The sequence below is a fragment of the Scyliorhinus torazame genome, chromosome 2, assembly GCF_047496885.1.
Source record: "Scyliorhinus torazame isolate Kashiwa2021f chromosome 2, sScyTor2.1, whole genome shotgun sequence".
NCBI lineage: Eukaryota > Metazoa > Chordata > Chondrichthyes > Carcharhiniformes > Scyliorhinidae > Scyliorhinus > Scyliorhinus torazame.
The window spans coordinates 69885179-70919459 of record NC_092708.1 but is presented as its reverse complement, the minus strand read 5'-3'; the positions used below and the strand labels follow the sequence as shown (position 1 = coordinate 70919459).

At 46.3% G+C, this 1034281-nt stretch overlaps 6 protein-coding genes and 1 non-coding gene across 42 annotated transcripts; 4 read left to right on the top strand and 3 right to left on the bottom strand.

Annotated features, from left to right (window-relative positions):
* Positions 1–21632: 21632 nt before the first annotated feature.
* Positions 21633–144195, top strand: rab3gap1 (RAB3 GTPase activating protein subunit 1). 4 transcript variants are annotated; one of them, XM_072472599.1, is made up of 25 exons: positions 21633–21744; positions 21861–21916; positions 29460–29535; positions 29956–30091; positions 30444–30522; positions 32378–32497; positions 40326–40491; positions 50407–50506; positions 60834–60915; positions 68663–68731; positions 69364–69437; positions 69557–69649; positions 69766–69941; positions 81120–81212; positions 84199–84371; positions 86070–86124; positions 102260–102658; positions 113750–113887; positions 120257–120484; positions 123757–123853; positions 124087–124190; positions 124285–124400; positions 128961–129063; positions 133465–133485; positions 143416–144195. In XM_072472599.1, exons 1-25 carry the CDS (start codon positions 21661–21663, stop codon positions 143656–143658), a joined length of 3081 nt encoding a protein of 1026 aa, XP_072328700.1. In that variant the 5' UTR covers positions 21633–21660; the 3' UTR covers positions 143659–144195. The 4 variants fall into 4 exon arrangements, with proteins under 4 accessions (XP_072328700.1, XP_072328707.1, XP_072328717.1 ...); XM_072472606.1 differs by having other exon boundaries at positions 21634–21744; positions 69769–69941; XM_072472616.1 differs by lacking the exon at positions 133465–133485 and having other exon boundaries at positions 21634–21744.
* Positions 144196–162967: 18772 nt separating this feature from the next.
* On the bottom strand, positions 162968–458723 carry zranb3 (zinc finger, RAN-binding domain containing 3). Of its 7 annotated transcripts, none has more exons than XM_072472336.1 (21): positions 458705–458723; positions 401936–402100; positions 335453–335471; positions 321052–321230; positions 301750–301981; positions 279088–279173; positions 276626–276797; positions 271018–271152; positions 267666–267785; positions 247315–247434; positions 245901–246080; positions 231903–232055; positions 212306–212828; positions 211812–212072; positions 203876–203973; positions 196414–196515; positions 194557–194699; positions 193783–193932; positions 192196–192601; positions 184971–185102; positions 162968–163203 (listed from the first exon to the last, which is right to left on the bottom strand). In XM_072472336.1, exons 2-21 carry the CDS (start codon positions 402085–402087, stop codon positions 163105–163107), a joined length of 3462 nt encoding a protein of 1153 aa, XP_072328437.1. In that variant the 5' UTR covers positions 402088–402100; positions 458705–458723; the 3' UTR covers positions 162968–163104. The 7 variants fall into 7 exon arrangements, with proteins under 7 accessions (XP_072328437.1, XP_072328431.1, XP_072328420.1 ...); XM_072472330.1 differs by lacking the exon at positions 458705–458723 and adding an exon at positions 457596–457833; XM_072472319.1 differs by lacking the exon at positions 458705–458723 and adding an exon at positions 457361–457589.
* Positions 240513–240586, top strand: trnan-guu (transfer RNA asparagine (anticodon GUU)). The gene has a single exon. It is a non-coding gene; the product is annotated as a tRNA-Asn (tRNA).
* Positions 457842–657597, top strand: LOC140388349 (R3H domain-containing protein 1-like). 25 transcript variants are annotated; one of them, XM_072472401.1, is made up of 29 exons: positions 459069–459158; positions 460919–461027; positions 486302–486500; positions 492600–492809; positions 522403–522444; positions 524101–524190; positions 531097–531220; positions 531320–531398; positions 533925–533984; positions 534073–534213; positions 537388–537496; positions 538892–538987; positions 540822–540859; positions 540949–541002; positions 541141–541367; positions 542742–542993; positions 548914–549065; positions 551990–552091; positions 561585–561827; positions 574855–574978; positions 580655–580803; positions 582361–582512; positions 584134–584237; positions 614336–614505; positions 618704–618848; positions 637283–637396; positions 639086–639180; positions 640976–641060; positions 656119–657597. In XM_072472401.1, the coding sequence occupies exons 4-29, from the start codon at positions 492639–492641 to the stop codon at positions 656454–656456; spliced, it is 3456 nt and encodes a 1151-aa protein (XP_072328502.1). In that variant the 5' UTR covers positions 459069–459158; positions 460919–461027; positions 486302–486500; positions 492600–492638; the 3' UTR covers positions 656457–657597. The 25 variants fall into 25 exon arrangements, 21 of the variants coding, with proteins under 21 accessions (XP_072328484.1, XP_072328492.1, XP_072328522.1 ...); XM_072472383.1 differs by lacking the exons at positions 459069–459158; positions 460919–461027 and adding an exon at positions 457842–457938; XM_072472391.1 differs by lacking the exons at positions 459069–459158; positions 460919–461027 and adding an exon at positions 457848–457942.
* Positions 657598–667930: 10333 nt separating this feature from the next.
* ubxn4 (UBX domain protein 4) lies at positions 667931–773403 on the top strand. 3 transcript variants are annotated; one of them, XM_072472290.1, is made up of 13 exons: positions 667931–668117; positions 684517–684619; positions 684752–684780; positions 687230–687348; positions 688965–689133; positions 694225–694351; positions 699567–699621; positions 701579–701743; positions 702513–702628; positions 724593–724695; positions 728744–728875; positions 730828–731036; positions 772924–773403. In XM_072472290.1, exons 1-13 carry the CDS (start codon positions 668036–668038, stop codon positions 773021–773023), a joined length of 1509 nt encoding a protein of 502 aa, XP_072328391.1. In that variant the 5' UTR covers positions 667931–668035; the 3' UTR covers positions 773024–773403. The 3 variants fall into 3 exon arrangements, with proteins under 3 accessions (XP_072328391.1, XP_072328381.1, XP_072328400.1); XM_072472280.1 differs by lacking the exon at positions 772924–773403 and adding an exon at positions 745399–745916 and having other exon boundaries at positions 667933–668117; XM_072472299.1 differs by lacking the exons at positions 684752–684780; positions 772924–773403 and adding an exon at positions 745399–745916 and having other exon boundaries at positions 667933–668117; positions 687255–687348.
* On the bottom strand, positions 750136–884827 carry LOC140388312 (lactase/phlorizin hydrolase-like). The gene is given in 18 exon segments (XM_072472268.1): positions 750136–751741; positions 764794–765024; positions 772540–772763; positions 781556–781690; positions 782478–782587; positions 784298–784500; positions 785735–785933; positions 791498–791788; positions 816313–816581; positions 817941–818025; positions 818027–819489; positions 821484–822856; positions 837955–838054; positions 838682–838796; positions 847728–847799; positions 848330–848386; positions 861481–861566; positions 884089–884827. Coding segments are annotated over 18 exon segments (5943 nt in total). The 5' UTR covers positions 884744–884827; the 3' UTR covers positions 750136–751466.
* Positions 884828–922016: 37189 nt separating this feature from the next.
* On the bottom strand, positions 922017–993150 carry mcm6 (minichromosome maintenance complex component 6). The gene is made up of 17 exons (XM_072472252.1): positions 992972–993150; positions 988863–989009; positions 988505–988615; positions 987753–988002; positions 986536–986701; positions 971386–971531; positions 968629–968779; positions 968157–968298; positions 966701–966842; positions 965888–965995; positions 954520–954675; positions 954299–954427; positions 954041–954202; positions 952979–953114; positions 943342–943494; positions 923334–923473; positions 922017–922842 (listed from the first exon to the last, which is right to left on the bottom strand). Exons 1-17 carry the CDS (start codon positions 993067–993069, stop codon positions 922723–922725), a joined length of 2457 nt encoding a protein of 818 aa, XP_072328353.1. The 5' UTR covers positions 993070–993150; the 3' UTR covers positions 922017–922722.
* Positions 993151–1034281: the final 41131 nt, after the last annotated feature.

Below are 1034281 nucleotides of genomic sequence, written 5' to 3'. Positions count from 1 at the left end.
CCACAGGATAAGCGCGCACACAACAATAGGGAGCATGTGAGGACTGGAGGAGGCCCCGCTGATGAGAGGCCACTGACCGAACACGAGGAAAGGGCCCTGGAACTGGCTGGCGGACCTGACGACCGGGAGGTTGCTGATGCAGAGGTCGGGGGCATAGTAGCAAGTGAGCCACCGACAGCCCGTCCCCATATCCCCCCTCCCCTATATCCCCCTCCCCCATATCACCTGATCACTGCCTGATGTCTAACCATGCATGCTTCATTGTGTATCGCAGGACCAAACGTCCAGGCACCCATCCCCGCAGATGCAGACCGCCCGTAGGATGCCCCTCGGAGGCCACGGGAGACGGAGAGACCCGGACCCTCAAGCATGCGACGCCCGCAGGATGCCCCTCGGAGGCCACGGGAGACGGAGAGACCCGGACCCTCCAGCATGCGACGCCCGCAGGATGCCCCTCGGAGGCCACGGGAGACGGAGAGACCCGCACCCTCCAGCATGCGACGCCCGCAGGATGCCCCTCGGAGGCCACGGGAGACGGAGAGACCCGCACCCTCCAACATGCGACGCCCGCAGGATGCCCCTCGCACACCACGGGCGACGGAGAGACCTGGAGCAACAGGGAGACGACACCCCCGTCACGTGCGGGAGCGACCACCCAGCGACGAGGGGGGCAGCCACAGGCCCCCGTCACATCCGAGCCAGGACACCACTACCCAGGACACCACTACCCAGGACACCACTACCCGGGACACCACTACCCGGGACACCACTACCCGGGACACCACTACCCGGGACACCACTACCCGGGACACCACTACCCGGGACAGCACTGCCCGGGACAGCACTGCCCGGGACAGCACTACCCGGGACAGCACTGCCCAGGACACCCCTACCCGGGACAGCACTACCCAGGAAGACGAAATACCGGGCAGTGACTCAGAGTGGATGGGTGGAGACGAACCCCCACCCCAAAGTGCCATGGACTCAGAGTGGGACGAAGAGCACGACACAACGCCACTGTTGTCACCAACACCCTCCACCATCGCAGAAACACTCACCTCGGTTGGGCACTTTAGTGATGAGGCGTCTGGTACACTCACTGGTGCGCACAACACAGCCGTCCCGGTACAGCAGGTGGAGGTAGGAGCAGCAGAGGGGCCGGGCGGTCGGAGGGCAGCCCCAGCCCAAGCGAACATCTGCCGCCCAGATGGATCCCGGGTTCCTGGAGTTACCACACCCACACATAGATCCGATGCAACCACCGACCCGGAGATGAGCGAAGAGGGTGACGGGCGGCTTGCGGCGGCTGCCACCCGCGTCCAGGAGCTGGGAGTGGTGCCGGTCATGCGTGCCACCCAAGCTGACACCGCACGGCTGGCGTCTGCGGTGGAGGCAATGGGTGCGACGGTGTCAGACATGGGGAACGGTTTACGAGGCCTGGGGTTTCCGTGCAGGCAGTGTCTGTGGCCCAGGGAATGGCTGCCCTCTCACAGGAGGCCATGAGCCAGTGCCAGCGCCAGATGGCAGAGGCGCTCAACGCCATAGCCCTGTCTCTGCAGGCCATGGCCCAGTCTCAGCAGGCCATGGCCCAGTCTCTGCAGGCCATCGCTGAGGGCATCGGCGCCAGTGGCCATGTGCGAGCCGGCGTCGCACTGTCGCAGACAGGGTTTGCCAACCCCCTGGGCTCCATGGCTGCAAACCTGCAGACCCCTGTCGATACCAGCACGGGCCCCCAGGACTGGCAGCGCCAGATGTCGGGGGGGGCGTCGGATGGCCAGTCCATTCGCATCCCCCACCCATGTAGAGGCCTGGGGGCCATCGGGCACCCCGAGGGAGGAGGAGGTGGTGTGGTCCGTCCCGGTTCCCCCTGTAGGGGAGGTCCCGGTACACCGCGACACCTCGGACTCCCCCCCTTCCGTCCCAGGTGCATCGGGTGGGCAACGGGCAGGACAGGCTGGCAGCTCGCCATCCCAGTCGCCCGGGCTGCAGCCTGGCCCATCTAGGCCAGGACGCCCCAGGAAACGGCCGCCAAAGGGATCCAGTGTCAGAGGGCAGGAATCACAGGAGTCCACCTCCAGTTCTGCTGTACCGTCTGGGGAACCACGTAGACGTAGTCAAAGGGCCCGTAAGGCCAAACAATTAGACACTGAGTAAGTTGGCACGGGTGCAGGGCACAAATGAGTTTTAGGGGCTAGGGCATGTGCATGAAGTCCTTTGGTTATTAAAGTCAATGTTACACCTACAGAAGCTGCCTTTGTGCTCTGTCCAAAGCGTGCGGGGGTGTCATGTACGTTGAGCGCAAGTGTGTGTGTGAGGGGTGGTCTTACCTCAGCCCCAGGTGAGTCTGCCCCCTTCCCCCTGGGCCGCCATCAACATCCCCCGGGCAGAGGACGGGACCATGCGCTGCAGTGTCACAGCCGCATGCAGGGATGGTCCAGGTGGATGGTGGTACTGTGGCCATGGGTCAGACATAGTCCAACGATGTAGAGCCAGGAGCTCACCGCAGGGCGGGTTGTCATCATCCTCCATGGCCTGCAATAGACACGCGTCCACCCGCAACTGTGTGAGCCCGGCCCGTTGTGCCGCAGGTGGATCGGCAATGGGGGGTGTGGTGTGCATGTGGGTGGGGTGGGTGGGGTTGGGGAGAGGGGTGAGGGTGCTGGGTGGGTGGATGGGTGGGGGGTGTGGGTGGTCGGCTGTTGCCATGGTGTGCGGTCTGTGGCCATACTACCCGATTCCCACGCCCATCTAGTCAGTGAAGCGGGCGGCTATCAGTCTGTCCCGTGCCCGCTGGGCCAGCCGGTAACGGTGGACAGCCACCCGCCTGTGTCTACCCCGTCTGCCCTGACCATTACCCCCATCCCACTCATCTGGGGAGGACTGCGCCTCTTCCTGCTGCTCCTCCACTCTGCCCTCCTCTGCCTGCGGCACATCGCCCCTCTGTTGGGCTATGTTGTGCAGGACGCAGCACACCACAATGATGCGGCCGACCCTATCTGACCGATACTGGAGGGCGCCCCCAGAGAGTTCCAGGCACCTGAAACGCATCTTCAGCACGCTAAAGCACCTCTCTATCACTCCCCTTGTCGCTACATGGGCATTATTGTAGCGGTTCTCCGCCTCATTGCGTGGCCTCCGTATAGGCATCATCAGCCACAATCGCAATGGGTAGCCCCTGTTGCCCAGCAACCAGCCCCTCAGCCGGGGATGGCGTCCCTCGTACATGCCGGGGATGGATGACCGCGACAACACGTATGAGTCGTGTACACTGCCTGGGTAACGGGCGCAGACGTGCAGGATCATCATGCGGTGGTCGCAGACCACCTGTATGTTCATCGAATAGGTCCCCTTCCTATTGGTGAACACGGCCCTGTTATCTGCAGGTGGCCGCACGGTGACGTGCATCCCATCGATCGCGCCCTGGACCATGGGGAACCCGGCCATGGCAGAGAAGCCCACGGCCCGGGCATCTTGGCTGGCCCGGTCCACGGGGAAGCGGATGTAGCGGTGCGCCATGGCATATAGGGCATCTGTCACTGCCCGGATGCACCGATGCACGCGATATGCCGGACAGGTCCCCACTCGGTGCCTGGAATGACCCCGTTGCATAAATGTTCAGGGCCACCGTAACCTTGACGGACACGGGGAGAGGGTGTCCCCGCCAGTGCCACGCGGTGACAGGTGTGCCAGCAGGTGGCAGATGTGTGCCATGGTTTCCCGCCTCATCCGGAGTCTCCTCCTGCATTCCCGGTCCGTGAGGTCCTGGTATGACTGCCGGGGCCGGTACACACGGGGCGCCCTCGGGTGCCTCCGTTGCCCTCGCATCCCCCTCCCCGGCACGGACCCCCCCCCATCCCCCTCCCCGGCACGGACCCCCCCCCAACCTCCACCCCGGCACGGACCCCCCCCCCCCCCCAACCTCCACCCCGGCACGGACCCCCCCCCCCAATCTCCACCCCGGCACGGACCCCCCCCCCCAACCTCCACCCCGGCACGGACCCCCCATCCCCCTCCCCGGCAGGGACCCCCCCACAACCTCCACCCCGGCACGGACCCCCCATCCCCCTCTCCGGCACGGACCCCCCCCCCCCAACCTCCACCCCGGCACAGACCCCCCACCCCCCTCCCCGGCACGGACCCCTCCCCCCAACCTCCAACCCGGCACGGACCCCCCCCCAACCTCCACCCCGGCACGGACCCCCATCCCCCTCCCCGGCACGGACCACTCCCCCCAACCTCCAACCCGGCACGGACCCCCCCCCCCCCCCAACCTCCACCCCGGCACGGACCCCTCATCCCCCTCCCCGACATGGACCCCCCCCAACCTCCACCCCGGCACGGACCCCTCATCCCCCTCCCCGACACGGACCCCCCCCCCCCCCCAACCTCCACCCCGGCATGGACCCCCCATCCCCCTCCCCGGCACGGACCCCCCCCCAACCTCCACCCCGGCACGGACCCCCGCCCAACCTCCACCCCGGCACGGACCCCCCCAACCTCCACCCCGGCACGGACCCCCCCCCAACCTCCACCCCGGCACGGACCCCCACCCCCATCCCCCTCCCCGGAATGGACCCCCCCCATCCCCCTCCCCGGCACAGACCCCCTCCCGGCACTCCCCCGGAGCCCAGCCTACTCTAACCACCCCACCCCCCGCCACACACACACACAACCCGAGACACACCTCTCCCCACACATTCAGACTGCGGCCACGCCATCGCCTGCCCAGAGCCAACCCCCCAGGCCGTCACTCACCTCCACGCTGGTCGGCGTGACCCTGGAGCACAGGGTCACGCCGATGAAAAGGAGGTTTAATTTACGTCGACGTGAACGGTCATCACGTCGACGGGACTTCGGCCCATCCGGAAGGGAGAATATCGGCAGGCCAAAAATCGGCTGCCTTGCGCAGACCCGTGACATTCTCCGACGGCAGCGGTGACATTAACGCCCCACCGACTTTTCTCCCTTCGGAGACTTCGGCAACCGGCGGGGGCGGGATTCACGGCGGCCAACGGCCATTCTGCGACCTGCTGGGGGGTCGGAGAATGACGCCCATGGACATTGGAAATAGTGAAAAACTGTCCTCTCTCAAGAGGATATCAAGAACTAGAGGGCACAGGTAATAATAAGCAAAAGGGGTAGAAGCAATATGAGGAAATGTTTTTTGCACCCAGAGGGTGGTTGGAGTCTGGAACAAACTTCCTGAGAGGGTGGTGGAGGCAGGTTTGATCGAGGTATTCAAATAAGCCCGGGGAGGGGAGCCTGTCTGGGGATGTTACCTTTTCGTCTTGCCAGACCGAGCTTTTGTTATCTAGGTATCGCGGTGGCCCACGATTTGGCTCGTTCCATCAATTAAACTATAGTAAACTGGTCAATGGGGTCAAATCGGACTTACAGAAGTGGAATAACCTGTTGTTGGCAGGCAGGGTTCAGACTTTTAAAATTAATCTGCTCCCAAGATTTTTATTTATTTTTCAGTGTCTCCCCCGTTTTGCGCCCAAGTTGTATTTTTCAGAATTAACAAATTAGTGTTATCTTCCATTTGGGTGGATAAGACCCCAAAGATCTGTAGAGCGTTCCTCCAGAGAGGTAGACGGTCAGGAGGTTTAGCTTTACCCAATTTATGAATTATGATTGCGCAGCCAATATTGAGAAAGTACTGGGGTGGTTTAGTGATCTGGGTTCCGCATGGGGGAAAATGGAGGCGTGTTGTTTTAGGGGTTCCAGCCTCCAGGTATTAGTGATGGCATTGTTGCCATTTTCTCCAGCAAGACTTTCCTCGACTCTAGTCGAGGTGTCCACCCTGAGAACCTTGAAGAAGTTCAAAGAGCATTTCAAACTCAGCTCCATGTCTTTGCTGGCCCTTATCTGCAGTAATCACCTCTTTTTGCCAGCGGGTTTAGACTCAACGTTTAAGTCATGGGGGGTGGGGTGGGGGGGGAGAGGGTATGGAGAGGTTTGGGGACTTGTTCATGGAGGGAAGGTTTGCCAGCTTTTAGGAGCTGTTGGAAAGTTTCAATTTCCTGGTTCCAATCTATAGTTTCAGATACGCAATTTTTCGTGTCAGGCTTTTCACTCTTTTTCCTTGGCACCATCTTCCTCCCTGTTGAAGAGAACTTTGTCTTAAGCCAGGTCTGGTGGGGGGAGCATTTGGTGTATTTACAGCCAGATCCTATCAGTGGAGTCAGCACTGTTGGATGAGGTGAATGCGAAATGGGATGGTGAATTGGGTCCTATTCTGGATGATGAGGTGTGGACATAGGCTCTTCGCAGGGTCAACTCCACGTCCTCTTGCGCTCGACTGATCCAGTTCAAAGTGGTGCAGAGGACTCATTTGATGAAGGTGAGGTTGAATGTTTTTTTCTCTGGGATGGAGGACAGGTGTGAGCATTGTTCTCTGGGGCCGGCTAACCCCACTCATATGTTCTGGCCGTGTCCCAAGTTAGTGAAGTTCTGGGTCTCCTTTAGCACTATGTCAGAGATACTTAAGGTCGATGTGGAGCCATGCCCATTGGTGGCCATTTTTGGGGTATCAGACTCACCAGTGCTGCAGATGGGGGTCAAGGTGGATGTACTCGCCTTTACCTCGTTAAGAGCCCTGAGACAAGTTCTGTTTGGGTGGAGTGTTACAGATGCCAGACGAGCTCCCAACAGTGGCTAAGATACTGGACCAGAACTGCAATGATTTTTTATTTTTTAAAGCTTTGCGGAAAGCCCAATTCGCTCGATGAGCGATTGCATAAGAAATAGGGCTGGATTATTTTCACAAACAAAACTTTATTATAACCAATATTTAAATTTTGAACTGAGCAAGAACAGCTTACATGTATCTCTTAACCTTACCACACGATTTCTCATTAAACAGCATGTAAAATGAACATACAGCTCTAGGGGCAACACGGTAGCCTTGTGGATAGCACAATTGCTTCACAGCTCCAGGGTCCAGGTTCGATTCCGGCTTGGGTCACTGTCTGTGCGGAGTCTGCACATCCTCCCCGTGTGTGCGTGGGTTTCCTCCGGGTGCTCCGGTTTCCTCCCACAGTCCAAAGATGTGCTGGTTAGGTGGATTGGCCATGATAAATTGCCCTTAGTGTCCAAAATTGCCCTTAGTGTTGGGTGGGGTTATGGGGATAGGGTGGCGGTGTTGACCTTGGGTAGGGTGCTCTTTCCAAGAGCCGGTGCAGACTCGATGGGCCGAATGGCCTCCTTCTGCACTGTAAATTTTATGATAATCAACTCCACTTACACAGGTATGTAAAAATTTACTTGTATTACAGAACATATTCCTACTGTTAGTGTAGCTCCTTCACACCCTGTCCTAAAGCCTGCCTCTATGGCAGTTTTTTCATGACCTCTCCTGATTGTTCTCCAAATCCTTTTACTCCCACCTCTTCGAACCGGAATCTTTTTGCCCAGCCCCTCAAAGATGGTTCTGTCCAGGTGTATCCAGACTGGAACTCATCATCGCTATCTGGACTTTTGATTACCCACTCCCGTTTAGACAAAAGAACAGGACCACGCTATGAATATGCAATTAATCTCCAACTTATGGACAAAAGAGGCAATCAGACTCCGTAATGGGTTAACAGCTGGTCAGACCAGAGTGTCAGGAGGACAATAGATCTTGAGTGAATCACCCTGGCTGAACAAGGGTTTATTCCCATTAATTCCCATTAATGAGTTTAAGTATGAATGGGACAATGTAACTCAGGCCAGGTGTGGGCATATACCTCTGACTCAGTGCTAACAGATTTCACTCAGTCTGTTAGCCCCTAAATTGCTCATTACATCTTCAATCCAATTTCTTAACATCTCCCAGTCGTCACAGGAAGTCTTCTGCTCTGCTCAGTGTCTCAGCTTGGTTGTGTGGCATTTTAACATTTGGATAAGGTCAAGTACAGAATTAGAGTGTCAGTAGAGGGTTTTACCGAAGATGGCAGCCATTCATTTCCTTTTTTTAAAAGTTTTTTAAAAATATATGTTTATTCAAAGTTTTTCAATAATTTTTACAAAACTCTCCAAAAAGGAAAGAAAATATACAAAAGAAAAGTAAAAAGGGGCAATACGCCCACAAACAAAGCAACTTAACTCTCTAACCCTTTTTTAAAAAGTTAATCACTGTCAGTTGTTAAGGGGTTTAGTTTAATGTTGGGAGCTTAAGCTAATAGGGGTTGTTGATTGTTTATTGTGTTCCTTTTGCATTGTAACTTGAGTGTACTGTTTTATATTATTTTGCTTATATTGAAAAATGTTCAATAAATATTTTTTAAAAGATTGTGCAAAGTCCTCCTTATTAACATCTCACAATTTGTGCCAAAATTGGGAGAGTTGTCCCACTGACTAGTCAAGCAACAGCCTTACACTGTCATGCTCACAGAATCATAACTTACTGTCAGGACAGACCCACAAAGGGGGCAGTGCTATGGTATATAGTTGGGAGGAAGCTGCCCTGGGAGTCCTCAATTTTGACTCTGGACCGCATGAAGTCTCATGTCATCAGGTCAAACATGGACAAGGAAAGCTTGTGCTGATTACCACTTACCACCTACAGTTGCTAGATTGGACATGTGGTAGGTGGTGAAAGAACCAAGAAGAGGGGAAAACCTACTTCATCTCATCCTCATCATTATATCTGTTGCAGATGCATCTGTCCACTGGTAGGAATGACTACTGCACACCTTTGTGAAGACAAAGTCCTGTCTCCACATTGAGGGTGCCCTCAACTGTGTTGTACGTACTACTGTTAGGAAATGGAAATAGTTTAAGTATTTTTATTTGCATTGTGTGTATTAGGAGTAAGATATAAGTTTAAGTAAGCTTAATTTGTGTTTTTGTATTTGTGTAGTTCAGTTTAGCTTCATGTTAAACAAAGGTGCCTACAAGTCTGTAGGTTTCAGTTTCATTTTAAACTTGGTCTGTATTCTAAGGTTTTATGACATTAAAGCAATTACAGGCTTTAAAAACCAAGCTGTTGCTTAGCAACCAGAGACTCAATTGAAAAGCAGAAGCATTTGAGTTCAGTTGGAACCAGGTAACACAGAAACAAGAAGAATTCCACAGAAACTGCCAGTACAGGCAGGGCAATACAGAGGGACTTAAAGCTAAAGCAGAAGCTAAATAACAGAAAGTCCCAGAAACCAGAGGATGAGAGTTTCATGAAGTGAAAGGAACAAATGTCAGAAATCTGAAAAATAGTTCTGTTTTGTGAAGTCAGGAGTAGAGAGAGATGTTCCTAGTTAAAGACAGGGCTGCAAGGTGCAGACCTGGAGACGTTGGATAGTGAGAAGACAAACATTTGAGGTGGCCCTAAGGTTAGTGATACCTTAATACAGCCTGTGAAGCAATGGTGCCCTGTTGGCATGGCTGGGTACCTGAGGGATTGTGCAGAAGCCTGAAAGCACGTTGTGACCCAGGGAAGAGAAATACTGAAAGGAGAGGTCAAAATCCTGGATGTGGTGGTTAGCTTGGTTGCTTCATAGTGTCAGGGACCCGGGTTCGATTGCCGGCTTGGGTCACTGGCTGTGCAGAGTCTGCACATTCTCCCCGTGTCTGCGTGGGTTTCCTCCGGGTGCTCCGGTTTCCTCCCACAAGTCCAGAAAGACGTGCTTGTTAAGTGAATTAGACATTCTGAATTCTCCCCCAGTGTACCCGAACAGGCGCTAGGGGAATTTGACAGTAACTGCATTGCAGTGTTAATGTAAGCCTACTTGTGACACTAATAAAGATTATTATTATCATTATTGGTGAAAGCATAGTGAGAAAGTGTTGTTTAGAAGAAGATTTCAAGCATGTTCTTTGAGACCGGAGTTTGGAAACTCTTGTAGGAAAGTCAGAGTTCCAGTGAGATCAGTTGGCTCGGGTGTAACAAGCATCTGGGAGGGGGTTTGATGAAAAATCCACAGAAATTGTTTTTGGGTGGCATCTGTCACTGAGTTTCAAAGTGTGGTGGGTCTGATGACAGTTCACCTATTAGTTTACATGGACTGTGTACTCACTGAGAACAGATAGATAGTTTTTTGAAGAATAAAGGGATTAAGGGTTATGGTGTTCGGGCCGGAAAGTGGAGCTGAGTCCACAAAAGATCAGCCATGATCTTATTGAATGGTGGAGCAGGCTCGAGGGGCCAGATGGCCTACTCCTGCTCCTAGTTCTTATTAGAGTATATGGGCCGGATTCTCCGACCCCGCGCTGGGTCGGAGAATCACCGGGGGGATGCGGGAATCGCGCCACGCCGCCCAGACACCGGCCTGCCGATTCTCTGGCGCCGATTCTCGGTTGCCTGCGGGATTTCCACCGTGCCAGTTGGGGGACGTTCAAAGCAGCCCCCCCCCCCCCCCCCCACCCCCGGTGATTCTCCGGGCCTCGATGGGCCGAGTGCCCGCCGAGTTCGGCTGAGTCCCGCCGGCATGGGCTACATGTGGTACCACCCGGTGGGACCTCGGAGTTCTGGCTGCGGGGGCCGTCCTGGTGGGGGCGCGGGGGGATCCGACCCTGTGGGGAGCCTCCACGGTGTCCTGGCCCGCGATCGGGGCCTACCAATCGGCGGACGGGCTAGCTCCGTGGGGGGGGGGGGGCTATGTTCCTCTGCGCTGGGCCCCTGGAGGGCACTGCGATGTTGCCCGGGGGCTGGCGCGGAGACGGGAACCGACGCGCATGCGCGGACTCACGCCGCCGTGGCACGCATTCGCGGACCCGTGCTGGCCGTGGCGTGCTGGCTTTCGGGCGTCGGAGCTGCGGACACCACTCTGGCGCCATACTAGCCCCCTAGGAAGAGGTGAATACCTCCCACTTGATACCCGTTGACGCCGGAGTGGTTCGCGCCGCTTTTCATGCCGGCGGCAGAACTTGGCCGCGGGATTGGAGAATCCCGGCCATGATTTTGTAACCTGTGTAATCCTTCTAAATCTGTATATATTAGAAAAGGTATAGCTGGGGTGAAGAAGGAGTGTATTATGGATAATATTTTCTCATTTAATCAGAGTTTTATTTTGTTAAAAGTTAATCACAGTCCTGTGACTCCGTTCATTCACATCACTAAGCAAAAAATAAAAGTTACGATCTATCAAGCTCCGTTATTAAAGATGAGAACGTGGAGTACTTAGAAGTGCATGGTAAAATAGGACTGAGTCAGCACAGCTTTGTCAAAGGGAGGACGGGTCTGACAAATGTGTTAGAGTTCTTTGAGGAGGTAACAAGGAAGTTAGACAAAGGAGAACCAGTGGACGTGATATATTTAGATTTCCAGAAGGCCTTTGACAAGGTGCCGCATAGGAGACTGTTAAAAAAGTTAAAAGCCCATTGTGTTAAGGGTAAGATCCTGGCATGGATAGAGGATTGACTGACTGGCAGAAGGCAGAAAGTGGGGATAAAGAGGTATTTATCATGATGGCAGCCAGTGACTAGTGTGCTTCAGGGGTCTGTGCTGGGACCACCACTTTTCACAATATACATTAATGATCTGGAAGAAGGAACTGAAGGCACTGTTGCTAAGTTTGCAGATGATACAAAGATCTGTAGAGGGACAGGTAGTATTGAGGAAGCAAGGAGGCTGCAGAATGATTTGGACAAGCTGGGAGAGTGGGCAATGGAGTGCAGATGAAATACAATGTGGAAAAGTGTGAGGTTATGCACTTTGGAAGGAGGAATTTAGGCATAGACTATTTTCTAAATGGGGAAATGCTTTGGAAATCAGAAGTCCAAAGGGACTTGGGAGTCCTTATTCACAATTCTCTTAAGGTTAACATGTAGGTTCAGTCAGCAGTTCAGAAGGCAAATGCAATGTTAGCATTCATGTCAAGAGGGCTGGAATACAAGACCAGGGATGTTCCTCTGAGGCTGTATAAGGTTCTGGTCAGACCCCATTTGAGGTATTGTGAGCAGTTTTGGGTCCCGTATCTAAGGAAAGATATGCTGGCCTTGGAAAGGGTCCAGAGGAGGTTCACAAGAATGATCCCTGGAATGAACAGTTTGTCGTATGAGGAACGGTTGAGGACTCTGGGTCTGTACTTGTTGGAGTTTAGAAGGATGAGGGGGAATCTTATTGAAACTTACAGGATACTGCGATGCCTGGATAGAGTGGACATGGAGAGGATGTTTACACTTGTAGGAAAAACTAGAACCAGAGGACACAATCTCAGGCTAAAAGGGACGATCCTTTGAAACAGAGGTGAGGAGAAATTTCTTCAGCCAGAGGGTGGTGAATCTGTGGAACTCTTTACTGCAGAAGGCTGTGTAGGCCAAATAACTGAGTGTCTTTAAGACAGAGATAGATAGGTTCTTGATTAATAAGGGGATCAGGGGTTATGAGGAGAAGGAGGAGAATGGGGATGAGAAAAATATCAGCCATGAATAAATGGCGGAGCAGACTCGATGGGCCGAGTGGCCTAATTCTGCTTTTATATTTTAAGGTCTTATGGCCTTATGGCCAGTGTAGAACCCGAATGGGAGAAATGACAAGAACATATGGTAGGGTAGAAATGAATGACTGGTTTATTACGGTATACACAGAAATAACAAAACTACTACTCTTCTTTCTGAAGGGCCACCCTCTTTACCTGCACCCAGGTCAGGATTTGAAACACTGCCTCCAATTAATGGAGAGTTCATTCCCAGCTATGTAAGGGGGAAATCGAATGGAGTACAATCCTTGGCCCCCCATGAGGGTCGTACCAGATGTCCTTGATGGGAACTCTGATGGGAACTTTGATGCCATGCCTTGTTGCTCTGATCTCTAGATTGTGAACAGGAAAGTTTTTTCTATTCATTTTCCTCCCTCATAAGATAAAACATTCAGCCACTGTAAAGTGCACCATCTTGTGGCCCATTTGAAACATTCTAAAATTCACCTGTGAATGTCTGTTCAGCCTGAGATTGAGCCAAAGCACCTTGAGCAAGAATTCAACATTTGACTGCCAGCTACCAGTGGTCATAGAGTTTTGTTTTCTAATCTTAGAATAGAATTCCTTCAGTGCAGAAGAAGGCTATTCAGCCCATCGAGTCTGCACCAACCCTCCGAAAGAGCACCCTAACCCAGGTCCAATCCACCACCCATTACTTGTAACCCCCCTAGGGACAATTTATCATATCCAATACACCTAACCTGCATATCTTTAGACTGTGGGAGAAAACCGGAGCACCCGGAGGAAATCCACGCAGACACAGGGAGAATGTGCAAACTCCACACAGACAATCGCCCAAGGTCGGAATCGAACCCGGTCCCTGGCATTGTAAGGCAGCAGTTAGGGAAATAGAGTTGAGGTGTGATGCACGATCAATTACACAAAGACGAGAGTAGGATGTAATCGAGGCTTTATTACACTGAGATGTGTGGCCTCCTACAGCAGCTGACGAAATGGCTGCTATACTGGGCGGAACCAGCACGCAGGTATCTACCCCCGTACCTGTAATACAGGGGCCTTACCGTAAAGCACCTATATCAACATCCTATATATACAATATATATATACATCAGTGGTGACTACCACATTCACCCCCTGTTAAAAAAATGAGTCCGGCGGGGGTGGTGGAGAACTACATACAGAAAGTTGTGTTTTAAAAGTACAGATAATATGACAAATTCAGGCGGTCCGGTGCCTTGATCTGTCGTTGAGAGCGCCACAGTGCTGGTGGCGACTCCGGCGGTGGCTTGGTCTTCGGTGACTCCGGGAGCGTGTCGAAATCCTCTTCATCCCCGGGTGTGAGCAAGGGGAGGACGGATTGTCCCGGAGCGGGGGCTGCGGTGGGGTGCGCTGGGGGAGGGGAGGGTGGAGCCGGGGCAGGGGGTGGGGTGTGTGTGGAACCAGCTGGTGCCTGGTCCCTGAGGGAAACTGTGTCTTGGCGGCCGTCGGGGTACGCTACATAGGCGTACTGCGGGTTGGCGTGAAGTAGCTGTACCCTCTCAACCAACGGGTCCGTCTTGAGGAGTCGAACGTGTCTACGGAGGAGAACAGGTCCAGGGGCTGCCAGCCATGTCGGGAGCGAAGCCACGGAGGTGGACATCCTAGGGAAGGGAAAGAGACGTTCATGGGGGGTTTCATTAGTCACGGTACATAGGAGCAACCGAATGGAGTGAAGTGCGTCGGGGAGGACCTCCTGCCAGCGGGAGGCCGGGAGATTTCTGGACTGTAGGGCGAGCTGGAGGGCCCTCCAGACCGTCCCATTCTCCCTCTCCACCTGCCCGTTTCCCCTGGTTTGTAGCTGGCCGTCCTGCTCGAGGCAATGCCCCTGTTGAGCAGGTACTGGCGCAGCTCACTGCTCATGAATGAGGCCCCTCCCCGGCCGCAGTGGACGTAGGCGGGGAAGCCGAACAGAGCGAAGATGGTGTTGAGGGCTTTGATGACGGTGGCAGACGTCATGTCGGGGCATGGGACGGCAAAGGGGAATCGGGAATATTCATCGACCACACTGAGAAAGTACATGTTGCGGTTGGTGGAGGGGAGGGGCCCTTTGAAGTCCATACTGAGGCGTTCAAAGGGGCGGGAGGCCTTCACCAGGCACGCACAGTCTGGCGGTAGAAGTGCGGTTTACACTCTGCGCAGACCTGGCAGTCTCTGGTGATCGCCCTGACTTCCTCGATGGAGTAGGGCAGGTTGCGGGCCTGGATGAAATGGTAAAAACATGTGACCCCTGGGTGACAGAGTTTGACGTGCAGGGTCCGGAGTCGGTCCACTTGTGCGCTGGCACATGTACCTCGGGATAGGGCATCGGGGGGCTCGTTGAGCTTACCGGGGCGATACAAAATCTCGTAATTGTAGGTGGAGAGCTCGCTCCTCCACCTCAAGATTTTATCATTTTTGATCTTGCCCCGCTGCGTGTTGTTAAACATGAAGGCAACCGACCGTTGGTCAGTGAGGAGAGTGAATCTCCTGCCGGCCAGGTAACGTCTCCAATGCCGCACAGCTTCAACGATGGCTAGGGACTCTTTTTTGACAGAGGAGTGCCGAATTTCAGAGGCATGGAGGGTGCGGGAAAAGAATGCCACGGGCATGCCTGCCAGGTTGAGGGTGGCGGCCAGAGTGACGTGTGATGCATTGCTCTCGACTTGGAAGGGGAGCATCTCGTCGACCGCGTGCATCGCGGCCTTGGCGATGTCGGCCTTGATACGGTTAAAGGCCTGGTGAGCCTCAGCCGTCAGAGGAAAAACCGTGGATTGAATGATGGGCGGGCCTTGTCTGGATTGGATTGGATTTGTTTATTGTAATGTGTACCGAGGTACAGTGAAAAGTATTTTTCTGCAAGCAGCTCAACAGATCATTAAATACATGAAAAGGAAATAAAAGAAAATACATAATAGGGCAACACAACATATACAATGTAACTACATAAGCACTGGCATCGGATGAAGCATACAGGGTGTAGTGTTAATGAGGTCAGTCCATAAGAGGGTCATTTAGGAGTCTGGTGACAGTGGAGAAGAAGCTGTTTTTGAGTCTGTCCGTGCGTGTTCTCAGACTTCTGTATCTTCTGCCCGATGGAAGAAGTTGGAAGAGTGAGTAAGGCGGGTGGGAGGGATCTTTGATTATGTTGCCCGCTTTCCCCAGGCAGCGGGAGGTGTAGATGGAGTCAATGGATGGGAGGCAGGTTTGTGTGATGGACCGGGCGGTGTTCACGACTCTCTGAGGTTTCTTGCGGTCCTGGGCCGAGCAGTTGCCACCCCATAGTTTGGGACCCACTGGGCATAATACGAAAAGAACCCCAGGCAACGTATGAGGGCCTTGGGGCAGTGGGGGAGGGGGAGTTCCATGAGGGGGCGCATGCGATCGGGGTCGGGCCCCAGAACTCCGTTCTGGACCACATAGCCGAGGATGGCTAAGCGGTTCATGCTGAACACGCACTTCTCTTTGTTATACGTGAGGTTGAGGAGAGTGGCGGTATGGAGAAATTTGGCAAGGTTGGCGTCATGGTCCTGCTGGTCGTGGCCGCAGATGATGACGTTATCCAGGTACGGGAAAGTGGCCCGCAGCCCGTACCGGTCAACTATTCGGTCCATCTCCCGTTGGAAGACCGAGACCCCGTTGGTGATGCCGAAGGGAACCCTAAGAAAGTGATAAAGGCGGCCATCTGCCTCAAACGCAGTGTATGGGCGGTCTGCCTTGCGGATGGGGAGCTGGTGGTAGGCAGATTTTAGGTCTACTGTCGAGAAGACCCGGTACTGTGCAATCTGATTGACCATATCAGATTTGCGTGGGAGGGGGTACGCGTCGAGCTGCGTGTACCAATTGATGGTCTGACTGTAGTCAACGACCATTCTGATTTTCTCCCCAGTTTTGACCACTACCACTTGGGCTCTCCAGCGGCTGTTGCTGGCCTCAATGATGCCTTCCCGAAGCAGCCGCTGGACTTCAGACCTGATGAAGGTCCTGTCCTGGGCGCTGTACCGTCTGCTCCTAGTGGCGACGGGTTTGCAATCCGGGGTTAGGTTTGCAAAAAGGGAAGGTGGGTCGACCTTAAAGGTCGCGAGGCCGCACACAGTAAGGGGTGGTAGGGGCCCGCCGAATTTTAGGGTTAGGCTCTGGAGGTTGCACTGGAAGTCCAGACCGAATAGTAAGGCAGCACAGAGGTTGGGGAGGACGTAGAGGTGGAAGCCGCTGAACTCCATGCCCTGGACAGTGAGAGTGGCGATGCAGTACCCCCGGATCGCCACGGAGTGGGACCCGGAGGCCATGGAGATTCTCTGGTTAGCCGGGTGTACCGCGAGGGCGCAGCACCTTACCGTGCATAAAAAGCAAGAGGGTAGCCAGGGAAAGGGTTGGCCCACTGAAGGATAGGCAAGAGAATCTATGTGTGGAGCCAGAGGAAATGGGCGAGGTACTAAATGAATACTTTGCATCAGTATTCACCAAAGAGAAGGAATTGGTAGATGTTGAGTCTGGAGAAGGGTGTGTAGATAGCCTGGGTCACATTGAGATCGAAAAAGACGAGGTGCTGGGCGTCTTAAAAAGTATTAAGGTAGATAAGTCCCCAGGGCCTGATGGGATCTACCCCAGAATACTGAAGGAGGCTGGAGAGGAAATTGCTGAGGCCTTGACAGAAATCTTTGGATCCTCACTGTCTTCAGGTGATGTCCCGGAGGGCTGGCGAATAGCCAATGTTGTTCCTCTGTTTAAGAAGGGTAGCAAGGATAATGCAGGGAACTACAGGCCGGTGAGCCTTACTTCAGTGGTAGGGAAATTACTGGAGAGAATTCTTCGTGACAGGATCTACTCCCATTTGGAAGCAAATGGACGTATTAGTGAGAGGCAGCATGGTTTTGTGAAGGGGAGGTCGTGTCTCACTAACTTGATAAGAGTTTTTCGAGGAGGTCACAAAGATGATTGATGCAGGTAGGGCAGTGGATGTTGTCTATATGGACTTCAGTAAGGCCTTTGACAAGGTCCCTCATGGTAGACTAGTACAAAAGGTGAAGTCACACGGGATCAGGGTGGAGCTGGCAAGGTGGATACAGAACTGGCTAGGTCATAGAAGGCAGAGAGTAGCAATGGAAGGATGCTTTTCTAATTGGAGGGCTGTGACCAGTGGTGTTCCGCAGGGATCAGTGCTGGGACCTTTGCTGTTTGTAGTATATATAAATGATTTGGAGGAAAATGTAACTGGTCTGATTAGTACGTTTGCAGACGACACAATGGTTTGTGGAATTGCGGATAGTGATGACGACTGTCAGAGGATACAGCAGGATTTAGATTGTTTGGAGACTTGGGCGGAGAGATGGCAGATGGAGTTTAATCCGGACAAATGTGAGGTAATGCATTTTGGAAGGTCTAATGCAGGTAGGGAATATACAGTGAATGGTAGAACCCTCAAGAGTATTGAAAGTCAGAGAGATCTAGGTGTACAGGTCCACAGGTCCCTGAAAGGGGCAACACAGGTGGAGAAGGTAGTCAAGAAGGCATACGGCATGCTTGCCTTCATTGGCCGGGGCATTGAGTATACGAATTGGCAAGTCATGTTGCAGCTGTATAGAACCTTAGTTAGGCCACACTTGAAGTATAGTGTTCAATTCTGGTTGCCACACTACCAGAAGGATGTGGAGGCTTTAGAGAGGGTGCAGAAGAGATTTACCAGTATGTTGCCTGGTATGGAGGGCATTAGCTATGAGGAGCGGTTGAATAAACTCGGTTTGCTCTCACCGGAACGACGGAGGTGAGGGGGCGACCTGATAGAGGTCTACAAAATTATGAGGGGCATAGACAGAGTGGATAGTCAGAGGCTTTTACCCAGTGTAGAGGGGCCAATTACTAGGGGGCATAGGTTTAAGGTGAGAGGGGCAAGGTTTAGAGTAGATGTACGAGGCACGTTTTTTACACAGAGGGTAGTGGGTGCCTGGAACTCGCTACCGGAGGAGGTGGTGGAAGCAGGGACGATAGTGACATTTAAGGGGCATCTTGGCAAATACATGAATAGGATGGGAATAGAGGGATACGGACCCAGGAAGTGTAGAAGATTGCAGTTTAGTTGGGCAGCATGGTCGGCTCTGGTTTGGAATGCCGAAGGGCCTGTTCCTGTGCTGTACATTTCTTTGTTCTTTGTATCGGGGTGAATGAAGCTCTCGGTGCTCCCGGAGTCCACCAGGCAGGAGATCTCGTGCCCGTTGACCTTCACTTTGGTTGAAGCAGTCGCGAGGTTGTGTGGTCGAGACTGGTCAATCGTGACCGAGGCGAGACATGGCTGGTCGTTGGCGGTTGCAGGCGATGAGTGGCCGGATGAGGTGCCTGACGGGCATGGGTCCTGAGTCGGGTAAGATGGCGGTGTCCACGGGCCGCACGTGTCGTGCGTGAAGCAAGATGGCGGCACCCATGTTGGTCCTGGGAGGAACAAGATGGCAGCGCCCATGGGCCGCACGTGTTGCGAGTCGGGCAAGATAGCGATGTCCATTGGCTGCACGTGGTCCTAGGAGGTGAATATGGCGGCGCCCACTGGCTGCACGTGGGGGGTGCCGGGACAATAGCGGCGATTGAGCGGGCCTGGCACACTGCAGCGAAATGTCCTTTCTTGCCACAAGCCTTGCAGAGGACGCGCCGGGCAGCGCTGTCGGGTGTGTTTTGACTGCCCACAGAAGTAGCATTTGGGCCCCCCGGGGTTGGTTGGTTGCCGCGCGGCACAGGCGTGTGATTGGCTGAGGGCGGTCGCTGATGGGGTCCACGATTGGGCGGCAGTCTGCGGAGTCCACGATGCACGGGGGTGGGGGGGGGGCTGCGCAATCGGGGGCATAGGCCTGAATGTTGCGTGATGCGACCGTAAGTGAAAACGCTAGTTTTATGGTTGCCGCGAGGTCGAACGTAGCCCCCTCTAAGAGGCGCTGGCAGATGTAGTCAGACCCTATGCCCGTAACGAATGCGTCTCTCATTAGCAAATCTGAATGTTCCGTGGCCGAAACGGCCTGACAGTCACAGTCTCTAACTAGGGGGAGCAGGGTGCGCCAGAAATCTTCCACCGTCTCACCGGGAAGTTGACGCCGCGAGGAGAGGAGGTGCCTGGCGTAGAGTGTGTTAGTCCACTGAGCGTAGTTTTCCTTCAGTAGCGCCATGGTGTCTACGTAGGTCGGCGCGTCCTGGACAAGTGGAAAGACGTTGGAGCTCAGCTGTGTGTAAAGGATCTGGAGCTTCTGTGCTTCTGGAATTTCGTCTGGTGCAGACCCGATGTACACTTCAAAGCAGGCTCGCCAATGTTCAAAGTCCTTTTTGGTGTTGTCTGCTTGCGGATGCAGCTGCAGGTGATCCGTCTTGATGCGGAGGTCCATCTTCTGAAAAACTCAGTGTTATAAATTGATGCACAATCAATTACACAAAGATGAGAGTAGGATGGGGCAGCACGGTTGCATTGTGGATAGCACAATTGCTTCACAGCTCCAGGGTCCCAGGTTCGATTCCGGCTTGGGTCACTGTCTGTGCGGAGTCTGCACATCCTCCCCGTGTGTGCGTGGGTTTCCTCCGGGTGCTCCGGTTTCCTCCCACAGTCCAAAGATGTGCAGGTTAGGTGGATTGGCCGTGATAAATTGCCCTTAGTGTCCAAAATTACCCTTAGTGTTGGGTGGGGTTACTGGGTTATGGGGATAGGGTGGAGGTGTGGACCTTGGGTAGGGTGCTCTTTCCAAGAGCCGGTGCAGACTCGATGGGCCGAATGGCCTCCTTCTGCACTGTAAATTCTATGATAATCTATGATGTAATCGAGGCTTTATTACACTGAGATGTGTGGCCTCCTACAGCAGCTGACGAAATGGCTGCTATACTGGGAGCACACATATTTATACTCCGCCTACTGGGCGGAACCAGCAGGCAGGGATCTACCCCCGTACCTATAGTACAGGGGCTTTACCGTAAAGCACCTATATCAACATCCTATATATACAATATATACATCAGTGGTGACTACCACAAGGTGTAGATTAGCCATGATCTAACAGCGTGGCACATCAGGCCTGAGAAACTGAATGGTTTGCACAAGCTATTTCGATAGAAGATTCACATTTTCTGTCTGCTGAGCAATTTCAAACTGGTGCCATTCTGTGAATTAATCTTCAATGAATTATCAGCAAAATATTCAAAATTTTACATCTCATTAAGAGAGCAAACTAAAGTTTGACAAGGATAAACATAAAAATCTTAAAACACAAACTTAACTTAATTTACAACATGAATTATATGGCATCTTCCAGATTCATTTTAGAAGTTATTAGATAAATAAAACAATCATCCAAATAAAATTTTACATACCCCAGCAACGGATTATTGCATTAATGTGCATACCATACAGTTGAGAAAAAAGGTTGGATTTTGTACTGAGCTGCAGTGCATGAGAGTAATGTGTCATTCAGAGACCAAGAAATAACACATGGGCAAACAACTAAGACTATAAATGTATGCTTTATGCTCTTTAGCTGGCTTACACACTAGTTGATGAGATACATTAAAAAAAAATATTTCTTTATTCTCCTCCTTTTTCTCATTTTCTCCCAAATTTACACCCACCAACAATAAACAATAATCAGTAATAAACAGTAATCAGTAACAAATATGTCAATCCCCATATCAATAACACCAATCCCATCCTCCCACCAAACCCAAAACATTCACATAAATAACTGACGAAAAGGAATTAGGAATCACCCATGGCCACCATTAACACCCATCCTATTGGTGCTTCCAGGCCCCCCCACCCCCCCCCCCCGGTCTGTCTTCCCCCATAATAGGTAGTTATGGAAAGCATGTTATGCCCAGTAAAGAAATCATGTCCTTAAATTTCAAGAAAAACTTTATTCAATGCAGACTTTTTGAAACTGACTTTAAAAATTGGACAAACTGCAGGGCTATGGGTCATGTGCAAGAAGATGTAATTAGAAAGGGCACCGTGTGTTTTGGGGTTGGCATGGACAAGATATGCCTGTCGTTCTAGCATTGGCATAGTCCTGCCTTCAGCTGCTGAGGCTCTTAGCTCGTGTTTGTACCCTCCCTAAACCTCTTTAGAACAGCCCACTTCTGTGTCCAAGCAGCAGCCCTATAGTATCCTCATCTGGCTAGGTGTCAAATTTTGATTGCTAATACTCATGTGAAGAGCTTTGGGACGTTTTGTTGCGTTCAAGGCGATATATAAATGCAAGCCGCAGTAGCCTGTTATTGTTCTAAGAGTGCCTGACGTTCCTCAGCACCCTGCTCCCATTGATGGCTCATGTCTCTGCACCAGGAAGCAGGTCTCCGCCCACAATGCACCGCAAACAAACAAACAGATTTCAAGATGGCGGCGGACAGCGATGTGAGTGAGAGATCTTTACTTGATGGAAAATATACTGCTTGTCGTTGCAATTGGTCACTTACCGATGTTTCTCACCCGCCCTGTCTTCTTTTATTTTTAAAAATTAATTTCCACAGCCGGAGTCGGAAGTGTTTGAAATCACGGATTTTACGACGGCGTCGGAGTGGGAGAGGTAGGGAGGGGGAAACCGTTGCGAGCCGTTGATGTCCGGTGTTGGGACCTCGCCCTCGAGCCAGCGCACCCTCTCACCCACGAGCGTCCCCTCACACGTCAACGCTTTTTGGTGTTGACCATATCGTGGTAATTTAGTGACAGCTGTCAGGCACAGACACACGCCAACACAAACTCCCGTGCTCCAGTATCTGTTTACTCAGGTTTGGGTATTACGGAGACCCTCTTCAGTGCGCAACCAGCAAGTTTTTATTTACATCCATTTCAGCAGGTTTCCCTGTGTCTACGTGGGTTTCCTCCGGGTGCTGCCCGTTTTCCTCCCGCAAGTCGTGCTGTTAGGTTTAGCACAGTGGGCTAAATAGCTGGCTTGTAATGCAGAACAACGCACCAGCCTCCCCGAACAGGTGCCGGAATGTGGCGACTAGGGGCTTTTCACAGTAACTTCATTGAAGCCTACTTGTGACAAGCGATTATCATTATTATTAGGTGAATTGGACATTCTGAATTCTCCCTCTGTGTACCCAAACAGGAGCCAGAGTGAGGCGACTAGGGGATTTTCACAGTAACATCATTGCAGTGTTAATGTAAACCTACTTGTGACACTAATAAAGATTATTATAATTAAATATATATATTTTTATTTTCCTCCTTTTTCACATTTTCTCCCAAATTTACACCCACCAACAATAAACAAGAATCAGTAATGAATGCAATGTCAATCCCCATATCAATAACAACAATCCCATCCTCTCACCAGATCCCAAACAACAGCCCGCATGTTAACATAAACAAATAACAAAAAGGAATCAGGAATCACCCAGAGTCACCATTAACACATACACTCACCCACCCCCAATGTTCGATGTAATCCAATTCTCGAATTCAGAATGTCCAATTCACATAATAATGAATAACGCCCATGAGTTGTAGAAACCTTTCCCTCAGTTCAAATTTGACCTTCTCAAGTGTCAAGAATTCCAGCAGGTCTCCCCGCAACGCCAGAGCAAAGGTTATATGGGAACCAAATGAGGAGGTTAGTGGACAGTAAGGAGGTTGTAACTAAAGCCTGTAAAGAACTAGATCATGAAGTCAGCGTGACTAAAGGGAAGAGTAGGCAGGGAGCAGATGATGAACGCAAAGGGACTGGTGGTCTGAGGTGCATTTGTTTTAATGCAAGAAGTGTAGTAGGTAAGGCAGATGAACTTAGGGCTTGGATTAGTACCTGGGAGTATGATGTTATTGCTATTACTGAGGCTTGGTTGAGGGAAGGGCATGATTGGCAACTAAATATCCCAGGATATTGATGCTTCAAGTAGGATAGAGAGGGAGGTAAAAGGGGTGGAGGAGTTGCATTACTGGTCAGAGAGGATATCACAGCTGTGCTGAAGGAGGGCACTATGGAGGACTCGAGCAATGAGCCGATATGGGCAGAGCTTAGAAATAGGAAGGGTGCGGTAACAATGTTGGGGCTGTACTACAGACCTCCCAACAGCGAGCGAGAGATAGAGGTACAAATATGTAAACAGATTATGGAAAGATGTAGGAGCAACAGGGTGGTGGTGATAGGAGATTTTAATTTTCCCAACATTGACTGGGATACACTTAGTGTCAGAGGTCGAGATGGAGCAGATTTTATAAGGAGCATCCAGGAGGGTTTTCTAGAGCAGTATGTAAATAGTCCAACTCGGGAAGGGGCCATACTGGACCTGGTGTTGGGGAATGAGCCCGGCAAGGTGGTTGAAGTTTCAGTCGGGGATTACTTTGGGAATAGTGATCACAATTCCGTAAATTTTAGAATACTCATGGACAAAGACGAGAGTGGTCCTAAAGGAAGAGTGCTAAATTGGGGGAAGGCCAACTAAACAAAAATTCGGCAGGAGCTGGAGAATGGTTTGGGAGCAGCTGTTTGAAGGTAAATCCACATTTGATATGTGGGAGGCTTTTAAAGAGAGGTTGATTAGAGTGCAGGACAGACATGTCCCTGTGAAAATGAGCGATAGAAATAGCAAGATTAGGGAACCATGAATGACAGGTGAAATTGTGAGACAAGCTAAGAGGAAAAAGGAAGCATACATAAGGTCTAGGTGACTGAAGACAGACAAAGCTTTGGAAGAATACCGGGAATGTAGGACAAATCTGAAACAAGGAATCGAAGGGCTAAAAAGGGTCATGAAATATCTTTAGCAAACAGGGTTAAGGAAAATCCCAAAGCCTTTTATTCATATATAAGGAGCAAGAGGGTAACTAGAGAAAGGGTTGGCCCTCTCAAGGACAAAGGAGGAAAGTTATGCGTGGAGCCAGAGAAAATGGGTGAGATTCTTAACAAGTACTTTGCATCGGTATTCACCGAGGGGAGGGCCATGACGGATGTTGAGGTTAGGGATAGATGTTTGATTACTCTAGGTCAAGACGGCATAAGGAGGGAGGATGTATTGGGTATTCTAAAAGGCATTAAGGTGGACAAGTCCCCAGGTCCGGATGGGATCTATCCCAGGTTACTGAGGGAAGTGAGAGAGGAAATAGCTGGGGCCTTAACAGACGTCTTTGCAGCATCCTTGAACACGTGTGAGGTACCGGAGGACTGGAAATTGCTAATGTTGTCCCCTTGTTTAAGAAGGGTAGCAGGGATAATCCAGGTAATTATAGACAGGTGAGCCTGACGTCAGTGATAGGGAAGCTGCTGGAGAAGATACTGAGGGATAGGATCTATTCCCATTTGGAAGAAAATGGGCTTATCAGTGATAGGCAACATGGTTTTGTGCAGGGAAGGTCATGTCTTACCAACTTAATATAATTCTTTGAGGAAGTGACAAAGATGATTGATGAGGGAAGGGCTGTAGATGTCATATACATGGACTTCAGTAAGGCATTTGATAAGGTTCCCCGTGGTAGGCTGATGGAGAAAGTGAAGTCTCATGGGTGTACTAGCTAGATGGATAAAGAACTGGCTGGGTAACAGGAGACAGAGAGTAGTAGTGGAAGGGAGTTTCTCAAAATGGAGAACTGTGACCAGTGGTGTTCCACAGGGATCCGTGCTGGGACCACTGTTGTTTGTGATATACATAAATGATCTGGAGGAAAGTATAGATGGTCTGATCAGCAAGTTTGCAGATGACACTAAGATTGGAGGAGTAGCAGATAGGGAAGGGGACTGTCCGAGAATACAGCAGAATATAGATGGAGAGTTGGGCGGAGAAATGGCAGATGGAGTTCAATCCAGGCAAATGCGAGGTGATGCATTTTGGAAGATCCAATTCAAGAGCGAACTATACGGTAAATGAAAAAGCTTTGGGGAAAATTGATGTACAGCGAGATCTGGGTGTTCAGGTCCATTGTACCCTGAAGGTGGCTACGCAGGTCGATAGAGTGGTCAAGAAGGCATATGGCATGCTTTTCTTCATCGGAAGGGGTATTGAGTACAAGAGTTGGCTGGTCATGTTACAGTTGTATAAGACTTTGGTTCGGCCACATTTGGCGTACAGTTCTGGTCGCCACATTACCAAAAGGATGTGGATGCTTTGGAGAAGGTGCAGAGGAGGTTCACCAGGATGTTGCCTGGTATGGAGGGCGCTAGCTATGAAGAGAGGATGAGTAGATTAGGATTATTTTCATTAGAAAGATGGAGGTTGAGGGGGGACCTCATTGAGATCTACAAAATCATGAGAGGTATAGACAGGGTGGATAGCAAGAAGCTTTTTCCCAGAGTGGGGGAACTCAATTACTAGGGGTCACGAGTTCAAGGTGAGAGGGGGAATGTTTAAGGGAGATATGCGTGGAAAGTTCTTTACGCAGAGGGTGGTGGGTGCCTGGAACGCATTGCCGGCGGATGTGGTAGAGGTGGGCACGATAACGTCATTTAAGATGTATCTAGACAGATACATGAATGGTCAGGGAGCAGAGGGATACAGATCCTCAGAAAATAGGCGACAGTTTTAGATAGAGGATCGGGATCGGCGCAGGCTTGGAGGGCCGAAGGGCCTGTTCCTGTGCTGTAATTTTTTTTTGTTCCTTGTTAATCTCCATTCCAACAGGATCCGTCTTCGGACGTTCAACGAGGTGAAGGCTGCAACATCTGTCTCCTCACCCCTTTCCAACCCTGGCTGGTCCAATGCCCCAAATATGGCCTCCCGAGGGCCCGGGTCCAGTTTCACGTGCACCACTTTAGAGATTATCTGAAAAACCTCCTTCCAGTAATCCTTCAGCTTTGGACAGGACCAAAACATATGAATGTGGTTTGCCCCCCCCCCCCCCCCCCCCCCCGCCCCCCATAATGTTCACACATCTACCCCCTCAAAGAACTGGCTCATCCTCGCTCTTGTGACGTGTGCTCTATATACCACCGATAGCTGTATCAGCCTCAACCTCGCGCACGGTGGAGGCGTTCACCCTCTGGTGCACCTCACACCAGAACCCCTCCTCCATACCTTTTCCCAACTCTTCCTCCCACTTTGCCTTGATCCCATCCAGCAGTGCCTTCTCCTCTTCCAAAATAGCCCCGTAAACCGCCGACACTACCCCCTTTGTCAGCATCTCCTCCAGCAATGTGGAGGCTGGCTCTACCAGGAAGCTCTGTATCTCCTTTCTGGCAAAGTCTCGAACCTGCATGTATTTAAATATTTCCCCCTGCTCCAGCCTATACTTCGCTCCAAGCTCCTTCAATCCTGCAAACCGATCCCCAAAAAACAAATCTTTTAGTGTCCTAATTCCTTTCTCCTCCCATCTCTGAAAATTCTCATCCCACTTCCCTGGCTCAAATCTATGGTTCCCCCGAATCGGCATTTCCCTTGACCCTGCCCCAACCCGAAGTGCTGGGGAAGCTGCGTCCAAATTCTCAACAAAGCTATTACTACCGGACTCCCTGAGTATTTCCCCGGGGCCGTCAGGATGGGCGTTGTTACTAGTGCCTTCAATCCTAACCCCCTACACAAACTCTCCTCCATTCTGACCCACTGGGAGTCAACCCTTCTGACCCAGCTCCGTACCTTCTCAACATTCGCCGCCCAGTAGTAATATATCAGGTTTGGAAGACCCTAACCCCCTGCCTGCCTTCCTCTCTGTAGTAGCACCTTTCTAATTCTGGCCACCTTCCCATCCCATATGAACAAGGTAATCATCCCTTCAATCTCTCTAAAAAATATCCCTGCACCCCCAGGTATTTAAATTGAGTCCCTGCCCTACGGAACGGCAGCTTACCCCCGGCCGAGACACCACAAAATATTCACTCTTGTCTAGATTTAAGACCCAAACACCCGAAGCAGCTCCAGTTGACCCTATTGACACACTCAGTGATTATTATAATAAGTAATTTAAACGTTTTGTAATGTGTTGCACATGAAATTGTATTTTGCCATTGCAGCCTTATGAAGTAGCTCGTCTGACATCATGATACATTTAGAAGTTAAATAACCTATACATCATTTCTGCTGGTTAACACTTCAGAGGCTAAAATGAGGCTTATCGTGTATCTGTAGAAATGCTTGGAAGCCGGTTTGTAGAAAGTATTTTTTTTTCTTGATTTGAAGCAATCTCGGACAATTCACAGTATAAGATAAGTAGTTACTATTGGAGTATAGCAATTTCCATTTTATTGTAACCTGTTTCGTCTGGAATCAATAAAACTACAGAAATGTGCCATATTCTGCTGTTTGTTTTCATCAGAGTGAAGTTCATTGATTGGGTTGCTACAGTGGAAGAAAGAAAAATCAGTTATAATTTTGTACAACTTATAAACGAATGAACAATATATTTATAAGATTGAATGTGCATTCACTTGCAATTAACTTACAGATAGCATGCATTTGACAACTGCAATATCTTTATTGTGCTTATTTAAAAAAAAATTAAACTCCAGAATAGCACTGCACTAATGCATGGAAAAATTGTGATGACATAAACACAGACTGAGTTAGTTGCAAACCCGCCATTAAATCATGAGTAAAGACAAAATATTTTGTGAAGAATGTTTTGCAATTGCTTGGAAACTAGTGTGCCTCAAATTTTAGTAAAAAGCTAAAATGCTTAGTCTGACACGTAGGTTCAAAAATACCTTACTGTGGTTTAGCAAGGGGAGGGCGAGAAAGAGGGAGTCTTTGTACAGTCTTTCTCAAAAGGAAGTGGAAGCAGAGTCTGTGAATATTTTTAAGGCAAAGGTACGTAGATTCTTCCAAGCAAAGGGGTGAAAGGTTATCTGGGTAGGCAGGAGATTGCAACCAGATCAGCTATGATCTTATTGAATGGCAGAGTAGGTTCGAGGGCCCAAGTGGTCTTGCTTCTAATTTGTTTGTTTGTTCGTTGAGCATTTTCTAATGGCTGGTTCACAGCATCAATGTCAGCACCAATATCAAGCTGGTTTAGCACAGTGGGCTAAACAGCTGGCTTTTAAAGCAGAACAAGGCCAGAAGCGCGAGTTCAATTCCTGTACCTGCCTCCCCAAACAGACGCCGGAATGTGGCAACTAGTGGCTTTTCACAGTAACTTCATTTGAAGCCTACTTGTGACAATAAGCGATTTTCATTCATTTCATTTCAATAGAGGGTTGTTTGTCTCTCTACCCTTTCAACTCTGGAGAAAAGAGAGAGGAATGTGAGGCTGTTTTTTCCCTCTTCTTCCCTTTGCCAATCTGACCATTTTTGAGAGGATATATTCTTTAATTAGTAACTCACTTGAAAACGAATTAGAGTCAACTGAGCTGTGATGGGCTGATACAAGTAACAGGCCATTCTAGAACGCCAAACATGTCGGTTACTCCTTTTATATCTCAAGTTCTTTTTTATGAAAGAAATGTAAATGATCTCAGAATGCAAATTAAACAATATAAAACAGTGAAGTGGAAATTTAATATTCAAAAATTGTCCACCATCAGATTGCTCAACTTAAGCAACCTTGAATGAGTAAATGAGCCATGTTAAATACAGAAGGTTAATTGAATCTGATAAAGGTGAAGCACTTAATAAAGTTATGTTTTTTGAGTTTCTGTTTTTTGAGTTAATCGAGGTGTACGGAAGAAAACTGTTTAGCGTAAAGTAATTTTGTTATTTCCATTTTTATTGCTGTGGCCAAATGAATTTCTGTTGTAGCTTTTTTTAATGAAGGTTTCCAGTAGTGATTTAACTTGTGTTAGAAAAACAATGGTCTGTTAGAAAAGCAATGGTCTGTGCAGTTAAAATTATGCCCTTTAGAAGTTCTATGCTAGTTTGTCTTTCAAAGAATAGTTGCATAAATTACTTATTTTATACATGAAAGTTCCAAAATTATAATGTTTCACAAGAGGCAAAAATATATCCTATGTAAAATGCATAAGTAATACCATTGCTTTGAATGGAATGGGGAATTTCCAGCAACTTTGGGACAATCCAAAAGAAATTTAAAAATGGCAATTTCAGTCATGAAGAATTAAACTTATCCTTGGAATACAGCAACTTATATTATATTTTTACTTTGTTTCTTGATTGAAATCTATAATATATATGTAAATCATAACATCGTGAAGGTTTTGTTTTAGGATTGAGTAATTATTTCAACATCATGCATTTTAATATCTTTAGATTTGTGTCAAAAATCGAAGAAGTGCTGAACAATTGGAAACTGATTGGAAGCACTGCAAAAATACCTTTGGAAAAGGTCTGTTTTAATAAAGACATCTGTATAGTTCAGTTACATGCAGTGTTGCTTGTTCTTTTTTTAATCAAAGAACTGTGTAATAAATAAAATGGCTTAGAATAAAGGCAATATAAATACTTTGCAAGAGAGTTGATTATATTCTCCACCAATATTTTTATCGGATTTATTTGTGACCATCTATAAAATATCTTTCAGCATGATTCATACAGGGAGAAAGCATGTTTCAGCATCGGAATAATTGACACTGGCCACTGGCTACAATACCCATGTCCATTGCATAATCATTTCAACCCTGGGTATTTGGCTCTTTGGCAGGAGCCTAGTGTAAACTTGCTTTTAAACTTATGTTTTGATTCTTTATATACCTATTTAAAATGACTGTTCTGTAAAGCTATAGTGTTGCATTTTTTGATTTTACAGGGTGAATTAACTTCTGGCGTGTGGGAGGAGAAGTCTGATGAGATTTCTTTTGCAGACTATAAATTCAGTATAACACATCATTATCTCAAACAAGAAGCTTTAACTGATAAAGAATTTAAAGTAGAGTCTGAAGAAGGTATGACTGGCTACCTATGTTGATTTTACGCTTTTAAAGTTGCATTGGAGGAGAATTAAAGGATTTGAGTTGTATAATGTACCTCTGAAGGTTTTGAGTTGGAATAAATTTGATATTTTTTGATTCTTTAAAATATATGTATAAAAGTGGAGCGATTTGAATCCAAAACTTAAATGTTCATTAGGGGTTTGGATGTTACAAATTGGTCTCCTTCACAATCATATCCAGTTAATTACCAATATTTATGATTGTACATGGTTGAAGGAATTTGTTTCTTCTGTGGAAGAATTCTGTTTTGTGTTTTTCTTATAAAATATCTATTTTTTCTTAAAAGGAAATTATATTTCAACAGATGCTCTTCCTGAAGCAATGCAAGATTTACTGTCCATGAACAATGATTTTCCACCCAGAGCTCATTGCCTTGTCAGATGGTAGGCATGCTGTCAACATAACTTATTTGTGTGCAATTGACAATTTTGTATGAAACTGACACTACACATACTTGCGCCCACAAAAATTTAAAATTTAGTGTTCTGCAGTGCGTAATAGGAAGGATATTTTGTGCATTTGGGGGCTGCAAGCAAATGCCAACCAATTTAGAGTTCTGATGCAGTATAACAGCTTATTAATGAAGCATAACTGTTGCTAGTTTTACCTTGGAGCTGTAGTGCCTTTAGGGTTAAAATGTTGCACTGCCCTCCCTTCTTCAACATTTGTGTAAATGTAAAGGAAGATTTGAGAGTGTACTTTCAAATATTTTCCGTCTCTCTAACCTTTTAAAAGATAAACTGACTATCCATGCAGGGTTTTATAGGTGTCATCAGTGCAGTTAACTTATCCACATCAATGGAGTCTTGTCAGCTTGGTAATCTGGAATGCCTCTGAGGTGCTCGTTGACAATGAAATTGATGGGACTGCTTTGGGTGACTATCACCATACCATTGGAACAACTTGAGAGCACAATGTTGAAATGATGAACCTCCTATGGGAGAAGAAACCATGGAAAATTTGCACGTTTGAATGGGTGGAAGATAGTATTGACTTGGTGATTTGTTTTAGCCATTTAAATTGAGTTGATCGTGAATTTTGATATAAATATTTCCAGAGTTGGGTAGACTGAGTTAAGGTGCATATTGACAATGATCTGATTGGGTGACAGAGCAGATTCGAGGTGCTGAATGGAGAAATCTGTTAGCTTTCCATAAAGGAATTGAAGAAAGCTATTTAGCACAACACACCTGCTTGGGACGGCACAGTGGTTAGCACGGCTGCCTCAGTGCCAGGGATCCGGACTGAATTCCAGCCTCGGGTGGAGTTTGCACTTTCTCCCTGTGTCTATGTGGGTTTCCTCCCACAGTTCAAAGAGTGCAGGTTAGGTGGATTGGCTATGATTAATTGCCCCTTAAGTGTCCAAAAGGTTAGGTGGGGTTGTGAGGTTAAGGGGATAGGATGGGGGGGCCTGACCTTGGGTACCCTTTCAGAGGGTTGGTGCAGACTTGATGGGCCAAATGTCCTCCTTCTGTACTGTAGTGATTCTATGATTTTCAGGGATCTGCTGCACCTACCTGCTTCCCACATTTTGTTCAGTTCTCTATAGAAATTCATTAATTTTTCTTTTGAACCCAATAGCCTTTATTGGTAACTGACTCAGCGAGTCTCTTAGTCTTTGGGTTAAAAAGTTGCACTGCCCTCCCTTCTTCTAATTTTCTAATTTTATGTGTCCTGCCACTTGAACCTTTCACCATAATGAGTAATATTTTGTCTGTAAATCAATTTGACCTGTTTACTCTTTAATTTTGGAAATTCAAAGCTTGGTACTTTAACTTTTTCAAAATAAAACAAGCCCAACTTCTTGAACATTTCTCTTCACCAATGTTTGTGTTTTAATAAATATATAATCATTTTTGTTGCTTCCCTTTGTTTCTCCTTGAGGGCAATAATATTCTCTGCTCTCAAGGGCAATAATATTCTTGCAATTTGATGAAGAGAGCTGCCAACAATATGCCAGATTGGATTTGACTAATGCCTTGTACAGCAAAATTACCACTTTTGATTTGCAGTCTGTCATCCTGGTAATGTAACCTGGGAAGCCTGGTTTAAGAAAAGCATGGTTTTCAAACGGTGCTTAGATCAGAAAGGACGTTTGATTTTGAAAGAAGTTCGCTTAAGAACTCAAAAGATAAATCTGTCGGGGTTGATGGACTTCTTGTATCTTGTCATTAATGTTGAAATTGATAAATAATGATCAATAGCAAATTCATCACCTTCAGGCATTTCTTATCCTAGGTATGGTTTACGTGAGTTTGTGGTAATTTCTCCAGCAGCAAGTAGTGATGCGGTCATCAGTGAATCGAAATGCAACATTCTACTAAGCTCCATTTCTATTGCATTGGGAAATACTGGTTGGTAGGTAAATGTTTCAAAATGCTAGATGGACTGTATCAGATATTCACACATGGGACACTGAAGGAGAGACTCTTGAACTTGGTGATCAAATAACTTGGAATTGCTATGGATTTTATTTCTACTTTTTCTTCTTTTCTCTTTCCTACAACAATCCTTCAGTACTCCTTGACCTCCCTGTCTTGTGCAGTGATGCGTGACACCCAGGCCAACACTGCAGTGGTGGCATCCGCCGCGGAAAGCCTGGGGCAAAAGGTCAGACCCATGACAGGAGAACTCCGAAGTGTGTTTCAGCCCCTGAGGACCATCGCTGAGGGCTTCAACTGCATGGTGCAGACAATGGCCGGTCTCCAGGACTGACAGCGTTAGATGAAGTTGAGGTTTCTGCAGCTCACTCCAGCTATACCTCCGTTCCATGGAGTGACCTAGGGACCCATGAGCACGGAGGGAGGAGGATCTGCTGGAGCACATCCAAGGGCCTTCCACCCAGGAGACCCTGGGAGTGACCTGCCGGTCTGAATCCCCCTTCCTGAGACCGGTGCAATTCAGGCACAGGAGGCATAACTGGGTGACATGGCAACACAAGTGTCACTCAAACGTAGGCCTTGTCCCCCCAAGTGTTCCTTTACGTAAACTCTCCAACTTATACCACCCCTTTGATCTTGCCATCGCGGTAACACAGCGGTTAGCACTATGGCTTCTCAGCGCCAGGGTCCCAGGTTTGATTCCCGGGTTGGGCCACTGTCTGTGCGGAGTCTGCACGTTCTCCCCGTGTCTGCGTGAGTTTCCTCATGGTGCTCGGTTTCCTCCCAAAAGTCCTAAAAGATGTGCTGTTAGGTGATTTGGTCATTCTGAATTCCCCCTCAGTGTACCGAACAGGTGCCGTAGTGTGGCGACTTAAGAGATTTTCACAGTAACTTCATTGCAGTGTTAATGTAATCCTACTAGTTACACTAATAAAGATTATTATTATATCAATCTGTGACCATGTCCTTGTGTCACACTCTATCCACATCCTCTTTCCATGCTCCAAAGCCTACCATCACCTCTATCCGGCCTTTGGAAAAAAATATCAACCCTCATTCACATACTATTGAATTTTCAACATTCCAACTGCTAGCTGCTGGCCCTACATTCACCATAATGGGCTGGTTTTTTTCATTTGGGGACGTGAGGGGCATACTGCTTACCCTCCTGAAAAACACCCTTTTACCACCACTTGAGACATTTTGGTTTTAATCTAACCTAACCTGACACTGAACCTAATCCACAAGCCTCAATTTTGTGGTAGTTTGTCAGTTGGTTTCTTAAAATCGTATGGTGAACATACATGCCCTTCATCAACTCTTTATTACTGTATCCAAAACATCAATTGGTCAAACATTATTTCACATTTACAAATCCATGCCATTTCTCCTTGATTAGCTCAATTCTCTCCAAGGTGATTGAAATTGGATGGAGACTTCAAAGAAACGAACTTGCAGAGCTAAGGAAATAGAGCAGTGGACTGGGACTGATTGGATTGCTGTATAGAGAGCTAGCATAGACTCAATGGACTGAATAGCTGCCATCTGTGCCATTATGGCTCTCAAGTGTCTGTTAATTTTTTTAATCAGATTATTGTTTCTAAAACCTGACGCCCAACTGATGTTAAACTGACCATACTGTACTGGGAATATTCATGTCCCTTTTCTTGAACAAGGGTGTCATATTTGTCACTTTCCAATTCTCCTTCCCCTTATCTAGGGAAGATTGAAAATGATGGCGACCCATCACCTATCAGCACCTGCTCTTCCTTTAACAATCTGGGTTACAAGCCATATAAGCAATGCATGAAGCAGAAGAACCATTGTAGCGCTCCAAACTTCGGAAGAATAAGCCGTATGCAGCTTATGACTTTAGTTGGCCACTTTTAAAATTCTTTCATGGGCTGTGGGAATAACTGGCAAGGCAGCATTTGTTGCCCCATCCCTTGCCCTTGAACTGAGTGGAATGCTGGGCCATTTCAGAGGGCAGTTAAGTGTCAACCACATTGTTGTGGGTATGAGGTCATATGTCGGCCAAATTGGGTAAGGGTGGCAGATTTCCTTCCCTAAAATGGGTATTTGTGATCCAGATGTGTTTTTATAAGAATTGATCAAAGCTTCATGGTCATCGTTACTGAGACTAGCTTTTTTTCATTCCAGAATTGTTGAATTTAACTTCCACCAGCTGCAGTGGTGAGATTTAAACCCATGTCCTGGGGCCATTAGCCTGGGCCACTGGATTACTGGCCCGTGACATTACCACTACGCCACCATCTCTCCTTAAATGAGGCAGTGTGCTTTTTCTGACATCTGCTACACAGCAAGGATACCCAAATTGTAGCCCGTGTGAACTCTGGTCATCAATACTTGGTCAGCTTGTCTATCCTTTTCAGATTTTATGGAAATTTAGTATCTTTTGATGCTCCCCAAAGTACAGATATGTAGCCCATGTAGACAAAAACGATTGGAATACCAATGTGCCAGAGTACATGTCATTTTCAGCTCTAGGACAATACACAGTTCATTCCATCTTTTGTTCTCGTATATCCTAATATTACTGTGAAATCACATAATTCTAGCTTTCATGTTTTTTCTAATGGAGATTTTGACCAACAAGATAAAGAACAGTTTGAGGAAACTGGTTAAACAAGGATTCTGTTGAATATTGCAAGATGCTCTCAAATCACCTCTGCTACTAATTGAACTAAATTGAAAGTGATACCCATACTCAGTCCACTTCTTCAAGTCCAAAGCCCCATCTAATTAAAAATCATTGAGAATTGGACAATTCCTAATTGATGCATTGTGCCAGGACTCTGTTTCTATTATTCCAGCCCACTTTGATGTGTATCTTGTGACATAATTGGCATTAACAAATGTATTATAATATTGTTATAAGATATTGCAAGTAAAATACCAGTTTAGAGATATTGGGCCAAACTTTACTGGAGATGGGGGGCGGGATTCTCCCAGCCCCGTGCCGGGCTGGTGATTCCCCGCAACCGCGCCACGCGATTCTCCCGGATGGGCCGAGCGGCCGCTCTAAAAAGGCAGAGTCCTGCCGGCGCCGTCCACACCTGGTCGCAGCCGGCGGGAACTCTGCGCGCAGGGTTTTGGTGGTGGGGTGGGGAGGGGGGGGGGGGGGGGGGGTGGCGGCGGCTCCGACCCCGGGGGGGGGCCTCCGATGGGGCCTGGACCGCGATCGGGGCCCACCGATCGGCGGGCGGGCCTCTGTGGCTGGGGGCCTCCTTTCCTACGCGCCAGCCCCAGTAGCCCTGCGCCACGTTGCATCGGGGCCGGCATGTTGAAGGAGGCCTCTGCGTATGCGCGTGTTGGCGCCGGCGCCACTGCGCATGTCTACGTTGGTGCCGGCGCAACTGCACATGCGTGGATCCCGCAGTGCACTGTTCGCGCCGGGATCTGAAGCTGGAGCGGCGCGAAACGCTCCAGCGCCGTGCTGGCCCCCTGTAGGGGCTAGAATAGATGTGGGAGCGGCCCGTTCACGCCGTTCTAAAACGCGACTGCGTTTACGACGACATGGACACTCTGCTGTGGGATTGGAGAATCCCGCCCGGGGAATGGTGTTTGGGTGGAAGGTGAGTTGCCACCAATTTCTAGCATTCTTGCAACTTCAGGATTTCAGGTGTATGTTGATTTGATTGGAAATCCTGAAGTTGCACTCTGTTGCAGAGGGTTTCAATACAGACTGCCCCCTTCAGAACTGACAATCAGTTTCAACTTTCCTTCTTTCAGATTATTCGAACTCCATAACATGTTGCATTTTGTTCATTCAAGTGTTAATGGGTTTTTAATGGCACAGTAATTAATACAATTTGGTGACCAACTGAACCTGCCCTGAAAAAATTTGTTTTGTAATCATAGAATGCTGTTAAATAATTAACATTTACAAAAACATAATGGGCGGGATTCGTCGGTCTCCGACACCAAACTCGCGTTCGCCGATCGGCCGGAGAAATCCCGTTGATGCTGAAACCGGTGGGGGAGGGAGGGGGGCGGGGGCGCCGCTTTTTGCAATGCCCCCTCCAAAATGCACGCGTATGGACGGCCTCAGGATGTCACCTGAGGCCCGCCCCCGATGGGCAGAGTTCCCGACTGTGGGTCACTCATGCTGTTTTTCTTTTCAGGAACCTGGCATGGCTGCTGCGGACTGAGTCCAGCCCCGCCGCAGTCGGGAGGGGGGTGGGGGTGGTCTGCTAGCAGGGGGGGCTTTGGCGGGGGCATGGGGCATTGGTGGGGGTGGTCCGGGGGTGGCAAGCCTGGCGAAAGGGGAACACTATTTGGCAGGCCGGGTCTGCGTGCGGCTGGTCCTATGTTGCACGGCGGGAAGCAACTGCATTTATTTCAATGCAAGGGGCCTGACGGGCAAAGCGGATGAACTCAGGGCATGGACGGGCACATGGGACTGGGATATTATAGCTATGACTGAAACATGGCTAAGGGAGGGGCAGGACTGGCAGCTCAATGTTCCGGGGTACAGATGCTATAGAAAGGATAGAACAGGAGGTAAGAGAGGAGGGGGAGTGGCGTTTTTGATTAGGGAGAACATCACAGCAGTACTTAGAGGGGATATATCCGAGGGTTCGCCCACTGAGTCTATATGGGTGGAACTGAAAAATAAGAAGGGAGAGATCACCTTGGTAGGACTGTACTACAGGCCCCCAAATAGTCAGCGGGAAATTGAGGAGCAAATATGTAAGGAGATTACAGATATCTGCAAGAATAATAGGGTGTTAGTAGTAGGGGACTTTAACTTTCCCAACATTGACTGGGACAGCCATAGCATTAGGGGCTTGGATGGAGGGAAATTTGTTGAGTGTATTCAGGAGGAATTTCTCATTCAGTATGAGGATGGACCGACTAGAGAGGGGGCAAAACTTGACCTCGTCTTGGGAAATAAGGAAGGGCAAGTGATAGAAGTGCTAGTGAGGGATCACTTTGGGACAAGTGACCATAATTCCATTAGTTTTAAGATAGCTATGGAGAATGATAGGTCTGGCCCAAGAGTTAAAATTCTTAATTGGGGCAAGGCCAATTTTGATGGTATCAGACAGGAACTTGCAGAGGTAGATTGGGGGAGACTATTGGCAGACAAAGGGACGGCTGGTAAATGGGAGGCTTTTAAAAATGTGTTAACCAGGGTGCAGGGTAAGCACATTCCCTTTAGAGTGAAGGGCAAGGCTGGTAGAAGTAGGGAACCCTGGATGACTCGAGATATTGAGACTCTGGTCAAAAAGAAGAAGGAGGCATATGACGTACATAAGCAACTGGGATCAAGTAGATCCCTTGAAGAGTATAGAGATTGTCGAAATAGAGTTAAGAGGGAAATCAGGAGGGCAAAAAGGGGACATGAAATTGCTTTGGCAAATAATGCAAGGGAGAATCCAAAGAGATTCTACAGATACATAAAGGGGAAAAGAGTAACTAGGGACAGAGTAGGGCCTCTTAAGGATCAACAAGGGCATCTATGTGCAGAGCCACAAGAGTTGGGTGAGATCCTGAATGAATATTTCTCATCGGTATTCACGGTGGAGAAAGGCATGGATGTTAGGAAACTAAGGGAAATAAATAGTGATGTCTTGAGAAGTGTGCATATTACAGAGGAGGAGGTGCTGGAAGTCTTAAAGCGCATCAAGGTAGATAAATCCCCGGGACCTGATGAAATGTATCCCAGGATGTTGTGGGAGGCTAGGGAGGAAATTGCGGGTCCCCTAACCGAGATATTTGAATCATCGGCAGCCACAGGTGAGGTGCCTGAAGATTGGAGAGTGGCGAATGTTGTGCCCTTGTTTAAGAAGGGCAGCAGGGAAAAGCCTGGGAACTACAGACCGGTGAGCCTAACGTCTGTAGTAGGTAAGTTGCTAGAAGGTATTCTGAGAGACAGGATCTACAAGCATTTAGAGAGGCAAGGACTGATTCGGGGCAGTCAGCATGGCTTTGTGCGTGGAAAATCATGTCTCACAAATTTGATTGAGTTTTTTGAGGGAGTGACCAAGAAGGTAGATGAGGGCAGTGCAGTAGATGTTGTCTACATGGACTTTAGCAAAGCCTTTGACAAGGTACCGCATGGTAGGTTGTTGCAGAAGGTTAAAGCTCGCGGGATCCAGGGTGAGGTTGCCAATTGGATTCAAAATTGGCTGGACGACAGAAGGCAGAGGGTGGTTGTAGAGGGTTGTTTTTCAAACTGGAGGCCTGTGACCAGTGGTGTGCCTCAGGGATCGGTGCTGGGTCCACTGTTATTTGTGATTTATATTAATGATTTGGATGAGAATTTAGGAGGCATGGTTAGTAAGTTTGCAGATGACACCAAGATTGGTGGCACAGTGGATAGTGAAGAAGGTTATCTAGGATTGCAACGGGATCTTGATCAATTAGGCCAGTGGGCCGACGAATGGCAGATGGAGTTTAATTTAGATAAATGTGAGATGATGCATTTTGGCAGATCGAATCAGGCCAGGACCTACTCAGTTAATGGTATGGCGTTGGGGAGAGTTATAGAACAAAGAGATCTAGGAGTACAGGTTCATAGCTCCTTGAAGGTGGAGTCGCAGGTCGACAGGGTGGTGAAGAAGGCATTCGGCATGCTTGGTTTCATTGGTCAGAACATTGAATATAGGAGTTGGGACGTCTTGTTGAAGTTGTACAAGACATTGGTACGGCCACACTTGGAATACTGTGTGCAGTTCTGGTCACCCTATTATAGAAAGGATATTATTAAACTAGAAAGAGTGCAGAAAAGATTTACTAGGATGTTGCCGGGACTTGATGGTTTGAGTTATAAGGAGAGGCTGGATAGACTGGGACTTTTTTCCCTGGAGCGTAGGAGGCTTAGGGGTGATCTTCTAGAGGTCTATAAAATAATGAGGGGCATAGATAAGGTAGATAGTCAACATCTTTTCCCAAAGGTAGGGGAGTCTAAAACTAGAGGGCATAGGTTTAAGGTGAGAGGGGAGAGATTCAGAAGGGCCCAGAGGGGCAATTTCTTCACTCAGAGGGTAGTGAGTGTCTGGAATGGGCTGCCAGAGGTAGTAGTAGAGGCGGGTACAATTGTGTCTTTCAAAAAGCATTTAGATGGTTACATGGGTAAGATGGGTATAGAGGGTTATGGGCCAAGTGCGGGCAACTGGGACTAGCTTAATGGTAAAAACTGGGCGGCATGGACTGGTTGGGCCGAAGGGCCTGTTTCCATGCTGTAAACTTCTATGATTCTATGAAGCAGACTGCTGTGGAAGTGAGGGCTTAAGTGGGTCGGTGCAGACTCGATGGGCCGAATGGCTCCTTCTGCACTGTATGTTCTGTGTCTGGTGGTGAGATCTTCTGGTCTTGCCACTGTCAGTGCGATTTCCCATTGAATCCACCCCCCACCACCAGGAAACCCACGGTAGAGGTTCGCCGTCGGTCGGGCCGGAAGATTCCACTGGCGAGATCCCCCCCTTAGTCTAAAAGATCTAGTAATTAATCTTAATGGTGACATTTAACAAATGTACTGTATATACATATAACATTATTTTTCAAAGAGCAAAATTTCTTGCTCAGCAGTAGTTATTATTCAAATCACCGTTTAATACGCCTGATACACCCGATTGAACAAAATTAATTTTGTATGGGCTTTCTAACCGCAATATGAGGGCAGGAAAGGGGACGTTCTCACCACATCTGCTGATTTCAATGATTTACTGGCTTGGGGGAGGGGATATTGATTTATTTTAAAAGTGGTGACTACATGTAACTTGTCTGTGGAGCATTGTAGAGGTTAATAAATCTTGAATTTGTGTATTTTAAATTAGTCAGGTGACCTTGTTTGTGCAAATCCAACAAAAGTCAAGAAGGATGTACGTGGGTGCATGTGAAGGCCCTGGTGTTCGGACAGATTTTGAAATGATTCATCTTCGGAAAGTGCCAAACCAATATAATCATCTATCTGGCCTACTGGATATATTTAAATCGAAGATTGTAAGTACTTTTTAGAAATGCTTTTTAATTGGCATCTTGAACTTTACTGGATTTAATTGCAATCAATATTTCCTCTAACCTCTTTATGCTGTGCATGGCTTGTTCGTTTCCGTGCATTATCTAAAGGGCAATATATGGGCAGTCTGCGCAGGACCTTCTAGGTTAAGGTAGCCAGGGAAAGGGTTGGCCCACTGAAGGATAGGCAAGGGAATCTATGTGTGGAGCCAGAGGAAATGGGTGAGGTACTAAATGAATACTTTGCATCAGTATTCACCAAAGAGAAGGAATTGGTAGATGTTGAGTCTGGAGAAGGGTGTGTAGATAGTCTGGGTCACATTGAGATCCAAAAAGACGAGGTGTTGGGCATCTTAAAAAATATTAAGGTAGATAAGTCCCCAGGGCCTGATGGGATCACCCCAGAATACTGAAGGAGGCTGGAGAGGAAATTGCTGAGGCCTTGACAGAAATCTTTGGATCCTCACTGTCTTCAGGTGATGTCCCAGAGGACCGGAGAATAGCCAATGTTGTTCCTCTGTTTAAGAAGGGTAGCAAGGATAATCCAGGGAACTACAGGCTGGCGAGCCTTACTTCAGTGGTAGGGAAATTACTGGAGAGAATTCTTCGAGACAGGATCTACTCCCATATGGAAGCAAATGGACGCATTAGTGAGAGGCAGCATGGTTTTGTGAAGGGGAGGTTGTGTCTCATTAACTTGATAAGAGTTTTTCGAGGAGGTCACAAAGATGATTGATGCAGGTAGGGCAGTGGATGTTGTCTATATGGACTTCAGTAAGGCCTTTGACAAGGTCCCTCATGGTAGACTAGTACAAAAGGTGAAGTCACACGGGATCAGGGGTGAGCTGGCAAGGTGGATACAGAACTGGCTAGGTCATAGAAGGCAGAGAGTAGCAATGGAAGGATGCTTTTCTAATTGGAGGGCTGTGACCAGTGGTGTTCCGCAGGGATCAGTGCTGGGACCTTTGCTGTTTGTAGTATATATAAATGATTTGGAGGAAAATGTAACTGGTCTGATTAGTAAGTTTGCAGAAGACACAAAGGTCCGTGGAATTGCGGATAGCGATGAGGACTGTCAGAGGATACAGCAGGATTTAGATTGTTTGGAGACTTGGGCGGAGAGATGACAGATGGAGTTTAATCCGGACAAATGAGAGGTAATGCATTTTGGAAGGTCTAATGCAGGTAGGGAATATACAGTGAATGGTAGAACCCTCAAGAGTATTGAAAGTCAGAGAGATCTAGGTGTACAGGTCCACAGGTCACTGAAAGGGGCAACACAGGTGGAGAAGGTAGTCAAAAAGGCATACGACATGCTTGCTTTCATTGGCCGGGGCATTGAGTATAAGAATTGGCAAGTCATGTTGCAGCTGTATAGAACCTTAGTTAGGCCACACTTGAAGTATAGTGTTCAATTCTGGTTGCTACACTACCAGAAGGATGTGGAGGCTTTAGAGAAGGTGCAGAAGAGATTTACCAGAATGTTGCCTGGTATGGAGGGCATTAGCTATGAGGAGCGGTTGAATAAACTCGGTTTGTTCTCACTGGAACGACGGAGGTTGAGGGGCGACCTGACAGATGTCTACAAAATTATGAAGGGCACAGACAGAGTGGATAGTCAGAGGCTTTTCCCCAGGGTAGAGGGGTCATTTACTAGGGGGCATAGGTTTAAGGTGAGAGGGGCAAGGTTTAGAGTAGATGTACGAGGCACGTTTTTTTACGCAGAGGGTAGTGGGTGCCTGGAACTCACTACCGGAGGAGGTGGTCAAAGCAGGGACGATAGTGACATTCAACGGGCATCTTGACAAATACATGAATAGGATGGGAATAGAGGGATACGGACCCAGGAAGTGTAGAAGATTGTAGTTTAGTTGGGCAGCATGGTCGGCACGGGCTTGGAGGGCCGAAGGGCCTGTTCCTGTGCTGTACATTTCTTTGTTCTTTGTACATGTGCACACTTGAGAAGGCGCCACTGCGCATGTCCTCATTGGCGCCGGCGCATTCACAAGACAGCCCCGAACGTTACCCAAGCACAACGCAACCCCATCCGCGCTCTCAAGACCAACCGCAACATCGTCATCAAACCAGCAGACAAAGGAGGGGCCACCATCATACTGAACAAAACGGACTACTGCAAAGAAATATACCGACAACTCAACAACCAGGAACACCACAGACAGTTACCCGCAGATCCGACCAAGGAACATATCCACCAACTCAACAGACTGATCCAGACCTTGAGAACACCCTATGTGCTTTCATCCCATGTACTCCCCGCATTGGAGATCTCTACTGCCTCCCGAAAATACACAAGGCCAACACACCAGGCCGTCCTGTGGAATCTCTTTCCCTGTCCTATCGTTTCAGGCAATGGGACTCTGTGTGAGAACCTCTCTGGCTACATCGAGGGCATCTTGAAACCCATCGTACAAGGTACGCCCAGCTTCTGTCGCGACACGAAGGACTTCCTACAGAAACACAGCACCCATGGACCAGTTGAACCAGGGACATTCCTCGTCATAATGGACGTCTCTGCACTCTACACCAGCATCCCCCATGACGACAGCATTGCTGCAACAGCCTCAGTACTCAACACCACCAACTGCCAATCTCCAGACGCAATTCTGCAACTCATCTGCTTCATTCTGGATCACAACGTCTTCACCTTCGACAACAAGTTCTTCATCCAGATGCACGGAACAGCCATGGGGACCAAATTCGCACCTCAATATGCCAACATCTTCATGCATAAGTTTGAACAAGACCGCACAGGACCTTCAACCGACGTTATACACCAGATACATTGATGACTTTTTTTTCCTTTGGACCCACGGCGAAGAATCACTGAAACGACTACACGATGACATCAATAAGTTCCATCCCACCATCAGACTCACCATGGACTACTCTCCAAAATCAGTTGCATTCTTGGACACACTCATCTCCATCAAGGATGGTCACCTCAGCACTTCGCTTTACCGCAAACCCATCGATAACCTCACGATGCTCCACTTCTCCAGCTTCCACCCTAAACACATTAAAGAAGCCATCCCCTATGGACAAGCCCTCCATATACACAGGATCTGCTCAGACGAGGAGGAGCGTAACAGACATCTACAGACAATATGAATCACCTGGATTAAAAAGATACCCTCGTACGAACGGGATATGGCGCTCGATTCATCGATCGACAGTTCCAACGCGCCACAGCAAGAAACTGCACCAACCTCCTCAGAAGACAAACACGGGACACAACCGACAGAGTACCCTTTGTCATCCAGTACTTTCCTGGAGCGGCGAAACTACAACATCTTCTTCGCAGCCTTCAACACGTCATCGATGAAGATGAACATCTTGACAAGGTCACCCCCACACCCGCACTACTTGCCTTCAAACAACCGTGCAACCTCAAACAAACCATTGTTTGCAGCAAACTACCCAGCCTTCAGAACAGTGACCACGACACCACGCAACCCTGCCATGGCAATCTCTGCAAGACATGCCAGATCATCGACATGGATACCACCATTACACGTGAGAACACCACCCACCAGGTACGGTACATACTCATGCGATTCGGCCAACGTTGTCTACCTCATACGCTGAAGGAAAGGTTGTCCCGAAGCGTGGACCATGCAGACGCTGCGACAACGAATGAACGGACATCGCGCGACAATCACCAGGCAGGAATGTTCCCTTCCAGTCGGGGAACACTTCAGCAGTCAAGAGCATTCAGCCTCTGATCTCCGGGTAAGCGTTCTGCAAGGCGGCCTTCAGGACGTGCGACAACGTAGAATCGCCGAGCAGAAACCTATAGCCAAGTTCCGCGCATGAGTGCGGCCTCAACCGGGACCTGGGATTCATGTTGCATTACATTCATCCCCCACCATCTGGCCTGGGCTTGCGAAATCCTGGCTTGAGACAATTCACACCTCTTTAACCTGGGGTTACCCCTATCTCTGGATCTGTAAAGATTTAACCACCTGCTAATGCTCGCATTCCAAGCATTGTTTGGCATCTTTGAATTTGTCTATATATAATGTTTCTGGAACATACCTCTTCATTCACCTGAGGAAGGAGCAGTGCTCCGAAAGCTAGTGTTTGAAACAAACCTGGTGGACTTTAACCTGGTGTTGTAAGACTTCTTCCTGCACTTTAGAAGGAACATTGATTGCAGAAAATTATAGAATTTCACAGCACAGAAGGAGGCTATTTGGCCCATTGTGTCCTTACTGGTTCTCTGAAAAGACAATCCGATTGGTTCCATGCCCCAACCTTTCCACATTTTCTTTTGTCTTTTTCCCATTTCCCTTCTAAAGACTATATGAATTATGCGTCTACTGATCCTGTTAGGATGTTGTTTATGTCAACAGCCGCATTTTTGTTTTTGTATGATTCTAAATGTATCTTTTAATTAGAGACTTGCTGATAGTTGAATTAGCTTTTCCCCATTTACAACAATAACCATAGTTAAAATTCCATATCATTTTGAACACCTCTAATTCTTTTAGTCACTTTTCTAGAAAGAAGCACCTCAGATTCTCTAATCTTTCATCAAAACTTAAAGTTTTTTTAATGCCTAGTATCATCTTGCTAGATTGTTTTTGTACTTTAACATGGCTTTGTGATTCTTCCTATTGCAATGCATTTAAAACTAAATAGCCAAGTGGCATTTCTGGATTTAGTGCCTAAAAATGTGTGCAATGGACATGAAAAGTGAGTGCTAGTCCTTTGGCCTAATTTGTACGTCAATGCAGAAAAATTCCTGTATGGTTATCTAGGTGATTCATATTACTGCACCTGAAGAGTGTATTATTAATTGCATTCAAGTGAGTGCCAGAGATTTGTTCACTCCGATTACTTGTTCCAGTACCAGATGACAAAATCTCCAAACAAATCTGGTGTCTTAGCTTCCAAATGATCAGAAAAGTGGCAGATGGAATTTAACCCAGAAAAGTGTGAGGTGTTACACTTTTTGGAAAGAGCAATTTGACAAGGAAATATGCAATGAATGGCACGACACTGGGAAGTCCTGAGGAACAAAGAGACCGTGGCATGTTTGTAAATAGATCTCTGAAGGCAGAACGACAGGTTAACAGTGTGATGAAAAAGGCATATGGTACACTTACCTTTATCAATCGTAGCATACATTATAAAAGCAAGGAAGTCATGTTGGAGGTATATAGAACATTGGTGAGGCCACAGCTGGAATACTGTGTGCAGTTCTGGTCACTACATTATAGGAAGGTGTGATTGCACTGGAGGGGATGCATAGGCGTTTCACCAGGACGTTGCCTGGGATGGGACAATTTAGTTATGAAAAGAGGTTGGGATAGGCTTGGGTTGTTTTCGCTGGAACAGAGAAGACTGAGAGGCGACATGATCGATGTGTACAGGAATATGAAGGGCATGGAAAGGGTGGATAGGGAACAGCCGTTCCCCTTAGTCGAAGGGTCGGTTACGAGATGACACAAGTTCAAGGTGAAGGGTGGGAGGTTCAGGGGGGATTTGAGGAAAAACATATTTACTCAGAGGGTGGTGACAGTTTGGAACGCACTGCTTGGGAGGGTGGTAGAGGCGTGTTTCCTCACATCCTTTAAAAATTACCTGGATGAACACTTGGAACACCTTAACATTCGAGACCATGGGCGAAGTGCTGGAAAATGGGATTAGGATTGGCAGACCAGGTACATTTCATGCGGCAGTGCAGACTCGGTGGACCGAAGGGCCTTTTCTGCACTGTATTTTTCAGTGATTCTATGTTTAAATCACTATGGCCTAACAATCTCGCTGACTGCGTTTCTTCCCCCACCTTTGTGAATGGTGAGGCAAACTTTAATGATGGGGAAAGGGAGAAGTGTTGTGCAGAGGCTAGATTTGGAGGAATGCATTGTAGTTAATAAAAAGCATATTATCTGAACGGTGAGTTTGCAGAGGGATCTGGGTGACCTCGTGCATGTATCACAAAGGGTTAGTATGTAGGTATAGCAAGTAATTAAGAAGGTTAATTGAATGTTATTGTTTATTGCAAGGGGAGTTTAACACAAAGTAGAGAAGTTATGCTTTTGGGGCATTGGAGAGACGACATCTGGATTACTGTGTACTGTTGGTCTCCATATTTAAGGAAGGATTTAAATGCTTTGGAAGAAATTAAAAGAAGGTTTACTAGACTAATAGCTGGAATGGGAGGTTTTTCTTTTGAAGAAAGTTAGACAGGATAGGTTTGTATGCACTGGAATTGAGAAGAATAAGAGACAACTTGATTGAAAAGTGTAAGATCCCGAGCGGTCTTGACAGTGTGGTATGGAATGGATGTTTCCTCTTTTGGGAGAATCTAGAACTAGGGGTCATTGCTTAAAAATAAGGGGTCGCCATTTTAAGACAGATGAGGAGAAGTTTATTCTCTTAGCGGCTATTAGCACAGTGGTTAACACTGTTGCTTCACATCGCCAGGGACGTGGGTTTGATCCCGGCTTGGGTCACAATCTCTGCGGAGTCTGCACGTTTTCAGCGTGGCTGCGTGGGTTTCCTCCGGGTGCTCCGGTTTCCTCCCACAAGTCCCGAAAGATGTGCTTGTTATGTAATTTGGACATTCTGAATTCTCCCTCTGTGTACCCGAACAGGCGTCGGAATGTGGCGACTAGGGGCTTTTCACAGTAACTTCATTGCAGTGTTAATGTAAGCCTGCTTGTGACAAGAAAGATTATTATAATTGTAACTTCTAGCCTTATGTGCTGATTTACTCTTTGATTTGTATGCATGTCATGGTCTGTTTATCATTTCCCATATTAATACCTTTCTCTCGTGCCTTGTCTTTACTCTTTGATTTACCACATCTTCCCAAATTTGATTTACCACATCTTCCCAAATTTGATTCCTTGCCCCCACTATTTAGTTTAAAATCCTCTCCACTTCCCTAATTATGTGGCTCGCTCAAACACTGGTCCCAGCATTGTTCAGGTGTAGACTGTCCCAATGGTACAGCCCCCACTTTCCCCAGTACTGGTGGCAGTTCCCCACGGGCCAGAACCCATTTCAACCAATTTTTGAGCCATGCATTCATTTCTCTAATCTTATTTGTCCTCTGCCAATTTGTACGTGCTCAGGTAATAATCCAGAGAACCTTTTGAGGTTCTGCTTAATTTGGTGCCCAATTCCTCTGGCTATGCTGAATCTCTTTCCCTGTCCTGTGTATGTCATTGGTACCGATATGGACCCAACAACTGGATCATCCTCCTCTCACTGCAAGCCCTGAGCAATTATCCCAAATCCCGGAACCGGGCAGGCACCCGCAGCCTTCCAGACACTCGCTCTTTGCTACAGAGAACAGTGTCAATCATCATTGTGATACTGTCCCATTCTACCACTACATTCCTTTTAGCTTCCCTGACTGAAATGGCTTCCTCTACCACAGTGCCATGGCAAGCCAGCTCACCCACCCTGTAGCCCCACTCTCATCCAAACAAGCTGAAGGAACCTCAAACTTGTCCTATAATTGTAAAGGCTGAGGCTCTTGCACTCCTGCCCTCTGGGTCCCCTTACCTGCCTCACTCGCAGTCTTGCAGTCACACCCTCCTATCCCTGACCATTGACCAAATCAGAAGACCCTATCCTAAGGGGTGGGACCACCTCCTTGTACAAAGTGTCCAGGGTAAATTGCTCTCTCTGTGATGCATTACAGTGTCTGCAGCTCAGCTTCCAGTTCAGTGACTCTGAACTGAAGCTCCTCAAGTTGTAAAAACATACTGCAGATGTGTAATCAGATCAAGAACGAGGAGGCATAGGTTTAAAGTGATATGCGAAAGAAGCAAATGTGATGTGAGAAAATGTTTTATTACACTGAGTGGTTTGGATATAGAATGCCTGGAAGTGTGGATATAGGTTCAATCAAGACATTCAATAAGGCATTAGATGATTATTGCGAAAGGATATGGGGAAAAGGAAGGAAAATAGCACTAAGTCATGATGTTCATTTGGAGTGCCAGTGCAGACATGATGGGCCAAAATAATTCTGTGCCATAATGATTCTGTGTTTGTCTGGATTACAAGGGCATCCAGGAGCTCCAATATGCTGCAGCCGTGACACATAATCTGTTCTGAAGTGAGCAAAATACCTGTTCTGCTATCTGTAATGTGTTTAATTATTGACTTAATTATTTTATTCAATTAATTATTTTCCCATTTTTGTATACTTTTTTTAACCTTGCCACCAATTTGTATACTATTTTAAACTATAGGAATAGAATAGACTTTAACCACTTACCAGATACACACCAAACAGCTAGTCTATTCTTCTGGAGTAGAGTAGGAATTAATTCCTACAGGGTAAAAAAAGTTAGAAAAATATCGGCACAGCTCCTTTCTCCCTCCACCTAACTTTTAAAAAAAAAAAGTATTTTTATTAAGGTTTTGCAGAATTTTTCATAATAAAACAGTAACAATAATAACAAAACAAACGAGTGAACATTAAACAATTAAATAGATATTACCCCACGCTACTCAGGCTTCCCACACCATCCCAATGAAGCACTCAAACCCCCCCCCCCCAACGGATTGCTGCTGCTGCTGACATTTTAATTTTCCCCGAGAAAGTCGGCGAACGGTTGCCACCTCCAAGAGAACCCTAGCATAGACCCTCTTAAGGCAAACTTTATTTTCTCGAGGCTGAGAAACCCAGCCATGTCGTTAACCCAAGTCTCTACACTCGGGGGCTTTGTTCCCTCCACATTAATAAAATCCGTCTCTGGGCTACTAGGAGGCAAAGGCCAAGACGTTGGCCTCTTTCGCCCCCTGAACTCCCGGGTCTTCTGACACTCCAAAGATCGCTATCTCTGGACTCGGCACCACCCGTGTGTTAAGCACTTTGGACATTGCCCTCGTGAACCCTTGCCAGAGCTCTCTAAGCTCCGGGCATGCCCAAAACTTGTGGACATGGTTTGCAGGGCTGCCCTTGCACCTCATACAGCTGTCTTCTACCCCAAAAAACTTGCTCATTCTCGCTGACGTCATGTGTGCCCAGTGCCTTAGCTTCCACCTTAAATTGAATTAGACTGAGCCTGGCACATGATGAGGAGGAATTAACCCTGCCCAGGACCTCTGCCCACTGACCCGCTTCCAACTCCTCACCTAGCTCCTCCTCCCACTTCCCCTTGAGCTCCTCCACCGGGGTTTCCTCCACCTCCTATAGTTCCTGGTAGATATCCAACACCTTCCCCCTCCCCCACCTAGGTGCCGGCGACCACCCTGTCCTGCATCCTCAGTGGCGGCAGCGTCGGAAAGGCCACTACCTGTTTTTTCAGGAAGGCTCGTACTTGCAGATATTTAAAGGCGTTTCCTGGCGGCAGATTAAATTTGTCCTCTAGCGCCTTCAAACTTGGAAAGCTTCCGTCTATGAACAGATCCACTCCACCTAACTCATTCACTCATCCAACTCTCAACACTCTAACTTGAGCACCATGAATATTTGATTCAACCAACAGCGAGTAACTGAACTTTGTCACTTACTCAGGTGCAAGAAAGTGTGCATCTGCAACACTGTGATACACCTGTTACCCAAGCATTGATCTGGCACCCTTACCCCTCATCCAAGCCTCAGTCTGGTACCCGACACCAACATTAAGTTTCGCATTAAGATTTTAAGAAAGTAATATGTGTTTAGTTGAGTTCTTTGAGTACTTCTGTTAAAGGCGAATTGTGGACTTTTTATAATATAAGGTGTCTCAGCGGCAGAGGTTGAGAATCCTTGTTTTATGTAATTGACATACTGCGTCCACTTTATTTTACATCCTTTTCAAATCTTTTCTTAACCAGTGATTTTTATGTGAAATAAAATCGCTAATGATTTTAACTCAAAATAATCTGTTTACTTAGCCCTATTGGAGGTATCTTTTTCTTTTCCAGGGATGCCCTTTGACACCTTTGCCCCCGATAAGTGTAGCTATTCGGTTTACATATGTCCTTCAAGATTGGCAACAGTACTCATGGCCCCAACAACCTCCAGGTAGGACATACTAAATTGTATTTAATGTTATAAGACTGCAACTTTAAGTTGAGTAATTTAAAGGTTGTCATTGAGCACCACAAATATTCAAATTGCGAGCCATAGTTCCTAGTTTAGGTACTTGGTACATGCTCAAATTTAGCTTTTTTAATAACCTATTTACAAAATTATTTCATGGGATGTGGGTTTTGTTGGCAAGGCCAGCATTTGTTTCCCAACCCACATTGCCCTCAAGTAGGTGGTCGTCAACCATCTACTTGAAGCACTGCTTTCCATCTGGTACATCTACACCCATTGTGCTGTTAAGAAGGGAGTTCTAGGATTTTGATCCAGTGACCATGAAGGAGCAGCAATATAGTTCCAAGTAATAATAATAATAATTGTTAATTGTCACAAGTAGGCGTCAATGAAGTTACTGTGAAAAGCCCCTAGTCGCCACATTTCGGTGCCTGTTCGGGGAGGCCGGGACAGGAATTGAACCCGCGCTGCTGACCTTGGTCTGCATTACAAGCCAGCTGTTTAGCCCACTGTGCTAAACCAGCCCCAGATGGGGCTTGTCCTTTCAGATGGCTTGTCTCCTTGTCCTTTTAGATGGTAAGCATCGTGGATTTGGATAATGCTACCTAAGGAGTGCTGCAGTCCATTTTGTATATGGTACACACTGCCACTGTGCGCCGGTGGTTGGAGAGACTAAATATTTAACGTGGCGGATGGGGTGTCGGATCATGTGGGCTAATTTGTCCTGGGTGGAATTGAGCTTCTTGAGTGTCATGGAAGCTCCATTCATCCAGACAAGTGGAGAGGATTGCATTATGATCCTGACATGTGCCTTGAAGATGATGAACAGGCTTTGGGGAGTCAGGAGATGAGTTACGTGCTGCAGAATTCCAAGCCTCAGACCTGCTCTTGAGCCACAGTATTTATATGGCTGGCCCAGTTCAGTTTCCGGTCAATGGAAACCCCCAGGAATGGTGATAGTGGGAGATTCAATTATAGTAATTTCATTGAATGTCTGGGGGGCGTAGTGAGATTCTCTCTTGTTGGCGTGAGCTTTGCCTGGCACATTTACGGCACAAATGTTACTTGTCGCTTATCAACCCAAGCCTGAATGTTGTCCAAGTCTTGCTGTATGTGATCGTGGACTGCTTAATAGAATCACTAGGTGCGGCGGCTTTTAAACGTGATGATGATGCCATCGGAGGAGGGAGAGGCGGAGATAGTGGCAGCTATGGACGCGGAGAAGGCCTTTGACCGAGTAGAGTGGGAGTACCTCTGGGAGGCGCTGCGTAGGTTTGGGTTCGGGGGAGAGTTTATTAGTTGGGTTAAGCTCCTTTACAGAGCCCCGGTGGCAAGTGTAGTGACGAACCGGCGGAGGTCGGAGTACTTTCGACTGTACCGAGGGACGAGGCAGGGGTGCCCCCTGTCCCCCCTGTTGTTCGCATTGGCGATCGAACCATTGGCCGTGTCATTGAGGGAGTCTAATAAATGGAGGGGGGTGGTCCGAGGGGGAGAAGAGCATCGGGTGTCGCTATATGCGGATGACCTGTTGCTGTACGTGGCGGACCCAATGGAGGGGGATGGTGGAGGTCATACAGACTCTGAGGGAGTTTGGGGAGTTTTCGGGCTATAAGCTCAATGTAGGGAAGAGTGAGCTCTTCGTATTACAGGCAAGGGACCAGGAAAGAGGGATAGGAGACCTACCGCTGAGGAGGGCGGAGGGGAGCTTTCGGTACCTGGGGATCCAGATAGCCAGGAGTTGGGGGGCCCTACATAAACTGAACCTGACCAGGAGTTGGGGGGGCCCTACATAAACTGAACCTGACGAGATTGGTGGAGAAAATGGAGGGGGACTTCAAAAGATGGGACATATTACCGCTCTCGCTGGCGGGTAGAGTGCAGTCGGTCAAAATGGTGGTCCTCCCGAGGTTTTTGTTTGTGTTTCTGTGCCTCCCCATCGTGATCACCAAGGCCTTTTTTAAGAGAGTAGGTAGGAGTATTATGGGGTTTGTGTGGGCGAATAAGACCCCGAGGGTAAGGAGAGGGTTCCTGGAACGCAGTAGGGACCGAGGAGGGTTGGCGCTACCAAATCTAGGGAGCTAGTACTGGGCAGCAAATGTGCGATGATCCGCAAGTGTGTTATGGAGGAAGAGGGGGCGGCATGGAAGAGGATGGAGATGGCGTCCTGCAAAGGAACGAGCCTGGGGGTGTTGGTGACGGCACCGCTGCCGCTCTCGCCGACAAAGTATACCACGAGCCCGGTGGTGGCGGCAACGTTAAGGATCTGGGGCCAGTGGAGATGGCACCGGGGCGCAATGGGAGCATCGGTATGGTCCCCGATCAGGGGTAACCACCGGTTTCTCCCGGGGGAAGATGGACGGGGGGTTCCAGAGCTGGCATCGGGCGGGGATTGGAAGAATGGGGGACCTGTTCATCGACGGGACGTTTGCGAGCTTAGGGGCACTGGAGGAGAAGTTTGAGTTACCCCCGGGAAATGCCTTTAGATATATGCAGGTGAGGGCTTTTGTGAGGAGACAGGTGAGGGAATTCCCGTTGCTCCCGGCACAAGAAATTCAAGACCGGGTGATCTCGGGTGTATGGGTCGGGGAGGGCAAGGTGTCGGCAATACACTAGGAGATGAAAGAAGAGGGGGAAGCGTTGGTAGACGCGTTGAAGGGTAAATGGGAGGAGGAGCTGGGGAGGAGATCGAGGAAGGTCTGTGGGCTGATGCCCTGGGTAGGGTTAATTCCTCCTCCTCGTGTGCCAGGCTCAGCCTGATACAATTTAAGGTGGTTCACAGAGCTCACTTGACGGGGGCGAGGTTGAGCAGGTTCTTTGGGGTAGAGGACAGATGTGGAAGGTGCTCAGGGAGCCCGGCGAACCATGTCCATATGTTTTGGTCATGCCCGACACTGGAGGGGTTCTGGAGAGGAGTGGCGGGAGCAATATCTCAGGTGGTGAAAGTCCGGGTCAAGCCAAGCTGGGGGCTAGCAATATTCGGAGTAGTGGACGAACTGGGAGTGCAGGAGGCGAAAGAGGCCGTTATTCTGGCCTTTGCGTCCCTAGTAGCCCGGCGAAGGATCTTGCTAATGTGGAAGGAGGCAAAGCCCCCCAGCGTGGAGGCCTGGATAAACAATATGGCTGGGTTCATAAAGTTGGAGAGGATTACGTTCACCTTGAGAGGGTCTGCGCAGGGGTTCTACAGGAGGTGGCAACCGTTCCTAGACTATCTCGTGGAGCGTTAGAGGAAGGTCGGTCAGCAGCAGCGGCGACCGGGGGGGGGGGGGGGGGGAGGAGACACGTCTGGGGGGGGGGGGAAGGAGACACGTCCGGGGGGGGGGAGCTGCCTGGGGGGGTGGATGAGCAAGCGATAACATTAAGAGTCGGGGAAACTGGCACGTGCGGGAGAGAGCCAGTGTACAAAGCTATGTAAATATACTATTTTGCCATGTATATATCTTGCTCCGCGCGATTTCGCGTTTCTTTTTTTTTGTTACCGGGGGTGGGGGGGGGTTATTGTTTGTAAGGGAGAAAAACTGTGTTTAAAAACTTTAATAAATATATATTTTTTTAAAATAAAAAAAAATAGAATCACTAGAGTGCAGAAGGAGGCTATTCAGCCCATCAGGTCTGGACTGACTCTTAGAAAGAGCACCGTGCCTTGGACCACGCCCCCACGCTATCCCTATAACCCAATACTCTACCTAACCTTTTGGAACCTAAGGGAAAGAAAACCAGAGCACCTGAAGGAAACCCACGCAAATACGGGGAGAACGTGCAAACACCATACAGTCACCCGAGGTTGGAATTGAATCCGGGTCCCTGGCGCTGTGAGGCAGCAGTGCTAACCACTGTGCCGCAGCGCTGCCAGTGTGTAGATTTTTTAGAATGGTGAGTCTGCATGTAACATGCTCCTGATGACTCTCAGAAGTCCACTGCCATTTAATGCTCAGTTCAGGGCAGCACGATGGTGCAGTGGTTTGCATTGCTGCCTCACGGCGCTGAGGTCCGAGGTTCGATCCCGGCTCTGGCTCACTGTCCGTGTGGAGTTTGCACATTCTCCCCGTGTTTGCGTGGGTTTCGCCCCCACAACCCAAAGATGTGCAGGCTAGGTGGATTGGCCGCACTAAATTGCCTCTTAATTGGAAAAACCTAATTGGGTACTCTAAATTTTTTTAAAAATGTAATGCTCAGTTGAGCATTGATTGGTAGTGGGTAGAACTTCTGTCCACCCTTGGAAGGAAGTCATGCCTTTGAGCACTGTCAGCCAATTTGATTAGCCGGCAGCTCTTCAACCCCTCCAGGCACAGTGCTGCAGTGGCCAGAAGAGGTACTGAAGCACTCTGCCTGGAACTAAGTCTCGGGATTGTTCTCAAGGTAAGTCTCGGAGCCCCCGAGGGTGGGATTGTTGGGGAAACCCTGAGGAATTGGGAGGGGGGGGGGGCAATCATGGCATTGTAGGTGGAGGGAGGGCTGGAGCTCCAAGGTTCCGGAGAGGTAGGTACTCCAAATCTGAAGGGGCCGTCAAATGAAGAAGCCCCAATTGGATGATTGAGAAACCTTGAACTGACAGCACACATTTATCGTAGGTGTTGAGTCTGAGACGAGCGATGCAGTGCCAAACCATTGAATTTTTGCTTTTCACCCAGCGAGTAATACAGTAGTTCACAGAGCTGAATTTTATTTTTAGTAAATGATTTGCTCTTATTCACGTAAACCAAGAAAATGCCAATGAGCACGTTGCTCAATTAGTCTTTCCGTTGGGTTATGATACATTAAGGAGGAAGTCAAAAGAAGGTAGAAAATACAAGCTTTTTATTGCATAGTAAAAGTGAATCACGAGCAGTACTTGCAACTTATGCAAACCTAAGGAAGCAGAATTAATTTTAATGGTATGAGCAGTTGAATTTTAAGCACACTGAAATAATAGTTGAAGTTTTCATTAGATTTTCTGAGTGTCTTTACATGAAACATTTTGGATGGCCTGTAACTCTGGAGAAACTCACTGGCTTGGATTCAAAAATGCTTTCAATCCAATAACTTAATGATGGACTTCAATTGGATCTTTAAAATTTCAATTGATTGAGTTCAAGCTTTTAATAAACATGAAACATTCTAATTTAGATAATTAGTCTTAAGTTAGTACATTTAATTTTACCAAATAGCTATATTGTTCAGCAAATGGTATGTTGCAGCAATGATTTTTACAGCACTATGTTCATACTATAAATAGGCACTACAGATCAGGCTCCATGTTTAAATTTGGGAGCATAAAATATATTGTGGATCATAGAAATAGATTTGAATGTCTGCCATTTATGTTATATTCTGTCCTCTCAGGACAAACGAACGTGAAGTTGTAGCACATGGGGTTGAATGCAAATAAAAATGCAGGTTTATTGAATAGCTGTTAACTGCACAAAGGTTTGATCTAGACTGAGGGAAAGTCTGCGAAGCAGCCAATGATGTGAACTATACACCTGACTAGATTCTTAAACTAACCATGCAACAAGACAACAACAACTCCAAATATATAACATCCCTCCCTCTTCTAAGGTCTATAACAACAAGTAACCATGCACTTTTACAGAGTCATTAAAACATATATACAAAGGCAGGCAATGAATCATTACACCGTGATAATATAGTAAATAGGAAAGACAATCTGGTGGGTGTCTATTCCGCACTGGTTGCCTGCGCACTTCAGGGATTTGGTTGTTTTTGACATAGAGGTACTCTCCGGATCTTCAGAGGATGTCTCTACCCTGGAAAGCATTATAGTCTCTTACAGAAGGAAGACTTTTACAGCAGCAAGGTGTTTTTCGGCAATCTTGGTTTCTGCTGATTGACAAGAAGTCACCGTCACACGATCTGGTGGTTCATTCTGAAATAGTTTTGGCATACACGTGTAGCTAACAAATGATCTGTGTGTCGCCTCCACACTAGCTCATCTTCAGTTTGTACTGTACTGGAGACAGGACCAGTTTGAGCGAATACAGTTGCAGGAACCCACCTCTCGCTGTAGCTGTGTGCCAAAATGTGCTCTTCTTTTCGAAATAGGCGTCTTTTGGAATTACCTTCTCTTAAGATTTGCGACTGCTTTATTACGTTCTACTATCTCGGAAGTCTCCTACCGTAAAAGTAGATCCAATGTAGTTCTCAGCTTCTTCTTCAGTAGTAGTAAAACTCGGGGATTCTTGAGTAGTTGCGTGTGTGGTGTTGCAAAACATCGCCAAGAAACTGTCTAGACGGTGATTTAATGAACCTTGGCCCTTGGAGGCTTTCAGTGCATACTTTAAAAAAAAATATATATATTTATTAAAGTTTTTTAACACCATTTGTCTCCCTTACAAACAATAACCCCCCCGTAACAAAAAAAAAAGAGAAATCGCGCAGAGCAAGATATATTCAGTGCATACTTCAAAGACTGGATAAACCATTCAGCTAAACCATTCGTGCATCAGTGGTAAGGTGCTGATTGTATGTGTTGGATACCACTCATTGTTAGATGTTCCTCAAGCTCCTGAGTTGTGAATTGTAGACCGTTGTCACTCACGATTTGTTCTGGTAAAAATCTCATCAGGCTTTTTGATGGTTTGTTCCGCAGTTGTTGACTTCCTTAGGACCAGCTCAGGCCATTTGGAATGTGCATCAATGGCAATCATAAATATGTACCCCTCCTATGGATCTGCAAAGTCAATGCGTAATGTTGCTGAGGCATTTTAGGCCACTCCCATGTATGCAATGGAGATAACGGTGGTGCATTTTTCATCACGCACATGACAGGCACAGTCCTGCTTTTCCTTCGATCTGGGCATTGATTCCTGGCCACCGGATTCAGCTCCTTGCGAATTCCTTCATTTGAACTGCACCTATGTGTCCTTCATGTAATTGTTCCAATACTCTTTGTCGCATAATTTGAGGAATTATTACCCTCCCCTCAAATGCCCTGTACTGTCAATTCAAGTTTTCTGGAAACACATGGCTTTGATTTAGGATGTGTTCCCCCTTTTCTCCCTTTTAACATAATTTCTAGTACTTTCCCCATCATGGGATCATTTCTGGTCTGTCGTTGGATCTAAGCTGCAGTCACTGGGACGTATTCTATCTGCGGAAAATAAAAGATATTTTCACTACTGAGAGGTACCTGACCAGCAGGCAAAAGCAAACATGATGATGCAACAGTACTGGCATGGTTTTCTGACTGACTATATTTGATCTTGTACGAATGTGCAAATAATATTAAATACCATTGTTGAAGTTGTTTGCTGCCAATGAAGGACTACCCTTATGTGGTCCAAAAATGGTTGAGGGCCTGAGGTACGTCAGCAATGTGAAATGACAGAGATTTTGGTTAAAGTTTTGCACACCAAAAAGAATACTCAGTACCTCCTTCTCCAACTGGGTGTAATTTGATTCAGCACTGGTTAAGAGACATGACACAAAAGCTATTGGTCTTTCTTCCCCTGAAGATAGTATGTGTGCCGGCACCACCACCCCAACTCCATACTGCGAGGCATTACAAGCAAGTTGTGGTGGTAACTTCAGGGTGAAATGTACCAATGCTTCTGACTTTTCCTCCGGGTGCTCCAGTTTCCTCCCACAAGTCCCAGAAATTAAAATGATACCTCAAGAAATCGTGACCCTAAGTTTGATATACCCTGGTCTAGTTTATATTGTAATATAAGCCAATTATAACAGCTTGTCTTGGATTTAATGTGATGCAAAAAATGTCGCTGTTTCACTTTACCTCTGTGCCTGAATCTAACTGCGCACGTGTTGACCTCTACAGCCTGAACTCCTTGGGTGTGGGTTTTAATTTTAGGTATGGACCTTTTTAAACATTTAAATATAAGGCCCCACAACCTTACTGGCCCAATGAAAGCTATGATCAGCTGACCAGCTGTTGATTCTGCCTCATCGTCAAAAGCTTTGACTTTCTTTTCTTCCCTGAAAATAATTTTTATCCATTCCTCGTCTCCATTATTCTTTTTAACCTGTTATGTTCTGCACTCAGAGGATAAAATACTGAAATTGTAGCTTGTGGGATTGAATGCAAATAACAACACAGTTTTATCGAATAGTTGGACAAAGGCGTGATCCAGACTGAGGCAAAGCCCGCAAAGCAGTCAATGGGGCGGCAAGGTAGCACAGTGGTTAGCACTGCTGCTACACAGTGCCAGGGAAACGGTTTTGATTCCTGGCTTGGGTCATTGTCTGTGCGGAGTCTGCACATTCTCACCGTGTCTGCATGAGTTTCCTCTGGGTGCTCCGGTTTCCTCCTGCAAGTTCCGAAAGATGTGCTGTTAGGTGAAATAGGCATTCTGTATTCTCCCTCGGTGTACCCGAACAGACGCCGTAGTGTGGTGACTAGGGGATTTTCACAGTAACTTAATTGCAGTGTTAATGTAAGGCTACTTGTGACACTACTGAAGATTATTTTTTTAAATTCCGTCACAAACTACACACGTGACTAGATTCTTAAAGTGACCACACAACAACAACCCCGAATATCTAACAACTTACAGCACCTTGTGTTGCTACCTCTTCTCAATGCACAATTTGAATTTGTTGCCTTAGTTACAGCTGTTCACCCTCACAATTAAACATAGTATTAGAATTTAATTTCATCAGTAATAGCTGCATCACAAATGGCTGCTATCTCTCTTGAACTCCTTAGTGTTGAATTGACTGGATTGGAAATGTGTTGCTATCCCGCTTTCACAGTATTGGAATTGATTGCATCGGTAACAAGAGACCATGAACGAAATTCTCCATCCCGCCCCGCCACATTTCTGCCCCGACCCGCTGGCGGGATGCTCTGTTACACCGGCCGGTCAATGGGGTTTCCCATTGTGGGGCAGCCCCACGCCGTCGAGAAACCCCCGGGCGCCGGCAAAACGGAGACTCCCACCGGCGGAGAATGACGCCCCTTTTTTCTTCTAGGTTTTAAAAAAAAGACCTTAAGGTTATGCATAAATTTTACATTTTTTGATCTTAAGGCTGAAAATAATATTTTCTAATGGGTCTTATTTCAGTTTATATACAAGGTGGTTAGAATCTGGAATTCTCTGCCACAATCTATTGAAACAGAATCTATAAATTATTTTACTAGGGATTCAATATCCTGAAAAAGAGTAAATATCAAATGGCATGCAGTGAAGTGGCCCCTGTCGGGTTTTCTCTGTGATTGAAATCCCCAGTGGCAGAAGTCCCATATGTCGACAGCTGCTGACCAATAAGGGTTAAGTATCTCCTCAAGCCACCAGTGTCAGCAGGAGCAGTGGCTGCTGACCATAATACACCTACCAGAGGCTTGGGATCATCTTGAGACCCCAGACCAAAGGTGGGTGGGGGTGGGGGTGGTTGGGGGGGGGTCATCGTACCTCCACTCTGGAATAATGGTTGTCATTTGGCTCATTGATGAGCATAATTAACATCCCACCAGCAGCTGGGAATCCTGCTTCAGCCCCTTCTGACCTGCAACTTTAATTGAGAAGAGTTTGCTGCCACTGGGATACGGAAGCAGGCCCTCTTCCAAGATTAAATTAGCCTGACTGCTATGGTTCCAACCATGACAGGCTCCAACCCCAGGACATGAGCATAAAAATCAGAAGACCCACACTTCATGCAGTGCTGTTGGAGGTGTCATCTTTCAGTTAAATATTAAATCAAGGCCGCATCTGGCCACCCTGGCAGCACCCACAACTTAGCTCTGGCGCTGCTAGGACTGACTGCTAGAGCTGCTGGCCATCCTTGCCGACAGCTCTCGATTTTCTATCGACCAAGGGCAGAAAGACGCCCTGAACTTCTTATCCCCCCAGGCTGCTGTCGCTGTGGGGCAGGCTTTTTAAAGGTTGGTATTTTGGGACTGACTTTCCTTCTGGGTCGTTGGGGACGGGGAGAGTGATCAGTAAACCAAGTCCCACCACCCCCTTACATTGCTATTTGTGGGAGCTTGTGTACAAATTAGCTGCCACATTTCCTACATTACAACAGTGACTACATTTTAAAAATACTTAATTGGCTCTAAAGCATTTGAAATGTCTGGTGAAAAGCTCTCTATAAATTATCAGAGTACTAATGTTATAAAAACTGTAGACAGTCAAGAAATATCTGGGCTAAATCTAATTACTCTTGGATGCAACAGGAAATGTTTTATGTTCACACTCCCTACAAAAGCAATTGTCCTGTGTTTTATTTAATGACCTGTATAGTTCAGGAATTGAAAGTTAATTTATACATGCTTTTCAGCTACTTAAGATTTCGATGAAACATTTCTAACATTTTATGGTGCAAAGTGCCTCACAGAATTTGCCTTCTTATGTAGATTTTGATGCATTGGTTGGAGGAGAAGTGGGTGGTCTAGAATTTGGAAAATTACCATTTGGAGCATGTGAAGACCCTATTAGGTGAGGCTGAAAGATTTCTTGTTGCAAGTAATAACAGAAAATAAGGCTATGCATGCGTTTAATTTCATTTCCCTGATCTTGAAATAAGTAGAAGTCCTTTTCAGTTATAAAGCTACCTGTTGTTCTGGATGGTTAATCTTGTTTGCTCACCTGTTATCAGTTGAACAGAAAGTTCTCCCACTTAAATATGAATCATACTACCAATTACAAGCAATATACTGAAACATAAAATGTAACTCTAAACCTTAGTGCCTGTGCCCAGCTTGCAACGGTGTTCAATCTTTCTTCTATGAATGGAAGTAGCATTACAAATCTGCAAGAGAGCACTACATAGCGGAGGGATTGGTTCTTCTTTTATTGAGTTTTTTTTACAGGTCCTGCACAAATATCCACATCCCTTCGACCAACTGCAATCCCCCAAATCCTTGGCTTTCCTGTCTCCATTTCTGGCCATAGGCTATGAACAAATATTCATCATAAGCTCTCTGGCTCCCACAGCTACCTTGACGCACTTCCTCACACCCTGTCAGGACTCCAGACCATTCTCTTAGTTCCTCCATCTTTTGACATATCAGTTCTGATGATGCAACCTTCCACACCAGTATTTCTGAGATGTCATCTTTTTTCCCTCAACCGAGGATCCCACCCCCACACTCCCAGCTGCACGTTAGCACAGTGGTTAGCACTGTCGCTTCATTTTCCACCATCTCCAGTGTGATATCACCATTAAATACATCTTCTTCGCTCCTCCCATTTCAGCATTCCAAAGGGACTGTTCTCTCCTTAATAGGTTTACTCCTCAATCACCCCCAACAACCGCCCCCTTCCCACAGCAAGTTTCCATGCAAAACCAGCAGATGTGACACCTGCCCTTTTTATCTCTTCTCTCCTTGCCTTCCAAGACCCCAAATGCTCCTTCCTGGTGAAGCCACAATCTATGTGTACTTCTTTCAATTTAGTCTACTGCATTCACTGCTCACAATGTTGTCTCGTCTATACTGGGAAAAGCAAACACAGGTTAGAGGAGTTTTCATGTCCTGATTTTAACAAAGGTTGCACCTCAATTTAAATCATTGGGAATCCCTGACACATTGTATACTGTACTAATTTTAAGTGAATTATCTGTGCACTTAGAATTTTGCAACCTTCAAAAGGCATGCTTCTGCAAGTTGCAAACTAAATTTGATACGAAGATATAGGTTTTATTTTGGCTCAAGAATAAGGGGCGGGATTCTCCGTTGGCGGACACCAAAATCGCGAAACGCGATTGGGCAGAGAATAAAATCGCAGCGGACGTCGATTTCACACCAAATCGCTATTCTCCATCACATTGACAGCGGCGTCAATGTGGTCCGGAATGCACGTACAGTTGACACGGTTTGCATATCATTAGCAGGCCTGACCCGGTATTCTCCGGGGCCTCTGCGGTGCTCCGCCTCCGATGTGCTGAGTTCCTAATGTCGTTGTTCATTTGTGCTTTTCAAAATCGTGAGACTGGCATTGTGGCTACCGAGGGAGAGAGAGGGCTGGTATGGAAAGTGTCCAACATCGCCATAATTTTCTGACAGTTGTGTCATTGGCCGGGGAGCTGATAGCCCACTGTAAACTTTGGACCACAGGTCGTATAGGTCATGTCCCCCCCCCCCCCCCCCCCCCCCCCGTCCCCCCCAGGCTACCCTCTGGCCCCAGTTTTATTGAATTTTTTTTCCCAAACAACAATTTTTCCCCTCTTACAAAGCAAACGCATCAATAACAATACAGAAATTTTTAACAATACACAAGTAACAAAACCCCTTTATCTTTGACCTAAACTAAACTTAACCCCCCCCCCCCCCACTTCCCCCTGGGTTGCTGCTGCTGGTCATCTGTCTTCCCTCTAACGTTCCCCTAGGTAGTCGAGAAATGGCTGCCACCGCCTGGTGAACCCTTGAGCCGATCCTCTCAGGGCAAACTTTATATGCTCCAGTTTAATGAACCCCGCCATATCATTTACCCAGGCCTCCAGTCCGGGGGGTTTCGCCTCTTTCCACATGAGTAGGATCCTGCGCCGGGCTACTAGGGACGCAAAGGCCACAACGTCGGCCTCTTTCGCCTCCTGCACTCCCGGCTCTTCCGCAACTCCAAATAGAGCTAACCCCTAGACTGGTTTGACCCGGGCCTTCACCACCCGCGAAATCACTCCCGTCACTCCCTTCCAATACCCTTCCAGTGCCGGGCACGCCCAAAACATATGTGCGTGGTTTGCCGGGCTCCCGCCACACCTCCCACATTTGTCCTCCACTCCAAAGAACCTGCTCAATCTTGCTCCCGTTATGTGTGCTCTATGTAGCACCTTAAATTGAATCAGGCTAAGCCTGGCGCATGAGGAAGAGGAATTTACCCTGCTTAGGGCATCAGCCCACATACCCTCCTCTATCTCCTCCCCTAGTTCTTCTTCCCACTTTCCTTTTAGTTCGCCCACCGACTCCTCCCCCTCTTCCCTCATCTCTCGGTAAATCTCTGACACCTTGCCCTCTCCGACCCACACCCCTGAAAGCACCCTGTCCTGTATCCCCTGTGTCGGGAGCAACGGAAATTCCCTCACCTGTTGTCTAGTAAACGCCCTCACCTGCATATATCTCAAGAAATTTCCCCGGGGCAACTTATACTTTTCCTCCAATGCTCCCAAGCTCGCAAAAGTCCCATCTATAAATAAATCTCCCACCCTCCTAATTCCCAACTGGTACCAGCTCTGAAATCCTCCATCCATTCTTCCTGGGGCGAACCTATGGTTGTTCCTGATTGGGGACCCCACCAGGGCTCCCCGCACCCCTCTCTGTCGCCTCCACTGTCCCCAGATATTCAATGTTGCCGCCACCACCGGGTTCGTGGGAAACCTTTTAGGTTAGATCGGTAACGGCGCCGTCACCAGCGCCTCTAAACTCGTCCCTTTACAGGACTTTCTCTCCAGTCTTTTCCACGCCGCTCCCTCACCCTCCATCATCCATTTACGTATCATTGCCACATTGGCGGCCCAATAGTAATCGCCCAAGTTCGGTAGTGCCAATCCTCCTCTGTCCCTACTACGCTGAAGGAACCCCCTCCTTACTCTCTGAACTTTCCCTGCCCACACGAAGCTCGTGATGCTCCTGTCTATTTTATTAAAAAAGGTCTTGGTGATTAGTATAGGGAGACATTGAAATACAAATAAGAACCTCGGGAGGACCATCATCTTAATTGCTTGCACCCTGCCCGCCAGCGATAGAGGCTGCATGTCCCACCTCTTGAAGTCCTCCTCCATTTGTTCTACCAACCGTGTCAGATTAAGTCTGTGCAAGGTTCCCCAGCTCCTAGCGATCTGAATCCCCAGGTATCGGAAGTTTCTTTCCACTTTCCTTAGAGGCAAGCCTTCTATCTCTCTACTCTGGTCCCCTGGATGTATCACAAATAATTCACTCTTCCCCATGTTTAGCCTATACCCCGAGAAATCCCCGAACCCCCTCAAAATTCGCATAACCTCTATCATCCCCCCCCCCGCTGGGTCGGACACGTATAACAATAGGTCATCCGCGTATAACGAGACTCGGTGTTCTCCCCCTCTAATCACCCCTCTCCATTTCCTGGAGTCTCTCAACGCCATGGCCAGAGGTTCAATTGCCAACGAGAACAACAATGGAGACAGCGGGCATCCCTGTCTTGTTCCCCTATATAGTCGGAAATACTCCGATCTATGTCGACCTGTAACTACGCTTGCCGTTGGAGCCCCATAAAGAAGTCTAACCCAGCTAATAAACCCGTTCCCAAACCCAAACCTCCTTAACACTTCCCATAAATACTCCCACTCCACCCTATCAAATGCCTTCTCTGCGTCCATTGCCGCCACTATCTCTGCCTCCCCCTCCACTGGGGGCATCATTATCACCCCTAATAGTCGTCGCACGTTAACATTCAGTTGTCTCCCTTTTACGAACCCTGTCTGGTCTTCGTGCACCACCCCCGGGACACAGTCCTCTATCCTCGATGCCAGTACCTTTGCCAACAATTTGGCGTCCACGTTCAATAATGAAATGGGTCTATAGGACCCGCACTCCTCTGGCCCCAGTTGACCCATCAGCTGTATGGGCGCACTCCAGCACAACCAGTGCCATCTGTTGGCTGGGATGAATGCATGTGGGTATTGTTGTGCGGAGATTGCAATGTATATATGCGGCTGCAGCTTGTCAGCCTCCCAAGTGTCATTCACGGACCCTGCAAATCCCGCACAGTTTTTCATTGGAATCGATTGTGTTCCACGTGGCGCAGGTGCTAGCTCCTCCACAGTTGCTGAATCGATCCAGTTTTGCAGTCGTAAAAGTCCAGGGATTCTGCGTCAGAGTCAGCACTTAGTCTCAGAAACGGAGAATTCCGCCTGAGATATCTCAAAATTATTTTTAAAATGTCTTAATGCAATAAATATTAAAAATATTTAGAAAAGTTCTTATATTTTGGAAAACTTTTGGCTTTTAAAATTATTTAAATGTAATTGACGGTAATCAGCCTCTGAGTGGCCCATGTTTTGCTCTGCTGTTCACCCTCCTCTCTGCCACTTGGTACAGTACTTGGCCAGATCAGGTGGCTAACTGCTAAGTTTCATTTAGATAAAATTATTAATTTTGAAAAAGTTAAATTGTTTCAATGTTATTTAAGTAGGTTAATATCTCTTGTGACTCCAGTGCTAGAAATCTTTGTTCAGTCAATATTGGGTGGGCAAATAAGATTAACCGCTGTACAACATGTAACTTTATAAATGAAATATCTTATCTTCTACGTTGGTTTACCACAGTGTGTTTTATTCAAGAAATAAGTTCAGAGTAACTAAATCATACATTCACCCCTTGGTACTTTTTACAATTATTCTTTCATAGGACAAGAATTTTGCTGGTAAGGCAAAAATTTGTTGTTCATCCTAATTACCTTTGAGAAGTGTGTATGGATGGTAATCACTACCTAATGTATTAACATAACCTGACATTAAATACAAATGGTGTTGGAGGAGTATAAATAAAGTAGGAAGGTACTTAAGCGGGAAATTAGGAGGGCTGGGGGGGGTCATGAAAAGTCCTTGGCAAGTAGGATTAAGGTGAATCCCAAAGCCTTTTATTCATATGTAAAAAGCAAGAGGGTGGGATTGGACCACTTAAGGACAGTGGGGAGAATCTATGTGTTGAGTCAGAGGAAATGGGTGAGTTACTAAATGAGTACTTTGCATCAGTGTTCACCAAAGAAAAGAACTTTGTGGAAAATGATTCTTGGGTAGGGTGTGTCGATAGTCTCGGTCATGTTGACATCAAAAAGGGGGAGGTATTGGGTGCTTTAAAATACATTGAGGTAGATAGGTCTCCTGGGCCTGATCGGATTTACCCCAGAATACTGAGGGAAGCAAGGGAGGAAATTGCTGGGGCCTTGACTGACATCTTTGAATCCTCATTGGCTACAGGTGAGGTCCCAGAGCACAGTTTCATCCAGACCCCACTCCAGCCTTCTTCAATTCTCAGCGGGCGGATGGAGGGGACTTTGGCCCACAGACGGGCCCTGGTGACGGGCGCCAGGAAGGCATTGGCAGAGCCACTGCTAAAGCCCTACTTGCATATGGTGCAGAAATTATTGCATTAACCAGGACCCAGTCTGACTTGGACAGCCTTGTTCAGTTATGCCCTAAAATGTTGACTGTTTAAGTGGACATCACTAACTGGGGGGGCAGCAGGGTAGCACAGTGGTTAACACTGTTGCTTCACAGCTCCAGGATCCCAAGTTCGATTCCCGCTTAGGTCACTGTCTGTGCGGAGTCTGCATGTTCTCCCTGTGCCTGCGTGGGTTTTCTCCGGGTGCTTTGGTTTCCTCCCACAAGTCCCGAAAGATGTGCTTGTTAGGTGAATGGGACATTCTGAATTCTCCTTTTGCGTACTTGAACAGGTGTCGGAATGTGGCGACTAGGGGATTTTCCCAGTAACTTCATTGCCTTCTTGTGACAATAGTAAAGATTATTATTATTAATAAGTCACATGGGATCAGAGGTGAGGTGGCAAGATGGGTACAGAACTGGCTCGGTCACAGAAGGCAGAGGGTAGCAGTAGAAGACTGTTTTTCTGAATGGAAGGTTGTGACTAGTGGTGTTCCACAGGGATCGGTGCTGGGGCCCCTGTTGTTTGTAGTATACATAAACGATTTGTCACTGGTCTGATTAGTAAGTTCGCGGATGACACCAAGGTTGCAGACCGTGTTGAGGATTGTCAGAGGATTTCTGCAGGACATAGATAGGTTGGAGACTTGGGCAGAGAAATGGAAAATGGAGTTTAATCCAGACAAATGTGAGGTAATGCATTTTGGTAGGTCTAACATAGAGGGGAATTAGACCGTAAATGGTCAAACTCTTTGGAATATAGAAAGTCAGATATCTAGGCGTACAGGTCCTTTGAAAGTGGCAACACGAGTAGACATGGTAGTCAAGAAAGCATATGGAATGCTTGCCTTCATTGGACGGGGCATCGAGTATACAAACTAGCAAGTCATGCTATAGCTGTATAGAACCTTGGTAAGTCCGCACTTAAAATAGTGTGCAATATTCTGGTCGCCACACTACCAGAAAGATGTGGAGGCTTTGGAGAGGGTGAGTGGAGGTTTACCAGGATGTTGCCTGGTCTGGAGGGTGTTAGCTTTGCGGAGAGGCTGAATAGACTTGGACTGTTTTCATTAGAACAACGGAGGTTGAGGGGTGACCTGATAGAGGTCTACAAGATTATGAGAAGCATGGATAGAGTGGTGAGGCAAGCACTCTTTCCCGGGGTACGTTGTGCCAGGGGAGGTTGTGAAAGCAAATACGTTAATGACGTTCAAAAGGCATCTCGACAAATACATGGATAGGGTGGGTGTAGAGGGACGCGGCACTACGAAGTGCTGAGGGTTTTGGCCAAGGGTGGTATCATGACCGGTACAGGCTTGGGGGGGCCGAAGGGCTTGTTCCTTTGCGTATTAGTCTTTGATGCAGATGACATTTTGAATAGTGTGCAGTTTTAGGCACTCTGTTACACCAAGGCTATTAACTGTGATCTGATGGCCACTTTGTAGTACTAATCACTATTCTTAAAAAAAAAACATTAGTAATTACGTGCATTCGCATTTCACCCTATTGTGTAACAAAACTGTAGAGCCACTAGGTTCTATTAGATGGTGGTTGAAAGTGAGATTGATGGTTCATCTTCTTCCTTACCTTGAGATGAGCAAACTCAATACAAGTAAATTATTGAACCTTTAGCTCGGGATGAATATCATACCAGAGCACATTTTACCCATGTATTGAATTTACTTTAACATTACTAGCTTCAGGCAAGGTGGCAGTTACTGTATCAGCCTTGGATAACTTAAAAGATGGAACAGGCAAGAACACATTCTGAATAACACCGTGGTAGTGATGACATATTAATGTTGCCCTATCTCTAATCCCACCATCCCTTGGCATAAGGTAAATTGCCTCTGTCACTGAAAGAGAAGAATAGTATATTGTGAACCATTAATTTCCATGAAAAAATAACACAATTGTACAGCAACAGTTGAATAAATTTGTCTTTGCATTTTTTGAGTTGGATATCAGAATTCTATTCAAGTAGATAAATGAATTTTCTTTGCCAGAAATATTCTTCCACATTTTCTTCAGAAGTTTAACAGCAGAGCTTTAATACATTTTAATAACGGAATGAATAAGATTCTGACTCTTGCCATAATTCTGTTTTAGTGAATTACATTTAGCCACCACTTGGCCGCATCTCACAGAAGGAATTATTGTTGACAATGATGTATACTCGTGAGTATTGATTAGCTTTCATTTTACTTTTGCAATTCAATTTTTTAATCAAGTTTACAAATGTGTTTGAATAAAAGTTCAGAGTTGTTAACACTTCATCCTTTGGCACTTCTGTAAATCAACAAATTTGCTCTTGAAATTATTCAAAATACAACCACATTTGTTATCCTAACATATTCTATTTGTACCGAATAATCATACTTAGACTCTTATTTAACCCATTTAACACATTTTTAGAATTAGGATTTCATCAGGTTTTGCTGAGGTTTGAGAAAAACATGGAGATAAAATTCAACATGGAAGATTGATAAATGGGGTGCGTGATAATTCATTTTGTTGCACTTCAGAAGTAATTTGTAATGCATGAGGGCATAGAAAAATAAATAAGTTTGTCCTTAAAGAAAGTAAGCAGGGAAATGAGTAATTCTGAAACTCACTCAGTTCTACAGCTGTGTGACAGAATAAATGAAGTGAGAGATCAAGAAATTAATAACATTCTTCTATGTTCTTCCATGTGGCAGGGAAATTGATAGCACCTAACAATATTGTAACCATAGTGTTTTGAAACAGAGGTATTAAACTGCTTATGAAACTGTAAATACATTTCATAATTATTAACTTTTTTTTGCCAGGGATCTTGATGCTCTACAAGCACCCCAGTGGTCTGTCAGAGTGAGGAAAGCTGATAATCCCCAGTGCTTGTTGGGTATGGATTACTCCACTACAATGCGAAAAACTACAAGTGATAGTGAACTCAAATTTATATTATAACAAAATTCTATTTGAAATCCTAAATGGTTTTGCATTTTGTGTATATACATATAGGAGATTTTCTTACCGAGTTCTTTAAACTTTGTCGCCGGAAAGAATCAACTGATGAACTTCTTGGAAGGTCAGCTTTTGAAGATGAAAGCAAAGGTTAAAACAGCAGATTCTGAAATTCAGATGTACCAATTCTTTTAGAACTTGGCTTGTACACAAAATAAGAGTTTTTGCATACTAAGTAAGTTGTTTATAGTAATGCTTCTTTTCAGCAGAGAATGCAGATATCAGCCAAGCATTGCAGAAGCTTACAGAACCAACAGCTGTTCACATGCCCAGACTATCCACTATGTCAAATATGGTTCACAGCGCTCGCAAGAGGATACATAGACATAGACGTGTGGAAGAGTCACCAATTAGCAATGAAGTTCTAAACTCCATTTTATTAGTAAGTTTTTTTTTAAAGTACAGGCTACTGATAATCTGATGTAGCTCTTGCACTAAAATTTATTTTTTCAATATAAAAGCATTTTACATAAAAACAAATGGAAAACTTAGGTTTAAAAAGAAATTTGATTTCTCAACAGAACAAAAATTACAGAAATTTGTATTAAGGGAAGTAGATTGTAGCAGAATAAAAATATTTTAACTTTGATTTCTGCTAATTACTTTCATTAATTTTGTAATATTTGAGAAGTTGTATCTCTTCAGTGTGTTTCATGTAATATATAGCTATCATCTTCTGGTGATTGATATCATTGCTTGATATTTTTAAAAAATATATTTTTTTAAATTCTCCTTTTTCACATTTTCATCAAATGTACACCCACCAACAAATAATCAACAATAACAAATACATGGCAATCCCTTGGCCAGCAATCCCTTCATCCCACCCACCCCCAAACAGCCATCAACATTTTAAATACAAATACCAAAGAAAAAGAATCAGGAATTCACTATCACCCCATACAAAATCACCAATAACGTATATACTCCAAACACCCCACCCCCTTGGGTGTTCACCCATTGGATGTTCAATGTCATCCAATTCTTAAAAATGCAAGAGTTGTAGAACCCTTCCATCATTGCTTGATACTTAATGATAATGTCAGTCACAATTTTTTCAGTGAGGTTATCATCACACATCCATTCCATGGAACATACTTGCTGCCCTTGTGTCTTTTGTCCACTGCTGTCTCTGGTGGAGAGAAGGAGCATAAATGACATTAAACTGCCCTTTTCTGTATAATAAGCAATTTAAAGTCCATAAACATCCACATATTGTTACAAACCACTTAAGCATAGGTCTTGAAGATTATAATATCAGAACTTTGTTGAAATTGACACTTATATGGACAAATTAATTTAACAGCACTAATTTCTCTTTTGCCCTTCCCCCGTCCATAAACTGATAGATGTTTTGATTTGTGTCCCTCTTTATAAATGGTGGCGTATTTCCCAACTGCTCGGTTTTGGTGTGATCCAGTTTTTATTAATAACCCCACAGCAAATTCAAGATAGGATTTATTTATTTGCACACACTCAGGAGGAGGGTTGCAATGTTATCTCCACATTCAGACAGTTAAGAGAAGAATAGAGAAAAAAGAGAGTTACAGTGCAGAGACTAAAGAGAAAATAAATATTTTTTCCATCGCTTCCAGAGTTTAGAATCAAAGTCCAATGAGTAGTCTTTCACAATGGTCAGTGAGTTGAAAACCGATGCTGGATGATTCACTTTTCTGGTGGTGCTGACTTCACATGATGAGATAGACTTGCAGAGATGAATCAGTCTTGTTGGTGATGGTACAGAATTTCTAGCAGAAGCAGTGTCGATGGAACCAAGTGTCCAAACTGGGCCAGAGCTAGTCTGAGACTGCTCGTCAGATGATAAAGTAGGCTTAGACTTTATGTCACATGAATCCCACCTCTCCACACTGTGTTTGACAAAAGACGTGTATCCTTTGTCTGGGTGCATATCCATAGATCCCTGAAGGCAGCAGAACAGGTAGGTAAAGTGGTGAAGAAATGAAATGAAAAATGAAATGAAAATCGCTTATTGTCACAAGTAGGCTTCAAATGAAGTTACTGTGAAAAGCCCCTAGTCGCCACATTCCGGCGCCTGTCCGGGAGGCTGGTACAGGAATTGAACCATGCTGCTGGCCTGCCTTGGTCTGCTTTAAAAGCCAGCTACTTAGCCCTGTGCTAAACAGGATACGTGCCTTTATTAGCCAAGGCACAGAATACAAGAGCAGGGAGGTTATGTTGGAGCTGTATAGACGCTCGTCATGCCATAGCTGGAGTACTGTGAAGTTCTGGTCGCCACACTATAGGAAGGATCTGATTGCACTAGGGAGCGTGCAGAGATGAGATTCACCAGGATGTTGCTTAGGCTGGAGCATTTCAGCTATGAAGGGAGGCTGATTCGGCTGGGGTTGTTTTCCTTTGAGCCGAGAAGGCTGATAGGAAGACCTGGTCAAGGTGTAGAAAATTATGAGGGACATAGGAAGGAATTTTTCCCCTTAGTAGAGGGGCCAGTAACCAGAACCGGGTGGCATAGATTTAAGATAAGGGGCAGGAGATTTCGAGGGGCTTTGAGGAACAGCTTTTTCACCAGGAGGGTGGTGGAAATCTGGAACTCACTTGCTGAAAGGGTGATGGGGATGGGAACCCTCACAGCATTTAACAAGGATTCAAATGAGCACTTGAAGTGCCACAGTATACAAGGCTATAGACCAAGTGCTGGAAAATGGGATTGGAATAGATAGGTGCGTGATGGCTGGCACAGACACTATGGGCTGAAGTGCCTCTTTTTTGCTGTAAAACTCTGTCTCTATTGGGCCCCGTGATTGTTAAATGTGTATTGCTGATAAAAAGAGACATGTTGAAGCTTTTCATCTTGCAATCATCAAGACACTTTGCAAGAATACCAGTATTGGGGGAAAACAGCAATTTATACTGCATGAGAAGTGAATGCAGATTGGTTGGCAAGTAAACTTGTGATTGGGTGAGGCATTGCGATGCAGAATGCACCAGTTGATGGATGCAAGACGAAACGCTTTGCCGTATCTTTTTTATCCAGCAATATTCAAGTTCTGTACTACCAAATGACCAATTATTACATGCCTCAACCATTAAGAATTGAAAGGAAGATTGCGGGGCCTTGAAATGAAAATGAAAATCGCTTATTGTCACAAGTAGGCTTCAATGAAGTTACTGTGAAAAGGCCCTAGTCGCCACATTCCGGCACCTGTTCGGGGAGGCTGGTACGGGAATTAAACCGTGCTGCTGGCCTGCCTTGGTCTGCTTTAAAAACCAGCGATTTAGCCCAGTGTGCTAAACCAGCCCCTTTGAGATGATGAGCTGACTTCTGTTGGCTGCCTGTCTAACTTTCTTTGTATTTTGTCTGTGCAGCTCACAGTGGGTGTCAGGGGTTTTTCAGGGATAACGATGAATAGGATTCCCCAGTACTACCAGGCCACGTAGTTTCTTGTTTGGAGTCACCCTCAGCCACCACCTCTATTTAATTTTAAGTTTCAATGCATTAGACTTATTCATTTGTCCTTCATTGCTAGCGGGATGGAGTTTAAGACTAGGGAGGTTATGCTGCAATTGTATAAGGTGTTAGTGAGGCCACACCTGGAGTATTTTGATCAGTTTTGATTTTACTTGAGAAAGGACGTATTGGCACTGGAGGGTGTGCAGAGGAGATTCACTAGGTTAATCCCAGAGCTGAAGGGGTTGGATTACGAGGAGACGTTGAGTAGACTGGGACTGTACTCGTTGGAATTTAGAAGGATGAGGGGGGAATCTTATAGAAACATATAAAATTATGAAGGGAATAGATAGGATAGATGCGGGCAGGTTGTTTCCACTGGCGGGTGAAAGCAGAACTAGGGGGAATAGCCTCAAAATAAGGGGAAGTAGATTTAGGACTCAGTTTAGGAGGAACTTCTTCACCCAAAGGGTTGTGAATCTATGGAATTCCTTGCCCAGTGAAGCAGTAGAGGCTCCTTCATTAAATGTTTTTAAGATAAAGATAGATAGTTTTTTGAAGAATAAAGGGATTAAGGGTTATGGTGTTCGGGCCGGAAAGTGGAGCTGAGTCCACAAAAGATCAGCCATGATCTCATTGAATGGTGGAGCAGGCTCGAGGGGCCAGATGGCCTACTCCTGCTCCTAGTTCTTATGTTCTTATCTTCTTATTTGTCAAAAGACAGACAAACAAATAATTAATGGTCCTAGTGTTGAGAATTGAGGAAAATTAAGATTAAAATTGAGATTAAAGAAAGTAAAACCGTCGAAATGTGAATTAGCATATCAGTGAGAAAAGCAAGTGTTTACCTTGGTAACTAGAGAACAACAATGGGGATACAGAAAAGGTAACTTCAAAGTGGAGAAATAAGGCAATTAACACATGCCAAAAGCCGGCTGCACGGTAGAGAACGTCGAAGGGAAAGAATGGTATATCCATAACATAGCGACTGGGGAAAAAGGGAGACCAACACACACCCCTATCATCAGCTACAGCCAGCTGCAGAATTTTCTGCTAAACAGGCAATGGGTTAAGATCAAAACTCAAAACGAGCAGATTTCACCTTCGCTGAAACCGAAGACCGTTTTCTCAATTGTGGCCACATAACCCGTGCGTGGTAATCATTTTCTGGATTTAACTTGTGGAGTTATATAATATTGGATGTTGTTTGGGAACAAAGGCGCGACTCCGAGTTCAGGGAATGTCAATAGTTGGAAATCGAGGTAATTTCATGTAATACCATGTGTGAATAGCCATCAGTGTACTTAAGTGTTGTAGTGTATTATAGTCCTTTTCCTTTTCTGTTTTTTTTCTTTCAAGATAACAAATATTCTTTATTAATTGTCCACACAGTGACTGAACTATTCCTCCCTGGTTCACTTATTTTTCTCACAGTATCCCAAATTGAAAATATACACCAGTATTCTAAGTTACCCTTCTGGGCTTTGGGTTACTCTAGCGTTATATTTTCAGGAGAGAATATTGGCCTGGACTTTGCGGATGTAATGGTGAATGATGGCAAAGCCACCTGCATTCATCATCTGCATTCCTACAAATTGTACAGCAATGTCTGCACGTGCACAGTTAAATGTGGAAATCCAGATGTCAATGATTCCCTGCTGCTCCACAGGGTACTCTATCCCTGCAGATTAAATCACAATTGAGGGAAGCTTTTTTACATTGTAATATTGCTGTTAAAAGCCCCCAAAAAGTTACACCTCGTTAACTGGGTGTTTAATGGGTACTGAATCAACAATGCTGACTAATCTCTTTGCTCCTCGGAGAACTAATTAAATATTTGAGTAATGCAAGTACTTCCATTGTGAAAATTCCATGGTAAATTTTTTTTAAAGTTTGTTATTTCAGCTTCTCGTCTGTATGTCCTCTTTAATTCCTTCTGTAAATACAGATACAAAGATAAGGATGATCAATGCACTTTTGTTTTGTTTTGTCTCTGCGAAAAATAATATGTTTGACTGTTTACTCTACCTGATGACATCACTTTTGCTAGATGCCTGGAGATCCCCTCAACTTGGCACCAGATTCAAACTAACATTGGGAAATCCATGCAACAGTGAAATTGCTACTTCTTTGTAGGCAGCTTAGTTCAAGATCAGCACTTTTGTAGCTGATCACAAAATCCAGGCCATGATCTGTCTCCTTGAGTAGACAAAACTGAAAAGATCACGACTAAGCTAATCCCTCAAGTCACTTTCAAGTACAATAACTTTTTTTTCTTTATCTATTGCTATGAGCAATTTATTAAATTAATCTGAGCTGCATTTTTTGTAACTTCAAACTGCGTTTTTCTCTCTTGAATGCCAAACTAACTGATTCCAAGACTCTCCTCACTAAATAAAACAACCTTTTTATACCCAGACGATGAGTTAGATGGCAGGTCCTCACTTTGAACATCTAATAAAATTTACAAAGGAACCGTCAATCAGCTGCAAACTAAACAATGACTTAGCATTGCTTAATTTTATATTATCCTTCTCTCCAGCCTGTAACTGAATCTTGTAACGCTGTTGGATTTTAAATGGCTTATGTACTGGGACTAGATTTAAAAGAGTGGGCTTTGACCTAAAACATTAAGTACCAAATTATTTGACACAGGCAGTTTAAAAAAAAAAAGTATAAAAAGCGTTGAATCTTTTGAAAAAATAATATGACAAGATAATTTTGTTTTGCTATGAATTATTATATATATCTTTAGCAAAACGATAAGAAATTTTGTTAATTGTGGCGGGAATTACATTGGTAATGTACCATCAGACACAGGAACAGAATTAGACCATTTGGTGCATTGAGTCTGCTCTGCCATTCAATCATGGCAGATATTTTTCTCATTCCCATTCTCCTGCCTTCTCACCATAACTCCTGATCCCCTTATTAATCGAGAACCTATCTATCTCTGTCTTAAAGACGCTCAGTGAATTGGCCTCCACAGCTTTCTGCGGCAAAATGTTCCACAGATTCACCACCCTCTGGCTGAAGGAATGGCTTCTCATCTCAGTGTTAAAGGATCGCCCCTTCAATCTGAAGCTGTGCCCTTAGGTTCTAGTTTTTCTTACTTGTGCAAACATCCTCTCCACGTCCACTCTATCTAGGCCTAAGTATCCTGCAAGTTTCAATAAGATCCCCGCAATATCCTTCTAAACTCCCAACAAGTACAGACCCAGCATCCTCAACCACTCCTCATAACAAACTCTTCATTCCAGGGATCATTCTTGTGAACCTCCCCTTGACCCTTTCCAAGGCCAGCACATCCTTCCTTGGATATGGGGTCCACAACTGCTCACAATACTCCAAATGGGGTCTGACCAGAGCCTTACACAGCCTCAGAAGTACATCCCTGCTCTTGTATTCTAGTCCTCTCGACATAAATGCTAACATTGTATTTGCCTTCCTAACTGCCGACTGAACCTGCACATTAACCTTAAGAGAATCTTAAACTAGGACTCCCAAGTCCCTTTGTGCTTCTAAGCCTTTTCCTATTTAGAAAACCGTTTATGCCTCCATTTCTCCTTCCAAAGTGCATAACCTCACACTTTTCCACATTGTATTCCATCAAACACTTTTTTTGTCCACTCTTCTAGTCTGTCCAAGTGCTTCTGCAGCCTCCCTGTTTCCTCAATACTACCTGTCCCTCTGCATCATCTGCAGTCTTAGCAACAGTGCCCTCATTTCCTTCTTCCAGATTGTTAATTTATATTGTGAAAAGTTGTGGTCCCAACACCGACCCGAGGCCCACCACTAGTCACTGGCTGCCATCCTGAAAAAGGCCCCTTTATTCCCACTCTCTGCCTTCAGCCGGTCAGACAATCCTCTACCCATAACAGTATCTCACCTGTAACACCATGGGCTAACAACCTCCTATAGATAGCACCCATAATTCATCTTCTCCCCGCCCCCCCCACCCCCTTGCCACCTTGCATGCTTTTTCTTTTGCTGTTATGTTGTCCTTGACTTCCCTCGGCAGCCATGGATGCCTTGCCCTCCCCTTAGCATGTTTCCTTTTCCTTTGCTTGAATTTCTGTTGTGCTTTCAAATTAACCCCCAAAGACTCCTGCCATTGCTGTTCATAGAATTTACAGTGCAGATGGAGGCCATTCGGCCCATCGAGTCTGCACCGGCCCTTGGAAAGAGCACCCTTCTTAAGTCCACACCTCCACCCTATCCCTGTAACCCCACCTAACGTTTTTGGACACTAAGGGCAATTTAGCATGGCCAATCCACCTAACCTGCACATCATTGGACTGTGGGAGGAAACCAGAGCACCCGGAGGAAACCCACGCACACACTGGGAGAACGTGCAGACTCCGCACAGACAGTGACCTGAGCCAGGAATCGGACCTGGGACCTTGGAGCTGTGAAACAACTGTGCTAACTGCTGTGCTACAGTACCATTCCACTGTGCCCTGCTAGGCTCCCTTTCCAATCAACTCTGGCCAGCTCCTCCCTCATGTCTTTGTAGTTACTTTTATTCAATTGTAAAAACCGTTACATCTGATTGCAGCTTCTCCCTCTCAAACTGCAGTGTAAATTCTATCATATTGTGGTCACTGCCCTCGAAGGGTTCCTTCACCTTAAGTTTCCTAATCTGCCTCATCACACATCACCAAATCCAGAATTGCTTGTTCCCTTGTGGATTCTACCACAAGCTGCTCCAAAAAACCATCTTGTAGACATACCACAAATTCCTTTTCTTGGGCTCCGCTACCAACCTGATTTTCCCATTCCACATGGATATTGAAGTCCCACATGATTATTGTAATGTTGCCTTTCTTATATGCCTTTTCTATCTCCTGATTTATTTTCTGCGCCACATCCTGACTACTGATAGGGGGCTTGTACATAACTCCTTTGCGATTCCTCATCTCTACCCACACAGATTCTATACCTTCTGATTCTACGTTGCTACTTGTCATCAATTTAATTTAATTCCTTACGAACAATGCAACCCCGCCCCCTCTGCCCATCTGCCTGTCCTTTCGATAGGACACGCATATATCCTTGGATATTTGGATCCCATCCCTGATCTCCTTGCAGCCATGTCTCTGTAATGCCCACAACATTGTACCAGCCAGTTTCAATGTGTGCAACAAACTCATTTACCTTGTTTCGTATACTGCAGGCATTTAGCCACTATTTGGTTTAAACCCTATCTACAGCCCTAGTTAAGCGATTCACCAGTACTCTGGTCCCAGCATGATTCAGATGAAAACTGTCCCATCCGAACAGGTCCCCTCTTTCCCTAGTACTGGTGCCAATGTCCCATGAATTCAAACCCATTTGTCCCACACCAATCTTTGAGCCACGTATTTACCTCCTTAATCTTATTGACCCTATGCCAATTAGCTCGTGGCTCAGGTAGTAATCCAGAGATTATCACCTTTTTGGTTCTGCTTTTTAATTTAGCTCCTAGCTGTTCATACTCTTTTAGCAGAACTCCTGTCCTTGTTCTACCTATGCTGTTGGTGCCTACATGGACCATGACAACTGGATCTTTACACTCCCACTCTAGGTTCCTCTGCAGCCCAGATGAGATATCCCGTGCACTAGGCAGGCAACACCACTTTCGGGATTCTCGATCCTGGTCACAAAGAACAGTGTCAATGCCGCTAACCGTGTGGTACAGTGGTTAACACTGCTGCCTCACAGCTCCAGGGTCCCAGGTTCAATTCTATAACTGTACTATCCCCAATTAAGACTACATTTCTTTTCTTCCCCACTTGAACATTACCAGGGTGCTGTGCTCAGTTTGCTCATCCTCCCTGTGCCCCTGTTCCCGTTCACGGAGGAGCAAGAATCGCAAATCTGTTGGACGGAGAAGGGGGCTGAGGCTCCTGCAACCCTACCTCCTACATCCCTCTTCCTGCCTCACTCGCAGCCACACCCTCCTGTCCCTGATCACTGGCCGAATTTAAGTTGGTTATTTTAAGGGGTGTGACTGCCTCCTAGAACAGTGTTCAGGTACCTCTCCCCGTCCCTGATATGTCGCAGCGTCTGTAGCTCAGAATCCAGCTCATCAACTCTGATTCGGAGTTCCTCAAGCAACAACACTTATTAAAGATGTCGTCACTGGGAACCACAATGGGGTGCACCAGCTCCCACATCATGCAGGAGCAATACATCACCTGACCGTTCATCACTATTTTATTTAATTTGTTTTTTAACTTTTAATTTTTTTAATAACTTTTAAAAAATATCTCTCCTTATTACCTCAGTCTGAAAGCAATTTCTAACCAGTAATTTAAGATGGGTTTTCAAATCTAGCACTGCTTCCCTATTAGCGAATTAAATCTGAGCTTAAGGGGAAGTAGATTTGAACTGAATTTAGGAGGAACCTCTTCATCCAAAGGGTTGTGAATCTATGGAATTCCCTCCCCACTGAAGTAGTAGAGGCTCTTTCATTAAATGTTTTCAAGATAAAGATAGATAGTTTTTTGAAGAATAAAGTGTTATGGAGCAGGATTCTCTGCGAAATGGCGGGATGGGCCACTCCGGCGGCGAGGAGTGGAATCCTCCGCACCTTCAGGGGCTAGGTCGGCGCCGGAGTAGTTTGCGCCACGCTGGCCGGCGCGGAAGGGGCTTGGCGCCACGCCAACTGGCGCCGAAGAGCCTCCGCTGGCCGGCGCGGGTTAGCGCATGCATGGGAACGCCAGCGTGTGCTGGCGTCATCCCAGCACATGCGCAGGAGGGATTCATCTCCGCGCCGGCCATCGCGGACTCTTACAGCGGCTGGCGTGGAGGAATAGAGTGCCCCCACAGCACAGGCCCGCTCACGGATCGATGGGCCCCGATCGCGGGCTTGGCCACCATGGGGGCACCTCCCGGGGCCAGATTCCCCCCCCCCCGAGGACCCCGGAGGCCACCCTCAGAACCAGGTTCCGCCGGTAAGTACCTGCCGTAACATATGCCGGCGGGTCCGGCCAAAAACGGGCGGCCACTCGGCCCATCGCTGGCCGGAGAATCGCCGGTGGGGGGGGGCTGCTGTCAGCGGCTGCCGACCGGCGCGACACGATTCCCACCCCTGTCAAATAAGAACATAAGAACTAGGAGCAGGAGTAGGCCATCTGGCCCCTCGAACCTGCTCCACCATTCAATGAGATCATGGCTGATCTTTTGTGGACTCAGCTCCACTTTCCGGCCCGAACACCATAACCCTTAATCCCTTTATTCTTCAAAAAACTATCTATCTTTATCTTAAAAACATTTAATGAAGGAGCCTCTACTGCTTCACTGGGCAAGGAATTCCATAGATTCACAACCCTTTGGGTGAAGAAGTTCCTCCTAAACTCAGTCCTAATCCCCGGCGCCGGAGAATTCGGCAGCCGGCGAGGGCGGGATTCACGCCCCCCCCCCCCCCCCCCCCGGCGATTCTCTGACCCGGCAGGGGGTCGGGCGGGAAAGTGGAACTGAGTCCGCAAAAGATCAGCCATGATCTCATTGAATGGCGGAGCAGGCTCGAAGGGCCAGATGGCCTACTCCTGCTCCTAGCTCTTATGCTCTTCTGTTCTTGTGATGTCACGTTTTGGTTTTCTCCCTCAGTTGGATCACTCCGTGAATCAGTGAAGCCACTTACTTTCCCAGGCTGCTGTTCGAAGTTGTCCCGCACTTCTCGGCTCTGCTCCCTCGTTATTACCAATTATAGCCCTTGCAGATTATAAACCTCAAAACTTATTTTCAAACTGTGATAAAAGTTGTAAAGACTTACTGACCTTACCCACTACTTGCCAATTAGCTCTCTCCCTTGTAGCCTCAGTTGCAGCGGGACAAGAGCCCTATCTGAGGATTTAAGTTACAAAGCAAGGAGGAAAAGCAAAGAGCACCTCTTTCCGCTCTACACCAAATTCCCACTCTGCTTCAAATTGTCAAGCATAAAGCTCCTTCTGTCTGCCTCCCTTTGGATATGGTCTATCTATCTCACTGCTCGTGCGCAAAGCTCTGAGGGTGCTTTGAAGCCCTTTCTTAAATGGGGCTGATACGGTAAATGTAAGTTCAAGAATTAAATGACCAATCCTAGCACATGCCACTCCATAAAAAAAGAGTAATTTAATGTAATCTAACTTGTTATTTTGTATGTTTCAGTTTCTGTTCCCAGATGCTGTTGCTGATGCATTTAATGCTAAACGTAGTGCATCAAGAGGAAGTAATATTGCTACATTTGAAGAAGAGGGTTATGTAAGTTCCAGAATCTTCTACCTAATTCAACCCGAGAAAGACTTTGTAACTTGGATGTTTCAAAAAATTCTGCATACAAAATATTATGTTTCAGAAATGATTGGTATAAACTTTTAGATATAAGTGTTGTTCCTGCTGAGCTCAGCTGTTACAATGCTAATGTAAGAACATCAAGAGGAGGTGACGTGGCTACAATTGAAGATGCTAAAGTTGCTGCGGAATTTGATGTACGCACAAATTATTATTCACACATTCAATTCTTGTTCCAAAGATTGTATGGGCTTCAGGCTAATTCATAGATAGATTCATAGAATTTACAGTGCAGAAGGAAGCCATTCGGCCCATCGAGTCTGCACCGGCTCTTGGAAAGAGCACCCTACCCAAGCCCCCACCTCCACCCTATCCCCATAACCCAGTAACCCCACCCAACACTAAGGGCAATTTTGGACACTAAAGACAATTTATCATGGCCAATCCACCTAACCCGCACATCTTTGGACTGTGGGAGGAAACCGGATCACCCGGAGGAAACCAACGCACACACGGGGAGAACGTGCAGACTCCGCACAGACAGAGACCCAAGCCGGGAATCGAACCTGAGACCCTGGAGCTGTGAAGCAATTGTGCTAACCACAATGCTACCGTGCTGCCCCAAAATCTGGCCCAATACCACCCAAATTTTCCCTTGCTTCATAATGTCTCTCACTTTGCAGCCAATCACTGTCCGTTTCTTCCTGCCTCTGTATTTGTTCTCGACCTGCTGCACTTGTGACTTTTTCAGCTCTGATGTGAAACAACAAATGTCACTGAACTGATTTTGGCAGAGCTCTTTTCTGTGAAACTGCGATTCAGCTTCATTGAAGGTTTTGGTGGACAACAATAATTCATCATTCCCTGACCGGGAATCGAACCCGGGCCGCGGCTGTGAAAGCGTTGAATCCTAACCACTAGACCACCAGGGAAACTGTAGAATAATCGTTTATTGTCACAAGTAGGCTTCAATTAAGTTAATTTGAAAAGCCCCTAGTCTCCGCATTCCGGCGCCTGTTCGGGGAGGCTGGTACGGGAATTGAACCCGCGCTGCTGGCCTTGTTCTGCATTACAAGCTAGCGATTTAGCCCACTGTGCTAAACCATCCCTTTTCATACACAAGCAAAAATGATGGGCATCAGACCCGAGTTGAAATGTCATGTGCTCAAGTTCTGCTGGAGAGACTTTAGCACATAATCTAGAACACAGTTGAAAGCAGTATGGAGGAAGTGCTGAAGTTTCAGAGTTGTGCTCATTCAGAGGTTTTGGCTATCCTCTTGGGTAGATGTAAAAGATCTCGCATCACAATTTTAAGAAGAGCACAGAAATTCTCCAGTGTCCTGGTAAATATTTATCATTCAACCAACACCTAAAACATATTTGGTCACATATTTAATTACTGCTGATACGACCTTGCTGTGCACAAATTGGCTCCTGTGTTTTTTTATGGTACAACAGTGACTATGCTTGAAAGGTACCCAATGGCCATCTAGGGTCATGATAGAGCCCATATGATTTCAAGTTCTTATTTCTTTTCCAGAATTTAATAAAATTTCATACCACAGAAGAAATACAGTTTAGATTATTAGATTCCATTCAATAGACAGATAATAGGAACATGTGTGCATGTTTTACGTGTGTGCATTGTCTGTGAAAACAGGAGAGTAGGGAGGATCTTGTGTCCAAGATTAATTTCTAGAAAAGCTAAATGCACAAATTCAACCATATTTAATGAAACACTTGAATGAAACTGTCAGTCCATCTAATATTACAAATTTTGCTCTCAGCTATAGCCAAGTATCTTTACATAATATTTTGAGGATAAGGAGAGTATTTGTAGATCTGAAAAAAATCCTAAATTAGAATTTGTTAAGAGCCATATTAATGAATACATACATATGGGAATGCTCTATACTTATGTCTCTAATCATGATTTTAATAATGGATGAATTAATTGCATTCTCAGATGAGCACTTGCCAGAGTTACAAGATATAATTTTGCAGCATTTTCACAAGCATGCTTAACCTGTGTCCCTCAACCACTCTGAAGTTTAGATTATTTCCTGTGTGGCTTAAAACGGATAATGTAATTTTGCATTGCTCTTCTTTCTTTCCCTCATTTCTGCCTCCTGCATTGTGTATAAAATGGACTTTTCTTGTTGATTTCTTCCATTTGATGTGCTCTCTAACCATTTTGTTTTTGCAATTTACTCGTGTATTTCTCATGAGGAAACACTTTATTCCTCCCCATTTGGAGATCTTCAGCATTAATCTGCATGGCATTGTAAAACTTCAAGCGGTTGGGAATTGCGTGTTAGTTCAGTATTCTTTGATTCTTGAGTGCATGTAAAACCTATTTCGACTTGGCAGCAAGTTTTGTTATCTAGCTCTTTTGAAAGTAAGTGCCGCAGTTTTGTTTTGGTGACTGGCATGTGAATTCCTTTCTAAAAATTCTGTCTTTATATGTCCGCTAGTCCAATGTGCCTGCACTACTACTATTTGATTTAAGCTAGCTAGCTTTATTTCAATAACTTATTTCAAATCATTATTTCCTCCTTTACATGCTCTTGCCTTTGCTGTTCAATATTTTCTTTCAGTATTTACCACATTCCTTTTACATAAGTCATAATAGAATCATGGCAGTATAGAAATTTATGATACAGAAGGAGGCCATTCAACTCCTTCAACTGTGACTAACCCGGCTTCTGTACCAACGTTTAATATAATCCATAAATATATGCAAAAATAAGTTTACTGGCTAAAAGGATTTGATCATTTGAGATGACGTTAGTAAATTGGTAATCAATTTCCTCAGTCTTAATGGTTCTGGTATATTATCTGTCCATGCTATCGCATTTTACTTTAAAAAAAAAATTCAATAACACCGGTATATAAAATTGGCAAACATACATATACTAACCATTTTTAAAATGTTTTTATTGTTTCCTTTCATCAGAGCCTTTACAGCCAATTTAAATCTGCTCCTTCAGACAGCCTGACGTACAAGCTGGCTCTGTGTCTCTGTATGGTGAATTTTTATCATGGCGGAATGAGGGGTGTGGCCCATTTATGGCAAGAATTTGTCTTGGAAATGCGATACAGATTAGAAAATAATTATCTTGTACCAGGGTAAGTTTTTTTAAAAACTGTAAAGCTTTTCAGAAGTATGGGTTTGAATCATAGAATTTTCAGTGCAGAAGGAGGTCATTCAGCCCATCGAGTCTGCAACGCCTCTTGGAAAGAGCACCTTACTTAAGCCCCTCCACCCTATCCCCGTAACTCAATAACCCCATATAACACTAAGGGGCAATTTAGCATGGCCAATCCACCTAACTTGCACATTTTTGGCCGGTGGGAGGAAATGGGAGCACTCGGAGGAAACCCATGCAGACTCGGGGAGAAAGTCCAAACTCCACACAGACAGTCACCCGAGGCCTGGAGCTGTGAGGCAGCAGTGCTAGCCACCATAGCGCCCCTTAAATCTTACCATTTGTAGTTGTAATCCCAGATTACAAATAGTTAGATCATTTGTTGCAGCATGGAAAATCAACCGCATTCATCACCCTCTAATGACTGATGGGAGCTTGATCTATGTCATTTTTTTTCAAACTTATTTTCCTGGGACCCTCTTTTAGCAACAGGTTGACCGTTGCGACCCATGCCATCCAAACGTGGAGACCCACGCCACCCGAACTTTGTGACACACTACATTTGCTTATTTTTAATCCGACAGGTGTGCCTGCTTGGTCATCACCATCTCACTTGCTTTGTCATTCAATGTTACATTTCTGCTGAGGACTTCAGCTGATGATTTAAATTATTGATGCATCCTTTGAAAAAGAACAAGAGGTTTGTCCTCAAACTCGCCCTTAGTCTTCCAATGCCTTTGTAGTTTTGAGGTTTTCATCTTTCATTCGCCAGTACTTCCCTGCATATAATACGCATAGGCTTTGCACTCCTGATTTTCTTTGGCACAATTAATAAAGCCATACCTCAAGACATCATCTTTATACTGCTTTCTTCCAGATTTCAGCTTCTTCTTAATGGGTTGTTCATCAGAGGCCCTGGAGCTCACACCAGCAGTGCTTTGTCCAGCTGTGGATTCTCCTGAGCAGCTCGCACCACCACTGCTTTGCCCTGCCCTGGACTTTCCCGAGCAGCTCTCTGCAGCAGATTTAGTTGTGAGATCCTGGCCTGTTTGTGTCTCCGGCTCTCTCTTCCTGATTACAAAACGATCCATTTTCAATTATTCAGTCCTGTTTCTTGCTTGCTGGCAGCTACAAAATGAAGGAATCTTCTCCAATTTCGCACCCAGAACACATGACATCAGCGTTTGGGGCACGTGACCTACTCTCTGCCGTGGCTTCTGGCGGGAAAACCCTATCGAATTTTTAAAAAATTTAAATCGGTTCCTGGGACAGAACACTGACGTCAGGAGGAAGCAGTCTGCCCTGCTGGGCTCCGGGCCTTTGCATTGCTAGATCCGGCTGAGGGGGCATGCATGCGCGCAATGCCTGACATTCTTGAAAGCTTGTTGCTGCCGACATTTTTAAATGCCGGTCACGGCCTTTGGGCACTTCTTCTCACAATTGAGAATACTGCGACTGATTGCTTGGCGACCTACCCGCGGGCCGTGACCCTGAGTTTGAAAATGACTGATATGTGTTGTGTAGATATGAAATTTAGTATGTGTTGTATTGGAGTAAATGAATATTTTTTAAATGGAGATTGTGTTGAAGAATTTAATTAATGCAAGATTTGAACATATGGTTTGCTGTAAAATGCTATCATAAAACCAATAATTAAATAGTTTGTTTTGTTTTGCAGGTTAGCTACGGGACCTCCAGATTTAAAATGCTGCCTGTTACATCAAAAACTTCAGGTAAGATTGAAAATGTCACCATTAACTTTTATGAAGTAGTCCTTTCAAATATTATTCTTCAACATGCTTTCAGTTGAATTGACTTCTGGCAGTCGTGGGTTTTCATTTCACCTTGCACATTAGCATCGGGACTATATCCTCTCCTACCTCGTGTTGGATTATTCCCCAGTGAAATATCAATTGAAGTGTTAATTTCTCACTGAAAGAGAGCCTCAGCAAGAAATGGCTCTATCTTGGCTTTCAACTAGTAAGACAGTTTGAGGAATTAACAGCATTTAAGACAAGCCTAAATATAAATTAAATAGGAAGAGTGAGTACAAGACAAACATAAATGATCAGGATTAAACAGATTAGTAGAACAGGTGCAAAAAGATGGTGAAAAGTGAGAGGAAATATTCTTTAAAAATCAGTTAAACTATACAGCAATGCACATAGCGTCTGCTATAAAATTGGGGAATGCCTCTATGGAAAAATTGTTGAAGGATCTCTCACTTTGTAATAATGGGGAATCTGAAATTATTTTTTCCCATATTTATATCTGTGTCTAAATATACTTGTTACTTTTTTTAAAGAAAGGGAACCTGACAATGTTAGAAAACCAGATCCCTTTAAGAGTAAATCAGAACAAACTTCAGATTGAGTTGAGAGCAGGTGATGCACATTGAAGCCTTTACTTAAGAGCTAGGTTTTGCTCAAGTGGGAGTGTTTTCTGGACAGGGAGGGGATCCAGAAGGGAAGAGTGGAAACTGATATTTGTCTAATGGAGAGAGAGACCTATGATCATTTGTGAATTGTGGCTAATTACCATACATTTTCTAAAAGAGAAAACCGGAAAATACCTAGAAATCAAAAATAGAATAGTAAATAGTGTAGGCTTTTTTAGGTTTAATTTGCAATGATTTGACATGGACCCATATAGGTGATGGTGATTCAATTTTATTCCATATAGGTAAAACTTTTAGGATTTGAGTAGTAGTTTTCTGAGTTCTTATATACAGAATTGTGCCCTGGGTTGGCATTGTTTTTTCCCTTTGGTCAGCCTCCTGGATGTCTTCTGTATTTACCTGATGTTTTCTGCACGGATTGTCTGTTAATACCCCTTAAAACTAAACAATATTGTAAGTCAAAAGCCAGTGAACCTTATCACGCGCAATCAGTGGCTTTTACCTAAATCCCCATTATCTAATTTAAAGCGATATCACACACACAATGACCCTTCCTGCTCAGGTTTCAATCTTCTGATTAGAATAGGGTAGAAATGGGATCCCAGTAATCAGTGCTGGGACTACAGTTTATATTAACAATTTATATTAACAATTTAAACTTTGGACAATTTTGAGATTTGCAGATGACAGCAAATATTTTGGGGGTGGTGTGGATAGTCAGTACTGGGGAGGACTCCAACAAATCACACAAAGATATTAATAAAATTGCAGAACGGACATATGATTGGCAAATGAATGATATTTTGTTAAGAAAAATAAGTAGGTCACATATTACTTGGGAATGGAATCTAAATGTGATGGAGGAATAAAAGAATTTTGGAGTAAAAGTACATAAATCAGTAAAAGTAGCGATTTAAAAAATAAAATTAATAATTGGGTTTATTTCCAGAGAGATAGAATAGAAAAGTAGACAAGTCATGCTGAACCTCTATCGAACCTTGGTGAGACCATACTTGGGAATATAATTCTGGTTAGTGTCGGAGAGGGCAAGGTGTCAGAGATTTACCGAGAGATGAGGGAAGAGGGGGAGGAGTCGGTGGGCGAACTAAAAGGAAAGTGGGAAGAAGAACTAGGGGAGGAGATAGAGGAGGGTATGTGGGCTGATGCCCTAAGCAGGGTAAATTCCTCTTCCTCATGCGCCAGGCTTAGCCTGATTCAATTTAAGGTGCTACATAGAGCACACATAACGGGAGCAAGATTGAGCAGGTTCTTTGGAGTGGAGGACAAATGTGGGAGGTGTGGCGGGAGCCCGGCAAACCACGCACATATGTTTTGGGCATGCCCGGCACTGGAAGGGTATTGGAAGGGAGTGACGGGAGTGATTTCGCGGGTGGTGAAGGCCCGGGTCAAACCAGGCTGGGGGTTAGCTCTATTTGGAGTTGCGGAAGAGCCGGGAGTGCAGGAGGCGAAAGAGGCCGACGTTGTGGCCTTTGCGTCCCTAGTAGCCCGGCGCAGGATCCTACTCATGTGGAAGGAGGCGAAACCCCCCGGACTGGAGGCCTGGGTAAATGATATGGCGGGGTTCATTAAACTGGAGCAGATAAAGTTTGCCCTGAGAGGATCGGCTCAAGGGTTCACCAGGCGGTGGCAGTCATTTCTCGACTACCTAGGGGAACGTTAGAGGGAAGACAGATGACCAGCAGCAGCAACCCAGGGGGAGGGGGGGGGGGGGGGGGGGAGGGGGGGTTTAGTTTAGGTCAAAGATAAAGGGGTTTTGTTACTTGTGTATTGTTTAAAATTTCTGTATTGTTATTGTTGCGTTTGCTTTGTAAGAGGGGAAAAATTGTTGTTTGGGAAAAAATTTTCAATAAAACATTTATAAAAAAAAAATAATTCTGGTTAGCGTTTTATAAAAATATAGAGACATTGACGAAGATGCAAAAATAATTTACAAAGCTGATGCAACAAATACTAGTGGGAAAATGGGAGTTAGAACATAGAACATTACAGCGCAGTACAGGCCCTTCGGCCCTCGATGTTGCGCCGACCTGTGAGTTGGGTCTCTTTTCTCTTGAAAACAAATAGCAGGGAAGTGACCGAATAGAGGTCTTAAAGGATTTGATAGAGTAGACAGAGGGAATGTTTCCATTTGTGAAACACAAGATATCATCACTACAGGATAGTCACCAGCAAATTGAACAGGGAATTCACAAGAAATGCATTTACCCAGAGAATGGTGAGAATGTGAAATATGATACTACACAGAATGGTTGAAAGGAATAGTAAAGATGCATTTAGGGGTAACTAAATAAGGGAATATGGTAGAGGGTTGCAAAGATAGATTTAGATGACGAAAAACAAACCGAGCCTTGAGTGGAACATAAGCATGAATAATAAAAGCAAAATACTGCTGGAAATCTGAAATAAAAACAGAAAATGCTTGATAAACCCAGCTGATCTGGCAGCATCTGCGGAGAGAGAAATACAGTTAAAGTTTTGAGTATATATGACCTTTTGTGGTAGTCACCACTGATGTATATATTAGGTGCTTTGTGGTAAGGCCCTGTACTACAGGTACGGGGGCAGTTCCCTGCCTGCTGGCTACGCCCAGTAGGCGGAGTATAAATATGTGTGCTCCTCGTACAGCAGCCATTTCGCCGCTGCTGTAGGAGGCCACACATCTTAGCGTAATAAAGCCTCAATTGCATCCAACTCTCGTCTTTGTGTAATTGATCGTGCATCAATTTATTACACTAAAGTTTTCAGAAGATGGACCTCCGCATCAAGCCGGATCGCCTGCAGCTGGATCCGCAGTCAGGCAACGCCAAAAGGGACTTTGAACATTGGCTAGCCTGTTTCGAAGCTTACATCAGGTCTGCACCAGACCCAATTCCGGAAGCTCAGAAGATTCCGATCCTCTACACGCGGCTGAGCTCCAACGTCTTTCCACTTATCCAGGATGCGCCGACCTACGAAGACGCCATGCGCTACTGAAGGAAAACTACGCTCAGCGGACTAACACGCTCTATGCCAGACACATCCTCTCCACTTGTAGTCAACTTTCTGGTGAGTCAGTGGAAGATTTCTGGCGTGCTCGAATTCCCCGAGTTAGTGACTGTGACTGTCAGGCCGTCACAACCACGGAACACTCGAACTTGCTCACGAGAGACGCTTTTGTTACGGGGATAGGGTCGGATTACATCCGCCAGCGCCTCTTAGAAGGGGCCACGCTGTACCCCGCAGCAACCAAAACGTTAGCGCTTTCGCTGACGTTCGCTTCGCGCAACATCCAGGCCTATACCCCCGGCCGTGTATCCCACCCCTCCTACGCATCGTGGACTCCGCAAACGGCCACCCCATCGGGGACCCCACTCAGCCAACCCCACGCCTGTGCCGCGCGGCAGCCAACCAACCCCGGCTGCCCCAAATGTTACTTCTGTGGGCAGCCAAAACACCCCCGACAACGCTGCCCGGCCCGGAGCGCCCTTTGCAAGGCCTGCGGCAAGAAGGGACACTTCGCTGCGGTGTGCCAGGCCTGCTATTGTTCCAACCCCCCCACGTACGGCCAGTGAGCGCCGTCATCTTCCCCTCCCCGGACCACGTGCGGCCCGTGGGCGCCGCCATCTTGTTTGACCCCCACCACGTGCAGCCCTTGGGCGCCGCCATCTTGTTTGACCCCCACCATGTGCGGTCCGTGGGCGCCGCCATCTTGTCCTCCCCAGGATCATCAGGCGCCGCCATCTTGTTTCCCCCACAACACGTGCGGCCCGTGGGCGCCGCCATTGTACCAGGACCCATGCCCCCCAGGCACCCCATCGTCTGCCACCATCTCGCCTCGGTCACAATTGACCAGTCCTGCCCACGCAACCTAGCAACAGCCTCTACCAGCGTGAAAATCGATGGGCATGAGATCTCCTGCCTGCTGGACTCCGGGAGCACCAAGAGCTTCATCCATCCCAATACGGTAAGGCGCTGCTCCCTCGAGGTATACCCCGCCAACCAGAGAATCTCCCTGGCCTCCGGGTCCCACTCCGTGGTGATCCGGGGGTACTGCATAGCCACTCTCACTGTCCAGGACGTGGAGTTCAGCGGCTTCCGCCTCTATGTCCTCCCCAACCTCTGCGCTGCCTTGTAACTCGGCCTGGACTTCCAGTGCAACCACCAGAGCCTAACATTGAAATTCAGCGGGCCCCTACCACCCCTTACTGTGTGCGGCCTCACGACCCTAAAGGTCGACCCACCTTCCCTATTTGCAAACTTAACCCCAGATTGCAAATCCGTCGCCACCAGGAGCAGACGGTACAGTGCCCAGGACAGGACCTTCATCAGGTCCGAAGTCCAGCGACTGCTTCGGGAAGGCATCATCAAGGCCAGCAACAGCCCCTGGAGAGCCCAAGTGGTAATTGTCAAAACTGGGGAGAAACACAGAATGGTCGTGGACTACAGTCAGACCATCAATAGGTACACGCAGCTCGACGCGTACCCCCTCCCAGGCATATCTGATTTGGTCAATCAGATTGCACAGTACCGGGTCTTCTCAACTGTCGACCTAAAATCCGCCTACATCAGCTCCCCATCCGTAAGGCGGACCGCCCATACACTGCCTTCGAGGCAGATGGCCGCCTTTACCACTTTCTTCAGGTTCCCTTTGGCGTCACCAACGGGATCTCGGTTTTCCAATGGGAAAACCTAACTTATAACAAGGAGAAGTGCGTGTTCAGCACAAACTGCTTAGCCATCCCGGCTATGTGGTCCAGAACGGAGTGCTAGGGCCCGACCCCGACTGCATACGCCCCCTCATGGAACTCCCCCTCCCCCACTGCCCCAAAGCCCTCACGAACCCTTTATGCCTCCGAAATTCGGCATTCCTCCGTCGAAAAAGACGCCCAAACCATCGTTGACCTGTGCGGCATTGGAGGCATTACCTGGCCGGCAGGAGATTCACTCTCCTCACTGACCAACGGTCGGTAGCCTTCATGTTTAACAACACACAGAGGGGCAAGATCAAGAACGATAAAATCTTGAGGTGGAGAATCGAGCTCTCCACCTACAACTACGAGATTTTGTATCGCCCCGGTAAGCTCAACGAGCCCCCCGAGGTACATGTGCCAACGCACAGGTGGACCGACTCTGCACGACAACCTTTGTCACCCGGGAGTCACATGTTTGTACCACTTCATCAAGACCCGCAATCTCCCCTACTCCGTCAAGGAAGTCAGGGCAATCACCAGAGACTGCCACGTCTGCGCGGAGTGCAAACCGCACTTCTACCAGCCAGACCATGCGTGCCTGGTGAAGGCCTCCCGCCCCTTTGAATGCCTCAGCATGGACTTCAAAGGGCCCCTCCCCTCCACCGACCATAACACGTACTTCCTCAGTGTGTTCGATGAATATTCCAGATTCCTCTTCGCCATCCCATGCCCCGACATGACGTCTGCCACCGTCATCAAAGCCCTCAACACCATCTTCGCTCTATTCGGCTTCCCCGCCTACGTCCACAGCGACAGGGGATCCTCATTCATAAGCAATGAGCTGCGTCAGTTCCTGCTCTACAAGGGTATCGCCTCGAGCAGGACGACCAGCTATAACCCCTGAGGAAACGGGCAGGTGGAGAGGGAGAATGGGACGGTCTGGAGGGCAGTCCAGTTGGCCCTATGGTCCAGAAATCTCCCGGCCTCCCGCTGGCAGGAGGTCCTCCCCGACGCACTGCACTCCATTCGGTCGCTCCTATGCACTGCGACTAATGACACACCCCATGAACGTCTCTTTGCCTTCCCCAGGAAGTCCACTGTCGCTGCCGACTTGGCTCGCAGTTCCAGGACCCGTACTCCGTAAGCATGTACGACTCCACAAGGTGGACCCGTTGGTTGAGAGGGTACAGGTACTCCACGCCAACCCACAGTACGCCTACGTAACGTACCCCGACGGCCACCAAGATGCTGTCTCCCTCAGGGACCTGGCACCAGCTGGTTCCACACACATCCCTCCGGCCCGGCGCCACCCTCCCCTCCCCTGGCGCACCCAGCCGCAACCCCGCCCCACCCAGCCGCAACCCCCGCCCCAGGACAATCCGTCCTCCCCCTGCCCACGCCCGAGGATGAAGAGGATTTCGGCACGCTCCCGGAATCACCGAAGACCAGGCCGACACCGGAATCGCCGCCATCACTGCGGCGCTCCCAACGGCAGATCAAGGCTCCGGACCGACTGAACCTGTAACTTGGTCGGGACTCTTTTTAAAAAAAAAAAAAAATCCTTCTGTATAACTCTCCTCCACCCCCACTAGACTCAATTTTTTTTTCCTATACTTTAAAACATCTACTTGCATATCGTTCTCCACCACCCCCGCCGGACTCAATTTTAACAGGGGGTGAATGTGGTATTCACCACTTATGTATATATTAGGTGCTTTGTGGTAAGGCCCTGTACTACAGGTACGGGGGTAGTTCCCTGCCTGCTGGCTCCGCCCAGTAGGTGGAGTATAAATATGTGTGCTCCTCGTACAGCAGCCATTTCGCCAGCTGACATCTTAGTGTAATAAAGCCTCGATTGCATCCAACTCTCGGCTTTGTGTAATTGATCATGCATCACCTTTCTGCAAAAAGAGATGTAGAACTGTAATGAATTATATAGTTGGAGGAGGTGGGGCAAAATTGAAGAATAGAGGTAGGTCAGAACAAAGACAGACATGCGCACAGCGCTGTTTTCAAAGGTAGCATCACATTGGAACAGATGTGGTAGAGGCAGAAAAAGTGGGAGAATGGGATGCAGTCTTTATAAGGAATGGGTACGAGGGGCGATAGGCAAGGTAGTTGTGGGAGTTTGATTTGATTTATTATTGTCACATGTATTAGTATACAGTGAAAAGTATTGTTTCTTTCATGCTATACAGACAACGCATAAGACAAAGGGCTATGTTAATGGTGCAGTCACCTAGTCTATGTTTAGTGTAGAGGAGACTGCATTGGGAATGAGGAATACACTGGACCAAACTGAAGGAGATGCAAGTGAAATGCTGCATCATTTGAAAGGAGTGTTTGGGTCTCTGGACAGAGGACGATGGTGATAAATGTGTTGCAACTTCTGTGATTGCATGAGAAGGTGCCATCAGAAGGGGATGGAGAAGTGGATCAGGGTGTCATGGAGGGAGTGGTCCCTGTGGAACTCTGACAAAGAAGGATGAGTTGAAGATGTGTTTAGTGGTGACATCATGCTCGAGTTGTTAGAAATGGTGAAGGATGATACTTTGAATGTGGAGATTGGTGGGATGAAAAGAGAGGACAAGAGGGACTCTGGGAGGGAGGGGTAGAGGTGAGGGCAAAGGTGCAGGAGATGGGACTGACATGGTTGAGTGCCTTGTTAATCACCATGTGCGCGCATGGGTGGGTGAGTGGGAGATGTAGAGAAAGACAGACATGCGCAAAGCGCTGTTTTCAAAGATAGCATCACATTGGAACAGATGTAGTAGAGGCAGAAAAACTGGGAGAATGGGATGCAGTCTTTTTCGGGAATGGGTATGAGGAGCTATAGGCAAGGTAGCTGTGGGAGTTTGATTTGATTTATTATTGTCACATGTATTAGTATACAGTGAAAAGTATTGTTTCTTGCATGCTATACAGACCGCATATCGTACATTGGAAAAGAAGGAGAGACTGCAGAATATAATGTTACAAACATAGCTAGGGTGTAGAGAAAAGATCGACTTAATACGAGGTAGGTCCATTCAAAAGACTGATGGCAGCAGGGAAGAAGCTGTTCTTGAGTCGGTTGGTATGTGACCTCAAACTTTTGTACCTTTTTCCTGACTGAAGAAGGTGGAAGAGAGTATGTCCGGGGTGCGTGGGGTCCTTAATTATGCTGGCTGCCTTTCCGAGGCAGTGGGAATTGTGGACAGAGTCAACAGATGGGAGGCTGGTTGCGTGATGGATTGGGCTACATTCACGACCTTCTGTAGTTTCCTGCGGTCTTGGACAGAGCAGGATCCATACCAAGCTGAGTTGGTAGGTTTATAATGAATATTGGTGGTCAGTCTATCGCCAGAAATGGAGACCGAGAGGTCAAGGATTGGAAGTGAAATGTCACAGCTAAACCCAATGTTGGAAGCAAAATGATCAATTTTTCTAGGTCCAGATGAGAGCATGAGGTGGCTCCGATATTGTCATTGACGTAACTGAGGAAGAGTTGTGGGAGAGGGCCTGAGTAAGACTGGAACAAGGAATGCTCCACATACCCTGCAAAAAGACCAGCATTGCTGGGGCCCATGCAGGTACCCATAGCCATATTTCTATTTGCAGGAAGTGAGACAAGTTAAAGGAGGAATTGTTGCGTGAGAACCAAATTCAGCCAGGTGGAGGAGAATACTGACAGATGGGGATTGTTCGGGCGTCTGCTTGAGGAAGAAGTGGAGAACCCTGAGACCGTCCTGGTAAGGGGGTAGAGGTGCGTCCATAGTGAAGAGGAAGTGGTGAGGGCCAAAACGAACATGGACTTGTTGGACCAAATGGTCTGTTTATATGCTGTATATTCTATGTAATTTTATCTTGTCTAGCCCAGCATTCAACTTTGATTAATGTATTAAACAGTGTTGTCTGTAATACTCATTGTTATAAAGTTTGATATGCTTTTGTAGAACAGAATATCATTGAATCTTGAATATTTAGAGAGATGGGTGTGGGGAAGTCTCTCATTTGCTTCTCTTTGCTCAACTGGCATGATTTGAAGTCAGAACACCAGATAGTAGCACGAGTGATTCTGTAGGAATCAAAAAATTTGTTTGAAAAAGGGAAATGAGAGGTAACATAGAACATACAGTGCAGAAGGAGGCCATTCGGCCCATCGAGTCTGCACCGACCCACTTAATTTTCAAGTCATTCGGGTAAATGCAAAAGAACTTCCGGTGGCGATCGCGAATGGAGCGGCCGCAGCAAAGACGCTCCCGCACAGCCACAAAATCACGGCTTTTTTGGGGGGGTTTTCCCGGGGAATTTTCAAAAAAAAAAAATTCCTTAGGCCCCGCGAATTCGGCCCTGCCCAGGCGCCAAAGCTCCGATCCACAGAGCTGGAGAGGGGGGAAAAAAAGGAGAGACTGGCCCCGGTGAGCTGCACGTGGAGGAGGAGTGGGGATCGCTCAGAAACGGCCTGAAAGTCGGAGCACAGAGAGGATCACAAGGACAAAATAAGAATTTTTTAAAATTCAACCGTCCTTGTTCCTCTCCTGCAAATTTCTTTGAAAAAAAAAGAAAAACTTTCAAAAAAAAAAAAAAAAATCCCTTTTTATAAAAAAAATAGTTTCTAAAAGGAAGGCACACAGAAATATGCCTCCAAATAATAAATTGAGGGGACGGCGAGATGTAAGAAGGAACAGCAACGAAGGCGAAGGAAAAAAGCAGGAGCTGCGGCCGCGCAGGCAGACGACCCCACGGGGCGAGGCGGAGGTTCAGGCGAATCAGGAAGTGGAAAAGCTGGCGGGCTGAGCAGGAACAGGACGCGGCGACCCCCCCCCCCCCTGCCGCACGGGGAGGAATGGAGAAGCGTGCTGAAAACAGAAATAAACGCCATAAAGGAGAAGATAAAAACGGAAATAAACGCCATGAGGGAGGCCCTCAGGACGGAGCTCCACACAATGATGAAGGAGATGCTGGCGGAGACAACAGAAAAAATGCAGCGAACCATCAACGGCCTGGAAAGGAAGGTGGAGGTGCAGGAGAAAACTATTCAGGAGTTGGAGAGGGCCGCCTCGGACCAGAACAACAGGATGGTAACTCAGGAAACGGAGGTGAAAAGGCTGGTAACGACCCAGGGGAGCCTAAGAGGGAAAGTGGAGGACCAGGAAAATAGGTCCAAACGTCAGAATGTTAAAATAGTGGGTCTGCCAGAGGGGATGGAGGGCAGAGATCCAACAGGCTACGTCACCCAAATGCTGGGAAGAGAGAAGTTTCCAAACCCCCCAGAAATCGACAGGGCGCACAGGTCGCTCCGTGCCAGGCTCAAAGCCGGGGAGCAGCCCAGAGTGATTATCGTGAAGCTGCACAGGTTCCAAGACAGGGAAAAAATCTTAAAGTGGGCCTGGCAGACGAAAGTGAGCACGTGGGAAGTGAAGGCCATAAGGGTGTACCAGGACATGGGGGCGGACCTGGCCAAAAGAAGGGCTGAATTCAACAGGGCCAAATCAGCACTCTACAAAAGTAATATGAAATTTGGGATGTTATTCCCGGCCAAACTCTGGGTAACATTTGAGGGGAAGGAGCTGTTTTTTAACACCCCAGCGGCAGTGGAGGAGTTCGTTAGAGCAAACAAACTGGGGGAGGGACAGCCACAAGGGCCATCATGAAAGCGACAGGGATTGAAAAGAAAGGAAGAATCAGAACAAAGAGCAGCGGGCAGACCGCAAACAGAGATAATAAGATCACGAACTGTACACACGTGTTTGGTGCACAGTGCGGGACTGTGCTGACTCGTTCCCGGGCTCGTTCCACCTCTCAATGCAATGAGGGGGAGCGAAGCAAGGTGAACGAGGGTGAAAAAGGCGGACAGGAGGGCGAGACAAGGGCTAGCAAAAGGAAGGTAAAACAGGACCCGAACAGGGCAAGTGCTGGGAGGGGGGCCACCGTGCTAGCGAGGTGAGCTAACACGGGAGGGCAGGAAGAAAGGAGGGCCGCGGCGTGTTTCTCAGGGGAGAGAGAGCGCCTGGCACAAAGAGAAGGGGGGGGCAGGGCAGAAGGGAGGGAAGATCACAGGGGGGGGGGGAGGAACAGGGACTGGGGGGGGGGGGGGAAGAGTCGGGGGGAGAGCGCAGAACAAAAGAGAAGCAAAGGGAAGGGTGAGGTAGATAAGCAGCACGAACATAGGCCTCGGCAGGCATGGAGCAGGGCGAGGAACCAAGACGGTGCCACAAACAGCCACTCGGGAGGGCTTCAGGACGAAGGGAGACCCTGGAGTGCAGGGGCGCAGCCACGTGGCATACACACAGCTGGCGGCCATGGTGGGTACCCCCCTGGACAAAAGGAAACCCCGGAGCCCTGGAGCCCGAACTCATGGTGAGAGTGGTGACCGCAGCCATTTTGTACGGCCCCCTAACGAAGGGAAACCTCGGCGGGCAGGGGCGCATCCACCAGCTAAGTATGGGTGACCTCGCAGGTCCGGGGGAGTAAAAAAAAAACCACCAGGATTGTTACCTGGAACGTAAGGGGACTCAACGTTCCGGTCAAAAGATCCAGAGTCTTCACCCACCTAAGAAGCCTGAAAGCAGACATAATCTACCTACAAGAGACGCACCTGAGGGAGAAGGACCGACGGCTGGTAAGGAAAGGCTGGGTGGGACAGACATACCACTCATGCTACGGGACGAGGGCTAGGGGAGTAGCAATATTAATTAGTAAGAGGACGAGGTTTACGGAAACCAAGACCGTTACGGACCCAGGGGGAAGGTACGTCATGGTCAGCGGTGTCCTGGAAGGGGCACCGGTCGTACTGGCAAATGTGTACGCTCCCAACTGGGACGACACAGAATTCATAAAGAAGACCATGGCAGAAATCCCCGACCTTGACACACACTGACTGATCATGGGGGGAGACTTCGACTGTGTACGGGACCCACTGACCGACCGATCAAACCCCAGAAAAAGACTGGCATGGCTAGGGAACTAGGAGCATTTATGGAGCAGATGGGGGCGGTGGACCCATGGAGGTTCCTGAACCCGGGAGAGAAGGAATTTTCATACTTCTCACAAGTACACAAGGTACACACCCGTATCGACTTCTTTGCAGTGGGGAAATCGGTGCTTCCAGGGATCACGGGAACGGAGTACTCCGCGATCGTTATCTCTGGCCACGCTCCACACTATATGGATGTGAGGCTGGAGACTGGCCGTGCCCAGCGCCCCACATGGAGGCTGGACATGGACCTCCTGGCCGACAAGGCCTTCTGTCAGAAAACATCGCGGGCCATAGGCGACTACGTGAGTAACAACCAAAACGGGGAGGTCTCACCCTCCACGTTCTGGGAGGCTCTGAAGGTTGTGATTAGAGGAGAGATCATAGCCTACACGGCAAGCAGAGATGGAGAAGAGAGGGTGGCCAGGCAACAGCTGGTGGACTCCATCCTGGAAGTCGACAGAAAATACTCCGAGGCCCCGACCGTAGGGCTGCTGGCGGAGAGGAAAAAGCTGCAAATGGACTTTAACCTGCTATCCACTAGTAAAGCAGTGTACCAACTCCGTCAGACATGGGGGACCTTCTACGAACACGGAGACAAGGCTGGCCGCCTATTGGCTCACCAGCTGAGAAAGCAGGCAGCCACAAGGGAAATAGCGCAGGTAAAGGATAGCAGAGCCAGACTGGTAACAGAACCAAAGGAGGTCAATCGGGCATTTGAGACCTTCTACCAGGGACTGTACACCTCCGAGCCTCCCAACGGGAACGCGGGGATGAAACTGTTCCTCGACGGATTGGAACTACCAGTTGTGGGGGAAGACAGACGGGCGGAGCTGGAAGCACCAATAGACTTGGGAGAAATCACGGAGAGCATCAGCTTCATGCAGGTGGGGAAGGCACCGGGACCCGATGGGTTCCCGGCGGACCTCTACAAAACATTTGCACCAGTCCTAGCCCCACACCTAAGGGACATGTCCGCGGACTCACTGGCAAGGGGCACCCTGCCCCCAACGCTAGCGCAGGCCACAATTTCACTGATACCCAAAAAAGATAAAGACCTGACGGAATGCGGATCATACAGACCCATTTCACTGCTGAACGTGGATGCGAAAATACTCGCAAAGGTCCTGGCCAAAAGGCTGGAGGGCTGTGTACCAGAGGTGGTCGCAGAGGACCAAACCGGCTTTGTCAAGGGTAGGCAGCTCACAGCGAACATCAGGAGGCTGCTGAACGTAATAATGACCCCCTCTGGGGAGAGAACACCAGAGGTGATCATCTCCCAGGACGTAGAGAAGGCCTTCGACAGAGTCGAATGGAAATACCTCCGCGAGGTACTGGAACGGTTTGGGCTAGGAGCGGGGTTCACCGCCTGGGTGAGGCTCTTGTACAACGCTCCCAAAGTGAGCGTCCGAACTAACACCACCAGCTCCAAATACTTCCAGCTGCAGAGAGGAACAAGACAGGGCTGCCCCCTGTCCCCACTCTTGTTCGCGCTTGCCATCGAACCCCTGGCGATAGCCCCGCGGGACGCGAAAAGCTGGAAGGGAATCCGGAGAGGAGACCGAGAGCACAGAGTCTCACTCTATGCAGTCTCACACTTCTGCACTGTAAATTCTATGATGATTCAAGATGACCTGCTCCTCTTTGTCTCGAAGCCACAGGAGGGACTGAAGGCAATACTGCAAATACTGAAAGAGTTTGGAACTTTCTCTGGCTACAAACTTAACCTGGGCAAAAGCGAGGCATTCCCAGTGAACCCAAACAGGGGAGGGAGAGAGCTGGAGGGGCTCCCGTTCAAAACAGCTCAGAACAGATTCCGCTACCTGGGGATCCAGATAGCCAGAGACTGGACACAGATCCACAAGTGGAACCTGACCAGCCTGGTGGAGGAAGTAAGAAGAGACCTTCAAAGGTGGGGCTCGCTCCCACGCTCCCTGGCAGGGAGAGTGCAGACGATCAAGATGAACGTACTGCCAAGGCTCCTCTTCCTGTTTAGATCCATTCCGATCTTCATCCCCAAGGCCTTTTTCCAAAACGTAGACCGTCTAATCATGGCGTTTGTGTTGGGGGGGGGGGGGTGGTAAGAACCCGAGAATCCCAAAACAGACACTGCAAAGAAGGAAAATCAAAGGGGGCTTGGCCTTACCAAACCTACAATACTACCACTGGGCAGCAACAGCAGAAAGAGTGAGGGGATGGGTACAAGAACCTGACACAGATTGGGTACAAATGGAGGAGGCATCCTGTAACGGAACGACCCTCCGGGCCTGCTACAGCAGCACTCCCATCCCCCTCAACCAGATACACAACAAGCCCAGTGGTAGCACTACGCTGAGAACATGGACCCAGCTCAGACAACACATCGGGATAACTAAAATGGCCCCCATCTGCGGCAGTCACAGATTCCCCCCAGCCATGCTAGATACCACCTTCAAAAGATGGAGATGGGACGGGGGCACATTGACGGTCGGGGACTTCTACGTAGGGCACAGACTGGCGACACTAGACGAACTGATGAGGAAGTGGAGGCTAGCAAAAGGACAGGAAATGAGACACCTCCAAATAAAACACTTCCTCCACAAAGAGACAGTGGGGTACCCTGGGGCTCCAGAAAGCACACTGCTAGAGGACCTGATAGGCACAAGCAACGAGAAGGGGGGGCTATGTGGGAAAATATACGGACAGCTACTGGACAGAGCCCGGACTACACTGGACGAGATCAGACATAAATGGGAGGACGAACTGGGGACAGAGGTAGGATCGGGACTCTGGAGCGAAGCACTGTGCAGGGTGAACTCCACCTCCTCTTGCGCAAGGCGAAGTCTAATGCAGCTCAAAGTGGTGCACAGAGCGCACCTGACCAGAACCCGAATGAGCAGGTTCTTCCCGGAGGTGGAGGACAAATGTGAGCGGTTCCAGACGGTCCCGGCCAACCACACCCATATGTTTTGGGCTTGCCCCAAGCTTGCTGGGTTCTGGACAGCCTTCCAAGGCAATGTCCAAGGTTGTGGGGGTGAGGGTGAAGCCATGCCCAATAGTGGCAATCTTTGGGGTATCGGAGCAGCCAGAACTACACATCGGGAAGGGGGTTAACGCCCTTGCTTTCGCTTCCCTAATCGCACGCCGGAGAATCCTGCTCGGCTGGCGATCGGCAGCACCACCCACAGCTGCAGACTGGCTCGCTGACCTTTCGGAATTTCTCCACCTGGAGAAGATTAAGTACGCCACCCGAGGGTCAGAGGAAGGTTTCCTGGATACTTGGGGGCAGTTTGTCGGTCTGTTCCAAAACCTGTTCGAGGCCAACAACGAGGAGTAACCTAATAAGAATTTTTAAAATATATTAAAAAAAAATTTTTTAAATGTTTTTATTTTTTTATTACTAAAATAGATGAGTTACCAAAAGACTGCGCAACCCGGGGGAGAACCATAGACCGATCCAGAGGGCAATGAAAGGCACGTAGGGTCAGTTAAACGAAGGACAAACTAAACCTCTGTATAATAAAGGAAATAAGCGCAGGCGAGAAAAATGTGATGTGTATATATACAACTGTTTATAAATATGAGAAATGCCAATAGAAAGATTTATAAAAAAAAAAAAGTAAATGCAAAAGAGAAATTGTGTGGCATGTACTAAAATCCACAGTAGCTTTTTACGAACGCATTGGTGGAGCATCATGTATAGTGCTTTGGTAGGTGCAGTTTAAACTATATAGTGTATTGGAAGCTGCATTTGAGCCCTTGAACATAAGAGGGGGAGGAATGAAATGAACAGTGGTATAAACTTTTAACTTCCTGTGAAAACATTTACTTTTAATTTTAAGATGCTGAATTGTTGCATTGAGAGGAAAAAAGCAAGAGATGATGGAAGGAAACAAGCAACTGAAAATGCACTTGGTGGTTCAATGGAGCGAAAAGCGTCAAACAGTAAAGGGACACCAGAATGTTCTGATAACAAAGAGTTTGTAAAGGAAAACAAGGGGGAACCATCTCAGCAGAAATCGTGGGAATCATGGAGTGACAGTGAGGATGAGTTTTTTGAATGTTTGAGTGACACAGAAGAATTGAAAGACAGTGAAATGAAAGAAGGAACAGCAAAAGGAGAGGGGAAAGATGGAGGAAAGAAAGAGACCCAAAAGTGGAGACCAGAGGGACGTCTACATCAGCATGGCAAACTGACTCTGCTTCGCACAGGAGATCCACTTTATATTCCAGTTACACAGGTAAGAAATGTTTTGGTAACAGGTATTACTTTTCAGCATGTACTGCATTTTATAAATAAAGTACCTGACTAGGATACTTTCAAGTTATTTATATATTGAATATATTAGTTACCTTTTAAAGTAATCATTCACGTAATGAATTCAAAATATTTAATCACACTTGATGGATAAATCTGTCAGTCACCAAGAAAGCAGAAAGACTGGCATCTGATTCTTGGTCCTTGCTAAACTTGTGGATCTTGGCTGAGTTAACAGTTGGAACATTCCAGTTGGAACATTCCAGTTAGCTTTGATATTCCTGGTTAAGAAGGAAAATAACTGGGCAGGATTTCCACTCCTAATTGCTAAATGTGTGCACATACATGTGTTTTGATCCCTGTGTAGGAACGATAAACCAAAATAACTCACTTTTTGTACAAAAGACCATTTTAACATGAATCAGAACCAACAGAAATCAAACCTGGGTTAGCAGGCAAATAATACTTGGATTGGATTGGTTTATTGTCACGTGTACTGAGGCACCGTGAAGAGTATTGTTCTGCGTGAGGCTCAAACATATCATTCTGTACCTGAAAAGAAAATACATAATAGGGCAAACATAAAATACACAATGTAAATACATAGACACAGGCATCGGGTGAAGCATGGAGTGTGGTACTACTCAGTGGAGAAGCTGTGTGGAGATCAGATCAGTCCGTAAGAGGGTCGTTTAGGAGTCTGGTAAAAGCGGGGGAAGAAGCTGTTTTTGAATCCGTTAGTGTGTGTTCTCAGACTTTTGTTATCTCCTGCCCGATGGAAGAAGTTGGAAGAGTGAGTGAGCCGGGTGGGAGGGGTCTTTGATTATGCTGCCCGCTTTCCCCAGGCAGCGGGAGATGTAAATGGAGTCAATGGATGGGAGGCGGGTTCGTGTGATGGACTTGGCGGTGTTCATGACTCTGTAGTTTCTTCCGGTCTTAGCGGGTGCCATACCAGGCTGTGATGCAGCCAGATAGGATGCTTTCTATGGTGCATCTATAAAAGTTGGTAAGAGTCAATGTGGACTTGCCGAATTTCCTTATTTTCCTGAGGAAGTATAGATGCTGTTGTGCTTTCTTGGTCATAACTTCGACGTGGGTGGGCCAGGACAGATTTTTGGTGATGTGCACACCTAGGAATTTGAAGCTGTCAGCCATCTCCACCTTGGCCCCGTTGATGCAGGCAGGGGTGTACAGTGCTTTGCTTCCTAAAGACAATGACCAGCTCTTTAATTTTGTTGACATTGAGGGAGAGAGATTGTTGTTGTAACACCACTCCACTAGGTTCTCTATCTCCCTCCTGTATTCTGACTTATCGTTGTTCGAGTTCCGACCCACAACGGTCGTGTCGTCAGCAACCTTGTAGATGGAGTTACAGCCAAATTTCAAATAAAAAGGTCAATTTCATACATAACCACAAGCATTCCCTGTCAGCATGCATGGCATTACAAAGCTACATAGTTCCACAATATGCTGTTCTTTATTCTGTTATGGGCGAGGCATTTTCCGAACCCCAAAATGTATCATGGAGTTCAACCAATCTCCCCCTTTAATGGATTTGTTGCTTTTCCGAGCACGCGGCTTCTTCCCTAAGTGTGGTATTTCAATTATGGACACGTGGGTTTTTAAACACAAAACACTGTTTATTCCATGAACTCAATTTAACATCTTGAATAAACATTTGATCTCTTAACACCCCTTACTTCAAAGATAACTCAGAAAATATTGCAACAGTAAATAACTCCTTAAAAATGTTCCTTCAAACTTCCAAGAGACTTAACACCTTTAAAACAGTAACACATGGAACCGGAAATGCTCAGGGCCGTATCTGCATCTAGAGCTGGCTGTTTTGCGCCAGTTTTCCAGGCGTAAAAGACCACCGTTTTCATGCTGGCGTAGGGACATAGTCTCCAAAACGGAGAATCCAGCCCCTGCTGTCTCTTTTATTTACACTAACCCAAATTTGCATCTATCGTTCAAAGATCCTGGACGAGCCCCCAAATTATGTTACGACATCCTGGCCAAATGCGCACTCAATTCTGGCCCCATTCGTCCCAGAGTCGCAACACCGGTACCACCGGATGATAAATCAGTACTCCTCCATGTTGAACACCACTTGGAGAGTAGCAGGGTCGCAGAATATGCTCTGGGTGGGGGACTTCAGTGTCCATCACCAAGAAAGGCTTGGTAGTACTACTACAGACCAAGGTGGCCGGGTCCTAAAGAACATAGCTGCTAGATGGTGAAGGAACCAACAAGTGTGAAAAAACATACTTGACTTCATCCTCACCAATCTGCCTGCTGCAGATGCATCTGTCCATGACAATATCGGTGGAAGTGACCACCGCATAATCCTAGCAACTCCAGACTGGGCATCCATGAGGCCCTGTGGGCCATCAGCAGCAGCAGAATTGTATTCAGCCCAATCTGCAACCTCATGGCCCAGCATATCCCGCACTCTACCATTACCACCAAGCCAGGGGAGCATGCCAGGAGCAACATCAGGCACACCGAAAAATGAAGTGTCGGCCTGGTGAAGCTACAACACAGGACTACTTGTGTACCAAACAGCATAAGCAGCAAATAATAGACAGAGCTAAGCGCTCCACCACAAATGCATCAGATCTAAATTCCGTAGCCCTGCTACATCCAGCCATGAATGGTGGTGGACAATTAAACAACTCACTGGGGAAGGAGGCTCCACAAATATCCTCCTCCTCAATGATGGAAGAGCCCAGCACATATGTGCAAAAGTCAAGGCTGAGGCATTCGCAACAATCTTCAGCCAGAAGTGCCGAGTCGATGATCCATCTCAGTCTCCTCTGGAGGTCCCCAGCATCACAGTTGTCAAGTCTTCAGCCAATACAATTCACGCAACGTGATATCAAGAAACAGCTGAAGGCACTGGATACTGCAAAGGCTATGGGCCCTGACAATATCCCAGCAATAGCACTGAAGACTTGTGCTCCAGAACTTGCTGCACCCCTAGCCAAGCTGTTCCAGTACAGCTCCAACACTGGCATCTACCCGGCAATGTGGAAAGTTGCCCAGCTGTGTCCTGTACAAAAGAAACAGGACAAATCCAACCCAGCAAATTACCGCCCTATCAGTCTACTCTCCATCATCAGCAAAGTGATAGAAAGAGTCACCAACAGTGCAATAAAGCGGCACTTACTCAGCAATAAGCTGCTCATGAATGCTCAGTCTGGGTTCTGCCAAGGTTACTCAGCTCCTGATCTCGTTACAGCCTCATTACAGCCTTGGATTAAACATAGACAAAAGAGCTAAATGCCAGAGGGGAGGTGAGAGTGACTGCCCTTGACATCAAGGCAGCATTTGACAGAGTTATGGCATCATGGAGCCCTAGCTAAACTGGAGTCAATGTGAATCAGGGAGAAAACTCTCTGCTGGTTGGAGTCATACATGGCACAAAGGAAGATGGTTGTGGTGGTTGGAGGTCAATCATCTCAACTCCAGGGCATCACTGCAGGAGTTCCTCAGGGTAGTGTCCTAGACCCAACCACCTTCAGCTGCTTCATGAATGACCTCCCTTCCATCATAAGATCGTAAGTGGCGATGTGCTGTTCAGCACCATTCGTGATTCCTCAGATACTAAAGCTGCCCATGTCCAAATGCAGCAAGACCTGGACAGTATCCAGACTTGGGCATACAAGTGGTAAGTTACATTTGCGCCACACAAGTGCCAGGCAATGGCCCTCTCCTACAAGAGAGAATCTAACCACCGCCCCTTGACATTCAATGGCATTCCCATCGCTGAATCCCCCACAATCAACATCCTGGGCGGGTTACCATTGATCAGAAACTGAACTGGACTAGCCACATTAATACTGTGGCTACCAGGGCAGGTCAAAGATTAGGAAGCCGATGGCGAATACCTCACCTCCTAACCTCCCAAAGCCTGTCCACTATCTAGAAGGCACGAGTCAGGAGTGTAATGGAATACTCTCCACTTGCCTGGATGAGTGCAGCTCCAACAATAATCAAGAAGCTCGACATCATCCAGGTCAAAGCAGCCCGCTTGATTGCTCCCCCTTCCATAAACATTCAAACACTCTACCACCGACGAACAGTGGCAGCTATGTGTACCGTCTACAGGATGCACTGCAATAGCTCACCAAGGTTCCTTAGACAACACCTTCCAATCCCACGACCACTACCATCTAGAAGAGCAGCAGAGACCTGGAAACCCCACCACCTGGAGGTACCACTCCAAGTCACTCACCACCCTGACTTTACTGTCACTGAGGCAACATCCTGGAACTCCGTAACAGCATAGTAGGTGTAACTACATCTCGAGGACTGCAGTGGTTCAAGAAGGCAACTCACCACCACCTTCTGATGGGCAACTAAGGATGGCCTAACCAGCGACAGTCACATCCCGTAAATGAATTTTTTTTAAAAACAAAAAAAACAAGTGAATTAACCAATAACAAAGGTCTTTGGCCCTTAGCTGCCCAGTAATTACAGTCACCAAGTTTGTAAGTTGAAACACAATTTTTGTTTATTTATAATAAGAATAATGGTTAATTATGTAGTAAAAATACACATGTATAACAAGTTAACGTACTACCCTTAACTGTCACCCTTAATTAATCCAACATATTACAGACCTTGTACAATGGGTTCCTCCCGCACATATTGACTCTCCCATATGTTTCTGTTTTTCCTTTTTCAAGTGCCCCGAGGAAAACCCTCTTCCCCGTTCACCTATATAACCTCCCCCCCCCCCCCCCCCCCCCCGGTTGCTGCTGCTGCTGACCGACCTCCTTCTAGCGCTCCGTGAGATAGTCTAGGAACGGTTGACACCGCCTGTAGGACCCCTGCGCAGACCCTCTCAAGGCAAACTTTATCCCCTCCAGCTTGATGAACCCTGCCATGTCATTTATCCAGGCTTCCACACTGGGGGGCTTCGCGTCTTTCCATAATAGCAAGATCCTCCGCCGGGCTACCAGGGATGCAAAGGCCAGAATACCGGCCTCTTTCGCCTCCTGCACTCCCGGCTCGTCTGCCACCCCAAATAGTGCCAGCCCCCAACTTGGCTTGACCTGGACTTTCACCACCTTAGACATAGTCCTCGCGAAACCTCTCCAGAACCCATCCAGTGCCGGGCACGACCAGAACATGTGGGCGTGATTCGCCGGGCTTCCTGAGCACCTCCCACATCTGTCCTCCACCCCAAAGAACCTACTCAGCCTCGCCCCTGTCATATGCGCTCTGTGAATAACCTTAAACTGTATCAGGCTAAGCCTGGCACACGAGGAAGAGGAATTAACCCTACTCAGGGCATCTGCCCACAGACCCTCTTCAATCTCCTCCCCCAACTCCTCCTACCATTTGCCCTTCAGCTCCTCCTCTACCAAAGCCTCCTCCGCTTCTTTCATCTCCTGATATATCGCCAAAACCTTGCCTTCTCCGACCCATACCCCCAAAATCACCCTGTCCTGAATCCCCTATGCCGGAGCAATGGGAAATCCCATCACCTGCTGCCTCACAAATGCCCTCACCTGCATGTGCCTGAACGCATTTCCCGGGGGTATCCCAAACTTCTCCTCCAGCGCCCCTAGGCTCGCAAACGTCCCATCGATAAACAGTTTCCCCCATCCTTCTGATCCCTGCCCGATGCCAGCTCTGAAACCCCCGTCCATCCTTCCTGGGACAAACCGATGGTCATCTCTGATCGGGCACCACACCGAGGCTCCCATCTCACCCCTGTGTCGTCTCCACTGCCCCAAGATCTTTAGTGTTGCCGCCACCACCGGACTCGTGGTGTACCTTGTCGGCGAGAGCGGCAGCGGTGCCGTCACCAGCACCCTCAGGCTCGTTCCTTTGCAGGACGCCATCTCCAACCTCTTCCATGCCGCCCTCTATTACCCACTTACGGATCATCGCCACGTTGGCTGCCCAATAATAGCCACCCAGATTCGGCAAAGCCAGCCCTCCTCTGTCCCTACTACGCTCCAGAAACCCCCTCCTTACCCTCGTGGTCTTGTTTGCCCACACAAAACCCATGATGCTCCTACCTACTCGCTTAAAAAAGGCCTTGGTAATCATAATAGGAAGGCACTGGAACACAAAAAGAAACCTCGGGAGGACCATCATTTTAATCGACTGTACCCTGCCCGCTAGCGAGAGTGGCAACACATCCCATCGTTTGAAGTCGTCCTCCATCTGCTCCACCAGCCGTGTCAAATTAAGTTTGTGCAGGGCCCCCCAACTCCTAGCTACCTGGATCCCCAAGTACCGAAAGCTCCTTTCCGCCCTCCTCAACGGTAGGTCGTCTATCCCTCTTCCCTGGTCCCCTGGATGCACCACGAAGAGCTCACTTTTCCCTACATTGAGCTTATAGCCCAAGAAGTCCCCAAACTCCCTTAGGATCTGCATGACCTCCACCATCCCCTCCACTGGATCTGCCACATACAGCAACAGAACCTTTGCAAACACCCGAGATATGGACCGGGATTCTCCCCTCCCTGGCGGGACGGGGGGTCCCGGCGGGATGGAGCGACACCCGATGCTCCTCTCCCCCTCAGACCACCCCCCTCCATTTCCTGGACTCCCTTAATGCCATGGCCAGAGGCTCAATTGCTAATGCAAACAACAGGGGGGACAGGGGGCACCCCTGCCTCGTCCCTCGATACAGCCGAAAATACTCCGACCTCCGCCGATTCGTAACCACACTCGCCACCGGGGCTCTATATAGGAGCAGAACCCAACTGATAAACCCCTTCCCAAACTTCCGCAACACTTCCCAGAGATACTCCCACTCTACTCGGCCGAAGGCCTTCTCCGCGCCCACAGCTGCCACTATCTCCGTCTCTCCCTCCACCGATGGCATCATAATCACATTTAGGAGCCTCCGCACATTGGTGTTTAGCTGCCTGCCCTTTACAAATCCCGTCTGGTCCACGTGAATCACCCCCGGGACACAGTCCTCAATCCTCGTAGCCAGCACTTTTGCCAGCAACTTAGCATCCATAATTAAGGAGCGAAATCGGCCTATACGACCCACATTGCAGTGGGTCCTTGTCCCGCTTCAGGATCAGAGAAATCAGCGCCCCGGACATTGTCGGGGGCAGGGTCCCCCCCCTCCCTTGCCTCATTGAAAGTCCTCACCAGCAACGGGGCTAACAGGTCCGCATACTTCCTGTAAAACTCAACCAGGAACCCATCTGGTCCCGGGGCCTTCCCCGCCTGCATGCTCCCCAGTCCTTTAATCAGCTCCTCCAACCCAATTGGCGCCCCCAAACCTGCCACCTCCTGCTCCTCCACCCTCGGGAACCTCAGTTGATCCAGAAATCGTCGCATCCCCTCTTCCCCCGCTGGGGGCTCAGATCTGTACAGCTCCTCATAAAAGGCCTTAAATGCCTCATTTACTTTCACCGCACTCTGCACCGTAGTTCCCCTGCCAACCTTGACTCCACCTATCTCCTTCGCTGCCAACCTCTTACGGAGCTGATGTGCCAACATCCGGCTCACCTTCTCCCCATACTCTTACGTCGCCCCCTGTGCTTTCCTCCACTGTGCCTCTGCCTTCCCTGTGGTCAACAGGTCAAATTCCATCTGGAGACTTTGCCTCTCCCTAAATAGTCCCTCTTCAGGGACCTCTGCATATCTCCTGTCCACCCTTAGGATCTACCCCACTAACCTCTCCCTTTCCCTGCCCTCTCTCTTCTCCCTGTGAGCCCTGATGGAGATTAACTTTCCCCTGACTACCGCTTTCAGCACCTCCCATACTACCCCCACCTGCATCTCCCCGTTGTCGTTGGCCTCCAAATACCTTTCAATGCACCCCCGTACCCTCCCGCACACCACCTCATCTGCCAGTAATCCCACATCCAGACGCCACAACGGGCGTTGGTCCCTCTCCTCACCCAACTCCAGCTCCACCCAGTGCGGGGCGTGGTCTGAGATGGCTATGGCCGAGTACTCCGTTCCCTCCACTTTCGGGATCAGCGCCCTGCTCAAAACAAAAAAATCTATCCGGGAGTAGGCTTTGTGTATGTGGGAAAAAAAAGAGAATTCCCTGGCCTGGGGCCTAGCAAATCTCCACGGATCTACTCCCCCCATCTGGTCCATAAACCCCCTAAGCACCTTGGCCGCAGCCGGCCTCTTCCCCGTCCTAGATCTGGAACGATCTAATGCTGGGTCCAGCACCGTGTTGAAATCCCCCCCCCCCCCCAATTATCAAGCTTCCTACCTCCAGGTCCGGAATGCGCCCCAACATACGCTTCATAAATCCAGCATCGTCCCAGTTTGGGGCGTATACGTTTACCAATACCACCCACGCCCCCTGCAGCCTACCGCTCACCATCACGTATCGACCTCCATTGTCCACTACTATATTCTTGGCCTCAAACGACACCCGCTTCCCCACCAGTATTGCCACCCCTCTATTCTTCACATCCAGCCCCAAATGGAATACCTGTCCTATCCATCCCTTTCTTAACCTGACCTGGTCTGCCACCTTCAAATGTGTCTCCTGAAGCATGACCACGTCTGCCTTCAGTCCCGATAAGTGCGTGAACACTCGGGCCCTCTTAACCGGCCCATTCAGGCCCCTCACATTCCACGTTATAAGCCGGATTGGGGGGCTTCCCACCCCCTCCCCCCTGCCGACTAGCCATGACCTTTTCTAGGCCAGTCCCGTGCCCGCGCCTCCCGCACCCTCCAGTCCCCCAGACGGGGGACCGCAGCCCCGACCACCTCTTCTATTTCCAGTTCCCCCTCGGCCAATGCAGCAGCAACCCTATTTCTCCCCCCCCCCCCCCCCCATCCCCCTCCCCCCGCTAGATCTTTAGCTCTTTTGCTCCCCCCATAACACTCCCGTAAGTCAGCTGACTCCTGCTGACCCTGGCTTCCCCCGCCATCCCATTGACCCCCCCCCCGGTGTGGAAATCCCCCCCATCTCCTCCTCCCCAGCAATCAGTGTGCGCTCCTCCATCCCCCCCCCCTCCGTCCTTCCCTAGCGCTGGAAAAATCCCGCGCTTTCCTGAGCCAGCCCCGCCAACTCTGGCGCAGCTCCTGTTGTGGCCTTATCCCAATTCCCCTATCTCCGGGCCTCTCCTCCCTCCAGCACCGGCGCGCACATTCTCTCACAGTCTCCCCATCAGATCTCTTCCTCCATCGCCCAACCCGTGGAGCATTCCCTACGCATAGTTATAACCCTGTATACAACCGACCCCCCCCCCCCCCCCCCACACACACACACACACAACCACAGACCCTCAGTTTGAGTCCAACTTTTCAGTTTGTACTAAGGCCCAAGCCTCTTCAGGCGTTTCAAAGTCGTGGTGTCGATCCTGAAATGTGACCCACAATCGCGCTGGGTGCAGCATTCTGAATCTCACCCCCTTTCTATGCAGCACCACCTTGGCCCGATTAAAACCAGCTCTCTTCTTTGCCACCTCCGTACTCCAGCCCTGATAGATTCGGATCACCGTATTCTCCCACTTGCTGCTCCGCTCTTTCTTGGCCCATCTCAAGACACACTCTGTCCACGAAACGATGGAACCTCACCAGTACTGCCCTTGGTGGCTCGTTGGCCTTGGGTCTCCTCGCCAGGACCCGATGAGCCCCATCTAGCTCCAGGGGACTCGGAGAGGCCTCCGCACCCATCAGCGAATTGAGCATCGTGCTCACATATGCCCCGGCATCGGCCCCCTCCACCCCTTCAGCGAGACCCAGAATCCGAAGATTCTTCCTCCTCGACCTGTTCTCCAGGTCTTCGAATCTTTCCGCCCACCTCTTGTGCAGCGCCTCATGCTCCTCCATCTTCACCGCCAGGCCCAAGATCTCGTCCTCGTTCTCTGCGGCTTTTTCCCGCACCTCTCGGATCTCTACCCCGTGGGCCTTCTGTATCTCCTTTAGCCCCTCGATCGCCGTCAGCAGTGGCGCCAGCACCTCTTTCTTAAGCTCCTCCACGCAGCGCCTGAGAAACTCCTGCTGCTCCGGGCCCCATGCCGCTCGATCTCCGCCCTCCGCCATCTTGTTTTTTCTCCCTCTCTTCTTTCGCTGCTCCAAAACCGCTTTTTTGACCGCTCCACTTCTGGTCCACTCCATATACTGTGGAAGGGGGACCTTGCTCTCACCTTCCCACACGGGAAGTCGTCGAAAAATTGCCGTTGGGGCTCCTCTGGAGAGCCCAAAAGTCCGTTCTAGCGGGAGGCGCCGAAATGTGCGGCTTAGCTCCGCATAGCCGCAACCGGAAGTGGGGGTGAAATTAATAAGGATGAAGGTCAAAAGATAAGAGTCTTTGCATCGAATGGTGGTTCTGTAGCAGGCTTTCCGTAAAGCATGCTGGTTGATCAAAGCCTCTGGTTTACAGCTGGCAATGGCCTTCTTTGCAGAGTCACTCATTCAATACAGTACTTACAGACTGCAGGCCTCTTAGAGAGTCACCAGCTTTAATCAAACTGGGCCTTCAGTTTGAGGTTCATACTCAGGCTTATTTCTTTCTGGAGACACTTTACCTCACATCAAACTCTGCTTCCAGCTCGTAATTTGACTTCAGGCTTCTGCAGCCTCTAGAGAACGGAGCTTCAACTTGCTGGAGAGAGTGTCTGCCCTCAGTTGCCTTCTGAAGCGAGTTTAGCAGGATTTTTTGGGAGACAATTAATTAGAACCCTCCATCCAAGATACAGAATCAAAAGTGAAACCAAACTGGAACTTCATGACTCTGAGAGCATTCCAGTGGCATTAGATCCAATGACCACTGGGCAGAGCACAGCCTTTTGGGCCCAGTCATTGACCACCAACCAAATCAATCAAACTGAGTCATCACGGATACTGACCAAACGGCAATCACCAGTCTTAAGTCAGCACAACCTTCTGGATCCTGCTGTTTGCCTTAAAGTCACAGGTCCATTAAAAATCGGTAACAGCAAAAGTAAAATAATGAAAAAATAAGGGAATAAACAGGAAGGACCCTTACAAGATGTATTTTCTTGCTGTTTGGCAGGAGTTCTCCTCCCAATCCGCCCTGCCATAAGAACCACAAAGTACTGGAAACCAATTTAATGCAGACATTTTAATTTACTGAAATCTTTCATCCTGTCAGGAGCCAGCACCAATGACAGAAGATTTATTAGAAGAACAGTCGGAGGTACTAGCTAAACTCGGGACATCAGCTGAAGGAGCGCATCTACGTGCTAGAATGCAGAGTGCTTGTTTGCTGTCGGACATGGAATCCTTTAAGGTAAAATACATTTTCAGAATTTCAGTCTTCCTAATCATCAACTGTAGGGGAACATTATCTTATTAAAAATGGTATTTCTGTCATTCGATAGAATGGAAAGGGTTGGCTGTGGTACATTCAGAATGGCACTGCTTCACAGAAAGAAGGTGTGCAGCTATGCTATAATTCCTATAGAAGTTGGATTGCTTAATTCGATTCATTATTTTGTGAGCTACAATTGTGCAGGAGCTTGTACACTGTTTAAGAGTTTTCTTCACAGAAAAAAGTTATGAACAGGGATAGAATTTAGTTAAGCAAGCTTAAAAAGTTCACTCATTTTCATCTAAACAAAGTACACAAAACAACATTATGTATTTAGTCCAGGAAATGAAATGACTGAGGAATTAAATTTGTACTTTGCTTCTGTCTTCACAAAGGAAGACGAGGGCGGCATGGTGGCGAGGTGGTTAGCACTGCTGCCTATGGCGCTGAGGACCCCGGTTCAATCCTGGCCCCATTCACTGTCTGTGTTGAGATTGCACATTCTCCCTGTGTCTGCGTGGGTCTCACCCCCACAACCCAAAGATGTGTAGGTTAGATGGATTGGCCGAGCAAAATTGCCCCTTAATTGGGGGAAAAAATAATTTTATATTCTAAATTTAAAAAAGAAACAAAGGAAGACATGAATAATGTACCGGAAGTTCTGAGAGACACAAGTTTTAGTGAGGAGCTGAAAGAAATCAGTATTCGTAGAGACATAGTTTTGGAAAATTAATGGGATTGAAAGTGGATAAATCTCCAGGGCCTGATAATCTTCATCCCAGAGTACTTAACAAAGCAGCCCTCGAAATAGTAGATTCATTGGTGGTAATTATCCATAATTCTTTGGACTCTGGAATGATTATCAAAAAGGGAGGTATAGAGAAAACAAGGAACTATAGACCAACGAGCCTAACGTTGTTAGTAGGGAAGTTGCCAGAGCCCATTATCAAGGATTTCATAGCACAGCATTTTGAAAGTGGTGGTATAATCAGACGGTCTTCACGTGAATGACCTGGGAGGAAAGTTCTAGTGGAAAGGATAAATAGGATGGTCACAAGGACTTTAAACTAGTAAGTGGGGGGGGGGGGGGGGGGAGAGAGAGAGATGGGTGAAGTTACGGGGAGAATAATGATTAATGAAAAGCAAAGCAGCAGGTTAGCACGTGGGGAGGAGGGTTCAACTACAGAGAAAATTATGAAAAAAGTTACGGGAAGAAGAACTCAAGAAATGTTATTAATAGAGGTGTTCAGATTCAAAAAGAAGGTTTAAAAAATGAGCATAAGGGCACTTTACTTGAATGCTCGTAGCATTCTAAAACAAGATAAATGAGTTGACGGCACAAATCATCACAAATGAGTCTGATTTAGTGGCCATGACATGGTTGCAGGGTGGTCACGACTGGGAGTTAAATATCCAGGGGTATCAGACTATTTGGAAGGACTGACAGGAAGGTAGGGGAGCTGGCATAGATCTGATATTTAAGGATGACATCTTGACAATAGTGAGATGATACAGGTTATATGGAGAAAAAGGGTGAATCCATTTGGGTGGAAATTAGAAATAATAAGGAGAAAAGGTCACTGATGTGCGTAGTCTATAGGCCACCGAATAACGCCACCACGGTCAGGTGGGCAATAAACAAAGAAATACAGCAATTGCCATTGGGGATTTTAATCTACATGTCGATTCGTCAAACCAGGTAGGTCAGGACAGCCTTGAGGAGGAGTTCATAGAATGTATCAGTGCCGGTTTCCTCAAAGTATATAGTGGAACCTATGAGGGAGCAAGCTATCCTAGATCTGGTTCTGGATAGGGGCTGGTTTAGCACAGTGGGCTAAACAGCTGGTTTGTAATGCAGAACAAGACAAGCAGCGCAGGTTCAATTCCCGTACCGGCCTCCCTGAACAGGCGCTGGAATGTGGCGACTAGGGGCTTTTCACCACAGTAACTTCATTGAAGTCTATTTGTGACAATAAGTGATTATTATATTATTATATTCTGTGTAATGAGACCGGAATAATGAATGATCTCATAGTTAGTGATCCTCCCAGAAGGAGCAATCACAGTATGGTTGAATTTATAATACAGATGGAGGGTGAAAAGCTAAAAACCAATACCAGTGTCTTCGGCTTAAACAAAGGAGACTACAATGGGATGAGGAAGGAGTTGGCTAAGATAGACTGGGAGCAAATAATTTGTGGTGGGACAATTGAGGAACAGTGGATGACTTAAAGCAATTTTTCACAGTGCTCTGCAAAAGTATATACCAGTGAAAAGGAAAGACTAGGAAAAGGGCTAATCAGCCATGGAAATCTGAGGAAATAAAGGAAGGTATCAAATTGAAAGAAACTGCATACAAAGATTAGTGGGAAACTAGATGATTGGAAAATCTTTAAATGTCAACAAAGCCACGAAAAAGCTATAAAGAAAGGTAAGAATATAAAAACAGATAGCAAAGGTCTCTACAAATATACAAAATGTAAAAGAGTGGCTAAGTTAAACATTGGTCCTTTAGAGGATGAGAAGGGAGATTTAATAACTGGAAATGAGGAAATTGCCTTGAACAGGTATTTTGTGTCAGTCTTCACAGTGGAAGACACAAATAACCTCAATAATTGATGGCAAGGTGGCTATGGCAGGTAAGGATCTAGAAATGATCATCATCACTAAGGGGGTAATATTCGGCAAGCTAACGGGGCTAAAGGTAGACATGTCTCCTAGCCCTGATGGAATGCATCCCAGGATACTATAAGAGATTGTGGGAGAAATAGCAAATGCATTTGTGGTAATTACCAAAATTGACTGGATTCGTTCCTTCAGATTGGAAAATGTGATGCCACTATTTAAAAAAGGAGGTAGACAAAAGTTGGGCAAGTATAGGCCGGTTAACTTAACTTCCAAAGTGGGGAAAATGCTTGAATTTATCATCAAGGAGGAAATGGCAAAATATCTGGATCGAAATTGTCCCATTGGGCAGATGCAGCATGGGTTCATGAAAGGCAGGTCACGTTTTACTAATTTATTGGAATTCGTTGAGGACATTACGACTGTGGTGGACAATGGGGAACCGGTGGATGTGGTGTATCGGGATTTCTGGAAGGCGTTCGACAAGGTGCCGTACAAAAGGCTATTGCATAAGATAAGGGTGCACTGCATTATGGGTAATATATTAGCATGGATAGTGGATTGGTTAACTAACAGAAAGCAAAGAGTGGGAATAAATGGGTGTTTTCCTCGTTGGCGATCAATGGCGAGTGGTGTGCCTCGGGGATAAGTTTTGGGACTGCAATTGTTACAATTTACATAGATGATTTGGAGTTGGGGACCAAGTGTAATGTGTCAAGTTCGCAGATGACACTAAGATGAGTGGCCGAGTAAAGTTTTCAGAGGACATAAAGTCTGCAGAGGTATATAGATAGATTAAGTGAGTGGGCAAGGGTCTGGCAGATGGGAGTACAATGTTGGTAAATGGGTGGTCATCCGTTTTGGTAAGAATGACTGCAAAATGGACTATAATTTAAATGGTACAAAATTGCAGCATGCTGCTGTGCAGAGGGACTTGGGTGTCCTTGTGCATGAATCGCAAAATGGTGGTTTGCAGATACAGCAGGTAATTAGGAAGGCAAATGGAATTTTGTCCTTCATTGCTGGAGAGATGGTAAGGGAGGTTATGTTGCAGCTGTATAGGGTGCTGGTGAGGCAACACCTGGAGTACTCTGTACAGTTTGGTCTCCTTACTTGAGAAAGAATGTACTGGCACTGTAGGGGGTGCAGAGGAGATTCACTAGGTTGATTCCAGAGTTAAGACGATTGACTTAAGAGGAGAGACTGAGTCAACTGGGACTATATGGGAGTCTGCACATCCTCCCCGTGTGTGCGTGGGTTTCCTCCGGGTGCTCCGGTTTCCTCCCACAGTCCAAAGATGTGCGGGTTAGGTGGATTGGCCATGCTAAATTGCCCATAGTGTCCAAAATTGCCCTTAGTGTTGGGTGGGGTTACTGGGTTATGGGGATAGGGTGGAGGTGTGGACCTTGGGTGGGGTGCTCTTTCCAAGAGCCGGTGCAGACTCGATGGGCCGAATGGCCTCCTTCTGCACTGTAAATTCTATGATTCTATGATTCTATACTCATTGGAATTTAGAAGAATGAGGGGGGATCTTAATGGAAACATATAAAATTATGAAGGGAATAGTTAAGATGGAAGCTGGGAGGTTGTTTCCACTGGTGGGTGAAACTAGAATTGGGGTCATAGCCTCAAAGTAAGGGGGAGCAGATATGGACTGAGTTGACGAAGAACTTCACCCAAAGGAGTGGAAATCTGTGGAATTCCCTGCTCAGTGAAGCAGTTGAGGTTATCCCGTTGAATGTTTTTAAGGCAAAGATAGTTAGATTTTTGAACAGTAAAGGAATTGAGGGTTATGGTGAACGGGCGGGTTAGTGGAGCTGAGTCCACAAAACGATCAGCCATGATCTTATTGAATGGTGGAACGGGCTCGAGGGGCCAGATGACCTACTCCTGCTCCTAGTTCTTATGTTCGTATGTTCAGACAAAGTCGGAATGGATTTACAAAAGGGAAATCATGCTTGACAAGGCTACTGGGATTTTTTCGAAGATGTAACAGTAGAGTTAACCAGGGAGAATTGGTGGATGTGGTTTATTTAGACTTTCTGGAGTCTTTCAACACGGTCTCACATAGCAGATTACTATGTAAAGTTAAAGCGCATGGGATTGCACGTAGTGTCTTGAGATGGATAGAAAGCTGGTTAGCAAACGGGAAGCAAAGAGTTGGAATTAATGGGTCTTTTTCAGATTGGCAGGCAGTGACTAGTGGGGTACTGCAGGGACCTGTGCTAAGACCCCAACTGTTCACGTTACATATTAATGATTTGGTAAGGTGAAGTCGCCTAGTCCTAGATGACCATAGGCTGCTTTGTGGGGGAGAGCTCACTGGTGGTGATTTAACCTGGATCACCACACCTCAGGTGAGGGAAGGTTGAGAATAACTTCAGCCAATATGGGAACTAAACACACGCTGCTGGTCTTGCTCTGAATCATGAAACAGCTGTGTAGCCAAGTGAGCTAAGCCAGCCTCTGGTGATCTGGATGAGGGAACTAAATGTACTATCTTCAAGTTTGCGGACGATACAAAGTTGTGTGGGAGGGGGAACTGTGAAGAAGATGCAGAGATGCTTCAGCGGGATTTTGACAGGCTGAGTGAGTGGACATATGCATGACAGATGCAGTAAAATGTGGTTTAATGTGAGGTTATCCACTTCGGTAGCAAAAATATGAAGGCAGTTTATTATTTGAATGGGTGTAAATTGAGAGAGGTGGATACTCGGCGAGACCTTGGGTGTCCTTGTGCATCAGTCGCTGAAAGTAAGTGCGCAGGTACAGCAGGCAAAAAAAAGAGGCAACTGGCATGTTGGCCTTCATTGCGAGATCATTTGAGGATAAGAATAGGGATGGTGAGGACACACCTAGAGTATTGTGTGCAGTTTTGGTTTCCTTATCTGAGGAAGGCTGTTCTTGCCATGGAAGGAGTGCAGCAAAGGTTTACCTGGCTGATTCGTGGGATGGCGCGACTGTCCTATGAGGAGAGACTAGGTCAGTTAGGATTATATTCATTGGAGTTTAGAAGAGTGAAAGGGGATCTCATAGAAACTTTAAAAATTCTAACAGGATTAGACAGTGTAGATTCAGAAAGAATGTTCCCGATGGCGGGGGAGTCCAGAGCGAGGGGTCAGAGTTTGAGGATAAGGAGTAAACCTTTTAGGACTGAGGTGAGGAGAAATTTCTTCACCCAGAGGGTGGTGAATCTGTGGAATTCACTACCACAGAAAGTAGTTGAGGCCAAAACATGTGTGATTTCAAGAAAGAATTAGATATAGCTCTTGGGCCGAAAGGGATTGGGGGGGGGGGGGGGGCATCATAATGATTGGGCTCAAGGGGTGAATGGCCTACTCCTGCTTCTATCTTTTTTGTATGATTCTATGTTACTCAATGCTTGTACATGCATGTACAGAGGCAACAGTTGAAGTTGTAGACCAAGCGAGAGACTCGAGACTCATAATGAATAAAACACTGAAGGTTCAGAAGCAGTGCGAAATGACTACTCAAGCAAATTACTGGAGGGCTAATAGTGCTCAGACAACTGTACAACATATGTTAGTAACCCTTTGGAGAGAAGGGTAATGGATAAAAGCAAAATTATACTAATTTTTACACAGGTTTACATGAATAAATTTTTCTTCAATAAATAAAACATTTGAGGACTTCTACATCTTACAGACATAATGTAACTTTACAATGAAAATAATTTTGTGACAAAGCTGATTTGTCTCTTAGGCTGCAAACCCTGGCTGTTGTCTGGAAGATTTTGTGAGGTGGTATTCTCCTCGTGACTACATTGAGGAAGAAGTCACAGATGAAGCAGGTGACAAGGTTATCAGAAAAGAGTTGAGTGCCAGAATGAAAATCCCTGGCAACATGTGGGTGGAGGCTTGGGAAACGGCAAAGCCAATTCCTGCTCGACGACAAAGACGTCTCTTTGATGACACCAGGGAAGCTGAAAAGGTATAAATAATTTAAATGGTTACATTAATGATGCGATAATAATAGGGGATTCAAAAAAAATTAGAAAGCTGAGAAGGTATGGAAAAAGGCTACAGGGCAGGGAAATAGTAAAGGATCTTAGACCCATGAAAAGTAACAAAATAAAGACTTGTGGGAATTCGAGATGAGTAAGAAAATTTGTCATAAAGGTAGACTTTGCTTCAATTTGTAGGTGAGTATGATATTGGAAATGTAGCGATATAAGAACGAGCTGCAATAATTTGAAAGGATAATAGTTATGGAGGCAATACTGAAAAAGTTAGTTAAATTCAAAGTGGAGAAGGCACTGTGGCTGGTTGTACTGTATTTTATGATGCTTAGGGAAGTCAGGACAGAAATAATTGATTCTCACAGCAGTCTGTCAGTTATGCTTGAATATGAAAATTTTTCTGGAAGTTTGTAAACTGGTTTTCTACAAGAATATCAAAAAGGCATTAACTGAGTTAACTATAACCTAATACCGGTAGCAGAAAATCTTTACGGGAGCATTAGTCACTGACAATGTATTGCTAATTGGGAATCCAGATATAGCTTATTGTATTTTTGATTAGTAAATAAAAAATTAGTAATCGATTCCATTATTGGGCATGTGATCTCAATAATCGTGCGTGCACGGTGCATACCGTATGTTTTCTGTGTACACATTGGGAAAGAGATAAGACAAAAAGAACGATGAATGCTTTCTGATTGTATGGTTTGCTACTTTGGTTACTGAATGGTTGTAGAGGTTTAAGCAAATATACGTGTGAAGCTCATTTACCTATATTTCTGAATATATGTAAGATGTTTTCTACTAATATTAATGTATGTGACAAAAATAGTGTCCCTGCAGCCACTCTTGTGTCTCATCAGCAGTTTTTAATTGGACAACACTGTTGTAGAGGGCATGATATTAGCTAAAATTAGGACTTTGTTAGAAAGTTAATTGAGGCAGTCAGTTTATTTTGAAAAAAAAAACCAATTTGTACTCAACAAATTTAATAGATCCTTTTAGGAAATAATGGAGTGTGTTGTTAAAGGAACTACAGTGAATGGTGTCTCAATGGATTTTCAGTTATTTGATAAGTGCTATATAGGAGCTGTGCTAATTTATTTAAGGCACATTGTATTAAAATGGGCAGCACGGTAGCACAGTGGGTAGCACTGTTGCTTCACAGCTCCAGGGTCCCAGGTTCGATTCCCGGCTTGGGTTACTATCTGTGGAGTCTGCACGTTCTCCCGTGTCTGTGTCGGTTTCCTCCGGTTTCCTCCCACAAGTCCCAAAAGACGTGCTGTTAGATAATTTGGACATTCTGAATTCTCCCTCAGTGTACCCGAACAGGCGCCAGAATGTGGCGACTGGGGGATTTTCATAGTAACTTCATTGCAGTGTAAGCCTACTTGTGACAATAACGATTATTATAATAAAATTTATATAGCAGTGTGGGTGCAAACATTTCAACGCAGGACAGAAAAGATGGGTGTTGTTTAATCACTGTTTTTCAGTGAAGGAAAAGGGTTGGAAATAGTGATTTTTCCCTGCTTAGGAATTCACAGTATCAAAATATACAGACAACAGAAACTATAAAGACTAAAATAAAAGCTGATGTTGGAGATCTGAAATAAAAACAAAGTGCTGCAAAAACTCAGCCAGTCTGGCAGCATCTGTGGAGATAGAAACCAGAATTCACATTTTGAGTCCAATATGACTTGCCTCCTTTGGAAATTCTTTGGAACATAGAACATAGAACTTAGAACAGTACAGCACAGAACAGGCCCTTCGGCCCTCGATGTTGTGCAGAGCATTGTCCGAAATCAAGATCAAGCTATCCCACTCCCTGTCATTCTGGTGTGCTCCATGTGCCTATCCAATAACCGCTTGAAAGTTCCTAAAGTGTCCGACTCCACTATCACAGCAGGCAGTCCATTCCACACCCTAACGACTCTCTGAGTAAAGAACCTACCTCGGACATCCCTCCTATATCTCCCACCCTGAATCTTATAGTTGTGCCCCCTTTTTGTACATCCACCCGAGGAAATAGTCTCTGAACATCCACTCTATCTATCCCCCTCATCATCTTATAAACCTCTATTAAGTCCCCTCTCATCCTCCTCCGTTCCAAAGAGAAAAGCCCTAGCTCCCTCAAACTTTTCTCATAAGACCTATCCTGCAAACCAGGCAGCATCCTAGTAAATCTCCTTTGCACCCTTTCCAATGCTTCCACATCCTTCCTATAATGAGGTGACCAGAACTGAACACGATACTACAAATGTGGTCTCACCAGAGTCATATATAGTTGCAGAATAACCCCGCGGCTCTAAACTCAAGCCCCCTGTTAATAAACGCTAACACGCTATAAGCCTTCTTCACAGCTCAATCCACTTGAGTGGCAACCTTCAGAGATCTGTGGACATGAACCCCAAGATCTCTCTGTTCCTCCACATTCCTCAGAACCCTGCCGTTGACCCTGTAATCCGCATTCAAATTTGTCCTACCAAAATGAATCACCTTGAGGAGTATTATTGGACTCAAAACTAGAACAGATCCCTTAGTCCAGTTGGCTGAAGGTAGCCTCTTGTCTTAGAAAATTCAGGGATTCTGTGGCAAGAGAGAGGATTCCAAACAAAACCTCCAAATATGAGAGTTCCATCAAATGCCTCCCATTGTGTGTTTGAGAGATCAAAAACAAAGGGCCATAAGGTACAAGATTAGATGTAAGTGATTCAGAAGAGGCCGTGAAAAATGTCTTCACGAGCAATTGTGAATTTGTGAAATTTAATCCAAGTCAGTAGTTGAGGCAGAAACTATCTTGCCATGCAAAATTGGATTATGAATAAATTATTTAGCACTATTTGCTCAACTAGAGGGTAAATATGCACACAAACAAGTTGGATTGAATGATGTGTTTTTGTTTTGTAACTTCTACCTGTTTCTTCGTACTTCATGGGGTAGCGAAGCACATCAAACCATATCCAAGTACAAAAGGTTTCAACTTGATATTAATAGTTTGAAATTTTATTGAACTTCATAAGATATGCAGAGAAAATAGATATGCTTAAGGTTTTTGTGTATATGGGGGAGGGACGATGAAATTTACAACTACAAGTCTTGAGCCACAAGATAATGTAAGATGTAATGCAATTTTATAAAGATTTTACTGTTGGACTTTTAGTCCTACTTTTCAGTTGTATTTTAGAGTATTGCAGAGTTAGACCTTTGTACTTGAGATAATGAAACATATGTTTTCTTTCAGGTTCTTCACTATTTAGTTGGCTTAAAACCTGCAGATTTGACTAGGCATTTGCTACCTTGCATTTTGCATGCTGCATTGCTGAAGGTGAAAGAAGAAGGTAAAACAGTTTTGTCAGATTAAACAACAGATATATAGTATTAACAGTTTTAGATACTTGTATGATTGAAAAGTTTTGGTATATCACAGAATTTATTATATCTAATGAGATAACCTATTAAATCATCAGCTGTTTACGAGGCTTGTAAAATAACCTAGTTTCTGATCTAGTTTCTAGGTTGCTTTCTCTTTGTGTTTTCAGTATTAATGTATTTTATTTACCACTTTTAACAGAATCTATAGAAGATATCCCCTCTGTAAGAAAAATAATTCAGCACATCATTACTCATGCGAGCAAACTTTTAAGATATTCAAACCCTGACATCAAAAAATTGGAAGTAAGTTTTGCTGGAATTACTTCTCAAAAGATTTACAAATAGACAAAAGGGACTTTAGAAAGTAGGAAAACATAACTGTATGGCTTTTTTCTAGGAAATAATTAATCAGATAATAGCTTCAGAAGCCATTATTGCAAGATCTCGATCACTTCAAGCCAAATTTGGAATTAAGAAATGTGAAAAGGAAGAGGAACGTGAAGAATTGGAAAGGTAAAATATATTATATTGATTTCCTCATTTGGAACTTGATTTTTTTTTTTGCTTTTACTTAGCAACTTTGTCAATCTGGTAAATCTGAAATGGACAGTGAATAAGCTTGTGTAATATTTGGGGCTACAGTAGATCAGTGGAGTGTAATTTAAATAACATTTTAAAATGACTACATAATTCTAAAAACATCAAGAGAAACAATTTACTATAGCATAAATGTAGAAAAGATCAATGAGAGGGTTAGAGTCACATAAATATATTGGATACAGGGGACCGACGGCACCACCAGTACTGGTGGCAACCCTCCCCACTCAAATTCCAGGGCACCCCGAGGGAGTTCAATCGCTAGTTGGCATTGGAAAACCTGCCACCGAGGTACCCAACTCCATGGGGCATATTTGATTTCAGAACTTTCCCCAGTGGAGCAGAAATCCTGCCCCAGAGCAGGGCTCAGTATCTCTCTCTATTACCAGTAGTGCTCCAATAGCAGTGGCTGGTAATTCACTTGAGCCTTTACCTGGTGGAAAATGGGCCTCTGGCAAGGTGGGAAATGAGGGACCAATCCTGTGTCCATTTGGGCCGCAAGGATGATGGGCAGTCTCCCCGCATGATGACTTCCCTGCCCAGCGCTGATTGAATACACAGTGGTGGGATGAGGCCCTTAAAGTGAGCAATTAAGGGCCTCAATTGACCTCTCGATTGGAAGACCACTTGCAAGCCTTATGTCCTGGACTTAATCAGAGGGCATTGTGAAGGTGGCAGGATGAACAGCATCCTCCTGCCTGAAACGTGGCCCCCATCGAACTAACCCCGGACAGCATTAATTAAATTCCACCAAGACTATCATGCTTTTTGGGTCTATTTTCTTGGCTCCACTGTTGAAGGCCATACTATCAGCTGTCATGCTCTGGAATTCTTTCCCTAAACGTTTCCGTTATTCTTTTCTCCTTTACGATGCCTCTTTGACAAAGCTTTTGGCCGCCTGTCCTTCACATGGATTGTCAGATTACATTTAATAGGGTTTATGATCAACATCTTCCAACATTTTACTATGTTGAATACTGCTGTTCTCCATTTGATATCAAAGCTCTACCTATTAGCTTGTTCGTAATTGTTTTCTAATCCTGAGGTGGCTACTTATAGAATCATAGAATTTAAAGTGCAGAAGGAGGTCATTCAGCCCATCGAGTCTGCACCGACCCTTGGAAAGAGCACCCTACTTAAGCCCACACCTCCACCCTATCCCTGTAACCCAGTAACCCCAGCTAACCTTTTGGACGTTAAGGGGCAATTTAGCATGGCCAATCCACCTAACCTGCACATTTCTGAACTGTGGGAGGAAATCGGAGCACCCGGAGGAAACCCACACAGCCACGGGGGAGAAAGTGCAAACTTCACAGTCACACGAGGCCAGAATTGCACCCGGGACCCTGGAGCTGAGAGGCAGCAGTGCTAACCACTGTGCCACTGTGTGGCCCCCGAGCCTCTTAATTGCCTTTTGCCCAATATAATTATACTGAGTTATAAAGGATGGTGTAGATATAATTTTCTGTAAAATGGCAGTAGCTCAAAATAATAGTGTGTGATGCTTATAAATTCAGAGCCACAGACAAGTTTATAATGCGTCAAAGATTTTGAGACAAAATATACATTTTTTAACCTTCTAAATGCTGAAAATAGATTTCAATATGAAAATAAAACTGCTTTGTCCTGAGATTGCTGTTTTTTGTGATGCAATTGTTTTGCTTTAGGCTGAATAGTAAAGCAGAATTATTAAAAGTAATACTGCATTTCAAAGAAAATTGCTACTTTGAATTACATACCAATGTATGAATTAGGAGCAGGAGTAAGCCATTTGGTCCCTTGAGCCTGCTCCACCATTTGATAAGATTTTGGCTGATCTGATTGTGGCCTCAACTCTACTTTCCTCTCTACTCTGTACACCCTTAGATTTTTGTTTGACAAGGGAGTCAATAAAAATATTAAATGATCCAGCCTCCGCTGCTCATTGGGGAAGAGAACCTTTGACAGAAAAGGGCTGGATTCTCCATTTCTGAGACTTGAAGTATTGAAACCAGCGTAGGATTCGTGGAATTCCATGACAGCAAAACTGGCGCCTCAGCTGGACCGATTCAGCTACTGTTGAGGGGCTAGCACCGGCCCCACATGGAACACAATCGATTCCAATACCATTCCAGCCAACAGGATGGCAGCAATACGCGTTGCACCACACTTCACCGAAACCGAGCTGGATACACCTCCTGGATGCGGTAGAGGAGAGGTGGTTGACCCTGTACCCCGGCTGTGGAAGGAGACTGCCAGCTGCTGCCATTCGCCGTGCCTGGTTGCAGGAGGCAGAGGCTGACAAGGCTATCATTGTTCAGGTTGGCCAGCAGTGCCGGAAAAACTGCACAACCTCCTCAGGGCGGCCAGGGTGAATAGGCAACACTGTACCCCTGGTATTAACTCCGTCTCACACATCCATAACCGCCTCCCCAACAACCCAGAGAGCAGCCGAACCCCCATTCTGCACCACAAGCCAGTACCCATACCGGCCACCATGGCTACTAAGGCCACCAGCTACCCACCCCCTGGGCTGCATGTGTCGGACTGTCTTAACACTGTCACCCATAACTGCCAGGAGCGGGAGAAAACTGGAGGAGGATCTCAGGACCTGCGGCCCCTGACCATGGCAGAGGAGAGGGCCCTGGACGTGGTCAGCGGCCCGGAGGAGAGGGAGGTCGCCGGCGTGGAGTTCGGCCGCGGGTGATGTTTCTGGAACGGACAGTCCCATTGATTGTGGAGGTGACGTCGAAGAGCCAAGGACTACATGGGGGTTGTCTGCAGGGGGTGAAAGGCCGACCTGTTAGCCTGGTACGTACTCCTGTGCCCAACAAGTCCACAGGGCTACACATTGGCCCTGGTTGGCACTGCGGGCACTGACCCTGCATGACCCCATCCCCGCACCTCTGGCCCCGTCAGTACCCAGCACCCTGGGGAACCCTGGCAGCTGACCCTAATGCCAAGGGTACCATTGGCTGGCACTGCTCTTGCCAGCGGTACGCTCCGTGGCCCCCGTCCAGGGCCCCCCAAAGGGGCTACAGTGGGTGTTGTCCTTGGGTGGGCCGCCTGATGCGCCGCTGGCAGTTGGCGGCTGGGTTGGGTGGGGAGGGGGGGGTGGGGGGCGGCTGGGGGCACCCATGCGGCTGCTGTCACTCTGCAGAACCAGGGACTAAGGTGGGTGGTCAGTAGGGTGTGCAAGAAGATGGCTGCCTTGCAGGACACGGCAATAGCAACCTGTGCGTTCACCCCGGCCACTCCCCCCCCCCCCCCCGGGCCCAGCAGCCCGGGTTAGGACTGCTAATTATATGCAAACTGTGTTCACTGTATGCGCGTTGCGGACCCCATTGACTCCACTGTTGAGGTGACGGAGAATTGCGATTTGACATCAAATCGGTGCCCGCCACAATTTTGGTGTCGGAGCCTATTCTCCACCCAATCGTGTTTACCGATTTCAGAGTTGGCCAACGGAGAAGCCCGCCCAAGGTTTCTCCTCATCTCTGTTTTAAATGAGCGACCACATATTTTTCAACAAGTTTCTTTAAGATAATTTCTCATTCTTCTAAACTGTAATGGATACAGGCTGAACCTGTGCAACCTTTCCTCATGAGATAATCCCTTCATCCCAAGAATCAGTCCAGTGAACCATCTCTGAACTGCTAATGCAAATTCTATCCTCGCTTAAGTAAGGATACCAAAACTGCGCATAATACACCAGGTGTGTCTCACCAATGCCCTGTAAAACTGTAGCAAAACTTGCCTACTTTTATATTCTATTCCCCCTGACAAAATTCCATTTGCCTTTATAATTACTTGCAGTACCTGAATATTAATCTTTTGCGATTCATATACCAGAACATTCAGATCCCTCTTTCCTGATGGTAAGGATTCATGGGCTTTGAAACTGGACGAACAATTTGTGCAGGGTTCTGAGGTGTGTTTGAGTGGTCCAGGCGACTGGGCTGGGGGCATTCTTCTTCATTTTCCCCAGGTTTCTATGGGCAGGAAAGTGGCTTCTGTTTGGTGTTTTGCCCTGATGCCACTGCAGAAATATATAAACCTTCCCTTGAGGGGAACTGTTGCATCAAGCTGAGACTCTTAATTATATCAGTAAATAACTCTTGAGTAATCCAGTGTTATTTTTGTTTTCATTTAACTGTAGGATTAAAACAGAATTGTGAGAGATTTGGATATATTATTAGAATATCACAATCCTAAATGTGTTTAGTAACATGTAAAATATTTGTGTTTTTTTAGAATCTTCCTGATTTTTTTGCTTCGAAGTATGGATTATTATAGCAACACTGATATTTAATATGCTCCATTATACCCTGTCTTGCATAATAAAAGTTTAATATTTGAAGTTTCTATCAATCTTACACAAATCTCGCTTTCAAATTTGTCTAAAATTGTACTAACATTTTAGGCATGCCATTAGACATGCAGAAGATTGATATGTCAGGAAATGTTTTCATTCATAGATTTATTTATTTTTATTAGGTTTGTGAGCTCTCTTTTAGAAGAGCCAGAAGTACCAGTAATTGGAGCAGGACGAGGGCCTACAGGGAGCATTATTTACAAACTATTTGTGAATGCACAGAGGGTGAGAACAAATTGAAATTGAATCTGTCAATGCCTTATTCTGATATACCTTTGATGAATGATCTTTATAAAGAGCGGCAAAACACTTGACAAAGAAATGTTTGCGATGTATTTTTTTCCTTCAGTTAATATTCAGTTAATGACATTTTGCAAGGGAATTTGCAAGTGAACACATGGTCAATTCCTTCATTAAAAAAAGAAAGCTAAGGGTACATGATGGGAGGCAAATTACCACAGGTTCCAATTCAAATACAAGCAGGGACCGAACATATAAAACAAGTAAAAGGCAGAGCAGCTAATTGGAAGGGAGATGCACATCTATGTTACAACAAAAATATTTGTATATTGCTGTTTATGCTTTCAGTTAAGGTCTGTTTAACGTAACTTGGACAGATCATTTGATATGCTGTTCCCTTTAAAATATTTCAGCCGGTACCATTTGACTGCCCAATATAACATGTCAACATTTGAGGTCAAATGACTGCCATCCTGTATGTATCAGTTGCTCTGTTAGCTGCAGCTGAGTTGCTGATCCTGGGGAGTGATGATCTTTCAGATGATTAAACCATCTCAGTTCGATGTAAAAGATCCCACAGTGCTATTTTGAATAAGACAAGAGTAATGAGGGGCATAGGCAGAGTGGATAGTCAGAGGTTTTTCCCCAGGGTAGAGGGATCAATTACTAGGGGGCATAGGTTTAAGGTGCGAGGGGCAAGGTTTAGAGGAGATGTACGAGGCAAGTTTTTTACACAGAGGGTAGTGGGTGCCTGGAACTCGCTGCCGGAGGAGGTGGTGGAAGCAGGGACGATAGTGACATTTAAGGGGCATCTTGACAAATACATGAATAGGATGGGAATAGAGGGATACGGACCCAGGAAGTGTAGAAGATTTTAGTTTAGACGGGCAGCATGGTCGGCACGGGTTTGGAGGGCCGAAGGGCCTGTTCCTGTGCTGTACTTTTCTTTGTTCTTTGTGCCCTACATTTAATAATAATTAGTAATAATCAGCATTGTGAAGCTGTTAGAAGTCTATATAGGGTTGTAATTTCTGCACTCCATGGTATCGTGTTTGGGGAGGCGGGGTAGCGCAAACTTCTCCTGGGCAATTGCCCTGCACTGGGAACCATTGAAAAATGCCATTTAAATTGCAAACTTTGGATGGTTCCATCTTGGTTATATCAATACTTATCCAGAAATAGTTAGAATAATAAAAACCTCTACACTAACCTCTGGATAACCATCGCACAGACTGTACCCTCCCCCACCTTCCAGGCACAACCCGAACCCCTCCCTGCAAATCCTACCTATGTACCGTGTACATTTTAAAATAGTTCCCTTCTCCCTGGTCATTCAAGGATTTTTAAACTCTGCTGGGCTTTTAACTGGCGTCTTTTACGGCAGCTAATTCTTAATTGAGAGGTACCCAAGTCATATAGCTGCTTTTGGAACTGGGCCGAGTGCAATTTATGGTGTGGGTTGATCAAATGATTCATGTATTTGTCAGTATTATATAGATCAAGAACTAGAGCAAGTATTCTGCATTTATCCTCAAATATTTAGCGATGTTGGAACCAATGATGCTATTTGGATTTGGATTTGTTTATTGTCATGTGTACTTCGGTACGGTGAAAAGTATTGTTCTGCGTGCAGCTCAGACAGATCCTTCCGTACATGAAAAGAAAATACATAAGGCAAACATAAAATACACAATGTAAATACATGCGTAAAGCATACAGGAGTGAAGCATACAGGAGTGAAGTACTACTTAGTAGAAAAGCTGTGTGAAGAGATCAGATCAGTCCATAAGAGCGTTGTTTAGGAGTCTGGTAACAGTGGGGAAGAAGCTGTTTTTGAATGTGCTGGTGCGTGTTCTCAGACTTTTGTATCTCCTGCCCAATGGAAGAAGTTGGAAGAGTGAATAAACTGGGTAGGAGGGTCTTTGATTATGCTGCCGGCTTTCCCAAGGCAGCAGGAGGTGTAGATCGAGTCAATGAATGGAAGGGGGGTTTGTGTGATGGACTGGGCGGTGTTCACGGCTCTCTGTGGTTTCTACAATCTTGGACTGAGCAGTTGCCGTACCAGGCTGTGATAGGATGCTTTCTATGGTGCGTCTGTAAAAGTTGGACGAGTCAATGTGGACATGCTGAATTTCCTTGGTTTCCTGAGAAAGTATAGGCGCTGTTGTTCTGTTTATTGTGGGAAAGTTGGCTTTCTGTTTTCTGTGTTATGAAATCCAAACTTACCTTAACAGGGCTGGTTTAGCTCAGTGGGCTAGACAGCTGGTTTGTGATGCAGAACAAGGCCAGCAGCGCAGGTTCAATTCCTGTACCAGCTGAGAATTCTGACTTCTCCATCTGTGTACCCGTACAGGCGCCGGAACGTGGCGACTAGGGGCTTTTCACAGTAACTTCATTGCAGTGTTAATGTAAACCTACTTGTGACAATAAAGGTTATTTATATATTTAAAAGTAGAACAGTGCTCAGGAATTCCAAATCCTGATCTGCCCCTGAAGTTTCATGCATGCGAGGACCAGAAGCAACCAGTACTTGTACAATTCATATCTGTAGTTCTTTGGACTGAGATCGGGCCCATGCACCTGAAAGTGAAGACTTTCTATAAATAAATGGTGCAAAGAATCAGGTTCTGTGACCAGCAAGTGGGGCATCATATTCAGAGAGTCCCAGGCAGGGGTCAAGGAGAGGACCCAAATGGTGTTCCAGACAGGGAGAGGTCCTAGTTAAATTGCCAAGCAGATAAAAGACTGCAAGTGGCAGACCTTAAGTGGTGAAGGGTTCAGGAGATGACCTCGCGATCAAAGAGGACTTGGGAGATGCCCTGAAGATCTAAGAAGGCAGCAGAAAATTGGTGAATTTGCTGTAGGCAGTTGGGGCCAAGGTACCCTTTAGGAGCAGTAGTATACTGCTGAAGCTGTGCTTGTTAGTTGCTGCTGGAGTGTAGACCTGGGAATCCAGGGAAACTGAGTCTTTGGAGACCAGACTAAAACCCTGCAAGGTGAGCCATCATTGAGGACGTCTGAGTTGGAGGGACCTTTGAGCAAATTCCATGGTGAGATCATCAAAGGTGAAGAGTGGAATCCCTTGTGAGAGAGACGGAGTTTCATCAAGATTGGTTGACTGACCATGTTTACTGATGTGTAGGTGGGTTGTTGAGAAATTCATGGACTCTGCCTTGGTTGCATTTGCCATTTATTGTGCAGTGTGTTGTGTGTTTGACCACAGTTTGCCTGTTAATTCACATCTTAACCCTGAATGTTAGAATTTAAAATTGATATTGTAAATTGTTTTATCATTGATTTTGTACAGTAAAGTTCATTTTTGTTTGTTCAAAACACTCTTAGCAAGTCTTACATCTCAGACTTGGTCCCTAACCGGATCTTACCAAAGACGTTGAAGTCTGGTCTAGGAGTCTAGGATCATAACAATGCATCACAACAATAAATCCAGTTCATCACCAGTAATCACAATTATATGCTGACACTAGTAAGCACATAGAGTACCTGCCAACATATTATAGAGTGGAGCACATTTAAAGTAATTTTGTTACATTTAAATTAATAGATTATTCAGTTTCAAAACTGTGGCGGCAAATGAGATCCAAGGGCAACAGCGGTAATAAGCTTGGTAGTCAATTGAATTACAATTGAATGACTATCTGTTCAATGAAAACTGTCCCACATTTTAGAAACAGCAGAAGCAAATTGTGAAGTAAAATTAACAAATTACTCAGGGGAGTAAACTGGGCAAGTTTTTTGTTTGACGATTTGTAGCATTTTCGCTTAAATGTGCTCCACTGTTAATTTAATGGCATGTACAGATAGCCAATATTGTTAGTTGGTTTTCAGTATTGGGCATTTCATTCCTCCTTTCTAACTGCCCCTGCCTCTAATGCATCACTTCATCAAACTGGCTAAACCAGCAAGTAGTACAAACTCTAATCCCGTCTCTTCAGATTGAGGCATATACTCACATGTAAACTTTAGCCTCAGATAGCAAGTTCCCAAATGCCTAGTTACCTTAAAATTTCAGCATCGGAAAATAAATTAAATTATATGATGATTTTGATCAATATCTTAAGTGTTTGGGGAAAAAGATAGCTTCTTAAAGCATTTTTCTCACAGTTGACCGACCGAATCGCTTGATATATCTATTGCTTTGTAGCATAATTCTAATTGTTGATTGTGTGTATGATAAATCCCAGTGAATAAGTCTAAATTAGTGATCATTTTAATGTTTTATGTCAAACGGGTATGTTTTCATGTTTTAAATAGGAATATATTTATTTTAACTTTAGTTTAACCCCTTATTAACCATCTGATTTGACTTTCCTTTCTTCATCATTGTGTTTCTCTCCTAATACTACTTTTCTCTCAACCCTTCTCAAGCTGGCTGAATCTACTGAAGAGGTAACAACCAGCCATTCTCCTCCATTACCTTTCGTGTCATCCCTCATGTAGATGCAGTTTTTTTAGGGCAATGTATAACTGGCAGCTGTCTATGATAAAACATATTTTGAGTCTCTGACTTCAGTTTCATTGGCCAGAACTTCCGATCTGAGTTGGAATCCCTAATTCTGACCCAGATCAAATAAAAAGTTACCTACTTAATTTCCTATGATTTTTTGGACCCGTCTTCCTATGGCGGATCCTTCCAAACTTACGCAGTGCAGCAATCCTCATGGAGCAGTGGAAAGATTTATTGTAGAAACCACGCCTCCTTTGTACAGCATTGACTGCTATATTCTGGTAAGTAGAGAGTTTAAAGATCCCAAATTCACTTTGAGAAGTTACAGACAGCAAGTAAGCATGTAAAGAGCAAAGAACAATACAGCACAGGAACAGGCCCTTTGGCCCTCCAAGCCTGCGTCGACCATGGTACCTGCCTAAACTAAAACCGTATGCACTTACGGAGTCCTTATCCTTCCATTCCCACACTATTCATATATTTGTCTAGATGCCCCTTAAATGCCGCTATCATACCTGCTCCCACCACCTCCCAGGCAGCGCGTTCTATATATTTACCACCCTCTGTAAAAAAAAAAAAACTTGCCTCGCACATCAGTTCTAAACTTTTCCCCATGCACTTTAAACCTATGTCCCCTAGTACTTGACTCTTCTACCTGAGGAAAGAGCATCTGACTATCTACTCTGTCCATGTGACTCAAAATCTTGTAGACCTCTATCAGGTCACTTCTCATCCTCCGTCGTTCCAGTGAGAACAGACTGAGTTCATCTAACCTCTCATAGCTAATGCCCTCCATACCAGGCATCATCCTAGTAAACCACTTCTGTACCCTCTCCAAAGCATCCACATCCTTCTGGCGTGTGACGTCCAGAATTGTACACAATGTTCCAAACGAGGCCTAACTAAGGTCCTGTACAGCTGCAACATGACTTGCCAATTTTTATATTCAATGCCCTGTCCGGTGAAGGCCAGCATACCGTATGCCTTCTTGACCACGTTATCCTCATGCGTTGCCACTTTCAGTGATCGGTGGACATGCACACCCAGATCTCTCTGCCTGTCAGTACTTGTAAGAGTTCTACCATTTATTATGTAATTCCTACATGCATTGGACCTTCCAAAGTGCATTACCTCACACTTGTCCGGATTAAACTCCATCTGCCATTTCTCCGCCCAAGACTCAAACCAGTTTATATCCTGCTCTATCCTCTTCACTATCCACAACTCCACCAATTTTTGAGTCATCGGCGAACTTACTAATCTGACCAGCTACATTTTCTTCCAAGTCATTTATATACATCACGAGCAACAAAGGCCCCAGAACAGATCCCTGTGGAACACTGCTAGTCACAGATTTCCATTCAGAAAAGCACCCTTCTACTGTCCATTCAGAAAAGCACCCTTCTATTGCTTGGCTCTGTCTTCTGTGCACAAGCCAGTTCTGTATCCAACTTGCCAACTCTCCTCTGATCCAATGTGACTTCACCTTTTGTACCAGTCTGCCATGGGTACCTTGTCAAAGGCTTTACTGAAGTCCATGTATACAACATCTACTGCCTTTCCCTCATCTATCATCTTTGTCACTTCCTCGAAAAACTCGATCAAATTAGTGAGGCACGATCTCCCCTTCACAAAACCATGCCGTTCATCACTAATAAGTTCATTTGTTTCCAAATGTGAGTAAATCCTTTCTCTAAGAATCTTTTCCAATAACTTCCTTACCAGTGTCATAAGGCTCACCGGCCTATAATTTCCTGGATTATCCCTGCTGCCCTTCTTAAACAATGGAACAACTCTCTAGTCCTCTGGAACTTCACCTGTAGTCAATGAGGATACAAAGATGATTGTCAAGGCCCCAGCAATTTCCTCCCTTGTCTCCCTCAGTTTTCTGGGGTAGATCCCATCAGGCCCTGGGGCTCTATCTATTTTAATGCTTTTTAAGATGCCCAACACCTCTTTATTAATATCAACATGACTCAGAATATCTGCACACTCTACCCTATATTCCTCATCCACCAAATCCTTCTCTTTAGTGAATACTGAGACAAAGTATTCATTTAGTATCTCTCCCATTTCCTCTGGTTCCGTCCATAGAGTCCCTCCAGTATCCTTGAATGGACCAACCCTTTCTCTGGCTACCCTCGTGCTCTTTACATATGAAAATGAAAATCGCTTATTGTCACAAGTAGGCTTCAAATGAAGTTACTGTGAAAAGCCCCTAATCGCCACATTCCGGCGCCTGTTCGGGGAGGCTGATACGGGAATTGAACCGTGCTGCTGGCCTGCCTTGGTCTGCTTTCAAAGCCAGCGATTTAGCCCTGTGATAAACAGCCCCTGCATATGTATAAAACGCCTTAGGATTTTCCATAATCCTGTTTGCCAACGACCTTTCATGACCCCTTTGAGCCTTCCTAACTCCTACCTGAAGTTCCTTGCTTTGTATTCTCCAAGGGCTTCATCCGTCCTAAGCCTTTTAGACCTTACGAATGCTTCCTTTTTCTTTTTGACAAGGCTTATAATATCCCTCGTTATCCAGGGTTCCCTATATTTTCCTTAACTTTCATCCTCACAGGTACATGCCGGCCCTGAATTCTAATCAACTGACATTTGAAAGCCTCCCACATGCCAGATGTTGATTTTCCCACAAACAGCCTCGCCCAGTCAACAATCTCCAGATTCTGCCTAATGCTGTTGCAATTAGCCTTTCCCCAGTCTAACAGCTTCACTGAGGACCATTCTTCTCCTTTTACATAAGCAGCTTAAAACTTACAGAATTATAATCACTATTCCCGAAATGATCTCTTACTGAAACTTTAATCAGCTGGCCGGGCTCATTCCCCAGCACCAGGTCTAATATGGCCCCTTCCTGAGTTGGGCTATTTACATATTGTTTCAAGAAATCCTCCTGGACGCTCCTCACAAATTCTGCTCCATCCACACCTCTAGCAGTGTTTCCCAGTCAATATAGGGAAAGTTAAAATCACCTACCTCAACAACCCTATTGTTTATGCATCTTTACAAGATCTGTCTGCATACCTGCTCCTCTATCTCTCGCTGGCTGTTAGGGGCTATGTACTAAACCCCCAATATTGTGACAGCACCCTTCCTATTCCTGAGCTCTACCCATATTGCCTTGCTGCCTGAACCCTCAAAGTGTCCTCCCTCAGCACAGTTGTGATATTTTCCTTAATCAATAATACAACTTCCCCCACCCCTTTTGCATCCACATCTATCCTGCTTGAAGCATCTAAATCCTTGAATGTTTAGTTGCCAATCCTGTCACTCTTTCAACCAAGTTTCTATTTTTAAAAAAATATATATATTTTATTAAAGTTTTCAAACACAATTTTTTCCCTTACAAATAAAAAAAAAAGGTAACATGATAACTGCAATATAACATTGTTTAACTAACATGGTAAACTAACCAAATAACACTAAGTAATACTCCCCGCCCGCCCCCTCTCCCCCTCCAAAAACCCAAACAATTTACCCCCCCCCCCGGGTTGCTGCTGCTGGCCATCTATCTTCCCTCTAACGTTCCACTAGGTAGTCGAGGAACGGTTGCCACCGTCTGGTGAACCCTTGAGCCGATCCTCTCAGCGCAAACTTCATCAGCTCTAGTTTTATGAACCCCGCCATATCGTTTATCCAGGCCACCAGTCCGGGGGGTTTCGCTTCCTTCCACATGAGTAAAGTCCTACGCCGGGCTACTAGAGACGCAAAGGCCACGACATCGGCCTCTTTCGCCTCCTGCACTCCCGGCTCATCCGCTACTCCAAATATAGCTAACCCCCAGCCTGGCTTGACCCGGACCTTCACCACCTTCGAGATCACTCCCGTCACTCCCCTCCAATACCCCTCCAGTGCCGGACACAACCAAAACATATGTGTGTGGTTCGCCGGGCTTCCCCCGCACCTCCCACACTTGTCCTCCACTCCGAAGAACCTGCTCAACCTTGCTCCCGTTATGTGTGCTCAATGCAGCACCTTAAATTGGATCAGGCTAAGCCTGGCACACGAGGAAGAGGAATTTACCCTGCTTAGGGCATCACCCACAAACCCTCCTCAATCTCCTCCCCGAGCTCTTCTTCCCATTTTCCCTTCAGTTCGCCCACCAACTCCTCCCCCTCTTCTCTCATTTCCCGGTATATCTCTGACACTTTGCCCTCCCCGACCCACCCCCCCGAAAGCACCCTGTCCTGGATCCCTTGTGTCGGGAGCAGCAGAAATTCCCTCACCAGTTGTTTCGTGAACGCTCTCACCTGCATATATCTAAAGAAATTTCCCCCGGGCAGCTCATACTTTTCCTCAAGCGCTCCCAAGCTCGCAAACGTCCCGTCTATAAATAAATCTCCCACTCTCCTGATTCCTACCCGGTGCCAGCTCTGGAATCCTCCGTCCAGCCTCCCTGGGGCAAACCTATGGTTGTTCCTGATCGGGGACCACACCGAGGCTCCCAGCACACCTCTCTGTCTCCTCCATTGCCCCCAGATACTTAATGTTGCCGCCACCACTGGGTTTGTGGTAAATCTTTTTGGGGAGAGCGGTAGTGGCGCCGTCACCAGCGCTTTTAAACTCGTCCCTTTGCAGGACTTCATTGCCAACCTTTTCCACACCGCTCCCTCTCCCTCTATCATCCATTTACGAATCATCGCCACGTTGGCGGCCCAGTAGTAGTCGCCCAAATTCGGCAACGCCAGTCCCCCTCTGTCTCTGCTACGTTGTAGGAACCCCCTCCTTACCCTCGGGGCCTTCCCTGCCCACACGAAGCTCGTGATGCTCCTATCTATTTTTTTAAAGAAGGCCTTAGTGATCAGTATAGGGAGACATTGGAACACAAATAGGAACCTCGGGAGGACCATCATCTTAATTGCCTGCACTCTGCCCGCCAGTGACAGCGGCTGCATGTCCCACCTTTTGAAATCCTCTTCCATTTGTTCCACCAGCCGTGTCAGATTGAGTCTGTGTAAGGTCCCCCAGCTCCTGGCTATCTGAATCCCCAGGTATCGGAAGTTTCTTTCCACTCTCCTTAGCGGTAGGCCATCTATCCCTCTACTCTGGTCCCCAGGGTGTATCACAAAAAGCTCACTCTTTCCCATGTTAAGCCTATATCCCGAGAAATCTCCAAACTCCCTCAATATCTGCATGACCTCTGTCATTCCCCCCACTGGGTCCGTCACATACAGCAGTAGGTCATCCGCGTAGAGTGACACTCGGTGTTCCTCTCCCCCTCTAATCACCCCTCTCCATTTTCTGGAGTCTCTCAGCGCTATGGCCAGTGGTTCAATTGCCAACGCGAACAGTAATGGGGACAACGGGCATCCCTGTCTTGTTCCCCTGTGTAGTCGAAAATACTCCGACCTGTGACCACACTTGCCGTTGGGGCCCCATAGAGGAGTTTAACCCAGTTGACAAACCCGTCCCCGAACCTCCTCAGCACCTCCCATAGATACTCCCACTCCACCCTATCAAATGCCTTCTCTGCATCCATTGCCGCCACTATCTCTGCCTCCCCCTCTGCTGAGGGCATCATTATCACCCCTAATAGCCGTCGCATGTTGACATTTAGTTGTCTACCCTTTACGAACCCTGTCTGATCTTCGTGCACCACCCCCGGGACATAATCCTCTATCCTCGTTGCCAGCACCTTTGCTAGCAACTTGGCGTCCACATTTAGCAGTGAGATAGGCCTATAGGACCCGCACAGCAGCGGATCTTTATCCCGCTTCAAGATTAGCGATATCGTCGCCTCCGACATTGTCGAGGGTAGGGCCCCCCCTTCTCTGGCCTCGTTAAAGGTCCTTACCAGCAGCGGGGCCAACAAGTCTACATATTTTCTATAGAATTCCACCGGGAACCCATCTGGTCCCGGGGCCTTCCCTGCCTGCATGTTCCCCAGCCCCTTGGAAACCTCGTCCACCCCAATCGGCGCCCCCAGGCCTTCCACCTCCTGCTCCTCCACCCTCGGGAACCTTAATTGGTCCAAAAACTGCCGCATCTCCTCTTTTCCCTCCGGGGGTTGGGACCTATATAGTCTCTCGTAAAAGGTCTTAAACACCTTGTTTATCTTCCCTGCCCTCCGCACCGTAGCTCCCATTTCATCCCTAATTCCCCCTATCTCCCTCGCCGCTGTCCTCTTTCGCAGCTGATGGGCCAACAGGCGACTCACCTTTTCCCCATATTCATATCTCATCCCCTGTGCCTTCCTCCACTGTGCCTCCGCCCTCCTTGTGGTCAACAGGTCGAACTCCGTGTGGAGTCGCCACCTCTCCCTGTATAGTCCTTCATCCGGGGCCTCCGCGTATTCTTTATCTACCCTCAAAATCTCCCCCAGTAGTCTTTCCCTTTCCTTGGCCTCTATTTTCCCCTTGTGGGCCCTGATGGAGATCAGCTCTCCTCTGACCACCGCCTTTAGTGCTTCCCATACTACTCCCACTCGGACCTCCCCGTCGTCATTGGCCTCCAGGTACCTTTCGATACATCCCCGCACCCTTCCGCAGACTCCCTCATCCGCCAGTAATCCCACATCCAGTCGCCAGAGTGAACGCTGCTCCCTCTCCTCTCCTAGTTCCAGGTCCATCCAGTGTGGGGCATGATCTGAAACAGCTATGGCTGAGTACTCCGTTCCTTCCACCCTCGAGATCAGTGACCTTCCCAAAACAAAGAAATCTATCCCGGAGTACACCTTGTGAACATGGGAGAAGAAGGCGAACTCTTTGGCCATCGGCCTAACAAATCGCCACGGATCCACTCCCCCCATTTGGTCCATAAACCCCCTAAGCACCTTGGCCGCTGCCGGCCTTCTTCCGGTCCTAGATCTAGATCTATCTAACCCTGGGTCCAACACGGTGTTGAAGTCCCCCCCCCCCCCATTATCAGGTTTCCTACCTCCAGGTCCGGGATACGTCCCAGCATCCGCTTCATAAATCCCGCATCATCCCAATTCGGGGCATATACGTTAACCAACATGACCTCCATTCCCTCCAGTCTGCCACTCACCATCACATATCTGCCTCCGCTGTCTGCTACAATGTTCCTAGCTTCGAATGACACCCGTTTCCCCACCAGTATGGCCACCCCTCTGTTCTTTGCATCCAGTCCTGAGTGGAACACCTGTCCCACCCATCCTTTCCTTAACCTAACTTGGTCCGCCACCTTCAGGTGCGCCTCCTGAAGCATGGCCACGTCTGCCCTCAGTCCTTTCAAGTGCGCGAACACTCGGGCCCTTTTAATCGGCCCATTTAGGCGCCTCATGTTCCACGTGATCAGCCGAACTGGGGGGGGGCTGCCTGCCCCCGTCCCCTGTCGACTAGCCATCACCCTCTCTAGGCCAGTCCCACGTCCCGGTTCCGCGCACCCACCCGTTCCCCAGGCGGCGCATTCCCGCCCCGACCACCTTTTCTTTACCAGTTCCTCTTCGATCTCTGCAGCAGCAACCCAGTTATCCCCCCCCGCCCCCCCGCTAGATCCCCATCTAGCATGATTACTCCCCCTATATTGCTTCCGAAAGTCAGCTGACTTCAACTGACCCCGGCTTCTCCCGCTCTCTCCTTGACCCCCCCGTGTGGGGTACTCCCATCTACCTTGCGCCTATCTTCCCGCCATCATCTTTCTGGCGCGGGAACAAGAACAATAAGCCCCGTGTTCTCTAGAGCCATCCCGCCCCTCGTGGCGCAGCTCCCTCTGCCGCCCCACTCCCATTCCCCATCCCCCGCCTATGTCTCTTCTTCCCCCCCCCACCGGCGTCCACATTTCTCAGTGTCCCCCCCCCCCAATTTACATCTCTATATACATCAGCATTGTCGTTTCCCCTCCAACACCAGTCCCTCAGTTCTGATCCAGTTTCTCGTTTTTAATGAAGGTCCATGCGTCTTCCGCCGTTTCGAAGTAGTGATGCCTCTCCTGGTGCGTGACCCACAGTTGCGCCAGCTGCAACATCCCGAACTTCACCTCCTTGTGTAGCACCTCCTTGGCTCGATTAAAACTCACCCTCCTTCTCGCCACCTCCGCACTCCAATCCTGGTACACCCGTACCACCGCATTCTCCCATCTACTACTTCGTACCTTTTTGGCCCATCTCAGAACCACCTCTCTGTCATTGAAGCGATGAAATCGCACGATCGTCGCCCTAGGTGATTCTCCCGCCTTTGGTCTCCTCGCAGGGACCCGATGGGCCACTTCCAATGGGCCCGAGGGGGCCTCAGCTCCCATTAGCGAGCATAGCATCGTGCTCACGTAAGCCCCGCCGTCCGCTCCTTCCACTCCCTCGGGGAGACCCAGGATCCGAAGGTTCTTTCTCAGTGATCTGTTTTCTAGGACTTCAATCCTTTCAATGCACTTTTTGTGGAGCGCCTCGTGCATCTGCGTTTTGACCGCCAGGCCCAGGATCTCGTCCTCGTTGTCCGTCACCTTCTGCTCCACCACGCGGAGCTCCATCTCCTGGGTCTTTTGTGCCTCCTTAAGGCCCTCAATTGCTTGTAGCATCGGGGCCAGCACCTCCTTCTTAAGCAGCTCCACACACCGTCTCAAAAATTCGTCTTGGTCTGGCCCCCATGTCGCCTGGGCTCCCTCCGCCGCCATCTTGCCCCTTTTTCCTTCTGCCCCTGTCCTCGAGGATTCTTCGCGATCTGGCCGCCGCCGCCGATATTTTTCTTTTTCGTTGGGGGGGACCCCATGTTGTCTCACCCCACACCGGGTTTCGTCCCGAAAAAATTCCCCGTTGGGGCTCTTAAAAGAGCCCGAAGGTCCGTTCGAGCTGGAGCCGCCGAAACGTGCAGCATAGCTGGTCATCGCCGCAACCGGAAGTCCCTACCTCAACCAAGTTTCTATAATAGCAAGATCATAATTCCACATACTAATCCAAGCTCTAAGTTCATTTTGCCTGAAATACTCCTTGTATTGAAACTAATGCACTTCTGCCCACCAGCCCCACTGCATTGACCAACCACTCCCTGCCTGCTCTTCCTCTTAATCTTACTGGCCTTAGTCTGTAGCTCTCCCTCAATTACTTCTCCCGCTGACCTAATGCTCTGGTTCCCACCCCCCTGCCAAACTAGGCAGTTCAATCTGTTTCTCTGCCTTCCACTTTTCTCCTTACTAGCTCCAGTGGAAAGTTGAGAAGTTAATTGCAAACTACCCATGAGTTAGAATGGGTTTTAATCCTTCTAATCTTTCCTGGATAGCTATTCAGGTAAGTAAGTCTCAACCTTCTGAAGTCTCTGACTCTAACTCTGAGGTGGTGACTTTTCGGAGGGTTCCGGACACACTGAATTGCCCATCGGAAGTCCAAACTTCCCTGGCATTTTCCTGTGTAGTCAATATGTGGGACTTCCAAGGGGTTCCATAGCACTCTTGGGAGGTATCCCTGGGTTCTGACGATCCGGAGATCGGAAGTTTTGGACCGTAATGTTTCAAACATGATTGTATTTTTATGGCCCATCTGCTTTACCGGACCAGACTATTTTCTGAGAATGTCATTAGTATTATGGAATAGCAAGTATGCTATTTTACATATTTGAAAATGTTGAAATAGTATTGATATTGTTATCAAATTGCTAATTCCAATGAAAAATACGGTGTTCCTCCAACGGAAGTCTGTTTTACATCATGAATCGCGTTTGAACTTTAAAATATACATTTACATTACAAAAACAATTTATCATTTTAATTGTAGGGCCTATTGAATCATTAAAAAAAAGTGTATTTGCCAATATCACTTTCAGCATCTACATGTTTGGTCAATTTCATTTCCAGCTTCCACATTAAAGTCTATGAATTATATTACTGTTTTGTCTTTTGTCAGTAATGAATAAATGTATTCTAACCACTGTTCAGACAAAAATGATGTAAAATAAATCTCTTCTGTTTTCAAGGCAGCTACTCTGACTCCGATTGAAGACGAATCTGGAAAGCCAGTTTCTTCTGATGAACACAGGTCAAGCTCAGGAGCACTCTCGGAATTTCCTCCTCCAACTGGACGTGAAATAATTCTTCGGACAACTGTACCACGTCCTGCGCCATATTCCAAATCTTTACCACAACGCATGTACTGTGTTATGTTAAAAGATGATTTCCGTCTAGCTGGAGCATTTTCATCAGACACCTCATTCTTCTAAGATAGGAATAATTTAACTCATTTAATTATTTTATATAGTTATACTTTAATGTAATTCCTACATTTTGTCACATACTTGAGTACACTTAATAAAGGAATATGTTTGAGCTGTAGCTGTTAAATATCAGTGGCACAATCTGAAATGCTACAAAATGTTTTTACATAACAAGTATAATGCATGCAATCTAGAAAACTGGCATTGATTCTCGCAGTATATTTCCATGATTGCTAATATTGGGTTAAAGTGCAGTTAATGGTTTGAATGTCAATTTCAGCACTAATGTTTAAATAAGTGAAAATAGCATAGTTGTAATCTGAAACTGTCCACATGTAAAATATTTTGGCTGCTGTAAACTGAAACTAGTTAGTGCATAGTGAATTTTTGATACGGTCATTACTTCAGTTGCTATCTTGCTGAATGTAGGGCAGCACTTGGTTTATATAACTGTTATTATAGCCCTGGAAGGATTTTGGACCTGTAACAAAAAATGTTTGCTTGTACCATGTACTCCACATCATAAAGACTTTCCTGATTGTGGATGCTTTAAGCATTTTATTGCATCACTAAATAGTACAAATCACTTATTTTAATATTTTCATACATAAGAAATAGCAGAAGTTAGCCATTCGAGCTTGTTCTTTCATTCGATAACATCAGAGTTGCTGCACTTTCCTGCATAATCTCCATATACCTTAATTCCTTTAGTATCCAAAAATCTAATAATATCTGTCCAGAATATACTCATGATGTGGAGATGCTGGCGTTGGAGTAGGGTGGGCACAGTAAGAAGTCTTGCAACACAAGGTTAACGTCTAACAGGTTTATTTGGAATCCCGAGCTTTGGTAGTGTAGCTCCTTCATCAGTTGAGAAAATTCGGCATGTCCACATTGACTCTTACAAATTTTTACAGATGTACCATAGAAAGCATCCTATCTGGCTGCATCACAGCCTGGTATGGCAACTGTTCGGTAAACCAATACACTAGAAAGACCTTAACTTAACTTCCAGGCGACTAGCAAGTACAGAGCAGATATGGCCTTATCTGAATCCTGTAGTCTGGCGGTGTTGGATGTCTGTTGCTGGTCGTCTGTGTCCTCGGCTCAGGCCCCTCTGTGGATGGTATGGATGGTCTTCTTGGCTGGTAAAGGGTTAACCGTTGTTGTCTGTCGATAGCTGCAGCCGAGAGAGCGGGTAGTGGGCTGTGCAGCACCTTTTATCCCTTGGAGATTTTGCACGTTTTCAGGAGGTCCCAGGTGAAGGTCAAATGGATCGATCAGGTCTCTATCTCAACCAAATGGGGGTGGGCACCTTGGTGGCTGAGTGGATCCCGTTCGGCCATGGCCGTTCGTGTCCGAGGCACGTACGCCTTCCCAAATAAGGAAAGCAGGTGCCACTGAGTCTGCCATTTATTGTCAGTTTCTACCTGGAACCCATTGTCCAGGGATGGCCTTTTTCCTGTGTCAGTTTCTGCAGCTTTTGTATATTTGCAAGCTGCCGCGTCTGTGCACAGGCCTTGGCCAAATTTCTAGCGATCCTCGTGGGTGGCCATTTTAGGTGGCCACAGTCATGAACACAGCCCAGTCCATCATGCGAACCCACTTCCCATCCATTGACCCTGTCTACACCTCTTGCTGCCTTGAGAAATGATGTGGAGATGGACATCATTGTGCATCTTGAGAAAGCGGACAGCATAATCAAAGACTCCTCCCAACCAGGTTATTCTCTTTTCCAACCTCTCAATCCAGTAGAGGGGAAGAAGAGGATTCTGGGAGAAGCAATCTGTCAATCAATTGAAGCCTGATTAAGGCCTCACTAGGGGTGATTACGTAGCAATTTTAAACTGGTGTGGGAGTCATCCCAGCTCACCTCAGCTGTATATAAGGCAGTAGGTTAAGCAAGCACACGACCAGAGAGAGAGTGCATAACCGGCAGCCGGAATGAGACTCCAGCCAGAGTGAGGGTATTGAGAATTTGGAGCTGAGTGGGAATTCGGTGCTGAGGGGAAAGAAGTGCTCATTATAATAATAATAATCGCTTATTATCACAAGTAGGCTTCAATGAAGTTATTGTGAAAAGCCCCTGGTTGCCACATTCCGGCGCCTGTTCGGGGAGGCTGGTACCGGAATTGAAACCGCGCTGCTGGCCTTGTTCTGCATTACAAGCTGTTTAGCCCACTGTGGGAGGAGTGGCGAGGGAGACTCGAGGGCAAGTGAGAGAAAGCAATCGAACCGTGACGTCATAGCCAGATTGGCTGGTAACTGGTGAGTAGTTTTTCTTTTCTTCTTTTGGCATTGTAGTTGTTGTTGTAAGTTATCTTCAGGGTTAAGTCATGGCAGGAGATCCCAGATCCATGTCATGCTTCTCTTGTGTAATGTGGGATTGCAGAGACCCTTCCGGTGTCCCTGCTCCTTCACATGCGTCCAACTGCAGCTCCTGTTAGACCGTTTGATGGCTCTTGAGCTGCGGATGGATTCACTTTGGAGCTGCAGGGGGATGGGAGCCGATGCAGGAAGTCCATGAGGAAGTCGTCGATAGCATGTTCGTGAGTTGGTCACACCGTAGTTAAAAATTACTGAGGGAAATGGGCGACCACCAGACAGAGGAAGAAGGCAGTGCATGGGTCCCCTGCAGTCATCTCCCTCCAAAACCGATATACTGTTTTGGATACTGTTGGGGGAGATGGCTCACCAGGGGAAGGTGGCAGCAGCCAGGTTCATGGCACCGTGGCTGGCTCTGCTGCGCAGGAGAGCAGGAAAAAGAATGGCAGAGCTATAGTGATAGGTGACTCAATGGTAAGGGGAATAGACAGGCGGTTCTGCAGATGTAAATGAGACTCCAGGATGGTATGTTGCCTCCCTGGTGCAAGGGTCAAGGATGCCTCGGAGCGGCTGCAGGATATTCTGGAGGGGGTGAAGAGCCAATTGTCGTGGTACTCCAACGATATAGGTCAAAAACGTGATGAGGTCCTACAAGCTGAATGTAGGGAGCTAGGAGTTAAACTAAAAAGTAGGACCTCAAGGGCAGTAATCTCAGGGCTCCTACCAGTGCTACGTGCTAGTCAGAGTAGGAAGTCAGGATAGACGGGATGAATGCGTGGCTTGAGAGATGATGCAAGAGGGAGGGATTCAAATTCCTATGACATTGGAACCGGTTCTGGGAGAGGTGAGACCAGTACAAACCGGATGGTCTACACTTGGGCAGTACTGGAACCAATGTCCTTGGGGAAGTGTTTGCTAGTACTGTTGGGGAGGTTTTAAACTAATGTGGCAGGGGGGTGGGAGCCGATGCAGGAAGTCCATGACAAAATCAAAAGGCGGTAAGGGGAAAGTGAAAGACAGAGAAACCAAAGTCAAAAAGGGGCCACAGCATGGAGACTGGAGAACTCAGTGAATGGGTCCAGTAAGCCTAAGAGAAATAAAACACAGAGAGTGTACAAAACATAACCATACACCTTGGGCGCGATTCTCCGACCCCCCACCGGGTTGATCGCTGGGGGGTGGCGTGAATCCCGCCCCCGCCGTGTCCCGAATTCTCCGCCACCGGAGATTCGGCGGGGGCGGGAATCGTGCCGCGCCTGGCGGCGGACCCACCCCCCGGCAATTCTCCGGTCCGCGATGAGCCGAAGTCCTGCCGCTGTCAACCCACGCCAGCCGGCGTGGATTGAACCACCTTTCGAACAGCGGGACAAGGCGGCGCGGGCGGGCTCCGGGGTCCTGGGGGGTGCCCCCACGGTGGCCTGGCCCGCGATCGGGGACCACCGATCCGCGGGCGGGCCTGTGCTGTGGGGGCACTCTTCCTTCCGCCTTCGCCATGGTCTTCACTATGGCGTAGGCGGAAGAGACCCCCTCCACTGCGCATGCGCGGGGATGCCGTGAGCGGCCGCTGACGCTCCCGTGCATGCGTCGCCTGGCGAAGTCATTTCCGCGCCAGCCGGCGGGGCGGACATCAGTCCGGCTTGGGCCTAGCCCCTCAAGGTGAGGGCTTGGCCCCTCAAGATGCGGAGAATTCCGCACCTTTGGGGCGACGCAATGCCGGACTGATTCGCGCCGTTTTTGGCGCCGGTCGGCTGACATCGCGCCGATTGCGGAGAATCCCGCCCATGATCTGTGAAAACAGGACAGAGAGCAAGGGATGTCCAGATTAAACTGCATTTATTTCAATGCAAGAGGCAGTCGGGCAAGGCAGATGAACTCATGGCATAGATGAGTACATGGCGAAGGGAGGGACAGGACTGGCAATTCCAGGGTACAGATGCTATAGGAAGGATAGACAGGAGGTAAGAGGAGGGGTAGTTGCATTTTTGATTAGGGAGAATATCAAAGCAGTACTGAGAGGGGATATATCTGAGGGTTCATCCACTGAGTCTATATGGGTAGAACTGAAAAATAAGAAGGGAGAGATCACTTTGATAGGATTGTATTACAGGCTCCCAAATAGTCAGTGGGAAATTGAGGAGCAAATATGTAAGGAGATTACAAATAGCTGCGAGAAAAATAGAGTGGTAATAGTTGGGGACTAACTTTCCCAACATTGACTGGGACAGCCATAGCATTAGAGGCTTGGATGGAAAGAAATTTGTTGTGTATTCAGCAGGAATTTCATTTCTCATTCAGTATGTGGATGGCCTGATTACAGAAGGAGCAAAACTTGACCTCCTCTTGGGGAATGGGAAATAAGGAAGGGCAGGTGACAGAAGGGTTTGTGAGGGATCATTTTGGGACCAGTAACCATAATTCCATTAGTTTTAAGATAGCTATGAAGAATGATAGGTCTGGCCCAAAATTGAGGCATGGCCAATTTTGATGGCATTAAACTTTGATTGATTGGGGGAGTCTGTTGGTAGACAAAGGGACAGCTGGTAAGTGGGAGGCTTTCAAAAGTGTATTAACCAGGGTTCAGGGTAAGCACATACCTTTTAAGGTGAAGGGTAAGACTGGTGGAAGTAAGGAAACCTGGATGACTCAGGATATTTAGAACATAGAACATACAGTGCAGAAGGAGGCCATTTGGCCCATCGAATCTGCACCAACCCACTTAAGCCCTCACTTCCACCCTATCCCCGTAACCCAACAACCCTTCCTAACCGTTTTGGTCGCTAAGGGCAATTTATCATGGCCAATCCACCTAACCTGCACGTCTTTGGACATTATTGAGGCCATGATCAAAAAGAAGGAGGCATATGACATGTACAGGCAGCTGGGATCAAGTGGATCCCTTGAAGAATATAGAGGTTGTCGGAGTAGAGTTAAGAGATGCAAAAAGGGTCATGAGATTGCTTTGGCAGATGAGGCAAAGGAGAATCCAAGAGTTTCGACAAATATATACTGGGCAAAAGAATAACTAGAGAGAGTAGGGCCGTTTAAGGATCTACAAGGTCATCCATGTGCTGATCCACAAGAGATGGGTGCGAGCCTAAATGAATATTTCTCATCCGTATTACTGTTGAGAATGGCATGGATGTTAGGGAATTTCGGGAAATAATTAGTGGTGTCTTGAGGAGTGTACATATTACAGAAAAGGAGGTGCTGGAAGTCTTAAAGTGCATCAAGGTATATAAATACCTGGGACCTGATGAAATGTTTCCCAGGTCATTGTGGGGGGCTAGGGAGAAAATTGCGGGTCCTGTAGCAAAGATATTTGAATGGTTGACAGCCACAGGTGAGGTACCTGAAAATTGGAGAGTAGCAAATGTCGTGCCTTTGTTTAAGAAGGGCCGCAGGGAAAAGCCTGGGAACTACACACTGATGAGCCTAACATCTGTGGTGGGTAAGTTGTTAGAAGGTTATCTGAGAGACTGGATCTACAGGCATTTAGAGAGGCAAGGACTGATTAGAGACCGTCAACATGGCTTTGTGAGTGGAAAATCATGTCTCACAAATTTGATTGGGTTTTTTGAAGGGGTAACCAAGAATCTAGATGAGGGCAGTGCAGTTGACATTATCTACATGGACTTTAGCAAGGCCTTTGACAAGGTACCGCATGGTAGGTTGGTGCACAAGGTTAAATCTCACGGGACCCAGGGTGAGATAGCCAATTGGATGCAAAATTCTGACAACAGAAGACAAAGGGTGGTTGTAGATGGTTGTTTTTCAAACTGGAGGCCTGTGAACAGCAATGTACCTCAGGTCAATGCTGGGTCTATTATTTATATTAATGATTTGGATGAGAATTTAGGAGGCATGGTTAGTAAGTTTGCGGATGACACCAAGATTGGTGGCATAGTGGACAGTGAAGAAGGTTATCTAGGATTGCAATGGGATCTTGATCAATTGGGCCGATGAGTGGTGAGTGTCTGGAACAAGCTGCCAGAGGCAAGAGTAGAGGCGAGTACAATTTTGTCTTTTAAAAAGCATTTAGACAGTTATATGTGTAAGATGGAGGGATATGGGCCAAATGCAGGCGATTGGGACAAGCTTAGTGGTAAAAACTGGACGGCATGGACAAGTTGGGCTGAAGGGCCTGTTTCCATGCTGTAAACCTCTGACTCTTCCATCGGGCAGGAAATACAATAGTCTGAGAACACGCACTAACAAATTCAAAAACAGCTTCCCAGACTCCTGAATGACCCCTCTTGTGGACTGGACTGATCTCGCCATGCATCTTTTCAACTGAGTAGTACTACACTCTGTATGCTTCACCCGATGTCTATGTATTTCCATTGTGTATCTATCGTTTACCTATGTGTGGTAGTCGGTAATAGGGGTATTACGGTACCTAGGTTGAGGCTGTAAGACCATTGGTGTGGGAAGTACCTGAGACAGGGAGATCATTGGTGAAGCCTGCCTGCTGGCTCCGCCCAGTAAGGCAGAGTATAAGAGTCTGTGTCTCCGTAGCAGCCGCATTCTGTACCTGCGCTGCTGGGGGAAACATCTAGTCCAATAAAGCCTTCAATTGTCATCCAATCTCGCTTCTGGTGTTATTGATTGAGCATCAATTTATTGGACTAGATTTTAAAGAATGGAGCTCCGAATCAAGCTGGAGTGTCTGCAACTCAGCCCCCACGTTGCAAACTTCAAACACTGGCTGGCGTGCTTCAAAGGGTACCTCAGTACGGCCACGACTGCACCCACGGATGACCAGAAACTGCAAGTTCTCCACTCGAGGGTGAGCCCAGAGATCTACACCCTAATCGAGGATGCGGACGATTCTGAGGCCGCGATGGCCCTGTTGAAAGGACACTACATTTGCCCAGTAAACCAAGTTTTCGCCCGACATCTGCTAGCAATAAGGCGACAAATCCCGGGGGAATCGTTGGATGCATTCTTCTGCGCGCTCCTGGTACTGGGTAGGAACTGTGACTGTCCGCAAGTTTCAGCCAGCGACCACACACAACTTTTAATCCGGGACACATTCGTGGCAGGTATGCTGTCCTCCCAAATCCATCAGCGGCTGCTGGAGAAAGAGACACTAGGCCATAAGGAGGCACGGGCCCTTGCTAACTCCCTGGATGTGGCCTCCCGAAACGCCCGCGCGAACGTCCCAGACCGCGCGGCAGCCCCTTGGGCAGCGTGGAACCCACCCGCGGCCGACTCCGATGCATCCCCCATCCCCCCCCACAAGCTTGTGCCGCGCGGCTACCAGGCAACCCCGGGGTTTTTTTTGAAGGCTAGCCAAACACCCCGGCAGCGCTGCCCGGCCTGCTCCTCCACCTGCAAAGGTTGTGGCAAAAAGGGCCATTTCGTGGCAGTATGCCAGGCCCGGGTGTTCGCCGCTGTCTCCGGGGGCGAACCAGGGCTGCCACAACTCTCTCCACGGGCCATGTGCAGGCTGCGGGTGCCGCCATCTTCTTTTTCCCCAGCCATGTGTGGGCCCCGGGCGCCGCCATCTTGTTCCCCAGGGACCACGTGCGATGCATGGGCGCCGCCATCTTGCCCACCCCCAGCCATGTGCGATCCGTGGGTGCCGCCATCTTGGCTGGAGTTTCAGGACCCTGATTCGGATGACCACACACCGCCTGAGGAAAATCTCCAATTTGTACCACGGCTCGCCTCGGTGACCCTGGACCAGTCTCGGCCCCGAACACTCTCGACCGCGACGACGACCGTACTCATGGGGCGCAAAACATCCTGCCTGATCGACTCCTGGAGCACAGAGAGCTTCATACACCCCAACATGGTAAGGCGCTGTTCTCTTCCCAGTTAACCAAAAAATCTCCCTGGCCTCCGGGTCTCACTCTGTACAGATCAAGGGGTTCTGCGTAGTGAACCTCACGGTCCAGGGAAGAGAATGTGAAGATTTCCGACTTCACGTCCTCCCTCACCTCTGCGCTGCCCGCTCCTGGGATTGGACTTCCAATGCAACCTCCAGAGCTTAACTTTTAAATTCGGCAGCCCTATACCCCCCCTCGTCTGCAGCCTCGCGACCCTCAAGGTCGACCCGCCTTCCCTTTTTACGAACCTCGCCCCGGATTGCAAATCCGTCTCCACCAGGAGCAGACGGTACAGTGGCACGGCCCGGACCTTCATTAGGCCGGACGTCCAGCGGGTACGGAAGGAAGGTGTTATCGACGCCAGCTGCAGCCATTGGAGAGCTCAAGTAGTGGTTGTAAAGACCGGGGAGAAGCACAGGATGGTCATTGATTATAGTCAGACCATCAACAGGTATACGCAGCTCGACGCGTACCCTCTCCCCTGCATATCTGATTTGGTCAATCAGATTGCTCAATACAAGGTCTTTTCCACGGTGGACCTCAAATCCGCCTACCACCAGCTTCCCGTCCGCCCGGACGACCGCAAGTACACTGCATTCGAAGCAGACGGGCAGCTCTACCACTTCCTAAGGATTCCCTTCGGAGTCACAAATGGAGTCTCAGCCTTCCAACGGGAGATGGACCGAATGGGTGACCGGTACCGTTTGCGGGCCACGTTTCCGTAACTCGACAATGTCACCATCTGCGGCCACGACCAGCAGGACCATAACACCAACCTCCGCAAATTCCTTCATACCGCAAAAACCCTTAACTTGACCTGCAACAAGGACAAATGCGTGTTCAGCACCGACTGTCTAGCCATCCTTGGCTACGTAGTGCATGATGGAGTCATAGGCCCAGATCCTGAACGCATGCGCCCCCTAATGGAGTTTCCCCTCCCCCACTGCTCCAAGGTCCTGAAACGCTGCCTGGTATTTTTTTCATATTACGCCCAGAGGGTCCCCAATTATGCGGATAAGGCCCGCCACTAATCCAATCCTCAGTTTTCCCCCTGTCGGCAGAGGCCTGCCAGGCCTTCAGTCGCATAAAGGCAGACATCGCAAAGGCCACGATGCACGCAATCGATGAATCCCTTCCCTTCCAAGTCGAGAGCGCCGCGTCCGAAATAGCTCCGGCGGCCACCCTCAACCAAGCGGGCATGCCCGTGGCCTTCTTCTCACGCACCCTCCACGCTTCAGAAATCCGTCATTCCTCCGTTAAAAAGGAGGCCCAGGCCACAGTAGAAGCAGTGCGGCAGTGGAGGCATTACCTGGCCGGCAGGAGATTCACGTTCCTCACTGACCAACGATCGGTAGCTTTCAAGTTTGATAATGCACAGCAGGGCAAGGTAAAGAACGATAAGATCTTACGGTGGAGGATCGAGCTCTCCACCTACAACAATGAGATCCTGTATCGTCCCAGGAAGCTAAAGGAGCCTCCTCATGCCCTATCCCGTGGCACATGTGCCAACGCACAAGTGGACCGACTCCGGGCCCTCCATGAGGACCTCTGCCACCCGGGGGGTCACTCGATTCTTCCATTTTATCAAGACCCGCAACTTGCCCTACTCCCTCGAGGAGGTCAGGACTGCAACCAGGAACTGCCAAATCTGCGCGGAGTGCAAGCCGTACTTCTACAGGCCAGAGAAAGCGCACCTGATAAAGGTTTCCCGTCCCTTTGAATGCTTCAGTATGGACTTCAAAGGGCCTCTCCCCTCCATCGACCGCAACACGTACTTCCTGAACGTGATTGACGCATACTCGCGGTTCCCATTCGCCATCCCCTGCCCCGACATGACCGCAGCCACCGTCATAAAAGCCCTCCACAGTATCTTTACCCTGTTCGGTTTCCCCGCCTACATGCACAGCGATAGGGGGTCCTCCTTCATGAGCGACGAACTGCGTCAATTCCTGCTCAGCAAGGGCATCGCCTCGAGCAGGACGACCAGTTATAACCACCTGGGAAACGGACAGGTAGAGAGGGAGAACGGAATGGTCTGTAAGACCGTCCTACTGGCCCTACGGTCCAGGAATCTCCCAGTCTCCGGCTGGCAGGAGGTCCTTCCCGATGCACTCCACTTCACCCGATCATTGCTGTGTACCACGACAAACAAACACCACATGAACGTCTCCTTGTCTTCCCTAGGACGTCCTCCTCCGGGACTTTGCTCCCAACATGGCTGGCAGCTCCTGCACCCATTCTGCTCCGCAAACAGGTGCGGGCGCACGAGTCAGGCCCATTGGTAGAGAGGGTCCACCTCCTTCACGCTCACCCTCAGTACGCGTACCCTGACGGCCGGCAGGATACGGTCTCCCTACGGGACTTGGCACCCACTGGATCCCCAACCCCACCCTCCCTCCCACCGGCACACCCCACAGCTGCCCCTTTCCAGGTGGATCGGTTCTTCCACTGATCCCACCCAGGGGTGATGAAGCTACTGAAGAAGCCGAAGTCACGCTCCCGGAGTCACTAATTCCCGAGCCGGCGACTGCATCACCGCCGAAACTGCGACGATCACAGAGGACGACCAAGGCCCACGATCGACTAATTGCTTCATTCTGATATGTACATGTGAAATGAATACTGTAAATAGTTGTGCCATGTAATAAGGCATGTATTAACACTGTACCACCGACGGGTATCACCATAACCTCTACCACTGTATGACGCGAGACCACCACCCCTGCCAGGCTCTTTTTTTAACAGGGGGTGAATGTGGTAGTCTGTATTAGGGGTATTACGGTACCTAGGTTGAGGCTGTAAGACCATTGGTGTGGGAGGTACCTGAGACATGAAGATCATTGGTGAAGCCTGCCTGCTGGTTCTGCCCAGTAAGGTGGAGTATAAGAGTCTGTGTCTCCCTAGCAGCCGCATTCTGTACCTGCGCTGCTGTGGCAAACATCTAGTCCAATAAAGCCTTCAATTGTCATCTAATCTCGCTTCTGGAGTTATTGATCGAGCATCACTATGATTAACACGTATGGAACAATCTGTCTGGACTGGAAGCAGAACATTACTTTTCACTGTACCTTAGTACACGTGATAATAAACCCAAATCAAAATCTTCCATCACGTTGCTGCTGATTGAGAGTAGACGCGTGGGCCAATAATTGGCCGGGTTGGATTTGTCCTTTTTTGAACAGGTCATACCATGTCAATTTTCCATATTGCCAGGTAGTTTCCAGTGCTGTAGCTGTACTGGAACAACCTGGTTAGGGGCATGGCTAGTTCTGAAGCACAAGTCTTCAGCACAATTGCCGGAACACTGTGCGGCATGACAGTATATGGTGCCTTCAGGCATTTCTTGGTATCATGTGGAGCTAATCGAATTTGCGAAACACTGGCATCTGTGATGCTGGAGACCTCGGGAGGAGGCCAAGGTGGGATCATCCACTCAGCACTTGTGGCTGAAAATGCTTCAGTCTCATCTTTTACATTGATGTGCTGGGCTCCCCCATCATGGGAGGATGGGATATATGTGGAGCCTCCTCCTCCAGTGAGTTGTTTAATTGTCCACCACCATTCACAGCTGGATGTGGCAGGACTGCAGAACTTAGATCTGAGAGGGGGAAAGTTTAAGGGAGATGTGCGTGGAAAGTTTTTTACACAGAGGGTGGTGGGTGCCTGGAATGCTTTGCCAGCGGAGGTGGTAGAGGCGGGCACAATAGCATCATTTAAGATGCATCTAGACAGATATATGAACGGGCGAGGAACAGAGGGAAGTAGATCCTTGGAAAATAGGTGACAGGTTTAAATAAAGGATCTGGATCGGCGCAGGCTGGGAGGGCCGAAGGGCCTGTTCCTGTGCTGTCATTTTCTTTGTTCTTTGTTCTCTTTGTTCTTTCGACCCATTGGTTGTGGGATCGCTTAGCTCGATCGCATGCTGCTTCCACTGTTTGGCATGCAAGTAGTTGTTTTGCAGCTTCTCCATATTGGCACCTAATTTTTTGATATGCTTGGTATTGCTCCTGGCATGCAATCCTGCATTCTTCATTGAACCAACGTTGATCCCCTGACTTGATGGCAATGGGGGACATGTCAGACCAGGCAGTCACAAAATGTGGTTGTATACAATTGTGCTGCTGCTGATGCTATGATGGGAGATGTATTTTTAAAATATTTTTTGTGATTATGTTGGAATTCTGTGTAAGTAAAGGAAACTGTGTGGGTGGGTGTCCAGGGTTAATTAAATAGGGGAAATGTTACTAGAGACAGGTTGAGTGTGAGATGAAATTTAAAGATGTTAGGTTGATTTGATTTATTATTGTCACATGTATTGGTATACAGTGAAAAGTATTGTTTCTTGCATGCTGTACAAACAATGCATACTGTACATAGGGAAGGAAGGAGAGATTGCAGAATATAATGTTACAGTTATAGCAAGGTGTAGAGAAAAGATCAACTTAATACGAGGTAGGTCCATTCAAAAGTCTGATGGCAGTAGGGAAGAAGCTGTTCTTGAGTCGGGTGGTACATGACCTCAAACTTTGGTATCTTTTTCCTGACGGAAGAAGGTGGAAGAGAGTATGTCCGGGGTGCGTGGGGTCCTTAATTATGCTGGCTGCCTTTCTGAGGCAGCGGGAATTGTAGACAGAGTCAATGGATGGGAGGCAGGTTTGCGTGAGGGATTGGGCTACATTCACAACCTTTTATAATTTCCTGCGGTCTTGGGCAGAGCAGGATCCATACCAAGCTGTGATACAACAAGAAGGAATGCTTTCTATGGTGCTTCTGTAGAAGTTGGTGAGTGTTGTAGGGGACATGCCAAATTTCCTTAGCCTTCTGAGAAAGTCGAGTCGTTGGTGGGCTTTCTTAACTATAGTGTCGGCATGGGGGGACCAGGACAGGTTGTTGGTGATTTGGACACCTAAAAACTTGATGCATTTGTAATAAGAGATTATGGTGAGTTTGAATTACAAGTAAATATGTTGAATCTAAAATTGCATGGAGAGATCAGTGGGAAACTCGGTTTCTCAGTTATTGAATTTGTAAAGGGAGTTCGGAGGTAACAAAGAACATTTGCATCTTACAAAGGTTCCATGAGTAAACAGGGGAAGATATTTTAATATTTTATTGACCCAAAGGTAGTGGTAAAATAGAAAAAAATTGTAGAAGTTCAGCTCAAGTGGTGTTTAAAGACAATGGAACTGGAGTTGAAAGGGGAAAAACGGAGTATAGTGCCTGTCGGGGAAACGCCTGAAGACCAGCTCCTTTCTACATGAGCTGCTGCAAAAGTTTTAAACTGGAGGCAGCCACCCAGTTTAACTACAAAAGGTCGTGAATGTAGCCCAATCCATCACGCAAACCAGTCTCCCATCCATTGACTCTGTCTATAATTCCCGCTGCCTCAGAAAGGCAGCCAGCAGAATTAAGGACCCCACGCACCCCGGACATACTCTCTTCCGCCTTCTTCCGTCAGGAAAAAAGATACCAAAGTTTGAGGTCACGTACCAACCGACTCAAGAACAACTTCTTCCCTACTGCCATCAGACTTTTGAATGGACCTACCTCGTATTAAGTTGATCTTTTCTCTACACCTTGCTATAACTGTAACATTATATTCTGCAGTCTCTCCTTCCTTCCCTATGTACGGTATGCATTGTTTGTACAGCATGCAAGAAACAATACTTTTCACTGTATACTAATCCATGTGACAATAATAAATCAAATCAAATGTCTTCAGCAACCTCTCGATTAGGCACGCTGTCTGCCTTTATCTTGAGTTTCACTTCGACTCCAGTCATGGATGCAAGTGACTCCACGAATATCTTTGCATACTTTCTCAGAAGTGGTTAAAGATTACAATCATAGAATTTACACTGCTGAAGGAAGCCATTCGGCCCATCAAGTCTGCACCGGCCCTTGGAAAGAGCACCCTACCCAAGCTCACACCTCCACCCTATCCCCGTAACCCCACTTAACCTTTTTGGACACCAAGGGCAATTTATCATGGCTAATCCACCTAACCCGTACATCTTTGGACTGCGGGAGAAAACTGGAGCACCCAGAGGAAACCCACACAGACACAGGGAGAACGTGCAAACTCCGCACAGACAGTGACCCAAGCCGGTAATCGAACCTGGGATCCTGGAGCTGTGAAGCAACTGTGCCAACCACTATGCTACCGTGCTTTCCTGATAAGATTGTTCGTAGAATCAACAGAATGGTTCACAATGACCCAGTTTAGCTTAATCTTCCTTAATCAAGATATCCGAAACAATGCTGGAAAATTTCCTTGAACAACATGAAGAGGCAACTCCATTTTCTGCTCGTTAAATTCCAGTCACCTTGATGAAGCCCTTCAGTGGCCCACCCATCTCGGTATATGTCCTCAAGACCACGTCAGATGGTTGTCCCAGCAGATACTTCAATTTCTGATGATATAGCGATTCAGGTATACGTGATGCTGTAGCACCCTTATCCACTTCCATATTTATAGTGTTCTCATTTAACTTTGGATAGACCCCAAATTGTTTCTGGTCTCCTTATCCTGCTAAAATGATGAGCTTAAATTCCACAAGTTGATTTGACACTTTGGTACTTGGTAAGATTTCAGTTGGATCACTTAACTGGTAAACGTGCCCTGTAGACTTTGCAATATTTTTCTTGGAACACTTCTTTTGTGTTTGATGAAGGTTGGCATGGCCAACCTGCCTTGGCAATGTGACCAACTTTACCACAATTTTTGCATTTCTGCTCCTTGCTCCAACAATCTCCAGCCATATGTCCCACCTGGTAGCAGTGATGATATGATAGGTTCTTGGTGGACCTGCTTCTCACAGACTCCATCTTGTGGACATGAGCTCAAACTCTAATCAGCAAAACTTCTCTTGCAGCAAGTTCCATAGACATTGCGATTTTCTTTTGAGGGCAAGTGCACCTTCAGTCAATTTCCTTTGGATGGCTTCATTCCTGAGGCCACAAACTAATCGGTCATGAAGTGTATCACCCAATGTCTGGTCAAATTCACAGTACTTTGCTAGCTTTTGCAGTGATGCAACAAATTGTGAAATGTTTTCTATTTCCTCCGGTGCACGATGCTATTTATAGCATCAGTTATTTATAGTAGACAGGCAGAAAAATGTTCTTGCAAGACTTATTATAGGACTTGTCTCAAGGTGCAGCTGGATGTACTCATTTCAGTAGCAACATGGTTTCCTCCCAAATGAGCTGAGAAAGGTCGCAGTATGCAGGTGTCTGATTGGCTTTGAGGGACAACTGGTTTCTTTCCTCATAAGAATTGCAAACTTCTTCCTACTTATCAAATGTGTCTATGGCATCTTTTCTTCCATATTTGGATTGCAGCTCCCTAATCTGTGCTGCTCAGCCTTCAGCCAATCGTTCTTGCCGATTTTCCATTGTTCATAGAATTTAGTGTAGAAGGTGGCCATTCAGCCCATCGAGTCTGCACCGGCCCTTGGAAAGAGCACCCTATCTATCCCCACACTTCCACCCTATCACCGTAACCCCACCTCACCTTTTTTGGACTCGGAGGGTAATTTAACATAGCCAATCCCCCTAACCTGCACATCCTTGGGCTGTGGGAGGAAACCGGAGCATCCGGAGGAAACCCACGCAAACATGGGGAGAATATGCAGACTGCACAGACAATGACCCAAGCCGGGAATCGAACATGGGGCCCTGGAGCTGTGAAGCAACTGTGCTAACCACTACGCTACCATGCTGCTGCCAGGTAATCCATCCAGTTTAGTTCCTTTTCTCCCCCACAAGATTTTGCAGTAGTTTGATACAACTGAGTCACTTACTAGGCCATTTAAGGCGGATGCTAAGAGTCAACCGCATTACTGTGGGCCTGGAGTCACGTGTAGGTCAGACAACCTAAGGATGGCAGATTTCCTTCCTGAAAGCACATTCGTGAGGCAGATGTGCCTTTGCGACAAATCGGCAATGGGTCTTGTGGTTACCATTACTTTTAATTCCAGATTTATTATTGAATTTGGTGGGATCTGAATCCAGGTCCCCAGAACATTAGCCTGGGCCTCTGAATTACAGTGGTTAGCACTGCTGCCTCACAATGCCAGGGACCATGGGTAACTTGTCTGTGTCGAGTTTGCACTTTTTCCCACTGTCTGGGTGGGTTTCCTCCAGGTGTTCCAGTTTCCTCCCACAGTCCAAAAACGGGCAGGTTAGATGGATTGCTAAATTGCCCCTTAATGTTCAAAGAATATGCAGTTAGGTGGAGTTATGGAGTTACAGAGATGGGGTGGGGAAGGGGCCGAGGTGGGGTGCTCTTTCAGAGTGCCCGTGCAAACCATATGGGTCACATGGCCTCATTCTGCAATGTAGGAATTCTATACTAGACCAATAATATACCTCCCCTAAAATTGCTAGTTTTACTTTACAAAGAAATGAGTGTGTATTTTTTGGGGGATTCTGAATGCGTTGCCTGTACAAAATCATTCCTAAGGCTTTTGCTGATACATTGTGCCAAGATCTGCACCTGTCTGCACAGTTGAAGGAGTCACTTCAATTCACAAGAGTTGCAACAGAATGGTGTCATCTGCTACATAATAATTATGCAAACAACTCTTCCCATAAATCAAAGTTTATTATTGCATGAATTTTCCAAACTCCTTAACCTTTCAATGGCACTGCAGGAAACATTCGCCATACCAGGCAGTCCACAGTGGGAAATCATGGCGCAAAAAGTGCTAACCATCGCGTTTGCAATGGAAAGGAGACATCAGCTGGAGAGGTTACAAATTTACCACTGGGTAGCAGCATTCCTTTAAATTCAAAGAGTTGCACTTAATACCCATGTGAACATCAAGGGGCTTCCATACGCATTACATAACATATTTTTAGGGACTTCCTGGTGCGGCTATGCAGAGCTAGGTCGCATATTCGGTAGCTCCCGCTTGGAATGGACTTTTGGGCTCTTTTACAGGGCCCCCACGGCATTTGTTTGACATTTCCCGGTGTGGGAAGAAGACTGCAGCGTTCCCCTGACAGTGTCCCCCAGGAATGTTATGTCTTTTGGTTACCAGACCCGGCAGAAACAGTAAAAGATTTGGCTTGAGCTGCAGGAATAGACAAAAGCCTCTTCCAGCATGCAGGCGGGGGAAGGGCAAGCTTAAAGCTGCAATCTGACTTGAGGGTCTCTATCAAAGGTGAATTCTAGCAGCAGAGGGAACAACTGTGAAAAGATCTACCAAGGCCATTGAAGAAGCAGGGACGAGGCTTCCGGTGGTGGCCATGGAGGAGTAGGTCGCGCATTCGGCAGCTCCCGTCTGGAACGGACTCTCAGACCTCTTTCAGGAGTTTCCATAGACTTTTTGGGGCAGGCTGGTGAAGCGAACATTGCCAAAAGGATTCCCTCTCGACTTCCGGTTGCGGCTATGCGGAGCTAAGCCGCACGATTCGGCTGCTCCCGCTACCATGGACTCAGGATCACCCAGAAGGCCCACGAAGCTAAGATCCAGGAGGTACAGAAAAGAGTCAGTGAGAACGAGGACGAGCTCGTGGGCCTGGCGGTGAGAGTGGAGCAGAACGAGGCGCTACACAAGAGGTGGGTGGGAAGACTCGAAGACCTGGAGAACAGGTAGAGGAGAAAGAATCTGCAAATCCTGGGTCTCCCTGAGGGAGTGGAGGGGGCTGATGCCGGGGCATACGCGAGCACGATGCTCGAGGCGATGATGGGCACGAAGGCCCCTTCGAGGCCGCTGGAGTTGGACGGGGCACATCGGGTGCTGGCGAAGAACCCCCAGGCAAAAGAGCCGCCAAGGGCGATGGTGGTGAGGTTCCACCGGTTCACGGACAGAGAGTGGGTCCAGAGATGGGTCAAGAAGGAGCGGAGCAGTAAGTGGGACAATGCAGAGATACGAATATACCCAGACTGGAGCACGGAGGTTGCAAAGCGGAGAGCGGGTTTCAACCGGGCAAAAGCGGCGTTGTACCGGAAAGAACTGAAATTCGGAATGCTGCAGCCAGCGCGACTGTGGGTCACATACAAGGGCCAACATTATTACTTCGAAATGCCTGAAGAGGCGTGGACCTTTGTACCAGCCGAAAAGTTGGACTCTAACTGAGGGTTTGTGAGGGTGGGGGGGGGATGTTTTGGGTTTTGATATGTGATGGTTGTTGTATATAGGGGGTCAATCACACGCAGGAAATGTTACATGGGCTGGGGGAGAGAGACAAGGCCGCGACAGGAGCTGCGCCAGAGGGGGTTGAGCGGGCTTTGGAAAGTGCGGGGTGTTTTCCCGCGCGCGGGAAGGGGAACGAAGGAATGCATATGGATTGGGAGACTCCCACGTGGGGAGGTCAATGGGACGGCGGGGGAAGCCGGGGTCAGCTGACTTACGGGAGTGACATGGGGGAGCAGAAAAGCTAGACAGGGGTCTAGCGGGCGGGCGGGGGGGGGGGGGGGGGGGGAAGGGTTGCTGCTGCACTGGCCGAAAGGGAATGGGACACAGAAGAGGTGGTCGGGACGGGGGTCCCCCCTCTGGGGGACTGGAGGGTGAAGGAGGCGTGGACACGGGACTGGCCCAGAAAAGGAGATGGCTAGTCGGCGGGTGGGGGGGGCGGGCGGTGAGAGCCCCTCCAATCCGGCTGATAACGTGGAATGTGAGGGGCCTGAATGGGCCGGTGAAGAGGGCTCGAGTGTTTGCGCACTTAAAGGGACTGAAGGCGGACGTGGCCATGCTCCAAGAGACATACCTGAAGGTGGCGGATCAGGTCAGGCTAAGAAAGGGATGGGTAGGACAGGTATTCCACTCGGGACTGGATGCGAAGAATAGAGGGGTGGCAATATTGGTGGGAAAGCGGGTGTCATTTGAGCCCAACATTTGAGACACAACAGTAAATTCAACAGTCAACAAAAAGAAGTTAACAGCGCACTATTACATTTTTAAAATAGTGGTGCGACATGTAGAAACTTCGATGCCTTGGAAAAATAGCGACATCAGTTTTCATACACAGGATATAATCCCAGGGAATGGCTGAATGTTGATTAGATGCTTTCCATTACAGTGGCCATCTTAGCTGGGTTTACTCTACAGTTTCATGTGGGGAACTATACAGAATTTGGGCTGATACCTGGAAGCCATTTATGGGAAGGGAAATAGTGCTATAAAGGGTACAAATAAATACACACAAAGTTGAAAGGTTTTGCTATGTTTTATGATTATTACATGAAAAAGGAAGTCACCAAGTGCATACGAAAATTAACCAGGAACCAGTTAACTGTGTTACTTATATTTTATGTTTGAAACAATTTGTATTTGTCCTTCATTCTTCATTTCTTTGCAAAAAAATTTCTGATGTCAGACGCATATTTGGAAGTTTCTGAAAGTCTCTTTGACTGGCATCGTTCTTTAGCTTGTTTTGCAGTTCTCTATAGAAGGAGAAATTTTACAGTTCATTGTTCGAGTCATTTGGACAATAATATCTTAAGTTTCATATAAATTACAGTTCACATCATCAGAGGCATTCCAAGTGAAATGTGGTAGTGCGTCCTGTAAATCATCGATTTGGTTTCCGAAACACAAAAACTTTTTAAAACAATATTGAAGGGTCTAAACTATTTGTATGCTATATATTTGCAGCTTTTATACAAGTAGACATAAATACACATTCATACAGATCTATACAAAATATATGTAGTTAATACATTTTGTAAATTAATTGTCTGATGAAAAACAAGTGAAGAAGGCACTGAGGAGAGCGCATACCTCTGCCAGGCTGCGTTAACTCAACGTTATTACAATTACGCAGCTCTTCCTTGACGCTTTTCCCTTTTACTGTAACAAGTAACTTAAAAAAAGCACTATCGATTGAACTTTCTTTTGGTAGCCAACTAATACGCAATTCCTTTTACACTTATCACATATAATAAGAATAATCTTTATTATTGCCCAGAGGTAGGCTTACATTAACACTGCAATGAAGTTACTGCGAAAATCCCCTAGTCGCCACATTCCGGTGCTTTTTCGGGCACACTGAGGGGGAATTCAGAATGTCCAAATTACCGAACAGCAGGTCTTTCGGGACTTGTGGGAGGAAACCGTAGCACCCGGAGGAAACCCACGCAGACATGGGGGAAAACGTGCAGACTCCGCACAGTGACCCATGTGAGAATCAAACCTGGGACTCTGGCGCTGTGAAGCAACAGTGCTAACCACTGTACTAATCCCAGGGAATGGCTGAATGTTGATTAGATGCTTTCCATTACAGTGGCCATCTTAGCTGGGTTTACTCTACAGTTTCATGTGGGGAACTATACAGAATTTGGGCTCATGCCGCCCTACAATACACGCTCTCCACAAAATTGAAGACCTCATGAGTTCTCCCAGTGAGCCAGAGAGAAGACAGCCAGGAGTGAGACAGCAAAGAGTGAGTTTGGGAATTTGAATTGAATTGAATCAGTAAGGCAGCTCCTTTTAAATTTCAGGAGTTTAAATTAATTTAAATTAAGCTAGTATTGTGCAGTGTAGGTTAACAAGGGCTGCCCCAACCACTCACATAACTGGTTGGCAGTTAAGTGTCAGTCACTTTAATCTACTTTGATTTAAAAGCAGGTGGGGGAGGGGAGTCAATTCAGGACAGTTTAAAAAGAGCCACTTGTAAACTCACTCCCAGTGAGTTCTCCCAGTGAGCCAGAGCGAAGACAGCCAGGAGTGAAACAGAAAAGAGTGAGTTTGGGAATTTGAATCGAGGTGGGAATTCAAAGCTGGGTGGGGAAGAAGTGCTTTTTGTGACTGGTAAGTAGTGTTTCTGTTTTTCTGTTTCTTTTCATTGGTATATTTATTTATTTTTTTCTTCGTTGTTTATTTATTTAAATTTTTTGGGGAGAAATTGTAATTGTTGAAGTTAACCGAAGGTTTAAGACATGGCAGGAGATCTCAGACCCGTGTCATACTCCTCGTGTGCGATGTGGGAGCTCAGGGACACGTCCACTGTCCCTGGCTCCTTCACGTGCAAGAAGTGTGTCCAGTTGCAGCTCCTGTTAGACCGCTTGACGGCTCTGGAGCTGCGGATGGACTCACTTTGGAGCGTCCGCAATGCTGAGGACGTCGTGGATAGCACGTTTAGCAAGTTGGTCACACCGCAGGTGAAAGGTACTGAGGGAGATAGTAAATGGGTGACCAAAAGGCAGAGCAAGAGTAGGAAGGCAGTGCAGGTGTCCTCTGCGGTCATCTCCCTGCAAAACAGATATACTGCTTTGGATACTGTTGAGGGAGATGGCTCACCAGGGGAAGGCAGCAGCAGCCAGGTTCATGGCACCGTGGCTGGCTCTGCTGCGCAGCTGGGCCGGAAGAAGAATGGCAGGGCTATAGTGATAGGGGACTCAATTGTAAGGGGAATAGACAGGCGGTTCTGCGGACGCAATCGAGACTCTAGGATGGTATGTTGCCTCCCTGGTGCAAGGGTCAAGGATGTCTCGGAGCGGCTGCAGGACATTCTGGGGGGGGGGGGGGGGGGGAACAGCCAGCTGTCGTGGTGCACATAGGCACCAACGATATAGGTAAAAAACGGGATGAGGTCCTACAAGCTGAATTTAGGGAGCTTGGGGTTAAACTAAAAAGTAGGACCTCAAAGGTAGTAATCTCAGGATTGCTACCAGTGCCACGAGCTAGTCAGAGTAGGAATGTCAGGATAGAGAGGATGAATACGTGGCTCGAGAGATGGTGCAAGAGGGAGGGATTCAAATTCCTGGGACATTGGAACCGGTTCTGGGGGAGGTGGGACCAGTACAAACCGGGATGTCTGCACCTGGGCAGGACTGGAACCGATGTCCTAGGGGGGGGTGTTTGCTAGAGCTGTTGGGGAGAGTTTAAACTAATGTGGCAGGGGGATGGGAACCGATGCAGGAAGTTGGAAGGTAGTAAAACAGGGACAGAAATAAAAGGCAGTAAGGGGGAAAGTGTAAGGCAGAGAAGCCATAGTCAAAAATCAAAAAGGGCGACAGTACAAGGTATAGTGACTGAGGGGAGCTCAGTGAATAGGACCAGGAATACTAAAAGAAATAAAACGGGAAGTGAAAACATTAATGGTAAGCGATGCGGCAGGTTGTGACAGGAAGATATGGGTTCGACGACAAGGAAAATTAGGAGAAGGGTTAAGAGGAAATATAACTTAGGAGAGGTTACTGATCGAGGTGTTAAGATTAAGAACAGAGGTATAAAAGCCAACATAAGTGTACTTTACCTGAATGCTCGTAGTATTCGGAATAAGGTAAATGAGTTGATGGCGCCAATCAGGCAATAAACAAAGAAATAACAGATGCATGTAGAAATGGTACAGCAGTTATCATGGGGGATTTTAATCTACATGTTGATTGGTTTAACCAGGTCGGTCAAGGCAGCCTTGAGGAGGAGTGTATTGAATGTATCCGCGATAGTTTCCTAGAACAGTATGTAATGGAACCTACGAGGGAACAAGCGGTCCTAGATCTGGTCCTGTGTAATGAGACAGGATTGATTCAGGATCTCATAGTTGGGGATCCTCTCGGAAGGAGCGATCACAATATGGTGGAATTTAAAATACAGATGGAGGGTGAGAAGGTAAAATCAAGCACTAGTGTTTTGTGCTTAAACAAAGGAGATTACAATGGGATGAGAGAAGAACTAGCTAAGGTAGACTGGGAGCAAAGACTTTATGGTGAAACAGTTGAGGAACAGTGGAGAACCTTCCAAGTGATTTTTCACAGTGCTCAGCAAAGGTTTATACCAACAAAAAGGAAGGACGGTAAAAAGAGGGAAAATCGACCGTGGATATCTAAGGAAATAAGGGAGAGTATCAAATTGAAGGAAAAAAGATACAAAGTAGCAAAGATTAGTGGGAGGCTAGAGGACTGAGAAATCTATAGGGGGCAACAGAAAGCTACTAAAAAAGCTATAACGAAGAGTAAGATAGATTGAGAGTAAACTTGCTCAGAATATAAAAACAGATAGTAAAAGTTTCTACAAATACAGAAAACAAAAAAGGGTGGCGAAGGTAAATATTGGTCCTTTAGAGGATGAGAAGGGAGATTTAATAATGGGAGATGAGGAAATGGCTGAGGAACTGAACAGGTTTTTTGGGTCGGTCTTCACAGTGGATGACACAAATAACATGCCAGTGACTGATGGAAATGAGGCTATGACAGGTGAGGACCTTGAGAGGATTGTTATCACCAAGGAGGTAGTGATGGGCAAGCTAATGGGGCTAAAGGTAGACAAGTCTCCTGGACCTGATGGAATGCATCCCAGAGTGCTAAAAGAGATGGCTAGGGAAATTGCAAATGCACTAGTGATAATTTACCAAAATTCACTAGACTCTGGGGTGGTCCCGGCGGATTGGAAATTAGCAAAGGTGACACCACTGTTTAAAAAAGGAGGTAGGCAGAAAGCGGGTGAGCTTAACTTCGGTAGTAGGGAAGATGCTGGAATCTATCATCAAGGAAGAAATAGCGAGGCATCTGGATGGAAATTGTCCCATTGGACAGACGCAGCATGGGTTCATAAAGGGCAGGTCATGCCTAACTAATTTAGTGGAATTTTTTGAGGACATTAACAGTGCGGTAGATAACGGGGAGCCAATGGATGTGGTATATCTGGATTTCCAGAAAGCCTTTGACAAGGTGCCACACAAAAGGTTGTTGCATAAGATAAAGATGCATGGCATTAAGGGGAAACTAGTAGCATGGATAGAGGATTGGTTAATTAATAGAAAGCAAAGAGTGGGGATTAATGGGTGTTTCTCTGGTTGGCAATCAGTAGCTAGTGGTGTCCCTCAGGGATCAGTGTTGGGCCCACAACTGTTCACAATTTACATAGATGATTTGGAGTTGGGGACCAAGGGCAATGTGTCCAAGTTTGCAGACTACACTAAGATAAGTGGTAAAGCAAAAAGTGCAGAGGATACTGGAAGTCTGCAGAGGGATTTGGATAGGCTAAGTGAATGGGCTAGGGTCTGGCAGATGGAATACAATGTTGACAAATGTGAGGTTGTCCATTTTGGTAGGAATAACAGCAAAAGGGATTATTATTCAAATGATAAAATATTAAAACATGCTGCTGTGCAGAGAGACCTGGGTGTGCTAGTGCATGAGTCGCAAAATGTTGGTTTTCAGGTGCAACAGGTGATTAAGAAGGCAAATGGAATTTTGTCCTTCGTTGCTAGAGGGATGGAGTTTAAGACTAGGGAGGTTCTGCTGCAATTGTATAAGGTGTTAGTGAGGCCACACCTGGAGCATTGTGTTCAGTTTTGGTCTCCTTACTTGAGAAAGGACGTACTGGCACTGGAGGGTGTGCAGAGGAGATTCACTAGATTAATCCCAGAGCTGAAGGGGTTGGATTACGAGGAGAGGTTGAGTAGACTGGAACTGTACTCGTTGGAATTTAGAAGGATGAGGGGGGATCTTATAGAAACATATAAGATTATGAAGGGAATAGACCTAGAGGAAGGCGCAGAAGGGTGGGTGAGTAAATTTGCAGACGATACTAAAGTCGGTGGTGTTGTCGATAGTGTGGAAGGATGTAGCAGGTTACAGAGGGATATAGATAAGCTGCAGAGCTGGGCTGAGAGGTGGCAAATGGAGTTTAATGTAGAGAAGTGCGAGGTGATTCACTTTGGAAGGAATAACAGGAATGCGGAATATTTGGCTAATGGTAAAGTTCTTGAAAGTGTGGATGAGCAGAGGGATCTAGGTGTCCATGTACATAGATCCCTGAAAGTTGCCACCCAGGTTGATAGAGTTGTGAAGAAGGCCTATGGAGTGTTGGCCTTTAATGGTAGAGGGATTGAGTTCCGGAGTCGGGAGGTCATGTTGCAGCTGTACAGAACTCTGGTACGGCCGCATTTGGAGTATTGCGTACAGTTCTGGTCACCGCATTATAGGAAGGACGTGGAGGCTTTGGAGCGGGTGCAGAGGAGATTTACCAGGATGTTGCCTGGTATGGAGGGAAAATTTTATGAGGAAAGGCTGATGGACTTGAGGTTGTTTTCGTTGGAGAGAAGAAGGTTAAGAGGAGACTTAATAGAGGCATACAAAATGATCAGGGGGTTGGATAGGGTGGACAGTGAGAGCCTTCTCCCGCGGATGGATATGGCTGGCACGAGGGGACATAACTTTAAACTGAGGGGTAATAGATATAGGACAGAGGTCAGAGGTAGGTTCTTTACGCAAAGAGTAGTGAGGCCGTGGAATGCCCTACCTGCTACAGTAGTGAACTCGCCAACATTGAGGGCATTTAAAAGTTTATTGGATAAACATATGGATGATAATGGCATAGTGTAGGTTGGATGGCTTTTGTTTCGGTGCAACTACGTGGGCCGAAGGGCCTGTACTGCGCTGTATTGTTCTATGTTCTATATGGGGAGAGAAGTGGTGATAGCTGGACCACTAGCATAGGCATTGGGAAGGGAGATTTGGACCGGTAGATGGGCAAGCTCGCACCCGCCCACGTTGAGTTGTAAGTTTGGCAAGAGTCGGATGAGGCATTTGGGGTTGCTGCAAGAAGTGCTACATGGGCCCTTTGAAGGATGGCAAGAGAGGCAGAGAAGAAACCTGCAGGCTTATCCAAGAGGGAATCATGCCTGAGATGGGGGGTAAGAGAGTAGGAAGGTCAAGGAATACTGTAAGGTTGGGGTGTAAATCTGGTCATTTATGGGCTGGTACCAGATAACATAACCGCCATATTGTTGTAAAAAACTAACTTGTTCACTTATGTGCTTGAGGGAAAGGACGTCTCACTCGCCTGATCTGGCTTAGCTGTGACATAGAATGGAATTCTCCCATCCTGGGATTAAGTCCCGTGGCAGGGGTGGGAACGTTATGTACCCAGGGATTTTGTGTCAAATTTTATGGTGGGGAAAGCCTGAATGCTCATCGTCCGCCATCATATCCGGGCACCATATTGAAAAGGCGCCCAACATCACTGACCCATTATTGAAGAAAGAAGGTGGACCTCTTTAAAATGAAGATAGATCGCTGGGAACATTCTGTGGCTTGAAGATTGACTTCCTCCAGGACACCAAATCTGGAACGTCCAATTATAGATGCTTCCCCTACCCACTGCTGTGGTGTTCCAGAGTTGCTGGCGGCCTCCATCCTGAACTCCCAAGGGGCGGCAACCCGAGCAATGGTTCAGATGAGTCTGAACATCTGTACGCCACATTGCTCCAGACGTGTTTTGCACCAGCGTGTTTTCCCGCAGGTGCTGCGGAGAATTGGGCATGGGTGAACAAAGAACAATACAGCACAGGAACAGGCCCTTCGGCCCACCAAGCCTGTACCAGTCATGATATCACCCTTGGCCAAATCCCGCAGCACTTCCTAGTGCTGTATCCCTCTATACCCATCCTAGCCATGTATAGGGGCTGGTTTAGCACAGTGGACTAAACAGCTGACTTGTAATGCCGAACAAGGCAGCAGCGCGGGTTCAATTCCCGTACCGGCCTCCCCAAGCAGGCGCCGGAATGTGGCCACTTGGGGCTTTTCACAGTAACTTCATTGAAGTCTACTTGTGACAATAAGTGATTATTATTATTTGTCGAGATGCCTTTTGAACGCCGTTAATGTATCTCCTTCCACAACCTCCCTTGGCAATGGGTTCTAGGCACTCACCACCTTTGGTGTAAAAATCCTGCCTCGCACATCTCCTCTAAACTTTGTCCCATGGATCTTAAACACAGGTCAAAGAGACACAGCCTGAGTGAGACACATCCAGAGTGGGAATTTGGAACTTGGTAATTTGGTGCAGTGGGGTAATTCGGTGCAGAGTGGGAGGAGGTGCTTTTTCCCTACTGTTTTGTTCTCTCTCTTTCTTCTGGCCTGTAACTTTTAATCAGCAGTGAGAGAACCAGAGAGCATCTGAGACCCTCGGAAGGTAAGTAAGTGATTTTTACTCATTTTTACTTTTATTACCTTTTCAAATTGTGTGTGTGTGTGTGGGGTGGGGGGGGGGGGGACTGAAGTGACATCATAGAAAAGCTGTGACCTGATTGGCTGGTTGGGAATCTACACTAAATTAAAAAAATTAAGCATCGGTAAACTAATTAAACATAATTATTTAATTATAATTTAGAGGGGTATCTAAGCCAGAGATCAGAGAGTACTGTATTTAGCTTTCACAAATATAGTAGAAATCTAGTGCTAGGAAACATATAGTTAACAGTAACTTTTTTTTAAAACTTTCAAGTATAATTTACTAATTAATTGACACAATGTCAATTAGAGGGGTGCAGTGCTCTGACTGTGAGATGTGGCAGGTCCGGGAAGCTTCCAGCGTCCCGGATGGCTTCATCTGCAGAAAGTGCACCCAACTGGAGCTCCTCACAGACCGCATGGTTCGGTTGGTGCAGCAGTTGGATGCACGTAGGAGCATGCAGATGGCGGAAAGCGTCATAGATAGCAGTTATATAAATGTGGTCACACCCAAGGTGCAGGCAGAGAAATGGGTGACCACCAGAAAGGGCAGGCAGTCAGTGCAGGAATCCCCTGTGGTTGTCTCCCTCTCGAACAGGTATACCCCTTTGGATACTGTCGGGGGGGATAGCCTATTAGGGGAAAACAGCAGCAGCCAGAGCAGTGGCACCACGGCTGGCTCTGATGTTCAGAAGGGAGGGTCAAAGCGCAAAAGAACAATAGTCATAGGGGACTCTATAGTCAGGGGCACAGATAGGCGCTTCTGTGGACGTGAAAGAGACTCCAGGATGGTATGTTGCCTCCCTGATGCCAGGGTCCAGGATGGCTCCGAATGGGTAGAGGGCATCCTGAAGGAGGAGGGCAAACAGACAGAGGTCATTGTACATATTGGTACTAACGACATAGGCAGGAAGGGGCATGAGGTCCTGCTGCAGGAGTTCAGGGAGCTAGGCAGAAATTTAAAAGACAGGACCTCTAGGGTTATAATCTCGGGATTACTCCCTGTGCCACGTGCCAGTGAGGTTAGAAATAGGAAGATAGAGCAGCTAAACACGTGGCTAAACACCTGGTGTAGGAGGGAGGGTTTCTGTTATCTGGACCACTGGGAGCTCTTCCGGAGCAGGTGCGACCTATATAAGACGGACGGGTCGCATCTAAACTAGAGAGGCATAAATATCCTGGCCGCGAGATTTGCTAGTGTCACACGGGAGGGTTTAAACTAGTATGGCAAGGGGGTGGGCACGGGAGCAATAGGTCAGAAGGTGAGAACATTGAGGGAGAACTAGGGAATAGGGCCAGTATGGCTCTGAGGCAGAGCAGACAGTGAGAAGTTGCTGAACACAGCGGGTCTGGGGGCCTGAAGTGCATATGTTTTAATGCAAGAAGTATTACGGGTAAGGCAGATGAATTTAGAGCTTGGATTAGTACTTGGAACTATGATGTTGTTGCCATTACAGAGACCTGGTTGAGGGAAGGGCAGGATTGGCAGCTAAACATTCCAGGATTTAGATGTTTCAGGCGGGATAGAGGGGGATGTAAAAGGGGTGGCGGAGTTGCGCTACTGGTTAGGGAGAATATCACAGCAGTACTACGGGATGACACCTCAGAGGGCAGTGAGGCTATATGGGGAGAGATGAGGAATAAGAAGGGTGCAGTCACAATGTTGGGGGTTTACTGCAGGCCTCCCAACAGCCAGAGAGATAGAGGAGCAGATAGGTAGACAGATTTTGGAAAAGAGTAAAAACAACAGGGTTGTTGTGATGGGAGACTTCAACTTATTGTAGGCCTCGTCAAAAAGAAAAAGGAGGCATTTGTCAGGGCTAAAAGGCTAGGAACAGACAAAACCCATGTGGAATATACGGAAAGTAGGAAGGAACTTAAGCAAGGCGTCAGGAGGGCTAGAAGGGGTCACGAAAAGTCATTGGCAAATAGGGTTAAGGAAAATCCCAAGGCTTTTTACACGTACATAAAAAGCAAGAGGGTAGCCAGGGAAAGGGTTGGCCCACTGAAGGATAGGCAAGGGAATCTATGTGTGGAGCCAGAGGAAATGGGCGAGGTACTAATACTTTGCATCAGTATTCACCAAAGAGAAGGAATTGGTGGATGTTGAGCCTGGAGAAGGGTGTGTAGATAGCCTGGGTCACAATGAGATCCAAAAAGATGAGGTGTTGGGTGTCTTGAAAAATATTAAGGAAGATAAGTCCCCAGGGTCTGATGGGATCTACCCCAGAATACTGAAGGAGGCTAGAGAGGAAATTGCTGAGGCCTTGACAGAAATCTTTGGATCCTCACTGTCTTCAGCTGATGTCCCGGAGGACTGGAGAATAGCCAATGTTGTTCCTCTGTTGGGTAGCAAGGATAATCCAGGGAACTACAGGCCGGTGAGCTTTACGTCAGTGGTAGGGAAATTACTGGAGAGAATGCTTCGAGACAGGATCTACTCCCATTTGGAAGCAAATGGACGTATTAGTGAGAGGCAGCATGGTTTTGGGGAGGTCGTGTCTCACTAACTTGATAGAGTTTTTCGAAGAGGTCACAAAGATGATTGATGCAGGTAGGGCAGTGGATGTTGTCTATATGGACTTCAGTAAGGCATTTGACAAGGTCCCTCATGGTAGACTAGTACAAAAGGTGAAGTCACACGGGATCAGGGGTGAGCTGGCAAGGTGGATACAGAACTGGCTAGGTCATAGAAGGCAGAGCGTAGCAATGGAAGGATGCTTTTCTAATTGGAGGGCTGTGACCAGTGGTGTTCCGCAGGGATCAGTGCTGGGACCTTTGCTGTTTGTAGTATCTCTAAATGATTTGGAGGAAAATGTAACTGGTCTGATTAGTAAGTTTGCAGACGACACAAAGGTTGGTGGAATTGCGGATACGATGAGGACTGTCAGAGGATACAGCAGGATTTAGATTGTTTGGAGACTTGGGCGGAGAGATGGCAGATGGAGTTTAATCCGGACAAATGTGAGGTAATGCATTTTGGAAGGTCTAATGAAGGTAGGGAATATACAGTGAATGGTAGAACCCTCAAGAGTATTGAAAGTCAGAGATCTAGGTGTACAGATGCACAGGTCACTGAAAGGGGCAACACAGGTGGAGAAGGTAGTCAAGAAGGCATACGGCATGCTTGCCTTCATTGGCCGGGGCATTGAGTATAAGAATTGGCAAGTCATGTTGCAGCTGTATAGAACCTTAGTTAGGCCACACTTGGAGTATAGTGTTCAATTCTGGTCGCCACACTACCAGAAGGATGTGGAGGCTTTAGAGAGGGTGCAGAAGAGATTTACCAGAATGTTGCCTGGTATGGAGGGAATTAGCTATGAGGAGCGGTTGAATAAACTCGGTTTGTTCTCACTGGAACGACGGAGGTTGAGGGGCGACCTGATAGAGGTCTACAAAATTATGAGGGGCATAGACAGAGTGGGTAGTCAGAGGCTTTTCCCCAGGGTAGAGGGGTCAATTACTAGGGGGCATAGGTTTATTGTGCCAGGGGCAAGGTTTAAAGTAGATGTACGAGGCAAGTTTTTTTTACACAGAGGGTAGTGGGTGCCTGGAACTCGTTGCCGGAGGAGGTGGTGGAAGCAGGGACGATAGTGACATTTAAGGGGCATCTTGACAAATACATGAATAGGATGGGAATAGAGGGATATGGACCCAGGAAGTGTAGAAGATTGTAGTTTAGTCGGGCAGCATGGTCGGCACGAGCTTGGAGGGCCGAAGGGCCTGTTCCTGTGCTGTACTTTTCTTTGTTCTTTGTTTAAACCTATGTCCACTGCTGACTGACCCCTCCACCCTTGGAAAGAGTTGTAGTCACTTAAATTGGCCAACTCCCGATTCAAAATGGCGAACGGCAAAGGCTGATGGGAAAGTCAGCCAACAAGACAAAAACCAGCAGCTGCAGGTTTGCTGTGTATTTACCTCTGCAAAAACCAGACAACATCGATACCAGCGACCATCAGCATCACAATGCAACAGCCATCTGCATACTGATGAGCAATTCCCGGGAACAATAAGTAACATTTTGGACACACAAAGCAAAGCAAGACTCCTCGGCGCCAGCAGGAGCCAAAACAAAGGAGGTGAACGAGCACCTCAAGACCGCCCATCGATCAGGGAACCGCTACAGTATTGGGGAAAATCGAACCAAGCGATTGGGACAAAGTACAATCACTTGAGATCAGGTCCAGGGTCCGCCCCGAAAGGCGGGAAGCTGCTGGGGACTATAAGAGTCGAGCCCTAAGTTCAAATTTCTCGCTCTTCACTCTTCAGCAGCTCTCTCTCTCTCTTCACCACTCTCTTCTTCCTGCCCGGGTCACCCAGCAAAAGGAACCAACATTGACCATGACCGGCGCAGTGACTCCAGTGATCATCAAAATCGTAAGTCTTATTTCAATGCTCGCTACGAGATAGGCGCTCCTAGCTACCAATCCGTACCAACTTCGAAACCCACAGACTCAGAACCCGAACGAAATGCCATTTGTTCCCCTGACCTGGTGGGCCAGTTCAAAGTTAAGTATAGGCCTGTTAGTTGTAGAAGTAGCTTAGACGTAGAATTTGTGCATGAGAAGTGATTACTGTGTATAATAAATGTGCTTTGATTTAACTCTTACTAATCGGTGTATTGGATTATTGATCATTACTCGGACTTGAACCTCGTGGCGGTATCATAAAGGTACCTGGCGACTCGAGAGCAAAGGTAATAAAACAGAGCAATTGAACCAAGGAGAAAATCAGCAACAGAGTGCCTGCCCATCCACTCTATCCATGCCCCTCATAATCTTGTAGACCTCTATCAGGTCACCCCTCAACCTCTGTCATACTAATGAAAACAATCCGAGTCTATTCAGCCTCTCCGCAGAGCTAACACCCTCCAGACCAGGCAGCATTCTGGAAAACCTCCTCTGCACCCTCTCCAAAGCCTCCACATCCTTTTGGTAGTGTGGCGACCAGAATTGTACACACTGTTCCAAGTGCGGCCTTACCAAGGTTCTAACAACTGTAGCATGACTTGCCAGTCTTTAACTCGAAGCCCTGTCCCTGTGCTAGGGCCTTCATTTGTATCTCCTGCGTGGGATGCAAATGAGTTTGCTGCCAGCCTCCAGAGGTCTTCCCACTACGCCATGGAGGACAGCTGAGGAAGATCACACAGGAAATCTATGGCGGTGCAAAATAGTTAGGCCTCCTGCCGAATTATCCCCCTGCCTTTGAAAGCAGACCAAGGCAGGCCAGCAGCACAGTTTAATTCCCGTACCAGCCTCCCCGAACAAGCGCCAGAATGTGGCGACTAGGGGCTTTTCACGGTAACTTTATTTGAAGCCTCCTTGTGACAATATGCGATTTTCATTTCATTTCATTGAACCAGCCGGTGGGGGCATGGGAGAATTCTGCCCACAGTTCTTAATTAAGTAGGGATGAACATCAAATATTGCCTTGTAAATGCTTTCCGCATCCCAAAAATGAATAAAGTCAATGTTTCATCTAAATGTAGGCTCTGAGTTTTCAAATACAAATTCTCTATTTTAGCCATATTCATTGTATATAATCTAGGTCCACATTGGAACCTTCGTTGTGTTTATTAGAAATAACAGGCAAAGAAATTGAATATGTCGCAAACAACTCCATGAGGCAGTTTTCACATCCTGCACCAGTTTTAATTATTTTACAAGTCATACTGTGAACTAAGTTCTTTTTAAAACAGTGAAAGAAAATTAAAATCATATTTCAAGTTTACTAAATTCTCTTCATTACAAAGAAATGGCTACTTAGAAGAGTGTTATCAGAGTATATTAACAAAATCCTTTCTACCAAGTAGCTTCATTCTAAACTGAAAAATGAAATGAAAATCGCTTATTGTCACAAGTAGGCTTCAAATGAAGTTCCTGTGAAAAGCCCCTAGTTGCCACATTCCGGCGCCTGTTCGGGGAGGCTGGTACGGGAATTGAACCGTGCTGCCGGCCTGGCCTGCCTTGGCCTGCTTTAAAAGCCAGCGATTTAGCCCAGTGTGCTAAACCAGCCCCAGAGACCTGCGCCTCTGTGGACTTAATGTCATAAATCAGATCAATTAGGAGGATTTGGAAATCCTGACTATTTTTTTTAAAATATTTTATTGAAAATTTTTGGCCAACCATCACAGTACATTGTGTATCCTTTACACAGTAATATCACAATATAAATAACCATGGCCAGTTTTATAAACAATAAATAAATAATATATAAACAAAAACAAAACTAAATGGCAACTGCCTTGTCCCAGATAAATATTCTCCAAAAATATGTTTTAACCGTCCAATATACAATTATCTATAACAACAACCTATACATATTATACTTATATATTATCATCCCTGAGAATCCCTCTGGTTCCTCCCCCCCCCCCCCCCCCTCTCTCTCTTTCTCTTCCCCCCCCCCGGGCCGGGTTGCTGCTGCTGTCTTCTTCTTTTCCATTCCCTCTATCTTTCTGTGAGGTATTCGACGAACGGTTGCCACCGCCTGCTGAACCCTTGAGCCGATCCCCTTAGGACGAACTTAATCCGTTCCAGCTTTATAAACCCTGCCATGTCATTTATCCAGGTCTCCACACCCGGGGGCTTGGCTTCCTTCCACATCAACAGTATCCTGCGCCGGGCTACTAGGGATGCAAAGGCCAAAACATCAGCCTCTTTTGCCTCCTGCACTCCCGGCTCTTCTGCAACCCCGAATATAGCCAACCCCCAGCTTGGTTCGACCTGGACCCCCACCACCTTCGAAAGCACCTTTGTCACCCCCACCAAAAACCCCTGTAGTGCCGGACATGACCAGAACATGTGGGTGTGATTCGCTGGGCTTCTCGAGCATCTCGCACACCTATCCTCTACTCCAAAAAATTTACTGAGCCGTGCTCCAGTCATATGCGCCCTGTGTAACACCTCAAATTGTATCAGGCTTAGCCTGGCACACGAGGACGATGAGTTTACCCGACTTAGGGCATCAGCCCACAGCCCCTCCTCAATCTCCTCCCCCAGCTCTTCTTCCCACTTCCCTTTCAGCTCATCTACCATAATCTCCCCCTCGTCCCTCATTTCCCTATATATGTCTGATACCTTACCGTCCCCCACCCATGTCTTTGAGATCACTCTGTCCTGCACCTCCTGCGTCGGGGGCTGCGGGATTTCCCTCACCTGTTGCCTCGCAAAAGCCCTCAGTTGCATATACCGGAATGCATTCCCTTGGGGCAACCCATATTTTTCGGTCAGCGCTCCCAGACTTGCAAACGTCCCATCTACAAACAGATCTCTCAATTGTGTTATTCCTGCTCTTTGCCATGTTCCAAATCCCCCATCCATTCTCCCCGGAGCAAACCTATGGTTATTTCTTATCGGGGACCACACCGAGGCTCCCGTCTTTCCCCTATGCCGTCTCCACTGCCCCCAAATTTTCAGAGGAGCCACCACCACCGGGCTTGTGGTGTATTTCTTCGGTGAGAACGGCAACGGCGCCGTCACCATAGCTTGTAGGCTAGTCCCCCTGCAGGACGCCCTCTCCAATCTCTTCTCCCATCCACTTACATACCATTGAGATATTGGCGGCCCAGTAGTACTCACTTAGGCTCGGTAGTGCCAGCCCCCCACTATCCCTACTACGCTGCAAAAATCCCTTCCTCACTCTCGGGGTCTTCCCGGCCCACACAAAACTCATGATACTCTTCTCAATCCTTTTGAAAAAAGCCTTCGTGATCACCACCGGGAGGCACTGAAACACAAAGAGGAATCTCGGGAGGACCACCATTTTAACCGCCTGCACCCTCCCTGCCAGTGACAGGGATACCATGTCCCATCTCTTGAAGTCCTCCTCCATCTGTTCCACCAACCGCGTTAAATTTAACCTATGCAATGTACCCCAATTCTTGGCTATCTGGATCCCCAAGTAGCGAAAGTCCCTTAGAACATAGAACATAGAACAATACAGCGCAGTACAGGCCCTTCGGCCCACGATGTTGCACCGAAACAAAAGCCATCTAACCTACACTATGCCATTATCATCCATATGTTCATCCAATAAACTTTTAAATGCCCTCAATGTTGGCGAGTTCACTACTGCAGCAGGTAGGGCATTCCACGGCCTCACTACTCTTTGCGTAAAGAACCTACCTCTGACCTCTGTCCTATATCTATTACCCCTCAGTTTAAAGTTATGTCCCCTCGTGCCAGCTATATCCATCCGCGGGAGAAGGCTCTCACTGTCCACCCTATCCAACCCCCTGATCATTTTGTATGCCTCTATTAAGTCTCCTCTTAACCTTCTTCTCTCCAACGAAAACAACCTCAAGTCCATCAGCCTTTCCTCATATGATTTTCCCTCCATACCAGACAACATCCTGGTAAATCTCCTCTGCACCCGCTCCAAAGCCTCCACGTCCTTCCTATAATGCGGTGACCAGAACTGTACGCAATACTCCAAATGCGGCCGTACCAGAGTTCTGTACAGCTGCAACATGACCTCCCGACTCCGGAACTCAATCCCTCTACCAATAAAGGCCAACACTCCATAGGCCTTCTTCACAACCCTATCAACCTGGGTGGCAACTTTCAGGGATCTATGTACATGGACACCTAGATCCCTCTGCTCATCCACACTTTCAAGAACTTTACCATTAGCCAAATATTCTGCATTCCTGTTATTCCTTCCAAAGTGAATCACCTCACACTTCTCTACATTAAACTCCATTTGCCACCTCTCAGCCCAGCTCTGCAGCTTATCTATATCCCTCTGTAACCTGCTACATCCTTCCACACTATCGACAACACCACCGACTTTAGTATCGTCTGCAAATTTACTCACCCACCCTTCTGCGCCTTCCTCTAGGTCAGTGATAAAAATGACAAACAGCAACGGCCCCAGAACAGATCCTTGTGGTACTCCACTTGTGACTGTACTCCATTCTGAACATTTCCCATCAACCACCACCCTCTGTCTTCTTTCAGCTAGCCAATTTCTGATCCACATCTCTAAATCACCCTCAATCCCCAGCCTCCGTATTTTCTGCAATAGCCTACCGTGGGGAACCTTATCAAACGCTTTGCTGAAATCCATATACACCACATCAACTGCTCTACCCTCGTCTACCTGTTCAGTCACCTTCTCGAAGAACTCAATAAGGTTTGTGAGGCATGACCTACCCTTCACAAAGCCATGCTGACTATCCCTGATCATATTATTCCTATCTAGATGATTATAAATCTTGTCTCTTATAATCCCCTCCAAGACTTTACCCACTACAGACGTGAGGCTCACCGGTCTATAGTTGCCGGGGTTGTCTCTGCTCCCCTTTTTGAACAAAGGGACCACATTTGCTGTCCTCCAGTCCTCTGGCACTATTCCTGTAGCCAATGATGACATAAAAATCAAAGCCAAAGGTCCAGCAATCTCTTCCCTGGCCTCCCAGAGAATCCTAGGATAAATCCCATCAGGTCCCGGGGACTTATCTATTTTAAGCCTGTCCAGAATTGCCAACACCTCTTCCCTACGTACCTCAATGCCATCTATTCTGTTAGCCTGGGGCTCAGCATTCTCCTCCACAACATTATCTTTTTCCTGAGTGAATACTGACGAAAAATATTCATTTAGTATCTCGCCTATCTCTTCAGACTCCACACACAATTTCCCATCCCTGTCCTTGACTGGTCCTACTCTTTCCCTAGTCATTCGCTTATTCCTGACATACCTATAGAAAGCTTTTGGGTTTTCCTTGATCCTTCCTGCCAAATACTTCTCATGTCCCCTCCTTGCTCGTCTTAGCTCTCTCTTTAGATCCTTCCTCGCTACCTTGTAACTCTCCATCGCCCCAACCGAAACTTCACACCTCATCTTCACATAGGCCTCCTTCTTCCTCTTAACAAGAGATTCCACTTCCTTGGTAAACCACGGTTCCCTCGCTCGACGCCTTCCTCCCTGCCTGACCGGTACATACTTATCAAGAACACGCAATAGCTGATCCTTGAACAAGCCCCACTTATCCAGTGTGCCCAACACTTGCAGCCTACTTCTCCACCTTATCCCCCCAAGTCACGTCTAATGGCATCATAATTGCCCTTCCCCCAGCTATAACTCTTGCCCTGCGGTGTATACTTATCCCTTTCCATCATTAACGTAAACGTCACCGAATTGTGGTCACTGTCCCCAAAGTGCTCTCCTACCTCCAAATCCAACACCTGGCCTGGTTCATTACCCAAAACCAAATCCAACGTGGCCTCGCCTCTTGTTGGCCTGTCAACATATTGTTTCAGGAAACCCTCCTGCACACACTGTACAAAAAACGACCCATCTATTGTACTCGAACTATATCTTTTCCAGTCAATATTTGGAAAGTTAAAGTCTCCCATAATAACTACCCTGTTACTTTCGCTCTTATCCAGAATCATGTTCGCCATCCTTTCCTCTACATCCCTAGAACTATTAGGAGGCCTATAAAAAACTCCCAACAGGGTGACCTCTCCTTTCCTGTTTCTAACTTCAGCCCATACTACCTCGGAAGAAGAGTCCCCATCTAGCATCCTCTCCGCCACCGTAATACTGCTCTTGACTAGCAGCGCCACACCTCCTCCTCTTTTGCCTCCTTCTCTGAGCTTACTAAAACACCTAAACCCCGGAACCTGCAACATCCATCCCTGTCCCTGCTCTATCCATGTCTCCGAAATGGCCACAACATCGAAGTCCCAGGTACCAACCCATGCTGCCAGCTCCCCTACCTTGTTTCGTATACTCCTGGCATTGAAGTAGACACACTTCAAACCACCTACCTGAACACTGGCCCCCTCCTGCGACGTCAAATCTGTGCTCCTGACCTCTATACTCTCATTCTCCCTTACCCTAAAACTACAATCCAGGTTCCCATGCCCCTGCTGCATTAGTTTAAACCCCCCCCATGTGTTTAAACCATTTGTTACCTTCCTCAGCGGTAAGTCCTCTATTTCTCTGCTCTGCTCCCCTAGATGCACCACAAACAGCTCACTTTTCCCCATGTTCAGCTTATATCCTGAAAATTCTCCAAACTCCCCAAGTATCCGCATTATCTCTGGCATCCCCTCCGCCGGGTCCGCCACATACACCAATAAATCGTCCGCGTAAAGAGATACCTGGTGTTCCTCTCCTCCACTTCCTGGAACCCCTCAATGCTATTGCCAGGGGCTCAATCGCCAGTGCAAACAATAATGGGGACATCCCTGCCTCATCCCTCTATGGAGCCGAAAATACGCAGACCCCCGTCCATTCGCGACCATGCTCGCCATCGGGGCCCTATACAGCAGCTGTACCCATCTAATATACTCATCTCCAAAGCCAAATCTCCTCAACACCTCCCACAAATAATCCCACTCCACTCTAACAAATGCTTTCTCGGCATCCATCGCCACCACTATCTCCGCTTCCCCCTCTGGTGGGGGCATCATCATTACCCCTAGCAGCCTCCGTATATTCGTATTCAGGAAATCCTGACTATTGAAGGTGACATCCTATACAGATATTAAACTGGGATCCCAATGAGAGTAATTAAAAAGTGGTATAATAGAACAGCTCCTAATTCTCTTCCAAAATGTTGATGCCAATTTTCCCAATTTTTTTTGAGGGTGCTTACAAAGGAAATATCTCACTATGCCATCTTGGGTAACTGTGTTCACGTTTGAATTTGAGAATTACAAAAAAAAATTTTGATTTAGAGATCCGTTAGGGAAATTAAAATTATTACTTAGGGTTGAGATTTCCTGTGGCGTTGTGGACTGGAATGAGGGAAGGGGTAGTTGCAATCTGCAAATTACACCTGAAATTTTGCAATTAAACTGTGCCTATTTGCACAGAAATTTCCTGCCAATCTCGTTAGCATTTGCCATGACACAAATATGGACGTCAACAATTGAAAATCTCAGCGCCACTCCCGACGGCCCCGGGGAGATACTCAGGGAGTCGGTAGTAATAGCTTTGTTGAGAATTTGGAGGCAGTTTCGACAGCACTTCGGGTTGGGGGCAGGATCAAGGGAAATGCCGATTCGGGGGAACCATAGATTTGAGCCAGGGAAGTGGGATGGAAACTTTCGGAGATGGGAGGAGAAAGAAATTAGGATACTAAAAGATTTGTTTCTTGGAGGTCGTTTTGTGGGATTGAAGGAGCTGGGAGCGAAGTATGGGCTGGAGCAGGGGGAAATATTTAGATACATGCAGGTTCGAGACTTTGCCAGAAAGGACATACAGAGCTTCCCAGTAGAGCCGGCTTCCACATTGCTGGAGGAGGTGCTGATGAAAGGGGGATTGGATAAGGTGTAGTATCAGCGGTTTACGGAGATATTTTGGAGGAGGAGAAGGCGCCGCTTGAAGGGATAAAGGCAAAGTGGTAGGAAGAGTTGGGAGAGGGTATGGAGGAGGGGTTCTAGTGTGAGGTGCTCCGGAGGGGGAACGCCTCCACCTCATGTGCGAGGTTGGCGCTGATACAGCTGATGATGGTGTATGGAGCGCACCTTACAAGGGCGAGGATGAGCCGGCTCTTTGAGGGAGTAGAAGATGTATGTGAACGTTGCGGGGGGGGGGGGTGCAAACCACGTTCATATGTTTTGGTCCTGTCTAAAGCTGGAGGATTACTGGAAGGAGATGTTTCGGGTAATCTCTAAAGTGGTGCACGTGAAACTGGACCCGGGCCCTCGGGAGGCCATATTCAGGGTGTCGAACCAGCCGGGGTTGGAAATGGGCGCGGAGGCAGATGTTGTAGCCTTCGCCTCGTTGATCGCCCGAAGACGGATCCTGTTAGGATGGAGATCAACCTCTGCACCCTGTGCCCTGGCGGGGGGACCTGCTGGAATTCTTGACACTTGAAAAGGTCAAATTTGAACTGAGGGAAAGGATGGAGGGGTTCTACAATTCATGGGCGTTATTCATTATGCACTTTCAAGAATTGGATCACATCGAACATTGGGGGGGGGAGAAGAGGCTGGGAGGGTTGGGGGGGGGGGGGGGGGGGGGAGAGAGGGACTGTATGTGTTAATGGTGACTATGGGTGATTCCTGATTTCTTTTTGTCATTTGTTTATGTTAACAAGCGGGCTAATGTCTGGGGTATGGTGGGAGGATGGGATCGTCATTATTGATATGGGGATTGACATTACATTTGTTACTGATTATTGTTTATTCTTGGGTGTAAATTTGGGAGAAAATGTGAATATTTGAGAGAATAAAAAATATTTTTAAAAAACCAATTCAAAATCTGTGAGAACAATCAGGGACCAGGGAAAATGCTGAACTCGCACCACAAAATAGGAAAATTAAAGTTTGAAACAATACATCTCTCATGCACATTAGCACTCCGGTAGTTACTAGTTTTCACAAGTTTTATGGGCACATGGAAAGGGGAACTTTAAATGTTAGTTACATCAACTGTAAACCTTGAACTGTAAAGTAGCCAGTGCATTTTCCACACCCCACCTGTCCCCAAAATTACACACAAAGCAGAAACCTATCCAAGTGAAAAGCTATGGATATTTTGTATTTTGGAAACTTACCCCATGTTTAAAGACATGTGATTGTGTAAGAATTTAAATTTTTATTATTTATTCGGATCTCACAAAAACACATTCACAGAAATGGGACTTGCAAGTCTCAGTGAGGATAAATTTTTTTAAACTCTCAAAATGCCCAATAAATCAGCAGAAGAATGACTATTTCTCGCTGCACCTAAGACTTTGAACTCAATTTTGCCCATTTCAACCAGTGTTGTTGCAGGAAATTGGCCTGTGCAGCTCTTTAATGTTGGGAGGAGGGGGTGGGGGGAGAACCAGTACAGTCTGTTACCTAAATTATATAGCATGAGCAGGACAGTTAGCTCTTCTGTCCGAGGAGAAGCTAAATCTTTTGAACAGTCTGCAACAGGATCATTGCTGCCATCTGATATTTATTATTTTTATTAAGTTTCTTATGGTACCCAGTGGATAGAAATAGCAAATGTTGAACTTTGGGTGCAGCATGGTACTGGAAGCATATGACTTATATTGCACTCTCATGGTGATATTAAGTGCAAGACCTCAAAGCCAGCCCAAGTTAATAAGACTGATTTTTACAGATTAGGTGACACGAGTACTGCACCTTACTCTTTGACTGATTCACCTAAGTCTTTAGTTTTCCCATCAATCATGAGAGATGCAGAAAAACAGGAGCAGCCAGATAATTTAAAAAATACCATTGTGGGAAAAGAATGACGTCTTTTCAACCATTAGATTATAGTCATACCAGTTTACTAACCTTCTTGTGACAGACAGTACAGAGCGTCTGTAGGTTCTCAAAGGAGCACTGTCCTCCACCACCGTACACTGGTCTTATGTGGTCCACTTGCCAGAACTGCCCCTCCGTTGGATTCAAAATAATTTCATTCAACTGAAACCAACAGAACATTTTTTTAAAATGTCAGATTTAAGATAGAATTTTAATGGTGCGATCACAAATTATTGAAGAATCAATTGACAAATTGCAAATAAAGCTAAGCGAGAGGGAAAGAACGCAATAAAATGCAAAATTACTTTAGATGAGATTGTGGTGTGGAAATTTTCATTGGTTCCCGTACAAAACATGACCACAGAAACGGGATCATGATTTGGGTGTAAGCTACTTGGAGACGGTGTTTTTTTTTTTAAATCAGAAAGAAAATACATAACTTGTAAATTATATCGTGCCTTTAAATTCAGATCAGCCATTATCTTACTGACTGGCGGAGGAGGCTCGAGTGGCCCAATTTCCTGCTCCTGGTCAGAATTCATATGTTCGTTTGCACTTTTAATATAACCGAATGCCCCAAAAATGCTTCACAGGAAATAACATTTTGTTGTAAAACAAAATTTGGCACCAATCCATGTAAATAAATACGGAGACGGTTGACCAAAAGCTTAGACAAAGAGATAGGGTTTAAAGGAAGAATAAGAGTTGGAGAGGCAGAGAGGTTGAGAGAAGGAATTGCAGAACTTGGGACCTGAGCAGCTGCAGCTATGGCCACCGATGGCAGAGTGATTAAAATCTGGGCACTCGGGAAGCCAGAATTTGAGCAACACATGTTGGAGGGTTGTGGGGCTGAGGAGCTTACAGAGAGAGGGAATGGCAAATTCATGAAGGGATTTGAAGACAAGGGTGAGAATTTCAAATTTGAGGTGTTGCTTAATCGAGGGCCAATGCAGGTCAGAAAGCACAGAAGTGATGGATGATTGGGACTTGGTGCGATAAAGACAAAGGTCAGAGAGAGGGATTGATATGGTGGTTAAGGAATAGAGTTTGTGATGGGAACTGAAGACACTGCTTTTGGTTTTTCCAATATTTAAATGAAGGCAACTCCTACTCGCCCAGTACCAGATGTAAAAAAAGTCTAATAGTTTTGAGACAGAGAAAGATTCAAGGGGTCAATGGTGAGTTGGAGCTGGGTGTCGTCAGCGCGCATGTGAAAACTGATTTAACGCATTCAGATGATGTCGCTGACAGGTAGCAAGTATATGGGCCTCAGCTATTTACAATCTAGAGTAATCACTTAGATGAAGAGCAGAGGGTAATGTATCTAAGTTTGCTGATGATATAAAGCTGGCAGGAATGCAATTTGTGAAGAGGGCACAAATGTACTATAGATAGGTTAAGCGAGTTGGCAATAAGATGACAGGTGAAGTATAATGTGGGTAAGTGAGAGGTCTTAAGAGTAAAATAGCAGAATTTGTTTTGGAAGGAGTGAAATCTGTGTATGTTGAGGCTCAGAGGGACTTGGCTGTGCAAGTCAGCATGAATGTTAGCATGAAAGTACAGCAAGCAATTAATAATAATAATCGGACTTCCGGGTGCGGCGATGACCAGCTGAGTCGCACGTTTCGGCAGCTCCCGGTGTAACGGACTTTTGGGCTCTTAATAAGAGCCCCAACGGCAATTTTAACGGCTAAAAGTACTGTGCGGTGAACCAGAAGGGAATCCCCCCTGGATACGGATGGAAAAAGGAGAGGAAGGTGGCCGGATTGCGGTGGATCCTTTAGAGCAGCGGCAAGGAAGGCAAGCAAAAACCAAGATGGCGTCGGAAGGTGGCAGTTTAATATGGGGCCCTGAACAACACGAGTTTTTGAAACGCTGCGTGGAAGAACTCAAAAAGGAAATGGAGAAGGAGCTGTTGGCCCCGATATTACAGGCGATCGAAGGGCTAAAGGAGGAGCAAAAGACCCAGGAGCGGGAGCTTCGGGTCGTGAAGGCAAAGGCTGCCGAGAATGAGGACGACATACAGGGCCTGGTGGTGAAGACGGAGATGCACGAGGCACACCATAAACGATGTGTGGAAAGGCTGGAGGCGCTGGAGAACAACGCGAGGAGGAACAACCTAAGGATTCTTGGCCTTCCTGAAGGTGCGGAGGGAGCAGACGTCAGGGCATATGTGAGCACGATGCTGCACTCGTTAATGGGAGTGGAGGCCCCGGCGGGTCCGCTGGAGGTGGAGGGAGCATACCGAGTGATTGCGCGAGGACCGAGAGCAGGAGAAATTCCTAGAGCCATAGTGGTGAGATTCCTCCGTTTTAAGGACAAAGAGATGGTCCTTAGATGGGCAAAGAAAACTCGGAGCAGTAAGTGGGTGAACGCGGTGATCCGCGTATACCAAGACTGGAGTGCGGAGGTGGCGAGAAGGAGGGCGAGCTTTAATCGGGCCAAGGCGGTGCTTCACAAAAAGATGATAAAATTCGGAATGCTGCAACCGGCAAGACTGTGGGTCACATATCAAGGGAGGCACCACTACTTTGAGACGGCGGATGAGGCGTGGACTTTTATCGTGGAAGAAAAATTGGAATGAGCGGGTTATTAAAAAAAAGAACGTTTGAAACAAAGTGGTGGGGCGAGTATGGGGGGCGAAGAAGGGGGGAAAGAGGAGTTTTAGGTTATTAATCCTGCGATGTGGTAACTTTTCTCTCTTCCACAGGAGGTGGTGGGGGGAGGAAAGGAGGTGGAAGAGATGGGGCGTTGGCCATTGGGGGCGGGGCCAAGGGGGAAGCGCGGGCTCGGTTCCCGCGCTATGATAATCATGGCGGGAATAGGGAAGCAGGAAGGAGGGGGCATCGCACGGTGCGAGCCAAGGTCACGGGGGGAAGCCGAGGTCGGCCAGAGTTTGCTGACTTCTGGGAGCAACATGGGGGGGCGTAACTACGCTAGTGGGGGATCTAGCGGGGGGGGGGGGGGGGGTGGGAGGGGGGAATTATTGGGCTGCTGCTGCTGGGGAGAGGGGGGAGCTGGTATGGGGTGGGATGGGCGGGGGGGGCACCGCCTGGGGGGGACACAGCTGCGTGGGAAGCGGGTGAGGAGCTGGAAAAAGGGGATGGCTAATCGACAAGGGGGGGGGGGGGTAAAAAGCCCCCCAACCCGGCTGATCACGTGGAACGTGAGAGGGCTGAATGGGCCGATAAAGAGGGCACGGGTACTCGCACACCTTAAGAAACTTAAGGCAGACGTGGTTATGTTACAGGAAACGCATTTGAAACTGATAGACCAGGTGAGACTACGCAAAGGTTGGGTGGGGCAGGTGTTCCATTCGGGGCTAGATGCGAAAAACAGGGGGGTGGCTATATTAGTGGGGAAGCGGGTAATGTTTGAGGAAAAGACTATAGTGGCGGATAGCGGGGGCAGATACGTGATGGTGAGTGGCAAACTACAGGGGGAGACGGTGGTTTTGGTAAACGTATATGCCCCGAACTGGGATGATGCCAATTTTATGAGGCGTATGCTAGGACACATCCCGGACCTAGAGGTGGGAAAGTTGGTAATGGGGGGAGATTTCAATACGGTGTTGGAACCAGGGCTGGACAGTTCGAGGTCCAGGACTGGAAGGAGGCCGGCAGCAGCCAAGGTGCTTAAAGATTTTATGGAGCAGATGGGAGGAGTAGACCCGTGGAGATTTAGCAGACCTAGGAGTAAGGAGTTTTCGTTTTTCTCCTATGTCCACAAAGTCTATTCGCGAATAGACTTTTTTGTTTTGGGAAGGGCGTTGATCCCGAAGGTGAGGGGAACGGAGTATACGGCTATAGCCATTTCGGATCACGCTCCACATTGGGTGGACTTAGAGATAGGGGAGGAAACAGAAGGGCGCCCACCCTGGAGAATGGACATGGGACTAATGGCAGATGAGGGGGTGTGTCTAAGGGTGAGGGGGTGCATTGAAAAGTACTTGGAACTCAATGACAATGGGGAGGTCCAGGTGGGAGTGGTCTGGGAGGCGCTGAAGGCAGTGGTTAGAGGGGAGCTGATATCAATAAGGGCACATAAAGGAAAGCAGGAGAGTAGGGAACGGGAGCGGTTGCTGCAAGAACTTCTGAGGGTGGACAGGCAATATGCGGAGGCACCGGAGGAGGGACTGTACAGGGAAAGGCAAAGGCTACACGTAGAATTTGACTTGCTGACAACGGGTACTGCAGAGGCACAGTGGAGGAAGGCACAGGGTGTACAGTACGAATATGGGGAGAAGGCGAGCAGGTTGCTGGCCCACCAATTGAGGAAAAGGGGAGCAGCAAGGGCAATAGGGGGAGTGAGGGATGAGGAAGGAGAGATGGAGCGGGGAGCGGAGAGAGTGAATGGAGTGTTCAAGGCATTTTATAAAAAATTATACGAAGCTCAACCCCCGGATGGGAGGGAGAGAATGATGGGCTTTCTGGACCGGCTGTAATTTCCCAAGGTGGAGGAGCAGGAAAGGGTGGGACTGGGAGCACAGATTGAAATAGAGGAAGTAGTGAAAGGAATTAGGAGCATGCAGGCGGGGAAGGCTCCGGGACCGGATGGATTCCCAGTTGAATTTTACAGGAAATATGTGGACTTGCTCGCCCCGCTACTGATGAGGACCTTTAATGAGGCAAAGGAAAGGGGACAGCTGCCCCAGACTATGTCTGAGGCAACGATATCGCTTCTCCTAAAGAAGGAAAAGGACCTATTTAGACCTATTTCCCTCGCTAAGATTCTGGCCAAGGTAATGGCAATGAGGATAGAGGATTGTGTCCCGAGGGTGGTCCATGAGGACCAAACTGGGTTTGTGAAGGGGAGACAGCTGAATACGAATATACGGAGGCTGCTAGGGGTAATGATGATGCCCCCACCAGAGGGGGAAGCGGAGATAGTGGTGGCGATGGATGCCGAGAAAGCATTTGATAGAGTGGAGTGGGATTATTTGTGGGAGGTGCTGAGGAGATTTGGTTTTGGAGATGAGTATGTTGGATGGGTGCAGCTGTTGTATAGGGCCCCAGTGGCGAGTGTGGTCACGAATGGACGGGGATCTGCATACTTTTGGCTCCATAGAGGGACAAGGCAGGGATGCCCTCTGTCCCCATTACTGTTTGCACTAGCGATTGAGCCCCTGGCAATAGCATTGAGGGGTGCCAAGAAGTGGAGGGGAGTACTTAGAGGAGGAGAAGAACACCGGGTATCTCTGTATGCGGATGACTTGTTATATGTAGCGGACCCGGCGGAGGGGATGCCAGAGATAATGCGGACACTTCGGGAGTTTGGAGAATTCTCAGGATATAAACTGAACATGGGGAAAAGTGAGTTGTTTGTGGTGCATCCAGGGGAGCAGAGCAGAGAAATAGAGGACTTTCCGCTGAGGAAGGTAACGAGGGACTTTCGTTACTTGGGGATCCAGATAGCCAAGAATTGGGGTACATTGCATAGGTTAAATTTAACGCGATTGGTGGAACAAATGGAGGAGGACTTCAAGAGATGGGACATGGTATCCCTGTCACTGGCAGGGAGGGTGCAGGCAGTTAAAATGGTAGTCCTCCCGAGATTCCTCTTTGTGTTTCAGTGCCTCCCGGTGGTGATCACGAAGGCTTTTTTCAAAAGGATCGAAAAGAGTATCATGGGTTTTGTGTGGGCCGGGAAGACCCCGAGAGTGAGGAAGGGATTCTTACAGCGTAGTAGGGATAGGGGGGGGCTGGCACTACCGAGCCTAAGTGAGTACTACTGGGCCGCCAATATCTCAATGGTGAGTAAGTGGATGGGGGAAGAGGAGGGAGCGGCATGGAAGAGATTGGAGAGGGCGTCCTGTAGGGGGACTAGCCTACAAGCTATGGTGACGGCCCCATTGCCGTTCTCACCGAAGAAATACACCACAAGCCCGGTGGGCCTAGTGTTACTTGTTTATTAGCCCGAGTCTGAATGCTTTCTAGGTCTCGCAGCATATGGAAACTGATGCTTTAGTATCTGAGGTGTCGTAAACTGTATCGAACAACGTGTAATCATCAGCAAACATCCCCACTTCTGATGAGGAGCAGTATCCTAGGGATATTTTTTTCTTTCTCTAGCCCTAGGATGCCAAGGCTAATTGAATAACATTTTAGCCCATATCATTTTTCAAACAAATGGATAAATTATTCTACGGATCCTGCAAAATCTAAAATTCAAATGCAACTATTTTTTGAAATAATTTTTGTTCTATGTTTAAAATCTAGTGTTCAAGGCACAATTAAAGGAATGAAAGTGAAATTAGTTACCGTAATAACAATAATGGTGCAATGCAAGGATACAAATAACTTGAAAGAGTTGAATTACAAAGTATCAGCAATGGATGAATTAGATCATCAACTTGTATGTGTATACTACATTTAGGAAAGTAAAGCAAACCAAGGTGATTCATACGAGTGAGATGAACAAAAATGGGTAGCAAGCCGAAGAAGTTGACTTTATCAAGGAGATCAAAAGTTTAGTCAAAGGTTTAAAGGAGCTCCAAAGCGAGGCCATGGGGCTTTCAAGGTGATGAGAATGTTTTAAAAATTGAGGTTTTAATGGACCATGAGTCAATGTAGATCAGCAAACACAGGAGTGATGGGTAAATGAGACTAGGTGCAAGTTGTGAGCTCAAGTTCATGAAGGATGGAAGCTCGAAGGCCATCCAGTAGAGTGTGGGAGTAAATTGGTCCATGGCTAACAAAAGGCTGGATGAGCTACGGTTGATGAATCATGCACAACAATAGAGCCAATAGTACTTGGCATGCCCATGGTCTGAGTCAGTGGTTTTCGAGAGAGATAAAAGTTACTCATCTCATTGTGGTGAAAACCTTCTGATTTAACACTACGTTCAATCCTAAGGCAATAATCAAGGCATTATCAACGCTGAAAATGGAAGGTCAAAACAGCACACCAACCCAACCCTACCCCCAGAGAATAAACATTTTTCTGCTCAATTTCAGAATTCCAAAACATTGCTTGGAAAGCCTGACAAAGCAAGAGCCAACCCTCAGACAGGTATTATACAAGATAAATGGGCAGTTGCATTGTGCCTCTCAGCTCTCTATCATATACAGATGGAATCGGAAGCTGACATCAACTTGGCAGGAAGAAGAAATGAAACTCAGTGCAGGAACATGATTGAACCTTACCTGCCTTACTTTGTTCTCTTATCCAGGCCTATTTATGTTTTATTTTAAAACAATAAAATGTATGCACATGAACATTGCAAATGCTTCATTTTCGGTTCAGTAAAACTCACCTGATCCAGTGGAAGTTGCGCCAGCCATGTATTTTCAAGGAGCTCCTTCCGCTGGGTCCTCAGTGTATCTCGGACATGAAGGTACAGCTGCTGAGCATTGAGGCCACACTGCTGGCAGATTCCACGCTCAGCTTCAAAAACCTTTGATCTCATATAGCATCGATTGGACCGAACCAAAAAGTCTTCCTGACATTTTTGGGAGCAATATCGTGTGTCCCAAGCTGTAGATTCTTGATGGTTGCTGACCTGGATTGTTGGCTGTTGACAACCAAGGCAAAGTGGGTTTCCTTCTTTGTTCACAGCTTGTACATAGCCAATTTCCAAGGAGATGCCAGCTATTTCATCACTGAGAGGCAATTGAGAGGTTGTGTGGCAGATTTTATTCTCGATGATTTCATTTGTGTCACTGAAAACAAGACAAATATAATATGATAAGCATACATTTTTGATGATTTAACAACCGGTAGAAAATATGTTATCTTTAAATATCTTTAAAGTGTGTCTGCTCTTTGTAAATTTGGCTGTTCTACGAAGTATTAATCGTCTTTGATAAAATGTAATTCACATCGAAGCATGCGCTAACATCTTAAAAATTATTTTTGTGTTACTGATCATAGAATCATTGAATTTACAGTGCATAAGGAGGCCATTCGGCCCATTGTGTCTGCACAGGCACTTTAGCATGGCCAATCCACTTAACCTGCCATCTTTGACTGTGGGAGGAAACGGGAGACTCTGAGGAAACCTTCGCAGACACTGAGTGAACATGCAGACTCCACACAGACAGTGACCCAAGCCGGGAATCGAACCTGGGAACCTGGAGCTGTGAAGGGACTGTGCTAACCATTGTGCTACCGTGCCACCCAACATACAGAGGCTGCTACTCCATTTATACTTAATTATTAATATGGGTTGCAAATATAAAGTTAATGCAAAGTTTCAAATGTTCGAACAATTTTTCTTCAAATGCAGTCACATGATTTTGGCTTTGTTAATCATATTGGCTCATAATCTTTGAAACTTATAAAGCTGTATGAAGCATTTTGCCATATTTACAGCTCAAATTTAATAATCACACTTGGTGGATTGCGACAATGTTTAAATTGAATATTTTCAGAAACCTGACAGGAGATTGTTTGAAACAGTAGCGTGTATTCAAGCTCAAATACAAGAGGAAAATAGTTATGGATCATTAATGCAAAATAAATAATGATTGCAAAGATAAGAAACTTGTCAATAAACCTCCAACATGTATTATTGCTCAAGTGACAGGAGTTAATCTAAATTTCAGGTTTTTAAGGTAGGAAAAGACAGATGGTTGAGTGAACAGAAACTTAATATAGCACTGCTATATAACGCATACTTATCATACAACATCTTACAATCAGCTTTATAGCATTAAAAGATGCCACCAGTTAATTTATTTGACAATATCAACTGAAAATAAATCAAAAAGTGGCTTTCTGGCAAGTTGTTTGATTATTCCTTCAATGATGAAATGCTATGCAAGAACTGTATCAAACATAGGCCACACCATTTTTATCTTTCATTGGTATATAATTTAAACGGGAAACAATAGAAACATACGTGTTTGAATTTTTCACGATTGTTTGACTGGAAGTTTTGGTTTTATTTTTGCCATGGAATGTTGTCTCACTTGCTATAATTCTTACAGTTCCGCCTTCACTGTGTGCCTTCTTCAGAGACACAGCAGCTACATCTTCTTTTGTAATAAATCTAAATAAAATAAATATTTTATACTGATTTCTAATGAGACACTTTATTAAGAACAAAGAAACATAGAATTGCAAAAAATAAAACAAACAAACTAGTCTTTACAAATGGTGCACACCAGTTTTCATCCTTTATTTTTAAATTAAATTAATTTTTTTAATTTAGAGTACCCAATTCATTTTTTCCAATTAAGGGGCAATTTAGCGTGGCCAATCCACCTAGCTTGCACATTTTTGGGTTGTGGGGGCGAAACCCACGCAAACACGGGGAGAATGTGCAAACTCCACACGGACAGTGCTCCAGAGCCGGGATCGAACTTGGGACCTCGGCTTCGTGAGGCCGCAGTGCTAACCCACTGCGCCACCGTGCTGCCCTTTTAAATTTAATTTAACAATTGGAACAAATAGGAACTCTGGAAGAAAAAAAAAAGAAAATTCCAAAAACCAGACTCACTAAAAACTCAGCAATAATCTCCTCTCCATCACGGAAAAAAAGACAAACATTTTAATCTATCTTGAACGGAATGAGCTAAATTGAGAAAAAATAAAGAATAAGGCACCATACTCTGAAAACCTTGGGTTTTAACGGAGCACTCGAATATATAGGAACATCCCAATAAAGTCTTACCTTTTTGTACAGCTTTTTGCACGCTGGCCTTTCAAGATGTTCTCTAGTGCAAGAAAAGGACTGCAGAAAACCTGGCCACTCTTCCTAATTATTCTTTGTTTCATGGCAGTCAAGCCGAGCCATTCGCATACAAATCGCAGAAGCTGGAAATTTGTAACAGAAAAATCATGGGGTTAAATTGCAGAAGCATAGATCAAATAAACTGATATTGTGGCAGACAAAGCTATTTATTTTACTGCTATTTCTAGAACAGAAGGTGCTTAAGGTAATGTTAAGATTTTCTGTGTGTAAGTTAATAATACATTCTCCTGCACTAAATTAGCGGTGACAATATTAACAGTACTACCAATGGCTTTATGTCGCAAGTGGCCTAGAATATACAACATTAACTTAATGTTTATTTTCAAAAAAATACCATGCATTGGATAGACTAAAAGTCATCACTAGTTACTATTTCAGCATGACTGATGCACAATTTTATTGCTCAGATTTATTGCAATCCAATGCACACAATAATAATCTTTAATATTGTCACAAGTAGGCTCACATTAACACTGCAATGAAGCCACTGTGAAAAGCCCCTAATCGCCACACTCCGGCCCCTGTTCAGGTACACGGAGGAAGAATTCAGAATGTCCAATTTACCTAACATCCCGTCTTTCGGGACCTGTGGGAGGAGACCGGAGCACCCGGAGGAAACCCACACAGACACAGGGAGAATGTGCAGACTCTGCACAGACAGTGACCCACGCCAGGAATCGAACCCGGGGCCCTGCCGCTGTGAAGCAATAGTGCTAACCACTGTGCTGCTCGATAAATACTGTCTTGCATATGTGCACGTTTTAAAGACACAAAGTACATTAAAATAACCACTGATTCAATGTACAACTAGTAGCACCATTTTTAATGTAAAATGCCTTCAATTATTATCAAATGTTTCGACTGACAGCAATAATGATGAGCCTAGGCTCACTGGACGCATTCATGCCTTGGAGTCAGAAAAGTATGGATTGAGATCTCAGCCCAGAGACCCGAGCACATACTCCAGCCTGACATTTCAATACCGAATAAAAAGCCTTGTGATGGGGATATTAAACTGAGGCTCACTCAGATTGACACAAGATATTTATTAAAAGATAAACAAGGGAATTTTTATGATGGTCTGGACAATATTTATTCCACCACTAACAGCTAAAACAAATTATTTAATAATTACATTATTGTTGTTTGTGAAATCTTGCTGTATGAATTTTTTTTGCCTAAGTCCACACTTCACAAAGAATCGCATTGGCTGTAAAGTCCTCTGGGACATCTTGATACTTTGAAAGCTGCTGTATAAGTACCCACATTATTCAGTTGCAATTGTATGAATATGTACTGTTCTTCAGTAAACTTCTTGTAACTCAATACTTTGCCTTTTTAAAAATTCATTCATGGGATATGGGTGTTGCTGGCAAGGTCAGCATTGATAGCCCTTGACAAGGTGCTATGAGCTGTCTCCTTGAACCACTGCAGTCCATGTGTTGTACGTACATCAACAGTGCTGCTGGGCAGGTAGTTCCAGAATTTTGACTCGTCGACAATGAAGGAACAATTATACATTTCCGAATCAGGATGGTACGTGGCTTGAGAGGGTGCCTGCAATATACTTTATCATACCCTAGCTGTTGCACAGTATTTGTGGCAATTTTAGGACGTCTACTTTGTCAGACCTAATTCTATTTAATACAAGTAGTGGTACTCCGATCTTTTGCCAAAACGACCATTACAGATTAAAGGATTCCGACAATACCTGACAGACAAAATAAATCTTTAAAATGATTCCACTTAAATATATGAAATGCAATTCAATCTTACCGCTGCACGATTAGTTTTCTGATCAAAGAATGTTGGTAAATCCTCCCAGTTCTCTGACTTAATATCCAGAGGAATAAAATTGCAGTGTAAAGGCTCTCCCTTCTAACAATAAACAAATAGTGGCAATCATTTACTTGAACTCGTCAGTACTGCACTTTGCACAAATGATAAAGATGTCAGGGGTTGCCAATGGGATCTAATAAACAGTGAAAACAACATACTTTCTATTTTATATTTAGTAGCAATAAACAGGTATATTAAAATAGTTGTACTAATAACTCTGAGCACAAATCCAATTAAATGAAATGTAGTCTACAAAATTAATATTTCAAACTAGAATTCATTCTAATCAATTCTTCAGGGTCATCTTGAAAAACAAAATAATCCCTGGCACATTTTCAAAGAAGTGTGCAGGAGAGCATGCCAGAACAGCACCAGGCATGCCTAAAAGTGAGGTGCTAACACAGAGAAGCTACAACAAATGGTTACAACACATGCGATACAGACCTAAGCGCTCCCAACCAACAGATCAGTTGAAACCTTGTTGTCTTACCCCACCCAGTCGTTGTTGGTGGTGGACAACTAACCAGAGGAGGTGATTCCACAAATATCCCCATCCTCAATGATGGTGAAGCAGAGCATGCCAGTGCAAATGACAAGGCTAAGGGTCTGTAACCATCTTCACCAGATGTGCAAAGACAATGTGGTACACTCCACGTGATACCAAGAAACTTCTAAAGGTACTAGATACAGCAAAGACTACATCCCAACTATTGTACTGAAAACGTGTGCTCCAGAACTGGCTACACCAGGACAGTCACATCATTGGCATCTGCCAGACAATGTAGAAAATTGCCCAGATATGCCCTTTCCACAAAAAGGACATATCCAGCCCAACCAAATGCCATCCGATCAGTCTACTTTCGATCATCAAAGTGAGGGAAGATGCTGTTGACAGTGCCATCAAGCAGCACATTCACCACAACAACCAGCTCACAGGTGTTCAGTGTGGGTTCCGCCAGAGCCACTCAGCTCCGGATAACAGTTCAGCCTTAATCCAAACATGGGCAAAAGATCTGAACTTAAGCAGCATGGTGAGAGTCATTGACATCAAAGCAGCATTTGATCTGGCGTGACATCAAGTTGTCAGAGAAAACCTTGAGTCAAATGGAAATGAGGGAAGTCTCCACATAGGTTGGAGTCATTCCCCACACAATTGAAGATGGTTGTGGTTGTTGGGAGGCTAATCATCTCGGTGTGAGAACAGGAGTTTTTCATAGTGGTGTCCTAGACCCAACCATCTTCAGCTGCTTCATCAATGACTGTCCCTCCAACGTATCAGGTGAGGAGGTTTGCTGATGATTACAATATGATACTAATGCAGTCTGCATCCATATGCAGCAGGATCTGGGCAAACAGCAGGAGTGGCAAATAACATCCACACTACAAGTGCCAGAAAATGACCACCTCAGCAAGAGAAAATCTAACCATCTTCCCATGACATTTAATAGCATTATAATTACAGACCAGAAACTTAAATGGATGAAACCATATAATAACTGTGGCTTCAAGAGCAGGTCGGAGGTTGGGAATACTGCACTTCCTGATTCGACCTGTCCACCATCGACAAGGCTCAAGTCAGGAATATGATGAAATACTCTCCACTTGCCTGGATGCCTCCAGCTTCTTCAACACTCAAGAAGCTCAACACACTCCAAGGCAAAGGAGCCTGCTTGATCAGCACCCCACCCACTCTCTTCACCCGTGCACAGTGGAAGTGTATACTATATACCAGATGCACTGCAGCAACTCGCCATGCCTCCTTTGACAGCATTTTCCAAATGCATGACCTCTAGAATCGCGAAGGACAGGGACAGCAAACGCTTGGGAAAACCACCATTTACACGTCCCGCTTTAAGTCACACACCATCCTGGGTTGAAACTACATCCCTTTTAAGACCATAAGATGTGGGAGCAGAATTAGGCCATTTTGCCCATATGTTCTGCTCTGCCATTCGATCATGGCTGATATGTTTCTCATTCCCATTCTCCTGCCCTCTGCCCATAATCCTGAAATCAGCCATGATTGAATGGTGGAGTGGACTCGATGGGCCGAATGGCCTTACTTCCGCTCCTATGTCTTATGGTCTTAACATGCCTGACAGCAATGTGGGTGCACCTACACCACATGGACTGCGGGGGTTCAAAAAGGCAGCTCCCCACCACCTTCACAAGGACAATGAGGGTTTGTTGGCCTTAACAGCAACACTCGTGTTCAGAGAATGAATGAAAAGGAAGAAATCGATACAGGGCCGTCTGGAGAGCAAAGTAACTCCTGCTACGTTTTCTTCCCACTGACCTGACCCTTTATTGTCTCTGAAGAAAAGTGCAGTAACTCATGGAATTCTTTGGCACTAAGAATCTGAAAAGCTGCTTAGCTGTCTTTGTCAAATCCTTTATGTTCACTTGGCCAAGATTTCACCTGCCCCATTGTCCAGCTCAGTGGCACTGCCCATTTGCTTCCACTCTTAGATGACCCAAATAGAAATTTAAACATAAATCTATGCTATTTTATTTTGCTTGATTAATCTGAACGAGTAGACAATGCTATTTTGCTCAAACAAATAAAAACTGACCATTATATTCAATTGTGAATATGATGTACTTCCATGACATGTAGAACTGATTTTACATAGTTTAAAACATTTGCTGAATGTATTTGTGATGAGGATAAACAATGCTGCAGTGCCAAATCTAAGAAGTTTGGTGAAGCAGTCTTATGTTGTGATGAGTCAGATTTCCCTGAGGATTTGCACCGTTGTAATGATGCATCTTTGTCAGAGGGAACCTTGAACAGTACAAAATAAAAAGGAAATTATGAAGTAAGTTATATTCTTTAAGAAACTCCACATTCTCTGAATTGTGTAGCCACTCAGCGCGCTGTAAACATTTAGAAGTATCTTGGCACATCGGCCCCCCCCTCACTAAAATCAAGCTACTTTCCAACATTTAAGCCAGTTTTTACGCTTTTGGATTTAGACTTAAAATCAAGGCAAAGGTATCTGAGCTATGGCTTAATTTATTGTTGTCCATGCCGATCTTGAAGCAGAGAGAAAATATCAAACCAAACCGTATTCCACCATGAGATTTATCATTCGTAAATCTGAATTAGAAGGTTGTTGGCTCCAAGTACCAACCAATGGGTTGATTTTAAAGTTTAGTCGCTTAGTGTGTACTCACTGCCTGACAGGTAACCCATTCATGAACCAAGCCTTTTTGAGGCAAAGTATTTCTTTGCTTGCTGGATGCACCAAATACGTCACAGGGAATAACAGTTGGAGCCCGAAGGGAGGAGGGGAGAGGGGAGGGAGTCAAACAGAGCAGCAAATGTTTAAACCAATTAAGAAGTGATTTTTAAAAAAGTTAATTTGCGGGTCGAGGGCGCCGCTGGCTAAACCTGCATTTATTGCTCATCTCCACTTGCCCTTCAGAAGGGGCTGGTGAGCTGCCTTCTTGAACCGTTGCAGTCCCAGAGGTGTAGGTACATCCACAGTGCTGTTAGGGGGAGAGTTCCAGAATTTTTCCCCAGAGACAGTGAAGGAACGGCAATGTATTTCCAAGTCAGGATGAAATGAAATGAAAATCGCTTATTGTCACAAGTAGGCTTCAAATGATGTTACTGTGAAAAAGCCCCTAGTCGCCACATTCCGGCGCCTGTTCGGGGAGGCTGGTACGGGAATTGAACCGTGCTGCTGGCCTGCCTTGGTCTGCTTTCAAAGCCAGCGATTTAGCCCTGTGCTAAACCGGCCCCTGATGGTGAGTGATTTGGAGGGGAACCTCCTGGTGTTGGGATTCCCAGATATCTGCTGCGCTTCTAGGTGGTAGTGGTAATGGGTTTGGAAAGGGACTGCAGTTTTGCTAGGGCTCCTTGATGCCATATAGTCAAATGCTGCCTAAGGATCCTTAGATGTTGATTATGGGGGAATTCAGTGATGATAATGCCATTGAATGTCAAGGGGCGATGGTTAGATCCTCTCTTGTAGGGGATGGTTATTGCCTGGCACTTGTGTGGCGTGAAAGTAACTTGCCACTTTTCAGCCAAAGCCTGGAATTTGACCAGGTCTTGCTGCATTTGGACCATGGATTGCTTCATTATCTGAGGAATGGTGCATGGTGAACATAATGCAGTCATCAGCGAACATCCCCACTTCTGACCTCATGATGGAAGGGAGGTCATTCATGAAGCAGCTGAAGATGGTTGGGCCTAGGACACTACCCTGAGGGACTCCTGCAGTCATGTCCTGGAGCTGAGATGATTGACCTCCAACCATCACAACCATCTTCCTTTGTGCCAGGAATGACTCTAACCAGCGGAGAGTTTTCCCCGATTCCCATAGACTCCAGTTTTGCTAGGGCTTTTTGATGCCATTCTCGGTCAAACGCTGCCTTGATATCAAGGACTGCCACTCTCACCTCAGGCATTCAGTTCTTTTGACCATGTTTGAACCAAAACTGCAGTGAGGCCAGGAGCTGAGTGACCCTGGCGGAACCAAACCGAGCATTCGTGAGCAGGTTCTAGCTGAGTAAGTGCTGCTTGAGAGCACTGTTGATGACTTCTTCCATCACTTTACTGATGATGGAGAGTAGACTGATAAGGCGGTAATTGGCTGGATTGGATTTGTCTTGTTTCATGTGTACAGGACACACCTGGGCAATTTTCCAAATTGCCGTGTAAATGCCAGTGTTGTAGCTGTACTGGAACAGCTTGGCTAGGGGTGCGCTAGGTTATGGAGCACAAGTTTTCAGTACTATTGCTGTAATATTGTCAGGGCCCATAGCCTTTGCAGTGTCCAATGCAGTCAGCTGTTTCTTGATATCATGTGGTATGAATCGTATTGGCTGAAGATTAAGATCTGTGATGCTGGGGACCTCCGGAGAACACGATGGATCATTCACTCGGCACTTCTGGCTGAAGATTGTTGCGAATGCCTCAGCCATGTTGTCTTTTGCACATATGTGTTGGGCTCTTCCATAATTGAGGATGGGGATATTTATGAAGCCTCCTCCTCCAGTGAGTTGTTTAATTGTCCACCACCATTCAAGGCTGGATGTGGCAGGACTACAGAGCTTAGGTCTGATGCATTTGTTGTAGAATCGCTTAGCTCTATTACTTGCTGCTTATGCTGATTGGCACACAAGTAATCCTGTGTTGTACATTCACCAGGTTGAAGTTTTCGATATGCCAGATGTTTGTTTCTGGCATGCTCTCCTGCACGTTTCATTGAACCAGGGTTGAACAGGCTTGGTGATAATAGTAGAGTGGGGGATATGCCAGGCCAGAGGTTGAATACCATTCTGCTGCTGCTGATGGGCCACAGCGCCTCATGGATGCCCATCCTTGAATTGCTAGATCTGTTCGAAGTCTATCCCATTTAGCACGGTGATAGTGCCACACAACACGATGGAGGGTATTCTCAATGTGAAGGTGGGACTGTCTCCACAAGTGTGGTCGTCACTTCTACCGATGCTGTCATGGACAGATGTAACTGTGGCAGGTAGATTGGTGAGGATGAGGCCAAGTATGTTTTTCTCTCTTGTTGGTTCCCTCACCACCTGCTGCAGTCCCAGTCTAGCGGCTATGTCCTTGAGGACCTCAGTCTGTGGAGGTACGTCCGAGCTACTCTTGGTGATGGACATTGAAGTCCCCCACCCAGTGCATATTTTGCGCCCTTGCCACCCTCAGTGCTTCCTCCAAGTAGTGTTCAACATGGAGGAGTACGGATTCATCAGCTGATGGTGGCTGGTACGTGGGAATCAGCAGGAGGTTTCATTTCCCATATTTAACCTGAAGCAATGAGACTTCATGGCGTCCAGAGTTGATGTTGAGCTCTCCCAGGACAACTCCCTCCCAACTGTATTACTCTTCTGCCGTCAGATCTGCTGGGTCTGTCTTGCCAGAAAGACAGGACATACCCAGGAATGATGATAGAAACATAGAAAATAGAAGTAGGTGGAGGCCATTCAGCCCTTCGAGCCTGCTCCGCCATTCATTATGATCATGGCTGATCATCAAGTTCAATGATAATAGTGTCTGGGACATTGTAAGGTGATATTCTGTGAGTATGACTATGTCAGGCTGTTGCTTGACTAGTCTGTGACACAGCTCTCCCAACTTTGGTACAAGCCCCAAGATGTTAGTAAGCAGGAATTTGCAGGATTGGCAGGGTTAGTTTTGCCTTTGTCGATGCGGAATGATCTGTCTGTTTTCATTCCTTTTCCATGTGTTTGTAGCGCATGAATACAAACTGAGTGGCTTGCTGGGCCATTTCAGAGGGCATTTTAGCAGTCAACCACATTGCTGTGTGTCTGGAGTCACATGTAGGCCAGACGAGGTAAGGATGGCAGATTTCCTTCCCTAAAGGACATTAGTGAACCAGATGGGTTTTTCCGACAATCGACAATTGTTTCATCGTCATCATTAGACTTTTAATTCCAGATATTTGAATAAAGTTTAAATTCCACCACCTGCCATGGTAGGATTCGAACCCGGGTCCCCAGATAATTACCCTTGGTCCCTGGATTACTAGTCCAGCGACAATACCACTACATCACCGCTTCCCCATTTTTTCAGTGGTTTCCAAAGACAGTTTAGATTGCTCATTATCCCGACAAATGAGCAAACCATCAATTACAGATGTCACACTTATTAATTGCACAAAATAGTCATTATAGTCCTATGTATACGCATTGACTTTGATGTTTCAAGTGGCCTCATAAATAGGGCTGAGAGTTACTGGCACAGAATTCAAGCTGTTATAACTCCACTTTTGACAGGCGGAGATGGTTAAAATCAGCTCTAGGACTTGTGCGTGCAATCCAGGCTGATTCCTCAGTGCAGTACTGAGGAAGCGCCTTGTTGGTGGGGGTGCTGTCTTCTGACGAGATGTTAAACCAAGGCTCTGCCTGCTTATATACGTGAATGTGAAAGATCTTTGGGATTATTCCAGAACTGTGTTCCAGCTAACATTCATTTCTCAACCACCATCACCCTAAACAGTTACCTCACCGTTTCTCGGATTTATTTTTACTGTGCCATGTTTGCTTTTAAAATGCCGATGCCTGCACTTTGAAAATAATTAATTGGTTGTGAAAAAACATGAAATGATGGTAGAATAATCATACAATCATAACAGCATGAAAGGTACGATAAAAATTATGATTCTTTCTTTGCAAGCAGGCAAAGAAATCCTGCGCATTTAAAGTGTAGAATAATGTGGTCAGAAACAGAAATTAGATTTTTCTAATTCACTGGTAAAACAAATACATTTGTTTCTGAAAAGTAGGTTGCTGGGTACCTTGGATTGCTGTTTTGTTGTCTTACAAGTGTAATGCAAGACCCATAAATATACATCCATACAAGAATAGTATGCACTGCGCAGGTAGATGAAATTACAAACAATACCTTGGTGTAGAGATATATTCGATCAGTATTCCTGCTTGCACAAAACATGAAGCCATCATAAACTGGAACACTGCTGTCACAAGTGATATCAGGTTGTTCTACACAGAGAAGTTTGAAAGAAACCACGATTAGTCTCTCAAAAATAAATTCTCTTTCACACATTCAAAAATGAGGTGCCATCAAAGCAGCTATTTTAAAAATATCAGAAACTGCTACAAGTAACCATATGGTGTGAATGCAGATTTGAGATAGTTAAATCTTTTGACACTCATTTGATCAAGGTACCCTTCAAGAAGTCAATGTACTCGAGACGAGGATGGAGTAGGGGTGGTGGAGTTAGAGTGGGAGTGGAAGCGGTGTTGGAATTTGTCGGAAGGTTCTATGAAATGCCACACCGTTGCGAAATTACACTACAACAGCGAGGGTTAGAGAAGTCCTGAGAGATACCTTGAAGAATATGAAGGGTTGGTGAAACTGATAACAAGGAAGCACATATTTCACACAAATGCCTTGAACTTTCTGCTGAATAGGGGCACGAGGCAGAGATGTCTGCCTCGAGAGGGAAATTTTGTAGAAATGAAAAGGGACTTGGTTGAGGTGGACTGGCCAACACTGCTGGAGGATAAATCTGTGGAAAACCAGTGGAAAGCAAGAAAAGGGGAGATCCTAAATGTACAAAGTAGACATGTCCCCTCCAAAAATAAGAGTGGTGCTGCCAAATCTAAACCTCCCTGGTTGTCTTGAGGAATACAGGGGAAGATCAGACAGAAAAAGAAAGCTTACAATAGGCATAAGAACTGCAGGTAGCCTAGACGTGTATCAAAAGTACAGGAATAAAGTCAAAAATGAAACAAGGAAATCAAAGATGGGCATGAAAAAAGATTAACAAGTAAAGTTAAAGAAAACCCCAATATAGTAATGGTAAAAAGTTAGTGAAGGAAAAAGTGGGAACTTGTGTGCAGATGCAGAGGCTGTGGGAAGGGTTTTAAATGAATATTGTGCCTCCGTGTATATAAAGGAAATGGATGATTCAGGTAGAGCAGTCCTGGAGGAACATTGAGAGATACTGGCTGGGATAATCATGAAGAGAGAGGATGTACTCGAAGGATTGAAATCCTTGAAAGTTGATAAGTCGTCAGGGTCAGATGGATTGTTTCCGAGGCTGTTGAAAGAAGTCAGGAAGGAGATAGCAGATGCTCTCAGGGTGATTTTCCAATCTTCACTAGATATAGGGGAGGTACCAGACGACTGGGTAAATGCAAATGTAGTTCCAATGTTTAAAAAGGAAACGCTGAACAATTATAGGCCAGTTAGTCTTACGTCAGTGGTAGGCAAATTAGTCCTGAGAGATGGGATTAACTGTCACATCGAAAGGCATGGACTAGTTAGGGATGGTGAGCATGGATTTGTTAAAGGAAGGTCTTGCCTCAAAATTTGATCGAATTCTTTGAGGAAGTGACAAGAAGGGTTGATGAAGGTGGTGCAGTGGATGTGGTGTGCATGGCTTTTAGCAAGGCATTTGACAAAGTCTCACGTGGCAGATGTGTCAAGAAAGTGAAAGCCCATGGGATACAGGGCATTGTGGCAAACTGGATAAGAAGTTGGCTTAATAACAGGAAACAAAGGATAATGGTCGATGGCTGCCCTTGGCAAATGGAAAGTTGTTTCAAGTGGTGTTCCACACGGCTTGGTGTTGGGAGCCTTACTGTTTGTGTTATATATTAATGATATATAACACAAACAGGGCAGCAGGGTAGCACAGTGGTTAGCACGGTTGCTTCACAGCGCCAGGGTCACTGTGTCTGGTTCGATTCCCAGCTTGGGTCACTGTCTCTGTGGAGCCTGCACATTCTCTCAGTGTCTGCATGGGTTTCCTCCGGGTGCTCCAGTTTCCTCCCATAGTCCAAGATGTGCAGGTTAGGTGGATTGGCCATGTAAATTGCCCTTAGTATCCAACAAAAAAGGTGAGGTGGGGTTATGGGGATAGAATGGAGGTGTGGAGCTTAAGTGGGGTGCTCTTTCCAAGGGCCAGTGCAGACCCGATGGGCCGAATGGCCTCCTTCTGCACCGTAAATTCTATGATTTAGACGTGAACGTAGGGAGCATGATTGGGAAATTTGCAGATGACACACACAGTATGGCCGAGTGGTGGACAGTATAGAGGATAGCTATAACCTTCAAAACAATATAGATGGATTGGTGGAGTGGGCGATAAAGTGGTAAATGGAATTTAACACAGAGAAGTGTGAGGTCATGCATTTAGGGAGGTCGAATAGTTGTCGGGAGTACACAATAAATGGGAATATACTAAGAGGGGTAGATGAAGTGAAAGATCTTGGTGTACAGGTACACAGGATCCTAAAAACAGTTCAAGTAGACAAGGTTGTTTAGAAATTTGAGGAATTCTATAAGAGGTTATATGAATCGGAACCCCCGACAGGGGAAAGAGGGAATGTGGCGATTTCTGAACGGGTTGGAGTTCCCCAAGGTGGAGGAGGACCTGGGAGAGGGGCTGGGGGCACCCACTGGACTGCTGGAGGTGATGTAGGATATGGGGGCAGGCAGGGAAGGCCCCGGGTCCAGGTGGGTTCCTAGTAGAATTTTTTCAGAAATTTTCTGGGGAGCTAGGGCCCCTGCTGGTAAGGGTATACAGTGAGGCTAGGGAGAAGGAGGAGCTTCACCCGATGCTGTCGCAGGATTCGATATCCTGTAGAATGATAAGGACCCGGAGCAATGTGGGTCCTACCGCCTGATATCGCTGCTGAATGTTGATGCCACACTGTTAGCAAAGATCTTGGCCTTGCAGATTGAGGACTATGTACTGGGGGTGATAGGGGAGAACCAAACTGGGTTTGTAAAGGGGAGGCATCTGTCGGCGAATGTTAGGCATTTATTGAACGTGATAATGATGCCCTCGGAGGGACAGAATGTGGAGGTGGTGGTCGCCATGGACACGGAGAAGGGGTTTGATCGGATTGAATGGGAATATTTAGATTCGGGCAGGGGTTTGTGGATTGGGTCCGGTTGCTGTATAGGGCGGCAGTAGTGGGTGTAAGGACGTATCGGGTGAGTTTGGGGTACTTTGGACTGCATCGTGGGACAAGGCAGGGGTGCCCACTCTCCCCATTGGTTTTCGCCTTGACGATAGAGCCACTGGCAATGGATCTTATAGCTTCAAAGAGCTGGAAAGAGCCAACCCAAGGTGTGTGGAGCATAAGATCTCGCTATATATCAGATCCACTGGGGGGTACTGGGGTACCAAATTTGGCCGGTTTTTCGGATAGAAGTTAAACATGGGGAAGAGTGAAGTCTTTCCGATCCAGACAAGGGGTCGGGAGAGGTTGGTAGAGCTGCTGATTAAAGTGGTGGGGACGAGCTTCAGGTACTTGGGTTTCCAGGTAGCACAGGGGTGGGAACTATTACATAAATTGAATTTGGCGTGGTTGGTGGGGCCGAAGGGGGGTGGGGAAGGATACAAGGTTAAAAAATGGTGAAGGCAGGGTGGGTGGATGGTGGAGTGTTATTTATTTGTTATGAGATTTCCTGTTTGTTCTCTTTTTGGTTTTGGCTGTTTTTAATAGATATATATACTGCCTTAATAAAAGTTTTTAAGCATATGAAATGTGCTCCTTCATTGGCAGATGTATAAAATGTAAAAGTAAAGATATAATGTTAGAATTGTATAAAACATGGTGAGGCCACAATTGGAATATTGTGCAGTTCTGGTCCCCAGAGGAAGGACGTTATTGCTCTGGAGAGAGTGCCGGAGGTTTTACAAAATGTTGCCAGGGCTAGAAAAGTGTAGCTATGAGGAGAGATTGGATAGATTGGGGTGATTTTGGAACAAAGACGGCGGAGGGGTGACTTAATTGAGGTGCACCCTGGTGGAGAATTCTAGAACCAGGTAACATACCTTCAAAATAAGTGGCAGAAGGTGCAGAGGGGACATTATGCAGAGGATAGTGGAGTCTGGAATTCGCTGCCCCAGTTGGTGGTGTTGCTAACTTTTGGTTGATTCAATTGGCTCTGTTTTATAACCTTTGCTCTCGAGTCGCCAGGTATCTTTATGATACCGCACGAGGTTCAAGTTCAAGTAATGATCAATAACTCAATACACCAATTAGTAAGATTCAAATCAAAGCACATTTATTATACACAGTAATCGCTACCCATGCATAAATTCTACTTCTAAGCTACTTCTACAACTAACAGGCCTATACTTAGCTTCGGACTGGCCCACCAGGTCACGGGAACAAATGGCCTTTCGTTCGGGTTCGGAGTCTGCGGGATTCGAAGTTGGTACGGATTGGTAGCTAGGAGCACCTATCTCGTAGCGAGCGTTGACTTACGACTTACTGGATATGGACGGCAGCTGCACCGGTCACTGTCAAGGGTTGGTTCACGTTGCTGAGTGACACGGTCAAGAAGAACGATTCAAACTTGGGGGCTTAACTTTATAGTCCTCAGGGGCTTCCCGCCTTTCGGGTCAGACCCTGTACCTGGTTCCAAGTGATTGGACTTCGTTCCAATCGCTTGGTTCGATTTCTCCAATACTGGAGCGGTTCCCTGATCGATGGGCGGTCTTGAGGTGTCCGTTAACCTCTTTTATGTTGGCTCCTGCTGGCGCCGGGGAGTCTGGCTTGGCTTTGTTTATCCCAAATGTTTCGATTGTACCCGGGGATCGCTCATTAGTATGTAGATGGCCGCTACATTATTATGCAGATGGCTGCTTGTATCGAAGCTGTCTGGGCTTTTGCAGAATTTAATACACAGTAACTTGCACCTGCTAGTTTCTGCCTCTGTTGGCTGAATTTCCCTGCAGCCTTTGCTGTCCTCCATTTTACGTCGGGAGTTGGCCAACCCGGGTGGCTACAGTGGTGGAGGCAGAGACTCTAAACTCTTTAAAACGTATCTAGATCTGCACCTTAAGTGCTCTCAGCCTCAGGGCTATGGACTGGGTGTAGGAAGATGGGATTAAAAATGGCACCTGGGTGTCCTAGGGCTGGTATGGACAAGCTGAGCCGAATGGCCGACATCTATGCTGTAACTTTTCTATGATTCTAAGATAGTCAATCTAAAAGACCTGAGTGAGAATATTGCATGTGCATTGGTCATAATTTTAAAGCTCTTAGATGCCTTTTTAAAGGTCTTATGAGTGGCACGGTGGTACAGTGGTTAGCACTGCTGCCTCACAGCTCCAGGGGCCTGGGTTCAATTCCAGCCTTGGGTGACTGTCTTTGTGGTGTTTGCACTTTCTCCCCGTGTCTGCGCTGGTTTCCTCTGGGTGCTCCGGTTTCCTCCCACAGTTCAAAGATGCACAGGTTAGGTGAATTGGCCATGATAAATTGACTCTTAGTACCCAAAGATGTGCAGGTTAGGTGGGGTTATGGGATAACGGGGATCAGGCGGGGGAGTGGGCATAGGGAGGGTGCTCTTTCAGAGGATCGGTGCGGGACTCAATGGGCCGAATGGCCCCTTCTGCACTGCAGGAATTCTGTGGTTCTATATATGCCAGAATCATGTCTTCCATTTGGAAAATTGTAAATGTCAGTCTGTTGCATAAGAACGAAGGAATCAAGGGAGAAACCACAGACCCATCAGTTTGGCATCATTTGTAGAAAAGTTTGCGGAATCTATGACCAGACAGAATGACTAAGCACTTGAATAAGTATGAGCTTATCAAACAATGAGCTCGGATTTGTGGAGCGTGGGTCATGTCTGACTACTCTAGTTCAATTTTCTGAGTCGATCTCTCGGCATCCATGTCTACAAATCACTGAATATTAGTATATAAAAACAAATTACTGCGGATGCTGGAATCTGAAACAAAAACAGAAAATACTGGGCAATCTCAGCAGGTGTGACAGCATCTGTGGAGAGAAAAGGGAGCTAACGTTTCGAGTCTGGATGATTCTTTAGTACACAGGTACAAAAAGTAATCAAAAAGTCAAATGAAATTTTGGTCATCAAATCAAAAGCTTGGAATTCAAAACTGACGAACAGATGCTTCAGTTGCGAAGATCCCTCGGTCAGACCCGATCTGGAATACTGCCTTCAATTTTGAGCACCAAGCCTTGTGAAACACATGTACACTTGTAGCCATCTCAGATGGCCACCTGCAAAGGACCATGGGAATTATGGTCAACCCAGGACTCAGACACACTCAGAGCTTTTGTGTGTATTTGCAACCCAGATAGCTGGACGCGATCGAAGCCCCCGCTCGTTTGCATTCTAATGGCCCATTTTCCCAGAACAAAAGGACTGTACTCAGGTAACCGATACAGATGCAGACTAACCGGTGCCACTCCCTTTGCTAAGAAAGTCCAAACAGCCAAGCTCAATGACCGCTAAGGACACGCCCAGCCATCAAGGCACCCGCCCCTTTATTGGCCAAAATCGAAGGCAGTGATCGAAGCCTGTCGAATTATTGGGTCCAAAGCTAAGGACCGCCCCAAAGAGCTCAAAATCCCAGAGGGATAAAAAGAGACACAACCATGTGTTCAGTCTCTCTTGGCCCCGACCTACGCCTAAAACCAAGTGTAGCATTACGACCAGAAGACAAGTTCAAGACCAACGATAGCTACCAGATGGATGAGCCCAGCAGAAATGAAGCCACTTCTTCTACACTGCCATGCAAGATCTGAACAAAGGCTTTGTTCATCTTCAAAGAACCGGTTGCCTTGAAGTTAAGTATAGGTTATTGTAGTTGTTAGGTGTAGTTTAACTTGTAGTGTTTTATGTTGCATGTCGAAGTAATCCTTGTGTGTAAATAAACTATCTTTGAACTTGAACTGACTAACTGGTTGTTTGGTCTTTGATTGATATCCTCCGGTAAAGCCTTGTGGTGGTATCATTTGATACCTGGCAACTCTGAAAAGCAATATTGTCATTAATAACTGCCATATCATTATTAATTGGCAACATTACTCCGGTGCCGAAAGAGCAACATTATTGGCTACTCTGGTGGGATAGTATTCCATTAAAAAGAGCAACACAATGCACATTGATTAGAACTGGACGAGGGCTGATTTTGCAAATAAATGCATTAACTTGGTTTGAACTTTCTTACATTTAGGTGGTTGTGGTGTTTAAAAAAAGAAAGGATCTGTAAGAGAGAATTTATACCCTGCAGTGAGGGAATATCCAGAACAAGGGGGCAAAATCAAAGCTTTAGATTTAGCTTATTTTGGAGAAAAATTAGGAAGCATTTTTTCCACACACTGGGCACAGGAAATCTGGAACTGTTACCTTGAAAACAAAGAACAATACAGCACAGAACAGGCCCTTCGGCCCTCCAAGCCTGCGTCGATCATGGTACCTGCCTAAACTGAAACCGTCTGCACTTACGGAGTCCATATCCTTCCATTCCCACCCTATTCATATATTTGTCTAGATACCCCTAAAAGTCCTTGGATTGTGGGCCAATAGCAATTTGAAAGACTGAGATTGATTCTTGTTATTTATTGTTATCACGAGACATGGAGCAAAGGTGGGGAAATGGAGTTGAGGGACAGATCATCCATGATCTGATAGAATGGTGGCCTAAGCTCTAAATGGCTTACTCCTCTTCTACATTCTTCAAAAATAAATGTTGGATAAATATCTGGTTAGGAATTGAACAGAAGGTTATCAGATTAAATAGATAAGATGCATCAAGATGATCAAATTCCACTTTCTGTGATGCTGTGTATTGTGCCAAGATTAAGCAACTAATGAACGATAATTAACATAAATTTGAAGAGTTAGACATACTTTGGAGATTTGCTCCACCACACCTGGGATGGTCAGGAAGCAACATTGCAAAACTTGCCCTTAGGAAATTAACTAAATTCAAAACAATGTTTACAAGAAATAATTCAGGAAGCACTGATATTTATATACAATTAAATATATTTAAATAGTTACAGTGATCGACGTGAAGAACAAACTGAATTACCTGGTTGCTGTTGATTTGTGCTGTCTATCCTTTCTTCAATTATGAAAACTGCACTGCTGCTTTCGTCAAGATTAACTTGCACACGGTTTTCCTCAGATTTCACTGGACTGTTGTGTATCTGTTCCGTAGGTGCATTTGATTCATCTTTTTCCTCATTCTCCAGGTCAGATAGGACAATACAGTCAGTGTGAGGTTGGGTTCCCCCTTCACACTCTTTATCACTTGGATTTGCCTGATAAGACGCATTTTCTTTTTGGCCACCTGTGTCAGGAAAAGCTTCAGTTTGAAACATTGCTTGGGACAGCTCGACTACGAACTACTTCTTGACAAAGCATTTTTCTTTCAAAGTACCAAATGTTTCCCCATGATCAGTGCGCTGAAATAACCAGCTAATTTTAGTTGAAGTAACACACATATGTCAACTTGAGGTTTTTTCGAGTAAATACCTTTACAAAACATTTGCGAGTGATGGAAAATTCAAAAAAGGATCTTACCAACATGTCGGAATGTTTCACACATTTCACAGTAAGACAGCAAGGTATCATTGGTATATGTGCACACCTTGCAGTCCCACGATTTTTCAGTCACAGGCAATTTTCTTGAGCTAAGTTGTGCTTTACCCAGGAATTGTCGAGTGCTTTGATTTTTAAATGGGGATGGTGTCTTCCCACCTTTGGACTTTCTCTTGCCTGTACTTACACGATTTTGGACTGGCATGCACAAAGATTTAAATCGTTTTGTCTGTGGTTCAAAGTCAGCTTCTAGTAGTAGTGGCTCATCATTGTATGTTTTGCATTCTTCTTCATTATCATTTTCATCATCATCCCTTGCATTTATTATATTCAGTTTTCCTTGCGGTTGCTGAACTAATTCGGGGGAATCTGGCGATTTCTGCAGCTCATTTATATCAGAAAACTGGCTGGCTGGCAAATCTTGAGGGGCTCTCTTGCGTTTCTCTGTACAGTCATGTTTTGACGAGAAGAAGGAGCGGATGTCATGTTGTTTCTCCTTCTCAAACTAAAAGGAAAGCACAATTCATTGCTTCAAAATAATGACAAATACCTGTTACATCAATTTACCTAGGAAATTAGACATCTATAAACCTTAAACGCCCATTCAACTGGGAGCTCTTAGTATTGCATTAAAACTGCAATAACTCAGACTGCATTTGAAATGTCGATGGACTATTACAGGTGCTTATTAAATTCAACAATTACTGCAAATGTAAATCTTTCTCATCTTTAGTTATTGCTGCAAAAAAAAGACATGTAATTGGTACATTCGTCATGACAACGCCTCTACCAGTCAGGGTCCACTTGCCAACGAATCAGCACACTCTTCTCATACAGTATAAATTGTTATTTTTCCCCATTAGCAGTCTGAATTATTGCAAAGTCTAATGGATGCAAGATGAAAAAAATTTGACATGTCTCTTTTTTCAGCAATACTCAAGTTCTGGATTACCAAACGGCTGCTTTCTAACTGTGTGAAAGCTTTGTTATACATAACGAGCAATGAAAAATAATAATCTTCATTATAGTCACAAGTAGGCTTACATTAACACTGCAATGAAGTTACTGTGAAAATCCCCCAGTCGCCACACTCCGGTGCCTGTTCGGATACACGGAGGAAGAATTCAGAATGTCCAATTCACCTCACACGCATGTCTTAAGAGTCATAGAGCCATAGATATTTACAGCATGGAAACAGGCCCTTCGGCCCAGATTGTCCATGCCGCCTGTCTTTCGAGACATCTTTTTTTTTAACAAATATTTTTATTCAAATCTTTACATATTTTCAATAAACCTCCCCGTTACAGAAAAAAGAAAAACAAAGAACACAGAAATAAACATCTTACAACATCATCACAAATTCCCCCAATATACAAACCCCCCATTAAGCAATCATAAACACAGTAGAAAACACAAAGTACACCCCCCCCATCCCCCGGTTGCTGCTGCTGCTGACCACCTCCTAAAGCCACGCTAGAAAGTCTAAGAACGGTTGCCACCGCCTGAAGAACCCTTGCACAGACCCTCACAAGGCAAATTTTACCCTCTCCAACTTAATGAACCCTGCCATGTTGCTGATCCAGGCTTCCATGCTCGGAGGCCTCGCATCCTTCCACTGTAGCAGAATCCTCCGCCGGGCTACCAGGGACGCAAAGGCCAGAATACCGGCCTCTTTCGCCTCCTGCTCTCCTGGCTCGTCCGATACCCCAAATAGTGCTAACCCCCAGCTCGGCTTAACCCAGGTGTTCACCACCTTAGACACCGTCCTCGCAATACCCCTCCAGAACCCATCCAGTGCCGGGCACGATCAGAACAAATGGGTATGATTTGTTAGGCTTCCCGAGCACCTCTTACACCTGTCTTCCACCCCAAAGAACCTGCTCAACCTCGCCCCTGTGATATGCGCTCTGTGAAGAACCTTAAATTGTATCAGGCTAAGCCTGGCGCAAGAGGAGGAAGAATTAACCCTACCCAGGGCGTCCGCCCACGCTCCCTCGTCTATCTCCTCCCCCAGCTCCTCCTCCCATTTACCCTTTAGCTCCTCCACCGAGTTCTCCTCCTCCTCCTGCATCTCCTGGTAAATCGCCGAGACCCTGCCCTCTCCAACCCACACCCCCGAGAGCACCCTATCCTGGATCCGGAGTGCTGGAAGAAGCGGGAACTCCCTCACCCGCCGTCTTACAAACGCCCTTACCTGCATGTACCTGAAGGCATTTCCGGGGGGAAGCCCGAACTTTTCCTCCAGCGCCCCAAGGCTCGCAAATGTACCATCTAAAAACAGGTCCCCCATCCTTCTAATTCATGTCCTGTGCCAGCTCAGGAACCCTCCATCCATTCTCCCCAGGACAAACTGATGGTTTGTTTTGGGGTGGGGGGGGAGAAACTGAAGTGACATCACAGAAAAGCTGTGAGCTGAGTGGCTGGGTGGGAATCTACACTAAATTAAAAAAATTAAGCATTGGTAACTAATTAAACATAATTACTTAATTATAATTTATAGTGGTATCTAAGCCAGAGATCAGAGAGTACTATATTTAGCTTTCACATTTATAGTAGAAATCTAGGGCTAGGAAACAGATAGTTAACAGTAACTTTATTTATTTAAAAAAAAATTTAAACTTTGAACTTTAATTTGCTAATTAATTGACACAATGTCAGTTAGAGGGGTGCAGTGCTCTGACTGTGAGATGTGGCAGGTCCGGGAGGCTTCCAGCGTCCCGGATGGCTTCATCTGCAGAAAGTGCACCCAACTGGAGCTCCTCACAGACCGCATGGTTCGGTTGGAGTAGCAATTGGATGCACTTAGGAGCATGCAGGTGGCGGAAAGCGTCATAGATAGCAGTTATCTAAATGTGGTCACACCCAAGGTGCAGGCAGAGAAATGGGTGACCACCAGAAAGGGAAGGCAGTCAGTGCAGGAATCCCCTGTGGTTGTCCCCCTCTCGAACAGGTATACCCCTTTGGATACTGTCGGGGGGGATAGCCTATCAGGGGTAAACAGCAGCAGCCAGAGCAGTGGCACCACGGCTGGCTCTGATGTTCAGAAGGGAGGGTCAAAGCGCAGAAGAGCAATAGTCATAGGGGACTCTATAGTCAGGGGCACAGATAGGCGCTCCTGTGGACGTGAAAGAGACTGCAGGATGGTATGTTGTCTCCCTGGTGCCAGGGTCCAGGATGTCTCCGAACGGGTAGAGGGCATCCTAAAGGGGGAGGGCAAACAGGCAGAGGTCGTTGTACACATTGGTACTAACGACATAGGCTGGAAGGGGCATGAGGTCCTGCAGCAGGAGTTCAGGGAGCTAGGCAGAAAGTTAAAAGACAGGACCTCTAGGGTTGTAATCTCGGGATTACTCCCTGTGCCTCGTGCCAGTGAGGCTAGAAATAGGAAGATAGAGCAGCTAAACACGTGGCTAAACAGCTGGTGTAGGAGGGAGGGTTTCTGTTATCTGGACCACTGGGAGCTCTTCCGGGGCAGGTGTGACCTATATAAGAAGGACGGGTTGCATCTAAACTGGAGAGGCATAAATATCCTGGCCGCGAGGTTTGCTAGTGTCACACGGGAGGGTTTAAACTAGTATGGCAGGGGGGTGGGCACGGGAGCAATAGGTCAGAAGGTGAGAGCATTGAGGGAGAACTAGGGAATAGGGACAGTGTGGCTCTGAGGCAGAGCAGACAGGGAGAAGTTGCTGAACTCAGCGGGTTTGGTGGCCTGAAGTGCATATGTTTTAATGCAAGAAGTATTACGGGTAAGGCAGATGAACTTAGAGCTTGGATTAGTACTTGGAACTATGATGTTGTTGCCATTACAGAGACCTGGTTGAGGGAAGGGCAGGATTGGCAGCTAAACGTTTGCAGGATTTAGATGTTTCAGGCGGGATAGAGGGGGATGTAAAAGGGGTGGCGCAGTTGCGCTACTGGTTAGGGAGGATATCACAGCTGTACTGCGGGAGGACACCTCAGAGGGCAGTGAGGCTATATGGGTAGAGATCAGGAATAAGAAGGGTGCAGTCACAATGTTGGGGTTTTACTACAGGCCTCCCAACAGCCAGCGGGAGATAGAGGAGCAGATAGGTAGTCAGATTTTGGAAAAGATTAAAAACAACAGGGTTGTGGTGATGGGAGACTTCAACTTCCCCAATATTGACTGGGACTCACTTAGTGCCAGGGGCTTAGATGGGGCAGAGTTTGTAAGGAGCATCCAGGAGGGCTTCTTAAAACAACATGTAGACAGTCCAACTAGGGAAGGGGCGGTTCTGGACCTGGTATTGGGAAATGAGCCTGGCCAGGTGGTAGAAGTTTCAGTAGGGGAGCATTTCGGGAAGAGTGACCACAATTCAGTAAGTTTTAAAGTGCTGGTGGCAAGGATAAGAGTGGTCCTAGGGTGAATGTGCTAAATTGGGGGAAGGCTAATTATAACAATATTAGGCGGGAACTGAAGAACCTAGATTGGGGGCGGATGTTTGAGGGCAAATCAACATCTGACATGTGGGAGGCTTTCAAGTGTCAGTTGAAAGGAATTCAAGACCGGCATGTTCCTGTGAGGAAGAAGGATAAATACGGCAATTTTCGGGAATATTGGATAACGAGAGATATTGTAGGCCTCATCAAAAAGAAAAAGGAGGCATTTTGTCAGGGCTAAAAGGCTGGGAACAGACGAAGCCTGTGTGGAATATAAGGAAAGTAGGAAGGAACTTAAGCAAGGAGTCAGGAGGGCTAGAAGGGGTCACGAAAAGTCATTGACAAATAGGGGTAAGGAAAATCCCAAGGCTTTTTACACATACATAAAAAGCAAGAGGGTAGCCAGGGAATGGGTTGGCCCACTGAAGGATAGGCAAGGGAATCTATGTCTGGAGCCAGAGGAAATGGGCGAGGTACTAAATGAATACTTTGCATCAGTATTCACCAAAGAGAAGGAATTGGTAGATGTTGAGTCTGGAGAAGGGTGTATAGATAACCTGGGTCACATTGAGATCCAAAAAGACGAGGCGTTGGGCGTCTTAAAAAATATAACGGTAGCTAAGTCCCCAGGGCCTGATGGGATCTACCCCAAAATACTGAAGGAGGTTGGAGAGGAAATTGCTGAGGCTTTGACAGAAATCTTTGGATCCTCACTGTCTTCAGGTGATGTCCCGGAGGACTGGAGAATAGCCAATGTTGTTCCTCTGTTTAAGAAGGGTAGCAAGGATAATCCAGGGAACTACAGGCTGGTGAGCCTTACTTCAGTGGTAGGGAAATTACTGGAGAAAATTCTTCGAGACAGGATCTACTCCCATTTGGAAGCAAATGGACATATTAGTGAGAGGCAGCATGGTTTTGTGAAGGGGAGGTCGTGTCTCACTAACTTGATAGAGTTTTTCGAGGAGGTCACAAAGATGATTGATGCAGGTAGGGCAGTGGATGTTGTCTATATGGACTTCAGTAAGGCCTTTGACAAGGTCCCTCATGGTAGACTAGTACAAAAGTAGAAGTCACACAGGATCAGGGGTGAGCTGGCAAGGTGGATACAGAACTGGCTAGGTCATAGAAGGCAGAGAGTAGCAATGGAAGGATGCTTTTCTAATTGGAGGGCTGTGACCAGTGGTGTTCCGCAGGGATCAGTGCTGGGACCTTTGCTGTTTGTAGTATATATAAATGATTTGGAGGAAAATGTAACTGGTCTGATTAGTAAGTTTGCAGACGACACAAAGGTTAGTGGAATTGCGGATACGATGAGGACTGTCAGAGGATACAGCAGGATTTAGATTGTTTGGAGACTTGGGCAGAGGGTTGGCAGATGGAGTTTAATCTGGACAAATGTGAGGTAATGCATTTTGGAAGGTCTAATGCAAGTAGGGAATATACAGTGAATGGTAGAACCCTCAAGAGTATTGAAAGTCAGAGAGATCTAGGTGTACAGGTCCACAGGTCACTGAAAGGGGCAACACAGGTGGAGAAGGTAGTCAAGAAGGCATACGGCATGCTTGCCTTCATTGGCCAGGGCATTGAGTATAAGAATTGGCAAGTCATGTTGCAGCTGTATAGAACCTTAGTTAGGCCACACTTGGAGTATAGTGTTCAATTCTGGTCGCCACACTACCAGAAGGATGTGGAGGCTTTAGAGAGGGTGCAGAAGAGATTTACCAGAATGTTGTCTGGTATGGAGGGCATTAGGTAATGAGGAGCGGTTGAATAAACTCGGTTTGTTCTCACTGGAACAACGGAGGTTGAGGGGCGACCTGATAGAGATCTACAAAATTATGAGGGGCATAGACAGAGTGGATAGTCAGAGGCTTTTCTCCAGGGTAGCGGGGTCAATGTCAATTACTAGGGGGCATAGGTTTAAGGTGAGAGGGGCAAGGTTTAGAGTAGATGTGCGAGGCAAGTTTTTTTACACAGAGGGTAGTGGGTGCCTGGAACTCGCTACCGGAGGAGGTGGTGGAAGCAGGGACGATAGTGACATTTAAGGGGCATCTTGACAAATACATGAATAGGATGGGAATAGAGGGATACGGACCCAGGAAGTGTAGAAGATTTTAGTTTAGTCGGGCAGCATGGTCGGCACGGGCTTGGAGGGCTGAAGGGCCTGTTTCTGTGCTGTACATTTCTTTGTTTTTTGTTCTTTGTTCTCTCAGATCGGGGACCAAATCAAAGCCTCTACCTCTGCCCTGTGACGCCTCCACTGCCCCCAAATTTTCAAAGTCACCGCCACCACCGGACCCATGGTGTACCTGGTCGGTGGGAGCGGCAGCAGTGCTGTCACCAGCGCTCCCAGACCCGTGCCCACACAGGACACCATCTCCAGCCTCTTCCACGCCACCCCCTCCCCCTCCATTACCCGCTTGCGTATCATCGCCACATTGGCAGACCAGTAATACGCACAAGATTTGGTAACGCTAACCCTCCTCTGTCCCTACTCCGCTCCAGAAACACCCTTCTCACCCTTGGGGTCTTTTTCGCCCACACGAATCCCATGATGCTCCTACTGACCCGCTTAAAAAAGGCCTTAGGGATCAGGATGGAGAGGCACTGGAATATAAAAAGGAACCTCGGGAGCACCGTCATCTTCACCGACTGTACCCTACCCGCCAAGGAGAGTGGCAACATCTTGTTCACGTCATATTAAGCTCAGTAAAGTGGTGACTACAAGTTATTTTACCACCTTTAGATATAGTGTTTTTAAAAAAAACCGGATAATGTCACCATACAATTTAATAGCTGTAAAGTCACTCAGCTGTTACCATAAATTAGATTATAAAGTTCAGAATAAGATTTAGCTTGCCAATATTCACATTTGTAAGCAGCTTAATTTTTGCAATGGGGTGATTAGATCAAGGATGTTTGTAGGCTGCAGTGTTTGGGAAAACAAAATTTAAAATCACAGCATTGACGTCAGTACAATCTGGAAAAACTGGCTCTGTGAAATCTTCATCTTCCACAGAAATCTTTAAATAGCTTGGAAACAGAATGTGTCACATATGTAATTTCTCTTCTTAAGACAGACCTGAATTATATTGTAAAGCTGTCTTAATTTTGTGGAATATTTGACACGATTTATAACTTCTCACTACCTCTTGATGGCACACCTCCTGGCAGACCGCATACATCACCAACCACAACGTGGTAACTGATCAGAGATGCCAAGTTCCAAGTTTCAACCATCCAGGGGAAATTTGGACAACCCTCAAGTGCTCGAGGACAGGCCAGGGGAAAACGTGGTCACTTGCTCCACAAGTGAAACAGCTCAAATTGTGAATGCTCCCATTTACATCAGACCATCGCCCACATACTGAGCTTTTGTCCTGAGCGATCCACTCCTGTCACAAGCAGACCACATAAGCTGTTGAGTGGCTTGTAAACCTCAACATCGAATTATAACTGCTGCCCCAGCCACACTAAATTGTTATGTATTCTTATTTGTGTTTGCTCAGGGCCCCGATGTCAGGTTTGATGCCGCACTGTATCAAGGACAGTCTTCCAAAGTCGATTTTGCCTGGATTGGCAAATTAGATGCCATTCAGTGGGTTCACTGTCCAATTAAGGAGAGTGGACGAGTCCATGAAAACGGAGAGCCATTCTGAGGTCTTCCAGCACGAAAGGAGCTGCTGCCTGCAGGAAAGGGAAACTATCCTGAGGCATCCTCTGAGCACTTTTTAAAAAACGTTTGAAGTATAAATAGTCACAGCTGCTGGAGCACCATTCCACAGAGCATCGGACAGCCACAGCAGGGTCCAGGTAGATGAGAGGAGTTTCACAACCACCGTGGAGTTCTAGCCCACTCAGTTGACCGCCAGGAGCCACTTCCAGAAGTTGCCGTGGTTGCAATGCCATAGATAGCCTGCAGATTGACTGGAAAGCTCCAGTCAGCCTCTGGTCATCGTAACAAGCCACCAGCCCGATCCAACCTTCATACCGGTTTACTTCTATTTGCACGATTAATTAATTCATTTTATTGTGAATAAGGCACAAAGACTTAGCTTTTCTTTTGAACTTTCCTTCTCCCATTCCCATTGTTTTTCACTCTGGCCCTGTTTGATGCTGGCCCTTCATTTCTCTGCCTATGACCTTTATTCCTCTTTCTGTCTTTTGTTTTTGTCTGTGCTTCCCCCTCCTCGGACTCCTTGCATAGGTTCCCATCCCCCTGCCATTTTAGTTCAAACCCTTCCCAACCACTCTAGCAAATACTCCCCCTTGGACATCACCTCCGTCTCAGTCTCGCTTTCGTTTCTCCCCGGCTGCAGACTCAGTCTCACTTTTGCTCCTGCTTTCCTCCCTGGCTCTGTTCTTGGTCTTGCTCATTTTTCTCTCCATGGTTCCACTTGCAGTCTCACTCTTTCTCGCGCTCTTTTTCTCCGTGGCTCGGCTCCAGTCTCGCTCTTTCCCGCGCTCTTGTCTCCTCCTGTTCTAGTTGTGGCCGAATTAGAGCTTTAAAAAGATTACAATTTCTTGTTCAATTAAGAAACATCCTTATGGAGGCTTCCGGTTGCGGCTATGCGGAGCTAAGTCGCACATTCGGCGGCTCCGGCAAAAACTGACTTTTGGGCTCTTTTCAGGGCCCCCAACGGCACCTCTTTGACGTTTCCCGGTGTGGGAAGGAGTTTATAACAGCTCCCCGTCAGTATATGGCTTCTACTAGGAGCGGGGCGACAAAAAAGGTGGTGGTGGACCCGAAGAAGGTGCGATGAAGAACAAAATGGTGGCGGGCGGAGACCAGGCAGCGTGGATGCAGTGGGCGGAGGAGCAGCAGGAGGGTATCCAGCGCTGCTTCAGAGAGATTAAAGCGGACCGCTAGAGCCGATGAAGGCTTCTATTGATAAGCTGCTGGAGACACAGATGGCCCAGGGGGTGGCGATCCGCGAGGCTCGACAAAAGATCTCTGACAATGAGGACGGGATCTAAGGCTTGGCGGTAAAGGTGGAGGCGCTCCACAAGAAATGGCAGGAGCAGTTCGAGGAGATGGAGAATCGGTCGAGGCGGAAGAATCTGCGGATTCTGGACCTCCCGGAGGGGCTGTACGTGGGGGCCTATGTGGTCACCATGTTGAACTCGCTGATGGGAGCGGGGTCCTTCCAGGGGCCACTGGAGCTGGAAGGGGCCCAGAGAGTGCTGGCGAGGAGGCCCAAGGCTAACGAGCCTCCGCGGGCAGTGCTGGTGAGGTTCTATCAGTTCGTCGATCGGGATTGTGTGCTCAGGTGGGCCAAGAAGGAGAGGAGCAGCAGGTGGGAGAACGCGGAGGTTCGAAAATACCAGGACTGGAGTGCGGAGGTGGCGAGGAGGAGGGCCGGGTACAATCGAGCGAAGGCGGTGCTGCACAGGAAGGGGGTGAGGTTTTGCATGTTGCAGCCGGCGCGACTGTGGGTTACCTACAAGGACCGGCACCACTATTTTGAGTCTCCGGAGGAGGCGTGGGCCTTTGTTCAGGCCGAGAAGTTGGACACAGATTGAGGGTCGGGATGGGCGATTGGGGGCTGCGGTTGATATGTTATGTTTATTTTTTGTTCGAAGGGGGGGGCCTTTGCATTGCTCTGGGTTTCTTCTTTCTCTCTGTGTTTTTATCTTTCGGGTCGGTGAGGGAGGTTGGGGCGGGTTGGGCACTGTTTTGGTTGGGTTGGTCGGGGGGGCTCTTGGAGGGGGGGTAGGTAAATGAAACAGGGGTGGTGGACGGCGGTGAGGTGGGGCCCCACGGGGGAGGGGGAGGCCCGAGTCGGGGGTGAGGAGACCGGGCCTGTAAAAGGAGCTGCGTCAGAGGTGGCGGGGCCTGGTAGGTGGAAAACACGGGCTTTTTCCCACGCTGAAGACTGGAGGGGGCGGGGCCGAGGCGGGGAAGCGAGGGTTGTTTCCTGCGCTTAGAATGGAAGGGGGAGGGGGAGAGCCAATGGATGGGGAACAGGAGAGGAGGGTGTGTCACACAATGGGAGGAGTCGAAGGAGAGGCGGGAGTGGCCGGTGTCAGCAGGAGTCAGCTGACTTGCGGAAGTGCAATGGGGGGAGTAAACCAGCTAGGATGGGTCCTAGCCGGGGGGGGGGGGGGATTGAGTTGCTGCTGCTAAAGTCAAGGAGGTGCTGGAGCAAGTGGGGGAGGGGTCGAGACGGGGGTATGCCGCTGTGGGGAACGGGCGCGTGGCTGGCCGAGGAGGGGTCATGGCTAGTCGGCGGGGGAGGGGGGCGGGTAGCCCCCTGATCCGGCTGATAACCTGGAATGTAAGAGGACTGAATGGGCCGGTTAAGCGGGCCCGCATGTTCGCGCGCCTGAAGGGGCTCAAGGCGGATATGGTTATGCTCCAGGAGACACACCTGAAGGTGGCAAACCAGGTAAAACTGAGGAAAGGGTGGGTAGGTCAGGTGTTTCACTCGGGGCTGGATGCCAAAAATCGAGGAGTGGCGATCTTGGTGGGAAAGAAGGTGTCATTCGAGGCGTCGAGCATTGTGGCAGATAATGGCGGTAGGTACGTAATGGTAAGTGGTAAGTTGCAGGGAGAGAGGGTGGTACTGGTCAATGTGTACGCCCCGAACTGGGACGATGCGGGTTTTATGCGGCATATGTTGGGTCGGATCCCAGACTTGGAAGTGGGGGGCCTGATAATGGGGGGAGACTTTAACACGGTGCTGGATCCGGCACTGGATCGCTCCAGGTCTAGGACGGGTAGGAAGCCGGCGACGGCGAGAGTGCTGAGGGGGTTTATGGACCAGATGGGAGGGGTGGACCCTTCGAGATTTGCAAGGCCGGGGGCTAAGGAATTTTAATTCTTCGCACATGTCCATAAGGCTTATTCCCGAATCGACTTTTTGATTTTGAGTAGGGCGCTGATAGCGAGTAGAGGATACTGAGTATTCGGCAAAAGCCATTTCGGACCACGCCCCGCATTGGGTGGACTTGGAGATGGGGGAGGAGAGGGACCAGCGCCCGCTGTGGCGCTTAGCGGTGGGACTGTTGGCGGACGAGGAGGTGAGCGTGCGGGTCCGAGGAAGTACAGAGAGGTACTTGGAGACCAACGACAACGCGGAGGTCCGAGTGGGGATGGTATGGGAGGCTCTGAAGGCGGTGGTGAGGGGAGAGCTGATCTCCATTAGGGCCCACAAGGAGCGGAGGGAGCGGGGGGGAAAGGGAGAGGCTGGTGGGGGAGATGGTGAGGGTAGACAGGAGGTATGCGGAGGAGCCCGAGGAAGGATTGTTGAGGAAGAGGCATAGCCTCCAGGCCGAATTCAACCTGGTGACCACCAGGAAGGTGGAGGTGCAGTGGAGGAAGGCCCAGGGGGCGATTTACGAGTATGGGGAAAAGGCAAGCCGGATGCTGGCGCATCAGCTTCGGAAGCGGGATGCAGCTACGGAGATCGGGGGAGTAAAGGACAGGGGAGGGAGCGTGATGCGGAGTGGGGTTGGCATCAATGGGGTTTACAGGGACTTTTACGAGGAATTGTACCGATCCGAGCCCCCACGGGAGGAGGGAGGGAGGGGCTGTGTCCTGGGCCAATTGAGGTTTCCAAAGGTGGAAGAGGGACTGGTGGCAGAATTGGGGGCCCCGATTGGGCTGGAGGAGCTGATCAAAGGGATAGGAAGCATGCAGGCGGGGAAGGCACCGAGGCCTGACGGTTTCCCGGTCGAATTCTATAAAAAATATATGGACCTGTTGGGCCCGCTGTTAGTCAGGACCTTCAATGAGGCAAGGGAGGGGGGGGGGGCTTTGCCCCCGACAATGTCCCGGGCACTGATCTCCTTGATCCTGAAGCGGGACAAGGATCCCCTGCAATGTGGGTCTTACAGACCGATTTCCTTGCTAAATGTAGATGCCAAGGTGCTGGCGAAGGTCTTAGCCACGAGGATTGAGGACTGTGTGCCGCAGATCATCCATGAAGACCAGGTGGGGTTTGTGAAGGGGAGACAGTTGAACGCGAATGTGCGGAGGCTTTTGAACGTTATCATGATGCCGGCGAGGGAGGGGGAGGCGGAGATAGTGGTGGCGATGGATGCTGAGAAAGCCTTCGATAGGGTAGAGTGGGGGTACCTGTGGGAGGTGCTGAAGAAGTTCGGGTTTGGGGAGGGGTTTGTCAGGTGGGTTAGGCTGTTGTATGAGGTCCCGATGGCGAGTGTGGCCACAAACAGGAGTAGGTCCGAGTACTTTCGGTTGCACCGAGGGACGAGACAGGGGTGTCCCCTGTCCCCCCTGCTCTTCCCACTGGCGATTGAAGCCCTGGCTATGGCCCTGAGGGAGTCAAGGAACTGGAGGGGGTTGGTGCGGGGTGGGGAGGAGCATAGGGTGTCGCTTTATGCGGACGATCTGCTGCTGTATGTGGCGGACCTGGTGGGAGGAATGCCGGAGGTAATGAGGATCCTTAGGGAATTCGGGGACTTTTCGGGGTACAAGCTCAACATGGGGACGAGCAAGCTGTTCGTAGTTCATCCAGGGGACCAGGAGAGGGGGGATTGGCGAGCTCCCACTAAAAAGGGCGGAGAGGAGCTTCAGGTATTTGGGGGTCCAGGTGGCCAGGAGCTGGGGGGCCCTGCATAGGCGTAATTTTACAAGGCTGGTGGAGCAAATGGAGGAGGAGTTCAAGAGGTGGGACGCGTTGCCGCTGTCCCTGGCGGGTAGGGTGCAGTCAATCAATATGATGGCGCTCCCAAGGTTTTTGTTCCTGTTCCAGTGCCTCCCCGTGTTTATTTAGGCCTTTTTTAGGCGGGTTAACAAGAGTATAATGGGGTTTGTGTGGGCGCGAGGGACTCCGAGGGTGAGACGGGTGTTCCTGGAGCGGAGTAGAGATATGGGGGGGGACTGGCGCTGCCCAACCTCTGTGGGTACTACTGGGCCGCCAATGCGACGATGGTGCGCACGTGGGTGATGGAGGGGGAGGCGGCTGCATGGAAGAGGCTGGATACGGCGTCCTGTGTGGGCACGAGTCTGGGGGCGCTGGCAACGGCGCTGCTGCCGCTCCCTCCAAGGAGGTATACCACGAGCCCGGTGGTGGTGGCGGCCCTCAAAATTTGGGGGCAGTGGAGGCGGCACAGGGCGGCCTCGGCGTGGACCCCAATACGGGGTAACCACCAGTTTGCCCCAGGAAGAACAGGTGGAGGGTTTTCGGGGTGGCACAGGGCAGGGATACGAAGGTTGGGGGACCCGTTTGTGGACGGGAAGTTCGCGAGCCTGGGTGAGCTGGAGGAGAAGTACGGGCTCCCCCCGGGGAACACCTTCAGGTACTTACAGGTAAGGACGTTTGCCAGACGGCAGGTGGTGGAGTTCCCGCGGCTACTGCCACACACAGTACAGGACAGGGTGCTCTCGGGGGGGTGGGTGGGAGTGGGGAAGATCTCGGAAACGTACCAGGTGATGCAGGAGGAGGAGGAGGCCTCGGTGGCATTGGTAAAAGGTAAGTGGGAGGAGGAATTGGGAGAGGAGATTGAGGAAGGGACGTGGGCAGATGCCCTAGGGAGGGTGAACTCTTCCTCATCATGCGCGAGGCTCAGCCTCATACAGTTTAAGGTGCTGCACAGGGCACACATGACCGGGACAAGGATGAGCCGTTTTTGGGGGGATGAGGACAGGTGTGTTAGGTGCTCAGGGAGCCCAGCTAATCACACCCATATGTTCTGGGCATGCCCAGCGTTGGAGGACTTTTGGAAGGGCGAAGCGAGGACGCTGTCGAGGGTGGTAGGATCCAGGGTCAAACCGGGCTGGGGGCTCGCAATATTTGGGGTGACAGAGGAGCCGGGAGTGCAGGAGGCGAAAGAGGCCGGTATTCTGGCCTTTGCATCCCTGGTAGCCCGGCGAAGGATTCTTCTTCAGTGGAGGGATGCGAGGCCCCCAAGCGTGGAATCCTGGATCAGCGATATGGCGGGGTTTATTAAATTGGACAGGGTGAAATTCGCCTTGAGAGGGTCGGTACAAGGGTTCTTTAGGCAGTGGCAACCGTTCTTAGACTTTCTGGCAGAACGATAGACATTGGTCAATGGCAGCAGCAGCTCGGGGGGGGCGGGGGTTTACTTTATTATTGTTTTTGTTATTTACACTGAAGGGTCTGAGGGGGTGTCTATACCTGTTGTCTTAAGTCGGGGTGTTAATGTTAATTTATTATTTATGTACAGGGGGGAGGGGGGTATGGAGGGTTGCTTTTCTGGACTGTGTTTTGTACTTAACCCTGTTGGGGTCTTTTTTTTTTCTCATTTTGTTATTGATATTTGAAGAAAACCTTTAATAAAAATTATTTTAAAAAAAAGAAACATCCTTATATCGTTACTATGCGCTGTTCACCTGTCCTCCAGCTGCTAAGAATTGTATAACCATTAGCTACAGCTTGGGAGGACGGAGACTGCGTTGAAGACACTCCAGGTGGCTGTGGTGATCAATCTTGAGCAGCTCTGCCTTGAGAGTGCAATTGTGGAATGCAGCATCTTGGGATGTGTTACTGCAGTCTTACCCAGCTGATTGTATGACACTGAAAACGACACTGGAAGAGATGGCGGTGGGGGAAACAGGCAAGTTGTCATTCTGAGATGACAGCCCATCTTCCACGGGGCCAAGACTCATCCATCATCATCCCTGGTCATGTGATGTCTGACCAACAGGATAGACCCAACAGAGGTGGGTGGTGATGTACTGTCAGGAGGGAGGGACCCTGGGACTCCTCAACATTGGTGGTGCAGGGGGTAGAGGAAGGATTGTTACCGTGACAACTCTGGTGACGTCTGTACCTCTTGCAGCAATACATATACAAGGCATTGGTAAGACCGCATCTAGAGTTTTGGTCCCCTTATTTGAGGAACGATTGGAGGCAGTTCAGAGGAGGTTCACCTGATTGATTCCAGAGATGAGGGGATTGTCGTATGAGGAGAGATTGAGCAGTTTAGGCCATTACTCTCTAGAATTTAGAAGAATGAGGGAGATCTAATGGAGGTATACAAGATGCTAAAAGGTATGGATAAAGTCGAGGTGGAGCTGATGTTTCCTCTTGTGGGGCATTCTAAAATGAGAGGTCATAATCTTTGAATAATTTAAAACGGAGTTGAGGAAAAACTACGTCTCCCAAAGGGTTGTAAATCTGTGGAATTCACTACCCATGAGTGCGGTGGATGCAGGGACAGTGCATTAATTTAAGGAGGGGTTAGACAGGTTTTTAACTGGCAAGGGGTTGAAGGGTTATGGAGAACAGGCAGGACGGTGGAGTTGAGGCCAGGATGAGATTAGCCATGATCACATTCAGGGTGTTAGGCTCAGCAGTCTAAATTGCCTACTCCCGCTCCTCGGTCATGTGTTCTAGGGAGGCGATGCTCTGGCTGATTTCGCAATCCAGCTCTTGGTCTGTAACATTGTAATGGGAGCGGGTCAGAAAGGTACGGCGATAGATCATGGGGTATTTTTAATATTAATAATCTCTATTATTGCCGCAAGTAGGCTTACGCTAACACTGCAATGAAGTTACTGTGAAAATCCCCTAGTCGTCACACTCCGGCGCCTTTGCGGGTACACGGAGGGAGAATTCAGAATGTCCAATTCACCGAACAATCACGTCTTTCGGGACGTGTGGGAAGAAACCGGAGCACCCGGAAGAAATCCACGCAGACACAGGGGAGAACTTGCAGACTCCGCACAGACAATGACCCAAGCAGGAATCGAACCTGGGACCCTGGCGTTATGAAGCAACAATGCTAACCATTGTGTTACCATGCCATAAAGACATTAAATAATCAGATGGGCAAAGGTAGTATAGATGATTAATTTGTTTTTGGACTATTGTCTTAGAATAGTGTGTTCTGCAGCCAATCAGAGGAAAGGCTATATTAGACCTGGTATTATGCAATTAGATAGGATTAACTGATAACTCCATAATGAAGGCATCCACATGTAGCATCAATCATAATATAAATTAATTTTACATTCATTTTGAGGGAGAGAGGAGTGCACCCAAGACGACCATTTTAAACTTAAATAAGAGCAATTATGAAGGTATGAAAGTAGAGCTATATAAAGTATATTGGTGAATATGCTTAAAGAGAGATCAATAGCTGGTCAGTCGCAGACATTTAAAGAAATATTTCAGAATACACAGAATAGACGCACTCAAGTGAGAAAGAAAAATTTCAAGGAGAGGATAGTCATCTATGATGAACTAAAAAATTTGGACAGTCTTTAGGAAAATCCTATTTGTGCAAAGACGACCGGCAATTAGAAAACTGGAAAGAATATAAAGATCAAAGAATGACAAAAAGATTGAGGAGAGAAAAACTAGATTACGACAGAGAAAGTTAGCTCGTAACAAAGATGGATAGCAAGAGCTCAGATAGATATTTAAATAAGAGATAACAAACTGAGAATTGCTCCTACAGAAAGTCTGTCTGTGGAATTAATAATGGAAAGCAGGGCAATAGCAGATGAATTAAACAGGTATTTTGCATCGGTCTTCACTATACAGGACACAAATAACTTCCCAGAAATAGCTGAAAATCAGGAAATGGAAGGAAGGGAAGAACTCTGGAAAATTACTCTCAGTGAAGTGGCACTGAGTAAATTGTTGGGTCTATGGGCTAACAAATCCCCAGGTCTGGATGGACTTCACCCTAAGATCTTGAACGAAGTGTCTAATGAGATAGTTGATGCATTGGTTTTAATTTTCCAAAATTCCCTAGATTCTGGGAAGATTCCATTAGATTGGAAGATAGCAAACATAGCTCCTTCATTCAAAAATGGAGGGACACAGAAAGCAGAAAACTATCGGCTAATTAACCTAACATCTGTCATAGGGAAAATATAATTTTAATTTAATTTAAAGATGTTATAGCATGGCATTTGGAAACATTCAAGTCAATCAGGTAGAGTGAACAAGATTTTTGTGAAAGGGAATCATTTTTAATCAATTTATTGGAATTCTTTCAAGGAGTCACATGCGCGAGGATAAAGGGAACCAGTGGATATACTGTACTTAGATTTCCAGAAGGCTTTTGATAAGGTGCCATATCAAAGGTTATTGCACAAAATAAAAGCTTATGTGAGAGGGGAATAACATATTGCCATGAATTGAAGATTGGTTAGCTAACAGGAAATAGTGTTGGTCTTTTTCTTTTTGGCAGGATGTGGCGAGTGGGATCAGTGCTGAGGCCTCAATTTATATAAATTACTTGAATGAAGGGACTGAAGGTATAGTTGCTAAATTTGTTGGCGGCACATAGGTAAGAAGGAAAATAAATTGTGAAGAGGACGTTAGAGGCTCCAAAGGAACTTAGATATGTTAAGTGAGTGGGCAAAAATCTGGCAAATGGAGTATAATGTGGGCAAATGTGAAATTGTTCATTTTTGCAAGAAGAATAAATAAAAGCTCATTAGCTAAATGGTGAGAGATTGCAGAGCTCCGAGGTGCAGAGGGATCTTGGTGTCCTAGTGCATTAATCACAAAAGGCCAGTGTGCAGGTACAGCAAGTAATTAGGAAAGTTAATAGAATGTTATCATTTATTGTGAGGAGAATGGAATGCAAAAGTAGGAAGGTTATGCTTCAGTTGCACAGGGTATTGGGGAGATCGCATCTTGAGTATTGTGTACAATATTAGTCTCCTGATTTGAGGAAAGATATAAATGTATTTGAAGCAGTTCAGAAAAGGTCTACTAGACTAATACAGGAATATGCGGGTTGTGTTATGAGGAAAGGTCGGAGAGGTTAGGTTTGTATCCATGGGGCAGCACGGTGGCGCAGTGGGTTAGCCCTGCAGCCTCACGGCGCCGAGGTCCAAGGTTCGATCCCGGCTCTGGGTCACTGTCCGTGTGGAGTTTGCACATTCTCCCCATGTTTGGGTATGTTTCGCCCCCACAACTCAAATGTGCAAAGTAGGTGGATTGGCCATGCTAAATTGCCCCTTAATTGGAAAAAATGAATTGGGTACTCTAAATTTATTTTTTAAAAAGGTTTGTATCCATGAGAGTTGAAGAGATTAAGAGGTGACTTGAATGAAACCTTTAAGATCCTGAGGGGTATTGACAGGGTGGATGTGGATAAGATGTTTCCTCTTGACCAAGAATCTGGAACTAGGGGTCACTGTTTAAAAATAAGGTGTCTCTCATTTAAGACCGAGATGAGGAGAAACCTTTTCGCCCAGCCGGTCGTGATTCTCTGGAACTCTCTCCCACAAAAGGGGGTGGAAGCAGAATCCTTCAATATTTTTAAGGTAGAGCTAGATTGATTCTTGATTAGCAAGGAGGTGAAAGGTTATCAAGGTAGGCAGGAATGTGGGTTGAAGTTACAATCAGAACAGCCATGATCTTATTGAATGGCAGACCAGTTTGCTGGGCTGAGAGGGCTACTCTTGCTCCTAATTTGTTTGTAGGCCTAAGGCTTCTTAGGTGCTGTAACGTTCTTGCCGGATGGCCTGACTTATACTACAAGAACATTTGTAGCTAAAGCTATAAACAATTTATTAATATTAACTGTGGGTCAAATATATACAAAACACACCAAACAAAAACTAAAGCATGATGGCTAAACTAAGGCGATTATCCAATTGACCCAAATTTCATAAATATATTTCAACCGAAATGTAATGGTCTACACTGATAACTGAATAAAACTGCTCCTATTTGCAAATAATTTCTCTTTTATTTAAACTGTGAAATTCAAAAATCCTGTATTAAGACTCTTCCTCTCTGTAGAAAACAAAGATCTGAACGCAGGCAGCTTGAGGAAATATTTTGCAAATTAAACTATAGATTTATGGCAGAGAGCGTGAACACAAATCAAGTTGTTCTACTTATATCATAACCCACAAGAGTGGTTCCAGTAGTTTATGAAAATAGCACGATCCTGTAACTTGAATTACTGCTTTATTCCAGTTTTCTTTACGGAGTACTGCAATTTTAAAAAGATATTTCTTGATTTTGCTCACTAGTGTAGTACAGAAATAGGATGTAGCAAACATGGTGTAGTAAATTGAAAATATAATGGTGACAAAAGATATGAAAATGTACATTATTATTGGCACTATATAGTATTAATATTAGTAAACAGATAACATGAGACAAATGTTACTCCTCATAATGCTCTATCATAATAAGTGTACTCAAACATGGTAATTAGTAAACAAGTTTTTAAAAATTAGTATTTATATTACATGTCGCACAGTTCATATTCTTACATGAGTGAAAAACATTCCATCCTCAGTTCCTGATAAATTTTCATTTGGCACCCAGGCCAATGCAGTGTTCAAGAAATCCCATTTTTCTTTATCTGCTTCCTCTACTTCCAAGCGTTGCTTTATTCCATTTAATGTGTTACTTGTAACACGAGTCTGTAATTCAAAAGTAAAGTTACTTATCTCCACTGACGAATGCATGAGCTCATTTGGTATTTTGACTCAACCTACAAAGCTGAAACCCAGCAAACAAATCTTCAAACTTGGAAATATTCTAAATTAAATATCATTTTTAATTGTGCATTTTCTTAAATCAAACAGTGCAGCTTCAGGCTCATGCCTCATCGTTAAATTGAAGTGCGAACTTTAATTTATCTTACACACTTAGTCCTTTGCCATCAGCTCTGTGATGATGGAACCCTCCAGCTTCAGAAATTAATAATTAGCCAGACCATATAGTCAAATGAACATGGAAATTTATTGACTGCAATTGTACAGAAATCTACATACGACATTACCTGTCGGAGGAATTAATGGTGAGCATGCGGAAAGAAAGAACACAATGGGGGGTGGGGGAAGTGAAAGCAAATAGAAATTCTGTAAAAGGTACACTTTTTAAATATCTCTATCCTCTTCCTGCTTAAGTATTTCCATCTCACCTAAATTTAAAACATGCTGGAATCCAGTTCCATAGTAATTTGGTCAAGCGTCCATTCTTTAAGTTTGGGCCTGGACAATAATAGAAAGTTATTGGATTGTAAGGAAGGGGAAATAAAGTAAACAACAATATATTTAATAATTAAATCATCTTGGTTAGATTAGAGTCAAGAATAAGAGAAAAGGACAGCAAGGAGAATAAGAAAAATGATTGGCAGAGAAATCAAGGGCCTGCGTCAGATAATGGCACTGTAAAAAATAGTAGGGACGGGACATTGTACGTTAAAGAAACTAGCCTTAAGGTTATGGACCTGAACGCCAGAGCATTTGAAATAAAATGGATGAATTAGTTATGCATGTAGATGTAAAGGGATATGATGTAGTTGGGATTACTGAGACACGGAACAAGGTGACCAAGGATGGGAACTAAACATTGAGGGCTATTCAGTTTTTAAGAAGGACAGACAGAAAGGAAAAGGTGGTGGAGTTGCATTGATGAATAAAGAAGATATTGATACAATATTGAGGAAAGATATTAGTACAGATGATGTGGAATCTGTCTGGGTCGAGTTAAAGAACATCAAGGGACAAAAAACATTTGTAGCGGTGGTATATAGACCACCAAACTGCAGTGGTAATGTTGGGAATAGCATTAGACAGGAAATCAGAAATGCGTGTGATAAAGGAATATCTGTGATTATGGGTGACTTTAATCTGCATATAGATGGGTGAGTCAAATTAGTCACAGGACAATAGGGGTTGAATTTCTGGAGTGTATAAGAGATGGTTTCTGGACCAGTATGTTCAGGAACCAACAAGGGAACAAACCATCCTGGACTGGGTGTTGTGCAAAGAGAGGATTAGTTGGCAATCTAGTTGTGAGAGAACCCTTGGGGATGAGTGACCACAATATGATAGAATTCTTTATCAAGTGGATAGTGAGTTATTTGTTTCTGAGACCAGAGTCCTGAACCTCAATTAAGGTAACTATGATGGTATGAGGTATGAGCTGGCTATGACGGACTGGGAAACATTACTGAACGGAAAGACAGTGTAGAGGCAATGGCAGACATTCAAGGAACGAATAGGTGAACTCCAAAAGTTGTTTATTCCTATTTAGCGCAAGAGAGGATGGGACTATGGCCAAACCATGGCTTGCAAGGTAAATTAGAGAGAGTATTAGATTCAAAGAAGAGGCATACAAATTAGCAAGAAAAAGCAATAGACCCAAGGATTGGGAACAGTTTAAAATTCAGCAAAGATGGACCAAAGGATTGATTAAGAAGGGGAAAATACAATTTGAAAGTAAGTTAGCGGGGAACATAAAAACTGACTTAAAAGTTTCGATAGATTTGTAAAGAGAAAAATTACTGGAGGCTCCTTTCAGTCAGAAATGGCGGAATTCATAACAGCGAACAAAGAAATAGCTGAGGAACTAAATTCGTACTTTGCTTCTGTTTTCACAAAGGAAGACATGAATAATGTACAGGAAGATCTGAGAAACACAAGTTTTAGTGAGGAGCTGAAGAAAATTAGTATTAGTAAAGAAACGGTTTTGGAAATTAATGGGACTGAAGGTGGGCAAATCGCCAGGGCCTGATAATCTTCATTCCAGAGTAATCACGGAAGTTGCCCTAGAAATAGTATGTCCATTGGTGGTCATTTTCAAAACATTTTTGGACTCTGAAATGGTTCCTACAGGTCGCTAATATAACCCTGCTACTCAAAAAAGGTAGGTAGAGAAAAAGCAGGGAACTATAGACCCGTGAGCCTAACATCAGTAGTAGGGATGTTGCTGGAGTCGATTATCAAGGATTTCATAGCACAGCAGTTGAAAGCAGTGGTGTAATCAGACAAAGTCAGCATGGATTTACAAAGGGAAAATCATACTTGTCAAATCTACCAGAATTCTTCAAAGGTGTAATTAGTAGAGTTGACCAGGGAGAAACGGTGGAAGTGATTTATTTAGACTTTCAGAAGGCTTTTGACAAGGTCTCACAAAGCAGAATATAATAATAATAATAATCTTTATTAGTGTCACAAGTAGGCTTACATTACACTGCAATGAAGTTATTGTGAAAGTCCCTGAGTCACCACACTCCGGCGCCTATTCGGGTACACTGAAGGAGAATTGAGAATGTCCAATTTACTTAACATGTCTTTAGGGACTTGTGGGATGAAACCGGAGCACCCGGAGGAAACCCATGCAGACATGGGAAGAACGTGCAGACTCCACACAGACAGTGACCTAAGCCAGGAATCGAAACCGGGTCCCTGGGGCTGAGAAGCAACAGTGCTAGCCACTAAAGTGCTTGGAATTGCAGGTAGTGTCTTGAGATGGATAGAAAGCTCGTTACCAAACAGGAAGCAAAATGTTGGAATAAATGGGTCTTTTTCTGATTGGCAGGCAGTGACTACTGGGATATCACATGGATCTCGGACCCCAACTGCTCACATTATATCTTAATGATTTGGACATGGGAATTAAATGTAGTTTTTTCAAATTTGCAGATGATGCAAAGTTGGGTGGGAGGGTGAACTGTGAGGAGGTTGCAGAGATTCTTCAGCAGGATGTGGACAGGCCGAGTGAGTAGGCAGAGGCATGTCAGCTGCCGTGTAACGTGGATAAATGTGAGGTCATTCACTTTGATAGTAAAAATAGTTGAGGCCAAAACGTTGTGTCATTTCAAGAAGGAATTAGATATAGTACTTGGGGCTAAAGGGATATGGGAAGTAGGCGGGATCTGAGTATTGAACTTGATGATCAGCCATGATCATAACGAATGGCGGAGGAGGCTTTATGGCCTCTGCCTGCTTCTATTTTCTATGTGTTTACTTACAAAGAAATCTGAGGAGATCACTGGCTCTGGTATCATTTTCTTTGTTCTTGACAAGTACGTTCAAATTAGTTCTGGAGTATCCCAGAGATAAAAAGCTTTGGATTTATTTGTGAACCCAGTTGTCGTCTTTGAAGATTACAATGAGACATACAATTCCATTCAAAATGTTGAGCTGTTTTTAAAAACAATTGTGGAAGAAAGAATGTATGCCTATGTTGGATAAAGTAAAGTTGCCATATTCCCAGATGACCAGAGGCTGCTTCCCCCTTTTGAGGGGGAGGGCTGAATGGTGATGATTTAACCTGAGGATCTCCACAACTCGGGCAAGGTTGATAACCTCAGCTGGTTCACAAAAAGGGACCTGAATAGACTTGATAACTATTGATCAGTTCATCAAATTCAGAATGCATAATTCAAGACCAATTAAAAAGCACTTCAAAGTTAGAGTAATTGAATGTTAAAGACGTCATGCCCTGGAGGAGTGAGTGCTGAGTTCACTTTTGTTCATAGAATGTTTAGATGAGTAAATTTACTGATGATGCAAAAATAAAGAATTTTCTAAAATGGTGAGGAGGACCAGGGAGGCAGACAAGTCAGCAAAGTGGGCAGACAGCTGGCTGATGTAATTTAAAGTGATGTGTATGATGCCATGAAAGGGCAAAGAAAGAGTGGGAGCATGCAGTCAAAAATGCTGGAAGGTATGATTGAATAAAGAGACGTGAGGATTCAAATACAGTATTATCTATACAAAGACAGGCAGATATAGCCAGAAGAAAAATTGGAGTTTTATAAACTGGAGCAGAATAAAAAAGCAAAAAGGCAAGCTGAGTTTGTAAAATACATCGCTTTGGCAGCTTTTAAATTAGTGCAATTTTGAGGCCTCATTATAGAAAAGGCATGAATGTCATAGAGATGGTACGGGGCAGATCCCCCCTATGGGGGAAGTACTAGAAGGATAGTAGGCTGATTGCCAACCTGCTTGAACCTTGTCACAAACCTTTTTCCAGTGGCGAACACTTCTTAGAGTGGGACTTGAACCCAGAATTTCTCCCTGAGACAGGAATGCTACCTAACAATTTCCTGTTATAATTTGAAATATTATTACATATGCTGAAGCAGGAAAGACCGGGAAGATACAATTGACATTATGAAATTATAAAGAATTTGGTTAGAGTGAACCGAGGAGAATTTCTTCTAGTTTAGAGAACATTTGGGAATCCCTAGGTTTAAATCCCAGAGGCACTGAGTAGCAAAAAAATAAGAAAATATTGCTAAATCTTGATAAATCACTGGTTAAGCCACAGGTACAGTATTGTGCTCAATACTGACACCACACGTTATGAAGGATGTCATAGCCTTCCAGGGATTGTAGAAAACATTTTCTAGAATGGTATCAGGGATGAAGGACTTCAATCATGTGGAGAGATTGAAATAAGAGTTTTCAACTGAAGCAGATGGTTAAAGGGAAATTTAACCAAAGTATCCAAAATTACAGGCTTCCGGTGGTGGCCATGGAGTGAGTGGTCTCACACAGGGCAGTTCCGCTCAAAGGTGTGGATTTGAGCTCTTTTTGCCTGAAAATTGAGAATTTTGATGGGAAAGTGCAGCTGAAGGTGTGGAGGAGACATTCCCCCCCCAGGAGTGGCATGTCTGCTGGTTATCAGACCCGGCAGAAGAAGGTTAAAGATCCGGCCAAGGAACTGGAAGAGACCTGTGGCGCAGCAGCGATTGGAAAGATGGCAGAGGGGGAAAAGTCACTGCATGCTGGAAAACCCCAGATGGAGCAGCTGACGGCACAACAAAGAGGAGTTCCACCAACAAAGAAAGGAGATGCAGGAAGACTGATCGAAGGCCATCAAAGGAGCGGTTGCACCGCAGAAGTGCTTGGAGGCACAGGAGTCACAAATTCGGGAGATGGAGAGGGTGATGTCTGACCATTGTAATCGGGTGGTGGCACTGGAGGCGGAGGTGGGGCTCCTCGGGGACCTTTGCAAGTCATTAAGTGCAACGGTAGAGGAGTAGGAGAACAGGTCTCGAAGGCAGAACCTGCGTATCGTCGGCCTGCCTGAAACGGTGGAAGGCACGAGTGCCGCGAGATACGTCTCGAGGATGCTGGCGGGGCTGGTGGCAGAGGGGGTGCTGGACAAGGCCCCAGAGGTGGATAGAGTGCACAGGTCCCGAAGGCAGAAGCCGAGAATAGGGAGCCGCCACAGGTGGTGATTGTAAGGCTCCACAAGTTTGTGGAGAAAGAGAAGATCTTGCGGTGTGCCAGGGAGAAATGGAACTGCGAACGGGAGGCGAACAAAGTCCAAATATATCAGAACATTGGAGCGGAGCTGGTGAAAAGGATTGCTGGGTTTAACAGGACCAAGCGGCTCTCTATCGATGGCAAACAGGTTTGAGATGCTGTACCTGGCGAAACTGTGGCTGACGTTTGAAGGCCGGGAGTACTACTTTGAAACCCCAGGAGTGGCCAATGATTTTATTAAAGAATGAAATGAAAAATGCAAATCGCTTATTGTCACAAGTAGGCTTCAATGAAGTTACTGTGAAAAGCCCCTAGTCGCCACATTCCGGCACCTTTTCAGGGAGGCTGGTACAGGAATTGAACCGTGCTGCTGGCCTGCCTTGGTCTGCTTTCAAAGCCAGCGATTTAGCTGTGTGCTAAACCGGACCCGCATAAACTGAGGGGAACTGAACTTTGATGAGAGATGGAGGAATTGGCACAATGGAGTTCAGAGGTTGCAGGTAATGTGGGGGCCAGACAGGGGTGGGGGGGGGGGGGGCTTCTTTCATCTCGGGTGAGGAGTTTTCATTGTGGTGAATGTTTGTAAAGGGGCAATAACTTTGTAAATAGGCAAATGTCCGTGTGTGGTCCCCCCCCCCCCATGCCTGTGGTGGTGTTTAATTTTTGGAGGAGGTGACCTGTGGTTTTGGATGTGTTTTTGTTTGGTGGGGGAGCGTGAGGTCCACAGGGAGCCGGCTACATAGATCAAAGAGGAAAGGGGGGGGGGGGGGGGGGTGGAGAGAGAGAGAGAGAGAGAGAGAGCGAGAGAGAGAGAGAGAGAGAGAGAGAGAGAGAGAGAGAGAGAGAGAGAGAGAGAGAGAGGGGTAGACACGAGGAGCCTTTGGGCAGCAGCTGCCACACTGGCCGCGAGGGTTGACCAAGAGGTGGTGGGGAAGTGAGGGAGATGTGACATGTGAGTTTTGAAGGAGAAGCGTGGTCATGGCGGACCCCAGTTTAGGGTGAAATTAAAGGGGACAGAATCGATCGGGGAGGATGGCAAACAGCAGAGGGGAATTGAGGCGCACGCCTTCGTAAGGCACCTAACATGTAACGTGCGAGGGGTGAATGGGCTAGCGAAGAGATCTCGGGTCTTTGCACACTTGAGAAGCCTGAAGACGGGGGCAGTGGGGGTGGGGGGGGTGGGGGGGGCGCGTTATGTCTTTCTGCAGGAGACGCACCTCCGGGTGAGGGATCAGGTTAGGCTGAGGAAAGGATGGGTGAGTCAGGTATTTCAGTTGGGGTTTGACTCAAAGTCACGGAATCATAGAATTTACAGTGCAGAAGGAGGCCATTCGGCCCTTCGAGTCTGCACTGGCCCTTGGAAAGAGCAGCCTACTTAGACCCACGTCTCCACCCTATCTCCATAACCCAGTAACCCCATTCTACCTTTTGGACACTAAGGGCAATTTAGCATGACCAATGCACCTAACCTGCTCATCCTTGAACTGTGGGAGGAAACCAGAGCACCCGGAGGAAACCCACGCACACATGGGGAAAACGTGCAGTCTCCGCACAGACAGTGACCCAAGCCGGGAATCGAAACTGGGGCCCCGGGGCTGTGAAGCAACTGTGCTAACCACTGTGCTACCATGCTGCCCGTTCAGCTACTGTGCTGCCCGTGTGCTACCATGACTGATGAGTAAAAAGACAGGGTTTGTAAGTGCGGTACCCAGCTGGGACATACGTGACAGCGAGCGGGGACGGCGTAGAATGTAGATGCACTAAATTGGGAAGACATGGGGTTCGTGAGGGGGTTGCTGGGAGTGTCTCCAGAGTTGGTCACGCATCAGTCGATTACGGGAGAGGACTTTAATTGCGTGCTGGAACTGAGCCCAATGAGGAGGCTATGTATGGCGAAGGAGCTGTGAGGGTTTATGGAAAGGATGGGTATGGTTGACCCGAGGAGGTTTAAGAACCCGGGGCGGGGGGGATACTCCTTCTTCTCGCACGAGTGCAAAGTGTCCTGCCGCACTGTCTGGAGGTTCGACTCAGCTTGAAGCAGGAATCGAGGCCGGGATGGAGGTTCGACTTGGTGCTGTTAGCAGACAAGGGGTTCTGCGATTGGGTGTGGTCCGTGATTAAGGATTATGTGGACTTGAACCAAAATGGGGAGGTTTGAGTGGGCACATTTTGGGAGGCAGTGAACTGGTGGTTCGGGGGGAGATCCAAGGCGCACGGAGATAGGAAGGGGAGAGAGTATGGACGATTATTGGATGAGATAGTCGAGGTTGACGGAACATTCAAGGGCCCCCAGCGTGGATGGATTAGCGAAGAGAAAGTTACAGGAGCAGTTTGATAGGCTGACGACAGGAAAGGCGGTTGGGTAGCTACGGAGGGCGAGGCGGGTGCAGTATGAATATGGAGAGAAGGTAAGCTGCATGCTCGCCCGTCAGCTACAGAGGCAGGCCTTGTCCAGAGAAATCCTGAGGGTACAGACAGGGAAAGGGGAGTTAGTGTCAGAGCCGGGGAGGATAAATGAGGCATTTAGGGCGTATTATGAGAAATTGTACAGCGCCGATCCAGGGGGGGTGAGGAAGGGGATATGGGGCAGTTGTTGGATGGCTGGAATTCCCACGGCTGGATGAGGAGAGGAGGCAGGCAGGAGAGGAGTAATTAGGGTTGAGAGGAGCCAATAGGATTGAGAGAGGTGACTTCCAGTGACGCCCTCAAGGAAGTAGGTCGCAGGTCGGATCGCTCCCGCCCACGATGGGCAAATGGACCTTTTAAATGGACTTTTGCGGGACCTGGCGACCTGGTTAGGTTGAGGAGACAATAGGGAAGAGGCTTCCCCCCCAGGGTATGAGCAGGTTGGACCAGAGACTTGTCCAAGTCTCTGTGGCGCAATTGGTTAGCGCGTTCGGCTGTTAACCGAAAGGTTGGTGGTTCGAGACCACCCAGTGACGTGGTTTGCTCCAAATTTTGTGGGCAGCACGGTAGCCTTGTGGATAGCACAATTGCTTCACAGCTCCAGGGTCCCAGGTTCGATTCTGGCTTGGGTCACTATCTGTGGGAAGTCTGCACATCCTCCCTGTGTGTGCGTGGGTTTCTTCCGGGTGCTCCGGTTTCCTCCCACAGTCCAAAGATGTGCGGGTTAGGTGGATTGGCCATGATAAATTGCCCTTAGTGTCCAAAATTGCCCTTGGTGTTGGGTGGGGTTACTGGGTTATGGGGATAAGGTGGCGGTGTTGACCTTGGGTAGGGTGCTCTTTCCAAGATCCGGTGCAGACTCGATGGGCCGAATGGCCTCCTTCTGTACTGTAAATTCTATAAGTGGTCGAGTGGAGCGGCAGGGCTCGAAGCATCGGGGACCCCAGGCCAGGTGGCGAAACATGGCGCACGGCAGGGACCAGGGAGCGGAGGCTCACTGGCCAAGGGAGCAGCAGATGGAGTTTTTTAAGAACTGCTTCGCCGAATTGAAGAGGGACACGTTGGACTCGATGAGGGGGATAATGGACCGAATGGTCGAGGCGCAGGCGGTCCAGGAGAAGGCGCTCAGGGAGGTCGAGGGGAAGCTCTCCAGCCAGGCGGACACGGTGGCGGAGCTGGAGCACGAGGTGGAAGAGCTGAAAGCCCGCCAGAGGAGGATGCAGGGGCAGCTTGAAGAGCTGGGGAACAGAGCCAGGAGGCAGAATTTGAAGATTGTTGGCCTCCCCGAGGGCTGCGAGGGATCGGATGTGGATGCATACGTGAAAGGTATGCTCGAGGCGCAGATGGGGCCGGAGGCCTTTTCCCGACCCCTGGAGTTGGATGGGGCGTATAGAGCCCCCGCTAGGAAGCCCAGGACGGGCGACCGACCGAGGGCCTTGGTGGTCCGCTTTCATCGGCTTGCTGACAGGGAACGTGCGTTCGGATGGGCCAAGGCGAAGAGGAGCAGCAAATGGGAGAATTGTGAGGTGCGCATCTACCAGGACTTGGGAACGGAGCTGGCCAAGAGGCGTGCAGGATTCATCAAGGTAAAGGCAGCCCTCTATAAAAAGGTGAAGTTTGGAATGCTGTATCCTGCGAAGCTTTGGGTTACGTTTGAGGAACTCCACTACTACTTCGAGACACCAGAACAGGTCTGGACTTTTATTAAAGAAAAGCTGGACTTGAACTAACGGGCACTTAGTTTTCTCTGTGCTGTACAGTGGCGGCGGTCTGTTAACCTAATTTGCTCTGACTAGGTGTGGACTTTTATTAAAAGAAGAAGCTGGACTTGAACTAAAGGACTCTGGGCCCTCAGAGCTTTTGTGTGGCAGCGGTCTGTTAAATTATCCTGTACTGTAATATTTTATCCAAGATTGTTTTCAGCCGGGACAGAGAGCGGGGGCTGGAGGGTGTATGGTGTAGGGTGGTTTTGGAGGATAGCATCGAGGGGGGGGAAAGAGAGAGAGAGAGCGAGGGGCCCTGCAAAGGGGGCCCTGCGCTTGGTGCCTTCTGGCGGGAGATCGGGGTCTCGGAGAGGGGGATGGGCTTGGGGCTGGTTAAGGAACTTGAAAGGGCACGGGGAGATACAATCAGGTTAATGGGTCCTTGGTGTGTGGGGGGAGGGCCCGAGCGCTCGGGTGGGAGACAGACAGGCGCCAAGGGAAGGGGTCAGCGTAGCTAGCGTAGGTCAGGGGGCCCGAGGAAGAGTAAGAGGAGGGGCGGGCTAGGGCCAAGTGCAGGGCTGGCCTGGTATGGGGAGAATTAGGGGCTCATTAGGGAGGTTCAGGGCTTTCTCAGGTTATAAGCTGAATGTGGGAAAAGCGGTGAACGAGAAGGGTTGGGTGCTCATTTCAGGGTGTTGCCATTTAGGGTAGTCAGGGATACGTTTAGAGATCTGGGGATCCAGGTGATGGGAGAGTGGGTGACATTGCACGAATGGAAGTTAACAAAGTTGGTGGAGGAGATAAAGAAGGACTTTAGGAGGTGGGATACACTGCACCCGACGCTGGCGGGGAGGGTCCAAGTGATGAAAATGAATGTCCTGCCAAGATTCCGATCTGTATTCCAGACACTCCCAATTTTTATTCCGAAAGCCTTTTTAGAGAAGCTGGATGCAGTGGATCTCGGAGTTTATATGGGCTGGGAAGGTGCCAAGGGTAAAGAGGGCCCTGCTACAGAGGCAGAAAGGGGGGTTGGCGTTACCTGCTGCACTACTACTGGGCAGCGAATGTGGAGAAAGTGAGGGGGTGCTGGGAAGGAGAGGGGTTAAAATGGGTTGGATAAGAAGGTCCAGCCTGAGGGCAATGGTGATGGCAGCGCGGCTACTGGCACCGAGGAGATATACCGAGAGCCCGGTTGTGCAGTCCACAATAAAGGTGTGGAACCAGCTGAGGAGACACTTTAGGATGGAGGGGATGTCAGTGTTAACACCGCTGTGTGTGAACCACGGGTTTAAGCCGGGGGAGACAAATGGCATGTACAGGAGATGGAGCGAGGTGGGGGCTGGTGAGGGCAAGGGATTTATATTTGGAGGAGAGGTTCGCAAGCCTAGAGGAAAGGGTAGAGCTCCCGAAGGGAAGAGAATTTAGGTATATACAAATGAGGGACTTTGCATGGAAAGCGTGGAAAGGGTTTCCCAGGCTGCCAAGTACACCCTACTGGAACGATTGCAGTTTCCAGACATGGAACGGGTGAGTAGGATTGGGGGACATATACAGGGGGAGCAGGGGGGAGAGCAAGTGGCGAGGCTCAAGGAGAAATGGGAGGGGTTGATCGGTTGGGGAGAGTGGAGTGAGTCGCTGCGCAGGGTGAATTTGACCTCCTAATGTGCGAAGATGAATTTGATACAGTTTAAGGTGGTACACAGGGTTCACATGGCTCGGGTGAGGATGAGTGGATTCCTCCAGGGGGTGGCAGATAAGTGTGAGAAGTGCGGGCGAGGAGCAGCAAACCATGGCACATATATTTTGGGGAGTGAGAAGTCAGAGATGTACTGGGCAGGAGTGTTTGGGACGCTAGTAAAGATTCTGGGGGTAGAGGCCGGCCCGGTTTTTGGGGCATCGGAAATGGTGGAGCTGAGAGAGGGGAGAAAGGCCGATGTTGTGGCCTTCGTCCTTCTGGTTGCCCGGAATTTAGCTGGAAAGGTGGTTGATAATGCCACCGGGGGCAGTAGCCTGGCTAGGGGACCTGTACGACTTCCTCCGGTTGGAGAAGATTAAGTTTGAATTGAGGAATTCAGCGGAGCGCTTTGAGACACGTTGTTCACGACCATGGAGGAATTGTTGGTGTGAAAGGAGAAAAACTTGTACAGACTGTAAAATTGAGAGTTAGGGAGAATGTTCCCCAGATTATTAATGTTTTTGATTTTTGAATATGTTTGGAACAAAATATATTAAAAAATAAAGAAGTATCCAAAATTATAAAGAGCTTTGATAAAATAAAGATGGAAGAAACGGGTTTCACTGGGAAGAGGGTTAGAATCCAGAGGATATCAATTTAAGATAACTGGAAAACAAACAAGATCAGAGGCGAAAATGTTATTTATGAAGTTGGTGAAGGTGATATTAAACACGTCGGTTAGGATGATGGAAGCAGATTCGATAGCATGTTCCAAAATGAATTCAGTATATTGTTGAAAAGGAAGCATTTGCAGGGATAAGGGAAGGGAGGAGGAGAGTTAAACTAATTACATAGGATTTACATTGGTTTTAAAGCCGATTTAGTTTAGTTTGCTGGACAGCTAGTTTGATACGGAGCGAGGCCAACAGCACGGGTTCAATTCCCGTGCGGGCCAAGTTATTCATGAAGGACCGGCCTCCTCAACCTTGCCCCTCTTATGAGGTGTGGTGATCTTCAGGTCAAATCACCAGCAGTCAGCTCTTTCCCTCAAAGGGGAAAGCATCCTATGGTCACCTGGGACTATGGCAACTTTTACTTTACATCACAGAAACAGGCTATTCTGGCCTACCAGTACATGCAATAATTCATGCTCCACTCAATTTTTCTTTCAGCATTACTCATTTACAGCTACCATTGCAACCCTCTATTCCTTTCTCCCTCACGTGTTTATTGAGCTTCCCCTTAAATCAATGATGGATAATGTAGGCTAGTGAGTGGGCGGCACGAGTGCGCCTCATTCATCACAGTGGGTTGCAAGATTGAAATCGGGTATGTTCACTAACTATGACTTAATGAATAAGATTAAATATATTTACTACATGCCAAAAATTTTATCGAGTTATAGAAAATGTTTAACCATTCATATATTAGCAGAACTGTCATCACCTTCAAATGGTCAAAACAAAAAGGTATACACTTTGATCGGATGCAGAGGGAGCACATGGCTCTCTGTCACTTTTCTGTGCAATCAGCATGCACCTCACTCTACATGCCCTTGCTTTGTGCACGTATCACTTTCTTCATACGTTGGAAAAAAAACTATGTGGACAAAAGCCATCGCAATCTGGTAACTCTGCATGTGGTCAACGTTCAACAAAATACCTCATGGGATGCAAGCACTCAGTACCCTGATGGGCCACAGGCCACATGTTGCCCACCACTGCCTTAAATGCAACTGCACTACTTGCTTCAACCACTGTCTGTGGGAGTGAGTTCCACATTCTCACCATTTTTTGGCTGAAGAAGTGACTTCTGAATTCCCTACTGGATATCTTGGTGAACTTCTGATATTGATGGTCTCCAGCTATGCTTTTCCCCAGAAGAAAGAACATTCTCTCTGTAACAGGATTGCTCAATGAGTTGAATGGCCTATTTCTCTATGACTCTGTGACATGGGGCGGGATTCTCCGGGAACCGGCGGGGTGGGCCGTACCGGCGCCAAAGAGTTGGGTGAACCACTCCGGCGTCGGGCTGCCTGGAAGGTGCGGAATCCTCCGCACTTCCAGGGGCTAGGCCGGCGCTGGAGGAGTCGGCACCATGCCAACTGCCGCAGAAGGGCCTCCGCCGGCCGGCGCGAGTTGGCGCATGTGCAGGAGAGCCAGTGTGTTCTGGCGCATGTGCAGAGCCGCTGCCGTGATTCCTGCGCATGCGCAGAGGGTTTCTTCTCCGCGCCGACCATCGCAGAGCCTTACACAGGCCGGCGCAGAGGGAAAGAGTGCCCGTACGGCACAGGCCCGCCCGCAGATCGGTGGGCCCAGATCGCGGGCTAGGCCACCGTGGGGGGCCCCCCCACCCCCACCCCCCCCCCCCCCACCCCCACCCCCCCCCCCCCCCCCCTCGGATTCTCCGAGCCGGAGGGAGGTCGGAGAATCCCACCCATAATCTTTCATATAATATTTGGTGAAACCATACCTTACGCTTCAACATGCTCCACATGAGCGGGTCCAGTGTTCCTTTGGCGATGAGGTAATGAATATGAACTGAGCTGCACTGTCCTATACGGTGAGCTCTATCTTCAGCCTGCAACAAATGACCAGGATCCCAGTATAACTCAGCAAAGACAACATGTGTAGCAGCTGTAAATGTTAAACCCTAAGAGGGACGTGAAAAAGGAAACAGTCACTGTTTTTAGACTTGATCTGGTGTAAACATCACAAGTTTATATAAAAATATTATAAATATAGTATCAGAAATATGTAATACAATAAGATTAGGTGGAAGAACATGTTAGTTGCATGCATACTTTTAAGACCTGCTACTATTCCACTTCGGCACACTTAGCTTGAAAGGAATCACTGTAACCTGTTTATAAGTATTAATGCACCAGGTTGCACAAATCATGCTGTATTATTCATGATTTTGCACACAGTTTAATTCTGTAGGTTTCTCATTATAGTGAGAAAATAAACAACAGGAATCAGGCACAGTTCCAGATGGGTAGAAAAGAATCAAAGAGAAAAAGCGTGTTGTATGTGGAACTCCTCATGGCGACGTCATAGCAACATTGTGATCAGGTCTATTGAGAGCAGCATACAAGTAAAAATATTACAGTTAGGTTTTGGTGACTAATAAACTTAATTGAAATATGCCTTGGGACAAACCTTGATGTAAAAGGTTTTCATCCTGCTGTTGTAAATAAAACTTCATTCCTAGCCTCCTACAATACTTCTTAGAAACCTTAGTGGTGAGTGCAAAAGCGAAAGTTGACTCACTCAACCTTTTGTTTTCACCCATTTGGAATCAGTCGAGCCACTAGATACCAATTTCACATTGGTGAGCAGAGAAAGCACATTCTACCATCCTGGAGGACAATGCACTAACTAGATGTACTAATGACGCTACCATTCCATCAACAGGTTGCTTCAGTCATGTCGGTGTTTCTAACGCAAAATAATTGGCTGCTTCTACAACACATTTCACCCTAATAGTTTTATTCTTTAGTTTAATAGAACAGTAGATAGAAATAAAATAACAAAAAGAGGAAAAGAATTACTGCAATGCACCAAGAGTGCTGAAAGAGAACAGATTTAAATAACTAAAAAACACAAAACAGACCAAAGTCACGAGAAAGAAATAAACATGGAAAAAAAGGCCAAATCTTTGGAATGGAAAAAGTTGCTTCATCTATTCCAATATTTTCATGAAACAAGAGAAATGCATAAGTGGCTTGGAGAAAACAAATAAAGCCTTGAATATCAACAGTAACACAACTTTCTAAACAATACCTCACAACACAGATCAAATACATTTTATTATTCATAAAGATTGATGCATCTTAAACAAACATCTGAAGATGGAGGAGGTCTTTTTGTTACATTTGCAATACCTGTCCAGCAGCCTTGATGCTGAGAATTGCAACTTGTGTCTCCGGATCATTCTGAAACTGATGGACAAGATGAATCCTCTCTGATGATGGAACGCTGCCGTCTATCCTTATGTACCGTGCCTAAATAATAACCAAAGCTCTTTTTTCTTTATATGTATTGAAAATTTAATTCTAAACAAAATAATAGAAAATAATTAATTCAAGTTACAATGACAAAGAACATGAAAAGTCAATCAAAGGCACTAATTAACTTAACCCCATCAACATTAAACTAAACCCCTTAACAACTAACGGTGGCTAGCTCTTTAAAAAAGGAAATGAATGACTGCCACCTTAGGTAGAACGCTTCTACCGACGCCCCTAATGATGCACTTCACCTTCTCCAAATTGAAGAACGACATGAGGTCACCCACCCAAACCAAGGCACTGGGTGGAGGAGGAGACCTCCATCCAAGCAGAACCTGTCTCCAGGCTATTAACGAGCAAAGGCGAGGACAACCTCCTTCACCCCCATCAGCAGCACTGGCGAGTCCTTGCCCCCAAAATGTCCACCAGCGGACATGGCTCCAGATTGGCATTTCTCTGACATGAAAGAAACCCAAAAGCTTACTAACTTGGGACAGGACCACAGAACATGTGTGGTTAGCCGGCCCCTGAGAACAACGGAGCTATTCCGCTGATAAGATCTGTTCATGTATGCTCCAAATAATCCCCACCCGACCGGGCCAAAGACAAAATGCTTGTCAATAAGGAGGAGAGTGGTGCCAAGGGGAAAGAGGGAAAAGTCTTTTTTGTTTTTTAAATATATTTTATTGAAAATATTTTCCCTGAGCAACATTTTTCCCGCTTACAAAACAAACGAAACGATAATAACAAAACAGAAATTTTTAACTTTTTAACAATAATAATAATAATAATACACAAGTAACAAAACCTCATACTCTATTGACCTATACTCAACTAAACCTCCTCCCCCCCTCCCCCCCCCCCTGGGTTGCAAAAGAGGGAAAAGTCTTGCGCGTAAAATCACAAATCAAAGTGCCTAATCAGATCGGAACCAGGGAGTTGAAATTTCTCCGACAGCTCCCTAAAGCTGGCAAACCTTCCCTCCACGAACAAGTCCCCAAAGCTCTCCAAATCCTTCCCTGCCCATGACTTAAAAGTAGAATCCAAAGCCAATGACAAAAAGAGATGATTATTGTGGATCAGGGCTAACAAGGACGTGGAACTGAGTTTAAAATGCTGTCCAACCTGCTTCCAGATTCTCAGGGTGGACACCACTACCGGAGTCGAGAAAAATCTTGCCGTAAAGAATGATAGTGATGTGGTTGCTAATGCACCCAGGCTAGAGCCCTTACAGAAACTCACCTCCATTTGCCCGCACATGGAACCTGGGTCACTAAACCACCACAACCAATGCTGTCTCGATATTGGCTGCCCAATAATAAAATAATAAGTTGGGTAAAGTCAAAACTCCTGACTGCCTATCTCTCAGGAACGGCCTATGGATCCTTGGGATCTTACCCACCCAAATAAAAGAGGACACAAATTTATTAATTTTGACAAAGAAGTACTTAGGGATAAAAGCGGGGAGATATTGAATTAAAATCTTGGGCGCACATTCATCTTAATGGTCTGGACCTTGCCTGCCAAGGATAGGGGGATCCCACTTCATGATCCCTCTTCTGCAAGTCAGATGTGATCTCATTAACCAGACTAGTACAATTTAATTTATGAAACAAGGCATGATCATGGGTCACCCGGATTCCCAGATAACGAAATTCACCCGGATTCCCAGATCTGGCAAAACAAAAAGGCAACATCCCCAAATGGGCCCCTTTCCCGGGGGGTTAATCAGGAAATATTCGCTCTTATCCAAATTCAACTTAAAGCCAGAGAAGGATCCAAATCTCCCAAGCAGCTTCATTATCTCATCCATAATGGATACTGGGTCAATTATAAAGAAGCAGGTAATCCGTGCACAGGGACATCTTATGCGCCCCCCTCCCCCCCTGATTTACCCCCTCCACTTCCTAGAAGATCTGGCCAACAGTTCTATTGCCAGAGCGAATAGAAGCGAATACAATGGATATTCCTGCCTCATGCCTCTATTTAATGGAAAAAGCCCAAATTCAAAGCATTTGCGCAAACACTAGAAGTGGGGGCCCTATACAATAAACAAATCCAGGATATGAACTCTTGTCCAAATCCAAACCTCCCAAGAATCTCCTCATGCCACCATACCAAACTCCTTATCAGTATCTAAATGAACAATCACCTCTGGTTCTGGTACTGCAGAGGGGGAGAGGACAACATTTAATAAACAACGTATACTGGCCGACAATTGCCGACCGTTGACGAAGCCGGTCTGATCTTCCGAGATCACCTCCGGGAGGCAGGACTCCAACCACAGATCCAGCACTTTTGAAAGTAACTTAGCGTCCACATTTCAAGGCAAAATAGGTTGGTATGACCCACACTCTCAGGTCGTTGTTCTTAAGGATCAGGGAAATAGAGGCCTACACAAGAGTAACAAACCCTAGGACAAGGAGTCATTAAACATGTCTAAAATTAGAGGGATCAATTGTTCCGCAGACTTCTAATAAAACTCGATGGGGAAACAATCAGAACCATGGGCTTTACCGATCTGCATCAACCCAATGCATTTCCTAATTTCCTCTGGGCCCAACGAGGATTCCAACTCATCTCACCTTTCCCTCTCCACCACTGGGATGGATAACCCATCCACAAAATCTGTCATGGCCGAACTCTCCGATGGGGGCTCCTATCTATAGAGTTCCCAATAAAATGTTTCAAAAGCTACATTGACCTTAAGCGGGGCGGAAACCAGACCGCCACGAGTCCCTTATCTGCACAATATCCTGGGAAACTGCCTGCCGCCTCAGCTGATGAGCTAAAAGACGACTGGCCTTCTCCCCGTGTTCATAAAATACTTCTCTTGAACGTCGCATCTGGCCCACTGCCTTACCTGTGATAGTAAATCAAATTGAGAGCAACTCCGGGGTTGGGGCAAGTGAGTATTGATGGTCCACCTCAAGGATGGAGTCCACCAGCCTCTGCCACTCCACCCTCGAAGTCCTTTCCATGTCCTCCCCCTTGATAACCACCTTAAGGGCTTCCCACAGCGTAGAAGGGGAGGTAGACTTGCTTTTATTGAATTTAATATATTCCCCAATGACAGTGGACATGCGTTCACAGAATCTCTTATCCACTAATAATGCCGTGTCTAATCTCCATGGCGGATTTTGGGATGGACCAGATGGAGTCTGGACCAAATCAACAAAATTTGGGGCATTGTCTGAAATCACAATCATCGAGTAACCCAACCCCACCTCCACTAAAGGGAGGAGAGACCTATCCACCAGAAAAAAGTTGATACGCGGTGAACATGGGAGAAAAAGGAAAAATCTTTATCACCCAGATGCAAAAAACGCCACAGATCATTCCCCCTCACCCCCCTCAAATCTGCTTGATGAAAACCAACAACACCTTCGCCACCCTTGCTGGGGTCAGAGATTTGGGCATGGATCGATCCATCCTGGGGTCCAGAACACAATTTAAGTCACCCCCAAAATGAGCTGATGAGAATCCAAATCAAGGATGGAGGTCAGTAGCTTGTTAATAAAACCCCTATCATTCCAGTTTGGAGTGTAGACCTTAACCAGGACCACTGAGGTGCCAGCCAAAGACCAACATGCCTACTCCAATGCCCTCCAACATTGAGGGCATTTAAAAGTTTATTGGATAAACATATGGATGATAATGGTATAGTGTAGGTTAGATGGCTTTTGTTTCGGTGCAACATCGTGGGCCGAAGGGCCTGTACTGCGCTGTATTGTTCTATGTTCTATGTTAGGGTCAGCCAAGATCTTAGTCGTAGGAAATTGAACCTTTTTATTGATTAAATTTGCCACATCCTGGGCCCTAACATCAAAACCCAAATTAAAAACTTGTCCCTCAAACCCCTTCCACAGCCTTGCCTGGTCTCTGACCCACAAATGAGTCTCTTGCAAAAACACATCAGCATTTAAACTTTTACGGTGGGCAAATACCCTTAACCTTTTCACTGGGCCATTTAACCCCCCCGACATCCCAGGTGACCAAATGAATTGGGGGGCCTCCCACCCCACTTCAATCCGGAGCTAGTCATTTCCACTAAGAGGGATTATCGAACAGTTACATAGAACTGTAGCATCCAGGCTCACCCAAGATGTCTGCCAAACCCACTCGCAAGATTAAATAAAGGAAAATCTGCAGTCATCGTCAGAAAACTTCCCCTCCTCCACATCCTCAGACACTACTACACACAAGTATACATACTGAAAAAACTAAGGCGAACATATACCACTAAAACCTACTTCTAATAAACCCAACTCCAAACAGAAAAACATTATGTAAAACAGAACTGATATAATGAGCTTCAGTCAATGCCTCAGCACCATTCCCATGAGCTAACTCTTTGACTAGCAAGGGCAGCACTGTGGCACAGTGGCTAGCACTGCTGCCTCACGGTGCCGAGGTCCCAGATTCGATCTCTGCTCTGGGTCACTGGCCGTGTGGAGTTTGCACATTCTCCCCGTGTTTGCATGGGTTTCACCCCCCCACAACCCAAAGATGTGCAGAATAGGTGGATTGGCCACGCTAAATTGCCCCTTAATTGGAAAAAAATTGGGTACTTTAAATTTATTTTTAAAAAAAGAAAAAAAAAACAAAGACTCTTCGACTAGCAGGGCAGCTCCCGCCCAGAGTGAAGAAACAACCCTATCAGAAAAAAGACACCAAGTATAAAAACCCCTTAAAACATAGTACTCCAACAGAGAGCTGTATACTTTCACAATAGTTAGGGGCTTCTGTCAGTGTCCGGTGGGCATGGTCAAGCATGCGAGGGGACTTGAGTCCACACTCCACACCATCTTGGCAAACAACTTCAAAAAATACTCTGTGGGATATGGCCTTCCATCCCCTATGGCAATCCCACAATTCGGATATTTTGCCTTCTGGAATGATTCTCCAAATCATTCACTTTGGCCTTCAGCGCTTTATTCGCATCAGCCATCAGAGACATTTCAGTCTTCAGAGAGGCAATCTGGTAACTATGCTTCGAAAGAGCCACCGCCATCTCTATGACTTGTCGCCAGGGCTTTTGCTGTTTTGTTTGTCCTCCCCAAGGCCAAACGAATGAGAGCCAGGGGGCGCAATTCTCCACTCCCACGCCGGTTGGGAGAATCGCCTGCGGCTCCAAAATTTCCGGGGACGCCAGTCCGATGCCCTCCTGTGATTCTCCCAAGCGGCGGGAACGGCCCGGTCGCGTTTCGCGGGCCGCAGGCCGGAGAATCGCCCGAGACACCGAAAATGGCGATTCTCCGGCACCCCCGCTATTCTGAGGCCCGGATGGGCTGAGCGGCCAGGCCAAAACGGCGGGTTCCCCCCGGCGCCGTCCACACCTGGTCGCTGCAGTCGTGGGCGGTGCATGAACGCTGGGGGGGCGGCCTGTGGGGGGGGCGAGGGGGGATCCTTCACCGGGCTTTACCTGGAATGTGGGGTGTCCCGCGATCGGTGCCCACCGATCGTCGGGCCGTCCTCTCTGAAGGAGGACCTCCTTCCTTCCTTGGCCCCGCAAGATCCGTCCCCCATCTTCTTGCGGGGCGGACTTAGAGAGGACGGCAACCACGCATGCGTGGGTTGGCGCCGGCCAACCCGCGCATGCGCGGATGACACCCGTTATGCAGCGCCGCTTTTACGCGGGCGACAAGGCCTGGCGCGTGTAGATGACGCGGCCCCGATCCTGGCCCATTGTCAGGGCCTGAATCGGTCGGGACCGGGGCCGTTCCGCGCCGTCGTGAACCTCGACGGCGTTCACGACGGCGCGGCCACTTCGGCGTGGGAGTGGAGAATCCCGCCCAAGGTCTCTTCCATCGATTTGCAACGGTCCCACACACACCCCGCCAGCGTTTATCAAATTCTGCCACTAAGTAGCTGGAAAGCATCTCGGCTGTTAGTGGAGTGGCCTGAGTCACAGGCAGCCTCCGCAATGTTCTCCACTAACGAGCCCAAGAAGCCTCCGATTTAGTCGACGAGCCCCTGCTTTCAGGGTTTTTGCCCCTGGGTTTTCTAGGCATTTCCCCAATGTAAGTCCCTTATTCAATTAAACAAGTAGGTTTTTAAACAAGCCCTCGCCACCCCCCTGAAACAGAGCGAAAAGGACTGAAGCAACGGTACCCTAGTGGGAGCCACCTCATGCACATTTTCCCCCTACATAATGAATCCCAGAATGATACATCACAGATTGCCATTTGGCCCATCTTGCCTATGCCAGCTCTTTGGTAATCCAAATAATCCCACTCAAGTGCTCTTCCCCATAACTCTACTTTATCCTCTGCAATTATTCATTCCATTCCCTTTTGAAAGTTATCATTGTAGCAGATTAAACCATCCTTTCAAACTTTACTTTTGCGGTCATCTTAACACAGTTTAAAAAAACGTTGTCCTCATGATACCTCCAGTTCTTTCCCAAGTCACTATAAATCTGCATCCTCTGAGTTCTGATCCATCTGACACAGAAAAGTGTTTGTTTACTATATGAAAACCATCCATGATTTTAAACACGTTTATTAAATCTCCTCTTAATCTGCAATTTCTCCAGTCATTACACATAACAAAGTTTCTCATCCCCAGCACCATTTTCAAAAATTTCTTCCCGCACCCTCTCAAAGACTTGACACCATTCATAAAGCATGGTGCCCATCAAAAATACTCCAAAATTAATCATACAATCATAGAATTTACAGTGCAGGAGGCCATTCAGCCCATCGAGTCTGCACCGATCCTTGGAAAGAGCACCCTACCTATGTCCCATGCCTCCACCCTATCCCCTTTTATCCCTGTAACCCAGTAACCCCACCTCACCTTTTTTTTGGACACTAAGGGCAATTTTAGAATGGCCAATCCACCTAACCTGCACATCTTTGGACTGTGGGAGGAAACCGGAGCACCCGGAGGAAACCCACGCGCACACGGGGAGAACGTGCAGACTCCACACAGACAGTGACCCATTCCAGGAATCGAACCTGGTGCCCTGGAGCGGTGAAGCAACTGTGCTAACCACTATGCTACCATGCCGATGCATTTGCCGATAACAAACCTGAAGAAATTATTTGCTCACAATGCCAATTGATTTTGACCCAGATTTACTTTTCCTGAACATTTCCTTACCGGCAACTATGGGCCAACTGATCTTTAAATGCTGATTTTCCCCCTTGCCATTTTAAGCAGATGTAATATTTACAATCCTTTTGTAAACCATAGAAAGCATCCTGCTACTTCCCTCAATAATATAGGATGCATCCCATTCAGGCTGCGTCTTTCAGGAATGCTAACCTTCAACTACCTCCTCTAGGGATTTGTGGAAAAATGTATTTGACAGATATCATTATTGCCTATCCAATATTACTGCTTCGTCCTTTACTGTGGCATTGGCAACATTCCAGTGAAGACAGATGTAAATTACTCGTTTATTACCTCTGCTTCCACAAGAACATTTCTTTTTTTGTTTCCAATCAACCACACCCTTCATTTTACTATTTACTATCAAATTACATTTTTGCGTACAGAAAACGTTTGTGTTCCCTCTTGCTCACGGCTAATTTATTTTCATACTTCCTCTGTGCCCATTGTGTTGTATTCTTAAGATATTCTTATGTACTCTGTTTAGCTTGCCACTGTATTATGAACAATAAAATTGGCATCAGTCTCCTTCTGCCTCACTTTAAACTCATATTTTTGTTATCTGGGAATTTAAGCTATGGATTCCTTTCATTTTACCCCTCGTCATTTGAGCCCTTGTCAAAGTCATTTTTAAAAAGCTGCAATTCTCTTTTCAGCAGTCTTATTGAGAGTCCAGCACACAATGCTCCATGCCAGGAATTTTGCAAGTTGATTTTCCAGTTCAGGCCGATGTTGGATGCCAACAACTTCAGTTGAAAAGTTAGAGCGCAAATGATTATTAGTCTCGATAATAAAAGCAAATTACTGCGGATGCTGGAATCTGAACCAAAAACAGAACGTACTGGACAATCTCAGCAGGTCTGACAGAGAAAAGGGAGCTAATGTTTTGAGTCTGGATGACTCTTTGTCAAAGCTAAGATTACTCGCCTCATCCGGATTTCAGTGCTTCTGGTCGCTTCAGTGGTCACTTTTGAATTCAATCTACGTTCACAATGGTTGCGTACTGAATCATCATTGCTCACCATGAATTTTAACGTGTGTTCCATTGTCATTGATGCGCAACCCAAACTTCAGACTCTGCTTCCTCAGTTCTTCAGCAATCACGGCTAGTTCTTGCTCGTCTTCGGTAATCAGGGTGGTGTCATCAGCATAGCTGTGTGGCCATCAATACTGCCCCCAAGATGTTCTGGGAGAGAAGACATGAATTTGCTCAGTTCCTCTTCTCCTCTGGCATTGAAAGGTAGTCCTGAAATCAGACATCCTCATTTGACTCCTTTTCCAAAACTGAACGGCTCTGTCTTGTCTCCAAGTACATGCGCAACACCTTTTGCCCATGCATAAAATCTCTGGATGAGCAACTTTAAGTGATGTGGTATTCCAAATCCAGTCAAGATTTCCCCATATGTTATAACTGGATGAGAAGGTTACAGGATGGAACCCTGGCTCAAAAGACCGTAACGCTGATTTTCCACCAACACCTTATAAAACATGAATGGCCAGCATCACATGACCGTTAATGAGTTTTAACAAGAATATTCAAAATGGAACAAACACAGATCAAGCGACAATGTTCTCAGTAACAAAAAAATCCCTTTTAAGCACACAAGGTGACTGTGGTAAGATGCACTACTGTCTGAACCCAAGTGCATGTCTGTAGATTTGGGCTCAAAATCCCCCCAGATGATTCTTATACCAGGAGCAACATTGTCTCACTGAATTCCAGCTTCCACATGAGTGATTTCAAATTCCATTTTCAAAGTCACACTTGAAATCTTTTTTTTAAATTATGCTTTCCCTCTGTTGCTTCCATCAGGTTTCTCTTTCAGGTTTTACACCTGTCCCTTCAGGTTTCCTTTGTCTAAAGGCTTTTACACAAACTTTTTTTTTTTTTAAACGTATATTATTACAAACATGTACCAAAGCAGGTTACAACCAATAAACACCCCAGGAAACATACTTCCCAACAATCAACTATACAGTCTGGACATGCCAGTGACTGATGGAATTGAGGCTATGACAGGTGAGGACCTTGAGGCGATAGTTATCACAAAGGAGGTAGTAATGGGCAAGCTAATGGGGCTAAAGGTAGGCAAGTCTCCTGGCCTGATGGAATGCATCCCAGGGTACTAAAAGAGATGGCTAGGGAAATTGCAAATGCACTCGTCATAATTTACCAAAATTCACTAGACTCTGGGGGATTGGAAAATAGCAAACGTGACACCACTGTTTAAAAAAGGAGGTAGGCAGAAAGCGGGTAATTATAGGCTAGTTAGCTTAACTTCGGTAGTAGGTAAGATGCTGGAATCTATCATCAAGAAAGAAATAGGGAGGCATCTGGATGGAAATTGTACCATTGGACAGACGCAGCATGATTCATAAAGGGCAGGTCATGCCTAACTAATTTAGTGGAATTTTTGAGGACATTACCAGTGCGGTAGGTAACGGGGAACCAATGGATGTGGTATATCTGGATTTCCAGAAAGCCTTTGACAAGGTGCCACACAAAAGGTTGTTGCATAAGATAAAGATGCTTGGCATTAAGGGGAAAGTAGTAGCATGGATAGAGGATTGGTTAATTAATAGAAAGCAAAGAGTGGGGATTAATGGGTGTTTCTCTGGTTGGCAATCAGTAGCTAGTGGTGTCCCTCAGGGATCAGTGTTGGGCCCACAATTGATATAGATGATTTGGAGTTGGGGACCAAGTGCAATGTGTCCAAGTTTGCAGATGACACTAAGATGAGTGGTACAGCAAAAAGTGCAGAGGATACTGGAAGTCTGCAGAGGGATTTGGATAGTTTAAGTGAATGGGCTAGGGTCTGGAATATAATGTTGACAAATGTGAGGTTATCCATTTTGGTAGGAATAACAACAAAAGGGATTATCTAAATAATAACATTTTAAAACATGCTGCTGTGCAGAGAGATCTGGGTGTTCGAGTGCATGAGTCGCAAAACGTTGGTTTACAGGTGCAACAGGTGATTAAGAAGGCGAACAGAGTGTTGTCCTTCATTGCTAGAGGGACGGGGTTTAAGGCTAGAGAGGTTATGCTGCAATTGTATAAGGTGTAAGTGAGGCCACACCTGGAGTATTGTGTTCAGGTTTGGTCTCCTTACCTGAGACAGGATGTACTGGCGCTGGATGGTGTGCAGAGGAGATTCACTAGGTTAATCCCAGAGTTGATGAGGTTGGATTACAAGGAGAGGTTGAGTAGACTGGGACTGTACTTGTTGGAATTTAGAAGGATGCGGGGGGGGGGGCGGGATCTTATAGAAACATATGAAATTATGAAGGGAACAGATAGGATAGATGCGGGGAGGTTGTTTCCACTGGCGGGTGAAAGCAGAACTAGGGGCATAGCCTTAAAATAAGGGGAAGTAGATTTAGGACTGAGCTCAGGAGGAACTTCTTCACCCAAAGGGTTGTGAATCTATGGAATTCCCTGCCCACTGAAGCTGTTGAGGCTCCTTCATCGAATGTTTTCAAGATAATGATAGATAGTTTTTTGAAGAATAAAGGAATAAAGGGTTATGGTGTTCGGGCGGGAAAATGGAGCTGAGTCCTCAAAAGATCAGCCATGATACATAGATACATAGAAGATAGGTGCAGGAGGAGGGCTTTTGGCCCTTCGAGCCTGCTCCGCCATTCATCACGATCATGGCTGATCATTCAACTCAATAGCCTAATCCTGCTTTCTCCCCATAGTCTTTGATCCCATTCTCCCCAAGTGCTCAGCTGCCTCTTGAATCTATTCAAAGTTTTAGCATCAACTACTTCCTGTGGTAATGAATTCCACAGGCTCACCACTCTTTGGGTGAAGAAATGTCTCCTTATCTCTGTCCGAAATGGTTTACCCTGAATCCTCAGGCTGTGACCCCTGGTTCTGGACACACCTATCATTGGTAACATCATCCCTGCATCTATCCTGTCTCGTTCTGTTAGAATTTTATAAGTTTCTATGAGATCCCCCCTCATTCTTCTGAACTCCAGCGAGAACAATCCCAACCTAGTCAATCTCTCCTCATATGACAGTCCCGCCATCCCTGGAATCAGTCTGGTAAACCTTTGCTTCACTCCCTCGAGAGCAAGAACATCCTTCCTCAGAGAAGGAGACCAAAACTGCACACAACACTCCAAGTGTGGCCTCACCAAGGCCCTGTACAATTGCAGCAACACGTCCCTGCTTCTATACTTGAAACCTCTTGCAATGAAGGCCAACATACCATGAACCTTCTTTACCGCCTGCTGCACCTGCATACTTACCTTCAGCGAATGGTGCACAAGGACACCCAGGCAGGTCCCGCTGCACACTCACCTCTCCCAATTTACAACCATTCAGGTAGTAATCTGCCTTCCTGTTTTTGCTTCCAAAATGAATAACCTCACACTTATCCAAATTATACTGCATCTGCCATTGGTTTGCCCACTCGCCCAACCTGTCCAGATCTTGCTGTAGGATCCCTGCATCCTCGCCACAATTCACCCTGATCTCATTGAATGGCAGAGCAGGCTCGAAGGGCCAGAAGGCTTGCTCCTGCTTCTTTCCCCCTTTTTCACACTCCCCCCCCCCCCCCAGCCCATCTTGACCAGCCCCACTTCCCTCCACCTCCTGTATACACTATCCGCCCCCACTCCCTCGGCTCAAACCCATGATTCTCGCACAGCGGCGTTAGCACCGACATCCCTTCCATCAGAAAATTCCTCCTCAGCTGATTCCATATCTTTTACACAAACTCTTGGGGTCCAGTCACCGATTTCCACAATTATTTCAAAAAAATATCTCCCAAACTATAGCAATTTCTCAGAAGCCTTAGCACTATTGCAGATATCTTTCTGGCCTCACGCAATCTCGTGACTGTACTGAACGATAATCTGTTCTGGTTCCCAATTTCCTCTTCCGTTAACTCCAGACCTCTTGGAAACATCTCTTCAATTTTCTCGTTTCCTTAACTAGCTAAACTTTAGATTTCAGGTAACAGTTTTCTTAACCACTCCTCCGTAGGATGGCTTTTCTTCTGGCAAGGCCAAGAGAGATGTTCCCTCTTTAGCCTTCTGAAACCAACTGCTTCTAGCAGAGCTGTGAGAGCTGCTTTCACTGTCACTACCTATCTCCAACTGATCTTCACACTGTAGTCCTCTCCAAGAACAATAGAATCACAGTTGGAATTGAAACCAAACCCCACACCTTTGCAAACAGCTTTGGACAACATGAATCTAATGAGATTTTACCCTTCCAGGCACAGAAACATTAAATTAAACCCACTACAAACTACCTTATTTCTAATGTTTCCCAACATAAATCCCTTAAAACTACCTTTGTTTTCCGAACAGTCTACAATGAGAAGCCACAATTCCTCTTCATTTTGGCGTACCTCACAATTATATTGCACAACACTAGAATGGCATAAGTCCATTTGTCTGCAGCAAAACTGAATCGTTGCTCAACTATTTCTGGTGTGAAGGCAAAACCCTTTGTCTGATCATTTCGAGCAGTATTTTTGAGGCCTGATTTATCCAGCTAATCGTTCTGTGCTGTAAGTAGACAATCTGGCAGGATGAACATTTTACAACACCATCAGCCAATTTGCACTTCTCCATAGCCAGTCACGATTTCTTTCTTGGATGTGACTGCCATTGCTCCTCCATCCTTCATTCAATCAGCAAGTCCTGGCTTGTTGCTTTGCTGTTCCCCAACTTTTTAATTATATGTTCAACTTCACTAATCAGCAATTCTGGTTCCACCTTCTCCCAATGTACAAGCCGTTTACTTGCTGCATTTCGATCTGCTTTATAGAGCTGGGCGCAGTATTTCTCCAACCGTTCCTTTCCTTGATCAACCTCATCGATCATATTCCCCATCTGTCCCTTCAACGCCAATGCCAGCTGTTACTTTCCTTTTCTTTGACAGAGTTGTGACAACATTGTACACTCTTTCGGACTGCCCTCTACAACTTGCAGCTTCGGCTGCCTGTGCCTTATCTTGCAGCCAGGTCTCAATATTAAAACTGGAGACTCTAGACTTCCGGGTGCGGCTATGCAGAGCTAGGTCGCATATTCGGCAGCTCCCGCTTGGAACGGACTTTTGGGCTCTTTTACAGGGCCCCCACGGCATTGGTTTGACATTTCCCGGTGTGGGAAGAAGGCTGCAGCATTCCCCTGACAGTGTCCCCCAGGAGTGTTGTGCTACCAGACCCGGCAGAAACAGTGAAGGATTTGGCTTGAGCTGCAGCAGCAGACAAAGGCCTCTTCCAGCATGCAGGCGGGGGAAGGGCAAGCTTAAAGCTGCAATCTGGCTTGACTCTATCAAAGGTGAATTCTAGCAGCAGAGGGAACAACTGTGAAAAGATCTACCAGGGCCATTGAAGAAGCAGGGACAAGGCTTCTGGTGGCGGCCATGGAGGAGTAGGTCGCGCATTTGGCAGCTCCCGTCTGGAGCCGACTCTCCGACCTTTTTCAGGAGTTTCCATAGACTTTTTGGGGCAGACTGGTGAAGCAAACACTGCCAACTTCTACGAAACGGACCAGAAGTGTAACGGCCAAAGGAGCGGCACTGGAGCAACGGGAGAAGCGAGGGAAAGAAAACAAAATGGCGGCGGCCAGGGACAAAGGGGAGCTGCAGGAGTTCATCAAGCGCTGCTTCGAGGAGCAGCGCGAGGAGATGCGCAAAGAGATGTTGGCGCCTATGCTTTCGGCAATTGAAGGACTCGGGATCACGCAGAAGGCCCACGAAGCTAAGATCCAGGAGGTACAGAAAAGAGTCAGTCAGAACGAGGACGAGCTCGTCGGCCTGGCGGTGAGAGTGGAGCAGAACGAGGCGCTACACAATAGGTGGGCGGGAAGACTCGAAGACCTGGAGAACAGGTCGGGGAGAAAGAATCTGCGAATCCTGGGTCTCCATGAGGGAGTGGAGGGGGCTGATGCCGGGGCATACGCAAGCACGATGCTCAAGGCGATAATGGGCACGAAGGCCCCTTCGAGGCCGCTGGAGTTGGACGGGGCACATCGGGTGCTGGCGAAGAAGCCCCAGGCAAATGAGCCGCCAAGGGCGATGGTGGTGAGGTTCCACCGGTTCACGGACAGAGCGTGGGTCCCGAGAAGGACCAAGAAGGAGCGGAGCAGTAAGTGGGACAATGCAGAGATCCGAATATACCCGGACTGGAGCACGGAGGTTGCAAAGCGGAGAGCGGGTTTCATCCGGGCCAAAGCGGCGTTGTACCGGAAAGAAGTGAAATTCGGAATGCTGCAGCCAGCGCGACTGTTGGTCACATACAAGGGCCAACACTATTACTTCGAAACGCCTGAAGAGGCGTGGACCTTTGTACAAGCCGGAAAGTTGGACACTTAAGTGAGGGTTTGTGAGGGTGAGGGGGGGATGTTTTGGGGTTTGATGTGTGATGGTTGTTGTATATAGGGGGTCAATCACGCGCAGGAAATGTTACATGGGCTGGGGGAGAGAGACAAGGCCGCGACAGGAGCTGCGCCAGAGGGGGCGGAGCGGGCTTTGGAAAGCGCGGGTTTTTTTCCCCGCGCGTGGGAAGAAAGGCGGGAAGGGGAACGAAGGAATGCATATGGATTGGGAGACTCCCACGCGGGGAGGTCAATGGGACGGCGGGGGAAGCTGGGGTCAGCAGGCGTCAGCTGACTTACGCGAGTGACATGGGGGAGCAAAAAAGCTAGACAGGGGTCTAGCGGGGGGGGAGGAAGGAAAAGGGTTGCTGCTGCACTGGCCGAAAGGGAATGGGACACAGAAGAGGTGGTCGGGACGGGGGTCCGCCCTCTGGGGGACTGGAGGGTGAGGGAGGCGTGGACACGGGACTGGCCCAGAAAAGGAGATGGCTAGACGGTGGGGCGTGGGGGGGGGGTGAGAGCCCCTCCAATCCGACTGATAACGTGGAATGTGAGGGGCCTGAATGGGCCGGTGAAGAGGGCTCGAGTGTTCGTGCACTTAAAGGGACTGAAGGCGGACGTGGCCATGCTCCAAGAGACACATCTGAAGGTGGCGGACCAGGTCAGGTTAAGAAAGGGATGGGTAGGACAGGTATTCCACTCGGGACTGGACGCGAAAAATAGAGGATGGCAATATTGGTGGTCATTTGAGGCCAAGACTATTGTAGCGGGCGATATGTAATGGTGAGCGGTAGGCTGCAAGGGACGTGGGTGGTGTTGGTAAACGTATACGCCCCGAACTGGGATGATGCAGGATTCATGAAGCGCATGTTGGGGCGCATTTCAGACCTGGAGATAAGAGGCCTGATAATGGGAGGGGACTTCAATACAGTGTTGGATCCAGCACTGGACCGCTCCCAATCAAGGACTGGAAAGAGGCCGGCGGCGGCCAAGGTACTTAGGGGGTTTATGGATCTGATGGGGGGAGTGGACCCATGGCGGTTTGCAAGGCTGCAGGCCAGGGAATTTTCTTTCTTCTCCCATGTACACAAAGCCTACTCCCGGATAGATTTCTTTGTTCTGGGTAGGGCGCTCATCCCGAGGGTGGAGGGGATGGAGTATTCGGCTATAGCCGTTTCGGACCATGCCCCGCACTGGGTGGAACTAGAGCTGGGAGAGGAGAGGCACAGTGGAGGAAAGCGCAGGGGGCGACCTACGAGTATGGGGAAAAGGCTAGTCGGATGCTGGCACACCAGCTCCGTAAGAGGATGGCAGCGAGGGAAATAGGGGGAGTCAAAGATGGAAGGGGAGCCACGGTTCGGAGTGCAACGAAAATAAACAAGGTATTCAAGGCCTTCTATGAAGAGCTGTACAGATCCCAGCCCCCAGCGGGGGAAGAGGGGATGAGACGATTCCTAGATCAGCTGAGATTCCCGAGGGTGGAGGAGCAAGAGGTGGCTGGTTTGGGGGCACCAATTGGGTTGGAGGAGCTGAGCAAGGGTTTGGGGAGCATGCAGGCGGGGAAGGCCCCGGGACTGGACGGATTCCCGGTGGAGTTCTACAGGAAGTACGCAGACCTGTTGGCCCCGCTACTGGTGAGGACCTTTAATGAGGCAAGAGAGGAGGGGACCCTGCCCCCGACAATGTCGGAAGCGACAATTTATTTGATCCTAAAGCGGGACGAGGACCCACTGCAATGTGGATCGTACAGGCCGATCTCGCTCCTCAATGTGGATGCAAAGTTGCTGGCAAAAGTGCTGGCCACGAGGATCGAGGACTGTGTCCCAGGGGTAATCCACGAGGACCAGACGGGATTTGTAAAGGGCAGGCAACTAAACACCAATGTGCGGCGGCTCTTAAACGTGATAATAATGCCATCGGAGGAGGGAGAGGCGGAGATAGTGGCAGCTATGGACGCTGAGGCCTTTCACCGAGTACAGTGGGAGTACCTCTGGGAGGTGCTGCGTAGATGTGGGTTTGGGGTAGGGTTTATCAATTGGGTTAAGCTCCTTTACAGAGCCCCGATGGCGAGTGTAGTGACGAACCGGCGGAGGTCGGAGTACTTTCGACTGTACCGAGGGACGAGGCAGGGGTGCCCCCTGTCCCCCCTGTTGTTCGCATTGGCGATCAAACCATTGGCCATGTCATTGAGGGAGTCTAATAAATGGAGGGGGGTGGTCCGAGGGGGAGAAGAGCACCGGGTGTCGCTATATGCGGATGACCTGTTGCTGTACGTGGCGGATCCAATGGAGGGGATGGTGGAGGTCATGCAGACTCTAAGAGAGTTTGGGGAGTTTTCGGGCTATAAGCTCAATGTAGGGAAGAGTGAGCTCTTTGTATTACAGGCGGGGGACCAAGAAAGAGGGATAGGGGACCTACCGCTCAGGAGGGCGGAGGGGAGCTTTCGGTATCTGGGGATCCAGATAGCCAGGAGTTGGGGGGCCCTACATAAACTGAATCTGACGAGGTTGGTGGAGCAAATGGAGGAGGATTTTAAAAGATGGGACATGTTACCGCTCTCGCTGGCGGGTAGAGTGCAGTCGGTCAAAATGGTGGTCCTTCCGAGGTTTCTGTTTGTGTTTCAGTGCCTTCCCATCGTGATCACTAAGGCCTTTTTTAAGAGAGTAGGCAGGAGTATTATGTGGTTTGTGTGGGCGAATAAGACCCCGAGAGTAAGGAGAGGGTTCCTGGAACGCAGTAGGGACCGAGGAGGGTTGGCGCTGCCAAACCTGGGAGCTACTACTGGGCAGCAAATGTGGCGATGATCCGCAAGTGTGTTATGGAGGGAGAGGGGGCGGCATGGAAGAGGATGGAGATGGCGTCCTGTAAAGGAACGAGCCTGGGGGCGTTGGTGACGGCACCGCTGCCGCTCTCGCCGACAAAGTATACCACGAGCCCGGTGGTGGCGGCAACGCTAAGGATCTGGGGCCAGTGGAGACGGCACCGGGGTGCAATGGGAGCATTGGTGTGGTCCCCGATCAGGGGTAACCACCGGTTTGTCCCGGGGAAGATGGACGGGGGGGTTCCAGAGCTGGCATCGGGCGGGGATTGGAAGAATGGGGGACCTGTTCATCGACGGGACGTTTGCGAGCCTAGGGGCGCTGGAGGAGAAGTTCGAGTTACCCCCGGGAAATGCCTTTAGATATATGCAGGTGAGGGCTTTTGTGAGGCGACAGGTGAGGGAATTCCCGTTGCTCCCGGCACAAGAAGTTCAAGATAGGGTGATCTCGGGTGTATGGGTCGGGGAGGGCAAGGTGTCGGAAATACACCAGGAGTTGAAAGAAGAGGGGGAAGCGCTGGTAGAAGAGTTGAAGGGTAAATGGGAGGAGGAGCTGGGGGAGGAGATCGAGGAAGGTCTGTGGGTTGATGCCCTAGGTAGGGTTAATTCCTCCTCCTCGTGTGCCAGGCTCAGCCGGAGACAATTTAAGGTGGTCCACAGAGCGCACTTGACAGGGGCGAGGTTGAGTAGGTTCTTTGGGGTAGAAGACAGATGTGTAAGGTGCTCAGGGAGCCCGGCGAACCATGTCCATATGTTTTCGTCGTGCCCGGCACTGGAGGGGTTCTGGAGAGGAGTGGCGGGAGCAATATCTCAGGTGGTGAAAGTCCAGGTCAAGCCAAGCTGGGGGCTAGCAATATTTGGAGTAGTGGACGAACCGGAAGTGCAGGAGGCGAAAGAGGCCGGCATTCTGGCCTTTGCGTCCCTAGTAGCTCGGCGAAGGATCTTGCTAATGTGGAACTGGATAAATGATATGGCTGGGTTCATAAAGTTGGAGAGGATTAAGTTCGCCTTGAGAGGGTCTGCGCAGGGGTTCTACAGGCGGTGGCAACCGTTCCTAGACTATCTCGCGGAGCAGCAGCAACCTTGGGGGGGGGGGGGCAGGTGGAGGGGACGTCCTGGGAGGAGGAGGGGGGGGGGGGGAGGACTGCCTGGGAGGGTGGATGAGCAAGAGATAACATGAAGGGTTGGGGAAACTGGCACGTACAGGTGAGGGCCAGTATACAAAGCTGTGTAAATATATCATTTTGCCATGTATATATCTTGCTCTGCGCGATTTCTCGTTTTTTTTGTTACGAGGGGGGGGGGGGTTATTGTTTGTAAGGGAGAAAAATTGTGTTTAAAAACTTTTAAAAATATCTGTTCTTAGTGCTCCTTGTATCAGCTTTTGGCTGATAATACGGAACTGCTGGTACCTCTGTCAAAAATCCTACTGGAAGGTTTGATACAAGGTATTAGAAAGATAGAATTAGGTGCAACCACCTCTGTACTGGCCAAAATTTCTCATTCAGCTACCCTACATTTAAAGCCCATTCAAATCATTAAATTACCAATATTAGTCACCACGCAACTAAAATCCACAGATATCACTGACCAGATATTAGTGCAACAGATTCTGAATAAAAACAGGGCTAAATATAGAAAGTGATTAAAAAAGACTGAACTCAAAACAAGCAACTGATTGGAACTGTGAATTGTGACAAATACAGTTACTATAATTTCAACAATCAGTCATTGTGGGCACCTGAAAGTGTATTTCATGCATCACTGAGCACGTCAAATTGTCAAAAAAATGAATGTTCAAAAACATAATCTTCTCAAAAAATGTTTTTAAAAGGTCCATTTCTCCGGTCTCATTTTGGACACTTTACACAGCACATTTTCAGTCCACTGCAGGAATAAACTGCAGTGAGTCGCATGTTCAATGATTGATGAGACCACAAAAGAGGGCTGTTCTCTCAAGTTTAAAAATTCCACCGAGTCTTAGAACAAACCAATGATGACCAAGCTGTAGATTTCTTGGCTGCTAACACACAAGTGGGATCACCAGACGAGTTGGAAAAATTGGGTGTGGCCATTAAGTGAGGAGGATATTGATAATTTTCAACCTCAAATTTGAACATCTTTATTTTAAAGAACAAATCGTAAATAAATTGCCCTGCCACTGAAGGGGGGGGTTTTAGAAAAATGAGAGTTGATCTTTTCGAAACACATACAATTTTGTGAGATCTTAATATGGTAGATGCTAAGAGAATGTTTCCCCTTGTTGAAGAATCAAACACAAAGGGATTCCTCGATTACAATTTAAGACAGAGAGGGGGAGGAGGAATTTATTTCCTCAAGAGGACTGTTAGCCGTTGGAGCTCTCTGTACCAGAGAGCAGTGGAAGTTGGGTTGTGGAATATATTGAAGACCGAGTTGGACAGATTTTTGAGTGACAAGGGAGTTGGGGGAGAGAGAGACAGACAGGTAAGTGGGATTAAGGCCACAATCGGATCGGCCATGAATTTTCTACCCCAAAGAGCTGTGGATGCTCAGTTCTTGTGACTACTCAAGACGGAGGTCAATAGATTTTTGGGTACCAAGGGAATTAAGGGATACGAGGATAGTCCAGGAAGGCAAAGATGAGGTAACAGATCAGCCATGATCTTAGCAGCGCAGGTTCAAAGGGCTGTACGGCCTACTTTTGCCCCCATTTAAAATGTTCTTTCAACTGCACCTTAAGACTATTCATGAATAGCACCATGGCAGATTTGCACGTACATAAGCACCTGGGACATTGCAAGATCATGAAAAATACTGTATACATTTTTAAGTCCTTTCATGAATTTCTTCAAAGGGTTATTAAAGTGGATCATGGAGTATAATTATAGTTTTGATCAGTACCTGCTCCAACAGTGAATCTAACTTTGGTAATAAGATGACCATGGTTCAAAATGTACATTACCTTACTTTCTAACGCAGCCTCTGTGCAAGCTTGCAACATGGTTAAATGATGAGCGAAAACTAAGAACTTCAATTTTCCATCACGTAGCATCATTTTAATGTAGTCCTTTACTGCTCCTGCCTAAAACAAAATCAGCTATGTAAGCTTGTCGTGTCATATAGACTGATCTATGAATAATTAATGAAGTGTTTAGTCCTAGGATATACTAACCATACATGAATCTTTGCGAAATCTATATAGGGCTGGCAACTGTTCATACAATTGGAAGTTAAGGAGGCCAATTAATAAAACAAACAATTTAGATCAAAGTTTTGAACACAGCTAGATGATTCATAAAAAGAACTGGGTGGAGATGAACACATATTTAATATTCCACAGCATAAATTAGGAAGAAATTCAATGGTGCTCACGTCTGAACCAAATATTTGGTTCGAATGCCTTCTGATTTCACCCAAAATAATGTTTCAAATATTTACAGCACCCCCTGAATAAAGTGCCTATGACAGATGTAAGTGCCATTTTCATACAATTATAAAAAATAATATATTATAAAGTAAAACTTAAATCATATCATCACAAAAATGAGCACAATAGGAGATCTGTTTTAAAATGCTTAATCCATTATCCACAGAATCTCTACAATGCAGGAGGCCATTCTGCCCAGCAAGTCTGCAGCGGATGCTACCGGAACTTGATGGTTTGAGTTATAAGGAGAGGCTGGATAGACTGGGACTTTTTTCCCTGGAGCTTAGAAGGCTTAGGGGTGATCTTATAGAGGTCTATAAAATAATGAGGGGCATAGATCAGGTAAATAGTCAACATCTTTTCCCAAAGGTAGAGGAGTCTAGAATTAGAGGACATAGGTGTCAGGTGAGGGGAGAGATAGAGAAGGGTCCAGAGGGGACATTTCTTCACACAAGGGTGGTGAGCGTCTGGAACGTGCTGCCAGAGGCAGTAGTAGAAGCGGGTACAATTTTGTCTTTTGAAAAGCATTTAGAGTTATATGGGCGGCACAGTGGTTAGCACTGCTGCCCCACAGCTCCAGGGTCCCGGGTTCAATTCCGACCTTGGGTGACTGTCTGTGTAGAGTTTGCACTTTCTCCCCGTGTCTGCGTGGATTTCCTACGGGTGCTCCGGTTTCCTCCCAGAGTCTAAAGATGTGCAGGTCAGATGGATTGGCCATGCTAAATTACCCCTTTGTGACCAAAAGGTTAAGTGGGGTTACGGGGATACGGTGGAGGCGAGGACTTAAGTAGAGTGCTCTTTCTAAGGACTGGTGTAGACTCAATGGGTTGAATGGCCTCCTCCTGCACTGTAAATTCTAGGATTCTATGGGTAAAATGGGAATAGAGAGATATGGGCCAAATGCGGGCAATTGGGACTAGCTTAGTGGTAAAAACTGGGTGGCATGGACAAGTTGGGCTGAAGGACCTGTTTCTTGTAAACCTCTATGACTCTACCACAAGACTCTACCGCACCCAGTCCCAGCCCCAGCCCCTCCACCCCACAACCTATACATCTTTGGACACTACGGGGCAATTTAGCATGGCTAATCCACCTAATCTGGGTTGTGTAAACCACCCCTGAGGGCCTGGTTTAGCACAGTGGGCTAAATAGCTGGCTTGTAATGCAGAACAATGCCAGCAGCGTGGGTTCAACTCCCGTACTGGCTACCGGAATATGGCGACTAGGGGCTTTTCACAGTAACTTCATTGAAGCCTACTTGTGACAAGAAGCGATTATTATCTTTGACCGGAGAGAGGAAATCAGAGCACCCGGAAGAAACCCACACAGACACAGGGAGAACGTGCAAACTCCACAGACAGTCACCCAAGGCTGGAAGCGAACCTGGGTCCCTGGTTCTGTGAGGCAGCAATTCCACCGTGCCATGCCATGTATAAGTTAGACTTAAAAGCAATAAGCAAACAGCAATACAATTGGATATTTATTTGTCTAGTAATGAATGTCCTAATGCCTAAATATGAAGTTTGGAATCTTAATTGAAATGCTTCTGAAATTGAAATAATTTTCAAAGCAATCCATTTTTAAATTGGCAATATTAGTTGGTTAAATTTTTAAAGCAGCATTGTCTGCATTGAACATTTAAAAAATCCCTGCACACTGATGCTTTAGTAAGTGGCAATAACATTTTGGGATTATAAAGCTTTATCTTATTGTTTGCGGTAAATAACTAAACATTGTGCATTTCTCCCAAAATTATTTTACAAAATCTATCGGGACGGTTTGTAAAATCTTTATGTGGCAAATTATTAAGATCTGGAATTCACTGTCTGAAAGGGTGATGGAAGCAGATTTGAAAGTGATGTTCAAAAGGGAACTGGATAAATACTTAAAAAGCCAAAATTTGCATAGCTATGAAGAAAGAGCGGGAGAATAGAAGCTCTTTCAAAGAGGAAGTCAGTACAGGCACAATGGCATAAATGTTCCTCTCCAGGACTATGCGATTCTGTGAAGCTTCATTCGAGGACTCAAGCATATTTTCTATCTCGGTTGACACTAAGTGCTAGGTTGCGAGCAGCTGTATTTCAGATTATATTAATTTGTGGCCCGCTTGCCTGTTCAGATGGACATAAAAGATCTTGTGGCACTATTCAAAACATCCTGCTCAACATTTATCCTCAACAAGCACCACCAAAACTGATTTGTGTGCTCATTTATCTCACTACTGTTTGAGAGAGCTTACCATGTGGACAAACGTGCTCACAAAAATGCAACTTCAAAATGAATTTATTGTTTGCATTTGCTTCAGGACATACTGAGGATGTGAAAGGTGCTATAGAAATGGGAGATATTTTTCAAATAAGCTGCATGAGTTTTAACCGTAGCCAATACTGTCATTCACAATCATGTTCCCCCCCCCACCCCCCCACACCCCCCCCCGAGATAGATATCTGGCAGGTTTAGCTGATTGAAAGAGAAAATAAAAAATTGGTCAAGGTTTTTTTTGTGCACTGCAAAATTACACATTCTAGCATAGTGACAAGTGGCACTAACAGTATCCATGGCAATTAATGTGGATGAACTGTCTTGCCCTACTGATCGAGGAGCTTCGGAAGGAAATGGGTCATGAATATTTGTTAAAACAGTGCAGCAATCTCTAGGACAATAAAAAACACACTTTTTAATCAGATAGTTGAGCAGATTTGTGAGCATAGCACATGGACCAAAGGACCATGTTGTAAGCAAGTTCAAATGAAACAAAGACTATGCAGGCTGTTTTCTTTCAGGAAATATGGCACTAGATTTATACTTAACGTCGCTAAAATTTATAAGATCATTTCTATTGAAATTGACAAACTGTTGTGGCAAAATGAACAGATAGTGCATCTACCTTTGCAATAGCTGTTTGTTTGTACATGCGAGTGATGAGACCCATGACTTGTACAAAGGGGTTATCTGTCCCTGCAGAACTCAAATGCAGCTCTCTCATTAATTTCTCCCACTCCTCAATGCTGCCATCCATTTCCTACGTGGGCAGAAAGATAAATGTTTAGATCGCAAAAAGGACAGAGCAATTAATGGATCTGTGATGCATGCCCCAGTTTCATCCTGTAAAGGAGTAGAGGAACAAGAGCAGGAAAATTCCCAGAGATACAAGATTGCTCCTGCAAAAACGTCAATGCTGGATAGGTCAGTCACATGTGCTGTTCAATTATAGAAGCTCGTGACAAGCTGGGGGCGAAGATGAGAATTCTTTACTCTGGTGTTATAAATCAAGAACCAAGAATTTTTCAAGGAGAAATTGTTACATATTTAGAAAGTCATAAATGCTAGGAATCATATCATAGTAAATACATTTGTGTCACATACATGAATTTAGGACAATGTTTGCCTGATACGACAAAATGAACAGTTTGTATGTACTCTGAATAATAGATGAAGATATTTTGGAGAAGAGCTATTTAAAAGAGTCAGTTACTGCTACACTTTTTGCCGACTTTAACATCTTCCGTACTAGACAAAATAAATCAAATATTCTACGTGCAACAACTGAATGTTACAAGATAGGTACATTTCAACATCACAGTATATTATTTTAGCTAGATTATAAAATTAATAATTTTATTGAAATGTTGATAAGTCAAAAGTATGAATGTGAAATCTCTTTTGGGTCTGCATGCTTAAACAAATAAAGGCTGTTCACATTAAAATTGCAGATGCTTGCTTTTCACGAGCCTTAAAGTATTGACATCCTGCAAAGTTGTGCAACTTGTGTGAAATTTATCAATGACTTCCAGCGTTTGTAAAACATAATCAAATTCACTGTTTCTGACTTCAGAAAATGCAAAATCTAATCTATCCATAAAAACATTGAATCACAAAGTTATCTGCTGCAGAGTGATGCTGTATGTTGGGTGCACCATTTGTTTTCCTGACCAAGAATTGACATCCAGGACCTGTGGGTAAAAGCAAGGGGAAAGTTTTGAAACATGATTCGGGAGGAGCTGGGGTCTGAGAATGAAGTAGGACGAGAAGAGGTAAAGCTGATACACACAGCGAGATGTTCTTTTGCAAGGCTCACAGAGAAAGCAAAGTGCACACAATAATCTGAAAGGATATAAATATTTATCAATTTTAATATTTTTTGATTCAACAAAATCTACATTGTGTAAAATAAAACAAAGCTTAAATTGTCTTTTCATTCAATGGACTGAAATTTCCACCCCCATTGGCAACAGGCATGCTTTGGAGGTGTGAGCGGACAATATCGCAGGAAGGACAAAACTCATTTTTTTACCGTCCAAAGTTGGGAATGTAATTTAAACGCATTTGCATCGCACATGATGCCCGTCTGCCGGAATCATAGCCCAAGTCAAATTTACCTCCCATGTCGCCGTGATCTCAGAACAATGCATTTCACAACTCCTTTTTAAATCGGCTGCAACTGATCTGGCCAGCTGGACTTGAGAGGGGAAGTCAGAGGTGAGAGCACACAATTTTGCACAGCGCTTGCAAGGGTGACCTGTTGGACTTCAAGGAACAGGTGCCGCACATTCAGGTGGGGGCACAGGGAAGTTGCCTTTTCCCAGCTAGCTGACAACGCAGTTCCAGGGAAAGGCAGCATGGTCTGACGGGAGTGCACATAACTTGGGGAAAGCTTGTATAAAGTGAGCATTGTTCATAAGCTATGAAGAGTTCAGGCTCAGCTCTATTGACATGCTTGGAGTCGGGTCTCTCGCTTATCTGCCCACTCAAGCAATACAGAGGCATGAAAGTGCAAACAAATGCTCCTGAAACTTCCATCCCTCGGGCACAGACTGAAAATTAATAAGCGCTTTAGAGAGCTGCTGAACAATTGGACAACTAGGAAGGTGGTACAACCTCTATGCAAAAGCTGGTCATGGAGCAGTCACTAGGAGGCGCTCACAGCCCCATGCAATGTCTTGATTCAGGTTTGGGCCAATGTCCCCCATTGTTGATGCTAACAGCGCCGACTTGCTGTGTGGGTTAGGAGACTGCCAGCACCTGAATTGAGAACACAGGATGCAGTCTAGTGGGCGAAGCTGCCGCCAAATAGTCAAGTGGAGTAGGGCGGGGTTTTAGGCAGCCATGCAGCACCCTGAACACTGGCCATCGAGGTGTCGAGTAACACTCTCCAGCATGCATCAAGGGGGCTTGAGAGAGAGCTGCACACAGAACCATGAAGACCCCTGGGAGATCAATGCTAACCCACACATCTCTAGCTTTCATCCTGCAGGAGGAGTAAATCAAGAGCATGGGGCCTAGTGACGTAGCTGTATGCCTCATGGCTTACAGGAAGTGGAGACGAAGGAGGAGAGAGAGTGACAAAGGGGCCTGGCTGGACAGAGAGGAGCAGCATCCTCAAGAAGGGACAGCTGGGGACACCCATAGCCACAGCGAGCTGTCCCGGGTCGGCACCGAGATAGGCCCAGGGTCTACAGATGGTATTTGCCTTTCCTGCAGATTATTGAGAAACAGGGTCGCCAAAGACTGCGCATGTGCAGGTAACTAGGGGAGGGTCTGCACTTGTGCGGGGACAAAGCTTTTACCTCAGACTGACTGTTCATTGTAACAAGGAGCCATAGACAGGGTGAAACATTGGTAGAAATTTATTTACACTAGTTAATGTCCAAGTGATTAACACCCATAGTCACGAGGTGAAATTACAGTTTCTTCATCTTCACAACCCTGTCTCAAAATCTTGGTATTGCCCTGAGGTACCCTCAATAATGACGCTTAGAGATTAAACTGTAAAGAAGGCTTTATTAGACTAATAACTATACTACAGCTAGAGACGAGAGCTGACTGTTACACAGACCATGAGGCAGGCCTTTATGTATGGCTCCCAGATGGGCGGAGCCAGAGGCGGAGTCCCCAGGGTTCCAAGCCCGGTCTTAAAGGGGACATCACCTTACATGATGATAAGGCAGTAACCGTTCATCACATGCCCAACATGCAAAATGGTGCTGACTGGTACAGAATGTCCATGATGACCTTGATGGTTGTGCTCTGGAGAGGAGACCTGGAAGGCCCTGGCCAGTTTTGGGTCTCCTGCTGTGGAGCAGGTGCACCGTCTTCGACCGATGGTGCTGATGGGGTCACAGAAAGAGGGGATTATGATCGGTTGGACATTCCTGGAGTCGCCTGTGGGAATGGCCCCATGGTGTCCGACTGCTAGTCCTCCTCCCAATGCGTGGCCAATGGCCTTTGGCTGTGCCCTTGCGAGGGGGAATCTGGAGAAACAATGAACTGCCACACAGCCCTCTTCCGCCAACGCTATTGGAGGTCAACTATGTAATCAGTGAGGGAGTTCAGTCTGCGCAGTAGTGCAGGACTGGTGCCCTGGACCAAGGTCTCCAGGACAGCTGCCAACATGCCCATTTTGACCTCTCTGCATTGACATTCGAAGGGCCTGTTCCTGTGCTGTATTGTTCTTAGTTCTCTTTGTTCTTTGTATGACAGTGCGATCACCTCTGACTGAATGCGGATGGACTCTTCCATTGATCCTTCCAACCCGAGTGCAGCTGACATCCCTTCCTGATGCTCCTGTGATTATCGCTGCAGCTCCAACAGCTGAGGGCAGAGTCCTGAGGTTCATCACCTGACTCAGACTCAGCAGATTTCATGTCTTCTGCAGTCGCCTGTGCAGAAGAGGTCGGCCATCCAATACAGAAAGTAGAATTATCTTTCCCGCCTCCACCCGTGACGGAACACACTGTGTGCCGTATTCTCCAGGTGGTGATCCTGTGTCTGCTCTATATCTAGGTCCCAGCAGCCGCGCTGGTGGAGGGTGTGGGTGAGCGCTGAGACAAGTTTTTGAGGTAGCTGTCCTCAATCGAGGTGGTGTCGGCACTGGATTGGGGGTCAAGGTTGCCTGAGGGCATCGCAGCAGATGTGCCTGGAGAGAAAATGCAGATGTTGAGTGTATGGCCGCTGCAGCACACTGAACAATGGACTCACAGTTGAGTTACCAGAGGGATGATCTGGTGTACGATCCTCACTTGGACGATTGGCACTGACCTCGCCGACGCCGCAGGAACGGTCTAAGTCTTCTCTGCCCACGTGCAACGTGTAGTCTTCAAACAAAGTGAGAATCCTTATGTATGGCACTCCAAACCTGATCTGGGATCTCTCCTTTTTACTGTGTGTGATCTTGCCTGGCATAAAGACAGATGGAGATAGTGTAAGCACGGCCAAGAGAATGATGCTAGGTATCCGTGTGCTGAGTGGAGCCATGAGGCGGCGATTTCCAGAGGCCACGAGGCCAGATGGGCAGCACGGTTGCACAGTAGTTAGCACTGCTGCATCACAGCGGTTAGCACAGCTGATCACAGTACCAGGGACCTGGGTTCAATTCCGGTCTTGGCTGACTGTGCAGAGTTTGCACTTTCTCCCCGTGTCTGCGAGGGTTTCTTCCGGGTGCTCCCTTTTCCTTCCAGTCTAAAGATGTGCAGGCTAGGTAAATTAGCCTTGATAAATTGCCCGTGAGTTAGGTTTGGTTACAGGGATAGGACAGGAGAGTGGGCCTGGAGAGGGTGCTCTTTCAGAGGGTCGGTGCAGACTCGATTGGCAGAATGGCCTCCTTCTGCAATGCAGGGATTCTATGGAGATGAGAGGGTGTATGTGAGAGAGTTAGTGGTGATGTCCCTTGAGCTGGCAGTGAGTGACATGCCAGTGGATGCATGATGGGATTGTGAGTGAGAGAGTTTAGAGTGAGCAGATAGTTGCCTTACCCTGGCAGCACGGATAGGATCATTCATCTTTCTGTATGGGATGCCCGACCTCTTGTGCGCTGCTGCCATAGTTGGCAATGACAACTGCTGCCACTGCGTCCCAAGCTAGATTGGTAATGCTGCTGCACCTTCTACTGCCGGTTTGGGGGAGATGACATTATGTTGAGTCTCCATGGCATCCAAAGGCGGTTCCAGGGAGACATTACTGAATATGGAGCTGCACTCCTCTTCAGGGCCATGTCTTCACTGGAGAAATCCTGAGCTGGAAGCATTGAGAACTCTGCACATGACTGCAATTTAAATATGGCGCTCAGAGTGAGGAAAGCGGGAGGTAATGACATGGCGGGCGAATCAGAGGCCGTCGACCAGCGAAACCGTGCATTCATAACTAATGAGGAGGAGGGAAAGCAGACGATACGGCGCTAAACTCACCACTGCGGAGGAAAAGGGATTTTTAGGCCCACTACCAGACAATGCAATTCAGGGAAAATTCCACCCAATGTTTTCAGTTTTAAAATTTCTCTTTAATTGAGCACCGACAAATCCATGATTTCAGAAAATACATGTGGTTACTTAGCAACTAAGCACGGTATCGGTCCCAAGAGACCTGACACACTGGCAGTATTAGATGCTTGGAATCAGAGCAAAAGAAATGTTGGTATTTCTAAATGTTAGCTGGAAAAATTAATAATTTATCCCCAAACCAGAAATTCATACAAGGCTCCCATTACATAAAACGCTCACCTTCGTAGCTTCCTTTGACAAATCAAATGGAATTTGCTGTCGAATTTTAGGAGGCAGTTGGGTCAAAACTTCTTCCTTCATTCGTCGGATCATTATGGTACTCAGGTATTGGTGAAGTTCATCTAAATTGGAGGCTCCTTTGCAATCCCACTGAGCTCTTTTGCCAAAATACCTGTTATTGTACGGCAGTTGAAATACTAGAAATATTTGCTCATTTTTGCAATGCGAACTGGCAGAGACATTTCATTTAAAAATAAATAAAAATACAAATATATTCAATATGACAGTACTATAGCCATCCTCCAATTTGCTTGAGCGTTTAGTGGTCAAAATTTAACTTGAAGAAATACTGAAAGGATCAAAGGTTACAGGCACACTTTTAGGAAAATAACTTGAATAATAATTGAATCATGTTTATTATTGTCACAAGTAGGCTTACTGTCATGTGAGAGTACCTTTAAGAAATGGGTGTTTATCAAATAGCTGTAGTGGACGTACCTTTAAGAAATGGGGTTTATCAAATAGCTGTAGTGATGTCAGAGTGTGGGTGGAGCTGGGCTGTCTGTCTGTTTTACTTTCGCTTTGGGCTGGCAGCTACAGGGTGTGGTTGGTTTTGTTTTGCAGATTGGGAGCTGCATCCAGAGAAACAAGGTGTGATTCTGGTCTCTCTCTGTATGAAAGGAATGTCTACAAATCACTTGTTAATTTAAAAGTGATAACTGCTCTCAGTAGAGAATTTAAACCTGATCTCTGTGTTAAAGAGGGTATTTGTCTTATGGATGTTGCAAGGAAAGATTAAGGGGTACTTATAGAGTATGTATTCTTTGGGGGGAATATTTGAGTTGCTAAGATGTTTACTGTGTGGGTTTAAAAATGTCAACTGGATTCGTAGAATAAACATTGTTTTTGTTTAAAAATACTCTTATTTCTCTGTTGCATCACACCTGTAAAGTGGGCCGTTGGTGCTCCCCATAATCAAAATCTATTTAAAGTTATGGGTCAGGTGAACTCCATGATACACTTTGGGGTTCTCTAAACCCTGGCCCGTAATATTACATTCACACTGCAATGAAGTTACTGTGAAAATCTCCAAGTCGCCACACGGAGCCTGTTCGGGTACACGAGGAAGAATTCAGAATGTCCAAATTACCGAACAGCACGTCTTTCAGGACTTGTGGGAGGAAACCAGAGCACCCGGAGGAAACCCATGCAGACATGGGAAGAATTGCATACTCCGCACAGACAGTGACCCATTTCGGGAATCGAACCTGGGACCCTGGCACTAGGAAGTAACAGTGCTGACCACTGTGCTATCATGCCGCCCACTGGAATGACTCTTGCTCTTTGGAACTTAATATCCCATCGATGACTGAAAAAATAAAAAGGCATCTCTCGAGCATGTTTGCTCAATTTCACTTTAGATGATAGATATCAAAAATCATGCAGCTGATTCAGCTAATTAGAAACAGCAATGCATTAAACAATTTAATGGAAAGAATAGTCTTCTTCAGATTAGGGTTTGTGTGGTAACACTGCACTAAATGTGCCGACACAGTATTGCATCACAATGTTAGTTCATTTACTCTCAAGTTAATTTTCTATTTTACCATGGAAATAAAGTTTTAATTCATTCGGATACAAGATCATCGACCTAATCTAATTCTCCCTCCAATTATGCCTATCGATCTGTTGAATATTTCTGGCGTTTTCTAAATTTATCTCAGTTGGCAATTTCAGTCATGAAAATAGAATATTTAGGCATTGCTGCCTTATGGTGCCGAGGACCCGGGTTTGATCCCAGCCCCCAATCCTTGTGGAGTTTGCACATTCTCCCCATGTCTGTGTGGGTCTCACCCCCACAACCCAAAGATGTGCAGGGTAGGTGGATTGGTCACGTTATAATTGTCCCTTATTAGGAAACAAAAAATGAATATAGAGTATTGGCATCGGATAGGAACAAGAAATTAACTTATTTTTGAATGGCCCAAACAGCCAATAAATAGAATGTCGCTCTGGACAATAATAAGCAAGGCCCATTGGCCAGATTATTTAAGAAGCAACGAAAAAATAAATCAGCTGAACATTTCTAGCTCGGAAGTAAAATTTTGTTATTTCACCATATAGTAGCACCAGTCCATCACATCCCATACAAAGTCTCTGGAGTTTATGTTTTTTTATTTTTTTAAATATAAATTTAGAGTACCCAATTATTTTTTTCCAATTAAGGGGCAATTTTCTTGTAGCCAATCCACCTAACCTACACATCTTTGGGTTGTGGGGGTGAAACCCACGCAGACACGGGGAGAATGTGCAAACCCCACACAGACAGTGACCCAGGGCCAAGATCGAACCCGGGTCCTCAGTGCCATAGACAGCGGTGCCAACCACTCTGCCACGTGCCGCCCAAGTCTCTGGAGATAAAAGAAAAATATGCTGCATGATCTTCCACTTAATTATCTTACCTAAGATGAGCATTGCAATACCTCTTGGCATAGACAGTCCATGTTCCAAATTTTCCTGGATACAATGCATTAATCTGCATGAAAAGCTGTGAAAATATTGAAACAAAATCAATGGGAAAGAAAAGAACATAAGTCTCTGTGTTGAACAGCTTCCAATTTATCTTGGCCACTTTATCTGCTGTATGATTCTATGATAGATTAAAGGCAACTAACATTCAACTAAAATGAGCAGAAGAAACACAAAACAACTGAAGAATATTCTTCTGCTATTAGGTCAGTTAAAATACTAATGGTCACAGACATTTGCAGAAGTAATTGGAAAGTTTTTCACAGTTATGTGAAGAGTCAGCAAACTGTCAATGACTCTATTGAGCGATTGTAGGATGTTCAAAGACAGGTTTGAAAGGCAGAAATATTAAATACTTTGCAAAATGTCTTCACTCTTGAAGATTATGTTTGACTATTAGAATTGAATGATTTTAATAATAGAACTAATAGTATCCAACTAAATGAATACATTATTTTAGAAAGAGTTAAGAGCTTGAAATTAGATAGAGCAACTGGGACAGATGATATCCAACATAGGATTGCACAGGAATGGGACAGAGACCGTGGAGCCCCTAACTAGTATTTTAAAAAAAAATTTAAAGTACCCAATTCATTTTTTCCAATTAAGGGGCAATTTAGCGTGGCTAATCCACCTAGCCTGCACATCTTTTGGTTTGTGGGGGTGAAACCCACGCAAACACGGGAGAATGTGCAAACTCCACACGGACAGTGACCCAGAGCCGGGATCGAACCTGGGACCTCGGCGCCGTGAGGCAGCAGGGCTAACCCACTGTGCCACTGTGCTGCCCTTAAACTTGTATTTTTAATAGCTCATAGGATTCTGGGATGTTCTCTGCAAGCTGGAATGGGGCTAATACAATCCCCATCTTTCAAAGGCCCAGGTAACGAGAGTTTGGTACTAGTAACAAGGAAGATGCTTGAGGGATCATTAGAGATACGATTATTTGAGTGTCTATATAGGCAGGCCTGTATGAAACACCCCCAATATGGCATCATAAAAAGGTCATGTCTTTAAAATCTAATGGTGTTTTTTGAAGAACTAACAAAGCAGGCACAGAATAGAAGCTCAGTGGACACCATCTACTGGACCTCCAAAACGCTTTTGCTAAGGCATCACACAAGAAGCTTCACTATGAAATTGAAGCCTTTGGTATTAGTGGTAATGTATTGAGCTGGCAGGCAGGCAGGATACAGAAAAATAGTTTAGAGGTCAGATTAGTGTTGGGAATGTTCTTCTTTCTGGATGTAGAAGTTGGGGGCTAAGACCTTGGTGAGATTTTGGACTGCAGATGATGCTCATCTTCAGCAAGATTGTTGGTGTGTTCAGAGATATTGTTCATGATGACTGGCAAAGGCTGTATAACTTGGATAAGTGCAGTATTATGCATGTGGGGAGAACAAATGCTCAACATTCATACACCCTTCAGGTGAAAAAAAAAATAATTAAATAAGCTGGTAGATAAGAGAGCGAAGAGCGAGAGATTTGGGCATTCCAGTGTAGAGTACATTTCAAAGGTTGTGAAGAATATTTAGCACATGATTCATGCCAATATTTCGGAGGTAACACTTAATTCTGGGGAAATTGTTGTTGTTATGAAGTAAGGTGACAAAAATGCTGGGCTTAGAGATTGCCAGAAGACTGAAAGAAAATGGCAGAACAAAGAAGATTACAGCACAGGACCAGGCCCTTCAGCCCACTAAGCCTGTGCCGATCCACATTCCTTATTTAGACCTATTACTTATTGCCCAAATGATCTGTATCCTTCCATTCCCTGCCCATTCATGGGTCTATTAACATACATCTTAAAACGTTGCTATCGTGCCTGCCTCCATCATCTCCACTGACAACGCATTGCAGGTACCCATCACCCTCTGTGTGCAAATCTTTCCCTGCATATCTCCCTTAAACACTCCCCCTCTCACCTTGAACCTGTGCCCCCTTGTAATTGAGTCTTCCACCTTGGGAAAAAGCTCATGTCTATTCACCATGTCGATACCTCTCGTAATTTCTTAGACCCGAATCAGGTTTCCCATCAGCCTCCATCTTTCCAATGAAAACAATCCGAGTTAATTCAACCTCTCCTCATGGCGAACACCCTCCAGACCAGGCAACATCGTGGTCAACTTTCTTTGCGCTCTCTCCAAAGCACCACTGTCCTTCTGGTAGTGTGGCGACCAGAACTGTGCGCAATACTCCAAATGTGACCTAACTAAAGTATTACACAACTTTAACAGGACCTGCCAACTCTTGTACTCAAATGACCCAGCCGATGAAGGTAAGCATGCCCTATGCCTTCTTGACTACCTTATCCACCTGCAATGCCACTTTCATGGAATTATGGACCTGAACGTCCAGATCCCTCTGCATGTCAATGCTCCTCAGGGTTCTGCCATTTAATGTATAATTCAGATCTGAATTTTATCTTCCAAAATACACCACCTTGCATTTGTCCGGATTGACTCCATCTGCCATTTCTCTGCCCAACTCACCAATCTATTCTGCTGTATTCTCTGACAGTCCCCTTAACTATCATCTCCTCCACCAATCTTAGTGTCATGTGCAAACTTGCTTATTGACATTGACATTTTCCTCCAGATCATTTATATATATTACAAACAACAGTGGTCCCAGCACAGATCCCTGTGGAACACCACTAGTTACAGAACACCATTCTGAAAAACTCCCTTCCACTGTTACTCTGTCTCTTGTTGCCAAGCTAGTTCTTTAACCATCTAGCTAGCACACCCCAAATCCCTTGCGACTTTACCTTTTGTACCAATCTGCCATGAGAGACCTTATCAAACGCCTTACTAAAGTCCACGTAGACGATATCCACAGCCTTTTTCTCATCAATTAATTTTGTCACCTCCTCAAAAAGCTCCATCAAGTTGGTAAGACATGACCTTCGCACAAAACCATGTTGCCTATCACTAACAAGTACATTCGCTTCCAAATGTGAATAAATTCTGTCCAACAGTATCTTCTCCAACAGCTTCCCCACCACTGACGTCAGGCTCACCGGCCTGTAATTACCTGGATTATCCCTGCTTCCCCTCTTAAGCAAAGGTGCAACATTGGCTATTCCCCAGTCCTCTGGATCCTCGCCCGTGGTCAAAGATGATACAAAGATATGCCCCAGATATTTCCTCTCTTGCCCCCCACAGTAACCTGGGATATATCACAACCAGACCAGGGGACTTGTCCACCTCAATGCATTAAGATATCCAACACTTCCTTCTTCATTATGCTGACATGTCCTAGCGTATTCACACACCCATCTCTCCTCTCAACATCCGTCATGTCCCTCTCCCTTGTGAGTACCAAAGCAAAGTACTCATAAGGATCTCATCCACTTCCTCTGACTCCACACAAAACTTCCTTCCTTAGTCCTGGAGTGGGCCTACTCTTTCCCTAGCTACCCTCTTGTTACTTATATATGTATAAAAGGCTTTGGGATTTTCCTTGACACTGCTTGCCAATGACATTTCAGGCCTCTTTTCACCCTCCCAACTCCCCATTTGAGTTTTTCCTACTTTCCCTATATTCTTCAAAAGCTTAGTCTATTTTTAGTTGCCTAGACCTTATGTATGTTTCCTTTTTCTTTTCGACTGGTCTCACAATTTTCCCTATCATCCATGGTTCTCTAATCCTGCCATTTCTGTCCTTAATTTTCACAGGGCCATGCCTGTAACTGCACTCTAATCAACTGGTCTTTAAAAGATTCCCAAATATCAAATGTGGATTTACCCTCAAACAGCCGCTCCTAATTCACATTCTCCAGCTCTTGCCTAATTCGGTTGTAGTTAGCTTTCCCCCAATTTAGCACCCTCACTCAAGGACAACTCTTGTCCTTATCCATGAGTATTCAAAAACTTATAGAATTATGATTACTATTCCCAAAATGTTCCCCTCCTGAAACTTTGGTCACCTGGCTGGCTCATTTCCCAATACTCGGTCCAGTAAGGCTCCCTCACTGGCTGGACTATCAACATACTATTTCAAAAAATCCTCTTGGACACACCTAACAAATTGCTCTCCATCTGAATCTCTGGCACAGAGGGAATCCCAGTCACTATGGGGGAACTTAAAATCACCCACTACAACAAGCCTACTATTTTCACATCTTTGCAGAATCTGACTGCATATCTGTTCCTCTGTATCTCACTGGCTGTTGAGTGGCCTTTATTTAAGAGTACAACCCCAATATTCCTATTCATAAGCTCTATCCATAATGCCTCACTGCAGAATCCCTCCAAGATATCCTCCCTCATCACAGCTATGATATGTTCCCTAACCAGTAATTCAACTCCCCCACCCTTTCTGCAACTCCCTCTGTCCTGTCTAAAACATCCATATCCCCGAATGTTAAATTGCCAGTCCTGTCCCTCCTTTAACCATGTGTCTGTAATAGCAACAATATTATAATTCCCCACATTAATCCAAGCTCTAAGTTCATCCGTCTCATCTGTTGCACGTCTTGCGTTGAAGCAAATGCACGCCAGTCCTCCAGAGATTAGCGACTTCCCTCTGCTCGCTCTCCCTCTTTGCCACATTGTCTTAATCGCAAGCTCTTCTCCCGTCTCTACACTTGGTGGCCTGCTGCTCCAGTTTCCATCCCCTTGACATACTAGTTTAAACCCTTCCGAACCACATTAGCAAACAACCCGGTCAGGATATTGGTGCCCCTCCAGTTTAGGTGCAACCCGTCCTGCTTGTATAGATCCCACCTTCCCTGGAAGACATCCCAATGATCCACATACTCAAGCGCTCCCCCCTACACCAGCTCTTTAGCCAAGTGTTCAACTATAGTAGCTCTTTGTTCCTAGTCTCACATGGCACCGAGAGTAATCCTGAAATGACTACCCGGAGGCTCTGCTTTTTAGCTTACTAATAATAATAATGTTTTATTAGTGCCACAAGTAGGCTTAACACTGCAATGAAGTTACTGTGAAAATCCTCTAGTCGCTACACTCCGGAGCCTGTTCGGGAACACTGAGGGAGAGTTCAGAATGTCCAATTCACCTAAGAAGCACGTCTTTTGTGTTGCTAACTTTTGGTTGGTTCAATTGGCTCTGTTTTATAACCTTTGCTCTCGAATCACCAGGTATCTTTATGATACCGCCACGAAGTTCAAGTTCAAGTAATGATCAATAACTCAATACACCAATTAGTAAGATTCAAATCAAAGCACATTTATTATACACAGTAATCGCTACTCATGCATAAATTTTACTTCTAAGCTACTTCTACAACTAACAGGCCTATACTTAGCTTCGGACTGGCCCACCAGGTCAGGGGAACAAATGGCCTTTCGTTCGGGTTCTGAGTCTGCGGGATTCAAAGTTGGTACGGATTGGTGAGCTAGGAGTGCCTATCTCGTAGCGAGCGTTGACTTAAGACTTAAGGGCTCTTGGCGGCAGCTGAAACGGTCACTGTCAAGGGTTGGTTCGTGTTGCTGAGTGACCGGTCAAGAAGGACGATTTGAACTTGGGGGCTTAACTTTATAGTCCCCAGGGGCTTCCCGCCTTTCGGGGCGCACCCTGTACCTGGTTCCAAGTGATTGGACGTTATTCTAATCGCTTGGTTCGATTTCTCCAATACTGGAGCGGTTCCCTGATCGATGTCCCTTGAGGTGTCCGTTAACCTCTTTTGTGTTGGCTCCTGCTGGCGCCGAGGAGTCTGGCTTGGCCTTGTTTATCCCAAATGTTTTGATTGTACCCGGGGATCGCTCATTAATATGTAGATGGCTACTTCATTATTATGCAGATGACTGCTTGTATCGATGCTGCCTGGGCTTTTGCAGAGTTTAATACACAGTAAACCTGCACCTGCTAGTTTCTGCCTCTGTTGGCTGAATTTCCCTGCAGCCTTTGCTGTTCTCCATTTTATGTCGGGAGTTGGCCAACCCAGGTGGCTACATTCGGGACTTGTGGGAGGAAATTGGAGCACTCAGAGGAAACCCACACAGACACAGGGAGAACATGCAGACTCCACACAGACAGTGACCCAAGCCAGGAATCGAACCCGGGTCCCTGTCGCTGTGAAGCAACAGTGCTAACCACTGTGCTGTCTTGTTTAGATGTGCACTTGCAATGGCAAGCCATACAAGGCTACGGACCAAGTGCTAGAAAATGAGATTAGAATACTTAGGTGGCTGCTTCTGACTGGCGCAGATGCGACTGGCCGAAAGGCTTTTCCTGTGCTGTAGACCTCTATGATTCTAAGATACTACCAAGATACAGAGCCCCTCTCAACTGCTCTGATACAGCCTTTATTGGCAATGGTGCTTTGAACTTGTTCGGGCAGCACAAGTGGATACCACTGTGGCTTCAGAGCGCCAGGGTCCCTGTGCGGAGTCTGCACGTTCCCCCCGTATCTGCGTGGGTTTCCTCCAGGTGCTCCGGTTTCCTCCCACAGTCCAAAGACGTGCAGGTTAGGTGTATTGGCCATGATAAATTGCCCTTAGTGACCAAAAATGTTAGGAGGAGTTATTGGGTTACGGGGATAGGGTTGAAGTGAGGGCTTAAGTGGGTCGGTGCAGACCCGATGGGCCGAATGGCCTCCTTCTGCACTGTATGTTCTATGGTCTATGGTCTAAAATCATTGCAATTTAACCCCATGTGAAGAGAGGGGTGGCGGTGTTGATTAACAAGAGGGTGGTGTTTGCGATGGGGAGCATTGTGGCCAATCCGGGGGGTAGATATGTGGTGGTCAGCAGGAAACTGGAGGGGGTGTCGGTGGTCCTGGTAAACATTTACGTTCTGAATTGGGATGACGTGGATACTGGTTGATTATGGGGGGGGGGGGTGACTTTAATACGGTCATGGACCCGGGACTGGAACGTTCGAGTCAGAAGTTGCCACGGGTGTCGGCAGCGGCTAGAGATCTCAGGGGGTTCATGGCGCAGATGGGGGGGGGGGGGGCAGACCCAAGATGGGAGGCCGAGAGCAGAGGAGTTTTCATACTTCTCCCATGTGCACAGAGTGTATTCCCGGATTGATTTCTTAGTGATGGACAAGGCACTGCTGCAGGAGTGGCCGACTTTGGGTATTTGGCGATGTTGGTTTCTGACCACGAGCTGCATTGGGTGGATCAGCGGGTGGTTCAGGGGGAGACCCAACGGCAGCAGTGGAGGTTAGATATGAAGCTGTTGGTGGATGAGGGGATGTGTGAGCCATTCGAGGCCATGTGCTGTAGTCAGGGGGGAGTTTCTTTTAATTCAGGTGCACAGGGAGAGGGTGGAGCGGGAAGAGAGGGCAAGGCAGGTCAATGAGATCTGGAGGGTGGACAGGAAGCACTCGATGGCTCCGGAGGAGGGGTTCATAAAATCATAGAATTTACAGTGCAGAAGGAAGCCATTTGGCCCATCGAGTCTGCACTGGTCCTTGGAAAGAGCACCCCACCCAAGGCCACACCTCACCCCCTATCCCCGGAACCCAGCAACCCCACCTCACCTTTTTGGACACCAAAGGAAATTTAGCATGGTCAATCCACCTAACCTACACATCTTTGGACTGTGGGAGGAAACCGGAGCACCCGGAGGAAACCCACAAAGACACGAGGAGAAGGCACAGATTCCGCACAGACAGTGACACAAGCCGGGAATCGAACCTGGGACCTTGGAGCTCTGAAGCAACTGTGCTAACCACTGTCCTACCATGTTGCTGTTGCTGAAGAAGAGACAGGAGAGACATATAGTTTGTGTTAGTGTCCACAGGGAAGGCATTGGGGCAGTTTTGGGGCACTTTTTGAGCATGAGGAGACGGTGAGTAGGATTATGGCCCATCAGTTGAGGAAGCAATCAGCGCCAAGGGAGATCGGTAGAGTGAAGGATGAGAGAGATCAGGTGCTGATGGGGGGATGAATGTGGCATTTGAGGCCTTTAAAGGAGGCTCTATGAGTCGGAGACCCCAAGGGTGGAACATGCAGTGCGGTGGTTCCTGGATGGGGTGGAGTTTCCCAAGGTAGAGGAGGGGCAGGTTCAGGACCTGGAGCCCCAATAGGGTTGAGGGAGGTGATGGATTGTATGAGCACGATGCAGTCAGGGAAGGCCGGGGTCCGAACGGGTTCCCAGTCGAGGTTTATAAAACATATGGGGCAGAGCTTGGGCCACTGCTGGTGAGTACGTATAATGAGGCAAAGCAGAAGGGCGAACTCCCCCCTACTTTGTCACAGGCTTCCACCTCCCTGATTTTAAAGAAGGTTAAGGATCCGGTGCAGTGTGGGTCGTCCCGCCTAGTATAGTTATTGAATGTCCATGCCAAGCTAATGGCGAAGGTGCTTGCATCACGGATTGAGGACTGTGTGCTGGGCGTAAAGGGAAGGCAGCTGTCGGCGAATGTGTGGAGGTTGCTTAATGTTATTATGATCTCCTCGAAGGGGCAGGAGGTGGAGGTAGTGGTGACGGCGATGGGTGCGGAGAAGGCTTTTGACCAGGTGGAGTGGGTGCATCTGTTGGAGATACTGGGGCGGTTCAGGTTCGGACAAGGGTTTGTGGATTATGTCCGGCTGCTGTACAAGGTGACAGTGGTGGGTATGCGGACGAACCGAGCGAGTTCAGGGTACTTGGGGCTTTACCCCGGGACGCGGCAGATAAATCCGCTCTTCCCGATGCTGTTCGCCTTGGCGATAGAGCCATTGGCAATGGCGCTTAGGGGTGTGGTGGGATTGGAGAGGGAATGAGCTGGGCAGTGCCGAACATAGATTTTCGCTGTATAACTTGTTATTATATATACCAGACCTGTTAGGCAGCATTGGCGTGGAGGTCTTGGGGGAATTTGGCCAGTTTTCAGGATATTAATTAAACATGGAAAAGCATGAGGTGTTCCAATCAATGCCAGAGGGCAAGAAAGACGATTTGGGGAGTTACCATTTAGGGTAGTGGGGGCGAGCTTCAGGTACAGAGGTATTCCAGTGCCGCAGAACTTGTTTCAATTGGTGGAGGGGATAAAGGTGGATTTTAAGAGGTGGGATGTTTTGCTGCTGTCACTGGCTTGGCGGGCGCAGACAGTGAAAATGACGGTGCTGCCGAGATTTCTGTTCATGTTTCAGAACCTCTTTCTTTGTCCTTAAGACATTTTTTTTTAGGAAGTCAATGGGTTGATCTCGGGGTTTATTTGGGAGGGAAGGCCCCGCGTGTGTGGCGGGCTTTTTTGGGGAGGGCTGATGTTGCTGAATTTGATGAATTATTATTGGGAGACAAATATTGCGATGGTGAGGAAATGGGCTGTGGAGGAGGTCGGTCTCGGAGCAGGTGAAGGCAGCATCATGTAGGGCAGCATGGTAGCACAAGTGATTAGCACTGTGGCTTCACAGCGCCAGGGTCCCAGGTTCGATTCCCTGCTGGGTCACTGTCTGTGCGGAGTCTACACATTCTCCCCGTGTCTGCGTGGGTTTCCTCCGCGTGCTCCGGTTTCCTCCCACAGTCCAAAGACGTGCAGGTTAGGTGTATTGGCCATGATAAATTGCCCTTAGTGACCAAAAAAGGTTAGGGGTTATTGGGATAGGGTGGAAGTGAGGGCTTAAGTGGGTCGGTGCAGACTCGATGGGCCGAATGGCCTCCTTCTACACTGTATGTTCTATGTTCTAGGGGAACAGGTTTGAGAGCTTTGCTGTTGGCGTGTCTGCCCTTCTTGCCGGTCAGGTGCTCCGCGAGCCCAGTTGGAGTGTCAGGTTTAAGGGTGTGGGGGCAGTGGAGGCAGCAGTTGGGGTCAGAGGGTATGCCATTATGGGTGTCGATTTGCGACAACCATAGGTTCGTGCCAGCGACGCTGGATGTGAGGTTCCAGGGGTGGCTGCAGGCAGGGATTGAGTGAAAAGCGGGAGGGCACCCTCTGTGGATCTTAGACGTCTAGCTGCTGTTGTGTAAAGAGTCAAAGGCTCTGCTCCTTTTCACAAACACCGTTCTTTTCACTTTAACAGACTCTGCACAAAACTCTATCTTCACGTCACCTGACACAAAGGCCACCTGAAGCCTCTTTACATATCAGCGTTAATTATCAGATACTTAACACAAATGAGACAACTAATTGGAATGTCTCTTAACCCATTACTTAACAGTCTCCCCTTCCTTGGGGAAAAAAAAAAATTAGGTGAAAACAAAATTACAAGAAACTCAAAAAACACACGCAATTTCCCCCTTTCTCTTTTTTCCCATTTTTGGGGGGGAAAAAAAGTCACAGAAACAGGCGCCCTTCATTAACAATATCCAAAAGTTTCTGTGAACTAGCCCCTCTTTTTGTAAAACAGTCTGACAATTGATAGCTACTGTCAACCCATTTAATGTTTGCTGTCTCCCCTCTGTCCAACACCATCTTCAAACGTGCGATGTATATCCTTAACATTTTTTCATTGACAATTTTTGTAGAGTGCACATTTTCCCACAGGGATTTATTGTCAATGTGACATTCAATATTACCCAAATCCCCTAATCCCAAAATTTCTGTCAATATCTGAGATTTATAAAAGGCCATAGCCACCGCCTCTACAAGGCTTAACGTCTCAGCAGCCAAAGTGCTTTTGACCACTCTCCTTATTTTCTTTGTTTCCCACACAAGAGGGCAACATTTACCATTGTTCCCCAAAAGGAAAATTATAAAACCTCCTGCGCTTGAAACCCCATCACAGAAATTTGTTTAGGACGCATCACTATAAACTATGAGTTTCAAGTGCCTCAGGTCACCTAAAACCGGGAACCTTAAAACACATTCCTGCATTTATAGTTTGACCAACGCTTTATTTGCTCTAATTATGTCTTCCACTTTGGGATCATTCATTTTTGTACTCAACTCTAAAACATCAAAACTCACGCCCGGTCTAGTCTGTCGACCTAAACAATTCAGTTGGCCAATTAAACTTCGCAGTTGCTCTTTTTCCATCTTTGAAATTGCGTCTTTTTGTGAAACCCGGCCACGACTAATTGCTATTGGGCTGATGCTTTCCAAATAAGATTGCTGATGTAAAGTTGCCCCTAACTTAAGTCTGTCCGATTTAATGTACAAAATATTTAAATGCACCGGAAGCCTGACTTTCAACTCTGATTTCTTTCCTCAAACCAGAGATTACAATAGCTTCGAAATCACTAGTCCCACCCCACAAAAAATCGACATGCATCATAAAGATGCCAGAAAGATTTCCTTGAAAGTGCCAGTAAAACATTGCCGGATCTGCTTTCAATTGGCAACAGCCTAACTTTAACAAAACTGACCTTACCGAAAAATACCAGACTCTAGACGCATCATTTAATCCATATGCACATTTGTTCAACTTCCAGAGTACCCCTTCTGTGTTAGCTGCCTCTTTAGGAGGACGGAGAAAAATGTCTCTCTGGAGTTGATGGCCCTGCAAAAAGGCAGCTTTTATATCTCGAGATTTGCATTCCCATGCCTTTGTGCTAATAGAGACAAGAGGATCTTTAAAATAACCTTTCCTGCCATAGGTGAATCTACCCTTAAATCCTGATCTTAAAGTTTTCTTCAAATTCCCTTGCCACAAGCTTGGCCGTTGCCTTATAAGTTCCATCCGGAAGAACCTTTTCCGTGCAAATCCATCTGTGGTATAGAGCTCTTTGTCCCCTATCCGATACTTCAGTGTATACCCCAAATTCACTCCAACTATGCAGTTCTTGCTGTTTGGCATCTTTGATAACGTTTTCATCTAATTTATTGGAAGCCACCAAAATCTCACGTGCATGTGGGCTTCTACTCCTATCAGTATTTGTAGTCTTACTCATGTTCCGAGATCTTGATAAACTACGTCCCTTCTCCCGCCTGGTATCTCGTTCTATACTGCTACTGCTTGATCTTTCCTATCTGCTGTGGGATGTCCTTTCAATAGTTTTCGGCCTTTTCCTGGAGACCTGTTCACCATCCGATGTACTATCTGAACTGGCACTGCGTTTCTGTGTCCTCCATTTTTGAACTTCGTGTTCCCAATCCATTGTCTTGACTCCCTCCCCTGAATGCTGTACGTTCAACCAATGTTTATACTTTCCAGTGACCTTCCCTACTCTACTAATAACAGTGGCATCCTTCCATTGACTAGACCCTTCAGGCAAGTATGTCACTTTTGTACCAACTTTTGGCAGTTGTCCTTTCGGAAAAATGGCCTGTTCGAATTCATCAGAAGTGTTGTGTTCCTCTACAGAAACCCTGTCTATATCAGTTAACTGGTCCTCATAGTTCTGTAACACGTGCGTACCAAATAACTCTGGTTCCTCGTCATGTCTGTCTGCTCTGTCTAAATTTGAAAATTTGTAATCTGTACCCATTATCCTTGATGAATGTACCCTAACAGTTTGATTGCCATGTTGCAAAATAATTGTTTTGCCATCTATGCCTATGATCTTCCCTGCCTTTCCATTCATTAAAATTGTCTCTCTTATAGTATGCTATGTCTCCTTGCTGAAAAACGGTATTTGATGGCTGTACATTATGTCTTAAAGCTCTGCGAATTCTTTCAGAGACTTCTGCTTCCAAAAAAGCTTTTCTACTGCTATGTAATGCATTTAAATGCTCAGCAAAGGCAGAGCTAATTGTAGTCCTTTCCCAAGCTGGAGGGTGGTCATCTAAAATGGACGAAATTTTAGGATTTCTACCAAACACTAATTGATAGGGACTAAAGCCTCCAACCATCTGCAATGAATTATTTGCATGTACCACCCATGCTGAAGCTGAATTTAGCTTGCAGTTTCGTCTATCTGCCAAAATTTTCCAGAGCATGGCATCTATTACCGCATGGCTTCTTTCACACACACCATTACTAAATGGGCTTTCTGCAGCCGTATTCATAACTGTGATATTCACGTTTACACATATCCCTAAACTCATCATTAGCAAATTCTCCCCATTGTCCGTAAGGAATTTTGCCGGTGGGCCCATTCCTGTCCCTATCCATTTTTCCGTGATTTGATCCAGAATTACTCTCCTTTCTTTACTTCGTACAATCGTTGATTGACTAAATCTGGTTGCTAAATCTACAATGCAAAATAAATATATTATTGGCTTTATCCCAGATCTTAAGGTCCGTGGCCAGAATGTTGTTAAAATCTCTGGCCAAAGGTAGGATTACAATTGGTTGTGCTGGTGTCCTTCTGTACTTCCTACAAACTTCACAGCGATCACAGACCTGTTCTATCAGTTTAGAATAGTCTTCATCCCTTACCCCTGCATCCTTTAATAAATATTTCAGCCTCCGAGGAGATGGATGCACAAATTGCCTATGCAGTTTTAATACAACAAGCTTTTTATCAGCTAAAGTCCCATTTTCAACCGCCATTAACACATCCTTTTTCTTCTTTTTTTATAAATTTAGTGTACCAAATTAATTTTTTCCAATTAAGGGGCAATTTAACGTGGCCAATCCACCTAGCCTGCACATCTTTGGGTTGTGAGGGCGAAACCCACGCAAACACGGGGAAAATGTGCAAACTCCACACGTACAGTGATCAGAGCCGGGATCGAACCTGGGACCTCAGCGCCGTGAAGCTGCAGGGCTAACCCACTGCGCCAACGTGCTGCCCATTAACACATCCTCAACAACTGTATTTGAAATATTATTTGTCAGTAATGGAATACAATAGTGTCCCAACTGTAAATTCACCGTCTTTCCAAAAACTGTTGCCTTATCCTGTTCCATATCCAGTTTCATGTGTGCTTTCTTCATCAACGGTCTGCTCAGAAGCAAAGGTATCTCACTTTATACTACATCTGTGCTAATGAAATGATTCACTCCGGCAACATTGCAAGGGATCACCACTCTTTTCAGTGACTTCAGAGTATTATCATCCCCAAACCTGAAACTTGTGGAACTTTCAAATTCCTTAACCTTGTTACGATTTTCAGCATTCAAAGAATCCAGGTAACATTTTAACCAGTCAATTCCACACACAGTAGATGTGCAGCCACTGTCCAATAAAGCACAATTGAAGGATTCTGCAACCAACACCCTGATTACCGGCGTGAAACTGCTTTTAATAGGACAATGCCTTCTTTCTGGTCACTACCTTTTTCAAAGAACAAAGAACAAAGAAATGTACAGCACAGGAACAGGCCCTTCGGCCCTCCAAGCCCGTGCCGACCATACTGCCCGACTAAACTACAATCTTCTACACTTCCTGGGTCCGTATCCTTCTATTCCCATCCTATTCATATATTTGTCAAGATGCCCCTTAAATGTCCCTATCGTCCCTGCCTCCACTACCTCCTCCGGTAGTGAGTTCCAGGCACCCACTACCCTCTGCGTAAAAAACTTGCCTCGTACATCTACTCTAAACTTTGCCCCTCTCACCTTAAACCTATGCCCCCTAGTAATTGACCCCTCTACCCTGGGGAAAAGCCTCTGACTATCCACTCTGTCTATGCCCCTCATAATTTTGTATACCTCTATCAGGTCGCCCCTCAACCTCCTTCGTTCCAGTGAGAACAAACCGAGTTTATTCAATCGCTCCTCATAGCTTATGCCCTCCATACCAGGCAACATTCTGGTAAATCTCTTCTGCACCCTCTCTAAAGCCTCCACATCCTTCTGGTAGTGTGGCGACCAGAATTGAACACTATACTCCAAGTGTGGCCTAACTAAGGTTCTATACAGCTGCAACATGACTTGCCAATTCTTATACTCAATGCCCCGGCCAATGAAGGCAAGCATGCCGTATGCCTTCTTGACTACCTTCTCCACCTGTGTAGCCCCTTTCAGTGATCTGTGGACCTGTACTCCTAGATCTCTTTGACTTTCAATACTCTTGAGGGTTCTACCATTCACTGTATATTCCCTACCTGCATTAGCCCTTCCAAAATGCATTACCTCACATTTGTCCAGGTTAAACTCCATCTGCCATCTCTCCGCCCAAGTCTCCAGACAATCTAAATCCTGCTGTATCCTCAGACAGTCCTCATCGCTATCCGCAATTCCACCAACCTTTGTGTCGTCTGCAAACTTACTAATCAGACCAGTTACATTTTCCTCCAAATCATTTATATATACTACAAAGAGCAAAGGTCCCAGCACTGATCCCTGTGGAACACCACTGGTCACAGCCCTCCAATTAGAAAAGCATCCCTCCATTGCTACCCTCTGCCTTCTATGGCCTAGCCAGTTCTGTATCCACCTTGCCAGTTCACCCCTGATCCCGTGTGACTTCACCTTTTGTACTAGTCTACCATGAGGGACCTTGTCAAAGGCCTTACTGAAGTCCATATAGACAACATCTACTGCCCTACCTGCATCAATCATCTTAGTGACCTCCTCGAAAAACTCTATCAAGTTAGTGAGACACGACCTCCCCTTCACAAAACCGTGCTGCCTCTCACTAATACGTCCATTTGCTTCCAAATGGGAGTAGATCCTGTCTCTAAGAATTCTCTCCAGTAATTTCCCTACCACTGACGTAAGGCTCACCGGCCTGTAGTTCCCGGGATTATCCTTGCTACCCTTCTTAAACAGAGGAACAACATTGGCTATTCTCCAGTCCTCCGGGACATCCCCTGAAGACAGCGAGGATCCAAAGATTTCTGTCAAGGCCTCAGCAATTTCCTCTCCAGCCTCCTTCAGTATTCTGGGGTAGATCCCATCAGGCCCTGGGGACTTATCTACCTTAATATTTTTTAAGACACCCAACACCTCGTCTTTTTGGATCACAATGTGACCCAGGCTATCTACACCCCCTTCTCCAAACTCAACATCTACCAATTCCTTCTCTTTGGTGAATACTGATGCAAAGTATTCATTTAGTACCTCGCCCATTTCCTCTGGCTCCACACATAGATTCCCTTGCCTATCCTTCAGTGGGCCAACCCTTTCCCTGGCTACCCTCTTGCTTTTTATGTAAGTGTAAAAAGCCTTGGGATTTTCCTTAACCCTATTTGCCAATGACTTTTCATGACCCCTTCTAGCCCTCCTGACTCCCTGCTTAAGTTCCTTCCTACTTTCCTTATATGCCACACAGGCTTCGTCTGTTCCCAGCCTTTTAGCCCTGACAAATGCCTCCTTTTTCTTTTTGACGAGGCCTACAATATCATTCGTCATCCAAGGTTCCCGAAAATTGCCGTATTTGTCTTTCTTCCTCACAGGAACATGCCTGTCCTGTATTCCTATCAACTGACACTTGAAAGCCTCCCACATGTCAGATGTTGATTTGCCCTCAAACATCCGCCCCCAATCTATGCTCTTCAGTTCCCGCCTAATATTGTTATAATTAGCCTTCCCCCAATTTAGCACATTCATCCTCGGACCACTCTTATCCTTGTCCACCAGTACTTTAAAACTTACTGAATTGTGGTCACTGTTACCGAAATGCTCCCCTACTGAAACATCTACCACCTGGCCGGGCTCATTCCCCAATACCAGGTCCAGTACCGCCTCTTCCCTAGTTGGACTGTTTACATATTGTTTTAAGAAGCCCTCCTGGATGCTCCTTACAAACTCTGCCCCGTCTAAGCCTCTGGCACTAAGTGAGTCCCAGTCAATATTGGGGAAGTTGAAGTCTCCCATCACCACAACCCTGTTGTTTTTACTCTTTTCCAAAATCTGTCTACCTATCTGCTCCTCTATCTCCCGCTGGCTGTTGGGAGGCCTGTAGTATACCCCCAACATTGTGACTGCACCCTTCTTATTCCTGATCTCTACCCATATAGCCTCACTGCCCTCTGAGGTGTCCTCTCGCTGTATAGCTGTGATACTCTCCTGAACAAGTAGCGCAACTCCGCCTCCCCTTTTACATCCCCCTCTATCCCGCCTGAAACATCTAAAACCTGGAACGTTTAGCTGCCAATCCTGCCCTTCCCTCAACCAGGTCTCTGTAATGGCAACAACATCATAGTTCCAAGTAGTAATCCAAGCTCTAAGTTCATCTGCCTTACCCGTAATGCTCCTTGCATTAAAACATATGCACTTCAGGCCACCAGACCCGCTGTGTTCAGCAACTTCTCCCCGTCTGCTCTGCCTCAGAGCCACACTGTCCATATTCCCTAGTTCTCCCTCAACGCTCTCACCTTCTGACCTATTGCTCCCGTGCCCACCCCCCTGCCATACTAGTTTAAACCCTCCCGTGTGACACTAGCAAATCTCGCGGCCAGGATATTTATGCCTCTCCGGTTTAGATGCAACCCGTCCATCTTATACAGGTCACACCTGCCCCGGAAGAGCTCCCAGTGGTCCAGATAACCGAAACCCTCCCTCCTACACCAGCTGTTTAGCCACGTGTTTGTCTGCTCTATCTTCCTATTTCTAGCCTCACTGGCACGTGGCACAGGGAGTAATCCCGAGATTACAACCCTCGAGGTCCTGTCTTTTAACTTTCTGCCTAGCTCCCTGAACTCCTGCTGCAGGACCTCATGCCTCTTCCTGCCTATGTCGTTAGTACCAATATGTACAACGACCTCTACCTGTTTGCCCTCCCCCTTCAGGATTCCCTCTACCCGTTCGGAGACATCCTGGACCCTGGCACCAGGGAGGCAACATACCATCCTGGAGTCTCTTTCACGTCCACAGAAGCGCCTATCTGTTCCCCTGACTATAGAGTCCCCTATAACTATTACTCTTCTGCGCTTTGACCCTCCCTTCTGAACATCAGAGCCAGCCGTGGTGCCACTGCTCTGGCTGCTGCTGTTTTCCCCTGATAGGCTATCCCCCCCGACAGTATCCAAAGGGGTATATCTGTTCGAGAGGGGGACAACCACAGGGGATTCCTGCACTGACTGCCTGCCCTTTCTGGTGGTCACCCATTTCTCTGCCTGCACCTTGGGTGTGACCACACTTACATAACTGCGATCTATGACGCTTTCCGCCACCTGCATGCTCCTAAGTGCATCCAATTGCTGCTCCAACCGAACCATGCGGTCTGTGAGGAGCTGCAGTTGGGTGCACTTTCTGCAGATGAAGCCATCCAGGACGCTGGAAGCCTCCCGGACCTGCCACATCTCACAGTCAGAGCACAGCACCCCTCTAACTGACATTGCGTCAATTAATTAAAATTAAAATTTGTCTTTTTTTTTTTAAATTACAAAGTTACTGTCAACTATCTGTTTCCTAGCACTAGATTTCTAATAGAAATGCGATAGCTAACTATAATATCCTCCGATCTCTGGCTTAGATATCCTCTAAATTATAATTAAGTTATTATGTTTAATTAGTTCCCAAATAGTGAAAAAAATTTAGGTTAGAATCCCAACCAGCCACTCAGGTCACAGCTTTTCTGTCCCCCCCGACACACACAATTTGAAAAAAGGTATAAAAGTAAAAATCACTTGCTTACCTTCTGAGATGTTCTCAGGTTCTCTCGCTGACAGAGACTGCTCCTCCACCTCCAATCCTTGGCCTGCACAATGCTAATAATATATAATATAATATGGCACTTACCTTACACCAATGGGTCTTATTATTAGGTTAGAGGAGGAGGGTGGGTGGGAGACACTACACGTGTAGTGTCTCGGGTTTCCTCTCCACCAGAATTTATTGGGGGGGGGGGGGGGGGGGGGGGGGACTTGCCAGAGGTCGAACTTCCGGTTCCCGCCGAAATCCAAAGGGCTGCTCCTGTAAAGGTAAGGTTTTTAAACACACTACTCACCTCCCAGAAGGCCCCTGCGCACCGCTGCCGCCGACTCTTCTGACTCTTCCGTGTCATGTGTTGCTTCAAACACTATTATAACGTGTTGGACAGTTGAAAGCATAATGGCATTGAGAGTCACATCGAAAACATTGATTTATCATACCCTGGGCATTTCTGGGGTTCATCTTCCTATTGTAGGTTCTAACTGGGTTTCTGTCTTCATAAATTCCAGGTCCCGATCTCCTTCTATAGTCTTGGAACCGGTTTGTAGCCGTGCGATTTCGCCATCCTGTTAGTAGTGTATCTTCCATATTCTGCCTAATTGCAGACTGACCTATTTGGGTCATCAGAGCCATCGGAATTCCCCAGAATCATTTTTTAAAGCTTCTGTCATCTGATCGAATAAGGTATCCTTATCCGCAAACTGAACTCCTGTCAAAACCAGGAGCCTATCCATGTTGCTCACTCTAGCATAGTCAAGTAATTTAAAGGCCAACAAAGACTGTGGAAATTCCAGATTGTGTTTCTGCAGCCTTTTATATAGTCTGCCAAATTCCATTACATAGTCTTCCATGGATAAATCCTCTATTTTCCAGAACCTATCAAAATCCGACCATGCTTCATTCGCCCTTAACAAGTCATCCTTTTTATAAATCTTATCCATATAACGTAATAGAGTCTCCAGGCCTTCTTCTGAGTCTAACTCTTCCAATTCCAGCTCAGAAAAGACTTTGCTTCGGATTTTACTGTCATAAGGTAGAGAAAGAGCCAATGCCATACCTTGTTTTCTCCTTCCCAAGGCAGTTACCTTAGTCCACATAACTACTGCACTTCACCATTGGTCATACAATCCCTTTTCAGAAAATAGGGGGGGGGGGGGGGGGGGCGTGTAGTCATATCCGGCCATCTTTATCCTAGGTTCAGCCATATTTTTTTTTTTTTCTCACTCACTCCTTGATTTGGTCGGGAAAAGTTGTATCTTTCAACCCTTCACATTTGCACAGCAACCATCCTCTGCTACCATTTGTTAGACATCTAGCTGCTGTTGTATAAAGAGTCAAAGGTTCTGCTCCTTTTCACAAACACCTTTATTTTCACTTTAACAGACTCTGCACAAAACTCTGTTTTCGCATCACCTGACACAAAGGCCACCTGAAGCCTCTTTACATATCAGTGTCAATTATTGGATACTGAACATAAACGAGACAACTAATTGGAATGTCTCTTAACCCATTACTTAACAATGGAGGGCGTTAAGCGCAAATGAGAGAAGAGCTGGGAGAGGAAGTGGAGGCTGGGACATGGGCAGAGGGTGAATGCGTCCTTATCGTGTGCGAGGTTAAACCTCATCCAGTTTAAAGTGGTGCATAGGGTCGACATAACAGTGGTGAGGATGAGCAGGTTTTGCGACGGGGTAGTGGATAGGTGTGGGCGGTGGGTGCGAATCGTCTTCACATTTTCTGGGCATGTCCTATATTGAGGGGTTCTGGGATATGATGTCCGAAGTGCGGAGTGTGGTGTTGGCTCAGTGTACAGAGGTGGTGATATTTGGTGTGTCGGAAGGCCAGGGGTCCGAGGGGGCGGACGAGCTGACAGAGACTGGAGCTACCAAACGGACAGGAGCTCCGACTTTTACAAATCAAAAACTTTCTCCGCAAGGAGACAAGGAGGTACCCTCGGGCCCCAAGAGACACAATGCTGGAAGAACTACTGGATGCTGAGAGGATGAGAAAGGGAACTGTGGGGACATAAACGGACGACTTTTAGAAAGGGTGAGAACACCACTAGCTGGAGCAAGACAAAAATGGGAAGACGAACTAGGGGCGGAACTATGATGGGGACTCTGCAGCAAAGCACTAATTGGGCCAACTCCACCACTTCCTGCGCAAGGCTAAACCTCATGCGGTTTAAAGAGATGCACAGAGCGCACCTAACCAGATCTCGAATGAGCAGGTTCTTCCTGGAGTTGGGGGGCAAATGTGAATGGTGCCAGGGAAGCCCGTCCACATGTTCTGGGCTTGCCCCAGACTGGTCAGATTTTGGACAGCCTCCTGCAACGCGATGTCCAAGGTTGTGGGGGTGAGGGTGGAGCCGTGCCCGAAAGTGCCAGCTGTTGGGGTACTGGAGCAGCCAGAACTTCACATGTGGAAGAGGGCCTATGCCCTTGCTTCCTTAATTACCCGCCGGAGAATCCTGCTCAGATGGCGATCTGCAGCACCACCCACAGCTGCAGAGTGGCTGGCAGATCTGTCGGAATTTCTCCATCTGGAAAAGATCAAACACACCATGCGAGGGTCGGACGAGGGCTTCCGCAAATTGTGGGGGCAATTAATCAGCCTGTTCCAAGACCTGTTCGAAGCCAATAACGGACAGGAAGGGAACCAACAGGACCATGCAAAGCAGACAGGAACAAGAAGGGGTGGGTGCAGCCAGGGTGGAACCCAGGGAAATACCAGGAGGGCACACAGGGAAAGAGCGGAGGGGCCAGAGGACCCCCACAAAGCCATAGGGACAACAACTAAAACAAGCTGAAAGATAGACTTATAACATCTACGGCACAAAAAAAGGGCCTAAGACGGAGCCCGAGTAACAGAAATGGGGAGGGGGGGGAAGCAAGGGAATGCCTCAGGAACAAAAACATGTAAATTGTAAATATCAACCATTTCTGTCACCTCCTATATAGTGTACAAATGTAAAATTCAATAAAAATATTCATGTAATAAAAAATAAAAAAAGTGTGGGTGTGGGTGAGCAACCTGGCAGAATTCCTGAGGTTGGAAAAGGTGAAGTTCGCTCTGCAGCAGTTGGTAGAGGGGTTTGTCCAGAGATGGAAATAGTTCATCGATTTCTTCAAGGAGAATTGAGGGGTCAGCAAGGGGGTGGGGGTAAAATGGGGAAGGCGGGATGTCGGTGTCAGGGGAGCTGGAAGGTTGGGGTTGTTGATTGGTTGATGTGTATGATATTATGTGAAAACTTGTTAAATGCCTTGAATAAAAATATTTTTTTGAAAGAAAGAATACATTGTACAAGGGAGAAATGTTTGTCTTATGCTGAGACCAAGACCTAATCACTTTAAGGACCTACTCAATGAAGGGATCTGGAACTTGGCCTTTCTAGTTGCGAGGAGAAATTATTCTGGCGTTCCTGGTGTCAATTTAGAGATCCCCCTCGCCTGAAGTGAGAGAAAATATGTACTGACAATGAAATTCGAACCTCATGATGAGTAGCACTGAATTGCAGTTTTCACAGATAATGGAAGGAATCCAAGTACGATTACAAAACGTAAGAACAGAAGTAGGCCATTCAACCCAGAAAGTTTGTTCCGCCATTCAATGAGTTTGTGGCTAATCTGACATAACCCTCAAGCCTACTTTCCCATTTTATCTCTATAAACTTGGATTCCCTTACTGATTAAAAATCTGCCTATCTCAGCCTTGAACATACTTCTGTGGTAAAGAATTCCACAGATTTACGACCCTCTGAATAGATATTCCGCCTCATTTCTGTCTTAAATGAGCCAGCCCTTACTCTGAGATTAGACCCTCTGGTCCTACACTCTCCCAGAAGAGGAAACATCCTCTCAGCATCTACCCTGTAAAGCCCTCTGAGAATCCGATACGTATTTCTTCTAAAGTCCAATGAGTACAGGCCCAAACACTCAACTTCGCCTCAGAAAAAAATCCTTCCACACCCGTGATCAACCTAGTAAACCTTCTCTGGACTGCCTCCAATACCAGTATATCTTTCCTCAAAACACAGCTAAAAGTACAATAAAACATTAAATGTTGTCAATTTTGGGCTTAATACAGAGTGAAATCCCCAAAATGCTGCTATCTGTACAGATTCAATTGCTTGGTGATTAGCCTGCGATTTACTCTTAATCATAAGCAATGACAATGCACCAACTATTTTCAACTTTAGTCTCGAATTACACAGAAAGTTTGTTTTCTATCGGCCGTGATCAGTTACCTGAAATGAAAGCAGAAAATTCTGGAAATACACACCTGCTGTACTTTACAAAGATTATAAAAAATGTTCACAGGCTCACCTCTTCGGGGCGACTAAGTGCAGGAGTCCCAGTCAACAGAACCGCCCTCGCAGCTTTCTGTACAATAGGTACCAAAATTGTGCTTCGTGCTGCATTACGTGATTTTATGTAGTGGGACTCATCAACAATAACAACTTGGAAGTTTTGATCATAAAGAGCATCTACTAAAGTCTGCGCATCAGTTGTTAAAAGGCCATAACCCACAATAGTAACTTTGCTGGTTGGAATTCTCCTGCAAGATACAAACAAAACAATTTGAGATGAGGCAGTGTGATTACATTTCATAGACAGTACTATTTTTACCTAAATACATTTTGCAATCTGTAGCGTGTACCATGATTGTTTATCCAAAAGAAATTACATATCTGTATTATCAGTTTTGTCAATCCAATGTGATACGTGAAGAAGCCACTTGTATAAGGATTTCATTCCTAATTGCATCCATTTCAGATGGTTCAATTGCTGCACTGGCAGCCAACCCTACATACAATCAATATCATTTTCACAGAAAGGGTTCTTAACCCTATGAAAAAAAAACTATGGTTCTTGAACTATTTTGAACTTATACGAAGAAATAATGATAATGGGCTATGAATGGCAATATTAGGATATTTGCGCAGGAAGTAATTCTTTTGTAAAGAGGTAATCAAAAATGGGAACATGTTGCCACAAGGAGGTAGCGGAGGCCAGGACACAATTGAAAACTATGGAAAGATGCTACAGTTCACATGCTGGAGGGAGATCATAGAACTCGTGCACAACTTCAGGGAGGTTCATTTTACCCCATTAATGTAACATAGGAACAGGAGTAGGCCATACAGCCTCTCTGGCCGGTTTCAACTTTCAATTAGACCATAGCTGATTTATATCAGAGGAAACTCATCCTTGTGCATCGACATTGTCAGTGTTCAAGTTTATCTCATTTGGAGCAGTGTGGTAATTAAAGAGGTAAGTGGAAAATTTAATTTTCCAGTTTTTAGTTGTAAGTTTAGTGGTCTAGTTAGCTGGCAAAAAGGAGCTGCCCGCACCCAAATTGCTGAGTGGCAGTTATTTGTCAATCACCTGAAGCCTGAGTAGAGGCAAAAGGTGTAAATTGCATTCTTCTGTTTGAAGCTTAACCAGTGTGCGTCATCTCAATTTAGTTGGGTTCTGTATAAAGAGAGAGGCATAAAGTGCACACTCAGTAAGCTTTGCGCATGTGAAGTTGGAGACAGCCTGTGTGAGAGCCACAGTGGGGATTGAAACTTGGTAATTTGGAGCAGTGTGGTAATTAAAGGGGGACAGATCCAGAGAGCATACTGGAAAGTTAAGTGATATAAAAACCTCCCTCATTTCAGGAGTTGTGACCAGGAGAAGCAGAGTGCTGTATGGGGGAAGGCAAGTATTACTCTTGATTCTCTGAAACTGACAGTGAGTTCGAACTAAAAAAAAAGTTTAAAATGACATCACATTAGGCAGTATGGTGGCACAATGGCTAGCATTCCTGCCTCACGGCGCCGAAGTCCCAGGTTCGATCTCGGCTCTGCATCAATGTCCTTGTGGAGTTTGCACATTCTCCCCGTGTTGCGTGGGTTTCGCCTCCACAACCCAAAGGTGTGCAGGGTGGGTGGATTGGCCACGCTAAATTGCCCCTTAATTGGAAAAAATGAATTGGGTACTCTAAATTTTTTTAAAAAGTGATATCACAGGGGGGCTGTGATCTGATTGGCTAATAGGGAAATGTGCTAAATTTGAATATCCATTTAAATTACTGCTTAGAAATTGTGTTGAGACCGAGGTAATAAGGAGATATATTTTTTAAAAGTTTAATAAAATAATTAAACCCAAATTAAAAACTAATTGAATAAAATAGAGATGGCGGGTCAGGTGATGTATTGTTCCTGCATGATGTGGGAGCTGGTGGACCCCATTGAAGTTCCCAGTGAGCACGTCTGTAGTACGTGTTGGTTGCTTGAGGAACTCCGGCTCAGAGTTGAGGAGCTGGATTCTGAGCTTCGGACACAGCAACACATCTGGGAGGGGGAGAGATACCTGGACACTTAGATTAAATACCTTGAATTCACCCAGTGGTCAGGGGCAGGAGAGTGTGGCTGTGAGTGAGGCAGGTAGAAAGATCCAGCAGATAGGGTTTCAGGAGCCTCAGTCCCTGAACTTGTGCAACAGGTTCGAGATTCTTGCTACGTGTGTAGACGGGAACAGGGACTGCAGGGAGGATGAGCAAACTGACCACAGCACTGTGGTACAGGGATTCGTCCAAGGGGGGGGGGAAAGAATAAAATAAATGTTGTCATAATTGGGAATAGTATAGTTAGGAGCATTGATACTGTTCTCTGTGACCACATTCAAGAGTCCCGAAGGTCACGATGCCTGCTTGGTGCTCAGGTTCGGGAAATCTCATCTGGGATGCAGAGGAATTCGGAGTGGAAGGGTAAAGATCCAGTTGTCCAGGCGCAAGGCGGATGGGAGTTCCCCACATGGGGGGGGTCGAGGAGTGAGCAGGAGTAGCCGGGGTCAGTTGAAGTCAGCTGACTTACGGAAGTAATATGGGGGGAGCAATCAAGCTAGAAAGAGATCTAGCGGGGAGGGGAGGAGGGAGGGAGAAGGGGGGGGGGGACAACTGGGTTGCTGCTGCGGAAATCCAAAAGGAAATGGCTAAAGAGTGGGTGGGCGGGGATGGTGTGCGACGCTGGGGGAGCGAACGGGAGCGTGGAGGCGGGATATGGGACTGGCCTAGAGAAGGTAATGGCTAGTCGACACGGGAGGGGGGCAGGTAGCCCCCTAGTGAGGCTGATCACGTGGAACGTGAGAGGCCTGAACGGACCGATAAAAAGGGCCCGAGTGCTCGCGCATTTGAAAGGACTAAGGGCAGACGTGGTTATGCTCCAAGAGACGCACCTAAAGGTGGCGGACCAAGTTAGGCTAAGGAAAGGATGGGTGGGACAGGTGTTCCACTCAGGACTGGACGCAAAGAATAGAGGGGTGGCCATTTTGGTGGGGAAACAGGTCGCATTTGAAGCAAAGAACATCGTAGCAGATAGCGGAGGTAGATATGTAATGGTGAGTGGCAGGCTGGAGGGAATGGAGGTCGTGTTGGTTAACGTGTATGCCCCAAACTGGGACGATGCGGGATTTATGAGACGGATGCTGGGGCGTATACCGGACCTGGAGGTAGGAAACTTGATTTTAGGAGGGGACTTTAATACGGTGCTGGACCCGGGGCTAGATAGATCCAGCTCAAGGACCGGAAGAAGGCCGGCAGCGGCCAAGGTACTTAAGGGGTTTATGGACCAAATGGGGGGAGTGGATCCATGGCGATTTCTTAGACCTAGGGCTAGGGAGTATTCCTTCTTCTCCCATGTCCATAAAGTGTACTCCCGGATAGATTTTTTTGTTTTGGGAAGGTCGTTGATCTCTAGGGTGGAAGAAGCTGGGTACTCAGCCATAGCGGTTTCGGATCATGCCCCACATTGGGTGGACCTGGAATTAGGAGAGGAAAGGGAGCAGAGAACACTCTGGCGATTAGATGTGGGACTGATGGCGGATGAGGGAGTGTGTGCAAGAGTGCGGGGGTGTATTGAGAGATACCTGGAGGTCAATGACGACGGCGAGGTCCCTGTGGGAGTGGTATGGGAAGCACTAAAAGCGGTGGTCAGAGGAGAGCTGATCTCCATTGGGGCCCACAAAAGGAAAACAGAGGCCAAGGAAAGGGAAAGATTACTGGGGGAGATTTTAAGGGTGGATAGGGAATTTGCAGAGACCCCGGAGGAGGAATTGTACAGGGAGAGGAGACGACTCCAGACGGAATTTGACCTTCTGACCACCAGAAAGGCGGAGGTACTGTGGAGGAAGGCACAGGGGAGGAGGTATGAATATGGGGAAAAGGCGAGTCGCCTGTTGGCTCATCAATTGCGAAAGAGGGCAGCAGCGAGGGAAATAGGAGGAATTAGAGACGAAAGGGGAGACACGGTGCGAAGGGCAGGAAAGATAAATGAGGTGTTCAAGACCTTCTATGAGGAACTGTATAGGTCTCAACCCCCAGAGGGAGAGGAGGGGATGCGGCAGTTCCTGGACCAATTGAGGTTCCCGAAAGTGGAGGAGCGGGGGGTGGTAGGCCTGGGGGCACCGATTGGGGTGGACGAGGTTATTAAGGGACTGGGAAGCATGCAAGCAGGGAAGGCCCCAGGACCAGACGGGTTCCCGGTGGAGTATTACAGAAAATATGTGGACTTGTTGGCCCCGTTGATGGTGAGGACGTTCAATGAGGCCAGGAAAGGGGGGACTCTACCCCCGACGATGTCGGAGGCGACGATATCGTTAATTTTGAAGAGGGATAAAGATCCGTTGCAGTGCGGGTCCTATAGACCCATTTCATTGTTGAACGTGGACGCCAAATTGTTGGCAAAGGTACTGGCATCGAGGATAGAGGACTGTGTCCCGGGGGTGGTGCACGAAGACCAGACAGGGTTCGTAAAAGGGAGACAACTGAATGTTAACGTGCGACGACTATTAGGGGTGATAATGATGCCCCCAGTGGAGGGGGAGGCAGAGATAGTGGCGGCAATGGACGCAGAGAAGGCATTTGATAGGGTGGAGTGGGAGTATTTATGGGAAGTGTTAAGGAGGTTTGGGTTTGGGAACGGGTTTATTAGCTGGGTTAGACTTCTTTATGGGGCTCCAACGGCAAGCGTAGTTACAGGTCGACATAGATCGGAGTATTTCCGACTATATAGGGGAACAAGACAGGGATGCCCGCTGTCTCCATTGTTGTTCGCGTTGGCAATTGAACCTCTGGCCATGGCGTTGAGAGACTCCAGGAAATGGAGAGGGGTGATTAGAGGGGGAGAAGAACACCGAGTCTCGTTATATGCGGATGACCTATTGTTATACGTGTCGGACCCAGCGGGGGGAATGATAGAGGTTATGCGAATTTTGAGGGGGTTCGGGGATTTCTCGGGGTATAGGCTAAACATGGGGAAGAGTGAATTATTTGTGATACATCCAGGGGACCAGAGTAGAGAGATAGAAGGCTTGCCTCTAAGGAAAGTGGAAAGAAACTTCCGATACCTGGGGATTCAGATCGCTAGGAGCTGGGGAACCTTGCACAGACTTAATCTGACACGGTTGGTAGAACAAATGGAGGAGGACTTCAAGAGGTGGGACATGCAGCCTCTATCGCTGGCGGGCAGGGTGCAAGCAATTAAGATGATGGTCCTCCCGAGGTTCTTATTTGTATTTCAATGTCTCCCTATACTAATCACTAAGACCTTTTTTAATAAAATAGACAGGAGCATCACGAGCTTCGTGTGGGCAGGGAAAGTTCCGAGAGTAAGGAGGGGGTTCCTTCAGCGTAGTAGGGACAGAGGAGGATTGGCACTACCGAACTTGGGCGATTACTATTGGGCCGCCAATGTGGCAATGATACGTAAATGGATGATGGAGGGTGAGGGAGCGGCGTGGGAAAGACTGGAGAGAAAGTCCTGTAAAGGGACGAGTTTAGAGGCGCTGGTGACGGCGCCGCTACCGATCTCACCTAAAAAGTTTACCACGAACCCGGTGGTGGCGGCAACATTGAATATCTGGGGACAGTGGAGGCGACAGAGAGGGGTGCGGGGAGCCCTGGTGGGGTCCCCAATCAGGAACAACCATAGGTTCGCCCCAGGAAGAATGGATGGAGGATTTCAGAGCTGGTTCCAGTTGGGAATTAGGAGGGTGGGAGATTTATTTATAGATGGGACTTTTGCGAGCTTGGGAGCATTGGAGGAAAAGTATAAGTTGCCCCGGGGAAATTTCTTGAGATATATGCAGGTGAGGGCATTTACTAGACAACAGGTGAGGGAATTTCCATTGCTCCCGACACAGGGGATACAGGACAGGGTGCTTTCAGGGGTGTGGGTCGGAGAGGGCAAGGTGTCAGAGATTTACCGAGAGATGAGGGAAGAGGGGGAGGAGTCGGTGGGCGAACTAAAAGGAAAGTGGGAAGAAGAACTAGGGGAGGAGATAGAGGAGGGTATGTGGGCTGATGCCCTAAGCAGGGTAAATTCCTCTTCCTCATGCGCCAGGCTTAGCCTGATTCAATTTAAGGTGCTACATAGAGCACACATAACGGGAGCAAGATTGAGCAGGTTCTTTGGAGTGGAGGACAAATGTGGGAGGTGTGGCGGGAGCCCGGCAAACCACGCACATATGTTTTGGGCATGCCCGGCACTGGAAGGGTATTGGAAGGGAGTGACGGGAGTGATTTCGCGGGTGGTGAGGGCCCGGGTCAAACCAGGCTGGGGGTTAGCTCTATTTGGAGTTGCGGAAGAGTCGGGAGTGCAGGAGGCGAAAGAGGCCGACGTTGTGGCCTTTGCGTCCCTAGTAGCCCGGCGCAGGATCCTACTCATGTGGAAGGAGGCGAAACCCCCCGGACTGGAGGCCTGGGTAAATGATATGGCGGGGTTCATTAAACTGGAGCAGATAAAGTTTGCCCTGAGAGGATCGGCTCAAGGGTTCACCAGGCGGTGGCAGCCATTTCTCGACTACCTAGGGGAACGTTAGAGGGAAGACAGATGACCAGCAGCAGCAACCCAGGGGGAGGGGGGGGGGGGGAGGGGGGGTTTAGTTTAGGTCAAAGATAAAGGGGTTTTGTTACTTGTGTATTGTTTAAAATTTCTGTATTGTTATTGTTGCGTTTGCTTTGTAAGAGGGGAAAAATTGTTGTTTGGGAAAAAATTTTCAATAAAACATTTATAAAAAAAAAAAAAAAAAAAAAAAGATCCAGTTGTCGTGGTCCACGTTGGTACCAATGACAGAGGGAGAACAGAAACAGAGGTTCTGCTAAGAGAGTGTGAAAAGTTAGGAGCTAAATTAAAAAGCAGAACCAAAAAGGTGATAATCTCTGGATTACTACCTGAGCTATGAGCTAATTGGCACAGGATCAATAAGATTAACAAGGTAAATGTGTGGCTGAAAGATTGGTGTGGGAGGAATGGGTTTGAATTCATAGGACATTGCCACCAGTACTGGAGAAGACTTCATCTGAATCATGCTGGGACCAGAGTCCTGACGAATCGTATAACTAGGGCTGTAGATAGGGCTTTAAACTAAATAGTGGGGGGTTCAGTTGTATGGACAATTAGGAAATCAAAGGGCGCAGCACTGTAGCACAGTGGTTAGCACTGTTACTTCACAGCGCCAAGGTCCCAGGTTCGATTCCAGCTTGGGTCACTGTCTGCGCGGAGTCTGCACGTTCTCCCCGTGTCTGCATGGGTTTCCTCTGGGTGCTTCGGTTTCCTCCCACAAGACCCAAAAGATGTGCTTGTTAGGTGAATGGGACATTCTGAATTCTCCCTCTGTGTACCCGAACAGGCGCCGGGGTGCAGCGACTAGGGGCTTTTCACAGTAACTTCATTGCAGTGTCAATGTAAGCCTTCTTGTGACAATAATAAAGATTATTATTCTTAGAAGTACAGCTTAATGATGAGGACTTTCAACTAGTTAAAGGAGCCGAGGGCTCAGGAGAGGTTACTAAAGTTTCCAGACCACGTAATAGAACAGAGCGTACAGAAGGTGGCAGGAATCTAACTTCAGGCAGAACAAAAAAGGTGACAAGTATGGTCAAAGGTGGAAGGTGGTCACTGCAGGACTGAGGGGATTGTACCTAAATGCGCACAGTCTACGGAACAAGGTAAATGAGCTTGTTGCGCACACTAAAATTGGCAGGGACGATGCAGTGGGGATCACAGAGACATGGCTGCAAGGGGACCAGGGCTGGGATCTAAATATACAAGAATATGTGTCCTATCGAAAGGACAGGCAAATGGGCAGAAACGGGCGGGGTTGCTTGGTTAGTAAGGAATGAAATAAATCAATAGCAAGAAGCGATATAGATTCAGAAGGCATAGAATCTCTGTGGGTAGAGTTGAGGAATCGCAAAGGTAAAAAGACCCTGATGCGAGTTATGTACAGGCCCCCTAACAGTAGTCGGAATATGGGGCAGAAAATAAATCAGGAGATAGAAAAGGCATATAAAAAAGGCAATATTACAATACTCATGGGGGACTTCACTATGCAGATGGACTGGGAAAATCAGGTTGGTAGTGGATCTCAAGAAAATGAATTTGTGGAATGTCTAAGAGCAGCTTGTGACAGAGCCTACTAGGGAACAGGCAATTCTGGATTTGGTGATGTGCAATGAGGCAGACTTGATTAGGGAACTTAAGGTGAAGGAACCCTTAGGAAGCAGTGACCACATATGATAGAATTTACCCTGCAATTTGAGATGGAGAAGCTGGAATCAAATGTAACGATATTACAATAAGGGTAACTACAAAGACATGAAGGAGGAGCTGGCCAAAGTTGATTGGAAAGGGAGCCTATGCAGGGAAACAGTGGAACAGCAATGGCAGGAATTTTGGGGGGTTATTCGGGAAGCACAACAGAAATTCAGCCCAAGGAGGAGGAAACATGCTGAGGGGAGGACAAGGCATCCATGGCTGATGAGGGAAGGTCGAGAACACCATAAAAACAAAAGAAAAAGCATACAAAGTGATGAGCATTAGTGGGAAGCCGAAAGATTGGGAAGCCTTTAACAGCGAGCAGAGGACAACTAAAAAAGCAATAAAGGGGGAGAAGATGAAATATGAGTGCAAGCTAGCTAGTAATATAAAAGTAGATAGGAAGAGTTTCTTTCAAATATAAAAGGTCAAAAGAGGCAAAAATAGACATTGGACCACTGAAAAATGAGGCTAGAGAAGTAATAATAGGAAACAAAGAAATGGCAGAGGAACTAAATAGTTACTTTGCATCAGTCTTCACGGTGGAAGACACCAGTTGGATGCCAGATCTCCAGGAGAATCAAAGGACAGAGGTGAGTGTAGGGGCACAGGAGAAGGTTCTGGGATAACTGAAAGGTCTGAAGGTGGGTAAATCATCTGGACTGGAAGGACTATACCCCAGGGTTCTAAAAGAGATAGCTGAGGAGATTGTGGATGCATTGGTGGTAATCTTTCAGGAATCACTGGAGGCAGGGAGGGTCCCAGAGGACTGGAAAGTAGCTAATGTATCACCACTGTTTAAGGAGGGAGGGAGACAGAAGACTGGAAATTATGGGTCGGTTAGCCTGACTTCAGTCATTGGCAAGATTTTAAAGATGAGATCACGGAGCACTTGGAAGTGCATGATAAAATAGGACTGAGTCAGCACGGCTTCGTCGAGGGGAGTCATATCTGACAAATCTGTTAGAGTTCTTTGAGGAGGTAACAAAGAAGTTAGACAAAGGAAAACCAGTGGACGTGATTTATTTAGATTTCCAGAAGGCCTTTGACAAGGTGCCCCATAGGAGACTGTTAAATAAGTTAAGAGCCCATGGTATTAAGGTAAGATCCTGGCATGGATAGAGGATTGGCTGACTGGCAGAAGGCAGAGAATGGGGATAATGTGGTCTTTTTCATAATGGCAGCCAGTGACTAGTGGTGTGCCTCAGGGGTCGGTGCTGGGACCACAACTTTTCACAATATACATTAATGATCTGGAAGAAGGAACTGAAGGCACTGTTGATAAGTTTGAAGATGATGCAAAGATCTGTAGAGGCCAAGTAGTATTGAGGAAGCAGGGGGGTTGCAGAAGGATTTGGACAGGCTAGGAGAGTGGGCAATGAAGTGGCAAAAATACATTGTGGAAAAGTGTGAGGTTATGCACTTTGGAAGGAGGAATGGAGGCATAGACTATTTTCTAAATGGGGAAATGCTTAGGAAATCAAAAGCACAAAGGGATTTGGGAGTCCTTGTTCAAGATTCTCTTAAGGTTAATGTGCAGGTTCAGTCAGCAGTTAGGAAGGCAAATACAATGTTAGCATTCATGTTGTGAGGACTAGAATACAAGATCAGGGATGTATTTCTGAGGCTGTACAAGGCTCTGGTCAGACCTCATTTGGAATAATGTGAGCAGTTTTGTGCCCCGTATCTCAGGAAGGATGTGCTGGCCTTGGAGGAGGTTCACAAGAATGATCCCTGGAATGAACAGCTTGTCGTATGAGGAACGGTTGAGGACTTTGGGTCTGTACATGTTGGAGTTTAGAAGAATGAGGGGGGATCTTATTGAAACGTACAGGATACTGCGAGGCCTGGATAGAGTGGACGTGGAGAGGATGTTTCCACTGGTAGGAAAAACTAGAACCAGAGGACACCATCTCAGACTAAACGGATGATTCTTTAAAACAGAGATGAGGAGGAATTTCTTCAGCCAGAGGGTGGTGAATCTGTGGAACTCTTTGCCGCAGAAGGCTATGGAGGCCAAATCACTGAGAAAAATATCAGCCATGATTGAATAGTGGAGCAGGCTCGATGGGCCGTGTGGCCTAATTCTGCTCCTATGTCTTATAGTCTGATGCACATGGATAATTCAAGAAATCTAATTGAAGAATATTACAAAGGGGACCCAAGACATTTAGAAACGTTTCATTATGTAGTCTACACATCCCCTTTTTAACTCTTTTACATCGTGTCCTCAAGGGAGTTATTGCCAATTTTTCCTAAAGGGGTGTTTATTTAACATTTGAAAGGAATCCAAAAACAAAGATTTCTCACTTTGTATCAAAATGATCAAACCGTTACAAAATCCAAAGTAACAGCAATGAAGATGATTTTTTCATCCATGCGAAAAAGATATAAAATATTTATTCAGAAATGAGCATTTAATTGGAAGATATCTTCCAAGTGAAAACATATCACGCTGTACCAAAATAGTCAATCAGCTGACTAATAATGCAAAGTACTTGAACCAAATTTATTTAAATAGAATCGGTTCTTCATTTCTTTTCCCATAAAAATTATGCCCAAGACTATGCACTGATCAAGGTATGGGGGAAAAGAACTCTCCCCCACCCCCATGTGACAATGTCAATTCAATGGAAATAAATCATGCTGCATAATCTTCCATGAATCCTGAAATTCTGGAGAAGTCCCAGAGGATTAGAAAACTGCCAATGTAACACCTGTATTCAAAAAATGAAGGAGACCAAAAACAAGTAACTACAGGCCAATTAGCTTAACTTCTGATACTGGGAAAATATTAGAGGCCGTAAGAAAAAGATGTGATAGCAGAGCATTGACAAATACATAATATAATCGAGCAGAGTCAGCATGGTTTCATGAAGTAGAAATTCTGCCTGACAAATTTATTAGAATTCTTTTGAGATGGTAATGACAGATGAAGGGGAATCAGTAGATTAAATATTCTCAGATTTCCAAATAGCATTTGATAAGCCAGTGCATAAAATACTACTTCGTAATATAAGAGCTCATGACGTTGGGAATAGTATATTAGCAAGGTTAGAGGATTGGCTAACTGATAGAAGACTGAGATGAAATAGAAGGGGCATTTTCAGAATGGCAACCTGTAACTACAGGAGTGCCACAGGGATCGGTGCTGGGGCTCCAGTTATCAAAATATATATTAATGACTTTTAAAAAAAATTTAGAGTACCCAACTCATTTTTTCCAATTAAGGGGCAATTTAGCATGGCCAATCCACCTAGCCTGCACATCTTTGGGTTGTGGGGGGGAAACCCACGCAAACACGGGGACAATGTGCAAACTCCATGGAGGACCATCAATATGACGCAAGGCAGGTTGAGGTAACATCAATTAAAGGCTTTATTGAGCAGAACGTGTTCCCCAGCAGCTCGGTTACAGAATGCAGCTGCTGGGGGAAATCCGGGTTCTTATACCGGCATTTCTGGGTGGAGACCAGTAGGCGGCAGATCCTATCAGGACCCCGTATCCATCTACCAATAGCCTGTCGGCATCGTGGTGTACCATATTAACCCTAATACAGACCACCACATTCACCCCTTGTTGAAAAAGAACCCGGCGGGATGGTGGTTCGCATGGTGGTAGGGGTTTACAGGGTCGGTACTGTGCCGTAACTCTGAACTATAAACAAAATTGTCGCTTTAACTGGGCCAACGGGCCAAACAGGGTCGGCATTGTGCCATAACTATAAACTACCTACAATAATGCCGCTTTTACCAGGCAACACGGGCCAAACAGGGTCGGCATTGTGCCATAACTATAAACAATACACAATAATACCGCTTTTACCGGGCTACTGAAACGTTGAGATGAATTAAAGCGATTCGAAGAGCCGGGTGGGTGCCCTGGTCGTCCTTTTCGATCGTCTCGGGCGTGGTGGTGATGGCGGTGGCTCGAGTCCTGTCGTCTCTGGGAGCGTAGCGCTGTCCCCTGTTTCCTTACTCCTGGGCGGGTCTGGGAGGAGAACCGAACCCCCCCCCCCCCCCCCCCCCCCCCGGGAAGGGGGTGGCTGCGGGATGAGCCGGAGGGAGTGAGGGGGTGATTGATGTGGGGAGGGTGTGGGGAGCTCCGGCGGGCGCCAGGTCCCGCAGGGAGACCGTGTCTTGTCGGCCATCGGGGTACGCCACGTAGGCGTATTGCGGGTTCGCATGAAGGAGATGCACCCTTTCCACCAACGGATTTGACTTGTGCGCCCGCACATGTTTCCGGAGCAGGATTGGTCCCGGAGCTGCCAACCAGGTCGGAAGTGGCGTTCCAGAGGAGGACTTCCTCGGGAAGACAAGGAGGCGCTCGTGAGGCGTTTGGTTAGCCGTGGTGCTCAGCAAGAACAGGATAGAGTGAAGGGCATCCGGGAGGACTTCCTGTCAGCGGGAAATTGGGAGACTCCTAGACCGGAGGGCCAGTAGGACGGCCTTCCAGACCGTTCCATTCTCCCTTTCTACCTGCCCGTTCCCCCGGGGGTTGTAACTGGTCGTCCTGCTCGAGGCTATGCCCTTGCTGAGCAGGAATTGACGCAGTTCGTCACTCATAAAGGAGGACCCCCTATTGCTATGGATGTACAGTACGAAGTCTTACAACACCAGGTTAAAGTCCAACAGGTTTGTTTCGATGTCACTAGCTTTCGGAGCGCTGCTCCTTCCTCAGGTGAGCGCTCCACCTGAGGAGCTCCTTCACCTGAGGAAGGAGCAGCGCTCCGAAAGCTAGTGACATCGAAACAAACCTGTTGGACTTTAACCTGGTGTTGTAAGACTTCGTACTGTGCTCACCCCAGTCCAACGCCGGCATCTCCACATCATGGCTATGGATGTAGGCGGGGAAACCGAACAGTGTAAAAACGGTGCCGAGGGCTTTAATGACCGTGGCCGCGGTCATGTCGGGGCAGGGGATGGCGAAGGGGAAACTGGAGTATTCGTCAATGACGTTCAGAAAGTACGTGTTGCGATTGGAGGAGGGGAGGGGGCCTTTGAAATCCAAACTGAGGCGTTCAAAGGGTCGGGAGGTCTTTATCAGGTGTGCTCTATCTGGCCTGAAAAAGTGCGGTTTGCACTCAGCGCAGATCTGGCAGTTCCTGGTGACTGTTCGGACGTCCTCGACGGAATAAGGGAGGTTGCGGGCCTTGAGGAAGTGGTAGAAATGAGTGACGAGCGGCAGAGGTCCTCGTGGAGGGCTTGTAGACGGTCCACTTGTACGTTGTCACATGTGCCGCGGGATAGGGCATCGGATGGATCGTACAGCTTTCCGGGACGGTATAAGATCTCATAATTGAAGGTGGAGAGATCGACCCTCCACCGCAAGATCTTGTCGTTCTTGATCTTGCCCCGCTGCGCATTATCGAACATGAAGGCAACCGACCGTTGGTCAGTGAGGAGAGTGAATCTCCTACCGGCCAGGTAATGCCTCCAGTGTCGCACAGCTTCCACTATGGCTTGTGCCTCCTTTTCCACTGAGGAGTGGCGGATTTCTGAAGCGTGGAGGGTTCGGGAGAAGAAGGCCACGGGTCTGCCTGCTTGGTTGAGGGTGGCCGCCAGAGCTACATCTGATGCGTCGCTCTGGACTTGGAAGGGGAGGGACTCGTCGATGGCGTGCATCGTGGCCTTTGCGATATCCGCCTTGATGCGACTGAAGGCCTGGCATGCCTCTGTCGACAGGGGAAAAGTAGTGGACTGGATTAGTGCACGGGCCTTGTCGGCGTATTGGGGAACCCACTGGGCGTAGTAAGAAAAGAAGCCCAGGCAGCGTTTCAGGGCTTTGGCACAGTGGGGGAGAGGGAACTCCATGAGGGGGCGCATGCGTTCAGGGTCGGGGCCTATCACGCCATTACGCACTACGTAGCCCAGGATGGCGAGACGGTCGGTGCTAAACACGCATTTTTCCCTGTTGTAAGTGAGGTTGAGGGCGTTAGCGGTCTGGAGGAATTTGCGGAGGTTGGCGTCGTGGTCCTGCTGGTCGTGGCCGCAGATGGTGACGTTGTCGAGATACGGGAACGTGGCCCGTAAACCGTGCTGGTCAACCATTCGGTCCATCTCTCGTTGGAAGACCGAGACTCCGTTCGTGACGTCAAATGGAACCCTTAAAAAGTGGTATAGCCGCCCGTCTGCTTCGAAGGCAGTATACTTGCGGTCACCGGGGCGAATGGGGAGCTGGTGGTAGGCGGACTTGAGGTCCACGGTGGAAAAAACCTTGTACTGTGCAATCCGATTGACCATGTCGGATATGCGGGGGAGAGGGTACGCATCTAGCTGAGTGTACCTGTTGATGGTCTGACTATAGTCGATGACCATCCTCTGTTTCTCCCCGGTCTTAATGACTACCACCTGGGTTCTCCAGGGACTGTTGCTAGCCTGGATGATGCCTTCCTTCAGCAGACTCTGGACTTCAGACCGGATGAATGATCGGTCCTGGGCGCTGTACCGTCTGCTCCTAGTGGCGACGGGCTTGCAATCCGGGGTAAGGTTCGCAAACAAGGAAGGCGGTTCAACCTTGAGGGTCGCGAGGCCGCAGACAGTCAGTGGGGGTATAGGGCCGCCAAATTTAAATGTTGAACTCTGGAGGTTGCATTGGAAGTCCAACCCTAGGAGTGTGGGCGCACAGAGATGGGGGAGGACATACAGCCGGTAATTTCTGAACTCCCTCCCCTGCACCCTTAGGTTAGCGATGCAGAACCCTTTGATCTCAAAGGAGTGGGACCCCGCCGCCAGGAAGATTTTCTGGGTGCTTGGACGAATTATGAGGGAACAGCGTCTTACCGTGTCCGGATGAATGAAACTCCCCGTGCTCCCAGAGTCGATAAGACATGGCGTCTCGTACCCATTCACCAGGACTGTAGTCGTTGCTGTCTGGAGCGTCCGGGGCAGCGACTGGTCCAGGGTCACCGATGCCAAGTGTGGTTGTTGCAGTAGATCATCGTTGTCAGGCAGTATGGGGCCGTCTGTGTCGGGGTCCTTTCCTGTCAGCCAAGATGGCGGCATCCACGGATCACACGCGTCGGGGGTGGACAAAATGGCGGCGCCCATCTCTCCCTCGTGGCGTCCGGGGCCCAAAATGGCGGCGTCCGTTGGCCGCACGTGGATCGCTGGGGGGGCTGTGTCTGTGGTCCCGTTTCTTCCTCGGAGATCGCGGCGACCCCGCGGGACTGGCACGTTGCGTAGTGGCCCTTTTTTCCGCAGCTTTTGCAGGTAGCCGAGCGGGCCGGGCAGCGCTGCCGGGGGTGTTTCGGTTGGCCGCAAAAATAGCAGCGGGGCCCCCCGGTTGGTCTGGTGTTTTGGCCGCGCAGGTTTGCGGGGGTGGGGGGGGGGGGGTGCCGGAGAGTCGATCGTGGCGGGTGTCCACGGAGCCCAAGGGGCTGCAGTGCTGTCGGGGGCGTAGGCGCGGGCGTTACGCAAGGCCACATCGAGGGATGCCGACAGGGCCCGAGCTTCTGTGAGACCCAGAGATTCTTTCTTTAGAAGCCTCTGGCGGATCTGGGATGAAGCCAAACCTGCCACATACGCATCGCGGACCAGGAGCTCTGTGTGTTCGTTCGCCGTTACCGCCGGCAGTTGCAGTTTCTTCCCAGGATCTGCAGGGCGTTATAGAACCCGTCCAGCGATTCTCCGGGAAATTGTCGTCGTGTGGCGAGCTGGTAGCGTGCAAATACCTGGTTGGCGGGCCGGATGTAGATGTCTTTCAGCGCGGCGATGGCCGCGGGGAAATCGTCCTCATCCTCGATGAGTGAGTAGACGTCGGGACTCACCCTGGAATAGAGGACCTGCATCTTCTGTTCGTTCGTTGGTTTGCCGGGGGCCGTTCGGAGGTAGCCCTCAAAACACGCCAGCCAATGTTTAAAGAAAGAGGTCGAGTTAGCTGCTTGGGGTGCGATTCGCACGCACTCCGGGGTGATGCGGAGCTCCATATTCCTACGTCGTTTTTTAAATTTAAGTCTGTTCAATAAATTGTAGGATCGTCAATATGACGCAAGGCAGGCTGAGGTAACATCAATTAAAGGATTTATTGAGCAGAACTTGTTCCCCAGCAGCTCGGTTACAGAATGCAGCTGCTGGGGGAAATCCGGGTTCTCATACCGGCATTTCTAGGTGGAGCCCAGTAGGCGGCAGATCCTATCAGGACCCGGTATCCATATACCAATAGCCTGTCGGCATCGTGGTGTACTGTATTACCCCTAATACATACCACCACACTCCACACGGACAGTGACCCAGAGCCGGGATCAAACGTGGGACCTCGGCACCGTGAGGCAACAGGGCTGACCCACTGCGCCACCGTGCCACCCTAATATTAATGACTTGGACGAGGGAAGTGAATGCACTATTACCAAGTTTACAGGTGACACAAAAATAGGAGGGAAGACAATGAAATGAAAATTGCTTATTGTCACAAGTAGGCTTCAATGAAGTTACTGTGAAAAGCCCCTAGTCGCCACATTCCGGCGCCTGTTCGGGGAGGCTGTTACGGGAATTGAACTGTGCTGCTGGCCTGCCTTGGTCTGCTTTCAAAGCCAGCGATTTAGCTCTGTGCTAAACAGAGTGGTGAGGATGACACAAGAAGTCTACAGAGGGATATAGACAGGTTAGAGTGGGCAAAAACTTGGCAGACTGAATATAATGTAGGAAAATGTGCAACGATGCACTTGGGTATGAAGAATAAAGGAGCTGAATATTATTTAAATGGAGAAAGACCGTTTTTTATCATTTACGGGATGCGGGCATCGCTGGTTAGGCCAGCATTTATTGCCCATCCCAGTTGCCCTTCAGAAAGTGGTGGTGAGTTGCCTTCTTGAACCACTGCAGTCCTTGTGTAAGTTCACCCACTATGTTGTTAGGGAGAGGGTTCCAGGATTTTGCCCCAGCGACAGTGAAGGAAGAGCGATATATTTCCAAATCAGGGTGGTGAGTAAGCAGTAAGGGAATCCAGGGCCTTGGAGATAAGGATTGGGAATGGGTTATGGAGATAAGGATTGGGAAAATGTTCGACTCCATTATAAAGGATGTGACAGCAGAGCATTTAGAAATATATAATATGGGCGACACGGTGGTGCAGTGGTTAGCACTGCTGTCTCACGGTGCCAAGGGCCTGGATGCGATCCCAGCTTCAGGTCACATCCATGTGGAGTTTGCGCATTCTCCCCGTGACTGCGTGGGTCTCACCCCCACAAACCCAAAGATGTGAAAGGTAGGTAGATTGGCCACACTAAATTGCCCCTTAATTGGGAGAAAAGAAGAATTGGGCACTCTAAATTTAAAAAAAAAAGAAATACATAATATAATCAAGCAGAGACAGCATGGTTTCATGAAGTGGAATAGAGGGGGCCAGAAGCACAGTGGTTAGCACTGTTACTTCACAGCGCCAGACACCCGGGGTTGATTCCTGGCTTGTGTCACTGTCTGCAGAGTCTGCATGTTCTCCCTGTGCCTGTGTGGATTTCCTCCGGGTGCTCCGGTTTCCTCCCACAAGTCCCGAAAGACGTGCTTGTTAGGTGAATTGGATATTCTGAATTCTCCTTCCGTGTACCCGAACAGGCGCCGCAGTGTGGCGACTCGGGGATTTTCACAGTAACTTAATTGCAGTGTTAATGTAAACCTACTTGTGACACTAATAAAGATCATTATTGTAAGGCGGGAAAGTGGCGTTGACGATTATATCAGATCAGCCATGATCTCACTGAATGTCGAAGCAGACCTGATGGGCCAAATGGCTACTTCTGCTCCTCCGTCTTATGGGGCAAGTAAAAAAAAAAATCAAGAAGCTTTTTACCTGACTTCCATAAAGTTTGAAAATATTTCACCACATATACAGAGATCAGTATTGATGGTAAAGAAAAGCTGCAACATTTTGGCTCCATTTGAGTCTTGACTGGCACAACTTGTGCAGTTAAGAATGAAAACAAACAAATTGAAAGCCTCTGCAATTTTGAGCAGAAAACATGTAGCACAACTGATAAGTTGACCTAGTGCCATTTATCAAACATGATGGAATCATTTTCCCTCAGGAAAGTTTATATAAGCTGTGAAAGATATTTGTCTTCAAGATAAGGTGACTCAGTGCTCAAAAAGGGACCAGCATTGATGAGAGAAGTACTATCTGTCGAAAATATTCACAACAGAAAGGCAGACGGAAAAATAATATCTCATTGCTCTCCTGCCTGAAATAAGACTATTTGACCTGCGACATTAAAATTTTAAGTTAAGCGTGAGTGCTGGATCAGCATGGAGACGTTGACAGGGTGCAAAGCCTACCAAATAAATGATAACAACACAGTGATGATCCTAAATCATTTCTGTATCTTTTCTTCTTTTCAAAAACCCCAATGTGGTGATCGCCCAAGGCCATTTTAGAAACCAGCAGGCTAATAGATGAAAATCAATGTTGTGCAAACGAGCCCAAAGCTTGCAGAAAATTTATTTTCTTGCTGACTTTTACGTCGCAGGAAATACAAAATAATTAATTCCACCAGGACCGATTTAACCTAACGTACATGCCTATGATCAAACATTTCACTCGTTACCACCTGAATATCTTTCTTGCTTTTTTGTCAAGGCAGCTTGCCCAGAAAAATCTCCTCCTCATGTCGACCCTCAGTTACAACAACAACTGGAACTTGCAGTTCAATTTACCCTTGCTAGCTCCATTGATATCCTTCTTGATCTCTCGTCAATTTCCACAATGACTCCCTTACCGACACACAACTATTTCCTTTCCTGCTATCATACTTGAGATCTTAGAGATTTTCCATCAAAACCATTCCCACTCTAAGAATGTCATTATTTTCCTTCGACAAAACTCTTTTCGAGACTCTCCATATGTGCCAAAAAACAATTTGCCTGGATTTCCAAATTACTCTCTGTTCTGTTCAATGCAATGCGTGTGGTACTTGGACACCAAGAAATGAGATGCAAGATTCTTGATGCAAGTGTGCTCGTAGTTGTGATGCAATCTTGTTATGAAATGACACGATTGCATTGATAAAGCTGTGGATTTTACTCATTCAGAAAATTGACATTTTTCACAATCTCACCCAATGTCACTTTTAGACTCTATTAGATTGATATCATCTGGATTCAGTTCAATAATCCATTTTTCCATCTCTTCTATCCAAGGGTACTTGAGAGATGATGGGACAACAATCAACAAGGGCCATTCTTTTTGATAAAAGTAGGCCACTGCAATTGCTTGAATAGTTTTTCCAAGGCCCATCTGTAAAAAAAAAAGTGATATCCTTAATTATTCTGTGAACAATTTATATTTGTTCATAAAAAATGTCGGACATTATGAAACGATCTGATTGCTGTATCACTATGTTATTGGAACTGCATGTCAATGGGCTTGATGATCAGGCATACTTCATTGATAACGAGATGAATGAAATTGACTTATTCAATGGAATGATAATTCAATGCGATCATGCAACAACACAATTCACTTCCACTTGGAAGGTTGAACTGTAAAGGTACATTGAAGAAGCGCAATTTTATTCAGCATGATCATTTTTACAAAGCATCATTCTGATGTACTGTGCACAAACCTTGAAATGTACAGTCTAAGCATCTTAGCTTTTAGCTCAAGATAATTCAAATAAAATGACCCCGACTTCATTAACCTAATCTTTTTATTAAATGTTGCCAATTAAGGGGCAATTTAGTGTGGCCAATCCTCCTACCCTGCACATCTTTTGGGTTCTGGGGCTGAGACCCATGCAGACACGGGGAGAATGTGCAAACTCCACATGGACAGTGACCCGGGGCCGGGATTGAACCCGGGTCCTCAGCCCCGTGAGGCAGCAGTGCTAACCACTGAGCCACCGTGCCGCCCTTGTTAACCCAATCTGGAATTACACAGAACAGGCTTCCAAAATCTTGAAGCGAACCTCATGTTTTGATTCTGTGCATCCATTAGGATACTAGAGCAAGCATCCAGTTACCAGAGCCTTGCTTGCAGCATCCAAAAACATGTTGCAATAATGAAATTAAAATGAAATTGAGATATACATTTAACCCGTAACAGGTCACAAACAAGTTTGCTTCCCGAAGTATAGACTTCTTTTGAGTATCACTTATGAATTTACTGGCTAAGTGTTCATCTCGGCAAGATGGCATCAGTCAAAATATCTGCCATTTACTTTGGAGTTACCTCTTAGCCACTTGAAAGAAATTTGAAGGATAAATGAGATACCTACAGTGGGCTGTATGGATTTGAAGCACTTCAAAAGGGAACGAGTGAGAAGAAACAAAACGCAAGAGTACAAAAGATGGTTCCAGAGATAATGATGATAGATTTATTTGATTCCATCGGAATTACTTCAATGAACATGTTTACATTTGAAATCCTTATTAACTTTCCTCATCCCATAATCAGAAGTCAATACTTAATGCCTACTTTGGTTCCTGCGATAGATGGAGGGGAAGAGGCGCAGGAGATATTCGAGCTCCAAGACAACTTTATAAAACATTTAAAAACTCTGAGTGGTCATTATATCTATGTTACAGCATTTTTAGCAGATACTTTCCTTGCTTAATCCTACATTTACCAATAATGACTTATTTTATACAACTTTATCCAGTGTGAAGTGCGTATATTGGCAGAATGGGACTGCATGATCATGAAGAGCATTTTGTCGCATCTTCACACGTCATTAAACAAGACCCGGCCATCTGCATTTACCAGCACTTCAACGACTGCTTGACAGTGGCATATGTAAGTTGTGCATTTCTGTGCTGTAAGTAGTGTGCAATTTATATTTAGAGGTTACATATGGGAGAGATTTATGCAGTCCTGGTCCCTATACTGCTGAAAGAAACACTGACAACTGGGGAAAAGTTCAGAAAATATTTACAACCAAATGCCAGAATTGTGAGGATGTAGGCTACATGTCTTTTCTCTGAAGGCTAAGTGATGGAATCATTACGGGATGGGATGGAGGCGTTATGGGATGGGATGGAATCGTCACGGGGTGGGATGGAATCGTTACGGGGTGGGATGGAATCGTCACGGGATGGGATGGAATCATTACGGGATGGGATGGAATCGTCACGGGATGGGATGGAAGCGTCACGGGATGGGATGGAATCGTTACGGGGTGGGATGGAATCGTTACGGGGTGGGATGGAATCATTATGGGGTGGGATGGAATCGTTACGGGGTGGGATGGAATCGTTACGGGGTGGGATGGAATCGTTACGGGATGGGATGGAATCGTTACGGGGTGGGATGGAATCGTTACAGGGTGGGATGGAATAATTACAGGATGGTATGGGATGGGATGGAATCATGATGGGATGGAATGGGATAGAATTGTTACAGGATGGGATGGAATTGTTATGGGATGGGATGGAATCGTTACGGGGTGGGATGGAATCGTTACGGGGTGGGATGGAATCGTTATGGGATGGGATGGAATCGTTACGGGGTGGGATAGAATAATTACAGGATGGTATGGGATGGGATGGAATCATGATGGGATGGAATGGGATAGAATTGTTACAGGATGGGATGGAATTGTTATGGGATGGGATGGAATCGTTACGGGGTGGGATGGAATAGTTACGGGGTGGGATGGAATTGTTATGGGATGGGATGGAATCGTTACGGGGTGGGATGGAATAATTACAGGATGGTATGGGATGGGATGGAATCATGATGGGATGGAATGGGATAGAATTGTTACAGGATGGGATGGAATTGTTATGGGATGGGATGGAATCGTTACGGGGTGGGATGGAATCGTTACGGGGTGGGATGGAATTGTTATGGGATGGGATGGAATCGTTACGGGGTGGGATGGAATAATTACAGGATGGTATGGGATGGGATGGAATCATGATGGGATGGAATGGGGTAGAATTGTTACAGGATGGGATGGAATCGTTACGGGGTGGGATGGAATCGTTACGGGGTGGGATGGAATTGTTATGGGATGGGATGGAATCGTTACGGGGTGGGATGGAATAATTACAGGATGGTATGGGATGGGATGGAATCATGATGGGATGGAATGGGGTAGAATTGTTACAGGATGGGATGGAATTGTTACGGGATGAGATAGGATGTGATGGGATGGGATGAAATGGGATGGAATCGTGACGGGTCGGGTGCATACATAAAATACTCAAATAAAAGCAAAACACCTGATGATTAAAATCTGAAATAAGAACAGAAAACCCTGGGTAAACCCAGCAGTTCTGGCAGAATCTGTGGAAAGAGAAACAGAGTTAACATTTCAAATACATATGACCCCTCTACAGAATTGAAGACGGATAGAAATGTAAAGTATTAGATAGTTGAAGAGGCTGGTAGAGGAGGTGGGGCAGAATAGAAGGACAGGGGTAGGTGAGAGCCAAGGAGAGATTGACAAAAGACAAAGGGTGTGTTCATGAAGCCACTTAGGGCTGAAAGTGCTAATAGAGGCAAAAGGTAAGGTAGTAAAATGTGTTAATAGGAGAACAAAAATCAGTGTTAAGTGGGAGCAAAACTGAAAAAGGGGTATGTGGCCAATTGGGGGAGGGTTGGGGCAAGCCAAGGGAACCAAAAAACAAGGCAGGAATGACAGGAGGGAGCAAGATGGAGGAAAAAGCTCAATCTAAAATTGTTAAACTCAATGTTGAGTCCAGAAGTCTGAAAATGTACTTAACAGGAAGATGAAGTGTTGTTCTTCCAGTTTGCGTTGGACATCACTGGAATACTGCAGCAAGCCTAGGACGGACATGTGGGTATGAGAGCAAGATGCCGAGTTGAAATGGGAAACAGCCAGAAGGTAGACGTCATGCTTGCAAATGGAGCGAAGGTGTGCGGCAGGACGGACACGCAGTAGGCAAAATTGAAGGAGGTTCAAGTGAAATGCTGTGTCACCTGAAAGGAGTGTTTGGGCTGTTGGACAGTGATGCGGGAGGAGTTAAAGGGGTAGGTGTTGTATCTTCTGCGATTGCAGAAGATGGAAAGGGGGTGAAGGGTTGGATGCAACGGAGGAATAGACCAGGATGTCATGGAGGGAGTGAACCCTGTGGAATGCAGACAGGGGCCTCTTCCTGCCCCACGGAACACCTTTCTTCCTATCTTGACTCCATTCTAACTCCCCCTTGGTCCAGTCACTTCTCACCTACATTCCTCTGATGCCTTATGTCACATCTACAATTTGCAGTTTCCTGGCGCTAACTACCTCCTCTTCACAATGGACGGCCAATTCCTCTGCACCTCCATCCCCTGCCAGGAGGGTCCCAGGGCTATCTGCTTCTTCCTCGAGCAAAGGCCCGAATAATCCCCACCCAGCACCACTCTCCTTGCCTTCCTGAATTTGTTCTGTCATTCAATCATTTCTCCTTTAACTTGTTTCACTTCCTGCAAATAAAAGGTGCGGCATTGGGCCCCAGTTATGACTATCATTTTTGGGGGTATGTACCTTATTCCAGTTGTGATGATATGCATGTGGTAGTCGGTATTAGGGGTATTACGGTATCCAGGTTGATGCTGTAAGACCATTGGCGTGGGAGGCACCTGAGACAGCAATATCATTGGTGAAGCCTGCCTGCTGGCTCCGCCCAGTAAGGCAGAGTATAAGAGCCAGTGTCTCCCTAGCAGCTGCATTCTGTACCTGCGCTGCTGGGGGAAACATCTAGTCCAATAAAGCCTTCAAATGTCATCCAATCTCGCTTCTGGAGTTATTGATCGAGCATCAATTTATTGGACGAGATTTTAAAGAATGGAGTTCCGAATCAAGCCGGAATGTCTGCAACTCAGCCCCCACGCGGCAAACTCAGCGGCAACCTTCAAACACTGGCTGGCGTGCTTCAAAGGGTATCTCAGGACGGCCACGACTGCACCTACGGAGGACCAGAAACTGCAAGTTCTCCACTCGAGGGTGAGCCCAGAGATCTACACCCTCATCGAGGATGCGGACGATTTAGAGGCCGCAATGGCCCTGCTGAAAGGACACTATATTCACCCAGTAAACCAGGTCTATGCCCGACATCTGCTAGCGACGAGGCGACAAACACCGTGCGCTCCTGGTGTTATGTAGGAACTGTGACTGCCCGCATGTTTCAGCCAGCGACCACACAGAACATTTGATCCGGGACGCATTCGTTGCAGGTATGCTGTCCTCCCAAATCCGCCAGCGACTGCTAGAAAAAGAGACACTACGCCTCAAGGAGGCATGGGCCTTGCTAACTCCCTGGATGTGGCCTCCCGAAACGCCCGCGCTTATGTACCGGACCGCGCGGCGGCCCCTTGGGCAGCATGGAACACCCCCGCGGCAGACTCCGATGCATCCCCCATCCCCCCACAAGCTTGTGCTGTGCGACTACCAGGCAAACCCGGGGGGTCCCGTTGCTATTTTTGCAGGCAAGCCAAGCATTCCCGGCAGCGTGCCCGGCCCGCTCCTCCACCTGCAGAGGGTGTGGCAAAAAGGGCCATTTCGTGGTGGTATGCCAGACCCGGGCGGTCGCCGCGGTCTCCAGGGGCGAACCGGGACCGCCACCCCAACGAGCCACGTGCGGCTAGCGGGCGCCACCATCTTCCTGTTCCAGAGCCACGTGCGGGTCCCGGGCGCCGCCATCTTGTTCCCCAGGGACCACGTGCGACGGATGGGTGCCGCCATCTTGCCCCCCCCCCCCAGCCATGTGCAACCAGTGGGCGCCGCCATCTTGGCTGGAGTCTCAGGACCCCGATTCGGATGACCACACACCGCCCGAGGAAAACCTCCAACTTTTGCCACGACTTGCCTCGGTGACCCTGTATCAGTCTCGGCCCCAAAAGCTCTCGACCGCGACGACGACCGTGCTCATCAATGGGCACAAAACATCCTGCCTGATCGACTCTGGGAGCACAGAGAGCTTCATACACCCCAACACGGTAAGGCGCTGTTCTCATCCCATCCACCCAGTTAAATCAAAAAATCTCCCTGGCCTCCGGGTCTCACTCTGTAAAGATCAAAGGGTTCTGCACAGAGAACCTCACGGTCCAGGGAAGGGAATTAAAAAATTTCCGCCTCTACGTCCTCCCTCACCTCTGCGCTGCCACGCTCCTCGGGTTAGATTTCCAATGTAACCTCCAGAGTTGAACTTTTAAATTCGGCGGCCCTATACCCCCCCTCACTGTCTGCAGCCTCGTGATCCTCAAGGTTGATCCGCCTTCCCTTTTTGCGAACCTCACCCCGGATTGCAAACCCGTCGCCACCAGGGGCAGACGGTACAGTGCCCAGGACCGGACCTTCATTAGGTCGGAAGTCCAGCGGTTACTGAAGGAAGGTATTATTGAGGCGAGCAACAGTCCCTGGAGAGCTCAAGTAGTGGTTGTAAAGACCGGGGAGAAGCATAGAATGATCATCGATGATAGTAGGACCATCAACAGGTATATGCAACTCCCCCGCATATCTGATCTGGTCAATCAGATTGCACAATACAAGGTCTTTTCCACGGTGGATCTAAAATCCACCGACCACCAGCTCCCCACCCGCCCTAGCGATCGTAAATACACTGCATTTGAAGCAGATGGGCGGCTCTACCACTTCCTAAGGGTTCCCTTCGGTGTCACAAATGGAGTCTCGGTCTTCCAACGGGAGATGGACCGAATGGTTGACTGGTACGGTTTGTGGGCCACATTTCTGTACCTCGATAACGTCACCATCTGCGGCCACGACCAGCAGGACCACGACACCAACCTCCGAAAATTCCTCCATACGGCAAAAATCCTTAATCTAACCTACAACAAGGACAAATGCGTGCTCAGCACCGACCGTCGAGCCATCCTCGGCTACGTAGTGCATGATGGAGTTATAGGCCCAGATCCCGAATGCATGCGCCCCCTCATGGAGATTCCCCTCCCCCACTGCTCCAAGGCCCTGAAACGTTGCCTGGGATTTTTTTCATATTATGCCCAGTGGGTCCCCAACTATGCGGACAAGGCCCGCCCACTATTTCAATCCATGGTTTTTCCCCTGTCCATAAGACCATAAGACATAGGAGCGGAAGTAAGGTCTTTCGGCCCATCAAGTCCACCCCACAATCATGGCTGATTTCAACTCCATTTACCTGCTCTCTCTCCATAGCCCTTAATTCCTCGAGAAATCAAGAATTTATCAACTTCTGTCTTAAAGACATTCAACGTCCCGGCCTCCACCGCCCTCTGTGGCAATGAATTCCACAGACCCACCACTCTCTGGCTGAAGAAATTTCTCCTCATCTCTGTTCTAAACTGACTCCCTTTTATTCTAAGGCTGTGCCCCCGGGTCCTAGTCTCCCCTGCTAATGGAAACAACTTCCCTACGTCCACCCTATCTAAGCCATTTATTATCTTGTAAGTTTCTATTAGATCTCCCCTCAACCTCCTACACTCCAATTAATATAATCCCAGGATCCTCAGACGTTGATCGTATGTTAGGCCTACCATTCCTGGGGATCATCCGTGTGAATCTCCGCTGGACCCGCTCCAGTGCCAGTATGTCCTTCCTGAGGTGTGGGGCCCAAAATTGCTCACAGTATTTTAAATGGGACCTAACTAGTGCTTTATAAAGTTTCAGAAGTACATCCCCGCTTTTATATTCCAAGCCTCTTGAGATAAATGACAACATTGCATTTGCTGAGGCCCGCCAGGCCTTCAGCCGCATCAAAGCGGACATTGCAAAGGCCACGATGTACGCAATCGATGAATCCCTTCCCTTCCAAGTCGAGAGCGACAAGTCCGACGGAGCTCTGGTGGCCAGCCTCAACCAAGCGGTCAGACCCGTGGCCTTCTTCTCACGCACGCTCCACATTTCAGAAATCCGCCATTCCTCAGTTGAAAAGGAGGCCCAGGCCATAGTAGAAGCTGTGCGGCACTGGAGGCATTACCTGGCTGGCAGGAGATTCACTCTCCTCACTGACCAACGGTCGGTTGCTTTCATGTTCGATAATGCACAGCAGGGCAAGATAAAGAACGCTAAGATCTTACGGTGGAAGATTGAGCCCTCCACCTACAACTATGAGATCTTGTATCGTCCTGGGAATCTAAACGAGCCTCCTGATGCCCTATCCCGCTGCACATGTGCCAACGCACAAGTGGACCAACTCCGGGCCCTCCACGAGGACCTCTGCCACCCGGGGGTCACTCGATTCTTCCATTTCATTAAGACCCGCAACCTGCCCTACTCCATCGAGGAGGTCAGGACCACCACCAGGAACTTCAAATCTGCACAGAGTGCAAGCCGCACTTCTACAGGCCAGAGAAGGCGCACCTGATAAAGGCTTCCCGTCCCTTTGAACGCCTCAGTATGGACTTCAAAGGGCCCCTCCCCTCCACCGACCGCAACACGTACTTCCTGAACGTGATTGACGAGTACTCCCGGTTCCCATTCGCCATCCCCTGCCCCGACATGACCGCAGCCACCGTCATAAAAGCCCTCCACAGTATCTTTACACTATTCGGTTTCCCCGCCTACATAAACAGCGATAGGGGGTCCTCCTTTATAAGCGACAAACTGCGTCAATTCCTGCTCAGCAAGGGCATTGCCTCGAGCAGGACGACCAGTTACAACCCCCGGGGAAACGGACAGGTAGAGAGGGAGAACGGAAGGGTCTGGAAGACCGTCCTACTGGCCCTATGGTCCAGGAATCTCCCAGTCTCCCGCTGGGAGGAGGTCCTTCCGGATGCTCTCCACTCAATCCGATCACTGCTGTGTACCACGACCAACCAGACACCTCACGAACGTCTCCTTGTCTTCCCTAGGAAGTCCTCCTCCGGGACCTCGCTCCCAACCTGGCTGGCAGCTCCTGGATCCATCCTGCTCCGCAAACATGTGCGGGCGCACAAGTCAGACCCATTGGTCGAGAGGGTCCACCTCCTTCACGCTAACCCTCAATACGCCTACGTGGCGTACCCCGACGGCCGACAGGATACGGTCTCCCTACGGGATCTGGCACCTGCTGGGTCTCCACCCGCATCCCCACCACCAACCCCACCCTCCCTCCCACCGGCGCACCCCACAGCCGCCCCCTTCCCAGGTGGATCGGTTCTCCCACTGGTCCCATCTAGGAGCGATGAAGCTGCCGAAGAAGCCAAAGCCACGCTCCCGGAGCCACAGATGCCCAAGCCGGCACCTGAATAACCTCCGAAACTGTGACGATCAGGGCCCCCGACCGACTAATTGCTTCATTTTGAATGTAAATACTGTAAATAGTTGCGACATGTAACGAGGCAAAACATTGTACGAATGTATACCGGGTACCACCATAACCTCAAACTCTACCACGGTATAACGCAAGACCACCCCCCCCGCCGGACTCGTTTTTAACAGGGGGTGAATGTGGTAGTCGGTATTAGGGGTATTACGGTACCCAGGTTGATGCTGTAAGATCATTGGTGTGGGAGGTACCTGAGACAGCAATATCAATGGTGAAGCCTGCCTGCTGGTTCCGCCCAGTAAGGCGGAGTATAAGAGCCTGTGTCTCCTTAGCAGCTGCATTCTGGACCTACGCTGCTGGGGGAAACATCTAGTCCAATAAAGCCTTCAATTGTCATCCAATCTCGCTTCTGGAGTTATTGATCGAGCAACATGCAGAAAGCAATTCTGTATATATTATGCATGACCTCTGACCAGCAGGTAGCAGTGTAAGTCTACATGCGGCTCTGTGCCTCGAGGCAGTTGGGAGGAAGTCGTGTTGGAGGATAGACGTATCTTGCAGTAGCTCCATAATAGTTAGTTAGTGTCAGTAGTTTGTTATTTATTTATTCCATTTATCTTTACCACGCAGTTGTTTCAGAATAAATTATTTAAACTAGATGTTCTGGAGTGCATCATTCATATCAGCCTGTCTACAGAACATGACACCAGTCTTATTCAGGTCCTCTCCCACAACACTTCCTCGATTACATCGATTATTATATCGGAGCCACTTCATACTATCGTCTGGACTTGGAAAAATTGATCGATTTTGCTTCCAATTTCCATCCCTGTCACCTTCACATGGTTTATCTCCAAGATTTCCTTTCCCTTCCTTGCCCTCCGTGTCTCATTTCATTAAAAACCCAATGGTACCCACAGCATGGGGGCAGCACGGTAGCACAGTGGCTAGCACAGTTGCTTCACAGCTCCAGGGTCCCAGGTTCGATTCCCGGCTTGGGTAGCTGTCAGTGTGGAGTCTGCACGTTCTCCCCGTGTCTGCGTGGGTTTCCTCCGGGTGCTCCGATTTCCTCCCACAGTCCAAAATTGTGCAGGTTAGGTGGATTGGCCATGCTAAATTGCCCTTAGTGTCCAAAAAGATTGGGTGGGGTTACTGGGATAGGGTAGAGATATGGGTTTAGGTAGGGTGCTCTTTCCAAGGGCCGGTGCAGACTCTATAGGCTGAATGGCCTCCTTCTGCACTGTAAATTCTATGTTTCTATGAGCTACCTCAACTACAGCTCTTCATAACCCGCTCCCTACAAGGACTCCATCCCATCCTCTCAGTTTTTCCACCTCTGCCGCATTTGCCACTATTAGCACTCTTCAGTCCTTAATGGCACTATTAATGGCACTATTAACGCACCCCTTCGTCTTATGTCCATGACACCTTTGAAAATCTCTCCTTAGCACAGACTTGGCCTTTTATTCTGCCCACCTTCTTCACCCACATCTCCAACTGTGTAATTATTTACATTTCTACTCCTGTAAAAGGGTCATGTGGATTCCATGTGCTCCCGCTTCCGCAGCAGAGCAACCTTAGCAGAAACCAAGAGGAGACATGAAGAAACTTTTTAAACAGCAAGTTGCTGTGATCTGAAATGCACTGACTGGAGGAATGGTGAAAGAGGATTCAAAAGTAATGAATTATTGAAGGGGAAAAAACTTGCATGGTTTGGAGCAAGAGCAGCAGAATGTAGCCCATGAAAAAGCTGGCACAGGCACAATGGGCCAAACAGTCTCCTTCTGAGCTGTAGCATTCTATGACTCTATGCTATTGGCAAGATTGTAACCATATCGCCAGTACAGGGTGAGCAATTGAGCCAGATTAGCGAAAAGAAAATATGATTAGCCCCAATAACATCACATCTGAGGGCTCAATCAGGAGAGAAACAGATTGTAAAGTACGCAGGCATGCAAAAAAAAAAAGGCAAATATTACTAATCGTTCTCTAAAACAGACTAGAAACTGCACGGTCTGGTGATAGAAGTCAATTAAAAGACATTGTCGAGAGCTCAGGGAAGTTCAAACTTCGTCATCATATAGTGCTGGGCCTTATTATAGTGTCAAATAATGGGTCATGGGGTGGGGAGGGCAGTTAAAAGAGTCCTAACTACATGATTAAATAAATATGCAATTCTTTAGAACCCAAGATTGCATTGTGCAAATAGCTGAATGACAATGAAAATAATTCTAATTCAAGTGATGGCTGTTGGCAACTGAATCGACCTTGTGACCGAATAAGATTGGCCATCACAGTGTACAGTTCAGTGTTGTAAAAGTATGACCTGATGGAATTGCGGATAGCAATGAGGATTGTCAGAGGATACAGCAGGATTTAGATGGTTTGGAGATGGTAGATGGAGTTTAATCTGGACAAATGTGAGGTAATGCATTTTGGAAGGCCTAATACAGGTAGGGAATACACAGTGAATGGTAGAACCTCAAGAGTATTGAAAGTCAGAGAGATCTAGGTGTACAGGTCCATAGGTCACTGAAAGGGGAAACACAGGTGGAGAAGGTAGTCAAGAAGGCATATGACATGCTTGCCTTCATTGGCCGGGGCACAGAGTATAAAAATTGGCAAGTCATGTTGCAGCTGTATAGAACCTTAATTAGGCCACACTTGGAGTATAGTGTTCAATTCTGATCGCCACACTACCAGAAGGATGTGGAGGCTTTAGAGAGGGTGCAGAAGAGATTTACCAGGATGTTGCCTGGTATGGAGGGCATTAGCTATGAGGAGCGGTTGAATAAACGCGGTCTGTTCTCATTGGAACGACGGAGGTTGAGGGGCGACCTGATAGAGGTCTATAAAATTATGAGGGGCATAGAAAGAGTGGATAGTCAGAGACGTTTTCCCAGGGTAGAGGGGTCAATTACTAGGGGGCATAGGTTTAAGGTGCGAGGTTTAAAGGAGATGTACGAGGCAAGTTTTTTACGCAGAGGGTAGTGGGTGCCTGGAACTCGCTGCCGGAGGAGGTGGTGGAAGCAGGGACGATAGTGGCGTTTAAGGGGCATCTTGACAAATACATGAATAGGATGGGAATAGAGGGATACGGACCCAGGAAGTGTAGAAGATTTTAGTTTAGACGGGCAGCATGGTCGGCACAGGCTTGGAGGGCCAAAGGGCCTGTTCCTGTGCTGTACTTTTCTTTGTTCTTTGTTCTCTCGAGACAGATCAGAAATAGGTTTAGGGCAAAACATAAAGAAAGAAATTTACATCCTGAAAGGATATCTGATGAAGTATTACTTTCAATGCAAAAAGGAAACCAGGGAAATTTATAGCATGTTTTGTAACGAGGTGTCATCTGAATAAGTATTGCACCTTACTGCAAAGTGAGAAAAAACATTTACAATTACCTGAGTGAGGAAAAGTTGCAGTTGAAAATAGTTTCAATGATTTGATTGGTTCATATTCTGACTGTGGCTTCTCACATGTAGTTAAGTATGTTTTGAAAGAATGTTTGATAATTCTGGTAGCTTTCCCTACATGGAACATGGGTCTTCATTGGTTTGCCAATTGAGGTCAGCAGACTATGGTAACCGCAGCCCCATTTGAACTCCCAAACTACATCCCATTACCATTTACTACTCTACAACACTCCCGTAGCTGCTTGCAAAATAATACTCTAATCAAAACACCTGGCAATCAGCAGTTAGTTGTAGAAAATGCATTTGTACTTCGCAACGTCTCAATGCAGCTTCCCAGCAAATGGCCCAACAAAACCCTGGAGGGAGAAATAATCAAGGAGGGGAAAGGAAAAGAGACAATGGGCTGGACAGCATCAATTGCAAGCTACAGCCAAGGCTGCTGGCAGATAATCAGGCCTCTGGGAGAAGAGGAGAAGAATAGAAACAGGACATCAAAGAGAACACCATAAGTACATTTAGTCCGGGCGCAAAATGTTTTTCACATTATTTTGGTTATGATGAATTTGAATTACTGACGAAAAAAGATTTTCAAAAGGCCTTGGACTTTTTGAGCAATATCACAGTTAAAAAGTAAGCGAGCTAAGTGAATCAAATTTTTAATAAGAGTTCTTCCAAATGAGTAAAAGAGCACATCAGCAGTGAGAAATTTTATGGAGGTGGAAATTTTGGGTTTGCCAATGATGCGCAGAGCCTTGAATAAATTTATAAAATTAACTGATCACTCTACGACAGGAAATGTGATAAAATATTGCACTATTGTTCTTACTACCATATTTTAGTGTGTTTCCCATTGTGGTTTCACAGTGGATTGCAGGACATACTTCCCTAACAACAGGGTGTGTACCTGGAAATGCACAACTAGAACTCTTGCGAGTAATGACAGACAGAGAGATCTGGGCGTGCATGTCCACCGATCACTGAAAGTGGCAACACATGTGGATAAGGTGCTCAAGAAGGCACAAGACATGATGGCCTTCATCGGTCAGGGCACTGAATAGAAAAATTGGCAAGTCATGCTGCAGCTGTACAGGACCTTAGTTAGGCCTCTTTTGGAATATGGTCTGCAATTCTGGTCGCCACACTACCTGTGTGGATGTGGATGCTTTGGAGAGGGCACAGAAGCAGTTTACTAGGATGTTGCCTGGTATGGAGGGCATTAGCTATGAGGAGAGGTTAGATAAACTCGGCCTGTACTCATTGGAACGACGGAGATTGAGAGGCGACCTGATAGAGGTCTACAAGATTATGAGTGGCATGAACAGAGTGGATAGTCAGATGCTCTTTCCTAGGGTAGGAGAGTCAAGTACTAGGGAACATAGGTTTAAAGTGCATGGGGAAAAGTTTATAACAATTGTGTGAGGCAGGTTTTTTTTACACAGAAGGTGGTAAATATATGGAACATGCTGCCTGGGGAGGTGGTGGGAGCAGGTACGATAGCAGCATTTAAGGGGCATCTAGACAAATATATGAATAGGGTGGGAATGGAAGAATACGAACTCCGTAAGTGCAGACGGTTTTAGTTAAGGCAGGTACCCTGGTCGGCGCAGGCTTGGAGGGCCTGTGCTGTATTGTTCTTTGGTCTTTATTATCGGGTTTACCAATATTAGTGACTGAATAGGTTTTATTGTATGGGATTTTTGGATTCATAATCAATACTTGGAGGATTTAGTCCCATGACACTGACCATTTTTCGGTTCATAATTCTGCAAGTTCATTACCCGCAAATACAATTCTTTCCTCTCACCTCTTTCAAAATGCTGGAGGATGGGTAACGTGGGGCAGTCTGGAAGCAGGCATGAAACATTTATTTACAGCATTATAATTGCACTCAAGGACTAAACCTCAAATATATCCTTACCTCATCAGCAATCATACACCTAAAAAAGAACAAAAGACAAACAGTAACAAATGAAAGACCAATATAGACAACAGCTGTGTTAACATTTGCAGGTCTCAAATTAGTGGTCTTATAAAACAGTGACTTTTAGACCCAAATATATTCTAAGGCATTCTGTAAAAACATAAATCATTTTTCTCGTGCAGTAAAATCATCACATGTAGAATATAATTGAGACAGACCATAAATCATTGAACCAAACCTGACTTTAGCTAAAGCAACAGAAGGGATCAAATGATCCAAACCAAATAACATGATTCTGTGAAATGATGCAAAATATCCTATATACACATTTCCAATATATCTCCAATTAAACATATTGAAGAAACGCCGAATTATTAGAAATACATTGCTCAAGCAAAAAAAAGTCAGGGCTGCAGTTTTTAGCTACTCCTGACATCAGGATCAGGAATATAACTGGAAAATATTATTTCTCAAAAATTATTAGGTTACTGAAAATATCAGTTTACAATTTTTCTTTTCAGTGCTCAACATCTGCAGTGTTTTAACCAATTGTTCTAAACATGACAGAAGCTCAATACACAATGCAATATTTCCACTGAAATAGGAACATTCTGAAGAAATGTTGCTTCCAAAATAATTCTGGACAGAAAAGAATAAGAAAGGTAAATAAAAGAGGCAGGTTTCGAAGATTTTACTAAAAGATGATGGGCATGGTGGAAAAAGTTGAGGGAGGAAATTCTTAATCCACAGGGGAATCAGGGCTGGAGGAGACTGCATTGGAAACATGAGGAGAGGCGAGGCCATGAATGATTTACAGATAAGATGGAGACTAGGATTTTAACATTCATGTCTGGACAAAGAGTTTAAGGAAGATGGCGGTGGGTGGTTGTCATGACAAACACAGTAGAACTCCTGTCCAGAGGCAAAAGTCCAAGAGCTGATGCTATCCTCATTCCAGGTATTGCAGAGACAGGAATCTGCTAAATGTGTGACAGCTCCAGGCAAAGATCAAGGTCTCCAAGGACATAGTTGAAAATGTTCTGTTTTGGCAATGACTGTGCACCAGCTGCCAGTTCAGAGCTGGACAAGCAATGCAGCATGGACTTATTCTTCAAAGCATGTGACAATTTCTGCCTGCAATCAGTGAAGAAATTGAAGTAATGAGTCAGCCTGCTGCAGGAAAGGTCTAGCTTGAGTGCAAGGCTTCACTCCATGGCCAGGAGCTGTCAGCAGTGGATAACCTCACGTATATCTCAGCATCACATTTTCGCGAGCTGTCAATATTGACGATAAGACACATGTAAGAATTACCAAAGCAAGTGCAGTCTTCATCAGACTTCAAGCATTCGTCTGGGGACAAACTGCCCACCGATCTGAAAGTCTGTACAGCAATAGTCCTGCCAACCCTCTGGTAAAGCTATGCAAAAAAGGATTTCTCAAACAAAGAAGGGCTGGAGATGGGCACTGTTGTGGGGAAGAAACATGTGGTCTTGATGAAGGGTTTAAAGTTCAGCTCGCTATTACAGGTAGCCTGTTTCACCCTTTGAGGGTAGCCAGGATGTGAGATGGAACAAGAGACAAGGATGCAACAACCATGTGGTCTGGAAGGAGTATCAGTTTTGGCCAGATTTACAGCTTGGAATTACCAAATGTTTGAGAAAGGATCAGAGGACAGATTCTGAGTGGACATTGGAGGCATGTGTGCAACAGGGAAGAGAAGCCAAATGGTCTTGATGCTTTGGCTGCATTCAGCCAAGGAGAAATCGAATGATGCAAGAGCAGTCCCTCGGATGGCAGAGAAGAGACACTGGAGAAGGTTTGAGGTCAAACGCTGAACAGACTCAGGAGGGATAAAACCCGATAATCACACCAACACAGAATATCATTCAAAGCTTTGGCCTGGATGTTTTTGATGCACAAAGGTGTCAGACTGGCTTGATTTGAACAGGGATCTTTGGAGGAGAACAAAGGCATGATGTAGAAAACAACCAAGGACTTTGGAAAAGAAAAAAAGAGGCTGGAGAGGAGTGATAGTATGTAGCAATGGATTTTTACTGGAGGAATTGATAATAGCAATTTTGAAGAGAATGGCAGAGCTAGGGGGCTGGATTCTCCGTCCCGTCGCACCACATTTCTGTTTCACCCTGCCGGCGGGATGCTCCGTTACACCGGCTAGTCAATGGGGTTTCCCAATGTGGGGGAGTCCCACGCCGTCGGGAAACCCCTGGGCTGCCGGCAAAACAGAGCATCCCGCCGGCGGAGGATCCAGCCCCGTGTTTTTCGGAAACCACTGTATGCCACCCAACTATCAGAGGAAATATATCAGCTAAGAAAAACAGTTGAGTGGTTCGCAGTTGAATATGAGGTGCGGACTAAGGAACTCTGAGATGGGTGGTTGAACAAAATGTGCTTCAAGAGGGTGGGGAGGAAAGGTATTAGGCAAGAAACTGCAAAATGATTGGGGTCCAAGGGAGACATAAAGCAGTAAGGATGGAAGGAGTTAAAGCAGATGCATGATGGTCTTGACCTCTAAGATGAGGTGTACGAAGGTCTCGCTTTTGGTGTTTGAGGTGAGCAGACAGGGGTTTTAGGAAGGCAGTTGGTCATGTGGAACTATTGTCCTTGCCCTCCAGCATGACCTTTGAGTAATGTATTATTTTAGCTGAACGGAGCCAGGCATATATGGTCAAGCCAGATTTGGCAATTGATAACTCGGCCAATCATGAGCCAAAAGTGTTCAAATGTGGATTCTTCTGTCTTGGTGGAGCAAAGAGGTGGAGCTGTAGTTTGCAAGTGACAAGAGGTAAGACTAAGATCAATTTTCTCAGAACCAAGACTTTAAGGCAAATGGCAAGGTAGTGATTAAGCAGACTGATAGCAGCAGAGGCATTGTGATAGGTGGAGGGAATTGGGAATTTAAGATACTGTACTGGAGAGTGCTGGGGGACAATTTGTTATGGTGAGAATACTAAGATGGAGGAGGGATCAAAGATTTATGCTAATGGACATGAGGAATTTCTCCGATTGTCTTGTCAAGACCTCGAGTGCAGAAAGATCATATGACAACAAGGTGATGAGTGCAACTCAAAAAAACTCCAGAAGTTTGACATCATTCAGGACAAAGATGCCCACTTGATCGGCAGCCTTCCACCAATTAAAACATCAACTACCTCCGTCACTGATGTACAGTAGCAGCAGTGCTTACCATATACAAAATGTACTGCAGCAACAAGGGCAGCACGGTGGCATTGTGGATAGCACAATTGCTTCACAGCTCCAGGGTCCCAGGTTCGATTCCAGCTTGGGTCACTGTCTGTGCGGAGTCTGCACATCCTCCCTGTGTGTGCGTGGGTTTCCTCCGGGTGCTCCGGTTTCCTCCCACAGTCCAAAGATGTGCAGGTTAGGTGGATTGGCCATGATAGATTGCCCTTAGTGTCCAAAATTGCCCTTAGTGTTGGGTGGGGTTACTGGGTTATGGGGATAGGGTGGATGGGTTGACCTTGGGTAGGGTGCTCTTTCCAAGAGCCGGTGCAGACATGATGGGCCGAATGGCCTCCTTCTGCACTGTAAATTCTATGATAATCTATGAAACTCATCAAAGTCTCCTTTCACAGCATCTTCTAAACTCGCGATCTCTCCCATCTAGAAGGTGAAGGACATCACCCCCGAGCTGTAAGAATAAAAAATAGCTAACTATCAAAACTGCAAGGATGAAAGAAGCATTCACAGCCAGGTGGCTGTGTAAACAGCAGAAGAATTGACTATATCCGTACAGCCCTGTGGAGCCCAGGGCATTTAATGAACCAAGGTAAAGAGGTGCTAAGCACCAGATGACTCAGTGGAATGGCAATGAGGACTGTGCCTGTGATAGTGTGATGAGTCATCACACAAGAGGATGACAATGGAGCACAGGCACTGCAGAGAGAAGGATGACGGAGATCTGTCATCACCAGACCCAGGCTTATAATCAACAATAGTAACGGCTGGCTGTGTGGGTGATTGTAAGCTTCAGTTAAATTGTAAAGGGGTTTGTGTTGTGAGGTATTTTGTACATGTCAGTCAACGTTGAATAGGGGTTTGTACTGTAGAGGTATTGTTGTTAATTCCAGTCAAATCACAGAGAGATCTGTACTGGGAAGAAGTCTGAGAGTTCAATAAACAAACAAATCAGGGGTTGAATCAAACGTTGTGTCGCAGGCATTTTGTTCCTGTAATTCCTGAAATCAATAACTATGGTCGGTTGGGGGAGAACGAGGCCTGGCTCAAAAGAGTTATTTTCACTCTTTTTTAATAAAACATGGAGGAAGAGTTTTCGTAACAAGAAACACAACATTCATTAAAAGCAAAAAGTTTGATCATAATACAATACTCCTTTACTCCTCCTTAGCCGAACAAACACACACAAATCTAAATATTAAATAAACATGGATTGAAAAGTACATCTTAAGCTAACGATCCCATTAACACAAAGTCCTTTTTAAACACACAAGAGGGCTGTGTCAAATACACGCATTCCACTCTGAACCCAAGTTATGTCTATGTATTTCTCCTCAGAATCCCCCAGATTGTCACGTAATAATGAACAAAGTATATTTATCGTTATGTACACAAAATAGAATACATATATATATATATACACACAGAAGAGAAGGGAACACTGTAGCCATCTGGGATAGCCACTTACAATAAGGAACAGGGAAGGTCACAAAGCATAACGGGAAAAATGGACAATGCAAGGTTCAGACAGGCTCAGAGCCTGAATGTATATTTGTGAACGAGGAATCCAGACGGTATCGAAACCCCCAACCGATTAGCATTTTGATGGCCCATCTGCGCCAGACAAAGGACTGATACTTGAGCGACCGACACAATCCCAGGCATTTCGGCACCACTCCCTGTACCCAGGAAGCGTAAACAACAGGGTCAATGACCGCTTAGGACACGCCCAGCCATCAAGGCACCCGCCCCTTTATTGGTTCGAATCGAACACAGAGATCAAGAATTACCCAATTAGTGGGGTCCAAACTGAAGGACCGCCCAAAAGAGCGCGAAAACTCCCAAGGAAAAAAAGAGAGACCGCCATGTGTTCGGCCTCTCTTGGACCTGGCGCTCCGGCAACATCCACTTCCAAGTGCAGCACCACCAGAAGCAAGTTCAAGTTCAATGCCTGCTACCAGACGGATGAGCCCAGCTGAGCAGCAGTTACTTCTCCAGACCCGATAGACCCAGACTCGAACAACGGCCACTGTTCCTCTGACCTAAGCCGGGTGCCTGAAGTTAAGTACAGGTTGTCATAGTTGATAGGTGTAGCTTAAATAGTAGCGTTTATGTTGCATGATAATTGTGTGTGTAAATAAAGTACCCTTGATCTTGAACTAACTAACTGGTGTTTGGCTCTTTGATCGATAGCTGGTTGAACCTTGTGGTGGTATCACTTGATACCTGGCGACTCTGAGCAATATAGTATAGATACCTAAAGAAAGGAGGGCAACCTCACTGACTGCCATATTTACAGTAGGTAAAAAAGGCAACAACATGCACAAAAAACAAAACAAAGTCAGAATAAAATAACTGGTAGGGTATTATGTGCTAACTCAACAGCAGCAGCTCTGTACAATTGGCAGTATTGTTTTTAGCACATAAGTAGGCATCTGTTTGTGGTGGGGGGGGGGGGGGGAACTGGGGGGGGTACATAGACATTTGGGGGCCGGGGAAACAAATACAGAACAATTACAAAGGGCAATACCCGAATGGGTCTGGTGTTGGTGTTGTCACTTGCTTCTCCCGTACGGATTTCACTGCCGTTGTCGTCTTGTGATCACCTCCGCGTCAGCCGTTCATCCCGTCTTTCCCTTGTTCTCTGCTCCTGTAGATGCCAAGTTTGTTATTGTTTCCCGTGCCCTCCTTCCGGCTGCCATTCCCTTGCCTCCCTCACCACCTCACTGGTTCCCCTCTATTGTTCCCTGTCTCCTCCCTCTTCCACCCCCTCCCCCTCTCCTGTGGTTCGCCTTTCTTTTCTTTTAGGTTTAGTTGCTATCCCCCCCGCCCCCGGTCTATCCCTTCCTCCCCCGCCTCGGCGACTTTCCCCTGATTCTTGGCTACCTAGCTATTCTTCTGCTTGTTCGTTGGCCACAAACAGGTCCCGGAACAATTGGTGAATGGCTCCCACGTTCTGTGGAAGCCGTCGTCTGACCCTCGGATGGCGAATTTGATTTTCTCCATTTGGAGAGATTCCGAGAGGTCAGACAGCCAGTCTGCAGCTTTGGGTGGTGCTGCTGACCGCCAGCCGAACAGGATTCTACGGCGAGCAATCAGGGAGGCAAAGGCAAGGGCATCCGCCCTCCTCCCCAGGAATAGCTCTGGCTGGTCTGAAACCCCGAAGACCGCCACTTTCGGGCATGGCTCCACCCTCACCCCCACAACTTTAGACATTGCCTGGAAGGAGGCTGTCCAGTACTCCACAAGTCTGGAGCAAGACCAGAACATGTGGGCGTGGTAGGCCGGGCCTCCTTGGCACCGTTCATATTTATCCTCCACCTCCGGGAAGCACCTACTCATACGAGTTCTTATTAAGTGGGCTCTATGTGCCACTTTTAGTTGCGTCAGGCTGAGCCTTGCGCATGTGGAGGTGGAGTTGACCCTATGCAGTGCTTCGCTCCAGAGTCCCCACCCTACATCGATCCCCAGGTCCTCCTCCCATTTCTTTCTTGTTGCGTCCATTACGGTGTCGGCCCCTTCTACCAGTCATCCATACATGTCTACAGTTCCCTTTATCTAGGATGCTTGCGTCCAGGAACTCTTCCAGTAATGTCTGTCGTGGCAGTTGTGGATACGTCCTTGTCTCCTTTCGTAGGAAGTTTTTGAGTTGCAGGTACCTTAGCTCGTTCCCCCTGGCTAGCTGGAATTTCTCTGCCAGTTCGTCCAGTGTTGCGACCCTGCCGTCTGTGTATAGGTCCCTGACTGTCAGTGTCCCTCCGTCCTGTCCCCATTTTTTAAAGGTGGCGTCAGTCAGTGCTGGTGTGAACCTATGGTTGTTGCAGATGGGAGCTTTGGCCGACATTTTGGACAGGCCAAATTGCTGCCGTAGTTGGTTCCAGGACTGGAGTGTGGCTATCACCACTGGGCTGCTGGAGTGTTTTTTGGGTGGGGATGGGAGTGCCACCATGGCGAAGGCAGAGGGAGATCCCCTTACAGGAGGCCTCTTTTGCGCGCACCGACTCGGCTTCTGGCTCCTTGATCCATCCCCTTATTCGCTTGACCGTCGCCGCCCAGTGGTAGAATTATGGGTTTGGGAGGGCTAGCCCCCCCTGGATTTTGTTTTTTGTAGGACCATCTTTGGGATCCTAGCCTTCTTCCCCCCCGCCCCCCCCCCCCCCCATACGAACGCCTTGATTATTTTGTCGAGTGCTTTGAAAAAGACCTTGGGGATGTAGATCGGAATGGATCGAAGTAGGAAGAGGTACCTGGGCAGCACGTTCATTTTGATCGTCTGGACTCTCCCAACGAGGGAGAGTGGGAGTGTGCTCCATCTTTGCACGTCCTTTTTTACTTGAATTGAGGTTCCATTTGTGGATCTCTTTCCAGTCATGCGCTACTTGGATCCCCAGGCAGCGGAATTTGTGTCGGGCTTGTTTAAACGGCAGTCCCGTTAGTGCTGCCCCCCCTCCTTGTGGGTGTACCGGGAAGATCTCGCTTTTGCTCATGTTGAGTTTGTAGCCCGAGAAGGCGTCAAACTCTTTCAGGAGAGCGATGATTCCGTCCATGCTGCTTTATGAGTCCGAAATGTAGAGGAGCAGGTCATCTGCATAGAGTGAGACTCTGTGCTCTCTGCCGCCCCTTTGGATCCCCCTCCAGCTTTTTGAATCTCTGAGCGCAATTGCTAGTGGCTCGATCGCTAGGGCGAACAGCAGTGGGGACAGTGGGCAACCTTGTCTGGTGCCCCTGTGCAGCTGGAAGTATCGGGAGTTGGTGTTGTTGGTCCGTACGCTCGCCATGGGAGCGTTATATAGGAGCTTTACCCAGGAGGTGAATCCTGTTCCAAGCCCGAACCGCTCCAGTACCTCTATGACCCCGGATGGGGTCATTATCACATTTAGCGGGCACCTGATGTTTGAGGTTAGCTGCCCACCTTTAACAAAACCCATCTGGTCCTCTGCGACGCAGTGTTAATGCCTTTTGGCTAGGATTTTGGCCCGTATTTTGGCATCTGCGTTCAGCAGTTAGATGGGTCTGTGTGACCCACATTCCGTTGGATCTTTATCTTTCTTAGGTATCAGCGAGATTGAGGCCTCTGCTAGCGTGGGTGGCAGGTGCGGGGCCAGTGCTGTCGCAAATATTTTGTACAAGTCCGCCGGGAACCCGTCAGGTCCCGGCGCCTTCCCCGCCTGCATGGAGCTAATGCTGTCCATGATCTCTCCCAGTGCTAGTGGTGCTTCCAGGCCCCGTGCCCTCCCCCCACGACTGGTATGTCCAGTCCATCAAGGAACCGCTTCATCCCGGACTCCCCCACTGGGGGCTCTGAGGTGTACAGTCCTTGGTAAAAGGCCTTGAAGGTTTTATGAATCTTTTCTGGTTCTGTTTCTAATGTGCCTCTGGTATCCCTGATTTGTGCAATTTCTCTGGTGGCTGCCTGCTTTCTCAGCTGGTGTGCCAACAGGTAGCTGGCTTTGTCTCCGTGTTCGTATAGGGTCCCACGTGCCTGGCGGAGTTGGTGCACTGCTTTCCTGGTGGAGAGCAGATGAAAGTTCCTTTGTAGCTCTTTCCTCTCCGCCAGGAGCTCTACGGTCGGGGCCTCGGAGTATTTACGGTCCACTTCCAGTGTGGAGTCGGCCAGCTGCTGCCTAGCCGCCCTTTCCTCCCAATCTCTTTGAGCTTTGAAAGCGATAATTTTCTCTCTTACTATGGCCTTTAGCGCTTCCCAGAACGTGGAGGGCGAGACCTTCCCGTTTTGGTTGTTCTCCGTGTACTCTGCTATGGCCTGTGATATCTTTTCGGTGAAGTCCTTGTCTGCTACTAGGGCAATGTCCAACCACCATGTGGGGCTTTGGGCCCTGCCCGTCTCCAGCCTCACGTCCATGTAGTGTGGAGCGTGGTCGGATATCACAATTGCGGAGTATTCCACTTTGTCTATCCCTGGAAGCACCGTTGACCCCACCACAAATAAGTCAATTCTGGTGTATACGTTGTGCACTGGGGAGAAGGAGGAGAACTCTTTCTCCCCTGGGTCCACTGAGTTCCCATGCCATGCTTGAAGTTTTCCCCATTTTGGAGCTTGATCTGTCAGTTGTTGCGTCCTGTACACAGTTGAAGTCCACCCCCCCCTTTGGTCTTTTTGATGAAGCTCGTGTCGTCCCAGTTGGGCGCGTACACGTTAACTAGTACTACCGGTGCCCCATCCAGGGCCCCGCTGACCATGACGTACCGTCCCCCTGGGTCCGTAACCATCTTCGCCGCCCTAAATATCGTCTTCTTGCCGATCAGTATAGCCATCCCCCTGGCCCTCGTCCCATAGCAGGAATGGTAGGTCTGCCCCACCCAGCCCTTTCTTACCCACAGTCGGTCCTGCTCTCTCAGGTGTGTCTCTTGGAGGAAGACTATGTCGGCTTTCACATTTCTTAAGTGGGTGAGGACTCTGGATCTTTTCACTGGGCTGTTGAGTCCCCTTACATTCCAGGTGACTATCCTGGTGGGGGGCTTCTGTCCCCCAGCTTCTGTGGGATTAACCATACTTACCTGGTGGACGTGCCCCTGCCATCCGGGGTTTCCCTTTGTTAGAGGGCCGTCCAGGATGACAACCGTCACTGCTCTCTCCAAATCCGGGGTTTCCCTTTGTCCAGGGGGCACCTGACATGGCCGCCCACACGGGTAGCCCCCTGCACTCTGGGGTCTCCCATCGCCCAGGGACCGTACTGGATGGATACTTGCAGCGATTCCTTGTTCTGAGCCCTTGGTTGTGGCCCTTTGCAGCCGTATTGCTATTCCTTTTCTAGCCTTGTTTGTCCCTCCTTCCCGGTGTCATCCCCCCCCGGTCCTTCTCTCCGCCCCCCCTTTTTCTCCCCTTTCCCGTTTACCTCTCTTTTGTCCCTCTTTCCCCTGCTCCTATCTCCGTTTGCTCTCCTCTCTCTGTTGAGTTGCTTTTTGTTCAGTGTGCGCTTGCCGTGGCGGGGGGGGGGCTGGCGTTGCCTCACCCCCACCCCCATTGGCGTGCTGTTGTCCCCTGCCAGGGGCCCATTATTTCTACCCTTGCTGTCGGCTTTCCAGCCCGTGTTCCTCGACAAACATGTTTGCTTCGGCGGGGTCTGTGAAGAAGTACTCTATTTCTTGGTATGTGACCCAGAGGTTCGCTGGGTACAGCATACCAAAACGTACGTGATTGTCACGTAATAATAACAAAGGTTTCCCTTAGTGGTTTGCATTCCGAAATCCAGACCAGGTTTTCCAAATGACACTTTAAACAATGTCTCAGCTTCACTTTTAACAGTAAATCTAGTCCAGGTTTTTACACGAACCCTTTTAGGATTTCTTTGTCTGGACTGCTGTATTAAAATGGTATCAGATGTTTGTTTAATCTTTGAAGGCTGCTTCTCCACTTGAAATCTGGTTATTGCAATTGTCTCTTTAACTCAGAACAGTCGGTTTACTCTTCCTTCAATTCTTCTGAACAACATCTTAGTCTCTGTTCACTTATCTCTAGACTTCTTAGACACTGCTGGTGTATTTACTCTTTGTTGACCTCTCTGAACACAATAGAACACAGCTGGAACTTAACCAACCCTTACACACACAAATACCTTTGTCCAGCATGAATCCAACTGTAGGTTTTACCCTTCCAGGCACAGAAACATTAAATTAAACATACTTAAAATTACACCTTTTTTCTAATGTTTACCAATCCAAATAAAAATCCCTTTGCTTTCCTAACAACGCCATCATCTGAAAATTCTCCTCCACGCAACAACCCACCCTGACTTGCAACTATATTGTTGCGTCTTCATTGTCACAAGATCAAAATACTGGAACACCCTTCTCAACAGCACGAAGGTTTACTTGCGCCTGATGGACTGCAGTGGTTCAAGGAGGTAGCTCACCACCATCTTCTCAAGGGAATTATGGATGTGCAAGTGGTGATCTTGCCAGTAATGTCTACATCCCATGATTGAATAAAAAAATATGGTTTTCTAGGATGGAAAATGAATAACTGTTTTCTTGTTTCATAGAATGTCCTATCCTCTGTTATCAATTTGCAAACACAATTACAAACATAAACACCATATATTTAGTACCAGCTTAATTTTATTGGTTAATTTCATTTTACCGCGTGCTAAAAATGGTTTGAGTGCTGGGCAAATGGACAGCTGTCTGAATATAATTTTGAACGTTACTCAGATTATAAATGTCGGCACATGTGTTATTACAAATGTCCAAGTAATTATTTGTTTCAATGTGCGAATGCCAGCAAACTGCAAGGGAATTTGGCTGTAACAGACACGAATCTCAGAAGCAAGATTGACTTTTCAACATTGCAGCAGGGTCTGAAACAGGAGAGTTGGAGATGAGACAAGGTCAGCAAGACCGTAAGGAGAACCAGGAACTCAGCTTTTGAGGACAGAAAAAGTTAACATCCGGTGTCATCACAGACATCACATGTCAATGGGAAACAGAAGGACCACAATGCCACAGTGGGCAGGATAAAAAACTATAGCACGGGGCAGCATGGTGGCACAGTGGTCAGCACTGCCTCCTCACAGCGGCTGTTACCTGGGTTCAATTGCAGCCTTGGTTGACTGTGAGGAGTTTGCACGTTCTCCCCGTGTCTGCATGGCTTTGCACCGGGTGCTCCGGTGTCCTCCCACAGTCCAAAAATATGTAGGTTAGGTGGATTGGCCATGCTAAATTATCCCTTAGTGTCCAGGAAGTGTCGGTTAGGCTAAAGGGTTTTAGATGTAGGGGGGGGGAGTGGGCCTGTGTGGAGTGCTCTTTCAGAGGGTCAGTGCAGACTCCATGGCCTGAATAGTCTCCTTCTGTACTGCAGGGATTCTGTGATTCTATGAGACAGTATGGCAAGTTTACAACAGCAAAACTGTTAAAATCTGGACATCGGATATAATTGAGGGGATGTGCATGCGGATTTGGAATTTTTGATATGGGTAGATGATACAGATTTTCTTTCAATCCATTATCAGTACAGTTTTTGGGCAATTCAGAAATAATTAAATACTGGTTAATCTGTACCATTTTTAAGATACTAAGATAGGAGAAGTTGCTACCCTAGCCATCAAGCATAACATAGCAATGACACGTCAACAGACCTCATTATTTTGCTTGAAGTGCAAGATTTTGCAGCTAATCAATTCTTAATAAATAATTTTATTTTGCTTTTTTAATCATCATAACCACAATGAGGAACCAAAGGCTGAAAGAAACATTGACAAAATACCTTTAGTCTTTTATAGGCCAATCCAAGAGTAATTTTAGACCCAACTTATCCTTCCGAGGCAGTCGTCTACCATAAAAGTAGGTTACCACAGCAACCAAAACAAAATCTTCACAGACGTCTGAGAATTACAAGGCTCAAACTGGGATATACTTCCAGTTGAAGTGTTTTAAGTGTTATTTTACACAGCATGTTCCACTGAGAATAGGTACTGAATGTACCGTAACGGACGTCTGAATATAGCACGAGTTACCAAGTAAAATTACAATTAATAATTCAAATATCACTGTTTAGCATTCCAATCACCATTACATTTTTCACTGAAAGCTTATAATGAACGTCTTTGAATCCTGGTTTAATCACCCTGGTCATTTGTCCTGGGATTATTTTGATTTTACTTGAGGAAAATGACCATATTTTCAAGAGGTTACAGCCATCAGCAAATAATATCATTATTATTGAAAGTAATTACATTTGAATCTTTTTGATTTAGGTTTATGTTGAATGTGCATGTTTTTTAGAAGAACACAGGCACTTGTCCACAATGAACGTAGATGGAGGGAATGACAACTTCAGGAGAGTAAAATAAAGCACTGATTGGGCTTTCTCTATTTTCTTGAACAAACTAAGTCAGTAGTGAGCTTTACATATTTAAAATAATTAATGCTGGACTTGTGCGACACCATTTGAATTTATTTTTGAAAATGATGAGGTTTTAATTTTAAATATTCAAAATACCATTTTTTCTAAAATTTAATTCTCATGATTTGTATTCTTGCATAGCCTGACATTTTTAAACAAACTTCAGTCAATGTTTTACATTCCGATGATTGACATTTAAATAGAGATCGTTGTGCCTCATAGAGGGAATCTAAATGGATTGGAAGTTGTTTGAATCAACAACATAACTGGATGAAGGCAGTCCATATCAGGGGCATGAAATAAAAACAAAATGCTGAAAATACTCAGCAAGTTACGACAACATCTGTGGAGAGAGTTAACTTTTCAGGTTGATGATCTTCCATCAACATTATTTTTCCACCATCAGACTCCCATCAAATAGGGTGCATGTTGTTTTAGTAACAAGACTCTCGTATCCCTCCTTAACGAATACAGGCAAATACAATGCAAGCCACTTTAGAAGTTATGTCAGAGACAAGGTTTTAAGGAGAGGAGGTGGTGGCTTAGTGGTATTGTCAGTAGACCAGAGACCCAGAGGAATGCTCTGGGGATCCAGGTTCAAATCCTGCCACTGCAGATGGAGAAATTTGAATTCATTAAAAAAAATCTGGAAGTAAAAGCCTAATGATGAACATGAAGTTGTCGATTGTCATAAAAAAAACCATCTGGTTCACTAATGTCTTTTAGGGAATGAAATCTGCCGTCCTTACCTGGTCTGGCCTACATGTGACTCCATACCCACAGCAATGTGGCTGACTCTTAACTGCCCCTTCAAAGGCAATTAAGGACAGACAATAAATGTTGGCACAGCCTGCTACACCCACATCCCATAAACAAATAAAAAAGAGATGAGAGAAAAAAAAGAGTCCTAGACAAATATTTACCACTAAAAAGCAAGACCTAGCCAGAAATAATGTCACACCATGGATAAAGAAACAAAAGCAAAACGAAAGGAAAAAAATAAGTACACAGACAAAAGAAAAATGCAAATAGAAGTTCAAAAAGGTTATAAAAGATGCACAAGAAATAGATAAGCCAAAGAGAAACTACAAAATTAAATGACCAAGTAGCCATTTAAACCAAGAAGGTTTTCGTCAGGTAAACAAATAAAGAAGAAAATCAGAGAAGGGATAGGGGAAAGGACAACAAAGAAATATATACAATAGTCTCACAGGTAGGGCAGCACGGCGGCGCAGTTATGTTAGCCCTGCTGCCTCACGGCGCCAAGGTCCCAGGTTCGATCCCGACTCTAGGTCACTGTCCGTGTGTAGTTTGCACATTCTCCCCGTGCTTGCGTGGGTTTCACCCCCACAACCATAAAATGTGCAGAGTAGGTGGATTGGCCACGAAAAATTGCCCCTTAATTGGAAAAATGAATTGGGTACTCTTAAATTTTTTTTTAAAAATAGTCTCACAGGCAAAATGACTGTCATATTAAATACTTTGCCTTAGTATTTACCATAGAGAGCACCATGGCAGGCAGGAATTAGAAAAGGCGAACAAAAAGTATATGAAGACATTTGAAATAGAAATGGAAGTAATTAATTCACAAATAATTGATAAACAAAAAAGCCTGTCCAAGTTCCTTCAAGGATTGCAATGACAAGTATTCTGAATGCTGGGCTGAGTGTTGTGATTTTTAAAAAAAGAATAATATTTTGACGTATTTGAAAATTTTTATAACAGTAACATAAACAATAACATCAACATGGTAAAATAAACATTCCCCCCCACAGCCCAATCTTCACGCACCTCAACCATACAACGACAATCCGCCCGCCCCCTTGGAATACTGCATCTGCTGACATTATAATTTTCCCCGAGAAAGTCGATGAACGGCTGCCACCTCCGGGTGAACCCTAACCCTCTCAAGGCGAACTTTATTTTCTTGAGACTGAGAAACCCAGCCATGTCACTAACCCAAGTCTCTACACTCGGGGGCTTCGAGTCCCTCCCCATTAACAAGATCCGTCTCCGGGCTACCAGGGAGGCAAAGGCCAAGACGTCGGCCTCTTTCGCCCCCTGAACATAACAACACAAGCCCTTCGAGCCTGCTCCGCCATTCAATGAGATCATGGCTGATCTTTTGTGGACTCAGCTTCACTTTCTGGCCCGACTACCTCTGCACAGCAGCATGTTTTAATATTTTATCATTTAAATAATAATCCCTTTTGCTGTTATTCCTACCAAAATGGATAACCTCACATTTGTCAACATTGTATTCCATCTGCCGGACCCTAGCCCATTCACTTAACTTATCCAAATCCCTCTGCACACTCCCGGTATCCTCTGCACTTTTTGCTTTACCATTCATCTTAGTGTCATCTGCAAACTTGGAAACATTGCACTTGGTCCCCAACTCCAAATCATCTGTGGGCCCAACACTGATCCCTGAGGGACACCACTAGCTACTGATTGCCAACCAGAGAAACACCCATTAATCCCCACTCTTTGCTTTCTATTAATTAACCAATCCTCTATCCATGCATGTACATGAGGCTAAACTATATCCATAGGAAGGTGTCAGGTGCAACATAGCAACGAGGTTGTACCACAAATAAAACAAGTGCAATCATCAAATATCGAAAGAGAACTCCTGAAACGACAAAAAGAGAAACACATTAACATTGTTGCATAACAATTCAGTGAGTCCAATGTGCAAACAGGCTCATAAGTCCAGCCTAGTAGGTGGGCGACGAATTCGGGTTGACCGTTAGGGTGGCACACCATTCATCACCCGGATTAACGCTGTGCACTGCCATCGGCTGGTGGGTCCTACTTGGAGACTACCGATTTCTGTCAATTACCGCAACGCGGAAGGCTTCCCGGTCGTCGGTATCACCGGTCTGTACGTCATCGGGGTATGACTCGGTGTATGGAGGCTGAATGGCCCACACGTCCCTGCGAGGCTGGCGGAATTGGGGAGCGTTGGCAGGTTGAGCTGTTCGACAGCAGGCAGCGTAGTGGCCCATCTTGCCACAGCGGAGGCATTGTTGATTTTCCGCTGGACATTGCCGCTTTAAATGTGCGGATCCACAGTTGCCGCACGTCGTGACGTCATGGCGTTCGTTGCGCCACCGCGCATGCGCAGTTCGGTCCTGCGTAGAGCGCGCCTGCGCGTCACGTCCCTCTGCGTCCACGTCTCTTTTGGCGCGTACAAGCGCGGGAGGCCGCGGAAAGCGCGCGAAATGGTCGCCCTCGTCCGGGCCGCGGGCCGTGAGGAACTCGATCGACTGGACCCGTTCGGCCTCGTAGGACCCCTGTCGTGCCGATTCGGCCGCCTGGAATTGGGAGTACCGGCTGGTCGCATTTTAGTGGAGGGCGCAGGTTTCGATGGTGGTGGCTAGGGTGAGGCTCTTTATTTTGAGGAGCTGCTGGCGTAGGGTGCCCGAGGTGACCCCAAAAACTATCTGGTCCCGAATCATGGAATCGGAGGTGGCCTCATAGCCGCAGGACTGTGTGAGGATACGGAGGTGTGTCAGAAAAGATTGAAAAGGCTCATCCTTACCCTGCAGGCGCTGCTGGAAGAGGTATCTCTTGAAGCTCTCATTCACCTCGACGCTGAAGTGTTGCTCAAGTTTTAGAAGGACCGTCTTGTATTTCGTCTTGTCCTCACCTTCCGCGAATACCAGGGAGTTGTAGATGTGGATGGCTTGTTGCCCTACCGTGGAGAGGAGGAGGGCGATCTTCCTGATGTCCGATGCATTCTCCCTTTCTGTGGCTTCAGAAAGAGCTGGAAGCGCTGTTTAAACAGCTTCCAGTTGACGCCAAGGTTTCCAGCGATTTGAAGCGGCTGCGGCAGGTTGATGGTGTCCATGGCGCAGAATGGCGGACCTCTGAAGATGTGCAGGTAGGTCTCACAGTTGTTGGATTCCAATCCTGGTACTATGTCGTGTTGGGTGTTCGGCTATACAAACGAACCAACACGGTTGTAGATGGTACAACTCTGTTTTATTACTTGATAACAACATCGGTTAACTCATGGTTGTGGTTCATACTTTACCCGTTAACCTGTGGACCTAGCCCTAACACTATCTTAGAGAGGCACTCAGCACATGGTGTATGTCTGAGTGGCACGCTGTGAGCTCTGTGCTCTGAGCTATCTCCTGCTTGAATCCGCGGGAACTGTGGTGTTTCCTGGTTTATAGTGTGTGTGCTCTCACTGGTGATTGGCTTTGATGTTGCGTGTGTGTTAATTGGTCCGTTGATCTGTCCATCAGTGTGTGCACCATGATATATTTATATGAATTTATCAATTTCTCAAAGCCAGGTTTCCCACTTAACTTGTATTCAACACATGAATTTCCAGAACCAAAAGTTATTTTACAAAACATATGAATGTTGAAATCAGATATTCATAGCATTTTACTTCACACAAAACAGAAGCAACATAAATTAAACAGGAACTGATAAATGATACTTAAAATAAAAAAGGTAAATTTCACTAGTTATTGCAACAAAGATATATCTTACACAACCCCTACATCATTCCCTCCAGCCATGTGGCATTATGTAGCTGTCCAGTTCCACAGTGGTGCTGTTCTTTATTCATGCAAGGTCGGTGAGAAGTCCAATCTGACAACAGCTTTCACCTTCTGAGTTTCTTGGGATGATTATCATCAGCAAGGTACAAGCATCCTCTTTCCCTCGGAGCATGACAGTCCTGATGGTGCAGCTTTCCAGAGTTCCTTTTCAACAGGCCATTCAACAGCATCTTATTCACGATCGGCAACTTCTGGGAAAACACCCATTTCTTTAGCATCTCCGAGCTATTCACACAGCTTTCCAGGTTTCAGACATTTTTATCCAGCTTGCACAGACCTCCGGGCTCCCTTTTTGATGAACAAAAAAAAAAAACTGACCTCTTCCCGTGCGTGACTTGCTTTTGCTTCTCACAGGCATTGCGTTGTTCCAACGCTGTTGGTTTTCTTTTTGAATCTGTGCCTTCACCTCTTGTTCCTCTGCCTGTATCTCTTCTTTGTGTCTGTTAACATCATGGTTTTTGGTCTCAATTTCCTGCCTGTTGGTACAACCTCCAGGTCATCTGAACCAGTATTTCTCCACAAAAATTGCAATTAATCCCAAATTTCAATGGTCCTTTTCAAACATTCTGAGAAGCAATTACAGATTCCACAGATATTTCAATTGAATTACATGTATTCGTTGCGGTATTGTTTCTGGGTCAAAGGTCACCACTACAGGAGGTAAACCGATCAAAGAAAATAATGCAGTTTAAATATTAGAAAAGAAAGTAGGGACTAAGGTGCAGACTGAAAGCCACAGGGTGATTGTAATTGTAGCAGAGAAGGTAAAGAGCCACGGCACTACCTTAAAAGGGCCAAAACAGAAAATCCTAGACAATCACAGCAGATCTGACAGCATCTGTGGAGAGAGAGACTGTCAAAATTCCACCAGCACATCTCCTGTCCCACCAGGGGCGACAACACTCTTGACCACTGTTACTCAAACATCAAGGGCGCCTACCGTCCATCCCCCGACCGCACTTCGGGAAATCAGACCTCCTTCTCCCGGCGTACAAGCAGATACTCAAGTGGGAGAATCCAGCTAAGAAGGTTGTGCAGCGCTGGTCCGAGAAGACAGAAGAGCTCTTACGTGACTGCTTAGAGACAGTGGACTGGTCCATATTTAAGAACTCAGCGACCAACTTAAATGAGTATGCCACCACGGGCAGCAGGCTGGTGCAGTGGGTTAGTATTGCTGCCTCATGGCGCCGAGGTCCCAGGTTTGATCCCGGCTCTGGGTCACTGTCCGTGTGGAGTTTGCACATTCTCCTCATGTTTGCGTAGGTTTCGCCCCCACAACCCAAAGATGTGCAGGGTAGGTGGATTGGCCACGTTAAATTGCCCCTTAATTGGTAAAAATGAATTGGGTACTCAAAAATAAATTTTTTTAAGAGTATGCCACCACCGTCACAGACTTCACCAGCAAATGTGTGGACGACTGCGTGCCAAAGAAAGCAGTACGTACGTTCCCCAACCGGAAACCATGGCTCAATTGCGAGATTGACTCCCTACTGAAAGGCAGGTCTGAGGCGTTCAAGTCAGGCGACCCTGACCTATACAAGATATCCAGGTACGACCTCCGCAAAGCCATCCGAGATGCCAAGAGAGAATATCAAACCAAGCTAGAGTCACAGACAGACTCTCGCCGGTTGTGGCAAGTACTAAACAACACAGCAGGCTACAAAGCGAAGCCGAGCAGTATCTCCGGCAGCAGCGCACCCCTTCCCGATGAACCCAATGCATTCTATGCTCGGTTCGAGCAGGAAAGCAACAATCCGCTGTCGAGTGCCCCAGTAGCCCATAACTCACCCATACCCACCATCACAGCTTCCGAAGTCAGATCGGCCTTCCTGAAAGTGAACCCTCGCAAGGCGAAAGACCCGGACGGGATCCCTGATCGTGCACTCAGAGCCTGTGCGGACCAGCTGGCAGAGGTGTTCGCGGACATCTTTAACCTGTCCCTACTCCACTCCGAGGTCCCCACCTGCTCCAAGAAGGCCACCATCAGCTAGGATCTCATTGAATGGCAGAGCAGGCTGTGGGGCCTGATGGCCTACTCCTGCTCCTAGTTCTTATGTTCTTTCGGTGCCAAAGAAGAACCAGGCAACATGCCTCAATGACTACCGTCCTGTGGCCCTGACTTCAGTCGCAATGAAGTGCTTCGAGAGGTTGGTCATGAAGCGCATCACCTCCATACTCCCAGAATGCCTTGATCCACTATAATTCGCATACCACCGCAACCGGTCCACAGCAGACGCCATTTCCCTGGCCCTACACTCATCCCAGAGCATCTCGACAACAAGGACTCGTACATCAGACACCTATTTATTGACTACAGCTCCGCCTTCAACACCATAATCCCAGCCAAGCTCATATCAAAGCTCCAAAACCTGGGACTTGGATCCCCACTCTGCAACTGGATCCCCTACTTTCTGACCCACAGACCACAATCAGTAAGAATGAACAACAACACCTCCTCCACAATAGTCCTCAACACCGGCGCCCCGCAAGGCTGCGTACTTAGCCCCCTACTCTACTCCCTGTACACACACGACTGCGTGGCAAAACGTGGTTCCAACTCAATCTACAAGTTTGCTGATGATACAACCATAGTGGGCCGTATCTCGAATAACGACGAGTCAGAATACAAGAGGGAGATCGAGAACCTAGTGGAGTGGTGCAGCGACAACAATCTCTCCCTCAATGCCAGCAAAACTAAAGAGCTGGTCATTGACTTCAGGAAGCAAAGTACTGTACACACCCCTGTCAGCATCAACGGGGCCAAGGTGGAGATGGTTAGTAGTTTCAAATTCCATGGGGTGCACATCTCCAAAAATCTGTCTTGGTCCACCCACGTTGACGCGACCACCAAGAAAGCACAACAGAGCATATACTTCCTCAGGAAACTAAGGAAATTCAGCATGTCCACATTAACTTTGACCAACTTTTACAGATGCACCACAGAAAGCATCCTATCTGACTGCAACTGCTCGGCCCAGAACCACAAGAAACTTCAGATAGTCGTGACACTGCCCAGTCCATCACATGAATGCGCCTCCCATCTACACCTCCCGCTGCCTGGGGAAAGCGGGCAGCATAATCAAAGACCCCTCCCACCCGGCTTACTCACTCTTCCAACTTCTTCCATTGAACGGGAGATACAAAAGTCTGAGAACACGCACGAGCAGACTCAAAAACAGCTTCTTCCCAGTGTGGTGATATGCATCACTGTAAATACACAAGGGGCTAATGTAAATACACTAAGACTAAGTAAACACTAGAGGAAGCACCAGAGACATCATGACATGCAGCCATACAGCTAATGAACACATAGAATAGGACACAACCAATGGGCAGTCAAGACACACAGAGGTGACACTACCACAAGGGGGCAACCCATATAAAAGGACAGGGCACACATGCTCTTACTCTTTCCACAGACGACACTCGGAGAGAAGGACAGGGGCAGTTCAGAAGCATCACACCCACCGCATGGCTTAGAGCAGACTGGTTAGTTAGATCGAGTTTCCTCTTGCAAGATTAGCAGGAGAGTTGAACTCAAGTAGGAGAATTGTTAACTGTTCAATAAATGTGTTAAACCTATCTCCAAGTCTGAACCTTCCTTTGTCAGAGCATACATCAAGGAAGCAGCTTATGCTACATGAAGAAGCATAACACAACATGGTGTAGCCATCTGGGATGGCCACTTACAACCAGGAACAGAGAAACTTGCAAAGCCTAGCAGGTAAAATGGACAAAGCAAGATTCAGGCAGGCTCAGAGCCTGAAATGTATATTTGCAAACAAGGAGTCCAGACGATATCGAAACTCCGACCAATTAGCATTTTGATGGGCCAATTAGCATTTGATGGCCCATCTCCACCAAGACAAAGGACTGCTACTCGAGCGACCGGTACAGTCCCAGACATTTCGGCGCCACTCCCTGTTCCAGGGAAGCGTAAACAACAGGGTCAGTGACCGTTTGGGACACGCCCAGCCATCCAGGCACACACCCACTTATTGGTTAGAAATCAAACATAGGACTTCCGGGTGCGGCGATGACCAGCTGAGTCGCACGTTTCAGCAGCTCCCTGTGAAACGGACTTTTGGGCTCTTGATAGGAGCCCCAACGGCAATTTTAACGGCTGAAAACACCGTGCGGTAAACCAGAAGGGTGTTCCCCCTGGACACGGATGGAAAAAGGAGAGGAAAGTGGCCGGATTGCAGCGGATCCTTTGGAACAATGGCAAGGAAGGCAAGCAGAAACCAAGATGGCGTCGGAAGGTGGCAGTTTCATATGGGGCCCTGAACAACAAGAGTTTTTGAAACGCTGCGTGGAGGAGATAAAAAAGGAAATGAAGAAAGAGTTGTTGGCCCCGATATTACAGGCGATTGAAGGGCTGAAAGAGGAACAAAAGACCCAGGAGCAGGAGCTTCGGGTCGTGAAGGCGAAAGCAGCAGAGAATGAAAACGACATACAGGGCCTGGTGGTGAAGTCGGAGATACAGGAGGCACACCAGAAACGATCTGTGGAGAGGTTGGAGGCACTGGAAAATAACGCAAGGAGGAACAACTTGAGGATTCTTGGCCTTCCCGAAGGTGTGGAGGGAGCGGACGTCGGGGCATATGTGAGCACGATGCTGCACTCGTTAATGGGAGTGGAGGCCCCGACGGGTCCGTTGGAGGTGGAGGGAGCATACCGAGTTATGGTGCGAGGACCGAGAGCAGGAGAAGCTCCCAGAGCCATAGTGGTGAGATTTCTTCGTTTTAAGGATAGAGAAATGGTCCTTAGATGGGCGAAGAAAACTCGGTGTAGTAAATGGGAGAACGCGGTGATCCGCGTCTATCAAGATTGGAGTGCGGAGGTGGCGAGAAGGAGGGCGAGCTTTAATCGGGCCAAAGCGGTACTTCACAAAAAAAAGATAAAGTTTGGAATGCTGCAACCGGCAAGACTGTGGGTCACATATCAAGGGAGGCACCACTACTTTGAGACGGCGGATGAAGCGTGGACTTTTATTGTAGAAGAAAAATTGGAATGATTGGACTACGAAAATGAACGTTTGGACAAAGTGGTGGGACGAGTGGGGGGGGGGGGGGGGGGGGGGCGAAGAGGGATTGTATGATTAATCCTGCGGTATGGTAACTTTTCTTTCTCCCACAGGTGGTGATGGGGGGAGGTGGGGAGGGAGAGGAGATGGGGCGTTGGCCATGGGAGGCGGGGCCGAGGGAGAGGCGCGGGCTTGGTTCCCGCGCTATGATAATTATGGCGGGAATAGAGAAGCAGGAAGGAGGGGGCGCCGCACGGGGCGAGCCGTGATCACGGGGGGAAGCCGAGGTCAGCCAGAGTTTGCTGACTTCTGGGAGCAACATGGGGGGAGTAATTACGCTAGCGGGGGGTCTAGCGGGGGGGGGGGGGGAATTACTGGGTTGCTGCTGCTGGGGAAAGGGGGGAGTGGGTGCGGGAAAGGATGGGCGGGGGGGCACCGTCTGGGAGAAATACAGCCGCGTGGGAACTGGGCGAGAAGCTGGAAAAAGATGATGGCTAACCGGCAAGGGGGGGGGGGGGGGGGGGGGGGGGTGGGAAGCCCCCCAACTCGGCTGATCACGTGGAACGTGAGGGGGCTTAACGGGCCGATAAAGAGGGCACGAGTACTCGCACACCTTAAGAAACTTAAAGCAGATGTGGTCATGTTACAGGAAACGCACCTGAAACTGATAGATCAGGTTAGGTTGCGCAAAGGATGGGTAGGGCAGGTGTTCCATTCGGGGCTGGATGCGAAAAACAGGGGGGTGGCTATATTAGTGGGGAAGCGGGTAATGTTCGAGGCAAAGACTATAGTGGCGGATAACGGGGGCAGATACGTGATGGTGAGTGGCAAATTACAGGGAGAGATGGTGGTGTTGGTAAACGTGTATGCCCCGAATTGGGACGATGCCAATTTTATGAGGCGAATGCTAGGACGCATCCCAGACCTAGAGACCGGAAAGCTGATAATGGGGGTAGACTTTAACACGGTGTTGGAACCAAGGCTGGATAGGTCGAAGTCCAGGACTGGTAGGAGGCCGGCAGCAGCCAAGGTGCTTAAGGATTTTATGGAGCAGATGGGAGGGGTGGACCCGTGGAGATTCAGTAGACCTAGGAGTAAGGAGTTCTCGTTTTTCTCCTATGTCCATAAAGTCTATTCACGCATAGACTTTTTTGTGTTGGGTAGGGCATTGATCCCGAGGGTGAGGGGAACGGAATATACGGCTATAGCCATTTCGGATCATGCCCCACACTGGGTAGACTTGGAGATAGGGGAGGAAACAAGAGGGCGTCCACCCTGGAGAATGGATATGGGACTAATGGCGGATGAGGGGGTGTGCTTAAGGGTGAGGGGATGCATTGAAAAGTACTTGGAACTCAATGACAATGGGGAGGTTCAGGTGGGAGTGGTCTGGGAGGCGTTGAAGGCGGTGGTTAGGGGGGAGCTGATATCAATAAGGACACATAAAGGGAAGCAGGAGAGTAAGGAACGGGAGCGGTTGTTGCAAGAACTTTTGAGGGTGGACAGACAGTATGCGGAAGCACCGGAGGAGGGACTGTATAGGGAAAGGCAAAGGCTGCATGTGGAATTTGACTTGCTGACCACAGGCACTGCAGAGGCACAATGGAGGAAGGCGCAGGGTGTACAGTATGAATATGGAGAGAAGGCGAGCGGATTGCTGGCACACCAATTGAGGAAAAGGGGAGCAGCGAGGGAAATAGGGGGGGTGAGAGACGAAGATGGAGAGACGGAGCGGGGAGCGGAGAGAGTGAATGAAGTGTTTAAGACATTTTATAAAAAATTGTATGAAGCTCAACCCCCGGATGGGAGGGAGAGAATGATGGAGTTTTTGGATCGGCTGGAAATTCCCAAGGTGGAAGAGCAGGAAAGGATGGGATTGGGAGCACAGATCACGGTAGAAGAAGTGGTGAAAGGAATTAGGAACATGCAGACGGGAAAGGCCCCGGGACCGGACGGATTCCCAGTTGAATTTTACAGAAAATATTTGGACTTGCTCGCCCCGCTACTGACGAGGACCTTCAACGAGGCAAAGGAAAGGGGACAACTGCCCCCGACTATGTCAGAAGCAACGATATCGCTTCTTTTAAAGAAGGAAAAGGATCCGCTACAATGCGGGTCCTACAGACCAATCTCCCTCCTCAATGTAGATGCCAAGGTCTTGGCCAAGGTAATGGCAATGAGAATAGAGGAATGTGTCCCGGGGGTGGTTCATGAGGACCAAACTGGGTTTGTGAAGGGGAGACAGCTGAACACGAACATACGGAGGTTGTTAGGGGTAATGATGATGGCCCCACCAGAGGGTGAAACGGAGATAGTAGTGGCGATGGATGCCGAGAAAGCATTTGATAGAGTGGAGTGGGATTATCTGTGGGAGGTGTTGAGGAGATTTGGGTTCGGAGAGGGGTATGTTAGATGGGTGCAGCTGTTGTATAGGGCCCCAGTGGCGAGTGTGGTCACAAATGGACGGGGATCGGCATATTTTCGGCTCCATAGAGGGACAAGGCAGGGATGTCCTCTGTCCCCATTACTGTTTGCACTGGCGATTGAGCCCCTGGCGATAGCGCTGAGAGGTTCCAAGGGATGGAGGGGAATACTTAGGGGAGGAGAAGAACACCGGGTATCTTTATATGCGGATGATCTGCTACTATATGTGGCGGATCCAGCGGAGGGGATGCCAGAAATAATGCGGATACTTGGGGAGTTTGGGGATTTTTCAGGGTATAAGTTGAACATGGGAAAGAGTGAGCTGTTTGTGGTGCATCCAGGGGAGCAGAGTAGAGAAATAGAAGACCTACCGTTGAGGAAGGTAACAAGAGACTTTCGTTACCTGGGGATCCAGATAGCTAAGAATTGGGGCACATTGCACAGGCTAAATTTGACGCGGTTGGTGGAACAGATGGAGGAAGATTTCAAGAGATGGGATATGGTAGCATTGTCAATGGCAGGGAGGGTGCAGGCAGTTAAGATGGTGGTCCTCCCGAGATTCCTTTTTGTGTTTCAGTGTCTCCCGGTGGTGATCACGAAGGCTTTTTTCAAAAGGATAGAAAAGAGTATCATGGGTTTTGTTTGGGCCGGGAAGACTCCGAGAGTGAGGAAGGGATTCTTACAGCGTAATAGGGATAGGGGGGGGGCTGGCACTACCGAGCCTAAGTGAGTATTATTGGGCCGCTAATATTTCAATGGTGAGTAAGTGGATGGGAGAGGAGGAAGGAGCGGCGTGGAAGAGATTAGAGAGGGCGTCCTGTAGGGGGACCAGCCTGCAGGCTATGGTGACAGCCCCATTGCCGTTCTCACCAAGGAACTATACCACGAGTCCGGTGGTGGTAGCTACACTGAAGATTTGGGGACAGTAGAGACGACATAGGGGAAAGACCGGAGCACTGGGGGGGTCCCCGATAAGAAACAACCATAGGTTTGCCCCGGGAGGAATGGATGGGGGATATGGAATGTGGCAAAGAGCAGGTATAACGCAATTGAAAGATCTATTTGTGGATGGGAAGTTTGAGAGTCTGGGAGCGCTGACCGAGAAATATGGGTTGCCCCAAGGGAATGCATTCAGGTACATGCAATTGAGGGCTTTTGCGAGGCAGCAGGTGAGGGAATTCCCGCAGCTCCCGACACAAGAGGTGCAGGACAGAGTCATCTCAAAGAAATGGGTGGGGGACGGTAAGGTGTCGGATATATATAGGGAAATGAGAGACGAAGGGGAGACTATGATGGACGAACTAAAAGGGAAATGGGAAGAAGAGCTAGGGGAGGAGATTGAGGAGGGGATGTGGGCAGATGCCCTAAACAGGGTAAACTCGTCGTCCTCGTGCGCCAGGCTAAGCCTGATTCAGTTTAAGGTATTACACAGGGCACATATGACTGGAACACGGCTCAGTAAATTTTTTGGGGTGGAGGATAGGTGTGCGAGGTGCTCGAGAAGCCCAGCGAATCATACCCATATGTTTTGGTCATGCCCGGCACTACAGGGGTTTTGGATGGGGGTGACAAAGGTGCTTTCGAAAATAGTAGGAGTCCGGGTCGAACCAAGCTGGGGGTTGGCTATATTTGGGGTTGCACAAGAGCCGGGAGTGCAGGAGGCGAAAGAGGCCGATGTTTTGGCCTTTGCGTCCCTAGTAGCCCGGCGCAGAATATTGCTAATGTGGAAAGAAGCCAAGCCCCCGGGGGTGGAGACCTGGATAAATGATATGGCGGGGTTCATAAAGTTAGAGCGGATTAAGTTCGTCCTAAGGGGGTTGGCTCAAGGGTTTACTAGGCGGTGGCAACCGTTCGTCGAATATCTTGCGGAAAGATAGATAGGGGAGAACAAAGAAGGCAGCAGCAGCGGCCCAGGACTTGGGGGGGGGGGGGGGGGGGGGGGATGGGGGGGGGTGGGGGGGGGGGTGGCCTGAGACAAGGCAGTTGCCAATTAGGGCTAGTTTTTATTTTTTTGTTATTTAATATTTATTTATTTGTTGTTGTTTTTGTTTAAATTTAAAAAAGGTCATTATTATCTGTATTGTTACAATGTTGTGTAAAGGATGCACAATGTACTGTGTTGGTTGACCAAAAATTTTCAATAAAATATTATTTAAAAAAAAAAGAAATCAAACATAGTGATCGGGGATCAATAGATTAGTGGGGTCCAAACCGAAGGACCGCCCAAAAGAGCGCGAAAACCCCCAAGCATAAGAAGAGAGTCTGCCATATGTTCGTCCTCTTTTGGACCTGGCACCCCGGCTCCGACCATCTCCAATCGCAGCACCACCAGAAGCAAGTCCAAGTTCAACGCCCGCTACCAGACGGATGAGCCCAGCTGAGCAGCAGTTACTTCTCCAGACCCGATAGACCCAGACTCGAACAACGGCCACTGATCCTCTGACCTAAGCCGGCTGCCTGAAGTTAAGTACAGGTTGTCTTAGCCGATAGGTGTAGTTAACTAGTAGTGTATGTTGCAGGACTATAATGGTGTGTGTAAATAAAGTACCCTTGACCTTGAACTAACTAACTGGTGTTTGGCTCTTTGATCGATTGCCGGTTGAACCTTGTGGTGGTATCATTTGATACCTGGCGACTCTGAGCATTAGAATATAGATATCAAAAGAAAGGAGGGCAAACTCACTGATTACCGTAGTTACAGCAGAGCCACAGAAAAGTCAAAAATGGTACCAGTAGTGCCCTGTTGAATCTATATAGTTCAACTCAGCAAGATCCGTGACTACCAGCAACAGCACCCAGGCAAGATGTTCGAGATTCCGGTTCCTCAGCAGCTCAGGCACCACGGCAATCTCAGTGCCAACTGGCATGCATTCAAACAGAGATTTGAGATCTACATGGTAGCATCCGACCTAGATGGTGTGGCCGATGCTGAGAAGATAAAGCTTCTACTCACCATTGCGGGTTAAAGTGCAACAGAAATCTTCAACTCCTTCAGATACTCAAAAGGGCAAGACAAGAGAGACTTCCAGACAGTCTTGGACAAGTTTAAAAACTACTGCGAGGTCAACACAACAGAAGAAATTGGTAAAACTGACGCCAATACACACCACGAGGCAAAGGTAGGCTTGCAAATGCAGAAAACGGCAGTTTTGATTGGCAGCCATCTTGAGAAAGGAGCCGCACATGTGCAGTTCCCCAGAAGACACGAACTGGCAAAACAGTGTGCAAAGTAACGGAAAAGTGATCTGCGCATGCGCAATCCATTCCTACGCTCTACGTCACAAGCGTCACGACGTCAGAGGCCCCCAGACCATGCCCACAAAGGGGAAATGCCCAAAAAGAGTGAAAAAAATGTTAACGCCAGAAAACACAATTCTTTCACCTGGAACGACAGCACAATGCCTGAACTTCGACCAGCAGCTGAAAGTAACCTCCGCAGAACCCTGCAACAAGCAGTTAGCTTCGCCCTAAGAGATGATTTAGTCCTTGAAGACTGTGACTCAGACGTTGATTTCTTCCTTGGACACAGCGAGCACAATGACAGCTCCGACACAAAAAGTGATGATATGGTCTTTGAAGACTACGACTCGGAAAATGATTTCATCATTGGACGTGGCGACCTCAGTACCAAATCCAAACTGCCACGCGATGATATGTACATTACAGAATCCGACACAGACATGGATGAGTTCTTCGGATTTGAGGATCCTCAGCCCAGCATAGACGACATCCCGACCCGTGAGTACAGGATTCTGCTGTGGCCTGACGCCAAGAGACAGAGAGAGGTACAAGCCCACAGAGAGCGACCTGACTCCAAACCAGTGGTCCACGCACCACAAAGAGTCCCCGACTGCAAACAGAGGATGGTCAACGCACCACGAAGAGTCCCCGACTCCACACAGAGAGTGGTCAACGCACCACGAAGAGTCCCCGTCTCCGCACAGAAAGTGATGACAGACTCCACAGCGAGACCACTGCACATCTCCACACAGAGAACACAGAAAGACTCCACAGCGAGACCACTGCACGACTCCGTTGAGAGCGCACAGATCGACTCCACAGCTAGACCACTGCATGACTCCACACAGGGAATGATGCCAGACTCCACAGAGAGAGCGGTACAAGCCTCCACAGTGAGCTCGTTGACAGACTCCACGATGGAAGCAGCACAAGACTCCAGAGCGCAGTCCTTGCATGAACAAGACCGTGAAGGTCTAGCAACCTTATCTGAGCAACCAGCAGCAGACTATGCAAGTCTGCCACGCTCAAGTGCACAGCAAGACGACTATGACAGTCTACCACGCTCACGTGAACAACAAAAAGATTATGACAGTCTACCCAGATTATTTGAGCCACCAGAAGAAGACTCTGACAGTCTACCAAGCTCATCTAACCGACAAGAAGACATTGAAGGTCTACCCACTGGATGTGCGACAAGTGACAAAGGCTTCACAATTCCCGTACAAGATGTGCGACATCTCAACGAGACTGACAGACCTCTGCTAGTATGTACAGAGGCACTCGACGATCAAAGTGAGGTTACTAGTGACTCCAGTGGCACCACGTTAATTCAAACCTCATGCACTCGAGCCTCTCCACAAGAAAATGCATCAAGACACCTCAGATGATTCAAGGGACACCTCAGAGAATTCAATTGGCACTTCAGATGATTCAAGTGAACCTGAAATGACTCCTGATGGGGAGTGTCGAGAAACCAAAGCTGATTCAGGTAAACCAGAAAGGAGTCCAGACGGGGAGCATCGACAGGCCAAAGATGATTCCAGTGAACCGGACACAACTCCAGATGGGGAGCGCCGAGGAATCAGAGACGGCACGCTCAATGAAACAGCAGATGCCACAAAGGACACTGACACAAGTAACTTTGTGAAGGATGCGAATTCTCCACTCGGTGTGGTCATTGAGCGCAACAAACACAACAACAAACCCTATAAAAACAACAACACTGACAACAAGAAGCGTACCAAAGCCAACGTCAACAAGCACGACAAAAACAACAACACTGGAACAACGATTGGTACGACATGGTACAACTCTGCAAATGCAGGACAATGTAACAGCACAGTTCCTAACACTGGCAAGAGTACAGCCTACCATGGCATGACAGCAAATCTCACCGATTTAAGTTTGCTCCACTACGAACAAGCAAACCAACTTTCAAGGCAGATGACATACTGCACCAATATCTCAATCACAAGAAACAATCCAGGTCGGATAACACAGATGACATACTGCATCGCAACCACAAGCATAGAAAAAAAGAGTCCAAATCAGACAACAAAGTGATTTGACCACTTCTTGGTTCCTTAAGCAGAGGGACACTGACGGTGTTCACAAGGAAATATCAACATCAACATCGACACTTCAATAACAAAACAAGAAAGCCACTCAACTGTATAAATTCATGAACTTTGAACTCATAAATATTATTTGGTATTGTATAATCATCACTGTCATCATGATTTGTACATGTCATCACTTATCTACCTATTTTGTTCAATTTCCTTTAACACTGTACAGAAAATATGTAACACGATAAAAGGGGGGATGTGGTGATATGCATCACTGTAAATACACAAGGGGTTAATGTAAATACACTAAGACTAAATAAACACACGAGGGAGCACCAGAGACATCATGACATGCAGACATACACCTAATGAACACATAGAATAGGACATGACCAATGGACAGTCAAGACACACAGAGGTGACGCTACCACAAGGGGGCAACCCATATAAAAAGATAGGGCACACATGCTCTTTCTCTTTCCACAGGCGACACTCAGAGAGATCAGAAGCATCACACCCACCGCATGGCTTAGAGCAGAATGGCTAGTTAGATTGAGTTACTATAGCAAGATTAGAGGAGAGTCGGACTCAAGCAGGAGAATTGTTAACTGTTCAATAAATGTGTCAAACCTATCTCCAAGTCTGAACCTTCCATTGTCAGAGCATACATCAAGGAAGCAACTTATGCTACATGAAGAAGCATAACACAACACCCCGATGTTACCAGACTCCTAAACGACCCTCTTATGGACTGGCCTCATTAACACGACACCCGTGTGCTTCATCCGATGCCGATGCTTATGTAGTTACATTGTATACCTTGTGCTGCCCTATTATGTATTTTCTTTTGTTCCCTTTTCTTCCCATGTACTTAATGATCTGTTGAGCTGCTCGCAGAAAAATACTTTTCACTGTACCTCGGTACACGTGACAATAAACAAAATCCAATCCGAGGGGAGGGAGCCAACCTTTAAGTCTGGATAATTCTTTGTCAAAGCTTGTCACCCACAACATTCAATTTCCCTTCTCTCTCCACAGATGCTGTCAGACCTGCTGCGATTGTCCAGTATTTTCTGTATTTGTTTCAGAGTCCAGCATCCGCAGTAAATTTGTTTTTACCTTGTGAAGGGAATGTCGTTTACCTGAATTAGAGAATTGCACATGGAGGAAAAGCTAGAAGGCTGGAAATTGAAAGAGAATGGGAAGAGCCACATGCTACGAAATGCAAAATAAGAAATTTTAGTAGAATTCTTGCTCACTTGACTAAACTCTTTCATTTGCAATTTCAGCTAATTAGAACTTTAATAAATATACATTGATGAAAAGGTTAAGAAGAAACACTTAAATGAAAAAATAGCAAGATCAACATATTTAGTTAAGTTGCGTTTCAGAATCAGCAACATTCCATTGGGGAAAAAAAGACTAGATGGCTTCAAAATGTGTGCAAGCAATAAAAATCAAATTGTAAATAGTGTAGTTTAATTGTCCAAATTAATAAAATCAGACAAGAATTTTTAAAAATAACAATCTTGTTGCTTCTTGATACTCCTGGCAGACTCCCCCACTGCTGACTCAGCTTTCTAGCACACCCACCACATTCAATTTCCCTGCCTACATATAAAGTTCATACACTGCAGATCAGGAATTTTGCACCAGTCTCCATTTCAAAATGGATCTAGCTTTTTTTGGTCACATTCAAAATAAATTACATGAAGATACATAAGCAGGCCATAGATCATTGCAGGCAAATAAATAAATATTGCAAATCATAACTAGCTGTTGGCAAACTGTAGTGAAACATTAAAAAAAACTTTACGGCACAAATGTGAACCATGCACATATTGCTTTATATTTAAAACTCGCATTCATATATCATCTTAAATAACTGAGTTCCAAGATCGAGGTCCCACAAATACAGAAGGCATAATAAGTGTGTCTGTGTGTGTGTGTGGAATGAATATCCAAAGAATGGGCCTAAACACATGGATTTATTGGAAGTTTTACAAAGTGGAGAGAAGGGAAGAAAAGAGGTTTCAGCAGTAGCTCCAAGCACGAGAACCAAGTTGGCGGAATGTTCCACATCCAATGGTGGAAGGATGCTCAGAAGGCCAAACTCAAAGGGCCAGAGCATTCAACAGGGAATATGGGGCTTAAATGGAGCACAGGGATGGTAGGAAGCAAGACCTGTGTGTTATTGATAGCCAAGAATAATTATTTGAATTTGATGCATTTTAGGACAGAGGGGAAAATATTGATTGAAATGCAGGACAGGGTATGTGCAGCAGAACTCTGAAAAGCAGAATTCTTTTTAGATAATTAGTGTCCAAGTATATATTGATACAGAGTTATTTGTTTGTTTGGCACAATTAGTGACTCAGGCACAAATTATGCTCAACTTTAAGTTAATGGGAACATAAAATTTTCCATGAACCAACCCAAATGTGCACAGCTCTACTGAATGAAGTTTTTAAAAAAGTTTGCATTAAAAATATTTCTTGATTACTTTGAAGGTGGGTAATGCGTAGTTTTATCTATACAGCTGAAAATGGATTTAAAACAAAAAAAGTTCTATGTTTTCTTTTCAAACTTTGTTTACTGCCTGCGAGCACTAGATTTTATGTGACAGGAAACGTGCTTAAGATAAATGCCTCGAGGCCGACAGCTCATTTCTCAGGTCAGAGATCATTTGTCAACCAAAATCATGAAAACTCAGATTCTAAGGCAATGGCCAACATCAACTGCAAAGGTTTGTCTCCCCCAAGTGCCAAATCCTTCTTGTCACACAATGTAGTCTCAGTTAATATGTTTAAGACAGGTCTTCTGCCATCTCATCTCTCAATTCAACACTGCGCTCATCTCTGCTCCTACATGCAAGTAGCGATTATTGTCTCTCAGACTTGCTGGGAAACACTTTCAGGTCTGTCAGGAATACACTGGAATAGTTAATGTCTAAGAATACATTTTTCATAACCTTTATTGCCACACAAAAGATCATTTCTAAAGAGTGCAAGAACACTTGAGTGTGAAGTGCAGCAACAGAAGACATTATATACTTCTACACTAATTGTCTGAAAAGAACATTTTGCTCATCTCTGTATACCCGTCCAACCCCAAACATTCTCAAATGCAAACACACTAACCTTTACAAAGGGCGGCACGATAGCACAGTGGTTAGCACTATTGCTTCACTGCGCCAGGGCCCGGGTTTGATTCCCGGCTTGGGTCACTGTCCACGCAGAGTCAGCATGTTCTCCCCGTGTCTGTGTGAATTTCCTCCGGGTGCTCCGGTTTCCTCCCACAAGTCCCGAAAGACGTGCTTGTTAGGTGAATTGGACGTTCTGAATTCTCCCTCTGTGTACCCAAAAGTGTGGCGACTAGGGGATTTTCACAGTAACTTCATTGTGGTGTTAATGTAAACCTACTTGTGACTACTTGTAAAGATTATTATTGCTAAACATCATTCCTATAAATGGAAATTACAGTGCATAACACAAAAGCGAATTATGACAGACATTTGCAACTTATTTTTCATGGGAACAAATGACTTCAACTGATCTTTCGGTGCCTGCAATGCGAAAAAAACAAATGTGGGAAAGATGTGCAGTGGTAATGTCATTGGTCTAGTAACCCAGCCCAAATGAACTGGGGACATGGGTTCAAATCTCACCGCACGCAACAGCTGGTGGAATTTAAATTTGACTAATCAATCTCGAAATCACTGAAGCTTTACAGTGCAGGAGACCAATCGGACGATTGATTCTTCACTTGCTCTCTGAAAGAGTTGTCGACCATGTCCCACTCCCCTGCCTCATTTTTAAAAAATATATATTTTTAGTCCAAACGATGAAAAAATGTCAGACAGATAGAAAACACTCCAATCATGAAAAAGTGTCATTTGTTGGCTTTACAAACAAAATTAATAACCCCAGATGCCCAAGACCCTCGAACCTCCCCGACTGACACCTCCTTCACCCCTACACCCTCCCACCCACCAATTGCAGGCCATAAACAGGTCTTTGTAGAAAGCAATGAATGGCTTTCATCTAGTGTAAAACCCTTCCTTCGACCCCCTAATGGCATATTTCATTTTTTCCAGTCTCAGCAATTCTGCCAAGTCCCCCAACCCACCAAGGCCTTAGGTGGCACTGCTGACCTCCATCCAAGCAGGACTCGTCGCCGGGCAGCATAGAAGCAAACACAAAAAAAAAAAATCAACCCTCTTCCCATCAAGGTGCTCCAGCAGGTCCAACACTTCAAAGGTCGCCACCAGTGGACATGGTTTCAATCTCATCCCCATGATCTCCGACATGGTCTCAAAGAACAAGATCCAGAACTCAGAACATGTACAAGTGGTTCAACGGCTCCCTTAAACACCGTTCACACCCATCCTCCACATTAGGGAAGATCCCACTGAGGCGCGCTCTAGTCAGGTGTGCCCTGTGGACAACTTAAATTGTATCAAGCACAGTCTGGCACAAAAGGATGTAGAATTCCCCCTATACAAAATCTCACTCCAGATCATTCCCTCCAGCTCCAAGCCCAATTCATCTTCCCACTTCCCATTTATCTTTTTGAACAGAGCCTTCCCCGTTTCCAACAACCACCCATATATGTCAGAGATCTTCCCTTCTCCCAACTCATCACAGGATAACATCCTGTCCAAAAGTGTAGGTCTCAATAGCTTGGGAGTGAAGAGTTATTTGCGAACAAAGTGCCGCACCTGCAGATATTCTAGCTCGCTGCCCCTCGGGAGTAGATATTTCTCAGTCATCTCCTCCAGTCCCATGAACCTATCCTCCACAAATTGATCTCTCAACCTCTCGACCCCTCCCTCTTCCAAAGCCTGTAGGTTGTATCCATCTTGAATGGTGCAAACCTATGGTTTCCGCAAATTGGCGACAGCACTGACGTGCCCCGTAATCTAAAATGTTGTCTGAACTGATTCCAAATTTTTAAGAGATGCCACCACTACCAGGCTCGTTGTGAATCTGGTCGAAGAGAACAGGGTAGGGGCAGTAACCAGCACCCGTAAACAGGATGCCATTTCCATCTGCCCTACCCCAGCCTCTGCTCCCCCACCACCGTCGCATCGTCCCAATGTTTGTCATCCAGTCCTCCCGAACACCATCCCCTCTGCAGAAACGCTCTCTGAATCCTGAGTGGGCTTACCCGCCCATACAAAGGCCGAGATTAACTTAGAATTATAGAATCACTACAGTGCAGAAGGAAACCATTTGGCCCATCAACTAAGGGGCAATTTAGCATGGCCAATCCACCTAACTTGCACATCTTTGGACTGTGGGAGAAAACTGGAGCACCCGGACGAAACCCACGCAGACACAGGGAAAAAGTGTAAACTCTAAATAGGCAGTCACCTGAGGCCGGAATTGAACCTGGATCCCTGGAGCAGTGAGGCAGCAGTGCTAACACCTGTGCCACCGTGGGCTCTAACTTGTCCACGCAAATGAAAAAGCTTTGGGAAGGAAGATCGTGAGGGATCGGAATATAAGTAGGAATCTTGGCAGAATGTTCATTTTGATTGTCTGTACTCTTCCCGCCAAGGAAAGCGGGAGGGCATCTCACCACTTCATATCCCCTTTCACCCCCTCCACCAGACTGGCCAAGTTCAATTAATACTGCAAGGCCCAATCATGAGCCACCTGAATCCCAGATATCTCAATTTTGTCTTGTGCAGCGTGAACAACAACATTCCCACATCTGTTCGCCTACCCAGAGGGTTTACTGGGAATATTTTGCTCTTGCACACATTCACTTTTTAAAAATAATTGTAATAATAATAACCTTTATTAGTGTCACAAGTAGGCTTACATTAAACACTCCAATGACATACTGTGAAAATCCCTGAATCGGCCCGGTACCTGTTCGGGTACACTGAGGGAGGATTCAGAATGTTCAATTCACCTGACAAGCACGTCTTTCAGAACTTTGTGGGAGGAAACCGGAGCCCTCGGAGGAAACCCACGCAGGCACAGGGGAGAACTTGCAGACTTCACAGACAGTGACCCAAGCCGAGAATCGAACCTGGGTCCCTGGCGCTGTGAAGCAGCAGTGCTAACCACTGTGCCATCGTGCCTCCCTGAGAAAGATCCAAACTTCCTCACAGCTCCATTATCTTTCCCCTTACAGGTTAGAGGGTCCGAAACACACAGCAACAGGCCGTCTGCATATAGGGACAACCTGAGATCCTTATCCCCTCTCATAATACCTCTCCACTCATTCAACAACCTAAGTACAATGGCTAAGGGTTCGCTTGCTAGCACGAACAACAACGGGGACAATGGACATATCTACCTCATGCCCCTGCACAGCCAGAAATATTCTGAGCTCACCATGTTAGTCCGTCACTCATCATGGGAGCACTATGTAACAGTCTCACCCAGGAGATAAACATTGGCCCAATTTAGAATTGTCCCATAACCTCAAAGAGGTACCTCCAAACCATCCGATCGAAAACCTCCTCAGCATCCATCGAGATGATTACTTCAGGCACCTTCCCTCTAAATGGGGACATGACTAAGAGTCACCTGATATTGGCCGACAACTGTCGGCTCTTAACAAACCCAGTCTGGTCCTTAGAAATTACCTCTAGCAAACAACCCTCCAGACGCTTCACCATAACCTGAGCTAAAACCTTTGCATCAGTATTCAGTGAAGAGGCAGGCCGATAAGACCCACACTCCACAGGATCCTTTTCCTCTTTGGGATCAAGGAGATCTATGCCTGCGCCAACGTGGTTGTCAGCTCCCACCGTGACAGAGAGTCATTGAACATCTCCAATAAACGTGGCGCCAGTGATGCTTCAAACTGCTCGCAAAATTCCATCGGGAAACCATCCAGCCCCGGTGCCTTCCCTGATTGCATGTAACATACACTCCATAGCCTCCTCTGTCCCCTCACCCCCTCCCCACCGCGGGGGGGGGGGGGGGGGTCCAGGCCTTCCAAAAACTGTATCATCTTTAAGCCCTTCTCCAGGTGCTCGTAGATACATAGAAGATAGGAGCAGGAGGAGGCCTTTTGGCCCTTCAAGCCTGCTCCGCCATTCATCACGATCATGGGATCATCCATCACGATCATGGGATCATCCAACTCAATAGCCAAATCTTGCTTTCTCCCCATAGCCTTTGATCCCATTCTCCCCAAGTGCTATATCTAGCCGCCTCTTGAATATATTCAATGATTTAGCATCAACCACTTCCTGCGGTAATGAATTCCACAGGCTCACCACTCTTTGGGTGAAGAAATGTCTCCTCATCTCTGTCCGAAATGGTTTACCCCGACGTATACAGCCCTCGATAGAATGCTTCAAATGCGTCATTAATTTTGTCCAGAGCCATCACCAGCCCTCCCCCTCATCCTTAGCCTGGGTTCTCATGTGGCCACCTGTCGCCTCAGCTGGTGAGCCAATAGAAAGCAGTCTTCTTCCCATACTCATAAAATGCTCCCCGTGAGCGACGTGGTTGGTTCACCGCCTTCCCAATCGTTAGCAATTAAAATTTCATTTGTAAGCTCTTTCTCTCTGCTAACAGCTCCATTGTCAGGGCCGTGGAGTACTGCCGGTCCACCTCCAGAATTAAGTTGGCCAACCTCGACCTCTCTACCCTCCCAACCTTGTCCCTGTGGGCCTTATATGCAGTAATCTCCCGTCTGATCACCACCTTTAATGCTTCCCAAATTGTAGAGGCTGACACTTCCCCATTCTGATTGAAATCTACACAGATCCCGATGGCTGAGGTTACCTTCTAACAGAATCTCTTGTCTGCCCGAAGCGCCGTGTCTAACGTCCATGAGGATCGCGGGGCCCGACCCGCCCCCAGCCTCACATGCATTGTCCTTGGTAACTATAATCTATAGGTCCCCAAACAGTAGTTCTACAGTGGGGTACGGTATAAACCAGGAAATACTGGGGGCTTGCAAGAAAGATATGGCAATAATAATGGGTGATTTTTAAAATATGCACATCGTCTGGAGGAATCAATTGGCAAGGGTAGCTTGGAGTTCATTGAATGCATTCGAAATTGTTTCCTGGAACAGTATGTTGGGGAACCAACCAGGGAGGAGGCTACTCTCCATTTGGATTTCTGGAATGAGGAGAGATTAATTAATGACATCGTTAAGGATCCACGTAGTGACCATAGTGTGGTAGAATTCAAGATTCAATTGGGGACAAGAAAGTGGATTCCCACACTAAATTACGAAAAAAACGAGCACAGAATATCAAAAAGGATAGCAAAAGCTTCGACAGGTACGGAAAAGGAAAGAGAGTGGCTGAGGTGAATGTTGGTCCCTTGGAAGATGAAACTGGACTTCTGGTTGCGGCTATGCTGAGCTAAGTCGCACGTTCGGCAGCTCCGGCCAGAAACGGGCTTTTGGGGTCTTTTTAGGGGCCCCAGTGGCATTTGTTCGACAGTTCCCAGTGTGGGAAGGGGACAGTACGATTTCCCCGGCACCGTATGGATTGGACCAGGAGCAGAGCGGTGACAAAAGTAATTTTGGTGTAGCGAAAAGTGCGAGGGAGGAAAGCCAAGATGGCGGCGGATGTAGACCAGGCAGCGTGGGCACAGTAGTCGCAAGAGCAGCAGGAGTTTCTCAAGCGCTGCATCACGGAACTGAAAGCAGAGCTGCTGGAGTCGATGAAGGCTTCGATCGACATGCTGGTCGAGACCCAGAAGTCCCAAGGGCCGGCGATCCGGGAGGTGCGGTAGAAGGCCGTGGAGAATGAGGACGAGATATTGGGCCTGGCGGTGAAGGTAGAGGCGCACGAGGCGCTGCATAAGAAATGGCAGAAGTTCGAGGACATGGAGAATCGGTCGAGGAGGAAGAACCTGCGGATTCTGGGTCTCCCGGAGGGAGTGGAGGGGTTGGATGCTGGAGCATATGTGGTCACGATGCTGAACACGTTGATGGGGCACTAATCCCGAGGGTGGAGGACACGGAGTATTCGGCCATAGCCATCTCAGACCATGCCCCGCATTGGGTGGAGTTGGAGCTAGGGGAGGAGAGGGACCAGCGCCCGCTGTGGCGCCTGGATGTGGGGTTGCTGGTGGATGAGGTGGTGAGCGGGCGGATCCGGGGGTGCATTGAAAGCTATCTAGAGGCTAACGATAATGGGGAGGTGCAGGTGGGGGTGGTCTGGGAGGCGCTGAAGGCGGTGATTAGGGGAGAGCTAATCTCCACTAGGGCCCACAAGGAGAAGAAGGAGAGGAGAGAGAGGGAGAGATTGGTGGGGGAGATTTTAAGGGTGGATAGGAGGTATGCAGAGGTCCCCGAGGAGGGACTACTCAAGGAGCGACAAAGCCTCCAGGCCAAGTTCGACCTGTTGACCACCAAGAAGGAAGAGGTGCAGTGGAGGAAAGCGCAAGGGGCGGTGTGTCAGTACGGGGAGAAGGCTAGCCGGATGTTGGCACACCAGCTTCGGCAGTGGAAGGCAGCGAGGGAGATTGGGGGAGTTAGGGATAAAGGGGGGAACACGGTGCGGAGTGCGGTGGGAATAAATGGGGTATTTAGAGACTTTTATGAGGGGCTGTATAGGTCTGAGCCCTCGACGGAGGAGGGGGCGGACGCGTCGATTTTTGGATCGGCTGAGGTTCCAGAGGGTGGAGGAGGAGCAGGTGGCTGGGCTTGGGGCACCGGTAGGGCTTGAGGAGCTGACTAAGGGGCTGGGGAGTATGAAGGCGGGGAAGGCACCGGGGCCAGTTGGGTTCCCGGTGGAATTTTACCGGAAGTACATGGACCTGCTGGGCCCTCTATTAGTGAGGACTTTCAATGAGACGAGGGAGGGGGGCCCTACCCCCGGCGATGTCCAGGGCGCTGATCTTGAAGCGGGACAAGGACCCATTACAGTGTGGGTCATTTAGGCCAATCTCTCTCCTCAACGTGGACACGAAGCTGTTAGCGAAGGTGTTGGTTACCAGAATTGAGGACTGTGTCCCGGGGGTGATTCACGAGGGCCAGACGGGTTTTGTTCAGGGAAGGCAGCTGAATACCAATGTGCGGAGGCTCCTTAACGTAATCATGATGCCTGCAATAGAGGGGGAAGCGGAGATAGTGGCGGCGATTGCCGCGGAGAAGGCCTTCGATAGGGTGGAGTGGGGTACCTCTGGGAAGGATAGACGAGATTCCACTGAAGAGGGCGGGAAGGAGTTTTCGGTACCTGGGAATCCAGGAGGCCAGGAGCTGGGGGGCCCTACACAAGCTCAACTTGACGAGGCTGGTGGAGCAGACGGAGGAGGAGTTTAAAAGGTGGGTTATGCTGCCACTCTCCCTGGCGGGTAGGATACAGTAGGTGAAGATGACGGTGCTCCCGAGGTTTCTTTTTATATTCCAGTGCCTCCCCATCCTGATCCCTAAGGCCTTTTTTAAGCGGGTCAGTATGAGCATCATGGGATTCGTGTGGCCGGAAAAGACCCCGAGGGTGAGAAGGGTGTTTCTGGAGCGGAGTAGGGACAGAGGAGGGTTAGCGTTACCTAATCTGTGTGGGTATTACTGGGCTGCCAATGTGGCGATGATACGCAAGTGGGTAATGGAGGGGGAGGGGGTGGCGTGGAAGAGGCTGGAAATAGCGTCCTGTGTGGGCACGAGTCTGGGAGCGCTGGTGACAGCACCGCTGCTGCTCCCGCCGACTAAGTCCACCACGAGTCCGGTGGTGGCGGTGACTTTGAAAATTTGGGGGCAGTGGAGATACCACAGGGGTGAGGTAGAGACTTCGGTTTGGTCCCCGATCCGGGAGAACCATTGGTTCGTCCCGGGGAGAATGGATGGAGGGTTCTTGAGCTGGCACAGGGCAGGAATTAGAAGGATGGGGGACCTGTTTTTAGATGGGATGTTTGCGAGCCTTGGGGTGCTGGAGGAAAGATTCGGGCTTCCCCCCAGAAATGCCTTCAGGTACATGCAGGTAAGGGCATTTGTAAGACGGCAGGTGAGGGAGTTCCTGCTGCTTCCAGCACTCAGGATCCAGGATAGGGTGTTCTTAGGGGTGTGGGTTGGAGAGGGCAGGGTCTCGGCGATCCATCAGGAGATGCAGGAGGAGGAGGAGACTTCGGTGGTGGAGCTAAAGGGTAAATGGGAGGAGGAGGAGCTTGGGGAGGAGATAAACGAGGGAGCGTGGGCGGGCACCCTGGGTAGGGTTAATTCTTACTCCTCTTGCACCAAGCTTAGCCTGATACAATTTAAGGTTCTTCACAGAGCGCATATGACAGGGGCGAGGCTGAGCAGGTTCTTTGGGGTGGAAGACAGGTGTGGGAGGTGCTCGGGGAGCCCAGCAAATCATCCCCACATATTCTGGGCATGCCCAGCGCTGGATGGGTTCTGCAGGGGTATTGCGAGGACGGTGTCTAAGGTGGTGAACACCCGGGTTAAGCCGAGCTGGGGGTTAGCACTATTTGGGGTATCGGTCAAGCCGGGAGTGCAGGAGGCGAAAGAGGCCGATATTCTGGCCTTTGCGTCCCTGGTAGCCCGTAGGAGGATTCTGCTACAGTGGAAAGATGCGAGGCCCCCAAGCGTGGAAGCCTGGATCAGCGACATGGCAGGATTCATTAAATTGGAGAAGGTAAAATTTGCCTTGAGTGGGTCTGTGCAAGGGTTCTTCAGGCGGTGGCAACCGTTCCTAGACTTTCTAGCCGAGCGTTAGGAGGTGGTCAGCAGCAGCAGCAACCCAGAGGACTTTGTACTTTGTGCTTTCTACTGTGTTTATTATACAAACCTTGATGGGGGGTTTGTATATTGGGGGAATTCGTGATGTTAGTTGTAAGATGTGTATTTATGTGTTCTTTGTTTTTCTTTTTTCTGTAAGGGGGGGTTGTTGAAAATATATAAAAATTTGAATAAAAATATTTCTTAAAAAAAAACTGGTGAGTTAATAGTGGGGAACACAGAAATGGCAGAGATGTTAAATCAATACTTTGCCTCAGTTTTCACGATGAAGGACACTAGTACCATTCCTATGGGAACTGACAATTCAGAGGTAATATAAAGGGTTGAATTTGGAGCAATCAGCATCAATAGGGAAACGATACTCTTGGGATTGAGGGCAGACAAGTCTCCAGGGCCTGATGGCCTACATCCTCGGGTGTTGAAGGAAGTGGCAGCAGCGGTAGTGGACCCATTGGTTATAATATTCCAAAATTCCATGGACAAGGGAAAGGTTCCAGTGGATTGGAAAAATGCTAACCTAGCACCCTTATTCAAAAAGGGAGGGAGGCGGAATGTGGGAAATTACACTCCAGTTAGTTTAACATCTGTTGTTGGAAAATTGTTAGAATCAATTATCGAGGGTGTAATATCTGGACATTTGGAAAGCCAAAGCGCTATGTCAGTCAGCCTGGTTTTATAAACTACAAATCATGTTTGACTAATGTGCTCGAGGACTTCGAAGATGTAATAAGCAAAGTGGATAATGGGGATCCTGTAGATGTAATATATCTGGATTTACAGAAGGCGTTTGATCAGGTGTTGCACAGAAGGTTAAGTCACATGATGAGATCACATGGGATTGAAGGTAACTTATTAGCTTGGATAGAAGACTGGCTGACAGACAGGAGACAAAGAGTCGGGATAAATGGGTCTATTTCTGGATAGCAAGATGTGTCATGTGAGAGTCCCTTTAAGAAAGGTTTTATTCACCACATGGCTTGTAGCATGGCTTGAGTGATGTCATTTGTGGGTGGAACTGGGCTGTGGCTGTCAGGTGAGATGGGGTTTAGTTTTTGGTTTAATTTTCGGTTTGTTTGTTTGGACTGCAGAAAAAGAAGCACTGTGTTAAGCTGCAGGAAATTTCCCTGTTTTCTCTCTGTTTTTATTATAAAGCTGTTCCAGTGAACTCAAAGCACATTGGGTGTGGCAAACTGCCTTGATAATCTAGAGTTAAGGTAATCTCTAGCTAGGCTAGAGTTGCTTTCCGGAAGGAGTTTTGAATCTGCTGGTTAGAAACTGGACCAGAATCTCGGAAAGGACCAGTCCCATTCAAGTGAGATTACAGTGTGCTGGGCCACGCCCTTGAAAGGGGTTTTGGTTTATTGGATTTTATATTAGATTGGAACAGCTAAGGGGGATTCATTAAGAGTTGTATACATAGATTACTGCAGCTGTTGTGTTTTTTTCATGTTTGAAATTGATAACAAAAAAGCTAAGTGTTTTATATATGTTAACTACATTCTTATAATAAATTTTGTTTTGTTAAAAGCACCTAGGAAATCTGATGAATCACCCCTGAAGTGAAGGCTCTTGTGCTTATCCTAGCCAAATTCAACATAAAAATTATAGGTCAGGTGAGCTTGATACTACACTTTGGAGTATCTGAGCCCTGGCCCATAACAGATGCAACTAGTGGGGTGCCACAGGGTTCGCTCCTTGTGCCCCATATTTACAATCTATATTAACAACTTGGATACAGGGATAGAACGTTCGATAGCCATATTTGCAGTCAACACAAAAATAGGTGGGACAGTAAGTTGCAATGAGGAAATAAGAACCTTACAAATGGATATAGATAGGTTAGGAGAGTGGTCCAAAATTTGGCAGATGGAGTTTAACGTGGAGAAGTGCGAGGTCATGCATTTTGATCGAAAAAAATGGAAAGACAATTTATTCTCTAAATGGGGAGAGACTTTGGGGTGCTCCGATGCGAGGGATCTGGGGGTCCTCGTGCATGAGTCCCAGAAAACGAGCATGCAGGTGCAGCAGATAATAAGGAAAGCAAATGGAATGTTGGTATTCATAGCAAGAGGAATAGACTATAAAGGTAAGGAAGTGCGGTTGCAACTATACAAGGCATTGGTAAGACCGCACCTGGAATATTTTTTGGTCCCCTTATTTGAGGAAAGATGTAGTGGCATGAGAAGCAGTTCAGAGGAGGTTCACTGGACTGATTCCAGAGCTGAGGGGTTTGTCGTACGAGGAGAGATTGAACAGTTTAGACCTACACTCTCTAGAGATTAGAAGAATGAGGGGAGATCAAATTGAGGTGTACAAGATGCTAAAAGGTTGTCTTATTTGCTACCCCAGAGTGCGATGGATGCAGGGACCGCGAGTCAATTTAAGGAGGAGTTAGACAGATTTTTAATTGGTAATGTGTTGAAGGGTTATGGAGAACGGGCAGGACGGTGGAGTTGAGGCCAGGATGGGATCAGCCATGATCACATTGAGGGTGTTAGGCTCGGGAGGCTAAATTGCCTACTCCTGCTCCTAGGTCATGTGCTCTAGGGAAGAGATGCTCTGGCTGATTTTGCAATCCAGCTCTTGGTCTGTAGCATTGTGGGTAACGGATGAGGAACGTATCAGTCAAGATAGAATGGCGGAGCAGACTCGATGGGCTGAATGGTCTAATTCTGCTCATAAATCTTATGAACTAATACATGCTCAGGTATTGCTATTGCAACGTACTCAACCTACCACCCCGGCGAGTACTGACTTCCCCTCCACAAAAAAGTCTATTTGTGAGTATACCCGATGCACATTATTATGTGAGTATCCCCGATGCACATCCCCCTCTCTCAGCATATTAAACTTCCATGGGTACACCCCACGCACCCCCCTCCCCATACTGCTCTATAAACACAACCAATTTTTTCACCATCCTCCAAGTTACCCAGGATCTGCCATATCCAGCTGGTGAAGGGATCCAGCCGAATCCAGGCCTGCCTCGGTTCCAGGCCCACCAAAAATGGCTGCCATCATCTCCCTCACCCAAATTCAAACACAAAGAAACCTACGTCACCAGCAATTGACCCAACTCCCGCCCTCCTCGGCTTCCTCACCACCACCGCTCCCCCCCCTGCGATCAGTCAGCCAACCGACCCAACTCCAAAAAACATCCTTCCCCCGCCTGAACAAAGAAAACCCAGCAAACCTAGGCATGCCCCCGCCCCCCCAACCCCACCCCCTCGGCTATCAGCTGCAACCCTCACATTGCTCCTGTTCACTAGCACAACAGCTAGCATGGTTACCCCCCACTTGGAAAACAACGAAAAGACCCAACCCGAAAAAGCCCAAACTATCCCACAGCCATTCCCAAATCCAAAACGGTGCACATCAGAAGGAACACACGCATACCCTTGACGGGACAAACTAACCCAATCTCCCATTGAGAAGAAACACAGACTCAAAATAACATTACAGTAGTTAGGACAAACGATCCTGTGAACCTTGAAACAAAAAAAACCTCCATAACTGTACGTAACAGCTATCAATTCTCCCCCAAACTATTCTTGTTCACAAAGTGAGTCACCTCCTCCAGCGTATTAAAATAATGTTCTCGGTCTTTGTGGTAGTAGAGGTATTACGGTACCTGGTAATGCTGGAACACCATTGGTATAAATTGTATGCTTCCTATTGGTCAAGCTGTATGGTCGCTCCGCCCTGCTAGGCGGGGTATAAGAGCCCGTGCCGCCCCAGCAGCCTTCATTCTGTACCTGAGCTACTGGGGGAAACATCTAGCTTATTAAAGCCTCCAGTTGGACTACAACCTCGCTTTAGTGGTCATTGATCGTGCATCAACTTAATAAGCTAGATTTAAAAGGATGGAGCTCCGAATCAAGCCGGAGTGTCTGCAACTCAGCCCCCACGCGGCGAACTCAGCGGCAATCTTCAAGCACTGGCTGGCGTGTTTTAAAGGTTATCTCGGGACGACCGAAAACACACCCACGGGAGAACAGAAAATGCAAGTCCTGCACTCAAGGGTGAGCCCGGAGATTTACACCCTCATCGAGGAAGCGGAAGACTTTGATGTGGCAATAGAGCTACTAAAAGGACATTATATCCGCCCAGTAAACCAGGTCTACGCCCGACATCTGCGAGCGACGAGGCGACAAATCCCTGGGGAATCGCTGGAAGAATTCTACCGTGCACGCCTGGTGTTGGGGAGAAACCGCAGCTGCCCGCAAGTTTCGGCGAGCAAACACACTGAACTCTTCGTCAGGGACGCTTTTGTGGCAGGTATGCTGTCCTCCCAAATCCGCCAGTGATTGCTGGAAAAAGACACTCTAGGTCTCAAGGAGGCACGGGCCCTTGCAGGCTCCCTGGATGTGGCCTCCAGAAATGCCCGCACTTACATTACCGACCGCGCGGCAGCCCCCTGGGCAGCGTGGAACCCCTCCGCAGCCAACCCCGAGACATCCCCCATCCCCCTACAGGCTTGTGCTGCAAGGTGGCCTGGCAACCCCGGGGGGCCCCGCTGCTACTTTTGCAGGCAGGCCAAGCACTCCTGCCAGCGCTGCCCGGCCCGCGCATCCAGCTGCAAGGGATGCGGTAAAAAGGGCCATTTCGTGGTGGTATGCCAGGCCTGTGCGGTTGCCGCAGTCTCCGGTTCCCACTCAGTTGAGATAAAGGGGTTTTGTGTAGCAAACCTCACAGTCCAGGGAAGGGAGTTTAAAAATTACCGGCTCTACGTCCTTCCCCACCTCTGCGCGGCCACACTCTTAGGTTTAGACTTCCAGTGTAATCTCCAAAGTCTAACTTTCAAATTTGGCGGCCCTATACCCCACCTCGCTGTCTGCGGCCTCGCGCCCCTTAATGTGGTGGTAGAGGTATTACGGTACCTGGTAATGCTGGAACGCCATTGGTAGAAATTGTATGCTTCCTATTGGTCAAGCAGTATGGTAGCTCCGCCCTGTAAGGCGGGGTATAAGAGTCCATGCCGCCCCAGCAGCCTTCATTCTGTACCTGAGCTGCTGGGGGAAACATCTAGCTTATTAAAGCCTTCAGTTGGACTACAACCTCGATTTAGTGGTCATTGATCGTGCATCAGTCTTTAAACGAGACCCACAGATTCGCTGTGCACAGCATTCCAAACCGAACTTTGCTCCTGGAAGATCACCGTCTTGGCCTTGTTTTTTTGTTATTTTAAATTGAGTACCCAATTCATTTTTTCCAATTAAGGGGCAATTTAGCATGGCCAATTCACCTACCCTGCACATCTTTTGGGTTGTGGGGGCGAAACCCACGCAAACACGGGGAGAATATGCAAACTCCACACGGACAGTGATCCAGAGCCGGAATCAATCCTGGGACCTCGGCGCCGTGAAGCAATAGTACTAACCACTGGGCCACCGTGCTGCCCCGTCTTGGCCTTGATAAACACAGCTCGATGTTTAGCCGGATCAGCCCCAAAGTCCTGGTAAATTTGTATGGTGTGTCCCTCCCACCTACACTCTTCTTCGGAAGTTCATTCCAGACTCCAACCACCCTCTGGCTAAAAAATGTTTTTCTCACATCACTTTTACTCCTTTTGCCCATTTGATGAATCTGTGCCCTTTGAGACACTACTTACACTGTCCACACCCCTCAGGATCTTCAATAGCATAGAAAATAGGAGGAGACCATTTGGCCCGGAGAGCCTGCTCCGCCATTCATTATGATCATTGTTGATCATCAAGTTCAATACCCTGGTCCAGCCTTACCCCCCATATCCCTTTAGTCCCAAGAGCTATATCTAATTTCTTCTTGAAATTACTCAATGTTTTGGCCTCAACTACCTTCTGTGGTAGTGAATTCCACAGATTCATCATTCTTTGGGTGAAGAAATTTCTCCTCACCTCAGTCCTAAAAGGTTTATCCCTTATCTTCAAACTATGATCCCTAGTTTTGCACTCCCCCACCATCGGGAACATTCTTTTTGAATCTACCCGCTCTAATCCTGTCAGAATTTTGTTAGGTTCTATGAGATCCCCTCTCACTCTTCAAAACTCCAATGATTATAATCCTAACTGATTTAGTCTCTCCTCACATGACAGTCCCGCATCCTAGGAATAAGCCTGGAAAACCTTTGCTGCACTCCCTCCATAGTAAGAGCATCCTTCCGCAAATAAGAACACCAAAACTGCAGGTACGACCTCACCAATGCCCTATGCAATTGCAGTAAAACATCTCTGCTCCTATACTCAAAACTTCTTACTATGAAGGCCAGCGTACCATTTGCCTTCTTTACTGTCTGTTGTGCCTGCACACTTACTTTCAGCGACAGATGCACGAGAACACCAAGTTCTCGCTGAGTATTCACATCTCTCAATTTATACCCATTCAAATGATAATCTGCCTCCCTATTTTTGCTACCAAAGCGGATAATGTCGCATTTATTAATATTATACTGCATCTGCCATGCATGTGCCCACTCACTCAGCCTGTCCAAATCCCGCTGAAGCATCTCTGCACCCTCCCACCCAACTTTGTATCATCTGCAAATTCGGAGATACTACATTTAGTTCCCTCTTTCAAATCATTAATATATAGCGTGAACAGTTTGGGTCCTAATACAGATCCCTGACGCACCCCACTAGTCACTGCCTGCCAATCAGAAAAAGACCCATTTATTCCAACTTTTTGCTTCCTGTCTACTATCCAGCTTTTTATCCATCTCAAGATACTACCCCCAATCCCATTTAGTTCAACTTGACATATTAATCTACTATGTGAGACCTTGTCAAAAGCCTTCTGAAAGTCCAAATAAACCACAATCCAACTGTTCCCCTAGTCAACTCTACCAGTTACATCTTCAAAGAATTCTAGTAGATTTCTCAAGCAGGATTTTCCTTTCCTAAATTCACACTGACGTTGTCTGATTACACCACTGCTTTCCAAATGCTGTGCTGTGAAATCCTTGATAATAGGACTCTAGCAACTTTCCTTCTACCAACGTTAGGCTCACGGTCTATAGTTCCCTGTTTTCCCTCTACCTCCATTTTTGATTAGTGCGGTTACATTCACTACCCTCCAATCAGGAGGAACCATTCCAGAGTCGAAGAATTTTGGAAAATGAACACCAGTGCATCTACTATGAAGGGGAGGTGGTGGCATAGTGGTATTGTCACTGGACTAGTAAACCAAAGACCTAGAGTAATGCTCTGGGGATCCAGGTTCAAATCCCACCACTGTAGATCGTGAAATTTGAATTTTAAAAGAATTTGGAATTAAATTTCGAATGAAACCATTGTTGATTGTCAGAAAAAAACATCTGGTTCACTAATGTCCTTCAGGGAAGAAATCTGCCAACTTTACCTGGTCTGGCCTACTGGTGACTCCAGACCTGCAGCAATGTGGTTGACTCTTACCTGCCCGCTCAAGGGCAATTAGGAATGGGCAATATATGCTGGCACAGCCTGCGACGCCCACATCCCATGAATGAATAAAGAAAAACTATTTCTCGGGCTACTTCTTTAAGTACTCTGGGATGAAGATTAGCAGGCCCTGGAGATTTGTCTACCTTCAATCCCATTAATTTCCCCAAAACAATTTCTTTCCTAATCCTAATTTTCTTTAGTTCCTCACTAAAACTTGCACTTCTCAGAACTTCCAGTACATTATTCATGTCTTCCTTTGTGAAGACTGAAGCAAAGTACAATTTAGTTCCTCAGCCATTTCTATTGCTTTTTCTTACTCATTTGTATGCCTCTTCTTTGAATCTAATACTATCTCAGATTTCCCTTGTAAACCATGGCTTGGCCAGTTCCCTTTCTATTCTTGAGGCAAATAGGAATAAACAACTTTGGAGTTCACCCATTTGTTTTGAATGCCTGCCATTGCCTGTCCGCTGTCCTTCCTTACAGTAATAGAAGAACATACATAGAACAGTACAGCACAGTACAGGCCTTCAGCCCACGATGTTGTTCCGACCATTTATCCTAATCGAAGATCAACCTAACCTACACTCCTTCAATTTACTGCCTTCCATGTACCTGTCCAAGAGTCGCTTAAATGTTCCTAATGACTCTGACTCCACCATCTCTGCTGGCAGTGCATTCCACACACCCACCACTCTCTGTGTAAAGAACGTACCTCTGACATCTCCCCTATACCTTCCTCCAATCACCTTAAAATTATGTCCCCTTGTGACAGCTATTTCAGCCCTGGGAAAAAGTCTCTGGCTATCCACTCTATCCATGCCTCTCATCACCTTGGACACCTATCAAGTCACGTCTCTGGCATCTTCGCTGGAGTGCGAAAAGCCCTAGCTCCCTCAACCTTTCTTCATAAGATATGCTCTCCAGTCCAGGCAGCATCCTGGTAAATCTCCTCTGTACCCTCTCCAAAGCATCCACATCCTTCCTATAATGAAGCGACCAGAACTGGACATAATATTCCAAGTGTGGTCTAACCAGGGTTTTATAAAGCTGCAGTAAAACCTCACGACTCTTAAACTCAATCCCCCTGTTAATGAAAGCCAACACACCATATGCCTTCTTAACAACCTATCAACCTGGGTGGCAACTTTGAGGGATCTATGTACGTGGACCCCAAGATCCCTCTGTTCCTCCACACTTCCAAGAATCCTGCCTATTAACCCTGTATTCAGCATTCAAATTCGACCTTCCAAAATGAATCACTTCACATTTATCGAGGTTGAACTCCATCTGCCACTTCTCAGCCCAGCTCTGCATCCTGTCAATGTCCTGTTGGAACCTGCAACAACCCTCAACACTATCTACAACTCTCCCAACCTTCGTGTCATCGGCAAACTTACTAACCCACCCTTCCACTTCCTCATCCAAGTCATTTATAAAAACCACAAAGAGCAGAGGTCCCAGAACAGATCCTTGCGGGACACCACTGGTCACCGACCTCCAGGCGGAATACTTACCATCCACTACCACTTGCTGTCTTCTTTCGGCCAGCCAATTCTGTATCCAGACAGCCAAATTTCCCTGTATCCCATGCCCCCTAATTTTCTGAATGAGCCGACCATGAGGAACCTTATCAAATGCCTTACTGAAATCCATATACACCACATCCACTACCCGACCTTCATCAATGTGTCTCGTCACATCCTCAAATAATTCAATGAGGCTTGTGAAGCATGACCTGCCCCTCACAAAGCCATGCTGACTATCTTTAATCAAATTATGTTTTTCTAAATAATCATAAATCCTATCTATCAGAATCTTTTCCAATATTTTGCTCACCACAGACGCAAGACTGATGGGTCTGTAATTCCCGGGGATTTCCCTATTCCCTTTCTTGAACAGGGGAACAACATTAGCCTCCCTCCAATCATCTGTTACTACTCCAGTGGAGAGTGAGGACTCAAAGATCATCTCCAATGGCACAGCAATCTCCTCCCTCGCTTCCCGTAGTAACCTTGGGTATATCCCGTCAGGCCCAGAGGACTTATCTATCCTGATGCTTTTCAAAATTTCCAGCACATCCTCCTTCTTAATATCAACCTGTTCGCGTCTATTAACCTGGTTCACACTGTTCTCATGAGCAACAAGGTTCCTCTCTCGAGTGAATACTGAAGCAAAATATTCATTTAGTGTTCCCTACTTCCTCAGACTCTAGGCACAAGTTCCCTCCACTATCCCTGATCGGCCCTACTCTCACTCTGATCATCCTCTTATTTCTCACATAAGTATAGAACGCCTTGGAGTTTTCCCTAATCCTTCCCGCCAGGGCCTTTTAATGCCCCCTTCTAGCTCTCCTCAGTCCATTTTTGAGTTCCTTCCTGGCCACCTTGTAACCTTCTAGAGCCGTGCCAGAACCTTGCTTCCTCAACCTTACCTAAGCTTCCTTCTTCCTCTTGACTAGAAGCTCCACTTCTCTTGTCATCCAAGGCTCCTTCACCTTACCATTCCTTCCTCGTCTCAGTGGGACAAAGCTATCCAGCACTCGCAGCAAGTGCTCCTTAAACAACCCCCCTATTACTGTTGTGCATGTCCCCAAGAACAATTGTTCCCACTTTATGCTCCTCAGCTCCTGTCTAATGGAAGTATAATTTCCCCTCCCCCAATTAAATACCTTCCCATATTGTCTGTTCATATCCCTCTCCATGACTATGGCAAAGGTCGAGGAGTTGTGGTCACTGTCACCGAAATGCTCTCCCACCGAGACATCTGATACCTGGCCTGGTTCGTTGCCGAGCACCAAGTTCAATATGGCCTCCCTCCTAGTCGGCCTATCTACATATTGAGTCAGGAATCCTTCCTCTACACACCTGACAAAATCTGCTCCATCCAAACCATTTGTACTGATGAGGTTCCAGTCAATATTAGGGAAGTTGAAGTCACCCATGACAACAACTCTGTTACTTCTGTACCTTTCCAAGATCTGCCGTCCAATCTGTTCCTCTATCTCTCTGCTGCTATTGGGGGATCTATAGAAAACTCTCAAGTGACTGCTCCTTTCTTGTTTCTGACTTCCACCCATTCTGACTCAGTAGACAAACCCTCCTCAACTACCTCCTTTTCTGCAGCTGTGGTGCACGCCCTAATTAACAGTGCCACTCCCCCTCCTCTTTCACCTCCCTCCCTATTCTTCTGAAAACATCCAAACCCCGGAACATCTAACAACTATTCCTGCCCCTGTGAAATCCATGTCTCCGTAATGGCCACAACATCGTAGTTCCAGACACTGATCCATGCTCTAAGTTCATCTCCCTTATTCCTGACACTCCTTGCATTGAAACAGATGCACTTTAACCCATTCCACTGAGTGCAACTTTGCCCTATCAACTGTCTATCCTTCCTCACAGACTCGCTGCATACTATTACTGCCTGTTCAACAGCTACCCTATCCTCGGATCCATAGCTCTGGTTCCCATCCCCCTGCCAAACTAGTTTAAACTCTCCCAAAGAGCTCTAGCAAACTTCCCACCCAGGATATTAGGTGCCCCTCCAGTTTAGGTGCAATTCGTCCTTCATGTACAGGTCCTACCCTCCCCAGAAGATATACCAATGATCCACATATCTGAAGCCTTCCCTCCTGCATCAGCCCTGTAGCCACGTGTTCAACTGCACTCGCTCTCTGTTCCTTGCCTCACTTGCACGTGGCACTGGTAGAAATCCTGAGATCACTACTCTGCTTGTCCTGCTCTTTAGCTTCGAACCTAACTCCCTAAAATGACTTTTTAGATCCTCGTCCCTTTTCTTAGCTATGTCGTTGGTGCCTATGTGCACCACGACTTCTGATTGTCACCCTCCCCCTTAAGAATCCTGTAGACTCGATCCGACACATCCCTGGCCCTGGCACCCGGGAGGCAACATACCTTCCAGGAGTCTCGCTCGTGACCACAGAATCTCCTATCCATTCCCCGAACCATTGAGTCTCCTCTTTCTATTGCTTTTCTATTCTCCCCCAAACCTTCTGAGCCACAGAGCCAGGCTCAGTGCCAGGGACCTGGCCGCTAGGGCCTTTCCCCAGTAGGTCATCCCCCCCCCAACAGCATCCAAAACGGTATACTTGTTTTGAAGGGGAACTGCCACGAGTGATCCCTGCACTGTCTGCCCTTTCGTTTTCCTTCCCCTGACTGTAACTCAGCTACTATTTTTCTGTACCTTGGGTGTGGCTACCTTCCTGTAACTCTTCTCTATCACTCCCTCTGCCTCCCAGATGATCAGAAGTTCATCCAGTTCCAGCTCCCTAACGTGGTCTCTGAGGAGCTGGAGTTGGGTGCACATCCCGCAGGTGTAGTCAACGGGGACACCGGTGGTATCACTCACCACCCACATCCTACAGGAGGAGCATGCAACTGCCCTAGCCTCCATCCCCTCTGATCTTACAGAATGTAGCTGCGCTGTGAACCAACTGGAACTCCACCTTCCGACTCAGCTGCACTCTCTGTAAAACCCCTGGCTCCCTTCATGCTCTTTGAGGAAGTGTAGGAAACAAAATGAAAGGAGCACCTTGCTCCCGCCTCACCTAACTCCCTCAGTCACCAAACTCTCACTATAGCACTCAAATGTACCCAAATTCAGCACTCGTGCAAACAAGGTCAGTACTGTAAGCTGGCTCACCTTCATCCTGTGTGACTAGCCTCTGAAAACTGGCCTAATCCAATTTACTAATTAACAAGCTCCAGCTGCAAGTAGAACCTCTGTTTAAAGCTGATTGAAAACTCACCTTCTTCTAACCCCAAACAACAACTTTAAAGTTAATTAACTAAATAAAAGACTAGACTTTAGATAAAAATGAACCCTTAATATAATGTTTCCCAGTCCATCATTGCCAACTCATGCCTCGTACCATCATAGCTACCTTTATAAATTCAGGATCTTGGTCTCAGAATCAACCACCTCACTATTCACCTTGATAAAGATTTCTACCATATTATGGTCACTCATCACCAAGGGTTCTCTCACAACTAGATTGCTAACCAATCCTTTCTCATTGCACAACACCCAGTCCAAAATGGACTATTCCCTTGTTGGTTCTTCAACATACTAGTCCAGAAAACCATCCCGTGAGACTCCAGAAATTTCTACTGTACTGTGACTAATTTGAGTCACCAAATCTATATGCAGATTAAAGTCATCCATAATCATAGATGTTTCTTTATTGCATGCATACCTCTATCAAGTTTTCTCTCAAGTCTTCTTTTCCCCAAAGAAAATAAACCCAGCCTCTGTAATCTATCCTGACAGCTAGTTTATCCTGAAATTATTCTTGTTCGTCACCTCTGTACTCACTACAATGCCTCCACATACATCCTCAAGTATGGCACCCAGAACTGAACGCAGTACTCCAGATGAGGCAGAATAATAATTCAACATGACCTCTCTATCCTTGTATTCCCTATTAATGAAACCGAGGAAACATATGCTATATTAACTGCTCTCTTAACATGCCCTGTCGCCTTCAATGAGTGATGTACATATACACCGAGGTACCTTTGTTCCTACACAACCTTTACCTCCCTTTATTTTGTACTGTTTTTCCACATTTTCCCTGCCAAAATGAATCACTTCACACTTTTTTGCATTGTACTTCAATCTGCCACTTGTCTCCCCATCCATTGAAATGTCTACGTCCTTCACAAGTTCAAGACTATCCTCATCACAGTTGACAATGCTGTCAATCTTCGTATCATTTAGAAATTTTGAAATCATGCCCTGCACACCACAGTCTAGGTCATTAACATACATCAGGAAGAGCAAGGGTCTGAAGACCGACTCCTGGGGAACTTCACTACAAACCTTCCTGCAATCTGATAACTATTTATAACCCCTCTGTTTCCTGCACTCAGCCAATTTCTTATCCAAGTGCCTACTTTCGCTTTTATCCTATGAGCTCAAACTTTGCTCATCTGTAGCGTGGCACTTATCAAATGCCTTTTGAAAATCCCATTCACACATCAACAGCATTGCCTGTATTAACCTTCTCCATAACCTCTTCAAAAAAACTGCAGCAAGTTAATTAAATATGATTTTCCTTAATGAATCCATGCTGGCTTTTCCTTAGTTATCTTGCACTTGTCTAAGTGACTATGGATGGTCTCTAGCGATAGTTTCCAACAGCTTGCAGTTGCCAGTATTATCCTTGCACACCTTTTTGAACAAGGGTGTAAGATTTGCAATTCTCCAGACTTCCAGCACCACTCCTGCGTCTAAGAAAGACTGACAGATTATCACCAGTGCCTCTCTAAATTTCATTCTCGCCTCCCTTGGATGCATCATATCGGTCCTGGTAGCTTATAAATTTTCAAGATAGCCTTTCTAACATTTCCTCCTCCTCACTTGCAAATTCCTTGAGTGTACCAGTTACCTCCTCCCTCACCTTGGCCTGGGTAGTATCCTCTTCCTTTGTAAAGACAGCTGCAGAGGACTCATTTATTACCTCTACTTCCTCTCCTACCTTCACGTGCAAATCTCCTTCTTTATCCCGAAACGGCCCTACTCTTTCTTGTACCACTCTTTTATTATTTCCATGCTTCTTGAAGACCTTGGGATTCCCATTAATGTGCAATGCTAGTCTCTGCATTCTTCCTTGGTGCTTTTCCTATTCGTTTTTTCATTTCCACTCTGGTCGTCACATTTTCCATTGTATTTTCTACCGGACATCTTTCATCTTCACCTCTATCTCGCGTCATCCAAGGTGTCCGAGATTTATTTGTCCTACCTTTCCACTTCAAGGGAATATACCCCGACATTGCCTGCAATGCTATCTCTCTGAAGATAGTCCATTGTTCAGTCACCATCTTTCCGGCCAACATTTGATTCTAACTCACTTGACTCAGATGCACCCTCACCCAATCAAATTTGGCTTTACCCCAATGAATTATCCCTACTCTGGATTGCTCCTTGTTCTTTTCCATGGTTAACGTAAACCTTACGATACAAGGGCAACTGTCCCCTAAATGCTTTCCCATTGTTATTTGCTTCACTTGGGCCTTTTCATTCCCCAGAACCAGGTCCAATAGTGCCTGCCCTCTCGTTACTTCAGAAACATCCCGTTGCAAAAAAATGATCTTGAACACACACGCTCTTCTTGCCCTTTTGCACTATTTCTATCCCACTCTACATTTGGATAATTGAAGTCCCCCGTTATAATGACTCTATAATTCTTGCACCGGACTGTAATCTTTTTGCAAATTTGATTCTGTACATCCCTTACACTAGTTGGTGGTCTATACATTACACTGATCAATGTTGGTACATCTTTTTTATTCCTTAGCTCGAGCCAGAGAGATTGTGTCCTCAGGAAAGTCCTTTCTTCCCAATACTGTAAATACCATACTGAATCAATATTGCCACTCACTTTTCTTGCTCGTGTGCTTCTCCTAAACACTTGCACCCAGGAATGCCCAGCCTTCCTTTCTTTAAGTCAGGCCTCCATTATAGCAATATCATAGTTCCATTTGTCAACCTGAAGTTCACCAATTTTAGAAATCACACTCCGTGCATTCACATTAACCCCAATTTTTAGGCTTTTAAAGCTTCCCCCTTACTCTGAACCCCATCTAATGGCTTATAATAGTCTATCAAACTCGCTTTGGGCGATGTGGATGACACCGTGGATAGCACTGCTGCCTCAGCGCCAGGCTCAATTCCAGCCTTGTCTGCATGGAGTTTATGCTTTCTCCCAGTGTCTGTGTGGGTTTTCTCCCGGTGATCTGGTTTCCACCCATGGTGCAAAAATGCGCAGGTTAGGTGGTATGGCCATGCTAAATTGCCCCTTAGTGTCCAAGGATGTGTAGGTTAGATGGGGGTTATGGATATAGGACGGGGAAGTGGGCTGACGTAGGGTGCTCTTTCAGAGGGTCGGTGCAGACCTGATGGGCCAAATGGCCTCCTTATGCGCTGTAGTAATTCTATGGCTCTCTATTTTCCTTGTGCACGGACATTAGCCCAGTCCTGTTAAGGTGTGAACCGTCGTTCTTGTTCTGGTCCCACCTGCCCTGGAACTGGTCCCGAATCCTCAAAAATCAAAAGCCCTCTAACCTACACCATTACTCCAACTACATGTTAAACTGCTCAATCTTCCCGTTCTTCTGTTCACTAGCACGTGGAACTGGGAGTAAAAGTCACCATTGTCTTGATGACCACAGGGTGCTTTCCCCTTTAAGGGGAACAGTTGACTGGTGGTGATTTAACCGGAGGGTCACCACACTTCGAGTGAGGGGCAACCTCAACCGGTACGAGAATTGAACCTGCGCTGTTGGCCTCACCCAGCATCACAAGCCAGCCGTCCAGCCAACTGAGCAAAACCGGCCCCCAAATAGGAGTAATCCTGAGATTACTGCTCTTGAGGTTCTGTTTTTCAATTCTCTTCCCAACTCCCTAAAATCTGCATTCAGGCTCCAGTCCCTTTTCCTGCCTATGCCATTGGTCTCAATGTGGACCACAACCTATTGCAGTTTTGCCCTCCCACAAACGCTCTGAATATCTAACCCTGGATCCAGGAAGGAAATCTTGGGAGTCATGTCTACGGTCGCCGAAAAGCCTGTCTGTTCCTCGAACTTGGTATCCCGTACCACTACAGCACTTCTACACTTCTGTTCCCCTCCTGCGCAGCTGTGCACCATGGTGCCACAAACTATGTCCTCTGAGGAACCATCTCGCTCACTAGTGTCCGAAGCGGAACAGCGGTTAAAGAGCAAGATAATCTCAGCGATTCCTGCAGTATCTGACTGTTACTCTTAGATACTCTCATGGTCACCCATTCCCTTTCTGCCTGTGTACCTCTCAGCTGCAGTATGACCACCTCTCTAAACCCGCTATCAACACAAATCTCAGCCTTGCGAATTCCCCCATAGTGACTCACCGCTTAAATTGCACAACCTGGAGCTCAAACTTCTATAGCTGATGACACTTCCTGTAGGTGTGGTCATTGAGGGCACTGTCTGCTTGTAAGGCTTCCCACATCCTGCAGGATGCACACATTCCACATGGTCAAGCTGCACTGACATACCTTATATAGTGTTTACTCACCTTCATTCCCGAATAGTCTGTGCCTCTCCCTCCTCTTGATGTAATCTCTCTACCCTCTCCCACTCGTGCATCTTTATGCAAACTCTCCATTCTCTCTCTCTCTCATGCCTCTTTATGTAGTCTCTCTGCTTTCTCCCTCTCGGCTCCCATTGTGAAATATTTATCAATGGAAAGCTAATCTCAGTAACGATTACAATGAAACTATACATTGTCGTGAAAACCCATCTGGTTCACCAACGTCCTTCAGGAAAAGAAAGTCCTTACCTAGACTGGCCTGCACTTAACTCCAGACCCACAGCAATATGCCAACTCTTAAATGCCTTTGATGTGGCCCAGTCAACTACTCAGGGCTTCAAAGACAAATCAGGATGGCCAATAAACACTAGCCTTTGTCCATGACACACACATCCCAGGAAGAAGAAACAAACTATTAGAATTACAATTTTGGACTGGTTGCTGACCCGTTCTAGCAATTGCAATATTAGCTTGCAAATCTGATGGGAGTTCACCTGTTAACCACTCCACCTCCTTGACCCTTCTTAAAACCCATCTGATCAACCCATCCTAAAATCTCTGACTGAAAATTAACTTTTCTTTGTGACTCTGCACAGTGGCTGTGATTCTTTTCTCGATGTCAAAGGCACACATGAATGAAACTTGCTGCTGTGACATAATTCTGCCCACATTCAGATGGAATTTGTGAATTGTCAGCTACACAATACTTTTGGCCGTGATTCTGCCATTGTAATGATGGCGAAACTGTCAAGTGTTCATCATAACTATGAAATTGGCAGCAGGCTTTGTCTGGTCATACACAGTTAAAACAAAAATTCAGAAGTTACTGTCAGTGATATCCTGCTCCTCCACAGGATGCACTACTGACGTTGCTGCAGACGACAGTCTTCAGAAGACACTGAACTGATGAGGACTTCTCCTTTTAACTGAAATATTGTTGTTAAAACTTTGCAAAAGGAGTTCCACTAGTGAAGTAGAACTGCATTTAAACCAGCATACTAAGTACTAATGAATGCTGAACAAGCTCTCGGACCTGGAAAATTAATTTTACATGTCTAATGGTAGTGCCGATGAGGTTTTGAAAAAGCCGATCTGCGGGGATTTGGAGCGCCTTCCTCGGATGGACTACCGGGTGGCCTCCCGCCGATTTGCTCGAGTTCGAGGAGTATCACCCTATTGAGGTAGTATGGGTTGAAGTCAGAAATAGGAAAGGAGCAGTCACCTTGTTAGGAGTTTTATATAGGCCCCCCCAATAGTAGCAGAGATGTGGAGGAACAGATTGGGAAACAGATTTTGGAAAGGTGCAGAAGTCACAGGGTAGTAGTCATGGGCGACTTTAACTTCCCAAATATTGAGTGGAAACTCTTTAGATCAAATAATTTGGATGGGGTGGTGTTTGTGCAGTGTGTCCAGGAAGCTTTTCTAACACAGTATGTAGATTGTCCGACCAGAGGAGGGGCAATATTGGATTTAGTACTGGGTAATGAACCAGGGCAAGTGATAGATTTGTTAGTGGGGGAGCATTTTGGAGATAGTGACCACAATTCTGTGACTTTCACTTTAGTAATGGAGAGGGATAGGTACGTGCAACAGGGCAAGGTTTACAATTGGGGAAGGGTAAATACGATGTTGTCAGACAAGAATTGAAGTGCATAAGTTGGGAACATAGGCTGTCAGGGAAGGACACAAGTGAAATGTGGAACTTGTTCAAGGAACAGGTGCTACGTGTCCTTGATATGTATGTCCCCGTCAGGCAGGGAAGAGATGGTCGAGTGAGGGAACCATGGTTGACAAGAGAGGTTGAATGTCTTGTTAAGAGGAAAAAGGAGACTTATGTAAGGCTGAGGAAACAAGGTTCGGACAGGGCATTGGAGGGATACAAGATAGCCAGGAGGGAACTGAAGAAAGGGATTAGGAGAGCTAAGAGAGGGCATGAACAATCTTTGGCGGGTAGGATCGAGGAAAACCCCAAGGCCTTTTACACATATGTGAGAAATATGAGAATGACGAGAGCGAGGGTAGGTCCGATCAAGGACAGTAGCGGGAGATTGTGTATTGAGTCTGAAGAGATAGGAGAGATCTTGAACGAGTACTTTTCTTCTGTATTTACAAATGAGAGGGGCGATATTGTTGGAGAGGACAGTGTGAAACAGATTGGTAAGCTCGAGGAAATACTTGTTAGGAAGGAAGATGTGTTGGGCATTTTGAAAAACTTGAGGATAGACAAGCCCCCCGGGCCTGACGGCATATATCCAAGGATTCTATGGGAAGCAAGAGATGAAATAGCAGAGCCGTTGGCAATGATCTTTTCGTCCTCACTGTCAACAGGGGTGGTACCAGGGGATTGGAGAGTGGCGAATGGCGTGCCCCTGTTCAAAAAAGGGACTAGGGATAACCCTGGGAATTACAGGCCAGTTAGTCTTACTTCGGCGGTAGGCAAAGTAATGGAAAGGGTACTGAAGGATAGGATTTCTGAGCATCTGGAAAGACACTGCTTGATTAGGGATAGTCAGCACGGATTTGTGAGGGCTAGGTCTTGCCTTACAAGTCTTATTGAATTCTTTGAGGAGGTGACCAAGCATGTGGATGAAGGTAAAGCAGTGGATGTAGTGTACATGGATTTTAGTAAGGCATTTGATAAGGTTCCCCATGGTAGGCTTATGCAGAAAGTAAGGAGGCATGGGATAGTGGAAAATTTGGCCAGTTGGATAACGAACTGGCTAACCGATAGAAGTCAGAGAGTGGTGGTGGATGGTAAATATTCAGCCTGGATCCCAGTTACCAGTGGCGTATCGCAGGGATCAGTTCTGGGTCCTCTGCTGTTTGTGATTTTCATTAATGACTTGGATGAGGGAGTTGAAGGGTGGGTCAGTAAATTTGCAGACGATACGAAGATTGGTGGAGTTGTGGATAGTGAGGAGGGCTGTTGTCGGCTGCAAAGAGACATAGATAGGATGCAGAGCTGGGCTGAGAAGTGGCAGGTGGAGTTTAACCCTGAAAAGTGTGAGGTTGTCCATTTTGGAAGGACAAATATGAATGCGGAATACAGGGTTAACGGTAGAGTTCTTGGCAATGTGGAGGAGCAGAGAGATCTTGGGGTCTATGTTCATACATCTTTGAAAGTTGCCACTCAAGTGGATAGAGCTGTGAAGAAGGCCTATGGTGTGCTCGCGTTCATTAACAGAGGGATTGAATTTAAGAGCCGTGAGGTGATGATGCAGCTGTACAAAACTTTGGTAAGGCCACATTTGGAGTACTGTGTACAGTTCTGGTCGCCTCATTTTAGGAAGGATGTGGAAGCTTTGGAAAAGGTGCAAAGAAGATTTACCAGGATGTTGCCTGGAATGGAGAGTAGGTCTTACGAGGAAAGGTTGAGGGTGCTAGGCCTTTTCTCATTAGAACGGAGAAGGATGAGGGGCGACTTGATAGAGGTTTATAAGATGATCAGGGGAATAGATAGAGTAGACAGTCAGAGACTTTTTCCCCGGGTGGAACAAACCATTACAAGGGGACATAAATTTAAGGTGAAAGGTGGAAGATATAGGAGGGATATCAGAGGTAGGTTCTTTACCCAGAGAGTAGTGGGGGCATGGAATGCACTGCCTGTGGAAGTAGTTGAGTCGGAAACATTAGGGACCTTCAAGCAGCTATTGGATAGGTACATGGATTACGGTAAAATGATATAGTGTAGATTTATTTGTTCTTAAGGGCAGCACGGTAGCATTGTGGATAGCACAATGCTTCACAGCTCCAGGGTCCCAGGTTCGATTCCGGCTTGGGTCACTGTCTGTGCGGAGTCTGCACGTCCTCCCTGTGTCTGCGTGGGTTTCCTCCGGGTGCTCCGGTTTCCTCCCACAGTCCAAAGATGTGCAGGTTAGGTGAATTGGCCAATGATAAATTGCCCTTAATGTCCAAAATTGCCCTTGGTGTTGGGTGGAGGTGTTGAGTTTGGGTAGGGTGCTCTTTCCAAGAGCCGGTGCAGACTCAGGGGGCCGAATGGCCTTCTTCTGCACTGTAAATTCAATGATAATCTATGATTAATCTAGGACAAAGGTTCGGCACAACATCGTGGGCCGAAGGGCCTGTTCTGTGCTGTATTTTCTATGTTCTATGTTCTAATGTCAATTTTTCTTTATGATACAAATTCCATGTGCTACAGTCCCAGTTGATGTTACAACTGGACGGGAAGATCCCAGAATGGAACACTGGCTCAAAAGACCGTAACTTTTACTGTTTTCATAAAACATGGAGGAACAGAGTCCAGGACTGCTAATTAGTTTTAACTAGATTATAATACAATGCACATTTACTCCCCTCTTTGCTTAACAAATACATAGATTTAAACATTAACATGGATCACAAAGCACTTCTTCAGCTACAATGGTCTAATTAACACCATCGGTACTTTAAATTTTTTTTTAGAGGATCCAATTATTTGTCTGTTCAATTAAGGGGCAATTTAGCGTGGCCAATCCACCTAACCTGCACATCTTTGGATTGTGGGGGTGAAACCCACGCAGACATGGGGCGAATGTGCAAACTCCACAGACATTGACCCAGGGCTGGGATTCGCACCTGGGTCCTCAGCGCCGCAGTCCCAGCGCTATCCACTGCGCCACATGCCGCCCCACAAACAGTACTTTTAAGCACACAAGATGACTGTGGTTAAATACACGCACTGCGCTCTGAATCCAAGTTTGTGTCTGTGGATTTCTCCACAGAATCCCTTCCAGATGGTGATGTTGATGTTTCAGAACTCCATTCCCAAAAACATGCTTTAAAATCTTCTCTCATAATTATGCTTTCCCTTAGCGGTTTACTTTCCAAAATCCAGACCACATTTTCCAAATGACAGTTTTAAACAAAGCTTCTGCTCCACTTTTAACAGTGAATCTAGTCCAGGATTTTACACCAATCCCTTTTAGGTTTCATTTGCCTTGACTTTGCACAAACTCCGAGATTCAGCCACTGATTTACATAGTTATTTCAACGCACATTTCATAGGCTGTAGTTAAAATCCCTCAAACTTGAAAATCAGTTCAGATATCTTTCTGGCCTCTCACGATCCAATGCCTTTTAGACTCTATGTGGCTTTATTGAACATTTCTCTGTTCTCGTATCTTTGACCTCAGACTTCTTGAAAACTTCTCTTCATCTCTAGTTTCCTTAATTAGCTGCTCTTCAGAACTCTGCACTTGTTTTCTTAACTGTTACTCCATGGTATGGCTTTTCTTCTAGCAAAGCTGAGAGAGATGTTCCCTTTCGTGGTTTGTAAACAAATGGCTTTCGCGGAGCTGTGAGAGCGGCCTTCTCTCTCATTCCCGATCTCCAAATTCAATCAAATTAGCCAATAAAACTTAAACATTTCTCTATCTTATAAGGCCTTGGTCTATGGAACACCCGCATGCTCATACATTTTATTCATTATTCACACTATAGACTTCTCTAATCACAATAGAAACATAGTTACAACTTAACCAACCCGCACACATCCATCCACTTTTGTTCACCTTTGTTCTAACTATAGGTTTTACCATTCTAGGCTTAGAAACATTAAATTAAACATTAAAAGCTATGACATATTTCTAATGTTTACCAATACAAATATAAATCCTTTAAAAAACAACCTTTGTTTTCCCAACAATTTTAATATAATTGATATAATTAATTTTAATACAATTATTTTTAAGCTTGTTTATGGTATTTCAGCTTTTAATGTGTACATCACAATTGTATTTCACAAATTTTACAAAAAGCAAAATAGTGGGGGGGAAAAAGCGTGTTTTATTTTCTGGTTTGCCATCTGTGAGAATTCTTCTAGGCTGCTTAACCTGCTTGATGACATCACTATTGCTGAAGATCCCCTGGACTTGGCAGCAGAATCAAAATAATATTGGAAAATGTTGTTGCTAACTTTGCCTTAGTTTAATTGCTCTGTTTTATCACCTTTGCTCGAGTCGCCAGGTATCTTTATGATACCGCCACGTGGTTCAAGTCCAAGTACACCGCTTAGTAAGATTTAAATCAAAGCACATTTATTATACACAGTAATCACTACTCATGTACAAATTCTACGTCTAAGCTACTTCTACAGCTAACAGGCCAATACTTAACTTGGAACTGGCCCACCAGGTCAGGGAAACGAATGGCCTTTCCTTCGGGTTCTGAGCCTGCGGGATTCGAAGTTGGTACAGATTGGTAGCTAGGAGCGCCTATCTCATAGCGACCGTTGAAGTAAGACTTACTGGATATCGGCGGCGGCTGAACCGGTCACTGTCAAGGGTTGGTTCGCGTTGCTGAGTGACCCGGTCAAGAAGAGCGATTTAGACTTGGGGCTTAATTCTTATAGTCCCCAGGGGCTTCCCGCCTTTCGGGGTAGACCCTGTACCTGGTTCCAAGTGATTGGACTTTGTCCCAATCACTTGGTTTGATTTTCTCCAATGCTGGAGCGGTTCCCTGATCGATGGGTGGTCTTGAGGTGGTCGTTCATCTCCTTTTGTGTAGGCTTCTGCTGGGGCCAAAGAGTCTGGTTTTGCTTTATGTGTCTAAATATTGCTTATTGTTCCCGGGGATTGCTCATTAGTATGCAGATGGCTGGTGTTTTGTTATGCTGATGGTTGCTGGTATCGATCTTGTCTGGCCTTTCCAGAGGCAAATACAGTCAACCTGCAGCTGCTCGTCTGTGTCCTGTTGGCTGACTTTCCCATCAGCCTTTGCTGTTCGTCATTTTAAATCGGGAGTTAGCCATTTTATGTGGCTACAATGTGAAATTCGCACCAGAGACAGATATATGTTTGTGGGCAGCTTTCTTCGGGATCAGTGGTAAACACCATTGCTTTGCCAAAATCCCGGCCATTAAGTAACTTAAGCCAGGAGGGACAAAGTAGCATCTCTATACTCTCGCTCCTGGCAGTTCAGGTCACAATGATTTAAAAAAGAGAAACTGACACACACTCGCAGGACAGTAACCTGGAAGCAAAAAGACTTGTTGGGAGTTATGTGCATTTTTCTTTCAACAACAATTTTTTTTTTTTTTTTTCATAAGAATTTAGAGTACCCAATTGATTTGTTCCAATTAAGGGGCAATTTAGAGTGGTCAGTCCACTGACCCTGCACATCTTTGGGTTGTGGGGGTGAAATCCACGCAGACACGGGGAGAACGTGCAAACTCCATACAGACAGTGACCCAGGGCCGGGATCGAACCTGGGTCCTCAGCGCCGTAGGCAGCAATGCTAACCACTCATCATCGTGCGCCCCTTTCCTTCATCAAACACACATAGTTTTGAAGCAACCTGGGAAATGGTTTGCAATTATGTTTCAGTAAAAGTAAGAGACCTACATCTGACACACTCCAGATTCACACTTGGCTGCAAAAGTGAAACATGATTTAAAAGAAAACGCCTACTGACTTACGGCTTGAAATTTACATCTCTATTAGATCTTGGTTGTAATTGGCTGGATTTCTATAATAATAATCTTTATTGTCATAAGTAGGCTTGCATTAACACTGTAATAAAGTTACTGTGAAAGCGCCTGGTCGCCACACTTGGGTACACAGAGGGAGAATTTAGAATGTCCAATTCACCTAACAAGCACGTCTTTCGGGACTTGCGGGAGGAAACCGGAGCACCCGGTGAAAATCCACGCAGACAAGGGGAGAACGTGCAGACTCCGCACAGACAGTGACCCAAGCCGGGATTCGAACCTGGGTCCCTGAAGCTGTGAAGCAATGGTGCTCACCACTGTGGGTAAGGCATGGCCTTTGATGGACAGGTAACATTCACTTGAGATACACCAGGTATAATCCAAGCCTCTATGTGCAATGCCATGGGGATCAGCAAGAAAAACACAATAACCTGTGTTCTTGTTATTACAATTCCAAAATAAGAAAGGTTTGCTCACCTGCCATTTCTCTCTATGGCAAACTTGATTCCTTCTTTTTGGAAAGGAAGCAATTTCTGATGGAGCTTTTCAGGCAGTTTCGACAGCATGGTATCAAATTCATCTCCTGAGCATTTATTCTCAGAGGGAGGCAGTTGCTGGCCTTTTCGCATGGCTTCTTCAGTCCTATTTTACATTTTTAGAATTAAGATTAAGCCTTACAATTGATCTTGTGCTAAAAATATTTGATTACACATTACAAACAGAACATAAACTCTTTTCATGCCGAACATTAGATTTACTACTAAATAAAGCAGTTAGTCGTGCAAACAGAAATCAAGTTCCAGAAAGGAGAATTTTAAATATATATTTGCAGAGCCAGATTGTAATCTCAGAACTCATGATTAATCAAAACACTGTATTTGCCACAATCTGACTTTTGGTATGTTCGTTTGGGGCAGATCATGGCAACTTTGATTATTTTCATAGCGAACAAAGAAACAGCTGTAAAATACATCAAACAGCGAACGCTGTTTTAATCCAGCCTAAAAACAATAGAACATCATTCAATTCTACCAGAGTGCATTAAACAGATAATTTAAACAGATAACAGCACTCAACCCACAGCGCCATGAAGCACTTGATCATGTATTACTATATTTAGCGCAAGACTTTCACTTGCTTTCATATGAAAAAGTTATTTGTTACAATAGGTAAATCGCAGATGATTATAAATATGTTTATACATTTTTTAAATTCTGCAACTAATGAGAGTAAATCTTCTACCGGTATCTTGTGCCTTTTACACAAATCTATTCCTTACCGACCAGGTAGAACAGATTTCCAGTTTATGAAATTTCCTAGTTAAAGCGGGGAGGTTGACATCGTCGTAATGTCGCTAGACTATTATGGGGGTTGGTTTACCTCAGTTGGCTGGACAGCTGGTTCATGATGCAGAGCGAAGCCAACAGCACAGTTTCAATTCCCGCATTCATGAAGGCCCGTCTTCTGAACCTTGCCCCTCACCAGAGGTGTGATGATCCTTAGGTTAAATCATCCCTCAAAAGGGGAAAGCAGTCTGCATCTGCAAATATGGCGGCTTCAATCCAGATGCCCAGGCTAAGGTTCCGGGAATATGGGTTCAAATCCAACCATGCAGTTAGTGGAATTTATATTCAATTAATAGAAAAATCTGGAATTCAAAACTAATCTCAGTATTAGTGATGGTGAAACGGCCATTGATTGTTATAAAAGCCGATTTGGTTCACTAATGGCTTTTCGGCAAGGGAATCTGCCTTCCATACCTGGTCTGGCCTACATATGACTCCAGACCCACAATGTGGTTGACTTTCAACTGTCCTCTGAAACGGCGCAGCAAGCCACTCAGTTTAAGGGCAATTGGGGATGGCCAGCAATGCCCACATCCTGAGAAAGAATAAATCTTTTAAACATTTGCACTGAAAAGCAAAATGGACAATGATTCATTATGGACTGATTTGCTGATGTGTTCGAGGCTCAGAAAGTTGAATTCCATAGAAATTGGGAGTGATGAGGAGGGAAAAGAAGTGAAGAGAATTGTGGCTTCTCTAGAATTAACAGGGAGTGGGGGAAAAAGGGAAGGTAATTAAGTTTTCTTCTTGGCCTGGAGATAAATTACATTACATCAAAAGCAATTCTCCCACACTTAACCAAAGCTGTAATTATTTTTCAGGTTTTGTTCCCTGTCAATAGGGCTGTTGAATATTTTTGATTGAACAATGGTTACAAATATTTTCAATATCAAGGGAACTAGATTGGAAAGAAAAATGAGAGCTACAATGTACAGGAACACAATTTTATTTTTGCAATGGAGAGGTTGAATAAGTTGGGGGAAAAAATAGCCATTTCAGCGAACGTAAACTAAAAGCCTAACTAAGATAGTGAGTACGCTTCTATAGAACATAAAGTAGACATTAATACTCGATGAGATTGACCAAGGATGGCTGGCACAGATCTGTAAGAGCTAAATCAAACAGGTTCCAGACAATGATTTTATTTATGAGATGTTCGATCTGTTTCTCAAAATCAATAGGATTCTTCAAACACCGAGAAGAAGCTTTCATAGATTTATTAAGTATAATGGTATGTATAAGAGTGCCTAAGAATACACTTAATTCGGTAGGACTTACAGCCACACACTGGGAAATATAGTTTGAAGCTGCAAATTTCCCAGTTCATAGCTGCAAGTTCAGAGTTTTGACTGATCGGATCCTTTGAATCTGAATTGGTGTACATATTCGGCTTGATCAACAAAGAACAAAGAACAAAGAAATGTACAGCACAGGAACAGGCCCTTCGGCCCCCCAAGCCCGCGCCGACCATACTGCCCGACTAAACTACAATCTTCTACACTTCCTGGGTCCGTATCCTTCTATTCCCATCCTATTCATATATTTGTCAAGATGCCCCTTAAATGTCCCTATCGTCCCTGCTTCCACTACCTCCTCCGGTAGCGAGTTCCAGGCACCCACTACCCTCTGCGTAAAAAACTTGCCTCGTACATCTACTCTAAACCTTGCCCCTCTCACCTTAAACCTATGCCCCCTAGTAATTGACCCCTCTACCCTGGGGAAAAGCCTCTGACTATCCACTCTGTCTATGCCCCTCATAATTTTGTATACCTCTATCAGGTCGCCCCTCAACCTCCTTCGTTCCAGAGAGAACAAACCGAGTTTATTCAATCGCTCCTCATAGCTTATGCCCTCCATACCAGGCAACATTCTGGTAAATCTCTTCTGCACCCTCTCTAAAGCCTCCACATCCTTCTGGTAGTGTGGCGACCAGAATTGAACACTATACTCCAAGTGTGGCCTAACTAAGGTTCTATACAGCTGCAACATGACTTGCCAATTCTTATACTCAATGCCCCGTCCAATGAAGGCAAGCATGCCGTATGCCTTCTTGACTACCTTCTCCACCTGTGTTGCCCCTTTCAATGACCTGTGGACCTGTACTCCTAGATCTCTTTGACTTTCAATACTCTTGAGGGTTCTACCATTCACTGTATATTCCCTACCTGCATTAGCCCTTCCAAAATGCATTACCTCACATTTGTCCGGATTAAACTCCATCTGCCATCTCTCCGCCCAAGTCTCCAGACAATCTAAATCCTGCTGTATCCTCAGACAGTCCTCATCGCTATCCGCAATTCCACCAACCTTTGTGTCGTCTGCAAACTTACTAATCAGACCAGTTACATTTTCCTCCAAATCATTTATATATACTACAAAGAGCAAAGGTCCCAGCACTGATCCCTGTGGAACACCACTGGTCACAGCCCTCCAATTAGAAAAGCATCCCTCCATTGCTACCCTCTGCCTTCTATGGCCTAGCCAGTTCTGTATCCACCTTGCCAGTTCACCCCTGATCCCGTGTGACTTCACCTTTTGTACTAGTCTACCATGAGGGACCTTGTCAAAGGCCTTACTGAAGTCCATATAGACAACATCTACTGCCCTACCTGCATCAATCATCTTAGTGACCTCCTCGAAAAACTCTATCAAGTTAGTGAGACACGACCTCCCCTTCACAAAACCGTGCTGCCTCTCACTAATACGTCCATTTGCTTCCAAATGGGAGTAGATCCTGTCTCGAAGAATTCTCTCCAGTAATTTCCCTACCACTGAAGTAAGGCTCACCGGCCTGTAGTTCCCGGGATTATCCTTGCTACTCTTCTTAAACAGAGGAACAACATTGGCTATTCTCCAGTCCTCCGGGACATCCCCTGAAGACAGCGAGGATCCAAAGATTTCTGTCAAGGTGTCAGCAATTTCCTCTCCAGCCTCCTTCAGTATTCTGGGGTAGATCCCATCAGGCCCTGGGGACTTATCTACCTTAATATTTTTTAAGACACCCAACACCTCGTCTTTTTGGATCACAATGTGACCCAGGCTATCTACACCCACTTCTCCAGACTCAACATCTACCAATTCCTTCTCTTTGGTGAATACTGATGCAAAGTATTCATTTAGTACCTCGCCCATTTCCTCTGGCTCCACACATAGATTCCCTTGCCTATCCTTCAGTGGGCCAACCCTTTCCCTGGCTACCCTCTTGCTTTTTATGTACGTGTAAAAAGCCTTGGGATTTTCCTTAACCCTATTTGCCAATGAATTTTCATGACCCCTTCTAGCCCTCCTGACTCCTTGCTTAAGTTCCTTCCTACTTTCCTTATATGCCACACAGGCTTCGTCTGTTCCCAGCCTTTTAGCCCTGACAAATGCCTCCTTTTTCTTTTTGACGAGGCCTACAATATCACTCGTCATCCAAGGTTCCCGAAAATTGCCGTATTTATCTTTCTTCCTCACAGGAACATGCCTGTCCTGTATTCCTTTCAACTGACACTTGAAAGCCTCCCACATGTCAGATGTTGATTTGCCCTCAAACATCCGCCCCCAAATTGATCAAATTGCCGAAATGAGATTTTAAAAGTGCTTGCAGCGAAAAGGATCACTGGAGTAGGTATAGTAAGGAATGTGATTTTAGGTGAGGCAGGATAAGTGATCGGAAGCTGTCGCTTGACCTCCAGGGTCAGGCTAAGATCAGCGGCTCACTGGACAATGTCGTAAATATTCAGGCTAGATAATGCAAGTTTGTGTTTTTGAGTGAACTGCTGCCATCGTTTGCGTTAAAGGTTAGGTCATTGCGTAACTTTTTTTTACTTCATCTGTATAATTGCGGGCGTAAAGAACTAAATGTGTGGGATGCGAACACTGAGTCAATGATGAAGTATCGTGAGGATGGTATAAATATATGGAAGAAACTGTATAACTTTGAGTAGCCTCAGAGCAATTTGAGGGTGTTTCCCCTGTGCATTCTTGGATTGAATAAACTGCTGCTTGATTCACCTACAGCTGACTCTGTGTCCAGAGTCTTCAGAAAGCCCACAGCAATTGGTGCTGTGAGCAAGGTCTTCACCAGCAACTGAGGAACTGGATGGTCGGATGCACCAGGCAGGTGAGTACCTTTATTCTCTCTTAAACTAGCAAGTTGGGGGGGAAGGGAAATGTAAAGATATGGACAGTATAATGGTTAATGGAGATCAAGGCAGCAGGTTACGTGACAGGTTATTATGTAGAGATATGGGTTCAAAGACAAGGAAAATTAGGAGAAAGGGTAAGAGGAAAAATAAATTGCGAAAAGTTACTGATCAAGGTGTTAGGATTCATAATAAAGACATAAAAAACAGCACAAGTGTACTTTACCTGAATGCTCGTAGTATACGAAATAAGGTAAATGAGTTGATGGCGCAAATCATCGTGAATGACTATGATTTAGTGGCCATTACTGAAACATGGTTAAAAGATGGTCACGACTGAGAGTTAAATATCCAAGGGTATCAGACTATACGAAAGGATAGAATGGACGGTACTGGCGGTGGTGTAGCTTTGTTGTTTAAGGATGGCATCCGGGCAATAGTAAGGGATGATATTGGTGCTATGGAGGACAAGGTTGAATCAGTTTGGGTGGAAATCAGGAATAATAAGGCGAAAAGGACACTGATAGGAGTAGTCTATAGGCCACCAAATAGTAACAGGATGGTAGGGCAGGCAACAAACAAAGAAATAACGGATGCATGTAGAAATGGTACAGCGGTTATCATGGGATATTTTAATCTGCATATCGATTGGTTTAACCAGGTTAGTAAAGGCAGCCTTGAGGAGGGGTTTATAGAATGTGCCCGGGATAATTTCCTGGAACAGTATGTAATGGAACCTACAAGGGAACAAGCGGTCCTAGATCTGGTCCTGTGTAATGAGGCAGGATTGATTAATGATCTCATAGTTCGGGATCCTCTTGGAAGGAGCGACCACAATATGGTGGAATTTAAAATACAGTTGGAGGATGACAAGATAAAATCAAACACTAGTGTTTTGTGCTTAAACAAAGGCGATTACAATGGGATGAGAGAAGAACTAGCTAAGGTAGACTGGGAGCAAAGACTTCATGGTGAAGCAGTTGAGGAACAGTGGAGAACCTTCCGAGCGATCTTTCACAGTGTTCAGAAAAGGTTTACACCGACAAAAAAGAAAGACGGTAGAAAGGGAAAAAATCGACCGTGGATATCTAAGGAGGTGAGGGAGAGTATCAAATTGAAGAAAAAAACATACAAAGTGGCAAAAATTAGTGGGAGACTAGAGGACTGGGAAGTCTTTAGGGGACAACAGAAAGCTACTAAAAAAGCCATAAAGAAGAGTAAGGTAGACTATGAAAGTAAACTGGTTCAGAACATAAAAGCAGATAGTAAAAGCTTCTACAAATATATAAGACAAAAAAGAGTGGCTAAGGTAAGTATTGGTCCTTTGGAAGATGAGAAGGGAGATTTAATAATAGGAGACGGGGAAATGGCTGAGGAGCTGAACAGGTTTTTTGGGTCAGGCTTCACAGTGGAGGACACAAATAACATGCCAGTGACTGATGGAAATAAAGATATGATAGGTGAGGACCTTGAGATGATTGTAATCACTAAGGAGGCAGTATTGGGCAAGCTAATGGGGCTAAAGGTAGACAAGTCTCCTGGCCCTGATGGGATGCATCCCAGATTGTTAAAAGAGATGGCTAGGGAATTTGTAAACGCACTAGTGATAATTTATCAAAATTTACCAGACTCTGGGGTGGTCCCAGAGGATTGGAAAGTAGCAAACGTGACACCACTGTTTAAAAAAGGTCGGCAGAAAGCGGGTAATTATAAGCCGGTAAGCTTAACTTCGGTTGTAGGGAAAATGCTGGAATCTATCATTAAGGAGGAAATAGCGGGGCACCTGGAGGGAACTTTTGCCATTGGGCAGACACAGCATGGGTTCACAAAGGGTGGGTCATGTCTGACTAATTTGGTAGAATTTTGAGGACGTTACCAGTGCAGTACATAACGGGGAGCCAATGGATGTGGTATATCTGGATTTCCAGAAAGCTTCTGACAAGGTGCCACACAAAAGGTTGCTGCATAAACTAAAGATGCATGGCATTGAGGGTCAAGTGGTAGCATGGGTAGAGGATTGGTTAACTAACAGAAAGCAGAGAGTGGGGATAAATGGGTGTTTCTCTGGTTGGCAACCTGTAACTAGTGGGGTCCCTCAAGGATCAGTGTTGGGCCCGCAGTTGTTCAAAATTTACATAGACGATTTGGAGTTGGGGACCAAGTGCAATGTGTCAAAGTTTGCAGACGACACTAAGATGAGTGGTAAAGCAAAAAGTGCAGAGGATACCGGAAGTCTGCAGAAGGATTTGGATAGGTTAGGTGAATGGGCTAGGGTCTGGCAGATGGAATTCAATGTTGCCAAGTGTGAGGCTATCCATTTTGAGAGGAATAACAGCAGAATGGATTATTATTTAAACGGTAAGATGTTAAAACATGCTGCTGTGCAGAGGGACCTGGGTGTGCTGGTGCACGAGTCGCAAAAAGTTGGTGTGCAGGTGCAACAGGTGATTAAGAAGGCTAATCGAGTTTTGTCTTTCATTGCTAGAGGGATGGAGTTCAAGACGAGTGAGGTTATGCTGCAATTGTATAGGGTGTTGGTGAGGCCGCATCTGGAGTATTGTGTTCAGTTTTGGTCTCCTTACCCGAGAAAGGACATATTGGCACTGTAGGGAGTGCAGAGGAGATTCACTAGGTTGATCCCAGAGTTGAGGGGATTAGATTATGATGAGAGATTGAGTAGACTGGGACTGTACTCATTGGAGTTTAGAAGGATGCGGGGGGGATCTTATTGAGACATATAAAATTATGAAAGGAATAGATTGGATAGATGCGGGCAGGTTGTTTCCACTGGTCAGAGAAAGCAGAACTAGGGGGCATAGCCTCAAAATAAGGGAGGTAGATTTAGGACGGAGTGTAGGAGGAACTTCTTCACCCAAAGGGTTGTGAATCTCTGGAATTCCTTGCCCAGTGAAGCAGTTGAGGCTCCTTCTTTAAACGTTTTTAAGAAAAAGATAGATGCCTTTCTAAAGAATAAAGGGATTCGGGGATATGGTGTACGGGCCGGAGAGTGCAGCTGAGTCCACAAAGATCAGCCATGATCTCATTGAATGGCGGAGCAGGCTCGAGGGGCCAGATGGCCTACTCCTGTTCCTAGTTCTTATGTTCTCCCACCTATAGTTAGGGTGCAAGTCTGGAGATGGCGTGATACAGTTGATCGACACTCAAACCCGAGTGTTACCTCAAAGATAAAGAAGCAAGGGCCATGCAGTGACCTGTGAGCCACCAGTAGGCAGGTCAAAACCATCCTGAGACGACAGGCCAAGTAGAGCTGCACCAGGAAACCGACACGTCAGAACTGCCAGGGCACAGATCACAGGCAAGGTACCATTCAACCATATCCAGACCAGACAAAATGAGTCAGGATCTAAGAGTCAACAACCAAATTTACGACAGAGAAACATCAACCAATAAAGAGATGATGGTTATCCGAAAACAGGATGTTTTCCAGAAGACCACCCCCATTCTAAGCAGCACAGGTGCTGGGATGCTCAAAATAAAGACAAAGAAGAAAAAGGGCATGATTATAGTTCTCAGTAGCTACTTAGGACTCAGTAAACAGGCAAACATTCAGGTCAAGAAGAGATAAAATAAATTAAGACAGGTGCAAGGATTGCACCCCCAGACCATAATGATGGCAGAGAGTGGGGGGTGGGATCAATAGCAGGCAGACACATGCCTGAAACAAGCCCTTCCATAAACTCTGGCACTCAATTTGCCAAACATGGGAAGGCCATTCCATGTTTATATGAATGACAATGGATATTATAGTGCGTTACTAACGCAGAAACACTGACCGTATGAGACTTGTGGTGTACTCCTCGACAAAGCAATCCCCTGTCATTACTGGAATGCCCCCACGTGCAGCAGCAATTCATTGTGCTATCTGAGCTTTAAAGGTTAGCCAGCCAATAGTGATGACCAGCTTACACATACCAGGCATACTTTGGTAGGACTGTTTATCTTGGAGGAACTTCAACAGTGTACTTGTGGTAGAGAAGAGAATCACTGACAGGAACTTTTGGATTTCCATGTTTTAACTGCATCTGTGGCCTTGCAGAATTTGCTGCCATTTCACTGTTGGTAACAACTGAACCACCGACCTGATTGACAATGTGGGCATGGTTTCTAGAACCAGCATGGATCATAATACGGTTCTGGCTCGATTTTTTTCTTGTCTGTCCTTGCTGTCTTTCCAATTCATTGTGGGCCCTTATCTGAGGAATCAATGTGGAGATCGCTAATAACTTGTCATCTATTCCTGCTATGTCCAGGGAGCTGACGCTGGACATCCCTGTGCCATAGAGGGTGAGCACGTCATTAGCTAGTATGTGGCCTGATGTATTTGGTCGTGCATATCCTGGAGGCTTGGCAGGTGTAAGGAGACTACCATATGGAGGAGTCGGTGATCGAAGGACCTCATCTGTGTTTCACCACTCTGGTAGTTTCATCTGGCGAATGTGAAGTACAACCGAAAGACACGATCTCAAACAAGTCCCTACTGGAGTCCCACACCACAAGTCCACTCTGCATTCCAGGAGTGGATTTCAGGGCATCTTAAGGACTCTTCAGTGATTGTGGTCATCGTCCCAGGTACGGTCAGGTACCATTCATCTTCTCCGTCCCCTTTACACAAGAGCCGCCAGTGGTGCTTCCCTGGGGCTCTGTAGATCCACTCCGTACGGCCCTGAGAAACACCAGTTTGTTAATGGGGACATAAGCGCTCCTGCTCACAGCTGGTATTGCTTGTAAAACAGGGCGGGGGGGGGGGGGGGGGGGGGGGGGCGGGGGGGGGGGGGGGGGGGGAGGGGGAGAGAATGTCGTAAAGTCTGTCTGGGCGAGTTCCTGAAGCTCCTTAGGTCTGGACTGATGGGCCATTTTGCTTTTTTATGGCTTGATCCATGTGAACCTGGGCGCACATAATGCTTTGCAACATCACTGCTCATTCCTGGCCCCCACCAACACTGTTCCATGATGTGGAGATGCCGGCGTTGAACTGGGGTGAGCACAGTAAGAAGTTTTACAACACCAGGTTAAAGTCCAACAGGTTTGTTTCGATGTCACTAGCTTTCGGAGCGCTGCTCCTTCAGCGCTCCGAAAGCTAGTGACATCGAAACAAACCTGTTGGACTTTAACCTGGTGTTGTAAAACGTCTTACTGTACAACACTGTTCCAGACACTCAAGCACAGCCTTGCTCCCAGAATGTGGATTTCCATTCAGCAGGTTTCTGTCTCATAGATGCAGGGGGCCACCCTTTGCCCTTTGGATTCCTTGCTTTCCTAATCATTAGGCAGCACAGTAACACAGTGGGTAGCACTGTTGCTTCAGAGCTCCAGGGTCCCAGGTTCGATTCCCGGATTGGGTCACTGTCTGTGCGGAGTCTACACATTCTCCCCGTGTCTGCATGGGTTTCCTCTGGGTGCTCCGGTTTCCTCCCACAAGTCCCGAAAGACGTGCTATTAGGTCATTTGGATATTCTGAATTCTCCCTCAGTGTACCCGAACAGGTGCTGGAATGTGGCGACTAGGGGTTTTGCACAATAACTTGATTGCAATGTTAATGTAAGCCTACTTGTGACAATAAAGATTATTAAATTTTCTGTCGCGGAGCACCTGGTCACGTATTTGTTGCGTCTTCACCTCCTAGGGGCTGTTTAGCACAGGGCTAAATCGCTGGCTTTGAAAGCAGATCAAGGCAGGCCAGCAGCACGGTTCAATTCCCATACCAGCCTCCCCGAACAGGCGCTGTAATGTGGCAACTAGGGGCTTTTCACAGTAACTTCATTTGAAGTCTACTTGTGACAATAAGCGATTTTCATTTCATTTAATTTCATTTCCAGGTCTATCTGCCACTGGAGGTCCGTCTGCCACTCACTTTGCTGCCCCACCTTCCCACACATTTCCCCTTTACATGGCATTCCGAACCTTCTGATGTGCCTTAATTAGAATTGCAGAATCCATTCAGGACAATTATGTCACTTCTACCAATCATTGTGCTGCATATGCCCCACCCCACCTCCACACTGGAAGTCACACACCCTTGTCTACTCGATACAGATATGTCGTTGTGGATGACCCCTCGTATCGACTGTCGGTACAGTCCTTGGCAGACTGAAGGGCCTCAGTGAGGACTGTTAGTTTGGCAAGCTATTCAGCAGAGAGATTTCCTGGGACACTTCCCTCAGCAACATTGACAACCACACTATCTACCACTGCCCATCTTGCCCTTAGGTTTTCCTTCACAACTTCTGCGAACTGTCCATAAACAGGGCATGGTCTGCATTTTCAAGGGGTTTCTCGTGGATCCTGCTGTATGGGGGTGGGGGTTTGGGCTTTCAAAGCAAGAATCCTCCTTGCGTGTCACCCCTTTGTCCACGATATCTTCCGCTTATTTGGGAGCCAGATCTTTTAACTGTTTGTACTGACTTATTCCTCAGCAACACCGCTGCTCCAGTTATCTCTTCGCCTGTCGGAGACTGTTTATAATTCTCCAGTGTTTCAGTCCTACCAAGGTATGCCTGGTATGTGTAAGCTGGTCATCACTATTGGCTGGATAACCTTGAAAGCCCAGATAGCACAATGAATTGCTGCTGCACGTGGGGGCATTCCAGTAATGACAGGGGATTGCTTTGTCGAGGAGTACACCACAAGTCTCATACGGTCAGTGTTTCTGCGTTAGTAACGCACTATAGTAGCCATTGTTATTCATATAAACATGGAATGGCCTTATCATGTTTGACAATCTGAGTGCTGGAGTTTATGCCAGGGCTTGTTTCCAGCATGTGTACAGACATACAGTGCAGAAGGAGGCATGCAGAAGGAGGCCATTCGTCCCATCGAGTCTGCACCGACCCACATTAAGCCCTCACTTCCACCCTATCCCCGTAACCCAAGAACCCCTCCTAACCGTTTTGGACACTAAGGGCAATTTATCATGGCCAATCCACTTAACCTGCACGTCTTTGGACTGTGGGAGGAAACCGGGGCACCCGGAGGAAACCCGCGCAGACACGGAGAGAACGTGCTGACTCCGCACAGTGACCCAGCGGGGAATTGAACCTGGGACCCTGGCGCTGTGAAGCCACAGTGCTATCCACTTGTGCTACCGTGCTGCCCATTGATGCCTGCTATTGATCCCACCCTGCCACCGTTTGATCTCCATATTGATTCCTAAGATTCCCGCAATAAATTGGAAAGACAGCAAGGACAGGCAGGAGAAAGTCTAGCCAGAATCGTATTATAATCCATGCGGGCTCTAGAAGACCATACCCACATTGTCAATCAGGTCTCAGTGTTCAGTCGTTACCAACAGTGATATGGCAGCAAATTCTGCAAGGCCACACATGCAGTCAAAACATGGAAATCCAAGTTCCTGTCAGTGATTCTCTTCTCTACCACAAGTACACTGTTGAAGTTCCTCCAAGAGTAACCAAGGATAGATTGGTTTTCTTCTTTTCCATTACCCACTTCGACAAAGCGTCAGAGATTAAACTTGGCTAGGTCAAGTGCAGATTTTCAAAAAGAGAAAGGCAATAAAGATTCACTGATTGAATCCAGGATACGTTGGTTCTTCAGCTGAGGTACTTGGTTTAAAGTTATTGCTGGTATGTCCTTTATCTCCTGCAAACACTGTCGTACAAATCCAATGACTTTTAGTAGAGTCGCTGTCTATTGCAGGAATGTACACACGTTTAAATCAGCAAAAGCATGTTCAAACCTTAGATGGAATACTGTGTAGAGAGTAAGAAAGAAAAAGAGACCGCCACCCCTTCCAGCAGCCAGGATATCGCCGCCAAATCCCAAATACAAGCATAAGAACATAAGAACTAGGAGCAGGAGTAGGCCATCTGGCCCTTCAAGCCTGCTCCGCCATTCAATGAGATCATGGCTGATCTTTTGTGGACTCAGCTCCACTTTCCCACCCGAACACCATAACCCTTTATTCCTTTATTCCCCAAAAAACTATCTATCTTTATCTTGAAAACATTTAATGAAGGGGCCTCAACTACTTAACTGGGCAGGGAATTCCATAGATTCACAATCCTTTTGGTGAAGTTCCTCCTAAGCTCAGTCCTAAATCTACTTCCCCGTATTTTGAGGCTTTGACCCCCCCCTCAGTTCTGCTTTCACCCGCCAGTGGAAACAACCTGCCCGCATCTATCCAGCATCTACACAAAGAATGCATCACAAAGCCTCTATCCATGGTAGTCGAAAGGAAGTTCCCAGAATCATAGCAATTACAGTGCAGGAGGCCATTCGGCCCATCGAGTCTGCACTGGCTCTTGGAAAAAGCACACTACTTAAGTCCACACCTCTACCCTATCACCGTAACCTGAACTAACCTTTTGTGGACACCAAGGGGAATTCACCGTGGCCAATCCACCTAACCTGCACATCTTCGGACTGTGGGAGGAAACCGGAGCACCCAGAGGAAACCCACGTAGACACGGGAGAACGGACAGACTCCGCCCAGACAGTGACCCAAACTGGGAATTGAACGTGGGACCCTGGAGCCGTGAAGCAACAGTGCTAACCACTTTGTTACCATGCAGTTCAGGTCTGGCACAGCTCCTCTGGCACCACTGTGATAGCCGAGGTGATTAATATTTAATGCTCCTGCAATTAACTCCTGAATGGTTCATATTTCCACTTGGAGGGGTTAGGAGGGAAGTTGTTCACATCTCCAGGAAGATCTTTACCTGTTTGGGCCGCCATGGACACTGCAGCACCATAAAATGAACTGTGGCTACTGAGATGCAAATTTGCAGCCATTTTAAATCAGTGTTTCTATTTTTCAGTGAAAGGCCCCTTTTTAAAAAGGTTTAATAGATGAAACCAGCTGATGAGATAGCTAATTAATTCCATATGGTACATCTTCGTGACACTTGATTTGGTGTAACTTTAACTCTTATGCTATTGGTCACTCATAAAAAAACTCAAACTTCTGCCTTGTTGAATAAGGTGCAGCTGGGTTTTTAGGCAGTGGACAAATGAGGAATTCTCCTGAACAATTACTTTGGCCCTGAAAAACTAATTTTATATTTTTACAATGTCAAAATTCTCCATTACAATAAATATTTAAGTACAACTGTTTTTAAATGTTTTAATAATATTTAAACTTAAAGATTGGGATATTCACACAGTAATGTGCAATTCACATAACAGCGTAATTGATAAGACATTGCCAGATTTCTCGATTTTCTTTAAATTAAACCTTTTGAAAACAAAGAACAAAGAACAATACAGCACAGGAATATACCCTTTGGCCCTCCAAGTCTGTACCGATCATACCAGCTTTGGCCAAATCCCTCAGCACTTCCTTGAGCCGTATCCCTCTATACCCATCCTATCCATGTATTTGTCAAGATGCCTTTTGAACGCTGTTAATGTATCTGCTTCCATAACCTCCCCTGTCAACGCGTTCCAGGCACTCACCACTCTGTGTAAAAAAACCTGCCTTGCACATCTCCTCTAAACTTTGTCCCATGGACCTTGAGCCTATGCTCCCTGGTGACTGACCCCTCCACCCTGGCAAAGAGTGCCTGCCCATTCACTCTATCCTTGCCCCTCAATCTTATAGACCTCTTATCAGTCACCCCTCAACCTCCATCGTACTACTGAAAACAGTCCAAAACTATTCAACCTCTCTGCATAGCTAACACCCTCCATACCAAGCAACATCCTGGTAAACCTCCTCTGCACCCTCTCCAAAGCCTCCACATCCTTCTGGTAGTGTGGCGACCAGAATTGTGCGCAATATTCCAAGTGCCGCCTTACCAACGTTCTCTACAACTGCAGCATGACTTGCCAGTTGTTATACTCGATGCCCCGTCCAATGAAGACATGCATTCCATATGCTTTCTTGGCTACCTTGTCCACTTGTGTTGTCACTTTCAAAGGTCTGTGGACCTGCACGCCCAGATCTCTCTGACTTTCTATATTCCAAAGAGTTTTGCCATCGTTCAGCGACTTTTTCCTCGGGTGGATGTAGCGTTACAAGGGGGCATAACTATAAGGTTCATGGTGGAAGATATAGGAGGGATGTCAGAGGTAGGTTCTTTACTCAGAGTGTGGTTGGTGCATGGAACGCACTCCTAGCTATGGTAATGGAGTCGGACACTTTAGGAACTTTCAAGCGGTCATTGGATAAACATATGGAGTGCACTAGAATGATTGGCAGTCGGTTGATTTGATCTTAGTTTCAGACTAGTTCGGCACAACATCGTGGGCCGAAGGGCCTGTACTGTGCTGTACAGTTCTATTTACGGTATATTTCCCCTCTATGTTAGGCCTACCAAAATGCATTACCTCACATTTGTCCGGATTAAACTCCATTTGCCATTTCTGTGCCCAGGTCTCCAACTTATATCCTGCTATATCCTCGGACAATCCTCAACACTGTCTCCCACTCCACCAACCTTGGTGTCATCCGCGAACTTAATCAGACCAGCTACATTTTCCTCCAAATCGTTTATGGACACTACAAACAACAGAGGCCCCAGCACAGATCCCTGTGGAACACCACTAGTCACGACCTTCCATTCAGAAAAACACCCTTCTACTGCTACCCTTTGCCTTCTTGGACAGAGTCAGTTCTGTATCCACCTTGCCTCCGTGTGACTTCATCTTTTGTACCTGTCTGCCATGACACACCACTAGTCACGACCTTCCATTCAGAGAAACACCCTTCTACTGCTACCCTTTGCCTTCTTGGACAGAGTCAGTTCTGTATCCACCTTGCCTCCTCACCTCTGATCCCGTGTGACTTCACCTTTTGTACCTGTCTGCCATGACACACCTTGTCAAAGGCTTTACTAAAGTCCATGTAAACAACATCCACCGCCCTCCCCTCATCAATCATCTTCGTCACCTCCTCAAAAAACTCAATCAAGTTAGTGAGGCACGACCTCCCCTTCACAAAACCATGCTGTCTATCGCAAATGAGTCCATTTGTTTCCAAATGGGTATAAATCATGTCCATGAGAATTCTTTCCAATAATTTAACTACTGCCGACCTGAGGCTCACCGGCCTGTAGTTTCCAGGATTATCCCTGCTACCTTTCTTAAACAGCGGTATCACATTAGCTATTCTCCAGTCCTCTGGATATCACCTGAAGCCACTGAGGACGCAAAGACGTCAGTCAAGGCCCCAGCAATTTCCTCCCTTACTTCCCTCAGTATTCTGGGGTAAATCCCATCTGGCCCAGGAGACTTATCTACCTTAATATCTTTTAAAAGACCCAATATCTCCTCCTTTTCAATGTCAACATGAGCCAGACTGTCCCAAGCACATGAACAATCTTTCAAACTAATTGAAAAGAAACAAGATTATATATTTTTCCCCCATCTATGTCTTACATTACAGTACAACTGACTGTTAATAATACCATATTCCCCCTTATTTAAACAATTTTTTTTTCTTCTTTTCCATATATAATTATAGAGCAATCAAATAAAATATTCTGTCCCACAGTATATTTAAATTTATTGCAGCAAGCACCTCTCTTCAAATAACAGTCGGACACTTGGCGATTTGCACCCACCCATTTTGTCATTCCAACATTTCCTTTATGCTAGAAAGACCAGCCCTCAACCTTTTTTCAGTGGCTCCCTTTGTCGAATCAGCATTTTCAACATAGTACTTTATGGCAAAATTATCTCAGAATTCTCCTTACAGACGATTTCCTAGTCAAGTGCACCCCCATATTTACTGCTTCTACAAACGACACTGGTTCAGCATCCACGGTGCTTGTAACTACTTTTTTTATTTTCTTTGCTTCCCAGGTTAACTGACTTGTATTATTTTCCCTCCACCAATAATATGATGAATCCTGCTGTGCTAGAATATCTATCTGGAAGATTGGTGCGTGATGCAACACTGAAAATGACTAACCATATATATTCTGGATTACCAAAGTCTGGAAACGAGCATGCATTTCTATGAATGCAATGTCTTTAATGTTTTGTTTGCTCTTACAACTTCCGCAACTGTAGCACGTTTCATCAAGGCACTCAGTTCCCACACACCACAACTGGCATCAGATCTTCTCGGAGGACATAAGCAGTTCAACCGTCCAATCAAATTTCTTAATCGTTTTTTTCCTTGAATGTAAGATCCTGTCTGTGAGGACCTAGCCCGATTTATTGGGATGGAATTTCTAAGCAAGATTGTTGATTCAAGGTCACTCGGACTCATTTTGCTTAATGTTTGGCCCTCTATATTTAAAGGCCCCCAAAAGCCTGAATTCCATCCTCAAATTATCTATTAATCATTGCTCAATTCTGCAGAACCTCCCCACAGAAAATCATCAACATGCATGAAAAGATGCCTGCTAGTTTTTCCTTGTGATACCATTACAACATTCCTGCTTCTGCCTTCAGCTGAACACAAACCATTTTCAGCAGTAAAGATTGAATTGAAAAATATCATATCCGTGACATCTTTCAACCCATAAACACTCATTTAATTTCAGCTTCTGTTCTATGTCACCAGCTTATTTCGGTGGTTTCAAAATCACTTCCTTTCTAAATTTCTCACCCTGCACAGAAGCAGCTTTAACATCAAGCCATTGATATTCCCAGGAATATGTTGCTGAAGCAGCCAAGAAAATCTGCAACCTCACTTTTCCTGCAGTCAGGGAGTCCATTCTGATATCTTGATCACCAAATCTTTCTTTGAAACCTTGAGCCATTACTTCACCTATATTACACGTGTCACCTTTTCAGTGCATATCCGCCTGAGCAATGAGGTTGGTTATCCTCTATCTGTTAGTTTGGTGTACACACAAAATTCTTTCCAGCTCAGTTTGGCATCCATTATCAATTTATCTTCTAATATATTATTCGTCACTAAAGCTCTCAATTATAATGGCTTCTACTTCAAGTGGCATTCCTAGCCTGTTCAATGATACTTGTTGCTCTTGTCAAACAGAGACCTCTACGCACCCTCATCGCTTTCCAGACCATTATTCCACAATCTCTCCCTGCTACATTCAGAGTCCCTTTCACAGGTCCGTTATCTTTTCCTCGGGCCGTGATCACTTCCTGATCCACTTTCAGAACTTGCCGTTTTCTGGCGTTCCTCATCTCTAACTCATTTTGCCAATCTTTCTTACCTTCTGTCCCTCATCTTGGACATTCAGCCAATGGTATTATTTGTCAGTAGCTTTTCCTGCTCTCCCTACAATGGTAGAACCTCCCCTCCATTCAACGGCAACTACTGGCACGTATGTTACTCTAATTACAACTCTGGACAGTTGTGCTTCAGTCTTATTTTGTTCACATGCAATCATCCCTTGATCTGCCATAATCTGCTCCTCGTAACTGTCGAACATACATGTATGTGAAGTGCATGGTGCTTCTTTACTTTACTTGTTCAGATTCTGTAACAGTGTAATCAGTGCCAATTAGCCTCAAGGAATGTATCAAACCAGTTTGATTGTCATATTGCAAATGGACTGTTTTTCCATCATTTCCTATCACCTTACCAATGCCTTTCCTCGCTTTCCGCCCTTCTCTTTTGTGATATTGCCTGATGAAGGAGCTACGCTCCGAAAACTAGTGATTCCAAATAAACCTGTTGGACTTTAACCTGGTGCTGTAAGACTTCTTACTGTATTGTTAGTATGTAGGTTTTTGTTTCTTGAGCGATGTGGTTTGATTTTTAAATTGTAATGCCTTAAAATAATGCTAAGATGGTGACCACTGAGCTTGGAAACAGAAACGGAGCTGTATTTCACATTACAATGCACCAGTGCTGTAATTACCTCTTTAATGGGATAAATTAATTGGGGATGCACTACCTTACACTATTCCCATATCTCAGTCAGCTGTAATCACTAATATAAGTGCAAGAAGAGCAGTTAATCCTGACAATTTACTGTTCCCAATTCAATAATTCTTATGAATTACATTGTTACGGTTTGTTAATGTCAATTATATTACAGTTTGTTAATGTCAACTACATTGTTACGGTTTGTTAATGCCAATTATGCTGTTAAGGGAAACATAGAACATAGAACGATACAGCGCAGTACAGGCCCTTCGGCCCATGATGTTGCACCGAAACAAAAGCCATCTAGCCTACACTATGCACATGTGATGGGTATTTGCATGCATATAATTAGGGGATAGCTGGGACACTCGGTGGAGGTGTCTGGAGTGTAGACACTGAAAAAGGTCAATAAGCTTTCTCAGCAAGGAATGGCTCTGTGACTTGGTTTTGACTTCACCAACCTGTGCGATCCTGTCAACATTGGTAACAGAGGATGTTTGGCCTAAAGTTGAAGTTTGGGAACTAAGCTAACTTTTGAGAAAGCTGATTGTATTTGGAGTTATTTTGGAGAAGATTGGCTGAAACCAAGTGCGACATATCAAGGTATAATTTTCCACCAAAAGTGAAGACTTTTTCCTGGCGATTGCTTTAGTCCGTGATTCCCGCATCCCGTAAAAGAATTAAAATTAAGCATTTCTAAACATCCTCTCAACCTGTTATACCAAAGATTAATGTTTATCCACCCTTAGTGGGATCCTGTTCCTGTACCCCTTTCAAATTGTACAATTTCATTCATATCGTTCCTCCCCATTCTTCAGACCAAAATGGATCACTTCACATTATTGTACTTTGCATTTCATTTCATCTGATATTTCATCAAATTTCACGTGTCTGCCCATTTCACTGGTCAGTCTAGCTCAGCCTGATTACATTACTGTTCTCTTCGCAGCATGCTACTTTTTGCATTTCATGTCAATTGCAAACTTGAAAATATGCTCCGTACCCAGGTCCATGGTATTATCAAAGGAACATAGGAACAGGAGTAAGCCAATTAGCCCCTTGAATTGTTTCCTCAAATCAGTGAAATCACAGCTTGTCTAAGTTTGTTTTGGCTCCATATCCCTCCTTCTTTCAAAGAGAGTGTATTAGATTTCTACCACCTTTGCATGAAAAGTATTTCCAAACATCTCATCTGAATGGTCTGGTGCTGATTTTAAGGCTACCTTCTTTTGTTTTAGAATTCCCCACAAGCAAAGAGCTTTTCAATCTACCCCATCAATTCTTTTCTAATTCTCATGACAAATAACTTTCAAAAAGAGATTCAAATTTCCAGTTGTTGGCTGAAAAAAACAAGAATCCATGTTTTCATTAAAAAGCACTATTGGCGAAATGCTGTTTTCTTTTTGTAGGCTACTGATACTTCAAACATTCTCCTTCTTTGCTACATATCACAAAATCTACAGAACTACAATCCTTACAGCAAACAGTCCACACAGTTGCTCCGTGATCCCAATGAGTTCCCACATCCCAATTTTGTTGAATAGTAACTTCGGAGTGTTACAGACAGAGGGGAGATGATGGGATATTTTTACGTTTTTCCCTCACCTTTTGGGTGTCCGCAACAAGGTATCCGTAACAAGGTGTATGTTCAGGAATGTTTGACCATTTTAGCGGCGTCATTTTTAGTAATCGGCACCAAGCAGGCTGTCAGGCAAGTTTAAATCATAAGATAATGTTTATTCACACGAAACCCAGGATTGGAAAAGCAATGAAAACACTCACTTCCTCATGCACACAAATTAAGGTGGATTCTAGAGAATGAAGCATGCAGCTAGATTATTAGCAGAATACAAGAAGCAAACCATGTTCAGATTGAGTCCTTTAAATGTGTACATGGTGCAGGCTGTCATAATATACACCAGTATATCATGGTGCAGACACACACTGATGGACACAAAGTGGGACCAATCAACATACACAACACCGCAGCCAATCACCAGTCAGAGCACACGCACTATAAAGACAGAGCGCATCAGAGTTCCCGTTCATTCAAGTAGCAGCTAGCTAGGAGCACAGAGCTCACTGCCTGCAACACAGACATTCACCATGTGCTGAGTGCATCAACTGGTTAGGACAAGGCAAAGGTCTTTAGTTAAAGCTCGTATCGTATTTACCCACAGTTCAAGTATGTTTAAATAGTTAACCTTTTAATAAAATAGTGTTGCACTATTTCAAGTGTTGGTGACCTGTATGTGATCCAGAACACCCAACACATCACAAGCCTGTTTAGGTTCTTTCTCAAGATTCTTTGGAGGTGAATGAACGTTCGAAGTCTATGGATTTGCAGGTGAGGCTATGGCTAAGTTTTTATTATGGCTAATATTATTATCTTTATTATTGTCACAAGTAGGCTTACATTAACACTGCAATGAAGTTACTGTGAAAAGTCCCCAGTCGCCACACTCTGGCGCCTGGTAAGAATTCCACAGTTTTGTTTGGTCTTGATATGTTCATTCAAGAGAAGGCATTCCACCCATGGTCATTTATGTTTTAAGAACTTGCTCCTAGAAAAAAAACATATTGTATCTTGAGTTAGGAATATCTTTAGTGGGCATAACACGAGTGACTGTCTGACACTTGCCTCCGTTTCAGCGAGTTCCTTAAATCCATCATCAGCAGTAAGCCTGTTCTACTAATTCTTCTTCCCCCCCAGCCTTGCCAGAACAAATCTACTGCAAACCTTTAGATGGTTGTTGGATGCATCTATTTGACAGAGATCATCTCTTTCCCACCTGACTACTATGGCTCACAAAGCCAAACAGCCTCTTCTCTCTGCTGACCACAATACTACTGTGCTGTGTGTAGGGAAGCCTGCAACTGGATTTCAAAAAATTGTTTCCTCTACCCCCTTCCCCATGGCAAAGTGAAACACATTAGCCTTGTATCTCGTCAGAAATGCTAATAAGCTATCCTTGCCCCTAACTCCCTTCATCTTAAATCAATAGTTCACACCAGAACTGATTTCACACTGGTACTTTCAACACATTTCCTGTACTTTGGAGGACTCCATCTACTCATTGTAAACTCAGAGACTTTTGCATTGTACGCATCTGATTACCTTGCATCTTCTTCTCAGTAAAATAATCTGAGCCTTCCTTGGACCTCTAACAATCAAATTACCCAGGTTTACTGTCTGGCAGACTACAGAACAGATCACATGACACACTTCATTTGCCCAAAATTTACATCTCTGTTCCAATATATATTATAAACCTCATAATTGTAACATTGTAAAAGCACAATCAAATCGCCCCTCAAACTTCTGTAACACAGGGAGTACAAGCCTGATTCATGCAATCTTGCCTCAATTTTAACCCCCGAGGGTTCTGGTGACATTCAGGTAGGTCTATCTTGTACTTCTTTCAGACTAATATATCCTAACATGCAATGCCTAAACTATACCCCGTACTCCTTATGTGGATTAATCAAGGTCTCCCCCCTTCACAGTCAGATATAAAATTTAACATTCCCTCAAACCTCATGATTATTGTTTTGTATCCGAACATTATATTTAAGTAATCTCTACATGGACCCAAAATGTCTTGGGATTTGTACTGTCTTGACTTATCACCATTTAAAAAATACTTGCAAATATCATTTTTTAGACAACATGAATGATGATCTCCAGGCAACACGGTGGCACAGTGGGTTAGCCCTGCTGCCTCACGGCGCCGAGGTTCCAGGTTCGATCCCAGCTCTGGGTCACTGTCCGTGTGGAGTTTGCACATACTCCCCATGTTTGCGTGGGTTTCGCCCCCACAACCCAAAAGATGTGCAGGGTAGGTGGATTGGCCACGCTAAATTGCCCCTTAATTGGAAAAATGAATTGGGTACTCTAAATTTATTTTAAAATAAAATGAATGGTGATCAACACTTAACTTTCCTTAAATCCATCTGCCACAGTTATACTCATTCTGCCCCTTTGCAATTTTATGTTCATGCCTGCAATGCTTATTATTCTGCCAATCTTTGTATCATCATGCAAATTTGGATAGATGGCTCCTTATTACATACGAATTAGGAGGAGTGGGCCATTTGCCTCCCTGAACCTTCCCCACGATTTGGCATGGTCAAGGCTGATTAGATTGTGGCTTCAATGCTATTTTGTTCTCAACCACCTTAGCCTTAAAAATATTCAAGGACCCGGCTTCCACAGCTCTTTGGGGAAGAGAATTCCACAGACCAATGACCCTTATCTGTCTTAAATGAGACAACCCTTATTTTTAAACTGTCTCTCCCAGATTCCATCTTCCTGTTCGGCAAAACTACAATGAGTATAAGCCCAACTTGGTGAATCTTTTCTCCTGAGACAATTATCCCTTCAGCCCAGGAATCAATCGAATGAACCTCCGCTGAACTGTTTCTAATGCCACTACATCCTTTTACATGTAAGGGGACCAAAACTACACAGTACTCCAGATGTGGTCTCATCAATGCCCTATACAATTGTAGCAAAACCTTGCTCCTTGTATATTGCATTCCCCTTGCAACAAACAACAACATTGCATATGCCTTTCTAATCACTTGCTGTACCTGCATACCAGCATTTTGACAGTCAAGTACCAGATATCCAGATCCATTTGTACCACCAGGTTTTGCATCTATCTCCATTGTAGACTTTTTATACCCTTCTCACAATTTTTTTTGATTCATTCATGGGATGTGGACACCTCTGACTAGGCCAGAATTTACTGCCCATCCCTAATTATAGAATCAATTGTCCTTGTGAAAGTGGTGGTGAGCAGCTTTCTTGAACTGCTGCAGTCCATGTTGTCATGTGAGAGTACATTCAAGAAATGTGTGTTTACTACTGCAGTGATGTCAGAGAGTGGGTGGAGCTGGGCTGTCTGTCAGCTTTTTACTTTTGTTTTTGAGCAGGCTGCAGGGTGTGTTTTAGTTTTGTTTTCAGTGTTGGAGCTGAAGCCAGACCAAGCAGGTATACTGCTGTTCTCTCTGCCATCAAAAGACTATCTCTCGATCATTTGGTGAATTCAAAATGATAAACGTTCTCAGTAGTGAATGTAAACCTAATGCGCTTCTGTTGAAAGGTGCTTCTTCTGTCTTCTGGATGTTGTTTGGGAAGCTTAAAGGATTACTTAGTGTTGTAGTCTTTGGGGGTTGTATTTGAATTAATGGTTGCTAAGATGTTCACGATTTGTTTTAAAAAGGTTAACTGGAGTTCATAGAATAAACATTGTTTTGCTTTAAAAAATACTTCTCCATTTCTGCTGTACCATACCTGTTGAGTGGGCTGTGTGCTCCCCGTACCACAATCTATTGAAAGTTGTGCGTCAGGTGAACTCCATGATACACTTTGGGGTTCTCTAAACCTTGGCCCATAACAAATTGGGGGCTCGAGGGGGATAATAGTCTATCTATTGGATTGGCTTAGTGAACATAAAGACAGTGAGGGGTGAGCACATTGTGGTTGCTTTTCAGATGTGGTATTCTAGTTTAAGTGGGGAGTGTGTTGTGGACAATGGTTCTTTCAGAGGCTCAGAAGGTTTTGGGGGTGTTGACAGTCACACACAGTACCTTATGGACAGAGACTAAAAGTAGACTGTTAAATTTGGCAAAAACATTGCAGTTAACATTACCTCACAAAATGCGAAAAGATTAAGTAATTATGGCAGTGGCTAAGCATTTAAAGTTGCCTGAGATACAGTTCGACTCATTGGAAATGGCAAAAATTCAGTTGCAAATTAAACAAATGGAAAATGAGAAATAGCACAGGGCTAAATCGCTGGCTTTGAAAGCAGACCAAGGCAGGCCAGCAGCACGGTTCAATTCCCGTACCAGCCTCCCCGAACAGGCACCGGAATGTGGCGAGTAGGGGCTTTTCACAGTAACGTCATTTGAAGCCTACTTGTGACAATAAGTGATTTTCATTTCATTTCATTTCATTTCATGAAAGAGATAGCGGGGAGAAAAATGAGAGAGAAAAAGAGAGAGAAAAAAGAAAGAGAGAGAGAGGAAAAAGAAAAGGAGAGAGAAGAAAGAAGAAAAGAAAGAATAGCCCTAGCAGAACAAAAAGAAAGGGAAAGGGAGATACAGATCAGGGATAAAGATAAAGAGAGAGAGTTTGAACGTCAGAAAATTGCCATGAAACATGACAGTCAGTTAAAATTAGTAGACGTAAAGGGAAACGTACAGTTGGATGATAGTGATGAGGATAGTGAGAAAGAGCGTCAAAGTTGAAGGCTTGGTGGGAATCTATTTAAATATGTCCAAGCATTGTCTAGGTTTGACGAGAAGGAGGTAGAAGCCTTTTTCATTTCATTTGAGAAGGTGGCTAAACAAATGAAATGGCCACAGGACATGTGGGTATTACAGATTCAAACAAAGCTGGGATGTAGGGCTAGTGAAGTGTTTACATCACTACCAGAAGAGGTATCTGAGACATATGAGGAGGTGAAAAAATCCATCTTAGGTGCACATGAACTAGTGCCTGAAGCCTACAAAGGTTTAGAAATTTAAGGAAAGAATTTGGTCAAACATACATGGAGTTTGAAAGGCTCAAACAGAGTAATTTTGTTAGGTGGATAAGGGCTTTGAAAATAGACCAAATGTATGAAGCTCTCAGAGAAATTATACTTTTGGAGGAGTTTAAAGATTCAATTCCTGATATAGTGAGAACTCATGTGGAAGAAGAGGGTTAAAACTGCGAGATTAGCAGCGGAAATGGCAGATGATTATGAATTAGTTCATAAATCAAAGTTTGGTTTCCAAAATCAGTTTCAGCCTGTGAGGGATAGAAACTGGGAACATGAGAAATACTCACGTGGTAGAGGCAAAGGTGATCTGATGGGAGATAATGAGGGTGTACCTCAGATTAAAAAAGAAATCCAGGAGGGTGGAAAAGAAATGAAACGTTTCAAATGTTTTCACTGTAATAAACTAGGCCATGTAAAGTCACAGTGTTGGTGGTTGAAGAAAAGCACTGGGAAGGCTGATGTGGTAAAACAGGATAAGACAGTGGGTTTGTTAAAGTGGTAAAGGAAAGCCCAAGTGAAGCGAAGGAGGTGCAAAAGATTGTACAGCCTGATCATGAGGTGATTGATAAGAAGGTGCCAGATCTCTTTAAAGAATTTACTTATGTGGGTACAGTTTACGCGTGTGTATCAGGAGGAGCAGGTAAAGAAGTCACAATTTTAAGAGATACGGGAGCTAGTCAATCTTTAATGGTAAGAGATGAGGAGTTATGTAGTCTGGGAAGAAGGTTGCCAGAAAGGTGGTAATATGTGGAATTCAGGGTGAGAGGAGTAGTGTTCAATTATTTAAGGTACGGTTGGAAAGTCCAGTGAAGAGTGGTGAAGTGGTAGTAGGAGTAATAGATAAACTATCTTGTCCAGGAATACAGTTTACCTTGGGTAATGGTATAGCTGGACCGCAGGTGGGAGTGATGCCTACTGTGGAGATAAGCCAGTGGAAAATCAGGCAACTGAAGTGTTGAAGGACGAATATCCTGGGATTTTTCCGGATTGTGTAGTAACAAGATCGTGAAGACACAGGTTCAGACAAGAGGAGAAATAAAAGAGTGAAGATGAAGTTGAAGTGCACTTATCAGAAACGATTTTTGACCGGATGGTTGAAAAAGAACAAGAACAGGTGGAGGATGAGGCGGATATTTTTAGTTCAGGAAAATTGGCGGAGTTACAACAAAAAGATATAGAAATAAAACGGATGCATCAGAAAGCATACATGGAAGAGGAATCTGCGTGTATACCAGAGTGTTATTACCGTAAAAGTGATGTCTTGATGAGAAAATGGAGAGCTTTACAGATGTAGGCGGATGAAAAGTGGGCAGAAGTTCATCAAGTAGTATTGCCGGTAAGGTATAGAAAGGAGGTGTTGCGAGTTGCACATGAGGTACCAGTGGGAGGTCATTTGAGAATAAGGAAAACTCAAGCTAAAATCCAGAAACATTTTTATTGGCCTGGACTACATAAAGATGTAGTTAAATTTTGTCAATCATGTCACACGTGTCAAGTGACAGGGAAACCTCAAGCAGTGATAAAACCAGTGCCCTTAATACTCATTCCAGCTTTTGAGGAACCTTTTACAAGGGTCCTAATTGATTGTGTAGGACCGCTTCCTAAAACAAAAAGTGGGAATCAATATCTTTTGATGATAATGGATGTGTCTACTAGGTTTCCAGAGGCCTTTCCAATACATATTACAGTTAAAAAGATTGTGGAGGAGTTACTTAAATTCTTTACTAGATATGGACTACCCACAAAAATACAATCGGATCAAGGATCAAATTTTACCTCAAGGTTATTCAAAAAAGTTATGGATAGCTTAGGAATAAAACAATTTAAATCAACTGCGTACCATCCAGAATCGCAGGGAGCTTTAGAAAGGTGGCATCAGACATTAAAGACAATGTTGAGGGCTTATTGTCACGATTATCCAGAGGATCGGGTTAAAGGAATTCCATTCGTACTGTTTGCAATTAGAGATGTACCTAATGAGTCAACCAAATTTAGTCCAATTGAACTAATTTTTGGTCATGAGGTAAGAGGAACACTTGAATTGATTAAGGAAAAATTGATGAGTGAGAAATCGGAAATTACATTATTGGATTACGTGTCAAATTTCAGGGAACCATTAAATAGAGCAGGTGAATTGGCTAGTCAACATTTAAAAGTTGCACAAAATGTGATGAAACAGGTAGCGGACAAGAAATCCAAAGTTCGTAGATTGCCAGTGGAGATAAAGTTTTAGTGTTGTTACCAGTGGTAGTTGAGCCTTTAAAAGCTAGGTTTTGTTGACCATATCAGATTGAAAGGAAATTAAGTGAGGTGAATTATGCGGCAAAAACACCAGATAGAAGGAAAACTCACCAAGTGTGTCATGTGAATATGCTGAAAAGGTACTTTGAAAGGGAAGGAGAAAAAGGCGGAGGTTTTAATGATTCTAACTCAAAGTGACAAACCAAATCCAGAGGATTGTGAATTTGACATACCTCAAATTAAATTGGATAATGAGGATGTTCTTAAAAATTGGGATAAATGGTTTAGTTACCTTCCAGAGGAAAAGCGGGCTGACCTGAAAGAGTTATTGATATCACATTGGCAGGTTTGTGGAGATAAATTGGGAAGTACTAAAATGTCTATACATGATGTAGATGTGGGAAATGCTGTTCCAATCAAACAACATCCATATAGACTTAACCCTTTAAAATTGGCACAGGTTAACAAACAGATTGAGAGTATGCTTAAAAATGGTACAATTGAAGTGGGTTGCAGCCAATGGAGCTCACCCATAGTGATGGTACCAAAACCAGACAGTATTCAACGGTTGTGTGTGGACTATAGAAAGGTTAATGCTGTTACAAGAACGGACTCTTATCCTGTCCCACGTTTGGAGGATTGCTTTGAGAAAGTGGGACAATCAGCTTTTATTTCCAAACTGTATTTACTTAAAGGTTACTGGCAGGTACCTTTATCCGAAAGGGCGAAGGAGATTTCAGCTTTTGTGACACCAGATGGTACATACCAATTCAAAGTTATGCCATTTGCCATGGAAAACGCCCCAGCCACATTTCAACGGTGAATTAACAAAGTTGTTTCAGGATTACCCAATTGTGCGGTATACATCGACGATCTGGTAATTTTCAGCCAGACATGGACAGAACATTTGAAACATCTGACGGAGTTATTCGATCGACTTCAGGAGGCGGGTTTGGTGATAAACCAGTCGAATGGTCACACGGGATGTGAAACCAACAGTTATTGAGGAGTTTCCGATACCCTCAAGACAAAGGGAAATAATGCAATTTCTTGGCATGAGTGGATTTGATCGAACATTTGTGCGAAGGTTTTGTAGCGTGGTTGCTCCACTGATAGACTTGCTGAAGAAACGTCAAAAATTTCGATGGGCAACGGATTTTCAACAGGCATTTGACTGCCTGAAAGCTGTGATAACCAATGCTCAAGTGTTGGAGAATTACAAGGGACACTGTGATCAGATTGAACTAAAGTATCTGACTTTAAAGAGACATGCCGAGGCATAGAGAAATGGACGGATCGTGCAAGGACCTTCTTGTTCAAACAGACTGTCAATCGAGAACAATTTCAGTTGGAGGAAGAAGAACAAAAATAGGACTATATTATTGTACCGGTTTGCATGTGTTTTTTTTTAAACAAAAAAGTACCTATTTACTGTGTGCATTTCTTAAAGGATAGTGAAAAGGTGAAAAATGAAACGATCTTGAAGTTTTGTTTTGTTTTCTTGGGGGGGGGGGGGGGGGGGGAGGTGTCATGTAAGAGTACCTTTAAAAATGGGTGTTTATAAATGGGTGTGTATATAAATATCTGTACTGAGCGTACCTTTAAGAAATGGGTGTTTACTACTGCAGTGATATCAGATAGTGGGTGGAGCTGGGCTGTCTGTCAGCTTTTTACTTGTGTTTTTGAGCAGGCTGCAGGGTGTGTTTTAGTTTCGTTTTCAGTGTTGGAGCTGAAGCAGAGCCAAGTAGGTATACTGCTGTTCTCTCTGCCATCAAAAGACTATCTCTTGATCATTTGGTGAATTCAGAATTATAAATGTTCTCAGCAGTGAATGTAAACCTAATGTGCTTCTTCTGTCTTTTGGATGTTGTTTGGGAAGCTTAAAGGATTACTTAGTGTTGTATTCTTTGGGGGTTGTATTTGAATTAATGGTTGCTAAGATGTTCACTGTATGTTTTAAAAAGGTTAACTTGAGTTCATAGAATAAACAGTGTTTTGCTTTAAAAAATACTTTTCCATTTCTGCTGTACCACACGTGTAGAGTGGGTTGTGTGCTCCCCATACCACAATCTATTAAAAGTTGTGGGTCAGGGGAACCCCATGATACACTTTGGGGTTCTCTAAACTCTGGCCCATAACAATGTGTTGTAGGTACAGCCACAGAGTTGCACGGAAGGGAGTTCTAGGATTTTGACCCAGTGGCAGCGAAGGAAGTGATATATTTCCAAGTCAGAATGGTGAATGGCTTGGAGGTGAACATCCAGGTGGTTTCCTCTCCTTGTGGTGTAACCTTTGATGCAGCAGCTCATGTATTTTTCTGCCTATGTTTGTGTCGTTGCAGATTTAGCAACCATACATTTGGTCCCTTCATTCAAGTCATTTAAATAGATTGTAAATAGTTGAGGTCTCAGTACTGATTCTTGTGGCATTCTAGTGGTTCCAACTTGCCAATCTGAAAATGACCCATTGATCCCTACTCTCTGCTTCCTGTTGGCCAACCAAGCCTGTATCCATGCTAATATGTAAACCAAATCACAGAATAATTCAGCGCAGAAGAGGCCCTTTGAGCCATTGAGTCTGCACATGTTACCTCTAAACTATATTACTTTATCTTGTGTAGTAACCTTTGATGTCACACCTTATCAAATGCCCTTCGAAAATCCATGAACACCACATCTACCTTGCTTGTTACTTATTCAAAAACTCTAATAAATTATTCAAACATTATTTCCCATTCACAAAATCACATTGACCTAAACTAATTGCATTAAGATTTTCTAAGTGTCCAGCTACAACCTTGTCATGGACACCTGGTCAGTTCTCAACAGTGGCTAAGAGAATGGACCAGATGCCACAACTTTTTAAAGTTTTAATGCAGTGCAGAAAGATCAATTTCTTCCAAGAGTGATGATACAAGTAGGGCTTGGTTATTTTATAAACAAACTTTATACTTAAACATTTTCTTCTCAGCTCTTACACTAACAGATTACATATAGTTTCTTGCCCATGACACACGAGTTCCCATTAAACATCACTTTCGATAACAATGCCATTCTCATGCCACTTACACATAGAACAAAGAACATAGAACATTACAGCGCAGTACAGGCCCTACGGCCCTCGATGTTGCGCCGACCTGTGAAACCACTCTAAAGCCCATCTACACTATTCCCTTATCGTCCATATGTCTATCCAATGACCATTTTGAATGCTCTTAGTGTTGGCGAGTCCACTATGGTTGCAAGCAGGGCATTCCACACCCTTACTACTCTCTGAGTAAAGAACCTACATCTGACATCTGTCTTATATCTATCTCCCCTCAATTTAAAGGTATGTCCCCTCGTGCGACATCACCATCCGAGGAAGAAGGCTCTTACTGTCCACCCTATCCAATCCTCTGATCATCTTGTATGCCTCAATTAAGTCACCTCTTAACCTTCTTCTCTCTAACGAAAACAGCCTCAAGTCCCTCAGCCTTTCCTCATAAGATCTTCCCTCCATACCAAGCAACATTCTGGCAAATCTCCTCTGCACCCTTTCCAATGCTTCCACATCCTTCCTATAATGTGGCGACCAGAATTGCACGCAATACTCCAAATGCGGCCGCTCCAGAGTTTTGTACAGAGGCAACATGACCTCATGGCTCCGAAACTCAATCCCTCTACCAATAAAAGCTAACACACCATACGCCTTCTTAACAACCCCCTCAACCTGGGTGGCAACTTTCAGGGATCTATGTACATGGACACCAAGATCCCTCTGCTCATCCACACTGCCAAGAATCTTACCATTAGCCCAGTACACTGTCTTCCTGTTATTCCTTCCAGAATGAATCACCTCACACTTTTCTACATTAAACTCCATTTGCCACCTCTCAGCCCAGCGCTGCAGCTTATCTATTTCCCTCTGTAACTTGTAACATCCTTCCGCACTGTCCACAACTCCACCGACTTGTGTCTTCTGCAAATTTACTCACCCATCCTTCTACGCCCTCCTCCAGGTCATTTATAAAAATGACAAACAGCAGTGGCCCCAAAACAGATCCTCGTGGTACACCACTAGTGACTGGACTCCAGTCTGAACATTTCCCATCAACCACCACACTTTGTCTTCTTCCAGCTCGCCAATTTCTGATCCAAACTGCTAAATCACCCTGAATCCCATGCCTCCGTATTTTCTGCAGTAGCCTACTGTGGGGAACCTTATGAAACGCTTTACTGAAATCCATATACACCACATCAACTGCTTTACCCTCACCCACCTGTTTGGTCACCTTCTCAAAGAACTAAATAAGGTTTGTGAGGCATGACCTACCCTTCACAAAACCGTGTTGACTATCTCTAATCAAATTATTCCTTTCCAGATGATTATACATCCTATCTCTTATAAACCTTTCCAAGATTTTGCCCATGACAGAAGTAAGGCTCACTGGTCTATAGTCCCCTTCTTGAACAAGGGGACAACATTTGTTATCCTCCAGTCTTCTGGCACTATTCCTGTAGACAAAGATGACTTAAAGATCAAAGCCAAAGGCTCAGCAATCTCCTCCCTAGCTTCCCAGAGAATCCGGCCCAGGGGACTTATCTATTTTCACACTTTCCAGAATTGCTAACACCTCCTCCTTATGAATCTCAAGCCCTTCTAGTCTAGTAGCCTGAATCTCAGTATTCTCCTCGACAACACTATCTTTTTCCTGTGTGAATACTGATGAAAAATATTCATTTAGCACCTCTCCTATCTCCTCGGACTCCAAGCACAATTTCCCACTACTGTCCTTGACTGGCCCTATTCTTACCCTCGTCATTCGTTTATTCCTGACATATCTATAGAAAGCTTTAGGATTATCCTTGATCCTACCTGCCAAAGACTTCTCATGTCCCCTCCTGGCTCTTCTTAGCTCTCTCTTCAGGTCTTTCCCAGCTAACTTGTAACTCTCGAGCACCCTAACTGAACCTTCATGTCTCATCTTGACATAAGCCTCCTTCTTCCTCTTGTCAAGTGTTTCGACTGCTTTAGTAAACCACGGTTCCCTTGCTCGACCACTTCCTCCCTGCCTGACAGGTACATACTTAGCAAGGACACACATTAGCTGTGCCTTGAACAAGCTCCACATTTCCATTGTACCCATCCCCTGCAGTTTTCCTCTCCATCCGCTGCATCCTAAGACTTGCCTCATCGCATCATAATTGCCTTTCCCCAGATATAACTCTTGCCCTGCGGTATATACCTATCCCTTTCCATCACTAAAGTAAACATAATCGAATTGTGGTCACTATCACCAAAGTGCTCACCTACCTCCAAATCTAACACCTGTCTTGGTTCATTACCCAGTACCAAATCCAATATGGCCTCGCCTTTCGTTGGCCTATCTACATACTGTGTCAGGAAACCCTCCTGCACACATTAGACAAAAACAGACCCATCTAAAGTACTCGAACTATAGCGTTTCCAGTCAATATTTGGAAAGTTAAAGTCCCCCATAACAACTACCCTGTTGCTTTCGCTCCTATCCAGAATCATCTTTGCAATCCTTTCCTCTACATCTCTGGAACTTTTCGGAGGCCTATAGAAAACCCCTAACAGGGTGACCTCTCCTTTCCTGTTTCTAACCTCAGCCCATACTACCTCAGTTGACGAGTCCTCATCAAACGTCCTTTCTGCCACCATAATATTGTCCTTCACTAACAATGCCACCCCTCCCCTTCTTTTACCACCTTCCCTGAGCTTACTGAAATATCTAAACCCCGGCACCTGCAACAACCATTCCTGTCCCTGCTCTATCCACGTCTCCGAAATGGCCACAAGTCCCAGGTACCAACCCATGCCGCAAGTTCACCCACCTTATTCCGGATGCTCCTGGCATTGAAGAAGACACACTTGAAACCACCTTCCTGCCTGCCGGTACACTCCTGCAACTTTGGAACCTTATTCATGACCTCACTACTCTCAACCTCCTGGAAACTGGAGCTACAATTCAGGTTACCAAGCCCCTGTTGAACTAGTTTAAACCCTCCTGAAGAGCATTAGCAAATTTCCACCCCAGGATATTGGTACCCCTCTGGTCCAGGTGTAGACCATCCCATTTGTAGAGGTCCCACCGACCCCAGAATGAGCCCCAATTATCCAGAAATCTGAAACCCTCCCTCCTGCGCCATCCCTCTAGCCATGTGTTCAACTCCTCTCTCTCCCTATTCCTCTTCTCGCTATCACGTGGCACGGGTAACAACCCAAGTTAGGGTGAGCACAACAGATGTATGCAAATTGTCCCCGCAACAGCCAATCAGCAGCTCCGCTCTACTGCCCTCTGCTGGATGCGTTTCTTCACTTGAACAGCTAGGTTCTCTTGCTCAGGTACACCTTCAAGTTAGGGTTAGCACAACAGACGTATGCAAATTGCCCCCGCAACAGCCAATCAGCAGCTCCGCTCTACTGCCCTCTACACAGACAGACCAAGGCAATACTTGCATTTACAAAGCAATTTCTTTCTGTGAGGGACATTTGTTCAGAACTCTTCTCCGAAGTCTGCCTCAGAGGCAACTTTCATGACCTCTCTGATTGACTTCCAGTCTTCTCCCTGAAACTGTTCAGAACTGCATTGTTTTTGTCTCTCTCTCTCTGGGCTCCACTCACCCCCTCAAAGGTTCTCACGGAGGTGGCCAGAGTTACATCCATTATCATTATCTTAGCTGTCTGAATTCCCACTTCCGTTTCTACAAAACAACAAAGCTGTGCCATTGTAGCCATCTGGGATGGCCACTTACAATAAGAAACATAGACGGTCGCAAAGCATAACGGGAAAAATGGACAATGTAAGGTTCAGGCAGGCTCAGAGCCTGAATGTATATTTGTGAGCGAAGAATCCAGACAATATCGAAACCCCCAATCGATTAGCATTTTGATGGCCCATCTCCGTAAGACAAAAGACTGATACTTGAGCAACCGATACAATCCCAGGCATTTCAGTGCCGCTCCCTGTACCCAGGAAGCATCAACAACAGGGTCAATGACCGCTTAGGACGCGCCCGGCCATCAAGGCACCCACCCCTTTATTGGCTCAAATCAAATACAGCGATCAAGAACTACACAATTAATGGCATCCAGACCAAAGGACCGCCCAAGAGCGCGAAACACCCCAAGGGTAAAGAGAGAGACCACCATGCGTTCGATCTCTCTTGGACCTGGCGCTCCAGCAACATCTACCTCCAATTGCAGCACCACCAGAAACAAGTTCAGGTTCAACGCCTGCTACCAGATGGACGAGCCCAGCTGAGCAGCAGTTACTTCTCCAGACCCAATAGATCCAGATTCGAGCAAAGGCCACTGTTCCTCTGACGTAAGCCGGGTGCCTGAAGTTAAGTACAGGTTGTCATAGTTGATAGGTGTAGTTTAACTAATAGTGTTTATGTTGCATGATTAATCTTGTGTGTAAATAAAGTACCCTTGATCTTGAACTAACTAACTGGTGTTTGGCTCTTTGACCGATAGCTGGTTGAACCTTGTGGTGGTATCACTTGATACCTGGCGACTCTGAGCAATATAATATCGATTTCTAAAGAAAGAAAGGCAACCTTATTGATTGCCATATTAAAAGCAGGTAAAAAAGGCAACACCATTCATATGCAACTAACTTTCCATTGGTCATCACATTCTTGAAGGGATAATGGCTGGTCAAACAAGGTTGTCCCGAATGATATGGATCTTGAGTGGATCATCCTGGTTGACCTGGGGCATCCTCGGTATTCCCACTAACGAGGTTATGTCTGAATGAGGCAAGGTAACTCGGACTGTGGCTGCATCCCTCTGACATTACTGCGAGAAGTTTCTTCCCTCAGTCTGTTTAACCCCCAAATTGCTTGCTGCATCTTGGATCCTATTTTGGGGCCCAAGTTCCTAATATCTCCTATCATGATAATCTCCTTACTAATCATTCTAACATTTTCGCTATGACCGACTTTCAGCTAACTGGCCTGTAGTTACCTGTTTTCCATCTGCTTCCTTTCTTGAATTACATTTGCTATTTTTCAATCTGGTGGAACCTTTCCAGACTAGAGGGAATTTTGGAAATCAAAATAAATGCATTAACCATCCCCTCAGCCACTTCTTATTGGACCCAAGGATGAAGTCCATTGGGTCCTGGTTACTTGTCAGCCTTTAGTTCTACTAATTTTCTCAGTGCACTTAACCTGGAGATGAAAATTGCTTTAGGTTCCTCCCTGCCATTCAACTCTTGACCTATAAGTATTTCTGGGATATTATTGGTATCTTCTGCAGTGAATCCAGAGTATCTGTTCAACATTTCTGCCATTTCCTTATTTTCTGTTAATTCCCCAGACTCTCTTTCCAGAGGACCCACATTTACTTTTATACTTTTCTCATTTAAATAGCTGCAGAAACTCTTGCCATCTGTCTTTTTTTCTCACCAGCTTTTTCTCACTTTCATTTCTCTCAATTGCGCAATTCTTTAGTCATTCTTCACTGGTTTTTAAATACTGTCAAATCTTCTAACTTACCACGAATATTGACAGAATTATACGCTTTCTTTATCAATACTATCTTTAACTTCCTTGGTTAGTCATGGCTGGTGCATGTGTGTCCTGGTCGCTCTTTCTCACTGGAATGCATCTTTGCTGAACATTATGAAATATCTCCTTAAATATTTGCCACTGCACTTCTTTTGATCGACCCTTTAACCTACTTTTCCAGTTCAACTTAGCCAACTCCATTTTCATGCCCTTGGAACTATTGCCTTTATTTAAGTTTAAAAACACTAGTCTTCGATCCATTCTTCTCTTCCTTAAGCTGAATGCGGAATTCAATTTGTTCTGATCACTGCTATCTGGAGGCTCCTTTACTGTGAGACCATAAATTAATCCTACCTAATTGCATACCACCAGGTCTAGAATAGCACGAAAACATGCAATGAACTAATCTTGCAGGCTAACTTTGACAATCTGATTCATCCAACCCATTTGTAGGTTAAAATCACACATTATAAATGCTGTGCCTTTGTTAGGCCTCATTATTTGTTTCCTGTAAACCCACATCTCTGTATTGGCCATCAGGTTATACATATTCACTTCTATTTGAGGTGACATTCACCTCTTCTGTTGCAGATGCGATAGACATTTGGATAGAAAGTTATTAATTCGTTCTTTTTACCATCTTTTGCAAACTCTGGCATAATCTGCTGTCGCTCTTAGGTTTGCCTGATTTGTCCCTTCCTGTTACACTCTCATTGCTCACTGCTGCCTTGCTCTCTTGCTTCGTCCTATTCCTTTAATTTTCCACATCTTCCCTCACAGTGGCCCATGAATAGAAACGCTCTTCCACATCAATCTTTGAGTCACTTTTAAGAACTCCACTGATGTTAAATGGGAGGGTATCCCAAAATCCAACGGGTAACTTGGAACATCGCTCAGGGGTGCGTATTTTCAATTTGGTATACTGTGAGAAAAGATATGCAAGCCAAGGAGGAATAGTCCAGTCATTTTGTAATCAAATAATAAAGAATATTTCTTAACTTAAAAGGCAAACACACAAGGACTAAAATACACTTGAATACACTGATGGCCAGACAGACACAAAATTACCCCTTTCCATTTCCTGAGCTCTCAGATGCCCCTTGTTCCCAACAATATCCAATATTATATAACTCTATGAGCTAAATCCAGAAGATAATTACCACACACAGGTATTTGTCGACGTTTGGAAAAACTGTCTTCAGTTTCAGCCAAGGTGTCATCTCTCGGTTCAAGTTCTGGATTTTAATTGGCTGCCCACCGGCTATAATTTGTTTTCAGGGGAGACAGTTCTCTCCAGCTGGGTGAGGCTGTGATGGTAGCTGCTGCTACTGTGTCCCTTTCTCCAGTTATTGTGCTCTTGATATGATGTTACTTATCCTGTGAATCCAGCTTTTCAGCTGGTTTAGTTCACTGGGCTAAATCGCTGGCTTTTAAAGCAGACCAAAGCAGGCCAGCAGCACGGTTCAATTCCCGTACCAGCCTCCCCGAACAGGCGCCGGAATGTGGTGACTAGGGGCTTTTCACAGTAACTTCATTGAAGCCTACTCGTGACAATAAGCGATTTTCATTTCATTTTTTTCATTTCATTTTCATTTTTTAGCATACGTGTCAAGTCCCTTATCCCTCCACTTTGAAGTTACCTCTTCTACATCCCATTGTTCTCCCCGAGCCTTCCACTACTCACTTTTCTCACTGGTCTGCCAATTCTCCTATCAAAACCCCTTTATTATTTTAGTTTAATCCAATTTACTTTTTAATCTTGATTTTTCCAGATTGTCAACACCACGCATTAAATTCCCTAATCTTATTTACCGTATTACAATTTGCTCCAGGCCCAGACCTTTGAGGTTCTGTTTTTCAATTTAGTCCCAAGTTGCTGATACTCACCTTGCAGAACCTCTTTCCTAATCTTATCTATATCATTGGTACACATGTCGACCACAACAACTGGATGCTCCCTCTCCCAAGTGCAAGTTCCTCTCCAGCCCTGAGACGATGTCGCGAACCCTGGCATTGGGCAGGCAACACAGCAGTCTGGACTCTGGACGACGGGCAGCACAAGTGAATAGCACTGTGGCTTCACAGCACCAGGGTCCCATGTTGGATTCCCCGCTGGGTCACTGTCTGTGCGGAGTCTGCACGTTCTCCCCGTGTCTGCGTGGGTTTCCACCGGGTGCTCTGGTTTCCTCCCACAGTCCAAAGACGTGCAGGTTAGGTGGATTGGCCATGATAAATTGCCCTTAGTGACCAAAAAGGTTAGGAGGGGATATTGGGTTACGGGGATGGTGCGGAAGTGAGGGCTTAATGGGTCGGTGCAGACTCGATGGGTCGAATGGCCTGTGTTCTTCCTCTTGGCTGAAGAGAGAAGAAATAATGGGGGCTTCTCAGACGGACACTGCAATCATATATACTGAATAAATCAGTTCAACAAAGGTAGCCTGGAAGGTGGGCTCAGAAGAGTGTTTTTGAGACAGTTTCTTTTTTTTTTCGGTTTTAAACATTTCGAATTTTATTCTCAACCTTAAAAATAGACCATTTTTACAAAAGGAACTTTTAGAAACATTTTTGTGATTAATTTAATACTTTATAAAAATAAATACATCTGAGAGTCCAACGAAACAGATCAGTTTATCACAGCATCTATTCATGAATCACAGCCTTGAAATGACTCATTTATTTAATCTTTCACCATCTTTGTGAAGTACCTCGCAGTGACTGTCACATTAAAAACACAATACAAATGTACTTTATTGTACAAATATTAGTGCACTGATAGCTAACTTATATGCAGCTCCTCTGTCCACTAGACTCCAATCTGTTTTTTTTTATACAAATGTTTTTTATTGGATTTTTGAACAAAGTATATTTGCAGTTATGTACACAGGATATTAAGTAGGCCTCTGTTTGTGCCAAGGAGACAATTCCAGAGGGCAATCCTCAAATGGGTCTGGTGCCGATGTTGCCCCTTGCTTCTCCCGGATGGATTTTGCCGCCGTTGCCTTCTCGTGCTCACTATCGCTTCAGCCAGCCCGCCGGTCTTCCGCCTGTATTCTCCTTTTTCTCTGTTCCTGTGGATGTCAAGTTAGTTAACGTTTACCTGCCTTCCACGCCCGTCCCCCACCTACCTCCCTGGCTCTCCTCTATTGTTCCCTGTCTCTCCCCCCCCCCCCCCCCCCCCCACCTACCTCCCTGGCTCTCCTCTATTGTTCCCTGTCTCCCCCCCCCCCCCCACAACTCATGGTTCGTCTTTCCTTCCTCTTAGATTGAGCTGTCCCCACCCTCCTTCTCACGGTCTATCTCTCCCTCATGCTTTGGCTGCTTTCCCCTGGTTCTTGGCTACTCTTCTGCTTGTTTGTTGGCCACAAACTAATCCCGGAACAACTGGGTGAATGGCTCCCACGTTCTGTCGAAGCCGTTGTCTGACCCTCGGATGGCGAATTAATTTTCTCCATTTGGAGAGATTCTGAGAGGTCTGACAGCCAGTCTGCAGCTTTGGGTGGTGCTGCTGGACGCCAGCCGAACATGATTCTACGGTGGGCGATCAGGGAGGCAAAGGCAAGGACGTCTGCCCTCCTCCCCAGGAATAGATCTGGCTGGTCTGAAACCCCGAAGACCGCCACTTTCGAGCATGGCTCCACCCTCACCCCCATGGATATTGCCTCGAAGAAGGCAGTCCAGTACCACGCAAGTCTGGGGCAAGACCAGAACATGTGGGCGTGGTTGGCCGGGCCTCCTTGGCACCGTTCATATCTATCCTCCACCTCCGGGAAGAACCTACTCATACGGGTTCTTGTTAAGTGGGCTCTATGTACCACTTTTAGTTGCGTCAGGCTGAGCCTTCCGCACGTGGAGGTGGAGTTAAGCCTATGCAGTGCTTCGCTCCAGAGTCCCCACCCTATTTCGATCCCCAGGTCCTCCTCCCATTTCATTCTTGTTGCGTCCAGTACGGTGTCGGCCCCTTCTACCAGTCGGTCATACATGTCGCTAGTTTCCTTTCTCTATATGCTTGCGTCCAGTAAATCTTGCAGTAATGTCTGTCGTGGCGGCTGTGGGCAAGTCGTTGTCTCCTTTTGTCGGAGGTTTTTGAGTTGCAGGTACCTTAGCTCATTCCCCCTGGCTAGCTGGAATTTCTCTGTCAGTTTGTCCAGTGTTGCGACCCTGGCATCGGTGTAGAGGTCCCTGACTGTCAGTGTCCTGTCTCCACCTTTTGAAGGTGGCGTCAGTCAGTGCTGGTGTGAATCTATGGTTGTTGCAGATGGGAGCTTTGTCCGACATTTGGGTCAGGCCAAATTGCTGCTGCAGTTGGTTCCAGGACTGGAGGGTGGCTATCACCACCGGGCGAGGGTCCGGAGGGAGGTCCCCTTACAGGAGGCCTCTTCTGCGCGCACCCACTCGGCTTCTGGCTCCTTGGTTCATCCCCTTATTCGCTCGGCAGTCGGCGCCCAGTGGTAGAATTGTATGTTTGGGAGGGCTAGCCTTCCCCTTGATTTTGTTTTTTGTAAGACTTTCTTTGGGATCCTAGCATGATTAGTTTATCTAATGCTTTGAAAAAGGCCTTGGAGATATCGATCGGGATGGATCTGAATAGGAAGAGATACCTGGGCAGCACGTTCATTTTGATCGTCTGGACTCTCCCCGCGAGGGAGAGTGGGAGTGTGTTCCACCTTTGCAGGTCCTTTTTTACTTCCTCTGTTAGACTGGTGAGGTTCCATTTGTGGATCCTTTTCCAGTCATAGGCTTTTTGGAATCCCAGGTAGCGGAATTTGTGTCGGGCTTGTTTAAGCGGCAGTCCCGTTAGTGCTGACCCACCTACTTGTGGGTGTACTGGGAAGATCTCGCTTTTTATTCACCATCTTTGTGAAGTACCTCGCAGTGACTGTCACATTAAAAACACAATACAAATGTACTTTATTGTACAAATATTAGTGCACTGATAGCTAACTTATATGCAGCTCCTCTGTCCACTAGACTCCAATCTGTTTTTCTCTGCCGCCCCTTTGGATCCCCCTCTAGCCTTTTGCCGCTCTAAGCGCAATTGCTAGTGGCTCAATCGCCAGGGCGAACAGCAGCGGGGACAGTGGGCATCCTTGTCTGGTGCCCCTGTGCAGCTGGAAGTATCGGGAGTTGGTGTTGTTTGTCCGTAAGCTTGCCGTGGGAGCCATATCCATGGGGGTGAGGGTGGAGCCATGCTCGAAAGTGGCGGTCTTCGGGGTTTCAGACCAGCCAGATCTATTCCTGGGGAGGAGGGCAGACGTCCTTGCCTTTGCCTCCCTGATCGCCCACCGTAGAATCATGTTCGGCTGGCGTCCAGCAGCACCACCCAAAGCTGCAGACTGGCTGTCAGACCTCTCAGAATCTCTCCAAATGGAGAAAATTAAATCATGTTCAGTTTGTAGCCCGAGAAGGCGCCAAACTCTTTCAGGAGCACGATGATTCCGTCCATGCTGCTTTGTGGGTCCGAAATGTAGAGGAGCAGGTCATCTGCACAGAGTGAGACTCTGTGCTCTCTGCCGCCCCTTTGGATCCCCCTCTAGCCTTTTGCCGCTCTAAGCGCAATTGCTAGTGGCTCAATCGCCAGGGCGAACAGCAGCGGGGACAGTGGGCATCCTTGTCTGGTGCCCCTGTGCAGCTGGAAGTATCGGGAGTTGGTGTTGTTTGTCCGTAAGCTTGCCGTGGGAGCGTTGTATAGGTGTTTTACCCAGGAGGTGAATCCTGTTCCAAGCCCGAACCGCTCCAGTACCACGATGAGGTATTTCCATTCAACTCTGTCGAAGGCCTTTTCTGCGTCTAGGGAGACGGTCACCTCTGGTGTTCTCTCCCCAGGTGGGGTCACTACCATGTTCAGCATTGAGACAGTTTCTTATTGTGTTAGCTAAGCCTGAGTATGGCACAGTAAATAGTTGAGGTCCCAGCACAAATCTATTATGTGACCCCGATGTCATTTCATTCCAAATCGCGCAAATACCCATTATCTCTACTACCTAACTTTCACCTCACACACAATTTCCTAACCAGGTCAATTGTTTTCCTTCAATTCATGAGTTTTAACATATTCCAATGTGGAACATTATGGATTGACTTCATGAGGTTCATAGGTAAAGTCACCACAATCCCAGACGACCATAGGCTTTGAGGGGGTGAGCTGACTGGTGGTGATTTAATCTGAGGCTCACCACACCGCAGGCGAGGGGCAAGGTTGAGAAGGCGCGCCTCAATAATAATAATCTTTGTCACAAGTAGGCTTACATTACAATGAAGTTACTGTGAAAAGCCCCTCGTCGCCACATTCCGGGGCCTGTTCGGAATTCAGAATGTCTAATTCACCTGACAGCACGTCTTTCGGGACTAGTGGTAAGAAACCGGAGCACCTGGAGGAAACCCACGTTGACACGGGGAGAACATGCTGATTCCGCACAGACAGTGACCCAGCCGGGAATCAAACCTGGGACACTGGCGCTGTAAAGCCACAGTGCTAACCACTGAAAACCTCAGGCAGTACAGGAATTGAACCCGTGCTTCTGGCCTTGTTCTGCATCACGAACCAGCTGTCTAGCCAACTGACCTAACCTGGCCCGAGGTTCATATAAACTGCATGAATATGCATTCCCAGGTCGATTACTTGAGTTACTGTTTCAAAAAATTCAATGACCCACCCTTTACACCCCATGATGGTTCTCCTGAATCGGCTCAAATTCCCCCAAGTGCTCAGCCACTCTATTGTTAATTATAATTTTTCCACAGCGGACGTTAGACCAACAGGTCCATTATTTACTAGTTTCACTCACCTGCTTTAAAAAATGGTGCTACACTTGCAATTTTCCAATCTATAAAGCGGCAGTTCATGAATTGAGCACATTTTGGAATATTATGATGCTGGTAATCTAGTGATGGGAGACAAGGAAATAGCTGAGGAACTAAATCAGTATTTTGCGTCAGTCTTCACAGCAGAAGACATGAGTAATATCCCAACAATTCAGGAGAGTCAGGGGGCAGAGTTGAATATGGTAGCCATCACAAAGGAGAAAGTGCTAGAGAAACTAAGAGGTCTAAAAATTGGTAAATCTCCGGGCCCAGATGGGCTACATCCTAGAGTTCTAAAGGAGATAGCTGAAGAAATAGTGGAGGCGTTAGTTATGATCTTTCAAAAGTCACTGGAGTCAGGGAAAGTCCCAGAGGATTGGAAAAATCGCTGTTGTAACCCCCCTGTTCAAGAAGGGAACAAGAAAAAAGATGGAAAATTATAGGCCAATTAGCCTAACCTCGGTTGTTGGCAAGATTCTAGAATCCATCGTTAAGGATGAGATTTCTAAATTCTTGGAAGTGCAGGGTCGGATTAGGACAAGTTAGCATGGATTTAGTAAGGGGAGGTCGTGCCTGACAAACCTGTTAAGAGTTCTTTGAAGAGATAACAAATAGGTTAGACCAAGGAGAGCCAATGAATATTATCTATCATGACTACCAAAAGGCGTTTGATAAGTTGCCTCACGGGAGACTGCTGAGTAAAATAAGGACCCATGGTATTCGAGGCAAGGTACTAACAATAATTGACGATTGGCTGTCAGGCAGAAGGCAGAGAGTTGGGATAAAAGGTTCTTTTTCGGAATGGCAACCGGTGATGAGTGGTGTCCCGCAGGGTTCAGTGTTAGGGCCACAGCTGTTCTCCTTATATATTAACGATCTAGATGATGGGACTGGGGGCATTCTGGCTAAGTTTGCTGATGATACAAAGATAGGTGGAGGGGCAGGTAGTATGGAGGAAGTGGGGAGGCTGCAGAAAGATTTAGACAGTTTAGGAGAATGGTCCAAGAAATGGCTGATGAAATTCAACGTGGGCAAGTGTGAGGTCTTGCACTTTGGAAAAAAGAATAGAGGCATGGACTATTTTCTAAACGGTGACAAAATTCATAATGCTGAAGTGCAAAGGGACTTGGGAGTCCTAGTCCAGGATTCTCTAAAGGTAAACTTGCAGGTTGAGTCCGTAATTAAGAAAGCAAATGCAATGTTGTCATTCATCTCAAGAGGCTTGGAATATAAAAGCAGGGATGTACTTCTGAAGCTTTATAAAGCACTAGATAGGCCCCATTTAGAATACTGTGAGCAATTTTGGGCCCCACACCTCAGGAAGGACATACTGGCACTGGAGCAGGTCCAGCGGAGATTCACACGGATGATCCCAGGAATGGTAGGCCTAACATACGATGAACGTCTGAGGATCCTGGGATTATATTCATTGGAGTTTAGGAGTTTGAGGGGAGATCTAATAGAAACTTACAAGATAATGAATGGCTTAGATAGGGTGGACGTAGGGAAGTTGTTTCCATTAGCAGGGGAGACCAGGACCCGAGGGCACAGCCTTAGAATAAAAGGGAGTCACTTTAGAACAGAGATGAGGAGAAATTTCTTCAGCCAGAGAGTGGTGGGTCTGTGGAATTCATTGCCACAGAGGGTGGTGGAGGCCGGGATGTTGAGTGTCTTCAAGACAGAAGTTGATAAATTCTTGATTTCGCGAGGAATTAAGGGCTATGGAGAGAGACCGGGTAAATGGAGTTGAAATCAGCCATGATTGAATGGTGGAGTGGACTCGATGGGCCGAATGGCCTTACTTCCGCTCCTATGTCTTAATGCGTCTTCAATTTCGTCACTCACTTGCTTTAAAACCCTGGCATTTAAACCATCAGGCCCTCTCAATAGGCCAGTTGCTGTACCAATATTGTATTTCTGAACTGTTGTCTTACTTACATGAACTTTGGGGCTGGTTTAGCACAGTGGGCCAAAAAGCTGGCTTGCAGCGCAGAACAAGGCCAGCAACGAGAGTTCAATTCCCGTACCGGCCACCCCGAATAGGCACCGAAATGTGGCGACTAGGGGCTTTTCACAGTAACTTCATTGAAGCCTACTTGTGATGATAAGTGATTATTATTATTTAGTCCTTTGTTCATCAGTAGTTTCCTTACATTGTCAGGTATATTAACCACCTCCTCTATTGTCAAGATTGATAAGTTGCTGTTTTACTATTTTTCATTTGCAAAATTATCCACATCTATTTTGGAAGGGCACACATTTCCCTTGACTATCCATTTCCTCTAAAATAACTTTACAATATGTGTACTATATTCTCTTTTTGCAGCAAGCTCCCTTCGCTCATCTTCAAATCCCTCCCGGTCTACACTATTTGTAGCATTTTCGCATGCTCCCTATTTTGGTTTCACATTATCTCTCACCTTTTGTTGGGCGGCATAAAGGCGCAGTGGTTAGCACTGCTGCCTCACAGCACTGAGGGCCCAGGTGTGATCCCGGCCTCGGGTCACTGTCTGTGAGAAGTTTGCACGTTCTCCCCTTGTCTGCGTGGGTTTCACCTCCACAACCCAAAGATGTGCAGAGTAGGTGGATTGGCCACGCTAAATTGCCCCTTAATTGGAAAAAAAATAATTGGGTACTGTTAAATTTTTTTATTTTTAAAAAAAATCTCTCACCTTTTGCTGTCACGCGGCTGTTTTATTTAGCAAGTGGGGCTCTTGACACTCAAGAGTAAAAATTGTTTCTGACTTAAGTTCAATTTTTGTTTGAATAAACTTCAAAAATGGCATTAGTCGAGACTTCCGGTGGCGGCTATGGAGGAGTAAGTCGCACATTTGGTGGCTCCCGCTTTGGTCGGACTTTTGGACCTTTCCCCCGTTTTTCTACTGGACTTGAATTGTAAATCGGATGTTAGTGGCAATTGTTTACTGAATTCCCACTTCGGTGCATGGAGAGAAGGACTAGGGCACCAAAGTGTTCGTAAGGGCAGAAACAAAAAGATAGAGAAGGCTTGGGCTGTAGCTGCAACAGAAGACAGCATGGCGGAGGTTCGGACCTCTGACTTGTCGACCCAGCAGTCTATGAAGCAGCTGATGCAAGTCATTCAGAAAGGCTTTGCTTTGCAGAAACGGGACTGCTTGGACCCGATAAGAGTCGAATGAGCGGTTGGAGCATAGATTGGACGCCCAGGATCGGGAGATCCAGAAGGTGGAGAAAGCGCTGACTGAGCAGGAGGAACATCAGATTGCGGTGGAGCTGGAGGTGGGGATGCTGAGGGACCAGCCGAAGAAGCTCCTGGAGAAGGTGGAGGACCTAGAAAATAGGTCCCACCGGCAGAACCTAAGAATTGTCGGGCTCCCGGAGGGGTCCGACGGAACGGAAGCTGGGGCATACATCGCAGACATGTTTGTGAAGCGGCTGGGGGATGGGACATTCTCCCAGCCCTTGGAGGTGGATAGGGCTCACAGAGCACTCGTGAGGAAGCCGCGAATGGGAGACGACCCCGACCCCGACCCCCCCCCCCCCCACCCCCCACCCCCCGAGGGCAATGGTGGTGGGATTCCACAGGTTCTCAGATAAGGAGCGAATTCTACAGTGGGCCAAGCAGACACGGAGCTGCTGTAAATGGGACAACAGCATCCTGCGGGTTTACCAGGACCTAGGGAACGAGGTGGCCAGGTGGAGAGCAGGCTTCAACCAGATCAGGTCGATCTTTTTTAAGAAAAAGGTGAAGTTTGGACCCAGCCCGTCTCTGGGTCACGCATGAGGATCAGCACTTCTACTTCGAGTCGCCTGAGGACGCGTTGGACTTTGCGAAACAGAAAGGGCTGGTGATGGATTGAAAACTTTTGAACTTGGCTGCAACATTCATGTTTTTGTTTTTTCTTTTTCTTTCTCTGTTTTTGCAAAAAGTTTCTCATTTTGCGTTTCATGGAAGATGTTTATGATGCCGTTTGCATTGATTTGGAACCAGTGGAAGAGCTGAGTGAGTTAACGTTTTCATTTGCACTGTTGGGGGATGGAGGGATGCTTGTTTTGATCTTGGTGTTTTTCTGTTGGGCAATTGTGTGGGGATTATTTGATGTTGGAGTTTGTTTGCATGAGTGGGGGACGGGGGGAATAATAGGTGGGAGACTATCTGGCGCCGGGAATGGGAGCCACCAAGCTAGCTGGTGAGCTAGCTCTCGGAGGCGCAGTGGGGGGTGCATATGTTTGGTTTAGTAAAGGGGTTGGGTTACAGGGTGTTGTTGCTAGGGGGTGGGGAGGAGGGGGGGTGAATGTTCTGCTGACGAGGGAGGGACTTGGGCTGAGGGACAGAGAGGAGGCTGGGGCTGCCAGGGGATGGACCGTTGGAGGCGCGGAGCACTGACTGGAGGCGGGCCCAAAAAAGGGGATGGCTGATCGGGGGGTGGGGGCAGGCAATGAGCCCCCCAACTAGGCTGATCATCTGGAATGTTCGCGGGTTAAATGGGCCGGTCAAAAGGGCACGTGTGTTCGCGCATCTTAGGAGATTGAAGGCGGACGTGGTAATGTTGCAGGAGACGCACCTAAGAGTAATGACCAGGTTAGACTGAGGAAAGGCTAGGTCAGTCAGGTCTTTCACTTGGGACTAGCTTCAAAGACTAGAGGGGTCGGGATCCTGATCAATAAACGGGTGGTGTTTGAAGCGGGTAGAATGGTCTCGGACGTGGGAGGTCGGTACATTATGGTCAGTGGGAAGCTAGAGGGGGTGCAGGTGGTATTAGTAAATGCGTATGCACCAAATTGGGATGATGTGGAGTTTATAAAGAGGATGCTGGGGAAGATACCGGACCTGAACTCGCACAGATTGGTCATGGGAGGGGACTTCAACAGTTATGGACCCTGGCTTGGACCGGTCAAGCTCGGGAACGGGCAGGGTGCCAGCAATGGCAAAGGAACTAAGAGGGTTCATGGAGCTGATGGGGGGGTGGATCCATGGAGATTTGGGCAACCGAGGGTGAAGGAGTTCTCCTTCTACTCACATGTGCATAAAGTGTATTCTCGGATTGATTTCTTTATTTTGAGCAGGGCCTTGCTGGCTGGGGTGGTGGACACGGGTACTCGGCGATTACAATCTCAGACCATGCGCCGCACTGGGTTGACCTGCAGGTTCGTAAAGATAGTAACCAGCGCCCGCACTGGAGGTCAGATGTGGGACATTTGGTGGATGAAGGGGTGTGTGAGTGGCTGAGGAAATGTATTCAGAGCTACCTACAAGTCAATGACATGGGGGAAATTTCAGCAGCGGTGGTATGGGAAGCACTGAAGGCGGTGGTCGGGGGGAGCTGATCTCGATCCGGGCCCATAGGGAGAAGGTGGACAGGGCAGGGACTGACCGACTGGTAAAGGAGATACTACAGATTGATAGGAGGTATGCGGAGACCCCAGAGGCAGGGCTTTTAAGGGAACGGCGGAGGTTACAGGTGGAGTTTAGCTTGCTGACCACAGGGACGGTGGTGGAGCAGCTGAGAAAGGTGAGGGGGGAAATCTATGAACATAGAGAGAAGGCCAGCAGAATGCTTGCACAGCAGCTTAGGAAGAGGGAGGCAACTAGGGAAAGTAAAGGACGGAGACGGGAACCTGGTTAGTGATTCAGTTGGGGTGAATAAGGTGTTTAGGGACTTCTCCAGCAGGCTCGTCAGGTCAGAACCCCCTACAGGGCCGGAGGGGACGAGGCACTTCTTGGAGGGGCTGCATTTCCCAAAGGTGGGCGGGGAGCGGGTAGAAGGGCTGGGGGCCCCAATCGGGCTGGAAGAGATAGTGGAGGGCTTGAAGGCCAAGCAGGCGGGTAAGGCCCCGGATCCGGACGGGTACTCAGTGGGGTTTTATAAAACGTTCTCAGGGATATTGGGGCCGGTGTTGTTGAGGACGTTCAATGAGACAAGGGAAAGACGGGTGTTGCCCCCGACGATGTCACAGGCAACGATTTTGCTGGTTCTTAAGCGGGACAAGAACCCGGAGCTGTGTGGGTCCTACAGGCCAATCTCCCTGTTGAATGTAGATGCCAAGTTGCTGGCCAAAATCTTGTCCTCCAGGATCGAGGATTGTGTTCCGGACGTTATTGGGGAGGACCAGACGGGGTTTGTTAAGGGCAGGCAGTTGGTGGCCAATGTAAGAAGGCTGTTAAATGTGATCATGATGCCCTCGGAAGGTAGGGAGGTGGAGGTAGTGATCACAATGGATGCAGAAAAGGCTTTTGATCGGGTAGATTGGGACTACCTGTAGGAGATACTGGGATGGTTCGGATTCGGGCGGGGCTTTATTGACTGGGTCAGGTTACTGGATCAGGCTCCTGTGGCAAGTATACGGATGAATAGGACATCAGACTATTTTAGACTGCACCGGGGGACGAGACAGGGATGCCCCCTCTCCCCACTGTTGTTTGCGCTGGCTATAGAACCGTTGGCAATTGCTCCGAGAGCCTCGAGGGGCTGGTCCGGGGGGGGGGGGGTTGGAGCACAGGGTTTTGCTCTATGCGGATGACCTGCTTCTGTATGTTTCGGACCCAATAGAGGGGATGGAAGAAATCATGAGGACACATGGGGAATTTGGCCAGTTGGGGTATAAGCTTAATATGGGAAAGAGTGAGATGTTTGTGGTCCAGGCGAGGGGACAGGAGAGGCGACTGAGAGAGCTGCCGTTTAGGTTAGTAGAGGGAAGCTTTAGGTACCTACACATCCAAGTGGCGCGAGAATGGGACCGGCTGCATTAATTGAATCTGGCCCGGCTGGTGGACCAAATGAAGGACAATTTTCGGAGATGGGACACGTTTCCGTTGTCTCTGGCTGGGAAGGTGCAAACGGTGAAGATGACGGTCCTCCCGAGATTCCTATTTGTATTTCAGTGTCTCCCCATCTTTATTCCGCGGTCCTTTTTTAAGCAGGTCAACGGAGTGATCACGGGCTTCGTCTGGGCAGGCAAGACTCCACGAGTAAGGAAGGTAATGCTTGAGCGGAGTCAGGGAGAGGGCCGGCTGGCGCTGCCAAATTTTAGCAACTATTACTGGCTGGCTGATATAGCCATGATCAGGAAGTGGTGGTGGGGTGGGGTCGGCATGGGTACATATGGAGGCGGTTTCATGTAAGGGCACCAGTTTGGGGGCGTTAGTAACTGCGCCTCTGCCATTCCCACTGGCACGGTGCTCCACCAGTCCAGTGGTGGTGGCGGCCCTGAGAGCTTGGGGCCAGTGGAGGTGGCATGTGGGAGCATCGCTCTGGGCCCCAACCTGCGATAATCACCGGTTTGCCCCGGGGAGCATGTACGGGGGGGTTCCGGTTGTGGCGAAGAGCGGGGATTGAGAGGATAGGGGATATGTTCAAAGAGGGGAGCTTTCCGAGTATGAGGGCGTTGGAGGAAACGTTTGGGTTGGCGAGGGGAAACAAATTCAGGTATCTGCAGGTGCAGGACTTCCTTCGTAAACAGATGTCAACCTTCCCGCTCCTACCGCTAAGGGGGATTCAGGACAGGGTAGTTACCAGAGGGTGGGTAGGAGAAAGGAGCGTCTCGGACATTTATAAGGGGTCGGAGGAGACGCAGACCGAGGAGCTGAAGCGCAAGTGCGAGGAGGAGCTGGGAGGTGAGATAGAGGATGGTCCATGGGCAGACGCGTTGAGTAGAGTCAACACATCCGCAACATGTGCCAGGCTCAGCCTGGTACAATTCAATGTCGTACACAGCGGCCCGGATGAGCAGATTCTTTGGGGTGGAAGACAGGTGTGCAAAATGTGCGGGAGGACCAGCGAACCATGTCCACATGTTCTGGGCATCTCTGAAGCTTAGGGGATTTTGGCAGGGGTTTGCAGATGTCACATCCACAGTGTTAGAAACAAGGGTGGCACTGAGTCCAGAGGTGGCGATTTTTGGGGTGTCGGAAGGCCCGGAAATCCGGGAGGAGAAAGAGGCAGATGTTCTAGCCTTTGCTTCCCTGGTGGCCCGGAGACGGATACTATTAGCATGGAGGAACTCAAAGCCCCCGAAGTCGAAGACCTGGCTATCAGACATGGCTAGCTTTCTCTGTTTGGAGAAAATCAAGTTCGCCTTGAGAGGGTCACTGTTCGGTTCACCCGGAGGTGGCAACCGTTCGTCGACTTCTTTGCGGGAAAATAATCGTCAGCAGACGTTGGGCGGGAGGGAGTTTAGGTTAGAGTAGGGGGTCAATAAGGGAGGGACCTGTACGAGAGGTAAATGGCTTTTGCACTAGGTTTATGGTTTCATGTATATTGTTTATTTGGTTGTTTTTACTGTACCAAAAATACCTCAGTAAAATGGCAATAGTCCTTCTCAGAACTGTTTTCTGCCACTTAGTCAATTTTCTATCCACACTGCCCCAAGCCCATTAATCACAATGGCTTCAATTTTGCCAATAGGTTTACTATGTATTACTATTACAGAAAATAGTGTATTTGAACAAATGCTCGTTACTACAACAAAAATAAATGTTGTTATAAATCCAAAAAGTTTATCTTTCATGCTATGGACACATCTGGGAAACAACACACATTGCAACTTCATAACCTTCAAGTAATGATAATTTTGTACAGGGCCATTAAGTCCATAGAGAACAATCATAGAATTTACACTGCAGAAGGCCATTCAGGGGATCGAGTCTGCACCTGCTGGCCCTTGGAAAGAGCACCCTTCTTAAGCGCACGCTTCCAGCCTATCCCCATAACCCAGTAACCCCACCTAATCTTTTGGATACTCAGACAATTTAGCAGGGCCAATCCACCTGCACATCTTTGGACTGTGGGAGGAAACTGGAGTACCCGTAGGAAATCCACGCAGACACTGGGAGAAAGTGCAAACTCCACACAGTGACCTGAGGCCTGAATTGAACCTGGGACCCCGGAGCTGTGAGGCAGCAGTGCTAATCACTGTGCCACCTTGCCGCCCATATCCAAGTTTTTGGAAGATCCGATAGCTTTTGAGTAAATATTTCAGTTCAAACATTATAAGAATTTGAATAAAGTTAATATGATCAACAACAAACAGCTGTTCATTAATCTTTTTCAGGAGGACGCAAAAGAGATAGTAGATTATGCAAACTGTCATGGTACATGAAATTACAAATGACACATTTGGGTAGAAGAATCGGCGATGAATTACACAGAACATGCACAACAAATACTGAAACTTCAGACCTTATATTTCAAATCCATAAATCTTTCCAAAATAGAATGCCAACTTAATCACAGGTGCCAATCATTAGCCAATTCGATTCACCCCACGGGATATCAAGAAACAGCTGAAGGCAATGGATACTACAAAGACGACCGACCCTGACAACATTCCAGCAATAGCACTGAAGTCTTGCACACCAGAACTAGCTGTGCTCCTAGCCGAGCAGTTCCAGTACAACTAGAACATTGGCACTTACTACCTGGCAATGTGGAAAATTGCCCAGGTATGTCCTGACCACAAAAAGCATAACGAATTCAACGCTGTCAATTATCATTCCATCAGTCTACTCTTGGTCATCAGCAAACTGATAGGTGTCGTCAACAAGCTACCAAGTGGAACTTACTCAGCAATAACCTGCTCAGTTTGGGTTCCGCCAGGCCCACCAAGTACTTGACATTACAGCCTTGGCCCACACATGAACAAAAGCATCAAACTCAAGAGATGAAGTGAAAGTGGCTGTCTTGACAAAAGGGCAGCATTTCCAAATCAGAATGGAAAACTGAAGTCAGTGAGAATTGGAGGGAAAACGCTCCATTGGTTCAATGGTCTCCCCAGCATAAGGTCAGAAGTGAGGATGCTTGAACAGTGTTCAATGTAGTTTGTAACTCCTCAAATACTGAAAATATTTGTGCATATGTGGAAAACCCTGGACAACATTCAGACTTGGGTTGACAAGTGTTAAGTAACATTCCCAACCACATCACCATACAAGTACTAGGCAATCGCCATCTCCAACAAGAGGGGATCTTAACCACCGGCCCTTAACACCCAATGGCATTACCAACACTGAATTTGCTACTATCAGCTTGGATGCAGGGGTGTGTTTTGCTCTAGCTTTTGGGGGGGGGGGGGGGTCTTGAAAAAGGAGTCACAGTCTCAGGAGAAGCCAGTTACGACTGAGATGAGGAGAGATTTCTTCACTCAGAGGGTGGTGAACCTGTGCGACTCCCTACCGAGGATTCAGGGTAAGCCATTTAGGACTGAGATGAGGAGAAATTTCTTCATTCAGAGTGGTGCACCTGTGCCACTCCCTACCACAGATAGCTGTGGAGGCCAAGTCACTGAATATATTTAAGGAGGAAATACATTGATTTCTTGTGTCAAGGGTATGGGGAGAGCGTGGCAGTGTAGTGTCAATGCAGAGCATCAGCCATGATCATATTGAATGGTGGAGCAGGTTTGAAGGGCTGAATGGCCTACTGCATTTTCTATCAATATCCTGGGGGTTATCACTGACCAGAAACTGAATAAACCAGCCATATACATACAGTGGCTATGAGACTAGGTCAGAGGCTGAGAATTCTCTGGTGATTACCTCACTTTGTGACTCCTGAAAGCCCAGCCACCATTTACAAGGTACAGGTCAAGGGTGTGACAGAATAGTCTCCATTTGACGGGATTAGTGCAACTTCAACAACACTCATGAAGCTTGACACAATCCAGGACAAAGCAGCCCATTTGATCAGCACCCCTTCCACCACCTTAAACATTTATTCTCTCCACCACCAACGCACAGTGGCAATAGTATGTGCCATCTTCAACATGGCCTTTCGTGTCTGTGCTGGCCATCAAGCACCTATCTATTCTAATCCCATTTTCCAGCACTTGTTCTCGTTCTGAAGCCTTGTACGCTCCGGCATGTCAAGTGTTCACCTAAATGCTACTTAAATATTGAGAACTTCCATCTCTACCACCCTTTCAGACAGTGAGTTCCAGATTCCCACTACCTTCTGGGTGAAAAGATTTTCCCTCAAACCCTTCTAAATCTCCTGCCCCTTACTTTAAATCCATGCCTCCATGGGCAAAGTGTCTTCCTATCTCTACCCTATCGCTGTCCCTCAATTTTGTACACCTCAGTCAGGTTCCCCCCCGCAACCTTCTCTATTCAAAGGAAAACAACCCAAGCCTAACCGGCCTCTCTTTACTGCTGTAACACTCCAGCCCAGGCAATATCCTGGTGAATTTCCTCATCAATCCATCCCCATCGCAAAGTAACACACGTGTGGCATCCAAGATCAAGGTTCAAACCAATCACCCACAATTCGCAAACCGGAAAAGTACATGGATACTTTAAGAACTTCCCACGTTCACGAGCTGTGTTTCAACCTTTATCTTGGATGGGAATTACAATAATAATTCACATCTGTTTATGGTTCTTACCCTTCTAACTCTAACCTTGTAACTGCATATGAACCATCTTCTCAATGGTAATAACTTTAAATTTATTTACCAACCTCTCAAACTCTTGTCACTTTAATCCCCAATCTAAAAGTTATATTCAGAAAAATCATCACAAAATTAGACATTTTCATAACATAAGTTAGTAAAAACAAAAATAGGCTTAATTGTCTAACTGGTCTGTGGAATTTTCATAATGTGGGAGATCGCCAAGTACTGTAATTGTATTTACAGTTGTAGCTTATTTTGTCAAATGTGAACAGCAATAAAAAGACCCTTCCCCAGCAAAAAGTCGAATTTGAAGTAAAGAAAACATGACTTAGTGGATATGCTGACAACTTATTTTTTAAAGTGAACTTCCTTTCTGGTTGTATCACAGTTTGGTTTGGATCCTGCTCGGTCCAAGACCACAGGAAACTACAAAAGGTCGTGAATGTAGTCCAATCCATCACGCAAACCAGCCACCCATCCATCGACTCTGTCTACAATTCCCGCTGCCTGCACATAATGAAGGACCCCACACACCCCGGACATACTCTCTTCCACCTTCTTCCGTCAGGAAAGATACAAAAGTTTGAGGTCACATACCAACGACTCAACAACAGCTTCTTCCCTGCTGCCATCAGACTTTTGAATGGACCTACCTCGTATTAAGTTGATCTTTTCTCTACACCCTAGCTATGAACTGCACCATTACATTCTGCATCTCTCCTTCCTTCCCCATGTACGGTATGTGTGTCTGTATAGCATGCAAGAAACAATACTTTTCACTGTATACTAATACATGTGACAATAAATCAAATAAAATCAAATCAGAAAAAATCTCATAGAGTGCAACTGTATTGTGACAGGAAGCAATTAATTTTAAGTTTTCTATGGAATAGGCCAATTTCAGTTCTATTATCACGACCTAACGTGTCAGGATCTTTTCCAGCATAAAGGACGCAATTTGCAGAATTGGCTAAAAACGTAAAACCTGCAATTGTATCTATTAAAGTGAACTTCCTTTCTGGTTGTATCACAGTTTGGTTTGGATCCTGCTCGGTCCAAGACCGCAGGAAACTACAAAAGGTCGTGAATGTAGTCCAATCCATCACGCAAACCAGCCACCCATCCATCCATTATTTAATCAATGCATAACGAACTTAACAGATCTGAACATACCGAATCGTTTTCATACTCTCCCCGCTGCTCGATAAGCACAAATAGCATGATGAATGAAATACGTCCAACAAATCATTTTGGTAAATGATTTCAGCAAATGTCGAAATGAAACTTAAAATACTTTTACCAACAAAATAAAGCCACTTTAGAAAAGCACCGAATTTAACTTTAGAAAAGTAATCGAACTAATCGAGTAATGTTTCGCAGAGGGGAAAATAACTTTTATAATTCATACCCCAACTTGCTGCATGCAGATGTTAACCACTCCCCTCACCATCCACTGCCACTTCCCATCGCCCAATGCAGAATTGTGACATGAACACACTGCTCCCTGGAACCGCGCGCGAACACAGCCAACCCCACGACGTCATGGCGCCGGCGTGTTCCGCCCTCCATTACGGAATGACGCGATGACGCAGAGCACTGGGCGGTGATGCCGGGTCAGCGTTTGGTTGGGGGTGGGGTTTTTTTCCCCGATAGTTTTCGAGCGAGGGAGGAGGGGTGGGTGGGGGAGGGGGTTGAGTTTTATTCGCGCGCCGGTTTCCTGTTCAACTGCTCGATGAGTTCCCACACGGACGGTAGGTAGGTGGGTCGACCGCGTGCTGGTGTCGGGTTGAGCGGCGGTCCGAGCGAGGGGACAGGGAGGGTGTTCTGGTTTTATTTTTTAAATGGCCGGGCAGTCCTGAGAGAGGTTCCGCCGTGCGCGGCCGCCGGAGCTCGAGCCCGGCGCCCGCTCTGACGTGATGGCGGATTAGCCCCGCCCTCTGCCGCCCGCTCATTGGCTGGGAGTCACCATTGTGGCCCGATGATTGGCAGCCGCCCGGGGAGGGAAGGGGGGGGGGGAGAGGGGACTGGCTGACCCCCCCCCCCCCCCCCCCCCCCCCCCCCCGACAGAACACAGCCTCTTCAATCATTTAAATAAATAAGCAAGTCTGATATTTAGCTGCAGGCTTATAAAACTGACCCCGTTGGTGCGCATATTTACAGGATTTAGCGGGGTGGGGCTGCAAATAAAATTGTTGTCAGGACAACCTGTTGACATCTATCACATTGCATGCAGCAAGCAGCCCAGCATAATTGTCGATCAGTGCAAAAAGAATGAGCGGGCCAAACTACTGGAGATCGGTCGGTGGCTGCCGGCAGTGTTTGCCGAAGGCGTGACTGGTCACCACAAATAGGTGGTGCTGGACAATGGGGGGGGGGGGACAAAGGCAAGGGGACTGATCTCTTTCCCCCCCACCCACCCCCCAAATCATCCCATCCCATCTCCACGCAATCTGCCATATTCCGAGTCATTATCTGTTCACCGGTACACGAGAAATGTCTCTCTCCATTATGACCCACCACACGCCCGCCGAGCCTCTCTGATGCCGGCCAGTTGATGCGAACAGTTCAGACGGATGTTTGGTCAAACACCCAGATAGATGTACATGTGCTATTGTCACTTACTGCCCCCCGCCCTCCCACTGCCCAGTCAGTGTGGGCCGAGCAGAGTGAGTTGAGCGCGGTATTAACTGATGGGAAGCTCCAGGGGGGTTTTGTTTGGTGGGGTGGGGGGGGGGGACTTTTAAAACGTTTATATTTAGAGTAACTCCAGTGCTCGGCGGCTGCCGTGGCCGCTATTGGTCGTCGCCAGTGTCAGTCGGCAGGCGTCACCGCTTCCACCATTCGGCTTGGCTGGAGCTGGCTGAAGGGGGAGAGAGAGAGAGAGAGAGAGAAAGAGGGGGCCGGCGGGGTAGGGAGCTGGGTTCAGCCATGCTCCCGACTCGTTGCAACAAATCCTCTCGGTGGAAAGCTGGTGAGTGGGGCTTTATTGTTTTCCCCCTCCCCAAAATATATTAAATAAGCCCCGTCTCCCTGCTAAGCTGATCCCTCGGTTTTAAATCGGAATTGGTGGTATCCCTGCTTTCGCCGCACGAATAATTTAAAGGGGGGGGGGGGGGGGAATAGCCGGCGGTAAATGTGCGCCACGCAGTGTGAGAAGGTCATCGCCGTTTCTGGTGCCCCGGCGGCCCGGGCGGGGGGTAAAGGATTCGCGGAAGCGACGTATGGGAAGGTTTGACTGGGTAAAATTAGCCCGGCGGCCTAGTCTTCTTCCCCTTCCTCCCTCGCCTCAATAGGCCGAAATGCCGGCCTTGCCCCTGGGGGAGAGATGCAGTAACCGCCGGGGAGTAGGGGGGGGGGGGGGGGGGGTGGGGGAGATTTTAAACAAGACAGTACGTGTGATGTTCTGATTAGCCTGGATGCTGCACGACCTGGTTATATCTGCTGTGTTATTCGCGATTTTTGTGTGTATACACTGGCGGCGCGGGTCCACAGATACCGAGAGAGTGTGTACGACATGTTGTAACCAGGTGAGAGTTCGGCATGGTTCATTATTCAGCCACTGTAATCAGACCCAAAGGGAGCATTTTCTTTTCACTGGAGGCTGGCATTTTATGATGTGGAATTGATGGGAGGGTTGCTTGTTTAGATCTGGGCAGTGGATGAAACCAGGTTCAGCCATGCTCCTAAAAGAGGCCAGTATAAATATAGGACACCAGACACACTTACCGCCTTTATACTAAAATCGATTGCCGGTCGTGTTTTCGGCTCAACCGACAAGAAAGTGAAGACGAGAAACGAAATAGGATTGTGATTTTGCTAATGCAGCTATCATATTGCAACTCCAATGTTAATCTAATTTTTTGGATATATAGCGATCTTGATTATTGTGGTTTTTAGAATTTGACAAGCTCTCTGAGCTTGATATCAGCTAGTTAAATTCATCTGTAACCTGGAATTGCCCATCTTGAATTCTGTATTTTTTTTAATGCTGAACTCACTGACCATTGAAATAGATGAGGAGTTGTGGTCGTTCCAACCATGAAGCATCCCATTTTCCCCTAATTTCCGATATTGTTGTCGCTCGGTCATTTAAAAGCTTTTATTTGATAAAAGCAGGTAAATTAAATTTGTTGTGCTGAATCCTATGGAGTGGTATGCAGTGGAACTTAATTTTTATTAGTGCATGTCATGGGTATTGGCAAACGTTTCATACGAGTGCTGTCAAACACTCAAGACAATGGAACTACAATATATGTCTGAATATAGATAGCCTGTTCAAAAGAAAATAACAATAAAACATTTCTGGGCAACTGAAAATACCTGATCGGAGGCAGTACAATCAAGGAGGTGGTATGACTGTAATTCATGAGAATAAAACTCCAGAGCTTTATAGTCATTTAAGAGGCACAAATATTCGAAAACTCCATTGTACTGCATATTAGAAGCTATTACAAAAAAATAAAATGTTGGCATCCCCAAGTAATAACATATGTTTTACTGAAAAATGACTCACTTTTCAGGGATTACGATAGTTACACTTTGTAATTACCTCAAATGCAATATGTGCAATTACATAAATTTGCTCCCTGAATGTATATTTTATTCACTAACGATCTAAAAAAATTTAGCCGAACAACTGGCATTTCGCATAAGTGTACCCTCGCTTTATTATGTAGGCTTTGTACTCCATTTTAACAAATACTTTTTTTCTAAATACCTATTATCTTGCAGCATTTCACAGAAAGCACTGTTAGCTGGAAATGAATGAAAAATAATGACTCATAGAATTTGAACAAAAACTATCACAGTGATAAATGTTTGGAATAATATGCGGATGCAAGTAAGTTAATGAGGAAAATTACATTCAAACTATTGGCTGTCATGATGTAATAAAGAACATGGATTCATTGCCATTCTTCATTTAGAAAAGATTTCAGGGGCACCATATTGTTGTCGTGTGCAAGTGTGATTTCATTGTGCCTGCCTTTCGGCCTTTGCCAATGGAGCTGTTGAGAAGGGAATTAAAAAGTCTGTCACAGATGGAATAGTGAAGTTATGCACTTTGGTAGGAAGACTAAAGGAGCTGAATATTATTGAAATGAAGAACGACTGCAGCGCAGAGGGATTTGGAGGCCCTCGTGTAAAAGCTAGCATACAACTTTAACAGGTAATCGGGAAGGCAAATGGAATGTTGGCCTTTATTTCAAAAGGAATGGAGTATAAAAATAATAAAACTATACAAGGCACTAGTTAGACCACACCTGGAATACAGTGAACAGTTTTGGTCTCCTTAAGAAAACATATACTGGCATTGGAGGCAGTCCAGAGAAGGTTGGAGGAGAGGTTGAGGAGGGTGGGCCTGTACTCATTGGAGTTCAGAAGAATGAGAGGCAACCTTATTGAGACATGGGATTCTCAGGGGGCTTGACCGGGTAGATGCTGAGAGGATGTTTCCTCTTAGAGTCAGAAGTTTACAGCATGGAAATAGGCCCTTGCCTGCATCTGGCCCATATCCCTCAAGACCTGCCTCTACTACCTCTGGCAGCTCGTTCCAGACACTCGCCACCCTCTATGAAAAAATTGAGCCTCTGGACTGTGGGAGAGTTTAGGACCAGAGAGCATAATCGAAGAGAAGGGGTTGCCCATTTAAGAGAGATGAGAAGGAATTTCTTCTCGGGAGGGTCGTGAATCTGTGAAATTCTTTTCTGTAGGGGATGGTTCATTAAGTATGTTCAAGGCTGAGGTAGACTGATTTTTAATCAGCAAGAGAATCGAGGGTTATGGGGGATAAAGTAGGAAAGTGGAGGTGAAGATTATCCGACCAGATCAGTCATGATCTAATTGAATGGCTGAGCAGTCTCGATGGACCAAGTGGCCTCCGTCTACTCCTACTACGTTTTATGGTCACAGCTTAATCTTAACCTTTTTGTTTTAAACTTTTTATTTGTATCCCAGAAGTGATATGGTTGAGGCCTGGCTGAGGATTGGGATATCCCTATGTGAAAGATAATGGGTGAAAACCCACATTGCGCTGTTCAGTGCGAGAATATTAGTGGAACAATGAAGTCTCTTTTTCAATATTGTAGGTCATCTTGACTGCATAAACAGTATGGTCTGGGATGCGATGCTGTCTATTTCACCAACCTGCTGTTAGAACTACTTCAATTCCAGTCTGCCTGCAAATTTGAATAATTTTGTAAAAGAAGGATCAGTTTTGATTGGCTGTTTGCTGAGATTTTTGTCTTGCACACTTAATTCATTTTGGTGATCTCCAAGATGATGACAAGACATTGGCTTGAGAGCTGCACTTCCACAGATTGTAATCTCAAGGTCTTCAATTAAAACTGTATTGTTGCATTATAGTTTCCTTTGTCTTTTATGTAGTTTAGGCTGCATCACCTCAATGATTCTGTGGGTCAGCCCCTGTCTCTCTCTCTCTATAGCAATAATGACCGTCACTCATTCAACCCAATGAACCTTTGCTGCTGGTTTCACTCTAATTCATTGACTTTGTTCAGACTGATGTCAACTGTTTCCAACCTTGTAGTGCAGTCATTGGATTTCTTTAAAATTCTTTCATGGGACGTGAGTGTCGGAGTGAAGGCTAGCATTTGTTGCCCTGAGAAGGGGAGGTGGCTTCTTGAACCGCTGCAGTCCATCTGGTGTTGATTCCCTAATGGTGCTGTTTGGAAGGGAATTCCAGCTGATTGACTCTGCAATAGTGAAGGAACGACAATAGCACTCTCAGTCAAGATAGCTTGTGGTTTGGAGGGATACTTGCAGGTGGTGATCTCCTCATGCAACTGCTGCCTTAGTCCTAACAAGTGTTAAAAGTTGCACGTTTGAGAGCTGCTGTCAAAGTGGCCTTGGTGAGTTGCATTAGCACGTTGAATAGATTGAATGTGTGCTGATGGTGGAAAGAGTGACTGTTGAAGGTGAAGGATGGAGTGGTGATCAAGTGGGCTGCTCTGCTCTGGATGGTGTTGAATTTCTTGTGTTGGAGTTGGACTCATGCTGTGAAGTGCAGAGTATTCCATCGCACTCCTGACTTGTTATATTTTAAACTCTGCCCTTCAGTGCTTCAGTAAAATTGTTTTTTTCAATTCTTCATAGTTTCTTTATCACCTTTCAGAAGCCCAAACAGCGACTACCATCTATTCAACAGCTCATACCGTTTTTAAAAAATTTAGAGTACCCAATACTTTTTTTGAATTAAAGGGCAATTTAGTGTGGCCGATCCACCTACTCTGCACATCTTTGGGTTGTGGAGACGAAACCCACGCAAACGGGGAGAATGTGCAAACTCCACGTGGCCAGTGACCCAGAGCCGGGCTCGAACCTGGGACCTCGGTACCATGAGGCAGCAGTGCTAACCACTGACAACTCATCCCAGAGTCATTCTTGACCTACTGGCATTCTCAGCACTGTTTTCTAAAAAGGAAATTTATATAGCAATTTCCGTGACCATAGGAGGTACCAAATCGCTGTACTTAGTGGACAGTGTACAATCCGCAATCTCTCACAACCAAGTTGTGATAATGACCAGGGTGGCACGATAGCACAGTGGTTAGCACTGTTGCTTCACAGCGCCAGGGTCCCGGGTTCAATTCACTGCGCTTGCGTGGGTTTCCTCCGGGTGCTCCAGTTTCCTCCCACAAGTCCCGAAAGATGTGCTGTTAGGTGAATTGGACACTCTGAATTCTCCCTCTGTGTACCCGAACAGGCGCCGGAGTGTGGCGACCAGGGAATGTTCACAGTTACTTCATTGCAGTGTTAATGTAAGCCTACTTATGACAATATGTTGATTGAGAGAGAGAGATGTGGCCAGGGCACCAGGATAACTCTATAGCTTTTCTTCTAAATAGTGCCATGCAATCCTTTACATCCACCCAAGCAGGCAGGTGGAGCCCCAGTTTCACGTTTTATCTTAAAGACTGCACTTCTGACAGTGCAGTGCTCTGCGGGGGGGGGGGGGGGGGGGGGGGGGGGGGGGGGGGGGGGGGGGGGGGGGGGGGTGCTCGGTTAGCTCAGTTGGCTGGACGACTGGTTCGTGATGCGGAGCAACAGCAAACAATGTGGATTCAATTCCCGGACCGGCTGAGGTTGCTCACTTAAGGCCCCTCCTTCTCAACCCTGCCATCGCCTGAGATGTGGTGACACTCGGGTTAAAACCTCACCCATCAGCTCTCAAAGGGGATAGTAGCCCATAGTCCTCTTGGACTGTGATGAAGTTTACATTTACTGCAATGAAATATATTAAGTAGAACTAGTGAATTGCCAAATCCCCCTCTTTTCTCTTTGATAGTGGTTTCAATTCCAGGGAAGCACTTCGGACGTCTCAATTGAAATTCAAGTCAGAATACAAGGAAGGATTTGTCTGATGGGTAATCCTCGTCTGGCCTGTGGCATTTTCTATCTCTTACTTTAAGCTGCTGTGGTAATTGCTGCTGTGATCTTTTCACTTTTCCCCTTCCTGAAATGGTTCACCATCTTCCTTCTCTTTGCATTTGTGCAAGAGTTGAAACCCAGATTCATCATTTTCTACTTGCAACACATTCATTCCCATAGCCAAAACCATACTAGCTCTGCTTAATTATATTGTAATTTTTTCAGCGCCCTGCTGTTCCTTGCATTTCCTGACAAAATTGCCAGACGAACTGACTTGTCATTCCCTGTTTTTTCTTCACCTCTTTTGGATAGCGGCATTTGCTACCTTTCAATCCCCAGAGCACTCCAGAAGATCATATGGGCAGCATGGTTAGCACTGCAACCTCACGGCGCCGGGGTCCCAGATTCGATTCTGGGTCATTGTCCGTGTGGGGTTTGCACATTCTCCCCATGTTTCCGTGGGTTTCACCGCCACAACCCAAAGAGGTGCAGGTAGATGTTAAATTGCCCCTTAATTGGAAAAAATGAATTGGGTACTCTAAATTTTTTTAAAATCTGCTTTCTCTGCAACCACCCTTTTTTAGAACCATAGGACAGAGGCCATTAAGTTCAGATGTTTTATCAGTTTTTAGTCCCATTAATTTCTGTTGAACCTTCTAAAGTATTTTAAGTTCCTCAGTCTCCTTTAACCTGTAATTCCCTGCTATTAAAGGCACAAATATTTGTTTAAAATCTGTGCCATTTCCTTCTCCCCCTATTATAATTCCTCCTGTCTCAGCCTCTAAAGGAACAATGTTTACTTTTGCTGCTCTCATTTCTCTATACTGGTAAAACTTTTGACGTCTGTTTTTCTATTTCTTTCAAATTTACTCATTCCATTTTTATATATCCTCAAGGTGGGACGTCAATGTCAAGGTTTTGGAAATTTAAATTTGTGTCTTTAAGAGGCAGGTTGAGAGAAATTTCTTTACACATTTGGGAGTGTTAGGGGCAGAAACCATTGCATCGTTTGGAGGACAATTGGGCCAGTCAGTCTTTGAAGTTGAGAAAGAAATAACAATGTGGGAAGAAAGCAGGACAGTGGAGTTAGATTTGGATAAGTCCAGGAAAGAGCCAGCACAGATGTGCCGTAAGGTTCTGTGGTCTTGCCATAATTCTTGGCTTTTCTTCTTGTGTTTTCAATTAAAAACAATGCAGCTCCAATCTTCATTATGTCATTCAACGAAGCAGTGAACTGTTTCAGCTTCTTGATTGTGTAATGCGTTATGTGGTGGTGAGGAGGTTAACTTGGGAATTTAAGGATCCCCCCCCCTGAAAATCCAGGTATAGTTTATTTGTATTTGGCTCTGGGAACTGCAACTATAATTCATAGGATGAGGATGGAGTGTCTTCCAACTTGTCGCCAGCTACTCGGTTTCTGTTGTCTGAACTAAATTATTCATTTAGATTGATGCTTGCTATTCCTCTGTCGTAAGAGCAAGTAAAGGAATATTATTAGGGTTATAGATTATTTCATTTTTAATATAGAAAGGATGACTTTCCCAGGTAACACCCAAATAATTGATACAACCAGCTTTCAACTTCAGAATGCAGGATATCACAGGTTTCTATATTGTAACATTAAATGGCTTCCAAAATTAACCTGATGTTTTCCAGATCATCACTGTATTTCCCCACAGCAGTGTAAAAGTCAAAAAGAATAGAGAAAACAAAATTTTAGCTCCCTTTTCCTTCCTCATCTGTTAATAGATGAACAACTTTCTTATGAAAAGTACAATAGACCTTATACATGGTTCCCTGCTCTTAAATAAAATGTACATTTATAGGGCAGTGCTTTTTTTCATATCTTAAGGGTACAGCTTCATTTCCTCCCCTTTGTGCGTTATCTTAGGCAGTCTATAACTGAGGTTAACAAAGTAGTTTGCTGCCAGATGTAGCCAGTCTATTCCATTTTAAATGCTGGGAAACATGATGATTCCAGGTATAGTGAACATTTGTATTCTTAAGTCAGCCACTGTGGACATGGATGAGACGGGCACATTTGTGCAATGAGACAGGAATGTCACTCTTAGTTCTCATCTTGCCTCGGTTAGTAGCACTCACCTCTTAGAAGGATTTTAATGTAAGCCCACTCTTGGGCTAGAGCACAAATTCAAGTCTGATTTTTTGGTATAACACTGAAAGAATGCTGCTTTGCTGGAAGTAACTTTCTTCCAGAGAGACCGGTTTGTCCTGATGGATATAAAGATGCTGTAATTTTATTCAAAGAAGAGAAGGGAATTGTCCTGACCAGCATTCGCTACTTGACCAATACGAATAAAGAGTAATAGTCATCCACTGTATTTGCCATCTATAAAATCTTGCCATGTTTATCCATATAACAATAGAACTTCATTTAAAAAAGATGTGAACTACTCGGTGAGCTCAGATGAAATGAAGCACCATATATGTGCAAATACTTCTCCATGATGCTGTTTGTTGACACAGCATCATGTGATATTACATTGTCTTTTCTCTTCAAGGTGGATATTTTCTTCGCTTTCACGTACAATATGTTGGTGTTGAGAAATGGCGCACAATATTATTTAGGCACTCAGTATGAATATTAAACATTCTCAGGTGAGGTGTTTGTTGAGCAAAGCACCTTGTGTCCTATTGTGACATAATGCTTGAGCTTAACCTCAACTCCATTTGCAAAAGAGCACCCGTTACTCCACTGCCAATCCACCTTTCTGTCTTCTGTTATGAAAATTGCACTGTTAGCTTTTCCATCACTGATGCGGAGATGGTTGCAAAGACATGTGCATTTCCAGAGTATGTGTACTTAATGAGTTGTTTATTATCTACTTATCTGAATTGCTGAATACTGTAAAACCACATTTGGTTCAGAACACAAAAACAGGCATAAATTGTATAGCTTTTACTGCCATTCAGTAAGATTGCGTCTGATTTCTGTCATCATGCCAAATCCCCACTTTTTCCCCATAATCATTTTTGTTGGTGTCTGTTGAAATCTTTCCAACCTTTTGTCTGGTGTAATCTACTTAATGTTCATAGAAGAATCCTGTGAACCTGTTCAAATACCTGCCATGTTTTTAAAAAAAAAAAAGATCTAGCAAGCCAGGTTCCATGCGAGGGCAGCATGGTAGCATAGTGGTTAGCACAGTTGCTTCACAGCTCCTGGGTCCCAGATGCGATTTCCGGCTGGGTGACTGTCTGTGTGGAGTCCGCACGTTCTCCCCGTGTCTGCTTCCTCCGGGTGATCCGGTTTCCTCCCACAGTCCAAAGATGTGTGGGTTCGGTGGATTGGCCATGCTAAATTGCCCTTAATGTCCAAAATATGTTAAATGGGGGTTACGGAGGTAGGGTAGATACGTGGGCTTGAGTAGGGTGCTCTTTGCAAGGGCCGGTGCAGACTCGATGCGCCGAATGGCCTCCTCCTGCACGGTTGATTCTATGATTCTTTGATCTGACTTGTCCAGTAATAATATCAGCTGGGACCACAACAGTTTTTTTCATTTGACCAGGATCTGTGCTTTTTACAATGTTTGTAGACTTTTTCTTATAGATTTATGTTGGCTCTTAGCAAGTAGAACTCTTACCTCTTTAGGGGGAGGGGGATAAGCTGGATAAGCTGCTTCCGTGTCATATCAAATTCCTTTTGAACTTATCCCACTAAACGTTTCATGTTTCCATCAGCAGACTTGCCCAGTTTACTGTGGACGGTCTGTGTCTCATATTAGAGTCAACTTTACCCAAATCTAGATTCTTCGCCGTGTCCAGGATAATTTTCTGCAACAATATACCCTACAACCAACAAGGCCCCATGCAGTATTAGAATTAATAAGCTTGATGTATCTAAGAACGGGCAGAATATTTTAAACTGTGGCTGGGATTTATTGAGCATATTTACAGGATTCCGCTGTTGACTTAAACATTTATCAAACAGGAAACATTTAACTAGATTACACTAGACAGCAGAAACGCTGGAAAGATTTTAACACAGACACCAAGAAAAAATTATTCAAACTCAAATTATGCCAATTTGCACAAGGTTTAATTAAAATCCTGGCGGTCCTGTTCTTTAATTTAGCTCCTTGTTCCTGGTTCTCTCCAAACTTGCCATCTTGCCCACTCTTTGTTGTTGGTCCTAACATGGATCATACCAACTGGATCTATCTCCAATATCCTTTCAAGCTACTTCAAGATATCCTTCACCCTTGCACAAGCAAGGAACATACTATTGGGGAACCCTCAATACTGCTTACAAGGAAGTCTGTCTCACCCCGTACTTATTTATTCCCCTACAGCTACCACATTAAGCTACCCCTTCTCCGCCACACCCCTTAGGACAGGTTCCTGCTTCAAGGTGCTGTGGTCCACATTCTGGCTGTCTTTCTCACCTTCCTCACCCTTATCCAAACAAGTAGTAAGTATGTTTTACCTGTTGCTTGAATAAAATCAGTTCCTGAGGATCCTTGTTTTCTATCTCACCTGGTTCAGTGCTAACCCTCTTCTGAACCTGCACTTCTCTCTGTGTGGTGACTGAAGTCTGGAGCAAACTGTCCAAATACTGCTCCCTCGCCACAGCTCTTTGGTTCTGAGCCGGAGTGATCGGGAACAGAGACATCTACTGCAAATGTGTCCTGGACTTGGGATAGACTCACTGTCCACAACCACTGACATATTGCAGTCCAGACACGCCACCCTGCTCTGCCATACCTTAGCCCATATTATTTATATCTACATTTAGTTTGTAAGTTTTTCTTTTACTGAGCACTAATTTTCAGTAAGCTTTAAAAAACGCAATAACATTTTTCAATACTTACTGTTTCAAGTTTACATGAGCCACTGCAATTATTGGAGGCAAAAAAAGCAACATTTTGCTCATCCGCACTGATTTCGCACACGCACCACACTCCCAGCTTTGCACTTTGACTGTTGACCACTCTGTGCATCAGAAGCTACTGTCTACTTTTGAACACTTCTTTTGGTTTGCACCCAAGCTAGTACAGCTGATGCAGCTTCCGAACAACAGTAATTAGCACCTCCTCCGGCATACGCCTGCAGCTGATTGACCGCTACTAGGCAGTTTCTATTAGTACTGACTTGCTCGCTGTTTCTTTTACAGTTTGTAAAGTTTCAAATTCAGTTCAAAAAGTTCAAGTAAATCTCACTTGCCCACTGCTCACATTAGAAACACGCTTGCATCGAATTTCCTAATTTTGCACTCTGTTCCAGAACCACTCTGCAGCAGTAGCTGCTGCAAATTAAAACTGGATGTTCAGGCTGCCAAATCTACAATTCTGATCAGTCCTCAATTCACCTGTAGCATTGTTCGTATTGCAAGTCTTTGGTGAACCAATAACATCCATCCGTATTTGATCAGTTATAAATTGGGACAACATTGTTCTGTTCCAGTTTCTGAATCAGATTTTTTTTTAAAAAACATTAATCATGACTTGAATTTGGTTCTGGATTGTTTTGGTAATGCCTATTTATTTTTGAGTTACACACTTCCAAAATTTCCATTAGCTTCCTTCTGGCTTGGTTGTCACTCTCCTGAGGCACACCTGTGTAATTGACTGGTTTAGCTCAGTGGGCTAGACAGCTGGTTTGTATTACAGAACAAGGCCAGCAGCGTTCAATTCCCGTACCAGCTTTTGGGTTCAATTCCCGTACCAGCTTACCCGAACAGGTGCCGGAATATGGCGACTTGGGCTTTTAATAGTAACTTCATACTTGTGACAATGAAAGATTATTATTTAACTTTTGAATGCTAATTGTACTGAGGTAAATTGATCAACTTCGAACAATGCGGTTAATTTTATGAATTCTAACTACATACTTTTACTTTTGACAATCTGAATTTATTACCCACATCCCAAGTTTCCTGAGAGAAGGTGAGCCTTCCTCTTGATCCATTGCAATCCATGTCCATGTATTCCCACAGGGCTGTAATCGTAGAATTTACAGTGCAGGAGGAGGCTATTTGGCCGTTGAGTCTGCACTGGACTTTGGAAAGAGCACCCTACTTAAGCACATGCCTCCACCCTATCCCAGTAACCCTACCTGACCTTTTGGACACTGGGGAGCAATTTTGCATGGCCAATCCACCTAACCTGCACATCTTTGGACTGTGGGAGGAAACCAGAGCATGCGGAGGAAACCCATGCAGACACTGGGAGACTGTGCAAACTCCAAACAGACAGTCACCCGAGGCCAAAATTGAACCCTGGAGCTGTGAGGCAGCAGTACTAACCACCATGCTGCCCTAGAGAGTTTCAAGATTCTGACCCATGAAACAGTGATTATGTGTTTACATTCGGATGGTGTGTAACTTTGAAGGGAACCATGAGGTGATGGTATTTCCATGAACTTTCTGGTTGGTAGAGGTCATGGATTTCAGAGATGCTGTTGAAGAAGCCGTGGTAATTGATGCAGTAGTGCTGCCTGAAGGTAATGCACATTGCACCCCATAGTAATATTTTATGTGGTGGATGGGCTGCTGATTAAATGGACTACTGTGTCCTTGGATGCTGTCAAACTTCAAGAGTTTTGTTCAAGTTGCACCCATCCAGCTAAGTGGAGAGCATTCTATCATGCTACTGACTTGTGGTGGTGGAGTGGTTTTGGGGATTAAGGAAGCCAGCCACCTGACGCAAAATACTCTTTTCTCTGACAATATTTATGCCGCTGACCAAGTAGGAAGCAATTCCACATTCTAGCCACTCTGAGAAAAGAAGTTTGTCCTGAATTCCAATTTGGATTTTTTTGTGTCTATTTTGTAATGTCCTCTAGTTTTGAAGTCTGCCACAAATGGAAGCATTTTGTTTATGCCTATACTATCCAAGTCTTAACATTTTAAAACTCTTAGGCCATCTTTGTTTGCGAGACAAAAAAGCTCCAACTTGTCCATTCTTTTCTGATAGTCCTTGTAGATCACTTTAATCTTTGCACCTTCTCCAGTACAGGTTCTTCTGTATTCTGTTTGTAATTTGGAAACAACAATTGTGGTCAGTATTCTTGAGTTTGGGCTAAGTTTCTCTCCATGTTTAACATGGCTTCTCAGCTTTTCAATTCTATTCCTTATAATATGCGCTCCATTATCTTGTTTTCAGTTTTATGGCATTGTTAGCCTACATTGCTACTGTTGATGATTTGTGAATCTCTAATACCCGGATCCCCTTGCTCCTCTATCCCATTGAGACTCTCATTTCCCAAAGACTATGTGGCCACCTGATTCCTCCTACCCTACGTGTACCACCTCACACTTGTCCATATTGAAATTCATTAGTCATTTACTCACTGGGGAGACAGTGGCACAGTGGTATTATCTCTGGACTAGTAAACCAGAGACCCAGAGTAATGCTCTGGGGACCCTGGTTCAAGTCCGCCACTGCAGGTGGTGACATTTGAATTCAATAAAAATCTGGAATTCAAATTTGAACGAAGACCATGAAACAATTGTCGATTGTTGTAAAAACCCATCTGGTTCACTAGTATCCTTTCAGGGAAGGAAATCTGTTGTCCTTATCTGGTTTGGCCTCCAGACCCATAGCAATGTGACTGACTCTTAACTGCCAAGGGCAATTAGGGATGGACAAGAAATGCTGGCACAGCCTGCGATGCTCATGTCCCAAAGAAAAAAAAACTTTATGCTTCCGGTTGCGGCGATGACCAGCTAAGCCGCACGTTTCGGCGGCTCCAGCTCGAATGGACCTTCGGGCTCTTTTAAGAGCCCCAACGGGGAATTTTTTCGGGACAAAACCCGGTGTGGGGCGAGACAACAGGGAGTCCTGCCTGTCCTCCCCCCCCCCCCCCCCCCCCCCCCCCCCCAACGAAAAAGAAAAATATCGGTGGCGGCGGCGGCCAGATCGCGAAGAATCCTCGAGGACAGGGACAGAAGAAAAAAGGAGCAAGATGGCGACCGAGAGAGCCCAGGCGACATGGGGGCCGGACCAGGACGAATTTTTGAGACGGTGTGTGGAGCTGCTTAAGAAGGAGGTGCTGGCCCCGATGCTACAGGCAATTGAGGGGCTTAAGCAGGCACAAAGGACCCAGGAGATGGAGCTCCGCGTGGTGGAGCAGAAGGTGACGGACAACGAAGACGAGATCCTGGGCCTGGCGGTCAAAACGCAGACGCACGAGGCGCTCCACAAAAAGTGCATTGAAAGGATTGAAGTCCTAGAAAACAGATCACGGAGAAAGAACCTTCGGATCCTGGGTCTCCCCGAGGGAGTGGAAGGAGCGGACGGCGGGGCTTACGTGAGGACGATGCTATGCTCGCTCATGGGAGCTGAGGCCCCCTCGGGCCCCTTGGAAGTAGAAGGGGCTCATCGGGTCCCTGCGAGGAGACCAAAGGCGGGAGAACCACCTAAGGCGACGATCGTGCGATTTCATCGCTTCAATGACAGAGAGGTGGTTCTGAGGTGGGCCAAAAAGGTACAAAGTAGTAGATGGGAGAATGCGGTGGTACGGGTGTCCCAGGATTGGAGTGCGGAGGTGGCGAGAAGGAGGGCGAGTTTTAATCGAGCCAAGGAGGTGCTACACAAGAAGAAGGTGAAGTTCGGGATGCTGCAGCCGGCGCGACTGTGGGTCACGCACCAGGAGAGGCATCACTACTTCGAAACGGCGGAAGAAGCATGGACCTTCATTAAAAACGAGAAACTGGATCAGAACTGAGGGACTGATGTTGGAGGGGAAACGACAATGCTGATGTATATAGAGATTAAATTGGGAAGGGGGGGACACTAAGAAATGTGGGCGCCGGTGGGGGGGAAGAAGAGACATAGGCGGGGGATGGGGAATGAGAGTGGGGCGGCAGAGGGAGCTGCGCCACAAGGGGCGGGACAACTATAGAGAACACGGGGCTTACTGTTCTTGTTCCCGCGCCAGAAAGATGATGGCGGGAAGATAGGCGCAAGGTAGATGGGAGTTCCCCACACGGGGGGGTCAAGGAGAGAGCGGGAGAAGCCGGGGTCAGCTGACTTTCGGAAGCAATATGGGGGAGCAATCATGCTAGATGGGGATCTAGCGGGGGATGGGGGGGGGGGGGAGTGTAACTGGGTTGCTGCTGCAGAAATCAAAGAGGAACTGGTAAAAGAAAGGGTGGTCGGGGCTGGAATGCGCCGCCTGGGGAACAGGTGGGTGCGCGGAACCGGGACTGGCCTAGAGAGGGTGATGGCTAGTCGACACAGGAAGGGGGCAGGTAGCCCCCCCAGTTTGGCTGATCACGTGGAACGTGAGAGGCCTAAATGGGCCGATTAAAAGGGCCCGAGTGTTCGTGCACTTGAAAGGACTGAGGGCAGACGTGGCTATGCTTCAGGAGACGCAGCTGAGGGTGGCGGACCAAGTTAGGTTAAGGAAAGGATGGGTGGGACAGGTGTTCCACTCAGGGCTGGATGCAAAGAACAGAGGGGTGGCCATACTGGTGGGGAAACGGGTGTCATTCGAAGCTAGGAACATTGTCGCAGACAGCGGAGGCAGATATGTGATGGTGAGTGGCAGACTGGAGGGAATGGAGGTCGTGTTGGTTAACGTATATGCCCCGAATTGGGATGATGCGGGATTTATGAAGCGGATGCTGGGACGTATCCCGGACCTGGAGGTAGGAAACCTGATAATGGGGGGGGTTGGACCCAGGGTTAGATAGATCTAGATCTAGGACCGGAAGAAGGCCGGCAGCGGCCAAGGTGCTTAGGGGGTTTATGGACCAAATGGGGGGAGTGGATCCGTGGCGATTTGTTAGGCCGAAGGCCAAAGAGTTCTCCTTCTTCTCCCATGTTCACAAGGTGTATTCCCGGATAGATTTCTTTGTTTTGGGAAGGTCGCTGATCTCGAGGGTGGAAGAAACTGAGTATTCAGCCGTAGCTGTTTCAAATCATGCCCCACACTGGGTGGACCTGGAACTAGGAGAGGAGAGGGAGCAGCGTTCACTCTGGCGACTGGATGTGGGATTACTGGCGGATGAGGGAGTCTGCGGAAGGGTGCGGGGATGTATCGAAAGATACCTGGAGGCCAATGACGACGGGGAGGTCCGAGTGGGAGTAGTATGGGAAGCACTAAAGGCGGTGGTCAGAGGAGAGCTGATCTCCATCAGGGCCCACAAGGGGAAAATAGAGGCCAAGGAAAGGGAAAGACTACTGGGGGAGATTTTGAGGGTAGATAAAGAATACGCGGAGGCTCCGGAGGAATGACTATACAGGGAGAGACGACGACTCCAGACGGAGTTCGACCTGTTGACCACCAGGAGGGCGGAGGCACAGTGGAGGAAGGCACAAGGGATGAGATATGAATATGGGGAAAAGGCGAGTCGCCTGTTGGCCCATCAGCTGCGAAAGAGGACAGCGGCGAGGGAGATAGGGGGAATTAGGGATGAAAAGGGAGCTACGGTGCGGAGAGCAGGGAAGATAAACGAGGTGTTTAAGACCTTTTACGAGAAACTTTATAGGTCCCAACCCCCGGAGGGAAAAGAGGAGATGCGGCAGTTTTTGGACCAATTAAGGTTCCCGAGGGTGGAGGAGCAGGAGGTGGAAGACCTGGGGGCGCCAATTGGGGTGGACGAGGTTACCAAGGGGCTGGGGAACATGCAGGCAGGGAAGGCCCCGGGACCAGATGGGTTCCCGGTGGAATTTTATAGAAAATATGTGGACTTGTTGGCCCCGGTGTTGGTAAGGACTTTTAACGAGGCCAGAGAAGGGGGGACCCTACCCCCGACAATGTCGGAGGCGACGATATCGCTAATCTTGAAGCGGGATAAAGATGCGCTGCAGTGCGGGTCCTATAGGCCTATCTCACTGCTAAATGTGGACGCCAAGTTGCTAGCAAAGGTGCTGGCAACGAGGATAGAGGATTGTGTCCCGGGGGTGGTGCACGAAGACCAGACAGGGTTCGTAAAGGGGAGACAACTAAATGTCAACGTGCGACGGCTATTAGGGGTGATAATGATGCCCCCAGTAGAGGGGGAGGCAGAGATAGTGGCGGCAATGGATGCAGAGAAGGCATTTTATAGGGTGGAGTGGGAGTATCTATGGGAGGTGCTGAGGAGGTTCGGGGACGGGTTTGTCAGCTGGGTTAAACTCCTCTATGGGGCCCCAACGGCAAGTGTGGTCACAGGTCGGCAAAGGTCGGAGTATTTTCGACTATACAGGAGAACAAGACCGGGATGCCCGCTGTCCCCATTACTGATCGCGTTGGCAATTGAACCACTGGCCATAGCGCTGAGAGACTCCAGAAAATGGAGAGGGGTGATTAGAGGGGGAGAGGAACACCGAGTGTCACTCTACGCGGAGGACCTACTGCTGTATGTGACGGATCCAGTGGGGGGGATGACAGAGGTCATGCAGATATTGAGGGAATTTGGAGATTTTTCGGGATATAGGCTTAACATGGGAAAGAGTGAGCTTTTTGTGATACACCCTGGGGACCAGAGTAGAGGGATAGATGGCCTGCCTTTAAGGAGAGCGGAAAGAAACTTTCGATACCTGGGGATTCAGATAGCCAGGAGCTGGGGAACCTTACACAGACTTAATCTGACACGACTGGTGGAACAAATGGAAGAGGATTTCAAAAGGTGGGACATGCAGCCGCTGTCACTGGCGGGCAGAGTGCAGGCAATTAAGATGATGGTCCTCCCGAGGTTCCTATTTGTGTTACAATGTCTCCCTATACTGATCACTAAGGCCTTTTTTTTAAAAAATAGATAGGAGCATCACGTGTGGGCAGGGAAGGTCCCGAGGGTAAGGAGGGGGTTCCAACAACGTAGTAGAGACAGAGGGGGACTGGCGTTGCCGAATTTGGGCGACTACTACTGGGCCGCCAATGTGGCGATGATTCGTAAATGGATGATAGAGGGAGAGGGAGCGGCGTGGAAAAGATTGGAGATGAAGTCCTGTAAAGGGACGAGTTTAAAAGCGCTGGTGACGGCGCCACTACTGCTCTCATCAAAAATATTTACCACGAACCCAGTGGTGGCAGCAAGATTAAGTATCTGGGGGCAATGCAGGCGCCAGAGGGGTGTGCTGGGAGCCTCGGTGGGGTCCCCGATCAGGAACAACCATAGGTTTGCCCCAGGGAGGCTGGATGGAGGATTCCTGAGCTGGCACCAGGTAGGAATCAGGAGAGTGGGAGATTTATTTATAGACGGGACGTTTGCGAGCTTGGGAGCGCTTGAGGAAAAGTATAAGCTGCCCCGGGGAAATTTCTTTAGGTATATGCAGGTGAGGGTGTTCACAAGACAACAGGTGAGGGAATTTCCGCTGCTCCCGACACGTGATCCAGGATAGAGTGTTTTCGGGGGTGTGGGTCGGGGAGGGCAAAGTGTCAGAGATATACCGGGAGATGAGAGAAGAGGGGGAGGAGTTGGTGGACGAACTGAAGGGAAAATGGGAAGAAGAGCTCGGGGAGGAGGTTGAGGAGGGTTTGTGGGCTGATGCCCTAAGCAGGGTAAATTCCTCTTCCTCATGTGCCAGGCTTAGCCTGATCCAATTTAAGGTGCTGCATAGAGCACACATAACGTGAGCAAGGTTGAGCAGGTTCTTCGGAGTGGAGGACAAGTGTGGGAGGTGCGGGGGAAGCCCGGCGAACCACACACACATGTTTTGGTTGTGTCCGGCACTGGAGGGGTATTGGAGGGGAGTGACGGGAGTGATCTCGAAGGTGGTGAAGGTCCGGGTCAAACCAGGCTGGGGGTTAGCTTTATTTGAAGTTGCGGATGAGCCGGGAGTGCAGGAGGCGAAAGAGGCCGATGTCGTGGCCTTTGCGTCCCTCGTAGCCCGGCGTAGGATTTTACTCATGTGGAAGGAAGCAAAACCCCCCGGGCTGGAGGCCTGGATAAACGATATGGCGGGGTTCATAAAACTGGAGCAGATGAAGTTTGCGCTGAGGATCGGCTCAAGGGTTCACCAGGCGGTGGCAACCGTTCCTCGACTACCTAGCGGAACGTTAGAGGGAAGATAGATGACCAGCAGCAGCAACCCAGGGGGAGGGAGGGAGTATTACTTCGTATTATTTGGTTGGTTTACCATGTTAGTTACACAATGTTATATTGTAGTTATCATGTTACTTGTATTTTTTTTTTATTTGTAAGGGAAAAAATTGTGTTTGAAAACTTTAATAAAATATAAAAAAACTTTATAAACTTGCTCAATTATTTTTTGATGGTCATTGCTTGGTATTTGTGCAGAAGTAATATTATTAGTCCAATACTGGATGTTACCCAAGTTTGCTGCATGCAGATGGGGACTGCTTCATTATCTGAGGAATTGTGCTTGGAGCTGACCACCGTTCAGTTATCAGCGAACAGCCCATTTCTGATCTGATGGAGATTAAGAAGCAGCTGAAGATATTTGCATCCAGCTAGCTGCCCTGAAAAACTCTTACAATAATGTCTTGGGGATGAACTGATTGGCCATCTATCTTCCTTTGTGCCAGGTACAATCAACATCCTGGGAGTTACTATTGATCAGAAACTGAACTGGACTGACCATATCAATACTGTGGCTACCAGAGCAGGTCAAAGGCCAGGAAGCCGATGGTCACCGTCTGACCTTTCCAAAGCCTGTCCACTATCTTCAAGGCACAAGTTAGGAGTGTAATGGAATGCTCTCCACTTGTCTGGACGAGTGCAGCTCCAAAAACACTTGAAGCTCAACACCATCCAGGACAAAGCAGCCCGCTTAATTGCTCCTCCTCCCACAAACATTCAAACCCTCCACCACCGACGAACAGTGGAAGTCATGTGTACCTACAAGATGCACTGCAGTAACTCAACACGGTTCCTTAGTCAGCACCTTACAAACTCACGATCACTACCATTTAGAAGGACAAGAGCAGCAGATGCCTGGGAAACCCACCACCTGGTGGTTCCCCTCCAAGTCACTCACCACCCTGACTTGGAAATATCTCGCCTTCCTTCGCTGTCGCTTGGGCGAAATCTTACAACTCCCTCCCTAACAGCACTGTGGGTGTACCTACACCTCCATGACTGCAGCGGTTCAGGAAGGCAACTCGCCACCACCTTCTGAAGGGTAACTAGGATAGGCAATAAAGGCTGTCCTAACCAGTAACGCCCACATACCATAAATTAATTTTTAGAAAAGTTACAACGCCAACTATTGGTGAGTTTCACCTCCATCCATTGACCAGATAAAGGTCATAATTTTTGGCAGTAAAATATTGACTCCTTCGACATGTCGATGCAAGCACGTCACATGAGCTGCGCAGTTATCTATCAAACCAACTGTTCCAACTTGCAATGTCATATTTTGAGAACTGGCTGCAGAGCGCAAGGGGGAGTGGAGGAGTATTGTAGTATAATCCAATTTTTTTGTCTGGTTAAAATTACTTGGCAGTTCTGTGACTCTGTTCCTCCATGTTTAATTTTTAAAAAGTAAAAGTTAAGGTCTTGAGCCAGGGTTCCATTCTGGGATCTTCCTGTCCAGTTATAACATCAACTGGGATCGTAACAAAAAGTTGGATTTCAAAACGTGGAGAAAGGTTTGTTGGATGGTGATTAGTCGTAATTTGTTAGAATATTTTGAAATATTGAAAGTGGGTTACTGGATGCTAAATCGTAAAACTTGCTTTGGGATTTATTGTTAAATGGTGGAATCTGTGAATCCTTAGAGTAAGTGGGGCACCGAAGTACTGGACCAATAATTGGAGTTACTGTGGGGTATATTGTACAGGTTAGAATCCAAATTTACATTGCTAAGACTTTCCTAAAGATGAAAGGAGGTTTACAGAGAGTAACGAAGAGTCGGTTAACTGAATTGGAATTGGGATTCCCTGCAGAGGTCAGGATAACTGAGATTATTGAAAACATAGTGAAACATTTAAAATTGTATGAGTTATCAGATAGGCCAAATTCTCAGAAATGTGAGGAAATTGAATCCGCTAAAATTCAAATACAAACGAAGAAATTACAAATACAGGGGGGAAAAGTGAGCTTTTCAAATGGAAATGAGGAAACTTGACATGGAAATAGAAAGATTAGCAAATGGGAACAAGGAAAAGGAGAGAGGGAGAGTGAGAGAATTTGAACTTCAAATGCAGGAGTTTAAAGCAGAGACTGGAGCAGACACAAGAACTTGGTGGAAAAATGTTTACATTTATGCAAGCTTTCAAAATTTGAGGAAATGGATACGGAAGCATTCTTTATTTATTTTGAAATGATGGCCAAACAGGTGAAATGCCCATGAGAAATTTGGACGTTACTTTTACAAAGTAGACTGTTTGGTAGACCTATTAAGATGTATGCTTCATTGTCAGAAGAAGTATCGAGATTATGTAGAAACAAAGCTATCCTTGGTGCAGGTCTGAAGATGGTTCAGAGAATTAGCTGAGTACTGGTGAAGTTAATCAGGCTATTGAAAGTTCTGAATGTTCTGTTTCAAAGGGAGACGTTTTCCCCTAATTGTCTGACAAAATAAGCAAACCAATTCAAATTGAGAGATACAGGAGCAGAGCAATCTTTGATGCTGGCTGATGATACAATTTGTATTCCAGGAAGTTTTATGACGGCACAGTAGCATAGTGGTTAGCACTGTTACTTCACAGTGCCAGGGACCCGGCCTGTGTCATTGTGCCGAGTCTTGTACATTCTCCCCATGTGTGCGTGGGTTTCGTCCGGGTGCTCCGGTTTCCTCCCACAGTCGAGAATAATTAGGCGCTTATTGCAGATTACAAGCAGTTGAAGGAAAACGTGGTTAACAGAAAAACAAATTTCATGGATGAAAGAGGAGTACGGTTAAACTTGAAAAAACAAACTTAGCAAAGGGTGATCTTCAGTTAAAACTTGGTGAAGTTCAAGTATCAGAAGTATTTATGAAGTATTTTGGAAAATGCCTTGAACAAGAAAAGGATGATCTGGTAATTCCAATTAATTGGCTGAATGCAGAATTTTAAAGCAAAACTAAGGAACCATTCGAACTTGGACATTTAAAAAAGAAAAAGATTTTTGAATTTCAAAGCCAAGTGGAGGAAATGAAGAAAATAGATGGTGTGGAGTGTCACAATTCAAAGTTGTTCCTGTGACTAAAAACTCATTGTTGAATACTGATCGAGTTGTGCAAAGAACTGATTCAACTAATATGACTGATGTTTCAAAGTCAGTGATGGACATTTAAGAAAACAACTGAACTACTTGCAAAATTGGAATTTACAAAATGCTAACCACAAATGCTCAAATTGCAAAGTGATCTTTTTGAATCAATGACCAGAGGCACTGATTTAACAATGCTTGTGGGTGATGCTACACAAGATGTTGTAATTGGAAGAAAGGCAAGTGAACTGTTTGCCAAAGACCATTCAAACTTGAGTGAGAACTGGACTGAGGTAGTTCAGAACTTATGCAAAAAGTTTCAAAATAAGGTAGAGATTTAAGTGGTTTTAATTTAATGTTTCTATACCTGGAAGGGACCGATAACGAGGTTCATGCTGGTGTGGGGTTGGTTTCAATTCCAACTGAGATTCTGTTGTGCTTGAAGAGAGCGAAGGTGTGAAAAATAAAAACCAAGAGAAGGATAAATGGTTGCTCAGCAACTCGGGCCTTGTAAGGTGAAAAACACTTTCATAGAATTATCGTAGAATTTACAGTGCAGAAGGGGGCCATTCAGCCCGTCGAGTCTGCACCAGTTCTTGGAAAGAGGTCAACACCTCCAACCTATCCCCATAACCCAGTAACCCCACCCAACACTAAGGGCAATTTTGGAAGCGAAGGGCAATTTATCATGGCCAATCCACCTAACCTGCACATCTTTGGACTGGGGGAGGAAACCGGAGCACCCGGAGGAAACCCACGCACACATGGGGAGGATCTGCAGACTCTGCACAGACAGTGACCGGAGCCGGAATCGGACCATGGAGCTGTGAAGCAATTGTGCTATCCACAATGCTACCGTGCTGCCCTTTGTTCTTAGTTTGCCACAGCAGTTGGAGCCAGATCACTGAGTGAACAACTCTCAACTCTGCTAGGAGAAGCTGGACAGGTCAAGGGAATTGAAATGATGGACGCTTCCCAAGGAACAAGATACAGTCCAAGTAACCGAGGAATTGGAACATGAAGAGTTCAGTTTAAAAAGAACAGATCACTGTTCACTAATGGCACGCAGTTGAAAAAACATTGGATTGTTAGTGGCCAGAAAGATATCTACAGTGGCGCTGAGGGTTGTGAGACATTGCATGAAATAATTGAGTAAATCAGTAACTGGATCTCAGTTTGTGTAGAAGCTGTTAAGATGAAGAAATCCTGAAAGGGGCTTGTATAAAATCCTGCACTGGATTTGTTGGTAAAAGTGGAGTGGAGGCTCTGTTTACAAGTCTTTGGAAAACGTGGATTGCAAACTGCTCATGGAAAGTATGATAGTGAAAGAAGATTTTAAAGCATGTTTTGGGGGTTAGAGTTTGGAAACTCTTGCGTTACAATCATCTGGGGGGATTCTGAGGAGACATCCATAGACTAGCACTTGGAATTTCAGAATGGTGTTTGTGTTTGGCCACAGTCATCTTGCGTGCATCACTGTGTTAATGAGAGCATTGTACCTACAAATGCACTTTGTCATCTGTGTTAATCTTAAATCCTGTATGTATTTCTTAAGCTAATGGGAGAGTAAAGGAGTATTGTGGTATTATCCAATTTTTCCTCTGTTTAATAAATGGGTTTTTTCCCTTGTTGAAACAAATTAGGGGTCCTGTGACTCTATCCCTTCATGTTTCATGAAGAAAAAGTACACGTTACAGTCTTTCGAGTCAGACTTCCATTCTGGGATCTTCGCTTCCAGCTATAACAACTGTAATCGTAACACCACCCTAAAATAGGGAAGGGCTGCAACTGCTAGGTTGATTTTAAATTTGATTTTTATATTCTATTTTTATATATATATATATATATGCTTTTAAATTTTAAATCTTAATTAATTCAAATTCAGCAACACATTTTCAATTGGGGCATGGCTTTTGCACAATTCAAATTTTAGATTAATCGATAATTCAAATAAGCCATTTGAAGTCTGGTATAATGCAAACTGTATTACTGTAGCAGGCCACATATGAAAGAAGTCTTGCACAACAGTGTTCTATGAACATACCACTGGAATCCATGAAATCAATAAGAATGTTGGGGCTTTAAGAGCAGTACTTAATCTAATTTGGTCATCGTACTTCACTGCAGTTGGAAGCAATTCTGCTATCTAACTTGGTATACTGTTTATGTAGCTTGTCATGAACTGCCATCAACTAGCATTTATTCTAAATAGGTTTTTAACTCAGTATTTTATTCTGTATATGTATAATAAATACCAATGGGTAATTTGCAACTCCCAATTACAAGAAGAAAACTAAAGCCAATCTTAAAATTCCACAATAACTATGATTTCTACTCCAGATGTAAAACAATTTTGCTAATGGACCCTTGTCAAGTATGGAAAGGTGATGGGAACAAAGATCTCAATAGTATGTTACAGAAAACAGTGGTTTGCTGGGTAATTTACAATTTTTCAGCATTATAGTCTATCATACCATTGTCTTTATTAAAAAAGAGATCAAACTGGTTTATCTTTCTCCCAGTCCAACCTGAAATATATTGATTGGTTTAAGTAATCAAATTGCTATATTTGTCTCTTTATCATTAGAATACTTCTTATTGATATGCTAAAATTAGCAGTTGGGCAGTGTTTGATGCACTATTATGAAATTAATAAATATCCTGTTTCTTCTTAGTTCCTCATTCTTGACGATCTTTCCTCTGAATCCAATATTTGCATTACTTTTAACGATTTTGGATGACATTCATTGGTGCATGTACAATTTGCAATTTGGTGGTTTCCATTTGGACATGTCTGGAACCTTTCAAAACTGTCAGGGCAAGAATGTTCCTTTCTTTCAGTTTTTATGATCCTTATTAGTTTTATCCAAATTATCCTTTCTCTGAACAACTCTCGATTTTTGTCACCTTTATAAGACTCCTTCCTGTTGTATTCCTGACCGAGTACATCAATGCTATACAGATTTTTTAATAAGATCAATAGCATGGGGAGAAACATTTTTTTGAGGGAGAAAAATCACAACAGCAATGCAGTTAAAATGTAAATTTTAAAAAGTGAAGGTACCAAAACTAAGGATCTCACCTGTTTTCTCACCTCCCACAATAGAATTTAAATTTTCATCTGGAAAAAATGAAGTGCTCTACAGCATCACCATGTGAACAGAGCCTTGAACTGCATGCAGCTCCAAAGCAGATCTTGAACTGCTCTATACTCGCACGTTGGCAGGTTAATAGGTACATCCTATTTGCTCTGTTGGCTGGATGGCTCGTTCAGCGTACGGAGCAATGCCAATAGTTCAATCCCGCTGAGGGTATTCATGAAGGCTCCGCCCTCTCAACCTTGCCCCTTGCTTGAGGTATGTTGACCCTCGGGTTAAATCACCGCAGTCAGTTCTCAAAAGCGGAAAGCAGCCGATGGTCCTCGGGGACTGTGCCGACATTTACATTTTATTTGCCTATCAAGGCATGATAATCCGCTGTTGTCAGATAAAACATGGGGTAAACACAATTGTTTTTTTTAGAAGGACTTTTAAGGGCTTTGATTTGAAAGATGGCAGAACAAAGAATTTTAATAATTGAAATACGAAAGTGTGACAAGTCCCTGGAAGGTATCCCAAGCTAGAATGGTGCTACTACTTATATTTGGATACATAGGTTTTAAACATCAAATTTTTCCATTCCGTGAGTGCTTTGCCTAAAGGCAGCTCCTTGGCTCATTGTCTGCTGATGCTGCATCCAAAACCATTTTCCTTGGCAGTTTTTGTAAGTGATCATTTGCCGTCATCTCCCACTCTGTCAGGACAAGGAGGCAGGTCCCAAATCTACCTCAGCTGGAACAGGAATCAAACACCTGCTGTTGGCATTATTATAACCATACGCTAGCCAACTGCGCTAACCTATTCCTTTTCCTATGTTTCTATAATGACCTGGTGAACAATAGGCCCCTAAATTTGTGCTTTGGCGGACAGATTTCTTTAGCTTTTAAATAATATTGATAGAGCCATCGAACAAATTAGTTGATCGGTTAATGATTGGTTTGTTAGTTTACGTGCAACTTTTTCACAGTTGATTGTAACTTTGTGAAGGCTGTTATGTGTAAATTTGTAGGTAAGCTTTGAGAATTGTTTGCAAATGTTTGCCTAATATTCAATTATTATTATACCGAACTTACTCTAAAGAGCTGGGATAGGCTTGATGGGCTGAGTGGTCTTTTTGTGGCAATTTCTATTTGACAGATAGAAAATGACCACTTTTCTATTGGAGAGAAAACCATTTTAAATTGTTGGATGTCGAGATTCACATGACTATTGAATACCATTGCTCCTGAAAAATCCAAGATGAACAATAGTAAAAGGAACCGGATCTTGTATTAAAATGATATCCAAAAGGAAAATATGGAAGATAATGTGCTATTCTAGTAAAAGTGTAGATTTGAACAACCGTATATAATAGTTAAATCTGCTTGCCTGATTTGATAAGGAGCTGCACCGTTGCACAGTGGTTAGCACTCTTGCTTCACAGTGCCAGGGTCCTGGGTTCAATCCCCGGCTTGGGTCGCTGTCTGTGCGGAGTCTGCATGTTTTCCCCATATCTGCATGGGTTTCCTCCAGGTGTTCCGGTTTCCTCCCACATGTCCCGAAATATCTGCTTGTTGGGTAAATTGGACATTCTGAACTCTCCCTCCGTGTACCTGTTCAGGTGTCGTAGTGTGGCTACTAGGGGATTTTCACAGTAACTTCATTGCGGTGTTAATGTAAGCCTACATGTGACACTAATAAAGATTATTATTTTTGATGATGTCAAGTTCATCAAATTACCTGTGAGTATGTAGCACACTTGCATTGCAACAAAGGACTCTCTCTGTCTTGGTGCGCATTTAGCACTTCTCTTTTTGGGACACCATTTATCATTATATTTAAGTTGAGCCCAATAGGGCGGTGCAGTGGTTAGCCTTGTTAGAATTGTCCCTTAGTGTCATGGGGTTAGGGAGGGAGGGCAGATGGGGTGCTCCTTCGGAGGGTCTGTGCAGACTGGATGGGCCGAATGGCCTCCTGTATTGTAGAGATTCTATGAAAACTGCTTACAAGTATTTGCATTGTATCACATGATAAATTGTTTACCTTGTTGAAGATTGAAATTATGTTTGCAAGAAATCATCGATTAAGGTGGAAATATGATTTCAGTTTGGAGAGGTAGCTAATCCATGTTCCAGACCACCATGTATTTCATCTACATAATGTGATATATTGTTTTGAGGATCCATACATATTTTGTCCTGTGTTCTAAAAAAGGTTAAACATATCAGCTGTTCCCAGATGGAAAATCTTTTGAGGTTAAAAATTTGTTTGAATACGAGCAGACTCCATTCTCCATTATTGACCTGCTTATTGTCTTGTTCAGGGGTTCATTGATTTAAGTTTAATTATTTTAATCTCAGTGAGCAAATACTGAGTGTCAGAGTACGGAGTACGTCAGTGTGTAGGCTTCACTAACTGCATGTGTGGGCATAGAAAAGAAAGGTCGATTCTGGAAGAAACATGTGGGTGGCTTTGACTTCTTTGATTGCATTGGAAAATCTGAAGGATCCAGGTTTCATATTTTCTATTGAACGTTAACATTTTGAGTTGCTAAGTTTTTTGGGGGGGATTGTTGCCTTTGGGTTAATATTTTTCTTTCCTCAGGTGTTTGGGAATGATTTACCTCATCAGTGGAAGGAGTATTCAGACCAGGACTCCAAACTGGTGATAAGGACATGGGACTCCTCTTGGCAACTTCCAGCAGGTTCAGTACAATTGACATCCTAAACAGCAGCACTAAGGGGGAACCTTGGTTTGGCTTATTGCCTCATTGCCACAGAAACATCACTGTCAAAAGCTGAAGGTAAATCCAGAGCCTCAATCGTGATTTAAAATTGAAATTACTGTATTAATGCAGAACAGCAAAAATATTACTTGGTAAAGGTCATTTTTTAAAATATTAGAAGATAAATCAAAAGATATGTTAATTACAAAAATAATAATGAAATACCACCTGAAATGGATTATAATGTTCACCATATTGTCTGTTTTGTACATTGGGATTTCATGCTCAGTTTTGCCCTTGGCCAGTTTTACCTTCATGAACTGACACCTCTGACCCCCACCTGGGAAAAGCAAAAAAGCAGACCCTTTCCACTTCTAAGAGTCCTCTGTCAAAAGTTCCTCTGCGACCCCTTGTGGGCCCCAATAGGACTCATACTCGGTCATTAATGTGCAGTATGCTGTACTGTTACCTTAAATATGCTGTAATCACCGCTTTTTCCAGAAATGTGTTTATCAGCATAAAGGAATCAGTTATTCCTCTGGAATCCTGTTACACAGTTTAATTATTGTCTAGATATAGTAAACGTGTGGATATTCAACCTAACTCCAGTCTCCTCGATTCATGTAGATCCTCCCTTGTTCTGCCTATCTCCATCACCTCGCACATTCTTGTGCATTTTTTCTGTTCTCTTTGCCTTGAGGGTATCTGATCCAGTTTTTAAGTCTCATTACCTCTAACAAATACAAACTGAAGACGTCAAGGTTGTCCCATCTTTGGTACACACAAGCCTGAGATCATTTCTGTTGCCCTTTTTTCCACCTTGTCCTTGCTGAGGTGGTGAACTGAAACTGACCCACAACCTCGAATGAGGTCTGATGAAAACTGTATATAATGCTGTTATTTGCAGTCCTACTTTTGTAATGGTTACTCTGGGCAATAAAACCCAGGACTTTGTTTGCCTTGGTTCTGGCATTGTAGTGCAAATTTGACAAAGTAGTGTCTTTTTATTACCACATATGTTTCCACACTTTGTTTAAACTATTTCACATATTTTGTGTTATTTTTAAGTGGACCTAAGTTCAGGACCACACTTATGTCTGGCTCCAAACAAATGGTGCAACTAATATGTGTGCTGTTACGATATTCTATGGTGCGGTAGTGTACATGTTCACCCATATAATAGCTCGTATGATAATTTCCAGATTTAAGCTACTGTCTTTCTGTTCAGGTGGACATAAAAGATCTCATTTCACTATTGAAAGAGCAGGGAGTTCTGATATCCTGGCCAACATTTCTCCCTCCTCAAATGTCATCAAAAGCAGATTAACCATCATCACACTTATACACAGTGACATCGCATAATATGGGGCTGGTTTAGTACAGTGGGCTAAAACAGCTGGCTTGTAATGCAGAAGAAGACTAGCCGCGCAGTACCAGCCTTCCCGAACAGGCGCCGGAATGTGGCGACTAGGGGCTTTTCACAGTAACTTCATTGAAACCTACTTGTGACAATAAGCAAATTATTATTATTATAATGTTGGTGTCACATTTGCTCTTTAGAAGCCCTGAGGGCATGGGAAGATGGAATCAACCAGTATAGATCTTGTGTGTCGCAAAGTGGTCATCTATAATGGTCATGGAAATAATGTGAGGGAGGAATAGGGCACAGTTAATAGAAGAAAGAAAAACAGTGATAGGGAAATCGGCTGTATAACAAAGATGCCGGTTTAGATTTCACCAAGTGGAACAAAGCTGGTATTACACCAGAGACTCGTGCTATCAAGTGCGACAGACTTGTGCATTTTGTTCTTTTTTCTGTGACCGTCTCCAAGATAGCAAATATAGTCAGAATGAATGTTTGTTTCTCCTGTAGTGGTTGGAATTTTAATTCTATGATTTAAGTCCACCCGAGGAAATAGCTTCCGGTTTCTTCCCACAAATCCCGAAAGTTGTGCTGTTCGGTAATTTGGACATTCTGAATTCTCCCTCATTCTGAATTCATTCTGAATTCTCCCGAACAGGCGCCAGAATGTGGCAACTAGGGGCTTTTTACAGTAACTTCATTGCAATGTTAATGTGAGCCTACTTGTGACAATAAAGATTATTACTTTATACTTGCTCCTGCCCTATCAAATCTCATTATCATTTTACATTATGTCACCCTTCACCTTCTGAACTTTATGCAAGCTGTTACTATAGTTTGATCATTTGGTATCATACTGGTGAATCTGCTGTACCCGCTGCAAGGCCAGTGTATCTTTCCTGAAGTTTGGTCTCAAAATTGAGGTTTGCACCACCAAATGGGGCCTGATTAAGTTTCTACCTAACGGAAGGCAAAGCATCAGTTCTTCATTTTTGTCTTCCAACCCCTTTGTTGATGGCTCCTTTGGCAGTGACTTCTACCACCCAGAAAGGAGAAAGGGAGCAGATGCATGGAAACACCACGTATGCAAGTTCCTGTCCAAGCTATGCACAATTGTGACTTGGGAATATATCGTTGTTGCTTCATTGTCACTTAGTCAACATTCTGGAACTTCCTCCCTGACAATACTGTGGGTATGTTCAAGAAGGTGGCTCACCACTTACTTGTCGAGGGTAGTTATTGATGGACAATAAATGCTGGCCTTGCCAGTGACGACCATATGTCATGAATGAATAAAACCAAGTCTAATAATCTCTTGTTACTTATTGTGTAGCTGCACCCTAGTTTTTATTAATTTGTGTGCAATATCACCTTGCTTTTACATGGGCCTTCGTCTCCCTCTATAAAGGAAAAACGTATTCTTCTCCAAATGGAAATCCATTTGCCATAATCTTTGCCCGCTCATTCACTCTCTTTATTTGTCCCTTTGTAATTTTCAGCTTCCATCAGTGCGACATACAGCTTGCATACTTTCATACACAATTTTCTTCCCCATCTGGGTCATTAATATATGTGGTGAAAAGCTGATCACCCAGTGTGGATACCCTGGCAAACACCACTTGCCAACTTCTCCCACTGACAGAATATTCCCTTTGTGCTTCTATCTCATGGCACCCATAATTACTTACCGCGTCATAGATTTCGATTCACTACAGTGCAGAAGGAGGCCATTCGGCCCATCGAGTCTCGAAGGAACACCCCACCTAACCATTTGGATACTTCAGGGCAATTTAGCATGGCCAATCCACCTAACCTGCGCATCTTTTAGACTGTCGGAGGAACCCCAAGCAGACATGGGGAGAATATCCAAACTCCACACAGTCACCCAAGGCAGAATTGAACCTGGATCCGTGGCACTGTGAGGCAACGGTGCTAACTATTGTGCCACCGTGCTGCCCTTAGTAACCTTAGAGTCCTTGCACTTTAAAAAAAAGTGCAAAACCTTATCAGAAGACTCCTCGAAATTCATATGGGCAACATGGAGAGGCACTCCCCTGTTCAGATGCTGGTGACATGAAAATAATTATCTGGATTCACCAGACATGACTGTTCACATAGTAATGCTGATGCGCTTTGGTTTATACTTTTATAAATGTTTAGTTTGTCTGACCTTTATGAACGATTCTCTGGCCCATGATCCTCTTCCTCCACTAGCTGAGCAGGTTATCTGTCTCTTTTCCTTTATCCCTCCAAAAAGTTCTAACTGAAAAAAAAATCTCCAGAAAAGAATACTTTTGCTCTTTTCATAGCAATTATAGCAGCAGCTACAGGTAAGTGTGCAAACATGCCTGCTTCTCATCACTCATTCATGCAGGAAGAAATGTCAAGCGGACAGAAACAGGTAACAATAAATGCGTTTTACACAAATGGTTTGACTGTTGATGACTAAAATGGCAAGTCATTCAAGAAATAGAAACATTGAGGCAAATTTAGTGTTGGGATATCCATTAGAAGTGGGGTTGATGACATTTATCAGACCTTCATGTCCTCCAGACATCTCAAAACACTTGATAGCCAATTCATCATTTTTACGAGAACCGTTGTACGTAAACAGAAACCAAATCACTCCTTTTCCGCATAGAAGAAGAATAACTTCATATTCCTTAAAATTGAGGATGAAGATGTTTAAAAATAATTAGCCATAATCAGGATAGAACACACATGATCAAATGGCCTTTCCACTCTCTTTAACAGCCCCGCATCCTCGGTGTCCCATTCTGGGATTTGTTCAGCTAGTTCACCTCCGACTCAGGATCACTCCCATTCTTTGGTCATCAGCGCTGAAGCTAGACTGTGGTTGTGACTTTCTGCCATCCTGCCGATCGTGTTTCAGCTTGTGCTTTGGAAAATGTTATTGCTTCCAGAATTGAGTTTCTCCTGGGTCATGGCTGCTGTTGTAGGTGGGCATGCTGGGAAATTGAAAGTTAACAGCAGATTTATTAATTGGTTGTGTGATTTAATACTTGCCTCTTTGCATGTGAATACTGAAGTATTGTGCTTGTCTCCCCTCAGTCCACAGGTTCAATAACTGAATACTCAACATTGTTAAAACCTAGTTTCTGGATTGAAGCTTTTTTTCTCGTGCAGTTAGTATGATACATCAGTGACTTAATTGCTATTTTTCTTTACATTCTATGGGGGAATAATCTTGTAAATGGTCAACGTGATAATCAAGAGCTCCTTGATTAGGTCATGCTTCATCCAAGATGTTGTAATAAATTCTACAATTCTCTTTTTAAGGAAAGTCTTGAATCAAATAACTTGCTAAAACTCAAATTAACTACATCAATTAGATAGCCTTAAGACTGCTAATTTGCAGGAATTACTTCCTCAATTCCTGTGGATGAATACCTGCTTAATGCCCAATTTTTCCATGTGTACTTAATTCTTTTTTGATACAGTAAGTCGTATATGAAATGACCCAATAATCTTAGAGAAAGTTTAAATAATTTTCTAAATTCTAAATAATGTTTATTTTCTCTTGTGTAATATTTTCTTTCCTAACCTCTTCACCCCTCAAGTTAGGACAGTGCTGGAAATTATATCAGGTCTCGGTTCCACAGCCTAATCATGTGTCTGCAAACCATGTCACTATGGAGTATTCAAGAGAGCCCTTTCCTGTCCCCATAATAATACTTTACATGATCAGCAACTGGCTGGTATTTTAGTGATGCTGTCGACAATTGCAGTGCCCCTCTGCAGACATGGTTGTCACTGGCTAGTTCATCACAGATCAGGATCAAATGTGCAATCATCCTGAGTTGGATGACAATTCAGGCAGAAAGTAAACTAAGGTGACTATCGACCTCATAATTTAATATATTTTTTTCATGCCCTATCTTTGCTTTGATTGTGCTCGTGAAAATAAAAGTCTCGCAGACCCCTCCACATAAAAACCCTCTCATCCGTGATTCTATCTTAGCAAATCTTCCTGTACTCTATTGATGTTCTCGACTTTTTTCCTGCAACAGCGTACCAAAAGTTTGATCTATTGCCAAATGTGAATTACCAATAATTTGCTGAGAATTTTACATTTATCTTTGTTTTTTGTCTTCTACACTTATTTTTTAAAAACCTGGCTGCCAAACCACTTTTTTCCTGCTTCATTCAGTTTCAGGATTTATTTTTCTGTGTCCCTATGCCTCCCTACCCTTGAGCTGCTTCTAAAATTTTGCAAATTGGTGTATGGCTTCTTATTACTCATCCTCCCAAAGTTCATCGCCTCACATTTCTCAACATTAAATTCCATCTGCCATCAAACTGTTCAATTTATGAACCCATCTGTATTTTCCTGAATTCCCTTGTAAATTTATTATTGTACGCTCTCTATCCAAGTATATATGCATGATGTGTGAAGAGCTGTAGTTTACATAGATACTGATCAGACAAGTACAATCATCCACAATTCTGTTTGCTGTCTTTTTATAAACCTCTTATCCATGCTGCCACTGTCCCTTCAGTACCATCTTCACTGATCTTGTTCGCAAAATTCCATTGTATTGCCATCTTTATCAGATGCCTTTGAAAATCCTAATACAACATCTAATACATCTATTTTAACAATGTGCTCTGTTACTTCCCCAGAGCATTATATTGAGGCTGTCATACCTAAACCTGGAATGGAACATTTAATAGTAATTTTGCAGTATCAGAGGTGTCTATACATGTGAACAATTTATAGAAAAATGCCGTATTTGAACATATGAAGAGCATTTTCTGTGTAATTCAAAGCTTTATTGTGTATCTTACTGCAGGTTCCACGTTTTTGTTAGAATGCAGAGTAAATTTGTCTAATGAGGATGTCTGATACTAGTATTATAAAAGAAGAAGCTGAAGCAATGAGGGCTAAAGAGAAATCCCTTAAGCAGTCATCGTTAACAGAAAATCTCGTAAAATCAGAAAGCCATAAACCAAAGGCATTAGAAAAGGATGAAAGCTGTATGGATAGCAGAACTGACTCTCAGGTAAGAGCTGTTGAGCTTATCTACACCTACTAGAGTTTAAATCGGTCCACTGTTTCATAGGTACTATGATATGGGCATGAAGTAGTTTCATGTTGACACCCAATATTTATTTAAATTCATTTTTGTAATTCGTGATGTTTTGAAAAATTATTTGGGTGGAATTTGTTACAAATTTATCAAGTTTGAGTAGTGTCTTAAAATTTAATTATGATTTCCTGCCTGGCTTGCAATTACTTCAAAATAATTGGCTTTTGCTTCTGCTTGTGGATAATTTATCCATACACTTATCCAAATCCAGCTTTGCAATATGATGACCGAATGTGAAGTTACCAACAATTTGCATAGATTTTTCATTCTCTTTGTTTTTGCCTTCTGTATTTTATATTGTTGTAATTAATAAAGCACTGAAGCTACTGCATTTAAAAACAGTTGGAAATTTAAACTTGAAAATTGACTTTGCTTTCTGAGATATGATTTGCCAATGTTTGCACTTTTAAAACACTTTTTTCGTAGCCTGAATTTAAACAAAAAAGGGACACTGACGCATGAGTGCAAAGAAATGTGGAGCAGAGGTCCAGAGTAAGTTCATAACGTATAGGAGCAGAATTAGATCATTTGGCCCATTGAGTCTGCTCCGCCATTTGATCATGGCTGATCTAATCCTGGCCTTAACCCCACCATCCTGTGCATTCTCCAGAACTCTTGAACCATTACCAATTAAAAGTTTGTCTAACTCCTCAAATTTACTCTGTCCCAGCATCCACTGCATTCTGGGACAGTGAATTCCACAGATTCACGACCTTTTGGGAGAAGTAGTTTTTCCTAATCTCTGTTTTAAATTTGCTACCTCTTATCCGAAGAGCCTCTCGTTCTAGAATGTTCCACAAGAGGAAGCGTCTGCTCCATGTCTACTTTATTCACACCTTTTATCATTTGTATACTTCAATATGACCTCCCTTCATTCTTTTAAACCCTGGAGAGCAGAGGACTAAATCGCTCTTCATACGACAAACCCTTCTCTGGAATCAACCTAGTGAACCTCCTCTGAACTGCCTCCAATGCTACTACGTCTTTCCTCAAATAAGGGGACCAAAACTGTGCACAATACTCCAGGTGTGGTCTCACCAATGCCTTGTATAGTTGTAGCAACATTGCCTTACCTATTCCTTTAGCTGTACATGCCAACATTTCATTCGCTTTCTTTATTATCAGCTGTGCCTGCATGCTACTTTTCTGTGACTCATGATCAAGGGTACCCAGATCCCTCTGCATCGGAGCACCCCAAAAGCTCTCCCCATTTAGGTAATAAGTTGCCTACCCATTTTTCCAACCAGCATACATCCTCACACTTATCCACGTTAAGCTCCATTTGCCACATTTTGGCCCACTCTCCTAACCTATCTATATCCATTTGTAAGGTTCTTATTTCCTCATTGCAACTTACTGTCCCACTGATTTTTGTGTTGTCTGCAAATATAGCTAAAAAAACCTTCTATCCCTGCAGCCAAGTCGCTTATGTCGGTTGTAAATAGCTGCGGCTCAAGGACAGAACCCTACTAGTTACATCTTGCCATCCAGAGAAAGACCCATTTATCCTGACTCTGTTTTCTGTCTGCCAGCAAGTCTTCAATCCAAGCTAATAAATTACCCTAATCCCATGTGATCTCACCTTGTGAATTAACCTTCTGTGCGGCACCTTATCAGATAGATGCCTTCTGGAAGTCCAGATCTAGAACAAACAAACAAATAGTACATCTACAGGACCCAATTGTCCACTTTGCTTGTTACATCTTCGAAGAACTGTAGCAAATTAGTCAAACATGATTTGCCCTTCATAAAACCATGCTGACTCTGATGGATAGCATTTTGACTTTCCAAATGTCCTGATATTACTTCCTTGATAATTGATTGTAACAATTTCCCAACAACAGATGTTAAACTAACCAGTTTGTAATTTCCCACATTCTGCCTCCCTCCCTTTTTGAATAAGGCGTTAAGTTAGCATTTTGCCAATCCACTGGAACCTTTCCCGTGTCCAGGGAAGTTTGGAATATTCATAGAATCCCGACAGTTCAGAAAAAGGCCATACGGCCCAACGAGCCTGCACCTTTGAAAGGCCGCCCTATCCCCACCCTGTAACCTCACCCTAAGGGGCAATTTAGCATGTCCAATCTACCTAACCCGCACATCTTTGGACTCTGGGAGGAAACCGGAGCACCCGGAGGAAGCCCACGCAGACACTGGGAGAAAGTGCAAACTCCGCAGACAGACACCCAGGATGGGAATCGAACCCGGGTCCCTGGCGCTGTGAAGCAAAAGTGCTAACCACTGTGCCACCATGCCGCCCACTTTTCCACTGCACCTGGTATTTCCAGGCAGTCTCCTGTCCAAGTACTAACCAGGCCGGAGTCTGCTTAGCTTCCGAGATCGAGCTTTTTCAGACTAGTACGGCCGCAGCACCAATGGATTCACTATCTTCACTGTAATTTCCTTTAACGCCCTAGGATGTTGGCCATCAGGCCCGGGGGGACTTGTCTGCCCTCAATCCCGATAGTTTGTTTTGTACCTTTTCTCTATTGTTGTTGATTGTTCGAAGTTCCTCCCTTTCTATTACCTCTGAATTGCCCATTCCTAAAGGAATGGTACTCGTGTCTGGCACTGTGAAAACTGAGCCATGTGTTGATTTAGCATTATTGCCATTTCAGTGTTCCCCACTATTAGTTCTCCGGCTTCATCTTCCAACTCTCTTCCCTTTTTGTTATTATAGAAGCTTTTGCTATCCTTTCTGGTATTTTGCACAAGTTTTCTTTCGTAATTTACCTAGCTCTTTTCATTACTTTTTTAGTATCCCTTTGTTTATGTTTGAAAATTTCCCAATCTTGCAGCCTGCCAATGGCCTTTGCAATATGATATACCTTGGTTTTTGTCTTTATATTGTCCTTGACCTCCTTGTTTAGCCATGGATGTTTTTTACCCCTCTTCCCATCTTTCTTTCTCACGGGGATATATTTTAGCTGTGAGCAATTGAGTATCTCCTTATAAAAACTATCACTGCTCATCAACTGTCCTACCTTTTAACCTTCCTCCCCACTCTAATCGGACCAAATCTGTCCTCATGCCTATGTAATTTCCTTTGTTTAATTCCAAAAGTGTGGGATTCCACTTTCTTGCCCCAAGCTGAATTTTGAATTCTGCCATATTATGGTCACTACTCCCCAGAGGATGCTTAACTCTGAGGTCATTAATTAATTTCCCCCCCCCCCATCATTACACAATACCAAATCCTGAGAACCTGCTCCCTGGTTGGTTCGCCAACACCTGTTCCAAGAAACAATCTCTGATACTTTCATTGAACTCTGCCTCCAGGCTACCCTTGCCAATTTGATTCTTCCAGTCTATGTGCATATTAAAATCACCCATGATTATTGCCGTACCTTTCTTACAAGCCCCCAGTGTTTCCTGGTTTACACTGTCCCGCACTGCATAACTACTCTTTGAGGACCTGTAGATTACTCTTACCAAGGACTTTTTCCCTTTACTATTTATTATTTCTACCCAGGCTGATTCCACATCTTGATCTCCAGTGCTTCTGTCATTTCTCACTACAGCATTGATCCTTTTCCTCACCAGCAGGGCTACGCCACATCCTTTTCTTTTCAGTCTATCTTTTTGAAATACTGCGTACCCTTGATATTCAACTTAATGACCCTGTGCCAATTCACTCGTGACTTCTTTTGAGCCTGATGAATTCACTTCTAGTTAATGGTTGAGACTGTCAGAGTCCACATTCTGGATTCACTGAGATGTAATGTGAGGCAGTGCAGAGGTAGAAAGAAGTTCAAAGGATTTGAAAAGAGGGTATGTAAATGTGATTGGGTCTATTTGCCCATTTCCAGTGTAAATATCTAATTGCACGCTCTTTCCTTTTTTAAATATTGACCCAGACTGGTTATTGATAACATCAAAAGATGCCAGTACCTGCACAATCTCTGTTCAAAATGTGCAAGATTTAGTCTAATGGTGAAACATGTTCAATTAATATCTTTAATGAAGTCAGTAGTAACTGGTATTATGTGTCCAGGAGCATTGCATCTCTGAAGCATTTGAGTACTGTTTTAACCATGCCGACCCTCCGTGTTTAATTCTTTGTACTGAAAATTTCAAATGTTTGAATAGTTCTTATGGCCTTGTGCTGCAGGTTGTTATGTTGAATGAGTAATACATGCAATAATATTGGTAACAACAAATTCAAGTACCTTTATTGTAGTAAAATATTGTACAGTGCTTTTTCTTTTTAAAATATTTTTATTGAGGTATTTGAAAATTTTTATAACGTAAACAAAAACATCCACATGGCAAAATGAACATCCCCCCCCCCCAAACCCAATCTTCACACACCTCAACCAAACAACAACAATCTCTCTCCCCCCCCCCCCCCCCCCTTGGAATACTGCATCTGCTGACATTTAAATTTTCCCCGCGAAAGTTGACTAACGGCTGCCACCTCCCGGGTGAACCCTAACACTGACCCTCTTTTTTTTTTTTTTTTTACACACACACACAGTCAGTGCTGAGACACTCAGTCCTGTCACTCACTCACACACACACACACACACACACACACACACACACACTGCTGAGACACTCAGTCCTGTTACACACACACACACAGTGTCAGTGCTGAGACACTCAGTCCTGCTACACACACAGTGTCAGTGCTGAGACACTCAGTCCTGCTACACACACACAGTGTCAGTGCTGAGACACTCAAGCCGACCCCTATAGCTGACTCCTGCCTTGAAGTCTGTGACGGCGGTGATTGTGAGTTGGGGATTGGAAATGAACAGCAGAGGGGAAGGATCTTGAGATATTTGGGAGAAATCCACATCCCACAGTGTAAAACAGGAAATTAAATCTGGAAGATGATTGGAAGCCAGGCATGCCTGAGTGACAACTGGGAACCGATCCCATCCAGGTGCAACCATAGGGCGTTTCAATAGGTCTCACAGTAACAGAGCCTTCTTGCTCTTTAATCCGTCACTGCCTGTTTCGCAGTCGGGTCGGCCCTGCTACTTCCCTGATCCTGAAGAATTCCCTGAAAAGTCCTGCCACTAGTTCCCGAGCTTCCCACCTTCAGAGGCGACCCTCTTTTTTTTTTTAATGAACAATTTTAACGAGGTATTTTTTGGCATTGTAAACAGTAGAATTACAGAACGAGACAACAAAAGGACTGTACAGTAAACAAAGTACATAGTGCAATTGCCGTAGCCCGCCCCACCCAGATATGCCTAATTGACCCCCTATACTACATTCCCCTAAACCCCCCCCCCCCCCCCCCCCGCAAAGAAGTCAATGAATGGTTGCCACCTCCGGGCGAACCCTCTCAAGGCGAACTTGATTTTCTCTACCCAGGAAACTCGCCATGTCTGACAGCCAGGCTTCCGACTTTGGGGGCTTTTGAGTCCTTCCAAGCTACAAGTATCTATCTCCGGGCTATCAGGGAAGCAAAGGCCAAGACGCGGCCTCTTTCTCCCCCTGGACTTCTGGGGCCTCTGAAACCCCAGAAATCGCCACCTCTGGACTCATTGCCACCCTCGTGTTCAGTACTCTAGACATGACGTCATCGAACCCCTGCCAGTATCACCTAGTTTTGGACAAGCCCAAAACATGTGGACGTGGTCTGCTGGTCCTCTCAGAACTTCACGCACCAGTCCTCTACGCCGAAGAATCTGCTCATCCGGGACACTGTCATGTGGGCCCGGTGGACGACCTTAAATTGAATCAGGCCAAGCCTGGCACATGTTGCAGTCCCATTGACCCTGCTCAGCGCGTCCGCCCGCAGGCCTTCCTCAATCTCCCCTCCCAACTCCTCCTCCCATTTATGCCTCAGCTCCTCGGTCTGCGTCTCCTCCGCCCCCATGAGCTCCTTGTAAATATCCGAGACACTTCCCTTCCCCCACCCATGCTCTAGACACTACCCTATCTTGGATCCCCCTTGGTGGCAAGAGTGGAAAAGATGACACCTGCCTACGCAAAGAGTCCCGCACCTGAATATACCGGAATTCATTCCCCTCGTCAACCCTAACTTGGCCTCCAGCACCCTCAAGCTAGGGAAGCTCCCGTCCACAAACAAATCTCCCATCTGCTCAATCCCCGCCCTCCGCCATACCCGAAACCCCCCCCCCGTCCAACCTCCCAGGGCAAACCGATAGTTGTCACATATCGGGGACCAGACCGATGCTCCCAAGTGCCTCCTCTACTGTCCCCACCGCCACCACTACAGGACCTGTGGAGAAATGCGCCGGCGGGAATGGCAGAGGTGCCATCACCAACGCCAACCAGACTGGTACCGCCCGAGCATCCCCTTCTTCACTTGCGGGGACTTGCCCGCCCATACAATGCCCAAAATGATCTTGCTTACCCTCTTAAAAAAGGAACGTGGAATGAAAATGGGGGAGGCACTGGAACACGAATAAGAACCTCGGGAGGACCGTCATTTTAATTGTCTGTACTCTCCCAGCTAATGACAGCGGGAGCGCATCCCACCTCCGGAACTCCCCTCGCATTTGATCTACCAGCCGGGACAGGTTCAGCTTGTGCAGTCGACCCCAATCCCGCGCCACTTGTATTCCCAGGTACCTGAAACTGTCCCGAACTAACTGGAACGGCAGCTCCCTCAGCTGGTCCCCTTGGCCCCTCTCCTGAACTACAAACATTTCACTTTTTGTCATATTCAATTTGTACCCCGTAAACCAGCCGAATTCCCCCAGGGTCGCCATGATTCCGTCCACCCCCGCCATCGGGTCCGAAACGTACAACAGCAGGTCATCTGCATTCAATGAAACTCTATGCTCCACCCGCCCCCGCCCCAAACCAGCCCTTTCCTAGCCTCTGAAGCCCTCAGAGCAATTGCCAGCGGCTCTATAGCTAGCGCAAACAGCAGTGGGGAGAGGGGGCACCCCTGTCTCGTCCCGCGGTGCAGTCTAAAATAGTCGGAAGTCGTCCTGTTTGTCCTCACACTCCCCTCCGGAGCCTGATATAGCAGCCTGACCCAGTCGATGAAACTCACCCCAAATCCAAACCGTCCCAGCACCTCCCATAAGTACTCTCACTCTACCCGGTCAAACGCCTTCTCCACGTCCATTGCTGCCACTATCTCCACCTCCTTTCCCTCTGGGGGCATCATGATCACATTGAGCAATCTTCTTATATTCGCCACCAGTTGCCTACCTTTAACAAACCCTGTTTGATCCTCCCTAATAACACTCTGCACACAATCCTCAATCCTAGTGGCCAAAAGCTTTGCCAACAGTTTAGCATCCACGTTAAGAAGGGAGATCGGCCTATAAGACCTACACGAGTCCGGGTTCTTGTCCCGTTTTAGAATCAAGGAGATGGTAGCCTTCAACATCGTCTGGGGCAGCACCCCTCTGTTCCTTGCCTCATTAAAAGCCTTGACCAGCAACGGCCCCAATATCACGGAGAACTTTTTATAAAATTCTCCTGGGTACCCATCCGGCCCCGGGGCTTTACCTGCCTGCATGGCCTTTAAGCCCTCAAATATCTCCTCGGCTCTGATCGGGGCGCCCAGCCCTTAGCTCCCTACCCACTTTTGGGAATATCAGGCCGTCTAAGAAGCGTTTCATTCCCTCCAGCCCCGCGGGTGGGGGGCTCCGAGCTATGGAGTCTGCTATAAAAGTCCTTGAAAACTCTGTGTTCACACCCACCGTATCCCCTACCAAGTTACCGTCTCCATCCACCACTTTACCTATCGCCCTAGCTGCCTCCTCCTTTCTGAGTTGCTGAGCCAGCATCCTGCTGGCTTTCTCCCCATATTCATATATTGCACCCCTCACCTTTCTGAGCTGCTCCACTGCCTTACCCGTGGACACCACCCCAAACTCCGCCTGCAGCCTCCTCCGTTCCCTCAAGAGCTCCGCACTCTGGGTCCCCGCATACTCCTGTCAATCTGCAGGATCTCCGCTAACAGTCGGTCCGTTTCTACCCTGCCCATCTTGTCTCTGTGAGCCCGGATTGAAATCAGCTCTCCTCTCACCACTGCCTTGAATGTCTCCCACACCACCGCTGCTGAGACTTCCCCCGTATCGTTGACCTGCAGGTAGTTTTGTATACACTTCCTCACCCTCTCGCACACCCCTTCGTCCACTAGCAGTCCCACATCCAGCTTCCACTGCGGGCGCTGGAAGCTCTCTTCACTCATCTTTAGCTCGACCCAATGCGGGGGGCATGGTCGGAAATGGTGATTGCCGAATACTGCGCACCCACCACCCCTGTCAGTAGATCCCTACTCAGTATTAAAAAATCGATCCGGGAGTAGACCCTATGGACGTGCAAGAAAAAGGAGAACTCCTTCACTGTCGGCCTGCCAAACCTCCACGGGTCGACCCCCCCCCCCCCCCCCCCATGAACTCCCTCAGCTCTTTTCCCATTGCTAACACTCTGCCTGTTTTTGAGCACGACCGGTCCAGGCCTGGATCAATAACTGTATGAAGTCCCCTCCCATAACCAGCTTGTGGGAATCCAGGTCGGGTATCTTCCCCAGCACCCTCTTTATGAAATCCGCATCATACCAGTTTGGCAAATATATGTTGACCAGGACCACCTTCCTTCGTTCCAGCTTTACCGCGAACCATAACATAGCGACCTCCCCCATCCGGAACAATACTCCCCACTTCACATTGCACCCGCTTGTTCACCAGAATCTCGACACCCCCTGGTCTAGTATCTAGCCCTGAGTGGAATACCTGACTAACCCAGCTCTTCCTCAACCTAATCTGGTCCACGACCTTCAGGTGCTTCTCCTGCAACATTATCACGTCCGCCTTTAGAGCCCTAAGATGCGCAAACACCTTTGCCCTCTTGACCGGCCCATTTAGCCCTTTAACATTCCACGTGACCAGCCTAGTTGGTGGGCCCCTGCCCCCCCCCCCCCCCCCCCCCTTTGCCGGTCAGTCATCCCCTTTCCTGGGCCTGCCACCAGCCCCTGCCCTGTGCCTCTGTTGCCCGCTTCCTGGCAGCACCCATCCCCGACCTCTTCCCCGCTTCTAAAATCAAATCCCTCTCTTGTCAGCCGAACAACCCCCTCCCCCCCCCCCCGAGCAACAACACTCTGTAACCTAACCCCATCCCTAATCCGATTGTACACCCGCCCGCCCCCCCCCCCCCCACACTGTGCTCCCACAGACTAGCTAACCTGGTGGCCCATGGCTCCGGCCCCAGCATGTCTCCCACCTATTGCCTACCTGCCCTCCCCCGCCCGTCGAAACCATCGCCCTCATCAACCCAGCCCCGACAACCACCCACTTTAAGAAACAGGCGCCAACCAGAGTCAGTGTAAAGAAAAACAAAGCCAAACTCTCGCCATAATACAGATCAATGTAATACGACTCAAAATAATACAAAGTCAAAAATCCCCACCACCATCCCCCTCACCACACAGAAAACCCTCCGAAATCGAATAACTTTTTAAAACTACTTTTCCCCTTCTTAAACAAAACACAGTTATCGAAGAGAAAAAGCCAAGAACGAAAACGAACGAATAAATCAGTGCAAACAGCATTTAAATCGAACAGGAAAAACAGTTTCTCAGAGCAGAATGTTCTCAAGTTGGCACCAGTCCTTTCCTCCAGGCGAACTCCATAGCGTCCTTGGGCGACTCAAAGTAATGATGCTGGTCCTCATGCGTAACCCAAAGTCGCGCCGGATACAACAGTCCGAACTTAACCTGATTCTTGAACAGGATCAACTTGACTTGATTGAAGCCTGCCCTCCTCTTGGCCATCTCCACGCTTAAACCTTGGTACACCCGCAAAATGCTGTTGTCCCACTTACAGCTCCGTGTGTGCTTGGCCCACTGGAGAACGCGCTCCTTATCCAGGTGCCTGTGGAACCTGACCACCATCGCCCAAGGGGGGGTCACCCTGTCATGGCTTCCTCGCCAGCACTCTGTACACCCGATACACCTCCAACGGTCGGGGGAAAGCCCCATCTCCCAGCAGCTTCTGGAACATGTTTGCCACAAACTCCCCGGCATCCGCCCCCTCCGCCCCTTCCGGGAGGCCAACAATCCTTAGGTTCTGCCCACGGGACCTGTTCTCCAATCCTCCACCTGCTCCAGCAGCCTTTTTTGCCGGTCCCTCAGCATCCCCACCTCCATCTCCACTGCCGTCTGGTGTTCCTCCTGTTCAGCTAGCACCTACTCCAGTTTCTGGATCGTCCGGTCCTCATCCTCTCCCCCTTTTCCTTAATCGGGTCCAGACATTCCCGTTTCTGTCTGGCAAAGCCTTTCCGGATGACCTGCATCAGCTCCTCCGTTGATGGTTGGGCCGAAGCCCCAGGGGTCTGGACACTGGCCATCTTGTCCGCTGCTGCAGCCAACACCCAGCTCGAGCCTGTCTTTTTGTTTCTTCCCTTTCAATCCCTTTGGGCTCTCTGTTCCATAAACCAATATATACACCAGGCACTTGTTCACTGCTTCTTCAAGTCCAGCGCTTAAAAACGCAAAGTAAGTCGGGGGGGGGGAGAAATTACCGAATGTCTAGCCAGAGCGGGAGCCACCAAATGTGCGATTACTCCCTCATAGTCGCCACTGGAAGTCAACATTGACGCTCTTAAGGCAAACTTTATTTTCTCGAGACTGAGAAACCCAGCCATGTCACTAACCCAGGTGTCTACACTCCGGGGCTTCGAGTCCCTCCACATTAATAAGTTCCGTCTCCGGGCTACCAGGGAGGCAAAGGCCAGAACGTCAGCCTCTTTCGCCCCCCCCATGAACACCCGGATCTTCCAACACTCCAAAGATCGCTACCTTCGGACTCGGCACTACCCGTGTTTTTAGCACCGTGGACATTGCCTTAGCAAAACACTGCCAAAACCCTCGAAGCTTCGGGCATGCCCAAAACATGTGGACATGATTTGCTGGGCTTCCCGCGCACCTCACACACCTATCTTCTGCCCCGAAGAACTTGCTCATCCTAGCCACTGTCATATGTGCCCGATGGACGACCTTAAATTGTATCAGGCTAAGCCTGGCACACGATGAGGAGGTATTAACCCTGCTTAAGGCATCCGCCCATAGACCCGCCTCTATCTCTCCACCTAACTCGTCCTCCCACTTGCCCTTAAGCTCCTCCACCGGAGTTTCCTCCACCTCCAAAAGCTCCTGATAAATATCTGATACCTTCCCCTCTCTCACCCAGGTACTGGAAACTGCTCTATCCTGTATCCCCCGTGGCAGCAGCAGCGGAAAGGCCGGCACCTGTTTTCTCAGGAAGTCTCGCACCTGCAAATACCTAAATCCATTCCCTGGTGGCAATTTAAATTTATCCTCCAAAGCTTTCAAGCTGGGAAAGCTCCCATCTATAAATAGATCCCCCATCCTTCTGATTCCTGCCCACTGCCAGCTCCGGAACCCACCATCTAGCCTACCCGGTACAAACCTGTGGTTGTTACAAGTCGGGGTCCAAATCGATGCTCCCTCCACTCTCTTATATCTCCTCCAATGCCCCCAGATCCTCCGAGCCGCCACTCCCACCGGACTTGTGGAGTATCGGGCCGGCGAGAATGGCAGAGGTGCCATTACCAATGCTCCCAGACTGGTGTCTTTACATGATGCCGCCTCCATCCGCTCCCATGCCGACCCCTCCCCCACTGCCCACTTCCTAATCATGGCTATATTAGCCGCCCAGTAGTAATTGCAGAAGTTCGGCAGTGCCAACCCACCCTCCCCTGACTGCGCTCTAGCAACAATTTCTTCACTCATGGGGTTTTACTCGCCCACACAAAGCCCAAAATAATCTTATTCACCCGCTTGAAAAAGGCCTTGGGGATGAAGATGGGGAGGCACTGAAAGACAAATAGAAATCTGGGGAGGACCGTCATCCTCACGGTCTGTACCCTCCCCGCCAGTGATAGCGGGGGCATGTCTGGGCCACCTGGATTCCCAGATATCGAAAGCTCTTCCCTACCATTCTAAGCGGCAGCTCTCCCAGTCTCTTTTCATGCCCTCTTGCCTGGATCACAAACATTTCGCTCTTCACTATGCTCAATTTATACCGTGGAAAACTACCATATTCCCCCAAGATTCTCATTACTTCCCCCATCCCCTCCAACGGGTCCGAAATATACAAGAGCAGGTCATCTGCGTAGAGCGAGACCCAGTGCTCCACCCCCCGAACCAGCCCTTTCCAGTTCCTAGAGGCTCTTAACGCCATGGCCAAAGGCTCTTTGGCCAGAGCAAACAGTAACGGGGAGAGGGGGCATCCTTGCCTCGTCCCTCGATGTAGTTTAAAATACCCCGACCTCAGCCAGTTCGCACGCACTCTCACTACTGGTGCCTGATAGAGCAACCGCACCCAGTCAATAAAGCCCTCACCAAACCCAAACCTTCCCAGCGCCTCCCACAAGTAATTCCACTCCATCCGAACAAAAGCCTTCACCGCATCCATCGCTACCTCCTCTCCTGAGTGCATCATAATAACATTTAGAAGCCTTTGAACATTGGCCTTAAGTTGTCTGCCCTTAGCAAATCCCATCTGGTCTTCCCCTATCACCCCCGGGACACAGTCCTCTATCCTTGTGGCCAGTATCTTAACCAGCAATTTGGCATCCACATTCAGTTGAGAAATCGGCCTGTATGACCTGCATTGCTTCGGATCCTTCTCCTGTTTTCGGATCAATGAAATCAAGGTCTGTGACATTGTTGGGGGGAGGACTCCCTTCTCTCTTGTTTCGTTAAATGTCGTCAACAGCAGTGGGCTCAATATCTCTGGAAATCTCTTATAGAATTCCACCAGGTAGCCGTCCAGCCCCGGGGCCTTGCCCAACTGCATGCCCTCTAGCCCCTTGATTATTTCCTCAATCTCAATTGGGGCCCCCAACCCCTCCACGAGGTCCTCCTCCACCCTCGGGAACCTCAACTGATCCAGAAATTGCCTCATCCCCTCCACTCCAGCCGGGGGTTCCGACTCATACACTTTACAAAAAAAATTGTTAAACACCTCGTTCACCCCCGCTGGGTCCAGGACTGTATTACCGTCTCTACTCTTTACCTATCTCCCTGGCCGCGCCTCTTTTTTGAGCTGGTGTGCCAACATTCTGCTTTCCTTTTCCCTGTACTCTTAGATCGCTCCCCTTGCCTTCCTCAACTGTTCCACTGCTTTCCCTGTGGTCAACAACCCAAACTCCACCTGTAACCTCTGCCGCTCCCTCAGGAGCCCCGCATCCGGGGCCTCCGAGTATCTCCTGTCCACCTGGAGTATCTCCTCCACCAATCTATCCCTCTCGGCCCGTTCCACCTTTTCTCTGTGGGCCTGTATCGAGATTAATTCCTCTCTGACCGCTGCCTTCAAAGCTTCCCAGACCGTCACTGCAGAGACCTCCCCCGCATAATTTGTTTCCAGGTAGTCCTGGATGGACTTGTTAACCCGCCCACAAACCTCCTCGTCATCTAGCAGCCCCACATCCAGTCTCCACAGCGGGCGCTGCCCTCTTTCCACACTAACCCGTAGATCCACCCAGTGGTTTGCTGACATGCATGATCCGACACTGCAATAGCCGAATACTCAGTATCCACCACCTTCGGTATTAGCACCCTGCTCAGAACAAAAAAGTCGATGCAAGAGTATAACTTGTGGACATAACATAGAAAGGAAAACTCCGTCGTCCTCGGCTGTGCAAACCTCCATGGGTCTACACCCCCCATCTGTTCCATAAAACCCTTCAATTCCTTTGCCGCAGCCGGCCTCCTCCCTGTCCTGGATATTGACTGGTCCAATTCCGAATCAATGACTGTGTGAGACCTGACCACGCATGATCAGGTTATGTGACTCTAAGTCTGGGATCTTACCTAACACCCGCCTCATAAATTCCACGTCGTCCCAATTTGGAGCATATATGTTCACAAGTATCACCCGCACCCCCTCCAGCTTCCCACTCACCATTATGTACCTACCCCCTTGTCTGACATGATTCTCCCTGCCTCGAATGCCACTCATTTGCTGGTCAAGATCGCCACCCCCCTGGTCTTCGAGTCCAGTCCTGAGTGGAACACTTGGCTAACCCACACCTTCCTCAATCTCGTCTGGTCTGTAACCTTGAAGTGTGTCTCTCGTAGCATCGCCACGTCCGCCTTCAGTTCCCTCGTGCCCTCTTGACCGGCCCATTCAGTCCTCTCATGTCCCATGTGACCAGCCTGGACGGGGGGACTCTCCATTGCCCCCCCCCCCCCCCCGCAGCCGACTAGCCATCACACTTTTTAGGCCAGCCCCGAGCTCGCGCCCCCCGCTTCCTCGGGTCCTCCCTCAGGCTGTTGCCATTCCCGACCTCCCATTTGTCCCCTAATAACAGTTCCTCCCCTGTCAGCAAAGCAGCTTCTTCCCCCCTCCCACCCTAGCAACATCACGAGAAACCCAATCCCCCAAGTCAAGCTCCAGCTTAACACCTGTCCAACCCCCACTACGCTTCCGAGAGTCTGCTGACTCGATAGCTCCCACCCTGGCACCAAGCAGTCTGTCTCCCTATTGTTCACTCCTCTTCCCCCCCCCCCCCCCCCCCCCCCCACCCCCAACTTGAATAAACATTTTAACAGCATCACATTCCCCAGTAAACAAACAACAGGGGGAAAAAAGTGAAGAATCAAACACTTTGGAAAAATGGTCACCCAAAAAGTAGAACTAAATTCAAAGCCCATCCCCCCCCCCCCTCAAACAAGGTCACTGCAAGACAAAACATCCACACAGCCCATTATTTCACACAGAACTACTTACATTTTTACAATCCAACACCACAAATCGCTGCCATAGAACTTCTCCCAGGCTTAAATGTCTTTTAATTCGCCTCCAGCTTTTCTTTAAGAAAGGTCCATACTTCATCTGGTGTTTCGAAGTAGAAGTATGGACCTTTCCTCATATGTGACCCACAGACTGGCTGGGTACAGCATCCTGAACCTCACCCCCTTCTTAAAGAGGGTTGTTTTTGCCAGCTTGAACCCAGCTCGCCTCTTGGCCAAATCCGCTCCCAGGTCCTGATAAATACGCAACTCTTAGTTCTCCCACTTGCTGCTCCGTTCTTTCTTGGTCCACCGCAAAACATGTTCCTTGTCCATAAAACGGTGAAACTGTACCACCATGGCCCTCGGTGGTTCGTTCTCTCTGGGCTTCCTCCCGAGGGCTCTGTGCGCTCTGTCCACTTCCAGGGGCCGAGGGAACGCCCCAGCCCCCATCAACTTCTCCAACATGTCCGTCACATAGGCCCTCGCATCCGATCCCTCACTGCCTTCAGGGAGGCCAACAATTCTGAGATTCTGCCTCCTGGACCTATTCTCCAGGTCCTCCAGCTTCTCCTGCATTCTTTTCTGGCGGTCGTTCATCATCCCCCACCTTGCTTTCCAGCACGGTTATAGAACATTACAACGCAGTACAGGCCCTTCGGCCCTCGATGTTGTGCTGACCTGTGAAACCACTCTAAAGCCCATCTACACTATTCACTTATCGTCCATATGTCTATCCAATGACCATTTGAATGCCCTTAGTGTTGGCGAGTCCACTACTGTTGCAGGCAGGGCATCCCACGCCCTTACTACTCTCTGAGTAAAGAACCTACATCTGACATCTGTCTTATATCTAAATCCCCTCAATTTAAAGCTATGTCCCCTCGTGCTAGCCATCACCATCCGAGGAAAAAGGCTCTCACTGTCCACCCTATCCAATCCTCTGATCATCTTGTATGCCTCAATTAAGTCACCTCTTAACCTTCTTCTCTCTCACGAAAACAGCCTCAAGTCCCTCAGCCTTCCTTCATAAGATTATCCCTCCATACCAGGCAACATTCTGGCAAATCTCCTCTGCACCCTTTCCAATGCTTCCACATCCTTCCTATAATGCTGCGACCAGAATTGCACGCAATACTCCAAATGCGGCCGCACCAGAGTTTTGTACAGCTGCAACATGACCTCATGGCTCCGAAACACAATCCCTCTACCAATAAAAGCTAACACACCGTATGCCTTCTTAACAACCCCCTCAACCTGGGTGGCAACTTTCAGGGATCTATGTACATGGACACCGAAATCTCTCTGCTCATCCACACTACCAAGAATCTTACCATGAGCCCAGTACTCTGTCTTCCTGTTGTTCCTTCCAAAATGAATCACCTCACACTTTTCTGCATTAAACTCCATTTGCCACCTCTCAGCCCAGCGCTGCAGCTTATCTATGTCCCTCTGTAACTTGTAACATCCTTCTGCACTGTCCACAACTCCACCGGCTTCAGTGTCATCTGCAAATTTACTCACCCATCCTTCTACGCCCTCCTCCAGGTCATTTATAAAAATGACAAACAGCAGTGGCCCCAAAACAGATCCTTGTGGTACACCACTAGTAACTGGACTCCAGTCTGAAGATTTCCCATCAACCACCACCCTTTGTCTTCTTCCAGCTAGCCAATTTCTGATCCAAACAGCTAAATCACCCTGAATCCCATGCCTCCGTATTTTCTGCAATAGCCTACCGTGGGGAACCTTATCAAACGCTTTAAATCCATACACACATCAACTGCTTTACCCTCATCCACCTGTTTGGTCACCTTCTCAAAGAACTCAATAAGGTTTGTGAGGCACGACCTACCCTTTACAAAACCGTGTTGACTATCTCTAATCAAATTATTCCTTTCCAGATGATTATACATCCTATCTCTTAGAAACTTTTCCAAAACTTTGCCCACAACAGAAGGCTCACTGGTCTATAATTACCGGGGTTGTCTCTACTCCCCTTCTTGAACAAGGGGAATACATTTACTATCTTCCAGTCTTCTGGCACTATTCCTGTAGACAAAGGTGACTTCAAGATCAAAGCCAAAGGTTCAGCAATCTCCTCCCGAGCTTCCCAGAGAATCCTAGGATAAATCCCATCCGGCCCAGGGGACTTATCTATTTTCACACTTTCCAGAATTGCTAACACCTCCTCCTTATGAACCTCAAGCCCTTCTAGTCTAGTAGCCTGAACCTCAGTATTCTCCTTGACAACATTGTCCTTTTCCTGTGTGAATACTGACGAAAAATATTCATTTAGCACCTCTCCTATCTCCTCGGAACAACTCCCCACTACTGTCCTTGACCGGCCCTACTCTTACCCGAGTCATTCTTTTAGTCCTGACATATCTATAGAAAGCTTTAGGGTTATCCTTGATCCTACCTGCCAAAGACTTCTCATGTCCCCTCCTGGCTCTTCTTAGCTCTCTCTTGAGGTCCTTCCTAGCTAACTTGTAACTCTCGAGCGCCCTAACTGAATCTTCACGTCTCATCTTTACATAACCCTCCTTCTTCTTCTTGACAAGTGTTTCAACTGCTTTAGTAAACCACGGTTCCCTCACTTGACCACATCCTCCCTGCCTGATAGGTACATACTTATCAAGGACACGCAGTAGCTGTTCCTTGAACACGCTCCATATTTCCATTGTGCCCATCCCCTGCATTTTTCCCCTCCATCCAATGCATCCTAAGTTTTGCCTCATCGCATCATAATTGTCTTTCCCCCAGATATAGGGGTTGGTTTAGCACACTGGGCTAAATCACTGGCTTTTAAAGCAGGCCAGCAGCACGGTTCGATTCCCGTACCAGCCTCCCCGAATAGGTGCCGGAATGTGGCGACTAGGGGCTTTTCACAGTAACTTCATTGAAGCCTACTTGTGACAATTAGTGATTTTCATTCATTTTTCATTCATATAACTCTTGCCCTGCGGTATATACCTATCCCTTTTCATCACTAAAGTAAACTTAATCGGATTGTGGTCACCATCACCAAAGTGCTCGCCTACCTCCAAATCTAACACCTGTCTTGGTTCATTATCCAGTACCAAATCCAATATGGCCTCGCCTCTCGTTGGCCTATCTACATACTGTGTCAGGAAACCCTCCTGCACACATTGGACAAAATCGGACCCAACTAAAGTACTCAAACTATAGCGTTTCCAGTCAATATTTGGAAAGTTAGTCCCCGATAACAACTACCCTGTTACTTTCGCTCCTACCCAGAATCATCTTTGCAATCCTTTCCTCTCCATCTCTGGAACTTTTCGGAGGCCTATAGAAAACCCCTAACAGGGTGACCTCACCTTTTCTGTTTCTAACTTCAGCCCATATTACCTCTGTAGACGAGTCCTCATCAAACGTTCTTTCTTTCTTTTGTTCTATATATACTCCTCATGCTCGGACAACTTTTGTCCGACCTCCTGGATCGCTCTCCTGTGGGTTTCCTGATTTTGAACCACTTGATCAATTGAAGTTGATTTTGAACCACTTGATCAATCAGGTCCAGCGTGTCCTTCTTCAGCTTGGCAAAACAATCCTCGAAAAACTTCACCAGCTGCTCCATCGACCACTGCGCCGTCTCCCCGCAGGCTTTGCCTTCCGCCATGCTGTCCTCTGTTACCAGCTCTGCTTGCTTCTCCCTGATAGGACTTTGTCGTCTCACCCGGCCACTTCTGGTCCAATTCTCCATACACCGGAGGGGTTTTCTCCTTACTGTCTCACTCGTCACTGATTTATCCCATAAAATCCGAACAAAATCAGGGGGGGGGAAAGGTCCAAAAGTCCGTTACAGGCGGGAGCTATCAAATGTGCGACCTACCCCTCCATGGCCGCCACCGGAAGTGTACAGTGCTTTTTCAAGAGCATAATTGGACAAAAATTGATATTGGGCTGAAAAAGAAGACATTAGTCGAAAATTTACAAATGGTGTTTTTTATGGGTCATCTTCAACGAGGGGAGGTAGAAAACTTTGGTTGTTAATTCCAGAGTTTGGAACCTCGACAACTGAAGGCATGTGGTGGAGCGGAGGGAGTTAAAGTGTGACACAAAATGCCACAATTGGAAAAGCACAGAGTTCTCAAAAGATTTTAGGGCTGGAAGAGGTTCCATAGTTGAATAGGGGCAAGTCCATGGAGTGATTTGAATTAATTAATGAGAATTTATTTTTGGCTGTAATCCAATGCAGGTCAGCAAGCACATGGGTGGTAACATAAGAACATAGGAAATAAGAAAAGTAGACCACACTCTCCATTGAACCTGCTCCATCATTCTATTTGATCGTGGCTGACCTTGGGCTTCAGCTCCATTTTCCTGACCACTACCCATATCCCTTTATTCCTTGAGATACCAAAAACCTGTCTATTCCAGTGCATTCAAGTCCAATTATAGTCAGCCTCACAGCATAGGACAACCCCCTCATCCCAGGGACCACTTCGGTGAGTGTTTGCTTTACTGCCTCCAATGCAAGTATATCCTTTCTCACATGTGGAGACCAAAACAGCACAAACTACTCCAGAGCCGATCTCACAAAAACCTGTCTGATGAACAAGTCTTATTTATTCTTGTACTCCAATCCTCTTGCAATAAAGGCCAACATACCATTTGCCTTCCTAATTACCTGTTAGACCTGCATACTAACTTTCTGCATTCCTTGCACCAGCCCGCCCAAGTCTAGTTGAACACAACATTTGCAAGTTTCTCACTTTTCATAATGAAATGAAAATCGCTTATTGTCACAAATAGGCTTCAATGAAGTTACTGTGAAAAGCCCCTAGTCGCCACATTCCGGTGCCTGTTCGGGGAGGTTGGTATGGGAATTGAACCCACACTGCTGGCCTTGCTCTGCTTTACAAGGCAGCTGTTTAGCCCACTGAGCTAAACCAGCCCCTATTAATTATTTACCATTATTAACCATTAATTATAAACCTTTCTGCTTTTTATTCTTGCAACCAAAGTGAATAACTTCAAATTTCCATATATGAAACTCCATCTGCTATCTTGTTGCCCACTCATCTAACCAGTTTATATCACTTTGTAGCCTCTCTGTCTGCCTCACAGCCCACCTTTCCACCTGGTTTGATATCAACAAGCTTTAATACATCACTCTGTCTCTTCATCTAAGTCTTTGATATGGTTTGTAAATAACTGAGGTGACAGCACAGATCCTTACAGCATTCCACTGTTCACCCACCACCTGCCAACTGGAAAATGTCCTGTTTGCGCCCAGTCTGTTTTATATCCACATATATCACCTTTCTATTCATGCTCATAGATTGCCAGCCTTCCCCCCCCGCCCCCCGCAACCTCCATGAGCCTTTTTCGCATATTAACCTTTGTGCAACACCTTATCCCAATGTCTACTGGTTCCCCCTTTATCTACCCCACTAGTTACATCCTCAAAAAACTCAAATTTACTCACGAGGCTTTCCTTTCAACAAAACCATGTTGACTTGTTCTAATCGTACTATGTTTTTCCAAGTACACTGTTGAGACTTCATTAATTATAGATTCCAGCATTCTCCCAACAACTGATATTGGCCAACAGGCCTGTAGTATACTTTCTCTCTCCCTTCTTTATTGAAGAGTGAGATCTAGGCCATTGGATCCTGGGGATTTGTCAGATTTTCATTCCTTATACTTCTCTAATACTTTTTAATTGCTGATATTAATTTCCTTGCACTTTTTACCCTCTAGGTTCTTGTCTATTTTTGGTATGGAATTTGTAGTTTCCAATGTGAAGCCAGGCACACGATATTTGCTAAATTCTTCCACAATTTAATTGTTCCCTGTGATAATTTATCCTGTCTCTGTTTTGAAGGGATCAACATTTACCTCAGCTGCTCTCTTGCTTTTAATATACTTACAAAAGCTGTTGGAAACGGTTTTTATATTACTGGTTCGTTTACTCTCGTATTCTACTTTTTCCCTTTTTATCAACTTCTTGGCGGCCCTTTGCTGGTTTCTAAAACGCTCTCAACGTTGCAACATTATACGCCTCTCCTTATAATCTAATACTATACTTAACTTCCTGAGAGCCATGAATGGGTCCTTCTTGCTGAATTTTTGTTCTTAAATGGGATGTATATTTGTTGGAAGATAAAATTGTTTTTTAAAAAATGTTTTCCACTCTTCATTTGCCTCCATATTTTATTGGGCGACATGGTAGCACAGTGGTTAGCACGGGGTCCCCAGATTCGATTCCCACTTGGGTCACTGTCTGTGCGGAGTCTGCACGTTCTCCCTGTGTCTGCGTGAGTTTCTTCCGGATGCTCTGGTTTCCTCCCACAAGTCCCGAAAGACGTGCTTGTTAGGTGAATTGGACATTCTGAATTCTCTCTGTGTACCCATACAGGTGTCGGAGTGTGGTGACTAGGGGATTTTCACAGTAACTTTGTTGCAGTGTTAATGCAAGCCTACTTCTGACAATAACAAAGATTTTTAAAAATGAGTCAGTTCTCCCCTCATCCATAGGTAATTGACTTTATTCAAGTTTAGGATTTTAGCTTGCAATTAGAATACGTCACTTAAATTTAACATGGAATCAAATGGTGTTATGTTCTCTGTGTGCCAGTGAATCTTTGACCCTGCTTCATTCCACTATCCTAGTTCTGTGACAGCTTTATCCTTAGTCACTGTATACTACTCCAGGAAACTGTCATGAAAACATTGCATAAATGTATCTTCTCGACCATTTCTTGCCAATTTGTTTGTCCCGCGGGGTCTGTACAAAGATTAACCACCCCCCAACATTTTTATATTTACTTTGTTGCACATTCCAATATTTTCTTTAATGCTCTTCCTAACTACTGTTCAGGGACATCTTCCTATAAACTACTGCTCTTGTTTTCTGATTGTTGCTATTCCTAATTTTCACCCATGCAGTTCAGAGGCCATATCCTTTCTCACTGACGTGCTTATGTCATCCTTTATTATTAGGGTTACCCCGTCTGCATTACCATTCTGTCGGTCTTTCTGAAATATTGTGTATCCTGGAATATTTATTTCTCAAACTTGCAACCATATTTCTGTAATGGCGATTAGACATAAATTATTTATTTACCAGCATGCTAGTAATTCATCCACCTTATTGCAGATGCTTTATGCATTCAATTTTTAAGAAACTCTGTTTCAGGTTTAGCACAGTGGGTTAAACAGCTGGCTTGTAATGCAGAACAAGGCCAGCAGCGCGGGTTCAATTCCCGTACCGGCCTCCCCGAACAGGTGCCGAAATGTGGCGAGTAGGAGCTTTTCACAGTAACTTCATTGAAGCCTACTTGTGACAATAAGTGATTATTATTATTTTTAAAATTTCTATTCCCTGCAATGACCTTATTTGCTGATGTATCTTTTTTTTTTGTCAAATTCTCTGTCCTGCCTTATCCAACTCTGCTTGTCCTTCCTCACACATTGTACTGTTCTGATGCATCAACCTTTCTCTTTGGATTTCTATGTCTTCCTTTGCCAAACCACCACCCCTCTTGGTTTAAAGCCCTGTCCACAGCCCTAGTTGGCCAGAACATTGGTTCCAGTCTGGTTTAAGTCGAGCCCATTCCAGTAGAATTGCTCATTCCTCCCTGAGTACTGATGCCAGTGCCCCATGAATCAAAACCCCTTCTTCCCACACCACTCTCTGAGCCATACATATAGTTCCTTAATCTGTTTAACCATATACCCATTTGCACGTGGCTCAGTTAAAAATGAGAGATTACCTTTGATGTTCTGCATTTTAATTTGGGCCCTACCTCCTCATTCTTTCAGCGGAATATCATTCCTGGTTATACCGATGTCTTTGGTTCCCACATGAACCACAACTCCCATTGCAATTTTCTCTCCAGCCGCAAGATGTTCTTAACCTTGGCACCACGCAGGCAACACCACCTTTGAAACTCTCTGTTGCGGGGACAGAAACGGTATCTACCCCCTGACTACACTAATATCACTTCTAAGTTCCTCTTTGCTCCAACCACTCAAATAGCATCCTTCACCATGGTGCAAAATGAAAATGTAAATCGCTTATTGTCACAAGGAGGCTTCAAATGAAGTTACTGTGTAAAGCCCCTAGTCGCCACATTCCAGCGCCTGTTCGGGGAGGCTGGTACGGGAATTGAACCGTGCCGCTCGCCTGCCTTGGTCTGCTTTCAAAGCCAGCGATTTAGCCTTGTGCTAAACCAGCCGCTTGGGGCTGCTCATCCACCTTGCAGTCCTTTTCCTCATCCTTACAGATAGCAAGCACCCCGTATAGCTGTTGGACAAATTCAGGGGCTGAGGCCGCTCCATCACTATATTCTGTGTCCTTTAGCCTGTCAGTGCTGCAGTCACGTCCTCCTGTCCTCACCATTGACCGTCTAAAGTTCTGCTTAACCTAAAGATTGTACCACCTCTTGTCCCAGTGAATCTTTGACCCTGCTTCATTACACTAGACTAATGTCCAGGTAAATTGCCCCCTCTTTGATGCATCGCAGTGTTGGCAATTCTCCCTCAAGCTTCAATGTCTCTGAGCCAGAGCTCCTCAAACTGCAGACGTTTGCTGCAGTCTGTTTGCCCTGCATCTCACTGGTGTCTAGGAGCTTCCACAGTCGCAATAGTCCTGACATCCTTATTGTGTTAATTAATTATTGTTCCTCAATTAATTTCCAATAAACTCTATTACTCCCAATAACCTTTCGCTACTACTCGTTGACCTTAATGCTACGAATAAAATAAACTTGCAATTAGGAACAAATTACACACTCTGAACGATGAAGAAGGAATAAAATACTAACCAATCGCTTGCCAGTTTCCCTGTGACCTCACAGGGAATTATTGCTTAATTACTCTCCTCATTCTACTTTCAGACTCTTTTTGCTGTTAATGATGCAGGCAGCAGAGTTTTAAATTAGCTTAGATTTCTGAAGGGTGACAATTTAAATAGTTGAGACTCCTGTTCTCTGATGCTAATAGAACTTCCTTAATTACAATAGTATCCCGACTGTGAAAATTGTAAGTCCACTGTTTTTCCAAATACGATGGGCTTGCCATTTTCCACATCAAGTTTCATATGTGCTTTCTTCATCGATGGTCAACTCCATAGTAATGGGGCTGATTCTCAGTCGGTGGGATCCTCCACTTCGCCGGCAGCCCATTCGCGCCTGCGGATTTCCTGACAACGTGGGGGTGCGCACAATGGGAAACCCCATTGGCCGGCTGCCGGGATGAAGGATCCCGCTGTCGCCAGGAGCACACAGCACCATAAAACGGGTGCGGTGGGACAGAGAATCCCACCTAAGGTATTTCGCTGGACATGACATCCGTGCTAATGAAATAATTATTTGCGGTGATTTTACAAAGAATCACTCTTTTCAGTGATTTACGGGTATTATCATCCCCAAATGTAAAACTCTTGGAACTTCCATATTCCTTGATCTTGTTTCGATCCTTGTCACTAAGAGACGAGGTAGCATATCAACCGATCTATTCCACATACTGCAGATGTACATCTGTTGTCTATTATGGTACAATTGAAGGAGGACTTTGCGACCAGCACATTAATCACTGGACTGAAATAATAATAATATCGCTAATTGTAACAAGTAGGCTTCAATGAAGTTACTGTGAAAAGCCCCGAGTCGCCACATTCCGGCGCCTGTTCGGGAAGGCTGGTACGGGAATTGAACTCTCGCTGCTGGCATTGTTCTGCATTACAAGCCAGCTATTGAGCCCACTGTGCTAAACCAGAAAGTTCTCATTACGAGGACAATGCCTTCTCTTTAATCAATATCTTCTCTTATCATAGAACTTACAGCGCAGAAGGAGGCCATTCAGCCCATCATGTCTGCGCCGAACCCTGGAAAGAGCACCCCACCCAATCCCAAGCCTCCACTCCATCCCCACAACCCAGCAACCCCACCCAACCTTCCTGGACACTAAGGGCAATTTATCATGGCCAATCCACCGAACCTGCACATTTTTCGATTGTGGGAGGAAACCGAAGCACCCGGAGGAAACCCACGCAGACACGGGGAGAACGTGCAGACTCCGCAAGACAGTGACCCAAGCCGGGAATCAAACCTGGAGCTTTGAAGCAACTGTGCTAACCACTGTGCTGCCGTGTTGCCCTCTCTTCTTCAGAGTCTCTGTCTTATGTTTGGTTTCAAACACCCCATTAGATCTCTTTGATAATATAATAATCTTTTATTGTCACAAGTATGAAGTTACTGTGAAAAGCCCCTAGTCGCCACATTCCGGCGCCTGTTCGGCTAAGCTCGCACGGGGATTGAACCTGCGCTTCTGGCCTTGTTCTGCATCACAAACCAGCTGTCTAACCCACTGAGCTAAACCAGCCTCTTTGGACAGTTTATTACAGAATGGAATTTCAAATGACACCTAAAATTCAGATTGACTGCACCCTGGACATTTCTGAGGTTCATTATTCTGTTGAAATTTACCAATTCATTCCTCCTGCCATAATTTAAGTGTTCTGTCATTATTTTTAATTATAAATCTTCTTTTGTATTGACGGTTGCGGCCTGCTTGTGGAACACCTCGCATTGTGTCTTCCATAGCGGTCTTATTGACGATCAGCCCATTTGTGCCATGAATGCTTCCTTGTGTTTGGTTTCAAACACCCTTTTAGATCTCTTAGGACAGTTACATAATGGAATTTCAAATAACACCTAAAACACGGATTGACCACACCCTGGCCATTAATGAGGTTCATTATTATGTTGAAATTTCCATTTCATTCCTCCTGCCATATTTGTTAAGTGTTTCTGTCCTTATTATTTTCAATTATAAATCTTTCGTATTGACTGTTGCAGCCTGTTTGTGGACCACATCACCACCCCATTAACATGGAGTCTTCTATAGCGGTCTTTTTGACGATCAGTCCATTTTGTGCCATGAATGCTGCTTGGAAGCAATGTTTGCACAACAGCAATTTTTTTTAAGGGTGTCTGACATTTGCCCTAACAGGTTGAGATGGATGATCGGGGATAAGGCATCACTATCGCAAACAGAGGCTGTGTCTTTCTGAAAATGTAACTCCTATCAAAACCAGAAGCCGATCGATATTTTTAACTTTAGCACAGTCCATTTGAGCACCAGTACTGCTTGAGGAATTTCTAGATTGACTTTTTGCAGCCTAGCATACAGTTTGCTAAATTCCATTATGTTCCTTACTATGAAAGTATCTTCCCACTTCCTAAATTTGTCAAAATCTGACCAGGTCTCATAAGCATTTAAGTCAGCCTTTTTGTCAATCTTATCCACAAAAGTTAATAATGTATCCACACGTTCATTTGAGTTCAAATGCTCCAGTTCTGAGAATACCTTGCATCTTATTTTGCTTTTGTACAGTGGCAAAAGTGCCAAGGCCATTACTTGTTTTTTCTTAGGCAAGGACGTAACCATTGTCCACATGGTAACTTCATTCTTCCATTGGTCATAAAGGTAACGCTCATAAAATAATGGTGTAGTCATACCTCAACACTCTTTATCTTTGGATTCAGCCATTTGTTTTCCAAGTCAATCCAAATCACTCTTCAAGGTTGTAATTCAGAATACAGTCTTTCGTTCAAAGAAATTTTAGTTTGCAATTTTTTTTAAAAACTTGCTTGCGGAAACCATCCTCTGTTACCATTGTTTAGCTCTGAAGGTGTCTCCAATAAAAAAACTGGAAAGCAAGTCTTGACTTCAACTGTGTTCTACAATCATTTCTCATCCAACACAACTATGTTATAATATATATATAAATGTGTGTGTATATATATATATATATATATATATACACACACACATATATATATATATATATATATATATATATATATTATATATATTATATATATATATATATATATATATATATATATATATATATTTATATATTATATATATTATATATGTGTGTGTATATAAATAATTGGCATTGGTTCGCACAGTGTTTAATTGGGCTGGAAGTGGGACAAGCACTGTTAACAACAAAGTCACTGGAGGGAAGTGGTGGTGAGGTGACACTGCGTGTTTGTAGCATACATGTAGTACATGACATATGTCTTTGAATAATGTTTCCAGTCTAGATGAAAATGAGGAGGCCAAGGATAAGTACACTGGAGACTTCAAAAATACTGGGTGTGGGGATTAGCGAACCCAATTTAGCAATTTATCTGGTTATGACTGGATAAGCAAGTATCTCGCTACAGATCGCCCCATTTAATTTGATGAAAGAGGAAAGCAGTTCACGGAGGATAGTGAAGTCAGCCATATCAAAGACCACACAGGTTGAGATGAATTATCGGGGATAATACACCAGGGCAGCGCGGTAGCACAGTTGTTTCACCGCGCCAGTGTCCCAGGTTCGGTTCCCGGCTTGGGTCACTGTCTGTGCGGAGTCTGCACATTCTCCCCATGTCTGCATGGGTTTCCTCCAGGTGCTCCAGTTTCCTTCCACAGTCCAAAGATTTACTTATTTTTTTAAATTTAGAGTACCCAATTAATTTTTTCCAATTAAGGGGCAATTTAGAGGGGCCAATTCACCTACTCTGCACATCTTTGGGTTGTGGGGGCAAAACTCACGCAAACACGGGGAGAATGTGCAAACTTCACACGGACAGTGAACCAGAGCCGGGATCGAACCTGGGACCTCAATGCCGTGAGGCAGCAATGCTAACCACTGTGCCACCGTGCTGCCCCCCACAGTCCAAAGATGTGCAGGTCAAGTGGATTGGAGCGACCCCCGAGCAATGGCAATAGAGCAATACGGACCCCGGAAATGTAGAAGATTTTAGTTTAGATGGGCAGCATGGTCGGCGCAGGCTTGGAGGGCTGAAGAGCCTGTTCCTGTGCTGTACTTTTCTTTGTTCTTTGGTTATGCTAAATTGACCTTCGAGTCCAAAAAAGGTTCGTTAGGGTTACGGGGATAGGTTAGAAGTGTGGGCTTAAATGGGGTGCTCTTTCCAAGAGCCGGTGCAGACTCGATGGGCCGAATGGCCTCCTTCTGCAGTGTAGATTCTATGATCTATGACCACTATCGTAAGCACAGGATGTAATTCCCCCCTTTAGTTTGGAGGTAGCAACAGAGATAGCTTTCTGAGCTCAAGGTGAGGGTGCTATTTCTCTACTTGAGTGAAACTGTTGTCAAGCCAGCTTTGTGTACAAGTTTGCACTTCCCTTAATTTCAATTCAAGTCTTTGGAAACACACTTTGGCAGCTCCACATGTGGTTGATCAGGACTGCTGTATTTTTATGTCCGAACTTAAGAATGAGCATCTGCAATAATTAACTTTTTTGGCAGTCATAATCTGAAAACTGAATTCTGAAATGATAATGAGAAAAATAACAATTTGCATAATGCTTGGTTTCATAACGGGGCTTGGTGTGAACATCAGGGCAGCACGGTAGCATTGTGGATAGCACAATTGCTTCACAGCTCCAGGGTCCCAGGTTCGATTCCGGCTTGGGTCACTGTCTGTGCGGAGTCTGCACATCCTCCCCGTGTGTGCGTAGGTTTCCTCTGGGTGCTCCGGTTTCCTCCCACAGTCCAAAGATGTGCAGGTTAGGTGGATTGGCTATGATAAATTGCCCTTAGTGTCCAAAATTGCCCTTCGTGTTGGGTGGGGTTACTGGGTTATGGGGATAGGTTGGAGGTGTTGACCTTTGGTAGGATGCTCTTTCCAAGAGCCGGTGCAGACTCGATGGGCTGAATGGCCTCCTTCTGCACTGTAAATTCCTATGATAATCACCAATAAATTACAGCGTTACCATGTCTGGAGGCATCAACGGTATGGATTCCAGTTTCAGCAGCAGAAGGACTGAGGAATGGGTGGAGTCTGGCAGTTTCGCAAAGATAGAAATAGGCCATCGTAGTGACAGCATGGATATGTGGCTGAATGCTCCTCTTGTGGCTTAAACATGATAGAGTTTGCAAGCGGCCTGGTCCAGCCAGTTGAGGCAGTTGGATGCTGTGATGGAGAATAAGATAGATTTCAGTTGTGCTAGATTTAGTGAACGACTTTCCTTGTCTGTATTTCTGCCAATAAAAGTCATTTGCTGGCATCCTTGGCTTGGATGGAAGATGTATACATCAAAGAATGACAATGAGAAAATTTCAGCTAAGTTAGCAGTTCCTCATATGTTAAGAAAACTAAGATTCATTGAGCAAATTTTGTGAAGTTGCTTTCCTTGTGGCATCCCAATTGACAAAAATAACATTAATCATACCTGCTGCATTTTTGCACATAAGACAGTTTTGCAGCACCATTAATGCCAGATTTTGAAGATAAGTTAAATTGAACTCTGGAGACTGTTTTTGTTTGTGAAATAATTTTTATCAATGATAACCCTAGAACAGTAACTCTCCTTTTTAATATTTGTGTTAAGAAGGAAACTCAGCAGTTGATGAATTTGCAATGAGGACTCTAAATGTTTTCTGCTGATTTTCATTTTGCGTTCTCTATAATAGACCTCTACTTATTAAACAGCTCTGTTTCATATTTAATAGTTTATTTCACCTGCTTTTCTAGTCTAACACACTTCTGAAAATCCAATACTGCGTTCTCCTATTGGAAAGGAAGAGGAAAAAGGAAATTTGGCCGAGTTACCTCATAACGCAATCCATTGAAGTTGAACTGTAGATTTCTTATTGTATCGCACTGCTTGGCTTGCATTTGACTATATTGATTCTGGGTTAGGTGCCATTTGGCTCAGGTGGATATTGCAAGTTCATTCCTTTGGAAATTTATTGTCATATGTTTTCAATTATTTTACTGTAATGATCTCTTGTCCACTGTGCAGAGACAAATACAAAGTCTTGGACAGGCGGGGAAAAGGTCAAAGGTATAGTAGAAGTGTGTCATAGCATGCTAAAGGAAATCATTTACGCTTGATTACTATTATGACTATTGTTTGCAAGAAATATTTTATTTAAATCTTGTTTTGTTTATCGCGGCATTGTATCCTCAAAAATTTGTATCCTCATGCATGCATACTTGCTCCAATTTAGGTTTCGCTTTTTATACTGGCTTAGTGCTTAGTCAAGATCTCTATGCTAAGTTGAAATGAATAGGTGCTTTTAGATGTATCCATATTTTGTGATTTCTCAACTGTAGTTTTTCATTCTGCTCTTGTGAAAGCATTCTTGGACCAACAGCAACTCTGCATGGTGGTGTGCTTAGTGCTTGTTGCTCAAAGCAAATCTTTCTTTGCTTTTTGGGAATTTGATGTCAAAAAGTGTATATTTATTGTTTGCTCTGGGTGTTCTAGTTAGCAGTTTCATTAAAATGTCAAAAAAGGTGCATCTCTCAGATGCTTAAAAAAACCATCTGGAATGAAAGACTTAAGGTGATAACCAAAAGATCAAATCATTTTTTTTGAAGAGAATGCATTTTCATTTGTTGCTAATGCATGGGAATAGTTGACAACATGCCACATTGTGCAAAATAGTCAGCACTTTGTTTATGGAAAAATAAATTGTATCCAGTCTATTTCTCTTAAGTGTCCAGTGGAATTGCACAAAATATTGCACGTCTCTGTTGAGGTGCTCAATGACACCTTGAGATTTATGTAATGTTAAGTAGGTCAAATTTAACATGAGAATGCTCTGTTTATTAAATATGTAGATTGTATTAAATTTCTATGTAACGATTAAACATAATTTTAAATTATATTTTCTGAAGGTACTGAAATGTTCAGAAATTTATTTGACGAACACATGGGCATCACAGCGATCTCATGAAGCATAATTTGCATCTGAGTTTCGATAACTTCATAAAAGAACTAACTTCAGTATTCCTCGTCCCATGATTTTGACAACTTTGTCTTGTTCAGTCCTAATTATATAGTACTGGAAAATGCACCTTAACATAAATATGAAACCAGAAACCATATATTAAACCTAGCAAAGTGTGCACTTGTCTGCTATATGTATGGCAGGATCACATTGAAGGAAATTGTATTACAGTTGTTTTGGGTTCTGAATTTTGTACACTTGAGTAGACTAAATAATTGCTTTTGGAAAGTATATTGAAGACTGTACCCTGTAACAACATAATATGGTAGTACAGGTCATTGACATCCAGTTAATCAAGCAGCTTGGATTTGAATGAGGGGCCGGTTAGCTCAGTTGGCTAGATGGCTAGCATGAGAATAATGCCAACAGCACGGGTTCAATTCCCGTTCCGGCTGAGGTAAACATTGGACCTGCCTCCTTGCCCTGTCCCTGAGTGGAAGGCACTATTGTGAAAGCTGCCAAGAAAAATAACTGAGGATGAAGCACAACAGACAATGAGCACACATGAAGGAAGGGAAATTTGAATATCCAAACCAATCAAAAATCTAATTGGATATTTTGAAACTAAAAGTGAGTTTTTCAAACCTCATTTTAAGCTGTTGCAGGGTATATGGTTGGAATGAGATAATGATTAATTAAATAAATGTAGCTTAATATATTTCTACGTCACTGCATTTGCCCTAACAATGAATGTTTTCCTTTAGTCAAATGCAAAGTTAAAGCTAGTAAGGAGCCTGGCTGTGTGTGAAGAGTCTTCTCCTCCGCCCACAGCTGATGTTCCACAGGATAATCAGGTAAAATGCAACATGGAATTAGTAAACCCCTGGTTTACTGGTGTAGTATTTGATTTCTTTAAATAAAGGCTTTGTTTTAGAGAAATAATTTACTTGTTAAATTCTCATCATACATCTAATTAATGCACATCAGTTACATTGCAGCAAAGTTGCTTGAACTTGAATTTGGAAGAATAGGAACTGAATGGTAGTAATGTACAAAGCTTTATGATTTATATACAAAAGCAAATGCTTCAGTAAGAAGAATTCTACAAATTTAAACGTATTTGCACTTTTAACTGCATTTTCTGAAACTCAAAACGTTCGATCTATTAAATAATAATTACTTTCCATGATTTAGCTTGTTTCTTAGTTTGTTCTCTTGAAGATCATGCAGTACTAAAAAGGAGATAGCTTCTCGTTTATGGGGGGCTTAATATTCATTCATAACCATTTTCAATCACATCCATTTACAGGTGATCTGGACGAAATTAGATATTTTAATATGCTGATGAGAAAACTAAAACAAATTAATTCCATCTTCAAGACTTGCATCTGTACTCAAAATAATCTGAAAATATTAACTTGTTACAGACTTTATATGGTAGATAGTTAATTGCTTAGACCAGAAGACAAAATCGTTGAATTCAAGCGCCTAATTACGCTTTTGTTTTCCTGTCTACGGAAAGTACCTTTGAATGTAGCTATACTATACCAAATGTTTGCACATTGTTCAATGAATTTTATATTTTAAAAAATCACTAAAACAGTTAGAGTTTGGTAATTGTGAATGATTAACATCATGCATGTGAAACATCTAGAGAGCAGATATTGGGGGTGAAATTTCAGAACTGTGATCGTTCCTTAAATAAGGAAACATCATGAAGCTTTGTGGGTTAGCTAAAAAGTAATGATGTTGGCCTGTGTAACCTGAAACTCATTCGTATAGGCAGAGCTGTTGAGGTTTAACTTGCCATTTAAAAGCATCACCACAAAAACTACCTTCTGTCCAAAAAATTGGGAGCAGAGGTTATGATTTCAAATTGTTGAATTCAGTCTTAATTTCAGAAGGTTAATTGAAAGATGAGATGTTGTTTCTCAAGTTGCCATTGAATTTCATTGAAACTAAAGGAGGATGGAGAGGTCAGAGTGTGAATATAGTGGTCACTTAAATGTAACTTTTTTGTTTGTGTGGGGGTGGGTCGGTGTCATGTGGTCATTTGAACATATGGTAAACATTTCTATTTTTATGGCTGTTTTATGACTTTAAGAGATTTAAAGAAGTTGGGTTCAGTGTGGGTGTAACAAATAAGACCCAGAAGGAGTTGTATATTCCTGACAAATCTTGGAGGTCATTGTTGAGTTCGCAATGTGAACTGTGCAGATTGAAACTGGAATAACTTGAGATTTGGTCTGTGTTGTGATTTTGAGATTGATTTTCTCGTGTAAAGCTGTATAATTAATCCAAAATCCTTGATATACTTCATATTCAGAGACCCAGGGGGTTTTGACAATTTGTGTGTTGGTTGATCCAGTACAATAATTCAAAATGTGTCTAGATTTAAAAAAAAATATTTGTATTCTCCAAAATGTGTCTAGATTAACCAGTTAGCCAAGTATTTAATTTTTTTATGTAACATTAAATTTTGTACAGTTGTGTATACGCCTGTGTCACGTTTCTTGGATTTTCTTCTGACTTAGAACATAGAACATAGAACAATACAGCGCAGTACAGGCCCTTCGGCCCACGATGTTGCACCGAAACAAAAGCCATCTAACCTACACTATGCCATTATCATCCATATGTTTATCCAATAAACTTTTAAATGCCCTCAATGTTGGCGAGTTCACTACTGTAGCAGGTAGGGCATTCCACGGCCTCACTACTCTTTGCGTAAAGAACCTACCTCTGACCTCTGTCCTATATCTATTACCCCTCAGTTTAAAGTTATGTCCCCTCGTGCCAGCCATATCCATCCGTGGGAGAAGGCTCTCACTGTCCACCCTATCCAACCCCCTGATCATTTTGTATGCCTCTATTAAGTCTCCTCTTAACCTTCTTCTCTCCAACGAAAACAACCTCAAGTCCGTCAGCCTTTCCTCATAAGATTTTCCCTCCATACCAGGCAACATCCTGGTAAATCTCCTCTGCACCCGCTCCAAAGCCTCCACGTCCTTCCTATAATGCGGTGACCAGAACTGTACGCAATACTCCAAATGCGGCCGTACCAGAGTTCTGTACAGCTGCAACATGACCTCCCGACTCCGGAACTCAATCCCTCTACCAATAAAGGCCAACACTCCATAGGCCTTCTTCACAACCCTATCAACCTGGGTGGCAACTTTCAGGGATCTATGTACATGGACACCTAGATCCCTCTGCTCAGCCACACTTCCAAGAACTTTACCATTAGCCAAATATTCTGCATTCCTGTTATTCCTTCCAAAGTGAATCACCTCACACTTCTCTACATTAAACTCCATTTGCCACCTCTCAGCCCAGCTCTGCAGCTTATCTATATCCCTCTGTAACCTGCTACATCCTTCCACACTATCGACAACACCACCGACTTTAGTATCGTCTGCAAATTTACTCACCCACCCTTCTGCGCCTTCCTCTAGGTCATTGATAAAAATGACAAACAGCAACGGCCCCAGAACAGATCCTTGTGGTACTCCACTTGTGACTGTACTCCATTCTGAACATTTCCCATCAACCACCACCCTCTGTCTTCTTTCAGCTAGCCAATTTCTGATCCACATCTCTAAATCACCCTCAATCCCCAGCCTCCGTATTTTTTGCAATAGCCTACCGTGGGGAACCTTATCAAACGCTTTGCTGAAATCCATATACACCACATCAACTGCTCTACCCTCGTCTACCTGTTCAGTCACCTTCTCAAAGAACTCAATAAGGTTTGTGAGGCATGACCTACCCTTCACAAAGCCATGCTGACTATCCCTGATCATATTATTCCTATCTAGATGATTATAAATCTTGTCCCTTATAATCCCCTCCAAGACTTTACCCACTACAGACGTGAGGCTCACCGGTCTATAGTTGCCGGGGTTGTCTCTGCTCCCCTTTTTGAACAAAGGGACCACATTTGCTGTCCTCCAGTCCTCTGGCACTATTCCTGTAGCCAATGATGACATAAAAATCAAAGCCAAAGGTCCAGCAATCTCTTCCCTGGCCTCCCATAGAATCCTAGGATAAATCCCATCAGGTCCCGGGGACTTATCTATTTTCAGCCTGTCCAGAATTGCCAACACCTCTTCCCTACGTACCTCAATGCCATCTATTCTATTAGCCTGGGGCTCAGCATTCTCCTCCACAACATTATCTTTTTCCTGAGTGAATACTGACGAAAAATATTCATTTAGTATCTCGCCTATCTCTTCAGACTCCACACACAATTTCCCATCCCTGTCCTTGACTGGTCCTACTCTTTCCCTAGTCATTCGCTTATTCCTGACATACCTATAGAAAGCTTTTGGGTTTTCCTTGATCCTTCCTGCCAAATACTTCTCATGTCCCCTCCTTGCTCGTCTTAGCTCTCTCTTTAGATCCTTCCTCGCTACCTTGTAACTATCCATCGCCCCAACCGAAACTTCACACTTCATCTTCACATAGGCCTTCTTCTTCCTCTTAACAAGAGATTCCACTTCCTTGGTAAACCACGGTTCCCTCGCTCGACGCCTTCCTCCCTATCTGACCGGTACATACTTATCAAGAACACGCAGTAGCTGATCCTTGAACAAGCCCCACTTATCCAGTGTGCCCAACACTTGCAGCCTACTTCTCCACCTTATCCCCCCCAAGTCACGTCTAATGGCATCATAATTGCCCTTCCCCCAGCTATAACTCTTGCCCTGCGGTGTATACTTATCCCTTTCCATCATTAACGTAAACGTCACCGAATTGTGGTCACTGTCCCCAAAGTGCTCTCCTACCTCCAAATCCAACACCTGGCCTGGTTCATTACCCAAAACCAAATCCAACGTGGCCTCGCCTCTTGTTGGCCTGTCAACATATTGTTTCAGGAAACCCTCCTGCACACACTGTACAAAAAACGACCCATCTATTGTACTCGAACTATATATTTTCCAGTCAATATTTGGAAAGTTAAAGTCTCCCATAATAACTACCCTGTTACTTTCGCTCATATCCAGAATCATCTTCGCCATCCTTTCCTCTACATCCCTAGAACTATTAGGAGGCCTATAAAAAACTCCCAACAGGGTGACCTCTCCTTTCCTGTTTCTAACTTCAGCCAATACTACCTCGGAAGAAGAGTCCCCATCTAGCATCCTCTCCGCCACCGTAATACTGCTCTTGACTAGCAGCGCCACACCTCCCCCTCTTTTGCCTCCTTCTCTGAGCTTACTAAAACACCTAAACCCCGGAACCTGCAACATCCATTCCTGTCCCTGCTCTATCCATGTCTCCGAAATGGCCACAACATCGAAGTCCCAGGTACCAACCCACGCTGCCAGTTCCCCTACCTTGTTTCGTATACTCCTGGCATTGAAGTACTTGCCTGGCACTTGCCTGGAATGTAATGCTTAAGGTAGCAACCTAACTTTGGATGGTAAATTGACGGTTGATTAACTTGCAGATTCAATGTCCCAACAGTAGGTAGCACTGTAGCTCCCTTATCTGTGTTTGCCAGCGGGCTGTGCACGTGAAATACGAATCATCCGCCCCATTTCACTCCTGTTCCTACGTTGCCATTTATATACTTCTTTCCTTGGTTAGTCCTTAGTTGCCTTGACCGGACTGGTTAATCTTCACAGCTTTCGCCACATGGAAAAGCCTACTCCTGTTGCCTAATCTTTGCACGATTCGCTGTTTCAAAAGTAAACCAGTTTTGCAGAAATTTTGGAAATACCACAGCAGAGTCATAGCAATATCAGGGAAGCTTGGCAACTATGTAAATAGTTAGACCTTGCCTGACAGGTGGCCTGAAGAAGGATAGTTGGCAGAACCAGGGCCAACACTTGTTTATCTTGCGAAGAAATCGCAAACAGGTTGGGCGTATACCCATTGAATGTCAAAAAATGAGAGGTGACCTTATTGACATATATAGGATCTTGAGGGGACTTCATAAGGTGGACACTGGGAGAATGTTTCCTCTTGTGGGGGAGGCTAAAACTAAGGGACACGGTTTAAGAATAACAGGTTTACCTTTTAAGACAGGTGAGAATTTTTTTCTCTCCGCTAGTTGTTAGTATGTAAACTTCACTAGATAACAGTGGAAGCTGGGTTATTGACATTATTCATGTCTGAGTTCGATTCATTTTTGATAGACTAGGGAGTCGAAGGTTATAGGAGGCAGACGGCCCACAACCAGATCAGCTATGATCTTATTAAATGGGGGAGCAAGTTTGAAGTGCCGAATGGCCTGCTCCTACTCCTGGATCCTTAGTTACAGAGTCAAAGTCTCTGTTGTGGTGTTCTGATCGTGGTGGCTAATGTAAATTTACAAGCAAAAATAATTTTCTATGGGAAAGGCAAGGCAATACCTTGGAAGCTGCAGACAAAATAATGAGGGAGAATGGGGAAGAAGGTTGGTGATCGAGGGAGAGAGAATGGGGAAGACGGTTGGTGATCAAGGAGGCCCGAATGTATGTTGGGGTAAGAGGGCAGCTAGTGCAAGAAAATCAATGGGCAATTGTGAGGGGCTCGTGGGAGATTAAGGAGGAACATTGTGCATTACAGAGTGCCTTGGCATGCAAGTCTTAAAAAGCTTTTGCACAAGATCACAAGGATCTGAAGTTGGTGCAAGCATGGATAGTGAAATGCTGAGCTTGGAAGTCAGAAAGGCAAGGAACAGGAAGCATGCAGGGATACAGTCAATGACAGGTTGGGGAAAAAGAATAGGAAAATCAGAGACACACCCATGACAGCGTCAACATAAGATGAGTAAGCGGATGTTGTGAAAACAGGTCAAAGAGCAAAGGAAGCATGTTTCCACCAATAATTCAAAATGAGAGAGACTGAGAAACACTTAAAAATACAGAAGAGTAACACATCTGAACACACAGACAGTCACTCATTCGCTTGAAGAGAGAATTGAGACAAATACTACCAAGGACACACAGACAGTAGAGGCAGATAAAGTGTAGAATATATCTTGTAATTTATCAATGGCAAAGTCATTAGATTTTCAATTTTGATATATCGAAGGCTTTGTTTATCTGCATTTTCTCTATATTTTTCGAAATTTCCAGGCACAAAGTAAAATAAAGTACAATTTGAAGATCTTGGCAATATATGAATTAGAAGCAAGGAAAACAACTAGAAACCTGCCATTAAGTTTCAACTCAGCAGTTATTTCTGAATGGTGGCCTACAACTTCCTCCAGCATTGATGATAAACCCTAGCCCAATCTTTAGATTATTATCTGATTTGACATCAGATAACAAGTTACTCAAGGTTCCTGGTCCATTTCTATAAAAGCAAAAAAGACTTGTATCTACTTGCAACATGAATTACAGTGCACAGTGAAATAGTGTTCTTTCATGCGTGCATGTAAAGCCATTTTCTGATGATTCTGGACTGTTAATTGCATTCTTATCTTTGGAAGATCAGACTTAAATGAATAGATTTTAAAGACCTGTAATTTCACAATTTCATATTTCCTCTGTGATTGTTGCTTTCTACAAATGCCTGTTTGGTTATTATATAATTACTTGACAGAGGTTATATCTTTTCATGTAGACTGCCGAGTGGATCAGTAGCGCATTGTCCAAGACATTTGCCAAAGAAACCAGATAGGGAAAATTGTTCAAGTATTTTGAAAGGAACAGTATGTGAACTGCATTGTTTTTGTTAAGCACCCCACACAACTATAACACAACTATAAATATGTTAAGACTGTCGCATTGAATATTCTTCCAACAATTTACCTTGTGTTTACACAGGATAAAATTCAGCTCCAGTTAACACAAGCATTTGATAAAGAAGAGCAGACCATAAAAGATGAAGCTGAAAAGGAAGAATACACGGACAAACAAGATAAAACGCATAAAAAAATTTTATCAAGAGGTTTACACTGCATTTCTTCACTAAAATACTTTCAGATTTTGGATACTTGCCAAGTTACTTGTAAAATGAATGGAACTTCTCAATCTCTCTCTCAACCAGATTCCAGCCAAGAATACACAGATTCCACTGGAATAGATCTTCATGAATTTTTAGTAAATACTTTGAAAAATAATCCCAGGTATTTTTGAAATGAATTTTGATTATATAAAGAAGAGGTAACATGTTCAGTTATGCAATGCTTATGATGCATAGTTTTGTACACATTTGAAATTTATTCTATACCTGAGATTAATGATCAAAACCAACCACCACAGTGACAGTTCAATGTTCAAATAGTTCTACACACCCCTCCCTACAAGTAGCTGTAGCAGTGGATACATAATTATTTTGGGAATTCTGGACCGCTATCAGCGGTTTAAAAACAAATGCGCATTAATGCCACATGTTGATAAACATGCAAATGTGTACAAATGTTTCAAAGGAGGAAACAAGGAAACCAACTAGCAAAGGGAGCTGGTAAAAATGATGCTCCTTCAATGAAGAACTAAACCTATCATGAGAACCTCCGTAACAGCATTCTGAAGAACTACTATATGATTGTGCAATATGCAAAGTTATCCTGAGCCAAATTCTGCTTGTTTTGTACTATAAGCAAGCAAATTCACATTTACACACTGTCTGACTAAAGAATAAGAATATTGCATGTATTTACGCCCAAGGAGACCTATATATCAAACACACACTTCATTCAAATAATGGGCAATGTTGCAAAATTACGCAACAAATGGTTTTTAATGCTGTATGAGGGAATAAGCAGGGCAATGAGATTAAAATAAATGCAGTTGATGCATTAACATACTGTGGAACTGAATAGCCTCACCATGTGCTATAATTTCCATGAGATACAGTAGAACCCTTCCATGTCAGCCTACAATTAAAATGGTTGAATAATTACTGATTCTTAGTTAAATTTGACACAGATTTTATCCCAAAAATTGTAACCTTCGTGTTAGCAAAGGCAGTGTTAGCATGGGCAGTTATGTCTCCTGTAATTCCTGTTGTTCAGCTTTTAAACTCCTGTGATATTCCTCCTCACCTCCTGCTGGTTTGAGTTGAGACTGAATTGCCATTGAAATACATTAAATGCTATAAATGGGAATGCACTTACGTGCTCCTGCTGGATCTACCATCATTGGTGCAATGGCCAGTGGCAGTCCTCATTCTCCAGAAACCCTACGCTAAAAGAGCAACCTGAGCAAAATTATGGCCTTGTGAGGGTACATTTAGTAGCGACCTGACAGCAGAATAAAGAAGACTACGGCTCCAGAAGGACAAAGTTTAGCTCTGTGCTTCAGAGGACTTTTGGGCCTTTAAATCTGATGTGCGTGTTACAATCTAGCATGTGCAAAATCAATCACTGTGCAAAGATACCAAATATTTGTGATTGTGCTTTAGGGCAACCGTTGTACTTTGAGAACGAAATAACAAAATTAATGTCTCCTTATAAATAAGTACATAACAGCACTGTGCATAATAATGAGCGTGGAATTTATTTCTCTCCACTTTCTCTCACTGAAGGGTGTGGACTAGAGCTTGGTACTTCATTTCAGCAATGTCAGCAAGTGCAGAGGCACTCTACTATTGTTCCAAAGACCACTGCAGTTTTGTGGATTCCTGTTTTCCCTTGATGTATGCACATGCACTTTCCAGCAGCGATTATAAAGAAATATTACAGATTGTTTGCCCTATGATGAGTGTCAGATTAGCACATGTTGGAACCCACCACTGAGTCAAGTAAAACCTTGAAAACCGAGTGATTAACTCATCGTTCATCTCAATCCAGTTTGTAAGGCCTTGTGAGCAGATGGCTGTGTATCACTTTGCCCAGAAAACAACAGTGATTGCACTAGTGTTTTGGTTCTGAAAGGCACTATATAAATGAACATTGTTCATTTAAGAGGCTTCAAGCTCCCAAAACATTCACACCGGCAAAGGTTCTGTTTGTTTCATAAACTGCAGTCCCATAGGGACACATTCCATTTGCTTGACTCATAAAAGTTTGGGTGACAACCTGTGGGCTGGGATACTGAGGGTTTTAACCAGGTAAACCAGCAGCAATACATTGATTATGCAGCTAAAACTGTTGCACCTATTAGGACATTGGTTTGTTGGATTTCCTGTAGCGAAATGGGAAGATTCCCACATGTTTCTTGAGTATCAGGATCTGAGTGCTAAAGAGGATCAACTTTGTTCTCAACTTCCATTGCAAGAAATGACATTGAGGAACAACTTGACAACTGACAATCTCCCACTTGCTTTCCCAAAATGACAGTAGATGCCACTCTAATGTTTTCTTTGCATGCAATTTTGTTCTTCTACAAGCTTAGCGATAAATGTAAAGCCCTTAGTTGATCTAACATTGATTAATTTGTAACCTTTTAAAAATAAAATCGACATAGATCACTTAAACTTCATAAATAGATTAATGCACAAGTCCCGCAAGCTTAAGCAACTGGGTGTGCATGCTGGACATAGCGATCACAACTTTGTCAGTTGGTGATAGGTTCGTCATTGATGGAAATAATACATTGTGCTTGTAGGGAATTTAAAAGTATAGTTTCTAGTAGGTTTAAAGTTTCAAATATTTGAACTGTGTAACATTTGGCAAATGAACACTACTGAAGATTACTTTTTTGTTCTCTAGGGATAGGATGATGTTGCTGAAGTTAGAGCAAGAAATTCTGGATTTTATCAGTAACAACAAGTAAGAATTGATATTGACACAGAGGCTAAATATATTTTCACAGCTTGTGTGTTGTCACACCAGTGGTCTTTCTTTCTTTCTTCTTCAGTATTCAATATAGGAAATTTCCTCCGATGACCTCCTACCACAGGATGTTGTTGCACAGAGTGGCTGCATACTTTGGCTTGGATCACAATGTTGACCAAACAGGAAAAGCCGTGATTATAAATAAAACTAGCAACACAAGAATGTAAGTGATTTAACTTCTGAGATGTTTTTGTTTATAATTAAGTTAATAATGAACTTGGTGCTGGATATTCAGGGAGGGGGTAAAATAAACCATTTTTACAATTATAACAGCCTGCATTCTTAAAGGACCTTGAATGCCCCAGGCACTTAGGCACACCCAAAAAAAAGACTCTGTACCAACAAGGGACATAATGGAAAGAGTAACCAAAAGTTTGGTCAAGGAGATGGGTTGCAGGGAAGATCATAAGGTAGAAAAAGATGCTTGCAAATCAGATGGATTTCGGGAGAGAATTCAGAAGTGTAGTCACAACAGCAGAGGATGCATGAATGTGGTTGTAGGGCTGGTGGAAGTTACAGATATAAGAATAGATTATAAAGTTTAGGTAGTGAGGGCACAAAACCAGTGTAGATCAGCAAGGACATGAAGTAAAGATAGGTGGAACATGCGGATGTGGATGCAACTGGTCTTTGTAATGAAAAAGGTTATGGGATCAGAGCTTAGCTTGGATATTGTGCCAAAGTTGCAAACAGTCTGGTTCGATGTGACACAGTGGCCAGGTTGCCACATTGAATGTGTTTCCAAGTGCACAGTTGTGACAGGACCTTAATAAATCTTTGATCTTTCTAATGCTTTGTCGGAGGAATTTGTGCTTTATGCAAGACTGACTGTCAGACAAGTGGTCTGAAAACCAAGGCACTAGATGGATCAAGAAAGGTGGCACTGAGAATCGTCCATTGTTGCGCTTTTTAGCTTTAGTCTATTTGCTCTGTTTACGTCACCTTTGCTCATGAGTCGCCAGGTATCTTTATGATACCGCCACGTGGTTCAAGTTCAGGTTATGATTAATAATACAGCACACCGCTTAGTAAGGATTAAAACAACGGTCATTTATTATATACAACAAGCAATATTAATACCCTAATACTATTTATATAATAAACCTATCACTACTGGCCAATACTTAACTTGGGAAGAGCCCACCAGGTCAGGGAAACAAATGGCTTGTCCAATCAAATCTGGCCCGCGGGATTCAATAGGCTGCTACAGGTCGGTAGCTAGATGTCTCTACCGGATAGCGATCGCTGGATTCAAACTTACTATTACCGGTGGCTGGCCTTGCGAAGGTCTCGAGCAGGCGAAGAGGAGAGCGAGAGAGATCTGAACTTGGACCCTAACTTTTATAGGGCCCAGGGGCTTCCCGCCTCCCGGGGCGGCCCTTGACCCTGAGTCCCAAGTGATTGGATCTGTCCCTAATCTCTGGGGTCGATGTGTCCAATGGTGAGGCGATTCCTCGATCGGGGGGTGGTCGCTCACCTGTCTTTGTTTCGGCCACTGCAGGCGCCGACAGGTCTGGCCCGGTATTCAATTGCTAATATGTTGCAATTGTTCCCGGGGATAGCCGATTTAACTGTGGATGTCTGAATAGATGGGATGCAAACAGTCCTGAATGCAACTGCAAATACCTGGGTCGATGAGCTGTTGATAGCCCTGAGTATCGATCTGGGCTAACATCCCAGAGCCGAATATGCAATACTGTCTGCAGCTGCCTGCTTGTGTCTTCTTAGTTGCTTTTCCCAGCAGTCTTTCGGGTTAGCCATTTTAAACTGGGTTTTGGCCAGGTTAATCGGAACGCAGCCATTTTACGTGGCTACACCATGTACTTGTGAAAGATTATCCCATGTATTTATATGATGCCACCAAAGAACAGCATTTAGATAGGAAACCAGATAGATCCCCGAGGTTATGATTTGTGAACAAGAAGTTGCCATGACAATGATTAGATATGCAAGAGGGATACCAAGCAAAGGCAGGTCTTGAATTGGATAACAAAGGAGAAGCATTGGAAGAGTGGCGTGGTCAACCACGTCAGACTGTAGAGAGGTAAGGGAGAGATAGATTTTTAAATACAGAGTACCTGATTTTTTTTCCCAATTGGGGGCAATTTAGCGTGGCCAATCCACCTACCCTACACATCTTTGAGTTGTGAGGGTGAGACCCTCGCAGATATGGGGAGAATGTGCAAACTCTACACGGACAGTGACCCGGGGCCAGGATCAAATCCAGATCCTTGGCGCCGTGAGACAGCAGTGCTCACCACTGCATCACCCTGCTGCCTGAAAAGGGAGGGATAGATAATGCTCCATGGTCAAAGAGGATTTTGGTGGCTTTGGTTGGGGACATTTTGGTGCTGTGACATTAAGATACCTGATTTGATAGATTAAGGCAGTAAGTTGCAGGAAAGGTGGTGAAAGATTTGATGTGACATTATTTGATAGCATTAGCTGTGTGACACACAAAATGTTAACGACATTGAATGTTTTTCAAACACATCAAATTGTACCCAGTTTAATATTTAGCATGGTTTCCACTACTCTCGTATAAAAGCAGTATGCCAAATTTATTATTTATGTTTATAAAACTTGTTCTCATGGTTTGCCAACATTTTCATTGTTTTTATCAAGGTTTTGCAAATCTTTTTCATGCAGTTCTGTTGTGAAACAGGCTTGAAACTACTCAAAAATATTTATTTTATTCAGTTCTATAACCAAAAAAAATTATTTGATTCTTAAAAGCAAATATGGAATCATTCTTAAGCCTTTCCTGTTTAAAGGAAAAATCTCAATTTTATAAACATTTTGATGTGCTTAGCCAAAGTGCCTATTTCAATGGAGCAAGTTACAGTAAATTGCTACACTGAAAACAAGTGTGACACAAATTCGTTAAAAATTTAAGACCAAACAACCACCTGCTTTTAGTTCCTTTCCAGTATTAAAACTTAAACCCTCAACTCTGACTGTGAGCATCAATTGAACTTGAGCAATCCAAATACTACTTTGCACTAAAATGGTGCCAGCAGATTGTTGCAAATAGACTTTTGGACTGTCCAATGGACTAAACTCCTACTCTTAAAGGACAGAAGATTGAATCAAGCCCTCAAAACCACACATTAAATAAGTTTAAACATGCAATTTTTTGCTCACACAACCCACCAGGGTGAGTAAAACAAGAAATATAAAATTCACTGTGCTGTACGATGAGATCTTCTAAAATTTGTGCAGAATATTGATATTGAATTCCAAGAATAGGAGCACATTAGCTTCTTTGGATTTAATATTTCTCACCTTTGATCACTTAGAAATGTATAATTCTGTATTTGTCATTGTTCAATTTCAGACCTGATCAGAGGTTTTGTGAACATATAAAAGATGATACAACGGATGATTTTCAGAAGAGGTATATCCTTAAACGAGATAACTCTAGCAATGACAAAGATGATAACCAAGTAAGTGCTCAATTTGTCTGCAGTCTTGCATTCCATCTCTGTGTTCAAACAAAAGTGGTTTTATGGCTATTTAAGTTGTAAACTCCTCTGCAGCAAAGGTTATATTCTGGTTTTGTATTCTGGAAATGCCTCATTTTTGTATCCTAAGTTTGAATACTTTGCATTATGACATAAAATGCTTGTATTAAGAGAGTGCCAAAATAATGCATATCACATTGTCTTGCGGCAGGAGCCTAGCAATTTTTCAAACAACTAATTACCTGATCATTTGAGGAAAAATGAAAGCTTTGCTAATAAAATGAGATATTTAGTGTTTTAAAATATGCATTTTTGTGCTATTTATACTGGCACTGCTTCTGTGGAGGCGGTGGGTTTACAAACCGGTTGGAGGAATCTAGGTTCAGATAATTATTCTGGAATAAAGTTTAGTTCAAGACACTTATTTATTGGGTGGTATGCAATGAGTTCTGGATTCAACTTTCATCGTGTGATTCAATTAACGGAAGTTTGAAAACCATAATCTGATTTTTTTTTTGTTCATATCTATTATATTTGATTTCAATTGAATCATTTTAGCAAAGAGTTTATATTTCATTTTTACCCAAATAGCTAATTTTACGTTGTTCACCATGCTTTTAATATATGTACCACATGTCCTGTGCACCAAGTCCTATATGGTCGCTGCAGTAAGCATTATTTAACACTCTGATAAAGATAAGAACAGCATAGGCATTTGAAGGATATTGCTGTTTGTACTTGGGAAAGATGGGTTCAGCATGGTAGCAGATATTTGTCTATTAAACTTATTTGCAAGTTTTTCGTGGGGACTTCCTCTTAAGTGAACATATAACATTTTTTTAGATGACTTAAGACTGCCCAAGTTGTTTGTGGTTTTTCTTGTGAGGACTTTGTAAACGTGAATCCTGATTGATCAGATTAAAATTTGGCTGCTCAGTTTACTTTCAGTTCACCCACAAATAATCAGTCAGAAAATGTAATAATTTCTTCTAACCAAGAGATTGTTCACAGGTGTGAATGGAATATTTCATAGTAATGAAGTGAAGAGTTACATATTAAGCAGATTATTTGTTTTGAATGAATCAGTTACAACCGCTGAACAGAAATGTAAGGCAAAATCAGGAAAATATCTGGAATTAAGTCAAGGTGGTTGTGATGGAAGCATGAACTGCCTTGGGAGAATGAAAATTACTTTCCAGAAAGCACTTTTTTTTTTACAATGAGAGTAGCCATACTTAGACAAATTTAAGTCCAAAAAGCACTTTTGGAATTTGTTTTCAAAAATATATCTATTTTTGATATTGTTAAAGCTTCAATTTTTTTTTTACTTTGAAATATTTCAATCTCCTAAGAAGACGATGTGTTCAAAATTTCCAGATACGTATCAGATTGCGGGATGATAGAAGAAGCAAATCAATAGAGGAGAGGGAAGAGGAATATCAGCGGGTCAGAGATAGGATATTTTCTCAAGATGTAAGTATAGGGTGGGAAAGGAGAAAAGTAAATAAACGGTTTTAATTTGGATATGCAAATAGACTTACTAGCTTTGTATGAGTAGTTGAAAATCTGGAAGGTATTGGATTTGACTGATTTGGTTGTGGAGATTTCAGAGTCTATGATACATTAGTAAACTGAAAGTTGGATAGTGGTGTCAATCGGGAAACCTTTGTGTCTGGTTGGCTGATTCATATGGAGTTCTGGTCCATATACTCTAGTAAATATAAATAGTTGTTCCCTGTTTGGGGAAACTCCCTTGTAAGAAAATGGAACATTTTCTTTCTGCATGAGCAGGTAGTACATAAAAGAAAAGAGCAGCCTGCAGAATTTTGCTGGGGTATATTTTATCTACAGTTAATCCATTTATAACCATAACATTATAGATTTGTTTCTGACTATATTAGACGGCCACAAATCGTAAGTTCTCTGCAGAACAGATGAGTGATCACGTTGAGGTTTCCTTCTAAATGTTTGGCACAACTGGACTGCTAGTAAACTTGGGTTCGTGTTTTTGAGTCGCAGCAACAATTCAAAGTGTTGATCAGTACATGCAATGATGTGTTTTGCCACCATGGCAGAGGAAAAATAGTTATCAAGATCTGGTAAATGCTGAGCAGTTGTCCTATAGCAGAGTGTTCAAATATGAGGTACGAGAAATATTGAAATAAATAATGCTTCTGATGGCATATAGGACTGAAGCACTTCAAGCTCCTTTTAAAGATGAATTTCCCTCCATTACACTTGCATGAAAACACTCCCAGACCACTAAACATGTTCATGAAGGCAGTCCAAATAAAAAGAAAAAGGAGATTTCTACAATGTACGCAGCGCTGGTCATCAGTGCTCATTAGGAGCATCTTTGCTGTTTATTTAAAAATTTCACAGAACAAGTAAGTAAATGACTTTTTAAAAGTCTTAATATCTTTTAAAATGTGTAAGTTATTTAAAACTGGATCACTTTCCCAAGATGCTGTGCTGAGGTATCTGCAAATCTTTTTTTTCCTATTTTCTGAGCTTAGTGGAGTGTATTATAGGCAGATTGTTCATCTGAGAGGGGTGGGAATCCCAACAAGTTAATAGCAGCTTATAGCATGATTGTGATGCAGGTTTGTGACTATTCTGTAATGCTACTTTTGCAGTCTTGTAAAATTGCATTCTTCATATTTATAGCTTCTAAATGGAAGTTCAGACGCTTCAAAACTAGTGTTGAAGACTTGAGGTGCACTCAAAGACTGTGCTCTCATACTGCACACCATTGTGTTGAATGTCCAGCCCAGTGATTTTTATTGTATGCCAAGAATTATTGACTTGTTTAAAGAAGAATCTTTCAAAAGTTGTTTTGCAAGCACTATCATTGCTGGAATAAAATTGCAAGCATTCAGTATAGTTGCTCGTACTTTTATCATTTATTGCAAAACAATATATTTTGTGTCAGCCGCTTGCATATTATTGGTATGGTATTTGTTGTTGATTTTTGTTTAAGTGACTGCATAACTTCAGATTTATTTTGTGAGCCGAATAAGATCAATGTTAAAAGTACATGATTTGGTCATAACATTGCCTTATGCTACAAGGCCCTTTCTAAAAATAAATGGTCCTTGACATGGGGAAAATGGTGAAGAGTATACAGTATTTCTTTTATATATTGTCCTATGCATAGAGAAGATGCTTAAGAGTATACAGTATTTATTTTGTTGGTAACAAAGAATGTAAGTTTTATCTTGTGGAGTAAAAATATAATGGATGTTTGTTATTTGGTTAATTTTTCGCTAGTTTTGTCAAGGTGATTAAAAATATGTTTTTGTTTCAGTTATCATTCTCCCAGGACAATTATTTTACAGATAAAAGGTTAGTGTTGACTCAAAAAAATAACTTCATTGATTAGTTTTTCATGGTATTTAGCACTAAATTCTGAAATCTCCTTTTAACACCAACAGAATTCAAGAAGAAGAAACTGCTAACAGCACACAACAAAGGCGACAGATATTTAGGTACAGGAGAGCTTGTTCAAATCAGAAAATCTATTTGCGTGATTGTCCATTCTGACTATTTCATTCATTACTTCATTACTTACTTTTTGGATTGTTGAAAAATTGCGATAAATGTGAGGTTTGTTTTGTATCTCGCAGAGGAAATAAGGATGGAACAGGCACGTCCTCCAATAGTCGTCAGAGCAGTACTGAAAATGAACTCAAGTGGTCAGAGCCACGTCCTTGGAGTAGTACAGACTCGGATAGCTCAAACCGCAACCTGAAACCAGCAATGACAAAAGCTAGCAGCTTCAGTGGAATTTCTGTCCTGGCAAGAGGTGATAGCTCTGGTAGCAGCAAAAGTACAGGCAGGCTTTCAAAAACAGGTACATTTTTATTATATGCAGCAGTGCACTATCACAGTAAAGTACTAGTTTGGCAAATGCTGGCTTTCAGAGGGCCAAACCAACTTTTCTGTCTCATGTCACTTTTTCTGACTGATAAAGCTACGTACGGTTTTTGTTTTTCGTTTCCCTTTTCCCGAAGGTGAAGGTTTTTGCTCTAGGCACAATTCCTCAAATGCCAGCAGCCCTCCAGTACCTCATCAAATTGGCCATTATTCACATTTGAGATGACACATTTGGTGCTTGCACACGAGTTGTTTAGGGAGAGTGCTGCAGCTGAGCCTGAACTTGTACTCTGTGGAATCTGCTGCATTTGTACTTTGCAAGCAGGGTCACTGCATAGTGATCTGCAGCAGGAAACTTATTTTTGCATTTTTATCGCACCTCAGGGGTGCTAAAACCAATAGTAGCATCTCTATGCTTTCCTGACTGAAGTGAGCACTTTCCACACCGATCAGTGGTCACACTTGGAGCCTCCTGGTCCATCTGGCTTTGGAGGGCACCAGGCAATGTACCTGAATGCTAAATTATTTGGGAGCCAGTAAGTCATTTCTAAATAATTATTCTTTCTGACTTCTTTTGACTAATTAGTGCTATACTGTTTTAGGTTTCTTTGGTTATCCAAAGTAATGTGGGCTGCAGTTGTTGTTAGAAGAATCTGAAAAACATGCACATTCCAATTTGATACTCCCAAACCAATTCGAGAATACCCGGATCATTGAATCTGTTGGCAATTTAGTTTATCCACTCACTTCTCCGAAGCGTTCTCTTGCAGTTCTGTACTCAAATTTCATATTTTTAATTTTGTTCTAAGGATATATGCTGGCCTACATTAATTTGAGTTAACCCTATTATTTTTTGTATTCAAGCAAAAGTCTGCTGTTATAGCATTTTAGTCTGTGTTACGAGGTTGCTTTCTTTTTCTTGCATCCAAATTGCTAATTTCATTATAATGCTCTGAGCTTTTGCCTTGTTTTAGATTTTCTTAAAAACATTTTGTTCTGTGATGTTTGCAATCAGATACAGAAACATAAAATCACTAGAAAAAATGTTGCTGTTTAACATCTTGATCTTTAAATAGGGGCTGCTTGTATTATTATTTATGAAGCTTACGTTTTCTTCTGCTTAGTCTGCATGTTGTAGCTATACAGTTATACAAGATAAGAATTTGCTCAGTTAAATGGTTGTTAGTTTGTGCTTTAATACTTTAACATGTTACAGTCAATAGGGGATTTGCTGATTTTCCTAATATTGTGCATGTTTGAACTCTTAAAACAATTCATCTTAATGCATAGAAAGGAAAAAGGCATGATGTTTCTGTCTCTAGATAAAGATTTTTCATTACTCCTTTCCCAGGTTCAGAGTCTTCTAGTAGTGTAGGGTCATCCACGGGTTCCCTCTCTCGCACCCATCAACCTCTTCCAGTCACAGCTATGAGCCAGACTCATGGTGTGCCAGCCGTCTATTCAGCTGTCAACACTAGTAATTCTCTTTCCTTTGATGGTGGCATGAGTGGGCAAGTGATTCCTACTAGCACTAGCTTCTTTTTGCTTCCCTTGGAAGCTGCAGGCATACCACCTGGCAGTATTCTCGTGAACCCTCAAACAGGTTGGTATCTACTGCTGGGATTTATATGAAATATACTTGTAGTTTGGAATTAACTCTGCAAATCTGCACCGTTTTAATATAAATGTTGTTCAGGTCATTAAATGCTCCTGGGTGCTTGTGTATTAAATGTAGCTATTTTCCTCAAATATACTTTGTAACTTAACTTTCATTTATTAATTATACAATTGTCTGTCATGTATATTTTTAAAAACTGTACAATTTAAATCTTTCAGATACTTTTTTTTCCTCTTCAATGTTTTTCTTAAATAGAATTGTTTTTCGAATATTAAAAATAATTGTCATGGTTTTCATATTGATGCATATTCAATTCAAGGACAGATTTTCTGCTGATTGGTTGTAAATACCTCACCTTTGCCACTCTTCATCCCTCCACTGCGTCAAAACCGTCCAACTGCTTGTCCAACATCCAGTACTGCATGAAAAAATTCCCTCAAATCTATATATTGGGAAGACCCAAGTCATTATTTCAGTCCTAATCACAACTCTTCCCAAGCTACCAACTCCATCCCTCTCTCTGACAACTGTCTGAGGCTGAACCACAGTTCACAACCTTGGTTTCGAATTTGACCCCAAGATGATATTCCGACTGTATGTCGTGCCATCACAAACACAATCTATTTCTACCTCTAATGTAGCCTAAATCCACCCTTGCCTCAAGCTTATCTGCTGCTGAAACAATCATCTATGCCTTTGTTTTCATAAAGTTGACAACTGCAGTACACTCCTGGCCAGCCAGCCTCCCCTGTACTACCGTCTGTAAACTTGAGATCATCCAAAACTCTATTACCTGTGTCCTAACATGCTCCAAATCCTGAAAATCATAACGATTAATCCTGGGTAAGCAATGCTTTAATATTAAAATTCTCATCCTTTTTTAAAAATCCTTTCATGCTCTGACCCTCCTTTATTGCTGTCGTCTCCTCCAGCCCAATGACCCCCTTGGGCATCCCCAATTTTAATAACTACACCCATTGTTGGCTGTAACTTCAGCTGTCAAGGCCAAAAACTCTGTAATTGCCTCTCTTTCAATCTCTCAACCACTTTTTCTCTCCTTCCTCCTTGCCTTTTTGACCAAACTTTTGGTTACCTCCTTATGTGACTTGGTGACATTTTTGTTTGATAGCGTTTCTCTGAACTAACTGGAAGTGTAAAGGAACTATATAAATACAAGTTGTTGGTTTTATGCATAGATGAAATATTTAGTTATCAGAGCAATACCAAATTAAGTAACCATCAACTGTAATAATGAACTATAGTTTGAACTATGACTGGCGAGGGTCAGTTGGCAGGCTAAGACATATTGAAAAATTAGATACCAGCTTCATTTGACATGCCCCCCCCCCCCCCACGCAACCGCCATTTCCCATTACTGAAAGAATGAGCAGGTACAAATTTAATTACAAGCCATGTGTTACAAGATATTCCTGTTTAGAATCACCGAATGATCTCTCATTCAATATGAATTGGGAAAATACAGGAAGCACTGTTTAATTGAAAGGATAGTATGATGTGTGCAATGTAATACTGATTTATAAATATCCATCCCAATTTATTTTAACATTGTTAGAAGTCATAGCTGCATTGAATAATGTCTCGGGGGGAGTTGGTATTTGTAACGTGCCTTTTTACTTTTTGGATATTTTCAATTAGTTACTACAATTGGATATATTCTCCTTTTTATCCATTGATTTCCAATGCACTATTTTTATTGCCAAATTCATGATGATTCTAAAGCCCATTTACATCACATGGCAAAGTTTGCACCTCGAGGAGTATCGCTGACTAAAAGAGACACAAGTTTTTCATCTTGCACTTGTCAGGACATTCGCAAGATTACCAAATGGCAAAGGAACAGCAATTTATACTTGATGAGAAGGCAATGCTGACTGGTTAGCAAGTGTGCTTTACTACAGGTGTTGCAATTGACTGGTCTCTGCTCGTCAACTGCCAAGCTTTGTTTCAATTCAAACCAGGCAGGTTGATTCTGGTTAAGGCATTGTCATGAGGAATTACCATGCCTGGCACCTATTTTGTTCACTTGAAACAGGAGCATTGAGTGTGTGTATATCTGGGCGGCAAAGTTGTACAGTGGTTTGCACTGTTGCTTCACAGTGCCAGGGATCTTGGTTCGATTCCCAGCTTGGTGCACTGTCTGTGCGGAGTTTGCACGTTCTCCCCCTGTCTGCGTGGGTTTCCTCCCACAAGTCCTGAAAGATGTGCTTGTTTGATGAATTGGACATTCTGAATTCCCCCCCCCCCCCGGTCTAACCGAACAGGCGCCTGAGGGTGGCGACTAGGGGATTTTCACAGTACTTCATAATGTAAGCCTACTTGTGACGCTAATAAAGATTATTATAATATGTTCTTTCTGTAATGAACAGGGTTCTGTATATTAATAAATATTACATTTCTGCTTCCAGCATACGCATGTGCGCCAGACTGCCAGCCTGACAACCTTAAATTGATTGTCAGCGTAACTCTTGCAACGCTCAGGCATGTTGCCTAATCACAGAATCACATCTAATGTAGTACACTGTTTTGAGTTTGCAAGCACGGGCTGGTTGGAGACAGTCCGTACTTTGCCTGTTGCGAACAGCTGAAGGGACATGCTGTTTGATACAATCCGCCGGTCTTTGGTATATGTAGCCTACATACCTGGTCGGCATCACACTGGCAATGAAATTCATATATCACATTACTCATTTGTGTGATGGATAGAGCATCTTTTTGGCTTGATAGCAGCATCCTATTTGTGGTGAGCACCACTCGTACTGTTACTGCATAGTAGCAGCGTGAAATGGCTAGCTTCACCTGTTACTCAAATTTTTGAGATGCCCTATCCTTCCAGGGTAACCTGAGGAAGACAGGACACTTTTCAGGGTCGAAAGTGGCGATCTTAAGCCCATTCATGAGTTTGTGCGTATTAATTGTCGTTCCCCTTACATTTGGTAATCTTGTGAATGTCCCGAAAAAGCTTTGAAGTGCGTATTTTTTTCAACAATACTCAAATGTTTTTGTTTTAATGGAGGAAAGCAATTAATTACCTAAACTGGAAAGTTTCCTGATATCTTTCCATGATTAGTATTCTAATGATTCTAATATTAAAAGGTATCCATTAAAGAGACTAAGGTTTAGATTCCAGATTTCCTTTTGAGCTTCATTCTTATCAATCGGCAAATACTAATAGAACCATAGAATTACAACAGTGTAGAAGAAGGCCATTCAGCCCATCGAGTCTGGCCCGACCCTCTGAAAGGCACTACCTAGGCACACTCCCCCGCCCTAGCCCCAGAACCCCAACTAACCTGCACACCCATGAACACTAAGGGGCAATTTCGCATGGCCAATGCACCTAATCTGCACATCTTTGGCACTGTGGGAGGAAACTGGAGCACCCGGAGGAAACTAACCCAGACACCAGGAGAAAGTACAAACGCAGTAGTCACCTGAGGTCATAATTGAACCAGGGGCCCTGCCGCTGTGAGGCAGCCAAGGTAACCACTGTGCCACCCATTAATCTTCAACTTGAGTGTGCTGACATGAGTTCTTTGTGGTACCAAGTATGTCACCACAAGGAAGTAAAAACTAGCACGCAAGTCCCATCTTATTGGACATTGGCACTGATTGTGGAAGAACCCTTTCTTGCAGAAAGAGAAAGAATGGTTAAAAATCTACACTTGGAGAAAATAGTATTTCTGTGGATTAACTAAAATCTTGCTGAACTTTTTCAGAAAGTTTTACAGCTTAAGATGTTGTGTCTTATAACTGTGAGAATAGAGCAAGCATGTTGGTTTAGTGTCTTCAATTACATGTTAATCAGATGATCAGGATGCCCCGTTGAAATATAGTGCATTATCAAAATGAAAATTGGCTGACTGCCCTTCTTTCACTCGCCAACCAAGAACAGAGTTCCAAGTGTTTATTTTCCATCTACAGTCCATTATTTCCTCTAAAAATTATAGTCCACTATTTCCTCTAAATATTATCAATTTCTAACTGAAATGTGTGAACACTTTTCGGTAAATTTTGCAATAAATTGGAGGTCAACCAAGTGACCTACCATTTGCACTTATCAGTTATTTACTAAGTGAATGCTTCAATAAACAAATACTTTCAGATACATTCATGTACATTGAATGTATGTACGTATTATATATTCTGAGATTAAAGACAGTAGCTGATTTTGAATAGTCCAGACTGAAGTTTGTCGTATTCACTCCTATTCTGTCTCTCGCACAGACTCTGTTCTTATCACTTTGTCTCCATGTCTAGCTTTTTGCATAGAGATTAGAAATATTTCATAAATTCCCTGATATAACAAAGATCACTTAATGTTAACCATCCTAGAATAACTAACTGAAGTGTTGAAAATCAGTTGCTCCAAGGAATTACTGAATATGACAATTTTCAAATGATAGGGACTAAACAGGATTGAATTGACAACAACAACTTGCATTTATATAGAATCTTTATCATTGAAATTTGTACTGCAGCATTTTACAGAAGCCTAATCCAACAGAAGTACGTGCCATTACAATGGAGATATTCGGCAAGGCCAAAAGATTGGGCAAAGAGATGGGTATAAGGAGGAGAGACAGAGTACGGGGCAAGGCACAGCTGTCAAATGTTGGGGCTAAAGTACACAAAAGTCATGAACAGTTATTTGGTGGAAGAGTGGTTGTAGGGCTAGTGGAAGTTAGAGACTGGGAATTGCACAAGTTTGAACATGTAAAGTTTGAGGCATTGAAAGACTGGGAGCAGTTGAGGTTAGCAAGGACAGGGATGACAGAGGAGTGGGATTTGTTGTGGAATAGGATGGGCGCAGCAGTTTTAGATGAGCTGCAGTTTATGCAGGGTGTAGAGAATTGGACTTCGGCTGGGATCATGTAGGGATATTCAGAGCAGTACTTGACACTGCTGGGACTGAAACAGGCGGTCTTGATGGGAGAGTTTGTGGTGCCAGAAACTCAAATGTAGGTTTCAGTAGGATGGGAGAATGATATCACTCTGAGACAATGGCCGTGGAATTAATATAAAGAATACAGAGATTGTGACAGGGGTACTGATGATAGTTGACAGCAGAGAAAACTGGGGCTTGAAAGGATGTAGATGAGTGGAGGAGCTCAGTGCGTTGAGTGTACATGTGAAAGCTGACCCCATGTCTGTGGATTATACTACTACGGGACAGATGCAAATAAAGAGGAGGTGGGAACCAAGGACAAATCCTGAGGATCTCCAGTTATTTGTGCAAGGGTGGGAAATGAGGCCAGTGCTGGAGATGCTCTTACTATGATGGTAAACACAGAACCGATCAAAGGAAGTCCAAAGTCCCACTGAGCTGCATAAAAGAAATTGCATGCAAGTCGTTGGCTGTGTCAGATAGCTGGAAGATTGAACAGTTGAGTGGCGATAATGCACCATGGTCATACTAACAGAGGATAGGTTTGGCTTGGTAGGAAAGGGAACAAGGGGAAGGCAGTTGGAACAGATTATCTCCAAGTTGAAGAAGCCCATGAATTCCTTGCACTTCAAGGTGAGAGTTGAGGGCAGAGTAGAATAGTTTCAGGAGACAGTTGGTAATGGAGGAAGTTACTTGGGAGTTATCTCTTCTCTCCAGCATAATCCTGGGGTGTGCTTTTTTGGCAGACAATGTGTATAGCCCTTGTATTCCTTGTTCACACAGAACCAAGACCTGCTGTATGCTAAAAGGAATTTTCCTCAGTTTCTCTGATGCAAGCTGAAGTATTCAATTTTAGTTTCCTCCTTTGCTTTCCATTTTTCCTTTATTCTTCAACCTGATTCATTTGAATGTTCTTTAAAAATGTTTATTTTTTAAACTTTATTTTAGGAAACCTTTTGTTAATTGCCATTGACACACAAATCAATTTTTCCCATCCAGGACAGCCATTCATGAATCCAGATGGTACGGCAGTAGTGTATAATCCACCTCCAACCCAGCAGACTGTGAGGAACCCTTTGGCTGGCCCTGCCCAGCAACCACCACCAACTGTTCCACAACAGCAGCAAGTAGCGAATCACATACTTTCCCAGGTTGGCTGATCATGGTTTAAAAGCTGAATTGTACAATAGGAAATTAGATTCCAGTGATAATTAGTAATATTGAACTGAATTTAATCTAGTTCGTCTGTTGACTTTAGTTGGTTTAGTTGGTTATGTTCAAATTGAAGGTTGCAAATTAATGTTGAATATAACTTCTGGGGGGCAGCACGGTGGCGCAGTGAGTGGCATTGCTGCCTCACGCGCCGAGGTCCCAGGTTCGATCCTGGCTCTGGGTTACTGTCGGTGTGGAGTTTGCACATTCTCTCCGTGTTTGCGTGGGTTTCGCCCCCGCAACCCTAGATGCAGGCTAGGTGGATTGACCACATTAAATTGCCCCTTAATTGGAAAAAATGAATTGGGTACTCTAAATTTATATGAAAAAAAGAACATAACTTCTGGAAAAATAAAAGTATTGATTCATTCAGTCAGTAAAAACCAAGGAAGTAATTTGAAAGTGATAGATGAGAGTTACATGAGGAAGATATTGGACTCGGTGACATGGTGATGCAGTGGTTAGCACTGCTGCCTCACGACGCCGAGGACCTGGGTTTGATCCTGGTCACTGTCCTTGTGGAGTTTGCACATTCTCCCTGTGTCTGGGTGGGTCTCAGCCCCACAACCCAAAGATGTGCAGGATAGGTGGATTGACCACGCTAAATTGCCCCTTAACTGAATTTTATTTTAAAAAGCAAGATATTTGACAATAGTCAATAGATAATTAAGTTGAACCCACCGCCTCTGTATCGCACTAATCTAGTGCGATTATGAAAAGACTATTAGATACAGAAATTCAGCAACGCTTCCACGGCAGCTCAATTGGTTAAGGTTCTCAGCTGTGTTCTATTTCAAATAAACTTTTTCACTGGGATGATTTATCTTCAGGACAGTGACACTTGCGATACAAGCATAAATCAGATGAGTACGATTAAAGTGATTGGCATGTAGAAAGCAGGCTGGAATTGAGGATTGACAATAAAGCAAAAGATCTGGATTTACACGTCCTCCTATTGGAAACATAGACATGGGGTGGAACATTTCAGCCTACAACATTCGACTAAATCATCACTGATCTGCATCTTAGTTCCATGTTCTTTAATACCCTTGCCTCTCAAAAATCTAACAGTCTTAGTGTTGAAATTTTCCATTGAGTTAGCCTCGACACCTCTTTTTTTTTTTCTTTAAATATGTTTTATTGAAATTTTTTTTCCAAACAACAATTTTTCCCCTCTTACAAAGCAAACGCAACAATAACAATACAGAAATTTTTAACAATACACAAGTAACAAAACCCCTTTATCTTTGACCTAAACTAAACTAAACCTCCCCCCCCCCTTCCCTCTGGGTTGCTGCTGCTGGTCATCTGTCTTCCCTCTAACGTTCCCCTAGGTAGTCGAGAAATGGCTGCCACCGCCTGGTGAACCCTTGAGCCGATCCCCTCAGGGCAAACTTTATCTGCTCCAGTTTAATGAACCCCGCCATATCATTTACCCAGGCCTCCAGTCCGGGGGATTTCTCCTCCTTCCATATGAGTAGGATCCTGCGCCGGGCTACTAGGGACGCAAAGGCCACAACGTCGGCCTCTTTCGCCTCCTGCACTCCCGGCTCTTCCGCAACTCCAAATAGAGCTAACCCCCAGCCTGGTTTGACCCGGGCCATCACCACCCGCGAAATCACTCCCGTCACTCCCTTCCAATACCCTTCCAGTGCCGGTCACACCCAAAACATATGTGCGTGGTTTGCCGGGCTCCCGCCACACCTCCCACATTTGTCCTCCACTCCAAAGAACCTGCTCAATCTTGCTCCCGTTATGTATGCTCTATGTAGCACCTTAAATTGACCTCGACACCTCTTCAAGAGAGAGTGCCACGTTTCCACCACACTGTGTGTGAAAGACCTAGCTCTAAGATGTGCCCGCTTGTACTGGGCTCTCCAACCAGAGAAAATAATTCCTCTAACTATCCTTTCAATTCCTTTAATAATCTTAACACCTCAATTAGATCATCTCTTAATATTCTATACTCGAGGCAAGACAAATCTAGTCAATGCAAATTGTACTCTTAATGTAACTCTTTTTAAGCCTTTGCTCTGGTGAATCTGCACTGCACACCTTCCAAGGTCAATATATCCTCCCTGTGGTGTGCCTAGAACTGAATACCCAACTGCAAGTGCAGTTTAACCAGAGCTTTATATAACTGTAACATTAATTATAGTTTGTGCCTGTCCACTAGATTTTCATGATTACTATATTTGGACCCCTAAATCTCTTCACTTGTTCGCAGTTCCAAGTTTATCACCATCTGTCCACCTTGGGATCAAAATAAATGAATTCACACTTCCCCACATTGAGCTTTATCTGCTGCAGTTTTGCCTGCGCATTTAATTTGTCAGTGTTTGATTCTATCCACATTACTAATTTGATGTCAGCAGACTTGGGTATCTTGCTTTCTAACCCTTCATCTAAATCATTTATAAAAAAAAATGAAAAGCTGAAGTCTTACTACAGGTCCCTGTGGTGCACTACTAGTCATATCCTGCAAATTATAGTATGTACCAATATCATCTCCTAACCAGTTCTCTACCAGTTATTTGCCTAGCTTCAGTTACAACCTACTTTCTTATGCAATTAAGATGCTATTTTCAGTATATTGAAAGTTAATTACAGGAATGCATTTTGTAAACCAAATGAGTCGTATCAGACAGTATATTTTAAAGGAATTATTTGAAGTTCCCGTATTTGCTGATTTGTAGTCTAAAGATTCTTGCAATAAATGTGTAAGGATGTCAAATGATGTTTCTTGACAGTATTGTTTGTAAATTAAAGAAAATTGGAATGCTTTTTTTGTAATGCTGCAACCTTTTTGGGTTTTATGAGGCTAACATTGCTACATTAACGATGCAAACTATTGCTTCTTCAGCCAATTCGGGCTCTGCAGTCTTCTTCACAGCCTATCCAGTACTCTGCGGTCTCTTACCCACCTCAACTCCTGCCAGTCTCACCCACCCAGCAATACACTTTGGTATTGACACTCAATATTCTTTTCTCATCTGTCTGAAGATCTTTAGTTTGTAGACTTTTTAAGTCTTTCTTTTCACTGCTGCTTATTATTAATGTACTCTCTATATGTTGCTGTTGATAATTGGCTGAAGATCTTTCTTTATATAAACATTTGATTTTAAACCAGTATAATCGGTGCCCGTTACGGAAATATAGTTATGCCTCTTAAGTTTAGGACTTCCAGTACAAAAACAGCCTTTTCTGGTCATTTAAAAAGATCCGATTTTGATTGACAGATAAAACAGTAAGATCTGCATTTTAGTGGCAGGGTAGACATTTTTTATTCTTTCAATCACAATACAAAGAACAATACAACAGAGGAACAGGCCCTTCGGCCCACCAAGCCCGCACCGGCCATGATGCCAACCTTTGCCAACACCCTCAGCACTTTCTTGTGCCGTATCCCTCTATACCCATCCTGTCCATGTGTTTGTCAAGATGCCTTTTGAACGCCGTTAATGTATCTGCATCCACAATCTCCCCTGGCAACGCATTCCATACACTCACCACCCTCTGCGTAAAAGACCTGCCTCACACATCACCTCTAAACTTTGTCCCACGGACCTTAAACCTATGCGCCCTGGTGACTGACCCCTCCACCCTGGGAAAGAGTATCCCTGCCCCTCAATCTTGTAGATCTCCCAACAGGTCACCCCTCAACCTCCTAATGAAAACAGTCCGAGTCTATTCAACCTTTCCACATAGCTAACATCCTCCAGACAAGGCAACATCCTGGTAAACCTCCTCTACATCCTCTCCAAAGCCTCCACATTCTTCTGGTAGTGTGGCGTCCAGAATTGTGCGCAATATTCCAAGTGCGGCCTTACCAACGTTTTATACAATTGTAGCATGACTTGGCAGTTTTTTAAAAACTCTATGCCCTGTCCAATGAAGGCAAGCATTTGTATGCTTTCTTGATTACCTTGTCTGCTTGTGTTGCCACCTTCAAAGATCTGGACATGCACGCCCAGATCTCTTTGATTTCTATATTGCCATTAACGGTATATTTCCCCTCTGTTAGACCTACCAAAAAGCATTACCACACATTTGTCCGGATTAAACTCCATTTGCCATTTCTCTGCCCAAGTCTCTAATCTATCTATGTCCTGCTGTATCTTCTGACAATCCTCAACATTATCTGCCACTCCATCAACCTTGGTGTCAACCGCAAACTTACTAATCAGACCGGCTAGATTTTCCTCCAAATCGTTTATGTATACTACAAACAACAGAGGCCCCAGCACAGATTCCACTAGTCACAACCTTCCATGCAGAAAAACACCCTTCCACTGCTACCTTTTGCCTTCTGTGACTAAATGTTATGTACCCATCTTACCACCTCACCTCTGATCCCGTGTGACTTCACCTTTTGTACCAGTCTGCCATGAGGCACGTTGTCAAAGGCTTTACTGAAGTCCATGTAAACAACATCCAGCGCCCTCCCCTCATCAATCATCTTTGTCACCTCTTCAAGAAACTCGATCAAGTTAGTGAGGCACAACTTCTCCTTCACAAAACCATGCTGTCTATCGCTAATGAGGCAATTTGTTTCCAAATGGGTATAAATCCTGTACCTGTGAATTCTCTCCGATAATTTACCTGTTACCGACGTGAGGCTCAGCGGCCTATAGTTTCCTGGATTATCTCTGCTCCCTTTCTTACACAGCGGTACCACATTAGCTATTCTCCAGTCCTCTGGGATATCACCTGTAGCCAATGAGGATACAAAGATGTTAGTCAAGACCCCAGCAATTTCCTCCCTTCCTTCCCTCTGTATTGGGTCAGTCTTCACAGTGGAGGACACAAATAACATGCCAGTGACTGATGGAAATAAGGATATGATAGGTGAGGACCTTGAGATGATTGTAATCACTAAGGAGGCAGTATTGGGCAAGCTAATGGGGCTAAAGGTAGACACGTCTCCTGGCCCTGATGGGATGCATCCCAGAGTGTTAAAAGAGATGGCTAGGGAAATTGTAAACGCACTAGTGATAATTTATCAAAATTCACTAGACTATGGGGTGGTCCCAGAGGATTGGAAAGTAGCAAACGTGACACCACTGTTTAAAAAAAGGTTGGCAGAAAGCGGGTAATTATAGGCCGGTAAGCTTAACTTCGGTTGTAGGGAAAATGCTGGAATCTATCATTAAGGAGGAAATAGCGGGGCACCTGGAGGGAAATTGTCCCATTGGGCTGACGCAGTATGGGTTCACAAAGGGTAGGTCGTGTCTGACTAATTTGGTAGAATTTTTTGAGGACGTTACCAGTGCAGTAGATAACGGGGAGCCAATGGATGTGATACATCTGGATTTCCAGAAAGCTTTTGACAAGGTGCCACACAAAAGGTTGCTGCATAAACTAAAGATGCATGGCATTGAGGGTAAAGTGGTAGCATGGGTAGAGGATTGGTTAACTAACAGAAAGCAGAGAGTGGGGATAAATGGGTGTTTCTCTGGTTGGCAACCTGTAACTAGTGGGGTCCCTCAAGGATCCGTGTTGGGCCCGCAGTTGTTCACAATTTACATAGACGATTTGGAATGTGTCAAAGTTTGCAGACGACACTAAGATGAGTGGTAAAGCAAAAAGGGCAGAGGATACCGGAAGTCTGCAGAAGGATTTGGATAGGTTAGGTGAATGGGCTAGGGTCTGGCAGATGGAATTCAATGTTGCCAAGTGTGAGGCTATCCATTTTGGGAGGAATAACAGCAGAATGGATTATTATTTAAACGGTAAGATGTTAAAACATGTTGCTGTGCAGAGGGACCTGGGTGTGCTGGTGCACGAGTCGCAAAAAGTTGGTGTGCAGGTGCAACAGGTGATTAAGAAGGCTAATCGAGTTTTGTCTTTCATTGCTAGAGGGATGGAGTTCAAGACTAGTGAGGTTATGCTGCAATTGTATAGGGTGTTGGTGAGGCCGCATCTGGAGTATTGTGTTCAGTTTTCGTCTCCTTACCTGAGAAAGGACACATTGGCACTGGAGGGAGTGCAGAGGGGATTCACTAGGTTGATCCCAGAGTTGAGGGGATTAGATTATGACGAGAGGTTGAGTAGACTGGGACTGTACTCATTGGAGTTTAGAAGGATGCGGGGGGATCTTATTGAGGCATATAAAATTATGAAGGGAATAGATAGGATAGATGCGGGCAGGTTGTTTCCACTGGTCGGGGAAAGCAAAACTAGGGGGCATAGCCTCAAAATAAGGGGAGGTAGATTTAGGACGGAGTGTAGGAGGAACTTCTTCACCCAAAGGGTTGTGACTCTCTGGAATTCCTTGCCCAGTGAAGCAGTTGAGGCTCCTTCTTTAAACGTTTTTAAGAAAAAGATAGATGCCATTCTAAAGAATAAAGGGATTCGGGGATATGGTGTACGGGCCGGAGAGTGGAGCTGAGCCCACAAAGATCAGCCATGATCTCATTAAATGGCGGAGCAGGCTCGAGGGGCCAGATGGCCTACTCCTGTTCCTAGTTCTTATGTTCTGATGTACAAACGGGACGTTCTACACCTGGACCAGAGGGGTACCAATATCCTGGGGGGGAATTTGCTAATGCTCTTCGGGAGGGTTTAAACTAGTTCAGCAGGGGCTTGGGAACCTGAATTGTAGCTCCAGTATACAGGAGGTTGAGAGTAGTGAGGTCATGAGTATGGTTTCAAAGTTGCAGGAGTGTACCGGCAGGCTGGAAGGTGGTCTAAAGTGTGTCTTCTTCAATGCCAGGAGCATCCGGAATAAGGTGGGTGAACTTGCGGCATGGGTTGATACCTGGGACTTCGATGTTGTGGCCATTTCGGAGACATGGATAGAGCAGGGATAGGAATGGTTGTTGCAGGTGCCGGGGTTGAGATACTTCAGTAAGCGCAGGGAAGGTGGTAAAAGAGGGGAAGGGGTGGCATTGTTAGTCAAGAACAGTATTACGGTGGCAGAAAGGACGTTTGATGAGGACTCGTCTACTGAGGTAGTATGGGCTGAGGTTAGAAACAGGAAAGGAGAGGTCACCCAGTTAGGGGTTTTCTACAGGCCTCCGAAAAGTTCCAGAGATGTAGAGGAAAGGATTGCAAAGATGATTCTGGATAGGAGCGAAAGCACCAGGGTAGTTGTTATGGGGGACTTTAACTTTCCAAATATTGACTGGAAACGCTATAGTTTGAGTACTTTAGATGGGTCCGTTTTTGTCAAATGTGTGCAGGAGGGTTTCCTGACACAGTTTGTAGATGGGCCAACGAGAGGCAAGGCCATATTGGAGTTGGTACTGGGTAATGAACCAGGACAGGTGTTAGATTTAGAGGTCGGTGAGCACTTTGGTGATAATGACCACAATTCGATTAAGTTTACTTTAGTGATGGAAAGGGATAGGTATATACCGCAGGGCAAGAGTTATATCTGGGAGAATGGCAATTATGATGCGATGAGGCAAGACTTAGGATGCATCGGATGGAGAGGAAAGCTGCAGGGGATGGGCACAATGGAAATGTGGAGCTTGTTCAAGGAACAGCTACTGCGTGTCAACAAAGAACAAAGAACAAAGAAATGTACAGCACAGGAACAGGCCCTTCGGCCCTCCAAGCCCGTGCCGACCATACTGCCCGACTAAACTTGTCCTTGATAAGTATGTGTCCTTGATAAGTATGTACCTGTCAGGCAGGGAGGAAGTGGTCGAGCAAGGGGACCGTGGTTTACTAAAGCAGTCAAGACACTTGTTAAGAGGAAGAAGGAGGCTTATGTAAAGATGAGACATGAAGGTTCAGTTAGGGCGCTCGAGAGTTGCAAGTTAGCTAGGAAGGACCTCAAGAGAGAGCTAAGAAGAGCCAGGAGGGGACATGAGAAGTCTTTGGCAGGTAGGATCAAGGATAACCCTAATGCTTTCGATAGATATGTGAGGAATAAATGAATGACTAGGGTAAGAGTAGGGCCAGTCAAGGACTGTAGTGGGAAGTTGTGCTTGGAGTCCGAGGAGATAGGAGAGGTGCTAAATGAATATTTTTCGTCAGTATTCACACAGGAAAAAGACAATGTTGTCAAGGAGAATACTGAGATTCAGGCTACTAGACTAGAAGGGCTTGAGGTTCATAAGGAGGAGGTGTTAGCAATTCTGGAAAGTGTGTAAATAGATAAGTCCCCTGGGCCGGATGGGATTTATCCTAGGATTCTCTGGGAAGCTAGGGAGGAGATTGCTGAGCCTTTGGCTTTGATCTTTAAGTCATCTTTGTCTACAGGAATAGTGCTAGAAGACTGGAGGATAGCAAATGTTGTCCCCTTGTTCAAGAAGGGGAGTAGAGCCAACCCCGGTAATTATAGACCAGTAAGCCTTCTGTTGTGGGCAAAGTCTTGGAAAAGTTTATAAGAGATGGGATGTATAATCATCTGGAAAGGAATAATTTGATTAGAGATAGTCAACACGGTTTTGTGAAGGGTACGTCGTGCCTCACAAACCTTATTGAGTTCTTTGAGAAGGTGACCAAACAGGTGGATGAGGGTAAAGCAGTTGATGTGGTGTATATGGATTTCAGTAAAGCGTTTGATAAGGTTCCCCACGGTAGGCGACTGCAGAAAATAGAGGCATGGGATTCAGGGTGATTTAGCAGTTTGGATCAGAAATTGGCTAGCTGGAAGAAGACAAAGGGTGGTGATTGATGGGAAATGTTCAGACTGGAGTCCAGTTACTAGTGGTGTAGCACAAGGATCTGTTTTGGGGCCACTGCTGTTTGTCATTTTTATAAATGACCTGGAGGAGGGCGTAGAAGGATAGGTGAGTAAATTTGCAGATGACACTGAAGCCGGTGGAGTGGTGGACAGTGCAGACGAATGTTACAAGTTGCAGAGGGACATAGATAAGCTGCAGCGCTGGGCTGAGAGGTGGCAAATGGAGTTTAATGCAGAAAAGTGTGAGGTGATTCATTTTGGAAGGAATAACAGGAAGACAGAGTACTGGGCTAATGGTAAGATTCTTGGCTGTGTGGATGAGCAGAGAGATATCGGTGTCCATGTACATAGACCCCTGAAAGTTGCCACCCAGGTTGAGAGGGTTGTTAAGAAGGCGTACGGTGTGTTAGCTTTTATTCGTAGAGGGATTGAGTTTCGGAGCCATGCAGTCATGTTGCAGCTGTACAAAACTCTGGTGCAGCCGCATTTGGAGTATTGTGTGCAATTCTGGTCGCCGCATTATAGGAAGGATGTGGAAGCATTGGAAAGGATGCAGAGGAGATTTGCCAGAATGTTGCCTGGTATGGAGGGATAATCTTATGAAGCAAGGCTGAGGGACTTGAGGCTGTTTTCGTGAGAGAGAAGGAGGTTGAGAGGTGACTTAATTGAGGCATACAAGATGATCAGAGGATTGGATAGGGTGGACAGTGAGAGCCTTCTTCCTCGGATGGTGATTTCTAGCACGAGGGGACATAGCTTTAATTTGAGGGGAGATCGCTATAAGACAGATGTCAGAGGTAGGTTCTTTACTCAGAGAGTAGTAAGGGCGTGGAATGCCGTGCCTGCAACAGTAGTGGACTCACCAAAACTAAGGGCATTCAAATGGTCATTGGATAGACATATGGACGATAAGGGAACAGTGTAGATGGGCTTTAGAGTGGTTTCACAGGTCGGCGCAACATCGAGGGCCGAAGGGCCTGTACTGCGCTGTTATGTTCTATTATACTCCTCCAGGGTTTCGACTGTCCCCACCCTTCTGGACCATACAAATGTCTCCTCCTTCTTTTTGGCGAGGTTCACAATATTCCTTGTTATCCAAGGCTCCCTAAACTTCCCATACTTATCCTTCGTTCTCACAGGAACATGACTTTCCTGAATCCTAATTAACTGTCGCTTTAAACACACCCACATGTCCGCTGTTTATTTACGTCCCAACAGCTGCACCCAATCGATATTCTTCAATTCCTGTCCAAGGATATCGGAACTTGCCTTTCCCTAGTTTAGCACCTTTAACGCGAGGGTTACCCTAATTCCTGTCCGAAAGTACCCTAAAATTTAAGGAATTGTGGTCACTACTGCTAAAATTTTCCCCTACTGAAATCTCAACCACCTGTCCAGTCTCATTCCCCAATACCAGTTCTAGTATTGCCCTTCCCTAGTTGGACTATCTACTATTGCATCAAGAAGGATTCCTGGATACACTCTGCCCCATCCAAACCCCTACTACTAAGTCATTTGAAGACGAGTCTAATTGCTGGATTCCTTTGACATTGAGAATCTCTAATAGTTTTGTCGTAATATTGCATTAAACTGATAAGGAGGAACACCTATTTTCAAGAGCAAACCTTTTTTTTTCCAAATGTACTGGGCATCGAGGGAAGTGATGTTAAAGGAATAATACATGCGAAAGAAGTTCAATAATGGCTTTTCGAGCTATGATGATATTTCTATCTTGGTTATTGATTTTCATTCTTTTCTGAATTTTCTTGTGGAAACCTATAACTGTATAGGCCCTTGACTCTGCAACATTGGAAGATGGGCATTTTAATCAAATGTAAAGAATATAAATGAAACCTTACAGCTTGTAAATTAGGTTAAACAGGAAGGACAGTATTGGTGAGTTGCATTTGTTTGTTTAAAGTTTTCCTTTGAGCTAGGCCCTTAAATTAGAATAGTTGAATGGAAGACGACTCCAGGGCCTATACGCTAAAACTGATTATTTTTAAGAAGTGAAAATTCTAACTGTGCCGGTGAGAAGGGAGAATATTTTATTCGTATGCTTTTTTTTAAATTACTTTTGAAATGTACCCATAACTAGATGATGGTAGAAGTTGACATTTAATCTAAATGTCATTTTAACATTCTCACTTATCGTGAGATGTTAAGCAAAGTAATTTATTAAAAATACTCCTGTTTGGATTTAAGCTAAAACCAACTTAGATTTTAAGTTAAACAAGCACACACATCATACATGTGAAAAATTACACCTCATGTATGTGAAAAATTAATTGATTTCATAGTTTTGTTTTTTGTCTGTCTTCGATATATTCAATATGACACAACTGTATTAAAGGCATATAATATTTATTTCATACACCAATTACTAGTTCCTTGTGTATCATCTCAACAAAAATGAAGTCACGTATTCAAATTTGTAGAAACGGTACAGTCTTTTAGGAATCAATCTCCATTGGAGCATTGTTCTCTTGATATAAATTACAGATGTGTCCAAGAATGTCTCCACAGACTAAGCGAGAAAACAGTACTTTATAACCGCCTCAAGTGCAGGTCCTTGACCCCTCATTCTTTTTAACTTCAAACATGGGAGTCAAGGTGGCACAGTGGTTGGCACTGTCGCTTCACAACTCCAGGGACCCGGGTTCAATTCCCGGCTTGGGTCACTGTTTGTGTGGAGTCTGCACGGTCTCCCCGTGTCTGCATCTCTTCCGGGTCCTCCGGTTTCCTCCTACAAGTTCCGAAAGATGTGCAGGTTAGGTGAATTGGACATTATGAATTCTCCCTCCGTGTACCCGAACCGGCGCCGTAATGTGGCGACTAGGGGATTTTCATAGTAACTTCATTGCAGTGTTAATGTAAGGCTACTTGTGACACTAATAAAGATTATTATTATTATTACATCGTGCGGGTACTCTGAACATACACTGTACCCATTCCTTTCCACTTCGTTTAGTTTTTTAAATGTGAATATTAATGGGAAAACATCAAAAATGAAGTTCTAAGTATGACAAAATTTACTGACTTAATTGTTTCAGTGGTGACCAGTGGGTTGAAATGTAAAGATGCCATGTTTGCACTATTGACATGGTGTTCGTTTGAAAAAACACAGTCATTGTGTTTGTGAGAAGGCAGGCTGTGTAAATATCTATGTTATGGGACATGATACCAAAAATCTATCCACTCAGTCAATACTGTAAAACGCTAATATTCCTTCCTAATATGTTCCTCGCCCATCAGTCCTCATCCAGAGGTCGAGGCTAATGATCTGGAGACATTAATTCAAATCCTAGCACGGCAACTTGGGAATATAAATTTTGTTAATTAAACAGTTGGATAACATCAATAATGGTGACCATGTTGCCAATAGATTGTCATTAAAAAACATCGGGTTCTTTAAGGTTTTTTAGGGAAAGAAAATCTGCCATCTTTTTTCAGTCTTGCCCCCATGCAACTCAGACCCACAACGATGTGGTTGACTCTTACAACCCTTTGTAATGGTTTAGCAGGCTGCTCAGTTATCAAGAACGTGATTCACCACCACCACCAGTAGTTCAAGAGCAATTGGTGGGGACAGTTTTGCTGGCCTTGCCAGTGACACCAATGTCCTATGAATGATTTTTTTTAAATGATCAGTATTAATTGCTTTAAATGGAAAGAGTAGGTGCTTGACCTCCATTAAATTGGACATTTCCCCAAAAGGCTTGATAAACATGTGCATGGCTTTTGTTACATAGAATGAGGGAATGCCCCAATTATACATACAGTTCTATTTTAATCACAATCTTTTTTTTTTTCCATGCAGCAAGAAAGCCTTGGGGCCCAGTTTAGCCAGATGAGCCTTGGCCGTCAGCCATCTGCTGAAGCTGCCGATACCCACACTGCCATATTCCCATCATCTGTGGTGCTTCAGCCACAACAGCAGCCTGGATTTATCATGGCATCTCCAGGACAGCCACTTCCTACTTCTAGCTATTCTGCTCCTGGTCCATCGGTTAATCAACAGGTGCTTCAACAACAGGGATACGTGCAGCAGCCTATTCAGCAGGTAAAAATAATGAAAGGCAGCATACCAGTTTCTTACTATTAAAATGAGAAAGAAGGGTAATTTCTCAACTATGTTAAAAGAATTTCATACAAATCTCAAAATTCATTATTGACTTCTTAAGCATCTTTCCAAATTACCACTCCACACCACCAACACCACCACATTTCCTTAATTGACGTTTGAGAAGTAGCTCCCAACTCTTTCCTTGTTCATTGCCTCATCTCTTGCTTCAGCTCTGTTCCCATTATACATCTACTGTTAATTACCTTATGGATCTAGCTTGAGGATTAGCAAAAGCACTTTTGAAAGCGTAAAGAATATTTTTCAGGGGAAAGATCTCATTGTTTTTAATTTCCTCGAATAACTCAACTAAGATACAGAGCTGAGTACGATGGAAACCTTGCATGCAGCTAGTTTCTATGATTCGAAGTCAAATAATTTTCTTGCTGTGGAAGACAAAGTTTATGTTCAAGTTAAGGGGTATTACTGTTAGAGCATAGACCTTAATATTAACATTAAGCAATTGTAGGTAAATTAAAACATGTAATACACGCAGGATAAAGTTTTTATATCACCACTGTAATATGGCACTTGACACAACAATGAACACTTCAATACAATATATATTCAAGTTTGTCAATAATAGTTATTATTTTGAGTGCGCTGTTTGGTTGGCATGTGTGGAAACCTGTGACCATGCTTCAGAGTCTCAATTATTGAGAAATCCATATTAAGTAGCACTTTTGCCTTATGCATGTGTGGGAATGCATGCCACCTCACTTAAACTCAGCAACTTGGGTAACAGGCAGGCCACAACTTAGGTGCTCTTAATGATCATCTATTGGATGCCAATGTTGTTTAGCTGGCTGAAACCCGAGTTTAGCAGCACATCAACCTGGTAAGCTGCTTGACTATATTGACGCAGATGGAATTCTCCAGTCGTTCCCACTGACTGGATCTTCTGGCCCTGCCAAAGTCAACCCCTGTTGTGTTTTGGAGGTGTGATACTAGGGAGCACACAAGTTTAAAACACTTATGGGTGGCACAGTAGCACAGTGGTTAGCACTATTGCTTCACAGCGCCAGGGTCCCAGGTTCGATTCCCAGCTTGGGTTACTGTCTGTGCGGAGTCTGCACGTTCTCCCCAGTGTCTGCGTGGGTTTCCTCCGAGTGCTCCAGTTTCCTCCTAGAAGTCCCAAAAGACGTGCTGTTAGGTAATTTGGACATTCTGAATTCTCCCTCCGTGTACCTGAACAGGCGCTGGAGTGTGGTGACTGGGGGCCTTTCACAGTAACTTCATTGCAGTGTTAATGTAAGCCTACTTGTGACGATAAAGAGTATTATTATTATTTACAGTATGTTATCACTTATATGGCTGTTCTTCTCTCTGTTTCTCACGTGACTTATGACATCATTTCCAGTGAATACATTAATGCAACAGCGCTTCACTAGAGATAATGAGGTTTAATGCAAATATATAACATTTCCTCTCCCCTTAAATTGAACACCCCAACAAGTTCAGCATGACATTAGTCAAGAAGTTAGATGATCTGGAGGTCGCCACTCTGAACGGCTGACATACAACCTCTGGCGTCGTCGACTTCACAGTGGTGGTAACCTCTGGCATTTCCGTCTTTGCACTGATGCCATCGGTGCTTGTTTTAACTGGTGTTGACCAAGGAACTAGAGGTTGGCCCTGTGTCTGATCAGATGGTGAGGTGTTGCTTTCTCCAATGTCTGTTCAGGTCAGGATTGTAGGAAAGGTCAAGTCATGACTTTTGTAGCGCTGGACCTGATTTTCTGAAGACCTTATTCCATTCTTCCAGCCAAAAACTGGTCTGCATGTCTCTGACAGATAACAGTCTCTCTGGTCTGGACAGTATAAGAGACAGGTCCAGCCTGTGCAACGATTGTGGAGGAACCCATTTCTCACGTGGAGTAATTCCTAGCCAAAACTCCTTTTCATTGGTGGAAAACGTTATGCTTTATCTTCTATTACTGCTGCTTATTTGTAGTTGCTGTTACTGTTGTACGACCTCTATAGTTTTCAGAGGATTCAACAGATAGAATGTGGAACATAGTTGTCTTTTTATCATTTGCAATGCAGGAGCAATCTTGGTTGTGGTATTCCTACACAGCAGTAGGAACTTATTCAGACATTTGATCAATGAAACTTGTTCCCTGGTTGCTCTCAAGGTATGTTTCATAGTTCAGGCAAAATGTTCTGCCAGTCCATTAGAAGCAGGTTGTTATGGTGCAGATTCAGTATGCTGAATACCATTCTCTTGTACGAAACTTTCAAATTCGTGAAACAAATTGAGCTCTGTTGTCACTTAGCAGTTTTCATGGAATCCAAAACCACTAACGCTTTCTCTGATGAGGTAGATTTCATCACAGCAACCCTGGCTGCTTGGTGTGAGTATCGACTGTTAACCACAAGATATGTCCTTCAAAAGGTCTGGCAAAATCCACGTGCATGTGTTGCCAAATCTCTTCAGGCCGTTCTCGTGGATGCAGCAATGCTAAGAGTGGCAGGTTTCTTGCCTTCACACAGGAAGAACATAACATTATTTTCTCAATATTTCCGACGTGGATGACTCTGCAATGGCGTCATGGGTGGCACGATAGCACAGTGGTTGGCACTGTTGCTTCACATCGCCAGGGACCCAGGTTTGATTCCTGGCTTGGGTCACTATCTGTGCGGAGTCTTCACGTTCTCCCCATGTCTGCGTGGGTTTCCTCCCGGTGCCCCAATTTCCTCCCACAAGTCCTGAACAACGTACTGTTAGGTGAATTGGACATTCTGAATTCTTCCTCCGTGTACCCGAACACAGGCCGCAGTGTGGCGACTCGGGGATTTTCACAGTAACTTCATTGCAGTGTTAATGTAAGCCTACTTGTGACACTAATAAAGATTATTATTATGTAGCTCTTCTAACACCCACTTGTTTACAAATGACTGGTGTGTTGTCTACTTGTTTAAAGTAGAAGATATTCCCATTTCAGCAGTCTTGAAGAACTATCTGGCAGTGGTAATCATGAAGGTCCATCAGCATTACCATATAGACTCGGTTGATATTTACCGTTAACATTTGTGCAGACAGAAGCAATGCCTATCTTTGCAAATGATGGAATTCCTATGTCTGGTCCAAACATGGTAGTCACTGGACAATGGTCCGTCAGCAATGTGAACTTTCTCCCATGCAAGAATTGATGGAACCTCTTTCCTCCAAAAATTATCCCTAATGCTTCCCTTTCAATATGGGTATAATTACTTACAACTTTGTTCGCGGTTCGCAAAGCAAAAAAATGGGTATTTCTTCACCAGTTGTCATGATGTGAGAGACCACCGCTCCTACACCATAAGGCGATGCATCACAAACTAACTGTAAAGATATCGTAGGACCAAAGTGCGTGCAAACTTCAGATTGAAGTAACAGTTCTTTGGTTTGCACGAAAGCATTATTGCATTGATCCGACCACTTCCATTTCTTGTTCGGGCACAAGAATGAAATGGTTTCGGAAGTTTCTAAGTTTGAGACAAATGTTCCCCGGAAGGAATGTACCTGGTTAATATTGTGAGATGCAGGCTCCTCGGCCATGACCTTAACATTTGAAAGAGAGTTGTGAAGGTTGGTGGCGTCAATCACATGTCCCAAATATTCAGCTGAGGATTGAAAGAACTCAGTTTTGCTTACGGACTCTCAGACCATAGTCTTCCAATATTTGGAGAGTGGCATCCAGATTTTGATGTCTTCCAGATAGCACTGGACTCTGCTCAGTCCACTCAGGATCTATTCCATTACTCTTTGAAACGATGCAGGAGCTCATGTGATACGAAACGGCAATCTTCGGTACTTGAACAAACCTTGATGCCACAATTGTCAGAAGTTCCTGTGATTTCTTGTTCACATTCATCTGGAAGTAAGCTTGGCTCAGATCAATTTTGCTGAAATGTTAGCCTTCTACCCCTCCTGCAAACAAATCATCAATGTGAGGTAATGGGCACTTAACACTGGACGTGTGATGACCTTGAAGCCTCCATAAAGGATCCCGCTTTCTTCATGACTGGAGCTATTGACGTGGCCCACTCGTTGATGCTGAAATGTTCCAAGACTCCAGACTTCACAAGCTTCTCTAAGTCAGCCTCCACTTTTGGCATAATAGCATATGGTACAGACCTTGCCTAAAAGCATTTTGCATTGCCTCCTTTCATTTTCAGTTTACCTGTGATGTCTTTTCATGCTCCCTAATGCACCATTGAACACAACAGGGTGCATCTTTGAAATTTTTGCAAGGCCTGATTCTGCATTGGTGGTCATGTTAACTTCAGCCCAGTTCAGTTGCATCTTCTCTAGCCGTCAGCGCTGAATAGTTTCCCTTTACGACATGTAGAGACAAATCTGCTGTTTTCCCATCAAGTTGCACAGTTACTTCAATGCATCCCTTCAGTGGAGCCACTCCCCTCCTGTGTATATCTTCAGCACAAGCCTTGATGGTCATGAGGGAAGATAGATAGTCTCTGGCACCAACGAAACTGCTGCCCCAATGTCTATTGTAATCCTTACTGGCTGTCCATCCAGCAGTGGAGTGGCCCAGTATCAGTGTGTAGTACCAATAATTCAGTGCCATGGTTCCTCTGGCAGTAAGTGACTTTGTTTTCATCGATTCTTTTGTACATGATGGACATTCCTCCTTTTATTTTGTTTAAATGCTGTCTTAGTTTGTTCTTGCTTCTTTGTACTTGGAGCTTACTTTTTCTTCCTGTATCCTTTTTTCCACAGATTTGGTATACCAGGTCTTTACAACAATAATCAGCAGCGGAATATCCTTGCTTTGCACATAAGGCAGGAGCAGAATTAGGCTTCGGTTCACCTAATCTGCCCCGCCGTTCAATCATGGCTGATAGTTTTCTCAGCCCCATTCTCCTGCCTTTTCCCCATAACCACTAATCCCCTTATTAATCAAGGACCTATATATCTCTGTCTTAAAGACACTAATTGATTTGGTCTCCACAGCCTTCTGCGGCAAAGTGCTCAACAGATTCACCACCCTCTGGCTGAAGAAATTCCGCCTCATCTCTGTTTTAAAGGGTCGTCCTCTGTGCCTCTGGTTCTAGCTTTTCCTATTAATGGAAACATCCTCCATATCCACTGTATCCAGGCCTCACCGTGTCCTGTAAGTTTCAATAAGATCCCCCCTCATCCTTCTAAACTCTCAACGAGTACAGACCCAAGAGTCCTCAACCTTTCCTCATACGACAAGCTCTTCATTCCAGGGATCATTCTTCTGAACCTCCTCTGGACCCTTTCCTAGTCCAGCACATACTTCCTTCGATATGGTGCCCACAACTGCTCATAATATTCCAAATGAGGTCTGACCAGAGCCTTAAACAGCCTCAGAAGTATATCCCTGCTCTTGTATTCTCGCCCTCTCGACATGCACGAATCTCGAAATTTTTAGGTGCCAACTCTGCAACTGTTTTGTGCTTTCAAGGACACAAACTCGTTGCTGAGCTTACTTTGCAGCCAGCTCCATAGAAATAGTGACTTCCATAGCCTTCTGCAGAATAAGATTACTCTTAATTAGCAAATGTTTCCGTATCACTTCGCTGCATCGACCAGAAAGCAGTCTGTCCCGACAGGTGACAGTGTTAGCATTGCTGCCTCACAACTCTAGAAACCTGGGTTCACTTACGGCCTTGGGTGACTGACTGTGTGTAGTTTGCACATTCTCCCGGTGTCTGTGTGGGTTTTCTTTGGATGTTCCGGTTTCTTCCCACAGTCCAAAGATGTGCAGGTTAGGTGGATTGGCCATGCTAAATTGCTCCTTCGTGTCCAAAGATGTGCAGGTTAGGTGGGGTTACGGGGATAGGGTGGGGGAGTGGCCCTATGTAGGGTGCTCTTTCAGAGGGTTGGTGCAGACCCGATGCGCAGAATGGCTGCCTCCTGCATTGTAGGTATTCTATGAATAGTGTCATTCAGCACGTCTCCAAAATCTCAATATTCTGCAAGATTTGGCCTTTCCCTACCACAGGAACAATGCCGGCGGTGACTGGATGAGGCCTCTGAATTGGCCACTTCAGGGCCTCAGTAGACTTAAAGACGTGTGGGCTACCTGACACCTTTCTTGTCTGCACACCCCCCCCCCCCCGCCCCCCCATCTGATCTTGAAGGTACAAATTCAATTTCATGCACCAACTCCGAGTATAAAGTGACCATCAGACCATAACCATAAGATGTAGGAGCAAAAGTAAGCCACTAGGCCCGTTGAGTCTGCTCTGCCATTCAATGAAATCATAGAATCCTGTCACCTGAGATCTGAATCAAACCCAGGTCCCTGGCGCTGTGAGGCTGATGTGATGTCATCCTCAACTCCGCTTTCCTGTTTTATCCCCAGTAAGATCATAAAATGTAGGAGCAGAAGCCGGCCTCCGTATAATGAAAATTGGATAAAACAAGTAATCTAGTTCAAAACATTGAAGAGCAAGTGATAGTACTTTGTAATATCATCTTTGGATAATAGTTGCTATTTTGATTCTATCAAGCAGTTCAAAATGGAGAGCTAACAATGTCAGCATAAATATCAGCTTCTGTTCAGGGGTCTTGTTGCCATGAGACATGATCCTTGAAGGAGTTGAAGAGGTTAGCTTCCTTTCTATCTGTAAATCTTCCGTTCACTGACTGATGTTGCCAGTAGTAAATTGCTAAAAACACAGGATGATATGAGAAAAGAAGAAAGGAATATATTGGGAATAATTGAAAATACGGATCAAATAATTTCCTCGGGAACAGGAGTGGCTCAGTGGGTAGCTATTCTGCCTCTGAGGTAGAAAGCCCAGGCAAGTCCCACTCCAGGACTTGTTGACCAAGAGAGAACCCAGCCCCTGATGCAGGCAAACCAGTGTGTATTGCTGCCGGTCCCCAGCCGGGATAAATCGGAGAGCAAGTGCAGGAACGGCAACTGGCTGTAAAATTAGTCATAAAATGTTTGATGGGAAGGAGTGATGAACCATTGTTGTGGTGACCCCACCACCCCTACAGATACATAGAACATACAGTGCAGAAGGAGGCTATTCGGCCCGTCGGGTCTGCACCGGCCCACTTAAGCCCACACTTCCACCCTATCCCAATAACCCCTCCTAACCTTTTTTGGACACCAAGGGCAGTTTAGCATGGCCAATCCACCTGACCTGCACGTCTTTGGACTGTGGGAGGAAACCGAAGCACCCGGAGGAAACCCATGCAGACACTGGGAGAACGTGCAGACTCCGCACAGATAATGACCCAGCCAGGAATCGAACCTGGGACCCTTTAGCTGTGAAGCAACTGTGCTAGTCCAGTGTACTACCGGGCTATCCATGTTACATGGGAAAAGCCAAGAGAGAAAGAGAAGACCAGTCAAGTCATTCCTGCAGGTGATGGATTCCTATCTACCCATGCGAGCTCTTGATGTAGTTGCATGGAGAATTGCAAAGTAAAACATGAAAGTAAGACGGGGCACGATTCTCCCAAAAGGGAACAAAGTCCCCTTGCGAGCGCATTTAGCCGTGTGTTTCATGAAACACATTGCTATTCAACGCAAATCGCATTGAATAAGGGGCATGAACAGGGAACCTGCGGCCGAAGCTGCACATAGCCCCGTTTTGCACTGTGTGGAGCTCCCCACTGTAGCGAGAGATCAGGACGCCATTTTTAAATAGCGTCCTGATCTCCGATGCCCTTGAAAGGATTACTGACTTACTGCCTCGCTCTAATATGCAGATTTGCTAAAGCGTGATACTACCCATTGTGGGCAGGATTCACATAAGACCCATAAGATATAGAAACCGAATTAGGCCGCTCGGCCCATCGAGTCTGCTCTGCCATTCAATTAGGGCTGCTATTTTTCTCATCCCTATTCTCCTGCCTTCTCCCCATAACCCCGACCCCCTTACTAACAAGAACCTATCTTATCTCTGAACGACACGGTGATTTGGCTTCCACAGCCTTCTGCGGCAAAGAATTCCACAGATTCACCACCCTCTGGCTGTAGAAATTCCTCCTCATCTCGGTTTTAAATGATCGTCCCTTTAGTCTGAGATTGTGTCCTCTGGTTCTAGTTTTTCCTACAAGTGGAAACATCCTCTCCACATCTACTCTTTCCGGGCCTCGCAGTATCCTGTACGTTTCAATAAGATCCCCCCTCATCCTTCTAAACTCCAACGAGTGCAGACCCAGAGTCCTCAAAACTGTTCCTCATACGACAAGCTCTTCATTCCAGAGATCATTCTTGTGGACCCTTTCCAAGCCCAGCTCATATTTCCTTATATACGGGGCCCGAAACTGCTCACAATACTCCAAATGGGGTATGACCAGAGCCATATACAGCCTCAGAAGTTCATCCCTGGTCTTGTATTCTCGTTCTCTCGACATGAATGGTAATATTGCATTTGCCTTCTTAACTGCCGACTGAACCTGCACGTTAACCTTAAGAGAATCGTGAATAAGCACTCCCAAGTCCCTTTGTGCTTTTGATTTCCGAAGCATTTCCAGATTTAGAAAATAGTCTATGCCTAAATTCCTCCTTCCAAAGTGTATAACCTCACACTTTTCCACATTGTATTTCATCTGCCACTTCATTGCCCACTCTCCTAGCCTGTCCAAATCCTTCTGCAGCCCCCTTGCTTCCTCAATACTACCTGTCCTTCTACAAATCTTTGTATCATCTGGATCTCGCACGGCGTTGTGAGCCGGGTAGATCCCGGGAGCGGGTTCTCCCTGCTTTCAACAGCCACGCTCCGCTGCAGCGAGCTGCTTTTCAGGCACAGCATGGCCATTGGATCGCTCGCACAGCCTATGGACATTTGTTGTAAAAATTACAGTTAAAATGGCAGCTATTTCAAAATATGCAACAAATGTTTTACTGGCCAAAACATCCAGACCAATAAACCCACCAACTTATACTCGCCCCCAAATATTGCGAAGCAAAGTATAGCTGTTAAAAAGATAATTTTCTGAAAATTAACCCTGCTGACAACTGAATATACAGGAACGCTTTAATTTCCAGAAGTTTAGGGCGGCACTGTGACACAGTGGTCAGCACTGCTGCCTATGGCGCCAAAGACCTGGGTTCGATCCCAGCCCCGGGTCACTGTCCGTGTGGAGTTTGCACATTCTCCCCGTGTGCGTGGGTCTCGCTCCCACAATCCAAAATTGCCCCTTAATGGAAAAGATGTTTTTAAAAATCCAGAAGTTTAATACATGCTGTAGTAAGTGTTAAGCATAGGAACGACAACTCTATTTAAATTTCAGGTGCCGCCTCTCACCCCCATCCCCCCAAACTTTTCAAAACCACTGCCATCTCCATATTTTAAAAAAGTACCCTCACTATATATAGAACAAAGAAATGTACAGCACAGGAACAGGCCCTTCGGCCCTCCAAGCCCGTGCCGACCATGCTGCCCGACTAAACTACAATCTTCTACACTTCCTGGGTCCGTATCCCTCTATTCCCATCCTATTCATGTATTTGTCAAGATGCCCCTTAAATGTCACTATCGTCCCTGCTTCCACCACCTCCTCCGGTAGCGAGTTCCAGGCACCCACTAACCTCTGCGTAAAAAACTTGCCTCGTACATCTACTCTAAACCTTGCCCCTCTCACCTTAAACCTATGCCCCCTAGTAATTGACCCCTCTACCCTGGGGAAAAGCCTCTGACTATCCACTCTGTCTATGCCCCTCATAATTTTGTATACCTCTATCAGGTCTCCCCTCAACCTCCTTCGTTCCAGTGAGAACAAACCGAGTTTATTCAACCGCTCCTCATAGCTAATGCCCTCCATACCAGGCAACATTCTGGTAAATCTCTTCTGCACCCTCTCTAAAGCCTCCACATCCTTCTGGTAGTGTGGCGACCAGAATTGAACACTATACTCCAAGTGTGGCCTAACTAAGGTTCTATACAGCTGCAACATGACTTGCCAATTCTTATACTCAATGCCCCGGCCAATGAAGGCAAGCATGCCATATGCCTTCTTGACTACCTTCTCCACCTGTGTTGCCCCTTTCAGTGACCTGTGGACCTGTACTCCTATGTCCTTTCCAATGGCCATTTATCCCCAAATTCCTTTCCCTTTTAAATTCCTTCATAATGCCATAATCCCACAGGTTTATGTTCATCTCTCCTATAACTTTTTGTTTGTAGCCCTTCATATCCGCTTACATCCTGCAACACAGCACAAAACCAGTCTGAGGCATCTCCTGTGGCTCTGCGGCATTAATTTTCATTGGAACAGAGTGTGAATTTTGTAAATGTGGATCTCTGTACAGATGGAACATTTGATGATGCGCAATGTACCCTCTCAATTAGTGCTATTGTCTTGTCTGTGGGCAGTTCATATTTTTAAAGTCACAGCATTTTAGAAATTTTTGTTAATTTAAACACACATATCTGCATGGCCACGCACGTGTGTATCTTGGGATGAAGTTGCTATCCTTCCACTTGCCCAGTTCCAGTTATCTTCAAAAAGGTCTCATTCCACTTCCACCACTTACTGGCCCCCAGCACACTCCTCTGACAGAACAAAGAACAAAGAAATGTACAGCACAGGAACCGGCCCTCCAAGCCCGTCCGACCATGCTGCCCGACTAAACTACAATCTTCTACACTATTCCCATCCTATTCATGTATTTGTCAAGATGCCCCTTAAATGTCACTATCGTCCCTGCTTCCACCACCACCTCCGGTAGCGAGTTACAGGCACCTACTACCCTCTGTGTAAAAAAACTTGCCTCGTACATCTACTCTAAACCTTGCCCCTCTCACCTTAAACCTATGCCCCCTAGTAATTGACCCCTCTACCCTGGGGAAAAGCCTCTGACTATCCACTCTGTCTATGCCCCTCATAATTTTGTAGACCTCTATCAGGTCGCCCCTCAACCTCCGTCGTTCCAGTGAGAACAAACCGAGTTTATTCAACCGCTCCTCATAGGTAATGCCCTCCATACCAGGCAATATTCTGGTAAATCTCTTCTGCACCCTCTCTAAAGCCTCCACATCCTTCTGCTAGTGTGGCGACCAGAATTGAACACTGTACTCCAAGTGTGGCCTAACTAAGGTTCTATACAGCTGCAACATGACTTGCCAATTCTTATACTCAATGCCCCGGCCAATAAAGGCAAACATGCCGTATGCCTTCTTGACTACCTTCCCCACCTGTGTTGCCCCTTTCAGGGACCTGTACACCTCGATCTCTCTGACTTTCAATACTCTTGAGGGTTCTACCATTCACTGTATATTCCCTACCTGCATTAGACCTTCCAAAATGCATTACCTCACATTTGTCCAGATTAAACTCCATCTGCCATCTCTCCGCCCAAGTCTCCAAACAATCTAAATCCTGCTGTATCCTCTGACAGTCCTCATCGTATCCGCAATTCCACCAACCTTTGTGTCGTCTGCAAACTTACTAATCAGACCAGTTACATTTTCCTCCAAATCATTTATATATACTACAAACAGCAACGGTCCCAGCACTGATCCCTGCGGAACACCACTGGTCACAGCCCTCCAATTAGAAAAGCACCCTTCCATTGCTACTCTCTGCCTTCTATGACCTAGCCAGTTCTGTATCCACCTTGCCAGCTCACCCCTGATCCCATATGACTTCACCTTTTGTACTTGTCTACCATGAGGGACCTTGTCAAAGGCCTTACTGAAGTCCATATAGTCAACATCCACTGCCCTACCTGCATCAATCATCCAGTACCGCCCCTTCCCTAGTTGGACTGTTTACATATTGTTTTAAGAAGCCCTCCTGGATGCTCCTTACAAACTCTGCCCCGTCTAAGCCCCTGGCACTAAGTGAGTCCCAGTCAATATTGGGGAAGTTGAAGTCTCCCATCACCACAACCCTGTTGTTTTTACTCTTTTCCAAAATCTGTCCACCTATCTGCTCCTCTATCTCCCGCTGGCTGTTGGGAGGCCTTAAGTAAACCCCCAACATTGTGACTGCACCCTTCTCATTCCTGATCTCTACCCATATAGCCTGCACTCCAGGTCACATAACTTCTAATCTCTCACACTTTCCAGCCCTCCTTTTTTTTCACTGTTTCCATTGGCCCTCTCCTCTCTTGCGTCCCATGAGCCCACTCGCAGGTCCCATTAGCCCTCCCACTTTCTGAAGATAAGTCTGTGAGAGCAAACTGAGACCTTGTCAGACTCCTCCCTTCCCACCTTTCTTCCTGCAGGTTCCACAAATCCGGACACACCTCGCCCTCCCTCCAGCTCCAGCTCACTGCTCCTCCAATTACAACACTCACCAGCCACACTCACTATTACTGTTAGGGTTTAATATCCCAATCAAACCTGTTGCTTTGAGCTGTGTGTTTATTCTAATGTATGGGATGTCTCCGATAGTTTTATGGCCATGCATGTGCTGTGCGCACCTTATATGGAACATTGATAATGTCTTATGACCAGATATTACCATTAATGCACAAATGTGTTCAAGTAGAATGGGTTTTATGTTGACCTCATCCATCGGAGTTCGACTGTTATTTATTTGGTTAGAAAACTGCGCATTGGATTGTGCTTATCAAATTCGACTCCGGAATAAATACTCTGATTGCTTTGCATCTATAACACTAATCTTGCAGAGAACATCAATTAAGATGGATTGAAAAAAAGTCTATGTTGTAATAATAGGTAGCGAGCATTAATCTTGCATCAAGATGGTACCTTTGTATACTATATAATGATGCTTCTTAATGGTATAAGAAAAGCCTCATATAGAAAATGATTATACTCATGTATAATCTTTTGGGGTCCTTAAAGGGGATTGATATTGTTATACAGGACAGATGCTTAACTACAACATTTGTGATATACATGTTGCGATGGTGGTGTATTTAATTGATTGGTGTTATGGTGACATTTTATTGTGAAAATTAGATCATTGTCTGTTGTGTTCATTCAAAAAAAAACTTTAGCTCATGTTTCATAGCAACAATCCTCTTTGAGAACTGTTTTTCTGTTCCTTTTACAGCTGCCTAGTTGTTACTGTGCTCCAGGTCAGTATCCCCATTCCAATCAGCAGTATCGACCTGTAGCCCCTATCCATTACAACACTCAGCAGAACCAGCCATTATCACAAACTGCCCAGCAAACAGGTTAGTTTCTGTTTGTGCACATTTTCTTTAATGTGATGATTTATAACCTTTGAAAAAAAATGTTTTTGTATCTAATCACGAGGTTTTCATTTAATTAATCATCTTAAAGTGCACGGAATGATGTCCCCTAAGGGATGAGGAAGTTAAAGAATTAGGATGCTCCCACTTTAAATATTTTGCTACAAAGATAATCCAGACTCGTATATAAACCATATGCTGGCACCATTTTGTGAAAATAGTTGCTGAATAAGAAAATATGGAATTTATTTCTGTGAACTTCTCCGCCTTCTGTCGATCTCAGCTCTGGCATATGTTTCAAGGATGTTGAAATGTGAATTGATAATCAGCATTTCTGTGAGCTGTTGAATACGGGGCCGGAACACTGTCTGAGAGTACTAGATTTCTCACAGTGAACCGGTCTCTTTTTCAGCTGCTTCCTTAACTGCGGAGCAAAAATGCCTATAGAGATGATTTATCACATCCAAGATGAAATATGATGGACCGAATCTTCTGATCTATATTTCTTCAAAATGCCCGAATGGAATTTTGCTTAGCAGTAATACCTAATATTCTGTGAATATGAAGATTGACATTTTAATTATTATGATGACAAGTAGGGGATTCTTCATTTATTTTTTTAATATAATATTTTATTGAAGTATTTGAAAATGTTTATAACAATAACATAAACAATGACATCAACATGGTAAAGTAAACATTTCTCTACCCCCCCCCCCCCCCCCCCCCCAATCTCAATCTTCACGCACCTCAACCATACAACAATCCGGCCCTGGAATACTACATCTGCTGACATTTTAATTTTCCCCGAGAAAGTCGACGAATGGCTGCCACCTCCGGGTGAACCCTAACATTCACCCTCTTAAGGCGAACTTTATTTTCTCGAGACTGAGAAACCCAGCCATGTCACTAACCCAGGTCTCTACCCGCGGGGGGGGGGGGGGGGCTTTGAATCCCTCCACATTAATAAGATACGTCTCCGGGCTACCAGGGAGGCAAAGGCCCCTGAACTCCCGGATCTTCCGACACTCCAAAGATCACTACCTCCGGACTAGGCACCACCCGTGTTTTTAGCACCGTGGACATTGCCTTAGCAAAGCCTGCCTCTAAGCTTCGGGCATGCCCAAAACATGTGGACATGATTTGCTGGGCTCCTCGCGCACCTATCCTGAACCTGAAGAACTTACTCATCCTAGCCACTGTCATGTGTGCCCAATGGACGACCTTAAATTGTATCAGGCTAAGCCTGGCACATGATGAGGAGGTATTAACCCTGCTTAGGGCATCTGCCCATAGACACGCCTCTAACTCTCCTCCTAGCTTGTCCTCCCACTTGCCCTTAAGCTCCTCCACTGGGGTTTCCTCCGCCTCCGAAAGCTCCTGGTAAATATCCGATACATTCCCCTCGCCCACCCAGGTACTGGAAACTACTCTCTCCTGTATCCCCCGTGGCGGCAGCAGTGGAAAGGCCGGCACCTGTTTTCTCAGGAAGTCTCGCACCTGCAAATACCTAAAACCATTCCCTGCTGGCAATTTAAATTTATCCTCCCAAGTTTTCAAGCTGGGAAAGCTCCCATCTATAAATAGATCCCCCATCCTTCAAATTCCTGACCTTTGCCAGCTCCGGAACCCACCATCTAGCCTGCCCGGTCCAAACCTATGGTTATTATAAATTGGGGTCCAAATCGATGCTCCCTCCACTCTCTTATATCTCCTCCATTGCCCCCAGATTCTCAGAGCCACCACCACCACCAGACTTGTGGAGTATCAGTGCCGTCATCAGTGCTCCCAAACTGGTGTCTTTACATGCCGCCTCCATCCGCTCCCATGCCTACCCCTCCCCCACTACCCACTTCCTAATCATGGCTATATTAGCCACCCAGTAGTAATTGCAGAAGTTCGGCAGCACCAACCGATCCTCCCCCTGACTGCGCTCCAGCAACACTTTCTTCACTCGCAGAGTTTTACCCGCCCACACAAAGCCCAAAATAATCTTATTCACCCGCTTGAAAAAGGCCTTGGGGATAAAGATGGGGAGGCACTGAAAGACAAACAGAAATCTGGGCCAGTGATATCGGTAGCATGTCCCATCTCTTAAAGTCACTTTCCATTTGTTCTACCAACTGGCATAGGTTTAACTTGTGCAGTGCCTCCCATTCCCGGGCCACCTGGATTCCCAGATATTGAAAGTTCTTCACTACCATTCTAAGCGGCAGCTCTCCCAGTCTCTTCTCCTGTCCTCTTGCCTGGATCGCGAACATCTCGCTTTTCCCCATGTTCAATTTATACCCTGAAAAATTGCCAAATTCCCCCAAGATTCGCATTACTTCCCCCATCCCGTCTAACGGGTCGGAAATATACAAGAGCAGGTCATCTGTGTAAAGCGAGACCCGGCGCTCCACCCGAACCAGCCCTTTCCAGTTCGTAGAGGCTCTTAATGCCATGGCCAATGGCTCTATGGCCAGAGCAAACAGTAACGGGGAGAGGGGGCACCCTTGCCTCGCCCCTCTGTGCAGTTTAAAGTCCCTGACCTCAGCCGGTTCGTACGGACACTCGCTATTGGTGCCTGATAGAGTAACCGCATCCAGTTAATAAAGCCCTCACCAAACCCAAACCTTCCCAGCGCCTCCCACAAGTAATTCCACTCCATCCGATCAAAAGCCTTCTCCGCATCCATCGCTACCACCACCTCCACCTCCTCTCCTTCTGAGGGCATCATAATAACATTTAAAAGCCTTTGAATATTGGCCTTGAGTTGCCTGCCCTTTACAAATCCCGTCTGGTCTTTCCCTATCACCCCCGGGACACAGTCCTCTATCCTTGTGGCCAGTATCTTAGCCAGCAGTTTGGCGTCCACATTCAGTAGAGAAATCGGCCTGTATGATCCACATTGCTCCGGATCCTTCTCCTGTTTCAGGATCAATGAAATCGAGGCGTGCGACATTGTTGGAGGGAGGACTCCCTTCTCTCTTGCTTCGTTCAATGTCCTCACCAGCAGTGAGCTCAATTTCTCTGGAAACCTCTTATAGAATTCCACCGTGTAGCCGTCAGGCTCAGGGCCTTACCTGACTGCATGCCCTCTAGCCCCTTGATTATCTCCTCAATCTCAATTGGGGCTCCCAGCCCTTCCACCAGATCCTCCTCTCCCCTCGGGAACCTCAACTGATCCAAAAACTACCTCATCCCCTCCACCCCAGCCGGTGGTTCCGACTCATATAATTTACTATAGAAGTCCTGAAACACTTTGTTTAACCCCGCTGGGTCCAGGACAGTATTCCTGCCTCTACTCTTTACTTTACCTATCTCCCGAGCCGCCTCCCTTTTCCTGAGCTGGTGCGCCAACATTCTGCTAGCCTTTTCCCCGTACTCATAGATCGCCCCCCTTGCCTTCCTCAACTGTTCCACTTTCCCTGTGGTCAACAGCCCAAACTCCGCCTGTAACTTCTGCCGCTCCCTCAGTAGCCCCGCGTCCGGGGCCTCTGAGTATCTCCTGTACCCCTGGGGTATCTCCTCCACGAATCTATCCCTCTCAGTCCGTTCCGCCTTTTCCCTGTGAGCCCGTATCGAGATTAATTCCCTTCTGACCACTGCTTTCACAGCTTCCCAAACCATCGCTGCAGAGACCTTCCCCGTATCATTTGTTTCCAGGTAGTTCTGGATGGACTTGTTGACCTGCCCACAGATCGCTTTGTCCACTCGCAACCCCACATCCAGTCTCCTTAGCGGGCGTGCTCTCTCTCCACATTAACCCGTAGATCCACCCAATGCGGGGCATGATCCGACACTGCGATTGCCGAGTACTCAGTATCCACCACCTCCGGTATTAGCACCCTGCTCGGAACACTGGAGGGGGTTTTCTCCTTACTGTCTCACTCTTCACCGATTTATCCCATAAAATCTGGACAAAAACGGGGGGGAAAGGTCCAAAAGTCCGTCACAGGCGGGAGCTATCAAATGTCCGACCTACTCCTCCATGGCCGCCACCGGAAGTGGGATTCTTCATTTGTAATCGTACTCTGATTTAGTTCATTATTGTTAATTGCATGAAATTAATCATTTCTCTGCTTAAAGTGGGATTGTGGAAAATTTATTTCACTCTTACTGAATTGTCTTTGGTACCAAGTACCTGATCATTTCCCAATTTTTGTGACCATAAGGTGACTAAAAACATCTAAAAATGGATGGTGCCTGTAGCCATGAAGAAAGGTTCTGAACCATCAATTTATTTGTTCTACTTTCCACTCTTCAGGGGAAATTGATCGCAGTACTGAAATAATTGAAACACATTCAGAGTAATTCTGCAGTCTCCTGCCAGTTTTAATTAGAACTTTAGATTGTTATCATGGATAACATCTACCGTGTAATTTGACCATTGAGTATTTTGCTAAAAGTAGAACGTTCTTCCAAGAGAAGTATTTTCTCAGCGTGTGGAATGACTGGTGTTCCTGTTTAATATAAATTTCATAATTTGTCAGATCTCAGTGTATTGTAATTTATGAAACTGTATCCTGGGGCAAACAGCTTTTAAAATAATTATTTCAACATTTGACACCAATAAATACTGAATTTGTATTTAGTGCATGTGACGAAAGAAGATTAGCAATTTTGACTTTTCAGCACATGAGGCAATTCAGCCCATCACACTGCTGGTTCCCCTGCCTCCACCTTTTTAAGTTTGTTTCAAATATTTTATCCATTTCCCTTTTTAAAAACTACTCTGGGTTCTACTTCCGGTACTGTTTCTAGTTGTATGTTTCATATTCTATGAATGCTGTGCATTTAACAAAAAACAGATTTTCTGACCCCTCACTGCAATTTTTAATTATGATCTTAGATTTATGCCCTCTAGTTACTAAATGCCCATTCATCTTTACCTCCACAGTCCCAGAAAGATCTATCTTTGTACCTCCACCTCACATTGTCCTTCTATCACATGATCGGACATGGGTTCAGCTTCCATGTTTACACTGCCAACGCCCAAGGCTACTTCTCCGCTATCTGTCCATCCGTCTGTGCTGTAAGATTGTATGTTTGATATCTGGTTTCAAAAGGACCACAATTCGACCAAAGTCGAACCATAAAGGGCTTCAAAAAACAAATTTCACATATCTTTTAGCCAAGAAAAATATACTTGGAAGCATGGGGAAAGCATAATTAGCAACAATGGACAGCGGGGCAGGGGTTGAGATGCAAGGTAGGTGACCAAAAGCTTGTTCACAGAAGCTACAATGCTGTTGCTGCCTTAAATCTTATAGAAACCCACATGAATTGAGGGAAACTTTAAACAATCAAAATTGATATTTTTACTGAAATGGCAAATTTATCTTGTGCATATCATTTTCTAGTATAAAAGTTATTTTGATCAAAATGCACTCGCTAGACACTAAAATGTTCCTTGAAATGAAACAAGATAATTTGAAAGACAATTAGTTTGAAGATGCCACTTGTAATGCAGAATCACCTGAAAAGATCCATCATTTTGAAAGCTTTTTTATCATTAAGTAAGATTTCAAATGAAGATGCTTTTCTTGATGGACCACTCTACCAATGCTAATGTTCCAAGGCATTACAAATCCTTCAACTTGTTGGTCAATGCACCAATTTAATGTTTTAAGGAGAATTAAACTAAATTATAAATCTGAAATTATTTTGTCGCAGGTTTTCAAACTGTGATGTCAAGTCAGCAGCAGAGCTATCAGGGCTTGGTTAGTGTTCAGCCTCAAAATCAAAATGTTGTGAGTGGCCAAAGTATGGGCAGTCAGATGCAAGGCATGATGGTCCAATATCCTTCAATGCAATCCTATCAGGTATGTAACCATCAGTGATTTTTTGCTTGCCTGTTTTGCCCTCTGATTAAAGAACTAGCCTAGATGAGTACTTGTTTGTTCAAAGTACCATACCATTTTCTGTTCCCTGCCCCTTATGGGAACCAGTTAATTTTGACATTGTTTTTAAGCTATCAGCTGTGTTCTTGCCATGTAGCTTCTTGGACTCTGTACTCGCTGCTCCATTAACATATGCTAGTGCAGTTCAATTGTAAGCAGCACGGCAATTTCACAACAATCTGAGAGCTACTCGAGAGTCCGTGCTCTTTGGGTTACCACATTACAGGTTGGAGAATCTGAGTTGCCACTTTTCCCAGTCCGTATTATGTTTTCCTGAGTTTGAGTTGATCTAAAACAGTTTACGGTATACTTTGTGATCCAGGTGTTCGATACGCTGTAAACGTGGGACGTTTTTTAAAATTCCTTCTCAGTTTGTGAGCATCACTGGCAATGCTACTGTTTATTGCATAACTTTAGGTACCCTTGGGAAGATGATAGTGAGCTGTAATTTTGAACTGCTGCTGCATATGTGGTGTAGGTCTTCCCACAGTACCAGTAGGTAGAGTGCTCCAGGCTGGTGATCTATATCTACGTCAGGGTGTTATGTAAATTGGAAGAGGAACTTGGAGGTGATGGACTCTTCTTTTCTCGGAAAGTGCTGCCTAACGTGCATTGGCAGGTTGCTGCAATACATCCTGTAGACAGTGCACGTTTCAGCCACAGTGTGCTGATGTTGGAGGAAATGGAGTTTTACGCCACCAAGTGGAGTACGGATCGGGCAGATTATTTTGCCCTCCATAGCGCTGGGCTCCATGGGTATTAATGGGACAACAGTCATCCAACCTAGAATATTATACATCATACTCCTACTTGGTCATGGTGGTGGTAGAGGGTCTCCAGGAAGTAGAGAGATGATCCACATATCACAGACCCAACCTCTGACTGCATGAGTAGCCAATATACTATGTGGCTGTTTGGTACATTTTATGACCAGTTGGAAAAAATGAAATGAAAATCGCTTATTGTCACAAGTAGGCTTCAAATGAAGTTACTGTGAAAGGCCCCTAGTCGCCACATTCTGGCGCCTGTTCGGGGAGGCTGGTACGGGAATTGAACCGTGCTGCTGGCCTGCCTTGGTCTGCTTTAAAAGCCAGCTCTTTAGCCCTGTGCTAAACCAGCCCCTATATATTTAATATATAAGTTGTGACCTATAAAAAGGTGTCACCCCAACCTGGATTGCTGATTGTAGTGGATTGAGCAGTGGTAATGCTATTGAATATTCTGGCAAGGTGGTTATGCTCTTTATTCTTGGAGATGGTTCACGCTTGACAATTGGTGAAAGTATCTGCCATTTCTCGACCCAATCATGAATGCTATCCAATAGACTGTTGGCTAAGATTTGAAAACTTATCAACACTTTGATAACGTATTGCTACTGTTTAATACCATTTTTCAAAAAGTTATTTTGGTCTTTTGGGTGTAACGCAACCTGCGAAAGTAACTGGAAAACTACATGTCTTTTTTGTGTTTAAAATTCAGATATCATTGACTCCAGGCTCCCAAGGAATGGGTCAACAGTCCTATCAACAGCCAATTCTAATCCCAAGTCATTCAAACCAAGGGCCTTTACCTTCGGCAGGAATGCCAGTCTATTACAGTGTTATCCCACCAACTCAACAGAATAATATGAGGTCAGTGCCTTTGGTAAAACGTTTTAAACTTTCCATTTAGCTCACTTCATAAAGTGGTTATATTTTCTCTTTCATTCCTGCTTACATCTCACTTTTTGTGTTTTACCATACAATAGTCAAACCCCTAACAAGTATTTTAAGAAAGGTTCTGTTCAATTCACTTTAACTTTGTGTTGTCTTTGGATGGGGTGATGGAGATTCATAGAAAATTCATTATATTTGCACACAATATTTGTTCTCTTGTGAATACCCTCAAACCTCATTTTTCTGTTTGCAAGACGGTAGAAGAGTTAAATTGATATTTCTTTGCTGTGTTGGCTAGTTAGAAAATGTTGCCTTCCCTCTTTCATTCCATGGGCATGCAGAAGGGATGTCTTTTTGAAGTTTTACAGTTTAATTAAGCTGCTCTTTATTTATTTTTAGTTTCACAGTAATGATTCACTGCCATTCTTGATTATTGCTTCCTCACATCTGCCTCTAATGATCTCACTCTTGCTGCTCCTGACTAATGCTAGAAAATTTGAATTGCATTCTGTGGATCTTTTCCAGTGATGTCCTAGATCTTTTGGTTGCTTTCATAAGGATGCATTCATATATTAAAAAGCAGCTGATGAAGATATTTAACTTGGGCAAAATCCTATTCAGTAATTGAATTGGAAGCTTCTTCTATGAATGCATGAATACCAAATTGAAAAATGAAATGAAAATCGCTTATTGTCACAAGTAGGCTTCAAATGAAGTTACTGTGAAAAGCCCCTAGTCGCCACATTCCAGCGCCTGTTCGGGGAGGCTGTTACGGGAATCGAACCGTGCTGCTGGCCTGCCTTGGTCTGCTTTCAAAGCTAGTGATTTAGCCCTGTGCTAAACAGCCCCTATTGAAGTACCAAGCCCACCTGTTCCACAGCCTGCATAATGATTTACTAAGGGTTTACGTGCCAGTGATTCCATCAAGCTTGTTGGTACAAGGAGAAAGGACCCTCCAGTGCAAGTCCCAAGTTGATGGTATTTCTTCCTATACTCAAAGTGGAGAAAAGGAGAAAAAAATATTTGTTCGAACTTATCAGAACTTGGATAATGCCTTAGTTTGCCCCCCCTGCTTTCCCATGGAGTGAAATTTGGTTCTTAGCAAGGTATTTCTGAACTTTTGATCACTGTTTCTAAAATGTTCTGTGCTGAAATTCCTAATTAAGTGCCACCATGTTGCTTTGACAAACCTAACCGAATGCAGTGAGATGATTTCACAAGAAGTATTTTTGGCTGTACAACGGGTAGAGTCATTTCTTGTTTTTTGTGTCGAGTTTAGATTTTCAATATAACACCATGCTTTGGGATTGCCTGTTAGTATCACCAAATTTATATTACAATCAGTTTTTAGCAACAAGTCCCTGCACTTTCCTGTTGCTGTCTTGTTTTGGTGCCTTTTATTTTAACTTTACCCCAGCTGTTTTTCACAGCTATGTCAATCCCTAAGCTTCTATTGGCACGTCTTATTGGCTACAATTCCAACGTCACAATGCTGTTTCATTTTATTCCTGTTAGAATAGATCGCAATTTATAGGAATGCTGAAAGATTAAGTTCAACTTTAACGACCAGCAGAGTAAGCATTGTCTCTTTCCAAAGTTCATCAGTAGGTTACCTGCAACCTCCAGGATCGGACCAGATGCAGTTCCCTCGGCCATCTTCCCCATGCAATTCTCAACCGCTACAAAGCCAACAGTGTGCAGGTGAACAAAGGAACTTTTCATCTCATATGCTGCTTTTTTTGATAAATTAAATCCAGCTGTAATGAACACCTTCACAGAATTTTCATTTAAATGTGACTGATGGGGTACTGCAAGGATCAGTGTTTGGACCCCAAGCTTTTCACAATCTATATCAATAATTTGGGTATGGGGATTTAATGTAATATTTCCAAGTTTGCAAATTACTAACTATGTGGAAGTTTAAGGAGGATGCAAAGAAGCATCAAAGGGATTCGGAGAGGCAATGTGAGTGGACAAAAATTTAGCAGATGATGTACAATGTGGAGAAATGCAAGGTTATCTACTTTTGTGGGAAAAGCAGAAATGAAGAGCATTTCTTAAATGGTGAGAGGCTGGGAAGTGTTGAACTTCAAACGGACTTGAGTGTTCTTGTTCATGAGTGACTAATGGCTAACATGCAGGTACAGCAAGCAATTAAGAAAGCAAATGATATGCTGGCCTTTATTACAAGAGGATTTAAATGTAGTGAAGATGTCATACTGCTATTACGTAGAGTCTTGGTGAGACCGTAACTGGAGTATTGTATGCAATTTTGGTCTCCTTATCAAAGGAAAGATATACTTGCCATTGAGGGAGAGCAGCAAAATTCACTAAATTAATCTTTCATTCTGTGTGGGTGACCTCTTCTACGTCGCAGACCAACAAAGCAGCATGGAAGGGATCATGTCGCTCTTGAAAGAGTTCGGAGCCTTCTCTGGCTACAAACTCCACCTGAGCAAAAGCAAAATCTTCCCAATGAACCCCGAAGGGAGAGGGGTAGGGCTGGAGGGAGTGCCATTTTATCAAGCCTGAAACAAATTCCGCTACCTGGGGATCCAAATCACTCATGACTGGATATGGATCCACAAATGGCATCTGGTTAGTCTGATGGAGGGAGTAAAAAAAAAAAAGACCTGCAGATGTGGGACATACTCCCACTCTCCCTGGCGGAGAGAGTGCAGATGATCAAGATTAACATACTTTTGTAAATCGTAATTGGTTTGTACAAATTTGTTTATTTTTATTTTTGTTGTGTCAAAGGAAAAACTCGAATAAAAACATTTTCAAAAAAGCAAAAATCATGAAATGAAATGAAAATCGCTTATTGTCACAAGTAGGCTTCAAATGAAGTTACTGTGAAAAGCCCCTAGTCGCCACATTCCGGCGCCTGTTCGGGGAAGCTGGTACGGGAATTGAATCGTGCTGTTGGTCTGCTTTAAAAGCCAGCCCTTTAGCCCTGTGCTAAACCAGCCCCAGTTCTGGGATGGAGGAATTGTACTACGAGGAAAGATTAAATAAACTGGGCCTTTGCCCTTTGGGGTTTCAGAGAATGAGAGGTGATCTCATTCAAACATACAAAATTCTTCCAGAACTCAGCAGGATAAATAAGACCATAAGACATTGGTGCAGAATTAGGCCATTCGGCCCATCGAGTCTGCTCCGCCATTCAATCATGGCTGATATTTTCTCATCCCCATTCCCCTGCCTTCTCCCCATAACCCCTGATCCCCTTATTAATCAAGAACCTATCTATCTGTCTTAAAGACACTCAGTGATTTGGCCTCCACAGCCAAAATGCAGGAAGGATGTTTCCCTGTCTGGCAGGGTCTAGAACAAGGGGACACAGTCTCAGAATCAGGGTAGGCCATTTATGACTGAGATGAGGAGGAATTTCTCCATTCATGGAGTAGTAAATCTTTGGAATTCTCTGCCCCGGGGGTTGTGGAGATATGGTTGTTGAGTATGTTCAAGACTGAGATTGGTAGATTTCTGCACATTAAAAACATGAAGGGATGGATATCATTTGACAGATGATAGTGTCAGAAACTGGTGTTGGATTAGAAGGTCGGCCATGATCTCATTGAATGGCGGAGCAGGCTTGAAGGAAAATGGCCGACTCGCATTCTTATTTCTTATGATTTTAAATTCTATAAGAATGATGAATATCTCTTAGATTTCTACTGGCCCCTAATAAAATTGCAAGAGGAGAGTAATTAACTAGAAACTACAATGCCTGTTGAAAATGTAGAATATTTCGGAATTCTTCTTTTCTTTATACGCTGTTGGTGTGTGTTTGAATGAATGTGATTTTTTTCAAATACGTAATACAATCAAGCAGAGTCATTGAAACATAGAATATAGGCCATTCGGCCTTTCGAGCCTGCACTACAATTCAATATGATCATGCAAATTCAGTATCTCAGTCCTGCTTTCTCTCCATACCCCTTGATCTCTTTCACCGCAAGGGCCACGACCAGCTCCCTCTTGAATATATCGAACAAACTGGCCCCAACAGCTTTCTGTGGTAGAGAATTCCACAAGTTCATAACTCTGAGAGAAGAGGTTCTTCCTCATCTCAGTCCTGAAATGCTTACCCTTATTCTTAGGCTGTGACCCCGAGTTCTGGACGTCCCCAACATCAGGAACCTTCTTCCCACATCTAGCCTGTCCAGTCCCATCAGGATTGTATATGTTTATATGAGATCCCCTCTCATTCTTCTAAACTCCAGTGAATACAAGCCCAGTCGATCCAGTCTTTCTTCATATGTCAGTCCTGCCATCCCAGAATTAGTCTGGTGAACCTTCGCTGGGTGCCCTCAATAATAAGAATGTCCTTCTTCAAACGTGGAGAGCAAAACTGCAACTTGGTCATGTAAGACAATGAGGCAGTCAGTGGGCTTTTGTGAAAGGGAAATCATGTTTGACAAATTTATTAAGAGTTCATGAGGATGTAATAGGTAGGGTGGATAAATGGGAAGCAATAGATATGTATTTGGATTTCCAGAAGGCATTCTATAAGGTGCCACATCAAAGATTACTGCACAGGATAAGAGCTCCGGTTGGGGGTGATATATTATTAAGGATGGGCATTGGCTCTGTAACGGGAAACAGAAAATCAGGATAAATGGATCATTTTCAGGTCAGCAAACAATAACTAGTAGAGTATCGCAGAGATCAGTGCTGATGCTTCGACTATTTACAATCTTTTTTTCATGATTCAGGTGAAGGGACAAATTATATTGTAAGACCGTATTATAGCCTGATTTACTGATGATGCAAAGATAGGTAGGAAAGCATGTTTTGAGAAGGATACAAAGAATCTGCAAAGGGATATGGCTAGGTTATGTGAATGGGCAGAAAGTTGGCAGATGAGGTATAATGTCGGGAAGTGTGAGGTTGTCCACTTTATTGTAGGAAGAATAGAAAAGCAGAAGATGAATTAAATGGAGAGAGACTGCAGAATGTTGCAGGACAGAGGGATCTGGGTGTCCTTGTCCATGAATCACAAAAGCTTAACATGCAGGTACATTGGGTAATTAGGAAAGCAAACAAAATGTTTTCCTTTATTGGCAGTAGGGTGGTATAAAAGTAGGGAAGTCTTGCTATAACTGTACAGGTCATTCGTGACAAGTGGAGTATTGTGTACAGTTTTGGTCGTCTGAACGAAGGATATATTTTGATTGGAAGCAGTTCAGAGAAGGTTGACTAGGCTAATTCCGGAGATGAAGGGGTTGAAATTGCGGGAAAGTTTGAGCAAGTCGGGCCTAAGCTCATTGGAGTTTAGAAGGACGAGGTGTGATCTTATTGAAATATATCAGGTTATAATGGGGCTTGACACGGATGGTGCCTGGAGCATGTCTCCTCTCGTGGGAGATTCTAGAATTAGGGACCATAGTTTTGATATATGGGATATCCTCCATTCAAGGCGATGAGAATTATTTTCTCTCAAGGTTGTTGGTCATTAGAATTCTCATCCACAGAGAGTAGTGCAGGCTGGATCCTTGCATATTCAAGGCTAAATTAGACAGATTTGTGATTGAGAAGGGAATTCAATGGGGGCGGCGCAGTGGTTAGCACTGCTGCCTCACGGCGTCGAGGTCCCAGGTTCGATCTCGGTCCTGGGTCACTGTCTGTGGAGTTTGCACATTCTCCCTATGTCTGCGTGGGTCTCACCCCCACAACACAAAGATGTGCAGGGTAGGTGGTTTGGCCATGCTAAATTGCCCCTTAATTGGCAAATAAAATAATTGGATACTCTTTAAAAACAAAAAACAAAAAAAATTTAAAAAGAGAAGGGTGTTCAAATTGATGGGCAACAGGCAGGAAAGTAATGTTGAGGCCGCACTCAGATCAACATGATTTTATTGAATGATGAAGCAGGCTCGATGGGCCAAATAGCCGCCGCCTCCAATTAACCTTACGTCTGTTCTCCACTGGAAAAGAAGTACAATTACAGGCTTTCTTGGACAGTTAAACTCCAAATGTAATGTATTCAAATTTCTAATGTTATTATTTTAAAAAAGGGCAAAGTATTACTTTCACATGGGAATTGAATTACTTCTATGTGCTTTGGTACAATCTTCTCCTCCCGTCCACCACCAACAGCCCTCCATCCTTGCTACATTTTCACCTTAAAATTGCACTTGATCTTTCTCCCAGTACACAGTTCTATGGAAGATCAGTTGAGATATATACATTTCATTATATTAATAAAGCTCATAATAAAGTTCACTTCTTCACCAACTAAATTTTAAAAATCTGCAACGATTTGAACAATCTGCAACATCTAACTCTTGCCAGTGATCATGCGAGGAATTGTGATACAAACATGTATCTCTAAAAATGTTTCCACACTATATATATAAGCAAAAATAATGTGGTTCAAAGATAATGTGGTTATCAGAATAGTCATTAATAGTTCAGCTTCGTTTCAAAATTACAGCAGTAACACAGTGGCTAGATTTGACATCACGTGCTGTAATCTAATCAGCATTGCAGGCGGTCATCTTTATGTTGGTAACTTTGTTTTTGAATGGCAGTGTTGAGGGTTACACTACATGAAGCCTCTTATAGATGAATAAACTTATCAGATGGTAGTTGTACGCTCCATATTTAAGATGTTTGTAAAAGTGCTTGCACCCTCCTTGTAATGCATGCATGCTGGGTTGAATCATCTCCATCAATGTGCCAATTGTTTATCATTACCAGATGCTGTCTTCTCTTACTCATACTGTGATAATTATGTATTATTACACTATAGTTCTTAATTTATATCATGAAATTGATTGCATTATCTCTCTCTGAATTGAATTCTCGGAGCTTTTATTGACTTATTTTTCTGATGATCTTTATCTGAGCCTCTGACCTTTTTGTGGTTAGATCCTCAATCTATCTTCGTCTCAAACTTTCCTCTAATTTAAGTGCTCAGGCATATCTTTTTTCTCTGAATATCAAAGCAATCCAAAAAGATTTTACCTATTTCACAAACTCAGACAAAATAGAAGAAAACACATTAACAGATTTGACCTAGCTTTTGCAGTTAAATTGTTAAGACACTTTTTGAACTTTGATGTGCTGTTAAATTCGGCAGTAATACAAGGTTTCTGCTGTTGCTGTTAAAGTTGCACTTTGAACCCTTTGTTCAAAGCTTGCCAAAGACCTATTTCGCTCTCTTTGGCCTACCTGGCAGATGTGAAGCCATTTGATTTTCATCTTCCATTCATAAACGGTTAGAAACAGAGTGCAGTCAATCCATTTGGCTCTTTAATGGCACTGGTCTGCACTTTTTAAAGCACAGAATCTTGCATCCTTTAAGAATTTCTGGCCTCAAACAAAATGGATTTTTAATCCTGTCCTATTTTGGTGTCACTCCTGTTTGTCCTACTGTTCTTGGATGTACAAAATATTTTCTTGCAGGGGCTGCAGTCAAAACTTTCAAGTATCTTCATTCACACTTCAGTTCATTGAGAAACATTTTTGATGTTTTAGAAAGAATAGTTCATCATTAATAGTTTGCCAAACTGTGAATAAAGCATAACATGATTGGTTCTGGGAACATCACACACTTGGCATGCGGTAAGCAAAGTTGGGATGAGATTGGACATGATGCCAAGCGCAGTCTTTTACTCTTGTGTCGCCTAAAGCCAAATGACCTCCACCACTGAACCAGTGTATTTTCCCACAACCAAAAAGGTGTGTTCTCTTTTGCTTCAACTGCACCTTTTATTGAGTAATCTAGTGACGTTCCAGTTTTTCTGAAAATTAGTTTATACTAGGTGGTCGTTGTGGTCAAAAAATTTGTGTTGTCCTGGCCAACTAATAATCCATTCTGGACATCAATGGAACACTCATCCCCAGTTGGACTCACATATTATAAGAATACAACAATTCTGTCACAGGCCTTCAGTACTGAATGACCCTCTGTTAGATCCTGTGGCAACCATTCTTGGCCAACCATATTTTCTCTTTATAGGCATTTCGAAGAACATTATAAAGCATGCAGAACTTAAACCAACAAACCAAAGGCAAGCAGAGCTCAGACTAGAAATTGTGTCCTGCTTCTGCACTGATAATATCTATAACAATCTTTGCAAGAAGTCTTGAATGCTGAACCAGACACACTTTCTCCCAACTTAACTATGGAAACTTTCTTTTTGGGGGATCAGAAGATCACAGGAAATAGGACCAGTAGTAGGCCATTGAGCCCACAAGCTTTTGCTGGGATTGTCTGTGCTCCCAAAATTGACCTCAGTTCTGGTTTGGAAGCTCAATCCTGGGTTGGGAGCCCAGAAGTGGCTGTGGCAAATGTTGCTGGCAATGTTCCAGAGGCGGCCAATTACGAAGCTGCCTCCAACAGGCCCAAAAGATGGAGGGACCTTCTGAATAATTATAAGTGTGGCCACAGTTGCAAGCCATCAGGTTTGGAGGGGTGGAAGTTGGTCCTGTCTGAGTCACCAATTGGACCCCATGTTGGGACTTAAATGAGCTGCAGGGCGGGTAGATAGTGCCGGTCTGACCCCATCCTCACCAAGATCACTCTTGAGGCAGAATTCTGTCAAGGAGTCATCCTGATGTGGAACTCCCTGGTTTTCCTCTTGGTCTCACCTCCGACTCTATTAATATGGGACCAGGAAAATTCAGGCCATTGTCTCTTCACTGTTTAAAACCATGGCGTATGTCTAAATTTTTTCCATGTCTGTTGACTTTAATTTCCTCTGTGCCTATTTTGGCTATTGATCCTGATCAGAGCCCTTAATCTGTTTTCCCTTTTGGCCTTTTCACTGTCCGGACCCTTCAAACATGGCTCCTTGCCCTGCCTCCAAGAACATCCTCAAAAACAAATCAAATCCCGTGCTTCCTTTCTCCACCGCAAGCTATTTATAGCCCTCTCTCCCTTGTCCTATTCCACATCTCCACCTGCCAAAGCAAAGAGCTTCTGAACATGGACCATCTGCCTCTATTAGCTCCCCTCATGCCCTCAACAAGCTTACCTTGTTTATGATATTCACCTCCCAGATCTCTTGATTTTATTCCCACAATTTGCATGCCGTAACATCAAAACTGCCTTCGTGAAGGTCACAAATGACATCCTCTGTGACCGCAACTATGATAGAACATAGAATTTACAGTGCAGAAGGAGGCCATTTGGCCCATCGAGTCTGCATCGGCCTTTGGAAAGAGCACACTACTTACGCCCCACACCTCCACCCAATCCCCATAATCCAGTAACCCCACTTAACCTGCACATCTTTGGATACTAAGGGCAATTTAGCATGGCCAATCCACGTAACATGCACATCTTTAAAATGTGGGAGGAAACCAGAGCACCTGGTGGAAACCCACGCAGACATGGGAAGAACTTGCAGACTCCGCACAGACGGTGATCCAATCCGGGAATCGAACCTGGGGCCTTGCTGATGTGAAGCAACAGTGCTAACCACTGTGCTACCATGATGCATTATTCCTCTGCATGTCTCTCTTCCTCTCTGCAGCTTTTGACAATCCTCCCCCAAGTTTTTCCTTTGTCCAGCTAAATGGCAGTGTTCACTGCGATGCCATTCTTAACCAATCAAATCAGAATCCGAAAATTACCTGCAATTACTATTCTTGTCCCCTCAACATCACCTCCCTATGTTGATCTTCAGTGACATCACCCAAAGACTTGAACTCTAGCTGTGTATGTGTGTGTGTTGCCAACACCCAACTCAATCTCACCATCACCTCTTCTTGCCAATTCCCTCACTGCTTCTGTGTTGTCAGAATGTTTGCCTGATATTCATTTCTACAATTTTCTCCAATTAAATATTCCTCCATTGTCTTTGGTCCCCAATTCGAGAAACTTGATATCATCCAGCCCGCTTGATTGCTATCCCTTCCACAGACATTCAATCCCTTCCCCCACCAACGGACAGTGGCAACCGTGTACACCAGCTACAAGATGTACTGCAGTAACTCACCAAGGTTCCTTAACAGCACCTTCCAAACCCATGGCCACTATCATCTCGAAGGAAAAGAGCAGCAGATACCTGGGAACACCACCACCTCGAGGTTTCCCTTCAAGTCGCTCACCATCCTGACTTGGAAATATATCATCGTTTGTTCACTGTTGCTGGTCAAAATCCTGGAATTCCCTCCCTAGGTGTACCTATACCTCGGGGACTGAACGGTTCAAGAAAACAGCTCATCATCACCACCTGCTCAAGGTCAACTAAGGATGGGCAATAAATGCTGGCCTAGCTGGTGACACCCACAAATGCATTAAAGACAAACTACAAACTTCTTTCGCCACCAATTCCATCCCTTCCCTGGTTACTGCCTCAGGCTAAAATAAACTTGTTTGCAGCTTCAACATTCTCTTTGACCTTGATCTGAGCTTGTAACCCCATATCCTCTCCACCTAATTGTACCTCTGTAATATTTCCCATTCCCACCTCTCAACTTTTCTCGTTTTGAAATCTGCATCAATGCTTTTATTACCTCCAGTGCTCTCGTTGCCCTCCCCTATTCCGTGCTCCATAAACTTAAACTCATCCTAAACTTTATTTGCATGCTTACCCAAATAACATACAGTTTCACCTTAAATCCTGTACTTATTAACTGACATTTGCTACCCGTGCATCAGTGTCTCAATTTAAAAATTCTCATTGTTGCATTCAAATCCCTCTTTGGCCTTCCTCCATCCATACAAACCTGGCACAACTCCCCATTCCGTCAACTGTGGCCTCTTGCGCACCCCCATTCTCTTTGCCCTACCATTGGAAACTATGCATTAAAAAACCTGTCTAGGTCCTAGGTTCTCAAATTCCTTTACAAAACCGCTCTGTTTCTGCATCTTTCATCTTTTGCAAGATCCTTCAAATTTACTTCTTTAGCCTAGCCCTCTTGTGCCAGTATCTTTTTCATGTCTGATTATGTTCCTGTAAAGTACCTTTGGAGTATCATCCTATGTTAAAGGATAAATTACAAGTTATTGTTCTACATAGAATAAAATCTCGACAGTGCAGAAGGAGGCCATTTGACCTTCCGAAAGAGCACCAGACTGAGACACATACCCCACCCTGTCCCATAACCCCATATTGGGGCAATTTAGCATGTCCACTCTACCTAACCTGCACATCTTCGGACTGTGGGAGAAAACCGGAACACTCGGAGGAAAACGACGCAGACACGGGAAGAGCGTGCAGACTCCACACAATCAGTCACCCGAAGTCTGAATCGAACCCTGGTCCTGGCGCAGTGAGGCCACAGTGCTAACCACTGTGCCACCCCTTTTCCATCAACAGCTGCCGTTGGCCATAATCAAGGCATTGGATACTTGCCAAAACATGTCAAAAGCTGTTATTCCATTATTTTCAATTGTCCCATTTAACCAGTGATAGAACATCTGCGCCAGACATGAGAACAAAACCCAAAATGGAACTACCAATGTTGAAGTATCTAGCCTCTCCCAGTCAGACGTTTCTTAGTATATGCACCATTGCCAAATGAAAAACCAGGCAACACTGTTTGACATCAGAAATTCTCCAGCTCCAGTGGGCGCCACAGGCACTTCATCAATCTCTTTAGATGTACTACTTAAACCAAAGGTGAAACACAATTGATCCTGCCAAGGAGGAAGCACTGATCAGCAATCCTGAATTGCCTAATTTCAGCCAGACCAACTAAAGATTAACAGAGTGCCATGCACAAAGGATTTGATCCTGTGAGCAATTTCATTCACATTGCAGCCAGTTTATTGAACACCCGTGCCCATTTCCACAAGGAGGCAGACTTAACCTCCACAACCAGGTAATGTATAAGGAACCACTTAAACTTCTCACATCAGCTCAGATTGATTGGTTGAACAAGAGCTTGTTGGAAGTGAAGGAGAAAAAAATAAGCATGGCGTCGGTTGCATTCAATACAGGTGAAACAACCAGGTCCTGTGGCTCTATTACAGTGGGAGTAGGAGACCAACTGCAGCATTGCCTTACTGCAACATCGTGACAACATTTTTTGTGTGCATGCTAGGCAGGTGATTTTCCACAGAACCACTCGAGCTAGGCTTTACTCCCATGGTCTCTGGAGGATGCAGATCATTCAAAGAATGAAAACCCTACAAGGTAGGAAATGAATTAAAATCTGGTGTATGTGTAATTGTTTAGCGAAGTGTCTGTGCTCTATTTTGCAAATAGACTCAGCCAAAAAAGAGTTTACAACTGACAAATTCAGTGAATTAAGCAGAAAAGAATGGAACTATTTAAATTGCTATTTATATATTCTATATACTTTTTAAAAAATCTTTCATCCATTGATTCTCTTCTTTCACTTTCTTGGACAGGTTGACCACTGAAATGTGCTTTCTGGGCACCAATTACATAGAATGTCCAGCACAAAAGCAGGTCATTCAGTCCACCCGGTTCCTGCTGGTTTTTATGACATCAAAAAAGCTGCTTACAGCCCTCTTGTCAGCTTCTCCGTTTCCCCCCACCCCCCTGTGTGTGTGTGTGATATATATATATAGCTTCACCTTGAGTGCATCTATGCTATTTGCTCCAACTTCTTGAGAGTTCCACATTCTGACTATTTTGGTTAAAGGAAGTTTCTCTTGATTGCTGTATTGGATTTATAAATTACTGTCTTACAAATTATAAGCCCTAGTTTTGCTCTGCCATATGATTGGAAATATCTTCTCTATTTCTAACCTATCAAAAACCCTTTTGTAATTTTAAAAACCTCTCAGTATCCTCTTTCCTGATGGGTAAAACATCTTGATTCTGATATACTTATAATACATCATTCCAGTGACCATTCTTCACCTGTGACTCAGCCAGTAAAGTTTGTCAGGCTGCTCAATTCGAAGGTGTCACCAAAAGCACTTCTGCTCGGGATAGCTGGGCATTGCTCAAGATTTGATTATTTTCCCTATGTTACCCAAAAGGTGCCATTGATAGCTGTAACACTTCATCCACCAAGGTTCCCTTCGAGCATGATCCAATCCCAGACTATTCATTCCCTATTGACATTGTAATATTTAGTGTAATCATGGTTGTTAAGATGTAAGCATAGTCTAAACCACTCCAAAGTTGTAGAAATAGTGAGGTAATATTTGTTCATTCTTTACACAGATAATTGTTTCTATTTTGGGATGCCTTGCAACGTACAGCTGTAATCATCTGATGAATTACATTATTACAATTGTCAACAACAAAAGTCACTATGGCTACAGATTTCTACAAATATTTACGTAATTAAACCCTCAGTAGTTCTTCATGACTAATATGCTGCTCAGCATGTTTTTTGGGACTGCTGGTACCTGCAGTTGCCCCCAGGATTCATACTGATACTTGTCAATTGTCTTGAGACCATCTGGGTGGCTATCTTCCTGGTAGGATGGTAAGCAGGATATCTTTGAAGCCTATTTTGTGTCAAGGTGATGGCTACCGTTGGAAGTTTAAAATCAACTTGTCGCCAAATCCGAAGACAAACCCTCAGGACTGAAGTCTTTCCCATTTGCTTTTATTTAATCTTGAAAGCTAATGCCCTATGGAAAAAGATTGTGCATTTCTCAATAAGCCAGAGAGAAATTGTTTAAAATGTTCATTTTCAGTAGCTTAGATTGGAATCGGTGTCCTGATCCAAAAAAGCTGAAGCTATTTCCAGTTGTGTACCACTAATTTGCCAATTATGTTGTGGGGAATTGTTACTGTTATCAGAGAATAAAAGAATGTTATTTCTTCTGTGCTGTTAGCCATAGTGTGCCAAAGGTTCGTCTTTTCATTGATCTCCAAAACACTGCCATCATTAAAATTAAACTGAACCCCTAGTTGTGCTTCTCTCTTGCCCTTTGTGTTTCATAAAATACTTGAATTCTAGCTTGATAAAAAGTAATGGAATCATGTACCAAGTCACAAAAATTCAGAAGATAATACACCTGGGAGCACTATTCATCTCTTGTGGAGGCTAATGCTGCTTCTTGGCTGAATTGAATGTAACAGCTTGAAATTGTATCACTCACTAGAGGCCAGGTCTCCTTTGTGAAAAGCTTTTAGCTTTTGCCATATTTGCTTGTAGTTTACAAGGGAATGTCAGTTAAAATGGTGATTTAATTTTGCAGTACAGAGTATATAATATTGCACTTCAGTGTCAGTCAGAAACTGATTCAGCAAACAGTTTCTATAATGTAACAGTTAGTAGATATAAAACCTCTGCAAAAATATTATTTATGATGTGTGTCATACAAACAAACAAATTAGGAACAGGCCAGGGAATATTTTTTCAGATCCAAGAACCCCCCCCACATTCCTGTAACCCCATGTAACCTGCACACCTTTGGACACTAAGGGGCAATTTAGCAAAGCCATTCCACCTTACCAACTTTGGACTATGGGAGGAAACCGGAGCACCCGGAGGAAACGTACAAACTCCAGACAGTCACCCAAGGCTGGAATTGAACCCTGGTCCGAGTTTTAGATTAAAACTTAATGAAGCAAGCTGCACTGTCAGCAACGCTCCAAAGTAGAAATATATTCAGTTGAAATGCCCCATAATAACTGTTACAAAATGAGGTTGTTGTCTGTTTCCTCCTGTCTTAATTCCTCATTATTTCAAAGTTGTCTGCTTTTAGGACTGTTGGCTATATAGATTTTGGGGAGTGGCAATTTTGTGTGGCGGTCATCTGAAGTGACAACATGATGTCATTGAGTGCAACCTATAATTACATATACCTCAGTTTCATCAAAGGAGTTTGGTATGCATTCCCAGGCTCCATTGAAGAAACTGGTGTTTTCCTTTGGGAAATATTTGAATGAAAGCACAGCAGAACAAAATTGTGAAGCAAATTTATTTTCCCCTACCCTTAATCCATAATTAACATTACATTAAGTGATAGACCCCTGATGAAAGATATTTTGTGTTTTAAATTGAAATGACAAGTTCCAGTTAATTCTAAATTAACTAAAATTTGCAGATTATTTTCTAGTCAATAATCTGATGTTTTAACTCTCCAGTCTACACTTATCAGCAGAAATGGAAACCACTATTTCCGACTCGGCTGCATCCATGGCCAGCATCACCATCAAAATCACAACAGGGCCATATAATTGTGCAATCCAGCATGGTGCCTTCATCGACATCACCGAAAATACCTATAACAATCCTTTTGTATTCGTAATCCATCTAATCATTTTTAATGCTAAAGAAATGGAAATACATTTTTAATTGGTGATTTACATTGAAAAAATAATTTCTAACAAATGGTACATAATGAGCAAAACTGATGCAGGAGGTGGTGATGAAAACCGAGCATCAGCTACAGGAAGAAAAGTGTGTAAAATTGTGCACATAGATGCACAGCACTGCTGCAAAAAATATATTCTGATCATCGTTGGTTGCTACTACAGGCACAACAGTTCAAATCTGCTTATCCAAATACTAAGATGTCTGAGAAGTTGACATTTTTGTGCTGCTGCCCATTAATTTTAATTCTTATCAAGCGAGTAAAATAACGGAGCAGCTTGCAAGGCTAGTGCTGCATTGTCGTGGTGGCACACCAGAGTAGCTATCGGCTTCATGTGCCAGTCTTTTCCCATGCTCTTGAGTGGTCCACGCAATCCTTGACTCGAACTGAACCGGCTCAGCCCAATCTGCCTGACCTGACCCAGTCCAAACCACCCGTCCCAAAAACCAGCAAGATCCAACATCTGGCATGGCCTCTGCCTCGATGTTGCCAGGTTTGCAACACTGTACCTGTATTTGAAAGTAGTGAATATTGGATTCCTTGGGTGCTGTTCAATGCACCTGTTAAAACGTGGGAAGGCTATTGTTACATGGAGATTAGAAAGTGTCCCCTTTTAGACTTAAATCATTAATACAAATTTTGCCTTTGTTGAATTTCTTTGAACTTTTGAATATTTCTGTTTTAAACAGCGCTGATGGCATTTGACTGGGATGAGTTTTGAACATGAACGTAAAAAGAAGCTAAAGGAAATCCAGTTTCTTTTCAGGAGTGCTCACATTAAGACTTATTGCCTTTTATATTTTAAAATCTGTCTTCTGTTATTAAAGAATGATGACTGGTGCACGATAATGCAGTCTGTTACCTATTTTATTCTTTCTGAAACCTAATTATAGGATGGAGGCTAATATAAATAAAAACATTTATTTCGAGAGCAGAGGGTTAAACAATCTAATTTCTTTCCTCTGTGGTCTCAGATTGCCTCCAATGACTTAATTTATAAAATTGAAGTATTAGGAAATGCAATCACTTGAACTAGGTGTAGGTTGTTTTGATTTCAACACATTTTCTCTTGGAAATGCAATAGATTAAATATAGTTTTGCTAATGTTCAAACAAGCTGAACACCATTTGATTTAATTTGAAACATACTGTGGCCAAGTGGTTATGTTACCAAACTCCTGTTTTACTGCATATGAATCCTAAATCTTGACCTGATGACTATAGTTCAAATCTGAGCATTTCAATTCAAATAATTAAATAAATCTGGAAATAAAGCAAAATGTTATCAGTAATGGTCACCATGAAACTATAGACTGCCATAAAACTTACCAATCTCACTGATGTCCTTTTAGAAAAGGAAATCGGTTGCGCTTATCCATTCAAGTCTATAAGTGACTCCGGGGCCACAGGAGAGGTTGACACAATTGCCTTATGAAATTAAATGAATGAATGAAATGAAATGAAAATCGCTTATTGTCACAAGTAGGCTTCAATGAAGTGAATGTGAAAAGCATCTAGTCGCCACATTCCGGCGCCTGTTTGGGAAGGCTGGTACAGGAATTGAACCGTGTTGCTGGCCTGCCTTGCTCTGCTTTAAAAACCAGTGATTTAGCCCAGTGTGCTAAACCAGCACCAGAATAATAATATTTTATTGTCACAAGTATGAAGTTACTGTGATGGACTACCTCGCCACTCAATGTATTCACCATCTTCTTGAGGGCAATCTGGGAATGGATAATAAATATCCTTGCTGATGATGCTCATATCCTATAATGAATTAAAAAACCTGATTTTGGAACACTGAAAAATTCTGAATTATATGTCATTTGCATTGCAAGACCTATTCCTTTCGATCTATTTTGCATTTCAGTGAAAGCCCCCACTGCATTTCCTGAGTTAAAGAAATAAATATCTGGGGAAAATCTTTGCTCAGTTTCTGATATTTCAACAAAACATTTTTTAAATGTGGCAGATAACTTATTTCTGTGAAGCTTAGCACAACCTGGTTCACTTGTATATTGCTATCCTAATTGCATTCTTTTCATGGAATGTAAATCTCCATACAATATGAAACAGTAGAAGATGGCAGATTCCACCATGTTAGGTTCTGCCGAAAGGTCAGTGAAGAATTAAGTGTCATAGAGTTAATATCAGTGACTTTGGGCTGGAGTTCGCTATTGAATAAGCAGGGGTTAAGCTGGAGAAGGGATCACACGGCTAGAGATGAGGACATGTTGAAGGATGGAGGTACAGAATAAGGCTATTTAACCCCTCAAGCTTGTTCGACCATTGCGAGGATTAACGGTGTACTGAAAAAAGCCTTTACTAATGTGACCAGGAAGAAGATTTAGGAATGGGTGGATTGGGGATCAAGGGGCAGGAAGTGGATTTTATAGACGAGTTCAACTTTGTGAGAGAGGGGAAAATGGGAGAGACGATACAAAGTGACATGGTTTAGGATAAATTATGGATTTTGCAAGGATATATATTTATAAAAATAGACCATACAGCCCACAAAATGTTTATCCTCCAAACGAGTTTCCTCTCCCTCTTTTTCATATAATCCCATCAACATATTCTTCTATTCCTTTCTCCTTTGTGTCAATCTACATGCCCTTTTCATGCATCTATGCTTCTCGCTCAACAACTATTTGGCTAGCCAAACAACACATACTGCTCAAACTTGCAAGTTGAATGCGGGGGAAAGCGAAGGAGGCCCACACAAAAGTCTTGCCACTTCGGCACCTTTTCTGTTTCTGTCTGACCTGGAGAATACTCTTAAGACAAGAGTGTTTGCTGGTTATCACATTCACTCTCTCCCAACTGACCAGTTATTCAAATATGGTTATGGCTAGTGGTTCCAGGTGGAACTTGATTAGATTATGGCTGGGTGAATTCCTCTTCCACTTCGTCTGAAGTGATTACATCTATTGCTTTCTCCCCACCCAGTCTGGATGTCCTGCGAATGGCTCAGGAGATGTGGTTCATTCACATTATTCTCAGATGATTATCTTTGAGCTGCTGTAAATAGGTTGGCTCAGCTTAATGACTTTGGAATTTGTCCTATACAAAATGTTGCCTTTGTCCTTTTTAAAGTTCAGTCTGTGTTTTTTGGCCAGTGAATGCGTAAAGGCTGGGATTTTCCATACCCGCCGTGGCGGAACCCATGCTGGGGATGCAACCGGCACGTCAATATCCATTGATGTCTGATGAGACCAGATGATTTTGATGGTGGGTGGCCGGAAAATCCCACCGAAAGTATTTTTTGATGTAAAGCATGACTTTGCAACAATAATGTCTCAGCTTTTTTATTCCATACCTCGAGAATATAACAATATTCTTTTTTATTGAATTGCATTGCCACTCTCAGTGATTTGTGTATCTTATTTATAAATCAAATAGAATTTGATTTATTCAGTCACGATAAATCTGTGGCATTACATGACATAACACCTCTGTTATAAAATCAGAGATCCACAAATAGTAGATTAAAACTGTTGCATTTGGTGGACATTTCTTCCAGTTGTAATATTTATCTCCTGTCTCCTATCTTTGTCTCATTCTTCCCATATGACTGTCTCTCAATAAATATCTTTCAACTGATTTGGAGATTTATTAATTAGATTCACACATTTTGGATGGATTTCTTTATTGTCACATGTACCAAGGTACAGTGAAAAGTATTTTTCTGCGAGCAGCTCGAACAGATCATTTAGTACATGAAAAGAAAATACATAATAGGGCACCACAAGGTACACAATGTAAATGCATAAACACCGGCATCGGGTGAAGCATATAGGAGTGTAGTATTAATCAAGTCAGTCCTTAATAGGGTCATTTAGGAGTCTGGTAACCGTGGGGAAGAAGCTGTTTTTGAATCTGTTTGTGTGTGTTCTCAGACTTTTGTATCTCCTGCCTGTTGGAAAAAGTTGGAACAGTGAGTAAGCCGGGTGGGAGGGTCTTTGATTATGCTGCCCGCTTTCCCCAGGCAGCGGAAGGTATAGATGGAGTCAATGGATGGGAGGCAGGTTTGTGTGATGGACTGGGCTGTGTTCACAACTCTCTGAAGTTCCTTGCGGTTTTGGGCCCAGCAGTTGCCACATCAGGCTGTGATGCAGCCAGATAGGATGCTTTCTATGGTGCATCTGTAAAAGTTTGTAAGAGCCAGGGTAGACATGCCAAATTTCCTTAGTTTCCTGAGGAAGTAAAGGTACTGTTGTGTGTAGCGTCGACGTGGGCGGACCAGGACATATTTTTGGTGATGTGCACACTAGGAATTTGAAGCTGTCAACCATCTCCACGTCTTCCCCGGTGATTGAGACAGGGGCGTGTACAGTACTTTACTTCCTGAAGTCAATGACCAGCTCTATAGTTTTGCTGGCATAGGGATAGATTATTGTCTTTACACCACTCCACTAGGTTAGGTTCTCTATCTCCCCCCTGTATTGTGACTTGTCGTTGTTCGAGATCCGACCCACTAGGGACGTGTCGTCAGCAATCTTGTAGATGGAATTGGAACCAAATTCTGCCAGGCAGTCGTGTGTGTATACGGAGTATAGTAGGGGGCTAAGTACGCAGCCTGGATAACAGGTGTGCAGGAGGCGAACCAATGATTAGCTAATCAATATTACTAATTTCTTTCCTCCACTACTTTTTCAAATTATTGAAATTTCTCATGTCCAAATAACTTTTATGCTCCATAGAAAAATGAAATATTGCATATTTCACTGTTGAATTGAATTGTTAAAACCTACTTTTGATGCATATTGATTTTGTTATGATAAATAACAATATATAACGATAAATAACATTTTTCTCAGTGGAGAAAGCCATTATCCTCTTAATTTTGGTCTTAAGCATATTTGAGACTCTTCTTCGCTCAAGTAAGCCCGTCATTAACTTTGCATCCCCAAAAACAGTCAGAACCGAGGAACTTTGTAAATTAACCTCTTCTTTGCTTTCAAACCCCATGTTATGAAAGCCCAACCAACCCCATCCCGATTTCTAAATTCTATACAATAATTTCCTGCCTACAATAAAAAGACATGGTGGTGAAGGAACATAAATAACTTATTTACAATTATGAGATTCTGAATTATAAAATTCTGCATTCAGAACAATGGGTGAGGGAAAAAACATGCCATACAATTAAAATAGATTTAACTAATTCAATCACTGCATATCGGTGGCTGTGACAATGTATTGCTAATTGCATGACAGTAAAATCATGATATTGCTGCTTACCCCCCAAACACACCATGAGAACACCATAAAACGTCCACTGTAGATTTATTTTAGAATTATATTTGTACGTTCAGACATCCCATTTACCCCAAAAATGCAAAATAATGTTAAAAATGCTGAATACTTATGAGTTGAGTACATTACAATCTGCAGAACCCGTTGACCAAACAGTAATTGACTTCTGATCTGAACCTTGACCTTTGAAAATCTACTTTTCTGTAAAAATTGAAAATTAGTCTGACCTGTAGTAATTCACCAAAGCATTGATTTCAAGGTCAGTTGATAAAGCACCACATTCTTTGATGAAGCACCGCATAATAGACTTGTTAGCAAAATTGAAGCCAAGAGGACTTAATCAGGCAGTGACTGTGTGGAGATGGAATGGGCTAAGACAAAAAGCAGAACATAGAACATACAGTGCAGAATGAGGCCCATCGAGTCTGCACCACTTAAGCCGTCACTTCCACCCTATCCCCGTAACCCAATAATCCCTCCTAAACATTTTGGTCACTAAGGGCAATTTATCATGGCCAGTCCACCTAACCTGCACGTCTTTGGACTGTGGGAGAAAACCGGAGCACCCGGAGGAATCCCACGCAGACACTGGGAGAACGTGCAGACTCCACACCGACAGTGACACAGCGGGGAATCGAACCTGGGACCCTGGCGCTGTGAAGTCACAGTGCTAGCCACTTGTGCTCCCGTGCTGCCTGGAACATAGTTATAAACTGTTGTTTCTCAGGCTGGAAGGAAATGTGCAGTGGTGTCCCTAGGTGTCCGTATCAAGAGTACTATTGATGCATATTGATGACCTAGGCTTCACAGGGCATCATTCAAATGACTTGAAATTTGGAAGTATAAAATTGAGCGAGGAGGATTGTACTAGACTTCAGGAAGGTATGGGTAAAATCTGAAGACACATGGCAGATGTAATTTAATGCAGAGAAGTGTGAGGTGATGCATTTTGTTAGGAAGAATGAGGAGAGGCAATGTAAATTAAATGGTACAATTTTTAGAGGAGTGCAGGACCAAGATCTTGGGATGGACAGACCCAAATATTTGGAGGTGGCAGGGCAAGTTGATATGTTTGTTTAAAAAGCATATGGGATCTTTGGCTTTACAAACTGACGAGCACAAAAAACAAGAAATTATGCTAAACCTTTAGAAATCACTATTTAGGCCCCAGCTTGAGTTTTGTGTGAAATAACAAACATGACTATGATGAAGAGCCCTGCAATGTGCCTCCTAGAGACACAATGGAGTGGTGCTACCCAAAATGGAGAGCATGACGTTTAATAAATTTAAAAATGTCAATGTAAGTACAGAAATTTGACAATGACCTTTGTTTCCACCACAAAGCCTGACTTCTGATATGGGTGTTATTCTGAACACTTTAATGACTGAAAATGGTCTTCAAGGACGAACAAGATTCTGGAGGAATTTGCGCTTTGAAGGACACTATCTCTTAAAAGGTTAATGCAGAACTCTGATCACTATTCCTGGAAAAAACATAATTTTACACAAAAGGGTAATTAAGCAGTTTAAAATAAACTGGAAAATTCTTGACCCTGAAGGACTGTGTACAAATGAGGTCACATTGTAGTTTATGGCCCTGAAAAATAACATTACTGGAAAGTTGGCTTTGCTTTGAGGAGGACCACCAACTACTTTGTGAAAAGAAGACAGCAGCCTTTTTGCAGCCCAGAGCCAGTCCACAGCCAGAAGTGAATATGAGCTTCTCCTAAATTGCTGTAGATGCTGGAATAGCTGCAAGTGTTCCTCAAGCCTGTCTGAAAACTATGCAAGAGTCATCAATTGTTTCACAGATCAGAGCTGCAAGAGCAACCATATAACCTGGATGTCATTTCAAAGACTCCGCAATCTTGTCTTTTCCATTGAACCATTGACTTTTACCTTTTGGCAGAGTTTGTGTGTGTGTGTGAGTGAGTGACTTGGAGAATCTTCAAAGACTTGGTGTACTTTAATTTTTCATACCATATGTTAGTAAGCTATGCCTTTATATTTGACCAGCCTGTTTTTATAATAAACTAAAGTTTCTTGTTTATTAAAAGAAGCCTGGTTAAAGTCTCTTTTATTCTGGGTAACCATGCCGAAGGTAAACAATTATCCATTTTCATATATACGAATTATGTTCAAACTTTTAAACTAATGGTGTGACCTGTGGAGTAGTGGACAATGCATTCCTCCCATACTGGTAGTAACAATGTCAAGTTTTCATGACCGCAGTACCAACTGTTCTGTGCCCACTGTCAACTTTTAATGGTAATGGAGAATGATATGTTTGACTTCATTACAAAATAATTTAGATTATAAGAGTAAAAAGTCTTACAATTGTATAGAGTCTTGGTGACACTACTCAGGAAGTAGTGCGTGCAATTTTTGTCTCCTTATCTTGCCTTGGAAAGGAGTACACCAAAAGTGCACTAAACTGGGTTAAAGGGCTTGTCATAAGAGGATAGGTTGAGTGGAATAGGCTGCTGAGCCCCTCAAACCTTTTCTACCATTAATTGAGACCATGCCAGATCTGTGTTCTAAATCCTTTCATCAGTCTTGCCTCCATATCCATCAGCCTGGCTCATGGGGCCCTGGTAACACATGGGGCGAATCTGCGACTACATTCCCTTTCGGTGAAAGGAGCCTTGGAAGGTGCTGTGCCCAGAACGTTTCACAGTACTCTCGATGTGGTTTAACTATGTATGCATTTGTGTAGCTGCAGCAAAACTAACTTTCCTTCAGCCTTTTGGATTTTGTTTTGCTTGATCACTGCATTTTAGTGATCTATGCACATTGTCAGGTGAGAGTACCTTTAAGAAATGGGTGTTTATAAATGTGTATGTGTATAAATATCTGTAGTGAGAGTACCTGAAGAAATGTGTGTTTATTACTGCAGTGATGTGTCAGAGTGTGGGTGGAGCTGGGCTGTCTGTCAGCTTTTTACTTTTGTTTTTGAGCAGGCTGCAGGGTGTCTTTTAGTTTCGTTTTCAATGTTGGAGCTGAAGCCCGACATAGCAGGTGTACTGTTGATCTCTCTGCCATGAAAAGATTATCTCTTGATCATTTGGTGAATTCAGAATTATAAATGTTTTCAGTCGTGAATGTAAACCTAATGTGTTTCTGTTGAGAGGTGTTTCTTCTGTCTTCTGGATGTTGTTTGAGAAGTTATGAAGGATTACTTAGTGTTGTATTCTTTGGGGGTTGGATTTGAATTAATAGTTGCTAAGATGTTCACTATGTTTTAAAAAGGTTAACTTGAGTTCATAGAATAAACATTGTTTTGCTTTAAAAAATACTTATCCATTTCTGCTGTACCACACCTGTAAAGTGGACTGTGTGCTCCCCATACCGCAATCTATTAAATTGTGGGTCAGGTGAACTCCATGATACACTTTGGGGTTCTCTAACCCCTGACCCATAACAACATAAACCCCTAAATCTCTATCAACCTCTTCTGCTCCTAGCAGAAAATATTTAATTTTTAGCCCTGAATGGACCTGCATTGAAATCCATCGCCACATTTTTGCCCATTCACTTAACCTGTCGATATTTCTTCATAATTTCATGCTCCTGTCTACACTGTCTTATACCGTTTATTTTTGTGTCATCAGAAAACTTGGATATGTGGTTGTCTTAGATTATCTAAGTCATTAATAAATATAGTGAATAGCGGAGACATCAGCATCGACCCTGGTGGGCCACTTCATTCCAATTTGTGTATGTACTCATTATCCTACAGTCTTCTACCACTAATATCCTAAACGGGTCCATAATTTGCTTTCATGGGTGTTAATCTGAGTAAACAGTCTGAAGTCCATATAAACTATACCCATAGCTACTTGCCCAAATTATTAGTAACTTTCTCAAGAAATACAAGTCAGTTTATTACATACGACATGCCCTTTACAAAGACATATTGATGTTCTCTCAGCTGAAATTACTTAAGTTTCCCAAAACCCTGTCCTTTATAGATTCCAATACTTTTCTCACAACAGAACTTTGACTAACGTGCCTATAATTCCTCGATCAGTTTCTCTTTCTCAGCTTTCTTAAATAATGGAGGTACATTGGCAATTTTCTAATCTGAAGGGATAATTCCTCAATTGCAGAGTTTTGAAGTATTATGAATACAGCATTGCTGTTTTCCTTACCTATTTTCTTTAAAATGCTGGAGGGGAAAGCATCAGAACATGGGCATTTGTCAGCGTTTTTTACCATTTTTTTCTAATATTGTTTTCTTATGTGAAATTTAATCATTTTCTAGCCTTTGATACATTACTAGTTGCCCTGAGATGTCAAATATAATATTTTCTCTCTTTACTATGAAGATAATTCAACTGATCCTAGTATTTCGGCATTTTTGTTTGCAATGTTATCCACATCTGATTAAAGGGCCTATATTATTTTAACTACTCAGTTAATATTCTAAAACCATGTTTGGTTACTCTTATATCCCCTGCTGCTTTTTCTACGTGTTACCTATTTTCAGCTCTTGCTGTCTTTTTTGTTCTCTCTCTTCCACAGTTGCTCCTTAGAGCTCCCCCAGTTCCATGATTTACTGTATTCCGTGGAGGAGGTAGCTCAGGAGATGATGCTAATCGCCAGATTGAACAGTGCCTTTACCAGAGTACATTTCATTCCGTAGGACAAATATGTGGATCAGATGTATGAGAATGTGCTTGTCTTTGATTTATTTTCTTTGCCCTAATGATTGAAAGAGATGACAACCGATGTAATAGTCTACATGTCTATCCTTGTATAGTACGTTCTCAGCCCTGCAGTTATGCTGTTCATCCTTCTCTCGGGTAATCCGTGTCAGTGTGATCAGAAGATTGGATTTGTCATCACAAGGCTTAAACCAGTACCACCATGGATTTTCATTTAATTCGCCAGGGAATGGCTTTTGCTGTCTACCTTACTTGTAAGACTTTTCATGGGCAGTCATCTGACATCTGTTTCGGTACAATAATAAGAATAATCACTTATTGTCACAAGTAAGCTTCAATGAAGTTACTGTGAAAATGACCTCTATAGTGGGTCTGTGATGTCTTTGAACAGAACAAGCAACAGCGAGCCTCTTCAACCACTCCGATTGTAGAATCCTCATTGAACTATGCAGTGCCTCAACCAGGAAGCAAGAAACAGGAAATGGAAACCATGTGCAAGGAAGCAAAATAAGATTGAATACATTAGCGTTTAAGGGAGAGACAAAAGAGGGGGGTTTGGAGGGGAGGAGCAATGAGTTTTGCTTTATTTTCTTTAAGATTTCCATTAATTTTCTCTTCAGCGAAATGAAACTCTCAGTTGCAAAATTAAATTTCTCAGCACCAGAGAGGTTGTTCATGATTACACTGCTTTACACGCCATTATTCCTCCATACACTCGCCCTAACATTTTCAGCTGGTTTAGCATCGAGCTCATGGGCAATTACCCCGATTTGCCACCATTATAACAATTTCAGTGTCGAATGAGGGCTGCAACAATGCACCCTGTGGCAGAGCAGGATATCTCTCAACAGCTTCTGGATTTGGTGTTTAACTGCCTGTGCAGATAAAAGAAGTTACTGGCAGAACGCTGATAACCTAGCTGTTAGGTACATCAAAGTCCAGACTATGAAGCATGCCTTTTTTCTTCAAAGCAAAGGAAAAGGGTGCTAACATTACAAGGTTTTCTTTAAAAACACAGGCAGTAATTGAAATCATGTACAAGTGAATAATCAAATTAAGATGAACCAGAATACAATGGATGCTGGTATTTGAAATAAAAACAGAAAATACTGGAAATACTCAGCTAGTCAGGCAGCATCTGTGGAGACAAACTGAGTTATTGTTTCAAGTCAATAAGATTCCAGCAGAACTTGGGAAATCTTGAGATGTAATCAGACTTGATTAAGGGATGGATCAAACTAGGACAAAGGAAAGTTTGTCCTATGTGGCCAAAGGGAATGGTGAGGGGGCAAGAGAAGAAACCTACTTGTGCTTCTGCCTGAAAGCCAAAATAGAACAAATGAAAAATGAGTAGAAAAGGGAGTAGAATGGAGGGGCAGGGTGTGTATTGTGCTTAATCGAAAAATGAAGTGCTGTTCCTCAGTTTTACTGAGCTTTACTGGAGCAGTGCAGCAGGCCAAGGACAGAGATGTCACTGTGAGATCAACTTGGAGAATTGAAGTTATAGGCAACTGGAAGTTCGGGATAATGTTTGTTACTGAGTGGAGGGGTTCCGGAAAAGCGGTCACCCAATCTGCGTTTGGTCTCCCCAATGATGAGGATAGCACATTGTGAGTGGCAAATACAGTACTAAATTGAAAGAAGTGCACATAAATCACTACTTCACCTAAGAGGGGGGTTTGGGGGCTTGGACAGTGAGCAGACAAGAGGTAAAAGGGATGCTCCACTCCGTGTTTGGATAGCCTATTTTGTTTTCTTTGCATGTTACGGTTTTACTCTTAACTTTTGCTTGCTGTCAGCAGTACCTGCCCTCAGCACATCTTTTTTCCTGACCCTTCACCATTCTCTTTTGTCTTCCACCTTATCATAAACACCTTCCTTGCCCCACCTACCTCTTCCTCAAATCCTATTAAGTTTTTAACTTTTCTCAGTTCTGATGAAAGGTCATTGACTTGAAATGTTAACTCTGTTTCTCCAAAGATGCTACCTGACCTGCTTCTCCAAAGATGCTACCTGACCTGCTGGATATTTTTAATCAAATTTAGGAATCTGATGCTCTCCAAATATCCCCAGGAATTTCTCTTACGGAGAACAGTTTGAAAACCTATACTTCATAGGAGTGAAAAGTAGATTTTAGCCATGTGTTCAACAAAACTAACCGAGGAACTCATGTGGCTTATATGATGTCAAGGGGGGTACTTGCTAGAGCGATTTGGGGAGGGTTTAAACTAATATGGCAGGGGATGGGAACTAAGGATTGAGAGCAAGGGGAATCAAGAAAAAAGCTGCAAGGAGAATAAGAGAAGTGATACGCAGAGAAATCAAGGATCTGTATCAGATAATGACACTGAAAAATAGTAAGGAAAAGGACGAGCTTTCAGGTTTTGTATCTGAAGAGCGGAGTATTCGAAATAAAATGGATGAATTAGTTGCGCGATGTAACGAGATATGATATTATTGGGATTACGGAGACATGGCTCCAAGGTGACCAAGAATGGGAACTAAACATTGAGGGCTATTCAATTTTTAGGAAGGACAGACAGAAAGGAAAAGATGGTGGAGTTGCATTGTTGATTAAAGAAGATGTTGATACAATATTGAGGAAAGATATTAGTACAGGTGATGTTGGATCTGTCTAGGTGGAGTTAAGAAACATAAAGGGCAAAAAACATTCGTAGGGATGTTTTACAGACCACTAAACTGCTTGGTCATGTTGGGAATAGCATTAGACAGGAAATCAGCAATGCATGTGAGAAAGGAACATCTGTGATTATGGATGATTTTAATCTGCATTTAGATTGGATGATTCAAATTAGTCACAGTACAATAGAGGAGGAATTTCTGGAGTGTATGCAGATAGTGTTCTGGATCTGGATCCAACAAAGGAACAGGCTATCATGGACAGGGTGTTGTGCAATGAGAGGATTAGTTGGCAATCTAGTTGTGAGAGAACCCTTGGGGATGAGTGACCATAATATGGTAGGATTCTTCATCAAGGTGAATAGTGAGGTAGTTGATTCTGAGACCAAGTTCCTGAATCTCATTAAAGATAACTATGATGGTATAAGGCATGAGCTGGCATTGACGGAGTGAGAAACATTACTGAAAGGAAGGACGGCGGAAAGACAATGGCAGTCTTTCAAGGAACGAATAAGAACAAACTCCAAAAGTTTATTCCTATTTGGCATAAGAGTAGAAAGGGAACTGTAGCCAAACCATGGCTTAGAAGGGAAATTCGAAATAGTATTCGATTCAAAGAAGTGACATACAAATTAGCAAGAAAAAGCAATCGACTTGAGGATTGGGTACAGTTTAAAATTCAGCAAAGGCAGACCATTAAGAAGGGTAAATTACAATTTGAAAGTAAGCTAGCGGGGAACTTAAAAACTGACTGCAAAGGTTTCTAAAGGTATGTAAAGAGAAAAAGGGCAGCACGGTAGCCTTGTGGATGGCACAATTGCTTCACAGCTCCAGGGTCCCAGGTTCGATTCCGGCTTGGGTCACTGTCTGTGCGGAGTCTGCACATCCTCCCCGTGTGTGCGTGGGTTTCCTCCCACAGTCCAAAGATATGCAGGTTAGGTGCATTGGCCATGATAAATTGCCCTTAGTGTCCACAATTGCCCTTAGTGTTGGGTAGGGTTACTGGGTTATGAGGATAGGGTGGAGGTGTTGACCTTGGGTAGGGTGCTCTTTCCAAGAGCCGGTGCAGACTCAATGGGCCAAATGGCCTCCTTCTGCACTGTAAATTCTATGAATCTATGAAAAAGATTGATTAAAAACTAATGTATACCCCTTATAGTCAGTAACGGGCGAATCCATAACCGGGAACAAAGAAATAGCTGAGGAACTAAATTCGCACTTTGCTTCTGTCTTCACAAAGGAAGACATAAATAATGTACCGGAAGTTCTGAGAAGCACAAGTTTTAGTGAGGAGCTGAAGGAAATTAGTATTAGTAAAGAAATGGTTTGGGGGAAATTAATGGGATTGAAGGCGGACAAATCTCCAGGGCTTGATAATCTTCATTCCTGAGTAATTAAGGAAGTGGCCCTAGAAATAGTAGATTCATTGGTGGTCATTTTCCAAAATTCTTTGGACTTTGGAATGGTTCCTACAGATTGGAGGGTAGCAAATATAACCTCGCTATTCAAAAAGGGAGATAGAGAGAAAACAGAGAACTATAGACCAGTGAGCCTAAAGTCGGTAGTAGGGAAGTTGCTGGAGTCCATTATCAAGGATTTCATAGCACAGCATTTTGAAAGCAGTGGTGTAATCAGACAAAGTCAGCATGGATTTACAAAAGAAAAATCATGCTTGACAACTCTGCTAGAATTCTTTGAAGATGTAACTAGTACAGTTGACATGGGGAACTGGTGGATGTGGTTTATTTAGACTTGCGGAAGGCTTTCGATAAGCTCTCACATAGCAGATTAATATGTAAAGTTAAAGAGCATGGGATTACGGGTACTGTCTTGAGATGGATAAAAAGCTGGTTAGCAGCTAGGAAGCAAAAAGTTGTAATAAATGGTAGACAGTGACTAGTGGGGTACCACATGGACCTGTGCTAGAACCCCAACTGTTCACATTATATATTAATGATTTGGACGAGGAACCAAACGTATGATCTCCAAATTTGCAGATGATGCAAAGTTGGGTGGGAGGGTGAGCTGTGAGGAGGATGCAGTGATGTTTCAGTGGGATTTGGACAGGCTGGGTGAGTGGGCACATGCATGGCAGATGTAGTATAACGTGGATAAATGTGAGGCTTTCTGCTTCAGTAGCAAAAATAGGAAGGCAGATTATTATTTGGAAGGGTGTAAATTGAGAGGATACTTAGCGAGACCTTGGTGTCCTCGTATCAGTCGCTGACACAGCAGGCTGTAAAGAAGGCAAATGGTATGTTGGCCTTCATAGTGAGAGTATTTGAGTAGAGGTGTTTTACTGCAATTATATAGGGCATTGGTCAGGCCACACCTGGAGTATTGTGTGAAGTTTTGGTGTCCTTATCTGTGGAAGGATGTTCTTGCTGTGGAGGGAGTGCAGCGAAGGTTTACCAGGCTGATTCCTGGGGTGGCTGGACTGTCACATGAGGAGAGACTAACATTGGAGTTCAGAAGAGTGAGAGGGAATCTCATAGAAATTTACAAAATTCTAACAGGAATAGACGGTAAATTCAGGAAGAATGTTCCAGATGGTGGGGTACTCCAGAACTAGGGGTCATAGTTTGAGGATAAGGGGTAAATCTTTTAGAACTGAGGTGAGGAGAAATTTCTTCACCCAGAGAACGGTGAATCTGTGGAATTCGCTACCCTAAAAAGTAGTTGAGGCCAAAACGTTGTGTATTTTCAAGAAGGAATTGGATGTAGTTCTTGGGGCTGAAGTGACCAAGGGATATGGGGCGGAAGGCGGGATCAGGGTATAATCAGCCATGATAATGGCGGAGTAGACTCAAATGACCTCCTCCTGCTTCTATTTTCCATGTTTCTAAATCACATCTTGATCATTTTCCTGACTCTCCCTCTTGACCTATTGAAGATTAGTTTTATGTTTGACTGCAGGTCCCCCCACAATATTCAGCTGAATTGTTTTCTGACTCGTATTTTTGCGCAGTACAATCTGTATTTTGAAGTGAGCACCTTTTTCATTGACTTTACTTGGCAGCAATCCACTTTGTTGCCTTTGTATCCCTAAATTGATTTAAGAGAAGTGTTTGGTTTATTGGATATAATTTTGGTGGTTTTCATAAAAGCTATTTATGTTTCTGTTTTTCAAAGCTACAAAGCTCTGATTAAACTTTCAGCTAGTGCCACTAAGGCACATTGCAGCAGCTGATAAACCATGTGGCTGTATTGTTGCCAGCTCCTGACTGACAAAAGTATTTCGATGACTTGAATATTGTGCTGCTTTGTTTTGCTGTTCTTAGAACTGTTTTATCATTATAAACAGTAAATTTAAGAAGATGGGATTTACAAGCTGTAATAAATCATCAATCACACAGTTGTTAGAAATATTAGCAAATCTTATGAACTTCATCATAATGTAGAATATGAAACGTTCAGGCTATTTCATCTGAAGGTGGCTTTCTTAGCACGTCAAAACTATTTCAGTTTAGATTTTCATTGCTGCACTAACTTATATTCCTGTTCCTGTCCCGTTATTTCTCGTCTCTCGAGAATCTATACTTGACACCTATTTTTCATCTCCATGCTCCTTTGAGTCTGTAACATCCAAAGACGGTGTCAGGTTCCATGTATATCCTGATAACACAGCTCTGTCCGCTCTTGAGCCTTTTACCGTGTCTGTTGTCCAATGCTTGTCCAGTATACAGCCTTGGATGAACGGCAATTTCCTTCAGTTTAAACATCAAGAAGAGCAAAGTCATTGTTTTCAGCCCCTGCTGCAAGCTCTATTCTGAGTGTTTCCAGCTTTTTGGTTTTATTTAACAGACCTTACATTTTTTTGGATCAAAGTTTTTCTAATTCCACAGATCTGTAAGCTTTGAACTTATACTGGCATAATTCATGTCAATGATGTGCCATGAGAAGGAAAATGTAATCATGGGCAAGATTTAATAACAGTACCTTCTTTGTTCTTATTTTTACCTTGTGTGCATTCAAACTAACACTTGTGTATATTCTGTGTATTTTTTTACTCTTTAGCCATTGTATCACCACATGGTAGTGGAATGCTAATGATGCAGCTTAGCATACCCAACAACCCTCATCCACGAGCTCATTCTCCACCTCAGTGGAAGCAAAATAAATATTTCACCGTGGACCAGAGAGGACACAAATCTGCGGAATTTAATAATCCAGATATTACCACACAGGTAGGCAACTCTTTCAGTTTAAAGGGTATGGAATGTTTAGATACATCCTGTAGTTTTCATTCATTTCTTCCTGTTACATGCAACAGAAATGAGAAATCTTGTGGCTATCTTCTTTGTTACGATTTCCACAGAGGCCGATAACTTGAAAAAAAATCAAAAATCCAGTTTAATAACTGGATGCAACAAGATTTCACATTTTAAGATGTTTACTGTAACAAACAAAAAGCATGATTGACAAAATACTATTTTTGTAGTCAACTTGTAATTTAAACTACAGGACAGAACTTTCATCACAGTCAGAAAAAAACACCATCTTTAAGTAGACATTCAATTCTTCTGGAACCAGTGCAAAATATTTCTTGGCTCCCAATGGCTTACTTCTGATTTTTTTTCTCCTCAAAATTTAACTCCAGGACTGTCTTTTCACAGTGCAAGATTTTGTGGAGCCTGCTCCTAACCAAACCTCAGCAAATCATCCGGCCTCATTGTACATCCTCACGAATTTGGGCTTGGCAATTCAAGCACGAGCTCCCATCTGCATTCCATCATTGTCTTGATACCTGTAACTACTCTCCTGAATCTTGGCAGATTAACCTGTCTTTGATATTCAGTGATATTTTAGGAAAGCTTATGACGCAGTGCCACAATAGTTTCCTCTGTATCTTACCCATCTCAAAATCCATAACCATGGCAAGGTGAGTCACATTGGCCTTGAATCCAGGTAGAAATGCTAACTTTCGATCCTTGAGACCCCACCTCTCTTTATCATGGAATTAAATGGACACTTTAAAGCAGAATTGTTTACAACCCTCGTCCTCAACACTTTTCCTGGAGCTTTAGAGACTCTCAATCTTTTCATTCTTAGCACACAGGCTGCTGCCGATATCTCCAAACATGTCCTAATTTCACCTACTTCCCAGTAAAACAATCTGGACCCCCCCTAATCTCTAACAATCAAACCATTCAGGCATGCTGTCGGGCAGAACAGGTCACATGACTCCCTTCATTTTGCTTTAAGTTAAAGGCATGGTCACAAAACATAATCTTATAAACCCCATAATTATAACATCTTGGCAGGTTTTTAATATCTTGACTATGTGGCATTAAATAAACAGGTAATTAGTCATTGTAGGATCAGATTGCAATAAAATCATTTAAAAATTACATTTGCCAGGTATTTTAAGATTACACTAAATTTTTTATCTCAATCTAAATTCCAAGAATTCTCTAAATGTATTGTCCTAATCCATGGTTTTATCCCAAATTTCTCCTTGCATGCCAACTCCAATCTTGACACTTTTAACTAGTTCACCTCACTGTTGAACTACTTTTGTGACGTTGAAATCATCTAAATAAAATTCTCAATGCTTGGATAGTAAACCGGAGAAGCAATTGGCAGCCATTCATGGAACCCAACTGATATTCATGTCCATTGAAATCCATGGAAATGTAAGTCGGTTATATAGAATCCACTCCAGGTAGCAACCAAACAATGAAGGTGAAAATTACCCCTTAAAAACATTGCATACATTTATGGTGTGTGAGATAATTGAATTCTGCTGTGGGGTCAAGTGGCAATAATGGTGTGTTAGTCATGATATTAAATGGTAATGATATGATCTGACCTCACTCAAGCATTGGTTTCTCCAAGCGTCGGTTTCTCGGCTTTCAAAGCAAGAATTTATTAACTTTTCAACCAACTTGACCTTGATACTGTGCTTTTTTGGCATCTGGAGTGGAATACTCCCTGCAAGATCACTTCATAACCTAATTTTCACTGTATGGCACAGTGACACTAGTGTTACTGTTACTGCCGCAACTGTGACATGTGGATTGAATCTGATGGTTCCTGACCCCAATAACGTATTGGATAAGGTATCTTGAGATATTGGGACACGCCTATAAATAAAATATCAACACATTATTATGCCTAAAAATTGGGCTGCCCAAGGCCTCAAAATAGACAGGAAGTGTGCTGTCTGCCATATTGGGTAAGGATAAATGAGATGTTCTTTACTCAATTTTGAAGCAGGCATTAACTTTTTTGTATATGCAAATGAAGGATTTCATGTCTGCTGGAAGTCAACACTCCAACATTGATTTGCCAAAGAAACCCCATGCCAACATGGGCTACACACTGGCAAATCAGCCCTATGAAATGCCAATCACCCAAGAAGTTAAATTAAGTAAGTAACCTGCCTGAATGCGAAGCCAGATATCAGTGCTCCTCCCACTCCCGTAGTAAAATACTCAAATTGCCACAAGGATCACTGCAGCGGTATTGACTCACTAAAGCATGGCAAACTTATGGAACATAGTGACATTGTGTCAGGAAAATAAACCTGGCGAGGACATGGTATGCTCAGAAAAGAGTTAATGTGGAAGAAAGGATAACTTTGGAAAAATCAAGCCTTGAAGTGAAAATAATCAGTTTGGTTTCAGGAGTGAACAATGTTCTAGCATTAGTGAGGAGAGTGAACTGCAAAGCACTATATGAAGCATCGTTCAAATCAAACAATATTTATAATTATTCAGATGTGGGGAAGAAACTGAACTTGGGGTTGTGGCAAGCCGTTATTCCATGTCTCATGGGCTCCTTCTGAGCTGAAAATTAGCATATTTAAAATTGAGACATGTGCAATGTTTGTGTGCAATGTTTGTGTGAGCCAGGCAAGAGTGGTTTTGGTTTTGTGAACATGAGGAAATTCTTGCAGACCCAGTCACTTTCACAGGCAAGTTTAGAATGTCACAACAACTTGGCGTTAATGAAGATATGGAGCTCCATATCATTGTATATCAATGGAAACCAGCCCTGCAATTGGATGGTGTCATCCATGGGTAACAAATGTAAGAGGAATTATCCCAGAGGTGATTGTGTGGGCACTGTACACCAACTATGGTGGTGATTATAATACCTACAATGTGATGAGTCAGTGCGAATCATGAAAGAGCAGCACTGCATTTTAACTGGGTAACTTTTCAAACGCAATTCACATGATGTAAACAATTTATTCAATAAGATAGAGCAAGTGGCAGACTCTGCCACACATGGGGCAGGTGGTGCTTGGAATTGTCAGGCAGGTGAGGTATTTGGAGGCTTGTGCACTCTCTCCGTGCTCAACTTCACCTCTGTGTGCTCCTGGCAAAGTTTCTTGATGTGTTTGTTGCTTTCCAGAATAAACAGTCTCCATTTTGGTCAGGACTGCCATGAGTCAACGGGGATGTTTGATCTCTACAGAAATGCTTTGAGGATGTGCTTCAAACGTTTCCCCTGTCATCCTGCAAGCCTCCTACTACAACAGAGCTCAGAGTAAAACCGTTGTTTCAGGAATCTGATGTCAGACATATGAGTGACATGTCCTGCCTAGTGATGCTTATTCTGAGTGATTACGGATAGGATCTTCCAATCGTCAGAATGAAGTTTGGAACCTGTAACATCCGGGACCCTCATGGGCAATCCCAACAATGACGGACCTGAGCATCACACCGCTATCATAACTCGGGAATTCAAACATTTCGACATTGACGTTGCCGCCCTGACTGGGTCATGAGAGGAGCACGGCAACTAAAGGAACTAGGCAGTGAATAAAAAAAATTCTGGAAAATGACAACATTTCCACAAGATGGGCTTCACATTAAGAATGAGCCTCTGGTTCCACCTGTGGGATAAGCATGCGCCCTCATGTCTGCCTCGGTCACATTAATGAGGAACCGGCATACCTCTGTCACCAGCGCATTTGCTCCACACTTGGGGCAATAGATGAGGCCAAGGAAGGATTCTACACCGATGGTGAGCAATCCCTAGCCCAAGCGCCACATGGCAAACTGATCCTCTGAGAAGAGAAGTAAGGAAGGAGTAGGGAAAGCACGCTCACCAGTTGTCCTCCTGATGTACTGTCTGGAACATGACCGTGTCATTTGATAATCGTTTATGGTCACAAGTAGGCTTCAATGAAGTTACTGTGAAAAGCCCCTGGATATATTGTCATTGGAGGGTGAATGCTTGCCCCTGTAATTAACTGATTTGATTTGCAATTCATGTCCATTAATCTAGCCAAGATTTAATATTTTTCAGCACATGGGACTTCAAACCACTTTTTTTTGTAAATTAAGATTCTGGGTTCATGAAGTAAGTGAGCTAAATTTACTTGGTGTTTGTTTGATTGAATTTGATATTGACTCTTTTTCTTTAAAACAGAGCAGTCCACAGATAGGTAGTCCTGCTGTATCTCCAGCCCAATCTCCGGCACCGCAATCAATGGCAACTATAAAAAATGTCCGCACTGGATTAGGACCCCTTCCATTAATGGCACAGTTCCCTCGACCTATGGTCCCTGCACAAGGTACTTGCTTCAGATACAGATCGCTGTATGATTGACCATCTTTGATTTTAATTGTGATGCATCATATTCCTTTGCTGTTGTGACAAAAAATTGTCTTAATTCTGTGTCAACCGCTGAAAATCTCTGTCTTGCAGATGAGGGAGGTATACTGCAGCTGTATAGCTGTGCAGGAGGTTACAAAGGGCCAGAGACAGATTGACTATGACAGGTGGTTGCATTGTAGCCGTCCATTTTGGATTTGAGAAAAAAAAGATCAAAATACTTTTCATGGCAAGAAACTAGGAACTGTTTAGTACTAAAGGGAGTTTGGTATCCAGGTAAACAAATCACTACAAGTTGGTGTACAGATGAAAAAATAATCCAAAAGCCGAATCGCATGTTAGGCTTTATTTCAAAAGGGCTGGGATCCAAAGAAGAGAAGTTATGCTTCACTTGTGCAGAGCCTTGCATGGTGCACTGCGTCCAGCTTTGTATTTCAAACTTCAGGAAGGACAAATCAACCATGCAGGTGTTTAAAGATTTAAATAATGAGGACATGTCGCATATACATTGTGTTTCCTTGAGTGTCAAATGTGAAGAGGTGATCCAATTGTGATGTTTAAAATCCTATGGGTATTTGGTCAGTTACACAGACAAACTTTCCTCGTAACAAGGAAGCACAATCTTAAAATTAGAGCCTGGACAATCAGAAGTGAAATCCGGCGCCATTTTTTGCCAATGGAAATCTTGAACTATGTTCCCCAAATGGCTGTGGAAGCTGATTCACTTCAAATTTTTAAAAACAAAATCAACAGGTGTTTCTTCGGTGTAGAGCTCATCCATGATCTAATTATGCCGGAAGACGCTCAAGGAACTGAATGGTCTACTTCTGCTCCTATATTCGATAGTGTTCATCTTTTTTTTTTATGGCTTTGGTTGGACAGAGTAGGTGAGTTTAAAATTGACTTCAGATAGAGTTGTAAAAATACAAAACATCTTTCATTCATTGTTCCAATGTGAGTTAACTGCCTTCTTATCATTAATACAGTATATTCAAAACAAATTGGGTCGTATTGTATTTTATGATTGGTATTATTTCTTTGAAATATTAATGCATGCAATCTTGTGGATGGGACAGTAAACAACTTCATTATTTGTAAAGACAAATCCATCCGAGATATCTGCAAGGGGAGATTAATAGTCTTGAGCCAAAAACGTTTTGCGTAAAAATAATAGCATAGCCAGCCATTTCTCTGAGTTTAGTGTTGAGAGATTCCAGGTGAGAGAGAGAAATGATGGGCCCGGGGAAATAGTAATGCAATGCAAGCTTCTTAAAATAATCAAACGTTTGCACTCAGGACAGACACACAAATAACAAATCTCAAAGGGAACAACAATTTGTACTGCTTGAGTAGAGGGTACTGATTGATTGACAAAGTAGGCTTTGGTAGAAGTATTGCCATGGATAATTTACATGGGAATGGCTCCCCCAAGCTTTTGCTTATAGGATAATCCGGGTAATTATTGGCCAGTGAGCTTGACCTCCGTGATAGTGAAATTGCTGGAAAAGATTCTCAGAGGTAGGATCTATGCACATTTGAAAGTGAATGATCTTATGAGCAACAGACAGCGTGGTTTTGTACGAGGGAGGTCATGTCTCACTAATTTATTTGAATTTTTTGAGGAGGTGACAAAAATGATTGACAAGGGACGGGCTATGGATGTTGTCTACATGGACTTTAGTAAAGCATTTGATAAGGTCCCTCATGGCAGGCTGGTGGAAAAGATTTGGTCACATGGGGTCAGGGGTGAACTGGCTGGATCCAGAACTGGCTTGGCCATAGAAGACCAGGTAGCAGTGAAAGGATGTTTTTCCGAATGGAGGTCTGTAACAAACCACAATGCACCACAGGAACAGGCCCTCCAAGCCTGCGCCGATCAGGTGTCCTATCTAGACCAACCGCCTGTAGCCCGTCTGTTCATGTGCCTATCCAAATAAGCCTTAAAGGTCGCTAACGTATCTGCCTCAACCACCTCACTTGGCAGTGCATTCCAGGCCACCGCAACCCTCTGTGCGAAAAAAACGTCCCCTGCACATCTCCACTAAATCTTTCCCCCCTCACCTTGAACTTGTATTCTAACTAGTGGTATTCCACAGGGATCAGTACTGGGGCCTCTACTCTTTGTGATATTTATAAATGACTTGGACGAAAACGTAGCGGGTCTGATTAGCAAGTTTGCGGATGATGCTAAGGTTGCACGAGTCCACCACACTAGCAGGAAAGCTAGCGCCGGGGACATGCAACAAAGCAAGGCCGCAGCGCGCCCCCAACAGGGGGAAGGCACCAGGCCCCGGGGGGGGGGGGGGTGGGTACCACTCAACAGAGGCGGGAGAGCAAATGGGGATAGGAACAGAGGAAAGTGGGACAAAGGGGGAGGGGTATACGGGAGAGTGGGGAAAAAGGAGGGGGAAGGGAGGGGCCGGGGGAGGAGGGGATACAGGGAAGGAGGGACAAACAAGGCTAGAAAAGAAATAGCAATAGGGCTACAAAATGCCACAATCAAGGGCTCAGAACAAGGAATTGCTACAAGCATCCACCCAGTACAGTCTCTGGGCGAAGAGAGACCCCAGAGTGCAGGGGACTACCCGCGTGGTGGACGCACAGTGGCCGGCCATGTCGGGTGCCCCCTGGACAGAGGAAAACCCCGGACCGCAGGGACCCGACCGCATGGAGAGAGCAGTGACAGCCGCCATCCTGGACGGCCCCCTAACAAAGGGAAACCCCGGAGTGCAGGGGCGTGTCCACCAGGTAAGTATGGTTAATCCCACAGGAGCGAGCGGACAGAAGTCCCCCACCAGGATAGTCACCTGGAACGTAAGGGGACTCAACGGCCCAGTGAAAAGATCCAGAGTCCTCACCCATCTAAGAAATATGAAGGCCGACATAGTCTTCCTCCAAGAGACACACCTGAGAGAGCAGGACCGACTGCGGGTAAGAAAGGGCTGGGTGGGACAAACCTACCATTCCTGCTATGGGACGAGGGCCAGGGGGGTGGTAATACGGATCGGCAAGAGGATGATGTTTAGGGCGACAAAGATGGTTACGGACCCAGGGGACGGTACGTCATGGTCAGCTGGGCCCTGGATGGGGCACCAGTAGTACTAGTTAACGTGTACATGCCCAACTGGGACGACACGAGCTTCATCAAAAAGACCATGGCAGAAATCCGTGACATAGCGACGCACCGACTAATCATGGGGGGGGGACTTCCAACTGTGTACAGGATCCAACGACTGACCGATCAAGCCCCAAAACGGGGAACATCTCCAGCATAGCAAGGGAACTCGGTCACTTTATGGAACAGATTGGAGCGGTGGACCCCTGGACCCACCCAGGGGGGGAGGAGTTCTCCTTCTGCTCCCCAGTACACAACGTATACACCAGAATTGACTACTTTGTGGTGGGGAAAACGGTGCTTCCGGGGATAGACAAAGTGGAATACTCCGCAATTGTGATATCAGACCACGCTCCACACTACATGGACGTGAGGCTAGAGACGGCCCAACGCCCCACATGGACGTTGTACATTGGCCAACTAGCTGACAAGGCCTTCAACGAAAAGATATCGCAGACCATAGCAGAGTACACGGAGGACAACCAGACGGGGAGGTCTCACCCTCCACGTTCTGGGAAGCGCTAAAGGCTGTACTAAGAGGGGAAATCATCGCTTTCAAAGCGCGAAGAGATAGGGAGGAAAGGGCGGCTAGGCAGCAGCTGGTCGACTCCATACTGGAGGTAGACCATAAATACACCGAGGCCCCGACCGTAGAGCTCCTGGCGGCGAGAAAGAGCTACAAAGGAACTTTCATCTGCTCTCCACCAGTAAAGCAGTGCACCAACTCCGCCAGGCACGTGGGACCCGATACGAACACGGAGACAAAGCCAGCTACCTGTTGGCACACCAGCTGAGAAAGCAGGCAGCCACCAGAGAAATTGCACAAATCAGGGCTACCAGAGGCACATTAGAAACAGAACCAGAAAAGATCAACAAAACCTTCAAGGCCTTCTCTCAAGGGCTGTACACCTCAGAGCCCCCAGTGGGGGAGTCCGGGATGAAGCGGTTCCTTGATGGACTGGACATACCAGTCGTTGGGGGGTACAGAAAACGGGGCCTGGAAGCACCACTAGCACTGGGAGAGATCATGGACAGCATTAGCTCCATGCAGGCGGGGAAGGTGCCGGGACCAGATGGGTTCCCGGCAGACTTATACAAAAAATTTGCGATAGCACCGGCTCCGCACTTGCGGGAGATTTTCACAGACTCGCTAGCTAGGGGCACACTGCCACCCACGCTAGCACAGGCCTAAATCTCGCTGATACCTCAAAGATAAAGACCCAACGGAATGTGGGTCATACAGACCCATCTCACTGCTGAACGCAGATGCCAAAATACTGGCCACAATCCTAGCCAAAAGGCTAGAAGACTGCGTACCAGAGGTGGTCGCAGAGGACCAGACGGGCATTGTCAAAGGTGGACAGCTTACCTCGAACATCAGACGCCTGCTGAACGTGATAATGACCCCATCGGGGAGAGAACACCAGAGGTGATCGTCTCCCTAGACGCGTAAAAGGCCTTCGACAGAGTCGAATGGAAATACCTCCTAGAGGTACTGGAGCGGTTCGGGCTTGGAGCATGGTTCACCTCGTGGGTAAAACTCCTATACAACGCTCCCACAGCGAGCGTACGGACCAACAACACCAACTCCCGACACTTCCAGCTGCACAGGGGCACCAGACGATGCCAACTGTCTCCGCTGCTCTTCGCTCTAGCGATCGAGCCACTAGCAATTGCGCTCAGAGCAGTAAAATGCTGGAGGGGGATCCGAAGGGGAGGCAGAGAGCACAGAGTCTCACTCTACGCAGATTTCATAGAATTTACAGTGCAGAAGGAGGCCATTCGGCCCATCGAGTCTGCACCGGCTCTTGGAAAGAACACCCTACCCAAGGTCCACACCTCCACCCTATCTCCATAACCCAGTAACCCCACCCAACACTAAGGGCAATTTTGGACACTAAGGGCAATTTAGCATGGCCAATCCACCTAACCTGCACATCTTTGGACTGTGGGAGGAAACCGGAGCACCCGGAGGAAACCCACGCACACACTGGGAGGATGTGCAGACTCCGCACAGACAGTGACCCAAGCCAGAATCGAACCTGGGACCCTGGAGCTGTGAAGCAATTGTGCTATCCATAATGCTACCGTGCTGCCCCTCTCCTGCTCCTCTACATTTCGGGGACACAAAGCAGCATGGACGGAATCATCGCGCTCCTGAAAGAGTTTGGCGCCTTCTCGGGCTACAAACTCAACATGAGCAAAAGCGAGATCTTCCCGGTACACCCACAAGTAGGGGGTCAGCACTAACGGGACTGCCGTTTAAACAAGCCCAACACAATTTCCGCTACCTGGGGATCCAAACAGCCCATGACTGGAAAGGGATCCACAAATGTAACCTCACCAGTCTGACAGAGGAAGTAAAAAAGGACCTGCAAAGATAGAACACACTCCCACTCCCTCGTGGGGAGAGTCCAGACGATCAAAATGAGTGTACTGCCCAGGTACCTCTTCCTACTTCGATCCAACCCGATCTACATCCCCAAGGCCTTTTTCAAAGCACTGGACAGACTAATCATGGCCTTCGTGTGGGGGGGGGGGGCGGTGAATACTGGGATCCCAAAGAAGGTCTTACAAAAAACAAAATCCGGGGAGGTGCTCGTCCTCCCAAACTTGGAATTCTATCACTGGGTGGTGACGGCCGAGCAAATGAGGGGATGGATCAAGTAGCCAGAAGCCGAGTGGGTGCGTGTGGAAGAGGCCTCCTGCATGGGGAATTCTCTCCCGGAGGCCCTCGCCACGGTGGCACTCCCATCCCCACCCAAAAAACACTCCAGCAGCCCGGTGGTGATAGCCACCCTCCAGTCCTGGAACCAACTGCGGCAGCAATTTGGCCTGACCAAAATGTCGGACAAAGCTCCCATCTGCAACAACCATAGGTTCACACCAGCACTGACTGACGCCACCTTTAAAAAGCGGGGACAGGACGAGGGGACACTGACAGGGACCTATACATGGACGGCAGGATCGCAACACTGGACGAACTGACAGAGAAATTCCAGCGAGCCAGGGGGAACAAGCTAAGGTACCTGCAACTCAAAAGCCTACGAAAGGAGACAAGGACGTACCCACAACCACCACGACAGACATTACTGGACGCAAGCATACTAGATAAAGGAAACTGTGGTGACATGTATGACTGACTGGTAGAAAGGGCTGACACCGTACTGGACGCAACAAGAAAGAAATGGGAGGAGGACCTGGGGATCGAAATAGGGTGGGGTCTCTGGAGCGAAGTACTGCATAGGGTTAACTCCACCTCCACGTGCGCAAGGCTCAACCTGATGCAACTAAAAGTGGTACATCGAGCCCACTTGACAAGAACCCGTATGAGTAAGTTCTTTCCGGAGGTGGAGGATAGATGTGAACGGTGCCAAGGAGGCTCGGCCAACCACGCCCACATGTTCTGGTCTTGCCCCAGACTTGTGGGGTACTGGACAGCCTTCTTCGAGGCAATGTCCAAAGTGGTGGGGATGAGGGTGGAGCCATGCTCGAAAGTGGCGGTCTTCGGGGTTTCCGACCAGCCAGATCTATTCCTGGGGAGGAGGGCGGACGCCCTTGCCTTTGCCTCCCTGATCGCCCGCCGTAGAATCCTGTTCGGCTGGCGGTCAGCAGCACCACCCAAAGCTGCAGATTGGCTGTCCGACCTCTCGGAATCTCTCCAAATGGAGAAAATCAAATTTGCCATCCGAGGTCAGACGACGGCTTCCACAGAACATGGGAGCCATTCACCGGGACCTGTTTGTGGCCAATGAACAGGCAGAAGAATAGCCAGGTAGCCAAAAATCAAGGGAAAGTAGCCAAGGCATGAGCAGGAGAGCTAGACCGGCGGGGGGACAGCTAAACCCAAGAGGAAAGAAAGGTGAACCACAGGACAGGGGGAGGGGGCAGAAGGGGGCGGGGGGGGGAAAGAGACGGGGAACAATAGAGGATGACCAGGGAAATGGGGGAGTTGCAGGGAAATGATAGCCGGAAGGAGGGCACGGGAAACTATAACAAACTGGGCATCGAAAGGAACAGAGCGAGGAGAATACAGGCGAAAGACGGGACGAACGGCTGAAGCGGAGGTGAGCACAAGACGACAACGGCAGCAAAATCCGTCCGGGAGAAGCAAGTGACAACACCAACACCAGACCCATTCGCGTATTGCCCTCTGTAATTGTTTCTCCGGCACCCAAATGTATATCTGCCTCCCTCGCCCCCACAAACAGATGCCTACTTATGTGTTGGAAATAATATTGCCAATTGTACAGAGTTGCTGCAGTTGAGCTGGTGCATAATACCTTACCAATAACTTTATTTTATTTTTTACATTTATATATTTTTTTAAAAGATTGCAGCACGGTAGACTTGTGGATAGTCAATTGCTTCACAGCTCCAGGGTCCCAGGTTCGATTCTGGCTTGGGTCACTGTCTGTGCGGAGTCTGCACATCCTCCCCGTGTGTGCGTGGGTTTCCTCCAGGTGCTCCGGTTTCCTCCCACAGTCCAAAGATGTGCGGGTTAGGTGAATTGGCCATGATAAATTGCCCTTGGTGTCCACAATTGCCCTTAGTGTTGGGTGGGGTTACTGGGTTATGGGGATAGGGTGGCGGTGTTGACCTTGGGTAGGGTGCTCTTTCCAAGAGCCGGTGCAGACTCGATGGGCCGAATGGCCTCCTTCTGCACTGTAAATTCTATGATAATTCTATGATTGCACGAGTTGCGAATAGTATTGAAGATTGTCAGAGAATACAACAGATAGGCTACAAAATTGGGCAGAGAAATGGCAGATGGAATTTAACCCGGACAAATGCAAGGTGATGCATTTTGATGGATCCAATTCAGGTGGGAGGTATAAAATAAATAGCCGAACCATCAGGAGCATAGAGACCCAGAGAGATCTGGGCGTTCAGGTCCACAGATCCTTAAAAGTGGCACCACAGGTGGAAATGGTGGTAAAGAAAGCATGTGGCATGCTTGCCTTTACAGGACGGGGTATCGCGTATAAAAGCTCAAATTATGTTACAGTTATATAGAACATTGGTTTGGCCACATTTGGAATACTGTGTCCAATTCTGGTCACTGTACTACCAGAAGGACGTGGAGGCTTTGGAGAGAGTACAGAAAAGGTTTACCAGGATGTTGCCTGGTATGGAGGGTATTGGCAATGAAGAGAGATTGAATAAACTGGGATTATTCTCCCTAGAGAGACGGAGGCTGAGGGGCGACCTGATAGAAGCTTATAAAATTATTTGGGATATAGATAGGGTGAACAGTTGGAGGCTTTTTCCCAGGGCGGAAATGACAATTACAAGGGGGCACAAGTTCAAAGTAAGGGGGGAACGGTTCAGTGGAGCTGAGGGGGGGCGGTGGTGGCGTGGAATGCACTGCCAAGTAAGGTGGTTGAGGCAGATACGTTGGCGACCTTTGAAGACTTATTCTTCAGTGAACAGGCGGGTTATAGAAGGATACTGGCGGTTGGCCTAGATAGGACACGTGATCGGCACAGGCTTGGAGGGCCGAAGGACCTGTTTCTGTGTTGTGTTCTTCTTTGTTTTAGTCAATCAGGCACAATGCGTGGTCATGCTTTTCGTTTGTAAGGAGAGCCCTTGTGTGTGAATATATGTAGCTTCTCGCACATGAAAATGGGCCACACTGCAAGCCTGGCAAACTTAAATTGGTTGTTAGAATCATTCATGGCATGCTCAGGATTGTTCAACAGCAGGATTGCTGTTCAATCACGGTTTCACATCTAATGTTGGATACTATATTTTGAGTTTTGCAAGCATAGGCTGCTTGAGTACGTTAAGTACTTTGCCTGTTGCAAACAACCGAAGGAGTGTGCTGTTTGATGTGATTCACCAGTCATTTGGATTTACAGACTACATATCTAGCATCACACCAGCAGTAAGATTCATATACTGCATTACTTATAAATTCCAACATGAGCCAGTTGATCTAAAAAGGCTTATTGTTGTGATGTAGCGTTTTGTAACAATTTCAGGCAAGTTCAGGCGTCATGGTGGCACAATGGCTAGCACTGCTGCCTCAGCACCAGGGACCCGGGTTCAATTCCAGCCTTGGGTAACTCTGTGGAGTTTTGCACATTCTCCCTGTGTCAACGTGGATTTCCTCCTACAGTCCAAAGATGTGTAGGTCAGGTAGATTGGCCAATCTTTAAAAGAAAGTTGTTCCTTTTGTGTCCAGAGATGTGCAGGGTAAGTGGAGCTATGGGGATAAGATGGGGATTGGGCTTAGATAGGGTGCTCTTTCAGTGGGTTGGTGCAGACTCGATGGGCCGAATGAATTCCTTCTGCACTGTAGGGATTCTATGTTGACTGAGCCACTTTCCAGATCTATGAATATGGCGAGAAGGGTCTTCAGGCCTTCATGTAGGTTATGTATTGGGGCCCATTGATTCAACCGCTTATTCTAGCATCAATCCTTGTTGAATCGAAGAACTGTACCAGCTGTTTGCTGGAACTCTGAATATTTGGTTGCCCTTGGATATTTAGTTGCCCTATCTGTTTAGCCTCCCAACATCCTTAATAAAATCCCTACAGTGCAGAAGGAGGCCATTTGGCCCATCAACCCTCTGAAAGAGCACTCTACCTAGGCCTGCTCCCCTGCCCTAGCCCGTAATCTTACCCACAGATCTTTGGACACGAAGGGGCAATTTAACATGGTCTGTCCACCTAACCTGCACATATTTGGACTGTGAGAGGAAAGCAGAGTCCCTTGAGGATACCGATGCATACACTGGGAGAACGTGCAAACTCCAAACCAGCACCCAAGGCCGAAATCAAACCCAGGTCCCTGGTCTGTGAGGCAGTTGTGCGAACCACTGTGCCGCCATAAATAGTCACATCAGATATGCTGCTGTCCATCTAGAATACAGAATACAAAACCAACCTACAAGAGAATATGGCATGAAGTATTGAACAAGCCAGCTCATGTATATAATTCACTCCTCAATCAGTATGGTATTGCACGTTGAATATCTGGTGAAATTAATTATTTTTCAGTACGAATCCGATATAATAGTCCTTTATACATTTAAAAGTAATATTTATAAACAGACCAAATGATGGCTTGTTGGGGATCAGACTTGTTACAACTCAGAGCTCAGTATCTTAATTACAAATCCCCCCAATTTTATCCATTTCTCTTTCACATGACAGTCTACACAATTCTGCATTGCATCATTATATCAAAGTTAAAATGGAGTTTTCTTCACTTAGCGAGCTGGGTTTTTTTTCAGATCAGTACCACTTCCCTACTCTATCGTAGCCATACTTTCATTCTTGTTACTTATTTTATTAACTCACTTGTCTCTGGCAAGGCCAGTATTTGTTGCCCATCCCAAATTGCCTTTGAGAAAGTTTGGTGAGCCACCGCCTTGAAGTCCTGCAGTCCATATCGTGTAGGTATGCCCACAGTGCTGTGAGGAAGAGTGTTCCAGGTTATTGACCCAGAGATGGTGAAGGCACAACAATAACACCCAAGTCAGGATGCTGTGTGGCTTTGAGGGGAGCTTACAGGTGTTCCCATTCGTTTGTTGTCCTTTGTTAGGAAAAGAAAAGGTCATTTTAAAGGATTTGCATTTGTAGTGGTAAACATTAGAAATAACTTTAAATTTAATCCTCTCAAAACTATGTTTCTGTGTCTGGAAGGGTATGTTTGGGGGTTGGTTACGTTACAACTGTGATTCTACTGTGCTTAGAGTGGGTTAAGGTGTGAAGAATAAATAGAACGAGCAGGGGTTGCTTCTCAACTGGAGGCCGTTTAGTGATCAAATAGAATTCAAAGTTTCAATTTTAGCTAGGTATGTTGCAATTTGTGTCAGGACACTGGTGAGTGAACTCTCATCTGCCAGAAGAAGCTGGATAGGATAAGGGAATTGCAAAGGTGCAAGCCTTCTAAGGAACATGTTACAGTCCAGATAACTAGGGAATTAAAACTGAAAGAAGACGACTGAAGTTAAGAGAACAGAGACTAAGATAGTAAGGAAGGCTAAACAAATTGTTTTGAATTGTTCCGAATTTAAGAGACAATTGCAGGAACTAGATTTTAGGAGGAGCGTTTGAGGACTCTGGGTCTGTACTCGTTGGAGTTTAGAAGGATGAGAGGGGATCTTAGTGAAACTTACAAGATACTGAGTGGCCTGGATAGAGTGGACGTGGAGAGGATGTTTCCACTTGTCGGAAAGACTAGAACCAGAGGACACCAGCATCAACGGGGCCGAGGTGGAGATGGTTAGCAGTTTCAAATTCCTAGGGGTGCACATCTCCAAAAATCTGTCCTGGTCCACCCACGTCGACGCTACCACCAAGAAAGCACAACAGCGCCTATACTTCCTCAGGAAACTAAGGAAATTCGGCATGTCCACATTGACTCTTACCAACTTTTACAGATGCACCATAGAAAGCATCCTATCAGGCTGCACCACGGGCTGGTATGGCAACTGCTCGGCCCAGGACCGCAAGAAACTTCAGAGAGTCGTGAACACCGCCCAGTCCATCACACGAACCTGCCTCCCATCCATTGACTCCATCTACACCTCCCGCTGCCTGGGGAAAGCGGGCAGTATAATCAAAGATCCCTCCCACCCGGCTTACTCACTCGTCCAACTTCTTCCATCGGGCAGGAGATACAGAAGTCTGAGAACACGCACGAACAGACTCAAAAACAGCTTCTTCCCCACTGTCCCCAGACTCCTAAATGACCCTCTTATGGACTGATTTTGTTAACACTACACCCTGTATGCTTCATCTGATGCCAGTGCTTTTGTAGTTACATTGTATATGTTGTGTTGCCCTATTATGTATTTTCTTTTATTCCCTTTTCTTCTCATGTACTTAATGATCTGTTGAGCTGCTCGCAGAAAAATACTTTTCACTGTACCTCGTTACACATGACAATAAACAAGTCCAATCCAATCCATCTCAAACTAAAGGGACGATCCTTTAAAACAGAGATGAGGAGGAATTTCTTCAGCCAGAGGGTGGTGAATCTGTGGAACTCTTTGCCACAGAAGGCTGTGGAGGCCAATTCACTGAGTATCTTTAAGACAGAGATAGATAGGTTCTTGATTAATCTGGGGTTATGGGGCGAAGGCAGGAGAATGGGGATAAGAAAATAGCAGCCATGATTGAATGGCGGAGCAGACTCCATTGGTGGAGTGGCCTAATTCTGCTCCTATGTCTTATGGTCTTATGGGACAGCAGATTCCAGAGTTAAGTTAAACATTTGATGTCATTTTAATAGAGTCTGAGAATCAAGAGTTAAAGCAATTGTGAACTACTTGTACAGCACTCAAGACAATCCCTGATGGGGTTGGTATAAAACCCTGGACTTGATTTGTTGTTTGACCATAAGACGTAGGACATGGCGGCATGGTAGCACAGTGGTTAGCACGGTCGCTTCACAGCTCTAGGGTCTCGGGTCCGATTGCCGGCTTGGGTCACTGCATGTGCGGAGTCTTCACATTCTCCCCGTGTCTGCTTGGGTTTCCTCCGGGTGCTCCGGTTTCCTCCCACAGTCCAAAGATGTGCAGGTTAGGTGGATTGGCCATGCTAAATTGCCCTTGGGTTAGGTGGGGTTACGGGAATGGGGTGCAGGTGTGGGCTTAAATAGGGTGCTCTTTCCAAGAGCCGGTGCAGACCCGATGGGCCGAATGGCCTCCTTCTGCAATGTAAGTTCTATGATCTGGGGGTAGAATTAGGCCACTCTGCCCATCGTCTCTGCTCCGCCATTCAATCACGGCTGATATTTTTATCATCCCCATTCTCCTGTCTTCCCCCCATAACCCCTGATCCCCTTATAAATCAAGAACTTATCTATCTGTCTTAAAAACACTCAGCCATTTGGCCTCCACAGCCTCCTGCGGCAAAGAGTTTCACGGATTCACTACCCTCTGGCTGAAGAAATTCCTCCTCATCTCTGTTTCAAAGGATCGTCCATTTCGTCTGAGATTGTGTCCACTCGTTCTAGCTTTTCCTACAAGTGGAAACATCCTTTCCACGTCCACTCTATCCAGGCCTCGCAGTATCCTGTAAGTTTCAATAAGATCCCCCCCCCTCATCCTTCTAAACTCCAACGAGTACAGACCCAGAGTCCTCAACTGTTCCTCATACGACAAGCTCGACATGGAAAGTGGGAAATATTTATACTGTGGAGTGAGAGAATGAAAGATGAGTCATAGCCACGGAAACCAAGGGAACAGAGTGCTAATAGCCACAGAAACCCAGGGAAAGGGTGCTAATGGCAATCCTCAGAGAATAAAAGGTGTGAAAGGCCCAACAGCAGAGAAACTAACATCAAAGGGTAAACTGACAGATGTAGATGTGGGGGGAGGGGAAGAGGAAACAAAGAGGAGGTAAGGAAAGGGGGATAAGATATGGGGCGATTAATATATATATATATATATATATATATATATATATATAAAGAAAGGCAAGAAAGAAAGAAATGGTACAAGACTGTTAAAATGAAATGGGATGAAAACACAGGGCCCGAGGTGGGGTGGAGCTAATCATCTGAAGTTGTTGAATTCAATGTTGAGGCCGGAAGGCTGTAGCGTGCCTAACCGGAAGATAAGATGTTGTTCCTCCAGTTTGCGTTGAGCTTCACTGGAACATTGCAGTAGGCCAAGGACAGACATGTGGGCATGGGAGCAGGGTCTTGTGTTAAAATGGCAAGCAGCGGGATGGTCGGGGTCCTGAATGCGCACAGACCGAAGGTGCTCCGCAAAGTGATCACCCAGTCTACGTTTGCTCTCTCCGATATAGAGGAGACCACATTGGGAGCAGCGAATGCAATAGACCAAATTGAAAGAGGTCCCAAGTGAAACGCTGCTTAACCTGGAATGAGTGTTTTGGGCCCAGGATGTTAAGCATGGAAGTGGTAAAGGGGCAGGAGTTACACCTTCTGCGATTGCATGGGAAGCTGCCATGGGTGATGGGAGAGGTGTTGGGTATGGTGGATGAGTGGATTAGATTACCTCGGAGGGAACAGTCTCTGTGGTATGCTGTCAGAGGGAGTGAAGGGAAGATGTGTTTGGTGGTGGCATCATTCTGCTGTTGGCGAAAATGGTGGACGATTTGGTGGGCTGGTAGGGTGACATGTGAGAACGAGGGGGGCTCTATCCTTGTTCTGGGAGGGAGGGGAGGGGGCAAGGGTAGTGGTGCGGGAGATGGACCGCTGTAGGTGGGAAAACATGGTTGAGCAAGAAGGAACACATTTTCGAAGCACCGTTTTAGTAAGTGGCATCATCGGAACAAATGCGACGGAGCCAACGGAGCTGAGAGAAAGGGATGGAGTCCTTACAGGGTGTAGGGTGCAAAGAGCTGTAGTCCAGATTTCTGTGGGAGTCAGTGGGCTTGTAATGGATATTAGTAGATAGTCTATTGCCGGAAATAGAGATAGAAAGGTAACGGAAGAGAAGGGAAGTGTCTGAGATGGACCAGGTGAAAGTGAGGGTTGGAAACTGGAAGCGAAGTTGATGAATTTTGCCGAGAGCATGAAGCGGCACCAAAATAGTCATCAATGTACCAGTAAAGGAATTGTGGGAGAGGACCCGGGGAAGCCTGGAACAAGAAATGTTACACATACCTCATGAAAAGGCAAGCGTAGCTAGGACCGATGCGCCCCCCCCCCCCATCTTATTCCCCCCTTTCCTTGCCTTTTCTCCCCTTTGCTCCCCCCTTCCCCTCCCCCCCCCCACATCTACATCTGTCACAGTTTACCTTCTGATAGTTTCTCTGCTGTTTGGCCTTTCACACCTTTTGTTCTTATGGGGACTGCCATTAATACTCTTTCCCTTGGTTTCTTTAGCTATTAGCACTCTGTTCCCTTGGGTTTCTGTGACTATGACTCATCTTTCATTCTCTCACTCCACAGTGTAAATATTTCCCACTTTCTATGTCTTTTAACTTTGACAAAGGGTCATCTGAACTCAACATTGGCTCTTTTCTCTCCCTGCAGATGCTGCCAGACCTTCTGAGATTTTCTGGTAGCAAATAGTCTCTGCTTCCATTTCTCCTTCCAAAGTGCATAACCTCACACTTTTCCACATTGTATTCCAACTGTCATTACTTTGCCCACTATCCTAGCCTGTCCATGTCCTTCTGCAGCCCGCCTCCTTCCTCAATACGACCTGTCCCTCTACAGATCTTTCTATCATCTGCAAACTTAGCAACAGTGCCTTCAGTTCCTTCTTCCAGATCATTAATGTATATTGTGAAAAGTTGTGGTCCCAGCACAGACTCCTGAGGCACACCACTTGTCACCATCTGCCATCCTGAAAAAGACCCCTTTATCCCCACTCTCTGCCTTCTGCCAGTCAGCCAATCCTCTATCCATGCTAGGATCTTACCCTTAACACCATGAGCTCTTAACTTATTTGACAGTCTCCTATGGGGCACCTTGTCAAAGGCATTCTGGAAATCTAAATAAATCATGTCCACTGGTTTTCCTTTGTCTAACTTCTTTGTTACCGCCTCAAAGAACTCTAACAGATTTGTCAGACATGCGTCCCCTTGACGAAGCCATGCTGACACAGTCCCATTTTATCATGCACTTCCAAATACTCTGTGATTTCATCTTTAATAATGGACTCTAAAATTTTACCAATGACCCCAAGTCAGGCTAACTGGCCTATAATTTCCTGTCTTCTGCCTCCCTCCCTTCTTAAACATTAGTGTTACATTAGCCACTTTCCAGTCCTCTGGGACCCTTCCTGCCTCCAGTGATTCCTGAAAGATCACCACCAATGCCTCCACAATCTCCTCAGCTATCTCTTTTAGAACCCTGGGGTGTAGTCCATCCGGTCCAGGTGATTTATCCACTTTCAGACCGTCCAGCTTCCCTAGAACCTTCTCCTTGTGGCCACAGCATTCACCTCTGCCCCCTGATTCTCTTGGAGCTCTGGCATCCCACTGGTGTCTTCCACTGTGAAGACTGATGGAAAGTAACTATTCAGTTCGTCTGCCATTTCTTTGTTTCCTATTATTACTTCTCCAGCCACATATTCCAGTGGTCCAATGTCTATTTTTGTCTCTCTTTTACCTTTTATATGTTGAAAAAAACTCTTCCTGTCTTCATTTATATTACGAGCTAGCTTGCACTCAAATTTCATCTTCTCTTCCCCCCCCCTCCCCTCCCCCTTATTACTTTTTTAGTTTTCCTCTGCTCGCTTTTAAAGGCTTCCCAATCCTCTGGTTTCCCACTAATTCTTGCCACTTTGTATGCTTTTTCTTTTGCTTTTATGCTGTCCTTGACTTCCCTCGTCAGCCATGGATGCCTTATCCTCCCCTTAGCATGTTTCCTCCTCCTTGGGATGAATTTCTGTTGTGCCTACTGAATAACCCCCGCCATTGCTGTTCCACTGTCTTCCCTGCTAGGCTCCTTTTCCAATCAACTCTGGCCAGCTCCTCCCTCATGTCTTTGTAGTTACCCTTATTTAATTGTAATACCATTACATCTGATTCCAGCTTCCCCATCTCAAATTGCAGGGTAAATTCTATCAAATTGTGGCCACTGCTCCCTAAGGGTTCCTTCACCTTAAGTTCCCTAATCAAGTCTGCCTCATTGCACATCACCAAATCCAGAATTGCCTGTTCCCTAGTAGGCTCTGTCACAAGCTGCTGCACAAAACTCTCTCTCAAACATTCCACAAATTCATTTTCTTGGGATCCACTACCAACCTGATTTTCCCAGTCCACCTGCATATTGTAATACTACTTTTACATGCATCTTTTATCTCCTGATTTATTTTCTGCCCCACATCCTGACTACTGCTAAGGGGCCTGTACATAACTCCCATCAGGGTCTTTTTACCTTTGCGATTCCTCAACTCTTCCCACAGAGATTCTATGCGCTGATCCTATATCGCTCCTTGCAATCGATTTAATTTCATTCCTTACTAACAATGCAACCCCGCCTCCTTTGCCCATATGCCTATCCTTTCGATAGGACACATATCCTTGCATATTTAGGTCCCAGCCCTGATCCCCTTGCAACCACGTCTCTGTGATGCCCACAACATCGTACCAGCCAATTTCGATGTGCGCAACAAGCTCATTTACTTTGTTCCGTATACTGCGCGCATTTAGGTACAACACCCTCAGTCCTGCATTGACCACCTCCCTTCGAAGTGGAGCTGAAGCTTTGTATAAAAGTGTCATTTGGAAAGCCCTGTCTGGTTATTGGAATGCAAACCGCTAAGCATTATTGTGAGAAAATAATTTAAAGCTTGTTTTTTTGGGAGTCGAGTTCAGAAACTCTCATGTGACAATCATCTGGGGAAATTCAGGGCAGTAATCAACAGACACCAGCTTGGGTTCAGAGAGAAGTGTGTGTTTGACCACAGCCAATCTGAATGCTTAAAAGGGATTTTGTAGCTTAGGAGATACTTTGTAACCCATGTTAATCTTAATATCTGTGTGTGAATGAGCTAAATGGGGAGTAAAGGAGTATTATATAAGAATTCAACTTTTCATGTTTAACCCTTCTTAAAACAAATTAGTGGTCCCGTGATTCTGTTCCTCCACGTTCTATATTAAAAAAAAGTAAAAGTCATCGTCATTTGAGCCAGGGTTCCATTCTGGGATCTTTCCATCCAGTTATAACATCACCTGGGTTCGTAACATCTTGTCTTTCCAGGTGGTAGAGGCCACAGATTTGGCAGTTGTGGTTGATGGCGGTTTGGCAAGTTATTACAGTGTAGTCAACATTTTAATTTTAATTCCTTTGATTCCTACCAGTCAATCTCCTGCTTCCACATAAATTCCAATTTAAAAAGGATGACATATGCCCAATGTTTTCATTCCATTGCAGAACAAATTATTTTTCCTGTATTACTTAACGATTTATTGAAGTTCTCTGAAATATGTGAATCAATATGCACTGGCATGTATTTTAATTAGGTTTACTGAGGTTTCTAAACTGACCAGTCTTTTTGAGCACTGACTCAGTAGCTGAGTAATTCTATAAATTGGCTTAAACTTTCCGACTCGACAGGCAAAGGTTGAATTTACTATTCATACATTATGAAGAGAAATTATTAGCTATATAACTACCTGACCAGGAATAATCTGATTAAACTTTAAACCATGAGAACAGGCATTCTTGCACTGAGCAAAAATGCATCAACTGAGGGGTCAACACCCAAATCTATTTTATGAATTTTTGTTTTAGCACTTTCGTTGAAAAGATGCCCTATTATTGCCCATCTCACTACCAGGAAGCGTAATGCCTGTAAAAATGAGCATTATCCCATCTTGTGTACCTTTTCCAGATGCTGCCCATCACCATCCTAGTTCCAGGACCTCAACAAACATCATTCTAGATTCCTTTGAGCAAGGAAGTGGCCCTGGATATGACTGGAGTGGCTTCACCTCACAACCGAGAGGCAGGCTATTTTTTTTTTCTAATTTAAGACAATTTTAATGGACACCACAACTCCATGGAGTCATTGTCTGGAACAGTTTCCCCACAGAAATCTCTACTAATGATGCACAGACGCGTGCAAAAGCCTTTTATCGTATTTCCTTCCCTACGCCGCAGATACAAGTCTGTGGAAATCCTGAGAACATCCTTGAGTTACAAATGTTAGGAGCACAGGGAGAAACTTCACTGTTTTGATATTTCCCCATCTGTCTTATGCAGCAATCTCCAAGGTGGTCTGCCTATCTGATCAGGCCACATCTTGAGTACTATGTTTGCTACTGGTAAACAAGATACAAATATCCAGATCCTCGAGGTTGTGCACAGCAAGAATATGAGGCTAATCTCCAGTATGAGAAGACCGTCATGTGGATAAGCCCAGAAAAACTCAGACTTGTCAGTTCTGAGCAAAAATAGAAGATTTATATTTACAGAACTGTGTCTTCCACTCCACCCCTCTGACTTCTTCCCATATTTTTATTTTTCTCTTTATCACTTGATAAATGTTCAGCTGTTGTAAACTGCCTTGGGACACCATTATTTTTATATGATGTAATATAGTTGTGTCTATCTCATGTCTGTGTGTTTTCCTCTTTTAGTGTTTTTCTTTCCTTTCCCTTGTCAGCCCTTCCACTTTGTGCTATCTCTGTCTTTATCTCCTGGGTTGCTGTCTTTTCATGCATCTGTCTTCTTCTTATAATCTTACTACTTTATCATGTCATTTTGACTGCTTCCAGTAGCAAACACTTCACCTCGTACTGCACTGGTTGATTTGAGGATGTTCGGGTCCTACCAACTAACAAAAGTCTGCATTACTTCAATGCAATATTCGTATATTGAGCTTTGAACAATATATTGAAACATATCAAATGATTTCTTTTGTACTCATTTTTTAAAGATTTTCCCCACCACCTCTATTCCAGGTGCTGGCTCATGCTGGGTTATTTTTGATTTACAAATTTAATATAATAGGTAATAAGAAAATAAAATGATGACTGTAAAACACAAGGATAATGTAAAATGTAAGTCTGTAAGCACAATCAGAAAATGGCAACCATTGTTTGGGATGGGGAGGAGAAATGGGCTTAACTTACACTCTGGTCATTATAGAAGCAGATCATGTTACTCTCCTAAAACTATGTTGCTCTTTTACATTTAAAGATGTCAAGCATGGCAATGTGACTTGGACTACAGGATGCAGTAATCTACCCCAAATTTGTCATAGGTTTAATTGATGCACAACTAGGTTGAAGAGGTATTATTTTTTTGCTACCCATTTGGTCATGCCAGGACATTAGGAAACATTTTAGAAAGAGAGAATCTCTCTCGCATCACTTGACCTGTAGTTTCTCTTAACCCAGCCTGTCTCCTGCTTACACCAATTATCTATTCTCTGGCATATGGTACTTGAAAACAGTCAGTGGTCTATTCATTATTAGTGATTGATGGCCTAATTGCTTTAAATGTAGTTGTTATTAACACTTGGAAGCACCTCCAATAACTAGAACTTCAGCTTCATTGATTTGACTTGGTATTCTGCCATAGGTGCCTTGACTTTTCTTTAAATATGCATGAGTATAGCACTGATTTATGTAGATTGTGAATTGAATTTTTATACTGCAGTAAGTATTTTACAAATTACTTTATTTTAAAGGAGATGGGCGCTACCCTTTGCTTGGCCCACCTTTGCAATACAACGCTCCAAACCGTCCTCTTCTACATGGGCCACATATAGTTTCAACACAACAGGTTGGTTGAGTATCATCAAAGCAATAATGTTCTGAAGCAAAATGCTTTATAAAAATTGCTGGGATTTCTCCAAACATTTTTGGGGAGGAGTCATGTCTGAAATCGTTTGGAAGTGGAGCTTTGACTTTGTGTGCAATCGGCAACCCAAATTTAATCTGCTCAAATTTCTGCTACTTATCCAAGTTGAATTTTTTACCCAAGTTTCCACACATTTATTTGCAGGTCCCTCAACATAAAATCTCTTTTAACCAGTCCGTTTGGGCAGCATTTTAAAATATAATCTTTTTATGTTAAAATATTTCTTGACACATTAAAGAGTGGTAACCTGGTACCATTTTATCAATCACTGAAATGAAATGAAATGAATGAAAATCGCTTATTGTCACAAGTAGGCTTCAAATGAAGTTACTGTGAAAAGCCCCAAGTCGCCACATTCCGGTGCCTGTTCGGGGAGGCTGGTACGGGAATTGAACCCTGCTGCTGGCCTGCTTCCAAAGCCAGCGATTTAGCCCTGTGCTAAACCAGCCCTTAAATGGGTTTATCACAAAAAAAGCATTTTTAATCAGTCTCTCAAACGCCAGCTGTGATTGATCTGATTTTAAATAATTAAAAATGACTTCGATCAAATGTTAAAAATTACTTTTTTAAAAGATGCAAGCACGTTTACTAGATTCACTGCTGAGAATGGTAAGCTGTATGCCAGGCTCAGTCTGATACAATTTAAGGTGGTTCACAGGGCGCACTTGACGGGGGCGAGGTTGACGAGGTTCTTTGGGGTAGAGGACAGATGTGGAAGGTGTTCAGGGAGTCCGGCGAACCATGTCCACATGTTTTGGTCATGCCCGGCACTGGAGGAGTTCTGGAGAGGAGTGGCGGGAGCAATATCTCAGGTGGTGAAAGTCCAGGTCAAGCCAAGCTGGGGGCTAGCAATATTTGGAGTAGTGGATGAACCGGGAGTGCAGGAGGCGAAAGAGGCCGGAATTCTGCCCTTTGCGTCCCTAGTAGCCCAGCGAAGGATCTTGTTATTGTGGAAGGAGGCGAAGCCCCCTAGCCTGGATGCCTGGATAAACGACATGGCCGGGTTCATTAAGTTGGAGAGGATTAAGTTCGCCTTGAGAGGGTCTGCGCAGGGGTTCTACAGGCGGTGGCAACCGTTCCTAGACTACCTCGCGGAGCGTTAGAGGAAGGCCGGTCAGCAGCAGCAGCAACCCTGGGGGGGGGGGGAGAGACTGTTTGACGGGATGAATGAGCGGGAGATAACATGGAGGGTGGGGGAAACTGGCACGTGCGGGCAAGAGCCAGTGTATAAAGCTATGTAAATATACCATTTTGCCATGTATATATCTTGCTCAATGTGATTTTGTGTTTTGTTCCGGGGGGGGGGGGGGTGTATTGTTTGTAAGGGGAAAAAATTGTGTTGTCAAAAAATCTTAATAAATATATTTTTTTTAAAAAGAGGTGTTTTGGGGTAATCCTTTTTAAATTTAGACGCTTTTACAACTTATTAGTGTCCTTACCCCTAAACTAAAAGCTGAATGTAAAAAGCCCTCTTGGAGGCCAACAATCAGGCTTAATTGGTGGAAACTCGCCACGGTGATTTTGGGCAAACCTAACAGAAACTGAATTCCATGTTTTCTTCACTGTATAACTGTTCTGTGACTTTTTGTTATCCAGTTGTTTTGGTTACATTTGGTAATTGCCTTGTTCAGCACATATACATACACTTTTGAATTGTACTTTTTATTTTGAAAGAACTATTTAAATATTTTGTGCTTTGTTTGTGTTGAAATTTTAGAGTCAGAATTTAAATCGGCACGGAGGACGAGGGAAGAAACAGACAAGGAAAGCAGCATCAACAGACCTTGGCGCAGGGGAACCTGGTACGTAAATAAAATGTAAAATGTACGTGGAGACAAGATGTGCTGTGTTCCACATTCATTTTATATAGTGTTGTATAGTATTTAAAGCACCGAAGCAGGTTATTTGACCCAACGGGTCCATGCCAGTTTTTATACTTCACATGAGTCTCCTCCCACCCTTCTAAATCTTACCCTATCATCATATCCTTGTGTCCTTTCTATCTCGTGCTTACCTATCTTCCCTTTCAGTGCTTTTATGCTAGATGCCTCAACTACGACTTGTGTTCGAAAGTTCCACTCTCATGGGGTAATGACTATTCTCCTGAATTCATGATTGAATTTATTAGTTGCTTTTTTATCATAGAATCCCTACAGTGCAGAAGTTTGCTGTTCGGCCCATCGAGTCTGCACTGACCCTCTGAAAGAGCACCCTACCTAGGCCCAATCTCCCTCCGTAACCCTGTAATCCCAGTGAGGGGCAATCTTTGGACTGGGAGGAAACTGGAGCACCCGGAAGAAACCCATGTAGACACGGGAAGAATGTGCAAACTCCACACAGTCACCTGAGGTCGGAATCGAACCTGGGTCTCTGGTCCTATGAGGCAGCAGTGCTAACCACTGTGCCACCATACTGCCCTCCAGTTCTAGATTCCACGACTGGTAGAACAGTTGTACATATACCTTATTAAACCCCTTCATTACCTTAGTGACCTCTTTCAGGTCACCCCTGAAGTGTTTTTATTCCATTTTCCCAAATAAGGGGCAATTTAGCGTGGCCAATCCATCTACCCTGCACATATTTGGGTTGTGGGGGTGAGACCCACGCAGACACGGGGAGAATTTGCCAATTCCACGCGGATAGTGACCCAGGGCCAAGATCGAACCCGAGTCCCCAGCGCCGTGAGGCAGCAGCGCTAACCAATACTCCACCATGTCGCACAAGTCTTCTCTTTTCTAAATAAAATGGCCCCAGCTTGATCAACCTTTCCTGACTGGTGTAACTTTACAATTCTTATACCATTCTTTTTATACCGTTTCCGGGTTTTTTATTTGCCCAAAATCAGCCATACCAGTGCAAAAGAGCGAGAAAAATTATTTCTTTAAAAGATTGAAGAATTTTAAGTGCAATTACGTGTGCACAAAATTGAGTTTCTGTAATCTTGGTGCTGGTTCAAAATAAACATCACGCTGGAAATTGGCCCTGCCCACAAAACCGTTCTCTTTCCCAAATCCCTTAAAAGTACACTGTTTTAGAACATAGAACATACAGTGCAGAAGGAGGCCATTCGGCCCATCGAGTCTGCACCGACCCACTTAAGCCCTCACTTCCACCCTATCCCCGTAACCCAATAACCCCACCTAACCTTTGTGGGCACTAAGGGCAATTTATCATGGCCAGTCCACCTAACCTGTACGTCTTTGGACTGTGGGAGGAAACCGGAGCACCCGGAGGAAACCCACACAGACACTGGGAGAACGTGCAGACTCCGCACAGACAGTGACCCAGTGGGGAATCGAACCTGGGACCCTGGCGCTGTGAAGCCACAGTGCTACCCACTTGTGCTACCGGGCTTTCCTATTGGGTATCATCCATACATTGTAAAATTGTACCTCCGATTCCCAAGTTCAAATTATTTATGTAATTGGTGAACTACACTCATCCCAGCAACAATCCTTGTGGAACACCTCTTCCCACCTTTTTCTTTTTTGTAGTCAGCTTGGTACCTATTCTAATTCTTGCCCTCGGACTCCACATGTTTTAACCTTTAGCTATGAGTCGACTACGTGGTACCTTATTGAAAGCCTTTTGAAAATTCAAGTGTACAACCCAAAGATGTGTAGGGTAGGTGGATTTGCCATGCTAAATTGTCCCTTAATTGGGAATAACTTTTTTAAAGAAAATTCAAGTATATAACATCTCCTGCATTAACTTTAACTACCTTTTCTTTCTTCAAAGCTTGACTTCCCTTTCTGGAATCATTGAGTTCCTCTCTATTTTCAGTTTCCTGGATGTTTTTCTATTACATCTTTTGAGTGAAGAATCCACTATATCTCCTACCACAGATGTCAAGCTAATTGGTCTATATTTTGCAAGGATCAGCTGCAATGGCACCATAAATGAAGTTGTGCCTCCCAAATTCCGTCAACAATGATGTCATCAATTTAATTATGTAACTCGTGTGACCTAGTTATTCATTTGTGGAAGCCCCAAAGGTCAAGCTAGTCTCAAATCAAAAACAAGTTAACATACATATGTATAAAAACATCTTATCCAAGCATTGTTCTCGCACTCCCAACGCAGGCAGCTTTCCAGTACCTCATGAAATTCGTTATGCGCGAGCCTCAGTCCTATGTGCAAGCAGATTATTGAACCATGGAGAGTATCATAGCGGGCTTAATTTTGTTGTCCTTCCTGGTTCAATAGGATTGAAGGCAATTTCCATAACTGCTATTCGGTTACAAAAATCATTGCTGAGGAGCCAATCTATTCAACTGATCTAGTGCTTCATTCTATAGAAATATTCTAGTTCACTTTCCTCCCCCTTTCCTCTTGGCAGCACCTGTAAGTATTACAGCGGTTAGAGATGAAACTGACATATAAACAGACAGTGCTGGAAAAACAACACCGGCAGTTCTGCCAGTATCTGCCATGAGAGAAACGGGGTTGATGTTTCGATTCCAATATGACTGCTTCGGAACTGAAGAAGAGTCTTATTGGACTCGAACCATTCGATCTGGTTAGCGGAGGTTTTCTAGCACTTTCTGTTTTTATTTCTGCAGTGTTTTGCTTTTATTTGTGAGATAAGCTACCTGAGCACAGACCAAAATCATGGCTGGTGCTCTCATAACAATAACTTTATATCACCATACAGCGCCTTTATATCAGTATATAATGCATTTATCCCCTAAATGCCATGTTGCTTTTATTTTTTGTTTAAATATTTTTTTATTCGCCTCCATTTTCATATTTTCTCCCAAATTTACACCCAACAATAATCAGTAATGAATGCAATGTCAATCCCCATATCAGTAACAACAATCCCATCCTCCCACCAAATCCCAGACATTGGCCCGCATGTTAACATAAACAAATGACAAAAAAGAATCCGGAATCACCCATAGTCACCGTTGGCACATACGGTCCCCCTCCCCAAACCCTCCCAGCCCCCAACCCCCCTAATGGTCGATGTGATCCAATTCTCGAAAGTGCACCCGCCACGCCAGGGCACAGGGTGGAAAGGTTGATCCCCACCCTAACAGGATCCGCCTTCGGGCGATCAACAAGGTGAAGACTACAACACCTGCCTCCGCGCCCGTTTCTAACCCCGGCTGGTCCGACACCCCAAATATGGCCTCCCGAAGGCCCGGGTCCAGTTTCATGTGCACCACTTTAGAGATTAACCTAAACACCTCCTTCCAGTAATCCTCCAGCTTTGGATAGGACCAAAACATATGACCGTGGTTTGCGGGGCCTCCCCCGCACCTTTCACACACATCTTCTACCCCCTCAAAGAGCTGGCTCATCCTCGCCCTTGTACGGTGCGCTCTATACACCACCTTCAGCTGTATCAGCCCCAACCTTGCACACGAGGTGGAGGCATTCACCCTCCGGAGCACATCACACCAGAACCCGTCGATTTCGGCGGCGTGAGAGCAGCTGGTTAGTCAGTTTCAGCGGGAGCATTGCGGAAGGAGGGTGCTGGGAGGTAAGTCAACCTTTAAAAGCACTTCTCTTTGCAGGGGCAGGCCAGGCGATTTCGGCGGCGTGAGAGCAGCTGGTTAGTCAGTTTCAGCGGGAGCATTGCGGAAGGAGGGTGCTGGGAGGTAAGTCAACCTTTAAAAGCACTTCTCTTTGCAGGGGCAGGCCAGTCGATTTCGGCGGCGTGAGAGCAGCTGGTGAGTGGTGAGTCAGTTTCAGCAGGAGCTGAGACTTTTTCTCTTTTCTTTAAATTAGTTTTTTAGGCGGGATCAGGAAGTCGACCCGCGGACGTCTGGGAAGACCCTCACCAATAAATTCTGGTGGAGAGGAAACCCGAGACACTACACGTGTAGTGTCTCCCACCCGCCCTCCTCCTCTAACCTAATAATAAAACCCATTGGTCTGAGGTAAGTACCATATTTTTATTATATTATTATTATTTTTTATAAAAATTTAATTTAGTTGTTAGCCAGATCTTGGTAGAAAGTTAGAGGAATGGCAGGGAAGGGAGTACAATGTACCTCCTGCAGGATGTTTGAGGTGAGGGATGCAGTTAGTGTCCCTGCTGATTTTACCTGCAGGAAGTGCTGCCATCTCCAGCTCCTCCAAGACCGAGTTAGGGATCTGGAGCTGGAGTTGGAAGAACTTCGGATCATTCGGGAGGCAGAAGGGGTCATAGATAGCAGCTTCAGGGAATTAGTTACACCAAAGATTGGAGATAGGTGGGTAACTGTAAGAGGGACTGGGAAAAAACAGTCAGTGCAGGGATCCCCTGCGGTCGTTCCCCTGAGAAACAAGTATACCGCTTTGGATACTTGTGGGGGGGACGACTTACCAGGGGTAAGCCATGGGGTACGGGCCTCTGGCACGGAGTCTGTCCCTGTTGCTCAGAAGGGAAGGGGGGAGAGGAGCAGAGCATTAGTAATTGGGGACTCTATAGTCAGGGGCACAGACAGGAGATTTTGTGGGAGCGTGAGAGACTCACGTTTGGTATGTTGCCTCCCAGGTGCAAGGGTACGTGATGTCTCGGATCGTGTTTTCCGGGTCCTTAGGGGGGAGGGGGAGCAGCCCCAAGTCGTGGTCCACATTGGCACCAACGACATAGGTAGGAAAGGGGACAAGGATGTCAGGCAGGCTTTCAGGGAGCTAGGATGGAAGCTCAGAACTAGAACAAACAGAGTTGTTATCTCTGGGTTGTTGCCCGTGCCACGTGATAGTGAGATGAGGAATAGGGAGAGAGAGCATTTAAACACGTGGCTACAGGGATGGTGCAGGCGGGAGGGTTTCAGATTTTTGGATAACTGGGGCTCTTTCTGGGGAAGGTGGGACCTCTACAGACAGGATGGTCTACATCTGAACCTGAGGGGCACAAATATCCTGGGGGGGAGATTTGTTAGTGCTCTTTGGGGGGGTTTAAACTAATGCAGCAGGGGCATGGGAACCTGGATTGTAGTTTTAGGGTAAGGGAGAATGAGAGTATAGAGGTCAGGAGCACAGATTTGACGTCGCAGGAGGGGGCCAGCGTTCAGGTAGGTGGTTTGAAGTGTGTCTACTTCAATGCCAGGAGTATACGAAACAAGGTAGGGGAACTGGCAGCGTGGGTTGGTACCTGGGACTTCGATGTTGTGGCCATTTCGGAGACATGGATAGAGCAGGGACAGGAATGGATGTTGCAGGTTCCGGGGTTTAGGTGTTTTAGTAAGCTCAGAGAAGGAGGCAAAAGAGGGGGAGGTGTGGCGCTGCTAGTCAAGAGCAGTATTACGGTGGCGGAGAGGATGCTAGATGGGGACTCTTCTTCCGAGGTAGTATTGGCTGAAGTTAGAAACAGGAAAGGAGAGGTCACCCTGTTGGGAGTTTTTTATAGGCCTCCTAATAGTTCTAGGGATGTAGAGGAAAGGATGGCGAAGATGATTCTGGATATGAGCGAAAGTAACAGGGTAGTTATTATGGGAGACTTTAACTTTCCAAATATTGACTGGAAAAGATATAGTTCGAGTACAATAGATGGGTCGTTTTTTGTACAGTGTGTGCAGGAGGGTTTCCTGAAACAATATGTTGACAGGCCAACAAGAGGCGAGGCCACGTTGGATTTGGTTTTGGGTAATGAACCAGGCCAGGTGTTGGATTTGGAGGTAGGAGAGCACTTTGGGGACAGTGACCACAATTCGGTGACGTTTACGTTAATGATGGAAAGGGATAAGTATACACCGCAGGGCAAGAGTTATAGCTGGGGGAAGGGCAATTATGATGCCATTAGACGTGACTTGGGGGGGATAAGGTGGAGAAGTAGGCTGCAAGTGTTGGGCACACTGGATAAGTGGGGCTTGTTCAAGGATCAGCTACTGCGTGTTCTTGATAAGTATGTACCGGTCAGACAGGGAGGAAGGCGTCGAGCGAGGGAACCGTGGTTTACCAGGGAAGTGGAATCTCTTGTTAAGAGGAAGAAGGAGGCCTATGTGAAGATGAAGTGTGAAGTTTCGGTTGGGGCGATGGATAGTTACAAGGTAGCGAGGAAGGATCTAAAGAGAGAGCTAAGACGAGCAAGGAGGGGACATGAGAAGTATTTGGCAGGAAGGATCAAGGAAAACCCAAAAGCTTTCTATAGGTATGTCAGGAATAAGCGAATGACTAGGGAAAGAGTAGGACCAGTCAAGGACAGGGATGGGAAATTGTGTGTGGAGTCTGAAGAGATAGGCGAGATACTAAATGAATATTTTTCGTCAGTATTCACTCAGGAAAAAGATAATGTTGTGGAGGAGAATGCTGAGCCCCAGGCTAATCGAATAGATGGCATTGAGGTACGTAGGGAAGAGGTGTTGGCAATTCTGGACAGGCTGAAAATAGATAAGTCCCCGGGACCTGATGGAATTTATCCTAGGATTCTATGGGAGGCCAGGGAAGAGATTGCTGGACCTTTGGCTTTGATTTTTATGTCATCATTGGCTACAGGAATAGTGCCAGAGGACTGGAGGACAGCAAATGTGGTCCCTTTGTTCAAAAAGGGGAGCAGAGACAACCCCGGCAACTATAGACCGGTGAGCCTCACGTCTGTAGTGGGTAAAGTCTTGGAGGGGATTATAAGGGACAAGATTTATAATCATCTAGATAGGAATGATATGATCAGGGATAGTCAGCATGGCTTTGTGAAGGGTAGGTCATGCCTCACAAACCTTATTGAGTTCTTTGAGAAGGTGACTGAACAGGTAGACGAGGGTAGAGCAGTTGATGTGGTGTATATGGATTTCAGCAAAGCGTTTGATAAGGTTCCCCACGGTAGGCTATTGCAAAAAATACGGAGGCTGGGGATTGAGGGTGATTTAGAGATGTGGATCAGAAATTGGCTAGCTGAAAGAAGACAGAGGGTGGTGGTTGATGGGAAATGTTCAGAATGGAGTACAGTCACAAGTGGAGTACCACAAGGATCTGTTCTGGGGCCGTTGCTGTTTGTCATTTTTATCAATGACCTAGAGGAAGGCACAGAAGGGTGGGTGAGTAAATTTGCAGATGATACTAAAGTCGGTGGTGTTGTCGATAGTGTGGAAGGATGTAGCAGGTTACAGAGGGATATAGATAAGCTGCAGAGCTGGGCTGAGAGGTGGCAAATGGAGTTTAATGTAGAGAAGTGTGAGGTGATTCACTTTGGAAGGAATAACAGGAATGCGGAATATTTGGCTAATGGTAAAGTTCTTGTAAGTGTGGCTGAGCAGAGGGATCTAGGTGTCCATGTACATAGATCCCTGAAAGTTGCCACCCAGGTTGATAGGGTTGTGAAGAAGGCCTATGGAGTGTTGGCCTTTATTGGTAGAGGGATTGAGTTCCGGAGTCGGGAGGTCATGTTGCAGCTGTACAGAACTCTGGTCCGGCCGCATTTGGAGTATTGCGTACAGTTCTGGTCACCGCATTATAGGAAGGACGTGGAGGCTTTGGAGCGGGTGCAGAGGAGATTTACCAGGATGTTGCCTGGTATGGAGGGAAAATCTTATGAGGAAAGGCTGACGGACTTGAGGTTGTTTTCGTTGGAGAGAAGAAGGTTAAGAGGAGACTTAATAGAGGCATACAAAATGATCAGGGGGTTGGATAGGGTGGACAGTGAGAGCCTTCTCCCGCGGATGGAAATGGCTGGCACAAGGGGACATAACTTTAAACTGAGGGGTAATAGATATAGGACAGAGGTCAGAGGTAGGTTCTTTACGCAAAGAGTAGTGAGGCCGTGGAATGCCCTACCTGCTACAGTAGTGAACTCGCCAACATTGAGGGCATTTAAAAGTTTATTGGATAAACATATGGATGATAATGGCATAGTGTAGGTTAGATGGCTTTTGTTTCGGTGCAACATCGTGGGCCGAAGGGCCTGTACTGCGCTGTATTGTTCTATGTTCTATGTTCTAACCCCTCCTCCATACCCTCCCCCAACTCTTCACTTTGCCTTGATCCCTTTCTAGTGGCGCCTTCTCCTCCTCCAAAATAGCCCCGTAAACCGCCCCCTTCTCCAATCCCCCTGTCGTCAGCACCTCCTCCAGCAATGTGCAAGCCAGCTATACTGGGAAGCTCTGTATCTCCTTTCTGGCAAAGTCTCGAACCTGCATTCAAATGCTTTGCCATGCAAAGGCAGAAAGAAAATGGCAAGAGTACTTGGAGGTATAAAGTCCTAGAATCAGTGGTATCATGTGTCAGAATTCTGGTTAAGTCAGCACTTGTTGCAGTCAAAAGGGAGGCCACAATTTCAGATTTCCTTATTAATTTAATAATAATCTTTATTGTCACAAGTAGTTTTACATTAACACTGCAATGATGTTACTGCGAAAATCCCCTAGTCGCCACGCTGTGGTGCCTGTTTAGGTACATTGGAGGGAAATTTGCCTATCAGCACGTCTTTCGCGACTTGTGGGAGGAAACCCACGCAGACGTGGGGAGAACGAACAGACCGACACAGACAGTGACCCAAGCCAGGAATCGAACCTGGGACCCTGGAGCTGTGAAGCAACAGGCTAACCACTGTGCTACCGTTTAAGGGTTGCTCATCCCAGATTTTTGCTCATCTGAGATTTCAAATTGTCATCCTAATCATGGTGTTACTTCCAATTAAATTCCTCCTTTAAGAGATCAAGTGACATTCCACTCACTATAAATAGAGCTATTTTAAATTTGAATCTTGCTTTCATTAATCTTGTGGGTTCAGTGACATAGGTTATTCCTGTAAATAATACAGACCAGTATTGACCTATAAAATAGTATAATCTGTGGAATGTAGCAATGTGTTCCGATTGTCATAAGAATTAATTAAGTAAACTCATCTCTCCGTGTGCACTGCACCAGTTTTTTTCACCGGCAGAACACATGAGCACTTGGTTAAGTCGCACTCTGATAAGTTTATTGAGCAGAATGCATGTGACTAAATAAAAGTAGTAATTTCAGACTTTTTTATATTTCTCTACAAGGCTATCTAATGATCCAAATCAATAAAAGTATCCCATAATGTTGCAAATATTGTACAGAATAATTGTCTGTTTTATTTCCTTGTATCAGCCATAGTTGGGGAAAAATCAGTTTATATTTTAATACCCAGATAGGGCAAAGATTTATCTTGCCAATCAAGCCTGCACAACACCGTCACAAAACCTGCCTAATAATAATAACCTTTATTTTTGTCACAAGTAGGCTTACATTAACACTGCAATGAAGCCATTGTGAAAATCCCCTTGTCGCCACACTCCAGCACCTGTTTGGGTACACAGAGGAAGAATTCAGAATGTCCAATTCACCTAACAGCATGTCTTTCGGCACTTGTGGTAGGAAACCAGAGCACCCGGAGGAAACCTACGCAGACACGGGGAGAACGTACAGACTCTGTACAGACAGTGACCCAAGCCGGGAATCGAACCCGAGCCCCTGGTGCTGTGAAGCCACAGTGCAAACCACTGTGCTACCGTGCCGCCCTAAGCAACCCTTATTCACTGACAGCCATGTAATTTCCTGGGAGAGGTGAAAGAAAAGATTGAAATCAAAGCCCCTAAGATTTTTTAAAAAGTGGAATGCAAAATTTCTGAGCCAGCCCCATACACAAATAAAGTTGGTTTCCTTCAGATTTACTCCCAGGAAGTTTATTGCACTCTTGTTTCTCATATTCTGCATGATATATTCCATAATTTCGCAAACACTGCTGTAAAGAAGGGCTTGTGAAATGTATACAGTTATGGTTTGATCCCAAAGCTAGCAAGAAAACTAATTCTTAATCTGGAAGGTTTTTTTGAGTTTGTCAAGGAAATTAAGTGTTTATAGCTACATTTGCTGTTTTAATTGTTCTGGGTAAGGTTGCATATTATTCTAAATAATTGAAACCTTCAGACTTTATCTCTGAAGCTACTTTTTAATGTCTTGCTGCGTCGCATGAACTATTTAATAGAAATAGTCTTTCCTAACTTAATTAGTTGCATTATTTCCATATACTGGATTTTTAAAAATTAAAACCAAGAATCAGTTTCAGTAGATCAAGCAAGACTTCATTTTTTTAAAGTTGTTGCTTGATATTGTCCCACTGAGTTGAAGGAATTATAATTTACACAAACCTCAAATTAGAAAGTTGGGAGTGAAGATGTGGAGAATTACAACAGCTTAAAATGCAACACAAATCAGTGCACACAAGTCCGTGCAAACTAACATTGAACATGTTCTACTTGGAAACTACCATTTTCTCTGATGAACCATCTCATGTTCTTTTTTAATAAGTTTCCGTTTGATGTTTCCGAACCCTTTTTTTTCCCCTTCCTCTTTTTCAATATTGTGCAAAAGTCCTCTTGTCTCGCACTGTTACTTCAAAGCACATTTTAAAAAAATAAGTCAAAGTCGTGGAAAGGGGCAGCACGGTAGCACAGGGGTTAGCACTATTGCTTCACACCGTCGGCGTCCCAGGTTCGATTCTGGCTTGGGTCACTGTCTGTGTGGAGTCTGCACGTTCTCCCCATGTCTCCGTGGGCTTCCTCCGGGTGCTCCGGTTTCCTCCCACAAGTCCCGAAAGATGTGCTTGTTAGGTGAATTGGACATTATGAATTCTCCCTCCGTGTAACCAAACAGGCGCCGGTGGCGACTAGGGGCTTTTTACAGTAACTTCATTGCAGTGTTAATGTATGCCTACTTGTGACAATAAAAATTATTATTAGAAGATTTATATAAATACATAGACACCGGCATCAGGTGAAGCATACAGGAGTGTAGTATTAACCAGGTAAATCCATAAGAGGGTCGTTTAGGAGTCTGGTTACAGCGGGGAAGAAGTTGTTTTTGAATCTGTTTGTGCGTGTTCTCAGACTTTTGTATCTCCTGGCGGAGGAAGAAGTTGGAAGAGTGAGTAAGCTGGGCGGGAGGGGTCTTTGATTATGCTGCCTGCTTTCCCCAGGCAGTGGGAGGTGCAGATAGAGTCAATGAATGGGATGATGACTGGAATATGTTCACAACTCTGAAGTTTCTTGCGGTCTTGGGCCAAGCAGTTGCCATACCAGGCTGTGATGCAGGCAGATAGGATGCTTTCTATGGTGCATCTGTAAAGTTGGTAAGAGTAAATCTGGACGTGCCGTATTTCCTTAGTTTCCTGAGGAAGTATGGGTGGTGTTGTGCTTTCTTGGTGGTAGCGCGACGTGGGTGGGCCAGGACAGATTTCTGGTGATGTGCACCCCTCGGAATTTGTTAACCATCTTCACCTCGACCCCATTGATGCAGACGGGTGTGTACAGTACTTTGCTTCCTGAAGTCAATGACCAGCTCTTTAGTTTTGCTGGCATTGGGGGATAGATTGTTGTCGTTGCACCACTCCACTAGGTTCTCTATCTCCCTTCTGTATTCTGACTCGTCGTTTTCCGAGATCTGACCCACTATGGTTGTGTCATCAGCAAACATGTAGATGGAGTTGAAACCAAATTTTGCCAAGCAATCGTGTGTGTACAGGGAGTAAAGTAGGGGCTAAGTAAGCAGTCTTGCGGGGTCCACCGGTATTGACAACTATCGTGGAGGAGGTGTTGTTATTTATTCTTACTAATTGTGCTCCCTGGATCAGAAAATTGAGGATCCAGTTGCAGAGTGAGGAAGCTCCAAATCTGAAGCTCCAAATGCACACCAAGCTCAACACCATGCTCTTCTTCATTATAAGTAACTGGAAAACTAAAAAGCTATAGTCCATAAGAACTAGGAGTAGGCAATTCAGCCTCTCGAACCTGCTCTGACATTCAATACAATCATATCTGATCTCCTCTCAGCCTCAACTCCACTTTCCTGCCCATTCTCCATCACCCTTCAACCCATTACGAATTAAACATCTGTCAATCTCCTCCTTACATTTACTCAATTCTGACATCCACTGCAACCTGAGGTAGTGAATTTCACCGATTCACAACCCTTTGAGAGAAGTAATTTCTCCTCGTCTGTTTTAAATCTACTACCCCTTATCCTAAAACTATGGCTTCTCATTCTAGATTGCCCCACAAGAGGAAGAATCCGCTCTACATCTGCATCTACTTTGACAATACCTTTTTATCATCTTGTATATCTCAATTAGATCTCCTCTCATTCTTCTAAACTTAAGAGTGTCGGCCTAAACTGCTCAATCTCTTTCATGGGACAAACCCCAGATGCTGCTTCTCCAAAGGAAGGTCTGCCAGACAAATAAGAGCAAAAAATATTTTCACTGGATTTTAAGTATTATGCTGCTGTCTGTTAAAATACAACAAACCACTAAAACAATTGTCTCTATGCATTGCCAACCTTTTTGTTTTTATGTACTCTTCAAATCTCATGATGTTAAGTGTATTATCATTATTATCAATGAATAATAAAAATGTTATCATCTGTTCAATGTGAATGTTGTATTTTCAGAAAATGTATAGATTTGATCCTGTGTGTAATCGTGCCTTGCATCCCCACTTTTTGTTTCACTCAAACAGCATGTATTGTTGTGAGTTCCTGCTGAAAGTTTCTGAGCGAAGGACTTTTTTGGCGGGGACTTTCCAGCCGTGCCTGTCCTGAGACTGGAAATTCCTGTAGAGGTCACTGGACCTTTTAAATGGTCCATCAAATTGTCTGGCCCGCCGGTGGGTTTCCCGTGGCAGACTGAATTGGAAAATTTACCCATATTATTCACAGAAATTATCCTTATTATCTTCATCCTCTTTACAATTTGCATTCTCACCAACTTTACTTAGCACCATTGCTTTGTAGGAATAATTCATTTTAAGTCTAAACATGAATAATGTAATAATATACTTCTGAGCGATTCTTTTTAATTCATCATCTCCAATTGCTTCCACCATTTTCATTACATGCTACAGATTGCAATCACCGGGACTTCATCCTAGCCTTTCTTGGTAAAAATAAAGTTTTGAAGGTTAAAGAAAAACTAACTCTATGTTTGTCACAGTTTTTGTGGACATAATGTTAAAATTTCCCCAAGTATATAAAAACTGCAGTAGTGGAATAAAACGTGCAATAAAGCATCACATACACTTGACTATAATCCTGGCGACCATGCTGGTGCATTATTGATTCTGTTGGCAGGATTTACTAGTGAATGATTCATATGTTAAATGTCTTGTATTTTTTCCCCCTCATTAAAAAGAGATGCATTGTGCAGATATGCAAATTCAGATTTAACCATAATACTAAAATTCACTAGATTCTGGGGTGGTCCCAGCGGATTGGAAATTAGCAAACGTGACACCACTGTTTAAAAAAAGGAGGTAGGCAGAAAGCGGGTAATTATAGGCCAGTGAGCTTAAGTTCGGTAGTAGGGAAGATGCTGGAATCTATCATCAAGGAAGAAATAGCGAGGCATCTGGATGGAAATTGTCGCATTGGGCAGACGCAGCATGGGTTCATAAAGGGCAGGTCGTGCCTAACTAATTTAGTGGAATTGTTTGAGGACATTACCAGTGCTGTAGATAACGGGGAGCCAATGGATGTGGTATATCTGGATTTCCAGAAAGCCTTTGACAAGGTGCCACACAAAAGGTTGTTGCATAAGATAAAGATGCATGGCATTAAGGGGAAAGTAGTAGCATGGATAGAGGATTGGTTAATTAATAGAAAGCAAAGAGTGGGGATTAATGGGTGTTTCTCTGGTTGGCAATCAGTAGCTAGTGGTGTCCCTCAGGGATCAGTGTTGGGCCCACAACTGTTCACAATTTACATAGATGATTTGGAGTTGGGGACCAAGGGCAATGTGTCCAAGTTTGCAGACGACACGAAGATAAGCGGTAAAGCAAAAAGTGCAGAGGATACTGGAAGTCTGCAGAGGGATTTGGATAGGCTAAGTGAATGGGTTAGGGTCTGGCAGATGGAATACAATGTTGACAAATGTGAGGTTATCCATTTTGGTAAGAATAACAGCAAAAGGGATTATTATTTAAATGATAAAATATTAAAACATGCTGCTGTGCAGAGACCTGGGTGTGCTAGTGCATGAGTCGTAAAAAGTTGGTTTACAGGTGCAACAGGTGATTAAGAAGGCAAATGGAATTTGGTCATTCATTGCTAGAGGGATGGTGTTTAAGACTAGGGAGGTTATGCTGCAATTGTATAAGGTGTTAGTGAGGCCACACCTGGATTATTGTGTTCAGTTTTGGTCTCCTTACTTGAGAAAGGACGTACTGGCACTGGAGGGTGTGCAGAGGAGATTCACTAGGTTAATCCCAGAGCTGAAGGGGTTGGATTATGAGGAGAGGTTGAGTAGACTGGGACTGTATTCTTTGGAATTTATAAGGATGCGGGGGGATCTTATTGAGACATATAAGATTATGAAGGGAATAGATAGGATAGATGTGGGCAGGTTGATTCCACTGGCGGGTGAAAGCAGAACTAGGGGGCATAGCCTCAAAATAAGGGGAAGTAGATTTAGGACTGAGTTTAGGAGGAACTTCTTCACCCAAAGGGTTGTGAATCTATGTAATTCCTTGCCCAGTGAAGCAGTAGAGGCTCCTTCATTAAATGTTTTTAAGATAAAGATAGATCGTTTTTTTAAGAATAAAGGGATTAAGGTTTATGGTGTTCGGGCCGGAAAGTGGAGCTGGGTCCACAAAAGATCAGCCATTATCTCATTGAATGGTGGAGCAGGCTCGAGGGGCCAGATGGCCTACTCCTGCTCCAAGTTCTTATGTTCTTATATGGTATGCCAATGCTGCTGGAGCATGCATTAAGATGTGGCTGAACTCCAACACAATGCCTGCAAATCTTTGTGCTCTCAGCAGGATTGAAGTCATTGGCGTCTGCAGCCACCTCTGGATGTGGCTTGTTATATCGCCTCATACACAAATAGTAAAGTTCTAACAAATATATTATAAAACTGCTATGTTGCCAGTTTTGTGTTTTCATGAAGTACTTGTCTTCTCTATCTTCCAGTTGTCAGCCGAGTCCTAGAGGTAACTGACCTGCCAGAGGGAATTAGTCGTACAGAAGCTGATAAACTTTTAAGTGAACTCTTTAAAGCTGGTGCCAAGATTCGATGGCTGCGAGACACTCAGCCACATTGTGGTGGTGGTAGTGGCGATAGTAACGCAAACACAGAACACTCAAAACCTTCCAGTGATTTGGCGTCCATGTACACAGTCATAGCGATATTTCCTTCAAAACCAGCTGCTCAGAATGCATTGTTGAAACAAAATAACTCGAGCAAATTCAAACTGAGAACAAGCAAGAAGCACGATTTTCACATTATGGAAAGGGCTAGTTCTCAGTAGTAAATGCTGCACTGGACTTGCAGTCTCTTCCACTGTTTTTCCCTCCTCGATTGGGCTTGTATAATGGTTTCTGTTGACATATGGACTCCTGGAACATTGGTGTTTTATGACCTAACAATTGAAGAAAACCAGTGATCCAGCAAAAAAGGCGATAAGTTTCCTAATTTATGTTCACCGTTGTCACAACAAAGTATCTGAGCATATCACAAAGCAGCATCTTTATATGGAGAATGCTGTCGAACCACAGTACAAATTTTATAGCCTTTTTGTTTTATATTTGTGAAGCTTGTATCCAATCCAGAGCTCCATTGTACAGCAACTCTCATGTCGATACCATCAGCCAATAATTACTCGCCTTAACAGGTTTTTACCCAGCACAACCAGCATAAATATGAATCTGCCTAAAAAAAATCAAATAAACTAATTTGGAGAAGCCCAAAGTAGGAGGAATGAAGTGTTTCATTATCTTTCTTGGCTGGTCACTCGTGATCTACAAAGAAGAATGTGTGAAAATAATGCCTTTAGATGCAGCCTGAAGATTTTGCAGTTTGACACCTTGGATACAATGAGTTTGAAAATTAGTCCATAATCCCTATTTTAGGTCAACTTCAGACTCCATAATTGGGCTCATAAATTTATTTGTGTGGACATTATTTTTTTTGTTGTTGTTTTGAAGCCCCAGATTGCAATGTTTTTGTGTTACTTCTTAAATGCTGGACATTTGTTAGAACGTTTGTGTTTTAAGTTCACCCAATATTGAGGATCACTGGACATCAATATAATTATTGCATTATTGACATACAAACCTATAATTTCTTTTCGGTTGTGTGTAAATCCTGCCAGGCTGTACAATGTGTGCTGATGCAAGTTTTTTTTCCCCTTTTTCAGTTCAAGGAAAAAAAATAAATGTTTACAAATATATAAAAATACTCTTTGTACCTTATTTGGGTCATGCACACTTAATTATCTTTTTTGGGTGCTGACCAGTGACCTCAACTACTTGGCTGCTGAGTGACTCAAATATCTGTAGATTCAATATTTCAATTAAGTTGCCAACTTTGCTTACAGAACTGAACTGAAAATTGTACATATAATTTATCCTTTTGCTTTTCATGATGTAAAAGTACTTGTTCGGAAGTGACCATTTTGTTTTCTATTTTTGAGTACATTGAAAAGCTGGCAAACTGACCTCATCTCAGAATATTAACAATCATCCTTTGCTTGTGGTATGGTTTGGCTCTCACTTGCAACACAATGCACTTTCTAGTCTTAGTTCTTATCTAGTAACACTGGTTGGTGAGGATGGACATGATACGGGATTGGGACTTGTGTTCAAACACGTATAGAATAAACTTGCTAGCAGAGACGGGACAAATAATTGCACAGTGCTATTATCGACATCCTACAAACTCAAACTCCCAGTTAGTAAAGCTCTGCCCCCATGGATAGCAATGTTGAATTGGCTGTCTCCTGCCGGATGGTATGCTACGCTTAGGACAAATTATCGTTTCTGCAGGATGGAGATTGGAAGACTGTGTGAGGGCACCATTGGAAAAGTCAAGCTTGGAAGGGACTATACCTTGGATGTGGATTTCCTCAGTAAAATTATGGTTTGGGATGCTGACATAAGGGTGGAGTCAGGCTGTGTTGCAGAGATGGAAACTTGACATTTGTGATTAGATTTGGGGTTTGAAGCTCGGTTTTGGATTAATCGGAGCACCAGAACTGCGTAAATTCAGTAGGGAGGGATAGAATTGAGGGTATGGTGTTGGAGGGTTTGATAAGAGTTGAATGAAGTGACCTGTCATCTAGAAGTAGGGGATCAATGTTATATCCGGAGGTAACCATGTAGGGCATAAGGGCAATGCTCATTACATTGGGGTAAAAATTAGCATGTGTCACAGATTACAGGAAAGAAGATGACAAGACTAGAGTGAACACAGTAGCTTGAAGAAGACCATTGTTCCATTCACTACATAACCATCTTGCCATAAGTGTGCTCACTATACCTTTTGTATCGTAATTTACCAACATGTTGGAGATTTGAAAATATAAAACAAAATCAAAGTTACAAATTGAATACAAGGCAAAGACAGAAAGACAGAAAAGTTTAACTTACAACTATGTCAGTTAAGTGCCCTGCTAAAGTGTTTTTCTCATTTGTTTTAAATCTGCCTTACAGAATGTGCTTTACTTCTGCATTAAGATTTTCATGCGTCCACTGGTTATTTGCATGCACCATGGTACTTAACTTGGACTGAAAATCTACAATTGCTCTCACTTTCCAGAGTGAAATAAGCTAAGCCTTATACATGGTAGAAGAAACACGGATGGTTTTACAATATCTCAGGGTTTTGTTGGTATTTATTAGATTAGGCTTTGCTTTTGAGTTTATATAATTTGATGAATCTTTTACTGCAATCACTGCCTATCAATCATTCACTGATCACAAACAATTCATATGTTGGGCCCGGATACGGTGACTATGCTTTGCTTTCTGCATGGGTATCATGGTTTGTTCTCTGCAGAATAAATGTGGCATACGTTGAATTACAATTTAAAGGGGAGTTCAAACCATGAATGAACAATGTCAGTAGCTCATTAATAGAATTCTCTGCTGGTGTTCAGAATAATGAGCAGTATTTTAGAGAAGCTAGCTTTTGGCACTGGATTGTTTTATTACCTTTCAAATACTTTAATAAAGAATTCTATGGAAAAAATTGCAGGGGCTTCCCTTGTAAAAAGATGTCATGTTCATGTTTTGGCACTTATTACAATACTATGAAGAGTGAAATTCCAAAATAACAGACATGCACAGCACACCAATCAGTTTCTGGAAGACACCAATTTGGAATTATTCTTTTTTGACTCAGTATGGTACAGCAGAAGAGCTTGCGGCTTCATTTCTGGTTTCACTATTGTTGACGGTATCTCGTGTAACTGCAAAACACCTGATAATGTCCAAGAAAGTGCAGTGGGGGAACAAAATGTGAAGTCAAGCGTTTACCAAGTATCATAAAGAAACAAGTCTTAGCTGTCCTTTTTTAAAGTAACAACAAATTGCTACGAAAAACATCTCTGACTGCAGTTCAGCTTCCTGACAATTAAAAGACAGAACATTTGGAACAATGAGAGTAAAGTACACTTGACTCCAAATTGGAAGAGATGAGTGCATAGCAACAGCTCCGGGTGAATAGCTGTTGAAATAACTCCGCAATATGGGTACAGATTAATTTTGTCCACTTCTAAAAACTTTAGATGGAAAATCATGTATATTTTTGACCTCCAATACCATCCGGTGAAGTGTGTTATTTGGGCCTACGTATGAAGCCAACTTTGATGCAGGAGATTGTTTTTGGAAAACTATATAATTTGGGCGGGGGGGGGGGAGATTTGGCAACAGTATGCATTTCTGTGAAATTGTTGCTAGTGGGATTGCATTCCTTTACCTGCAGTATGCTGCTTCCACTGTTTACTCGTGTCACCTGGTCAGATAAGGCACATCCAAGGTAGCTGAGAGAGGCTAAGATGGATACAAATTATGTGCTGACTACAATCTTTATTCTTCCTTGATTAATAGATTCCAAAAGAATGAAGGATTTCAAATGCATCTTAAAAAGCGATAAACCTGATAACAGGCCAGGCCCTTTAGCATTAGTGATGTATTTCTTTGATGCAGTAAATAGGACTGATGATACTAATGTATCCTGTATTTGGATTGGATTAGTTTTATTGCCATGTGTACTGAGGAACAGTGACAAGTATTGTCCTGCGTACAATCCAGACAGATCGTTCCATACATGAAAGAAAAATGTACATACATGAATACACAATATAAATACATAGACACAGGCATCAGGTGAAGCGTACAGGAGTGCCAATCTACTCAGTAGAGAAGATGTTTGCAGAGATCAGATCAATCCATACAAGGGCTATTCAGGCGTCTGGTACCAGCGGGGGAGAAGCTATTTTTGAACCTGTTAGTGCGTGTTCTCAGACTTTTGTATCTCCTGCCTGATGGAAGAAGTTGGAAGAGTGAATACCCCATGTGGGAGGGGTCTTTGATTATGCTGCCCGCTTTCCCGAGACAGCGGCAGGTGTAGACGGAGTCCATGGATGCGAGGTGGGTTTGCGTGATGGACTGGGTGGTGTTCGCGACTCTCTAGTTTCTTGCGGCCTTGGGCCGAGAAGTTGCCATACCAAGCTGTGATGTAGCCAGATAGGATGCTTTCTGAGATGCATCTGTAAAACTTGTTAAGAGTCAATGTGGATATGCCGAATTTCCTTAGTTTCATGAGAAAGTATAGGCGCTGTTGAGCTTTCTTGGTTGTGGCGTTGATGTGGGTGAACCAGGACAGATTGTTCATGATGTACACACCTAGGAATCTGAAACTGTCAACCATCTCCACCATTGATGCAGACGGGTGTGTACGATACTTTGCTTCCTGATGTCAATGACCAGCTCTTTAAGCGCGGAGGCGGGATATGGGACTGGCCTAGAGAAGGTAATGGCTAGTCGACACGGGAGGGGGGCAGGTAGCCCCCTAGTGAGGCTGATCACGTGGAACGTGAGAGGCCTGAACGGACCGATTAAAAAGGGCCCGAGTGCTCGCGCATTTGAAAGGACTAAGGGCAGACGTGGTTATGCTCCAAGAGACGCACCTAAAGGTGGCGGACCAAGTTAGGCTAAGGAAAGGATGGGTGGGACAGGTGTTCCACTCAGGACTGGACGCAAAGAATAGAGGGGTGGCCATTTTGGTGGGGAAACAGGTCGCATTTGAAGCAAAGAACATTGTAGCAGATAGCGGAGGTAGATATGTAATGGTGAGTGGCAGGCTGGAGGGAATGGAGGTCGTGTTGGTTAACGTGTATGCCCCAAACTGGGACGATGCGGGATTTATGAGACGGATGCTGGGGCGTATACCGGACCTGGAGGTAGGAAACTTGATTTTAGGAGGGGACTTTAATACGGTGCTGGACCCGGGGCTAGATAGATCCAGCTCAAGGACCGGAAGAAGGCCGGCAGCGGCCAAGGTACTTAAGGGGTTTATGGACCAAATGGGGGGAGTGGATCCATGGCGATTTCTTAGACCTAGGGCTAGGGAATATTCCTTCTTCTCCCATGTCCATAAAGTGTACTCCCGGATAGATTTTTTTGTTTTGGGAAGGTCGTTGATCTCTAGGGTGGAAGAAGCTGAGTACTCAGCCATAGCGGTTTCGGATCATGCCCCACATTGGGTGGACCTGGAATTAGGAGAGGAAAGGGAGCAGAGAACACTCTGGCGATTAGATGTGGGACTGATGGCGGATGAGGGAGTGTGTGCAAGAGTGCGGGGGTGTATTGAGAGATACCTGGAGGTCAATGACGACGGCGAGGTCCCTGTGGGAGTGGTATGGGAAGCACTAAAAGCGGTGGTCAGAGGAGAGCTGATCTCCATTGGGGCCCACAAAAGGAAAACAGAGGCCAAGGAAAGGGAAAGATTACTGGGGGAGATTTTAAGGGTGGATAGGGAATTTGCAGAGACCCCGGAGGAGGAATTGTACAGGGAGAGGAGACGACTCCAGACGGAATTTGACCTTCTGACCACCAGAAAGGCGGAGGTACTGTGGAGGAAGGCACAGGGGAGGAGGTATGAATATGGGGAAAAGGCGAGTCGCCTGTTGGCTCATCAATTGCGAAAGAGGGCAGCAGCGAGGGAAATAGGAGGAATTAGAGACGAAAGGGGAGACACGGTGCGAAGGGCAGGAAAGATAAATGAGGTGTTCAAGACCTTCTATGAGGAACTGTATAGGTCTCAACCCCCAGAGGGAGAGGAGGGGATGCGGCAGTTCCTGGACCAATTGAGGTTCCCGAAAGTGGAGGAGCGGGGGGTGGTAGGCCTGGGGGCACCGATTGGGGTGGACGAGGTTATTAAGGGACTGGGAAGCATGCAAGCAGGGAAGGCCCCAGGACCAGACGGGTTCCCGGTGGAGTATTACAGAAAATATGTGGACTTGTTGGCCCCGTTGATGGTGAGGACGTTCAATGAGGCCAGGAAAGGGGGGACTCTACCCCCGACGATGTCGGAGGCGACGATATCGTTAATTTTGAAGAGGGATAAAGATCCGTTGCAGTGCGGGTCCTATAGACCCATTTCATTGTTGAACGTGGACGCCAAATTGTTGGCAAAGGTACTGGCATCGAGGATAGAGGACTGTGTCCCGGGGGTGGTGCACGAAGATCAGACAGGGTTCGTAAAAGGGAGACAACTGAATGTTAACGTGCGACGACTATTAGGGGTGATAATGATGCCCCCAGTGGAGGGGGAGGCAGAGATAGTGGCGGCAATGGACGCAGAGAAGGCATTTGATAGGGTGGAGTGGGAGTATTTATGGGAAGTGTTAAGGAGGTTTGGGTTTGGGAACGGGTTTATTAGCTGGGTTAGACTTCTTTATGGGGCTCCAACGGCAAGCGTAGTTACAGGTCGACATAGATCGGAGTATTTCCGACTATATAGGGGAACAAGACAGGGATGCCCGCTGTCTCCATTGTTGTTCGCGTTGGCAATTGAACCTCTGGCCATGGCGTTGAGAGACTCCAGGAAATGGAGAGGGGTGATTAGAGGGGGAGAAGAACACCGAGTCTCGTTATATGCGGATGACCTATTGTTATACGTGTCGGACCCAGCGGGGGGAATGATAGAGGTTATGCGAATTTTGAGGGGGTTCGGGGATTTCTCGGGGTATAGGCTAAACATGGGAAAGAGTGAATTATTTGTGATACATCCAGGGGACCAGAGTAGAGAGATAGAAGGCTTGCCTCTAAGGAAAGTGGAAAGAAACTTCCGATACCTGGGGATTCAGATCGCTAGGAGCTGGGGAACCTTGCACAGACTTAATCTGACACGGTTGGTAGAACAAATGGAGGAGGACTTCAAGAGGTGGGACGTGCAGCCTCTATCGCTGGCGGGCAGGGTGCAAGCAATTAAGATGATGGTCCTCCCGAGGTTCTTATTTGTATTTCAATGTCTCCCTATACTAATCACTAAGACCTTTTTTAATAAAATAGACAGGAGCATCACGAGCTTCGTGTGGGCAGGGAAAGTTCCGAGAGTAAGGAGGGGGTTCCTTCAGCGTAGTAGGGACAGAGGAGGATTGGCACTACCGAACTTGGGCGATTACTATTGGGCCGCCAATGTGGCAATGATACGTAAATGGATGATGGAGGGTGAGGGAGCGGCGTGGGAAAGACTGGAGAGAAAGTCCTGTAAAGGGACGAGTTTAGAGGCGCTGGTGACGGCGCCGCTACCGATCTCACCTAAAAAGTTTACCACAAACCCGGTGGTGGCAGCAACATTGAATATCTGGGGACAGTGGAGGCGACAGAGAGGGGTGCGGGGAGCCCTGGTGGGGTCCCCAATCAGGAACAACCATAGGTTCGCCCCAGGAAGAATGGATGGAGGATTTCAGAGCTGGTTCCAGTTGGGAATTAGGAGGGTGGGAGATTTATTTATAGATGGGACTTTTGCGAGCTTGGGAGCATTGGAGGAAAAGTATAAGTTGCCCCGGGGAAATTTCTTGAGATATATGCAGGTGAGGGCATTTACTAGACAACAGGTGAGGGAATTTCCATTGCTCCCGACACAGGGGATACAGGACAGGGTGCTTTCAGGGGTGTGGGTCGGAGAGGGCAAGGTGTCAGAGATTTACCGAGAGATGAGGGAAGAGGGGGAGGAGTCGGTGGGCGAACTAAAAGGAAAGTGGGAAGAAGAACTAGGGGAGGAGATAGAGGAGGGTATGTGGGCTGATGCCCTAAGCAGGGTAAATTCCTCTTCCTCATGCGCCAGGCTTAGCCTGATTCAATTTAAGGTGCTACATAGAGCACACATAACGGGAGCAAGATTGAGCAGGTTCTTTGGAGTGGAGGACAAATGTGGGAGGTGTGGCGGGAGCCCGGCAAACCACGCACATATGTTTTGGGCATGCCCGGCACTGGAAGGGTATTGGAAGGGAGTGACGGGAGTGATTTCGCGGGTGGTGAAGGCCCGGGTCAAACCAGGCTGGGGGTTAGCTCTATTTGGAGTTGCGGAAGAGCCGGGAGTGCAGGAGGCGAAAGAGGCCGACGTTGTGGCCTTTGCGTCCCTAGTAGCCCGGCGCAGGATCCTACTCATGTGGAAGGAGGCGAAACCCCCCGGACTGGAGGCCTGGGTAAATGATATGGCGGGGTTCATTAAACTGGAGCAGATAAAGTTTGCCCTGAGAGGATCGGCTCAAGGGTTCACCAGGCGGTGGCAGCCATTTCTCGACTACCTAGGGGAACGTTAGAGGGAAGACAGATGACCAGCAGCAGCAACCCAGGGGGAGGGGGGGTTTAGTTTAGGTCAAAGATAAAGGGGTTTTGTTACTTGTGTATTGTTTAAAATTTCTGTATTGTTATTGTTGCGTTTGCTTTGTAAGAGGGGAAAAATTGTTGTTTGGGAAAAAATTTTCAATAAAACATTTATAAAAAAAAAAAAATGACCAGCTCTTTAGTTTAGCTGACATTGAGGGAGAGATTGTTGTTGTTTTACCAGTCCACTGGGTTCTCTCTTTCCCTGTATGTAGACTTACAAAAGAAACCGATTTGACAGGTTGAAATCTCTGGCAACTAGTTAGAAGTCTTACAACACCAGGTTAAAGTCCAACAGGTTTGTTTGGAACTAGGCAACCAGGTTGGGGGAAAGCCTGCGGTGTGGATCTTAATTCAACAGCTCTATCAAAGAACTCTGGTGTGATGGTCTCTTGTGCTTTAGGATTCTATGATTCAGCATACATGTGGTCCTATGTTAAAGTTCACAGCTCATTTCCAGGTACGACTGTCACTGTTACATTATATTCCATTTTTTGCAGATGGAATATAATGTGGGGAAGTATGAAATTATTCACGCTTGCAGAAAAAATAGAAACGTAATGTTTTTTAAATGGTGAGATATTGGGAAAAGTTGGTATTCAGAGGGACCTCACTGTCCTTGTATAAAAATCACGGAATGCTAACATGCATGTGTAGCAAGCAATTAGGAAGGCAAATTTAAGTTAACCTTTTCTTAGGAATTAAATATAAGAAACAATAAGTCCAATTTTATAGGGCCTTGGCAAGACCATAGCTGGAGTGCAGGTTGTGTCTCCTTACCTAAAGACGGATGTACTTGCCTTGCAAGAAATATGAGAGTATTGTCCTAACGGGAGGAACATAGAACGCACAGAACAGGCCCTTCGGCCCACGATGTTGTGCCGAACCTTTGTCCTAGATTAATCATAGATTATCATTGAATTTACAGTGCAGAAGGAGGCCATTCGGCCCTTTGAGTCTGCACCGGCTCTTGGAAAGAGCACCATACCCAAACTCAACACCTCCACCCAACACCAAGGGCAATTTGGACATTAAGGGCAATTTATCATTGGCCAATTCACCTAACCCGCACATCTTTGGACTGTGGGAGGAAACCGGAGCACCCGGAGGAAACCCACGCAGACACGGGGAGGACGTGCAGACTCTGCACAATGACCCAAGCCGGAATCGAACCTGGGACTATGGAGCTGTGAAGCAATTGCGCTATCCACAATGCTACCGTGCTGCCCATTGGAATTGAGTAGATTAGGCCTCTTTTCCTCAGAATTTAGAGAAATGAGATGTGATCTAAATGTGAAATATATAGAAATTGGGCTGTTGAAGCTCGACCACAGCCTCAGCATATGTAATTGGCAATTTGGGATTAAGGTGAGAAGAATCTCTTCAAAGGGTTTGAATCTTTGGGATTCTTTATTTGGGATTCTCCACCCCAGAGAGCTCTAGATGCTCAGTTGTCAAGTATATTCAATGCAGATACAGATCAATTTCTGGGTATTAAGGGATGTGGAGATACTGTGAAAAAGTGTTGAGGTAGCCAATCAGCCATGGTCTTTTAGAATGGCGGAAGGAGGCTCAAAGGGCACAAACTCTTGCTTTTATTTCTTGTATTTTCATTGTTATATATGTCCTTGAAAGTGGTAGGACAAGTTGAAAAGACTATTAGATTGACTTGGAACTCTTGCTTTCCAAATAAAGGCATAGCTCCTTGGCCTTCTCTGGTCTAAGGAGAACAACCCGAGTTTCTCTCTTCCCTCCAGTCCTTCATCCATGGCACCATGTGTTGACAAAGAGTCATCCAAACTCATTGTTAACTCCCTTCCCTCTCCACAGACGTTGTCAGATCTGCTGAGATTATCCAGTATTTTCTGTTTTTTCAGATTCCAGCATCCACAGTAATTTGCTTTTATGCACCTTCTCTCAGCCCTTGGTATCATTTTGAAAATGTGCCTGAATTAGCCGCAATGTTTGAGCTGTGCAGAATCGCCGAGCACAAACTTATATCCAAGTTCTGCACACGAGTGCGGCCTCAACCGGGACCTGGGATTCATGTCGCATTACATTCATCCCCCACCATCTGGCCTGCGAAATCCTACCAACTGTCCTGGCTTGATACAATTCACACCTCTTTAACCTGGGGTTATCCCATCTCTGGATCTGTAAAGATTTAATCACCTGCTAATGCTCATATTCCTAGCATTGTCTGGCATCTTTGAATCTGTCTATATATATATTTATGTTTCTGGAACACACCTCTTCATTCACCTGAGGAAGGAGCAGTGCTCCGAAAGCTAGTGTTTGAAACAAACCTGTTGGATTTAACCAGGTGTTGTAAGACTTCGTACTGTGCTCACCCCAGTCCAACGCCGTATCTCCACATCACTCTTTTTCTAAATAGTGGTTCAGATTTCCACTGGTTTGCACCATATGAGCGTGACCGTAGAAGGGTGCACCACCTTGAATCAAAGTTGGTTCATTGACGAATGGAATGGGGAGCGTGACATCATTGTAAACGACATCGTTGGCAGGCGAAGATGTTATCCGGAGCAATCGCGCGCGTTGACGTCGCGGGCCAACCGGAAGCCCGCTCTCTGTCGATGGTGTGGCCGAACTGAGCGAGCGCATGCGCAAGAGTGGATTTAACTGGAGTATTTTGCAAAATTGTTCCCATATTTCAGTGACAGGGGTCCACCTCCGCCAGATGATTGACAGGGGTCCGCCTCCCCGGGGTGATTGACAGCTCTATGGCCCGCCTCCTGGGGTGATGGACAGGTCACGGCACGCCACCCCGGGTTGGATTGGCCCAGTGCCTTCCTCCCCAGGGGTGATTGGCAGGCCCATTGTCCGCCTCCTGGGGAGATGAACAGGCCCAGTGCTCGCCTCCCGGGGTGATGGACAGGCCCAGGGCGAGTCTACCGGGGGTGATGGACTGGCCCAGGGCCCGCCTCACCGGTTGATGATGGACGTGCCCAGGGCCCGCCTCGCCGGGGGTGATGGACAGGCCCAGGGCCCGCCTCCCTGAGGTGATGGACAGGCCGAAGGCCCGCCTCCCCGGTGCTGATTGACGGCGCTGAGGCGAGTGTGACTGGTGCAAGGTGGGCGACGCGTCACTGCCGTTGTGAACGGGAGAGGGAGCGGAGGCGGAAAGCTGGGCGGAGGAGGAAATCTGAGCGGCGGTGTATCGCGGGCTGGGTGACCAGAGAGAGTCAGCACAATGCGCTGGTTCAGTGGCAGCATTCCCGAAGCCATCGACTTCGCCAAGCAACACAACGCGGTTTTTATAGTTTTTATCCGAGGTATGGAATGGGTGAGGAAGGTGGGCTGGGCGCCGGCTGGGCCTCGCCGTAAAGCAGCCTTGTCATTCCGGCTTCAACCTGCCCTTGGAGCCGGAGCCCAGGCCGGACACGTCATCTCTAGCATCCCCTTTAAAATGTTGGCCAGATTGTCAGTTCGAACAGGGTTTCCGCCTTTCAATCTATAAACAAATGGGCTTACTGTGTAAATACAACACTGGGGATGTAGAGGCAGCCGTGCTCCCAATGTACAGACATTTTACATGGTTTGTGGAAGAGGTTGTTATTTTGACTGAAATATTCTTGTGGGCTATGTTACCTGTCCCCGACCCCCCCCCCCCCCCCAACCCAAAACCACACTGGCCAGGTATCATTATCCAACCTCGTCCGTCACACACCATCCTTTCCTTGATTCTACAAATGTTCACCAAACTGGCAAAGTCAAGTGTTTCTTTTTAGTTAGTTTTGCCCCTGTTACACACACCTTGTACAACGGGGCCACCTTTATTCGCCCGCCTCCCAACCCACCGTAAAGAGCGAAAGTAGACTACTGTAGCTGGTGTTTATAGGATTCAAACTTGACATGTTCAAGGCCAAACACTTCTCTGAAAGTAAGTCTGTGCGTCTACATAACCCCATGTTTAAAGTGTGTATATGTAGCAGGTCCAAAGTTTATTTTGGGGGGGGGATTGGGAAATTATGACACTTTACAACATTTTGAAAAGCCCAAAAGATAAACCATTACTTAGTGGTCTAATTTAAACGTGTATAAATAGTCATCACATCAACAGGGAATGTTGAGAGCATCAGTCCTTGTGTCCTGAAGCAAGCATATCTCTTGGAGTGTCATGTTAATGACAGAGAACATGTTAATCAATTACATAAGTAAGGAACTGAGATGTCAATAGTTTGTCTTTGGCATGAATTATAAAGGACTCAATCTCTTATTCTCTCAAATTGACAAAGTAAATGACAAGCTGTGTACCCACAGTTTCGGCAAAATAAGAAGATCCAATTTTCAGGTGTAATTGGGTGTTTAATATTCATTTCAAACCCTGGAAATTCAAATTTTGGACTGAAAGCATAGGGATAAATTAGCTGCAAAATTACAATGCCCACAACTAATGTTGAAAATATGTCTCTGTTTGACCTTTGAATGTTTATGATTGAAAATATGGTGTTCTATTTAGCTTGCTTAATCTGTTGTACAGTAAGCTAAGCAAATTAACAATCTAAAAATATCTGCCAATAGTTTGAGCAAAGAAAGCTGTTTTACTTTTGTCTTACTAGTGACGGAGAAATGAACCAAAGCATGAAGTTTTATCTTTAACACACTAAATTTCCTAACTCGAAGCATGTAAAAGTAAAGTAGTTGTGAGAGTAATCGCCACAGTTAGTATAACCTTTCTCCAGATTCAGCACTGCAGGACAACGCTATATCTTGATGATCAACTCTGATTGATGTTCAAGTCTTTGCTGCACACAGTTAGTAATTGTATGCTTTCTTCTAAAATTGTTATTGTTCATAAAATGGCTTACAGATTTTGGCTCCAGAAATGGCAGTACTGTCAAAATAAGCTTGATTCATTATTTACTTCTTCCTCCTACTTCCTGTACATTAGTATGTGAGTAGCGTAGCAGGAAGAGGCCATTTGGCCCTTTGAGCCTGCTCCGCCATTCAACATGATCATGGGTGATCCTTTATCTTAATGCCATACTTCTTAACACCTTTAGAGTTTAGAAAACTATTTCCTCCATAAATATTCAATGATTTGAACTCCACGGCCTTCTGTGCTGGAGAATTCCGCAGGTTCACCACCCTTGGAGTGAAGAAATTTCTCCACACCTCCGTTCTAAATGTGTCCAGCCTGTCAGAATGTTATACCTTTCAATTAGATGGGCTGCATGGTAGCACAGTTGCTTCACAATGCCAGGGTCCCAGGTTTGATTCCCGGTTTGGGTCACTGTGCGGAGTCTGCACGTTCTCCCCGTGTCTGCGCGGGTTTCCTCTGGCTGCTCCGGTTTCCTCCCACAAGTTCCGAAAGACGTACTTGTGAGGTAATTTGGACATTCTGAATTCTCCCTCTGTGTACCCGAATAGGCGCCGTAATGTGGCGACTAGGGGTTTTTCACAGTAACCTAATTGCAGTGTTAATATAAGCCTACTTGTGACAATAAAGATTATTATTATTAGATCTCTCGTTCTTCTAAATTCCAGTGAATACAGGCCCAATTGTCCTGACCTCTCGTATAACAATCCTGCCATCCCAGTAATCAATCTGGTGAACCTTCATTATACTCCCTCTCTGGCAAGTATATCCTTTCTTAGATAAGGAGACCAAAATTGCGCACACCACTCCAGGTGGGGTTTCACCAAGGCACTGTACAGCTGTAGTAAGACATCATTGTTCCTGTACTCAAGTCCTCTTGCACTGAAGGCCAACATACCATTCGCCTTCCTAACTGTGTGCTGCAGCTGCATGCTTGATTTCAGTGATTGGTGTACTAGGACAGCTGGGTCCCTTTGTGCATCAACATTTTCCAATCTATTTATAATTAAATAATACTCTGCCATTCTGTTTCGCCATCCAAAGTGGAGCTTCACATTTAACCACGTTATGCTACATCTGCCATGTATTTGTCCACGCAACCTGTCTCAATCACCTTGAAGCCTATTAACATCCTCTTCATCACTCACGTTCCCACCAAGTTTCATGTCATCAACAAACTTGGAAATATTACTTTTGGTTCCCTCATCCAAATCATTGGTGTATATTGTGAACCGCTGGAGCCCAAATACTGGTCCCTGTGGGACCCCACTATTGTCGGCGCCTCACTTCGGAAAAGACCCATGTAATCCCATTCTGTTTCATGTCTGCTAACCAATTCTCAATCTATACCGACATATAGCCCCAATCCCACGTGCTTTAATTTTTCACACTGATCTCTTATGTGGGACTTTGTCAAAAGCTTTCCGAAAATCCAAATACAGCACATCCACTGGTTCACATCTATTTTACTAGTTATGTCCTCGAACTCCGGTAGGTTTGTCAAACATGATTTCCCTTTCATAAATCCATGCTGAATGTTTCTAATCCCTTTTGATATTTTCTAAGTGTCCTGTTACTGCATCCTTTAAATAGACTCAAGTATTTTCCGTGCTACTGATGTAAGGCTAAGCGGTCTGTAATTACGTTTTCTCCCTCCCTTTTTAAGTATCAGGGTTACATTTGCTACCTTCCAATCTGCTGGGACTGTTCCAGAGTCGACAGAATTTTGGAAGATGACATCCAACATATCCACTGTTTCCATGGCCACCTGCTTTAGTACCCTGGAATCTGGATGATCAGACCCTGGGGATTATTGGCTTTAGTCCCATTAATTTCTGCAAAACTATTTTTCTGGTGATACTAATTATCTTCAATTGGTCCTCCACAAATAACATTCAAGAATTGCTGAGGAATCAAGGGTCTAGTGCTGGTTCATTATGTTACTTTGTTTTCTTCTGATTTATTCCATGTGTCTATCTATAAATCTTTACACCTTATTTGTTTTAGCATCATTCAACCCTTCGAGTGTATGCCAACTTTCTTGAGAACAATCCAGTCAGTCCCATTCTCCTGCTCCTTCCTTGTAGCTCCGCAAGTTATTTCCTTCCAAGTGCCCAACAAATTTCCTTTTGAAATCATTCACCGTGTTCGCTTCTTCCGTCCTCTTAATGGCCTTTAGGCCATTGGCACTCGCTATGTAACAAAGGTTCTAGGGCTGCACGGTGGCGCAGTGGGTAGCACTGCTGCCTCACGGCGCCAAGGTTCCAGGTTCGATCCCGGCCCTGGAGTTCCCGGTCCGTGTGGAGTATACATATTCTCCCCGTGTTTGCGTGGGTTTCACCCCCACACCCAAAGATGTGCAGGGTAGGTGGATTGGCCACAGTAAATTGTCCCTTAATTGGAGAAAACGAATTGGGTACTCTAAATATATTTATTTTTTAATTCATAGAATTTACAGTGCAGAAGGAGGCCATTCCGCCCATCAAGTCTGCACCGGCCCTTGGAAAGAGCACACTGCCACAGCCCATACCTCCACCCTGTCCCCACACCTCCACCCTATCCCCATAACCCCATCTAACCTTTTTGTGGACACTAAGGACAATTTATCATGGCCAATCCACCTATCCTGCACATCTTTGGACAGTGGGTGGAAACCGGAGCACCCGGAGGAAACCCACGCAAACACGGGGAGAACATGCAGACTCCGCACAGACAGTGACCCAAGCCGGGAATCTAACCTGGGACCCTGGAGCTGTGAAGCAACTGTGCTAACCACAACGCTACTATGCTGCCCGATGCAACAAGGGGTCTTCCTCTGCACCCTCTCGCGGACCCTCCCATTCTTCCTAAAGTGTGCTAACCAAAATGGGCACAGTACTCTAGATGTGGCCCAAGCAGAGCTTTATAAAGGTTTAGCAAAACTTCCCTTCTTTTGTACTCCGAACCTCTATTTATGAAGCCCATAGTCCCATATAGTTTGCTAACCATTCTCACATTGTGTCCTCGCATTATCAAGGCATTCACAGGCATCCCAAGGTCCCTCTGTCCCCGTACACTCTTTGAAATTGTGTATTATGTTATGGACAGGATAGTTTTTAGTTAAACAGCCCTGATTTCTCCTCTCTCCACCCATCCGTAAACTAAAAGGTGTTTTGATTTTAATTTCTCCCTTCTCAGTTTTGGTGTGATCCAATTTCTGTTAGGAGGAACACAGTTCTGAGATTTATAGGCCTGGAGGAAGTTATAGAGGTCGCTAGCCGCTAGGCCATGAGGCAATTTGAGCATAAGGAGAATGATAAATTTGAGCTGTTGGCTTGAACAGGGGCCACGTTGGTCTGTGTGTACAGGAATGATGGCGAATGGGATTAACACTAAGGAAATTTACAGAGGCTGGAAAAATACCAAGAAAGATAACACATCAGCAAAAAATGAAAATAACTCAAGTTCAAAGGAAGCTGGGTGGCGCAGTGGTTAGCACTGTTGCCTCATGGCACCGACGATTCCCACCCCAGGTCACTGTCCGTGTGGAGTTGGCACATTCTCCCCGTTTCTATGTGAGTCTCACCCCCACAGCCCAAAAATGTGCAGGGTAGGTGGATTGGCTACGCCAAACTGGCCCTTAATTAGAAGAAAATTTAAAAGTTCAAAGGAAGCTGAGGTATTATAAGTGCGGAGCATTTTCCAGACATCAGTGGTGGGTAAGGTTTTAAAAACAATAATCAGAGGGAAAGAAAATCAACAGACACCTATGGAGATTTAAATAAAGGAAAGCCAGCATGGATTTGTAAAATTTAGATTAGTCAAGCGCAATCTGCTGGAGCTTTTTGATGAAATAACAGAGAAAATTGATGAAGGAAAAGCAATGGATGTTGTGTATTTACAGTGTTTGACAAAGTAGCACATAAATGCTGGTTAACAACTGAAACTCGTGGAACACGAGTGTTAGCATCAGCTTGAGTAAAAATATAGCTTAAGAACAGAAAATATCGACTAAAGGAAAGTGGTTATTTTTCACATTGGTGTATGGTAGACAGTGATATTCTCCCAAGAGTCAGTGCTTGAACTACTGTTTTTGTTTTTTTAAAAGACTGATATCGTGACTTGGATATTGGGAGAGAGTGTGAAATTTCAAAACTTGCCAATGATGCCAACACTGGAGGAGTGGCAAACAATGATGATACAAACTGACTGGATCTGGACATAGGCTCACAAGAATGGGCAGACAAGAGGCAAACAGAATTTTTGGGAGTAAGGCAAGCAATATAGATCTAATTGTAACGGAGCTAAGACCTCACACCATATTTTTATTTGATATATATATTTCATGGTTACTTTCTAAAATTTTGAAACTGGACGATGGCCTTTTAAAATGACTGAAGTAAAGTCTGGCTGTAACCTTCAAACAATAGGAGCCAATCCAGCAGTATTGAAGAAATTAGTGCCTCATTATTACTGAAGAGACACCACCAACCTTCTGGACTGCAAAGACCAAATTCAAAGGGAAACCAAAGGGAATTATATAAACCATCTGCATTTCATAAACCAAGCCTGGCCACTGGAGTTCATTAAGACAAAAGGCCCTATCACCTTCCTTGGTAATTCTTAATGGTTGGGACATTTAACAGTCCCAGGAACCCAAAGAAATATGCACCCGTTATCAAAACCGAAGTGGACAGTTGGGAATCATGTGACATGACCCCTTCACCACCACCCGCCTTCTTGTCCCAAATAGAGGGACCTGTAGTATTGCATTGTGGAGCTGCAAAGCTCAGTCTGCCATCTTTTCATCTGCCAAGCAGCTCAGCAAAGGGCTCTTTCCAGGTCTGAGTGCCTGGTCGTTATCTTCACTGAAGGTCTTCTGAACTTCTGCAAGAGCAATTAATCTCTACATGTCTATCTCATCATGGAAGTCACCTCTGCTGGAATATCCAACAAGTCGACCTCTGTGAAGGAATACCCCATTGGATTTTGATTCTGCACTCGCGTGAAACAATAATGATTTGAACTGTGTTCTTAGCCTTGTGAATCTTTCTTTCTCGATCGCTCTTTGATTGTTTGAATGCACAGGGGGCTACATAGCGACACCTCTCTCCCACTTTTGAGTTTGTGCAAATAAACTAACACTTTGAGTTTACCCTATTTTGAGTTTGTAGTGGATTATTTTTTTTAAATGTTTTGACCCCATCCTTAAAGTTGCAAAGCCAATGCATAGCGTGGGACAGGAAATCCATCTCATTGCTTACTCCAAAAAACAATCAAATTCAAACTGAAGTCATTTCATGGTCTCCATAAGAGAAACATTCAAGATCCAAGCTGACAAGAAAAGACATTGCACCTCATCTTGGGCTTGATCTGACACTTGATCTTAGCCAAAAGACTGAGAAGCGATTGCCTGGGGACTTGGGGGAATTTGTGCACACCCATACGACAAACTAATCAGGGAAGCGCATCTTTGCAACATTTTGTATAATTTGCCTAAGATGTGCTGCTGGAAGAAAGGGGCTGTCTAATAAACCTTAATGACTATGGTTGAGGGGCCTGTGTAAGCACACTTATATTGCTATACGCTATTCTTCGTCTTGAGTTCTCTGCCCAAAGCAGGTCCAACCCGTAGCACGATGACCTCCATAATAGGTAGGGTGAGGAGGCAGGTCCACAATCCATCCCATCCGGCACGGGAATCGAACCCTGTGCTGTTGGCACCCCGTCAGCCGGCCAGCCCACTGGACTCCCAAGGAGGCAGAGTTGCAACATACACTTTTACATGCATGTTATATCCTGGGGCTATGGATCATGATGGTAGAGCCTCCAATTTCTTTCCATCACATGGCTGACCAGAAATCTCTTCCACACTGACTGCCTGCCATTGGCATACATTGAAAAGATTTACAAGTTGATATTCAACCTGTTTCGCCACGTAATGAAGGCACCTTCTTTGGCCATCAATCCTGGAGTGGGACTTGAACCTCGGGTTTCTGGCTCAGAAGCAGGGATACTACCGACTTTGCACAAGACCACTGTCTTGCACTAAACCTTGACAAGTTGTGGACTGACTCCCAGGTCCCAGCACTATTCCACACCCAGACCCTGGCACATATGCAAGATCAGGAGGGTTTCACTGTGGCAAACAAAAATGTTAGCCAATCACAAATCTAAGACCTACTTCTGCTTAGACCAGAACATCCAAATCACCCTAGGGATCTACATTTCAGATTGTTAGCCATGCTTTTATTGTACTTAATAAATACACTTTGCAGCCATCTATATGTTTATGGTAATAGTGTGTTGGTACCTGTTCATTATCTGAAGATGGCCCCTCGTTTGCGCATCTATTATCAAGGTACTTGTGGTATCTAGTTTGTGTTCCCATTAACGGTATTTGGCTTTGGGATTTTTGTGTCTGTTTAAGTTAATAGTCAGCATTAGTAAGGAAATGTGACTTTATTACTAAACAAAACATAAAATTATGGAAATACTCAATACAAACATTTTTCTTTATTACAAATGCTGCCTGAGTATCTCCTTAGTATTTTCCTTTCTTTATAGATAATTGTTCCAGCAGTTTATGTTTTGTATCAGCTTTCCAGCATCTGGAATGATTTTTTAAAAACATTTTTTGTGATTTCCATTTTTCTTTAATACAACTGTTCTCAGACTTTCAAACTGCAGAAATCCTTTATCAGAGTTCCCAAGTACCAAATGAAAGGAAATATTAGCACTCGAGGGGAGGCGGTCTGTAGTGGTTTTGTCCTGAGTGGTAATCCAGAGACCCAGGGCAAGATCTAGGGACCTGGGTTCAGATCCCACCATGTCAGATGGTGACATTTGAATTCAATCAAAACTTGGAATTAAAAGTTTAATGATTACCATGGAACCATTGTCAATTGTTCTAAAAACCTATCTGGTTCACTGATGTCCTTACCTGGCCTGGCCTACATGTGACTCCAGATCCACAACAATGTTGTTGACTTTCAACTGCCTTCTGAAATGGAGGGCAGTTCGGGACGGGCAATAAATGCTGGCACATCATCGCTCTTGTGCCACAATTAATTTTTAAAAATCTATTCTACTTTGGATTCTCGTTTAGTTTTCCTGCAGGAGATTGTAGGCATTTTAAGTGTAACTTTTAGCTACTTTTACAATTCATATCTGCAGAATGTACTGAAATAGAATATTGATCTGATGTATCATTCCGATATGCTGCAAATGGATAGATGTGTAAAAGCGTATTAAGTGTGATGAAGGGACTTCCGGTGGCGGCAGTGGTTTGAGTGGTCGCACATTTGGTGGCTCCCGCTCGTGGTGAACATTTTGGACCTTTTCCCCGGCTAACCCGTGCGGGGCTGAGAGATTGTAAAAGGTACAGGAGGGGTGGAAGGATAGAGTGTCCCACCGGTGTATGGATTCGTGGACGAGAAGTGGTAGAAGAAGGAGGGAACAATTGTCGAAAGCTGGGGCGGTGCCTGCGTCACGGGAAGATGGCGGACAGTCCGGGTCCAATCTTGCCCGCCCAGTGGTCGACAGGTCAGCTAGTGGGCTTCCTCCAGCAGAGGAAGGAGAACTTGGAGGACCTGGTCAGGGTGGTGGACCCGATTAAAGGCGGGATCGACCACATGGAGATGAGGCCCATGGCCAGGCGACCCAGAAGGTGGAGGAGGCGGTGGCGGAGCACGATGAGCAATTTGCCTCGATGGCAGCCGAGATGGGTTGATGCGAGATCAACAAAGGAGGCTGCAGGAGAAGGTGGAGGATTTGGAGACTAGATCGCGCAGGCAGAATGTAAGGATCGTGGGCCTGCCGGAGGGCAGCGAGGGAGCGGACGCCGGCACATATGTGGCGCGGATGTTCGATACACTGCTGGGTGAAGGGGCATTTGCTCGGACCCTGGAGGTGGACCGGGCGCACAGGGCACTCATGAGGAAGCCGCAAGGGAACAAGCTGGAGATGGTGGTGCGCCTGCACTGGTTCTTGGAGAAGGAGGGGATTTTGAGGTGGGCCAGGCAGACGATGCGCTGCACCTCAGAAGGTAATGAGCTGCGTTTTTATCGGGAACTGGATGCTGAGCTGGCCAAAAAGGAGAGCGAGCTTGAACAAGGTGAAGACGTGGGGGGTGAAGTTCGGTATGCTATACCTAGCGCACTTGTGTATAACATATGAAGGCCGGAAACTCTACTTTGGGTCGCCAGAGGCGGCGATGGAGTTTGTTGGAGACAATGGACTAGCAAGAGAAGGAGGACATAGAACTCTGGAGAAGGTGTTCCTGTTTTGTATTTTTGTGGTTTGTCTCAATCACTTTTGCACTGGGTTAGGGGCCGTTGCTTTGTTCTGGGTTTGTTTTGTTCTTGAAGGGGGATGGTGGGTTGCTCTTTTCTTTGTGTTTGGTGGGAATTGTAAAGTTTGCACTGGGAGGATGGTTGAGCATGGGGACGGGGAATCAGTGGAGGGTAGGATGGTAGGCGGGGGCTACCAGGCTAGCTGGGCGGGCTAGCTCACGGAAGCAGTGAGGGGCTGAGCAGATGGTCATGTGAAGCTGGGGGTTGGGGTTGCTGTTTTGCTATTGGGTGGGATGGTGGGGAGACTGCTGACAGGGGAGGGTTGTTAAATGGCGGGCACCCGAGGGCGGGCCTGAGGAGGTGTGGGACGCGGGCTGGAGGCAGTCCCGAGAAGGGTTATGCTTGATAGCGGGGGGAGGTGGAGGAGATGCCTCCCGACCAAGCTGATCACGTGAAACGTGAGGGGATTGAATGGGCCAGTCAAGAGGGCCCGACTGTTCGCACATTTGAAAAGCTTAAAGGCGGACGTGGCAATGATACAGAGGCATACCTGAAGGTGGTAGATCAGACTAGGCTGAGGACGGGGTAGGGGCGGCGAACATTAGAAAGCTGTTAAATGTGAAAATGATGCCCTCTGAGGGAAGAGAGGTGGAAGTGGTGGTCGCCATGGATGAGGAGAAGGCCTTTGATAGGGTGGAGTGGGAATACTTATGGGAGGATCTGGGGCTGTTTGGTTTGGGCAGGGTTTTGTGGACTGGGTCTGATTGCTGTACCAGGCACCGGTGGCGAATGTGCGGACGAACCGAGTGAGCTCGGATTATTTTTGGCCGCACCGGGGGACGAGGCAGGGGTGTCCACTCTCTCCACTGTTCTTTGCCTTGGCTATAAAGCCCTGGCAATGGCGGAAGGACTGGCAGGGGATAGAACGGGGAACGGGGTGAAGTACAGGATCTCGCTATACGCGGACGACCTGCTTTTGCATATTTCTGACCGGCCGGTGGGGGGGGTTTGTAGAAATTATGGGGATCGGGAGAGGAATTTGGCCTGTTTACGGGGTATAAATTGAATATGGGTAAAAGTGAGGTCTTTCTGATTCAAGCAAGGGGATAGGAGAGGCGATTGGGGGAGAGGCTATTCAAGGTGGTGAGCTTTCGGTATTTGGGCATCCAGCTGGCGTGGCAGTGGGAGCAACTGCACAAGCTGAATCTGGCTAGGTTGGTGGAGCAGATGAAAGGGGACTTTAGAAGGTGGGGATAGGCTCCCGTTGTCATTGGCAGGGAGGGTGCAGACGGCAAAGATGACAGTTCTCCTGAGGTTTTTGTTTGTCTTTTAGCGCCTGCCTATTTTTATCCCCAAGGCTTTCTTTAAGAGGGTGAATGCAGTCATTTCTGGGTTTGTGTGGGTGGGTATAACCCCACGGGTAAAGAAGGCACTGCTGGAGCCGGGTCGAGGGTTGGGCGGGGGGGGGGGGGGGGGGGGGGGGGGGGGCGGGCTGGACCGAATTTTAGAAACTATACTGGGCGGCGAACATAGCAATGGTCAGGAAGTGGGTAGTGGGGGAGGGATTGGTATGGGAGCGGGTGGAGGTGGCCTCTTGTAGGAGGACAAGTATATTGTGAACGGCACCTCTGCCGTTCTCGCCGGCTCGGTACTCCACAAGCCGGGTAGTAGTGGCTGCCCTGAGGGTGAGGGGACAGTGGCGGAAGCATGTGGGGGCGGAGGGGGCGTCGGTATGGACACCAATTTGTGGCAACCGCCGGTTTGCACCAAAAGGGCTGGATGGAGGGTTTCGGTGGTGACTGGGATCGAGCGGTTTGGGGACTTGCCTATTGATGGGGGCGTCCCGTGTTTGGACAAATTGGAGGAGTTTGAGCTGACTGGTGGGAATGGGTTCTGCTACCAGCAAGCGAGGGATTTTGTGTGGAGGCAGGTTTCGACCTTTCCGCACCTGCCGGCCCAGGTGTGGGTGGTGTGCGGGTGGGCCCGCAAACCATGTTCATATGTTTTGGGCATGTCTGAAGCTTAGGGGATTTTGGCAGGGATTTACCGATGTTATGTCAAAGGTATTGAAGGTAAGGGTGGTTCCGAGTCCAGAGGTTGCGATTTTTGGTGTGTCAGAAACCCCGGGAGTCCAGGGGGCAAGAGGGGCTGATGTTTTGGCATTTGCATCCCTGATAGCCCGGAGACTGATCTTATTGGCGTGGAGGGACTCTGAACCCCGTAAATCGGGGGTATGGGTTAGTGACATGGCCGGGTTTCTCAGGCTTGAGAAGATCAAATTCGCCTTGAGGGGAGCGATGCTAGGGTTCGCCCGGAGGTGGCAGTCGTTTATCGACTTAATTAAGAAATTAAGCTGTCAGCAGAGGGGAGGTTGGGTAAAGGAAAGAGGGGAGGCATGGGGGGTTGGTTGAGGTGGGAAATAGCTAGTAGGAAATGGGGATTGGAGAATTATGTATGTAAGCCATGTTGTCTGGGTATGGTTGTTGGTTGGGTGGGTGTTATTTACTTTGTTGTTTTTGCTCTTGCAAATTGTTAAAATTATATATGCCTTAATAAAAAATTTTTTTAAAAATATTTATTAGTTTTCACAAAATATTAACAACAAAATGTAAAAGGAACCCAATAGAATTAAATACCAAACAAAACAACCCAGTGCCCCTCTCCCCTATACATAAATAATAAATTGACACCCGCCGAAACACATCGCAAATATATACACCCCCTCAGATCCCCCAGAATAGACAAACAAAAATAAAATAGAACCCCCCCCCCGCTGCTGCTGACCATTGTCTACTGTTCTGCCAGGAAGTCTAAGAACGGTTGCCACTGCCTGAAAAACCCTTGTACCGATCCCCTTAAGGCAAATTTCACCCTCTCCAATTTAATAAACCCCGCCATATCGTTGATCCAGGATTCCACGCTTGGGGGGGGCCTCGCATCTTTCCACTGAAGAAGAATCCTTCGCCGGGCTATCAGGGACACAAAGGCCAGAATACTGGCCTCTTTCGCCTCCTGCACTCCCGGCTCCTCTGCAACCCCAAATATTGCGAGCCCCCAGCCCGGTTTGACTCTGGATCCTACCACCCTCGACACCCTCCTCGCTAAAATTCCAAAATTCCTCCAGCGCTGGGCATGCCCAGAATATATGGGTGTGGTTTGCTGAGCTCCCTGAGCACCTAACACACCTGTCCTCACTCCCAAAGAACGGCTCATCCTTGTCCCGGTCATGTGTGCCCTGTGCAGCACCTTATACTGTATGAGGCTGAGCCTCGTACACGAAGAGGAAGAGTTCACCCTCCCTAGGGCATCTGCCCACGTCCCCTCCTCGATCTCCTCCCCCAACTCCTCCCACTTACCTTTCAGCTCGTCCACCGAGGCCTCCTCCTCCTGCATCACTTGGTATGTTGCCGAGATCTTCCCCTCGCCAACCCACACCTCCGAGAGCACCCTGTCCTGTACCGTGCGTGGCGGCAGCACCGGGAATTCCACCACTGGCCGCCTGGCAAACACCCTTACCTGTAGATACCTAAAGGTGTTTCCCGGGGGGGAGCCCGTACTTCTCCTCCAGCTCACCCAGGCTCGCGAACTTCCCATTCAGAAACAGGTCCCCCAACCTTCTTATCCCTGCCCTGTGCCACCCTGAAAACCCTCCATCTATTCTCCCTGGGACAAACCGCTGGTTCCCCTGTATCGGGGTCCACACCGAGGCCCCCACTTCCCCCCTGTGCCGCCTCCATTGCCCCCAAATTTTGAGGATAGGCGCCACCACCGGGATCGTGGTACACCTCATTGGTGGGAGCGGCAGCGGCGCCGTTGCCAGCGCCTCCAGACTCGTACCCTCACAAGACGCCATCTCCAGCCTCTTCCATGCCGCCCCCTCCCCCTCCATTTTCCACTTGCGCACCAACTGCTCTCTCCTCCTAGGGCCTAATTGGGATCAGCTCTCCCCTAACCATCGCCTTCAGCACCTCCCAGACCATTCCCACTCTGACCTCCCCGTTATCGTTGACCTCCAAGTATCTCTCTCTGCTTCCTCGGACCCGCTCGCTCACCACCACCATCCGCCAACAGCCCCACCTCCAAGCGCCACAACGAGCGCTGGTCCCTCTCCTCTCCCAGCTCTAGGTCTGCCCAATGCAGGCGTGATCCGAAATGGCTATCGCCGAGTACTCGGTATCCTCTCCTCTCGCAATCAGCGCCCTGCTCATAACAAAAAAAGTCGATCCGGGAATAGGCCTTATGAACGTGCGAGAAGAATGAAAATTCCCTAGCCCCCGGCCTTGCAAATCTCCAAGGGTCTCCCCGTCCCATCTGGTCCATAAACCCCCTCAGCACTTTAGCCGCCGCCGGCCCCCTACCCGTCCTATTCCTGGAGCGATCCAGTGCCGGATCCGACACAGTGTTAAAGTCCCCCCCCCCCCCCCCCCCATTATCAGGCCCCCCCACTTCCAAGTCCGGGATCCGACACAACATGCGCCACATAAAACCCGCACCGTCCCAGTTCAGGGCGTACACGTTGACCAGCACCGCCCTCTCCCCTTGCAGCTTACCACTTACCATTATGTACCTGCCGCCATTGTCTGTCACAATGCTCGACGCCTCGAACGACACCCTCTTTCCCACCAAGATCGCCACCCCTCGATTTTTGGCATCCAGCCCCAAATGAAACACCTGGCCTACCCACCCCTTCCTCAGTCTTACCGGGACTGCCACCTTCACGTGTATGTCCTGGTGCATGAACACACCCGCCTTCAACCCCTTCAGGTGCGCGAACACCCGGGCCCGCTTAACCTGCCCGTTCAGTCCCCTGACGTTCCAGGTTATCAGGGGCTACCTGCCCCCCTCCCCCGCCGACTAGCCATAACCCCTCCTCGGCCAGCCAGTCGCCCGCACCCCACGCCCGGCCCGTTCCCCACGGCGGCAGTCCCCCGTCCCAACCCCCTCGACTCGCTCCAGCTCCCCCTTGACCATACCAGCAGCAACCCGGTCCCGTCCCCAGCTAGGACCCCTCCTAGCTGCATTGCTCCCCCCATTGCGCTCCTGCAAGTCAGCTGACTCCTGCTGACCCTGGCCGCTCCCGCCTCTCCTTCAACTTCTCCCATTGGGGGACTTCCCCTCCCCCTCCATTACCCATCCGCAGGCTCTCCTCCTCCCCCTTCCATCCCAAGCGCGGGGAAATCCCGCAAGCCCCGGCCTCGCCTCCTCCAGCCTTCAGGGCGGGAAAAAGCCTGCGCTTTCCACCTGCCCTGCCCCGCCTCCTCTGGCGCAGCTCCTTTTACAGGCCCAGTCCCCTCACCCCCGACTCGGGCCTTGCCCCTCTCCAAGAGCCCACCCGACAGACCCAACCAAAACAGTGCCCAACCCACCCTAATCACCCACCAAAACCAAAAATAAACAGCAAAGAACCCCCCCCCCCAAAATGTAACACAACAATAACACTCCCCGACCATCCCCCACACCCGGCCCCCCCATCCCGACCCTCAGTTTGTGTCCAGCATCTCGGCCTGAACAAAGGCCCATGCTTCCTCCAGGGACTCAAAATAATGGTGCCGGCCATTGTAGGTGACCCACAGACACGCCGGCTGCAGCATGCCAAACTTCACCCCCTTCCTGTGCAGCACCACCTTCGCCCGGTTGTACCAGGCCCTCTTCTTCGCCACCTCCGTGCTCTAGTCCTGATATGTTCGAACCTCCGCGTTCTCCCACCTGCTGCTCCTCTCTTTCATGGCCACCTGAGTACGCACTCCCGATCAGCGAACCGATGAAACCGCACCAGCACCACCCGTGGCGGCTCGTTAGCCTTGGGCCTCCCCTCCAGCACTCTATGGGCCCCTGGAAGGACCCCGCTCCAATCAGCGAGTTTAACATGGTGACCACATACGCCCCCACGTCCGACCCCTCCAGCCCCTCCGTGAGGCCCAGCATCCGCAGATTCTTCAGCCTCGACCGATTCTCCGTCTCCTCGAACCGTTCCTGCCATTTCTTGTGGAGCGCCTCATGCGCCTCCACCTTTACCGCTAGGCCAAGATCCCATCCTCGTTATCTGAGATCTTTTGTCGGACCTCGCGGATCGCCACCCCCTGGGCCATCTGGGTCTCCAGCAGCTTATCAATAGAAGCCTTCATCGGCTCCAGCAGGTCCGCCTTGAGCTCTCTGCAGCAGCGCTGGATAACCTCCTGCTGCTCCTGCGCCCACTGCATCCACGCTGCCTGGTCCCCGCCCGCAGCCATCTTGTTCTCCTTCCCTCGCACTTTCTTTGGCTTCACCACCATTTGTTTAGTCGCCGCGCTCCTGGTCCAAGCCATACACTGTCGGGGAAATGTTGCAGTCTTCTTCCCACGCCGGGAAATGTCGAAAAAATTCCATTGGGGGCCCTGAAAAGAGCCCAAAAGTCCGTTCCAAGTGGGAGCTGCCGAACGTGCGGCTTCGCTCCGCATAGCCGCAACCGGAAGTTTAACTTTTTTTTTAAAGTGTGATGAAGAATACATATTGATCTGATTTGAAGGTGGGCGTAAACTGCATGTATTGTTCAGAAATGGAATCAGTTATGTTCTGAATGCGGGTTATTTTTATTTTTAGGGGATGATGAACAGTCAACACGGATGGCTGCAAGCTGGGAGACTGAAGAAGTAGCAGAAGCTACTGTGAACTCTTTCGTTGCTATTAAAATAGATGCTAAAAGGCAAGTGTTTTAAATGTAGATAATTTACCTGATTGTTGATTGGTTTTGGTTTACTGTCATTGTGATGTTTTAAAATAAGTATGTGCCATTGTAATTTTTGATAAAGGTATTTATTACTTTTTATTTCTGCAGTGACACATGTGTGCAGTTTTCTCAAATCTGTATCCTTTTAACATTGTTCAATTAATCTGTTCCTGCAAGTAAAATTGTAATACACACAAAAGTACCTTTCTTTTGTGGTCCTGTAATTCGGGGATGTCCAGCCCTTTGAAGCTGAAGGTCAGAAATATATGTTAAAATCAGGAAGTGCGCTGCATACAATAAGTAGAGATGTCAACCCCTGTACACAGTGAGATCCCCTCAACACTGAACATGAGACTCCTATATATACAGTAAAATGAGCTACAAAAAAATGTCATCCCCTCTCACCACATGTATGCAAACTAGAAAGCCCCCAGTGCACCCTTCTCCCTATAGATCTCGCACTATTTTCTCTGTCACCGCTGGGCTGCTTTCCTGAAACTTGGAAGCTTGAAGTCTTTAAATCCTCCGGCTTGGAGGTCTGGTACAAAATGGATGCTCCGTCATGGGTCAAAGTCCATCAATCTGGGGGCAACATTGACCATTCTCCAATTCTAGGAAGTTTAAAAAATGTGTTTATGCTCAAGCCAGAAAGAAGAATTCAGCAGGAGGTTTTCAGGCCACAGCAAAGGATTAACAAACCAAACTTGCCTCAAAGTCCCTGTCTTGGATAACCCTGCTGTAACTGAGCACCAGATAGCTTTGCATTTGATTGGCGACATTTTATGTCTGGTGCCAACCCACAATTTACCAAGTTTAGTGAATGTAATTCCACCGTTTATGTTGGGATTTTAACACTTGATACTTGGGTTGGTAGTCCAGCGCCACAACCACATGGCTGTTGTGCCCGAACAAACATCGGTGAAAGAAGCCTGCTATCTGAATAACAATGTAGTTTCCACTTAAATAGTTTCTATAAATTGACAATCATTTTTGTTTTAGTCATCCCAAGTATGATGTAAATACGTGGAATATAGTTTCCATCTTACCAATGGCTGTGATTGTTGTCTATATGCATTGATCATTTCAGCCCACTTGATGAATGTAAATTATACCTTTGTAACTTCTCATCATGACCCCCAAGAATTTGTGCAAATAAAGAATCGGGGGAAACGTACACATTACAATCATGTACCTCAATCCCATGTTTTCAGCTTTTGGTATATTATTTATATGCCATTACCTGTAAATGTATGAAAATAGAGCTAGTTTTGGAAAAGGACACTGGGAATTTCCTTGGACCGTTGTAAAGCTGATGCAACCCCCTCCGTCCGGGCTTTTCACCAAAGTTACAGTGGCCAATCTGGAGAGGGCCTGTGGAAACTTCCAATGATTGTATGTCAAGATACGAGGAGGTTGAATCCACTATGATCTAAACAATCTTCTGTCATAAAAACCTTCATCTTGGAAGGAAGATGGGTTTGACTAGATCATACAATGGAAGATATATAATGATTTATCAAACAGCGCATGAACAATCCATTCTGATTTGACAGCTAAATTATGAAGTGTAGAATTTTTCAAATGGAAATTTATTGTATTGATTCCTGTAGTTTTTTAGTAGAGGAGCCTGTCCATCGGGAAATAACTTTTTTTTCAAATTGTTAATGCAGTCAGGAGTGATTTAATTACTGTTTAGCTTTTGTAATTTTGTGAATGCAGTACATTTTCAACAATTCGCAGCAAAAAGCAGAGGATTGAATTCTAAGCTATGATTGCCAGAAGATGCATGACTAATTTAATGAGCCTTTGCCAGGAATTCCACAAAAAGACTTGCACATCACTGAATTAGAACTGGGTAATGAAGCAGGACGAGTCAGAATTTTATTGAGATCTTGGGATAAGTGAAAGAGAGACAAAGACATGATGGTGGAAGACAAGACTAAAAAGTACAAGGAGTTAGAGAATTTTTTTTAAAAAATAAGTGATCAGGTATCCGGGATGAAAGTAAAGGAAAATAAATTTTGAACTAGGAAATTAATTGCAGGACATGTGTTACTATTTTCCTCTTTGAGATGGATTAAATTACTATAAGACCACCCTGTTTAAGTAATGTTACAAAAGGGATCATTGTACATAAAGCAGTAATACCTTTCCTACTTTTTAAAGAATTTTTCTTTCCTGAGTTGCTCAAGAATTGGGTAACAGATTTCTACAGAATCTAGAGCTACAAGTAGAATCAATTCCACCGAGGGATATTTCAGATTTGCTTGAAATGTTACAATGGCTTTTTCATTCAGCTGTCTCCTGGACATACATTGTGGAGATAGATTAGGACATACATTGTGGAGAAAATACTTGTTTTATTGGGGGTCAAGACAGACAGCAGCTGTCCACCAGTAATAAACCTTGATGTAAATAAGTCAGTGCAAGTACTCTTAATTTTGCAAACCTTTAGAAACGGAAACATCTTGACCTGTTATCAAGTATTATGGACACAATGGATACAAGAATAAGATGAGTAACTGCATTATCCAACTTGTCATTGCAAATTTTCTCGGTATAGTACCCTAAATTAATAACATCCAGATCCTGTGGTGTGCATTCCATCAAGCTTTTTTATAGGAGACAATGGAATCCCATTGGAAGTTGTTGCTGGAAGTGTGACTGCAGTGGAACTAGTAGCTCGAATTCAGAAAGTTAAGGAAGTAAGCAATTTGACATTCTTTTATCTAATGGAGTTTATTGATGTTGTATTTGCTTTTCATGCTTGAAACTTAATGCTTAAAGTAACCAAAACGCTGGTAGACAACCAACCAGTCATCTAATTTGTAAAAATGTAGAGTTCTAACTATTAAGTGGGTTTTTTTGCTTCATTTTACCAATTTCTTTGGCTTTCCCAGATGCATGCTATTCTAAATTGAAGCATTGGTATAGCCAAGTGTATGGTTGTTTTTAAAATGAGTGATAAGGTATCAGGGATGAAGGTAAAGGAAAATACATTTTTTCTTACTTTGCTTAAACAGTCAGAAAATGGGACTTGAGTGTAATTATTGAATCACTAAACTAATGAAGCCCTCTCATCAGCTACATTGAAATCAGAATTTCCTTTCTCAAAATTCCGTGTAGTCATTTAAAGAACTGAATTACTGATGAAATGAAAAACAACATTATGTTTCAATGCTACTGCTTTGAACCATTGATGGGTACGCAGTTCTGCAATCCTAATGATTGCTGTATCAACCATATTTATCAAAAATTCATCCTCTGTTTTATCGAGTATGTATTGTTTTTGTAATACCATTCATCAGAATATAATTATTTATGTTTCATCATGTAGCAAATCATAAAACTCAAAATGAATGCTCATTAATTAGATTTATGGCTGAAAGTTGAAGGTGTAGGTGATCTGTTCATTGGTTATTAGCTATTCCATTCATGACTGCTTTTAGGGAAGCTCCACCCCCCCCCCCCCCCCCCCCCCCCCCCCCCCCCTCACAGTGCTTGTTGTGATGTTCTAGCTCCAGAGCATCAAACCCATATGCTTGTATGTGGAAAGTTAATCATACATACAAATTTTCTCCAAACATTGAAGTGAGCTTGGGTTTATCATTTGTTAATATAATTTTACTACATAGAAACATGGAGAAAATAGGAGCAGGAAGAGGCCGTTCGGCCCTTCAAGCCCGCTCCGCCATTCAATATGAACATGGCTGATCATACAACTCAATAGCCTAATCCCGCTTTCCCCCATATCCTTTGATCCCATCGCTCTAAGCGCTATATCTTAACTGCTTCTTAGTAACTAACTACAAATATCTAACTAACTACAATGAGGGGATATTTTTTAATTTTAAGAATTGAAGAAGTAATCCACCAAACAACAAAAAGATAAATGACCAGATAATGTGATGTAATGTAGGTTGAGGCTAAATGCTTGCCAGGGCACCCTGCTTTTGTTTAAATGAGATCTTTCATGTCCACCCAAAGGGGTAGACAGGGTCTCATGCGAAAGAGAAAACCTCTAACACTGCAACTCCCTCAGCCCTGAATTATCAAACCAAATTGGGACTCCGGTTTTGGGACTGTGGGTTGAACCTTCGACTCAGAAATGAGTGCGACACCCAAGTTATTCATAATTTCAGTATTCTCCCAATGGTCTGCAAAAGCACCGAACTTTAATGATTCAAATTTCATGGTGTGGAAGCTACTGAATGAAATGTACCCATTTTTGTTTGGCTTAATATTTTTAGAAAGCTCCACAGTTAAGTGTCTCTATGGATTTGTTCAATTGAATTTGTGTATTTCCTTTGCTTTTTATTAGATGCATAGACAAAAGAATGTCGCAGCAGCCGGTGACAACCAGGAAAACCATGTAGGCCAAAGCCAGGCAAGTGAATTTCCAGAAAATACTCAACCCAACATGCCACAAGTCTCAGATACTAAAACAACAGAGACAATGGCAACAACAGCACTTCAAGTTCGACCCAAAGGTAAATGCATTGTTCAAACCAGTAACGAGCGTTGTTGACTACAGTGTATAGACTTTTGACACTGGTAAAGGAAGTCTGCTTTACAGTGGGGAAAAAAGTTGCAGTTATTAGGATTTGAAAAATTCAAACAGCAGCGTGTGTTGCAAAAGGATGTCTGTTTATTAGTGAACCTGATTCTTTTCAGAAAATTGTTTCATTGTTTTTGAATGCTCAAGTTTAGTTGGTACTTTGAAAAGAGTTCTTAAAAATTTGTTTGGAAAGCCTTCCTTGACATTTCATCAATTTATTTTGAAAGGTTTGTCTTTTTGTCAGCTATGTCTCAGTGGTAAACCCTTGCCTCGTGAGTCAGAAGTTTGTGGGTCCAAGCACCACCACAGACACTTGAATGAAAAATGCAGCCTTGTGCTCCAGTGCAGTACTGAGTAGGTACTCCACTGTTGGAGATGCCATTTTTCAAATGTCACGTCAAACCAAAGCCCCCTCAGTGGACATAAAAGATTCTGTGGCACATCTTAGATGAAGAGTTCTACCTTGTGTCCGCGCTAACATTTATCCCTCAATCAGCATCACAGACATAAGAATTACTGTTTGATAAGGAAGCTGAAATCTTAGCTTTCTTGAGTTTTTCTCATCTTTTGTTGTGATCCTGAGACTACATTCTCCTTTATGAAGTATTGTGTTTACTTGTACAATAGGTTCTACTGTTAGTGGAAGAGGGGAGAGCATTTGGATGGAGGGAGTCTTTTTGTTCACTTGTTCTGCCTTCCTAATTTTCACCAAACACATTGATTTGTTGCTTAAGATAAATCTGAGATGATGCTGTTTTGGGGTGACTGAGAAGTTCGAAGGAAGATTCTACAAATGAGAGTGTCTTTTGATTTGTTCCCAGAAAATAGATCATTAGTGCTTCCATCTTGACAGCTGAGCAAATATCGAGCACAATTGTACAATTAATTTATTTTACAATGAATTGTTATATGAACATTGGTTATTTGAATTCTTAACATTGTGAAGTGTAGGCACTCAAATCACCCCAAGCATTCGTCTGTTTTGTATATGTTGAAGCCTGTGTTTTAGCTGGCTTGTTTATGTTCATGTCTGTGTTTCTCTCTTTGTTAACTAAATTTTGGGAGCTTTTCCAGTCATTTGGTGTGTGTGGGGGTGGGGGGGTGTGGGTGAAGAGAGGAGCACAAACCCCTCCAGAATGTTAAGCCTGAGAGACACTGTTTGACATCTTAAGAAGAGTTTTATATTTTTCTTGCTACTGGGCCAATTGACACCAACTATCTCTCGGCCCAGGGATTAAATACGAGTAGCATAGTTTCCCAAGCCTCCAGAAGGCCATCGGGGCCTGGTATTGGGCAGGGGATGACCACTGAAAACCATCCCGTCTGCCCTTACCTCTGGCCCTTTCTTCCAACCCCTCTCACTCTGACCTCATTCTCACACTCATTCACCTCTGGCCAGCGTTCCCTGTGAACTGTAGGCCTCTCTCTTAATGTATTACCGGCAACCGCCACTGTCCCTGGTGGCTCATGGGGTCATGACAGGCAATTAATCTAGTCAGGCCTCCCTGAAATTCCTGAGTCGTTATGACACAGGTGGAGGCCATTCTGCCTGTTGCTGGAAAATATAATTGAACTTTTAAAATAATTTTGTAGTCAGAATAATTTTACTTTCTGCTTCTTGCACTTCCCTTCCGTTCTTAGAAATTCAAAAATAATATTAAAATGTCCCTGGAATAACTTTTTTTTAATTAGAGTACCTTGTTATTTTTTTCCAATTAAGGGGCAATTTAGCGTGGCTAATCCACCTAACATCTTTAGGTTGTGGGGGGTGAGATCCGCGCAGACGCGGGGAGAATGCAAACTCCACACAGACAGTGACCCGGGGCCAGGATCGAACCCGGGTCCTCAGCGCCATAGGCAGTAATGCTAACAACTGTGCCACCTTCCCTACAATGACATAAAGTTTTCACACCATCTCAAATTTAGAATATAACCAGTATTTATGTCCAATTTGAACATTAAAAGAGCAAGCCGCCTTTCATGAAACTACACTGTCTAGGCTTAAGGGCACATGCAATTGCATTCAAATGTATTTTCTGACTTAGCGTGGGCTGTACCTAAAAACAGCATGACTGCACATTACTGTCCTGTTTGTTCATCAAACTTCTAGCGGCACACTTAGAACATAGAACATTACAGTGCAGTACAGGCCCTTCGGCCCTCGATGTTGCGCCAACCTGTGAATCCACTCTAAAGCCCATCTACACTATTCCCTTATCGTCCATATGTCTATTGTCTCCAAAAATACTTTGGATTGGTTTTGATTTCACGTTAATGAAACACAAAATCAGAACTCTAATTACGAGATGTTACATACAAATTCTAACAAAAATAAACTGAACTAAATTGCTCTGTTTTAATAACTTTTGCCTGCCACTTTTCTTACTCAAAAAATCAAAGGCTGGGCTCAAAATAAAAATGTTAACGTTAATATATTTTATTTTACCACATGGTTAAAGCTATGATTTGTGTCTGATTAACTTCATTTATGTTTTGTTCTCCAAGACCACAGCCACTCATAAGCCTAAATGAAGCGTTGACACATCACCATTGTCCATTAAAGTACTTATACATTTGTACCTCTAATTGCCAGAATGCTGGAGTAACAGCATGTGCAATATGGGGAATCACCAAAAGTGTTTCAGTACTATTTTGTTGTACAATAAATGGTGTGCTTTTATTAGACTGCAACATCGATTATCATAGAATTTACAGTGCAGTAGGAGGCCATTCGGCCCATCGAGTCTGCACCGGCTCTTGGACAGAGCACCCTGCCCAAGGTCAACACCTCCACCCTATCCCCATAACCCAGTAACCTCACCCAACACTAAGGGCAATTTTGGACACTAACGGCAATTTATCGTGGCCAATCCACCTAACCTGCACATCTTTGGACTGTGGGAGGAAACTGGAGCACCCTGAGGAAACCCACGCACACACTGGGAGGATGTGCAGACTCCGCACAGACAGTGACCCAAGCCGGAATCGAACCTGGGACCCTGGAGCTGTGAAGCAATTGTGCTATCCACAATGCTACCGTGCTGCCCCTAACATTACTAACATGTTGACAGAGTAGCAGCTGAATGTGTGTGTGTGTATTGAATGATTGGTGCTTTCTTTGGATCTTTCACCATTGCTCGTGGGGAGTCAGAGATTACACCATAGAAAGCATCCTATCGGGCTGCATCACAGCCTGGTATGGCAACTGCTCGGCCCAGGACCGCAAGAAACTTCAGAGAGTCGTGAACACCGCCCGGTCCATCACACGAACCTGCCTCCCATCCATTGACTCCATCTACACCTCCCGCTGCCTGGGGAAAGCGGGCAGTATAATCAAAGATCCTTCCCACCCGGCTTACTCACTCTTCCAACTTCTTCCATCGGGCAGGAGATACAGAAGTCTGAGAACACACACGAACAGACTCAAAAACAGCTCCTTCCCCATTGTTATCAGACTCCTAAATGGCCCTCTTATGGACTGGTTTCATTAACACTACACCCTGTATGCTTCATCCGATGCCAGTGCTTATGTAGTTACATTGTATATGTTGTGTTGCCCTATTATGTATTTTCTTTTATTCCCTTTTCTTCTCATGTACTTAATGATCTGTTGAGCTGCTCGCAGAAAAATACTTTTCACTGTACCTCGGTACACGTGACAATAAACAAATCCAATCCAATCCAATTATGACTAGGAAGGTGGGGAATCTTGATTTTGGTGCAGGGAGCAGGGGGATCAGATTTTGAAATATTGAGAAAGATGAGATTGAGCAGCTTGACGACAATGTCAAAATCTAAAACTTGTTATAATGCTGAGAAAGAAAATTCAGGGCTGATGTCAGAGTAGTTCTTCACACAACTAGGAATGTGGTTGAGGGCTTTACGGCAGGAACAATTCAATATTTTCATGAGAAATGAGTAATGTTGATATTCTGGTCTATTGTGAAGCTGAAGGGACATATTCTTACTACATATTTTGTAAAATAGACCAGGAAAGTATGTGGCTCAATCTTCATTTGTTTGAAATTAGCTGACCTTGGCTGAAGCAGTTCCAGAGGATTTGCAGTTTGCTTCTATGTCTTTGGGTTGGGGAAGGGAAACGGTTGGGCGGCATGGTAGCACAGTGGTTAGCACAGTTGCTTCACAGCTCCATGGTCCCAGGTTCGATTCCTGGCTTGGGGCACTGTCTGTGTGGAGTCTGCACGTTCTCCCCGTGTCTCTGTGGGTTCCCCCTCACAGTTCAAAGATGACAGTAAGAAGTCTTACAACACCAGGTTAAAGTCCAACAGGTTTGTTTCGATGTCACTAGCTTTCGGAGCGCTGCTCCTTCCTCAGGTGAATGAAGAGGTCTGTTCCAGAAACACATATATAGACAAATTCAAAGATGCCAAACAATGCTTGGAATGCGACCATTAGCAGGTGATTAAATCTTTACAGATCCAGAGATGGGGTAACCCCAGGTTAAAGAGGTGTGAATTGTATCAAGCCAGGACAGTTGGTAGGATTTCGCAGGCCAGATGGTGGGGGATGAATGTAATGCGACATGAATCCCAGGTCCCGGTTGAGGCCACACTCATGTGTGCGGAACTTGGCTATAAGTTTCTGCTCGGCGATTCGAACTCTTGAATATTCCTGCAGTTGATCCCTTTCCAGTAACCCTTGCTTGAATTGCATTTGTGTGATGTTAGATGAGGGTAGATCTGGTTTAACAATAATGCCTACTTTAAAAAAATAATCTACTAACATTTGCTAATGTCAATTTGCGCAAAGCAACAAAACAAACTGTTGCACAGGGTAGGCAGTGGAATTGTGGTATTGTCACTGGACTAGTAATCCAGAAATGCTGGTCCAGCCAACGACACCCACATGAATCAATAGAAAATATATACATTTCAGCAAAAAGGCATTAACTTCACAAAAGGAGTATTCAAGTCATTCAAGTAATGAATTTTGTACACTTATGCTCACGTTGCACAATATAATTCTGTTTGAAGATAAATTTCTGCATTATGCTGCTTTTTAGAATCGCCTTCTAAAATGCCTGGACTTAAAGATCATTCGGATCATGCTGGTCCATCTAGTAATTGCTGCTTTGATGAAACTTCTGCATCTTCTCAAGTTGGCGAAGACCTAAACGCCCGAGTTGAAAGGTATTTTCAATTGACCCTTTTTGCCTGCTTACTGACAGTTACTTAATTGATCTTTTAAAATATTTATTCTTTTACTATTTTATCTATGGGGGGGGGGGGGGGGGGGGGGGAGTAGAGAGAATGTTCTGCTGACGAGGGAGGGACTTGGGCTAAGGGACAGAGAGAAGGTTGGGGGCGGGGGCTGGCTGGGGGCAGGCCGGTGGAGGCGCGGAACATGGGCTGGAGGTGGGCCCAAGTGGATCCATGGATATTTGGGCAGCCGAGGGTGAAGGAGTTCTCCTTCTACCCACACGTGCATAAAATGTATTCCCAGATTGATTGATTTATTTTGAGCATGGCCTTACTGGCAGGGGTGGTGGACACTGGGTACTCGGCGATCACAAAATCTCAGACCATGCTCCGCACTGGAGGTTAGATGTGGGATTTTTGGCTGACGAAGGGGTGTGCGAGCGGCTGAGGAAAAATATTCCGAACTACCTGCAGGTCAACGACACGGGGGAAATTTCAGCAGTGGTGGTCTGGGAAGCCCTGAAGGCAGTGGTCAGAGGGGAGCTGATCTCGATACGGGCTCATAGGGTGAAGGTGGACAGGGCAGAGACGGACCGACAGGTAAAGGAGATACTACAGATTGATAGAGGTAGGCGGAGACCCCAGAGGCAGGGCTATTAAGGGAACAGCGGAGGCTACAGGCGGAGTCCGGCTTGTTAACCGCAGGGAGGGCGGTGGAGCAGCTGAGAAAGGCGAGGGGGGCGATCTATGAGTATGGAGAAAAGGCCAGCATAATGCTTGCACAGCAGCTTAGAAAGAGGGAGGTGGCCAGGGAGATAGGGGAAGTAAATGTCAGAGATGGGAACCTGGTTAGAGATTCAGCAGGGGTGAATAAGGTGTTTAGGGATTTCTACAGTAGGCTGTATTGGTTGGAACCCCGTACGGGTCCGGAAGGGATGAGGCACTTATTTGGGGGGGGGGGGGGGGGGGGGGGGGGGGGTCTGAATTTCCCAAAGGTGGACGGGGGCCCCAATCGGGTTGGAAGAGATAGTGGAGGGTCTGAAGGCCATGCGGTCGGGTAAAGCCCCGGGGCCGGACGGGTACCCAGTGGTGTTTTATAAAAAGTTCTCTGGGATATTGGGGCCGGTGTTGATGAGGATGTTCAATGAGGCAAGAAAAAGAGGGGTGCTGCCCCCGACGATGTCACAGGCCACAATTTCGCAGATTCTGAAGCGGGACAAGAACCTGGAGCTGTGTGGGTCCTACAGGCTGATTCCGTGTTGAATGTGGACGCCATAGAGGCGGGTGTCATGCAAAGGCACCAGCTTAGGGGCACTCGTAACGGCATCTGTGCCGTTCTCGCCGGCGCGCTACTCCAAGTCCGGTGGTGGCGGCAGCACAAAGGATCTGGTGTCAGTGGTGAAGGCACAGGAAGGTGGAAGCAACCTCAGTGTGGACCCCAATACGCAACAGTCACACATTTGTTCCGGGCAAGATAGACGGAGTGTTTCAAAGCTGGCATAGGGCAGGTATTAAAAGGATGGTGGACCTGTTCATAGACGGGACTTTTCCCAGCTTGAAGGCACTGGAGGAGAAATTTAATCTGCCCCCTGGAAATGCCTTCAGATACCTTCAGGTACGCGCCTTTCTAAAAAAACAGGTGGTGGCATTTCCGCTGCTACCCCCAAGTAGGATACAGGATAGGGTGGTCTCTGGCACCTGGGTAGGGAAGGGGAAGGTGTCGGACATCTACCAAGAACTACAGGAGGCAGAGGAAGCCCCAGTGGTGGAACGTAAGGGCAAGTGAGAGGAGGAGCTAGGCGGGGAGCTGGATGCGGACCTGTGGGCTGATACCCTAAGCAGGGTTAATTCCTCCTGATCATGTGCCAGGCTTAGCTTAATTCAGTTTAAGGTGGCCCATCGGGCACACATGACGGCAGCGAGAATGAGCAAGTTCTTTGGGGTTGAGGATAGATGTGTGAGATGCCCAGCGAACCATGTCCATATGTTCTGGGCATGTCCGGATCTCAAAGGATTCGGGCAGGGATTCGCTACTGCATATTCTTTTTTTTTTTTTATAGAATGTTAACGTTCACCTTGTTTTGTTAAATGTTGTTAATGGTTATGTAAAAATTTTGTTTCGATTTAAAACCCGAATAAAAATAATTATTAAAAAAAAAAAAGAATGTGGACGCCAAACTGCTGGCTAAAATTCTGTCCTTCAGGATTGAGGATTGTGTTCCGGACGTTATAGGGGAGGACCAGACGCGGTTTGTTAAGGGTAGGCAGTTGGTGGCCAATGTAAGAAGGTTGTTAAACATGATCATGATGCCATCGGAAGGTAGGGAGGTGGAGGTAGTGATCGCAATGGATGCAGGAAAGGCTTTTGATTGGGATTATCTGTGGGAGGTACTGGGACGGTTCGAATTTGGGCGGGGCTTTATTGACTGGGTCAGGTTACTGTATCAGGCTCCTGTGGCAAGCGGCGGACGAATAGGACAACATCGGACTAATTTAGACTGCACTGGGGGACAAGACAGGGATGCCCCCTCTCCCCACTGTTGTTCGCGCTAGCTATATGAGCAGTTGGCAATTGCACTGAGAGCCTCAAGGGGCTGGTCTTTGGGGGTGGAGCACAGAATCTCGCTCTATGCAGACGACCTGCTTCTGTCTGTATCGGACCCGATAGAGGAGATGGAGGAAATATTGAGGATTCTAGGGGAACTTGCCCAGTTTTCAGGGTATAAGCTAAATATGGGGAAAAGTGAGATGTTTGCAGTCCAGGCGAGGGGACAGGAGAGGCGATTGGGGGAGCTGCCGTTTAGATTAGTAGGGGGATTATTAGGTACCTAGGCATTCAAGTGGCGCGGGAATGGGACCGGCTGCATAAATTAAATCTGGCCCGACTAGTAGACCAAATGAAGGACGATTTTCGGAGATGGGATGCGCTCCCGTTGTCATTAGCTGGAAGGGTGCAGACGGTGAGGATGACGCTCCTCCCGAGATTCCTATTCGTGCTTTAATGTCTCCCCATCTTTATTCCGCGGTCCTTTTTTAAACGGGTCAACAAAGTGATCACTGGCTTTGTTTGGGCGGGCAAGACCCCGCGAGTAAGGAAGGTAATGCTTGAGCGGAGTCGGGGAGAGGGCCGGCTGGTGCTGCCAAATTTTAGTAACTATTACTGGGCGGCGAATATAGCCATGATCAGGAAGTGGGTGGTGGGGGAGGGATCGGCAATGGAGCGTATGGAGGCGGCTTCATGCAAGGGCACCAGTCTGGGGGCGTTGGTAACTGCGCCTCTGCTATTCCCGCCGGCACGGTACGCCACCAGCCCCGTGGTGGTGGCGGCCCCGAGAGCCTGGGGGCAATGGAGGAGACGTGGGAGCATCGGTCTGGTCCCCAATCTGGAATAATCACTGGTTTGCCCTGGGAAGTATGGATGGGGGGTTCCGGATATGGCGGATAGCAGGGATTGAGAGGATGGGGGATATGTTTATTGAGGGGATCTTTGTGAGCCAACGAGGAGAAGTTTGGGTTGGCGAGGGGAAACAAATTCAAGTAACTGCAGGTGCGGGACTTCCTACGTAAATAGGTGTCAACCGTCCCATTCCTACTGCTAAGGGGGATTCAAGACATGGTAGATTCCAGAGGGTGGGTAGGAGACGGGAGTGTCTCTGACATTTACAAGTAACTTATGGGGTCAGAGGAGATGCAGACCGAGGAGCTGAAGTGCAAGTGGGAGGAGGAGCTGGGAGGAGAGATAGAGGAGGTTCTGTGGGTGGACACATCTTTTCTTTTAAAGTATAGGGTCTATGAGTATAGTCAACGCGTCCGCAACATGTGCCAGGCTCAGCCTGGTACAATTCAAGGTCGTACACAGCGGCCCGGATGAGCAGATTCTTTGGGGTGGAAGACAGGTGTGCAGGAGGACCAGCGAACCATGTCCACATGTTCTGGGCATTTCTGAAGCTTAGGGGATTTTGGCAGGGGTTTGCAGATGTCATATCCACGGTGTTCGAAACAAGGGTGGCACAAAAAAGTCCAGAGGTGGCAATTTTCAGAATGTCGGAAGACCCGGGAATCCAGGAGGAGAAAGAGGCAGATGTTCTAGCCTTTACTTCCCTGGTAGCCTGGAGACGGATACTATTAGTTTGGAGGGACTCAAAGCCCCCGAAGTCTGAGACCTGGCTTTCGGACATGGCTAGCTTTCTCTGTTTGGAGAAAATCAAGTTTACCTTGAGAGGGTCACTGTTAGGGTTCGCCCAGAGGTGGCAACTGTTCGTCGACTTCTTCGCAGAAAATTAGTCGTCAGCAGAAGGGGGGGCGGGGGGGGGGGAAGATTTAGTTTTCCTTAGAGTAGGGGGTTAATAAAGGTGGGACCTGTAAGGGAGGGAGACGGCTTTTGCACTATGTTTATAGTTTCATGTACAATGTTCATTTTTTTGTTGTTATAATACCAAAAATACCTCAATAAAATGTTTATTTTAAAAACAAGAAATTACCGATTTGTTGCAAACTTCAACTACTTACTAATCTCACTGCTAATTCTTGAATAAGTCACGCAGTGTTGAATGAAATGTAACTGCGTTTTTACAGGTGTACAAAGTCATAAGCTGGAATTTTCTTGTTCCATGGCAGAGCTGGCTTGCCATAGGCTGCTGGCGGGATCTTCCAGTCCCAACAGAATCTATGGAAATTTACGTGGCTCACCTGTCCTGCCAGCCCACGGGCAGACGCCGACTTTGGGCGGACTGGAAAATCCCACTCATAGTCTATTTTAAAAAAACTAATTTTACAAATGTGGAGTCTCTCAATTTTTTTCAAATACAGATATTTAATAACATAATTTTTTTTTTTGTATCTACATTTCTCCCTTAGCGTGTAATGCCAATCTTTATTTTGAGTTGTGTAAAATGATTTAAATGAGAGTTTATTTCCTTTTTACTTCATATTTGGTTGCCTTTGACAATTCTTTGATCTGATGGATAGATCAGCCTCCTTTCTGCCTGCTCTGCTGTATGTCACCAATTTCCTGTAGGCGACACAAAATTGAGATTGCCATCAGAATTGAGGAAATCCAGAACTCACTCAGTCTATATGAGCAGTTTTTTTGTGACCAGTGGCAAGTGCCATTCCTTTGCTGATCGTGAAATCTGAGCCGTAGCCTGAATGGTGACATGATAAAATCCAAGTTATATTTGTTTAGCATCTTATTATTTATATCTAGACTCACAAAGAAGCTTGAAGAGCGGAGAGAGCAGAAAAAAGAGGATGAAGTAACGGTAAGTTTTATGATTGATTTATTTTTTCTTCCGTGTGCTTTTAATTTTTTGTCAAATTGTATTTGGGGACGTGATTGGGTTTGTTTTTCTTTTCTTTTAAATTTAGACTACCCAGTTCATTTTTTCCAATTAAGGGGCAATTTAGTGTGGCCAATCCACCTAGTCTGCACATCTTTGGGTTGTGGGGCCAAAACCCACAAAAACACAGGGAGAATGTGCAAACTCCACACGGACAGTGACCCGGAGCTGGGATCAAACCTAGGACCTCGGCACCATGAGGCAGCAGTGTTAACCACTGCGCACCATGCTGCCCCGTTTATCAAATAATGTTACTGGACTTGTATTCCAGATCCTCTGCCTACACCCCGGAGATTGAGTTCAAATTCCACTTATGGCAGTTTGAGAATTTGAATTCGGATTTAAGAAATAAATAATGGATCTAATGTAATATTATTATTAAATAATTGATTTAAAGAGGTCTTGGGGGTAGCTCCTTTAAAAAACATTGATGATGTAATTTTGCTGCCGGAGTCAAGAAAGTCAGTGTTCAGCAACTTGTTTGTTCTGAATGCACCCAGACTTCCTTTGAAAGGTTTTGTAGCTGATTCCAATTGTGAATTGCCACTTTGCGTAAACTTTTTCTTGAATCTGTCAGACAGCAACCTGGGGAAGTATGCATGTTTTCACAAGGGATGTTGTTTTAATCTGACAGCTTGGCATGGTGAACGCTGCATTGTTCCAAGCACCCAACTTCTGGTTACAATCAGATCAACCATGATGTTATTGAATGACAGGGGAGGCCTGAGGTGGCCTACTCCGAATTCATATGTACAAAAATGGGACTGCTACTGAATCTTAGGAAAGTAGTTTTGATCTGGTTATTGACCAGTTTGAAATCAATTCCGTAACACTGATAAGTTAAGTCTTGTATTTTGGATAAATTCATTCTTAAATATTTTGATGCAATACTCATTTAAAGTACTGAAATAATGCAACTTCAGTAAAACTAGAAGACAAATGTATGTAAAAGGGTTTGAAATAAGTCAGATAATATAGGAAAGTATGGTTATTATTTATTTGCAGTCAAAATAGAATTGTTTTGCAGCAGCTTGAGTAAATTCTAAAAGATAAAACTCGTGTTGTCATGTCATAGAATGCATAGAAATGCAAATTGAACACCATTCGGGCTTGCTGAATCCAACCTAAGCATACGTGGGTCTATTTTGTGCGACAGTGTGGTGGATTTGAATATTTTGCAGTTATTTATCTTCTGTGGCATTGCTGCTGATACTCTAGAAGATTCTCTTATGTAATGCGCAATATACCATCAGGACTACTTATTTGTGGGGTGTGAACAACCAAGTTGTGATTAATTTGTAAAATGTATTATGCAAGTATAGTAATACCCCGTTTAGTGGAAATTTTAAAGTGGTGAGTTCAAAAAAATACGCAGCAGTGGTTATGTGTCGTTCCAACACCTGGCTGGCCGTTTAGCTTTTTTTCCCCATTCATTGGATGTGGGCGTTATTGTGCATTTATTGTCCAGCCGTAATTACCCTTGAATTGAGTGGCCATTTCAGAGGGCATTTAAGAGTCAACCACATTGCTGTGGGTCTAGAGTCACATGTAGGTTTTCTTCCTTAAGGATATTAGTGAACCAGATGGGGATTCATGACAATTGACAACTTCGTGTTCATCATTGGACTTTTAATTCCAGATTTTTTTTAATTGAATTCATCTGCCATTGTGGGATTTGAACCAGGGTCCCCAGAGCATTACCCCGCGTGTCTGGATTGCTAGTCAAGTGACAATACCATTATGCCACTCCTCCCCCTGAGGTAGATTTAATTGCGTTTATTTGCCTTCTAGAGAAAAAAGGTCAAATATGCTAAATTTAAGTAGTTAAGTGAATCAGTCTTCACTTTATAAGCGTTTCTAACATGTAACTTTTTTTCAGAATGAACTTAAAGTTGAAATTGAACGTCGGAAAGTTGGTAAGGAAATGGTTGAATTCAAGAGAAAACAAGAGGAGGACAGGACAAAAAGAATGCTTGAGGAAAGAAGCCGAGACAAAGAAGAAGAGCGTTTAGCACGAGAAAGAATAAGACAGCAGATTGCATTGGTTTGTGCTTTGAGATTAAAAATATTTTGTTTAACTTCTTAACATAGTTTTAAAATTTCAACCTGTGTAAAATCCAAACACACTGCAGGAGAGCAAGTGCAGGATCAGTCTCGGGTCAACCACAAAGACCACCTTCATTGCATCCAAAATCTTCTCATTTATTTAAGAAGGTAAGGCAGCCCAATCAGTGGATACATCTTTGGACAGCATCATCCCTATGCCACAATCAGTCTATCTGAAAGTGAGAAGATATAGCTCCAGTTTTCCTTTTTAGTTGACAATTTTATCCATAATGGTGACACTTTTTGAGACCAGAATTCAAACCTTGAGAGTCCTGTGTTTTAAAACTGCCAGGTCTGCACAAAGTATAGCTTTCCTGACGTATCAGCCAACTTAAATTAATCGTATAAATGCTGTAAGAAAACGCATTTTAAGTACAGGGCTAATGAGTCCGGGGTTCCTTTTGAAGCAAAACTAGTTTTTCTTCAAACTTGTCAAGACTAGAATCAGCAAATATAAAGTTTTTAAAAGATCACAATGATTTTTCATTTTTAGTTTGTATGATATTGTTTCCTTAATGATGGCTAGCATAAAATGTTGGACTGTTTTGGATGCCCTTTTGTCAAATATTAAATTATTTAATGTTTAATATGTTGGCATTTGGAAGGGAACAATCGTAAGTGCTGTATTGTGGTTTATATGGAACATGGGTGAATCTGTGAAATCAACAGCAGTATGCATTAATAATTGGGAATATCTTACTTATTAGGATCGTGCAGAGAGAGCTGCACGCTATGCAAAGACACAGGAAGAAGCTCAAGCAGCCAAAAGAGCATCTCAGCAAAGGCGAGTCAATGAAGAATCCAGGAACAAAGAAGAAAGAAGGTATAGCATTTGACAAAACATTCTAAATATTTACGTTTAATATCGGATATTCATTATTCAGTTTCTCTGAAATCAGTCTTTATGCAAGAGATTGTGAGCCAACATTTTGTTACCCAACTTGCATCTTAACTTGTAAAAATGCTTCAAAATCCTTGAAATTTCTTTTTTTCATTCATTTACATGCCTATATAGTAGGATTTTTCTTTGTGTTGGGGGAAGTTTATATGGCCTGCTTCCTTTAAATTGGGTGACATATTTCCCTCATTTCTTCCATTTTGCAAATGCCATCCTACTCTAGGCAGGTTTTCCATTTTGTTTTATTTAAAATATTTTATTCAAGGCATTTTCATAAATAAAGAAAAGCAGAAGAACAACCAACACCAACTCCTCCCGCTCCCCTAATACCACCCACTTCTCACATCCCACCTTCAGCATTTTAACCCCCTTATCCACCATTCTTCCCCCACCCCTCTCTCATCCCACCTTCAGCATTTTATCCCCCTTATCCACCATTCTTCCCCCACCCCACTCCCGCTGACCCCTCAAACCTACTTAAAGAAATTAAATCAATAAACGGCTTCCATCTCCGAGTGAACACATCCACCAACCTCCTCAACGAACTTGACCTTCTCCAGCCTCAGGAATTCCGGCAGGTCACTCACCCACACCCCAGCTTTCGGTGGCTGCAAGCCCTGCCACCCAAGCAAAGTCCGTCTCCAGGCTCTCTAGGAGGCAAAGGCCAGAACATTGGCCTCTCTCATCCCCTGGACTCACAACAACCTGAATATCGCTACCTCTGGACTTGGGACCACCTCCACCCCCAGCACCTCGGACATCACATCTGAGAACCCCTGCCAGAACCCCCTCAGTCTTGGACACGCCCAGAATATGTGGACATGATTCGCGAGGCCCCCTGCCCCCATACACACACTGCCCTCACCTATCCTCTACCCCCTCAATGAACCTACTCATCCTTGCTACATCATATGTGCCCTATTCATTACTTTAAACTGGACGAGGATGCATTCACCCCAGGGCCCCTGCCCACGTCTCCGCTCCAAGCTCCTTGTCACACTTGTGCTTTGTGTCACCCACCAGGACCCCCTCCGAGGTCATCAACACCTTGTAGACATCAGACACCTCATACTCTCCCTCTAGGTCTTCCAACCTTGCGCATTTGCCCCCATGAGCAGACCCCCAAATCGTCGATCCCAGCTAACTGCCACCCCGGAACCTCTCATCCACCGGTGCAAACCAATGGTTGTCGCAGATCGGCACCCACACTGAGGCACCCTCCAGGCCCAGATTCTGCCTTCACTGCCCCCACACCCTTAGGACCAACACCACCACTGGGCTCACGTAGTACCTGGGCGGTAAGAACAGCAGAGACGCAGACTACAAAGCTCTCGAACATGTTCCCCCTACACGATACCGCCTCCATCCGACCCCGACCCCAAAACCCATTTCCTAACCATAGCAATATTCACCGCCCAATAGTAGTTCATCATTTTCCGCAATGCCAGCCCTCTCCCCCACCCTTGCCCCCGCTTGAAAGATTTTCAAAACCCACGGGGTCTTCCCCGTCCACACAAACCCAGAGATCAACACATTAACGTTCTTAAAAAAAACGACTTCGCGACAAAAATTGGGAGGTTCTGAAACACGAATAGGAAACATGCCAGCATCGTACTTTTTATAGTCTGCACCCACCAGCCAAGTCAGGTTCATCTTGTGCAGCTACACCCAACCCGAGTCACCTGAATGCCCAAGTATCTAAAGCTCGCCCCACCCTCCTCTCCTGCCCTCTAGTCTCAATCGGGAACACCTCTTTTCCATATTCAGACTGTATCCCGAAAACTGGCTAAATTCCTCTAAAATCCGCATGATGTCCCCGATACTGCCCAAAGTGTCTGAACAGGTCGTCCGCATTCAGTGATACCCTGTGCTTTCCCCCCCCCCCCACTCCACTCAATCCCTCTCCACTACCAGAATGCCCTTTCGCCCGGATGCAGCCCAAAATACACTAAACTCACTCGGTTTGTCCGCACACGCGCCTGGCGCCTTGTACAGCAACCGTCCCAGTCCACAAATCCCTGTTCAAACCGCCCAACCCCTTCCCACTCCCAAACGCCTTCTCCACATCCATCGCCACCACTGCCTCCACCCCAGCCCCTCCAGAGGGGCATTAAGCAGCATCCTCACGTTCGCCGTCAACTGCCTTCCACTTCACAAAATCTGTTTGATTCTCGCCTATCAGCCCCAGAACGCAGTCCTCAATTCGCGAGGCCAACATCTTCGCCAACAGATTGGCGTCTATATTCAGTGACGATATTGGGTGGTAAGACACGCACTGCTCCAGATCGAAGCCTGCGACAATGTAGGGGGGGAGTTTCCCCCTCTCCCATTCTACGCCCTCAACAGCAGTGGCCCCAGGTCCACCCCAAACGTTTTATAAAACTCCACTGGGAACCCGTCCAGTCCTGGGGCCTTCCCCTCCTCTGGGTCCATCATCACCTGACCCTCATCATCCCTCACTCTGCCATTCTCCCTTGCCACATCTTGCTTCCTCAACAGTTAGTCCAACATCCTGCTCGCCTTCTCCCTCTACTCCTACACTGCCCCTCTGGCGTTCCGTAACTGCCCCACTGTCTTCCCCGTGGACACTAGCCCAAAGTCCATCTGGAGCCTCTGCCTCCAGAGCTTCCGAATACTTCCTGTCTACCCTCAAAATCTCATCTTCCAGCCTTGCCAACTCCGCAAGCTCTACCTTTTCCCTGTGCGCCCGAATTGAGAAACTCCCCATTGACCCCCACCTTGAGTGCCTCCCACAGCGTGGCGGCCGTGACCTCCCCCATGTTGTTTAGCTCCACGTACACCCAAATGGCAGCCCTCTCCCACTCGCACGCCACCTGATCTGCCAACAACCCCAAATCTAGCCTCCACAGCGGGCGCATGCAAATCCACCCTTTGTGGCGTGTGGTCAGAGACCAGAATCAGCGAATATTCCGAGTCAACCACCCCCGCAAGCAACGACTTGTCGAACGCAAAAAAAATCAATCCAGGAGTGCACACAGGGAAAAGGTAGAGCTGGCGGAGTTGGCAAGGCTGGTAGATGAGATTTTGAAAATTCCTTCACCCTCAGCCTTCCCCCCCCCCCCCCAATTGTGCTCCATAAGCCACTTCAGCTCCTTCGCCACAGCCGACACCTTCGCCGACTTAGCAGCCAACCGGTCCTAACTCAGTTCTATAATCGTATTAAAATCCCACCCCCTTAATCAACCAGCGTGAACCCAAGTCAAGGACCTTCCCGAGCACCCTCCTCATAAAATCTACGTCATCCCATTTTGGGGCATAAACGTTTACTAGGACCACCGGCATCCCCTCCAACTTTCCACTGACTGTCACAAACCTCCCCCCTCCACCCCACCCCACCCACCGAATCAGCCACAGTGTTCCCCATCTCGAACGCCACCCGCCTATTCACTAACACCGCCACCTCCCTCGTCTTCATTTCCAGTATGATACACCTGCTCCACCCATCCTTTCCTCACCTCGTCTGATGCCCTATTGTGAGGTGCGTCTCCTGCAAAAAGGCCACGTCCACCTTCAGACTCCTCAAGTGCACAAATATACATGACTGTTTGAATGGCCCATTCAGCCCCCTCAAGATCCACGTAAACAGCCTGGTCGTGGGGGCTCCCTGAAACCCCCCCCTGTCCCAACTCGCTCCAGCTCCCCCTTGACCATACCAGCAGCAACCCGGTTCCTCCCCCACCCCCCCAGCTAGGACCCCTGCTAGCTGCTTTGCTCCCCCCATTGCACTCACGTAAGTTAGCTGACTCCTGCTGACCCCGGCCACTCCCGCCTCTCCTTCGACTCCTCCCATTGTGGGACATACCCTCCTCCTCCATTACCCATCAGCAGGCTCTCCGCCTCCCCCTTCCATCCCAAGCGCGGGAAACAACCCTCAGTTCCCCGGCCCCGCCCCCTCCAGCCTTCAGCACGGGAAAAAGCCCGCGCTTTCCACCTGCCCGGCCCCGCCACCTCTGACGCAGTTCCTTTTACAGGCCCAGTCCTCTCACCACCGACACGGGCCTCCCCCTCCCCCGCGGGGCCCCATTCCCCCCTACTGGCCATCCACCCCTACTCCATTTACTTATCCCCCTCCAAGAGCCCACTCGACAGACCCAACCAAAACAGTGCCCAACCCACCCTAACCACCCACCAAAACCAAAAATAAACAACAACAAAGAACCCCCCCCTCGAAATGTAACACAACAATAACATTCCCCGACCATCCCCAACACCCGACTCCCCATCCCGACCCTCAGTTTCTGTCCAGCTTCTCGGCCTGAACAAAGGCCCACGCCTCCTCATGACTCAAAATCATGGTGCCGGTCCTTGTAGGTGACCCACAGTCGCGCCGGCTGCAGCATGCCAAACTTCACCCCCTTCCTGTGCAGCACCGCCTTCGCCCGGTTGTACCCGGCCCTCTTTTTCGCCACCTCCGCACTCCAGTCCTGGTATATTCGCACCTCCGCGTTCTCCCACCTGTTGCTCCTCTCTTTCTTGGCCCACCTGAGCACGCACTCCCGATCAGCGAACCGATGAAACCACACCAGCACCGCCTGCGGCGACTCGTTAGCCTTGGGCCTCCTCGCCAGCATTCTATGGGCCCCTGAAAGGACCCCGCTCCCATCAGCGAGGTTAGCATGGTGACCGCATAGGCCCCCATGTCCGACCCCTCCAGCCCCTCCCGGAGGCCCAGAATCCGCAAATTCTTCCGCTTCGACCGATTCTCCATCTCCTCAAACCGTTCCTGCCATTTCTTGTGGAGCGCCTCATGCGCCTCCACCTTTACCGCAAGGCCTAAGATCTCGTCCTCGTTGTCGGAGATCTTTTGTCGGACCTCCCGGATCGCCGCCGCCTGGGTCTCCAGCAGCTTGTCGATAGAAGCCTTCATCGACTCCAGCAGGTCAGCTTTCATCTCCCTGAAGCAGCGCTGGATAGCCTCCCGCTGCTCCTGCGCCCACTGCATCCTCACTGCCTGGTCCCCGCCCGCCGCCATCTTGCTCTTCTCCCCTCGCACTTTCTTTGGGTTCACCGCCACTTTTTTTTTTAGTCACCCCGCTACTGGTCCAAGCCATACACTGTCAGGGGAATATTGCAATCTTTTTCCCACACCGGGAAATGTCGAAAAAATGCAGTTGGCGGCCCTGAAAAGAGCCTAAAAGTCCGTTCCAAGCGGGAGTTGCCGAAACGTGCGACTTAGCTCTGCATAGCCGCAACCGGAAGTCCATCCGATAGTGACTTTTAAGGGGCGTCTTGACAAATACGTGAATAGGATGGGAATAGAGGGATATGGTCCCCGGAAGGGATGGGGGTTTTAGTTCAGACAGGCAGCATGGTCGGTGGAGGCTTAGAAGGCCGAAGGGCCTGTCCCTGTGCTGTAATTTTCTTTATTCTTCTTTGTTCTAAAAGGTGCACTCACCCTTGATGTTCCCCCATGAAAAACGTGACCGCCAAAAAACCCACCATCATAAAATTTTAAAACTCTACCCTAAACCCAATAAAAAACATTTTTTTAAAATAAAATAAAATTTAAGAAACACTCAAACTCTTCCCTAGTTCAATGTCCTCACTCTCCTCCCAGTCCATTGTCTGTCATAAACTCCATTGCCTCCTCTGGCATGCCAAAATAGTACACTCGCCTCTGGAAAGTCACCTACAGGCGGACTGGGTACAATGCTCCAAACGTCAACCGCTTTTTGAAGAAATGAAATGAAAATCACTTATTGTCACAAGTAGGCTTCAAATGAAGTTACTGTGAAAAGCCCCTAGTCGCCACATTCCGGCCCCTGTTCGGGGAGGCTGGTACGGGAATTAGAGGGCAGCCTTGAGCCAATTGAACCTGATACTCCTCTTCGCCAGTTCCGCTCTCAGATCTTGATACACCCACAGCTCGTTTTACTTCCCAAGGTACATTTCCTGGTCTGTCTCGCCCATCGGAGAATCTTCTCCTTGTCCAGAAAGCGGTGCAACTGTGCCACCATCGCCCTCGGCATCTTGTCTGCTTGCGGCCTCATTAGTACCATGTGCATTTGGTCTTCCTCCAGGGGCCGGTCAAGGACCCCTTCCCCCATCAACTTCTCCAGCATCTTAGCCATTGGACAAGCAGAACAGCCCCCTTGCCCTCCGCCATCTTATCCTGTGGCGCACCACAAAGTCTATCAGCTCTTTCCTTCTTGCACCACTCCTAGTCCGTGGATCCATCCACCAGCCACACTAGAGGAGTAAAACCTTCCCCAGGCATTCCTGCGCCTCTTGCACTCAAATGCTTCACCCTTCAGGCGGGGAAAATACCGAAAAAATCCGCCTTGAGCAGGAGCCACCAAATGTGTGACCGCTTACTCAATGGCCGCCACCTCAAGTCCCAGGTTTTCCATTTTGGATTGGGACCCTGATATCAGACTCAAATGCAGGCCCTGACCCTGCAGTCACCTGGCTATCATGCTGGATTGACCACTTACTGGTCAGAGAGGATGCACTCATCATCCAACTTGGAATTGTGGTTGAGCTCTGTAAGCTGGAGGGCATATTGGAGGCACCAGCAGCAAAGGAGCTGGTGCCTACTGTTGTATGCAAAGGAGAGAGATAAAAGGCTCTTCCGTCTTGAGGTCAACACTTTTAATATTTTTGAAGTTTAAAAAAATGTGCAGGGCTGCTGGACCACTGTTGTGGAAGTGGAGACCTGCCACAGCACAGCTTGTGGCTGCAAATGTGGTCAGATAGGCAATTAGTAGGGGAGGTGGGAAGGGTCTCAAATTCACACTGGCGTGTTGCACCCCCTATCTGCTACTGGGAGACAATCTCCAGGCATCACTTGTACTCCCAATGCTCAGATGTGTGTAGCCATTTCCCACCCAATCCAACCTTCCCAAAAGCTCAGGGTGGGATGGTGCTGGCAGGTTGGCCACAGTGTGGAATTAAGCAGCTGCCCATCTTTGTTCCTGCCTTCATCAGCCTTAAAAAATTCAGTCCTGGGACTCGCGTTCAGTTCTCGTCACACAAAAAGTAGTATGATGTAGTGAGAACACAGAAAACCTGAAGTATCAGTTGAAAGGTCAAAACAAAAAGTTAATTGGTTTGAGAGAGAGGTGAAACTTCAGTGACGGAATGGCAGAATTTATCCAGAAGTAATTTCATTCTTTTTCAATTATTCAACATACATACAGTAAAAACAATGCAAATTTGGATTCAGATTTTGGTGCCAAAACTATTGTGATCATAGAACAGCAAATCTGGAATTCAAATAGATAAAGTTTGCTACAAAAACAAAGTGTTGGAAAGACCCTGATCTGGTGGCACCTGTGGAGAGATTTGCTGCCAGACCAGCTGAATTTCTCCAGCAGCATGTTTTATTTACCATGTCCAACATCTGCAGTATTTTGCTTTTTGAACCATTGGTCTTTTCTAAGACGTGCAGGAGGTAAGAATTATTTAACCTACAACATAATTAAATAAATAGGCAGGATAGACACGGGTAAGATGTTTTCCTTCTTTGGGGAGTCTAGAATCACTGGGCACAATTTAAGGGGAATTGTTGCGTGGGACGGAGATGAAGAAAAATTTGTTTACACCAAGGGTTGTGAATCTTTGGAATTCTCTACCACAGAGGGCTGTGGCAGCTCAGTCCTAGAGTATATTTTAAGCAGTGATTGATACATTATTGGCAATTAGAAATCTAAACGGTTGAGGGGACAGTGGATGTAAAAGGAGTTGAAGTTTCCAATTAGCCATGATATTAAATGGCAGTGCAGGCTTGACTGGCTGAATGGTCTTGATTCAAATCGCAACAGGATTCCCAGGAAATCAAAAGTCACTCAATACATGAAGAATTAAACTGTTGGTATCATGAAGTGCTACAGAGCACACTTTGTAGTTTTTGTTTTTAATAAACATTTTATTGAGGTATTTGTGGGGTATTGTAACAACAACAAAATAAACAATGTACATGAAGCTATAAACATAGTGCAAAAGCCGTCTCCCTTCCTTACAGATCCCACCTTTATTAACCCCCTACTCTAAGCAAAACTAAATCTCTCTCTTTCTCCCCCCTCCCCCTTCTGCTGACGATTAATTTTCTGCGAAGAAGTCGACGAACAGTTGCCACCTCCGGGTGAACCCTAACAGTGACCCTCTCACGGCGAACTTGATTTTCTCCAAACAGAGAAAGCTAGCCATGTGCGATAGCCAGGTCTCTGACTTCGGGGGCTTTGAGTTCCTCCATGCTAATAGTATCCGTCTCCGGGCCACCAGGGGAGCAAAGGCTAGAACATCTGCCTCTTTCTCCTCCTGGATTTCCGGGTCTTCCGACACCCCGAAAATCGCCACCTCTGGACTCAGCGCCACCCTTGTTTTTAACACCATGGACATGACATCTGCAAACCCCTGCCAAAATCCCCTGAACTTCAGACATTCCAGAACATGTGGACATGGATTTCTGGTGGCGGCTATGGAGGAGTAAGTTGCACATTTGGTGGCTCCCGCTCTGGTTGGACTTTTGGACCTTTTCCCCGGACTTTTTTCCGGTTTTAAACGGCAAATTTGAAGGCTGAGGCAATTGGGCACTGTTTCCACGCATCGGTGTATGGAGAAAAGGACCAGAAGGGCACTAAAGGGCAGAAACAAGAAGCTAGTAACGAGCTGTGTTGAAGCTGCAACGGGAGACAGTATGGCCGAGGGCTGGACCCCTGGGGTGGCAGCGCAGCGACCAACGGACCCAGTGATGCAGGCCATTCAGGATGGCTTTGCCAGGCAGAAGCTGGAATGCTTGGACCCGATCAAAGAATCAATTGTTCGGCTAGGGAGCAGACTGGGCGCCCAGGACTGGGCGATCCAGAAGGTGGAGAAGGCTCTGCTTGAACAAGAGGAGCATCAAACAGCAGTGGGACTGGAGGTGCGGATGCTTCGGGAATAGCAGAAAAGGCTCCTGGAGAAGGTGGAGGACCTTGAGAACCGTTCCGCCGGCAGAACCTAAGAATTGTCGGGCTCCCGGATGCTGGGGCATACGTGGTGGGTATGTTCGAAAAGCTGCTGGGGGAGGGGGCGTTTCCCCGACCGTTGGAGGTGGACTGGGCGTACCGAGCGCTTGCTAGCAAGCCACGGGCGGGGGACCCTCCGGGGGCAATGGTGGTGAGATTCCACAGGTTTCTGGACAAGAAATGCATTCTTCGGTGGGCCAGGCGCACGCGGAGTTGCAAGTGGGATAACAGCATCTTGCGGGTGTACCAGGACCTGAACGTGGAGGTGGCAAGGAAGAGCGCAGGCTTCAACCAAGGCTATTTTCTTTAAGAAGCAGGTGACGTTTGGTCTGCTGTATCCGGCGCGTCTTTGGGTCACGCATGAGGACCAACATCACTATTTTGAGTCGCCCGATGAGGCACTGGACTTTGCGAAAAGAAAAGGACTGGTGAGAGTCTGAGAACTCTCGGACTTAGAGACAACTTGTTGGCCTGTATTGTTTTTCCTTTTCTCCCCGAACTTAAGCAAGGAGTCAGGAGGGCTAGAAGGGGTCACGAAAAGTCATTGGCAAATAGGGTTAAGGAAAATCCCAAGGCTTTTTACACGTACATAAAAAGCAAGAGGGTAGCCAGGGAAAGGGTTGGCCCACTGAAGGATAGGCAAGGGAATCTATGTGTGGAGCCAGAGGAAATGGGCGAGATACTAAATGAATACTTTGCATCAGTATTCACCAAAGAGAAGAAATTGGTAGATGTTGAGTCTGGAGAAGGGTGTGTAGATAGCCTGGGTCACATTGAGATCCAAAAACACGAGGTGTTGGGTGTCTTAAAAAATATTAAGGTAGATAAGTCCCCAGGGCCTGATGGGATCTACCCCAGAATACTGAAGGAGGCTGGAGAGGAAATTGCTGAGGCCTTGACAGAAATCTTTGGATCCTCGCTGTCTTCAGGGGATGTCCCGGAGGACTGGAGAATAGCCAATGTTGTTCCTCTGTTTAAGAAGGGTAGCAAGGATAATCTAGGGAACTACAGGCCGGTGAGCCTTACTTCAGTGGTAGGGAAATTACTGGAGAGAATTCTTTGAGACAGGATCTACTCCCATTTGGAAGCAAATGGACGTATTAGTGAGAGGCAGCATGGTTTTGTGAAGGGGATGTCGTGTCTCACTAACTTGATAGAGTTTTTCGAGGAGGTCACTAAGATGATTGATGCAGGTAGGGCAGTGGATGTTGTCTATATGGACTTCAGTAAGGCCTTTGACAAGGTCCCTCATGGTAGACTAGTACAAAAGGTGAAGTCACACGGGATCAGGGGTGAGCTGGCAAGGTGGATACAGAACTGGCTAGGTCATAGAAGGCAGAGAGTAGCAATGGAAGGATGCTTTTCTAATTGGAGGGCTGTGACCAGTGGTGTTCCACAGGGATCAGTGCTGGGACCTTTGCTGTTTGTAGTATATATAAATGATTTGGAGGAAAATGTAACTGGTCTGATTAGTAAGTTTGCAGACGACACAAAAGTTGGTGGAATTGCGGATAGCGATGAGGACTGTCAGAGGATACAGCAGGATTTAGATTGTTTGGGGACATGGGCGGAGAGATTGCAGATGGAGTTTAATCCAGACAAATGTGAGGTAATGCATTTTTGAAGGTCTAATGCAGGTAGGGAATATACAGTGAATGGTAGAACCCTCAAGTGTATTGACAGTCCGAGAGATCTAGGAGTACAGGTCCACAGGTCACTGAAAGGGGCAACACAGGTGGAGAAGGTAGTCAAGAAGGCATACGGCATGCTTGCCTTCATTGGCCGGGGCATTGAGTATAAGAATTGGCAAGTCATGTTGCAGCTGTTTAGAACCTTAGTTAGGCCACACTTGGAGTATAGTGTTCAATTCTGGTCGCCACACTACCAGAAGGATGTGGAGGCTTCAGAGTGGGTGCAGAAGAGATTTACCAGAATGTTGCCTGGTATGGAGGGCATTAGCTATGAGGAGCGGTTGAATAAACTCGGTTTGTTCTCACTGCAACGAAGGAGGTTGAGGGGCGACCTGATAGAGGTCTACAAAATTATGAGGGGCATAGACAGAGTGGATAGTCAGAGGCTTTTCCCCGGGGTAGAGGGGTCAATTACTAGGGGGCATAGGTTTAAGGTGAGAGGGGCAAGGTTTAGAGTAGATGTACGAGGCATGTTTTTTACGCAGAGGGTAGTGGGCGCCTGGAGCTCGCTACCGGAGGAGGTGGTGGAAGCAGGGACGATAGTGACATTTAAGGGCCATCTTGACAAATACATGAATAGGGTGGGAATAGAGGGATACGGACCCAGGAAGTGTAGAAGATTGTAGTTTAGTCGGGCAGCATGGTCGGCACGGGCTTGGAGGGCCGAAGGGCCTATTCCTGTGCTGTGCATTTCTTTGTTCTTTGTTTGTTTGGAACGCCGGAATTTGGTTTGTTAACCACCGGGATATATATATATATTTTTATAGCAGATGCTGTTATGTTCTATGTACAGGTCGGAACCCCCTGCAGGGCCGGAGGGGATGAGGCACTTTTTGGATGGGCTGACTTTCCCGAAGGTGGATGGGGAGCTGGTAGAAGGGCTGGGGGCCCCGATCGGGCTGGAGGAGGGTGTGAAGGCCATGCAGTCGGGCAAGACCCCGGGACCGGACGGGTACCCAGCCGAGTTCTATAAAAAGTTTTCTGAGACTTCCGGTTGCGGCTATGCGGAGCTAAGCCGCACGATTTGGCAGCTCCCGCTATTCCGGTCTTTCGGGCTCGCTAGAGGAGCCCCAATGGAATTTTTTCGAAAGACAACCCGTGGGGAATGGAAGAGAGAGGTCCCCCTCCAACTTTTATGGACCGGACCAGAAGTGCAACGGCCAAAAAAACGGCATTGGAGCAGCGGGAGAAGCGAGGGGACAAAAACAAAATGGCGGAGGCCGGGGACCAAGCGGAGTGCGGGCTGGAGCTGCAGGAGTTCATCAAGCGCTGCTTTGAGGAGCTGCGCAAGGAGATGCTGGCGCCTATGCTTTTGGCAATTGAAGGACTAGGGATCACCCAGAAGGCCCACGAGGTAAAGATCCAGGAGGTACAGAAAAGAGTTAGTGAGAATGGGGACAAGCTCTTGGGCCTGGCGGTGAGAGTGGAGCAGCACGAGGCGTTACACAAGAGGTGGGCGGGAAGACACGAAGACCTGGAGAACAGGTCGAGGAGAAAGAATCTGCGGATCCTGGGTCTCCCTGAAGGAGGGGAGGGAGCCGATGCCGGGGCATACGCGAGCACGATGCTTGGGGCGATGATGGGCGCGGAAGCCCCTTCGAGGTCGCTGGAATTGGACGGGGCACACCGGGTGCTGGCGAGGAAGCCCAAGGCGAATGAGCCGCCAAGGGCGATGGTGAGATTTCACCGGTTCACGGACAGAGAGAGGGTCCTGAAATGGGCCAAGAAGGAGCGGAGCAGTAAGTGGGACAATGCAGATATCCGAATATACCCGGACTGGAGCACTGAGGTTGCAAAGCGGAGAGCGGGTTTCAACCGGGCCAAAGCGGTGTTGCACCGGAAAGGAGTGAAATTCGGAATGCTGCAGCCAGCGCGACTGTGGGTCACATACAAGGACCAATACTATTACTTCGAAACGCCTGAAGAGGCGTGGACCTTCATACAAACCAAAAAGTTGGACTCTAACTGAGGGTTTGTGAGGGTGGGGGGGATATTTGAGGTTTGATGTGTGATGGTTGTTGTATATAGGGGGTCAATCACGCGCAGGAAATGTTACATGGGCTGGGGGAGAGAGACAAGGCCGCAACAGGAGCTGCACCAGAGGGGGCGGAGCGGGCTTTGGAAAGCGCAGGTTTTTTTCCCGCGTGCGGGAAGAAAAGCGGGAAGGGGAACGAAGGAACGCATATTGATTGGGAGACTCCAACACAGGGAGGTCAATGGGACGGCGGGGGAAGCCGGGGTCAGCAGGTGTCAGCTGACTTACGGGAGTGACATGGGGGGGGAGCAAAAATGCTAGCGGGAGGGGGGGGGCGGGGGGAGAAGGGAAGGGTTGCTGCTGCACTGGCCGAAAGGGAATGGGACACAGAAGAGGTGGTCGGGACGAGGGTCCCCCGTCTGGGGGACTGGAGGGTGAGGGAGGCGCGGACACGGGACTGGCCCAGAAAAGGAGATGGCTAGTCGGCGGGCGGCGGGGGGTGAGAGCCCCTCCAATCCGGCTGATAATGTGGAACGTGAGGGGCCTGAATGGTACGGTGAAGAGAGCTTGAGTGTTCGCGCACTTAAAGGGACTGAAGGCAGACGTGGTCATGCTCCAAGAGACACACCTGAAGGTGGCGGACCAGGTCAGGTTAAGAAAGGGATGGGTAGGACAGGTATTCCACTCTGGACTGGGCGCGAAGAATAGAGGGGTGGCAATATTGGTGGGAAAGCAGGTGTCATTTGAGGCCAAGACTATCATAGTGGACAATGGAGGGCGATATGTGATGGTGAGCAGTAGGTTGCAAGGGACGTGGGTGGTGTTGGTAAACTTATACGCCCCGAACTGGGATGATGCAGGATTCATAATGGGAGGGGACTTCAATACAGTGTTGGATCCAGTACTGGACCGCTCCAAATCAAGGACTGGAAAGAGGCCGGCGGCGGCCAAGGTGCTTAGGGGGTTTATGGATCAGATGGGGGGAGTGGACCCATGGCGGTTTGCAAGGGAATTTTCCTTTTTCTCCCATGTGCACAAAGCCTACTCCCGGATAGATTTTTTTGTTCTGGGCAGGGCGCTCATCCCGAGGGTGGAGTGGATGGAGTATTCGGGCATAGCCGTTTCGGACCACGCCCCGCACCGGGTGGAACTGGAGCTGGGAGAGGAGAGGGACCAACGCCCGCTGTGGCGGCTGGATGTGGGACTGCTGGCGGATGAGGTGGTGTGTGGGGAGGTGAGGGGGTGTATCGAAAGGTACTTGGAGGCCAAAGACAATGGGGAGGTGGGGGTGGGGGTGTTTTGGGAGGCGTTGAAGGCGGTGATCAGGGGAGAGCTAATCTCCATCAGGGCTCATAGGGAGAAGACGGAGGGCATGGAAAGGGAGAGGTTAGTGGGGGAGATTTTGAGTGGACAGGAGATACGCAGAGGCCCCGGAGGAAAGATTACTTGGGGAAAGACGACGGCTCCAGGCGGAGTTTGACCTGTTGACCTCAGGGAAGGCGGAGGCACAGTGGAGGAAGGCGCAGGGGGCGACCTACGAGTATGGGGAAAAGGCTAGTCGGATGCTGGCACACCAGCTCCGTAAGAGGATGGCAGCGAGGGAAATAGGGGGAGTCAAAGATGGAAGGGGAGCCACGGTTCGGAGTGCAACGAAAATAAACGAGGTATTCAAGGCCTTTTATGAAGAGCTGTACAGATCCCAGCCCCCAGCGGGGGAAGAGGGGATGAGACGATTCCTAGATCAGCAGAGATTCCCGAGGGTGGAGGAGCAAGAGGTGGCTGGTTTGGGGGCACCAATTGGGTTGGAGGAGCTGAGCAAGGGTTTGGGGAGTATGCAGGCAGGGAAGGCCCCGGGACCGGACGGGTTCCTGGTGGAGTTCTACAGGAAGTACGTAGACCTGTTGGCCCCGCTACTAATGAGGACCTTTAATGAGGCAAGAGAGGAGGGGACCCTGTCCCCGACAATGTCGGAAGCGACAATTTCTTTGATCCTAAAGCGGGACAAGGATCCACTGCAATGTGGATCGTACAGGCCGATCTCGCTCCTCAATGTGGATGCTAAGTTGCTGGCAAAAGTGCTGGCCACGAGGATTGAGGACTGTGTCCCGGGGGTGATCCACGAGGACCAGACGGGATTCGTAAAGGGCAGGCAATTAAACACTAACGTGCGGCGGCTCTTAAACGTGATGATGATGCCATCGGAGGAGGGAGAGGCGGAGATAGTGGCAGCTATGGACGCGGAGAAGGTCTTTGACCAAGTAGAATGGGAGTACCTCTGGGAGGTGCTGCGTATGTTTGGGTTCGGGGGAGGGTTTATCAATTGGGTTAAGCTCCTTTCCAGAGCCCCGGTGGCGAGTGTAGTGACGAACCGGCAGAGGTCGGAGTACTTTCGACTGTACCGAGGGACGAGGCAGGGGTGCCCCCTGTCCCCCCTGTTGTTTGCATTGGCAATCGAACCATTGGCCATGTCATTGAGGGAGTCTAATAAATGGAGGGGGGTGGTCCGAGGGGGAGAAGAGCATCGGGTGTCGCTATATGCGGATGACCTGTTGCTGTACGTGGCGGACCCAATGGAGGGGATGGTGGAGGTCATACAGACTCTGAGGGAGTTTGGGGAGTTTTTGGGCTATAAGCTCAATGTAGGGAAGAGTGAGCTCTTTGTATTACAGGCAGGGGACCAAGAAAGAGGGATAGGGGACCTACCGCTGAGGGCGGAGGGGAGCTTTCGGTATCTGGGGACCCAGATAGCCAGGAGTTTGGGGGCCCTACATAAACTGAATCTGACAAGGTTGGTGGAGCAAATGGAGGAGGACTTCAATAGATGGGACATGTTACCGCTTTTGCTGGCGGGTAGAGTGCAGTCGGTCAAAATGGTGGTCCTTCCGAGGTTTCTGTTTGTGTTTCAGTGCCTTCCCATCGTGATCACTAAGGCCTTTTTTAAGAGAGTAGGTAGGAGTATTATGGGGTTTGTGTGGGCGAATAAGACCCCGAGGGTAAGGAGAGGGTTCCTGGAACGCAGTAGGGACCGAGGAGGGTTGGCGCTGCCAAACCTAGGGAGCTACTACTGGGCAGCAAATGTGGCGATGATCCGCAAGTGGGTTATGGAGGGAGATGGGGCGTCATGGAAGAGGATGGAGATGGCGTCCTGTAAAGGAACGAGCCTGGGGGCGTTGGTGACGGCACCGCTGCCGCTCTCGCCGTCAAAGTATACCACGAGCCCGGTGGTGGCGGCAATGCTAAGGATCTGGGGCCAGTGGAAACGGCACAGGGGTGCAATGGGAGCATCGGTGTGACCACCCGTTTGTCCCGGGGAAGATGGACGGGGGGTTCCAAAGCTGGCATCGAGCAGGGATCAGAAGAATGGGGGACCTGTTCGTTGACGGGACGTTTGCGAGCTTAGGGGCACTGGAGGAGAAGTTCGAGTTACCCCCGGGAAATGCCTTTAGATATATGCAGGTGAGGACTTTTGTGAGGCGACAGGTGAGGGAATTCCCGTTGCTCCCGGCACAAGAAATTCAAGACAGGGTGATCTCGGGTGTATGGGTCGGGGAGGGCAAGGTGTCGGTAATACACCAGGAGATGAAAGAAGAGGTGGAAGTGCTGGTAGAAGAGTTGAAGGGTAAATGGGAGGAGGAGCTGGGGGAGGAGATCGAGGAAGGTCTGTGGGCTGATGCCCTAGGTAGGGTTAATTCCTCCTCCTCGTGTGCCAGGCTCAGCCTGAGACAATTTAGGGTGGTTCACAGAGCTCACTTGACGGGGGCGAGGTTGAGCAGGTTCTTTGGGGTAGAGGACAGATGTGGAAGGTGCTCAGGGAGCCCGGCGAACCATGTCCATATGTTTTGGTCATGCCCGGCACTGGAGGGGTTCTGGAGAGGAGTGGCGGGAGCAATATCTCAGGCGGTGAAAGTCCGGGTCAAGCCAAGCTGCGGGCTAGCAATATTCGGAGTAGTGGACGAACCGGGAGTGCAGGAGACGAAAGAGGCCGGCATTCTGGCCTTTGTGGCCCTAGTAGCCAGGCGAAGGATCTTGCTAATGTGGAAGGAGGCGAAGCCCCCCCAGCGTGGAGGCCTGGATAAACGATATGGCTGGGTTCATAAAGCTGGAGAGGATTAAGTTTGCCTTGAGAGGGTCTGCGCAGGGTTCTACAGGCGGTGGCAACCGTTCCTAGACTATCTCGTTAGAGGAAGGTCGGTCAGCAGCAGCAGCAGCAACCTGGGGGGGGGGGGAATGGGGGACTGCCTGGGAGGGTGGATGAGCAAGAGATAACATGAAGGGTTGGGGAAACTGGCACGTATGGGAGAGAGCCAGTGTACAAAGCTATGTCAACATATCATTTTGCAATGTATATATCGTGCTCTGTGCGATTTCTCATTATTTTGTTACGGGGGGGGGGGGGGGTTATTGTTTGTAAGGGAGAAAAATTGTGTTAAAAAACTTTAATAAATATATATATATTTTTTTTTAAGTTCTCTGAAATATTGGGGCCGGTGCTGATGAAGGTCTTTAACGAGGCCAAGGAAAGAGGGGCTCTGCCCCAGACGATGTCACAGGCCATGATCTCGCTCATTCTGAAAAGGGACAAGGACCCGGAGCTATGTGGGTCTTACAGGCCGATTTCCTTGCTGAACGTAGATGCCAGACTACTGGCCAAAATTTTGTCCTCCAGGATTGAGGACTGTGTACCGGACGTTATAGTGGAGGATCAGACTAGGTTTGTTAAGGGCAGGCAGCTGGTGGCCAATGTAAGAAGGCTGCTAACGTGGTCATGATGCCCCCGGAAGGTAGGGAAGTTGAGGTGGTTGTCGTGATGGACGCGGAAAAAGCCTTTGACCGGGTCGAGTGGGATTACTTACGGGAGGTGCTGGAGCGGTTCGGGTTTGGAAGGGGCTTTGTTGACTGGGTTAGGTTGCTGTGCCGGGCTCCGGTTGCAACTGTACGGACAAACAGGACGACTTCGGACTATTTTAGACTGCACTGGGGGATGAGACGGGGTGACGGGGGTGGAGCACAGAGTCGCACTGTATGCGGATGACCTACTGCTGTATGTCTCAGACCCAATGGCGGGGATGGAAGAAATTATGGGAATTTTAGGGGAATTCGGCCGGTTTTCGGCGTATAAGCTCAATATGGGGAAGAGCGAGATGTTTCTGGACAAGGCAAGAGGTCAGGAGAGGCGACTGGGGGAACTGCCATTCAGAGTGGTAGGGGACAGTTTCAGGTACCTGGGCATCCAGTGGGACAGGCTGCACAAATTGAACTTGGCCCGGTTGGTGGATCAGATGAAGGAGGATTTCCGGAGTGGGATGCGCTCCCGTTGTCTCTGGCGGGCAGAGTGCAGTCGGTATAAATGACGCCCCTCCCAAGATTTCTATTCGTCTTCAAATGCCTCCCCATCTTCATCCCGCGGTCCATTTTTAAGATTATCGTGGGCTTTGTGTGGGGGGGGCAAGTCCCCGCGTGTGAAGAGGGCAATGCTCGAGTGGAGTCGGGGGGATGGAGGACTGGCGCTGCCGAATTTCAGCATTTACTACTGGGCAGCTAACATATCCATGGTGAGGAGGGTGGCTGGTGGGGTGTGAGCCGGCGTGGGTGCGCATGGATGCGACTTCTTGTAAAGGCACAAGTCTGGGACGTTGGTAACGGCGCCTCTGCCGTTCCAGCCGGCGCGGTACTCCACCAGTCCAGTGGTCGTGGTGGTCCTGAGAGATTGGGGGCAGTGGAGGAGACATGTGGGAGCAGAGGGGGCATCGGTCTGGTCCCCCATCTGCGATAACCACCGGTTTGCCCCGGGAGGGTGGATGGGGGGGGTCTGAATTTGGCGGAGAGCGGGGATTGAGAGGATTGGGGACTTGTTCATCGAAGGAAGTTTCCCGAGTATGAGGGCGCTGGAGGAGAAGTTTGCATTGGTGGGGAGAATGAATCCGATATTTACAGGTACGGGACTTTTTGCGGAAGCAGGTACCAACCTTCCCACTCCTGCTGCTGAGGGGGATTCAGGATAGGGTGGTTTCTAGAGGATGGATAGGAGAGGGGAGGGTCTCAGACTTATATAAAGAGCTTATGGGTTCGGAGGAGACGCAGACCCAGGAGCTGAAACAAAAGTGGGAGGAGGAGCTAGGGGGAGAGATAGAGGAGAGTCTGTGGGCGGATGTGTTGGGTAGGGTCAACGCGACCGCAACGTGTGCCAGGCTCAGCCTGATCCAATTTAGCAAGGGGCTGTTTAGCACAGGGCTAAATCGCTGGCTTTGAAAGCAGACAAAGGCAGGCCAGCAGCACGGTTAAATTCCCGTAACAGCCTCCCCGAACAGGCGCCGGAATGTGGCGACTAGGCGCTTTTCACAGTAACTTCATTGAAGCCTACTTGTGACAATAAGCAATTTTCATTCATTTTCATTTCATTTAAGGTTGTTCACCGGGCTCACATGACACTGGCCCGGATGAGCAGATTTTTAGGGTTGGTGGACAGGTGCGCGGGGGGGACAGCAAATCATGTCCACATGTTCTGGGCATGTGCAAAACTGAGGGGATTTTGGCAGGGGTTTGCCGACGCCATGTCCACGGTATTAAATTCGAGGGTGGCAAGGAGTCCAGAGATGGCGGTTTTTGGGGTATCGCAGGATCCGGGAATCCAGGAGGAGAACGAGGCGGACGTTCTGGCCTTTGCTTCCCTGGTAGCCCGGAGGCGCATATTACTAGCATGGAGGGACTCAAAGCCCCCAAAATCGGAGACCTGGCTTTCGGACATGGCTGGCTTCCTCTGCCTGGAGAAAATGAAGTTCGCCATGAGAGGGTCTCTGTTAGAGTTTGCCATGAGGTGGCAACCATTCGTCGACTTCCTTGCAGAGAATTAATCGTTAGCACAGAGGGGGGTGGGGGGGAGTGGGTTAGGTTAACGTAGTTTAGGGGGGTAAGCAATGGTAGGACCTGTGGGAGAGGGAGGTGGTATTTGGACTGTGTTTATATTTTTCTTTTTATGTACATTGTTGATTTTGTTGCTATTACAATGCCAAAGAAATACCTCAATGTTTATTAAAAAAAAAAGAACATGTCCTCCCACACATTTTGCATACCTGTCTTCCACCCCAAATAATCTGCTCATCCGGGCCACTGTCATGTGAGCCCGATGAACGGCATTGAATTGTATCAGGCTGAGCCTGGCACAATGTGCCGTACGCGCTGACTCGACTCAACGCGTCCGCCCATAGACCATCCTCTATCTCTCCTCCCAGCTCCTCCTCCCACTTGCGCTTCAGCTCCTCGGTCTGCGTCTCCCCTGACCCCATAAGTTTCTTGTAAATGTCAGAGATGCTCCCTTCTCCTACCCACCCTCTGGAAACTACCCTGTCCTGAACCCCCCTTAGTGGTAGGAGCGGGAAGGTTGACACCTGTTTACATAGGAAGTCCCGCACCTGCAGATACCCAAATTTGTCTCCCCTCGCCAACCCAAACTTCTCCTCCAGCGCCCTCATACTCTGAAAGCTCCCCTCTATAAATATATCCCCCAATCTCTCAATCCCTGCTCTCCGCCATATCCGGAACCCCTCCATTAGGGGCAGCACGGTAGCATTGTGGATAGCACAATTGCTTCACAGCTCCAGGGTCCCAGGATCGATTCCGGCTTGGGTCACTGTCTGTGCGAAGTCTGCACATCCTCCCCGTGTGTGCGTGGGTTTCCTCCGGGTGCTCCGGTTTCCTCCCACAGTCCAAAGATGTGCAGGTTAGGTGGATTGGCCATGATAAATTGCCCTTAGTGTCCAATATTACCCTTAGTGTTGGGTGGGGTTACTGGGTTATGGGTGGAGGTGTGGACCTTGGGTAGGGTGCTCTTTCCAAGAGCTGGTGCAGACTCGATGGGCCGAATGGCGGCCTCCTACACTGTAAATTCTATGTAAATCCATATTTCTCGGGGCAAACCGGTGATTATTACAGATTGGGGACCAGACCAATACCCTCTGCTCCCACATGTCTCCTCCATTGCCCCCAGACCCTCAGGGCCGCCACCACCACCACGGGGCTGGTGGAATACCGTGCCAGTGGGAACGGCAGAAGCACAGTGACCAACGCCCCCAGACTGGTGCCTTTGCAATGAAGCTGTCTCCATATGCTCCCATGCCGACCCCTCCCCCACCACCCACTTCCTGATCATGGCTATATTCGCTGCCCAGTAATAGTTACTAAAATTTGGCAGCGCCAGCCTGCCCTCTCCGCAACTCCACTCAAGCATTACCTTCCTTACTCGCGGGGTCTTGCCCGCCCAACCAAAGCCAGTATTCACTTTGTTGACCCGTTTAAAAAAGGACCGCGGAACACTTTGTAGTATTTAATAGCGTATGTTCAACGATTACTGATCTGAATTTGTTACAAATGAAATATTAAATATGCAAAAGAAATGAAAGCAGCACATCTTTGGAGACATTGTAATGATGTTAAATTAATATTTTTAATGTGTAAATCATCAAACAAGCTAGTTAGGGTAATATTTAACAATTTGACGCAAAGTGTAGGCATTACCCAGGTATTCACTTGGGCTGCTATCAATAGTGTAGGCTGCAACTGGATTTGGAGTTTTGGAGGTGCATGTTTATGATGGTTCTAGCTATAAATGAATGTTTATAAAGTGTGAAGATGGGCTCCTGTTTTATCCTTCACCACTGGGTTTTCTGGTCTCCGCTTTCCTTCCTCCCTTCTATAAAATATTGAGACCCTGGATGAATATGCCAATCTTAAGATCTTTGTATTTTCAATGCAATGATGTTGAATTTGAATTAGAGGCGTCACGATGGCATAGTGGTTAGCACTGCTGCCTCACAGCACCAGAGACCTGGGTTTGATTCTGGCTAGGGGAGATTGCCTGTGTGGAGTTTGCATGTTGCAGGGGCTGTTTAGCACAGGGCTAAATCGCTGGCTTTGAAAGCAGACCAAGGCAGGCCAGCAGCACGGTTCAATTCCCGTAACAGCCTCCCCGAGCAGGCGCCGGAATGTGGCGACTAGAGGCTTTTCACAGTAACTTCATTGAAGCCTACTTGTGACAATAAGCGATTTTCATTTTTCATTCTCCCCGTGTGGATTTCCTCCAGGTGCTCCAGTTTCCTCCCACAGTCCAATGATGTGCCGGTTAGGTGGGCTTACAAGGATAGGGCGGGGAGAGTTGGTGTACATCGGGTACTATTTCGTCCTGCACTGTAGGGTTTCTATGGATGAACAAATGCTGAGTTTTCTACAAATTGTTTAAAATGCTATCTTTTGTCTTGCAGTAAAATGTGCCGAATCCAGTTTAGACTTCCTGATGGATCTTCCTTTACAAACCAATTCTCAGCTGAAGCCACTTTAGCAGAAGCAAGGCAGTTTGCAGAATCGGTAAAAGAAAATTTGATAAAATCGACTTTTCATCCTTTTATTTGTATTGATCCTGATTTGAAGCCGTGCCAATGTTTTATCTCCGTTTTCTCAATGCACTGGCTGGCTCCTCCCACACAAGTCTTCCAGCTGGCTGATACAGTGGGGAAGTTTAATTACTTCCAAACAGTGACCATTAATTTAGTCCCGAGGCACTTTAGGTAAAGTTTTATTTAAGATCAGATAAGATTGGGTGGTGCAGTGGTTAGTACTGCTGCCTCACGGCACATCCTTCGATAGTTCATTCATCTTATTTTGTTGCACAATACCACATCTAGTACAGCCTGCTCTCTGGTTGGCTCCAGATGATGCTGATCTAAGAAACTAGCCCAAAAACATCCTGTGAACTCCTCTGGGCTACCTTTGCCCATCTGATTTTTCCAGTTTATACGTAGATTAAAGTCCCCCATGATTATCACCGCAGCTTTCTGACAAGCTGGCATTATCTCTTTTATACTCTGTCCTACTATGTAGTTACAATTAGGGGGCCTGTACACCATTCCCACAGTGACTTCTTTTGCCTTTATCATTTCTCACCTCTTGTCTACACGACTTCTACATCCTGGTTTCTTAAACTTGGGTTATCCCTTGCTGATGCCATCATTAATTAACAGAGCCGCTCCGCCATCTTTTCCTAGTTTCCTGTCCGTCCCAAATGTCACATACCATTCAATAGTCAGGTCCCAATCTGCCATCCTGCAACTGTGTCTCTCTAATGGCAATCAGATTGCACTTGTTTATTTTGATTTTCTCTGTCAGTTCAACTGTTTTGTTTTAAATGCTATGTGCATTCAGATACAGTGCCTTTAATTTTGTTTCCAAAGATGTGGTTAGGTGGATTGGCCATGCTAAATTACCCTCAGTGTCCAAAAAAGGTTAGGTGGGGTTACTGGGTTACGGGATACAGTGGCGATGTAGGCTTATGTAGGGTGCTCATTCTAAGAGCCGATGCAGACTCGATGGCCCGCACGGCCTCTTCCTGCACTATAAATTCTATGATATTTTTATTACCTGTAGTCTTGCCTGCTGTTTGTATGCTCTATCCCTTCCTGCCATTTCTATTTGTCATTTCCTATGATGCCTTTTCTGTACTCTTTGGTTTACCCCATCTTCCCTAATTGAATCCCATGTCGCACTATTTAGTTTAAAACCCTCTCTGCTTCCCTAGTTATGTAAGAAGTCTTACAACACCAGGTTAAAGTCCAACAGGTTTGTTTCGATATCACTAGCTTTCGGAGCGCTGCCCCTTCCTCAGGTGAATGAAGAGGTATGTTCCAGAAACATATATATATATAGACAAATTCAAAGATGCCAGACAATGCTCGGAATGCGAACATTAGCAGGTGATTAAATCTTTACAGGTCCAGAGATGGGGTAACCCCAGGTTAAAGAGGTGTGAATTGTGTCAAGCCAGGACAGTTGGTAGGATTTCGCAGGCCAGAAGGTGGGGGTTGAATGTAATGCGACATGAATCCCAGGTCCCGGTTGAGGCCGTATTCATCTTTGCGGAACTTGGCTATAAGTTTCTGCTCGGCGATTCTGCGTTGTCACGCGTCCTGAAGTCCGCCTTGGAGATCGCTTACCAGGAGATCAGAGGCTGAATGTCCTTGACTGCTGAAGTGTTCCCCGACTGGAAGGGAACATTCCTGCCTGGTGATTGTCGCGCGATGTCCGTTCATTCGTTGTCGCAGCGTCTGCATGGTCTCGCCAATGTACCAGGCTTCGGGACATCCTTTCCTGCAGCGTATGAGGTAGACAACGTTGGCCGAGTCGCACGAGTATGTACCGCGTACCTGGTGGGAGATGTTCTTACGTGTAATGGTGATATCCATGTCGATGATCTGGCACGTCTTGCAGAGATTGCCATGGCAGGGTTGTGTGGTGATGTGGTCACTGTTCTGAAGGCTGGGTAGTTTGCTGCAAACAATGGTTTGTTTGAGCTTGCGCGGTTGTTTGAAGGCAAATCGTGGGGGTGTGGAGATGACCTTGGCAAGTTGTTCATCTTCATCGATGACGTGTTGAAGGCTGTGAAGAAGATGTCGTAGTTTCACCGCTCCGGGAAAGTACTGGACGACGAAGGGTATTCTGTCGGTTGTGTCCCATGTTTTGCTTCTGAGGAGGTTGGTGCGTTTTTTTGCTGAGGCACGTTGGAACTGTCGATCGATGAGTCAAGCGCCATATTCCGTTCGTACAAGGGCATCTTTCAACGACTGTAGATGTCTGTTACGCTCCTCCTCGTCTGAGCAGATCCTGTGTATACGGAGAGCTTGTCCATAGGGGAATGCTTCTTTAATGTGTTTAGGGTGGAAGCTGGAGAAGTGGAGCATCGTGAGGTTATCCGTGGGCTTGCGGTAAAGCGAAGTGCTGAGGTGACCGTCCTTGATGGAGACGAGTGTGTCCAAGAATGCAACTTATTTTGGAGAGTAGTCCATGGTGAGCCTGATGGTTGGATGGAACTTGTTAACGTCATCGTATAGTCGTTTCAGTGATTCTTCGCCGTGGGCCTGGTACATTGGCGAGACCATGCAGACGCTGCGACAACGAATGAACGGACATCGCGCGACAATCACCAGGCAGGAATGTTCCCTTCCAGTCGGGGAACACTTCAGCAGTCAAGGGCATTCAGCCTCTGATCTCCGGGTAAGCGTTCTCCAAGGTGGCCTTCAGGACGCGCGACAACGCAGAATCGCCGAGCAGAAACTTGTAGCCTAGTTCCGCACACATGAGTACGGCCTCAACCGGGACCTGGGATTCATGTCGCATTGCATTCATCCCCCACCTTCTGGCCTGCAAAATCCTACCAACTGTCCTGGCTTGACACAATTCACACCTCTTTAACCTGGGGTTACCCCATCTCTGGATCTGTAAGGATTTAATCACCTGCCAATGCTCGCATTCCAAGCATTGTCTGGCATCTTTGAATTTGTCTATATATATGTTTCTGGAACCATACCTCTTCATTCACCTGAGGAAGGAGCAGCGCTCCGAAAGCTTGTGATATCGAAACAAACCTGTTGGATTTTAACCTGGTGTTGTAAGACTTCTTACTGTGCTCACCCCAGTCCAACGCCGGCATCTCCACATCATCCCTAGTTATGCTGCTTGCTAGAACACTAGCCCTGGCGTGGTTTAGGTGTTGATTGTTCCAATAGTGTGGATCCCACTTTCCCCAGTGCTGATTTCAGTCCCCCATGAACCAGAACCCACTACCCAAATCAGACATTGAGCCATGCATTCATTTCTCCAATCTTATTTTCCTAATGCCAATTTGCACATGAGCTCAAGTCATAACCCAGAGATTGTTATATTTGAGTTTCTGTTCCTTAATTTGGTGCCTAGCTCTTCATACTGACTATGCAGAATCTTTTTCTAGTTTTTCCATGCCATTCTGCCTATTTTTAACTTGGGCAACTGTGTCTTCATACCCTTGTAATTGCTTTTATTTAAGCTTAAGGACTCAGACCTATGTTTCTCACCCTCAAACTGAATGTGAAGTTCCATGTTAATGATCATTGTTGCCTGGAGGTGCCTTTCTGTGAAGTAATTACTAACGTTTCTGTGTTTTATTTTGTTTTGGCTATCTTTTCCCTGGGACCAAGAAGTAAAATTCAATTCCTGATTGGTTAATTCAATTCCTGCACTACTGCCTTCGGTGATTTGTACACCTAGGTGGCTAGGTCCCTCTGTTCCTGCGCCCCTTTGAAAATGTACTCTATTTTATATTGTCTCCCATTGTTCTTTGTACCAAAATGAATTACTTCATAGTTCCCCTGTGAAGTGTCTTGGGATGTTTTATTATATTAAGTACATTATATAAATACGAATTGTTGTCGCATTTTTTGATTACTTTAAATAGATCTACTGGACTTTGCAAGGGAAGCACTTGTATTTTTGGTTGACTATTATTTGCTATTGATTACCTGTCTGGTGTAATATTTATCTAGCTTGTGTTCTACTGGGTGATTTTATGCAAACTTCTACACATCTGATTAAAGTTCTTTTCTTGCAGCAAGTTGGTGGTCTATATGGACACTTTGAATTGGCAATAACTTTTCCAAGGAAGCAATTTACAAAGGATGATTACAGCAAAACACTGACAGAGCTGGAGTTGGTACCAAGTGCCTCAATCATCCTCATCCCAGTATGTTTTTGAAAACCATTTGTTTCTCCAATTCTTGCTTTATCTCTCCCTGTAAAGCACATTGTACTTCTGCACCCTGAATGGAGCATGTTAAAACCAACATTGAAAGGAATATAAATATTAAGCAAAAACTCAAAACAGAAATAAAATCTAATTTGTTTGGAACCATGTCTGAAATATAGGCATTCCCTTGCACCCATCATCAGAACAAATGTGGTTTTCAATGGAAAAGCAACCAATTCATGGGCTCAGAATACCGCATTAATTAGAACTCCAAAGAAAAAAAAGCGTACAATTTGGGTTTTTTAAATTTAGAGTACCCAATTCATTTTTTCCAATTAAGGGGCAATTTTTTAGCGTGTTCAATCCACCTACCTTGCACATCTTTGGGTTGTGGGGGCGAAACCCACGCAAACACTGGGAGAATGTGCAAACTCCACACGGACAGTGACCCAGAGCCGGGATTGAACCTGGGACCTCGGCGCCGTGAGACTGCAGTGCTACCACCGCCAAAAAGCGTGCAATTAATCTTATCAAACATAACATGGCATTGATGGTTCTCTCCTTATAACCATCAGTTGTCATAAAGAGACCTGAAATTTTCTGAGAAAAGAAGTTGTGTTTTTTGCCTTTCAAGAAAGCATTTTATAAATGTTCGCAGCTAATGCCCGAGTACAAATGGTGTGGACTAGCCTTGATCTCTTTTAGAATTAATGCAACCATCACCAAAACAAATAAAAGTTGTTAATCAATTTTTAGAAGAAAAATCCACATTTTACTACCTAATTCTACTTCATAACACTTTTGAAACAACAAGTATCTGCTTAACCTTAACATATATTTCCTATTTAAAGATTTTGCATTTGGGATTAATTACAAGAAATGTTTTGTAGAATTTTGTACTTGGTTACCTGTTGTGTTTACTGTACATAATATACAGGTAAAACATAATTTTGGATGCAGTACTATGCAGTTTGTGCATTTTTTACAGAGGTCAAATAAATTAGCAAAGAATAGAATAAAAACACTTCTGATGTGCATATCCTATTGTTCAATATTGGGAGGGGCAATTTATTACACAAGTAAGCCACCTCCAGTAGATATACTTTTTCAATTGCTGCTAATCTTTCTGACAATATTATCAGTTTGTTACATTATGATCAGACTAGAGAATTAATTAAAATTGGATTTTGAATCCATATTGTCACTAATGTTCATGAAAACTTATGTTTGGTAAATATATGACACAGCACTGTACAGGAATGCTGCAATGAAGAGTTTGGTGGTAGTCCGATTCAGAAGCCAAGTCAATCTTATTTTCCAAATAGGTGCGCATTTATCATTCGAAAACAAAATTTTGGAATTACTCTGTATGGGCAGCATCTGTGGAGAGTGAAACAGTTAATGTTACAGGTCATGACCTTTCATCAGAACTGGAAAGTTTGAGATGTCTCAAGTTTTAAACAAGTACCGAGGCAATTGGAAAAGAGCAAAAGGGAAGGTTTGTGATAAGGTAGAAGAGAGTCAGTGGGGAAAAAAGATGATGCAGAGCAAAAGTGGGTGGCAGTGAGATGAATAAAAATCAAAAAATATTCCATGACTTCAGATCTCTGGCGGGTGTACCTGGGAGGTACCCCAGCAGATGCACTGGGGCACTCCTGAAATCCCACCTAAGAATTGCAAGGCAATTGCCTGGCAAGTTGAACCTTCAATGGGCAATTCCCTGAATTGGGAAGCATCGATACTCCAATTTAAATCTGAGACCTTGGTAGAATAGGAAAAGTTAGAATTAAAAGCGCTGCTGGATAACTATAATACTGAACAACTCCTGCCATCCCCCTCGACTGCCCTCCTGTGCAGACTAGCCACCAAATAAAATACATTTTTAACCCTGCAAATTTTTGGTTTAGGTTGATATATTCAGTAACTCTGCTTATTCTTACCTTTGTTAGGGTGGAAGGTCACCTTCATCAATGGTACGAGCCTCAGAAGGAGGATTATGGACTATCTTGAACACATTATTTTACCCAGTTATTGCAGTTTGGAGGTTTATCAGCAATTATTTGTTTGCTAGTAATTCCACACAAAGGGCATCCAGAAGATCTCTGTCTCAACCAGAAAATTCCAGAGTGTCACCTTCTACTACATCAGATACAGACAGGTACCCAGAAGTATCACGTGCTATGAAAAATCTAAAATTTAACTTGAGTTTTTGTTCTGAGAATTAGAATTGCCTGTGAAACATTGTTTTGATCTTGGGAATGTTGATTTTTAACCATTATTATTCATTTCATATGCATAATGTTCAATCATCATAGAATCCCTGTAGTGCAGAAGGAGGTCATTCGGCCCATCGAGTCTACACCGACCCTCTGAAAGAGTACCTAGGCCCACCCCCTGCAATCCCCATACCCCACCTAACCTTTACACACTAAGGGACAATTTATCATGGCCAATCCACCTAACCTGAACATCTTTGGACTGTGGGAGGAAACCGGAGCACCCGGAGGAAACCCATGCAGACTGGGGGTGGGGGTTCCAAATTCCACACAGTCACCCAAGGCCGGAATTCCCGGGTTCCAGGTGCTGTGAGGCAGCAATGCAACTAAATATGTACAGAGGCTTTAAAGGTAGAATCATAGAATTTACAGTGCAGAGATAGCCATGGTTAAAATAAATAACTTAATGCACCATTTAGATCAGGTACCTTTTTCAGGTTCCTTAGTTTCTTTTTGAAAATATTTTTATTCAGGACATTTTCATTTTATGTTCAAAACGCAACACTCAATCCAACATTATACAATTCTCATTATGAACACTCCACCTACCAAACCATCCCAAATGCCCTGTTTTGTAACTATAAACCAAAACAAGCCCCCTCCCCCCCTTCCTGCTGATGATTAGCAACTCTTAAAGAAGGAGATGAACAGCCTCCATCTCGAGTCGAACCCTTCTCCGAACCCCGAATGGCAAACTTTATCTTCTCCAAATGTAAAAATTCCAACAGGTCACTCATCCGCCTCATTGCCCTTGGCGGCTCCGGAGCCTGCCACTCTAGCAAAAGCCAACACATCAGCCTCTCTACCCTCCTGCATTCCAGGATCTTCCGATACCCCAAACATCGCCATCCATGGGCTCGGTGACATCGTTACCCCTACAATTTCCGACCTTGTCCCCAAAAAGGACTCCCAAAATCCCACCAATTTTGGACAGGACCAGAAGATGTACGTGTGGTTCACCGGCCCCCTTAAATACCACTTACACATCCGGAAAGAACCCATTCATGTGCCTCTTTGTCATATGTGCTCTGTGCACACTTTAAATTGAATTAAGTTCAATCTCGCACATGAGGAAGTCGGGGTTATCCTACACAAAGTCCCTGTTGTATCTGTAAGACCTCAGATACTTTCGAGAATACTGGGTTGAAGGTTCATTTCGGAGCAACGAAGGATCATTTGGGGTGCCAACTGTTGTATCTATAAAATTTCAGATACTTTCGACCAGTTTACTTTTTCAAAGGTTTACTCAAGGTGCCTTTATTTAGGAGGAAACAAACCACAAATACACATGCAAAATGCAACAATATTTATTAACACAATTAACCCTTACATTACCCACAAAATACTAGAGGTACCCAAGATCAGCGTATACTACCCGTAAAGATGGCTTGGTAGGCTATGGATCTGATTGCTGCAATTCCTCTGGCCCGTCTTCACGAAGATGGTTCTTGTTGGTGGTCTTTTGCTTCCTTCCTTCCGGTCTGGTCAAGGTCACCTCGCACGCCAAGTCTTTGCTCCCGAGGGGTCCAGAGCGCCTGTTTTTATCCCCCTTTGGCTTTGTGCCCGTTTCCCACTTCCTCTGGCCTTTTGCCCATGGGGTATCGAAAAGTGCTTTTAGTGTCCAATGATCCGATTGATGCCCTATTGACAGGTCACCTGGGCCCACCCCAGGTGTCCATCTCCCATGGCCGTGTTTATATGTACCCCTTGCCAAATAAGGTAACCTTCTCCCTATGTGCCTATCCCCTAATTACCGCCTTCAACATCTTCCATGGAGGGAGAGACCTCCTTGTTCTTAATTAACTCTACATACGTGCCTACAGCTGCCCCAATCCTCTCACATGCCCTTATCCACCAACAGTGCCACATCTAACCACCGTGGCAGTTGCTGGGTGCCCCTCTTCTCCTCGCACAGATCCACAAAGTGCGGCGCGTGATCCGATATGACAATCGGCGAGTATTCCGATCCTACCAATCATTTGGTAGGATCGGAATACTCGGAAACAGTGCCTTATCCATAACAAAAAAAGGTTGATATGAGTACACTGTGTATATTCGCAAAGAAATAAAATTCCTTAATCCTTGGGCCCAAATCGCCACAGGTCCACACCCCCTTATCCGCTCCATGAACCCAAGCAACTCCTTTGGTACCCCTCATACCTTCAGGGATTTGGGGCATGACCGATCCAGCCCAGGGTCAAGCAATTAAAATACTCTCCCATAATCTTCATATCCAATCCCGAATGGACGTGCTGACTTGCCCTACCCACCCTTTCCACAACCTTGTTTGGTCCTTAACTCTCGGGTGAATCTCCTGCAGCAAAAACACGTCTGCCTTCAAACTTTATAAATGGGCAAACACCCAATACCTATTAATTGGCCATTTCAGTACCCTCGCATTCCATGATGTGAGACCAATGTGGTCAGGGGGCTCCAAACACCCTCCCATCCTGGCCATCCATATACAAATCTTAATGGACTCATCCAGGCCCCCCCAAGATGGCCACTGCCACCTCCCTCTGTCCAATTACTCCATAAATAAACCTTCGTTGTCAGCAACCCACCCTCCCTTCATCCATCTCAAACAAAGAATACCCCACTTCCCCAGACTCGCTATCCCAACCCACTTGTAAAACAGAAAAAACAACCCCCCCCCTTCAGAAAACCGGCCGTGGCTTTCACCCTGATGTCACTTCCGTTAACCAGCATTTCTGCTCGCACGTGGGGCTAAACACAAACTTTATTTACAGAAAGCCCCACATACCCCACCCCCCATCCAACCCTTCTTTAATCTCACCCCCACACTCCCCACAATACCCAACAAATGTTTTAATACACCCAGTGCCTGTACTCCACTCGCGGGTTGGCAGATATTACAAATCTATAAAATTATACATTTAGAGAACAAAGTAAATAAATGGAAGACAGCAGTGAATAAAAACAAAGAGACATTCACACCCCTGAGCACAATGCCATAACTCAGACATGCAGGTGAACCCACCCAGAATCCTCATATTCCCCAGTCTATGATCCTTTATAAAGCCACTTGCCTCCTCCCAGTGTATTGAAATAGTGTTCTCTTCCCCCATACGTGACCCACAAGCTAGCTGGTACATCATGCCAAATCGCACCTTGCTCCTGAGAAGAGCAGCCTTGGCCTTGTTGAACCCAGCCCTTATCTTTGCCAGCTCCACTCCCAAGTCATGGTAGATTCGGACAGTATGGCCTTCCCAGAAGCTACATTCACGGATCTCCTTTTTCCACCTCAGGATCTTTTCATCGTCCAGATGTCAATGGGGCCGCACTATAATAATCTTTATTGTCACAAGTAGGCTTACATTAACACTGCAATGAAGTTACTGTGAAAAGCCCCTACTTTCTGCAGTTGTAGCAAGCCTTCCCTACTTTAATACTCCAGCCCCCTTACAATAAAGGCCGACATTCCGTTTCCTTTCCAAATTACTTACATTGTTGTGATTCATGTACAAGAACATCCAGATCCCTCTGCACTGCGGCATTCTGTACATTAAATAACATATTGCTTCCCTGTTCTTCCTATCAGATTGGATAACCTCACATTTTCCCACATACGCCAACTGCCGGATTTTTGCCAATTCACTATCTATATCCCTTTACAGAATTTGTCTCCTCACAACTTGCCTTTGCACCAATCTTTATATGCCATCAGCAAATACACTCGGTCCCTTCATTCAATTCATTAATATAGTTTGTGAATAGTTGAGTGATCGCTGTGACAACCCACTAATTACAGTTTGCAAACCAGAAACTGACCCATTTATTCCGGCTGTTTTCTGTTAGAAGCCAGTCCTCTATCCAAGCTAATAAATTACCCCCTAACAACATCATGAGCTCTTGTTTTGGATAGTAACCTTCTGTTTGGCACCCTATTTATTAATATCTTTATTAATAAATTTTATGACAAAGCCAACATCACAAACTGCAGATGTAACACAACGTAAAAAAACACAACCAACTGTGTGCATCTCCCCCACAATAGAAAGGAAAAATAAAACCCGTAGCAACTGGCAGTGATTAACTCCTTTGAAGTAGGCATTGAATAGCTGTCATCTCAGGTAGAACCCCTCAACCAACCCCCTGATGGTGTACTTGACTTTCTCCAGGTAAAAGAATTCCATTAAGCCACCCAACCATCTCCATCTCCAACCCCTCATGACTAGCATCAGGAACAGGACAAAACAGGACTGGTGATCGGCGCTGGGCGGGGTAGGTTTGGCACCCTATTGAATGCTGTTTGGAAATTGAAATGCACAATTTCTATCCCTTACTTAGCACTCCCACTGTATTCTTTAAAAAAAAAAGTGCTGACCAAAAATCACTTTCCAATAAAAATATATGGAATACATTTAAGAACCTAGTGGCTTCCTTACATCCAACCCGAGCAGGGGCTGTTTAGCACAGGGCTAAATCGCTGGCTTTGAAAGCAGACCAAGGCAGGCCAGCAGCACGGTTCAATTCCCGTACCAGCCTCCCCGAACAGGCACCGGAATGTGGCGACTAGGGGCTTTTCACAGTAACTTCATTTGAAACCTACTTGTGACAATAAGCGATTTTCATTTCATTTCACTTGCCCAAAAATCATCATCTTAACTTAGTAACATAGTCTTTCGACTTATCTCCTGTGTGTTGCTTCCCACTTCCAGCTCGACTCTTTACCCATTTCGTCATCTCACCTAAAGTGAGCTAGGGCTCGGGAGAGGGGCAGCAAGAGTGAAGGATCGATCTGGAGGTTCAGGGGGAGATGTGATGAGCAAGGGAGGTGGTGAATGCAAGTGTGTGGATGGGACGGTCGGGAGGGAAACAACATGGAGCCGTTTGTTCTTTAAAAAGAATGAGCATTGGGGTCTCATGATGTGTGTGTGGGAGTGGCTGCGTTTTTGCGAGCTCTGCCTCTGCTCAGCTTTCAATCCATCTTTTCACCCTAGTGCACATTTAGTATTTGTTTTTTCTTGGTGTATGTAGCTTGTGCTACATACTGAAGTGTTTGGCTGGTGTCTCTACATGAAAGAGCCAACATAAAATGCTTAAATTCTTGTTTGTTCCTGGCGGCAGGAGTCATCTCTTTTCCCCCCTCCCCCCCTGCCCTAAACCTCCTGCCACTCACCTTGAACTTGTGCTCCCTTGTGTTTTACCATTTAACTAAGGGGAACAGCTGCTCCCTATCCACCCTTCCATGCCCCTCCTAATCTTATACACCTCGATCAGGTCGCCCCTCAGTTTTCTCTGCACCAATGGAAACAACACCAGCCTATCTAACCTCTCTTCATAACTTAATTGTTCCATCCCAGGCAACATCCTGCTGAATTTGCTCTGCACCCCACCCAGTACAATCACATCCTTAGCCGTCCTCCTGTGATTGAGGATCGTCCCCCCACCCCAATTAAAGCTAATCAGTTTTGGGGTTCTCTTTTGCTGGTTTAGGCTTGAGAATCCGTGCTTTTATCCTTCTTGGACCCGGGCAGACTTCCTGTTATCCTGGAGAGGACTGGGTTCTGTTTGATTCCTCCTTCGGGTTGTGTTTGTCTTTTCTCCCAGTACGAGTTTCTAGCTGTTTTTGATACTAATGGAACTAACATGGTCTCTGCTTTATTTTTGCAAGAGGCTGTAGTGGTTGGGGACTGGGGATAAGGATAGCCTTGTGTATCCTTTGTACGGCAGTGACTCTCCTCTTGTGGGTCAGGTGGTTGCTCGAGAAGTTGGGGATCTGGGTTGATTGCCGATTTCCTGTCATCCATGCGATTAGTTCTGGTGGTTCTAAGAGACTCTGGAGGTGATTCATCTGCCGTGTCCCTCACTTTGCACTTGTTTTTCCCCTGACTTACTTGAGATTAAGTTTATGTGGAAGATGGTTGGGTCTTGGTATTCTGGCTGATTAGGAGTAGGTCCACCTTGAGTTCTCATTTTATGGCGTCGCTGTCTTTTTCTCTTTCCCCCCCCCCCCCCCCCCCTCCCCGAGTGGTCCTGTTGCTGGAATGGTGCTGTGGAGGTTGGTTGGCCCTCCCTCCCTTTCAGGGGACACCTTGATGACTCCTTTCTCCCTGGGGTGGAGCTCCTCCTTTTGACTGGAGCTGAGGATATCGTTACTTGCTGGCCTCATGGTTATCCTGTCGTTCCCCTTGAAGGTATGTTATTTGCTTGGTGGCCTATTCCTGTTTGGTTGCTGGGCTGTTCACATGTGCTATGGACCTGGGATCTGGCACTGGTAGCTCTGCTCTTTTACTTTTTTTTTCTTTTTAAAAGGGAAACCCTGGACCTGTTGCTGCTGGTCCTCTCTTCATAATTTTGTCGTTATATGATTGATGTCTGTTCTGTCCTGGGTCTGGATGGGGGTTGGATTCGGGGTACAAATGTCATTCCCCCACAGTCTGGGGTACTCATGAATTTTATTCTGTTTAATTTTCTTTCTTTTTTTAATAAACATTTTATTGAGGTAATTTTGGTTTTACAACCGTGACAAAATAAACAATATACATAAGCTATAAACATAGTGCAAAAAGCCTGCTTTCTGCCTTACAGGCCCCACCTTTATTAACCCCCTACTCTAAGCAAAACTAATTAATTTTCTGCAAAGAAGTCGACAAACAGTTGCCACCTCCGGGCAAACCCTAACGGTGACCTTCTCAAAGCAAACTTGATTTTCTCCAAACAGAGAAAGCTAGCCATGTCAGTAAGCCAGGTCTCCGACTTCGGGAGCTTTGAGTCCCTCCAAGCTAATAATATCCGTCTCCGGGCTACCAGGAAAGCAAAGCTGCCAGAACGTCTGCCTCTTTATCCTCCTGGATTCCCGGATCTTCCGACACCCTGAAAATCGCCACCTCCGGACTCGGTGCCACCTTTGTTTTTAACACTCTGGACATGACGTCTGCAAACCCCTGCCAGAATCCCCTAAGCTTTGGGCATGTCCAAAACATGTGTACATGGTTTGCTGCCCCCCCCCCCCCCCCCCGCACACCTTGCACACCTATCTTCTACACCAAAGAACCTGCTCATTTGGGCCACTGTCATGTGAGCCCGATGAACAATCTTAAACTGTATCAGGCTGAGCCTGGCGCATGCTGTGGACGCGTTGCCTCTACTCAACGCATCCGCCCAGAGACCATCCTCTATCTCTCCTCCTAACTCCTCTTCCCACTTGCGCTTCAGATCCTCAGTCTGTGTGTCCTCTGACCCCATGAGCTCCTTATAGATGTCGGAGACCTTCCCTTCTCCCACCCACACTCTGGAAACTACCCTATCCTGAAACGCCCTTGGTGGTAGGAGCGGGAAGATTGAGACCTGTCTACGTAGGAAATCCCGCACCCGCAGGTACCTGAATTCTTTTCCCCTCGCCAATCCAAATTTCTCCCTCAAGCTAGGAAAGCTCCTTTCTATATACATATCCCCCATCCTCTCAATTCCTGCCCTCTGCCATCTCCGAAACCCCCTCGTCCTTCCTTTCGGGGCAGACTGGTGATTATTGCAGATTGGAGACCAGACGGATGCTCCCCCCACATGCTTCTTCCATTGCCCCCAGACTCTCAGGGCTGCCACCACCACGGGGCTGGTAGAGTACCGTGCCGGCGGGAACGGCAGAGGCGCCATTATCAACACCCCCAAACTGGTGCCCTTACATGAGGCCGCTTCAATATGCTCCCATGCCGACCCTCCCCCACCACCCACTTTCTGATCATGGCTATATTCGCCGCCCAATAATAGTTACTGAACTTTGGCAGCGCCAGCCCGCCCTCTCCCCGGCTCCACTCAAGCATGCCCTTTTTCACTCGTGAGGTCTTCCCCGCCCATACAAAGCCAGTGATAACTTTGTTAACCCGTTTTTAAAAAGTCCGCGGAATAAAGATGGGGAGACACTGGAACACAAACAGGAATCTTGGAAGGACCGTCATCTTCACCGTCTGGACCCTCCCAGCTAATGACAGCGGGAGCGCGTCCCACCTTCGAAAATGGTCCTTCATTTGGTCTACCAAACGGGCCAGATAAGTTTATGCAACCGGCCCCATTCCCGCGCCACTTGGATGTCTAGATACTCAAAACTTCCCCCTACCACTCTAAACGGCAGTTCCCCCAGTTGCCTCTCCTGTCCCCGTGCCTGGATCGCAAATATCTCACTTTTCCCCATATTTAGTTTGTACCCCGAAAACCGGCCAAATTCCCCCAGAATCCTCATGATTTCTTCCATCCCCTCCACTGGGTCCGATACATACAGGAGCAGGTCGTCTGCGTAAAGCGAGACCCCGTGTTCCACTCCCCCCCCCCCCCCGCCCCCCCCGACCTACCCCTTGAGGCTCTCAGCGCAATTGCCAGCGGCTCTATAGCTAGCGCGAACACAGTGGGGAGAGGGGGCATCCCTGTCTCGTCCCCCCCATGTAGCCTAAAATAGTCCGATGTCCTATTCGTCTGTACGCTCGCCACAGGAGCCTGATACAGCTGTTTTCTTTTAGAGTGATGGGTATGATGTATCTCTGTTGTGGACTATTAAACTTGGTTTGTTCTCACTGAAACGAAGAAGGTTGAGGGGCGACCTGATAGAGGTCTATAAAATTATGAGGGGTATAGACAGGGAATAGTCAGAGACTTTTTCCCAGGGTAAAGCGGTCAATTACTAAGGGGCATAGGTTTAAGGTGCGAGGGGCAAGGTTTAGAGGAGATGTACGAGGCAAGTCTTTTTACACAGACGGTAGTGGGTGCCTGGAACTCGCCAGAGGAGGTGGTGGAAGCAGGGAAGCAGGGAAGCAGGGACGATAGTGACGTTTAAGGGGCATCTTGACAAATACATGAATAGGATGGGAATAGAGGGATACGGACCCCGGAAGTGTAGAAGATTTTAGTTTAGACGGGCAGCATGATCGGCGCCAGCTTGGAGGGCCGAAGGGCCTGTTCTTGTGCTGTACTTTTTTTTCTTCTTTGCATTGGTGACTTTTTTGTTTTTCTTTTGCTTTGTTGCAATATTTGTAAAAATTTAAAACTCCCAATAAAAATGTTCACAAAAGGCTGAGCATGCTCAGTGACAGCACTAAAAGGACAATGGCAGCAGCTGTATTTCATTTACCAACTGTACAAAGAAAAACTCTATTAGAATGTGCTTTAAACAGTGGATACCTGAACACCTCGCTGCCTGGTAACCACCCTGCTTGTTGCATCTTCCAAGAACGCTAATAAATTTTATCATAGAATTTACAGTGCAGAAGGAGGAGGCCATTCGGCCCATCGAGTCTGCACCGGCTCTTGGAAAGAGCACCCTATCCCCATAACCCAGTAACCCCACCCAACACTAAGGGCAATTTTGGACACTAAGGGCAATTTATCATGGCCAATCCACCTAACATGCACATCTTTGGACTGTGGGAGGAAACCGGAGCACCCGGAGGAAACCCACGCACACACTGGGAGGATGTGCAGACTCCGCACAGACAGTGACCCAAGCCGGAATCGAACCTGGAGCTGTGAAGCAATTGTGCTATCCACAATGCTACCGTGCTGCCCCTGTTTCGTAAAAGAAGAGTTCCCTTTCATAAAACCACATTGACTCTCCTTGATTGTATTCTGATTTTCGAAATGTCCTGCTAATTCCTTAATAATGGATTCCAGCATTTTCCCAATGACAAATGTTAGGCTAACTGGCTTTTAGTTTCCCTCTGCCTGCTTCTTCCCTTTCTTAAATAGCAGCGCTACGTTTGCGGTTTTTCAATTCACTGGGAACTTTGTAGAATCTAAGGAATTTCTATTACCAATGCACCCATTATCTTTGGAGCCATTCATTTTAAGACCATCAAGTCCTGGTGACTTGTCTGCCTTTAATCCCTTGTCTAGAAAACCCTTTGCTATAAGATCATTACTACCCTAATCTCCTCTTTAAGCACAGAACTAACCCACCTCCTTTTTCTTTCTGACTATCCTTCCGAAATGTCAAGTGCACCTAAATATTTAGTTCCCAAATTTAATAATAATCTTTATTGTCACAAGTAGGCTTACATTAACACTGCAGTGAAATTATTGTGAAAAACCCCTAGTCGCCACACTCCGGCACCTGTTCGGGTACACAGGGAGAATTCAGAATATCCAATTCACCTTACAGCACGTCTTTCGGGACTTGTGGGAGGAAACTGGAGCAGCTGGAGGAAATCCATGCAGACATGGGGAGAACGTGCAGATTCTGCACAGACAGTGACCCAAGCTGGAAATCAAACCCGGGTCCCTGGCACTGTGAAGCAACAGTGCTAACCAATGTGCTATCGTGCCACCCATGAGGCCATTGCAGAGTCATCCACATGTAGGTAATAGCGAGAAGTTCTTTCTGGTGGCCTGGACTGGACACGGAAATTGAAGAGAACATGTTATGTTCGTCCTGTGTGAAGGCAAGAAACCTGCCACCCCTTAGCATTGCTGCACCCATGGGAACGGCCTGAAGCGATTTGGCAGCGCATGCACGGTCAACAATCGATACTGACACCAAGTAGCCAGAGGTGGCTGCAATGAAATGTACCTCATCGAAGAAAGCTGTGATAAATGTTTCGTTATTTTGGATTCCATGAAAACTGCTAAGCGGCATCACAGCTCAATTTGTTTCAAGAATTTGAAAGTTTCGTACAAGAGAATAGTATTAAACATATTGAATCCGCACCGTAACAACCAGCTTCTAATGGACTGGCAGAACATTTCGCCTGAACTATGAAACATACCTTGAGAGCAACCATGGAACAAGGTTCATTGATCAAATGTCTGAATAAGTTCCTACTGGTGTGTAGGAATACCACAACCAAGATTGCTCCTGCATTGCAAATGATAAAAAGACAACTATGTTCCACGTTTAATCTGTTGAAACCTCTGAAAACTATAGAGATCGTACAACAGTAACAGCAAGTACAAATAAAACAGCAGGTGAGACCCTGTAGAAACGTTTACAGTCAGTTTTTATGTTCCTGACAAGCTTACTCTCGTACACTATTTTCCCCTTCTTAATCAATCCCTTGGCCCTTCTTTGCTGAATTCTAAACTGCTCCCAATCCTCAGACCTGTTGTTTTTCTTGGCCAATTTGTATGCTTCTTCCTTGGATCCAATACTATCTCTAATTTTCCTGATACGCCATGGATTGTCCACCTTTCCCGTTTTACTTTTGTGCCAGATAGGAATAACCATTGTTGCAGTTCCCCCCATGCTCTCCTTGAATGTTTGCCATTGCTTATCCACTGTCATCTCTTTTAGTAATGTTCCCCAATCAATCAAAACCAACTCGTATCGTCGTGGTTTCCTTTATTAAGATTCAGGACCCTAGTCTTAGAATCAACTACTTCACTCTCCGTCTTGATGAATTCTATCATATGACATTCACTCAACCCCAAGGCATAACTAGATTGCCAATGATTCCATTCTCATTACACAGTATCCAGTCTAGGATGGCCTGTTCTCTAGTTGGCCACTCAACGTATTGGTCCAGAAAGCCATTCCGTATACACTCCAGGAATTCTGAAGTACATTTTAAGCTGCAATGTTCTGATTAACACACAGTCCCTTTTAAGTGCACAGGATGGCTGTGGTTCATTCCCTCCTCTCTGATTCCAAGTTAATATCTGTGGATTACTACTCCAAATCGCCCCAATGATTCTTATGCCGTGAGCCACCCTGTGGAAGGATGTGCTAGCCATGGAAAGGGTCCAGAGGAGGTTCACAAAAATGATCCCTGGAGTGAAGAGCCTGTCGTATGAGGAACGGTTGAGGACTCTGGGTCTGTATTCATTGGAGTTTAGAAGGATGAGGGGGGATCTTATTGAAACATACAGGATACTGCAACGCCTGGATAGAGTGGACGTGGAGAGGATGTTTCCACTTGTAGGAAAAACTAGAACGAGAGGACACCATCTCAGATTAAAGGGACAATCCTTTAAAACTGAGATGAGGAGGAATTTCTTCAGCCAGAGGGTGGTGAATCTGTGGAACACTTTGGCGCAGAAGGCTGTGGAGGCCAAATCACTGAGTGTCTTTAAGACAGTGGGATAGATTCTTGATTAATAAGAGGATCAGGGGTTATGGGGAGAAGGTAGAAGAATGGGGATGAAAAAAATATCAGCCATGATTGAAAGGCGGAGCAGACTCGATGGGCCGAGTGGCCTAATTCTGCCCCTATGTCTTATGGTCTCTCTGAACTCTGGCTTCCACACAAATGATTTCAAATCCCACTTTCAAAAGTCACACTTTCATATCATCTTTTAAATTATGCTTTCCCTTGGTGGTTTGCATTCTGGAATCCAGACCAGGTTTTCCAATTGACACTTTTAAAGCTTCAGCTCCACTTTTAACAGCGAATTGAGTCTGGCAATTTACACCACTCTCTTTTAGGTTTTCTTTGTCTTAACTTTACACAAACTCCAAGATCCAGCCACTGGTTTCCATAGTTATTTCAACTCGCATTCCACAGGATGTATTAAAATCTCACAAACTTGAAAATCACTTTAGATATCTTTCTAGTGTCTCCATCTTCTTCTCACCTCTATCTACCTTTAGTGAACAGTTCTGTTCAGTACCTTTAACATCAGACTTCTTGCAAACTACTCTTCATTTCTCCAGTTTTGTTAACTAACAGCTCTTCAGATCTCTGTACTTGTTTTCTTAGCCATTACTCCATGATAAGGCTTTGCTTCCAGCAAAGCTGAGAGAAATGTTCACTCCCTAGCCTTTTAAACCAACTGCTTCTAGCAGAGCTGTGAGAGCTGCCTTCTCTCTCCAACTACCTTTCTCCAACTGCAATAAAACTAGCTGAACTAAAACGTGAACAGCTTCTCTACCTTACAAGACTCCAGTTGCTTGGCATATAGCTTTGCTGGCCTTTTATTCTTCACTTCGTAGCTCCCTCTAAGCACAACAAAAACAGTTGAAAATTAACCAACTCCCACACATACAAACACCTTTGACCAGCATGAATCGAACAACTGGCTTTGCCCTTCTAGCACAGGAACATTAAATAAATCACAGGTAAAACTATACCTTATTTATGATGATTACCATACATATATAAATCACTTAAAACTACCATTGTTTTCCTAACACTAGCTAAATTTGGTGAGGGCAGTGGTGATTAATTTTCTGCAGACCCTTTTCTGGGATGTTCTGCCTCTGTGCTGCAACTTTTGATAATTGAAGTGCTTAGCTAGATGGGAAGGGAGAGCGATGTACTGTTGGAGACGATTTCCAACTCTGTTTGAAGGCATTTTTGGAGGTTTGATCATATGTTCTGAGCACATGGATTTGATCATGTGTCATCATCAGTATCCCCTGCAGGGGAGGAGGGAGTGAACCAATTCCTGGAGAGGCTAGAGTTCCCGATGTTAGATGAGGAGCTGGTGGAAGTCTTGAGGGGCCCAATTGGGCTCGGTGAAGTGATAGACGGATTGGGGGCAATGCAGTCGGTAAGGCGCCGGGACCTGACGGATTCCCAGTGGAATTTTATAAAAAGTTTTCAGGGATAGTGGGACCGCTGTTAAACAAGGCTTTCAATTAATCCAAGGAGTTGGGAATGCTTCCCCAAACACTATCACAGACATCAATCTCTCTCATCCTGAAGCGAGACAAGGACCCGGAGAGCTGTGGATCGTATCATCATCAGTATAAATGTTATTGTATTTACCTTCTAAAGTATGGGTCCCCTTTAGTTGAAAATCTTTATCAGTAGTTTTGCACTGGCAGAGAGGTTCTGAGAACCAGGAGACCATCAACGAACAAGCGATTGGGGGGGGGGGGGGAACAAGCTGCCTCTTCCCGCTCCTCTGACTCCATCTCCCAATTTTTCAGGCCCAACACCTGTAATTCTGCCTCCACCACCCGCAATTACAGCACCTGCACCCACCAGACCTGCCGCTCCTAGCTTTTGTGGAAAGAAGAACTCTTCACCTAGCTTCCAATGCAACAGAGAAGCCACTCCAGCCCTGTGATGGTGTAGTGCAAGCATTCAGTCCCAGAGTTTAGAGCGTTATCTCTGCTGCTAGGCATACTGAGGACAGAAGGGAGTTTTCTTTCATCTGGTGCTGCCTTGCACTGATTCATGTCCAATGTTTACGTCCTAAACAAATAAACATGAAACCATGGACATTCCTATCACAAGGGTCGGTTTGTATCGTTTATAAAGCCGGCTTTTTGGGCCAGTCAACGGGTGTCTGTCATTTTAGGGTGTCCTTTTATACTGATTTCACTGATTATTTTTTTTGTTCCGTTTTCAGGGAAGTAAGAAGAAGGAGATTGCTTGAAAAACGTGGAGAGGACTTCAAGAGGGAGGGAAGGGTTTACAGACTGCGAACAGAAGATGATGCAGATGATGATAACAATACGTGGAATGGAAATTCTACTCAACAAATGTAGCTTATACCTTGTTAAAGTAGAAAAGGTTGTACTTTATTTTGCTCTAAAGTTATACAAGTATACTTCCATTTTAAAAAAAGAGAAACTGGGCAGTGGGTGTGTTTTGTACTGTTAATTTCCTGCTCTGCTGCATGGATTTGTATGACTACTAATTCTGGGGTGGGGAGCAATAATTGCTACAATGTAAATGTGCAGAAAAATAATTTTAGGCAAATTCCAAATTATGTTTTAAAACACCTTTTGCAGTATTTAAAATCCTGTCTTTAGGTTTATCCATTCCCTGCCTGTATGACACGTTAGCTGACAATTCTGGACACCATCCAGCCTCTGGCTCTATTAATTTAAAGCTGATAATAAAATGTTTAAAGTTTTCAAAAAATATGATCTTTGCATCTTTTGTAATTTCCTGATGTGGTTGTAACTTGTCTTCCACAATATGTTCTCATTGGAATATAAATGCATAGTGATATATGTCGGTTGGGGTAATAATAATAATAATCGTTTATTGTCACAAGGTAGGCTTCAATGAAGTTACTGTGAAAGGCCACTAGTTGCCAAATTCCGGCGCCTGTTCGGGGAGGCCAGTACGGGAAATGAACCTGCGCTGCTGGCATTGTTCTGCATTACAAGCCAGCTATTTAGCCCACTGTGCTAAACCAGCCCCTAATATTGTAGCACAGGAACCGATTCGGGCTCTGATTTCGGGTATACCCCAAAGATGCGCTGGGGAATGCCTTTCAAACGCCTAGTTAAGTGTTTGCAAAGCCATTGCCCAGATGTGCTAACGGCCTGTGGCAAAAGGGATGGGTAGGAACAATCTGGAAAATCGTTTTAAATCATTAACCTCAGATTATTCTGACTGGGTTCTGCAAATAGTTATTGAAAAAGTTAAAATCTCTTCTAACTTCTATTAAAGACTCGGATCAATCCCCATACAGGACACCCCAGAGAAAGTTACGGCCCATTATAAACCATGGGAACAAGAAGTGGTTTATATGAATCCAATGATGTGTGATGCCTGCAACATACCTGGACTGATGGTGCATTTATAATTTGTGAAATTAATGGATTTATTCAATTTTTGCTTAAATCTTTTGTGGTAAACCTCCAAATTTGAATTGCAGAGCTTGAACGAGAGTTCTGTTCGATGTGCTGTAATTTTAAGATAACAAAGAGTGGGAAAAGCAAGAGAGGGATAGAGAGAAAAAAATCTTGGCTCAGAAAATCAAGATGTAGAATCTGTTTGGGTTGAGCTAAGGAGCAGTTCTGTTGGGCAGAGTACAAGTCAGGTAATTAGACGTGCAAATAAAAAGGCATAATATGTAATGTTGGGGGACTTTAATTTTCATACAGATTGATAAATTTTCTTTAATAGTGTGGTGGATGAGTTGTTGGAACATGCGTAAGAGTTTTCTAGTCAGTATGTCAAGAAACCAACCATTGATCAGGCTATTTTGGATTCAGTACTGTGCAATGAAGAACGGGTTAATTAAAAACCTTCTCGTGAAGTGGTCTCTAGGAAAGAGTGATCATACGATGGTAGAATTTTCTATTGAGTGGAGTGTGACTTAGTTAAGTCCAAAAATAGGTCGTAAATCTCAACAAAGCAAACTATGTAGATATGAGAGGCAAATTAACTAAGGTAGATTGGGAAACTGGATTGAAGGATGTGACAGTAGATGAGCAATGACGAGCATTTAAATAATTAATTCATAACTTACACAAAGAATAAAAGCACCATGGGAAATGTGGTCTAGACATATCTATCAAGAGAAGTCAAAGATAGTATTAGTTTGAAGGAAGAGTTAAAATGTTGCCAAAAAGAGTAGTAAACCCAAAGATTGAGGATTTTAGGACTCTGCAAAGGAGGACCAGAAATTGAGAAAAAATAGAGAGCTAATTAGCAAGAGACATGAGCATAAAAATGAATGGAAACAGCTTCTATGGGTATGTAACGGAACAGATAAACAAAAGTAAACGTTGGTCTGTTAGACGTAGAGCCAGGGAAATTATAAGAGGAAGTAAGGAAATGACAAACCTTAAACAAATATCTCGTATCTGCCTTCACGGCAGAAGACACAAAAAACATTCTGAAAATAGTGGCAAATCAAGGGTCTGGTAAAAATGAGGGACTTGGGGATATTACTATCAGTAAAGAAATTGTACTGTAGAAATTAATGGAATTAAAGTCAACCTATCCCCTCAACCGGATGGCCCTGGTCCACAATGTATTAAAAAAAAAAAGGGGCAGCACGGTAGCATTGTGGATAGCACAATTGCTTCACAGCTCCAGGGTCCCAGGTTCGATTCCGGCTTGGGTCACTGTCTGTGCGGAGTCTGCACATCCTCCCCGTGTGTGCGTGGTTTTCCTCCGGGTGCTCCGGTTTCCTCCCAAAGATGTGCAGGTTAGGTGGATTGGCCATAATAAATTGCCCTTAGTGTCCAAAATTGCCCTTGGTGTTAGGTGGGGTTACTGGGTTATGGGGATAGGGTGGAGGTGTTGACCTTGGGTAGGGTGCTCTTTCCAAGAGCCGGTGCAGACTCGATGGGCCGAATGGCCTCCTTCTGCACTGTAAGTTCTATGAAAAGAGATGGTGAATGCATTAATTTTGAACTTCCAAGATTCCCTGGATTCTAGAAAAGATCCCATGGATGGGAAGCAAATGGATCCCTACTATTCAAGAAAGGAGGGGTAGAGAAAACAGGGAACCATATGTTGTTGGCCTGATATCAGTCTTAAGTGCAACATGCTTGAAATTTATTAGGAATGTGTTAACCGTACACTTGGAAAATCATATTGACATGGATATATGAAAGGGAATTGTTTTTAATTTGGCATAGAATTGAGAGTTACTGGTAAGTCCAGGACTTATTGCCAATTGTGCTTTAGAAGATGTTGGGGAACGCACCTTGAACAGTTAGAGTTTGTGTAGTGCATAGCAGTCTTTCTGCTATTAGGTAGTGCGTACCAGCAGATTGACACAGCAACAATGAAGGAATGGTGATATTTCCAAGTCAGGATGGTGTGTAACTTGTTATGGGGGGATTTGGGGGAAGACGGGTAGTACTTGCAGCTTGTGTAGTGGTGTTCCTATTATCTACTTTGTTCTTCTAGATAGTAGAGGTTTCAGGCATGGATGATGGTGTCAAAGACCTCTTTGCAAGTTGCTGCAATGCATCATGGAGATGATAGATATTACAGCCACTGCTGGCTGTCGGTGGAGGGAGTGAATGTTGAAGGCGGATAAGATGCCAAACAAGTGGGCTGTTTTGCAGTGTGTCATGGGTCTGCACAGCGACAGGTAGAAATCTGTCCAGTAACAGCAGTAATCTGAATGTAACAAGGCACAATGGGATGTGATCAGCCCAGCAACAGGTGTCATGCATCTGCCTAGTGACAGCACTGCCAGCATTCAAAAAACATAATGAGATGAGATTTCAAAATTAACGAGATACAGGTGTCTAGACAGATGATATATAGTTGCCAGCACCCTCAGAAGCAGATAAACAGTTTACACCTAACAGCGAGAGAGGTATGTTTGAAATCTTAACAGCCAGGAGCTGGATTTGACTTAAAGATTTATTTAAATTTGGATGTTTGGGAAAAGGAAAGTCTTAAGGAGTTCAGGGATTGTGGGTATAGTTTGGTACAAGGGGCACGCTCTACATAAACTGTGTGTGTGTTAAGTGATTCATATACTTTATTGTTCCAGAGTGTGTTAGTCCTGTTTGTATATTTGTCTTTAATTTAATAAATAGTCATTAATAATTGTTACACGATGACTGGGCTGGTTATTCTCACTGGGGCCTCACTTGACTCCTCACACCATTACAAAAAGAACTAAACTATATCCCCATGAACCGGTGTTGCAGGTACCATCAGTGTGGTTAGTGACAGGACAAATTGGGGGTTTGAGTCTGGGGTCTTAAAAAGCATAATTCCCTGGGTGTAGACGATTTTAACTTTCTAAACATAACGAGAGTGAGGAACAAATGGAGCCAAGTGAGAACATTTTATTTAAAGTAAGAAGGCTTCAACTAGCTGAGGCTTTTTCTTCAGCCTTCTTGCTTGTTAATTCCATCTATTTCCAGCCTTGGCAAAGGTTATGGCTGGTTTGAGGTGACATTTAATGCTCCAGAAGCTTTCTAAATTGTTCTTCTCTTTAGTTTAGTTGTCACCATCACTTTCATTTGACTTGCACAAAATTTTCATCTCAGAACAATGGTGTCATCCCTAGAATCAGAAGAGTTTGTACCTCAAATTGTGCATGAAATGAAAAATGAAATGAAAATCACTTATTGTCACAAGTAGGCTTCAATTAAGTTACTCTGAAAAGCCCCTAGTCGCCACATTCCGGCGCCTGTTTGGGGAAGCTGGTACAGGAATTGAACCGTGCTGCTGGCCTGCTTGGTCTGCTTTAAAAGCCAGCGATTTAGCCCAGTGTGCTAAACCAGCACCGTTCCAGCATCGTTCTCCTAATAAGGTCAGCCAAGGAAATTACATGCCTAGAGCTTTTGCGTTCTGGCAGGTCTTCCAAGCAATGCAAACTAGAACAGAAACATTTTACTCTAAGATGAAAATGAAATTTGAAGTAAAATCAGTGTTACAAATTGTTTATTAAAACAGATCATATTTCATGGACTAAATTTTCTGAGGGTTGCCAACCCTGGATATGCTCCTGGAGGGGTCATCACATGACTCCCCCTGCCTCTCACCACCTTGTCCCACAATCATGGCATTGGTCACCCTACACATCCATACATGGAATCAGATAGAACCATAGACAACCATTCGGTCCATTATGCCTGTGCTGGTTCATTGAAAGAGAGTTGTGCTTAGTCTCGGATCCCTAGCGTTTGTAACCCTGAATGTTTCTCGCTTGAGTAAATTCCAAGTTATTTTCTAAAATTATTTATGGAATCATCTTCCACCATCACCTCAGTGTTCCAGATCCTGACAACGGAGTAAAATATTCTCAAATCCTTCCTATATCTTTTTGCCAATGATTCTGAATTTAACAACCTCTGGTAATGGACCAATTTTCCAGAGGGAATCATTTTTCTCCAGCAAAACCTCTCATCATCTTGAAACCTTCTATTAAATTGTCACTTTCTCTGTTCCAAGGGAAACAGTTCTAACTTTTCCAATCTATCCTCAGAACGGAATACCTTCATCCCTGATAACTTTCTGTTGAACATTCTCTGTGTCCTTTCTAAGGTCTTCACATCTTTTCCTGAAGTGCATTGTCCTGAATTGTATTGCCCTGAATTGTCCACAAAACTGAGGCCGAAAAAGATTGATGATGTTTCAGGTTTCAACATTTTAATTTTCTATTCTATGTCTTTATTTATAAAACCAAGTAACATTTATTCCTTTTTTTTCAAATCAATCAAATTTAACCATTTAGATACATGGACACCAAGGTGTCTCTGGTCAGTTGTGGCAGATTACTTTCTCAAGCCAACTGGAAATCTAATAGACTCTTCTTTATTTGATTGGATGCTTCTTGGCTGTCAAGTCAAAGTTTTTTTTTAAACCCATGTCCCATATATTTATAACCAATAAATGAAAGTGTTCAAAGAAATATAAACAAAACAATTTTTAATGGCCTATGATTTTTCTCCTGGGTTTCTCATCAGTAGCCTGGAGACTCCAATTCTGAAAGGTTGGCAACCCTAAATTATCTGCAGTGTTTATTACATTTTTTAAAAAATCAATTGAAGGTTATTGAAAATTCAGACAACACAAAATTCATTTGCCTGGAATTTCTGCAAGATCCTTCCAGTCTCTGAACATATTTCAGCGGAGGTTCTAGAGAAGCAGCATAAACAACTTTCTTTTGGGTTTTTGCAGATGCTATGCAGGAAATATGCTGAGAGATATGGAATCTCTTCCCCTCATTCTCTTCCATCTGCAGAAATTCTAACTTTAAAAGTTAGTGTTTGGATTTATCGATAATTCAGTTGTTTGTGGAGTTGATTTACGTTTGTTCACTTTTCTCATTTTCCAAGTTCTAAACGAAACGATAGCCAACATAATAAGAGCAATTATTAAAATAAAAAACAAAGTATACAAAGCACTTGTGGCATTCACATTAGACATTTCAAATCCCAGAAAATGAACCTTTCCAGCGTTAGTTGTCGTTGTGACTGTTGTTTTGATAGTAGCGATGGGTCTCACTGTTGTGGGTTCTATGGTGGTAGCTAGAAAATGAAGCAACTTGTAAATATTTAGTGAAACACTGCCTCATATACTGTCACATTTTCATTAATACCAAAAAAAGAATTGTTGCAATTCCCCAATTAAAATTATGAAAATTAAAAAGAGAAAAACATAATCTATCTAATAGTTTTAATTACCAGCACCTGAAATTTCCATAGTGGGAGGGATGGATTAATTTCCTCAATCTGCTGCTTTATCGCTCGTGGAAAGTCCAGACAGACCGCCTAAGCAATTGTTTATGTAGTTCCTCTGTGATTTTTACTGATCTTCCATTATGTTGGATGACTGGGAGAGCCCTGGTGGAAATCCCACAGTTTCAGAACTTCAGCATTTAATGGGTAGCACGGTAGCATAGTGGTTAGCACTATGGCATAGCACAAGGGTCCCAGATTCCATTCCTGACTTAGGTCACTATGCGGAGTCTGCACGTTCTCCCCGTGTCTGCGTGGGTTTCTTCCGGGTGCTCCGGTTTCCTCCCACAAGTCCCGAAAGACATGCTATTAGATAATTTGGACATTCTGAATCCTCCTTCTGTACCCGAACAGGTGCCGGAATGTGCTGACTAGGGTATTTTCACGAACTTCATTGCAGTGTTAATGTAAGCCTACTTGTGACAAAGATTATTATTATTATTAGTTCAGCAAATGCTCTCATCTGTACTCCGAGAACCTTTAAGAAGTCTGTCAGTATGCCAAATGTAAATGTCTGAGATGAAGGTAAAAGTTATCCCTTGAAAGTGGTGGATCCTTTGAAGTAGTTTTCACAGTTGTCACGGGAGTGTCCCTTTAAGAAAGGTCTTATCACATGGCTTCAGTGATATCATTGTGTGCGTGGAGCTGGTCTGTGGCTCTGTGAGCTGCTTTTACTTTCGCTTTCAGATTTGACTGCTGTGGACTCAGACAGGAGAAATAAGTGTTTTGGCCTCGATTTTCATTTTAAATATCTGTTCCAGTAAAAATCACCTTGGTGGTGGCTTTAGATATAGTTTGCTTTCCGGAAAGGTTTAAACCTGTTGGTGAGACGGGGTCAGAATTTCAGGAAAAGCCAGTCTTATTCAAGTGAGAATGCAGAGTCCCGCCCTTGAAAATGTTTTTTTGGACTTCCGGTGGCGGCCATGGAGAGGTTGCATATTTGGCAGCTCCCGCTCATGATGGTCCCTTTTGTGGCCTTCACGCCGGTTTGTCGCAGGAATTTTGTAAGAAAAAGATGGAGAAGTGAGAGCAGAAGAGAGTGACCTCTAGTTTTGGAGCTGAAGTCCAGAAGTGCCCGGAAAAAAGTGAACCAGTTGGTTGAGGCGAGCGAGAAACAGACAGCGCATGCGGAAATGCAGGGTCTGGTCCTGCCGGTACAATGGCTGATTCCAGTTGGTGAGCTTCCTGAATGAGACGTTCATCCAATAGCAGAATGAAAGTTCGAAGGACCTGGCCCGGGTGGTGGACTCTATCAAGGCGGTGGTTGACCGCGTGGAGACGAGACTGGCAGCCTAGGGTCAGGTGATCCAGAGGTTGGAGCAACTGGCGGGAGAGCATGAGGAGCAGTCCACCTCAATGGCAGCAGTGATTGGGCTGATGGAGAAAGTGGAGGAACAGGGATTTGTGGATTGGGTCCGGTTGCTATATCAGGTACCGGTGGCGAATGAAAGGACAAACCGGGTTCGATCGGAATATTTTAGTGTGTGTCGAGGGATGAGATGGGTGTCCACTCTCCCCACTACTGTTTGCCCTGGCCATAGAGCCTTTGGCAATGGCACTGAGAGCATCGAAGGTTTGGCGGGAGATAGTGAGAGGGGGGGGGGGGGGGGTGGTAGAACATAGGGCATCGCTCTATGTGGACGATTTGCTCCTTTATATAACACCTGTTGGGGGGAATTGCAGGAATTATGGGGATATTGGAAGCATTTGGTCGGTTCTCAGGTTACAAACTGAATATGGGCAAGAGTGAGGTCTTTTCAATCCAGGCAAGGGGGCAGGAGAGGAGACTGAGGGAGATGCTGTTCAAAGTGGTGGGAGGGAGTTTTAGGTACCTGGAAATTCAAGTGGCAAGGGACTGGGAGCAGCTCCATAAATTAAATTTGGGCAGGATGATTGAGCAAAATGAAAGGGGACTTCCGTAGGTGGGGCGTGCTCATACGGACTGTGAAAATGACGGTCCTCCCGAGATTGTGTTCGTGTTTCAGTGTCTTCCAATCTTCATCCTTGCGGCATTTTTTAGGAGGATGAATGCGGCGATCTTGGGTTTTATATGGGCCGGGAAAACCCCGATGGTGAAGAAGGTCCTTCTTGAGCAGGGGCGCGGGGAGGGCGGTTTGTCCATTTCGTACTTTATTAATTACTACTGGGCAGCTAATATATCGATGGTTAGGAAATGGGTAGTGGCTTCCGGTTGCGTTTATGCCTAGGTAGGTTCGGCAGCTCCTGCCGGGAACGGACCTTTAGGCTCTTCAGAGGGGCCCCAACGGCAATTGTTCGACGGCTTCCAGTGTGGGAAGGTGACAGCAAGGTTCCCCCGACACTATATGGATTGGACCAGGAGTGGAGCGGTTAAAAAAGTGATCCTGGTGCAGCGGAAAGTGCAAGGGAGGAAAAGCAAGATGGCAGGGGGTGGGGACCAAGCAGCGTGGCGCGCGCAGTGGTCGCAGGAGCAGCAGGAGTTTCTTAAACGCCGCTTTGCGGAGCTGAGGACAGAAATGCTGGCGCCAATGAAGGCGGCGATTGAGAAACTTGTGGAGACCCAGAAGGCCCAAGGGGCGGCGATCCGGGAGGTGCGGCAAAAAGCCTCGGTGAACGAGGACGAGATCTGGGGCCTGGCGGTGATGGTGGAGGCGCACGAGGCGCTGCACAAGAGGTGAGCGGAAAAATTTGAGGACCTGGAGAATAGGTCGAGGAGGAAGAATCTTCGGATTCTGGGTCTCCTCTGAAGGAGTGGAGGGGCCCGATGCCGGTGCATATATGAGCACGATGCTCAATTCGCTGATGGGCACGGGAGCTTTCCCGAGGACCCTGGGGCTGGATGGGGCTCATCGGATCCTGGCAAGGAGACTCAAAGCCAATGAGCCGCCATGGGCTGTAGTGGTGAGGTTCCATCGCTTTATGGACAGAGAGTGTGTCCTGCGATGGGCCAAAAAAAAGTGGAGCAGCAGGTAGGAGAACACGGAGATCCAAATGTACCAGGACTGGAGTGCGGCGGTGGCTAAGAAGAGGGCTGGTTTTAACCAGGCTAAGGCGGTGCTCCATCGGAAGGGGGTGAGGTTCGGGATGCTGCAGCCAGCACGATTGTGGGTCACGTTCAAAGATCGGAACCACTATTTTGAAACGTCTGATGAGGCATGGAACTTTATCCAGACTGAAAAGTTGGACTCAAACTGAGGGTTTGTCGTGGGGGGATGTTTACTGTGTTTATTGCGTTTGGGGAATGTTCTTTTTGTTTTGGGGATGGGTGAATGGATTTGATGTGGGGGCTGTGGGAGAGTGTGGGCATCTGTGTTGGAGGGGCAGGGCCCCGCGGAGGAAGAGGGGGGTGGAGGCTCGGGGATGGGGAGTTGGGGTAATGCCGCAAAAAGGAGCTGCGCCAGAGGGGGCGGGGCCGGCTCAGGAAAGCACGGGCTTTTTCCCGTGTTAGGAAAGGATGGGGCGGGGCCAGGGGGAAGGGCAGTGCTGGACAGGAGCGCACACTGACTGCAAAGGGGTGGGGGGATTCTCACACTGGGCGGGTCGATGGAATGGCAGGAGAGGCCGGGCAGGAGTCAGCTGACTTAGGGGAGTGTCATTGGGGGAGCAAAATGGCTAGATGAGGATCTAGCGGGGGGGGGGGGGGGAACTGGGTTGCTGCTGCATTGGCCAAAGGGGAGCTGGAAGTAGGAGTGGTAGTCGGGGCGGGAGTCCGCCGCCTGGGGGACTGGAGGCACGGGCACATGGCTGGCCTAGAAAAGGAGATTGCTAGTCGGCAGGGGGCGGGGGTCGAGTAGCCCCCCGATCCGGCTGATAACTTGGAATGTGAGGGGCCTGAACGGGCCGGTCAAGAGGGCCCGGGTGTTCGCGCACTTAAAGGGACTGAAGGCAGACGTGGTTATGCTCCAGGAGACACATCTGAAGGTGGCAGATCAGGTTAGGCTGAGAAAGGGATGGGTAGAGCAGGTCTTTCATTCAGGGCTGGATGCGAAGAACAGAGGGGTTGCAATACTGGTGGGGAAGCGGGTGTCGTTCGAGGCACTTGAATATTGTAGCGGGTATTGGTGAGTGGTAGGTTGCAGGGGGTGCGGGTGGTACTGCTGAACGTATATGCCCCGAATTGGGTTGACGCCGGATTTATGAAACGCATGCTGGGTCGGATTCCGGATCTGGAGGTAGGAAGCTTGATAATGGGGGGGGGGGGCTTCTACACGGTGCTGGACCCAGCACTGGACCGTTCTAGGTCCAGGACGGGTAAGAAGCCGGCTGTGGCCAAGGTGCTCAGGGGGTTTATGGACCAGATGGGGGGAGTGGATCCATGGAGGTTTGCCAGGCCGCTGGCCAAGGAATTTTCCTTCTTTTCCCATGTCCATAGAGCCTACTCCCGGATAGATTTTTTCATTTTGAGTAGGGCGCTAATCCCGAAAGTGGAGGGAGCGGAATATTCGGCCATAGCCATCTCGGACCACGCCCCGCATTGGGTGGAGCTGGAGTTGGGGAAGGAGAGGGACCAGCGCCCGCTGTGGCGCCTTGATGTGGGACTGTTGGCAGATGAGGGGGTGGGTGCGGGGGTGTATTGAAAGATACTTGGAGGCCAACGACAATGGGGAGGTGCAGGTGGGGGTAGTCTGGGAAGCGTTGAAGGCGGTGGTCAGGGGAGAGCTAATCTCCATTACGGCCCACAGGGAGAAGAGGGAGAGGTTGGTGGGGAGATTTTAAGGGTGGACAGGAGTTATGCAGAGGCCCCCGAGGAGGAGCTACTTAGGGAGCGACGGAACCTACAGAGGGAATTCGACCTGATGACCACGGGGAAAGCAGAGGCACAGTGGAGGAAAGCGCAGGGGGGGGCGGTGTATGAGTATGGGGAGAAGGCGAGTCGGATGCTGGCACATCAGCTTCGTATGAGGGAGGCAGCGAGGGAGATTGGTGGAGTTAAGGACAGAGGGGGGAATATGGTGGGGGAGTGTGGTGAGAATAAACGAGGTATTTAGGGACTTCTATGGGGATCTGTACAGGTCTGAGCCCCCAGCGGGGGAGGAGGGGATACGACGATTCCTAGATCAGCTGAGGTTCCCGAGGGTGGAGGAGGAGGAGGTGGCTGGTTTGGGGGCGCCAATTGGGCTGGAGGAGCTGGTTAACGAATTGGGGAGCATGCAGGCGGGGAAGGCCCTGGGGCCAGATGGATTCCCGGTTGAATGTTACAGGAAATACGTGAACATGCTGGGCACGTTGCTAATGAGGACTTTTAATAAGGGGAGGGAGGGGGGGACCTTGCCCCCAACAATGTCCAGGGCGCTGATTTCTTTGATCTTGAAGCGGGACAAGGATCCATTGCAGTGTGGGTCGTATAGACCGATCTCGCTCCTCAATGTTGACGCTAAGTTGCTGGCGAAGGTGCTGGCTACGAGAATTGAGGACTGTGTCCCGGGGGTGATTCATGAGGACCAGACGGGATTTGTGAAGGGTCAGCAGCTAAATACAAATGTGCGGAGGCTCCTCAATGTGATTATGATGCCCTCGGTGGAGGGGGAAGCGGAGGTAGTGGCAGCTATGGACGCGGAGAAGGCCTTTGATCGGGTGGAGTGGGAGTATCTTTGGGAAGTGTTGCAGAGGTTTGGGTTCGGGGAGGGGTTCATCAGTTGGGTCAGGCTGCTATATAGAGCCCCGGTGGCGAGTGTGGCTACGAACCGGTGGAGGTCGGAGTACTTTCGGCTGTACCGGGGGACGAGCCAGGGGTGCCCCTTATCCCCCTTGTTGTTTGCACTGGCAATTGAGCCGCTGGCCATGGCACTGAGGGAGTCCAGGAAATGGAGGGGATTGGTCCGGGGGGGGGGGGGAGAGGAACACCGGGTGTCGTTGTATGCCGATGACCAGTTGTTGTATGTTGCGGATGCAGTGGAGGGGATGGTGGAGGTCATGCGGTCCTTAGGGAGCTTGGGGACATTTCGGGGTATAAACTCAACGTAGGGAAGAGTGAGCTCTTTGTGGTGCATTCAGGGGACCAGGGAAGGGGGATCGATAGAATCATAGAATCATAGAATTTACAGTGCAGAAGGAGGCCATTCGGCCCATCGAGTCTGCACCGGCTCTTGGAAAGAGCACCCTACCCAAGGTCCACACCTCCACCCTATCCCCATAACCCAGTAACCCCACCTTACACTAAGGGCAATTTTGGACACTATGGGCAATTTAGCATGGCCAATCCACCTAACCCGCACATCTTTGGACTGTGGGAGGAAACCGGAGCACCCGGAGGAAACCCACGCACACACGGGGAGGATGTGCAGACTCCGCACAGACAGTGACCCAAGCCGGAATCGAACCTGGGACCCTGGAGCTGTGAAGCATTTGTGCTATCCACAAGGCTACCGTGCTGCCCAAGATGAGCTACCGCTGAAGAGGGCAGAAAGGAGCTTTTGGTACCTAGGGATCCAAGTTGCTAGGAGTTGGGGGGGCCCTGCACAAGCTCAATTTGACGCGGTTGGTGGAGCAGATGGAGGAGGATTTTAAAAGATGGGATATGCTGCAACTCTCACTAGTGGATAGGGTGCAGTCGGTCAAAATGACGGTCCTCCCGAGGTTTCTCTTTGTGTTCCAGTGCCTTCCCATTTTGATCCCCAAGGCCTTTTTCAAATGGGTAAGCAAGATCATCATTGGATTTGTGTGGGCGAATAAGACCCCGAGGGTGAAGAGTGTGTTTCTGGAGCGTAGCAAGGACAGGGGGGGGCTGGCGCTGGCGCTGCCGAATTTGTGTGGCTATTATTGGGCAGCCAATGTGGCGATGATCCGTAAGTGGGTAATGGAGGGAGAGGAGGTGGCGTGGAAGAGGCTAGAGATGGCGTCCTGTGTGGGCACGAGCCTGAGGACGCTAATGACGGCAACGCTGCTGCTCTCACCGGCAAAGTACACGAGTCCGGTGGTGGCGGCGTCGCTGAAGATCTGGGGGCAGTGGAGACAACACGGGGGCGAGGTGGAAGCCTCGGTTTGGTTCCCGATTCGGGAGAACCATCGGTTCGTCCCGGGAAGGATGGATGGGGGGTTTCGGAGCTGGCATCGGGCAGGGATTAGAAGAATGGGGGACCTGTTCATCGATGGGACGTTTGCGAGCCGAGCGGCGCTGGAGGAGAAGTTTGGGCTACCCCCGGGAAACGCTTTCAGGTACATGCAAGTGAGGGCGTTTGTGAGGCAGCAGGTGAGGGAATTCCCGCTGCTTCCGGCACGTGGGATTCAGGACAGGATGATTTTGGGTGTATGGGTTGGAGAAGGCAAGGTTTTGGTGATTTACCAGGAGCTGAAGGAAGAGGAGGAGGTCTCGGTGGAGGAGTTAAAGGGCAAGTGGGAGGAGGAGTTGCGGGAGGAGATAGATGAGGGTCTGTGGGCTGATGCCCTGAGTAGGGTTAATTCTTCTCTTGCGCCAGGCTCAGCCTAATACAGTTCAAGGTTACTCACAGAGCGCATATGACAGGGGCGAGGTTGAGTAGGTTCTTTGGGGTGGAGGACAGGTGTGGGAGGTGCTCGGTGAGCCCGGCAAATCGCGTCCATATGTTATGGTCGTGCCCGGCGCTAGATGGGTTTTGGAGGGGTTTTGCGAGGACTATGTCCAAGGTGGTGAACACCCGGGTCAAGCTGAGCTGGGGATTAGCATTATTTGGGGTATCGGGAGTGCAGGAGGCGAAAGATATTCTGGCCTTTGCGTCCCTGGTAGCCCGGCGGAGGATTTTGCTACTATGGAAAGATACGAAGCCCCCTCGTGTGGAAGCTTGGATCAATGACATGGCAGGGTTCATCAAGCTGGAGAGGATAAAGTTTGCCTTGCGAGGGTCTGTGCATGGGTTCCTCAGGCGATGGCGACTGTTCCTAGACTATCTCGCGGAGCGTTAGGAGGAGGTCAGCAGCAGCTGCAGCCCAAGGGCGGGAGGGAGGGGGGTTCTTTTGGGGTGGCGTTTGGGTGAAGGTGGGGCTTTTTCCCTATTTGTGTTTTTAAATGTTATATGGGGAAAATCCAATGTATAATTTCTGCTTGTGTTTTTGTTTCTTCTTTTGGGGGGGGGGGGGTTTATTGAAAATTAGTTGAAAAATTTGAATAAATATATGTATCTTTTAAAAGGTAGTGGGGGAGGGGTCGGTGTGGGAGCGAGTGGAGGCGGCATCGTGCAAGGGCACAAGTCTGAAGGCTTTGTTAACGGCACCTCTGCCGTTCTCGCCGGCTCGGTACTCCGTAAGTCCAGTGGTAGTGGCAGCCCTGACAGTGTGGGGGCAATGGAGGCAGCACATGAGACTGGAGGCGGCGGCGGTGTGGTCACCAATCTGTGATAATCACCGGTTCGCTCCGGGGGGGGGGGGCTGGACGGGGGCTTCAGGACGTGGCAGCGGGCAGCAATTGAGAGATTTGGGGATCTCTTCATTGAGGAGGATTTCCTGAGCCTAGAGGAGCTGGAGGAGGAATGTGAGTTGCCGGTTGGGAACGGGTTCCGGTACCTACAGGTACTGGATTTTGTTCGGAGGCAGGTCCCGAGCATTTCTCGCTTCCCACTGAGGGGACTACAGGACAAGGTGATGTCTAAAGCAGGGATTGGGATGGGGAAGGTCTCGGAAATATAAAAGGAACTGATGGAGTGGGAAGGGATCCCAATTGTGGAGGTGAAGAGGAAGTGGGAGGAAGAGCTGGGAGGAGAGTTGGAAGTCGGGATATGGGGGAAGTCAATGCATCCTCGTTGTGTGCCAGGCTTAGCCTGATCCAGTTCAAGGTGGTCCACAGGACTCATATGACTGTGGCATGGATGAGTAGGTTTTTCGAGGAGATGGAGGACAGGTGTAGGCGGTGAGGGGGAAGTCCTGTGAACTATATACATCTGTTTTGGGTGTGTCCGAGGCTGAGGGGATTTTGGCAGGGAGTTTCAGATGTCATGTGAGAGGTCTTGGAAGGGAGAGTGACTCTGAGTCCAGAGATGGCAATATTTGGAGTGTCGGAAGATCCGGGAGCCCAGGGGGAGAGAGAGGCCGATGTTTTGGCTTTTGCCTCCCTGGTGGCCCGGAGGGGGATTTTGCTGGGCTGGAGGGACTCGGAGCCTCCAAAGTCAGGGGTTTGGGTTAGTGATATGACCGGGTTTCTTAGGCTAGAGAAAATTAAGTTCATCTTGCGAGGTTCATTGCAGAGCTTCGCTCCGAGGTGGCAGCCATTCATCGATTTCTTCAAGTAGAATTGACCGTCAGCAAGGGGGGGGGCGGAGGCATGGAAGTGACGAATAAGGGCAGGGAATCATGTATGGGTAGTTAGGGTTTATGGCTGAGGGGAGTTGGGTGTGTTATTGTGGAGTTGTGTGTGTTGGATCTCTCTGTTTAAATGTTAACATGTTAAAATTATAACTGCCTCAATAAAAGTTTTTTTGGCTTATGGGATTTTGTTTTTGAATTAGAACAGTTAAGGGGGGATTCAATCAGTGTTATACATAGATTACTGTAGCTTTGGGGTGTCCTTCTGTTTGTAATTGATAAAAGTTCTTGCTGTGTGTTTATATAAATGTTAACTAAGTTATTAGAATAAAGTTTATTTTGATTAAAGTGCCTGGGAAGACTGTTGAATCCCACCTGAAGGGTCAGCTCTTGTGCTCACCCCAACCAAATTCAACAAAAAGTTATAGGTCAGGTGAACTCCATAATATACTTTGGACTTTCTAAACCCTGGCCCATAACACAGTCAATTACATTGCCCTTTAAGCGCTCAAGAACAAAGGCATTTTTTTTTTAAACTGCAGTTAGGAAAATACCTACTCCCTTGAGTTAATGGATCCCTGCAGAGCTATGAAAATAAACAATCTGATTTTCCTGTTTGATACTGACTCAATCTGTCCATCAAGAAGCTTTTAGCAGGGCAATGGAGTGTGAAACTGAATGTAAATCCAGTCAAAGCTTTCAACATTCCAGCCATACACACAGACTTCTGTACTTTAAAGGGCAATGTAACTGACTGTGAAAACTACTTCAAAGCTTTTCACCACTTTAAAGGGAAAACCTTTACCTTCATCTCAGACATTTAAATTTGGCATTACGATAGACTTCTTAAAGGGTCTAGGACTACAGATGAGAACACTTTCACTTTATTATGAGAAAACTTTAATTTTTACACACTAACTGTGTTTAATGGGTTTAAGACTGTAGATGGGAAGAGCAGCCAAACAAGCCCTATCCCAGGTAAGACCCCTGACCTGAGCCCCTCCAGCCCAGCACGTTCCCCTGAACTTCATCTTCACTTGCCCTTCGGCACCCTGGTAGCAATTGTTGGTAGGGTACTTATCACCTTGCCACCCCCTCGGACTACAAGGTGCCAGGGCGGCACTGCCAAGGGAAGAGGGTTGAGTGGGGTACTGGGGTGAGGGCTGGGGGGTTGAGGGGGTTACTGAAGAGGAGGAATGGGGAGGGTGAGGGGGGAATTAAGGGGGACTCTGAGGGGTGGGGGGAATGCCGTACCAGCAATCCAGAGCAGAGGGCTGTAGCAGCTATTTGAGACGGGAGTGCCCATTAAAAACGGCTTCCGATCTCAGAGGTGTGGGACCTGTCAGAGGGATTAGCGCCAATGGGAATCATTCTGGTTTTCCCGCTGGCAGGAGCACTTAAACGTGGTTTGGGAGGATCGTGCCCGTGGTATATAATGACAATCATAGATACATAGAAGATAGGAGCAGGAGGAGGCCTTTTGGCCCTTCGAGCCTGCTCTGCCATTCATCACGATCATGGCTGATCAGCCAACTCAATAGCCTAATCCTGCTTTCTCCCCATAGCCTTTGATCCCATTCTCCCCAAGTGCCATATCTAGTCGCCTCTTGAATAGATTCAATGTTTTAGCATCAACTACTTCCTGTGATACTGAATTCCACTGGCTCACCACTCTTTGGGTGAAAAATGTCCCCTTATCTCTGTCAAAAATGGTTTACCCTGAATCCTCAGACTGTGATCCCTGGTTCTGGACACACCCATCATTGGTTGCATCTACCCTGTCTAGTCCTGTTAGAATTTTATAAGTTTCTATGAGATCCCCCCTCATTCTTCTGAACTCCAGTGAGAACAATCCCAACCGAATCAATCTCTCCTCATATGACAGTCCCACCATCACTGGAATCAGTCTGGTAAACCTTCTCTGCACTCTCTCGAGAGCAAGAACATTCTTCCTCAGAGATGGAGACCAATCTGCACACAATACTCCAGGTGTGGCCTCACCAAGGCCCTGAATAATTGCAGCAACACATCCCTGCTTCTATACTCAACCTCTTGCAATGAAGGCCAACATACCATTGGCCTTCTTACCGCCTGTTGCACCTGCATGCTTACCTTCAGCAACTGGTGCACAAGGACACCCAGGTCCTGCTGCACACTCCCCTCTCCCAATTTACAACCATTCAGGTATTAATCTGCCTTCCTGTTTTTGCGTCCAAATTGAATAACCTCACATTTATCCAAATTATACTGCATCTGCCATTGATTTGCCCACTCGCCCAACCTGTCCAGATCATGCTGTACGCATGTACATATGTTCTAGGTGTGTCTGAAGTGGAGGGGATTCTGGCAGGGATTTGCGGATGTTATGTCAGAGGTCCTGGAAGGGAGGATGACTCCGAGTCCAGAATTGGCAATATTTGGGGTATCGGAAGAGCCGGAGCCAAGGGGGGGGAGGGAGGTGATGTTCTGGCCTTCTCCTCCCTGGTGGCCCGGAGACGGATTTTGCTGGGATGGAAAGACTCAGAACCCCCAAAGTCAGGAGCGTGGGTCAGTGACATGGCAGGGTTTCTCTGGCTGGAAAAGATTAAGTTTGCCTTGAGAGGATCAATTCAGGGGTTCGCCCAGAGGTGGCAGCTATTCATCGACTTCTTCAAGGAAAATTGAACGTCAGTAGGAAGGGGGGGGGGGGGAGAACAATGGGAGGCATGGTAGTGTAAGACAAGGACAGAGAATTTAGTCCATGGGTAATCAGTAAATATGGCAGGGGTAGTAGGAGACCTTTTTAGGTTTTTTTGCGTGTGTCGGCCCGCGCGGTTGTTTAAGGAATGTTAAAATGTTAAACTGTAAACTGAAAATTACAAATGCTTCAACAAAATATTTCCCTCCCAAAAAAAGATCATCCTGTAGGATCCCTGAATCATCGTCACAGTTCACCCTCCCACCCAACTCGGTATCATCTGCAAACTTTTATATGTTACATTTTGTACCCTCATCCAAACCATTAATATATATTGTGCGTAGCTGGGATCCCAGCACCGATCCCTGTGGTACCCCACTAGTTACTGCCTGCCAATTTGAAAAGGACCCCTTAATCCCTACTCTTTGTTTCCTCTCTGCCAACCAGTTTTCTATCCACCTCAATACATTTCCCCCAATCCCATGCGCTTTAATTTTGCACAATATTTGCACAATCACCACCAGGAATGTAGCGGTACAAGAACAATGCTCACCACCACCATCCTGGGCAATGAGGGGTAAACAAATTTACCCTCACCAGTGTAACCAGCCAAACACAAAAAAAATAGAAAAATATGTATCATTTGTGTTCATTGAAATGAAGAATTACAGTGTTGCAAATAAACTATTTTTCCTCTACCAGCTTAAGTACAACCTAATGCAGTTCACAGTTCCATCGTACAACTTTTTCTGAAATTATAACTCAATTCTAACTTTAGAAGAACATACTTTACATTGATCAGAAGTAAAATGTTTCAGTTGGTGTAATAAATATTTGCTGAAATAATCTTGAGAAAAATGTCTCACTGATGACAAAAATTATAACAGCAGAATTAGGAAATGTATTTTGTCAAAGCAACAGATTAAACAAAGTGCTCATCAAATATTAACATATATATTTAAATGTATTTACTTACTTTCCAATTGGAGACACTCATGCGGTCCTAAAGCTGGATCCGGGAAGCCGTTACAGCGTATAATTGTGGAATAATATTTACTTGAAGCTTTCGGAATGCGAGGTAAAGAAGGGTCGGAATAATTTATGTAAAATAAACCAAATCTGTCGGCATATCCTACAGCCCATTCAAAGTTGTCCATCAGCGACCATGCTGTGTAGCCACGGATGTCAATTCCATCAAGTTTAATGGCTGTATATACATGCAAAAAAGAAAATAGTTCACCCGAGTTTCATCACAATATAAGAATTGCTTATCAAATTATAACCAAGCAGCCCAACAACCAAATCTTTATAGCATTTCTACAGAATCCATAAAATCCCTACAGGAAGCTGTTCAGCCCATTGAGTCAGCACAGACCCTCCAAAAGAGCACTCTACCTAGGCCCACTCCCCTGCCCCATCCCTGTAACCCTGCACGTTGATCACGGTCAATCCACCTAACTTGCAGAACTTTGGACATTAATGGGCAATTTAGCATGACCCATCCACATCTTTGGACTGTGGAAGGAAACAGGAGGAAATCCATGCAGACCTGGGGAGAATGTGGAATCAAACCTGGGTCCCTGGTACTGTGAGGCAGCAGTGGTAATCAATGTGCCTTCCTTACAATTCTTAATGGGAGAGACATTTAATCATCTCAGAGATCCAGATGAGGGTTACCCATGCCTGGTCAAAGAGTGTCGAGAGGTGGGTGTCATGTTAAATTAACTTCTGGTTTATGAAATCAATAATATTGCTTTGTGGAACTGCAAGCTCCATCTGCCATTTTAAATCACAGAAAAGGAGCCCTGCCCAGATTGTATGCCTGGCCCTTTCTCCACTATTTCTACTGAGACTTCTGAATCATCACCTACAAGACCGACCCATCTCTGCATGCCCACCTCATCATTTGAAGTCAACACCACCGGAAAAGTAAACTAAACAACAACAGTTGCCAGCCTACTGACTTCTGTGAAGGAATGCCTTATTGGACATCGATTCAGTACTCTGAAACCCATGAGAAACAATAATTATTTGCCCTGTGGACTTTGCCCTGCTGATTTTTTCTATTCCTCTTTTATTATACGAATGCCCCCCTCCCGCGTTTGTGTGCGCAAATAAACAAACCCTTTCAGTTCATCCTATCTCCTGTGAGGTTATGAATAGAAATTGGGTCACACCAAAACTGAGCAGTTGGTAAATATGCCACCACTTGTAAAGGGAGAAGCAAATGAAAAACACCCTTTCTGTTAATGGATGTGTGGTGAGAAGAGAGATTGTTGCTGTTTAAATTAACCCATCTCCTGTGCATTACAGATCATATACAATTCTACAATATATCTAGCATCTTCTGCAAGGAATCAGTTCTCACAATCCTACTCCAAGTGTGGCCTAACTAAGGTTCTATACAGCTGCAACATGACTTGCCAACTCTTATACTCAATGCCCCGGCCAATGAAGGCAGGCATGCCGTATGCCTTCTTGACTACCTTCTCCACCTGTGTTGCCCCTTTCAGTGACCTGTGGACCTGTACACCTAGATCTCTCGGACTGTCAATACACTTGAGGGTTCTACCATTCACTGTATATTCCCTACCTGCATTAGACCTTCCAAAATGCATTACCTCACATTTGTTTGGATTAAACTCCATCCGCCAGCACTCCGCCCAAGTCTCCAAACGATCTAAATCCTGCTGTATCCTCGGACAGTCCTCATCGCTATCCGCAATTCCACCAACCTTTGTGTTGTCTGCAAACTTACTAATCAGACCAATTACATTTTCCTCCAAATCATTTATATATACTACGAACAGCAAAGGTCCCAGCACTGATCCCTGCGGAACATTACTAGTCACAGCCCTCCGATCAAAAAGCACCCTTCCATTGCTACTCTATGCCTTCTATGAGCTAGCCAGTTCTGTATCCATCTTGCCAGCTCACCCCTGATCCCTTGTGACTTCACCTTTTGTACCAGTCTGCCATGAGGGATCTTGTCAAAGGCCTTACTGAAGTCCATATAGACAACATCCACTGCCCTACCAGCATCAATCATCTTTATGACCTCTTTAAAAAACTCTATCAAGTTAGTGAGACACAACATCCCCTTCACAAAACCATGCTGCCTCTCGCTAATACGTCCATTTGCTTCCAAATGGGAGTAGATCCTGTCTCGAAGAATTCTCTCCAGTAATTTCCCTACCACTGACGTAAGGCTCACCAGCCTGTAGTTCCCTGGATTATCCTTGCTACCCTTCTTAAACAAAGGAACAACATTGGCTATTCTCCAGTCCTCCGGGACATCACCTGAAGACAGTGAGGATCCAAAGATTTCTGTCAAGGCCTCAGCAATTTCCTCTCTAGCCTCCTTCAGTATTCTGGGGTAGATCCCATCAGGCCCTGGGGACTTATCTACCGTAATATTTTTTAAGACGCCCAACACCTCGCCTTTTTGGATCTCAATGTGACCCAGGCTATCTACACACCCTTCTCCAGACTCAACATCCACCAATTTCTTCTCTTTTTAAAAATAAATTTAGAGTACCCAATTCATTTTTTCCAATTAAGGGGCAATTTAGCATGGCCAATCCACCTAGCCTGCACATCTTTGGGTTGTGGGGGCGAAACCCACGCAAACACGAGGAGAATGTGCAAACTCCACACAGACCGTGACCCAGAGCTGGAATTTGAACCTGGGACCTCGGCGCCGTGAGACAACAGGGCTAACCCACTGTGCCACCATGCTGCCCACCAATTTCTTCTCTTTGGTGAATACTTATGCAAAGTATTCATTTAGTACCTCACCCATTTCCTCTGGCTCCTCACATAGATTCCCTTGCCTATCCTTCAGTGGGCCAACCCTTTCCCTGGCTACCCTCTTGCTTTTTATGTACGTGCAAAAAGCCTTGGAATTTTCCTTAACCCTATTTGCCAATGGAGATTAATAAAGGAAAAACGTAAAAATTATGAACTTGTTTAAGAAAGCTAAAATAGCTCAAAAGATTATGATTGAAGGAAATACAAAAAGTACCTAGTTTATTTTTCTGGAAGTCTATTTCAGGAAAACAAGAAACTAATAGGGCCCTTTGGAAGCAAATTGGGATGTTTTTCTGTGCCACTGTTGCAACATAATACAATTAATTGTCATTGATTCATGGGCTGATATGATAACTAATAGCAGGGAAATGGTAGATGCACTTAATGATTTTGGGTCAGTATTTGCAAATAAATCTGAAGACCTTCTTCCCTATACAAGGCTGAAGTGTTTGTTTTGCAGGCAAATGTGCCAAGCAGTTTTCACCCAGCAAGGTTCCACAGACAGCAATGAGATGAATGATCAGATAATCAATTTCTGGCAAGGCCAAAAGACCAGGCAAAATGTTCAAATAGTACCATAAGATATTTCACATCTAGATAAGAGGGTATTTTGGGCCTGGGTTTAACACGGCAGGACTATACTTGCAGGACTGGATAAACATGACAGTTGTACCAAGGCACTGGTGAGAGGCAATTAATAAAAGAAAATGGAAGAATATCTCATCCATAAACCTGTGAACCCAACATCGGTAGTGGGGAAAATAACAGGCAGTATCCAGAAAGAAAGAATTATGAAATCAAGGATAAAGATTGATTAAAAATTAGTCAACAGGTGGTGGTGCATCATTATTTGAAAAAATCTACCAGACCACTTTGAGAATATAAAAACCATGATGAGAACTCAGTAGATTTAATATGCTGATGTCCTGAAATTCTGAGTGTATGTGCCTTGTCGCCCACTCTGGGAAGACACCAGCAGAATTCCCAGGAAATTGGCTGAATGGTTGCTTTTTACTGTTTACGTCCTTTCTCTGAGGTTTCTCCCGCCCAAGCAAGACACTGGGAAAGCCAGTGCAGAACTTCAGGATCTTAAACTTCAGCAAACCAGTTGGCAAAATACCAAAAGAGAACATTACTTTAGAAGACAAAGGTGGGAGGTAAGCTCTGAAGCAGAAACCGATTGACTCAGAATCTGTAAAGAGTCATTAATATGAAAGCAGCATTGATACGTAAAGAGTAGACTAGAGGGGTATCACTGGTCTGATATTCGGACTTTTGTTGGTTTTCTTGTGCATTAATGATTTAGAACATAAGAACATAAGAACTAGGAGCAGGAGTAGGCCATCTGGCCCCTCGAGCCTGCTCCACCATTCAATGAGATCATGGCTGATCTTTTGTGGACTCAGCTCCACTTTCCAGCCCGAACACCGTAACACTTAACCCCTTTATTCTTCAAAAAACTATCTATCTTTATCTTAAAAACATTTAATGAAGGAGCCTCTACTGCTTCACTGGGCAAGGAATCATTTAAATAATAATCCCTTTTGCTGTTATTCCTACCAAAATGGATAACTTCACATTTGTCAACATTGTATTCCATCTGCCAGACCCTAGCCCATTCACTTAGCCTATCCAAATCCCACTGCAGACTTCCAGTATCCTCTACACTTTTTGCTTTACCACTCATCTTAGTGTCGTCTGCAAACTTGGACACATTGCCCTTGGTCCCCAACTCCAAATCATCTATGTAAATTGTGAACAGTTGTGGGCCCAACACTGATCCCTGACACTCGGGAGGCTGACAAGCTGCAGCTACTCCTCCCGGCCCTGGCAGAAACCCCCTGGCCACCGGCACAACTGTCAGCACACTGTGGCGATGTTGGATACTTTCCGTACCCCCTCTCTCTCCCTCAGCAGCCGCCATGCCGGTTTCTTGATTTTTAAAAGCAGAAGTGAACCGCTCCGTCGGGAACTTGGCCCATCAGAGGCGGAGAATCGCGGAGGCCCCGGAGAATACTGAGTCGGGCCCGTTAATGATATGCAAATGGTGTAGGTGCGTTCCAGAATGCATGGCGCTGCTGCCGAGGTGCTGGAGCATTGCGATTTGGCGTCAAATTGGCACCTGTGCGATTTTGCCGTTGGAACAGATTCTCCACCCAATCACCTTTCCCGAATTCGGCGTCGGCTAACAGAGAATCCCGCCTTCAATGATTTGGCCTCAACTACTTCCTATGGTAACGAGTTCTACAGACTGACCACTCTGCGTGAAGAGATTTCTCCTCATCTCTGTCCTAAATGGTCAACATCGTATCCTCAGACTGTTACCCCTGGTTCTGGACACCCTAATCATCGGGAACATCCTTCCTGTATCTACCCTGTCCAGTCCTATTAGAATTTTATAGATTTCAATGAGATTCCCACTCATTCTTCTGAACTCCAGCGAATATAATCCTAACCTATTCAATCTCTCCTCATACGTCAGTCCCGCATTCCAGGAATCAGTCTGGTAAACAGGTAGTGCATAGACTCTTAAGAAAATATTAGGATACGAGGGATGCTTCTTGTGAAAAGGGCGACTGAAAAGTGACTTTATTGATGTCTTTAAGGTACTCAAGGAAATAGATAAATTAGATTCCAAAATGTTCTCTATTAACACAAGGGATGGATGAGAAAAGATAAGTGTACAGGAAGATGCGTTTTCTTTATCTTGTGAATGTTAAACAAGTGACATGATCCACAGAGGGAGACAATAGAAACAGATGAGGTTGTGAATCTTAAATCTTAAAAGGATGAGAGATAAAGGGCGGGATTTTCCATCTGTTCCCGCAAGCGGGATCTTCCGGTTCCTCCAGTAGCAACCCCCAACCACGGGCAACCGGCGGCAGAGGATGCAAACAACGGAAATCCCGTTGACAGTGGCAGGACTGGAATATCCCACCGCCAGCCAATGGCAGGCTACCTCCGCCACTGCAAAACATCTTGGGGGGGGGGGGGGTGGAAAACCCCACCCAAAGTTATTAAAAGGTAATGAAAGTTAGTGAGACAATTACCAGAGGAGACACATGTAAAACAATCACAAATTCAATGGAATTAATATTTGGTTATAGCGAAGGAACAAGAAAGATGCATTAACATAGCCCCTTAATCGGAAAAGATTTGCACCTCCTCCACAATAGTCCTCAACACCGGAGCCCCGCAAGGATGTGTGCTCGGTCCTCTACCGTACGTCCTATACACACCTGACAGTGTGGCAAGATTTAACTCCAACTCAATCTATAAGTTTGTGGATGATATGACAGTGGTGGACCGTATCTCAAACAATGATGAATCAGATTACAGGAGGGAGATACATCACTTGGTTGCATGGTGTTCCGAAAACAACCTCTCTCTAAATGTTGGAAAGACCAAGGAACTAATCATCGACTTCAGGAAGCGTAGCACGACACACACTCCCATCTGCATCAATGGCTCCGAAGTGGAGATGGTCGATAGCTTTAAGTTCCTGGGGGTCACCATCACCAACAGTCTGTCCTGGTCCACTCACATTGGAAGATAAAGAAATTTGGCATGTCTGCATCAACTCTCACAAACTTCCACAGATCTGTGATAGAGAGCAACCTATCTGGCTGCATCATAGCCTGGTATGGCAACTGCTCGGTTCAAGATCGCAAGAAATTGCAGTGTGGTGAACTCAGCCCAATGCATCACACAAGCTTGCCACCCCCACATTGATTCTGTATACACCTCCCGCTGCCTCAGGAAGGCAGACAGCATTATCAGAGATCCCTCCCACCCAGACATTGCCTTCTTCCAGACCCTTCCATCAGGCAGAAGGTACAGAAGTCTGAAGACCCGCACATCCAGACATAAGAACAGCTTCTTCCCCACAGCTACAAGACTCCTCAACGACTCTCCCTTGGACTGATCTGTTCCCTGTAAGAACAATATTCACAACCCCCTATGCTGCCCTTTCTCATGTATTTGCTTTGTTTGCTTTGTTTGACCCCTTGTTCCGCACTGTAACCAATCACTGTTTGTCGATGTACCATTTGTCAATGTTCTCTGTTGATTATTCTTTTTGTCTACTATGTACGTATTGTGTACTTTCCCTCGGCCGCAGAAAATTACTTTTCACTGTACTTCGGTACATGTGACAATAAATCAAATCAATCAATCAAATTAATTGGGTACTCTAACTTTAAAAAAAAAAGGTTAGCATTGGGAAAGCCAACTTCCATGGGGGTAAGAATGGTTCTGGCCCTAATAAATTGAATCAAAGCAAACATGGAAAACATGTACCTGAACAATAGGCTGCCTTTAAATAGTAGCCATTCTATAATTCTGGATTTTACACTCGCAAATTGGACGGGGAACCCCCATACGAATGGGAAATACGGCGTCATGACATTCCATCGGCAATACACCATCACAAGACCAGCTTCAGATCTTACAAAAGGTGAGCAGGTGCCAAATAGGGAACCCCCCAGCATTCTCCATTGCCCGCTGCATTTTTCAGGCATTGGACAGGGAAACATTTGGCAGTGCGGTGGCCAGCTTTCCTCCTCCACCCTCCTTCAACAGGCTACCCTCAAACCTTCTTACTATTGGGCATTTTAGTCGATTATTCCGGCATACCACTGTGGGGAAAGGGTTCACCCACTCAACAACCCCAGCTTGGACATCAAAAACATTGTGAAAAATAGGATAAATGGGATCGATAACAAAGATGCTGCCGGGAGCCACTTTTTGTGTGCCTTGCTCTTACATGACGTCGGCATGAGTCCGACACTTGGAAATCTTTTGGGTGAATTGCGCCTGACATTTGTTGCTTTTGTTCCCAATATGAACAGGCAAGGAGTCTATAAAACTTACATGAAAATAATAATAAGAATAATTATTAAACATACTCTACCTTTTAAAACCTCATTTATATAACTTTTATGATAGCTGATTCTCCACGTATCATTGAGGCCTCGATCCCCATGCTCCGAAACTCCATTTTCCGTCAGGTAAATAGGAGGGTTGTTAAATTCTTTCTTAATCCAGTTAAGAATTCTCCTAAAACCCCAGGGAGTTACTTTCAGCCAGAAAGATCCAGAATTAAGCCAGCTGCGGTCTACTGTAGTCCCGGTTCCTCTAGAAATAGGGAACGAATTAGTTTACACAACAGACAGTTATCCTGAGTTTAAGTGGAAGTGAATACATTGGAAGCAAGAAAAACTATCTTCCGTTTCTTTCTATTGTATTTATAATTGTGGTGCTGCAGATTAATGGGCCTCAATTTTTCTCATTACAGGGATGAAGACGCGAGAGACATTCTGAGGCCCTGGCTTCAATTAAATGGTACCAGCAATGCGAAGGCACCGCAAAGGTATACCCTCAAGCAGCTAGCTTGATTCAGGCCGGTCAGCTATCAGGGAGGACATTGGACTAGCAGCAAGCTCAGTACATGGAGGTGTCACAACCAGTGGCGGACCTACATTTTTGGGGCCCTGAAGCTTGAACTGTTATGTCGCAACCAGCAACGAGGTCTGGGTAACCACTGTTATCTTCTTCAATGGGGTTGTTCCATGACAGATCACCACAAATTTTTAAAAAATTTAACCACTACATCTCAGATTTTGATTAAAATTGCTGTATTGGATTATCTCACATGTCAAAGTCACTGGTGTGAATAAAAATGTCCTATGCCTTCTAGTTTTCGAGTTATGAGGGGATGAGAATTAGGGAAATATATACATGAATGCTGCGTCATAGAATGATGAAATAAAACATAGGAAAGACCACATTTCTAAAGATTTATAATAAATAAGCTAAATAGGCTAAACTAGGCTATGTTCAAGCTAGCCTACGCTAGGCTAGACTAAGTTAGGCAAGACTAGGCCACCAAAACTCTTAGGCTAAGGTAATGTAACACAATTTTACCATTATTTGAATACTTTTCATAATAAACACCTGTAATTTAACACAAATCCACCCTTTTATTACTTTCTCATAAATATAGTAATATAGTATTAGCCTAGGCTATGCGGTCGCAGCCTACCTTCCATTCACCTCTTCACAAAAACAATAGGCTTAGGCTAATCTAACACTATTTCACCTTTATTACTTACCTTACTTTTCTAAATATAACATTTATTTTTGAGTAGGGGTAATTAAAATATTGTATCCTTATGAACACTTTATTGTCTAGATCACTATGACGAATGCTATCACGTTGAAAATTCACGTTAGCATTGTGATTGCCTTTTCAATGGCTCCCCCTTTTTGTTACGACACATCATCTACTGTTTGTATTTCTGTCATAAATGTTAATAGTGTTTTAAATTATTTCTAATTATTTTATATTAAATATATTTAGAATGAAACATCCTTAATTTGAAAGTTTTTTTGTTTACGGCTAGCCTACATGATACTTTAATAATCTTTTAATTTTTATTTTAACTATTATTTTGTGTTGAATTATACTATATTATTAATATTTTTTTTTTTTTAAACCCCTTCTCATACAGTAGACCCAAAATGTTTAAGCAATGTGGACTAAAGTCACTTCTGGGGCCCCTCCGGGATTAGGGGCCCTGAAGCTTAAGCTTCATTAATTTCATAGTAAATCCGCCCTGGTCACAACCACTGGGGTAAGGAGAGTTGGCGTGACAGCGACTCAGATTACAGAACTCAAAACATTCTTTCAAACTTTGCTTTTCATTATTTATTTGGCTGCACTGCAAGTGAATCTATGCATGCTTCAACATGCTTCTCCTGAAATGGCAAAAAAATCCGATGTTCGTCCGAAGACTAGGATTGCATATTAAGAGGGGCCCATTGCCTGAGGTAGGCAGGCTTTGGATGGTGGCATGTGAAACGGCAGGGTAGTTCATTGCTGCTATTAATTGGGCTGTAAGTTTGCAGACTGGAACTTCCCCATTAATGTTGATTTTAGTAAGTTGAAATTGACCCAATATCTTTCCTAAATGTTTCTGGATTCTATGCTGAACAAAACATATCATAAATATTATTGTACTTTGCAAAAGAAGCATATTATTAAACACCATTTGCAATGCTTCTCAAGGATTTCCACCAGTTTCCTACTGCATTTATAGCACAAAACTGATCGAATGCCAACCCAAATTGCTGGTATGTTTCCCTTATTGCCGCCCCCAATGGTTTTGTGAATTTGGCCGATAACATGCATTTATCAATATCAAGAAGATACAAAGGTGCTTCTCAAATAAGAGTAGGGAAAATTAACGTCCAGCCACCTTGAGAATTAGGCTGATGATCAGAAGCTCGATCAGGAGGGGGTCTTGAGCAGCTTTGAAAGGTAGAGAAATAGAAAATCAGAGAGGTTTAAGATGGGCGATAAGAAAATAGATGTGTAATGATATGTATATAGTCAGGTTAGTGAAGGGTTAATTATTACATCTCTGTGTAAATCAAACACTCGAGGGTGCCACCACTTCTCTGTATTTAAGTCAGACCCTGAGGGAATTCTGGGAGTAGCATAAGGAGAAAGCATGGTGACAGCATTAGAAGAAGATTAGATTAGACAGAGTTAACAAGAGGTTAGATCATAGTAGTTAGTGACTATTTAGATTATTGAGTACTGCTAGACATATTCAATATTACTTAATTATTATCTGTCACTCAGTAGAGTGTTTGAACTTCATTTAATTAATAATATTATAATAACTTAGTTTTGTTTCAATCTTTTGATTGGTGGATTCTTTGTCAACAACACATCGGATCATTCTGGAAGAAAAGACAAAGAACACAACATATTACCATGAATGGTAATATAACAGGCTGGTTGAAGCTGTGATATCAGTGGGAAATTAAGGAACCTGAAGAGGGAAAACACAAAAGACCAGAGTCAGATGAATATAGTGTTGGGGAGGGGAAATAAGGCTGGAAAAGAATGCAGAGATAGAACCATAGAATTGAAAAACAGGAGTTGGAGAGGGGAGGGTTTCGGAGATATACAAGGAGTTGATGGAATAGGAAGGGGCCCTTATCAGGGAGGTGAAGAGGAAGAGAGAAGAGGAGCTGGGAGGAGAGTTGGAACTTGAACTGTGGGAAAAAGCCTTGAAGAGAGTTAATTCATCTTCGTCGTGTGCCAGACTTAGCTTGATCCAGTTCAAGGTGGTAGACAGCACTCACATGACAGTAGCCCAGATGAGCAGCTTCTTTGAAGAGGTGGAGGATAGATGTGGACGGTGTGGGGGTAGCCAGGCCAACTATGTAGATATGTTTTGGGCATGTCCTAAATTGAGGGGATTCTGGCAGGGATTTGCGGATGTTATGTCAGAAGTCCTGGAAGGGAGGGTAACTAGCAATATTTGGGATATCGGAAGATCCGGGGGCCAAGGGGGGGAGGGAGCCCGATGTCCTGGCCTTCTCCTCCCTGGTGGCCTGGAGACGGATTTTGCTGGGATGGAGGGACTCGGAGCCCCCGAAGGCAGGAGTGTGGGTCAGTGATATGGCAGGGTTTCTCAATCTGGAACAAATCAAGTTCACTTTGAGAGAATCAACTCAGGGGTTCGCCCGGAGATGGCAACCGTTCATCGATTTCTTCAAAGAAAATTGAATGTCAGCAGTAAGGGGGGGGGAAGTGTGTGGGGGGGGGGGAGGAAAACAGGAGGCATGGCAATGTTAGATAAGGACAGGAAACTTAGTATACGGGTAATTAGGGGATAGGGCGGGGGTAGTAGGGGACATTGGTTACTGTTTTTTGTTCTTTAAGTGTTTTGCGTGTGTCGACCCACGCGGCTGTTTAAGAAATGTTAATGTGATAAACTGTGAAAATTACAAATGATTCAATAAAACATTTTCTAAAAAAAAAGAACCATATAATTCCTGCAGAAGGAGGCCATTCGGCCCATTGAGTCTGGACCAACTCTCTGAAAGAGCATTCTACCTAGGTCCACTCCCCCGCCCTATCCGTGCAATTCCACCTAACCTGCACATCTTTGGACACGAAGGGGCAATTTTAGCATGGCCAGTCCATCTAACTCGTGCATTTTTTGACTGTGGGGAGAAGCCGGAGAACCCGGAGGAAACCCATTACAGGTACGGGGAGAAAGTACAAACTCCACACAGACAGTAACTGAAGGCTGGAATTTAACCCATTTCCCCGGCATAGTGAGGCAGCAGTGCTAACCATTGTGCCACCAAGGTGGGGCAAAGCCACGGAGGATAAGGTTTTGAATTTAATGAATGGGGGAGTGGAGTCAGCTAAATCAATGAGAGCCAAAAGGACAATAAGATTTTGACCAAAATAAAAATAGAAACGACTGAATAAACTCAGCAGGTCTGGCAACATCTGTGGAAAGAGAAGCAGAGTTAACATTTCAAGACCGTATGAATCTTCTTCAGAGCTAAAGAAGGGTAGAAATATCATGGATTATATAGTTGGAGAGAGGGGTGGCGCGGGTGGGGTAGAATAGAAGTTCAGGGATATGTCGGAGCTAAGGATAGTTGACAAAGATGTTATGGACACAAGGTAAAGGCAGTGTTAATAGTACCATTAAGGACTAAAGAAGTGATAGTGGCATAAAGGTAAGATAGTAGAATGTGTTAATAGGAGAACAAAGATCAGTGCTCATTGAAATCAAAACTGAGAAACATGTGACATATGACCTTGCTGTGTGTTGGGGGGGGGGGTTCATTGGGACAAACCAAGGAAATAAAAAACAAAAATGGAAAAGATGGAAGGGAAAAGTCACAGTCTCAAGCTGTTGAACACAATGTTGTGTCCAGAAGGCTGTAACATGCATATACGGAAGATGAGATGTTGTTCCTCCAGTTTGCATTGGGCTTCATTGGAGCATTACAGCAGGCCAAGGATGGACATGTGGATATGAAAGAAAGATGCTGAGTTGATATGGCAAGCGACCGGAATATTAGGGTCATGCTTTCGGATTGAGCAAAAGTGTTCCCCAAAGCAGTTACCCAGTTTATGTTTAGTCTCCCCAATTTAGAGGAGACCACATTAGGACATTAGGACATGCAGTAGATCAAATAGAAGGAGATGCAATTGAAATGCTGCTTCATTTGAAAAGAGTGTTTAGGCCCCCGGACAATGAGGAGGGAGGAGATAAAGGGGGAGGTATTGCACCTTCTGAGATTACATGGGAAGATGCCATGCGAAGGAGATGAAGGGTTGGGGGTGGTGAAGGAATGAACCAGGTGTCACGGAGGGAGTAGTCCATGCGGAATGCTGATGGGTGATAGGGAGGATGAAGGGAAATTGTGTTTGGTAGCGGAAATGGTGGAGGATGCTCCTTTAAATACAGAGACTGGTGGGATAAAAAGAGAGGACAAGGGGCACCCTATCCTGGTTCTGGAATGGAGGGGATGGGGTGAGGGTAGAATTGCAGGCGATGGGTCAGACACGGTTGAGTGCCCTGTCAACCACAGCGGGGGGAAACCTCGGTTGAGAATAAAGGTGGACATGTCAAAAGTGCTGTTTTTGAAAGTGGCACCATCAGAATAGATGCAGCACAGCCGGAAAAACTGGGAGAATGGGATGGATTCCTTACAGGAAGCAGGGTGTGAGGAGCTGGAATTGAGGTAGCTGTGGAAGTTGGTGGGTTTGTAATGAGGGGGGGGAAAGGCAGGAGAATGGAGATGAGAAAAATATCAGCCATGATTGAATGGCAGAGCAGACTCAATGAGCCGAGTGGCCTAATTCTGCTCCCATGTCTTATGGACTTATGGAAATGAAGACAGAGGGTTGGGGCCTTCTTGGGCTATAAATTGAATGTTGGGGAAAGTGAGGTGTTCCCAGTGAACACTTCGTGGCGGGGGCTGAACCTGGGGGCTCAGGCATTTAAGGTAGCGGGGGAGATGTTCCAATATCTGGGGATCCAGGTAACGCATGAATGGCCCACGATGCATAGGTGGCATTTGACAGGGTTGGTGGAGGAGGTTGAGGGGCAAACGGTGGGACGTTCTGCACCTGACATTGGCGGGGAGGGTACAGGTGGTAAAGATGAACATATTGCCAAGATTCCTGTTTGTGTTTCAATCCCTCCAGATTTTCCTCCCCAAATCCTTTTTTCAGAAAGTAAATGCATTAATCTCGGAATTTATGCAGGCAGGGAGGGGGCCGAAGGCAAAGAGAGCCCTGTTGCAAAGGCAGAGGTGGGAAGGGGGGCTGGCGCTCCCGAATTTGTTGCATTATTATTGGGCAGAGAACGTGGAAAAGGTGGTGGGTGGGTGGGGGGGGGGGGTTTTGCGAGGAGTCGAGCCTAAGGGCCCTCATGACGGCACTGTTGCCGTTCACCCTGAGGAAGTACATGAGCAGTCTGGTGGTGGAGTCGTCCATAAAAATTTGGAAGCAGCTGAGGAGACATTTTAAACCGGGGGACATGTCGGTAATGACTCCACTGTGTGGAAATCATAGGTTTGTGCTGGGGGAGATGGATGGGATGTAGAGGAGATGGAGGGAGGAAGGGCTAGTGTGGGTCAGGGGCATGTCTGTGAAGGTTTGTTGGGCTAGAGGAACGGCGGGAGAAATTCAAGTTACCACTGGGGAGTGAGTTCAGATACTGGCAGGTGCAGGACTTTGCGCACAAGGAGCTGCCTTCATTCCCTCAGGTACTGGAATATACGCTTTTGGAGAAAATGTTGCTCCCAAATGAAGGAGGATAATAGGATTGGGGACATATATGGGTGATTGGGAGAGCAAGGCACGACCTTAGTGAAAAGGATCAAGGTGAAGTGGGAGGAGGATTTGGGAAGTGAGATAGGATGGGGACTTTGGTGCGAAGTATGCCGAGTGCACTCAATCTCCTCCTGTGCAAGGATGAGTCTTATACAGTTTCAGGTGGTGCATAAGGTCCACATGACTCGGGAGGGTGGGTTGCGATAGGTGTGGGAGTGGGACGGCCGGTGCCCATATGTTTTGGTGTGAGGAGTTGGAGGACTTTTGGGAGGCGATGTTTAGGAACCTATTGAGGATTGTAGGGTTTGAGATGAAGCTGGAGCCCATGGTGATAATCTTTGGGGTGCCGGTGGGGCTGGGAGGGGAAGAGGGCCGATGTTGTGGCCTTCGCATCTCTGATTGCTCGGCGACGGATACTTTTGAATTGGAGGTCGGCTACGCTGTCAGGGGTCACGGCGTGGCTGGGGGATCTGTATGAATTTCTCAGATTGGAGAAAATCTAATTTGCACTAAGGGGGTCTGAGGAGGGCTTCAAGGTACGGTGGAGGCTCTTCATGACTTTATTTGAGGAGCTGTTTGTCGTGGGGTGGGGGAGGGGGGAGAGTAAATGGGGAAAAAATGTACAAACTGTTGGATATTATGTGTTAATATGTTTGGACTAAAATACCTTTTTAAAAAAAAGAAATGCAGAAAGAGAGAGCAAGGGAGGGAAGGGAAGTGTTGGAGAAGGACCACGTGGAGGTGAGAGGGGTGGATAGTGGAAGCAAAGTCAATAATCTTTCCAGGGCCAAATGAGAGTATGAAATGGCACCGATATAGAGATCAATGTTGTGGAGAAAGAGTTGTGGGAAAGGGTCTGAGTATGGCTGGAACAAGGAATGTTCCACATACCTCACAAAAAGACAGGCTTGGCTGAGGCCCACGTGGGAACCATAACCTTTTATTGCAGGAAGTGAGACAAGTTAATGGGGAAACTGTTGTGTGAGAGAACAAGTTCAGCGAGGCAGAGAGTAGTGGTGGACGGGAACTGTTCACCCGCTGCTCAAGGAAGAAGCCCCAAGAGCCACCTGGTAGGGATGGAGGTGTAGAGGGATTGGACGTTGTAGCCACTTAAAATGGCTAACTCCCGATTTAAAATGGCGAACGGCAAAGGCTGATGGAAAGTCAGCCAACAGGACAAAAATGAGCAGCTGCAGGTGGACTGTGTATTTACTTCTGGAAAGGCCAGACAAGATCGATACCAGCAAACATCAGCATAACAAAACACCAGCCATCTGCATACTAATGAGCAATCCCCAGGAACAATAAGCAACATTTAGACACAAAGCAAAACCAGACTCTTCGGCGCCAGCAGGAGCCTACACAAAAGGAGGTGAACGACCACCTCAGGACCGCCCATCGATCAGGGAGCCGCTCCAGCATGGAGAAAATCGAACCAAGTGATTGGGACAAAGTCCAATCACTTGGAACCAGGTACAGGGTCCGCCCCAAAAGGCGGGAAGCCCCTGGGGACTATAAGAATTAAGCCCCAAGTTCAAATCGTTCTTCTTGACCGGGTCACTCAGCAACGCAAACCAACCCTTGACAGTGACCGGTTCAGCCGCCGCCGATATCCAGTAAGTTTTACTTCAATGCTCGCTACGAGATAGGCGCTCCTAGCTACCAATCTGTACCAACTTCGAATCCCGCAGGCTCAGAACCCGAAGGAAAGGCCATTCGTTTCCCTGACCTGGTGGGCCAGTTCCACGTTAAGTATTGGCCAGTTAGTTGTAGAAGCAGCTTAGACGTAGAATTTGTTCATGAGTAGTGATTACTGTGTATAATAAATGTGCTTTGATTTAAATCTTACTAATCGGTGTATTGGAGTATTGATCATTACTCGGATTTGAACCACGTGGCGGTATAAGGATACCTGGCGACTCGAGAGCAAAGGTAATAAAACAGAGCAATTAAACTAAGGGAAAGTTAGCAACAATGTCCACAGTGAAACGGAGGTATATTTTGCTTTTGGAAGATTGTGACTAACTTGGTTGAAGCAAAGGGAATGACTTAACAAGGGATGGAATCAGCGAAGTTTGTGATAGTGCGAAAGATGATTGGGGTCCTTTTGCTCCTGTTTTGGGGGAAATTGTGGACTTGACATTAGAAAAACAACCATGTAAGGGGAATGATGGAAGAGAGGCATTGGAGAGAGATTGTGCAAAAACGCAACATTTAAGTCTAATCATTTGTTCTTGCTATTTTCTATTATTAAAACTCATACCTGTCAGCATCATACATTGGAATAGCATTTCCAAAATCGAAATTGAATGCCAAAACTGTGGTGTAGTGATTAAATCCCATAAAGTCATATGTTCCCTTAATTCGTTTTTTTTCAGATTCAGTAAATTCAGGGAGTCTGAAAAGATATTAATACATATTCAAGTATCACAAACATTGTTTCTCTGACCAGAGTCTATTAAACATATCTGACATTTCCAGATATCCACACTGCAGGTGTTTTTATTTCAAATTATTTTCGTTTGAGCATAGAATGATAAAATCACAGAATTCTTACAGTGCAGAAGGGGGCCATTCATCGAGTCTTCACCGACCCTCTGAAAGAGCAACTTATCTAGGCCCACTACCCACTGTGGGAGGGAACCGGAACACTCGGAGGAAACCCATGCAGACACAGGAAGAATATGCAGACTCCATGCAGACAGTCACCTAAGGCTGGAATTGAACCCAGGTCCCTGGTGCTGTGAGGCAGCAATGCTAACCACTGTGGCACCATGCACAGATTTTGTACAGTTGGAGAAGGCAATCCGCATTGCTGGCATCGCGGGCCAGAGAATCCAGGTCACTGACATCGATAATGTGGTTGATTCTGAATTGGCCTAGCAAGTTACTAAGTCCAAGGGCAATTAGGGATGGACAATAAATTCTGTCCCAGCCAGCGACGCCCACATACCATAATTTAACCTTTAAAATGTATAAATTCAATAGACTTGGATCATTTTCAGTACCATCCTTAATTTAAAAGAAAGCTCCAGGTTATAGCATTAAAGTAATATTATGTGTTGGCGAATCAGAGAAAATTTCTACATACTTTCAGCTAATAGACAAACCAAAGCCATTTGCTAATATCTAGCTGTGCGATACCACTTTAAATACTTGAGTCATTGAAAAATGTAATTGCCTACCGAGATTTAGGCAAACCTTGAGCCAAACTCTTCTCTCTCACACGAGCTTTCATCACCTCGTTGTAATCACCATTTTTGAAAATTGGATAGGCAAACCAACCGCCATAAAACTAAAATAACAAAAAGCATAAAATTACACTTCAACAGTGTCCTGACTCTATAGCCTTTTTCAACCGTTATCCACTCATTTATTTTGACATGAATTGTATATGTCATTAATTACAAATGAAATACGGGAAATCAAACTGTTCAATGATTAACCAAATGCCCAATGATTATGACTCAGGACATAAATTAATATCTGCAGTATAGTCATTTAAAGTGTCCTATTTTCTATTTAAATAGTTGTCTAACAGGGTGTATAGACAAACTGAGATGTGGTGGATGCATTCCTTTCAAGCTGTGAATTTTGAAGCTGGGCTGTGGAGTCATAAAGGAGCCTTGCTCACATTGTGAGAACTCTGATTCTATAATGAAATGTTGGGCCGGACTTTGGGCCTGTTTTCCGCGGGAGGACACATAAAATATCTGGGGTGGCAAGCCCACCAACTTGCTCCCCAACCCTCGTTCTGTCCCCCCAAATATGATAGGGAGCCACAGGCTCCCCAATCTTTCTCATTCCAAAACCAGGGTCTTACCTGGGTGTGTCCGGAGGCCTGTCTGCAGTACCAGCATCACCCACTACTGATGGGACTACCAGAGCTGCCAGCCAATCAGATTTTCTCTCAAGGGCAGGACTTTCTCCCGCTGAGGGGACAGAGGTCCTACTCTCACCTCGAGCAGCACGTTATTGCTGCGGGATGGCCTTGATTACAAGGGTAGGCTGGGGACAGTCATTTCCTGCAATGTGGATATGCTCCCGTGCAAAATTCAGACTGGTATTTCTGGAATGAGGAACTAAATTCAGAATGGTGTGTTCCATCACTGTTGAATCACCTGTGTGATGAAGGTCTGCAAATAAGTAGCCAAGTTTGAATCACTGAGTGAATGTTTAACATCTACCAGTCAAAATAGCTAGCCAATGAGGACACCTACAGTCCTGTTCATTAATGCATTGAGAGTATTGTGGAAAATGAGTGTGATCCAAAAGAAAGAAAACCATTACTGAGAAACCAGAAAACAATAGAACATTTTTGTTGAGTTCTCAAGTCATGTTGGAAGTATAATGTGAGGCAAGATGTTATCAGACAGAAAGGAGAATACACAGGATAGTGATAGTCTGAAAGCAGAAAACATGTCTAACCTATTCGGTGAATGAGTAATAAATGCACAAGGGAGAAAATAATTAAGAATTCCTTCATGTATCCAAAATGTTTTTTATTAATTCATAATAACATAAATACTGACACTCATAGCTGTGGACCACCACCCCCAGAACCCAATGGGAGGCAGCCAGGGTTTACCTAATAGTCTCCCCAAAAGGCAGTGAGCACTCCTAATGCAGGCTATACGACCATGGACATGGGAGGTGATCTTTAATTGGCCACCTAAGTGGATCAATTGCCACCACCCCATCCCGGTGGGCGGGTTAAGGACACAGTTGATTGCGTTGTTCATAGGTCCCAGATGCTCTGAAGAGTGCGCCATACTCTCTAAGCAGTTGGCTGACAAGAAGTTCCATGACAAAAGTCCATATAGAGTCTAAGGGCAAGTGCAAATATAACGGTTCACCAGTGACCACAAAATCGTGACTTATTGTTCACACATGCATCCGCCAAACCGGGCCAATCATCATCAGCAGGAACGGGTGCTATTTATTTTCCACTTTTTCATGGAGTCCAGCTTATTTAGATGTAAGCTAAAACTAGATTGTTTCTTACCATCAAATGTCTAGTTGCAGCATCAATATCTTCCTGTTTATACGGATTCCTCGGCTCAACCCAATCAGAATTGATAGTAATGGAGATCAGCCCTCCCTGTTGTTGTCTATATGTTTCATTGTACAAGTGCCAAACTTCAGCATGAGCTTTGATGAGATTGTGACCAACAATATAAGGAGCTCTGCCTAATCTTGTGCCAATACCTTAAAACACAAGAGGTAGTGGTTTATTAAATTAAAAAAGAGTTTCATACTATTTAGAATAAAACCGATAGTATACACCCGTCACAAATACGTGGTGGAACTTGTGATGCATCAACACCACACTTTCATGATGAAGTTATTTTGAAGTTATAACAGTATATTGCTATAATTAAGGCAGCTGGTAATACCATTAACAGAAAAATGCACGTTTTATCAAAGTATGGACATTTTGAGGGAAAATTTATCTAACTTGCCCATGGCAAAACTCATGGGGTCGGTTGCATGGAATTGGTAACTTCTTTATTGAAGTTAATGGAAAGAAATATTAGGTAGGCTATAAAACAGGAGTCCTATCCAATCCTGTGGATTCCCAACTAGAATGGTTGAGTTAAAATTGATGGCATTAGGTGCATTCCTATTAACCATTACACTCAGCTCTTCAGTGGGATCTTATAGCATCTTGCATTATGAGTCCCTACAGCACCAGACAAAACAGATATCCCATTAGTTGCCATGTTTCTAACTGGCATCTATTTTCCCTGAGAGATTTTAAATAAATGGTAAAACATTTAGCCTGGTGACATGGAAGTCTGAACTAATATGTGAATCAGATGGTTATAGTTTCGGCTCTAGGAAGCCCTTTTTATTCAAATGTACCTGTCACAAAGAGATACTCTCTTCTTCTCCAGGTAGTATCCTTGATTATTTGAAGGTCACAGAATCACAGTTTATGTTGTGAATTTATAGCAGGACCAGGTGAGGAGGCAAACCCCAAGTCCAACTCAGCTGGATTGGACTGTTGGATATGCAAGACTAATTGGGCTTACAAAATTGTTGAATTTCAACATACTGTTAACTTAAGGCCAGTGAAGTCACTTAGAGACAAAAACTGCAAGATGCAAAGGGAATTCATGAAAAAGAAATATTGAGAGGCTGGCACGGTGGTGCAGAGGTTAGCACTGCTGCTCCACGACGCTGAGGACCCGGGTTTGATCCTGACCACGGGTCACCGTCCATGTGGAGTTCTCACATTCTCCCCATGTCTGCGTGGGTTTCACCCCCGCAACCCAAAAAGATGTGCTGGTTGATGAATTGGCCATGCTAAATTGCCCCTTAATTGGGAAAAAAAAAGAATTGGATATTCTAAATTTTGAAAAAAAATTGAGAAAATTATTGTCCACATTACATATCTATAGACATTAAACTGCAAAAGTACACAGTGCATATACGATACCTGGTGCTGCTGTGCCGTAGCCATAACCAAGGAGTGCTGTGTTGTAAGGCTCATTCAAGGTTATCCAGAACTTGACCTTGTCACCCAATCTTTTAAAGCAGAAATTAGCATATTCCACAAATCGGTCAATGGTGCTACGATTTTCCCAGCCACCCACATCTTGTAGAGCTTGAGGCAGATCCCAGTGATAAAGTGTAACCTGCAGATAACCAACAGTTAATAAGTATAAATTGGGGTATTCACCATTTTTTCCACTTTTTAACGGATAAAGTGGCCACAGTGTTTAAAATAGGATAATTTATACCTCAATCTTAATGTTCAAAATATTTCGCCAATCTTTTGGCAGCAACATACAAGAGAAAATGGTACAACAAAGAACAAAAAAAAAGTACAGCCCAAGAACAGGCCCTTCTAAGACTGTGCCGATCGTGATGCCCTAACTAAAAAAAAACCTTGTGCCCTCACTCGGTCCGTATCCCTCTATTTCCTCCCTACTCATGTACCCATCCAGATGCCTCTTAAATGTTGCTAATGTGCCTGCTTCCACCACATCCTCTGCGCGTTCCAGGCACCCAACATTCTCTGCATGAAAAACTTAACCTCGCAATCTTCCTTAAAATTTCCCCCTCTCACCTTGAACCTGCGCACCCTTGTAATTGACACTTCCACCCTTGGAAAAAGCCTCTGACTATCCATCCTGTCTATGCCACTCATAATTCTGTAGACCTCCCATCAGCCTCCAGCTTCCACATCCTTCTGATAATATGGTGACCAGAACTGCACGCAATAATTCAAATGTGGCCTAACCAATGTTTTGTACAGCTACAACATGATCTCCCAAATCCGGTACTTAATGCCCCAGGTGATGAAGGCAAGCATGCCATATGCCTTCTTAATCACCTTGGCCACCTGTGTTGATTTAGGGAACTGTGGTCTTGCACACTCAGATCCCACTGTACGTTAATGTTCCTAAGGGTTCTGCCATTTACAGTAAAATTCATACCTAGATTTGATCCTCCAAAATGCTTCACCTCACATTTGACTAGATTAAACTCCATCTGCCTATTATGTGCCCATGTCTCCAATCTATCTATATCCTGTTGTATCCTCTGACAATCCTTGGCACTATCAGCAACTCTGCCATTCTTCATTTCATCCGCAAATGTACTAATCAGACCAATCACATTTTCCTCCAGATCATTTACACATACTACAAACAACAGTGGGCCCAGCACTGATCCCTGTGGAACACCACTAGGTCTGGAGGACCTACACATCTACATTCAGAAAAACACCCTTCCACCGCTACTCTTTGTCTTCTATAACCAAGCCAGTTCTGTATCCATCTAGCCAGCCGACCCCAAATCCCATGTGATTTTAGTTTTTGTAGCAGTCTGCCATGTGGGACCTTGTCAAATGCCATACTAAAGCCAACATAAATTACATCCACAGCTCTTCCCTCATCAATTTTTTTTGTCACCTCTTCAAAAAACTCAATCAAGTTGGTGAGACAGGACCTTCCTCGTACAAAACCATGCTGCCTGTCACTAACAAACCATTTTCCTCCAAATGTGCATAAATCCTGTCCCTCTGTATCTTTTCCAAAAGCTTCCCCATCGGCCTATAATTTGCTGGATTATCCCTGCTTCCTTTCTTAAATAAGGGAACAACATTGGCTATTCTCCAGTCCTCCGGAACCTCGCCTGTGGTCATAGAGGATGCGAAGATATTTGTTAAGGCCCAGCTATTTCTCCCCTTGCCTCCCACAGTACCCTGGGATAGGTCCCATCCGGCCCCAGGGACTTGTCTATCTTAATGCAATTTAGGATAATCAACACTTCCTCCTTTGATATAGTGACATTCCCAAGATCGTTCACACACCTATCCCTGACCTCAACATCCGTCATGTCCTTCTCTCTGGAGGATACCGTATACAAAGTACCCATGAAGGATTTCACCCACTTCTGTGGTTCCATGCATAACTTCCCTCCATTGTCCTTGAGTGGGCCTACTCTATCTCTTGCTACCTTCTTGCTCCTAATATACGCATAAAAAGCCTTGGAATTCTCCTTGACCATGTTTGCTAAAGACATTTCATGGCCCCTTTAGCCCTCCTAATTCCACATTTAGGCTCCTTCCTACTTTCGCTGTACTCCTCAAGAGCTTTGTCAGTTCTTAGCTGCCTAGACCTATTATATGCTTCGTTTTTTATTTTGACTAAGCTTACAATTATCTTTGCCATCCATGGTTCCTGAATCCTGCCACTTCTATCCTTCATTTTTGCAGGGACATGCCTGTCCTGCACTTCAATCAACTGGCCTTTAAAAGCCTCCCACATGTCAGACGTGGATTTGCCTTCAAATAGTTGCTCCCAATCCACATTCCCAGTTCCTGTCTAATTTGGATGTAATTGGCCCTTGCCCAATTAAACACCCTCACCCGCGGGCCACTCTTGTCCTTATCCATAACTACTTAAAATCTTATGGAATTATGGTCACTAAGCCCAAAATGCTCCCCCATTGAAACATCAATCACCTGGCCTGGCTCATTCCCCAGTACCAAGTCTAGTATGGCCCACTCCCTGGTTAGATTGTCAACATACTGAATCAAAAAGCCCTCCTGGACACATCTAACAAATTGCTCTCCATCCGAGCCCCTGCCTTTAGTGATTCCCAATCAATATGGGGGAAGTTAAAGTCACCCATCATAACTACCCTGCTTTTTTCACACCTTTTCATTATCTGACTACACAATTGCTCCTCTGTCTCCTGGGGGCTTTTGGGAGGTCTATAGTACACTCCCAACATTGTGATTTCACCCTTCTTGTTCCTGAGCTCTACCCATAATTCCTCACTACAAGATCCCTCCAATGTGTCCTCCCTCAACACAGCTGCGATCTGCTCCCTAATCAGTAATGCAACCACCCCATCTCTTTTGTTTCCCTTTCTGTCCTGTCTAAATGAAAGATATCCCGGAATGTTAAGTTGCCAGTCCTGCCCCTCCTTTAACCATGTCTCCGTAATTACAATTACATCATAGTTCCATGCAATAATCCAGGCTCTCAGTTCACCTGCCTTACCTGTTACACTTCTTGCGTTGAAGCAAACACGCTCCAGACCTACAGTCCTGCTGAGCCCTGCAAGGCTTCCCTCTGCCTGCTCTTACCGTGCGCTACGTTTATCTCAGTCTCACTTTTCCCCCAGTCTCTACACTTACTGGCCTGCTGTTCCAGTTCCCACGCCTTGCCACACTAGTTTAAAACCTCCGAACAAACCTCCCGCCCAGGATGTAGTGACACATCTTGAAAACCAGCAAATGTCAAATAAAATATTGCTTCCTGACTTGTAAAATCAATCATTTTTAATAACCACAAGGTTATTAAAAGAAGGCCCTTCAATATTTAAAAACTCACTAAAAATATATTATCCTCGACAAATGTTCTTGTATCACCATGTTAGTCATTACTGGGCCATTCTATTTATTCAAAGCTAATAATCTGTTGCAACGAAGAGAAAAAGTGTAATGAAGCATTGTTATTTTCGAAATTTAATACAATTTCATCACAGGCTAAAATGTCTTTACCTGAGTATTAACTTTTATGTCCTGCTCTTTTCTCTGCTCCTACCTTCCTGACTGGGTTTGGCTTTGTGCTAGGCTCTGCCGGATCAATGTCCACACTGCACCAAAACAGAACCTTGTCCAACTTATTGTGTGAGCCTAACTGGTGACTGGATGTTCTATGGCTGCATGCTGTTCATGATGTGGCTGCTGCCCTCGCATGTTATCCACACACAGACGCTCGCCAGCAAGGGGATTTGCCTTACAAATCTTATTGAATTCTTTGAGGAGGTGACCAAGCATGTGGGTGAAGGTAAAGCAGTGGATGTAGTGTACATGGATTTTAGTAAGGCATTTGATAAGGTTCCCCATGGTAGGCTTCTGCAGAAAGTAAGGAGGCATGGGATAGTGGGAAATTTGGCCAGTTGGATAACGAACTGGCTAACCGATAGAAGTCAGAGAGTGGTGGTGGATGGCAAATATTCAGCCTGGATCCCAGTTACCAGTGGCGTACCACAGGGATCAATTCTGGGTCCTCTGCTGTTTGTGATTTTCATTAATGACTTGGATGAGGGAGTTGAAGGGTGGGTCAGTAAATTTGCAGACGATACGAAGATTGGTGGAGTTGTGGATAGTAAGGAGGGCTGTGGTCGGCTGCAAAGAGACATAGATAGGATGCAGAGCTGGGCTGAGAAGTGGCAGATGGAGTTTAACCCTGAAAAGTGTGAGGTTGTCCATTTTGGAAGGACAAATATGAATGCGGAATACAGGGTTAACGGTAGAGTTCTTGGCAATGTGGAGGAGCAGAGAGATCTTGGGGTCTATGTTCATACATCTTTGAAAGTTGCCACTCAAGTGGATAGAGCTGTGAAGAAGGCCTATGGTGTGCTTGCATTCATTAACAGAGGGATTGAATTTAAGAGCCGTGAGGTGATGATGCAGCTGTACAAAACTTTGGTATGGCCACATTTGGAGTACTGTGTACAGTTCTGGTCACCTCATTTTAGGAAGGATGTGGAAGCTTTGGAAAAGGTGCAAAGAAGATTTACCAGGATGTTACCTGGAATGGAGAGTAGGTCTTACGAGGAAAGGTTGAGGGTGCTAGGCCTTTTCTCATTAGAACGGAGAAAGATGAGGGGCGACTTGATAGAGGTTTATAAGATGATCAGGGGAATAGATAGAGTAGACAGTCAGAGACTTTTTCCCCGGGTGGAACAAACCATTACAAGGGGACATAAATTTAAGGTGAAAGGTGGAAGATATAGGAGGGAAATCAGAGGTAGGTTCTTTACCCAGAGAGTAGTGGGGGCATGGAATGCACTGCCTGTGGAAGTAGTTGAGTCGGAAACATTAGGGACCTTCAAGCAGCTATTGGATAGGTACATGGATTACGGTAAAATGATATAGTGTAGATTTATTTGTTCTTAAGGGCAGCACGGTAGCATTGTGGATAGCACAATTGCTTCACAGCTCCAGGGTCCCAGGTTCGATTCCGGCTTGGGTCACTGTCTGTGCGGAGTCTGCACGTCCTCCCCGTGTCTGCGTGGGTTTCCTCCGGGTGCTCCGGTTTCCTCCCACAGTCCAAAGATGTGCAGGGTAGGTGGATTGGCCATGATAAATTGCCCTTAGTGTCCAAAATTGCCCTTGGTGTTGGGTGGAGGTGTTGAGTTTGGGTAGGGTGCTCTTTCCAAGAGCCGGTGCAGACTCAGGGGGCCGAATGGCCTCCTTCTGCACTGTAAATTCAATGATAATCTATGATTAATCTAGGACAAAGGTTCGGCACAACATCGTGGGCCGAAGGGCCTGTTCTGTGCTGTATTTTCTATGTATGTTCTATGTTAAGGGTGCTGATCTGAAATAGCAGGAGCACTGCTCTGGACCAGCAACCTCTAAACCACCATTCACTAGCTTAGTTTATTCAGAGTAGACTGAGATTAAACTTGACGCCTGGTCTGAATGATTCAACTACTGATTGCCTTAACAAGTTGAGTCCTTAACAAAACTCATAGTTATCTTTTTTCAATTGAGTAGAAGTTTCCTTTAATATACATTTCAAATGAGAAATGTTCTGATAAAATTACCAAACTGAAAGTGTATGTGTACTTAATGCTTTTTGTGTAAGTGACTGCATTTCATGTTTAGCTCCATTAATTCTTTATACATTATTTCCCAACAAATGTATTTATATTAATTAGTGATATGTACCTGAGGTTTAATTTGAGCAGCAAGAAGAGCATCTATAAACTTTATATAGTAGTTTAATCCAACTTCATTCACAAATCCCGTGGTTCCATCTGGAAGAATGCGAGACCAGGATAGGGAAAAGCGATAATGGTTGACTTTCAGTTGTTTCAGAATAGCCAAATCTTCATCAATCTTGTGATAGCTGTCACATGCTACATCTCCAGTATCATCGTTGCCCACCTTTAAGGGTGTATGAGTGAAGGTGTCCCATATACTAAGTCCTTTTCCATCAGCTCTCCAAGCTCCTTCAATCTATAATCAATTAGATAACAGTAAATATACAATTTGTTTATATCCTTAAACATTTGCTTGGCATTATGACTTCTATAGAATACTAAACATTTCAACATTCTTTGCCCTCTATGTGCCCTTCAGAAATATAAAGGGAGACTCATTAGCACAAGATCTGCCCCTTCTCAATTCTTAAATTACTTAGCTACCAGCAAAAATCATCATCTATCAGCCATGAGGATACAAGCACTCTGAATAGTACATATCTATATAAATATTATGGACTGAACTTCATAACAAGGTGGTCCATTCAGTGGGGTGAAATCATTGTCAATAATTAATCTGTATGAAGAGTATAGAGCACGAGCAACATCTTGTGGTGGATCTTAAATACTGCAACACTGCTTTACTAAGCAACTCAGCAGCAATGCTGGGCACATGCATGAACAGATATTAAATATGATAAATTTTTCCCCATAACGTGTCTTCATGGTGGGGGTTCAAATTCATGCAAGAAGCGCTTACAGGAATGAAGTGAGATGGCACCACAGTTGTCCCTATCATTCCCATTTGCTTGCTGGTGGCCGAGTGGTTAGCATTGCTGCCTCACAATGCCAGAGACCCGCGTCTGATTCCTTGGGTGACTGTCTGTGTGGTGGTTACACGTTCTCACCGTGTCTGCGTGGGTTTCCTCCTGGTGCTCCGGTTTCCTCCCACAGTCCAAAGATGTGCAAGTTATGTGAATTGGCCATGCTCAATTGCCTCTTAGTGTCCAAAGATGTGCATGTTAGGTGGGGTTATGGGGACAGTGTGGGGGATTGGGCCTAGGTAAGAGTGCTCTTTCGGAGGGCCGGTACAGACTTGATGGACCGACTGGCCTCTTCCGCACTGTCAGGGTTCCATGAATCTATTCTATGATTCTATGGATCTGCATTCATTCATTCAGGCTACTACCGGATGCAAGTGCATTGGTTTAATCAGATCAGGAAATAAAAATTACTTGTTTTAAAGTATAGAATTATAGAATTTGAAATGAAATGAAATGAAAATGAAATGAAATGAAATGAAAATCGCTTATTGTCACAAGTAGGCTTCAAATGAAGTTACTGTGAAAAGCCCCTAGTCGCCACATTCCGGCACCTGTTCGGGGAGGCTGTTACGGGTACTTTACAGTGCAGAAGGAGGCCATTCGGCCCATCGAGTCTGCACCGGCTCTTGGAAAGAGCACTCTACCCAAGGTCAACACCTCCGCCCTATCCCCATAACCCAGTAACCCCACCCAACACTAAGGGCAATTTTGGACACTAAGGGCAATTTATTTTTAAAAAATATATATTTATTAAAGTTTTTAACACAATTTTTCTCCCTTACAAACAATAACCCCCCCCCACCCCCGTAAAAAAAAGAAACGAGAAATCGCGCGGAGCAAGATATATACATGGCAAAATAGCATATTTACATAGCTTTGTACACTGGCTCTCTCCCGCACGTGCCAGTTTCCCCGACTCTTCATGTTATCTCTTGCTCATCCACCCCCCCAGGCAGCTCCCCCTCCCCCTCTCCCCCCTCCCCGAACGTCCCCTCCCCCAACCCCCCCCACCCCCAGGTTGCTGCTGCTGACCGACCCTCCTCTAACGCTCCGCGAGATAGTCTAGGAACGGTTGCCACCGCCTGTAGAATCTCTGTGCAGACCCTCTCAAGGCGGACTTAATCCTCTCCAACTTTATGAACCCAGCCATATCGTTTATCCAGGCCTCCATGCTGGGGGGCTTCGCCTCCTTCCACATTAGCAAGATCCTTCGCCGGGCTACTAGGGACGCAAAGGCCAGAATACCGGCCTCTTTCGCCTCCTGCACTCCCGGTTCGTCCACTACTCCGAATATTGCTAGCCCCCAGCTTGGCTTGACCCAGACTTTCACCACCTGAGATATTGCTCCCACCACTCCTCTCCAGAACCCCTCCAGTGCCGGGCATGATGAAAACATATGGACATGGTTCTCCGGGCTCCCTGAGCACCTTCCACATCTGTCCTCTACCCCAAAGAACCTGCTCAACCTCGCCCCAGTCAGGGGAGCTCTGTGAACCACTTTAAATTGTATCAGGCTGAGCCTGGCACACGAGGAGGAGGAATTAAGCCTACCTCGGGCATCCGCCCACAGACCTGCCTCGATCTCCTCCCCCAGATCCTCCTCCCATTTACCCTTCAACTCTTCTACTAGCGCTTCCCCTTCTTCTTTCATCTCCTGGTGTATTTCCGACACCTTGCCCTCCCCGACCCATGCGCCCGAGATCACCCTGTCTTGAATTTCTTGTGCCGGGAGCAGCGGGAATTCCCTCCCCTGTCGCCTTACAAAAGCCCTCACCTGCATATATCTAAAGGCATTTCCCGGGGATAACTCAAACTTCTCCTCCAGTGCCCCTAGGCTCGCAAACGTTCCGTCAATGAACAGGTCCCCCATTCTTCTGATCCCCGCCCGATGCCAGCTCTGGAACCCCCCGTCCATCTTCCCCGGGACAAACCGATGGTTACCCCTGATCGGGGACCACACTGATGCTCCCATTGCACCCCTGTGCCGTCTCCACTGGTTCCAGATCCTTAACGTTGCTGCCACCACCGGGCTCGTGGTATACTTTGTCGGCGAGAGCGGCAGCGGTGCCGTCACCAACGCCCCCAGACTCGTTCCTTTGCAGGATGCCATCTCCATCCTCTTCCATGCCGCCCCCTCTCCCTCCATAACCCACTTGCGGATCATCGACACATTTGCTGCCCAGTAGTAGCTCCCAAGGTTTGGCAGCGCCAACCCTCCTCGGTCCCTACTGCGTTCCAGGAACCCTCTCCTTACCCTCGGGGTCTTATTCGCCCACACAAACCCCATAATACTCCTGCCTACTCTCTTAAAAAAGGCCTCAGTGATCACGATGGGAAGGCACTGAAACACAAACAAAAACCTCGGAAGGACCACCATTTTGACCGATTGCACTCTACCCGCCAGCGAGAGCGGTAACATGTCCCATCTTTTAAAATCCTCCTCCATTTGCTCCACCAACCTCGTCAGATTCAGTTTATGTAGGGCCCCCCAACTCCTGGCTATCTGGATCCCCAGATACCGAAAGCTCCCCTCCGCCCTGAAGGGCAATCTATCATGGCCAATCCACCTAACCTGCACATCTTTGGACTGTGGGAGGAAACCGGAGCACCCGCAGGAAACCCACGCACACACAGGGAGGATGTGCAGACTCTGCACAGACAGTGACCCAAGCCAGAATCGAACCTGGGACCCTGGAGCTGTGAAGCAATTGTGCTAACCACAATGCTACCATGCTGCCTCTATAAATAGAGGGGGAGAAGCAGTAAGGTGATAGGCAGGTAAAGTCACACCACAGAATTTCTGTTCCCACCAGCTATCAACACACACACTCTCAGGTAGAGGTAGATTTACCCAAAATTGCGAAGGAAGGCAGTGGCAGGAGTGTGCGACATGTTCTAATCTATCCACACTATATCACAGACATTGTCGGTAAGTCAGTGGGTGTGAAGAGCACCTTTGCTCTTACACTTTATCTTTCAAGTGTTTTAACTGGTTGTCCTATGAGGAGGGTACTATGGAATGCCAAACAGAACAATCTTCCTCACAGCTGCCATATGTATCACAACCTTTCTCAGTGTAAAAGAGAGGGTCAAGTACTGGCTTTTCTGTCACTTGCCTGCATGCTCCACTGCAGCCCTGCACTTTTTGAGTTTCCTTTCACTTTATTTCTGCCTTATTTTTTAATGATAAAGATACTAATAGTTCGCAATATCATTTCAGCCACTCCACAGGCCCAATTATTTTTTTTGCCAACCTTTGTGGACACATACATTTATTTTCATGCAATCTCAGCTCATTGGATTTTGATAATGCGCCACGTCACAGGCTTGTCAGCACAATTGTAGCACATGGAATAAAAGGCACAGCAACAACATGGATACAAAATTGGCTGAGTGACGGGAAAGAGAGAGTGGCAGTGAGCAGAGTGGAGTCAGCAGGTTTCCCAGGGGTTGGTGTTGGAATCATTCATATATATTATTGAGCTAGATTTGGGCGAACAGGGCACAATATCAAAACTTGTGGACGACACAAAACTTTGACGTATTGTGAATTATGAGGAAGATAGTGATAAACCTCAAGATGACATAGACAGGCTTGTGGAATGGGTGGGCAAGTGGCAGATGGAATTTAGTGCAAAGAGGTGTGAAGTTATTTTGGTGGGAAGAATGAGGAGGGGCATATTAAATAAAGGGTTTTATTCTAAAGGGGGAGCAGCAGCAGAGAGATACATGTGCACACATCACTGAAGGCCGTCTTGGAGAACGCTTATCAGGAGATCAGAGGCTGAATGCCCTTGACTGCTGAAGTGTTCCCCGACTGGAAGGGAACTTTCCTGCCTGCCGATTGTCGAGCGATGTCCGTTCATTCATTGTCGCAGTGTCTGCATGGTCTCGCCAATGTACCACGCTTCGGGACATCCTTTCCTGCAGCGGATGAGGTAGACAACGTTGGCCGAGTCGCACGAGTATGTACCGCGTACCTGGTGGGTGGTATTCTCACGTGTAATGGTGGTAACCATCAGCCTCTGATCTCCGGGTAAGCGTTCTCCAAGGCGGCCTTCAGGACGCACGACAACACAAAACCGCCGAGCAGAAACTTATAGCCAAGTTCTGCACACATGAGTACGGCCTCAACCGGGACCTTGGATTCATGTTGCATTACATTCATCCCCCACCATCTGGCCTGCGAAATCCTACCAACCGTCCTAGCTTGAGACAATTCACACCTCTTTAACCTGGGGTTACCCCTATCTCTGGATCTGTAAACACTTAATTACCTGCAAATGCTCGCATTCAAAGCATTGTCCTGCATCTTTGACTTTGTCTATATATGTGTTTCTGGAACATACCTCTTCATTCACCTGAGGAAGGAGCAGTGTTCCGAAAGCTAGTGTTTGAAACAAACCTGTTGGACTTTAACCTGGTGTAAGACTTATCACTGAAGGTGGCAGGGCAGGTTGAAAAAAACAGTTAATAAAGTATACAAGATCCTGGGGCGAAATTCTCCTACCCGCCCCACCACATTTCTGCGCCGACCGGCCGGCGGGAGTCTCCGTAACACCGGCCAGTCAATGGGGTTTCCCATTGTGGGGCAGCCCCACGCCGTCGGGAAACCCCCGGGCGCCGGAAAAATGGAGACTCCCGCCGGCGGAGAATGACGCCCATTGTGCTGGATTCTCCGCGCCACCTTTCTGCCTCGACCCGCCGGCGGGATTCTCCGTTACGCCGGTCAGTCAATGGGGTTTCCTATCATGGGGCAGCCCCACACCGTTGGGAAACCCCCGGGCACCAGCAAAATGGGGCATCCCGCCGGCGGAGAATCCCGCCCCTGAGCTTTAAAAATCAAGGTATAGTTTTGATAAACCTCGATAAAATATTGGTTCGTGGCGTTTACACATTCTCCCTGTGTCAGTCCAAAGATGTGCAGGTTAGGTGGATTGGCCATACTAAATTGCCCTTGGTGTCCAAAAAGGTTAGGAGGGGTCATTGGATGACGGGGTTAGGGTGGAAGTGAGGGCTTAAGTGGGTCAGTGCAGTCTCGATGGGCTGAATGGCCTCCTTCTGCACTGTATGTTCTATGTCTATGTCTAATTCTATGTCTATGTTCCATGTCTATGTCTGTGTGAGTCTCAACGCAAAGATGTGCAAGGTAGGTGGATTGGCCACGCTAAATTGCCCCTTAATTGGAAAAATAAAAAATAAAATAAAATATTGGTTTGGTGTCAACCGGAGTATTGCACCAGGTTCAGATTAGGAAGGGTGTGTCAGCATTAGAGCGGGTTCAGACAAGATTAGAGTTGAATCATCAGGTTTTACAGCATAGAGTTTTACAGCTGACCATCAAGCACCTATCTATTCTAATCCTATTTCCAGCACTTGGCCCGTCGCCTTGTATGCTACGGCAGTTCAAGTTGCTTATCTAAATACATCTTAAATGTTGTGAGGGTTCCCACCTCTATCACCCTTTCAGGCTGTGAGTTCCAGATTCACCTCTGGGTGAAAAGGATTTTCCTCAAATCCCATCTAAACCTCCTGCCCATTACCTTAAATCTATTCCTCCTGGTTATTGACCCCTCCGCTCAGGGGAAAAATCCTTCCAATACATGAAAATGATTCTAGGGATGAGGGACTTCAATTACATGGATTGATTAGAAATGCTGGGGTTGTTCTCTTGAGAAGAGGCATCTGAGCCGGTCTGTGATGTGAGGTGCTCCGGAGGGTAAACGCTTCAACCTCGTGCGCGATAAAGGGCACACCTCATGGGGGCGAGGATGAGCGACTCTTTGAGGAGGTGGTGGATGTATGTCCACATGTTTTGGTCCTGCCCGAAGCTGGAGAGCACATTGTTTATGGGATGACCTTTAATTTTCTTTTGGTCTTTTTGTTTTGTTTTACTTGGAATGTATGGGTGATGTTTGGGTTTGTATGTTGAAGGAGATGCTGTTTGTGGGATTGGTACTGTATTTGTTATTGTTGGTTTTCTTTTGTTGTGTATTTGATGAAAATGTGGAAAATGGGGAGAATAAAAAGGTTTTTAAAAAATGAGAAAATCTGAGGGAAATGTTATTGAGATATTCAAAGTAGATTGAGTGAGAAGTTAGGAATTTGATTCAGGTGGAAAGGAGGTGCTCTTTTTTCTACTTTATTTCAACCTCTACTGTTTGGTGAGTTTACTTCCTTGCCTCCAAGATAGGTGAGTGCAACTTTCTCATACTCTGTGTAAATTATGACTATTGGACTGACTATTTGACTGACTAATAACCAAACACCGCAATCTTGGACTTGACCCCTCCCTATGCAGCTGGATCCTTGACTTCCTCACCAACAGACCGCAATCTGTCAGGATAGGTAACGGCACCTCCTCCACAATAGCTTTTATTTTATAAATGTTTTTCATTGGGTTTTTGAACAAAGTATATTTACCGTTATGTACACAGAATAAGATATATATGTATATAGAAGAGAAGAGCACACGCAAACATACCAAAAAAAGAACAAACAAAAAATAAAATAAAGTAAAATAACTGGTGAGATATTATGCACCAGCTCAACAGCAGCAACTCTGTACAATTGGCAATATTATTTTTAACACATAAGTAGGCATCTGTTTGTGTGTGTGTGTTGGGGAGGGGGGGGGGGGGGAAACTGGGGAGGGAGATATACATTTGGGTGTCAGAGAAACGGGTCAATACGCGAATGGGTCTGGTGCTGGTGTTGTCACTTGCTTCTCCTCCACAATAGTCCTCAACACTGGGGCCCCGCAAGGATGTGTGTTCAGTCCTCTACCGTACGTCCTATACACACCTGACAGTGTGGCAAGATTTAACTCCAACTCAATCTATAAGTTTGTGGATGATACGACTGTGGTGGGCCATATCTCAAACAACGACGAATCAGACTTCAGGAGGGAGATAAATCACTTGGTTGCATGGTGTACCGAACACAACCTCTCTCGAAATGTCGGAAAGACCAAGGAATTGATCAGCGACTTCAGGAAGCGTAGCACGACACACACTCCCGTCTGCATCAATGGCTCCGAAGTGGAGATGGTCGATAGCTTTAGGTTCCTGGGGGTCACCATCACCAACAGTCTGTCCTGGTCCACTCACGTCGATACAACAGTCAAGAAAGCCCAACAACGTCTCTACTTCCTACGGAAGCTAAAGAAATTTGGCATGTCTGCATCGACTCTCATAAACCTCGACAGATGTGTGATAGAGAGCATCTGTCTGGCTGCATCACAGCCTGGTATGGCAACTGCTCGATCCAAGATTGCAAGAAACTGCAGAGTGTGGTGAACTCAGCCCAACGCATCGCACAAGCTTGCCACCCCCACACTGATTCTGTATACACCTCCCGCTGCCTCAGGAAGGCAGACAGCATTATCAGAGACCTCTCCCACCCAAGTATTGCCTTCTTCCAGACCCTTCCATCAGGCAGGAGGTACAGAAGTCTGAAGATTCGCACATCCAGACATAGCTTCTTCCCCACAGCTATAAGACTCCTCAACAACTCCCCCTCATACTGAAGAATACCATTCATGTGGGGGATTGAAGAGGAATGTGGTAATGATAGGAAACAATGTAGTCAGGGGGATAGATAATATTCTCTGCAATCAAAGCATGAATCCAGATGTGTATTCTGCCCAGTGCCAGGGTGAGGGGTAGTTGCTCAGGGTTGGAGAGGGTTGGAGGTGGGAGGGGGAAGATCCAGTGGTTGTGGTCCATGTAGATACCAATGACATGGGTTCTCCATAGAGGACGTGAGGAGCTAAACATCAAATTAAAAAACAGAACCTCAAAGCCGGGAATCGAACCTGGGATGCTGGCACTGTGGACGCTGTGAAGCAACAGTGCTATCCACTGTGCTATCGTGCTGCCCAAAGGGGAAATTTATACCACGAAGAAGGCTAGTTCTTTGGGGGAAGCTTTCTTTGAGTCACCATTGACAGCAAAATCCAGTCCATTTATTCCCCCTGCATAATAAGGCCATAAGACATAGGAGCAGAATTAGGCCATTTGGCTTATCGAGTCTGCTTCACCATTCAATCATGGCTGATACGTTTCTCATTCCCATTCTCCTGCCTTCTCCCCATAGTCCCTGGTGATCCCCTTATTTTTTTTTTTTAATAATATTTTATTGAAAATTTTTGGTCAACCAACACAGTACATTGTGCATCCTTTACACAACATTGTAACAATACAGATAATAATGACCTTTTTTAATTTAAACAAAAACAACAACAAATAAATAAATATTAAATAACAAAAAATAAAAACTAGCCCTAATTGGCAACTGCCTTGTCTCAGGCCACACCCCCCCCCCCCCCATCACCCCCCCATCCCTCCCCCCCCCCAAGTCCTGGGCCGCTGCTGCTGCCTTCTTTGTTCTCCCCCATCTATCTTTCCACAAGATATTCGACGAACGGTTGCCACCGCCTAGTAAACCCTTGAGCCGACCCCCTTAGGACAAACTTAATCCGCTCTAACTTTATGAACCCCGCCATATCATTTATCCAGGTCTCCACCCCCGGGGGCTTGGCTTCTTTCCACATTAGCAATATTCTGCGCCGGGCTACTAGGGACGCAAAGGCCAAAACATCGGCCTCTTTCGCCTCCTGCACTCCCGGCTCTTGTGCAACCCCAAATATAGCCAACCCCCAGCTTGGTTCGACCCTGACTCCTACTACTTTCGAAAGCACCTTTGTCACCCCCATCCAAAACCCCTGTAGTGCCGGACATGACCAAAACATATGGGTATGATTCGCTGGGCTTCTCGAGCACCTCGCACACCTATCCTCCACCCCAAAAAATTTACTGAGCCGTGTTCCAGTCATATGTGCCCTGTGTAATACCTTAAACTGAATCAGGCTTAGCCTGGCGCACGAGGACGACGAGTTTACCCTGTTTAGGGCATCTGCCCACATCCCCTCCTCAATCTCCTCCCCTAGCTCTTCTTCCCATTTCCCTTTTAGTTCGTCCATCATAGTCTCCCCTTCGTCTCTCATTTCCCTATATATATCCGACACCTTACCGTCCCCCACCCATTTCTTTGAGATGACTCTGTCCTGCACCTCTTGTGTCGGGAGCTGCGGGAATTCCCTCACCTGTTGCCTCGCAAAAGCCCTCAATTGCATGTACCTGAATGCATTCCCTTGGGGCAACCCATATTTCTCGGTCAGCGCTCCCAGACTCGCAAACTTCCCATCCACAAATAGATCTTTCAATTGCGTTATACCTGCTCTTTGCCACATTCCATATCCCCCATCCATTCCCCCCGGGGCAAACCTATGGTTGTTTCTTATCGGGGACCCCCCCAGTGCTCCGGTCTTTCCCCTATGTCGTCTCCACTGTCCCCAAATCTTCAGTGTAGCTACCACCACCGGACTCGTGGTATAGTTCCTTGGTGAGAACGGCAGTGGGGCTGTCACCATAGCCTGCAGGCTGGTCCCCCTGCAGGACGCCCTCTCTAATCTCTTCCACGCCGCTCCTTCCTCCTCTCCCATCCACTTACTCACCATTGAAATATTAGCGGCCCAATAATACTCACTTAGGCTCGGTAGTGCCAGCACCCCCCTATCCCTACTACGCTGTAAGAATCCCTTCCTCACTCTCGGAGTCTTCCCGGCCCAAACAAAACCCATGATACTCTTTTCTATCCTTTTGACAAAAGCCTTCGTGATCACCACCGGGAGACACTGAAACACAAAGAGGAATCTCGGGAGGACCACCATCTTAACCGCCTGCACCCTCCCTGCCATTGACAATGCTACCATATCCCATCTCTTGAAATCATCCTCCATCTGTTCCACCAACCGCGTCAAATTTAGCCTGTGCAATGTGCCCCATTTCTTAGCTATCTGGATCCCCAGGTAACGAAAGTCTCTTGTTACCTTCCTCAACGGTAGGTCTTCTATTTCTCTACTCTGCTCCCCTGGATGCACCACAAACAGCTCACTCTTCCCCATGTTCAATTTATACCCTGAAAAATCCCCAAACTCCCCAAGTATCCGCATTATTTCTGGCATCCCCTCCGCTGGATCCGCCACATATAGTAGCAGATCATCCGCATATAAAGATACCCGGTGTTCTTCTCCTCCCCTAAGTATTCCCCTCCATCTCTTGGAACCTCTCAGCGCTATCGCCAGGGGCTCAATCGCCAGTGCAAACAGTAATGGGGACAGAGGACATCCCTGCCTTGTCCCTCTATGGAGCCGAAAATATGCCGATCCCCGTCCATTCGTGACCACACTCGCCACTGGGGCCCTATACAACAGCTGCACCCATCTAACATACCCCTCTCCGAACCCAAATCTCCTCAACACCTCCCACAGATAATCCCACTCCACTCTATCAAATGCTTTCTCGGCATCCATCGCCACTACTATCTCCGTTTCACCCTCTGGTGGGGCCATCATCATTACCCCTAACAACCTCCGTATGTTCGTGTTCAGCTGTCTCCCCTTCACAAACCCAGTTTGGTCCTCATGAACCACCCCCGGGACACATTCCTCTATTCTCATTGCCATTACCTTGGCCAGGACCTTGGCATCTACATTGAGGAGGGAGATTGGTCTGTAGGACCCGCATTGTAGCGGATCCTTTTCCTTCTTTAAAAGAAGCGATATCGTTGCTTCTGACATAGTCGGGGGCAGTTGTCCCCTTTCCTTTGCCTCGTTAAAGGTCCTCGTCAGTAGCGGGGCGAGCAAGTCCAAATATTTTCTGTAAAATTCAACTGGGAATCCGTCCGGTCCCGGGGCCTTTCCCGTCTGCATGTTCCTAATTCCTTTCACCACTTCTTCTACCGTGATCTGTGCTCCCAATCCCATCCTTTCCTGCTCTTCCACCTTGGGAATTTCCAGCCGATCCAAAAACTCCATCATTCTCTCCCTCCCATCCGGGGGTTGAGCTTCATACAATTTTTTATAAAATGTCTTGAACACTTCATTCACTCTCTCCGCTCCCCGCTCCGTCTCTCCATCTTCGTCTCTCACCCCCCCTATTTCCCTCGCTGCTCCCCTTTTCCTCAATTGGTGTGCCAGCAATCTGCTCGCCTTCTCTCCATATTCATACTGTACACCCTGCGCCTTCCTCCATTGTGCCTCTGCAGTGCCTGTGGTCAGCAAGTCAAATTCCACATGCAGCCTTTGCCTTTCCCTATACAGTCCCTCCTCCGGTGCTTCCGCATACTGTCTGTCCACCCTCAAAAGTTCTTGCAGCAACCGCTCCCGTTCCTTACTCTCCTGCTTCCCTTTATGTGTCCTTATTGATATCAGCTCCCCTCTAACCACCGCCTTCAACGCCTCCCAGACCACTCCCACCTGAACCTCCCCATTGTCATTGAGTTCCAAGTACTTTTAAATGCATCCCCTCACCCTTAAGCACACCCCCTCATCCGCCATTAGTCCCATGTCCATTCTCCAGGGTGGACGCCCTCTTGTTTCCTCCCCTATCTCCAAGTCTACCCAGTGTGGGGCATGATCCGAAATGGCTATAGCCGTATATTCCGTTCCCCTCACCCTCGGGATCAATGCCCTACCCAACACAAAAATGTCTATGCGTGAATAGACTTTATGGACATAGGAGAAAAACGAGAACTCCTTACTCCTAGGTCTACTGAATCTCCACGGGTCCACCCCTCCGATCTGCTCCATAAAATCCTTAAGCACCTTGGCTGCTGCCGGCCTCCTACCAGTCCTGGACTTCGACCTATCCAGCCTTGGTTCCAACACCGTGTTGAAGTCTCCCCCCATTATCAGCTTTCCGGTCTCTATGTCTGGGATGCGTCCTAGCATTCGCCTCATAAAATTGGCATCGTCCCAATTCGGGGCATACACGTTTACCAACACCACCATCTCTCCCTGTAATTTGCCACTCACCATCACGTATCTGCCCCCGTTATCCGCCACTATAGTCTTTGCCTCGAACATTACCCGCTTCCCCACTAATATAGCCACCCCCCTGTTTTTCGCATCCAGCCCCGAATGGAACACCTGCCCTACCCATCCTTTGCGCAACCTAACCTGGTCTATCAGTTTCAGGTGCGTTTCCTGTAACATGACCACATCTGCTTTAAGTTTCTTAAGGTGTGCGAGTACTCGTGCCCTCTTTATCGGCCCGTTAAGCCCCCTCACGTTCCACGTGATCATCCGAGTTGGGGGGCTTCCCACCCCCCCCCCCCCCCCCCCCTTGCCGGTTAGCCATCATCTTTTTCCAGCTTCTCGCCCAGTTCCCACGCAGCTGTATTTCTCCCAGATGGCGCCCCCCCGCCCATCCTTTCCCGTACCCACTCCCCCCTTTCCCCAGCAGCAGCAACCCAGTAATTCCCCCTCCCCCCCCCCGCTAGACCCCCCGCTAGCGTAATTACTCCCCCCATGTTGCTCCCAGAAGTCAGCAAACTCTGGCTGACCTCGGCTTCCCCCCGTGATCACGGCTCGCCCCGGGCGGCGCCCCCTCCTTCCTGCTTCTCTATTCCCGCCATAATTATCATAGCGCGGGAACCAAGCCCGCGCCTCTCCCTCGGCCCCGCCTCCCATGGCCAACGCCCCATCGCCTCTCCCTCCCCACCTCCCCCCATCACCACCTGTGGGAGAAAGAAAAGTTACCATACCGCAGGATTAATCATACAATCCCTCTTCGCCCCCCCCCCCCACTCGTCCCACCACTTTGTCCAAACGTTCGTTTTCGTAGTCCAATCATTCCAATTTTTCTTCTACAATAAAAGTCCACGCTTCATCCGCCGTCTCAAAGTAGTGGTGCCTCCCTTGATATGTGACCCACAGTCTTGCCGGTTGCAGCATTCCAAATTTTATCTTTTTTTTGTGAAGTACCGCTTTGGCCCGATTAAAGCTCGCCCTCCTTCTCGCCACCTCCGCACTCCAGTCTTGATAGACGCGGATCACCGCGTTCTCCCATTTACTACACCGAGTTTTCTTCGCCCATCTAAGGACCATTTCTCTATCCTTAAAACGGAGAAATCTCACCACTATGGCTCTGGGAGCTTCTCCTGCTCTCGATCCTCGCACCATAACTCGGTATGCTCCCTCCACCTCCAACGGACCCGTCGGGGCCTCCACTCCCATTAACGAGTGCAGCATCGTGCTCACATATGCCCCGACGTCCGCCCCCTCCACACCTTCAGGAAGGCCAAGAATCCTCAGGTTGTTCCTCCTTGCGTTGTTTTCCAGTGCCTCCAACCTCTCCACAGATCGTTTCTGGTGTGCCTCCTGTATCTCCGACTTCACCACCAGGCCCTGTATATCGTTTTCATTCTCTGCTGCTTTCGCCTTCACGACCCGAAGCTCCTGCTCCTGGGTCTTTTGTTCCTCTTTCAGCCCTTCAATCGCCTGTAATATCGGGGCCAACAACTCTTTCTTCATTTCCTTTTTTATCTCCTCCACGCAGCGTTTCAAAAACTCTTGTTGTTCAGGGCCCCATATGAAACTGCCACCTTCCGACGCCATCTTGGTTTCTGCTTGCCTTCCTTGCCGTTGTTCCAAAGGATCCGCTGCAATCCGGCCACTTTCCTCTCCTTTTTCCATCCGTGTCCAGGGGGAACACCCTTCTGGTTTACCGCACGGTGTTTTCAGCCGTTAAAATTGCCGTTGGGGCTCCTATCAAGAGCCCAAAAGTCCGTTCCACCGGGAGCTGCCGAAACGTGCGACTTAGCTGGTCATCGCCGCACCCGGAAGTCGGTGATCCCCTTATTAATCAAGAACCTATCTATCTCTGTCTTAAAGACACTCAATGATTTGGCCTCCACAGCCTTCTGCGGCAATGGGTTCCACAGATTCACCACCCTCTGGCTGAAGAAATTCCTCCTCATCTCTGTTTCAAAAGATCATCCCTTCAGTCTGAGGCTGTGCCCTTGGGTTCTAGCTTCTACTAATGGAAACATTCTCTTCACATTCACTCTATCTAGGGCCCTCAGTATTCTGTAAGTTTCAATAAGATCCCCCCTCATCCTTCTAAATTCCATTGAGTATGGACCCAGAGCCCTTAACCGCTCTTCATATGACAAGTGTCATACTGTTCTTCTGTTAGTAACTTATTGTTGTTTAGGTACTTAATTTCACAGTATAGATAGAACATAGAACATAGAACAGTACAGTACAGACCCTTCGGCCCACGATGTTGTTCCGACCACTTATCCCAATCTAAGATCAACCTAACCTACACCCTTCAATTTACTGCTCTCCATGTGCCTGTCCAAGAGTCGCTTAAATGTTGCTAATGACTCTGACTCCACCACCTCCACTGGCAGTGCAATCCACACACCCACCACTCTCTGTGTAAAGAACTGACCTCTGACATCTCCCCTGTACCTTCCTCCAATCACCTTAAAATTATGTCCCCTTGTGACAGCTATTTCAGCCCTGGGGAAATGTCTCTGGCTATCCACTCTATCCATGCCTCTCATCATTTTGTACACCTCTATCAAGTCACCTCTCTCCCTTCTTCTCTCCAGTGAGAAAAGCCCTAGCTCCCTCAACCTTTCTTCATGAGACATGCCCTCCAGTCCAGGCAGCATCCTGGTAAATCTCCTCTGCACCCTCTCCAAAGCATCCACATCCTTCCTATAATGAGGCGACCAGAACTGGACACAATATTCCAAGTGTGGTCTAACCAGGGTTTTATAAAGTTGCAGCAAATCCTCGCGGCTCTTAAACTCAATCCCCCTGTTAATGAAAGCCAACACACCATACGCCTTCTTAACAACCCTATCAACCTGCGTGGCAACTTTGAGGGATCTATGTACATGGACTCCAAGATCCCTCTGTTCCTCCACACTTCCAAGAATCCTGCCTTTTACCCTGTATTCAGCATTCAAATTCGACCTTCCAAAATTAATCACTTCACATTTATCTAGGTTGAACTCCACCTGCCACTTCTCAGCCCAGCTCTGCATCCAGTCAATGTTGTAACCTGTTGTAACCTGCAACTGCCTTCGACACTTCGACAACTTTGTGTCATCGGCAAACTTACTAACCCACCCTTCCACTTCCTCATCCAAGTCATTTATAAAAACCACAAAGAGCAGAGGTCCCAGAACAGATCCCTGTGGGACACCACTGGTCACCGACCTCCAGGCGGAATACTTACCATCCACTACCACTCCCGGTCTTCTTTCGGTGAGGCAATTCTGTATCCAGACAGCAAAATTTCCCTGTATCCCATGCCCCCTAACTTTCTGAATGACCCTACGATTACCAAATGCCTCACTGAAATCCATATACACCACATCCACTGCCCGGCCTTCATCAATGTGTCTCGTCACATCCTCAAAGAATTCAACGAGGTTTGTGAGGCATGACCTGCCCCTCACAAAGCCATGCTGACCATTTTTAATCAAACTATGTTTCTCTAAATAATCATAAATCCTATCTCTCAGAATCCTTTCCAGTATTTTACTCACCACAGACGTAAGACTGACTGGTCTGTAATTCCCAGGGACTTCCCTATTCCCTTTCTTGAACAGGGGAACAACATTCGCCTCCCTCCAATCATCCCGTACTACTCCAGTGGAGAGTGAGGACGCAAAGATCATCACCGTCGGCGCAGCAATCTGCTCCCTTGCATCCCATAGTAACCTTGGGTATATCCCATCTGGCCCAGGAGACTTATCTATCCTGATGCTTTTCAAAATTTCCAGCGTATCCTCCTTAATATCAACCTGTTTGAGCCTATTAACCTGATTCACACTGTTCTCATGAGCAACAAGGTCCCTCTCTCTAGTGAATACTGAAGCAAAATATTCATTTCGGGCCTCCCCTACATCCTCATACTCTTGGCACAAGTTCACTCCGCTATCCCTGATCAGCCCTACTCTCACTCAGATCATCCTCTTATTTCTCACATGTGTAGAATGCCTTGGGGTTTTCCCCAATCCTTCCCGCCAGGGATTTTTCATGCCCCCTTCTAGCTCTCCTCAGTCCATTTTTTAGTTCCTTCCTAGCTACCTTATAACCCTCTAGAGCCGTGCCAGATCCTTGCTTCCTCAACCTTATGTAAGCTTCCTTCTTCCTCTTGACTAAAAACTCTACTTCTCTTGTCATCCAAGGCTCCTTCACCTTACTATTCCTTCCTTGTCTCAGTGGGACAAAACTATCCAGCACACGCAGCAACTGCTCCTTAAATAACCCCCACATTAGCCCCCACAGAGCATTGACAAAGGGTCACCTGGACTTGAAACGTTAGCTCTTTTCTCTCCCTCTAGATGCTGCCAGACCTGCTCAGATTTTCCAGCATTTTCTTTTTGGTTTCAGATTCCAGTATCCGCAGTAAATTGCTTTTACCCCACATTACTGTTGTGCAATTCCCTGAGAACACCTGTTCCCAATTTATGCTCCTCAGCTGCTGTCTAATAGCAGTAAAATTTCCCTTCCCCCAATTAAATACCTTCCCATACTGTCTGTTTCTATCCCTCTCCATGACTATGATAAAGGTCAAGGAGTTGTGGTCACTGTCGCCAAAATACTCTCCCACCGAGACATCTGACACCTGGCCTGGTTCGTTGCCAACCACCAAATCTAATATGGCCTCCCCCCTAATCAGCCTATATATATGTTGAGTCAGGAATCCTTCCTGGGCATACCTGACAAAATCTGCTCCATCAAAACCAGTCAATATTAGGGAAGTTGAAGTCACCCATGAGAACAACTCTGTTACCTATGCACCTTTCCAAGATCTGCCATCCAATCTGTTCCTCTATCTCTCTGCTGCTATTGGTGGTCTATAGAAAACTCCCAATAAAGTGACTGCTCCTTTCTTGTTTCTGACCTCCACCCATACTGACTCAGTAGACAACCCGTCCTCGACTACCTCCTTTTCTGCAGCTGTGATGCACTCTCTTTTTAAAAAAATATATATTTTATTCGAGATTTTTGGCCAAACATAACAGTACGTAGTGTTTCTCTTACACAACAATAAAGCAATATAAATAACAGTGGCCAGTTTTAAACAAATAGATAAATAATATATAAACAAAAACAAAAACAAAACTGAATGGCAACTGCCTTGTCCAAAATAAATACTCTCCAAAAATACAATCCAGCAATCCAATATACAATTACCTATAACAACTACCTATACATATTATACATATACAATAGCATCTCTGAGAGTCCGTTCGATTCCTCCTCCCCCTCCCCCCTCCCCTCCCCCTCCCCTCCCCTCCCCTCCCCCTCCCCTCCCCCTCCCCTCCCCCTCCCCTCCCCTCCCCCTCCCCTCCCCCCTCCCCCCTCCCCTCTCCTCCCCCCTCCCCCCTCCCCTCCCCCCTCCCCTCCCCCCTCCCTCCCCCCTCCCCTCCCCCCTCCCCCCTCCCCCTCCCCCTCCCCTCCCCCTCCCCCCCTCCCCTCCCCTCCCCTCCCCCTCCCCTCCCCCTCCCCCCTCCCCTCCCCTCCCCCCCTCCCCCCTCCCCACCCCCTCCCCTCCCCTCCCCTCCCCTCCCCCTCCCCTCCCCCTCCCCCTCCCCCCTCCCCCTCCCCCTCCCCCTCCCCCCCTTCCCCCCTCCCCCCTCCCCCCTCCCCTCCCCCCCTCCCCCCATCCCCCCCTCCCCCCTCCCCTTCCCCCCTCCCCCCTCCTCCCCTCCCCCCTCCCCCCTCCCCTCCCCCTCCCCTCCCCCCTCCCCTCCCCCCTCCCCTCCCCCCTCACCTCCCCCCTCACCTCCCCCTCCCCTCCCCCCTCCCCTCCCCCCTCCCCTCCCCCCTCCCCTCCCCCCTCCCCTCCCCTCCCCCTCCCCTCCCCTCCCCCCTCCCCTCCCCTCCCCTCCCCCTCCCCTCCCCTCCCCCTCCCCTCCCCTCCCCCCCCCCTCCCCTCCCCTCCCCCCTCCCCTCCCCTCCCCCTCCCCTCCCCTCCCCCTCCCCTCCCCTCCCCTCCCCCTCCCCTCCCCTCCCCCTCCCCTCCCCTCCCCCCTCCCCTCCCCTCCCCCCTCCCCTCCCCTCCCCCCTCCCCTCCCCTCCCCTCCCCCCTCCCCTCCCCTCCCCCCTCCCCTCCCCTCCCCTCCCCTCCCCTCCCCCCTCCCCTCCCCTCCCCCTCCCCCCCGGGTTGCTGCTGTTGTCTACCACTTTTCCATTCCCTCTTTCTTTCTGTGAGGTAATCAACGAACGGTTGCCACCACCTGGTGAACCCCTGAGCCGAACCCCTTAACATGAACTTAATGCGTTCTAACTTTATAAACCCTGCCATGTCGTTTATCCAGGTCTCCACACCCGGGGGTTTGGCTTGCTTCCACATTAACAATATCCTGCGCCGGGCTACTAGGGACGCAAAGGCCAACACGTCAGCCTCTCTCGCCTCCTGCACTCCCGGCTCCCCTGCAACCCCAAATATAGCCAACCCCCAGCTTGGTTCGACCCGGACCCCCACCACCTTCGAAAGCACCTTTGCCACCCCCACCCAGAACCCCTGTAGTGCCGGACATGACCAGAACATGTGGGTGTGATTCGCTGGGCCTCTAGAGCATCTCGCACACCTATCCTCTACCCCAAAAAATTTACTGAGCCGTGCTCCTGTCATATGCGCCCTGTGTAACACCTTAAATTGTATCAGGCTTAACCTGGCACACGAGGACGATGAGTTTACCCTACGTAGGGCATCAGCCCACAGCTCCTCCTCAATCTCCTCCCCCAGCTCCCCTCCCCACTTCCCTTTCAGCTCATCCACCATGATCTCCCCCTCGTCCCTCATTTCCCTGTACATGTCCGACACCCTACCATCCCCCACCCATGTCTCTGAGATCACTCCATCCTGCACCACCTGCGTCGGGAGCTGCGGGAATTCCCTCACCTGTTGCCTCGCGAAAGCCCTCAATTGCATGTACCGAAATGCATTCCCTTGGGGCAACCCATATTTTTCCGTCAGCGCTCCCAGACTCGCAAACGTCCCATCTACAAACAGATCTCTCAGTTGTACTACCCCAGCTCTTTGCCATGCTCCAAATCCCCCATCCATTCTCCCCGGGACGAACCTATGATTGTTTCTTATCGGGGACCGCACCAAAGCTCCCGTCCTTCCCCTATGCCGTCTCCACTGCCCCCAAATTTTCAATGTAGCCACCACCACCGGGCTTGTGGTGTATTTCTTTGGTGTGAACAGCAACGGTGCCGTCACCATTGCTTGTAGGCTAGTCCCCCTGCAGGACACTCTCTCCAATCTCTTCCACGCCGCTCCCTCCCCTTCTCCCATCCACTTACACACCATTGAAACATTGGCGGCCCAGTAGTACTCACTTAGGCTCGGTAGTGCCAGCCGCCCCCCCCTGTCCCTACTATGCTGCAAGAATCCCCTCCTCACTCTCGGGGTCTTCCCAGCCCACACAAAACTCATAATACTCTTCTCGATTCTTTTGAAAAAAGCCTTCGTGATCACCACCGGGAGGCACTGAAACACAAAAAGGAATCTCGGGAGGACCACCATTTTAACCGCCTGCACCCTACCTGCCAATGACAGGGACACCGTGTCCCATCTCTTAAAGTCCTCCTCCATCTGTTCCACCAACCGCGTTAAATTAAGCCTGTGTAATGTACCCCAATTCTTGGCTATCTGGATCCCCAAGTACCGGAAGTCCCTTGTTACCTTCCTCAACGGTAAATCCTCTATCTCTCTGCTCTGCTCCCCTGGATGCACCACAAACAACTCACTTTTCCCCATGTTCAGTTTGTACCCTGAAAAATCCCCAAACTCCCCAAGTATCCGCATTATCTCTGGCATCCCCTCCGCCGGGTCCGCCACATATAGCAACAAATCATCCGCATACAGAGATACCCGGTGTTCTTCTCCCCCCCCTGAGTACTCCCCTCCACTTCCTGGAACCCCTCAATGCTATGGCCAGGGGTTCAATCGCCAGTGCAAACAATAACGGGGACAGAGGACATCCCTGCCTCGTCCCTCTATGGAGCCGAAAATAGTCAGACCCCCGTCCATTCGTGACCACGCTCGCCATCGGGGCCCTATACAGCAACTGTACCCACCTGATATACCCATCCCCAAAACCAAATCTCCTCAGCATCTCCCACAAATAATCCCACTCCACTCTATCAAATACTTTCTCGGCATCCAGCGCCACCACTATCTCCACTTCCCCCTCTGGTGGGGGCATCATCATTACCCCTAGCAGCCTCCGTATATTTGTATTCAGCTGTCTCCCCTTCACAAGCCCAGTTTGGTCCTCATGAACCACCCCCGGGACACAATCCTCTATCCTCATTGCCATTACCTTGGCCAGAATCTTAGCATCCACATTCAGGAGGGAAATTGGCCTGTAGGACCCGCATTGCAGCGGGTCTTTTTCCTTCTTTAGGAGGAGTGATATCATTGCCTCTGACACAGTCGGGGGCAGCTGCCCCCTTTCCCTCGCCTCATTAAAGGTTCTCATCAGTAGCGGGGCCAGCAAGTCCATATATTTCCTATAGAATTCAACTGGGAATCCGTCTGGTCCCGGGGCCTTCCCCGCCTGCATACTCCCAATCCCTTTCACTACTTCCTCCGTCTCAATCTGTGCTCCCAGTCCCACCCTCTCCTGCTCCTCCACCTTGGGAAATTCCAGCTGATCCAGAAAGCACATCATTCTCTCCTTCCCATCTGCGGGCTGAGCTTCATATAATCTTTCGTAAAATGCCTTGAACACTCCATTCACTCTCTCCGCTCCCCGCTCCATCTCTCCCTCCTCATCTCTCACCCCCCTATCTCCCTCGCTGCTCCCCTTTTCCTCAGTTGGTGGGCCAGCAACCTGCTCGCCTTCTCCCCGTATTCGTACTGTACACCCTGTGCCTTCCTCCATTGTGCCTCTGCCTTACCCGTAGTCAACAAGTCAAATTCTACATGTAGCCTTTGCCTTTCCCTATACAGTCCCTCCTCCGGTGCCTCCGCATATTGTCTGTCCACCCTCAGAAGTTCTTTCAACAACCGCTCCCTTTCCCTACCCTCCTGCTTTCCTTTATCAGCCCTAATAGATATCAGCTCCCCTCTAACCACTGCCTTCAGCGCCTCCCAGACCACTCCCACCTGTACCTCCCCATTATCATTGAGTTCCAAGTACCTTTCAATACACCCCCTCACCCTTAAGCACACCCCCTCATCTGCCAATAATCCCATGTCCATTCTCCAGGGCGGACGCTGTTGTTTTTCTTCCCCTATCTCCAGGTCCACCCAATGTGGAGCATGATCCAAAATGGCTATAGCCGTGTACTCCGTCCCCGTCACCTTTGGGATCAGTGCCCTTCCCAGAACAAAAAAGTTTATCCGTGAATAAACTTTGTGGACATAGGAGAAAAACAAAAACTCCTTACTCCTAGGTCTACTAAATCTCCAGGGGTCTACTCCTCCCATCTGCTCCATAAAGTCCTTAAGCACCCTAGCTGCAGCCGGCCTCCTTCCGGTCCTGGACCTCGATCTGTCCAGCCCTGGGTCCAGCACCGTATTAAAATCTCCACCCATTATCAACTTCCCCACTTCTAGGTCCGGGATTCGTCCTAACATACGCCTCATAAAGTTGGCATCATCCCAGTTCGGGGCATACACGTTCACTAATACCACCGCCTCCCCTTGCAATTTGCCACTCACCATCACGTATCTGCCCCCACTATCCGCCACTATAGTCTTTGCCTCAAACATTACCCGCTTCCCCACTAGTATGGCCACCTCCCTGTTTTTTGCGTCTAGCCCCGAATGAAACACCTGCCCCACCCATCCTTTGCGTAGTCTGACCTGGTCTATCAGCTTCAGATGCGTCTCCTGAAGCATAACCACATCTGCCTTAAGTTTCTTTAGGTGTGCGAGTACCCGTGCCCTCTTAATCGGCCCATTCAGCCCTCTCACATTCCACGTGATCAACCGGGTTGGGGGGCTCTTTACCCCCCCCCCCCCCCCCCCCCCTTGACGACTAGCCATCTCCTTTTCCAATCCAGCTCCACACCCGGTTCCCACATGGCCGTATCTCCCCCAAGCGGCGCCCCCCCCGCCCCGACCACCGCCCCCCCATACCAGCTCCCCCTTCTCCCCAGCAGCAGCAACCCAGTTAACCCCCCCCCCCGCTAGATCCCAAACTAGCGTAATTGCACCCCCCATGTTGCTTCCCAAAGTCAGCAAACTCTGGCCGACATCGGCTTCCCCCCGTGACCTCGGCTCACACTGTGCAAGGCCCCCTCCTTCCTGCTTCCCTGTTCCCGCCGTGATTACCATAGCGCGGGAACAAACCCTGCGCTTCCCTTTTGGCCCCGCCCCCAATGGCCGGCGCCCTCAGCTCCTCATCCTCCCTCCCCCACGACATGGGGAAGAGAGAAAAGTTACAGGGTCGCAGGATTAACAACTTGGGAAGTCATCTCTTCCCTCTTTTCCCCCCCTTCATCCCACATATTCACCCCCCCACTTTGTCCCAAACGTTCTTTTTGTGGCCCGCTCACTCCAGTTTCTCCTCTACAATAAATGTCCACGCCTCATCTGCCGTTTCGAAGTAGTGGTGGTTCCCTTGATGTGTCACCCACAGTCTTGCCGGTTACAGCATTCCAAATTTAATCTTCCGTTTGTGCAGCACCGCCTTGGCCCGATTAAAGCTTGCCCTCCTTCTCGCCACCTCCGCACTCCAATCTTGATATACGCGGATCACCGCGTTCTCCCACCTACTGCTCCGAGGCTTCTTCGCCCATCTGAGGACCATCTCTCTGTCCTTATATCGGAGAAATCTCACCACTATGGCTCGAGGAACCTCTCCAGCCCTCGGTCTTCGCGCCATAACTCGATAGGCTCCCTCCACCTCCAGCGGACCCATCGGGGCCTCCGATCCCATTAACGAGTGCAGCATCGTGCTCACATATGTCCCAACGTCCGCCCCTTCTACACCCTCGGGAAGACCAAGAATCCTTAAATTCTTCCTCCTCGCATTATTCTCCAGCACCTCCAGCCTTTCCACACACCTTTTGTGTTGTGCCTCGTGCATCTCCGTTTTCACCACCGGGCCCTGTATGTCTTCCTCATTCTCAGCAGCCTTTGCCTTCACGACCCAAAGCTCCTGTTCCTGGGTCTTTTGCTCCTCCTTTAGCCCCTCAATCGCTTGTAATATCGGGGCCAACAGCTCCTTCTTCATCTCCTTTTTGAGTTCTTCCACGCAACGCCGCAGGAACTCTTGTTGGTCAGGGCCCCATATTAAACTGCCTCCTTCCGACGCCATCTTGCTTTGTGCCTGCCTTCCTGGCCGCTGCTCTAGAGGATCCACCGCAATCCAGCCACCTTCCTCTCTTTTTTCCATCCGTGTCCAGGGGGGATTCCCTTCTGCATTACAGCACAGTGTTTTTTGCCGTTAAAATTGCCGTTGGGGCTCCTATTAAGAGCCCAAAAGTCCGTTCCACCGGGAGCTGCCGAAACGTGAGACTTAGCTGGTCATCGCCGCACCCGGAAGTCGTGATCCACTCTCTAATTAGCAGTGCCACTCCCCCTCCTCTTTTACCTCCCTCCCTATTCTTCTTAAAACATCTAAACCCCGGAACATCAAACAACCATTCCTGCCCCTGTGAAATCCATGTCTCCATAATGGCCACAACATCGTAGTTCCAAATACTGATCCATGCTCTTAAGTTCATAACCCTTATTTCTGATACTCCTTGCATTGAAACAGACACACTTTAACCCATCCCACTGAGTGCAACTTTGCCCTATCAACTATCGATCCTTTCTTACAGACTCGCCACATAATATTTTTTCCCGTTCAACAGCTACCCTAGCCTCTGATCCATGGCTCTGGTTCTCACCCCCTGCCATATACCTGGATTATATATTTCTGGATATGCAGAAATTGTGGGCCTTTACTGATTAAAAGTCATGGCAGGCAATAAATACTAGGTGTGAACATTTATGATTTCTGTGCATTATCACTGTTGATCATGACAAAATGTCAATTCCAAGCTACAGGACTGTATTTCTACTGTCAAAATATAGGTAAGCATGTATCTGTCTTAAAAACTAACCTGATAGGCAGCAGTAGCTGCACTCCATGCAAAGTTCTTCGGAAATTCTCCATAAAGAAATTTGTCTTCTTTCGGTGGTGGGAAGCCATTGTCATGAATTATTTCTGTATAATAATGTGCTGACCGCTTGGGAGTTCTTTGTCTGTTAGTGCCATTGAAGTTAACATGATGCAGCCCAAATTGCAAACTGTATCCATTGGTCCATTCAAAGCTGTCCAGCAGAGACGTAGCTGTGTAGCCTTTCAGATTAACATCATCCAATTTGTAAGCTGCAATTTTAAAAATAAAGAAAAGAATGAATTCCAGATTATTTGGCTCATCAAGTGACGATGTTACTTTTCATTGCACAGACCATTAAATAGATACTATAATATTTTCTTTTACTGGATTTTCAGTACATTATTTATAAATCAGGATGCAGTTACAACAGCATGTAACTGAAAACAATATTAATATCCAAAGAAAATTCTTCGAGCCGAGACAACCTTTGGGCAGAGAAATGGCAAATGGAGTTTAATCCGGATAAATGTGTGATAATGCATTTTGGTAGGTCTAACATAGAGGGGAAATATACCGTAAATGGCAAAACTCTTACGAATATAGAAAGTCAGAGAGAGCTGGGCGTGCAGGTCCACAGATGTTTGAAGGCGGCAACACAAGTGGACAAGATAGTCAAGAAAGCATACTTGCCTTCATTGGACAGGGCATCGAGTATAAAAACTGTCAAGTCATGCTACAGTTGTATAGGACCTTGATAAGGCCGTACTTGGAATATTTCGCACAATTCTGGTCGCCACACTACCAGAAGGATGTGGAGGCTTTGGAGAGGGCGTAGAGGAGGTTTACCAGGATGTTGCCTGGTCTGGAGGGTGTTAGCTATGTGGAGAGACTGAATAGACTCGGACTGTTTTCATTAGAAAGACGGGGGTTGAGGGGTGGCCTGATAGAGATCTACAAGGTTATGGACGGAGTGGATGGGCAGGCACTCTTTCCCAGGGTGGAGGGGTCAGTCACCAGTGGGCATAAGTATAAGGTCCGTGGGGCAAAGTTTAGAGGAGATGTACGAGGCAGGTTTTTTACGCAGATGGTGGTGAGTGCCTGGAAGGTGTTGCCAGGAGAGGTTGTGGTGTTCAAAAGGCATTTTGACAAACAAATGGATAGGATAGGTATAGAGAGATACGGCACAAGGAAGTGCTGAGGGTTTTGACAGAGATTGGTATCATGACCGGTACAGACTTAGAGAGCCGAAGGATCTGTTCTTGTGCTGTATTGTTCTTTGTTCTATTTCTACCGATCTATAATCAATTGTTTTTTCTACCCTCACCGTTCATATTTTTCTCTTGCATTTCGCTCACCCTTAATGGTCCCATAAGTTTTAGATGGTATTCTGTGCTGCAAGTTCACAAATTCGTATTAACATTTTTATAGAAAATATCTAATATTAGCCTCAGCATGAAGAAAAAATAACTAGAAGTCCCTGCTTCCTAAAGAAATCCATACTTTTCTATTTAATTTTCTTCAACCAGGGCACAGTTCAAAAGTTAGATTTTTCACAAATGCTCTTAGTAAACGCTTCCGGTACTGTTTATAGCAGAAAAATAAAACATATAGAGAATCCCGCTGATAACCTTTTAGTGCCTCATTGATATAAGTTTTGTAGTAGAATATTCTATCTGTATCATCCACACTGGAAGGAGGTTTTGTCGCCACCCCCATTTCCAGTTATGTAAATTGGGGGATTGTTGTATTCTTCCTTGATCCAGTTCAGTAGTCTTCTCAATCCCCAGGCTACAGCCCTCAATTTCTTAGTCGCTGAAGGTGGCCAACTTGTGTCAAATTCCTCCGCTGTATCTCGATCATATGTATAAGAAAACAATTTGAGTTTGGCAATGTGATGCCGTACAATTTTTGTGGTGTATATATTGAGACAAAATGTATCTGCAGTACCACGGATGAAAGTTTTCTCTTTGTCTGTAAACTGGGGAAGCCTTGAAGTCGACAGACGCTGTAGTTCACTCTTGTTTCCAACCTGCCATTTCATTACCTCAGGATAATCCCCATTTTTAAAAATGGGGTGTGCAAACCAGCCCAAAATAAACTGCAAGTAGCGATCAGCTGCAGCCACATCTCGGAGGTTATTAATTATCTCTGGTTCCACCCAATCTGCATTAAGACTGATTGAAATTAAGCCTTTCTGTGTACTTCTGTATTTATCATCATACGTGTGAAAGGCTTTGGCGTGAGCCTTCAGCACTGTATGTGCTACTATGTACGGAAGATCACCTGGTTTGTTCAAAGCAGGGGGAAAGGAATTTGTGCCATATCCTTCCCAACTGAATATAGAGGGTTCATGAAATGTTATCCAGAACTTAACCCTATCACCAAAGGTTCTGAAGCAGTAATCAGCGTATGCATTAAATACGTCAATCAGTTCTTCTTTCTCCCAACCTCCAATATCTTGAAGAGCTTGAGGTAAATCCCAATGGTAAAGTATTACCATTGGTGTTATATTGTTTGCAAGAAGGCCATCAATTAGTTTGTTATAATAATCAACACCGGCAAGGTTCAGTGATTCAATTGTTCCATTAGAGAAAATACGAGACCATGAAATAGAAAAGTGGTAGCTTTTAACTCTCAATGCTCGAAGCATATAAAGATCTTCATCAATTTTGCTGTAGCTGTTGCATGCAGTATCACCATTCTGGACCATATTTGATGTATGTGTGAAATTGTCCCAGATACTCGGTCCTTTTCCATCAGCATTCCATCCTCCTTCAATCTGATAAGCTGAAGAGGATACACTCCATACAAATCCTTCTGGGAATGTGTCATATAAGAACTTGTCCCGTTCCATGACTTCCTGATTTGAAAACTTCTCCCACACAACTGTAGCATTCGAGGGCACTTCAGATGCTGGCAAATTACCCAATCTTTTAACATTGGCGTTGGGAATAAGGGTCTGAATGAAATTGTTTGAAGAGCTGTTAACAAAGCCATTGTTCTCGATTATCTGCATGTAAAAATATGCTGATTCCTTTGGAGTTCTGGGTCTGTTAGAATCTTCAAAATCCACATAATGAAGTCCAAATCTATGGCTGTATCCTTGCGGACCTTCAAAATTATCCAACAGTGACCATAGTGTAAATGCCTTCACATCGATACTATCCAGAATTGAAGCTGGTGAGGGAAAATGAGGGTGATGTTAATTATGTTTTGCAGCAAGTATATGTAACTAATCGTTGTAAGACTGCCAAACAAATACTTTAACAGTCATCACTCAACATTACAGCAAGTTTTACTTTATAATTCCATTAATTTTGCAGAAATAGTCCATCACAAAATGGATTCATAAGTAACAGTGAAAATACCATTAACTCCGTATTTCTGTCATGTAACTTCGATCATTACCTTCTTGCCAAACTTATAGGGCAGGCTTTTCCAGCTCTGCCAATAGTCAATGGACTTCTGGCTAGCTTGCCAAATCCCCCATGGTGAGTCCCGTCACAGCGGGACTGGAAAATCCCAGCCGAAACCTTTGCAGCTCTTGATTTTGTTTTGGTAGTCTATGTGAAACCTGATGGCATTTCTGCAATATACCGAAGAACATGTATTTTCTGCAATTTCCCTCAAACTTTATTATAAATGGCATTTTTCCATTTGCTTGAACTTTGTGTGGAAAATATGAATATTTTCTTATTTAAAATAGTTTAATGGAGTTGTATTGTTGCAGGAATAATAGATTAAATTTGTGGGCAAATAAACACCAAATCAGCAAATCAGAATCTGGAGTCCTTGAACCATCATGAATATAATATAAAACTGATAATCGACTGAAAATAATATTCTTCAATTTACCATGTCAGATCTACCATTTTAATTGGCGGTTGTCTTTTTGGCAGTGCATTGTTTTTCTATCATGGATGTGGGCTTCGGTGGCTAAGCCACATTTATTGCCCATCCCAAATTGTCCTCGAGAAAGTAAGCTGCCTTTTTGAATCGCTGCTGCCCATGTGGTGTTGGTACCCACAGTGCTCTCAGGAAGTGAGCTCCAGGATTTTGACCCAGCAACAGTGAAGAAACAGCGATACAGTTCCAAGTCAGGGTGGTGTGTGGCTTGGAGAGGGAAGTAGTATTCCCACGCATCTGTTTGTCCTTCTAGATTTAGTCGCAGGTTTGGAACGGGCTGTCAAACGAGCCTCAAGTTGTTGCAGCGCATCTCGTAGATGGTACACACACTGCTGCCACAGTGCATCCATGGTGGAAGGAGTGAATGGTGAAGGTGATTGATGAAGTCCCAATGCCCTGGATGGTGTTGAGCTTCTTGAGTTTTGCTGGAGTTGCACTCATCCAACCAAGTGAAAAATACTCCATTGTATTCCTGACTTAAGCCTTGTAGATGGTGGACAGACCTTGTGGAGTCAGCAGGTGGATTATTTTCCTTCTGACCTCCTCTTGCAGCCATAGTATTTATGTGCTGGTCTCGTTCAGTTTCTGCTCAACGGTAACTCCCAGGATGATAGTAGGGAAATTTAGTGATGGTAATGCCATTAAATGTCAAGGGGAGATGGTTTGATATGCCATAATACTGTGATAAGTATACTGTGATAGTTGTGACAGGCAACAACACACAAAGAGCTGTGGTGGATTAGATTAGAAGGTTGCAATATTGTAATAAGAAAATAATGCACCTTAGAGTGGAAAGATGCAGGTTTATTGGAAAAATAATTGAGGCTTATTACACCTTTAAAATAAGCGAGAACATTCTGCCTGGGATTTCCCAATCCCGCCTTTTGTGGAATTGTCGCAAGCAGGACGGAATATTTGACGGATCAGCCAAAGATCCATTGACTTTGGGTGGGACTTTCCACCATGGGCTGGAAAATCTTAGCCTCTGTTTTAGTAGTGAATGAATAGATGAACATGCATTGGTAGAGTATCTATAAATACCATGCGTCAATGCTATTTCAGGTTCCCGGCTATTTCTTTTTTTATTCAACAAAATGGACTATATTGTCATTGTTGATGCCTTGTGATAGAATAATCAACAATACCAAAGCTTAAAAGAATGATTGTGTAATCTACAGATAATTTTCATTACCTGATACTTTCATTTTTATTTTGCCATTATTATTTTGTCATTATGATCTAGATTTAAAATAATAAATACTTACCTTTTAGTGCCTCATTAATATAGGCAGACATACTCCCTATCCTTACGCTGTCATTTATGGAATCAGGGCCACCATATTCTGTTGGCACTCCATGTCCTGTTATGTAAATTGGAATGTTGCCACCTGTATATTCATGGGTAACAAAGTTTAATAACCTTCGCAATCCCCAAGGCACAATATATATCCACGGAGATACAGTTGGGCCCCATGATGTGTCTATCTGTGGAGAAAAATCCCCAATACGATTGTAGTTTAAAGCACACGTTTTATTTGTGGTTGAATTGATCAGTCGAGAGGTGTAGTGACTGAGACCAAAAAAATCTGAAGTTCCATTTATGTATTGTTTTTCCTTTTCTGTAAATGATAGAAGCTGAACAGGAGCAGAAGGGCATTCCTGATTATATTTTTGTATCTGTTTTTTCAAGGCCTCTGGATAGTCGCCATTAACAAAGATGGGATGAGCAAACCAGCCCAACATAAATTGCAGGTATCGATCAGCTGTTAAGACATCTTCTGGATTACCAAGGGAGCTAGGCTCAGCCCAGTCTGAATTTAACGCTATCCCTACTTGGCCACGCTGCTGAGAACGGTACTTTTTGTTATAGACATGCCAAGCCTCAGCATGGGCCTTGATTATAGAATGGGCCACCTTATAGGTTGCTGCAGTTGGATCACTGATTCCAGGAGCATGTCTTCCTGTGCCATATCCAGCATAACTAACTACCCAGGGCTCATTAAATGTGATCCAGTACTTCACACGGTCTCCAAAGGTAGCAAAGCAAAAATCTGCATAGTCACGAAACGCTTTTATTATGTCCTCATTCTGCCATCCACCAATATCTTGCAAAGCTTGAGGAAGATCCCAGTGGTATAGAGTCACCATTGGCTGAATGTTGGACTCCAACAGACTGTCTATTAATTTATTGTAATAGTCTATTCCATTTTGGTTCTGTTGGGCCCGATAGCCTGTCGGGAAAATCCTAGGCCATGACAAGGAGAACTTATAAGAGTTAGATCGTAAACCTCTCATTAAATAAACATCATAATCAATTTTATTGAAGCTATCACAAGCAACATCCGCCGTCTGGTTTTTTTCAATTTTTCGCTCATGAGCAAATCTGTCCCAAATACTTTCTCCTTTCCCCTGTTCTGCCCAACCTCCCTCAATTTTAAATGAGGCGGTAGCTGTGCTCCAAAGGAAAGCATTGGGGAAAGTGCCATACAGGAAGGCGTCCCTCTCTGCCTCTGATTGTTGAGAAAACTTCTTCCATACAGTTTGATAAGATGAAAGGAGAGATAGTCTATGAAGGTGGATATCACTGCTATTCTCCACAAACTGAAGTTTACTTCCTTCTTCCGCTGGAGAAAAGTTGCTGAAAACATTAAATAAAAATGGTTAGAGCAATTCCGAAATCCAAAATCTCAGAACATTGAACACAAGTGTTTTCAGGTGAATATCATAAATAAAATACAAAATACAAAAAAACAAACAAACATGGTTGTGCACTTAATGCTGGAGAATATATCTTAGTAAAATGAAGATAGCGGTCGATACTGATGGCATACCAGACTTAGGGCAATAAATTTCAAGTTTGCTGCTCCTCCTTCAGATACCTGGTCACATAGACCCCCATCCCAAATCACAGAGGGGTCAGGCGGGGGGAGGGGTTGTCATTGAACATTTGGGTGGCCGGTCAATGCCAATGTATGAGCATCAGATGTCCTGCACCAACTGGCAGCAGGAAATCCCAGATAGAAGCTGGAGGCCCTTAAAGAATTCTTGAAACAACAGCTTTCCTTTATAAATTTCCTTAGGGGCAGCACGGTGGCACAGTGGTTAGCACTGCTGCCTCGGAGCCAAGGTCCCAGGTTCGATCCCAGCTCTGGGTCACTATCCGTGTGGAATTTACACATTCTCCCAGTGTTTGCATGGGTTTCGCCCCCACAACCCGAAGATGTGCAGGCGAGGTGGATTGGCCACGCTAAATTGTCCCTTAATTGGAAAAAATGAATTGGGTACTCTAAATTTTAGAAAATAAATAAATCATCTTTATCGTAGAAAGGATCCCAAGGCTTACGTAACGATAACAACTTTATTGGGTGTCACAGTGGTTAGCACTGCTGCCTCACGCGCTGAGGACCCGGGTTCAATCCCGGCTCCAGGTCACTGTCCGTGTGGAGATTGCACATTCTCACCGTGTCTGCATGAGTCTCACCCCCACAACACAAACATGTGCAGGATAGGTGAATTGGCCATGCTAAATTGCCCCTGAATTGGAAAAAAAGAATTGAGTACTCTAAATTTTTTTTTTTTAAAATAACAGCCTAACAATTTAGATTTAGATCGCACTTTTAATGTAATAAAATGTGCCAAAGTGTTTCACAGGAACAAAATTTGACCTTGAGCCAGAGAGGTAAGCTTTAAGGAGTGCCTTAAAGGTGAAAAGGGGGTGAGAGAGAGGGAAAGGTTTAGGGAGGGAATTCCAGCGCTTCGGACCTTAGCAGCTGAAGGACAGCCACCAAGATGGACTAATTAAAGACAGGGATGCTCAAGAGGCCAGAATTAGATGCACAAAGATATCTTTGAGAGTTGTGTGGCCGGAGGAGAATCGTCAAAAGCAAGGCCGTTGAAAGGTTTGAAAATAAGAATGGCAATTTTTTAAAATTGGAGATTTGCCTAACTGGGACCCAATCTAGGTCAGCAAGCACGGGTGGTCAGGACTTGAGTTTGGACATAGGCAGCAGAATTTTGAATGACTTAGGGTTATGTGGGTAGAAAGTGGGAAGCCAGCCAGGAATTCATTAGAATATTCAAGGCGAGGGCCAGCACGGTGGTGCAGTGGGTTAGCACTGCTGCCTCATGGTGCCGAGCTCCCAGGTTCGATCCCGGCTCTGGGTCACTGTCCGTGTGGAGTTTGCACATTCTCCCCGTGTTTGCGTGGGTTTCGCCCCCACAACCCACAAAATGTGCAAGCTAGGTGGATTGGCCATGCTAAATTGCCCCTGAATTGGAAAAAAATGAATTGGGTACTCTAAATTTAAAAAAAGAGAGAATATTCAAGGCGTGAGGTAACAAAGGCATAGATGAGGGTTCCATTCGTAAATGAGCTGAGGCAGGTGCGACGTTGGCTCATGCTATGGAGGTTGAAATAGGCTGCCTTAGTGATGGTGTAGATATGTGATTGAAAACTCATCTCAGGGTCAAAGATGGGACAAAGCTGAAGATATAGCCACCAATAGTGCTGAAGGAAAGGAAAGGCAGAAAAGATATCAAAATCAGCTGAGATTTGGCGGGATGGTTGTAGGAGAGGTTTAAACACAATGATGAGAATTTTATATTTAAAGAGCTGGTGTACCAGGGGTCAGCCTAGGTCAGAGAGAACGAGTAATGATGAGTGGAACTTGGAGCAGTATAGGTTAGGGGCATTAGTGCTTTAGATGGTCTGATGTTTACGGAGGATGAAGGATGAGAGAAAGAAAATAGGAGGGACTGGAATAGTTGGGTCTGTTACCAAGATACGAATGAGGCCTTCACTAGCAAAAAGGCTAAAGCAGATGTGATGGCATCAAACTAAGTACAAATTGATACCAACTGGTTTTTACACTATTTTTTGAAAAAATAATTTCTTCGCTTAGAAAGCTGTGAATCAATCACAGAAATATTTGTCCTAAATAAACTAAATTTTTATTTCATTTGTTCGCAGGGTATCGGCATCAGACGCGAACCATTTATTGCCATTATCAATTGTCATTGAGAAGGTGGTGGTGACTTTTCTTCTTAAACTGCTGCAATCATGTGGTGTAGGTACACCCACAATGCTGTTAGGGAAGGAAATCCAGGATTTTAACCCAGTGACAGTGAAGGAATGTTGATATATTTCCAAGTCAAGATGGTGTGTGGCTTGGAGGTGATGGTGTTCCCATGTATTGGGTGTCCTTGTCCTTCAAGGTGGTTGCAGGTCTGGAAAGTGCTGTCAAAGGATCTTTGGTGAATTCATAGAATCATAGGGGTTTACAGCATGGAAACAGGCCCTTCAGCCTAACTGGTCCATGCTGCCCATTTTTACCACTAAGCTAGTCCCAATTGCCCGCATTTGGCCCATATCCCTCTACACCCAACTTTCCCATATAACTGTCTAAATGCTTTTTAAAAGACAAAATTGTACCCGCCTCTACTACTCGTTCCAGACACTCACCACCCTCAGTATGAAGACATTTTCCCTCTGGTCTCATTTGTATCTCTCCTCTCTCATCTTAAACCAATGCACTCTAGGTTTAGACTCCCCTACCTTTGGGAAAAGATGTTGACTATCTATCTTATCTATGCCCCTCATTATTTTATAAACCTCTATAAGGTCACCCCTAAGTCTCCTATGCTCCAGGGAAAAAAGTCCTCGTCTAAACAGCCTCTCCTTATACCTCAAACCATCAAAGAACAAAGAAAAATTACAGCACAGGAACAGGCCCTTCGGCCCTCCAAGCCTGTGCCGATCCAGATCCTCGATCTAAAACTGTCGCCTATTTTCTGAGGATCTGTATCCCTCTGCTCCCTGCCCATTCATGTATCTGTCTAGATACATCTTAAATGACGCTATCGTGCCCGCCTCTACCACTTCCGCCGGCAATGCGTTCCAGGCACCTACCACCCTCTGTGTAAAGAACGTTCCACGCATATCTCCCTTAAACTTTTTCCCTCTCACCTTGAACTCGTGACCCCTAGTAATTGAGTCCCCCACTCTGGGAAAAAGCTTCTTGCTATCCACCCTGTCTATACCTCTCATGATTTTGTAGACCTCAATGAGGTCCCCCATCAACCTCCATCTTTCTAATGAAAATAATCTTAATCTACTCAACCTCTTTACATAGCTAGCGCCCTCCATACCAGGCAACATCCTGGTGAACCTCCTCTGCACCTTCTCCAAAGCATCCACATCCTTTTGGTAATGTGGTGACCAGAACTGTACGCAGTATTCCAAATGTGGCCGAACCAAAGTCTTATACAACTGTAACATGACCTGCCAACTCTTGTACTCAATACCCCTTCCGATGAAGGAAAGCATGCCGTATGCCTTCTTGACCATTCCATCGACCTGCGCAGCCACCTTCAGGGTACAATGGGCCTGAACACTCAGATCTCTCTGTACATCAATTTTCCCCAGGACTCTTCATTGACCGTATAGTTCGCTCTTGAATTGGATCTTCCAAAATGCATCACCTCACATTTGCCCGGATTGAACTCCATCTGCCATTTTCCGCCCAACTCTCCAATCTATCAATATTCTGCTGTATTCTCTGACAGTCCCCTTCACTATCTGCTACTCCACCAATCTTAGTGTCATCTGCAAACTTGCTAATCAGACCACCTATACCTTCATCCAGATCATTTATGTATATCACAAACAACAGTGGTCCCAGCACGGATCCCTGTGGAACATCACTGGTCACAGTTCTCCATTTTGAGAAACTCCCTTCCACTACTACTCCCTGTCTCCTGTTGCACAGCCAGTTCTTTATCCATCTAGCTAGTACACCCTGGACCCCATGAGACTTCACTTTCTCCATCAGCCTACCATGGGGAACCTTATCAAATGGCTTACTGAAGTCCATGTGTATGACATCTACAGCCCTTCCCTCATCAATCAACTTTGTCACTTCCTCAAAGAATTCTAGTAAGTTGGTAAGACATGACCTTCCCTGCACAAAACCATGTTGCCTATCACTGATAAGCCCTCAGTATCTTCTCCAGCAGCTTCCCTACCACTGACGTCAGGCTCACCAGTCTATAATTACCTGGATTATCCCTGCTACCCTTCTTAAACAAGGGGACAACATTAGCAATTCTCCAGTCCTCCGGTACCTCACCCGTGTTCAAGGATGCTGCAAAGATATCTGTTAAGGCCCCAGCTATTTCCTCTCTCACTTTTCTCAGTAACCTGGGATAGATCCCATCCGGACCTGGGGACTTGTCCACCTTAATGCCTTTTAGAATACCCAACACATCCTCCCTGCTTATGCCGACTTGACCTAGAGTAATCAAACATCTATCCCTAACCTCAACATCCGTCATGTCCCTCTCCTCGGTGAATACCGATGCAAAGTACTCGTTAAGAATCTTACCCATTTTCTCTGACTCCACGCATAACTTTCCTCCTTTGTCCTTGAGTGGGCCAATCCTTTCTCTAGTTACCCTCTTGCTCCTTATATATGAATAAAAGGCTTTGGGATTTTCCTTAACCCTGTTTGCTAAAGATATTTCAAGACCCCTTTTAGCCCTCTTGATTCCTCATTTCAGATTGGTCCTTCATTCCCGATATTCTTCCAAAGCTTTGTCTGTCTTCAGTCGCCTAGACCTTATATATGCTTCCTTTTTCCTCTTAGCTAGCCTCACAATTTTACCTGTCATCCATGGTTCCCTAATCTTGCCATTTATATCCTTCATTTTCACAGGGACATGTCTGTCCTGCACTCTAATCAACCTCTCTTTAAAAGCCTCCCACACATCAAATGTGGATTTACCTTCAAACAGCTGCTCCCAATCCACATCCCCCAGCTCCTGCCGAATTTTGGTATAGTTGGCCTTCCCCCAATTTAGCACTCTTCCTTTAGGACCACTCTCGTCTTTGTCCATGAGTATTCTAAAACTTACGGAATTGTGATCACTATTCCCAAAGTAATCCCCGACTGAAACGTCAACCACCTGGCCGGGCTCATTCTCCAACACCAGGTCCAGTATGGCCCCTTCCCGAGTTGGACTATTTACATACTGCTCTAGGAAACCCTCCTGGATGCTCCTTACAAATTCTGCTCCATCTAGACCTCTGACACTAAGTGTATCCCAGTCAATGTTGGGAAAATTAAAATCTCCTATCACCACCACCCTGGTGCTCCTATATCTTTCCATAATCTGTTTACATATTTGTTCCTCTATCTCACGCTCACTGTTGGGAGGTCTGTAGTACAGCCCCAACATTGTTACCGAACCCTTCCTATTTCTGAGCTCTGCCCATATCGCCTCATTGCTCGAGTCCTCCATAGTGCCCTCCTTCAGCACAGCTGTGATATCCTCTCTGAACGGTAATGCAACTCCTCCACTCCTTTTACCTCCCTCTCTATCCCGCCTAAAGCATCGATATCCTGGGATATTTAGTTGCCAATCATGTCCTTTCCTCAACCAAGTCTCAGTAATAGCAATAACATCATACTCCCAGGTACTAATCCAAGGCCTAAGTTCACCTGCCTTACCTACTACACTTCTTGCATTAAAACAAATGCACCTCAGACCACCTGTACCTGCGTTCATCATCTGCTCCCTGCCTACTCTTCCTCTTAGTCACGCTGACATCATGATCTAGTTCCTTACAGGCTTTAGTTACTACCTCCTTACTGTCCACTAACCTCCTCATTTGGTTCCCATCCCCCTGCCACATTAGTTTAAACCCTCCCCAACAGTGTTAGCAAAAGCACTCCCAAGGACATTGGTTCCAGTCCGGCCCAGGTGTAGATCGTCCAATTTGTAGTGTTCCCAACTCCCCCAGAAACGGTCCCAATGTCCCAAAAATCTGAACCCCTCCCTCCTGCACCATCTCTCAAGCCACGCATTCATCCTGCCTATTCTTTCATTTCTACTCTGACTACCACGTGGCACTGGTAGCAATCCTGAGATTACTACCTCTGAGGTCCGACTTTTTAACTTGACTCCTAACTCCCTAAATTCTAGGACTTCATCCCGTTTTTTTACCTATATCATTGGTGCCTATATGCACCATGACAACTGGCTGTTCACCCTCCCCCTTCAGAATGTTCTGCAGCCGATCTGAGACATCCCTGACCCGTGCACCTGGGAGGCAACATACCATTCGGGAGTCTCGTTTTCGACCACAGAACCGCCTATCTACTCCCCTTACAATTGAATCCCCTATGACTATAGCCCTTCCACTCTTTTTCCCGTCCTTCTGTACAGCAGAGCCAGCCACGATGCCATGAACCTGGCTACTGCTGCCCTCCTCTGGTGAGCCATCTCCCCAATGGTATCCAAAACAGCATACCTGTTTTGGAGGGAGATGACCGCAGGGGGCACCTGCACTGCCTTCCTGCTTTTTCTCTGCCTTTTGGTCACCCATTCCCTTTCTTCCTCAGCAATCCTAATCTGTGGTGTGACCAATTCGCTAAACGTGCTATCCACGACCTCCTCAGCATTGCGGATGATCCAAAGTGAGTCCATCCGCAGCTCCAGAGCCGTCATGCGGTCTAACAAGAGCTGCAGCTGGACACACTTCCCGCACGTGAAGGAGCCAGGGACATCAGCCACATCCCTGAGCTCCCACATTGAGCAAGAGGAGCATAACACGGGTCTGAGATCTCCTTCCATTTTTAATCTTAAGTTTAATTTAGTCCAACTATAATATCAAATAATAGATAAATGAAAAAGGAAAGAAAAATTGTTACCAATCACACAATTTAAAAAAAAATAGAAATAGAAAAACCCTACCTTATCAACAAACCTCAGGGAAAACAAAAACTACTTACCAGTCACCAGCCAATCACTTACCTGCTGGCTGTGATGCCACGGTTCAACTTCTTTCTACTTCTACCTGCCCTCGAGTCTCCCTCTTGATCTTTACTCACCTGGGATCCTTGCAGTGATTGTTTTTTTTTTGGTTAGTGGAGGAGGAGGTAGGGAGGGAAACACTGAAGAAGTGTTTGGCGTTTAACTGTCACTTGACAATAACTCCTCCACAAGCCACCGTCTGGATACAGTACCGCAATGCACTGATGCAAATTTTCCCCGCAACAGCCAATCAGCAGCTCCACTCTGCTGCCCTCTGCTGGATGCTTGACTTCAGCTGAACACGGAGAGAGTATTGCTCAGGTACACCTTCTGGATACAGTGACTGCAAAGCACTGATGCAAATTTTCCCCACAACAGCCAATCAGCAGCTCCGCTCTGTTGCCCCTTGCGGGATGCTTTCCTTCACTTGAACACGGAGGGTGTCTTGCTCAGGTACACCTTCTGGATACAGTGACCGCAATGCACTGATGCAAATTTTCCCCGCAACAGCCAATCAGCAGCTCCACTCTGCTGCCCTCTGCTGGATGCTTGCCTTCAGCTGAACACGGAGGGTGTATTGCTCAGATACACCTTCTGGATACAGTGACCGCAAAGCACTGATGCAAATTTTCCCCGCAACAGCCAATCAGCGGCTCCGCTCTGCTGCCCTCTGCTGGATGCCTTCACTTGAACACGGTCAGTATCTTGCTCAGGTACACCTTCTGGATACAGTGACCGCAATGCACGGATGCAAATCTTCCCTGCAACAGCCAATCAGCAGCTCCACTCTGCTGCCCTCTGCTGGATGCTTGCCTTCAGCTGAACACGGAGGGTGTATTGCTCAGGTACACCTTCTGGATACAGTGACCGCAAAGCACTGATGCAAATTTTCCCCGCAACAGCCAATCAGCGGCTCCGCTCTGCTGCCCTCTGCTGGATGCCTTCACTTGAACACGGTCAGTATCTTGCTCAGGTGCACCTTCTGGATACAGTGACCGCAATGCACTGATGCAAATTTTCCCTGCAACAGCCAATCAGCGGCTCCGCTCTGCTGCCCTCTGCTGGATAAAGTGCAGCTAGCATACTAATAAATCTTTCCTGCACTCTTTCAAGTTTAATAATATCCTCCCTATAATAGGGTGACCAGAAATGTACACAGTATTCCAAGTGTGGCCTTACTAATGTCTTGTACAACTTCAACAAGACATCCCAACTCCTGCATTCAATGTTCTGACCAATGAAAACTAGCACACTGCATGCCTTCTTCACCCCCTGGCCATCTGTGACTCCACTTTCAAGGAGCTATGGATCTGTACTCCTAGATCTCTTTGTTCTGTAACTCACCCCAACTCCCTACCATTAACTGAGTAGGCCCTGCCCTGATTTCTTTTTAATTTTTAAAATAATTTTTATCAAGGTTTTCACAGAATATCAATAGCAAAATGAAAAAGGAACCCAACAGGGTTAAATACAAAACACAGCCAAAAAACAACCCTCCATACCCCCCTCCACCCTGTACATAAATAATAAATTAACACCCCAACTTAACACAAAGCCAACATAGCAAATATATACACCCCCTCAGATCCCCCAGTGTAAATAAACATAAATAAAGTAAACGCCCCCCCCCCCCCATAGTTGCTGCTGCCATTGACCAATGTCTACCGTTCTGCCAGGAAGTCTAAAAACGGTTGCCACTGCCTGAAGAACCCGCGTACCGACCCTCTCAAGGCGAATTTCACCCTCTCCAACTTAATAAACCCCGCCATATCGTTGACCCAGGATTCCACACTTGGGCCCCGCGTCCTTCCACTGAAGAAGAATCCTCCGCCGGGCTACCAGGGACGCAAAGGCCAGAATACCGGCCTCTTTCGCCTCCTGCACTCCCGGCTTCTCTGCCACCCCAAATATTGCGAGCCCCCAACCCGGTTTGACCCTGGATCCTACCACCCTCGACACCGTCCTTGCTACGCCCTTCCAAAATTCCTCCAGCGCTGGGCATGCCCAGAACATATGGGTGTGGTTTGCTCGGCTCCCTGAGCACCTAACACACCTGTCCTCACCCCAAAAAAACTGGCTCATCCTTGTCCCGGTCATGTGTGCCCTGTGCAGCACCTTAAACTGTATGAGGCTGAGCCTCGCACACGAAGATGAAGAGTTCACCCTCCCTAGGGCACCTGCCCACGTCCCTTCCTCGATCTCCTCTCCCAACTCCTCCTCCCGCTTACCTTCCACCTCCACCACCGAGGCCTCCTCCTCCTCCTGCATCACCTGGTAAGTTTCCGAGATCTTCCCCACTCCCGCCCCCCCCCCCCCCCCCCCACCCCCGAGAGCACCTTGTCCTGTACTGTGCATGGCAGCAGCCGCGGGAATTCCACCACCTGCCGCCTGGCAAATGCCCTTACCTGCAAGTACTTGAAGGTGTTCCCCGGGCGAGAGCCCATACTTCTCCTCCAACTCACCCAGGCTCGCGAACATCCCGTCCACAAACAAGTCTCCCAACCTTCGTATCCCTGCCCTGTGCCACCCCGAAAACTCTCCATCTGTCCTCCCTGGGACGAACCGGTGGTTCCCCCGTATTGGGGTCCACACCGAGGCCCCAACTTCCCCCCTGTGCCGCCTCCACTGCCCCCTGATTTTGAGGGCAGCCGCCACTACCGGGCTCGTGGTATACCTCCTTGGAGGGAGCGGCAGCGGCGCCGTTGCCAGTGCCCCCAGACTCGTACCCACACAGGACGCCGTCTCCAGCCTCTTCCATGCAGCCCCCTCCATCACCTACTTGCGCACCATCGTCGCATTGGCGGCCCAGTAGTACCCACAGAGGTTGGGCAGCGCCAGCCCCCGCCCCCCCCCCCCCATCTCTAACCTTCTCACCCTCGGAGTCCCTCGTGCCCACACAAACCCCATTATGCTCCTGTTAACCCGCCTAAAAAAGGCCTTCGGGATAAACACGGGGAGGCACTGGAACAGGAACAAAAGCCTTGGGAGCACCGTCATTTTGACTGATTGCACCCTACCCGCCAGGACAGCGGCAACGCGTCCCACCTCTTGAACTCCTCCTCCATTTGCTCCACCAGCCTTGTGAAATTAAGCTTATGCAGGGCCCCCCAGCTCCTGGCCACCTGGACCCCCAAATACCTGAAGCTCCTCTCCACCCTTTTTAGTGGGAGCTCGCCAACCCCCTTCTCCTGGTCCCCTGGGTGAACCACATACAGCTCGCTCTTCCCCATATTGAGCTTATACCCCGAGAAATCCCCGAATTCCCTGAGGATCCTCATTACCTCCGGCATTCCCCCACCGGGTCCGCCACATATAACAGCAAATCGTCCACATAGAGCGACACCCTATGCTCCTCCCCACCCCGCACCAACCCCTCCAGTTCCTCGACTCCCTCAGTGTCATAGCCAAGGGGGACAGGGGACACCCCTGCCTCGTCCATCATCGCAACCGAAAGTACTCAGACCTCCTCCTGTTTGTGGCCACACTTGCCATCGGGACCTCATACAACAGCCTGACCCACCTGACAATACCCTCCCCAAACCCAAACCTCTTCAGCACCTCCCACAGGTACCCCCACTCTACCCTATCGAAGGCTTTCTCAGCGTCCATCGCCACCACAATCTCCGCCTCCCCCTCCCTCGCCGGCATCATGATAACGTTCAGAAGCCTCCGCACATTCGCGTTCAACTGCCTCCCCTTCACGAACCCCGTCTGGTCTTCGTGGATGACCTGCGGCACACAATCCTCAATCCTCGTGGCTAAAACCTTTGCCAGAACCTTGGCATCTACGTTTAGCAACGAAATCGGCCTGTAAGACCCACACTGCAGGGGATCCTTGTCCCCCTTCAGGATCAAGGAGAGCATTGCCCGGGACATCGTCGGGGGCAAAGCCCGCCCCTCCCCTGCCTCATTAAAGGTCCTAACTAGCAACGGGCCCAACAGGTCCCTCTACCTTTTATAGAATTCGACCGGGAAACCGTCCGGCTCCGGTGCCTTCCCGCCTTCATGCTCCCTATCCCTTTGGTCAGCTCCTCCAGCCCAATTGGGGCCCCCAATCCCGCCACCAGTCCCTCCTCCACCTTCGGAAACCTCAATTGGTCCAGAAAGCGGCCCATCCCTCCCTCCTTCAGTGGGGGCTCGGACCGATACAATTGCTCATAAAAGTCCGTGAAGACCCCATTGATGCCATCCCCACTCCCTCCCCTGTCCTTAACTCCCCCGATCTCCCTAGCTGCGTCCCGCTTCCGGAGCTGATGCGCCAGCATCCGACTTGCCTTTTCCCCATACTCATAAATCGCCCCCTGGGCCTTCCTCCACTGCACCTCCGCCTTCTTGGTGGTCACCAGGTCGAATTCGGCCTGGAGGCTGTGCCTCTTCCTCAACAGTCCTTCCTCAGGCACCTCCGCATACCTCCTATCTACCTTCACCATCTCCCCCACCAGCCTCTCCCTCTCCCTCTGCTCCTTCCTCTCCTTGTGCGCCCTAATGGAGATCAGCTCTCCCCTAACCACCGCCTTCAGCGCCTCCCATACCATCCCCACTCGGACCTCCTCGTTATCGTTGGCCTCCAGGTACCTCTCAATGCTTCCTCAGACCCGCTCACTCACCTCCTCGTCCGCCAACAGCCCCACCTCCAAACGCCACAACATGCGCTGGTCCCTCTCCTCCCCCAGCTCTAAGTCCACCCAATGCGGGGCGTGATCCGAAATGGCTATCGCCGAGTACTCGGTATCCTCTACTCTCGCTATCAGCACCCTGCTCAAAATAAAAAAGTCGATCCGGGAATAAGCCTTATGGACATGTGAGTAGAATGAAAATTCCTGAGCCCCCGGCCTTGCAAATCTCCAAGGGTCCACCCCTCCCATCTGGTCCATAAATCCCCTCAGCACCGTAGCCGCTGCCGGCTTCCTACCCAGCCGAGACCTGGAGCGATCCAGTGCCGGATTCAACACCGTGTTAAAGTCTCCCCCCATTATCAGGCCCCCCCCACTTCCATATCTGGGATCCGAACCAACAGGTGCCGCGTTAAAATCCGCATCGTCCCAGTTCGGAGCATACACATTGACCAGTACCACCCTCTCTCCCTGCAGCTTACCACTTACCATTACGTACCTACCGCCATTGTCTGCCACAATGCTCGACGCCTCGAACGACACCTTCTTTCCCACCAAGATCGCCCCCCTCCCCCGCCGACTAGCCATAACCCCTCCTCGGCCAGCCACGCGCCCGCACCCCACGCCCGGCCCGTTCCCCACGGCGGCAGACCCCCGTCTCGACCCCCCCCCCACTCGCTCCAGCTCCCCCTTGACCATAGCAGCAGCAACTCGATTCCCCCCCCCACCCCGCCCCACCCCTCCACCCCCGGCTAGGACCCCTCCTAGCTGCTTTACTCCCCTCATTGCACTTCTGCAAGTCAGCTGACTCCTGCTGACCCCGGCCACTCCCACCTCTCCTTCGACTCCTCCCATTGTGTGGCATACCCTCCTCTTCCATTCCCCATCTGCAGGCCCTCCCGCAGCGAGGGAAACAACCCTCGCTTCCCTGCCCCGACCCCGGCCCCGCCCCCCTCCAGTCTTCAGCGTGGGAAAAAGCCCGCACTTTCCACCTACCCGGCCCCGCCACCTCTGACGCAGCTCCTTTTACAGGCCCAGTCCCCTCAACCCCGACTCGGGCCTCCCCCTCCCCCGCGGGGCCCCATCACACTGCCGGCCATCCACCCCTGTTCCATTTGCTTACCCCCCTCCAAGAGCCCCCCCAACCAACCCAACCAAAACAGTGCCCAACCCGCCCTAACCACCCTCACCGAACCAGAAAGAAAAGAAAACACGAGCAAAGGACCCCCCCTCAAAAAGTAACATATCAACCGCAATCCCCAAACACCCATCCCGACCCTCAATCTGTGTCCAACTTCTCGGCCTGAACAAAGGCCCACGCCTCCTCCGGAGACGCAAAATAATGGTGCCGGTCCTTGTAGGTGACCCACTGTCACGCCGGCTGCAACATGCCAAACTTCACCCCCTTCATTTGCAGCACCGCCTTCGCTCGATTGTACCCGGCCCTCCTCTTCGCCACCTCCGCACTCCAGTCCTGATATATCCGAACCTCCGCGTTCTCCCACCTGCTGCTCCTCTCCTTCTTGGCCCACCTGAGCACACACTCCCGATCGATGAACCGATGGAACCGCACCAGCACCGCCCGCGGAGGCTCGTTAGCCTTGGGCCTCCTCGCCAACACACCAAAATGCATCACCTCACATTTATGCAGATTAAACCCAATCTGCCATTCATCAGCCCACTGGCCCAATTGATCAAGATCCCGTTGCAATCCGAGATAACCTTCTTCACTGTCCACTATGCCACCAATCTTGGTGTCATCTGCAAACTTACTAGTCATGCCTCCTAAATTCTCATCCAAATCATTAATATAAATAACATTCAAATCAGGAATTGAGTTCTGATTGAAGTGCATCATCGAGGAAGATACAAAGAATTCTTCAATAACTCCTGTCACTCATCCACTCACAGGTAATACTGAGTACCGCTTTTACAGCAATGAAAAACAGTCCAGAAAATATTTTTAAAAATTTAATTCAGACTCTCGTCACCATTGTGCACAGCCTGACAACACTTGTCTGGCACTTAACAATTAAGTTAAAACAGAAATCCATTTTGATTTCAGTGTTTATATTTTCAAATGCCATTTCTTGCTCATTGTAAGTTTCTCATTAGTATTTTTCCAGCATTCAAAGTTTTGTTTTGAGAGCAGAATCACTGTCCATGACCTAATATTTCTGTAGTTATTTGTTTACAGCAGTAAATTGATTTCATGTTTCACAGTCACAGCCAGGTTTTGTGGTTGCCATTGTGGATAATAATGATTGGTGAGTATGAACTTTGCAGGCTGCTTCTCGGCTAGATTCTGGGATAGCTCCCTAAATCTTGCCACAGGCACCCAGATGTTGGAAAGGTGGATTTTGAAGGGTCGACAAGGTTGGCTTTATTATTGTCATTGCCGGTGCCTTGGCTGATGTCAGGTGGTCCCTCCAGTTTCATTCCTTTTAGGTGTCATATCAGATTGATACAACTGAGTCCACGCGAGGGCATTTCAGAGGGCCATGGGTCACAGGTAAGGACAGCAGATCATCCTCCATAAAGGGGTGAAGCAGGTGGGGTTTTTTAATAACCGACAATGCTTTTATGATTACCGGTACCGAGATTACCTTTTAATTCCAGATTTATTTGTTGAATTTCAATTCTATCAGCTGCCGTCGTGGCATCTGAACCCATGGGGCCAGTGCATCAGCCTGGGCCTCTGGATTACTTTAAAAAATAATAATTTAGAGTACCCAATTCATTTTTTCCAATCAAGGGGCAATTTAGCGTGGCCAATCCACCTACCCTGCACATGTTTGGGTTGTGGGGTTGAAACCCACGCAAACACGGGGAGAATGTGCAAACTCCACACAGCCAGTGACCCAGGGCCGAGATCAAACCTGGGACCTCGGCGCCGTGAGGCAGCAATGCCAACCACTGTGCCACCGTGATGCCCGGGCCTCTGGATTACTAGTTGAATAACAGTACCTCTATTACTGCCACCCCCTTCCCCTATATTAATAATGATGCAGTCTTAGGCTGGGATAGACAGATTTGTGCTATCTCGGGGAGTTAAAGGATATGGGGAATGGTTGGGAAAATGGAATTGGAGACCGAGATCAGCACTGATTGTATTGACTGGTGGAGCAGGCTCGTTATACCATCTGGTCTGTTCCTGCTCCAATTCCTTTTGTTTTTGTGTTCTTAAAGGTGTTTTCACTGAGCTTTTATTAAGCTACAACATTTTTCAGTTTTCATGAGCACATTTCTTATTTGCAAATGAACTTCAATATGGCAATGAAGACTTTGACAGATATTGTAATTTATTTACCTGTAATTATCGGAGTTGCTTGTCTGGTAATACAGAGGCAAAGTGTCCATAAGGTGACTGGCATCACAGCCAATAATTGACACCTTATCGTAATTTACAGCTGCCAAACAGAAAAATAGATGTTACAAATTGAACACACAACCACTATGAACAATCTAATCCGCAATATCTATAAATGATGTTAAGACACAAATAAAACGCATTTGTTTAGGAGGTCTGATATTTATTGGATTGTCACTTGAACACATAGGGTTAAATTTCTGATATCGAGAGGCCTCAGTCAACTATGGGGATGCCAGTAAAACTCACCAGAATGCAGAAGACTGAATGCAACCGTTTCAATTTATGCCAAATTGTGATAAAATTTGCTGTTTATTATAGCGGTGTGTAAACCTTTTATGGGTGGATTGGAGTAGTGGGGTTAGTGTTGGAGTGTAGGGATTTGTTTAGCTCATTTGGCTGGACGGCTGGTTTGAGACACGGAGCGACGCGAACAGTGTGGGTTCAATTCCTGTACTGACTGAGGTTATTCAGGTCCTGCCTTCTCAACTTCACCCCTCACCTGAGGTGTGGTGACCATCAGGTTGAATGATGACCAGTCAGCTCTCAAAGGGGAAAGCAGCCTATGGCCCTCTGAGACTGTGGCGGCATTTACATTGACTTAGGGATTGTGTAGGGTTGCAGAGGAGACCTTTGGTGCCCAGGAAGTTGAAGAATCTTCACATACCTTGTACAATTCCAGCGAGTGCAGCTCTGTAAGGCTCTGTGCGGCCTGCAGCTGAAACAGCACACTGTGAAAAGTCTAAGCTAAAGACCAAAATCTGCAAAAAGGTGCCGATGCTCTGCAAAGTAAAAAACAATTATTTTCGATTGCTTAGCAAACTGATCCTTTAGGATGCCATTGGAGTAATAACAGTAGTGATCTTCACTAATCTGTGACACCTCAATCTGTCCATAATTCCAGTTCACATGGTAGAAAGGGGTTTACTATTGTGGACAGTAAATTCTAAGATAGACCTTGTGTCAAGATAAAAATTTGAAATGAAATGAAAATCGCTTATTGTCATAAGTAGGCTTCAATGATGTTACTGTGAAAAGCCCCTAGTCGCCACATTCCGGCGCCTGTTCGGGGAGGCTGGTACAGGAATTGAACCGTGCTGCTGGCCTGCCTTGGTCTGCTTTAAAAGCCAGCGATTTAGCCCAGTGAGCTAAACCAGCTCCTAGCCCCTTCTGACCAGACTTTGTCACAGGATATAAAGGCCTCAAACCTCAGGGAGGACCTGAAGTTTCTGTTATCTGGGATACCAGAGCCCACTGTGGGATGGGACAGTTCAGGCACTTACCCGTTTTTTTGTCCATCACAATTTCCATTTGAAGAGAGTGCATACTGCTCCTATCCACAGTTGGCTAAAATTATTATGACAAAGCAAACAAGGGAAATACATCCTGCATTATATACCCTGTCATCTATGTTGCAGCAATGCTGGGTGCCAGGACACCTCCAAGTGCCCAACAGCCAGCACTGTTTGGGTGGTTTCCCTTCTGCAATCTATTTCAGAGTGATTGATTGCAATAGGGAAATTGCAAAATTCAGAACTGACAGCAGCAGCCTGTGTGTTAACAGTGGATATACTGTTAGTCTCCAAAGTCCCAAAAGCTATTGAGGTTGTAAGCAATTGTGCATTAAACTGCCCATTTACTTCCAAGATAAAGAGTTGGGGTCTCGAGGATAGCCAATTAGTATTTCTACTTGGATACAAGGCCCATATGATTCACAATGCCATGGTGATGGACTTTGAGATGAGAAGGGTGCAGGGGAAACCACTTTGCTTCTGGGTTACAGGTTTTCCCAAAATCATAGAATTTACAGTTCAGAAGGAGGCCATTCAGCCCTTCAAGCCCATTTGAAAGAGCCCCAAATCCAAGCCCACACCGCCACCCTATCTCCAAAACCTAGTTTTTGGACACTAAGGACAAATTAGCATGGCCAATTCACCTAACCTGCACATCTTTGGACTGTGGGAGGAAACCGGAGCATCCGGAGGAAACCCACACATACATGAGGAGAACGTGCAGACTCCGCACAGACGGTGACCCAAGTCGGGAATCGAACCTGGGACCCTGGAGCTGTGAAGAAACTGTGCTACCCCCTGTACTACGGTGCCACCCACAGAGTAACACTGAATAACACAAGCAGGTTAGTCAGCCAGGATCCAGGAGAGCGAGGCAGAGTCAGGGACCATTACCTGCACAGCTCATTGGGGTTTCTTCAACTATATCAATGAAAAAACCCACACAAATCATGACAGGGTTCACAAGTCACAGTAGGGGTGTTATCTGCCCCTGGGGAATGACGTGCACGTCCATAACATTGCATTAAAATTATGCCACAAGAACAAACCTTTAGCACTGTGTTATTTTTACACACAGTTGCTGTCATATTTCACCTCGTCTGGTACAAAGAAATCTGCAGTTAACATTCCAGTTGAGATTCTACATTATAATGATTGTCATTACGTTTATTTGAATATATATTGAAGCATCTCTTGGACAAAAGTAAATCTCACTTGGAGAAGCTGACTTAAAAAGCAACAGCCAGCACAGATTTGTCAAAGACAAACTGTCTGACTAGCCTGATTCTGTGCTTTGATGAAGTAACAGAGCACTGGTAAAGCTACTGCAGTAGATAAACTTTAGAAAAGCAGTAGCTGAAGTAGAACAAAACAAATTTCTCAGAAAATAGAAGTACATGGCATTAAAAAAGATGGTGATTAACTGGGTTGCTGCTGCAGAGATCGAAGAGGAACTGGTAAAAGAAAGGGTGGCCGGGGCGGGAATGCGCCGCCTGGGGAACGGGTGGGTGCGCGGAACCGGGACGTGGGACTGGCCTAGAGAGGGTGATGGCTAGTCGACAGGGGAGGGGGGCAGGCAGCCCCCCAGTTCGGCTGATCACGTGGAACGTGAGAGGCCTAAATGGGCCGATTAAAAGGGCCCGAGTGTTCGCGCACTTGAAAGGACTGAGGGCAGACGTGGCCGTGCTTCAGGAGACGCACCTGAAGGTGGCGGACCAAGTTAGGTTAAGGAAAGGATGGGTGGGACAGGTGTTCCACTCAGGGCTGGATGCAAAGAACAGAGGGGTGGCCATACTGGTGGGGAAACGGGTGTCATTCGAAGCTAGGAATATTGTAGCAGACAGCGGAGGCAGATATGTGATGGTGAGTGGCAGACTGGAGTAAATGGAGGTCGTGTTGGTTAACGTATATGCCCCGAATTGGGATGATGCGGGATTTATGAAGCGGATGCTGGGACGTATCCCGGACCTGGAGGTAGGAAACCTGATAATGGGGGGGGACTTCAACACCGTGTTGGACCCAGGGTTAGATAGATCTAGATCTAGGACCGGAAGAAGGCCGGCAGCGGCCAAGGTGCTTAGGGGGTTTATGGACCAAATGGGGGGAGTGGATCCGTGGCGATTTGTTAGGCCGAAGGCCAAAGAGTTCTCCTTCTTCTCCCATGTTCACAAGGTGTACTCCGGGATAGATTTCTTTGTTTTGGGAAGGTCACTGATCTCGAGGGTGGAAGGAACTGAGTACTCAGCCATAGCTGTTTCAGATCATGCCCCACACTGGGTGGACCTGGAACTAGGAGAGGAGAGGGAGCAGCGTTCACTCTGGCGACTGGATGTGGGATTACTGGCGGATGAGGGAGTCTGCGGAAGGGTGCGGGGATGTATCGAAAGATACCTGGAGGCCAATGACGACGGGGAGGTCCGAGTGGGAGTGGTATGGGAAGCACTAAAGGCGGTGGTCAGAGGAGAGCTGATCTCCATCAGGGCCCACAAGGGGAAAATAGAGGCTAAGGAAAGGGAAAGACTACTGGGGGAGATCTTGAGGGTAGATAAAGAATACGCGGAGGCCCCGGATGAAGGACTATACAGGGAGAGGCGACGACTCCAGATGGAGTTCGACCTGTTGACCACAAGGAGGGCGGAGGCACAGTGGAGTAAGGCACAGGGGATGAGATATGAATATGGGGAAAAGGCGAGTCGCCTGTTGGCCCATCAGCTGCGAAAGAGGACAGCGGCGAGGGAGATAGGGGGAATTAGAGACGAAAAGGGAGCTACGGTGCGAAGAGCAGGGAAGATAAACGAGGTGTTTAAGACCTTTTACGAGAGACTATATAGGTCCCAACCCCCGGAGGGAAAAAAGGAGATGCGGCAGTTTTTGGACCAATTAAGGTTCCCGAGGGTGGAGGAGCAGGAGGTGGAAGGCCTGGGGGAGCCGATTGGGGTGGATGAGATTACCAAGGGGCTGGGGAACATGCAGGCAGGGAAGGCCCCGGGACCAGATGGGTTCCCGGTGGAATTCTATAGAAAATATGTGGACTTGTTGGCCCCGCTGCTGGTAAGGACCTTTAACGAGGCCAGAGAAGGGGGGACCCTACCCCCGATATCGCTAATCTTGAAGCGGGATAAAGATTCGCTGCAGTGAGGGTCCTATAGGCCTATCTCACTGCTAAATGTGGACGCCAAGTTGCTAGCAAAGGTGCTGGCAACGAGGATAGAGGATTGTGTCCCGGGGGTGGTGCACGAAGACCAGACAGGGTTCGTAAAGGGGAGACAACTAAATGTCAACGTGCGACGGCTATTAGGGGTGATAATGATGCCCCCAGCAGAGGGGGAGGCAGAGATAGTGGCGGCAATGGATGCAGAGAAGGCATTTGATAGGGTGGAGTGGGAGTATCTATGGGAGGTGCTGAGGAGGTTCGGGTTCGGGGACGGGTTTGTCAGCTGGGTTAAACTCCTCTATGGGGCCCCAACGGCAAGTGTGGCCACAGGTCGGCAAAGGTCGGAGTATTTTTGACTACACAGGGGAACAAGACAGGGATGCCCGTTGTCCCCATTACTGTTCGCATTGGCAATTGAACCACTGGCCATAGCGCTGAGAGACTCCAGAAAATGGAGAGGGGTGATTAGAGGGGGAGAGGAACACCGAGTGTCACTCTACGCGGATGACCTACTGCTGTATGTGACGGACCCAGTGGGGGGGATGATAGAGGTTATGCAGATATTGAGGGAGTTTGGAGATTTCTCGGGATATAGGCTTAACATGGGAAAGAGTGAGCTTTTTGTGATACACCCTGGGGACCAGAGTAGAGGGATAGATGGCCTACCGCTAAGGAGAGTGGAAAGAAACTTCCGATACCTGGGGATTCAGATAGCCAGGAGCTGGGGAACGTTACACAGACTCAATCTGACACGACTGGTGGAACAAATGGAAGAGGATTTCAAAAGGTGGGACATGCAGCCGCTGTCACTGGTGGGCAGAGTGCAGGCAATTAAGATGATGGTCCTCCCGAGGGTCCTATTTGTGTCCCAATGTCTCCCTATACTGATCACTAAGGCCTTCTTTAAAAAAATAGATAGGAGCATCACGAGCTTCGTGTGGGCAGGGAAGGCCCCGAGGGTAAGGAGGGGGTTCCTACAACGTAGCAGAGACAGAGGGGGACTGGCGTTGCCGAATTTGGGCGACTACTACTGGGCCGCCAATGTGGCGATGATTCGTAAATGGATGATAGAGGGAGAGGGAGCGGCGTGGAAAAGGTTGGAGATGAAGTCCTGCAAAGAGACGAGTTTAAAAGCGCTGGTGACGGCGCCACTACCGCTCTCACCAAAAAAGTTTACCACGAACCCAGTGGTGGCGGCAACATTAAGTATCTGGGGGCAATCGAGGCAACAGAGGGGTGTGCTGGGAGCCTTGGTGTGGTCCCCGATCAGGAACAACCATAGGTTTGCCCCAGGGAGGCTGGACGGAGGATTCCAGAGCTGGCACCGGGTAGGAATCAGGAGAGTGGTAAATTTATTTATAGATTGGACGTTTGCGAGCTTGGGAGCGCTTGTGGAAAAGTATGAGCTGCCCCGGGGAAATTTCTTTAGATATATGCAGGTGAGAGCGTTCACGAAACAACTGGTGAGGGAATTTCCGCTGCTCCCGACACAAGGGATCCAGGACAGGGTGCTTTTGGGGGTGTGGGTCGGGGAGGGCAAAGTGTCAGAGATATACCGGGAGATGAGAGAAGAGGGGGAGGAGTTGGTGGGCGAACTGAAGGGAAAATGGGAAGAAGAGCTCGGGGAGGAGATTGAGGAGGGTTTGTGGGCTGATGCCCTAAGCAGGGTAAATTCCTCTTCCTCGTGTGCCAGGCTTAGCCTGATTCAATTTAAGGTGCTGCATAGAGCACACATAACGGGAGCAAGGTTGAGCAGGTTCTTCGGAGTGGAGGACAAGTGTGGGAGGTGCGGGGGAAGCCCGGCGAACCACGCACATATGTTTTGGTTGTGTCCGGCACTGGAGAGGTATTGGAGGGGAGTGACGGGAGTGATCTCGAAGGTGGTGAAGGTCCGGGTCAAGCCAGGCTGGGGGTTCGCTACATTTGGAGTAGCGGATGAGCCGGGAGTGCAGGAGGCGAAAGAGGCCGATGTCGTGGCCTTTGCGTCCCTAGTAGCCCGGCGTAGGATTTTACTCATCCTAGGAAGCGAAACCCCCCGGACTGGAGGCCTCGATAAACGATATGGCGGGGTTCATAAAACTAGAGCAGATGAAGTTTGCGCTGAGAGGATCGGCTCAAGGGTTCGCCAGACGGTGGCAACCGTTCCTCGACTACCTAGCGGAACGTTAGAGGGAAGATAGATGGCCAGCAGCAGCAACCCAGGGGGAGGGGAGGGGTGGGGGGGGGGGGGGGGGGGGGGGGAGGGGGGTAAAGTGTTTGGGTTTTTGGAGGGGGAGAGGGGGCGGGGGGGAGTATAACTTTGTGTTATTTGGTTAGTTTACCATGTTAGTTACACAATGTCATATTGCAGTTATCATGTTACTTTTATTTTTATTTCTTTGATTTGTAAGGGAAAAAATTGTGTTTGAAAACTTTAATAAAATATATATATATTTTTTAAAAGATGGTGATAACTTGTGTATGAAATTGGTGAAGGGAAATTGGACGCAGAGAGTGGTGATGAACTGATGTTTTTCTGGTTGGACATGAATGTACAGTATTCAGTATTAGGATTCAATTATTTGGACACTGGTAAAGGGAATACAATTTAGAAGTTCTAAGGTGATATAAAACTTGCAAATAAAGCTTTTCATTCATTTTTGGGATGTGGGTGTCGCTGGTTCAGCCAACATTTACTACCCATCCCCAATTGTCCTTGAGCTGAGGAGCTTGCTTGGCCATTTCAGAGGGCACTTAAGAGTCAACCACTTTGCTGCGGATCTGGAGTCACATGTAGGCCAGACCAGGTAAGGATGGCAGATTTCCTTCCCTAAATGACATTATTGAACCAGGTGGGTTTTAAAAAAATTTTTGTGTGCCCAATTATTTTTTTCCAATTAAGGGGCAATTTAGCATGGACAATCCACCTAACCTGCACACCTTTAGGTTGTGGGGTTGAGACCCACCCAGACACGGGGAGAATGTGCAAACTCCACACAGACGGTGACTTGGGACCAAAATCGAACCCGGGTCCTCAGCACCGTAGGCAGCAGTGCTAAACACTGCGCACCGTGCCACCCACAGATGGGTTTTTAATGACAATGGACAATGGTTTCTTGATTGTCATTCAACTTTTAATTCCAGATTTTTTATTGAATTCAAATTTTACCACCTGGGTCTCTGAGTTACTAGTTCAGTGACAGTACCACTATGCCTCCCCTGTGAGCAGGATAATAGCAGAGTTCATAAGGGCATAATCAGACAGGAAAATGGGCAGGCACACCAGATGCAATTTAATGCAGATAAATGTGTGGTGATTCACTTTGGAAAAAAAAATAGTGGCCGGAATTCTCCAGCCATTGAGATTCTCTTTTCCCGCTGGCAGCACACCCATGCCCACGGGTTTCCTGGTGGCGTGGGGTGACTGCAATGGAAAAATCCCATTGACAAGCGGCAGGAAGAGAGAATCCTGCAGCCAGCGAACGGCACGCCTCCGAGAAACACACGACTCGGGGACTAGAGAATCCTGCTCACGATATTTTGAAAGATATTCAAGAGCAGAGGGCCCTGGGGGATGCACCATCACAGATTTGTGAAGGTGGCAGAGCAATGAAAATCACTTATTGTCACAAGTAGGCTTCAATGAAGTTACTGTGTGTGGTGGTATGTATTAGGGGTCATGTGGGACTGTGAAGCCGTGATGCTATTGGCTGACAGATCCCGGGTCCTGGTTGGCTGTTGACTCCTGGCTCCGCCCTGAAGGCGGAGTATAAGAACCCGAGCATTCTGTTGCTGAACTGCTGGGGACAAGTCTCGCTTAATAAAGCCTCATCGACTTCATCACTACTCGTCTCTCTCGTAAGTCATTGTGCGCTACACTGTGAAAAGCCCATAGTCGCCACATTCCGATGCCTGTTCGGGGAGGCTGGTATGGGAATTGAACCGTGCTGCTGGCCTGCCTTGGTCTGCTTTAAAAGCCAGCTATTTAGCCCAGTGTGCTAAACCAGCCCCTGTGTGCTAAACCAGCCCCAAGTTGACAAAGCGGTTTCAAAGTGAATGGGATTCTTGGCTTTGTAAATAGGGAAATTGAATACAAAAATAAAGTCATGTCATACTTTTACAAATCATTGGATAGAGTATTGTGAACAATTCTAGGCACCACAGTTTAGGAAGAATATTAAGGTCTTCGAGAGGGTTCCAGGGATGAGGGTCTTCAAATAAGTGCGAAAAATTTGAAAGGCTGCGATTGCAGTCCCCATTGAGCAGAGAGGGATTAAGAGGAGACCTAATAGACATTTTCAAAATTATGCGTGGTTTTCATAGAACAAGGTGGAACAATTGATGCCTCTGGTGGATTGATTGAGAATCAAAGGTCATGTTATTTAAAATAACTGGTGTAAGATCTCGACGTAAAATGAGAAATTAATTCACACAGAGGGTTGTTACAGTCTGGAACACACTACCTGAAAAAATGATGGGTGAATGATTCAATAGGAACTTTCAAATGACAAATGCCTTGAAGAGAGCTAATTTACAGGGTTATGGAAAGATGTTCGGCTGCTGTGAGACCAAATTGGCTAACTCTTTCAAAGTACAGGTAGATAGGCTGAATGCCCTCTTTTACACAATAATATTCTAATAATGACCTATAATGGTCTCAGCAAATGGACAATTCAATTTGAAAAAATTCAATGTTTCTGATTATTTCAACTCGTACAAATTGAATAATGATTGCGTTTCTTTGTGCAAGGGGAACAATGTATTTCACACAACCAGAAAATACTGGACTTGACAGCACAGACAGTGGAGAGAGAAGGGAGCTAATGTTTCGAGTCTGGTGTCATAATATACACATCAGTATATGATGGTGCAGAGACACACACTGACTGACACACTGCAAGACCAATCAACACACTCAACACAGCAGCCAATCACCAGTTAGGGCACGGTCACTATAAAGACAGAGGGCACTAGTTTTCCCGTTCATTCGGGATGCAGCCTCTACGAGAGACAGAGCCCGCAGTCAGTAGCACAAACATCCACCATGTGCTAGCAATATAGGCTGGTCAGGTTAGGCATAGGTCTTCAGTCAATTTAACATAGTGCCGACCCACAGTGCAAGTATGTTTAACAGCTCTTAGTTAAATAAAATAGAGTTGTACTATTACAAGTGTTGCTAGCCTGTCTATGTTACTGCTAAGGTAAACACAGTCTCCACAGATCCAGACTACCCAACACATCATCTGGATGACTCTTTGTCAAAGCAATTTATTTTACTTCAACTGTACCTTGATTTTTGTCAGCTTTTCCTGTAAAGAATCTTCATTTGCTTTTGAGACTTCATTTCCTGAGGGGCCAAGCTGAAAGAACAAAGATTCCTGATCAGCACGGGCTTAGAGATCTGATACAAAATTGCAAAGGCTGTGTGTGATCCTTGCACTGAAATCATTCCAAAAAATGATAATGTTCTACGAATTGTGATTTATAGTTTTTTGGGACTTTTTTAAAAAACATGAATCTTACCAGTGTTTGGATAGGTCACTGTCAGAGGATTGAGAGAGATGCTCAATTGATTGAGCTTTGTTTTAAAGAATAAAAAAAACTAACAGGAGCAGATAGTCAGCTAATTGAGTTAGTAGAACGACACTGATGCCAACAATATGGGGCACACGATATATTTAACCATCGGAGGAAACATGTTATTCTGATATATGGTAAATGGTAAAAGGTAGCGTCATCATTGTTTATATCTTGGTGAATATCCAAGTATTTTGTCAGTAGAACTATGTCCCCATTAAGGTTTACCTTACAAGGTTATTGTTCTTGTCAGTAAATATTCAATTAAAAGCCTTCATTAAGTTTTAGTGCCTTATAACACTCTACATCTCACCTTATGGTTTGGCACACAATCATATGGTACAGTTACAGCAATCAAGTCCACCATTCCCTGTAAGCAGAAAATAGCATTTTATAAAATAAGGAATTATCCAATTTCTAAATGTACTTCATCCTTTTGGCAGCTCCCATGTATGTACATTTTAAAATCTTCTCCTAAATGTTTGTAATGCAATAATCAGAACAAAGTCCAGAGCAAGCAAAGGTCATTTGGATGAACTAGCCTGCATTATTCATAGTCCATGTATCATTATTCTGTTCCAGACATTCCCCTCACCACCACCTGACTTAAAGATTTTCTAGATACAGGGCAGGAGTCTCCACAGGATTTTGCTGTTTGTTACCAAGTGCAATTTGCCAAACCAGCACAAAAGAATAAACGTAAATTGTACTTGGTGCATATCAAATTTCTGCAATCTTTTGCAATCGTTTAAAGAACATTGCCCTGGAAGTTGGACCATCCGCAAAACCTACCACAGCCCCAGATCAGATTAATCACCATTGCAAATTTCTGCTAATCGCACTGGTGGGCCTTCAAGGAGACCCTAACTCTTTTTTGGCACAAATGGAAAGTTTGTGATTCTTTTCTAATTTACTAAGAAACTGACTACTATAGATAATGTACAGTACAATAAAAATAATGTTATAATGTATTTACAGCACAGAAACCTAAGGCCCAACAGATGTTGAAATGTATACTCCACATGAGTCTCTTCCCATATCTAACTCCATTAACATTTTCTTCTATGTCATTGCTTTTCATGTGTTTATCTAACATTCCTTTAAATGTATCTATGCTATCTATCTCAACAACTCTTTGGGTAGCATATTCATTTAAAAAACATATATATTTATTCAATTTTTAACATTTTAAATATACACCACAGCAAAGTAAAACAACAAAAAAAACCAAACATACGCCCATCCTTCAATACCCCAGTACTCAGAGCAAACGCCTCCCCAACTCCCCCGCAACTCTCTCCCCCCCTCAGTAGCTGATGGTAACCAGCTCCTTACCGTGCAATATAAATAGACCCCATCTCTTGAGGAACCCCTTGTTCACCCCCCCTCAAAATGAACTTAACCTTCTCCAAATACAGGAACTCCGTCAAGTCCCCCAGCTGCACTGAGGCACAGGGCGAAGAGACTGATCTCCACCCCAACAGGATTCACTTGCGAGCAATCAGTGAGGCAAAGGATAAAAAATCTGCCCCCCCCCCCCCTCCCATCTGCAGCTCAGAAAAGTCGGACACCCCAAATATGGCCCCCAGGGGACTGGGCTTCAAATCCACGTGCAGGATCGCTGACATGGTGCTGAACAACCATCACCAGAATTTCTCCAATTGCAGGCAGTACCTGAACATATGTACATGATTGGTCGGACCCCTCCCACACAGTTAAAACATTTCCTTCACCCCCTCAAACAACCGGCTCAACTTCAACTTTGTCAGGTGCTCTCTATGTACCACTTTTAGTTGTATCAACCCCAGTCTTGCACATGAGGTTGAGGTATTCATCTTCCACAGCATCTCCCACCATAATCCCTCCTCCAGTGCCACCCCCAGCTCTTCTTCCCACTTGCCCTTAACCCTCTCCAACGCTGCCATATCCTCTTCCAAAATCCTCCCATAGATTGGCAAGATGATCCCCCCCACCCTCCAGCCCCATCACCAGCAGTACCCCTCCAACAATGAGGAGGGTGGTGCCCCTGGAAAAGTTGGAAAACCCTTCTTTGCGAAATCCCGCACCCGCATATACCTAGCAGCCTCCCGCTGTGGAATCCCAAACCACCCCGTCAATTCTTCCAAACTCCGAACCGCCTTTATAGAAATAAGTCCTTCATTTCTATCAGCCCCCGCTCCTTCCGCCCCCAAAACCTAACATACTGCCTTGTTGGCTCAGGCACATGGTTCCCTCGGATCGACATCAGCTTTGACCCTGTCCTGAACCTAAAGTGCTAATCATTTTTAACAGGTATTTTCATCAAAGCCAACACGGAAATGGCTCGCTGAATAAAGGCCAAGGTGCAACTGGTTCACTGATAGATTATAGATTGATTGGTTTACTGATTGTTGATTTATTTGGGAAATTTAAGAATTGATGCAGTACATTTTATAATGTAGTGTATAGATAGAATCCACAAGGTCAATGTGGGAAGAGTTTCAGATAAAAGAAATAGGAGCTGCTATGAAGGAATTTAACATGTGAAGGAATCTAACATAGTTTTATGAAAAGTTGCATAAAAATCCCTTGTAATGTTTAAAATGTATCAACAGCAAGGTTAATGCAAGCATCTGGGACGGGATTCTCCAATAATGGGGCCACGACCCCACGCCAGCGTCAAAACGCGGGCCTTTCACTCTGGACTTTCCTTAAGAAAGTCCAGAGAGATTCTCCAATTTGCAGGGGCAAGCAAGGCCCCGGAGTGCTTCCCGCAGATCTGGCTGCCGCCGTGGGACATGGCGGACACACACCGCGGAGCACCAGTAAAGTAGGTCCCCAACCCCCCCGAGATCGCACGCGACCGCGGATCGGTGCCGCCCGATCGCTGCCCCGGCCGTTCATGAGGCCCTCCCGATGAAGGATCCCCCGCCCTCCACTAGGGTGGCCACGGACTGAGTCCGCAGCAGCCACGCCGTGTTCCCGATGGGTGAGACCATGAAAAAAACGCGCCGTCGGGAACTCGGCCAGTTACACTTGAAGAATCGCCGCGGGGGCCTCTGCCAATGGCCCCCTACCGGTGCGGCGTAGACCGCGCGCGTGCAATTCATGGCAATTCTGGGGGGATCAGAGAATCGTGGGAGCGGCGTCGTGCCGGATTTCGGCTTCAACGCCCATTCTCTGCCCCCGCGCCGATCGCGATTTCGGCGCGGAGACTCGGAGAATCCGCCCCTTATCTTTGTAGGAATGGCATACGTGGCGGGTGCATGCAGACATTTAATTAATTTGATGGGCATTAGTGAATTTTAAGTAATGACCAATGCTTGGGTAACAAATCATGTTCTAAGTGACAGACAGTTTGAATAAATCAGGAAACCTGAGCTGAGAATTAGAAACCAATGGGAATGAAAGGGGGATTAATCCGTTGATTAGAATTTTTTTAAGAATAAGGCTTCACGATTAAAGTTTTTGTTCTGAATCCATGCTCTAAGAAATTCTGAACCATCTATCGATTTTCTAATATTTTCTTATCTTTTCGTTTAATTGTGTTTTGATGTATTATTTGATCTAAGTTTTGTTATCAATTTTTATGTAAGAGAATCCACGTGAATAAATAACAAATAAAGTTGTATTTTTTGAACACCTCCAATCAACTTTTATAGAGTCATAGATGTTTACAGCATGAAAAATGCCCTTCGGCCTAACTTGTCCATGCCACCCAGTTTTTAACACTAAGCTAGTCCCAATTGCCCACAATTGGCCCATATCCCTCCATACCCAGCTTTCCCACATAACTGTCTAAATGCTTTTTAAAAGACAAAATTGTACCCGCCTGTACTCCTGCCTCTGGCAGCTCGTTTCAGACACTCACCACCCTCTGTGTGAAACAATTGCCCCCCTGGACCCTTTTGTATCTCTCCCCTCTCACCTTAAACCTCTAGTTTAAGACTCCCCTATCTTTGGGAAAAGATGTTGACCATCTATCTGATCTAAGCCCCTCATTGTTTTATAGACCTCCATAAGATCACCCCCTCTTACGCTCCCAGGAAAAAAGTCCCAGTCTATCCACCAGCCTCTCCTTATAACTCAAACCATCAAGTCCTGGTAGCATCCTAGTAAATCTTTTCTGCATTCTTTACAGTTTAATAATATGCTTTCCATAATAGGGTGACCAGAACTGTACACAGTATTCCATATGTGGCCTTACACATTGAATAGAGATGAATAAAAAGATCTTTGAATTTCCAGTGACTGTCTGGAAGGAGGCAAAATTTCGATTTCTTGATGGTGGGTGGAGGTGCAGTGATAAAATCAGTTTATTTGAAGATAAATAAGAGATTGTATCATTCACCTTCTCGCAATCTCATAATCACATGATATAACAATAATTGGAATTTCTGACTAATCTTCCCATCACATGAATCACCTGTCATGATTCACCTTAATGAACACAGGTACAAGGACAGGAATTTCCAGGTGGAATTTCCCCACCACTCAAAGAGTCAGTGGGAATGCATTCCCACTGCTTACGGCAGCCCGACCACCATTTAGAGTCACAGATAGTCATAAAATCTTTACAGCATGGAAAGAGGCCCTTCGGCCCATCCTTTCCATGTCAGCCATGAAGCACCTATCTACTCTAATTCCATTTTCCAGCACTTTGTCTGTAGCTTTGTATGGTGTGGCAATTCAAGTGCTCATCTAAATATTTCTTAAATGTTGTGAGGGTCCCCGCAGTGAGTTCCAGATTCCAACCATCCTCTGGGTGAAAGGTTTTCCCTCACATCCACTTGAAACCTCCTGCCCCTTACTTTAAATCTATGCCCCACTGATTATTGACCCTGCCACTAAGGGGGGAAAGTTCCTTCCTATCCACCTTATCTATGCCCTTCGTAATCTTATATGTCTCAAACAGCCCCCCCCCAAGCCTTTCCTGTCTCTCTTGGCAGCTGGAACACTCCAGCCCAGGCACCACCCTCCTGAATCTCCTCTGCACTCAATCTCGTGCAAAACATTTCCTTCCTATAATAGATTATCATAGAATTTACAGTGCAGAAGGAGGCCATTCGGCCCATCAAGTCTGCACCAGCTCTTGGAAAGAGCACCCTACCCAAGGTCCACACCTCCACCATATCCCCATAACCCAGTAACCCCACCCTACACTAAGGGCAATTTTGGACACTATGGGCAATTTAGCATGGCCAATCCACCTAACCCGCACATCTTTGGACTGTGGGAGGAAACCGGAGCACCCGGAGGAAACCCACGCACACACGGGGAGGATGTGCAGACTCCGCACAGACAGTGACCCAAGCCGGAATCGAACCTGGGACCCTGGAGCTGTGAAGCATTTGTGCTATCCACAATGCTACCGTGCTGCCTAAATGTGGTGACTAGAACTGCACACAGTACTCCAGCTATGGCCTAAACAAAGTTTTATACACATCCATCATCATAACTTCCCTGCCCTTATATTCTAAGCCTCAGTAATAAAGGCAGCATCCTGTATGCCTTCTTAACAGTCCTATCTGCTTATAGAGTCATAGATGTTTACAGCATGGAAACAGGCCCTTCGGCCCAGCTTGTCCATGCTACCCAGCTTCTATCACTAAGCTAGTCCCACTTGTCTGCATTTGGCCCATATCCCGCTATACCCACCCTGCCCGTGTAACTGTTGTCTTCAGGGATCAATGGACATGCACACCTCTGATCCTCTGTACTTCATGGGGTCCTCCCATTCATTGTATATTCCTTTGTCTTGTTGGTTCTCCCAAAAGGCTTCAAACTTTTCAGGGTTAAATTCCATTTGCCATTGTTCTGCCCATCTGACCAGCCCATCTATATTGTCCTGTAATCTAAGGCTGTAATCTCCTCACTATTTACCACACCGTGTGGGGTCTCCAGATGCACTAGCTGTTCCCACCTTTCTTCCCACCTGGTTTGGGATGGGAAAATTTTGCCCAGGGTGTATAATCAGAGAGGCGTGTTTGTTGAGGCATGTCAGTTTATTTGTTTGGAAAAGGAAGGTTCTGCAGTTCCACTTGCTTCTGTTCAGGTTCAATAGTTGCAGCTACACGTTTGTCAGTTTAATCAAGTTGCATTTCACCAACTGGAGATGTTTCCCAGAAACCCTCCACGGTGACTGAACATCACTGGAAATATGTTTTTTTTGAGTTTGGCTTCTCTAATCCGGACAGTGTGTCTCTTCCACATTTGTTTCATAGAACATAGAACATACAGTGCAGAAGGAAGCCATTCGGCCCATCGAGTGTGCACCGACCCACTTAAGTCCTCACTTCCACCCTATCCCCCTAATCCAATAACCCCTCCTAACCTTTTTTTTTGGACACTATGGACAATTTCGCATGGCCAATCCACCTAACCTGCAAGTCTTTGGACTGTGAGAGGAAACCGGAGCATCCGGAGGAAACCCACGCAGACACGGGGCGAACGTGCAGACTCCGCACAGACAGTGATCCAGTGGGGAATGGAACCTGGGACCCTGGTGCTGTGAAACCACAGTGCTAACTACTATGCTACCGTGCTGCCCTATTTACATTACAGGTCAGTGGTCTTTGAAGCTTGATGATTCTTCCCAGGAGCCACTTTGATGTTCCACAGTAATGCCTGACCCAAACCGACTGATCCAGACCTAACACATGAGCTGGTTTATTTAAGTGTCATGTGACCTATTCTGATCAAGTTTCCTTGAACCAATATTTCCTTTCAAATCCAGACACAGCAAATCCATTCTGGTACGCAGCCGTCTTCCAATCGTTCAACAGGTTATATGTCTGTTGGTGAATGCGGAGTGTTACGGCACATCATCAAAAGGTTCTTCATCTTCAACTTCCAAACTGCTTGAATCCTCCCCTTCAATTTGGCTGTTTTGAATGTCTGGCCCAAATATTCCACTCCACCATTTGATTATGGATGGTAAGGGCAGATGAGAATCTGCTTGATCCCATTGTTTTTCAGGAATGTTTGAAATTCTCATAATGTAAACTCTGTGCCATCGTTATACACAATCAGCTCCGGCAATCCAAAAGTAGTGAACACATTCCAGAGAGCATCAAAGATCTTTGTTGAAGTAGTCAACATCATGGGAATAACATGAGGCCACTTTTGTGTGGGCATCCACCACAATCATGAACGTATGTCCGAGAAGTGGTCCGGCAAAAGGTCCACTTGAAGTCCCTGCCATGGGTGGTCAGGCCAAGCCCATGGATGCAGCAGCAGGAGGGTACTTCATTTTGTAGCTTGGAAGGCAGTCACTGACCTTGCATTCCATGTCTTTATCCAGGTGTGGCCACCTTAAATGTAGACGAACCAATGCTTTCATTTTGGCAATTCCCATGTGACTGAGGTGAAGTTTTTTCTAACACTCGTGTTTGGAATTTTGGAGGAATAACAACTCTGATTCCCCCAAACAAACAACCGTCTTCTAGAGTCAGCTCAACACTGCGCGTGTACCACGATCTAAACTTGTCACTTCTTGGGGTGCACACCAACCTTTTTGTGTGCACAGGTAAACTTTGGAGAGCAAAGCATCCATCTGCATTTCAACTCGACTTTGATCTGCTTCAACAGATAACATGTTTACCTGGTTCACATTGAAAGCAATGACTTCACTCCAGATTGTGGAGCTGTGGCGTAACAGAAGTCTGGTAAATGCGTCTGCATTTCCCTGATTTTCAGTAGAGTGCAATGTTATTTTATACTGGTAAGCAGATAAATTCAGTGCCCAGCTTTGTAGGCGCACAGCAGCAAGTGTCGGGGTTTGTGAATTCAGGCTAAGCAACCAGGCCAAAGGCTTGTGGTCTGTAATTAAGGTGAATCCGTGGCCTTACAAATATTGGTGAAACTTCTTCACTCCATTGATTAGTCAAGAGCATCCTTCTCAATTGAAGCATAATTCTGTTTTGCCTTATACATGAGGTGTATGCAATGGGTTGTTCGCTGCCATGTGTGGAAGATGACAGCTCCAACACCATACCCAGATGCATCACAAGCCAGGCTGACAGGCAACTTTTCATTGAAATGTGCCAGGACTTTAGCAGAAGTGTGCTCTTACTTGGGTTTCTTGAAACTTTCCTGATTGTGACCAATCCATTTTGAATTCATCTTCATCAGGTTATTCAGAGGTGCTGCCTTGGTGTCACAGAATAATAGTGCAGAAGAGACGCTTCGGCTCATCGAGTCTGCACCGACGCATGAAAGGCTCTCACCTGCCTACCTAATCCCAGTTGCCAGCACTTGGCCCATAGTCTTGAATGTTACGACGTGCCAAGTGCTCAACCAGGTATTTATTAAAGGATGTGAGGCAGTGTATTCCAGACCGTCACCACCCTCTGGGTAAAAAGATTTGCCTCAAATCCCACATAAACCTCCTGTCCCTCACCTTGAACTTGTGTCCCCTCGTAACTGACCCTTCATCCAATGAGAACAGCTGTTCCCTATCCATCCTGTCCATGCCCCCCATAAACTTGTACACCTTGATCAGATCACCCTCAGACTTCTCTGCTCCAACGAAAACAACTCAAGCCTATCCAACCTCTCTTCGTAATTGAAATGTTCCATCCTAAGCAACATCCTGATGAATCTTCTCTGCAACCCCTCAAGTGCAATCTTCCTATAATGTAGCAACCAGAATTGCACACTCTAGCTGTGGCCTCACCAAAGTTCTATAAAACTCCAACATGGCCTCCCTGGTTTTGTAACCTATGCCTCGAGTGATAAAGGCAAGTTTCTACATGCCTTTTTCACCAACCTATTAACCTGCCCTTCTGCCTTCAGAGATCTATGAACAAGGTCCCTTTGTTTCTCAGAACTTTCCAGTGCAATGTCATTTATTGAACATTTCCTTGTCAAATTACTCCTTCCAAAGTACATCACCTCACACTTTTCAGGGTTAAATTCCATCTGCCACTTTGATGTCAATTTGACCATCACGTTTATATCTTTGTGTAACCCAAGACACTCAACCTCACTGTTAAACACCCAGCCTATCTTTATATCATCCACAAATTTACTGATCCTCCCCCCACAGTCATCTGTGTAATTTATATAAATGACAAACAATAGGAGGCCCAGCACTGATCCATGTGTTACACCACTGGACACTGGCTGCCTGTCACTAAAGCAGCCATCTGTCACCATCCTCTGTCTCCCACAGTTCAGCCAATGTTGAATCCACCTTATCAAGTTACCCTGTCTCCCATGTGCATTTGCCTTCTTTATAAGCCTCCCATGTAGGACCTTGTCAAAGGCTTTGCTAAAATCCACTAAAATAAACTACATCAACTGCACTGCCCTCATCTACAAACCTGGTCACATGCTCCAAAGAATTCAATCAAATTTGTTAGGCATGACCTCCCTCTGACAAAGCCGTACTGACTATTCCTGATCAAACCTTCCCCCTCCAAGTGGAGATGGAATTTTTCCTTCAGAATGTTCTCCAATAGCTTCGCTATCACTGATGTGAGACTCACTGGTGTGTAGTTCCCTGGCTTATCTCTACAACTTCTCTTAAATAATGGTGTGGAGATGTGAGCACAGTAAGAAGTCTTACAACACCAGGTTAAAGTCCAACAGGTTTGTTTCAAATCACTAGCTTTCGGAGCACAGCTTTTTCCTCAGGTGAAGGAAGGAAGGAAGAAGCAGTGCTCCGAAAGCTAGTGGTTTGAAACAAACCTGTTGGACTTTAACCTGGTGTTGCAAGACTACTTAAATAATGGAACCACATTAGTTGTTCTCCAGTCCTCTGGCACCACTCCCATAGTCAGACTTGTCCACTTTTAAGCCTTCCAACACCTCAAATACCTTGTCATCCCCTGTGACAATTTGCTCAAGAACCTCAGTCTCTCTGCCTGAGTTCCATATCTACCTCATTCTCATGGGTGAAGACAAATGTGAAATATTCATTCAACACCCTACTGTCCCCTAGCTCAGTGTTTTTCAAACATTTTTTCCAGGGACCCATTTTTACCAACCAGCCGACCTTCACGACCCACGCCGGCCGACCTTCACGACCCACGCTGGCCGACCTTCGCGACCAACACCAGCCGACTTTGCGACCCACCATCTTCTCTTACCTTATTTTTTGCTGACAAAAATGGAGGAAATGGTTTTGGGTCCCTTTGGCCCCAATGGTCCCTTCGTCCCTTTGGTTCCTTTGGCCCCCCGAACTTGAAAAAAAAAACGGCTGCGACCATATAAAATAAAATGCGATCATATAAAAAACAATGATTGGGCACGCATGCGCAGTGCAGCCAAATTTTTAAAATCTGTTCCTGGCTATTTTGAAGGCCGCTCGCAGCCGGCTTTATTAAAAGCCGGCTGCTGCGGCTGTTGCGTGCAGACTTGCGCGATCGGGAGCGCCGCGACAGACGGCTCCGCGACCCTCCCGACACCTGCGCGCGACCAATCCGCGGGTCGCGTCCCTGAGTTTGACAATGCCTACTCTAGCTCCACCCACACATGTCCCGAATGGGCCCTACTCTTTCTCTTCCTCTTATCCTCTTCCCATTGGTATACTTCTAGAATATCTCAGGATTTTCCCTACTTTTACCATCCAGAGTTTTCTACTCCCCTCTTTACTTTCCTAATTGCTTTCTTAAGCTCCATCCTGCACTTCCTGTACTTGACTAATTCCTCCGTTGATTTGCTTCGCTTGTAATTGCGAAAAGCCTCTTTTTCCTTCTCATCGTATTCTGAATATCTCTGGTCCATCATGGTTCTCTGGGCTTGTTACACCGTCCTATTACACTAGAGGGTAGCTAAAACTGGAAACGTACTCACCATAGCAATTCGCAATCTCCTAAAATGAATGGACCTGTTAACGTTTCCTGGGCTGTGGTGCTTTCACCACCACTTTTCTGGGTGAGGTTGTGAGGTCAGTTTCATTGATTACTGAGTTCTTCAGGAACGAGCATTTGGGTTTTTTTTACAGAGGATGCTGTATTTTTCCAGTCCAGGCAGGATCCTGCTGGAATCTTTAAATGTGTTGAGAGGTTTTTCTAACTGATGAGCATGTCATCTTGGAAGCAGTTTACACCAGAGAGGCACTGCAGTATTTTGTCAAGGCTGGTGATGCTGCAATTCCGCATGGTAGTTGTTTGTATTGATACAGACCTCTGTGTGCATTGGTCGTTGTATTCTTCCCAGGACCTTCACTCAGCTGCATTTGCAAAGATGCCTGTGAAAGGTCAGGCTTTGTGAATAATTCACCTCTATTGTTGAAGGTGTTGTTTGAAGAACCTTGGAGAAGCTTTCACCTTCACAGCAAATCTGGCTTCAATGTCTTTAATCATTCATAAGACCTTCCTTTAAGACACCAGCATGCTTATCTAACAAGGACTGCAACATGGGGTTCCCATCTAGCCAATATTTCTTTCAGACAGTTATGATGGGTGATCCCCTTTCACAATGATAAATGATAACTTTGATAGATCTCCATACTTCATCTTGAACTGACATTTTCAAAGGCTCGCCAGTGTAGGTGCTGAGCTGGAGGGAGGGTTCCTCCAATGAGCATTTCTTGAAAATGTTCTCCCATGTCTTCTTTGGAGCAATAAAAACAAATGCCCGAGTGCTAACCTCCATTTCAACCATCTTACCACGCAAGGCAATGTCATCCCTTGATGTCAGACCTTCATCAAGTTTCGGATCAACTTGAATGCAATACCATTGCTCTTCTGCATTGTCGTTGTTAGTTTCACTTTCCGTGATGTCTGGTCTTGCATTGCTTTGGTAGCTGTTTCTAAGTAATGCGTCTGTTTCAACTGCCTATTTATTTTCAACTGTGACCTGATTATGTGCTCGTTGTGATGCCATTTCCCTGATGGTTGTGGTGAGCCTCAGATCTGAATGCACACTGTGTGTTAGATATAGCACTTAGGACGAAGGGAATCAAAAGATATGGGGGGAAAGCGAGATTAGGCTATTGAGTTGGATGATCAGTCATGATCATCATGAATGGCAGAGCAGGCTCGAAGGGCCGAATGGCCCCCTCCTGCTGCTATTTCCCTTTTCCCCCACAGTGACAACAATCAGCAGGCTTCTGCATTTTTTTTCCTTTACCATTACAGCGGCACCATGTTTGGAAGCGAGTATTCCCTGACTTTACCATATTAATGGCAGCATTATTAGAATGCGCCTTCAAATCTCCAGTTTGTTTCTCTGCCATTTCTTTGCTTTGCGCAATACAGAACTCTTTTTTCAGTGCTAGCTCTTGCTCTGCCACCAAAAATCAAGCAAGCATGCAAAGCTTCTTCCAGGTAATGTTTAAAGTCACAATGTTCCGTTAATTTTCTCAACTCAGCCAGGAACTGGGAAACTGACACACCCTCATGCTGTTCCTTATAGTGAAACTTTTAAATGGCTGGTCTGGGATCGAGGTGCTTTTTTCAAAATGCCCACAAACGCTTTAAAGCTTTTATCTGCTGGATTGTCAGGGGCAATGAAATTTCTCAGGAAAGTGAAGATTTTAATTCCAAGGCAGTAAGAAATCCAAGGTCTGATTTTCCTCCTCAATCTTACTCGCAACAAAAAATCATTTCCGTTTGCTCAACATAAACTACATTGTCCACAATAGCTTGCTCAAAAGTCTCTACAGCTCCTAATAATCCCATCCTCATTGTCATTTGAAATGTATTGTCACTTCTAAACAAATAAGAATACAAGCACAAAAACACACACCTCTGCTTCTGAGCTGAACTACCCGCCAAAACATGGAGGTCCCTCTTATTCTTTTCTACACAAAAGAGAAATACATCAGGAACTCCACCTATAACACGCCCTACTAGCAGGTTTTTTACATAGCACATCCTTTAACTAAAATGTCCTAAATATGAACTTAAAAGACCCAAGAACATTATTCAAAGCAGAGCAAAGCAATTCTTCCGTTGTCCAGGTGAACGTCTATTCCATGACCATCTCTTAAAACTAATTTATCTAGTTATTCATCTCCTTGCAATTTGAGGGGTATTGCTGTATGCATATTGGCAATCAGATTGCAACTATGGCTACATTACAAAAGCGCTTAAATGACTGTGAAATGCTTTGAGGTATTTTGTGGCCGTGAAAGACATTTTCTTCAATACAAGATTCTGTTGAAAATAAGGTTCTGCATATTCAGATTATCTGCGTTAATTATAAGCTTTGTTTATATCACCTTATCACTGATAATGTGATATCACAAACTCTGAAAACCAACACCCTTATTCACCAATAAAATTATCTTAGTTCTTGCCAACTTTCAGACCTTTGCTTCTGTCCATCAAAAGAACATACTGCTTAATTGTGTGCTTTCATTGGCAATGAAATTATACTATGTGAAAATGAGCACTTTTGGATTAATCCTTACACAGTGTAATTTCAAGCCACTGCTACTCATTAGGAATAGGAAGACATCGACACATGGATGGTAATGCAGATAGTTCTTGGAAGGCGCAGCTTGTAAGAGATTCAAGTTTGACCATTCACCTCATTGATAACTTGCTGAAATGGCTGGAACATAACATCTGTGGCAATCACGTCATCAATGCTCCAAACAATAGACAATCTTCCTCCTGTAAAGAAAAGATAACAACAATGAACCCGGATTGAATTTCGCTCAGGGTACACTTGTTTGCACTTTCATCGTTCAGAAATCTCTACAGGATTTCCTAGCATTTACCTACATCAAGGACTCTGAAATTGGAGTTGCACCTTTAATCATGAGCTGGCAACATTAGGAGGAATCATGGCATGGAGTTCATGCCATCCGCTTTCTAAATACCTGTTCATGTTTTGGCCGTGTATAATTGAGATCACAAACAGATCAAAGGCCCAGCCATTTCCCCAGTGCCCTGGCAGCAGCTGGAAATGTGTTAGCAACATGCACAGCTGGCTGGCAGGCCTCCCCCACTTTGATTTTACAGGCAAGGAGTTGTTGCGCTCCCCCCTCCTCTCTCTCTCTCTCTCTCTCTCTCTCACCCCCCCCCCCCCCCCCCCCCCCCTCCCTCCACCCGCCCTGAACTACAGGCCCAAACAGATCCCGGCAATTTACAAAGCATCAGGAGCAGTGGCCACTACTGAGGGAGGCAAAGCTCCTGCAGCCTCCACCAGAAGAAATACAAATGATACTGATAAGAGGGGAAATCACTCATCCCTACGGCCTCAGGGACTGCCTCCCCTCCCCGCAGCACCCTCTTTTTATCAAGTTCCTCCTGGGCCATTGCCATCGGTAAGATTCCCTGGCGCAGCCCTCCCCCTCCAATGATCCCACCTCATGCAGGCTGGCAAGATCCTTCTTATTGTGTCCTGACTAATTTGCCTGCTCCCATTATTAACTTGTTTCTCGGTCTTCAAGTTGAGAATGGTGAAGGGGAGAAAACTTTACAGCTGTTTCAAATCTATATGTCTTTCATAATAATAATAATCTTGATTGTCACATTACATTAACACTGCAATGAAGTTACTGTGAAAATCCCCTGGTTGCCACATTCCAGCACCTGTTAAGGTACACAGAGGGAGAATTCAGAATGTCCAATTCACCGAATGTCTCCTGGACTTGTGGGAGGAAACTGGAGCACCCGGAGGAAACCCACCCAGACCCAGGGAGAACATGTGGACTCTGCACAGACAGTGACCCAAGCGGGGGATCGAACCTGGGACCCTGGAGCTGTGAAGCCATAGTGCTAACCACTATGCTACCATGCTACTTTGTTAAGAATAAAAAAATGTTGAATCACTCTCAAGATTCATTTGATCTGTTTATTAGATTGTGTACTTTTAATCATTGTGAACCAGGGTGAAGGGATTGTAACCAAATATGATCGTGCTCACACTGGAAATGTGTTTGTCAAAATGTGTTCAAAGTATGTTTACTATTATTACCATTTCATGGAGTCTTCTTAGGAACTAGGGGACTGCCGGGAGGGGGGACCGTGCCGGGGAGGGGGATGGGGGGGAGTCCGTGCCGGGGAGGGGGATGGGGGGGGAGTCCGTGCCGGGGAGGAGGATGGGTGGGGGGGGGGTCCGTGCTGGGGAGGAGGTTGGGGTCCGTGCCGGGGAGGAGGATGGAGGGAGGGGGGTCCGTGCCGGGGAGGGGGATGGGGGGGTCCATGCCGGGGAGGAGGTTGGGGTCCGTGCCGGGGAGGGGGATGGGGGGGTCCGTGCCGGAGAGGAGGATGTGGGGGGGGGGGGGCCCGTGCCGGGGAGGAGGTTGGGGTCCGTGCCGGGGAGGAGGATTGGGCGGGGGATCCGTGCCGGGGAGGAGGTTGGGGTCCGTGCCGGGGAGGGGGATGGGGGGGGTCCGTGCCGGGGAGGAGGATGGGGGGGGTGTCCGTGCCGGGGAGGAGGTTGGGGTCCGTGCCGGGGAGGAGGACGGGGGGGGGGGCAGGGTCCGTGCCGGGGAGGAGGTTGGGGTCCGTGCCGGGGAGGAGGTTGGGGTCCGTGCCGGGGAGGGGGATGGGGGGGGTCCGTGCCGGGGAGGGGGAGTGCGAGGGCAAGTGTGTTGGTCCACCTGGCCAGCTGCCAGCCTCCAACAGTTGGACCCATGCGGTCCATGCCACCTGGCTGGGGGGAAGGAGGGGATATGGGCAATGATGACATGTCGTCGTCCCCCCCCCCCAACCAGGCCGTCATGTTTTCCGATCATCCAGCGATGTTGGCCGCCGTGGCGGCAGCCGCTAATGTCCATGTTGCCCTGGATGAGGAGGAGCGTGCCAGAGAGGCGGCGCAGGCTGCCGCAGAGGGGCAGGCGGCAGCCGCCCAGGCTGGAGGGACACCTGACCGACAGGATGAGGAGGGGGAGGGGAGGAGGACGTCGCGGCCCCACGGCAACGGAGGCACCCGAGGGCGCCCCGTGTGTACCGGCCCCGGCAGTCATACCAGGACCTCACGGACCGGGAATGCAGGAGGAGACTCCGGATGAGGCGGGAAACCGTGGCACACATCTGCCACCTGCTGGCACACCTGTCACCGCGTGGCACTGGCGGGGGACACCCTCTCCCCGTGTCCGTCAAGGTTACGGTGGCCGTGAACTTTTATGCAACGGGGTCATTCCAGGCACCGAGTGGGGACCTGTCCGGCATATCGCAGACATCGGTGCATCGGTGCATCCGGGCAGTGACAGATGCCCTATATGCCATGGCGCACCGCTACATCCGCTTCCCTGTGGACCGGGCCAGCCAAGATGCCTGGGCCGTGGGCCTCTCTGCCGTGGCCGGGTTCCCCATGGTCCAGGGCGTGATCGATGGGATGCACGTCGCCGTGCGGCCACCTGCAGATAACAGGGCCGTGTTCACCAATAGGAAGGGGACCTATTCGATGAACGTACAGGTGGTCTGCGACCACCGCACGATGATCCTGCAAGTCTGCGCCCGTTACCCAGGCAGTGTACACGACTCATACGTGTTGTTGCGGTCATCCATCCCCCAGCATGTACGAGGGACGCCATCCCCGGCTGAGGGGCTGGTTGCTGGGCGACAGGGGCTACCCATTGCGATCGTGGCTGATGACGCCTATACGGAGGCCACGCAATGAGGCGGAGAACCGCTACAATGATGCCCATGTAGCGACAAGGGGAGTGATAGAGAGGTGCTTTGGCGTGCTGAAGATGCGTTTCAGGTGCCTGGACATCTCTGGGGGCGCCCTCCAGTATCGGTCAGATAGGGTCGGCCGCATCATTGTGGTGTGCTGCGTCCTGCACAATCTAGCCCAGCAGAGGGGCGATGTGCCGCAGGCAGAGGAGGGCGGAGTGGAGGAGCAGCAGGAAGAGGCGCAGTCCTCCCCAGATGAGGGGGGTTGGGGCAATGGTCAGGGCAGACGGGATAGACACAGGCGGGTGGCTGTCCACCGTTACCGGCTGGCCCAGCGGGCACAGGACAGACTGATAGCCGCCCGCTTCACTGACTAGATGGGCGTGGGAATTGGGTAGTATGGCCACAGACCGCACACCATGGCAACAGCCGACCACCCACACCCCCCACCCATCCACCCACCCAGCACCCTCACCCCCCTCCCCAACCCCACCCACCCCACCCGCATGCACACCACCACCCCCCATTGCCGATCCACCTGCGGCACAACGGCCGGGCTCACACAGTTGCGGGTGGACGCGTGTCTATTGCAGGCCATGGAGGATGATGACAACCCGCCCTGCGGTGAGCTCCTGACTCCACATCGTTGGACTATGTCTGACCCATGGCCACAGTACCACCATCCACCCGGACCATCCCTGCATGCGGCTGTGACACTGCAGCGCACGGTCCCGTCCTCTGCCCGGGGGGATGTTGATGGCGGCCCAGGGGGAAGGGGGCAGACTCACCTGGGGCTGAGGTAAGACCACCCCTCACACACCACACTTGCGCTCAACGTACATGACACCCCCGCACGCTTTGGACAGAGCACAAAGGCAGCTTCTGTAGGTGTAACATTGACTTTAATAACCAAAGGAGTTCATGCACGTGCCCTAGCCCTAAAACTCATCTGTGCCCTGCACCCGTGCCAACTTACTCAGTGTCTAATTGTTTGGCCTTACGGGCCCTTTGACTACGTCTACATGGTTCCCCAGACGGTACAGCAGAACTGGAGATGGACTCCTGTGATTCCTGCCCTCTGACACGGGATCCCTTTGGCGGCCGTTTCCTGGGGCATCCTGGCCTTGATGGGCCAGGCTGCGGCCCGGGCGACCGGGATGGCGAGCTGCCTGCCTGTCCTGCCCGTTGCCCACCCGATGCACCGGGACGGAAGGGGGGGGGAGTCCGAGGTGTCGCAGTGTTCCGGGACCTCCCCTACAGGGGAGCTGGGACGGACCACACCACCTCCTCCTCCCACGGGGTGCCTGATGGCCCCCAGGCCTCTACATGGGTGGGGGATGCGAACGGACTGGCCATCCGACGCCCCCCCGACATCTGGCGCTGCCAGTCCTGGAGGCCCGTGCTGGTATCGACAGGGATCTGCAGGTTTGCAGCCATGGAGCCCAGGGGGTTGGCAGACCCTGTCTGTGACAGTGCGACGCCGGCTCGCACATGGCCACTGGCACCGATGCCCTCAGCGATGGCCTGCTGAGACTGGGCCATGGCCTGCAGAGACTGGGCCATGGCCTGCAGAGACTGGGCTATGGCCTGCTGAGACTGGGCTATGGTGTTGAGCGCCTCTGCCATCTGGCGCTGGCACTGGCTCATGGCATCCTGTGAGAGGGCAGCCGTGTCCTGGGCCACAGGCGCCGCCTGCACGGAAAGCCCCAGGCCTCGCAAACCGTTCCCCATGTCTGACACCGTCGCACCCATTGCCTCCACCGCGGACGCCACCCGTGCGGTGTCGGCCTGGGTGGCACGCATGACCGGCACCACTTCTAGCTCCTGGACGCGGGTGGACTCCTCCACCTGCGACTGCAGCCGCCGCAAGCCGGCCGCCACCCTCTTCGCTCGTCTCCGGGTCGGTGGTTGCATCGGATCTATGTGTGGGTGTGGAAACTCCAGGAACCCGGGATCCACCTGGGCTTGGGCTGGGCTGCCCTCCGACCGCCCGGCCCCTCTGCTGCTCCTACCTCCACCTGCTGTATCGGGACGGCTGTGTTGTGCGCACCAGTGAGTGTACCAGACGCCTCATCACTAAAGTGCCCAACCGAGGTGAGTGTTTCTGCGATGGTGGAGGGTGTTGGTGACAGCAGTGGCGTTGTGTCATGCTCTTCGTCCCACTCTGAGTCCATGGCACTTTGGGGTGGGGGTTCGTCTCCACCCATCCAGTCTGAGTCACTGTCCGGTATTTCGTCTTCCTGGGTAGTGCTGTCCCGGGTAGGGGTGTCCTGGGTAGTACTGTCCCGGGTAGGGGTGTCCTGGGTAGTGGTGTCCTGGGTAGTGGTGTCCTGGGCAGTGGTGACCTGGGTAGTGGTGTCCTGGGTAGTGGTGTCCCGGGTAGGGGTGTCCTGGGTAGTGGTGTCCCGGGTAGGGGTGTCCTGGATAGTGGTGTCCTGGGTAGTGGTGTCCTGGCTCGGATGTGACGGGGGCCTGTGGCTGCCCCCCTCGTCGCTGGGTGGTCGCTCCCGCACGTGACGGGGGTGTCGTCTTCCTGTTGCTCCAGGTCTCTCCGTCTCCCGTGGCCTCCGAGGGGCACCCTGCGTGCGTTGCATGCTGGAGGGTCCGGGTCTCTCCGTCTCCCGTGGCCTCCGAGGGGCATCCTGCGTGCGTCGCATGCTGGAGGGTCCGGGTCTCGCTGTCTCCCGTGGCCTCCGAGGGGCATCCTGCGGGCGGTCTGCATCTGTGGGGATGGGTGCCTGGACGTTTGGTCCTGCGATACACAATGAAGCATGCATGGCTAGACTCGCAGGCAGTGATCAGGTGATATGGGGGAGGGGGGATATGGGGGAGGAGGGATATGGGGAGGGGGGATATGGGGGAGGGGGGATATGGGGGATATGGGGGAGGGGGGATATGGGGGAAGGGGGGATATGGGGGAGGGGGGATATGGGGGAGGGGGGATATGGGGGAGGGGGGATCTGGGGGATATGGGGGAGGGGGGATATGGGTGAGGGGGGATAGGGGGGATATGGGGGATATGGGGAGGGGGATATGGGGAAGGGGGCGATTTGGGGGATATGGGGGAGGGAGGATATGGGGGAGGGGGATATGGGGAGGGGGGATATGGGGGATATGGGGGATATGGGGGAGGGGGATATGGGGGAGGGGGGATATGGGGGATATGGGGGAGGGGGGATATGGGGAGGGGGATATGGGGATATGGGGAGGGGGGATATGGGGGAGGGGGGATATGGGGATATGGGGGATATGAGGGAGGGGGGATATGGGGGAGGGGATATGGGGGATATGGGGGAGGGGGGATATGGGGAGGGGGGATATGGGGGATATGGGGGAGGGGGATATGGGGGAGGGGGGATATGGGGGATATTGGGGAGGTGGGATATGGGGGATATGGGGGAGGGGGGATATGGGGGAGGGGGATATGGGGAGGGGGATATGGGGGATATGGGGAGGGGGGATATGGGGGAGGGGGGATATGGGGGATATGGGGGAGGGGGGATATGGGGGATATGGGGAGGGGGGATATGGGGGAGGGGGGATATGGGGAGGGGGATATGGGGAGGGGGGTATTGGGGAGGGGGGATATGGGTGAGGGGGGATATGGGGGATATGGGGGAGGGGGGATATGGGGGAGGGGGGATATGGGAAGGGGTGATATGGGGGATATGGGGAGGGGGATATGGGGAGGGGGATATGGGGGATATGGGGAGGCGGGATATGGGGGAGGGGGGATATGGGGGATATGGGGGAGGGGGGATATGGGGGATATGGAGGATATGGGGAGGTGGGATATGGGGAGGGGGGATATGGGGGAGGGGGGATATGGGGGAGGGGGGATATGGGGGAGGGGGGATATGGGGAGGCTCACCCTGCCTGCTCTGACGAGGTTGTTCACCTTCTTGTGGCACTGGGTGCCTGTCCGTGGTGTCAGGGCCACAGCGGTGACGGCCTCTGCCACCTCCCTCCACAGACGCCGGCTGTGGCGTGGGGCAACTCTGCAGCCGTGCCCGGGATACAAGGCGTCCCTCCTCTGCTCCACTGCGCCCAGGAGCGCCTCCACATCCCGTGACTCGAATCTCGGGGCTGAGCGGCGGCCAGCCATCCAGTCGGGTGTTCCGGTCAGGTGGGGGGGAGCAGCGCGGCCTTATGAGCCGTCACGCCATGCGGCGCGTATGACGCTGCATGGCGTGAACCACGTGCGCAAGCGCGGATCCCGATACGTCGCTGCTAGCCATTTCGGGCCGGAGACTTTTGACCCATTTTTCCGGCGTGACGCAAGTCGGATTTGCGCCGTTTTTTGCGCCGATCGGCGGACTTTGCGCCGATAACGGAGAATTTCGTCCCTGGTTTTTGCATTCCATGTTAAACACAATACTGAAAGGACAGATTTAGACTGAATTCTGTTCAACAATGGACAGGGGAAGGCTATTGGTAATAACTACTGTTAGTAGTAAGAATAGTTTCTTAGGCTCAAACATTTAAACAATGCTATAGCAGTATCGGGCTATTTCTGAGACACTAGGAGTATGTACTTTAAAATCTTATATGTGTTACATATTCCAACTGATATCTTATGTTTCTATGGGGTATTTATTAACGGACACATTTGATTTGTTATTTTAGCTTTTACAAAGCTCGGTTCGTGGACCTGCTGTCTGTTTTTGAAGAGACTGAGTATATAGTAGGAGCCCAATGTCACTCCCAGAAAGCAGTTTACCACAGTTGGGATAAATTTTTGGTGCAGCGTGGTGACAAGTGAAAGTCACAGCCTTCAGATTTTATGGGATATGCTTTGTCAAAACGTTGAGGGTTCCAGCCCCACTCCAGGGCTGAACAAGCTCTTTGGGATGGGCTGGGAGGCACAGGGCTGAGAAAAAGGTGCGGAAACGCATCAGGAGGAGCCCAGGTCATCCTGACTCCCTCAAGCCTGTCCACCAGCTACAATCCACAAATCAGGGGCGTCATTCTCCGACCCCCCGCCGGGTCGGAGAATGGCCGTTGGCCGCCGTGAATCCCGCCCCCGCCCCCGCCGAAGTCTCCGCTCCCGGAGATTGGGCGGGGGCGGGAATCCAGCCGCGCCGGTTGGCGGGACCCCCCGCTGGATTCTCCGGCCCGGATGGGCCGAAGTCCCGACCAGGAATTGCCTGTCCCGCCGACGTAAATCAAACCTGGTATTTACCGGCGGGACCAGGCGGCGTGGGCAGGCTCCGGGGTCCTGGGGGGGGCGCGGGGCGATCTGACCCCGGGGGGTGCCCCCACGGTGGCCTGGCCCGCGATCGGGGCCCACCGATCCGCGGGCGGGCCTGTGCCGTGGGGGCACTCTTTCCCTTCCGCCTCCGCTACGGCCTCCACCATGGCGGAGGCGAAGAGACTCTCCCTACTGCGCATGCGCGGGAAACTTTCAGCGGCCGCTGACGCTCCCGCGCATGCGCGGGGAAACTGACAGCAGCCGCTGACGCTCCCGCGCATGCGCCGCATTTACGCGCCAGCTGGCGAGGCAACAAACGCCATTTCCGCCAGCTGGCGGGGCGGAAATCCCTCCGGCGTCGGCCTAGCCCCTCAATGTTGGGGCTAGGCCACCAAAGATGCGGAGACTTCCGCACCTTTGGGCCGGCGCGATGCCAGTCTGATTGGCGCCGGCTTTGGCGCCAGTCGGCGGGCATCCCGCCGTTGGGGGAGAATTTCGTCCCAGGAGTGCAATGGAATATGTCCACCTGTCTGGATGAATGCAGCTCCAACAGGGGCGGGACAGTGGCACAGTGGTTAGCATTGCAGCTCCAGGGGTGGCACGGTGGCATAGTGTTTAGCACTGCTGCCTCAGCCCCGAGGCCCAGGCTGTGTGGAGTTTGCAAGTTCTCCCCATGTCTGCGTGAATTTCCTCCGGGTGCTCTGGTGTCCTCCCCAGTCCAAAGATGCACAGGTTAAGTTACGGGCTTGCAGGGTGCTCTTTCAGAGGATCGGTGCAGACTCGATGGGCCAAGTGGCCTCCTGCTGGTTCTATGAATGCTCCAGAATCTTGGTGGCATCCAGGACAAAGTAGCCAGCTTGATTGGCACCCCATCCACCACCTTAAGCATTCTCTCCCCCTGCCAGCATACAGTGGCAGCGGTATATACCTTCTACAATATTGGACTGCAACAACTTATCAAGTCTCATTCAGCAGTACCTCCCAAACCTACAACCTCTACCACCTGGAAGGGCAAGAACAGCAGATATGTGGGGTCACCATCACCTCCGAGTTTCCCTCCAGGTCACACACCATCCTGATTGGAAGTATATTACCATTCTATCATTCATCACTGGGTGAAAATCTTGGAACCCCCCACCTAACTGCACTTGGCCAGAACTACATCATTTAGACTGCAGTGGTTCAAAGAGGCAGCTAACCACCACCTTCTCAAGCCCACATCCCATGAATATTCAAAGATGCCTTTCTTTTAATAAATATTTTATTGAAAATTTTTGGTCAACCAACACAGTACATTGTGCATCCTTTACACAATATTATAACAACACAAATAACAATGACCTATTTTATAAACAAAAAATGAATAAATAATAAATAACAAAAATGAAAACTAACCCTAATTGGCAACTGCCTTATCACAAGTAACACTCTCCAAAAATATAATTTAACAGTCCAATATATAATTATCTGTCGCAACGACCTATACATATTATACAGTATATATTAACAACCCTGAGAGTCCTTCTGGTTCCGCCCCCCCCCCCCCCCCCCCCGATCCTGGGCTGCTGCTGCTGCCTTCTTTTTTCCATTCCATCTATCTTTCTGCGAGGTATTCGACGGACGGTTGCCACCGCCTGGTGAACCCTTGAGCCGACCCCCTTAGAACGAACTTAAGCCGCTCTAGCTTTATAAACCCTGCCATGTCATTTATCCAGGTCTCCACCCCCGGGGGCTTGGCTTCTTTCCACATTAACAATATCCTGCGCCGGGCTACTAGGGGCGCAAAGGCCAAAACATCGGCCTCTCTCGCCTCCTGCACTCCCGGCTCTTGTGCAACCCCTAATATAGCCAACCCCCAGCTTGGTTCGACCCGGACCCCCACTACTTTTGAAAGCACCTTTGTCACCCCCATCCAAAACCCCTGTAGTGCCGGGCATGACCAAAACATATGGGTATGATTCGCTGGGCTTCTCGAGCACCTCGCACACTTATCCTCCACCCCAAAAAATTTACTGAGCCGTGCTCCAGTCATATGCGCGCTGTGTAATACCTTAAACTGAATCAGGCTTAGCCTGGCACACGAGGACGACGAGTTTACCCTGCTTAGGGCATCTGCCCACAGCCCCTCCTCGATCTCCTCCCCCAGCTCTTCTTCCCATTTCCCTTTTAGTTCATCTACCATAGTCTCCCCCTCGTCCCTCATTTCCCTATATATATCTGACACCTTACCATCCCCCACCCATGTCTTTGAGATCACTCTGTCCTGCACCTCTTGTGTCGGGAGCTGCGGGAATTTCCTCACCTGTTGCCTCGCAAAAGCCCTCAGTTGCATATACCTGAATGCATTCCCTTGGGGCAACCCATATTTCTCGGTCAGCGCTCCCAGACCCGCGAACTTCCCATCCACAAACAGATCTTTCAGTTGCGTTATTCCTGCTCTTTGCCACATTCCATATCCCCCATCCATTCCCCCCGGGGCAAACCTATGGTTGTTTCTTATCGGGGACCCCCCCCAAGGCTCCAGTCTTTCCCCTATGCCGTCTCCACTGTCCCCAAATCTTCAGTGTAGCCACCACCACCGGGCTTGTGGTGTAGTTCCTCGGTGAGAACGGCAATGGGGCTGTCACCATAGCCTGTAGGCTAGTCCCCCTACAGGACGCCCTCTCTAATCTCTTCCACGCCGCTCCCTCCTCCTCTCCCATCCACTTACTCACCATTGAAATATTAGCGGCCCAATAATACTCACTTAGGCTCGGTAGTGCCAGCCCCCCCCTATCCCTGCTACGCTGTAAGAATCCCTTCCTCACTCTCGGGGTCTTCCCGGCCCACACAAAACCCATGATGCTCTTTACAATCCTTTTTAAAAAAGCCTTCGTGATCACCACCGGGAGGCACTGAAACACAAAGAGGAATCTCGGGAGGACCACCATCTTAACCGCCTGCACCCTCCCTGCCATTGACAGGGCTACCATATCCCATCTCTTGAAATCCTCCTCCATTTGTTCCACCAACCGCGTTAAATTTAACCTATGCAATGTGCCCCAATTCTTGGCTATCTGGATCCCCAGGTAACGAAAGTCCCTTGTTACCTTCCTCAATGGTAGGTCCTCTATTTCTCTACCCTGCTCCCCTGGATGCACCACAAACAACTCACTTTTCCCCATGTTCAATTTATACCCTGAAAAATCCCCAAACTCCCCAAGTATCCGCATTATTTCTGGCATCCCCTCCACCGGGTCTGCCACGTATAGTAGCAAATCGTCCGCATACAAAGATACCCGGTGTTCTTCTCCTCCTCTAAGTACTTCCCTCCACTCCTTGGAACCCCTCAACGCTATCGCCAGGGGCTCAATCGCCAGTGCAAACAATAATGGGGACAGAGGGCATCCCTGCCTTGTCCCTCTATGGAGCCGCAAATATGCAGATCCCCGTCCATTCGTGACCACGCTCGCCATCGGGGCCCTATACAACAGCTGCACCCATCTAATATACCCCTCTCCAAAACCAAATCTCCTCAACACCTCCCACAAATAATCCCACTCCACTCTATCAAATGCTTTCTCGGCATCCATCGCCACTACTATCTCCGTTTCCCCCTCTGGTGGGGCCATCATCATTACCCCTAACAGCCTCCGTATATTCGTGTTCAGCTGTCTCCCCTTCACAAACCCAGTTTGGTCCTCGTGGACCACCCCCGGGACACATTCCTCTATTCTCATTGCCGTTACCTTGGCCAGGATCTTGGCATCTACATTTAGGAGGGAAATAGGTCCATAGGACCCGCATTGTAGGTCTTTAAGAGAAGCGATATCGTTGCTTCAGACATAGTCGGGGGCAGTTGTCCCCTTTCCTTTGCCTCATTAAAGGTCCTCGTCAATACCGGGGCGAGCAAGTCCACATATTTTCTATAGAATTCGACTGGGAATCCATCCGGTCCCGGGGCCTTTCCCGCCTGCATGCTCCTAATTCCTTTCACCACTTCTTCTACCTCGATCTGTGCTCCCAGTCCCACCCTTTCCTGCTCTTCCCCCTTGGGAAATTCCAGCCGATCCAAGAAGCCCATCATTCTCTCCCTCCCATCCGGGGGTTGAGCTTCATATAATTTTTTATAAAATGTCTTGAACACTCCATTCACTCTCTCCGCTCCCCGCTCCATCTCTCCTTCCTCATCCCTCACTCCCCCTATTTCCCTCGCTGCTCCCCTTTTCCTCAATTGGTGTGCCAGCAACCTGCTCGCCTTCTCCCCATATTCGTACTGTACACCCTGTGCCTTCCTCCATTGTGCCTCTGCAGTGCCCGTAGTCAGCAAGTCAAATTCTACATGTAGCCTTTGCCTTTCCCTGTACAGTCCCTCCCCCGGTGCTTCCGCATATTGTCTGTCCACCCTCAAAAGTTCTTGCAGCAACCACTCCCGTTCCTTACTCCCCTGCTTCCCTTTATGTGCCCTTATTGATATCAGCTCCCCTCTAACCACCGCCTTCAGCACCTCCCAGACCACTCCCACCTGGACCTGCCCATTATCATTGAGTTCCAAGTACTTTTCAATGCACCCCCTCACCCTTAGACACCCCCCCTCATCTGCCATTAGTCCCATGTCCATTCTCCAGGGTGGGCGCCCTCCTGTTTCCTCCCCTATCTCCAAGTCTACCCAGTGTGGAGCGTGATCCGAAATGGCTATAGCCGTATACTCCGTTCCCCTCACCTTCGGGATCAACGCCCTTCCCAGCACAAAAAAGTCTATTCGCGAGTAGACTTTATGGACATAGGAGAAAAACGAGAACTCCTTACTCCTAGGTCTGCTAAATCTCCACGGGTCTACACCTCCCATCTGCTCCATAAAATCTTTAAGTACCTTGGCTGCTGCCGGCCTCCTTCCAGTCCTGGACTTCGACCTATCCAGCCCTGGTTCCAACACCGTATTAAAATCTCCCCCCATTATCAGCTTTCCCATCTCTAGGTCCGGAATGCGTCCTAGCATCCGCCTCATAAAATTGGCATCATCCCAGTTCGGGGCATATACGTTTACCAAAACCACCGTCTCCCCCTGTAGTTTGCCACTCACCATCACGTATCTGCCCCCGTTATCCGCCACTATAGTCTTTGCCTCGAACATTACCCGCCTCCCCACTAATATAGCCACCCCCCTGTTTTTCGCATCTAGCCCCGAATGGAACACCTGCCCCACCCATCCTTTGCGTAGCCTAACCTGGTCTATCAGTTTCAGGTGCGTTTCCTGTAACATAACCACATCTGCCTTAAGTTTCTTAAGGTGTGCGAGTACCCGTGCCCTCCTTATCGGCCCGTTCAGCCCTCTCACGTTCCACGTGATCAGCCGGGTTGGGGGGCTTCCTACCCCCCCACTTGTCGATTAGCCATCCCCTTTTTCCAGCTCCTCACCCGGTTCCCACGCAGCTGTATCTCCCCCAGGCGGTGCCCCCCCGCCCATCCCCTCCCATACCAGCTCCCCCCTCTCCCCAGCAGCAGCAACCCAGTAATTCCCTCCTCCCACCTCCCCCCCCGCTAGATCCCCCGCTAGCGTAATTACTCCCCCCATGTTGCTCCCAGAAGTCAGCAAACTCTGGCCGACCTCGGCTTCCCCCCGTGACCTCGGCTCGCACCGTGCGACGCCCCCTCCTTCCTGCTTCTCTATTCCCGCCATGATTATCATAGCGCGGGAACCAAGCCCGCGCTTCTCCCTTGGCCCCGCCCCCAATGGCCAACGCCCCATCTCCTCCACCTCCCCTCCTCCCCCCATCACCACCTGTGGAAGAGAGAAAAGTTACCACATCGCAGGATTAGTACATAAAACTCCTCTTTCCCCCCTTTTTAACCCCCCTCTTCGCCCCCCACATTCGCCCCACCACTTTGTTCAAACGTTCTTTTTAATAACCTGCTCATTCCAGTTTTTCTTCCACAATAAAAGTCCACGCTTCATCCGCCGTCTCAAAGTAGTGGTGCCTCCCTCGATATGTGACCCACAGTCTTGCCGGTTGCAGCATTCCAAATTTTATCTTCTTTTTATGAAGCACCGCCTTGGCCCGATTAAAGCTCGCCCTCCTTCTTGCCACCTCCGCACTCCAGTCTTGATAAACGCGGATCACCGCGTTCTCCCATTTACTGCTCCGAGTTTTCTTTGCCCATCTAAGGACCATTTCTCTATCCTTAAAACGGAGGAATCTCACCACTATGGCTCTGGGAATTTCTCCTGCTCTCGGTCCTCGAGCCATCACTCGGTATGCTCCCTCCACCTCCAACGGACCCGCCGGGGCCTCCGCTCCCATTAACGAGTGCGGCATCGTGCTCACATATGCCCCGACGTCCGCTCCCTCCGCACCTTCAGGAAGACCAAGAATCCTCAGGTTGTTCCTCCTTGCGTTGTTCTCCAGTGCCTCCAACCTTTCCACACATTGTTTCTGATGTGCCTCATGCGTCTCCGTCTTCACCACCAGGCCCTGTATGTCGTCCTCATTCTCGGCTGCCTTTGCCTTCACGACCCGAAGCTCCCGCTCCTGGGTCTTTTGTTCCTCCTTTAGCCCTTCGATCGCCTGTAGTATCGGGGCCATTTCTTCATTTCCTTTTTGAGCTCTTCCACACAGCATTTCAAGAACTCTTGTTGTTCAGGGCCCCATGTTAAACTGCCACCTTCCGACGCCATCTTGGTTTTTGCTTGCCTTCCTTGCCGCTGTTCTAAAGGATCCACTGCAATCCGGCCACTTTCTCCTCCTTTTTCCATCCGTATCCAGGGGGGGTTCCCTTCTGGTTTACCGCACAGTGTTTTTAGCTGTCAAAATCGTGTTGGGGCTCCTATCAAGAGCCCAAAAGTCCGTTTCACCGGGAGCTGCCGAAACGTGCGACTCAGCTGGTCATCGCCGCACCCGGAAGTCCAAAGATGCCTTTTACCGCTGGGTCTGGAAAGCTCAGGTACAAGTTGCCCTGCTACACAGGTTCTTGATAGTCACACAAAGTGTGAAAAGGAAACAAAGCAGCTTTCAGACCAGGTGAACGAGTTCATGTGATGGATTCCACCCAGTGGCCATTTTGTGCACTGTTGTCCTGGATTTTCAATATATCCTTAGCTTGCCATTGCTCAGAAGTCCATATTTCATCTATTTTTATTACACTTCTGTATATAAAATTTCATCTGCAAACACTTTTCTCAATGAAATACTTTGTTCAACATAGTATGTAGAACACAGTATGTAGATAGGCCAACGAGAGGCGAGGCCGTATTGGATTTGGTACTGGGTAATGAACCAGGACAGGTGTTAGACTTGGAGGTAGGCGAGCACTTTGGTGATGGTGACCACAATTCGATTACGTTTACTTTAGTGATGGTAAGAGATAGGTATATACCGCAGGGCAAGAGTTATATCTGGGGAAAAGGCAATTATGATGCGATGAGGCAAGACTTAGGATACATCGGATGGAGAGGAAAACTGCAGGGGATGGACAAAATGGAAATGTGGAGCTTGTTCAAGGAACAGCTACTGCGTGTCCTTGATAAGGATGTACCTGTCAGGCAGGGAGGAAGTGGTCGAGTGAGGGAACCGTGGTTTACTAAAGCAGTCGAAACACTTGTCAAGAGGAAGAAGGAGACTTATGTAAAGATGAGACATGAAGGTTCAGTTAGGGCACTCGAGAGTTACAAGTTAGCTAGGAAGGACCTAAAGAGAGAGCTAAGAAGAGCCAGGAGGGGACATGTGAAGTCTTTGGCAGGTAGGATCAAGGATAACCCTAAAGATTTCTATAGATATGTCAGGAATAAAAGAATGACTAGGGTAAGAGTAGGGCCAGTCAAGGACAGTAGTGGGAAGTTGTGCTTGGAGTCCGAGGAGATAGGAGAGGTGCTAAATGAATATTTTTCATCAGTATTCACGCAGGAAAAAGACAATGTTGTTGAGGAGAATACTGAGATTCAGGCTACTAGACTAGAAGGGCTTGAAAATAGATAAGTCACCTGGGCCGGATGGGATTTATCCTAGGATTCTCTGGGAAGCTAGGGAGGAGATTGCTGAGCCTTTGGCCTTTGATCTTTAAGTCATCTTTGTCTACAGGAATAGTGCCAGAAGACTGGAGGATAGCAAATGTTGTCCCCTTGTTCAAGAAGGGGAGTAGAGGTAACCCCGGTAACTATAGACCAGTGAGCCTTACTTCTGTTGTGGGAAAAATCTTGGAAAGGTTTATACGAGATAGGATGTATAATCATCTGGAAAGGAATAATTTGATTAGAGATAGTCAACACGGTTTTGTGAAGGGTAGGTCGTGCCTCACAAACCTTATAGAGTTCTTTGAGAAGGTGACCAAACAGGTGGATGAGGGTAAAGCAGTTGATGTGGTGTATATGGATTTCGGTAAAGTGTTTGATAAGGTTCCCCACGGTAGGCGACTGCAGAAAATAGAGGCATGGGATTCAGGGTGATTTAGCAGTTTGGATCAGAAATTGGCTAGCTGGAAGAAGACAAAGGGTGGTGGTTGATGGGAAATGTTCAGACTGGAGTCCCGTTACTAGTGGTGTAGCACAAGGATCTGTTTTGGGGCCACTGCTGTTTGTCATTTTTAGAAATGACCTGGAGGAGGGCATAGAAGGATGGGTGAGTAAATTTGCAGATGACACTAAAGTCGGCGGTGTTGTGGACAGTGCGGAAGGATGTTACAAGTTACAGAGGGACATAGATAAGCTGCAGCGCTGGGCTGAGAGGTGGCAAATGGAGTTTAATGCAGAAAAGTGTGAGGTGATTCATTTTGGAAGGAATAACAGGAAGACTGAGTACTGGGCTAATGGTAAGATTCTTGGCAGTGTGGATGAGCAGAAAGATCTCGGTGTCCATGTACATAGATCCCTGAAAGTTGCCACCCAGGCTGAGAGGGTTGTTAAGAAGGCGTACGGTGTGTTAGCTATAATTGGTAGAGGGATTGAGTTTAGGAGCCATGAGGTCATGTTGCAGCTATACAACACTCTGGTGCGGCCGCATTTGGAGTATTGCGTGCAATTTTGGTCGCCACATTATAGGAAGGATGTGGAAGCATTGGAAAGGGTGCAGAGGAGATTTACCAGAATGTTGCATGATATGGAGGGAAGATCTTATGAGGAAAGGCTGAGGGACTTGAGGCTGTTTTCGTTAGAGAGAAGAAGGTTAAGAGGTGACTTAATTGAGGCATACAAGATGATCAGAGGATTGGATAGGGTGGACAGTGAGAGCCTTTTTCCTCGGATGGTGATGTCTAGCACGAGGGGACATACCTTTAAATTGAGGGGAGATAGATATGAGACAGATGTCAGAGGTATGTTCTTTACTCAGAGAGTAGTAAGGGCGTGGAATGCCCTGCCTGCAACAGTAGTGGACTCGCCAACACTAAGGACATTCAAATGGTCATTGGATAGACATAAGGACAATAAGGGAATAGTGTAGATGGGCCTTAGAGTGGTTTCACAGGTCGGCGCAACATCGAGGGCCGAAGGGCCTGTACTGCGCTGTAATGTTCTATGTTCTATAGTTTGCGCTTTTCAACATAAATGGCCTCTCCTAGTTTTTATCAGCTGTAATCAGGGGCGATGGATAGTTACAAGGTAGCGAGGAAGGATCTAAAGAGAGAGCTAATACGAGCAAGGAGGGGACATGAGAAGTATTTGGCAGGTAGGATCAAGGAAAACCCAAAAGCTTTCTATAGGTATGTCAGGAATAAAAGAATGACTAGGGTAAGAGTAGGGCCAGTCAAGGACAGGGATGGGGAGTTGTGTGTGGAGTCTGAAGAGATAGGCAAGATACTAAATGAATATTTTTCGTCAATATTCACTCAGGAAAAAGATAATGTTGTGGAGGAGAATGCTGAGACCCAGGCTATTAGAATAGATGGCATTTGCAGTGCGGGTCCTATAGACCTATTTCATTATTGAATGTGGACGCCAAATTGCTGGCAAAGGTGCTGGCATCGAGGATAGAGGACTGTGTCCCAGGGGTGGTGCACGAAGACCAGACAGGGTTCGTAAAGGGGAGACAACTGAATGTCAACGTGCGACGACTATTAGGGGTGATAATGATGCCTCCAGTGGAGGGGGAGGCAGAGATAGTGGCGGCAATGGATGCAGAGAAGGCATTTGATAGGGTGGAGTGGGAGTATTTATGGGAGGTGTTAAGGAGGTTTGGGTTCGGGAACGGGTTTATTAGCTGGGTTAGACTTCTTTATGGGGCTCCAACGGCAAGTGTAGTCACGGGTCGGCAAAGATCGGAGTATTTCCGATTATATAGGGGAACAAGACAGGGATGCCCGCTATCTCCACTGTTGTTCGTGTTGGCAATTGAACCTCTGGCCATGGCGTTGAGAGACTCCAGGAAATGGAGAGGGGTGATTAGAGGGGGAGAAGAACACCGAGTCTCGCTATACGCGGATGACCTACTGTTGTATGTGTCGGACCCAGCGGGGGGGATGATAGAGGTTATGCAGATGTTGAGGGAATTCGGAGATTTCTCGGGATACAGGCTTAACATGGGGAAGAGTGAACTATTCGTGATACACCCAGGGGACCAGAGTAGAGAGATAGAAGGCCTGCCTCTAAGGAAAGTGGAAAGAAACTTCCGATACCTGGGGATTCAGATCGCTAGGAGCTGGGGAACCTTACACAGACTTAATCTGACACGATTGGTAGAACAAATGGAGGAGGACTTCAAGAGGTGGGACATGCAGCCTCTGTCGTTGGCGGGCAGAGTGCAGGCAATTAAGATGATGGTCCTCCCGAGGTTCTTATTTGTATTTCAATGTCTCCCTATACTAATCACTAAGACCTTTTTTAAAAAAATAGACAGGAGCATCACGAGCTTCGTGTGGGCAGGGAAAGTCCCGAGGGTAAGGAGGGGGTTCCTGCAACGTAGCAGGGACAGAGGAGGATTGGCGCTACTGAATTTGGGCGACTATTATTGGGCCGCCAATGTGGCGATGATTCGTAAATGGATGATGGAGGGAGAGGGAGCGGCGTGGAAAAGACTGGAGAGAAAGTCCTGTAAAGGGACGAGCTTAGAGGCACTGGTGATGGCGCCGCTACTGCTCTCACCAAAAAGGTTTATCACGAACCCGGTGGTGGCGGCAACATTGAATATCTGGGGACAATCGAGGCGACAGAGAGGTGTGCGGGGAGCCCTGGTGGGGTCCCCAGTCAGGAACAACCATAGGTTTGCCCCAGGAAGAATGGATGGAGGATTTCAGAGCTGGCACCAGTTGGGAATTAGGAGGGTGGGAGATTTATTTATAGAGGGGACGTTTGCGAGCTTGGGAGCATTGGAGGAAAAGTACAAGTTGCCCCGGGGAAACTTCCTTAGATATATGCAGGTGAGGGCGTTCACAAGACAACAGGTGAGGGAATTTCCGCTGCTCCCGGCACAGGGGATTCAGGACAGAGTGCTTTCGGGGGTGTGGGTCGGAGAGGGCAAGGTGTCAGAGATATACCGAGAGATGAGGGAGGAGGGGGAGGAGTTGGTGGGCGAATTAAAAGGAAAGTGGGAAGAAGAGCTAGGGGAGGAGATAGAGGAGGGTATGTGGGCTGATGCCCTAAGCAGGGTAAATTCCTCTTCCTCGTGCGCCAGGCTTAGCCTGATTCAATTCAAGGTGCTACATAGAGCACACATAACGGGAGAAAAACTGAGCAGGTTCTTTGGAGTGGAGGACAAGTGTGGGAGGTGCAGCGGAAGCCCGGCAAACCATGCACATATGTTTTGGTCGTGCCCGGCACTGGAGGGGTATTGGAAGGGAGTGACGGGAGTGATTTCCAAGGTGGTGAAGGCCCGGGTCAAACCAGGCTGGGGGCTAGCTCTATTTGGAGTCGCGGATGAGCCGGGAGTGCAGGAGGCGAAAGAGGCCGACGTTGTGGTCTTTGCGTCCCGAGTAGCCCGGCGTAGGATTCTACTCATGTGGAAGGAGGCGAAACCCCCCGGACTGGAGGCCTGGGTAAACGATATGGCGGGGTTCATAAAACTGCAGCAGATAAAGTTTGCCCTGAGAGGATCGGCTCAAGGGTTCACCAGACGGTGGCAGCCATTCCTCGACTACCTAGGGGAACGTTAGAGGGAAGACAGATGACCAGCAGCAGCAACCCGGGGGGGGGGTGGAAGTTTTAGTTTATGTTAAATGATTAGATTACCATGTTGATTAGCCATTTGTTTATTGTTAAACTTTCTTTACTGTTATGTTTGATCTGTAAAGGGAAAAATTTTGATCGAAAAAATGTTCAATAAACTATATTTTTTAAAAAAAAGAATAGATGGCATTGAGGTACGTAGGGAAGAGGTGTTGGCAATTCTGGCTTAGGCTGAAAATAGATAAGTCCCCGGGGCCTGATGGGATTTATCCTAGGATTCTCTGGGAAGCCAGGGAAGAGATTGCTGGGCCTTTGGCTTTGATTTTTATGTCATCATTGGCTACAGGAATAGTGCCAGAGGACTGGAGGATAGCAAATGTGGTCCCTTTGTTCAAGAAGGGGAGTAGAGACAACCCCGGCAACTATAGACCGGTGAGCCTCACGTCTGTTGTGGGTAAAGTCTTGGAGGGGATTATAAGAGACAAGATTTATAATCATCTAGATAGGAATAATATGATTAGGGATAGTCAGCATGGCTTTGTGAAGGGTAGGTCATGCCTCACAAACCTTATCAAGTTCTTTGAGAAGGTGAGTGAACAGGTAGACGAGGGTAGAGCAGTTGATGTGGTGTATATGGATTTCAGTAAAGCGTTTGATAAGGTTCCCACGGTGGGCTATTGCAGGAAATACGGAGGCTGGGGATTGAGGGTGATTTAGAGATGTGGATCAGAAATTGGCTAGCTGAAAGAAGACAGAGGGTGGTGGTTGATGGGAAATGTTCAGAATGGAGTTCAGTTACAAGTGGCGTACCACAAGGATCTGTTCTGGGGCCGTTGCTGTTTGTCATTTTTATCAATGACCTAGAGGAGGGCGCAGAAGGGTGGGTGAGTAAATTTGCAGACGACACTAAAGTCGGTCGTGTTGTCGACAGTGCGGAAGGATGTAGCAGGTTACAGAGGGACATAGATAAGCTGCAGAGCTGGGCTGAGAGGTGGCAAATGGAGTTTAATGTAGAGAAGTGTGAGGTGATTCACTTTGGAAGGAATAACAGGAATGCGGAATATTTGGCTAATGGAAAAGTTTTTGGAAGTGTGGATGAGCAGAGGGATCTAGGTGTCCATGTACACAGATCCCTGAAAGTTGCCACCCAGGTTGATAGGGTTGTGAAGAAGGCCTATGGAGTGTTGGCCTTTATTGGTAGAGGGATTGAGTTCCGGAGTCATGAGGTCATGTTGCAGCTGTACAAAACTCTGGTACGGCCGCATTTGGAGTATTGCGTACAGTTCTGGTCACCGCATTAGAGGAAGGACGTGGAAGCTTTGGAGCGGGTGCAGAGGAGATTTACCAGGATGTTGCCTGGTATGGAGGGAAAATCTTATGAGGAAAGGCTGATGGACTTGAGGTTGTTTTCGTTAGAGAGAAGAAGGTTAAGAGGAGACTTAATAGAGGCATACAAAATGATCAGGGGGTTAGATAGGGTGGACAGTGAGAGCCTTCTCCCGCGGATGGAAATGGCTAGCACGAGGGGACATAGCCTTAAACTGAGGGGTAATAGACATAGGACAGAGGTCAGAGGTAGGTTCTTTACGCAAAGAGTGGTGAGGCCATGGAATGCCCTACCTGCAACAGTAGTGAACTCGCCAACATTGAGGGCATTTAAAAGTTTATTGGATAAGCATATGGATGATAATGGCATAGTGTAGGTTCGATGGCTTTTGTTTTTTGACTTCCCATGTCGGTGCAACATCGTGGGCCGAAGGGCCTGTACAGCGCTGTATCGTTCTATGTTCTATGTAAATTTGGTTCATTGGTTCGCATTTCTTGGTGGCATGGTGGCGCAGTGGTTAGCACTGCTGCCTCGCAGCACTATGGACCTGGGTTCGGTCCTGACCCCAGGCCACTGTCCGTGTGGACTTTGCACATTCTCCTCATGTCTGCGTGGGTCTCACCTCCACAACCCAAAGATGTGCAGGGTAAGTGGATTGGCCAAACTAAATTGCCCCTTAATAGGAGAAAAAAAAAGAATTGGGCTCTTTAAATTAAAAAAAGACATTGCATCCAAATGGTTGATGTAAATGTGCTGCGGTAGTGGATGTCCTGTAACTAATTTCTGAAGCAACCAAGATATTTAACTTGAGAATTGTCTCAGGTAAAAAGGTCATTTAAAAAAAAAATACACAGTATTCGTTCTTAGGATCCATTCCAGTCAAGGCCAGCATTTATTCCCCATGGTTAGAATGTGGTGGTGACTCCTCTCATACAGGAAGCAGAAATATTACAATTCTAATGCCTACTTAAAAAAACCTTACCTTTGAATTGCCCCTCATTGTGATAAATTTGGAAAGTCTTTTCATGGGCATGAATTATATTCTTGATTGCTGATGATCCACTCTTCTGCAGCTTGTGTTTGGATATAATCTTCAAAGGATCATCAAATGTTATCCAGGTTTCAACATTTTCTCCAAAGGTTGTAAAAGCAAACCGTGCGTAGTTAACAAATGAATCAACAAGTGCCACATTCTCCCAGTCACTGTGTTTTCCAATCAGTCCTTGAGGGATTTCATTGTCGTGTAGAACTACCAAAGGCTTGAGATTTGCAATTATTATTTCATTTAGGAGATTCGAATAGCATTTTATCTGGTTATGATCTGCCTTCTCAGCTGTCCCCTCAGGCAGGATATTAGTCCAGGAAAGGATGACTTTGTAATGGGAAACTCCTTTCCGATGTAGAATGGAAAGATGGTCTTTTAGATGCCTTGGAAGAGGGTCCTGGCAAAGGTACCGTCCCTCTCCTTCCACACTGAAGTTGATCTGCTGGTCTTTATCTTCATCTTCTGCTAAATTCTTCACCAGAGCATTTGTTAAGGGACCATCAATTACCATAAAATTAGATGGTAATTTTATGTCTGCAACAGACAAACCTGCGAAAAGTATGAGGAAGAAAGTACTCCTTTGCAGCTCCATTTTACAGATCTCACGAGGTGAACAAGGGTTGAGACTTTATATAATAAATAGCTGTATCTAAATTAGTTATTTTGCATCTGCGCAACCTTTGAGAGACAAAATTATATTGCTTACAACATTAATCAGTAATAAAATTCCAGATCATAGATATTACTTAACAGAACAATAAGATGAGCAAACGTTTTCTTTCCCAATGTGCCCCCTTTCTCTTTTGAACGTGCTGATTCACACTGGGCCATCACCAATACTTGACGATAGTGGATATGTTTCTTGTGAGCCCTGACAATGATTAACAACAGGCCATTTAAACATGGTCAGAGGTAAAATCAAACACAACGTGATACTGTATCTGCACTTTCCAACTTAGATTGCTACAGTGGTCATAAACTGAATGCAAGCGTGATTGATTTTCTCCTGAGGGAGAGTTCCTATTGTACTCTTGATTGATGTCAATGAATTGGCCAAAGAGAAAATATTAAACCTGGGACTTTCATAAATATGGTGCATTTACTATAATTTAATCAATTTATCAAAATGTTCATAGAATCCTGACAGTGCAGAAGGAGGCTATTTGGCCCATCAAGTCTGCACCGACCCTCCAAACGAGCACCCCTGCCTAGGCCCACTCCCATGCCCTATCCCCGTAAACCGGAGCACCCGGAGGAAACCCACGCAAACACGGGGAGAATGTACAAACTCCTCACAGTCACTCAAAGTCGGAATCGAACCTGTGTCCCTGACGCTGCAAGCAGCAGTGCCAACTATTGCAACAATATCGGTGAGACAAAATGCAATTGCAGGAGGTCAGGATAAAAATAAAGGGTGAATGCAGGGTAGGGAGGGAGGGATGTCTGGCTTGATTAAATGAAAGGTGCCAAGTGTAGTTTCAAGCCTCAATCTTCTCAGCCCTCCTCCTCCTCCTCCTCCCTCCACATGACTGCAAAATCTCACACCACTTAACCTATTAGTTTATGTTTCCCTCACATACTCTAGAACTACTCACTATGCTGATACTTGGCACATTCTTGTTCTTATAAAACCTTTAATTGACTTTGTGCAACAGGGATCAGGGGTGAGCTGGCAAGGTGGATATAGAACTGGCTAGGTCATAGAAGGCAGAGAGTAGCAATGGAAGGATGCGTTTCTAATTGGAGGGCTGTGACCAGTGGTGTTCCACAGGGATCAGTGCTGGGACCTTTGCTGTTTGTAGTATATATAAATGATTTGGAGGAAAATGTAACTGGTCTGATTAGTAAGTTTGCAGACGACACAAAGGTTGGTGGAATTGCGGATAGCGATGAGGACTGTCAGAGGATACAGCAGGATTTACATTGTTTGGAGACTTGGGCGGAGAGATGGCAGATGGAGTTTAATCCGGACAAATGTGAGGTAACGCATTTTGGAAGGTCTAATGCAGGTAGGGAATATACAGTGAATGGTAGAACCCTCAAGAGTATTGAAAGTCAGAGAGATCTAGGTGTACAGGTCCACAGGTCACTGAAAGGGGCAACACAGGTGGAGAAGGTAGTCAAGAAGGCATACGGCATGCTTGCCTTCATTGGCCGGGGCATTGAGTATAAGAATTGGCAAGTCATGTTGCAGCTGTATAGAACCTTAGTTAGGCCACACTTGGAGTATAGTGTTCAATTCTGGTCGCCACACTACCAGAAGGATGTGGAGGCTTTAGAGAGGGTTCAGAAGAGATTTACCAGAATGTTGCCTGGTATGGAGGGCATTAGCTATGAGGAACGGTTGAATAAACTCGGTTTGTTCTCACTGGAACGAAGGAGGTTGAGGGGCGACCTGATAGAGGTCTACAAAATTATGAGGGGCATAGACAGAGTGGATAGTCAGAGGCTTTTCCCCGGGGTAGAGGGGTCAATTACTAGGGGGCATAGGTTTAAGGTGAGAGGGGCAAGGTTTAGAGTAGATGTACGAGGCAAGTTTTTTACGCAGAGGGTAGGGGGTGCCTGGAACTCGCTGCCGGAGGAGGTGGTGGAAGCAGGGACGATAGTGACATTTAAGGGGCATCTTGACAAATATATGAATAGGATGGGAATAGAAGGATACGGACCCAGGAAGTGTAGAAGATTGTAGTTTAGTCGGGTAGCATGGTCGGCACGGGCTTGGAGGGCCGGAGGGCCTGTTCCTGTGTAGTACATTTCTTTGTTCTTTGTTCTTGTTCTTTGGGATCTACCATAACAAACATAATTAAAGAGAAACACTGGGTGGGATTCTCTCAGCGCACACCGGTTCGGAGAATCGCCGGGCTGGGCGCGATTCGCACGACGCCGCTCCGACGCCGGTCTGCCGATTCTCTGGTGACCGGAGAATCGGCGCCATTGGCACCGGCGCGGTCGGCACGGCGCCGGCCGGGGTCTGCTCTACGCCGGGATGGGCCGAGTGGCCGCCAAGAAAGCCCGAGTCCCGCTGGCTCCGTTCACATGTGGTCTTACCCGGCGGGACCTCGGCGTCCATTCTGTGGGAGGGCGGTCTGGTGGGGGGAGGGAGGATCCGACTGGGGGGGGGGGGGTCTACCGTGGCCTGGCCTGCGATCGGGCCCTACCGATCGGCAGGCCGACCTCTCCTGGTTGTGGCCTCTTTTACTCCGCGCCGGCCCCTGTAGCCCTACACCATGCTGCGTCAGGGCCGGCGCGGAGAAGGAAGATACCGCGCATGCGCGAGTTCGCGCCGGTCGGAGCGCGCATTCACGCCGGCCGCAGCGCGCATGCGCAGACCCGCCGCGCACGTTTGATGCCAGTATTGGCAGTGGAACGCCGTGAGTCGCTCGAGTGCCGTGCTGGCCCCCTATAGGGCAGAGGATCGCTACACTTAGCGGTCCGATGACGCCGTCGTTAACTCTCCATTTTTTACGATGGCATCAACACTGTTGTCGGAAGGGAGAATCCCGTCCACTGTCTTTCAATTGACAAACCTGTAAGGAAATAACAAGAGCATCTGAAAGAACTGTCACCAAACCTTTAATACCGAGAGAGAGAGATTGATTAGAAAGATCTATTAAATGCCCATATTAACAAATGTTTGAATTTACCCCCAAGGTAACCAACAAGCACTGTAAATGTAAATTTTGTATGTTGCAGTTGTGGCATTAGTCCCACTTTCCAAGGCTCGCTATGAAATCATTTTTATGCCACAATGCCTAAACAGATAAAATAGCAAGGACAAAGTGCAAACACTTTATATCAACTTATAGATTAGATTAATTACCCATCATTCTTATTTATATGAGAATTTACTTTTCCATTTTTGTACTGATCAAGCTCCCAAAAGTTCTTGATGTAAGTTCTGTGCATTTAAAGCCAATGTCTCATTTTGCTTATTTGGCAATTCTAGTATTGGGTAAAATAACCAATGGGAATGAACATAAAGGGCAATAATACAGATCAGCAAGCATGCACAGGTGGAAACGTACCCCAAGATATTTCACAGACACGCAATCCAACAAAATGGACGCTAAAACAGAGCAGATATTTATTAATAATAATAATAATAATAATACTTTGAATGAAACGTGTTATGGTTACTTCCAGTATCACCCAGCAATGTTTATGCGAGGATGCTGTTGTACCAGGAGGGCTTAAACTCCTCCACTGAGCATTACTTTCTTGTTCATGGACAAGTTGCCCTTTTAAAAGTGACTAACCGTCTACAAAATTGAGTGCCCTGTTTATTTCAATGCTCAGCAGTACATTTCAGATTGCTAAAAGGCCAGCTCATTTACCTTATTTCATATACTGCGCGCATTTAGATACAACACCCTCAGTCCTGCATTGACCGCCCCCTTCTCATATTTGTCACCTTTTTTGCTCTACCTGAAATTGGATTCCTGCCGCCTTCTATACTAAACTTTACTAACCTGTCCTGACCCCTTGGCCCCTTTAATTCATTTAAATCATTAACCTGCACTCCCACCTTCTCCTTTAACTTTGATTTTCTAATTCTCCATGCAACTGAACCCTCACCTCCACTATTTAGTTTAAAGCCCCATCGAAAGCCCCATTTACGCGATTCGCCAGGACTCTGGCCCCAGCTTGATTCAGGTGAAGACTGTCCCAATTGAACGGTTCCCTCCTTCCCAGTACTGGTGCCAACGTCCCATGAATTCAAACCCATTTCTCCCACACCAACCTTTGAGCCACGCATTTATCTCCTTAATCTTATTGACTCGATGCCAATTAGCTCGTGGCTCAGGTAGTAATCCTGAGATTATTAGCTTTCTGGTTCTGCTTTTTAATTTAGCCCCTAGCTGCTCATATTCCTTCAGCAGAACCTGTATCCTTTTCTACCTATTCCGTTGGTACCTACGTGGACCACGACAACTGGATCTTTACCCTCCCACTATTCAAGCTCCTCTGCAGCCCAGATGAGATATCCCGATCCTGAGCACCAGGCAGGCAACACAACCTTCAGGACTCTCGATCCTGGTCACAGAGAACATTGTCAATGCCCCTAACTATACTATCACCAATGACAACAACATTTATTTTTTCTCCCCCCGCTTGAATGGCTTCCTGTACCACGGTGCTGTGGTCAGTTTGCTCATCCTCCCTGGAGTTCCCATTCCCGTCCACACAGGGAACAAGAATCTCGAATCCGTTGGACAAGGTCAAGGGCTGAGGTTCCTGCAACCCTACCTCTTTAATTGCTCTACCTGCCTCACTCGAAGCCACACCTTCCTGTCCCTGACCAATAGTCGAATTCAAGTTAGTTATTTTAAGCGTTGTGACTGCCTCCTGAAACATAGTGTCCCCCCCTCCCTGATGTGTCGCAGTGTCCGAAGCTCAGACTCCAGCTCATCAACTCAGAACCAGAGTTGCTCAAGTAACCAACATTTACTAGTCCACCAGCTCCCACATCATGCAGGAACAACACATCACCTGGCCCACCATCCTTATTTAATTAGTTTTTAATTTGTTTTTAAACAACAGTTTGGGCTGTTTTTTTATATCTCCTCTTATTACCTCAATCTGAAAGCAAGTTACAGACAGTAATTTAAAATGGATTTTCAAATTTAGCACAGATTCCCTATTAGTTTCCCCCCCCAATTGGGTCTTGCCTTCCCAGGCTGCTCTCCGATTTTCTCCTGCTCAGCTCAGCTCCCGATGTGAAACAATCAAATAGAAATACACAAAAACTAAATACACATTAGAAGAGAAAAGCAAAAAGCAAAAAAGCAAAAATACCTAATTAACTTAGGCACAAAAACTTAATTAAACCCCTTAATAGCTGACAGTGACGAACTACTTTAAAAAAATAAATGAATGTTTGCCATCTTTTAAAAAAAATATTTTAATTAAAATATCAGGGGCGGGATTCCCCGACCCCCCGCCGGGTCGGAGATTCGCCGGCGGGCGGCATGAAACCCGCCCCCGCCGGCTGCCGAATTCTCCGGCACCGTAAATTCGGTGGGGGCAGGAATCGCGCTGCGCCAGTCGGCGGGGCCCCCCCGGCGATTCTCTGGCCCGCGATGGGCCAAAGTCCCGCTGCGGTCATGCCAGTCCCGCCGACGTGAATCAAAGTACCTACCTTATCGGCGGGTCTAGCGGCACGGGCGGGCTCCGGGGTCCTGGGGGGGCGTGGGGCGATCTGGCCACGGGGGGGTGCCCCCACGGTGGCCTGGCCCGCGATCAGGGCCCACCGATCCGCGGGCAGGCCTGTGCCGTGGGGGCACTCTTTTCCTTCCGCCTCGGCCACAGCCTCCGTGTCGGCCGATGCGGAATTGACCCCCCCCCTGCGCATGCGCGGGGATGACGTCAGCAGCCGCTGACGCTCCCGCGCATGCGCGGACTTCCGCTGACCGGCGAAGTCCTTTCGCCCGCCAGCTGGCGGCGCGCCAACCACTCCGGCGCGGGGCTAGCCCTCCAAGATGAGGGCTTGGCCCCTAAAGGTGCAGAGAAATCCGCACCTTTGGGGCAGCCTGACGCCGGAGTGGTTCACGTCACTCCATCCCGGCGGGACCCCCGCCCCGCCGGGTAGGGGAGAATCCTGCCCCAGAAGACCAAACATCTACAGGAACAAAGAACACAGGCCCCCAACATCCCCCCGATACCAACACCCCAACTCACCCTTCCCTCTTAATCCATCCCCCCCCCCCCCCCCCCCCCCCCCGCCCCCACCGCGACACCGCTATTCACCTTGAAGTAATCAATAAGTGGCCTCCACCTCTGGGTGAACCACTGCTCTGCCCCCTGTAATTTGAACTTGACCTTCTCCAAATGCAGGAATTCTGCCAGGTCGCTCACCCTCACCCATGTCTTCGGCGGCTCCACATCCCACCAGCACAATAAGATCCATCTCCAGGCTCTCAGGGAGGCAAAGGCCAATACATCGGCCTCTCTCCCCGGGCCTGGACTCCCGGATCTTCCAACACGCTAAATATCGCTACCTCCGGACTCGGGGCCACACCTACCCGCAGAATCTCGGACACGACATCCGAGAACCCCTGCCAGAACTCTCTCAACCTTGGACATGCCCAGAACATGTGGACGTGACTCGTGGACTCCCCTGCACACCATCCACGCCTGTCTTCCCTCCTCCTGCAAAGAACCGGCTCATCCGTGCAACTGTCATATGGGATCTATGCACCACCTTAAACTGGATGAGGCTTAACCCCGCAAACGACGAGGACGTGTTCACCCTCCGCAGGGCTTCTTTCCATGTCCCGGCCCTCAGCTCCCCACCCAACCCCTCCTCCCATTTGGGCTTAATCTCCTCCACCAGAGCGCTCACCCTCTCCATCAACGTCTGGTACTCTCCTCTCCCCAATGCCATCCTTTGACAACAGCTTGTTTTACAGCACGAGAGGTGGCAGTCCCAGGAAGGACGGCGCCTCTCTCCTCACAAGATCTTTTCCTGCAAGTATCTGAAACTATTCCCCTTAGGAGATTCATACCTTTCCTCCAACTCTTTCAGGCCGGCAAATCTGTCCCCTAAAAACAAATCCCCACCTGCCGTTTCCCCCGGAACCTCGCATCCAGCTCCACCGGCACAAACCATGGTTGTCACATATCAGCGCTCGCAACCCAAAGTGTTGCCTGCATTGGCTCCAAACGCGCGCCCAGCGAGTGAAGGTGGCAACACATCCCACCTCTTAAAATCCGCCTTCATTCCTCCACCAGTCAAGCCAAATTCAATTTATGCAGCGGCGCCCAGTTCCGTGCTGCCTATTCCTAGATACCGAAAACGCACCCCCACCACCATGGAGGCAACTCCCCTAGCCTTCTCTCCTGCCCTCTAGCATTAATGGAGAGCACCTCACTTTCCCCATGTTCAATTTATACCCCGCGAACCTGCTAAATTCCCTCAGGTCTCCATGATCCTTTCAAAGCTGCCCATCGGGTCCGACATATATAACGAAAGATCGTCCACACACAACGAGACTCTATGCTCGGCCCTGCCCCGCTCAATCCCTCTCCAACCCCTCGGCTCCCTAAGTGCCATTGCCAGTGGCTCTATCGCCAAAGCAAAAAGCAATGGAGAGAGCGGGCTCTCCTCTGATGCAGCCAGAAGTACATTGAGCTTGTCTTACTCATCTGGATACTAGCCATCGGCGCCCTACATGGCAGCGAAACCCAATCCACAAACCCCTGACCAAACCCGAATCGACCCAGCACCTCCAACAGAAACATTCACTGCACCCGATCAAAAGGCTTCTCTGCGCCCATTGCCACCGCTACTTCTACCTCCTGCCCCTCCGAGGGCATCATAGTGAGTTTACGCAGCCTGTGCACATTCACCGACAACTGCCACCCCTTCACGAAGACCATCTGGTCCACTCCTATCATCCCCGGCACACAGTCCTCTATCCTCGAGGTTTACACCTTCACTAACAACTTTGCATCAACTTTAAGCAGTGATATTGGGCGGTATGACCCACATTTAGGGAAGGCAGTGGTGTAGTGATATTATCGCTGGACTAGTAGTCCAGAGACCCAGAGTCATGTTCAGGGGACCTGTGTTCGAATCCAGCTATGGCAGATAATGAAATCCAAATTCAATAAAAATCTGGAATTAAAACCAAGAAACTATTGTTGATTTTGTAAAAACCCATCAGGTTCACTAATGTCCTTTAAGGAAGGCATGGTAGCACAGTGGTCAGCACTGTTGCTTCACAGCGCCAGGGATCCGGGTTCGATTCCCAGCTTGTGTCATTGACCGTGTGGAGTCTGCATGTTCTCCCCATGTCTGTGTGGGTTTCCTCCGGATGCTCTGGTTTCCTTCCACAAGTCCCGAAAGACATGCTTGTTAGGAGAATTGGACATTCTGAATTCTCCCTCTGTGTACCTGAACAGGTGCCGGAATGTGGTGACTAGGGGATTCTCACAGTAACTGCATTGCAGTATGAATGTAAGCCTACTTGTGACACTAATAAAGATTATTATTATTATTATTATTATTAAGGATATCTGTCGTCCTTGCCTGGTCTGGCTTATATGTGTCTCCAGATCCACAGCAATGTGGTTGACTCTTACATGCCCTCAGGGATGGGCAATAAATGCTGGCATAGCTAGCGACACCCACATCCCGTGAACAAATTTTTAAAAACACCACTCCGGATCCTTATCTTCCTTCCCCTCAGGGGCTGGTTTAGCACACTGGGCTAAATCGCTGGCTTTTAAAGCAGACCAAGGCAGGCCAGCAGTGGGGGTTCAATTTCCGTACCAGCCTCCCCGAACAGGTGCCGGAATGTGGCGACTAGGGGCTTTTCACAGTAACTTCATTTGAAACCGACTTGTGACAATAAGCGATTTTCATTTCATTCATTGTTGTACATCCCCACTAGCAGAGGCTCAACTCCGCACCAAACGTCTTGTAAAACTCTGCCAGGAACCCATCCGACCCCAGGGCCTTCCCAGCCTGCATCGATCCTACACCGTCCATCATCTCCCTCAGCCCAATCAGCGCCCCCAATCCCTGCACCCTCCCCTCCTCCACCCTAGGGAACTCCAATGTGTCCAAGAACAGTCTCATACCCTCCTCCCCAGGCGGAGGTTCCGGCTCATACAGCCTTCTGTAAAAGGCCTCAAACACCCCATTCACCCCTTCTGGGTCCGACACCACCTTGGTCCTCTTATCCCTCATCCTACAGTCCATGGTCCCTCAAAGTCCATCACTTCCTCCAGCGAGTCAAAATAAATCTCTTGCTTCTGGTGCGTTACCCACAAACGTGCAGGGTCAGAACCCTGAACTTCACCCCCTTCCTGTAGAGGGCGGTCTTGTACCAATTGTACCTGGCCCTCCGCTTGGCCAACACTCCCAGGTCCTGGTAAATCCGCAGGTCACTCGCCTCCCAGGTACACCTCTTGGTCTGCCTTGCCTACCTCAAGATCTTCTCCTTATCAAGGAACAGATGCAGCCTCATCACCATCACCCTTGGCGGCTCCTCCACCTCCGTCCTCCTCCTCAGTATCCTGTGTGGTAGTCATCACTGTTGTATTATATTGTATATATGGGTATTACGGTAAGGCCCCTGTACTACAGGTACGGGGGTGGATCCCTGCTTCCGAACAGCAGCCATTTCATAAGCTGCTGTAGGAGGCCACACATCTCTGTGTAATAAAGACTCGATTACATTCTGCTCTCGTCTTGTCGTAATTGGTAGTGCATCAATTTATTACACAGATATTTTTCAGAGATGGACCTCCGCATCAAGCCAGATCGTCTGCAGCTGCATCCTCAAGCAGACAACGGCAAAAAGGACTTCCAACATTGGCTAGATGCTTTGAAGCATACATCGGGTCTGCACCAGACCCAAACTCAGAAGCACAGAAGCTCCAGATTCTGTACACGCGGCTGAGATCCAACGTTTTTCCCCTCATCCAGGACGCGCTTACCTACGCAGAGGTCATGGCGCTACTGAAGGAGAATTACGCTCAGCAGACCAACACGATTTACGCCAGGCACTTCCTATCCACACGGCACCAACTTCCCGGTGAGTCTGTGGAAGATTTCTGGCGTGCCCTGCTCGTCCTGCTGAGAGACTGTGACTGCCAGGCCGTTTCGGGCACTGAACATTCGGACCTGCTAATGAGAGATGCGTTTGTTATGGGCATAGGGTCTGACTACATCCGCCAGCGCCTCTTAGAAGGGGCCACGCTTGACCTCGCGGCGACCAAGAAACTAGCGTTCTCGCTCACGGTCGCCTCACGCAACGTACAGGCTTATGCCCCCGACCGCATGGCCCACCCCCCCTGTGCTTCATGGACCCCGCCAGCGGCAACCCCGTTGTGGACCCCATCAGCGACCGCCCTCAGCCAACCCCATGCCTGCGCCGCACGGCAGCCAACCATCCCCGGGGGACCCAAGTGCTACTTCTATGGACAGACAAAACACCCCCGGCAGCGCTGCCCGGCGTGGAGCACGCTCTGCAAGGCCTGTGGCAAGAAGGGAAATTTCGCTGCAGTGTGCCAGGCCCGCTCAATCGGCGCTATTGTCCCGGCACCCCCCACCTGTGGCCCGTGGGCGCCGCCATCATGCTCCACTCACAACACGTGCGGCCCATGGGCGCCGCCATCTTGCTTGCCTCAGAACCAATGGACACCACCAACTTGCCTGCCCCAGGACACGTGCGGCCCGAGGGCACAGCCACCTTGCCTGCCCCAGGACACGTGCTCCCGTAGGCGCCGCCATCTTACCTGCCTCAGGACCCGTGCCCATCGGACCGCTCATCGCCTGCAACCGCCGCCGACCAGCCGCGTCTTGCCTCGGTCACGATCAACCAGTCTCGACCGCACAACCTCACGACCGCTTCGACTAAGGTGTAGGTCGACGGGCATGAGATATCCTGCCTTCTGGACTCCGGGAGTACGGAGAGCTTCATCCACCCCGATACGGTAAGGCGCTGCTCCCACCCGCATGTAATGCCTCCAATGTCGCACAGCTTCAACGATCACTTGGGCCTCCTTTTCGACGGAGGAGTGCCAAATTTCAGAGGCATGGAGGGTGCGGGAAAAGAATGCCACGGGCCTGCCTGCCTGGTTGAGGGTGGCGGCCAGAGCGACGTCTGATGCATCGCTCTCGACTTGGAAGGGGAGCGACTCGTCGACCGCGTGCATCGCGGCCTTGGCGATGTCGGCCTTAATACGGTTGATGGCCTGGTGAGCCTCGGCCGTCAGTGGGAATGCGGTGAATTGAATGGGACCCACTGGGCATAATACGAAAAGAACCCCAGGCATCGTTTGAGGGCCTTGGGGCAGTGGGGGAGGGGAAGTTCCATGAGGGGGCGCATGCGATCGGGGTCGGGCCCTAGAACTCCGTTCTGAACCACATAGCCGAGGATGGCTGATCGGTTTGTGCTGAACACACACTTCTCCTTGTTGTAAGTTAGGTTGAGGAGTGTGGCGATGTGGAGAAATTTGGAAAGGTTAGCGTCGTGGTCCTGCTGGTCGTGGCCGCAGATGGTGATGTTGTCCAGGTACGGGAAAGTGGCCCGCAGCCCGTATCGGTCAACCATTCGGTCCATCTCCCGTTGGAAGACCGAGACCCCGTTGGTGACACCGAAGGGAACCCTAAGGAAATGATAAAGGCGGCCGTCTGCTTCAAACGCAGTGTATGGGCGGTCCGCCTTACGGATGGGGAGCTGGTGGTAGGCAGATTTCAGGGCCACTGTAGAGAAGACCCGGTACTGTGCAATCTGATTGACCATATCAGATATGCGTGGGAGGGGGTACGCGTCGAGCTGTGTGTACCGATTGATGGTCTGACTGTAGTCAACGACCATTCTGTTTTTCTCCCCGGTTTTCACCGCTACCACTTGGGCTCTCCAGGGGCTGTTGCTGGCCTCGATGATACCTTCCCGCAGCAGCCGCTGGACTTCAGACCTGATGAAGGTCCTGTCCTGGCAGCAGTACCGTCTGCTCCTGGTGGCGATGGGTTTGCAATCCAGGGTGAGGTTTGCAAACAGGGAAGGCGGGTCGACCTTAAGGGTTGCGAGGCCGCAAACAGTAAGGGGTGGTAGGGGCCCGCCAAATTTCAGGGTTAGGCTCTGGAGGTTGCACTGGAAGTCCAGGCCAAGTAGCAAGACAGCGCAGAGGTTGGGGAGGACGTAGAGCCGGAAGCCGCTGAACTCTACGCCCTGGACGGTGAGGGTGGCGATGCAGTAGCCCCGGATCGCCACGGGTGGGATGTACCACGTGCCCCAAGGACCTCAAACGATGCCTGGGGTTCTTTTCGTATTACGCCCAGTGGGTCCCATTCAATTCACCGCTTTCCCACTGACGGCCGAGGCTCACCAGGCCTTCAACCGTATTAAGGCCGACATCGCCAAGGCTGTGATGCATGCGGTCGACGAGTCGCTCCCCTTCCAAGTCGAGAGCGATGCATCAGACGTCGCTCTGGCCGCCACCCTCAACCAGGCAGGCAGGCCCATGGCATTCTTTTCCCGCACCCTCCATGCCTCTGAAATTCGGCACTCCTCCGTCAAAAAGGAGGCCCAAGTGATCGTTGAAGCTGTGCGACATTGGAGGTATCACCTGGCCGGCAGGAGATTCACTCTCCTCACTGACCAACGGTCAGTTGCCTTCATGTTTAACAACTCACAGCCGGGTAAGATCAAAAATGATAAAATCTTGAGGTGGAGGATCGAGCGCTCCACCTACAATTACGAGATTTTGTATCGCCCCGGTAAGATCAACGAGCCCCTCGATGCCCTGTCCCGAGGTACATGTGCCAGCGCACAAGTGCACCGACTCCGGACCCTGCACGACGATCTCTCTCACCCGGGTGTCACCCGCTTTTACCACTTCATTAAGGCCCGCAATCTGCCCTAGTCCATCGAGGAAGTCAGGGCTAACACCAGAGACTGCCAGGTCTGCGCGGAGTGTAAACTGCACTTCTACCGGCCAGACCGTGCGCGCCTGGTGAAGGCCTCCTGCCTCTTTGAACGCCACAGTGTGGACTTCAAAGGGCCCCTTCCCTCCACCAACCGCAACACGTACTCTCTTAATGTGGTCGACGAGTATTCCCGATTCCCCTTCGCCGTCCCATGCCCTAATATGACGCCAGCCACTGTCATCAAAGCCGTCAACACCATCTTCGCCCTGTTCGGTTTCCCCGCTCAAGTCCACAGCGACCAGGGATCCTCATTTATGAGCGATGAGCTGCGCCAGTACCTGCTCAACAGGGGCATTGCCTCGAGCAGGACGACCAGCTACAAGGGGAAACGGGCAGGTGGAGCGGGAGAATGGGACGGTCTGGAGGGCCGTCCAACTGGCCCTACGGTCCAGAAATCTCCCGGCCTCCCGCTGGCAAGTGGTCCTCCCCGACGCACTTCACTCCATTCGGTCGCTCCTGTGCACCGCGACCAACGAAACCCCCGCATGATCGTCTCTTTGCCTTCCCCAGGAAGTCCACCTCAGGGGTTTCGTTCCCAACGTGGTTTGCAGCTCCAGGACCCGTTCTCCTCCGCAAGCACGTGCGGCTCCACAAGGCAGATCCGTTGGTTGAGAGAGTACAGCTGCTCCATGCAAACCCGCAGTACGCCTACATAGCGTACCCCGACGGCCGCCAAGACACAGTCTCCCTCAGGGACCTGGCACCAGCTGGGTCCCCCCCCCCCCCACCCCCCGCCCCGACGCCACCCTCCCCTCCCCCAGCACACCCCACTGCAGCCCACTTGCTCCCACCCGGGGATGAAGAGGATTTTGACACGCTCCCGGAGTCACCGAAGACCAACCCGATGCCTGAGTCGCCACCAGCACTGCAGCGCTCTCAACGGCAGATCTAGGTGCCCGACCGTCTAAATTTGTAACCCTCTCTGTAATTTTAAAACCAATCTGTATGTATATAGTTTTCCACTATCCCCGCTGGACACATTTTTAACAGGGGGTGAATGTGGTAGTCACCACTGTTGTATTATATTGTATATATGGGTATTACGGTAAGGCCCCTGTACTACAGGTACAGGGGTAGATCCCTGCCAGCTGTATAAATGTGTGTGCACTCCGAACAGCAGCCATTTCATAAGCTACTGTAGGAGGCCACACATCTCTGTGTAATAAAGCCTCGATTACATTCTGCTCTCGGCTCGTCATAATTGATAGTGCATCATCCTGTCCGCTCAAGAGGCCGGTCCAAGGCCCCCGCCTCCATCAGCTTCTCCCGCATGCTCACCACATATTTGGCAGCCGACACGCCTTAAATGCCTTCAGGCATCCCTATGATCTGCAGGTTTTGCCTCCTGGTTCAGTTCCCGAAATCTTCGAGCTTCTCCTTTAGCCTTTTCTGGCTGTTCATCACCAACCTATCACCGCCTCCAGCGAGATCAACTGATCCTCACGCTCCCCCACCGACTCTTCCACCTTTTAGATCGCCAGGCTCTGTGCCTCCTGCCTCTGCCCTGCCTGCTCGAAAGCTTCCCTAAGTGGCTCCACCACCTTAGCCAAGTTCTCCAGGGCCTCCTCTGCTGCTGAAACTTGCTATTGAGGAATTCCACCAGCTGCTCCATAGATCACTTGGCGGGCAGCGCTACCCCCTGCCCTCCGCCACCTTCTCCTGTGTCGCACCACAAAAACTTTCTCGCTTAAATTGCTCTTTCTTCCTCGTTGCACTTCTCGTCCGATGAGCCATAAACCAGTCCAACCAGATGAGTATCACATTCCCTTGGTACTCAATCACCCTTTGCCATCAAACACCGCACAATTTGGGTGGGAAAGGACCGAAAAATTCAACCTCGAAAAGGAGCGACCAAATGTGCGACCGCTCACATCATGGCTGCCACCAGAAGTCTGAATGGTTGCCATCTTAGGTAGAACCTCCTGGATGCTCCTTACAAGCTCTGCCCTGCCCAAGCCCCTAGCACTAAGTGAGTCCCAGTCAATATTGGGGAAATTAAATTCTCCCATCATAACAACCCTGTTGCTTTTACTCCTTTCCAAAATCTGTCTACCTATCTGCTCCTCTATCTCCCGCTGGCTGTTGGGTTGCCTGCACCCTTCTTATTCCTGATCTCTATCCATATAGCCTCGCTGCCATCTGAGGTGTCCTCCCATAGGAGGGTTTCTTAAAACAATATGTAGATAGTCCAACTAGAGAAGGGGTTGTACTGGACCTGGTATTGGGGATTGAGCCCGGCCAGGTGGTAGAAGTTTCAATAGGGGAGCATTTTGGGAACAGTGAGCACAATTCATTAAGTTTTAAAGTGCTGGTGGACAAGGATAAGAGTGATCCTAGGGTGAATGTGGTAAATTGGGGGAAGGATAATTATAACAATATTAGGCGGGAACTGAAGAACCTAGATTGGAGGCGGATGTTTGAGGGTAAATCAACATCTGACATGTGGGAGGCTTTCAAATGTCAGTTGAAAGGAATTCAGGACCGACATGTTCCTGTGAGGAAGAAGGATAAATACGGCAAATTTCGGTAACCTTGGATAACGAGAGATATTGTAGGCCTCGTCAAAAAGAGAAAGAGGCATTTGTCAGGGCTAGAAGGCTGGGAACAGCCGAAACCTGTGTGGAATATAAGGAAAGTAGGAAGGAACTTAAGCCAGGAGTCAGGAGGGCTAAAAGGGGTCACAAAAAGTCTTTGGGAAATAGGGTTAAGGAAAATCCCAAGGCTTTTGACACGTACATAAAAAGCAAGAGGATAGCCAGGGAAAGGGTTGGCCCACTGAAGGACAGGGGAGGGAATCTATGTATGGAGCCAGAGGAAATAGTGGAGGTATGAAATGAATACTTTGCATCAGTATTCACCAAAGAGAAGGAATTGGTGGATATTGAGTCTGGAGAAGGGTGTGTAGCTAGCCTGGGTCACATTGAGAACAAGATGTTGGGCGTCTTGAAAAATATTAAGGTAGATAAGTCCCCAGGGCCTGATGGGATCAACCCAGAATTCTGAAGGAGGCTAGAGAGGAAATTGCTGAGGCCTTGACAGAAATCTTTGGATCTTCACTGTCTTCAGGGGATGTCCCAGAGGACTGGAGAATAGCCAATGTTGTTCCTTTGTTTAAGAAGGGTAGCAAGGATAATCCAGGGAACTACTAGCCAGTGAGCCTTACGTCAGTGGTAGGGAAATTACTGGAGAGAATTCTTCAAGACAGGATCTACTCCCATTTGGAAGCAAGTGGACGTATTAGCGAGAGGCAGCGCAGTTTTGTGAAGGGGAGGTCGTGTCTCACTAACTTGATAGAGTTTTTCGAGGAGGTCTCTAAGATGATTGATGCAGGTAGGGCAGTAGATATTGTCTACATGGACTTCAGTAAGGCCTTTGACAAGGTCCCCCATGGTAGACTAGTACAAAAGGTGAAGTCACACGGGATCAGGGGTGAGCTGGCAAGGTGGATACAGAACTGGCTAGGCCATAGAAGGCAGAGAGTAGCAATGGAGGGATGCTTTTCTAATTGGAGGGCTGTGACCAGTGGTGTTCCACAGGGATCAGTGCTGGGACCGTTGCTCTTTGTAGTATATATAAATGATTTGGAGGAAAATGTAACTGGTCTGATTAGTAAGTTTTTCGAGGAGGTCACAAAAATGATTGATGTAGGTAGAGCAGTGGATGTAGTCGAATGGACTTCAGTAAGGCCTTTGACAAGGTCCCTCATGGCAGACTGGTACAAAAGGTGAAGTAACATGGATTCAGAGGTGAGCTGGCAAGATGGACAGAGAACTAGCTAGGTCATAGAAGGCAGAGAATAGCAATGGAAGGGTGCTTTTCTGATTGGAGGGCTGTGACTAGTGATATTCCGCTGTTCACAGTATATATAAATGATTTGGAGTTAAATGTAACTGGTCTAATTAGTAAGTTTGCGGACGACACAAAGGTTGGTGGAATTATGCATAGCGATGAGGACTGTCAGAGGATACATCAGGATTTAGATCATCTGGAGACTTGGGCGGAGAGATGGCAGATGGAGTTTAATCTGGACAAATGTGAGGTCATGCATTTTGGAAGGTCTAATGCAGGTAGGGAATATATAGTGAATGGTAGAACCCTCAAGAGTATTGACAGTCAGAGAGATCTAGGTGTACAGGTCCACAGGTCACTGAAAGGGGCAACACAGGTGGAGAAGGTAGTCAAGAAGGCATACAGCATGCTTGCCTTCATTGGCTGGGGCATTGAGTATAAGAATTGGCAAGTCATGTTGCAGCTGTATAGAACCTTAGTTAGGCCACACTTGGAGTATAGTGTTCAATTCTGGTCGCCACACTACCAGAAGGATGTGGAGGCTTTAGAGAGGGTTCAGAAGAGATTTACCAGAATGTTGCCTGGTGTGGAGGGCATTAGCTATGATGAGAGGTTGAATAAACTCGGTTTGTTCTCATTGGAACGACGGAGGTTGAGGGGAGCGCCTCATAGAGGTCTACAAAATTATGAGGGGCATAGCCATGGTGGATAGTCAGAGACTTTTCCCAGGATAGAGGGGTCAATTACTAGGGGGCATAGGTTTAAGGTGCGAGGGACAAGGTTTAGAGGAGATGTATGAGGCAAGGTTTTTTACACAGAGGATAGTGGGTGCCTGGAACTCACTGCCGGAGGAGGTGGTGGAAGCAGGGACGATAGTGACATTAAAGGGGCATCTTGACAAATACATGACTAGGATGGGAATAGAGGGATACGGACCCTGGAAGTGTAGAAGATTTTAGTTTAGACTGGCAGCATGGTCGGCGCAGGCTTGGAGGGCCGAAGGGCCTGTTCCTGTGCTGTACCTTTCTTTGTTCTACCCGCCAAGGATAGGGAGATGTTGTCCCACCTCTGCAAGTCTGTTTTAATACTGCTAACCAGACCAGTGTAATTTAATTTATGAAGCGAGGTCCAATTGTGAGCCACCGAGATCCCCAGATAACGAAAGCTAGTCTTGGCAACATGAAAAGGTAACATCTCCATAGAGCCATAGATGTTTACAGCATGGAAACAGGCCCTTCGGCCCAGCTTGTCCATGCCGCCCAGTTTCTATCACTAAGCTAATCCCACTTGCCCGCATTTGGCCCATATCCCTCTATACCCACCCTGCCCGTGTAACTGTCTAACTGCTTTTTAAAAGGCAATAATGTACCCCCCTCTACCACTGCCTCTGGCAGCTCGTTCCGGATGCTCACCACACTCTGTGTGAAAACATTTCCCCTCTGGTCTCTTTTGTATCTCTCTCCTCTCACCTTAAACCTGTGCCCTCTACTTCTAGACTCCTCTACCTTTGGGAAAAGATGTTGACTATCTACCTTATCTATGCTCCTCATTATTTTGTAGACCTCTATAAGATCACCCCTAAGCCTCCTACGCTCCAGGGAAAAAAGTCCCAGCCTATCCAGCCTCTCCTTATAACTCAGGCCATCAAATCCTGGTAGCATCCTCATAAATCTCTTCTGCACTCTTTCTCATTTAACAATATCCTTCCTATAATAGGGTGACCAGAACTGAACACAGTATTCCATGTGTGGTCTTACCAATGTCTTGTACAACTTCAACAAGACGTCCCAACTCCTGTATTCAATATTCTGACCAATGAAACCTAGCATGCTGAATGCCTTCTTCACCACCCTGTCCACCTGCGACTCCACCTTCAAGGAGCTATGAACCTGTACGCCTAGACCTCTTTGTTCTGTAACTCTCCCCAACTCCCTACCATTAACTGAGTAGGTCCTGCCCTGATTCGATCTGCCAAAATGCATCATCTCACATTTATCTAAATTAAACTCCATCTGCCATTCTTCGGTCCACTGGCCCAATTGGTCAAGATCATGTTGCAATCTTTTTTTTAATAAACATTTTATTGAGGTATTTCTTTGGCATTGTAACAGCAGCAATATAAACAATGTACATTAAAATATTAACATAGTGCAAATACCTCCTCCCTCTCCCACAGGTCCCACCATTACCTAACCCCTTAATCTATGCTAGCCTAACCCCCCCTCCTTCTGCTGATGACTAATTCTCTGGAAGAAGTCGATGAATGGTTGCCACCTCCGGGCAAACCCTAACAGAGACCCTCTCATGGCGAACTTAATTTTCTCCAGGCAGAGGAAGCCAGCCATGTCCGATAGCCAGGTCTACGATTTCAGGGGCTTCTAGTCCCTCCATGCTAGTAATATCCGCCTCCGGGCTACCAGGGAAGCAAAGGCCAGAACATCTGCCTCTTTCTCCGCCTGGATTCCCGGATCCTGCGATACCCCAAAAACCGCCATCTCTGGAGTCATTGCCACCCTCGAATTTAATACCGTGGACATGGCGTCGGCAAACCCCTGCCAAAATCCCCTCAGTTTTGGGCATGCCCAGAACATGTGGACATGGTTCGCTGGACGCCCCCCGCACATTTTGCACACCTGTCCTCCACCCCAAAGAATCTGCTCATCCGGGCCACTGTCATGTGAGCCCGGTGCACAACCTTAAATTGGATCAGGCTGAGCCTGGCACATGTTGCGGTTGCGTTGACCCTACCCAACGCGACCGCCCAGAGGCCCTCCTCTATCTCTCCTCCCAGCTCCTCCTCCCACTTTTGCTTCAGCTCCTCGGTCTGCGTCTCCTCCGATCCCATAAGCTCTTTATATATGTCCTGGACGCTCCCCTCTCCTATCCATCCTCTAGAAACCACCCTATCCTGAATCCCCCTCAGCAGCAGGAGTGGGAAGGTTGGTACCTGCCTCCGCAGAAAGCCCCGCACCTGCAGATATCGAAATTCATTTCCCCCCGCCAATGCAAACTTCTCCTCCAGCGCCCTCATACTCGGGAAGCTCCCTTCTATAAACAAGTCCCCCATCCTCTCAATCCCCGCTCTCCGCTAAATTCGGAACAGCTCCTGTCCCTCACAATACATTCTAGCAATTTCCCCACTACAGAAGTGAGGCTCACAGGTCTGTAGTTCCCAGGCTTTTCCCCTCAGCCCTTCTCAAACAAGGCACAACATTTGCTACCCTCCAATCTTAAGGCACCTATCCGGTGACTGTGGATGATTCAAATATCTCAGCTAGGGGGCCGGCAATTTCCTCCCTAGCCTCCCGCAATTTCCTGGGATCCATTTCATCAGATCTCCGGGATTTATCTATCTTGATGCACTTTAATAACACCAGCACCTCCTTCTCTGTAATATGTACACTCCTCAAGACATCACTTTTTATTTCCCCAATTTCTCTAACATTCGTGCCTATCGCAAAAGTAAGTACTGACGAAAAGTATTCATTTCGGACCTCTCCCACCCCTTGTGGATCCGCACATCGATGACCTTGTTTATCCTTAAGAGGCCCTACCCTCTCATGGGTAGGGCCCAGTTGGGCTCTCCTCCCAGGGGGTTGACCGGGAAACATTCACTCTTGTTTAAGTTCAGCTTGTGCCCAGAAAAGAAGCCAAAAATGCAAAGCAACTTCATTATTCAAGGAGAAATGAAGGCATAGACTATTTGCTAAATAGGAAGATGCTTAGGAAATCAGAAGCACAAAGGGACTTGGGAGTCCTTGTTCACGATTCTCTTAAGGTTAACGTGCAGGTTCAGTCAGCAGCTAGGAAGGCATGTTAGCATTCATGTCGAGAGGGCTAGAATACAAGGCCAGGGATGTACTTCTTGATGTGTTAGGCAGGTAGGTTCGATGTGGACGGCACTCAATGCAGGGAAGCTAGAAACAGACGTCTAACACTGGAGAAGATCCAACACTATTTTATTCAATGATAGAACTGATATACATATTCAGCTGTGGGTCGACACTATACTGAACTGACTGGAGACCTTGTAGTAGCCTGACCAGACTTACTAGCTACCGCATGGTGTTTGCACTTGCTAGCTCGTGGACTCCGACTGTCTCAGTGACTGGGTCCCGAGAGCGTGGGAAACCTAGTGCCCTCTGGCTTTATAGTGGTAGTGTCCTGTCTGGTGATTGGCTGCACTGTGTTGTATGCTTACTGGTCATCCTGTGTGTCAATCACTACCTGTCTGCATCTCATTATATACATGAGTGCATATTATGACACTTCTGAGGCTATATAAGGCTCTAGTCAGACCCCATTTGGAGTATTGTGAGAAGTGTTGGGCCCCACATCGAAGGAAGGATGTGCTGGTCTTGGAAAGAGTCCAGAGGAGGTTCACAAGAATGATCCCTGGAATGAAGAGTTTGTCGTATGAGGAACGGTTGAGGACTCTGGGTCTGTACTCATTGGAGTTTAGAAGGATGAGGGGGTATCTTATTGAAACTTACAGGATACTGCGTGGCCTGGATGGAGTGGACGTGGAGAGAGTGTTTCCAACTGTAGGAAAAAATCGAAGCAGAGGACACAATCTCAGATTAAACGATCCTGTAAAACAGAGATGAGGAGGAATTTCTTCAGCCAGAGGATGGTGAATCTGTGGAACTATTTGCCGCAGAAGACGGTGGAGGCCAAATCACTGAGTGTCTTTAAAACAGAGATAGATAGGTTTTTGATCAATAAGGGGATCAGGGGTTATGGGGAGAAGGCAGGAGAATGGGGATGAGAAAATATCAGCCATGATTGAATGGCGGAGCAGACTCGATGGGCCGAGTGGCCCAATTCTGCTCCTATGTCTGATGGTCTTATTATGTCATCCATGGAGAGTACTGGGTCCATAATAGGTCATCCGCGTAAAGGGACACCCAATGCTCAACCCCTCCCTGTTTTATCCTCCTCCACTTAGGACCTCAGCGCTATATAGCGAACGGCTCTACTGATAAAGCAACAAGAGCGGGATTAATGGACCGCCCTGCCACGTGCCCCTGTTCAATGGAAAATAACCAGATTTCAGGACATCCATACAAACACGTGCAGTGGGCGCCATATACAGAAGCCGAATCCAAGAAATAAAACGTTGGCCAAAACCAAACCTCTCAAGAACCTCAAATAGATACTCCCATAAATACTCCCACTCCACTCTTTCTCTGGATGCCAAAAAGGCATTTGATAAACAATCACCTCCGGTTCTGGTACTGAGGAGGGGAAAAGGACAACATTTAACAGGCGATGTATCTTGGTCGACGATTGTAGACCCTTCTTGTGATCCTCTGAGAATACATGTGGGAGGCAGGGCTCTGGCTGAAGCGCCAACTCCGTGGCAAGCAACATGACGCCTGCATTCAAGTGAGATAGATCAGGACGAACCACATTCTGTCGGGTCTTTGGCCTTCTTGAGAATCAAAGGGATAGAGGCCTGTGCGAGGGTCGAGGGCAATGATCCCTGTGATAAGGAGTCATTGAACGTGTACAGAATTAAAGGCACCAGCTACTCCAAGAACTTCTTATAAAATTCATTTGGAAAGCCATCCAGACCAGGGGCTTTGCCAGATTGCTTCAATCCAACACATTTTAAAATTTCATCAGGGTTTAACACGGATTCCAACTCACTGCTCCTCTCCACCTCAATAGTTGGGATGGATAGGTTGTCCAAAAAGTCAAACATGACCAATCCATCTGCAGGAGGTTCCGATCTATAAAGATCATGGTAGAATGATACAAAAGCTGCAATAACCCAGGGAGGGGCAGAAACAAGGTTCCCACTCGAGTTGCATATCTGTGAGGTCTGAGGTCACCTGCCATTTAAGCTGGGTAGCCAAATAACGACCAGCCTTCTCTCCATATTCGTAAAATGTGCCCCTTGAGCGTCGCAACTGGCTTACCGCCCTGCCAGTCAACAACAGTTCGAACTATGTGCAGCTTTTTCTAACTTGCCAGAAACTCTGGGGTGGGATCGAGGTGATAGTCCCCCTCAACACTGGAGTCCACCAGCCTCTTCTGTTCCACCCTTGCTCTCCTGAAATGCACTTTATAGGAGATCATTTCTTCCCTAAGGACCACCTTAAGGGCTTCCCACAGCATGGAAGGTGAGATTGACTGTTTTGTTAAATTTTATATAGTCCTCTGTAGCAGTGGACATGCCCTCACAACATTTCTTATCCACTAATACTGTTGTGCCTAGCCTCCATGGCTGAGCTTGGGTGGGGCAGATTCTGGGGCTAAATCAACAAAGTGCGGGACATGTTCAGAAATAACAATCGCTGAGTACTCAGCCGCCACCACTGAAGGGAGGAGACCTATCTACAAAATAAAAATCCGCAAATATATTTGATGAACATGCTAAGAACAAAGAACAGTGCAGCACAGGAACAGGCCCTTCGGCCCTCCAAGCCTGCACCGATCACCTGTCCTATCTAGACCAACCACCTGTATCTTCTATATCCCATCTGTTCATGTGTCTATCTGGATAAGTCTTTAAGGTCGCTAACGTATCTGCCTCAACCAGCTCACTTGGAAGTGTATTCCAGGCCACCACCACCCTCTTTGTAAAAAAACATCCCCCGCATATCTCCATTGAACCTATCCCGCCTCACTTATGCCTCTTTGTAATTGTCATTTCCGCCCTGGGAAAAAGCTTCCAACTGTTCACCCTATCTGTACCTCACCATTTTATAAACATCTATCAGGTCGCCCCTCAGCCTCCGTCTTTTAGGGAGAACAATCCCAGTTTATTCAATCTCTGCTCATAGCTAATATCCTCCATACCAGGCAACATCCCGGTAAACCTTTTCTGTACTCTCTCCAAAGCCTCCAGGTCTTTCTGGTAGTGTGGTGACCAGAATTGGGCACAGTATTCCAAATGCGACCTAATCAACGTTCGATATAACTGTTAACATAATTTGTAAACTTTTATACTCTATGCCCCGTCCGATGAAGGTAAGCATGCCATATGCTTTCTTTACCACCATTTCCACCTGTGCTGCCACTCAAAGATCTGTGGACCATCACGCCCAGATCTCTGTGTCTCTATGCTCCTGATGGTTCTGCCATTTATTTTATAGCTCCCACCTGAATTGGATCTACCAAAATGCATTCTCTCGCATTTGTTCTGGTTAACTTCCATCTGCCAGTTCTCCGCACAATTTTTCAGCCTATCTATATCCTGTTGTATTCTCTGACAATCTTCATCACTATCCGCAACTCCTGCAATCTTAGTATCATCCGCAAACTTGCTAATCAGACCAGCTACATTTTCTTACAAATTATTTATATATATTACAAACAGCAGAGGTCCCAGTACTGATCCCTGCGGAACACCACTAGTTACAAACCTCCATCTGGAAAAACACCCTTCCACTGCTACCCTCTGTCTTCTATGGCCAAGCCAGTTCTGAATCCATCCACCTAGTTCACCCCTGACCCCGTGCGACTTAACGTTTTGCATTAGCCTGCCATGAGGATAACGTTGGCCAGTGGACTGTGTTAACCACTGCTCCTGTGTTGGCCACCCCAAATTACATAAAACCATTCAAAGTGGCTGTCGATGAGAGTGATGTGGGTGTAGGTGCAGTGCTCTTACAAGAAGATGACGAAGGAATAGAGCAGCCTATTGGTTATTTTTCAAAGAAATAAATAATCACCAGAGGAAGTAGTCAACGATTGAGGAGACTTTGAGCTTGGTGCTGCTTTTCAACATTTTTACATATATGTGACCAGCAATTTGTCTCAAACTATTATATATACTGATCATAATCCATTGACGTTTTTGGAGCAATTCCAGAATAAAAATGCCAGACTGGTTCAATGGAGTTTATTGTTACAGCCATTTCATTTAAAAATTATACATGTGGCAGGATGAGAAAACGTGAAAGCCGATGCTTTGTCACCAATGTGATGAGAAGGAGGTTCGACGGTGGAAGAAATAAAATGGACTGTAATATTATTAGATTGCCTGTTTTGTTTTTATTTAATAAAAGTATATATTTGTTGTCAAATTTTCTTAAAGGAAAGTGAAAAGGTGAAAAATGAAACCATCTTGAAGTTGATGGGTTTATTTTTTTCTTGGGGGGAGGTGTCATGGGAATGTCCCTTTAAGAAACGTGTGTTTATCAAATAGCTTCAGTGATGTCATTGGGTGGGTGGAGCTGGGCTGTGGTTCTGTCTTTTACTTTCGTTTTGAGCTGGGAGCTGTTTGTGGCTCTGTGTTTTACTTTCGTTTTAGACAGTTGGGAGCTGCATTCAGACAAAGGTGGTTTATTTTGGTCTCTTTCTCTATATGTTAAAAAGTGTCCAGATCACTTGATAATTTAAAAGTGATACCTGTTTTCTGTTAAGAATTCAAACCTACTGTTCTGTGGGAAAAGGGATTGTCTGATTTATGGATGTTGTTACTGGAGTAAAAACAGTAAAAGTTATTGAGGGGTATATTCTTCTAGAGAACTGTAGCTGTGTGGGAAGGAGTATGCTTGTAGTTGATAAAAATGCTGAGTATGTTTGTTTATAAAATATTAATTGAATTTGTAGAATCAACTTTGATTTAAAGTGTTTAAGGCCTCTGTTGCATAACACCTGAAGAGTAGCCCTTGTGCTCCTCAGAACCAAAATCTATAAACAGTTGTAGGTCAGGTGAACTCCGCACCAACGATCTACCCCCCCCCCCCCCCCTCCTCCCCACACACCACCTGCTCCACGAAAGAACAAAGTCCTGGCCACATCCACTGAAGCAAGAGATTTAAGCTTGGAACAATCCAAACTTGGGTCCAAGGCACAGTTGAGGTCCCCACCCAAAATGAGCTGGTGTGAGTCTAAATCGGGAAGGGAGGCAGAGTACTAACAAAATTCGGATTGTTCCAGTTTGGAGCATTAATACTAACCATAACCACTGGGGTGCCCACCAGGGAACCACATACAATAACGTATCTGCCGTTGGAGTTAGCCAAAATCCTAAAAGAGGCAGAAAGCGGAACCCTTTTATTAATTAACATCACTGCACCCCTGGCCCTAATATCGAAACCTGAATGAAAGATCTGTCATACTCACCTCTTTTGCAGCCTAATGGCACCACATCGGAGTTTAAACTCTTTAGGTAAGCAAATACTCTTTGATCTTTTCACTGGGCCATTAAAATCCCTAACACTCCAGATGACCAAGTGGATTGAGGGTCTCCCAACCCCCATCAATCCGGAGCCATTTCCACCGAATTACCCAAATGATACTTAAAAGCTAACTCTTAAATTAATAGGGTGGTTACAGACAACAAAATCCCATGGACCTTGCGCTCATGGTCTGTTAAGTTTTCCCCAGAGCCGCTCCGAATGGGGGCCAAGGCTTCTTCAAATGATTTCCTTAGGCTCTTCTGACACAATTCGTCAGTGCCTTTTCTATTTCTTTGCCAGGATACTAGAAAGCACCTCGGCCCTTAGTGGAGTGGTCGGAGCACTGACACTATTTTACCTGATCAGCTGAGAGTTTAAAAAAAAAATTTTGAGTACCCAATTCATTTTTTCTAATTAAGGGGTAATTTAGCATGGTCAATCCACCTAGCATGCACATTTTTGGGTTGTGGGGTGAAACCCACGCAAATACGGGGAGAATGTGCCAACTTCACACGGACAGTGACCCAGAGTTGGGATCGAAACTGGGACCTCGGCTCCTTGAGGCAGCAGTGCTAACCACCGCGCTGCCCTGACTCAGAGGTTTCCAACTCAGTCAACGAACTTCTGCTCTCAGCCTGCTTTCCCCTGACATTTCTGGGTATTTCCGTCATCCAAGATCCTTATTACAATAACTGTGGGTTTTAAGAGTAAACAATCTGCGGTACCAAGAAAAATGGCAAAAGGTTGTTGTACATATTGGTACTAACGACATAGGCAGGAAGGGGCATGAGGTCCTGCATGAGGTCCTGCAGCACGAGTTCAGGGAGCTAGGCAGAAAGTTAAAAGACAGGACCTCTAGGGTTGTAATCTCGGGATTACTCCCTGTGCCACGTGCCAGTGAGGCTAGAAATAGGAAGATAGAGCAGCTAAACACGTGGCTAAACAGCTGGTGTAGGAGGGAGGGTTTCCGTTATCTGGACCACTGGGAGCTCTTCCGGGGCAGGTGTGACCTATATAAGGACGGGTTGCATCTAAACTGGAGAGGCATAAATATCCTGGCCGCGAGGTTTGCTAGTGTCACACGGGAGGGTTTAAACTAGTATGGCAGGGGGGTGGGCACGGGAGCAATGGGTCAGAAGGTGAGAGCATTGAGGGAGAGCTAGGGAATAGGGTCAGTGGGGCTCTGAGGCAGACCAGACAGGGAGACGTTGCTGAACACAGCGGGTCTGGTGGCCTGAAGTGCATATGTTTTAATGCAAGGAGCATTACGGGTAAGGCAGATGAACTTAGAGCTTGGATTAGTACTTGGAACTATGATGTTGTTGCCATTACAGAGACCTAGTTGAGGGAAGGGCAGGATTGGCAGCTAAGCGTTCCAGGATTTAGATGTTTCAGGCGGGATAGAGGGGGATGTAAAAGGGGAGGCGGAGTTGCGCTACTGGTTAGGGAGAATATCACAGCTGTACTGCGGGAGGACACCTCAGAGGGCAGTGAGGCTATATGGGTAGAGATCAGGAATAAGAAGGGTGCAGTCACAATGTTGGGGGTTTACTACAGGCCTCCCAACAGCCAGCGGGAGATAGAGAAGCAGATAGGTAGACAGATTTTGGAAAAGAGTAAAAACAACAGGGCTGTGGTGATGGGAGACTTCAACTTCCCCAATATTGACTGGGACTCACTTAGTGCCAGGGGCTTAGACGGGGCGGAGTTTGTAAGGAGCATCCAGGAGGGCTTCTTAAAACAATATGTAAACAGTCCAACTAGGGAAGGGGCGGTACTGGACCTGGTATTGGGGAATGAGCCCAGCCAGGTGGTAGATGTTTCAGTAGGGGAGCATTTCGGTAACAGTGACCACAATTCAGTAAGTTTTAAAGTACTGGTGGACAAGGATAAGCGTGGTCCTAGGATGAATGTGCTAAATTGGGGGAAGGCTAATTATAACAATATTAGGCGGGAACTGAAGAACATAGATTGGGGGCGGATGTTTGAGGGCAAATCAACATCTGACATGTGGGAGGCTTTCAAGTGTCAGTTGAAAGGAATTCAGGACCGGCATGTTCCTGTGAGGAAGAAGGATAAATACGGCAATTTTCGGGAACCTTGGATAACGAGAGATATTGTAGGCCTCGTCAAAAAGAAAAAGGAGGCATTTGTCAGGGCTAAAAGGCTGGGAACAGACGAAGCCTGCATGGAATATAAGGAAAGTAGGAAGGAACTTAAGCAAGGAGTCAGGAGGGCTAGAAGGGGTCACGAAAAGTCATTGGCAACTAGGGTTAAGGAAAATCCCAAGGCTTTTTACACGTACATAAAAAGCAAGAGGGTAGCCAGGGAAAGGGTTGGCCCACTGAAGGATAGGCAAGGGAATCTATGCATGGAGCCAGAGGAAATGGGCGAGGTACTAAATGAATACTTTGCATCAGTATTCACCAAAGAGAAGAAATTGGTAGATGTTGAGTCTGGAGAAGGGTGTGCAGGTAGCCTGGGTCACATTGAGATCCAAAAAGACGAGGTGTTGGGTGTCTTAAAAAATATTAAGGTAGATAAGTCCCCAGGGCCTGATGGGATCAACCCAGAATACTGAAGGAGGCTGGAGAGGAAATTGCTGAGGCCTTGACAGAAATCTTTGGATCCTCACTGTCTTCAGGGGATGTCCCGGAGGACTGGAGAATAGCCAATGTTGTTCCTCTGTTTAAGAAGGGTAGCAAGGATAATCCAGGGAACTACAGGCCGGTGAGCCTTACTTCAGAGGTAGGGAAATTACTGGAGAGAATTCTTAGAGACAGGATCTACTCCCATTTGGAAGCAAATGGACGTATTAGTGAGAGGCAGCATGGTTTTGTGAAGGGGAGATCGTGTCTCACTAACTTGATAGAGTTTTTCGAGGAGGTTACTAAGATGATTGATGCAGGTAGGGCAGTGGATGTTGTCCACATGGACTTCAGTAAGGCCTTTGACAAGGTCCCTCATGGTAGACGAGTACAAAAGGTGAAGTCACACAGGATCAGGGGTGAGCTGGCAAGGTGGATACAGAACTGGCTAGGTCATAGAAGGCAGAGAGTAGCAATGGAAGGATGCTTTTCTAATTGGAGGGCTGTGACCAGTGGTGCTCCATAGGGATCAGTGCTGGGACATTTGCTGTTTGTAGTTTTTTAAATGATTTGGAGGAAAATGTAACTGGTCTGATTAGTAAGTTTGCAGACGACACAAAGGTTGGTGGAATTGCGGATAGCGATGAGGACTGTCAGAGGATACAGCAGGATTTAGATGGTTTGGAGACTTGGGCGGAGAGATGGCAGATGGAGTTTAATCCGGACAAATGTGAGGTAATGCATTTTGGAAGGTCTAATGCAGGTAGGGAATATACAGTGAATGGTAGAACCCTCAAGAGTATTGAAAGTCAGAGATCTAGGTGTACAGGTCCACAGGTCACTGAAAGGGGCAACACAGGTGGAGAAGGTAGTCAAGAAGGCATATGGCATGCTTGCCTTCATTGGCCGGGGCATTGAGTATAAGAATTGGCAAGTCATGTTGCAGCTGTATAGAACCTTAGTTAGGACACACTTGGAGTATAGTGTTCAATTCTGGTCGCCACACTACCAGAAGGATGTGGAGGCTTTAGAGAGGGTGCAGAAGAAATTTACCAGAATGTTGCCTGGTATGGAGGGCATTAGCTATGAGGAGCGGTTGAATAAACTCGGTTTGTTCTCACTGGAACGAAGGAGGTTGAGGGGCGACCTGATAAGAGGTTTACAAAATTATGAGGGGCATAGACAGAGTGGATAGCCAGAGGCTTTCCCCCGGGGTAGAGGGATCAATTACTAGGGGGCATAGGTTTAAGGTGAGAGGGGCAAGGTTTAGAGTAGATGTACGAGGCAAGTTTTTTACACAGAGGGTAGTGGGTGCCTGGAACTCGCTACCGGAGGAGGTGGTGGAAGCAGGGACGATAGTGACATTTAAGGGGCATCTTGACAAATACATGAATAGGATGGGAATAGAGGGAAACGGACCCAGGAAGTGTAGAAGATTGTAGTTTAGTCGGACAGCATGGTCGGCACGGGCTTGGCGGGCCTGTTCCTGTGCTGTACATTTCTTTGTTCTTTGTACTTCAGGGGGAGCCACCTCCTGCGTGTCTTTCCCCTACATCACACCACTGGAAGTCCCTTCACTTAAAGTTTCTAGGTTGGTAGGTGTATTCACTAGCTATGCTCCATATACAGGAACAATAGCTCAACATGCATTATAAACCAACATATAAGGCATTAGGTGGAGTGATTAAATTCATGGATCAACTTTAGCCGACTTTGTGGGGAGGATACTTGCCCCATGAAAATTTTGGCGAGGTGAGAAAGTAATGGAGACTTGTGCCACGCTGGCTCCCCACATCTGGGTGCATTTCCTGGGGTAGACTTCCACTGAAATAGACAACCCATTCAACAAAGGCAGGCAGGGAATCAACATAATTAAATTCTCAATCAACTTTCATTTTCCAGCATTATAGGTATTTTTCCCTATGTTAAACAGGCACCCCCCTGCTGTAGCAGGAGTCTGGCAACACTTTGAATGCAGCCTCTGAGTGGGAGGATGGTGCACCATTAGAAGTTGTACAAAATGCCAGTATCAGAGCTCCATGAAGCTCAAAGATGTCCAGTCACAGCTGCAAGCTTCACTCCAGTTATACAGCACCTTCAATGTAATGAAACATCCCAAGGCATTTCAACACAGCATTATAAAACAAAATATTTTTTTTTTAAATAAAAAATTTAGAGTACCCAATTCATTTTTTCCAATTAAGGGGCAATTTAGCATGGCCAATCCACCTAGCCTGCACATTTTTGGGCTGTGGAGGCGAAACCCATGCAAACATGGGGAGAATGTGCAAAATCCACACGGACAGTGATCCAGAGCTGGGATCGAACCTGGGACCTTGGTGCCGAGGCAGCAGGGCTAACCCACTGCGCCACCGTGCTGCCCCCATAAAACAAAATATAACCCCAAGTCACACAAGGAGATACCAGATCAGATGACGGAAAGCTTTGTCAAGGAGCACCTTAAATAAAAAGCAAGGCAAGGAGGGGGGGGGTGTAGGGAAGGTATTCCAGAGCTTGGGGCCAAAACACCGAAAGCACGACCATCGATGGTGGGTGATTAAAACCAAGGATGTGCATAAGCCACAATTAGAGGAGTGCAGATATCTCGGAGACTTGAGGTGTATTAGAGATCGAGAGAGGTGAGCTAATGGAGTGTTTTGAAAACAAGTGAGAGCATTTTGAAATCAAGATATTGCTGGGCTGAGAGCCAATGTAGGATGGCAAGCACAGGGACGATAAGTGAATGGGACTTAGTGTGAGTTAAAAAACAGAGCAGTTTTGGATGACTTCTAGTTTAGAGCATAGAATGTGTTAGACCAGCAAAGTGTGTGCTGGAACAGCCAAGTCTAGAAGTAACAAAGCAATAAATGAAGGTTTCAGCAGATGAGCTTAGTCAGGACAAGTCAGCCAACATTAGAGGTGGAAATAGGTGGGCTTATGTGATGGCATGCTGAAATTGTAACTCATTTCAGGAACCAACAAGTTTAATTTCAGACTTTTTGGGGCAAGTGATGGAATTGGTAGCTAGTGAAGAGTTTAGGAACCTCGCAATATTTCAGGAAATTTCTGCTATTTTAAAACTTTTCTTGTGGGCGACAGTGGCTAGGCATTTATTGCCAATCCCCAATTGCCCTTGATTAGGTGGTGGCAAACTGCCTTCTTGAACCATTGCACCCAAATTTTTTTTAGAGCTTGGATACAGCTGAATGGCTTGCCAGTCCATTTTAGAGAGCATTAAGAGTCTGCCACATTGCTGTATATCTGGAGTCACATGTAGGCCAGCAGCCCTTTCCGGAAGGAATTGTTTTCATAATTTTTAATTTCAGATTTGTATTGAATTCAAATTTCACCATCTGCGAAATTAGAGGACCTGGAGGAAGAGAATGAGCTGCCCAGGGAGAATGGTACTTGCAGGTCCTGGATTTTGTGAGGTCCATCCTTTCCTGGGTTGCCGTCCTTGGGGTTGCAAGACAAAGTGTTGTCAAAGTAGAAGATAGGGGAGGGGAAAGTGCCCGAGGTCTACAAGGGGTTGATGGATATGGAGGGGGTCCCAGGGAGCCAAGAGGTTCCCAGGAGGTCCTGCGGAGGGTGAATGCGTTCATTACGTTGTATAATTTTACTTCCACTTTCAATTGTTGATATACTTCAATTTCAATCCCAATTCGTTGTTTTTGAACAGAACTCTAGGGAAAAGTTTAAGTAATAAATGATCTCTATGATCTCAATTATATCATATTTGACGAGAGGTCACAGCCCCATAAATATTTTATTACAGCAATCACAACATGTTTGTGCCTGGTACTAATCCAATCAACCTCAAGATCTATCTTCTGACCTGCACAATATAAACATACATTTGTCCAATTGAACATATTTTCTTCTCTTACAAACATTTTAGAAGCCATATTCTACCTCTCACTTGCAATGCATTTAAGCTAACAGTTAAGTGTGATTGGTTAACTACCCCATATTACTGTCCAACAATATTATACACGTGTCTGTGCTTGGATTAAATTTCGGCGGCAGCGGTGCGCAGGGGCATTCTTGGAGGTGAGTAGTGTATTTAAAAGCCTTACCTTTACAGGAGCAGCCCTTTGGATTTCGGCGGCAGCGGTGCGCAGGGGCCTTCTTGGAGGTGAGTAGCGTATTTAAAAGCCTTACCTTTACAGGAGCAGCCCTTTGGATTTCGGCGGCAGCGGTGCGCAGGGGCCTTCTTGGAGGCGAGTAGCGTATTTAAAAGCCTTACCTTTACAGGAGCAGCCCTTTGGATTTCGGCGGCAGCGGTGCGCAGGGGCCTTCTTGGAGGTGAGTAGTGTATTTAAAAGCCTTGCCTGGTCCCGTGTCTGTTCTTCTTTTGTTTTATTTGTTTTTATATAAGGCGGGAACCGGAAGTTCGACACGCGGACCTCTGGGAAGTCCCCCCCCCCCCCCCCCCCCAACTAATAAATTCTGGTGGAGAGGAAACCCATTGGTGTAAGGTAAGTGCCATATTATATTATCCTGGTGCAGGTCAAGGATCGGAGGTGGAGGAGCAGTCTCTGTCAGCGAGAGAACCTGAGAACATCTCAGACACTCAGAAGGTAAGTTATTTTTACTTTTATACCTTTTTTCAAATTGGGTGTGTCGGGGGAAACTAAAGTGACATCACAGAAAAGCTGTGGCCAGAGTGGCTGGTTGGGATTCTAACCTAAATTTTAAAAAAATGAGTATTTGGGAACTAATTAAACATAATAACTTAATTATAATTTAGAGGATATCTAAGCCAGAGATCGGAGAGTATTATAGTTAGCTATCGCATTTCTATTAGAAATCTAGTGCTAGGAAACAGATAGTTGACAGTAACTTTGAAATTTAAAAAAAAGTATTAAAAAAAAAAGACAAATTTTAATTAATTGACGCAATGTCAGTTAGAGGGGTGCTGTGCTCTGACTGTGAGATGTGGCAGGGCGGGAGGCTTCCAGCGTCCCGGATGGCTTCATCTGCAGAAAGTGCACTCAACTGGAGCTCCTCACAGACCGCATGGTTCGGTTGGAGCAGCAATTGGATGCACTTAGGAGCATGCAGGTGGCGGAAAGCGTCATAGATCGCAGTTATGTAAATGTGGTCACACCCAAGGTGCAGGCAGAGAAATGGGTGACCACCAGAAAGGGCAGGCAGTCAGTGCAGGAATCCCCTGTGGTTGTCCCCCTCTCGAACAGATATACCCCTTTGGATACTGTCGGGGGGGATAGCCTATCAGGGGAAAACAGCAGCAGCCAGAGCAGTGGCACCACGGCTGGCTCTGATGTTCAGAAGGGAGGGTCAAAGAGCAGAAGAGTAATAGTAATAGGGGACTCTATAGTCAGGGGCACAGATAGGCGCTTCTGTGGACGTGAAAGAGACTCCAGGATGGTATGTTGCCTCCCTGGTGCCAGGGTCCAGGATGTCTCCGAACGGGTAGAGGGAATCCTCAAGGGGGAGGGCAAACAGGCAGAGGTCGTTGTACATATTGGTACTAACGACATAGGCAGGAAGGGGCATGAGGTCCTGCAGCAGGAGTTCAGGGAGCTTGGCAGAAAGTTAAAAGACAGGACCTCGAGGGTTGTAATCTCGGGATTACTCCCTGTGCCACGTGCCAGTGAGGCTAGAAATAGGAAGGTAGAGCAGATAAACACGTGGCTAAACAGCTGGTGTAGGAGGGAGGGTTTCCATTATCTGGACCACTGGGAGCTCTTCCGGGGCAGGTGTGACCTGTATAAGGACGGGTTGCATCTAAACCGGAGAGGCATAAATATCCTGGCCGCGAGGTTTGCTAGTGTCACAAGGGAGGGTTTAAACTAGTATGGCGGGGGGGTGGGAACGGGAGCAATAGGTCAGAAGGTGAGAGCATTGAGGGAGAACTAGGGAATAGGGACAGTGTGGCTCTGAGGCAGAGCAGACGGGGAGAAGTTGCTGAACACAGCGGGTCTGGTGGCCTGAAGTGCATATGTTTTAATGCAAGGAGCATTACGGGTAAGGCAGATGAACTTAGAGCTTGGATTACTACTTGGAACTATGATGTTGTTGCCATTACAGAGACCTGGTTGAGGGAAGGGCAGGATTGGCAGCTAAACGTTCCAGGATTTAGATGTTTCAGGCGGGATAGAGGGGGGATGTAAAAGGGGAGGTGGAGTTGCGCTACTTGTTCGGGAGAATATCACAGCTATACTGCGAGAGGACACCTCAGAGGGCAGTGAGGCTATATGGGTAGAGATCAGGAATAAGGGTGCAGTCACAATGTTGGGGGTATACTACAGGCCTCCCAACAGCCAGCGGGTGATAGAGGAGCAGATAGGTAGACAGATTTTGGAAAAGAGTAAAAACAACAGGGTTGTGGTGATGGGAGACTTCAACTTCCCCAATATTGACTGGGACTCACTTAGTGCCAGGGGCTTAGACGGGGCGGAGTTTGTAAGGAGCATCCAGGAGGGCTTCTTAAAACAATATGTAAACAGTCCAACAAGGGAAGGGGCGGTACTGGACCTGGTAATGGGGAATGAGCCCGGCCAGGTGGTAGATGTTTCAGTAGGGGAGCATTTCGGTAACAGTGACCACAATTCAGTAAGTTTTAAAGTACTGGTGGACAAGGATAAGAGTGGTCCGAGGATGAATGTGCTAAATTGGGGGAAGGCTAATTATAACAATATTAGGCGGGAACTGAAGAACATAGATTGGGGGCGGATGTTTGAGGGCAAATCAACATCTGACACGTGGGAGGCTTTCAAGTGTCAGTTGAAAGGAATACAGGACCGGCATGTTCCTGCGAGGAAGAAAGATAAATACGGCAATTTTCGGGAACCTTGGATGACGAGTGATATTGTAGGCCTCGTCAAAAAGAAAAAGGAGGCATTTGTCAGGGCTAAAAGGCTGGGAACAGACGAAGCCTGTGTGGCATATAAGGAAAGTAGGAAGGAACTTAAGCAAGGAGTCAGGAGGGCTAGAAGGGGTCACGAAAAGTCATTAGCAAATAGGGTTAAGGAAAATCCCAAGGTTTTTTACACGTACATAAAAAGCAAGAGGGTAGCCAGGGAAAGGGTTGGCCCACTGAAGGATAGGCAAGGGAATCTATGTGTGGAGCCAGAGGAAATGGGCGAGGTACTAAATGAATACTTTGCATCAGTATTCACCAAAGAGAAGGAATTGGTAGATGTTGAGTCTGGAGAAGGGTGTGCAGGTAGCCTGGGTCACATTGAGATCCAAAAAGACGGGGTGTTGGGTGTCTTAAAAATATTAAGGTAGATAAGTCCCCAGAGCCTGATGGGATCAACCCCAGAATACTGAAGGAGGCTGGAGAGGAAATTGCTGAGGCCTTGACAGAAATCTTTCGATCCTCGCTGTCTTCAGGGGATGTCCCGGAGGACTGGAGAATAGCCAATGTTGTTCCTCTGTTTAAGAAGGGTAGCAAGGATAATCCCGGGAACTACAGGCCGGTGAGCCTTACGTCAGTGGTAGGGAAATTACTGGAGAGAATTCTTAGAGACAGGATCTACTCCCATTTGGAAGCAAATGGACGTATTAGTGAGAGGCAGCACGGTTTTGTGAAGGGGAGGTCGTGTCTCACTAACTTGATAGAGTTTTTCGAGGAGGTCACTAAGATGATTGATGCAGGTAGGGCAGTAGATGTTGTCTATATGGACTTCAGTCAGGCCTTTGACAAGGTCCCTCATGGTAGACTAGTACAAAAGGTGAAGTCACACGGGATCAGGGGTGAACTGGCAAGGTGGATACAGAGCTGGCTAGGCCATAGAAGGCAGAGGGTAGCAATGGAGGGATGCTTTTCTAATTGGAGGGCTGTGACCAGTGGTGTTCCACAGGGATCAGTGCTGGGACCTTTGCTCTTTGTAGTATATATAAATGATTTGGAGGAAAATGTAACTGGTCTGATTAGTAAGTTTGCAGACGACACAAAGGTTGGTGGAATTGCGGATAGCGATGAGGACTGTCTGAGGATACAGCAGGATTTAGATTGTCTGGAGACTTGGGCGGAGAGATGGCAGATGGAGTTTAATCCGGACAAATGTGAGGTAATGCATTTTGGAAGGTCTAATGCAGGTAGGGAATATACAGTGAATGGTAGAACCCTCAAGAGTATTGAAAGTCAAAGAGATCTTGGAGTACAGGTCCACAGGTCATTGAAAGGGGCAACACAGGTGGAGAAGGTAGTCAAGAAGGCATACGGCATGCTTGCCTTCATTGGCCGGGGTATTGAGTATAAGAATTGGCAAGTCATGTTGCAGCTGTATAGAACCTTAGTTAGGCCACACTTGGAGTATAGTGTTCAATTCTGGTCGCCACACTACCAGAAGGATGTGGAGGCTTTAGAGAGGGTGCAGAAGAGATTTACCAGAATGTTGCCTGGTATGGAGGGCATAAGCTATGAGGAGCGGTTGAATAAACTCGGTTTGTTCTCACTGGAACGAAGGAGGTTGAGGGGCGACCTGATAGAGGTATACAAAATTATGAGGGGCATAGACAGAGTGGATAGTCAGAGGCTTTTCCCCAGGGTAGAGGGGTCAATTACTAGGGGGCATAGGTTTAAGGTGAGAGGGGCAAGGTTTAGAGTAGATGTACGAGGCAAGTTTTTTACGCAGAGGGTAGTGGGTACCTGGAACTCGCTACCGGAGGAGGTAGTGGAAGCAGGGACGATAGGGACATTTAAGGGGCATCTTGACAAATATATGAATAGGATGGGGATAGAAGGATACGGACCCAGGAAGTGTAGAAGATTGTAGTTTAGTCGGGCAGTATGGTCGGCACGGGCTTGGAGGGCCGAAGGGCCTGTTCCTGTGCTGTACATTTGTGTTCTCTTTGTTTGTAAATAAAATTGTCAGTGAAAATATTAATTGATATATCAATGGGAACTCAAGTAGGATGACAACACTGGGCAAATATATTTTGCTTTGTAATTTAATAAAGCCATCACACAGAATTTTAGGACACGTTTTCCACATGAAATGTATTTACAACAATTGATTCAGGTGCATAGCTGGCTTTACATCAGTCTCATTGTTGAATTAAATTTTGTTCATCCTTCAAATTCCACCGAACAAAAGATTCCATAAAATCTTTAACTTGTGTCGGGATTAAAATTCAACTTCAGCTAGGTTGTAGCCTTTTTAAAAACCATAATGCAATCCTTGTCATCTAGTTTTAATATCCAGGTTATCCAGTCATTCTATCCAAAATAACATTTAGGTTTTCTCTTCTAATTCATCTTAAACCAATAAGTTGTAACTGGTAAAATGTAAAAGGAAATGTTTGCATTTTAAGCGTTTTCATCTGCAAAAGTTGTGAATACCAGTGTAAAGTAGGTACTAGAATTTGCTCTCACCATTCAATACAAAAAACCACTGGACTTCAAACCAAATATAAAAGCTCCCAAAATTAGCAGATTTAAACAAAAGGCACTATTTGTTTTATCCTTGATCAGCACTTCAGCATCTAGTTCAGTGCCAAAACTCAAAGCAATTGTATACTGGAAGAGAATTAGGCGATATCAAAGCTTGTTTCATGACAACAGTTTGAGGGAGTTGGGTGTTCCAGTGATATTCTTATAAGTAACTGTAGATTCCAAGTTGATCTTAACATGTGGCACTTAATCTTCTAAAGCATAATTGGGATTAACCACAAGGAAGGGATCCTGCTCCAAAACTTCATCGCCCTCTCCTTTTCGGCTTTTCAGACCAGTCTGTTTCAGTTCAATCAAGATGTGATCCTATTAAGAAATTCAAACGCAAGTTAAGATTCATATCGGAAAAGAATACCCCAATATGAATCATTTTCAACATCGGTTATATTTTGAATTAATTGTTGCCATAATTTTCAGCACCATGTTGCAATACTATTGCAAGTTAAGAGCAGATACATTTATTACTTTGTAAGTGATTTATTCAAGTGACTTGATCCCACACTGCTATCCTCCAGTGTCCATGACCAAAGACCTGTTAATCATTCATTTCGCAGGGGTTTACTGGTTGCTATTTAACGGCCAAATTGTGTCTTTACTACAATTCAGTAATTCAAGAGTAAGACAGGGTATTCTGGCACTACAAACTTCAACGACAAGTACATGAGCAACTTACACAAATTGTGTCCCATAAACCATGGGTATGAGATTGCTCTTTGTAGAAACCAGAATAGCCATGACATCAAGCAAGTCAGGCTATGCAAAAGTTATCAAAAAATTGAGATACATGTCTTACTTACATAATGAATAAGTCTGTAAATAACTTTCTCAATTAATTTCTTTTTGCTAATTAGTTCTTCTTCTGATTCAATTTCAGATTCAATTTCTTTCAAGTACCAGTTAATGAGTTCATTCTTCTTTGGGGAAGCATCTTCATCTTCTGCAGATGGAATGACACAAAAAAATCAGTTTTATAACATACAAGTATAATTTTTCTGGAGTTATTTCCCATTTACTCATCATCCAAGGGAACAGGAGTCAATGCACTGTAATACAAAAATACAAATGAGTGAGGTACTTCGGCATATTTGATTCAGCATTCCATTGAATGCAACAAATCTCCCATCACAGCATCAAACCGGCTTTTGAATGACTCATGTGAAAGTCTACCCACACTACAATAGAAAAATGCAAAGCAGTCAGGGCTTCTTCAACCTGGACAGCAGTTGCATTTTATTTCCTTTTGTGTACTTTGCCCACCAAGTAATGAGTAGTTTTTTTTTTTTTTTTTTATAAATGTTTTATTGAAAATTTTTTCCCAAACAACAATTTTTCCCCTCTTACAAAGCAAACGCAACAATAACAATACAGAAATTTTAAACAATACACAAGTAACAAAACCCCTTTATCTTTGACCTAAACTAAACCCCCCCCCCCCCCCCCCCCCCCCCCCCCTCCCCCTGGGTTGCTGCTGCTGGTCATCTGTCTTCCCTCTAACGTTCCCCTAGGTAGTCGAGAAATGGCTGCCACCGCCTGGTGAACCCTTGAGCCGATCCTCTCAGGGCAAACTTTATCTGCTCCAGTTTAATGAACCCCGCCATATCATTTACCCAGGCCTCCAGTCCGGGGGGTTTCGCCTCCTTCCACATGAGTAGGATCCTGCGCCGGGCTACTAGGGACGCAAAGGCCACAACGTCGGCCTCTTTCGCCTCCTGCACTCCCGGCTCTTCCGCAACTCCAAATAGAGCTAACCCCCAGCCTGGTTTGACCCGGGCCTTCACCACCCGCGAAATCACTCCCGTCACTCCCTTCCAATACCCTTCCAGTGCCGGGCATGCCCAAAACATATGTGCGTGGTTTGCCGGGCTCCCGCCACACCTCCCACATTTGTCCTCCACTCCAAAGAACCTGCTCAATCTTGCTCCCGTTATGTGTGCTCTATGTAGCACCTTAAATTGAATCAGGCTAAGCCTGGCGCATGAGGAAGAGGAATTTACCCTGCTTAGGGCATCAGCCCACATACCCTCCTCTATCTCCTCCCCTAGTTCTTCTTCCCACTTTCCTTTTAGTTCGCCCACCGACTCCTCCCCCTCTTCCCTCATCTCTCGGTAAATCTCTGACACCTTGCCCTCTCCGACCCACACCACTGAAAGCACCCTGTCCTGTATCCCCTGTGTCGGGAGCAATGGAAATTCCCTCACCTGTTGTCTAGTAAATGCCCTCACCTGCATATATCTCAAGAAATTTCCCCGGGGCAACTTATACTTTTCCTCCAATGCTCCCAAGCTAAGTAATGAGTAGTTTAAATTAAAAAATAAAATAAATGTAAAGTACCCAATTCTCTTTTTCCAATTAAGGAACAATTTAGCGTGGCCAATATCCTACACATCTTTTTGGGTTGTGGGGGGTTAGACCCATGCAGACACGGGGAGAATATGCAAACTCCATATGGACAGTGACTCGGGCCAGAGATAAAAAACGGGTCCTTGGCACCGTGAGGCGAGTGGTTTAAATTCTTTGATGATCAGAAAAACTGTTTCCAAACTGGCGTCTTTAGACCAGACAGCAGCTTGCAGGCTGGAAAATTTAAAGGAGGTAACAAATGTGCAGGACAGCAGTGGACCAGATCAGTAAACTGAACAAAGTATAGAATTCCTCTTCTTCGTCTTTTAGCACAGTGGTTTTAATTTAATTCAATGGGGGGGGGGGGGTTCCATGTTACTGACCCAGAAATAGTAATGGAATAGTTATATTGTTCCAAGTCATAATGGTGGATTGCTTAGAGGGGAATTTGCAGGTATTTTCTAAAAATAAATTTAGAGTATCCAATTCATTTTTTCCAATTAAGGGGCAATTTAGCGTGGCCAATCCACCTACCCTGCACATCTTTGGGTTGTGGGGGCGAAACCCAGGCAGACACGCGGAGAATGTGCAAACTCCGCGTTGGCGAGCATTGCAGTTCATCTTGCAGACACTGTTGCCATGTGCACCAGTGGAGGATAAATGTTTAATATGTTGAATAGGAAACTGATCAAGCAGCCAGTTTTGCCCTGGTGGTGTTGAGCTTCTTGAAAGTTGCTAGAGTTGTACCTGTCCAGGCAAGTGGCGAGGATTCCATCACATTCCTGATTTGTGCCTTATAGATGGCCAACAGATTTTAGGGTCTCAGAAAACAAAGGAGAGTTACTGTTTAAATAAATATATTTCATGGGGTGTAAGCATCACTGGCAAGGTCAGCGGTTGTTGCCGATTAAAAGATGAGCTGTTTTCTTCAACCAATCAAATCCAAAGTGCGCAGGTACACCCTCAGTTATTAGGAATGCACCTCCAGACTTCCGGTGGCGGCCATGGAGCAGTAGGTCGCACATTCAATAGCTCCCGTCTGTAACGGACTTTCGGCCCTTTTTCCCCTGACTTTTCTTGGATAAATCAGTGAACTGTGCTACAGTAAGGAGGATTTCCTCTCTGGTGTATGGAGAATTGGACCAGAAGTGGCCGTGTGAAACGACTCAGTCCTGGTAGTGAGAAGCAAGCGGAGCTGGTACCATGGGACAGCATGGCAGAGGGCAAGGGCTGAGGAGAGACGGCACAGTGGTCGATGGAGCAGCTGGTGAAGTTTTTTGAGGATTGCTTCGCCATGCTGAAAAAGGATACGCTGGACCCGATCAATGCTTTGATTGATCAAGTAGTCTTGAATCAGGAGACCCAGGGGAAAACGATACAGGAGATCAAGCAAAAGTTATCCGACCAGGAGGACTATATAACCGTGCTGGAGAACAAGGTGGAGGTGTTGGACGACCGCCAGATGAGGATGCAGGAGATGAGGACGAGGGGCTGGTTTAGCTCACTGGGCTATATCGCTGGCTTTTAAAGCAGACCAAGGCAGGCCAGCAACACGGTTCGATTCCCGTACCAGCCTCCCCGAACAGGCGCCGGAATGTGGCGACTAGGGGCTTTGCACAGTAACTTCATTGAAGCCTACTCGTGACAATAAGCGATTTTCATTTCATTTCATTTTCATTTTCAGGAGAAGCTGAAGGACCTGGAGAATAGATCTAGGAGGCAGAACCTCAGAATTGTTTGCCTCTCTGAAGGCAGTGAGGGATCAGATGCAAGGGCATATGTGACGGGCATGCTGGAGAAGCTGATGGGGGCTGAGGCATTCCCTCGGCCCTTGGAAGTAGATAGAGCGCACAGAGCGCTCGCGAGGAAGCCCAGGGAGAATGACCCGCCAAGAGCCATGGTGGTACGTTTTCACCGTTTTATGGACAAGGAACACGTCTTGCGGTGGGCCAAGAAAGAACGGAGCAGCAAGTGGGAGAACTATGAGTTGATTATTTATCAGGACCTGGGAGTGGAGTTGGCCAAGAGACGTGTTGGGTTCAATCGGGCAAAAGCAGACCTCTTTCCAAAAGGGGATGAAGATCGGGATGCTGTACCCACCTCGGCTGTGGGTTACGCACGAGGAACAGGGCTTTTATTTTGAGACGCCGGACGATGTATGGACATTCATTAAAGGAAAGAAGCTGGAGGCGATCTAAAGGACATTTAAGCTGACAGGGGAGGAACTATTTCCAGGGAATAAATGGGAGGTCGGGAACGGCTGCTGCTCATGGGGGTACCCGGGGAAGCGGGGGGCTGGCCTAAAAAGGGCAATGGCTAGTGGGGGGGGGGGGGGGGGAAGAAGAGATTACGTGGAGCATGAGAGGACTGAATGGGCCGGTCAAGAGGGCCTGCGTGTTTGCACATCTGAGGGAACTGAAGGCAGTCAATGCTACATGAGACACATCTTAAGGCCATAGATCAGACGAGATTGAGAAAGGGATGGGTCAGCTAGGTGTTCCACTCAGGGCTGGACTCATTAGTAAGCGAGCAGCATTTGAGGTTGGGAGAGTCGTGTCAGATAAGGGGGGTAGGTAGATAATGGTGAGTGGAAGGTTGGAGGGGCTACGTGTGGTGCTCGTGAATATGTATGCTCCGAACTGGGACGACGTGGAATTTATGAGGCGTGCGCGAGGCAAAATCCTGGACTTAAGAGTCACATAACCTGATCATGGGGGGAGGGTGACTTTAACACGGTCATTGATCTAGAATTGGACCGGTCAGTATCCTGATCAGGGAGGAGGCCGACTGTGGCAAAGGCATTGAAGGGCTTTATGGTACAGATGGGGGGGGGGGGTTTGGACCCTTGGATGTTTACACGGCAGAGGGCGAAGGAGTTTCCGATTTTTTCTCACATCAATAAGGTTTACTCCCGCATTGACGTTTTTGTTCTAAGCAGGACCCTAATACCGAAGGTGACGGGGACGTAATACTCGGCAATTGCAGTGTCGGATCATGCCCCACATTGGGTAGATTTGCAGGTTAGTGAGGAGAGAGGGCAACATCTGTTATGGAGACTAGATATGGGGTTGCTTGCGGATGAAGCGGTCTGCAGGTGGGTGAGTAAGTCCATCCAGAACTATCTGGAAACAAATGACACGGGAGGTGTATCTGCAGCGACGGTTTGGGAAGTTCTGAAGGCGGTTGTTAGAGGGTAGTTGATTTCGATTCGGTCCCACAGGGTGGAAATCAGGAATAGTAAGGCGAAAAAGTCACTGATAGGAGTAATCTATAGGCCACCAAATAGTAACATTATGGTGGGGCAGGCAATAAACAAAGAAATAACAGATGCATGTAGAAATGGTACAGCAGTTATCATGGGGGATTTTAATCTACATGTTGATTGGTTTAACCAGGTCGGTCAAGGCAGCCTTGAGGAGGAGTTTATAGAATGTATCCGCGATAGTTTCCTCGAACAGTATGTAATGGAACCTACGAGGGAACAAGCGGTCCTAGATCTGGTCCTGTGTAATGAGACAGGATTGATTCAGGATCTCATAGTTAGGGATCCTCTCGGAAGGAGCGATCACAATATGGTGGAATTTAAAATACAGATGGAGGGTGAGAAGGTAAAATCAAGCACTAGTGTTTTGTGCTTAAACAAAGGAGATTACAATGGGATGAGAGAAGAACTAGCTAAGGTAGACTGGGAGCAAAGACTTTATGGTGAAACAGTTGAGGAACAGTGGAGAACCTTCCAAGTGATTTTTCACAGTGCCCAGCAAAGGTTTATACCAACAAAAAGGAAGGACGGTAGAAGGAGGGAAAATCGACCGTGGATATCTAAGGAAATAAGGGAGAGTATCAAATTGAAGGAAAAAAACATACAAAGTAGCAAAGATCAGTGGGAGACTAGAGGACTGAGAAATCTTTAGGGGGCAACAGAAAGCTACTAAAAAAGCTATAAAGAAGAGTAAGATAGATTATGAGAGTAAACTTGCTCAGAATATAAAAACAGATAGTAAAAGTTTCTACAAATACATAAAACAAAAAAGAGTGGCTGAGGTAAATATTGGTCCTTTAGAGGATGAGAAGGGAGATTTAATAATGGGAGATGAGGAAATGGCTGAGGAACTGAACAGGTTTTTTGAGTCGGTCTTCACAGTGGAAGACACAAATAACATGCCAGTGACTGATGGAAATGAGGCTATGACAGGTGAGGACCTTGAGAGGATTGATATCACCAAGGAGGTAGTGATGGGCAAGCTAATGGGGCTAAAGGTAGACCAGTCTCCTGGCCCTGATGGAATACATCCCAGAGTGCTAAAAGAGATAGCTAGGGAAATTGCAAATGCACTAGTGATAATTTACCAAAATTCACTAGACTCTGGGGTGGTCCCGGCGGATTGGAAATTAGCAAACATGACACCACTGTTAAAAAAGGAGGTAGGCAGAAAGTGGGTAATTATAGGCCAGTGAGCTTAACTTCGGTAGTAGGGAAGATGCTGGAATCTATCATCAAGGAAGAAATAGCGAGGCATCTGGATGGAAATTGTCCCATTGGACAGACGCAGCATGGGTTCATAAAGGGCAGGTCGTGCCGAACTAATTTAGTGGAATCTTTTGAGGACATCAACAGTGCGGTAGATAACGGGGAGCCAATGGATGTGGTATATCTGGATTTCCAGAAAGCCTTTGACAAGGTGCCACACCAAAGGTTGTTGCATAAGATAAAGATGCATGGCATTAAGGGGAAAGTAGTAGCATGGATAGAGGATTGGTTAATTAATAGAAAGCAAAGAGTGGGGATTAATGGGTGTTTCTCTGGCTGGCAATCAGTAGCTAGTGGTGTCCCTCAGGGATCAGTGTTGGGCCCACAACTGTTCACAATTTACATCGATGATTTGGAGTTGGGGACCAAGGGCAATGTGTCCAAGTTTGCAGACGACACTAAGATAAGTGGTAAAGCAATAAGTGCAGAGGATACCGGAAGTCTGCAGAGGGATTTGGATAGGTTAAGTGAATGGGTTAGGGTCTGGCAGATGAATACAATGTTGACAAATGTGAGGTTGTCCATTTTGGTAAGAATAACGGCAAAAGGGATTATTATTAAATGATAAAAAAATTAAACATGCTGCTGTGCAGAGAGATCTGGGTGTGCTAGTGCATGAGTCGCAGAAAGTTGGTTTTCAGGTGCAACAGGTGATTAAGAAGGCAAATGGAATTTTGTCCTTCATTGCTAGAGGGATGCAGTTTAAGACTAGGGAGGTTATGCTGCAATTGTATAAGGTGTTGGTGAGGCCACACCTGGAGTATTGTGTTCAGTTTTGGTCTCCTTACTTGAGAAGGGACGTACTGGCACTGGAGGGTGTGCAGAGGAGATTCACTAGGTTAATCCCAGAGCTGAAGGGTTGGATTACGAGGAGAGGTTGAGTAGACTGGGACTGTACTCGTTGGAATTTAGAAGGATGAGGGGGGATCTTATAGAAACATATAAGATTATGAAGGGAATAGATAGGATAGATGCGGGCAGGTTGTTTCCACTGGCGGGTGAAAGCAGAACTAGGGGGCATAGCCTCAAAATAAGGGGAAGTAGATTTAGGACTGAGTTTAGGAGGAACTTCTTCACCCAAAGGGTGTGAATCTATGGAATTCCTTGCCCAGTGAAGCAGTAGAGGCTCCTTCATTAAATGTTTTTAAGATAAAGATAGATAGTTTTTTGAAGAATAAAGGGATTAAGGGTTATGGTGTTCGGGCCGGAAAGTGGAGCTGAGTCCACAAAAGATCAGCCATGATCACATTGAATGGCGGAGCAGGCTCGAGGGCCAGATGGCCTACTCCTGCTCCTAGTTCTTATGAAAGGGGGGAACAGGAGAGATTAGTGGAGGAGATACTCCGGGTCGACAGGAGATACACAGAGGCCCCGGACATGGGGCTCCTGAGGGAGCGGCAGAAGTTGCAAGCGGAGTTTGGGTTGTTGACCACAGGGAAAGCAGTGAACAGTTGAGGAAGGCAAAGGGGGCGGTTTCTGAGTACGGGGAAAAGGAGAGTAGGTCGTTGGCGCAACAGCTTAGGAAGAGCAAGGCGGCCAGGGAGGATTGGTAGAGTGAAGAATAGGGAGGGTAACACGGTCTTGGACCGGGGGGGGGGGGGGGGGGGGGGGAACGGAGAAAGTTTTAAAGGATTTTTACAGTAAATTATACGAGTCGGAACCCCCGGCTGGAGTGGAGGGGTTGAGGCAATTTCTAGATCAGTTGAGGTTTCCGAGGGTGGAGGAGGAACTGGTGGAGGGGCTGGGGGGCCCCAATTGAGATTGAGGAAGTTATCAAGGGGCTGGAGGGTATGCAGTCGGGCAAAGCTCCAGGGCCGGACGGCTACCCGGTGGAATTTTATCAGAAATTCTCAGAGTTGTTGAGCCCGCTGCTGGTGAAGACATTTAATGAGGCTAGAGAGAAGGGAATCCTCCCCCCCAACAATGTCGCAGGCCTCGATTTCACTTCTTCTTAAACAGGAGAAGGATCCTGAGCAGTTTGGGTCATATAGGCCGATCTCGCTTTTGAATGTGGATGCCATGTTGTTGGCTAAAATATTGGCCACAAGGATAGAAGACTGTGTCCCGGGGGTGATAGGGGAAGACCAGACGGCTTCGTTAAGGGCAGGCAACTCAAGGCCAACTTCCGGAGGCTTCTAAATGTTATTATGATGCCCTCAGAAAGAGGAGGGGCGGAGGTGGTGGTAGCGATGGATGCGGAGAAGGCTTTCGATCGGGTGGAGTGGGAGGCGCTGGGAAGATTTGGGTTGGTGAGGGCTTTATCGGCTGGGTGCGATTGCTCTACCAGGCGCCTGTTGCGAGCGTGCGTACGAACCGGCTGAGGTCGAGGTATTTTAAATTACATCGAGGGATGAGGCAAGGGTGCCCCTCTCCCCATTATTGTTTGCTCTAGCTATAGAGCCACTGGCCATGGCACGAAGAGCTTTGAGGAAGTGGCAGGGGCTGGTTCGGGGGTGGAGGTGGGGCAGCGGGTCTTGCTCTACACAGACGATTCGCGTTTGTACATTTCGGACCCGGTGGAGGGGATGGGGGAGGTTCTGCAGATCTTGGGGGAATTTGGCAATTCTTCGGGGTATAAATTGAACATGGGGAAGAGCGAGATGTTTGTGATTCAGGCTAGAGGGCAGGAGGAGAGACTGGAAGAGCTTTCGCTATCTGGGAATTCAGGTGGCTCGGAAATGGGAGGCGCTGCATAAGCTTAATCTATCTTGGTTGGTAGAACAAATGGAAGGGGACTTTAAGAGGTGGGACATGCTCCGCTGTCACTGGCGGGGAGGGTGCAGACGTGAAAATGACGGTCCTCCCCAGATTTCTCTTTGTCTTTCAGTGCCTCCCCATCATCTCGGGCGTTGTTTGGGTGAAGAAAATGTGGTTGGAGCGTAGTTGGGGGGGGGAAGGGTGGGTTGGCGCTGCCGAACTTCTGCAACTACTACTGGGCGGCTAACATAGCCATGATTAGGAAGTGGGTAATGGGGGCGGGGTCGGCATGGGAGCGGTTGGAGGCGGCGGCATGTTAAGGCACCAGTCTGGGAGCATTGGTAACGACACCTCTGCTGTTCTCGCCGGCCCGATACTCCACAGGTAGAGTAGTAGTGGTGGCACTGAGCATCTGGGGGCAATGGAGGAGACATAAGGTGGAGGTGTGCATCGGCCTGGACCCCGATTTGTAACAAACCATTTGTACCGGGCAGGCTGGATGGGGTGTCCCAGAGCGGGCAGAGGGCAGAAATTAGAAGGATGGGGATCTGTTATACACGGGAGCTTTCCCAGCTTGAAGGCGCTGGAGGATAAATTTAAACTGTCGCCAGGAATGGTTTTTAGATATTTGCAAGTGCGAGACCTCCTGAGAAAGCAGGTGCCGGCCTTGCCGCTGCTACTGGGGATACAGGATAGAGTAGTTTCTGGTACCTGGGTAGGGGAAGGAAGGTGTCGGATATCTATCAGGAGCTGTTGGAGGCGGAGGAAACTCCGGTGGAGGAGCTTCAGGGCAAGTGGGAGGATGAGCTCGAAGGAGAGATAGAGGCGGGTCTATGGGCGGACGCCCTAAGCAGAGTCAATTCCTCCTCTTCATGTGCCAGGCTTAGCCTAATACAATTTAAGATGGTCCACCGGGCACACATGACAGCGGCGAGGACGAGCAAGTTTTTCGGGTAGAAGATAGATGTGTGAGGTGCGTGGGAAACCCAGCAAACCATGTCCACAAGCTCAGGGGGTTTTGTGAAGGCAATGTCCACGGTGCTAGGAACTCAGGTGATGCCGAGTCCCGAGGTAGCGATCTTTGGAGTGTCAGAAGATCCAGGAGTTCAGGGAGTGAAAGAGGCTGGCGTCCTGGCCTTTGCCTTCCTAGTAGCCCGGAGACAGATCCTTTTAATGTGTAGGGACTCGAAGCCCCCAGAGTGTAGAGACCTGGGTTCGTGACATGGCTGTTTCTCAGTCTTGAGAAAGTAAAGTTTGCCTTAAGAGGGTCAATGTTGGGGTTCTCTCAGAGATGGCAGCCGTTAGTCAACTTTCTCGAAGAAAATTAAAATGTCAGTGGAAGCAACATTTCCCGGGGGGGGGGGGGGGGAGATAGGTGTTAGATGGTTGAGGTGTGAGAGGATTGGGTCGGGTGGGGAAATGCTTATTTTACCATCTAATGTTATTGTTTATTTGTTATTGTTGTAGAAATTTTGCAAATACCTCAATAAAAACATTTTTTAAAAAAGGAATGCACCTCCAGCTGCTGCAGAATTTCCAGTCTCTGACCTCTTGTTGCCACAATATTAATTGATTTGTCAAGTTGAGCTACTGGTCAATGGTGACCCCAGGATTTGAAGGTGGGGGAATGCAGCAGTAGTAATATCACTGAAATGTCATGAAGAGATGACTATATTCTCTCTTGTTGGAGATGGTCATTCGAGTCACACCAAGTGCCAGGCAAAATTATTTGCCACTTATTCGGCCACTTCTGAATGCTGCTCAGATCTTGCTGCATTCAGGCATGGAGAGAGTATGAATTGTGAATGGTATTTAACACTTTCATTATCGAAAATTCCCATTTTTCATCTTATAATGAAGGGAAGACCATTTGATGAAGCAGCTGAAGAAATTTGGGCCCAGGACAATACCCTGAGGAACTCCTGAAGCAAAGCCCTGGCTGAGACAATCAGCCTCCAACAACCACAGCCGTCCTTTGTGATAGGGTTTCACTCCCATTAGCAGAGTTTCTCTGGATCCTCATTCACCCTGTCAAATGCTGCCTTGAGGGCAAGGAGTCTCACAAACGTCACAAATTCAGCTCCTTTGTCTGTGCTTGAACCATGGCTGTAATAAGGTTTTAAATTTAAAAAAAAAGACCCCCCCCCCCAATTAAGGGGCAATTTAGCATGACAAATCCACCTACCCTACATATCTTTTTGGATTGTGGGGGTGAGACCCATGCAGGCATGGGGAGAATGTGCAAACTCCACATGGACAGCAACCCGGGGCCAGGATCAAACCAATGTCCTCTGCAGCGTGAGACAGTAGCGCTAATTATTGAGCCACAATAATGTCAGGCAGGCTTTCAGGGAGCTAGGATGGAAGCTCAGAACTAGAACAAACAGAGTTGTTATCTCTGGGTTGTTGCCCGTGCCACGTGATAGTGAGATGAGGAATAGGGAGAGAGAGCATTTAAACACGTGGCTACAGGGATGGTGCAGGCGGGAGGGTTTCAGATTTTTGGATAACTGGGGCTCTTTCTGGGGAAGGTGGGACCTCTACAGACAGGATGGTCTACATCTGAACCTGTGGGGCACAAATATCCTGGGGGGGAGATTTGTTAGTGCTCTTTGGGGGGGTTTAAACTAATGCAGCAGGGGCATGGGAACCTGGATTGTAGTTTTAGGGTAAGGGAGAATGAGTGTATAGAGGTCAGGAGCACAGATTTGACGTCGCAGGAGGGGGCCAGCGTTCAGGTAGGTGGTTTGAAGTGTGTCTACTTCAATGCCAGGAGTATACGAAACAAGGTAGGGGAACTGGCAGCGTGGGTTGGTACCTGGGACTTCGATGTTGTGGCCATTTCGGAGACATGGATAGAGCAGGGACAGGAATGGATGTTGCAGGTTCCGGGGTTTAGGTGTTTTAGTAAGCTCAGAGAAGGAGGCAAAAGAGGGGGAGGTGTGGCGCTGCTAGTCAAGAGCAGTATTACGGTGGCGGAGAGGATGCTAGATGGGGACTCTTCTTCCGAGGTAGTATTGGCTGAAGTTAGAAACAGGAAAGGAGAGGTCACCCTGTTGGGAGTTTTTTATAGGCCTCCTAATAGTTCTAGGGATGTAGAGGAAAGGATGGCGAAGATGATTCTGGATATGAGCGAAAGTAACAGGGTAGTTATTATGGGAGACTTTAACTTTCCAAATATTGACTGGAAAATATATAGTTCGAGTACAATAGATGGGTCGTTTTTTGTACAGTGTGTGCAGGATGGTTTCCTGAAACAATATGTTGACAGGCCAACAAGAGGCGAGGCCACGTTGGATTTGGTTTTGGGTAATGAACCAGGCCAGGTGTTGGATTTGGAGGTAGGAGAGCACTTTGGGGACAGTGACCACAATTCGGTGACGTTTACGTTAATGATGGAAAGGGATAAGTATACACCGCAGGGCAAGAGTTATAGCTGGGGGAAGGGCAATTATGATGCCATTAGACGTGACTTGGGGGGGATAAGGTGGAGAAGTAGGCTGCAAGTGTTGGGCACACTGGATAAGTGGGGCTTGTTCAAGGATCAGCTACTGCGTGTTCTTGATAAGTATGTACCGGTCAGACAGGGAGGAAGGCGTCGAGCGAGGGAACCGTGGTTTACCAAGGAAGTGGAATCTCTTGTTAAGAGGAAGAAGGAGGCCTATGTGAAGATGAAGTGTGAAGTTTCGGTTGGGGCGATGGATAGTTACAAGGTAGCGAGGAAGGATCTAAAGAGAGAGCTAAGACGAGCAAGGAGGGGACATGAGAAGTATTTGGCAGGAAGGATCAAGGAAAACCCAAAAGCTTTCTATAGGTATGTCAGGAATAAGCGAATGACTAGGGAAAGAGTAGGACCAGTCAAGGACAGGGATGGGAAATTGTGTGTGGAGTCTGAAGAGATAGGCGAGATACTAAATGAATATTTTTCGTCAGTATTCACTCAGGAAAAAGATAATGTTGTGGAGGAGAATGCTGAGCCCCAGGCTAATAGAATAGATGGCATTGAGGTACGTAGGGAAGAGGTGTTGGCAATTCTGGACAGGCTGAAAATAGATAAGTCCCCGGGACCTGATGGGATTTATCCTAGGATTCTATGGGAGGCCAGGGAAGAGATTGCTGGACCTTTGGCTTTGATTTTTATGTCATCATTGGCTACAGGAATAGTGCCAGAGGACTGGAGGACAGCAAATGTGGTCCCTTTGTTCAAAAAGGGGAGCAGAGACAACCCCGGCAACTATAGACCGGTGAGCCTCACGTCTGTAGTGGGTAAAGTCTTGGAGGGGATTATAAGGGACAAGATTTATAATCATCTAGATAGGAATAATATGATCAGGGATAGTCAGCATGGCTTTGTGAAGGGTAGGTCATGCCTCACAAACCTTATTGAGTTCTTTGAGAAGGTGACTGAACAGGTAGACGAGGGTAGAGCAGTTGATGTGGTGTATATGGATTTCAGCAAAGCGTTTGATAAGGTTCCCCACGGTAGGCTATTGCAAAAAATACGGAGGCTGGGGATTGAGGGTGATTTAGAGATGTGGATCAGAAATTGGCTAGCTGAAAGAAGACAGAGGGTGGTGGTTGATGGGAAATGTTCAGAATGGAGTACAGTCACAAGTGGAGTACCACAAGGATCTGTTCTGGGGCCGTTGCTGTTTGTCATTTTTATCAATGACCTAGAGGAAGGCGCAGAAGGGTGGGTGAGTAAATTTGCAGACGATACTAAAGTCGGTGGTGTTGTCGATAGTGTGGAAGGATGTAGCAGGTTACAGAGGGATATAGATAAGCTGCAGAGCTGGGCTGAGAGGTGGCAAATGGAGTTTAATGTAGAGAAGTGTGAGGTGATTCACTTTGGAAGGAATAACAGGAATGCGGAATATTTGGCTAATGGTAAAGTTCTTGAAAGTGTGGATGAGCAGAGGGATCTAGGTGTCCATGTACATAGATCCCTGAAAGTTGCCACCCAGGTTGATAGGGTTGTGAAGAAGGCCTATGGAGTGTTGGCCTTTATTGGTAGAGGGATTGAGTTCCGGAGTCGGGAGGTCATGTTGCAGCTGTACAGAACTCTGGTACGGCCGCATTTGGAGTATTGCGTACAGTTCTGGTCACCGCATTATAGGAAGGACGTGGAGGCTTTAGAGCGGGTGCAGAGGAGATTTACCAGGATGTTGCCTGGTATGGAGGGAAAATCTTATGAGGAAAGGCTGATGGACTTGAGGTTGTTTTCGTTGGAGAAGAAGGTTAAGAGGAGACTTAATAGAGGCATACAAAATGATCAGGGGGTTGGATAGGGTGGACAGTGAGAGCCTTCTCCCGCGGATGGATATGGCTGGCACGAGGGGACATAACTTTAAACTGAGGGGTAATAGATATAGGACAGAGGTCAGAGGTAGGTTCTTTACGCAAAGAGTAGTGAGGCCGTGGAATGCCCTACCTGCTACAGTAGTGAACTCGCCAACATTGAGGGCATTTAAAGGTTTATTGGATAAACATATGGATGATAATGGCATAGTGTAGGTTAGATGGCTTTTGTTTCGGTGCAACATCGTGGGCCGAAGGGCCTGTACTGCGCTGTATTGTTCTATGTTCTATGTACAATGCCGGCCCATGACTGTAATAAGATACGGAGCAAAGCGGTCCTTTCAAATCAAAAATGAGCATCGGTGAGCAGCGCAAGCGCTGCTTGATAACAGTGTTAAAGACATCTTCCATCACATTTTTGATGATTGAGGGGGCAATAAATAGCGAGACTGGATTTGTCCTGCTTTTGGCAGTCAAGACATATCTGAGCAATTTTACACAGTCATTTAAATGGCAGTGCAGTTCTGAACCTTGAACAGCTTGCCATGGGGCACAGCCCGCCTCAGAGCACAAATCTTCGCACTACAACTGGGATATGGTCAGTGCCCATAGCCTTTGCTGTGTTCGCCGTCTTTAGGCATTTCTTGACATCACAGCGTGATGGCTATCTTGGGATCTATGATAGGGCAGCACGGTAGCATTGTGGATAGCACAATTGCTTTACAGCTCCAGGGTCTCAGGTTCGATTCCGGCTTGGGTCACTGTCTGTGCGGAGTCTGCACATCCTCCCCGTGTGTGCGTGGGTTTCCTCCGGGTGCTCCGGTTTCCTCCCACAGTCCAAAGATGTGCAGGTTAGGTGGATTGGCCATGATAAATTGCCCTTCGCTTCCAAAATTGCCCTTAGTGTTGGGTGGGGTTACTGGGTTATGGGGATCGGGTCAAGGTGTTGACCTTGGGTAGGGTGCTCTTTCCAAGAGCCGGTGCAGTCTCGATGGGCCGAATGGCCTCCTTCTGCACTGTAAATTCTATGTCTATGATACCAGGGACTTTCAAGGTGGATCATTGAGGTGCAACTCCTGGCTGATGTTTCAGCCTTGGTTTTTTGCACTGATGTGTTGGGTTCCCTCATCACCGAGCATAGAGATATCCATGTAACCTCCACTCAGCTAGTTGCTCAACTGCGAACTACCATTCACGACTGCAATTGGCTTGATTGTAGAAATTAGGTCTCATCAGTTGATTTTGGGATTGCATAGTCCTGTCTATTGTATGCTGCTTCCGCTATTCATACTTTCACATAGTCCACAGTTGTAGCTTCATCAGGTTGGTGTGTTTTATGTTTTTAGGTATGTTTGGTGCTGCACCTGGCATGCACTCCTGCACTGATTAATGCAGTTTGACCTGCTGTTGATGGTAGTGACAGAGGGACGGATATGCCTGGTCATGAGATTAGATTGTGCTTGAATACAACTGGTCTGCTGCCGATGGCCCATAGCGCCTCATTTATATCCAGTTTTGAGCTGCTGGATCGGATCAGAAACTATCCCATTTGGCACAATGGTAGTGCCACAGCTCGATGTGGGGCATCTTCAGTATGAAAATAGGACTTTGTCTCTAGAAGGACTGTGTGGCGGTCACTCCTGCAAATATTGTCATGGACAGATGCAGCTGCAACTGTACATTGGTTTCCTCGTCATTTACCACAGGCCCAGTCTGGCAGATATGGCCTTCAGGACTCAACTATATCGGTCAGTGGCAGTACGACCAAGCCACTGTTGGTGATAGATACTGATCCCCCACCCAAAATACATTCTGTGCCCTTGCAACCTTCCAAGTAGTGTTTCTTCCAAGTAGTGCTCATCATAGAGCGGAGGACGAGCAGTAGGTGGTAATCAACAAGAGGTCACCTTCCCATTATTTGACCCACCCCGATGCTGAGAGATTTGAATGGAGTCAATGCTTCGTTTTTTTAAGAAGAGCGGAGAAGAGTCCACCCCCCCCCCCCCCCCCCCCCCACCCCAATCTCCCTCATTATAAGTCTCACCAGCAGTGGCCCCAGCTCCGCCCCAAACTTTTCATAAAACTCTGCTCGGAATCAGTCTGGCCCTGGGCCCTTCCCCGCCTGCATTGCCCCCATGCCATCCATCACCTCAATCCAATCAGGGCCTCCAGCCCTGAACCTGCCCCTTTTTCCACCATGGGAAATTCCAACCCATCCAGGAACCACTGCATCCCCTCTTCCCCCAATCGTGGGCTTCGACTCACAGAGCCTCCTATAAAAGCGCTCAACTACCCCATTCACCCTCTCTAGGTCCAACACCACTCCTGTCGTCCCATACTCTACGGATCTCCCTTGCCACTGCTTGCTTCCTCAACTGATGGGTCATAAACGTTTATCAGGACCACCGGCCTCCCCTTCAGTTTCCCACTGACCACCACATATCTACCGCCCAGATAGGCCTCAGTGCTCCTCATCTCAAACGTCAGCCTCTTATTAATAAACTCTGCCATTCCCATCGTCTTCATATCCAGCCCAGAGTGGAACACCTGCCCCACCCACCCCTGCCGATCAGCCATACCCCTTCTTGAGCCAGCCTCCAGGCCCACCCTCGGACGTCCGTCGCCATTTCTACCTTCTCAACTGTGCCACACCTACCGCACCATTGTCAGCAACCCCGCCCCACCCAAAAAAGCAATGAACCAAACCCATTGCCTCATGTTCCGACTGGCAATTCCCCACTTCACTTGTTAACTAGTCCGCCCAGCTCGCATGGTGGCCCCCGTCTAAGGCCTCTAACTTTCCCACCCTCTTCAGTCCACCCCTCTTTCCCTCCCCCTCCAGCCACCAACAAACAAAAGAACAAAAGGCACATTCACCATCACCGCTCCCCCATCGAAACGAACCACAAAAATACCCACCGCATACATTTTACAATGAACACAAAGCTCCTCTCCAAAGTTCAGTGTACTCACACTCCTCCCAGTTCATGGTCCCTCAAAATCCATCACCTCCTCTGGCGAGTCAAAATAAAACTCATGCAGACAGGGTACAGGACCCCAAACTTCACCCCCTTCTTGAAGAGGGCAGACTTTATCCGGTTGAACCCAGCTTGCCTCTTTGACAACTCCGCACCCAGGTCTTAGTAGACCCGCAGCTCACTCCCTTCCCTGGTGCACATCCTGGTCTTCCTCACCCATTTCAAAATCTTTTCTTTGTCCAACAAATGATGCAGCCACACCACCATCACCCTTCACAGGCCCCCTTTCTGCTGCCCTTTCCTCAAGAGTCCTGTGTGCCCAATCCACCTCGAGGGCCAGTCAAGGACCCCCTTCCCCATCTCCAGCATCCTCACAACACACTTGCCGACCTCCGCTCCCTTGGTGCCTACAGGCACCCAGACGATCCCCAAGTTCGTCTCCTGCGATTCTCTCAGGTCTCTCAGCCTCTTTTGGCTGTCCAAGACCATCCCCAACTCCAATGAGGCCACCTGTTCCTTGTGCTCCCCCACCGCCTCCTCCACCTTCTGAATCATCAGGCCCTGAGCCTCTATTCCGTGCCCCACTCTCAATCGCGGGTCTCAGCTGCTCCACCACCGTAGTTATGTCTTCCGAAGCCTTCTCCCTCTGTTGCTAGAATTTTCGGTTCAAAAACTCCACCAGCTGCTCAGTCGGCCACTGGGCAGGCAGCGCTGCCCCCTTGCCCTCCACTATCGTAACCTGTGGCGCACCACAAAAAATGTCCTGCTTCAGCTGCTCTCTCTTTCTTGTGGCACTTCTCGTTCTCTTGATCCATACTCTCTGACAGAAGTATTACCTTCCCTGGGCACTCGCATGCCGTTTGCACTCAAAAAGACAGCACAGTGGTTAGCACTGTTGCTTCACATCACCAAGACCCCGGTTCGATTCACGACTTGGGTCACTGTCTGTGCAGAATCAGCACGTTTCTCCGGTTTCCTCCCAAAAGTTCTGAAAAACGTGCTTGTTAGGTGAATTGGACATTCTGAATTCTTCCTCAGTGTACCCGAACAGGCGCCAGGATATGGCGACTCAGGGATTTGCACAAAACATCATTGCGGTGTTAATGTAAGCCTACTTGTGACACTAATAAAGTTTGTTATTGATTATAAAGCTCCCCATACGGGTGGGTAAGAGCTTCAGATCAGGACCCTGGACTACCTGGCAACATTATCACTACACTACTCCTTTTGTAAAGTAAAATCCCTGGAGTCCCAAATGTCATAGGCTGCTTTCCACTGGAGCTTACTGGTGATTTGACCTGAAGATCATCACACCTAAGGCAAAGTTCAAGGTTGAGAAGGTGGGCCCTCATTAATAACCTCAGCAGGAATTGAACCTATGCTGTTGGCCTCGTTCTGCATCACAAACCAGTTGTTCAGCAAACTGAGCTAAACCGTTGCTTCTGTACCAGTGTTGGACAGTCGACAAGTTAAAACTAGGTGTACGGTGCTTGGATTTCATGTTTAAGGCAGCCTTGATTTTCACCATGTGCTGTCCACCTAAAAGGTTATAACCATTTCAATCTGGTCCTCTATTCAGAGTTGGAAGATTCTTGTGCGTGCACGTGGACTGTCTCCTTCCCAGAAAGAAAATTCAAAAACAGTTTATCAGGTAAGGTCTAGCCACTACTTTTTATGTTACTCACGCAAAAATCAACTGAAAACATTAATTTCTTTTGCAGAGTCACAAGTTCTCTCAACTAATAGAAAATATTCTTTGTCACAAATTGATTTCTTGTATGTCATGCAGTTGCAAATGGATGGAAGTACAGTACATCAGTAAATTTTGTGTACAAAAACGTACAAAAAAAGTAATACATTCCATTTAGATTCATCCCTGAGTATATTAGCTCTCACTTTACTGATTCTATTTTGTTCAACTTTGTGAATGCAAAATCATAGAATGGTCATGTTACATTGCCCTGCTTGATTATTTGAACCAATAAATTCCTGTTCAAAATACGCTCACTAATTTCTATTAATGCCTAATTTACTTTTGAGTTGTTAAACTGTCTTCACCCTACTTAGTAATTTAATGTTATACTTCAATGATGCCTTTCCCTCTTCACTGGCTTTTTTCAAGGCTTCAACTTCTCTAATCTTTTGTTATAACGCATTTGCTAAACCTGGTTAATACTTACTATTCTGGTCCGTCGAGGAGGAATAACATTTTTTACAAATGTCATGGTAGCTACAAGCTAGCAGAGGATTTTAAATATAGTCTAGCTAAAGGTAGGTATTTGTATTTTAGCATCCTATTAGATTGCTTAATTGCTCAGACATTGACAATTGCTTCTAAATCTTCCCGTGAAATCAATTGTATTCATTGTGTATTTGTTTCCTATTTTTCTCATCTGTAATAATGTACTAGTGCCAAAATTAGCTGGTTGGTTATGTGCCCAATTGCGAAGTCAATCTAAACCCTTCTGTTTTTGTGTCACCACAATTGTGGTTATTTTAAGACTGATTTAGTACAGGTTTTTTCTAATTTATATTAGTTACAAGAATCTAAAACTTATTCCGAGCCGCACTCCGCTCAATACTTTTTGCCAGTTTATATGCACATTCCATCTTTTTTCAAAACACCAGTAAAGTATCAGGTGCTTCAGCAAAAAGCATTTGATGCACCACTTCGATTAGCAGTGTAGTTGCTTTTTCTTATATACCCATTGCTTCACTGGACTGGTTCATGGTGCAAATGTGAATTTTCACAACTTCCCAACAACAAAGCAAAGCAATTGTTCGAGGTTCATAAAAATTTATCCTTTTAAAAATAATTCCTAGGACTTTGTAAGGTATCTGACTTTGGCCAGTCATTTAAGAATCAAATATCAGGGGATACACTGTGATCAAAAATTTGGGCACCATTTTTCCAAAGCACTACATTATGCAATGAAGCTAGTGAGTAACCCGCATTCTTACCTTCTTCTAGTTTCCGGAGATGGATGACAATAAGGTTGGAAATCTTGCGATACTCTACAAAAGATAGTCTCATTGCGGATTTTGGCACTTCTTTGATAACGTCTTCGGAATGGTCATTGACACCACCAATTCCATTTGGAATTTCAGAATGCCCTATTAAAATTACCATTTATTAGAACAACTGAATCCATTACCATGCTTAATGCGTATCAACTTTCAGAATAAAACAAATCAAAACAAAATCACCAATACCCTTGGCATGCCCATTATGCCAAATGGCCTAATTATGGCCTGAAACCATTATTTAGGGCCCATGTAATTCATCAGATCTTTGCCATGGCTCAATGTGAGAAAAAGAACCAGTTTAGCGCCTATAAAAGGGTATCTCAGAGAGAGATTTGAACAGCTGTATAGCACATTTTTCATTCAAAACAGCTAATTAGGTTTTTCCCACTGGAGGATCCCAAGGAGAAAAATAGACTGATTATTTGCTGCAAAGAATACTAACATTGCTAAAACAATCAACCCCTGAAAATATTTCTGTCAAATCTGAATGCTAGTGAAGTTGTTACAGTAACCGTCTTCAATTCCACAGACAGACATTATCACAAAGCAAACGAGATCCAATGTAACCACGATCACCAACATCCCACATCTTTTGGGGTAGCACAGTGGGTAGCACTGCTGCCTCACAATGCCAGGGACCGGGTTTAATTCCGATCTATGTTGAGTACCTGTGTGGAGTTTGCACATTCTCCGTGTCAGTGTGGGTTTCCTCCCTCAGTCCAAAAGATATGCAGGTTAGGTGGATTGGCTGTGTTAAATTGCCCCTTGGGTGTCCAAAAGGTTAGGATGGGTTAGTGGGATAGGGTGGGGGGTATGGGCCTAGGTAGGGTGATCTTTTGGATGGTCGGTGTAGACACAATGGGCTGACAGGCCTCTTTCTGCACTGGAGTGATTCTTTGATTCTATCTGTAAAGTTGCTACCACGTGAACAATAGCTTTACATTAACTGCAGGCCCCAAACCTCAAATAAGTTCCTCAATATCTGAAGATTATGGTGGATGCCTTTTGAACAGTTCTTTTAGTAATATGCTGAGGCACTGGGCACATTTGATTTTGCTTGAATGCCTGCAAAATCCAAACTAAGGATCAAATTGTTAAGACAAGCCAGAACAATTTTTCATGGTTGAGAATACCGACTTATATAACCATACAAGATCCAGAGGATCAAGCTGAAAATCAAACTGGGAAATGGTCTACAACAGTCTCTGGCTACTCCTGCCAGCAATTCTGCTCTCATGGTATGCCAAGCTCATCTGTCTTGCGCCATCCTCACATATCCACTGAAGCTCATCTGCCACCCAACTATTACTAGGTCGGCACCTTTTTTGCTCCCATCCACTTTGCTTTCCACAAGAGCTCTGCAACTTTTTGACTCTGATCAAATAGCTGAAATGCTGACATTTTATCTTCTGGATGTCCCTTTTTAAATTACTTATTTTCACCCCCCCCCCCCCCCCCACCCACCCACACACAAGTACCTCTTCTTGGTATTATGGTCTGTATATGGGATTTTTAGCATATATTTTGGTATCCACGTTTCAATGGCCCTATATTTTCTTCCACACATCTTTATTTATGTGTCCAGGTTTCAGAGGCAAATTGCAAAGTGGATAGAATGTAGCATCTTATGTACTTTTTCTTTGCTCCAAACCTCAGTTTTTGTTAACTCATCCCTCATCATACAAAATTACTTCTAGCTATCTCCTAACTTTGGCATCACACCTGCCATTTGTTAGTTTGTATTCAATACACAAACATTATCTATTTGTTCCATTGTGACTCTAATCATTTCAATCTTCACTCAGTTTCTTCTAATGTATTTTTTTCTAACTGCCATTGTTGTTTTTGTTGGTGTTTATATTCATATTATATTTATATCCATATTCTAAACTTCTGGATTTTACACGATCTCTAATATTTTGTAGGGACTCTTCCGATTTTGCAGTTAGTGCTGTGTTGTCAGCAAGGCATTGTATTCTTGCCTCCAATTTTTACCCTGGAAGTACATCTAATTATCTGAATACTTCTGCATGGGTTGAATAATTTTGGCAACAGTACACAGCTTTGTCATATTCCTCTCTTCACTTGAAACATATCCAATTGTCCCTGTTCTAACCTGATGCTCACTATTTGGTCCCAAAAATGGATTCTGGATAAAACTCATATCTTTCCTGTCAATGTTACATTTCAACAACATATTAACTTTTCTTGATTAATACTGTCAAACACTTCCAGCAATTTCTACTACAAATGTATTATTACTTTATTATGATTTAAGATCACTTTAATGACATGGCATTCCACTGCTTTAGGTTCCTTAGGAAACTTGACAAATAACAAATGTCTTAAGACACTTGGAAGGTATCGGTTGCCACATATTTGATCACAAATTTCTGTTATCACTTCCAATTCTATTTCTCCAAGGAATTTTAAATGTTATGGTTACTTCATTTATACCTGAAGCTTGTCCTGTACTTATCAATTTCAAAGCATTCTTCACCTCTGGTATCAATGTTTGGTCCACCAATTGCCTCTATATTTTGAGGACTCCTTAATTTGGATCATTCTATAAAACTTGAAAGATTCTGTCCCACCTTTTTGCTATTGCAACCCCGTCAATCAATATTTTACCACCATTGTATCTTACACGGCACTGTTGTTACCCCTTTCTATCTCTCAAATATTTAATCGCCTGGTCTATAACTCTTATTTATGACTTCTTTCTGGCTCCCAATATTTCTTTCTATCTCTCAAATATTTCATCTTCTGGTCCATAATTCTCATTATGACTTTTTTCTGGCTCCAATACTTCATCTTGGGCAGGAGTTACAAAAGTCTGAGAACACCCATGAACAGACTCCTAAATGACCCTCTTATGGACTGACCTGATTAACACTACATCCCTGTATGCTTCAGCCGATGCCGGTGTTATGTAGTTACATTGTGTACCTCGTGATGCCCTATTATGTATTTTCTTTAAATTTCTTTTCTTTTCATGTACTTAATGATCTGTTGAGTTGCTCCCAGAAAAATACTTTTCACTGTACCTCGGTACACGTGACAATAAACAAAATCCAAATCTCTCGTCCCATTTCTCTTTAGCCTGTCTGCATGCATTCTTTATTTTCTTTCAATTTCAACATACTCAGGTGTTTTTCTTTCCTCTTTCTAACATTGTTATTACCTCCTCTCGTCATCACTCCTGATCTCTTTTACTTTTTGTTAATATTTCCTTGGCAGCATGTCGCATACTCGCTTTCATGTTTTTCTAGTTGCTTCTATTTCTTGTTCAAAGACCTTTGTTACTTCTCATTTTTTTAATCCCAAGACATTTCATACTTGTTTAAACTAAGAACAGAGGCCGGTTGCGGCGATGCATCGCTAAGCCGCACGTTTCGGCACCTCACGTTTCAACGGACCTTTGGGCTCTTATCGGGAGCCCCAATGGGAACCTTTTTTGGCCAAACCTACTGTGAGGTGACAAAGGAAGCAGTCCCCCCCCAGGGGTGGATGGAAAGGAGCGGCAGTAGCGGCCAGATTACGGAGGATCCTTTGGAGCAGCGGCAGAGAAGAGAAGGGAGAAGCAAGATGGCGGCCGAGGGAGCCCAGATGGTATGGGGCCCGGAACAGCAGGGGTTCCTCCGACGATGTGTGGAGGAGCTCAAGAAAGAGGTGCTGGCGCCGATGCTACTGGCAATCGAGGGACTAAAGGAAACACAAAAGGTCCAGGCGATGGAGCTCCGTGGAGTGAAGGCAAAGGCAGCCGAGAACGAAGATGAGATACATGGCCTGGTGGTAAAAACGGAGATGCACGAGGCACTACATAAGAGGTGCATAGAAAGGCTGGAAGCCCTGGAGAACAGCTCGAGGAGGAAGAGCTTACGGATTTTAGGTCTCGCCGAAGGAACAGAGGGAGCTGATGCTGGGGCGTATGTGAGTACGATGCTCCATACTCTAATGGGAGCTGAGGCCCCAACGGGCCCCCTGGAAGTGGAGGGAGCGTACCGGGTCCTCGTGAGAAGACCAAAGGCAGGGGAAACACCAAGAGCAATGGTGGTGAAGTTCCATCGCTACAGGGATAGAGAGATGGTCCTGAGCTGGGCTAAGAAGACACGGAGTAGCAAATAGGAGAACGCGGTGATACGCGTGTATCAAGACTGGAGTGCGGAGGTGGCGAGAAGGAGGGCGAGTTTCAACCGGGCCAAGGCAGTGCTCCATAGGAAGAAAGTCAAATTTGGGATGCTGCAGCCGGCGAGACTGTGGGTCACACATCAGGGCAAACACCACTACTTCGAGACGGCGGAGGAGGCACGGACATTTATTCAGGATGAGAAATTGGACTAGACTTGAGAAATTGATGTCCGGAGGGAGGTAGCGAGGTGGTGGCACAGATATGTAAAGTGGGGAGAGGGGAGGGCTACTGTATACTAATGTTGGACAGGGAATATTTCTCCCCCCGATTGTGGGGGACACACACACACGAAGAAATGTGGGCGCCAGTGGAAAAGGGGACAGGGAAGGGGAATGAGGGAACTGCGCCATTAGGGGCGGCGCCGAGAGGAAAGCGCGGGTATTTTCCCACGCTATGGAAATTATAGCGGAAAAAGGGGCGCAGGAAGGAAGGGAGCCTCACACGCAGGGAGGTCAAAGAATGAACGGGGAGAAGCCGAGGTCAGCCAGAGTTAGCTGACTTTCGGAAGCAATATGGGGGGAGCAATCAAGCTAGAGGGGGGGGGGGGGATGGGAGGATCTAGCTGGGGGGGGGGATTAACTGGGTTGCTGCTGCTGAGGGTAAGGGGGAGCTGATACGAGACGAGGTGGTCGGGACGGGAGGGCGCCGTCTGGGGGACAGACGGGTGCGTGAGACCTGGGTGAAGAGATGGCTTAAAAAGGGGATGGCTAGTCGACGGGGGGGGGGGGGGGGGGGGGTAAATGGCCCCCCAAAATTCGGCTGATCATGTGGAATGCGAGAGGTTTAAATGGGCCGATTAAGAGGGCAAGGGTGTTTGTGCACTTAAGAGACTGAAGGCGGACGTAGTTATGCTCCAGGAGACGCACCTGAAGTTGGCGGATCAGGTTAGACTAAGGAAAGGATGGGTGGGACAGGTATTCCACTCAGGGTTGGACGCGAAAAACAGAGGGGTGGCAATACTGGTGGGGAAACGTGTATCGTTCGAAGCTAAGACCATAGTGGTGGATAGTGGGGGCAGATATGTGATGGTGAGTAGCAGATTGCAGGGTGAGGCGCTTGTGCTGGTGAACGTATATGCCCCGAACTGGGATGATGCGGGATTCATGAAGCGAATACTGGGACGTATCCCGGACCTGAAAGTGGGAAACTTGTTAATGGGGGGGGGGGGGGGGGGGGGGGAGACATCAACACAGTGCTGGACCCAGGGCTGGACCGGTCCACCAGATCCAGGACCGGGAGAAGGCCGGCAGCGGCCAAGGTGCTTAAGGGATTTATGGAACAAATGGGGGGGGGGGGGGGGGGGGGGGGGGGGGGGGGGGAGGAAGTAGATCTGTGGCGATTCGCCAGACCGATGGGTATAGAGTTTTCCTTTTTCTCCCACGTCCATAAGGTATACTCCCGGATAGACTTGTTTGTTTTGGGAAGGGCACTGAACCCAAAGGTGGCAGGAACGGAGTACTCGGCTATAGCCGTGTCAGATCACGCCCCGCATTGGGTGGATCTGGAACTGGGAGAGGAAAGGGAGCATCGCCCACTCTGCCGATTGGACATGGGACTACTGGCGGACGAGGGGGTATGCGGAAGGGTGAGGGGATGTATCGAAAGATACCTGGAGGTCAATGACGATGGGGAGGTCCAGGTGGGGGTAGTATGGGAAGCGCTGAAGGCGGTGGTTAGAGGAGAGCTGATTTCCATCAGGGCCCACAAGGGGAAACAAGAGGGTAAAGAAAGAGAGAGATTAGTGGGGGAGATTTTGAGGGTGGATAAGAAGTATGCGGAGGCCCCAGACGAAGGGCTATACAGGGAGAGACGAAGATTACAGACGGAGTTTGACCTGCTGACCACAGGAGAGGCAGAGACACAGTGGAGGAAGGCACAGGGGATACAGTATGAATATGGGGAAAAGGCGAGCCGGCTGCTGGCCCAACAACTTCGGAAGAGGGGAGCGGCGAGAGAGATCGGAGGAGTTAGGGACGAAACGGGAAAGATGGAGCAGAGAGTAGGGAAAGTGAACAAGGTGTTCAAGACATTTTATGAGAGGCTGTACAAGTCCCAACCCCCAGAGGGGAAAGAAGGAATGATATACTTTTTGGATCAGCTAGAGTTCCCACGGGTGGAGGGGCAGGAGGTGGCAGGTCTGTGGGCGCAGATTGAGGTGGATGAGGTGATCAAAGGAATAGGGAACATGCAAGCAGGGAAGGCCCCGGGACCAGACGGGTTCCCGGTGGAATTTTATAGCAAGTATATGGACCTGCTGGCCCCGCTCTTGGCGAGAACCTTTAATGAGGCTAAGGAAAGGGGGATATTACCCCCGACAATGTTGGAGGCAACGATATCGCTAATTCTGAAACGAGACAAAGACCTGCTGCAGTGCGGGTCATACAGGCCCATCTCCCTCCTAAACGTAGACGCCAAACTGCTGGCCAAAGTGATGGCGACAAGGATAGAGAATTGTGTCCCAGGGGTGGTACATGACGACCAGACAGGGTTTGTAAAGGGGAGACAATTGAATGCCAATGTACGAAGGCTGCTGGGGGTGATGATGATGCCCCCACCGGAGGGGGAGGCAGAGATAGTGGTGGCGATGGATGCAGAGAAGGCACTCGATAGGGTTGAGTGGGACTATCTGTGGGAGGTGCTGAAGCAATTTGGGTTCGGGGAGGGGTTCATTAGATGGGTTAGACTCTTGTACGGGGCCCCGGTGGCAAGCGTCGTTACAAACAGGCAAAGATCGGGATACTTTCGATTACATAGGGGTACAAGACAAGGGTGCCCCCTGTCCCCGTTACTGTTCGCGTTGGCAATTGAACCATTGGCCATAGCGCTGAGGGACTCTAAGAGGTGGAGGCGGGTGCTTAGAGGGGGAGAGGAACATCGAGTGTCACTATATGCAGATGACTTACTGCTATATGTGGCGGGCCCGGTAGAGGGGATGCCAGAGGTAATGCAGATACTCAGGGAGTTTGGAGAGTTCTCGGGATACAAATTAAATATGGGAATGAGTGAGCTTTTTGTGATGCACCCCGGGGAACAGGGCAGGGGGATAGATGCTCTGCCGCTGAGGAGAGTGGCAAGGAACTTTTGATACCTGGGGATTCAGGTGGCCAGGAACTGGGGAACCCTACATAAACTTAACCTGACACGACTGGTGGAGCAGATGGAGGAGGACTTTAAGAGGTGGGATATGGTGCCCCTGTCATTGGCGGGCAGAGTACAGGCGGTTAAAATGGTGGTCCTCCCGAGGTTTCTTTTCGTGTTTCAGTGCCTCCCCATCCTGATTACAAAGGCCTTTTTCAAAAAAATAGACAGGAGCATTATGGGCTTTGTGTGGGCGGGAAAGACCCCGACGGTAAAGAGGGGGTTCCTGCAGCGCAGTAGGAACAGAGGGGGATTGGCACTGCCGAGTCTGAGTGACTACTATTGGGCCGCTAATGTGTCGATGGTCTGTAAGTGGATGAGGGAAGAAGAAGATGCGGCATGGAAAACGTTGGGAGATGGCGTCCTGTAAGGGAACGAGTCTAAAAGCGCTGGTGACGGCGCCGCTGCGGTTCTCCCCGAAAAGGAACACCACAAACCCAGTGGTGGTGGCGACCTTGAAGATCTGGGGGCAGTGGAGACACAGGGGAGTGACGGGTGCCTCGGTGTGGTCCCCGATAAGGAATAACCACAGGTTCGTCCCGGGGAGGATAGATGGGGGATTTCAATGTTGGCAGCGAGCAGGAATTAGGAAGCTGAAGGACCTGTTTGTAGACGGGACGTTTGCGAGTCTGGGAGCATTGGAAGAAAAATATAAATTGCCACCAGGGAATGCTTTCCGATACATGCAGGTGAGGGCATTTACGAGGCAACAGGTGAGGGAATTTCCACAGCTCCCAACGCAAGGGATCCAGGATAGAGTGATTTTGGGGGTATGGGTTGGAGAAGGTAAAGTGTCCGAAATATACAGGGAGATGAGAGACGAGGGAGAGGCGATGGTAGAGGAGCTGATGGGAAAATGGGAAGAGGAGCTGGGGGAAGAGATCGAGGAGGGGCTGTGGGCAGATGCCCTAAGTAGGGTAAATTCTTCGTCTTCGTGTGCCAGGCTTAGCCTGATTCAATTTAAGGTTCTACACAGAGCGCATATGACGGGAGCAAGACTGAGCAGGTTTTTCGGGGTGGAGGATAGATGTGGAAGGTGCTCAGGAAGCCCGGCGAACCACACTCATGTTCTGGTCGTGTCCGACACTGCAGGAGTTCTGGGAGGGTGTGGCAAGAGTGATTTCAAAGGTGGTGGGGGTCCGGGTCAAACCAGGCTGGGGGTTAGCTGTATTTGGGGTTGCAGAAGAACCGGGAGTGCAGGAGGCGAAAGAGGCCGACGTCGTGGTCTTTGCGTCCCTAGTAGCCCGACGAAGGATTCTACTTATGTGGAAGGAAGCGAAGCCCCCGGGCGTGGAGGCCTGGGTAAACGACATGGCAGGGTCGAATAAAATATCCGTTAAGAGGATCGGCTCAGGGGTTCACCAGGCGGTGGCAACCGTTCCTTGACTATCTCGCGGAACGATAATGGAAAAACAGAAAAGACAGCAGCAGCAACCCGGGGGGGGGGGGGGGGGGGTATTATCCCGTGTTTTTGTTTTTTGCCAGTTGTTGATATTTGCTTTTTGGTTTATCTCTTTTTTCATTTGTTGGCAGTTTAATATATTATTTAAATAACGTTTAATGTATATTCCTTTATTAAGTTGTAAAAACTGAAAATTTCTGTTTGAAAAATTTCAATAAAATATATTTCAAAAAAGAAAAACTAATAACAGAGTATTTAAATCCTCTGCCCACCCGTTACAAAAATAATAAAGTCCACAACAGCTCCTGCAGAGCCCTCAGTTTTAAAAGTGAAAGCCCAAACTTCATGGGGTGGGGGGTGGGAGAGAGAGAGAAATTGGGATTGAGAAAAAGAGTATAAAATCCACATCACCCAAGTCCTTCCTATACAAGGCCACCTGTATTTTGTTCTTGAAGTTGCTACTGTTTGTTACTCTCTCAACTACGTTTTAGTGTCCAACACATTCTCCCTCTCCCTTCAGTTCTGATTAAGAGCCAAAAGAACTTGAAACATTAACTTTGCTTTCTCTCCTTACAGATGCTGCTGAGCTATTCCAGCATCCTCTTTGCTTCAGAATTCAGCATACATGGTATTTTACTGATTTTTGTATTTAACCTAGTGTATTTAATAGCTGTAATCAAAAAAGTCTCACCATTTGAAAATTTAAAAAAGTAAAAGCACATGAATTAGTATTCTTAGAAACTAGGGTGGAGGAAGGAAAAACAACACTCAAACAGTCTAAACACTTATATGTTTACAGATTTATTTATTCCTTTCTGGTGAAAATAAGATGAGTTTACCATTGATCCCTTCAAGGATTTCCTGCTCCATCTCCTCTCCTTCATCATCTTGGTCAAAATTCACATCCGGTGTCTCCACTCTAATGATTGATTTGTTCAGTAATCGGAAAGCTTCCTTGACATGTTTAGGTTGTACCTATAAAGCCACAGTAAAAAAAAAATCAACACAGGCTTCTTTTTGGTAGAGATTTCGTTAAAAGTATAAGCTTCGTTTTGATTTTAGATTTATATAATGTATGATGAAAAACATAGTATAGTTCCTTGGATTTGGGATGACAGAGCAAACTATTAGTATGGAAAACTCTACAAGCCATACAAGTTATTTGTAGCAGCAAATAACTGCCAAATGCAGCATCAGGGGGAGTTTCCCCAGGTCTCAGCTAGATTAGTAGTTAGGAGAGGCTGGGCAATGGTGGCAAGGTAGCAGAGTGGTTGGCACTGCTTCTTCACAGTGCCAGAGACCTAGGTTCAATTCCCGGCTTGGGTCACTGTCTGTGCGGAGTCTGCATGTTCTCCCAGTGTCTGCGAGGGTTTCCTCCCACAATCCCGAAAGATGTGCTTGTTAGGTGAATTGGACATACTGAATTCTCCCTCAGTGTACCTGGACAGGCGTCGTAGGGTGGTGACTGGGGGATTTTCACAGTAACTTCATAGCACTGTTAATGTAAGCCTACTTGTGACACTAATAAAGATTGTAGTAATCCATTTCTCATAAAACGACAGCTCAAATAAATCATGCAATGCAGTTTTAGAATGGTTTTGGCCTAGATTATGAGGGAAAAAGGATTCCTCCAAAAAGAAACATACAACCAGGGTATCTTTCCATCTCTACCTGTATAGCTCTGTGGAGAGGTTGAGGCCCCTGATTGAAGTGTTATTTAAAAAAGGTAAAAAAAGGCACCTGGAGAACAGAATTGTGGAAGATACAAGAGTGATAGATGTATCTTTCCTGTATGATGAAATAACGATAACAGTTGTGTTGGAATGTAAGGAGGGCACAGAAAGCAACAATGTACACACACTAAAGCAAGTGAACAAACCTCCAGAATGCTTAACACTTACCTCATCACAACAATGCATTCTAGCCATGGATTCAGAAAGTCGGATCATACTCTCCAGCTGACGCACTGTGATTCGCCATGCTGATTTGGTTACTCCAGATCCATCCCTCTGACGGAGTCGCCGGTACTGTTCCACTATGAAGTCTTCAGATTCCTTTGAGATCTAAAAAATCAAATCCTCAGAAGTTACCTTCATTAATACAATTTAGACAAAAAGACAGTTCAATTAATGTCACATTGCATTCATTAAGTGGCTGACCTTTGGCTTAAACTGCCTCGCAAATAACAGGTACCTCCTGATATCATCCAAGGAGTAGATCCGCTCGATGGATTCTTGAATTCGAGAATGCAGGTCCACAATACGTCTAGCAATAGCATAATCTGTTACCTAGTTTATAACAATTGTATTATGTAAGTTCTACAAGTAGTTGAAAAACTGAAACATCACATGAAATGGAATATGAAAAAAATGATACTCACCTCATTACATTCATCAACTAGAATGAAGAACAAATCAAACCGAGACATGATCGGGGCTGTGAGATTCACATTCTGTTTGAGAGATTTTGAACGATCATACCGTCCACCTACAGGGTTTGCTGCAGCTAAGATGGAAGTCCTGGCATTCAAGGTCGCCTATATCGAAACAAATATTTTGGATTGTCTTTAGATGACAGTGGAATTTAGTTTGTTATCCCATTTAAGGCAAGACACAATCTATACACAACCTATTACTTTCAACTGCTTAAGTGTCCATTCCTAAAGTATTAGGAATCCACAGAAACCAACTTCTCTTTGCTTTTAGGCAAATTTCCTAACAATTAAAGAAAAAGATTTTCCCAGCAAAGAGGAATGAATTAGGAATTCTTATCTTCTGCACTGAAATTTAGACATCTGAGATATATTAGATGACAGTTGAGAAATCTTCCATTCTCTGCTTTTGACAAATTTCACTGCACAAAAAATGTACATATACAATTTTAATAATGCATGCTTGCTCAAGCTAGAGTGCACAACATTTTTGAGAAAAAAATGCAGCTTACAAAAATCAGCTAGGACTTCCGGTTGCAGCTATGCAGAGCTAAGTTGCACATTCGGCAGCTCCCGCTAAAAACTGACTTTTGGGCTCTTTTCAGGGCCCCCAACGGCATTTCTTCGACGTTTCCCGGTGTGGGAAGGAGATTTCAATAGTTCCCCGACAGTGTATGGCTTGGACCAGGAGCGGGGCGACTAAAAAAGTGGTGGTGAACCCAAAGAAGGTGCGAGGGAAGAGCAAAATGGCTGCGGGCGGGGACCAGGCAGCGTGGATGCAGTGGGCGCAGGAGCAGCAGGAGGTTATCCAGCGCTGCTTCAGGGAGATTAAAGCGGACCTGCTGGAGCCGATGATGGCTTCTATAGACAAGCTGCTGGAGACCCAGACGGTGCAGGGAGTGGTGATCTGCGAGGTCCGACAAAAGGTCTCTGACAACGAGGACGAGATCTTAGGCCTTGCGGTAAAGGTGGAGGCGCACGAGGCGCTCCAGAAGAAATGGCAGGAACGGTTCGAGGAGATGGAGAATCGGTCGAGGAGGAAGAATTTGCAGATTTTGGGCCTCCCGGAGGGGCCGGACGTGGGGGCCTATGTGGTCACCATGCTAAACTCGCTGATGGGAGCGGGGTCCTTCCAGGGGCCCCTGGAGCTGGAAGGGGCCCATAGAGTGCTGGCAAGGAGGCCCAAGGCTAACGAGCCGCCGCAGGCGGTTCTGGTGCGGTTTCATCGGTTCGCTGATCGGGAGTGCGTGCTCAGGTGGGCCAAGAAAGAGAGGAGCAGCAGGTGGGAGAACGCGGAGGTCGAATATACCAGGACTGGAGTGTGGAGGTGGCGACGAAGAGGGCCGGGTACAATCGGGCGAAGATGGCGCTGCACAGAAAGGGGGTGAAGTTTGGCATGCTGCAGCCGGCGCGACTGTGGGTCACCTACAAGGATCGGCACCATTATTATGAGTCTCCAAAGGAGGTGTGGGCCTTTGTCCAGGCCGAGAAACTGGACACAAACTGAGGGTCGGGGATTGTTGTTGGGGTGTTACACTTTGAGGGGGGTTCTTTGCTCTTTTTTATGTTTGGTTCGATGAGGGTGGTTAGGGTGGGTTGGGCACTGTTTTGGTTGGGTCTGTCGGGTGGGCTCTTGGAGGGGGGGGTAATTAAATGGAATAGGGGTGAATGGCCGGTAGGGGGGATGGGGCCCCGCAGGGGAGGGTGAGGCCCCAGTCGGGGGTGAGAGGACTGTGCCTGTAAAAGGACCGGCGACAAGGGTGGCGGGACCGGGCAGGTGGAAAGCGTGCTCTTTTTCCCGCGCTGAAGGCTGGAGGGGGCGGGAAAGCAAGGGTTGTTTCCCACGCTTGGAATGGAAGGGGGAGGCGGAGAGCCTGTGGATGGATAATGGAGGAGGATATGTCCCACAATGGGAGGAGTCGAAGGAGAGGTGGGAGTAGCTGGGGTCAGCTGACTTGCGGGAGTGCAATGGGGGGAGTAAAGCAGCTAGGAGGGATCCTAGCTTTTGGGGGGGGGGGGGGGGGGGGGGGGGGAAGAGGAGAACCGGGTTGCTGCTGCTGCTATGGTCAAGGGGGAGCTGGAGAGAGTAGAGGGGGTTGGGACGGGGGTCTGCCGCCGTGGGGAACAGGCCGGGCGTGAGGTGCGGGTGCGTGGCTGGCAAAGGAGGGGTTATGGCTAGTCGGCGGGGCGGGTGGACCCCCAATCCGGCTGATATCCAGGAATGTAAGGGGACTGAACGGGCCGGTCAAGCGGGCCCGGGTGTTCGCGCACCTGAAGGTGGATGTGGTCATGCTCCAGGAGACACACCTGAAGGTGGCAGACCAGGTAAGATTGAGGAAGGGGTGGGTAGGTCAGGTGTTTCACTCAGGGTTGGATGCCAAAAATCGGGGGGTGGCTATCTTGGTGGGAAAGAGGGTGTCGTTCGAGGCATCGAACATTGTGACAGACAATGGCGGCAGGTACGTAATGGTAAGTTGCAAGGGGAGAGGGTGGTGCTGGTCAATGTGTATGCCCCGAACGGGAACGATGTGGGTTTTATGCGGCGCATGTTGGGTCGGATCCTGGACTTGGAAGTGGGGGGCCTGATAATGGGGGAGACTTTAACACGGTGTTGGATCCGGCACTGGATCGCTCCAGGTCTAGGACGGGTAGGAAGCCGACGGCGGCTCAGGTGCTGAGGGGGTTTATGGACCAGATGGGAGGGGTGGACCCTTGGAGATCTGCAAGGCCGGGGGCTAGGAAATTTTCATTCTTCTCGCATGTCCATAAAGCTTATTCTTGGATCGACTTCTTTATTATGAGTAGAGCGCTACTCGGCGATAGCCATTTCGGATCACGCCCCGCATTGGGTAGACCTAGAGCTGGGGGAGGAGAGGGACCAGCGCCCGTTGTGGCGCTTGGAGGTGGGGCTGTTGGCGGACGAGGAGGTGGGCAGCACGGTAGCATTGTGGATAGCACAATTGCTTCACAGCTCCAGGGTCCCAGGTTCGATTCCAGCTTGGGTCACTGTCTGTACGGAGTCTGCACATCCTCCCCGTGTGTGCGTGGGTTTCCTCCGGGTGCTCCGGTTTCCTCCCACAGTCCAAAGATGTGCAGGTTAGGTGGATTGGCCATGCTAAATTGCCCTTAGTGTCCAAAATTGCCCTTAGTGTTGAGTGGGGTTACTGGGTTATGGGGACAGGGTGGAGGTGCTGACCTTGGGTAGGGTGCTCTTTCCAAGAGCCGGTACAGACTCGATGGGCCGAATGGCCTCCTTCTGCACTGTAAATTCTATGATAATCTATGATTCTATGATAATCTATGAGTGAGCGGGTCCGAGGAAGCATAGAGATACCGGGAGGTCAACGATAACGGGGAGGTCCGAGTGGGGATGGTATGGGAGGCGCTGCAGGTGGTGGTATGGGGAGAGCTGATCTCCATTAGGGCCCACAAGGAGAGGAGAGAGCAGAGGGAGAGGGAGAGGCTGGTGGGGGAGATGGTGAGGGTAGACAGGAGGTATGCAGAGGTGCCGGAGTAGGGACTGCTGAGGAAGAGGCGTAGCCTCCAGGCCAAATTCGACCTGTTGACCACCAGGAAGGCAGAGGTGCAGTGGAGGAAGGCCCAGGAGGCGATTTATGAGTATGGGGAAAAGGCAAGTCAGATGCTGGGGCATCAGCTTCGGAAGCGGGATGCAGCTAGGGAGATCGGAAGAGTTAAGGATAGGGGAGGGAATGTGGTACGGAGTGGGGTTGACATCAATGGGGTCTTCAGGGACTTTTATGAGGAATTCTATCGGTCCGAGTCCCCACGGGAGGAGGGAGGGATGGGCCGCTTTCTGGACCAAGAGAGGTTTTCGAAGGTGGAGGAGGGACTGGTAGCGGGATTAGTGGCCCCGATTGGGCTGGAGGAGCTGGCCAAAGGGATAGGGAGCATGAAGGCGGGGAAGGCATCGGGGCCGGACGGTTTCCCGGTCGAATTCTACAAGAAATAGGTGGACCGGTTGGGCCCGTTGCTAGTTAGGACCTTCAATGAGGCAAGAGAGGGGGGGGGCTTTGCCCCCGACAATGTCCCGGGCACTGATCTCCTTGATCCTGAGGCGGGACAAGGATCCCCTGCAGTGTGGGTCTTACAGGCCGATTTCGTTGTTAAATGTAGATGCCGAGGTGCTGGCGAAGGTCTTAGCCACGAGAATTGAGGATTGTGTGCCGCAGGTGATCCACGAAGACCAGACAGGATTCGTGAAGGGGAGGCAGTTGAATGCGAATGTGCGGAGGCTCCTGAACGTTATTATGATGCCGGCGAGGGAGGGGGAGGCGGAGATAGTGGTGGCGATGGACGCTGAGAAGGCCTTCGATAGGGTAGAGTGGGGGTACTTGTGGGAGGTGCTGAAGAGGTTCGGGTTTGGGGAGGGGTTTGTTAGGTGGATTAGGTTGTTGTACGAGGTCCCGATGGAGAGTGTGGCCACGAACAAAAGGTGGTCTTCGGTTGCATCGAGGGACGAGGCAGGGGTGTCCCCTGTCCCCCCTGCTCTTCGCACTGGTGATTGAACCCCTGGCTATGGCACTGAGGGAGTCGAGGAACTGGAGGGGGTTGGTGCGGGGCGGGGAGGAGCATAGGGTGTCGCTCTATGCAGACGACTTGCTGCTATATGTGGCGGACCCGGTGGGGGGAAATGCCGGAGGTAATGAGGATCCTCAGGGAGTTCGGGGATTTCTCAGGGTACAAGCTCAACATGGGGAAGAGAGAGTTGTTTGTGGTTCACCCAGGGGACCAGGAGAGGGGGATTGGCGAGCTCCCACTAAAATGGGCGGAGAGGAGCTTCAGGTACTTGGGGGTCCAGGTGGCCAGGAGTTGGGGGGCCCTGCATAGACTTAACGAGGCTGGTGGAGCAAACGGAGGGGGAGTTCAAGAGGTGGGACGCGCTGCCGCTGTCCCTGGCGGGTAGGGTGCAGTCAGTTAAGATGACGGTGCTCCCAAGGTTTTTGTTCTTGTTCCAGTGCCTCCCCATTTTTATCCTGAAGGCCTTCTTTAGGCGGGTCAACAGGAGCGTAACGGAGGTTGTGTGGGCGCGAGGGACTCCGAGGGTGAGAAGGGTGTTCCTGGAGCGGAGTAGAGATGGGTGGGAGCTGGCACTGCCCAACCTCTGTGGGTACTACTGGGCCGCTAATGCGGCGATGGTGCGCAAGTGGGTGATGGAGGGAGAAGGGGCTGCATGGAAGAGGCTGGAGACGGTGTCTTGTGAGGGTACGAGTCTGGTGGCGCTGGCAACGGTGCCGCTGCCGCTCCCTCAAATGAGGTATACCACGAGCCCAGTAATGGCAGCTACCCTCAAAATCTGGGGGTAGTGGAGGCGGCACAGGGGGGAAGTTGGGGCCTCGGTGTGGACCCCAATATGGGGGAACCACCGGGTGTCCTAGGGAAGGGATAAGAAGGTTGGGGGGCCTGTTTGTGGACAGGAATTTCGCGAGTCTGGGTGAACTGGAGGAGAAGTATGGGCTCCTCCCGGGGAACACCTTCAGATATTTACAGGTAAGGGCATTTGCCAGGGGTCAAGTGGTGGAATTCCCACGGCTACTGCCACACACAGTACAGGACAGGGTGCTCTCGGGGGGGGGGGGGGGGGGGGTTGGAGTGGGGAAGATCTCAGAAACTTATCAGGTGAGGCAGGAGGAGGAGGAGGCCTCGGTGGTGGAGTTGAAAAGCAAGTGGGAGGAGGAGGAGTTGGGAGAGGAGATCGAAGAGGGAACGTGGGCAGATGCCCTAGGGAGGGTGAACTCTTCCTCTTCGTGCACGAGGCTCATCCTCATACAGTTTAAGGTGCTGCACAGGGCACACATGACCGGGACAAGGATGAGCCGGTTCTTTGGGGGAGAGGACAGGTGTGTTAGGTGCGCGGAGCCCAGCAAATCACACCCCTATGTTCTGGGCATGCCCAGCACTGGAGGGATTTTGGAAGGGCGTTGCGAGGACGGTGTAGGATCCAGGGTCAGGCCGGGCTGGGGGCTCGCAATATTTGGGGTTGCAGGGGAGCCGGGAGTGCAGGAGGCGAAAGAGGCCAGTATTCTGGCCTTTGCGTCCCTGGTAGCCCGGCGAAGGATTCTTCTTCAGTGGAGGGATGCGAGGCCCCCAAGTGTGGAATCCTGGATCAACGATATGGCGGGGTTTATTAAATTGGAGTGGGCGAAATTCGCCTTAAGGGGATCGGTACAAGGGTTCTTTAGGCGGTGGCAACCGTTTTTGGACTTCCTGGCAGAACGGTGGACAATGGTCAGCAGCAGCAGCAACCCGCGGGGGGGGGGGGGGGGAAGTGTTCTATTTTATTTTTGTTTTTTTACTCTGGGGGATCTGAGGGGGTATATATATTTGAATTGTTTGCTTTGTGTTAACTCGGGGTGCTAATTCATTATTTATGTATGGGTTGAGGGGGGTACGAGGGTTGTTTTAATTTGTTCTGTATTTAATTTTACTGGGTTTCTTTTTCATGCTGTTGTTGATATTTTTTGAAAACCCTAATAGAAATTATTTTTAAAAAAAAAAAATCAGCTAAGTCTCCAGAATCTTAAAAAGACAAATTGAGATTTTGCATCCAGGTTTGGGGAAGGTTTAATGACAATGGCCAAGTCCAATATGTGCTTAAAAGGAGGATTTAGATCAGAGAAAGACAGCATAAAATTGAGTTCAATGAGTGAATTTAAAAAAAAACCCTGGAGTTCAAATCCCACAGCAAATCATGAATTGACTGAATAGAGCCAGCAATTGGCACACCATTACCAGAAAATGTTTGCTACGAAAGCTACAGGTTGTCCCAAAGTTAACCAGATCACTAATTGTCTGCTATCCTACATTCAATTAGGCTTACAGAGGACATCATGGGTTATTTGAGTCAACTATATAACATGGGATAAATTTTACCAAGCAAATTACTTCGGCTTCAGTGCAGCCTTTGAGTTGGTCAATCAGGTCAGTGTTTGAGATTGGGTCTCTGGAGGCAGCACGGTTGCCAAGGCAATGGACAGTAAGCCCGTTGAGTGTCAGGCAGACAGCCAGGGAGGCCTCGCCTCCCCTCTCCTCATGACTGTTTTATTCGGGTGCAGGGTCAAGGGCGGGAGATACTTTAAATATTTGCAAGGGATGCTGGAATTCAAGAATAATTGCCTTGCTACATTTGTAGACACCTAGAGTACTGTGTGTACTTTAGTTCTTGGGATGAGTGTGTTGACTATCATGAGAGGCTAAGTAAGCTGCGCATTAACCTCTGTCGTAGTGTTCCCTCTGAGCTGTGAGCCTGTGCGGCTGTGCAACAGTCCATCAAGAGCCGTGCATTTAATTATTACAGCTGCGCACATCCTAACAGTTAAATGAGGTAAACTGCTACTGAAGCCCGTGGCAGGAAATTAACGGATGAGAGTCAAGCCTGACATGATTAATCAGGTGGAATCAACAGTCAAAATTTATTTTACATCAGTTCCTGTAGATGAAAGCTATCATTTGACACTTGCCCTTCCTGCATCCCACTCGTCACCAAGTATCCTCTTGACCTTGCCCGGGCACTTCACTTCTCTCCCTGACCTTCCTGCTTGCACCTCCCAAGGAGGTGGGAAGTGAGGGCAGAAGGCAAGTTGAAAGAGGATTTTTGGGCCATTTAATACCAATGATCTAGTCATTCTGGTGCAGCTAAATTTGCAGAATTATTAACCGTTGGACACCAAGTTGTTTGGCACGGTCAATCCACCGAACCTATACATCTTTGGACTGTGGAAGGAAACCATGGAGGACACACAGCCACACGGAGAAAATGCAAACTCCAGTCACCTGAGGTCGGAATCGAACCCAGTCTCTGGCACTGTGATGCTGCAGTGCTAGCCACTGTGCTGACCTCCAGTTTCCTCCCACAATCCAAAGATGGGCAGGTTAGGAGGATTGGCCAGGCTAAATTGCCCTTAGGTTAGGTGGGGGTTACTGGGTTTTATGGATAGAGTGGAGGTGTGGGCTTAAATAGGGTGCTCTTTCCAAGAGCCGTTGCAGACTCGATGGACCGGATGGCATCCTTCTGCACTGTAAATTCTATGATCCCCAAACTTCAACAATCATTCTCCTTCCAGGATTCATTCTATCACTCGTCACCCCAAGACATTCGTCACCCCAAGACACTCGTCACCCCAAGACACTCGTCACCACTTCCCAGATGCCATTTCCCCCTTTCATGTTCATTTAATTTACTGGAACAGTGCCTCTCTGACCTTCATCCTCCAATCCTCAAGAGCCAACCTCTCTCCCAATTCACAGACATATTACCTCTGCCTGATTATGCTTGTTGATATAAAGAAATCACTGAGCTATTCTGCTCACTGTTCATAGCAGTTATAAGTATATACAATAAGTTGAAAAAAATAAAGTTGCCGTTTCTATATTTCTATCAATTGAAAAAGCAAGTCTCCTAAGCTCTTTCTATTTTGGGCATATCAAATTGAAACATAAAAATCTTCATCTAGTCTTGAGCCTTCACTACCAGGGCCCTTCAAGCCTGCTCCAGCATTCAACATGTGCCATGTTGATCAACATGAACTGATCCTCTATCGCAACACCATACTCCAGCACTCTCCCCATAACCCTGGACACATTTTATAGAGTCTACAAATCTATTTCCTTAAATATATTCATTGATTTAGCCTCCATTCTGTGATGGAGAATTTCACAAATTCACCATTTCAAAGTGCAGAAATTTATTTTCATTTCAGTCTTAAATGGTCAACCCCTGATCCGGAGACTGGGACTCCCAGTTCTATCCCCCCCTCCCTTCCCCCACCCCAGCCAGAGGAAACAACATCCCTGCATCCAGTCTTTCCAAACCAGTCAGAATTTCACACATTTCAATGAGATCCCCTCATTTTTCCTATGTAGGTCAACTTTCCCGATCTACCACCATTTAAACAATACTCTACCATTCTGTTTCTCCATCAAAAGTGGATAACGTCACATTTATCAATGCTATACTGCAACTGGCATGTATTCGACTACTCACTCAGCTCTTAACATCCGCAGAAAATTAGTATGCAGGAGCAGCAAGCAATTAGGAAGCCAAATGGCATGTGAGCATTTAATGCAAGGGAATTGGAGTACAATAAGCGTTTCTACAATTGTACAGGGCTTTAGTGAGACCACATCTGGAATACTGTATAGTGTTATGGGCCAGGGTTTAGAGAACACCAAAGTGTATCATGGAGTTCACCTGACTCACGACTTTCAGTAGATTTTGGTTATGGGGAGCCCAAGAGCCTACTTTACAGGTGTGATGCAACAGAGATCTAAAGTATTTTTAAAACAAAACCACGTAAATTTATGAATCCAGTTAACACTTTATAAACCCAGTCAACATCTTAACAACTATCAACACCAATAATCCCAACAGATACAATATTTTATAAGTAACCCTTCATTTAAAAATAAATAAATTTAGAGTACCCAATTATTTTTCCCAATTAAGGGCAATTTAGCATGGCCAATCCACCTAACTTGCACATCTTTGGCTTGTGGGGGCGAAACCCACGCAGATATGGGGAGAATATGCAAACTATTCGAACCCGGGTCCTCAGTGCCGTCGGCAGCAATGCTAACCACTGTGCCACCGTACTGCCCCATAAGTAACCCTTCATAACTTTCCTAACAACATCCATAAGACCATAAAACCCTTTTTACAAAAAGAAAGGTTTAAATTCTCTTTAGAAACAGGTATTACTTTGAAATCCTCAAATGATCTGGAGACAGTCTTTAGATTGCAGAGAGAGATCAATATAAAACTGCTTGCTTTGCCTGTAGCTATCCAGCACTGAAAACGAAACTAACACTGTAGCTGCCTGCTCAAAAATGAAAGTGAAAGGCAGCCAGCCCAGCTCCACCCACACTCTGACATAATTGCAGCTATTTGATAAACACCCATTTCTTAAAAGGTACATCCACTACATCTATTTGATAAACACCCAGTTCTTAAAGGTACTCTCACATAGTTTTGGTCTCTGCATGGAAAAATAGATATACTTGCATTGGATATGGGCCTGATCATTTCGGACTGAGATGAGAAATTACTTCACTCAAAGGGTTGTGAATCTTTGTAATTCTCCACTTCAGAGAGCTGTGGATGCTCCATCATTGAATATATTTAAGGCTGGATACTTTTGTCTCTCAGGGAACATTGGGGTATGGGGAGCGGACAGGAATGAAGTTGAAGCCAAGATCATGTTGAACAGTGGAGCAGCAGGCTTGATGGACTGTGTATGTTCTTAAATGCCTCTCCCGCGTTATGGTGATGTAATGGATACAATACTGAACCTAAAATCTAGAGGCTGTGAATTCAAATACTAGTACCATGTAAAGTTAACATGACTTCAGTAAATTTGGTAATTTGTGACTGGTAGGTTACCAGGTTAATGGCTGGGGTTGGTATGCTTTCTTCGTTTTCGATATCCATGATGTTTAAAACATGCTGTTTTTGTTTGTTTCCACTGGCGGAGCACATCCACACATTATCTTGATATTGGTGCATGTAAAATTCATTCAGCACGTGGCTGGAAAAGATTAGAGGGAACATCCGAGGGCTTATCTCATTGAAACATACAAGATCTGAAGGGCTTGAGGGGCAGACGCAGTCTGTTCCCCTTGTTGCAGAATTTAGAACAAGCAAAGATCTCAGGAGATGAGGTTGATCATTTAGGACGGAGTTGAGAAATGTCTTTCCCCAGATGGTTGCGGATTGTCCATTGTTTAGTATAGTTAAGGCTGAGACACAGATTTTTAGTTTCTCAGGGAATTAAGGGATATATGGGGAGAGGGTAGGGAAGTCGGGTTGAGGCAGAAGGTCAGCCACGACTGTACTGAATGGTGGTGCAGACTGGAGGGGCCTATCTTATGCTCTTACAAATATTATTGATATAGCTTTGCCAACCACATCTCACAAATATAATCTTTATTGTCACAAGTAGGCTTACATTAACACTGCAATGAAGCCACCGAAAAATCCCAACGTGAAAATAAGTTAAAAAACCAAGAATACGTTTTTCTAACCACATCATAAAAGTTAAAACTGAGCATTAAAGATGAAAAATGAAATATAAAATAGACATAAGGAAAAGACAAGGCTTGAAAGGAAGATCATATCTAATCAATTAAAACACATATAATCAATACGAACACAAGGAAAAGTATGTTAAGAGAATACTTAAAAATCTTTCCACATGGTTAAGTTTACTCATTACTACTGCCTACAGAAGGCATCAACGATAATTATTTTAAAATTCCGTTCACAGCAAACACCCAAAAGTTCAGAATAATTTAAACAAGTTACTTTGACTCCAGCTTTAGTGATGGAAATGGTTTGCTGTTCCATGGCTTCATGTATAGCTACTTGATCTCTTGTCTCCATTTTATCAAATTCATCAATACAGCAAACACCCTATAAAAAGGAATACATATTTAAGATTAAGAGCTTTTCCTCTCAGTATAGAATACAATAATTAGAGGAAATTATGATCAGCAAGTTATTTCTGACAACTGTGAACATAGATACAAAAAGCTCAGGACATGCAACGAAGTATCCGGATCTGTTGAATGCAGTGAGCTATGCTGTTAATCACTGTATGCCAGATATACCGATTAAACAACTCTGTGATGGTCTCTAGTGACTTTTGACCAGTACTACAGCCGTACACAACCAGAGGCTAGAATATAAGTGTTTCACTCTTAATTTTCAAAATCCAAACAGCAATACACTTCTACATTTGCACAGAAAATTCAATACAAATTTTCAAATGAATAGTAATAGGAACAGGAGTACACCATTAAATACTTGAAACTGTCCTACCATTCAATGAAATCATGGCATGTGTGCAGCCAAAGCCATATAATACACACCATTGCCCCATACCCCTTTACAAAAATCTATTATCCTCAAAAGGAACTGATGTAGTATCGATTACCATTTGCATGACTTCTAAACCTCCACCACCCTTTATGTGCAGAAGTGTTTCCTAATTTCACTCCTGAAAAGTCTACCTCTGATTTTTAGACCATGCCCAATCATGGACTCCCCACCCAGTGAAATATTTTCTCTCTGAATGCAACTCCAGAACAAAGAATAAGTCATGTAGAATCCCCTTACATTATCAGCAAGCATCAATGCTCCAGCTTCAATGACAAATTCATGCGACTCTTCATCTCTCACAACTGCAGCCGTCAGACCTGCAGCAGTGCTAGCTTTGCCACTCGTGTACACAGCCCGAGGACTGAATTCTTCCACATGCCTGTTTGATATAGAAAACGAGAATTTTTAATTAGTATTAACCAAAATGAATTGTTGTGATCTTTGCATGCCAAATATTTAACACTCATACTCTTCCTATTTATATGTCTCCTCCTACCTATATGTTTTTTCTATGTTGGCTGAGAGGTTTAGCAGATAATCAGCTTCCAGAGCTAGGTTTATGCTATCAGAATAATATGCAAAGGTAGCTCAGGGTGAATCCGCTTTTGTCTACACCTATCTTTTTTTTTAAAAATTCAATTACGGGATGTGGGTGCCACTGGTTAGGCCAGCATTTATTGCCCATCCAAATTAATACTGTGGCTACCGGGGCAGGTCAAAGGCTAGGAATCCTACGATGAGTAACTCACCCCGACCCCCCAAAGCCTGCCCACCATCAACAAGGCACAAGTCAGGACAGTAATGGAATAGTCTCCACTTGCCTGGATGAGTGCAGCTCCAACGACACTCAAGAAGTTCGACACCATCCAGGACAAAGCAGCCCGCTTGATTGCTCCCCGTTCCACAAACATTCAAACCTTCCACTACCGACGAACAGTGGCAGCACAAAATGCACTGAAGTAACTCACCAAGGTTCCTTAGACAGGATCTTCCAAATCCATGACCACTACTATCCAGAAGGACAAGAGCAGCAGATACCTGGAAACCTCACCACCTGGATGTTCCCCTCCAGGTCACTCACCACTCTGACTTGGAAACATATCGCCATTCCTTCACTGTCGCTCGGGAAACTTCCTGGAACTCCCTCCCTAGCAGCACAGTGGGTGTATCTACACCTCATGGGCTGCAGCGGTTCAAGAAGTCAACCACTACCACCTTCTGAAGGGCAACTCAGGATGGGCAATAAATGCTGGCCTAACCAGCGACGCCACATCTCGTAAATGAATAAAACAAAAAATAACTTTCAGTTCCACTCTGTACAAGATGTGGGTAAAATGAATAATATTGGATAAAGAATCAAAGCCACAAGGCTATACCACACTATCCTACTGTGCAGCACTGAACCTTCAGACCCCGAGCATTTTTTTCATTACATTTTCTTAAAAACTCACTACATTATTGCTTTCACCTCCCTTATTTAATCAAATTATGAAAACAATTATTTAATAACAGGGGAGGTGGAAAGCAAGAATTCTTATTTATTGCAAGCACATTTTGGGATGAGTGTAAGAGCATTTAATTATATTTCATAAATTAACAGTACTAAAATAATAGTTGGTTCCCAGGTGGTAAAAAGATGATACTGTTTTTTTTTATAGAGTACTTGTGCTGCCAAAGGCATGATATGACTTACTTAAGGAACTGGCTTTTAGCTGTGCTCGGATCTCCAACAATACAAACATTAATATCACCACGTAGAGAAGTACCCTCCATGGTAGTTTTAGGAACTCCTCCAAAAAGCATCAATAAAACTCCACGCTTAACTTCATCATTACCTAGAAAAAAAAAGGTATTGGTGGTTTCTAATAACTGTATCACAAATATAACTGGTAATAGTTTTTTTTTTTAAAAAGGTGTACCTTCATGAAACATCTTAAAAATACATCAGTGACAATATTTAAATTTAGCCCTAGAATGCTGATTAGCTGCCAATTATCATTGAGCTATGACAACAACTGACTTCAGCCATTTTTGAGATCATGAACTTCAGATCAGCAAAACCTCAGGACCAAAGAGATGTCGATGCCAGCTGACCTGTATCATGCTCCTGCAAAAAGAAAACATTTAAATGAAAACAAATACATTTTCAAAATGTTACTTCTTACCATGAATGGTAGGAAAAAGACTGGTACAGAGATTATGATACAGGTTCTTATCCTGACTCATTTCAAACACCTTCTCCCACTCCTGAACGGTCATCTGATTTTTAATACTTTCTGCTGTCTGTTCTTCTTCTCTTATTTCTTTGCCACCAAACTGTTTCATTTAAAAAATAAAACAAATAGTTTTAATGCCAGAACAAGGCAGTCTACAACTCTAGAGATTTAGACAGATAAACAGACAGCGCTATATGAAAATGAGATACACATACAATTTAAGATAAGAGAAGTGATGCACAAAAAAAAAGAATCTTATGATCCTCGGGCAGACCCCCAAATTTTTGGTGTTTGGGACCAATAATGGTTTGTTCAAAGTAGATAGGTGTTTGCGATTAAAGACACAAGTGAATAAAACTACAAGGTTCCATGGATTTTGAACAAACCAAAATGTTCCTAGACAAGGTCAGAAAGATAAAAATTTACAACATCCATCTCATACTCTGACATTCAGGGAAAGTCACTTCTCTTATCTTAAATTGTATGTGTATCTCATTTTCATGCAAATTAGCAAGCCAAATTCAGGTTGAATACACACTAAATAAATGGCAGATATGACCAAGACAGAGTCTGCAGATTTCTCGATAGACATTAACGACACTTGAGTGAACCAATTTCAAGGTACCTTTGTCTCTCTCATGGGGCATTCCAATCTTCACCGTTGAAAATATCTTAGAATTCTCTACAAAAGTCGCTCCAACTTCAATTATGGCTTAACTCTTTGGGTTTCAACCTCATCCCCCAAGATTCTGTCCTTCTGGATCTTCCCCACCCACCTGAACACCACTGGTCCAAAGGATATCTTTGCCCCATAGCCTGCAGCAGAGTCACTAGCCTTCAGCTGCCTTCTTCAATCTTCAGGGGTTCTTTGGAGTCCTCTTATGATTACCAGGACTCTTAGAACATAGAACATAGAACAATACAGCGCAGTACAGGCCCTTCGGCCCACGATGTTGCACCGAAACAAAAGCCATCTAACCTACACTATGCCATTATCATCCATATGTTTATCCAATAAACTTTTAAATGCCCTCAATGTTGGCGAGTTCACTACTGTAGCAGGTAGGGCATTCCACGGCCTCACTACTCTTTGCGTAAAGAACCTACCTCTGACCTATATCTATTACCCCTCAGTTTAAAGTTATGTCCCCTCGTGCCAGCCATATCCATCCGCGGGAGAAGGCTCTCACTGTCCACCCTATCCAACCCCCTGATCATTTTGTATCCTGAGCCCTCTTCACTTAAGAGACTGCTACCCACAACCTTTTTCTGTTCCTCTTTTTATCCTCAACTGGGATCTGTTGGTCATATACCTGGGAGATATCTGGGGCCTCTCCCTGGGAGACCTGCTGGCTATGGAGCTCTGCTCCTGGTCACCTGACTTTACTTTTCATGCCATTTTTCTTCTGTGCACCAGCGCATTGGTGCCCGAAGAGTTTACACTGCCAAACTATGCACATGCAGCCCGTTTCCAATCTGCCCATGCGCGGAAAGTTCAAAGTTTGTTATGAGTTGAAGTTCCCAACGACGAAGTATAGATTGTGTAACAATATTCAGTGAGCCTATTTTTCAGTAAGAAGTCTTACAACACCAAATTAGTCAAAAAGTTTATTTAAAATCACGAGCTTTTGGTGCGTAACTCCTTCATCAGGTTGACTCACCTGATGAAGGAGCTGTGCTCCGAAAGCTCGTGATTCCAAATAAACCCGTTGGACTTCAACCTGGTTTGTAAGACTTCTTACTGTGCCCACCCCAGTTCAACGCCGGCATCTCCACATCGCGCCTACTTTTAAGGCCAGAATTTGTAATGGAGTATGAGACATCACTGGTAAATTAACTCTTCAAGATTTATTGTTTCCCCACTCATAAAATCAAGATTTGTAAGTTTTTATTCACAAACAAGTAACTTATGTTTGAAGCATTTAGTGTCAATTAGTGGCTCAGTTGCCAGCATTCTTGCTTTTTTGTTGATAGGTCGTGGGTTAAAGTTCTCCTGCAGAACTTGAGCACAAACACAATCAGAACTGACACTCTATTGTAGTACTGAGGAAGTGTTGGATGGTCAATGGTGCATGTGTTTCAGATGAGACATTAAACTGCCATCTCAGGTGGATGTAAAATATTCCATGGGGCTATTTCAAAGAGCCGGGTGCCCAGTGGCCTGGGCAATATCATACACTCCAAATGAAAATGAAATGAAAATTGCTTGTCACAAGTAGGCTTCAAATGAAGTTACTGTTCGGGGAGGCTGGTAAAGGAAATGAACCCGCGCTGCTGGCCCACCCTGGTCTGCTTTAAAAGCCAGCTAGCCCTGTGCTAAAACAAACCTCATCACAACCTTGATTCAGACAGGTGGAGGCAAAAGTTGAATGTCACAGAAGAGGAAGAGCAATCGACCAGAGGACGGAGGCAACATTCAAATTAATTAAATAGTTTTGTCTATTACCATAAATTGCTATCTGAAAAGGTGAACATTTATCATACACTAGAATGTTGCAATCCTGAAATGCCTGAAATGTTAACAAAACAGACACACCAGAGATTCAAGCTATGTCAACATGTAAAATATAGAGAAACTGCGATTTGACGTGGTTGGGTGTTATTGAAACCAAAACAATACCATAGATACATGAAGGAAAAGTGTCTGCAGACCATCAAATTCTCATCATTTACAATGCAATATTTAGAATAAACCAATATACCCACCCGTGGGTTTGTCTGTGCCACATAACATGCCAGGAAGGCCAGTTTGTAGGACAGATCGCGTACACCTAACGCACGAAGCCCTCTGACTCCTTCAGTTTCATATCCCTCAGCACCACTTACACGAGACCCAGTTTCAGCACGGATACCTGACGAAACATAAAACTGCTAATTAATCATGAGGAAAAAAATGCATTGTTCTTTAAAATTGATCCTCCTTTCTTTCAGAGCCCTGTGGCAATAAATAATTTTTTGCTAAGTGGCCAGGACTGTAGGCAACAATGTAACCCGATGTTAAAGACTGATAACTGCACAGCTATCCAGAACACGGGGAGAGATAGATAGATTGATCAATATAGAAAAGTACAAATTAATGTTATCCTGGGATGAATATAGTGCATCAAGGAATGATTCTACGTTTCTAGCACAGGAGACCATTACTGCATGGAAGAAAGCTATTTGGCCCATTAAGTCCTGCTGACTCAAAGAGCAAATATTCCTCGATCCTTTCCCAGTTGCCCTGCAGATTTTTCTTCAGGTTCTTTTCCCACTCCCGTTTTGAGTCACAATCAAATCTGCTTCCACCACTTTCTCAGACAATGTATTTCAGATACTAACCATTCATTTCATAAAAGAAGTTTTCACTTTGCTGTTGGTTCTCTTCCCAATTGCTGTAAATGTGTACTCTGGCTCTCCACCCCTCATGTCAATGATAACAGTTTCACTATCTTTCCTGTGTAAACTCAGGATTTTAGAATCCCTACAGTGCAGGAGAAGCCAGTCAGCCCACTGGATCTGCACCGACCCTCTGAAAGAGCACCCTACCTAGGCCCACTTCCCCGCCCTATCCCCGTAACCCCATCTAACTTGCACACTAAAGGGCAATTTAGCATGGCCAATACACCTAACCTGTACTTCTTTGGACTGTGGCAGGAAACCCATGCAGATAAAGGGAGAAAGTGCAAACTCAGTCACCCAAGGCTGGAATTGAATCCAGGTCCCTGGAGCTGTGAGGCAGCAGTGTCACCATGCGAGGTATTTTGAATGCCTCTATATCAAATCTCTCTACCTTCTCGAAGGAGAACAGCCAAAGCTTCTCCAATCTATCTTTGTAGCTAAAGTACCTCATCCCTGGAATCGTTTTCATTAATCTTTTCTGTACCATCTCAAATGCCTTCACATTCTTCCTGAAACGCAGAGCCCAGCATTTGACAGTTCAGGCTGAACCAGTATTTTAGAAAGGGTCACCATAACATCTTTGTTTTGGTATTCTGTGCCTCTTTATCTATATTGCCTCTCCTTTTCTTTCCAAAATTTCATTTGCCATATGTCTGCCATGCCACAAGCACATGTCCCTTTGAACTCTATCATTACCCTCATCCCAGTTCACACTACTCCTATCTTCTGCAAATTTCAAAATTGCTGTGTGTACATCAAAGCAGATCACAAAAACAGTGGTCCTAGCAATTGCCTCCCTGTTCAATATCCTCCAATCCGAAGATCTCTGCTCTCCAACTTTGTATCTTTGCCATCACTGACACTTATTACACTGGCTTCAACTTTGCGGACATGCCCATCGGCTGCCACATAATCAAAAACATTTTTGAAGCTCAAACTGCATTATCATCCTCATTACTCACCCTCGTACCTCTAAAACGCAACCAAGTTAAACAGAATTTGCCATAAAGACATATGTGCTTGCTTTCCTAAATTAGTCTAGGTTTGTCCAAGTGACTGGTAATTTTGTCACTGATTATTGATTCTAAAAGCTTTCCCAGAACGGAGGTTAAACTAACTGGCCTGTTGTTGAGTTTATCCTTTTTTTTAATTAAATATTTTATTGAAAATTTTTGGTCAACCAACACAGTACATTGTGCATCCTTTACACAATATTATAACAACACAAATAACAATGACCTATTTTATAAACAAAAAAAAAATAAACAAAAAAATGAATAAATAACAAAAATGAAAACTAGCCCTAATTGGCAACTGCCTTGTCACAAGTAACACTCTCCAAAAATATAATTTAACAGTCCAATATATAATTATCTGTAGCAACGACCTATACATACGATACAGTATATATTAACAACCCTGAGAGTCCTTCTGGTTCCTCCCCCCCCCGATCCTGGGCTGCTGCTGCTGCCTTCTTTTTCCCATTCCGTCTATCTTTCTGCGAGGTAGTCGACGAACGGTTGCCACCGCCTGGTGAACCCTTGAGCCGACCCCCTTAGGACGAACTTAATCCGCTCTAGCTTTATAAACCCCGCCATGTCATTTATCCAGGTCTCCACCCCCGGGGGCTTGGCTTCTTTCCACATTAGCAATATCCTGCGCCGGGCTACTAGGGACGCAAAGGCCAAAACATCGGCCTCTCTCGCCTCCTGCACTCCCGGCTCTTGTGCAACCCCAAATATAGCCAACCCCCAGCTTGGTTCGACCCGGACTCCTACTACTTTTGAAAGCACCTTTGTCACCCCCATCCAAAACCTCTGTAGTGCCGGGCATGACCAAAACATATGGGTATGATTCTCTGGGCTTCTCGAGCACCTCGCACACCTATCCTCCACCCCAAAAAATTTACTGAGCCGTGCTCCAGTCATATGTGCCCTGTGTAATACCTTAAACTGAATCAGGCTTAGCCTGGCACACGAGGACGACGAGTTTACCCTGCTTAGGGCATCTGCCCACAGCCCCTCCTCGATCTCCTCCCCCAGCTCTTCTTCCCATTTCCCTTTTAGTTCATCTACCATAGTCTCCCCTTCGTCCCTCATTTCCCTATATATATCTGACACCTTACCATCCCCCACCCATGTCTTTGAGATCACTCTGTCCTGCACCTCTTGTGTCGGGAGCTGCGGGAATTCCCTCACCTGTTGCCTCGCAAAAGCCCTCAGTTGCATATACCTGAATGCATTCCCTTGGAGCAACCCATATTTCTCGGTCAGCGCTCCCAGACTCGCGAACTTCCCATCCACAAACAGATCTTTCAGTTGCGTTATTCCTGCTCTTTGCCACATTCCATATCCCACATCCATTCCCCCCGGGGCAAACCTATGGTTGTTTCTTATCGGGGACCCCCCCAAGGCTCCAGTCTTTCCCCTATGCCGTCTCCACTGTCCCCAAATCTTCAGTGTAGCCACCACCACCGGGCTTGTGGTGTAGTTCCTCGGTGAGAACGGCAATGGGGCTGTCACCATAGCCTGTAGGCTAGTCCCCCTACAGGACGCCCTCTCTAATCTCTTCCACGCCGCTCCCTCCTCCTCTCCCACCTCACTTACTCACCATTGAAATATTAGCGGCCCAATAATACTCACTTAGGCTCGGTAGTGCCAGCCCTCCCCTATCCCTGCTACGCTGTAAGAATCCCTTCCTCACTCTCGGGGTCTTCCCGGCCCACACAAAACCCATGATGCTCTTTTCAATCCTTTTAAAAAAAGCCTTCGTGATCACCACCGGGAGGCACTGAAACACAAAGAGGAATCTCGGGAGGACGACCATCTTAACCGCCTGCACCCTCCCTGCCATTGACAGGGATACCATATCCCATCTCTTGAAATCCTCCTCCATCTGTTCCACCAACCGCGTTAAATTTAACCTATGCAATGTGCCCCAATTCTTAGCTATCTGGATCCCCAGGTAACGAAAGTCCCTTGTTACCTTCCTCAACGGTAGGTCTTCTATTTCTCTACTCTGCTCCCCTGGATGCACCACAAACAACTCACTTTTCCCCATGTTCAATTTATACCCTGAAAAATCCCCAAACTCCCCAAGTATCCGCATTATTTCTGGCATCCCCTCCGCCGGGTCCGCCACGTATAGTAGCAAATCGTCCGCATACAAAGATACCCGGTGCTCTTCTCCTCCCCTAAGTACTCCCCTCCACTTCTTGGAACCCCTCAACGCTATCGCCAGGGGCTCAATCGCCAGTGCAAACAATAATGGGGACAGAGGGCATCCCTGCCTTGTCCCTCTCTGGAGCCGAAAATATGCAGATCCCCGTCCATTCGTGACCACGCTCGCCACTGGGGCCCTATACAACAGCTGCACCCATCTAACATACCCCTCTCCAAAGCCAAATCTCCTCAACACCTCCCACAAATAATCCCACTCCACTCTATCAAATGCTTTCTCGGCATCCATCGCCACTACTATCTCCGTTTCTCCCTCTGGTGGGGCCATCATCATTACCCCTAACAACCTCCGTATATTCGTGTTCAGCTGTCTCCCCTTCACAAACCCAGTTTGGTCCTCGTGGACCACCCCCGGGACACATTCCTCTATTCTCATTGCCATTACCTTGGCCAGGACCTTGGCATCTACATTTAGGAGGGAAATAGGTCTTTAGGACCCGCATTGTAGCGGGTCCTTTTCCTTCTTTAAGAGAAGCGATATCGTTGCTTCAGACATAGTCGGGGGCAGTTGTCCCCTTTCCTTTGCCTCATTAAAGGTCCTCGTCAGTACCGGGGCGAGCAAGTCCACATATTTTCTATAGAATTCGACTGGGAATCCATCCCGTCCCGGGGCCTTTCCCGCCTGCATGCTCCTAATTCCTTTCACCACTTCTTCTACCTCGATCTGTGCTCCCAGTCCCACTCTTTCCTGCTCTTCCACCTTGGGAAATTCCAGCCGATCCAAGAAGCCCATCATTCTCTCCCTCCCATCCGGGGGTTGAGCTTCATATAATTTTTTATAAAATGTCTTGAACACTCCATTCACTCTCTCCGCTCCCCGCTCCATCTCTCCTTCCTCATCCCTCACTCCCCCTATTTCCCTCGCTGCTCCCCTTTTCCTCAATTGGTGTGCCAGCAACCTGCTCGCCTTCTCCCCATATTCGTACTGTACACCCTGTGCCTTCCTCCATTGTGCCTCTGCAGTGCCTGTAGTCAGCAAGTCAAATTCTACATGTAGCCTTTGCCTTTCCCTGTACAGTCCCTCCTCCGGTGCTTCCGCATATTGTCTGTCCACCCTCAAAAGTTCTTGCAGCAACCGCTCCCGTTCCTTACTCTCCTGCTTCCCTTTATGTGCCCTTATTGATATCAGCTCCCCTCTAACCACCGCCTTCAACGCCTCCCAGACCACTCCCACCTGGACCTCCCCATTATCATTGAGTTCCAAGTAATTTTCAATGCACCCCCTCACCCTTAGACACACCCCCTCATCTGCCATTAGTCCCATGTCCATTCTCCAGGGTGGGCGCCCTCCTGTTTCCTCCCCTATCTCCAAGTCCACCCAGTGTGGAGCGTGATCCGAAATGGCGAAAAGCCGTATACTCCGTTCCCCTCACCTTCGGGATCAATGCCCTACCCAGCACAAAAAAGTCTATTCGCGAGTAGACTTTATGGGCATAGGAGAAAAACGAGAACTCCTTACTCCTAGGTCTGCTAAATCTCCACGGGTCTACACCTCCCATCTGCTCCATAAAATCTTTAAGTACCTTGGCTGCTGCCGGCCTCCTTCCAGTCCTGGACTTCGACCTATCCAGCCCTGGTTCCAACACCGTATTAAAATCTCCCCCCATTATCAGCTTTCCCATCTCTAGGTCCGGAATGCGTCCTAGCATCCGCCTCATAAAATTGGCATCATCCCAGTTCGGGGCATATACGTTTACCAAAACCACCGTCTCCCCCTGTAGTTTGCCACTCACCATCACGTATCTGCCCCCGTTATCCGCCACTATAGTCTTTGCCTCGAACATTATCCGCTTCCCCACTAATATAGCCACCCCCCTGTTTTTCGCATCTAGCCCCGAATGGAACACCTGCCCCACCCATCCTTTGCGTAGCCTAACCTGGTCTATCAGTTTCAGGTGCGTTTCCTGTAACATAACCACATCTGCCTTAAGTTTCTTAAGGTGTGCGAGTACCCGTGCCCTCTTTATCGGCCCGTTCAGCCCTCTCACGTTCCACGTGATCAGCCGAGTTGGGGGGCTTCCTACCCCCCCCCGCCTTGTCGATTAGCCATCACCTTTTTCCAGCTCCTCACCCGGTTCCCACGCAGCTGTATCTCCCCCAGGCGGTGCCCCCCCGCCCATCCTCTCCCATACCAGCTCCCCCCTCTCCCCAGCAGCAGCAACCCAGTAATTCCCCCCTCCCACCCCCCCGCTAGATCCCCCGCTAGCGTAATTACTCCCCCCATGTTGCTCCCAGAAGTCAGCAAACTCTGGCTGACCTCGGCTTCCCCCCGTGACCTCGGCTCGCACCGTGCGACGCCCCCTCCTTCCTGCTTCTCTATTCCCGCCATGAATATCATAGCGCGGGAACCAAGCCCGCGCTTCTCCCTTGGCCCCGCCCCCAATGGCCAACGCCCCATCTCCTCCACCTCCCCTCCTCCCCCCATCACCACCTGTGGGAGAGAGAAAAGTTACCACATCGCAGGATTAGTACATAAAACTCCTCTTTGCCCCCCACATTCGCCCCACCACTTTGTTCGAACGTTCTTTTTAATAACCCGCTCATTCCAGTTTTTCTTCCACAATAAAAGTCCACGCTTCATCCGCCGTCTCAAAGTAGTGGTGCCTCCCTCGATATGTGACCCACAGTCTTGCCGGTTGCAGCATTCCAAATTTTATCTTCTTTTTATGAAGCACCGCCTTGGCCCAATTAAAGCTCGCCCTCCTTCTCGCCACCTCCGCACTCCAGTCTTGATAAACGCGGATCACCGCGTTCTCCCATTTACTGCTCAGAGTTTTCTTCGCCCATCTAAGGACCATTTCTCTATCCTTAAAACGGAGGAATCTCACCACTATGGCTCTGGGAATTTCTCCTGCTCTCGGTCCTCGCGCCATCACTCGGTATGCCCCCTCCACCTCCAACGGACCCGCCGGGGCCTCCGCTCCCATTAACGAGTGCAGCATCGTGCTCACATATGCCCCGACACCCGCTCCCTCCACACCTTCAGGAAGACCAAGAATCCTCAGGTTGTTCCTCCTTGCGTTGTTTTCCAGTGCCTCCAACCTTTCCACACATCGTTTCTGATGTGCCTCCTGCGTCTCCGTCTTCACCACCAGGCCCTGTATATCGTCCTCATTCTCGGCTGCCTTTGCCTTCACGACCCGAAGCTCCCGCTCCTGGGTCTTTTGTTCCTCCTTTAGCCCTTCGATCGCCTGTAGTATCGGGGCCAACAGCTCTTTCTTCATTTCCTTTTTGATCTCTTCCACACAACATTTCAAGAACTCTTGTTGTTCAGGGCCCCATGTTAAACTGCCACCTTCCGACGCCATCTTGGTTTTTGCTTGCCTTCCTTGCCGCTGTTCTAAAGGATCCACTGCAATCTGGCCACTCTCTCCTCCTTTTTCCATCCGTATCCAGGGTGGATTCCCTTCTGGTTTACCGCACAGTGTTTTTAGCCGTCAAAATTGCCGTTGGGGCTCCTATCAAGAGCCCAAAAGTCCGTTTCACAGGGAGCTGCCGAAACGTGCGACTTAGCTGGTCATCGCCGCACCCGGAAGCGTTGAGTTTATCCTTTAAAAACTTATTTTGAACATCGGTGTAACATTTTCAGAGCACTAACTCCCCACCCAAGTAGATTACAGCCAATACTCACAACTTTTCCCAACATCTTCAGACCCATCACAACTGGTCCTCTCAATTTTGAATCACTAACACTCTCCTTCTCAATTTTCAGACCATCAGTGTCTTACTACCTCCTGTTTTGACATGATTTTGGCAGCACCACCTTCCTTGGCAACGACATATGCAAAGTACTCACTTGTCATGTCCCCTGCCTCCAAGCATAGATCTCACCTTTTACTATATGTCTATAAAAGATATTTGGATCCCTCTTTTTATTAACTGCCGGGATCCTCCTTATATTATAGTTCCAGTACAGCTACAACACTGGCATTTACCCGGCAAAGTGGAAACTTGCCCAGGTGTCCTGTACACAAAGAACAGGACAAATCCAACCCAGCACTATCAGTCGAGTCTCCATCATCAGCAAAATGATGGAAGGAGTCATCAACAGTGCTATTACTCTACTTCCGGTTGCGGCGATGCCCAGCTAAGCCGCACGTTTCGGCGGCTCCAGCTCAAACGGACCTTCGGGCTCTTTTAAGAGCCCCAACGGGGAATTTTTCCAGGACGAAACCCGGTGTGGGGTGAGTTAACAGGGAGTCCCCCCGCAACGAAAGAGAAAAATATCGGCGGTGGCGGCTACATCGCGAGGAATCCTCGACGATAGGGACAGGAGGAAAAAAGAAGCAAGATGGCGGCGGAGAAAGCCCAGGCGACATGGGGGCCCGATCAAGACGAATTCTTAAGACGGTGTGTGGAGCTACTTAAGGAGGAGGTGCTGACCCCGATGCGACATGCAATTGAGGGGCTTAAGGAGGCACAAAGGACCCAGGAGACAGAGCTCCGCGTGGTGGAGCAGAAGGTGACGGATAATGAAGACGAGATCCTGGGCCTGGCGGTCAAAACACAGACGCACGAGGCGCTCCACAAAAAGTGCATTGAAAGGATTGAGGCCCTAGAAAACCGAGCACGAAGGAAGAACCTTCGGATCCTGGGTCTCCCCGAGGGAGTGGAAGGAGCGGACTGCGGGGCTTACGTGAGCACGATGCAAAACTCGCTGATGGGAGCTGAGGCCCCTTCGGGCCCCTTAGAAGTGGAGGGGGCGCATCGGGTCCCTGCGAGGAGACCAAAGGCGGGAGAACCACCTAGGGCGACAATCGTGCGATTTCACCGCTTTAATGATAGAGAAGTGGTTCTGAGATGGGCCAAAAAGGTACGGAGTAGTAGATGGGAGAACGCGGTGGTACGGGTGTACCAGGATTGGAGTGCGGAGGTGGCGAGGAGGGGGGCGAGTTTTAATCGAGCCAAGGAGGTGCTACACAAGGTGAAGTTCGGGATGCTGCAGCCGGCGCGACTATGGGTCACGTACCAGGAGAGACATCACTACTTCGAAACGGCGGAAGAAGCATGGACCTTTATTAAAGACGAGAAACTGGATCCGAACTGAGGGACTGATATTAGAAAGAAATGTTACTGTCGATGTATGTAGACATGTAAATTGGGAAGGGGGGACACACTAAGAAATGTGGGCGCCGGTGGGGGGAAAGAAGAGACATAGGCGGAGAATGGAGAGGGAGCTGCGCCATAAGGGGCGGGACAGCTACAGAGAATATGGAGCCTACTGTCCTTGTTCCCGCTCCAGAAAGGTGATGGCGGGAAGATAGGCGCAAGGTAAATGGGAGTTCCCCACACGGGGGGGGGGGGGGTCAAGGAGTGAGCGGGAGAAGCTGGGGTCAGTTGAAGTCAGCTGACTTTCGGAAGTAACATGGGGGGGAGCGATCACGCTAGATAGGGATCTGGCCGGGGGGGGGATAACTGGGTTGCTGCTGCAGAAATCAAAGGGGAACTGGCTAAAGAAAGGGTGGTCGGGGCTGGAATGCACCACCTGGGGAACGAGTGGGAGCGCGGAATCGGGACGTGGGACTGGCCTAGAGAGGGGGATGGCTAGTCGACGCGGGAAGGGGGCAGGTAGCCCCCAGTGCGGCTGATCACGTGGAATGTGAGAGGCCTAAATGGACCGATTAAAAGGGCCCGAGTGTTGCGCACTTGAAAGGACTGAGGGCAGACGTGGCTATGCTTCAGGAGACGCACCTGAAGGTGGCGGACCAAGTTAGGTTAAGGAAAGGATGGGTGGGACAGGTGTTCCATTCAGGGCTGGATGCAAAGAATAGAGGGGTGGCCATACTGGTGGGGAAACGGGTATCATTCGAAGCTAGGAGCATTGTAGCAGATAGTGGAGGCAGATATGTGATGGTGAGTGGCAGGCTGGAGGGAATGGAGGTCGTGTTGGTTAACGTATATGCCCCGAATTGGGATGATGCGGGATTTATGAAGCGGATGCTGGGACGTATACCGGACCTGGAGGTAGGAAACTTGATAATGGGGGGAGACTGCAACACCATGCTAGACCCAGGGTTAGATAGATCCAGATCTAAGACCGGAAGAGGGTCGGCAGCGGCCAAGGTGCTTAAGGGGTTTATGGACCAAATGGGGGGAGTGGATCCATGGCGATTTCTTAGACCGAGGGCCAGGGAGTTCTCCTTCTTCTCCCATGTTCACAAGGTGTACTCCCGGATAGATTTTTTTGTTTTGGGAAGGTCGTTGATCTCGAGGGTGGAGGAAACTGAGTATTCAGCCATAGCTATCTCGGATCATGCCCCACATTGGGTGGACCTGGAACTAGGAGGGGCGAGGGAGCAGTGTGCACTCTGGCGATTAGATGTGGGATTGTTGGCGGATGAGGGAGTCTGTGGAAGGGAGCGGGGATGCATCAAGAGATACCTGGAGGCCAATGACGATGGGGAGGTCCGAGTGGGAGTGGTATGGGAAGCACTAAAGGCGGTGGTCAGAGGAGAGATGATCTCCATCAGGGCCCACAAAGGGAAAACAGAGGCCAAGGAAAGGGAACGATTACTGGGGGAGATTTTAAGGGTGGACAAAGAATATGCGGAGACCCCGGAGGGACTGTACAGGGAGAGACGACGACTCCAGACGGAGTTCGACCTTCTGACCACCAGGCGGGCGGAGGTGCTGTGGAGGAAGGCACAGGGGATGAGATATGAATATGGGGAAAAGGCTAGTCGCCTGTTGGCCCATCAGCTGCGAAAGAGGACAGCGGCGAGGGAGATAGGGGGAATTAGGGACGAAAAGGGAGCTACGGTGCGAAGAGCAGGGAAGATAAACGAGGTGTTTTAAGACCTTTTACGAAAGACTTTATAGGTCCCAACCCCCGGAGCGAAAAGAGGAGATGCGGCAGTTTTTGGACCAATTAAGGTTCCCGAGGGTGGAGGAGCAGGAGGTGGAAGGCCTGGGGGCACCAATTGGGGTGGACGAGGTTACCAAGGGGCTGGGGAACATGCAGGCAGGGATGGCCCCGGGACCAGATGGGTTCCCGGTGGAATTTTATAGAAAATGTGTGGACTTGCTGGCCCCGCTGTTGGCGAGGACGTTTAACGAGGCCAGGGAAGGGGGGACTCTACCCCCGACAATGTCGGAGGCGACGATATCGCTAATTTTGAAGCGGGATAAAGATCCGCTGCAGTGCGGGTCCTATAGGCCTATTTCACTACAAAATGTGGACGCCAAATTGCTAGCAAAGGTGCTGGCATCGAGGATAGAGGACTGTCCCAGGGGTGGTGCACGAAGACCAGACAGGATTCGTAAAGGGGAGACAACTAAATGTCAACGTGCGACGGCTATTAGGGGTGATAATGATGCCCCCAGCAGAGGGGGAGGCAGAGATAGTGGCGGCAATGGATGCAGAGAAGGCATTTGATAGGGTGGAGTGGGAGTATCTATGGGAGGTGCTGAGGAGGTTCGGGTTCGGGTTTGTTAGCTGGGTCAAACTCCTCTATGGGGCCCCAACGGCAAGTGTGGTCACGGGTCGGCAAAGATCGGAGTATTTCCGACTAAACAGGGGAACAAGACAAGGATGCCCGCTATCTCCATTACTGTTCGCGTTGGCAATTGAACCACTGGCCATGGCGCTGAGAGACTCCAGAAAATGGAGAGGGGTGATTAGAGGGGGAGAAGAACACAGAGTGTCACTCTATGCGGATGACCTACTGTTGTATGTGACAGACCCAGTGGGGGGGGGGGGGGGGGATGACAGAGGTCATGCAGATATTGAGGGAGTTTGGAGATTTCTCGGGATATAGGCTTAACATGGGAAAGAGTGAACTTTTTGTGATACACCCTGGGGACCAGAGTAGAGGGACAGATGGCCTGCCTTTAAGGAAAGTGGAAAGAAACTTTCGATACCTGGGGATTCAGATAGCCAGGAGCTAGGGAACCTTGCACAGACTTAATCTGACACGACTGGTGGAACAAATGGAAGAGGACTTCAAGAGGTGGGACATGCAGCCACTGTCACTGGCGGGTAGAGTGCAGGCAATTAAGATGATGGTCCTCCCGAGGTTCCTATTTGTATTCCAATGTCTCCCTATACTGATCACTAAGGCCTTCTTTAAAAAAAGACAGGAGCATCACGAGCTTCGTGTGGGCAGGGAAAGTTCCGAGGGTAAGGAGGGGGTTCTTACAACGTAGTAGAGACAGAGGGGGACTGGCGCTGCCGAATTTGGGCGACTACTACTGGGCTGCCAATGTGGCGATGATCCGTAAATGGATGATAGAGGGAGAGGGAGCGGTGTGGAAAAGATTAGAGAGAAAGTCCTGTAAAGGGATGAGTCTAGAGGCGCTGGTGACGGTGCCACTACCGTTCTCACCAAAAATATTTACCACAAACCCAGTGGTGGCGGCAACATTAAATATTTGGGGGCAATGGAGGCGACAGAGAAGTGTGCTGGGAGCCCTGGTGGGGTCCCCAATTAGGAACAACCATAGGTTTGCCCCAGGGAGGATGGATGGAGAATTCCAGAGCTGGCACCAGCTGGGAATTAGGAGGCTGGGAGATTTATTTATAGACGGGACGTTTGCGAGTTTGGGAGCGTTGGAGGAAAAGTATAAGCTGCCCCGGGGAAAGAGAAAGAGATAGAGGAGGGTCTGTGGGCTGATGCCCTAAGCACGGTAAATTCCTCTTCCTCGTGTGCCAAGCTTAGCCTGATTCACTTTAAGGTGCTACATAGAGCACACATAGCGGGAACAAGGTTGAGCAGGTTCTTCGGAGTGGAGGACAAGTGTGGGAGGTGCGGCGGAAGCCCGGCAAACCACACACCTATGTTTTGGTTGTGCCCGGCACTAGAGGGGTATTGGAGGGGAGTGACGGGAGTGATTTCGAAGGTGGTGAAGGTCCGGGTCAAACCAGGCTGGGGGTTAGCTTTATTTGGAGTTGCGGATGAGCCGGGAGTGCAGGGGGCGAAAGAGGCCAATGTCGTGGCCTTTGCGTCCCTAGTAGCCCGGCGTAGGATTTTACTCATGTGGAAGGAAGCGAAACCCCCCGGACTGGAGGCCTGGATAAACGATATGGCGGGGTTCATAAAACTGGAGCAGATTAAGTTTGCACTGAGAGGATCGGCTCAAGGGTTCACCAGACGGTGGCAACCGTTCCTTGACTACCTAGCGGAACGTTAGAGGAAAGATAGATGACCAGCAGCAGCAACCCAGGGGGGCGGGGAAAGTTTCATTTTATGTCATTGGGTTAGTTTACTATGTTAGTTAGTTACTCTTTATTAGATTGTAGTTATCATGTTACTTGTACTGTTAAATTTTCTTTATGTTTGATGTGTAAGGGGAAAAAATTGTGAATGAAAAATTTCAATAAAATATATTTTTTTAAAAAACAAGTGCTATTACTCAGCAATAACATGCTCACAGACGCTCAGTTTGGGTTCCGCCTGGGTCACTCAGCTCCAGACTTCATTACAGCCTTCGTTCAAACATGGACAAACAAGCTGTATGCCAGAGGTGAGGTGAGTGACTGCCCTTGACATCAAGGCAGCATTTAACCAAGGAGCACTAGCTAAACTGGAGTCAATGGGAATCATGGGTAAAATGCTCTGCTGGTTGGAATCCCGTGGGGGGGCATGATAGCAGTGGTTAACACTGCTGCTTCACAGCTCCAGGGACCCAGGTTCGATTCCCGGCTTGGGTCTGTGCAGAGTCTGCACGTTCTCCCTGTGTCTGCGTGGGTTTCCTCCAGGTGCTCACCTCATTGGCTGCCTTCGCTTTTGAAGGTAGTAGAGGTTGAGGGTTTTGGAAGATGCTGTTGAAGGAGGCTTAGAAAGTTTCTGCAGTGCGGGCAGCACGGTGGCGCAGTGGGTTTGCCCTGCTGCCTCACGGCGCCTAGCTCCCAGTTTCGATCCGGCTCTGGGTCACTGTCCGTGTGGAGTTTGCACACTTCTCCCAGTGTTTGCGTGGGTTTCGCCCCCTCAACCCAAAAATGTGCAGGCTAGATGGATTGGCCATGCTAAATTGCCCCTTAATTGCAAACAATGAATTGGGCACTCTAAATTTTTTTAAAGTTTCGGCAGTGCACCACAAAAATGGTGCATACTGTTGCCACTGTGTGTTGTTGGTGGAGGGAGTGAATGTTTGTGGATGTGGTGCCAATCAAGTGGACTGCTTTGTCCTGGACGGTGTTGAACTGGTGTGTTGTTGGGAGTTGCATTCATCCAGGCAAGTGGAGAGTATTCCATCATGCTCCTGACTTGCGCCTTGTAGATAGTGGATGGGCTTTGGGATTCAGGACGAGAGCTGCCCTCCGGAATGTGGCGACTAGGGGCTTTTCACAGTAACTTCATTGAAGCCTACTTGTGACAATAAGCGATTTTCAATTCCACAGAATTCCTAGCCTCTGATCTTGTAGCTACAGCATTTATATAATTGATCCTGTTCATTTTATGGCCAAAAGATGTCAATAGCGGGGGATTCAGTGATGGTAACGCCATTCAATGTCAAGGGGAAATCGTTAGAAATGTTGAAGATGGTCACTTTCTGGCATGAATGTTACTTGCCACTTGCCAGCCAAAGTTGGAATGTTGTCCAGGTCTTGCTGCATATGGCCGCATGACAGCAGTGGTTAGCTCTGTTATTTCACAGCGCAAGGGACCCTGGTTCATTTCCAGGCTTGGGTCATGCCTGTGCGGAGTCTGCATGTTCTCCGTGTCTGTGCGGGTTTCCTCCGGGTGCTCCGGTTTCCTCCCACAAGTTCCCAAAGACGTACTTGTTAGGTGAATTGGCCATTCGGAATTCTCCCTCCGTGTACCCGAACAGGCGCCGGAATGTGGCGACTAGGGAATTTTCACAGTACTTCATTGCAGTGTTAATATAAGTTTACTTGTGACACTAACAAAGATTATTATACGGACACAAGCTGCCCCACAGTACCTGAGGAATTGTGAATGGTGCTCAACATTGTGCACTGATCAGTGAACATCCCCACTTCTGACCTCATGATGAAGCAACTGAAGATAGTTGGGCCTTGGACACTGCCCATAGAAACACCTACAGCCATGTTCCAGAGCTGAAGTAATTGACTTCCAACAACTACAACCATCTTTATGTTATGACCCCAACCAGTGGAAATTCTCCCCCCCCCTTTACCACTTACTCCAGTTTTGCCTGGGCTCTTTGATCCACCACTCAGTCAAATGCTGCCTTGATGTCAAGGGCTATCACTCATCACATATACTAAAAACAGCACAAATTTAGTCTCAAATTACTTTAATTTATAGAATACCTGGTGTGGTCAGTTGAGATACATCAGGAACCACAATAAGCATTCCAGTGAAGTCACATTTGTCACCAGCCTGTGCAGATTCCACAGCTTCCGCACGCAAGATGACTTCCACACTGCGGGGAATGCTACCACGGGGTAATTCAGCTTGAGTTTCCTGAATACGAACCTGAAAGGTCAAGGTTTTGCATCTTTAGTCGTTTAACAAAGAAAAACAGCCATTCTTTAAACAATACTGTAATGCTTAAGTTTAGTTCCTTTGAAGCTCATATAGTTCAGCAATAATACGCAGGAAATTTCTGTTGAAAGGGTTTTGAACCTTTGATTATAAGTTCACGAGAATATTTTTTTAAAAAGTACAAGACAGTTATATATTTATTGAATACAAGGTATCATTTTATGTTTTAACAATTTAATTTCCACAGGAAAATTTCTATTTCCCCCACAATGAGAACTGAAACTGTGCCGTCAGCTGAGGTTGCATTATAAACAGGTAAAGCATCCAATGTAGAAGTGAAGACTCAATTTCAACATCACACAATTATGTAACACCACATGTGCTCCAAAAACAATGAAGCATTAATCTGAAAATTCAGCTGAATGGGCCATCCAATGGAACATTTTAAATCAACTAATTTTAAGTATCTTGTAGTAAACGCTAGGGTTTACTTTAAATTGCTGCAATTATTTCTGTATTCACCATGTATTTATTTTCTCTTACCACTTGCAATGCAATACTGTTTCAGTTATATCATTGATTAGTAAACAAGAAAATGGGAATTTTCTCTAATTTCTTTAAGTTAAATGTGATGAAATCAGAACAACTGAATGAGGGTATCCAAGATAGCTTGTCCATTATATTTTCTTCTCAACTTGTTTGGAGGGTGGGGACAGTGGAAAAGAAAAGAAAGGTCCTGCTCCCTACCCCACCTGGTGCTTTTGCTGTCATTTTGAAATTTAAAAGATCTTTATTGAGCAAGTAAGTTTAAAGTATGGTGGACTTAACAAACATTTATTTATTTATAAAATGAATGGAAGCTTTGCTTTGGAACCTACTCAAAATTTAACACCATCCTGAAAAACACATGAAAATTCCAATCTATTTTAAATTAATTAGTTCTATACCAGCAAATCAAGATATTGTCCAAAATAAAATTCCCAAACATTTTTTGTAGCTCAAGAGCAAAGGTAGTAAATTTTAACTCAAGCTGCATTCTCACCTTCTGAAAGTCAACAAATCGTGACTTGTTAGTGTCCAGCATAAATCGTCTCCTGTTGGCACAAACTGGATTCCTGCAGATATTTGGCTGTGTGTATTTGAACTGCTGCTCTACATCCTTAACCACTGTCTGACAATCGAGGCACATGAACGTCCCACTGACCAATTCTGGGTGAACAGGGTGGGTCCGAACAACCTGCCCACTGATCCGTAATAAGGTTCCAATCCTTGCTGCTGTTAGTTCTCGGATTCTAGTTTATAACGAGAAGTCAGCTGGTTTAGCATTTTATGACTGATCATGAATGATCAACGCTACTTATATTATATATTAATTTGATACATAGCACATTTAATTACCCCCATTCATATGAATATAGTAAAAAATTGGAAGTATTTAAATTTCTTCAGTGAATTTGTATTCTTAATTAGAAGTTGGGCATGGAATCATAAACTGGAAATTGTAACACTTCTTAACAGTGACAGTTATCACAGTTTAAATTCAAATCTAGTTGGTAACTCCACCTCTGTAAATCACAGTAAAATAAATAGGTAAATCTAACAAATGTCCATCCAAAGCCAGTAACGGAAACTGATGCAAACTGAATGGAGTCACTTTTAATGCATAGTTTAAAATGCCCTACTGGAGCTGGATAATAAGACATTATTCTTTTGACCTAAATGCAACAGCTATCTTAAAAGCTTAAACTCAATTCACCAATTCTAATTTCACTTTCCAATCAATTTAACTCTTACTTGTGCCTGGCTGGCAAATCCTGGATTGCTACATAAAACTCCTTGTTTGGTGGAATATTTCCATGGTCTCTGGCAAAATTCCTAACTGCACGGCAGAGATGTGGGTAAACTCTGGAAAAAAGATAGAGTAACAATTCAAAGCAGAGATTTCTTGTGTGGGGCATAAGTAGTTAGTTAATTGATGCTTCCTCCGCCACAAAGCACATTTGCTTCCTCTTAAAAGCTTAATTTTGTAACAATTATTTTAATGCACTAATTATTTCTCATATATACAAAACTAATCAGACCTGTGGCGATAAAAATATTTATTGCAAGTTTCAACATAGATTAGCAGCAAAAGTTGTTACATTTATTTCACCTGTAAAATTCCTCTTGAACAGTGGTAGCCAGTTGCTGGTTATACTGGTCCAGATCGACAAAACTAACAGCAAGTGTGTTCCTTTCAGGGCGGATCAGCTCTTCAGCATCATGTAAATATTTAACTTCACCATCACTGTTCTGAAATCTGGGAGAAAGAATGAGTGTAAAATAGATATTTTTGCAGTCTGGTCTGCTGATGGAAGGAATGGCATTTCTTTGTTGCGTGACAGAAGACTGTCTTAACACATCCTGTACCATCATTCACAAGTATTACAGAACAAAATCTAATATTGGTTAAGCTTAGAATTATGTGGAAAAATAGATTTCTTCCACACATAATACCACCAAATTTACACTTGTGAAATGGTGCAAAGCCTCCTTCAAAAAAGGTGATCTAGTGTGCAACTCAAGGTAATGTCTCTGCAACAAGGTCCAGATTACAATCAACTTTGGTGTCACTGGAACTTTGAGCAAAACAATGTTTCTTGACAAAGTTTCCAACAGTGCCACTTGAAATTAACTATATTAGAAGTACAAAATAATAGCTGAAACGAAAGTTTACAAACTTAATGATTTTTCTGACCATTGCTCCTTGACAACATCAAATACCATGGAAATAAATTTCAGGGAGGGGTCAGAGCAGGGTCTGCGGTAAGAACCCTCGCATTATTGCAAACTAAGTAGAATTGGTGGTGGTGGAGCAGAGACGAGTGGCAGGTTGGTTTCTGGACTCCTGCCTCAAAAGTTTTTCTGGGACAAGTTGTGCACCCTGTTAGAGCACCTGTAAAACTACTTGCCCCTTGGGGCAAGCAGAGGCAAAAACCAAAAGGAGTTATCAATAATTCAACAGGGCCAAATGGCCTCCTCCTGCATTATAAAGATTCTGAATTCAGTACAAATGCCATTTTTTAAGATTGAGGCATTGCCCATCAGTTGACTTTTTAAATTCATTCTCATGGCATATGGGCGTTGTTGGCTTGTCCTTCATTTGTTGCCTATCCCTAATTGCCCTCAAGGTGGTGGGTGAACTGCCGAAGTCCATGTGGATGGTGTAGGCATACACAGTGCTGTTAGGGCCGAAGTTCCAGGATTTTGGCCCAGTGTCAGTGAAGGAATGCAGAGTGGCTTAGAGGGGAACTTCCACGCGGTAGCGTTCCCATGTGTCTGCTGTCCTTGCCCTTCCAGATGGTAATGGTCAATGTTTGGAAGCTGCTGCCTAAGGAACCTTGGTGAATTTCTGCATTGCATCTTGTAGATGATGCACATTTATTACTACTGAGTGTCGGTGGTGGAGGGCATGAATGTTTGTGGATGAGGTGATTTGTCCTGGATGGTGTCAAGATTCTAGAGTGTTGTTGGAGCTGTACTCATCCAGGCAAGTGGAGAGTACTCCATCACACTCTGGACTTGTGCCTTTCAGATGGTTGACAGGCATTTTTTGGGGTGGGGAGTAGTATCAGGGGGCGGGTTACTCGCCACTGAACTCCTAGCCTCTGACCTGCCCTTGCAGCCACAGTATTTATATGTCTAGTCTAGTTCAGTTTCTGATAGTGGGGGATTCAGCGATGGTAATAACTGTCAAAGGAAGATGGCTAGATTCTCTCGTTGGAGATGTACATTGCGTGGCACTTGTGCAGCATGCACGTTACTTGCCAGCCCAAGATTGGATATTGTCCAGGTCATGCTACAGTTGGACATAGACTGCTTCGGTCTCTTGAGTCATGAATGGTGCTGAGCATCCCCGTGATGAGAAGACATTGATGAAGTAGCTGACTACGATTGGACCTAGGACATTGCTACTGCCGTGTTGTCCTGGAACGGAGATGAATGACTCATCTTCCTTTGTTATACATGACTCCAACCACCTCAAAGAGTTCAACTCATTTGTCCATGTTTGAACTAAGGCTATGAGAGGTCAGGACCTGAGTGACCCTGGCGGAACTCAAACTGAGTGTCAGTGAGCAGGCTGTTGCTAAGGAAGTGCTGTCTGATAGAATTGTTGGTGGCCCCTTCCCTCACTTTATTGATGAGCGAAAGCAGACTGATGGGGCTGTAATTGTCCTGGGTTGGATGAGGCCTGCTTTTTGTCTACGGGACACACCTGGGCAAATGGTGGACAGATAATAGCCTGTAGCACTTCGGGAACAGGAGTCGGGAGTTCTGTCCCAACCAGCAGTTTATCCTTAGATGAGCTTATTCATAGGTTGCCAGTACAGAAATATTTAAATGAAAAATAAATTGAAATTTTATGAGGTATTTTTCAGGATTTAGAGTAGGTTTGAAATGCAGAAAAAAGGAGCAGGAGGCGACCATTCTACCCTCCGAGCCATTCATTACGACCATCACCCAACTCAATAGCCTAATCCAGCCTTGAACCCATACATCCTTTGATCCCCTTTGCCCGCAATTGCTCTATCTAATTGCTTCTTGAAAAGATATACGGTGGGATTCTCCGTTTCGGAAACTAAGTGTTGAAGCCAATGCAGAATTCGTGGACTTTCACGACAGAAAAACTGGCAGTGAATCTGGATCGATTCAGCAAGTGGAGGGGCTAGCACCGCCGCCACGAGGAATACAATCGATTCCAATGAAAACCAATGCGGGATTCGCCAGGAAGGCTGACAAGCTGCAGCAGTATATACACATTACAATCCCCACATACCCATCCCAGCCAACAAGATGGCACTGGTTGTGCTGAAGCATGCTAATACAGCTGATGGGTTGGCTAGGGACAGAGGGCACCTAGGAGGGTGCCCTGGGGGGAGGGGGGGGGAGGGACATACAACCCGCGGACCTAAATTCACAATGGGCTGCTAGCAACGTGTGAAGCTGCATGGTTGCCTTGCCGGCTGTGGCAATGGTACCGTGCCTGTCCACCCCGACCCGACAGTCCACCTCCTGGCCACCCCATGTTACTCCCCCGGTCAGTGACACAACGTTCAGCAAACTATGGCGACGTTGGACATTTTTCGTACACTATCTCTCCCTCAGCAGCCACGACACCGATTTCACGATTTTTAAAAGCACAAGTGAACCGTGTCGACGGGAACTCAGCCCATCGGAGGCGGAGCATCGCGGAGGCTCCGGAGAATACCAGGTCAAGCCCGCTAATGATATGCAAAGTGTTTACTGTACGTCCGTTCCGGACCGCATTGACGCCGCTGTCGAGGCGACGGAGAATTACGATTTTGTGTCAAATCTCCGCCCGCCCCGATTTTAGCATCGGAACCTATTCTCCATCCAATCGCATTTCACGATTTTGGCGTCAGCCAATGGAGAATCCTCCCATGTATTGCTTGTGAATACTTAGTGGAAGCAAATTCCACAGGCTCAGCACGCTCTGGGTGAAGAAATTCCTCATCTCTCATAAATGTTCTACCCCTATGTCTACCCTGTCCAGTCCCGTTAGAATTTTATAGGTTTCTAGGCGATCCCCCCTCATTCTTCTGAACTCGAGTAAGTATAATCAGAAACCTCGTATGACAGTCCTGACATCCCAGGAATCAGCCTGGTAAACCTTCGCTGCACTCCCTCCAGAGCAAGAACATCCTTCCTCAGATAAGGAGACCAAAACTGCACACAATACTCCATGTGTGGCCTCACCAAGGATGGCCCTGTATAAATGCAGCAAGATACCCCTGCTCCCACACTCGAAAGCAATTTTGTCATTCTAACAGTATATTATAATAACACAATTATAATCCGGTGTGAACAGTGAATGGAACAAAGTTTTAAAAACTCCTTCGAGAGAGGAAGCTTTTGAAACTTCAGTAAAAGTTCAGGCAAGCACGGCCGGGGCCGTTTTCAGCTCCGGGGCGGGGGCAGCCCGCGGCCTAACTCGGCTCTGTCAGAGGTGATCTTGTCGAGCGGGTACCGGGCCGCCGGTGAACCGCGGCGGCGGCGACTCCGGCCCCCTGACTTGCTCCGGCAGCAGCACATTGCAGGCCGAGGTTTGGAAGAAGCCCTTGTCCGAGTGAGAGAAGGGCACAGTCTCCCGGGGCCGGTGTGTGTGAGGGTCCCCGGGCTCGAGTAAAGCTGCTGCCGGTGCACCGACAGTTCATCCCCGGGGCCTCCTCCCCGCCCTCGGCCGCCGCCAAATCCACTCACTCCTCGAGGAAATCCTGGAAGAGCTTCTGACATTTCTCGGCCAGCTCGTCCTTGACCTGCTGCCCGGCAGCTCCTGGCGCGGCCTCCCTCACATCCATTCTCCAGGCGGCGATTCAAACAGCAACCGGCCACCAAGCTCCCGCGCGCCACCGACGCTGCGATTTCGCGCCACTCTGGGTCACGTGGCCAGCGTTCCCGCCAGCGAAGAGTCAATCAGCGAGCTGCCGGCTGGTCACATGACTCCCGTGGGGGCGGGGCTCCAGGACTGAGTGAGGCGCTTCAAGAAAGTTCAACCCTGCCCTCCCCACGCTCTATGTCTGTCAATAAAATATAACCTGTAAAATGTCTTGACGTTCCTCACAGTCACCATTCCTGTATGGCAATAAACTGATCTGCTTTGCATTTTCTGTGTCCTCAATGTTGAACTGTTCTGTACTTTTGTAAAAGTTATGAATAAAGTATACTTTTTGGGAGGGGGAGTCACTCCAGTCTGGGAGTTGGCATTTAAAGATCAGCCACTACTTCACTGCAGTCAGGCTATTGACCAGAGTTGCCAACTGTGATTAAATATATTCCTGAAGGAATATCGATCCCGATATTTGATTTGATTTATTGTCACATGCACCAAAGTACAGTGAAAAGTATTTTTCTACGGCCGAGGGAACATACACAGTACGTACATAGTGGACAAAAAGAAAAATCAACAGAGAACATTGACAAATGGTACATCGACAAACAGTGATTGGTTACAGTGCGGAACAAGGGGTTAAACAAAGCAAATACATGAGCAAGAGCAGCATAGGGCGTCGTGAATAGTGTTCTTACAGGGAACAGATCAGTCCGAGGGGAAATCGTTGAGTCATGTAGCTGTGGGGAAGAAGCTATTTCTGTGTCTGGATGTGCGGCTCTTCAGACTTCTGTACCTTCTGCCTGATGGAAGGGTCTGGAAGAAGGCAATGCCTGGGTGGGAGGGGTCTCTGATAATGCTGTCTGCCTTCCTGAGGCATCGGAAGGTGTATACAGAATCAATGTGGGGGTGGCAAACTTGTGTGATGCTCTGGGCTGAGTTCACCACACTCTGCAGTTTCTTGCGATCTTGGACCGAGCAGTTGCCATACCAAGCTGTGATGCAGCCAGATATGATGCTCTCTATCGCACATCCGTAGAAGTTTGTGAGAGTCGATGCAGACATGCCAAATTTCTTTAGCTTCCGTAGAAAGTAGAGACGTTGTTGGGCTTTCTTGATTGTTGCATCAACGTGAGTGGACCAGGACAGACTGTTGGTGATGGTCACCCCCAGGAACTTAAAGCTATCGACCATCCCCACTTCGGAGCCATTGATACAAACGGGAGTGTGTGTCATGCTACACTTCCTGAAGTCGATGATCAGTTCCTTGGTCTTTCCAACAGTTACAGAGAGCTTTCCCTCACGATCCAACCGTTCATTGGCCAACACATCCGTACTTGGATAGAGTTTGGATAGACTGGGGTGGTTTTCCTTGGAACAGAGGAGACTTGAGAGAGGACATGATTGAGATGTATTAAATTATGAGGGGCATAGATTGATGGACAGGAAGTAGCTTTTCTCCTTGGTGGAGGGATCAATGAGGAGGGGGCATAGATTTAAGGTAAGGGGCAGGAGGGTTAATGGGGATGTGAGGAAAAATCTTTTCACCCAGTGGGTGATGGGAGATGGGAACCTGCTTCCTGAAAGGGCGGTGGAGGCAGAGACCCTTGCAACATTTAAGAAGTATTTAGATGTGCACTTGTATTGCATAGGCAGACAAGGCTATGGATGAAGTGCTGGAAAGTGGGAATAGAACAGTAAGGTGGTTGTTTTTGACTGGCACAGGCATGATGGGCCATTGGGCCTTTTCTGTGCTGTAATCTCCACAGAAAATAGGAGCACCATGAGGCCATTCAGCCCTTCGAACCTGCTCTGTCATTAATTATGATCATGGCTGATCATCCACTAATCCCACCTCCCCCCCCCCCCATAACTTTGATCTCCTTCGCCCCAAGTGCTATGGCTAACTGCTTCTTGAAAACAATGCTTTTGCCTCAACTTTTTTGTGGTAACAAATTCCACAGGCTGACTACTCTCTGGGTGAAGAAATTTCTCCTCATCTTTATCCTAAATGGTCTATCCTCAGACTGTCAACCCTGGTTCTGGATACCACCACCATTGGGAACCTCTCTGACTTTATGACGTGTGCAGGATGGCTTTCTGACACCAATTGGAAAGCCAAAAAAAACACATTATCCAATGGGATGATGCTTGACTGTCATCCAAACAGTTTTTATTTTTTTCTACGATTTTATATTTACTAAAGAAAAACGTTCAACAAAAATGACAGAAAATAATCTTTTAATATCCTGATGATTTTTCTCCAGGCTTGAACACAGCAGTGTCCTGGAAATTGACCTTCAATTCCTGACTCCAGGCCAGTCCTGGAGGGTTGGCAATTCTGTTGCACACACTGGCATGAATTCAGTTCTTAATCTGCTGACCAGTCAGTAGTTCAAGCCGCAGGTCTACCCCGATACTCCAGAAAGCATCCAATGTCTTGAAGAATGTCTCATCCTTGATCTGTAGAATGCTGGACAAGGAGGAGAGCGAGAGATATGAGGCTCCAAGAATTATGTGCCACAACCTGCCCACAGCATGTACATCCTTATAAGCAACATGAAGATCTCAGAGGAGCAGGTTATGTGCCACTTGTGCCTCAGTAAGGGCACATTTGGTTGACTGATCTGCCTCAAGATGACTTGAAGCCTGAACTATGACATGCTGCAGGACCATCATATGCATACCTACAAATTGTAGTCTCGTCTCCAATCTCTTTTTCGACTCAAAGTTTCTTGAACGTGTTGTTGTTTTCTGAATTTGTGCCTGACTTTTCCCACATTTCCATGTTTCAATCCCTCCAATCAGATTTTCACCTGGCTTCAGTATTGAAACACCCCTTGTTAAAGACACAAATAACATTCTTTGTGATTGGGACCATGATAAAATATCCTTTCTTGACTGTGTGATGGGTCCGGGTTTACAGAACCCCAAAGCGTTTCATGGAGTTCAACCGACCCACAACTTTGAATAGATTGTGGTGTGGGAAGCACACGGCGTACTCTTCAGGTGTGATACAGCAATTATGGACAAATGGTTTTTAAAACAAAACAATGTTTATTCTATGAACTCAATTTAACCTTTAAAAAACAACAAAACAATGTTTATTCTATGAACTCAATTTAACCTTTAAAAAACAAACATTGAATATCTTAACACCCATTACTTCAAAGATAATCCCAAAAGACTACAACACTAAATAATCCTTCAAACTGTTCCTTTAAACATCCAAAAGACTTCAACCTTCAAAAACAGACATGAGGTTACATTCAATATATTTATAGTCTTTGGATTTGCAGACATCAACAGACCAGCTCTGTGTTTCTTCCTGCAGCTCACAGCAAAACATACAGACACTCCCAGCTTTCTCCTCAAACTGAAATCAAAAGCAGAAGTGAGCTTAGCTCCCCCACCCTCTGACATCACTTTAGTAATATGATCAGCTCCATTTCTTAAAGGTACATTGCTTAAACATCCATTTCTTAAAGGGACTCTCACATGACAACTGATATACATATTTCCGTGCAGCTGACCACACCATCCCGCTCCAAAATATCTATCATTCCACTTAACAGAACTGCACCAGCTTCATTCTGCTCTTACCTAATCAACTATAGTCAGAGAATCTCTTGCTAAGGCTTCCCTTCCCACATTTGCTCTTTCCTCTGTTGTTCACCAAGGATCTATCTTTTGCTTTCTTCTATTTCTCATCTACACACTTTGCCTTGGCAATATCCAAAAACACAACAGAAGATGGACAGAAATTCCCTCCAACTAAATGTTTGGAAGACTAAAGCCATTGTCTTTGATGCCTGCCACAAACTTTGTTCCCTCTCTATGCTTCCATCTCTGGTACCTCTCTTGAGCTGAGCAAGACCATTCACAACCTCATCATTGGGTTTGACCTTGATGAGTTTCCAACTACATGTTCACCAACACTAAGACACTCTGCTGCTAATATCTTAAATCCTGAGTTTGTTCAGCCATCCCTCCTTTACTGACTCCTTGTGCAACAATAACTCAATTTGCAAACTTATTTCTTCCTATGTGTAGTCTCTTCCAGCCTGTGAGATAGCCACACTCCTTCAATTTTGGTATTGTGTGAAGCCCTGATTTGAATCATTCCCACGTGAGTGCTTTCAACTGCCTTACGCCTAAGCCCTGGAATTACTTCCACAGCCTACCTACCTCTCTCTGCTATTTCAAAACCAAAATCTCTGACTAAGCTTTGGCCATCTGTCTTGATTTCCCCTTCAGTGGCGTGGTGTCTATAATGTTATTAATGTTCATATCGATACTGCCCTTGTTAAGCACCTTTGGATGTTTTATGTTACATGCCCGATATAACTTTGTTACTGTGAAATGAAGATCACCAACTTCTACTAAGGAGGCCATTCCTAGTAGCCATGGAGTACCAGTGCAGCAGATTAAACAGAAGTGAAGGACAGCACCTGCCATGTGATCCATTCTCGGCATTCACAATTAAAAAAAAAAAGTATGCTTATTTTAAAAAATTAATATTAATCCAAACCACCTAAGACAATCATACATAAATAAAATTACACTCTAGAAGGGCGAAACAAAAAAGCACAAACACACATTAACTTTAACACAAAACTAAATTAAACCCCTGACTGCGACTAATTCCTTAAAAAGGAAATGAATGGTTGCCATCTTAGGTAGAACCTCTCCACTGACCCCGATGGTGAACTTGACCTTCCCCAAATGTAAAAACGACATGAAGTCACCGAGCCAAGCCGAGGTAGCAGCTGGAGTAGGAGATCTCCATCCAAACATAATTTGTCTCTGGGCTATCAATGAGGCAAAGGCGAGGACATCCGCCTTCACCCCAGGCTGAATCCGACACCCCAAATATAACAGTGAACATGATCCAAATCTACACGGAGTATAATATTAATAAAAGAGGCTCAAAAGCTTTTCAACTTAGGACAGGACCAGAACATATGTGTATGATTAGCCAGCCGCTGAGTGCAGCGCTCAAACTTACTCTCAACACCGGAGAAGAATCCATTCATCCTTGCTCTGGTCAGGTGGGCCCTGTGCAAGACCTTGAATTGGATCAAATGCAGACCAGCACATGAAGATGTGGAATTGACCCTGTGAAGAGCCTCACTCCAAACCTCACCATTACGAATGGATCCCAATTCGCCCTCACCTCATTCAACAGAGCAGAATCCATTGAAAGGATACGGCCATGTCTCAGATTGACCCCCTCCACCCCTCCCCCAGGTCCGGCCGAGCCAGAGACAAAATGTTCTTCAACAGGGAGAGGGTGGCGCCAAAGGAAAGGAAGGGAAAGTCTTGCGTGAAAATCGCGAATCTGAAAATACCTGAAAAGGCTGGAACCAGGCAGTTGGAATTTCTCAGCAAACTCTCGCAAACCACTCCTCCATGAAAAGGTCCCCAAACCTCTCCAGATCCTTCCCTTCCCACGACTTTAATGCTGAGTCCAAACCAGCCGATAGGAAAAGGTGGCTGTTGTAGATGGGGGCTGGCAAAGACAGGGATCGAAACTTGAACTGGTGCTCAAACTGCTTCCAGGGGGGAGACCACAACTAGATTTGAGGAAAATCTCACTGGGGTAAAAGACAGCGGTGCAGTAACTATTGAACAAAGACTAGAAGCAGTGCAGGAGCTGGCTTCCATTTGTCTCCTTATGGAACCTGGAGGCTCACTCTGCCTGTGGCCTCTCTCCCACTGCTTGTGCGCAAAGCTCACTGTATATTAGAACTGTGGAAAAAAGTTCTTATTTTCTCTTTATTGGCAACAGTCGGTATCTAACATTCTTAATAAAAGTCTGTTTTGGATTTGAACTGATCATTCACTGAAGTTTCTCCTGCTTCTCGATCAATTAGGGGGTCAATGAGTGAAAGCATGCTGCATGCACTGTGCTGGAGAGCCATGCCCTGTCAGGCACTTGCCTTCTGCTAGGTTCAGCATCCCTTTCCTCTGCCTCTTCTGTCTTTACTAGCTCCACTCCTAATACGTTTAGATAAAGACCTTCTGCCAGTATGAGCTTGTGCAAGATTTAGCACATCGACATAATCTTGCTCCTTTCTCTGTCGAAATGCTGGAGCACACCCGCAGGTCAATCCAGGCACCTGACGCAGCCTTTCACTCCAATTACACTTACAATGGCCCGCATGGTAGTTATAGGTCTCTCATTGTATCTCTTTTCCACCCTGGTCTGTGTTATCTAAAACAGTCTCATACTCCGTTATAGCAGAGGGTTACTTTATTGCCAATAAGCCATCTGTTGGGTGTCTTACATTCGTAAACTGGATATGTAGGCTATTACGGAATTCTGCAGGACTAATGCATCAGGACATGTACCCGCACACTCAGCATTAACGAGGATGTGCAGATGAGTTTCTCATGATCTGCAGTTAAGAGTGTTGTATCGCTTCCTACAGGTACAGCTCTACAGGTTTTCAAGGGATGCATTCAATGCCCATAAGTTCTCAGGGCACATTGGGGAAGCCAGCAATATGGTAGAAGGCCTGTGCAGTTTGCCAGTAAAACATCAGATATAATAACTTATGAACACTGATAATCTCCCCCTATCCTTGGCGTTTAGGGTTCAGACTATTGAAATGAACCTGCTGGGGTGGCAAGTGGCACAGTGGTTAGCACAGGGACTACGGCACTGAGGACCCAGGTTCGAATCCTGGCCTCGGGTCACTTTCCATGTGGAGTTTGCACATTCTCCCAGTGTCTGCGTGGGAACTGTGGACAATGCTAGAAAACAAGCAGGCACAGAGCCTGACTGTATATTTGAGAAACAGCTCCCAGACGGAATTGAAACTGTGGGTCGATTAGCATATTGATGGCCCATCTCCGGGAAACAAAGGATTGACACTCAGATAACCGATAATATTGCAGACATCCCGGCGCCAGTTCCCCAACCGAAAAGCACAAACAGAGCAAGGCCAACGGCCACCTAAGGCACGCCCAGCCATCAGGGCACCCACCCCTTTATTGGTCAAGATCGATAACAGTGATCGAGAAGCAGCCCAATTAATTGGGACCAAGTTTAAGGCACGCCTAAAAGCGTGCAAAGCCCCTCCAAGTATAAGAAGGAACCCCCACGAGAGATTTGCTCTCTTGGATTTGGCTCTCAGGCGGAGAGGCCCATCCACCAGCATCACCAGAAGCAAGTAAGTTCAAGGTCAATGCTCACTACCAGACAGACGACCTTAGCTGTTCTCCTGTATCTCTTCGAACCCAACAGCCTCAGATCCGAACAACGGCCATTGTTCCTCTGACTAAATGGGCACCCGAAGTTAAGTATAGGCGTTAGCGTTAGAGATAGTTTAGTTTGTAGTACTGTTGTGCATGAGTAGATCTTACTATGTGTGTAAATAAATAGTATTGACTTTGAACTAACTAACTGGTGTATTGGCTCTTTGATCAGTATTTGGGTTTGAACCTTGTGGCGGTATCGAGAGATACCTGGTGACTCTAAAGTAAACATAATTAGGATGAAGGAAGGCGACCATATTGACCGCCATATTTATAACCAGATAAACAGAGCAACATTACTGGCGACTCCGCCGGGACTCGACCTAGAAGTGGCTTTGTCACTCCAAAAGAACCCAAAATTTGAATTAGAATCCAATTGGAAAAAACGAAAAAAAACACAAGCGTAAGACCAATACTGATCAAACCACCAAGGTTCGGAAGTGTGCTATTTGCATGTGTACTAACTGGGATATGAGGTAAACCTGAGAGATTTTGTTGCGTAAAACTGTCGGGAGTTTTGTAGGCCGGAAAATAGCGTAAGCCGTACCCATGTTTACATCACCACTTTATTCCCCCCTGTTCCAAATTCGGTAGAAACCCCAGAGAGAGCGATAGAAATGGCAATGAAGGCAATGGAATGCCTTATGAACCCCCAGGAATTCGAGGTCGCAGCGACCAATAGAGTAGGACAGTGTCCCGTTTGGGAAGATGAGATCAGAAAATATCTCAAAGGAAAAGGATGGCCCCTTTGGAGTGAATTCAGCAATAATGAGAAAACAGGACCCGGGAGTATAGGACATACTTGGTGGGAGAACCTGTCAGAGATTCACAAGAAGAGCTTAGGGAAAGCTCACAAGCCGATGGCAATCATGTCCTGTTTGGCACAATTGTGAGGCACAGAGGAAGTCGTTAGGATGCTCCGTAGAGAGATAGAGGAGAGAGACAGAAGCAGTGAGGTAGACGTGAGTGAGGTAGAGAAGGAGAATCGAGATTTAAAAGAGCAGTTAGCAGCAAGGGACAGAGAGGTAGATGATGTCAAGAGGGCACATCAGTCTTGTCTCGTGCATTTGAACAGTTTTCAGACGCAATATGATAAGGCCTACCAGGACACGCAACGTGTGGTCTTGGTAAGACAAGAGACAGAACAGCAAGTCGAGAAATTGCAGAAACAATGCAATGATTTAAAAGCAGCCCTACGAGCACTCCATACTTCCACAACGGAACAAAGGCAGAGCTCAGTAGACCATGCAAAGTGCCGGAAGCAAATTGCAGAATTGCAATCTCTGCTTTCCGTTCAAAACGGATTTAAAAGTACATTCAGACCCCAATTAGATCAAGAAAACGGCCCCGACTGGCAGGAATTAAATGAGACTGCCTATAGATACGTACATGGGACGTGTATGCAGGAAAAACCCCAGAAAAGGAAAGCGCCCCAACCCCCAACCGAACAGGCAGAACACACCCCCAAGAATCCTGTAACCACACACCGCAGGGCGGCAGGAGAAGGAGAAGCAGACTTCCTTTACACAATCCCATTAACCGTGACCCAATTACGGGACGCGTGTGGAAAATTTACACCGTTCCTTCCCACTTCAGACCCCCACCAATTTTTCGCTAAAGTCAAACAGCAGGCTACCATGTACGGCCTGGACGAAAAGGAGCAAGTGAAGCTCACAGTTTTAAACCTCGACCCTTCAGTCGTAGCAGCCCTTCCCGACCCACAGAATGTAGGAGGAGGCACACTCCAAGAGATGCACACAGCGATCCTTGATGCAATCGGCTTTAACAGAGGAGACGCCGTAGAAGGTCTAAATAAATTTAGGCAAAAGAAGACAGAGCACCCCACAGCGTTTGCTGGACGTTTGTGGATTCACTTCACCGCAGTTTTTGGAGAGTTAACCCGCGCCCATTTGTCCCCAGATATTATGGCCAAATGGACCCGAATTCTAGTCTCCCATGCCACAGAAGCAGGAAGAAAAGCTTCCGCAAATTATGACCCCTCAGATGAGGCCCACAATGAAAAATGGGTTTTGAAGAGATTGTCCCGTGCTTGGGAGCAATCAATTGCAGGCAAAACCGCATTTAGAACACCAGATGAAGAGAAGGCAGAAATGAACCCAGTTAAAGCACACCAGAACCCCGCATGGGTAAATGAGGGCAGGAACAGCCAACCCCAGCCAAAACCTCAAGAATATTATAACTGTGGACAGCTAGGACACTTTGCACGACAGTGCAACGCGCCCCAAAAGCAGCAGAGAAACCAACAGACAGGCACCCTAAACAGGAATAGGGCAAGGCCGATCCATAGCGTTAGCGCCCGTTCAGAGAATGCAGACATGAACGGCACCGACTGACAGTGTTCGGGCTCCCCAACTTGGGTCTGCGACACCCTTTGGGACAAGTCCGGTAGACCGGTCGTAGCAGGCAAAGTCCGGGGACAACCCGTAGATTTTCTTTGGGACACAGGAGGTGTCTCCGAGACCACACTCAATTCCTCCACGATGTCCAGCGAGACACGTGGCCCACAACAGACACCATCACACTCAGCGGTTTTACAAGCCATTTACAACAGGGACACATCACAACACCTATAGCGATACAGATAGGGAACATCACGACTAAGCACCCCATAGTTTTAGTTGATCTGCCCCAGACAGCAGAACATATCCTTGGGATCGATTTCATGAACTCCCATAACCTTTCTTTTGATCCAGTTAACAAGTGTGTTTGGAAAATGGCAAAGGCAGCACGAGCCCCCGCCACGCTCACAGTAGGAGAGTACGTAAATAGGATTAGCTCAGTAGGAGACTTCTGGTTCGACCCTCGAACCATTAGTGCAGACAAACAGGTTAGGGCAGTCCTGCATGAACATAAAGCAGCATTTGCACAGCACAAGCACGACTGTGGCAATTTGACTGGCTTTGTGAACATTACAGGCCCCGACCCTAAACCCCCGAAGCAGTACGGATTTCCCCAGGAAGCAGAGGGAGAAATCTCCAAAGTAATAGAGAGTTTGTTGGATCAAGGCATACTCAGATCAGTAGCCTCCACAAACAACGCACCGATTTGGCCCGTCAGGAAACCGGATGGATCATGTCGACTGACCATTGATTACCGGGAACTGAACAAAGTAACCCCAGCAGCAGCCTCCACCGTAGCCATGAGTCCCGAGACCATGCTCAAACAGGGACTACAGTTAAAAGAAAATTCGGTTTTGGACATTAGTAATGGCTTTCGGTCCATTCCACTGGCTAAAGCGTGCCAGTACAAATTCGCCTTTACATTCCAAGGGCAACAGTACACGTGGATGTGCCTTCCACAAGGCTTCCACAACTGCCCCTCCATTTTCCACCGACAGCTGGCAAACGGATTAGCAAAATTTTCCCGCCCCGATTGTCTGGTCCAGTATGTCGATGACTTGTTACTACAGACCGACACAAAGGGAGAGCACATTTCGCTTCTCGCCGAACTTCGAGCACTCCTTAAAGAAATTGGTTGTAAAGTCAACCCCAAGAAGGCCCAGTTTCCGAAAGAAAAAGTGATTTACATGGGAACAGTGATCACTCATGGTAAATGCGAGATCGAGCACAAGAGAAAGATGCGATCGTCAAATTGCCCCTTCCCCACAATGTCTCAGCCCTCCGGTCATATTTAGGACTGGTTGGCTACTGCCGAAACCATATTGACGGTTTCGCCACTGTAGAAGGAACTTTAGTTGGTGGATTAGTTGCCTTAATACCCTGTATTCCTTCTTAACTGGCTGCTTGACTATATTTCATGGCAATGGGCACTTGGCAAAGCATGATGGATATATTAGCTTTATTTCAGTCAAGAAGTTCTGCATGTAATAGGCAGAAGGCCAGACTATGTAAACAAGTGCACAGCTGCACATTTTGCTGAGAGTAGACGATTATTATTGTCCTTAGGCTGGGAATTCAAAGCCTGTTGTTTAAAATCTGCTCGCTTGTCTGTGTCTGGGCTTATCAAAGGAATGCATAGTTTTTCCATAATATTGCTTATTAAACCATATAAAGTACTGCTATACTCTTGTAAGGTGGGGACAATTAGAAGGACGGTGGTCACTCTAACTCCCTCCATGAACTTCATATTATAATAAAAGACCTTTGCGAAACCTCGAAGTGTTGGCTAGTTTTTTCCACAACAATTGGCGTAGTCGTGCAGTTTCCCTAATTTAATGGGAAGCGAACCCCGAAACAGATCTCTAAACAGGACTCTCTCAGCTGAAAGGGAGAGAGCCATAGCGCGACCCCAGCTGAAAGGGGGGTCTGCGGCTCGGCAGCCTTAATTACTGGCCAGTGACTCATGCTAGGAGAGCTATCTTAGTTAATAAATTAATGATAGCTGCATGGGAAGAACAAAGGCGCCTTAGAGACTGAAAAACTAAAACATCCTGCAGGGGGACTAGCCTGCAAGCAATGGTGATGGCGCCGTTGCCGTTCTCACCAAAGAAATACACCACAAGCCCGGTGGTGGTGGCTACATTGAAAATTTGGGGGCAGTGGAGACGGCATAGGGGAGGGATGGGAGCTTCGGTGCGGTCCCCGATAAGAAACAATCATAGGTTTGTTACGGGGAGAATGGATGGGGGATTTGGAGCATGGCAAAGAGCTGGGGTAGCACAATTAAGAGATCTATTTGTAGATGGGACGTTTGCGAGTCTGGGAGCGCTGACGGAGAAATATGGGTTGCCCCAAGGGAATGCATTTCGGTATATGCAATTGAGGGCTTTTGCGAGGCAACAGGTGAGGGAATTCCCGCAGCTCCCGACGCAGGAAGTGCAGGATAGAGTGATCTCAGAGACATGGGTGGGGGACGGTAAGGTGGCGGACATATACAGGGAGATGAGGGACGAGGAGGAGACCATGGTAGATGAGCTGAAAGGGAAATGGGAAGAAGAACTGGGGGAGGAGATTGAGGAGGGGCTGTGGGCTGATGCCCTACGTAGGGTAAACTCATCGTCCTCGTGTGCCAGGCTAAGCCTGATACAATTTAAGGTGCTACACAGGGCATATGACTGGAGCACAGCTTAGTAAATTTTCTGGGGTAGAGGATAGGTGTACGAGATGCTCAAGAGGCCCAGCGAACCACACCCACATGTTCTGGTCATGCCCGGCACTGCAGGGGTTCTGGGTGGGGGTGGCAAAGGTGCTTTCGAAGGTGGTGGGGGTCCGGGTTGAACCAAGCTGGGGGTTGGCTATATTTGGGGTTGCAGAAGAGCCGGGAGTGCAGGAGGCGAGAGAGGCTGACGTGTTGGCCTTTGCGTCCCTTGTAGCCCGGCGCAGGATATTGTTAATGTGGAAGGAAGCCAAACCCCCGGGGGTGGAGACCTGGATAAACGATATGGCAGGGTTCATAAAGTTAGAACGGATTAAGTTTGTGTTAAGGGGTTCGGCTCAGGGGTTCACCAGGCGGTGGCAACCGTTCGTCGACTACCTCACAGAAGGAGGGGGGGGGGAAGGGCGGGGGGGAGGAATCGGACGGACTCTCAGGGATGTTATTGTATATGTATAGGTATTTGGTATGTGTAATTGTATATTGGATTGTTGGATTGTATTTTTGGAGAGTATTTGTTTTGGACAACGCAGTTGCCATTTAGTTTTGTTTTTTGTTTTTGTTTATATATTATTTATTTATTTGTTTAAAACTGGCCACGGTTATTTATATTGCTTTATTGTTGTGTAAAAGAAACACTACGTATTGTTATGTTTGGCCAAAAAACTTGAATAAAATATATTTAAAAAAAAAGAAAAACTAAAACATACTGGACAATCAGCAAACTTCGAGATTCGCAAAAGGACTAACACCGGTGTGCGCTCCCGGTAGTATTTGTAAATGATTTCCGATTTCCGCGGTTGTTGTTATTGTTATACACATGTTCTAAAGTATTTTGCAGAAGGAACGATGAGCACTAAACTCGCCGCTCCCTCACAGGTCGTCCCGAAGCCTCGGTAAAGATATCTGGAGCGAGAAAGAAGGTGAACTCCTTAAAGGGGACAGATAAGGGAGTCAAAATGAGTAAGAAAATGAAAAGAAACAATCATAAAGCAACAAAATGAGTCCCCCCTCAGAACAATCCGGACAGATATGCGAAAAAGGCTCAACTTAGTCATACCCGCCCCGTTAATGGTCCCTGGACAAATCTCCAGATAGATTATATAGGACCCCTACCCCTGTGCAGAAATGGTTACAAGATTGTGTTGGTGGTCATAGACACCTTCACAAAATGGGTGAAAGCATTTCCATCACGAACTAATACGGCCAAGACAACGGCTAAAATATTAACACACCACATCTTTACAAGATGGGGCCTCCCACGCAGTATAGAGTCCGACCAAGGCTCCCATTTCACAGGACGTGGACTGAAAAACGTCCTCACGATTTTTGGCATTGGACAAAAGTTCCATATCGCATACCACCCCCTGTCAAGTGGTATTGCAGAACAAATGAATAGGACATTGAAAGCCACCCTCAGGAAAATGGTACAGCAGAATAATAGCACCTGGGATTCAGTACTCCCATTCACTTTAATGTTTTTAAGAAACACGGTATCTACATCCACAGGATACACCCCCCACACCGTCATGACCGGACGCCCCATGAAAGGCACTGAGTATTTATTAGGACTGGATTTGGCCAGCCCCACAGTTACAGCCCTCATGTATGAAAATGCGGTTACACAACTGGTACAGAACATAAAGGCAGCCCAACTCGCAGCAGCAGTGAGACTTGGAACCAGGAAGAAACAGAGCAAGGCTTCTTTTGACAAAACAATACACGCCACTGAGTTTACAGTAGGGCAACAAGTTATGCTTTCCCTTTACAACCCCAGTTGATTCCTTTCCCCCAACTTTTCCGGACCGTACTCCATTTCGGACAAAGTCAGCCCCTCAGTATACAAAATAACCTATCCAAATGGTAAGTCTGCGTGGTTTCATATAAACCAAATCGAGGCTTATGGCCCGCAGAATAGCCACACACACCACATCCTGCTCGCAGCAGCAGACGATCACGCCCCGCCCACAGATGACGTATTCCTACCCTCTCCCAACCACTCCAGCCCGCCCTCAGACACAACTTCAACTCCGCCCCCAGAGGCACGAATCCGCCCCTCCCTTCCTTCAAGCGACAGCGACAGTGATAGCAATCACGATGACGATAGCCACAGCACACCACGTTACGACTATACCCCTGCACCAGGCCCCACTCCCAGCGAATCCGAGCATGATTCTACTGACCCATTTGAGATCACTTACATCAAAGCCCCTGACCCAGACCCACAACCCGACGATTACGGATTGAAGCATAGTAGCTCCAACCTCGACACACAATTCTGGAACCGAGACAATTCGTTCAGGCTCATCCGGAATAATGAGATGGACCCCAATTCGCCCCAAGCAGCTTTAGCATGGTTACTACAGTCAAGAGTTTGGCAGCCGGGAGAAGATGATGACTTAGAGTCTGACTCCCACCAAACAAATCCCTTTGCGACCCTGTTCGCTATTGAGCAGTGAGGTGTCCAGATGATGGAGAAAAAAGGAACCGATGGAGAGATACGGTGTCCTTTCTGATGGAACCTGCACCATGTTCATTAGTGTTAACGTTAAGTGTTGTTCGTAAACCCGAAAGTTTTCACGGCCCCACGTCACCACTCCTTTGACGCCCAAGGCTGTTAGAGGAACTAGTTTGTCCCCAGACAATAGTTCAGAGGAACTAATTTGTCGACAGAACACGACTCATAGTTGCTCTCCTAATTCGAGAGGCAGCCCCCACGACGACCACATTCTTACCCATCTTGCCGGTTGCTCAGGCAGTGGAGAAACGGCATTGGTCCCCGTCCTGCCTGAGGACCCCCTCTGGTCAGCTACGCTCAGGTAGAGCACAAACGGCATTGATCACCACCCTACCCGGGGATTCCACCCATTTCTTACCCGCCGTGGCCCATACGCACCCGATTTTGGCTCATTACGTTCAAAATTCTTTTGTTGGGTTTTGGCAACCCTTAGATTGCTTCCCTACGCTATTGCGCTGGTCAAGGAGACACAGCCTGAGTGAGTGAGACACAGACAGAGTGAGAATTTGGTAATTTGGTGCAGTGAGGTAACCAGGAAAGGTAAGTGGTTAATCTAATTGTGCTGTTTTTCAGTTAAAAGTGCAGTGTAGATTAGTGTCTGATTGGCTGCAACTGCCCCCACCCTAATTGCTGAGAGGCAGTTATCTGGCAGTCACCTGAGGCCTGTTAAGGGGCACAAAGGTACACATTGTATTCTTCTCTTTGAAGTTTTAGTGTGAGTCATCCTAAAGTCTGTATAAAAGACAGACAGAAAGCACACTTAGTAAGCATTGCACAGGTCAAGGAGACACAGCCTGAGTGAGAGAGATACAGACCGAGTGAGAATTTGGTAATTTGGTGCAGTGAGGTAATTTGGTGAAGAGTGGGAGAAGGTGCTTTTTCCCGAATGTTTTGTTCTCTCTCTTCCTTCGGGCCTAATTTTGGAAGCCCTTCGGAGGAGGAGGAGCCGTCTCTGTGAGTATAAAAACCTAACGGTAACTTCCTGTTGTCCAGTTTTTTTCTTCCAAAAGTGACGTCAGAGGGAAGCTGTGATCTGATTGGTTGATAGCAAATCTGCCCCAAATTTAAAAAACAAAACACAGCTATACTCGTAAACTTAAATTAAACTAATTACTTAATTAGTGACGGCTGGTCAGGTGATGTGCTTGATGTGGGAGCTGGCAGATCCCATTGCGAGCTGCAGCGACCACATCTGCAGTAAGTGTTGGCTGCTCGAAGAGCTCCAGCTCAGAGTTGATGAGCTGGAGTCTGAGCTTCAAACATGGAGGCACAACCTGGAGGGGGAGACTTAACTGGACACTGTGTTTCAGGAGGCAGTCACACCTGTCAGAGTAAGTAGTTTAAATCCTGCCAGTGGCCAGGGACAGCAGGGTGTGACTGCAAGTCAGGCAGGTAAAGGGAACCAGCAGTCAGGAACTCAGGAGCCTCAGCCCTTGACCTTGTCCAACAGGTATGAGGCACTTGCTCCTTGTGTGGATGGCGAACAGGGCTGCAGGAAGGATGAGTCAGCTGACCAAGGCACCATGGTCCAGCAGGCCATTCAAGGGGAGGGAGTAAATAGGCAAGTTGTAGTTGTAGGGGATTCTATTATCAGGGGGATAGATAGTATCCTTTGTGAGCAGGATAAAGAGTCCCGCATGGTATGTTGCCTGCCCGGTGCAGGGTGCGGGACATCTCTGACCGGCTTGAAAGGATACTGGAGAGGGAGGGGGAGGATCCAGTTGTTGTGGTCCATGTCGGTACCAACAACATAGGCAATCCTAGGAAAGAGGACCTGTTGAGAGATTATAAAGAGCTAGGATTCAAATTAAAAAACAGGTCCTCAAGGGTCATAATCTCCAGATTACTGCCCGAGCCACGTGCAAATTGGCATAGGGAGGCAAGAATAAGGGAGGTTAACACGTGGCTGAAAGAGTGGTGTGGGAAAGAGGGGTTCCTTTTCATGGGACACTGGCATCAGTTTTGGGACAAGGGGGACCTATACCATTGGGATGGTCTCCACCTGAACTGAGCTGGGACCAGTGTTCTGGCGAAAAGAGTAAATAGGGTGGTCAATAGGACTTTAAACTAGAGATTGGGGGGGGGAGGGAAAGTCATGGAACCAAGAGGTGAAGTAATCAGTGGGAAGCGTAGCTGCTTAGGAATACAAAAAAGCACGAAAAGACAGAACTCAGGAGAGGTTACGATAGTCCCCACCCCACAAAATATGACAGTGTATGGAAAGGCTCAGTAAACCAAGGTCCACCACACTAAGAAAACAAAAAGGGACGGTCAATAGAGAATTAAAGGTGCTATATTTAAATGCGCACTGTGTATGGAACAAGGTAGATGAGCTTGTGGCCCAGATTGTGACTGGCAGGTATGATGTGGTAGGCATCACAGAGATGTGGTTGCAGGGGGTTCAGGACTGGCATTTAAACATCCAGGGATTCACAACCTATCGAAAAGACAGAGAGGTGGGCAGAGGGGGCGGGGCAGCCTTGTTAATTAGGAACAAAATTAAATCAATAGCACTAAACGACATAGGGTCAGATGATGTGGAGTCTGTGTGGGTAGAGTTGAGGAACCACAAAGGCAAAAAAACCATAATGGGAGTTATATACAGGCCTCCTAACAGTGGTCAGGACCAGGGGCACAAAATGCACCACAAAATAGAAAGTGCATGTCAGAAAGGCAAGGTCACAGTGATCATGGGGGACTTCAATATGCAGGTGGACTGGGTAAATAATGCTGCCAGTGGACCCAAGGAAAGGGAATTCACTGAATGTTTACAGGAGGGCATTTTGGAACAGCTTGTGATGGAGCCCACGAGGGGACAGGCCATTCTGGACTTAGTGTTACGTAATGAGCTAGACTTGATTAAAGATCTTAAAGTAAGGGAACACTTAGGAGGCAGTGATCATAATATGGTAGAATTCCATCTCCAATTTGAAAGAAGGTAGAATCAGATGTAAAGGTGTTACAGTTAAATAAAGGTAACTACAGGGGCATGAGGGAGGAACTGACGAAAATCGACTGGGAGCAGAGCCTAGTGGGAAAGAACAGCAATGGCAGGAGTTTCTGGGAGTAATTGAGGACACAGTACAGAGGTTCATCCCAAAGAAAAGAAAGGTTATCAGAGGGGGGATTAGGCAGCCATGGCTGACAAAGGAAGTTAGGGAATGCATCAAAGCAAAAGAGAAAGCCTATAATGTGGCAAAGAGTAGTGGGAAGTCAGAAGATTGGGAAGGCTACAAAAACAAACAGAGGATAACAAAAAGAGAAATAAGGAAAGAGAGGATCAATTATGAAGGTAGGCTAGCCAGTAACATTAGGAATGATAGTAAAAGTTTCTTTAAATACATTAAAAACAAACGGGAGGCAAAAGTAGACATTGGGCCGCTCCAAAATGTTGCTGGTAATCTAGTGATGGGAGACAAGGAAATAGCTGAGGAACTAAATAAGTACTTTGCGTCAGTCTTCACAGTAGAAGACATGAGTAATATCCCACCAATTCCGGAGAGTCAGGGGGCAGAGTTGAATATGGTAGCCATCACAAAGGAGAAAGTGCTAGAGAAACTAAGAGATCCAAAAATTGATAAATCTCCGGGCCCAGATGGGCTACATCCTAGAGTTCTAAAGGAGATAGCTGAAGAAATAGTGGAGGCGTTAATTATGATCTTTCAAAAGTCACTGGAGTCAGGGAAAGTCCCAGAGGATTGGAAAATCGCTGTTGTAACCCCCCTGTTCAAGAAGGGAACAAGGAAAAAGATGGAAAATTATAGGCCAATTAGCCTAACCTCGGTTGTTGGCAAGATTCTAGAATCCATTGTTAAGGATGAGATTTCTAAATTCTTGAAGTACAGGGTCGGATTAGGACAAGTCAGCATGGATTTAGTAAGGGGAGGTCGTGCCTGACAAACCTGTTAGAGTTCTTTGAAGAGATAACAAATAGGTTAGACCAAGGAGAGCCAATGGATGTTATCTATCTTGACTTCCAAAAGGCCTTTGATAAGGTGCCTCACGGGAGACTGCTTAATAAAATAAGGGCCCATGGTATTCGAGGCAAGGTACTGACATGGATTGACGATTGGCTGTCAGGCAGAGAGTTGGGATAAAAGGTTCTTTTTCGGAATGGCAACCGGTGGCGAGTGGTGTCCCGTAGGGTTCAGTGTTGGGGTCACAGCTGTTCTCTTTATATATTAACGATCTAGATGACGGGACTGGGGGCATTCTGGCTAAGATTGCCGATGATACAAAGATACGTGGAGGGGCAGGTAGTATGGAGGAGGTGGGGAGGCTGCAGAAAGATTTAGATGGTTTAGGAGAGTGGTCCAAGAAATGGCTGATGAAATTCAACGTGGGCAAGTGCGAGGTCTTGCACTTTGGAAAAAAGAATAGAGGCATGGACTATTTTCTAAACGGTGACAAAATTCATAATGCTGAAGTGCAAAGGGACTTGGGAGTCCTAGTCCAGGATTCTCTAAAGGTAAACTTGCAGGTTGAGTCCGTAATTAAGAAAGCAAATGCAATGTTGTCATTTATCTGAAGAGGCTTGGAATATAAAAGCAGGGATGTACTTCTGAAGCTTTATAAAGCATTAGTTAGGCCCCATATAGAATACTGTGAGCAATCTTGGGCCCCACACCTCAGGAAGGACATACTGGCACTGGAGCGGGTCCAGCGGAGATTCACACGGATGATCCCAGGAATGGTAGGCCTAACATACGATGAACGTCTGAGGATCCTGGGATTATATTCATTGGAGTTTAGGAGGTTGAGGGGAGATCTAATAGAAACTTACAAGATAATGAATGGCTTAAATAGGGTGGACGTAGGGAAGTTGTTTCCATTAGCAGGGGAGACTAGGACCCGGAGGCACAGCCTTAGAATAAAAGGGAGTCACTTTAGAACAGAGATGAGGAGCAATTTCTTCAGCCAGAGAGTGGTGGGTTTGTGGAATTCATTGCCACAGAGGGTGGTGGAGGCCGGGACTTTGAGTGTCTTTAAGACAAAAGTTGATAAATTCTTGATTTCTCGAGGAATTAAGGGCTATGGAGAGAGAGCGGGTAAATGGAGTTAAAATCAGCCATGATTGAATGGTGGAGTGGACTCGATGGGCCGAATGGCCTTACTTCCGCTCCTATGTCTTATGGTCTTAACTCAGAAACCCAGGAACCCCAGAGGAAGACAACGAAGTAGACTGACAAAGATGAAGACAGCCTTCGTGTTCACATGGATGTTAGCGGGATCCATTCAGTTGCGCGCAGACACTACCCCCCTGACCCCTACCACACGAACCGTAAACAATTCTCACCCCTGAAATACATGGAACCCCGAGATAACTAGCCCAGTGACAGCTAGCAATACCCCGACCTGGTGTGATAAGTTTATCACCTGGTACTCACTCTCATATGTAGTCGAAGCACTCTTAGTGCTGGCGATACTTTGCAGTGTCGTGCAAACGTTTAGAGTTAGGAAATGGCGAAAGAGAGCATACCGCTCTCGCACCCCGGTATACACTTTTAGGTCCCCCATTTTCGGATTTCACCAGACCCCCAAACCTATTGGGACAGATTAAAGTGCATCCATTTTCTTCATGTATTCTATGGAATAAAGAGATGTAAACCTCTGTGGCTGACTGCCAGGCCAGAGAAATTTGTGTGCTGCTATTTTGTACAGTTTAAGATGTATAGATAATTTTTGGATTGTTTGAATTTCTGGATTATTTGAAAGAGGATAGTTAATTGAGAATAGTTAGAGATTCCAGTTTTAAAAAATTTTCTGTAATGCATGTATTAATGTCATAGCGCGCCACATAATTTTATGATAATGAAGGTATTTAAAATGGTTTAGGTAAAATTGTGTTGCATAGCATAGGGCAGTGTAGAGCCTAAGTATGCGTGCCCCGGTGGTCAGAGGATAAAGACGACATAGTAGTGTGATCCTTCACGCTTCGCATTGAGGATCACAAGGAGGAAGTGTAGCCATCTGAGATGGCCACGTCCCGATTACAAAATGGACACCCGCAAAGAATGCAGGGAAAATTGGACAATGCTAAGAAACAAGCAGGTGCAAGCTCTGTCTGTTGATTAGAACCTTAAACTCTCAGACAGGACAGAAACTACCAAGCAATCTACATACTAATGAGCCATCTCCGAGGACAAAAGGGAAACATTTAGATACACAATGTTAAGGCAGACTCCCCGGCGCCAGAAGAAGCTAAGGCAAAGTAGACTAACAGTCACCAGGACACGCCCAGCGATCAGGGAACCACCCCTCTATTGGAGGAAGATCGATACGACTGATCGGGAAAGACCCAATTAGTTGAGGCCAAGTTCAAGGCCCGCCCAAAAGCACACAAAGCCCTTTTTAGTATAAAAGATATTCCCCAAGGGAGAATCTTCCTCCTTTGGCTTTGGCTCTCCCCAAAGAGAGAGACCAGCCAAGCAGCTGCAGCAGACCAAGTAACTTCCAAGTCAACGCACGCTACGAGATAGTCGCTCCTAGTTGCTACCCTGTAAACAGCTCAACCCAGCAGCCTCAGAACTGAGCTTGTTCCTCTGACTGAGTGGCCACCCAAAGCTAAGTATAGGCTTTAGTAATAGTGGTATTTTAGTTTGTAGAGTTTATGCATGAGTAGATTTGACTGTGTGTAAATAAATGAGCATTGCTTTTGAACTTACTAACTGGTGTATCGAGTCATTGATCAGTATTCGGTTCTGAACCTTGTGGTGGTGTTGAAAGATATAGAACATAGAACAATACAGCGCAGTACAGGCCCTTCGGCCCACGATGTTGCACCGAAACAAAAGCCATCTAACCTACACTATGCCATTATCATCCATATGTTTATCCAATAAACTTTTAAATGCCCTCAATGTTGGCGAGTTCACTACTGTAGCAGGTAGGGCATTCCACGGCCTCACTACTCTTTGCGTAAAGAACCTACCTCTGACCTCTGTCCTATATCTATTACCCCTCAGTTTAAAGTTATGTCCCCTCGTGCCAGCCATATCCATCTGCGGGAGAAGGCTCTCACTGTCCACCCTATCCAACCCCCTGATCATTTTGTATGCCTCTATTAAGTCTCCTCTTAACCTTCTTCTCTCCAACGAAAACAACCTCGAGTCCATCAGCCTTTCCTCATAAGATTTTCCCTCCATACCAGGCAACATCCTGGTAAATCTCCTCTGCACCCGCTCCAAAGCCTCCACATCCTTCCTATAATGCGGTGACCAGAACTGTACGCAATACTCCAAATGCGGCCGTACCAGAGTTCTGTACAGCTGCAACATGACCTCCTGACTCCGGAACTCAATCCCTCTACCAATAAAGGCCAACACTCCATAGGCCTTCTTCACAACCCTATCAACCTGGGTGGCAACTTTCAGGGATCTATGTACATGGACACCTAGATCCCTCTGCTCATCCACACTTTCAAGAACGTTACCATTAGCCAAATATTCCGCATTCCTGTTATTCCTTCCAAAGTGAATCACCTCACACTTCTCTACATTAAACTCCATTTGCCACCTCTCAGCCCAGCTCTGCAGCTTATCTATATCCCTCTGTAACCTGCTACATCCTTCCACACTATCGACAACACCACCGACTTTAGTATCGTCTGCAAATTTACTCACCCACCCTTCTGCGCCTTCCTCTAGGTCATTGATAAAAATGACAAACAGCAACGGCCCCAGAACAGATCCTTATGGTACTCCACTTGTGACTGTACTCCATTCTGAACATTTCCCATCAACCACCACCCTCTGTCTTCTTTTAGCTAGCCAATTTCTGATCCACATCTCTAAATCACCCTCAGTCCCCAGCCTCCGTATTTTTTGCAATAGCCTACCGTGGGGAACCTTATCAAACGCTTTGCTGAAATCCATATACACCACATCAACTGCTCTACCCTCGTCTACCTGTTCAGTCACCTTCTCAAAGAACTCAATAAGGTTTGTGAGGCATGACCTACCCTTCACAAAGCCATGCTGACTATCCCTGATCATATTATTCCTATCTAGATGATTATAAATCTTGTCTCTTATAATCCCCTCCAAGACTTTACCCACTACAGACGTGAGGCTCACCGGTCTATAGTTGCTGGGGTTGTCTCTGCTCCCCTTTTTGAACAAAGGGACCACATTTGCTGTCCTCCAGTCCTCTGGCACTATTCCTGTAGCCAATGATGACATAAAAATCAAAGCCAAAGGTCCAGCAATCTCTTCCCTGGCCTCCCAGAGAATCCTAGGATAAATCCCATCAGGTCCCGGGGACTTATCTATTTTCAGCCTGTCCAGAATTGCCAACACCTCTTCCCTACGTACCTCAATGCCATCTATTCTATTAGCCTGGGGCTCAGCATTCTCCTCCACAACATTATCTTTTTCCTGAGTGAATATCTGGCGACTCTTGAGCAAATGTGATTAAACAGAGGCAACTTAACAGCCAACCAAACATTAGCAACACCGAAAGCAAATTGCAGACCTGCAATCTCTGCTTTCTGTACAAAATGGATTCCAGAACACGTTTGGACCCCTATTAGACCAAGAAAATGGGCCCAATTGGCAGGAGTTAAATGAGACTGCCCATAACATGTACATAGGACAAACCACAGAAAAGGAAAGCACCCCCACCCCCGACTGCACAGGTAGAACACAACCCTATGAACCCTGTCACCACACAGCGCAGGGCCACAACAGACGGAGACCCCGATTTTCTGTACACCACCCCATTAACCATCACTCAATTGAGGGACGCGTGCGATAAGATAACACCGTTCCTACCCACATCGGATCCACACCATTATTTCGCAAGAGTCAAACAACAGGCGACCTTGTACGGCCTGGATGAAAAAGAGCAAGTGAAGCTCACAGTTTTGAGCCTCGACCCCTCAGTCATGGCAGCCCTTCCCGACCCACAAAATGTAGGAGGAGGCACCCTCCAAGAAATGCATGCAGCGATCCTAGATGCGATCGGCTGCAACAAAGGAGACCACGTAGAAGGCAGAAAAAGACAGAGCACCGCACAGCGTTTGATGGACACCTGTGGATTCATTTCACAGCAGTATTTGGAGAGTTAGCCCGCGCCCATTTGACCCCAGACAATATTGCCAAATGGACCCGCATCCTAGTCTCTCATGCGACAGATGCAGGACAGAGAGCTTGCGCAAATTACGTCCCCTCAGACGAGGCCCACAATGAGAAATGGGTACTAAAAAGATTATCCCGCACTTGGGAACAGTCCGTCCAGGGAAAATCAGCTTGCGGTAAAGCAGTGGAAGAGCAGGCAGATGCGAACACGCATCCAGTTAGGACGCACCAGAACCCCGCATGGGTAAATGAGGGAAGAAACAGCCCACAGCAAACTAAATCCCAAGAATGTTATAACTGCGGACAATTAGGACATTACGCATGAGAATGTCAAGCGCCCCAGAAACAGCAGCGAAACCAGCAGACAGGCACCATGAATAAGAATAGGGCCAAGCCAATCCATAGTATTAGCGCCCGTTCTGAGAACACAGATATGAACAGCACCGATTGACGGTGTTCAAACTCCCCAACATGGGTCTGCGACACCCTTTGGGACAAGTCCGGGAGACCGGTAGTGGCAGGCACAGTCCGGGGACACCCCGTAGAATTTCTTTGGGACACAGGAGGGTCCCGCACCACGCTCAACTCCTCCACAATGTTTCAACGAGACACATGGCCCACCACAGACACCATTACTCTCAGCGGTTTTACAGGGCACTTGCAGCAGGGACACATCGCAGGCCCTGTAGCGATTCAGATAGGGAACATTATAACTAAACACCCTGTAGTTCTAGTCGATCTACCCCAGACAGCTGAACACATTTTAGGTACCGATTTTATGAGCTCCCACAATCTATCATTCAACCCAGTTAACAAATGTGTGTGGAGAATGGCAAAGGCAGCACGAGCCCCCGCCACGCTCACAGTTGGAGACTACGAAAACAGAATCAGCGCAGTAGGAGAATTCTGGTCCGACCCTCGAGCCATTAGTCAGGATAGAGAAGCTAGGGAAGTTTTGCAACGACACAAAGCAGCTTTTGCCCAGCACAAGCACGACTGTGGCAAGATCGCTGGCTTAGTGAACATTACAGGTCCCGACCCCAGACCCCAAAAGCAGTACGGTTTTCCCCAAGAAGCAGAGGGAGAAATCGCAAAGATTATTCAGAGTCTACTTGACCAAGGTGTACTCTCTTCAGTAGCATCAACGAATAATGCACCAATTTGGCCCGTCAGGAAACCCTATGGATCATGGCGACTGACCATTGATTATCGGGAACTAAACAAAGTAACCCCAGTAGCAGCCCCCACCGCAGCCATGAGTCCCGAGACAATGCTAAAACGGACTCCAATCAAATGTTTTTTCGGTTTTGGACATTAGCAACGGCTTTTGGTCTATTCCATTGGATAAAGCGTGCCAATATAAATTTGCTTTCACCCTCCAGGGACAGCAATATACGTGGACGTGCCTTCCACAAGGCTTCCACAACTCCCCCTCCATTTTTCACCAACAGCTGGCGAATGGTTTAGCCAAATTCTCCCGACCCGGTTGCCTGGTCCAGTACGTAGATGATTTGCTCCCACAGACAGACACTAAGGGAGAGCACATTTCACTTCTCGCCGAATTATTAGGACTTCTTCAACAAGCTGGATGTAAAGTGAACCCCAAAATGGCCCAAATTCTACCAGACAAAATACTTTACTTATAAACAGTGATCACCCATGGCAAATGCGAGATTGAGCAGAAACGAATCGACTCGATTGTCAAATTACCCCTGACCCATAATGTCACAGCTCTCCGGTCATTTCTAGGACTGGTTGGCTACTGTAGGAATCACAGCGACGGTTCTGCCACAAAGGCAGCGCCCCTCTCCGAACTCCAAAAGAAACAAGCCCCATGGGAATGGCTTCCACAGCACACGGATGCCGTGGATGCTTTAAAACCAGCCCTCAGCACAGCTCCCGCATTGCAGGTCCCAGATCCACTCTCCCCGTATGCAATTGAAGTTGCAACCACCGACCGAACCCTTTCGGCCGTGCGCCTCCTGGAAAGACATGATCGTTTAGGCCCCGTCGCAAACGCCTCACGAGTACTTGATCCAGTTGAGCAAGGATTTTCTGCCTGCGAAAGGCACCTGCTCGCAGTTTTTTGAGCAGTCCAATACTTCGCCAGGACTCAACCCCATCACCATTTTAATTGAGCACACCCCAACACAACTCCTACTTGATGGTAGATTAAAGGACGGCACAGTCAGCCAAATTCGCGCAGCCCGATGGACCCTTCTCTTACAGGGACGGGACATTACAGTGAAGAGGACAAAAACACACACTTTCCTCGCAGACAATTTACACTATGCCGGCATCCCACATGAATGTGAAATCATCTCCATCAAACACAACACAGGACCCTTTGTACCAAAGTCAGCTCTCCCGAAACCAGGTACTACACCCCAGAGACCCCAGCCCACAGACATAGGCGCACCCCTAAAGATTTATGTGGATGGCTCCTCCACAGTTTTGAACGGTAAAAGGATTACCGGTTGTGGTATATATGTCGAGGACGCGCAGGGACGCGCGTTAGAAAAAATATCTTTGAAATTGCCCGGACATTTAGGCTCACAGGCAGCAGAACCAGCAGCCGTAGCGTATATTGTAGAGCACCCCGACCCGTTCCCGACCCCAGCCGTCATATATTCCGACAGTTTATATGTCTGTAATAGTTTGACAGAATTCCTACCCCTGTGGGAATCTAGAGGTTTTGTTCTACAGATGGAAAACCCCTACCCTCAGCCCCATTACTCCAGCATATCCTAAAGACAGCAAAAGATCGGAAACATGGCATTATTAAAGTTCATAGCCACCATCGTTCTTCCCTCCCTGGAAACGTTAAGGCAGATGCCCTAGCAAAGGCAGGTTCCAGACACAGTCACTTTTGGAATCCTCCCGAGAGTGCCCCAGTACACGCGGTTCAGGTCTAACAGACCAACAGCCTCAGATCCGAATGTTGCTCTGTTTATCTGATTATAAATATGGCGGTCAATATGGTCGCCTTCCTTAATCCTAATTCTGTTTACTTTAGAATCGCCAGGTATCTCTCGATACCGATGCACGATCAATTGCACAAAGACTAAAGTTGGGTACAACTGTGGCTTTATTACAGTCAGATGCGTGGCCTCCTGCTGCAGCTGGCGAAATGGCAGGGCACTGGAGGTCATGCATATTTATACAGTTCTCCGTGGGCGGAGCCAGCCGGCAGGAGCTACCGGCGAACCTGTAGTGCAGGTCCTACCTTACATCTCCTATTACAGTGGTTCACCACATTCACCCCCTGTTAAAAATGAGTCCGGCGGGGGTGATGTAAAGCTATATACAATTAGTGCAATTATGTACAGTGGTAGGGAACGAAAAGTCCATGTTGACGGTTCGGAGTCCGTCAAAGATTCAGCCGGTCCAGTGCTTTGTTGGGAGCGGTGTAACGGTGGCGGCGAAGTAGGTGCTGGCGGTGGTGGAGGTGGCACCGATGGCGGTGGTAGCGGTGCTGATGCTGGCCAGTCATCGGGGAACTCCGGGAGCGTGCAGAAGTCCTCTTCGTCTTCTTGTGCGGAAAAGGGGAGGGTGGTCTGGTGGGGTCAATATTGGCGGCGCTAACACCGGGTATCTTTGTATGCGGATGATTTGTTGTTGTATGTTGCGGACCCGGTGGAGGGGATGCCAGAGATAATGTGGATACTTGGGGAGTTTGGGGATTTTTCGGGGTATAAATTGAACATGGGAAAAGTGAGTTGTTTGTGGTGCATCCGGGGGAGCAGTGCAGGTAAATAGAGGATTTACCGCTGAGGAAGGTAACAAGAGACTTCCGGTACTGACGCAGCTCATCGCTCATGAATGAGGACCTCCTGTCACTGTGGATGTAGGCAGGGAAACCGAACAGAGCGAAGCTGGTGCTGAGGGCCTTGATGACGGTGGCAGACGTCATATCGGGGCATGGGATGGCAAAGGGGAATCTGGAGTACTCATCGACCACACTGAGAGTGTACGTGTTACGGTCGGTGGAGGGGGGGGGGGCCTTTGAAATCCACGCTGAGGCGTTCAAAGGGGTGGGAAGCCTTCACCAGGCGCGCACGGTCTGGCCGGTAGAAGTGCGGCTTGCAGTCCGCACAGACCTGGCAGTCCCTTGTGACTGTCCTTACTTCCTCGACGGAGTAGGGCAGGTTGCGAGCTTTGACCAGATGGTACAATCGAGTGACCCCCGGGTGACAAAGGCTGTCGTGTAGGGCCCGGAGTTGGTCCATTTGTGCGCTGGCACATGTACCTCGGGAGAGGACGTCTGGGGGCTCGTTGAGTTTACCGGGGCGATACAAGATCTCGTAATTATAGGTGGAGAGCTTGATTCTCCACTGCAAAATTTTATCATTTTTGATCTTGCCCCGCTGTGTGTTATCGAACATGAAGGCTACCGACCGTTGGTCCGTAAGGAGTGAATCTCTTACCAGCCAGGTAATGTCTCCAATGCCGCACAGCTTTAGCGATAGCTTGGGCCTCCTTTTCGACGGATGAGTGTTGAATTTCCGAGGCATGAAGGGTGTGGGAAAAGAATGCCACGGGTCTGCCTGCCTGGTTTAGAGTGGTGGCAAGGGCGACGTCTGAAGCGTCGCTTTCTACTTGGAAAGGCAGTGACTCGACCACTGCGCGCATCCCAGCCTTGACGATGTCTGCTCTGATGCGGGCGAAGACATGTTGTGCCTCGGCCACAAGGGGGAATTGGGTGGACTGAATGAGTGGGCGGGCTTTGTCCGCATAGTTTGGGATCCACTGAGCGTAGTAGGAAAAGAACCCCAGGCAGCGTTTGAGGGCCTTGGGGCAGTGGGGGAGGGGAAGTTCCATGAGGGGGCGCATGCGGTCGGGTCGGGCCCCAGAACTCCGTTCTGGACCACATAGCCGAGGGTGGCTAAGCGGTTCGTGCTGAAGACACACTTCTCCTTGTTGTAAGTAAGATTGAGGAGAGTGGCGTCATGGTCCTGTTGATCGTGGCCGCAGATGGTGACATTATCTAAGTACGGAAAGGTGGCCCGTAAACCGTACTGGTCGACCATTCGGTCCATCTCTCTTTGGAAGACCGAGACCCCATTTGTGACGCCGAAAGGGACCCTAAGGAAGTGGTAGAGGCGACCGTCCGCTTCAAACGCAGTGTATGGCCAGTCCGACTTCCGGATGGGTGCTGGTGGTAGGCGGATTTCAGGTCAATTGTTGAGAAGACCCGGTACTGCACAATCTGATTGACCATATCAGATATGCGTGGAAGGGGGTACGCGTCGAGCTGCGTGTACCGATTGATGGCCTGGCTGTAGTCCACGACCATCCTGTGTTTCTCCCCAGTTTTAACTACGACCATTTGGGCTCTCCAGGGGCTGTTGCTGGCCTCGATAATACCCTCCTTAAGCAGCCGCTGGACTTCGGACCAGATGAAGGTCTTGTCCTGGGTTCCATACCGTCTGCTCCTGGTGGCAACGGGCTTGCAATCCGCAGTTAGATTGGCAAAAAGGGAGGGGGGGATCGACCTAGAGGGTCGCGAGGCCGCAAACGGTAAGGGGGGGGGTGTGTGTGTGTAAGGGCCCGCTGAATTTGAGGGTGAGGCTCTGGAGGTTGCACTGGACGTCCAGGCCCAACAGGAGTGCAGCGCAGAGATTAGGAAGGACATAGAGGCGGAAGTTACGAAATTCTATGCCCTGGACTGTGAGGGTGACTGTACAAAAGCCTCAGATCGGGATGGACTGGGATCCGGAGGCTAGGGAGATCCTTTGATTGACAGGGTGGACCGCGAGGGAGCAGCGTCTTACCGTATCTGGGTGAACGAAGCTTTCGGTGCTCCCGGAGTCCAGCAGGCACGAGGCCGCATGGCCATTGATATTAACCATCATCAACGGGGTGGCCAGGTTGTGCGGGCGAGATTGGTCCAGCGTCATCGAAGCGAGCTGCGGGTAGCCATCGGATGCTACAGGTGGCGAGTGTGTGCGGTTCCGATGTCGGGATGTCCAGAGACGCTGTGGGGGACAAGATGGCGGCGCCCATGGGGCGCATGTGGCCGAAGGGGGATAAGATGGCGGCGCCCATTGGTCGCATATGGACCCGGGAGGAGAAGATGGCGGCTCCCTTTGTGCATCTGGCGTGGGGGAAGAGGGCGATCGCAGGCGCGATCGCAGCGACTGTGCGGGCCTGGCACACCGCCACGAAGTGGCCCTTTTTACTGCAGGCTTTACAAACTGCAGTGCGGGCCGGGCAGTGTTGGCGGGGGTGCTTCTGCTGACCGCAGAAGTAGCAGCGGGGATCCCGGGGTGCGCGGATCGGCGCAGGCGTATTGGGAAGGCAGGGCCCTGGTTGAGGAGGTCATCGGCGGGGTCAAGGAGGGGTAGGAAGGAGAAGAGTGGGCAGCGCAGCGGGAGGGGTACGATTGTACGTTACGGGATGCGACCATCATGGAGAGCGCCAAGGTTTTCGTCTCCGCCAGTTCGAGCGTGGCCCCTTTCAGTAATCGTTCTCGGATGCGGTCCGACGCAATCCCCGTCACGAAGGCATCGCGCATGAGGAGATTCGCGTGTTCGGAGGCCGTAACGGCCTGACAGTCACAGTCTCGGACGAGTGGAATTAGGGCCCGCCAGAAGTCTTCGATGGACTCACCAGGTAGTTGCGAGCGGGTGGCGAGTACATGCCTGGCGAAGAGCATGTTCGCCTTCTGCGCGTAGTGTTCCTTAAGGAGTTCCATTGCTTTTGTGTAATTCGTGGCGTCTTGGATCAACGGGAACATGCTGGAGCTCAGTCTGGAGTACAGGACGTTTATCTTCTGAGCCATCGTTGGCTCGGGGTCCGCAGCCTTGATGTAGGCCTCAAAACATGCTAGCCAGTGAGTACAGTCTTTTCTGGCGTCGGGCGAGTGAGGATCCAGCTGCAGGCGATCGGGCTTAATTCTGATATCCATTCTGTGGAAAATCTGACTGTAATAAATTGATGCACGATCAATTGCACAAAGACTAAAGTTGGGTACAACTGTGGCTTTATTACAGTCAGATGCGTGGCCTCCTGCTGCAGCTGGCGAAATGGAAGGGCACTGGAGGTCATGCATATTTATACGGAGCCAGCCGGCTGGAGCTACTGGCGAACCTGTAGTGCAGGTCCTACCTTACATCTCCGATTACAGTGGTTCACCACACGCCACAAGGTTCCAACCCGAATGCTGATCAAAGAGCCAATACACCAGTTAGCTAGTTCAAAGTCAATACTATTTATTTAAACACCCAATAAGATCTACTCATGCACAACAGTACTACAAACTAAACTAGCTCTAACGCTAATACTTAACTTCGGGTGCCCACTTAGTCAGAGGAACAATGGCCGTTGTTTGGATCTGAGGCTGTTGCGTTCGAAGAGATACAGGAGAACAGCTAAGGTCGTCTGTCTGGTAGTGAGCATTGACCTTGAACTTACTTGCTTCTGGTGATGCTGGTGGATGGGCCTCTCCGCCTGAGAGCCAAATCCAAGAGAGCGAATCTCTCGTGGGGGTTCCTTTTTATACTTGGAGGGGTTTTGCACGCTTTTAGGCGTGCCTTAAACTTGGTCCCAATTAATTGGGCTGCTTCTTGATCGCTGTTATCGATCTTGACCAATAAAGGAGTGGGTGCCCTGATGGCTGGGCGTGTCTTAGGTGGCCGTTGGCCTTGCTCTGTTTGTGCTTTTCGGTTGGGGAACTGGCGCCAGGATGTCTGCAATATTATCGGTTACCTGAGTGTCAATCCTTTGTTTCCCGGAGATGGGCCATCAATATGCTAATTAACCCATAGTTTCAATTCCGTCTGGGAGCTGTTTCTCAAATATACATTCAGGCTCTGTGCCTGCTTGTTTTCTAGCATTGTCCACAGTTCCCTATATTCTTTGCGAGCGTTCATTTTGTATTCTGGAAGGGGCCATCCCAGATGGCTACACGAGAACAATGGAGAGACAAATAAAAATCTCAGAGCAGGTTCATTTTTAAAAATAAATTGAGAGTACCCAATTATTATTTTTTTTCCAATTAAGGGGCAATTTAGCATGGTCAATCCATCTGACCTGCACATCATTGGGTTGTGGGAGTGAAACCCACTCAGACACGGGGAGAATGTGCAAACTCCACACGGACAGTGGCCTGGGGCCGGGATTCGAACCTGGGTCCTCAGTGCCGTAGTCCCAGTGCTAACCACTGTGCCACGTGCCGCCCCAGCAGGTTCATTTTAATAGTCGGAACCCTAAACGCCAAGGATAGGGGGAGATTATCAGTGTTCATAAGTTATTATATCTGATATTTTACTGGCAAACTGCACAGTCCTTCTATCATATTGTTGGCTTCCCCAATGTGCCCTGAGACCTTATGGGCATTGAATGCATCCCTTGAAAACCTATAGAGCTGTACTAACAGGAAGTGATACAACACTCTTAACTGCAGATCATGAGAAACTCATCTGCACATCCTAGTTAATGCTGAGTGTGCGACTACATGTCCTGATGCATTAGTCCTGCAGAATTCTGTAATAGTCTACATATCCCGTTTACGAATGTAAGACACCCAACAGATGGCTTATTGGCAATAAAGTAACCCTCTGCTATAACGGCGTATGACTGTTTTAGATAACACAGACCAGGGTGTAAAAGAGATACAATGAGAGACCTATAACTACCATGCGGGCCATTGTAAGGGTAATTGGAGTGAAAGGCTGCGTCAGGTGCCTGGATTGACCTGCGGGTGTGCTCCAGCATTTCGACAGAGAAAGGAGCAAGATTATGTCGATGTGCTAAATCCTGCACAAGCTCATACTGGCAGAAGGTCTTTATCGAAACATATTAGGAGAGGAGCTAGTAAAGACAGAAGCAGAGGAAATGGATGCTGAACCTAGCAGAAGGCAAGTGCCTGACAGGGCAGGGCTCTCCAGCACAGTGCATGCAGCATGCTTTCACTCATTGACCCCCTAATTGATCTAGAAGCAGGAGAAACGTCAGTCAATGAATAGTTCAAATCCAAAACAGACTTTTATTAAGAAAGCTAGATACCTACTGTTGCCAATAAAGAGAAAATAAGAACTTTTTTCCAGTTCTAATATATAGTGACCTTTGCGCACAAGCAGTGGGAGAGCGGCCACATCAGGAGTGAGGCCACAGGCAGAGTGAGCCTCACACGTCAAGACCCGGGTTCGACCCCAGTCCTGGGTCATTGTCCATGTGGAGTTTGCCACTTAGTTGGAAAAAAAATGAATTGGATACTCGAAATTCAAAAAAAAAGAAAATTGGAGTTCATCTAACTAGTCGGCAGGGAGCGGAGTTGGTGCGAACTCGGGGAGGAGTTCCGGAACAGTAAGTCTAAATAACTTCCCTCGGAGATTCGCGGCCTATTTGGCAGGGAGCAGAGTTGGCGCGAACTCCGGGAAGAGGAGCTTCAGAACATTCAGCATAAATAACTTACCTCGAGGATTTGTGGCCTAGTCAGCTGGAAGCGGAGTTGGTGAGAACTCAGGGGGTTGGTGCGATCTTCGGAACAGCAAGCATAAATAACTTACCGCAGGGATTTGCGGCGTAGTCGGCAGGGAGCGGAGTTGCCGTGAACTCGGGGCGGGGGGCAGGAGCTTCAGAAAATAAAGTATAAATAACTTACCTCGGGGATTCGCGGCCTAGTCAGCAGGGAGCAAGCGGAGTTGCGGCGAACTCGGGGAGGAGCAGCTTTGGAACAGAAAGTATAAATAACTTACCTCAGGGATTCATGGCCTTGTCGGCAGGGAGCGGAGATGGTGCGAACTCGGGGAAGAGGAGCTTCGGAACAGTAAGTATAAATAACTTACCTCAGGGATTCATGGCCTAGTCGTCAGGGAGCGGAGATGATGTGAACTTGGGGAAGAGGAGCTTCGGAACAGTAAGTATAAATAACTTACCCCAGGGATTCATGGCCTAGTCGGCAGGGAGCGGAGATGGTGCGAACTTGGGGAAGAGGAGCTTCGGAACAGTAAGTATAAATAACTTACCTCAGGGATTCATGGCCTAGTCGGAAAGGAGCGGAGATGGTGCGAACTCGGGGAAGAGGAGCTTTGGAACAGTAAGTATAAATAACTTACCTGTTGGGTATTGGGTACTGGGAAAAAAACTGAAAAATGACGTCACAGTAAAGCTATGACCTGATTGGCTGGTTGGGAATATGTTCTGATTTTGAAAAACGGGAGTAATTCACTAAGTAGAGGAGTAATTAGCAGATTGCAGGGTCGAGCTTAAGAAATCAATTAGGAGAGCAAAGAGGAGATACGAGATAGCTCTGGCTGGTAAAAGTAGGGAAAATCCAAAGATAATCTATAAGTATATCAATGGGAGGAGAATAACCAGGGAAAGAATAGGGCCCATAAGGGACCAACAGGGAAATCTGTGGGTGGAGCCAGAGGACATTGGTAGGGTGTTGAATGAATATTTCACATCTGTCTTCACCTAAGAGAATGAAGAGGTAGTTATGGAACTCAGGAAGAGAGATTGTGAGGTTCTTTAACAAATTGCCATCGGAAGTAACAAGGTACAGGAGGTCTTGGTGGGCTTAAAGAACAAAGAAAAGTACAGCACAAGAACAGGCCCTTCGGCCCTCCAGCCTGCGCCGACCATGCTGCCCGCCTAAACTAAAATCTTCTACACTTCCGGGGTCCGTATCCCTCTATTCATGCATTTGTCAAGATACCCCTTAAACATCACTATCGTCCCTGCTACCACCACCTCCGCCGGCAGTGAGTTCCAGGCACCCACTACCCTCTGTGTAAAAAAACTTGCCTCGTACATCTCCTCTAAACCTTGCCCCTCGCCCCTTAAACCTATGCTCTCTAGTAACTGACCCCTCTACCCTGGGAAAAAGTCTCTGACTATCCACTCTGTCTATGCCCCTCATAATTTTGTAGCACTCTATCAGGTCGCCCCTCAACCTCCTTAGTTCCAGTGAGAATAAACCAAGTTTATTCAACCTCTCCTCATAGCTAATGCCCTCCATACCATGCAACATCCTGGTAAATCTCTTCTGCACCCTCCCTAAAGCCTCCACATCCTTCTGGTAGTGTAGCGACCAGAATTGAACACTATACTCCAAGTGTGGCCTAACTAAGGTTCTATATAGCTGCAACATGACTTGCCAATTTTTATGCTCAATGCCCCGGCCAATGAAGGCAAGCATGCCGTATGCCTTCTTGACTACCTTCTCCACCTGTGTTGCCCCTTTCATTGACCTGAGGACCTGTACACCTAGATCCCGACTGTCAATACTCTTGAGGGTTCTACCTGTATATTCCCTACCTGCATTAGACCTTCCAAAATGCATTACCTCACATTTGTCCGGGTTAACCTCCATTTGCCATCTCTCCGCCCAAGTCTCCAAACAATCTAAGTCCTGCTGTATCCTCTGACAGTCCTCATCGCTATCTGCAATTCCACCAACCTTTGTGTCGTCCGCAAACTCACTAATCAGACCAGTTACATTTTCCTCCAAATCATTTATATGTACTACGAACAGCAAAGGTCCTAACACAGAAACCTGCGGAACACCACTAGTCACAGATTTCCAATCTGAAAAGCACCCTTCCAATCTGATAAGCACCCTTCCATTGCTACTCTCTGCCTTCTATGACCTAGCCAGTTCTGTATCCATCTTGCCAGCTCACCTCTGATCCCATGTGACTTCACCTTTTGTACAAGTCTGCCATGAGGGACCACATAAAAGTGGACAGATCTCCAGGTCTGGTTGAATTGTGACCCAGGCTGCTGTGGGAGGTGAGGGAAGAGATTGCCGGGGCTCTGGCCCAAATATTTAATTCCTCTCTGGCCACAGGGGAGGTGCCAGAGCACTAGAGAACAGCTAATGTGGTCCCACTATTTAAGAAAGGTTGTAGAGACAAGCCAGGGAACTACAGGTCAGTGAGTCTCACGTCAGTGGTTGAGAAACTGCTGGAGAAGATTCTGAAGGAGAAAATCTATCTCCACTTGAAGAGGCAAGGTTTGATCAGGAATAGTCAGCATGCTTTTGTCAGAGGGAGGTCATGCCTAACAAATTTGATTGAAATTTCTGATCATGTAACCAAGTGTATAGATTTTCTTTTTCCTTTTTTTTTCTACTTTAGAGTACCCAATTCATTTTTTCCAATTGAGGGGCAATTTAGCGTGACCAATCCACCTAGCCTGCACATCTTTGGGATGTGGGGGCGAAACCAAGGCAAACACGGGGAGAATGCACAAACTCCACACGGACACTGACCCAGAGCCGGGATCGAACCTGGGACCTCAGCGCCGTGAGGCAACAGGGCTAACCCACTGCGCCACCATGCTGCCCACCAAGTGTTTAGATGAAGGTAGTGCAGTTCATGTAGTTTACATGGATTTCTGCAAAGCCTTTGACACAGTTCCACATGGGAGACTTATTAAGAAGGCAAATGCACATGGGATACAGAGTGATTGATAAGGTGGATTCATAATTGGCTTAGCCAATCCTTAGGTAGGAGACAGAGGGTGATGAGAGGTGGCTGGTTTAGTGTCTGGAAGCCAGTGACATACCACAGGGATCCATTCTAGGCCCCCTATTGTTTGTCATTTATATGTGGAGGGTAGGATCAGTAAGTTTGCAGATGACACAAAGATTGGCCGGATGGTTAACAGTGAGGTTGAGTGTCTTGGGTTACAGGAAGATATAAACGGGATGGTCAAATGGGCAGAAAGTGGTAGATGGAATTTAACCCTGAAATGTGTGAGATGATGTATTTTGGATGGAATAATTTGACAAGGAAGTATACTATGAAAGGTCTGACACTGGGAATTTCTGAAGAACAAAGGGGCGTTAGTGTGTTTGTCCATGGATGTCTGCAGGCAGGAGGGCAGGTTAATAGGTGATGAAAAAGGCATATGGGATACTCACTTTTATCAATCAGGGCATTGATTACAAAAGCAGGGAGGTCATGATGGAACTGCATTGAACTTTGGTGAGGCCACACCTGGAATACTTTGTGCAATTCTGGTCACCACATTATAGGAAGGATGTGATTGCAGTGGAGAGGGTGCAGAGAAGATTCACCAGAATGTTGCCTGGGATGGAACATTTAAGTTATAAAAAGAGTTTGGATAGGCTTGGGCTGTTTTCTCTGGAGCAGAGAAGACTGAGTGGTGACCTGAATGAGGTGTACAAGATTATGAGGGGCAGGGACAGGGTGGATAGGGAGCAGCTGTTCCCCTTAGTTGAAGGGTCAGTTACGAGGGGACACAAGTTCAAAGTGAGGGGTGGAAGGTTTAGGGTGGATTTGAAAAACCTTTTTACCCAGAGAGTGGTGACGGTCTGGAATGCATTGCCTGGGAGGGTGGTAGAGGCAGGATGCCTCACATCCTTGAAAAAGAACCTGAATGAGTACATGGCACGTCATAGCATTCAAGGCTATGGGCCAAGTGGGATTAGGTGGGCAGGTAAGGGCCTTTCATGCGTCGGTGCAGACTCGCTGGGCCGAAGGGCCTTTTCTTCACTGTAGTATTCTGTGATAGCTATAAATATTTATTTCAATTTGTAAAACCAAATTATGCAAATAACTTTTGCCAAATGTGTACTGTTATGGGCGAGGCGTTTTCAGAACCCCAAAATGTATCATGGGAGTTCAACCAATCTTTCCCTTTAATGGATTTGTTGCTTTTCCTAGCATATGGCTTTTTCCCTAGGGATGGGATTACAATTATGGACACGTGGGTTTTTAAACACAAAACACTGTTTATTCCATGAACTCAACTTAATATCTGAAATAAACATTGGATCTCTTAACACCCCTTACTTCACAGATAACTCAGAAAATATTGCAACAGTAAATAACTCCTTAAAATGTTCCTTCAAACTTCCAAGAGACTTAACACCTTGAAACAGTATCACATCAGGTTAAAGGATATATATATTTTCTGTAGAATGGCAGAGATATATTAGCTTGGTTGATTTCAGCTCCAGCACCTTGCTTTCTTCCTGCAGCTCTCTGGACACACACAAACTGCTTTTTCCAACTGGCTTTCTCCCTTCAAGCAACTCACAGCAAACCAGAACGTCTCAAGCTGCTGTCTCAAACTGGCTTTCTCCTTTTAATCAGCTCACAGCAAAACAGCCAGGCACTTTTAAACTGCTCTCAGCAAAACCTGCCAGGCACTTTTCAAACTGCAAAATGTCTGACCTGACCTCAGCTCCACCCACTCTCTGACATCACTGTTTTCTGAAAGGTACATTGCTTAAACATCCATGTCTTAAAGGTACCCTCACATGACAGTACCAATCTTCAATAAAAATAATGCAAAGATTTATCAAGTTTCCAAAATTGTGCAGAAATCTATTTAAAAAATATATTTCCAGTAGTTCAAATACTTTTGGAATATTTATGAAGGGATATATTAAAGTTACAACAAAAGTTACACAACATGGCAGCTTCATCCCCATCTCAAATTGGACCTCAAGGAGAAGTGGAGGTATTAGAGACAGAAAGTAAATTCCCTAGTCTCAGGATACCCACAGCTGTTCCCCTCACAGAAGAGGAGATTGAAAGGAAATCTGAACGGTGTTCAAAATCATGAGGGGTCTTGACAGTGTAGATCAGGAGACACACATATTAGTGGAAAGGTTGAGAACCAAGAGCCACTGATTTAAGGTGAATGGCAAAAGAACCATGCAGCAACTGGTTAGGATCTGGAAAGAACTGCCTGAAAATATGGCAGTAGCAGATTCAATTGTGGATTTTGAAAAGGAATTGGATAATTATCTGAAGAGAAAGAAAACTGCAGAATCACAGGGAAAAGGCGGGGTGCAGCACCAGCTGAGTTACTCTTGAAGAGATGTCAGGGACATGACAGGCATAATGGCCTAATTCGGTGCTGTGACCGTTCTATGACCTTATAATTAATTAATGGCATATAGTACTAGGTGTAATGATCAGATGTCCTACCTGTAAACCAGTACTAATCCTGTAACCCGAAGCTATTCAGCTGTGATGGTCAAGTGGTTAAGGTGTTGGACTTGAAATCCATTGAGTTTTCTCTGCGCAGGTTTGAGTCCTGCTTGCGGCGACGGTAATTCAAAATGTTTGCTCGGCTCCCAAGAAAAGCCGCTTACTGAAGAATTAATCTGATATATGGGTGGCATGGTGGCACAGTGCTACCTCACAGCTCCAGGGACCCGAGTTCAAATCCGGCCTTGGGTGGCTGTCTGTGTGGAGTTTGCATTTTCTCCCCATGTCTGCGTGGGTTTTCTCCGGGTGCTCGTTTCCTCCCACAGTCCAAAGTTATGCAGGTAAGGTGGATTGGCCATGCTAAATTGCCCCTTAGTGTCCAAAATGTTAGGTAGGGTTACGGGGATAGGGTGGAGGCATGGGGTGCTCTTTCCAAGGGCTGGTGCGGACGCGATAGGCCAAATGGCCTCCTTCTACACTGTAGGGATTTGGTGAATGATTCTAAAATTAAAGTCAGAATTTCTCAACATTGGACAAAGTCTGATCAGACTCCCCAGTCAATGGTATATTTGATAACCTTTGTGTATGAAGGAGCCTCAGTCAGAGCTGATCTGTATTTGGACTTTACCTCACGTGAAAACCAGCTAGGACAGACCACATTGAAATATCGCACAAACAGAAAGTTTAGTGTTTGGCAAAGAATATCCTAAATACAGCTCAGCACCAAAACCACTCCCTGGCCTTTGACTCAAGAAAGGAGTGGTTATTGATACTCTTCTGTAGTTCCGTTCGCCTATGACTTTTGTATATTCCTGTTTTCCAAATATTTATCTCACTATGTTTTAAATTAGTCATTTGTGGTGAAGCATCCTATGGCATATTTGCTCTCTGATCAAGAGCAATCCTTTCTCCTTTGTTCTTCCTGTCCCTGTATCCTTGCTCCTCATTCACTCACGCTGCAGTTTACCCATGGGAAAATCTCCCTCTAATAAAAATTAAAAAAAATAGCTTATTGTCACAAGTAGGCTTCAAATGAAGTTACTGTGAAAGGCCCCTAGTCATCACATTCCGGCGCCTGTTCGGGGAGGCTGGTACGGGAATTGAACCGTGCTGTTGGCCTGCTTTAAAAGCCAGCGATTTAGCCCTGTGCTAAACCAGACCCTAGTGGCTACTCGTCTCATTCACCATGTTGAGTTTCTGCCCACACCCATTCCCAATCTCTCTTTCCACTTCCCCAACTCATGACAAAGCTCACTGGACTCCTGATCATACAAGAAACAATTTTCACAATATTCATGCAAGCATAGGGTTAGTCATGTGAAAAAGCTTGTAGATGACACAGGCTCAGTAGTGGTACTTACCTGATTGAAAAAAAAACTGAGCACCCCACTAAGTATTTTGCATTCTCCTGTTTTAGTTGCAAATACTATTTTAGGCAACTGTGAGAATGTTCGCCTTAAAATGTTTTCTTTTCGAAAAGCTAGGTGGTGGCTGAGACAAAGTCTGCCACGTACATTGTCTTGCTAATGTCACGATAGCAGTACGGTAGCACAGTGGTTACCACTGTTGCTTCACAGCGCCAGGGAACCAGGTTCGATTCCCATCTTGGGTGACTGTGTGGAATCTGCACGTACTCCCCGTGTCTGTGTGGGTTTCCTCCCACAAGTCCCGAAAGACTTGCTGTCAGGTGAATTGGACATTCTGAATTCTCCCTCAGTTTTCCCAAACAAACGGCGGAATGTGGTGAGTAGGGGCTTTTCACAGTAACGTCATTGCAGTGTTAACGTAAGCCTACTTGTGAGACTAATAAAGATTATTAACTCAATATAATTAGCATGCATGTAAAGTAACTGCTCAGGTTGTAAGATTGAGTAAATGCCTGATCAATAAAATTTGTATATTCATCTTCCTATGTATTCAGATAGTAAAGCCAGGGAGCATGCATATAAAATTAGTGGCAAGAGTTACGATATATATTAGAAGTTCTTCGTCCCCCTCAGAGAAAATGGTTGCTGGAACAGACTACAGAATTGTGCAGAATAGTTTCCCTGCTGTCATTGAAAAGGAAGCTGGGCAAATTCCTTTGGAAACACATTGCCAGTGTGAGGCAATAGGAAGATTCGAGTTTCTGCAGTCTCCTGGAGTTTTGTCTAATTGCTTTATAGTTGGAGAGGAATGTTAGTTTTTCATAAACTGTCATTTTTGCCTTTTCCTCGGGGCTGTGTGACATGAGGCAGTAAGTAAATGGATGTATGGGTTGAAACTTGAGTAGATAGTGTAGACTAGGGTTGACTGCTCGTTTATAATGGATACTTAAATTGCTGGACTTAAAAA

Excerpts from the sequence above, each read along its gene's own strand:
- zranb3 (XM_072472313.1), bottom strand. The coding sequence starts at position 402,909 with ATGAATGCGGGAATTGAAACTGTGCTGTTGGCTTCGCTCTGCATCATG. Across the intron at positions 267,786-271,017 it reads AACAAACAGCTATTGCAAAG|GCAGGAGCAGTAAAGGACTA; the intron begins GTAGATGCACTA and ends ATTTTGTTTTAG. Across the intron at positions 247,435-267,665 it reads AGGCTGCGTTAGAAAGTAAG|GCACGGTACATAAGGATAGA; the intron begins GTAATGTACATT and ends GTTATTATTTAG.
- LOC140388349 (XM_072472383.1), top strand. The coding sequence starts at position 492,639 with ATGAGGATGTCTGATACTAGTATTATAAAAGAAGAAGCTGAAGCAATG. Across the intron at positions 524,191-531,096 it reads ATGTTCCACAGGATAATCAG|GATAAAATTCAGCTCCAGTT; the intron begins GTAAAATGCAAC and ends GTGTTTACACAG. Across the intron at positions 639,181-640,975 it reads ATATAGTTTCAACACAACAG|AGTCAGAATTTAAATCGGCA; the intron begins GTTGGTTGAGTA and ends TTGAAATTTTAG.
- mcm6 (XM_072472252.1), bottom strand. The coding sequence starts at position 993,069 with ATGGATGTGAGGGAGGCCGCGCCAGGAGCTGCCGGGCAGCAGGTCAAG. Across the intron at positions 989,010-992,971 it reads TTCCAGGATTTCCTCGAGGA|ATTTCAGAACAGTGATGGTG; the intron begins GTGAGTGGATTT and ends TCTTTCTCCCAG. Across the intron at positions 954,203-954,298 it reads CGAGGCAGTTTAAGCCAAAG|ATCTCAAAGGAATCTGAAGA; the intron begins GTCAGCCACTTA and ends TTGATTTTTTAG.
- ubxn4 (XM_072472280.1), top strand. The coding sequence starts at position 668,036 with ATGCGCTGGTTCAGTGGCAGCATTCCCGAAGCCATCGACTTCGCCAAG. Across the intron at positions 684,620-684,751 it reads ATTAAAATAGATGCTAAAAG|TGACACATGTGTGCAGTTTT; the intron begins GCAAGTGTTTTA and ends TTATTTCTGCAG. Across the intron at positions 684,781-687,229 it reads TGTGCAGTTTTCTCAAATCT|ATCCTGTGGTGTGCATTCCA; the intron begins GTATCCTTTTAA and ends AATAACATCCAG.
- rab3gap1 (XM_072472599.1), top strand. The coding sequence starts at position 21,661 with ATGTCTCTGCACCAGGAAGCAGGTCTCCGCCCACAATGCACCGCAAAC. Across the intron at positions 60,916-68,662 it reads GCATGTGAAGACCCTATTAG|TGAATTACATTTAGCCACCA; the intron begins GTGAGGCTGAAA and ends ATTCTGTTTTAG. Across the intron at positions 69,650-69,765 it reads TTTTGAAGATGAAAGCAAAG|CAGAGAATGCAGATATCAGC; the intron begins GTTAAAACAGCA and ends GCTTCTTTTCAG.